A 1,153,433-nucleotide genomic window follows, 5' to 3' on the forward strand; every position below is an offset into this window, starting at 1 on the left:
CAAAATCAGTGAGAAGTAAAAATAGGGCAGTATAAGCTTGTGTCTTAACTTGCTTGATACTTACTCTATTTCCCTCCAGTTATTCCGATATCATTTTATAGAGTTCTCATTTTATGTGAGGTACTTATATAAGCATGGCAGGAAGTGAAATAATAAACAAAATATGGTTGATGATCTTAAGATATAAAGGGGCTTGCTTACAAAGACTGACATCCTGGGCTCTATTGTCCAGTATGTATGTATAAATCCAGGTACAACCGGGTGTAGTGGCACATGCCTTTAATCTCAGCACACAGGAGACAGATGTAGGAGGATCGCTATGAGGCCAGTCTGAGACTACATAGTGAATTCCACGTCAGTCTGGGCAAGAAAGAGATACTACCTCAAAAATAAAAACAAAATAATAACAACATCAAAAAGCCAGGTACACAAAGTGTCAAGTACATTTGGAGTTTGTTTTCAGTGACAAGAGGTTCTAGAGAACGCCTTCATATTCTCTCTCTCTCTCCTTACATATAAACATTAAAAAAATGTGATCTGTATTTAGGGGGAAGAGGTCACATGCAAAGATTCTACATCAAGAGAACACACTAAGAAGCAATAGGACAAAGAGGTGTGTTTGTGGAGACAGGACTTAATAGAAGAGGAATGCTGGGCAGAGCAGGGTGGTCTCAGGTGAGGGACTAGTATGTATTAAGTCTGGAGGAGAATGTCTGGGAACCCATTGCAGTAGATGTACAACATCTTGGTGGGTAGAGTGGGAATTAGACAAGGGGATCTTGGCAAATCAGGTCACCTAAGGGCATTTTGGAAAAGTCAAGACATGACTATTGAATCTAAAGCACTATAGTGTAATCACAAATGTCAGAAGATAGAGATAAAATATGCTTTTGGTTATTTTACTCTAAAATTATACTTCTAAACTAATCTTGTTCTCATCTTAAATACTAAGACAGTTGACAGGTAATTAGGAGAAACATAACTCATATTTGATTGCTTATGGAAATAGTTTTATTTATTCACTTACACACATACGCACACATATATATCTAACCAAATTTTAGATATTATGTTTCTCTTGATCGTGCCACATGCCACTCACATGAATTCTAACCATTAACCACAAGATTCCTAAAATCCTGCTTATGAATTATGAATTCCTTATTGAATCTTTGCAGTCCTTTGCAGATTGATGTTTGCTTTCTTTAAGCAGTGGGTTCTGTGGATTTGTTATGCTTGCCTTTAGATCAGAAAGAATCCATGGTGAAGTCCTTCTGGATAGAATCTTAAGCTGAAAGATAAGGAAATGGGGGAAAACAGAATTCCTACATTCTTTTGAAGCAGGGTGGTAGTTGGCACAATAGAGCTTTATACAAAGTTTGGCAACAAACTGGAGGGATGTTGGTGTGTGTGACCAGCCTGATGGATGAGCGACCAGTTGTTCCCCATCAGCAATACCAGTTGTTCCCCATCAGCAATGGCAAGGAATTTGTATCTTCAGACTGGAAACAATCAGCACTCCTCCAGACGGTGCCTTGCATGGACTTTAGTGGGAAGGTAGTTAACTCCAGAGGTCAAAACTCAAGAACTAATAAGTTACATAATTTTTTTTCTTGGAAAAAAATGAGGGAAAAAAAGCCTTGTGTGCCAGCAGCTGTGATTTCTGGTGAGAAAACCAAATAGCATTCCTTCTGAATGTTCATTGATTTACGTTTATTGAATAATTTTGCCACATAAATGAGTGATGACTTCTAAAGGAGTCTTTTTGTCTAGTGGGTGGGGACTCATGCAAGTGGGATGATGGAGAAATCACTAGTATCTAAAACTTACTTCCAGATATAATTCTTTTAAAGTGTTATAGGCAATAGAGACTCTATTAACAGTAGACTGCAGAAAATACACAGATGGCCCAAGAGAATAAAGCCCAGATTCACTGGCAGAGCCTGTGTGCTGGAAGGTAATGATAGTTCTGGTTACCTGGCTGTGGCTAATCTTGTTTTTTTCTGACCTAGCCATTCTGCCTGCAGGTTTTAGGCTTTGGGGGCAAAACTGAATATCAGTGTATATTACAGGAACCTGCATTAGTAATTACGGGTAAAAGCAATTGTGCTACAGGCTCTGAGAGAGACAGAATAATATAGGATTGTAGGATTTTTGTCTACAAGTAATACCATTTCCTGCCTGAGATTCCAATAAGAGTGACCAGTTCCAATGGAAACAATGTTGGGCAAGGTTTGATGCTCATGTCAAAATGCCTGGTGTTGCTATGGAAACATTCCAGGCAGGTTGGTTAGAGTGATGAGAAAGGACCATGATGCGTAAGCACCTTTGAAGATTCTCAGACATTTTCTATGAGAACTGCCCTTGCAGTAGGTAGGAAGGAAATTGGAAACATTTAGTTATGCCTATCAGTATCACAGTGGCTACACTAGTTCTCCCTGGCTGCCATTATTTCTGTTAGAATTCCCAGCATTAACAGTCAGATGACTCCCCTGAAGTGTGGTGCTCTTCATCCTAAACAGTATTAAAAGAAATTTGAAGCATGCACGTCTGTTTTGGTGTTTTGTTTCATATACCAGAAAGCCTGCATATGTGAATGCTTTGTAAATTGTAAAAAATAAAAAAAGCTCTGTAATGTAGACTATGTACTTGATGTGGGAAATCTTAGTGAATAAATGAGTGACGACTTTTCAACTCTTAAAAATGTTCAAATTTATCCAAAGAACATTGGCAGTTTTAAGCAAAAATTATACCAAGTTGAAGAGACATTGGTCAATGTGTATAGAATGTGATATACATCATATATGGTCTAGAGGCCTAAAATAGCATAATAACTATATGTAATAATATATTTCAGTTTTCTAAGAGAATGGATCTTAAATGTTATCACTAACCACACATATGCACACCAACATGAACACACACATGCAAAACTACTGAGGGTTCAGATATGTTTCTTTACTGGATTATAGCTCAAATTTTATAATTCATATGTATATAAAGCCTTCACATTGTATACTTTAAATTAGTTGAATTTTATTTGCCCATTATACTTCAATAAAGGTAGAAAAAATTTATGTCATGCATGCAGACTTGGCAATTGGTTATATATAAAAAAAAATAAGCAGATTTTTGATGTTTGCTGCCTTAAGCAGTAGGTTATGTGGATCTTTAGACACTGAGTGATCATAAGGAAGTCACAGTAAGTTTCTTCTAGATAGAATCTTAAACTATACAGATGAGGAAATAGGGACAATTTAATCATGTATGTAGGAGAAACTGAATAAGAGAAAATTTCATGCAGTACCTACTGATAAATGGCCATAAGCCATTGTAGCACAACCTAACATCATGACTTTAATTATGAATGTAGTGCAGGATGGTGGGGGAGGATGCCCTTGACACAATCTGTAATTGTCACCTATGTTTGGCTTTTACACACATACATACACACACACATACACACACACACACACACACACACACACACACACACACATAAAATGTTCTATAATTTAGAGATGGTTTAAGCATGCTCTTTAAGGCTTCACTTTCTTGATCCACAGTGTGACAGTGTGAGAGGTAGAGGAACTATTATTGCTTAGTATCTAGTAGAAATGTGTGAGGTCATGGGGGTACTGCCTGTGGAAAGAATTACTATAATTATCATGGGACCTACTATAAGTGAAGCTTGCATCTGTATGGCTCCCTACCTTCCATGTGCTCTCTCCCCATTGCATGTGTTACATTGTACCCCAGGGGCTCAGACTAGAGGCAAAACGTGTGCTGGTACCATGCTTTTGAACTTCCAAAATGTTCAGATAAACTTCTTCTCTCTGTAAGGTTTCTAGCTTCAAGGATTTTGTTATAATAACAAAACCCAACAAATATAGCATGTATATGTATACAATTTTATATTACTCAATAAACAGAAGCTTATATCTGAATGTTAATATTTATATTAAAATTGTAAACAACCATTAAATAACACAAATATATCCTAAAGACCAGTCAGTGATGCATACCAGGGAAAACTGAAGACAGGTAGCTGAGTTCAAACTAGGATGATAGTTTACACAGCAAGGAGGAGAAGGGAGTGTGTATCTTTGTGGTTTGGCTGTGGTATTGGTTTTTGTCTTTAATTGCTGTGAAACTTTCAGTTGGAGATTGTTCTAGTTTTCATGCCTGTGGCTTAAGATTGTTGGTGCAATCTCATCTAATAACTATGAGAGCAATACTTCCAGAGAATTGTTTTTGCAAGCCCTGTGGTTTGTCGGTTAGTCATGGTTTTGAGTGAGGTGAGGTAGGGAGAAAAAAAAAAACAACAAAAAGGAAAAGAAAAATATGTAGGAATATGTAGGTGTGTGGAGAGAGGAAAATGAGGTCAGAGTCAAAGGCAAAGGTGAAATTGCAGCTCCTATGTCCTGTGTAACCCATTTGTTTTATGAGACTTTACAATTTAGTTTTGTTAATGTCTGGTGGAAAACCACATGCATTCAAGGTAGGTAAAGTTTTCTTAAAGGTGAAACAAAAGGTGAGCATGGTTTCCCCAGATTTTAATTTGGGGTCTTCATTACACCAAGTGCTATTCCTGATTAAATGTCTTGAAGGGAAGGGAGGTGCTTCATGAGTAAGTAGTGGCCTTTTTTCCACATAACTTGAATGAAAACAAATTATTCTCTTCAAGTCATGTTTCTAGTCTAGAGGTCCATCAACTGATGAGTGAACAATGAAAATGTGGTACATATACAAAATGGAAGTTCTATTCAGCTGTAAAAGGAATTGAAATTATGAAAATTTCAAGGAAGTTTATTTAATTGGAAAATCACAAACTGACTAAGGTAATCTGGGCTCAGAGTGCCTCCTTCTCTCTCATATGCATGTCCTAGCTTCAAATTTTCATACTTGTGTGTTTAATAGGAGTGTCTGTAGAAACCAAGACGTTATAAAAGCGCTGGGGGGAGGAGACCCTAAGGGGAGAGGATAGAACACAAGAGACATGGGAGTAGAGGGAGGGGAGAGTAGAGATGGAAAGGTTTAAGCAGGGATGAGGGTGAGCAGATGGTCAAGAAGAGGGAATGAGGAAGAGGATCAACCAACACATAGGTTATCAAAAACCTATAAAATCTTGGGTGTGGTGGCACACACCTTTCGGGAGGCAGAGGTAGGAGGATTACCATGAGTTCAAGGCCACCCTGAGGCTACATAGTGAATTCCAGGTCAGCCTGGGCTAGAGTGAGACCCCACCTCGAAAACAACAGTAACAACAACCCCCCCAAAAGAAAACCAAAAACAGACAACAACCCCCCCCCAAAGAAAACTATATAAAACTGACTAATATATAAACAATTTAAAAAGTAATATTAATGTTAAAAGAGAACTGGGTGTAGTAACTTACACCTCCCATCCCAGCATTCAGGATGCCGAAGAAGAAGAACTGTGAGTTCAAGGTCAGCCTGGGCTAGAGTGAGTCTGCTCCCACTCCCCAACCCCCACTGAAAACAAGAATGGATAGCAAGTGCTATTCCCATAAGCCATTGGCTATTAAATGAAAATACTAATGACAGGCATAGAATACCTTCCTTTGAGTAGTTGGGATGTCCCAGAGGCCCCCCAAATAACACATGCTATTGACATTGCTCTTGATTGCCCACCAGAACTGAGTAGTAAGAGTTAGCCACTGAAGGTATCACAGTCTTCAGTTGCAGTATGTAGAGAAATCAAGCCAAATTGAGTTGGAAGCTTCCCCACTGCTGGCTAGCTTTGATAGTGGCAAGAGGTGCTGTGCAGGCTGCTGTGGAGAATAATCACCAATGATAGCCCAGTAGTTAACACATGTGCTACACAGTACTGACCTGCCAAGCAAGATGTGTCCACTTGTGCAACAGTGGCTTACTGTTAGGTCCATAACCAACCACTTTGTTTAGATTTGAGGCCTGTTACATGAGAGAGAATTCATGCCTGGTGTTACCAACCAAGTTAAAGCCCAAGGCTGTAAGAGAGAACCTACTGCTTTTGTTTGCTGATTTGATGTGTTGTCAAAATGCCTTCCAAATATTCATGTCTATATGCAAGATTAGTGCTGATCTTAGCTTTGGTCAGAAAGCTTTTCATTCTTTTTCTTTTTTGTAGTGGTAGCAGTTAATGCAGAGACTTATATAACTGATCAAAGTGCTGAAAATAAGGGACTGCTGGGTGATCATCTATATATGAGACATCTATATCATATCCACCAAGGTTCAGCCAACATCATGGAGAGGGTGCAAAAAGGATGTAAGAGCTGGATGATGGAGAGTTCTGTGGAACTCTCTCATCCAGATATGGCATGGCCATTGCACTCATGAACTCACGGCAGCAGTAGTAACACATAGGATACCTACATAAGATAGGGTCCATCAGCACTCTGCAATGGATGGGGAGGGTCACATGAGGCCCTACCTCTCCCTGAGGAGCTAATGGCTATTTATAGTTGCTCAGGGAGGAGAAGTCATTTTCTTCAGAGGTGTAGGCATTGTTAAGTGGTAAGACAAAAGGGCTTAGTGGGAGTGGGAGGGACATAAGAAAAGTTAATGGGAGTCTATATGATCAAAAATCCATATGTACATGTATGTAATTGTCAAAGTATAATTTAAAAAACTTTATAATCAGATTTCTTGATACCTCAAGTTCATGTATTCCCTTGAGTGAAGATGCCAGGGAGTGTAAAGCATTGAGCATTTAGCAATCATTACACTATGCTAAAAAATCATATATCAAGTTGTTATCTCCTAAAGGAGATGTTTAGGCTTTGCTGGTACTAGGAGCTGACTGTCTCAGGTGAGAACAAGGATCAGGGAGGTGATCTTGCAAAGCTGAAAAAGTTCAGTGCTGGGAAAGGGTTTTAAGAAGGAACGACAGGGGGAAGGGGATCATTTGAGAAGTTGTTGCCTACTGTTATTGGAATTTGTTATGTGCTATGTTGAAATAAAAATCTCATAAATGGTTTCTCCAAGTCTCTATAACACAAACTTCCCTCACGGCCACAGACCACTTGAGCTTAGTGGGTCATGCTGCTTTGACAGCTGGGAAACCTGACACCAGCCCCTCTCAGAGGGACACCTGACTTACGGTTGGTTGAAGCTCTGGCCATGGCATGATCATAAATACATTTTCCTGTTCCAGAATAGCTTGTACCCCTTGAATTCACCATAACCCCATCTACAACCATGTGTGAAGCACATGGTTTCTGGTGCTAGATAGGCACTGTGTAAGCTGCTGTAGACACAGAGGTGATACTGGGGATGGTTTTAACTGCCCAGTAAAATAATATTTGCGAAAAAAAGACCAGTAGCCAAACACCCTAATGAGCTGACTTCAGCCTGCCCGGGGCCACGCGCTTCATCCCTCAGCAGTGCCCGAACATGCGGGTGTGAGCACTGCCATGTTCCAACAGTTGAGACCAGGGTGGCTTTCATCTTCCAGAAGGAAAACATCAAGGACGTAGGAGCTGGAAAGTGATGCTATCGTGATATAGTTCCCAAGAATCTCAATCCAGAGAAAATATTGCCAGATATTCCCCTTGAGCAGACATTTTGAAGCAAAGTTGCAATCTGCTATGTATGGTTTGTTGAAAGATCCACCTTTAGGTGTAAACAAAAAGGTAACTTTACTTGGCTATCAATTGAAAAATGTTCACATGTGAGGACAGAAACATATGAATAGGTTTGGGATAGAGTTTAGCCCAGCTCGCCCTGACAGTGGGTCTCTGTCTGTAGGTCTGTTCTTCCTAAAGATATCCTGAAATGTTTTCTACACATTGTGATTTCATTACTGGTGCTAAACTGTGATAATTTTTGAGATGCAATGTGTAGATTAAAAGGGGTGGTAGTATGTAATGGAAATGTATTTAGAAGTAAACTATATTGTATCCACCTTTTCTTTCTAGGTGTAGGGTTTGGCATCATTTATAACAACACAGAAATAAATCTGTGTTGCTCCTTTTCTGTGGTGAATTATAGGGAGAGAAAGAAATGTAACCCAGATGTTCTGTGAGGTTAGCCTCTTCTGAGCATCAGGTTAACATCAGTTCAAACATGCCACCATGTTTTACAGCAAGCCCCGTGCCCTTAGGATTCCTGCAAACATATTTGTGCGGCTCACCTCTGACTCCAGTTTCCTGTTCTTGTTGAATTCTCATTATTCGAAGTCTCGAGGCGGTTTCTTTACCTTTGCCCTGGCTTCAAGTGACATGTGGGAACATTTTCTTCTTTATTCTATGTCATCTTTATCCACATTCACTGGGCCTCGGAGTGATAGAGCCAGGGAAAGGGGTACATATGACACAGATAGCTTTAAGATGGAGTATTGCATTTCCCCAGCACTGTCTACCTTGCTGGCTTTCCAAATAAGGTCTGACCTGGGCTGTCCTTCCATGTTGTTTGTTTTGTTTACCTCACATTGTATCCCAAACACCATGGAAAAATAATTGTCTCACTCAAATATGCAGAAAGGTACAACTCACTTCAACCTGGAAAGCTTGGGATGTTACCTATGTATGTATACTGGCAAAGCATGCTGTTCTTCTAGTGCTGGGAAGGTTGTTCTGTAAATGCCAATGGGATCAAGTTTGAAGGTGTTTTCCTTTAAGTCCTCATCTTTCTACTTGTTATATCAATCATTGAAAGAGGTAAAATGTTGACTAAAAGGTTTGGCTTATCTACTTCCCTTGTTTGGTCTATCAGTTTTTTGCATCCTGTATAAATATTGAAGATCTTGTCTACTGTTGATAAAATGGTTCCTTTGTAAAATTATTTTCTTTGGCATTGCTAATATCATTTACTTTGAAATCTATCTCTTGATATCAATACAATTTTCCACCTTTATTTGATTTGCATAGTATGCTTAATTGACTTGATCTTATTCTATTTGCATCTTTATATTGTATTGCATCTTTATGTTTTAATAGTTTCTTGAAGACATCATGTAACTGGCTCTCATGTTTTATTCAATATGATAGTTTCAACTTTTTAATTAAGGAGTTCAGATTATTTAATATAATTGCTTATGTAGTTGGATTTAAATATGTTATATTGTTTTTTGTTTCCTACCTACGTTATTGACTACTTTTTTCTTTATTCTTTTTATATCTCCTTTTGGATTAACTGATGACTTTAAAAATAGTTTTCATTTGTCTCCTTTATTGGCTTATTAGCTAAGACTCTGCTTTGTTTTATCCATCGCTTTTGGGTTCAGAGTGTGCATTTTAAACTCATCATCACAATCTGCTTTTAACTGGATTTGTTCTGCTCACTTTGCACTATGCCTCCCTTATGGCTTCCTGGCTTATATGTTACTATGTTTTGCATTATTGTTGGATTGTGAAATGACTGCTCCCCCCACAAGCTTATGTGTTTCAAACTTGGTTCCCAGCTTGTGGTGCTATTTGGGAAAAGGGTAGAGCTTTTAGGAAATGAGTTCTGCCTAGAGGAAGTGGGTCATTAGAAGGATGACCCTATGGGTCTTATGGCCTTATTGGGCCTGACCCCAATTCTTGCCAGAGTTTCCTCTGCTTTCCTGATATTTTACTCTATTTTGTTACTTGCACAACCATGCTTATTGCTGCTCTTTTTACAATAGCTGAGAACTGGAATCAGCCCATATGACCATTGACATGTCACTGTATCTTTTACAGGCAAATATTTCTACTTGGTATCATTTTTCACCTGTCTAAAAGATTTGATTTAACATTTTAATAGAAAATATCAGTTGATAATTTATTCTCTTAAAACCTTCATTTAGAAAATTTACCTGGAGTAGACAGCTGAGGAGATGGATCAGTGAATAAAGTACTCGCTGCTCAAGTGTGAGCATATGAACTCAGATTCACAGGCCCCATGTAAGCAAACCTGCCTCAGAAAACATAGAAGGTGATGCCAAACACCCAACAGCTGTCCTTTGACCTCCTACAGGCACCGTGGCACATGGCCCATGCTCACACATGTGACCACACAGACACAGGTACACACAACCATGCTCACACACATGACCACACAGACACAGGTACAGACATATAAAAAACAGCAGATCAAAAAATTACCTGGGGCCAGAGAGATGGCTCAATGTTTAAGAGTGTTTCCTGTACAAACATGAGGGTCTTAAGGGGCCTGAGTCTGCCTGAGTTCAAATCCCCAGTACCCATGTAAATAGCGATGCATGGCCATACATGTGTATAACCTCAGGCTTAAAGAAGTAGAGATCAGAGACTGGGACTTTCAAAATACCAAAGCCCTGGAAGAGACAGCATCTCAAGACACAACAGGCAGATGAGCTGTGGAAAGGACACCTGATGTTCTCTGGCCACTGTAGGCATGCATATGGAGCACTGCATTGGCACATACACATGTGTATACCGTGCACATCACACACATACACACACAGCACCACACACATTACACCCATGCAAAAATCCACACCCACATATAGGATTGTTTTACTAGCAATCTTCATTTATGATATTTAAAATGTTGATCTACTGTGTTATTACTCTCACTGTTACGATGAAGAATCTGTCACTCCCATCTGCTCTCTGTGAGACGTTTTTATTTGCTTATTGCTTTTAAGATTTTCTCTTTATAAGTGTTTGACCAGTTTGATTGTAACACATCTTGGTGTAAATTGTTCATGGTTTTCATAGTTCAGATGCAATGAGCTTCCTAGCTATGTGTGTGTGTGTGTGTGTGTGTGTGTGTGTGTGTGTGTGTGTGTGTTTATTAAAGTTGGAGATATTTTGGCCTTTGTGCAGATTTTCATTCTATTTTAGTATCTCCTTAGGAATTGGGTTGATCTTTTTCTTACTGGCACTATGAATAGTGCAAGTGATCAAATCCCTTTTTGTTACTTTAAGAAGGAATTTTCTGTTTATATAGTATTCTTATGGCATTTTTATTACCTTGATTTCTGACTTCTTATTATCTCAATGTGTCTATGTTTCTTTTTGTTTGTTCATTTTTTTCTTTTGAGACAGGCTCCCGCCATTTGGCTCACTTGGGTCTTAAACTCTGGACACTCTGGTTTCTGCTTTTCAAGTTCTGGAAGTGCAGCCATATGCCACCATGCTTGCCTTGTCAATACTTTTGAATTTTACCTTCACTTAAAAATATAATTGTATTTCTGTATTTATTTTGTTGCTGTGTGTATAGTATTATGGGATGGGTATGTAGAGCACATGCATGAGTGTGCTAACATGTATGCCCCAGCATGCACGGGTGTAGAGGCCAGAGGAAGTTGGATGTCAGTCTTATGCTTTGTTTTCTTGGGACAGAAACTCTCACTGAGCCTGAAGTTGCCATCTTTTTGTTTGTTTGTTTGTTTTTATTTTGTTTCCTGTCATACTAACTGGCCACTGAGCCCCAGGGATTCTTTGGTGTCTGCCTTCCACAGGACTGGGTTATAGGCACATGTGGCTAGGACCAGGTTTGGAGATGGGGCTGAGGATCAAACTCATGCAGGCTTGGGCCCTCTCAGGTCCTCATGCTTGAAAGGCAAGCACTCTTAGCCATTGAACCACCCCAGGCCCTCTCTTCTTATTTATAACCTAGCTTAAATAATTTAAATAATCATGTGGGATCTAACTCCTTTAAAAATTGTTCTAACTTGGATACAGAGTATTAACTGGAAAAGAAGTTTTTGGGTATGGTATGCATGCCTTTATTCCAAGCACACTGGAGGCTGAGACAGGAGGATGGTCATGAGTTTGAGGCCAGCTTAGAGCTAAAGAGTAAGTTCCAGGTCAGCCTGGGTTGGAATAAGACCCTGCCTCAAAACAACAAAAACATATCAGTTTGCTAATACAAATAGTTATATCTCAATGAAAGTTTTTATTATGCCTTTTGTTATATTCTAAAATTCAGCATGTCAGCTGACCAACATCAGCATGTGTCAGCAGAATTCAGTCATAAGTCTGTGGAAAATAGCATGTAAGAACCCTTGACCACAGAGCTGCTGATCTAATTTCTAGATGTATTTTCACTGGGAGTCAGTAGAAAGTCTAGTGCTCATCAGTATCATGGCACCAGGAACCTCCATGAAAGCTCAAAGGTTCTGGCTGCAGAAAATGCTTAGTGTGTAGCAGATTGGGAATGTCCATCCTCTGGTTGTTAGTGAGCTCTTGCCTGCCTCCTGAATCACCTCACTGCTTTGTCCTCTATCTTCCTGTGAGCTCACTGACTTCCTAACTACCACCTTTTTTTTTTTTTTTTTTAAGGTAGGGTCTCACTGTAGCCCAGGCTGACCTAAAATTTACTATGTGTTCTCAGGCTGGCCTCAAACTCATGGTGATCCTCCTACCTCTGCCTCTGGAGTGCTGCAATTAAAGTTGTCTACATCTGTGTCTTTTCCCTCCATCTCTACCTTTAAATTAATAAATAATTTTTTAAAGACTCCATTAGGTTACATTATGTCATCTTTGCTTACTTTTCTTTATTTAGTAGACAATAAAGTTTCTTTTCAAAGTCTCCTTTTAAAGATAGTTTTAGGTTCACAGAAAATTGAGTGGAATGTCTTCAGATTGTGTTCCCTTTCATCTCCCTGCCCATGCACAACTTCCCATGCTGTTTGCATGCTATACCATAAAGGTGTACTTTTCACCATTAAAAGACCTATATTAATGTAAAATAAAATTTCACAGGCTTACATTAGAGTTTTGTTGTTGTTGTTGTTTTGTTTTTTGAGGTAGGGTCTCACTCTAGCCCAGGCTGACCTGGAAGTCACTACGTAGTCTTAGGGTGGCCTCAAACTCTCAGTGATCCTCCTGCCCCTGCCACCACATGGCTTAGAGATCATTTTTTTGTGCTGTACATTTTATGGATTTGGAAAAATGTACCATGCTGCGTATCTATCATTGTATCATACAGAATAGTTTCATTGCCTAGAAGCCTGTGTTCTCCAAGTACCCACCTCTCTCCCAACCTCTCCCTTGGCAACTACTGACCTCTTTTAATGTCGCCTTACTTTTGCCATTTCTAGGATGTTATATACTTAGAATACTATAAAGGCAGGCGTTTTAGGTTGGCTTTTTTTTTTTTAACTTAATAATCCTTATTTCAAGTTCCTCCATGTTTCATGGCTTATTGACATGTATGCTCTGGGTACACCTTGGATAATTTATTCATTCATCTACACAAGGATATTTTAGTTGCATCCATGTTCTGGAAATTATGAATAAAGCTAATTTCTTCATGTATAATTTTTGTGAGAACATCCATTTTCATCCCACTTGACTAAATAACAAGGGGCATGATCGTATGAAATAAGTATGTCATTTTAAGAAGATGCCAAACTACCCTCCAAAGCCACTGTGTTATTGGATGTTCTTTCCAGCAGCGAGATACCCATCATTTTCCCATGTGCTTAAAGTTGTCGGTGTTGGGATTTTGGCCATTCCAATGAGTAAGCGGTGATATCTCATCATTGCTTCAATTTACACTTACTGATGACATATTTCAATGATATATTTGTTCATATGCTTTTTGTCATCTGTATGTGTTCCTGGGGAAATGCCCATTTAGTTTTTTTGTCTATTATTTTAATTGAGTATTTTTTATTATTTAGTTTTAAAAGTTCCATTCTGCAGAGATGGCTCAGTTTGTGAAGTGCTTGCTGAACAGGCATGAGAACCTGAGTTTGTGTCTCAGAATCAATATCAAAAAGCCAGACATGGTAGTGTACACTTGCAATCCCAGCTCTGGAGAGGCAGAAAAAGGATCTCACTAGCCAACAAGTCTAGCCTAGCTGGTGAGTTCCATACCAGCAAGACACCCTGCTGTTAATAAAAGTGTACAATATTCCTCAGAAGTGATGTCCAAAGTTGTCCTTTGGCCTTCCCATAAATGTGTACACACACACACACACACACACACACACACACACACACACGAGTTTCCATATATGTTTGTGATGAACCCATTGGCAGATGTCCCTTTGCAAATATTTTCTCCCAGCCTGAGATTGTCTAACTCTCTTGACATTTCCTTTCACAGAACAGAAGGCGCTAACTTTAGTATAGTCAGCTTATCAATTATTTCTTTCATGGATGGCAAGACAGTTTTAAAGGGAAAAATGTCATGTCTCTATTTCTATTTCTTATAGTTGAAATAAAGCCTGACATATTTTAACCACTTATTGTTAAGGTAATAAATGAGTGGATTAGTGCCTTGCCCTGATCAAATTTCTGTTCAAATAGGACTGTCCACATTCTTATAGTAACAAAAAAGCTTGGCAAATTTAATAAGCAAAAGAAGATTAACAAGTGATCTTAATTGCTTATCAGGTTGACTTAGCCCTCTTACGTTTTTTACCTTGATGTTTTTGCCATGAGCTAGACAGATAGATAGATAGACTACTGATGTACTTATTAACCCTGCTTCATATACAAAAGAACTGTTTTGAACATGGGAAATCTTCTATCTTCTGGTGTAAGTGAATTCTTTGAATTTATCTATTACTCCTCAGAGATGATCTCAGTCTCCACCATCCTGAGCCTAAACCTCGTTGTTGAAGTGGCCAACTAGAGCGAGATGGAATTAATTTATGCATGAAATCTCTTCTGAACTTCTCTATGGTGCCTTACTGTACATATCCTAAATAGCAAATGTTGGATAAGTGATCAGAAAATGTTATAAAAATAATGATGACCAACTGCCAATTTCTTTCTGAATAAATCTTAGGCCCTGCCAAATAGCTTATGATTGAGCCCTAATTACATTATTTTTTTTTAAAGGACACACATTTATCAGTTGTTTAATTAGGTTCTTAGTAAGAAATTTAGAACCCCCAATTTATGAGGATAAATTCTATTTGTCAGAGCAAAAACCAGCGGCAGGTAGCCCTGGAGCTGGAGAACAGTTTTGATCTTTGGCAAAATTAGCCAGTCCACAGCTTTCTGACCCACTTTGTGCTGCTCTGTGATATCTCCTATTTCTCCTGTGTCAAAGACCTCACCTTCCTGATGCCTGGGCTTCTGCTGCTTCTTGAAGTAAGCATCTGTGAGGTGCTTAGGAATTTTAATTTTACTGATATAAATTTTTGTGGAGTTGGCAATGACAAACTTTTGGTGTGCTCCATGCAGAGGAACTCGATTGAGAACGAGGTCCAGTGGTCCAGTCATAAGCCACTTTCCAGCTGCTTCCCCTCTCGCCTGGGGGCTCTTATGAGGATGATCAGGATTGTCCCCGGAGTGTCGGGGCATGCCGTTGCTCAACAGTTTCCATGGCACGTCGTCAGCAAGATGATACCTAGGTATTTTAGGACACTTAACCAGCCGGGTACCTCCACCCTTGTCACCACCAATTGGTTTTGTGACCACAGCAAGAACCTTTTCCTTTTTTTTTTTTTTCTTTCAACCTTGGGTTTGGCAGTTGAGAACTTCCTCTTGCACAGAGCCTTTCTGGAATACACTGCTGATCGGGAGTACCTGCCAGTTCCTCTCACCAGGCCTGGGTCCGGCTGCAGTGGCTCTTCCCCTTGTTTGTCTTTGTAACCTTAGGGTCACCTTTTTAGCCTTGCCTGCAGCACCAGCCTATTGCCTGCAGATTTCCTCTCCTTGGCGCCTGCTTTCTCGGCCTTTTCACCCACCATCTTGTAAGATGGGAAAGAGCTGAGCATTAAGTTTGAAAAAAAAATGCGTTTTGATTGGAGCTGTAAGCAGGTTCAAATCTAAATCTCATTTACCACTTGTTTTCGAGAAAAAAAAACTAGAATCTTTAAAGAAATCAAGACCCATGATTTTTTTTTTTTAGTATGTGTAGCATAAAACCTCTGATCTTTAGTCACATTCATTAGGAATATAAGAGAAATTAGCAAGAGCATGTTAAAATAAGACTTAGTTTTGATTTTAAGCCCTTTTAAAGCATGAAATAAAAAATGAACCTACCCAACATTATTATGCTATGCAATTGTTATTATAATAACAAATGATTTTAGACTGTGCATTCTGGAAATTCATTAATAGGTAATATTTGCTATTTCTCTCACTGAATTCCTTAATGATATTCAGGAATTCGTATCTTTATTCATAATTCATTTGAACTGACTTTTTCTAGTTAATATTACCTCTTGAGATCATATCAAATTTGTTTATGTGAATGTGCATTTTGAAGTGCAATTCAAATGTAAATTTTGTTACAATTATTGTCACTAAAAGAATAAAGAAAGCAGTGGTGTGTGTGTTATAAACTATCTCTGTTCAATCATTGTACACTCTCTACATGTGAAGTAATACAGAGTCTGGGAAGTGAATATGTAACACAAAGATGAACTCCCTGTCTGATATTTATTACTTAAACTCTTATAGCTTATAATCAGAGGCCAGATAATTTTCTACACATAATTGGAATATTAGGTAGAAGTTAAGGGGTTAGGAGTAACACAAATAGATAAACCAAAGGTTATTTCACAAGTACTTTGTAAGTTAAGCCATGAGTGGTCTTTAAAGATAGTTCTTATTTCTCATGAATGAATTTTTTACTTTAGGGGAGAGCATGTATTACTGAAAAGTGAACCAGTTTATGTAGGCAAAATTTATATACAGTGGAAACTTTATTGAAGTTTTATTGAATATTACTGTTCACACTAAAATGACTTTCACATAATATTATAGCATTGAACATTAAATAATTTTGTAAAAGTTATAAAATTTTGTAAAAATTAGTCATCAGGGACTAATGAAATATAGCAAATTATTTAACCTAGGCTAAACAGCCACAGATAAATATATATTTGGAGTTTGGTTTCTAAAACTTTCTTATTGTTTTCACACTCTTCTTTATCTGTCATTCCAATTTGTTGTCATTAATATGCATATCTCAAAATAAGATTCTGACTGCTTCAAACTTATTAATTTTAATTTGCTCTTTAAAAGTAAGCACTTATCAATCTTGTTGGAAATGTTTGAAGTAAGAGTGAATGGAATATGATTAGGACTTTCCTAGAACTAAAATCATATGATTTAATGAATATATGTTTTGGTAGCCAATACATAATTAGTTATTAATAATTTATTTGAAGTTCTTTATTATGTCACATTTAGCATTATATTTGACTAATAATTGTGGCTTACCTACTCAGTATTAACAAAAGATCCATGAAAATATCTTTTATGAAACTTAGTAGCACTTTTGTATGTCTGTCACTTGATTTACTTTTTTTTCCATTTCAAGAAATATAAACAACAGTCTTAATCATTACATCTATACATGTCAAAGCTATTAGTAATAATCCCAAGTATGTTTAAGAATTACACTAAAATATGGTGCCAGGTGTGTGCAGGTTAAATATTAAGAACAATGTGGCTGAAATTTCTTTTATTTCACATATATGGGCCTAAAAATATAGTGTGGAATTCAGCCAGTTTCCCCTTAGCCATATGATTGTGGCTGCCATGATTAGTGTAGCGTCTATGGTGAGGCTTTCAATGTCATGTTCCTCTAAGTGAAGACAGGATGGTGTGGAGCTGAGAGGGTCACTTGCCTGAATATCCACTATGGAGTTATCCCAACTGGTAGCCAGAGCAAAGATGTCTGTCAGCTCACAGGGGCTCTTGTTGACTTTGATTTCTTTGCCTCTAATGCATCATAATTTCCCAGAAGATATTTTTGAGTTAGATGATAAGCATAAAAACCTGTGTATCTGTGTACTGAGGTCTCTTGTTCTGTCCAATCATAAAATACTAATTTTCGTCTGGGTCTCAGATTTTAAAACAAATCTTAGTTTAACTTTTGGTCATCTAACTAACTAATTAACTGTGTCAACAATCATTGCTCATTTGCTGAGAATTTCACTTTTTTTCACTTCTCTGAATTTAGACTTATTACACAACTCCAGTTCTACATTCCTGTTTCTACTTCAAATTTAATATATTGAAAATAAAATTCACAATGTTATTCTGCCAAGACATCCCATTACAATTGCAGCCAATTTGTCAACCAGGCCACAAACCTGGAAACATTCTTTACTGAACTTTTCACAACATTATTCCACCAAATAAATATGAAGTCATAACTATTCAATGCCCATAAATGCATTTTGGAATGTGTCTCCATCCCACCCGCCAGGTCATTAGTACAGGACAGTATTACATTGTTCAAATGCAATTGCGGCTTCCTCTTCTAGCCGTGAGATTTGCTTTTCCCTAACCAAAATGTATTCCCAAATTCTTATATAAACTTACATATAATACAATGCACATGTTTAAATTTTATTGATTTTACTGTTTATTCATTATACATAGTGATGGATTTCATAAAGATTTTCACTTGGCTAGGGTTTAGGGAGGTAGCTCAGAGGATAAAGTGCTTGCTGTGCAAGTATAAGGACTGGACTGTGGATCTTCAGAACACACAAGTGCTGGGTTGGTGGACACTGAGTATCTCCTGGGGCAAGCTGGCTAGTTAGAGTAGCTGAATCATTGGGTTCTGGGTTCAAGAAAGAGATACTGTTTTGGTAAATACATGGAGAGCAATCAAGAAAGATATCCTAACTGAGCCTCTGGCCCACACACATATGCACACCACTCTCATGCACCCATGCACATGAGCATTCATACATAACACACCACACAAACATATATGTGCAAAAATATTTTCATTCCAGTGTGTTATGTACTTTGACCTTATTTATTCCTTATGTCCTACTCTTTATAACCCTCCTCCCACTAATCCCCTTCCTTTCCAAGGCAGTCTCACAGTTACTTTCATCACAACAGAGAGAGAGAGAGAGAGAGCGTACGATCATACATACATACATACATATATATATATATATATATATATATATATATATATATATATATATAGAGAGAGAGAGAGAGAGAGAGAGAGAGAGAGAGAGAGAGAGAGATATGGAATCCACAAATAAGCAATGTTTGTTTTTCAGAGTCTTGAATCTTTTGGTTAATATTAATATGATCGTCTCCAGTTAAACCCATTTTCCTGCAAAAGGCATCATTTCATTGTTCTTCATAGCTGAATCAAAATCCATTGTATATATTCATTGTCCTTATCCACCACTTGGAGTTTGTGACTAGTGCTGTAAGAAGCATACATGTCCAGGCATCTCTGTTCTGGGCTGGCTTAGAGTCCATTCATATGTCCTCTAGAGTGTATGGTAGTTCTAGTTGTAGTGTTTTGAAGAGCTCCATACTTATTTCCATAATGGCTAGACTAATTGGATTCCCACCAGAAGAGTATAAAGAAAGATTCACTATTCTCACATCTTCACCAACATTTTTTGTTATTTATTTTCTTAATAATAACCATTCTGGCTAGAGTGAGATGGAATCTCAATGTAATTCTGATTTGCATTTCAGATGGCTAAGGATGTTGAGCACCTTTTCCTGTATTTATTGACCATTTGTACTTCATTTATCCATCTACTGATTCTAGGTTTGGCTTGTTCTTATGTTTTCTAAGAACATTCTGATATTTTTAGCCATTTATGACTATAAATTTCCTTCTTAGAACAGCTATCATTATATTCCATCTGTTCTAGTGTAATATGTGACACACATGTATATATGTATACATATATGTGGTTTTTAAAGTTTTATTTATTTATTTGAAAGAGTCAGAGGGAGAGAGAGAGAGACAGACATACAGACAGACAGACAGACAGACAGACAGACAGACAGACATACAGACACAGAGAACGAGTATGCCAGAGCCTCTAGCCACTGCAAACGAACTCCAAAAACCTGCACCACCTTGTGCATCTGGCTTTGGGTCCTGGGAAATCAAACCTGAGTCCTTTGGCTTTGCAGTCAAATGTCTTAACTGCTAAGCCATCCTTCTAGCCCCCATATATATATATATATATATATATATATATATATTTTTTTTTTTTTTTTTTTTTTTTTTTTTTTTTTTTTTTTTTTTTTTTTTGAGGCATGGTCTTACTCAAGCCCAGGCTGACTTGGAATTTCCTCTGTAGTCTCAGGGTAGCCTTGAACTCAGTGTGATCCTCCTACCTCTTCCTTCCAAGTGCTGGGATTCAAGGTATGTGCCACCACACATGGTAGTATGATTTTTTTTTTTTAAATTTATTTGAAAGAGAGACAGAGGTGGGGATAGGGAGGGAGGGAATGGACACCCCAGAGCCTTTAGCCACTGAAAACGAACTCTAGAGTCATGTCATCTTGTGCAACCAGTTTTATGTAGGTACTGGGGAATCGAACCTGGGTCCTTTGGCTTTGCAGAAAGTGCCTTACCCACTAAGTCATCTCTCCAGACCCACAATGTGGTAAGTTTTAATTTTTAATCAATTCTAAGAATGTTTAATAACTTGATTTCTTTAATGAGCCCTTCATCATTAAATAGTTTGTTGTTCAGGCTTCAGGCATTTTTGTATTTTCTATAATTTCTTTTATAAGTTCCTAGTTTCATTGCATTTGATCAGCTAGAATACAGGAAATTATTTTAACTTTTTTTGTATTTGTTAAGACTTGCTTTTTATACAAAAATATTTTGGAGACTGTTCCAGGGTCTGCTGAAAAAAATGAGTCTGCAGAATAGGTATTTTGTTGTTGTCTGGGTTTATCTTTTCTAGTGAGATGTACTTTTCTCAGGTTTCTTTTTTTTTGATCCAATCTGTTTATATGTGTCTTTTGATTAGAGAAAGTAAGCCACTGATATTCAGAATTGTTATTGAAAGATATATATTAATTCCTGCCAGTTTGTTTTGTTTAGCATCTGACATTTTCCTAGGCCCCTTTTGCATTCCTACTGTTCTAATGCAATTATTCTTTCCCATGACTCCATGGATGTGTTCATTTTTCTCAACTCTGTCTAGGTTTTATTTTTTTTTCAAGTATCTTTTGTGCTGTTGGTTTACTGATCATAGATTCCTTTACTTTGACTTATTATGGAAGGTTTTACTTTTTACCTCAAATATGAAGGGTGGATTTGCTGGATATAGTAATCTGGATTGATAATTATTGTCATTCAAAGCTTGAAACATTACCATTTTCTCCTTGCTTTTTGAGTTTCTGTTGGGAAATCTGCTGTTATTTTGATAGGATTACTTTTATCTGTGACTTAATAAATCTCTCTTTCAGCTTTCCATCTTATTTCTTTACTCTGTATGCTTAGTATACTAATAGGTAATCTGGCTTTTATTTATATAATAGAATAAACCTGACAAACAGATAATAGTAACATTTTAAAAAGGTACCCTGTGTATGTGTAAAATTTAAAATGATTTTCAGATTCCCTTGAGCTTATTTTCTAAGTCTATGGATGCAGCTGTCTAACCTAAAGAATATTCTTAAATTAATAACATGTTAAGGTTCCACATTGAAAGTTATTCTAAGAGTACTTCCTGTAGTTGTTTTTTGCTTTGTCCCCCTTGCCTCTCAACTTGTTTTATATATTTCCAACACATTATGAATTAGATCCAAGATAACCTGTTCTGGTTCAAAGATCAAGCTAATAACTTTGTAGAACATTTTTGATATATAGCCTAATCTTGAAAAGAAATAAGACCTTAGGAACTATCCAAAAGTCAGAGAGAAGGGAACATGTTTTTAAGTCCTGGTTCAACTACTCTTTACACATTCTTGAGGGAAAATAGAGCAATGGCATCAGACACAACATGAAGATTTACAGATGGTAAAATAGGTAACTGTTTTAACACCTTGTAAGGATTTTTTTTTTTTGCTTCCTATCATTAAAACACAAATTAATCTAATAGTACTTGAAAGACAGTCTTCAACTACATGCTGCTGCCAAGTAAGATGGCATATAAGTTCATCTGTTGCATGAGATTAATAGAGATCAGAGAATGTAGGACTTAACTATTTGCTAATGTAACATGTCTAGAAAACATGATTTTACTATAGTATTAAGAAAAGATTTAGGGTGTTATTGGGCCTTAGGGTACACTATGGAATACGTGGAGGAAGCACCATCAAATAAATTGTTCACATTTACTATAATTTGCTTTGTAGTCATTAGATATTAGGTTTACGGACAGTGTCAAAGATGGTGGTAATCTTATAAAAGAACATGAATACTGAGGAAAAATATACAAACAATGAGAGACACACAGAGAGAAGAAAAGAGTGAGAAAATGAGAAAGAAAAGAGAGAGACTGAAGAATGAATGTATCCCTTGAAAAATAAGAAGCATGTGATCAGTGTAATGGTGTGTGGGAGGTCTTTCCATGTAGTTCTGAACTGGTTCTTTTGACAACTTAAATGATTTCTCAGATAATTGCAAACAACCATGGAATAGCCTTTTACCCTTGTGTGTAGAGCACAGGGTGTTCAAATGTCCAAAGTAATTAACATGAACTATTCTTTCTTAGTCAAGAAAGGTGAATGGTCATAATTAGCCTTGCTTGACTGATGAACAAGTTTGATTATAAAGGTTAAGGTTCTCGCTTGAGGATATTCAGAGATCAGTGGTATAATCCAAGTTGAACAAGGTTTCTGACAGGCTAGTCTCTTTCCTGTTCTGTCATTGTTATTTTTTTTTTTTCCTTTTTACCTTATGAAAAATCAAATCTGTAATTATGGGAGAGTTTTGGATTTCCAATTGAGCCATCCATTCAGTTTTCAACATTTAGCAACATTCATCACATAGTTAACTTTTTTCCTCCATTTTCTTCCTTCTACTTGACTAGCTTGATAAAGATGGACAGTTTCCCTTGAAGCTGTCTAGCTGTCATTTTATATTAGATGGAAATGGATAAAGAAAATTCTTTAAATTTTTTTGCTTGTATTTGATTTTAGTTCTAGGATTCTTTTTGTTCACTGCTTCCCCGCACTTTAAAAATATGGTTTGGCCTAATTTACCACAGAATCTTAAATCTGAATCTCAGTTTAGACCCAGTAGTTTGCAATATTAGTCAGCTAGTCTCATTTCCATCTTCAGTTTGTCCATTATGGCTGCTTGATCTAACATTTCTCCATAGGCAAAACATAGCCATTTGCTTCAGGACCATAGTTTCTTTTGCATAGAGGTCCTATGCAGATGATGTTCCCTCACTTGTTCTCTCTCTCTCTTTCTCTCTCTGTGCCTTGATGCTCTTCATTTCCTTGTGCTTGAGCACACTCTGCCCCAGGAACAATAGTGCAGAGTCTTTGGTGAGTTATTATATGTGGAGCTTGTACTCTGTGACTTGTACTGCGTTCTGAGCCACATCAAAGCCTGGGGATACATATGGAGTGTAACAGCTTAAACGAAAGGCAACAGGAATTGTCAGAAGAAGTTAACCCGGAGGCAGCATTGAAAGACAGGGGTCAATCCAGGGGCAGGGGAAGGAAGCACAGCTGAAGTAGGCGAGGGTGGGACATGCACGGGGTCACAGAACAATATTCTCCTGAGGAGAAAGAGACTTTCAAGCCTTTGGAAAGAACTGCAATAAATATTTCACAAGCCTGCCAAGAATAGCAAAAGGTGGAGAAGTTATCTATTATCCAGAGAGTTTCATATGCTTGTTTTCTTCCCACACTAGAAGGGAGAAAAAAAAAATCATTTAGTTTACCTTTATAATGTGACATTTTTTCATTTGCTGCAGTTAAATTGGGCTTGAAATAAGGAAGAAACCTGGACTGTCAAAGCTCTAACAAACAAGTGATTGCTATTCAGTCCCATGGACTTTTAATGCAGATAAATAATATATACATCATCTGGCAGTCAGAAATGCAAGAGAGAGAGAGAGAGAGAGAGAGAGAGAGAGAGAGAGAGAGAGAGATTTAACCATGGTCAGATAAATGCAGTTTATGAAGGATCCAATAATTCTGGGTATTGGTGTGCTCCTCACCATATTGTCAGTCTTCCTGTTAGACTTCTTCCTTATTGCACACAGAAGGTCATGCATTTTTTAAACACCAGCAAGGGTATTTGTTGCAGTTACCTTTTCGTTGATAGCACAAAACATCCCACCAAAAGCAGATCATTGGAAGAAAGGGTTTGTTTTGGTTTATAGTCTCCAAGAGAAGCTTTTTGATGACAGGGAGAAACTGGTAAGAGCAGAGGTTGGACATTACCTCCTTGCCTCAGTAGGTAGATAGTGCAGCAAGGGAGTGAGCCAAATTCTAGCAAATGGAAGCTCGACATCAAAAGTAGACCTGAGCCAGGCTCCTAAATAGACATCTGCTGGGAACCAAGCATTCAAAACACATGAGCTTGTGGGGGGTATCTAATTTAAATGTCAACAGCACTCATCCATGCCAAAGGAAGAAGGCTGAGCAGGGAGGCTGGTATGATGGCAAACTTTGAGAAGTGACACCTTAGATGAGTCTTAAAGAATGAGCATGAAATTGTGTGCAGAAGGGCCCCGGGCTGAGATAATTGCAGAAACAAATGCTATGAAGGTGAGAAGGTGCCTTCTCACACTTGGGGACTATGTATGGTTCTATGTAGACAACTGACATTATGCCACTAAGGGGAGACAAAATAGCCAAGAGAAAATACACTGGGTACAAAAGATTTGATTCAAAATTTGTCTCTTCTGTCTTTGGCTAAGTAACACTAGGCAAAGTACTTGACCTAGGTAAACCTCAGTTTGTTAATCTGCAAAATGAGGATAATATTAGCACCTCCCACTGTGCACTGTTATGAAATCTTGCAGGAAAGCATTCAGAGTAGCACCTGTGATAGCATTCATGATCAGTGTTAACTCCTGCTTCACTGTAATTGATAATTCCTAATTGTTTATTAAGTAATTTGTGCCCAAAGTTACCCAGAGTATTTTGTGATTAATGGTAAAAGTTGTTAAATTCTCCCCTTACTGCTGCTTGCCAGGAATCCATGTTCTCTTCTATTGACATTGGGGAATTTCTCTATTCCAGTAAGATTGGTGTCTCCACTACATTTGTTGCTTTTGAACTAATAAAAGAACATAGTAGGTTTCACATTGATAAGAATTCACTGACTAGAGTTGTAAAAGGCCTTTGTTAGTATTTCTGTGATGTGGTTCAATCCATTTAGCTGCAGAAGATACTCATGTTTTATGATTTGTAACTCTCATAGATTGAGCTGTTGCATTTTCTCTGTTGGACATAGGTTCACTGGGATTGTCCAACCCTACCTGGATTGGAGACATGTGTTTTCACAGATAGACTTAAACAGAAAGAAGATGAAAAAGGTATATTTTAAACATATGTATATTTCAGTTGATTTTGAAAATGTTGAAATTTTTCTAGGTCCAAAAGTGAGGTCATATTAAAAAAAAAAAGCAACCTACCACAGAGGGGCAGCTCTAGTTCCCTTGAGTAGGGGTACAGTGGAAAACAGCAGTATGAACTCAACTGTGGGAGCCACTTGTGTTCTGAAAAATTAATATTATAAAAGTTGTTTCTACATTCTTTCCTCTCCCTCTTTGACAGTGTTCTCCAGCCTTGGTGGTCTTTAGAAATGTCTCATTTAGCATTGAGCTCTCAATAGGCTTTATTTATTTGTTTAGAGAGAAGCAGATAGAGAATGGGCATGCTAGGGCCTCCAGCCACTGCAAAGAAATTCTAGATGTATGTGTCACCTTGTTCATCTGGCTTACATGGGTACTGGGGAATAGAACCTGGGTCCCTAGCCTTTGCAGGCCAGTGTACCTTAACTGCTCAGCCATCTCACCAGCCCTCTTATTTTAATTTTCCTAGCACTTTAAGTTTTGAATTTCCTCAGTATCCACTGCCATCTCCATAGAGAAGCTTCTCTGGCCCATGGTGACAGCAGTTCTTACATGACTTCTGCCGCCATCTCCACAACATTCCACGTGCTCTTGTGGGTATGATAGGGTAAGAGCCACAGGGTGGGAAGGAGCACTGTGGGGCACTATACTCTGAACATGACCTGATGGGTTCATTCATGATGTCACAGTGGATGTCTGATGTCCTTACATCTAAGAGAGCTGTATAATACTGTGCCTGTCAACATTTTAACCTAGAAGACAGAGGAGCACACAAAGAATGATTCACCAGAACAAAGAAAGGACTGCTTGGCAAAAGAAGGGGGATCAGTAAAATGAAGGTAGAGGAGGGGGAGGAGTGGGAGGAGATTACAATTAATTACACTATGTTATCCTATTAAGTCTCAATTGAAAATATAAAAAAATTGTGTCTAGTCACTACTATAGGCATGGGATAAAACTGATGACATTGAAACATCATTAGCTCTATGAAGGGGTACAATAGCTTTTCTACCACAAGACCTTTGGAGAGATTAAATTATGTGATGTCTGTAACATGATTTACATAGTACAAAGAATGTGAGAAAGGTAAATAAATGTTATGGTTTCTACCTACCGGTAGGATCAGGGTATCAGTGGAATATCTTGCGATAAGAGGAAATTGCAAAACCCCAGTTTATCACTGAGCACTGCCTAGTGAGCAGTGGCTTGATCTTCTTGCACTGATGTTCCTTTGCTTGCTAAAGGTGGGTGCCCATCATTTTCTACCTCCCAGGAGGCTTTGAGAAGCACAAGAGTATCTGTCCCTTAGATGTTAAGTACAAACTTGTAGTAGCAATTTTATGCAAAAATATGTGTTGCAAGTCTCAGGATTAATTATATCATTTGATTTAATGAACCTTTTAAAATAAAGTAAGTTTTTGATAGGTTATACATTTGTAAGTTGTTGAAATATTTTGATTTGTACCTATGGTATAGTCATAGATTTTATACTATTATTCTATAGAAATTTTATGCTAATATTAACTAATTCTTCTCTAGACATTTCTGAATGATTACTTAGTTTTGTTCTTTATAATTCAGGATTATATTTTTTTCCCAAGGAAACAACTCAATCACTGTTTGCCATGTCCTCCCCTCTGGGGTCTGAGAAGTGTTGTAGAAAACAGCATGGATTATTTAATGCTTTAGTATTTTGACCAATAGGAGTATGGATGGGTTGTATGGGCAACATCAATACAATCTTAGGAACTAAGAGAACACATGTTTTGAGGTTGTTAATTTGATCAAAACAACCAAGAATGTTCAATAGGATTTTAGAAACATCTCCCCCTGCCTCCTGCTTAGGGTATATTCTGCTACCTACTTTCTTCCTTTTAAATGTATAAAATAAAGAAAACTGTGAAATGGAACTCATATACTAAGTTACCAACCATGTAATCATAGAATTTTTTTTTAAAGTGACACTAAAGAGTTGAAGGTGAAAAATGATTACCTTTTCAGTAGCTTGGCATTCTTGATGGACCTAATGACAGTGAATCTAACTTGCCCATGACATAAATCTTGAGAGGAGGCCAGAAGAGGAGATGATTTCACCAGAGTTGCACTTAAGGTAGAGGGGTACAGCTTTCAGTAAGAGAAAGAATAAGTTGAATGGAGCTGCTGGGTATAACTAGGTTTGCAAGTACACTGAACACACACAGATCTAAATGCTCCAGTTTGGTGCCCCCTAAACATTTAGGAATATATCTAGGAATGAGGCTCTTTAGCATAACAGAAGACTGTTAGCATGGCTCTCTTACCTTTTGTCACTAGTAATTGGATTCCAGTCATTCATCCATGAATATATCCTGAATGACTAATATGTGTCTCTTGACCATATCTACCTGGTGGGTGGGAGGGGATGTGGGAACTAAGCTTCCTGCTCTCATGTAGCATTTGGTCTAGTGAGATAAGCTAAACTGTAAATATAGCCAAATTGACTGACTGGTTTGTGCTAGATGTAAGAGTAGCTAGAGTTGTGAAGGCCTTTGTGAAGAGGTAGAGGGAAATCCCAAAGAATAAAATTAGCCATTGGTTGGTCTTAGAAACAGGATATTCTGGATGAAAGGGTCAATATTTGTAGGTAACAGGATGCACTAATAATCTAGCAGACCACTGTGGCTGGAGGGAATAGAAGAGATGCTATCTAAGTGGGTAGGTAAGGCCAGAGCCTGAGGAAGAGTTTTGATTCTGATCGAGGACTCATGAGACGGCTCTAAGCAGCAGAATGCCACAGTAGGATAGATACACATCTTAGGATGTTTTCTCTGGGAGCTTGGGGGAAAGGGCCAAGAGTGGGAGTGGGTGACTCTGTTGGGAGGCTGGTTATCAGGAAGCAATGAAACTATCCTGCCACAATGGAAATGGACAAGTAGCTGGATTCAGGGTAGAGCTTGGAGATACACTTCCAAGATGCAGTGACCAGTTAGGTGTAAGGAGTAAGAATAAGAGGAATGCAGGAAATGTTCCCCTTTCTCCCTGAGTAATTGAGTACATGGAGGTGACAAGCACTGAGGTATGCTGCCTTGAGACAGAGGGAACAGAGAGATATTCAGAAACAAAGAGTTCTATACTGGCCACGTTAACTTTGAGATGCTGATAAATATCCAGGTATACGTGTGAAACTTGAAATTTCATCTCTGAATATAAAGCTCAGTGGAAGGAAAAGACAGATGTATAAATCTGAAAGGCAGGATACTGAGTAACATTTTCCAAGGAGTGTCTGTTTAAGATAGGCCATTTATATATAGGCCTCCAAATATTTCCTGTTCATTTTGGTCATGGTTTTATCTTTAGACTCTCAAACACATCTTGCTCTCTTCCTAAGGTATTACTGCTCAATACGTATTTTGTTGAATGGGTTTACATCCCCTGTCACTAACATGGATATGCTACCTATTTCCTGTCTTGTTCAGATTTCCCCATAGCTCCTTTTGTTTCTGCATCTTCAAACCCTTAGACAAAAGCTGTTGATACCTGCAATTCCCCTAAGCTATGAGTGTCTTAATGAGGACCCTGAAGCACCATCTGAAGAGTTAGACAATAATTTATCTGAGCATGAGCAGGAAGATCCATATTTAGATAATTCTCTTCCCACAGAGTCATTATCTCAGAATGCTACTGCTGACAGCCTTACAGATAATAGCATTCAAAATGTAAATAATGCAACAATACACATGGTAATGAGGGAGACTCAGAAAATACAGTGGTAATGAAAAAATAACAAGACAGAGATTCTAATATTGTAAATACACAACTTTGCATTATTGACAGATTAGCTCTGTAATGCCAAGCTGAAATAATTTAGAGGGGAATGTAACAAGTGCACAACAACATAGAAGGTGTCAATCTGTGCCAGTAAATAATGTAGTTAGAGAAAGAGGCAGGTCTGAATAATCAGGAGTGCAGGAGAAGGGGAATGAGTAAGTTGCTTTTAGGTCTGGGAGTGGTGGAGGCACAGAGCAGCTGACAGGAAGAGAGAAACTTGTAGAAAACAAGAGACAGAAAGCTATCTTATCAAAAGCACCACTAGGGTACATCTGCCATAAATATATACAAAATTGTCACATCCACTTTGTCAACTATTCCAAAATATTTGATGTACAAACAGGACTGAGCTAAATGGAAAGGAAGGGATTTGAGAGTTCTGGAAGAGTCATTGCTATTTAAGATATATACTTTTTTGATTAAAATTCTTCAGTTGAGTAGAGTCCTTTAGGTTTACAAGTAGCATGTGGCAGTACGGTTTTCAAATGCAGTGCACTGGGATTGTGGGTAACTAGTCTTTCTGGCACTGTGTTTGTGAAGTTTGTTCTGTGGATATTTTACTAGTGCCCAGCACGGTGCTTGAACAAGAATAACAAAAAAGACATGCAGTCTATGTTTGCTGAGTAAGTGAATGATAAGTGCATGTCAAACAATTCATGTCTGAGTAAATAATGTATGTGCTCTTCTGACAAGGTGAAGCCCAGCTTGACCTGGGAAGGCCTACGTATAAGGGACACTGGAACATACACCATTAAAAGGTAGAGAGGACACTGGCATCCCTGAGGCTGGGGTGTGTGGGAGTCCTGTGAGCCTCTGTGGACAGATTCACCAGCTTTGGATTTTTCTGCTTGCCTTTACTCTGGCTGTCAAAAATACACAAATGTTGGCCATTTAATTACACCATTCATAATGGCAGCGATATGAAATCCTCATAAAATAGGATGACTTAAAAATAGTTCCTATGATCCCCCATTAAAAATAAGGACCAAATCTGGATACCATCTTGACATGAGATATTGGCAACTGACTGTTCAGCCATTTGAAAGTAACTTTGGTAAAAATTCTATGTATTGTTGTGTTATATCAGGATGGGTTTCCAAGATGAAGTCACCAAGGACAGTATAATGGCAACAGAGGAATAAGGAAGTGGATTATCCACATTCTTCAAGAAACTGCCTGGTCATTATCCCCTCCTTGCCCAACAATGACCTAGGTCATAGTTTCCTGCCCCCTTACCTCATAAGTCACCTGGTCACTGTCATACTATACCTATTTTAAATGGTTAATATAATGAACTCCCCTAAAGGAGTTTTCTATTCAACTTAACAAAAGACTTCTTTTTCCTTCATCACCTTCCCCCAACTGAGAAAGTCCTATAAAGACTACTTTATAAAGCCCACTACCTGAAAACTCAGGTTGGCTGTGCTCCTGTCTTGTAAGTCAGCCTTGGAAGCTCATGTTTTTCCCAAATAAGGCTTTCATCATTGCCTCAGAGTGGTTTGCACGGTCTTGATCAGTGCCAAACACTACATCTGGTGCCATAACTCAGGCAGGAGGCTTCTGATTGCCTTCTTGGATATCCAGACCTCCTTTCCCTCACCAGACCACCATGTGGCCACTGACCTTCTGAAGGCTTTGGACCATCTCTGCCTGATGCTGGCTTTAACACCCACCACAATTCGGCCTCAGTCTCCTTCCGTTCTTTGTCTTCTCCCTCCTTCTCTGTAAGTGTTCTTCTCAGGTTGGCCTACTCTCAGGTTTAATCCCTTCTTGTGGAAGCTGTGCTGGCATGCCAGGCTACACCCCTTGCCCACTTTTGGGCCCCAAGCCCAAGACTCAAGAAAGATGCACTCTTGACAACTCGGGACTGTCACCCTTCGGTCTACCATACCCTAAGGAGCACCTTTTAGTTTGGTTGCACCATCTAGGGACGTTCTCCTCCTCCCTCCTCTCCCTCTACCTCCTGAGGTCTAATCTTTCACTGCCTCTGGAGCACAGTCACCCACCTTGCCCACTTACAGGCTAAACAGCTGCCAGTTGTGACCTGTATGGTTTTTGCCCACATGGGAGGTGCAGGCTCACCCTAACAGGCCAGGGGGTAATATTGGTGTTCTGTGTAAACCCAGCTTAAGCCCTGGTTTCTTTTTCTCACCCTTGCCATGGGGAATAAAACATCTAGACCAATTTCTACTACTTCCCTGGAATGTTTCAAGAACTTAAAGCCTCTATGACTCTTGGATGACATCAAACCTGTTGTCTGATCTTTCTCTGCAGCTCTTCCTGGCTACAATATAAACTTGACAATGGGTCCAAATGGCCTGAAAATGGTACTTTTGATTTCCAGATTATCACTGGTTTAGAAAACTTCTGCCAACATATAGGCAGGTGATCTCTTATACCCTATATTCAGGCATTTTTCACTCTGTGTGCATGGCCTTCTCTCTGCTCTACCTGTTCTCACCAGGTACTTGTAGCCAAAGTCTCAGGAATGCACTGTTATTCAATCTCTCCCCCATACTTCTCTTTACCCTCTGCTTTTGACTTGGATGCCATAGATGGTCTGGGCCCAACAGCTCCTCTGGCTTTTCCAAGTCCTTCAGCCTCTCCTGATCCATGCCCCTCCTCCCTGCCTTCATCTGCCTACTGTTCCATCTCTGTGCCCCCTGCCACCACTATCTCCCATCTCTTCTCCTCCTCTTTTCCCTCCTGCTCAGCATACTTGTTCTCGCAGGGATGGAATGTACCCTTTACATGAGGCTGCAGGTGCTGAAGGAATTGTCCACGCTTGTGTTCCTTTTCCCATGTCTGATTTATTCCAGATTAAGAAACTTCTAGGGTCTTTCTCCACTTATTTCTCCACTTATTCAACATGCTATACCAAAGAATTTCACTACCTCATCCAGGCCTGTGACCTATCCTGGCATAATCTCTTTGAAGTTTTTTTCCTGATGAATGAGAACACGTTTGGGTGGCCATTTGAGCCCATGCTGATGAGGCTCACTTAACTGATAACACTTTCCCAGTGGGAACAGTTGCTGTCCTTAGTGAGGACCCTGACTGGAAATACCATGCTCTCACTAACTTACCTGGAAGTGTGGTCTATGATAGAATAGTTCTTTGCCTCTTGGCTGGCCTGCAAAAGGCATCCAAAATTGACAAACTCTGGATGCTTACCCAAAGGCCTAATGAAAATCCACCTGAGTTTATGGGATGCCTAACTGAGGCACTCATCCAATACATTTCTCAAGAGGGCATGATAGTTCTCAATACCCATTTCCTGTCCCAGTCTTCCCCTGACATTGGGGAAAAAAACACTTAGAAAAGTGCCCTCAAACCCCTCAGGGAGGTCTGCTTGACCTGGCATTTAAAGTTTTTAATAGCAGAGAGAACCAGAAATGGACTGAGAGAGTGGACAGAGATTGACAGCAGTCCCAGTTTCTGGCTGAGGCTCTGAGACTTCCTCAAAAGATGATGGGGCCCCAACACTCACCAGAAGAACCATGCTTCAAGTGCGGCCACCCCAGTTACTGGACAAAAGCCTGTTGCAAGCCACTACCACTGCCAGGACTTTGTCCCCTCTGTGGACTTGCTGGACACTGAAAGTTTGACGGTCCTTCTTTGCCTCAACAAGGTAGGCCAGCCCCTTCCTCTTGCCCCCCACAAGAGCCAAGTATTGATTTTTCGGGACTGGCAGCCAAATATTGATGATGCCCTGGGACCTCAGCCCCCACGAACACTCTCCATATCACAATGGAGGAGCCTAGGGTCACAGTCCAGCTGGAAAGAAGGCCTATCTCATTTGTAATTGATACTGGGTCCAGTTGGTCAGTCCTGCCATCCTACTTGGTAAAAATTTTCCCTCACAGATCTCTGTGTTCGGTATTGATGGCCTACATTGATGATCTATGGTCCCCACATATCACCTCCTCCCTTTACCCTTTGTAATTTGGGATAATCTCTCTTCCACTCATTTTTTGTAATACCCTCTTGTCCTGGGTTGAGATCTTATGCAAAACTTTCTCTCTCTCTGACTTACCACTCATACCCTGTCTTCCTCCTCATGCTAGCCCCCTCCCTTACAAAAGATCCAAGTTTCTTCATCCCTGTCTCTGAGGTTGATCCTAGGATGTGGGACACTTTCTTGCTAGCCTCTCATCTCATGCCTGTCCTCATCTTACTCAATGACCCCACATCCTTTACGTGTCATCCTCAACAGCCAATCTCACTTAAACAATGCCAAGGACTAAACCCTATTATTTCTTGCTTGCTTCAAGCTGGTCTCCTTCAACTCACTCGCTCACCTTGTAATACTCAAATCTTGTCTGTTATCAAACCTGACGGGATCTACTGCTTAGTCCAATACTTGAGCCTAGTCAATGCCACTATTATGCCCATTCATCCAGTAGTCCCCAACCCCTATACTCTCCTCTCTCATATCCCCTCCTCCACTACTCATTTTTCAGTTCTTGACCTCAAAGATGCCTTCTTCTCCATCTCCCTCTACTCCAATTCCTGTGATATCTTCTCTTTCACCTGGGAGGACCCTGATATTCATATTGCCTCTCAACTCACCTGGACTGCCCTTCCCTAGGGTTTTAAAGATAGCCCCCACCTTTTTGGTCAAGCTCCCTCCACTGACCTTTTGTCCCTGGATCCAGCACAGTTTAGCAATATGTAGATGATCTTTGGCAATGCTCACCCTCTCTTTCTGCATCTAAACTACATACCAACAAACTTCTTAACTTTCTAGGATCTAAGGAATGCCAAGGTTCCCCCTACCCACAAAAAAAGGTCAACTTTCTTTAATCCACTTTAGGTACCTGGGCTTTCTCCTTTCCTCCACCTCATGGCAACTAACCCTAGACCGCAAACAACATATTTGCTCCCTTACCCCCCTACCTCTAAGGAAGAAATGCTCTCTCTCTCTCTCCTCTCTGTTTGCTTTTCTGGGTTCCTTAGAATATGGATTCCAAACTTTGCTCTCCTAGCAAAACCCCTTTACAACAAGGATAAGGAAACACTCATGAACACCTAGACCCTAAGTCAGAGACAGATGCTGCCTTATCCTGCCTGCGTGATGCTCTTTTGAAAGCTCCAGGCCTTGCACTTCCAGACCTTCAGCAGCCTTTTCTTCTTTATGCCACAGAAAAACAGGTATGGCAGTGGGAGTTCTGGGTCAAATGAAAGGACCATCCTTTGCCCATTTAGCTTACCTGCTAAACAACTGCAAACCTTAGTCCAGGGCCTATGTGTTCTGTCTGCAGTTGTTCTTCTTGCCCAAGAGGTACAGAGACTCACTTTTGGGCAACAAATCACTGTCCTCTATGCCTACTGGCTTAAAAATCTACTCTACAGCTCTTACCTGTCTACTCTGACCCTACCCCCATCTAAAATTCAATTCTTTCATATCACTTTCCTTGATAACCCTGACATCACACTTGACTCTTGTTCTCCACTTAACCCTGCTACCCTCCTGCCTCTACCCAAACAACTTACACACTCTTGCTTAGAGACCCTAGAGGAACTCACTTATCACAACCCTAGAATATCTCTATCTCTTCTTCCCAACCCTGATCACAGCTGGTATATAGATGGCAGCTCTTTTACTAACTCACAGGACTGTCAGATAGCATGGTAAGCTATTGTCTCAGATGACCAGATAGGCCTGTTACTAAGGGAGCACATCCCCAAAGGCTGAGCTGGTAGCTCTCACTAGAGCCCTAACCTTGGCACAAAGCAAGAAAATTAACAACTACCCTGACTCTAAATATGCTTTCCATATTCTACATCACCATGCTGCTATCTGGAAGGAAGAGAGGCTTCTTCTTAACTAAAGGAACATCCATTAATGGGCACCTTATCCTTAAACTTCTAGATGCCTCCCATCTTCGTGAAAAAGCAGCTATCATTCACTATAGGAGGACACCAGGCTCTAACATCACCCGTGGCCAAAGGAAACTCTTGCAGACAGAGTTGCCAAGGAATCTAGCCTCCACAGCACATATTCAGCTTCAACATTTTTCCTTGCACCTACCTCCTTCACCCCCTCATACAACCCAGAATAATACCACACTCTAATAAAACTTGGTGCTATCTCAGGACCATAAGGGTGGCTACTCCTGGGGGAGTACCTGTCTGCTCTCCAAGCTACAACCATCCTGACCCACCTACATGATCTATTTCATGTGGGAGCCCACCCTCTCCCAAGGTTCCTGACTCCACTCCTTTCCATCCTTGCCTCTCCTCTCTAATTTCCTCTGTGATACAGGCTTTCTTACTCTGTGCCAAGGCCTCTCCATATGGTGGAGTCCATCCCCCTCCCTCTTTCAAACCCCACCAATACTGAAGCTCACTTCCTGGGGTAGACTGGCAGATAGATTTTACTCACATGCTTCCTCAAAAAAGACTAAATACCTTCTCACTATGGTGGATACTTTCTCTTATGACAGGGGGAACTGCAAGTATAGTTGCCTTTCACATTCTCGAGTCTATTCTGCCCCACTTTGGCCTTCCCCTTACTATTCAATCTGACAATGGACCAGCCTTCATTTCCGAGGTAACCCAGGAAGTATCCAGAGCCCTGGGAATAAATTGGAAATTTCATGTTCCATATAGGCCCCAGTCCTCAGACAAAGTAGAGTGAATTAGGTTCTCAAAACTCACCTAAACTGACTTCTGAACTTCACCTATCCTGGACTCAGCTCCTCCCACTTACCTTAGCCCAAATCAGAGCTACCCCTCAGGCCCCCTCCTTCCTTAGCCCTTTCGAATTCATGTATGGGCACACCTTCCTGTTAAACAACCTTTCCCCACTACCAGAAACCCATTTCCATGGGTACTTACCGATTTTCACCTTTATCCAGAAACTTCTCTGGGAACATGCTGACTTCCTTCTTCCCAAACCATCAAAGGGATCCAAAACTCTCTCACTTAACCCTGGAGATCAAGTATACCTTAAGAAGTCTTGCCCACAGGGTCTCAAGCCACTCTGGACTGGACCTCATCTGGTGATCCTAATCACTCCCACGGCCACAAATTCAGGGCATCCCCAGTTGTATCCATATATCACATCTCCAGAGAATCAAGTCACCTCAGTTCTAACTTACCACATGCAGGGATAAGTACACCACCATCCCAATAGGCCCTCTCAAACTCTCTTGTGTTCCCACTCTTCCTTCAATACCAGAATGTTCCTTTTGAATACACTGATGCCCCTCTGCCTCCTCTCTCTCTTTCCGCAAGCCCTCTGTCCCTCACCTTTGAGTGCTCACCCTCCCCTCGTGTCTGGTGTTTTGATATCATAGCTGTTGACAAGGAAACAAACTCTGTAATGCTCCCTTTTGTCTTCTTATGGGCTATGCAGAGCCCATCTCCCTCACATTCTCTATAACAGATATCACCAGTGACTGCCCTGAAGTCAGCTCAATACAGGGATGGTACAAGAGAAGTCTCTGCTTCACTCGGGACCAAATCATAACAGCATGATCCATTGGCGCTGTCAGAGGATGCTCACTATCAATCTCACTACTCTGCTGGTACTACTATTTGCACCCTACTAAATCCTATGACATTCAACCACCACAGCTCAAATCTCATAATTTTTTCCATCAAAGACTCATGGGACCAAATGTGGGCAGATGGGGTGGTGGTGGGGGGGGCAACCCTATACACTATGTGCTTTCTCGGTGGGGGCCAAATAGAAATATTTAAATCCACTCGAAATGCCCCTAAAAATGCCCAAAATGCCCATATCCAGACTGTTATGGATATCAAATAGGCTCATGGCAAGCTCCAGGAATATTGGCATGATCTTTCCTTCACCACCTCCTGGATGTCCATCCTTAGTTTTTCTTTCTCCCTCCTCAATCAATTCAGTCTTACGAATAGCAATGCCTGCTTCCTGTGTGCTTCACTTGGGCGGCCCCTCATTCCTGCAGTCCCCCTGTTCAATATCACCTCTGCCCCAGACACTCCCTGTTTCTGGTGTTCTCTCTCCAAACTCCCTATTCTACTTTCTCTTCTGAACTGCCTTGATTGCCGGCATAAGGACATCTCTCAATGCTTGCTGGGAGCTTTCAGGAATAACTCTATTGTTGAAAACCACACCTTACATAAGGGAATTTATTTTTGGTGTAGTATACTTGTACACACACTCAAGATCTTGCACCCTAGTCACTTTGGTACCTAGCTTCACCATGTATACACAAGGAAAGCTGGCAGTTCTTCTTCCTAAGTAGGCTCATCCTTACAACAGAGCTGTCCAGGGCTGGAGAGATGGCTTAGCAGTTAAGCACTTGTCTGTGAAGCCTAAGGACCCTAGTTTGAGGCTCAATTCTCCAGGACCCACGTTAGCCAGATGCACAAGGGGGTGCACACATCTGGAGTTTGTTTGCAGTGGCTGGAGGCCCTGGCATGCCTATTCTCTCTCCCTCTCTCTGTCTGCCTCTTTCTCTCTTTGCCTGTCACTCTCAAATAAATTAAAAAAAATTTTTCAAAAGAGCTGTCCACCTACCTGTAATGATAGGGGTAAGCCTGGAAGCTTCTAGAGCTGCCACAGAACTGGCTGAAGGAGGCCTGAGCCATAGGCTAATCTCTTATGAAAAGCTTTCTACAGAACTGGACATCTCAGTCCAGGGATCCACTGAGGCCTTGTGACTGCTACAGGAACAACTTACCTCTTTGGCCTTAGCTGTGCTACAGAACCACCAAGCCCTAGACTTCTTGACAGCCAACAAAGGAGGGACCTGCCTCTTTCTGAATGAGAAACACTGCTACTATGCTAACCAATCAGGCAAGGTAGAGGTTGAAATTAAAAAGCTAAAAAACCTGGCCAAGCAGCTTCAGGTATGAACACCAACTCCCTGTGGGTCATGGAACATCTTTGGGACAGTCTGGCTCTGGCTCTTGCCACTTATAGGGCCTATATACGGGCTATTCTTGCTACTTGTCCTGGCTTCCTGCCTTCTGAGATGCATCAAAAATCAGGTGGACCTATTTACCTACCAAAAATTCAACTTTTACTGACCTGTTCCTCCTCTATCTCTTACCAGCCTCTAGCCACTGAAGAACTGTCTCCTCATCGCCTGCCCTGAATGGAGACCCATCAACTGCATTATACAGCCTCTCCCATAAGCACTCACTATCCCCAATAGTCAGTATGACGACACTGCTCAAAGAGAGAGAGAGAGAGAGAGAGAGAGGGAGGGAGAGAGGGAGAGAGAGGGGGAGAGAGAGGCCACTGTCCCTCATCATTAACAAAAGGCTGGAATGCTATGTTGGGACGGGCTCCCAAAATGGAGTTATCAAGGACAGTAGAATGGTGAGAGAGGCATCTGGCCATTATCCCCTCCTTTCCTAACAATCCCCCGGGTCTTGGTTTCTGCCCCTTACCTTGTAAGTCACTTGGTCACTGTTCTGGTGTCACACTCTAGCTATTTTAAACGGCTAGTGTAATAATCTCCCCTAAAGGAACTTTTCTATTCAACTTAACAAACAAATTCTTTTTCCTTCCTTACCTTCCCCCAACTGGAAAATCCCTATAAAACCCACTACCTGGAAACTCAGGATGGCTATGCTCCTTCCTTGTGAGTCAGCCCTAGCAGCTCAAGCTTTTCCAGAAAAGAAGCTTTCATTTTTGCCTCAGAGTGGTTTGTGTGGTCTTGGTCACTCCCAAACCTTACATGTCATAGTTTATGGTAACACATCTGTTGGTGAAACTTCCAGAGGCCACACAGGTACTTCAGGAAGCATTTATTTGGTTTTATACATGGAGCCACTGCTTTTGCCTTAAAAATGAAATAACCAGGGCTGCTATGTTTATTTAGTTCTGCTATTTTCTGTCCTCCTATGTTACCTGCTGACTTATAATCTTTGGGTTTGAGGTTCTTTGAATGATTAACTTGAGTTGAAAATGCAATACTATAAACATTTCTAGTAACTGCATATGTTAACTAGATCACTCAGGATATTTTGACCACTTAATACCTAGACTGAAATACTAAATTGGAAATATAGGAATAGTCAGAGTCTAAGAACCAGTCATATATCATATATCTATAGATAGATAGATCAGGGTGGTCTTGAACTCACGGCAATCCTCCTACCTCTGCCTCCCAAGTGCTGGGAATAAAGGCAAGTGCCACCACACTGGGCTTCTTAATTATATATTTTGATTAGACTTATTTTAGGCTATTTATGAATTATTACTTTCAAACTACTTCAACATAACAAAACATACTTAGGTTTAGAATAAAACTTATCATGACAAATGCTTTCTTTAAATATAAATTACATCCTTAGTCTTTCTTGAACATCAGAAATATCTTGTGAATATCTTTTATGTTTATGCTTGCAAACTATAAATGTATTGGTTAGTAGACATTTCTGTGTGATAATACTGCAAAGAATAAAAAGTGCAATTTGTTGAAGTGCATTTAGGAGACAACTTATAGTGCTCATTTGAACCCTACTAAATAAAGCATTTTGGAAATTGGTTATCTTTGATACTGATATTTAAATTTAATATTTAAATATTAAAACTCTTTGGGCTGGAGAGATGGCATAGTGGTTAAGCACTTGCCTGTGAAGCCTAAGGACCCCGGTTCAAGGCTCGGTTCCCCAGGTCCCACGTTAGCCAGATGCACAAGGGGGCGCAGGTGTCTGGAGTTCGTTTGCAGAGGCTGGAAGCCCTGGCACGCCCATTCTCTCTCTCTCCCTCTATCTGTCTTTCTTTCTGTGTCTGTCGCTCTCAAATAAATAAATAAACAAACAAATAAATAAATAAATAACTCTTTAAATGAAACATTATAGTTCTGTGTTTCTGGGTGTTTCAGTCACTTAGTAAATAAGGAGAAATAATTAAAAGGACATTAAGTTTACATATCTATGGCACACAAAATAATTGATAAGTGACAGGTTTGTGCATGTGAAAAAACAGGGACAGAGACTGCAGTGTAAAGGTAAGGCAGTGTGCTTATCAAGGGAAGAAGGAGGTTGCGCCTCTTTGCAAATGGCTTTCACCTTTGCTGGCCCTTGCTACCTGTGTGTTCTTAGTAGTTTACTTACTATCTCATTCTTATAGTTTCCGAAACTCTAAGTTTGCCTTCCAGGGATTTCATGAAAAATAAAGAAAACATGATTATAACATACTTGCTTAAGCCCTGGCACTGTGTTTTTGGCATAATAAATGGTCATTTTTCCCTTTAAATATACTCAAACATGAAAGTGTCCAAATAGAACTTTAGAAACACAGACTTGACTTAGAATTGGACTTATACAACTTCTCTTAATTAGAGGGTATGAAGTAGGGAGCTACTTGTATTTTTTCCGATGTAGGGTCTCACTCTTGCTCAGGCTGACCTGGAATACACTATGTAGTCTTAGGGTAGCCTCTAATTTATGGCAATCCTCCTACCTCTGCCTCCCGAGTGCTGGGATTAAAGGCATGTGCTACCACACCCAGATCAGGGAGCTACTTTTTTAAGAAAGAGAAAGCTATTCTTGATTTCATAATATATAAGCAATATATTATGCTCTTTTTCATTCTTTACAAAGTTGTAGAGTGTAACTATTTTACAAGGTAAATAATTCTTGGTAAGCTTATCAGTAATCAGAGTTTCAATATTCAGGAATTAAAGAGGTCTTCATATGATTGAACTCCATTCTTGTGCTTGACAAAGTGTTAGTATCTTGTTTAAGATTACATCACTACTTATTTCGAAGAGATAATCTGGAAGCAGTCACAGTATAATGAAGTGTAGTCCCTTTACTGTTTTGACTACTGCATTAAAAGGTGATCTAGAACTCTGATTTTTAACATATGGAGACTTTCCTGGCAGATCTGGCAAGCCAAACTACCTTGGAGCAGTCCATGAAGATAGAAAAGAAAAAGAAAAACTAATTTGCCTGCCTAGTCCTACTCCATTTCTGTTCTTCCAGTGCTAGAATTCATAATAATGAGAGTCCATACTCTCACATTTCTAGGAATTATCACCTTGCATCTTGGTATTCATTCACCAAACTTGATTCCATGTTCTAGAGCATTTACGCCATTTTGTCCAGTCAAAAATGAACCATGAGGGTACTAAAGAAGTAAGCCAAGGAGATCTGAAAAGGACAGTTTGTGCCGATTACACGAGTACTATCAGATTGAATCCTTATAGCAATCTTATGAGGTACTATTATTAATGCTCATTGTTACATCACAAGCATGGTACCTTGTATATGACCAATATATGTCTGTCATTGGAATAAATGGGCACTTGAGTGAATGGATGAATGAAATATTGTTTTCTATATCCAAGTCAGGGCATAATTCATTATGTTACAGTCTCCTAGTTCAGATGAATCCCACACTAAGCTTTGACATAGCAAGTAGGCAAATTATTCAGTCATTTGGTTGTCTGATACATCTATCTTAAGGCCATAGTGGTATCTCAAATAAATTTCCATATATAACTAGAATCTCAAGGGTAAATGCTTTCTAAAACCAGTCAGATAATGTAAAAATACTAGTATATTCCTGGTCAGACCTCTTTCCCATTCTCACTGGACTATGGACTTGGAACTTGAGAATCTCATACATTACCACGAAGAGGCATTGGTATGCATATTAGGAATATGTAATGAATCTTAATAGCATTAATCTATTATCTTAGAATGCACAGTCATACTAATACAGGTTTGCACCTGCATACACATGCTCGTAATTAAGGAAGGGATATTCTTCGCCCTACTATCTGGGCTTCTCTGATAAGTTGTTATGCAGCTGGCATTCAATGCACACTGGAGTTTGCTGGCTTCTGATATGCATACTTGCATAATCAGTGGATTACTTATGTGGCGGCTGCCCACCTCTAAACCCATGCTGTCAAATTTAGAATTAATAATAGAGTTTGCTCTGAATTTATACACTGCCAGCAGGCCTCTAGTTGAGACTTATAAAGGAGAGCACAAGTATAATTTTTTACCATAAAATGGCATTGGCTAGACATTGTACAGCCTAGAAAATGAACACTACCAGATTGTTATAACAGTGGTCACTATGAATGAAATTTGGCAGAAAGATTTTATAGCAATTGTAATATAAATATAACTAGTATAATAAGGTCCCTGTGGCCTGAGCTAATAAAACTCTTAATAAAAGTGTTAAATATTCCCACTAACAGCTACAGGACTGAGTTGAAATTGCTTATTTCAGATCTACTTTAAGTAATTAAGGAATCATTAAAGGATGTCTTTAAGTTGGATTGGTAACTTTAGTAGCATTGATTTCTTAATGATGAGTAAAGAATTGTTAGTTAAAAAAGTAACAATGTCCTAAATAATTGCATTGTTATTTATCAATTTCCTCCACTATGAAAAATTGCTTCTGGCAGGCAAGGTCATTAAGAAGTGCAAATGGAAACATAAGCTTGTGAAGGCTCAGAATGTGAAGGAAGCTCAGGATGTAAACACCTTACAAGGCTCAGGATATGAACACCTTATTAAGTCTCAGGATGTATATACCCTACAAGGTTCAGGATGTAAATATCTTGCAAGTCTCATGAGATAAACATCTTACAAAGCTCAGGATATGAACAACTTACAAGGCCCAGAAACTTGTAAGATTTGTGAGGCCCTTCCCAGAGGTGGCATGAGGAAGAACTGCTCTGAAGGAGAAACACTCCTGAAGTTGCTGGCTGCAAGTAGTGGAGTGAGCTCCAGACATGAAGACTTGTCACTGTGGGGTTGGCTGCTCAGTAATGCAACCACCTTTGAGTCATCCATGCTCTTGTAAGTACCTATGATACACCCATAGTCCCACTGAACTAGACTTGGGTGGAATCGTTTCTTTGGTTTGTGTTGGCATTTGTTCATGTTTCCCCTAAACATGACACACAAGAGAATGATTTTAGTAAAAGATTTTTTGGTGAAATTTGAAATAAACTGGTGAGACTTTTAGCAATTAGATTTAAATAAATATTACTAAGAATGGGTTATAAATATTTGGTTCAAAACTATGGTAAGGTCTGGGTTTATTTGGTGAATAACCTTCATCAAGGCTGTACAAGGAATTAGTATTCTTACAATGACTCACTAAATCTTCCCCTCCTACACAAATGAGAAAATATAGCTAGACCCACCTAATAAATGGTACAGTTGGCATGTGTACCTGTGTCTGCTGGACTCAAAGTTTTGTTCTTGGTTCTGAACCATTAGGATATCTGTCTTGGGGAAAAGTTAAGAACAGTATTAAGTAAACAAATTTGATACAAAAATCTGCAGAATGCAATTTTTCCCATGTTCAGCTTCATATTAAAGTGTTTTCCAATTTTTAAGGAAATGATTACAGGTTCCCAGTAAGAATCCTCTTCTGAAACAATTTAGCTAAAACTGAAGGCTGTTCACCACAAGTGCTGACAGATGCCGAGTTTATAACACTGAGACACCTGTGAAAAGTACACATGTACCAACAGGTGTCAGGCTATTTCCCTAAGTATCAGATTTTTAATCACCTAGGAAAAATATTCACAGCAATGACATGTAGAAATAGTGTCTACTTTGTGTCTCCAACCAGGAAGAGGCCACTCCTGGTACTCTGGATTAATACTCTTTAGCAGTAGTGTCAGTTTGCTGATATGTTTATGTCACTACTATAAATTTAAATGTACACATGTCAGAATTAACAAAGACAGGTAGACATTTATAAGAAACCTTTATTTAGATAGCACACAATCATATTTTTGTATCATCCTATTTGGTGACTTTTGAATAGTAAAAAAGAGATGTTGTCATTTTTTGTGACATGTGAAGTTTTTATAGCTGCATGCACTAAGGTACCACAGTAGGAGGCTCTGTTACCCAAAGCCCCTGTGACCCTGGTCATACAGCTTGGCTTTATGTCCTTGCTTTACTAATTGGCTCTTCCTGTTTAACAGATTACTTCATACCTAACAAATTAAAGCAAAATGAATTTATTAGCTTATGGATTTTCACATCAGAAGTTCAAGCTGGTGTGTTTCCGACCTGTGTTTGGGGGTTTTGGAAGGTCAAAAATCAAGGGACTGGTGGAACTGAATCAGCCTTTGGAGACTCAAACAAATAGACTTCCACACTACCTTAGAGTTGTTGGAATTCCGTTCTCTGTGGCCAAAGACCAGGTTTCCCCATTTTCTTCCTGTCTCTCATAGGGGACTATTTTCAGTTTCTCCGGAATGCTCTTGGTTTTTTTCCTTTGTGGCCTCTTTATGTGCAATCTGGGAACCTTGTTTCAATTTTACCTTACCTTGTAGTCTACCAGCCTTCCTCTTATGCCCCTTCTGCAAAGGGTAGATTAAACCAGATCATCCAAGCTCAACTGATTCATAAACTTAAATTATATGTGCACGTCACTGCTGCCGTGCAATGTAACATAACTCTGGGAAGGATGTCTCATTGTATTTGTAGGCTCCGCTTATATTACAGAGGAAGAAATCTTACAAGAGCCAGAGTCATAGGATGTCAATTTAGGATCACAGGCAGACAGTTAATCATGTAGTTTTAAATTTTACTTATTAACAAAATTTTAATGAAACATATTTGATAGATATACTTAGTTTTATCATGACAGAAAGACTTTATTTTGACAGAACAAAGCTCTTCTGTGGAGTAAACACATTTGATGAACAATGTAATTAATATCACATCAATTACATTAGTTCAGTGTAAAGCAAGGATAAAATCTACTCTAATCTATTTCCTACTATCCCTTTAAATATAGATGAGCTTTTTCTATGGTCTAAATGAAATCTTGAAATCTTGAAATCTTGATTAGATAGACCTAAGGATTTAAAAACTGAAAAATATTATTATAGTATTATATATATAGAGAAAAGGGGAAGGCTACCATGTTTCCATAAAATCATGCTATTGTGTCATGTTCTAAACAAGAAATAAAATTGTACCAGACACTTACAAACCCAACTTGTGCCTTCTCTGAGCCCACAAATACTGCAGCTTTGTCTCTAACTTTTTGGATGAAATTTCATACCTTGGATATCTATTGGCCAGTTGTCCTGAAACAGTTTTCTATTGGGTTTTGCCATGAATCAAGACAGGATTCTTGTTCATAGCCTCTCTTTTTAAGGTACCTTCAAAGCAGCCTTCTTCCATGAGGCACATTTAACTAACCAAAAACCTCCCATGGTCACCCGTCACTGATGGAACTGATGGTGACGCCAAGTGCTGCCTTCTTCCTCTGCTTCGCCTCCAAGGCTCTGCTGTACATTTTGCTCTCAGAGTTTGTGTTGTTTCTGAAACAAAAAGCAACAAATACCAGTCTCTCGGAATGATTCCTTTAAACTCTGAAACTTAGCTTTAGGTGAAGATGGAAGAGGTATCCACTGCTTTCATTTCCATGGTGTAGCGATTTGATTCAGGCGTCCCCCATAAATTTAGGCATTCTGAATGCTAGGTTCCCAGCTGATGGAGATTTGGGAATTAACGCCTCCTGGAGGGAGTGTATTGTTGGGGGTGGGCTTATGGGTGTTATAGCCAGTTTCCTCTTGCCATTGTTTGGCACATTCTCCTGTTGCTATTGTCCACCTTATGTTGGCCAGGGGGTGATGTCCACCCTTTGCTCTTGCCATCATTTCCCCCTACCATCGTGGAGCTTCCCCTCAAGCCTGTAAGTCAAAGTAAACCTCTTTTCTCCCCACAAGCTGCTCTTGGTTGGGTGATTTCTACCAGCAATGTGAACCAGACTGCAACGGCAAAGTGGTACCAAGGAGGGGGATTGCTGCTAGACACCTGACTATGTGGCTTTAGCCTTTTGGAGCTGATTTTTAAGAGGAATGTGAAACCTTGGCCTAAGAGACACCTTGCAGTACTGTAAGTACAGCTTGATCCTGGTCAGAGTTGAAAGGCCAGAATGCAGTAATAACTATGTACTTTGAGGTTTGCCTTATGAAGGTGAAAGAGATCTTTGTTTGGACTGGGCTAGCAGTTTGTGTGAAAAGCTTGCTATTATGCCTATGTCCTGAGAAGTTGTGCAGGGTTGCTCTACATAGAGGTAAACTGGTGTGAGCAGAGGGATATGGCACAGAAAGAAAAATCTTTGGGTGAACTGTTGCCTGTTCAGCTGCAATTGAGAGATTACAAACTGTGAGATTGGGCCAGCTGACCTGCCCTGGGGGGCAACAGGAAGAATGTTGACTCTTTTGGAGGAGCCTGAGTGCTCAAGAAGTGTCCTGTTCTTCAAAGCCTGCCTTATTCCCCCTCTGGATTAACAAATTGGCACCCTACCTGATATTGTGGAGTATAAGAAATGAAGGAAGGAGAGGGTCATTGAGTTTGCAACACGGTCTTGTGTTTTGGAAATGGCCATGGGCAGTGTGAAGTAGGTTTGTTGGCTGTCTGCATGGAAACCCATGGGGCCATGAGGATGAACCGTGGACTGCAGTGGAGACCCAGTGGAGATGCTGGGACCACAAGATGGCTGCCAAGGAGAGCTGCCGGCCCTGATGAAGTTTTGCAGGACTGTGAGTAGCTTAGGCGGTGGTCAGGAATTGGAATGCCAGAGACTTGTTGCTGGTTAGAATTATTGGTCTTGGAGATTTGTCACTGGTTAGAGTTGTTGGACTTGAAGCTACAGAGTTTGATGTTTGCCCTGTTTGTTTTAAATCTTGTATTGGTTGAATATTTCTTTGCTATGCCAATGCCATCATTTGTAGTGTGAATGTTTATTCTGTGCCATTATGGGGATTTTGGAGATTTTTTGGTATTATGGCTCAGTTAAAAGACCTCAGACTATGGGGATGTATGAACATCACTGGAATTGATAAAAACTATGGGTACATTTTTTTTTTTTTTTCTTTTGAGGTAGGTTCTCACCCAAGCTCAGGCTGACCTGGAATCCACTATGTAGTCTCAGGGTGGCCTTAAACTCATGGTGATCCTCTTACCTCTGCCTCCCAAGTGCTGGGATTAAAGGCATGTGCCACCATGCCCAGTGGACTTTTAAAGTTAGATGAATGCATTGCATTTTTCATCATGTATGGTTATCAGTTTATGGGGACCATGGGTGGAATGTGGCAGTTTGATTCAGGTATCCCTCATAAACTTAGGTGTTCTGAATGCTAGGTTCCCAGGTGATGAAGATTTGGGAATTAACACCTCCTGGAGGGAGTGTATTGTTTGGGGCGGGCTTATGGGTGTTGTAGCCAGTTTTCCCATGCCAATGTTTGGCACACACTCCTTTTGCTATTGTCCACTTTATGTTGGCCAGGGGGTGATGTCCATCCTCTGCTCATGCCATTGTTTTCCCCTGCCATTGTGGAGCTTCCTCTCAATCCTGTAAGTCAAAATAAACCTCTTTTTTTTTCCAGGAGCTGCTCTTGGTTGGGTGATTTCTACCAGCAATCTGAACCGGAATGCAACACACGGGAATGGGTGGTGATCAGACACACACATTCTCAGTTTTCACAGAATATCTCCTTGCTCTTGAATAACTGTCAAGAACGTTATAAAAGTGATTACTTTAGCAAAGTACTTACTAATAAAAGTTCTGCTCTAACTTCCTAAAGTAAAATATAAAGACATTTGAAAAATTTTACCCCAAGTTACTATAGGAAACTATCTAAAACACTTTTGCTTCCATAATAATATGAAAAACATATTTAAAACCATATTTTATTGTATGTCTATAAATACCAAAGAGCACAGGCTACTTTTGGTGAGCTGAATACTAGAGACATATGAGATCTTTGTAAGTTAGAAGACCACTGTAACTTTAGTCCCAGAGGGTAAGTACTTTATTTGAGTCATGTGAGTAAAGAAATTAAGAATAACAGAGGGCTGGAGAGATGGCTTAGTGGTTAAGCGCTTGCCTGTGAAGCCTAAGGACCCAGGTTCGAGGCTCAATTCCCCAGAACTCACATTAGCCAGATGCACAAGGGGGCACATGCATCTGGAGTTCATTTGCAGTGGCTGGAGGCCCTGGCACACCCATCCTCTCTCTCTGTCTGCCTCTCTCTCTGTGTCTGTCACTTTCAAATAAATAAATAAAACTTAAAAAAAAAAAAAGAACAACAGATGGAGAAATGCTGGGAAAAAGTAGAAAGCAACCTGTCTTTGAAGCTTGAGTGGCATGGCAGTCTATAACATGAAGAATGTTAAAGCAGGAAGATAAGTCATTTGGCTAGCAATGTCCTGTCATTCTCCCTGACAAAATTTCACTGAGAAAGTGATAGTGTAGGCGAAATCAGAGAGCAAAACGAATCCATGCAGCATTCTGCTTTCTTGAAGGGATTAGATATCAGGACTCTGTGAAAGTTGAATCCAACTGTGAACTGAAGCTAGTTGAAGCTGTGCTCCACTCCCAGCACAAATGCTGTGAAGGACATGTCAGTCCTTTCGTGGCAGTCACAAGGAGGGTGAGAACAGAGTTAACAAAAGGGGAACTTAATCTCATTTGTATGATGGCTGAGACTTGTCTCTTGAAAAATATCTAAATCATCAACCACTTCTGTACTTGCCAGGCAGAAGATTAAATATTGGGTGGCATGGCATTTTTCTGTGGAAATCACTAGACTAAAGTAAATAATACTTTAGCTTTTGTTCTTCTGATGTATCCAATGCCTAAACTCAATTAAAACATTTAAATAGGTAAAGAATAGAAAACTGTGATTCTTATTCAACAGAAAAAAGCAGTTAATAGAATCATACCTATGTGCACTCAGTTATTGATATCATCAAATGTAGACATAATCATCTCAAAGAATTCTATGCCCTAACCCCTAGGATCTATGCATATGCTTGGTTGCTTCTTCAGGCAAGAGAATCAAAGGTGTAGATTGAATTATTTAATTTAAAATCATCTTATTGACTAATTATGACATAAGAATATCTAGAGTGATTATAAATATCTTTGTAAATAAAAGAGGTGCTCAGAAGGTTGTCAGAGTGAGGGGGGTTTAATAATTTTATGTTGTTGGCTCTTAGCATGGGAGGATAGGCCCTAAGCCAAGGAATTCAGCAGCTGAGAAAAGCAAGGATAATGTTTCTACTCCGGAATATTTTTCAATGGATATAATACCTTTTGTGGAAAAAAGTGGCCATGGTGAATTAATTCATTGATTTTAAAATAAGAAAATCCAATTTGGACTTTTGACCTCCAGAATAATTTATGTTGTGTTAAGTCATTCAGTTTGTGGTGATTTGTTATAGCAGCAATAGAAAACTAATCTAGGACACAGACTAATGCTATTATTACTGTCATACTAAAAACACAGAAAGGACTTGGTAAAATGATTCAGGAAATGAAAATTTTGAGAGTAATAAAAACTCTAAATAAAGAACTAAGTGAACATTCTAAATCTGAAAAATACAGCATTTGAAATAAAAATTAAATTGAGTAGACTAATCAATAGAAGCATGAAGAGGAACATACCAGCTAATCCGAAGAGCAAATAGGAAGAATTATTCAACTGAATTACAGTGAGAAAAGAGTCAATGTACATTAGGGACTTGTGGGGGAAATATCAACACTTAGACTTCTGAATAGTACTGAAAGTTAAGTAAAAATATTAACCTATATATGAGGAGTTTATTGAAAGCTAAATAGGATGGAAATTTACAACATACATACAGACATAGAGAGGGGGCGATGATTGTCAATCTGATGAAATTCAAAAGCTAGAGGCAGTAAGGAAATTATATTACATACAGGTAAAGAAATTATTCAAATTATGTTTGATTCCTCATCAGAAACAATGAAAACCAAAAGGCAATAGAATGGCATCTCTGAAACACTTAATGAAAAGAACTGTTAAAATAATTCTGCACACAGTTGAAAAAGGCATTCACATATGAAGACAGATTTTGAGATGAGAAAAAAGTTGAGAAGCTTGTTGTTAGCAGACAGAAACATCTTCAGGCTGAAGGACACTGCAACCCAGAAGATTGGATCTGTGGACATCTGTAGGGAAGAACAAAGAGTGGTGAGAGTGGTAAATGTGAGTGTGTTGTGGTTATCTTCTTGTTGTGTCATAACTTTTAAGAGCATTAAAACTCCTTTAGCTTTCTTCCTTCATGCCCCCTTGTTTCAAAGAGTCAACACTCTTCCATTATCCCAATGCATAACAGCTGGTCAAATCTCACCGGTGGTAATCTCTCAAACAATTTAGTTGAACCAGGCTATAGTTTTTGGCTTGAATGTTTCATTTCTTTCTGTACCCACTTATATCTTTCATATTTTTCTCCTCTATATGTCACCAAACATCAATCCATTACTTTAAATTTGATCTTAGCTCAAGTTGTCAGGATATGGGAAGAGCATAACCCAGCCTCTCACCTAGACTGCTTCTATCTCAGTTCTGGCAAAGCTCTCTCCTCTCATAAGCTAAGCCTCACATTTCATAGCTTTTTCTGCATTCAGATTTCTCAACTCTTATCAAAATGGCTCACCATACTCTGCTTACAGCACTGCAAGGCATCTCTTAGGCCCAAGTACCATATTTTCTCTGCAGTTGTCTTCTCATTGTGCTAGAGCACAACACCTGATCAAAAGCAGATGATGGGAGAAAAGAGTTTATTTTGACTTACAGTCTTGTGTGGAAGCTTCATGATGGCAGGGAAAAGCTACACATTGCCTCCTGCCACATCTGGTTGAAAATAGCACCAAGACAATGAGCTGAAATGAACTCTGGCAAAGAGGAAGCTGAACTATTACACCACAAGGCCCTCCTCCAGCAGCACACCTCCTCCAGCAAGGCTTCCCCTTTTAAGTTGCCACCAGGTGATAAAGCATTCCAAACCCATGAGTTTATGGGGGACAGCTGAGTCAAAGTACCATAGTAAGAGGTGTGTGTGTGTGTATGACTATTAAAAATAGCTTTAGTAGACAAATGACTAAAGCAAAATTAATCATTACTTTTTATGCTACATAGCAAATATGCATATCGTTCTGTATATAACAACAAACAAAAAAATGATGCTATACATTAAAATATACTATTGTAAATTACTTATACTTAAAATTATATGATATTAAGTAAATTTAGATCATTATATTTGATGCATTATTATCACTTAAACTTCTGAAACATTAAAACAAAGAGTATAGTTCTTCAACCAAAAGCTTTAATAAACTTGGTTAATAAAAATTGCTGAGAGGAAAGGAAAAGATAAACAAAGCTGCATATAATATAACAAATAGAAACACTTAAGTGCTAGTATTAATCACAGCTTAAGGTATTTTAATTAATTATTGATAATTTAAAAATTTAAAAACTAATAATTGTATTTCATGTAAATATTTTTTAAAGCCTAGAAAGCACATGTTATGAGAGGATTAGAAAAACAAAGAGCATATGCTACTTAAAAAGCATCACATAAAATAAAGGGTGTAAGTAAGTTTAAATGACAAAAAACCCACCATATTCCATACAAATGCAAGTCTTAACAAAGCTTTTTGTGGTTATATTAATATCAAAAAAATTCCATCAAATTCTCCCTAAATTAATAAGGCTTATGCCATTTAACCTGTACTGTCTTCACTTTCTGTTGGAAAATCTGTTTTTTTCTTTCAGAAGATAGTGAGATCCAAGGAGATAAACTACCCCTTGAACTTCAGCCAAGCCACAGCTGAAACCACAGGGGAATTGTGGAGATAAGCCATGATGCAGCTTCCATGGTAATCCTGATAATTAGCAACAGGGTGCAGGAGATGGACACTGAGGATAGCCAACACCTACCAAATCAGAAACCCAGAGCCTACTAAGAGCTCATCACTAAAGTAGACTTAAAACACACCCAATATGGCTTAGGGAACTTCGAGGAAGAGGGGTTGGAAATATTGTAAAAGCCACAGGTTGAGACATTATACCCAGAGGCATTGCCTTCCCTCAACAACTGGCCGCTGTTCTCACAAGGCATAAACCACAAGGGGAATACCTGAATCCCTACCAGGAGGGTCCCTAGCAGAAGAGGGGCAGGGATGAGGGAAAGCATGGTACCAACTTACGATGTCTCCATACTAAGTACGTCCATAATTAATAAATAAAGAACAAATAGAGGAAAAAATCAGATATTGCTAGATTTATAGGAGATTAAGAGAAACTTTACATAAAGAGTCAGTTGACCAGGTACATGTAAAATCCCTAACTGGACTGACACCTAATATCTGCTCAAATTATACAAAGAAGAAAGTGTCATACTTTAAGGGAGAAACCCAAAAATACTGGAAATGTTTACATTGTTCTATCAACTGTTGATAGGACAATAGGCAAGAACATACTGAGATGAAAAAGGCTTGAACAATATACTGAACAAATTTAACCTACTTGCTAAATATAGAGCACTATTCCCAAGTCAAGGAGTAAAGGGGTGCATCTCTTCTTGTTACATAAGGGTCAGGGCTGCCTTCTTATACATAACATACATAGATAATGTAAAAGAAAAATTCTTAATCCAAGATTTAGATGACACAGACGGCTCAGGTTGAAGTACTACAAAGCTCAAGGAGATCTTGGGTTTTACCTGGTGTTTGATGAAGTAGGGAAAAGTATGTAGACATGTGATTGGACAAAAAGGAAGGATATTCATGATTTGAAGTGAATTGAGCGACTATACAGATTCTTCTTGGCCCAAAGGTATCACCAAGTGTAGCAGTTACTTTCTCATAACTGGACCAAAACACTCAACCAGAAGCAGCTTATGGAAGGAAGGGATTTATTTTGGCTAACCATTTTGACAGAAGGTTTCAATGGCAGAAAAGCATGACACTCCAGAGCAGGAAGCCTGGCTCACATCTCTAGTTCAATAGGAAGGAAGTAGTCTACATATTGGACTTGTCTGGCCTATATTACCCCAAAGCCTGCCTCCAGCAACAGAACTGCTATAGCAAGTCTCTTTAAAAGGCCCCACAACTTTCTCAGATTGCCACCTGCTGGGGACCAAGCATTCCAAACACACGATGTTATGGGGGCATTTCATATTCAAACCACCACACCAGCTTTTTGACATTGTGACATGTCATTATCAACTACATGCTTCATTCTCAAGAACCACACAGTTGTGTTCCAAAAAACCAATCAGAAAGCGATCTCATACTATTTTAAGTAAGTTTATGATTTTGTGCTGGGTCACTTTCATCATTATCCTCGGCTATGTGCAGCTTATGCTTAGACATGTGTGCCTGGCATGAGTCAAGACTCACTCCTTTGGAAGAGGTGTTGATTTCTTTACAGATAGCTATTACACAGAAAGGCAGTACAGGGGATATTGGAATGTTTGAATACTATTCTTATTCCTTCTAACTAACTTAGAGGAGATGAGATTTTGTTTTTATGTCCTACCTTGGGTAAAAGGAATTCTGTTTTCTGTGGTATGCCTTTGGGAATAGTGAGAGAGGACAGGAGTGTTAAAGACTTTTCTGCTGAAGTTTTCATTTAGGGATATCATCTTTTGAGCCCAAGACCAACAACTGCAGCACATGTATTAGTTACTAAGTTAATGGAAAATATTTATTTTATAGACTGATCATATACTGCACCATACATCAATCCTTAATAAATAAGTTATAATAGTATAGAGTATACTGTATGACCAGAGCAGAAGTGAATTAGAAAACAGTAATAGCCAAATCTTAGCAAATCCTGAAATATTTGAAAATTGGTACACAATGTAAAAAATTCCTTAGGTTAAAGAGGTCACCAGTGAAATCCAAAAATGTTTAAACTGTAACATAACAAAACTATACAATATATGTCAGACATATATGGGAGAACTGTATGGGATTTGTATATTTAAATGCTGAGATTAGACTAGTATAAAGGCTCAAGAAGCAAATGAAAAGTTAGCCCCATATATGCAGAGCATAGGAAAAGATAATCTGTGAGAGATCTCTGAAATAAAAAGACAAAGGAGAAAAACCAATAAAGCTGAAAGTTAATTATTTGAACAGACTATTGAAATTTCTTGCAATGAGTGAATTTTCATAGACTAGGATTGTTAATCATGGTGAACTAGGAAAAGCCACAGTTGTTGACCTTACCACTTTATATGGTAATTTACTGATGCATTTGTACATTAAACAGTCCTCAGGTAAGTATCTTATGATAGGTAAGCTTGACTCTAGGGCTCAGGGATTCTGTGTTTGTTTAGTTAGCAAAATCTACATTTATATAGGAAGTGAATCTTTCCACTTTGGCACTGTGTTAGCTCCACAATGCTTGGATGAACTTAAACAGACACAGTTCATAGAAGGAAGGGTTTATTTCAGCTTACAGAACTAGGAGAAGTTCCATCAATGGTGGAAGAAGGCTCCCTTTCACAGACCTAGGCGGAGAGACACCACTGCCAGCCAGCACCACATACAAGCACAAACATGGCAGCAAAACAACCAGGACCCTTAGCAAGAAATAGAGCTCAGACTGCTCTGCACACACATTTAGCCTGTTACTCAGGTCCCGCCGCCCCCCCCCCCAAGTAACACCTCAGGGCTAGACCCCAGATTCTTCCTCAATGACAGTTCTTCATGCCAGGTGACTGCAAATCCAAGCTACAAGCTTTAATAACACATGTGAGTCAAGACACTCTCCAGCATCTTCTCACCAGCATTTATGGTCATTTGTTTACATGATGGTAACCAATCTGACAGGAGTGAGATGGAATCTCCATGTAGTTTTAATCTGTATCTTCCTGATAGCTAGGGATGTAGAACATTCTTAGAGTTTATATGTTATCTGTATTCTTTGGAGAACGATTTAGTTCCATAGCCCATTTTTAATTGGGTTATTTGATTTGTTATTATTTAATTTTTTGAGATCTTTGTATCTCCCAGATATTAATCTTTATCAAATGTATAGATGGCAAAGATTTTCTCCCATTCTGTAGTTTGCCTCTTTGTTCTGTTTACAGTGTCCTTTGCTGTGCAAAAGCTTTATAATTTCATGAAGTCCCTGCGGTTGATCTGTGATTTTATTTTTTTATTTTTATTTTTTTTGGTTTTTCGAGGTAGGGTCTCACTCTGGCTCAGGCTGACCTGGAATTCACTATGTAGTCTCAGGGTGGCCTCGAACTCTCGGAGATCCTCCTACCTCTGCCTCCCGAGTGCTGGGATTAAAGGCGTGCGCCACCACGCCCGGCTGATCTGTGATTTTATTTCCTGAGCAATTGGGGTTATATTCAGAAAGTCTTTAGCAAGACCAATATGTTGAAGGGTTTTCCCTACTTTTTTCCTCTAGCAGTTTCAGAATTTCAGGTCTGGTATGAAGGTCTTTAATCCACTTGGACTTACTTCTCACACATGGAGAGAGATAAGGATCTATTTTCATCCTTCTATAGACACATATCCAATTTTCCCAGTAGCATTTGCTGAAGAGGCTGTCTTTTCTCCAATGAGTATTTTTGACATTTTTATCAATGATCGGGTGGCTATAGCTACCTGGACTTACTTCTGGGTCGTCTATTCTGTTCCATGGATCTACATGACTGTTTTTTATTTATTTATTTATTTATTTATTTATTTATTTATTTATTTGAGAGCGACAGACACAGAGAGAAAGACAGATAGAGGGAGAGAGAGAGAATGGGCGCGCCAGGGCTTCCAGCCTCTGCAAACGAACTACAGACGCGTGCGCCCCTTGTGCATCTGGCTAACGTGGGACCTGGGGAACCGAGCCTTGAACCAGGGTCCTTAGGCTTCACAGGCAAGCGCTTAACCGCTAAGCCATGTCTCCAGCCCTACATGACTGTTTTTGTGCCAGTACCATGCTTTTTTTTGTTACTATGGCTCTGTAACAAAAGTTCAAATAAGGTATGATGATACCACCAGCCTTATTTTTGTTGCTCAGAATTTGTTTTAGAGGTTTGTGTGCTTCCACATATTTTTTGGAATTTTTTCTATTTCCATAAAGAGTGCCATTGGAATTTTAATGAGGTTTGCATTAAATGTGTAGATTGCTTTTGGTAAGATTGCCATTTTCACAATGATTCTTCCGATTCAAGAAAAAGGGATGTCTTTCCATTTTCTAGTATCTTCTGCACATTCTTTTTACTTAAAAAATTTTTTTAATTTTATTTATTTATTTGAGAGCAACAGACAAAGAGAGAAAGAAGGAGAGAGAGAAAGAAGGAGAGAGAGAAAGAGAGAGAATGGGCGTGTCAGGGCTTCCAGCCACTGCAAACGAACTCCAGATGTGTGTGCCCCCTTGTGCATCTGACTAACGTGGGTCCTGGGGAATCGAGCCTCGAACTGAGGCCCTTAGGCTTCACAAGCAAACGATTAACTGCTAAGCCATCTCTCCAGCCCATTCTGCAAATTCTTGCTTGAGTGTTTTAATGTTTTCATTGTAGAGGTCCTTCACTTCCTTGTTTATGTTTATTCCAAGTTATTTTATTGTTTTGATGCAATTGTGAATGGTAGTGATTCCCTGATTTCATCCTCTGTGTGTTTGTTGTTAGCATATAGGAAGACTACTGATTTCTGTGTGTTTCTTTTGTATCCTGCTACATGGCTATAGGTGTTTATAAGCTCTAACAGTTTGCTGGTAGAGTCTTTAGTATCCTTATGTATAGAATCAAGTCATCTGCAAATAATGATAAGTTGATCTCTTCCTTTCCAATATATATCCCTTTTATGTGTGTCTCTTGCCTTATTGCTGTAGCTAAGACTTCCAGTACTATTTAAATAAAAGTGGGGACAGTGGACACCCTTGTCTTGTTTCTGATTTAAGTGGAAAAGCTTCAAGTTTTTCTCCATTTATTATTATGTTGGCTGTAGGTTTGCCATAAATAGCCTTTATTATCTTGAGATATGTTCCATATATTCCCAGTCTCTGTAGGACTTTTATTATGAAGGTATGTTGGATTTTTTTTTAAATTTTTTATTTATTTATTTAGAGTGACAGACACAGAGAGAAAGACAGATAGAGGGAGAGAGAGAGAATGGGAGCGCCAGGGCCTCCAGCCTCTGCAAACGAACTCCAGACGCGTGCGCCCCCTTGTGCATCTGGCTAACGTGGGACCTGGGGAACCGAGCCTCGAACCTGGATCCTTAGGCTTCACAGGCAAGCGCTTAACCGCTAAGCCATTTCTCCAGCCCTATGTTGGATTTTTGACAAATGCTTTTCCTGCATCTAATGAGATGATCATGTGATTTTTGTCCTTCAGTCCATGTATGAAATGTATTACATTTATCAATTTGCATACATTGAATTATCCCTGCATCTCAGGGATAAAGTCCACTTGGTCCTGGAGGAATGATCTTTTTGATATATTCTTGTATTCTGTTTGCCAATATTTTGTTGAGAAGTTTTGCTTCTATGTTCATGAGGGAGATTGGTCTATAATTATTATGTTTTTATAGCATTTCCCTATGATATTTTGAATTTCTCTGGTATCTGTTATGATGCTGCCTTTTTCCTCTCTAATTTTGTTAATTTGTGTCTCTTCTTTCTTTCTTTTGGTCAGATTTGCTAAGGGTTTATCCTTTCAAAGAACCAACTCTTTGTTTCCTTGATTCTTTGGATTGTTTTTGGTTTCTATGTCATTAATTTCTGCCCTAATCTATATTATTTCTTCCTTCCTACTGACTTTAGGTTTGCCTTGTTCTTCTTTATCCAAGGCTTTAAGGTGAAACATTAGGTCATTTACTTGAGTTTTTATAATTTCTTAATTTAGGCACTTAAGGCTATAAATTTCCCTCTTAGGACTGCCTTCATTGAACCTTCCTTCAAGGTTTTGATATGCTGTGTTCTCATTATTATTTGACTCTATGTATTTTTTTATTTCCTTCTTGATTTCTTCATTGACCCATTCATCATCTAGTAGTATATTGTTCAGTTTCCATGATTTTGTGTATGCTCCATAGCTTTTCTTGCTATTGGTTTGTAGTTTGATCCCACTGTGATCAGATAGAATGCAAGGAATTATTTCAATTTTCCTGTATTTGTTAAGATTTGCTTTGTGTCCTAATATAAGGTCTATTTTAGAGAATGTTTCGTGTGCTGCTGAAAAGAATGTGTATTTTGCAGCATTTGGATAAAATGTCCTGTAGGTATGTGTTAGATCTATTTGTTCTATGATCTTATTTAACCCAGATATATCTTTGTTTATTTTTTTCCAGGATGACATGTCAAATGATGAGAGTGGGATGCTGAAATCATCCACTACAAACTGTGTTTGATGTTATCTGTGACCTTAGTTCTAATAGTGTGTGTTTGATGAAGTTGGGAGCCCCTATATTAGGTTCATATATGTTTAGAATTGTAATGTCCTCCTGTTTGAGTGTTCCTTTAATCAATATAAAGTGACCTTTCTTATCTTTCCTAACTAATGTTGGACTGAAGTCTACCTTGTCAGATATCAGGATAGCAACCTCTGCTTGTTTTCTAGGCCTGTTTGCTTGAAACACCATTTTTCAACCTTTCACCCTCAGATAGTGTCCATCCTTTGTAGAAAGCTGCGTTTCTTGGAGGCAACAAATTGAAGGATCCTGTTTTTTAACCCAGTCTGCAAACCTATGTCTTTTGGTTGGGATATTGAGGCCATTGCTATTAAGAGTTATTATTGAAAGGTGTGTATTTATTTTAGCCATTTTTCTTATTTTGTAGTTCTTCCGATTTTACCTTTGCTCTCTTGTATTAACTAGTATTTGAGTATGGTTTGTTTTTTCCAGATTCCTTATATATGTGAGTTTCTTTCTTTTCAGCATGGAGGATCCTGTCAAGTTAAATGCTACACTTATGTCTTGTTTTGGGTGAAAAGAAAGACTATATGCCTCAGTGTCCTTGTATCTTGTGATTAATTTTAACCAAATGAATAGGGTCATGTTGTATTCTATCACTTTTTTATTGGGGTAGCTATGTACCTAGCATGCCTCCTTCATGTTCTGTATGCCCAGCTCCATCCCCAACTGCTAGCTGATGACCCTAGTGAGATACAGAAGGTATAGTGCAACAGGGTTAGAACATGGAGGGAGCTTATGTTCATGTAACAGTATGTAGAGAAGAGTTGTTTAAACAATGAGTGAGACCTAACTATTACACAAGAAAGAATTCAAAGTTTTGCATGAAACCACTGACATTTAAATTAATTCCCAGCTTCTCAATTTTCTTCATTGCAAACAGAAAATCAGCACCTACTTTATTACCACAAATCATGTCAGGTGAAGAAGCAATTACTAGCCCTGCTTAGACTGCAAATTATTAAGTTGATAAGACATTCCAAAGAAGTAATAAAGTCACCATGACCAAAGGAAAAGCTATATTGGCAAAAGCAACAGGTGCCCTCTTTAAAAATAAAAGTTTTATGTGTCACAACAAGGACTTTCATCTAGGCTTATGTGATTCTCAGATTAACTGCACAGACACTTTGGTTGGTGACAGACTACCTTTTGGATTGGAAGTTTATACCTGCATATCCATGGTCCCTGCTTCTGTATTAATAACAGCAAGGAAATAGACTCAGCCTATATGCCTATCAACTAATGAAAATGTGGGGTATATGTACAATGAGGTTTAATTCAGTCATAAAGAAGTTATTAAATTTGTAGGAAACTGAACTGAATTGGAAAATTTAGTAAATGAGATAATTTTGGTACATAGATACCAATAATGCATATTGTCTCTCATTTACGGATCCTAGCTTTTACTCTTGTTATATGTGTATTTATGTGAGAGTGAGTGTCTGTAGAGGTCAGGAAATCAGAAAGGGGCTCATGAGAAGGGAATAAAAGAGGTTTCAGGGAGGGGATTGGTAGAGTAATAGGAACATATCTCATATGAAAGTAGAATCTGGACCACTGCTGGAGGAAGACTTTAGGCAGGGGTGTAGGACAGGGAGATGGGATAAAGAAGCGGGGAGGTTAACCAAAACTATGTATGTAAGAAATGACTAAAGAAATCCAGGCATGGTGGCACACACCTTTAATCCCAGCACTCGGGAGTCAGAGGTAGGAGGATTGCCATGAGTTCGAGGCCACTCTGAGACTCCATAGTGAGTTCCAGGTCAGTCTGGGCTAGAGACCCTACCTCAAAAAACCAAAAAAAGAAAGAAAGAAAATGACTAAAGAAACCCACTACTTTGTATGATAATTATAAAGAAATAAAATTTTAGAAAAGAAATACCTAGTTTGTCTACTATAAACATCTACATGTTAGAATATAAGTATTCCATACTTAGATTTCCATATTTATATTTCCATATAAGTATTGAAAATTAGTTTAACACCTTTGGCATACATTTCAAGCAACAGAATATACTCTAATTAGATCTGTGGAAGCTGTTACCTTGATTACAAGATAGACTAATTATCTTGTCATTCATTGATCTTATAATTATAAAGAAGGATGCTGCTATTTTCAAGTGATCTGGACTACATTCTGCCCCTGTGTTTAGGGGCTCTAATTGAGTCCCAGCCCAGTTGATGTTTACATTACTCCTGTACACACAGTAATTAGCTACATTTGTTTATCCTCAAGTCTTTAAAATTGAAATTCTTTACAATCATACAAAAAGTAGGCTCAGATCACTTAATCCTTCACTGTAACATTAAAGTTTAATTAAAATTTATAAAGTATAGGAAAAATAATCATGTTCAATCTTTGATTAATTAAATTAGCTTAATTTTAATCTATAGACATTATGTGTAGATTTCTGTTAATGCTCTCACTATTTGCAGTGTTTCATGAAGTTGGATGGGAACATAATATTTTTTATTTTTTATGTAGACTTTATAAAGAATATACATAAATTAATTATATTATGAATGTGTGTTTAAGACATATATGCTGTCACTTTCTATAGATATTAACTTTTAAGCATTTTACTATGTGTGTTTTTAACCTCACAGTTGCATTTTGATCTTTTCATGATGCTTAGAGAAAGTGTCACATACTCATGTTTTTCACCTCTTTGCAGAGCAGAAATTACTGCTGGATACCTAAAGAGCAGCTATTGCAGCCATATACCTTAGATTTTATTCTCCTAATCACCAGTTTGCTTTTACTTCCTCTGGACTGTTGGCTTTTATCTGGACATTATTGGTAAGTAGCCCATTTTCTGGACAACTTCATTCATTGTCTAAGTGTTTTTCACTTATGTTTAACTAAAAATCTGTCTTTCTATAACTTCGGCTTTATTATCAGTCTGATGGACTTTATCTGATCTTGTGGAAAGAGGTAGTACAAGTTTAAACTCCCCCTTCCCCCATATAACTTTGCTGATGAGAAATAATCACAAGAGTGCTTAAATTAAGGGGAAATGTCATCATGGAAGAATTCTGATGAGGGGACTCAATGCGGTGCCAGTGTGTTTGGGGCCTGTGTGCTTGGACTGGAAGGAAGCAAGAACGGAGCACAACCAAATTCAATCAACAAGAGAAGAAAGGGTAGCTGACTCCCTGGCAGTACATGAACAACTCCTCACACATCAGCTAGGTGAGCAAGAGTGCAGCTTCCATGGTGAGCATATCAACCTGCGCCAAGGTCATGGCAACACTGATGATGCTCAAAAGGTACCAAAGCAGAAATCCAGAAGCTGCTGAGAGCACAACACTGAAGTAGACTTAAAACACTCCCACCATGCCTCAGGAAATTTTGTGGAAGAAGACGCTGAAAGATTGTAACAGCCACAGAGTGGGAGGAAATACCCAGAGGCATTCCTCTCCATCCAATAACTGAGTACTGTTTTCACAACTCCTAACCAACAACCCTACTATGAACACCAGCAATCCCACCAAGGAGCACCCTCAGTGGAATGAGAGCATGGAGGAGGGAAATGATGGTACCAACACCAACACATGATGTATCCATACAAAATTTCGACTTAATAATAAAAAATGAAGAAGAAAAAAAGAAAAAGAAAACCACATAAGAGTTCAGATGACAAGTCTGTTCTGGATTTAAGTGCAGACTGTTAGACTGTTGCTACCCCTTGGATTGTTTTTCAGTCAATCTCTTAGGCATTTCTTGTTCCAGTTTATTTAGGTAGGAATTTTAAATCATAGCATTATGACTACCTTTGGCTAACATAAATTTAAATGCTTTATGGTTACATAACATTCATATTTAAAATTTTATCTCCCATAAGTATTATTTGAGTTTTGGGACATGTAACTGCAATCAACACTAAGATCTCTCTCAAAAAGTTCTCCTGTGTGCCTTTAATATTGTTTTTTTTTTTTTTTTCTACCAATCCTGCCAGCCACCTTGATGGCAGGCACTCATTTGATGTTTATTTTTATAATTTGCTTACTTCAGATAATGCACAGTTTGTGCCTGGTTTCCATCAGCATGCAGAATGCTTTTGTGGGATGTAGATATCAATTGTTCTTTCATTACTAAGTAGCATGCTATTAAACTCATGTACCATGCTGATGATGGACTTTTTGGTTATTTCCAGATTTTCCTTCTAAATATCTTCATACAGATATTGGTAGCTATGTTTTAATTTCAAATAAAAAACAAACTCTTTATGTGCAGGATAGGAAATTTTAAAAATTCACATGAATTCTATGTAGAGAATAAATATCAAGTCCCAGCAAGCCATCTCCTATAAGTCTATGTTCTTGTTAACAAACTTCACAGATTGGAAAGACCACACTGAAGGGAAAGGTGAAACTTGCACTAGGGTGACAACTGCTTTAAATTCATCACCACTGGGGGAAAGTCAACACCATATTTATAAAAGTACACAGCAGATCAGAATGCTACTTAGAAGATAGGAGCCCAGTGGTATACTCAGACAAGGAGGCGGCCATCCTGGAAAAGGTATTGTCTAGGGCAGGAGAGAGCACTTACTGCAGGGAGAAGAACCTTTGATAATAATGTAGTCAATGGAAGAGGAAGAAGAGCCAAGAGAGGTAGATGAACTTCAGATCCTATGAAGCAACAAGCAAATGAAAAAATAAACAGTGTTTGTCCACAGCCTCTCTGATTGCCATGCCCTTCGACCAGGCTCAATTTCCTGCTAAAGTGGGCTCACAAATTAAGAGTCCATGCTCTCTCTGTTTTGTACAATAGATATGTGATTCTGAAACACAAATAAAGACAAAAGAGGAGTAGTTGGGGGGGGGAGTGGAATTTGGATGCAGTGTATATGAGAATCCCAATATTAATGCTATTCTTGCATACTTTTTTGTAAGCCTGAATCTATACTAAAAATAGACAAATAGAGATGGTGTCTTTATTTTAAGGGAATATACCCATATTCTTTACATAGGAAAACAAGTAACAAAATCCAAAATACCCATGTTTTTGAAGGCATAGTTATAAAATACATCTATCATCAATATCCAATTAGTGCAAAATAGCATTTTTGAAATAATCTTGCTATAAAGGAGTGCTCATGTTGTGCTTTTGCCACTTTTAATAACATTTAAAGCAAGACTATATTTATTTCCTAATATATTTTTTATCCTTTTGACTCAACACATTTATCGTTCCATGTTATTCTACACCTTTTAGTGATAGATATCGACATTGGGTCAACAATCTATGGGTTTTCTCTAAAAACTCTGGAGTGTATTTTGAAAAATATATCAATTTTAGCACCAAGGAGGCAAATGAATTGCTTAGTTGTTAAATAATCTTAATGAAATGTCAACACCAGAAAAATATTCTCAATCCTCAGCAAGGTCTTCAGGTAATGAAACATTGATTTTTTTTTTAACTTCTATAGTCATTTTGCTTACTGTACAGGAAGTAAATGAAAAATAGTTACTTATTTCCAAAGGCACAATTCATTTCTTGATAGTCTAATAACTAAAATTATCTATATTTCCACCTCCATCAGTTTTTTGTTTAGTTTGCACCATCACCCTTTTAGCAGCATGCTGGGTTTACTCTCCAAATGAGTCTTAGACCAAGGCTGTGACATCACTTATATCATTAGAAAAACTGTGTTTACAAGGGGATCATCTCTGCTCTACTTAGAAAATGCTTTATATATCAAATAAATGTAATAAGTAATACATTGGTCTAAAATTTATTTTTACTGTTTTATTTGTGTGACTATTGGTATAATTGAAACCACTTAGATATTTGAGTCAAAGTTATACAGGATTCAGGTGAATTATTTAGAATCCAAAGTCCATTAATCAATTTTGAATTGTTTGATCTCTGAACTTAGTATTACACTAATTAATGTGAAAGCCATCTGCTAGTAAATTGGAAGGATAGTAGCATAGTACTGGTGAGAGGCAGGCACTTTATATTAGAGAGGAAATAACCTTGAGATTCTAAGTTAAAGCTGGAGAGTCACCTTTACCTCAGCAAACTTAACAAGCTTTTTCTGTTTTGGTCTCCAGATAGAAGCAATTTCCTCTGTGTTTGTGAATGATGAGCATGGCAACTTTAGACAGTGAATCTGCTCCTTTCTTTGGTCTCCAAGAGAACTTGTGACTGTCACTTTTAGTAGTGTCTTGCTCCTGGTTTTGAAGAAGAAAATATAAATGATCAGTTATAGTATTATTACAGAATAAGGAGAAACTTAACATTCTGTGGCTAAACAATCAGTTACTGTCACCTATGTGTGAATAATTCTTATGTCTTGTTATATATGGCTAAAACATTTCTTTCATGAATCAACCATGATTTCCACATTGAAATATACAGCAAAATGACAAGCTTCAATGATAACCATTCTTCTTTCTATTTGATATGTGTTTTAAATGCCCATGGTATTTTGGATTTTGCACAGATATTTCCCTGTGATCTTTATGTACTAGATGTGTGAAGATGAACAAAATGCTTCCAAACTTGTAAACACCTGAAGAAGGTTGACTGTGACAGCACATATGGAAGCTTAGTGGCAGGGCTAATGTGCTGCAATGACAAGCAGCATCCATCCCGGGCAGCTGTGCCCCAGTGACAACATGGCTCCCAGGACTGGAGTGGTAGCTGCTAACATGCTGTCCTCAAATCTACATCACAGCTATAATTATTCATGAGATTTTTCTCATGCTGACAGAAGCATTTATCACTTTTGTCTCAGATGAGTAAGACTTAGGCATAGAGTCATTTATCCCTTTGGATCCCTTGAGGACTGGGTTTCCAGGATCCTTGGGGGTTGTCGAAATGCAGTGATGTCCAAGTCCTTACATAAGAAAATGGTGTAACATTTATGTGTAGCCTAGATATATCATCGAATACACTTTATATCACCTGTAGTTTACTTATACTAGCTAATTAATGCAAATTCTATTAAAAAAGCTATTGTAGCATACTGATCCACAGATAATGATAAGAATAAATGTCTGGATATGTTCAGTATAGACACATTTTTTTTTTTGAATTTTGAATTCATAGCTCACTGGATGTGTAACACAAAGATATGAGAACCAACTGTATATCATACTCTGACCAGTCTGAAAAATTATGATTATTAGGTCAGGGATATAGTCTTTACTCTTTCAATATCTCCATGAGGGGCCTGTGGCAATCTAAGCTTTTGCTTTGGCACCTCATATAATGATAGTAGGGAAAGAAAGTTGCTCAGGCAGTTTTGAGTTCTGACATTCAGGAAATCTGCTGTGCTGACTCAGTGGCCATGGACATCCTTCTGACCTGCACGGGATGTCTCCCACAGATTCTGGTGCTTCTTCAAGTGATACACAGTGAGAATATAACTCTGACCTTGAGATGGGTTATGTGATCATGGAATTCAGAGAAAAACTAATGCTTCAAATATTTAGGAAACCATAAGCAATAATCCCATTTATAAGAAAAATATGAGCTATTTCTTATGGGCTTTGAACTAGAATTTAATAAGTGAAAGTCATCCTCTTCAATGACTGATAACAAGGTGAACAATTACAGAGTCACTAAATATGAAAATGAAAAGAATCATTTCTAAGTTTTTGGTAGATGAGAGTCTGTTCACTGAACTAGGCAAGAATATCTTAGCGTGACTGGTATCAGGACAGGAAAATGTGCATATTGAGCTGAGAAGTAAAATGCTGACAGACGGTCTAATGGTTTGTGATCCAAAGTGAATTTTTGTGCTAGAAGTAGTCAACTTACTCCACCATACAACCCACAGTTAATAGGTAAGAATTTTATTTAAACTCTAAAAAGAACTAGCCAAAATTACTACATCAGAACCATTTCACTTGGTACTCAAGTAGTCTATCTTGCATATTTTGATTTCAATAGAACTGAGAGAGGGAAAAAATGGAAGAAAGGAGGAGAAAGGGGGGCAGGATGGAAAAAGGGAGGGAAAGACAGAATGAATTCACATGAGAATGGAGACAGTGTTTTTTTTTAATATTCTTTATTTTTATTTATTTGATAGAGAAAGAGAAAGAGAGAGAATAGGTACGCCGGGGCCTCCAGCCACTGCAAACGAAATCTAGATGCCTGTGCCCCCTCATGCATGTGGCTAACGTGGGTCCTGGAGAATAGAACCTGGGTCCTTTGACTTTGCAGGCAAAGGCTTTAACTGCTAAGCCATCCTTCCAGCCCGAGATAAGGGAAATTGTTTCCTTGGATTATTTTGTAGGCCAATACATTATTATTGTACTGAAAATATGCAAGAGGTAACCTCCTCTTCTGCAAAAGTGGTTTAAAACAACTGAACTGCACTTCCTGTCCCAGAACTTCCGAGAAATGTTTATATGATTAGAGGAGTGTGTAGAAATTATCCCAAGTTAGAGGCAGCTTCAGATCTTCTATTCCTACTTGATTACATGGGAGATATGTTTGAGTAAATGATCATGAATTCACAGAAAAATGATCTGCATATGCATTGAGTTAGTACCACATAAGCACAGTATTTTTCTTCTTCTAAGATATAATAAAGCCATAGTCAATGTTAACTGTGAACAGTTACCTGGAAAATTTGAATTATTTGCCTATTTCTCCTTCATTAAAAGTCTTCAACATCTCTGTCTTTGGCTTAGTAGTATACTCATGTTTAGGTTCTATTATTGTTTACTGCTGGTTTTTAGATCACTAATATTGGGATAATATGCTGGATAAATCCTTTTTTTAATGTTCCTGACAAATACAGACAACAAAGTAAGTATATAATAGACTCCTTTAAGCTTCTACATATGAGGTTTCCCTTTAAATATAACCTTCTTAGTGATAATCTATGAGTAGAAAATTATTGTATATCACTTCTGTTATTGGGCAGAGTAAAGATTTTAAATTGCCTAGCTATTTACTCAAAGGTGTTTGAATAGCTGCTTCAATCCTTTGGAAAAATACTTTTCAAGTTGTAGTGCAACAGATATTACTATATGTTCCAGAACCTGACAAGGACCTACCATAATTGCTTCTCTGTTTTGTTCCTTCTCTTTTTATGTATCTTTGTAGGACTGGTTATTCTTAAATGGGATTATATTATATAATGTACAGCCTTGAGTACAATGTTTGTGTTAAAACATAAACTAGGCTTCTTGGCCTGTGAGAGACACATCTTCATGTTACATGCAAGGAAAATACAAACAGGGAAGAGGATAGATTTGCTTATGCTTACAATTAGACCTGGGATGGTGGTACAGGATTATGTTTCTGATGGCTAATTTCCATTGTTACCTTGATTGGATATAGAATCACCTGGGAGACAGACCTCTGGGCATGTCTGTGAGGAAGTTGAATAGAGGTATGAAGACTCACTCTAATTACAGGTAACATCATCTTATAGGCTGCAATACAATACTGAATGAAAAGGAGAATAACAACCTACCTCCAGCTTTTGTCACTCTGCTTCCTGGCTGGATACAAGGTAAGCAGATTCTTAATGTTCTGCTACCTTGCCTTCTATGGACTGTATGCTGTCACACTAAATGGAAATAAACCCATTATTTAAGTTGTTTTTATTAGATATTTTGTCACAGTAATGAGAAAAGTAACTAACAGACAAAAAATGGTACTGAGAGCCGGGCGTGGTGGCGCACGCCTTTAATCCCAGCACTCGGGCAGAGGTAGGAGGATCGCCATGAGTTCGAGGCCACCCTGAGACTCCATAGTGAATTCCAGGTCAGCCTGGGCTAGAGTGAGACCCTACCTCGAAAAACCAAAAAAAAAAAAAAAAAAAAAAAAAAAGGTACTGAGACAGGCGTCATTGTTGTGATAAACCTGACAAAATGGTACATAGACCTTTGGAACTGCTTACTAGGAGGAATGTGGAAGAGTTGTAATTTGGGGCTGGAACAGTTCTAGAATGCTATTAGCTATTATTATGCTATTATTCTATTAAGAGTTTGGAAGCTCAGAATGCCAAGAGAAACATAGATAGTAGAAGCTTGACTCATGAAGTCTGAGAAGCAAATGACTGTATCATGAACTGGACTAGAGATAGTTCATACTACATTTGAGTAAAGAATCTGGCTCCATTCTACCATGCACTGACAATTTGAATGAGACTAGATTCAAAAGTAATAGAGTAATTTGTTTTGCAAATGAATCTCAAGACAGGTTAACATGAAGACTCGGTAATGGTTATTGCTCACTGTTGCCCACTGTTGGAACTCACACCTGGGTTGAGAGACAGCATCAAGCAGAGCAAAATGTATGAAGTGTGTGTTATAGGTTTTTGAGTAGAATTTAAGTACTGGACATGAATTCCTTCCTGTGGGTTAGGCCTCAAGTTCAGAGATTACTTGGTTTCCCCATAACAATCATAACCGCTATTGCATCAGCAGGCACATCTTGTGTGGTTGGTTGGTTGTATAGCATAACATGTTCTCTATAATATGTCACTAGATAAAACTGTTGATGAGTTATCTCCTCTAGTAGCCTGCACAGCACCTTAGCACTATGACATCCAGCAAGTAGGGAGTAAACTTCCAGGTCATTTCCAGCTTGATTTCTCAGTGTTTTCCAACTGAAGCATGAGGTGCCTTCAACAATCAGGTCTTACCATGTAGTTCTGGTGGGAAGCAAGGAGCCTTGGAAATAACCTGCATTGTTTTAAGGGTCTCAGAGATTTTTTCTAACTAACAACTGAGTAGGAAATATCTCACCCATGGCACTGGGATTTTCCTATAACAACCTATGGCTCCTAGGAGCAGCATTATCCATATGTGCTGAGTACTTCTGCCAAAATTATTTTTTAAATTATATTTTAATTAAGTAACAAAGAAGTAGGTCTCCATATGGCAGTTTCATATGACTTTAGTTTTGATTTACCCTTATCCACCCCATACTTCCTTTTCCTTTTTAGATTAATATATTGAAATTTTTGAGCATGACTGATATCTAAGAGAGATGATAACTATAGTCACTGGTAGATATGATTATCTGGAATGATGCATAGCATGGAGAAAGATTATGAATATAGATATGGATAAGATTTGTAGCAGACCACAGAAACTGCAAATTTGCTCAAACAGGAAAAAGGGAGGGAAGGAGGAAGAAAGAAAAGATTCTTGGCAGAGTAATGGAAGAGAAATATTGTAAAGAGCTAATATAGGCTCCATAAAAATAAAGAGTGTATTTAACAGCACAGAATGAAAGAAACAGGTGTCAATCTCATGGACTTGTCAACCATCATTAGCTTCTGAGATCACAGTTTCAATAAGCTGGCTGGAGTAAAGATAGTTCCACTGGTCACTGAAAGAACTGGGACTACAAAGAGATTATTTACACATTACCATTGGCCTTCTTATTTTGAATCTTCCACATATGCAGGTTGAACCAATCGCAGACTGATGATATTTGAAATAAAAATTGTATCTGTATTGAAAATGTACAGCGTTTATGTTGTTATTTCCCAAACAATCAAATATAACTATATCTACATAGCACATACGTGTAGTGGGCATTATAGTCATCTTGATATGATTTAAGTACACAGGAGGGTGGTCAATGATTACATGGAAAAACCATGCATGTTTATCTAAGGGGCTTCTACCTCTGCAAGTTACAATTGGGAGGTGGGGTGGAGGTTAGAACCAATCCAAGCAGAAACCAAGGAATGACATTTTGTGGAGAAGAATAAATATTATTATTTTGTATAATTTCATCTTCAGATTCCTACTATTTTAAGAAATATAAAGTATAAACCTAGTTATAGCTTTACCCCTGTACTTCTTTCTCCTGAGATATGTAACACCGGACTACATGCTTGTGTTCACAAAAATGTCCAGTGAGAGAGCTTTAGGCCCATTTTCAGAACTTTTTCTGATCTGGCCACCTTCTCGTTTCTACATCATCTGCAGGTAGGGGAATTTTGTGCAGCAGCATGGCTGCCATGCATAGGTACAGTGTACCTCCACTTTGTCTTGGGTTAACCTGCTTCATCTTGAATCCAAGAGTTCTTCATGAACTGGAATTTGCTGTGATATCTCTCAGACACCAGCTTCGTGGGCTCCTGTTCTGCCCGTGAGATACTCTTCCTCCTTCCCAGATGCCTTACTCACACTATGCATGTGCTGTATATAATCCTCAAAGCAACACCACAAGATGGCATTACTCCTGTTGGTTGCTTATGTTTATAGCAAGAGTCCCTATTGGAGCCTGAACCAGGACTGAAAATGTCTTACTTTAAATGTGTCTCATTCATCTGAAAAATGAGTAGAGTACAGGTACTAGAGGTCTTTTCACCTGGGGACAGGTAAGTAAGAGAGAAACAAAATATTTTGAGGGCAGAATCAAAATATCACTAGGGATCATGCCCAGAAATTGTTTTGTATGTTGGCTCTTCCCTGGATCAGTTTTTACAAAGCCCTGCTGAATCCTGAAATGTGGATATAATAACAGACCTAACAGAAGTGAATAGCTCTTTCTCTGTAATCTGCAGGGGACACTGATAATGCAGTTTGTCAAGAGCACTGGGAATCATTGGATACTTCAAGAGAAGCAGGAATAGAAATAGTGTTGCAAGTGTAGCAGTCGTGGTGGTGATGGTGGTGGTGGTGGTAGTGGTGCCATTGTGGAGGGAGGCATCTCTTTGTTGACTCCTTCTGTGGCTTTAGTGATCAATAGCCTTGCTATTGATGTGGCTACTCTCATAATATTCTTGCAGCCTTTAGAAGGCAACAGAACACAGATGTCACTTTCAGGATCCTCAGAGAATACAGATACTACTGTGGCAGGCTATATAAGGCAGGAAAAATATGGTGACATGTGTGCTAAATAATAGATCCTGAAACACTGGGAAAAAAGGACCTCAAAACCCTGTGAGACATGACGAAGCTCCCACAAAGGAGTTGAGGGGAGTCATTGTATGGTTACCACCTTGCATCATTTTTATTTTATCTTAGTGTATTTTTATTTCTGTGATGTACTTAACAAAATAGATTAAACTGATTAGAAAGCCCAGGCTCAGAGTTCTACTGACCTTGCCCAAAATTCTCTATATGGTCCATGTGTGGTAGCCTCATTTAACCATTCATGTTGCTATCTCATATTTGAAGCAAAGAAGAGCACTTGAAATTTGAAAACTGATTGTAGTTATCTAAGATAATCAATGCCATGATTCTGCATATACTTCGAGAGTATGGGATTAAGGTATACATGGAGGAATTGATTAAAGAAATTTGGAAAACAATATATAAGAAAGTCAAATGAAATATTTTAGCCAAAATATTACAAACATGGAATTAGATAACAAGGAAGCTAACTGAATCAGTTCATGAGGTAATTAGTTATAGAATGACATCTTGAACAGGAGAGAAACAAGAGAAGCCAAGGAAATAAAACTAAGTTGGAGATAAACTGAAATATGTTGGTAAGGCAAGATGACATTTTTTTTCTCCTTTGCTTGACATACATTCTGTCTTTCTGAACCACAATCCAAATATTGCACAATTCAGAAAGCTATATTTGCTTCTAGAAATACCTAGGAATTATGCAAATATATCTGCTAAAGCAAATGATTCTAAGACAATCAAAATGTTTCATTTCTTACAATATAACAGCATGTTTGCAGCTTTCCAGAAAAGTCTAAATTCTGCGCTTGTGATTGCAAATGTAACCTCAACCAAACCAAAAATGGCTATTTAGCAGGGTTTTCTAGGGCAACAGAAAATAAAACCCAGCGAAGTACCATTGTAAATATTTTCTTGTCATATAAAGACATGAGGCAAAGCAGTTTTCATGATGAAGGATAAAGGTATATTACCCTTTTGTTCCCCTTAAGGTAATGGAATCTGTAGAGATACTAAAGACATCTCATTTTACATAGATTATTTTAGTTCATGTTTGAAGTATAGCTTCATCCTATAAAATGTCTTTAGTTATGATCTGGGCTATGGAGTGGTATAAGTGGCTGCAGATGTCTTGTGATTTGAGGGGGAGCACCAACTATTTTCCCCTGGGTGATGAAATTTTGGAATCATTAATTTCCATCATTTTTCAGGATAGTCAACTCAGCAGATGACTAGATTTTATCATGAAATATGAGGTAGTTTGAATATAACATGTCCCCCATGTGTTTGTGATTAAGCCTTAGTTTGTGATTAAGCCTTAGTCAGCGGAGCCTTTGTGGGGTGGATCCCTGATGGAGGAGGTGTGTTGCTGGGGATGGGCCTTGGGATTTTATAGTCCAGCATACTTACCAGTAATAGCTCAGCTCCTCTCTCTAATACTTCCCTGCTGATTCTGAGGATGTGGACCAACTTCCTGCTCAGGCCATGCCTTTTCTGCCATGATGAAACTTGTTTTCAGAACCATAAACTGGAAGAAAACTTTTCCTTTGACTTCTATAAGCTGCTTTACGTCAAGTGTTTTGTCCCAGCAAAGAGAATGTAAATACTGCAGAAATTACATTCTACTTGTACTAAAGCATGGATTATTTGCTTGCAGAAAATTGACCACATGTTTGATGCTAACGTTGTGAAGTAATTCTCTCTGGCATGAAGATGAGCAGTGATAATGGGATTGCTTCTGTCTGTACATAGGTGAAACAGCCTTGTAGCAAAGTGGGTCTGAGGTTGCAGGTTCTGTGGCCTAGGTGTGCTAATAACTCCTACAACTGCTCTGACTCTGCACCCTGCCTTTTGTTCCAGCAATGAAAGAGATCTGCTCCGAAGCACCCTTGGACGTGGATGGACGCTCTCTTTCATTTCTCATTTACCATTGTAAATATTTTGGGAGAACTGAATTCACAGCATTATGTTTATTTACTGAACAAGTGTTTGTTGTGAAGTTGTTAAGTGACAGACACTGCTAGGTAGTATAAACCTAAGAGAAAACATATTGTACTTTCAGTCTTTGAAAATTTCAGGGTTTAATGGAAAAAGAAAGCTAAAAAGCCAAAAAGTAGTAAAATGAAATAACGTCTTAAAAGAAGTAGTGTAGACTACTGATACAAACTATTGTGGGAGTAGAAAATAGATAGAAAACTAAATCTAGAGAACTTATATTCGAGTTGGGCGGGCTGAATTTGTCCAGTAACATAGAAATGCAATGTGGTCTAGAAGGAAGGAATGATGGCTTTTAGGTGAGTAAGGAGTCAGTAAGCATTTGAAATGTATTAATACATAAGAATGGTTGCTGAAAACCATAGTCAGTAGCTAAGATGTGGCCATACCAAATGGGCTGGAATGCAAAGCATATTCTGGGAGGATGGTGCAGCATTCCTGGGGGGGCTGAGCCTCCTGAAGGCACTGCAATGCCTCACAGAGAGCAGTTGGCATGGAAGAAAGAATGCCAATATAAAGGCAGGTGAAGGCCAATGAAAATAAATTTTACCTTCTTAATAAGTTTTCTTAGTATCAGTTCTAATCAATTTCAGCCCACCAGGGTGCATGTATCCAAATCAAGATGACATTAACAATATGGAAAGATAAAAATCAATACCTGTGGCTGTAATAAAGAGCTGAGCTCAGCATGCATCACAGAGCATGTCAAGATCCCACTCCAGGCCTTTCCAGTGCTGTAGTGATGATATGTAAAACATTCTGTGTGGGGGCCAGGAACTTCAGGTCACTACTGTGAAGGTCAGAGTTTCCCTATCCCACCTCAGGCTTTGCTGTGACAACTCTACTGTCACTCCTTGTTAGAATCTAACCTAGCAGATGACTTCCCTGCTGAACCTTGACTGTGCAACCCTAATTCCTGTAGGGAATTTGGAGAGAGAAACTGAGAGGCAGAAGGCAAATGTTTTCCAGGTAAAGGCAGACTCTGACACATTCTTAGAACATGTGCCTGTATTAATACATTTCAAATGCTTTCCATATATAGGCTCAGTGAGTTTTCACAACCACCCTATGATGCATTATCTTATGTCTATCTTTTTACCTTAAAAATATCTTAATGGCCAGGTGTGATACCACACACTTTTAATCCTAGCACTTGGGAGACAGAGGTAGGAGGAGTACCATGAGTTTGGGGCCATTCTGAGAACACAGTGAATTCTTGGTCAGCCTGGGCTAGATTAGTACCCTACCTTGAAAAACAAACAAACAAACAAAGAAACAAAAAAAAGGAGAGAGAGAGAAAATATATTATAATTGACATATGTGTTGCACCTGTTTTAAAGATAATTTTCTCAAGGTCACACAACTAGAATTGGCAAAGCTGGCATTTGAAACCAGTCATTTGACACCAAAGCATGTGCTTTTCACTCTCATGTAATACATACATACAAACTTGGATGTACGTGCCTACGCATACACACGTAGGTGACAAGTTTTTCTTTTCTTCATCTTGGAATGTCTAACTATGCACCATTGTTAAGAGACAATTGCACACCTGTTGTATAATCTTTCTCTCCTGTATTTTTTTTAAATTAATTATTTATTTATTTGAGAGCGATAGACACAGAGAGAAAGACAGATAGAGGGAGAGAGAGAGAATGGGCGCGCCAGTGCTTTCAAGCCTCTGCAAACGAACTCCAGATGCGTGCACCCCCTTGTGCATCTGGCTAACGTGGGACCTCGGGAACCGAGCCTCGAACCAGGGTCCTTAGGTTTCACAAGCAAGCGCTTAACCGCTAAGCCTTCTCTCCAGGCCTCTCTCCTGTATTTTCCAAAACTATTCGCAAGAAAATTTTGTTACAGCCCATATTATTATGGAATATTTTGTAAAAAATAAGGCCATTCTTTTAGTAATCTTATTTAATGAGTATGCTGACAAAGGCAATGTTCTAAGAAAATACAGAACTCAAAAACACAATAAAAAAGTGTAGATATGGAATTCTCTGAGCTTGAATTGCTAGAGGTCTAAAAGGAAGTACAGATAAGAAGCCGAGCAAGAGACATGCCACAGGCAAGGTCCACACTATGTCTGCAGTGGATTCCATGACACAGTGGTCACATTTTCTGCAGAGAGTAAGAGGATTCCAGCAGCAGGAAGGAATATGTGCACTGAAGAAGGTACTCTACTCAGCTGCCAGCCACTGTGTTTGAACATCTGTATGTTGCCATGGTAATCATGCTTGCAGCTCTAAGAATCTTTCCATTCTGCTCTCACCAGAACTTTAGTCCTAAATAAGTAGAGGGACTATGCTGGTTTTGATCATGTTTGAATCCCCCATGTCTAATAGCATGCCTAGATCAGAGGAGGTACAAAGTAGTTATTGCATGAGTCAGCAGGTAAGGGGCCATTTTTGTGGTTTTTTTTTTTTTTTTTTTTTTTTTTTTTTTTTTTACAAGAGAGAGAGAAATGGCATTCTTGGGCCTCAGGCACTGAAAACTCAATGCGTGTGCCACCTAGTGGGCATGTACAACCTTGTGCTTGCCTCACTTTTGTGCATCTGGCTTACATGAGATCTGGAGAGAGGTTGAACATGCGTCCTTAGGCTTCTCAGGCAAGAGCCTTAACCACTAAGCAATTCCTCTTCCTTTTGTTCAAGGAAGAGAAACTGTGTGAACAGAGAGGGTATACTAAAGGGGGAACTGCTTTAGAGGGAACTATGGCTGGGAATGAGATCCTAGTAAGGAGGCCCATGAATAATGGAAAAATGGGTGGAAGTTGAGGACACTTGGTTAAAGGGTTCTACAGTAGCAAAATGACCCAAACTCAAGTCTTATCGGAAGGCATGGTAGAGGCAGCTCAACAAGGAACATCAGTTTGGTCCCAAAGGAGCCTCTGCCTCATGGTCTTTCCCCTCATCAGCATAACCTACCAAAGATGAGGGCTATGTTAGTGTTCCTTCACTTCTCCCCCTCTGAGCCATCTGGTCTGATGTTTCTATTTTAGAAATTTTCTGAAGACAAAACCTAGTCATCCCAACCAGTAATGATTTATTTCTTCCAATGAAGGAGCCGGAGTTGCTCTCAGTCTGTCTTCTTTTCTGTCACGACAACATACCATTGCTGCTCTGATATCTGAGTGCAGCTAAAAAAGGGGTGCTATTATTACGGACTTTGTTGGTAGGACCCTGTGACAGTACGTTTCTATTATTAACTTGATCAGATCAAGAACCAAGTAAGAGACACACTTCTTGGAAATGGTCTGTGAGGGTGTTTTCTGAGAGAACTAACTATGGAGGGAAGACCTTCACCCAGAGTGGACAGCTCTTCCAGTGGCAGCCTAGATATAAAAAGGGACTAGGGGGCTGGAGAGATGGCTTAGCGGTTAAGCGCTTGCCTGTGAAGCCTAAGGACCCCGGTTCGAGGCTTGGTTCTCCAGGTCCCATGTTAGCCAGATGCACAAGGGAGTGCACACGTCTGAAGTTCGCTTGCAGTGGCCAGAAGCCCTGGTGCGCCCATTCTCTCTCTCTCTCCCTCTATCTGTCTTTCGCTCTGTGTCACTCTCAAATAAATAAATAAATAATGGACAAAAAATATTTAAAAAAAAAAAGGGACTAGGAGAGGCAGGGCCCTTTGTCTGGCTGTGTGTGTGGCTCGCTGGTGCATGTGTCTACCCTGTTGTGTCTGTACTTTATGGACATTGGAACCCATGTAGACTTAAGACCAGAAGTTTTTCTGGCATTTTCCAGGCCTTCATTGCTAGATTGCAATTGCTGAGGCATCTAGCCTCATGGACTGAGCAGCTACAGGGCACTGAGACTCTTCTGCTTGTAGACAGCCATTGTTGGACTACCCAGCTCATATCCTGCAAGCCAATCTCATGAACCCCTCTGTAAATACATACTCATTCTAACAGTTCTGTTCCTGTTCAGAACTCTGACTTACACAGACCCCAAATCCTGATGTTTCCACCTCATTTCTTTCTTGTTTGTGATTCCAGTGTCTTCAGAGTTATGGACTGCCACTCAAACAGCTTCGGGCTACTTATTCATTAGTCAGTCCAAGCAAGGAATAACATGACACTGTTCTCATGCTGCTAGACAAGGAGGGAGGCCAAGTCTGCTCTTCCCTGAAGTCAGAATGGGAATCTGAGAGTGGGCTGCAAGCCACGGTTTATATAAGTTGTTATTATAAGCAGACATAGGAGGAAAGAGGAAGTAAAGGTTATATGAATTATTCAATGAGGTCTTAGGAGAACACTATAATTGTCAGTTTCATAATTTTCACTGATGATCTTTCCAGTATCACTAGCCTGAGAGTGAGGGTTGATTTCTTGTTTACAAAGAATACTTGCTAGGGAAAAGGCAGGGGAAGCAGACGGAAAGTGACCAGATAGGCATGGGAAGAAACAAATTGCAAATAGTGAAGGTACGTGCATGCCAGGCATACGAAACCTGTCAGGGAAACTACAGGGAAAGGAGAAACTTCAGAGAAGGGGAATGTTAAAAAGTTATAAGAGTATACCATAAGTTCAGATGAAGACGAAAATTGTGAGCATTGAAAAGAAATAAATGTGAAAATGCTCATTGAGAAAGCAGGCAAGGTTTGCCAACTTCATATTACAACAAAGGAAAACTTGAAGGATGCAGAGAAGATTCTAATGTCTTAAACCAGGAGATAGTGATAACCTTGACAGAAAGTGAAGACAGTGAAAGGACCATAATAAGATGAGAAGATGTTGACATTGGAATGGTTCAGGTTGAGTTCAAGGTCATGAGTAGGAATCCAGGAACAAATGTTTAGCAAGTAGCTAGAAATAAGATTATGGACTCAAAAAGACTGTAGAGTAAGTGGAAAGACTTAGAGAAGTCTCGAGAGAAGGCTAGAAGTAATCTAACAGTTTCTATATAATTAGATGCTCAATATTTGGATGGAATGAACAGTTTAAACAAAGGTCCAGTACTCCTGCCAACAAGTAAGGGCTGAGAAAATATTGATGGATTTCATCACAATAACAGAATTATCTGTGTGGAGCAACCACCAGAGTGTAAAACTGAGGCCTTGCAAGCCATGATGTAGATTACTTTTCTAAAATGTTGACTATGAAGGAAAAGAAAGTGCTATTGGGATTGCTTAATAGGCTCACACTACATAGAAAGTTTTCAGAATCAAAAAGGACTGACCATGGGACAGGTATGGAGAATGGGGCTACTGAAATAAAATGTAAGAAAATTCAAACCATGCATGAAGATAGAATATTCACAAAGACATACTTTAGGAGTGACTTGAAAGCATGAGCTGAAGATCAATATTTATAATTCAGCTACAAATGACTTTGAGGCAGGAGCCATGAGATAAAAGTGATGGTAGATATAGAAAGTATGTGGGGAAGAAAACTTAAGTGAAAAATATTTGTATTGAATTGTTTTAATCTTGACAATAATAATGAGAGTCAAAGCCATCTCTCCCCTCCTCTCTCCTCTCTGTGCATGTGTGCACACATGCATATGTGCTGTGTGAGTGTAGACACACATGGGCTATGGCACGTATGCATACATCAGAGGACAACCTTGGGTATCAGTTCTCACCTTCCACCTTATTTGCAACAGTATCTCTCATTCACCCCAGCATTTGCCAGGCTAGCAAACCTGCAAGCATCTGAACCTTCTCTTGCCTCCATGTCCCATTTTGCCATAGAAGTACAGATGCACCTGCTATTGCATTCAGCTTTACACGGGTTCTGGAGATTTGAACTTAGGTTCTCATGCTTGTATGAGCCATACCCCTGGACAAAGTCACTACTGCATAGTCAGAAGAAATGCACTACAAAGCAAAGATAAGTGAATACTTTATTAACTATGCCTTATTTTCTATGTGATTATGCTATGGCATCTGGATTCCTGCTGGCCTTAGAATGGCCACCCCTTTCACAGTTAGAAAATTCCTAGAGTCAATAAACAATTTACCAGCAAGCATACTTTTCAAATGCAAACCAATACTCCACAGCCCTATGTCTGTCACCCACCTTATATTGGTTTTCATGTTCTAGACTAATTCACCTTCCCTAATCATGTCACGTGAATACCAGGTGTCTCAGGCGAGCTCTCTGCCTGAGAGTTCACTGAACGATCCAAACTTACCCTGCCCTATTATTGTGCATATTTCTCCTTCTCCCTGTGCTTCTTGACCTTGACCTCAGTGCTTCTTCATGTGGTGTGCTCCTTCACTTTAGATCTGTGAGAAGTAGATCGTCTTAAAGATCAGTCAACTCTTAAGCTATGAATTTATTGTTTGATTATAAAAAATCTTATGCAATTACATACAAACTTATGTTTAATGTTCTTAATACTAATTTGTGGTAAACATATATGTATTTTTGAGTGCAAAAGTCACAGCATGTGTCAGATTTGAATATTTCTGCATCATACATGTATTAGAATTTTAAGCATTGTAAATATAGTCAGGGAACTTGCAGTAATGAGGAACTGGATGTGACTTTCTACTTAAAACACAGTGGCATCGCCACTATTCCCTATGCACAGTTAGTAACTGAGCCGTGAGGCCTGTGCTCCTTTCAAATTATAGCCACATCCTTTATGACCACATCTATTTGCCTTTAATTTGTGGCACCAACCCTATTTTGGAACCAATCTTCGTTTTGATGAATCGAAACATACGTTTGTTTCACACTGATTTTTGAGTAAGTATCTGGAGCTATAGATCTTATTGTATTCTGACATGTTATATATAATGAGCTAGCCTTCCTAAAAACAAAGACCTGAACCAAGAGTCTAAGATGGGAGCATACCGTGAGGTAGAAGCTTCAGGCAGAACTGAAACATTACTCATTGTTCAGTACATGGTAATTGCAGTAATGTGACTAGACCATTTATACAATCAACTTGTTATATGACATTACATAGATTCTGTCTCTTCTGTCTGGCATTGTCATAATGAGTGGAGACTTTTGTAAATTATATAATTACTGGGTAGGTTAAAATACAGGACCAATTACAAAAAGTTCCCCAAACCTCTAATTGGAAGGCTGATGGCTAATGGAGTGACTCAGCTTCTAGTATGATTACAGTTTATATCTATATGAGTGAAACAGTGCCTAGGTATCTTCACTTTAGCTTCACTTAGGAGTCTTATAGCTGGTTATATTCACATTGCTCCGCCATTTCACTTCCCTGGGGCTTGTAAAGGAGGACACCATGAAGCAATCAACCTAAAAACCTACACTCACTCAGAGTCAAGTAACCATTGGCTCTCATTTCCTAGTGTCAATATCATGTTTGATTGTAATTTTTAAAAAAATTTACTAGGGCTGGAGAGATGGCTTAGCAGTTAAGCGCTTGCCTGTGAAGCCTAAGGACCCCGGTTCGAGGTTCGGTTCCCCAGGTCCCACGTTAGCCAGATGCACAAGGGGGCGCACGCGTCGGGAGTTCGTTTGCAGAGGCTGGAAGCCCTGGCGCGCCCGTTCTCTCTCTCTCCCTCTATCTGTCTTTCTCTCTGTGTCTGTCGCTCTCAAATAAATAAATAAAAATTTTAAAAAAATTACTATATATATATATATATATATATATATATATATATATAGAGAGAGAGAGAGAGAGAGAGAGAGAGAGAGAGAGAGAGAGAGAGGGAGAGGATATACTCTTATCCCCGTAACCCTGCTGCCATGTTCCTGGGACTATTCTTAGCAGGGTTATGGTATTCACTGTGGGGTCATGAAAACATCAGTCAGTCCCGCTGAGGTAGCATGAAAACCATGACTCTAGGTATTCCTACCCACTCTGGGGTTCTTACAGTCTTTCCATTCCCTCATTTACAATGTTCCCTGAGCCATGGAAGGTCTTTTGGAAGTCTGATTTACTGGTGAGTTCTCCATGCTCTTTGGATTTCTGCTTTGTGGTTTTGATTGATCACCATATTTTTCACCATCACCCTAGAGTTGGCTGTCAGGCTGGCAGTAAGAGCAGTATTCATGTTGCCACTTCATCTCCAATTTCTGCTGGGCCCTTGCAGATGTAGTAGAGGTAGCAAGTCTCATGATGGGCAGTAGGCTATCTTTTTTGTCTTATTGATGAATCTTGGATTTCTTCCATTTTCTCTGCCATCTGTAAAACAAAACAGATTCAGTGATCTTCCTCCAGTTTGTTCACTCCCAAGCTCCCAGAAAGACTCCTTAGAATGGTATCTATCCCTTGGTTGCAAGTATTTATAGAGACAATAGTTTCACTTATATAAAACTCAAGAGAATTCAAGAATGAAAAGGAAGTTTTATAAAAGTAGCTGTGAAAGTATTTAAGGCAGCCATAATGCTACTGAACCTTTACCATTTCAAAGAAAAGAAATGATGTCCATATATTAAAATTATCTTGGTACTATGCACTGAACTAGTGTTCTGGTCAATTCATAAAGTGAGTTTTAGTGAAATGTTCTCATCAATGAGGCTTTTACAAAAATCATCATCAGCTTAAATGTTGTTTGCTTAAATTATGTCTGTGGTCATCCGCCCACCTTTGTCAGCTGTTAAAAAAAAACAGTTAAATAACATTTTTTCAAAGTTACAAAGAAGTTTCTGTTTTAAAACCCTATATATTGAGATGACAATGTCTTCCCTAGCCACACTTTCTGCTAGGGTATCACAAAGGCTGAGCCCAGGTCCTTCTGTATATATTTCATTTAGAATAATATTTTGCTAGATATTCAGAAAGGATTTTATTCATGCAAGAAAATTTAGAACAAGAACTGAATAATTGAGAAAAGACCTACTTGTATTACTGTGGAGACAATGCTCTTTCTTTTTCTCTTTGGTTTGTTGACCTATTTTCCCTACAATGAAAGTATAAACTTGATAGGCTGGGGAGATGGCTCAACAGTTAAGGCATTTGCCTGCAAAGCCTCATATGACCCAAGTTCAATTCCCCAGTATCCATGAAAAGCCAGATGCACAAAGTGATGCATGTGTCTGTCCATTTTCTCTCATTCTCTCTCTCTCTTTCTCTCTCTCTCTCTCTCTCTCTCTCATACACACTCATTCTCTCCTTGCAAATAAAAAAAAAGTAAAAGTGTTTCAAAAGTAAAAAAGTATAAACATTATATTCACAAAGAATTGGATACATTTGCCATCATTATTATTCACAAAATGTATTTTGGCAAATATATACCATAATAACACCATGCTAATCTTAAGAGATGCTATTTGTGGTAGTTTTAATTCATGTCCCTCATAGACTCCGGTGTTTTATTAAAGCTTGTAATTTGGGTCTCTCATTGCTTGGCTGTAGGAGGTGGGGGTGGATCCAGAGGTCCAGCCCTAAGGTGTGTTTGGAGGTGGATCTGACTTTCAGCCCAAACCTATACAGAAAGGTCCTGTTTGAAACAGTTTCCATGCTGCCTTTCAGAGGTTTTGTGTTTGCTGCTTTTTAGTGTTGCTAGCTGGTGGTGGTTTCTCAATCTGCTTGAATTTATGAATGGGAGCTAGCTTCTTCCTCCACTGATAGAACATCCCCTGGATCTGTAAACTTGAAATAATACCTTCTACCTGTAAACTCTCCCTGTTTAGATGTTCAGACTAGCAACCTGAAGCTGTCTACAACTCTATTAATGGCCAAAATTTTAATAATATTGAAGTCTAATAAAGACACTCCCAGCCCTTGGGGAGTATTTCTTTCACATCACATGTATCAGGGAGTGGTCAGTTCTTGCTACGGGACAGAGAGCAAATAGTTTGCATCAGGTAGATCAGTCAGGATCCCCTGCCTTGCACCATATCACTGAAGAGTGACAGCTACCAAGACTGTGAACATTATACATGATGATACACTGTTCTAGTAGAATGTTTTTATGGATTTGGACATTTGAATTTCATTTTCAGGTGACACACAAGATTATGTTTCCTTTGATTTTTCTTTTAATCATATGTAAACAGAGAAACTACTCTTTCCTGACTAGCTACACAAAAACAGAGTACAGGGAAGAAAATCCATTTGAGCCATTGGCTGGCTTTGATCCTTGCTGACCATTGGCCTAATTAGTAGTCTTGCTTCAAAGAAATCTTACACACACACACACACACACACACACACAATGTTATGGCTTTGCTGGTAGATTCAGGCATAAATTACACTTATAGTTCCCTTAAACAGAATTCTGTAAACGTATCTAAGTCAGCTCAAATAATGATTGTAGTCTTTCTCTTAGACATACCTCTAGGCAAATAATGAGCAATAGACTAAAAGAGAGTCCTGGAGCTCCTCCAACTTGATGCATTACCTATGAGCTACTTTTGTAGCTCAGTTTCCACTTTTTTATTTATTAGTACATGTACTAGAGGTCTGTAGCTTCCTTTTTCTTTCTTCCTTCTTTCTCTCTTTAGCTTCTTTCTTTCTCTGTTGTGGTGGCTTCAGTGTAGAATATCCCCCATAGCCTCACCTGTTTATGATGAAGCCTCAAACTCAATCCTCAGCTTGTGAAGTTTTTTGGAAGTGGAATATTCATGTGTCGCTGGGGGCTGGAGTGGCATTTTATAGTGTAGCCCCACTTGCCAGGGCTAGTGAGTTCACTCTTGCTACTTCCTCCTTGTTGCTATGCAATGATGTGAGCCAGCTTCCTGTCATGCCCTATGTCCTGCCTTCCCCAGCATGATGAAACTTCCTCTGGAAACTGTGAAGCAAAATAAACCCTTTCCTTCCATTAGCCACTTTTGGATGGTTGTTTTTTCCCAGCAATGCAAAGGTAACTGCTACACCTATTTAGTTTACTCGCAGATGTCCCTGGGTGAAAGGGATTGTAATCTGCTGAAAGACAGCAAGAAAATTTCCCAGACAGAAGGAATCTAATCAGGCCAGAAAGGTGGGAGACAAAAGAAAACGATGAGAGGTTGGGGAGATGGCTCAGTGGTTAAAGGTGCTTGCTCACAAATCCTGCTGCCCTGGATTCTATTGCTCGGTACTCAAAACCAAATGAGCAAAGTACCACATGTCTAAGGAGTTTGTTTTCAGCAGCAGTAAGCCCTGGTGTGCTCATTCATTCTGTCTCTCATAAATGCCTACATGCATGCATACATAAATGTCTAGGGAAAAGGGTAAAGATGACAGAGAACCACAAAAAGGATGTGATAATTTAAGAATATTTTATCTTCTCAAACATCCTCTCCAAATGGAGAGGCAATATAATTTATTCCCTGAACTGTGACATTTTTCCTTCTCTTTTTCCCACTTTTCTTGCCTCACCCACACCTTGTTCAAGCACCTTTTGTTTCAGCTCCATTTCTTGTCTGCATTTGGTTTCCTAATTTCCTTTGACTTTTGTATTGAATTTTGTCTCCCACTTGCTTCTCACCACTACCCTGGCTAGTGTCCCTACTCAGCCCTTTACCTGTCTCTGCTCCTCCCAGTCCTGATGACTGCCCAAGGCCACACTAAGGTCCCCATTTGGCTTGACACCCACATGCTACCTCTCGCTTGCTGAGAAACATGGCAGGAGCTGAGTGCTCTGTTGTGCTCTTGGAGAAGTTCTTACCTTGGACTTGTACGGTTACAAGGCTGATGACTATTCTGGTTCTTTAATTTCCCTTTTAAATACAGAGTTTAACTTTCATCATATTTTCATACACATTATTGATTTTTCTGAGTATCAGATAATTTACATGTACTTCAGATATAATGTTCAAACTCAGGTTCATGGATTCAGCTATATGTCTTCTTATAAATAGCTAATTATGAGGAGTATTAAAAATAGCTCTCATTTTTAGCAATATTATTTGAGCATTAGGTTCTGAAGTAATATATATTCAGTGCTAAAAACTTAAAATATACAAGCTGGTTATGGTGCTGCACACCTTTAATCCCAGCAATTGGGAAGCTGAGGTATGAGGAGCACCTTGAGTTTGAGGCTACCCTGAGACTACATAGTGAATTCTAGATCAGTCTGGGATAGTGAAAGGCCCTACCTTGAATAACCAAAAAGCAAACAAAAAAATGAAATAAAAATATACATTTGAGCAAACCAAGGTCTAAAATCATTGAGAATTTTATTTCTTAGCTATAACATTTGTTAACATTTGGGTGTATCATATTTTAGAGTTTTGTATAAACCCATTGTTGCAGTCTGGTTCGCATTGCTGTTAGAAATCACCCAACCAAGAGCAGCTTCTGGGAAAAAGAGGTTTATTTTGGCTTAGAGGTTCAAGGGGAAGCTCCATGATGGCAGGGGAAAACGATGGCATGAGCAGAGGGTGGACATCACCCCCTGGCCAACAGAAGATGGACCACAGCAACAGGAGGGTGTGCCAAACACTGGCATGGGGAAACTGGCTCTAAAGCCCTTAAGCCCACCACCAACAATACACTCCCTCCAGGAGGCATTAATTCCCAAATATCCATCAGCTGGGGAGCTAGCATTCACAACACCTAGGTTGATGGGGGACACCTGAATCAAACCACCACATTCCGCCCCTGGCCCCCATAAACTGATATCCATACATGATGTAAAATACAATGCATTCAGCCTGACTATAAAAGTCCCCATAGTTTTTAATCAATCTCAATGATGTTCATACATCCCCATAGTCCAAGATCTTTTAACTGAGCCATAATACCAAAAAATAACCTCAAAAAACCCATAATGGCACAGAATAAGTATTCACACTGCAAAAGATGGCATTGGGCATAGCAAAGAAACATTCAACCAATACAAGATTTAAAACAACCAGGGCAAATATCAAACTCTGTATCTTCAAGTCCAGTAACTCTAACCAGTGACAAATCTTCAAGTTCGATAATTCTAACCAGCAACAAGTCTCTGGCATTCCAATTCCGCCCCTCCAGCTAGGCTACTCACAGTCCTGGGAAACTTCATCGGGGCCGGCAGCTCCTTGGCAGCCATCTCATGGTCCCGGCATCTCCAATGGGTCTCCACTGCAATCCACAGTTCATCCTCATGGCCCCATGGGGTCTCTATGCAGGCAACCAGCAAACCCACTTCACACTGCCCATGGCCATTTCCAAAACACAAGACCGTGTTGCAAATTTGCTGACCCTCTTTCCAGCATTTCTTATACTCCACAATACCAGGTAGGTGCCAATTTGTTAATCCAGGGGGGATTAAAGCAGACTTTGAAGAACAGGACTCCTTGAGCACTCAGGCCCCTTCAAAAGAGTCTACATTATTCTTGTTGCCCCAGTGCAGATCAACTAGCCCAGTCTCATAGGTTGTAATCTCTCAGTTGCAGCTGAACGGGCAACAGTTCATCCAAAGATTTTTCTTTCTGTGCCATATCCCTCTACTCACACCAGTTCATTTCTACACAAAGCAACCCTGCACAACTCCTCAGGACACGGGCATACGAGCAAGCTTCTCACTCAAACTGCTAGCCCAGTCCAGGCAAAGCTTTTCATCACCCTCATAAGCCAAACCTCACAGTCCATAGTTCTTATTGCCTTCAGATCTTTCAACTCTGACCAAGATAGACTATCAAGCTGTACTTACAGCACTGCAAAGTATCTCTTAGGCCAAGGTTTTAAATCCTCCGACTTTCCTCTTGAAAATCAGCTCCAAAAGGCCAAAGGCCAAAGCCACCCAGTCAGGTGTCTAGTAGCAACCCCACTCCTCGGTACCAATTTACTGCTGCAGTCCGGTTCGCATTGCTGTTAGAAATCACCCAACTAAGAGCAGCTTCCGGGAAAAAAAGGTTTATTTTGGCTTAGAGGCTCGAGGGGAAGCTCCACGATGGCAGGGGAAAACGATGGCATGAGCAGAGGGTGGACATCACCCCCTGGCCAACAGAAGATGGACCACAGCAACAGGAGGGTGTGCCAAACACTGGCATGGGGAAACTGGCTCTAAAGCCCTTAAGCCCACCCCCAACAATACACTCCCTCCAGGAGGCATTAATTCCCAAATATCCATCAGCTGGGGAGCTAGCATTCACAACACCTAGGTTGATGGGGGACACCTGAATCAAACCACCACACCCATAATAAATTGATCAGAGAAACATAAATGCTTAACACCTATTGATATAACAAGTCAACTTACATTTCTTACTCAGCCAGGAGGGCTGGTTCAAGATCATCTCTAAGTGGTTGGTCCAGTGGATGGTGCTAGAGTTTGAAGGTCTTTAGTAAGCTACATCCAATCTAGCAACTTTCTCATTTGTAAAATGAGATTGATAATACATAATCAGGGTCTGAAATGAAATCATGTAGGTAATGTAGCCATGTAGTTACAGGTTTGCATGAAGAGCTCAATAAATTTTAGTAATGATGATTATTAATAATTGTGATAATTATGACTTCCATTTCCCTTCACTGACATTTATTAGCTATAGGTAGTTTATACAATTTTTTCTAGGCTTGGTTTTATCACCCATAAAGTTAAGCCATCAGTATTTAACTATTTGAAAGCCTATGTTGCAGTAAAAATGATACTGGGGGAAATAAATGAGAGCACATCTGAAGTACCCACCAGAAGTCTTGAGAGGGAGATGGTGCGCAGTGAAACCCACAGCCCTCCTGTATCGTGGCCTCATCTCGTGCTGCACTTGTCTTCCTCTAAGTCCCTGGGGCTTCTTCTACATGGTGAGACATCTTTTGTGTCCCATGCTTGAAAAAGTGCCTTGTACAATTCAGCGTGGGATGGTACACTTATCTTGGCTCTCTTTCATTACACTTCATTTGCTCCTTCATCTCAAAATGCAAAGATTTCTTTCAAGCCTGATTTTGGATGGAACATAGTTATTCCTTGTTATTTCACTCTGGCTATGATTTTAGGATGAGCTCTGTAAAAATATTATTTTTCATAAGTCAAAAGATGGTCAGTCACATTTTGGCAGGTATGTATATTTCAACCTAATATTCATTAGAGAGTTGAGCAGAATTAAGCCGATGATATATTGTGAATGAATTCTGTTTCTGCATTGGCATGTGTGTGATATGTGTGGTATGTGTGCATGCATGCATGTAGGCACACATGTATATGGCTGCACATATGTGTGTAAGCTGGAGATTGATGTTGGGTATCGTCATCAGTAGCTCTCTACTGATGTAGGGTCTTTTACTTAAATTCAGAGCTTGCCCATTCAGCTAACTAACCAGCTTGTCTGAAGGAATCTCCAGTCTCCACTTACAACTTGGTCTCTACTGCAATCCAACATTTATATGCATGCTGGGGACCCAAACTCTGTCCCTCATGCTTGCACATTAACTGTTTTATCCACTAAGCACTATCCCTAGTACTTATAGATGAACATTTTATTAGCAATCTGGAATTTTTGGTGTGATATAAAGCTCTTTGAAAATGTAATAAAAGCTTTTTATTTCATTTCCAGAAACACACATACAAACACACACACACCATTATTTTATGGCCTTAGATATTTGTTTCCTTTGTAAGTCCAGAGCATAAAACTAATTTTCTACCAGTAATATCCATGTAATTTGTTCATAAAAGTTAAAATATAAACCTTAATTATGCTCAATTTTAAATCTATGACAGCAACTACATTTTGACTTGAATAAGAAGTTTTCATTGTGGAATGAACTTAGACTTCGTGAAAATTATGTTTTGACAATCAATTTTGAGTTTTTATTTTTGTGCCTACAAAGGTAAAACCTCAAAATATGAAGGAAAATCTCTGCAATAGCACAGCCAGTGGAATCAGATCACCTGGCATTGGCTTTCCTACCCAAGAATAAGCCTGTTTCAGAGAGAACTGGAATGGTTAGGTCTTCAGGGCCAGTTTCTTCCGTATCACATGTGGTGTGCTCCAGCCAGGGAGGGGTGCTCTCCTGAAGCCGGCAAGTCAGCAAAGGAAGGGTTATGGATTCACATCTCACTTGCAGGTCATCTGAGGAGAAGTCGTCTTCTAAAACAATCTCTGGTGTTCCCAAGCATGTGTAGATTTCGGCTTACATAAAAGTGCATAGAGCTTTGCTAGTTTGATTCTGTCTTACAAAATCACTTCCTCCAGCAAGGCTGCGGAGCAGCTCAGCTCCAGTCTTTTGCTCCAGCATGCCTGTTCTGTGGAATATCTTGCTGTTTTAAAACAGTATCTATAATGTTGACTACAGGGCCTTAATAGAAAGGTCAGCATTATTCCTGTGGCCAAAACTTTTGTTAGTCTAGCCGTTTCCGAATGACATCCTCCTTGCCAAAGGATTCTGCATGGCAGATTTCTGACAAATTAAGAGAGGGGTTGGTGGGCAGAAGTTGGAGGCTCTGGTCAAAGTCAGTAGTCATGCCCCTTTATTTTCTTATTGAAGGGAGAAAAGGCTCTTTTCCTTGAGGTTAGTGGCTGATACCTTGTATAGGTCAATTTTCATTACTTAGATGAACTACCCGAGATAGGCTCACCCTTTAAAGAAAAGAGGCTTATTTACCTCAGTGTTTTGGAGGCTTCAAGCTCACACATCATGGAAGCGACTCTTTAAAGAGCGCCATGATGAACACTCAGACCTTTATAACCTTCTGAGGATCAGAATCCAGGGTCTTGTGGAAATGCCCTAATTTCTTCTAAAGGCCAGGTGCACTTGTGGGCTCCTGCTTTCCTTTAGTGAAAGCTGTTGCCTATCTGTGTCGAATAAATGTTTGATGTCTGCCCGAGTTGTTTTCACAGTGCTCATTTTCCTTCTTTACTCTCAAGGACCTCTGATAGCCACACTTAGTTTTTGTTGCAGTCTGTGGGCTTCACAGGTTCCTTTACCCTTCCTATATGACATCCCTTAGAGTGGCTCTTTTGACTGACAGGTGTCTCCCAGGTGTGCTGGGAGCCTGGGGAGCAATCACAGAACTGAGATTGCTACAGCCTGAGGACCTGAGTCTGTACTTTGAAGGCCTCTTGCATACTAATCACCCTGCTGGAGGATGCCTCTGTTCATAGCCCACACAGCCCTGGAACTTCACAGTCCTTGGGTTCAACTCCAGTGGGCGATGGGTAGGTAGTTCCAGATTGTGATTTACCCACTGACTTGGGCTCAGAGCTATCAAACTTAAGGCTATTCTGATTAGATCTGTTTTGGGCTACTAAGGATAGGTCTTCTCTCCTTACACTCTTGCGAGCCTGACCCAGTCTTTGCTGCCTGTACTCTACAGCTATCAGCCTCTGTCACTCAGGGCCTATCTAGGCAAACCTGAGGCTCCCTCACCTATGGCCTATCTTTGGTTCTGTTCTTTTCCGATACCCGTTACTTCCTTTGTGGCTTTCTAAAGCTTTACCTCTGTTTCTCTCTTGGGGATTAAGTCTTTTTTTTTTTTCTTTGTAGAAATTCTGAATTTCTCTCCCAGAGAAGCATCCTCTAGTCTGTCAGAAATGGATCTCGTTTCTTAAATGTTCTCCAACCTTCCCCAGTGCTGCCACCCAGGTGATCCAGCTCACAACACACAAGCTTTGGAGTTACATAGTGTATTCAAACACTCCAGTCGCAATAAAACAGATCAACAAGAGAAAAGCATAATAAACTTACGTAACATGACACAGGAACCTTAAGGAATGAAAAAAAAAAACAACCATCCAAACAATGCTGAAGGATTTTCTGTGTAACATTTCTTCTTCCTGAGATTGAGATAGGATAACTGTGACATCAAGATCTTCAGAGTAGGGGCTGGAGAAATGGCTTAGCAGTTAAGACGTTTACCCGCGAAGCCAAAGGACCCAGGTTCGATTCCCCAGGACCCATGTAAGCCAGATAGATGCACAAGGGGGCACATGTGTCTGGAGTTCGTTTGCAGTGGCTGGAAGCCCTGGCGCGCCCATTCTCAATCTCACTCTCTCTATCTGCCTCTTTCTCTTTCTGTCACTCTCATATAAATAAATAAAAATGCACAAAAATATTTAAAAAAAAAAAGATCTTCAGAGTAGAAAGGAGGGAGTCAGAGAATGACATTCCGAGGTTTTATACTATGTTTTGGAGAAGAATTCTATGACATTTTCTTTTTTAGGAGAGGAAGGTTTTAGCAAAAGATCAGAAACGTTTCCTAGTGTTCTGTAGGCAGACATTATGCTTGGAGGTCACTGAAGGATGGGTCTACCTCCTGTTTCCCTGGTAACATTCGTAAGGGAAGAGCCACTTCTTGACCAGATGAAGAAAGTCCTCTGGCCCTGGGAGGAACCTGTCCATCACTCACCTAGTCAAGAGACCATTCCCCCACTTACACACATGCTAAAGTGGTGGGAGGAATAGTTGTCCTCTTAATGAAATAATCTATTTAAAAAAAAAAAAACTCCAAGAAACTCTGTCCTAATTGTAATTGCTCACAGACCCTCACAGAGCCTGCCCTCTGAGTTTTAGTTGAAAAGGTTTAACTTTTCCCCTCTTTTGTTCCTTTTTTCTTTCTGTTGTTTGGAGGCCTGCTGAAATCTTTTCTTCTCCTTCCTTCCTTCCTTCCTTCCTTCCTTCCTTCCTTCCTTCCTTCCTTTCTTTCTTCTTTCTTTTTTAGAGAGAGAGAAAAGGAGGGAGGGAGAGATAGAGAATAGGTGCACCAGGGCCTCAGCCACTGAAATCGATCTTCAGACACTTGTGCTACCTAGTGGGCATGTGAAACCTTGTGTGTGCTTCACCTGTGCCTGACTAATATGGGATCTGGAGAGTTGAACATGAGTCCTTAGGCTTTGCAGGCAAGTGCCTTAACCCTAAGTCATCTCTGCAGGCCACCAGCTGAAATCTTACACAGACTTACCTTGATAGTTTTTGCTTTTCCACCTTTTCCTCAATAAATCTCCTTTGCTTTACTCATGCCTTGTTGTCCATGTGCCTAATATTTCATGGTCATGAGGTAAAGAATGAGACATTACAAAGCGCTGAAAACTGTACTTTTGTTGGCTTCTCTAATTCCTTCTTCTTAAAATACACAGTCCCAATCCTTTTGACAAGCACTACTCAGAGAACCACTAGGGAAAGCATCATGCAGAAGTGTGATTAATTTGCTCTTATATAGTACTTTTTGTAGACAGAGCACAATATGAATGTCCTTCACTTTCATAGGTCATAAGAATGACATAACTATTACATATTTTATTCTAGTGCCCAGAACAAATGGAAGCATACATGTATCAAATAAAATACCTATTTGTTGGAAAGTATAAAAAGAAAACATATATTTGTTGTATCCCATTGTAATATCATACTTAGTAATCAACTTAAATAATAATAATCAAATTAAATGCTTGCATTAACTATCCTGCCATTATAAAAATCATCACATTGCCTTAACTTTCACTGAGATAGTTTTGCTTTCATTTGACATTCACTTTTATTTATGATTCATTGTTTTTACACATCTTCCAAATTCTTTCTTGCAGGTCAACTGATGTTTATATAGTTTCAAATTCTATCTTGTTCTTAACATGAGTGAATATCTCCTATTGCAGAGTTTGTAGTTCTAGGTTTCTTGTTCCTAATTACTCAGTTGTGTACCTTTCTTCTAACTACTCCAGAAAGGGCACTGAATAAGGTTTATACCTGACCAACCAACTATGGTTCACTTGCATAAGAAGTTCTTACTTCTTATGCATGGGCATCTATTGTCAAGTCAGATACTTTCTTGAAAATAGTAATTGACATCCAATACTACTTATTCATCTATTAGAATACCTATTTCTGCCTAAACCTGATAATCCTCCATTCTGTATTCCTGGCCATGAACACCTACTACACAGAAGTGCTAGTACTCAGCACTCACTGTAGTGCTGAGCAGAAGTGGCAGTGGAGAGCTCAACATTAAGTGGATCATGTCTGTCACACCTTCCAGGGCTCAGAGACCATTGCAAGGAGGAGATGGAAAGAATGTAAGAGCCAAAGGAAGGGGAGGCCTGCTTACAATGTTGTCCTCCAGACACAACCTCACAGTGGCTGACAGTAGCTACACCAGACGTGCATAACAATGACATCAAAATAGAAGGGAGTCCAACTGGAAAGAAGGGGCTCGGTGGAGGGGGGATATGGGAAGGCAAAGTGGGGGTCATAAGAGAATATTATGATTCTGGCATATTGTCTATATTTATGGAAATTCTCAATAAAATGTTAAAAAAGAACAAAATAATACTAGCTTGTTGGTGCATACAATTTAACTGTTTAAAACTTTTACTTAGCAGCTTATAAAATTAGAATATCTTGTTTCTTTGTTATTTTGAATGTTACTTACATGTCACTACTTTATTATAAACTTTACTGATAATTCCCATTGAGCGCAGTGTAATCTCCATAGAGTTCTTGAGAACAGAGCTTGAAACGACAGTTGTGCCCTGTTTTGCAAACCACATTGAAATTAAGTAAATCTTTTCTTTTAATGGAATACTCTTTTCTGAGTACTCATTCAACACTCACTACTTGGAGAACACTGTTGCATACATTACTTATATCCTACTCTTACTTCCACAGATAAAACCTTCATTCAGCAGAGGAAATGAAAAATCTATCTTCATCTTCATGCTTCTCAAAAATGACCAGAGAGCCATTCTGAGTAATTTCTGATGGTCACATTCCAAAATAAATAAGTATACGAGGACAGTTTCCCTTTTAAAAGTTGTAGGTTCAACAGTCAGGTTTGAATACTGTTAATCTGGGGACATGGCTCATAATGTGAAAAAGAGCCTGCCCTATGAGCAAGCTCTCTCAAAGGGCATTTTCTTCAGCTATGCTGCCCTGCGCACATGGCGCCTCTCCTCACCTCACTTTCCCCCATGCTGCCTGCAAGGGTGCTGGTCTTCGATTTCTCTGCCACAACCCTGCCCTTGAAGTCTCTTCAGTCCAGTCAGCCCCCCAAAAATTGCTGCTTCTTCATGGCCATAAACTGTACCTCTGATCTGAAACCACACGTTAATCCTCTCATTGCTTCTGTTTTTACATGTTTCATGTTTATCCTCCTCCGAGCTGGTTAATGCCTCAAGGACAGAGGCATTGCTTCAAAGGCCTCATTGAAAAACTTCAATTTTTAGGAGTCCTGTTGCTTATTAATTTAAATGAATGAAATTGGAAGCAATTGACAAACTGGTACACAGAAAGCATAGAAATAAGGACAATACCAGCATTATATTGGGGTCCCTGGATGAAGTGGCATGTCCCAATGACAGGGAATCATTACCAAATGCCCACACACTGTATACACCTCAAGAGCAGGCCAGTTTAGGACTGTTGGTCAGGCTCAGTGTGGCACTGACCTCATGGTGACCAGAGGAGCACTGCAAATGTGAGGCACAGCCCAGTCTCAGTAGAAGACACAGGCAGGAGTGGCCTGCACTGTGTCTTAAGAGTGTGGAGATGTCATGGAATCACAGGAAACTATGGCTGACAGACAAGTTTGTCACACTTATGAGAAACCCTCTGGGGACATGTGGAACCATGGAGAAGGATTTGCAAGAGATTAAGTGCCTTGTTTAGCATATAGCAACTAGACTTCAGCTACTGGTTCTATTAACACTTAAAGTAATTTGTGCTGTGACTGCAAACTGGTGAGATAGAGATACTTCAATTACATTTATTTTAAAGAATATGTAAGACCTTTTTGTATTTTCAGCTACTGAAAAATGGCTTTAGAGGGCTGACATTGTGGTTCAGTGGTACACACTGGATAGTCTGTGTGAGACCTTGGGTTTAGTCCCCAGTGACAATCAATCAAACAAACAGACAGACAACAATAACAATAAAAAGGTTTTAAAGGCAAAGACCCATTAAGATAGGTGTCATGGTTGTAGAGAGGCACTTACTGTGTGGTTTCTGTGTGACTGTCTATGCTTCTCCTCTCAAATACACATTTAGTTAATAGGCAAAAGTGCTTAGCCAAAATTGGAAAATGAATAGAAGAAGGAATGGATTTTCTGTGGATTCTGAGGAGCAACTGTCCCCTCTTTTCCGATTTTGACTGGTTGTCCATCTTTGTGAGTTCTACTTCACATTAACTTAACACTTTGTCCAACTTCCTAAAAACTACAGATTGGCAGGAAGTACAGAAACATGCTTTGGACCAAGAATTGAATATCATTTTTCTAAAACTATGGAAATACTGAGACCATAAGGATGACTGCAAGCAGATGTCTCTGAAACAGTGTAAAAACAACAAAAATTCTAATTCCCTTCTACTACTGCAAAGCTTCTAAGGTTGTTAAACCCCATTTTCAAAGGCCAGGTGGACTTGTAGAGCTAGCCAATATCCATGCATTATTTACACATATGTGATTAAACTTTTTTTCTAAGTGCAAATATGTGGAGGCTCGTGAAAGTCTGGTTCATCTCTAAGCCATCTTTCCCCAGTAATGTCATTGCCGATGCCTGCAATTCACTGCCATACAAGTTATTTCTGGCTCTGGAATTCCATTAAACTATGTGGGTCGCGTTGTGCTTCATAGGAAACATCAGTCGGCTCTGGCCTCATTCTCTTCTTTGCTTCAATCACTTTTCCACGTGCTTGGAAGGAACTAACTTAAATCAGTGTTATTTATCTTCTTAGGCGACTGCTCTGAGAAATCAGAATCTTAGAAAGATGCTGGAGCCAAGAAAACCAGCTGGGGTTTTTGTGCTCAAAAGTCTCTAAAGCTTTGTTAATCGTGCCATACATCTCTGACTGTTTGGCTTGAATCGGGGGATGGGATGGGAATGGCCGATGTCTATGTCTAATTTATTTACTTCCTTAAGAATTTTTTTTTTTTTTTTTTTTTGCAGTTCTGGAGATTGAACCCAGGACCTCTTGCATGCCAGAAAAGCACATTCTGAGCCCCTTTTAAGTAGTGATATTTCAGTTTTTTAGTTTTTGAGACAGGCTGTCATGTAGCCCAAGCTGACTTAAAGTCATGATTTTCCTGCCTGCACTCCCCACTTCTAGGATTACAGGTGTGTACCATCACACCTGGCTCCTTTTGAAAACTGTATTTTATGCTGTTGACAAATAGTGTAGGATATTTTCCCCTGAAATAATTCTTATTAAGCTGTTTTTGAGAGTCACATATTTAAGGATAATATTATTTTAAATGGCAAGGAGTAAATGATTATCTTAAGGTGAATAAGGAATAGTTGGTGCTACTTTTTATTCTAATAGTTATCAGTTCTTCTTAGGATCGTTTTGCTATTAAAACCTGTGAAGGTAAAGGCTTTTCACATCATCAAATACTCAGTTTCACTTTAAAGTAGTACCCAGAAATATATTTAGTTATATATTTTTAAATATGTTAAAAACTAAGAACTTTATTTTATGGCAAAACCATGTGTTGGTCCCATTCCCTTCATGTTATCCTCTTACATCCCCTCTTCCTTACCTTCATTCCACTGAGGGTCCACCTCAGTAGGTTACTGGCATTCACCATGGGATTATGAATTCAGCAGAATGTGGTGGGGGGTAGGGGGGACACAATGCCTCAAGATACTCCTTCACACCCTGTGGCTCTTACAATCATTCTGCACCCTCTTCCACAAGGTTCCTTGAACCTTGGTGGGTGTGTTATAAATCTACTTTAGTGTTGAGCTCCCTGCAATATCTGGATTTCTCCTTTGATGACTTTTGAGTATCCTCGGTGTCTATCATCATCTTCCTAGAGCAGGAATGAGAGGATCACTCATGCTTAACTCATTAATTCCCCCGGGGGGGGGCCTGGACATTGGGTGATGTGCAAGAGGCTCATCTCATGACAGGAAGTCAGCTGTATCTTTCCTTGTCATGCTGATAGATTTCGGTTCTTTCGGAATGCTTTAGCAAAAACTTGCATTATTTTGGGGACCTCATAGGTTTCTCTCATCAGCAGCTCACTGTGGGGTGTAACCTAATTCTAGCACTGGGAAATAGAAGCAGAGCCCCTTTGGTACCTTCTCAGGGGCTGTTCTGCCGGGTCAGTCTCTCTATTCCTCTTATATTAAGGGTTAGATCTTATAGTTTTTTCTCCAGGAGAAATATTTCTTTTTTTGATATTTATTTATTTATTTATTTATTTATTTATTTATTTATTTATTTATGTGTGGAAAAGGGAGAAAGAGAGAATGGGCAAGCCAGGGCCTCTAGCCACTGCAAGTGAACTCCAGGTGCATGTGCCTTTTTGTGCATCTGTCTTATAGGGGTCCTGGGGAATTGAACCAGGGTCCTTAGGCTTCATAGGCAAACTCTTTAACTGCTAAGCCATTTCTCCAGTCCCAGGAGAAATATTTCTGCGGAACTAATTCATGTTGTCATTAGTTTGTGTAAATCCTCACCCACCTTCCCTTTGCCCTACTCCAATACCCATCTATGTTCTGTCTTTCAATTTGCTTTTTAAAGTATATCCCTTATGTCCTCCCTCCTCATTTCCACTTTCTCCTAGTTTCAATTAGTGTACTGGAAATACCCCTGATGCTTACTAGTATTTACATGCAACCTGAACTGTTCCATGTCAGGACCCACGTATGAGCGAGAACATGTGGCATTTATCGTTCTGTGCTTTTGTGGATTCACTTTGTACAGATGCTCACCAATGGACACATGGATAATGAAGATGTGGCACATACACAGTGGAATCCTGCTCATCAGTAAGGAAAAATAAAATAATGAAATTTTCAGGAAAATGGATGGATTTGGGGGAAAAAATCGTATTAAATAGTCAGAAATTTAAATGAGAAGTTTGGCAACACATACTCAAGGAGTCAACTGACTTTGTAAGTTGTAAGACTTAGTAAGTGTTACTAGGATCTTACGAACAATCACCCTATTTCTTGACAAAACACCCACCATTTGCCAGTAGACAGGAAAAGTTGATCCTAGTCCAAGGTCTATGAGAAAAAGATCACAAATGACCCATTTCTCAAGTCACAGTTTGAGAAATAACCCTCAACAGTTATTAGTTTATCACAGCTCAATGACACTTTAGAAGAATTCAGCCAAAACTGTCAAAAAATAGCCTTCAAACTAAGACTTCACCCTGAGACTTTGCTCTTCACTAAGAATTCACTATAGGCAGAAAGAAGGGAAATGCCAGAGTACAAAGAAACTATTAAGCCCACATTTTCAAGACATGAAAATTACAAAATTTCAGATTGGAGACATGGTTTAGACAGGTTGAGGCATTTGCCTACAAAGCTAAAGGACCTTGGTTCAATTCCCCAGGACCCACATAAGCCATATATATGCACAAGGTGGTGCATGTGTCTGGAGTTTGTTTGCAGTGGCTGGAGGCCCTGGGACAGTGATGAGTTAGCCAGCACTGGACTCTGTCTCAAAATTTATTTCTCTTTTGGGTAATGAAAATTCCTGGTTGCATTGTGAATTGAGATTTGTTTGTACTCATCAATTCTCTGATACATTATGAAGCTTAAAATTTCTTTGTGAAATGAAATTAATAGTTCTTAGCATATGTGCAGTACAGAAAATGTAGAATAAGTGAGAATAAGCATTTCAGGTGAAGAATTAATTTCTGAAAGAATGGGTGCATTCAGTGGGTTTACAGTGAAGAACTATTTCTTATAACTCAATGTTACTTTTGGCTTAGACAAATGTTTCCAAGGATGTATGATTTAGAGTATTAATGCACACTAACATTCTTGATTCCAGGGATCCCAGAGTCAGCTAAATAGATAGATAATAATAAGATGAAATTCAATGTATTTCTTTATCATCTAACTACACTGTGTATCCTCACTTTGAAAATTAAAATATTTTGTCACAGAACTGTTGGAGAAGAATAAAACTACTAGTTCCTTTGGTGGAAAGAAGGAAAGTATTTTAGGTACAGTCTGTACCCATGGTGATTGCTGAAATGGATGCTAATGATCACATGCTACTTCCTGCTCTGCCCTTTCCTCTGGGCTACCTATTGCAAAAGGAAGTTTCTGGAAAAATGAGCTGGTATGTCTGCTCACAATATAAAGGGTAGAGAAAATTAGGGTGGAATTCAGAAAACTCCTGGCTCAGATAAATAGGGAGAACCACTGTCTAACTAGCTTCAACTTAATTGGAAACACATCTTGGGAGAAGTTTATAAAGATCTGGAATTTAATATTTCCTCATGTACATCATCTCTGTTTTCAACTGGAAGGAATTTGTTTGCTTGTGTTCTAAACCAGTGATGAAAATCCTGGGATACAGAAATCCTTGGATGGAGTTTGGAGCCAACTGGGAGAATACAGAAGCCAAGTAATAGTAAATCTGGGATCAGTTTGGAGGAGAGAAGAATGAAGAAGAATATATAAACAGAGGCTGACTCAACCTCAGGGTTTTCCCACAGTGTTTTGAGTAGGATGGCCTACCTGGGTCTTGAAGAGAAGGCCCTGGACTGAATTAAGACAGATATCTAGCTGCAAATGATCTTTATGTTCCACTGTCATGTTTATCAGGACCTATCAAAGAGCATTTATGAGGCTGTGTTAGGATGTAAAGGACACATGTTATCCACCAGAACAATGGTAGTGCATCTGGTTAAAGGAATGAATCCAGGGTCATAGGGTCTCAAAGCACATCATGGCCGTTGACCTTCTCTCCTTCCCATGCCACAATTGTCCAAAGTCATTGCACAGAAAGTATCCATGTTTCCTGAGGCTGTTTGTAGACCTTGAACTTGCTCCTGAGTGCAATTATTCATTCTAAGTCCCTAATAAACTGAGAGTATTTTAAATATGGCTTTTCCATGCTTCTTATCACAAAAAATTCACCCCCAAGTTACACAAACTTTTAAAGAAAATATCTCAGCCCCAACCTTGTCTCACTTCTACTAATGAAATCCAGACACTGTTTTAAGTACCAAACAACAAAGTCTGTGGATCAACTGTTGCTGGAGCGATGGCTTAGACTTACATCTGCTTTGAAGGGAACAGAACTGTTTGGGCTGCTCTGTGAATCCTTTAGCTATCTCTGCATAGAAGTCTAGCTATGGTCAAGGCTTAGAAATCATTCCATCTATTGTACCACTGAGCCCTTAACGATGTAGTTTCTGGTAGTATGTCTTTAAAAAGCCAAATTTCACATGTATTAGTCAAGTGAAATAACTTAAAAACAGCTCAAATACATATCGTCACAGGAGCAAACAGGGCTAAAATTCAATGCAAGCAATTTTCAGTTTAATTGAAGGAAGCATATTCTAATATCAGAACTTGGTGGTGGTGGCATTGTCCCTACTGCCATCTTTCTAATGTCACAGTCCTAATGTTCCGTTTATAGGTGTGCCAAAGATTGAAAGAGAGGGACTCTGAAGATCTTCAGCTGAGGTTGTGCAACCTATTCTCTTTCATACTGTGCAGGGGATAGACCTAGTAAAATGACAAGGACTAGCATCTATAATACATGCTACATTTAGTGTATATTTCATTTTTATTGGGTTTAATGTTATAGAAATCTCATTCTAATATCATCTGTACTTTGGGAAGAAGAGAGCCTCACATGTTCAAGGACAAAAACATGGGATTGGGAAGAGATCTTTCCAACTCCTGAAGCAGTGCTCATGGTAGAATTGACCACTTATTGGACACTTCCTGTGCAGTAGCACTAGGTCTAAGCATTTTACACATGTCATTGCCTCTAATCTCCAACAGTCTGGTAAACCTTATTCCTACTTAGAAATAAGAGGGCTTAGATTTTGAAAGTTAATTAAATTGACCAGTGAAAACAAACACTTTGCTAGTAGTAAAAGCAGTATTAGACGCCAGGCCATTTAGCTGTGAATATTCAATCACTAGTATATTTTACCTGCTTTTTATACTGGAGTGCCTACTGGATCCTACTAGAGTAATGATTTCATGCTTATTTTTTTTTCTAACAAGGAATTATGCTTTTCTATAGACTTTTTATAGATTAAACCCAAACTTATTCACAGATAATTTTCCAAAGGTCAAAGTAAGTATAACATCAGAGCTTATAAGGTCTAATTCATTACTCATTGTGTGAACTATCATCAGAAACATAGGAACTGGGTGTTAGGGTAGCTCACAGCATAAATGAGGTAGTACGTGCCATTCTTAGAGCCCAACCATGCCGCCTACTCTTTCATACCCAATTAAGAAAGGAGACAGAATTTATAGTAAGAGAACATTATTATAGAGGTAATTGCATTCTGAGCAAGTTATTTTTAAGGAAATCATTTATAAAATTTGATACTTTAGTATTGCTAACACTGTTATATCATGTATATATTTTAATATTTCATGTGTACATAAGACACAACTTACAATTAGTCGAAGTCTCCTATGACATTTAATATTCCAAGGACTCTTTCTTCTATCATTCTGAATCATACATATGCTGAGAAAGTTGATTACCTGCTGAGATCTTCTTGAATCGCATGTTTACAATATTATTTTCCTCATTGGAGAATTGCTCAGAGGCTCCTGGATGCTCCTTTTCCTGGCTGAGAGCCAGCAGTCCTGGGCACCACATCCCCTCCAGATCTTCCACAGTCAATGACTTCAAGCCTGGGAGCATGGCAGCCCTGAGCTGGTAGACATGGCTAGAGACTTCTCAGGGAAGCTCACAACCTGCAGGTTCCTTTAGGGTCTGGCTGATGCCATCTGAGATGACTCCTTCCTGGGCATCCTTGATTGTAAACAATATTCGATGGTAATTCCCTTCCTATCCCCACTTTCCCCTTTGAAACTCAACTCTCCATCATATCCCCCCCCCCTCCCCAATCAGTCTGTTTTATTTTGATGTCATCATCTTTTCCTACTATTATGATGGTCTTGATTAGGTAGTGTCAGGCACTGTGAGGTCATGGATATCCAGGCCATTTTGTGTCTGGGGGGAGCACGTTGTAAGGAGTCCTACCCTGGGCCTTAGAAGGTGTGATAGAGTTATTTCAGTGCTGGGCACTCCTCTGTCATTTCTTCTCAGCACCATGATGCCTTCTGATTCATCCCAAGGTTGCTGCCTTCTGAAAAGAGAAAGTTCTCTAACAAAAAAATGAGAGTAACATTAATATATGGGTATGAACATTAGAAGAAGTGCTTACTAAGCAGTTTGATGAGCATAGTATATACATTTAGCCAGAGAGCAGCAGCCGTTACACCGCTAGGGCTCATGACTACCCATGGAGTGGGCCTCCAGTCCAACTAAAGGGCAGTTGGTTTCCCCCATAACAGATGTGTGGCTCATTTGGCTTGGTTGGCCAAATATAAGGCTTGCAGTGTCCACTTTGGAGTATCCTCACTGGTGATTTATCTCTCTCCTATTGAGTTGCATGCAGTATGGCTTTTTCCACCTTTCTGTCAGCTTGTCTACATGGAGGAGGATTTTAGCTCAGTTTCAGCAGGGTTTCTCAGTGACCTTGCAGCCCACATATGTGGAGTCTTCAGCAATAGGGTCTTACAATGTAGTCCTGGTGGGAAACCAAGGGCCTCGGAATGGCCTGCAATGTTTTGGGGACATCCGGGACCTCCCTGGCCAACAACTAACTGGAAGGCATCCCATTCCTGGCACTACAAAACATTGCATATTCTCTCTCATATGTGGATCCTAGCAACAAATGATTGGACTTCTGTGTGAGTAGCCAGAAAACTCAGTAGCAGAGGCCAGTAAGCTAGAATGGAGATATAAAGGGAATAGAAAGGAAGGGAGGGTGGGGGGACTTAAGAAGATGGTATTGTATATATGCAAGTAGAAGAACAGATTAATGGAGGTGAAAACTGGGGTCAGGGGAAGTGATTGAGTAAAGGAAAGATGGAGGGAGGGCTAATCAAAATCTAAGAGGAAATATAAATAAATCATATGAAACCTACTTTTCTGGGCAATGGAACACTCAGGAGTTGCATGCCTGAACCTTTAAACAGAAAATAGATAGATGGTTGGGAGGATTTTGCTCAATTAAATATGGTAAATGACAGATGTAAATTATGCAATGGATGACTAATTATAAGTAGAATGTAAATGGAGGCCAGATTAATTAGATACAGTACGAAATAAGTAGATGGTGTTAGCTATTTAACTAGCTAATTAGATGTTTGGGTGAGTTTTGTTACTTTAATTATATCCCTAAAAATGTATCTGGTCCCCATTTTTGGTGGTTCCTTTTTTAAAATATTTTTTTAATTTATTTAAGAGAGACAAAGATAGAGGAGAGAGGGAGAGAGAGAGAGGAGAGAGGATAGATATATAGAGAGATAGATAAATAAATAGAATAGGTACTCCAGGGTCTCCAGCTATTGCAAAGACACCTGCATCACTTTGGGCATCTGGCTTACGTGGGTCCTAGGAAATTGAACCTGGGTCCTTTGGCTTTGCAGGCAAGTACCTTAACTGCTAAGCCATCTCTTCAGCCCTGGTGGTTCTTTTGACTGAGGGCATTACATATATTACTTTTTTCTGTGTGTTATAGAGCCAAAATGGAAGTGCAAACTGTGGCCTATTTTTGTGTGGCCTATGCACTTAGGTTGGACTTGATATTTTTAAAATTCAAAACAAACATCAACAACAATGGCAAAATTCTATTATAGAAAAAGTTACCTGATCTTTGCTCTGGAGCCATTTGAAGGTAACAGAAAGAGATCCATTTCACATCTATTGTACATTCTATATTGAAGTAAGGATATAATATTTTGCCCACTGAAAAACAGGAATTTCAATAGATACTTACTAGACTCATATTGTGACTAGGATGTGCTAGTAATAAGCAATAGTAATAAGGTACCAAAGTATGTTGTAAGATTTGAGATCAAAAAGTTTCAAACTCAGGATAGCTATTAAGTAATAATATGAAGCAACCCATGGCTCAATATCCACAGGAATGCACTAATAGTAATTGCTGTGGAATTGAGATAGTCAAATCCACACAAGTTGAAATAACTGAATTTGCTTTGACGTAAATGTCAAGACATTCTTAGAGCTTCATGACTCCTCAGGAGTTGGAAAGCCAAGATTGAAATGTCATAATTTCCTGACACTTGGGAATACCATATATCCAATAACCTGTTAAAAGAATCACTTATCCAAGACTTTAAACTCCAGAGCTGTATGAAGAATGGAGTGACCCTCAAGGAAGTTTGTGCTAGAGACCAGAAATGCCCCTTGAGCCATGCCCTGTGGTTGTCTATGGGGGATGATGGCACTAGGTATCTCCTTCAGTGCTGTTTTGGGAGCTCAGCCCAGGGCTGCAGACAGGATTATGAATATCACAGAAGATAATCACAAAGCCCTCAAAGCCTTCATGTAATTTGGAGCAAGACCTGCCATTCCACATTTAACATTGGAAAATCTGCTAGTCTACACAAAGAGAAGATACAGCATCAATGCAGCCCATCCACAACAACAGGGGTTGTGCTGTCTGTCCAAGCATGTGCTGGAGGCTGAATAAGTGAGGCTGAACTCTTGCCAAATAGCATCCAGCTCTGTGTGTATCTTTGGCATTAGACAGCTACTATGGCATACCTATCTAGTGAGGTGAGTTACGAAGAACAAGCAGTGCTTACAATCTGACAACCATGGTGTATACATTTACATTTAGCCAGTGTTCTGACCAAATACTTGAAAAGAAGCAGTTTAGGCAAAGGAAGTGTTTATCTCTGCTTATCATTCCAAGGGTGCAGTCGGTCATGGCAGGGAAAGATTGAAAGGAACAGGATCACATTGCATCATAAGTCAGGAAGCAGATGGTAAAGTGGGGCTATTGTATAAATCCCCAAAGCCCACCCCCAGGGATCTGTTTTCTTCTGTAATGCTCCACCTACTCAGGCTTCTACAACTTTCCCAAACAACACTATCAGCTGGGGACCAAGTGTTCAAACACACGAACCTACAGGGATATTTCACATTTCACATTCCAACCACAGTCCACAAGAACATGAAGTTTGAGTGAATATTGTCAAATAATTTTCTGCACATTCTTTTTTTTTTAACTATTTATTCATTTGAGAGACACAGAGAGAATAGGCATGCCAGGGTCTCTAGCCACTGCAAATGAACTCCAGACGCATGGGCATCTGGCTTACGTGGGTCCTGGGGAATCGAACCTGTGCCTTTTGTCTTTGTAGGCAAGTACCTTGGCCATTAAGTAGTCTCTCCAGCCCTGTATATTCATTTAAAGGATTTTTATTTATTTGTTTATTTCCAAGGAGAGAATGATTGTGGCACCTTGTGCATCTGGCTTGATGTGGGTACTGTGGAATCCAACCTGGAGAGTTTTAATCACTGATCCATTTCCCAAACCCTTTTTTAAAATCAACGCACTTATAAATAAAGCCATTAGCATATGGACAGGGACAGGACTTGGGGGACTTGTTTCAATAAGAGTCTAGGGTCATTATTCTGGGGTCATTTTGTTCCATAACTGATCCAGACCTCATGTCTATGGAGTCACCATAAAGCAGGTGTATGCCCAGTTTAGTTTAGATGTGCCAATGCTGGTGTGCATGGAAGCCTACTTGTTGGCCCATTTGTTTTTTGTTGTTGCCCAGTTTGTGTCTTTCTCTCCATTTGTACAAGAATCCGCAGCCCCCCTCCACCTCCATCTGCATTCATGTATGCAGCCAAATTGATGGGACTTCAGTAATGGACTAGGAATCCTTTAGAGTTTCTTTTAAAAGCTGTTGTGTTTTATGACCACTTATGATAATGTGGAGAAAATTTTTATTTTGACCAAATATGCATTTTTTTCTGAGACTGCCAAGCATGACAACCACAACCAGGCCATGAGAAATACCATCACATCTGTGTTTCATAAAGATTTTGAGCAGAAATCCAGTTTTGTAGGGAGTTTAGTTTATTTTGCCAGGAATAACAGCATACTAACTTACTGAGGAAAAAAAAAATACCTAAGGAAAGGAAAGGAAAAATGACCAGGCAGCATGAAGCAGACCAGCTTTCTTTACTTCTTTGACTTCTAGAATATTCTTCTGATGCCCCAAACTGACCATTGTTTTCCTTGATATTTAATCACACACAAGTGAAACCATGTCCTGCTAACACAACTTCAAAATGCAAACCAAGAAAGCCACTTGGGGAACCATTGCTCACAGCAGTGGGTGGGTGAGAAACACACACAACTGTTATTACTTGTTTCATAAATCAGAGCACTTAAAGAAAAAACAAAAACAAACAAAAAAAAAAACTACCTATCCTGTCCAAAATAGTGATACAATATCTGTGAACCAGGGTAGAGAGATCAATCCTACATGGAGTTCTGAAAGGAGAAAATTTGATTTCCTAACTTAGAGATTTTCAATAAATTTTAATCCAAAAGACTTAGATGATCTAAAACATGGGTTTTTATAATCAAATAGGCCTGAGGTTGATTTTTTTTTTTTTTTTTTTTTGCTTTGGATGTAGGTTGTTGGGTGTGTTACTTGATTTTGTTTTTCCTTCACAAAAATGAAGATAATTATTCTACTAAATGGGAATTATCAAAGAAAGTTGTTGGGGGAGGGCATGGGAGTTAGTAAGAATAAGCTTCTTTTCCCACCCTCCAATTTCAACAAGTAAGTTTTAAGAATATAACAGTATTTATTCAACTAGTTCAAAAACAATTTAGAAGCTCACAGATCTCAAAAAAATTCATGCATCTAACTTTTCCATCCCTATGTAAATGAATTCCTTTTTAAACTAATGCTGTGATGCTGTGTGTAACAGAAGACTGACTGGTAATCTTATTTTTGATTCAGAAAATCTCCCCTTTGTTTTTTTTTTTTTTTTTTTTTAAGAGGACATTTTGATTTTCAAAGCTGGACATAACAGAAATACAGACTATGAGTGTAGTGGTATGGATCAGTGTCTCCCATAAACTGATGAGTGCTGAATGCTGGCTCCACAGCTGATGGTGATTCAGGAGGTGAGGTCTTGATGGAGAAAGTGTTTGGCTGAGGGTGAGCCTTGAAGTTTATCAGCTCTGGCTTGCCATTCTCCTGCTGTTTTCCTCCACCTAATGTTGGCAAGGAGGTGATGTCCAGCTTCTGCTATACCTTCTTTTCCCTGCCATCATGTCGCACCCCTTAAAACTAAGCTAAAGTAAAAAAAGAAAAAAAAGAAAGAATCTTTCCTCCCATCAGCTGCTTTTGGTCAGGTGCTTTGTCTCAGCAATGAGAAGGTAACTACAACAACGAGTTAGATGCTTGGTTGAACCTCCTTTGCTTAGATTCCATTGAGATTAAGGTCTCTCAGTTCTGTCAATGTTCCTGTGGAGAAACATCATGGCAGACAAATGTCACCAGCTTGCTCCTTTCAGCCTAAGCCTGGCTGTAGGGAGACACATTATAGCATTAAGGATACTTGCTTTCTTCTTCTACCATGTGTTTTGGTGTATGTGCACATTGCCCCCTCAACAGGCAGCTTGTAGGAAACAAAAACGTGAACATGTAACACACAGAGTTTCTTGCAGAGCACTCTTTAGCCACCGAGCTTCTCTTGCTGCATTTGAGGTGAATACTGATGTTGAGAAAAAATAGGAGATAGAAATCGACTAGGCAACTGAGCATAAAACAGAGCTCAAAAGTGAACAATTTTTTCTCTTGCTTAAAAGTAGGAAGTGTTCTTGAACATGACAGGAAGACACGAAAAAGATTACTAGGTTCCATAACGTATGGCATAAGATCTGACTTTTCCTTACCTCTGTTTTTCCCTAAACAACTCCTCCTCCTGTTAAAACCACAGGGCTGGAGAGATGGCTTAGCAGTTAAGGCACTTGCCTGCAAAGCCTAAGAACTCATGTTTGAATCTCCAGGTCCCACATGGCCAGCCACACAATAACACAAGTGCGCAACATCACACATGTGCCACAAGTGGGTGCATGCGTTTGGAGTTTGTTCAAAGAGGCTGAAGTGCATCTATTCTCTCCTTCTCTCTCTCTCTCAACAGTGAAAAAAAAAAAAAGAATAAAAAAGAGAAAACCAGACATAAAGATATAATAGGATTAGAAAATGCCAGGGTCTGGGGAGATAGCTCAGTAGTTAATGCACTTGCCTACAAAGCCTAATGACCTGGGTTTGATTCACCAGTATCCAGATAAAGCCAGGCCCATGTGTCTGGAGCCGTGGTTAGAGGCCCTGGTATTCCCAATCTCTCTCTCTCTCAATCTCTCTCTCTCTGTCTCTATCTCTCTGTTTATATCTCTTCTCTCTGTCTCCCTGTGGTTGCAAATAAAATAAAATATTTTAAAGAAGAAAATACTTAAACATATGGCATGAGTCTGTTTTTTCCTTATCTTTTCCCTTCTTAGTAATGTAAATGGGCATGTTTCCCTTATTGGAAATTTCTAGAAATTCCCTTCTGCCTCCACGGCAGGAGCAATACACTCTCTCACCCTTTCTTAAACTCTACAATATCTATAATAAAAATCTTTCTAAATTTCACCTACTGTGGTCTATGGAATTCATTTGTCAAATTCATAAGACAAGAACCTGGAGGCCACTGACAGTGTAAGCTTTGCATGGCCATGAGCTTCCAGCACCCTAACTCCTGAGTTAGGAATTCACCAAGAGTTGAGAAAAGGTCCATTGCTCTCAATGACACCCCAAATTCCCATACTAATATGATTACACAGAGAACAGGTGACAGAGGTTTTCTGTCTTTTGCATTGAATTGAATCTATCCATATTTGTTCCAAACTACTGGGTGAAGATAACTGGTAATCCCTGATTTATGCACATGACAGTGGAAAAGAAATTTTGGAAGTAATTCTAATTCTATTGCCATGATACCTATGTAATGGAAAATTGTAGAAGAAAAGGATGAAAATGATCTTTAACCCACCACTTTAAAACAATGATGATGCAATTGCTGATGGATTGTACAGTTAGCATAGTTGTAATCCTAGTATAAAACATCCTAGTTCATTTTCTGTTTACGTCTGTTAAAGATTAACTTTGACACATTAAATTTTAAGGCATGTTCTGAGCAGAGGGTGACTCATGTTTGGGCAGCTGTATGGGAAGGGCTCTGCTGAAGGGGAAGGGCTCTGTATAAACGGAAGTAGTTATTTCGATTGGTTGATTTCTGAACAACTGTGTTATATGTACTCACTAGGTGCGAAGTTCAAGATGACAGAACAGCAGCCAGAGAGCTGACAGTGACCGACTAAGGTTAAGTTTCATTTTCTTTTAGATTCTGAGCTATGTTTCAGTTTGTTATAAACCCATAATATTAGAACTATTTCAGTGCAAAGAGCTCTTATTTAATTATTTTAACACATTCTTAACATTTCCTACCTGAAATATCACCCACGTACTAATTGGCCTTATTACATGTATAATAGCCTATTTGACACAAGTAACATCATTTAACTACTTTTCCACCAGTAGTCATTTACATGTTAACAAACAGATTGTGAGAAGCACTCTTAAATATCCAAGAACAAGAATAGACCAAAAAGGTAGCCCCAGTGGCCAAACTGCTATTTTCTTAAACAAAGGGCAGAGTCACTCGTTCCTTACAGAGTGCACGTGGGGAAGAATCTGAACCACACCATGTGGAAGAAAGTCATCTCTGGACCCAGCAGACCCTTGTGCCAGGACAGTGTCTCATTTATGCTCCTTGTCATCCACTAGGGTGTTTATTAAAAGTTGGATGGCTCTTATGAGAGCGCTCACTATGGATTGAATATTTCTAGGTGGATGACTGCCCTGTGGCCTTTCAAAAACTCCCTCATTTTTTCTGTTCTTGTTTTCATTCTTGCTGTACAGGGAAAAGGCTGATGAACATAGTGTGCTTGATTGCTCAGTTAATGTCAGTAAACCTTGAAATGTTATCATATATCAGTCATAGCTCTTCTCAATGATTCTTTTTGTTTCATCTATTTTAATGGCCACACACACTCATACATACTTGTGGAATTTATTAGTCATAGTTCTAAAGGAACAGAACTGACAGAATCTATACATACTATTAATGGGCATTAATTAGATTGTCCTCATGATACTAACCGGGCAGTTCAACAATGGTATCTGTAGGCTGGAGAAACTGAAAACCCAGTAGCTGCCCAGTCATTATAGCTAGATGCCTCAGCAGTCCTAACCCAATGCGAGAGGCCTGGAACTTCCTGATGAGTGGCTGTCCTTGGAGCTGAGCTCAGTGGAGGATGGAGAGATAGGTGCATACACAGTTCAGTAGCAAGGGGAAGAAGCTAGACTACTCTCATTTTTCCTCTGACTATTTGGAGGATAGATCTTCCCCCCTCAAGTATTTGTCTCTGGAAACACCTGCTTTAGGCAGGTGTTTTCCAGTAATAACACATCTTATTGATCTGACAATTAAGACCAATGATCACATAGAATGTGGTACAATATTTTGATGCATTTTACAATATGTAATGATAAGAACACTATAATTTAATTAGTATTTTCACCTCTTAAAGCATTTGTTATCTCTATGGCTTAGAAACCTTTGGACTCTGGTTATTTTGACGTCTATCATAAATCTTGAATCATTGTTGCCCTACATTGTGCTGCATAATACCCAGATTCACTTTTTCTAACTGGTCATGTGAGGTACTCATCATCTACCCTCGCCCCCCTTCTACTTTGCCTTTCCAGTTGCCAGTGGCCACCATTTCACTCTTTTATCCTATAAGACCAAGGTCTTAAGTTTCCACAAATAATGACAACATGTGGTATGTGTCTTCTTGTGCCAGGCTTATTTCATTTAACATAATATCATCTAGTTTAATCTGTGTTCCTAGAAATGGGAAGATTTAATATTTTAAAATATTTGTTCATTTGAGAGAGAGAGAGAGAAAGAGAGAGAGAGAGAGAGAGGGAGGGAGGGAGAGAGAGGATGGATACACCAAGGCCTCTAGCTGCTGCAAAAAACAAAAACAAAAACTAAAACAAAAACCCTCCAGATGCATGCTCCACCTTGTGCATCTGGCTTATGTGGGTACTGGGGAATCAAACCTGTGTCCTTAGGCTTTGCAGGCAAGCACCTTAACATCTAAGCCATTTCTCTAGCCCACAAGATTTAATTTTTATGGCCAAATATTATATATGTACATTTTTTTCTATATCTCCATACTTTCTTTATCTAGTCGTCATTTGATGTATATTAATGTTATTTCTATTTCTTGCCTATTGCCAAATGAGCTGCAGAAACATAGGTAAACAGTTATCAATCATAATGATTTCATTTTTTTCTTTGACTATAGACTCAGTAATGGAATGGGTGGATCCCTGTCTCTCTTCTTCCCTCCCTTCCTTCTTTCTTTCCTTCCTCCTTCCTTCCTTTGTTTCTCTCTTTTTTTCTTCCATCCTCCCTTCCTTCCTTTCTCTGTCTCTCTCTTTCTTTCTTTGATTTTTGGAGCCCCCACAAAAGAATTCTACCCAGGCATTAATTTATAGGAGAAGAGACAAAGAAAAAAAATGAAGATACTACCTTTTGACAAGGTGCTACTAAAGTGTCCTAAAGCCATGTTAATAAAATAAAGGAATTTACTGTTTCATTGACTCTTATGAATTATTTTGCATATGTGCACAAAAATGTGTAGAGAATAATGTGATGAATTCCAGAGCACTCAACACCCAGATCATGAATTAACACATTCAAAAGCAACTGAAGCTCTTTGAGACGTCCAGCTCTGTAACAACTTCTTCCTAACCCCATCCTAAGGACAACACTCTTCCCTACTTAGTGCTTATTCATTTGTATATTGTTTATATAAGACTCACTAATAAAATATTTTCCTTTCCATATTTAAAAAATTTGTATAAGAGGCATCATAATTGCACATTTTTCTTAGCCTTGCCTTTCTTCCCATTCAATTTGTAAAACATTTATTTGTGTGTGTTTGCATGTGTGTGTGTTCCAGTGCACACATGTGGCTGTCAGAGGACATCCTTAAGTTGCCTATGTACTTCTTCCATGTTCTTTGAGACAAAGTCTTTTTAAAATTTAACAAAACTAGTGGTTGCAAAACATTATTTTTGTGTGTGTGCTATTGAGAATTGAGTCTAGGGTCTCATGCAGTCTAAGCAAGTGTTCTATGCCTGAACTACCACAAAATAATATTTCAATGTTGATTTCACTTGCATTTCTTTTAGTATTATTGAATTTTAGCATCTTTTGTTTGTTTGAGGTTTTCTCTTTGAACTGTTGCTTCATACCCTGTCCATTTTTCTCTGTTTATTTTTGCTCTTAGATAAATATTTTTAATAAATATGTAATTGTAAGCAGAAAGAGACAGAGAAAGGGGGGGGGGGAGAGAATGGGCATGTCAGGGCCTCTAACTGCAGCAAATGAACTCCAGATGCATGAGCCACTTTGTGCATCTGGCTTTTTGTGGTTACTCGAGAATCAAACCAGGGTTATTAGGTTTTGCAGGCAAGTGCCGTAAGTACTGAGAAATCTCTCCAGCCCCTTGGATCATTAATTTTTAAGGGTATTTAACTTAGTATGAAAATCGAAATAAGTTATACATGCTGATATAGTGTGAATCTTCTTGGTGCTGTAAAGAGAGATTATAAAAACAAAATGTAGAAATATACCTTCAATGTCAATGAACATATGTTAAAGATAACTGGTCTGGCTATCAGTGATGTATCCTTGAAATGATTATTGAGTTTTCTTCATGTATGCTAAATAGCTAAATGGCTTGGGGGTTTTAAAGCTGGTCTCTGGGCCATATAAAGATCTTGTACAGTTTGCTGAAGGAAAAATTACAGTTTAGGTGATTTATGTAGTTAATGTTAAATGCATTACTAATTTATTTGGATTTATCTCTGGTGGCTTACAATTTTGTCCACAATGTGCTTATGTAAATTAATAACTCATTTGACTAAAGATGGAGAGAAATCTCGTTAGGTGTTTCACATCTGTTTTCTGTATGAGCCATTATTTTTAAAGGGCCTTACTGGTACCATAAATCATGTGCTTTTGTTACAGATGAAAATATCTTCCTTGTTCTTTTTTCTCTTTCCTTTTTAATTATGTGAGGAATCCGTGCCATGACCAATAAAGTCATGTTTCTCAATTTTATTCTGAATCTCAACAAAACCACTTAGCATCAAGAAATCATGTACCACATCCATTTTATCCTGGTATAATGTTGAGTGACAGCTGGTTTCTATTCATTGCTTCTTTTGATCTAGATGGTGAGAAGGTAATTTAGTAAGCACAGAAAAGCCAACTTTCTGCTATTTTATTGTTTGTAAGCATAGTTTGAGGCAGTGCATATGTACCAAGCCCTTCCTGATACTGGAATTTCAATAAGCACCAGTTCTAACATTTCTCTGATCTTTGTGAAGAACAAGGTTAACAGGAAGTCAGACTCAAAGTAAATGTGATAAAATATAGGCAGAGGGCAAATTCAAAAGATTTTGAAACCAATGCAAAGAAATTTATTCATTTGGAAACAAATACATATAAATCCAGAATCATTAAGAAGAAAGGGGAGTGCCTAATACCACTTTCTGGCGCAAGACAAACACATATGACTTTAACGAACACAACCAAAGTACACCTTGAAGAGGCTTGAGGGCTCATGATCAGAACAAAGAATGGTATTGCTACTTTGAAAGTAGACAAGGCTCTTCAACACTAGCAGGACCTTATATGTAACCACTGTGGCAAACGATGTGACTCAGAAAGACAGAACTGTAAGGAACATTCAGTGTGAGCGCTTTAGAAAAGGAAAAGTTCTACAATGAATTTCTAAAATGAATCAAGCTATCCTGTCAAAGGAAGAGAAGCAAATAAGCAGCGTCAATCATGCTTTACATAGGTTGTGTCAGAAGACTAATTGTTAGTTAGGTATTTGCCATAATATATAGAAGTGATACAGTGGAAATATTTTGGGGGACCAGATGATCAATGTGGGAATATATGTACTAGCAGGAGGATACATCCTATGCAACAGAATTTTAAGCAAGTAATTGGGGAATTGTCCCTTAATTTAGACCAAAGTGTGTTTTAGAAAAGATCACTACTGGGTTAGGAGAGGTGACCAGGAAGACTTCAGTTGGCCTACCATTTATGACCAATACAATGAAACACTAAGCAGCCCTTTGTTCAGTTTCCCTTTGAATGTTAGAAGCTTTTGAGCTTCACATGTTATTGCCTCTGTAAAGGTACATCCATGCAGTTCCTATGCATTGTCTAATTCTTTCTGTTTTGCTTTGAACAAAAAGCAGTGAAAATAATCCAAATAAACCTTACAGCGAATTTGAAACAGGCAATTTCTTATAACAATGTAGGAATAAATGTAAATACCTCAGTATTTTCTGCTTGACATCAGTATGACAGAGCCGACATCGATACTCAGGGAAGTATAGAGAAAACAGTGCCTAAAGTCCCTTGACATTTACAGGATCTTTGCATTCTTCCATAGACCAAAGGTGTTTGAACACTACAGTATGTTTTAAATGACTAATAGTCAAATGAACTCAGTGATCCTGTGAGATGGATATGTTATCCCATGTCTCCATACCTGAAGACAACCCCAGAATGCTTCCTGTAGCAGCATGAGTGAGGGACCTACTCGTGTTACATCAGATTATTCACTCTTAAGTCCTAAGAGAGGACCAATGATGGGACAGCCCTAGGCAGGGGTGTAAAAGTTACAAGACTTAGCATTCAAAAGTCAGTTCATATAACAAACACCTCTTCTAAGAGTGCAGATACCGTTCATCTAAACAGGTCAATGAATATCCTGCATACTGAAAGAGGTGGTTGACTTGGGTGGTAGAAGAGGGCTGTGGCAGTAGAAGTTTGGTTTAATATTACCTATAGTTCCTATTGGGGCCAACACTGCAGAGTAGTTCCTCTTATGTCTCAAGTTTACTCAAAAACTGGAGGTTCCCCTTAGAGAGTACTATGAACGGAACTGTGTCCTTCTTAATTAGTATGTTGAAACCCTAGCCTCCAAATGGAGTTAACTTGGAGAAAGGTTCATTAAGGAGGTCATTTAATTAAATGATGTTTCAAGAGATGGGGCCCCATCCAATGGGATTAGCATCCTTATAGAAGAGAGAAAGGTAAACTAAATCCCTCTTTCTCTCCACACAAGCAGAAAGGAAAGGTCATATGAAGTGAAAATGAAAAAGTGGCTGGCCATATCATAGGCAGAGAACCAGAAATCAATCTTGGCACTTTGACCTTCAACTTTTAGAATCTACATTATGAGAAAATAATGATGTCAGCCATCCAATTTGTTCTCTATGGCACAGCAGTCTGACTTAATACATGTAATAGCCACTAAGTGGTTCCTTTTTTCAAAGATGATTGTCTTGAGCATCATCTACCACATATCTAGCACTGGAACAAAATTGTGTTACACAACTTTCCAAAATCATAGAAAAATGCTAGAGAAAAACACCTTAAAGGAGGAAATATTTATTTTTGCTCACTGTTTCAGAAGTTTTAGTACAGTTTGGCTGATTCCATTGGAGGCAGAATGTCACGGTGGGCAGTGTATAACCTAAGTATGACTCATCTCCTGGCAGCCAGAAAGCACAGACAATAGAGCTGGGGCCTCAATATGCAAGGAAAGAGAGAGAGCTAGGGAGAAGAGAGACAGGCAGAGAGAATAGTCATACCAGGGCCTCCAGCCACTGTAAAAGGACTCCAGACACATGCCTCACTTTGTGCATCTGGCTTCATGTGGGAACTAAAGACTCAAACCTGGGTCATAAGGCTTTGCAGGAAAGCACATTAATTACTGAGCTATCTCTCCAGCCAAATGTTTTTTTTTTTATTTTAATCATAAAAACGTTTAATCGTAGGTAATTTTTTAAAAGCCAGAGCAGTTAGAATTCACCCTGTAATTCTCTCTCTGCCCCTTTCTTTCAAATAAGTAAATGAATATATGAATGAATGAATAAATAAATAAAATATTATTTTAAAAAAAAAATCAATGGAACCAGGTGTGGTGGTGCATGCCTTTAATCCCAGCACCTGGGAGGCAGAGGTAGGAGTATTGCCATGAGTTTGAGGCCATCCTGAGACTATATAGTGAGTTCCAGGTCAGCCTGAGCTAGAGTGAGACCCTATTTCAAAAACCCCCAATCATCATCATCATCATCAGTGGGTTGGTTGGTACATCCAGTATGGCCAGAGGATTATTGAAGTCAAGTGTGTGATAGCATCATAGAAGGAAAAGAGGTTGGTCCTCTAAACAGCAGCTTGAAACCAAGTTAATGGATGTATACCAGCTTGTTATTAGTTCTGACAAGCCATGGAGATGAGTGGCTAGTGTGGCATAGTTTCCAGTAAATAACCTTGGAGTCCAAAGGATGAGAATGTGGATAGTGAAAAGACTGATAGAATATATAGTACTTGAAGTGTTTGATAGACAACCAACAGCTGTAGTCATCCAGAAATACAGGGTAACCTGTCATGTGTCTAATTTGATGACCTTAACTAGCATCTGGAGTTTTTAAAGGAATACTGGAAGGAAGATGGCTTAGAAGCAGCATGAGGGGGAGAATTCTATCCAAACCAACTGCAGGCTCAGGGTAGAAGTGGACAAAGCAGCAGTTACCACTCAGGATGGAAGCATCAGAGCTCTCAGTGGGGCCAGGGAGCATTACATTAAAAACCTCCCCAGCAGTCAGATATGAGAGGCTCACTGGTGACTAAATTTGAAGTTCCAGGAAGAATTTTAAGGGCTGGGAAAATGAAGGATTTGTAGTTAAATAGGACATATACAAAGGTGTTTGTAGACTTGGTTCTAGAAAATGAGGGTGTCACAGTCAGGTTTGCATTGCTAGCAGAAATTACTCGAACAAAGAACAGTTTGTGGGAAAACAAAAAGGTTTATTTTGGCTTACAGATTCAAGGGGAAGCTCCATGATGGCAGGGGAAAATGACGTCATGAGCAGAGGGTGGACATCACCCCCTGGTCAACATAAGGTGGACAGTAGCAACAGGAGAGTGTGCCAAACACTGGCAAGGGGAAACTGGCCATAATACCCATAAGTCCGCTTCCAACAATATACTGCCTCCAGAAGTCATTAATTCCCAAATCTCCATCAGCTGGGAACCTAGCATTCAGAACACTTAAGTTTATGGGGAACACCTGATCAAACCATCACAGCGGGACAACTGGGAAGTGCTAGGTTTTCAGAGGTAGTTAGCATTATAGGAGCAAAAAGTATGACAGAAATGTTCAAGGTTGCCTCAGAGCACACATCACAATAGTTTATGAGTCTAAGGAGGAAAGCAGAAGGGAGCAGGCAGGATCTTGTCAGAAGCCTGTGGCGCTGTGGCTGCCTTTCCCCTCCTCCCTGTGGAGGCCTGAGGAGCACAGAGACTGGTTTTCCCTGGAATATGTGTTTAGCACAGGGCCTGTGGCTTTTACCTGTGTCATTTGTGTTTCTTTCTAGTGTCTTGCCCAGCATGTCTGATGATATTTGGAAACATTATATTGGGAATATATTTATTTGGAAATGATTGGGGGTGGGGAGAAGGTAAGTTACTTTCATATATCTAATCCATATCCTACATAATGAAGTAAAACTTAAAAATAACTGTGCTTTCCTTTTGTCTGGACATGTAAAACTGTAACTCCTGCAGAGGTGTGTTGAAGTGTTCTGTGGTTACGTTGAAATCATTGTTGACTCTGAGGGTGGAAATCCAGCTCAGTCAGCAACTGGACTTCATAATATGCAACTTGAGAAAGAGAAAATTAAGATCCCTTGAGTGAAATTGAGTTTATAAGCACAAAATAACATATTATCAGTTAAAATAATATACAGTTGAGAGTATTACAAATGTACTTAGTTGAAACCCTGTTTTGCATGGACAGTATATTATTCTCCCTTACAATTTTGACAATATTATATAATTGTTGAGATTTTAATGTTAATTTCTAATTGGCTTGCTCATCTCTAACCTACACACTTAAGTTTTTCAACCATTTCTGCTACTTATTCTGAGTATTACATGACCCTAGAAGTGCTTCAGTTTCTTTGGCAAAGCTTCCTCTCTCCTAAGCTGAGCTGTACTTTATCTAAGTAGGTTGATTTTAAAGAATAATGTTATGTTCCCAGATGGGCCTAATCTCCTAGATGCAAAACAACTTTGCCATTCCAAGCATTTTAGAAAAGGCCATAAACTTCTCCTTGCAAATTGATTGGAGAACCTCCCCCATACTCCATAAACAAAAATGATGTTAAATAACTATTTTCATAGATAATATGAACAGACCATAATTATCCACCTGTTAATTATATAAAACTAATCTGTTTTCAGATAACAGTTTATTATAAGAAAATTAAGTATATAATCAGACTCTTAAAATGAATATAAATTGAAATCATGAATTTTAAAAACCAGCATGTGCTAATTATTCAAGCTAATGAACCATCATAAGAAATATGATACTCCTTTTTGAGCCTCCTGGAAGTAAAAGCAAAAACTGATGAATGATAAGCTTTCCCGGCAGGTGACAAGGGAAGGAGAATTTTTTTGGTGCCTGTCATATGTCATCTCTGTTCTAATAAACTTACAGCCACTCTATGGAACTAATTCTTAGCCCCAATTAAAATGAGGGGGTATATGAAGACTCAGAAATCACACAGAAAGGCCAAATAACAAGAAATCACACAGGTGTTTTGTCTTCTGCTGTAATCGATCTTGTTCTTTCTGAAGTCCAGAAGCATGTGACACACTTAAATACAATGAGGGTTTCTCTGCAGGTCCTCCTCCAGTATTTTTTCCTTGGTGTAGAAGGATTCCAAAGCAGGGGATTTGAGAATCTCTCACTGGACCTGTAGGCCATGGTTTTCCTGTCCATGTCCAGCACCGGAGGAATGCGCTGGGGAGTTCCAGCTGCTGGAGGGTACAGAAGGACAGCTGGTTGGACAGACGACAGGGGTGCCAGCAAGAGCTTCCTCATAAGCCTTTCTACATTCCAACAGAATCACTGAAGCCATTTCTCCATCACTGACACTGGTCATTAGTTCCCAGGCTCCTCTGTAGAAATCGTCACAACTGAGTGGCATGAAGAATAGGAATTTATTCTTCCTTCATTCCAGAGGTGAAAAATAAGGTGTTGGCAGGCAGCTTCGCTTGCAGAGGCTCAGGTGGGCAGGCTCAGCCATCCGGGCTTCTGCATTTCTTACCCTGCAGCGCGTCCCTCCAGCGCCGCCGCTGAGGCCATTCCACCCCCTTTCTTCTGTGTCTGTGCTTCTCTCAACGGGGACACTTGAGATCGCTTCTTCAATTTCTCTATTTGGTTTTGATTTTGCCCATGGACATGTATAGGTATATGGGCTCATGACAACCGTGGGGCGTGTCTCCTCTCCTTCCACTCTTGACACTGCAGCTCTGCTTCCCATGGCTGTGGGTGCAGAGGCGCGAGAGACTGAGCCCCCACTTTGTGTCTGACTATGTGGGTGTGGAGCAGTGCTGGACCCAGGTCGGCCGACTTTCAAGCGAGCGTCTTTAACCACAGAGCTACGCCCCATTCCTAACTTGTAATAGGTTTTAGGGCCATCTTGATAATCCAGGAAAAGCTCTCCCTTGCCTCAGAGAAACAAATGTCTATTTCTAATAAGACGTTTTTCATTTTCTTTTTGGCTCTCAGCAGCAGTGCCTTAAGCATTCATACTGCTGCCAACTTTCTGCACTGGCAACGTGCTTGCTGTTCGCTCACTCTGGAGGATCCTTGTCTCCAGTGCCCCTTGCTTCTCTGAGCCCTTGCCACCAGTGCCTCTTACATCCAAGCTTGGAGCAGGCTCTGCTCAGGGCAATGTGGACCTTTTCCTTCATGCACGTACCTTTTACTTTCCTCACAATTTACTCATTATCCAGTTCCAAAGCCACTTTCAAATTTTTACCTATTATTGTAGTGGAATCCTATTTCCTGGTACTAATGACAGTAAAGTGGGTAGCTTCAAATCAAAAGGACTTATTCTCTCAGTTTGGGAGCTAGAAACACACAATCATTGTGCCAGCAGGACCACGTTCTTCACAGGAGGTTCTGTTATTTGTTCAACTTACCTTCGCTTAGGGGCTGTCAGCATTCTTGGCTTGTAGCAGGAGAGGAATCCGTTGTCCCTTCTTCCTCTTGCTTGTCTGTGTTGGATTTGGTTAGTTTCTCTCTTAGAAGTTTACTTCTAATGACATCCCTCCCCCCCACCCCACCCAGGGAATATATAACTTTAGAGAAGTTTTTCTTAATCACACCTTTACCCACATAAGGTGATTATGGTAGCTTGCATATGATAGTGTGATTGTATGGCCCCATAGACTCAGGTGGATTTTTAAAATATTTTCTGTTCATTTTTATTTATTTATTTGAGAGTGACAGAGAGGGGGAGAGAAAGAGACAGATGGACTCAGGTGTTTTATTAAAATTGAGTTAGCAACTTCAGCTCCTAGCAGGCAGATTGCTGCCATGGGGGTGTGGGGGGTTCATTGTCACTGGGGGCAAATCTGTCTTCCAGAGCAGTTTGAACTCTGGTCCATTGTGTTGTGTTGCTGTTTGTTGATGTTTGCTTGCTGCCTTTGTTTCTCTCTGCTTGGATAATTGGAAGTAAGCGATGGGATTTCCCCTGAATCTCTAAGCCTGAAATAAGCACATTCCTCCAACAAACTGTCTGCTTGGACCTTCATCCTAGCAACATGGAACTGATATAAAGTATACTTTAGACATTAAGGCAATATTCACATGTTCTGGAAAAATCAAAGATAGAATGTATCATTTGGGGGACAGTAAAGAAGAAAGCACATTTACAGCCTACCACATCTAAAAATGCTGCCTTTCTGAACAAGGAGTGTTTTATAAAATTACCCACAGACATAGGTTCAGTCCGCCTGATCGGTGAGCTCTTGTTTAGAGGATGTATTTTTATTTTAAGAGCAAACGCATTCTATGTGCATTGCAGCAGGAGAGGAGAAAAAGGAAAGCGTGGTTATTATTTCATGAACAGGCTCATGCCTGTTGCTACAGGGGGTTTGTATGAAGGGTTGACACGTGAGGGCCAGTATCAGAAAGTGGAGTGGCAGGGGCAGAACAAGACAGCCTGTTGCTATGGAGATAAAATTAAGTATTTCCTTTGACTTCCTTCAGAAACACTGCAGTAAATCTTTCTCCATGCAGATATTTAGCACAGTTGGAAGTCTGCTTCTGTTTTCCTTGATGGTACCAAACTGACTGCCCACTTCAACAGAGGCAGACGCCTGCGATGACTCACGCTGCCCACAGCACATGCCTCCACACACATCCCACCATGTCCATGGACACACCCTGCTGGCCTTCATCCTTCCATTTTTATAATCTAGCAATCTTCTATTTTGCATGCACATCAAAATCCCATGTAGAATTCTTTTTTTTTTTAATTTTATTTATTTATTTGAGAGCGACAGACACAGAGACAAAGACAGATAGAGGGAGAGAGAGAGAGAGAATGGGCGTGCCAGGGCTTCCAGCCTCTGCAAACGAACTCCAGACGCGTGCGCCCCCTTGTGCATCTGGCTAACGTGGGACCTGGGGAACCGAGCCTCGAACCGGGGTCCTTAGGCTTCACAGGCAAGCACTTAACCGCTAAGCCATCTCTCCAGCCCCCATGTAGAATTCTTTAGAGATATAAAGTGTTCAGGTCTAGGCATAAAACCAAGAATCAGTTGTGGGTAAAGAGATTTAGACATAAAAATTGACAAACTATTCAAGATATTGGTAGGATGTTAAAATATGCCTTTGCCTAAAGTACTTTTTTTTTTCAGTCAGGGGTTTGTTATGGAGATCAGGCTGGCCTTGAATTAGTGTTAATAATTCTTTTGACTCAGTCCTCTATGTATTGCGATTATAGGTGTATCAAGACTCTCAACTACCTAAGTTACTTTTATGCCTCCTGCAAGCCCTAGGACACTATTGGTCATTCCTTAATGCCCTAATTTTCCTATTTATGTTGAACCTGGCTTTTAGCCTCCCAAACTGAGCCTTTCAAATAGGATGCCTAACATCAAATAATTTGTGAACACACTACATTACAGGCAAATAAATGTGTGATTATAAATAATATCCACTGCCAAACTTCCCTGGCAGTAGCAACAGATCACATGGAGAGGTATCTTTGGTCTGTTCCCTGTAGGCCACTGGAAAGTAAATAATTACAATTCTTTTTACTTTATTTTTTTAAATTTTTTATTTATTTATTTGAGAGCGACAGACACAGAGAGAAAGACAGATAGAGGGAGAGAGAGAGAATGGGCGCACCAGGGCTTCCAGCCTCTGCAAACGAACTCCTGACGCGTGTGCCCCCTTGTGCATCTGGCTAACGTGGGACCTGGGGAACTGAGCCTTGAACCAGGGTCCTTAAGCTTTACAGGCAAGCGCTTAACCGCTAAGCCATCTCTCCAGCCCATAATTACAATTCTTAAGTAGCCTAATAGTTCGCCGTCCTCTGATTGTCTTTGATGTCTTGGGAAAGATCATGACTTCCACTCATGGTGATAATGGATCTTATCCAGTCTTCTCTGTCATGAAGGAAGCTCTGGCAGAAAAATATAGAAATATTTCAGTCATTTCAGAGACTGCAAAAGTGGCCAAACTGGGCTGGAGAAATAGCTTAGTCGTTAAGAAGTTTGCCTGCAAAGCCAAAGGACCTTGGTTTGATCCCCCAGGTCCCATGTAAGTCAGATGTACATGATGGTGTAAGCACCTGGAGGTCATTTGCAGTGGCTGGAAGCCGTGGCATGCCCACTCTCTCTCTCTCCCTGTATCTTTTGCTCTCTCAAATAAATAAATAAAAATAAGATATTAAAAATAAATGGTCAAACCATGAAACCCAGAAATCTGAATCATTGTAGTCAATTATCTACATTATTTTCTCTACATAAAAAATAGGAGCTTGTGTAGGTGACCCATGGTGACACCAGGTAAATAAGGAGGTGGAGATGGGGTAATGAAGCAAGCCAAGCTGCACCTCAGTAGCCGTGTCTCCTGATGGTCAGATGCCCCTCTGTGCTTACACGCCTTGAAGTTGCAGCTGGGTCGCTCTGGATCTGTCACACGCTGAGGCAAGAGGGCATGATCCCACACTTAAGCACTAACAAAGGGTCTGCATCCTCAAAAGACTTCAACTTCATTATAATATTGCTTGTGTTGTAGTTTTAGCAGCCCTTTGCCCTTTTGTGGGCCCTCCCAAAGGACCATGGGAGGAAAATATGCAAAAGGGAGGATCTGTCCTCATGATTTAGAAAGGAAAAAGGGTCACCATACTCTATGTGTATGCCACCCACCTCATAGATATTCATAATAACTTCTTCAAAATGCACAATGTAGAACTCACTGCCCAGTTCCAAGAAGCACACCCTCTGTATCTGGGGCAGCCCACTTCAGTCTCTCTTCTGGGTATATGCTTTGCATTGATAAATAAACTGCTGCTTAAAACCACCTGTGTCTCAATCGAATTTTTAACTTTGAGAAGACCTATCTCTAAGATTTTAATCTGCTATCTTCTCAGGTTTTTGTTTTTTTTAATTTTTGTTTGTTTATTTATTTATTTATTTATTTATTTAAGAGTGACAGACAGAAAGAGGCAGAGAGAGAGAGAGAGAGAGAAAGAGAATGGGTGTGCCAGGGCCTCCAGCCACTGCAAACGAACTCCAGATGTGTGCACCCCCTTGTGCATCTGGCTAACGTGGGTCCTGGGGAATTGAGCCTGGAACTAGTGCTCTTAGGCTTCACAGGCAAGAGCTTAACCGCTAAGCCATCTCATCAGCCCTCAGGTTTTTGTACCTCTGAATAATGCATAGCTTTAAAGATTCAATTCCTATCTTTGCTTATTGGCACTTAAAAGGACAGGCAACAGTGAACTCCAATATTTTGGTAACAGTGAGGCCCATGCAACATTACTGGAAGTGTCTGTTGGCTTGCCTGCATTCTCAATAGATTGTACATCATGAGGAAGCTGCTCATATACACATCATCTTCAGTTTCACTCATTTTCCATATGTCTTGCTGTGCTTAGAACAAAATAGTTCCATAATCAATATCTTTCTGATAAACAGAGAAATGATTGTACAAATAAAATTATACTGAATTATTATTATTATTATTATTTTTTTTTTTTTGTTTTTTCTAGGTAGGGTTACACTCTCGCTCAGGCTGACCTGGAATTCACTATGTAGTCGCAGGGTGGCCTCAAACTCATGGTCATCCTCCTACCTCTGCTTCCCAAGTGCTGGGGTTAAAGGCGTGCGCCACCACACCCGACCTGCAAAGAACCTTTATGATCCTCTGCCTCCACCCCTGGTACTTGTACCTTTTGTTGTAATTTGGAGGAAGTGATTGATGAAAAGTAAGCTAAAAAATATTTAAAGATTAAAGAACCAGTAAATTAAAAACATTTAAGGAACAATGTTTAAAAATATAAACATTTTAAAATATTTACAGTAAAAATATTTCCAGAAATTAAGAAAATTTGGAATCTAAGGTTGAAGAAAATATAGTGCTAATGGTAAAATTCATCAAAAATGATAAAGATAAGACATTTGAAAAAATTTTGATTTTCAAAGATTAAAAAGATTTAAGGTTGGCTGGCAAGATGGAATAGCAGTAAGGGCATTTGCCTGCAAAGCTAAAGGATGCAGGTTCAATTCCCCAGGACTCACAAAAACCAGATGCACAGGGTGACACATGTATCTGGAGTGGGTGTGCAATGGCTGGAGACCCTGGTATGCCCATTCTTTGCACCCCCTTCTGTCTCTCTCCCTATCTCTTCCTTTTTATGTCTATCTGTCTCAAGTATGTAAATAAAATAAAATTAAAAAAGACTTAAGGTGTCTAGGCAGAAATAAAAGGAGTCATTACAGAGGAGAAAATATTTTATTGTCATCAGAATTATTCATCAAATTGTAAAGTATAGTGAGGAATTACTTGCAAAATAATGAGGAAATATGTGTGAAATAAAAATTTTACATTCTGATTAAGATGTATATCAAGGAACTAGATTTAAAATGTCATGAGCTGAGAAAGTATACAACCCATATTCCCTTCTGGAAAAGAAATGAGATTAATAAAAGAAAATAGTTGAGCTGGAGAAATGGCTTAGCAGTTAAGGCATTTGCCTGCAAAGCCAAAGGACCTTGGTTTGATTCCCCAGCACCCACATAAGCCAGATGCACAAGGGGGCGCATGCATATGGAATTCGTTTGCAGTAGCTGGAGGCCCTGGTGTGCCCATTCTCTCTCTCTCTCCTTCTCTCTCTCTCAAATAAATAAAATAAAAATAAAGTTATGAAAAGAAAGAAAATACTTAATGGATATACCAAACTCAGAAACTTAGAAAAAAGAAAATGTGAAAAAATATACGATTTCAGGAATAAATCCCTTTCAACATTATAAAAGAGTAAAACAACTACTGGAAATAAGTTCATAGAAAAAAAATCACAGCAATGTAAAATACTCACAAAATCTTAAAGGTGTATGAGAAAGCCAAAATGTGATTAACTTAGTATTTTAATACCATGATGAATAAGTATCAATATCCACATCTAGAGAATGCAGGTTTATTTTTTAAAATACTTATATCATAACAACTACTTTTTGAAGTCATTTAACCCATTCTTGTATTTTAGATGATTTTTAAATGTTTTCTAGATAAATAAGTGGCACTCGATATTTTTAAAAATTTAATCTTAATTTTAATCTATTTTTTGAGAGAGAGAAAGGGGCAGAGAGAGAGAATGGGCCTGCCAGGGACTCTAGCCATTGAAAGTCTACTCCAGATATATGCACCACTATGTGCATCTGGCTTATGTGGGTACTGGGGAATTGAACTTGGGTCCTTATACTTTGAGGGCAAACACCTTAACCACTAACCCATAGCCCAATGTATACATTTAGTTTTCTTTGTAAATTCAATAAGATGAAAAATTCAAAGTATTTTATATGGTTTTGTTTGAGATAAGGTGTTATGCAGCCCAAACATTGGTGTTGAATTCAGTATATAGTTAAGGACCTCCTTGAACCCATAATCTCCTGCTTCTACCTCTCAAATACTGGGATTACAGGTATATACCACTACACCCAACCTAATATGAATATTATGGTAGGTATATTAATGCTACTCTCACTTTTGGTTACAGAACCTTCTCTTTTCAGATGGCAGTGACCCTGGGATGACTCAAAAGCCACCATCGTGCTGAGAAGAAGAGTGCTCAGCACTGAAATATCTCAATCACACTTTCCATGGCTCAGGGTTTATTGTGGAAGAGGTGGCAGAAAGAATGTAAGAGCCAAAGGAAGGGTAGGACTCCTTATAATGTGCTCCTCCAGACACAAAATGGCCTGGGTATCCATGACCTCACAGTACCTATTACTACTTACACAAGACCATCACAATAGGAGGAAAAGATCATGATATCAAAATAAAAGAGTGATTGAGAGAGGGAAGAGATATGATGGAGAGTAGAGTTTCAAAGTTGAAAGTGAGGGGAGATAGGGAATTACCATGGGATATTGTTTATAATTATGGAAGTTGTCAATAAAAAATTAAAAAATAAATAAATATGGTGGTAGAGGAAGCTGCCAGGCATGTATAATCCATGCTCCACTGGGCACATAGAGACTCATGAGGCTGGGTTCTGAATGCAGCCCAATACAAAATAGTAAACTTACTGAAATAATTATGAGATTTTCTTTAACAATTTTTGAAACTCACCATTGTGCTTTTTGAATATAAATGTTATAGAGTGCAACATTGTGTTCCCATGTAAAAAGGTTGAATATGCCTAACTGTGGAATATAATTCCATTTGTGTAGTTTTTGCATTGACATATGTCTCTTAAAATTCATTTCATCAAATGTGTGGTCTAATATTCTTTCTGTCCTCTCTTCCGCAACATTTTCCTGAGCCACGTTGGGTTCATTTTTGATCTGCTTCAGTGATGAGGTGTTGGGGGCCTCTGGGCCTCTGGATCTCTAATTTGGTAGGAGTTGATTTTTTCTCTGTGTTGATCTCCTTCACCCTTGTGCTGGTACCTGGTTCTCCAAGAAAACAGCACCCTTGCTTGCTTCGCCAATTGTTCTTCCAATTCAGTCTTTCATTCAATGACCCACCTACTACCAACCTAATTATCTATTTACCTCTGTACTGTGCTTATTGTTACTGAAAACACTCACAAGCTGAAGGCGTCATAATTGCTTGAATAACAAAGAATTTTCTTTCTTTCCCAAGGTCAAGGCTTCCAAAGTTTCAAGGTTTTTATTTCTTTATTTTGACAGCACAGGATACTTTAAATCAATATTTAAAGTGAACCTCAGAAATATCTAAGAATGAACACTATTATTACTCATAAATATCAGCATTGAAATAAAATTTTGTATTTTAGGTGCTTAAACTGTTTTATCATTCAAAGTACACAAATCAGCATAGTAATAAACGGTATCACTCATTATTACTATATCACTTGAGTTCAGTGTGTGTATGTATTCTGATTTGTGATTTTAGAATTGTAGGGCTAAATTACATGGGAATTTTTGATTATGGAACATCACATTAGTGTATTGTTTATAATTATGAGTTTATAGCCAGGTGTGGTGATACATACCTTTAATCCCAGCACTCTGGAGGCAGAGGCAGAGGCAGAGGCAGGAGAATCACCAAGAGTTTTATGTCACCATGAGACTATAAAGTGAACTCCAGATAACCCTGGGCTAGAGCAAGATCTACATGGAAAGAATTTTTTTAAAAATGAGTCTACTCTGAACTCAGTTGTTTCCGTTAATGATATAAGGGATTTTTGCAGCTGCTCTTTATTTGTCTCCTAGCCCTTCATTACAGATCTCTGCCTGGCTCTGTTGGAAATAGTGATGTGAGTGATATTCTCTGAAAGGTTAAAAAAAAATTCAGTAAAATAGTTCTGAACTGTGGCTTACCTCTTCTATAATGTTTTCAAAATACCCACATATAAATGCTCTTTTATAATTGTTAGAAATTTTAATAGTGAAAGCTAAATTATAGCTATTTTGTTGAAAGCTAATATGTATGCTCACATATTTTCAAAGGTCATGAAAGCATTTGCATCATTGAATCAGTACTCATCCTCAGATTGTCATTTTTCTTTTCTTCTACCTCTTGATTCTCCCTCCCTTTCAAGTTAGTGTGCAAAGTAATGGGCTTCATCACATTTTCATGCACACGTGTCATTACACTTTGTTCATTCGTCATTCTCCCTGGCTGCCCCTCTCATACTCTTCACTCCCCACCCTGCTGGCTCTCTTTGCTCCCACTAATGGACCAAGCTTTCATCACAAGTATGCCATTACCCTCTCTTTCTCCCTCTCAAGATGTCTTCTGCCCCTCTGATGATCCCCTTCCTAATTTCATGATCTAAACACGCACATACACAACACACACACATACACTCACACACATACCACTTCAACTGAGATTCTACATGAGACAAAGCGTGATGTATTTGTTTTTATAAGTCTGGTTTCCAGTTCCACCCATCTTCCTGTTAATGTTATGATTCCTCTTTCCATTACAGCCATATAAAACTCCATAGACAGCTAGACTGGTTCTGTTTCTTGGCTACTGTGAATAGTGTGATACACATAGATGTGTATCACTGTGGTTTGTTGTCTTAGAATCATTCAGATGCATAGCAAATAGTGGTATAGCTAGTTCATAAGCAAGTTTTATTTGAAAAATATTTTATATTTATTTATTTGAGAGAAAGAGGCAAAGGGAGAGAGATACAGACACACACACACACACACACACACACACACACACACACACACACACAGAGAGAGAGAGAGAGAGAGAGAGAGAGAGAGAGAGAGAGAGAGAAAGAGAGGGAGAGAGAGAGAGAGAGAGAAAACGAATGGGTGTACAAGGACCTTCAGCCATTACAAACAAACTCCAGATGTATGTACTACCTTGTGTATCTGGCTTATGTGTGTCCTGGGGAATTGAACCTAGGTCCTTTGGCTTTGCAGGCAAGTGTTTTAACCATTAAGTCATCTCTCTAGCCTGATAGTGTTATTTTTAAATTTGTTAGAGATCTCACTCTGATTTTCATAGTGGCTGTACCCTGTACCAATTTACATTCCCACCAGTAGTGTACAAGTGTTCCTTTCCTCCCACATCTTTGTCGTGTGCTTTCCTTTTTTCTTTATTGTATACATGTATACAGTTTATGAGGTGTGGTGTGAATGGTATATGTACGCTTAGTGCAGCACATGTGTGTACAGATGTATACACCTATTGTGTACACGTACAGAGGCCAGGGGAGAGTGCCAGGTTTCCGCCTCTGTCCCTCTTCCATGTTATTTCCTTGAGGTAGAGTCTGTCACTAAATCTGGGACTGCCATTCTCAGTCAGCTAGGGTCAAACACAGGTGAGCCCAGGCCCTCTAGGGCCCTCATGTTTGCATGGAAAGTTTTCAAACCCTCTGAACCATCTCCCCAGTCACTTATTTGAATCCTCTGCTACAGAGTTGGGAAAGATTTTTTTTTAAACTATTCTTTCTCCTGTGTCTCTACTCATGTTTATTTTCTTTGTAGTGCAGAAAAAAAATTAATTTCATGTAATCCTATTTGTAAATTCTTAGGATTACTGCCTGAGCTATCAGAGTCATTTTTAGAACATTCTTGCCTATATCTATACCTGGAAGGGATTTTGCTGTTTTCCTCTAGCAGCTTCAAAGAATCACGTCTTACATTAAGGTTTGATCTGTTTTGCGTTCGTGTGTGTGCAGCATGGAAAGTCACACAGAAATGCAGTTTCCTAGCACCATTTGTTGAAGTGGCTGCCTTTACTCCAGCACAGGTTTTGGTACAGTCATCACATATGGTTGCTGCTGTGTGGCTTTCTTTGTGGATCCTCCGTTTGTTCCATTTGTCTCCATTTGCTGGTTTACTGTGGTGGAAATGATAAGTTCTTTTCTAGTGCTCCTTTGTCTGTCTGTTGCCATCATGGAATTTATTCTTTCCTGTGCTCTTGTGATCACGACTGTCTTTCTCCCTCCTCTGTGTACAATAGTTCCTTTAGCATCTTCTGCGGTGCTGGCTTGGTGATCATGAAGTGTCTTCATTTGTACTTGTCGAAATGAACTTTAAGATGTAACTTTCCTGGGCATAGCAGTTTTAATGGTTAATTTTCACTAATTTGACTAGATTCAGAATCACCATGGAAACCCACTTCAGGATGTCTCTAGCAGAGTGTTTCCATGAAGGTTTAACTGATGAGGGAAGAATCATCTTGAATGTGGGCAGACCTCGTGTATGGACTGTAGTCCTAGGTTGACTAAAAAGTAGAAAAATCAAGCACCAGCATTACTTCCTCTCCTTCCTGACTAGCCACCATGTGAGCGGCTGTGTCAAGCTTATGCACCATGCTTTTCCTGCATTGAGAGGGAGTTGGGCCTTTGTTAGGTGCTTAGGGTGACTGGGTCCCTGAAAGTAAGAGCAGGACGTGTGAGTCTATCCTTGCAGTCTCCACTTTGCTAGAGATCAAAGGATGATCTGACTCCTAATCGCATTCCTAAAGGAGATCTCTTTTCCCAGGAACAACCTGGGCCCCTCCTGGGAAGGAGGTCTTTCCTAGGATTTAAATCTATTACTAACATTGTGGTTGGTCAAGCTCAGCCCCCAGAACTTGGCTATCCTCTTCCTGAGACAGCTCTTAGCCCAGACCAGTCAGCTGTCTCACCTGAGCCACAAGGCAGGACCCACCACCATAATGTTATAAATGCATTTGGTGGAGGTGGGGGGAGCAAGCTCTCTGGGCTGTCTGATGACTCCTGAACCTCTAGCTTCTGGTGAATTTCCCATCATCTGAGATAAGGGAAGAACCCCCAACTCCTACTTTCCACACGGTTCCTTCCCACCTATTGCTCTCCACATGGCAGGACCTCTGAAATTTCTTTGCTGTTCTTTCTATGGTTTTCTCGTGCCCACCACTGTGGGCTCTCAGGCCATGTCAGTGCATTCATTTCCTTCCCTTGGTTTGGACTTCCCTCAGTAAATATAGTAATTTAATAATTATTCTTCTCAGTTTGATTTGTTCAATCCTTTGATTAAATGCAACTATAAACCGATGGTTTGGGGTTCAAGGACTTTGCTGAACCTCTACCTTTTTACTATAATCCCTTCTTAAACTATGGACCAAAATACACCCTCCTTTCTTTAAGTTGCTTTTGTCAGACATTTGCTAATAATTTTGTAGTTATTTCTTTTCTAATTTTGAGATACTTCATTCCATGTTTCTCTATTTTTTTTAGGAGTGCTGTTCACTGTTGTTATTAGATGTTTTCTAAAGGGGAAGTATAATTCCAAGTTTACATTTTAAAACATCAATGTACATTCATTTATAATCTTATTAGCTATGTTTAAAAAACATAGTTTTTCTCTCAGGCTCCCACACTGTACATCATACAATCCTATATGAATAGTAGTCCATGGACTTATGTAATATGTGAAACATGGTGGCCTTGACTTCTAAAAGCTCTATTATCAAAGTGATTTAATTGACTACTAGGTAGCACCTTTTTAAAATTAATTTTATTTTGTGTATTTAAGGGATTTTGTTTTGATATGCTTAAATCTATTTCCAGAAGTATTTATGCATAGATGTGAATACTTTGTTCATGCTATTGGCCCCCATCATTTCCTAATGGATTGTAGGTCAAAATTTTGTAAAAGCTTAAAGATTAAAATTAATCATTTAAAAACAAAACACTGTGCATATAATGTGGGTGTCTCTCTATTGGTGTACATGTTTGTGTGTATGTATGGGCATGTACATGTATTTGCATGTGTATGTGGAGGCCAGAGGAGAATATCAGGTGTTGTTCCTCAGGCACTGTCCTCTTTTGCTGAGACAGGGTCTGTATTTGGCCCTGAATTTGTCAAGTAGGCTAGACTGAAGAACCCTATGGATCTAACTTAAATATTACTTGAAGCAGAGCATTATAGCACATGCTTATAATCTAAGAAATCAAGAAACTGAAGCAGTAGGATTGTGAGTTTAAAGCCAACCTGGACAGATGAAGACATTGTCTTATATAAATAATATGCATTAACATACATATGTGCATGTTTAATTAGTCTCAAAAACTTTTCCAATTTAGTGTTGTTCTCTAAAAAAAATACATACTATCATTTTAGTCTTAGAAGTGATTAAAGGAATGTAGTAAATATCCAATATTTTTCTCCAAAGGATTTATTAGTTTGGGGCACCATTTGTTGAATATCCCATCTTTTTAATGACAGGAGAAGCCACTTCTATGGAATGCCAGATACCCATGTGTATTTGAGTTGGCACACCTCTGTGACTAAGTCAGGTAGAAAAGCAGACTTGACCAGAATGAGGTGAAGGAGAAGTGATACATTCTATTTAGGGTATTTTTGTTGAGGTAATATTTTGTTTCATTACTTTTAGAATAAGCAGTTGAAAAGGTTCACTAGGTATTCGTGGTCTCCAGGATTAGCTACATTTTAAGAGAAGCTTTATAGGAATGTGGCTAGTCAAGTCAGATTGCCTCAACATTTTGTCATTCATCTCATGGTGTTTTTTTTTTTTTTTATGGCAGGGAACTGTTCAGTCTTGGTATCATTCTAATTCTGAAAAATAAAATGACCCTAAGTCCAATTGAGTTGGTAGAGAATTTATCCATAACCTTTTGCATTTTTGATCTTATGTAAAGAGAAAGTATTTGGAAATGGACCTGGTACTTTTACTATGAAAAAGTACGACTTCTTTCATAGTAACATGGCAGAATAGTTTTTGAGATGTTGGTATAGTCTATGCACCACTGTTTCAGGAGGTGGTTCTCTCTGTGGAGATGCTACATAGACAGTGGCTTTGGTTGTTGTTTTGAGGAACGGTTTTGCTGAAGCCCAAGCTGACCTGAAATTCGCTATGTAATCTCAGGCTGGCCCCAAACTCACAGTGATCCTTCTACCTCTGCCTCCCAAGGGGCGAAATTAAAAGTATGCACCACCATGTCTGGCAACAGTTGTTTTAAAAAATAAAAACACATTATTTATTGGAAAGAAAGGCTTGGTTTTAACAAATTTGTTTAACTTCAGGGGGAGAATACTTTAGGAACTTCATTTCAACAACAATCCTGTTGAAGAAAATTTGCCCTGAAAGAACCAAAAAGGTTACTCACTCTCTATATCCTATTCACACTTGCACTGAGTAGGAACATTAGTTTTCAGCAACCTTTTCATTTTTAGTAAATGTTTAGCTAAAGTTTCTATCTGAATTTTCCATATTCATTATGCTATCTAGTCCAATATTCAGGGAATTTGCTTCCAAATCTAGTTAGGTCACTACCTGTCCTTTCATACTTATCTGACTCTTTCAGGAATGGGTGTGATCATCTATAACATCCCAAATCTATAGTGTTTATTTGACTACGTAATGCAAAGTTCCAACCAATTTTTCAAGGCCTCTAGACTTGAAGACTAGATGTTAGATTCAACCAGGATGGCTCCTTCTGCATGAACATTATTCGAACCTAAGTACATAAAAGGACAGGGCAGTATGAATTATGTATATGACTGGGAGGCTGGTTTGTCAAAATATTACGCAGGAATAAACTCAGAGTGAAACCTATTTAGGTCATTTTCTCAAGGCACTTATAAAATAAAATATTTTAAGGAGGAAAATGACTTTGAAGATTAAGATGTAGAATTGTAAAAAGAGGAAAAATATTAAAAATGAAATTGGCAGACATCTTTGGGCAACATTGTATTTAGAGATTTGAAACTTGCACTGGGTTTTCTTTCTTGGACATAGTTTATATGAGGTCCCACAATGCTAACTACTTACCCATTAGCACCTCCATGCCAGCAAGAATGCATGTGGAAATCTTGTCAAATAACATTAAATAGTGCAATGTGGAATTATGTTCTTAAAATGCAGCAGCAGCCAAGGGCAACTGGCCCTTTAGCTAACAGCATACCTTTATAGAAGGTAATGTCTAACTACATATGCTACAATATCACAAAGAAAGACGATTTTCTAAGCAAATTGTCCACAGGCCAAACGAATAAAACTAAACTTAAACAACAATAAGATTATCAAAATTGTGCTGGCTAAGATTCAAAGCCCCCAAATTCTTGAGGAGAACTCCCACTATTATAGATTCATGAAGCAGCTCTGAAAATGGATGTTACTAATACAATGTTTGATCTTCTCATAAATCTTGGGCTTTGGCCAGTGGTAAGCTGAACCAAGTTCCTGTTTGTCTGGCTGAGGCCTTTGGTTGGAGCAGAGTTGGTACCATCTTTTGCCATTCTGCCATCTTGGAACTTTCTCGCAGGCTCTGAATGTCAAAATTTTCCACTGACTTGGTAAGGACTAGCTCATCAAGTCCAACCCGAAGGAAATGCCAATGAAACAAGGCATTTTTTATTCATTACCCACAGAGTGTATGAGTCAGTGTCTACCTGAACAGTCATGTCTCCCCCCTTCCCACAATACCATTCTATTTTGTGGGGGTAGGAGCAGGAGCAATGATGGGATGGCTCTGGCTAAGCTCCAAGGAACAGACCCACTGATGAGAAAGTTACTTGATGTAACTCATGATAGAGGTCCCTGTGGGCAAAGTTTGAAGACTTTTATAAAAAGAGCCAATATAAACTACATTCCTAAAGGGTCAGTGGCCAGATCTAGAACTGGTTGAAGAACCAAGTTCTGAGGGCAAGCAGAATTAGACCAGAGCAGTGGGCTGTTGAGGAAGAGAGAAAATCCTGAGTGGTTGTTACATGTGACTTTGGACATCTGTGTTTCATCTTTATTTGTTGTCTGTGAAGAGATCAGTCTTATGTAAAAGTGACATAACAATGCAGAGCATGGCTGTATTATGCAATGTGTGTGAAGATCAAGAGCATTAGATGTTTAGGAGACAGGTCAGTCAGTAAAGTGCTTGCCTTGAAAGCATGAGATCCTGGGTAAGATCCCCAGACCATATCAAATGCTGGGCATGGGGCTGGAGAGATGGCTTAGCGGTTAGGCACTTGCCTGTGAAGCCTAAGGACCCCGGTTCAAGGCTCAGTTCCCCAGGTCCCACGTTAGCCAGATGCACAAGGGGGCGCACGCGTCTGGAGTTCGTTTGCAGAGGCTGGAAGCCCTGGCGCGCCCATTCTCTCTCTCTCCCTCTATCTGTCTTTCTCTCTGTGTCTGTCGCTCTCAAATAAATAAATAAAAATAAATAAAAAAAAAATGCTGGGCATGGCAATGAGTGCCTCTAATACCAGTGCTGAGGAGGTGGAGACAGGCAGATCCCTGGAGCTCACTAGTCAGCTCGTCCAGCTTAATGGATGTGCACTGGGATGACGAGAGAGCCTGTGACAAAACAGGCGGATGGTGTACCTGAAGGTGACACCCAAGGTTGTCCTCTGGCCTGCACCCCCCACCACACAAATGCATGCACACTAAGAACACATATACGTATAAACCAAAACAAAAAAAGAAAATAGCTTTTAAATTACAGTAATTGTAATCTCCCTTACTTGCAGGTTATTATGTAATGGACACAACCCTAGGCATTTATTACACCCACCTTAACTAATATTCCCAACTTTCTGAGGCAGAGGTATTATCAGTATCCCCACTGTGCAGATGAGAAGACAAAGGTAGTGAGAGTATGTGGCATAAGGCATTCTAGCCCATGAATCTATATTCTTGATCACTGTGCTATACTGCCTCTCTGTCACTACCGAAGTCCCAGCTTCATAAACTGTTGATCATGAACGGAATGTGAGGAGTCATGAAATACTGGGCAACAGGAAAAGGTTTCTGAATATTCAATTACCAAAAATTAACTCAAAGTCAAACACATAATGAGTATAAGGGGTTTGGGCGGCGCTTGCCCATGTTGCATGTGTGGCTTCAGTGCAGTCTTGGTTTTGGACACACAAAACAAGAGCTTTGCATGTGCATTCCATCACATCAAATAATGTCAACAATATTGCCTGAAATATATTAGCTCAGATTTAAGACTGTTGTGTTATGAATGACCATGATTTTATTATACATACAAAGTTTACCACTCTTACAGAAACAGTAGTTTAATTATGGAAAACACAGACTTAATGTTTTCATATTGTTATTTCTTACAAATTGGTATATCTTTGAATTGCAGTGTTGGAATGTTTAATTTTAAAAACTGCTGCTTGGGGGCCTGGGGAGATGACTCCATAGGTAAAGTGTGTGGTATGTAAACAGAAAGGCCTTTGTTCAGATGCCCAGTGCCCAAAGAAAAGCCAGCCAGAGTGGCATAGGCCATCTCCCGCCAGGGCCTGTTGGCCAAATTGGTGAGCTCTAGGTTCAGTGAGAGACCCTGTCTCAAAACTAAGGTGGAAAGTGGTAGAAGAAGATGCCCAACCTTGAACTCCAGCCTCCATATGCATGTGTACACACACTAACTCACACACATATGCCTTCTAACATTTACAAACACACATAGACATAGACATGCATACTGTACACACATATACATGCAAAAAATGCTGCTTTGGGTTGCTGGCTTGAGTTTCATAAAAAAAAATTGTTCTAAAAATTTTGGCACAGAATTAGGATAGAATTTACAACAGTTTCTTTAATTCCCTAAACATGTTTCTGCCATGTTGTACTTTGAATTTATGTGAGGCAGCATTCTCAGCACTAGCAATTATAAAATTAAAATAGTGACAAAAAATGGAAAGAGACTCTAGATTCTGCAGTATCACATCTTCAGCCAAGATTTAATTTTTTTGTTGTTAATTTTTTTTTGTTTTTGCTATGTGTGTGTTTAGAGTATGTGTGGTGTGGTGTATGATATGGTGTGTGTGTGCAAATGTGTGTGTGTGTAATATGTGTGTGCGTGTTTGCACATGTGTACACAGATGCATGCACTCCACATGCATGCGTGAAGACACTGGAGAACATTGAACATCCTCTTTTCACTCATCTACCCATTTCCATAAGATAGAGTCTGTCAGTCTCCCCAAAGCTGTAGGCTTGTTTCCCCTTCTTCTTTCCCCTCTCCTCTTCTCCTCGTCCTCCCCCCCCCCCCCTTGGTCTCTGCACTGTAACTCTGACTGGGCTTACAGGCATGAATGGTGATGCCCACAGCTTTTTATCTGGATGCTGGGGAATTGAATTTGGATGGTCTCGGGTCTTCTCAAGACATCATGCTTACACTGCAAGTGACTTAAATATAGGTAAAAACAGATGGCTAATAAAAGGACAGGCTATACTTTGAAGGATGGTTGCATAAACTTCCCAGAGAAAGGAATATGAATGATGTCTGGAAGAGTCAAGGAAGCCTTCTCAAAGCAGTGGTGATGATGGAGGCTAGAAAACTGAATGACCATTCCAGGCACACAAGCAGGGGATGCTGTTAAGGGCAGAGATGTGCAAAGATGAGGGACGGTGGGAGGAGCCAACAGAGGTTGATGTGTTCAGAGAATTCCTAATCGCTCAATGCTGCTGGGTTGTAAAGAGCAAGGCAGGAAATGACAGATGATACTTGACATTTAGACAGTGGCCAGCTCTTAAAGTTATCTGTATGCCAAGCAAAGGAGTTTATAGTTTGTAGGCATATTAGGGACTTATGCCAAGGTCTCACGGCTAGATTTCCCATTAGAAGCTATCGTTTTGGCAGCTAATACAGAAGGTACATTAGGGAAGCTGGTAGTAGACTAGGGCTCCATGAAGTGCCTTAGGCTGCCCTACTTTTGGGCAATTTCTTGGCACTAGAAATAATAATATTTCTGGCTTTACTCACTTGGGCCTGGGTCTAAATGATGGAATTACACAGCTGGATGTTGAGTGTGGTAGAAGGAATAACAAGGAAAGAATTGCCTCAAAAGGTCAAAGGTTCATAGTGCAACAGGCAGGGCTTGAAGGTTGAGCCAAATGTGTTTGCAGTGCATAAATTCTCAACCATTTCTACATATTAAAACACAAGCAGTGCCATTCTCCATTACAGACTTTTACTGTGGTGGCCCCGTCATTTTCATCATGGTGGCATGGAATGTGTTTAAAGGCCAAACCAACGAATAAATCAGCTGATTTGAGCTTCTCCAGCTAAACATCTTTCCGCTGTGTCCAAGTAAAATTTGTAGCAGGGGATTATATGCGTTGAATATTTGCATTTGAATTGTAATCTTATTTCAGAGAATTACTGATCAGATTTTTCTTGGATCTAAAATATTTATACCATAACTTGCCTGTATTGGAAGAAGTTTATCTCTTACCTTCCCTAGATGATCATATGTGTACATATAATAGATATGTATGTGAGATATATTATTATGCCCATATATACTGAACCCACTCACATCTCAAAAGAACATTTATATACACAGAAGATAAAATGGTGTCTCTGAGGCACTTTACCTTTCCAGAAGGCAAAGCTTTGATGTACTTGCCTTATGTTTTTCCAAATACTTAAGACAATATGCTTGTTTCTAGGCTGATTTCATTATGCCTGCACTTGTGTTACATAATTTTTTGCTTCTTATATTAAAAAGAAGAAGTACTTTCCCCCCAAAAAGGTAGTATTAAAAGCACCATCAGTATACCTCAACAAGGAGAGGCCAATGGGGAGGGTAGGTCACGGATGAGCCTAATAATGGTACCAAACTGACTGTATTTGCTGAATACAAAACTAATTAACAAAAAAATTAAAAAATTAAAAAGCACCATCAGCATGTGCACTTGAAAGGTGTTGAGGCAGCACTGTGGTTTTCTTACATGAGTCATTCAATCAGCATTCTAACCCAGTGCAGCTAATATTGACCTCCAACTTGCTGGCAGTCGAGAGGTGATACAATTAATTGGCAGATTCCTTCCAAACAGTGCACATTCTCTTGAGACCTTTACATTGAGTTCTGTGTCTGTGGGCACATCCACAGACCACAGATGAACTTCAGCATTATCCTAGACTACTGCCAGGTTCTGTTTTCATGCTATGGATTACACATTCACACACTTCCTCTAATAAGACAAGACCATCTGAAATGAGGTGAGCAAAGTGGAAAGCATGTAGCATGGCTGGGTGCCAGGAAGCAGATCCGGATGTTCCAGTGTGCAAGTGCTTCATAGACAGAGGGTGTTGACTGCCAAGTCTCATCACCCTCAGCTGATGTCACTCAGTGCTGGTTTATCCTGAATGCTCTACAAGCTAATCAGAATTTATAACTGTACAAAGTAATCATCTCAGAAGATTAAGCCATGTAAACCATGTAAGGTGGGAAGGATGCTCTATCCATTGCCTATGTCATGGAAATAACACTCTTTGATGTATATTACTAGATAACCATTATTTTTTTTTATTTTTTAATTTAAAATACTTTTAATTAATTAATTTATTATTTTTGTGTGTGTGTGTGTGTGTGTGTGTGAGAGAGAGAGAGAGAGAGAGAGAGGGAGAGAGGGAGAAACAGAGAGAGAGAGAGAGAGAGAGAGAGAGAGAGAGAGAGAGAGAAATATGTAGTTAGAGAGAGGGAGAGAGAGAATGGGTTTTCAGGGCTTGCAACCACTGTAAATAAACTCCAGATGCTTGCACCCCTTTGTGCATCTGGCTTTTGCAAATCCTAGGGATTCGAACCTGAGTATCTTGGCCTTGCAGGCAATCACCTTAACCACTTAGCCATCACTCCAACCCCTGGATAACCTTTAAAAGTAGAGATTTTACACTTGGACTGGCTTATGGACTCAGACGCTAACCCATTAACTGTATGATCATGAATACATTTCTTATATTTTTTTCTCTTTTATTTCATTATTTCATCCTTCCTTTTCTTTCTTTTTCTTTTCTTTGAGGCAGGGTCTCACTCTAGCCAAGGCTGACCTGGAACTCACTTCATAGCATAGACTGGCTTTGAATTCATGCTGGTCCTCCTACCTCAGCCTCCAGAGCACTAGGGTCATAGGAGTAAATTTACTATATCAGGATTTCTTAACTGCTCTTTGCTCCCATTTTCTCATCCTTTAAACAAAATAAGTAGAAAAAAAAAAAGTCTTCTCTCACATAAGGAATAAGTTAGAAAGTCCATGTAAAATCTTTGGTAAATAGAAAGTGTTTATGACTATTTTATCTACTATTACACAGCTCTCAATGTTTATCCACTATTTGTACTTGCATGAGCACCAGTGTTTCTTTGTCTGTCTACCCAGGTTAATTTATCTCAATCATCACAGACTATGCATGTGGAGATGAAGCTTTTCAAAGCGGGTCATGTGAACTGACTACCACTTTTCCCACTCCAAATGAGTTTCAAAAATCTGCAAAGTGACTCGACTCATTTCTGTTATCACTCAATGAAAAAAAAAAAGTAAAACCTAGAGGTTATAAAAAGATAAAAAGAATTCTTTGAGCTAGCAGAAATAGATGGTGATTATGATAAAGGGTAGAGTAGGGAATTCAGTTCCATTTTGAGTTCACTTTGTAAATATGCAGTTAGCTATTCTTTATCTTTTATAAAATACATATTTCAAAAGGGGATAGATACAAAATAATTGTTCCCAAAATATACAATTTTTTCAGAGCTGCAAATACCAGGAGATTTTAAGGAATTCATCCATTTACTAAAAACAAGTTCTATTATATGAACTAATTTCAGATAGCCATGAATCAATTCAGGTGATCAAAACAAAGTAAAAGATTTCCTGCTACATGCAAATAAAGGGGATTTCAGTTTGTTTCTGAGGCAGTAAGCTCTTGTTGCTAGTTTTCATATTAAATTCAGGTGTTTTCAAAAAGTTGAATATCTGAGCTGGGCATGGTGGTACACACCTTTAATCCCAGCACTTCAGAGGCAGAGGTAGGAGGATCATCGTGAGTTCGAAGCCAGTCTGAGAATACATTTTGAATTCCAGGTCAGCCTGGGCTAGAGTGAAACCTACCTTGAAAAACTGAGTATCTGTTCTGTAAGTAAGCTGAATTTAACACTTAACATGACAATGCTATCTGTCTGTCAGTCATCTCTATATTGCCTATCACATATCTAGCATATATGAGGCATACGAAGTACAAATGATACTGTCACAACTCCTAATCCACAGCCCCATGGTAAACACCAGCAATCTCATTGACAAGGGCCCTCAGTGGAATGGGGGCAAGGGGAAGGGAAATGATGATATAAACACATGATGTGCCCATACAAAGTATGTGCTCTTTTTTTTTTTAATAAAAACCCTCCATCATATCACTATGGAGTTCAGAATCAAAAATCAAAAGAAGATTTTACTGATATTAAGAAGAATTGATTCAAATAAACTTGCATGAAATGAAAATACATATCAACTCAAATTTTTCATGTATTTGTAAAATAGCTATGGGTATCTGAATCTACCAATTCAGGGGACTTAATGAGACATTTGATACAAGAGTTAAAAAGCTTGTGAATAGGGCTGGAGAGATGGCTTAGTGATTAAGCACTTGCCTGTGAAGCCTAAGGATCCAGATTTGAGACTCAATTCCCCAGGTCCCACGTTAGCCAGATGCACAAGGGGGCACATGCGTCTGGAGCTCGTTTGCAGTGGCTGGAGGCTCTGGTGCCCCCATTCTCTCTATATATCTGCCTTTTTCTCTCTCTGTCAAATAAATAAATAAATAATAAATAAACTCTCAAATAAATAAATAAATAATAAAAACAAACACACAGAAAAGCTTATTAATGCTCTCAGAGAAAAATATGACAGAGCTTTCCCCCTCTTATCCTACTTCCTCTCTAAGGCAGAAATGTAAGATATTCATCTATTTATTGTCCTACTTAAAAAGTGTGCATGACCTGAGAATGATCAATCACATATTTGGCTTTTCTGTTGGTAATTATAATAGTGATGGTGTTACCAAGGTGTCTGGAGGAGAAGTGAGGTAACAAATGTTGTGTTTTACACATGCTTAACACTTGAGGAATGTTGTATTTTTCATTGTTATCATGCATCTGACTTTACTCTTGTCATATGGGTTGAAAATTTTCATTGGTGTAATGCTTTAGAATTTAACATCATAGCTTTTAGAATAGGAAATACTGGAATTATTTTTCATATGGATGAAATTAATAAAAGGTAATGATGATAACGGGATTTTTGCTATAGAATTTTATTATTGGGTTACTTGGGAGAGTCTTAGTTCATTCAAGCTGATAAAACAGAATATTTGTCACAGGTTTTGGGGTTGGGAAATCCAAGATCAAAGTGCTGGTAGGTTCAATGTCAGGGTGAGGCCTGTTTCTGGTTTAATGACAGCATTTTTTTTTTTTTTTTTTTTTTTTTGCTATTTCCTCACATAAGAGAAGGTGAGTCTTTGTCTCTCTCTCTCAATATTTTATTTCTTAATTTGAGAGAGAGGAAGAGAAGGAGAGAGATGGAGGAAGAGAATTGGTGTACAAAGGCCTTTAGCTATTGTAAATGAACCCTAGACACATGTGCCACCGTGTGTATCTGGCTTTACATGGCTACTGGGGAACCGAAACCGGGTCTGTAGACCTCGTAGGCAAGCACGTTGACTGCTAAGCCATCTTTCCAGCCCATCTCTGAATATTTTAAAGTTTTTTATTTCTTTTTTTCATTTTCGACTCATTTGTATGTGTCTAGAATGTATTTTGATATTATTTCCCCTGGTTATTTTTTTCTTTTAAAAATAAAACACTAATCCCATTCCCGAGGGCTCCATTTCCGTGATGCAATCATCTACCAAAAAAGCCCCACCTCCTGACTCTAGCTAGGATTCCAGTATATGAATTTGCAGAGAACACATCATGCAGACAATATCAAGCAGGGAATATGACCAGTTCAAGAGTGCAGCATGCTGACAGGATAGCAATTAGCATAGCAATATTACTCCTAGAAAAATAAGTTGAAAAGAAAATGTGTGGACTGGAGAAGTGGAGGTTTAGGGAACGCATTTGTTGTGGTTGCTATGGTGACAGTATAAAGTCGTCCATAAGTTTGTGTCGTTTTGCTATTTTACTTCCCTTGGCATACAGATAAGAACTGGATGCAGTAGGAAAGCGCTCTAGTGGTGCGGGGGACAGCCCCTTGTTAAGTACACTGTTGAATAACAAGGCAGTTACCTGGTCCTCCCAAGGAGTCATTCTAATGACCTCTTTCTGAAACAAAGGCTTTTCATGGAGGGAGTGGAATTGTCAGAAAAATGTGTGTTTGGGAAGGGAATAAGAACTCCCTGTGTTTTAAATTTTTTTCCTTTAAGTCTAATTTTTCTCAATAAGTTTCATGGCTTTTTTTATTCTTACATACCATGGATTTTTATTTGCATTTATTTTAGTGTCTAAAAATGGAAACAATGTTATTCCTAAGCAGAGTTAGGAATCTTTTTTTCTAGGCTTTTAAAAATTAATTGGTGTGCCTCTTTTAAAATTTAAATTTATTTATTTTTATTTTTTTTTTATCTGGTTTTTTTTTTTTTAATTTAATTTATTAGTTTTCTTTTCAGTAAATACAGGCAGTTTGGTACCATTATTTAGGCTCATCTGTGATCTACCCCCTCCCATTAGACCCTCCTTATTATTGAAAATGGGTCGTGCATTGTGGAGTTAGCCCCCAGTTATTAGTATGATAAATGTCTCTGAAAATCATGACCCAACATGTAACTCTGACATTCTTTCCGCCCCCTCTTCCGCAAGATTTCCCTGAGCCATGTTGGGTTCATTTTTGGTCTGCTTCAGTGCTGAGGTGTTGGGGGCCTCTGAGGCTCTGGCTCTCTGATTTGGTAGGAGTTGATTTTTCTCTGCATTGATCTCCTTCCCCTTTGTGCTGGTATCCAGTTCACAGGAAAACATCACCCTTGCTTATTTCGCCAGTTGTCCTTAGTTTCAGTTGGGCCCCTTCTGAGGTATGTTGGGGCAGCTCTCTTCTTAGGATCTGCATCTATCTGGAAAAGAGAAGCAGATTCTCCAACGGAGAGTAAGTTAGCACCCAGAAAATTGAGATAACACTTACTTTTTTGATAGACAGTTTGATAGGTGTAGGCCCTCTTATACCCCGTGATTGATGGTAGCTTGATATTGTAGAGTGGGCTTGTGTTTGGGTATGGTTCTGACTTGTTTCCCAGCTCCAGCTAAGGGTCTAGTACCACTGAGTGGATCAGTTAGCCAAATCAAGAGCAATTGATTCCTCACCATGGCTGTGTACCACTATTGCACTTGTGTGGGTATCACATCCAGTTAATTGTTGCTACTTAGGTTAAACAATGTGTTGCTTGGACAGATCTTGGTCACTTCCCCCAGTCGCCTATGTAGCGCCTTCTGGCACTAGACACGCTGACTGTCTGGGGACTGACTCTCTCCTGGCTTCCAGCCATGTCATTCCATTTTACGCGTCAGCTGCGTATGGAGTCTTTTTATTTTTTATTAATTAGTTTTGTACTCAGTGAATACAGTCAAGTTGGTACCATTGTTAGGCTCGTCCATGTCCTACCCCTTTCCCCCGGCCCCTCCTTGTTGACGTATATGTTGTAAAATCGTTTTAGGTTGCTGGAGAGATGGCTCAGTGGTTACAGGTGCTTGTTCTGCAAGCCTGCTGATCAGAGCTTAGATTCCTAGCACCTGCATAAAGGTGGATGCAAAGTGACCCAGACACCTGTCATCAAAATGCACCCACCACACTGGGAGGCAGTTAGGAGATCTCAAAGCACTCTGGCAAGCCAGCTAATCTGGTCTTCCCAGTGGCAAATGTGACCCTGTTTCAAACAAGGTGGAGAGAGCCAACACCATGAATTTGCTTCTAATCTTCACATATGTACCATCATATACGCACACACGCACACACACGCACACACAAACACACACACACACACACACACACACACACACACACACACAATGTTTGAGAATCACCAGCGGTCTGATGCCTTTCCCCAGAATGCAGAGACACACACAGGGCTGCGTATACTTGCAGAGGGCTTATAAAATCCACCCAGAGCTACCAGATTCACAAGCATAGTAGGTTATTAAAAATAAATATCTTTGTAAGATAACATTGTTTTTTATAACTCCAAGACCAGTCTCTCTGGTGCTAGTTAGCTGGCTTATTTGTAAGTGAACTTTCATTAAATAAATGCACTCATCTGTACATAAATGTATATTAGAAGTTATGGTTTATATATACAATTAATTTATCTCAGAATATTTCAACTACACATGGAATAGTAGAGTATTAATGTGCATTTATTAATCTGAGCTCACTAATAACTAATATAAATTTTCTAGATAAAGGGCAGGACACTCAGTTAAATTTGAATTTCTTATAAACAAATATTTTTCAGTATAATTATTTACGCACATTGGGGATTCCTATGAAATTCAAATGGATCCACAGCATTGCTATATTACTTACATTATCATTTCAATTATCTTTAATTCCATTTGTAATATAAAGGTAACATTGTTTTATTTTTTAATGATTATATGTGAACATAAGTATATTACCTATGAATATCATTTCAGAATGCTTATTTAGATCTACTCCTATAAGTGATTGGATGAGAATATGTATTTTAACAGCACCTGTCAATATGAGCAATGTCTACCCTTCACTTAAAGTACATTATGATTCACATGCTGGCAGATTAATTATCTACAGGATTATATCATAGCTAAGACTAAACTGTGCCAAAATTATAACAGTACATAATATTTCTTGATAAATGTTTCCTAGATGAAACTCTGTACAAATATATGGAAGCAATAATTTTACTGCTTATAAATCTCCCTTAAAGTGTTAAGTAGGACACAGAGTTCTTCATTACTTCAAGGAGTACTTCTAATATGCATACCACTTAGATGCAGGACTCAAACTGAGGCAAGCATTTCATATGGAAAGGGTTGGGGTGGCATTGGCAAAATGCCAGGCACGTCTGGGGCAAATATAATGGGCAAGGGGACAGCTTCTCTATGCTATGCAGGACACTGGATTTTATTTGCCTTGTTTGAAGTTGGACAGCATTCAGCCCAAGTCCCAGATGTGCCAGTTCAGGATCTTTAAAAATCTTAGTTACCTTGAGGGTCAATTTTCTCCTCTGTAAATGAAGATAATTATAAGCCCTGTGTCTTATCCTCATAGGAAGTAACACCTTCAGTGTTTTGTTGATTTCAGGCTTCCATAACAAAATAACATAAATAAGGTGTCTTCAGCAAAAGAAGTCTATTTGCTTAACTAAAGGTTAGGAAGTTCCAGACCAAAGTGCTAGGGACTCAGTTTCTGGTAAAGGTCCTTTCTGCAGTTTATAGATGGCAAGCTTCTAGATTAGTCTCATGGGTATTTGTGTTTTAGAGAGCCGCTATCAATCTGGGCAATGTGTAACACCCAGTAAAAGAAGAGAGAGAGAGAACTGAGAAACACTTTTGGTTGTCTCTTCTATGAGTACAGGAGATCGGGGCTCTAACAATATGATCTCATTCTATCTTAATTGCCTCTTCCGTAGTTCCATCTCACCTTATCAAATACTACAGCCAACTAGGATGTACTGGTATCATTTAAAATCAGGCAGATCAAAACACGATGCTCCTTTTATCTCATACAACAGTGCTTCTCAGAATATTTATTTATTTAATTAATTATTAGCAACTAATACAACTTGTAGAATGTTTCAAGCCTGTAATTGTTACCATGGATGATGTCATAAGACTAATTAACACAGGGGAGTGTAATAGGAGTTTTGGAGTTCCCATTATGTAACAGGGGTGTTGGTGTTCCTTGCCAATGCAACAACACAACAATGCACCAATAAATTCAGGGTGTTCCCATATCCTTGTCTTGTGAATTTAAAGGATTAAATAAATCCATCAACCAGAGAGTAAGACCTAGAGAGACTTTATTACATTAAGGGAAGGAAAGAGAAGAAAGTATAGAGAGCTCCTGCCATGTGGAAGGCCGGAGGGGATAGGGAATCCACTGGAAGAAATTCTGATCGGGGCTGAGCCAAGGGGAGGGGGCTTATCAGAGCAGGAACCTGAATATTCATGGGAGGTGAGCAGCTAAAAAGAGGCCTTGCCAATTTCATAAGCATCCATTTATCATCTGATTGTGGTGAGCCTTATCTTTAGACTCAGGTGAGTCTGAGAGACAGTTCATTGGTGTGGGCTCGGGAACTGGATCAGGAAGAGACCAGCTATGACACCAAGTTTCCGGGGCTGAGCTTGCTTAACCAACCACAATGGGAGGATCAGATTTAAACCTCAATTCTGAGAAAGGGGAACTCCTTTTCAAAGAGGGTCTCTGGTTGTCTATGAAAAAATAGATCTAACTCCTTTAGTCAAGAGATAGGGAGAGGGCTGGAGAGATGGCTTAGCGGTTAAGCGCTTGCCTGTGAAGCCTAAGGACCCCTGTTTGAGGCTCGGTTCCCCAGGTCCAGATGCACAAGGGGGCACACGCGTCTGGAGTTCGTTTGCAGTGGCTGGAAGCCCTGGCGTGCCCATTCTCTCTCTCCCTCTATCTGTCTTTCTCTGTCTGTCGCTCTCAAATAAATAAATTTAAAAAAATTAAAAAAAAAAAAAAGAGACAGGGAGAGATCCTTCTATGATCTCTAGCAAATGGAGATCGTACATTCCTGCTTGTTACTTTCAGGGACCAGTCACCTTAAAGTGCCTCAGAAGGACTAGGGTAAGGGAAGGAGCCAAAAGCAGCCAGAGAGAACTACAGAAAGAATGTCCTGATTATAGGAAGGAAGGAAAGCTACTCAGGGTCAGAGATGAAGGCAAGAAGGGGTTTGAAGGAAAAGTGGGTTTTAGAAAAACCAGCAAATCAACACATACTTGAGAGAAAGGTTGGTATCGCCCACCAGGAGCTTCAAGGCTTCAACATCAGCCAGATTCCTCTGGTAACAGTAGCTGACTAGGAATGGTTTGGCACAAATTTCAATTCTCCAAATCTATTATAAATGGGAATTGAGTGAGGTAGCTCTGCATGAGGGAGAAGCCCTCTTTTGAAATGATCATAGTGGTATGAGGTGGTAGATGTAAGTCAAATAGCCTGAAGTGTTGTTTTTTCCCACTTGTCTGGGAAAGATGTATGAATATGTTTGTTCTGTACCTAGAGCATGAGTAAAAGCAACCTAGGAAAGTGCTAGAAGTGATGATAGCTTAGCACCTAAGTTATTACATGTAGCCAATGTGCCTTGTGATTGTGGCTGTGTCTCTTGTTTTCTAGATAGAGTAGAAGGGGCAATATTCCTTCTAAACACAATTTTCTGTGTTCCACCTCTTCCAGCAGACCTGGGAAGATAGCACAGACAGAGCCTGAGGTAGTGAAAGCAGGTTCCATCAGAACTCCAAGCCAGCGGAACAGAGAGGCTCACAGGAATACTTCTTATTTGACCCTAGTGTCAAGGCTCTGGACTAACAGCACTTCCCGAGGCAGCATCTCATGCTACCCTGTTTGCTCTCCCTTCTTGTTTACCGTGCTCACCCTGGGCATCTCTGTTGCTGTGTCAGAGTGTAGTGACTCTCCACATTCCATAGTGAACCACTTGCTGCTCCCAGCAATTGTGGCCTCAATATGAATGACAGAACTGTTACTACCAAAATGTCTCCATTTTTGGACCTTGACTGCCATTTCATTGTAACTCTCTTTTTCCCAAGAGTGACCAAAACCACTCCTCCCAATTATCACCTCCCTGGAATGACCCAGACCACCTGTCCAATTATCACACTCCTGTAGTGTCCCCACCCTGAGGCAAGTTGGACCACGCTGCAGTCCAGGAATTCCAATGCCCCTCTGCCCTATAAGTATCCCTAGTCTATAAAGGAAGTGACTTCTGACCTGCCTGGTCAGAGCCCTTCTCTGGCTTGCCCCAAATAAAGCCAGTCTCTGCTGTTGAGCCGAGTCTTCTCTCTCCTTTCTTTCTCTCTTTTCCTAACAAGAATGAGAGCAAGAAGAGAGAGAGGAGGTAGAAGAAGATAAGAGGAAGAAAATGAATAATGAGGGCTCTCAGAAACCAGCACCCTATCAGAAAATGAAGGGGTTACATTTTGTAGCTGCAGATATTGTTCTATGACCTTGCAGATTAAAATGGCAGGAAATGGATACCAACTGAGCTCTACTAACTTGGAATTGTTCTTGCCTATTGCAGTGCACTTGGTGTTATCCCTATAAAGTAGGGGAGTATTTAAATATCAGATGAATCATGGGTCTGTTTCAGTGAGCACCTCTTGTCCAGAGAAAAATGGGTATGTGGCTGATGTATTGTCATTGCTTAGACACCATCGTCTTCAAACTGTGGACCATTGTTGCATTTGTGACCTCACAACAACTGTCATTACCTGCGCAAGATATCTGGGAAATAATGGGCCCATCAGCATTCCTATATAGATTGTGGAGGAAGGCAAAAAACCAAAAAGACATTAAACTACCGGTGGCACTGTAGCAAAGAAGGGGCTCAGTGGAAGGGGGATGGGGATGAGGGAGCAAGAGAAGGTAATAGGAAGGGATTATAATAATAAATATTTTATATACAGGTATCAAAATTGTCAATTAAAAGCTGCATGGGCCATGACCTTATAACACACCTGAATATAGGGTTTATGAAAAAGTTGGCAATAGAAAAAGGTTTCTGAATGTAGAATGACACAAAAACTAATTCAGAAATCAAACATGAGATGAACTGGGGTATTTCTGGCAGTGCTTACCTGTGTCGCGTTGTGTGATGGCACTGCACTTGTGCACATTACACTGTGCACATTGTCATGGCACGTGATGTCAGTGAACACTGCCTGAAACAGCCTGGCTCAGAGATAACACTATTGTCTTTTAGGAACTATCGTGATTTTACTGCATTTATACATCATATTTTCTGCTTTTATAGAACAATGGTTTAATTATGAAAATACTTTTAATATTTCACTACTATCATCACCCAGCATATTAAGTATCAGATTTGTATGTTTTTGCTTTGTATTGTGTTAGAATGTTTAATTTTATAAATGGCTATTTGAGTTTCTGACTTGGGTCTCATAGAAAAAAATGTTGAATGGGTCTGGAGAGATGGCTTAGCAGTTAACGGCATGTGCTTGAAACGCCTACCTATCTGAGTTCAATTCTCCAATGCCAATATAAAGCTGGATGCATAAGTGGCACATGCATCTGGAGTTTGATTGAGGTGTCCCTGGAGTGTCAGTTTTTTCTTTCTATTTCTCTCTCTCTTTCTCACTCTCACTCTCTCAAACAAATAAATACAATTTTTTTAAATGTTGAATTTGGTCTTGTGAGCAAGACAGAATTTCCAACAATTTCTGAAATGGTACTTCTGCCATTTTGTCCTGCACATTTTGGGAAGTGGCATTGTTGGCATTGATGAATTTTAAAGTCAAAATATCATCACCTCTGAAAAATATTTTAAGGTGCTCTATGTCCTGAAGTATCAGATATTCAGCCAAGATTTACTTTTGACATAAAGATAAGCACATTCATATCAGTGTGCAAATGACCTTTCATCTTTAATAACTGTTAACATTCTATGCCACTGAAGATTTGTCTTAACATTAATTTCTTAACAGTTTATTATCAGTGTTTGATTTGTGTACCTATTTCATATACATATACATATATATGTGTATATATATATATACACATACACACACATATATATGTATGTATGTATATATATGTGTGTGTGTGTGTGTGTGTGTGTATATATATATATATATATATATATATATATATATATATATATGTCATGTGAAAATTTCTCCAAATAAAAGAGATCATAAGTTTAAAAGTTTTAGAAAGCCCTGACTTAGATGATGAAATGTTTTATTAAAAAATGGTTATAATTTCCTGTAATATCATCTTACAAGTAAAATTCGTTTGTTGAATACCAAAAACTGTATGCTTATTCCTGAAAGATTGTATATGAAATAGAAACATAAATGGTCTATATGCTTCTTAGAATTTCTGTGCATGAAGTTTTCTAATCTTATAGCATTTTTCTTAATTGTACACCATGGAAGCTTCTAACTCCAGGACTTCATTCTGTAAATAATTGAGGTCAACTTCTGCAGGAAACTGGGACATCTCCATTATGTAATCTTACAGGGTCTGCATCATCCTTATTCTTCATGATTTAAATCTTGCTCTATATTGTCCAACTCTAATGTAAGAAATAACATATGTACATATATATAAACCTTGATGATATGCTATTTTAATTAAGGAATTTTAAATCATCAATGCAAAGCAACATGGACCATTTCAATCAATATGTAATTTCTGAGGAAGGCAAGCCATGAATCTTACATGAGACTATCTTTAGAAAACAACTGTTATGATCATATATCCTGTAGTAAGATGTTCACTTTTAATTTGAATGGTCAAGAAGCCCAAGTGTCTTTTATTTCCTAGAGGAATGTAAATATTTGAAATCTGGCATAACCTACTGCCAGTGCACTAGATATAGGGGAAGAGCAATGAAGAGAAAGAAACTACATGAACATAGACAGATGAATCTGGAGAGCTTACTTGCCTTGAGGGGAAAGAGCCAAGAAATAGCTGCTAGCACCCTTGAAAATATTGCTTCTGCACCTCATTATGCCACCTAGACTTCCAACCTGTCACATCCAATGAGACCTTTGCAAGCCAGGGATGTTAGGGCTGTCTACTGACATTCTGTGATTTGGAATGATTTCTACCCCCATCATTTTGTAAGGCTTCCTGAAAAGCAGTGGAGGCAGCTTTGTCAGGTGTTCTTGCTAACTTCATTTAACGAGAATATTTTAAGATTTCAGTAAGAACAAGTCTAAGCCACTGATGTGGTAGGGCATCTAGCCCTTCTCAGTGCCATTAGTCCTTTTTTTTTTTTTATTAAGTAGAAACTTTGTATGGACACATCATGTGTTGGTACCATCATTTCCCTCCTCTCTGCCCCCATTCCACTGAGGGCCCTCTTTAGTGGGATTACTGGTATTTACCATAAGGTTGTTAATTATGAGTTGTGAGCAACAGTCAGCCATGGGGGGGGGGTGCCTCTGGATATTCCCTTCTACGCTGTGGCTCGTACAATCTTTCTGCCCCCTCATCCACAAAATTCCCTGAGCCATATTGGTTATGTTTACTTTAGTGTTGAGGTCTCAAAAGCTTCTGGATTCATGCTTTCTTTAATTTTTATTTTTTAAACTAAGGTCTCGGCATGGAAAATTGCATTTTATTCCAGTAGTAGAAATTAGTGTTATATATAAAACATTCAAGTTACCACCCTAGTGCTGATTTATTGTAATCATCCAGATCCACTAAATTCTGTTGTGTTTTCAATGAGATTCTGCTTGCACGTGTAGGCTGATTTTCCGGCACTGGGAGAATTAGTTTTGTTAGAGAGAGAATATTGTTTAGGAATGGATCAGCAGCTATTGTGTGCATCATGGAGTTCTCCATGTAATTCTGTGACCTTCCAGAGGAAACAGTGAACTCCCTTTTCTCCTAGGATGTGTAGAATGATATGGGATTGGGTGGAGCTTGTATCCTTGACACCTTCCTAGGTTCTATCTCAGTCTTTGCTTGAGAGCAAAATCACTGGCAGGGGAAACTGGTAGATTCATTCAGTGAAGCCTTTAGAGGTTGTATGGGAGTCTGACACTTTGCAAAAGTGTAAAGTGCTGGTTTGATTCATGAAGAATTATCAGCTGTCTGTCAGAACCCTAAACTTTGGGCATCCTTGATATGTATGATTATTGAAAAGATCCTGATGGGCATAGCAGAATGACAGAGGGAGGAAAGAAAAGACAACAGAGCCTCAGTATAGACCTCTGGTCATGGTTCCAAATTATTTTGGGAACAGTCTCTTCCTCTTCCTGTAATTTCTCAATGTGTGCCCTTGTATGCTTGCCTCCTGCAAACATTCAGATATCTTTGGTGCCTGTCCCCACCATTCATTTCCTTTTCTAGGGAGATGAGAGTATTTCTACTCACATTTTCCTCTTCCCATGGCCTCCCAGTGAGCATTGCTAGGTTATGCTGCAACATTCCAAAAGAAATGCCATTGATGTAAACATATTTGCTGGGAATGTCACTGCTAAATCCAAGAGACATCTTTCCTTCTCTCCCTCCCTCCCTCCCTCTCCTTCTCTCTCTCTCTCTCTCCCCCTCTCTCTCCCTCCCTCCCTCCCTCCCTCTCTCTCTCTCTCTCTCTCTCTCTCTCTCTCTCTCTCTCTCTCTCTCTCAGTTTCTCCCTGCTGTTGTGCACAGTCTTCAGTCTGCTTTGTGTAGTCACATGTGACACATCAGAGAAATATGACTTTAACTTTTCAAAGAAAATATGAATCATGTAGTGTTCCCCTGCAGACAGTACCCTCCTCTGTTAAAGCACTACGCAGTCTAATGTTTTCAGTCCCAGTCTCTGTTCCAGTGATCGTCAGATGGTTGGGGTTGTGTAGTGCAGATCAGCACCACACCAGGATATGACCTCATCAGCTTAGAGAAACTCAGTGGGGTTGAGCTGGGTCAGTGTTTGCAGGAACACATTTCCGGTTAAAGCTGAGAGAATCTTAGGAAGGGACAATTTCTTATTCTGCACAACAGCCTTCTTTCATGAGAACACTTAAGTTGAAAATTAAAAAGCAATGATAAGCTTATTATTTTCACAGGAAAAGCATTTAATAGAAGATAAATTCCATTTTTATGAATAAGCAACAAGAAATGTCAACTAAATTAAGAGATAGAAGGGTCATTCTTAGTTCATTTTTATGTCAGTAATGTACAACATGAAAATAAAAAAAAAGATATAAGATGTTTTTCTATGCCAGATGAAAGACTTCTAAGGTCTGAGTTATGGAAAGAACATTTTCAGCTTGTGTCTCATAGGTGTAGCACTTATATAGAGTCATTTTTCCTATGATATCCTGACATTGCAAGACTTTGAGTACTCTTGTGATTCATCCACATACCTATTTCCAAAGCTTGACAGTGAGATTCAGAACACTGGATAATGAAGGTTAAAAACTACAGAGCAGTGCCTAGGACCCAGAATAGCTCATGAAACAAAGTATGCTGTTCTCTAGTCATTCAAATAAAGGGGACTTTCATCTTGTCCAAGGCATAGGACGGAGGCAGAAGGCTGCAGAGGTGAGTAACCATAATTACCTTCTGCCCACTAAAGGTTCCTGTAAGCATCACTTGGACTTAATGCCTTCAGTTTCTCATTACTCATCCTTGTATTATTACATTCATACCCGCTGTGAGCGAGATGTGCTTCAGAGCTGAGGGAGTACCTTCCCTTGGTTGTGTGTGGCAGGCAGGTGGGAGTTGCAAGCCTCCAAGTTGATTCAGTGACAGGCGTTTGCATATTAGCTGCTAAAGGAATGACTGCTGCATATTGATTCCACTCTGCCTTAGGTGCTATCCTTGGAGGCAGTCTCCACCAACACCCACACAGCAGCTGCGTGTGGCTCTGCATTAGGTCAGGTAGCTACAATTCCTGCACTCAACTCAGGCCAGAGAGCTATGCTACATTAGGTGAGGATAATAGTAGTGGTGAGTGGAAAGGGATCACAAAGAAACAGAACACCTTTTTATTCACCTAAATAGATGACTCAATGAGAAACATTAAATTTTAAAAAGTCTACTAATACAAGCAAATAAAATGTGAACTATGAAAATAAGTGAATTACTATAGTGAAGTTATATACATGTTGAACCTTTTCCTGCCATATATATATATAGTGGAAGAGGTAATCTGGAGAAGATATTGAGTGGTAACATGTTAAGTCTTTGGCAAATCTTAGAAGAGATAACCAAAAAAGCTAATATTCTTCTAGTTTTCACATAGCCCAGGACAGCATTCCAGTTATCATCCTTAAAATCTGAGCAAAATTATAGGTGTTTTCTACATTCTCTGAAAAGTACCTTCTATTTTCAGAAAGCAACAAATCATACCCTGTCTTAATGGCTAACAAAGAATATCAGAACCTCAAGGACCTGATAGTACTTCCATGATATAGTCGTCTGCCTGGCCGGGTTCCATCTTTCCAAGTGTATTTGAATAGGAGCTTTTATATTCTCTTCCTCCCCTCCCTTCCTCCTGCTCCTGTTTTCTTCTTTCCTAGGGCTGTTGTCGAAGGATCTTCTGTGGCACACAAAAGAAGAAGCAAGTAAGCCGGGCATGGAGACGCAAGTAGAATGCAATCACCTTCCTGGCTAGTCAAGCCAAAGAAATGCTTTTCTCACGGTCTCCAAGAGTTTTCAAGTTTATACCTAGTTCCTTGATCAAACTTTTCTTTTAAATCTTTTCATGAGTCATGTTGTAGTATTACTTGCTTTTGAAAAACATTAATAGCTGACTGCCTCTATCAAACAGGCTGCTGTACTCTTTTCAGTGCATTTGTTCTGCTGTAATGAATTGTCAAAGGGAAAATAAGGGTGAAGAAGACTTTATGTTCTCTGAAAGTGGTTTGTCCTGAGGAGTAGGGAGCCAGGAATGCAAGAGCTTGTGCATCAAATATATCCAATCTTACAAATAGAGCACAAGGCTGGGTTTAGTTTCAGTGCATTCAGTTAGTAAAAATTGGTTTTGTCCATCACAGTTTAACTATAAATTTAGTGACATCATTATCTGTTACAGATTTGATAATATGTGTTCAATCATTGCTATGGTTTGGATCTGAAAGGCCTAAAAGACAAGGTATTAAAGGCTTGATCCACAGCCTATGGTGAGCCCTTAGAAATAAGGTATAAAACTTCATACAAAAAAAAATACAAGAAATTTGCCAATATGTAGAAAATTTTCTATCTTTCTGTTGCTCAAATAATTGTAACTTAAATAATAAAATATCATTCTTGCTTCATCAAATTAGTAAAAGTCCAATGTTCTTGAAGACAGCAAGCAACAGGATTCTAATTCAAATGAAGCAGTAGAAATGATAACCCTAGATTAAATAAATGTGAGAACAGTGGAAACCCTTGCTTATGTCATGATTTTAGTGGAAATATTCCAAGTTTCCCCCTGTTTAGTATAACATTGGCTATAAGTTTGTCATAAATAGCCTTTATTATGTTGAGATGTGTTTCTTCTCTTACTAGTTTCTTTAGGACTTTTATCGTGAAGGGGTATTGGATTTTGTCAAATACCTTTTCTGCATCTATTGATATGATCATGTGATTTTTGTCCTTCAGTACATTTATATGATGTATTACATTTATCAGTTTGTGTAAGTTGAACCATCCCTGCATCTCTAGAAAAAAAAAAAAACATACCTGGGGCTGGAGAGATGGCTTAGCGGTTGAGTGCTTGCCTGTGAAGCCTAAGGACCCCGGTTCGAGGCTCGGTTCCCCAGGTCCCACGTTAGCCAGATGCACAAGGGGGCACAAGTGTCTGGAGTTCGTTTGCAGAGGCTGGAAACCCTGGCACGCCCATTCTCTCTCTCTCTGTGTCTGTCGCTCTCAAATAAATAAATAAATAAAATTAAACAAAAAAAGAAAAAAAAAAACATAACCTGTTCAGAGTGAATGATATTTTTGATGTATTTCTGTGTTATTTTTGCCAGTATTTTATTGAAGATTTTTGCATCAATGTTCAGGAAGTAGGTTGGTCTATAATTTTCTTTTTTTCCTGATTTTGTCTGGTTTTAGTATCAAGGTAATGTTGGCTTTAAAAGGAGTTTTGTAGTATTATTACTTTTTAAATTTTATGGAAAAGTTTGAGAAACATTGGTGGTAGTTCTGTGAATGTCTGGTAAAATTCACCGGTGACTCCATCTGGGCATGGACCTTTTTTAGTTGGGAGAATTTTTATAACTGCTTTGATATCTTTGCTTTTACAGGTCTTTTTAAATGGTTTAATCTTAACTTCATTTAATTTGGGTAGGTCATAGATAACCAAAAAAATCATACATTTCTTTCATATTTTCAAATGTAGTAGAATATATATTCTTTTTGTTTGTTTGTTTGTTGTTTTTCTTCAGTTTTATGAGGTAGGGTCTCACTCTGGTCCAGGCTGACCTGGAATTAACTGTGTCATCTCAGGGTGGCCTTGAACTCATGGCAATCCTCCTACCTCTGCCTCCCGAGTGCTGGGATTAAAGGCGTGTGCCACCATGCCCGGCTAGAATATATATTCTTAACATATGTATTTATGAATTTCAGTGATATCTGTTTTAATGGTGTCTTTTTCATCTTTAATTTTATTAATTTGGATCTCTCTTCTTTTTATTTTTGCTAATCAGCTTTGCTAGTCAATCTTGTTTATCTTTTCAAAGAACCAATGTTTTGTTTCATTGGTTCTTTGTATTTTATTTTGGTTTCCATTTCATTAATTTCACTCTGATTTTTATTATTCCTTTCCACCTACTGATTTTTGGTGTGGCTTGTTCTTCTTTTTTCTAAGGCCATAAGGAGAAGCATTAAGTTGTTTACTTGTGACTTCTCTAATTTCTTAATATAGGCACTTAAAGTTACAAATTTTCCTCATAGACTGTCTTTGTTGCATACCATAGGTTTTGTTATTCTGTGTGTTCGGTATCATTTGATTTTATAAACTTTTAGATTTCATTCTTGATTTATTCAATGGCCCATTCATCATTCAGTAGTTCAGTAGTGTAATGTTTAATATTCATGAGTTTGTATATGTTTTATAGTCTTTCTTTCTCTTGATTTATAGCTTAATACCATTGGGACAAGATAGTCCAAGGGATTATTTGAATTTTCCTATATTTGTTAAAATTTACTTTTTGTCCTAATATATGGTCTGCTTTAGACAGTGTTCCATGTGTTGTTGAAAATAATGTGTGCTTTGAAACATTTGGATGGACTTTTATGTAGATATCAGTGTTCTAAGATGTCATTTAATTCAGATGCTTCTCTATTTATTTTTTGCTGGGATGACCTGTAAATTGATGAGAGTATTAATGTCACACACTACAACTGTGCTTGGTGTTATTTGTGACTTTAAGTCTAGTAGTGGTTTTTTAATGAAATTGGAAGAACCCCTGTTTGGTGCATATATGTTTTGAACTGTAATGTCCTCTTTTGGATTGTTTTATTAATCAATATAAAGTGACCTTCTTTATCTTTCCAAAGCAATGTTGGTTTGATGTTTATCCTGTCAGATATTAGAATGGCAACATCCATTATTTCCTAGGCCCATTTGCTTGAAATATCATTTTTTATCCTTTTACCCTAAGGAGTATCTATCTTTTATGGAAAAGTGAATTTATGGAGTCAATAAACAGAATGATCCTGCCTTGTAATCCAGTCTGCAAGTCTGTGTCTTTTGGTTGGGATATTGAGGCCATTGATGGTATTATTTAAAGGTGTGTATTTCTTCTTGCAATTCTTCTTGCTTTTCTGGTGATTCCTATTTTTCTATTTCTCTCTTGTATTAACTATTATTTGAACATAGTTTATCTTTTCCTGTTTTCTCATGTATGTGCTTTTCCTTCTCTTCAGACTGAAGTTTGCCTTCAAGTATTTTTCATATATCTGGGTTAGTTGTTATATATTCTGTTAGCCTGTTTTTGTTATGAAAAGTCCTTATTTCTCTTTCAATTGTGATGACAAGCTTTACTGGATATATTAATCTGTTTTTATAATTTTTTAAAAAATTATTTTATTATCATTTACTTATTTATTTGAGAGAGAGAGAGAGAAAAAAAAAAAACAGAAAGAGGGATAGTGGGTGTGCCAGGGCCTCCAGCCACTGCAAACAAACTCCAGACACATGCACCACTTTGTACATCTGGCTTACATGGATCCTGGAGAACTGAACCAAGGTACTTTGGCTTTGCAGGCAAGAGCCTTAACCACTAAGCCATCTTATATTGTAATCTTGGTTGACAGTTTTTATCTTTTAGAACTTAAAATATATCATTCCAAGCCCTTCTGGCTTTTAAAGTTTGTGTTGAATAATCTGCTGTTATCCTAATTGGTTTGCCTTTATAGGTGACTTGATACTTGTCTTACTCCTTTCAATATATTTTGCTTAGTCTGTGTGTTTAGTAGTTTAATTATAATTTGGCAAGGAGAAGTTATTCTGGTTTTGACTGTTTGGTATTCTAAATGCCTCCTGTATCTGTATTGGCATCTCTTTCCTTATTTGGGGGAAATATTTGCCTATGACTGTTGAAAATATATACTATGCTTTTAGAGTTAAATTCTTCTTCTGGTATATCTTGAATGCTTAAATTTGATTTCTTCAAAGTGTCCTGTGTCTTGAAATTCCCACTCATACCTTTCTATTAGTTTGTCTTTCTCTTTGTTGGAATAGTCTAGATCTGCCAACTGGTCTTTTAGCTTGAATTCTATTCTCTTGACCTATTCTATTGGTGAGACTTTCTACAGACAGAGTTTTTTATGTGACTAACTATGTTTGTTATTTCTAATATTTCTGACTGGTATTTCTTCAGTATTTCTATTTCTTTGTTCATATCCTATATTGATCTCTTTATTCTGTTAAGTTAGTTTCTTGTGTTCTACTTCAGGAGTTTCCTGACATATGATTCTTTTGATTTCTTTGATCTTACTTATAATCATTCTTTTAAATTCTCAGTCTTTAATCTCCTCTAAATAAATTAATCTCATTGGAGGTCATTTCTGTTGGATTTATAATTTCTGGAGGAAGTATATTGCCTGATATTTTGTATTTCTTGTATTGTAATGTAGAGACATTTCCATCTTGAGTAATTTCAATGCTTTTGTTTTCTAGTTGTCTGCTGTCTTCTTAGGTATGTAAATCAGAAGTTATATCTCCAGGGTAAAGCTCAAGTTGCCAGATGTGGATCCTATATTACTCCCCGAGTAGCAGCAGGAGTGACCCAAGCTGTTGGATATGCTTGCTATGCAAATATTCTTGCATCCAATTGACAACAATGTTTCTTTTGACTTTAGTAATTGCTTGTTCTTATACAAGGCTGTTAGGAATATGCTAGCTAGGGTTTTGGTTACTTAGTAATAGAACAGTATAAGGTAAATTAGTGTGAAGGCTAGTATTAACTTTGAACAAAGATGGAGGTCATTTAGGTATCTGCAAAAGGAAGGTAGTTTCCACAGATACTGGAAGTCGTTGAGTCTATGGAAAGTTGTACTTTTGGAGAAGTAGGGGAAATAGAGTACAGGGGTTGGAAAGATAGAGAAAGTAAAAACATGGTGGATAGGAAAAATTATAGAAAGATCAAAAGTAGGTTGCATATAAAAAATATAGAGCAATTCTGAAATCCAACTGAGCAATATACACACAGAAACAAAACAAATATGGAGTATTTATGCATACACAGGGATTAAAATAGGTAAACTAAAAATGTCAAATTCTCTAGACCAGCTGGGTATGTTGGCTCACACCCTTAATCCTGTCAGCTGGGTTGCTGATAATTCTGGTCCACAATGGGTCCCAGGTTAGCCTGAGTCATAGTGAAGTTCTGACCCCTAGAAAGACAGAAGAAAAAGAAAAAAGAAAGACACTGTAGATTAAGAAATATCAGAAGAAACAAAGGTGAACCCCAAAACACAACTTATTTAGGAATGGTAAAGCCAACCAAAAGTATATCATTCAGCTGGGTGTGGTGGCACATGCCTTTAGTCCCAGCACTTGGGAGGCAGAGGCAGGAGGATCACCATGAGTTCAAGGCCACCCTGAGATGACATAGTAAATTCCAGGTCAGCCTATGCTAGATTGAGATCCTACCTCGAAGAACAAAACAAAAAACAAAGCAAACAAACAAAAAGTATATTAGTCAGATCTAACATATCAATATTTATGTCTTAGTGGGCTAGGTTTTGAATTCTTTCCCTCTGTAGTATTTTTATTTAGGAAACTGCCCTGATATGGACAGTGTAATTAGCACTTCCAGTACAGGACTATATACCTGACTTTGATACCCAGTGTAAGGAGACCCTGTTACCTTTTGGGGTGGCTTCCAGCCCCACCTAAGCTGAGTATCCAGCTGGTTCGCTCTTTGTTACACAGTGGGCTGTACTCAGCTGGACGGGTCGGTGGTTCTGCTCTTTGAGTCAGCTGTGCTGACTGTGGTATTGGTGAGGGGTGGTTCCCATCCCCTTGTGGCCTGATCCCCAGTGCTTCCAGGTGCTGGCAGTTGGGAGAGGATAGGGTATAGAGAGTAAAGTTGGCCTGAGATGCTCAGCTGGACCCTGTTGTCTCAGGTTTTTGTTGTTGTTTTGAATTTGTGAGGCTAGTGTGAGTGGAGAATCCCTTCTAGTAGTTCTGTTCTTGTCAGCTCAGGCAGGGATGGGCAGGTGTTTCTTTCCAGTGAACTGCCAGACCCAGGGCTGGAGCCCATCTGGCTGCTCGTGTGGCTACCAGAAATTCTGGGTCTCTCCTGCTTCTCTGCTGGGTGAATAATGCCTTACACACCTTCACTTTTGGATAGAAGAGCCTATTGAGCATTTTTCTGCCTCTTTTTTCACCCAGGCTGTTTTGGCTTGCCTACAACTCTGTCATCTTAACCTGAAGGCCCCTCTTGATCTTCTTTGTTGTCATAAAATCTTGCTCATGCTTTCCACCTTTGCCAGAACACTTTTTGTACTGCTTCATAGGCTGCTGTTCATCTCAGGCACAACTTCTCTAGATTCAACCTGACTTCCTCAGACAGGATTTCCCTGCCCTCTGTTTCTAACCAAATTAAATCCTAATCAGTCTCTCAATTATAATGTGCTTCTTCTTCAGAGCTTGTTACCATTTGAAATCCTAATTTTACAATGTGCTTTATTCACTAGCCCACTTCTATGCCTTATAAAACATTCCAAAGGAAATTAGAACATAAGACCAAGCAACAGTAATACAAAACTATTTTAGCTACTGATTTGAACTTCCATTCTGGGTGAGTAGAAACCTCCTTGGATGCCACTTATAAAAATAGGTCCTACTGTTCTCAGTTGCTGTGTGCCCATAGGAAAGAGGGTGTAGTAGCCCTGTTGCTCATTTGTGTTGCTGGAATCTCAGTTACCCGGGGAACCCTGCAGCACCCTTTGTTAGGTGATCCTGCTTTGACTCGTATGATATAGCTGGTAATTATCATTTAGACCCTTGTGCCTTTATAAATAGGACCACAGATGATCTGTTCTTACACCCTCTAAGTTTAGAAGTTTCCTTTTGATGAAAGAAGTAGTGAGATGGTGGAAATGTAGGAAAACCTCTACCAAAAATAACTTTGCATTCATGAGTCAAGTGCTCTATGGATTTTTGCAAAGGGTATTTTTTTTTTTTTATTGTGCAAGGGTTCTTTTCAAGTTCCAAAGTTCCCTTTGTTCTGACCTCATTTCCAAATTCTACTAGAAATATCTGCAGTTGTATTTGATACAAGTTTTGAAAGTATTTTATACTAAGTATTAATTAGGTTTCTCAGAGTCATATAATAGAAACCAGGTGACTAGAAAAAGAAAAGAAATGTATTAGACAGATTCTACGACATCAAAAAAACCTAAATAGGGAAGCACTTGAAAGAAGGAGAAAATGTTGCTTCAAATTCATGGATGTTCCCTCTAGAGTTCCTGAATGAACATGTGCTTATTATTTTTTCTATGTCTACTACTTGCAAATGTCACATTTTTCTAGACAATATAGATATAAAAAGCAAAACAGATAAGAGCATCTAAATCCCAAGGACTTGAATTATAGTGGGAATGGATAGGTTTTATCCTAGGTAGGTAAGAAGTGTCAAGAGATGAGGTGAGAGAGATGCCAGACTACAACAGAATGTTAACCTGTGAGAGAAACATTGCATGATAATTTCTTCTCTTTCTCCTCATTTTCCCCCATATTATACAGTATGGATTTGATTTTTGAATACAGAATACAGTAAATTATCATTGACTTCTACATGAAGGAAGAATTGTACGAGAACTAAAGGAGAGAGGATATTTAGAAATCTAGTGATGACATGGATGGTATTGTCTACAGCTTGAATGTACCCAGTCTCATCTGAAATTGATGGTGTCTTCTGCCAACATAATAACAATGGACTTTGGGCAGTTGTTTTCTGTGTTTAAGCATGGCTTTTCAAACTGTGTTGAACCACCATACATATTCCACAGGCAAAAGTATTTTACATACACATCTGCTGGCAAAGTGATCAGATTTAGTGTGGCTTCTGCTTTGTGTGTGTGTGTGTGTGTGTGTGTGTGTGTGTGTGTGTGTGTGTTTAATGTCAGAAGACTTATGGTATGGAATGACTGAATTGATCACTCTTTTAGTTAAATTTTTCTCTACATCATCATAATGGAAACCTGCACAATTTATTTGTTTGAGTTTCCCATTAATGATATTCATTCAAGATAAAACCAAGCTGCTAAATTGAACTTTGCTAACATGTTTCAGTTTTCCAATGTGTCCTCAATGCATCACAATATTTTAAAGATTTTTAATAAGGAAACATCAAGGCAGTATAAGAAAGCTGAATATTTTTTTTTCTTTCCACACATGTATTTCTTTTTAGCCAATTATATATCTGGATACCATGGTAATGTTTCAAGTAATTCTTTATTTCCTGATGTATAGTTTTTGAGTGGGATGTGCCAATGACTAAAAGTCTGCTTAAATGCAAAAGTATGCTTAATTTTATTTTTATAGCTGTAACTTGAATACTTGAGAAATAACTTTTCCCAAGCAAATTTTTTAAAAAGGATGCAAGAGTGGTGACACATCAATAAGCTGAAGAAAGACAATATGTGATCTGCTTATCACAGGTTAATTATACAATGGACGTAAAGCCTAGGAAATTAGGTTGCCAGTGTAGAACTCTTCTGAAAAAAAAAAATCATCAAGGTAGATAAAAGAAAAAAATGAACATAAAAGCATTTTGAAAAAAATAAAGTATATACTTACTTGGATGTTTCTTTAATTATAATAACTTCATTTAGTTCCTTATTCAGAACAGTCCCAAGCACTTAAATTCTAAAGAAGAGATTATTTGGAATTAATGAGAAAAAATTATTTCATCAGCACAAAATACTCTATAACCTTGTTTTAACTTGTAGAAGAAGCTATGTGGCAGGAATCCTGTAATACCACTTAAGAAATACATTTCTACCAAATAGTTCACTGACCAACATCACCCTAATCTACAGACCTATTAGATTCAAATCACAGTTTTCTTGAATTTTTCAGGTGGACTTGATATTAAAAATCATGTAGTAGCTGAAAACTTTGTTCCTGTGGACCAGCTGACAGAAAGCTAGGAAAAGCTATCCTGCATGCAGCCCTATAGGAGAAAGAAGTCATTAGTAATGATAAACAACAGTGGATATTACAAGCTTTAAGTTTTGTTAGCCAGTTCATGCAAGCCAACTGGTACAATAATGGTGTGTCTGTTATGGGGGAAACTAGCTGGTCTCTAATTGGACTGTAGGCCCACTCCACAGGAAGAATTACAACACATGGCTGGTACTAAAAATCTAGTCAAAATTCTATGGAGGTGAGGTCATGAGCCCTAAGGGAGTAATGCCTAGTGTTGTCTGCCTAAATGCATATATTGTGCTCACCAAACTGTCCTATAAGCACTTTTTTGGATGTTCATACCCATGTATTAATGGTACAGTCACTTTTTGTTAGAGAAGTTTCCCTTTTCAGGTGGTGCTGACACTGGGACGACTCAAAAGGAACCATAGTTCTGAGAAGAAGTGAAAGAGTAGTATTAAGCACAGAGATATATCTATCACACCTTCCAAGGCTCAGGGTCCATTACAGAAGAGGTGGCAGAAAGAATGTGAGAGCCAAAGGAAGGGTAGGACTGCTTACAATGCATTCTTCCAGACACAAAATGGCCTGGATATCCATGACCTTGCAGTGTACTACCTACACAAGACCCTCATAACAGGAGGAAAAAATGATATTATGAACATAAAAGAGACTAATTGACAGACGAGGGTATAAGATGGAGGGTGGATATATAAAGGGGAAGGAAGTAGGGGAGGGGATGGACTTGTCATGGTTTATTGTCTATAATTATGGAAGTTGTCAATTTTTTTAAAAAGTCTAAAAAAAGACGTGTGGTTCAATTCTTTGATTTGTAACATGAAGTGAGGTTCTGTGACAAGTGGAAGAATGAACAATTAAGAAGGACCTACATACTATGAACCATGAATCCTGGCTTGCCTGAATGCTTCAAGTCAATACTAAGATCCAACCGTGGGTTTCCCAAAGCTGAGGTTAATACTCATTACTTCCACCTTGCTTGCTTATCTGAATTTTACTTTAGCATTGAAGTTGTTCCTCTAAGCTATAGAAAATGAAATGAACTTACTATATTACAAGAACTATTCTATGCAGACATATACATACTATATTTAAATGTTTAATCATCACCACAATCTATTAGATGAATAATATGATCATAAGTCTGGCATGGAACATTATGCCAACTATAGAGCTATTGAATTGTAGAGTGAGGTATTTGCTCATATAATACAAAGAAGAAATGCTTACACATTATAAATGACCATTCAATATAGTTCATATAAATCACAATCAGGTTAAAAAGTCAAATTATATACTAAAAATCAATGGTGCATAAAATTCTGATGACTATTTCTTGTTCTAGAATCATAATAAATTGACTTCCAGCATTATGAGTTTGAGAAATTATTTCTTAAATACTCATGTGAAAGAACATGAATTTGTCTTGATCTCATCCTATATCCCCAGCTTCAACAATATAAGCTGGGAATACATAATAAGTGCTTAAGGGGATCTGTTGACTGAATAAATATGTTTTATGTGGGGAAATTATTGAATTGTAAAAATCTGGTGTCCTAGAAATGCTAATAGTGGCGTGGGATGATTCCTGTTGCTCTTCCAAGTACTACCTAATTTCAATGATATAATTTGCATAAAAAGAGTAAGCATTGTAGACACTATATGATAAGTGTATAGGTAATCCTACCATCTTTAGATAAGTATAATTATAGTTTAGTGGTATTTTAAATATTAGTAGTACTAGAAATACTTATTAGTTATTAGATGATGTTTTAAAATCACATTTGGACTATTAATGTAATTATTATTTTTTTGTAATTAATCTGTTTCCTGCCTTTGGATTCAAACACATTTAATACTGGAATATCAATTTAATTCACATATATAAAATACTTGCTAAGAAAACTGTAAACAGAATGCAATATTTTCAAAAGTATTTCCTGAAATCTATAGTTTTAATGTGGGGGCCAGTAAATGTGAGCTATTTTAAGTTATTAGGATTGGTTTTATGTTGATCTTCTGTGATAGCTGAAATTTTATTCCTAACCAAAAATTTTTAATATTTCTAGCACATATTTTAATACTACCAGAAAATAATTGTCAAATGGATACATTCTTATAGCAGAATTTTTGCACTGTAGGAAACTCAAAGTATAAAACTAGTACATTTCTGTACATAATATTTATTTCCCAATTTAACTAGCTGTTTTGAAAGTAAATCACACTCTCAATAGATCTAGCATTTTCTCCATATTGAATTCTACTTGAGAGATTTAGTATAATAATGGTAGAAAATTTTATATTTGTCTTCTTATACCTCAAATATTTGATTGCTTTCAATAGTCCAAGTCCTGTTTTAAAGCCATGATCTTCATGACTTAGACCTGCTTCTTTAGTGTTTTTCAGTTAGGAGAGAGTGTCCTGGTTCATAGTAACATAGTACATATGACAGCTGAAGATGCTGGAGAATTTGATGGATTTTTTTCCCTTTTTCTTTTTAAAATTATTTACATATTTATTGGAGGAGGGAGAGAGAGAGAATGGGCATGTCAGGGCCTTTGCTTACTGAAAATAAACTCCAGATGCAAGTGTTACCTTGTGCATCTGGCTTACATGTGTCCTGAGGAATTGAGCCTGGGTTCCTTGGCTTTCAAAGGCAAGTACCTTGACCACCACACTGAGATCCTCAGCCTGACTGATATTTTGGACAGGTAAAAAAAAGTATTATCTGAGACCTGGGGAGACAGCTAAGTTGGTAAAGCTCTTTGTCAGCAAGCATAAGGTCCTAAGTATGGTTTCCTCAACTCCTACAGAAGTGCTGGATGTGGTGGTGTGCAGTTGTAATAGCATTGGGGAGGTAGAGACAGGAGAATCCCTGGAGTGAGAAGGCAAGCTAGACCAGCTGATTGGTGAGCACTGGATTCTGTGCACGACCCTATCACAATGAATGAGCTGGAGAGCAATTAAAGAAGACACCATAGTTGACGCCTGGCTTCCACATGCACAAACCACTCACATATACACATGTGAAAATGTGGTATCTATTTATGTAATAATAGCATAATGTTTTGTTGTTAACAAAATGGTCATTCAGTTTTTCATTCCCCAAAAATTGTTAATTAAAACCAAACCTGCATTGTTTCTTTCATTGAGAAGAGAGCACAAGGCAGGTATTAATTGGATAACTTTTAAGATTTTTTTTTTGGCTTTTGTTTTCTCATTTTTTATTAATATTTTCGATGATGATAAAAAATATCCCATGGTAATACCCACCCTCCCCCCACTTTCCCCTTTTGAAATTCCACTCTCCATTATATCCCCTCTCCATCTCAATCAGTCTCTCTTTTATTTTGATGTTATGACCTTTACCTCCTCTTGTGATGGTCTGTGTAGGTAGTGTCAGGCACTATGAGGTCATGGATATCTTGGCCATTTTATGTCTGGAGGGAGCACGTTGTAAGAATTCCTACCCTTCCTTTGGCTCTTACATTCTTTCTGCCACCTCTTCCACATTAGACCCTGAGCCTTGGAAGGTGTGATCGAGATGTTACTCAGTACTCCAGTCGCTTCTTTTCAACACTATGATACATTCTGAGTAGTCCCAAGGTCACTGTCATCTGAAAAGATTCTCTACCCAAAGTAAGAGTAGCATTAATATAAGGGTATGGATATTAAGAACTTTTAAGATTCTTTCTCTGAGAGGCTGTGACTTATACGTTTATAGTCTAGTTGGGAAAATAGCACAAGAAAAGCCAACCATAGAGACAGATTATTCTTTATTGCTGAATAAATAGCAAAGAAGAGGAGGCACAACATGAGGTCTAACAGAATTTTTATAGAAGAAATTCACTGGAACATTTTTAAAAATATTGAGTGAGAGTGGAGTTTGCTGTTCCTGACTATATAAAAATGGTCTAATACATTGGAATGTAATCTATTTTTTTATCCAAAAATACTATGATTAGTAAATTATTTGTTTGATCTTAACACATTCTGTTAATTTACTGAGATTAGCTGGCTTGAGTATTCTTAGTTTTACTGAATAATGTTGTATCCTTGGAAATTAAGTTGATTGTAAAATTATTAACTTTCAAATAATCAATTTTTTCCAGTAATCTTTAAATAATTAATCTGTGCCTATGATAGTGTTTTTCTAGTGTAAATTTGAGAAGATCATATTCAGAGAAACAAATTTTGCAACTTTTTAAAAAACAATATTCAGTGTTATTGTGTATGTCCTTTATTGTTAATTAAAATTCTTCTTAATAATGTAAATTGCAAGCTGGAGAGATGGCTTAGTGGTTAAGCACTTGCCTGTGAAGCCTAAGGATCCCAGTTCAAGGCTCAATTCCCCAGGACCCATGTTAGCCAGATGCACAAGGGGGTGCATGTGTCTGGAGTTTATTTGCAGTGACTGGAGGCCCTGGCATGCCCATTCTCTCTCTCTCTCTCTCTCTCTCTCTCTCTCTTTCTCTGTCACTCTCAAATAAATAAAAATAAAACAAAAAAATTTTTAAAAATAATGTAAATTGGTTCACCCACATATTCAAGTAGTGTATGGTATATAAATGTGGGAAAAGATGAAAAGTCCATATTGTTCTTGATGTCTTGACCAATCCTTTACTAAACCTCAGGTTGCATTTTGGATAATCTTGCTGGGAATCAAATAATAACAATGTCATCATTGTCACCTTTTCTGCAGATCAACTTTTGCTTTTACTCCTTTGTTCCATCAACCCTGAGGATTCTGGTTGCTGTGAAAGAATGGCTTGCAAAAGATTTTGGTTATCAAAAATCCCACAGACTAACTGTAAACCCTCCCTAAACAAGTAGAACATGTCAGAGTTGGTAAAATAATGCCACTGTAAAACCTAAAGGTTGTACATTAGTTGAAAACACAATCACGTCTAGTGCTACCTGGGGTGGAGAGCAGTGATACTTTGTACTAGTGAAGGAACCTGGTAGACCACTCCTGGTAAGTTACCTGCTTAAGCCAATGCCCCTGCAGGGTTAACCTTGATCTAAACCAGAAGTCCAGCATCTTCCTTTTGGAAGAAATGTGTTGTGTGTGCACATGTGCCTGTATGTGTGTCTTTTGCCTCTGCAAGTGAACACCAGATGCTTTCTCCACTTTTCTTCATCTGGATAATGTGGGTGGTTTGGGAATTGAACCAAGGCATACAAGCTTTGCACACGAGTGACTTTAAGAACTGAGTGATCTCCCCAGTCCAATAGGGTAGTTTTTATTTTAATTTTTTAAAATTTATTTATTTGAGAGCAGAGAGAGAGAGACAGAGAGAGAATGGGCATGCCAGGGCTTCCAGCCACTGCAAATGAACTCCAGATGCGTGCGCCCCCTTGTGCATCTGGCTAACGTGGGTCCTGGGGAGTCGACCTTGAACCAGGGTCCTTAGGCTTCACAGGCAAGCACTTAACCAGTAAGCCATCTCTCCATCCCCCCATAGGGCAGTTTTCAATGAGGTTGTGATACTCAGGTACAATGGATGATAAAGGAGGACTGAGGAAGTTTCAGGAAAATTATAGTAACTGCCTTTAATGAATGAATTTTTATGGAGTCTTCATGAGGATTTAATTCAGAACCCTTGCAAATGCTCTGGGATGAAAGGTCTATTAGTCTTCATGTAATCCTTTTGGTTAGTGCTTCTTTTCCCCACTTTTGAAAAAATGGTTTTTGGTCTCAAAGAAATACATGTGATGTAGATTTTTTTTTCTTAATTGAATTTCACAAACATTTCACTTCATGTTCCAAAGGGGAAGAAAGACTTTCTGTGTTTTGGGGAAAGATATTCCTGACAATGGTAGAAAGATCAACTAGATTTGTTGGAAGGATACGCTTCATAGATTGATTTTTGTCTTCCAGAAACTATGGCCCTGAGTACCACTAGATTGTAACCCTACATAGATAGTAAAATATAAGCACTATTCCTCTGTCCAATAGTAGGTCACTTTGCACAGGAGTTTAGAGCTCACAGAAGATGCCTGCCAGCCGGGGGTCCTTCTCATGTCTGGGCACACTCCATTAGCTATGCTGGAAGGAATGCACTTGCTCTGTGAGGGAAAACAACAGAGCTCTCTCCTCTGCAATTGCTGCTGCTTCCTTCAGAGTTCAGTCAAAGCCCACATTTTTCCCCTCTGAATAATATATGCTCTTGATTCACCCATGTGCTGCTAATCTAGCATGGAGAGAACTTCCAGAAGCTTCATCCTTCTCATCTGATGTCACTGATAAGCTGCAGTAGTTCAAATAGAAAGATGTTGTGACCGCACTTTGGAAAAGCCAGGAGAATCCCAGAAAAGCACATGTGACATGAAGTTGTGCTCATGTCATTCCTTTGCTAGATCCAGATACCTTGATCCTTGTATAGCCTGGTGAGCAAGCATTCTGCTAAACACACCTCTCTTCCCTTTCCCCCTCATGTGACATAGTGATAACCAATGGCCAGTTCAAAATTTTGTTATTCCAATACAGTATAATAATAATAATGACATCTATTCTTCACTTGTGCATCAGTCCTGAGACTTCCATAAAACACTGCCAACAAGTATGTGATTTTAAACAATAGCCATTGCTTTTGGAGGTCGAATCCAAAGTCAAGGTGTTGGGAGAGCAGTGCTCCTTCAGAAGCTGCCAGGGAAGAAATCCTCCTTGCCTCTTTTAGTTGCTGGTGGCTGGTGGTGTATCTTGGCTTGAGTCAGCTGAACTCTAGCCTCTCCCTTGGTCCTCATGTGGTGTTCTTTCCTGTGCATCTCATATACCTTTTGGAAAAGTCATGAGTCTTAAATTTAGGCCCCGTTGCTGTCTAGTATGACTTCATCTTAACTAATTACATGAATTTCTAAATTAGGTCACATTCTGAGGTTCCTGAATGACATAAATTGGGGGGAATGTTATTCAATGTAATGCAAGCTAAGAGAGAAAAATGTGACTTGTGATTTACAGATGTCCAGGCAAGTTTCTAGAAACATCTGAGAAGTATGCCTAATGCTAAACATTCATGACAAGGAGGCAAGGGATATTTGAGGGTCCTTCCACTTCTTCAGACAGAGCCATGCCTCCATGTCTGCACACCTATGGGTGTTCTGGAGAGGATGGCCCTTCCTCCCCATCCCCCATCAAGCCACACCCTCCAAGCTCTTCCACTCACACATTTTGCCCAAAGCTATTTTTCCAAGAGGAGATAATTTCTTATTAACTCCATAATTCAAAGAAGAGTTTTATGAATTTAGCCCATTCTTGAGATATGCAAAGGGCCATTGTCCCGGAATCTGTAAATTATAAGGGCAAGAATCAGACAATGAAGAATCATAAAATCTCAAACATTTGAAGGGAATTAAAGGGGCATTTAGGCAATCCTTTATGTAAATGGAACTTGAAAGTTATGGGTTAGTTTCATAGCTCCATAAACAGATATGATCAAGAACAAAACCTAAGATAGTTGTCGAGTTAATGATTTCTATTAACTTAGAAAAGTATGTTATAAGGGAAATAGGAGAGTCCAAACAAGCCTCACCTGTCTTAGTTCATTTGTGCTGCTATGTCAGAATAGCATATTGTAATTCAAAAGCAATAGAAGTGTATTTGGCCACAGTTGTGGGGGGGGTGGGGGCTGAAAAGTCCAAGGCTGAGGGACTGGGAGGATCTTCATGCTAAGTGTTAATGTGGTTGAAGACATTATATAGTGATAGACAGCAGGGGAAAAAAGGCAGGAGTGGAGGAAGGAGAGGAGAGAAAAGAATCCATTCTGAAGGACTGGGCTCTTGTGATCTAATCATGTTTAAACACCCTACGACTCACTCTTGATGCAATGGGGATTAAATTTCGAACACATGAACTTTGCTCCTAAACCACAGCATCACTTCTTTTAAAATCTTGCCTCAAGCTATTCCTGAAGTTCACAGTGCCATCTTTTCATTGTCTCAACTCTTGTGCATATCAAAATCAATGTGGGTGTTGTATTTAGACTTTGTGTTGGAGTTTGCTAAGATTTGCGCTCCTTGCATTTGCTAAGGTTTCTAAGAGTGGAAGAATGTGAGGGGGTGGAGTGTGAGGGCACCCTCTAATCTCTGATTCCAGAGAGCACCCTGGCCCCCTCACATCCCGCAGTGTCTGGGAACTGCACAAGTAGCATCCTCCAGGTGACTCAATAGTGACTTGTGTTTGACCAAAGCTCTATCAGCACAACTTCTCTTTCCAGGCCCTTGAAAGACTTTTTTTTTTTTTATCAGTTTGATCTTTCCTATTAGAATGTTTTCAGTTGTGATTAATAAATCACCCGAGAAACAGTGGCTGTTATTTCATAGAGCACAAATTGTTAAGGCTGGACAATTTCCATGGTTGGTTAATTTAGTACCTTAATGCAGTCAAGGACATGGGCATTTTGTGTAGCCTCTTTTCTTTTTCATAAATCATTAAGAACTTTATTTTAAAACGATTCTTTGGCATGCATAGAATTTTTACAATTTATTAAACACCAAAGTAAATATCCCTATCAATGGTGTAGACATGCTGGTTCATTTTTACATAAAGAATTAAATCTTGACTGAAGAATTGATACTGAAGAGCTTTACCACTTTTCAGAGTTGATCCATATTTTGATTTTATAATCATCAATGCTAAGAAAGCCACATTGCATAAATACATAGTAGGAAATGGCAGAAGAATTTTTAGGGATATTTCAGAAGTTGGAAATTCTGAGCTTAATCCCAAGCCAAACTTCATTTAGGGATTTTTTTATGGAACTCACATCACAAATGAAACAGAAAAATTTATAAATAGAACACAATACATTCAAAGATATACTAATTTGATACATGCTGAGGGATAACAGTAGGAAAGTATCAAGTCATTTTTTTATAGCTAAGCCATTATGTTTCTATAGAAGCAGAACATTTTATATGTAGAGAAAAATGCTGAAGTTCATGGCATACAATAGTCTCGAATCTGAGCCAAGGTATTATAGGAAATATTAGCTGGTGTTATACGGTATGATGTCATGTTCAGTGCACCCAGTGTTGCGTGTTCCAAACCTAGGCTGCTGCGAGATCCGTGGTCAGCATGATGAGCGCCTACAGAAACACTGCAGGTTCACTACTCATTTGATTGGGAAGTAAGTTTTAGTTGTTGTGCATTCAGAAATCTTTCCTTGCCAGTGTCAATATTCTGTCATCCTCATATTATGGAACCCCATGTGGGGTCATGAGAAACTTCTCTAGATTGTGCAGGGAGTGTGCCTTCCACCTGACTGGGAGACATCTGTTACAGGAGTGTTCTTCATGATGTCCAGTGTTGACTTTACAAAAGAATTTGAGTGCACCTCTCTTACTCAATGTTTAGTTTTACTGGTATATGTTAATTGTACATAATAATGGGTTATATTATGATATTTTTCTACATTTATTTTTTATCACATTCCACCAACTTTCCTTTTTTTCTGAATTACTTTTATTTATTTATTTGAGAAAGAGAGGGAGGGAGGGAAGGAGTGAGGGAGAGAGAGAGAGAATGGGTGCACAGAGCTTCTAGCTACCACTGCAAATGAACTCCAGATACATGTACCACCATGTGCATCTGGCTTATGTGGGACCTGGAGAATAAAACCTGGGTCTTTAGGCTTTGCAGGCAAGCGCCTTAACTGCTAAGCCATCTCTCCAGCCCATCTTTCCTTTCTTATGTCACTATATTTCCCCCTGTGGTCATGATATGGCCAAACCTGACTCAGGGAACATATTCATATGTGAAGATCAGGGCTAACGTTATAGGCTGACCACCAGTGCCTTTTCCTGGACCTCAGGCTCAGAAGGCTCCCATGTACACTGTGGTCAGCATCTTGACATTCTTGGTATTTTTACTTTGATTTGTGCTTTGTAAGTTTGGTGGGACAAAGTGATGCATGCCAAGGGCTTGGTGTTCCATTTCACAGCAGCTCTTCCCAGCCCTTTAATTGAGATAGGTCAGACTATCTGTTCCTCAGACTGCTAAACAGCTGTTCTACCTTCTACATCCAGCAGGGAGGAGGGCATGGAGGTGCAGGAAGGGTCAGGTTCAGAGTAAGGGGCATTCTGCATGTTCAGTGGCAACTGAGTTACAGCTCTGGGTTTCTGTTAGGACTTCATACATTTAACTAGAACTAATGACCACCATGACAGGTTGAGGATCATGAATGTATTAGTTTTAAATGTATTAGTTTTAATTTTTAAAAAGTATTTTTCTTTTTGCATGTGTGTATATGTGTGGCCTGTGTAATGTGTGGTATATGCATATCTGTGTGAAGATGCATGTGCATCTGTGACGTGCGAGGAGAATGGCTGATGTCTTTCTCTTATTGTTCATCTGTGTATTTCCTTGAGATGAGCTCTCTTTCTCTGCCCAGATCTGCTGCCCATCAATGACACACAGGGATTCTCCAAGTGTCTGTCCTTACCTCTCCACTCCTCTATGGATTAGGGATACAGACCTGCATGGATAAGCCCAGATTTTTACATGGGTTCTGGTGAGTTGAACTTAGCATTCTCTATCAGGAGATATCCTTCCTCATATTTAAGTGCCAAATACTGCTGAGCTATATCCCCAGCCCAGGATAAAAGGTTTTATACTGCTTTTTAAATAATGATCATCACATTGTAAACTTTCACTTGGCTCCATAAATTATGAACTGACCATAGGAAGAATTTCGACAGAGGAAATGACTGTCAATTGCTTTCTCTGGAAAGAAAGTCTTTTCCAGACACTCATGATGATTCTAGTTCTACATAGCCTGGAATTATAGTACACAGAAATGCCCACATTTGTGACTGGCCAGTGATTAAGCCTATCCTGATTGGCCTAGACTAGTCAAGATTCACTTTTAGCTCAAGATTGTCTCTATATGTCAATCCACAGCTGCTCCATGCACTAGGAGAAAGTCAGGTTCTGTAAGCAAGGAAATATTTTTCTATTATTTATCTCTTAATATTTTTTTCATAGCAGCCCATATAGCTGAATCTCTTCCAAGTAACACATGCAACAAGACTAGGGACAAAAGGAACTTGAAAATTCCTATTGTATAGCTTTTTCAATTCTCTTAGCTGTGAAAACATTTCTCTAAATAAAATACCCACTGGACCTTATTCTCTGCAGACATTCAGGAAAATAAAGGATAGAAATTCTGGTTAAAACAGAAGAGTATTACTTGAGACTAACAAATTAGGAAACCACTGCACCTAAATGAAAGTTTATAAAACTAACGACGTAGTGTCAACTTAAATTCTCTTCTCTGAAAATCTTATAGTGCTACCTGTGTTCTTTTTAAAATTTTCCATAACATTTTCAAAATTGATGTTGATCATTACAATTTTATTTCATTTCCCAACATAAGCACAACATTTTGTTGTTGTTCTTTTAGGGAATATAAAATGAACTACCCTGTTAGAAAAGATACTGTAACAATCAGTCTTCTAGATTCACTCTTGGTTTCATCTAGGACTTTTAATACCTCAATATACATCTTCTGAACCACTAGAATTACATTAAAATCCCCAAGTCTTTGGGACTGGGTGACTTCATTGACTAGTAGAATGTTACTAGATAAGAAACTGAGTTAGCATAGCTTCTGGGCAGGTAGATTTTACATCTGTCATTAAAATTTTTCAAGGACTCTTAATGGCAGTATTTATACAGTATTCCAAGCACACACCCACAGATGTTCAGGTGTAGCCAGATGAGAATGTGGGGAGAAAAAAATATCCAAGACTGTCTGTATACTTGGGCTTTGGAGAAAACATTTGATAACTTGGAAAAGCTTCAACATAACAGCACACCAATCCCTTTTTTTCCATTTGCCACTTGAACATGGTACAAATTCACACGTCCTACAGCCTTACCCTGCTCACAAGATATACTCTATAATCCACAGAAGTGCACCCCTGTGTTCAGAGGCAGTAACACAGATTCTTTCTGCATATCAATTCTGAAAATAAAGTCCAGATCCTGAAGTTTTCATGCAAGAATTCACTAGGATTAAAACGACTGCTTAGGGAAGACAAGAACTCTTACAAGTAAAACACATCACAGCAACTCAACTGAATATCCCATTTCAACGAGGAACAAAGCACCTATGTTCATGGGACAGCATCTACCTGGACACTTTATAGTCCTAAAACTCATATTGTATAGTCCAGAGATTCTGGGGCACTGAGGTCTTGAATGTTTCAATAACTTCTACCAGGGCTTCTTAGCTTTCTTTCAGTCTTAGCCCAATGGCAAAACTGAGGCCAGTTACATAAAAATAATGTACAAAGGGAAAAAAAGTAAATAGTAGGCATAGATTAGTACTGGAAAACAAACCAATGAATGAAAAAGCCTGAGTACCACTTTTGTTACTATGAAGAGTGTAGTGACTATTGATGGCTAACAAGTTGGTCCCAGTATTTTGAGGGGCATTTAAGTAGGCTGTAGACAAACAGCTTATTACTTCAGACTTGAGAACATGCTCTGTAAGCCAGGAATGTGATTCTCTTGTCTAGTCTCATTTAACATAAAGAAGTTAAGTGACTTTCCCCAAGGTAAGTCATTTCCAATGCTTTAACCCTCAAAGAATTCTGATGCATATTAAAAGAAAACAACCCAGAGTGGATTTTCTTGGGTTGCCTAGCCTTGTTAAATACATATCACAAATCACAGATACAGTCTACATTATGAATTGTAGCAAGTCATGAATGGGAGATCTTGGAAGTGGTCATTTTCTATGACCTCAAGCAGGTAGGTAATTGAGGTACTCATAGAATATAAGTTTCATAAAAAAAAAACAGTTATTATCTTCTATGTTCAAACAGCATCTACCTAACTTTTCATCTCAGACATGACATTGATGGGTTTTGTTGTTTTATTTATTTCCCTACAATCCTGCCAACATTTGTTTTCTTATTGTTAGCCATTTGACTGATGTGAAATGGAATATCAAGTTTTAATTACATTTTCCTAATGACTAAGGATGTTAAATTTAAAAAAAAAAAACAACTTATTGGCTATTTGTCTTTCCTTTGTTGCAAATTGTCTATTCAATGCGTTATCCAACTTATTGGTTAAAGGATTTTTGGTGATTTATTTTGTTTTGTTCATTTTAATTTATTTATTTGAGAGCAACAGAGAGAGAAAGAGGCAGATAAAGAGAGAGAGTGGATGGGCACGCCAGGGCCTCCAGCCACTGCAGACGAACTCCAGATGCATGAGCCCCCTTGTGCATCTGGCTAACGTGGGTCCTGGAGAATCAAGCCTCGAACCAGGGTCCTTAGGCTTCACAGGCAAGCGTTTAACCACTAAGCCCTCTCTCCAGCCCTAGTGATTTATTTTTGTAGTTGTTTGCATAATCTATATACTAACCCTTTATCTGAAGTATAGCTGGCAAAGGTTTTCACCCATTGTGTAGACTATCTCTTCACTCTGATGATAGTTTCCTTTGCTGTGTAGAGGCATTTCAGGTAATCACACTTTTCAGTTCTTGGGGTTATTTTCTGTTCTATCAGAGTCCTTTACAGAAAGATTTGCCTGTGCCTATATCTTCAATTGTTTTCTTTTTGCAGTTTCAGTATTCCAGGTCTTATATTAGGGTCTTCAACCATTTAGAATTGACTTTTTTGCACAGAGTGGGAGATATGGATCTAGTGTCATTCTTTAGCATGTGGATACTCAGTTTTCTAAGCACCATTTGTTGAAGAAGTTGTCCCTTTTCCAATGTATGTTCCTGACACTTTTTTTCCACAATTAGATGGTGGTGACTACAGGTTTATTTCTGGGTCTTTTGCTCTATTCCATCTAATTGTGTGTCTGTTTTTGTGCAGTTCAATGATGTCTTTGTGACTATGATGTGTAGTATAATTTAATGTCAGATATTGTGATGGCTCCAGCATTAACATTGTTATTTCAAGTAGGGAACAATTTCTAAAAATCTAAAAGGGGACCTCTTTAGTGAAAGTTCTTTCATTTTGTAAAATTGTAAAAATAATTATAACATGAGCATATTGGACTGATAGGTTTGTTGCTCTTTGTTTCAAGCCTAAATTGAATGTGAGCATCATTTTGACTTGGTATTTCATGGCCATTTTGTGTAACTTAGTCTGTCTTCCAGGCCACAGAATTCACTTACCCAGTAATTGATGCATATATTTTTGGTAAAACGTCAGCTGATAAATATATTGGCCTTTGGACCATATGTTTTCTGTCAGTGTTACTCAACACTGCAAGTAATGGAAAAGCAGTTGGAGATGGTTTATAAAGTGTACATTGATGGGCTCCAATAAATCTTTATTTTAAAATGAGTAAGTTAGATGCTAAAGAGATTGCTTAGCAGTTAAGGCACTTGCCTGCAAAGCCTAAGGACCCAGGTTCGATTCCCAGTACCCACATAAGCCAGATACACAAAGTGGCGCATGTGTCTGGTGATTGTTTGCAGTGGCTAGTAGCACTGGTCTGCCCATTCTCTTCCTCCCTTTCTCTCTCTCTCTGTTTCTATCTCTCTCAAGTAAATAAAGTATTAAAAAAGTTAAAATGAGTAAGCTAGCTGGACTTGGCCCATAGTTTGCTGATCTCAGCTTTCTGTGTTCACAAGAGAGAGTTCTGGGAAGCATTTAATCTTGAAGGGAGCACATGACCTAGAAGAAGAATGAAAGCTTCACAGAAATCCCTGGCACACTTAGAAGTTCTGGGAGAGGGAGATGTGAGGCATTTTAGTCACATTAATATTGCAACAAGGCTCTCCTGGAAAGGTTCAAAGACCTCTGTATATGAGATAATTGTTTAAACTGACCCTTTTACTTTTTAGCATGTTAGTTTCATTAAAATCGTGGACATTAGTTGAAAGCAGTGTCATTTTCTGCATGCATCTAATTGTCATCTTGAAAAATAGATCAAATCTGACTTGACCTGGTTTAGATGGCAAAACATGCATTTTGAATACATTTCAGTGCGTGGTTAAATAAAATTTTGGCCAGTGCAATGTAATTGTAGTCATAGAGACATATGACTTGAGCTTACTCGCTCTCTTTCCTCTCTCCTTCTGTGTGTGTGTGTGTGTGTGTGTGTGTGTAATAGACAACAATGCCATCTGTCTAAACAGTAGGCATGGTGCCAGATGCCAATCTGACTGAGCCACACTCATCAGTGAATAGAATGAACTGCAGCCTCCACTTCCTCCTCTGTCAGGAATCTACGAAAAGACTGGAAGGGGGTGTTCAGCATCTGAGAGTGGGACATGATGCTAAAGCGCACATTCTCCAGTGATGGAAGCAGCCCAGCTGCAGCCACGTGCCAGTTACTGTTGTGTACTGCAGCCGAGCCCCACTCATCCCAGGACTTAAGAGAGGAAACTCTGGATTTCAAGGATGTGAGAACTATGACAGGAAGTAAAACAAGGCATGCATTAAGGAGGCATGAAAGGCAGCTGTGGGATGTGGAAATTCTCTGTGCCTTTCTAGTGTGGGAGAGAGGAAGAGAAAGAAGAGAGCCCATAAGTGGTAACCTCTTCTTCATTTTGTATCCTATGTAAAACTTGTGAAAATTAAAGGAGATAATAGAGAATTAGCCTTTGATCCATATGGCAGAAAATACAAAACTTCTAGGCAATCTGAAGTTTTCTAGTCTGTCCCCATACTGTCCAAATACACACATAGTGAGTTATCAAATAAGTAGCATTTTTACACTAAGTATATATTATGGAATATTTACAACATAAGAATACAATAAAAAAGCAAGTATTTCTGTATCTACTAGGGAAATCAGTTGAGTACTAATGCACCTGTCATATTTGTGCCATTAGTTAAAGAAATAAATGAAATATTACATAAATAAAATATTACAGACATGCTGAAAGCCTTCCACATAGCTCATTCCTCTTTTATTTCCCTTGCTGTGTTTCCAGATTTAACACTAATAATTTATACATTTGGTATATCTTCTTTCAAAGCATATTTTATAAGTGTCACAGAATTTTTCTCTATATATGCATATACATTTACCTATATACTATGTATAAATAACATAGACATATTAAATTTAATAAAAATTCAGTTTTTATAAAATTGGTGTTATTTTGTAGCTTTTTTCTGCATAAGCTAAACTTAAGTGTAGTAAAATTTGGCAATATTTCACCTCATGATTTTTGTATTTTTTAATCTCTTAAAGGTTCTTTCATGAGATAATATAGCATTTTCTTATTTTCACATTTGTTTTGCATTGATTTCCTTACCTCCACACTGATGAAATTCAGATTATCATATGACAACTTTTTGTCCTTGAGCCATTTTTAGACTCATCTTACAGTTCCTCGCTGTTCGGTAGGCCAGTTCCTAAACAGAGGACCCTAACTTCTGTGGCGCCAGTTCTTCCAGGAGAGGAGAAAAGGCTGAGCTATAGTGGGGCAGCCCCTGTGAAGCTCCTGATGGGCTGAGACAGGCTGCCCTGTCATATCCAGCAGCAGAGAACCTTCAGTACTGGAGCCAACCTCTCCTTGGCTGCTAGTGATTTGTGGTGATCACATTTCAGAGAACATTCTGGCTCAAGACCTACTTAAGAATCTAAGTGAATTAATCATCCTAAAGTCACATGCCGTTGTCATGAGCTTCAAACTTCAGAACGTCAGAATAAATAACAGCCAAGATGGAGTTCATGCCTGGCAATGCTCCACTACATGAGACTTCAGAGATTCCAGGGTTGAAAAATGTAACCAGCTGACCTACTAAATAAACATGCTTTATCACTGAAGGGGTGTTTGGGTCTGTTTCCTGAAAACTGTGAAGCACTTCATACATTATTAAAAAGAGTTTGTTTTCTTAAAATAAAATTGCTTGGCTGAGTAACATTGGAATTCTGCCATGCAACTTACTGGACTTTATAATAGTATTGGTCCATACTGAGATCAGGTGGAAAATATAACACTCTTTCACTATTTTAACTTACAGCCACAATAACAACAAATCAGCCTTCAAGAAAAATTTCACAAATAACCTGATGCTTGAGATTTCTGTTAGTGGAAATACTGCAATCATGCCAATAAATGAATCTTTCTTACTGGGCATTTAATTTGAGTTAGCTATGGCAACACACTTCTGCATGTGCCGTGTCACTGAAAAAATTACCATTGCCCTTGAAAATATAATCAGAATTCCTACTGTAAGGATAGAAGCTGAGGTTTAAGAAAATCCGTGCATCTGTCAAAGAAACCGAGCTGGTAAGTGTTAGGTCAGGGATTCAAGCCCAGATCTCTATTGTCTAATGTTTTGCTCATCCGTTGTCCAGTATGGCTTCTTCTAGTGCTAGGGCATGTGGCTGTGTAGGGAGATACTGAGAGGGCCCACAAGCTCCAGGTAAAGTTAGGACCGTAAATATTGAACATTTCTAAGGCTATCTATATGGCTGTCCCCAGAACCACTTGAACTCCAACACCAATAAAGTACTAATTGAGAACTTTGTCATGTCATCATCACATTGTCTCTAAACTGGGTCAGTGGAATTCCCAGTGGGGTTGAGGAAGATAATATGCCATGTTAGTAATTTGCAACAGAATACCATCTGAGTATGAGGTAGCAATTCAGAGTCTTGCGATTCTTATGACCTTGTGATTTATACTATATAAGAAGTGGATCCACATACAAAATAATGGAAAAAAAAAGATGACCATATAATAGGCCTGCTAGTATAGATAAAATTTTGTTGCTAAATGTAGTTAAAAATACCGGATTTTAGGGGTTTTGGAAATTTCCAAATGGCAGATAACACAATGTGTTCCTATTTTGTCATTAGTGGATGCTTCTGAGGTACCAGGGGTACTGTTTGTGGAGGAATAGGAGAGTAAGCAGGCAGCACTCCTGGACATAATGCCGTTAACACAATGTTTTACATGTTTTTCATTCTAAGGCAATGATGTGACTCTTACGTGATTTGATTGATGAAATTGCTTAACCTCAGAAACATTCACAGGTCACATAGCCAGGGAGCTAGAACTGTGTCACCTGACGTAACATTTTATATTAGAGTTTATTTCTAATTTAACCTACTACCAAACCTCACCAAGATCACATTTCCTCTTCTAACCTGGGAACAATGTATTGTTTTACCTGGTTCAAAGAAATGAAGTGGGGGCGTGGTGGTACATGTCTTTAATCCCAACATTCACGCAGGAGGCAGAGGTGGGAGAGTACAAGGCGACCCTGAGACTACATAGTGAATTCTACATCAGCTTGCCCTACAGTGAGACACTGCCCCGAAAAACCAAAATTAAAAATAAATAAATTTTAAAACAACAACAACAAAAAGAAATGCAGTGGGAAACATATTTCACTATGTGAACAAAATATATTATTATTAATTGACATCTGAATTTGTTTGACTTAAAACTTATAGGAGGGGCTGGAGAGGTGACTTAGTGGATAGGTCACTTTCCTGTGAAGCCTAAGGACCCAGGTTTGATTCTTCAGAGCTCATATATGTCAGATGCACCACAAGGTGGCACATGCATGTGGAGTGTGTTTGCAGTGGCTAGAGACCCTTGTGTGCCCATTATCTCTCCTCTCTCTCTCTCTCTTTCTCTCTCTCTCTCTCTCTGTATATATATATATATATATACACACACACACATACATATATATGTATATACATATGTGTATAAGCATATATATATACATATATACATACATACATATATGTGTATATGTCTTCCTCATTCTCTCTCTCAAATAAATAAAAATTTAAAAATATATAAAAATGTACATTAGCTTTTCCAGGCTGGAGAACATTCTAGTCCTCTATGGTGGAGATCAAGTTTCTTGTAGGGTGCCCGAAGGGAGCCTGTCCTCTCCTGCTGAGCCTAAGTACATAATCACAGCTACAAAGCCCTCCTGTTTTTAAATTTTTCAGCTGATCTTTAAGCATATTACATTACAATCTCATAATGAGCCAAACTTTGAAGGACATTTTCCCAAGAACATTAGGAAAAAAATAAACATCATTTATAGACTTTGGGCCCCAGACTATATAATTTGTGTAATAAAAATGCATCATATCATATAACTTTATGTACAATATAGAAATATATACATTTAAACAGCCAGTTATTTTTCATTTCATTATGGTCTTTTATGACTTTACAAAACACAGAAATACCAAAACCTGCTTCAATGAAACATTCATGTGAAATGTGCCTAGAAAAATATACTAGAGGACATTATTGGGGAGTCAACTAAAATGTATACTAAGCCATTCCCACCCACACATTTTGTATATGATCACTAGCAGCATGACATCAAGGGAAAATCTGATCATTCCCAACACCAGTGTGATGGAGAGATTATAGCAGATGTGTGTTTAGTTAATCTTAATTCTATATACACATATCAAATGTAAATATACACATATATAACTTTAGATGTACATCTTTATTTGTTATACATATCTGTATATGCACACATGCATATGTTTAGGTATGCATAATATGAATGGTCATTTATTCAATAGCCTGTACTATTAATATCATGTGATTTAGCTAAACATGAAACATTGGAAATAAAGCAAAGCAAATACAACCTAGTTCCTGACCACTAGCAAGTTGGCTCTATCTATGTAGTATAAGAATACAATCCTAACTTTATTGAAGGCTTAAGGGAACTACAGAAAAATGTATATGTCTCTTCAGTTAGATATTAATCTTCTAGAAATGAAGCACAATAAAGATACCATCTGATTTTTTAACAGACAAAATGTGATTTTGTAGATAGCATGCTTAATTATTAGTTGTTGGTTGATAATATGTTTGGTTTTAAACATCTGAAATGTGCCAGGTGTGGTGGCACATGACTTTAATCCCAGCACTCGGGAGGCAGAGGTAGGAGGATTGCCGTGAGTTCGAGGCCACTCTGAGACTCCATAGTGACTTCCAGGTCATCCTGGACAAGAGTGAGACCCTACCTCGAAAAACCAAAAAAAAAAAAAAAAAAAAAAAAAAAAATCCGAAATGTTTTGGACAATTAACCAAATTGCATGTGGAAGTCATACTTGCTAGGGTGAGTTCTATGTAAGACTCACTCAACTTTCTGCTTGCATGTATCATGTTGTCCTTTTACTTGTTGAAATAAAAAATTAAAAACATAGCTGGCATCGGATCACATATAGATGATAAAAAGCAGCAGAATATAAATGAATTATATATGTATATAGTTTTAAAAGTTTTTTTTTTTAAGTTTATCCTCTCATACACTTATTCTGAGACAGGATTTTGTCATTAGGTTTTGTTGCTCCTTGGAAATTCTAAAAGGAGACAAATTGGAAGCATGTTGACATTCCTAAAATGTATGTTTAGGGTTTGGGATAAAGTCTGTGTGGTGAAGCATGAGAACCTGAATTCAGACCCCCAGCAGCTATCCAGAAGCTAGGAGTGGCAGCTGCGCCTGCAATCACAGGTGGTGGAGGGCATCTGGAGATTGTTGGCTAACTAGTCTAGTAAAGCCAAATGGTGAGCTCTAGCTTCAGTTAGATAACCTGTTCAAAAAAAAAAAAAAAATGGAGATGGTATCAATTGAGAAAGACACCCTATGTTAACCTGTGGCCTACACACACACACACATGCACACACACAACACACACACACACACACACATCTATATGTATGCATGCACACACATACCACATACATACAAAGAACAATGTGGTTATTTTACAATGCTCTTTATAAAATTATTTACTGATTTACAAGGAAACGGGGGGGAGAATAGTTGCACCTAGCCACTATAAAGGAACTCCAGATGTATATGCCACCTTGTGCATCTGGCTTTATGTGGGTGCTAGGGAATAGAACCTGAGTTGTTAGGCTTTGCATGCAATCATGGCAATCACTTGAACCAGTGAGCAATCCCTGTAGCACTACAATGTTACTTTTAGAAAATTGAATTTTCTGAGTCCTTTGGTCTTGTGTAGATTAATAATAAACCTCTAAGTCTTTTTCTGCTGAAATGTGATGTATTAATGTGGTAGAAACACAACTGGAAAAAATTAAAGACTTATTTTTTTTTCATAGTTGGGATCCAAGATGAATGTGATGGATAATCTCTGGTTGCCAACTTGACAGGATTTAGAATTACCATGGAAACAAATCTCTTAGCATTTCTGTTACAGATTGTCCAGATAAGATTAACTAATGTAGGAATACCCACCCTAAACTGTGGGCTGTGTCATTCCATCAGCTGGGATCTAGACTGTATTAAAAGAAGAAAGCTAGATGGGCTCTAGCATTCATTGCTGTATTTCCTCACTGTTGGAATGACTGTGACTGGCTCCCACCATTATGTCTTCTCCACCATGGTGGACTGTAGCCTGCTGAAATATACTCTCCCTCCTTTAAACTGCTTTTTTTCAGGTATTTTCCAACAAGAAGGTAACTGATATAATTCATGTGTTATAGATAAACAAAGAATGCTTACAAGCTAAAGGGAACACAAGTCAGGCAATGCATACTAAGCCATACCATCAAACTAGACTAGAGATTTGACTAGACTTTACCATGGATAGACGCTGTGGTTGTTGGTAGAGAAACTGATGTGTTTAAAAAAAAAAAAATCCATCTTTGTATAGGTCCTAAATTCCTTATGCATTGCAACACACACACACACACACACACACACACACATCCCTTTGTAACATTTAGAAATTTGAAATGTGAAAACATTGTCATTTTAGTTTGATACTACATTGTATTGTTGAACTTTGGACTAAATCTAAATGCAATGATTATTTTGTTGTTATCATTTATAATGTGTTTTATAATAATCCTTGAGGTTAAGGTTTTGGCTTTGATAATAATGTGATTGGAGATTTTCTATGAGGGTTTAGAGAGCCTTGTGTGGTTTAAGGTTGGCTTTGATGGCTGAGAAAATAGGTTGGGAATGTACCCAGGATTGGGTAAAAAGGAATTCTCTAAAGTATTAGTGAGAGACTCAGACTCTCTCTCTCTCTCTCTCTGTGTGTGTGTGTGTGTGTGTGTGTGTGTGTGTGTGTGTGTGTATGTGTGTCTGTAGTGTTATGTTTAAGTAGGGAGACATAGTTATCATCATTAATTTCTGTTTATGAGGCATTCCAAAGATATTGCAATATAAAAATAATAACCAACATTGTTATTTTCAGGTATGTTAGCAGTAAAGCTGACATTTTAGCCCTCTGGCAATCTTTCAAGACATTACCTAATACATTAGCTCATAATGATGATGAGGGAGAAATGTTTACAAAAGTATAGTCATAGAGTGCTTTGATAAAGCCCACCCTTGTCCTGTAGCTCAGCTTAGATGTCAATACCCCTGAAATGAGTTAGGGGCAGTGACAATATCTGCTCTTGGTGATGTCATTTGTTCTTTTAAGATTCCGTTTCACACTGTGACAGAACTCTTGGCATGTGGACTATGTGACATAGATTGTATATAATTCTTTCCTGGGGGAGGGGTAAGAGCCTATTAGTAGTCAAAAACATACAAAACTCGATCTCCCCTTCTTTATACAAGGGAAAATTACAAGCCAAAATAACTTTGCTATTGTCTGTCATATGTCTTATCTCCAAGGAAGTGAAAGATTGGACATATAGCTACACAATTTGGGCAGTTGGGGGCAGTGACCTGCCAAGATACCTCTATCAACCTGCAAAGGCCTACATTGCTGGCACCTCTGCAAGAACCAGACACAAAAGTTCCAGGGGCAGTCAAGTGTGTGTTACCATCAAGGAGTGGTTCTGAGGTGCATCTTTGTTTGTTCTCAGAGAGTAGAAACTGTATTTGCCTCATTCCCAAAAGTTCTACAATATCTCAGCTGTCTCCATATCCCCCTTCTTATTGCATATATCACACATCTGTCCCTTCCATTTCCTGTCCAGATTTCTGAAAAGATTGTCCAGGATACTGGAGCTTTACCCTGGTTAGAATTACCTGAAGAGTTTTACAAAGAATGCTAGCTCCTGAGTCTCAGTGTTTGGCGCTTCTAGTTTAGATGACCCAGGCATTGGTACATTAAAAAAAAAAATAAAAATCTCACTAGGTAGTTATAATGAGCATACAAGGTTAACAACCTTTGTCTTACAAAGTTAAGGCTTTTTCCAAAAGTAATAAGTAGCTAGGAATGCTCATGATTAGGAAAGTGTTCAAGAAAGATAAAGCTGCTGACATTTGTAGAGCACATGGTTGAAAGGAGAGGCTAGATGTATGACCCAGGCATTCCTGAATTCCACCACCATTCAAAGGAAGATTATTCATTGTGGCTGGAGGGTTGCTGCAGGTGAAATGAGTCCATTCAGCTGCATTGTTTAAACCCTATGGAATCTGTTGCTTAAATGCCATTTTAAAATGACTTCTATAGTAAATGATAGAACACTGTCAGAAGTACACTGACATTGTTGAGTCTCCAGTGGACAGCAATTGACAATTACAGTGAAGAGCAAACACACAGCCTGCCTATGGATTTTCAGATTAACTTTCATTCACATTAAGGTGAGATACAGAAACTCCAAGCCTATTCTTCTGTGTTTGTTTTAGGTGAACGTCTCCCTCCTATAGTCTAACTAGAGGCCAGTGGAGGTTGAAACATCCAGGGTGGAGATGGAAGATGGTAGAGAACAATTGTATCCATTCATACTTGACCAACGGTCGTGGGGGCTCCAGGACTCACCACTCTGAAAAGGCTATCTGACCAGGAAAGAAGGAAACTGGGAGAGGTTAGGTAGTTAGTCCTAGAACATAGAAATGCGCGTTTGTGTTCATGCTTCTCCATTCTGCAGGAGAAAGAAGCAATTGCAGTTTGCTAGATTAAATGCTTGAAAGGTATACAAATTCATTTAGCCATTAACTCATTCTTTTTAAAAAAATCTATGTCTATGAAATTCAAATAAAAAATGAATAGGAAAAATTAGATGTCATTTAGTGTTTTCATCATCCCATAATCTGCCACCTCTACTTCAGTCCAAAACATGTTCATCACCCTTAATGCCAAACCTTAACCTTTTGTACAACTCCTGTTACAAGTATGATAAACTATATGAAGATGCCTAAAACCTAACATGCTGTTGAGAAGTAATGTTTTGTACCTGACTTGATCACTTTACTATTAAAATATAAGCAAATGCATGATGAATTCAGGTTTTTTCTTTGCTATTTTGTGTGTGATATGGCATCTGTGGTGTATACACAGGTGCCTACAGATGAGCTTGTGCCACGAGCATGTGTGCATAGGCCAGAGGGTCACTTTGGGTGTCCTTCTCTGTTGTTTATCCATATGCTTTCTTAAGACAGGCTCCCCTAGGCTGGTGATATGGCTTAGTGGTTAAGGCACTTGCCTGTGAAGCCTAAGGACCCATGTTCAACTCCTCAGTGTGTGCACAATGTTGCACGTGCACACAAGGTGGTGCGCATGTGTGGATTTTGATTGTAGTGGCTGGAGGTCCTGGTGTGCCAATTCTCCTTCTGTCTCTGTCGTGCTGTCTCATAAAAAATAAATATAAATAAATAAAAAGATAGGCTCTCTCTCTCTCTACATGGAGCTACTGTTTTTCCATCAGTGAGCACAGAAATTCTCAACTCTCTGGAGTTACAAACATGCAGGGTCACACCCGCCTTTTATTAAATATTTTAATCATTTGGTTGCAAAGACACACACACACACACACACACACACAGAATGGGCATACCAGTGCCTTCTGCCACTTCAAACAAACTCCAGATGCATCCACCACTTTGTGCATCTGGCCTTACATGGGTATGGAGGAATTGAACCTAGACCATCAGGCTGTTCAAATAAGTACCGTCAATCACAGAGCCATCTCCCCACCCCACACCCAGCTCTTCACACGGGTCCTGGGAAGTCTAACTTGGGCAGTATCAGGATCTCCCAGGCCCTCATGGTTAAGCTGCAAGCTGCTGAGCCATCTCCCCAGCCTGAAAAATTCCATTTTTAAGATGTAGTTAATCAAGGAACATCAAACTTCTAACTTGTGGTTGCGAGTCTTGGAATGAAGAGCTTCCTGAAGGAGATAGTACTTGACATGGGCTTCAAATGATGAGTCGAACAAGCAGAGTGAGAAACATACGGTTGCTAGCAGGAATTTTATGAGAAAAGACAGGAAGAAGTATAAGGAAGTATAAGGAAGATCCAGTATTGCACAGCTACTCCTAGACAGGATGGATTCAAAGGAACAATTTCAGACTTCAGGAGCAGATGAGTCATGAATCCTTTTTATTAAGCAATGAGCACCTACTGAATATATTGTGAGCAAAAAAGAATGCTGAAAATAGATTATTTTAAGACAATTGTGATGAGTGGGTGAGTATAGATTGAATTAGGGAGAGAGAATTTGTCCCTTGGGAAAATTCTAGTCATGCAGACTAGACTGGAATGACAAGGTATCAATTAGAGAAAATTATCAAAAGAAGTTTCCAAAACCCCCAAAGGAAGGTGGTGGGGCCAGAAAGGAGCAGGACTTATGGTGTTTCAATTACCCCATCCTTTATAATTGGTTCCTCTTCAAGACACCGTCTTAATAACAGGCTAGTATCACTAGTAAACCACAAACTGAGGCTTCTAGGAAAGCCATAGCTGGGGAGGAGGTGGTCATCCCTCAATGGTAGAGCCTCAAGAGAGTCCAGTCCAGGGAGCTGTGGGTCTCTCCCGATGGGGCTTGCTTTACTTGCTTCTGCCCTACAATTGGTAATAATGGCAATGTTTACACTCAAGTAATAAACTGAGGCTTAGTTTTTTCCTTAGCTGAGGGGGAAAGATGCCTCTGGAACTAAATAATCAAATTTATAGTCCTCCCCCCCACTATTTGCATTTTCTTTTATTCAGGAAAAAATTTACTGTGCATTTCCTGTGTGGTTGGATCTGTTTCAAAGTCACTCCTGAGGACTCTCATTGGGTGAAGTTTATAAGTCTGTTTTAGTATGTCCCTCACACATAGATGGCAGGGTCTTGGGACCTGGGCCTCTACTCCATGTTTCCAAGCACACCATTCCACTCAACCAAGTTATAAACTCCTTCTGCACAGCCTTGAGGGCAGTCTGGACACACATCCACCCATAGATGGGTCCTATGACTTGTTGTTGCTCATTGGTACTATTCACATGCCTGTCTTAAGGCAAGCTGTCTGTTCATTTCAGTGTTAAAATGCCTGTTCCTACCTAAATTAGTCAGGGTTCCCAAAGGAACAGAGCTTACAGAATGAATTGGCATTGAAAAGGGAATTTATTAGATTAATTTACAGCAGCCCAAAAATAGCAGTTGGCAGACTTGAGAGTTAAGGAACCTGGTAGCTGCTCCATCCATGAGGCTGGATGCCTCAGCAGTCCCAATCCAGTACTGAAGGGCTGGAGAGACTCTTGGAGAGCATCAGGTCTTCAGTCCACATTGGAAGACTGCAGAAACTGTTCCAATACTGATGATGATGCATAGCTGAAAACAGAAGATGCATTGTATGTTGGAGTGAATGGGATGGTGTGGATGGGGGCAGCCAGGTAGAGGGCACTCATCAGTGCGTAGTGCAGACAGCCAAGTGAGAAAGGAGCTGTATTCTATCAGAGCCTCCTTACGGGTATGGTCCACCCCTGGGAGAACCTCCCAATCTAGAGGAAGGACTTCCTCCTTTGGTTAACTTCTTCTTGGAAGCAACCTCATAGAGTTGCCCAAGAGAAATATCTGTGGATTCCTAATCTGATCAAGTTGACAACAGAACTTAACTATCACAGTACCATTCACTCAATATTGGCAGGCACTGTCATTCAAGTTTAAATTTCTCCTTTGGGGTTGGAGAGATGGCTTAGCAGTTAAGCGCTTGCCTGTGAAGCCAAAGGACCCCGGTTCGAGGCTTGATTTCCCAGGACCCATGTTAGGCAGATGCACAAGGGGGCACATGTGTCTGGAGTTCGTTTGCAGTGGCTGGAAGCCCTGGCTCTCCCATTCTCTCCCTCTCTCTCTCTGTCATCTCCCCCTCTCTCTCTCTGTCTGTAGCTCCCAAATAAATAAATAAAAGAAAAAATATCTCCCTTGTTTTTTGCATGTGTATTCATGTGTGTGTGGATATGCCTGCGTGTGGGTATACATTCAAGTATATGCACATACATGTATAGGCCAGAGGCTGAGCTCAGGCATCTTTCTCAATATATCTATCTCATTCACACAAGATCTCTCATTGAACTCAAAACTCACTAATGAGTTAGCCACTTGCTCCGTGAATTGGTCCAGCTCCAGCTCCAGAGTGCTGGGATTGCAGGCATGTACCATCATTGCATTTATTTAGGTGGGTGCTAGATCTGAACGTAGGTCCTCACACTTGCGCAACAAGTGCTTTGCTGAGTCATGTCAGCCCCTTCTCACTCGTGTAAGCCTGTTCATGTTAGGAAACATCCACTGCTAAGGGTAGGTGTGGGCATGATCAGCCTTTTGGCAACATTACCACAAAGCTAATGTTTATCTCATGTTCTTTAGGGCCAGCTTACATATGTGAAGGATCTGAAGAGATGTCATATTTCTGTAAGATTCGTAATTCTCACTTCGGACCTTTACATAGAATCACATTCTATGAAGAGTCTCACAGGGAGTTTTTTACAACCCATCCTTCCCCAGAGGTGATGGAAATAAGGACCAGCAGCCCATCCATCTCCCCAGGTCTCCTTGCCCCTACACAGCTCATCTCGTGGACTTGTGTTCTGTGGGTTGGCATGTAGACCATGAGGGAACGTTGTCTTTGCCCTTTCAAGCTATACAAAACCAGGCTTACCTTGGAGAGAAGAGCCAATATGGGGTCAACTTAGGAAGACAAAGCTTGCATGTGTGTGGAGACAAGGACTTGCCCAAAGGTTCTGCCACCAGGAGTGGTGGCACGTGCTTCTAATCCCAGCACTTGGGAGTCAGAAGTAGGAGGACTGCCATGAGTTCAAGGCCACCTTGAGACTTCATACTGAATTCCAGGTCGGCCTGGGCTAGAGTGAGACCCTACCTCAAAAAAATCAACAACAAAAATGATGTTCTGCCATGTACCATGAATGTATCTCCATTGACATCCCTTGCTTTAAATTGCTATTCAGTAGTAGTTTTTTGGATACCATGTGTATGACACATGCTGAGGTAAGTCAGAGAGGGCAAGTTTTATTAGAGTTATATTCTTATAACACAGGTTTAAAATTCTCTTTCATGCTGCTGTTTTACTTTATTAAGGAATTCTTCTTTTGAGCTGCACATGATCAGGAAAAGGCTTGTTAATCTTTTTTCTCAGTAACAAAGGCTCTGTTGGAATCCTGAAAAATTTCAACAGGTAGACAGAACCAAAGTAGAATACATAAGGGAAAGCAGGTAGCCTTTGAGTAGCAAATTTGAAACCCAATCTGTAATATCACAACATGAAATAGCCCCACGTTCAAGGCTCAGTGGTAGAGTGTTTGACTAGAATGGACAAGGGCCTGGGCTTAACCTCTAGCTTGAAAAAATACAGTATATACATATATATATTTTTTTTCCAGATTTAAATGTTCTGTACTATTTTTTGTTGTTGTTTTGTTTTGTTTTCTCCTTCAGGACTAGGGATTAATTGATCCTAGTCCTTCACACATGCTAGGCAAGCACCTTCCCAGTGAGCTATATCCTCAGCAATTTTGTAATTATTTTTTCCCATTAATTTGAGATAGTCTCACTAAATTTCCCAGGCTGTATATAAATTCATTATAGCCTAGGTTGGCCTTGAATTTGCCATCCTCCTGCCTCAGACTCTGTAGTACCTGGAATTAAGGCTTTCCACCACCAGGCCTGACCTGTGACTTTAAGTTAGAAATTAGCCACGTTGAGGTTTTACAGGACATCCCCAGGGATACATTTCAGTAAAATGTCTTCATCATGTGTGATGGAGTGTGCGAATTCCAACATTGACATCCATTAATTTCACAGACCAGCCCTTCAGGTCGGCTTGGTCCCAGCCAGAAGCCCCGGGACCGAGCAGCATTGCCCCCCGCCCCCCAACACACACACCCGGCCTCTCTGCCCCTTCTCTAGGCTGCATCTTTGGCACACATCTTTGTTCTGCATGAATGTACGGTACACCTGCCCTTTCTCAGCACTTTCCAAACTTGTGTGTTAGTTTCTCAGTCTTCTTTAATCCTCGTTGTTTATAGGAGAGCAGCATTTCTGGTTATTTTCTCAACTTTAACTACTGACTGAAGGGCCGATAGGTTGTCCTGACAAATTTGAGCGAATGCCGGTGTTTACATCTGCTCCTTTTCAGGGGCTCCCAGCCAGGGCTGGATGTGCGCACGCTGCACACTTCCGTCTCTTTGTTCAGACCTTTGGTTTAAAGCACTACGTGCACCTTCAAGTCTGCGGAGGGGATTGTCTACGCTTCTCCCAGGGGCACGGTGTCGGGAGTGTGGCCCAGCTTTCTTTCTGCTGGTGCCTGTAAGGATTGTTCCTTTCTATGAAAGTAGTTGCAAGCTCTTCTACTGCCACTCTCACTGCCTTGATCCGGTGCTCTGTCTCGGATTGATTTATCATTTTCTGCTTTATTCTTTTCATTGTCTATGCCCCTGGCAGCTCCGCCGCGTTTACGCTTCTCTCTCGTCAGGGCCACGTGCTCCTTAAGCGCGGTGCAGTTGCAGTGCATCTTCATGTGTGCCTGTGTTAAGAATACATCTGGGTGACTGCCACACAGTACTGACTAAAAAGTCTGTGTCAGCTACCAACATGGCTCATTATTTAAAGATAAACTATTGCTCATATATGGTCTATGTAAGATTTTAATAATTCCTTCACTGGTTGTACAGAACCTGTGTGATTTTCAAGTCTCCAAAGTTGTCAAATTTGAACCTTGGGATTTGAATATTTAACTTTGAAGGCAATTCTTAGAATGACTTTAGGCTAAACAAGCTCAGATTCAAATCCCGGTTCTCACCTCTTACCAGCTCCCAGGGACTATGCTATTCAATACGAAATGGAAATAATATTTATTGTACAAAATTGCAATTAAGATTTATCCATATTTTAAAAGTGCCTGGAAAATAGAAATTTCCCCCAATCAGGTGGTCACTCTTAGTTTATTATTGATTTTCCTCAGAATATTCTGAGTCTGCCCTACTCAGGTGCTCTCACTGGCATGAATGACTATAATTCTCAAATTGCATAAACCACATTTGGCTTTAATGGAAAGATACATATGTCCATCTGGAAAGTAAGTTTAAGAAAATAAATATAATTCTATGGAATGACTAATGGCCCCTTGGGAGGGACAAAGCACTTGGCTCACAGAGGATTTTTAGGTCATAGAAATTTTGTCTGGGGCTATGCAATCCACACCCACTTTTTCATTAAAAATGCCAGAAGAAATATGTTCACATACTTAACGTTTATATTTCTACAGGTCAATTTCTGTAACTTCACCATAGTCAACTTTATTAGACTTGGTTTATCTCTCTAGCTGACCAACTTCCATTCTCTCTCAGCCCTCAGAAGTTTTCTAAGATGCATTCTGAAGGAGTTTGAAAGAATTTGTTTTATTGTGAAAACAACTTTTAAAAAAATCAGGAAATGCGGTCATTCTTGTCTCTTTGCTTAAAAGCAAAGCAAAAAGATTTAAATGAGTTAGAACGCTTTCATGTTCACGTCAATTTGGCAATTAAATGAGCCTTTCTAGAACTTGGCACTCTTAGAAATCTGCAGATGACAAACAGCTTCATGTAAGAATCGGTCTGATCCCAATGGACCAAAGGGGAATAAAAAATGAAACAGAGTTTGTATAAAAATAAAACTAAAAATACATGTAGTCATAATGAAGATATGTAGAAATTGTCAAACTTTCTGGCAATTCTGTTATTTAATAAATGTGCAGCTTACAATGAAATTAAGGCATGTTTAAAAACTTACAATGCATAGGAGAAAATGAACTTTACTCATTACCAAAAAAAATATTTTGCATGGTTAAAGTAAATCTTTTAAACCAAATACTCTTTTATTGCCTTGTTATTCATGAGTCTATCATGGAAGGCTATTTTAGTTAATAACCATTACACCTGAGATCATTTGATATTTTCTCCTTCCTTCCTTCCTTTCTTCCTTTCCTTCTTTCTTTCTTTCTTTCTTTCTTTCTTTCTCTCTCTCTTTCTTTCTTTCTTTCTTTCTTTCTTTCTTTCTTTCTTTCTTTCTTTCTTTCTTTCTTTCCTTTTTCTCTTCTCTCTCCCCCTCAGAGTCTTACTAAGCAGCCCAGGGTGGCCAGGAACTTGGGATCCTTTGCCACAGCCTCCTGAGTGCTGCAATTACAAGTGTCGCTCACTATGCCCAGCTTTGCTATTTTCTTAAAACCTTCTCTATTCCTTCTAAATACTTTACATTGCCAACATTTTAATCAAAAGTCTTATTTAAATTACTTGATATACAGTTTTTAATGTGAACTTCAAATGACCTGAATTTTGCTACTGTACAATTACAAAAATAGAATTCTTTTAATTAACCTAATTCATTTTCTGACTTAAAACTGTTTTATATGATCACTGATACTAAGGTAGATTTACAAAGTTAGAATAATGAAACATGGATTGTTTAAGGCATGTGGGGAAAGACTGACATGGAAGTTGGGGTTGCTTCACCCTGGACATCTGAGAAAAGCACAGCTGTGTCTGAGCTCAACTTTGACATTGACTTCACTTTTTCTCCAGAAGGTGGTGCTTGTCAGTCTGAGAAAGGCCCATGTCCTGATTCCTATCCCTATCCCCTAAGAACCCTGACTAAAAGAAGGTAATGAAGGCAGAAGCATGTTTTGACATATTCACAACTCCACATAACATGTATCTGAAGAGTTTGTCCTGAAGGAATGACCAGGGATGCAAGACCATCAGCACTATGAAAGAAAAAAAAAATGGAGTTATTTAAAACTGAATGAGACGTTCAAGGTCATCATCATAAGCTCCTAGGAGGTATGGGGATGGTTTTTGTGGAGAGAGAAGGATTGGAAATTCTCTGAAGTTATTTGTGCATTACATGTGTTTACTTATCTGTGGGGAGGGTTCATAACCTTCAATACCTATATTCTCAAACATACCCCCAAATAAGATTAAGCTGTATTCACTTTACAAAGGAGGAATATGAGTCATAGCTTGGGAAATAAATGTGTTCTTGTCCCTTCCAAATAATCAGTGGCAGAGCTAGAGATAGAAATTTATTTTTCCAATAGATATTGTTAGCTACATAAAATTCAATAAGATGTCTTCATTATAAGAAATAGAAAAAATAATTAAAAAGAAAAAAGAAAAATAGAAGTGCTTATAGTGTACTCTGTTGAGTTTTTTTTAACTGAATCACATCAAAGTAACTAAGTTTGGGTAAATATGCAAAGCTATTAGTTTTATGCTAATTATTTTGAAGATGCTTCTTTGACCAAATGTTTCCGTTTTGACTGATGGTGTTGGCATTATCCAAACATATTCTGGATAGCACACTCCCTGCCTGTGATCCTGTAAATATTCTGGCACCTCCCCCATTACCAATAAAATGATTTAGCACAAGTATGCAGCACAAAAGGAGAAAATAAGAAACATATGTGGCATTCTTCATGCAAAATCTACAGCCATTAAAGGACTGATTTGCATCTGTGTCTTAAGCATACAGTTTATTAGCAACCAGCCATGGGACCCAACAATGTGAGGATGAAGGTTGGGAGAGATATTTCCCAGGAAGGGAAAAATCACAATCGTGCCTTCTATACCAAAACAACCTCAAGGCTAAGCCGGCAGGGAAGCATTTCCAGAGTAGAAGGGAAATACACACTCTTGTGTTCCTGTGATATAGTATGATTCCTAAAGCTTTCAGGTAGGATAATAAGGAAAGAGTTTGACAAGAACTACAAAGTAATAATCGTTACAAAGGAACTTTAATAACTAACCAGATTGTACCGTCAACAGCAAAATGACAAAATCAAAGACCTAAACACAGAGCCATTTGATAATAAACATATTAGCCTGACTCGTCTTCATAGCCTTTCCTACTTCTGTGTGAGTTCTTTCATTTCTGGTCCCCAGAAACAGTCAGATGTCTGTTTTGTTTTTTTTCTTTCTTTCCTAAGAAGCAGTAGAAAGGGAGAGGCTTCTCTGCAGTGACTGTTTGGAACAGAAACATGAGGATGCTCCTCTGAGAACGGCAACTGAAAATGTCTGGGAGCTTGGAGAGTTTCTGGAGAGGGTGATGCTGGAATGTGGGAGAAGAAAAACTGCTGGAAGCCTTGTCCATCATAAGAAGAAAAATATTTTTTGACAATGGATATTTGAGAGATGTTTCCCTGACTGTGACACTTCTGAGGAGGAGAGCAAGATAAAAGCAATGGAGGTTTTATGAAAGATTTACATAGCCAAAGGGAAAATAAACATTGACCTACAACCATAGCCAGGCAACATTTGTATTTATAAACATCAGTTGTGACATGATTTTCCCAGTGATCGCCTTGAATTCCATGTGATGGGTGTGTGTGTCATTGCATTTAGCACAGAGGAGATGTCCAATGCAAATTGAACTGCATGGTGCTAATGGGGCTATAGCCTGGAGCTGGAAGAAGGTGAAGGGTGAGAAGACAAAGCTAGATATTCAGTCCCCTAAAATTCTTACAAAGGTCAATGACAAGTTTCAGTGCTTGGGAATTTAAGGAAGTGAGGTGAGCTAGTAAGTCCTTCCATATTTGGAGTGGTGCTATCTCCATGAGTCAACTGAGCAAACAGTCTTCACTTGTGAAGTGGAAAGAGCCACAGAGCATGTCTACATGCAGTGAGTGTCCACAGCCACGAAGCAGCAGGCTCACTTCTGCCATGGATAGGCAGTGTTTGTACACTGGTCTTTTCTCACTACATGAAATCTATAGATTTTTAACTCCATGGAAATGACTCTGAAGCAACACCTTGATTAGGGATTGTGGCAGGTTGAATAGATGCCCCCCCCCATATATTCAGTGTTTTATTAGTTTGTAGTTTGGATATGAGCCACCTAGCTTGAGGAAGTGTCACTGGGTGGATCTTAGGGTGAGATGGTGGTTTTGAAATTCCAGTCTAAAGATATGAAAAGTGCCTAGTTCTTCCTGGAGTTCCTGAAGTGTGCTGTGTGGCTTTTGGCTTGTGGTTTCTCTGTCTTTGCTTGGGCCTGTGAAAGCAGTGGTAGCTTCTTCTGCCATCATGGAACTATGAAACTACCCCTGGATCTGTAAGCTTCAATAAATATCCCTTCCTCCATAACTGTGCCTGATCTGGAGGTTCATCTCAGTGAACCTGAAGCTGTCTGCTACAGGGAATAAGTCCATTGTCTTTCTGTTTAGTGAAAGACATCACCAGGTTTCTTTGGCCATCTTTCCAGAAATAACTCTGCCATGGGACAGTCATACATAATTGTTAGAAATTGTCTTTAATGACTTGCCAGTTTACCACTGCTGCATACAATGTCACTGAATGCTAGATAGTCATTTATTGATCATAGCCAGTGGCTGCAAAGCCTTGCTTAAATTCTGCTCAGGTTTGCCTGGGTGTGATGCTTCTATCATGATTGATATTCTGGAACTTCTACCAAATCTCAAAGCCATACTGCTGCTTGAACAGTGCCAAGATAATAATATTTCCCATCAATCAGATGCTTTTTCACAAAACTTCCAGGAAGGTGACCTTTTATTTTCCCCTCAAATATCCCACCATGAAGAATGTGTGTCTGGGGTAGTGGCATTTCACAATGTGGTGTGTGAGTAATTTGCCACAGGGTATGTCTCTTAGTAACTTCCAGTTCTGGTCATTAGGAAACAGCTTCTTTACTCTATGAACATGTATCTCTCCAGTATGTCCAAGAATTTCTGTACAATATGTCATGTGTTCAAAAGAATGATCTTGTTTGCTGCCAGCTGCTCCTAAAGGGTGACTCCCACACAATCTCCTCCCACTGGAATCATGGTGAGCAGTTCTATATACCAGCTGCAATGGAGTACGTCCTATCTCAACATGGCTATGGGAGACCTGGTTGACACTTAAGCCCAGAGATGTCAGGCTGCTAGGTAGCATATCAAAACACATATCCACATCTGAGGCATGATTACTTGAGTCAGATTCAAATTTTAGTCACTTGCATCAGTAAGATCTTTGTCAGGTCCCATACATTTCAAGGGTAATCCAATCCAAGAAACTCTTTTCTCCCAGAGTCTTGGTACTCATGGAAGCACCTTCTAATACATGTGGATAAGACCGGGCCAGATTCTGATGTTCAAGTACTCAGTTCTTAGGGCAAAAATACTAGCCCCATTTTATTTTCTATGAAAAAAAATTTTAATGACCACACTTTTTGTCACCCTTGCATGACCAACCTGATAGGTCATGATATCTTTTAACATTGAAGTGAAATTTTTATCTTTCAGTAATTGCTTTCTTTTCTATCCTCCCAACATAATCAACTGCATGACCCTAAGTATTACGCAGTGGCAAAGCATGACTATCAGAAAACATACGTACTAGATTTAAATGTGAGCTTCATTCCACATCTGGGTCCTTGAGGGTGTGAATGAGCCTATGTGATTGATTTTCTTTATTTATGCAGTATAAATAATAAAGAGAATAATAATAATCTAGTGGATCGGTGAATAAGATTCAAATTAGGCAATTCTATAAAGGGTTTAGACTGCTATACTTGACAGCTGCACCTTGCTGGGATGAGCATCCAAATCAGACATAGCTTATGGGAGGAAGGTATTTATTTCAGCTTACAAATCCAGGGTAAGTTCCATCAATGTCAGAAGAAGCTGGCTCCCTTCACAGATCTAAGCCCAGAGACACCACCAAATAGCCAGTACTACAATCAAGAGAAAAGCCAAATAGCAGGGAATGGTAACAAGCAGCAGGAATTCAGACAGAATTCTAAACCTGTCTATGTACATTTTGGGCTGGAATTCTCATCTTTCCCCGGTAAACACCTTAGGCCTAGGCCCCAGGGTGGACTCCCAATGACATCTTCTCCGGCCAAACAGCTGGAGACAAACTTTAGAAAACACCTGACTTTGTTGGGGTACATACATTCAAATTGCCAAAATTGGTATTCTATTTGTTATATAGTACATATATAACACAGGAATCTCTTGAATGGTAGCAGTAGCCTGTGATGAATTCTGCTATACAGTGAAGGTGTGGTCCACACAGTCACAAATGAGACTTATGAAAGGATCATGCTGGAAACAGTGCCATCTGGACTGCTCCTCTTGAGCAATAGACTCTTGACCACAATTGGCAGGTGGGGTCCTCTCATCCAAGATATCTATCTATAATAATAACTGGGGTGCTCCTCAAATGAGGACTTTGTAAAGATAACAAAATTATTAGGTGAAAATGACCGGGCCCACCCAACGGAGTGAAAATTACATGGAAGTACACAGTTAACTAAAACATAGTAAAAAACAATAATGTGTACATGTTCAATCTTTCTTCACTGAGAAGTGCCAGAATTCATTCTTTTTAATGTGGTAAATATTTTTGTATACTTTTCTTAAAAATATTAAGGATTTCAACAATTATTCATGTTATAAAACAAATTCACATCATTAGGAAAAAATTCACCAAACTATAATTATCTCTAAACTTTAAAAGTTAAATTTAGCCAGGCATGGTTGTGCATGCCTTTAATCCCAGCACTTGGGAGGCAGAGATAGGAGGATCATTATGAATTCAAGGCCACCCTAAGACTACATAGTGAATTCCAGGTCAGCCTGGACTAAAGTGAAACCCTACCTTGTAAAAACCAAAAAAAAAAAAAAAAAAAAAAGTTAAATTTAAAAATTCAGAAATAGAACTTTATAGAGAAAAAATAAGCCCCTGTGATTCCTGTTTTCTTACTCATTATCATCCCACATCTGAGAAGCAGACATTTTAAATAGTTTGGTATATGAACTTCTGTACATTGTCTATTCATTTATGTGCATATGAAAATGTATGTGCATTATTTTTAACTATCTTACACTACAAATACTATTCTATGACTTCCTTTGTCTGATTTTTTCTAAATATTTTTATTTTGTTTATTTATTTGAGAAAGAGGTAGAGAGAAAGAGAGAGAAAGTAGGCATACCAGGACCTCCCACCACTGCAAATGAACTCCAGATGCATGTGCCAACTTGTGCATCTGGCTTGTGTGAGTACTGAGGAATCAAATCTGGGTCCCTAGGCTTCACAGCCAAATGTCTTAACTGCTCACCCATCTCTCCAACCCTCCTTTGTCTCTTAAGAGATAATAAGCACCATTTTACATTCAGGTTTTCAAAATTCTTAAACAGTGTGCAAATTACACTGAGCAATAAACCTAGCCAATATATACAAGTTTCCATTTTTATAGCCTGTATTACTAGGATTGCCTTTACTTAGGAGGCTTAAGCAATGTGTCTCATTGTTTGTCTTCATGAATGAAGCTGTGAAAAATTAATGTTTTACTGATTTGTGTTTCCTTCTGTGTCACTTGCATTCACATATCCTTTGCTCAACTTTCTACAGCATAATTTTCCCAATTCTTATTGGTTTGCAAGTACATTTTGTTTATGAAATTAATCCTTTAAAAGCCATTTTGTATGGAAATTGTATTTCTCTGTTCTATTGTAGTTTTACTTTATTGTTGTATGGATAAAGGAAATGTTTTAATTCTTTTGGCCATGTGGTCTCTGTCACAAAGTACTCAACTTTGCCATTGTAGTGCAAGAATCAGAAACATAATACATAAATGAATAAACAAATTAATTATTCCATTAAAACTTTAAGGACAACGAAATTTACATTTCATGTAATTTCAGTTCTTAAAAAGTATTATCCTAGCTGGGCATGGTGGCATACACCATTAATCCCAGCACTCAGGAGGCAGAGGTAGGAGGATCGCTGTGAGTTCAAGGCCACCCTGAGACTCCATAGTGAGTCCCAGGTCAGCCTGGGCTAGAGTGAGACCCTACCTAAGAAAAAAAATAAAAGATTCTTTTTTTTAAAAAAAGTATTATCCTTCTCTTGACTTTTATCTGTTTAAAAATGTGAAAGCATATTTATTTTGTGGGTCATACAAAAACAGGACATGGGCCAGATTTGGTCCATAGGGTACAGTTTGCTAACTCTTGCCCTACCTGGTTTCCATACTTACTCTTTTTTTTGTTTTTTATAATTTGATAACTTCATGCATGTATATAATATATTTTGATCATATTTTCCATTTTTTCTTTGGGTAACCAAATACCATTAATTAGTTTAACAAGTTTAATTGCTTATATGCTCATGGGTGAAAAGGGTTACTAGAGCAAGGGATACACCACTGAAAAAAATGTCTGCCTCTCCCCCTCTCAACATAACTGCTGGTAACTCCTTGCGGATGCACAGGAGCCTAATTTCTCCTCAACAATCCATGACTAAATGTTGACAGGCCAGATTTTCTTCAGGCTTGTGCAGGTAACGACAGCCACTGTGAGTTCATGACTGCAAGGGTCATGCCATGCCTGAAGATGGCGTTCTATGAGACTCTTTCCTTTCCTCCACCTCATGTTCTTTCTTCTGCCTCTTCTGCTTCTTCTGCAATGTTTCCTGAACCTTGGAGTAGGCAATATAGATGTCCTATTTAGGGCAGAATACGCAACAGTCACTTCTTTGCATTGTCTCTTGGTAATACTTTTCATTGAACATAAATGTTTGAAAAATTTAATCATGAACTTTATGTAGGTCATCACTTATTACTCTCAGGTTACTGGAAGTGACAAAAAGGATCTTTTATAGTACAAGATTACCAAGAATTCAAGGATTTTTTTTTCATGTATTTTTATCTTTAAAATCCTTAAATCTTTAGTCTGGTTGTAGTTTGTTAGTGGTAAGAAGAAAGTATTCTATTTTATTGAGATAACTGTATATTTAAAACAAAAACATTAACTATATAGATTATTTCTTTTCAAAGTTTGTCAAAACCATTTTAACATGTGCTAAAATTTCCACCTGTCTGTGAATATATTTATGGGTTATCCTTTTATACATGGAAGCTCTCTCTTTATACTTGTACTATATTTTAATCATTATATTTTTTGAAATTTTGTATGCTAGTTTGTTAGTTCAGTTTTCAGACTTTTATATCACATCTTATTTTTTTTAAACTCAATTATTTCCATTTATTTATTTGAGAGTGACAGACACAGAGAAAGAGAAAGAGGCAGAGAGAGAGAAAGAGAGAGGGAGAAAATAGGTGCATCAGGGCCTCCAACCACTGAAAATGAACTCCAGATGCATGTGCTACTTTGTGCATCTGTCTTATGTGGGCATTGGGGAATTGAGCCTTGAACCAGGCTTCACAGGCAAGGCTGAGATTCAACCTTTCCCCAGTAAGAACAGCAAACATTAAAAAATTCAATGGATACAAATGTTGGCCAGGTTGTGGAGAAATAGGAACCCTCATTCACTGTTGATGGGAATGTAAGATGGTATTACCACTATGGAAAGCAATATGGAGACTCCTAAATAGATTGGCTTTAGAGTTACCAACAGACCCAGTTATTCTCTTACTGGGCATTTACCCTAAAACTCCATGCCACAGTTCAGAGAGATTTGTTCAACCATATTTATAGCTGATCAATTCATAATAGCCGATAACTGGAATCAACCTTGATGTCTGTTTTTAGATGAATGGATACCCAAGATGTGGTATATCTATAAGATGGAATTCTACACAGAATCAAGAAAAAAAAAAATGACACAATGAAATTTGTAGAAAAATGGTCAAACTTGGAACAGTTTATTCTTAGCAAACTCACCCAATCACAGAAAGACAATCATCGCACAGTGTCACTCAACTGTGGCTCCTCACCTGGATCTGCCCGAGATACTGACATACCTAATAGGCATCTTGAGGACTGGACAATAGGGGGAGTAGGGCTGGAGGGGATGGTAACGGTGGAGGGGGGGCACAAACTGGGCCCAAATGGAATGGGTACCTTAAAATCCTATATCCCGAAAGACAGGTCCTTAGAAGGAATACTTGAATCAAAGGGCCCTGGAGAGGGTATGATGAACACTAACCTTAATTTTCTCCTGTTCCCCCCTCCTCTCTCTCTCTTTTATATTACCTATCTTTTTCTTCCTTCTTTTCCCTTGGTGTTGGCCTTTAACTCCCAGTACCAGGATGTGGTTAACACCCAAATGAGCTGTGGATCAGAGAGACCTGAAAGGTTTCCTAAAAGAAGACAGACTTCTTACAGAGCACTCGATTACCCACCAAAGGTTAATGGTAAGACCCTACTGCTGAAGACACCATATGCTGCTGGTATGAAACATGGAGGAACCTGGCAGTAATCTGGATGACAGCAAGTCCCTAGAAAATTAGCTCTTCTAGTGCCAGAAGGTGCTACATGAGCTACTGAGGGTGGAGGAAATGACCAACATCTGTCCAAGAAACTCATGGTCTAAGCTATTCAGCAGCAAACAAACTTACATGATGCTCACATAAGTGCAATAGTGGCACACAGCCATGGTGGGTAACCAGCTGCTCTTGGGTTGGCTAACAGATTTGCTCAGTGGACCAGAACCCATAGCTGGAAAACAAGTCAGAATTATATCTTAAAAAAAAAAAAAAATGAGTTCGCTTTGCAATATCAAGTTCCCACCAATCTTGGGCTATAAGAGGACCTACACCTATTAAATTCTCTCTAAACTAATAATGGTATCCCATTTATCTGGTTCTGACTTCACTCTCCATTGGAGAATCTGCTTCTCTGTTTCAAATGGATGCAGAACCTGAGGAAAGAATCAGCCCATAGTGCCTCACCAGGGCCCCAGCTGAAACCATAGAGTAATTGGGTAAATGAGCAAGAGTGCTGCTTTCTTAGTGATCCTGGTATCAGCACAAGGGTGAAGGAGATAGACAAAGAGAGCACTCAACTTCTACCATACCACAGATCCAGAGAAACAGAGGATCCCAAGACCTTATCACTGAAATAGACCTAAAACAACCCAACATGGCTCAGGAAAATTCATGGAAGAGGGGGTGGAAAGATTATTAGAGCAACAAGTTGGGACATTATGTACAGAGATATTTCCTCTTTCCCATAACTGATGGAAACCCCCTCACAATGCATAACCAACAATTCCCACAGGGAAAACTGGCATCCCCAATGAGGACGGTCCCTGCGGAGGGCTGAGGACAGGGCTGAAGGTAAGGATGGTACCAATATGTGCTGTTTACAGACGTAGTATGCACATGCTAATAAAGAAAGAAAATGGTATTAAAAAAGAAAGTAATAAATATGGTTTTAACTTATTTTAGCATAACTTATTATTTGCCTATTAATTATTATTATTTATAGCACATGCTACATAAGTTCCCCACACTACACAGTATGTTAAAGCTCATATTTATTTATTATTTTGCCATTTCATGGTATTCTAGATAATATCAAAAACTATAACACTCTACAAACAAATTATATTATTAATATTACCAGCAAAGTATTATTAATATATAGTGTCCCGTTAACCAAAAAATATTAAAATCTCCAGTATTATTAAAGTTTTTGGGAGAATCTGGCAATAACTACAAATCATGATGCCTTATAACTCATATACCATTAATTTTACTACTTTTATCTATCAGTGCTCAATTAGAATAAAGGATTAACTCTGGCTAAGGTTTTATAGAAGAGCAAATATAGGGGGCTGGAGAGATGCCTCTATGCTTAAAGGTGCTTTTTTGCAAAGCCTGAAAACTAGGGCTCAGTTCCACAGTTCCCATATAGAACCAGAAGCACAAAATGGTATGTGCATAAGGAGCTCAGTTGCAGTGGCAGGAAGCCCTGGCATGTCCATCCTCACACTAGGAACTACCAATATCTCTCACAACTTCTCCACCATGCTAGGCTTCTATTCATCTGTCATTCATCTCCCCCTCCATCTCTCTCAAGTAAGTATAATAAATATTTTTAAAAAGAGTAAGTATAGGGCTGGAGAGATGGCTTAGCAGTTAAGTGCTTGCCTGTGAAGCCTAAGGACCCCAGTTCGAGGCTTGATTCCCCAGGACCCACGTTAGCCAGATGCACAAGGGGGCGCATGCATCTGGAGTTTGTTTGCAGTGGCTGGAGGCCCTGGCATGCCCATTCTCTCCCTCTCTCTCTCTCTCTCTCTCTCTCTCTCTCTCTCTCTCTCTCTTTCTATCTGCCTCTTCCTCTCTCTGTCACTCTCAAATCAAAAAAAAAAAACGAGTAAGTATAGAACTTCTTGGCTGTATACTGATCCATTATCCATATTATTCTACATATTTACCACAGAGATTTATAAAACTGGTTCTTTACTTATGTATAGTTCATATTTTAGGCAAAGTCAAACATAGAGACTAATGCAGTAACTTGCTGAAAGATTCACACAATCACATGTACACACATGCTGCGTGCTGGCCATCATTAAAGCTTATTTCAGGGGGCTGGAGAGATGGCCTAGCAGTTAAGCGCTTGCCTGTGAAGCCTAAGGACCCCGGTTCCAGGCTCGACTCCCCAGGACCCACGTTAGCCAGATGCACAAGGTGGCACATGCATGGAGTTCGTTTGCAGTGGCTGGAGGCTCTGGTGCACCCATTCTCCCCCACCCCTCCCTCTCTCTCTCTTTCTCTCTCTCTCTCTCTCTCTCTGTCACTTTCAAATAAATAAATAAAAATAAACCAAAAATTTCTTTTATTTTTTTTTAAATATTTTTTGTTCATTTTTTATTTTTATTTATTTGAGAGCAACAGACACAGAGAGAAAGACAGATAGAGGGAGAGAGAGAGAATGGGCGCGCCAGGGCTTCCAGCCACTGCAAACAAACTCCAGATGCGTGCGCCCCCTTGTGCATCTGGCTAACATGGGACCTGGGGAACCGAGCCTCGAACCGGGGTCCTTAGGCTTCACAGGCAAGCGCTTAACCGCTAAGCCATCTCTCCAGCCCAAAAATTTCTTTTAAAAAAAAGATGATTTCAGGCCTGGAGATATAACTCCTTTGACCCAATGCCTCTCTAGTATTCATGGTGGATCCCCACCATTGCATAAACTGGGGATGGTGACTTACACTTATAATTCAGGCCCTCAAGCATTGAAGGCAAGCATAATAGGAGTTCCAAGTCATCTATGACTACATAGCAAGTTAGAGGCCAGTTTGTGGTACATGAAACAGTAAATAAAAAGATCAAAAAAAAATTTTAATTCATTTGCAAGGACAAAGACACAGAGAGAAACAGAGAGAGGAAATGGGCATATCAGGGGGTCTTGCCATTGCAATTGTCCACATACATGCACCACTTTGTGCACCTGGCTTTAGATGTCTACTGGGGAATAGAAATCAGGCTGTCAGTCTTTGTAAGCAAATGCCTTTAACAATTGAGCCATCTCTCCTTCCCTCAAAAAGAGTTTTGCATAATGAGATGATTTCAATATTTGAATTATTTGTATTCCAAGTCTTCTCTAATCACATGATGGAATGCCTTTCCTTTATAATATTAGGTTTCTATTGGACAAAAATGTGTTCTTCCTTTTCTTTCTGTTCCTGTATAAGCCAATGAGTCCTGCATTGTACAAAGAGAATGTCCACAAGGTATTTGTACTGACAAAGCTTTTGGGAAGAGTAGAATTTTCTTAGTATGGATGCTTAGTGTTGTCCTGAAATCAGCTCTAGACAGGAAGATAATTGAGAAGAATTCTAATAAAATCGTTATCAACATCTGCCACCTGAGGATTGAAGAATACAGGAAGTGACTCCGTGGGTTCTAGCAGATCCATTCACCCTGATTCTCCTTATCAGAGCAGGAAGCTTTGATGTTACACATGGCACTAGACTCATGGCATAGAACAGGCTTTTAAAATATTGCAGATGTTCAATCATTAGCAGTTACACCAAGAAATGACAAAGGTCCCAAGAAAAGTTTATTCCTGTATAAATAAATGAAAGTAAGAATATGGTTCCGTCTAGCTCCACTTGTAGTGTGTTTATTCGTACAATGCTCAAAACCTTCATCACAGTTCAGAGATGGTCTGGAATATACTGTCACGATGCCCTGGAGTGCAGGAGGAAAGTCGGGAAACTGTCTTGATAAAAGCTATGAATGAAAAAAGCAAGGTCTGTGCAATTTTCAGAGTTCTGTGTTTTCTTTGTATAATATAATTTTGTTTTCTAGGTTTTGTTTTTGGTTTTGTATTTGTTTCATTTATGGTCTCCTTCCATATTATTCTCTCCTGTTAGATCATTCCTTCACTGACTTTGCTTTTCAATTCTTACTTCTACGCTTGCTACTAAAAGTCATCTGACCCGACTGCTTTATTATCTTGCCTGGGCATGGTGGCATCATGACAACCATCCCTTCAGCTGGTACTTCACAGTAGTAATTCATGGTCATTTCAAAGACTGCCTTGTGTACAACATCCAGGATTTGGTCATAGTCAGCTACTGGTCCAGAATCCTTATAGAAACACATGCATTTTTAGCATGTTTTAGAACTTGTCACATGTGACTAGTGATTTGCGCTTCCTTTTGTAAACTGCCTTGAGTTCAGAATGCATCATTATAAAAGTGTTGAGCAGGGAGATCCATGTCCCCCTGCTCTAGGTGCTATGGCATGATATGACTTTAAAGGAGACATTCACTCTTTCCTGATGATAACCAACATTTTGCTAATATTCCTGGCTTCAGCAGCCCAGGGTCCATATGTTTTGAGACAATAAGCCTGTGGGCCAGGGAGAACTCTTTCATTGCATCAAAGTGCTAGAAAGCAACATTCACTTTTTTTTTTCAGAAATTTCGAGTTACTCTTGGACCACCTTTTGTCTAGTCCTGATGTATTCAAGCTGCTGAAGTAGTTTAAAAGAAGACATTCAGGCTGGAGAGATTGCTTAATGGTTAAGGCACTTGCCTATAAAGCCTAAGGACCTGGGTTTGATTCCCCGGTACCCATGTAAACCAGAGGCACATGGTGATGCATGTGCCTGGAGTTCATTTGCAGTTGATGGAGGCCCTGATGCACCCATTCATTCTCTTTCCATCTCTCTAATAAATAAAAAAAATAAAATTATAAAAAGAAGACATTCTATCATGGAGATTAGATAATCAAACAGTTCCACTTAGACTCAGACAGGTGTGCGTGGGGAATCACGAGCAGAAAATTTTCGTGGTTTCTGATGTCACATTTCTTTAACCTACAATGAACCTTTTGAAAATAGTGCCTATCATTTCTTATATTTTTGCTTATTTTATACTTAAAGTGTAATTTTGGGTAAACCACTGGACCATCATAACCTATTTTGTGATGAACATGAAAGTATTAGGGCTAATTATGTAGGGTTCATTGTGGGGCTCCTTTACCTCCCTGTGAGAGGGGGTACAGTTAGGGTGGCTGGATCTCTGGAGGTAAGAAAGTCTGCACTTGCTAGAAGTCAAAGATGATCTGACTTGTTATCTCTTGCCTAGCTCCCTAGACCTGTTTTTCCACAAACAATCAGGACCCTTCCTGGAAGGGAGGTCTTTCATAGGATGTAAACATTGAGATTGGTTAAGCATAACCCCTGGAACTTGGTGTCAGGGCTAGCCTCTTCCTGAGAGAGTCCCTAGCCCTAACCAACCAGCTGTCTCTCTGGTTCACCTGAGCCAGAAGACAACCCACCACTATAAGCTTATAAATACCTTTGCAAAGGGACGGCAGGCTCTCTGACCACTTGGGAACTTCCAGCTGTGAGTTTTTCCTACAGCTACTCTATACATCGGTTCTTTATCTCCTGTAGCTCCCCACATGGCAGGAGATCCTTGAGTTTTCTTTTCCCTCTTCTCTTTCCACAGTTTTTCCAGGCCCTCCACATGGGATCTCTAGCCACATGGGTGCCTTTCCTTGGCTCGGTACTTCACTTAATAAATATAATAATTTAATAATTATCCTTCTCAGCCTTTTAAAAATTCAATTCTATGATTAAAATTCAAAACAAAACTAGGGTTTGGGGTTCAAGACTTTCCTGGACCCCACACACCTTATTATACTTGGTGATATATAGCATTGTTTTGTTTTTGTTTTCCCACTGATGGTGTGACTAGCTCCCAGGAAAGAATCATAATTAATTTTTGCCAAATCAGGCAATCATATTTCTAGAAAAGGAAAGGTGATTCAGCTTAGGCCAATGCAGAATAAGAAGAGATTTGGTGGGTCTTTTCTTTTAAGATCTATTTTTATTTATTTATTTGTTAGAGACAGAGGGAGAGAGAGAGAGTGTGTGTGAGTGAGAATGGGCATACCAGGGCCTCTAGTTGCTGCAAACAAACTCCAGACACATGCACCACCATGTGCATTTGGCTTAGAAAGGGCCTGAAGAATCGAACCCAGGCCCTTGGGCTTCACAGGCATGCACCTTGACCGCTAAGTCATCCCTCCAGCCCTGGTGGGGCTTTTGGAGACATTTTTCTTCCTAATGAAAGAAATGGCTTCATGAAGAAAGAGATGTACTTCCCTTCACTCCTGCTTTGAATACTGCTACATGAGAACATGGTGCTTGGAGTGGCTGTAGCACTTTGATCTATGAGTGGCAGGCCCAGGGAATGCAGAAACATTAATTTGGGTGCTTCACTTATTACTGAATCACACATCTCTAGACTATCTATGATGATGAGAACGCAATCGTTTAAACCATATTAGTTGCAGGTTCCGTTTTGTTCAGCTGAAATAAGTACATGTGATTCAAAATGTATGTAAAAATGAAGTTCTTTCATGCCTCTTGATAGATCTAATATAATATTTGCTGTATTGCCTTTAAGATCATTCTTAGTATGTATACATAAAAATATTTCTGTTTTTTAAGGAAAAATGTTGTGTTCTGCTTTACATATCATTATATTGTATCTTAGAATGTCATTGAGTAATCTTTAAAACCATGATTTATGATAGTATAAATGTGCTGGTGTTAATTTGCTAGAAAAGAACATACATTCACATATTTAATATTTGAGACAGAAGATTTTGTTGCCTAAAGCTATTATATCCTTTTCAAGGCAAATAATAGACAATAATTGTTAGGTGGGAAAAGCCCGTTAAAGGAAATAAAAATGCACCTTTTCTTTAGCAGAATAACAGTTACAGGGGAAATCAGACAAAACACTATTCAGGGGGTGTGTGACATTTCTACAACAAAGCTATGAATAACTTTGCAAATCCAAAGAAAAGAAAGCAAACATTTGTTTTTGAGTGTGTGGCACAGTGATTATTTCAAAGTTCACTTACTCTAAGAATTATCAATAAATTAATACATGCTTTCACTCTGATTTCTCACTCAAAGGTCTTGAATTATGGCAGATGTTTATAGAGCAAAAGGTGCTTCTGAGTAGCTCAGTGTCCTGTGTGGGAAACATTGAGTTCTGTACCTTTTCAATAGTTCTTTACCTATTCAACAGCAGCTGACAATTCTTTTTAAAATCCTCTTGTATCTTTTCTCTATTATATATTAGAGAAAAAAGCAGAGAGGTGAGTTTTCTGTCCTTTGTGGACTGTTCATGCCCAGAATTCCCAGGATTGGCCAGTCCAGTGTGAATTTCCTGGGTGCACCATCAGGCACATGATGCCACCAGATGACTAGTAAGTGCGTATTCTTTGCATAGCTGGCAACGCTACAGAGAGACATTTGCCCTGTAAGTGGCTTTCTTCTACCTGGCTGAACAATACTGACCGATTAATGGACACAAAAGCTTTGTTGAGGCTGTTCTTGCTCAAATCCTTATTTTATACAGGAAGACATGAGGCACACCGAAGTTCATTTCCAAGTAGAACAGCTGGCAAGTAGTGAAGATTGCCTCCTAATTTTGGAATAAACACTTTGGATCATTAGGACAAATATTTCCAGATTTCTTGATATAGCATGCCTTTAGTGTTTCAGAAAGTTTTGTTCACATTGTTCCAAGGCCAAGAGATAGCTGTTGTTGCAGTCTGGTTCGCATTGCTGGTAGAAATCACTCAACTAAGAGCAGCTTCTGGGAAAAAGAGGTTTATTTTGGCTTACAGGCTTGAGGGGAAGCTCCTTGATGGCAGGGGAAACGATGACATGAACAGAGGGTGGACATCACCCCCTAGCCAACATAAGGTGGACCACAGCAACAGGAGGATGTGCCAAATACTGGCATGGGGAAACTGGCTATAAAGCCCATTAGCCCGCCCCCAACAATACACTCCCTCCAGGAGGCATTAATTCCCAAATATCTATCAGCTGGGGAGCTAGCATTCACAACACCTAAGTTTATGGGGGACACCTGAATCAAACCACCACATTCCGCCCCTGGCCCCCATAAACTGATATTCTTACGTGATGTAAAATACAATGCATTCAGTCTAACTTTAAAAGTCCCCATAGTTTTTTATCAATCCCAGTGATGTTCATACATCCCAATAGTCCAAGATCTTTTAACTGAGTCATAATACCAAAAAAATGACTTCAAATAACCCATAATGGCACAGAGTAAATATTCACACTGCAGTAGATGGCATTGGGCATAGCAAAGAAACATTCAACCAATACAAGATTTAAAACAACCAGGGCAAACATCAAACTCTGTAGCTTCAAGTACAGCAACTCTAGCCAGTGACAAATCTTCAAGTCTGATAATTCTAACCAGCAACGAGTCTCTGGCATCCCAATTCCGCTCCCCCAGCTAGGCTACTCACAATCCTGGAAAACTTCATTGGGGCCGGCAGCTCCTTGGCAGCCATCTCATGGTCCCGGCATCTCCACTGGGTCTCCACTGCAAGCCAGGGTTCATCCGCATGGCCCCATGGGGTCTCTATGCAGGCAACCAGCAAACCTGCTTCACACTGCCCATGGCCATTTCCAAAACACAAGACCATGTTGCAAACTCAATGACCCTCTCCTTCCTTCATTTCTTATACTCCACGATACCAGGTAGGGTGCCAATTTGTTAATCCAGGGGGGAATAAAAGCAGACTTTGAAGAACAGGACACTCCTTGAGCACTCAATCCCCTTCTAAAGAGTCTACATTCTTCTTGTTGCCCCAGCGCAGGTCAGCTAGCCCAGTCTCATAGGTTGTAATCTCTCAGTTGCAGCTGAATGGACAACAGTTCATCCAAAGATTTTTCTTTCTGTGCCATATCCCTCTGCTCACACCAGTTCATTTCTATGCAAAGCAACCCTGCACAACTTCTCAGGACATGGGCATAAGAGCAAGCTTCTCACACAAACTGCTAGCCCAGTCCAAGCAAAGCTCTTTCTCACCATCATAAGCCAAACCTCAAAGTCTATAGTTCTTACTGCCTTCAGGTTTTCAGCTCTGACCAGAATAGTCCATCAAGCTTTACTTACAGCACTGCAAGACATCTCTTAGGCCAAGGTTTCAACTCCTCCAACATTCCTCTTGAAAATCAGCTCAAAAGGCCAAAGCCACACAGATGGGTGTCTAGCAGCAACCCCACTCCCAGTACCACTTTACTGTTGCAGTCCGGTTCACATTTCTGGTAGAAATCACCCAATCAAGAGCAGCTTCTGGGAAAAAGAGGTTTATTTTGGCTTACAGGCTTGAGGGGAAGCTCCACGATTGCAGGGAAAACGATGACATGAGCAGTGGGTGGCCGTCACCCCTGGCCAACATAAGGTGGACCACAGCAACAGGAGGGTGTGCCAAACACTGGCATGGGGAAACTGGCTATAAAGCCCATTAGGCCACCCCCAACAATACACTCCCTCCAGGAATTATTAATTCCCAAATATCCATCAGCTGGGGAGCTAGCATTCACAACACCTAAGTTTATGGGGGACACTTGAATCAAACCACCACAGCTGTTCTTTTATCACTGGGATTTATCCACACAGGTCTTTTCATACAGAACAATAACATTTCTTTTCCACAAGCAGAACTCCCTACCCCAGTTTCCTTAAGCCAGACATTATGTAATAAACACATAAGACCCACACTGGAAGACCCCCTGGTTCTAATGTAAAGTCTGATGCATACCATTCATAACCCCCTGGGAAGGTCACCTCACAAGTTTGCACTCATTTTTAAATCTGTTTTTGTATATGTGCTGTGTATGTATGTGTGCATGTTTGAATGAATGTGGGCACATGTTTATGGGGGGCATGCATGCATGAGTGTGTGTGTATGTTTGTGTGTCTGAGCATGTGTATGTATGTGCAGGCAATCAGAGGTTGATATCAGGTTTCTTCTTTAATAGATTTTCACCTTAATTTTAAGACACAGTTTCTTACAGAGCCCAAACCTCCCAAATTTGGCTAGACAAGCCAGCCAGCAGGCCCCAGTGATCCTTCTATGTCTTGTCTACCAAAGGCTGGAATGCAGTTTCCACCTTTTCCAGCCTTTATGAGGGAGCTGGGGATCTGAACTCAGGTATGCATGCTTCCCCTGAGGGTTCTGGATGTATGAACTTTATGACAACCCCAGTGCATAATTCTGTCAATCTATGACCATTTTAAGGCTGTATTGATTAAATAAATACTTCTCATACAATATAGTATCAGTTTAGCTTTGTATCTTTTTTTTTTTTTTTAAATTATTTATTTATTTATTTGAGAGCGACAGACACAGAGAGAAAGACAGATAGAGGGAAAGAGAGAGAATGGGCGCGCCAGGGCCTCCAGCCTCTGCAAACGAACTCCAGACACGTGCGCCCCCTTGTGCATCTGGCTAACGTGGGACCTGGGGAACTGAGCCTCGAACCGGGGTCCTTAGGCTTCACAGGCAAGCGCTTAACCGCTAAGCCATCTCTCCAGCCCTAGCTTTGTATCTTGATCCCTATTCATTTTGATGATGGTCCACAAACTATTAAACATTTAAACATATTTTTAAAAAATGGAAAAGTATCACAATATTTCAAACTTACTCACTATTATAGCTCACTAGAAATTAAAACACACTAGCAGTTTCTTTGTTATCTCTCCTCCTCCATAATATGAAAAAAATCTATTTGTTTTTAGACTGTGTAAACATTTCCCTTAGTAAAAATCATAGACATCTGACAGTAACTACTGGGTGTTTGAGGAAAAATATTTTCATCTTATGCACTGAGTTATTGAAAATATAGTTAAAGATGTCACTCGTTGCACTACAGTTTCATCTTTATCTTAACATAATTTTCTTGTTTGGAGTTTGAGAAATGCTTTTCCTCCTATGAAGTTTTTCCTGGTCTAGATTTTTCTTGCTTTGTCTCGATTTGTTCAATGGTGAAATGGCTTTTTATAAGCTAATAAGACTTAATTTTCTGTAAGCCCTGGCCCTTTATTTTTCCTTTGCATTATTTCTTCTTATCAATATTCATTTTATTTTGTGTATTTTGCTCATTATTTTACCAAAGTCCTTAGAGAATAAATCATGAATAAATAAGGGCTATTGGTCACAGAGCTAAATATTTAAGTGAATGGGAGTAGACTGTCTGGGTGATGCACCTGAGAAATGTAATTTAGGGCTGGAGAGGAGACTTAGCCATTAAAGTACTTTCCTGTGAAGCCAAAGGACCCAGGTCCACTTCCCTAGTATATCTATACCCAGATGCACAAGATGGAACATATGTTTTCAATTTGCAGCTGCTGAAGGCCCTGGCATACCCATTCTCTCAATCTCTATCTATCATCTCTATCTCTCCCCCCCACCTCTGTCTATCATAAGAATAAAAGAAATTTTAGAAAATCAGTGTAATGTAAGGAGATTGATAAGAGCATTCACAAGGTTATGCATAGGGTTTAAGGAGACCCAGAATGAGGCATCAATGCTAGGGTAGTGACAGCAGCAGTAGGCTCTCCACCTTCAGCTTTGAACTGATAAAGGAGGAACTAGAACCCAGAAAGAGAAGCTGTATGCCATGAGCCATCTGTCAGCAACCACAGCCTGCAGTTGTGGTGCTGCCAATTTTGAGTGACCTCCCATGGAGGAAATAGACCAAATAAACCTGGCAACTTTGCTCTTTTATTATTTTCTGATCTCCTGCCAGATGTCAAGCTCAACAGAAAGATGGACCAATGTGTCTGCTGACAAAGGGCATTTGAGCCAGCCTCCATCAAGGGACAGACAAGGGTGGAGAAGGGTGGTAGATGCCTCTGAGCTGCACAGGGAGGGCCTCCAGCACATGTAGTAATTGTGAACACTATCTTTCACATCATAAACATGCTACGAAGGGCCATGTGCTAAGGGTTTCATCTTTGGAAATGGTGGAACTCTTCAGAGGTGAGACATAGAAAAAGTGCTTTAGGTCATTGTGTGGGTGCCCTGCCAAGGAATTCTGGGACTCCAGCTGCTCCCTATTCCTCTGCTTTGCTCCCTAGCCATGTTTTCAGTGGGAGTATCCTGCCATGTGTCCCTGCAGTCATGTACTACCTTAATACAGGTCCCAATGCAGTGGAGCCAAACAGTCTTGCAGTAACCAGCTCTACAATTTTGAACACAAACTCTCTCTGTCTCTCTCAGTAAGCTATCTTAAATATTTACTCCCATGACAGAAAGCTGACTAATGAAGTCAGTAATGATCATAAATGGTCTGTAAAGATAAGAATCTATAAACTAGAGGAAGTAATATATGACACTTATTATCCTTACAAATCTATTTCAAGGGGATAAACCCAAAATATCCTGGATATGGAAGTGGCTCAGTAGTTAAGAGTACTTGCTGCTTAAGCATGAGTCCTTCTCAGATGGGAGACCACCAAGTAAATTCTCTAAAACCTATATAAGAAGCTAAGCATGGCTATATAGGTTGTAACCCCAGTCTGCAGAAGATGGATGCAGAGAATCACAGAGGCTCATGGACCATCAGCAGCTGTGGGTTGAGAGACCCTATCTCAAGGAAATATATGAATGAGGGAAAACATAAGAGAGTGCGGTGTTCTCTGACTTCTGCACACACATGCATGGGCATGCATTGACACACATACACACATGCAGAAACCACACATGGATAACACACACACACACACACACACACACACACACAGTAACAATATTAAAGAATTTCCATGATCATCTAGTAATATAAAATCTAACAGATTAAAAACACATATAATTTCATAATATCAAATAAAATTTACTGTATGTTATCATCATGATACATAGTCTAAAAAGAGAAATTATTTGCATGTTGTGTCTATCACCTACTGATCACAAATTGAGTAAAAATTTTCTGTGAAATGCAACCTGTATGTTTGCACCTAATTTTCTACTTGATTTGTATATAAATTGGGAAAAATGCATTTTTTGTTCATCTTAAGGGCAGAGCATCAGACAGAGGGAAATAGTAATAAAAGCGATAATAATAATTGCAACTTAGTCAGTTTTATGAGATTGCTAACAAGTAGAAGAAATGTAAGAATATGATTTAAAAGTTTTTGTCCTTCTGTGTACTGGTTTGAAAAATAATCTGCAGTTCTCACTGCCTCTACTCAAATTTCTGAAGGTAGACTCTTAATGTCATATGTGCTAGATATCAGTAGCCTAAGTATCTTTTGTCTTTGTCTTCACATTTCTGCAAGTATTTTACATGCTAGGGTCACAGTGATGCATGGTTTCTGTAACATCATCCAAAGCTAAAGTTAAGACTTACGTTTGCTCCATCCCTAACTTCACAGCCACATCAAGGAGAAAGACAGAAAGATAAAAGTAAACAAACAGAAAAGGGGGTGGAAATGAATGCTTCATATTTTGAGAGATCATGATGGAGTTAATGATTGGATACTTTGGGCTGGTGAATCCAGCAATTCTGCCCTTGTTATGGCATGAGAATTTTTACTAACTTGGATAATTCCTGTTGGTTTTTGTGAGTACTAAATAGATTTTTACCACTTAAACCTACTTATGCCCTTTGATTTATTTAGATCTAAACATTGATGAGTGATTTAAATAATGTATTTTTGCTTAATTTGAGAAAAAAAGTACTGTGGTTCTTTCTATTAATCAGTTCATGAGTTAAATCATGATCTCAAATGCTACTTAAAAGCAGCCAAGACTACTCATACCCAGGTGGTAAGTTAATTTTCTTTCTCTGATTCTGAAAAGAAATGAAAAGTTAATCCAAATGTTCTGCCTTTGGGTAGAGTCTGCTGGAAATAAGGTTTTCTTCCATGGTCTATCTTAAAATCTCTGTTAATTTAATAGCATCAACTAGTTCACTCCTTGTTCTTACAGCAAGAAAATGGTATAGGTAGTTTTATTGTTTTGTTTTGCTTTTCACTGGGTTCTCCATTATTAATGCATAAAGTTGCTAAAATTCCTGATCTAAAACTCGGGCATTTTAGAAGGTAGTTAATTCTTATCTTCTAACTAAACAATACTTTTAATTTTCTAATGGGTTTCAAGGCATGCTCATGAAACCATTGAATTCATTCCTGAAAAGCTTTGGTTTCTGAAATGGGCTTTCACTCTTTGCTGATAAAATAACAGCTTTGTTGGACATGCCATTGGATACTTATACGTTATCCTTCAATCAGATTGTCTTTCATCCCAGAAGAAGAGTATATGAGAATAAATAAATGGAGGTGACTCTAAGGGTCATGGGAAATTTCCCTGGCAAAAAGAGCAATGTGAGATATGTCTAAGAATAATATTTAGTTTTATAATTTGGGGCTAAGATTTCATTTAGCACTTTGGTAACACGTGTTTAAATCAGTAAACAGTAAGATCTGGCAAACCGGCCTGACTTGTCTGGGCTTTCAATTAGTTCATCATTAGCCCTGACGGCGATTAGGTCCACAGTCAGTGAGAGAACACTGAAACAACATGGGCCAGGGAACGTACCCCTCCATTTTCTCCCTGGGGTATGTGTAATAAGTATTTAGGGATTTGGGGTTTTTGTTTCATCAATAAACAGAAGCAAATTGCTATGGATAGTGCTAGCCCATGGTTAGTACAAGACGAATGTAAGCTGCTTGCTGTTTTGAATAAATGATGATGAGAAAGCCATTCTTGACCAGTTTCTGGCAGCTGAAGATATGCTGACAGGCAGAACCCTGGACCTTTCTGTACATGGAGGATGCTGCAGAAGCTTCACTGTGCTGGCACCTCAACACTTCCATTCCGTTGCCTCCAGGCTCCTTACTGTGCTTTACTCTCACATATGGATGGTAATAAATTCTGTCTTAAACGAGACCGGCAAGAAAATAGCCCACAACTTCTGATAATCAGAAATTGTCTTACATCTTGTCTACATTCCTCGCAATGCAGTTTAGACCAATTTCCTTATTTTGTTCTTTTAGAGGTTAACACATTGGCTTCTACTGTCTAGATTCTGTAAAAGATAAGCAGCTAGAGATGGGTGGGAGAGAGGCAGGATCTAAAAGCAACCAGCTTGTGCCATATCTTCATTTTCAACCCAGTTTTGTCCCAACTAGCAGGTGAGCTGGGTAATTCCTCGAGGTTATGCTTGTAGATGATATTTCAAATTTAGGATTCTCATAATCACCTTTAAATTGCTTTTTGAAGGCAGTACTAGTAAATCACTTTTTATCATGCCTGGCAGATAACAGAAATGAAATGCATTTTGGTTCCATTTTTCCCCTTCTGTCTTTTCACACTTCTTAGCATGAAGAGAAATACTATTATTGGAGGACATTTGATGTGATGATGGCTTATTGTAATTTTCAGATTGCTCACATATTGTTACTTAATTATGAATGCTTTACCAGTAGTCATGAACATGTTTTATTTGATGAAAAGGATGGACAACAAAAAGAGAGTGGTACAAAGTGTCGTTCTTTCCTGATGGCTGATTGGGTGAATGGTATCCCTTGCAATAAGTAGAGTTTAGGATGTTGTGTAGACTTATTTAATAACTGCACTATGGCTGATTCTAGGCATCCATGTAAAACATTTTACTTACTCTTCTGGGGTAAATTGAAAATAATAGTTTGATTTCAGAATCTATCCGAATCTGGTAGCAGTCCCACAGCAACATTTCCAGGGATTCATTCTATTTCATACTCTCTGCACTGAGCTTTTTAACCATCAGAGCAGAGTCACCCCTTTCAAGTTCATATGCCGTTGACTGATTATATTGTAGTGCATGCTTGGAGGGCATATGTACATGTGTGCATGTGTCTGTATGACATAACAAGAATGGAGCTTGTTTTTAACGAGTTAAATTATTGTCAGCAATTTGAGATATCAAAATATTTCTTCAGCCAGATTTTGCTGACTTGTATAGAATAGTATCTCACAATATTTGCACACCAAATGTGACTGTAACCAGAAGTAGAAGTATAGTATTTTGCTGAATAATGTCTCCAGTACATGGAATAACAAAGCCTTACCATAGCAAGGCAAACAGGAACTCTGAAGGTTTAATTCTAAGAACAACTTGAAGGATAGTGGTCTACACAAGTACTTCTCAACTTGGCCACAGGCCACACATTGAAATTACCTGGAAAGGTTTATAAAATACTGATTCCTGGATCCTACTCTCAAAAGTTCTCTTGAGGGCTAGAGAAATGGCTTAGAAGTTAAGAAATATGCCTGTAAAGATTAAGGATACAGGTTCAATTCCCCAGAGCCCACATAATCCAAGTGCACAGGATGGCACATGCATCTGGAATTAGTTTGTAGTGGCTGGAGTCTTTGGCATGCCAATTCTCTTTCTCTCTCTCACTGACTCCTTCTCTCTCTCTTTCAAATAAATAAAATATTTTTTTAAAAGTTCTCCTGCAAGTTATCTGGGACATCTTGAATATGAGGAATCATAAAAGTGCTCTGGGGGATTTTATATAGCACTCATATCTACATCTAGAACCACTGATATACATCTGTGCACCTCAAATTTGGCTCATCGAACATTGCTGTGTTGAGAGAGGTAACTTAAATGTAGATGGGTTAATGATAAGCCAGTTGTTTCTGAATTATGAACGTGTCTCCTCTGTAGATGATTGCATTACAGAAAACCAGAAGGAATTGACGATTTAGGCAGAGAAAACGGAATCCTCATTAGAGAATCCTACATAATAATGAAGTTAAAGAGCTAGAAGTTTATGCCACTCTTATGTCAGATGTCTAGAGGTGTGAGACCCATGGCTGCTTGGTGGTTTCACTGACCACGGGAACCCCATCTCTTGGTTCTACTTCCATCCTTAACAATGTGCTTCCTCATGTTTGTTCAAAGCAGCTACTCAAGTTGGAGTCACAGGGTGCTTCTCAACTGTGGGATGTTTTGCCCTTTAACTAATATTTGACAATATTTATGAGTATTTTCTCTTGTCACAGCTTACTGTGGTGGAGGGTGGAACAATCCTGGCATCTAGGGGACACAAGGATGCTGCTGAGCATCTCACAGTGCACAAGACAGCCCAGTAACAAAGGATGCCAGCGAGGAGAATGTTGAGAAACCCTGCAAAACCTTGCCCTGAGCTACTCCCACAGCCACAATGAATAGCAACAGAGAAGGGAAATTGTAGCCTATCACATGAAAGGCCAGATACCCACTTAAAAATCAATGATTTTATATCTGAAAAGAATATGAAAATGTGTGGGTGCAACTTTTTGTGTTACACTGTTCCACACATTTTCACTTTCAGCTGGAGCCAAAGCAGCTTGAGAGCTGGAATTCACGGACTCATCCCTGTGTCACTGGGCAGCCATGATATAAATATACCCAGCACTGACTGGCCAATGTTTTCAAAGCAAAACCAGCCATTTGCATAAGCAGAAATACATATTTTTTGCTGTCTTTGGGGATTGAATCCAAGGTCTTATGAATGCTAAACAAGCACTCTACGTACCACTGAACTATTTCCCCAGTCTGGTATTTGAAGCCAGAGTCTTGCTATGTAGCACAGGCTGGCCCTAAATTTACTATCACTTGGGCTCAGGCACCTTAGTACTGAGATTTGGGGCATATGCTACCACACCAGGCCAAAACTGGATATTTGATGAGTTATTTATTTTTTTCTGGGTAATATTCTAGGACATTAGGATTAGATTTTAATGAGTTAATGTCTACTACATTGTCTATATGTGTGGTGGGCTAGAAAGGGAATTTTCAGGTCAAAGTGTACAGTCTGCACTTCTTTTCTCCCCATTGGATAGAAATATGTCCATAGATCAGTGAGGGCACCATAGACATCCATCTCCTATAGTCAATGTAGATGGAGACAGTTGACAGAATAATCTACGCTTCAGAAATTTCCAGTCCAACTTTATTTGATGGATGAGACAGAATATTTCACAAATGAAGATTTTAGTCCAGCATTTTTTGACATAAATATGCTCTTCGGTAAATTCTTTTCCATCTTTTTGCTGAAATTCATCTCTAAAATGAAAGACTTGGAGTAGGTAGAATAGGTGCCGTCTTCAGGCCCTTTTAAATTATCTGTGTCATGGAACAGACTCTAAGGGATTATCTACAAATACAGAATGGAGGGTGAGTCTCTGATTTTGAGCTCACTTGCATAGTTCATGCTTCTTGCTTTGTTCTTAGGTTTACACGGTTGCCAGCGAGCATGATGGAAATACAAATGTTCAGAGAGGCCAGGATGCCTGAGAGACAAAGTTTTGTTAAGCAGTGTTAAAAGTAGAATGTCCAAAGCCTTCTTCAGTTTTCTTTCAACTAAATCCAATTTTCATTCTAAGACAGTAACAGTTCATAGATAATGAATGAATCTGTCTGAACACTGGAAGAAAAATCAATGCAACTCTGTCTATGGAACAATTTTTCTTAATGTCCATGTCTTTTATAATGACATTATACATAATTCAGATAAATTTTTTTCTGTTTTTTTTTAATATCAAGGGAAAATATAATATATAACCTGGGTTTATTATCAGTTTAAAACAATAAAAGACAATTCAAGATAGCATTTAGAAGCTTACTGCTAAAACTTTCCAAGCTGGGGTTCTTTCTTCCTGTCTTCACTCTTTCTTGTGACTGGCATTTATGTTCAGCAGGTCCCACTGGAATGTTTCACAACATGTTTCTCAGAAAGTGGCAGGCACAACTTTATTTTCTGAAGTGATCTTGGAATCTTGTTCACTATAAACACAGACATTCAAGGCAACAACAATATTCCATACCTGTATTTTTCCTCAAAATTACCATTTCCTTCTGAACAATGAGGAAATAGACTCCCACTGCCATGAAAATAGGCTATTTCAGTGATGGATTCTGTCACTCAAATGTGACAATGTGCAGAGGGGATTGTGCCCTTGTAATGACTATACCTTCTGTTATTTGTTATGTTTTCTGGAAAAAAAAAAAAAAAAGAAAAAGCCATGGGGTTGAGACCTAATCTCCTTTGGAGCTAAAATTGCCTAACAACACTTACAATAGAACATTCTACCAGTGTCTATCAATTAGGCAAAATTTCCAATATAGAATCCAGAATAAAGTTGGACCTAGTTGCATTACAGTCTCAGTGTTCATATAATATTTTAAGCATTTCCTGTTTTACTCCCCCAAATACAGATGTATTTGAACTTCTATCTTCCACGGATTAACTTCTAAAACTAGTTAACAAAAATTACAATGGACATAAATGTTTTTAATAGATAAATAAAAATGGGATTTATTTCAAACTAGAAAGTTTGGGGAAGGTTGGTAAATTTTTAAAACACTTAGTATATCCAAATATTTCAAAAAGTTCTTCAAAGTTGCTCTAGTAGCAAGTATTTCAGGTTAGAAATATCTTTGAGAGTATATGTTATGTTATTCTCAAAGTTGTCTAATTATAGAAAATAGCACATATTTTTGGTTTCAACATCACTTGGTACCATCCACGGCGGGTAAAAAATATGTAAGGATAGTACTTACTGCTAATACTTCCTCATTTCACATAGCTTTCCTAGGCAATTTACAAAGAACAAAATATGTTACCTGGGGCATATGGCTTTCATTGAGAACAAGGGACTTCTTCGATGATGTTATTCAGCACATTCAATAATCAGGTGTCAACATCTGCTGAAGATGCCCATTCTGCTTCTCCTAATGCGTCCAGTTTTGCTGATTTTGTAACAGAGAAGATTACTCCTTACCAGAGATCAGAGGAAATAAAATAGCAGAAATGCTAGCTCTTGCTTCTGTGGTGACACCCAGAGAGTCTCCTTCAGGGTTGATTAACTTTACATAGGAATCTAAAATAATTATGACTACACATGCTGGAGAATGAAATGTTCCCATCAGGCAATGATTATCATGAGTTTCAAGAAAGAATTTCAGCTAGGCAATCAGAAATCACCAATTATGCAGAGTGTCTGCAAGAAATGATATGAGCTCATAATAGTGCAAAAAATGAATAACTGGGTAAATTTTTAAAGGAGGCAGATGGACTCCTCATTTTGGTTCTTGGCAGCTGACTTACGTGAACTATATGGACAGATTCACCGATTTTGACCCACAAGCAACAACCAATTTGTAATGTCCCATTCTCTGCTAAGTACCTGCTTCCTGCCATGCTCTGCGGCCCTGCACAGTGATGGCAAAGCGATTAGGATTTACCCCACGAATCACTCACTCATCCTGAAACGCTCTGGCTTCCTGTAGCTCATGGATAGATTCAAGCTAGCAGATTTGGGGGATATTTCCACAATAGTAGACAAGAAGGAACATTGGTTTTTACATGGTTCACATTTTAAAGTGGAGAAAGTTACATTACACATTTTGTCTTTATAACACAACTATCTAGTAACAAGGCCAAACCAAAACAGGGGGGTTTCAGTTATCTGATGTGGATTAGTGAAGCACACCCAAACTTAGGAGTTTCAAATTACACTAATGTTTTCCGAGTTAACTGGGAAGGTTGCCTGTTGCTCTTACTTTTCTTTTCCTGCATAGCCATGTCATCTGTTCCAGAAGGCACAAGACATTGTTACCTGCTTGTGCTGTCAGGAAAACTGTGTTCTCAGTCAAGAGGTCTCGAGAAAGCTGGACCAACATCCTCACATCGAAATCTTTTTTTTTTTTAATTTGTATACATATATATGTATATGTATATATATATATATATATGTGTGTGTGTGTGTGTGTGTGTGTGTGTGTGTGTATACATATATACACACATATATACAATATATATGTATACATATATACATATATACATAATACATATGTGTGTGTGCAAAAGTGTGTGCATATGTATGTGGAGGCCAGAGGACAACCTCAAGTGTTGTTCTCCAGGTGTTGTACACATTTTTTGAGACAGAGACAGGGTCTGTCAGAGTCAGCCATGAGACTGACTGATCAGCATGCCCCAGAAAGCCCCTTGTCTCCACCTCCCTGGTGCTAGAATTACAAACACATATCACTACACCCATTTTTTTTTTTCGCCCAACATTTTCATATGGGTTCTAAGAACCAAACTCAAGTCTTCAGGTTTGCAAGGCAAGCACTTTGCAAACCGAGCTATCTCCTTAGAGCAGTAAGAATGTGCTTTCAACATTCTAAAAATGACAGGCAGAAGTTTCAAAGCCTCTGAAGACCTGCTGAGAACTGGCACTGTTGTTCCAATCTCATTCCCAGACAGACCAGGCACAGTAGTTCTGCCTTATCTGTGGTTTTAGTTTGCATGCTTTTAGCTACCTGTAGTCCACTATGGTCTAAAAATATTAAATGGAAAATTCCAGAAAACACAAAACCATGAGTTTAAAATGCACCTTCCTCTGAGCACCCTGAATAGATCTTCCTTTACCCTGCTCTGTCCTCCCCAGGATGCGAATCATCTCTCTTCCCAGCAGCCATGTTGTGCATTCATTACTAATTTCATGTCTGCCTTGGTTTTCAGATGAAATGCTACATTATTGCAGTGTTTGTGACCCTTATTTTGCTTAGTAATTATCCCAAAGTACAAGAACAATACTGATAATTTGTGTACACTAAAGTGCTTCCTATAAGGGAAAAGGGAAAAGTTCTTAATAAGAAAGAAAAGAAAAACCAGACACTGAGATCATTCTGGTTTGTGGCAGGAACAAAGCTTCTATCTGTTCTTCTGAAGGAAAAGAATCCCATGCAGGTTTTTCTGCTAAAGCTCAAACTGCAATTTGTATTCATATAGTATGTAAGTGCTCAGGTCAGGTACAAACCACATGGAATGTGTCAGGGAAGCAAGTACAGAACATGTGTTCCGACTGAAGACAATGTGTGACACCTTTTAGCATTCAGCCTGTGTGAAAAATTCAGGGAAAGATCCCCAAAACAAGTAGCTCCAAGCCATTCACTGAAAGTAAAGGCTAGTCACATAGACACAGGATGTTTGGGATGAAAAATATTAAAATATGGTCTGGAGAGATGGCCTTTGCAGTTTAGGCACATGCCTGTGAAACCTAAGGACCCAGGTTCCATTCTCCAGGTCTCAAGTAAGCCAGATGCACATGGTGGCACATGCATCTGGAGTTCGTTTGCAGTGGCTAGAGGCCCTGGGATGCCCAATTCTTCTTCTCTTTCTCTCTCTTTGTCTTTATCTCTTTCTCCCTCTCCCTCTCTCTATCGCTAATAAATAAATAAATAATAAAAATAAAAAAGGGTATGTCTTATGGTGAAGAAACTGCTGATAAGAGAGTTGAAAAAGTTCACTGAGGAGAAAGGGAACCATCCAACTACCAGATTTCAATTGTGATGATACCTGGCTATTTACGATGCCCAACAGAACTGGCATTCATAAGAGTGTGCAGGAAACACCAGAGCATATGACATGTGAGGACAGATTAACATCAGGTGTGTGATGCCACAGAGCTATGACAAAACATAATCAGCCTACACTGAGAATTTACTCCGTGCCAGGAGAGGGACTAACCATGGTGCACTGTGTGGCTGCCAGGCTGTTTCTGATTACAGGTGTAGCCCTGCCTGCACATGAGCAAATTGCTTAAGCTCTTTGAGCCTCAGTTGTCCCATCTGTAAAGTAGGGAGCAAAAGTAACATCTGTCCACAAAAAGTTTTTGAGAGATTTAATCATTTACTTAGATGGTATTTATCACAAGTATGCATGTATAAGGAAAAGCATGGTGTATGTAGGGCTCAGTCTAAATAGGTAAGTTTTGGCATCTGCTTGGAAAAAAAATGGACTTCACTTCTTAATGGGAAGAGCAGCCAAGAAACACAGTGAGCCAGAAGGAGCTGGCATAGCCCCTCGGAGAACGCGCTTCCTCATCAGTCTTCATGCCCCACCAGCATGACATTGTGCACAGCCTCAGTGCCTACCCATTTGCATCGCTGCTGCTTTCCCTGCTTCTGCTGTGAGCTCGTGGTCAATAGCGAACCTGCAGGGCAAGCTACCTGATCCTGGCTGTTCAGCTTCGCCAGTGAAAACTTTTAAGTCGTCCAGTAAAATAACTAGGTGCTCTTAAAATTAACTTGATTTGCACCCTAATAAATTTTACAAAGCAATAAAATCTCAAGAGAGCCTTCTTCGGCTCTTAAGGGGAATCTTTAAAGTTTGATGAGTTTCCAACTGAAAGCTGTTAAGTTGAGCAAAAAGCCTGCACTCCTAGTTTATGAGGGTGCCATTTGGTCACCTGAAGGTGGCAGATGTGAAGTCCAAAAGTGGAGGTTGGCTGTCGGGCCAGTGTTGGGGACCTCCAGCTGCTTTCCTGATGGTCTCTTTGTCCAAGCTCTCTTGCAAGGAACGTGACTCCCTGCAAGTGGCTGTAGGTCTTAGAATAAATATTTCATTAGTCATAATGGTTTTGAAAACTTAAAGCTGTGAAGGACACATTGGAATCTCTGTGATTTATGAAAAGGCTCTAAAGGAAACTTGATCATTTCAGTCCTGCCACATGTAGCTGTGTGGAATGTGCAAATGAATTGAACTGGCAAACCCCACAGATTTTGTTTCTTGATTAAAAAAAGAAGAAGTCTTAAGTCAGATCAGCTAACAGGCAATTTGAAACAGGGACTTAGCCAGGCAGCTGTTTTAGATGAAATTCCTTCCAAATGCTTCGCTCTCCCTTCCCCCTTCCATGTTTTTCTTGTAAGGATTCAGAGCAGCTTCTCTTCTAAAAGTTTCTTGGTGCTGTGTATCAGTGATTAAAAATGCAATAGTCCGGCATGGTCCTGGGGGAACATGCTCTTTCTCCATCCTCCTGCACCTACAGTGCAGTGCTGTTGCTTAGCCATCTCAGTAGCCTATGCCCTGTGCTGCATAATTCCTTATATGAAGCATGCAAATGTTGAGCACAGAAGTTTAGCAAAATGTATAAGTGTGTTTTGGTATATTATTAAAGTTTAATTATTATGTGTAACTAGAGAGACATTCAAAGAAGCTCAGTGGCTTGTCAGCCTCCACATAGCAGTGAGATGGCCAATGCCAGCTACAATCTAAGTCTGTAAATGGATAGCTAAGTTCTTTTCCCATTTCCCAAACATAATTAGTACACAATAAATATTTCTCAAGGGAAGGAATGAATCCTCCTGCTAGTTGGCTGTTTTAGTGAGCACTTCATCTTAGTGCACAGGCATGTAGGGGTTTCAGAGTCTAAAATTCAGATCATCACTTCTGTTCCAGAAAATCAGGACTGTATGAGTCATGTCTTTGGTGGCCTGTGAGCTAAACTGCCCATCAGGGAATAGAGTGATTCCTACGCAATGACTGGATCACTTCTCTGCATGGCCCGCCTATCCACACTTTCCCACACAGACTGGAGTGGTCACATGGTCACAGTGAGCTGAATGTTTTGTTCCTGTGGCATAGATTCACATTCCCTCTTCCAAGACCCTTGAACAAGAGTTCATAGTATTTTTTATTTCATAAAGGAAATCCAATGGCTATTCTGAATAGCAGACATATTTAGGCCTGAGGCAACATCACATAACAAAGATTTCTGCAGCAAAATGGACATTCTTTCTTAGTAGAATAAAGTCTGCAAGTAGGCTTATATTAAATCAAGGAAGTTATATTACGCAGTGAACCTTGGAGCAAAACTCACAAAAACACTTGCAATTTCAGAATTTTTGTTTTTGGAATTGTGGGTAACAGATTACGGATTTTCATTCCTGTGATAAGGCCAATCATACCTAAATATAGAGGAGACTTTCCTCAAGTGACTTGAAACTATTTGAAAAACAAGCAAACACCACTTTGCTGCCTTGTGGCAATGGAAAAGGAAGACAGCATTTCTTTTCTAGACCAAGAAAGCCTGTCCCCTGGGCATGCACCTCTTCATTAAGTGTCAATTTAAGAAGCTATGTCTATGAAGGACCATCATGCTGCAGCTTTCTAATGTATACTTGACACAACTCTAGAAGTAATAAGTATTTCCAGAGGAATTTGCATTTTTTTTCTTTTGAGATACGGTCTTGTTCTAGTCCAGACTGACCTAAAATTCACTATGTAGTCTCAGGGTGGCCTTGAACTCAAGGCGATACTCCTACTTCTGCCTCCTGAGAGTGCTGGGGTTAAAGGTATGCACCACCACACCCGGCATTACATGTCCATCAAATATCTTATCTGACAAATATCAAAGGTATCAATACCATCTTTCAATGAGCTTTTGTTTAGGTCTATAACAATGGGTCTAGCCAAAAGATAGTGCTTTTTTGTCCCCATGCTGCCATACTCCCTTAAAACAGGTGCCGCTCAGAACCAGATGCATGCCAAAGTGGACAGATATTGTAGATCTCGAAGCATCTTCTCAGGTCAACCTCACAGAGGAAGCTGAGGATGGGCCCCCAAAATCACTATAGCTCTTAAGTCCTCCCTCTTGAAATCAAAACCCAAGTTTCCTCTGTGCCATCTTCAAAGTTCAAAGAGACCTTTTTCTTAAACTGCAATATATTTTTCAAAGAATGGTTGCCTTGGAGGTTTCATCTCAAGCATAAGTGAGTTACAATAGCAGCAATTTCTGAAAGTTAGCAGAGAGCCTCTAGAGGAAGTGCAGAGAAGCATGCATCCTGCCTGCATCCTGTGGGCATGGTGTGCTGCATCGCGTGTGCCCAAAGAGCCTGCATAGTGTTTGTTTCCTTCATATCATCTCCGCCAACCCAAATGTCTCCCCACACACCACACATATGAACTCACATTGAATGTTCAACTTCAGATCAAAGAAGTCATTGAAAAATCAAGGTTTTCCAAAAATTTTGAGCATGACCTACCTGGGGAGGGAAATTTGATAGGAAAATGGTATTAATAAGGAATCTGCTGCTGATAAGGAATAAATTAGATTCTCTGAGATGTCATATTGTTAAAGTTACCAAAATGGGCTACCAGTAACATATCAAGTGTTTTATTTGATCCCTAGGTTCTCTTTTCTCTCTTCTTCCCTGTCGTCAGCAGCCATGGTGACTGCAAATGGAAAGCAGAACATATTACCTCCTTGCTTCAAACTATTCAGTGGCTTCCCACTTCATTGAGAAATACCCCACATTCTTCATGCACACAAAAGGATCTGTAAGAACCAAGCTTCATGCAGTACCATGATAGGGGAGGTGCTGTTTTCATTTTGTGCCTCAGGGCCTTTGGGTGCACTGTCTAAACTGCTCTTATCTCAGATTGCTGGACTTCAGGTTTGCCTTCTTTTTTATTTTGAGATAAGGTTTCATTTTGTGGCCAAAGCAGACATCAAACTCACAATGTCCTGTCTTAGCCTCCTGGGTGCATACAGATGTGTGCCCTGTACCCACCATCTAAGTTTCTGTTTACATATCTATTTTATATTATCTTTGTATTTACAATCATATCTGCAAGAATGTTTCCCCTAAGTGCATGCCTTGATTTTTGATACTATAGTTGAAGTAATCCTGACTAGTTTTAGTGATGTGGTTATTGATGGGATTGCAAAATCATCATTTCATTATAAGCCTCTAAATTTTTCCAGGCCTAGAATTCAGCCTGTTTACTCTTGTCCTTAACTCCTGTCACATTCCCCATAGCCAACAAAGCTCCTGGAACAGCTATTCAATGAATATATATATATATATGACACATGTTACTTTCATCATTTATATTTGTGCTTACTGTAGTCACTGTTTCACATGCTTGGTGAGTCACTCACCTTCTGACCTCTGAGTCCATCCATGCCTGTTTCTCCCACAGGCAGAATGAGAGCAAGACATCCTCTCTGAGTGGCTGAGATGAAAGAAAGATACAGAGGCACATGAAGTCATGGAGGACAGCCTTGGTGAGGGCACCCAACTCTCCTCCAGGCTCTCTGACTAGATGACTAGCTATAAGTTCCTTCAATGTTTACCATAACTTTCCTTTGTAAAATGTAATAGACACTACCCCCTCCCCCTACCCAGCCCCACACTCCTGGTAAAAGAGTATCAGTAGGAAGGCGATAAAAGTCAAAGGTGGCCTGTAGCATGCTCAGTAACTTAGGACTAAACCCTCTAGGAGATAGACAGTCTCCTAGGACAGGCAGGCAGACAGATAAGCAAAAAAAAAAAAAAAAAAAAAGGTCCTTTGTAAGTGGCTCTATTCTTTTATTTATTTACTTACTTATTTTTAAGTGGAGAGAGACATAGAGAAAAGAGACACATACAGAGAGAGAATGGGCACAACAGGGCATCTTGCCACTACAAATAAACTCTAGATGCATGTGCCACTCTGTGCATCTGGATTTATGTGGATATTGTGGAATTGAACTGGGGATAGTTAGGCTTTGTAGGCAAGCACCTTAACCACTGAGCCATCTCTCTAGCCCTGTAGGTGGCGATATTCTAAATCAAGATGGTGTCCTCACTTCCTCCTACTTCCTGTCCTAAGTGAAAGTTCCCACCGGTGGGCAGGGGCTTGGTGGACTTTCTCAAACCAGTGTAGTGCCTCATGTGCCATGGACAAAATTGAGCACCTCAGTCTTCATTGAAGCTGACCATTCATGGATTCTGGTCAGGCATACTTCCTATCTTTATTATTATTATTATTATTAATTTGTTTTGTATTCAGCAAATACAGTCAGTTTGGTAACATTATTAGGCTCATTCCTGACTTACCTCCTCCCCTTGAGCCCTCCTTGTTGAGGTATATGGGTCATGCATTCTGGAGTTAGCCCTCAGTTATGGGCAGGAAAAATGTCTCTGCATATCATGACCCAACACGTGGCTCTGACATTCTTTCTGCCCTCTCTTCTGAAAAATTTCCCTGAGCCATGTTGGGTTCATTTTTGGTCTGCTTCAGTGATAAGGTGTTTGGGGCCTCTGGGTCTCTGGTTTTCTAATTTGGTAGGAGTTGATTTTTCTCTGTGTTGATCTCCTTCACCCTTGTGCTGGTACCTGGTTCACCAAGAAAACAGCACCCTTGCTTGTTTCGCCAGGTTTCCTTAGTTTCAGCCGGGATCCTTTTGAGGTATGATGGGGCGATTCTCTCCTTAGGATCTACATCTATCTGAAAAAGATAAGCAGATTCTCCAATGGAGAGTAGGTTAGCACCAGGACAAATGAGATAACCCTTACTTTTTTAATAGAGAATTTAATAGGTGTAGGCCCTCTTGTAGCCCACTTGATGGTAGCTTGATAATAGAGAGCAGGCTTATGTTTGGATATGGTTCTGACTTGTTTCCCAGCTCCATCTATGGGTCTCATACCACTGAGGGGATCAGTTAGCTGAATCAAGAGCAATTGGCTCCCCACCATGGCTGTGTGCCACTATTGCACTTGTGTGGGCATCACAACAGGTTACTTGCTGCTACCTAGGTTAGATGCTTGAACAGATAATGGTCATTTTCCCCCAGTCATCCATGTAGCACCTTCTGGCACTAGACATGCTGACTGTCTGGGGACAGACTCTCTCCTAGCTTACAGCCACGTCACTCCGTGTTACGTGTCAACTGCATATGGTGTCTTCAGCAATAGGGTCTTACCACTAACCTTTGGTAGGTAGGTCATCAAATACTCTGACAGAAATCTGTCTTTCTTTTAGGAAATCTTGTAGGTCTCTCTGATCAAAAGCTCATTGTGGATGATAGCCACATGCTGGTACTGGGAGTTACAGGTCAGTGCCCACTAAGAAAAGGAAGAAAAAGATAACTAATATACAAGAATTAGAGAGAAGAGAGAGAAAGAGAAAGAGAGACAAGGGGGAGGAGAGGAAGGGAGGGAAGCTATAGAAGATTAATGTTGGTCTTCATCATACCCTCTCCAGTGTCTTGTGGCTCAGGTGTTACCTCTAAGGGCCTGGTGAGGGTTCAACCATTTGGTCTGTCTTTTAGGAAGTAGAATTTTATGGTGCCATTGCCCTTTGGGTCTAGATTTGTGCTTCCCTCAGTTGTCATCCTTTCCCTCCTCACCCATCCTATTGTCTAGTCCATGAGATGCTTACTGGGTATGTAAGGCATCTTGGGTAGATTCAGGTTAGGTGCTATAGATGAGTGAGAATATGTGGCAATTTTTTTCCTGTGATTGTGTAAGTTCACTGAAAATGATCTATTCCAGGTTCAACCATTTTTCCTCAAATTTCATTGTCTCATTTTTTCTTACTGCTGTATAGAATTCCATTGTGTAGATATACCACATCTTAGTTATCCATTCTTCTAGTGATGGACATCTGGGTTAATCCCAGCTCTTAGCTATTACAAATTGAACTGCTACAAACATGGTTGAGCAAATCTCTCTGGCCTGTGGCTTGAAGGTTTTAGGGTGATGCCTAGTAAGGGAATAACTAGGTCTGTTAGTATCTTTAAAGTCATCTTTTTCAGGAGTCTCCACATTGCTTTCCAAAGTGGTTGTACCATCTTACATTACCACCAACAGTGGATGAGTGTTCCTGCTTCTCCACATCCTCACTAGCATTTATTTTCATTTCAATTTTTTGATGTTTGCTATCCTTATTGGGGTAAGGTGGAATTGCATAGATGTTTTAACTTGCATTTTCCTGAGGATTAGGGATGATGAACATTTTCTTAAGTGTGTGTTTGCCATTTGTCTATATTCCTCTGTGAACTGACTGTTCAGCTCTTTGCCCCATTTTGTGAATGGAGTGTTTGACTTCTTACTGTTTAGATTTTGGAGTTCTTTGTAGATTCTAGAGATTAGGCCTCTGTCAGTTGGATAACCCACAAAAATTTTCTTGCATTCTGTGGGTAATCTATTAGCTTTGCTTATTGTATGCTTATCTGTGAAGAAACTCTTCAGCTTCAAGAGATTGCTTGAGTGACTGTTTAAGATCGTGAGCTACTGGGGTTTTGTTCAGGAAGTCTTTTTCCATTTCTATATCATGGAAAGTACTTCTTAAATTTTTTTCCAGTACTAGTCGAGTTTCTGATCTTATTGAGGTCTTTGATCCATTTGGACTTGAGTGTAGTACATGGCAAAATGTGTGGATCAAGTTTCAGTTTCCTGCATATGGTTACCCAATTTGTGCAGCACCATTTGTTGAAGATGCTGTCTTTTTTTCCAGCTTATATTGTTAGGGCCTTTGTCTAATATCAAGTAGCTATAGTTGCTTGACCTGAAGTCCGGGTCCTCAAGTCTATTCCATTGGTCTATACTCCTGTTTTTAGGTCAGTACCATGCTGTTTTTATTACTATGGCTTTGTAATATAGCTTTAGATCAGGTATTTCTTTTGCTGAGGATATGTTTGGATGTGCGAGGCCTTCTGCCTATCCATATGAAATTTGGGATCATTTATTTTTCTATCTCTGTGAAGAGCACTGTGGGAATTTTAATTGGAAGTGCATTAAATCTATATATTGCCTTTGGTAGGATTGCCATCTTCACAATGTTAATTCTGCCTATCCAGGAGCATGGGAGGTCTTTCCATTTTTTCAAGTCCTCCTCAATTTCTTTTCGGAGTGTTTTTATGTTTTCATTGTACATATCTTTCACTTCCTTGGTTAATGTTATTCCAAGGTATTTTATTTTTTTGTTGCTATTGAAAATGGGACCATGTCTCTTATTTGTTTCTCTGTATCTTTGCCATTTACATATAGAAAGGCTACTGATTTTTGTGCATTGATTTTGTATCCTGCTGCTTTGCTGTAGGAGTTAATCACCTTCAGGAGTTTTAGGATGGAGTCTCTTGGGTCTCTTACATATAAAATCATGTCATCAGCAAATAGAGCTAACTTAACTTCTTCCTTTCCAAATTGTATCCCTTTTATTTCCTTCTCCTGTCTTATTGCTTGAGCGAGGACTTCCGGTACTATATTGAAAAGCAGAGGCGAGAGTGGACATCCCTGTCTTATTCCTGATCTTAATGGGAATTCCTCCAGTCTCTCTCCATTAAGTATTATTTGGGCCTTAGGAGCTTTGTATATTGCCTTTATTATGTTAAGACATAAACCAATCATGCCAATTCTCTCCAATGTTTTGATCATGAAGTGATGTTGTATCTTGTGAAAGGCCTTTTCTGCATCTCTTGAAATGATCATGTGATTTTATGTTTAACCTTGTTTATGTGGTGTATTACATTGACAGATTTCCATATGTTGAACCACTCCTGTGTTCCTAGGATTAATCCCACTTCTCAAGGTGGATAATGCTTTTGATGTGTTGTTGAATTCGGTTTGAGAGGATTTTGTTCAGGATCTTTGCATCTAAGGTCATCAGGGAAATTGGCCTGTAGTTTTCTTTTCTTGTGGCATCTCTGCCTGGTTTTGGAATTAGGGTGATACTAGCTTCATAAAAGGAGTTGGGTAGCTTTCCCTGTTCTCCAGTTGTGTGGCACAATTTGAGGAAGATTGCTTTGAGTTCTTCCATGAAGGTTTGATAGAATTCAGCTGAGAAGCCATCTGGTCCTGGACTCTTCTTTTGGGGGAGGTTTTTTTTTTTTTTTTTTTTTTTTACTTTTTCAATTTCCATGAGTGTGATTGGTTCATTGAGGAGATTAATCTGCTCTGAGTTTAGCTTTGATAGATGGCATGAGTCCAAGAATTTATCCATCTCCTCCACATTAGGCAGTTTTGTGGAGCAGAGGTTTATGAAATAAGTCCTGATGATTCTCCCAATTTCACTTATGTCTATTGTGATCTCTCCTTTTTCATTTTGAATTATGTTAATTTGAAGCTTCTCTCTTTCTTTTTTTTGCTTGATCAAATTGGCCAGTTGTTTGTCAGTCTTGTTTATTTTTCCAAAGAACCAGCTCTTTGTTTTGTCAATTGTCTTAATTGTTTCCAATTCATTAATTTCTGCTCTGATTTTAATTATTTCTTTCCTCTTGGAGCTCTTTGGGTTGGATATTTCTTGCTTTTCCAGTTCCTGTAGGTGGATGGTTAGGTTATTAATTTGGGATCTCTCTGTCTTTTTTATGAAGGCATTGAATGCTATGAATTTTCATCTGAGGACCACCTTCATTGTGTTCCATAAGTTTTGGTATGATGTGTTCTCATCATCATTCAATTCTAGAAGTTTTGCAATTGCATTTTTTATTTCTTCCACTATCCACTTATTGTTTAAAAGTGTGGTCTTCAGTTTCCAAGTGCCATTGGGATTCTTGGTGTCTTTTGTTGTTGATTTCTAGCAATATAGCATTGTGATCTGATATCATGCAGGGAATTACATCAATCTTCCTAAATATGTGGAGGCAGTCTTTTCTGTAGGTATCTGTTAGGTCTAAGTGATCTATGGTTTTGTTGAACTCTCTTACTTCTCTGTTGAGTTTTCTTTGGATGATCTATTACTGATAATTGTATATTGAAGTCCCCAGTTATGATGGTGTTGGTGGTTATTTCCATGTTATTGTTAAGTAGGTTTTGTTTTATGAACTGTGGTGCCCCTGTGTTTGGTGCATACAGATTTATGATTTTAATATCCTCTTGATGGATCATTCCCTTAATAAGTAGGAAGTGGCTTTGTTGGTCTTTTTTGATTATTTTTGCTTTGAAGTCTATTTTATCTGATATTAATATAGCTATGCCTACTTGTTTCTTATTCCCATTTGCTTGGAATATTATTTTCCACCCTTAACCCTGAGGAGGTGTCTGTCTTTAGTGGTGAGGTAGTTTTCTGGAAGGCAACAGATTGAGTAGTCTAATTTTTTGATCCATCCTGTTAGCTTGTTTCTATTAATGTGTGAATTAAGGCCATTAATATTTAGGGTAATGACTGTGAGATTTGATTTGATTCCTGCCATATTGTGATGGTATATGTGGGTTGGTGTTTTCATGGACTGTGAAGTTTTTTGTGCCTACTCTGAGTTTTGTTATTATGATCTTCTTCTTGTAGGCATTTGAGATTGATTATTTGTTTCTTCTCTGTGGAAAATTTCCTGAAATGCTCTCTGTAGGTTTGGTTTTGTGTTCATATAATTGTAAAGCTGAGTTTTGTCATGGAAAGTTTTTCTTTCACCATCTATTATGAGGGATACTTTTGCTGGGTAGTTTGGGTTGGAAGCCATAGGTTCTTAGGCTTTGCAGTATTTCATGCCAGGCCCTTCTAGCTTTCAGCGTTTCCATTGAGAAGTCTGAAGTAATTCTGGTGGGGTTACCTTTGAAAGAAGTGTGTTGTTTTTCCCTAGGTGCTTTCTGGATTTTCTCTTTGGTGTCAATGTTTAGGGTCTTAATGACAATATGTCTTGGAGAGTTTTTCCTTTGGTCCAGTCTCTTTGGCGTTCTGTTGGCTTCTTGTATCTTGATGGGCCTTCTTTTAAGAGACTGAGGAAGTTTTCTTCAATTACCTTGTTAAATAAGTTCTACATGCCTTTGGTCTGAATTTCTTCTCCTTCTGGTATTCCAGTGATCCTGATATTAGGACATTTAAGTGTATCCCACAATTCCCTCATATTCTGTTCACAGAAACTTTTGTACTTACTGAAAGTTTTGAACTCTCAAACTGTTTCTTCCATCTTGTCTTCCAGACCAGTTTCTATTCTCCACATGTCTGACTCTATTCTTGAGAGCTTCTAGAGAGTTTTGGACTTGTTCGATTATGTTTGCATTTTCTACTACTTTTCTATGTATAATTTCCATCCCTCTGTCAAGCTCCCTTTTCACATCATTTTCTGATTTTCTTGATTCCTGGAATTCATCCTTGCTTTTCTTTATGCCTTCATTTAGCATAGCCAGCTGATTTTTAAGATCTTCTTTTTTTTCACTCTCCCTCAAACTCTTAACTCTCTTTGAACTCCTTCCATTTTCTTATCTATTAGTTCTAGTTTAGTGATGGCAACATGCACACGATTATCGGTTCTTTGTTGCTTTTCTACAAGTTCTACCAGCAGCTTGGTCAAAGTTGCATTGCTCATATCTTCATTTTGGTGTTCTAATCCTAATGACTCTTCTATGTTTTGATTAGAGATATTCAATGTAGGACTGGGTGATCTAACTGGATTTTCTTGCATTTGATTTTTCATGTTATTTCTTTTGTGCTGTGGTCTGCCCATCACAGTGTATGGGCCCTTAGGTGGGTGGATCAGCCTGGGCTCAAGTACAATGGGAATCTGAGGCAGCCTGAGGCAGTTGCCAAACAACCTGGGCTTTGGCTCTTACTTGCCAAAGCCGCCTGATCTACTACCTGGTCGAGGTGCCAAAGTTGCCCAATCTCTCAATTGGTAATGCACCAAAGCTGCCTGTGTTCGAGCTAGGAGGGACACTGAAGCACCAAGCACTAAAGCAGCCCAAACTTTGGAGTGGGAACACTGCTACCTGGAAACAGTCTGTGCTCCCCCACCACAGGACAATGTTGGACAGCTGGTGTGTCAGACCAGTAGGGGATGGCACCTGAGATGGCACAAGCAACAGACACAGTCTCAGCTAGCGTGGCAGTTGCTGTGGGCCTAGACTCGCTGAACATGTGGCAGGAGCAGTAAGTGAGCTAGTGGGTGGAGCAGTCTAAGTTTCCACAGGTGCGTGGGACACCGCAGTGGATACAGAGGCTACTTTGCGGGAGGGGTGGGCTACCCACCTGTAAGGGAGTCAGCAATTCCCTGTTTATGCCTGGACCTGCTGAACCTGCTGCAGCTGGAGCAGTAAGTGGGCGAGTGGGTGGAGCAGTCTAAGCTTCCACACACAGGGATCAATTGGCGTGTGGTAGTGCTGTGGATGCTGCTACTTGGGGCGAGGTGTGCACTACCTGCCCACGAGGGAATCAGTGGTTCCCTGTTTTCCCCCCTCTGTGCCCTCCCACTGGCAAACTATTGGAGATTGCTCTCCCCTAAAAGACCCAGTGAACCCTTAATGTCTTGCCTTTCTTTCCCTGGGATCTGCAGTGCAGCTAGGCTGTCACCATCTTGGCCAGAAGTGCCACCCCATGCTTTCCATCTTTAATAACCATCCAGGTCCCACTGGGATGGTGCTCTTTCCAGCTCTGGAATCCCCTCGTCGTAGGGGATCCTGTTCTTTCTGCTTTTTATCCTCTTCCTTCAAGATAAACTTTATTCTTTTAAATCCTTGCCTGCCTGTTAACTCTTTATTTGGCAGAGAAAATAAACTCAACACTCCTAGATGGTATCAGCTATGTAGTAACTTAACTAATGTCACACACACACAAATACATGCATGCACAAACCTGTACACTAAACCAAGAAATATTGAAGGGAAGGGCATCTGGTTTTCCAAAGGCACATCCAAAGTGGTAAAAACATTTAAATAAGTAAATAAACAACAAACAAAAAGAAAGTCCTAGAATGATGTTTTCTAGTAAACAAAAGACAATGTTGATCTGAACGCCTGGTTCTGAAAACTAGGCTTTCTTATTAGAAGTGGGAAATTGTTCCACTGGAGGAACCATGTAGGTGAAACAGGCTACACTAATATATTAGCATGATGTGCCTCATTGACTCGCTGCTCGGAGCACATTGCTCTGATTGACAACAGCAAAGGAAAACACTAGAAAATACGTCAGTAGACAGTTAAACTGGAAGCCAGCACACTGCCCTTCCAGATCCAAGTGAATCTTCAAGTAAGAGAATCCATTATTTTGAAGGGAGAAGAAGGAAGGAGATGGAAATGATTGCTAAAGCTTTTGCCCTTTAATGACTCCATGTATTTCTCGTGGGGTCAGAGAGGATGGAATGCAGATCGTGTCTGATTGGACAGTTTCTTCATTTCCTACTCAATCATGGTTCAGTGCTGATCTCTCTCTCTCTCTCTCTCTCTCTCTCTCTCTCTCTCTCTCGTGTGTGTGTGTGTGTGTGTGTGTGTGTGTGTGTGTGTTTTCAGAGCAGTGGAATGGTACTTCAAACAAATACTCCTGCAGCCGCCAACAGCTGTTCCTGATTTCTTTTAATAATCTGTGACAAAAATATTGAGTGCACTATAATGCAAGCAGCCAAACAATGAAATGAAAACAGGCAGAGGCAATCACTTGCTACACTTTGCTTAAATATTCAGTGTGGGTTGAGAGGCAGAATTAACAGGTGACACCAATCTTTGTGTTATGTTGTTGTTATTTTTTTTTTAATCCATTCTTGAATTGAAGAACTGGAAGCCAATAAAGTCACTTTCATTAAAGAGATCATTCCTTTTGCCTTAGAAATTCATTTGGATTTCTTTTTGCTTTGTGTCATCCTCAGATTCTTTCATTATTAGTTCTGAAGGACCTTGGGAAATTCCATCATATGAAGTGTGTGTAGAAGAAGCAGGGCATATATAGCCGGCAGCAGGCTTTCTTCTAGCATGAAACTCTACTGTGTCAGGCTACAGCATTTGCAGGTGCCCGCATTCCTCTGCATTCTGTGATTTGCCCATCGTGACCTCCCCCTGCTTCTCTCATACACCACTTTCTGTCTAACTTGGGGCCTTCGCGTGAACTGTCATTGGGCTAGAGCACGAGGCTGTGAGGACGAGTTAGCATACGTAACAGGAACAGAAGTGGTGTGCAATGCATTAAAACTGAGTGAACAATTATTTACTTCAGATTCACATACTTCTTTCTTTGTACATTAATTTCCTGGGCTAATCCAACAAATTGCCACAAGCTAGGAAAATTCAAATATTAGAAATGTGCTCTGTCACTCTTTTGGAGACTAGAAGGCTGGTCTCAAGGAGTCAGCATGACTGTGACCCTCTAAAAATGAATGTAGTACTGTCCACTTCCAGCTTCTGGCTCCAGACATTCGTGGTCTTATGGTCACATCCATCCAGTCTCTGACTCTAAAGTCACACAGCTTATTCCTCTATTGTTTCTTTTTATAGGGGCAATGGCAGAGTGACTTAGGTCCATCCATTAATAAGGGGCTATGTCTACACAACAGTGTTTAGCTTGATTTACATCTACTAACATCCTTGTCCCAAAGAAGCTAACATTTACAAATCACAAGTACCCATTCTCCTGATATCTATTTGTCTTTAGGACAGATTCTTCTCATTTTAAGGTGGCTTAGCTTTTTTATTTTCTAATTTCTACATTAATTTTAAGACTCATAAGTAGTTAACAGAGACTATTACTGTTATCATTATTAAGTTATAACATTGCCAGGGTTTCTGTGTGGACTACTTTTATGACCTTTCCATATGTGCTTTTAGGGCTGAAAATCAAATAGAACCATCTTATTAATGATATTATACAAGTCTCTCATGCCCTTCATCCTTTTTTAAACTTCATAGAAAGATAGCAAATAAAAATCTCTTGTTAGAATAATTCTATTTGGCGGGGGAAGTTCCTGTAGTATTTGCTTTATTACTAATGCTAGACTAAGTGACAAGCTGAAAAATATAATCATAAATTTCATCCTTTCCTAGTCTAAGCTGCTTACAATTCTATCACACATTGCATTTTTATATGAATTCTTTTTTTTCTGATAATGAGCTTGTGATCCTGTTTTCTATCTGTTTGCTTGCATTTTTCCTATATGCATTTTCCCATATTATGACTTTCAACTTTTCTGAATTATGTTAAGTATCTACTATGCAACTAGAACATATAATTGTAATATATGTAGAGCATATATATGTAATTCTAAAAAAATACCTTTTTCATCTTAATAGATGAATTTACTAATACACTTGTGAATAGGAAAATAATGTTTGATTTTATGAGTATATAATATTCTGTCATCATCTCTGCTTTTGTTCTCTTTTGGCTTTCTATAAGGTTTGCATTTTTCTGTCTTTGCATGTATCTTACTTCATATAATCTATGCCTGTTCTTCATTCTCTTCCATTTGGAAGACTTTTGATTTTTTCTTCAACCACAGCAGACTGTGCCTTGTCCTGTTTTCTGGCACCATCTAATCTTTGTATAACCAGTTAGGTTTTGTCTGTATATGTACCTTGCTCCCTGTAAGCAGGCTTTGTCTTCCATGGCTTAATTAACTACGCAGGCTGAAATAAGGTTGTATCCCTGCCCCTCCTGGCTTCAGGCTCTGTCTGAAAGCTTAATGTACACTGCAAAGCTTTTTGGCCCCCATTCTGAGCTCAGTGGGCTTCCTTGGCTCAAGAAAGCCCTGAGGCAGAGGAGCCAACACACCACAGCTCAGCATGCAGAAGCAGAGTCCAGGATGGGACATTCTCTGGTGCAGGGCCGGTGCCATCTGATGACGCCTCAGCTGGCCTTTGGTATCCTGTCTGACCCTCAGGTTGCATCACCTCTATGACACTAGCAAGCGTGGGAAAGGCTGTGACAAGGGCCGAGCAGTTCACACAACAGATCTTCTGAGCTTATCTTCTCTTTGTGTTCTGGGCCACAGTCCTGTTGCTGCTTTTGTTCCCATGAGAACAAACACAGCCAAGTGACTTGTGAAGGTACTTGCTAGTCAGTGCCTCACAAGGCTTCTCCTACAAATGGGACATACAACTAGATCTAGCAAATAAAGAAAGCAAGTCAAAATGATTATACTTATATGTATATTTAGAATTATGATTAATAATGGTTATCATGGATAAAGTCTTTAAGTGCATCATAGAAGGATGGGTTTCTTTATGCCTTTTCCTGACCTAAAATACACAAAAAGAAACAGATAAATTTCTTACATTACTCTCATTAGGTCTGCACTAGGGTCTCTTTCATGACTTGCTTTTTTTACTTCTGTGTAGTAGCAGCTTGTAGTGTCTGAATGAGTTGTATAATTTGTGCAACCCCATGAAAATGACAATGTAGAGTACCTCTTATTTAACTTTTTAATTTGTTCATTTTGTTGAGTGGAGTCTTTGCTTTGCTTTCTTTAAAGTTAAAATTTAAAAAGCTTCACTGAAAACTACATAATTAATATTCCATGAAAAAAGGGACCCTGTTTATCTATGCCTCCATTTTTTTTTTTCCAGCTAAACACTTGAATACAGTATGGCTTGATAAACATTTTGTTTCATGAACGAATGTATGAATCAATTGACCACTCAATCATTTGGCTAAGTCTTTTCTATTATTTTTTTTTAATTTAGGCATTTAATTGATCTGTTTGTACCCTTTCTTGGTGATTGATCTGGACTAAAGTCTTGCCTTTGCCCAAACTGATGGTGTGACTGTTAGCATGGTAGATCCTAGATACTGTTCTTTCAGAGGAGAGATGTCAGTGCTATAGAAACAAGTAGCCATGCCTCTTCTAGGTCCCTTTTTCATCCCAGGTAGAATGAAAGTGATACTTGGCAGCCTGGGTAGGACAGAAGGACCAGCTTAAGTCCTTCTCTCAATGCAAGTGGCCAGTGTTAGCAAAGGAAATTCCACCAAAAGTGTGTGTCAGTGCTCCTCCAATCAAACTGGGTCAGAGTCTCTAACAAGACAAATCTATGAAACTTTGTGCAACTAAGTTTCTTTGGTGGGTTAAATGGAATCAACATTATTGCTTTTATAATAACTACACGTACATTAAAAAGTAATATAAGGGCAGGGCTTTAGAACATTGTCTAATTCATAGTAAATATTATGTGAATGTGATATCTTCCTATTATTTTTACTGTATTCCTATTAGCTGAGGGTCCCTTTCTTCTGTGTATTGAGAATGTCCTTGTGAAATTTATGTTGCTTGTGGAAGGAATATTTATCATACCTACTAGACTATATATTCTTTGAAAATAGGGATCCTGTTTAAGCTACAGTTTTATTTTTTCCAGCTAAACTCTTGAACATTGTATGGCTCAATAAGTACTTTGCTGCATGAATGGATGGATAAATCAATTAATTACTCAATCATTGTGCTAAGCTAGCTTCATTTATGTGACAGTTTCTTGAAGAAAATCATGTATTTTGAACTCATCCACTAATTATAGAGAGATACTAATTCCTTTTATAAGCTTTGATATACCTTTTAAAGCTATACTTATACCTTCTGTGGTAAGATACTGTTCAGACTGTTAGCTCAACCTAACCCGCCACTCTCTTCCCAGTCACAATGCACACGCTGATTTAAAGCATTCAAACTTAAAATTGAAAAAGCTTCACTGAAAACTACGTAATTAATATTACATGAAAAAAAGGACCCTGTTTATCTATGCCTCCATTTTTTCCAGCTAAACACTTGAATACAGTATGGTTTGATAAACACTTTGTTGCATGAATGGATGTATGAATCAGTTATCCACTCAATCATTATGCACACAGTACTTACCTTATTAAATCACCAAAACTGTGTAATCACAGGCAAAACAATCTGGGAAAGAATACCTAAAATGTCAGTAATTCGTAACTATTTTTGTCATGCTGGAAATAGTTATCAATATTTCTCTGTATGGATAAGGATGGGTTAATTTACAGTCCTCTGATGGAGATAAGCACTTTGTCTTTTCTTTTTGGCAGTCTGCCATTCTTTTTAAATGGTGCATTCCCAAAGCTGGAAATGATAAGCTTCAGACTAAATGCAGAGACACTAGTCCAAACATTCCTGATTTTCAGGCAATCTTAGGTGACTCTAGAGTACAGGTGCTATAATGAAGTGGCTTTGGACAAGAAGAAATTGTCCTTCCAAGTACATTAAGACACTCCATTCAACTGACACACTAAGGGGAATGCGCATCGCCCAGCAGGTCTGATGCAAAACTGTGAAGAGAGCAGCCCTGAATGGGAACTAGCATTTAGCAAGCTCCAGTCTGCTATATGTAACATTCCATTTAATCCTCATAACTACCCTTTGAATCCTGTAATTACACCTCTTTTAGGTGGGAGGCAACTGAACCTCAGGGTCTAGCTAGAAAGAAACCGCTGATCAGTTACTATTCCTCACTGCTGACAGCGTCGGCTTGTCCCAGACCTCAATTATATAATCTTGGCTTCATTCCTATACTTCCCCTCCTTGGTGTCCAATCTCACATGGCAGCGAGCCCTTTCTGTTGTGTCGGCTGCTCTCGCACCTAGCTGCCTCCCAGCTCAGACCTTCCTGTCAGATGTTTCTGTTCACATGGGGCTTCCATATCTGTCCCACTCTGTTGTCTGCTCAGGTAGAGAGCAATTGACAGAGCTTAATTTATGGCTTGCTTTGGTATTTGCATTTTAATGAGTATGGAGACTCCAGTGCACAAAATGTGTTTACTTTACTTGGTCATATTCCTCTGAGTCCTCTAAATTCTGATTTTACTTTTCACTGTTCTCCGATGCTTCATGCCATGAGTAACTGCCCTTATCCTCTTGGTGAGCTACACAATGTCACCTTGCCTCCAGTCACAGATTAGGGCATTCCCCATCATTTCTGTTCAGGTGACTCATGTCTGTCTCTGACTTCTCTGTTTAATTCATGACATGTGTTTCCAAGAGTCAGTTGGGCATTCAACAAACGCTTGAGCGAGCTCCCATGCCATTCTGAGACGGCTTAATACCCACTTACAGGCTTTCAAGTCTTCTTGGTGTTTCTTATTCAACTCTAGGTGAATGCCTAGCCAAAGCTTCAAAATCAAACATAGGCAGACTCATCTACATTCCTAGTTTGATGAATGTCACCATTTAGTCACTCATACTGAAGGCCTCATAGTTACCTTTGTCCTTCCTTCATCCAGAAATAGCCACATCTGTTCCATTATTACAGTGTGTGGAATCTCTTGAATTTTTGAGATAAAGTAGCCTCCCCTTTTATTTGTCTTTTGTTCTGATTCTAGTTCACTTTAGTACCTTTCCCTTCATTCCTCTGTTTTTTTTTTTCTCTGCAAGCCCATTGACAGTGACATGAGTTATTCTGGTAGATTGTAGCTCTTGGTTGTAATTTATCCCAAAATCCTCCAGTTTCACACCATTAACTCCAGAATACAAATCCACCATGAGCATATTAGGTCTTCTGACATCAGATATAACCTACTTTCCATACCCAGCTAACTGAATTTCCTTGAGCTCCACCAGGCTGATTCGGTCTGCCCCAGGCTCCCACTTCCCGCCTCTGTACTGCACAGTTAGCATGCTTCTCTGCTTGGAACAGTCTTCCTGCCTGGCTCCATTGCATTCAGCCCCAACCCAGCTTTATCATTCAGTACTTTTCTCTGTGTGTTCTTTGTTCCCACATATACTTTCCCACAACTCATAGTGGAAATCACATAAAAGTTTATCATTCTATCATCTTTCAAGTCTTTTGAGCAAAGGCCTTTTCATAACCATTTTTAAAATTGTGATACTCAGTGCAATTCTATACAAATTCCAACATAATTTTAATAGTTTGTGTCTTGGATTTAGAAGTCTATCACTAAGGTATGGTTATGATGTTTAAATCATATTATAGTTAGTCATTATTATTTTAAAGATTCATAAATGTTAGTACTACTTCAAAGACAAAAAAGAAAATGGAATGCAGAGGAACAGGTTGATGACAGCTAGCTAATAAAATTTTGAAGGAGTTTGGGTTAACATACAGTACTAATTACCTTTTGTGTTTTTGAGACTTGGTCTAAGAGTCACTGGAAAAAAATGTAGCTATTTAATTTTAATAAAAATAAATTTTAAAATTTAGTTCTTTGGTATCAGTAAGCAAGTTCAGGTACTCCACAGCAACATGTGGCTAACACTGATGCTGACATGCCCATCATTATGGACAGCACTCTTCAACACACTATCTCATCTTCAACACACTATCTCATCCCGTCTTTTCTCCCTTGTAGCATATAACTGATACTGCATTCCCTGTTAGGGGCAGTGCTGCTCCTTTCTTGGTGCTTTGGTTCTTTACTTCATTAACTTCTGCAGTGTCTGTCATGAGGTTTGAGCTGTGACAAAATAAACAATTAGCCTCTGTTTTCCAAATACCTTCAGCAAACTGACTTACTTTCTCCCATGTCCTAAGAATTTCTCTCAATCCAGCTTCTTGTTAGCTGAGGTCATGTAAAAATGACTCCTCTGTATGTGACCCTTTCCGTAAGGAATTAAACAATGAATTATACTTGCTTTTGTGAAAATCTGTGGCATATCTGAATTATAAGACTGCATGGCTCCCCCCTCATTTTCCCCAGCTTAGCTATCAGTAGAAGCCTGGTAAAGTCAAATCTTGCCCACAGATGGAAGTAATGACAAAGAAATGCGAGGGCAGTTTGACAAATTGCTCCTTTGAAAGGATGGGAAACAACAGAGAAAAAAACAAAACAAAACATTTGTTCCACCATCCTTCTCTCTCTACACACACCCCAGAGTTCATCTTACTATTTGAAAATGAGGGCACTCATATTCTAATCAATGCCACAGAGTGTCTTTGTGTGACGTGAAGATTTCTTGTCAGTTACACTTTTTGTCAGTTAAACATCATTCAGATATATATGAAATCTGAATATGTTTTCGGAACAGTAACCATTTCTCTGCACTAATTCTAGGTTCTGTGTGAAGTTCAAATATTATTGCACATATTGTATTTGCTTTCAGTCATCTGCAGAAACCTCTATGGCTATGCTGTGATCATTTAATTCAGGTGTGCCACACATTGTTCCAGCCTTAGAATATGGCTCAGTGTTTGGCATTCATAGAAGAGCTGATGTATCTAGTCCATTCCTCAAGTCCGGCATTGTCCTGGCTTCTACATTTCTAGCCATGTTCTTAGTCTACCAACACCAGTTCTCTTGGCCTCACAGGATATGAAGGTTACTAGAAATCATATTAATCATCTCTCTTTTCAGCATTATATAACTATTTTTGGTGCCAAATCCATGCACGTACACAAGCCACTCCAAAACTCACACCTCTTTGTGCAACAAGATAATCATGGGCAGTGAATAAAGTGAACAGTGAATAGATCTGGGGGCATCTAACTGATAGGCCCTGGGCAGTGTATGATGGATTCAACTTTCATAATTACTTTGTTTCCAAGCAAGTAAGGAGAGATTAAAGGTAGTTCACCACTTCTGATATTAATTTCTATTGCATATCAGATCAAAAGTCAAGTAAGAGACATGCCAGTTCTGCAGGTCTATAAGGGCATATCCTGGAAAGATTAACTGAGGGAAGAATACTTACTGCAAGATATTGCAGTAAGTATTGGGGGCAACATATATAGAAGGAGGTGGCTGCCCATGCTACTTACTGGTGTGTGCATCCTTTGCAGTCACTGGAATCTAGTTTCTTCAGCCATGCATCATGGACTAAAGACCAGTGGCTCTACAGGAATCATGCAGGCCATCAGCATGAGATTGGGTCTGCTGAGGCATCCAGCGTCATGGGATTGAGAAGCTACTGGGGTCTCAGATTATCCACTATGCAGACAGAAATTCTTGGATTGCCTAGCCTGTATCATGTAACCCAATCTAATAAATGTCCTTTATAAAATACATTTATTCTAAAATAAGTAAACAAATAAATAATGTTTTTTTAAGTGCATTTAAAAAAATAAGGAGGACTAAAGAAATGGCTCAGCAGTTACAGGCATTTGCTTGTAAACTATGATGACCCAGGTTTAAATTCTCCAGTTCCCATGTAAAGCCAGCTATGCAAAGTGACATATGCATCTGGAATTCATTTGTAGTGACAAGAGGCTCTGGTATGCTCTTCCTGTTCGATCTCTCCCTCTCTCTCTCTCTCTCTCTGTCTCTCTCTCTCTCTCTCTCTCTCTCTCTCTCTCTGTGTGTGTGTGTGTGTGTGTGTGTGTGTGTGTGTGTCTTGCAAACAAATAAATACAAAGTATTTTTTAAAATATTTATTTAATTGGTTTCTCTGTTCTAGAGAATCCTGAACAATACACTACTCTTCTGTGGAGATGGAAATGGCACTTTCCTAATCTCCAAGAGGATAACTGAGGTGAGTGCTTTAGATGCAGCATGAGGCAAAACTAAAAAATTTTTATGCAGTATTTTCTCTTTTAGCCCCCTTTTCCTTCAGCTAAAGTTTTACACTGCTTATAGCATTTGAAGATTATTGCTTATAGTAGTGTTTAGATGTCAGGTATAAGGACAGATCTGCAGGTTTCCACCATGCTCCAAAGCTGCTTCCTCCACAGTCACAGGTTCCCCATTTCATGGCTAATTTCAAACTGATAAAAATATGAAAGACAAAAACAATTTATTTAGCCTCAAAATTAGACTTTAAAATCAGTGGGGGAAAGTTCACAGTTTCCTTCAGGAAGCATATATATATATATATATATATATATATATATATATATATATATATATATATATTCTACTCAGTGCCAACCAAGCCTTGTTACAACATATGGGAAAACAGGAATTTTTTTGTTTTTATTTTCAACAGTCTAGGTTTCATTAATCACATTTTAATCCTATATAGTAAAACCTTGCATATAACTTAAACAAGTGTATAAAACAAAGATGTAATATAACTTTTATCTGGTTAATTTAATAGCTTAAGCTGAAGTTATTTGTTAAATTGTTGCCCTCTCTCTCTCTCTCTCTCTCTCTCTCTCTCTCTGTGTGTGTGTGTGTGTGTGTGTGTGCGTGCGCACGTGTGTGTGTAGTGTAGTGTAGTGTAGGGTATGCACGTCTATGTGCCATGGTCATTCCATGTTCTTGCCTCTGGTGGGCTACAACTGTCTGTTGCGGCCCAGCGGAACATCAGCTGTTCCACTCTGTCACTCTTCCACGGGTTCTTATTTGAGCTGGAGTCTGTTACTCATCAGGGAGCTTGCCATAGCTCTGACAATTCTTGGGTCTCTCCTCTCCTATGGAACTAGGGTTACAGATAGGTGGCCCACACTTAGCTGTTCATGTGGGTCTTGGGGAATTAAAGTGCAGTCTCTTAGGCTGTCTCGGACCCTAATGCTTACACAGGAAATGCCCTTCATAGCTGAGTCATCTCTCCAGACAAGGATACCTTTACTTTAAATCTTCTTTATCAGTGGAATTTTATCTACTACATGACCAAACTTACTTCACACAATTGTTCATCAAAAATACTGACCAAGCAGAGTACTTGCCTAGCATGCACAAACCTCTGGCTTGAATGCCCAGCATTAATAAGTTAGATATGGTGGTACACTCTTGTAATCCAAGCACTAGGGAGATATAAGCGAGAAGGCCAGACATTCAATGGCATCTTTGACCACATAGCAAGTTCAAGGCCAGCCTGGGATACATAAGACTGTCAAAAAAAAAAAAAAAAAAAGATTCAATCTGAGAGATGTTGGTTATTCCCATAAGAGATATGCCACTATTGCACTAGTGGGCATGTTTTGCCTAGCTAGCCAGTTAAGTCGCTTTCAGAGGCTACCACTGATTAAGATTGCCAATGACTTTTCTTCCTCAACAGGATGCACAGTACTTTTCAGTACTATGGCAGGTAGGAGGGTCACTGTGAGTTCCAGGTCAGCCTGAGACTACAGAAGTCAACCTGGGCTAGAGTGAGACCCTATCTCAAAAACAAACAAACAAAAATCCCCAAAATAAACAAATAAAAATACACCAATCTCTATCTCTCTATCTAGTGCCTCTAGTATTATAGCAGAAACTGTGGGACAGATTAAAAGCTGAAATGAGGAGGACTATTTTGAAGGACCATCTCTTAGAAACAAAGTGGTTATTGTATTCATGACCTCCAAATGGCTGCCATCACCTGGATAAAACTTGCATAACATTTGACCCAATAGTAGGTTGTCATGAATGATGGAGGAGGACAAAAAGGACAACAAGGTAGAAGGAACAGAAAAGAATAAGAAGGGTTCAGTGGATGGGGTGAGGAGCAAAGAAGGATTGTGGTGGGGATTATGTAATTTTTAAAATTTTATTTTTATTTATTATTAGAGAGAGAGAGAGAGAGAGAGAGAGAGAGAGAGAGAGAGAGAGAGAATGGGCACACCAGGGCCTCTAACCACTGCAAATGAACTCCAGATGCATGTTCCACTGTGTGCATCTGGCTTACATGGAATCTAGAGAATAGAACCTGGGTCCTTAGGCTTCACAGGCAAGTGCCTTAACCACTAAGACATCTCTCCAGCCTGGATTATGTAATTTTTAAATCTTTGTAGGGGTGGAAAGATGGCTCAGTGATTAAGGAACTTGCCTGCTAGCCAAAGGAACCAGGTTTGATTACCCAGTACCCACATAAGCCAGATGCACAAGTTGGTACATGCATCTGGAGTTAGTTTGCAGTGGCTGAAGGTCCTGGCATGCCTAGTCTCTCCTATCTCTCTCTATATGCCTCTTTTTCTCTCAAGTAAATAAATATATAAAAAATATTTTAATTTTTTTCATTTTAATTTTTAAACAGATTGACTAAAGAAAAGAGTAAAGAGAAACCAGTTAAAATGCCAACATAAAGACAGAACCACTGGTGTTCAGAAACTTCAGGAAGTTTTATAACATGTACAGAATTATTTTTCCTAAAGGTTCTTTGATTTATCTGGGCCTAGAGAGATGGCTCAGTGGGTAAGAGTATTTCCTATGCAAGCCTGAGGACCTGAGCCCAGTGCCCAGCATCTGCATAGAAAGCTCAGTGTGCCTGTTCATTGCTGCAATGCACTGAGCACTGAGAAGGGTGGAGACAGGAAAATCGCTGGGGTTTACTGGTAATCCAGCCTAACTGAAAAATGGAGAAGCTCCAGATTCAATGAGAGATCTTGTCTCAAGGAAAAAAAAAAAGCAGAAGAGGGATCAAAGATGGCACTGACATTCTCTTCTGGCTTCTGTGCCCATATGCATGGGTTCTGCATTTGTACACACATACACTGCATGCACATCATATCACACTCACCAAACATACACTCACATAATAAAGGAATATTGATTTTATTTTGAACAAAGTAAATGTATTTCCTCTAGGCCCACTTTTTTTTAAAGTTGTCTGATTTATTTTTGATATTCTTTGTTTGGTCTGTTAACATAGATTATCTATAAAACTCATAAATAATGCACAAAACTGTGCTGAGGTATCTACAGAGAGCAGGCTAGAGCTCCCCTAGACTAGCTCTGTTCTCCTATCTTCTCTGTTGTGACTATGCTCTCCCCCCTCATATTTACAGTGTCAAGTAAAAAAGTGAAAAAAAATATAACAGAAATATAGCTGAGGGCTGAAAGTAGGGAAGAAGATCTACATCTTAGCCAAATGCACATGAGGTAAGTATTTTTATTAAATCTGTGTCAAGTCTGCTTTGCACAGCCAATTTAGGGTGCCATTTTTATCAAGCCCAAGCTTATCAAAGAACACTCTCTATGCCTCCATAGAGTTTGGACACAGGGCAGCTGCACCCACCAGCCTGCTCCAGAAAAGTAAGCCTCAGATGCCTTTGATCCCAATTCATCTATTTAATATCCAAATTGACATCCTTAAAGCTCTGGCTGTATTCTGTACAGAGCATAATGGAAGCTGAATGCCTGGTGGGAGTGCCTTGACATTGGGAGTAACACTTTGGAGCATCAAGCAATTGTGAGGAGCAGATAAGCATTCAGACTTTCTCAAGAGTCCTTTTTCTCGTTAAACAGCATAGATGCCAATAGTGGCAAGTCAAGGTTACATTTTTACACATTTGGCATCTATCTTACACTACAGGATATAAATGCCCCAGACAATGAATGCATGCTGAAAATTGACAGCTACATGGAATTTGGAGAGGGAGGGTGGTGATTGTGCAACCAGATTACAGAGGCCAGCTGCATTCCAAAGGTTTTACATTTACTCTGCATCTGGAATAGTTTAAAGCTTATAGAATGTGGGGATGGATGTTGACAAAGGCAGAATAATACACATCAAGTTCAAAGATAATACAAACAAAACCACAACCAGTGACACTGCAAGTGAAGAGATGGCTATAACAGCAATGGGCAGGGGTTGGTCTGTACCCATTTTTGGGTGTCTGAAACTAAGCAATTCCTCCAAACCTATCTCTTTAACACTGTTGAATAAAATTGCAGTGACTCAGGCTTTGTCTTAAACAGAAAAATTCTCTCTTCTTGTTCTCCCACTGAGATATACATTTCAGAGTTTATAGTTTGGGTGAAGGAAATTATACACCAAATGCATGAAAACCAGAATGAGCTTCATGGCTCTGAGCCTCAGCTAAGTGTTTCCTTGGTGAACAAAGTTCTGTTTTGCCAGGCTATCAACCTTCTGGAACAAAACAACCACCCACGGAGAGGCTGGTCTCCACCAGCACATCTCTCAGTCCTTAACCCTGAGTACATGTGAAGGCAGCAGTTTCTCTTGACTGCCTGATCTTTGTTAATTTCTCCATAAGGATCTTTCACAAACTTCCATTGAAAAGAAGATTGAAGACATTTTTACCTTGTATGGCTGGTGAGGAATGATTGGTTGATGCATTCTATTCCTCGGCTAGTGTAAAGCTATTTTCATTGAATTTTATTTAAAAAAAGGATTATTGACATATATGTCATGTTACACAAGAAGTAAAAGAGTTTTTATCAATTAACTTGTAATAAAATATATAGAATGTTAAAATAAATGAGATACAATGTTAATGACTATTAAAGGGATGATATTTAAAAATCTACCTACTTTGGGCTGGAGGGATGGCTTAGCAGTTAAGGTGCCTGTCTGCAAAGCCAAAGGACCCAGGTTTGATTCCCCAGGACCCATGTTAGCTAGATGCACAAGGGGGCACATGCATCTGGAGGTCATTTGCAGTGGCTGGAAGTCCTGGCACACCCATTCTCAATCTCTCTCTCCCCCCTCCCTCTTTCTCTGCCAAATAAATAAATAAGAATTCTTTTTTTAAAAAAATCTACCTACTTCTGGTGAATATTACTAGCCTTCTAGGACAGTGTGCATGAGTATAGAACAAGGTAAACATTTAAGAAATAAAGAACTGGGCTGGAGAGATGGCTTAGCAGTTAAGCGCTTGCCTGTGAAGCCTAAGGACCCCAGTTCGAGGCTTGGTTCCCCAGGTCCCACGTTAGCCAGATGCACAAGGGGGCGCATGCATCTGGAGTTCGTTTGCAGAGGCCGGAAGCCCTGGTGCGCCCATTCTCTCTCTCTCCCTCTATCTTTCTTTCTCTCTGTGTCTGTCGCTCTCAAATAAATAAATTAAAAAAGAAAGAAAGAAATAAAGAACTGCCTATAGAGCCCATAGGGTTAAACTATCATATGCTTTGAATTTCTTTTCTATCTGTCAATCTGGTACCTTTTCTAATAGATAATTACTTCCTGAAATTAACTCTGAAGTTAGAGATGTGCCTCAAACAACTGTGTATGATGTTAAGTTCTTCAATGTCACTGCTTGAAACTTCATGAGTTTATCATGCCTGTCTCAACCAAGAGATCAGTATAAATAGTCAGGACAAAGGACAAAATTCTAATTAGCAATCTATACTCACTGCTGACTCTGGAGTCATAGAAGGGGTGCTTGAAGAGCCTGTGCTGCAAAGAATGGTCCTTATCATCCACCTGCAGGGCTGGGCTGCCTGGCATCAAACTTAGCTCTGCTGCTGCATTAGTGTGTGACTGGTTTTGTATGTGTTTGCCAGAGAATTGGAACAAATAGAGTATGTGTCTATAGAGGGAAAGAAAGAGATTTATGCTAACATGTTGGCTCACATGCTTACCAAGACTTGATGAGTCCAAATCTGATGGAGGAAGCCTACAAGCTGGAGGCTCAAGACAGAGTTTTGGTTCAAGTTCAAAGGCAGCTGGATAGAGTCCAGAGGCCTCCTGAAGTTAGATTCCCTTTACCTCTCAGCAGGTCGGGGCTTTATGCTATTCAGGCCTTCAACAGTTTCAAGGAGGTTCATGTGTGTCATAGCTGTACCTGACTGGGAGTTCAATTTACATGTAAATCTCATCGCAAAGCACTCTCACAGAAACACACAGAATATTTGACCAGATATATGGGCACTGTAGCCTAGTCAAGCAGACATATTAAAAGATATCTTCACAATGAATTTGAGCAAGTTATTTTACCTCTTTGCCTCAATATGTTTTTCTGTAAAATGGTATTAATTCAAGGACAGGTATACTTATCGTGGGATGAATAGATTCAGTAATAAATGAGTGTTTTAGACAGTGCCTGGTCATTGTAAGTAGTTCATTGCAAAACAAGGGGACAGAAATGAAATGTGAGACATCAAATCCACTCTGGGGTTCAGAGGCATGAAATAACTTGCCCTCAATAACAGAGTCAGTTGCTATCACAGGTGAGATTAGAATTTTAAAGTCCTGCATACAAACTCAACAACTCCTGGGAAAGATTATACCACTGCTGTCCTTGACTGGTGGACTCAGCAAGAGAAATGTGTTATTACTAGATTTTGAATTCTTTGGATTTTGCAATACTCTTAAAAGACAAACTCAGTAATCCCTCCTGTAGAAATCTATGTGTGGCCATTTTAAATGTACAGGTTATTGAAAAATCCCTGTCTGTGCCCTGGATGGTTGACTGAAATGGACTCTTTGGTGCTGCTGTTCCCTGTGAGTCACTCTTTTCTCTTGGGGACATTTGAGTTCACCCCACACCTGGATCTCACAAACCCACCCCTAATGTTCAGCAAGAGGCAAGATACAGCTAACTGGAAAGACTTGTATTACTCCGGTTTGGTTTTGATTGCTTTTGTTTTTGTTCTTGTTTATGTTTTGTTTTTGTATTTTGAGATTAGGTCTGCCTTCCAGTCAAAGCCTGCTGAAAAGAGCACCTTCTGCAGTGTGTGCTCTTCCTCCTATGCAAAGAGCTGTGCATTCCGTGGGTCCAGATTGATGTCCATCATGTAAGTACTACCACAGCCACCTGAATTAGAATGACCTGGAGAACATGAAAGTAAAACAGTTAGGTAACAGATCAGCACTAAAGAATCATTTCTCAAGGTAAGATTCCAGAAATTCTACATTTTTCTATGTTCTTCATTTTTTTGTTGTTGCTTTTTTTTTTTTTTTTTTTTCGAGGTAGGGTCTCACTCTGGCTCAGGCTGACCTGGAATTCACTATGTAGTCTCAGGGTGGCCTCGAACTCTTGGTGATCCTCCTATCTCTTCCTCCCGAGTGCTGGGATTAAAGGCGTGCACCACCACGCCTGGCTCTATTTTTCAATTTTAAACCGTATGCCCTAGGAGTTTAGGAATCACGGCCTTAAATTACCTTGATCTTGCTAGTGAACAGCATGTCACGGCTTTGTAAAGCAGTAGTAATGCCCATTAAAGTTTCTTGGTAGACCTGTCTCCGCTCGCGTAGTCAGGCTGCACTCTCCATTTCCTTGGTAGACCTGTCTCCATTTGTGTAGTTAAGCTGCATTCTACATTTCTTATACCTGAAAACTGTTTGCTTTTTCTGCATTAATGAAGTGTAGCTGTGCTTACAGAGTATCTCCTTGTTTGAATTTCTGGGCTACAGTTGATCATTTTCTCTGCCTTGGGGACATTGTAGGAAAGGTGGTACTTGCTCTTAATGCTGACTGTTCACATTCATAGTTCGTTACATATACTTGCCTCATTTTAATCACCCAGTGTAAAAGTTTCCCTTTTCAAAGCCATAAAATCCCTACTTTATTCTGGATTAATGGTATCCTCACCATAATAAAATAGTAAATATCTATTTGTTTTTTTATTTATTTGTATGTTCCAAAACTTTATTGTAATGGGTAGAGAAAAAGAGGAGGGATGAAGAGAGCAAGAGAGAGAAGAGAGAATGCTAGGGAAAGAAAGTAAATGCCTATTTTTAAAAGAACATTTATTTGATAATATATAGAAATACATATGAGCAAATGTGTTGGTTATACAAAATGACATGTAGGGAAGAGGTCATTGTATTCTCAAGGTGAAAATAGCCATTGGAAGTGCTTCCAGAATCATCTCTGACCAGTGACCACCATACGGGCTATTCTAAACTGAAAACAGTTGATCATTGTGAATGCTTACTGTGTGGAAGGGAACTTTATGCATCATTTTATTTAACCTTCCAAATGTAGGATACATTAGATAACTCTGTATTCATGTAGATTTTTCAACAAAGGAAATGGGCCATGGAAAGACCCAGTTCTATGCAGTTTGTCAGGATGTGAACCTGTCGATTTGATGGTAAAGCCTGTGCCTCACCTGATTCCCTGACTCCATCCTGCCAGATGTAATTCATAGGGAGAGACCCCACAGAAAGAATGACATTTGACCTACAATATCACACTGAGGGCATTAACATGCTGTCACTCTACAGTTAGAAGCTTACATCGATGGTTTCATTGCAGAGGTGGGTGGATACCAGAGACCCAGCTGATGTGTGGTTTTTAGGCTTCTTTGGGCAGAATCTCATGCCTTCAAAATTATGGGATTGTACAAAAACTATGACTTTATATATTCTGAGAGAACTTTAGGCCTGATCAAGATTGGGTGGTGGGGAATCATTTGCCTGTCTGGAATAGATGCCACCTCAGGCTTGTTTGGATAAAGGGAATGCATAGTGAGGAGAATGGAGGAGCTCATTCAGAGACGGTACTAAGTTAAGATATGCAGTCAGACTTCACAGAAATTGAAAGGTCATCACCTGTAACCTTTTTAACATCTTACGTGGGGCCAAGTGATGTACCTGTTACAGGTTCATTTTTCTGTCTCTGTAGAACTACTTCCATCTCTCATTTGCTCATGACCAGCCAGAGCAGATTAGCACAGCAACATCTGACAAGGAGACTCTGGCCTCTGGGTGTGAGGTCCATGATTCTCAATATGAACATTGTGATGGATGAATGAGGATATTACAATATTGATCACATTATCTAAGACAAAGAGATGGAATGAAATTATTTGATATGAGGTGCTGATCACAATTCAGGGAAAATTATTTAAAGATTTATGCAGATTATATAGTCTTTGTGAGAAACGGAGAACCTCAAATGGGTAGAACATACATGGTTTGTCCTATGAAAATGAGCCACTTTTGGTTTCTCTCTTATCCTAACTCTGGAGCGTCATCTGTTTTGTTTTTTCTTGGTTCCTTCCTGATAACTCACCCTGCAGTCTCTTCTGGTCTCTATGGTGTCTTTCTTTCCTCTATTTATGGAGCTTCTTCAGGCAGGTTTCCACAGTAGCAAGCAAAACAAATCAAATAAGTAATTCATGTCTAAAAAATAAATGAAATACATGCCATTATTCATTGAGTGATTTCTGCATGCCCAATTCATTGCTAAATTTTCATATTTACTATTTTAATTATTCCTTGGTATAAACTTACAAGATAAACATTAACTTATTTTTCTATATGAGAAAATGGAAGGTCTGTGCAGTTAAATAACTTATATGAGCTCACACAGCTAGTGAATTGGATAGCTAGATTTATTTCAACCTCCAGAGCCTGAGCTACCATGGGCTATGGCTGTTATTCTCAAGAGTTGCTATGGAAGGACATGATACAGCTGACTTGTACGGACTCACAATAGCCCTGGGTTAAATGCTCAGAAGTATTGGGAATTGGTTGCAGAGGAAATTATGAAGCTATTGTGGAAAGTTTTTATGGAAGATTAAAATTCAATTTGAATCAGTGATGATATTCAAAATTCCTAATTCTCTCATTTTATTACTTTTACCTGTATATATGTAAACATCTATATTGTAGATATCTTGCTGTATAGCAACTTATTGCTGCACATGTCATGCAAACTCTGGATTTGAGAATAATCATGTCTGATGTCAGACATTTACTTAAGAGTATGCTTGTTATTCATCTCAATGCATTCAAATATTTTTTGGAAATGAATAGACAGTTATTAGGCCATAGGATGTCCACCTAGGGACTAAATGGGACTATGGGCCACCAGGTTCTGAACTCTTTTAAAGAAATGCATCTCTAGTGGATGAATCTCAAATAGCCATGCCAGAACATTTGCTTTAACATAGTCAGCTAACACAACCACAGTGCACATCAGTCTAGACTATCTCAGATATATCAAATAGTGCATTGCAGACAAATGGTGTTAAACAAGACCTAGCCCATGGTGGAATGTTATGTAAACTGAGGCCTGCTAAGGGGTCTCCTGCTGTGTGGCTGTCTTTGCTCTGGTGATATGGATACATCTCCATACCTGTGAAGAGCTGTTAGGGCTCCTTGGATGAAAGCGACTCCAAATAGCGACACATTTTATGAATAGCATCTTCAAATCCACTTTAGATTTTATTTATCCATTTGTTCTTTTTCTAGGTCAGTAGGAAGCTACAGACAAGAGGGTACTGCAGCTGGATGAGATAACTAGGATGGGGCCTGTGGGTGGTCATTTGATGCTGCTTTCTGGATTGAAATGATGTGGTTTCTTATGTAGTCTGTGGAACTAGCAATTATCATTCTCTCTTTGACTGAAGTAGTTATTTTTGGTAAAAAGCTATTAAGTCTAAGTTTTTTGGCTAAGAACACTTTAGGTACCCTGTGGTTGGTTGGGTGTGTTTAGATCACTTACTCTGTGAACTTAAACTAATCTCCCAGCCTTTCCATTTCTCTCTTGTTAAGAGTGATTGAGTGATTTGTCAATATCTAGATAAGCAGAATTATAGAGTAATGTTTCCTTTCTATGGGAAAAAATCTTATTTACTAAAAATTATTCCAATTGTAATTCATTTAATTTGTGCTTTGGACATTGCATCATATCCATAATGTATCCAAAACTTAATTTCCTCACTATGCCCTTGTTCTAATTACTATCACTATCCAAATTATGATGTATTGGTTGAAGTTGGGAACTTTTTGAAGTGTTTTCCTCCTGTGAATTTCTGGCCTCTTTTTTACTTTGCCAAATGAACTTAACAGCAAGGATCATTTATTAAATCCTTATCTCTTTTTTCCAGTATAATTTCACTATATTTTGCTATGAAGAACATTCTAAGGAAATCACAATGTTCCCACCCTGCAGAGCCAATGAAAACAGTTTATGTGAAAAGATAATTATCTTCTCCAAGGCAGTGTATAATCACAGTCAAGTAAAGAGTTGGGTGATAAACACAAGCAAGATGTCTGCCTCTTTACCATCCACTTTAACAGTCCTCTGCAATAATGTCAGCTCTCTGCTCACTCCATAAATTTCCAGCCCTTCATCACATGCTATGTGCTAACAGCTAGCTCGTCACTTGCTCATAAACCTGCATTTTCAGTTCATGCCCATTGAACAGTGCACTGCCCAAGTGTGTTTGTTCTAAGGTGTCAGTTGCCCTTGTTGTTCAAATAATATACACCATCTATGACTGAACTATAGAAGCACAAATGAAAATGCTGAGAGGCTGTGTGGAATAAATTGATCACTTTTCAAAGCTTATAAACATGAATCACTGAAAAGTTACAAATTATAATCAACATCATCTGGAAAAAGTTATAAAGAAATATCACAAAAATTTAGGATTTTATACCCACAATACTTGGTAGGATTTTGTTAGACTTGATAGGCACCAGGACTTAAAATCATTGAGAAGGTATGTACATGCTATATGCAAAACAAAACAAAACAAAACAAAACAAAACAAAAAACACTAGAATTCTTGTTGGCAGACTTGTTTTGTTGTAGTTGACTCATGGATTAAGTACTGGTCTAGCTATCACAGATTAGAGACATTCTATGTTGATAATTCAGAAAAGGAAGCAATTAGTTGGGATGTTGGCTTAAAGTAATTGGTGTGATTTTTATCAACATAGAGGAACCAAGAAATATTTTTCTAAAGAAAGCAACCATATAAATGGTAGAGAATACAAACCTTAGGTAATGACTGGGGTGGGAGAATCTATACAGAAGTGTCAAGAGAGATGAAGAAACTATAGAGAAACTTTTGGGTGGATCTTGGAGGCAATAGGTAATAGTGAGAAATTGACCAATTTCTGTCATGGTGGTAAAATTAAGAAAGTAGTATGGGGCTAGAGAATTGCTTAGTGGTTAAGGTGTTTGCATGTGAAGCCTAGGAACCCACATTCAATTCCCCAGTACCCACTAAGCCAGATACACAAGGTGGCGAATGTGTCTGGAGTTTGTTTACAGTGGCTAGAGGCCCTGGTACATCCATTCATTCATTCTTTCTGTCTCTCCAATAAATATTTCTTAAAAGGAAGCAGTGTGTAAGGTGGTTTTCTGTACAACAGTGCACATAGGGTAAGACACATAATCAACAGCAAATACAGTTTTTCTTGGGTACAAATTCAGATAATTGGAAATGTTTGCCCCAAACACTGTTATGAGAAAAATGTGACTTGAGGTTGATCTCAAAGAAAAGAGAACAGATCTTGGTGGGTGCTGTCTGGCATGTGCAGCGGAAAGAAGGCTGAAGCAGACATGCCTCTTATTTGGTGGCCATGGATAGATGAAGAGGAAACATGGGCTCAGCACAGGTACTTCTGTACCTCTCCTGCCTTAACCATTACTTTTCCTGACAGAAGAGGGCATGGAAGACTTTCTCAAGTAAATTCTTCTTTGCTTCAGTTGGTACCAGATTAGTGACTTGATCGAAATTATCTTGTAAGTGAAAATTTTAACTCCTTTGAGGGGGCGTTAGGCAAAGTTATTTTGCTTATTATAGACATAGGGAAATTATTAGAAGATGGTCATAAAGAGCACAATATTTAGAGTAAGAAAGAATTCTATTCAAAGTCTAGACCTGGCAATTTGCTAGCTAAATAACTTGAAACAAATTTCCTGAGTCCTAGAAAAATTTGTTAACATGTTATAAAATAGGAATTATATTACCTAACTCATACAGATCCAAAAATGCTAGCTTTATCATAAGTATTTAAAGCATGTATCATGCTCCCTATTATGAGGAAATGAGATTTCGTATGTTTAGAGCATAGTGAAAATCTTATCAGAAACTATTTCACTCATCAAATACTGACTTGGAACTAATACCTCATAAATTGTTCTAATAATGGGGATTTTCTCATTTCTTTGATCAAAAAGGAACTGGACTAATTGCAGATTAAAAAGCATCTCCATTCATATTTACCGATATCAAGATTTCTTTTTTCATGAGAAACTACAAATTATAACAATTCCTTCTGCATCTGGTTCACTGTTTATTCAACATTTATGGAAATACAGGCTTTGTAAATGAGGGATTATCATAGCTTTGAAGCTATGGCCTGAACTGCAGAACATGCATTGGTATACCCATGTTTTAGACATTGCAAAGTATTTCCTCTCTTATCCATGCCCAGTGGGCAGTGATTTTTTGGCAATGTACTCAGAAATACTGGGCATCTGTTCACAGGATTTCCCAATTGTTTATAAGTTGTGATGTTCATTTACAATAGGGTTTTAACTAACTCTTGGCAAAGAACTTCTTTATAAAAAAAAAAAAAAAACAACAGTACAGAGCTCTTTGGTTGGCACAACTCTTTAATATGTAGGTTTGTATTTCCTGTATTCTGGCTTCCTTAAAAAATATAGAATGTTGTAGAGACACACACAAACCCATTCATTAAGCACTTTGAAGTAGCAGTTGTGATATTTCTAAATAAAACATTATTTTACCAACATGGTTGACTGCCTCAGAGTCTCCTTCCTAAGGAATTCTGCAGACATTTGAGACAAGAAATGAAAACCCCAAAGATAGGTCTAGATACTTGTGTAGTGGTTGTTGTGGTACATGAAATTTCAGTCCAATTTTAAGTCAAGAGAAATATTGTGAGCCATCATATAATTATATCCAGATCTCTATCCACAGCATGGAGAAATCTACCCAGGGTTTAATTTTCCCAGAACTGATTTCTTTAGGAAACATGCACCTTTCTGCAAACTTTAGTCTCAAAGCTACTTGCTAATGGTAAACTGCTGTTTGCAGTGTAAAAGTAAAAAGCTGTGATATAATAAACATGTTATTTACCGCAATAACTTAAACTATTATGATCACTATTTCTATTACTATTTATTATTCAAGCACAGCTAAATTTAAGTCTGCATGTGATTTAAAAAGCAAACCACTAAGTTTGGCATGCAAAATCTGATGGAATTAAACACCATGTAAGTTGCTTTACAGGGAGTCTGATCATGGCTTGAGCATTTGCAGAGCTTTCCTCCTTTAAACATGAGTTGAAGGAAACTCTAACTGTGGATGTTTCATCCCAAATGCTCGACCCCCAAATCTCAAAGGGCACAAAACTGCACCCAGCAAAGATGTCTTGTCAAGATGATTTAAAAGGAGGAAAGAAAGTTGCTGGGGGGGAATTCTAGGGAGAAATTTGTAATCCAGATCAAAAACTATTTTAAGAGATCTTCTCTGGTGGCCTATGTGGAGACATGTCACAGCCCAGACTGCTGTTTTTCCAAGAGGTTAAATTTCAACAAGAGGAAATAACAGCAAACAGGCTACCAATTTACTCAACAATGTCACAACTGGTTAGAGATCTGTTCAAAGTAAAACTACTCATTCGCTAAGTCCCAGATCTGCCTTGCTCTAAAATATGAATACTTCTGAGGTAACTAGAACTCACGTGTCACATTTTTTACTTGGGTAGACACTAGTGTTTATAAACACTAGTGTGTATAACCATACTGATCCTCATTACAAACAACTCTTGGCCCTACACTTGAGCTTTACATAGGAAAGGTACTTTCAACTTAACCTGCAATGCTCGGTTGGAGCCACCTGACACCAAAAGACACAGAGTAGTTAATAGTGCATTTCTCAATAGAACAGGATGGAAGTGGCTGCTTATAGCACAATTCCAAATACATTTTCATAATAAAAGAAACAGCTGATCTGAGACAGTTAACTGAATAGATCATGATTTAGTTCCTCTTGGATCCTTTCTGTCAGTGGATAACTTCAGGGAGCAGGCAGTAGTAACACGGAGAACAGAACTGGCTCAGAATGTTGCAGGAAAGAGTTGGGGAAGGGACAGAGGTCAAGAAATCTTCAGGTAGATTGCTGGGAGAAGAGGGACACAATCAGGGTAAACTAAGCATTTAGAGAGATATAACAGGAGTTAACTTTCTACATCCCCAAGTAGACTTTTCTCTCACAAACTGGAAATTTCTCCAGGTTATTAAGCTGTGAACAGGGTCCAGTATCCAGCCAGAGAATAAGGTATAAGTAGGTCTGCTTGCAATTGGTAATATGGAATGCATGCTAATGCTAATTGTATGTTTAAGGAAAGAAAACACTCACTGTGAAATGTGTATCTCTGTAACTGGGATAGTATTTAAATTATCATAAAATGTCAAAGAAAGCTATGTGTGCAAGAGAAAAGATGTAAGACATTGCTTTAAAAGCTGCAAGACTAATAGTTGTGCCTTGTGCACTAAGTTTTATACATTTATGTTTATTGACCCATATCAACTTATTTTTCTGCCTGGCTATCCTTAGTAAAAGAAAAGCTATAAAATAATATACTAGAGCAAACAGTAGTGTTGAACATACCTGTGGGCTGATGTTTCTTTGACATCACTAGATGTCTACTCATCCAGAAGTAAAAGTGTTTGTGGTGAGAGAACACACATCAAAAGCTTCAACAGTAATAGCACTGTACCCATCTTCTGTATTGTAAAACATAATCAAATATACTGCACACTTGTCTTCTGCTAGATTCTGTCTGAATACTTTACATATCATGGGTTTGATTTCTATAAAATTCCCAATGAGACTAAGTCTGTCTTACTCCCCTGTTCAACTGCCAAGTCTGAGGCTTACAGAAGTAACTGGCTAGCTTGATCACTAAGTATAATCATGCATAATGTTTCATGGGATAAATGATTTGCCCCTAGATCTCCCCAAATTGGCTTAGTAATTAGTAGTGCTGCAAATGAGTCATCTTGTATTTTTAAAGAGATTTTAGAGGAGTTAGTTAAAGGGAAACAGTGCTCAAGAATGTAGCTTAGGTGCTGGGGAGATGGCTTTTGCCTATAAACAACCCGGGTTTGATTTCCTAGTACCCATGTAAAGCCAGTTTGTGTAAACTGGCGCATGCATCTGAAGTTTGTTTACAGTGGTTGGAGACCCTGGTGCACCCATTCTCTCTGTTTTTCTTCTCCCTATCTCTCTTTGCTTGTAAATTTACACATACACACACATACACACACACACACACACACCTAGCCTAGTAGTTGTGAGCATTAGAAACCTGTTCTCTGGGGTTCTCTCCTTTTCTCCCTGTCTCTATTCTCACAAGGTCTTCCTTTGCAGTCCAGAATGATCTCAAATGCAGAATTCCCTCCCATTCCTTGGCTCCCAAGGGCTGGATTATAGATGTGTGTCACTATGCCTAGTTTTGTTAGTTTATTATGAAGATTTTAAACCTAGTTAACTCTACCTAGAATTGAGCATGTTTTCTAATAACACACAACACTAGGAATCTGTATTTGACATCTTTAGTAGTATGCATGTATGGTATATAGGTAATACTTTGACAAGCATTATATCGAACATAATCATGACACCAATTATCCACCAGAAATATTTAATTAGGTTATCATTCATAGCCAGATGTGATTCACTATTGTTCTCAGATTACAACAAGAGAAACTTGAAATTTCAAGGAGGTATTTCATAAAAGATGGCTTAAATTTTAAATAATAAAGTTTACCAGGAAAATCAAATCAGAGACCTTGTAACTAAGCTTTAAATTACTTTTGTACATAGATCAGTTTAATTAAATGACATATTGTGTTTCACTTTTATATAAAGAATTCTTACTCCTATTGTATAACCTTTATGAAAAACTCAAAATATTATTCAAAAATGCCTATCTCTTCAAAAGATAAGTGTGACTCTTTTTCTTTACCACAGTTTTGGAGTGTGTACTTCACTGACAAATAAAAATACTTGATGCCAGTTTATTCATTATAAACCATTTGTTCAAAAATGGACCCCGGAATGCATATTCACAGCAAGTGTCTATGACTCTTACAGTGGCTGAAGTGTGAAAACTACCAGAGGGGAAGGGGGTGCAAAATGCTCCCATACATTTCTGTTTTGATTTTTCCTTCCTGTTCCCTCACTCTTTTCATAAAGAACTGGCCCTGTGCTGAGGAGCCCAACCCCACTGTCTGCTAGTTGTCCCTGACACTTCAAACAAGGGCCAATGCCCAAAGCAAAACGTGCCTGCAAGTCACTGGAGAAGTGTCATTCCAGATGGGTCCACCTTCACAGGCCATTGGAAAGTGATAGAAAGCAAGTGTATTCACTAACTGAAATCTAATTTTGTTGCTTCAATGTGGAAGTTAAAATACATAGATATAGGGGTTGGAGAGATGGTTCAGTTGTTAAGGCATTGGCTGCCAAACCTAATGACCCTGGTTCAATTCCCCAGTACCCACATAAAATCATATGCACAAAGCAGACGTGTGTATCCGAAGTTCATTTGTAGTGCCTAGACACCCTGGTATGCCCATTCTCTGTCTGTCTGTTTGTCTGTGTTTATAAAGAAATAAATACATATTTTAAAAAATATATAGAGATAGACACAGACACATATTGGTATAGATACAGGTATCCTTGGAGAATACACTTATACAGTACAAATAAAACATAAAGAAATTTAATAACACTTCACTTTGCCAAGTCCAAATATGTACAATCAAGAGAATTAGTAGCTTAAGGAAAGGCTTCTAGCTTCTGTCTTCCCAGGCATATAAAGAATATGCTAACACTGTTGTAATATTTAGACTTATTTGGGATTGCTTTGTTTTACACTGAAGGAAGATAGGATTCAATGGCATTAGCAGATATCTTTGGCCATAAGGCAGAGTCTTTGTGCAAGTTAGCAGATGGAAAGGGAGAAGAACAAGTCTCCGAGTATAACTCTCCCAGAGTCCCCAAACACACTCCAGGACAGAGATGGTCTTGTTTAACCATGAGCCCAGAAAGACTGAGAGTGACAGTCTTTACAAAGAAGAAAGAGACACAAAGGGAAAAATGCATCCTGCCCTGGGGTTGTGGGAGCTTCCACTGATGGTTTCCATTGCATCCTTTCTGTTACTTTTTCTTTATATAATGTACATAGTTTTATTTCATTTGCAATGAAATAATTCCTGATCAAGAAGGGCAGAGTAGTAGCTAGAGAGATGGCTTACAGGTTAAGGTTAAGCCTGCAAAGTCTAATGATCTGGGTTTGATTTCCCTGTGCCCATATAAAACCAGATGCACAAAGAGATGCATGCATCTGGAATTCCTTTGCAGTAGCTGGAGGCCCTGGCACACCAATTCTATTTCTCTCTCTCTCTTCTCTCTCTCTTTCTCTCCTTGCAAAGAAATCAAATATATATATATTTTTAAAGAAGGCCAGAGTAAGAAAAAGAAAGTAACAGTAGAGAAATGTCCCACTGTGTAGGGGAAGTGTCCTTAGTTGTACATTTTTTCTTCAATATGTGCCCTTATGCAAAATGGTTAATAAGATAGCATCCTCTGCAAAAATTATGGGATAAAGAAGTTGTTGATTTTAAAAAATAACAAATATATATATATATATATATATATATATATATATATATGTATGTATGTATATATGATCATACCTTATTACTTGCCTGCACACCAATAGCAGAAACATCTTCATGAGCAAAAATTTATCCTTCAGAACCATAGATATTAGAAACTTGAACTAGAGCATGGAAGATATTGGCACATGTGATGCAGTATGTATGTGCTTATATCTATGGAATAATACAAGCTTTCATAGGTACATAGTGTATATTCACATAAGCTATAAATTGAAAAAATAAATCTTTGGGCCAAAGTTTAATTGTGTAAATGTTGGCATGTACTTTTAAAACTTTCCTGTCTATCCACATTGACTCACTCTTCTTTTGTTATTTCCATGGCTAACAATATAGACTTTGAATTAAAAAAACAGACCTGGCTTTTAATTGCAGCATGCTGAGAAAGTTTTAATTTCACTCTCTCTCTTTCTACCCTTCCTTCTTCCATTCTTCCTTTCCTTCCTCTATTCTTTCTTTCTGTTAATGGCTTATAATCACACATTTACCATCATACAGTTTCATAGTTCAGAAACCTGACACAGGCCATATAGGGCTAAAATCAGGGCACTGCCCTTTCTTGAAGATGCTTGGGAGACAATCCACTTCCTTATCTCTCCTAGCTTCTAGAGGCTGTTCACAGCCACAGCTTCACACTCCATCCTCAAAGCCAGCAACATAACATCTCTCTGCCTCTACTTTTGCCATTGTAGCTCTGATTTTCCAAACCTTTATCTGTAGGATACTGTCACCAATGCCAGCAGCACACGCTAGTGTAAGTTTTAGAGCATGTGCTTACAGGGTGACTTAGCTATTTAGATCATTGATGTTTGAAATACTGTATTTGATTTTTGTGTCATTTTAAATTCCATGTCATTTCATTTTCACTCATTCAAATATAAATACTTCTGTTCAGTCTGTAGTCCTCTGCTCTACTTGCTGAGCTCCCAGAGGGTGTATAAATCTAAATGTTTCTGAGAATAAAAATTGCTACTGAAGGTCTACAAATATTATTTGATGACAGGGTTTTATCAAATGTTTTCCTTCAAAGACTTTTTGATAAGGACAAAGCATTTGCTGTAGAACATGGCTTGCAATAATGCCCAGTAGCTGTGCCAACCTCCTCCACTGGTGCTCCTTTGGCTGCTCCAGGCCTCCTGGTATTACAGTGATGACAGTTCAGATGGCCTTCTTGGTGTGTTCTACTTGACCAGAGGTGGGCCAGATATTTTGTCCCACAAAAATGCCTGGTAGAGATAAAGGGTTTATTAAATCAAGTTACATATATGTGTGTATGTGTGTGTGTATTAAGAACAGTGATTGTCTTGACTTACTGCTGCTTTATAAAAGAGGAACTTTTAGTAAGGCAATTCTAAACTCTAACTGGAACATGAATCAATTCACTTGAGAAACTGATAACTCCTTTGATGGTTCAGCCTCACATCCATATTACCATGTGACCCACATGGTCATTCTCCTCACTCCACTCACTTATTTGAATCTATAGTAGAATGAAATGGAAAATCGTCAATTGTTCCAGTTATGTACAAATTATAGATTTTCTGACTGGCTAATTTGCAGTAAAAGCTGATGACTGGAATCAATAAACTGGTTAAACTTCTGTGTTAACACAATTGACTTTACAACTGCATACCACATTAAGAAGGTTCGGCCAACAAGTTCAGGCAACTTGCCAACAAAAATTTCAGACAAAGCCATCAGTATAATTAAAAGCATTGTTAATATAACTATATAAAAACATATATTTGTGGACAGGATAGGTTAGGACAGAGATTTTCACTGTATAAATGATGATTACTCTTCTTTGGTTTCTTAATAGTCCTATCATGTGGAACATAACAAATTTTTTACATTCACAAATGTCTCCTTTATCTAAGATGCAGACACAGAGATCTTCAAGTGTTGCAGGAATGCTCTGACTTGGCTCTGATCTCACCATTAGGTATTAGGTAGAAGAGAAATATTCACTGTAAGATATAAGATAGCAAAAGGAAGTAAAGGCCAAAGTGTAACATAAAACTAGGTAATACTCCTTACATGATTGTTGGCATTATTTCTGACATAAGAGTTGAAAGAGAGACTCAGATGTCCCTTTCTGAGCTCTTGTAGAGAGGGGAGGTGATTCTTAAGACTGCAGAAAATCCCTATTACCTTCAGATGACACCGCCCCACATCCCAGCATTGACATAGATGAGGATGCTGGTTTTCTACTGCTGACTTTATTCCTTATGACCCATAGAAACATGACAAAATCAGAGCTAATCTTTGCTAATACTGTGTGTTTATAAACATTTGTAACTAAAGATTAAAATGTGTACAAAGTACAGCCTTACAGAGGACTCATTCTGAAATAAAATTTTGTCCAAATAATGAAACATATTATGAATTCAGCCAATTGTATCAGTTATTATTTCTCCATCAAGAATCACCACTAATATGAATTTATGATGTGAAATTGATATGCAGTAATTTTCCCATCCATACTTTTATACTAGCAATATTCTTAACATGCTTATCTTAGTATCATCATTTTATTTGATTACTTGATTGGTTATTTAGAGATAAGGTCTTTCTATAAAGCTCAGGCTTGTTTGGGGCTATTCAAATTATGTAGTTCTAGTTGCTTGCCTCAATTTCCTGAGATCTAGGATTATATTCATGCCTTACCATACATTGATTCTTGTTAGGTTTATAACTAAGTAAATAAAAAGAATGAAGTTTGGTTAAATGTGAAAAATATAATTTATGGTATATATTAAACAATGGTTTAAAAAATTCAAAATACAAACACCAATGAAGATACTCAACTGTGGACACTATAAGCCCTATAATTGGCCAGCAAGGCCAAATGAGCCAACCACTGCAATAATGGCATGTCTGTCATGGTGGAAACCAACTGCCCTCTAATTGGTCTGGATGCCCACTCCATGGGAGGGAATCCATCCCTAATACCGAAAACTTAAAACAGGGGTAATTATGAGCCAAAGGGGTGTAACGTCTGCTGCTGTCTGGCTAAATGTATCTACTATGCTTATCAAACTGCCCAGTAAGCACTTCTCTTAATGTCCATGCACTTATATTAATGCTACTCTCACTTTTGGTAGAGAATCTTCTCTTTACAGATGACAGTGACCTTGGGATGACTCAGAATGCACCATGGTGCTGAAAAGAAGTGACAAGAATGCTCAGTACTGCAATATCTCTATTACACCTTCCAAGGATCAGGGTCTATTGCAGGAGAGGTGGCAGAAAGAATGTAAGAGCCAAAGCAATGGTAGGACTCCTTACAGCATGCTCCCCTCAGACACAAAATGGCCTGGATATTCATGACTTCATAGTGCCTGACACTACCGACTCAAGACCATCATAATAGGAGGAAAAGATCATGACATCAAAATAAAAGAGAGACCAATTGAGGGGATATCATGGAGAGTGGAGTTTCAAAGGGAAAAGTAGGTGGAGGGAGGGTATTACCATGGGATATTTTCTTATAATCATGGAAGTTGTTAAAAAAAATTGAAAAGAAAAAAAATTTTTTTCATTTGCATGTGTGTGTGCATATGCACCGGCATCCCAGGACGTCTTGCTACTGCAAATGAATGCTCATCAGGCTTATGTGTGCAGCTGGGGCATTGAACCCAGGCAAGTGGACCTTGCAAGCAAGTTCCTTGAACCATTGAGCCACCTCTCAGCCCCCTAAATGATCTTTTTTTTTTGAAAGGTGTTCTCATTTGTGATAAATGTACCTTCTAGAATGCCAGACCAAAATATTCTCTTTATCAGATTTGAAATTTTCATACCTATTTAATGCCAAAATATTTTAAGAGTTTCAAAAATGAAAAATAGCAAAAAAAAATTTCTGATATGAATTGCCATATATAAAGGGAGAAAATTCATAAATCAGGAAATGGAAGTCAAATATATTTACAATATAATGATTACTTTTAACTAAAAAAGCATCAGTCCTTAGTGAAAGGACTAGAAATCATTGTGTCAGGGTTCAGGTCATATTAGTTCAAGAGACAACTGTGGTTACCAGTGATGCATTTCAGCTTTAACATGGATTGTTGGAACTGTTGTTCATTTCAGCCACACTCTTCCAGATTGCTTTACAAAATAGGAAACAAAACAAAAGAAAGAAAATTGGAAATGAGTATTTGACAGTACACTTGGAGACTCACAAAGGAAGTTTTTTTTTTTTTTTTCTCCACCTTCATTTGCCTTTTCTCATGAAACATTCAAAAATGGAATAAGAGTTATTGAAATCATTTATGACTTTTCCGCTTTGGAAACGTGAGGCTGTTCAGGAGGTGTGATGTAATTCCAAAGGTCTGAACTGAGTTCTCCCTTTTAATAAATCACATACTATATAAAGTTTGTATGAGCACATTCTATTCTAAAGTATTCTGACCTATAAAACTTCAGAATTTCAGGACAAATAGGAAGATAATCAAGTATTTTCATTCTCAAAATGAATTTACTTGACATGTAAATGCTTCTTCAAACATTAGTCATGTGTGTATGCTTTGACTTTAATTTTATAAAAATATAGATATAAAACTCAATGTAAGAACTATCTTTCTCTCTTTCTATTTGTTCTCTATCTCCTCTTTTTTATGTTGCATTTGTGTCTGTTGTTTTTCCAGTTACATTTGTAAAAGGATCCAATCCTTCAAAATTATTGCTCTAAAAATCTAAGAAAATTGGCTTTTTTAGTACTCAAGTAGGAAGCAATGTTTGCAATACTGTGCCTCCCACAGAGGAGAACAGAAATTCTGTGACATATCTAGGAAAGCAATGGATTGTTTTTTCAAGGTAGGGTCTAGCCCAGGCTGGAATATACTGCGTTCGCTCAGGCTGGCCTTGAACTCACAGCAATCTTCTTACCTACCTCCACCTCCTGAGTGCTAGGATTAACACCATGCCCAGAAAAAGTAATGAATCATGATGTAGGTCTTGCCAGCCATTGTTTATTCCAAAAAGCTGAATACTTCTACTTAATTCAAATGAGCTGTTTGCCCTTACAGAAATGGAAAGGCCATCATCAGCATGCATGTGTCATTCCATGCTGATCTCTTTTGCAGAATTTTGGATGAAGTTCTTCACTTTTTGGAAATAAACTGTTTTATTAGAATGGGGAAGGAGGTGGGAATTATGGGTAACAATATTTAAGAAACAACTAAACTTGACTTAATACATCTTGGAGACCTAATTTAAAAACAGCCTTGAGGATTTACATTCTCTAAAATTTTCCTTTTGTACTTTAAAGGTATATATTCAAAATATATACAATTCAAAAATATATATGAAAACAATGACTAAGGATGCCCTTAGATAATACAAGGCAAGGAAAAATGGAGTGTAAATAAAAAGATAGTGAGGTAGTCTATAGTATGTTATTGAAGATTTAAAGCACTATAGTTGACTTTGAACAAATATATCTATAGCTAAGCATCTAAAATGAGGTGTGGTAGGAATAATTCTAAAATGGTTCAGAGATCCCACCCCAACTCCTGGTGTCCCATAGCCTAGAGTCCTGTATTATGTCTTCCCAATAACAGTGGGATGGACCCGTGCATAGAAAAGGATGTGTCACTCTATGATTTGCTTACTTTATACAGCAAAGGAACAAGATATATAATGCAATTAAGACCTCAGATCAGTTTATTTTGATTTCATGAAAAGAGAGATTATCCTTAGTAGGCTTGACTTAATCAGGTGATGATATAAAAAGTATATAAGAACTAAAGCACATTCATATATCCCTGTTTCAATTCCCAGAACCTAAAAATAAACAAACAAATAAGTGTGTGTGTGTGTGTGTGTGTGTGTGTGTGTAAGAGAGAGAGATTGAAGATGCTTTCTTGCTGGCCTTGAAGAGAAAAACAATAACAACTTCCCTAGCTGGCAAAAAAGTGGATTTTGGAAGTAACCACATGACTTGCACAGTGGTCCTTGAACTTTGAAAGAAATGGCAGCCTGTTGGTACAATATAGGGTATGCCACAATGCCAGACCAGTGAAGTTTTATGTGGTGATGGCTGTTAGAGTAGAGAAAAGCAGAATGTTCATTTGTGCCACATCAATTTCATGGATATTTAAGTTTCAGAGGTAATCTATAAGTGCCAGTCTTGCTATGAAAAAGTTTAGAATATATTTGGCCTTGTCGGGAGTAATCTATAGCTGTGGTGACTTGATTCATGTGTATCCTATAAACTTTCATGTTCTTAATGGTTGATCCACAGCTAATGGAAAATTTCAAATTGGAACCTTATTGAGGGCAGGCCTATGAGTGTTATAGCCAGATTCCCCTTGCCATTTTGGCACACTGTCTTGCTGTTGTCCACCTGATATTGGCCAGGAGGTGATATACAGCCTCTGCTCATGCCATGTTTTCCCTGCCATCATGGAGTTTCCCCACAGCTCTATAAGCCCAAATAAAATCTTTTCTCATATTAGGTGCTTTTTGTAGGGTACTTTCTGTCAGCAGTTATCTTCTTGTTGCTGGGACAGACTACCCAACTAAAGGGAAAGGGTTCATTTTTAGCTTACAATTTCCAGGGGAACTTTCATCAAGGCAGAGGAGAGAGCCAAGGATTCACATCTTATCACATCAGTAGGTGGAAAGCCCTCTCTCCAAACCCAGTGGACTGGACTACTGAACCTCGAGGCCCTCCTCCAGTGACGTACCTTTCCTAGCAAGGCCCACCACTCCCAAGGTCCACCAGCTGGGAAATTAGTATAAGGCTTAATCACAAACACATGAGGCCACTGGGGACATTACACATTCAAAGCACCAACTCTTTCTTTGGATTCTATGGCATTTGCTGCAGCTTTTCACACATAGTATTATGGGGGCTGGAGAGATGGGTTAGCAGTAAAGGCTCTTGCCTATGATGTCTAAGGACCCAGGTTTGATTCCCAGTACCCATGTAAGCCAGAGGCACAAGATGGCACATGTATCTGGAGTTCATTTGCAATGGCTAGAGACCCTAGTGCACCAATTCTCTCTCTCTCTCTCTCTCTCTCTCTCTCTCTCTCTCTCTTTCTCTCTCTCTCTCTATCTCTCTCTGAGTCTCTCTCAAATAAATAGATAAACTATTACCTTACTTTCTGGCCAACAGATTGCTCAATTAATACTATTGCCCCTCGATGATAAGGCACCCTGCCAGAAACAAAAGAGAGGGCCCCATGGGTTTGGGTCATGAGACATTTACTGGGTACAAGAGGTCACTCAAGCAAGACCCCTCCTTAAATTAAAGTTAAAAGGAAAAACTTTTGAAGGTCTTATAGACACTGGTGCAGATGCCACAATTATTTCCAGTAAAAGTTAGCCTGTATCGTGGCCTCTCACCACTTCTATGACCTATCTCAAAGGAATTCGTCAGGCCTCTAACCCCTTACAAAGTTCTGAAGTTATTTGATGGGAGGATGAAGAGGGCAATCAGGGCACTGTTCAACCTTATGTAGTCACAGGCCTGCCCATTAATCTCTGGGGCCAAGACATCCTCTCTCAAATGAAACTTATTATGTGCAACCCTAATGAGTTGATAGCTCACCAAATGCTTAATCAAGGCTTCTACCCAGGACAAGGATTGGGCAGACATTCTCAGGGAACAAAGGAGCCAATCCCAGTTACTATAAATACTGAACATGCTGGAATAGGCTACAAAAATTTATCCTAATGGCTGTTGACATGCCTGTACTCCATGCAGATAAAATATCTTGGAAAACAACAGAACCTGTGTGGGTTGATCAATGTCCCCTAACTTCTGAAAAATTAGCTGCAGCCATGATGTTAGTGCAGGAACAACTTGCTGCAGGTCATATTGAACCTACTACCTCTCCTTGGAATACTACTATCTTTGTTATAAAGAAAAAGTATGGAAAATGGAGATTGCTCCAAGACCTTAGAGAAATTAATAAAGCCATGGTACCTATGGGAGCCATACAACCAGGCCTCCCCACTCCAGTGGCAATTCCTGCAGGATATTGTAAAATCATTATTGACCTAAAGAATTGCTTTTTCACAATTCCCTTGCACCCTGAGGATCGTCAGCATTTTGCATTTAGTTTGCCTGTGGTAAGTTTCAGAGACCCTATGCTGAGATTCCAATGGAAAGTCTTGCCCCAAGGGATGGCCAATAGCCCTATGCTGTGTCAAAAATTTGTGGCCCAAGTTATAGATCCATTTAGACATAGATGGCCTTCCTTTTATATAATTCATTATATGGATGATGTTCTCCTGGCCGGACCTGATCCCACTGAACTCATTTGTTCTCAAGACTTTTCTAGGGCCCTTAGGGGAGCTGGTCTTCAAATAGCTCCTGATAAAATTCAATTAAAACCCCCTTACTTATTTTTAGGCTTTGAACCTTTTCATAACAAACTTCTTTCACAAAAAAATTCAACTTAGTACTTCACTAGTCATCAGGGAAATGCAGATTAAAACTACATTGAGATTCCATCTCACTCCTGTCAGATTGGCCACCATCATGAAAACAAATGATCATAAATGTTGGCGGGGATGTGGAAAAAAAGGAACCCTTCTACACTGCTGGTGGGAATGCAATCTGGTCCAGCCATTGTGGAAAACAGTGTGGAGGTTCCTAAAACAGCTAAAGATTGATCTACCATATGACCCAGCTATAGCACTCCTAGGCATATATCCAAAGGACTCATCTCATTTCCTTAGAAGTACATGCTCAACCATGTTTATTGCTGCTCAATTTATAATAGCTGGGAAATGGAACCAGCCTAGATGTCCCTCAATAGATGAGTGGATAATGAAGATGTGGCACATTTATACAATGGAGTTCTACTCAGCGGTAAAGAAAAATGAAGTTATGAAATTTGCAGAAAAATGGATGGACCTGGAAAGGCCCAGAAAGCCAAGTACCACATGTTCTCTCTCATATGTGGATCCTAGCTACAGATGACTGGGCTTCTGCATGAGAATGAAAATACTTAGTAGCAGAGGCCAGTAAGGTAAAAAGGAGACATAAAGGGTAGAGAAAGGAAGGGAGGAGGATACTTAATAGGTTGATATTGTATATATGTAATTACAATGATTGTAATGGGGAGGTAATATGATGGAGAATGGAATTTCAAATGGGAAAGTGTGGGGGTGGGGAGGGAAGTAATTACCATGGGATATATTTTATAATCATGGAAAATGTTAATAAAAATTTTAAAACAATTCAACTTAGAACTAATCATTGAAAAACTTTAAATGATTTTCAAAAACTCATAGGAGATATCAGTTGGCTCAGGTCTTATCTTAAGCTAACTACTGGAAAGCTTAAACCTTTGTTTGACATCTTCAAAGAAGACCCAGACCCTGCCTCAGACTGCTCATTAACAGCCCCCACCCTAGAGGCCCTGAAGATAGGAGAGGCTGCAATTCTGAGCCAAAGGGTCACTTTTATCTCTTATGAGAAGCCTCTTCTCCTGGTAATTTGCGCCACTGACTTTACACCCACTGGGGTGTTCTGGAGGGAGGGACCCCTCTTCTAGGTCCATTTACCCGCTTTGCCACCCAAAGTCCTTACTCCTTACTCCTCATGGGTGGCAGAATTAATAAAAATTGGATGTGACCAAAGCAGAAAATATTTGGTAAAGACCCTGATAAAATCATTCTACCCTATTCCACTACCCAAATCCAGTGGTTAATACAAAATGATGATGATTGGGCAATATCTTGCACCTCTTTTCAGGGATCACTTGATACCACTACCCTGCTGACAAGCTTCTCCAATTTCTGAGAATTCAACCACTTGCTTTTCCTACATTGACTTCTTCCTAACCCATTCCCCACATCCCCCTAGTTTTCACTGATGGCTCCTCTAATGGAGTGGCAGTGTAGACAGTGGCAGTGTAGACAATCAAACCACTTCCCTACAATCCCCTTCCACTCTGCTCAACTGGTGGAACTTTCCTCTGTTTTATAGGTTTTTCAACAACTTTCAAATACCTCCTTTTATCTGCATACTGATAGTGCTTATATTGCTCAATACATCCCCCTGTTAGAAACTGTGCCATACATAAAACCCACCACAAATGCTACCCCTCTGTTTTTCTCAATCTAGCAATGCATACATTCTAGGCAACACCCTTTTTATATAGGTCATATTCATGCTCATTCTGGACTCCCTCGGCCTCTAGCCACAGGCAATGCCATAACTGACAAAGCCAACTTGTTTGCCTTCCTTGTTAAGCTCAATCCTGTGGCCCAGGCCAAAGCAGCCCACTCTATACATCACCTTAATGCTCAAACCTTGCGTCTTCTTTTTAAAATCACTAGGGAACAAGCTCACCAAATAGTCAAACAATGCACAAACTGTGTCACCCTCCTACCCATCCCCCACTTGGTTGTAAACCCTAGAGGTTTAATTCCCAATGAGGTCTGGCAAATGGATGTAACACACATTACCTCATTTGGTAATCTTAAGTACCTCCATGTTACTGTGGATACCTTTAATGGATTCATCTTTGCAAGTCTCCATGCTGGAGAAGCTTCAAAAAATGTCATTGCTCATGTGCTCAGTTGCCTTGGTGTCAAGGGTGGGAAAGCCCCAAATTATTAAAACTGATAATGGTCCTGGATATACTGGGAAAAAATTCCAAAATTTCTGTCATCAATTACAAATTAAACATATTACAGTCATACCATACAATCCCCAGGGTCAAGGAATTCTTGAGCAAGCCCATCAAACTATTAAACATACCCTCCAAAAATTAAAAATGGGGGATTTATATCCCATAAAAGGCTCCCCAAGAAACATCCTTCATCATGCCTTGTTTGTCCTAAACTTTTTAACCCTTGATACTCAGGGAAATTCAGCTGCTGATCACTTTTGGCACACAAGCACAAAAAAATACCTTCACCAAAGCTATGTGGAAAGATCCTTTGATTCTAAAATGGAAAGGCCCAGACCCAGTCCTTATTTGGGGTCACAGATCAGTTTGTGTGTTCGATACTCAAAGTGATGCTGCACAATGGTTACCAGAATGTTTGGTCAAACAAGTCAACGAGCCTATAAATTCCCAGTAATATATGCCCAAGAACACCCTGTTCTTGAGGCAACTCCCTCTTTTCTCTTCCAGGTTTCCAATACCCAAGATTCAAGATGAAAACTACTGACCCCCGCCATCTACTGTTCCTCTGCTCCTTGTTGCTCATCGTTCCTCTAACTACTGCTACCAACTTTCAATGGGAATTCCAAGTAAAGCCAGGTCCCATCAACCAGGACTCCACCACTTTTATTGGTTCAGGGTGCTGCCCTCTTACAGGATGCCAGACAGCCCTCACCTTTAAAATCACTCCCAAAACAATTATTGCTACATATAGGCCTTATGCCTGCTTTTCTTATGATAATAATGGCAGTTATTTAGATCATGCAGAATTCATGAAGCCATTGAAAGAAACGGTATTCTCTGCCTCCAAGGAAAAGAGTTCACCCTTGTTATCTCTGACCCTTGGCATAAGTGCTGGGAAATGGGAGTCACAGGTAAACTTTATAATGATGGTTGGTCCTCCTACCCTATGGGAAATATATGTGTGTGTGTGTGTGTGTGTGTGTGTGTGTGTGTGTGTGTGTGTGTGTGTATCTCCAGACAATTAGTTCCTGCAGACTCCAAGGATCAAGCAAACTAAATAATTTTAGAAAATGAACAACACCTCCACTCTGCCCTCCAAGATGACAAGGTAAAATCGGACTCTTGGCCAATATATTTCCAATACACCATCCATCTACTTAATGCCTCCCAGATAAAGGCCTCCTCTTGTTTGCTTTGTGTTTCCCTTTTGTGCTCAATCCTTGCCACAACTCGTTTAAATGGTTCCTCTACCCTCAACCTTTTTTTTTTTTAACCAATCTCACTATAAGACCACTCCTCCTGTCTCCCCAGTCCCACTGCTCTCTCACCATCTAAGTAACATTTTCATGCTACACTGCTTCCTTAGTAACAAATCACTACCTACTGACCTAATATGCACACAAAACATCTCTGTAACTATGGAACTTATATCCCCCCCCCACACGGATTTATTTCTGGTGAAATGAAACCCTGTTTACTTGCATTAATAACACCACCCCAGGACCCCATATTCTGGTAGCTGTGGTCCCCCATCACACCATGTATAGCCCTGATGAATTTGCATGGCTCTTCCACACCACTCATAAGAGAGCAGCCTTCCTTCCATTAGTAGTAGGTGCAAGTCTGGCCACATCTGTTGTTTCTACAGGGGTGGCAGGTGTAGCATTGGGTCACTCCTTGTATTCTGCCAGTGAATTTTCTGAAAAACTACAACAGATGATTGACTCCACCACTAATAGTCTTGAATCACTCCAGAGACAGATCACCTCCCTAGCCAAGGTTGCCCTACAATACTGACATACTCTCGACCTCCTCACAGCAGAAAAAGGAGTAACATGTATGGCTCTCCAAGAGGAGTGCTGCTTCTATGTCAGTGAATCCAGAATCATTGAGGAAAACATAAAAAATTTACAAAAACTTAGTTGAGAGTTGCATTCTTGATATGGTCCTTACTCCTCTCAACTTTGGGCCAATTCCCCCTTCTTGTCCTGGTTGCCTTTGGTACTTGGACCTTTACTTATCTTAATCCTCTTATTTACAATCGGACCTGTTATTGTAAATAAAATTATGTCTTTTATACATCAACAGATTGAAACCATTAAGATGCAGCCCTTGCAGGTCCATTATCACAGACTGGAGCTGGTGGATCAAGGTGTTGCCACTGAAGACCTACCACCTGCAGCTGCCACTCTCCCTTGATCATACATTCTGTACTCATTTACTATACACTGTCCTCTACATCTCTGCTATCACTGCGGTCTGCCTGTTTTATGGCCAAATAGCTACCCCTCCTTTAGGACCTGCATAGGATCCAGACCTATGCATATTGGCTCACAATTAAAGTGAGTGCAATATGGGCACCAACATGGGTGTGAGGCAAAGCCCTGCAGGGGAAGGTCCCTTTCTGACTGCTTCTGGATTCTCTGAGAGAAAAACCTGACTTGCATGGAGGTTGGTACCATAACTGTTATCACATAGGCCCTGCCTCCCCCCCCAAAAAATAAAAAGGTACCAAGGGCCAAGTCCCCATCCCCCCGTGCTGCCAGTAACTGATAAAGAAACAGAGTCATTGCGGTTTAGCCAGTAACTCTGTGATCTTTGGCCTGATTATGTCCCCTTCCCCCTACAACCTTATATAAACCTGCATGTAAGAATAAACTCTTGAGGCCTTGACCAGAAACTCAGCTTGGTCTCCTTCCTTGTGTCTGTTTGCCTCTTCCCATTCAGATTAACTTCCCCTCAGGTCCTTGTTCAACTCCCCACTGGCCAGAGCATATTGCAGTAAATTTCTCACAATTGTTATTTTTTGTGGAATAGAACTCTAGTCTAGACACCATTTGTTTTAGCTTTTCAAAGAAATTGTTTCTTTTCATTTTTTCCTATCTCTTTCTAATTGCAGTTTTTAAGTGAGTCTTCCTAGACTTCTGATATTTCATATCATATATTTTAACTGAATACTTAAAATTTATTTTCCTGTACAGTGTGGTGGTGCATGCCTTTAATCCCAGCACTTGGGAGGCCAAGGTAGGAGTATCATTGTAAATTTGAGGCCAGCTTGAGACTACATAGTGAATTGTATGTGGAACCTGATCTAGATAAAGACCCTACCTAGTAAAACAATTTTGCAAAATATTCTTGTATTATTCATTTGACAATTTTCCTCTTCCATTTTGTTCTATTTGCACATTTTAAAAGTAGCATTATTCAGAAATTAGACTTACTTTTAACTTTCCTATATTTTATCTCAAATTGTCTTTCTTTATCTTGTCCTATTTTATAAGATTTATCCTCAGTTTATCAAGTTTCTTATTATCATTTTAAGTGATGTTAATGTGTTTGTATTTATAGGGATCTTGTCCTTTATCTCACCATGCACAAAAATCAACTCCAAATGGATTAATAACATCAACAAAAGTCCTGAAACTATTAAATCACTGGAAGAAAAAGTAGGGAGACCTCTCCACAATATAGTAGTGGGAAAAAGACTTCCTGAATAAAACCCTAGTAGCTCAGAAAATTATATAATCATTCAACCAGTGGGATCTTATGAAACTAAAAAGCTATTGTATAGACAGACATACCATGAACCCAACAGACTTCCCACATAATTACCAAAAAAAAAAAAAAAGACTTTCCTAGCTATACCAAAAGCAGAAGCCTAATATCCAGAATCTACAAAGAACTCAAAAAATAAGCAATAAGAAGATCAAATGTTCCACTCAAAAATGGGGCAGAGTGATGAATAATGAATTCCCAAGGGAAGAAATAAGAAAAAAAACAGCAAGTTCTCACTTAAAGAAATGTTCTACATCCCTACCCATCAGGGAAATGGAAACTAAAACAACTATGAGATTCTACCTTACTCCAGTAGGGTGGTAATCAATAAAAAGTAAAATGGTAATTAGATGTTGGTGAGGATGTGGGGAAAGAGGAAACCCCATTCACTGCTGGTGAGAGTGCAAACTTGTACAACCACTATGAAAGTCAGTATGAAGACTCCTAAAAAAAAAAGAAAAAAATATAGATCTACCATCTGACCCAGCTATTCCTCTCTTGGGAATTTACCCTAAAGACTCTACTGTTTATTTCAGAGATACTTGTTCAACCATGTTTATAACTATCAATTCACAGTAGCTAAGAATTGGAATCAAGCCAGATACCCATTGTCTGACAAATGGATAATGGATATGGCACATATACACAATGGAATTCTATTCAGCAGTAAGGAGAAATGAAATAATGGAATTTGTAGGAAAATGGATGGACTTGGAACAAATCATACAAAATGAACTCATGCAGACACAGAAAGACAGATGCTGCATGTTCTCCAATCTGTGGTTGTTAACCTAGAACAGCCTGAGTTACCAGCATACCTGGCAGTCAACTGGAGGCACAGATAATAGGGATGGAAGGGCTTGAGGGGGGGAATGGGAGGTTGGGGGAAACATGCACAAAATTAAAGACAAAACTAATTAATTCTATATCAACGTTTCTCTTGGACAGCAGAATAAAAGATATAACTTTCAATTGAAGTGTGTGTTGAGGGGGTGGGATTGCCAGGACAGAAGGGCACTGGAGAGGGTGAGATGAAGCTTAATCCTAAAACTATTGGTGCTGTATAACAATTCCCACTGCCAGAAATGGGCTACACCCTATATTAAGCTGTTGGTTGGAGAGACCTATAAGGTCCCCAAAACAAGCAAGCTTCTGTCAAAGCACTTGATTATTCACCTGAGGTAAAAGGTAAGACCCTATTGCTATAGACACCATAAGCTGCTGACACAGAACATTGCAAAATCATGCTGGATCCTGGAAGGAAGCCAGTTCCCTATGGCTAGCCCATGTAGTGCTGGAAAATGCTACATAAGCTGCTGGGATAAAATGGCCACCAATGCTGTAAACAAGCAGGTGACTCTGCTATACAAAATCAATCAGCTGGACAAGATAAACATACATGTACAACAGTGGCACCCATCATAGGCAAGTAACCAATGGCTCTATGATTGACTAAGGGACCCATTCAGTGGAAAGGAACTCATAGCTGTTTCTGGGAACCAAGTCAGATTCCTATGGAGACAGTGGTGATGGACACCAGTGAGAAGAGCCCACTAGTCTTTGGCTCAAAGAGAGGTTACAGCCATCAGCATCTCTCTTAATTGACTATGCTTACCCCCTTTAACCCATGCTGTTCTCTTGCTGCTGGAAAATCTATGTTTCTTTTATAGAAGGCAGTGAAAGCTGGGACAACCAAAATCTATCCACATGACAAGAAAAGACAGCTGACTCCCTAGCATGAGATGCACCATCTCTTGCACATGAGCCAGAGTTCAGGTGACACCACAGCATAATTGGCAAGTTAAGCATGAGTGCTGCTCTTATCCTACGTGTGTCAGAGTGATGGCAACAGACAATGAAGACTTTCAAAACATCTTGAAGCAGAAATCCAGAAGGTGCTGAGACCTTAAATCTAAAGTAGGCATATAACACACCTGCTAAGGCCCACGGAACAGTGCTGAGGAGGGGTGGAAAGATTTTTAAAGCCACAGGGTAGGAAAGAATATTCAGAGGTATTCACCCCCACCAACAGTGACTGACTGCTGCTCTCACAGCTCATAACATATAATCACACGGTGAATACCAGTAATCCCACTGAGGAGGGCCCTCAGTGGAATGGGAGCAAGAAGGAGGGGAAGGGGACCAACACATGATTTGTCTATACAACATTTCTGTTTAATAAAAAAATAAATATATAGAAGAAGCCAGGTGTGGTGGTGCATGTCCCAGCACTTGGGAGGCAGAGGTGGGAGGATTACCATGAATTTGAGGCCACCATGAAACTACATAGTGAATGCCAAGTCAGCCTGAGCTAGAGTGAGACCCTACCCAGGAAAAAAAAAACAAAAACAAAAACACAAAATAATAATAAAATAATTTTTTAAAACAGGTTTAACCACTTTCCTAAAAGACAGCTTATCTTAGATTCCATCAAGGGTTGTATTTTCCCATGAATGTGAATATTTCAGTGCCTGGCCTATTTTGTATGTATTTTCCTTGTATTCTAAAGTAAAGAACTCTACAAAGCACTGAGAAATGAGTCCTTGCACTGGAGAGCTGTAGTGTGAGGTCATTTGGAGCTGTGTGTCCAGTTCTGCCAAAGCAGTGGAAATGGCTTATTGGTCCAGCTGTCTGACATACATATCAAGGTTGTGCTAAACATATTCTTTGAGTTCCAATTTCACATGGGCTTTCTTATCTTGGGTCACTCAGCAGAGTAAAGTTAAAATTTGCCTAGATATTTTAAATGTCTTCAACCATTTCATTTAAAAAAATGTTAAAAAAAAAACTCCCTTCAAGTTTTTCCTAAGCATTGGAGGAAGCCACTGCTTCAATTGTACGAAGCGATTTGCCACATTCTTTTAACCCTATAGAGTGAATACTCTCTTCTCCCTGAGAGGTGATCAGCTGCTGCTGGAAATAACAGTGTTTCCTAACTTGCCCAGTCTCACTTACCCATGATCCCAGCATTCAGGAGATGCCGGCAGGATGATCCGGAAGGAGTTCAAGTTCAACTGGGCTACATAAGACCCTGTCTCATAAAGGTACAAATATTTTTTTAAAAAATTAAGAAAAAATCATTTGCTGAAATGCCTGCTTGTCAGTAAACAAACAACAAAAAGGAATGTATTGGTTACTTTTGTCATTGCTGTGATGAAATGCCTGAATTCACTGCTGAACAAAATAGATCTGTGCAGTGAACAAGACATGTAACTCCCTCCCTCCCCACCTGCTCCCTACCCTGCCACCTGACACCTACATGTCTAGGCTACAAGCACCTCTGGGAAGTTGTTTGGTTGAGCCAGGGCAAACATTTCCTTAGGTAGTCTTACTCCAGCAGAGTACCTTCAGGCAGCACTATCATTCTAAATGAAAGATTTCAATGTGTTTGTGTTTTTACACCCTTGCATCTTTAATTGGTGGGGTCTTACACAGAACAAAGTATATGGCTCCTTATTTATGGCATGCAGCTCTTCAACACGTAGCCATTTATAAGTGGCCATTTCATTTGCAACTTGACCACTTTTTTCCTTGCCAAACATTCTTCACATCATTTTTTCCCTCTCACTTTTTACTATAAATCTGGCTAAAAGCAGCAATAATAACCATGCCATAGCTTGGATCATATGTGATACTAAATTTCTTTCATCAAACAAATAAGTTTTGAATTTATCATCCCTGAAATTCCCAACATACAGGTAGAATGTATCTGGACCTCCAAACTTCATGAGCAGGTTTATGACAGCAATGGCCCCTCTCAGAGCCAGTAGTCTGTATTTCCTTTTGCTCATTACTATATTAAAAAAAAAAATACCTGACAGAAGCAACTCAAGGGAGAAGAGGTTTGTATTGGTTCACTGACTCAAGCTATCATAGTGGGGAAGACATAGTAAAATTCCTGGCAGCAGGAATATGTGGTGGAGGATCCTCACAGGTTGGCAGATGAGCTCAGTTCAAAACCAGATGCAGATATAATCTGCAAGGACTGCAAACTAGACCACACATTCCAAATATTCCACAACCTCCGAAATGTAGCACCACCCTCTGAGGACCAAATGTTCAAACATATAACCCTCAGGGGAAACATTTTAGACTCACTTCGTAGCACAAAGCTGCTTCTTTCTCATTGTTTGTTAAAGTTTTCTTTCTTTATTTATTTATGGGGGGCAGATAGAGAGAGAATGGGTGTGCCAAGGCCTCCAGCCACTGCAAATGACATCCAGACACATGTGCCACGTTGTGTATCTGGCTTATATGGGTCCTGGGGAATAGAACCTAGGTCCTTAGGCTTCACAGGCAAGCACCTTAAACACTGAGCCATCTTTCCAGCCCCCTTCTCATTCTTTCTACCTTTGTATACATAAACATGTCTATTGAAATGACAGGGTTTTTAAAGAAACATGACAATGTTCACTTCCTTTAAAGATAAGACTGAAACTAAAACAATATATATTTACTTAGGAGCATGGGATTTGAAACAATAAGGACATATTCAGGAGCATAATACCCTGCCAATAACCCAGTAAGTCCCCATCTTGGAGGTGTGGCGCTACTACATTGAAGTATTGAAATAACATTTATTTTCACATTAGTCACTGCTCAGTTCTAGGGGAGGCAAATGACAATGGCTATCTAACCAGTAGAAATTCTCTTTCTCTTTTTATTGGACTGGGAAAGATCTATCACCTGTTCCCTTACAAAGAAGTATTAAGGCAAACCTGACAAATGGCCAATGCTGCCAAAGCTTCACAAAACTGTGACTACTAATCAGCGTTGCCAGTCTCAAGTAGGCCAGGGAATTTTCCAGGATGGCAGTCCTGAACTCGTCATCTCCAGTAAGGAACCAGTCAAAATCATGACTCAAAGGTGAATACACTTGGCAAACAAATTAGTGAGCAAATTAAACTCCTTTCTGTGGCACAGTTTGTCACATATACACAGAATTAAAGGGAAAGCTTTGAAAAAAATGACATGATTACTAAATTTAGAATCAAAACAGTGTTAGATGTTGCCTTTTTTTTTTTTTTTTTTTTTTTTTTTTTTTTTTTTTTTTGAGGTAGCGTCTCACTCTAGCTCAGGCTGACCTGGAATTCACTATGTAGTCTCAGGGTAGCCTTGAAGTCAAGGCAATCCTCCTACCTCTGCCTCCTGAGTGCTGGGATTAAAGGCGTGCGCCACCACATCCTGCTTTAGATGTTGCCTTTTATACACCACTCCGTTTTAGATAAGGAAACTAGTGTGCAGAGAGCAAGCAAACCAGTGGCAGATGGGGAGGCCGCAAAAGAGTTACGAATATTCCTATCTCATACTCGGAAACTCTGTGTCTAAAGACTGTTATTTCTTAAACATATCCCCCATGGTAAAGAGAAAATTGAAACTGTATTTACATTTCACATACTTCTCATATGGAAAGAACACCTTTGTTCTAAGTGTGTTGTCCACTAAGACACTAGTATTCATTTCTTCAATGGTTTACTCATGAGAAATCATTAAACTCCATAGTTTGGAGGAGCATGGACTTGTTTTTGTTTATACCTGGTCTTCTGTTATGGCTCATGGAGACACTGTGTGTGAGAAATGTTGCCCCTGGTGGTTTTATATCCTGTGTTTAAAGTACAGACAGTATAATCTTAAAAAAAAAACTAAAATCCCAGCAAGGCTGGAGGAGAAACAAAACATTGCAGTTTCAGTCATTGTTCTCTGTCCCATGTGAAAATATCGCCAGCTTTATTTTTTAATTACAATATCATTTCTTTTCCAACTAAATGTTTGAAACAGAACCCAGGTTGGACACCAGCCATATCTTAAGATTTGTTGTCATATATAATATGCTAGAAAATCTGTTTTTGGTTTATTTTGTGTGATGTCATACTACAGAAAGCAGTCTTAAAATGTAGGTCTTCCTGAGGGATTTCATGAGAGAAGTGACAAACGTTACACATGGCTCCATTTAACTTTGGAACAACAAAAGCAGCAAAATTCTAGGTAATAAAGGCAAAAACTTTCCATTAAGGCTAAAAAAAAAAAAGACTGTAAGGTGTATAGAGCTGAGGTGAGTTTTGATGGGCAATTATTCTGTTTTCTCATCTCTCAGGAGAATCTGACCTGTCCAGACCATCATTGGCAATAAAAGGTCCTAATTTTACTTCTTGTGAAAAGCTCTTTTGAGTGAACAAAGGTAGGTGTGGTTAGCCAGACAATTAGCATTTTTGCATAATAAGCATTGCTTATATGCTTCAGATAGTATTCTGATCTAATTTTATTTATTTATCTATTATGTATTTATTTATCTATCTACATATTTTTGTTTATAGAGATAGGGTCTCACTCTAGTTCAGGCTGACCTGGAATTCACTAGGTAGTTCTCAGGGTGCCTGAAAGCATGCTCATGCAATTGCTTTTCTATTTAATCAAAACTAATTTCCTCCTTCTACTCTTCCTCCTTATCCTCTTTCTCTTCCTCTGTCCCCCACCCTTCCTATCTCTCTCTCTCTCTCATATACACACACAGAAGAAAAATGATCAAACAATGCCTGTTGCTTCCAGATTATGGTTTTGGGTCATCAGTTTGTATTATGGTTGGAAGCTTTTGGTTTTATTGGTGCCTTATGATGGTCACTAGGTATGTGAAGTTGGGCTCTCATCAAACATTCTTTGGCTGTAAAAGTTAGCATTTATTTAGCTGCAGGTCCAGAGTAGATTTTGCCCCACTAGATACTGGTCAAGAGAGCTTGTTCTAGGGCATAGAGTACATGGAAAAGTGTAGCAGATGGTTTGCCTGTGTGTGTGTGTGTGTGTGTGTGTATTACAAAGTATAATCATCCTCATGGTGTAACTAGATGCCAAGCATCTGGGCTGGGAAAAGTGATACATCTGCCAGCAACCAGCTTAATACAGAAGTACAGAGTGCTGGGAGCCCATGGGACAACTAGGAACATCAGTGGGAAAGCAGTTTTGCCCTATGATCCTACAACTGGCTTTTGGCTCCAGTAGTGTTGTACTGGCCACAGGCATAAAACACCTTTCAAAATCGCCATGCTCATTCTTTAGCATCCAATGTACTAGGTAGTCTAATTGAAACAGAATAGAAACAAAGGCAGTAAATCACGCTCTTTACACCTAGTCAGATGTTTAAAAGCCACTCGGTTAAACAGTATGGAACCTAAGATGCATTTTTTTCACATTTAACTAGATTGTTGGCAAAATACTGAAAGAAGGATGTGATGCCAGAGAGCAGGGCCCAGAAATTCCTTACCATGTGCGTGCTCACATGCCTCTGGGCATCTAGGAAGGGAGGCTTCAGTGCCAGGTGCTTATGGTGATCCTACCATCGATAAGGTTGCTATGAAGCTCTGGGGTTTTCAAGTAGGTTCCTTGGATGAAATTTGTACACGATTTGGGGACTTAGGGACCATTGTCTCCTGTACTGGCATTGTGGCTGGGGCCAATACAAGTCAAGCTCTGCAGGAACGAAAGCTTCTCTTTCCTATTTGCTATTTCAAGAAGGTTGTGGTATTGGTCCCTTTATAAGAGCAAAGAAGGAACAGGCATAATTATACTTTCTGGTTAGAACAGAGACAGATATTTTGTAGATTCTGTAACAATGTTCTAAGAAATTTTACAGAAAAATCTTCGTATCAAGATTTTCACAGTGAGGCTTCTGCTGAAGGTGAGAAACAGTTCCTCCTCCTCCTCCCTTTTCTTCTCTTTCCCCCAGCCTCAAGGTCACTCTATACCACAGATTCCAAGGAGGCTGCAGTTTTCAGTAAAACCCAGTGGTAGAGAAAGACAGCTTGCTCACAGAGGTAGTGACTTTGTAAATTCTAGGTCCCATACTCCCTAGATAAAAGTTCAATTATAAGGACACAAATGTAATTCCATTTGAGACTTAGAGCCAGTCAGGAGTACAATGCTAAAGTTAAAGTGTATAGCAGTACAGGATGCTGAGAGACTTAAGCCCAAGGCTTCATTTATTGAGCCATCCTGATGTTCTGAACCCTGAGCTGTAATCAGGTACTGCTTCAGGTTGGACAACTGTGACCCACTCTATTTTTTATCTCTCTTTCCCAAACCATTTTCTCTAGACAGTCCTTAGAGGTTTTGCCAAGGAAATTCGATATTATTCAGGGTTATGTATATAAAATTATATAATTAGCCCCTTTTGTGCCATTTTACAAATTTTATATACAATTGAATTTTTAACATAGGTCAGTTGTTCCAGAATATGTTTATGTATTTCTAGAATAGTCCCAGGTGTTTTTTCATGGGAATGCAATTCAAGGTCTTATAGGTTCTATGTGTTAAAATTTTCTAATGCCTACTTTTCATATCTTCTTAAGATATGTTTCATACTCCAAATCGACTGGCATTTTGTCAGGAATTTTCCTTATAATTTCCTAACATATGTGTGCATTTAGAGGTGTTTTAATCCATATGTTTTTGTTTTAGTCTCACTTTCTTCACCATAATGTGGCCTTCTACAAGGCACTCAATCAGCAACAAGCTATGAGAGATTTTAAAGGCCTTTGTTTTTATTCAGAAAAAAGGAAAGTACAATTTGATCACTAGTACTTCGTCATAAAGTCAAAGTACAGAAGAACTTATGAAGATATATTGTCTCACATTTTACATTTAATAACTTAAGCTGCATATATTTGGAAACTCACCAATCATTTTCAGAAAAATGCTCTGTATTGCTATTTTTTTCTTAACAGGCTAAAACCTCTATTTTTCATTAATAAGTTAAACTTTATCTTCTCATTGCAGTAACTTTTAATAAAACAACTTATTTCTTAGATCTTTCATTAGAACTACTTTGCTATAACAGTGAACCATAATTACTGTATGTGGTAATTTGGGTGAAATATCTCCATAGCCTCACTTATTAGGAATACTTGTTTCCCAGCTGATGGTAATTTGAGATGTGAGCCTTGCTGGAGGAAGTATGTCATTGGGGGCAGATCTTGAGGCTTCTTAGTCCAGTCCTACCAGGTGTTAATAGCTCAGCCCACTATCTCTGCTACTTCCCTGTTGGTATGTGATGATGTGAGCAAGCTTCGTGCTTGTATCAGGTTTTCCCTGCAATGATGAAGATTCCCCTCAAAATGAGCTGACCTAGACACATTCCTATTATCAGCTGCTTCTTGTTGGTTGTTTTGTCCCAGCAACAAGAAAGTAACAACAACCAACTTATATCTTAAAATATCAGCATATAATTACCCTTTATGCTGAAATCCTAAACCAATAAACCCCAAAACATAATTATAATATAGAGTTATATAATATGAGGCAATAACACCTTCTAGAGTCTGAACTCCATAAAGACAAGAGGAATACTTTCCTTACTTTAGTATCTGTATGGTAGGCTAGATGATAGATAGATAGATAGATAGGTAGATAGATAGATAGATAGATAGATAGATAGATAGATAGATTAAGATAGATAGATTATAAGGAAATATGTTTTAAAATAAGAGTACTGGGTATAGTTATAGAAAACTCCTGTTGTTGTAGACCACTATAAACAACTAGTTTAGCAAGGAAGTATGTGTCAACATGATACAATAATACACCAACTCATACTTTAGTTCAACTTCACCACACATGATAGCAGAGGGCCACAGGCCTGGGAGCATGCTCACACACCTGTTCAGGCTGTATCCATTCATAGCACGATCTTTCACTGGGGAAGAGGAAGTAGAGGACAGAGCTCATGGAAGACCTTTTCATTTAAACTTTAAATGCTAACAAGATTATTGAGTTCCAGGAACAAACATATTAGTTTATGTGTACATCATTTTATGCATAAATATATATATGCACATACATGTATATATTTACAATATATAGGTAAAAGTCATACCTTTATATGTATTCTTATTTATAACTACATATAAATTTGTATATGTACAATATTTTATGTAAGTTTTTGTATATTAGTTGCAATGGAAATTAGTGTAATATAATACAATTGTAGTTCATATATTCCTTATTTCACATGTTATTGACTCAAAGAATGTCCTTTCTTATGAATTCTTTAAAGAAACTGGCAATGTTCTCTGTTGTCTGAGGCTTTCCCACACTCATAACTTTATGGAAATTACCAGAGACTAAAACATGAGACTCCTGGAGACACTTAGGGAGCATAAACCTTACCCAATTGATAAATCAAATTTCTAGCATCATAAAAGGTTAAAGGAAATGTGTTTGAAACCGAAGATTTGCATAGGATTATTCTTTAAGGTACAAAGACTAGGAAATAGAGACCAAAATGGAATTGGAACAACATTTTCTCATATGCTTTACATTCCTGACTTGGAAATCAATGCCATATGTCAGAATGTCAGGTACACAGAATTTTCTATTCCACAAACAACAGCATCCACCTTTAGACAACAATGTTGATTCATCACACCGATGTTGGGAAGAGTATCTAGCTGTGGAAGCACTTTACTTTAAACTGTAAACATGAGTTTTGGAGAATCAATATGAAGAAGGAACCCATGAAAAGCAAGAACTGGTATCAATTGCCATGCGGCAAGATGTCAAAATGCAGATAAAAACAAAGAATTGAAAATGTTATTAGTCATTCAAATTTTAGTGGGTATTAGTTTTCATTAGGGCTGCTGTCATTATCATTAAAATCAGCTTTCCCATTTAGCCCTTCTCATTACCACCTCTGTAGAATTTTTATAGTGAAGGCATGAAACAGCCTTAAGTCACTGTGAGGATGGAGAGTAGGAGTGAGTAAAAGCATGATTCTGGAGATAATTGCAAATAAAAAATAAAACATGGATGGATATCCCAAATCAACTTGATTTTAGAATGCTAAGTCATAACAGGTACTAGAAAATTCTATGCTGCTTCTGTCTGGCATCTGTCCTCAGAGCCTGCTTCTGATGAGAAATTCTGCAGTTCTGTCCTTGCACCACACTCACAGGACTTTCTATTAGGAACCCAAATGAATTTCAAATGGTAATAGAAGCAGGTTTCTGTTGTTCTCTTATTGAGCAAAGGAGAAACTTCTCAGGGCACTTGTCCATTATTGGTGGTGTGTAGCACTCTGTGCATGAAGTCATGGTGCAGCATACTGACTGAAGAGGTCATTCCTTCTTCCAGGAATTGCAGTCTTGTATGGAATGTATGAAGACAGCTGAATGAATAAGGTATCATAAACATAGTTACAGTTGGGTATGTAAAGACAAGTAAGGTTAATTTCAAATCAATTTGTGTGATAAATACTGTTTCCCATATTCCATGTTCATAGGCCAGTTGATTAATAGAGTCCAGCAATAGTACAATGAGTAATAATGACAGGTGACATGGAAGAGAATCTGTTGCAGTCCGGTTTGCATTGCTGGTAGAAATCACCCAACGAAGAGCAGCTTCTGGGAAAAAGAGGTTTATTTGGCTTACAGGCTTGAGGGGAAGCTCCACGATGGCAGGGGAAAACGATGGCATGAGCAGAGGGTGGACATCACCCCCTGGCCAACAGAAGATGGACCACAGCAACAGGAGGGTGTGCTAAACACTGGCATGGGGAAACTGGCTATAAAGCCCATAAGCCCGCCCCCAACAATACACTCCCTCCAGGAGGCATTAATTCCCAAATATCCATCAGCTGGGAACCTAGCATTCAGAACACCTAAGTTTATGGGGGACACCTGAATCAAACCACCACATTCTGCCCCTGACCCCCATAAAGTGATATCCATACATGATGTAAAATATGATGCATTCATTCTGACTTTAAAAGTCCCCATAGTTTTTTTTTAATCAATCCCAATGATGTTCATACATCCCCATAGTCCAAGATCATTTAACTGAGCCATAATACCAAAATATAACCTCAAAAACCTATAATGGCACAGAATAAATATTCACACTGCAAAAGATGGCATTGGGCATAGCAAAGAAACATTCAATCAATACAAGATTTAAAACAACCAGGGCAAACATCAAACTCTGTAGCTTCAAGTACAGCAACTCTAGCCAGTGACAAACCTTCAAGTCCGATAATTCTAACCAGCAACAAGTCTCTGGCATTCCAATTCCGCCCCTCCAGCTAGGCTACTCACAGTCCTGGGAAACTTCATCGGGGCCGGCAGCTCCTCGGCAGCCATCTCATGGTCCCGGCATCTCCACTGGGTCTCCACTGCAAGCCACGGTTCATCCTCATGGCCCCATGGGGTCTCTATACAGGCAACTAGCAAACCTGCTTCACACTGCCCATGGCCATTTCCAAAACACAAGACCGTGTTGCAAACTCAATGACCCTCTCTCCAGCATTTCTTATACTCCACGATACCAGGTAGGGTGCCAATTTGTTAATCCAGGGAAGAATAAAGTATACATTGAAGAACAGGACACTCCTTGAGCACTCAGGCCCCTTCAAAAGAGTCGACATTCTTTCTGTTGCCCCAGCGCAGGTCAGCTAGCCCAGTATCAAAGGTTGTAATCTCTCAGTTGCAGCTGAACGGGCAAGAGTTCACCCAAAGATTTTTCTTTCTGTGCCATATCCCTCTGCACACACCAGTTCATTTCTACGCAAAGCAACCCTGCACAACTTCTCAAGACATGGGCACAAGAGCAAGCTTCTCACACAAACTGCTAGCCCAGTCCAGGCAAAGCTTTTTCTCACCCTCATAAGCCAAACCTCACAGTCCATAGTTCTTACTGCCTTCAGGTCTTTCAGCTCTGACCAGGATAGACCATCAAGCTGTACTTACAGCACTGCAAGGCATCTCTTAGGCCAAGGTTTCATCTCCTTCCACATTCCTCTTGAAAATCAGCTACAAAAGGCTGAAGCCACAGTCAGGTGTCTAGCAGCAATCCCACTCCTCGGTACCACTTTACTGTTGCAGTCCGGTTCTCATTGCTGGTAGAAATCACCCAACCAAGAGTAGCTTCTGGGAAAAAGAGGTTTATTTGGCTTACAGGCTCGAGGGGAAGCTCCACGATGGCAGGGGAAAACGATGGCATGAGCAGAGGGTGGACATCACCCCCTGGCCAACAGAAGATGGACCACAGCAACAGGAGGGTGTGCCAAACACTGGCATGGGGAAACTGGCTATAAAGCCCATAAGCCAGCCCCCAACAATACACTCCCTCCAGGAGGCATTAATTCCCAAATATCCATCAGCTGGGAACCTAGCATTCAGAACACCTAAGTTTATGGGGGACACCTGAATCAAACCACCACAGAATCTAAGTGAAATAATATCAAGAATTATGTGCATTAGCTCATGGCTACATGTGAGATCCTAGGATTGTATTCCCAAGGAGAAGTAGCCCTAGGCAATACTCACAAATGTGCCCACTATTCAGAGTAAGGGTGGGCAAAAGAGTAATCTAAGAAAGTCATAAGCTGATGTTGATGGAGGACTGGACACAAGACACACAAACATACACACACTCGCACACACACACTCGATGGAAGACTAAAGCCAGCTTCGTAACATACAGAGAAAAGAAGGAATGTGAACTTGACAGCTAAGAAAACTGGACGTCCTTTGACTGATGGCATGGTAGCTAACATGAGCTCACCATGCATGTAACCTCCGTTTCTGCTTCTGGGTGGAGCAAGTGGAGTTAACGGTGCTATCAGGCATGACATCAAACATGGCTTTAGAAAAGCACACATTTGAATTGTGGAAAAGACTGCTAGTTAAGGTATGCTCAAAATAGAAGAGCTAGCAAATGAAAGGTTAATCCATTGTTATATGAAAAGTCTTTTGTAAATAAATGTCTTTGATGGACTTGTCAGGAGAATTGTAGTGGAATTATGTTAATACATATAAAGCAAGGTGTGCTATAGAGGTAGTTATCCAAAGCACCATAGTTAGCAAAGGAAAACATAAAATTATCTCTGATGAAAATCGAACCAATTAGTTAGGTATATGTGTGTGTTTTCTTTAAATCATCCTCTTCTTAATTAATGGATAAAATTTACTGAAGTTTAATATTAAGATGTCTTAATAAACCTTCACAATGATTGAGAAAAAGTGCTGATCCGAAGCAATACTTACGACAAAAAGAGAACAATGCCAATAACTTGAACTAAAACAGTTTAAACAGTTAAACCCACACACACACACACACACACACACACACACACTTTAGCTTGAAGATAATACCGAATTAAAATTAACAAATAGAATCACATTATTTGAATTGTACCTTATGCCTAGAGATTGCTCAGGTGTTATAAAATTCTTCCAATATTTTTCTCATTTTCTATCTGAAATTAAAATTGTTACCGACAGTGTTTTTATATAGTGCAGAAAATTAATACTATGTTGGAAAACTACCTATGATGTAAATACCATCTAAATGTTTCTGAATTGTGTGCAACTGTTTCAGAATGACTTTAAAAACCATGTTCTGCCCCAGCTATGTCATTAGAGTGGTGGCAACTCCAGTGGCCACTCTGATGCTGGCTTTTCTGGTTTAGAAGAATGAGGAATGCTGTAAGCATGCTCCACCCTGTGAATCATGTGCAGCAACCAAGCTGGACTCATTCTTCAGTAGAAGAATCTAAAGGTTATTCCTTCCCACAAGCCTGGTAGATACGTTGCTTTGCTGTCCCCATGGTTACTGAAAGTGGGATGGAACCAATGCGCTTCAAATTCCCACTGCTTTGCCGTTCAATTCCACACACAAAGTAACTGTCACCTGATTTCTATCTCCTGAATGCTTTCATGTTTTGCAGTTGATTTGGATAAGACTGTTTTTCTGCCCTTTGAGGAAAATTTGAAATATACTCCCTAGCTAATAACACACATTATACCTCTAATAAGAAAGTTACTTTTTTGCAGCCAGTTACATTGTTTAAATGATCTGAGAGGATTGAATGACAGAGAAATTACCCAGAAAAAGTCATCAGAGAAATTTTGAAAATAAAAAATAAATAAGTAGGATAGAAATATGGAATAAACTATTCTTTGAGTTAGCTTGTTGGGCACAGTCAAACATCTGAAAGACTCCATCAGCTCCCAGAAGAGGAGCCATTTTTAGGTTTGTCGTTAATAGACACTAGTAAAATAAATGCCCCAAACAAAGGACACACCCCATAGTCTCAACTCATTCATCCTTTCAAATCTTATTTTTTCCTCAAAGGAAATATAAGAAAGCAAAACCAAGGAAGACACACTCTAAGTGGTTATTACCAGCCAAGTTTTTCACTGTTACTGTCCAAAAGCAACAACATAAGTAATTAAATAAATAATATGTTTGCTATATCCTCAGTATGAGCAATAGACACTGTATAAAATTCAAAGCTGAATATATTTAAATCCTTGTTAACAGTTCAGTGAAGGTGCAAAACACCTTGTTCTATCTTTGATTATAATCTGATTTCCTTTCTTGTGCTTGCACAAAGGAATACGGAGTTCAAAGAAGAACAAAATAACATCGACTTGGAAACTATCAGAAGCTACTTTGGAGGCTGGAAAGTGGCTCAAAAGTTAAAGATGCTTGTTTGCAAAGCCTATCAGCCCAGGATTTAATTCCCCAGCCATCCAGGTAAGCCAGACAGAAAAAGTGGCAAACTTGTCTGATGTTCATTTGTGGTAGCAAGAACCCCTCATGCTTCCCCCTCCCTCAGCCTGCCCTGAAAGTGCATATAAATACATTGTCAAAAAAAAAAAAGCTATTTTGATGATGCGATGAATGAAGGTATAGAAAGGACAGGATTTGAACAGGTGGAGATGAAGGGAAGCTTATCAGAAATAGAGAACACAGCATCAACAGAGACATAGGTTCACGCTTAGGTCATGATGAGTTTAGAGTGACCATTCCAGAGTGAATGTAGACTACAGGTCAGAAATCAATGCCAGATAAATAAGTGGGAGCATTCCATGGAGGACCCAAAGTGCAGCTTGATAAGAATGCACTTAAATCTGTAGATAATGTGAAAACACTAAATGAATGTTTTAAATGTACTGGCGGTGTTTCCTATATTGCAGTCCTGATCATATTGATGCCTTGAAACATTGTATAGAAAAAGTACAAAGAAACAACAGTGTATCTGCAGAAAATGGTATGCTGTCATCATGTTGAGAATTTCATCTTTCTACCCCTCACCAATGTTGCCCACATGTCAAAGAGGCTTCACCTTTCCCACTATCCCCAGACAGCTCCTACCTATGCTGGGCATCCAGATAAGTCCCCTCCTTCCAAGCCACACTCCTTGCTCATACTGCAAATGCTTCCAAAACAATTCAAGCATAGAATCTTCTGGATAAAGAACCAGGCAACAGTCAGCTCAAGATTGGAGTAATGCTGTCTGTATAATTCAGTAGTTAATGCCACAGGAATGTTGGATACATGTTAGACCATTTCCAGCTCCTCTAGGGCACTATCTGTGGCCCCAAACTGCCCTGTAAAATACACTCTAACTGAAAGGATGAAGGGAGATAGTGTATTAAGATTATCTAAAGTGGGCAGCTAGAAGTCTAGGGACCTTGAATATGCCAAATTAAGTGTTGGCCTTACTTAAGAGATACAGAATATCCATGCAACTTGCAGTTTAATGTGAAATCATCACTTCTAAGATTTGTTCTCCGGAAGTTAAAACATTTAACTTGTGTTATTTAGAGACTGCATATGTATATTATATAATGTATGGCAGATAGGTATAGGTAGATGATAAGCAGATAGATAGATAGATGATAGGGTTATCATGGGACAAATTTTATTATCTTATTAACGTACAAGGAGAAACATTTTTTAACATGCTTCTTGAGAGGGCAACGATGAGATAGATTGAGAAATCACAAGGAAGCAGAGAAAGGGAGACTGAGGCAATCTGTGAGTAAACCTCACCTGAACTCTCTCCTCTGGGCTGACATGTCACTGTCTGAGTGCTCTAGCATCTGTTTTAACAAGTCTGATGGCAGCTGTTCAGAAAGCAGAGGCAGAATTTGACATTACCTGTCTTGCAGGCTTCATGAATGGCCTGCTGAGTGGCAGCTGGGGAAGACACAGGCTTGGTCAGCTTAGGAGTAGGATCTTCCTAGTGCCCTCCTCAGAGCTCAGCTAGTAAGTAAAGAGCTGGTGTTTCCTGGGTATTTCCTATATTTAAGGCTGAACTCTGTCTAAAGCAGTGACTCTCCAAAGCCTGGCAATCTTGCCCTTTGCATGGGTTATAGAGGTTCTCTAGAAGGGTTTTGGTTACATTGAGCTTTCCATAACCCAGTGAACTGGTATGGAAAGCCACCTTGGCAATCAAATTCTACTTGCAATGACATATTCTCCCCTTTGTGGCTGAGGGGCAAACAGATGCAGAGAACCAGCAGTGGTCTGGGCCATCTATGACATCAGGCAGAGAGTCGTCCTTGTTTCTGTTAGAGTTTCTATATAATCGTTTTATCCACCCACAAAGGGTTGGAGTGTTTCCCAGTATCTGAGACTTGGGGAGGGGTTGGGGAGATGAATAGGAATAGGAATGAGGAGGAAGCAGGTTGTTCTTAATGCATGGCATGGGAAGGGTGGGGCAGAGGAACTAGAGGCAGTGGGGGAGGAAAATGGCAGAGTGAGGATGAGGTTATCAAGGCCATTGTGGCTAAGAAAGATGAAAATATGAATAAGATTGTTCTGAAGACTAATTGGCTAGATATGTAATTTTCTCTAATTACGTTGTATGACAAAATTATGCATATTTATATATGCCAGAAATTACATATCCCCATATAAGCATGAAGACACATGTCTATCTCATCTTTTTATGTATGCAAGTGATATTTGAGCATGTAATTTTCTAATTTGATAATTATTTAATGAAGTTCTTCCTTCATGGTACTTTCTTTTGAATTTCTTTTTGGGTCTCTATATGTAAAGTGGAAAGTGAGATTATACTTCCAAAAATGGAAATGCATCAAGGTAGCAATGAAGCTTGATGAACCTGTCACTCTTTAGATCTTTAAGGGATTTCTTGTAAAGGGTGGATGATACTCAATATAATTACTTGCTGAAGGTAGATATATTTTTAATTATAAGTGTATTCATAGATGTTTATGGGCTTGTACCAACAAGCCTCAAGACAGGAAAAAAAAAAAAAGTGGTAAGTGCTATAGGAGAAACAGGTTCACAAAAGGAAGTAATATTATCCACGTCATTTCATTTCATGTGAAATCAGGTTGGGGACTCATGTTCATACCTTTTAAGGTTAAAACAATGGAGACTTGATTTGCATTTGAAATATGTGCTTAGATTCATATCCAGTTAAATCCAAATAAGCTCACACACCCATGTCATTTTGACAAGACTAAGATGTAGATACAATTAAGGTTTCTGTAAGTCAGCCAGGCCCATATTGTAAGTATGTCTTCCAAGAATAGAACATGGACAGGGATTTTTTTTTTTTTTAACCTCAAGTCCATGAAATGAAACTGCTCAATTTTCAATCCTTCCTATGACTTTTACCCTTAAGTCATTCACAGCTTTATCTCAATTCTTCACTTAATTCAACAATTATGTAGACAACCCCTTCCACATGCACATACATACACACCATGGTAAAGTAGTTTGATCTTCGTCCCAAGAGGGGAAATAATTTCAAGAAGGCACTAACACAGCTTAGAGTTAAAAATACCTCTAGTCATAAAGCAAGTAAACATACTGAAACCAACTCACAGCATTTGAAACGATGAACTATAGACTTAAATCCCTCTACCCATCCCGCTAGGAGGTGAGTAGTCACCTCCTGTCAGTACCTCCCTCCAAAAAGCTTGTATGTTCAAACCTCCATGCCTTTTACAAAGGCACTGCCGAAATCAGCAGTGGTTCCTAACAGCATAGAGCTCCTGTTTTAAGTATCATCTTCTCTCTCAGAGCTGACACGTACCTAGGGAGGAATTTTGTTTTTACATAAGCTGTGCCTCACAGCTTGCATTCCTCAGTTTGGTTTTGTTTGTTTGTTGGGTTGGTTGTCATGAGTTCACTAATCTTCTCTGTATAACGTATGTGAAAGAGCCTAAGTGTCATTGCTAAACTCAGGTTCTGAAGGAGTGTTTGGGAAGAGCTGAGCTGAAACATGTAAGGCATGCGCTTTGTCCAGGCCCCGTTCATCATTTCTTTTCAAACATATGCTTAAGGAAGCTTTTCAATTAAGACCTTTTGTTCACAACAATTCCTCCAACATGTTTTTTTAATTTTATGAGTGAGTAAGGGATAAGAGAGGTAAGCAAATGCCAGGATAGGGGGTAGGCGTCTGGATTTTCCCTTTTGGTGTTTGAAGAATTTGGTGTGTTTGTTGTTTACTCTTTTGCTGAATCCAGTTACTAGAATTTTTTTTTTTATAATTGCAGAATTTGGTTTCAATGTCATATAATGAGCCACTCCAAAGGAAGTACAAAGTAGAACTAACATGAATAGTTACATTTCTGTTTCTAAGCTGTCCTTCCACCATGGCAAATCCCCTTAGATGGTATAGCCCAAGTACTCTATTTTCTAAGCAATGAGAGAAATTCATATCTTATCAAAGAAAACCAATATACTACCACAGAGAAATTGTGTTGTGACTTTTTTGTATACAATAGCTGATCATTTCTCAAAAGAAGTGTTTTGATGGAAAAGCAAGTTTCAGGATAAGAATATATACATTGAGAAAAAAAAAAGAATCATTAGATTTGAACAAGTACAACCAAGAGTGATGAGCTGATTTTTAGTTGGCCACACATTTGCCCCTGCCTGAGAAGAAACAAACTGTGCAAACTATTGTTTTTCAGTCTTTGACCTTTGTTGGAAAAGAACCTGAAGAGAGAAAGATAAAGTCATTTCTTAATTGGAATCGTGTCTGCCTCTGTTGAGACACTGATCACTGTGGCCACTACAAATGCAAAGTTGGAAGTTCCTGAGTTACACACACATGAACGCCAAATGCTTTTTATCTGCCTTAGGGGCTATTTGAAAGTGAAATAATGGTAATAAAGTACACCAGATGCTCACAGTAATCCTAAGAATGTGTTAAAATATTAAATTGTGAAAAAATCAAATCACTAAAACCTAAAAAGGCTCTATATTTCCATAATAAAAAACTAAAATAGGACTGGAGAGATGGCTTAGTGGTTAAGACACTTGCCTGCAAAGCCTAATGACACAAGTTTGATTCCCCAGTACGCACGTAAAATTAAATGCAGTGGTACATGCATTTAGAGTTCATTTGCAACAGCTTCAGGCCTTGGCATGCTCTCTCTCTCTCCTTTCTCTCTATCTCTCTCTGTTTGCAAATAAGTAAATAAAAATTTAAAAAACTAAAATAAAGGGGACAAAATTCCTGAATACCATGAAAGAAAAACAGGTATTTCACTTGTTCTAAAAGAGCTCCAGTTACTTTAAATTGCTAAGAAGTCTTGCAACATTCCTGGGAAAGACAATTATTTCCATATGAAACACAGATGAGGTGATTCTCAACTTCTTACAGCTTGCCCATAATCCACTCAAGGGTTATGCAGAGTTGCTTTGACTTTATTAAAAGTCCAAGAGGAGTGTATAGTAATCTATGTGGTAGTAATCCAGGCAGCCAAAACTAATGATAGTCTAGTTTTTATGTTGCCACAAAAATGGTAACAATAGTAAAGCACACACTAGAGAGATTATTAACCTGTTATGCTAGCCCTCATCATAAGAGACTCCTTTGCATACATGATCTTGTGAACCTTAACGTGATTTCTATATATTTTTTAATTTAGTTATTTGAGAGAGAGAGAAAATATGGGTGTGCCATGGCCTCTAGCCACTGCAAATGAACTCAAGACACATGCACCACCTTGTGCATCTGGCTTTATGAGGGCACTGGGAAACTGAACCTGGGTCTTTTGGCTTTGCTGGCAAGCACTTTAACAACTGTACCATCTCTCCAGCCCTATAATATAATTTTTTAAGTAAATACCTTCTAAATATTTATGCAACCATTTATTAAAATACACTCAGGAGCCATAGATCGTTGCTAGAAAATTTTTAGTGCCAGGGATGTGATACCTTCCAGTGAGTTGTCAGCCAGGGAGGTCCCTGATGCCCCAAAAACATTATAGGCCATTGCCAAGGCCCTTGGTTTTCCACCAGGAATAGATAGTAAGACCCTATTGCTGAAGACTCCACATACTTGGGCTGCAAGGCCACTGAGAAATCCTGCTAGAACTGAGCTGATAACCTCCTCCATGTAGACCAGCTGACAGAAAGCTGGAAGAAGCCATTCTACATGCAGTTCAATGGGAGAAAGATACACCACCAGTAAAGATACTCAACAGTGGACACTGCAAGCCTTATAATTGGCCAGCCAGGCCAAATGAGCCAATGGGTGCAATAGTGGCATGTCTGTCATGGTGGAAACCAACTGCCCTCCAATTGGACTGGAGGTCCACTACAAGGGAGGGAATACATCCCTGATACTGAAAACTTAAAACAGGGGTAGTCATGAGCCCTAGGGTTGTAGCATCTGCTGATGTCTGGATAAGTGTATATACTATGCTTATCAAACTGCCCTGTAAACACTTCTCTTAATATTCATTCCCTTATATTAACACTACTCTCACTTTGGGTAGAGAATCTTGTCTTTTCAGATGGCAGTGACCTTGGGACAACTCAGAAGGTATCATGGTGCTGGAAAGAAGTCACTAGAGTACTGAGTAACATCTTGATCACACCACACCTTCCAAGGCTCAGGGTCTAATGCAGAAGAGGTGGCGGAAAGAATGTAAGAGCCAAAGGAAGGGTTGGACTATTTACAACGTGCTCCCTCCAGACAAAAAATTGGCCTTGATATCCATGATCTCATAGTGCCTGACACTACCTACACAAGACCATCATAAGAGGAGGGAAGGATCATGGCATCCAAATAGAGGAGACTTATTGAAATGGGGAGTGGATGTGATGGAGAATGGAATTTCACAGGGGAAAAGGGGAGAAGGGAGGGTATTACCATGGGATATTTTTTATAATCATGGAAAATGTTTAATAAAATTGAGGAAAAAAATTTAAAAAATACACTGACTTTGTTTGAAGAGCCCGTGTCTCCAAATTTCCTTATTCCTAATCTCTTATGTAGATTATGCCTAAAAGCATCTTCTTAAATTGAAAGTGAGCTTGTAGAGTCAGTGGATAAAAATTCTCAATCACATGGTCATTTAATAACTGGTAATATGGGGCTGGAGAAATGGCTTAGCAGTTAAGGTGTTTTCCTGTAGAGCCAAAGGATCTTGGTTCAATTCCCCAGAACTCACATAAGCCAGATGCACAAGGTAGCACATGCGTCTGTAGTTCATTTTTAGTGGCTGAAGGCCCTGGCATGCCCACTCTGTCTGCCTCTCTCTCTCTCTCTCAAATAAATAAATAAAAATAAAGTAAAAAAATTAAAAATAACTGGTAATAACTCCTAGATACCCATTTTTTCATCTGTAGAATTAGAAAGCTGGATTGATTGAGCTTGAAAATCTTCACCAGATTTACAGTTCTGGTTCTAACAGCAGAAGAAATACAGAAAAGCTTCAAACAAAGTTGGACAGGAAGCTAATATTTGTAATGTCACACAGGGAGATTAGCTCAGCAATTTCCATTAATAGGAGTCATATGGTGAAATTCCCTAGAGCTATTTAGAAACAAATCTCTGATTGCTTAGAACTGCAGAAAGAGTCAATATACTTGGACTTTTTTTTTTTTTTAAATCTACTAGGAAATTCAAGGCAATCTGAGGTTCTGCTTAGCCTTTGTTGGAATGAGATAGCATTTGGATGAGAAAGTTGTGTTTTTCAGGCAAATGTTAAGAACTTGAACTCTATGTGAGATAGGCTGAAAAAGAGTGGGAATGTTATCAAGATCATAGGAACAGAACTCTACTGGGGATTGCTGCATGACAAGTGTTTCAAGATCTGTGGTCTCTTGGAGCCTATCAATTGTATTCATAAGTTAAAATTAAAAGAGGTATTAAGATATCATGGCCACTTGTACTCACTATTTTAAAATTTTTATTTATTTGTTTGTTTGAGAGAGAGAGAAAGAGACAGATAGAGAATGTGCACACCAGAACCTTCAGTCATTGCAGATGAACCTTAGACACATATGTCACCTTGTGCATCTGGCTTACATGGGTTCTGGGGATTCAAACCTACATCATTTGGCTTTTCCGGCAAGCACCTTAACCGCTAAGCCATTTCTCCAGCCCTGTACTCATTATTTTGTTTTGAGTTGTCTAGAGAATAACTTGTGTAGAGCAAATGCCAAAGTCAGTGATTGGGAAACAAAGCAAGTTTTCAGAACTTTAAAAGAAACACTAATATTTTCTGGTGGGAGGGTCAGTTAAAAGTAGGTATATTTGGATGGAGTATTGTGCAGGCTCTTGAAAGAATATATTATTTTTCATAATCACTTGAATTAATAAATTTTCTGGAAAAGTGGGTAGGATATTTCCTAGAAAGCTATTAGTGAACAACTTCAGATTATTAAAAATTTAAACATAAGCACTGGACTGGTAGATTTAAAAAACAACAACGAAAGAAATTTACTCACTTTATGAAGAAGACTGCCTCTTCCGTTGTCTTATATAAACTGGTTTATGGTTTAATTCTGATAGAGTTTGAAGAATTTATTATAAGTTTAAGAATTAAAAATTTTCTAAATCGAATCTAAACACCTGCAAATTATACTTTACTAATACAATATTAATATATACTGAGAATTCAGTGGTCACACATATATTAAAAAGAACCAAAAGAATAACAAACTAATTCTTCCTTCTTGTATACTCTTACCAAATGACCCATATTTTCCCAACATGCATTGTGCTATAAACTTACTGTAATGGACTACTTTAGGAATCTTACTGCTTCTTCTAGAGAGTCTGTTTGTGGTCAAGGTTTGTTTTCTGTGATTACTGGAGAGTGAGTATTCAATAAGAGTTTTCAGAATAGTTTGGCATTGGCTAGGTTTATTTTTAATGCAGATAGGGAAAGGTCAAAGATGAGCAAATCTGCTTACCTCATGGGATCCTAGAAGAAAAAAGAGACAGGAAAGAGCTAATGTTCCAAAAGCCCCTTCAAGAACACAGCCACATAGTCCAATTTCCACCAATTAGACTATTTTAATGCCCTATGACAATATTAAAATATTTATAAGTTACAAACCTAAATGAGCAACTATATGTGGGAAAATTCTTGGAATGTGCATAATAATCAAACATTCCTTAAAAGAGAAAAGAATGATGCAAGAAGACTAATACCCAGTGAGGAAATAATAATTGAAAGGTTTGAACAAAAATACAAGTGGCTAAAAGCACACAAAAGATGACATAATTATCCAAGGTTACATCAAAAACATAATCCTGGTTATCCTGTGAGTCTCCTGGGCATTTGCCTTTCTAGAACCTTCTTCAGCTGTTTTCCTGCTTTGAATATATGATTAACTAGAGTTCTTTTTTTTTTTTTTTTTTTTTTTTTTTGCTTAGTTTGCTTTCCCATTTTGCTGAGAAACATCCCCAAACACATTTGAGAAAGTTTGAATTATAATGTTGAATCTCTAAAAACAATTTCAATCTAAAACCATGTCTAATGGTGGAGTTCATTTAACATCCTGCAAAGGCCCATATGCTGAAAGGCTGGGTTTTGAACCTTTGGTGCTTTGGGGAGGTGGTGGAGCCTTTAAAAGGTGTAGTCTAATTAGAAGAAGCTGGGTTATATGGGTGTGACCTTGAAGAGGATACTGGGACTTTAGGCCCCTTCTTTTTCCTTCTGGACTCCCATGAGGTAACCAGTTTTGCTCAACTACATACTCTCCATTGCATCCTTCTCCCTTGCCACAGGCCCCAAAGCAACAGAGCCAGCTGACCATGCTCCACCTTTGAAATGAGAGCCAAAACAAACCTCTGTGCAAGTGGTTTATCTCAGGTATTTTTGTAACAGTAATGGGATGTTGACCATCACATGATGTTACTAGACACTGTGCTCTTAGTTTTGAGCACTTTTGTGGGATGGGGGTCTTAGTGTTAAGACTGAAGCATGTGGGGTGGAGGATTTTAATGTTAAGACTGAAGCTTGCTAACGTTTGCTATAGAAGTTCATACACACTTCTGTTTTTCTTGTTAAATGTTCTGAAATTTCCAGCAAGGATTATTCAAAAAGCAATGTTTTATTGAGACCCTTCCATCTGAATGCTCATGTTCTTCTCTCCAAAAGACCCATTTTTATTGTATTTTAATAAGTTGTCTTCTTGTGATTTTGATTCTTTCTGAATTTCATCCACTTGCTTGATTATGCTTTTCTTATCTTTCACATATTTTCTTTCTTTTACATATAATGTTTTGATTCTATCTGCAAAAAGATGCACGTTATCAATGTTCTCTTACAAATATTGCATTATTTATTTTTCTATTTTGTTTGAGATGGGGTAGTATAAGTAGAAAAAGAAGAAATACATGCATACCATCTACCATGTGTAATGAAAAGTTAGATAAGTATATAAAAACATTTTTTCACTACCCATTTAGTAACACATTTTCATAAATATTTACTGTTTACAGAGCATCATTTATTAATTCTTCACCATGACTTTATGAGGTAGATAAAATTATCTCTAATTCACAACTAGTAAAAAAATATCTGATGCATTAAGATTGATTTACTCAAGATTAAAGAACTAGTTATAACTCAAGATCAACTACTGTGATTCCATCATAGAGTACCCATCACCAACTAGGTAACAAGGTCATTGCCTTAGAGATGTGATTGAGTCACTGCATTGTTTAGGAGGTATGATAGTATCATGTAAATAGCCCTTTGCTGGAGGTCAGGAGACTTATTATCTTGTCTTATTCATCTGAGTTAGCCTTACTTCCATGGCCTTCGCCACCCCCATTTCTCAAGTTAGAGTGTCAGATGCAGGCATGGTTCCTAAGCTCTTTCCAGATTTCATTTTTCTCTAACCCCAAGACTATGTCCTCAAATGATATTATTGGAGACTTAATGGATTTTCTTGTGTGTTCTGAACATCCTGCTTTCAACTTAAGTACATATTGCCCTGCCCTAATGGGATGAGCTTCATCAAGAATTTTCCCAAGGCATCAAATTAAGCCTAATGATATTTAATAGTGAAGAGTCTTACCTAAGTGGCACAGTCATGCTCACTTAATTGAGAGGCCTCTAGGTAATTGTGTGGTATATCTATAGAACTTGAGATGGCCAGAGTCTAGTATTGTTTTAGACTTCTCCAAATAATCGTTGTAGTGCCAACTCAGCAGAAAAAAATGCAAACTATGTAAACTCTTCCTTAGAAAAATGATATCTTCCAGGTGAAAAGAATCAATTTTTCTAGAAAGAAAAACTTTCATTGCTCTAGTAAAGACCAGTTAATAAGTGGCACTCTTGCCTGTGGAGAGATGGTGAAGTATTCATTGATAGTATGCTTCTGGGTGCTACATGCTCAACACACCATGGCAGACATATTCTATGCCCTAGAACATCTAAAATAAAAAAAAAGGCATATAAAGGAAAGAAATAGGAGCTGACTGTAGAAGTTGAGAAAAGGATGGGGGGAATGGAGAGATGGCTTAGCTGTTCAGACACTTGCCTGTAAAGCCTTCAGAGCCAGGTTCTATCCACCAGTATCCATGTAAGCCAGATGCACAAGGTAGCACATGCATCTGGAGTTCATCTGCAGTTGCTAGATGCCCTGGTGAACCCATTCTTTCTCTCTAACTGCCGCTTTCTCTTTCTCTGTCTCAAATAAATAAATAAAATATTTTTTCAATGTTAAAAAAGAAAAGGAATAGAACACCCCATGTACATGCACCCCCCTGTACACACACACACACACACACACACACACACACACATACACATACACACACACATGCATACACACATTTACTAGCCAAATAACAGAAAAGCACCAGATCATGCACTTTTCTTTATAAGGTCTGTGACCTCAACAGAAGGTGATGAATTTGACAACTCTCTGTTTTTATCCACCAATCTTCTTTTTAAAATAAATATTGAACAAGATCTGTGTTTTCTTGGTTACTTAAATTGTCACTACCTGAAGTTTGTTGTTTTATGAAAATCTTGAGTTTTCCCCAATATATTGTATTCCATATTTTCCACTTGGCCTACATAACATTTCGTTTATCACTATCATTTAGTAAAATTTTACAATGCACAATTTTATGATTTTCAGATCTAAATCAAAGTTCACCTTGGCTGGAGAGATGGCTTAGTGGTTAAATGCTTGCCTGTGAAGCCTTAGGACCCCGGTTCAAGGCTCGATTCCCCAGGACCCATGTTAGCCAGATGCACAAGGAAGCGCATGTGTCTGTAGTTCGTTTGCAATGCCTGGAGGCTCTGGCACACCCATTCTCTCTCTGTATCTTCCTCTTTCTCTCTAGGTCTGTTGCTCTGAAATAAATAAATTTATAAATGAAAAAAATGACACTTAATTTTTTCCATTATTTTTAACATTTAAACCTATGAAATGTGAATTGATTCCCTTCTTGGGAGATTTATCTTTGACTGGCTTGTGTTTATAGAATATAGTAGTGAATATGTCCTAGAAAAATCATATTTCCTAAGTGCTTGAACACTCCATAGACACAATTTGTCCTTAATTCAAATAATCTGAAAAATATGTCTCACTGCAGTTGTTAACAGCAAAGACGCTGCTTAATTTTTTTCCAGAAGGATGAAGGTTTTAGATAATTCATTTAACAAAGTTAAAAGTACACATTTGGGTTGGAGGGATTGCTGAGCAGTTAAGTCATTTGTCCACAAAGCAAAAGGACCCAGATTTGATCCCTTAGGACCCATGTTAGCCAGATGCATAAGGTGATTTATGCATCTGGAGTTTGTTTGCAATTTGTTGAAGGCCCTGTTTCACCCATTCTCTCTCTCCCTTTTTCTTTCTGTCAAATAAATAAATAATAAACACATTTTTTAAAACCACACATTTAATTACTGCTTTTTAGAAGTTTACATGACATTGTGTTCAATAACATCCCCGAGAGTTCTTCCACCCAAAGCAAGAATGCCCCATGTCCTCAATTTAACTCTTTCTGAACTGGGCTCTCACAAATACTATTATTACCAAAAGCATATTACAAGTCACTGCCGATGCACAGTCACCTTTCTCAGCCATCTTGCTGAGTGCGTGTAGGAGGAGACCTGTGGAAGTTAAGCAAACTGTTAGTGCTGAGGTCAGGTGAATCTCAGCACCCCAAGAAAGACTCCAGGGACACATTAGTCTGGACAGTTATTTGGGATCCCTGTTTTTCGCTTTTGGCTCCCCTCAGCCCCTTAGTGAGGCCTGCACTGAGTACTTGCTGGGGAGCTTTCTCTGAAGTGTTGATCCACCATTTGGATAGAAGAACATATTGATTAGCTTCAAAGTATCTGTGATTTTGATTTTCAAATTAATTTCTAGACACTCTTTTATATTAGTTTAAAATATTTTCAGTGCCATTGACATATTACCTATAATTTGGAAAGCTGAACCATCCTGCCATTTTCTTATTTAATACTGTGTTCCCTCTTGTTACCAGATCAGTGACAATTGATTAGTCAACTTCTATAAATGCATTTCATAAAGTAAACTAGACAAGATTTTACCAATATTATAGTCTATCTGAGGGTTGTTAAAATATTCCAACACTATTTATTACATTATTTTTTCTAACGAAGGTCATCTTATGAACTATTGAACTTATTTCCAAAACTTTTTATTTACTTTGAAATGGAGATTTATTGGATCAATTTTATAAGGTCAAAGGTGTGTTAACATTTCACAAACACCGAAATCTTCTTAGCTATAGGCTCAGGTAAAATCTTGAATGCATTCTGAATGAAAGTTTGAAGTTTTTTCTAGACTTTGAAAGGATCTACATAGGAGGAACAGTTGTTGGATGGAGGAACAAAAATGAGTAGAAAGGGTGATGGTCAGGGTTCCATAAGTGCTTTCCTGCTATTTAGTCAGAGGCTTTCTTTAAACATCTGCTTTATGATCTCCATGTTAGGGGCCTTGACCTGAGTCTCTCTGATCCTGTAATATGATTTCAATTTCTTTTTACCTTGATAGTCTTTATGGAGGCACTCCAAGCTATGGTGATCCTGTGAACCCAGAAACATGTAACAAAGAAATGTAATGTAACAAGGGACATTTGCTACCTTGTAAAATATGTCATCATTTTTTAGCCATAAAAGTCTAGCAAAGTTGAATAAAGATACACATATAGATTACCTCTAAAATCTCGAGCTGGGGCTGGAAAGATGTCTCAGTGAAAGCATGGGGACCCAAGATGGAATTCGCAGCACCCACATGACATGTCAGATTTGATAGTGAGTGTGTGTAAACCCAGAGCTGGGGGGAAACAGGAGGATTCCAGGGTCTTACTGGATGTCTTGGTTATCCCAGTCAATGAGTTCAAGTCCAGTGAGAAAATGCTTCAGAAAGTGAATTTTAGAGTGATGAAGTAAGTTACCCAGGATCAACTTCTGACCTTCACATGCAAAAAAATGCATTCATACTCATACATGTTATACACATATACACAGAGAAAACAAACAAAAATACTCTAGCCAAAAGTAGCCAGGCTACTTATCCATAATAGGATGTTGACTAGCCCATCAGGTGCAGGCCTTGTACAAGTTACCTTCAAGTAAGGCAAGCTTGAAGCAGGAGGGTTATGGGTTTGAGGCTACATAGTGAGACCCTCTCAAAAATTAAAGTATGAAAAGCAAATCACACTCATAGAATTAAATAATTTCCTTTCCCAGAAAATAGATTTAAGTAGTTGAACTAATGCCAGTGAATCACCATGTCTATTCTCTGCTATGGATTGGGTTTAACTTCCTTTAAAAATGGTTTCATTTGGCTAGAGAGATGGCTCAGCAGTTAAGGCACTTGCCTGCAAAGTCTATGGACCCAGATTAGATTCCCCAGTACCCGCATAAGCCAGAAAAGGCCTAGAGAGATAGCTTAGCTGTTAAGGTGTTTGCCTGTAAATCCAAAGGACTCAAGTTCCATTTTCCAGGACCCTCCTAAACCAGCTACACAAGGTGGTGCATGTGTCTGGAGCTCATTTGCAGCTGCTGTAGGCCCTCATGTGCCAATTCTCTTATACACCTCTCTCTCTCAATCTCTTTCTCTCTCTCTCAAATAAACAAAAGTTTGTTTTTTTTTAAAGTACCAGAAAAAAAAATCTGTGGAAGATCATGGGAGTCCTCATAATAACCGTAGTGCAACTGTATCTGAAACAATTGGCTGTTTAGAGATTGAGGCATGTAAATAACAACAACTACTTCATTTGGTTGCGGGAAGGGAGGTCTGACTCTGGCATATTTCTGATCATCAGGAGGCTATGCAGAATGACTATTCAAGTAATCTATACCACATGTGTAGTTTTGAACTTAACAACAGCAAGGCCTATGTATTTATACTTTAGAGGATTTCTTTTTTTTTTTGGCGGTGGGGGGGGGCGGTTTCGAGGTAGGCTCTCACTCTGGCTCAGGCTGACCTGGAATTCACTATGTAGTCTCAGGGTGGCCTCGAACTCTCGGAGATCCTCCTACCTCTGTCCCCCGAGTGCTGGGATTAAAGGAGTGCGCCACCACGCCCGGCTACTTTAGAGGATTTCTTAAGGCTAATTCTGTTCAAGGTGAAGAGGGGTAAAAGTGCTCCTTCTGGGGCAGAAGAGCACAGTGGGACATGGTGTAGGACAACAATGTTGTCACTATAAACATTTCTCATTTTGCCTAGATTTCAGGACAGGCAAACGCACACAGCGATCAAAGGGCATGCTACCTTCCTAGTCCCAAGCATCAACAAAATGTTATTGATCCATTGTGCACAAGTACAAAGAAGCAGCATGTTTGGTGACTTGCCCAAAGTATCCTTTAAAAGAAAGTACATAGAAATGCAAAATCTGGAACCAGGTCTTCTAAATTCCATCGTTCATGTCCATACCCACTCCACTATACACAAATCATCTTTCTGCATATGGAGACTGCAACTGAACCTAAAATATATGCTACAGGTTCCACAGCCTCTTCTAATGAAGGATATCGATTACATAGTGGAAAGAGCACCTGAACTAGCAAATGTTTTTTTTTTTTTTTTAATATTCTCCAACCTGCTATTATATTGTAATTGTGTTTTCCTTCCTTATAAATTGAGTAGGATGTAAACAAGTCAGATGGTCTCCACATCTATTCAAAAGAAGTAAGCAATCTTACTTGCTTTACTTGATTTGATCTTATTTTGTTTTCTCTTACAGAGGAACATTTTTGAAAGAAAATAATGAGTTGGTTGTGTGCCCTTTTTTAGAATTATTTGTAAACACTCTTCCATAATGGAAAGGAATCAACCTTGAAATAAAGTGAACACATTTATTTTTCTTGACTGAAAGTACTGGCCTCAAAAAAGTATTTCAATTCACTTTCAGTTAGTAAACACTCTAGTTTTTGTAGCATAGAATGCTTTCAGAAGAAGATACATAAAGTAGGAAGTAATCTCTATATTTCTAAGATTGGTAAAGTACTTCTTTGAAAATATGTAAAGCAAATTTAAATGTTACTTGACCTTGCATTTTGTTGTTGTTTTTCTGTTTTTCGAGGTAGGGTCTCACTCTAGCTCAGGCTGACCTGGAACTCACTATGTAGTCTCAGGGTGACCTTGAACTCACTGCGATCCTCCTATATCTGCCTCTCAAGTGCTGGGATTAAACTAATGTGCCACCACGCCTGGCTGCTGTTTTTTTTTCTATTATTATTATTAAAACACTTCATTATAAGTAAATTCCATACAGGTAATTACTTTTTGAAAAACATATTTTATTTATTTATTTAAGAGAAAGAGGCAGAGAGAGGGAGAGAGTGGGCACTCCAGGGTCTCCACCACTACAAACGAACTCCAGATGCATGTGCCCCCTTGTGCATCTGTCTTACATGGGTCTTGGAGAATCAAACCGGGATCCTTTAGCTTTGCAGGCAAATACCTTAACCACTAAGCCATCTCTCCAACCCAGGTAATTACTTAAAATTATAGTAATTATATAGGCTGGTCTGGAGAAATGGCTTAGTGGTTAAGGTGATTACCTGTGAAGCCGAAGGACCCATGTTCTACTCTCCATTTCCCACTTTATCCAGACGCACAGAGGCAAGGCAAAGGCAAAGGTCTCACCTATCCACTAGGTGGTGCAAACATCTGGAGTTTGGTATTAGTGACTGAGGCTCTGATGGCAGCAATTCTCTACCTTGCCTCTCTGTCTCTGTCTCTCTCTCTCTCTTGACAAAAGGTAATTATTTATATGTATTATTATTAAAAAGGTATATTATTATCTATTTCCCAAAGGAACTGGTCATAGATTTCTATATTGAAAATATGCAAATTGAAAACTTAAAATTTTAATTCCATTTACTATTGAAAAATAGTTGTGCACACTCCAATGCATCTTGTGATCACATTTTGTCAGTCAAGAGGAGTGCATAAATGAAGAGTCTTATCTAACACTGCAAACCTGTGCTTTATAATCAGCTCTCTCTGGGAACCACTTTGGATGGGCTATGACAAAGATTATTCAATTGGCTTCAGGTTGTACTTCTAAGTCTTTGAGAACAGCAAGGAACTAGTAATGAATGAAGGCAATTAAAAATATCTAGTATGGAAGTTTAAGGGTCTTTAACAAATATTTCACCAAGCTCTAAATATTCCCACATTAGAAGAAGCTATAAAAGGTCTAATATATGTGGACTATAATTAGTACTAGTATTTTGTATTTGGAATTTTGCTAATTGCTCAATTATAACTATTCTTGCCACAAAATATAGATAATTTATGTAAGATAGATATGTTAATTTATTCAACTATAGCAATTATATATGTATCTTATAAAGTTATGTACTCTATATTAACTATGCATGATATTTATTTTTAATCCAAACATAAATATAAGTCACAATGCATTTGCATATAATGATTGTGATTTGGCATAGCCGTTTCATGTCCTTCCTAAATTCCTCCTGTTAAATTTTATTTATTCCTCCAACTTAGTTGTCAGTGGAAATTGTCTTTCAAAAGAATCACATAAGTAAACTGTGTGAGTCTTATGAACATAAGACTTACTGGGACAGGAACAGAGTACAAATACAAATCACCCTATGGAGCAGTCTAAATAGCATATTGCTGAAAGGATGCAGTATGTAATGTTGAAGAATAAGCAAAATCAATCCATGGCATTGAAACCAGAGTAATGGTTTCTCCAGTGGAATACAGTTTAACTGGAATGGGCATGAAGGAAGCTCTTAGTCCAGTGTCATCTTGCATTGAGGACATGAGAATACATATTCATCACAAGATATGCTTTTCACTATATGCAATTGCATGAATAAAATCAATCTTGCATGTATGATATGGCATATTTATGCACTAGTGTTTGTAGGTGCATGTACAAAGCAATGTTTGTGTATGTATATGCATGATTAGCCAGGTTGGAATGTACTCTTCTGAATTGGACTTGAATGGGCTTTTCTCATTGCCTATATGAGTGCTCTTCTCATTGCTGTGACAAAATAGCAACTTAAGGAAGGAAGAGTTTATTTTATCTCATAATTGAGGGAATAGTCCATTATGGCAGGGAAGATGGGACAACAAGAGCATGAGACAGTCACATTGCCTTGGTAGTCAGGAAGCTGAAAGAGAATGCTGGTGCTCAACTCATTTTCTCCTTCTAAAATTCAGTATGAGATCTCCACTCTGGCATGGGGCTTTTCTAGAAATACTTTACAGATACACTCAGAGGTGTTTTGATAGTTATTCAAAATCTAGTGAAGTTATTAATGAAGACTAACCATCACAGTGCCTTATAGTAGTTACATGAGATGGAAGTCTATTCCTTTATTGGCTAATAATCTCAGCATGTTGCATAATTAGTATGTAGAGGGTCCACTGCCTGTAAAGTAATTCAAATGTCCAAGATCAGTAGAAAATATAGGTTTTCCTTATTAATCTACAAATAATCTGATAGGACATGATACCTTAGAACCATAAAAATCTCAGAGGTCCTCCAGTTCATCCTTTTAAATGTAAGATGGAGAACTTGACACCCAGAGAGGTTGTTTACCCAAGAATATACAGTTCAACAGTGGAGTTCAAATGAAAATATATTTCTCACATTCCAGCTACAATGAAAAGTCACTGTATTGGGATACTTCACTCAGCTAAACACATTTTAAAAACAAAAGTGAAAGTATTGAATCTAAACATTAATAGTCTCTGTAAGGCCTTTAAAGCTTCTTTTGCTACATATTCAAATGTGACTTCAATTAGAAAATGAACAGTGAGAGCTGGAGAGATGGCTCAGCAGTCGAGGTACTGGCCTGTAAAGCCAAAGAACTCATGTTTGAATCTCTGGGGCCCATGAAAGCCAGATGCACAGTGACGCAAGAACACAATGTTGCACATGTACACAAGGGGGTGCATGCATCATTCATAGTGGTTCTGGGGCTCCCATTCTCTCTCTCTTTCAATATATATGTAGATAGATAGATAGATAGATAGATAGATAGATAGATAGATAGATATTTATATTTGTTATTATATTTATTTAGTTTAGAATGAGTAAATTAATGGGTTTGTTCTCTGGATGAATTTGCATTTATATATACATGTATATGTATACATATATATTGATAGATATGTAGATAGATAGATAGACAGACAGAGAGACAGACAGACAAGACTGCTTTCTACAGGTGTGCCAGGGTCTTCAGCCACTACAAACATACTCCAGATGCATGCTCCACCTTGGCCATCTGGCTTATGTGGGTACTGAGGAATCAAATCTGGGTCCTTTGGCTTTGCAAGCAAGCATCTTAACTGCTAAGTCATCTCTCCAGCCTGCTTTGTGCATTTTAATCAAATAATTTATAGTCACATTTAGAGATCATGCTTATATTCTCAATTTATTCTGGAGACTGGGTTTGTATATTTTATTTTATTTCATTTTTTATCTTTTATTTATTTATTTATTGTTTTTTTGAGGTAAGATTTCACACTGGCCCAAGCTGACCTGGAATTCACTATGTAGTCTCAGGCTGGCCTCGAACTCATCTAATCTTCCTACCTCTGCCTCCCGAGTGCTGGGATTAAAGGCATGCACCACCATGTCATCTATTTATTTGAGAGAGAGGGAAGGAGGGAGGGAGGGAGAGAGAGAGAGAGAAAGATAGAACAGGTATGTCAGGGCCTCTAACCACTGAAACAAACTCCATACACATGTGCCACCCTGTGTATATGGCTTTACGTAGGTACTGGGGAATCAAACTCAGGTCCTTAGGATTTGTAGGCAAATGCCTTAACTGCTGAGCCATCTCTCCAGCCCACACTCTACATTTTAATACACACCAATTTTCATTTTAGTAGGGAAGGCCATTGGAGGCTTCTGTTTTAAAACAGTGGATAGCAGAGGCCTGGAACAACCCAAATAATTTGCCCTCCAAAGGACTTCTACCTTGTACACAGGAAGACGATTTGTTATGTGCTGATATGTTCTGGCCTGTTCTAGAAGATTTTCAGTGTTTGAGTGGCAGCTCCCAGGGTCTCTCTCTTCTTTCACTTGAGAAAGGCTATGGTTTTCTGCTAAATTCTGTTAGCTTCAGGCCATTTGAGAAGACATGAAAGTCTCATATCTATGACTTGCCTCAGGTGAGCTCCACAGAACTGCAAAATCTTCTGGTTCAATTTTATCTGACCATTTTTGGACCTAACTTCACAAGCCTTACATGCTTATTTTCTGTAAGCAGGTTTTGTGGGGGAAGCCACATGTAATTGAGAGGCTTAGTACATAAATAAATAAAATAAGTAGATAAGGCATTCAGCAAGGCTTTGAAATCATGAAAAGATCTGGGGCAACATAAAACTGTGAATTCATGTATATGAAATTTGTCCAGAAAAATTCCAGATACAATTTTCAGAAAGTGTCTAAGGTATATAAATTGGAACAAAGCAAATTAACATTTTGGAAAATGAATCAACAGTGACGCTATTATTTATCTCTCTTTTTAACTCTTGTTTGCTTGTTTGTTTTCAGGACTGAGTACCAAACCTAGGACCTTTCCCTTGCTAGGCAAGCACTCATCCACAGAGCTAAACCCCCAACCCCTAAGTCTTGTGTGTTAATAAAATCTATGCATTCATGGTTTCTGTTTTTCTTTTTGCATCATGCTACAATTTATAGTGTACTTCAAAATTTGATTTTGTGTTTTAATTTTATATGTGCCACCTTGTGTGACTTCCTCCCAGTGTATCAAAAGACCTTGGTGACCTCACCTAATATTAACTTCCACTTCTATATGTTCCACTTGGTGACATAGAATACTTATGAAAGCAGACATCTGGTGGACTCTACAGAGTTGTTATTAAGTGCAGTACCACTGTACTGAAGTTTTCACAAGCAGCATGGAAACTATCTATAAAAATCAACTGGCATATATACTCACTAAATATTATTAAAATCAGTGGCTACATATTAAGTGCTGAAACTATTTTCTTACTTTGAATCAGAATTAAGATGAAATAGATTATGAATATATTAGGACCTCTTTTTTGCTCTCCCCCCTCACATAATTGACATACCTTGCTAGTCACCTAATATTGTACCACTAAATGCTTGCATATTCATTTAACCTATGCTCATCCTGTCCTGCTTTGGTGACAAAGATGTGACCTACAGAAAAGTTTCACATAAGAGCCAGTATCAGACTGAGTCATCTGTTTCCTGCTCATGGCCATTTTCAAGGTGCTAAGAGTCGCCTCACAATGACATTCAACAGTGCTCAACATATAAATGAAATTTCAGTTGCCACCAGAAAAACAATGCCTTTCTGAAAGAGTTTATGAAAGCTGTGATGGAGAAGACACAGAGGAACTATAAGATTAGAGGACAGTTATAGAAGGCATGATCCTTGCTGATTACATGATGTGTGTGTGCATATATGTTGTTTTTTTTTAAGGAATACTGAAGATGGGACGTGGGCTTTTATGTATGCTAGGGAAGCACTCCACTACTTAGCTATATCCCCAAACCCCTTTGTCCCTTTGTGCTTTTATTGGGGGGCAAGGTCTCCATAAGCTGACCAGGGTGCCTTGAACTCATGCTATAGCCCTTGCAGGATTTGAATTTTTTAATATTTTACTTATTTATATATTTGACAGAGGGAGAGAGAGAGAATTAGCCACTGCAAATGCATTCTAGACACATGTGCCCCTTGTGCATCTGGCTTGTGTGAGTCATTGGAGAATTGAACCTTGGTCTTTTGGCTTTGTAGGCAAGTGCCTTAACTGCTAAGTCATCTCTTCAGTCCAGAGCTTGAATTTTTGTTGAGTTACAACAAGCTTGGCTCTTTTCTTCTCTCTTACAAACCTTAAAAAAAAAAACAAAAACTCAGTGTATTGGAACTTATCTGTACCTGTGCTACCTTAGACATTTCACTGTTCTATTCTGAGTACTTGGGCATATTTCCAGTATGATTTCTTCACTTAAGAGGTGCCCTTCAAAGGAAAGAATATGATTTGGTGTTTCAACTTAAAACCTAGACATAAGGAAAAAATAACTGGCAGGATTATTTAGGATGAAAAGACCACACATTTTGAATCATTTAATGGAATCATTTTGTTCTGATTTCTGTGGCACAAAAAGTCATATTTTCTGCTGTTGTTATCAAGTGAACCATAAACTTGGTAATAAACCTGGTATGTATAGTCCACTGTGACCTTTCCAGCTGAGGCTATGAACTGAGGACTAAGCCTCACAAGTCCAGCTGGTCTATAGGAGTGGTTCTCACATTCCAAACACTAGCAAATCAGTCTAACCTTTGCTCTCAGGCCACTAAAGATTCAAGCTTTGATCTCACCTCACTTAAGACACTCAACTTTTATTCAAATATGGACAGAATAAAAGTCTTAGCCATCACTTTATAGGATCTTTGTCAACATTATTGCAACCTGCTATCTAATTCTGAATACAAGGTATCAGAACACATGCCTATTTTTCATTTGATGTATTTTGTTTGACAAAGAAATAACCAGCCTCCCAAATATATTAGAACTACTGGAACAAATTCTTTGTTGAATTTGTTACAAGCCAGCAGAAGGATGGTCTGTTGAGTAAGTCAAGGTCAAATGCACAGAAGTCTTCTCCCAATGTCTCTGAGTATATTAATGACTGTTGTCAAGCTGTACTGTCAACTGCTTCTCCTTCCCTCACCTTGAGTTCAGAAATGATCAAACAGTCGTTACTTGATTTCTAAAACTTACTGTTACAAATTTGATCTAACAGTCACTGGCTTTGTATTAAGCAATACACATTTCAATTCAGTTTGTACATACCCTTTTTTAAAAATTATTTTGTCATAGGGACAAGAATTTCCAAAAGTACTTTTCCTAAAAATTTAGTAAGACATCTTTGATTATATCTTTTTTGTTTGTTTGTTTGGTTGGTTGGTTGGTTGGTTGGTTTTTCGAGGTAGAGTCTCACTCTAGCCCAGGCTGACCTGGAACTCACTATGTAGTCTCAGGGTAGCCTCGAACTCACAGTAATCCTCCTACCTCTGCCTCCCAAGTGCTGGGATTAAAGGTGTGCACCACCACGCCCGGCTTGATTATATCTTTTAAGTCTTATCAAGTGCCAAAACCATCAAATGCCACTTGACATGCAATAACCATCAGTAGCACAGCTCAGTATATCTCATCATCTTTGCTGCCAAGCTCAGGCAGTCTCTGAGAGAGTCTCATTTAGCTCAGTAACAATCATTGTTTTCCTCTGACACTGCCTAAAACACTAGTAACAAAATGTCTCTGAAGTTTACTAGATGCTATTTTAAGATTAATCTGAACAGAATTTATTTTTTAAAAAACTACTCTTGTGGTGTTCCTTAGGTATTTTTCATATTTCATTTACAAGTCTATTCAGAATATAATTGCATATTTGGTATATTAAACAATCAGTTTGTGAATTTTATAGAAATCAGTGGGATGTATTTATGTATTAAGAAATGACATCAGCAATTGAAAGCTCTAAAATTTGGGAGAAGTAATTGGAAAGGATTATATGAACCAAAACTATGTGGTCTGGATCTCTAAAGAATGCAATAAATTCTTTGTCAAGCTTGTTAGGAAGGGAGAAAGGGAGGATCAATTGGGCAATGACTTGCTATTCAGCACTCACACAGCTGTGTCATTTCCTGTTGGCTAAAGAGCGAGGACCGAGTCCACACTGGAGCAGTAACTCACATTAGCATTAATGAGCACAAGCAGGACCAAATGCTTCAGCCCAGAATGGAATACTCTTCCCGTATAGCTTTTGAATGTTCTTGACAGGGCACAGTGGCATATTTTTAAAGAAAAAATAAAGAAAACTTTCCCTTCTAAGAAAACATATTCTTCCCAAATAGCAATATCAATTTGTTGAATTTTATGAACCTTCTTTAATTTCTTTTTTCTAGAAAAAAAATAAATAAGTCTCTTATTTTCTTGACATTTAAGGCCCATTGGATAATCTTCCTCTTCCCCACAGTACGTTCACCATAACACTATTGAGGAGGGCCTCCAGGATAACAGGAGCAGGGGTAAAGGATAAAAGAATATAATATTTCGCACACACACACACACACACACACACACACACATATACACAGAGACAGTATGTATATGTATGCAAATATACATATATATACTAAAAAGTGAAAAAGAAGAAAAATATGACAAGAAAATAAATAATACAAGCACAATAACTAAATAAATAATTTTCTTGTCTGATTACTCCCCAAGGGACAATAGTGAAGTCAACATTTCCTTTTAGTATGGGATAAGTTCATAGGTTTATATTCTCACCTTTATTTTTCACAATGTTAAACCTATTTAACATCCATCTCCTTATTAAATTCTCAAAGACAATGCGATGACTCATATCTATGTATTCTGACATAATGTCTGAGGGCACCTTTGCACATTTTATTTGCTTTTATGTCAGTTTTCTCTCTGCTTACTGCTGATGCCTGTAAGTGACTGGGCTTTCCCCTCATTGCTCCTCGGCTTCCTCAAATACTTCTGTTGGTGACTGAAGACAGCCAGACAATCTGAATGAACAACATGGATTACATTTCACAATGTCCCGTTGTGTGTGGAAATCTCAGCAAACACACTAAACAAGGAGAAGAAGTCGTCCACAGTATATGTTTAAAGTGGACTTTCTCACAGTATAGGGTACATGTTTTTCTAAGCAGCCCTATTGCACAACGTGAAGGAGGCAAACATTGCTGTTCGTGTAAGGATGAAACTAAAGAAAAGAATTCAGTGGTTGCCCAAGTCAGACAGGGTGTAGTATATCTTGACTTGTTGTCCATTGCTCACAGATAGAACTTTTGGTTATCAGTAGTGGTGGTTTGAATAGAATAGATGGCCCCCAATATATTCAGTTGTTTGTAGTTTGCATCTGCTGGCTACCGGGCTGGAGGCAATGTCACTGGGTGATCTTAAGGTGTGGTGGTGGGTTTCCGATTTCAATCTAAAGATACGCAAAGTGTGCCTAGCTGGAGTTCCTGAAGTGTGCTGTGTGGCTTTTGACCCTTAGGCTTGTACTTCTTTCTCCCTGCTTGGTCCTGTGAAGGCAGGCCAGCTTCTTCTGCTGTTGTGGAACTTCCTCTGGACTTGTAAGCTTCAATAAATCCCTTCCTCCATAACTGTGCCTGGTCTGAAAGTTCATCTCAGTGAACCTGAAGCTGTCTGCTACATCAGTCTCCTGCTGTCCCTAGATGGAGAGTCCAATCTCTTCTCTTTAGACCTGGACAGCTTCTTCTGGTCAGAGGAAAGACATGTTTTATGGCAGAGGGATACTCCCTAATACCTTAAAGGTAGCCACAAAGGAAAGAATGTTAAGCTCCAAGATTTTAGGGAAACTGAATATGCAAATTAATGAAGCCATGCAAAGATGTTTGCTATTTACTTTCCCTTCTCTTGATCTTAAGAGTAAAAAAGAACTACACAAAGAAAATTGACAGGAAGAATCACAAAGGAAAGCCATTAAGGAATATATAATCACCTAGATGGGGCCTTATATTTTCCCAATGCATGTGTTTTTTTGAGGAAAACTTTCATTGCATTCCAAAACTTCAGTGTCTACATGGGTCCTACAGTTCTGTTGAAGGTGAATGCTCATCAAGCTTGCCCAGCTAGTGACAGACGCAGACCCATGACTAGAACCACACATTCCTGCTCTCATTCATTTGTGTAATCATGTTGCCACCTTGCTCTCATTCCTCCTGTGAACTTTATTAGAAAATCCAGATCCTGGGACTGGTTACTCAGCCCTGGCTCTTCCTTCTGTATCCCATCTCGACTGCAGTGGGCTTCTATCAATCTGGCCTTCCTTCTGTTCCTCCTACCTGCCAACTCTTTCCCTCCTCCTAGCCTTTCCACTGTCTGTTCTCTGCCTCAAGGGGCCTTCCACAGGAACTTCTCATAACTGATGGGTCCTCATCATTAAAGACTCACTCTCCATATAGACACACTGCAAAAGTCTTCACCCTATTATGCTTTCTCATGCCATCTTGATTTTCTTCATAGAACTGGTCACATTCATTCTGATTTATGCACTTTCTTCCTCATGCATTATTTATCACTGTCTAAAATGTATCCCCTGTGGGAGCAGAAAAGGTCTGGTATGTTTACTGCCCTATCTGGAGTTCTAGGACAGTGTCTGGCATACCTAATAAATACTGCTAAACTAAATGTTAGGTGAATGGAAAATGTATTAAATATTCAAAGTCAATAATTCCTTTCCTAGAAATACTCAAAGCTGGTGACTCCAGGAAGTTGGTTTTTCCTCTACAACATATCCATTAAATTTTGCTCAATAACTGGAAGATTTGGGGAGATTCAGGTCACCTGGTTTCCAAAAATAGTCATCAGCTATGATTCCCAGTTATTCTCTGGGGAAGTGATTCTACTGCTGATTGGCCTGTGATAGGCTCCTTTATGCATGAAGTCCTGTCTCCTTTTGCTCTCAGACATATTCCTGCTAGAATGAACATTATTGTATGATGACCAACTCACCTTTCAATCAGTTTAAAATAACTAATGGTGCTAGTTAAAGTGACATCAATTCAGAAATAAAGAAGCTTATCTCATATATTTGGAAGCAGATAACTTCATGAGTTAAAATATGGGAAAGGATAGGATAGGCACAATTTCTATTAGCAAGTTGACTAAGAAAGCCAGTGTGGCAGTTTGATTCAGGTGTCCCCCATCCAGCTAATGGAGATTTGAGAATTAATGACTCCTGGAGGCAGTGTATTGTTGAGGGCAGGCTTATGGGTATTATAGCCAGTGTCCCTGTGCCAGTGTTTGGCACATTCTCCTGTTCCTATTGTCCACTTTATGTTGGCCAGGGAGTAATGTCTACCCTCTGCTCATGCCATCATTGCCCCCTGTCATCACGGAGCTTCCCCTCAAGTCTATAAGCCAAAATAAACCTCCTTTTTCCCACAAGCTGCTCTTGGTTGCATGATTTCTACCAGCAATGAGAACCTGAATGCAACAGTAATGTTGGTACCAACAGTTGGATCATTTGCTGCTAGATACCTAACTGTGTGGCTTTGGCCTTTTGGAGCTGATTTTCGCTTGATGGATTATTCTGGTCAGAGTTGCAAGACCATAATGCACTAAGAACTATGGACTCTGAGGTTTGTCTTATGAGGGTGAGAAAGACCTTTGCCTGCACTGGGCTTGCAACCGTTTGTGTCAGAGGCTTGCTGTTATGTCCCTGTCCTGAGAACTTGTGCAGTCTTACTTTGTGTAGAAATGGACTGGTGTGTGCAGAGGAATATGGCACAGAAGTAAATCTTTGGGTGAAACTGCTGCCCATTCAGATGCAATTTTATGAGAGATTACAACCATTGAGATTGGGTCAGCTGACCTGCGCTGGGGCAACAGGAAGAATGTAGTCTCCTTTGAAGGGGCCTGAGTGCTCAACGAGTATCCTTTAAAGTGTTCTTCAAAGTCTGCTTTATCCCCTCCCCCTCCGGATTAACAAATTGGCACCATACCTGGTATTGTGGAGCATAAGAAATGCAGGAAAGAGAGGGTCATTGAGTTTGCAACACCATCTTGCGTTTTGGAAATAGCCATGGGCAGTGTGAAGCAGGTTTGCTGGATGCCTGCATGAAGGTGGGATGGAGCCATGAGGATGAGCCAAGGGTTACAGTGGAGACCCAGTGGAGATGTTGGGATCACAAGATGGCTGCTAAGGAGAGCTACTCGCCCTAGATGAAGTTTTCCAGGACTGTGAGTAGCCTAGCTGAAGGGGCAGAATTGGAACTCCAGAGACTTGTTGCTGGTTCGAATTATCAGGCTTGGAGATTTGTCACTGACTGTTGTTATTGGACTTGGAGCTACAGAGTTTGATGTTTGCCCTGTTTAAATCTTGTATTGGCTGAATATTTCTTTGTTATGTCCAATGGTATATCATTTGCAGTGAGTGTTTATTCTGTGCCATTATGGGTTTTTGGTATTATGATTATGGCTCAGTTAAAAGATCTTGGATTCTGGGGATGTTTGAACATCATTAGGATTGATAAAACTATGGGGACTTTTAAAGTTGAACTGAATGCAATATATTTAATATCATGTGTGGTATCAGTTTATAGGGGCCAGGGGTAGAATGTGGTGGTTTGATTCAGGTGTTTCCCATAAACTTAGATATTCTGAATGCTAGGTTCCCAGCTGAGGGAGATTTGGGAATTAAAGCCCCCTGGAGGCAGTGTGTTCTTGGTAGTGGGCTTATGGGTGTTATAGCCAGTGTCCCCATGCCAGTGTTTGGCACACTCTCCTGTTGCTATGGTCCACCTTATGTTGGCCAGGGGGTTATGTCTACCCTCTGCTCATGCCATCGTTTTCCCCTGTCATCATGGAGCTTCCCCTCAAGACTATAAGCCAAAATAACCCTCTTTTTCCCACAAGCTGCTCTTGGTTGGGTGATTACTACCAGCAATGTGAACCTGACTGCAACAGCCAGGGATAACCAAGGTATGCTTATTTGTTCTAGGAGAAGCAAGTAATAGTGAAATACAACCCTTATATTTCTTATGTCATAACTTGTTCTCTGAACTCATTTCCTCACCAATACTCTATTTTAAGATCATGAAACTGAGGCTTACAGAAGTGAATAACTCATTTAATAACAAGACATAAAAAGAACCCATTAAGCTCCAGACACAGCCATACCTATCCTCACAGTGTGCCCCATATTATGCTCGTTCCTTCTCAAACAACAAATAAAGAATTTGAAAGACTTCCCCTACTTAGGAAGATTTGGGAAATGCTGTTATCTGTGACATCCCATGGTGCATAGGGGAAGTGACCCAAACAAGGCAGTTCTTGCCTTGGAAATAACCTCACTTAACAAGGTTTTCAACATCGGTGTATGTTCCTGATACAACCCATTTTGTGTGCTTGGTTTTTGTTGTTGTTGCTGTTTTTTGTTTTTTTGTTTTTTGTTTTTTTTTGGTATAACCAGTGCATCTTGCTCCTTATGTTTTTATAATCATAGTATCTGTCTTGTGCGAGAAATACTTTTTACTTTCACAAATGTTCACGAGGCTTCTGGAAAGGAGAGCCTGTGAAAGCATTTTTAAAGGAATTCCAGCACAAATCAATAGGCACAGATATCAGTGCCCCCGCTTCTCTCCCCGCACCCCCGCCCAGTCTCATACCTCAGCAAATCATGTTTGGTATTTTCAAGGTGTCCCCAACCTAGGTTTGGAACCGGTCTCCTGCACGCTACCCTAGAGGGCGCGCTGCTTACATTTTCCGCCAACAAGAGGACAGCTCGGGCTCCCAGGCTCCATAAAAGGGGAGGAGGCGGATCACTTTCCTTCTCCCATTGAGGACGCCGAGGATTGGGAGGCCGGGCGTATAAAGCCGCGCCGAGAGCGAGAAACAAAGCAGACCGATCGGAATTGGACTTGGGAGGCGCTGCGTGGAGTCAGGCAGAAAACTTGTTGGAGGGGAGTCACGAGCCGCCTCCTCTCCTTCGCATCTGCGCGGCGCTTCGGGGGTTCCCACGAGCCTTGCGATTTATTTTTATAGTTGCTTTTGTATAGACAGAAATATATACACACACACACATATTTTTTTTTTTTCTACGTAAGAGAAAATTCCTGTTCCAAGAGAAAAGAAGGCAACATCAATGAAGGAGAGAAGAGCCAGCCAGAAATTATCCAGTAAATCTATCATGGATCCTAATCAGAACGTGAAATGCAAGATAGTCGTGGTGGGAGACAGTCAGTGTGGGAAAACCGCGCTGCTGCACGTCTTCGCCAAGGACTGCTTCCCAGAGGTGAGTGTGGCCGGCTCCGGCTTTGAGGAGGTCGTCCGTGGGATACCCTGCCTGGAGATGAGCTTTTATAAAGTCATTCCCCCCACCCCTTACTACTTTCTCCCCGCCACGCTGCTGGGGAAGGGAAAGTGGTCCTGATAGCCTGGGGGGTTTGGGACGCGCCAGCACCGGGAGATCTCAGCGCCCCCAAACTTGCCCATTTGTGCACGGGGAACCCCTGCCTGGCGGGGAGATAGGGATCGTCTCGTCCCCCCACCCACCCCTGAGCCCCCGAGAGCCTGGGGGTCCGGAAGGGGGCTGCGTGTTTAGTGTGCAGGCAGATGTGTGCAGGTATATTCACTTGAGGAGTTTGGGCGGCGATTTTCAGAGCTAGTTTGAAGGTGTCGTGATTTTTTTTAAATAATATTTTCCCCCGTTTTCCTTCCTCTTCTATCCATTTCGTTTGTCCAGAATTACGTCCCAACAGTATTTGAGAATTACACGGCCAGTTTTGAAATCGACACACAAAGAATAGAGTTGAGCCTGTGGGACACTTCGGGTAAGAGTCAGCGCACCGCGTGGCGCTCGGGGACGGGTGCGCGGCGGGTCCCCGAATCCAGCCCGGGTCCCTTCACTGTGCTCCTCCGGGGCATTCCCACGGCCCCGCCGGTCGACACTTTATCCTGTGCGGGGGAGCCGGGACCACCGCGGAGATGGGCGTGGGGGGGGTGTCGTGAGGAGAGGCGGGCGCTGCGTGCCCTGAGGGTGACCCTGCGGATGGGGCCGCCTGTGGCCGCGTGGCCTGCTGCTGTCTGTCCACGGGCCGGCCAAGTCGGCCTCAGGCGGTGGCGGGGGGCAGCGTGCGCCCGGGGAAGCGCCGGGCTTGCAGAGGGCACCTCTTCTCGGGAGGGGGACCCGGGCTGCGGCAGTGGGTGATGGGAGAGAAGCCAGAATCCCCCAAGCGGGTTAGAGGCGGAGGAGAGTAACGTGAACGGTGGCAGCCGGCGCTGGTGACGCCTCCTGCCTGGAATGCGCTGGCGGCGGCTCTGGGATGGGCAGTCCCCGGCCTCCGCCCCGCCCGCGCAGCCTGGGCGCCCACCTGCGCCGAGCTTCCCCGCCGCCCTCCCGGGGATGTCGCCGTTCCGGTTGCCAGACCACGCCAGTGCCCACGCCGACTGCACTACCCCCCGCTTGCCTGTAGGGCCGCGGGCAGCTCTCAGCGCCTTTGACCTTCTTGTCTACTTGAATTATTGGTGCCGTGGTGGGTTCTGTCCACATGTCCGGGGTTGAAGGCCGGGTTGTGGTCTTCCCCTGCGCCCACCCACCTACCTGGCGCACGGTGATTGAAGAAGGTTAGATGTCCGCGGGTGGGAAGGCTGAGTTTGGGGTATGGGCATGGGCCAGGGCCTTGTGGGCAGAGCACCGTCGCGCAGCGCCTGAGGCAGGGGCATTGCAGCTTGGGAAGAGGGCGTGTGCTGTGCATCTGCAGCAGCCGTCATCCCCCACCCCCCCAGACTCCAGGGAAAAAGCCCTGCGCGTTGGGAACTGGGCCCTGGGAGCACAGAGTCCAATCTGGGCGAAACTCGCGAGGAGGAGCGCACAAGTAGCGACACGCAGCTAGGACTGTGTGTCAGGCGGATGGCCCCCGGGTTGCAACCGCCCTCCTCTGCTAGCTATCCATACCCTGTGCTTGAACGTCTGAAGCGCCTGAAGGTCCTAGGGGGGATTACACAGCAAAGAGAAATGGGGGGGGGGGGCTGACAAAGTCGCCGGGTGCAGCGGGGCACAAAGGCTAGCAGGAAGTCTCGCACGAGCGCCTCTCCCGGTGGGTGCCAGGTGCTCCGCCGGCTGCTGGGATGGGGGATTAGTCCCCCTCCCCCACCTCCAGAATCAGGCTCTTCCTGGAGCTGCGACAAAAGTAGCTGGTGTGTTTGGTGTTCTGCGTTGGGAGTGCACACACACAGAGGAGGTGTGGTTGGAATTCAAGTGGCTTACTTCAGTAGTTACTGCCATCAGAATTACCCCATGGCCAAGTGTTTAATGGGCTCCACGTCTCAGATCAATCATGGTAATCATCATGCCTAGTGAGCAGGACAGCTGGTGTGTGGTACCAAAAATTAGAACCAGTACTCCCTCTTCTGACCCAGCCTTGTTTGGGCCTAATGCTTGATAAGAATTATTTAGGCGTGGGGTGGGTCGGGTGGGGCAGTGCTTCTGATCCAGCCGTTTGACAGACACAAAGCTGTGTTTAGGTTTCAGCACTTGGTTACCACGGATTTCTGTGTGCAAATCCTCTGCCTCCCTGGGTCTCGTTTTCATCATCTGTAAAAAGAAGACACTGTGCTAGATAATGTGCGGGGTCTCTCCCAGCTGTATACTTCTTGGCTTTCGTGCACTGGACAGACAGGTCTTTTTGTCTCCCCGGATGCTGGTTGGCCTCAGCTCCCAGTCTCTGTGGATCTGGCATTCCGTGTTGGTGTTTCAGCAGCCTACAAACCAAGCCAGGTTCTGAACTGAGCCAGGCTTCCTGGTGGATTTAGGAATGACGCGGGGGAGGGGCGAGCTTGTAGGAATGCTGGGTTATATACATCCCTGTCTCAAGCTTCAAGAGGCACTGGACCACCAAGGGAGATTTTAGATTAGGTGCCCAAAGGGCAAAATTCTCCAACTCCTTTTTAGGAGAGAAAAGGCGCATGTTTTTCAAAGGCCAGCAAATAAAAAAAAAAAATGAACCCTTTATAGTTGGAAGGCATCCTTCCAGCATGCAGATAGGTATCACTTCAGACGTTTTCCAAGCATTAATCAAAACTCTACAGCCCGTGGTCTCGGTTCACATAACAGAATGCCTTGCACACAGTAGTCACCCAATAAAATCTGAGGAGTGAGCAAATGAGTAATGATATGCATAGTTTCCAAGGAGATGAGCTTTGTGACATTTATTACCACTGAATTACCTGTGCTTTCAGAATGGCAACTTCATAAATATTGCCGTTCTTCAAATTAAAGATAATCACCTCAATGAAGTCAGCGAAATCATCACTTGTACCATTTATTTAGTGAAAGGAAAGGCTGATGCATCCCCACTCCCCCCACCCCCGCAGAAAACATAACGGTTTGAAAGCTACATTTTGCACTGCAAGGGGATCCAGGTGTAGAATCTTGGAATTTAGGTTTATCCAAGACATAGGAGGATTATTAGGAATTCCATTATGCCGTCTGTCAGGTGAGATGTCAGTTAATTAAACTGAATCACTGAGAACATTGCTTGGATTCTAAGAATAGCTCCCCCACCCCAAGTGCTTTACCACTAGCGACTACAATTCTTGGAGCAGGAACCATTTGATCAGCAACTAATGATTTCCAGTACTTACTTCATCATTTCCCATTCTTACCTCAAGCTTTTAACAGCAAATTTCTGAATTATTTTTGAGGTTTTTTTAAACAACTATTATTTGATATTTGCTTTGCATATGAAGGTATTTGCTTAGTTCGGGTATCAAAATAATTGTCTCTCCATACATTTGGCTCCCCTCCCCCAATTGCCACCTGTGCATCTATGGAGAGAAGACGCAGCCACGTGTGCAAAATCCTAAATGCCATTTCTTTCCCTCTCTGAGACTATGTGAAAGAAATTTACAATAGACAAATTGGCTGTGTCTAAGTTCTTACAAAGACAGAGCCTAAACTTGGTCCTTCTGGTGGTAGCCCTGTGCTGTCCAGCCTCCCAGCAGAGGGACAGCCACTTAGGAAACCACCAGTTCTTTACCTGCTCCTGCTGAGGACTGCATCTCTTCAAGGGTCTGCTTCCCGAGGGCAGTCATGTGATCATGTATAAGCAGTATTGACTGTGTGGATGTGGGAAAGGATGTCAATGGGATGGAAGCCGAAAATAAGAAAAGGAAGTCATCCGTTTCCCACATTTTGAGGCCCAGGCACTTAATATTCAGCTTCCTTTCTTCCTGTTGTCTACTTTAAGCAGGGCTTCTGGTGGATCTTAGGATGCAGTGCTCACTCCACTGAAAGGTGACTCTTCCCTTAAGAAGAGTGCTGTTGGGAGGGAAAGAGGGCCTGATTCAGTCACATTCTTGAACTCTCATGCTTTCTTCTACCTGCTGCCCTGGGTTCCCCTGTGAGGCTCCAGTGCATTGTACAACCTTTAGATCCTCAGTTTGGGAACAGGCTGCCTCTCTTCCCCAAGGCACTCACCAGTTAAAGCAAGCACAAGGGGCACTGTGCCAATTGATTTCTCACGTCTACTCTAAACTTAACAAAATCTTTTAACAAATGTCATAGGAACCTTCTAGAAGGGGAGATTTTTAAAGGTAGGCTTGGGCCTATAATTTCTTTATATTCCCCCAAGATATTTTTCACTATGAGTATTTTAATTAATAGTTGCCAAAATATTCCAAATGAGTTTCTGCAGAACACTGGATAATAGTGTCAGTAACTTAACATGATAAGTGAGACCAAAGGAGTGCTAATATTTTGTGCTCCAAACTCTGCCACATTTGCCAAGCATAGAAGCAGTTTGTAACATGAAGCCAAATGCTTACTAATAATAGAAACTTAGTCATTTAAGGATCACCATATCTCTTCCTAGGAGACTTGATTGCAGTATAATTTCAGCACATGTGAGCTAGGCAGTACTGTTCATGCCAGCTTTTAACCAAGGCAAGTTAATACATGTTTATTTAAGATCTATTATTAGTTTTAAAATATAAATTTTAAATTCACCTGCTAAAATTCTCCACAATAACTATGCTTTTCCCTCATGAGCAGTCTCTTATCATGAAAATACAACCTTTTTTAAGGCGCTGAGTGCTAAAGTTAGCACTTTCTATGTTAGTTTCTAAGAAAGTATTCTTTCAAGATACTTTTAGGAGAATCTCCTTTATAAACATATATATCTTTACCAAAGTTATATTTATAGATTTTACATCAAGTTTTGTTTAAAGACTGCTCTTAATGGCAAATACTCTAATGAACTACTTCAGCCTTTTTGGAGGATAATTTGTAATTGATCTAAAAAGGAAGTTAGAGGGGCTGAAGAGAGATTGCTTAATGGTTAAGGCACCTGTCTACAAAGCCAAAGGACTCAGGTTCGATTCCCCAGTGCCCATGTAAGTCAGATGCACAAGGGAGTACATGTATCTGGAGTTCATTTGCAGTGGCTAGAGGCCCTGGCATGCCCTCTCTCTCTCTCTCTCTCTCTCTCTCTCTCTCTGTCTCATTCACTCTCTCTTAAAATAAATAAATAAAAAGAAAGAGATTATGGGTCTTTTTTATAATTTAGCATATAAATGAACACATCTAGAAATGACCTGTAAATACGACTACATAGTTAGTAAACATGTGTTAAGGCATGCTGTCTGCTTTGAGAAGGAAGTGAATGGACTGACATCATACCAGGAAGCTTCTTCAGCCCTAAAGATATTTACAGTCCAGTGATGGTGACAAGGCAAACAAATATGTTGAAAGTATGGGTACAAATAACCTTTAAAGTATCCAGGCTTCCCCAAAGTAATGTAATATACCAGAAGCAAAGCCCTGGTCAAATGTCAAGGGTATAGCTGGAAGGAAATGCCTATGAGATTGAACTTGAACAGGGTAAGAAATTCTTCCCAGGGTATATTTTGAGACCACCAACAGTAAAAATAGGGCACCTGGAAATATTTCCTTCTCCTGGTTATGAGAGGGTAAGTTTGAAGGTGGGAGATCTGAGTTCATATAGCAGCAACAAGAATGGAAGAAGGCCATACAACCAGGCCCAAGCCTCTTGACTCAAGTCTTCTGCTCTTGTGAAGGCTTTAACTTCTTTCACACTTGAAAACATGCTTATATTTAATGGCTACCAGGGAAAAGAAGTTTCTGAAAGTTGCAATTTTCTATTTAATTAACCTTAGAAAAAAGGGTAAGGTAAGAATTTCTAAAGAAGCAAGAAAATCATGGGAGTTTATGATATGACTAGCAAGGGCAAACTGCACAACTCTGGGTAGTTCACAGAGTGACACTGTGACTAGTATTTCAAAACCAGGTTCACTTCTAAAACTGAGCTGTCACATTCCTAGGAATGTGGGCTTAGCTTTGGGATTAGGCTAGGGCTAAGCAGATAGTTTAGATGGTGGTCTCCAGTATACAATCAATAAAACTGCATGTGGACAGTTGCCTACCATGCCACACTTTTCACTTAAATCATGGAACCAACCCCCAAAGGGAGGAGGAGCTGTGGATCTGCAAATCTTCATCTGTCTCTAGGTCTTTCAGTATTTAGATTGCTTTTAAATCTGATTTTTCCCAAGTTGCACATTCAGTGAGGTGTCCAGATTGGTCATTCTGATGCCTCTGAAATGGCCAGGTGTTTCCTTATTCATACAGTTCTTTTGCATGGAAAGAGGTCACCAAGGACCCATAGAGTGTCCACTTAGCTCCTAGTGTTTGGTGGGTTGTGCCAAATGCATCAACTGAGCAGCATTCATTTCCTGATGTCATTGAAATGCTTTCTCAGTTACTACATACTGGCAACTTTCTCAGTGTCCCCTTTGGCACAAACAGACTTTACGGCCCTGGAACATAAGCTGTTTCAGTAATTCCACCAGGGCTGGCATGGTGGCACACATCCCTTTAATCCTAGCACCGGGAAGCCAAAGTAGGAGGGTCATTGTAAGTTCAAGGCCAACCTGAGACTACACGGTGAATTCCAGGTCAGCCTGGGCTAGAACAAGACCTTACCTCTAAAAACCAAGTAAATAAATAAATATATAATGTTCAACCAGGTTTTGTACACATTGTTTTTTAAATGCAAGCCTTGTATGGAGTTAGTACATGGAAGGTGAACTTACCCATAAGTCTCCATGCTAAGAAAGCTCAAACTTACATATCTCATGTGAAACATGATAGCTTCAACCTGTAATGAATGATAATGTGATTTTAAATAAATTCCATATGTTCATAACTCTTCCAGCTCTGTGTTTCATCATGGTTCCACAGTCAGTAAAATATTTGAACTCTGATATAGTTTTTATTGTCTCAAGAGAAAAAATGTAAAGTTAAAGTTTTATTTAAAGCCCCAATATAACAATGTCATTTCTACTACCTGTCTGACTTTTACATGCACAGTGCCCAGATAAGTTAATTCAGTTTCTAATAGCAATACATAACTGCCAACAAGTTTTCTAAATATCTGTTTGTAATTCCTATTAGTCTGATTCTGTAGAGGGACAAGTAGAATATCCTTTGTAGGCCTGATTTTGGCACATTTGGTGGGGGGGTATTTGTAAGCCAGACAGTTGGAAAGAAGTAAAACAGTCTTGGATGTGTTATGAAAGCTCTGCCCAGACTTGACTCACATTCTTCGCTAGCTACTCACAGCTCGGGCTCTGCTTACTCCCAGCTCTTGCTTCGCTTAGGGAAGGTGCGAGGAAGTGTGTGCCTGTGCCGTGGGACAGTCATGCTGCTGGCTCAACATGTGCTTTTTTGGGTTTTTTTGGTGGTCACTGAACATACCAAAGTTGGCATCTTTTCTCTGCCGAGAATATTCGGTGTTCTTCATTTATTGTTCTTGGTAGGAATACCTTATGGGAGATAGGGAAGCTTTTCAACTTAAAGGTTACGTGTACGAAGTTACACTTTGGAAATATCTAATAAAGATCTTCAGTTCTCAGATGACTATAAAGCCTGATGGTGTTTGAACTGGTTTTGCAAAAGGTGCCTAAGGCCTCCGTTTAGGGCATGAATTGTCTTACATATATATTAGCTGTGTACATATATGGTATAGTGTGTCTGAAAGGGTGACTTCAACAGGCAGGCATGTGGCTGAAGAATTAGTTTCTGGGTGAGGCACTTAGTGACTATTCTTGGCCTGGAAATTTTACTCTCACCCAAAATTAATGATCTTGAAGACACCGATGGGTAGACCTGCAATTTCAAAAACCTTTTGCCAAACTTGAGCAGCTATAAACCCCAAGTGCAAGCTTACTCCAGTAGATACCTGAACAAAATGCTTTAGTTTTATTTGGGGAGGGGGAGGCACACATTTTGCAAATAGTATACTCACCTCTTTATATTAAATGCATTTTCCTGTAGTTTTGCCATTGAAAGTATGGTAGGTTCTTTAGAAAAGCCCTTAGGACTGTGCTGTGGCCTTTAAGTTTCAGAGTGGAAAAGGAATGCTGGATCTGAGTTCCCATATATACGAATCCTGTTCTACACACTGAGAAGGAGTTTAGACACGCAAAGCTTAGTGCCTAGGTTTCTGGACTTAACTGTAGTACATTGCTCGGTGCTAGGATGCAGCCTGCATGTACATCAGGACGTACTGTGTACCAGAGTGTAATAACACCTTCTCCTGTCTCTTGTGTTGTATTTATACAGTTTGCAGTAAGGTTTTCTCATGCATTAAAAAAAAAAGCTCCAAAAAGTTTTGTTGGCGTTGCCTGCTTGGCCTCTTGGAGGTTGTAGGACTTCTGGAGGGGTACAGGTGTTAGATATGGGCATTGTTTTCTTGGTAGGTTTGCTCATTTCTGCTCCTTTCTTTGTAGACACTCTTGCTTCCCCTGACTTCTCAGTTGACAAGAGACATTCCTGGGATTCCTCTTTCTGTCTCTTCCCTCTTTGTTATCCCACATGTCTGGGATGGCCAAGCCTCTCTGGCTTCCCTGGTCTTTGTGCAGCCACAGTACTCTCCAGGGAAGAAGAAGAGAATTCAAAGACTTTTTCTTAGCTGATGAATTTAGATCTTTCCTGGTCAGACATTTCGGTAATTCCATAATTTACTTCTCTTACTAGGAACATATAGAGATAATAGCTTTTTTTCCCCCTTCTATCCAGAAAAAGTTTTAATCTTATATCAAAAAGTTAATGAGTAAGTAGTTTTATGATTTCTAATGGCAAGTTACTCTTAAATCATTATGGTCTTGCTAGGGCTATAACTAGTATATTTGGGGACTAGTTTTATGAATCATTGGACACTTGTTGATCTAACAACAGCTCTTTATTAGCAGAAGTAATAGGATGAGATCAAAATGTGTTGCCTAATTACCTCTTTTCCTTCACAAGCTTGATGGGTTATTTTTCATGGAGCATTATACCTTGTATATATGTATGTATGTATGTGTGTGTGTGTGTGTGTGTGTGTGTGTGTGTGTTTTCATTCAAACTCAGGCCAAATCAAAATTAAAGGAAAAACAAAACTCCCTGAGAATTTTCTAAAATCAGTTTATTGTCTAAATTTCACACACACTTGCATATATAGCCATAAGCACAAAAGCCAGCTTGCTTGATTTTAGTAAGCAGCCCCCAGGCCTGTGACCCAGGGCTGCACACAAAGCCAGCTAGATCCCTCTGTGGTCTAAAGTGGGTGGGGGAGGGGAAGCATTTCTCAGAGGGCAGGCTGCTCTCAGTAGCCATGGGGTGACCTGAATGTTGCAACCATGTCTCTGGATTGTCCTCTTTGTCCACTTTGATTTAAATTATTTTTGCCCCTTTGGCTTTCTTCAGCCACACTGGTCCTAATTTATGTGTTTGAAGAAGATTGTCTCCACTGGCATGCAGAGTAGCCGAAGATGCCACTGTGTACACACAGCACACTGTCATGAAGGAGACAGGCTCTTGCAGAGGCCTGCCCCAAGTTTAAATCTAGACCCTGGAAAGTTCTGAGACAGTTGTCTTTCCCAGTGTGAATAATTCTCTCCCAAAGAGGTCCTGAACAGCTGTTTCAATTCAGGTTCTGCTGTGGGGAGCTCTGACTGCTGAGGCTGGGTTCAGGTCATCCCTTGCTGCCTTTGAAGAGGCAGAGGAGAGCCTCATCCACACACCCAGCATTTGTCTTTCTACTGTACCACCTGGAATCTTCGATTGCTTGTCCGTTTGAATTAAGACTGCCCAATTCTTAAGCAGAACTGTGTCTAACATAGTCTTTGGACACAGAAACAAAAAAGGCTACCCCAGAAAAGGCTGAACTGCAGCTCTAATGCAGGAATACCAACACATTCACATATACTGTTAAAATAGCCCAGTTCTGATGCCACTCCGAAATGCTTATTCTTATACCATCAGATTCATATAAGTGGCTAAAAGGGCAGTCACTGCTTGTCATCTTGAAGGAGCTTAATATTTAAAATGTGGTGACTTTTTAAACTAATCTTTGAATGCTGGAGACAATACCGGGCTTTGTTACAACCCTCCCTTCAGCAGTGAGCAGGAAACAGCGGCAGCACTGGTCCTTGTCCCCCCCCCCCCCCCAACTCGCACACACTCTGGTGAGTTACTGTTGTTTCTACCCCTGAAGTAGCTAGTGCAAAACCCCAAGTGTCACCTGGGTGCTTCAGTGAGAGCTGGGGACCCGGCATATACTGGGGTCCTAGCATTAGCACTAACTATAATAACTTCTAGGTCCCAAGAACAGGCTCCTGGATGTTTTTCCTTTGAAGGAAATATGAAAGATGAGTGTTTTTGCATGTAATGCTAGGGTTGGTATAGGATCTAGAGTCTTGTCCATGCTAGGCAAGTACTCTACCACTGAGCCCATATTCTTAGTCCTCATTTTGAGACAGGGTCTCACTAAGTTACACAGACTAACCTTGACAGTACTTTGTAACCCAGTTAAGTGTTGGACCTATCTTCCTTCTGCTTCAGCCCCCAGGTAGCTTCCTGAACCACCAGACCAAGCTAGAAAATGATTTTAAAAGCTTATTTTTTTTTCTGCTTAACTTTGTTGAAATTTTGACTTAATCAGAGGATAGATTTTTTTTTTTCTTTTGTGCAAGAAATAGAAATTTAGGTCAAAATTAGAGTTTTGAAAAGATTTTCATGCTTTAAGTTTTCTTTACTCTGGAGTAAAAACAAATAGATATATATTTGTCTATTAAAATAACCCTCATGTGATGTTTGTAAAATGGCAATATACTGAAGGTAATTTCTTTTTAACATGTGTGGTGTGTGTGTGTGCATGGCTGTGTGTTTGTGTTTGCATGCATCTTAAGGGTAGCCATTGGCAGGTCAGGTTTAATTCTATAGCTCACAATACTTCATGATTATTGGACTCATGAATTTGCCCACCCTTTGGCATTCTTGAAATGAGTGCAAGAAACTTCCTAAATGACTAGAGAGTTCTGTGGTTTGATTAATTAACTGTTAACATGAACTTTTAGAGCACCTTGGATTTAACTTAGGCCAGGACCCTTGGATCATGTCTCACTGTCATGTTCAGAGGTGAAACTATAAAAAGTGACATGACTCAGCATGGCATTTATTATGTGCTTGGTTGTCACAGAAAGAGAACCTACATAGGGTTTGGGGGTAAATGTAAGTAAGCAGTTTCAAAGGTCAATGGCTTATCTAAACTTGTCGCTTAGGAGTCGGGAGGTGGCAGATGTGGATTACTGCTATAGTTCCCTGTACATGTTTAAATTTCCTCTCTTCCTCTCTCCCACAACCATTCACCTCCCATTCAATTATTGGGCTAATCTTGAATTTTGGTCTCATTCCCAGGAAGGACCTCCATCTTCAATTCCTACTATCACTCAGCCTTTAACAATAGCCTCAACACAGCCACAATACCCCTAGTTAATGTTTACTGATCTCTCACTAAGTTCCAGGTGCCACCTGGCTTCACATAATCCCACATAGATATGTTGTCATCATCTTCTTTTTATGAGGGGAGACTCAGAGGCACCAAGTCTTAAGGCTAAGTGGCTTCCTCTATGTCAGCAGTGGGAGTGAGTTTGCATTCAAGGCCACCTACCCACTCCACCAAGTTTACATCTGGCTCTAGTCTTCGAACCCTGAATGTTTCACTTTGAGACCCTAGCTTTCTTCTTGTGTATCTAACCTGAGGTACCTGTGAGTTATGATTGCTTGGGTCAAAATGAATACATGACTGACCTGGCTTTGGTGTGTGAGTTTGTGTTTCTTCACAAATGGGAAGGAAGGGATGCATCTTAGCAGTGAAGGGATGTAGTAGCTCAAAAGGGTGGTGTTAAGGCATGACAGACAATGGGGATTTTCATCTGACACCTGTGTGCCTTTGTTCCTTAGGTTCTCCTTACTATGACAACGTGCGTCCCCTCTCATACCCAGATTCTGATGCTGTGCTGATTTGCTTTGACATCAGTAGACCAGAGACTCTGGACAGTGTCCTGAAAAAGGTAAGTGCCAAGCACTGACGGCACCATTGCTCAGCGCTTGATGTAGAAGTACAAATATGTGGGGGTCGGGAGGTGGACTCAAAGACTAATCCACTTTCCTGTAAAATACAGAAAAGAACATTGCGCACCAAAACAAGGTTCCAGGATGTAATTGTTAATCAGCATGAACTTTATTTCACAATCTCTGAAAGAAAATGTCCTTCAAGAGCTTCCATGTTTGTTTTCTGAGGAGAAATGATGTTGTTAGAAATAGTTCCATTTAATAACAATAATTTTAAAAAGTTCCATTTGAGCACTGCCCTCCTGCTAGGGTCTTCCCACCTTCTTTCTGGCATTTTTTTGGACAGATTTCACTTGAGTTTCTTACATTTGACCTCAATTGGTATATTGACCTGAATACAATAACACTTATCTTAATAAAGAGGCTATAATTCAATTATTTCTAGAAACAAAAATGAAATGGTAGAAGAGAAATGTGTACCTTCTGACATGGGACAATGTCAATTATGGGCAGCTGTGTATCACATATTAATGAAGTATCCATAATGTTAAACATGAGCATTGCCACCTACACTTGGTTTCTGAAGGCAAAAGTAAGGTTCTGTAGGTTCAGAGGGGACTAGGGGACACTATACAAAAGAAATCAGGGGAAGTCAAGAGGGAGTCCCAGGTCCTAGTGAGTCCCAGTTCCTAGGGAGGCCAGTGGGGCATAGAGTGAAGTTTGGCCTCCAGCAGTCTACAACTCATCCCATGAGTAATTATAGAAAGTGATTTCCAGTCAATGGAGCAGCATTTATTAGCCACTAACCATCTCTCAGACTTGCGACATGCTGTGGGGTGACTTGGCAAGACCCTTGCAGGTGCACCCCTCTTCTCTGGGAATCGTGGCTTAGACACAGGATGCGGCTGAGAGCAGGGCAGGGCCACTCTGTGGCTGTCTATGTGTCCTGGCCAGAGGGAGCATGGATGGGATGGAAAAGGAGACACAATGTAGATGGCCTGGGTTTGTTATGTTCTGGTTGGCTTCTGCTTAAACATTACCTTAAGTGGCATTTGCGTTTTATGTGCTTTTGTGCATTTATACTTCTTTGTTCTATTTGATTATTTGGCTTGGTCATTATAAAATTATAGTTTGAGGCATAACCCTCCTTCAGTATTTACTAAATATACGAACATGGTTCAATGAAATAAAGCTCTTTTAATAGATCAAAGGGTGCTTTCCATTCAGAGTAATGTACATGAAACACAAAGCTTACATTTGAGGGGCTCAGGCAGGGACGTACCTTGCCTGTCTTCAATGCCTGCAAACATGAAGAGAGAAGTGAGAGTCATTACCCAGCTGGGGAACAACTTAACGACGTGTTTCATTCCCTCTGTAGATAAAAGAGGTTGTTTACTGACTCGGGTTTTACTGATGTAGTATCAGTTATGCATAATTTATGATGAAAAGCCTTGCTCCTTGCTTTACTTTATTCTTCTAAGACAAAACTACTACTGACTTTGTCTCTGTAGATATTAGTGAGTATGTTTTACATTTGTGTGATACTTAAGGCTCATGTTCACCCCTGCCATGTTTTGTCTTAATTGAGTCTTGAAGTCCATGAATATCAAAGGTGTTAGAGTAGAGTTAAATGTGAACTACATAGAAATATTTAACAGTTTATGCAACTTAAAAACTAACTCAAGAGCATGTGTGCTATAGGATCAGATGCCTTCCTGGGAGTCCAAAAATAGTTTCTCTGCTTAGTTCTGGTCTGTGTGGATCTAGTCACTTGAATGGAAGCTCCTTGAAGGCAGGGCATTCTGCTTACTAACTCTAGCACCTAAACAGTGGTGTCACATGTTCACTAGCTTCAGTCTTTCTGGATGAAGTCTGTGAATGCACACTTGTACTGGTGCTGGATGCTCCTTATGCCCAGCCTTCCTTCTACAAAGTACTAGCTCAATATAACTGGTGATATAGACTCATGTTGTGATATATGATTACCCTTAAGGGGTTTTAATCTTTCAGAGATAAATCTATGATCACCCTTGAGGTGTTTTAATCTGTTATTCATTTATTTATTTGATAAAGAGTCAAAGAGAAAGAGGCTGAGAGAGAGGGGGAGAGGAAGAGAATAGGTACACCAGGTCCTCCAGCCACTGCAAATGAACTCCAAACTCATGCACCACCTTGTGCATCTGTCTTATATGGGTCCTGGGGAATCAAACTTGGGTCATTTGGCTTTGCAGACAAGCACCTTAACTGCTAAGCCATCTGTCCAGCCTGAGGTGTTTTAATCTCTCAGAAGTATTCCTGTAATTAAAATATTGTCAAAGCCACATTCTATTGATACCTAATAAGTTGATTATAACTGTTGACCAAGAAAGAAATTGTTTTTATGATATGGCTATCAGTACTTTGTTAATTCTTCTTTTACTTTTTCTCCCAGTGGAAAGGTGAAATTCAAGAGTTTTGTCCCAATACCAAAATGCTGTTGGTTGGCTGTAAGTCTGATCTGCGGACAGATGTTAGTACACTAGTAGAGCTCTCCAATCATAGGCAGACACCAGTGTCATATGACCAGGTATGTATGCTGACAGTGTGGAAAAGTTGCTTTCAACAACAGTGAAAGAAACAGGATATTGTTGATAATGAATAAAAGAAAACAGGCTATTATTTAAGAGGCCACACAGAGGGCAACTGATGTGTGAAATGCCCTGTCTGTCATCCAGTAGTAAAATCACACGCCTTGTGTGCAAGTGTTTAATATGTTCTACCCTTATGTGTCTCTGCACCTCTGCGTTTGTGTGTGCAGTGTTCTACCCTTGTGTGTCTCCTCTGCACGTGTGTGTGTGTGTGTGTGTGTGTGTGTGTGTGTGTGTGTGATGTTCTACCCTTGGGTGTCTCCACACCCCTGTGCGTTTAACATTCCAAATGTGGTCAGAACCTGTAACTCTCTTTAATAGAGGTAATCTTATTTTCTCCTTCCACCTAATAAAACCCTAAATCAGGCCACTGCCAGTAAAATACACAGCTTCATTCAACTGTCTTAGAGGTTTATCTTTCCTACAGGTATTTGCCACAAACATTTACAAAGGAGAATCAATTCACAAATTTTATTCTATCTAAATCCACAACCAGATTCTGAAGCATTCACATTAAAATAGTGAACCATATTTAGTTCATTTGAAACAGTGTATTCTAGGTCTGGAGACATAGCTCAGTGGTAGAGTACTTGTCCAGCATGAACAAGTCCCTGGGCTTCATCCATAGCAAGACAAAAACGTTTAAAAAATATACTATAATCTTCATCATGTATTTCCAATTAATAGAATCTTGATAAAAATCACATAAATTGGCTTTAGTTATAACCTGATATTAAACTCTACTCATTGCCCTGTGTTTCATATAACCTGTTGACTAGCTTTGATGTTCATTTCTGGTCAATAAGAGAGGAGGCGATGCCCCAGGAGTGACTGGAATAGGTTGAAGGGGACAAAGAGGCTCTTTCAAACCCATGTGGAGAGTGCAGAGCTGTGCTCATGGCTAACTAGCTCACTTATTCCAGGATTAAAATTCCAGAAAAAGGCTAGAGAGATGCCTTAGTGGTTAAGGTGGTTGCTGGCAAAGCCAAAGGACCCAGGTTTAATTCCCTTGTACCCACATAAAGCTAGAAGCAAAAGGTAGCACATGTATCTGGAGTTCATTTGCAGTGGCTGCAGGCCCTGGCACACCTATTCTGTCTTTCTCTCTCTCTCTCTCTCTCTCTCTCTTTCTCTCTCTCTCTCTCTGTCAAATGAGTAAATAAAGAAAATATTTTTTAAAAGAGATTTCATGGCTGGAGGGATTTCTTAGTGATTTAGGTACTTGCCTGTCAAGCTTAAGGACTCAGGTTCGATTCCCCAGTACCCACGTAAACCAGATGCACAAGGCGGAGCATGCATCTGGAGTTTGTTTTCAGTGGCTAGAAGCCCTGGTGCACCTATTCTCTCCCTCCCTCCCTCTCTCTCTCTCTTACACACACATACATACTCACACACACACACACACACATAAATGAATAAAATAGTTTTAAAAAGATTCCAGTAAAAGACCTACCTATATAACAACTTCCTTCCTCTTGGTTACACTTGATAGCAAAGATGAACCACCATTGTAGCACTTCTGCTTCTTTAAGTCTCATGAAATAAATTAAGTATTTGATGATCAGGGTCCTCATGTACACCCTTAAAAGCTGGGAGAGGGGCTGGAGAGATGGCTTAGCAGTTAAGCGCTTGCCTGTGAAGCCTAAGGACCACGGTTCGAGGCTCGGTTCCCCAGGTCCCACGTTAGCCAGATGCACAAGGGGGCACACGCGTCTGGAGTTCGTTTGCAGTGGCTGGAAGCCCTGGTGCACCCATTCTCTCTCTCTCCCTCTATCTGTCTTTCTCTCTGTGTCTGTTGTTCTCAAATAAATAAATAAAAATTAAAAAAAAAAAGCTGGGAGAACTTCTAGTATTTTCATTGAGCACCTGAGAACTGGGTCTTAAATGTGAATATTTATTAACTAACATAATAGCTATCCAATAAAAAAAATAAATAAATAAATAAAAACTAAAAAAAAAAAAAAAAAAATTTTTGCCACAACACTTACAAAATCCAGTTGGCATATTGGAGAATATTTTCTACCACAACATGGTTTCGTACCATTTAAGGACACATTGTGTCTTTTGTCCCAAGTCTCATTGTTGACTGCAATTCTCTCCTTTGCTTCTCAGGGGGCGAATATGGCTAAACAGATCGGAGCAGCTACTTATATTGAATGCTCAGCTTTACAGTCAGAGAACAGTGTCAGAGACATTTTTCACGTCGCCACTTTGGCATGTGTAAATAAGACAAATAAAAATGTTAAGCGGAACAAATCGCAAAGGGCTACAAAGCGGATTTCTCACATGCCCAGCAGACCTGAACTCTCAGCAGTTGCTACGGACTTACGGAAGGACAAAGCGAAGAGCTGCACAGTGATGTGAATCTGTGGGACCTTCCACGAGGGCAAGGGAACCTAGTGTAAAAATATGAGAGGAAAACAAAACAGTGACGTCTGAATGAAGTGCACAGCCAACGTCAAGTCCACGGAGGCTGAGGAGGCCCTTGAAAGGTTTCCCAGTTGGGGAATCCTGTCCTTAGGTTTGGCATGTAGACCGACTGATGAGAAGTGACTACATTGAAGAGTTTTGCAGTGTGACTTGAAAAATATGCCAAAAAAGAGCTACAAATGGACTAGAGGTAGAGGAGGAAGAACGCAGGTACCTCTAAGAGGAAAGACTGTGCTCTGACTGGTGCTTGCCTTGTTTTTGTTGTTACAATCTATTCATGGATCTCTGCTTTGATTTAATTTTCCAATGTTTTAATCTTCTTTATGAAAAGTATATATTAATATACCGTCCTCATCGGAGAACTGGCACTGTGATCTTAGCGTTTAGTTTCTAGAGGATGTGATCTAATTTCCTCCTAGCTCATCATTAAAATGGAAATTGTACCAAGACCCATGGGATGGATTCCAGAGGAAAACTTCATGAGTCTTTGAAATCTTGCCTTCCTAGATGAAGACCACTGCTGAGCAAGAGAGGGTTCTAAAGAGAGGCTTTTGTGGCCTCGCAAGATATGTAGACCAGCACTACCAAGATCGCATAGATCAAATAGAAAAGTGTGTTGCTTCTTATTCAGTCTGATGGTTCTGTTCATCCTTGTGAGCGTCATTAACAAGTGGTAAATTTGCTCTATGTGATATTTTTGTGCGCTGTTTTAGAAAAGAGGTTGTGTAATTTCTTTTTCTTTCTTTCTTTTTTTCCATCATTGAGAAAAAAATGCAGTCAGATTTAAAAGTGTCTTGGTTTGATGTCATATAGAATGATCCAAGGAGGAAAGATGCAAGTATTGTTTTTACCCAGAGAAGATATGATTGAAGGGAGAGTAGCAGAAAGCACAGTTTTTGTATAAAGCTGTCTGGAAGTAAGTTACCAAATACACAAAGCAAAACGGACTGTTATTTTGGGATGGTGCTCGCTCCAAAGTTGGCAGTATTTTACAAGCTATTGGTATTTAGCTTCAAAAGAATATCCACTTGAGAAAGGCCCACTCACCCAAGCTTTAGACCATCCTGTGTACTGGGGGATGTAGCTCAGTGGTGCAGCTCCTGCTAGACATGTAGAGCATCTCTTGGAGAAAGGGATGCCCTGGCAGTCATGACATCACCTTAGGGTGCTTCTAGACTGACTGCTAACTAGGGTGGTTTGCTTACACAGGTTCAGCCAGTGTCCAGGTTCAAAACTTGATCGTTGCTGTTATTTGAGAGTAACCATCAGCATTTAAAATAGTTTACAGATTGTTTTTGAGCAAATCTTTTTGGGGATTCTTTTAGAAAGGAAATCAGATCTGACCAGGTATTGTTGGCGCTTGTTGAAAACGAGCTTTCTGCCCAATAATGATGCTTCATTTTTGAAGTGTTGCAGCTGTGTTTTCATTAAATTGAGGTAAGGGAGGTGAGTTGAGGTCATTATGACACTGAGTTCTGTGTCTTACAAGCACTTTGTTTTGTCTCTGCAAGAAAATACCATTCCAGTCATTTCCCATAGAGTACAGATATTTCACCATATAATACACTTTGATTGGTGCAGCATCATGCTTTGGGCAGTATTATAAAAGAGCTGGCAAGTGCTTTCTGTATTTAAATATTGTAAAAAGAAAATAAGTTATAACTGTTATAAAGCAGAACTTTTGTTGCATTTTTTAAATGTTGAAGTCACTTTGTATGTTTGTTTGGTCAATGTTTCCACAATATTTATTAAAACATACTTTTTTTTTCTCAAATAAAAAAGTAACCATGTCTGTCTACATGTGATGCTTTTTATTTCTTGATTTAATGTTAATTGTCTTTAATAGAAATGATTATGAAATCTGGCTTAAACTTTTCTAAATTAGAAGGCTCTGGAAATTTATTCTTGGCAATAGCTCTTGGATGAAGGTGAACCTGGATGCCGAAATGGTTTGTGTGACGATTTAGATAGTCATGAGAAGAAAATGGGGCATACTTGAGTGATTTTGTCATAAACAAAACAATCCATGGCACTGCCTAGGTTTAACTCATAAAAATTCTTTCGAATCTTTCAGTAAGCAAGTATGATATATAAACTCTGCTTGTAGGTTGAATTGTATAATGTGAGCCTAGCTTACTACTCTGTCCTCTGGAGCCAGTATCTTGGTCCTAACCCAGCCATCCACCTCCCAAAGCACATTCTTGTTCAGAGTACTGGGATGGATGGCCCAGGACCTGACTATTAAAATTAGTGGAGGCAACACAAAACAAAAGGTATATTTATGGTAGCAGCATTTTTCAACAACATGGGAAGCATAATCTAGACTTCCCTTTTAACCTGAAAGTTTAGTGTGAAGTGAGCATGGAGTAGCTTAGGGGCAGGAGAGGGCTGGGTCCCCATTAGTCTTCAGCTAAGATTCCTACATGTAAGTTCTACATCAATGTCTGAAGCTGCTCAGTGAGATGGGAGACTTCCAAACTGATTCTACACAGCTTAGAGGTTTCCTATAAAAACTGAATCCATGTGGCTTTTTAAAACATAACTTAGGGGCTGGAGAGTTTGCTAAGAGGTTAAAGACACTTGCTTGCAAAGCCTGATGGCCTGGATTCAATTTCCTAGTACCCATGTAAAGCCAGATACACAAAGTGGTGCATGAGTCTGGAGTTACTTACAGTGGTAAGAGGCCCTGGCATACCTATTCTTTCTCACTCTCCACTCCCTCTCTCTCCTTGAAACAAAGTAAAATTTATCTTTATACATCTTTGTGTCATAATTACATGTCTAGAAATAAAATAACAAAGCATGAAAGCACAGAGATTTACTGAATGTGGTTGAAACTAATCCTGTCATCCAATAGTAAAGGAAATAAAAGTACTTCCCAACTCCTGGTGTAGGATAACTTCTAAGCATAGGTCAGAGTCAGACTATAGGACATTTGTTTCTCAAATATCACTGCCAGAGAAAGATGCGGAGAGATAGTTGAGGTCCCACTGGCCTTGGCAGTGTTCTGTATATGGTGCAGTAATTTTTGTCTCTGTTCAGTTCTTTCTTGGTGGCTTGAATTGTTGAAGAAAAACAAAAGAAAAAAAAAGTCCATTTTTAGCCTTTGTCATGTATGCCTTTGCTCCAACTCTCTCTTAGGAAACATCTGGACATTTTGTGAGCATTCCTTTCTATTGACCAAGGATCATGATTAATGCCCATTTAAGCACTAAAGGGTGGTTTTCAAACTCTGAGTTAAGACTTCATGCCTCTCTCACGTCTATAAATCTTTTCAGAAATACTTGCTTAGAAGATTTTAGACTTATAGAGAATGTGTTGTAAGTGTAAAATGAAAAATTGTCCAGAGATTAGATGGAAATTTTTTAATGACCTCATTCTCTCAGAATCTTGAAACTCAAATTTGCTCATCTTTTTGATGGATTGTGTTGACATCAGCATTCTGTTCTAAACCATGCAATGTTTATTTTGCTCAATTTACATCCACCAAATATTTACTGAGTTCTTACCACATGCTCATCACTTTTCAATCTTTGACACCTAACTGTGACTAAAACACAATCTCTGAACCGGGGGACTTTATAATGTGATATAGTCAAGGGAGATAGTCACAGACAAATCACAGTTCATCAGGTCTGGTAGTGACATCCATGGGTATGAATCGAATCCTACATGTTGGGTTGGGAGAAAATACTCCAGTGTGCAGCCCTGTGCACCAGTGTAGTCGTTACATGCTACATAACATGCACAATGCTATAAGAATTTTGACAAAGAATTTTGGTGCATTTCAGTGATTACAATTTACTTAATGACTGCAGAAGAGCAAAAGAATGACATGCTTCCACTCATGATTGTATTCTGTACAAAGAGCATTGGTTTTTGTGGCTGGTTAGAAGTCCAGTATTCCTTAACAATTTCTTTACACCTAAGCATGTACAGATTTCACACTGTCATCTGTTATAAATATGCTGGCTTTGCTATGGAATTATGTCTCCAATGAATTTTTCAATTGCTAAGTAAGTTGAAAAAGAAGAATTAAAATAAAGTTTGGCATAAGTAAATACAATTATATTAATATTGAAATCAATTCACAGGGGATGATAAATTTCAAAATAACTATAGTAGATAACCCATTATCTAATGCTGAAAAAGTATATTTGTGGCAGTCTTTTAAAAAGTATTCACTATCAGTGGATTTTAACCCTCTTCCTCTATGTGTTGTTCTGGGATCACAGGAACAAAATCTAATAACCCCATCCCCACCCCAAACAAAACTTTGATAGACTTTCAAAGCCTATTTCTCTTTGAAATTTACTTTTGGATTTTCTTCTTTTGAAGGGAAGTGGTAGTGTTTTCATTATTTTTTTTCCCTTGGCCACTAAGGGGCTAACAGTGCCCCTCTATTTTAAAACATCTGATGAAAAATGACATTGCACAATAAGAAATAGAAACTGGGTCAATAGATGGCCAACCCCAATGTTATAGCAATTGCACTGAAATTGCACAAATTATTTGCCAGGTACTATTTGAAATGGTTCACACAACTCAACTGGTACACCACAAGTATATCCAGTAATTTAGGCACCCTCTGGTTTCCTGTTTTGTAGTTAGAATTTTCAAGCACTGTGTCCAGAGTTGTGTGGAAGATGCAAGATTAGAACTCAGGCAAGCAGTTTGCTCTACAACCCCAACATTCTACCACAGTGCCATGTTGTCACAGGCAAATACTTCATGGTGCTCTAGGCACATTAAAGACACTGAATGTCCCAGCCTTGCACTTGCTGTCTGGGTCACAGAGCCTGGCTGCATCTACCTTGACTTCCCTAGCTCTTCTCCCTCCCTAATCGTTCCCCTGATTCAGCTACTTCCTGACTCTAGGCACCCTCCTGGCTTCTGGCCCTTCTACTTTCAGCTCTCTTTTCTCTATTTCTTCGATTATGGGAGCACTATGAAGAGAAAGAAGGTACAGATGGTTGATATCTAGGGCTTCTTGAACTGTGCAAGAACTATGGGTTTCATAGCAATAGTTCTAGCATTCTTCATCCTGAACTGAATGCTTTAGACACCATATTGAAATAAGTAGCTGAAAAGAAAAAGATTTTACACTGACTACAGGAATTGTCTACCCTGAGTCTAATTATTTTATGGGTAAAAATGAATCGATGGTAATATGAACAAAGATGAGGGGCAGTTGGCTACATTAACCATATTCTCTTGATTTCAGGTTCTTTATCGTGAAGAATCCACTTAGATGTAGAAACTCCCTTATTCACTGGTAGGTTCCCAAGGGTGTGTCCTTAATAAACTACTATTTAAAATGTTGAAGAAGAGCTGTAATTTAAGTTCCTTCCCTTCCCAGGGATTGCCACAGACCCAAGACTAGAGTAGGGAATGAAAACCTTATTTCAGTTTAGGTGATGTAGAGGCCTCCATTCTGCTGACAGTCATCAGGGTGCTTAACTGTCCACAGTGGGTGGAGGTGCTACATGCCACCTGTCACCAGGATTGTGTGGTGATGGCTTTCTCTTTTAAGAGGCTGCTGTATCCTTTTGAAAAAGAGGTATGTTTCATTGTTTATGCCAGTCTACCATACAACTTGAGTTGAATTTATCCTTTATCTATTCATTGTCCAGCAGATTCAAGAGATCATTTGACTCATTTGTTCATCTTTCTTCATTGATATTCTGTGAAAAGAAGGCTCAAAGTGGTCAGCCAATAGGATTTTTATGATATATTAAGCATTATCCAGAAGTGGAAAAAAAAATGAACTGAACTTTCTTGGTCAGTTTGTGACCATTTTGTCCCAATTTGGGAGGGCAGACAAGTAGATCTTCTCCTTCCTAGACAGCAAAACCTCTGAGATGCCTTGAGATGCCCAACTCCAGGAAAGAGAACATGATTTAATATTCTCATACTGTGAGTGACTAGTGGCAATTGAAACCTTAGAAAGTGTAAAGGCAGCACCAACTTTGCTAATAAAAACAAGGTGCCTATCTTTCAAATGCAATTTGTTTTTCCTTGGATTAAGAAAGAGGCGAGTCTAGCGTTCTTCTGGTACCACATAGAGAAAGAGAGAGGTATTCCTTGTTACAATCACTAGTAAAAGAAGTGACATATATTCAGTTGCAAACACTAGAGTCTTAAGGTACACTGAAGGAGAAAGGAGGATACTGAGATATATGCTAGGATAAATTAATATCAAAATAAAGACAGCCAGGGGACAGAATTTAGATATTTGAATATAAATCCTTAATCCCTAGAAACAGGCCATGTGAATGACATCTTTCTGTCCTTCTCATACAAAGTCATCTTTTCCACTGGCCATGTTTCTAGTGCTCACCCCAGTATTAGCTAAAGACACTTCCAGCAGGGGTTAGTCATCCTCTCCATAGCCTGAGATGGGGGATGTGAGAAAGTCCACCAATGTTGACTTAATTATAAAGAAATGGTGTTCTGGGGTCTGAAATTAAAAATAAAGAGAAAGAGAAAGAGAGATTGCCTCAATTTTTAAAAGAAGCATTTAAATTTACTAAGTCAATTTTTCAGCTATATAGTTCTAGATGTCTGTGACAAAAGAAGGTCTTTAAATGATGTCATCCAAGGAAAACCAAAGCCTACCAGTTGTTCCTTTTATATCATGACTAATTTCATCCCTTCTCTCAGTCCTAGAGAAGTGGAAGGGGATAAACTGGGCACGTCGGTGCACACCTTTAATCCCAGCACTTGGAAGGCAGAGTTAAGAGGATCGCCATGAGTTCAAGGCCACTCTGAGATTACATAGTGAATTCCAGGTCAACCTGAGCTAGAGTGACACCCTACCTTAAAAAGAGAGAGAGAGAGAGAGAGAGAGAGAGAGGTGGAAGTGAAGCAGCCTTTTGGCTAGAGTATTGATAAATTTTGTAGCCAGTCTTGACATTTCTCAAAAGGAAAATTAAGGTGACTTTCCAGTTTTGTAATGACATGAAAGAGGTTGAGAAAAGGTGAAAGAATGATGACAGTTTGTGTAAGACAACAGGAAAAATAGAAATGATGAGTTTTCAGACTGTGGCCTCCAGATGGTTCTATTTTTAATCTGTACTAACTCTGTTAAATACTTCAACAATTACTGTGGTGGTTGGCCTTAACTGTCAACTTGAGAGAATACAGAATTAATCTAGAAGACACACCTTGGGATTGTCTGTAAAGGGGTTTAAGGAGAGGACTCATTGAAGATGAGAAACCCACCCTCAAACTGGGTGGCCCTCTCTACAGAGCTCAGACCTCCAGCACCAGACTGAGACAGCTGGGGCATCCAACTTTTTTTTTTTTTTTTTTTTTTTTTTTTTTTTTTTTTGCAACCAGCTTTTTGAAGTAAGAAGCTACCAGATTCAGAGCAAGCACATGGTACTTACAGGACTACTTATCCTCTATTGTAAGTCAATGTAATAAGTTGTTTTTTAAAAAAGATTTTATTTTTATTTATTTATTAGAGCCAGAGAAAGGGAGAGAGAGAATGAGAATGGGTGCACCAGGGCCTCTAGCCACTGCAAACAAACTTCAGACACATGCGCTACCATGTGCATCTGGCTTACGTGGGACCTAGAGAATCAAACTGGGGTCCTTAGGCTTCGCAGGCATGTGCCTCAGTTGCTAAGCCATCTCCCTAGCCCACAAATTCTTTCTTATAATATGTGTATTTGTTTGTGAGTGTGTGTGTGTGTGTGTGTGTGTGTGTGTGTGCATGCACATGAGACTGTTGGTTCTGTGTGTGTACTCTATTGGGTCTATTACTTTAGAGAATCCTGCCAAATACAGATGTGGAGAAAATATTTTAGATGATAACATATATAGTTTTATTTTAATCAAAGCACTCTAGAATTGTCAATGTGGTTGTTTCCCATAAAACTGGGGATATAATAAACTATTGTGTCAGTTCCTTTTTATTACTGTTGAGTGGAGAGGAGAGGATATAATTGGAGAAGGAATGGACAGAATACAATTCCTATTATCTCTCTTGGTAACACAATAGAAATCACCCTAACCTGTGGCTTCTCTTTACACTCACCATCACATGCCAACATCTTTACATGGTTCAGAAGTTCCAGGTCTTTTGCCTCTTGTTCATGGACAGACCCTCATCTCATACCTTCTACTTTTTCCTTTTTCTTCCCATGAGTCCTGTCCTCTTTCATATAGTTGCTGCTCCAGCCACAGAAGCTTATTGAAATTCTCCTAAGTCTACGATTTTTGTGATTCATGGGCCATGAGTCTTTCTAAGTGGCACATCCAAATGGGTCATAGTCTGTCCCCTATGCTTACAGCAAGTTATTATATAGAAAAGAATTCTATCACATGTATTGGAAGCATTTTCTTCCTGTCAAATAAAACAGTTACATATAAATGTATGTAATTCCACACACATTAGCTTGCATATAACTTATGGATCAGAGATGAAATACATACATCCTGTCGTTGTGTCCTCTCACTTCACATATACTGCTTCTTTTGTTCCTAACATCATTTGCTCTCACAATAGCTGGCAATGGTTACCTGGCAAACTCATTCTGATCTTTCAAATTCCAACTTTATCTCACCAATCTAAGTATTGTATCACTGACCATACAGCTTGGGTTAGATGTTATCTAGAACATTGGGGCTACCTATAACATTGAGTACAGTATAAGAGAAAGGACATATCTGCCTTAATCCCCATAATAAGTAAGTATCTTCATTGGCTCCTGGGACATGTGAGGCCTTCAATAAATATATGTTTATTAAATGGATGGCAAAGTTACCAATTCTTTCATTGTCTTAGCAGTGCCTCAATTTAGCAGAAAGAGCAGAGATCATACCATGGCTGTGCCCATCTGAAGCTGCAAGCAAACAGGCAAGAACATGTGACAATGAAACATGGGTCTGGGGGAGAGAAGGGCATAGGAAACTATAAAAAATATAATATGGAACATAATTAACTATGCTTAAGAAAATAAGAAAATATCCAAAGGCACATGATCCCAAGCAAACAAGCAAGAGGTGATGATTAAAAAAATATAGTCCAGCTTTGGATGTAGTGATAGTAAGAAAAGAAGTCTTTGCAGCCTCTTCAGCAAATGGTGTTGGGAACACTGGATATGTATCCATAGAAGGATGAAAATAGATCCTTCTATCTCTCAATGCACAAGAATTAAGTACAAGTGGATTAAAGACTTTAATATGAGACTGGAAACTCTAAAACTGCTGGAGGAAAAAGTAGGGGAAACCCTTCAACATATTGGTCTTGGCAAAGACTTTCTGAATACAACCCCAATTGCTCAGGCAATAAAACCACAGATTAATCACTGGGACCTCATGAAATTACAAAGATTTTGCACTGTAAAGGACACTGGGAATAAAGCAAGGAGGCAACCTACAGAATGGGAAAAAATCTTCACCAGCTATATATCTGATAGAGGATTAATATCTAGGATATACAAAGAACTGAAAAAGTTAACTAATAAGGAATCAAACAAGCCAATCAAAAAATGGGCTAAGGAGCTAAATAGAGAGTTCTCAAAGGAAAAAATACGAATAGTATGTAAGCATCGAAAAAAATTTCTATGTCACTAGTCATCAGGGAAATGCAGATTAAAACTATATTGAGATTCCATCTCACTCCTGTTAGATTGGCTACCATCATGAAAACAAATGATCATAAATGTTGGCAGGGATGTGGAAAAAGAGGAACCCTTCTACACTGTTGGTGGGAATGCAATCTGCTCCAGCCATTGTGAAAATCAGTGTGAAGGTTCCTAAAACAGCTAAAGAATGACCTACCATATGACCCAGCTGTAGCACTCCTAGGCATATATCCTAAGGAATCATCTCATTTTCTTAGAAGTATGTGCTCAACCATGTTTATTGCTGCTCAATTTATAATAGCTGGGAAATGGAACCAGCCTAGATGTCCCTCAGCTGATGAGTGGATAATGGAGATATGGCACATTTATACAATGGAGTTCTACTCAGCGGTAAAGAAAAATGAAGTTATGAAATTTGCACAGGTAACCCAGGCCCAGAAAGCCAAGTGCCACATGTTCTCCCTCATTTGTGGATCCTAGCTACAGATGATTGGGCTTCTGCATGAGAAGGAAAAAACTCAGTAGCAGAGGCCAGTAAGTTAAAAAGGAGATAAAAAAGGAAGAGAAAGGAAGGGAGGTGGTACTTAATAGGTTGGTATTGTATATATGTAAGTACAATGATTGAGATGGGGAGGAGATATGATGGAGAATGGAATTTCAAAGGGGAAAGGGGAGGGAGGGTATTTCATGGGATATTTTTAATAATCGTGAAAAATGTTAATAAAAATTGAGAAAAAAAAGATGTAAAAAAAAGAAATCTTTGGAAAGCAACAACTTGTATTCTCTAACTTTCGCTGAGGCACTAATACACATTAAGTGTGACACCAGAATCACACCTCACACATAAAGAGGGACTGGAAAGATGGAGAATAGACCTCATCAGAGAGTACATATAAGGGTGTCCTCATTTCTGTCTCTATATTCCACATGTTGTCAGACAGGAAACTGAAGACCCACTTGATTGCAGTTGTCATTATTTAACTATGGGGTAAGGTGGTCAATATTTTTCCCTGGTAAATAAATAATAGAGACTTACAGAAAATGCAGTTAAAATATAACCGACTCTTTAAAATCAATACCGCCAATATGAGAGTGAATCAGAAAGGGCATCAAGGCAAGTGTGGGGCATCCAAGAACAGACTCTGAAGAGTCCAAAGGTGAGCCTGATGAAGGTTTTCAAAGAATGATCCCTTTTAGCACTCTGATGAGAATATTCTCCCATTGCTGTCATGGGAAAAAGAGAAGCATCTGACACTTTTTTCATTTGTTTTCTTGCTTCTTCACACATGTGAATAACTTCTTTAGCAGCCAACCAAGCAGTCTCTGAGACAATTAGAAATGGCTAGTGCCTAGAAGATTTCACAGGACAGATTTCAGTTTCTTTTCCCCATCTACAATCTCATACAACCCTTCAGACAAACATGCCTCAAACAAGTCTATCCGAAACCACAGAGACCACATCCTTAAGTAACAGATGATTACACCGGACTGAGTTTTCTTCTGGCTAGCTTAGCTATAATTTTTCATGGTGTCTGCTTTTCTCCCACCATCTGATGGCCTTCTTCTTTTAACCCAATGTAGCTGTTTCTGTGACTACCCTACCCCATAATTATACTTCTTATGCCATTCTCATAGTGCACTGTGGACTATTTCTCTAAGGAAGATTTTTGAATTCCTTTGTATAAACTTTTTTTTTAAAATAAAATATTTTTAAAATAAAAGACTAAATTCCCTTGTGGAATCTTTCAAAATTTGTCATGTGTATTGACCAATGAATTGTGAAATCAATGACCAGGTGTTATAGCCCAGCAACTAACCCAGGATCTAGTGTCTAATGATTAAGAGGTATGTAGTTGCCCAGTAAATAGGAGAAGTCATTATGCACCAAAATGCACAGGTCTTCTTTACACAAGTGTATTTTCACAATGAAATATGTTTGGAAAAAACTTAAGATGTGCACATTCACACTTCATATGACTAAGAATCCCTGAATTATTACAGAATCATATAGTACAGTATGTATAATATTATTTTCTATGGAAGTACAAAATAATTCTAAAGATTTCCAGTCCTGGCCCCTTATGGTCACCAAAGTAAAAAGGAAAGCAGATGGCACAAAAAAGAAAAAAAATTCACACAAAAATATAGTTAATTAAGCCAGACATGATGGCAAATGCCTTTAGCCCCAACACTCAGGAGGCTGAGGTAGGAAGATCTCTGTGAGTTGGAGGCTACCCTGAGACCACACTGGTGAATTCCAGGTCAGCCTTGGCTAGAATGAGACCCTACCTCGAAAAACCAATATTTATACACATACAGGTTTACCAGTTTAGAGGGAATTTATATTTCAAGTGATGACTGAAATTACAGCCAAGAGAACTGATTAAGAGGCTTGAGGAATGGGGACTATGACCTGAGCTAATGTGACAGTTGTAATCTTCTTCCTATTCCTCTACAGTATCTTCCATACAGGCTCTCTGAGTATTACCTTCAGCTTGACAAATAAAGAAGGGGAATGCAGAGGGAATTCCCCTGGTTGATTTACCTCCCTTGTTCTCTCAACTTCTTAACGCTTCAGCTTTCATGAGCAACTTGAGGTGTTGGAAACCATTAACTAATATGTTCCTTGTAACGGGATGTTTCTGTATGAGCTTGTCAAAGAGGCAAGCTAAATCTTCCATGAGGCAAAGGGAGTTTGCACACAGTGTGATATGCCAAGCAGTAAAGAAAATCCTGAATTTTTTCTTTCCTTCCTTTCTTTCTTCCTTCCTTCCATCCTTCCTTCCTCCTTCCCTCCCTTCCTCCCTGTGGTGGTTTGATTCAGGTGTCCCCCATAAACTTAGGTGTTCTGAATGCTAGGTTCCCAGCTGATGGATATTTGGGAATTAATACCTCCTGCAGGGAGTGTATTGTTGGGGGCAGGCTTATGGGCTTTATAGCCAGTTTCCCCATGCCAGTGTTTGGCACACCCTCCTGTTGCTGTAGTCCACCTTATGTTGGACAGGGGGTGATGTCCACCCTCTGCTCATGCCATCGTTTTCCCCTGCCATCGTGGAGCTTCCCCTTGAGCCTGTAAGCCAAAATAAACCTCTTTTTCCCAGAAGCTACTCTTGGTTGGGTGATTTCTAACAGCAATGTGAACCGGAGTGCAACAGTAAAGTGGTACCGAGGAGTGGGATTGCTGCTAGACACCTGACTATGTGGCTTCAGCCATTTTGGAGCTGATTTTCAAGAGGAAAGTGGAAGAAGTTGAAACTTTGGCCTAAGAGTTGCTTTGCAGTGCTATAAGTACAGCTTGATGGTCTATCCTGGTCAGAGCTGAAAGACCTGAAGGCAGTAAGAACTATGGACTGTGAGGTTTGGCTTATGAGGATGAGAAAAACCTTTGCCTGGACTGGGCTAGCAGTTTGTGTGAGAAGCTTGCTCTTGTGCCCATGTCCTGAGAAGTTGTGCAGGGTTGCTTTGCGTAGAAATGAACTGGTGTGTGCAGAGGGATATGGCACAGAAAGAAAAATCTTTGGGTGAACTCTTGCCGTTCAGCTGTAACTGAGAGATTACAACCTTTGAGACTGGGCTAGCTGACCTGCGCTGGGGCAACAAGAAGAATGTAGACTCTTTAGAAGGGGCCTGAGTGCTCAAGGAGTGTCCTGTTCTTCAAAGTCTGCTTTATTCCCCCCTGGATTAACAAATTGGCACCTACCTGGTATCGTGGAGTATAAAATGCTGGAAAGAGGGTCATTGAGTTTGCAACACGGTCTTGTGTTTTGGAAATGGCCATGGGCAGTGTGAAGCGGGTTTGCTGGTTGCCTGCATAGAGACCCCATGGGGCCATGAGGATGAACCGTGGCTTGCAGTGGAGACCCATTGGAGATGCCGGGACCATGAGATGGCTGCCAAGGAGCTGCCGGCCCCGATGAAGTTTCCCAGGACTGTGAGTAGCCTAGCTGGAGGGGCGGAATTGGAATGCCAGAGACTTGTTGCTGGTTAGAATTATCGGACTTGAAGATTTGTCACTGGCTAGAGTTGCTGGACTTGAAGCTACAGAGTTTGATGTTTGCCCTGGTTATTTTAAATCTTGTATTGGTTGAATGTTTCTTTGCTATGCCCAATGCCATCTTTTGCAGTGTGAATATTTATTCTGTGTCACTATGGGTTTTTTGAGGTTATTTTTTGGTATTATGGCTCAGTTAAAAGATCTTAGAATATGGGGATGTATGAATATCTTTGGGATTGATAAAAACTATGGGAACTTTTAAAATGAGATGAATGCATTGCATTTTACATCATGTATGATTATCAGTTTATGGGGGCCAGGGGCAGAATGTGGTGGTTTGATTCAGGTGTCCCCCATAAACTTAGGTGTTCTTAATGCTGGGTTCCCAGCTGATGGATATTTGGGAATTAATACCTCCTGCAGGGAGTGTATTGTTGGGGGCGGGCTTATGGGCTTTATAGCCAGTTTCCCCATGCCAGTGTTTGGCACACCCTCCTGTTGCTGTAGTCCACCTTATGTTGGCCAGGGGGTGATGTCCACCCTCTGCTCATGCCATCGTTTTCCCCTGCCATCGTGGAGCTTCCCCTTGAGCCTGTAAGCCAAAATAAACCTCTTTTTCCCAGAAGCTGTTCTTGGTTGAGTGATTTCTAACAGCAATGCGAACCGGACTGCAGCACTCCCTCTCTCCTTCCTTTCCTTCCTCCTTCTCTTCTTCCTTCCTTTCTGATGTTAAGCTGTCTGTGTAAACTAGACAATGGAAGTAGTTCAGAGGGAAGTATTTCACTACACACATTCTCTTTTAAACCAGTAGGACTGTCTCTGGACTTCTGGTGCTGACACACTTTGTGCAAAGAGCACTCTGTCATTTAAAATCACCTTTCTTCATTGAAGCCCACCAAAATCTAGCCTCGGCCTTAAGCTTTAACCTTAAATGAGGCTGTATTCTAAGTGTTATGCGGTATTAGACCTAGTCATGTGTCTCTAGTAAGAGACTGTGGGTTTTGAAAATTGGTGACTCTCAGAAGATTTAACAGTGCCTGGGGACTTGAGGGAAAATAAGTTTTGGATTTTTATTACACAGTTACATGTATAATGGTCATGATGTAGGTAGACTTATGAGATATACAAATTCTATCCACAAATCTTGTCCTATAGGCATCTGCTGGAGAAATAAGTTAGATAGGCTATATCTTTTCTTTTAGGAAAATAAGATAAAAACAATCCTCTCTAACAGCAAAATGAATAAACCATGCTGTCCTCTCTTTCACCTACCTTTGTCCAGAAATTTCATCTTTTGTCCATTTCATATTTCTCACTCACCAGTCAGTACTTCACTTTTTATTACTTGTATTTACCCACTCAATTTTGGCTATTGGCCGTGAATCAGGAGTTAGATGACAGGACCATTTACTCTTGGGACAGAGGTCTTATTAAACTATATCTTTACAATGATCCCATAATCCTCCTTTGCTCCTCATCACCACCGCCATCACTGAGATGCAATGGCATATGCTTCTATAGCTCTGACTGGTTTCAGGGCTTCCTTTCAACTCTCCTTTCCTTTTTGTTTCCATTTATATAGCTTCTCTTTTTTTACAGATAAGATTAAAATTAAAATTAGACAATAAAAGAATTAGGCTTATGAAATTTCAGTTTAAAAATAAAACTAAATTAGATTTATGAAATTTCTGTCCTAAACAATTAAATTCTCTTATGAGATCTAAGCCATTATTTATTCATTTATACATTGCCACATGTCAAAAAGGGCTAGAGATCATTTATAAGGCAGGTAATAAACAAAATAATAAAATAAATACATGAAGAAAATAAAGAAAAATAAGTTGAACTACTCCATTGCACAGAAATGTAATTGTTTTAAAAGACACCACAGTTTTTGCTTGATTTCCAAAAATGTCAAACAGGGAAGTCTTCTATGGGTTACAGGCTACAAAGACCAGTTTTAAGAATAAAATGAGGGGCTGGAGAGATGGTTCAGTGGTTAAGCTACTTGCCTGTGAAGCTTAGGAACCAAGATGGTATTCCCCAATACCCATGTAAGCCAGATGCACAGGATGGCACTTGTGTCTGGAATTCATTTGCAGTGGGCTGGGGGCCCTGGCATGCCCATCTGTCTCTCTTTTTCTCTTTCTCTCTCTCTCTCTCTTTCTCTGAAATAAATAAATATTTTTTTTTAAAGCATCAGATGAATGTAAATGCAGCCCATTTCCTAGGGAAAGTTTGACCTAAGTGCTCTGTCATTGAGGTAAAAGAAACAACATTAGTTCGTACTTTAATTTTCACCAAGAAAAACTCTCCCAAATCCTTTCTGTGGCTTGATTCAGGTGACCCCATAAACCTGTGCTCTGAATGTTAGGTCCCCAGCATTTATCATCTACTCAACATTTGTAGTGTGGCATTAAGTATCTGAGTTTGTGTACTACGTAATCTATAGTTTGGTCCACACTCTGGGAATCTCAGTCTAATGGGGAAGAGAGATGTTAAACATAATTCTAGTAGAACAAGAACATGTGATACAAGGGTGGACTGAGTCACCAAATATATTTGGATATACTGTGGATTGTAAGAATCACATGTTCAAATCTTGGCTTATCCACTTGTTTCCATAGATCTGATATATGCTACAGGTATTTGAGACTCAGTTTTCTCTTCTTTGAGGTAGATATGTTAAAACTTATACACCACAGGTTCGCTACATGAATCTTAACATCTTGTAGCTTTTTAGCCCACTTGGAAGCATCTCAGGAAAGCTTTTCCCAACCATTTAACAGTATCCCCTTGCCCATCAGATACTTCTGTAGTACACTGTGTCCTTTCTTATCATATCACAGCCATAATGTTATACACCTGCAATTCTTTGACAAATATGTGTTACCTTAGCCCAGTGCTTAATAACTTTTGGCTGAAGGAAAGAAGGAATATTTGTATAAAATGGATAAAGAATTAAGAGACATGAGATGGAACATGCTTATCTGAAAGCCTAGCCTCTTGTTTAGATTCCATATCCTTGTCTAGAGTAATTTCTCCAATGTTCTCATGACACAACATACTTTTATAATCAGCTCTTCAGCTTAGTATGTGGGAATTTACTAAATAAATACTGAATACCCCAGACTAATTTTTGTCTCACTCTATTTCTTATGTACTTAATATGGGTGATACATAGTCTTGTTTTCTCTTGTGAGGAAAATAGTTTAAACTTTTGGCACCAGGCTCAGATAATTGATTTTTAATTTTAAGGCAATGAGCTGGGGATGGTAGCACATGCTTTTAAAAAAAAAATTGTGCATTATTTATTTATTTATTTGAGAGTGACAGACACAGAGAGAAAGGGAGAGAGAGAGAGAGAGAGAGAGAGAGAGAGAGAGAGAGAGAGAATGGACATGGACGCACCAGGGTCTCCAGCCACTGTGGACTAACTCCAGACACATGCGCCCCCTTGTGCATCTGGCTAAAGTGGGTCCTTGTGCATCTGGCTAAAGTGGGTCCTGGGGAAACGAGACTCCAACCAGGGTCCTTAGGCTTCACATGCAAGTGCTTAACCACTAAGCCATCTCTCCAGCCCAGATAATCAAATTTTTTAAAGCTTTAAAAATTCTAACTAGAAGTATATTTACTGTGAATGTTTTTCCTTTGATCACAGTTATCACTGAGGTTTTCTCCCACAGATAAGTGGATAAACAAAACATGACATATTCATAAAATGGAGTATTATTTAACCTTGAAAATGAATGGGATTCTAGTCAGGTGTGCTGGCACATATATATCTGTAATACCAGCACTCTTCCAGATGGATGTAAGAGGATTTCAATTTAGAGGCCAGCAAGAGGCACTAGGGAAACTCTGTCTCCAAGGCCTGAAAACAGAGCTCAGTATTATTCGCTCATCTATCATGTGCAAAGATGTGGGTTTGATCCCTAGCACTGTAAAAATGAATTCTGATCATGTCACATTATGACTCTTAAAAAATTATGCCAATTATCATAGGCCAGAAATCCAGGAAAATATCATGCAATTGCATTTTACAATTGGTAGGTACCTAGAGTAGTCAAATTCATGGACTAAAAATAGACCAGAGGTTACCAATGGCTTAAGGCCATGGGAATTATTGTTTAACATGTCCAGAATTTCTGTTTAGGATGATTATTCTGGAAGTGGCAACAGTTATGGTCATACAATATTATGAACCACTTAACTGTACCTTAAAAATGTTTTTATTTACTCATTTGAGAGAGAGAGAACATTATTGTACTAGTGTGTCTTGCTATTGCAAATGAACTCCAGATGTATGCACTAGTTTGTGCATCTGGCTTTACATGGGTACTAGGGACTCAGACCTGTGCCAGCAGGTTTTGCAAGAAAGTGCTTCTAACCACTGTCAGAACTTCCTAGTCCCTAAACTTATGTCTTGGAAAAATCATTGAAATGATAAATTTCTGTCATGTATATATATATATATATATATATATATATATATATATATATATATATCCAAACTAAAAAAAAGGGGGCAGATTGTTTTCACAAGAGAGATTCATTTCTATAAGAGATATTTGTATAATAAATTGTAAATAAATAATAAATTACCACTATGGCTGTATTGGGGGTTGATGTATTCAAAAACACATGCCAAAAATAAGGACAAAAATCATGAGATCATAAGCATCAATTACTTTTTCTTTTGAATTGTTGAAAGTAAATTTTAGAAATAATATTTTACAAACTATGACATATAGAAAGTTAGAAATTCCTTTTTGTTCTGAAATTTACAAAGAAATGGATTTTGTAAAACTATGACATAGAAATGTGGAATTTCTATTTTTACAAGAGCTATGCAACATAGTTATGAAATTACATATGAAAGTAGTGCATAAATTACTACATGGGATACTTCCTTCCATATAAGATACACTACATAATTCTGGGTTATACCTAAAATTTGTCACATCTTATTTAAAAATATCACTTTGAAAGTAATTGTATTTGTGAGTCACTCATTGCTTTCCAATTATGTATGTAATGGATACCACTAAAAATGTTCCGTGTTCTTAGATGTTAGAATGCCAATGTTTTGTATGTTTATGTATATTTAAATCTATCTTTATAAAAGATCAGTTGTCTAATCCTAAGATTATATCTCTATTCTTTACATTTTTTTTTATCATCCATCACATCCTGTCAGAAATGCTAGTGGTTTTTGGCTGGTTCCCAGGACCTCTGACAGGCTTTCATCTTCAGAAGCACAATTGCTTCCTGTATGGGTAACCTCCGGAACAAAAAAACCTGCTCTTCCACTGATTTGGAGGGGAAACTGGCAGCACAGTTGATGCATGCCTTTTTTGCTGAAGACATGATTATCCTTACAGCTTTCACACATGAAAGTTCCTGGCTTTGCCACCTTCCTTTTCAAAGCACACAGTGCCAGAAAGAATTCAACTTATACAATTAGTCTTATTTCAGTCTCTGGAGTTGCTTTTATTCATGTGTGTGGTCCTCTCTCATCTCCAATTTCAACAATATTTATATTTTTCACTTGACGTATGAAAATAAACACAAAAACACCCACACTGAGTATCACTGAGAATGGTTCTGTGCAGAGACTAAAGCATGTCAATAAAGTAAAACATTTCTTGGAGATGCTGTCGAGCCATGGCCACAATCTTATTTATTTATATCAAATATTTATTCATTTCCTAACTTATTAAAATGTTTTCTAATTTGGCTATTCATGTTAAAGTACAAAATCGAGATGATAGCCAAACTTAGGCTTCCCTCTGTGTTAGGTACACTGGTTAGATTAACATATGCACACTGAATTCTTCTTAATCTTCATTCGTTTTGGTAGTCTGCTCAATGCTTTGTATAGAATTGAAGCAATTGTCTCATATCTTAAATAAAATCCTACTATTGTATAAACAGTTCAGTTCCCTGTTAGCTTTTGGATCTGTATAATTCATGTACAGTCAATTATCTGGCAAATTTACATCGTAGTTATTCTTTCAGATAACCATAAGGACAGTACAAGTCACTACATTCACCTTAGGGAACAATTGTTAGTATATACAACATTTTCTTTGATAGTAATTTCTTACAACTCTAGGTAATTTTTCAAAGCTTATATTGTAAATCTGTACATATAGGAAGGAGATGAAATTGAAATATTTTATTAACAAAAACCAATTTATCATTATTGTAGATACTTTGGTGAACAAACTATTTATTAAACTAATTCATATTTTAGTATTGGTCCCAAAGCATGTTGTTGTTTTTGATTATGTAACTGATACCTTCTTGGTGGAACATCAAATGAGCAAAGGAATGTTAGAAACTCCAAAATAAAAGCATGGATTAAAAGCTTGTCAATATTTGTTATCAGAGACCATGTTTTATCAGTATTTCTTTTCTTTGACTATTTTACAAGAGCCTTTGCAAGCTTAGTGCATAAAAGTGCGCAGGGGTTACTTGCCTAAATGTTTACAAAGCAAGTTAAACTTTGCCTTTATGATTTCTTCTGAAAATCTGCAGTTCATTTGAGTATCATTAAGCTGAGGAGAGCAGCCTGTAGGATTTGAAGCTTTGTTCCGGGCTTCTTGAGCTATTTAACCCAAGTACCTGTTGGTATGGTTTCTTTCTACAATAACAGAGTACCACACATGCCTGTGGCATAATAGAGGTGTACTTAGTGCCTGTCTCCAGGTCCTGGCACAATTTCTAAAATTCTTAGAACCTTTTGAGTGATAGGGGAGAAAAAAAATTCACTTTTTTTCCTTAGCTGGGCAAATGATTGCCACAGCTCCATCTTTTTCTGTATGTGTGTGTGTGATTGCATGTACATATGTGTGTATGTGCAAGTATGTGTGCACACATGTACAGTGTATGCAGAAGCTGACATCAAGTGTCTTCCTCAATCACTCTCACTTATTTTGTGAGACAGGGTCTGCTACTGACTCTGTTAGACTCCCTAGCCAGTGAGCCCAAAGAGATTCTTCTGTCTCTGTCTCCTCATTGTTTGGGTTCAAGGCCCCCACCACCATGCTCAGCTTTTATGTAGGTACTGGGGATAAAACCAGGTCTTCTTGCTTAAAAGGCAACCATTTAACCTACGGAACCATCTCCCTAGCCCCCAGAGAAGAGCATCTTTTATTGATTCATAATATGTATGTTCTTTCTGGGGGTGTATTTGAGTGGCACATGTGCATGTGTGCATATATGTTCATATGAAATTGGGTACACACTTGTATGAGTATGTATAAAGACCAGAGTTTTGGGTGTCTTCCTCATTCATTCCCTACATTCCTTCCTTATTTATTTATTATTTTAGAGACCCTGCCTTTCACTGAACCTGAAGCTCAAGGAATTTTTGCCACAGCTTCCTCAATGCTGGGATTACAGGAACTTGCTGCCATACCAAGTTTTATGGAGGTCCTAGGGTTCCAAATTCAGGTCCCCATGTTTTCAAGGTAAGCCCTTTACCAACTAAGTTATCTCCCCAACCTCTCATAAGAACTTTTAATCATGCCTAAGTTTATACTGTGGTAACTCTAGGAAACATAGGGGCTCGTTGCCAGTGAAAGATCTTTCAGTTCCATTTTATGACCTACTGGGGAAAAAGATGCTCTGAAGATTGGCCTAACCCCATCAACAGATGGCTTAATCTGTCCTATGCAACAAAGCCTCCTTAGCAACCCTGATGGGACTCCAGAGAGGCTCCACATCAGAAGACACATCAAGGTGCTAGAAGGGTGGTTCCCAGAGAAGGCAGAGGAAATCTTGCCTCCACACTCACCTTATCTAAATGCCTCTTCCATGTGTTATTGCAGAATTGCAACTTTTTATAACAAACTAGTAACAAGTACCACACTTTTCCTGAGTTATTAGCCATTGCAGTAAGCTGTCGTGCCTGAGGCGGGTATAATGACAAGTCATATACATATATATGTGTGTGTGTGTGTGTGTGTGTGTGTGTGTGTGTGTGTGTGTGTGTGTGTATGTATATGCATGTGGGTATATATATATATATGGTATATTGGCAACATATATATAGTTGCCAACTGGTCAGAAGAGTCACCATGTGAGATTTGCAACTGGTGTGTAAATAGAAGGAGTTTTGTGGAACAAAGCCCCAAGTTTGTGGGGACCTGTATTTACTCTGATAGCTAGTGTCAGAATTGAGTGAAATTATAGGATATCAGTTGGTATCCAGAGAGAACTTGGAGTTTCTTTGTGTTAGAAAACACATATGGGATTAAAGTCAGTTCTGTTGTTATTTTGCATTTTCTCCAGAATGAAATACCTCCAAAGTTATTTAATGTTAGATTTCAGGTATTAGTTTTTGGCTTCAATCTATAAAGGCTGAAAAATTGCTTAAAACCCACTGTGGTGAAAAGAGCTCTGCAAAATGTCCAGAGATATAGCTTGGTACATATTTCTTGGTAGGTACAGCGCTGATTCTGAGTCCTGAAGATCATCCTTAAACCTCTCAGTTCCATTCCCTGAATTAATGGAGACAAAGAAGAAACTGAACGTTCAACCCATCAAAACCACTAAACAATTGAGTTTTATTATGCAGAAGTCAGCGGGGGGGGGGGGGGTCCTCAGCCTGCAATTCACAGTAAGAATGACCAACAGTTCCATGGTGTTTACTCTAGGCTAGGCATTGCTCTAAGAAGTTTACTTACATTAATGCTTTGACCTACACACCAAACAAACAAAGCTAGTGTCTGTAAATGAATAAAAGTTCTGACATGAAATAAACAGATATTTAGTGCAGAAGGTGAGAGTTCAAATGAAAGAACTATGCACATAATATGGGGAAAAGTTAGAGAAATCAACTAGGGTTAGAGAAGCATCTGGAACTGGTGATGGTGGAGATGAGTTACTACCCTCAGGTTAGAAGGGGCAAGGCTGCAAACAGTATTGAAACCTGGAGCAAAGAGCAGAAGTTGGCTTGCAGAAGCTGTGGTATAGACAGAAGAACTCAAACACTGCCAAGCTTTGTCCCAGTGGGAGGAAACAAGCTACCTGTTGTCTAATGCATGTATCTTTCACTGGCTGGATATAAAGGAAAGAAACTACAGCCAAGAAGAATACCAAGTTATGGGGTCACAGAGTTGCAAGTCAAGAATTTCATAGTGAGTCCATTTGTCAGTTATGTGCATAAGAATCAGATATGAATACTCACTCAGATATGAGTGAATAGAAAACATACAGTGTCTTCATATAACTTTGTAAAATATAAATTAAATGTACTCTTTGAGATATAAAATAAAATGAGAAGCTGGAGATAGAAACTATGTTATAAAGAAGGTGGTTGTCAACATTAAAATAGCTTAAATGCACACACCTGAGAACTTGAAATACAACTGTCAAAATATTTTTATAAAATTATTAAATAAAACAATACCATAACAACAGCAATATAGACCATACTCTATGCTTATAAAATGAGAGAATAGAAAGTTGTGTAAAAATTCTCACCTCATATTTGGAAATACAATCTTGACATTGGCTCTCACTTTTAATATCCATCTCATATGCATGAAGGACAATTTTCTCTGAATTCTACAAATAGATTAGTGCATTTGGAAAAGGCACTTAACAAGTCATTGTGAGCCCATCAGAAGTGCCTTAAGTAAAACAATGTCCTAATGCTTCCATTTAATGTATAATATTGACTTCCCATGATTTTTTGTCAAATTCAAAAATAATGGAGAAAGATTTATTGCTTGATATTATGAAGTACTGAGCTTCTATTTTCATAGTACTTGTCAGAGTAATAGAAATAAAACAATACGTATTTAAAATAACAATCAATAAGAGTATATGATGTTGCAAAGACAATACATGCATTATGTCAATCATTTAATTTTCAATGAGTAAACTGAGGCTCAAAGAGAATTATCTTGTGCAAGTTTATATACCTAATATAAATTTGACCCGAGAACTGCTTAATTCTCAATTCATTTCAGCTCTGCATTATCCTGTCTTCATCCTTGGCCTTGAGAGCTCATATTCCACTTTTAAAAAATGCTTTTATGGACAGTCAAGTGGATGAGAAATGACTGAAATTAGTTACATCATTTTAAAAAGTTTTTGCCTCAAGGCAAACAGAGCTCAGATTTCTTTGCCATCAGCAAGAATCACAGGCAGAAATTCAGCTCAACAAATCTGGGGCTTTGGCAGGGGAAATATCTGAATCTCTGGCCTGAGACCAGGTGGACTTTCTCTGAGTTTCATTCTCCAAACACACACAATATATCAGAATCCAGTAGAGATGCTGACCCAGATTTGTACTGAGCTTGCATGTAATAATATAATATGATGTAATAATAGTGAGAATGCAGGTTTATAGGTAGGCCTATTTCTAATTACATGCCAGAAAATGGAAAAACAAATAAAAAATTTTCCCCTCTCAGAACTAGTATTTCTCCATCTTAAATTATGTTTAAATATTACTAATCTGAAGTACAACTTATTGCAAGCAAATTTTCTAGTTTTAGAATATCTTTAGCATATACCACAGTCTATATGTCTTTCTATAAACACTAAGATTGGTAAGCCAAGTGTGGTGGTTTGATTCAGGTGTCCCCCATAAACTTAGGTGTTCTGAATGCTAGCTCCCCAGCTGATGGATATTTGAGAATTAATGCCTCCTGGAGGGAGTGTATTGTTGGGGGTGGGCTTAAGGGCTTTATAGCCAGTTTCCCCATGCCAGTGTTTGGCACACCCTCCTGTTGCTGTGTCCCACCTTATGTTGGCCAGGGGGTGATGTCCACCCTCTGCTCATGCCATCGTTTTCCCCTGCCATCGTGGTGCTTCCCCTCGAGCCTGTAAGCCAAAATAAATCTCTTTTTCCCAGAAGCTGCTTTTGGTTGGGTGATTTCTAACAGCAATGCGAACCGGACTGCAACACCAAGTAAGTATAATACACATTATGCTCAAAATTGAGGCAAAATAGTTCTCATAGAATGGTCTTGGACATTGTTTCATTTCTAAAAGATGAAGCAAGAGGAGATAAGCAGCCTTTCTCAACTCCATGATTTTAGACTGATGCTATAATTAAGGTCAGTCAGGAAAGCCTGGGATCTAGAGTAATTGCCTATATTTAAAAAGAAATAAACAAAATCTCAGAGTCAGACTGTAGCAGTGGCTGAAGGGTTCGATGATGTCATTGTTTTAAAAAAAAATCACCCTGTTTTCCTTCTGAAGGGTTGGTGTAGTTAGGACTGGCTGAGATGGTACTGACGTCCAGGTTTCTCTCTCCAGATGGTTTCTCCTGTAACTAAAAAACAAACACCACAAATGTTTTGTTGGCCCTGTATTTTGACTCTATACTGTCATAGTAAACCATTTTCATCTTTTGGAAGAAATATAGACCATTGTGGTAAGGAAAAAGTGTTTCTAACACCTCCGTGTATGGCTAAGAAATCAGGTTGAGAAGGAGTAGGCCCAGGAGTTCTTTTCATCATTTGAGTGAGATCAGCCTTGATGGTGGGATCTTAGTTTTTAAAATCCTTTCATTCACTCCCCCCATTTTGTGGCTGAGTACAACAGCAGATAGAAAGCCCAAGACCTGAGATCTAATTTCAATTCAGGAATATAATTAATGTTCCGAAGGTCAGGCTTTTGCCTGGTAGATGCCCCGTGGGCTTCAAATGGCTGAGAGGAGGGAACTGAGCAGGGAGAAGTCATCTTTGCTAGCCAGCCAGGTCCCCCAGTGTCCTCTCCCTGGCTCAGCCAAACCCTTTGCAACCCAGGCCCTGCTGTTATCTGCTACCAAGCGGAGCCAGAGGAAATTGATGGAGACAGTGCCAATCTCTGTGCCCCTGAGGGTTCCCCCAGTGCCAATATTAGCTCTAAAGAAGCAGGTCTCATTCACTGTTAAAGCGATTGATTTTTCCCCCTCCTGCAGGCCAGCTCTGCATTATGCTGCTTCCAGGGTCTGAGGGCTGTGTCTTTCACCGGAATGTTTCTTTTAGAACATTCATTTACAGAATCAAAGAAGAACTCTCCTGGGTATCCAGTTATCTCACCAGCCCTGACCTGCAATACAACTAGTAAATGCGGGCAGCTTTGTAAATAACAAATCTGACCTTCATCGCTCAGTACTTCCTGGCATGCATGCTTCTTGTTGGAAATGACTCAGAAAATCAGGAGATACTGTTCATCCATTGCCTACTTTCTCTCTGGGTACCTTTTCTTATACCTCTTTCTGGTTATTGACAAATGATCTTTGTATTTCTGTTTTGCACTCAGTGGATATACATTATAGTTAGTGATTCCTGTGTTGAATAATTTATTTCTTCATTTATGCACACAATGCACTCCACTCACTTATTCAATACTTACTTATCCACTTATCTAGGGCTTGCCAAAATGTGGGCCCAGCAATGAAGTTTTAAAATTGAACAAAACTGACCCAGTCCTTGTCCTCATGATATCTACACAACAATAAAGAAAAGCTTGAACAAAGAAATATAAAACCTGACAGTGAAAATGGTGCTGCTATGTGATACTAAGAATGACTGGGCATGGTGGTGCATACCATTAATCCCAGCACTCGGGAGACAGAAGTAGGAGGATCCCCATAAGTTCAAGGCCACCCTGAGGTTAGATAGTGAATTCCAGTTCAGCCTGGGCTAGAGTGAGATCCTACCTTGAAAACCCAACAACAACAACAACAACAACAACAACAACAAGAAGAAGAATAAGAATAAGAATAAGAAGAATGCTTTACAATATCCCAACAATTTGGACAGGGGAATCTGTAGATAAAGTGACATTTTAGCTCACGTACTTGTTGGTTGGATCATCAGGGAGGGAAGTGTCGTAAGCCTGAAGCCTAGACATGAATTAGGAATACCGGAAGGCATTTTGGAAATAGCTGATATTATTATGCTTGTTTCATTTCATCAATTTAGTAAAGATATATTTTATTTGAAGGGATGGTATTGTAGTTAACTTCTTGTTCCTGGGATATAAAGTACTCATCTAAAAGCAGATGATGGGAGAAAAGTTTTTATTTTGGTTTACAGTCTTGATGGGAAGCTTCATGATGGCAGAGAATAGCAGGCATGAGCAGAGGATGGACGTCAGCTCTGCCACAATAGGTAGAAAACAATAGCAGGAGAATGTTCCAGACACTGGCAAAGGGGAGCTGGCTATCACACCCCAACGCTAAATCCTAAAAATACACCTTTTTCAGCAAGGCTCTACCTCTCAAATTACCAGCAACTCAGGACGAAGCATTCAGAACCCACGAGTTTATGGGGGCATCTGATTCAAACTACTACAAATGGCATACATCATTTATTGAAAAGAGTAATGATGTTCGAACTTGGAACAGATCATGCTAAGAGAACTCACACAATTACAGAAAGATAATCGTCATATGGGGGGCTCACTCATTTGCATTTCCTAACCTGGATCAGCCTGAGTTGCTGACATACCTGAATGGCATCTCAAGGCTTGGACAATAGGTCTGGTTGGTGTTGGGGGAAGAGGAAAATGAAGAGGGGGAGACACAAAATTGAACCCAAATTGAACTGGTACCATAGAAACCTATAAGATAGACAAAAAGTTTGAATCCTCAACAGGGCTATAGGGGGAGCACTTGAATTGAAGGGCTCTGGAGAGGGTGAGATGAAGCCTATCCTTAAATTTCTCCTGTTTCTCTTTCTTTTTTTCTGTCTGTTTCTTTTTGCTTTTCCCTCTTCCCTTGGTGCTGGCCTATAATTTCCTGTACCAGGATGTAGTTAACATCCACAACGTGCTGTTGATCGGAGAGACCTACAAGGTCTCCCAAAGCAAACAAGACAGACTTCTCTCAGAGCACTTGATTATCCGCCGGAGGTTAATGGTAAGACCCTACTGCTGAAAATGCCATATACTGTTGGCACGGACCATGGAGAGACCTGGTTGGAATCTGGAAGAGAGCCAGGCCCCAGACAGTTAGGCATCTAATGCTGGAAGGCACTACATGAGCTACCAGGGGAAAGAGGCCAACATCTGTCCAAGCAACTCAAAGCCTAAACTACTCAGAAGCAAACAACCTGATGTGATGCTCACACAAGTGTCATAGTGGCACACAGCCATGGTGGGTAACAGATATGCTCAGTAGAAAGGAAAACATATCTGGAACTGGGAAATAAGTCAGAATCATATCCAGGCAATGATTCTGCTTTCCAATGTCAAGCTCTTACTAATCTTAGGCTATAAGAGGGTCTACACCATTTAAATTTTCTCTACATTAATAATGGTTGTCCCATTTAACCAGTGCTGACTTCATTCTCTGTTGGAGAATCTGCTTCATTTTTTCAGCTGGGAGCTGGACCCATGTGAGATAAACATCAGAGAGAAATGACCCAGCACACTCCACCCCAGCCCCAACCCAAGCTGAAACCACCGAGAATTGTGGAAATGAGAAAGAGTGTTGCTTTCTCAATGAACCTGATATCAGCACAAGGATGAAGGAGATAGACACAGAGGACATTCAACACCTACCAAAACAGAGGTCCAGAGGCTCCTAAGAGCCCATCACTGAATTAGACTTAAAATGCACCCAACATGGCTCAGGGAATTTTGTGGAAGAAGGGGTAAAAAGACTTTTAGAGCCACAAGTGGGGACATTATGTATAGAGACCTTGCCTCTCCCCCATAACTGACTGCTGGCCCCACAATCTCCATGGGGCTGACCTGCATCCCCAATGAGGAGGGCCTCTTCAGAAAAGGAGCAGGGATGAGGGAAAGGTTGGTACAAACATGTGTTGTTTACATACATATCTAATAAAAATAAATGAGATAAAATAAAAATATAGTATGGGCAATAGAGAAAAAAAAATCAAGAAGAAACTGTATTTGAATCACTCATAAACTCTTTTCTTACCAATCTCTTATCAACAACAAGAACTATCTATCTTTACCTGTTTCCCTACATGCATGCATACATATACATGTAATACATAGGTGTATATGAATATATATGTGTACACACTGCTCATATGAATCCATGAAAATATATGTGTGTGTGTGTGTGTGTATGTGTATGCACTATTATTTAAGGGAACATAATCACAAAGTTAATTTTTACTTACTATTTTACTTTATATTATGATAAACTTTAATACTTGAATAATATAAAATACATTTGAAAATATAGTCACACTTTAATATTTCTTGAAATATTGTCACATTTAGCTTGGGGGGGGGGCGCTAGGACTTGAGTCCAGGGCCTTGTACAGGCTAGACAAATCCTCTACCACTGAGCTGAATCTCCACACCTCATTTTACTTTGTATTTTGAATGAGTCTCACTAAGTTACCCAGAATGACCTTGAATTCATTCTTTAGCACAGACAGTTCTTGAACTTATGATCCACCTGCCTCAGCCTTCTGAGTAGAAAAGATTACAGGTCTTTCCAGCAAATTTCCACTTCTATTTAGTTGTTTATTTATTTTTTGAAAAGTATTTGGGCTGGAGACATGGCTCAGAGGTTAAGGCACTTGTCTCCAAAGTCTAATTACCTGGGTTCAATTTCCCAGTACCCACATAAAGTCCAGATGCACAAAATGGCACATGTATCTGGAGGTTTTTTTTTTGTTTGTTTTTTTGTAGCAGCAGCACATGAGGTGTTATATTGTGCCCATTCTGTCTGTTTCTCTTCTGTGTTTCTCTCTCTCTCTCTCTGTCTCTATGCTTGCAGATAAAGAAATGTTTTAAAAAAAATTTGATAAGTTAAAAAATTATGTTTTATGAGGAAAAAATGGGCACACCAGGGCCTCTTGGTACTGCAAACAAAATCCAGACACAATGCACCACTTTGTGCATTTGGCTTTACATGGGTAATGAGAACCTGGGCTACTAGGCTTTGCAAACAAGCACTTTTAACTTCTGAGACATCTCCCTAGCCCTATACAGCTTTTTCTTTCATCCAGAAACTATCTTTGTGCATTGTTTGAGATGAGATCATAATTTACTTTTCCCAAGACATTTAATTTTTTTTCAAACCCTACCTATAGAATCATTCTTGGCCTCACCAAATATACCAAATATGTACCATCTACCAAAATCTCTCATAGATACATGTGCCTTCTACCTTCTATTTTAATGGTCCACTTATCTGTTATTACCACCATTATTAAAATTGCAGATTGCTTTGACATCTTAGAGGCAAGTGAATCCAAGGATGATAGTTAGGAGTATAGTCATTGGAGCCAGGCCAAATGTGACCCTAAAATCTGGACAATAACAATTGACTCACCTGCATAATATTTGTGATTAGTATTATTACATCAGCATGATACCATCATCAGTTCAGCTCATGGTTAAAAGTAAGTGGTTGTTGACTTTTAGTGACAGATTTATATTAAACCATATAATCAATTCTAAAGCAAAAATCTTGGATACCCCCTGAATGATTTTACCCCAGCTCTTATGCCTGCTAGGCATGTGCTACACTATGGAGCTGTAGTCAAGCTCTCTCTGTTGTATTTGTGTCTGTGGGTTTGTAGTGAAGTGTGTGTACAAGCGTGTGGAGGTGCAGATACGAGTGAGTATGGAGGCCAGAGATTGATGCTGGATATCTTTACCAGTGGCTGTCCATCTTATTTTTGAATCAGGGTCTGTCATTGAACATGGAGCTCACTGACTTGGCCAGAATAGCCAATCAACAAGCCACAAGGATCTTTTGGTATGTGCACCCCCAGCACTAGAATTTAAGGCAGCACCACCTTACTCAGTTTTGCATCTTGGAGGGGGGACCAAAAACTCAAGTCTTCTTGCATGCATGGCAAGCTCTTTATCAATGGAGACAACTCTGTAGCCCTCCAGCACTCTATTTTTTATACTAATACAAGGTCTCACTACATTGCCAAGGATGGACTTGAAATCACTCTAGACTAGGAAGCTTACTTGAAATTGCCTTCTTTCTGCTTTGGCTTGCTAAATATCTGAGATTATGGTCTAGGAACACCAAGTCTGCTAACCTAACTTTTGACACACTATTTTATTTTCTACTTCCTTACACACAAATGACAGAGTCACCTTAACAAAGCTACAGATAAAGCTGTTTTGGATAATGTGGTGGTTTAAATATAAAATTCCAACCCCCCCCCCACCACAGCCTCATGTATTTGTGATAATCAATCCCCAGCTGGTGTCAGGTTGAGAGGTAGAGCCTTCCTGGAGGAGGTGTGCCACGTGGAGGCAGGCCTAGGATGTTATTGCTCATCATCTCTTCTTTGCCAGAGCTAGCTCACTCTTGCTGTTACTTCTCAGCTGGTATGACAAGATGTGATTCTCAGCCTGTGCTCTGCTGTGATTTCCCTGCTATGATGAAAATTCCCCTAAGACTGTAAGCTAAACTAAATCATTTCCTTCCATCAGTTTTCATTTGGCCAGGTGTTTTGTCTCAGCAATGAGACATTAACAGCTACACATCATGATGGTCCAGCACTCCTGTGAAGTGGTTGTACTGCTCAAGTTGTAGGCTGTAAAACACAAATGCCCAATTATGTTTCTATGGTGGCAGCATACACAGTGCACTGCTCTTGATGCAAGAAAGGAGGACCAAAATTAGAGCTTGTATTTGTGAATCTTATAAGAATAGTACTACCCTGTTATCACCCAAGCTTCCAGCTAGCTCAGAGGATGGAGGAAAGAAAGCAATGGCCGTGCTTCTTCCTTGATCACTTAGGAAATCGTGGGTGGCTGTGGGAATATCCACTTGTGTCAGTTGGAGGAATGCCATGAGCAAAACCTCTGGAATAAGTTTAAAATTAATATTGTGTTTCGGGAAATACACTATTAGGCAGAGTAGATGATAAAACAGGAGGTTAGGTTGATCCATTTGATCAAAGAGTTATATTTAAAACAACCCTGAGGTATGGCCTGAAGTGGTGAGGGGGAAAACGGTAAGGCTAAGTAAGTGAAAAGAGATAGGAGATAGTCAGCTAGTTTTTAGGGCAATTTGAGCTGAAAAGCCCAAGACCAAAAAAAAAAAAAAAAAAGAAAATAGAGAAAAGCATTGAAATCTCACAAAGATACTATGAATTCAGCCATAAAGCATTTCACAAGCAAATCTATGATTTATTCTAGTAATAGTAGGCGCCCATCATAGTAGAACTGCCCAATTTATTGGACACTGAATGTCTGAATAATAACTAGGGCCCTGTTAATTTATTCAACTAGATGGAAAAAAAAGTTTTACAGGTGCTGCTGCAGACATTGAAAAGACGAGCAGTTGTTTGGCTATATGGATATGTTGTGCCTGTCAAGTTGCTTTCTTACTATATAAGGCTATGCCCCTAGATCAATGTTGTTCTTACCTTTGGTAAAAGAAACTTATTTATGCAGATGGTAGTGACTACTGGGAAATGACTTTTGAGTGCTCATTACTCAAAGACAACTCCATCACATTCTCCAAGGCTCAGAGAACATTGCAGAAGAAGGAGTTAGAAAGACTATAAGGGCCAGAGGATGGGGAAGAGTGTTTTAAAACACTGTTTTCCAGACTTAAAGTGGCTGTATGCATTTATGACCTTACAGTGTCTACCATTAACTGCACAAGACCTGCACAATACTGGCCCCATCAATATTTTGTCATGAATGAGAGAGGAGAGCCAAAGAAACACACACACACACACACACACACACACACACACACACACAGAGAGAGAGAGAGAGAGAGAGAGAGAGACAGAGACAGAGACAGAGACAGAGACAGAGACAGAGACAGAGACAGAGACAGAGACCATACATCAAAATAGAAAAAATAGAAGAGGTACTAGTTGGAAAGAAGGAGGGATCTAGTGGAAGAAGGATGAGGGAATGAGGGACAAAAGAAGGTGAAGGGAGGGCTCTGTGTATGTTCAGTAATTGTTGCCAACTCTGCTAATATTAATAAGCCAACTGGGCAAAGGCCTGGTTACTCTTTTTTTTTTCCCTTTTCCATCATTCACATACCCAATCCTAAAACTTCTTCTTAACTCATCCTTCCAGAAGTTTCAGCCCACCATCCCTGCTGTTGCCTTCCATGCCTAGGCCTTGATAAGTGTGGTAGTGGACTAATTAGCTTCCTTCTGTTGATCTTTCTTCTTCCAATCTATCAACCTCTCCACGAGCAGATTTATCTTCTTACATTGCCATCAGCAAGCAGTCTTTCAAAACTTTTAATGACCCTTTTATTTTCTGTAGTACAAAGACCGCATTCTTTACCCTGGCCTTCTATGACCTATTTCCCAACTGTCACTCAGCTTCTGCCAAAGCTTACTGAACCACAGACATGTTAGTGCGGCAGAGCAGTTGACCCACTGCTCCCCACATACTCGGATATCCAGTCTTGTCTATGTGTCTCCATGCATGTGATTTCATGAGCTTTTTCTCATTTGCTTCTTAAAAATAAAGTCCTTTCTTGTAAGTCCAGTTCATACTTAGCCTTCATCCTGTTATTTTCCTTCATTTCTCTAGTTTCAACAGCCACTCATTCTTCTAAGCCACTTAAAGTATTACCAGTGAGTAGAGTTCCTAGATAATAAAGATTTTTGAGATTTTTAAAAGAAGAGGGCAGATGGACATTAAAGTTGCAAGTGGTTTTCTGTCTCTGGAGACAGAAATTTCATTTTGAAGAAAACTCTTTTGAAATATGGCAAACATTAATTTATGTCAAATTTTTTAGCTCCTTTCCTTCCAGGCATGTGGTAGGATTGTATATCTCTGCCCTCTTTCAATTAGGTATGACCACATCACTTACTTTGACCAAGAGGCTGCTAATTTAAGTGATGTGTGCCCCTTCTTGTTGCAGGCATTAGAGTCAGTGTGTCACCTCTTCATGTTCTTTCCATCTACTTGCAACCAGCAGCACAGAACCGCTGTTGTAGAGAAAAGCCCCTCAAGTCATCACATGGCCTCGCCTTCATGGTCCAGAACCCATAAGTTCATTATTAGCATGCAGCTAATTCTGGATGAATGTATCACATGACTAAGAAATTCATTTTGTTGTTGTTGTTTTGAGGTAGGATTTTACTCTAGCCTAGGATGACCTGGAATTCATTATTTAGTCTTAGGCTGGCGTCAAACTCATGGCAGCCCTCCTACCTCTGCCTCCCTAGTGCTGGCATTAAAGGCATGTACCACCACACCTAGCTCATAAATTAATTTTTGATTAAGTTTTAGAGCTCATTTGTTACTCTTTGTGGTGGTTTGATTCAGGAGTCTCCCATAAACTTAGGTGTTATGAATGCTAGGTTCCCAACTGATAGAGGCTTGGGAATTAATGCCTCCTGAAGGCAGTGTTGTTGGGGGTGGGCGTATGGGTGTTCCAGCAAGTTTCCCCTTGCTAGTGTTTGGCACACTCTCTTGTTGCTATGGTCCACCTTATGTTGACTAGGAGGTGATGTCCACCCTCTGTCCATGCCATCATTTTCCCTGCCATCATGGAGCTTCTCCTTCCAGTCTATAATCCCAAATAAACCCTTGTTTTACCCAAAAGCTGCTCTTGGTCAGGTGATGCATGCCAGCAATGCAAACCTGACTATAACACTCCTGCATAACCTAATGTACACCTACTTTTAAAGAAAATCTCCAAAATATACCTTTAATTACATACATTAGGCAGATGCCATTCATTATTTGGGGAAAACCATAAGTGTCATCTACTTAAACATTACAGCACTGGTCTGAGCAGTTTCACCAGTACTCACAGAAGATCAAGCATGAGGAACCATGGGAGCCATTTAGAAGAGCCCTCTTAGGACTCTGGAAAGGCACAGTGCTGCTTTGAAGATCACCTCACACACGTGTGGGATGTTCCTCATTCCCACAGCAACAGGAGCTAAAACTCATGGAAATTCAGGTAGGGGGTCTGGGGACATCAGAAACATTATCCACTGAAGAACATCAGCAGGTTACCCATGGCCCCTCACAGAAAGTTCAGAGAGCTCTTGGCAGCAGAGGCTACTGCAGCTACAGAGCAGCAGTGAGAATTGTTTCCTGGGGACAAATTCTTAGGAGATAAACTAAAGGAAGCCTCAGGAATTACTGCAAGTAATTTGAGGATAATAGAACATTGTGAGTTTGAACCAATGCCATTTGGACCATAAGACTGACCTTATCAGTAGATAAGCCATGTTTGCTACATAACACAATTATGACTTACAAAGTTTACTTATAATTTTTATTAATTAATAATTGTAGTTTTTACTTCATACTCTTTATTAGCTAAGAAAGTAAGAATAGTGTTCTTGTGGCTGGGGAGATGGCTCAGTAGTTAATCATGCTTACTTGCAAAGTCTGCCAGCTTGGGTTCAATTCCCAAGTATCCACATATAGCTAGATAGACAAAGTGGTGCATGTGTCTGGAGTTTGTTTGCAAGGGCAAGAAGCCCTGGTGTGTCTATACTCTCAATTTCTCTCTCTCAATTGCTCTCCCCCCTTTCAAATAAATAAAAGGTTGGGCCTGAAGAGATTGCTTAGTGCAAAGCCATAGGACCCACATAAACCAGATACACAAAGTGGCACTTGTGTCTGGAGTTCATTTGCAGTGGCTGGAGGCCCTGGCATACCCATTCTCTCTCTGTGTCTTTCTCTCTCAAATAAATAAATAAATAATATTAAAATAAATAAATAAAAAATTATAAGGAAAAGTGTTCTTAGCATTTAATGAGCATTTGAAAATTTACTGTTAATATTGATAATAAAGTTATAGGAGAAGGTTATTTTGGGGTAAAAATCATTTAACTTCTAGTTTAGGAAGAAGTGAATGTATATATATATTAAGTCAAGTTTTGAATTTTAATAATACAAACACATAATTTTACCCACTGTCTTCAAATGTGTTTGGAGAAACAATGTCAGTGATCATTCTTTTATTCCTCCATATAAACAACTCTACATATCTGCTTGGTCAACTGTGTTTGTAGTAATTGCATTTATTTAAAGAACTAGTTCACTGCTAACATAAAACTCTCCTAGTCCTGTGGCTAGATGGCTATCTTTCAATTACCTTCTTTTATAGAACCTGAAAGATCGAGAAATATTCAGCCAAACAGATTGTCTAAAGACCCCTACCCAGTGCATCTAAAAGCCGTAGAATCAGCTCCTCCAACCATTCTGCTGTCACTTGTTACAGATATTTTATTGATTTTTATTCTGTTTTAAAAGTATTCATTTATAAGGAGAAAAAGAGAGAGAGAATGAATGAGAATTGGTGTGCCAGATGCTATAGCCACTACAAACAAACTCCAGATGAGTGTTCCATTTTGTGCATCTGGCTTTATGTGGATACGGGGAACCAAACCCAGGTCATTAGGCTTTGCAGGAAAGTACCTTAACTGAGCCATCTTTTCAGCCAGACTTTTATTTTATATTAAACTGCATTTCCCAATTATTTTCAGCTTTTGCTTTTTTTTTTTTTTTTTTTTTTTTTTAGGAGTTTTTCAGAGAGGAAGAAAGTATTTTGGCTTGGTTACGAAAGTCCTTACTTACTTTTGAGGCTGGCTAGATTCAGAAATATTCTGAGTAGTCCTTCACATGTCCCATAATCCCTCTAGAAGACTTCTGCTCAGAGGACATCTGCCTATATTGGATGACTGGGAAAATCAACCTTCTGTCTAAAAAGCTCACACCATTCTCTTAACTTGACCTTTTATTGAGCTAACTTTGTGTCAAAATAACCTAGCCATTCCCCATTCCTCCGAGGACATAAACACATACTTATGTTGAGGTTGACCTTCATAAAAGTTCTTAAAATTGTATATTAGGAGACTGGCAAGATTGTTCAGTGGTTAAAGGCAGCACATAAAGCCAGACGCACAAGACAGCACATGCATCTGTGGTTCAATTGCAGTGGCAAGAGGCCCCGGTGAGCCCAATGTCTCTCTCTTCCTCTCAAAGAAGTAAATAAGAATATTTTTAAAAATTGATGTAAGCTATCATACTTTACATTTGAGATGGGTGCTGAGTAGAAACTTCCCAATTATATGGGAGTGAGTGCTTTGCTTAGTTTTCTATAGTGCTAGCCCATCAATATCATCCCACATTGGGCTTGCTTCTGTCACTTATGGTAACTTTCCTGACTATAAGGCAAACAAGACAGGCTCCATAAAGTAAGCTATCAACATATCATGTTTTTATGTCTCCCATTAAAACTGCATTGATTTAGGCAGATGGGAACCTTGTAATTTCCTGAGTGAGTGTAAAGTACTGAAGGAGTCGATATGGCCACTTTCCCATTGCAGACTTGTGGCTGATTAAGAATGTAAGGGAAAGATCTAGTGAAACCAAAGAGGTGTGTGAGTTGTGAGGTTCCTTATGAACAAAAGGAATGAACAGATAGTTAAGTATGGAACAGTCCATCCAAAACCGAGGTTCTCATTGTAGTAGGGGTGGCAAGGGCTCACAGAGCAGCCTTAAGCATGCCACACAGGGCAGTGTTGGTGGGCTCAGGGTGAACTGTCCAGCTTTTGAGTGAGATCCAGCCATGGAGAGATCTGCCGTGTCTGCACAGCCCTCTCCATGCAGATGGGCACAGCCTCTGTTAAGCCAGCTCTCACCTTCTGGCAGTGCGCTGGGACGGCAGCCCAGGAACACCATCTGGGATATCGCCTTCTGCACGTAATCCCATAAAACTCTGCTACAGTAACACATGCTGAATACTTCATTTTCTTCACAAATCCACTTACAAAGTGTAGAATGTTGCTTTTCTTGTTCTTTTTAATTTTTTCCTTTCTTTCTTGGTCCTTGATTGAAGTGGTTTTCCTTGAGTTAAATAAATGCTTACTGCTCAAATTCAGGATGTCACAAAAGATTATCAACTTATTCATCGTTGTTCAATAAATAATCAGGACTGTACTAAACTTTCTTATATATATTAAGTAATGAAATAAAACAAATTTTTTATAAATTTATTTTTAAAATATCAGTTGGTTTGACTTTTCATTTTCCATTCCCAGCCTCTTGAATTAAATGGACTTTTGAAAAGCAGAGTTAGTTAAATTGATTTGGTGTTTCTGCTTTTCTGTGGATGTGGCCTCTCTATGATCCAGCTTAAAGGGATAATCTTAAAAGCTCCTTTCCCACTCTTAGATGTAATTTTTAAAATATTAACTCAGTCATTTAAGTTTCCATATTGTTCAGAGTCACTGTGTTGCTGCTATTGCTTTGTGTCTTGATATGGGAAGAATGGCCCTCTCCTCCACGCGTGAGGGATAGCAGCTGGCTGACAGGACAGAGCTGCTCCACAGACTGCCAGAGGGAGGGGGACACCATATCTAATTAAAGCAGCAGGGAACGTTTTTTAGCAAGGCAAATTGTAATCCTTTATTTGGAAACTGGCCAGGGCATTAGGGTTAACAACACCATTTGTGCAAAATAATAATAAAAAATATCTACCCAGCACAATTTTATGGATCACCAGTGCTAGATGTTCAAGTTCACATCTTACTTGAAAGCTTACTTAGATACAGTACCCCCTTCACACCTGCCAAAACTTAGCAGTGGTGGGAAGACACTATTGGCTTCAAAATATCTATTTAGCTTGGTTATGTTAACAAGAATTCTAAGTATGATCACAGAAATTCAAAAGAACATTGGTTAAGCTTCAAATTAATGCTGAAGTAAAACAATTTTTAGGGTTTTTTTTTTTTGTTTTTTTTTTTCAGTTCTAGCAATAGCAGCCAAGCTCTGAGGCATGCAAGGCAAGACTGCTACTGCTGAGCCCAACAATTCTTCACAGTGTTTTTATTTTATTTTATTTTTTTAAAAAAATTCATTTATTTTTATTTATTTATTTGAGAGCAACAGACAGAGAAAGAGACAGAGAGAGAGAGAGAGAGAATGGGCGCACCAGGGCCTCCAGCCACTGCAAACGAACTCCAGATGCATGTGCCCCCTTGTGCATCTGGCTAATGTGGGTCCTGGGGAATCGAGCCTTGAACTGGGGTACTTAGGCTTCACTGGCAAGTGCTTAACCACTAAGCCATCTCTCCAGGCCCTTTTTTAATTTATTTTTAAATGGATCTCTTCTTACCTGAGGTAGAAGTTCAAGGCCACAGTTCCAAGCTCATCACTTTGTACTTATGTAATACCATGTGAATCACCTGATACCTGATTGGCCTCAGGATCAGTTTCCCTATTTGGAAGATGACGGTAATAATATGCATCTACTGCTTCTTCCATATATGAACAATGATCCAATGGCCACCACAGAGCAGCCTTAAGCATGCCACACAGGGCAGTGTTGGTGGGCACATTAAAAAGCATGAAAACCCAGAATCAACTTACTAATTCTACTGAGCTAAACTATGAGCCGAGTTTATACTGTTGCTATGACATGAGTTTGTCCAGTCATCATTTATGAAGTGACTTTGGGAAGCATTTCTTGGAAAGTTCAACTATGGATAGACACATTTCTCAAGGGCTTACTTAATCAGTGACTAAATGGTTTGGTTGCATTCATTCAAAATCGATTCTGGATGTATGATTTGGGTATTGAATTGAATCTGTTTCAAAGTGGAAACCCCACAGGGAATTTGGAAACTTAACAGGTGAAAAAAGGCTATGTATGGGACAGGGCACATAGAACCGTAAGTGACAATTTGAGCTGTAGAAATTCAAAACTTACATAACTGAGAATAGTGTCTCAAGCTGTATGTTAGAAAGAATTGGTGAACAAGTTCAAGATGCAGCTTCTAAAAGTCAGGCAACATTAAGATAATATAATATAGAACATTAAGTCTATGTTCAGAAATGTCTAAGATACTGACATGTCAAGTTGGGTGATGGTGGCATACTTTTCTGTCCCTGAGATACTCTCTTGTTTCTAGTGGGGGGTAAGAAACTACAGCACAGCTCTTGAAAGAAAATATTCAGAAGGGAATTACGAAACAGAAGCACCATCTCTACCTTTAGCCACACTTTCCCTACTACTATATATCCTGGCACAGTAATTGAGAACTCCTGTACTAGGTAGAAATACTAGTTTGTTGTGAGTGCCTTTGCCTTTCAGGTAGTTTTAGGTTGAAGTTAAATTTTCAGCAGAAGGCTTCCTGTGCTTAGTGATTTGTAACTACCAAGATCACAGTGTGGATTGCTGCATCTCTGCAACAGCAGCGTGGGTGCTTGATTTGCTTTTACTTTTGTTTTCCTTGGCTTTTTCCTGTTTATCATATTGCAAAGTCCTGACTTTGGACATAAATTTAAAAAGCAAACCTCTGTGGTCAGGGTTTGAGCAACCTAATTCAGGTGCTTTCTCAAGGAGACTTTGCTTTGTTTTAGTGAATTTCTTAGTGACTTACAGGCTTATGAATTATTCAACAAGTCATAGACCAGAGGTCAGAGTCTGGGCTAGGGTACCCTGCACATCCAGTGTGAGTTTGCATGTCTCGCTCTACTCCTGTTCCCTGCTTTCCCTAAAAGTTCACTACATTGCAGACTTGACTCTCACTACCTCCCTAAGAACACCCAGCTCCCCTTACTTCTGAGGCAGCAAACATCACCATTTGCTCTTCTTTAGACCAATGCCATTGTCTGCTGGCTTCTCACACAGGCTAGAAAGCTCATCTGGCATCCCTAGCATTCATGTGCAAAGTAGAAACTGAACTGAGCACGTTATCTCAGTGCTGAAATTGGTCTCTCCTCCAGTACCAGCCTCTTTAAGGGGTGGCATATACTTGAAGGTTGGTTATTAGTTCCAAATGCTTCAAAAGCATCTGCTCTCGACTAGCTAGAAATCATGTTTAATAACAAGAAAATCGACTCCAGCCAAATCCCTGTTGGGAGGGCTCTCACATGAACAAAAGGCCCCCACTTCCCCTGATTTCCATAACAGATGTAGTATCTGATGCATGACAGCTCAGCTCAGCCCCGCGCCATTATTCTCCTGCATATCCATCTGCAAGAAACGGTGCTTTCATTTTATTAATTGCTCTGGTGGGCTACATGTGACGTTTTGTTGCCCAAAGAGGCCTCTGTTTGTGCTTCATGCTACACTGGTCGCAATAATAGTTATTTTTCCTTAATGTTAAAGGTTACTAGCCTTCTTTCTTTACTTTGCTACACATCTTCCATACCCAATAAACTATTCGTGCCTCCTGGGGGGTTGACAGTTTCACTTAAGTTGGTGTGGGTCTTCCCAAGCCTGGTGCTATTTCTTTGTCTTCTTATTGCACATTCTCAGGATAAGCCAGTAATACAGGAAGTCATTACAAAACTCCTAACTGCTATGCAAGATCACTGATATATTAAGATAACCCTTCCCACCAAAAAAAAGAAAGAAAAAAGAAACAGAATGAGAATTTTGGCATTTGTAAAGCAACTATTCTTTTAAAATGATATCCACACAGCTACAAGGAATAAAACTGATATTTTGAAAAGACAAATGCTCTGAATTTGTCATTAGTCCCAAGCTAATTTCCTCTTTTTGAGGGAGCTTTAGGTAAAAGTGAGGTTTGCTTCATAGGTCATCATTGGGCCATTATAACCTACAAATGCTATCTATCATCCAGCGTTGCTTCACCATTGGATGTGTTGTAGAAGTTGCAGTGCTGGCCAGAGGAATGGGGCTTAGAGAGGGAAGGAAGAGGCCTGATAGTGGGCTTGGAGGGGAAAACAAAGAAAAGACAAGGTGTGGTAATAACAAAAGTTAATATAACGTGATGAAATAAAGTAATGCCGTTTAATCTTCATGTTTTCTTTAAGGCTGGTGATTTGCTTTAGTTTATTTAAAAAAATAAAATAGGCTGAGTGGGAGATTTTTCACTCTTCGTTGAATGTGTTTAGAGTTTAAAACAGTGTAACTTGAAAGAAAGAAATCTGATTTGGCACTGAGTCCAAAATAGTGCAAGTGCAGCTTTCGTTCAGGGTGTCAAAACAATAAGGGAAAAGATCAGCTACAGCAACAGTTGACAAGATGCAAAGACACAGCATATACACAGACACATATATGGACATGTGTACATGATCTTGCCAGGTTTTTTGCACAATGGTGTTAGCCATTATTGTGCACTTGAAACATGAAACCGAAGAATCATTCAGCCATCTCTTACCAAAACCTCCTGAAGACTGTTAAAACATTTGTGTGACACTCAAGTTCCTAAATGGTATTTTATAGAAAATCAAAGATTTTCTAGAGAGAGAAAGAAAGAAAGTAATATATGCCGATATGAATATATTCCTTTTATGGCTTTTGATATTATGGCACATGTTTATTAAAGGAAAAATTTCACAAGATACAAAACAAAATAAACAAAGAAGAGAAAGCCTTTGTACCATCCCATCCCCTAAGAATCAGACCACTAGAAATCTTTCAGGATCATTACTTCTTTTTGGAACTGTCATTTGTCTACTTACAAACTTACTGATCAATGAAGTCTTTTTTGGTTTGTTTTGTTTCTAAAGTCCACCTATGAAAATAATCATTCCATCACACATTTTTTTTTTACATGTGGCTATATTTTTTAAAAATCTGGTTTTGAAACAAGTCCACAAAACTAACTTAGGGAAATGGTAGTGTGCTGTGACTAAATACTATGACTTCATTTATCTGTGGGTATATTTTGGATGATTGATTACTTATACCAAGATTGTTTACTTATAACAAGAAAGAACATGTTTATTATATTTCACCAAATATTACTGAGTGGAAAAAAAAAATCAAAGTTTCAACTAGGTTTTATTATGCTGTTTCATTAGATAACATCAAGTGGAGGAAAGAAATGATTTATAGTTTGTATAAGAGGAGATTGTTGGTGTTCTGTTTTTTTTCCCCTAACTTCACCCCAGCACATTTCTCAGGTTGGCTTCTTAATGAGGAGGGCAATTTATCCCTCAGCCCTTGTCACTCTGGCGGGAGTCACAGCTGGCAGCCATGAGTCCTAATCAAAATAGCCCTTTGAGGGATTTTGCTTCTTCAAGTCGATGAGGACTGGGTGGGCCTGCTATTATTACTTCTGTTTCCCAGCACAACTGTACCTGCCCTCCACACTGAGGCTAATCCTTGGGGAGCATCTAGACCTGAAAGAGACAGTAGAGAGACTCTTCTTCTTTCAAAAAAGTGGGGGGGGGGTGCTTTTCACAGATGAGGAAAAGGAGTGTCAATGCATTCATTAAGTAAATTGCTTCAGGACAATTTGAGTCTCTGGATTCTTTTTCTAGGTTGGAAAATAGCTTATGAGCCACCATTTTACAAAATAATAAAAGTGCTACCATGTATGTGTATGCTTCTAAAAGAAATACATTCAACAATTCACACGTAGCCTGTTTAATATTCTTATCTTATCACTGCAAACTCAAAGAGGCTTGATAGTAGGCATCATTATCTCAGTGGGCCATGATGAATACAAAGGAAATATTCTGGGTCAGTTAGCAGAAATTTAAGCATAATAGAAGGGTGAGAAGGAGGAGGAGAGAAGTCTACTTAAACATATGGGGGAAACACTTACCGACACCCCACTGTGTGCCAGGCACTGCGGCTGTAAGATGAAAGGCATCACGCCTGTTCTGAAGCTGGTTGGCTCATGTACAAGGTAGTAGTCACAGGCACCACACGAATGCTTTTGGAACAGAGGAAGTAGAAGCCCATGCTTCAGACATTCACACGAAATTTGAGAGAGGAGAATCATTTCTTGTGGGGCATTGAAGGATGAGTTCAAGTTTGAGTTCATTGATTCGGTGGGGGCAAGTACTCATCACAGGAGCACAGAGAACCAAGGGGAATGAAGGGGCTAAGGGAAGGATGGGGATTTTGTGACGAGTTTCAAAGGAGTTTCTCTACAATGCCTTTTTACTCCTTTCTAGTCTGTTCTTCAAGATAATTTTTCATTACAAACAACAATTCCCAAGAGATGCTTTGTACAACCATGAACAGTAGAGGAAGTATTGTGAGGATACAGCAGTAAACTTAACTTAGTAAGTCAGAGGAAACAAAAGACCTGGAACAGGGCAATACTTGAAAGGATGAGATTGCTCCAATATACACTTTCTGGGCTAGAGAGCGATGACTCAGTGGTTAAAGCACTTGCCTGCAAAGCCTAATCATCCCAGTTCAATTTGCCAGTACCCACATACAGCCATATGCCCAAAGTGACACATGCATCTGGAGTTTGTTTGTAGCAGCTGGAGGCCCTTACATATCCATTCTCTCTCGTTCTGCTTTAAAATAAATAATATTTTTTGTATATACTTCTTATATAACAGTAGGACCATGGCATCCTAAGGAGGAAAGGGGTCCCATAGGACCATTAACGTTTCCTTAAGCTTGAATCATTAATCATTTTATGTCACCGTTTCAGTCTTACTTATCCTTCCATCTCTAACATAAGTAACATTTAAAGATGTTTGTTGCTAGTGGTAACCTATGTTCCAGAAAGGGCTGAGTAAAACAGTTCACTCTGGGCCATTGGACAATCAGTGTTTTGCTCTGGGAAAAAGAGTGGATGGGATTGAGTGTGGAGGGAAAGAGAACTGAGGAGGAACAGCTTGTTGAAAAAGGCTAAAGTGAGAAAATAAGTTGGCAAAGTTGAAAATCACCTACACAAGACCCTGCTCACTTCAGCAGCCCTCTTTGCCTGACTGCTGGAAAATACCTGTCATCTTTTAAGGCAGCATAAACTAGTTATCTCCTCTGTCCTGTTCCCCTAAACTCACAAGACTTTTGGGATGGAAATGAAAACTTTTCATTAAGTGGGTATAAGGCAATTCAAATGGAGTCAGAAGAAGGAAACTGGGGCAGGCCCTACATAAATTAATATTGTGAAAGGAGGAAATTTCCCTATTCTACTGGTAAGCAGCATTCCGGATTTGCATGGGAAATCCAGTATTGAAGCCTTTCCATTTTAACAGAGGTGTTTCTTCCCTCCCCATTGTCTTGTTACCAGAAAAGGAGGCAAGAAAAACCTGAGGAGGCCATTTGTGGGGTGCCTAGAGGTGGGGTGAACTTGAAAAGGAGATGTAAAAGGGCTTAAGTCTATTCATTTCACCCTTTCATTTCCCTCTAAATGGAAGCTAGGCATAGATGCCAGCACCCAGGCCAGAGGAGCTGGCGGAGCGACTGTATTGCAAGACAGCTGAAGCCTTTCATGGTGCCAGCTTTTCTCCCAGTGTGTCTTGGTAGGAGTCGGGTTGATAGACAACAAATGATGAGGAGGGGACGGATTCCAGCACAAGCTGAAAAACCATTATACTTGTCTCTCGAACAGCCTCTCAGCTACTGACAAGAGGAGAAAATCTACTCCAGGATTGTATCCTGCCCTCCAGTCTGGGGTTCTCTTTAGTGAACCCAGGAGCACATAGCTCACAGGTGAGGCTATAGCTTGCTATGCCCAGTGATTTGGGGACTTCAGAAAAGAAATTCCTCTCAGATGGGTCTAGTATCAGGAAGATGTTTTAACATGTTCAGTAGAAACATGCTAAAACACTACCGCATGAAAACATGTTTCTCAAGATTGTGATGAGAGGTTATTAAAGCTGTCTCTCACATCGCCCACACATTGCCTGGCACCAAATGGATGCTGCAAGGACTCATGTTTAAACTGAGTGGCTTTAAGACAAAAGGTGTCAGTATTCAGGATATAAACCAGTCACATCTTGACTTCTATAGAGCATTTGTGTGACAGAGGGTAGCATGGTGCTATTGCAAAAGGTAAGGAAGCATACAGTGCTTTTTGCTGGGCATGGTCATGCACATCTATAATTCTAGCACTTTGGAGACTGAGGCAGGAGGATCATGAGTTTAAGTTCACTTTGCACTACATAATGAGATTCTGTCTCAAAAAATAAATCCTTTTCATTCGAACTTGTTCTTTTATGTGGCGGGAAATGTCCAGTGACCCAGTGGTTCTTTAGATATACCTTGAATACCAGACTATTAGTATCAATCAGAAAATTTCACATTTTTGACATTTATATGTGCAGATGACATGCGTGCTTATGTGTAGAGCATCCTTCCATGTGCTTGGGAGAGGACATGTACCTGTGTGCATGTGTATGTGGGGGCCAGAGGATGACATGGGATATCTTCCTCTATCCACTTTCCACTTACTTTGTGAGACAGCACTTCTCACTGAAGCCAGAACTCACAGATTTGCCTGGGTTAGCTAGCCAGTGATCCCTAGGGATCCTTCTGTCTCCATGTCCCTAACCATGTGCTTAGAGGTATGGGCTCCCACACCTGGCTTTCTTCTTTCAACGTGGGTGCTGAGGGTCCAAATTCAGTTCCTCATACTTGTACAGCAAGCACTCTCCTGAATGAGACAACTACCCAAGGCTCTCAACATAAAGTTTTAAAGTTTATCTCTCTTAACTTTTTAAATTAAATTTTGTGATTATTTTACAACATGACTTCATTATGACATTTTCATGCAGATGGTTTTCCTTTCCCCTCTCTCTACTTCACCCCCCCTTCGTGCCCTCCGCGCAACTTAGCTTCCTTAACATATTTTTGATAAGCACATCTTTGAGGACCATTACTTTTTAAATGTAAGTAAGCAGAGCCTGTGAGCGTGACCAGGAAGCTATTGTATTGACAACACCATCAGATAACACTGCCTCTTTACCATGTGTCACCATGCACTTTTATGTTGTGATAAAGAAAGGACCAGAAAAAAACAAAACATGACCCTAGGTGGTGTGGCTAGTCAACAGCCCTCCAGGAAAGTTTAAAGGCTAATTTATAGATAAATTAACAAACAAATTGTGTGACATAAAAGAAAGGGACAGTATAAGACCCGAGTGGTTGAAATATGGTGCCCCAAATGGGAAACCTATACACATTCCAGTCAAAGGCAGTTTGATCCCAGCCCAGTCCTTCATGAAGTCCCTCGGCAGGGGAATAAATGATGTATGAAATGAAGCTGCCCGAGCTCCGCAGGGGGCACAGAGAGGGCATTTCCAGCTATAATGTGTGGTTTCTGATGGGCTTTGGTTGCGACCTCTGGGCGCAATTTCTATTCAGCTGTGTGGAGCCAAACAGCCTCCCACAACTCTAAACACCAGAACACACACACTCTCTTCTTCTTCTGCCAGAGACACAGTCTCTCACTCCAGTTTGCTTTTAAATTTCTTTTTCATCACAGACACTTCTCCACCTCGGCACCCCGACAGTCAGCTATTGTGGTGACACCTCATAATTACAGTTATCGGGCAAGATGTATTGCAAAATTTGGTGATAAATCACTTGAATTCTGTGAAATTACTGTCACCAGTGTATTGAAAGTTTCTGAGACAGAGAACTGCAGGTGTGCAGATCCTCAAGGACATCTAAGCACTATTTTTTAACATGACTCCAACTTTTGCAATCCAGGTGGGATTGTAATTCTATGCCAGGAAATTTATGTTCATCGCAGCTGAGGTAACATCAGAATAGGTTTGACATTACAATCAGTCAAAGGCAGCTTCTCTTGATGGTGGTAGATGATTGTTTTAAGAAGTTCTACTCATTCTTTATTAAACATGCTGGTAGAAGAGCTCTCCATAAAGGTTGTTGGTGTATCTTAAAGCAATTAAGAATATTAGTTTCATTAGGAAAATGTTAATTTAATAGGCAAGGCTTCAGGACAAAATAAGCAAGTAAAAATACATGGATAATACCTTTCTGATGCAAAACACATTTAGGGGACTCACTTTGCAGACTTTCTTCATGTCATTTGCTGCTTCTTCACATCAGGAAATCCAAGCAAGTGATAACTGCCCCAGATCTTGTGTGAAATCTAAGTGTAGGGATGCTTTGCTCATATTCCTCAGAAGCTGCCCTCCAGCATGGCTGAATGGACTTGACTGAGGTAAGCTGAGTCTTGTCCTCTGGGATGTTGTTTCTGTGATCTGAACTGTGCTCTTCAATGCTGCTTCCTATGATTCATGAACATAGAACCACAGTGTTTCTGAATTAGTCTCCTAATGGCAATATTTATGGGCTTAAGCTCTGAAATGCGTTTCTCATGAAGTAAAGCAGTTGCTATGCAGGAAATTGATTGTGACCAGAGAGTGAGACATGGGCAAGGACTCAGACCATTCTCTTTTTACTCTGACCCAGATTAGCATTGCTGGATTGAGTAAATAAAAATACAAGACTTCTGGTTAAATATGAAAAAATAATAAATCCCATTAATGTAGATGCTTTCCTATCTTAGAACTCCAGCATCTGGCTATAGCAATGGCACCAAAAGTTTCAGATTTCACCAGTTTCCATCTATCTATCTATCTATCTATCTATCTATCTATCTATCTATCTATCTACTGCCTTCTTGCAGTCTGCTGTCATTTCAGACCCTCCCCTGTGTTTAGGTGCAGTGCTTGTGATATTACTCCTACCATGGTTGCTCTTTCTGCAAAAGTCCCCCAGCCTACCTTTCCTCTCCCTCCAAATACTTGCCCAAGGGCTGGAGAGATGCCTTAGCAGATAATGTACTTGCCTGCAAAGCCTGGTTCGGTTACCCTGTACCCATGTAAAGCCAGATACATAAGGTGGTACATGTGTCTGGAGTTCATTTGCAGAGGCTAGAGAACCTGATGTGCCTCTCCCTCTCTCTCTGTATCTCTCTCTTAATATTTTATTTATTTACTTGTATAAATAAATAAATGAAATATTTGCTCAAATTGCAATGCTTTCTTCTTATTGATGACTATTGTATCCTAAATTTCACACTGAACACCCTGCCTTTCCTTCCTTTTGTTGTGTCTCCTAGCCATAACCATTATTATTATATCTGTTTGTATGACGTATCTGTTAGAACACAAATTTCAGTAAGGCAGGGCTTGGTATATCCCAAGCCCTAAGAGTACCTACCATAAATAGGTGCTAAACAAATTATTGAATATGAAGAATTTGCTCCTATTCTGAATCACATTTATAATATTTAAATGTCTCAAGCATGTGACTTTTTGTTTGGCTGAAATGGTTGTGTTAGTCAGCTTGCATTACTGTGCCAAAATGCCTGGCAATCCACTCAAAAAGAAGAAATAAAATTGAGCTCACAATTGTGGAAGTTTCAGTTCATGGCTAGTTGGTTCCATTGCTTTTGTGAATCATCACTGAGAGACTCTGGTGTGGCAAGCTGCACACCTTGAGGGAGCCAGGAAGCAAAAGAGATGGAGCAATAGACCAGGGTTCCCTGTGAGGACACACCTCCAATGATCTAAGAATGCTGCTAAGCTCTGCTTTGTAAAGATTCATCATCTCCTCATAGTGCAAGGATCTATAGGCCAACTTTGCACCATATGAGCCTTTGAACAACATTCCACATCCAAAGTATAACACCATTCACATTACAGAGTTTTTTTTTTTGTTGTTTGTTTATTTTTTTATTTGTTTGAGAGAGAGAGAGAAAAAAAGGGTGTGCCAGGGCCTTCAGTCACTGTAAATGAACTCCCAATGCATGTGCTACCTTGTGCATCTAGCTTACATGGGTCCTGGAAAATCAAACCTAGGTCCTTTGGCTTTGCAAACAAGTGACTTAACCACTAAGCCATCTCTTCAACCCTCCAGATTTTTTAAAATTTTATTTATTTGAGAGAATGTGAGAGAAAGAGTCAGAGAGAGAGAGAGAGAGAGAGAGAGAGAGGGAATCAGCATGCCTGGGCCTCCAGCCACTGCAAACGAACTGCAGATGCATGAGCCACCTTGTGCATCTGGCTTATGTGGGACCTGAGTAGTCAAACCAAGTTCCTTTGGCTTTGCAGGCAAATGCCTTAACTGCTAAGTCATCGCACCAGCCCAAGCCCTCCAAAATTTTAGGTAGCCCAAAGTCCTGGATTTTGAAAAGTATTTCCAGTAGTTGAGGAGAATAAGCACCTTGTTCCTGAGTCATTCTTCTTTTCAACCACTGTGTTGGTTGAAGTTTATAGGCCCAAGGCCAAGGGAACAAGCCAAGCTCCCTCATTGCTTGAGCCCAGGCAACCTTGAATTATAACTTTATTCCCTTATCTAGTACAGGCCTCACTCCAACCCCCACCTCTGCCACAAACTTCACTGTCTCCATGATTTCTCTCATATGGTCTTTGTCTAGAGACACATTTCTTTTCCAAAGAAACCCATAAAATGGGACACTGTTCTTCACCCTCAGAACTGAAGACTCAACTTCAGAACTCCACCATGTTCTTATGTGGCATACTAACCCTTCTCTAATAAACCTGTTTTCTCAAAATGAAATCTGTCTCAGCATTTCTTTCTGCACAACTGATGCTTGGAAATCTTTCTTTTACTACTTCTACAGTATATTAATTAACTTTTCTCATTACTGTGACCAAATACCGCACAAGAAGCAATATAATGTATATGTGTTAGTTACTTCCCCCTGCTGTGACAAAGCACCTGATAATATAATAAGCACGGTCAGGGAAGAGGGTTTGTTTGAGGTTATAGTCATGGTGGCAGGAACATGAAACAGCTGGACACAAGAAATCCACAGTGAAAAAGTGATGAAAGTTGATACTCAGCTTATTTTCTCCTTTTATTCAGTCTGGGAACTCTGCCCACAGGTAAGATGGCTTTTCAAACCTCAATTAACCTAACCTAGAGCTTCCTTCAATAGACATGCCTAAAAGTTTGTTTCCACGGTGATTCTAAATCCAATAAAGTTGAAAATCAAGATTAACTATCATAAATGGAAAGGTTTATTTTGGCTCCTAGTTCATCAGAAACACTTAGTCATGATAAGAAAAGCTTGGTGGTGGGAAACCTCTTGATATGTCTCCACACACCAGGCAGCAGAGGAAGGGCAATGTCAGCACCCAGTGGATTTTTCCATTCTTACCTTAATTCATCCTGGGCCTCTAGGCTATGGAAAGGTGCTATCCACTCCAGAGTATGTTTTTTTCCTTTACAGTTAATCATCTCTAAAAAGGAACTCATAGACACACCCAGAGACATACTTTTAGATGAGTATTTTTATGCTTATTTGTTTTTGAATATGATTGCACTGTGTATTCCAGTCTGGTCTGGAAGTCCTAATGTAGGCCAAGCTTGCCTTGCTGTTTCAGCAATCCTCCTGCCTCTGCCTCCACCACACTTAATTTCTAGATGATTCTAAATCCTGCCAAGTTGACAATAAAAATTATTATCACAACTTTACCTCTTGTCAACTTGACACTCAAACATACCAGTTTAAATCATAACATCCCACCCTTCGACCCTAAAGTCTCATGTTCATTTCCTAGTGCAAAATGCATTCTGTTCATCTGTAAAAGTTCACACTCTTAGCAGCTCCAACACTGTTCAAAAGTCTAAGTGCAGAGTCTGTACTGAGACTTGAGTAATCTCTTAACTATGAGCCACTGTAAAATAAAAACAAGTTACATATTTCTAGTACAGAATCCCATAGAATCAACATTGCTAGTCCAAAAGGGAGGCCGAAGGACATAGCAAGGAAGGATCAGGCCAAACTGCTACTGCAGCTTAATGCAAACACCAAATCCTGTAGTGCCATGTCCAACATCTGGAGCACTTGATGACATTTTCTGAACTTCCATGTCCTTGGGTATTCCTGTCCCTCTCTTTGTTCCCTGTGGTATATTTGCCCTCTCTTGTGGACAGCTCCATTCAGTGTCTGCAGGTTTATTTAGTGAACACCCCACCATTCTGGCATCTGCAATAACCTGAGATCATCACTACAAGGTAAGCATCACCTCTTGCAGTTTCATACAATAGCCTTTGAGGGACTCTTTGCAGGGAACTTAACCTGCTTCATATTGCCTAGACTGAGTAATTTTCTAGAATCTTTGTACAAACTTCCCTTACCCACTCTTATGTTTTGCATGCTAACAAAGCCAGAGCAGTAAAGAAATGATAAGTTCTGCTACTAGTTAAGGAATAGCCTGACCCCTGCCTCTTCACCACTTTGATCACAGCTTCTGTGGACTGTTTGTGCCACTGTGACTGAACCTGGGAAAACACTTGCCTAGTTGGCCAATTTCTAGCAGGGAACCACTATGGTGGCCTTCTCAGTGAAAGCTTGGTTCTTTTAAGTAGATTTGTACCTTTATAAACCGGGACCTTGGATTGGAAGAGTTTTGCCCTTCCAGTAACCTTTCCTATTATCTCACTGTAAAGTCTGTGATTTCTCTTTAATGGAGCAAATCTGTTTAGCAATTATTTCTATTTTCTCCATACCTATCTAGTCTTCAAGTTTAAGAGTGCTCAGTGTTCACACACCTTTCCTTGACAAATTGTGTATTTTCCTGCTTATAATTTATATTATAAAATTATATTATCTGGTGTTTTGTCACAGCAGGGGGAAGTAACTAACACATATCCCTTATATTGCTTCTTGTGAGGTATTTGGTCACACTACTGAGAAAAGTTAACTAATATACTGTAAAAAATAAACACAGTGTGAAAAAAAAGCACCAAGAAAGAAGGGGCTAACTATTGAGAACACCCAAGGACAAATGGCTTTCCAGATGAAGAAACACTGAGGTCAGCAAAGCCAAGAGAAATATAAGGAGCCTAATGTTGCTAAAGTAGTAATTGTTAATAGATGGAAATTACACTGAAGACACAGGTGAAAGATGCAAGTTCTTTTTTATTTTATTTTTATTTTTTGAGATAAGCCCAACAACTGGCTTTTATTTTATGGGAGAGTGCAAGCGAGAAAGAAAGACACACACACACACACACACACACACACAGAGAGAGAGAGAGAGAGAGAGAGAGAGAGAGAGAGAAAGAGAGAGAGAGAGAGAGAGAGAGAGAGGGAGAGAGAGAGAGAGAGAGAGAGAGAGAGAGAGAGAGAATTGGCACACCAGGGTCTCTAGACACTGCAATAAAACTCCAGGTTTCTGTGACACGTTGTACACAGGTGTGGCCTTCCATGCTTGTGTCACTTTGTGCGTCTAGTTTACATGGGACCTTGAGAATCAAACATGTGTCCTTGGGCTTTGCAGGCCAGTGCCTTAACCACTAAGCCATCACTCCAACCCAGTAGGTACAACTTCTATGAGATATTTCATATTTAACAAAGTAGTTGAGACTTTGTCTTTGGAATGTCAGCAATGGAGAAAGCAGTTATAAATCTTGTGTTTCCAATAGGTCTACTTAGCGCATAAGGATCACAGGTTGGTGGCAGGAAGCTAATCAGGTAGGAGATTTTAACAGTTACCTAACATGAGGCTAGCCTTGGAGTTACCCGTTTGTTCTTTTGTGATGTGATCCCGTTTTTCCACAATCTTTCAAAGTGACTTCACTTGGTGTCACCCACTTTCTCCTTTGATGAAGACAGAATGAGCAGACCCCTCTGGGGAACGTTTCCAGCTGCATAGCAATAGACATTGATAGTTTTTAATGGACAGTTCAGTTCCCACTGAATAGGGCTGTGAGTGGACAGAGGGTGACCTCTTAGCACATCCAGACAAGTTATATTTATACTGAGAGTATTAAACACCCGCCCCTGCCAATTCTCTATTCTTCTGGTTGACCAATTTATTTTTGGGTTTTGATTCTAGGGACTAAATGAAGCTCTGTGCATGCAATTTTCTTTTTCCCTTTTCTCCATTTTGGGGTTATTTGAAGAGATCATAAATAGGAGTTTTATTCAGGATAAGAGCTGTTCTGACAGAAACTAACTACTGTCTATTTAAAAGGCAAGACTGAGGGCAATGATTATTTGGTTATGTTTTGCTTTTTTCCAGAATTCTAATCAAAAGTTTAAACTAATTTTCTCAAAGCAAAAAAGAAAAACATCATTCCCTCAACATGGCTAGAAAATCATAGTTTCCAATGTTATTATGGAAAGGGTGGAGCATTCAAAGAAATAAAATAATTTGGAATGGAAAATGGTATATAGAATATACTTAAAAGCTTGAAAATTGTAATCATGTTTTAAAATATTTTAGGTAACTAGGAAAACAAGCTTCTAGCTCCACTCTGACATAAAACAAAACAAAGAAAGATCCAAGTTCCATCATATGCTCAGAAGGGAAAGCTGCATGCCCAGCATGAGGCAGGTCATCTCTACCATCCATCAGGGTCCATGACACTTTGCAGAGGAAGTGGTGGATTAAATATGAGTGCTTCTCTCAGAAGACACTGTGGAGACTCAAAACTCATCAAAACAGAAAATAAGAAGGTGCCCAGAACTCAACACTAAAGCAGCCTTCTAACATCCCTCCAAAGCTCAGAAGAAATTGCAGAAGATGGCTGGAAAGGGGGCTATAGAGATAGCTAGGAGTTAAGGCATTTGCTGGCAAAGCCTGGCTAGCATTTCAATTCCCACTACCCATGTCAACCCAAATGCACAAAGTGCAACACACATCTGGAGTTTATTTACAGTGGCAGGAGGCCCTGGAATGCCCATAATCACTTTCTCTGTCTGCCTCTTTCTCTCTCTCTCCTCTCTCTGTCTGTCTCAAATAAATATTTAAAAAGGAAATCTGGTGTGGTGTCACATGCCTTTAATCCCAGCACTAGGGAGGCAAAGGTAGGAGGATTGTCATGAGTTCTAGGCCACCCCGAGACTACATAGTGAATTATAGATCAGCCTGAGATAGAATGAAACCCCACCTCAAAGGGACAGAAGAATATATGATCCACAGAGTGGGAAGACATACTGTGAGGCATTGCCCCTCCACAGGAACTGGCACAACTATGGCTCCACAGTGACTACCAAAACCCCTAATGAGGAGCAACCTCAGTGGAATGGGATGGGAGGAATGAACCTAAAAGAGTCCAATAGGAATATAGCCAACATGCATTATATTTATATATTAAAAATCCCAGTAAGTGGAGGGGAAGGGAAGGGGTGGGGGCATAAATCTAGACCCAAATGGCAATGGTACCATAAAATTCTATATCCTAAAAGGCAGACCAAATGGCTGAACCTTCACCAGGCCCTTAGAGGAAACACCTGAGTCACAAGACACTGGAGACAGTATGATGAAGACTAACCTTAATGTTCTACAGCCTCTCTCCCTCTCTCTCTCTCCCTCTCTCTCTCTCTCTCTCTCTCTCTCTCTCTCTCTCTCTCTCTCTCTCTCTCTCTCACAATTCTCTCTAACTTTTATATTACTTATCTTTTTCTTCCTTCTCTTCATGGGCCATGACCTGTAACTCCCAGTATCAGCACATGGCTATCATTCACAATGAGCTTTAGATTAGAGAGACCTACAAGGTTTCCTAAAAGAATGACAGATTTCTGTCAGCATACTTGATGACCCACCAAAGGTTAGTGGTAAGATCCTACTGCTGAAGATACCATATGCGGTTGACACTTAACATGGAGTGACATGGCTGGAAGCTGGAAGAGAGCCAGTCCCTAGACATCTACTGCCAGAAGGTGCTACATGGGCAACTGGGGGAAAATGACCAATATTTGTCCAAGCAACTTATGGTCTAACCTACTTAGCAGCAAATAACCTGTCCTGATGCCCACACAAGTGCAATAGTGGCAAACAGCCATGGTGGGAAACCAACTGCTCTTGATTTGGCTACCTGGTCTTCTCAGTAGAATGGAACCCATAGCTGGGAAACATGTCAGTACCATATTAAAAAATGAGCCTGCTGTACATTATTAAGCTACCACAAATTGTGGGCTATAAGAGGACTTATACATATTAAATTTTCTCTAAAAAAGTAAGGGTTATCACATTTATCTGGTGCTAACTTTACTCTCCACTGGAGAATCTGCTACTATTTTTCAGATAGACATAGATTCTAAGGAGAGAACCAACCCATCATACCTCAAAAGGGTCCCAGCTGAAACTAAGGTAATTGGCAAACAAGCAAGCATGCTGTTTTCTTTGTTTACCTGGTACCAGCACAAGGGTGAAGGAGATTGATACAGAGAACAATCAACTCGGGCCAAATCAGATATCCAGGGACACAGAGACTCCCAAGACCTCAGCACTGAAGCAGACCTAAAATGAAGCCAACATGGCTCAGGGAAATTTGAGGAAGGGGGGGTGGAAAGATTGTCAGAGCCACTCGTTTGGTCATGATACACAGAGACATTTCCTCCTACCCATAACTGAAGGCTAACTCCACAATACTTGACCCATACACCTCAACAAGGAGGGGCCAGATGGAGGAGGGAGGACAGGGAAAAGGTTAACAATGGTACCAACTTGACTGTATTCACTGAGTATAAAATTAACTAATAATAAAAAAGTCCCAGTAAAATTTAAATGAAAAATGCAGACAGATAATCAAAAGTTTCTATTATAGTTACCTTTGTACTGTTGGACAAACACCTGACTAAAAGCAGCTTATGGGAGGATAGGGATTATTTTAGGCTTACAAAATCCAGGGGAAACTCCATCATGGCAGAAGAAGCTGGCTCATTTCTATCCATCAATAGCAGAGAGATATCACTAACATACCAGCAAGCGAGACCTTGCTGGGCAACAAGATTGGGCCCTTGTGACATACCTGTCTTCCACAGCAGGGTTCCCCACACTGGAAACTCAGGTTGTAAGCTGATCTTAATAAAACACCTGAGTCTCTGCAGACATACATTCAAACCACCACAGACTCCTATCAACTTCTTGCTTAGTTCATATTTTACAGGTGCTCTGAGGTGAGAATTTCATGAGCACATATAAAGAAAACATGCTTTAAAGACCTTTGCTTTGCATATAAGATCCATGTGCTAAAAAGAAATTTAGAGCTAAAGCACAGATGTGTATGTGTGTGTGTATATATATGTCTCTCTCTATATATGTATATATATGTATATACATATATGTGTGTGTATGTATGTATGTATGTATATATATATATATATATATATATATATATATATATATATATATATATATATATATATATATATATATATATATATACACTTTGTAGTCTGATTTGGGCCACGTGCACCTTCCTTTCAGTTGCAAGTCCTTTTCAGGTCTCAGTGAACTATATTGTTACTGATGAAGAATATTTACTAATGTGAAACAGGGCTTATTCGCATAGAAATATTACAATGTTGTGATTACTTATTTTCCTCAGTGCTTTGACAAAAGCAGCTTAAGGGAAGAAGCATTCATTTTGGCAACTGGAGAGCACAGAAGGAGTGGCGGCAGGAGCATGGCTTTCGTAATCAGAAAGTAGCGAGGTGACTGCTAACTCAGCTTGCTTTTTTGTTCTTGCCTTTTTATTCGGTCCATAATCTCATCTATGACATGGTGCTGCCCACATTCAGGATGGGTCTTTTCACCTCAGTTAAACATCTCTGGAGATACCTCCACAGACATGTCTCATGGGTGGTTGCAAATCCAGTAATTTGACAGTGAAGTTAATTTAGCCATCATATCTTGTAGTTAGAAAGGAAAATCTATGTGAAGTAATTTAAACTGAGAATAGAAAAAAAGGGTGAGTCTTCTAAGGCATTGCTTGCCAAAAGCTTTCATATAGAATACACCAAAAATATAATATTTATACAGCACTGGGAAGAAATGGATAAGGCTCACCTAAGGAGAGTGAACAAACCAATGGCAGTATCCTGTCCCTTCCTGCTGAGAAAATAAGGAGCTCAATCTCCTTGTCTATGTTCTTTTAGCCTAGCCCTACCTACTTCAAATGCTCAATAGATGACAAAATCTCTACAAATTGACCTACAGTAGGAGATGAAGATGAAGGTGAGGCAAATACTGTTCATGCCCAAAGATAGTAAACCTGTTGCCCAAGGAAGTGAAGTGAACCTCACAGGTTGGGATGTGGGTGCAATGATCAGAAAGATGATGTGTGATGGATGTGTTTTAGAAGAAAATAATGCTAGTATTTCCAAATTATAATGATAAAGAAATGAGCTGGAAATCCTGTGTGTTGATTCCTTGTTCTTTCCTAAAGGTATTTTTAACGTAAATGCAAAATCCAAACAAAAATGTGATTTTAGGGCTGGAGAGATGGCTTGCCAGTGAAACCAAAGGACCCCGGTTTGAGGCTCGATTCCCCAGGACCCTCATTAGTCAGATGCACAAGGGGGCACACACATCTGGAGTTCATTTGCAGTGGCTGGAGCCCTGGCGCACCCATTCTCCCCCCTCCCCCTATCTCTCTGTCTCTCTCTCTCTCTCTCTCTCTCTCTCTCTCTCTCTCTCTCTGCCTCTTTTTCTCTCTGTCATTCTTAAGTAAATAAATAAAAATAAAACAAAAAAATTTTAAGTAAAAAAAATGTGATTTTAGTGTTGGAGAGATGGCTTAGTGGTGAAGGCTCTCACCTGCAAAGCCAAAGGACACAGGTTCAATTCCCCAACACCCACATAAGCCACATGTATAGGGTGGCATATACATCTGGAGTTCATTTGCAGTGTTCCCATTCTGTCTCTCTCTCTCTCTCTCTCTCTCTCTCTCTCTCTCTCAAATAAATAATAAATAAAATGTAAAAACTGTGTTTTTCCCTATACTATGATAATATCTTCATGATAATATCCTTGGGCTATTATTTGGCCTGAAGCAGTTCAGTCCTCAGTCAGAGAACCAATGAGCCAGGCGTTTCACACAGGAGTTTGTCTACTCTGGAAGTATACTCAATTCAGTGGTAAAATGGCTCAATGAAAACAAACAAAAATATTTTGGTAGACTTGGTTTATCAACAAAGAATCTAGAGTTACACAATTCAGAAACACTTTTGATACTGGAGGAAAATAGAGGTGGTGTTACAAGCAGACAGAATATTTTTGTAGTAATTTTACTTAAAGCAAACTTTCTGCTTAAAGATCTATTGAGAATTAAGAACTTGGAAGTTTTTGTTATTGTTTCATTATGTGTTTATTGCTTGCTTATTTGCACATATGTTTAGTGTGGTGTGTGCCTGTGTGCTTGCTTTAATATGTGTCTTGGTACACATGTGTGTGTACCTACATGTGAAGGTCAGGGGCCAATGTCAGGTGTCTTCCCCTATTGCTCTATTATTTTTCTGGGGCAGAGTTTCTCACTGAGCTCAGGCACCAGTGACTTGGCTATAAACACTAGCCAACAAGCTCCAGGATTCTTCTGTACTCTCTTCTCTAGCACTCGAGTTATAGCTGCAGCTACTGCCTCCATCTTTACATAGGTGCTAGGGATCCCAAATCAGGTTTCACACCTGCATAGCAAATGCTTTGACCAACTGAGCTATCTCCCCAGACCCTTGCTGCACTGTATGCCAGAGTTTGGCGATCCTTCAGGTAGCTAACGACTTGTTCCCTGTTTTCATTAGGATCTGCTGGGTTGTGCTACCCTAGCTGGTCTTATCACAGAAGCATAATAATACTGCTTTTGTCATTCATGCTATGTGTCCCACATGGGTTCACCAGAGCTCTGCTCCACAGACTAAAGCAAGAAATCCAGCCAGATGAGGCATATAGATCTAGTCTGTGGAATATGAAGCCTCCTTGATCATGATAGGGAAAAATAAAGACCATTGACTAGAAATGTCCCATCTGTTCATTATTTGTTGGGTAACAAGGCCTCAGTCTTATGTAAGGTAAGTGGGAAATGAAGAACAATTTGAATATTTGGTGAATATTACTCTAATCATGCTTCTTCTGAAATGGCAGTTACTATATCGGTTCACTAAGATTCAGCATTTGTCGCTAGGCAGGAGATCAAATTTCTGTTTTGTCAATTCATTGCTATTTACAATTGAAATAAATAATTGGGTTAGCTTTTTTCCCAAAGTTATTAGACATTTTTATTGATTTTCCATTTATGAATATAGCCCAACATTTTCTAAGATTTTCATTTAATGAGTGTTTTGAATTTTATTTTATCTACCACTAACTTACATTGTAAAACTTGATTTTTTTAAAAAATGCATTTTTTTTTCCTTTACACAGCAACAAATTCAATGACAGTCTGATTAGCTGGTCCACCAGGTCTGGAAAGGCTGACACAAATCCCCAAATCCTCAAAGCTTCTTTATAAGCAAAAGTCAAATAATTCTCTTCTCATCGACCAATTTCAGTGATAGAGGACTGAAGAGTGAGATGCTGCTTCCACTGCATCCAGTCTATGTTTTGTACTCCAGAGCAAGTCATGGATATATAAATTTTCCATGATCCTGATTGTTGACTTATGTAAACCATCTTTTATGAAATGTTGGTATTTCTCAAATAACCAGTGCCTGCCACCAAGTCCCAGATACATACCCAGAGCATCAGCATAAGGAATTTGAGATGTAAGCTTGCAAGACTGGATTTGTAAGGTGTGTGTGTGTGTGTGTGTGTGTGTGTGTGTGTGTGTGTGTGTGTGTGTTGAGGGTGATGGGTGCAGGAATGCATAGACATGTTTGTGAAGCAGGTGGGTACTTTTTTTTTTAATTTTTATTTATTATTTATTTTTTCATTTGAGAGTGACAGACACAGAGAGAAAGACAGATAGAGGGAGAGAGAGAGAATGGGCGCGCCAGGGCTTCCAGCCTCTGCAAACGAACTCCAGACGCGTGCGCCCCCTTGTGCATCTGGCTAACGTGGGACCTGGGGAACCGAGCCTCGAACCGGGGTCCTTAGGCTTCACAGGCAAGTGCTTAACCGCTAAGCCATCTCTCCAGCCCAGTGGGTACTTTTGAAAAGTATACTAAGAGCTTGTTTCCAAGAACCTCTATGTATCTATGACAAGTTACTTATGTTACTAAAATTTTCACAAGAAATCAATTTCCAAAGTTTTAATGATTTTCTCCTCTTTGACCTTGCTTTTTCCCTTCTCCAACTTTCTTCTGCTTTCCTTGGAGGTCTCATGGTGCTGCCCTCTGAAGAGAGTTCAGTAGGTGAGAAGCTTGTGGATTCACCCTCCACACACAACTGACTAGAGCCCATGGGCTAAAGCTTAGTCATCTTCTTGTAATAGCAAATTAGCAATAAAATATAAATAAGATAACATAAAAATAGCAATTGGATTTTCTTCTAGAACTGTGCTAGAGATGCTCTGGCATCATTTTTTGCTTAAGAATGGATGGTAACACTACAAATTATTCTCTAACATTCATCTTTCCATCTTTCCTAATGACAGCTGGGACACAGGCTAGCTGGAAACTATCTGAGAACCTTCCTTTGCTATGTCCGTCTAGTCAATCTGTGGGTTTTGGTCAGTGGGATCTAAGTGGAAATGTCTTTTAAGAAGCTGGAGAAGCTCAATGAAACAAGAATAGAGGATGTCACAGTAAGCACAAGTCTACCAATGCCACACATGTAAGTAGAATTGATGGCCTTTTCAAACCCCAAATTGCCTTTTTCCCCTTTCTAGCCATTCCATATTTAATCTCTGAGGTTTCCAACATGCATGGGAACATTTGTTCCATGCTCTTTCACTCACCATGTTCCAAAGAACTGACAGCTGTGGCCATGGCTCTGTGCATTGATTGCACCTCCTCCCTTACACCTCTGCTCAGTTCACTTGCCAGCTGCTCAGCCTGGGGATGAGAGCAGCCCCTCTGCTCAGGCAGTGCATTGCCAGAATCACTCTGTACATGGAAGTGAGATGAGCCAAGAGACAGGCCCTGCCTAGGGAGATTAATGAAGAACTGCTGTCCCCACGGCCCTTACCTCCTGCCTGTATGCTTCAGGGCCACCCTCAGCCAGGCTCTCATCACCTTAATTCTGCACTCTGGCCTCAGCCTCCAGTCTCCATCCATACTGTGGGAGGCTTGAAGGTTAATCAAGGGTGATGACTATGCAAGCCTGCAGTGGTGACTTACTGACTGGTTGATTCATGTTCATATCCTGTCTTTCCAAGCTTTGGGAGAAAAGAGGTGTGATCCAACTGACACTCTTCAAATGCTCCTCTGTGGTATTGGTCATACTTTCCTCTCTGTTCCCAGCCAGGACTCTGCCCCAACTATTATTGCTAGCCTAAGTTGCTAAATTACCTAGTAGTTAGAAAATGTCTCCCCTTTCCTTTTCTCATGTACCCATGCAGAAAAAGGATGTATTGATTTTATAGAAAGAATCAACTTAAATAAGATCATAGCCAGTTAGTGGCCAAAACAGAACTCAAATTCAGGTGTTCAAAGTCTAATAGAGTTAAGTAATATTGAGGCTGAGGAGAACACTCTTGCTCACAGCTGTCTTGGTATGTCGTTGAAACTGGGCCTGTCAATGGAACCGAGTTCATTGGAATAGGTAAAAGAGTCTGAGGCTAGATAGATAGATGGCTTATTGGTTAAGGCCCTTGCCTGTGAAGCATAAAGACCCAGGTTTGATTCCCCGGTACCCATGTAAGCAAGAAGCACAAGGTGGCACATTCATCTGTAGTTTATTTGCAGTGGGTAGAAGCACTGGTGCACCCATTCTTTCTCTCTCTGCATCATTCTCTCTCTTAAATAAATAAAATAAAATAAAGAGCCTGAGGGATAATGATTGGATTTATTATTTTCCTACTCTATGGAATTTTGGGCACGTGTCTGAATCTCTTTGAGCTTCAATTTTATTAATTAATTTATTTCTTCATTATCTTATTTGTTTATTTTGGTAAAACAGAGAGACTAATATCTGTGATTTTAGACATAATTTGAAGATTAGCACTAATATGTAAAATGGCTGGTACATGTTGAAGACTCAGTAAATATTAGACATTTATCTCCATTCACATGACTTATTATGCTTCCCTGCCATTTTCAAGGACTGGTGTTGGGTGCTATACAGACACTGAGCTGAAAGGCCTCAAATGTGGTACTGCACCCACAATCACCAGCCTCCTCATTGCCTCTCATTCACCATCTCTCTACTTGGCTAAACATACCAATGAATGTCTGTCTGGGCACAAGCCTCCTTCGATGAGAGCTGGGTCAGGTCAGGGCCCTGAAATCTTTTCACACACGTTTCTGAAATGGGTTCTGTTTCCAAAGGGAATATCTGGACCCGTTCTTCACAGTACCCTGAGAGGAGGGTGGATGGAGAATACTTGAAGCATTGCTCTGGGTTTTGCATTGAAACAGATGAATCCACAATGCATGAAAAGGCTGTCAGGCAGGCTGAGGGAGGCTGAATGCTGGTATAAGGCTGGGCATCTGTTACTCCACGCCCCAGTGTGAGGTCTGTTCTCCTGGGTGAAGCAAGGCTTGGCTAGACAAGCAGTACCATTGTGAAGTCCTGACAATAGACAAGCAAGAGCACTTGGCTGTGATGGAGAAATCCCCACCCCCTTTGAGTTTTAAAGGAAGGAAAGCCGGGGTCCAAAGCTTGCCTTATTAGAGGGAGACAAATCACCCAAACCCATCTTTATTATGAATGCCGAGCTATTGAATTTCCTCCACTCTGTAAAGCCTATTGATTTTGTGACAGTCAAAGATAAGTTATGCTCATGAAAGCTTCCCCCTTTCCTTTCCTTCACAACAGATTTTTTCAGGCATATTGGCATTGGGGATTGTGAGTAAAACTGTTATTGGTTTCTTTCGATTTAAGGGTAGGTCAGTCTTCCATTGAGGCTAAGCACCATTTTACAGTGCTTTCCAGTGCAAAATAAATGAGGCAGGAATCTCCAGAGCTGGGGTCACTTCATCATGTTATTTCAGTCTTCAGCAAGAATGCTCCAGGCATCCCAGGCATTTTTGGAATTCTGACATTAGCAGTGATCCACTTGTTCACTCTTTGTCCTCTCTACCACACCACTCTCCTCTTCTTGACCTGTATTCCCTTCTCACCAAGCTATCCCATAAGGTCAGTCAACCAGGATATGGCAAAGTGCCACTTGAAATGAACATTTGCTACAGTATATGGCGGTGTGTTCTGTGTGTACGTGAATTCTTCCATGTGGGATATCTTCCTAAACAGGAGGTGTTTCTTTCTAAATGTGCAAATACAATCTCTATACTTTACAAGAGTAGTTCTTCCCTTGATAATTTATTCATAATTCTATCATATTATAAAAATATTTTTAAAAGCAAGGCATCTTAGCTCATGTGGGTATCTTTTGACGAAAACTATTTAACTATATCTGGGTGACAATAACACTTAAATGTTACAGATGCTTTTGGAAAATCAAATAATAAAATAAAGCTTATAAGACACATACATTTCTCTATATTTCACATGTTTCTGAATGTGAAAACATTGACAAATGAAAACCTCTAATACATATAGTAGACTCCAGGGCCTCATTAATATCAACATATTCATTCATTCAAGAAATTCATATTGGGGCTGGAGAGATGGCTTAGCGGTTAAGCACTTGCCTGTGAAGCCTAAGGACCCCGGTTCGAGGCTCGGTTCCCCAGGTCCCACGTTAGCCAGATGCACAAGGGGGCGCATGCATCTGGAGTTCGTTTGCAGAGGCTGGAAGCCCTGGTACGCCCATTCTCTCTCTCTCCCTCTATCTGTCTTTCTCTCTGTGTCTGTCACTCTCAAGTAAATAAATAAAAATTTAAAAAAAATGAAATTCATATTGAATGCCAACATGCTTCTAGCATATGTTAAGAACATTACAGGGCTGGAGAGATGGCTCAGTGATTAAAGGCATTTGGTTGTAAAGCCTGACGATCCAGGTCCCATTCCCCAATACCCACATAAAGCAAAATATACCAAGCGGCACATGCATCTGGAGTTCAGTTGCAGTGGCAAGGAGGCCCTGGCATACCCATTCTCTCTCTTTCTCATAAATTAAATACTTTAAAAAAAGAATATTACAGATTAATTTCTCTGAGTTTGTAATTGGCTGGATAGAAAAGTTGTGTTCTCTTTCACCAGAGAAAGATGGAGGTGAGAATGGCCCCATTCTCTTTGTCCAACCTGCCTTCGAGGGAAGACTGTTTCAGGGGAATTAGAGGACTAGTGAAGATTTTTGGAAAGGCTTAGAGAAGCAATCCTTTCTGGGAAGTTCCTCACTGTCAATATGGATAGAATACGTTTTCCCAAATGAACAGACAAAAACCCCTTTTATTTTGTTTTTCAAAAATAAAAATCTCATGGTAAGAACATAGAGGCATTCCAGCTGGCAAGCGCACATCTATTTTCAATGGGGCATAAAATCCACTTGACATTAGACCATGAATGAGAAAGGAGAGCTTTTACCCCTTTGCAGGAATTAAATCATTTTTCATGCTTACAGATTAATTGGAGAACACATACTTGGTTGTGGATTTATCATGAAGTTTTGACTACTCAACTTCACTTCTCTTATTTAGGCTCTGAGGGCAGATGGTTATAAAAGAAAGATATTTGTGCCAAGCATTATTTTGCAAGGAATTATTTCAAAATGCATGCCTTCTGATGAGAATACTGGTTACCTGGAGGGTTCATATAACATCAGTGACAGCATTCTAGAGCCTGGAAAGGCAAACATCAAGAATGCAGTATGGGGCCTGGAAAGATGGCTTAGTGGTTAAGGCATTTGTAAACTGCGTAAAGACCCAGGTTCAATTTCCCAGTAGACACATAAGCCGTATGCATGAGGTGGTGCATGCGTCCGGAGTTTGTTTGCAGTGGCTAGAGGCCCTGACACATCCATTCTCTCTCTATGTCTCTCTTTGCTTCTCTCCTCTCTCTGTCTCAAATAAGTAAATAAATAAAAAGAATGCAGCATAGAGCTATGTGTATGCAGCCTATGGGCTAATTAGCAGAGTCTCCATTTATTTAAAAAATAACTGAAAGGGCAGAGAGATGGCTCAGTAAGTAGGAGCACTTGCTGCACAAGCAAATATATGAAAAGTCAGGCAGGTCTTGGCTGAGCATGCCTGGAACCCTGGTGCTGAAGAGGATAGAGTCAGGGCTATCACTGAGGGTGGTTGGTCAACTGGAAAATGGCAAGTTTTGGATTAGTGGGAGACTGTCTTGGGGAAATAAGGTGGAAGAAGCATAGAGGAGGACATATTACTTCATCCAACGGTCTCTGCACATGTGCCTGAGGCACATTATTCTACATACACATGTATATATCTATATCTATCTATCTATCTGCCTATCTATCTATCTACCTATCTATCTATCTATCTATCTATCTATCTATCTATCTATCTATCTATCTATCTATGCACATGACACACACACACACTGAAAAATAACCAGCACTTGTGAGGCAGAGGTAGGAGGATCACTGAGTTTGAGGCTACCCTGCGACTACATAATGATAATGAATTCCAGATAAGCCTGGGCTAGAGCAACAGCCTACCTCAAAGCAGCAGAAACAGCAACAGGAAAAAAAAAAAAAAGAAAGAAAGAAAAGAAAAAACCTGAAAGGACAGAAAGGGCTAGAAAGAAAACCTTTTGAAACTTTGTTTAAGGATGAGTAATCATTACCCCCTCTCAAGTCATTTCCTTGCTCATCTTCTCAAAGTTTGGTGGTACTACAAAATATTTCTAAGAGAAATTCTTCTAACATGTAAACTTATTAAAGTAATTAGGTTCATATTTTAATTCTGTATTGAAATGATTTCCCAAATTTAAATTTCCCCTTTATGTTTAATTTCATTTGTGGTCATCTTAAACTATTTAAATATTTAAAATGGGGTTCCTGGGCTGGAGAGATGGCTTAGTGGTTAAGGTGTTTGCCTGCAAAGCCAAAGGAGCCAGGTTCACTCCCCAGGACCCACATAAGCCAGATACACAAGGGGGCACATGCATCTGGAATTCATTTGCAGTGCCTTTCTCTGTCTGTCTCCCTCTCTCTCTCTCTCTCTCTCTCTCTCTCTCTCTAAGTGCCTATTTCTTTATATCTCTGTCTCTAAATTAAATAAATAAAAATAAAAGTATCTTAAAAAAATGAGGTTACTCTTCGTTTAGGGAAAAGTATGTGAAATAAACATGAATTTGAAATTCATATTAGGTTTAAATCTTTGACCCAATTATTTTTAATATATTTTTATTTATTCATTTGCAGCAAAGAGATTGACAGAGAGAAAAGAGACAGAGAGAGAGAGAAAGCCAAGAACTCTAGCTGCAGTAATGAACTCCAGAATCATGCACCACTTTGTACATCTGGCTTTATGTGGGTACTGGGGAACTTAACATAAGTCATTAGGATTTGCAGACAAGCACCTTAACCTCTGAGCTATCTCTCCATCCCTCTTTGATCCAATTCATATCAGATGTGGACAAGATAGTTAACTTCTTCAAGACTCAACATCCTCACATTGAAAATGCCTCTTATTTTTAACTGCTTGTATATTGAAAATTTTTTAAGGGAAAGAGGGCTGGAATGGGTGGAAGTTTGAGATGAACTGAATTACTACATGGAACTAAATCATATCCTGTCCCTACTGTAAGCTCTATGTGATTATATTCACTGTGCTTGAGTTTCTTTGCTTTCTTTTAAAAAAAAGACATTTTTAGTTATTGCTTTTCAAGGAGAAAGAGAGAAAATAAACATGGACATGCCAGGCCTTCTGCCACGTAAACACCAGATACAAGGACCACTTTGTGCATTGGGTTTTACATAGGTACTGGGGGATCAAACCCAGGACATCAGGCTTTGCAAGCAAGTATTTTTAACCACTGAGCCATCTCTCCAGCCCCAAGAGCATCCTTTTCATTATAAAACACACACAGTGAGTACTCTGAAAAAGAGAACTAACTGTCCCCTTCTACCCAGACACAGTAACAACCAACCTGCAGACTCAGAGTAAGAAACAGAAAATTTTGCTGTTAAAAACAATTGAGTTATTATTATTATTATTTATCATTTATAGCAAAAATAGGCTGTTAAAGTCCTCAAGAAGTGTTTGTATCTCTGTTTCCATTTTAGAGTTGTGGGGCAATTTAAATGATAGGATGCGAATGAATTCCTGATGCAGTGACCATTGCACACAATTGTCTCTCCTTCCTTTCATCCTTGGCTTTCCCCCTGCTTGGTTTTTTTTATACTCCTTTCTATTGTGTATGGGCCTTGGGTCTTCATTGGATGGAGCTTTTATTCAGATTGCCAGCCATTATCACTCATTTACCTATCTGGGTCCACAGTTGGTCAATGTTGCTACCTAGCCTGCAAATTAATAGAAGCTAGGTTAGGGGCTAGATTCTCCGGAATTGCATTGGTAGTTAATGGTTTCTCTTCCTTGTCCTAAATTCCGTTCGAGGGACAACAGATAAGTGCCTCTGGTTTGGCAGCCCCAAATATTTAGCAGCGTTTCATCTCCATAGAAACTGAGAAGAAGAGGAGATGGGAATAAAAGCTGCTGCCCCCGAAGGACAGGCATTGTTCCCTGAGTTCACTGGTTAAATACATTCCATGCTAAATCAGCCTGTTGTTTCCCTCCCATCAAGCCCGCTACAAAGAAAACCTGGGATGTGGCAGGCTGTTCGGCTGTTCCGTAGACGCAACAGCAGCGGTTCTACTGAATACATAATCTACAAGTGAGCTTTGTGGGGAGATCCCAGGGCGTCAGTGAAGGGATTCACAAGGCAGTTCGGAGAAATGTCTGCAGGGTGCCAAAGGAAGGTGGAAGCCCAGGAGGGAGAGAAGAGCTAATTGGCTAGAAAGGAGAGTGGCTGCCTTCTCAGTTGTTCCCACAATTATTATAGGTAGGGGCCGACTGTCTATAAGCAGACTTAAATCTAGCCGACCCCAAAGAGGTATTTAGAAGTTTGAAAACTTCTTTTTTTCTTAAATATTTTATTTATTAATTTGAGAGAGAAAGTGAGAAAGGCAGATAGAGAGAGGGAGAGAGAATGAGTGCGCTGGGGCCTCTAGCCTCTGCAAATGAACTCCAAACACATAATGCATCTGCTTTATATGGGTACTGGGAAATCGAACCTGGGTCCTTAGGCTTCGTAGAAAACCTCCTTAAATGCTAAGCCATATCTTCAGCCCAACAAATTCTTATTCTTGAGGGGTGCACGGAAGGAAGTCTGTGGAACTAGAGAGCAAGTTTGTCCTTGAAGAACTGGTGAGGAAAGTGGGAATTGAGCAGACAGAAGCCGCCTCACCCACAAGCCTTTCCCAGCATTTAAGAAGATTTTGGTGTGTGCGTGTACATGTTCATACGTTTGCAGGTCCCATCAGGCACAAAATCAAAACTATTTCAATAATGAATGGGAATGGAAAGTAATTCAAAAATTGAAGGGGTTTTACTTTTATTGCAATCACTACTACTTTTGTTTGTTTAGGGGAAATGACTTGGTTTAAATTGAGGAAAGAATACAGACACCAGTTTTTTGGGTTTTTTTTTGGTTTTTTTTTTTTAGCGTAATGGTATCTATAACATGAAATGTCCTTTGGGAAACGATGGTTTAATTAGAGACGCGGGCAAAGTCTCTTGCAGGATATAGGAAGACTCAGAAGGTGAAAACTTTGAGACAGTACGCTTTATGAATAATTCAAGAGCTAGACTCTGCCGTCCTCTTTCTGCAGATTTACATTTCTGAAAACAAAGGGTCAAAGAACATGGGAAAAGCATTTGAAGTCCCAGAAAGCTCTAAGCTGCCAGAGCCAGCCTCCATAATAAACTTGCGGCCAGCATCCCCAGCATAATTGTCTTACACATGCTCCGCGCTACAACAAACGAAGCCACCTGAGGCCTCCTCAGACAGGCCGGGCGGCTCCTCCTCTCAGATCCTGTCTCCGCAGCCTGCCAGGCCACCCTGCCCGGGAGCCTCCTTCAGCAGATAAGCTACATTCCCCTTTAAGTGGCACAGCATTTTGTTTATTTCATGTGGCCCTTACATTTTTTCTAATTTAATCATAGCATAGGGCATGTTGCATCTACTAAACTACAAGCCATGGAGGACAGAGGACAGCATCCAATATCTCTGTGTGTCAAAAACACAAAGATTGGCTCAAAAAAATTATTCCAATAAAACTACTGAGTAGAAAAACCCAGAAAGAAAATCTAGAATCCGCTTTTTTGTTTGTTTGTTTGTTTTTGTAATGTTCACTGTCCCCCTTCACATTGTATCTGTATTTCTACACAAAGTGTTGATGTGTATTGTTTAAGAGTTAAAATAGTTCTCAGGGTCTGTTGCAAAACAATGGTTTTCATACCTGCCATCCAAAGGCAACACTTTCAACTTTTCTTGCCCTTTTGTTCCTCGAGCACCCCCACATCTCCAAAGTATGCGCTTATTGCTTTCCTGGGACTTTTGTCCTTCCTTCTCTGGCCTTGTCAACTGATTTCTCACTACAAAAAATAAAAATTGAACTGTTAGCACCCTCTTGCCCTGTCATTCTGGCTCACTTCTTGTCCCCTGCCCTAATATTACTTAAACATTAATTTGGTTTGGACATAATTATGATCTGTGGAGTGTGTCTTGTTTGACATTAAAAACAAACATTTTTTTTCTTCCTTAGAGTTAATACTTGTTTCGTCTTTCTTAGCTTTCTGATACTCAGTCAGATGAAGCCCCAGACTTTCCTGGAGGTTTTGAAGTATTCTCAGTATTTTCAGACGTGCCAGGTGACTGATCAAGCACCTCTATGTAAAAGATTGCTCGTGATGGTGGCTGAGCCACCACTGTGTGGTTTGGGGTCTCCCCTGCACAGTGGCCCTTGGGTGGTAGGGAGGAACGTCCCAGGTCCAGTGTTGCATGTCTTCCATGGGTCAGTGGAAGAGACTCAGCATCCTCGGGAATCATGCCACGAAGGTGAGTTTGTTTAAGCCTAGAAGGGTGACAACAGCTCTGCTCTAGCCTCACAAGTGACTACAAGTCTAGCTGACTCTAGAGTTCTGCCTGTCAATAAATTTCAATCAGAAAGGTCTGAGTCTCAGAGCTTCTATTAGTTGTTCAGTAGTTCACTGCCATTTTATTCCTGATTCATATATGAACTTCTTTTCTTTCTCAAGCTGTGTAAATATTCCTCTACCCTCCATTAGTTAGAAATTTCAGAAGAAATTCAGAAGAATCTTCCTTGATATGAGTTTATTGTTGAACACTTATATGATTTTTTTCTAAGATATTTTAATATGTTTAGTTTCACAGGGTTGTTTTGCAATATAAGTAATCAAAATTAGTAGTCATGTAATTTCATGCTTTTGACAGCAATTACAGTGATCTCTTTTTAATTTTTTTTATTAATTAGTTTTGTATTCAGCAAATACAGGCAGTTTGGTACCATTACTGGGTCATCCGTGACCTACCCCCTCCCCATTGCTCCCTCCTTGTTGAGGCATATGGGTCGTGCATTGTGGAGTTCGCCCACAGTTATGGGTAAAATAAATGTCTCTGCATATCATGACCCAACACACGGCTCTGACATTCTTTCCGCCCCCTCTTCCGCAAAATTTCCCTGAGCCATGTTGGGTTCATTTGTGGTCTGCTTCAGTGATGAGGTATTGGAGGCCTCTGAGGCTCTGGTTCTGATTTGGTAGGAGTTGATTTTTCTCTGTGTTGATCTCCTTCGTCCTGTGCTGGTACCCAGTTCACCAAGAAAACAGCACCCTTGCTTGTTTCACAAATTTTTCTTAGTTTCAGCCGGGGCCCTTTTGAGGTATGATGAGGTGGCTCTCTACAGTGATCTTTGTGAGGTTTTAGTTTGCTCTTTCCTCTTTCTTTTTTTTTTCTTTCTTTCTTTCCTTCTTTCTCCTTTCGATATATATATCTTACTATGTAGTCTGTACTGCCTTTGAACTCTTAGTTTTTCACTCTACTGTGGAGCTGGGATTATAGGTCTATACCACCATGCTTTGCTCCACTATATATAAGCTAAAAGTAAATGATGAGGTTGTATAATAATGACATAATCAACTTGCCAAGCATCTGAAATCTGAACCCTGTGGGAATGCAGGTGTTGAGCATCGCAGCTGAAGCCCAGGATGGGGATACTTGATTAACTGTAGTGGGAAAGAGCTAACATAGTCAGAGTAAATGATCAAAGCTAGAAAGAGTTGCAGTTGTTTGTACTCAGTCTTAGAAATTCATAGCTTCGACTTGAAAGCAAAGATGTGGCAGACAGTTTGACACCAGCAGACATGTAGAACATGGTTCATCTATGAGGAAAATGGTCTTAAGGCCGTTCTGTGAAGTGGAGGTGGTACTAGATTTAAACCTTCACATCAAAACTATGATTTCTTCAACAAAAAATCAGTATCACATAACAGAGGGGTGGAGGAGACTATCTTACTGTTTTATACGGGAAAAGAAAGTGTCTAGAAAATAGAATTATAACTACAGAAAATTTTCACATAAAATACAATATATAGGAAAGGTCACCAAGCCTTAATATTATATCGGAATGTCCCATATGCTGATATAACTCAGAACTGCAAAAACATCTGGAACTATTGTTCAGGGAAATTAGAGTTTACCAGTTACAGTGTCCACCTTACAGATTATAGTAGACCAAAGCCACATGCAGGTAGGATAGGACCACTTCAGACATTGGGAAAAGACTCTGTGGTACTATGATATGGGTGACTGCCACCCCTCCCTTTGATCAACATCACTTCCACACACTATCATCAATCAGTAACTTCTTCCTTTCTTCTAGTTCGTCTCTTCACTTCCTGCTCAGAGTGAAATTTGGAACTCTGACCTTGAAATTTTTCATTAGATCTATTTTTCTGCCTATATGTCTTTCTTCATTTTCGTCATGGATGGTTTAAACTAATTTTCTTGGAGACAAAAAGTTTAACTCCAGCTCTCTCATAAAGAAAACCCCAAGTCAGATTTCACATCCTTTGAAATGATGCATGACAAAACAATTTAAAAGGAGGGTGGAGTGAGGCAGAGAGGGTGGGAGAAGTGACATTATATAGAGTCATGCCTGCTGACTTTTAGTGCTGAGATTATTTGTCTTCTGGGAAAAGGAAATAGCCCAAATAATTTCTAAGCATGTCCCATATGTTTCCCTTCTATCCTTAAGCCTGTTTATATTGAATGATAGAAGATAAACAAAAATAGTTTCTCATGGCATCTACTTATATCTTTATAAAGTTACATACTGCACAAAATAAAATAAGCTGAGAATATAAAAATCATCAAGAACACTATTTAAGTAATCATGTTAAGTTTTGTGATTGGCCAGTGGTAATATCTATAAATATTTTAATTTAATAGTAATGATGAAAGAATCTCTGTGTGTATACCTTTGAACATAAACCAATACTGAAATCAGAGTTTTGCATATGTCTAGTTTCTAAATGTTGCAGTCAAATTATTTTATAATATTAAAATTTAATTGAGAACACAAAAGCAATATTTTATCATTAAGAGATTGTTAGGTATAGCCAAAAATAATTTTCTGTATAGAGGAAGTAGTATATGCCCAATATTCTATTTATAAGCTACAGTATTTTGAGCCTTTGCTATATTTATTTAAATATGGTTTCTGCTTATTTCTTTTGGATAAATTCCAAAGAGTAGAAATACAGGGGTCAAAGGGTTTGATTACTTCTGACTTTTGCAATACATATATGGGTTAACTGCACTCTAAAAAAAATTATATCAGATTTCATTTCTGTAAGTGAATCTGAGAATGCTGTTTCTTTAGGCATTCTTTCCACACAGGATATTATGATCATTTAACTTTGGTAGTTCAATGTTTTATGTTAACTCTACAAGAAATGCTGTATTAAAAAAATGTATATGGGCTGGAGAGATGGCGTAGCAGTTAAGCGCTTGCCTGTGAAGCCTAAGGACCCCGGTTCAAGGCTCGGTTCCCCAGGTCCCACGTTAGCCAGATGCACAAGGGGGCGCACGCGTCTGGAGTTTGTTTGCAGAGGCTGGAAGCCCTGGCGCGCCCATTCTCTCTCTCTCCCTCTATATGTCTTTCTCTCTGTGTCTGTCGCTCTCAAATAAATAAATAAAAAATAGACAAAAAAAAAGTTTAAAAAAATGTATATTAGGGGCTGGAGGGATGGTTCTGCTTGCCTGAATGAATGCAGATGACTCATATATATCTAAAAACAAATGAAATGCTAGCACACAGCTTTCCAAAAGGTTTGGACCATTTCTACTCCTGCCCTCAGTGTTTAGATGTGTAAGATGCTTGACATTCCTGTCCTAACCTTGGAAAAGTCTGTTTGGTTTTACTCATTCCAGCCTGTGTGGTGTCCCATCTCATTGCAATTTAAATTTGCACTTCCCTGATGACTAATGAAACAGAACATATCTTCATGCGGGTATTTATTATCTATATTTTCTTTGACATACTGTTTGTCAAAAAAATCTTGCACATTTTAAAAATGGAATCTAGCTGTAAATAATAACCACCCATTATTGCTAAGTGGGGCTCACCCAGGAATTCGAGGTTACATTAGCGTTTGAAAGCCAATCAATGAAGTTCAACTATATGAATGAACTAAAAAAAAAAAAAAATCCACGCATGATAAAAATCATACTAACAAAGTGAAGTGATTTTCATAAATAAAAACTCCTGGTGGCTCAAGCCTTTCATAGCAGCAGTCCGGATACAGAGGTAGGAGGATCACCATGAGTTCAAGGCCAGTCTGAGAGTGCATAGTGAATTGCAAGTCAGCCTGGGACAGAAAAAGACCCTACTTAAAAAAACCACAAAACAAAAGCCTCAGTCTTCTGGGCATGGGAGGACATTCATCCAGTATGAGTCTAATCTGCTGCCACTTCCCTAGTGGTGTATCTCCATGCTTTACTCTTAAAATCAGGAAGAAGGCAAAGATTCATGGACTTCCTACATTATGCCAAGATAAACTGGACATGTTAGTTAGGAATGTAAGGCAAGAAGCATTAAAAGGCATCTAGTTTGGAAGGAAAGAAGCAAAACTGGTTTAACTCACATTCAATCTCTTTGCCATTGTGTTGAACATCTGTACTTTCAAAAAAATTACAAGAAATGCCAAGAGTGGTGGCATGTTCAATTAATCCCAGGGTGCAGGAAGATTGCCCGAATTTGAGGCTATCCTGGACTACAGACTGATTTCCAAGTCAGCCTGGGCTAGAGTGAGACCCTGTTTCAAAAACAACAACAACAAAAACATTGCAAGAACTATAAAAAATTATAAATAATAGAGGTTAAATTAAATGCATAAATTATAATTTTATATCTTAACAACTAGAAACAGGAGGCTAAAATTTAAAATGAAGACAACTGATGGTATAGAAACTTTGGAATATAAGGGATAAAGTCTTAAAAAATTGAGATATGTATACTGAAAACTGTAAATGTTGAGAGAAATTACAGATACAAATAAATTGAAAATATATCTTATTCAAGGGACAAAATATTCAATAGCTTTAACAGCAATTATTGTGAAAATAATTTAGATTCAACTTAATTCCAATTAAATTAGAAACAAGAACTTTCTAGATATTATAAGCTGGGACTAAAATTCATATGCAGCTGGGCATGGTGGCACATGCCTTTAACTCTAGCACTTAGGAGGCAGAGCTAGGAGGACTGCTGTGAGTTCAAGGCCACCTTGAGACTAAAGAGTGAATTTCAGGTTAGCCAAGGCTAGATAGATAGGCTAGATAGAGATCCTGCCTTGAAAAACTAAAATAAATAAATACAATTCATAAAAGACAAAAGGAATAGAATAGAGTAGGTGAAAGAGTTTTGAAAAGGGAGAATGAAATTATACAAGGAATACTACCTGGTTCCAAGGCTTACTGCTATATTAATTAAGACCAAGAGAGTAGTGTAAAATAGTAGAAAGATGAATGAACAAAATGTATAGTCCAAAGGCATTCCTGTGCATATATGGAATATATATATATATATATATATATATATATACATAAAATAGTTTTTCAAGTTAGGGTCTCACTGTAATCCAGGTGGACCTGGATGTCACTATGTAGTTCCAGGTTGGCCTAGAACTCATGGTGATCCTTGTACTTCTTACTCCCAAGTGCTGGAATTAAAGGTGTGAAATGCCATGCTAGCATGGACAAAATATTCTTGATGAATATGGCAAAAGTTCAATTGAAGGGAGGAGAATCAATGTCATCAGAGCAAATATTTTTTAAAAGTACTTGAATTTATATGTTATGCAATAGTTAACTCAAATTAGACCACAAACTTTAGAGTAAAATCAGAATTATAAAATCTTCAAGGATATAATTATTGTAGATTATTTTTGGTTAGTTAAGTGATGTATAGATGTGACAATGATTAAAAATGCATGCACTTCAAAAGAATGAGGAGATAAAAACCAAAGATGGTGGAAAGTAGTTACAAATAATGTAGTTTATACATTATGTATAAAAGAACCCTGAAAATTTTGTTTTTTGGCAAAAGTACCAAGACAGCAAGATAAAGAAGAGCCTTTTCAACAAATGGTGTGGGAAAAACTGAATGTCTTCATCCAAAAGTCTGTAAGTGATCCCTATCTGAATGATGTGGAAAAGTCAACTTAAAATATATTTAAGGGGCTGGAGAGATGGCTTAGCAGTTAGGCACTTGCCTGTGAAGCCTAAGGACCCCGGTTCGATGCTCGACTCCCCAGGACCCACGTTAGCCAGATGCACAAGGGGGCACATGCATCTGGAGTTCATTTGCAGTGGCTAGAGGCCCTGGCACACCCATTCCCTTTCTCCCTCTCTCTATCTGCCTCTTTCTCTGTCTGTCGCTCTCAAATAAATAAATAAAAATAACAAATACACACACACACACACACACACACACATATATATACACATATATACATATATATGTATATATGTGTGTGTGTGTGTCTAAACTTGTGTCAGACCTGAAACCTCAAAGCAGGACACATAAGGATATGTTCCTTTACACCAACCTTAAAGATGATTTTTTGGTTATGATGCCAAACACACATGCGTGAAGCAAAGCAAGTAAGTTGGTCACCCCATACTGAAAGATTCTTCCACACAGCACGTGCCCTGATGGCCAGAGTTAGGCAGGACTGGGGATTCAATGTAGCTATGCTACATTGCTTCAGTAAAACACAAAGATTTGTTATTCACACACATAAGTAGATAAAAATGGAAGCAGGGCCGGAGAGGTGGCTTGGTAGTTAAGGTGCTTGCCTACAAAGCCTACAGACCCAGGTTTGATTCCCTAGTACCCATGTAAGCCAGATGCACATGGTAGTGCATGCCTGCATCAGGGACTCGTTTTAAGTGGTTAGAGGCCCTGAAGTGCCCATCCCCCCTGCCTCTTTCTTGCACACTCTCAAATAAATATCAAAATAAAATTTAACATGGAAGCAGTTTTCAAGTTTTTCTATTATGAAATTGGTGAAGCTTTTCTTTTGCAAAGAGGGATTAGAGCTATTGCAAAAGGGTTGGGTGGTCAAGTGCAGCCTGCAACTTACTTTGTTAACGAGACAACAGTCATACAAAATTAGAAGGCTGAGAAATTGATTCATTCAGTGTACTCATGAACACCTTGTGTAGAGTATACATGTATCTCTCAAAGTACTTACAGCTCAATTTATATACTGCTTATTGAGAACTTCAGCTAGGAATTTGTCACAAATACAAATTCTGGGGTCTGGGTTGCCCGCTTGGACAGTGTAATGGCGGGCACAGTGGTCTGGAGCAAAAAGGCCAGACCCATGTTTCCAGGCTCCTCCCACATCCCCTATCTGGGTTGCAGGCAAAGGCCGTGTGCAGGCAGCCAGTGGGCTGGAGAGAGTAGGCCACACCCCCGTTTCTGGGCTCCTCCCACTTCCCTGAGGCAGTCTGTGCGCTGGAGGGTGCAACAAGAAGTAAGTAGGCCAGATCCCTATTCCCTTGCTTCTACCAGCCCCCTGGTCCTGGTAGGTCCCATTGTGCCTTGCTTGGTGTGGCCTGGTCCCTGTATGAGCTGTTGAATCAGGCGTTTTGCTCTGGTATCCTAACTGACCACTAGGTACCAACATCCCTGTTCACCTGAGTCAGAGGGTGCACAGGCCAAAGGACAACTTGCTGAGTTGCTTCCTCTGTAATAAAATAAAGAGTCTTCCTAAAATGGGTAGACAACAACACAAATGAAAGTCAGAAAACTGAGAGATCTTCACCAATGATACCTAGTCCTACAATGGAAGCCTCCAATTAAATCATGGAAAAATCAACAGAAATTCATTCCCAAAATGAAAACACAACTACCAATGAGACCCTAATCAAAAAATTTGCTGAACTGGAAGCAAACAATCAAAAAACCAACAGTCATATCAATGAAATTGAACAGAATCTTCTCCTAGAGCATTCAGCTTTTGACAGTAGGCTTAACTTGATTGATCTCCAACGAGATACGAATAAATTGAAGGTAAGTCAAGAAATGGAAGATCTTAACAACCAATTGATTAAGCTTAATGAAGTCTGGATCAAATGCAAGAATGAACTCCAGGAAACGTCAAGGAATTCAGAACTCAAATTGAAATTGTACCTCATAAAAGGATGGGCATGATGCAGAATGACAGAACAGAAACAAAAATCAAATAGAAATCATTAAAACCTCTTTGTAACACTTCACCAACAGAATTACTCATGTAGAAGATAAAACCTCTGACCTACAGAGAATGCTTTAAGGAATACTCTACACAGAATGGCCAAACAACCAATCTCAATAGCCAAAAAGAAGATGATCACAATAACCAAAACAGACCAGTCTTAAAATGGTACAAAACATAAGAAAACACCAAACTGCATAAAACACCTTATCATGGCAGGGATTAATTGAAACCTCACACTAATAATCTTAAATATTAATGGTCTTAACTCACCCATCAAAGACATAGGTTATCAGGATGGACCAAAAAAACTGGGCTCTTCTATTTGCTGTCTTCAGGAATCCGACCTCACCTCTAAAGATAGACACCTCCTCAGGGTGAAAGGTTGGAAAATGAAATTGCAAGCAATGGAAATAAAAAAAACCCGGGTGTGGCTATATTAATATCTAATAAAATAGACTTAAAAACAGAAGCAATCAAAATTAAAAGAGGCCATTTCTTACTCATCAAGGGAATGATCCAACATGAGCACATCACAAACATAAATATATGTGCCAAACACAGGTGCACCATAGTTTATAAAACAGTACCTACTCAACAATAAAATATAAATATACACAACACCATCATATTCAGAGACTTCAATATTCAGTACTCCACTATCATCAATAAAGAGATCATCCATGCAGAAAATCAACAGGGAAATAACAGAGCTCAACAACATCATAGTTCAACTAGACCTAATGAATATCTACAGAACTTTCTACCCCAACACTACAGAATATACATTCTTCTCAGCAGCTCATTGAATCTTCTCCAAAACTGACTATATGTTAGGCCATAATGTGTGTGTTCATAAAGTCAGGAAAATTGAAATAACTGCCTCCATCATGTCAGATCGCAATGCTTTAAAGCTAGAAATTAACAACAAGAGACACATTAAGAACTCCACCATGTCTTGGAGACTAAACACACATTTTTAAACAATGAATAGGTCATGGAAAAAAATAAAAATAAATAAATTGTAAAATTCCTGGAATTGAATGACAGTGAAAACACAACCTACCAAAACTTATAGGACACACTGAAGACAGTCCTCAGGCGGAAATTCATAGCCCTAAATGCCTTTATTACAAAGTCAGAGAGATCCAAAATCAATAACCTGGCTGTCCATCAAAAGGCACTGGAAAAGCAAGAAGAATCCAACACAAAGAGCGCCAGATGGAAAGAAATAATCACGATTAGATAAAAAAAAATTATGACTTAAATTAATGAAATTAAATTAATAAATTATGAAATTAATGAATTGGATACTAAGAAAATAATTTTAAAAAATTGATGAATAGCTGGTTCTTTGAAAGAATAAACAAGATTGACAAACCCCTGGCCAAATTGATCAAGCAAAAAAAAAAAAAGAAGTCTCAAATTAAAATCAGAAATGAAAAAGGAGAGATCACAACAGACATTAATGAAATTGGAAGAATCATCAAGAAATACTTCCAAAACATCTACTCCACAAAAATAAATAATCTGAAAGAAATGGATGAATTCCTAGATACATACCACCTACCAAAACTAAACTCAGAGTAGATTAATCTCCTAAACAAACCTATCACATCCATGGCAAACCTCCCCAAAAAGAAAAGTCCAGGACCAAAAGGCTTCTCAGATGGATTTTATCAAACCTTCATTGAAGAACCAAAAGCAATTTTTTCTCAAAGTTTTCCACATAATTGGAGACCAAAGAATCCTTCCCAACTCCTTTTAAGAAGCTAGCATCACCCTAATGGCAAAATCAGAGCTGCAACAAGAAAAGAAAACTATAGGCCTATATCCCTAGTGAACTTAGCTGCAAAGATCCTGAACCAAATACTTGCTAACCGAATTTAACAACACATTAAAAATTATTCACCTTGACCAATTAGGCTTCATCCCAAGGATGCAGGGATTGTTTTACATACAAAAATCAGTCAACATAATATACCACAAAAATAAACTGAACCATAAGAACCACATGATCATTTCAATTGATGTAGGGAAGGCCTTTGACAAAATACACCACTTCATGATCAAAACACTGTAAAGAATAGGCGTATAGGGTTTATATCTCAACACAATAAAGGCTACATATAAACTCCTAACACCCAAATAATACTTAATGGGGAAAAACTCAAGGCATTCCCACTGAGATTGGGAAGAAGACAGAGGACCACTCTCACCACTGCATAGTACGACATAGTACTACAAGTGGTAGCCCAAACAATAAGAGAGGAGAAAAAAAAAAAATAGAAGTGATTCAACCTGGAAAGGAAGAAGTCAAGTTAGCCCTATTGACAGATGATATGGTCCTATATATAAGTGACCCCAAAATCTCCACCTCAAAATTTCTAAAGGTGATAAATTCCTTCAGCAAAATGGCCGCATAGAAAATCAATGCACAAAAATCAGTGACTTTTCTTTTTGCAAAGGACAAATATACAGAGAAAGAAATCAGTGAGGTTGTCCCGTTTTTAATAGCAACAAAAATATTAAATGTATTGGAATAACACTAACCAAGAATGTGAAAGACCTATATAATGAAAACACTCAAGAAAGAAATAGTGGGGCTGGAAAGTTGGCTTACAGTTAAGCACTTGCCTGTGAAGACTAAGGACCCCGGTTTGAGGCTTGGTTCTCCAGGTCCCATGTTAGCCAGATGCACATGGGGGTGCACGCGTCTGGAGTTCGTTTGCAGAGGCTGGAAGCCCTGGCGCGCCCATTCTCTCTCTCTCCCTCTATCTGTCTTTCTCTCTGTCTGTTGTTCTCAAATAAATAAGTAAATAAATGGACAAAAAAAAAAAGAGAGAGAGAGAGAGAGAGAAAGAAATAGAGGAGGACATGAGAAGATGGAAAGACCTTCCATGCTCCTGGACAGGTAGAATTAATATTGTGAAAATGGCAATTCTACCAAAAGCAATATACAGAGTTAATGCAATATCAATAAAAATACCAGCATTATTCTTCACAGAGACTGAATAATGGTCTCAAAATTCATATGTAATAGCAAAAGGCCTGAGATATCCACACATATCCTCAGCAAAAGAAACAGCTCTGGTGGTATCTCCATACCTTATCTAGAGCTCTAATAACAGAGCCATAGTGACAAAAAAAAATCAGAATGGTACCAGAATAAAAGCAGAAACAGACTAACAGAACATAATTGAAGACCCAGACCTTAGGTCAAGTAACCAGAGCTGCTTAGTCTTTGATAAAGGTGCCAATAAGGTAGATTGGAGAAAAGATAGCATCTTCAACAAATGGTGTTGGACAAAATGGATGACCATATGTTGAAAAATAAAATAGGACCCACTTGTTTCACCACACACAAAAATCAAGTCCAGATGGAATAAAGACCTCAATATAAGACCTGAAACTGTTCAACAACTGCAAGGAAAAATAGGAGGTGCTCTCCACGATGTAGGACAGGGAAAGGACTTCTGAACAAAACCTGAGTAGCCCAAGAAATTTAACAAGCACTCAACCAATGGAATCTCATGAAGCCAAAAAGCTTTTGCACAGACAAATATACCATAAACAAAGAACTAAACAATAAAAAAAAAACAAAAAACAAACAACCCACTCCAAAAGTGGGGCAGAGAACTAAGTAGGGAGTTCTCAGAAGAAGAATTACAAATGGCTAACACACATTTAAGAAAATGTTCGATGTCTCTAACCATTAGGGAAATGCCAATTAAAACAAATATAAGATTTTACCTTACCCCAGTTAGGATATCAAACATTTAAAAAATTAAATAAAAACAAATGTTGGCAAGGCTATGGGGAAATAGGAATACTCATTCACTGTTGGTGGGAATGTAAGCTGGTATAACCTCTATGGAAATCAATATGGAGACTCCTGAAAAGGATGAATATAGAGTTACCAACAGATCAACAGACCCCGTTATTTCTTTACTGGGCATTCACCCTAAAAGCTCCATATCTTAGTTCAGAGATATTTGCTCAACCATGTTTATAGTTGCTCAATTCATAATAGCTGAAAACTGGAATCAACCCAAGTGCCGATCATTGGATGAATGGAAAACCAAGATGTGTTATATCTATACGATGCAATTCTACTAAACAGTAAGAAAAAAATGACACATTGGAATTTGTAGATAAATGGTCAAACTTTGAACAGCTAATTCTAAAGGAACTCACACAATCACAGAAAGACAACCATCACATGGTCTCATTCATCAGTGGTTCCTGACCTGGATCAGCCCAAGTTGCTGACACTGAAATAACATCTCAAGGCTTGGACAATAGGGAGGGTAGGGATTGGAGGAACAGGAAGGGTCTGGTGGGGGGGGGGTGTCACATAACGGAACCCAAATTGAACTGGTACCATAGAATCCAGTATCCTGGAAGTCATACTAAAAGTTGGAACCTTCAAGAAGACGTTAGGGTGTAGCACCTGAATCAACAGGCCCTGGAAAGGGTGAGACAAAACCTAACCTCAAATTTCTCCTGTTTCTCTTTCTTCTCTTTTTCTTTTTCTTGAAACTGGTCTATAATTCCCTGTATCAGGATATGGTCTACATTCACTATGAGCTGTTGATCAGAGAGACCTAGTAGATCTCCCAAAACAAAAAAGACAGACTCTGTCAGAGCACTTGATTACCCAAGAGAGGTTAAGGAAAAGACCCTACTGCTGAAGACACCATACACTGTCAGAGCGGACGATGGAGAGACCTGGTTGGAATCCAGAGGCGAGCTAGTCCCCAGACAATTAATCCATCTTGTGCTGGAAGGTGCTATGTCAACTGCCACGGGAAAGTGTCCAACATGTGTCCAAGCAACTCAAAGTCTAAGTGACTCAGAAACAAACAACATGACATGCTGCTCACCCAAGTGCAACAGTGGCAATAGGTAACCAACTGTTATTGGATTGGCTAACAGATCCACTCAGTGGAAAGGAAACCATATCTGAAACTGGGAAACAAGTCAGAATATTAAGATAATGATTCTGCTTTTCATTGTCAAGCTCCCACTAACCATAGACTATAAGAGAGTCTGTACCCTTTAATTCTCTCTAAATTAATAATGGTTATTCCATTTAACCAGTGGTGACTTCATTCTCCATTGGAAAATCTGCTTCTCTTTTTCAGACTAGAGCTGGACCTGAGGAGATAAACAACCCAGAGCACTCCACCCCAGTCTTAGCTGAAACCACAGAAGAATTGGGGAAATGAGCATGATTGCTGCTTTCATAGCAAATCTGATATTAGCACAAAGGGGATGAAGATAAACACTGAGAACACTCAACACCTACCAAAGCAGAGATCCAGAGGCTCCTAAGTGCCCATCACTGAACAAGACTTAAAATATTTCCAGCACAGCTCTGGGAATTTTGCAGAAGAGTGATGGAAAGATTGTTAGAACCACAAATTAGGACATTTTGCAGATACCTTTCCTATTCCCCCTTTCATAATGCATAACCCATAATCCCATGGTGTAAACCTGCATCTCTAATGAGGAAGGCCTCTTCAGAAAAGGGGCAGGAAGAAGGGAAAGGATGGTACCAACATGTGTTGTTTACATACTAAATATGTCCATATCTAATAAAAAAAAAATTGAAAGAATGTAGGTCTGGAGGGATGGCTTAGCAGTTAAGGCATTTGCCTACAAAGCTAAGGGATCCAGGTTTGATTCTCCAGGACCCAAGTTAGCCAGATGCCAAGAGGGCACAGTCATCTGGAGTTCATCTGCAGTGGTTGGAGGCCCTGGCACACCCATTCTGTGTATGTGTGTGTGTGTGTGTGCCAAGTAAATAAATAAATAAGAATAAAAAAGAATGCACATAAAAAGAGAAATATAAATTCTGGAACTGGGGAAATTGCTCCAAAGTTAAAGGAGCTTGCTTGTAAAGCTTGATGGTCCAGGTTCAATTGCATAGTACCCATGTAAAGCCAGGTGCAGAAAGTGGCACATGTGTCTGAAGTCCATTTGTATTGGCAAGAGATTATAATATGCTAATTTCCCCCCCCACCTCAAATAAATAAGTACAAGTGTTTATTAAGAAAAAGAAATTCTTGGGCTGGAGAGATGGCTTATCAGTTAAGGCATTTGCCCACAAAGCCAGAGGATCCCGGTTTGATTTTCCAGTACCCATGTAAGCCAGATGTGCAAGGGGGCACATGCATCTGGAGTTCGTTTGCAGTGGTTGGAGGCTCTGGTGTACCCATTCTCTCTCTCTCACTGCCTCTTTATCTCTCTCAAATAAATAATATATTTAAAAGAGAAAAAGAAATTCTTAGGTTTCACTTTAGGATTATCTAGAGGTGATGTTATCTATTCAACCAAATCAGAGAGGCAAACTTTCTTGTAGCTAAGTAAGCCCTAGATTTCACTCTTCCTCAAATAAGCAGTTTGCAGAAAATAGTACAACAAATTTAACCTTCTCCAGAATGCACCCTCTGTTTGATCTTTCAGCCAAGGAGGACCTCTTCCCTCTCTGTGTATGTGCATATTGCCCATTTGCCACTGAGTGCAGAATTGTTTGGGCTATAGTGAACAAAACTACAGGAGACCTGAAGGCAAGCATAATTCCAAAGGTCGTTTTCTCATAATGTGTCCAGTTTTTGAAGAGGCTGCAAGTCCTCAAAGGCAGGAATTTAGTTTGATTTACACAATAAGGACACAAAAACATTTGTGGGACTGGAATCAAACTACATTACTAAAATATAAAAGAAGATATTATATGTTTGATATCTAAAAAACCTGTTCATGATTTTATGTAAAACTATACATTGTCTTATGCTCCTGGATCTTGGATCTGTCCTCTCAAGACCACAGAAAGGGACTTGGTGTAGCAACCAACCAACAAACTCAGGCATGTATGAACAAGAATGGATTGCCATTAGTCACTCGGGACCATAAAGGTTCTTAATAATTTTTTTTTTGTATGTGTATAGTATGCATGTGTTGTGTGTGCATTGGGTACATGTGTGTGCAGTTTGCTGATGTGGATACCAAGAAAGAGGTTTTTTGTTGTTGTTTTTTTTTTTTTTTTTTTGAGTTAGGGTTTCACACTAATTCCAGGCTGAACTGGAATTCACTATTTAGTCTCTTGGTGGCCTCAAACTCACAACAGTCCTCCTACCTCTGCCTCTCAAGTGCTGGGATTAAAGGCATGCACCACAAAGCCCTGCAAGGCACACTATCTTACTGAACCTGGATATTTTCAGTTTTTCTTTACTTACTGAACAGAGAGGTTCAGCAATCTTCCTGTCTCTGCTCCCTCAGCTCTGGGGTTAGAGGCATGAATGTCTGTGCCTGGCTTTTTATGTGCTGCTGGGAGTCAAACTGAAATCTTCATGCTTGCACAGTAAGTTATCTTACTTTCTGAGCCTTCATGCCAGCCATTCCTATACTTGCTGGAACATTTAGTCCATGACTCAACAGCAAAACTGGCTGAAATCTAATTTATTTTACCATTTCAAATATCCAATTATAAAAGCATTCTCTTCAGTCACATACTCATGATGGGCCCAAAGGACATCAGACCTCATTCCATTCACCCATGCAATGTGTTGTGAGAGGTGTTTCTGCCTCTTGTGCAAAATCACATGGGATATCAGTTGAGAGGAATTAGGAACACTTTCCTACTGAGGACTTTACTGGTTACCATGGCCTTTCTTAAGATTTTCTAGAAACACACACACACACACACACACACACACACACACACACACACACCACATACACATACACATACACTTTCCTACTGTATCCGTGGGAAACTCCAACAAGCTCTACGAGAATAGAATTCTGTGTCAGCCTCATCATACACTGTTCTAAGTACTGGGCTGGTCATTTCTTGTCACCAAACATAGCTAAAAACCCAATTTGAGTATAATTTTGAAAGATCTATTACTTTTGTGGTAATTTTCAGAGGAATTTACAGTCTCAAAATTTATGATAGATGATGTGGTTTCTATGTCTTACCTGACCCCTTTCCTTACTGTATGAGGCTTCAAAGTCAAGCATCTGTGCTTCTGCCTGGAGGATTCACCCAGGCTTTAGACAATGTTCAAGTTTCAGTTTTGAAGAGGGAAAGGAAAAGAAATTCTACTAAGTTGTAGTTTCCTTACTTCATTGTGAAGCACTATAAGAATTTGTATTTTATATTTGAACAAATTTAATTCAGAGAGTGAAAACTTAAAATGTAGAGACCCTTTTCAGAGTTTCTTTTCTTAGCAAAATCTTCTCCATCAGTGAAGTCATCTGTAACAAGTTTCTGAGGACTCTCTTGTCTTGGCCTTTCATCTTGCCATAGGAACAATATCTGAATATACCAAGAGCTTTACACACAGTCCATTTCCTGAGCAATATCTGCACCTATCCATACATCCATCTTCTATTTTTATTATATATGTGTGTATGTGTGTGCATACATATATGTTCCTTATCATATTTCTGATCTCCAAAAAGAGAACAATCTACTTTTCACTCTGTCATATGTTATTTTTCTTTATAATATGCTATAGGAAGATGAGAGGCAAAACCTTCACTCCACCTAGTATGGGTGAGGTCTTGGATTCTTTAGAAATGCTTGTGTCAGAGGTCTAATAACTCCTTTGAAGGACCAAGTCTCTGCATTTTTGTCATTGTGTTCCCTCCTATGCTACTTTCTGCAGTAATTTACTTGTCAGAAAGATCACAGGAAACTAGCAATTTACTTCATGCACAAAGCATCATGGGGCTGTGGCAGCCTTTTCTCATAGGACTGTAATCTTTCATTTGTCTAAATGGAATGATGGATGACCAGGTACCACAACTTGGCATGCCAAGGCTGCTGTTCATGCATGCCTCTTCTGCCTCCATGGCATAGTTTCTTTGGTTAAGACAGCCCACCCCCAAGAGAGAGACCTGAGAAGGGAATTTTGAAGGAGAGTTTTGAAGATAGTTAGTAGCTGCTGGAAACCAATCCCTAATCTAGAAACATTTGCACTGTGTAGGCACGTTGTATAAGAAAGAGCCAAATGAAAATTTCTTGCTTTGCTTATCCAAAAAGTAAAACTAATGACAAGCATACTAAATGTTTCAGAGTTGTCCAGCATGAGACAAGACATGAAAAACACTGCCCATTGTTGGTCCCGCTCCTTTCTAGTCAGAGAGCAGTACGCCACTAATCCTTTGTTGTGTTACTACTAGCTTAGCTCATTCAGAGTCCTTCTCTGCATACACTGCTCTATCTATCTATCTATCTATCTATCTATCTATCTATCTATCTATCTATCTATCATCTATCTATCTATCTATCTATCTATCTATCTATCTATCATCTATCTATCTATCTATCTATCTATCTATCTATCTATCTATCTATCTATCTATCTGTATGTATGCATGTATATTACTAGATATGGACATATTTAGTGTGTAAACAACACATGTTGGTACCATCCTTCCCCTCCTCCCTGCCCCTTTTCTGGAGAGGCCTTCTTCATTGGGGATGCAGGTCAACCCCATGGGGATTGCGGGTCATGCCTTATGCAGGGGGTGAGGTGGGGAGAGGCAATATCTCTATGCAAATTGACCCAACTTGTGGCTCTAGCAGTCTTTACACTCCCTCTTCAGCAAATTTCCCTGATCCATGCTGGGGGCATTTTAAGTCTACTTCCACATTGCACTTTTGATGCCCAAATGCTGCTGAATGAACACAACGGGGAATTTATGATTCTCATGATTTTCCCAGGCTTTGGTGATATGATTCTGGTGTCCCCCATAAGCTTATGTGTTCTGAATGCTAGGTTCCCAGCTGGTGACAATTTGGGAATTAGAGCCTCCTGGAGGGAGTGTATTGTTGGAGGCAGACTTATGGGTGTTATTGCCAGCTTCCCCTTGTCAATGTTTGGCACACTCTTCTGCCGCTGTTGTCCACCTGATGTTGGCCAGGAAGTGATGTCCACCCTCTGCTCATGCCATCATTTTCCTTGCCATTATGGATCTCCCCTTCAAGTCTCTAATCCAAAATAAACCCTTTCCTCCTACAAGCTTCTCTTGGTCAAGTGTTTTCTGCCAGCAACATGAAGCTAACTACAACATGACAACAACCAAAATAAAACTGAGCATAAAGTTTCATAAAAGGTTTCTCCTGAATAATTATTAAGATTTTTGTAGGCTTTGAGAACATTCTTTATATTCAGAAATATTTTGGAGGTAGTATCTCAACTTTGTCTACATAATTTACATTGCAAGCACCATGCCTTAGGAACTCTGTTGTCAGGGCATATGAGGGAGTGTTGATGTCAAGGAAGTCTCTGTTATGCAAATGCAAACCCCTTAGAGTCATAACTGTCAGAGATAGGGAACAAGTAGTCATCTTTGATCAAGAAAAGAGTGCCTACAGAAAGCTATAGCAAAGATAATATTTAATGCTGAAATACTGAAGCCTTTCCTACATGAGTTGTGGGAAGTAAAATATTTGTCAAGCAGAATGTTTACCCACTTTTGTAACACATTTCCTGTCTGTGAGGCAAGATCATCAAATATACATCAAGTATCTGCTCTGTATGTAAGCACTGGAGATACATACAAAGATGAATAAGTCAGGGATCTTGTTCTTGGAGGCCTAACTCATTGTTGGACAAGGCAGGCAGAATCAAACTGACTATAGCACATTGATAAGGGTATGCCAAAAGAGAAACAAAATCCAGTGGCACAGAAACACCCTCAAAGCACACATTACATGCCAGTTTTCTCTGCAGACAGCTTGGGTATTAATTAAATTACATTTATCACACAGAATTTGAGTAATACACAAGTAATTTATCCATCCATGTATTCACTCATTGTAAGTATTCATTGGGATCTCCTTTATGGCAGGATTTGTAGTAGATCCAGGGGCTACATAAATGATTTTCAATTGTCTTCTATTCTCAAGAATTATCTTGCATTCTCAAAGAATATAGAGTAAATATGCTGAAAGACTGCAGGATAAAAGTTCAAACATTCCACAAGCAAAAGTTGAGCCAAGAAGCTACAGTTGACGTTGTTCTTAAAAATGAAATGACTGGGGCTGTAGAAATGGTTTAGCAATTAAGGTGCTTCTCTGAAAAGCCTGGAAACCCAGGTTTGATTCCCTAGTTCCCATGCAAACCAGATGCATCTGGAGTTTGTTTTCAGTAGCTGGAGGCCCTAGCATGCCAATTCTCCCTTCTCTCTCTCTCTCTCTCTCTCTCTCTCTCCCTCTCTCTGATTTCTCTAAATGAGTAAAATAAATACATAATTTTTTTTTATAAAAAGTAAAATTTAAAAGAATGAAATGACTGGGATGGAGAGAAGGATTAGCAGTTCAGGCTCTTGCCTGCAAAGCCAAAGAACGCAGATTCAATTCTCCAGTTCCTGCCTAAAGCCACAGTACATGGTGGTGTATGCATCTGGTGTTAGTTTGCAGTGTCTGGAGTACCTGGTGCACCCATTGTCTATTTCTCTCTATCTGCTTCCTTCTCCCTCTCAAATAAATAAATAAATAAAATATTTTTTAAAAATGAAATGTCTGCTATAGCAAGGTTATAATGTAACTATAGACACTAGGTTGAAGCGAGGCAAGTCTGCTATTAAGGACAAACATTGTCCTTGTCCAAACAATAAGTGTTTGAACTAGGGTAAAAAATTAAGTCTGGATGGAAGGGATTTTTGAAATAAGATGGAAATAAACTATAGTTGAAATTTTGACTGCAAGAGAGGAAAATTGATTCTGGCTATGGGAGAAATAAAGACTATATTGAAAAGACTTTATCCAAACAGGTTAGATAACTAAAATGAGATCCAAGAACTAGATTTTGAAAATGTGCACTGACAAAACAAGGCAAACAAGATAAACACCTCCAGGAGAAAGGACTCCGACCATATTTATTCTGACAAAGGCAGCCCCTGAGTCCTGGCACAGATGTAGCTAGCAAGCATGACTGGCCCTGGGACCCTAAATCTGCATATAGTTCCAATAGTGTTCACCAAAAAGGAGTTCAGATTCCTAAATGCCAAGGATGAGTGTATATATAGAGAGATTCTCTTTCTTTGTCCAGATGTGCATAAATTTATGTCAATAATTTTGCTGGACTACAATTGAAAAGTGAGATTTGGACAGCATTTCAATAACAATTGTCCACCCTAAATCTTCACTATCTAAGATTCCAAATGACCGACATATATTAGCAGTGGATGATGATGCCATAATTACACAAGACAGAGAACTAGAAGGAATCCAATAATGAACTGAGATATAATAAAATTTGAGGTGCTATTGGAGTCACTAAATAGAAATCTAGATGTTGGTTTTGATCTAGGAGGCAGCAGAGTCAGCACCAGGGTAAAGACATGGGATTCTTGTGAGAAAACATGGTGTATACTCTATAGTCTGCTGTCTGTCCAGACCTCAGCACCTCCTGGAAACTGTCTCCTCAGATCTGTCTTCGCTGCTTTATTTCACGCCTGTGCATTCTTGTCCTTCATTCCTTTCTCTGGTCATTCAAAACAGCTTTTGGTCTCATCATTGGGTGGTAAATAATTCTTTGTTGCTCAATCTCACTGACAATTCAGAGAAAAGAATGTGCCAGGAATTTTTCTGCATCCACCCCTTGCTCAGACAGCACCTTTCCTTTACATCAAGAAAATCACACTGGGGTGTGATCCAGTGTGATTCAACATGTGGTTAAGACATCAGTGGTTACAAGTATTTTTCACAGTGGAATTCCCTAACTCCTGAATAGGAGAGGGAGCCAGAAAAAAGCGTATCTATAACCTGACTTGAGAATTTCCTAACATTTCTTATAACAGCCCACCCTAGCATTGTTTTCTTTTCCCACTGACCTGAAATGATGCAGTTTTTGCTCTGAAGCCTAAGCTATTATCTTCCTGATGCTTCTTGACCGAGATTTCAGTAGGAGTTTCTAGAAGTGGACTAAGAAGAAAATGAAAGAGAGTAGAGAAGGAACAGAACAGAGGTGGTTTTGAGATTGTTTTACCTGTTTAATCAGAACAACTTTGATTTTTATACATTTTCTGTAAATTAGTATCTGCATCAGTTACTTTCTCATTATTGGCACTAACTACCCTAACAAGGACCAGCTTATGGAAGGAAAAGCATATAATTCAGTTTTAAGGAGAAGCTTCATTGTGGCAAGTTGGAGCTGGGAAGCCAGTGTCACATCTCATCAGAGTCAGGAATCAGAGGAAGTGAGGCCAGGCTCCTCTCCAGGCTTGATTCAAGTGAACTGCTTCCTCCAGCAAGACTCCACTTTCTAAAGGTTCCTCCACTTTCTCAGACACCACCACCAGCTGAGAACCAAGAATTGAAATACATGAGCCTATTGGGGATATTTTGCATTCAAACCCTAACAGTCTCTGATTCAAGCATTCTTTTATGGACATATTGCTGTCCAGAGTATTTTGTCTTTTATGGAAATAGTAACCACTGGCTTATCCATTTGAGCTGCTCTGACAAAATGTAGACATCTTAATGTTACTTATAAACAACAAGAATTTGTTTCTAGCCATTCTGTAGGCTAGGAATTCTGAGACCCAGTCAAATTTGTTATCTAGTGATTTGACATTTGGTATTTGTTATCTGGTTTCTGGTTTTTAGAGACCATTTTCTCAGTTTGTTTCCCACATAGCAAGAGGCAGTGAGCTCATTCAACCTTTTCTTTTTTCTTTTTCTTTTTCTTTTTGTACTGGGGATTCAACCTATGATCTAGGTTGCCTAGAATTATGGCCACACTAGGCAAGTGCCATACCCTTGAGCTATAGTCCCAACTCTCTTTACACTTTTTATTTTAAGAAAAGATCTCAGACGAAGTTACCTATGTTGGCCTTGAAATTTTTCTGCAGTCCATGCTGGCATTGAGTTTGTGAGACGCCCTCACAGCCCCCTCAGGCCTGAGCTTCTTCCTAAGCTCTTTTCATAAGGCAGCTCTTTCATAAGGTTCACCTTCATGGCTGAATCACCTCCAAAAGGCCTTCTGTACTTACACTTTAAAGGTTAGGATTCCAGCATGACTTTTCAAGGGGTGGGGGAACCAGTTATTCAGATCACAGTAATCATTTTCAACTGGCAAGTCTAAAAACATTTTTTTATACTCAATATTATAAGTCAACAGTACTGAGACTACTTGGAAATATTTATTAATTCATTTAAAAATAATAATAAAACAATTATCTGATAATATATTTTTATGAAAACTACATTTTCTAAAAATGAATGAGAAGAGAGTACTTTACATTTTAGTAAGTCTCTTCATTTCTGGCTGAGCAGAAAACAGATGGATTCTCATTTGTTTCTCTACTAAATCTGTTATATGTTATTTTGGTTGATATATATATATATATATATATATATATATATATATATATATATATATGTATATACACACACACACATATACATACACACACACACACACACACACACACACACATATATATATTGACCACACAGAGAAATGTAATTGGAAGGAGGGTATTTTTAACAGTTGTCATAGATAATCACAGACATTCCTGGCTGCTGCACTAAAACAGTGATTAGCAATTTCTTCAAGGCTAGTTACAGTATGAAATTAAAACCTATCTCAGCAAGTATTTTGAACTCTCTGGTATTAAAAAATATTGATCTATCTTGCACTTTAGATGGTATGGTGGTTTGAAAGGATGTCTCCCAGTAGATTCAGGAGTTTTTATTTAAGCTTGTAACTTTGATTTCCAGCTGTCTGGCTAGAGGAGGTGTCAATGTGGGTGGATCCTAGCATCCAACCCAGACATAAGGTGTGTTTGGGGGCGTATCTGGAATTCCAGCCTGAAGTTCACAGAGTGCTTGAGCTCTGCCTGGGCTCCAGGTGTGCTCTTGCTTTTGGTAGCTTGGTGGTGGTTTCTTCTCTTTGTGTGTGGATCTGTAAAAGGGTCAGCTTTTTCTGCCATATGGAAATTCCCCTGAATCTGTAAGCCTCAATACACCTTTTCTCCTATCAGCTGTGTCTGGTTGGGAGGGTCAGCCCAGCAGTGTGGAGCAAACTGTGACAGATGGATTTTTACACATACTTAATTTTGTAACTCTATTCATTGGACATCTTTAAAGCATTACTTTACTGTTGCATTGTTTCCAATTGGCGCATTTCATTTTATAATTCCAAACAATTATGCTCAAGTTAATATTATCATCAAATTCATCAGAAAAAAAAAATCTACATTTTGGACATCTGTCAGTCTCACAGTGGTTATAACAAATTTTGAAACATTATAACTTTTGCTTAAAGTTTTAATGTTATCATTAGCAACAAATACCATCAGCTCTTTTACTTGAAGTGACAGGCTCACTTCACTATCAAGAATATGGATGCAAAATGTTCAAGTTGCCTGTCAGTTATCCCTCAAATGCTTTCAAAACTGGGGAAAAACATTTAGATTAATTTGTACCTAACGTTAAGCATGGGTGCTATTCCTAAGGGCAGCTGTTAGCCTGCTGTGTGCATCTAGGAACTGCCTTGTATGTACTTGCATGTCATCACAGATAATAGCAAAATGACATGTACTCAAAATATAGACTTATTAAATGAATTCATTTTATTCATCCTGTAAGAACATGTGTAAGCATAGCTTTTGTTTATCTTATTGGCGTGATACTGTGTTATACAGTAACTAATGGAGCAGTTTGTAGTTACTGCCTTGAGTTCAGGCACCAGCAATTTCACTCACTGCTGAATTTTTTAAGCATTAGTGTCAATATCAATAGAATGAAAATGGCAAATATCATTTTAGTATTACTATGAAAATCATTTTGAATTTGTGAACTCCGTGAATGGACCTGAGGGGCTCTTTGGGTTCTACAGGCTGCATTTAGAGAACCATCACTTAGAAAAGGCAAACTTTAAGGTGAAAAAGGGAAAAGCTGTTCATTAGATTCCTGAAGGCTGAGATGCAAGATTCACAGGTGTTTTCTGGGTGGGGCCTGGTAAGCAGTTATCACCCATTTGGAATGTTTTCCAAGCTTTAGCAATTAAGAAAGTCTTGATTTTGGCTGGAGAGATAGCTCAGCAGTTAAGGTGCTTGCCTGCGAAAAAACCTAAAGACCCAATATTTATTCCCCAGTACCCATGTAAAGCCAGATGCCCGAGGTGGCACATATGGCTGGAGTTTGCAGAAGCTAGAAGCCCTAGAACGCTCATATTCTCTCTCTCTCTCTCTCTCTCTCTCTCTCTCTCTCTCTCTCTCTCTCTCTCTCTCTCTGTCAATCTCTCTAGATGCAATATTGCAAGATTTAGGCTTTATAACCAAAATACTAGAAGCCTTTAGTCCTAGCACTGGGGAGGCAGAGGTAGAAGGATCACTGTGAGTTCAAGTCCATTCTGAAACTACATAGTGAATTCCAGGTCAGCCTGGGCTAGAGTGAAAACATACCTCAAAAAAAAAAAAAAAAAAAAGCCAGAAAGATGCATTTGTTCAATGCCAGCAAATAATGCAAAAGTTACTGCAAAAATTGCAATATACAATTTATGTTCTTGAATACACAGTTTTTTTTAAAGCTAATAAGAATACTTAGACATGCATGGTGGCACACACCTTTACTCCCAGCATGCTAGAAGCAGAGGTAGAAGGGTTGCAGTGAGTTCAAGGCCACCCTGATACTACATAGTGAATTATAGATCATCTGGACTAGAACCAAACCTTACCTCAAAACAAACAAACAAACAAAAAGAATAGTTATAAGCATTGTAAGCATTATGTTATATACTTTATGAATTCCTACCTTTAATCTTAACCATCATTTTAATGATGTGATCATTCAGTATAATAAATTTTAAGTGGGGATAAATGTGGGAGTGGGGAATAAGAGGGGTTAAGAAAGAGGTTTAACTAAAACTAAATATATATGAGAAAGCCATATGGGAACCTACATCCTTGTACTAACTAATAACTGAAAAGGACAGACTGATTGAGAGGGGGAGGAATATGATGGAGAGTGGAGTTTCAAAGGGGAAAGTGGAGGAAGGGAGGGGATTACCATGGGATATTGTTTACAATCATGGAAATTAATTATAAAAAATTAAAAATATAATTATTTTTCAAAAAAAACAATGATTAAGAAAAAGAGTTTGCACAGAAGTGTACTGAATAGGTACTTTGGGAATGGGAAGGCATAAGTTAATATAAGATAACATTAGAACCAAAGGTGGGAAACAAGTCACTGAGTTGTCAGAAAGACTCCTAAGGACCCCTACAAAAAATATAGGCTGTTGCCAATGCTGTTGGTTGCTCACTAGAACAGGATGGCAACACTCTTGTTATTACTTGGAACAGAAGCAGCTTAGGGAAGGAGTTTACTCTGGCTTGAAGTTCCAAGGGGAAGCACCATCATTGTAAAGAAAGCGTGGCAGAAACAAAGAGCCACCTTTACATAATTGTATTGGAATAGTGGAAACAGATAGAGCAGTGAATGCTGACATCACATTGTCATATCAGCAGAGAGGAAATATAGAGAACAGTGAATCCTGACATTCTACTGCATCAGCAGGGAGGATGTAAAGAGAGCAGTGAATGGTGGTTGCTCAACTAGCTTCCTTCCTTTGTACAGTGCAAGAATTCAGCCCATGGGATGATTCCATCCATATTTAAGGTGGATGCACTCAGTCAACTAATCTATTCTAGAAAATCCCTCATAGATATGACAAGAGATTCATTTCTATGGTGATTTTACATTTGACAAACAGAGATTAATCATCACAACTCTATTGCTGAGCACAGTACTTGCTTTGGCTTTAGGACAATGAGTAATTTAGCTCTAACTGTGCTAGAAGCTTCTTCTCTGATGTCTAGTTCTCATAGTGCCGGAATATTTAACCTAGCAGTGGATCTTGTGATCTATACAACTGACCAGCCAGGCAAGATTTGCCCACTGGTAGTCTTGTCAGTATAGATGAAAATCTGACAGTCATTTATGTTTGATCTACCTCTTGCCATGGATGAGATACCAGGACCCAAATGTTTCTGGATGAAGTTCTCATCATCAAATTTCTCCCTGTAGATGCAATTTCTACCAGTACCATTATGGCACCAGTCCTAGAATAACTCTGTGAGAACAGAAACTCTTACAACCCAGTTCTTTTTTTTCAATAGTCAGAGCACGAACATTTTCTTCTGTCTTGGGAATTGTGTTTATAAGCAGCTCAATGGAGACATGATCAAGGACCTGCCATTGACCATGATATTAAAGAACACAGTGGGGCTGACCATGACTGACAGCAAGCAACTATGGAGGACAGTGGATCTGCAAAGCCTAAAAGCTTCTTTATGTAGTCCATAATGACTTGAGGAAATTCAAACTTAGAGAAAGTGCTGAGAATAAATGATTATGGAATGTTAAGCACTAACTGAAACATCTATCACCCTCTTCAAGGTTCAGGGAACATTGAGGATTAGGGGAAGGAAAGAATGCAAATCCAGAAGGTTGGGAGAGTTACTAAGGAATCTGTCAACAAGACAAGATGTGGCCATTACATTCATGACCTGACAGTTACTGACATTACCTAAAGAGTACTGTGACCACCACCATACCATCATGGATGATAAAAGCATGGGGCTTTCATCTCTCCCTGAGGTGATATTAACAGTTAACGGTAGTCAGAGGAGTGAGATATATGTTTTATATAATGATATAGCTACTGGTAAGTTTTATGGGTTCTGACAAAAAAATCCCTCCAGTCACGTTCATGAAGACAGCCTTAATTAAACTCAATGGTCCCGTCCTCTCTCTCTATTACACACAGACAGACTATATCACATAAGGAAAAAAGGCATTAAAATAGAAGGGGAATAGTTGGGAAGAAGTAGGTGTTCAGTGAAAGGAGTATAGTGAGGAAGGACCAGAGAAGGTAACAGGGAGGAATTATGTTCAAAATACATTATGTGAATGTTTAAAAAATTTTGATAAAGCAGTTAAAATATGAACTAAGTGCTCTTCAGGGTTTATGGATAAGGACAAATGACTTTTAAAAACTGAGAAATGTATTCAAGTCCACAGAACTGGTAAGTGTTAAGGCTGAGATTTGAACATGGGTAGCAAGCCTATGTTGCTATCAAGCTTCACAAACCTTATTCCCATTGTTTGTAAAATCCTAATACTTGCTTTTGGGTCAAGATAGCATCTGTCTAACCACACAGCACCTCCCAGGGAAGGACATGCAAGACATTAAGGGTTCATTGTGTCTTTTAGGGGGAGCAGACTGTAATAGACCTCCAGTGGGAGAGTGCACAGAGGAAAAGAAACAAAAGGGAATCAGCTCATTCTCACACTCTCAGGTAGTTAACCAGTCTCTCCCCCCCCCCCCAAGCAGCCATCCTAGCCATGGTTCCAGCCACAGGTTACTCCTGCACCAACTGCAGGCAAGGGGACCCAGACCAGCACAACTCCACCCTCCCCACCCTGTACAACCGCCATCCCACTCCTCCCACCCCAAGCAACCATGACTGCCATCCCACTCCCCCTGCCTCGCACAACAGCTGTCCTACTCTCCCCACCCTGTGTGACCATGACTGCTGTCCAACTTACCATGGCTCCCCACCCCATGCTGAGACCCAAGCCGGTGGGCCAGCACAGCTCCAACTGTGCATGCAAGCTCAGGAATACCATACCATTCCCTGCCACCCCCATCCCCATGCATGGACCCAAGCCAGTGTAGCTCCACCCACACCTTCAGGCTTTGGATCACCTTCCCACTGGCTGCCGGCCCCCACCCCCATGCTCTGCCATAGGCATGCCAGTGTCTCCAGGCTCAGCGATGCTATCCCAATTTCCTTGCCCACCCCACCACTGTGTGGGGACCCAGGCAGACCAGAGTAGCTCCACAAGTGCCTCCAGGTTTGGAAACACCAGCCCATTGTCCTCATGGGGCCACCTGACCATGCACTCCCAGACTCCAGTCTTGGAACAATGAGCCTCTACTTCAGGCCCTTGGGCCTAGTGGAAGCAAATATGAAAGGGAATAATCATTGAATACTCTTCAAGGGTAGACTATAGCTTCCTCCTAAATGAAATAAGGCTCCTACACTTTGATAGGCAGACCACAGCACAAAAGGGATAACATGAAAAATCAAATGAAAGTAAATCCAATAATATCACCCAGACCCACAATGGATGTCTCTAATCAAAACATAGAAGAGACATTGAGATCAGAACCCCAAAATGAAAATATAAGCTATGCAACCCTGGCAAAGCAAATGGCAGAACTTGCAGAAAGGCAAGAAAGGGCTGATAATCGTATGAATGCTGTCCTTGCTAGACTACACCTAATAGATAAGAACCTGGAAGGGATCCAAACACAGTTAAATGATATGAGCAAGAGCAATAAATAAATAAATAAATACCTCAATAACAAACTGGCTAAGCTAAATGAAAATATAAGTAAATGCAAGGATGAATTCCAAGAAGAATTTAAAAAGTCAGAAAATAATGTGAAAAGGGAACTCAACAGAGGGATGGAAACTATATCTTAAAAAGTAGTAGAAAATACAAACAAAATTGAACACCTAGAAACTCTATATAAGCTCTCAAGAATAGAATCAGCCATGTAGAGGATAGAAACTTAGAACTGGAAGACACAACAGAAGAAACAGTTCACGAGTCCAAAATTTTGAATAAGTTCAAAAACTTTTGTGAACAGACATGACAGAATTGTTGGATACCCTTAAATGTCCCAGCCTTCAGATAATGAGAATACCAGAAGGGGAAGAAATTCAGATCAAAGGCATGGGGAACTTATTCAACAAAATTATCAAAGAAAACTTTCCTACTCTGTCAAAAGAAAGTCCCATCAAGTTACAAGAGGCTAATAGAAGTTTAAACAGACTGGACCAAAGGAAATATACTCCAAGGCATACTATCATTGAGACTCTAAACATCGATAACACAGAAAAAGTCCTAAAAGCAGCTAGGGAGAAACAACACATTACATATAAAGGTAATCTCATCAGAATCACTTCAGACTTCTCAATGGAAACCCTGAAAGCCAAGAGGGCCTGGAATGGAATATGACAAACTCTAAGAACCTATGCCTTCCAACACAAACTACTTTACCCAGCAAAAGTGTCCCTCATAACAGATAGTGAAAGAAAAACTTTCCATGATAAAACTTAGCTTTACAACTATATGAACACAAAGCCAAACCTGCAAACAGTACTTCAGGGAATTCTCCACACAGAAGAATCAAATCATCAACCTCAAGTGTGTGCCTATAAGAAGCAGATTACAATAACCAAACTCAGAGAAGGCCAAAGAAAACACCAAACCATATAAACCACCATATGACAGGGATCAAATCAAACCTCACAGTCGTTATGCTAAATATCAATGACCTTAATTCACCCTTCAAGAGACATAAGATAACAGGGTAGATCAGAAAAATTAGACAGCTCAATGTGCTGTTTTGAAGAAACCTACCTCACCACTAAGGATAGACATCTTCTCAGGGAGAAAGGGTGGAAAATGATATTCAAAATAAATGGGAATAAGAAAAAGCAGGTGTAGCTATACTAGTATTGGGTAAAATAGACTTCAAACCAAAATTCATCAAAAAAGACAAAGAAGGTCACTTCCTACTTATCAAGGGAATGATCCATCAAGAGGTTATCATAATCATAACTCTTAATGCAACAAATAAAAGGGCACCACAATTCATAGAACAAAGCCTACTTGACAACAAAACAGAATTAACCACCAACACCATCATAGTTAGGGACTTCAATACTCCACTATCAGCAATAGTTAGATAGCTCAAACACAAATTCAACAGAAAAGTGACAGAGCTCAACAAAACTATAGAACAATTAGACCTAATAGATATTTACAGAACACTCTACCCAGAATCCACAGACTACACATACTTCTCAGCAGTCGATGGTACACTCTCTAAAATAGATCATATACTGGGTCATAAATCTTAAAGCCTGCCTCCATACATTTAGGAAGATCAACATAATTTCCTGCATGGTATCAGATCACAATGTTGTATTGCTACAAATTAATAATAAAAGATTCACTAGGATTCTCAGCAGTTCCTAGAAACTGAGCAATACACTTTTAAATAATAAATGAGTGGTGGATGAAGTAATGCCCCAGCCAGCAGGGAGTTGAACAAGGAAGTGAGGGGAAAATTAACCTGAATGAAAAAAGGCAAACAGATACAAGATGGAGACCATGCTAGGTGCTTGTCACAGCCTTGAGAGTTTATTCTTACATGTAGGTTTATATAGGGTTGTAGGGGGAAGGGGATGTGGTCAGGGCAAGGAGTTATAGGGGGAAGAGGACGTGGCCTGGGCAAGCAGTTGTCAGGAAACCTAGAGGGGATGTAATTAGGTGTTCATCTAATCTTGCCTCACTGGATTAACATCCTGACTGCACCAGGTTTCACATCCTGACCATAAACTGGCCTTTTGCCTAAGATAAGATTCTGTAAGCAGTCTGCTGACTGGTTCCAGAAGTACCTAACAGAAAGCTGGATGGACCAGCTTTCTGAGTAATGAGTCAGCTTATGAGAAGGCCCAGGCAAAATGGAGTGGCTTTTGTTCTATGGCTCCTGACATCTTCTCCCTAAGAGGGGGAGGCCCACTATTCAGTGGTGAGCTGCAATGCCTTTGTTTCTTCATCAGCATGGGGGAGTATTTAGCCAGGTGTACGATTTCATTGTTTCTGGTAGTTGAATATTAGGTGAGGAAGTAAAAACTTAACTTGCTATATGGCAGTCTCTGTTAACATGGCCAAGGTTTGGTTCATAGCTACCAACAAAGTAAGAAATGAAATTGAAAAATTTTTATAAATGAATGAAAATGAGACCATATAGTGCCAAAACTTATGGGGCACAATGAAGATGGTCCTTCATAGCACTAAATGCCTTCATAAAAAAGACAGAGAGATCCCAAATCAACAAACTAACCATCCACCTAAAGGCACAGGAAGAACAAGAAGAGTCAAACCCAAAAGCTCCAGACAGAAAGTAATAATTTATCTTACCCATAACTGTGGGCTAACTCCACAATGCACAACCCATATACCTCAACAAGGAGGGGCCAATAGGCAGGGGGTAGGTCATGGATGAGCCTAATAATTGTACCAAACCTGCTGTATTTGCTGAATACAAAACTAATTAATAAAAAAAAATTTAAAAAGAAAGAAATAATTAATATCAGAGCAGAAATTAATGAATTAGAAACTAAGCAAGCAGTTAAGAAAATTGATGAAACAAAGATATGGTTCTTTGAAAAAATAAACAAGATTTACAAAAACTCCTGGCCAATTTTATTAAGTTAAAAAAAAAGTATCACTTCAAATTAACAAAATTAGAAATGAAAAAGGAGAGATCACAAGAGACTTAAGTGAAATTAGGAGAATCATCAGGACTTATTTCAAAAACCTTTACTCTTGGATAATATGGAGGAAATGGATGAATTCCTAGACAAATACCATCTACCAAAGCTAAACCCAGAGCAGATTAATCTCCCAAACAAACCTATCACACCCATCAAGATTGAAAAGGTAATCAAAAACCTCCCCCAAAATGAGTCCAAGACTAGAAGACTTCTTAGCTGGATTCTATCAAACCTTCATGGAAGAACTGAAACCAATTTTTCTCAAACTGTGCCACACAATTAGAGAAGAGGGAAAGCCCCCCAACTCCTTCTCTGAAGCTAGTATCACCCTAATACCAAAGAGCCAAAGCCTCAGAGGTCCCCAACACCTCAGCACTGAAGCAGACCAAAAATGAACCCAACATGGCTCAGGGAAATCTTGCGGAAGAGGAGGCGGAAAGAATGTCAGAGTTACATGTTGGGTCATGATTTGCAGAGACATTTATCATACTAATAACTGGGGGCTATCTCCACAACGCACCACCCATTTTCATTAACAAGGAGGGTCTAATGGGAGGGGGTAGATCACAGATGAGCCTAAATAATGGTACCAAACTGCCTGTATTCACTGAAATGAAAACTAATAAATTAAATTAAAAAAAAAAAAAACCAGGCAGAGATGCCACAAGAAAACTATAGGCCTATTTCCCTGATGAACTTAGACCCTAAGATCCTAAACAAAATCCTCACAAACTGAATCCAAGAAAGCATCAAAATAATTATCGAATTTGATCAAGAAGGCTTAATCACAGTAACAAAGGGGTAGTTCAAACATAGGGAAGCCTATCAATATAATATAGCACATAAATAAGCTTAAACACAAAAATTACATGATCATTTCAATGAAGAAAAGGCCTTTGACAAGATACAACATCACTTCATGATCAATACATTGGAGAGAATTGGCATGGAGTGTTTATATCACAACATAATAAAGGCTATATATAAAGCTCCTAAAGCCCAAATAAGTACTTAATGGAGAGAGACTGAAGGAATTCACATTGAGATCAGGAACAATACAGGAGTGTCTACTCTCACCTCTGCTCTTTAACATAGTACTGGAAGTACTAGCTCAAGCAATAAGACAAGAGAAAGAAATAAAAGGGATACAAATTGGAAAGGAAGAAGTTAAGTTAGCTCTATTCATAGACAACATGATTCTGTATATAACAGACCCTAGAGAATTCATTTCAAAACTCTTAAAGGTGATTAACTCCTTCAGTAAAGTAGCAGGATACAAAATCAATGCACAAAAATCAGTAACCTTTCTATATGCAAAAGACATAGATAACAGAGAAAGACATAAGTGACATTGTCCCATTTTTACTAATAACCACAACAACAAAAAGTACCTTGGAATAACATTAACCAAGGATATGAAAGACCTAAACAATGAAAATATAAAAACACTGAGAAAAGAATTGAGGAAGATTTGAGAAAATGGAAAGACCTCCCACGTTCTTAGATAGGCAGAATTAACACTGTGAAAATGGCAATCTTACCAAAGGCAATATACAGATTTAATGCAATGCCAATAAATGTCCCAACATTGTTCTTCACAGAGATAGAAAAAATGATCTCAAATTCATATGGAAAGGCAGAAAGCCTTGGATATCCAAGCATATCCTCAGCAAAAGAAACACCTCTGGAGGCATCACCATACCTTATCTAAAGCTATATTACAAGACCATAGTAACAAAAATGGTATGCTACTGGCATAAAAATAGCAGTAGACCAAATGAGGACCCAGAATTTAGGTCAAGTAACTACAGCTACTTGATATTTGACAAAGGCCCTAACAAAATAGCCTGGAAAAAAAGAACATATTCAATAAATGGTGCTGGACAAACTGAATAATCATATGCAGGAAACTGAAACTTGATCCACACATCTCACATTGCACAAAAATCGAGTCCAGATGAATCAAAGACCTCAATATACAAGACCAGAAACTTGGATACTACTGGAAGAAAAATTAGGAGGAACTTTCCATGACATAAGAATGGGAAAAGACTTCCTGAATAAACCACAGTAGCTCAGGATCTTAAACAATCTCTTAATCATTGAGGTCTCATGAAGTTGAAAAGTTTCTTCACAGACAAACATACAATAAAAAGAGCCAATAGATTACCCACAGAATGGGAGAAAATTTTTGCTGGCTATACAATTGACAGAGGCCTAATTTCTAGAATCTACAAAGAACTCAAAAACCTAAACAATAAAAAGTCAAACAACCCACTCACAAATTGGGGCAAAGAACTAGACAGGCAGTTTTCAGAGGAAGAAATACAAATGGTAAACAAACACTTAAGAAAATATTCATTACCCCTAATCATCAGGAAAATGCAAATTAAAACACCTATGAGATTCTATCTTACTCTAGTAAGGATAGCAAACATTAAAAATCAAATGAAAACAAATGCTAGTGAGGTTGTGGAGAAGTAGGAACCCTTATCCACTGTTGATGGAAATGTAATATAGTACAATCACTTTGGAAAACAATATGGAGACTCCTAAGAAGGTTGACTACAGTGGTACCAACAAATCTAGTAATTCCCTTACTGGGCATTTACCCTAAAAGCTCCACACCTCAGTTCCAAGAGATTGGCTCAACCATGTTTATAGCTGCTCAATTCATAATAGCGAAGAGCTAGAATCAATCAGATGTCCATCATTAGATGAATGGACAACCGAGATGTGGTATATCTACATGATAGAATTCAACACAGCAGTAAGGAAAAAATTACACAATGAAATTTGAAGAAAAATTGTCGAAATTGGAACAGATCATTCTCACTGAACTCACACAATCTCAGAAAGATAATCATTGCATAGTCTCACTCATCTATAGCTCCTAACTTCAATCTACCCAAGATGCTGGCATACCTAATAAACATCTCAAAGACCAGACAATAGGATGGGTAGGGTGGGAGGGGGTGGTAAGAGTGGTGGTGGGGGGTACAAAACTGGACCCAAATGGCAATGGTATGATAAAAATTATACATCCTGGAAGACAGACTAAATGGTTGAACCTTCATCAGGTCCTTAAAGGGAACACCTGAATCACAGGGCCCTGGAGAGGGGATGATGAAGGCTATCCTTAATCTTCTACTGTTTCTCTTTCCATATTCTCTCTCTTCTCTCTATCTTTTTCATGTTACCTATCTTTTTCTTCCTTTTCTTTGGCACAGACCTGTAACTCCCAGTACCAGCATGTGGCTACATCTACGATGACCTGTTGATTAGACAGACCTACAAGGTTTCCCAGAAGAAAACAGATTTCCATCAGAGTACTTGATGACTAACCAAAGCTTAATGGTAAGACCCTATTGCTGAAGACACAATATGCTGTTGGTACTTACCATGGAGTGACCTGGCACTCTTGATTTGGCTAATAAATCTGCTCAGTGGAATGGAAGCCATAGCTAGATCTGGGAAACAAATCAGAACCATATCCAAAAACAAGCCTGCTCTCCATTATCAAGCTCCCACCAATCATGGACTATAAGAGGGCCTACACCTATTAAATTCTCTCTAAAATCATAGTGGTTATCCAATTTATCTGTTGCTGAATTCATCCTCCATTGGAGAACTTGCTTCTCTTTTTCAGATGGATGCAGAACTTGAGGCACCAACTGAAACCATAGAGTAACTGGGGACATGATCAAGAGTGCTACTTTCTTGGTGAATCTGATACCAGCACAAGGGTGAAGGAGATAGACACAGAGAACACTCAACTCCTACCAAACCAGATATCCAGAGACAGAGATGCTCACAAGGCCTTATCACTAAAGCAGACCTAAAATGAACCCCACATGGCTCAGGGAAATTTATAGAAGTCAATGCAGAAAGAATGCTAGAGCCACATGTTGAGTCATTATGGACATAGACATTGTCTCTTACCCATAACTGATGGCTAACACCACTATGCATGACTCATATTCTCTAATGAGGAGGGTCCCTGTGGAGAGGGGAGGGCAGGGAAGAGGCTAATAATTGTACCAACATGACTATATACTGTGTACATAACTAATAAAAATGTTAATAGTACCTATAGAATTGAGATATATAGCACATGGGTTAGAAAAGCACTCCTGAAAGAGTGAGTCTGGCATGGTGTATTGGTCATTGGAAGTACAGGGTCTCTGCAGCCCACAGCAACTGCCCTCATGTACTTTCCTTTATAATAAGGGGATGACTCACTATTGTAAGTAACTTACAAACAAAGAAAATTCATGAAGCACTCAAAATGGGCCATATAAGTCCTGTGGGTGTTTAGCAGAGAAAGGCATTACTACCAAGTAAAGAGAGGCAGGATTAGATGGGAGGAAAAAAAGTAGAGTTGCTTAAAAGAAAAGAAAGTTACTATTCTTTTAAGAAATAAGAATAGGAAGTTACTGACTTAGTTCTTTAAGAACTAATAAGAAGTAACTGACTGGGGCCAGGTAGTTCTGAGGCAATCTCTCTATGCAGGACAATCTAGTCAGCCCTCACTATGAAGACCCTAGTCTGGCTTCAAACTTGTCAAGATCCTACCACCTTGTTTTGTGGAGGTCTGGGATAACAAGTGTGTGTCACCATGACTGTCCAATTTGTAGATTTCTTTAGCCCTATAAGTTACAATGTGAAGCTTGTTGTTTACATACTTTATTATTAGTTTTTCTAATGGATGTCAGTAAACACATTTCATATGTATATGCATGTGCATGATATGCTACTTGTTTTTCTCTAATTGGTGAAAACCTTACTTTTATACTCAGGATAGCTAAGGAACTGGAACTTCACTTATACTTGAGGTAAAGATCAATTTCTTTAGCTTCTAAGACTAAGCTAATGAAGTCAGTTTCCCCACTCTGTATTCCTGGTCAATAGAGTAGATATAATTGCCTTGTGATTGTGGAAGAGGCCTTAGCTTCCAATGCACCCACACAGAGATAATGCTGACAGTGTGCTTTCAGGGATTTGGTCTCCACGCTCTCTGCTTTACCTTGAATAATTACTGCTGGATGTTTCTTTAAACCTGCAAGCCTTATGAGATTGCCTACCCTCTTGCACAGGAAACTTGGCTCCTTCACTATAGAACATGGCTAATTCCATTCATTTCTGATCCCTGGTGAGAATATTTTCAACTCTGTTACTGACAGGTGCAAAGTAAAGAAATTGTTCCACTTAACTGGGTTATTGATTGAATTTAGTCATTGATTTTATGGTCTGCAATATCATTCCTTACTTGGTACAGTAAAAGGCATGAAGCAGTTTATATAAAACTCAAAAGCAAATGTTGGAAAGGCAGAATATCCTACAGATGAAAACTTTTTCCTGAACACTATGAGGATTTCTGCAATCAGCACACTGGAGCTGCCTCAAGCTCATCTTATCTCTGGCTCCTGGTGAGCTAGTCTCAGCATTGCCACTAATCTTTTGTCAGAAAAGCCCCCCTGGTTATGTGAAATCATTTCTCATTGATGTACTCCACTGACAACACCATCCATCACTGTTATGTGGGAGGTAGAGAACTGAGATCTCAAGTCGTAAAGAAAAGAAGAATTAAAACCAATAGGTGTTTTTCTCCACCCCATGAAGACAAACTAAAAGCTGCCTCCCATGGGTGAGTGAGCCCTACTTTCATTTTCAGCACCACAGATGTGAGAAAGTGTCTATTGTGATATAGGACATTTTTACTTGGATTGAATTTCCTATAAGGTTTTTGAAAATTTGACTTAGAAGAATGGACATGTAGTATGGCCTACTGAAATTTGTTCCTCATTTCTTCCTAATAATCATTTTTTTTTTGTTTTTGTTTATTTATTTGAGAGCAACAGACAGGTGGAGAGAGAGAGAGAGAGAGAATAGCTGCACAAGAACCTCTAGCCACTGCAGACAAACTCCAGATGCGTGTGCCACCACACGCATCTGGCTTACGTGGGTAGTGGGGAGTTGAGTCACAAATCAGGGTTCTTAGGCTTCACAGGCAGGTGCCTAACTGTTAAGCCATCTCTCCAGCCCCAGTAATCATTCTTTTATAAATCCTGTTTCACTAGGTGCTTGAAATCTTAAAAAAAAAAAAAAAAAACAAAAAAAAAAAAACCAGCAGAAATCAAACCTTTTCCTCACATACTTCCTGGAGGTAACCCTTTCAGAAGGTAATTTCCATGGCAGTTGAGGTCAAAGTGTAAATTCCACTTATACTAGTTGGGGCAGAGCATGCACCTGGTTCAGAAAGTGTAACTCGGGCCAGTCTATGGGAAAGTTGCCTGTTGAATCACATTCAGGTGCCCCTGCCTTTGAGTAGCACAACTTCCATTTGCTTATGCAGATTTTGTAATTGTCTATTTAATCACCTATTTGCATGCACAATTACTCAGTGTGGGCACATCCATTCAAATTTGCATATGTAAATCTTGACTTGGGCTCCTACAAAATGACTGCACCTGCAAAGTGCAGCCGGTTGGTCCCATTTATAATCCAGTATGGGGGATGCATTGTCCAGAGAGGGGGAAAAAAGGATCTACTGGGCTTGAGGGCCAAACATTGAACATTACGTGTAATGAATTAATTTTATTTTATTTTAAATTTAGTAAGGAAAGAAGTTAGAAAGCATATTGAACATCCTCCATTGGAGGGAAAGTAATGCAATAAAAGCTTTTAATGAGAAAATAAAAGAAGAAAGCCAGGCATGGTGGCACACACCTTTAATCCCAGCACTTGGGAGGCAGAGGTAGGAGGATCACAGTGACTTCGAGGCCACCCTGAGACCACATAGTGAATTCCAGGTCAGCCTGGACCAAAGTGAAAACCTACCTCAAAAAACTAAACATAAATAAATAAATAAAGTTTTCTGGGACAAAAAGGGGGGGATACTGAATAGAATCTCCCCTGAAATTTTTTTCTGCCAATATAATCTTGGTTGCTTATGACATTTATTCATTTCTTTGAGAGTGAGGAAGAGAGAGGCAGAAAGAGAGAGAGAGAGAGAGAGAGAGAGAGAGAGAGAGAGAGCAGGAAGGCGGTTGGGAAGCGGACATACCAGAGCCTCCATCCACTGCAATAAACAAACTCCAGACACATGCTCCACCTTGTGCATCTGGCTTTTGGTGGGGCCTGCATAACCAAGCCCTGGTCCTTAGGCTTTGCAGGCAAGCACCTTAACTGCTGAGCCATCTCCTCAGCCTACTTTTGACATTTCAAACAGAAGAATGTTAAGACCTGAGCAGCAGAAGTAGTGAACATCTTTGAATGGAAAGCAGAGCAACTAACCCAAACACCTAGGTGATAAAGGTCTGTCTTTTTACAAACCAACTCTCCTTTGGGGCCTATAAGTAAAATTGCTCTCACTCTTAATGAGAGAAGTACACTCACTACCTGATGCTTCCTTTAATGACTCTTAGCTATCAGCATAGAGCTTGTTCAGAAGAAAACAAAACAAAACACATGGGGTAATTAGCAGATAAGGGCAAGTGACACGACATAGCCCCTGTGAGCTCTCTTGTATAGAATTTCTTGACCATTCTGAAGCACAGGACTTCTCACCAGCTTCACTTTGAATGTTTCATTTGCAAGGGTGTACCAAATTCCTTTTATTAGACCATTCTACAGTCTACTTCATTAAGTTGAGTTCAAGAATACCCTTTTAATAAATGTTCTAAAAATTCTGATCTACATGGGCTTAGAACATGTTCTGTGAAACTCCAGAGTTCTTGTGGAAAGCAGTGCGCACCACAATCCACATCTTCCCCTCCAGTCTAGCCAACTGCTAGACTGATGATAGCAAATTGACATCATACAAGGTAGTTTCTAGTGGAGACTGCAATAACCTATTAGCTCCTGTTGCTCTTAGTAGCACTCAAAGGGTGGCCTGCAACATGATCTTACCAAGCCCAACTCCATGCAGCATTAGATCTGCCTATCTGAGAAACACAGAGAGCCAAAAAGCCCCAGTGGAGCCACAGCAAAGACCAGCTTTCCCTTGGACGAGAGTAACTACAGAGCCAGGTTAAAACCTTAGTAGAAACATCCCTGAGTTGTAATAGCTTGTTGATTAGCATTGATCAAAGGATCAGTGATGACAATAAAATCAGTCTTTAGTAAATTTTATTTCCAAAATGAAACCAATATATTTTTATTCAGTCATTATAAAATGATATATTTGGGGATGGAGAGATTGTTTAGGGACCCACATGTGTCTAGAGTTCATTTGCAGTGGCTAGAGGCACTGGCCTGGCCATTCTCTCTCTTTCTCCCTTTCTCTCTTTCCTTCTCTCTAGCAAATAAGTTTTTAAAAGTTGAAAAAATGACATATTTAAAATATCCTAGACTTGATTTGGCACTATCACTGTTGTGGCTAGCAGAGTAAATAGAAAATATCACTCTCAAATGTCTTTAATCATTACAATTTCAAAGATAAGTACAGACGGAGGTTGTCTTGTTTGGTAGAGATGTTAAGATGAATTTCTTGACTTAGCTACTGCTGAGGAAATGGAAGTAAATCCTACCTGATTGTCTATGTGCCAATGAGGAAACCAAGGGTTAGAGAGGTGAGGATATGGATACGAAGTCACCCAGCTAAGAGCTAATAATAAAGGCAAGATTTGAATTTTGGTCCCTCTTGTCCAATGAAGAAAGCCTTCTATTCACAAGACTGCAATGACTTTGGTTCTTTCCGGCAGGCTTGGAAATTGACATCTTCATCCATCCCCTCATCTGTGAAGGTGCTCCCAGAGGAAAAGATGCCATTAGTTCCCCTTTCTCTCATTGACCTTGAAAACCATCTATCTCTTCCAGTAATTGCGTGGATGGAAATGGTGAACCCAGCTGCTCCCCTGGTGGTTCTTTAGCTTAGCCCCATAAAAGCTGCCTCTGTAGAAGCTGCTAGTGTCTCTTTCTTTTACTTGAAAATTCCCAAGAGCAAGATTACCTACAACCAGCTGCTCCTCTCTACATGCAAAGGGAGTGAGGAAAATCAAATGCTGATTAAATGTGCACATTGTCTCTTTTATTCCCCTCCAGTGAACACCAAGAAAAATCACTGCAGCCATGAAACTCTGGCTTCAGGCTTTTGCAAAACCCCTTCAGGATGGTTAAGCTGATAGAAACAAAAAACAACATCTCATCTACACAGAGCTTGTGTCCAGTCTTTGCTCTGGTTGTCGTCCATCTGAGCCCTTTCATTTAAAATTTAGCAGTCAGAGATGAACTCATGAAATGGATGAGCTGTCTTTCAGAATTGGGCTCTCTACTATAGACCCTCATTCAGATATTCTGCTCCTCCCAGAAGCTTTTAGGATCTCTTGTGAGTTTTATTACTCACAAATTGACATTTATTTGCCTAAGTACACCTGTTACTGATCAAACGTTTGAAATTGCCACATGGTGGAAATGCTCTGCCAATCGGCCTGGTTTTATTAGTATGCTTGAATCCTATACACTTTATCTCATTCTGAAGAATCACAGGAACGCTTTTTAAAAATTGTATTTATACACACAAATTCAAACTTCATTAGGATGTGTCTTCCTGCTTTCATATTACATGTTTTCTTTTGTCTTTTCCCAACTTCTTGTTTCACTTTCCTGATCTTCTATCTCAAATGATAGCCCAGAATATCTCACATCCCTTTATTTACTACATACATAAACATGTTAAAGTTTAGGACCCACATATGAAAAAGAGCATGTGAATTTTGTTTTTCTGGACTTGGGTTGTCTCACCTAACATAATTCTTCCTGATTCCATCAATATTTCTACATATTTTAAAACTTTTCTTTGCTGCTGAATAAAACTCTATTGTACATATGTACCACATTTTCATTGTCTTGTCATCGATTGTTGGATATTTGGACTGAATCCATTTCCTAGATATTACACATAGAGCATCAGTGAACATGGATATGCATGCAGGTTTCACTGTGGTAGGATATAAAATCCTTTGGTTATATGTCCAGGATTGGAATAACTAAGGGCTATTGTATGTTCAAATTTTAAGCTTTTGAGAAATACCACATTGATTTCGATAGTGAATGAACCAGTTTACATTTCTACCAACCAAAACCAGATAGAGGCACTCACGCACTCACACACACACACACACACACACACAAAAAAAAAAAGAAGACAACAGACCAATTTTCCTAATGAGCATAGAGGGGGAAATTATCAACAAAATATTTGGAAACGGAATTGAAGAACATATTTAGAAGTTTGTACATCATGAACAAGTAGGTTTCATCCCACAGATGCAAGGAAGTTTCAACATATACAAATCAATAAACATAGTTCACTATGTACATAAATTTAAGGGCAGAAATCATATGATCATTTCTATAGATACAGAGGCAACTTTTGACAATGTTCAACATGTTTTCATGACGAAAGTCCTAGAGAAACTTGGAGTAGACAGAATGCATCTCAAAGTAATAAAGGCTACAAATGACCAACCTATAGCCAACATTTATTCTTAGTGGGAAGATATTAAAAACATTTCCCCTAAAATCTGAACCAAGACAAGGTTTTTTACTGCCTCAGCTTTTATCCAGTATAGTTCTCGAAGATCTAGCTAAAACAATAAAGTGAGAGAAGGAAAGAAAAGAGATAAATATTGGAAAGAATTGAAACTATCTCCATTTGCAGATGAAATGATTATTTAAAAGGCACTACATACTCTACCATTAAACTTTTAGATGTAAAAATGAACACTTTAGCAGAGTTGCACTGTACATAATCTACACACAAGTCAGTGGCTTTCATATATGTCAACAATGAACTTTCTGAGAAGGAAATTAGGAAAAAATTTCCTTTCCTAAGAGCTGCCCTAAAAATAAAGTACCTAGGAATAAGCCTTATCAAGGATGTTAAAGACCTCTAAAGAGAACACTTCCAGACACTGAACAGGATATAAAATGTTGGAGACAGAACTATTTCTAAGAGGTGCTGATGCCAAGAATAGATTTGCATATTATAATAAGATGTTGAAATAAACCCTTTTTCAGACAATAGGCACAGTAAGGTGATAATAGCTATAAAATATTTCAGAGCTGTGAAATACAGAATTAAAAAATTAAACACCATCTTCTGACATTTAGATACTTATGATATCAGATCATACTAAAGGAAATCTGAAAGGGGAGAGAAATGGTACAACTAGTTTGGAAAAGAATTTGGCAGCTTTTCTATAAGTTCAACCATATATTTGCCATATGTTCCAGAAATTAACCAAGGAATCAGCAAAGAAAACATAAAGCATATGTTTATGTAAAGATTTAAATGCAAATGTTCCTAACAATACGTTCCACATAGTCCCCAAAATGATCACATCGCATAATGTCCCTCAACCAGAGGATGGATCAATAAACATCCATCTTATACAATGGAGTACTACTTGGCAATGAAAAGAAATGAAGTAAACATTCTCAAGGACTGATTAGGCACACAAAATCATGTTGGATGAAAGAAGAAATGACAATATGCTGTATGACTTGATTGATATGAAAATCCTAAATGGTAAATCTCCAGAAAGTAGTTTAGGAACTGGCTGTAATTACAAAGAATCTCTTTAGGATGATAATAATGCTCTAATGACTGAGGCAATAGTCGTGTAATTCTGTATATTTATAAGGAGATGCTAAAACACTTTATGTGAGAGGACTTTTTTTGCACATGTATATGTATTGCTACATGTGTATGTGTGTTTGTGTGTATAGAGGCACATGGGTGTATGTGTGTGAAACTAAAGGTTGGCGTCAGGTAGGTGGTCTTTTTATTTACTGAGTCAGGGTCTCTCACTGGAGTTAAGAGCTCACCAATTCAGCTAGACTAGCAAGGCAGCTTGCCCTTGGCATCCCCTGTCTCTACCTCACAAGTGCTAGCATTGCATATGGCCACCACATCCATCTGGCATTTATGTGGGTGCTGGGGTGCAAACTCTCGTCCTCTCTTGTATGGCAAATGTTTTGTCCACTGAGACATCTCACTAACCCCTGTGGAACTTGACAGCATGTATTATTTTTTATAAATTATTTTTGTAAGGTACTTTTTAAAAAACGACTGTAGAGATTTTCAATAGTTCTCCACTGTCTATTGTGGTAGTCACTAGCCATATTCCACTAACAGAAGTTGAGATGTCTGTTAATTGGTAAACACATGCTAGATTTTTGGAGGGTTAGTACAGTGGACAAAAGCATAAAGTATCTCATTAAGAAATTTGTACCAGGTATGGTGGTGCACGCCTTTAATCACAACTCTTGGGAGGCAGAGGTAGGAGGATCGCCATGAGTTCGAGGACACCCTGAGTCTACATAGCGAATTCCAGGTCAGCCTGAGCTAGAGCGAGACCCTACCTCAAAAAAGAAAGAAAGAAAGAAATTTGTATATTGATTCCCCAGCACCCAAGATAAGCCAGATGCACAGTGACCCATATATCTGGAGTTTGTTTACAGCAGCTGGAAGCCCTGTTGTGTCATTCTCTCTCTCTCTCTCCTCTACCTCTCTGCAAACAAATAAAAATATTTGAAAAATTAAAAACAAAGAAATTTTCATATTGTTAATATGCTGAAATGATAATATTATGAGTATATAATACATTAAATAATATATGTTATCATCAGTTTGCTTATCTGTTTCTTGTTAATGTGACTATTTGAAAAATAAAATTACCTGTGTGACTCCTACTGTGTTTCTATTGAACAGTGCTGCTATGAAGACAACTGTTGCCTCTTCAGTTCTTAGTCCTCACTCCTATATATTTTCTATCCTCAAACCCAGTACTGGGATTCTACAAGTGGACATATTGGTGAGGTGCTGGGTATTTCCTGAGGATAAACAGTGCAAATGGTGGATTAAGTAGCCTGTAATAACCTACAGTAGTAAGAGAAAGATCACTTTATTTTTGTCAGGGTAGCAAATGTCTAGATGTGACGAATGAAGAGTACCAATGGCAAGCAATAGATAAAACCAGGAGAAAAGCAGTGCTTAGGTCAAGAAATCTGGAAGACAATTCATAGAGGATGAGGTTCTGCAGGCTTTGCTTATTCAGTGGGCTCTCTAATAACTTTTCTCTTCAAAAGCAAACTTCTATCATGAAGAATTCCAGACCGTACTATTTACATTACAGTCCAGATGAGAGATGGGGAGTGCCAGGCACTGGAATATCAAAGACACCCCATGTGTTCTAGAGTGTACACTTTAAGCAGATGACATCACTAGGGAGTTTGAAACTAGCTTGCAAAAGCACCAGATCAGACAATACTTCCTCTTCTTCATGGAGAAGTCAGATACTGTGTAGTGAGAAGCAGGGGAAACAGGGTAGGGTAAAAGGAAGGTGCAGGGAAGACAAGCTAGCAGAAATACAGAGAAGTCAATTATGCCTGAAGCTGACCCAGAAATGGAAAAAGCTTTGACATCAATTAAGTTTACTATTGATTGACGTATTGGGTTAAATTCTAATTTTTTACTTAAGAACCAATTTGTTATCTAAAATGACCATATGACTTATTTAGTTACAAATCAAGGGATAAAGTGATGGGCTTGCCTGAGTTTCCTTGTAAGGGTAAAATAATATGAATACATTTAGCATTACGGTAGAAAATGGAAAGAGCCAAGTTCTGATTATAATCCAAATTATGCTCATTCGTATAAAGATTACACTATTATAACTATGCTCTCTAAAGTCAGGGCAGCTGCAGGACAGAATTCCTGGGTGTGATGTCTTTGGACTTCAGAGCTCTGACCTGGATAGTATGAATGGCAACAATTTGAAACAGCTCCCCATGAGGCTGGCCACTAGGCCAACCAGTCCTAACATTTCTTTAAACAATAAGTGAATGTGAAAAGGTTCTAGGCTAAGGTTCAGTCTCAGGCTAATTCTAATTCCCAATCATATGCTTCTTATTCTCTAACGGGGTAAAGGGTCAAACTTGCCACATCTTGAAAATCATTCTGTCTTGTGAAACAGGATCCCTTTTCAGAGCCCTGCAGCGCTTAGAATGACTCTTCAGATCAACACCACCATCACTGTGATCAATAGTGCTATCAGTGCCTCATTGATTGTTGCTAAGTGAGTGTCAGAGACCAGGAAAATGAAATGTACTCTGCACACATCTAAATTCCATTCTCTTTGGTGTTCCAACAGTATGCTCCCAGTGGACACTGCTTAAGTGAAATTAGATACAAGTGTTGGGCTACAAGATGAAGCAAATTAGCTGGGAACTCTATGCCATTACCAGGACAGCGACCAAGCAAGAATATTTCTTTGGGATTTTTACCAGAATGTACTAAGTTACTTTATAGCAAGTCTATACTTACTATTCCTGAAGATTCTTTTAGAGGCAATACATTATGAAAATATTGTAACTGGAAAATATATTGAGGTATTAAACTCATCTTACAAATGAAGCTGTTTCCTTGGAAAAGTGGAGATTTTCATTCCTATATTTGCTTAATTGATTGCTTGTCTGTGTTTTACCTTTGCAGATTGTATCAGATTTCCCCTTTTGAGTGCTGACCAATCTGCTCCTTGCTCACAAATTTCAGTCTAGTAATCTTATCAAAAACATAAGAGGAGACGGGCATGGTGGCTCATGCCTTTAATCCCAGTACTCAGGAGGCAGAGGTAGGAGGATTGCTGTGAGTTCAAGGCCACCCTGAGAATGCAGAGTGAATTCCAGGTCAGCCTAAGCTAGAGTGAGACCCTACCTCAAAAAAACAAAAAAAAACAAACAAATAAAAAAAAAAAGATAAGAGACTCTAGATAAAATCCAGTGGTCATGGCTCACATAGCAAGTTTATGTTTTAATAATTCAGTCAATGATAGAATCAAATGAGATGTAGCATGCATTACAAACCAAAGAACTACTATGGATAGCCAATGGCCTTCTCTATTCACATCAAATCTCTTCAAGTTGACCATGAAGAGTAACCATCACAGAATTTCAATGAGAATGTAAGACTTTTTTCGGCTGGACATTTGTAATGCCATAGCATGCGGTGATTAGGAACCTGAACTCTGTAACCGGTTTGGATAATCCTTAGCTATACAGTGTTGGGCACTTTAAGTTCAGTGAGTCTCAGCTTCCTCATATATATCAGTAGACAAGACATTGAGTTATTGAGATAATAGAAAGGCCAATGTATGTACAATTTTTAGTAATAGCTGGCCTCCAGTCATTATTTGATCCTTGACACATATTATTTCTTTTCAATACTTCCAGGAAGGAAAATTTCAAAGTAATTCCACTTCAAATAGCTACATGTGAGTTCCCCTTGTTTGGGAGGCTCAGCCCTATTGCAGGCTTATTCTTCCATTGCTTTTCAGTGTAGTAATGCCTTTACCCTGAAAACATTTTCTAAACTCTTACATTGCCCTAATGCTCCCAATGAGTACTCTCCATCATACTCATAGCCTTTCAGATCTGTCATCACCCCAACTCCAATTCAGTCATCTGCCCTGCGGGTGTGGCCCAGACCTCACACATAGGATAAAGAGAAAATGTTAGAAAAAATGAACAGAAATCACAGATTATAATAAATGCTTAGAATTGAAGCATCAGTAAAAGAACAATTAAAAGCAGATTCCATATTTTCATTCTTATCAGCGATAGTATAAAATCAGATCATTCAATATTTAGGCAAAATAAAAAGTAAATTTTGTAAAATTATTTAAAAACAGATTTATGTATCTTTTAATTCATGAAAACTTTACTGTAAGTGAAATTTTGTGCCTTGAGTAATAATATTATATGAGTTTGTGCATTCTTGATAAAATATTTAATTTACAAAGATAATTAATCCAATATTTGTGGAAACTACTGATGTAATCACAATTTTCTCATGGGTCACACCCATCACATAACCACACTTGTGTTCTAGTGACCCTATGTGCCTGTGTGAGGCCTGATTTTCTTCATATACTTTAACCAAAACAGCATAACTCAAGAGATTACATGCAGAATCTGATACAAGATTCCAGCTGCTTGTTATTAAGTCAGATATTTAAAAAAAAAATTTAAAAGCATGCCACTCCTTTCACTTTATATTCTTTATAAATTAGTTATTTTGATTTACATCCTAGAATATAATTACTTTAAAAAGAATTAATGAGTGAGTATTTCAGATATGCAAGGCCCTTTTATATCACACACACACACACACACGCACACACACACACATATTTTTTGTAGTTTGAATGTGAAAGGTCCCCCATACCCTCATATGTTTGTGATTCAGCCTCATATTCAATGCCCAGCTAGTAGACCCTTTGTGAAGGGCAGCCTTGCTATAAGAAGCATATCACTCAGAGCAGACCTTGAGGTTTATTAGTTCAGGTTTCTAGTGCTAGTTTGCTCACTTTCACTCTTGCTACTTCCTGCCAGCTGCTATGGAAAGATGTGATTTCCAGTCCAGACTCTACTGTTCCATACTTGCTCCATAATGAAACATCCCTTGAGACTATAAGCCAAAATAAACCCCTTTTTCCCATAATCTGCTTTTGGTCTGATGTTTTGTCCCATCAATAAGAAGATAACTTTGAAATACACACATACACACACTTCAAATCAATCAATCTATCTATCTATCTATCTATCTATCTATCTATCTATCTATCTACCTACCTACCTACCTGTCTATCTATTGCTTCATTGCTTTAATTCAGGATCATATTGCATTCATTTATTTGACTCTGATACTTAGCCAAAGCCTGATATACCAGGGGTTCCTATTAATATTTATGAACGAACAACTGCCCTGTGATGAATCCCCTAGGGTGGAGTTGTCAAATGCAGTACAGCATTCCCATCAAGTCTGCATTCCACCTAAGTAGGATATAGCCACACTAAAAGTTATACTTAGTATAGGTGAGATGCCAATGTAACTAAATTTGCATTTTTATTTTATTTTCTAATCTGACTAGGCTACCTTAGGGAGAAACTTTTGCATAATAAAGTATAAGCATTACTTCATTGTGGGGATTTGGTGAATGGATTAGAGATAGTTCTTTACTTATGCAATCAAGGAACAATGCTTGGAATCACCTGGGGTGTGTTAAAAATTACTGGGTCCCATTTGTCCTTAGACATTTTGATTTAATTAATTTATGGTGTGCCTTGAAACAGCATTTGTAAAAGCTCTTTGGTGATTCAATGGACAACCATAGTTATAATTCTGACTGGACAATAGCAGTGAAAAGACAGGGAATGCTGATGACATTAAGACAGCAGCAAGACTGGAACACAGCACTAGTAACTGGGAAGGCCCCTCACAGATCACTACCATGCTTAATTAATAAGGGACTGGGATGTGGTCAGTGATTCACTATTTACCCCGTGATGACATAAGGATTGTGTGTTTGGGAAGGATGGAGGAAAGAGAAGTTGCTATTGAAATTAAGTTTCTCCTAGTAATTTTTCTAAGTACTTATATATGACCAGTCTAGTCCTTTATCCAAGAAATCTAAATCTTTCCTTGCCCTTCTTCCCTAATTTGTATGTTATAGAAATTTTGTTTCAGCCTACAACTCACACAAATTGAAATAGAAGGGGAAAACCGCATGAAAATAGCTTAGGGCAACCAGAACAACCAAGAAAGAAGAAAAAAAAAATACAAAACAAAAAAAATCAGAATAGCACAATGTCAACATAGTAGTATGCAAGGCTCATTAATACATAGATTTTTTTCTGTGAATATTTGTTTAAATGTAGTGGAAGGATTATATTATTAGGAAGAAAAATATAACTAATATAGCAATAAGTATCACATACTCTTTTCTTTTTTAACTTTTTGGTTATTTATTTATTTAAGAATGACAGACAGAGAGGGAGACAGAGAGAGAGAGAATGGGCATGCCAGGGCTTCCAGTCATGGCAAACAAACTCCAGATGTGTGCACCCCCTTGTGCATCTGGCTAACTTGGGTCCTGGGGAATGGAGCCTCAAATCAGGGTCCTCAGGCTTCGCAGGCAAGTGCTTAACTGCTAAGCCATCTTTCCAGTCCACATACTCTTTCCTAATACAACTTTTCTTCAAAAGCATGTTGTGAAGTCATTGGCAACTGGCATTGGTCCTCATGGCTCCCATAAAACTATTAGCTGCCTCTGTGCTGGTTCTTCAGGTTGGCTTCTACATGAAAAGTGTGAGGACTTAGAACATGGAAATTCTTCAGTACAGGCAGCTTGGCACCTCTCACACCTCTTCAGGTATATGGTACTTCAAATAAATTTATCTGTGTAACTCAACTGTTCTTTTTTTTTTGCATGAGAATATAATTTTCTAATTAGCTCTTCTTTTTTGTGATTGGCTGTGTGTTATCTGGCTAGTCAAGGTCAAACTGATTAAGCAGGGAATGAACATGGGAGAGCTCACAACCATTTTGGAAGCTAGAAATTAACTTGCTGTGGGTTGGGTTCCAGGGCTACCCAGGGGGCAAACACATCACAAGGCTAACCGAATGCCTCTGAGGCCACAAGAGAACACCCTGAACATTGAAACAGTGCAGACTCCACTTAGCTTAGCTAATTGTCGTTGCCATGGCAGTAATGCAGTTTAAAATACTTTAACAGAAACCAGTGATTGTCAACCCTGGTCTTTAAAATTACCCAAGGACCTTTTAAAATATGCTGATGTCTGGGCCTTACTCCTAGTCATTTATTTAATCAGATTCTTTGGACTGGTGGCTGGGCGTTGGAATTTTCCTTTAGAGCTCTCCAGGTGATTCTAATGTGCAGCTGGGGTCAAGAGCCACTAACCTAGACAATGTGATGTGTTGTGTGGGTAAGGGAATTCTACAAGCCAGGTGCAGCCTGTATTCTGATCACTGAAAAACATAGTGCAGGGTCAGTCAACCAGCAGGCTATAAAGGTCTTACTCTGGAAGTGGCTACTACAAGAGCTTCTGTCAAAGCGGCATGAGAAGTTTAGCTAATTAACATAATGAAAGTCAAAGTTTTTTTTTTTTTTTAACCATTTGCTTTTTAATCAGCATGATGAATTTTAGAAATAGAATTTTACTGGTAAATTAAAACATAGTTTGGAGACATTTTTAAACTCCTGTGAACATTATGTAATAATCGAATGGCATCGGTGGCCTATGGCCGGTACCTACGCTGTGCAATGCCAGTTGCCACATTGGATCAGAGCTGCAAGTTTGCCCTAGAGCTGGCTTTGCCAGTGTATCAGTCCTGCCTGTGGAATCCTACTGCCTCTCCCTGGTGTGAAACTTTTGCTTAAAGCTAGGTCAGAACACAAGGAATAGTTGACAGTGTTTCATCAACGTCAAAGAAACTGGAATTCTTCCCCCTTAATAAGACAAATGTATTATGGTAGGATTTGGCCCGAGACCTAACTGTGAAGTCTGGAAGAATAAGTGATTCGGTCTTCTTCAAGATTCTTAGTGGTTCCTTCTATCTAATCAAAAGGACTCAATAGTTGTTCATAATCAGATTATTTTGGATCAGTTTTGCAAAAATTGCAGAGGGGAAATAGATTCAGTTTTGTTAAACTCAAACTTTTTTTTTTTTTTTACAGAAAAGTGTTTCTGTGTGAAAACTGAATTTAAATTCATGAGGAAACTAAGTCTCACAAATATAAGCAATAACTCCTACACAGGCCACTCTGGACCCGAGGTTGGGAGCTTCAGTCTGCAGTTAGCCTCACTCTCAGGAGCCAGCAACAGATACAGGGTCAGCTCAGCAGGAGGAGGCAAATACATCTTGGAGGTCAACATGGTTTGGTCACAGGAAATCCAAAGGCATGGTAAAAAGACAGGGATACCACTGAGCAGAAAGGCAGGCATGGGACTGCTTCTGAGCTTTCTTTTTTGCACTATCTCCACACTTGAGGCAGTTCACAAAGGCAGACCTGGAAGCAATCTCGAAAATGTGCCATGACCCTGGGGATTGGTTTGCTAGGGCTACCATAGCAAAGGGTACAATTAGGAGGCTTAAACAGCAGACATTTATCATCTCCATGACTTATTGTATTATTATTGAGTGCCGAATTATAACCACTAGACAACCAGGGAACATTCCGTGTCTTATTTAATATGTGGCCCAAGACAATTCTTTCTTTGTCCAATGTGGTCAGGAAAGCCAAAAGTTTAGATACCCCTGTCCTAGAGGACATACATCTAAAATCCAGAAACGTGATGAATGAAGAAAGGAGCTGTTCCAGAATCCTACCCTTGTGTTAAATCTGGCCTTCATGTCCATCTAGCATTTTATTATGAACATAGCTCTGCATCCAAATTTCACCTAAATCTGATACTAGTTATATGAATTTAGGGTACACTCAAAAGACTCTTTGTAACTAGTTACATCTGTGATAAATGTTTTTCCAAATAATCTTTCATTCTGTGGAATTTGAATTAGGACTTTGATGTAAAAATCTGAGGAGTATACAATTCAACCTACAATAGCTTATGTGAGCCATAATGAGGCATAAGAATTATAAATAAGGAGGGGTTTATTGATATGCTTGCTTTATAAAGTAGTGAACACCTTTACAATATATACTTGCTTTATAATGTAGTGAATACCTGCTATGCATAGTTTTAGATGAAGGCATTCAACCAAGAGAGATGGCTAGAGACTCTTCTGTTTCTTACCAGGATAAGCCATTGAAGTGGTTAACAGAAGGTAGTGGACTAGCCAACATTACACATATTTTTGCTACCATGCTGGGGAAAACATTGGAAATAAAGATAAATAAACTTGGGCTAAAGAAGTTGCTCAGTGGTTAAGGTGCGTGCTTGCAAAGCCTAAGAACTCGAGTTCCCCAGTACCCAGATGCACATGGTTGTGCATGTGAATGGAGTTGGTTTGCAGTGGCTAGAGGTCTTGGCTCGCCCATTGTCATTCTCTCACTGTATCTCAAATAAATAAATTTTAAAAACATTTTAAGGGTTGGAGAGATGGCTTAGCGGTTAAGCGCTTGCCTGTGAAGCCTAAGGACCCCGGTTCGAGGCTCGGTTCCCCAGGTCCCACGTTAGCCAGATGCACAAGGGGGCGCACGCGTCTGGAGTTCGTTTGCAGTGGCTGGAAGCCCTGGCGCGCCCATTCTCTCTCTCTCCCTCTATCTGTCTTTCTCTCTGTGTCTGTCGCTCTCAAATAAATAAATAAATAAATAAAAATTAAAAAAAAACATTTTAAAAAAATTAATAAACTTAATGTTTAATGAATAAATGAATGAGTCATGATACAGGAACCATAAAATATATACAGCTTAATTCATATCAGACAGTAAAAATATTTAGCCATTAGAACACAGTAAATGCTTAATAATTATATTTTCCAGTGTAAAAATATAAACCAACTCTAAATATTTTTTAGAACCTTGTTATTTAATGTTATACTAAAAACTACAAAAGATAGCAAAAATCTTACATCTCAAAGTCACTGATTGAAATCTCCAATGACTAGTATGGTCTCACATTGCTGCATGACACACGAAACACCTGCAACATGTTGGTTGTTTATAACCTGGCTGCCAGCCATTAGCTTTGGAGCCCTCATGACTACATAGGTCATACCAGATGCTCAATTTCTATAGGGAAATGATGACTCGGATTGGCTGGTGACATTGACCGAGGCTAAGAGCTCTACTAGCTGACCCTGCTCCTCTGTGACAGACAAAAGGAAAAGCCTGCAGGAGAAGGAAACCATGGGCACATGTGTTGGGCTACAAGAAGTAGAGCTATAACCCCACTGCACAAGCTCCTCTGGTAACTGTCACACCTCGGGATATCTCCTGGTATGTGAAGCAGTGTCATAACATTCCCAATACAACATCTGCATTGAAAATAAATACATGTCATATAACACTTGAGGGGGACTGGCTAGAGAATAAAAATGTCACTGAAGAACACAAACCAGTGTTGCAACACCAAGGTGGTTGAGAATCATTCCTCTGTATGTGTAATTACACAAATGTATGGCAAGTGATGAATGTTTCTTGGAACTTGCTTTATGTTTCCTGGCCCGCATGAGAGTGGAGCACTAAACAATGGCTGTTGCTCACAGCTGCTCTGTTCTATCTTCGTGTGTCAGCTGTGAGGCCTGGAGACTGGGCTGAACTACCTCTGGTTTCCTTTTTGCTCGTGGCTGCTTTCGTAGTCCTTCATACAGACTTGTTTGGCTATGTCAACCCACTCTCCACTTCTAAACTCAGCGTCAGGACTTCGTGGTCTTGTGCTATGAGGGCGGTAGTTCCCCAGCTATGCCGTCTCTATCCCTGAAATCTTAGCTAGCAATTTGGCCTTTTCTGGACATAATTTTTTATATTCGTTTTTTTTTTGTTAAATGCACCTCCCTTATAGCATTATTATGGGAATAAAATGAGACAATAAAAGGAAATATTTAGAACAGCTACAGGCTATAAGTCTATTCAGTATTGTAATCTAGTGGTACTATACACTTTCATGTCTGCTCATGTCCTTTCTTGTGTTTCGCTGAATTTTGTTTTCTTCTCTCTCCTTATCCTACTTCAAATGTAACCTCCTTTATGAAAAAACCCAGTGATTCACCTAAGTGGGCTTCTCACGTCCCTGCCCTGGAACTTATCACCACTGCATTGCTACTAATTACCCATTCTTTTCTGTCTCCCCACCTAGCTTCTTTGTGTTCTGTCAATGTTTGCTTTAACCCAAATCTTTTCCTACCAGAGGTTCCCAAACAGTATTAGTTGAATGAATGGATGAATGAATAAACTATCTAAGCAATTGAACATTCATGTATTATTTACCGTATATAAAAAATTAATAGAATTCTTAGTAAAACTGTAGAAAAAATACTTGGTGTGCTTGTAATATTATGCATTGAATAAGGAATTCTGCTGTTTAGATAATCTAACGCATGAAAGGATCTCTGTTGTTCTGACTCATTTGCTTGCTATGTCTATACCAGGCTGTAACTAAGTCTCCACTGTTCCCTTTAAGAACATGTTTAAGATTTATTAGTCCATAAAGTGATAGTACTGATTTAGATATGAAATATTTTTCCCTACCCGGCTTTTATGTCGAAATCTTAGCTCTCAATACAGCAGTGTTCAGAGCAGGGATTTTGGGAAGTGAATGAACATAGAGGGCTGTGACTTCATCAATGGATTGGTTAATAGACTTAGACTATGGTGGCATTGTTGAGGACTGGTAGGAATTAAGAGGTGGGGCCTAGTAGGACACTGTGAACATGCCCTAGAAAGACACGCCCTGTCTGTAGTACCTTCCTTTTTTTCTGCTTCCTGGCCATCATAAGGCAAGCAAAACACCTCTTCTGCCACCGTGATTCTCTACCTGATCTCAGGCCCACAGCAATGGAACAAGCAGACTAGGGTCTAAGCCCTCCAAAGCAAAGAGCTGAAACAAATCTCCCTTCCTCTAAATCATTTCCTCAGGCATTTGGTGACAGCGTAGTAAAGTCTGACTGACTGACACAGTTGGTCCTTGTTCTGTACAGGAAGAGAAATTCATTGAGCCAAATGATGTCTCTAAGTGTGAACAATTCCCTTGGAATGGGTTTCTCCATTTTTTGGGGTCTTTATTTCTAGGTTGCAAAATTTGTCATTGTAATGCATTTTTCTACAAAGCTATCATGTATATTTGTTTCTTTTGAATAAATTTGCTTCTTGAGAGCATGCTATAGACTTTTAAACAATTGTGATCATTGAGGAATGTTCTGTCAATACAGGTAAAATGAAACTACTGTGTCTTTTCTTGCCAAATACATGTACTCTTAAAAAATTGATATGATAACAGAGGTAAAAATTTAATTTCATTGGCTTATCTTGATGACTTAAATTTTTATTAAGAACATGATTAGGGGGCTGGAGAGATGGCTTAGCGGTTAAGCACTTGCCTGTGAAGCCTAAGGATCCCGGTTCCAGGCTCGGTTCCACAGGTCCCACGTTAGCCAGATGCACAAGGGGGCGCATGCGTCTGGAGTTCGTTTGCAGAGGCTGGAAGCCCTGGCACGCCCATTCTCTCTTTCTCCCTCTATCTGTCTTTCTCTCTGTGTCTGTCACTCTCAAATTAAAAAAAAAAAAGAACATGATTAGGGTGTTTCACTTTTAGTTCTTATGTGAGAATTTCATTAGCACATTTTATCCACAACAGTGTAATTTATATAGGCAATATATAACTATTATAGGTAAGAATTAATTCTAATCTATAAAATTTAGCAAAACTTTTTCTTCTTTTTTCTTTATTGTTTTTATTAGTTTTGTATTCAGCAAATACAGGCAGTTTGGTACCATTATTAGGCTCATCTGTGACCTACACCCTCCTTTGCCCCTCCTTGTTGAGGTATATGGGTCGTGTGTTGTGGAGTTAGCCCACAGTTATTGGCACGATAAATTAGCAAAACTTTTTTATTTTATCAAATATGCTATCATCATTTGTACTAAATAATCATACAGTCCCATCTTGAAATTCTTTTTATGTAAATATATGGATTCTTTTTAAGTTAATAAATTATGAATTAACTAAACAATATGTCACTTGAATTCACATTTCTTCAATTAATTATAACTTGGATATAATAGAATCCACAATGAATGGAAAAGGTTTTCAAGCTAAGTTGCAGCCACTTCTTCTTGACTGATGATGGATAAGCTACTTGAATTTTCTAGTTTCTTCCTTCTTTCTCTGACAAATACTAAGGAGACACAAGACTGGCATAAATTTAGGTGGTATGGTCCTATTCAGTTTCAAAACTAAAGTCAAGAAGAACATTAGTATTCTATACAATGGGGATATGGGAGCAAATATGTCGACCTTAAAGGCTGTTTCATAAAAGTGGGAATGTAGTTCTGGTTTTTCGAGGACCTCCTGGGACACTGTTTCTCAGTGTACTGTTAGGAAATCTTGGAAGGAAGAATGTCTAATACTGGAGAATCCTGAGAGCTGTAGAATTTTTAGCTCTTCTGGCTTTTACTAATGTCATGGCAGCTTCTCTCACATACTGTCCCAAGAATAAGGATAAACTATCCTTCCCATGCTCACACATACTCTCACCTCAACCCTTACAAGACAAGTTTTGGGGTTGGAGAGATGGCTTAGCAGTTAAGCACTCAATTGTGAAGCCTAAGAACCCTGGTCCTCGGCTCGATACCCTAGGACCCACATAACCAGATGCACAAGGTGGTGCATTCATCTAGAGTTCTAGAGTTTGTTTGCAGTGGCTGGAGGCTCTGGAGTGCCCATTTTCTATCTATCTGCTGCTTTCTTTCTCTATCTGTCACTCTCAAATAAATAAACAGAATTTTTTTAATAAATAAAAAAGAAGACAAGGGTTTTTTTTGTTGTTGTTGTTTGTTTCCACCAGGCATGGTGGCTCTCACCTAAAATCCCAGCATATGAGAGACTGAGGCTGGAAGATTACCATAAACTTGAAGTCAAGTTCACAGGTCACCGATGCTAAGACTTGGATATGTCTTTTGTGGTTTAATTTTCCACAGAGCAAGTTTGGATACTGACTGCCTCAATAAGACAAAGCCACCACCACAGCCAAAGTTTTTTCACAATGCCTTGCCTTTGAGCAGAGTGTCTTCCTAGGCTTCATCTTTATTCTCTAAAAAGAAAAATCCCAGAACTACCAGGGCTCCTGGTGAAATCAGTTTCCTATCACACTGCTATTTCCCCCAGCCTTATGCTTTCTTCTGTACTCTGGAGTAGGGTTTTCATGAAAAGTGAATCTTCCAGACAGCTTTACTCTGCTTTGATCATCATTAAAAGGATGTCTTCTTATTCATTTTTCATTTTCAAGTTTTTCTTCTTCCACGCAAACAAGCATAACCTAGGTGATTTAAAGCAATGGAAATCTCCCACAGGTAATGACATGCATCTGGAATCAAGGGGTTGCAGGAGCATGGAATCTGAGGGTCCAGGAAGAGAGTCCATTCTTAGGCTTTCCCCCAAGGATTCTGGTTGCTGCAATCATTAGGTTCCCTGTGTTGGGGTTGCTATTCAACTTCAGCTTTCTGTCCTCAAACATTGTTTCCCTTGAGTCTGAGCAGTCTAAACCTCTCTCTTTTCTCTTAAGAATCCTACCCTTGTCTGTGAATGAAACCTTACCTAAAACTAGATCTTGCATAGGCAATCAAGTTAAGCATCTTAAGATGAGATTTAAGGTGTACCCTACTTTCAATGACAGTAGCCTTTAGATAATTAAGGCCATGCTTATTTGTATAGCAGCCCTAGGATGTTTCTTCATGTTAATCATTTCACAATATGGTTCAATCTGCATTAGGTTTGAAAAATCCTTATTCAAGGCAGAAATAAAGAAAAATAAATGGTGGTGCTATATATGTTTTATTCTAAAAAGCAAAAGTCTTCTTTGAGTGTTTGAAAGGGATGTGTTTGTATTTCATCAACAAGATCTAATTGACATGATCACTTTTAATGATGATGACAAGCTGGAAAGGTAGAATTCAACTTCTCTGGCCTCTACAGTGGAGGCAGGTAGCAAAAGAAAATGAAGTTGGGGTAGTTATTAATTTGGTAATGACAATTACTTCCAGAGAGAGAGAAAGAATGAACTCTCATAATAATAATAATAATATCTTTCCTTCCTTAAGATAACAAAAACAAAGGCTATGAGGAAGAGCTGGTCTTTAGAGTGGGATTTCAACAAGACTTTGGTCATAATCATTGCTGACAAAGCTCTCTGAACTCATTGAGCCATAGCTTACCTCATTTGGAAACAGAACCTGACCAGTCCTAGCTTGGGAAGTCTATGAGCATGATAATTCATTTCTAACAAGATATTTCTAGCTAAGTTTCTAACTCTCATGATGGTTTTATATTGAGGTTGGCACATCTAGGAGAACAGTAGAATGGATTGCCACCAATGGAACCAGTAGGAACTTTCAAAGCCATGTAACACACAACTCCCTTACTTTGTGAATCATGGATCTATTCTTGTTACCTGGGACAGAACAGTGCAAGTTCATATGCTTTATAATATTGGTGAGTGTGTGTGTGTGTGTGTGTGTGTGTGTGTGTGTGTGTGTGTGTGATTTTTAATTGGGATGTGACATGTACACACAAGCTTTGCAATAGTTATGATCATTTCCAAGCTTATTTCAAAGCAATTGCAAAATTAGGTAAGAACCAAGCGATTTCTGGAAGCAATTATTTTGTTTTTGTTTGGTTTCAGATGAGCTTTCTGATTGTATCAAAGCCCCAACCGCTTCAGCAGGGAATCCCTGACTCACTGCATAGGGCATTCCTGATTCAATACCATTCGAGTTGTGTTCTCTTTTGCTGTGCCCTGGTGTGGCCCAAGCCTGTTTTCTTGGGTAGGAAACACTCTGTGCCCCACTCCAGTTCTCCTCAAAGGACCAAATCATTCTGATGAGGCTGAATAATTTTCTACAGAAGTACATGAGCTCAATCAGGCAGGAAATGAAGCCCTCAAATTAAATCAGAGGTTGCATGGTTCCATCTCTATCTAGTTTTCAAAACTCCATGAGAGACAGGGCTTCATTTCATGTAGTAAGAAAAATCAATAACCAAGGAGTGGCTTCAATCATTTAAGTGCAGCATGACTAAAATTGGCCATGGATAGCCCACAAACGGAATTCTGACAGTCATTATGCCTTTGACAATTTGAAAGGCACACAAGAAGGTGAAATATATATTCTTCCGGAATTATACTTTCCTTCCCCTTAAAATGCAAACATCAAATATTTGACTTGCACAGGAAATAGCAGGAATATCAGTTTCCCACTGCTGACATCTAGTAGGCAAGGCCTATTGCAGAATGAAAGAGGGATGAGGTGCATGGTGCCTAACCCCATCTCCAGAGTTTCTGCATCTTCCCAGAGCTCTCCTTTCTCCCAGTCCTCACCATTCAGTGGCTGCAATTCTCTAGCTTGCCTTCACCCAAGGGCACTAGGAGATTAAGTGAAGCCTTCTTTCTAAATTGTCTTGTCCTGGTTTGTACAAGGTGAGCAGTACCTGGCTTCCTATCTGGGAGACTAATGGAAATGATATTCCACCCTCCAGCACAGATAAGGGAAAAAGGAGATATATAACTTCAAAAGGCATAACTCTTTTAGAAGTAGGCCCAAAGATAATTTCTGGCATGTTTATAACATTGACATTTAAAAATACAATAGATTTGATTTCTAAATGCATTCAGTGGAATTTAGATAGTTTAATAACTTTAGAATTATGATAACACATTTTATATTATTTTTTATCTTAAACTTTATTATTTATTTATTTGAGAGACAGGAAGAGGCAGAAAGAGAGAGAGAGAGAGAGAACTGGTGTGCCAGGGCCTCTAGCTCCTGCAAAGGATGTCCAGACACATGTGCCATCTTGTGCATTTAGCTGGTGTGGGTCCTGGGGAATTGAACCCGGGTCCTTTGGCTTTGCAGGCAAGTGCCTTAACCACTTAGCAGTCTCTCCATCCCAATAATACATTTAAAAAAATGCAGTAGCATGTTTCTCTTTGTATGAAATCTTATGTTGTTCCCTTTCTATATCAACTTCCATTTCATTTTCTATGATTTGAAAGTCTTTTATTAATTATCCCATGATAATCTAAACAAAAGTATGCACATAAGTTTATATACAAAATTAAAAAGCAATTGTTATGACTATAAGTTTCTGTGTGTTTAAGATATTCCAGATTGAATTTATACTATTATTAGTACATAATTAACTGAGCAGCATTATAAGTTATAACTTATTTGAATTTTAAAATTTGATTAAGTATGAAAATCAAAATTGTAGTAAAGCTAAGCTCCATTCTTTTTTTTTTTTAATTATTTATTTATTTGAGAGCGACAGACACAGAGAGAAAGACAGATAGAGGGAGAGAGAGAATGGGCGCGCCAGGGCTTCCAGCCTCTGCAAACGAACTCCAGACGCATGCGCCCCCTTGTGCATCTGGCTAACGTGGGACCTGGGGAACCGAGCCTCAAACCGGGGTCCTTAGGCTTCACAGGCAAGCGCTTAACCGCTAGGCCATCTCTCCAGCCCAAGCTCCATTCTTTTTTTTTTTTTTAATTTTTTTTTTATTATTAATTTATTTGAGAGCGACAGACACAGAGAGAAAGACAGATAGAGGGAGAGAGAGAGAGTGGGCGCGCCAGGGCTTCCAGCCTCTGCAAACGAACTCCAGACGCATGCGCCCCCTTGTGCATCTGGCTAACGTGGGACCTGGGGAACCGAGCCTCGAACCGGGGTCCTTAGGCTTCACAGGCAAGCGCTTAACCGCTACACCATCTCTCCAGCCCCCAAGCTCCATTCTTTTAATAAACTGAGAAAGCTTTAAATTTGTTCACAATTCCATGAACAACTATTATTTACTACTGTGAAAAGCTGGATTAAGCCTTAATATTATTTTTTGTTTGTTTGTACAATGGTAAGCAAACTTGTTTACAAAAATTTAAAAAATGAGAAGGGAAAATTTTCATTATAAAAATATTACTCAATTTCTATTAGTCTATTTTGTGTTGCTATAACAGAACACCACAAACTAACTTACTTATAGAACAGAAAAATGTTAATTCATGGTTCTAGATAGTAGGCAGTCCAAGAGTGAGTGGAAAGTCAGTAAAGGGTTTTCTTGTTATGTCATCTCATGCAGAAGGAAAAAGGCAAGATTGATACAAAGAATCTATTACTATCATTACTAACTTACTCCTAAAATAACTACATTGTTCTGTTCTGAGGACAGGGCCCTCATGGTCAAAGTGCATCTTGAAGGTATCATCTCATAATACTGACAATTGCAATTAAATATCAAACCATATGGAGATGGGATAAATACTCAGACCATAGCAATACCTTTCACAGTTTCTGAGTTATATAATTTTCTAGTATCTATCACAGCAAAATTGTTTCTAAGGAAACAATTAGATTAAGTCCTCAGTTTTGGTGAAGATAATCATTTGGAAATCATACAACAAGCAAAATAATTTACTAGATACTAGTAAGATCATTCACTTTTGATTTAGTGGGTATTTATTTGGCATTATTATTTTCTTTTGGTGGTGTTGGGAATTGAATCCAGAATCTAGTGCATGCCCAACAAGTGCTTTACCACTGAGCCAAATCCCTAGTGAGTCATTCACTCTTGGAAATTAGAATCAGCATTTAAATTTAGTTCTTGATTTGCCGCCGTGGTAGAATAAGACAATGTAAGTTTCAGGAGACCATGTAAACCATGCTAGGTTTGCAACCACTGGAAAATGGCTCTTCTTTCTTGTGTTGCTTTCATAGAACTGCACATGTAAGACATTTTGCAGAGGGTGAGAGTCAGTATCCAATAAAGACCACAGCCTTTGATTTCCATTAGGTCTGGGTACCATTTTTTCAGAGGGCTATTGATAATCTGGAACACATCTGTATCATAAAGCAACAGAAAACAGGGTTTTGGAGATAGTTCAAGAAAGTGTTACAGTAATAGAAAGGGTAGAGTAGAGCATAGATTGTCTCTATTCAATTAAAGAAAAGATTTAAATTGCTCAGAGTTCTGTTATAGAGCAAAACTATGATCATTGAGCCTATGAGAGAAGCAAATTTTAACAACTGATTGCCCAACAATCTTGTGAGAAGCCAGCCACTTGCCACAGTCCTAATCTACTCTCTCACCATCAGCAATGATAAAATAGAGGAAGATAATTTCACCAGGGGTGTATCAAGTTGTGTATCATGTAGTAGAGGAAATCAAATGATATGTGATGTCTCTCCAAGTGTTGAGAACTTAAGTGCCTTAGCCTGAGGAGAAAGAAGTATCCTCAGGCCCACAACCCCCAACAGCAGTAGGAAAGCAGCTTTGGAATGAAATAGCTGTGTGTTGCCTACTCTTAGAATGTGCCCTGAGTTACCTATCACAGTGGAAAGTTATGTGAATGCTTTGTCTAACAGCACGGATAGATTTGCATGTGTTAATCTCACTCTCCTGTCCACTCTTCTTTGTGGCCAGGCATGTAATTCTGTAAGACTGGAGGGTTTAGAGTACCATTTGTGGCTAAGACACAGAAGCAAACCAGACAGTTCACTGGGGGATCAAAGCAGGAACTTGATTGTATTCAGTCAGTTGTCTGAGAAACCTAGCTTAACACATATGCTTCCATATATTAATGAATTTCAACTCAGGAAGATGGAATGTCATTTAAATGCAACACGTGATTCTAAGACTCACATTTAGCTGTCTGGGTGTGTATTTGAATGATAACCAATTCTGGGAATCTCAGTGTGGTTTGAGGTCATCTTGAAAAATAGCTAGGCTGTGGGCAGCTACTTGCCCATTATGGTTTATCATTTGCCTTTATTTGTTCTGGGTGTTAACATCAATTCATTAATCAGCTCTTACCACAACATGTTTCCCTGTATCATGATCCCATTTGACCTCATTAAAAAAAAAAAAAAAGACAGAAAGAAAGACGGATGTAGGTTAGAGCTATGAGTGGAATTAGAGGTCCCAAACCAGTACTCTCAAATCTTGAGTTTTTATCCAGATTTAGCAAAGAATTGAAGAATGTAGGCACCAAGGGTAAATTATTCATGATTTATTTTAAGAAAGGCTATGGGTAAGGGAAGAAAAGCCCCCAAGCTGAGTAGCAGGGAGGGGTCCTCAAGAGGTGACCCTGTGAGAGCTTGATAGGAGCCCAGCTATAGAAAGAGCCCATCTATCTGGGAGGGGGTAAAACAGATTTGGGGAATGCCCATTAAACTCTTAGGATTAAGGCCCTAGAACTGCCTTGTGATGGTTAGATTAATTCATATTGAAGTTTCTTTCTCATTTGGCCAGGGTAGATTGGCATTTATTCCTCGACTGTCTACCTAACCTACATTAAAACAACAAAACTTCCTTGCTCCTGATCTCTCTTAGCATGTCTCTGTTCCTGTGCACCTCAGTCTCTTACCTTCTTGAGTTTCCACATGATACGTGAATAATTTAGCAATTTTGTCTGAGTTTCAAAGTTCAGTTTAGTGCTTAACATTCCATGCAAAATAGATTTACCATTTGATCCAGCTGTGCTACTTCTAAGCATATACTCCACAGCATCTGCTCTTTACTAGAGAGGCACCGGTCAGCCATATTTGTAGCTGCTGAGTTCACAGTAGCTAGGAACTGGAATCAGGCCAGATGCCCATCAACAGATGAAGATATTCTGAAGCTGTGGTGCACACAATGGAATTCTACTCAGTAGTAAGGAAAATGAAATAATGAAATTTGCTGTAAAATGGATGAACCTGGAAAAACGTGATACTAAGTGAGGTTGCCCAGGCTCAGAAAGACAAATGCCACATGTCCTCTCTCATATACAGATCCTAGCATGACATAGTTTGATGTGTTTATAATTGTAGCAATCATCCGCAGTACTGGTTAGGAAGCCAGAATGAGGCTTGGTGAGGGGAGACACTGGGAAGGATCAGAGAAGTGGATGATCAACAGACAAATGGAGGTACAGAATACGGAGGTAGAAGGGTCTGGTGGAATGAGGGTGACACAGGGCTGTTGGAGTCCAGAAAGGGATTAGATACAGGAGACTTCAGGCCTATGGACCCCTACCTTGAGTCCTTGTGCAAGTTATCAAAGAGTTTGAAACATGGACTCAGAGAAGGTTAACTTATGAATTAGGAGATTTTGTTTGTTTTTAGAGAGAGTTGGAATCTGAAGGGAAGCCTAGCAGGGAAGCTCAAGCCAAAGGAAGTTCTTTCCTTCCTGGATAGCCTGGGAGGGGAGGGGAGATGAAGAAACCATCTCTCATATTTCTGGAGAAGGAACTCACACACATGGGAAACAAAGCAGGAAAGCAACCCCCCAAATCAGGAAAGTACCTGGACAAAAAGGACTTCAAGCAAGGCTTGGAAAGGGCAGGAGACACCTCTTATATTGGGAAAGAGTCAAGATCTCACCAAAGGAGCCAACAAACTAAGGCCAAGAACCAAATGGCAAAGTGAGACTTGCACACATGTGGCAAGCCCGTTTATATGGATCAAACATCCAGTTAAGATGAACTTTATCATAAGACTCAGGTGTGTAAGGGAGAGACTTGATTGGATGGCAGACTCAAGAGGCTGACTCAGGAGGGGAGAGCTCACAGGTGTGCTAAGGGAGAAGATGAAGTGCTATTGAGTGTTGTTACGTGTGGCTACCTTGGATGAGACTGGGTCAGACATGGGTTCTAGTACTTCCAGGGCAGCCAAGTTAGTTTCTAGGGTTTTTGTGGGCCAGATCCTAGCTGCCTATCTGTCAGAAGAAGTAAGCTATATGCTCCTAACTGTATCTGGGGGAAGGGATAATTCACAAATCTGATGACAGTATGAATCAGTACCACAAAAACCCGCTTCTTTGTTATGTAACTAGAGGATATAACTCTTAGAAAGAGAAAGATAAACAGAGAGAGATAGTTTGGGCAGAACTACCCTTCAGAGGTGAAGAAAGCTTTACCCTGAAACCACCATAAGTTGTTGCTGATAAATCTCATTTCCAGAATTGGGTTATCCCCTACAGTGAGCTATTGTTTGCAGAGAACCACGAGTCACACAAAATAATGCAGGCCAACGCTAAAATATATGGTTCATCAACAGAATTCAATTTTAAGGACCTATTGCTGAATACATTATAGGTTGCAGTTGGAGGACTGTTGAGAGATAATGCTAGAAATGAGATGGAAGCTAGCTCCCTGACAGCTAGCTCTCATGGTTCTATGATGTGCTATGTGAACTGCTGAGGAAAGAAGTCACCAACAGTGTGAATAAGAAGTGGATCCTGCAACCTGCAATATCATCCAGCCAGGCAAGATGTACCCACCAGTATAATACTGGAACATAAGGTATATTGGGGGTAATCAACTACTCTCTGATTGATGAGGAGGCCCACTCAGTGGGAGAGAATTCATGTCTGATAATTGAAAACCAAGTCTAATTTTTTTAAGCCTATGACTTGAAAGGTCATCAACTATAGAGAGAAGTTCCCACTCTTCTTTGGTTAAAAGGAGAGGTCATGCCAATCAGAAAAGGTTTTAAAAGTCTGCTTATCCCCTTTGATTCATGCTTCTCTCACTCTTGGCTAGAGAATATGCTTTTTGTAGATGGTAGAAAACAATAGGAAGGCGCATGACCCATCAGGCTAATAAGAAAGCCAACAGCGTAGTATGAGAGGCATAATCTGTAGCACATCTGCCAGGGACGAAGAAACATTACAGAGGAAGTGGAGTATTAAATATGAATGCTACTCTCCTGGCTACACAGAGAAACTCCTCCAAGAAGATGGCTGTAGACATGGAGGAGACTCAAAATTCATGAAAGCAGAATATCAGAGGCTGCTGAGGACTCACCACTGAAGTAGATGTATAACATGTCCCCCAAGGGTAGGATGAGGGAGCATTGCAGAAGAAGGGGCAGGAAGAATGCAAGAACCACAGGGTGGGAATGCACATTGTAAAGCATTGTTCCTAGTCTACCCACCACATGCACAGAGAGACTGACTGCTGCATTCATGACGTCACAGTGAGCACTGATAACCCCACAGAAGTGGTGAAATGGGGCGGGAGAGAGGGGACAAAGGAGTTTAACTGGATGGGAATATGGCCAATTTGTAATATATTTATGTATTAAGTACATGAATAAATAAAAATTAAAAATTGGAAAAACAAACTTGAATATAAACAAAATTATTCTTTAATTCCTAGTATGTTTTAGTGCATTTTAAAACTAGTATGTATTCTTATTTATGTAGAAATTTAAATTGTACAAAATGTTATATACTCATTCGAAAACCAAATCTACTGATAGGGATAAAATAAAAGTCCTGTTTTCCTCCCCAGTTCCATAATTCCACCTCTAAAAAGTATTAAATTATTATTAAATATATAATATTAGTCAATTATAAATATATTGATTGATGTTATATATTATAATACTATTAAAACTATTATTAATTATGATTAGTCTATGTAGACTTCTTAAAGCTGTATTTATAAGTATCTATTTCTTACATGTGGTGATATAACATGTGCTTTTAGATTTAAGTAGTTATTTCTATATAGTTGTAAACTTCTGTTCTTTGGAGCTTGTAAAAAAAAATCAGCCAGTCCCTGGCACTCTGAGACAGGCTCTTTGCAATTACACACATGTGGATGCATGTCACACACACACACACACACACACACACACACACACACACACAGAACCTTTTCTCCATGCTATAGATTTAATAGTGAAGTTTCTTTGAATGTGTGAATATTGAGCATTTATACTATTATGCATATATATACAATAATCATACTTTAGTAATGAATTCTATGCTAATTCTTTTTTTTTCTCCAAAATTAACTTTTTTGTTGTGTTTTCATGTTTGTTCTTCCATGGACTAATTAATGTGTACTACATATTCTCTCAGGTAATTGTCAATTTACATTCAAAATACTGAAAAATGGGATTTTGTCAAATTTACTTCTTAAAGAATATTTTAATAGATGTGATAAGGAAATATATACTTTAAAAGAAGAGCTTGTCATTATCATTGGACTTTTGCTATTTATATATAAAGCACATTGACATTCAGCATGTATGCTTTGTATTAGTCATTTATTTAGGGGGAATCTGACATATCAAGCTGTGGTTGCATTTCATCTATCCATTGGAGTATTTCCTCTGTTCTATCCATGACCCACTGATTCCATAAATTTCCATGTGGACACTGAATGAAGCATGCAAAAGTATCCAATCATAATAAAAATGTTTCCTAATGTAATTTCCTCAACAATGTTTTCCATACATCAAAACAATATCAACAAATTCCTTGAGGAACCAGGATCTTTCAAAACTTGTGAGATACATTTGCATTCTGTTAAGTCCTTTGGGAAAGCTCTTGTTGAGTTGATAGGGGTCAAAATTGAAGTTAGAGTGACCCTAACAGAAACATTTCTCACCCTCAGACAGGTATCAAGAGCTAGTTGAAATCTATCATTCCCAAAATTTTCATGCCCAATCTGATCTATAACTAGCAAACCTAGTGTGCAAAATAGTATATATTTTCAATCTATGTCTTTAAACTTTCCAGTTCCTTTCATTTTTATTTGTATAATAACCAGTTCCTATTGTTGTGGCTTACTTTATAACCACCTCTAAATTGAAAGTGTCACTGATATGCACAACTGAAGGTCTAGAGAGAGAGAGGAAATGCATTTATTGTGTATCAGAGGTCAAGCCCATCAACCCAGTTCTCCTCAAGTGGCATTTGGCTTGAATGCATATGCTGCAGAGAAATGCAGCAGCTGTTTCTACTCTGTGAAGTGTGTGTTTTTTAAAAAATGTTTTATTATTATTATTTACCATGAACCACAAGTGAATTCTAACAATCACCAAAGTGAGATTCAATTATTGTGATATGCCACTAGCTATGCACTTGAATTTATTTTAAAACCTATGTGTTATATATTTACATAATAGATAAAAGAGTGCAAAGAAAAACAAATAGATTTCACACCTATTCAATGATAAGCCATTTCATCCCATTTCAAAAACACTGCATCTATATTCATATCCTCTGTTATTGTTTTCTTCACATGTATATATATATATATATATGTTCTTTGATTCAAGTGTGCCTTTTCTATTATTTCAGTTATTTGCACAACATGTCTGGAATAGCACAAGACCAATCACATCTGGCTGAGTAGGCATATCTCACTTATGACCTAATTTCCTAGGTTTTCCTCTCCTTCTGAGGTACACTCCTGAGTTTTACCACAGGCTGCATTCACCATTTGAAACACGATTAAAGATTTTGGTTTCTATGACATGTGAAGGAATGCAAGTATTTGTGTAACATTGGCCATATTGTGATCTGTTTAAAGGATTTTTTTTGTATTTAATTTTTTATTGGCAACTTCCATGCTTACAGACAATAAAGGATTTTACAACAGAAGGTGAATTCAGGCATTTTAATAGCCCATGGTTTTAAACGTTCATATCATTAGCAAATATGAAGCATCTTTGGGAATAATGAATTATTAGCTCCAAGTATGTTTTTATTATTTCACCCTCATGGTAGCTTATACTAACTTGGTGCTCAATTATTTGTAGATTAAATGAATCACCATGTCAGCAAGCATTTGTCTATTACTTTATCTGTTGAGACACTAAAGTACACAGATTTCTAAATACTAAATATGATGGACATTTCCAACTCTTGCTGGCCTGTTTTGTTGCCTTTCACATGTTAATGACTCTTTGTTTTCAATGACACCTCTCTGGTCAAGGCCTCCTCCTATATCCACAACTGATTTATGTCACCTTCACAGTGTCCAAGGGCTTTTGCCCTTTTGCTCCTTACACAAGGGAGTCCTCCAGAGTTTTCTCAGCACACCTGCTTTGCCCATTCTGAATGCTATCCTGGGGCCATCTCATCCACTATTATTATCAGTTGTAGACTGTACTTAACACCTCAGAAAATCTGAAAAGAAAGGTGTTCACAGGACAGGAGTTTATTTTTCTTTCATATGACAGAATTCTGAAATAGGACATCTTGAGCTGGTGTGGTGGCTCAAGTATGGTAACTCTGAGCCCCCTCCCCCAACGGTCAGTTGAAAACTACTGCAGCTCCCTCTGTTCTCAGCTGCAGGTTTTCAGGAATTAGAAGCGCAAGAGAAAGGACATGGGATAGGTGAGCCTGCAACCTTCCTTGTTTAAAGAATCTTCTCTCAATAATAAGCACGCACATATTTCCACCATAAACTATAGCTATTTTCAAAAGAGACTTAGAAATGTAGTTTGTTTCATTTTCAAGATCACAATACTGACAACTAGGACGAGAAATTATACAGAGAGGACAGTTGGTAGAAGTTAGGAGAAATCAATGCATGGATCATGTTTATGAGACTAGAAACACCAACATGTCATAAGTGAAATCTTAATGTGGAAGGCTGCAGAGGATATAGGAGATAAAAGACCCTCCCCTTGCCAGCCATGGTTTGGGAGAGGGTCCAGCAGACGCTCCATATAACAAAGGGCTGAGAAGCCCATTGTTGAAAGAGGCATCAGCATTACTCAGGTGCTCCGTGATGGCTGTATGTTATTGGTCTGAATGACTTGTGGAAATACATTTAGAACCTGGTTCCTGGTTGCAATGAGAATGAAAGGATAATGAAAATAGTAGGAGCAGACAACCATGTTCTATAGTAAGCTGCCTGGTGAGTACTGTGTCATAATTATCAGCAAGGTCACAGGGGCATAGAGGAGAACTTGACCTACAGAGAGCTATGGTTCATAGAATAGAGCACTGCTATAGACAATTAAGGGCAGTCAAGGGCATCATTCAATGCAGTCATTTGAAACAGGATGGGGGCTGGAATGATGGCTTAGTGGTTAAGGTGTTTGCCTGCAAAGCCAAAGGACTAGGTTTTATTCCCCAGTAACCATTTTAGCTTGATGCACCAGAGGACAAATGCATTTGCAGTTCATTTGCAGTGGCTGGAGGCCCATGTGTTCCCATTCTCTCTCCTTCTGTCTCTCCCCATCAACCTTTCTCTGTCAAATAAATAAATAATTAAAATAAAATATTAAAAAACCATGAAGATGGATGATCAGAGGCCGAGGTCGACTACTCCTCAAAATAATCACTGCTCTTTTCTCATTCCAAAGACTGGGTCCTTATGAAGAAAGATACTATTTCTTTTCTGTTTTTATTTTTTTAACTGGGGGATTTTAATACATAAACAGATATACTATAGTAATTCTTTGATCATATTCCCCTCCTGTTCCCACTTAGATCTTTCTGTCCCCACTATTCTGTCCCTCTACTTACTATGTACTGTATATTCCCCTTAAGCCCTGTACTTTTCTCCCTGCCTCCTAGCCCTTTTTCTCATTTCCTGACCTCTGTGTACAAATCTAAAAATTTGACACTAGCATCCACAGATGAGAGAGAACATGTGGTATTTGTGTTTCGGAGCCTGGGTTACTTCATTTAGTATAATGGTTTCCAGATCCATCCCTCTTCCGGTGACTCTCATAATTTCACTTTTCATTACAGCTGAATAAAATCCCACTGTGCATATGTACCACATCTTCATTATCTATTCATCAGGTGATGGTCATTAGGCTGATTCCATTTCCTAGCTATTGCAAACAGAGAAGAAATAAGCGAGATTGAGCAAGTATCTCTGTAGTAAAGTGTAGAGTCCTGGGTAATATACCCAGGAGTGGTATAGCTGAGTCCTATGATAGCTATACATTTATCTTTTCTTGAAATGCTCACACTCATTTCCAGAATGGCTATACCAGTTTACATTCTTGCCAACAATTAATAAAGGTTCCTCTTCCCCATCCCTCACCATCATTTTTGTCATTTGATTTCTTGATGATAGCCTTTCTGACCAGAGTGGGATGAAATCTCAAAGTAGTGATGTTGGAATATGGGGTGTCTTTGAAAGCAATGGAGCTTTTCTCAGCTCTCAGTTGGGCTGTAACTCAGGAGTTAGGGGGCTGAATGTTCATGGTCACACAAAACTTCCATTGAGCCTCCAGATTCTTATTAATTTTTTAATGTTTATTACTATTATTACTATTAAACATATTTCATATGGATACATCATGTGTTGGTACCCTGTTTTTCCTCATCCCTACCCCCATTTCATTGGGGACACTTTTCAGTGGGATTGCATATATTCCCTATGGAGTTGAGGTTCATGAGTTTTGATGCATGAAATCCATAGACCACAAGGCATTTGGAAAAAAATTATTATAGAGCTTAAGAGAAGGAAAGAATGTAGAGCTCCTACTGTAAGGCAGGAGGGATTCCCCAGCAGGTGATCTGCCTGCTAACCCTTATGGGGTCTGCTTTTATGGGAATTTACTGGATGTGAGTTGATAGGTTCAGTTTAGTCCCTATACCAGGTGTCCAGATACTGTCAAGTTGTGGGGAAAAGGAGCAATCTCACTTAAATCACTAGGAAGGAGAATAATCTTCCAGGAATTTACTGACATTTCTGGCTTCTAGCAAGGTAGAGTCTATAAGGACTCCTTTAGGGAAAGAAATAAGGTAAAGCTAGATCTGAAGCCACAGGTTTAGGCCCTAGGAATCTTCTAATAGTGTTTGATGAATTTGGGAGCCCCCATGTTAGGTTCATATATATTTAGGACTATAATGTCCTCCTGTTGGAGTGTGCCTTTAATCAATATAAAGTGACCTTCCTTATCTTTCTTGACTAATGTTTGACTGAAGTCTACCTTGTCAGATATTAGGATAGCAACCCCTGCTTGTTTGCTAGGCCCATTTGCTTGAAACACTGTTTTCTAACTTTTCACCCTAAGATAATGTCTATCCTTTGTAGAAAGATGAGTTTCTTGGAGACAACAAATTATAGTATTCTGCTTTTTAACCCAGTCTGCAAACCTATGTCTTTTGGTTGGGGTATTGAGGCCATTGATATTAAGAGATATTATTGAAAGGTTTGTATTTATGTTTACAGAGTTTTTTTATTTCATTAACTGTGTTCTTCATTACTAGTAATTCTGGCTGTTTTTTCTTTATTATTTCTATTTCCTTATTTATGTCTTATATTACCTTCTTTATTTCATTAAATTGGTATCCTGTGTCTTCTTTGATTCCTTTGATTTCCTCTTTGACTCCTTTGATTTGTTCTATGACTTCTTTGAACATATTTACAATCATTCTTTTGAAATCTTCCTCAGGCATTTACTTTAATTTGTTCTCACTGGAGGTCATTTCTGATGCATTAATACTTTTAGGTGGATTTAGATTGTCTTGCTTTTTAGTGTTTCTTGTGTTATAATGTATATATTTTTGCATCTTGGATTAAGTTAATGCTTGGATTTTCTAGCTAGCTGGGTATTCTTAGCTATATCAATTGATCTGATGTTATATATCTTCAGGGTAGGAGCTTAAGGTGTTAGGTGTGGCTCTTAAGACTCTCAGAGTATCTACAAAGGTGCTACTAGGGGTTGAGTTTCCCTGCTATGGGAGTATTCAAGTAGGCTGAATGGGATAAAATACAGGTAGATTCTAAAATTTAACTAAACACGGTACACATTCAATCAAAAACAGCACCAAGTATTTATGTAAGAGTAGGTATTATAACAACCAGATCCTCTATCAACAAAGAGGTTAAGATTTCTGGTCTGTTGAGCGATCCAAGTCAGCTTGTGACCAAGTGAGACCCTTACCTGGTGCAAGCCCAGTTACCTTTTTGGATGATTTTGGTCTCAGTCAAGTTGCTGGCTGGGTTGTTGGGCCACTGTTCTGATTTCTGGAGCTGGGCACTGGCTTTTCCTGTGGGGCAAACCGAGCCTGGTAACTGTGGCCCTATAGATCAGCACCCCCGCTGCTGGAACTGCTACTGCTGCTGCTGAAGTTGCCTCTGATGGATCTGTCACTGCTGCTGCTAAAGCTACCACTGCTGGATCCACCATCACTGGGGCTGCTGTTGCTGGTTCCGGAGCTGCTGATGTTGCTGCTAGACTCTGCTTCTGCTTTTTAGTAAAAGTGTGTATTTTGCTGAGATTTTTTGGTCTTTTTCCCCCCTAGGCTGCTTTGGCATGGTACCTACACCACCATCTTAACCGGAAGTCTAGGCCCTAGTAATCTTATTTGCATCTGCCTGCTTGGTTTTAGGGAAAACGATAAGAAAAAACAGATCCCCCATTTACAGGCTCAAGGAAATTCCTCATGTCTTATTTCAGGGGTCCTTGTTACCCCTAAATGGCCTCAGGAGGTTTAATTTGTATTTCTAAACTTTAACAATGTTGAACAGTTTTTAAACCCTTGATTAGTCATTTGCATTTCTTCTTTTGAGAGCTCTGTTTAATCTCATAGGTGATTTTTGATGGGGTTGTTTGTTTTCCTTTTAGTTGTTTGAGTTCTTTGTCTATTATATATATTCTACATATTAATTCTCTGTCAATATGTGGTCAGACGGCTATTTCAATAAGTTACTGCTCTCTTCCTAAAGTACTAGGAAATACTAACATAACAGTCCTTATCTTCAAAGGACACCATTATAGTTTATATTATCCCATGCCCCTATGAGATGTAGGTGATTATATTCTTCTGTTAAATAGATGATTCATCATCAAAGAATCTAATTAATACATTTGCAAGTAGAAAGTGGTAGGGCCAGAACTGAGACATTATATAATTGAAAACATGATTGTTTTCTCCAAAGTATTCAGTATTCAGATGTAAGGGATTATCAATCTTCTAATAATTAAGCTGACAATGAGTAAAAGGAGCAATAGTTTTGCTTATATTGATAATCTAAAATGTGAAACAGTGCAAAACAAAGCCAATATAATCCTATAGCCACAATGACAGTGTTACAGACAGTTTTTTTGCAGGACATGGTCAGCCATGGCAGGTAGAAAGATTAGAGAAAATAACCAGGAAATTTTTTTTTCTCCCAAATGAATCTTTGAGTACATAATGCTACAGCTTACTAACAATGAAAATTTTAGATCATAACAATACAGTGACAGGCAGGTCTATAGCCATGGCTGGTAATACAGCCATTGATACTCTCGAGTAGAAGGATGAGGGAAGGGTCACACCCTCAACTGGCCATCCAGCTGTTGTTCCTTCCTTCCATGCCGCTACTTGCAAGTGATTTTGGGAGATGCTAAAGAACATAAGAAGCAGACAGTTAATTAAAATGGGGACTCTGCTGATGCTGCTTTTGAGGTCATCGAGCAAGACAACATGGGACTTCAGGGGACTTCAGCTGCCTTTGATTCACCCATGTTCCTATAAATAGCCCAATAAACTCACTGATTCACCAAAATTGGATTGTGGTACAATTGTTACTTTGATCTGTCTTGTGAGACCTATCTGGTGTGAATAGACATATGTTCATGTTCCCTAGGAAAACAATTCACACATCAGAAGAGAATGTCTGTCTTAATTCTATGAATTTGTTGCTAACTGCCTGGGGGAACAGACATGATGAGAAGAATGGAAACTGAAGAAAACATGGGAGTGTGATGAATCCAATAGTTACAGTTCCAGTAATGTCTGTCTAAAGTGCCCTGAAGACCCAAGGCAAACAGCATGAGGACACAGGTGACATGACAAAGCGAAGTGTCTACAAGAAAGGAAGACTTAGTCTCTTCTGTGGTTTCTGGACTATATACAATTCTTGATTTCTGCTTTCAAGTTACAAAATAAAATTAAAAAGCCTCTCCAACCTTATTTTATTACAACTACTAAAACTGGCTCTTGGTTCTCAGAGACCGGAATAAGTTACCACAAATAGTCTCCACAGAAAAACTAAGTAGTGCATGTACCTAAACTTCTGCCAAAGATTTGTTTGATTAACAACAACAACAACAACAACAAAACATATTGACAATTGCAGTTCTAGTAGACATTGGTCTTTAATCCTACTTCCTGCAAATGGATAAAAATTCTCTTTGATATTTATATGCCACACTTTCCTTGTCATCCACTTAGAAATGTCAGAGCACTAAATGATTTACAGGAAAAGTGTAAGGTTTTAGATAGACATAAAACAACCAGTAACATTAGTTTCACTTTCTGTGGGTTTAATATTTTTCTATTTTTATTATATATATGTGTGTATATGTGTAAACCTCTGCATGTATGTGTTTGATGCATATGTATGTGTATACTTTGTACAGCAAGGTCAGAGGACAACCTTAGGGTGTTTTTTCTACTCTTCCACCTCCTAAAAGACAAGGTCTGTGTCTCTTGGATCTACCTTCCATTGCTGTAAGTGCATTTTGGATCATAGACTTATCCTCTATTCTGTGTCTGGCTTTACAGAGGTCTTGATCAGGATTAAACTTGAGCCAGCAGGCTTGTAAACAAATATCTTTAACTGTTGAGCCATCTTCTTTTTCTGAATTTTTTTGGGAAATTAAAGACCAGGATGGAAAAGGAGGGTAGAATGGGAAGGCCATGTGTGGAAGGTAACAGCGACACAGCTGTTGTTACTCTAGCCAACATGAGATGAGATGCCCACCATCTGATGGGTGAGATCAATACAGGTAACCGAGCAGAGTAATTCATTCCCAGAATGATTTCTTTAGAAGAAAAGCATGATTATGTGCTGCAGCTGACAACAGTGACTAAATTAACCAAATAGCCACAAGCTTTGCCTTTCTTTCTTTTTTTGTGCTGGGAAGACATTTTAAAAATAAGGGAAAGCTGCACTGCTAATTACAGTGTGGACTGAAAAGATCTTAAAGAATAACAAAGCCCCAAAATGAATGCAACAGATGATGTGAGTAGAGATGTTTCCATACAATACCACTATAAAAATGTGCCCAGTTCTCCCAAGGAAAAAGTGTTTATTTAGCTTGATTTCAATAGAGATTAGGTAGTGAGCAGATGGATCCCATTTGAGACTGTTTGGCAGGCTTGCCTGCCCCACTGAGTACATGGAGATGGCAAGGCAAGGGGAGGCTGCAGGGGAAGGAGGGTTGGAAAGAGAAAAGGAGGAAAGTCCAGATCGGCAGATGTTTCCAAAAAATCCTTTGCTCCCACAAGATATTGGAACCTCAAATTGAGTTTCAAGATACTTAAAGCATGAAATGATTTTCCTTGCTCTAGTAACACAAGAAAAAAGAAATGAACAAAAATATACTAAAGGAATGGTAAACTCATCCATGATGATCCAAGCTAGGAAATCCTATAACAAAATCCAACTTCTTTTCACTACAGTTCAGTTGATGAGAGATGAAGATTTAGTTTCTCTCTCTCTGCTTTTCAAACTCCTCATTCATTCATCCTTGATGAAGAAAAACCTTCACATTCTGTCATTTGTCCCTTAGATAAGCTTGTGCATTGAATTTTCTGTTACTCTCCACTGTCCAATATGGCAGCCACTATACAGAAGACAACAGAGCACTCGGAATGAATATGATCTTTTATTTGCTGCAGTCAAGTAGCAACCTGGTAAAGTAGAAAGTTTTAGGGCAGGGAAGAAACTATTAGCAAGCCTATGTTTCAGTGCTATCCAATAGAATATGAAGGTAAGTTGATGAATTAATATTACTCAATGTATTATTTCTAAAATAATAAATAAGGGATTAGTGAACAGATTAGAAATAAACATTGCATAATATAGAGAGCTCAAAGACTAGTGCTACTTAATAGCTAGGTTTAAAATTATATTTTATTTGATTTTGAGGCGTGCTGTTGTGTTTGAGATAGTGTGTGTATCGGTGTATGTATGGCACAGCATACATGTGGAGGTTAGAGAAAAAGCTAGATGTGCCTGTGTTCCCAGGATTTCCTGTCATGGCAACTGTGAATTTCGGATTCTGGGCTCAGCCTCCCACTATCATAGATGACTTGGGATCACAGATCTGCCACTTTACATCTGGCTTTCCGTGGATGCTGGGGAATTGAACCCAGGTTTTAAGGCTTTGCAAGTAAGCTTCTATAACTGTTGAACCATCTCCCCAGTCCCTTAACAGCTATTTTTGGTAAATATTTCAGTCCATTTGACTTTTTTTTTTTAACCTTTTTTTTTTTTAAAAGAAATTATTTACTTGAGAGCGACAGACACAGAGAGAAAGACAGATAGAGGGAGAGAGAGAGAATGGGCGCGCCAGGGCTTCCAGCCTCTGCAAACGAACTCCAGACGTGTGCGCCCCCTTGTGCATCTGGCTAACGTGGGATTTGGGGAACCGAGCCTCGAACTGTGGTCCTTAGGCTTCACAGGCAAGCGCTTAACCGCTAAGCCACCTCTCCAGCCCCCATTTGAGTTTTGATAACAAAATGCCATAAACCAAATGGCCAATCAACAAAAGAAATGTGTTTCCATGGTGCTAAAGCTTTCCCTACATTTATGAAAGCATAGTCACAATATATGATACCTTTTTAATGCCCTTACATGGCCAAACTAAAGGTTGATGAATTATGTTGTATTATTTATTTTTCTTGTTACTGCAGCAAAATATCTGACAAAAAGAAAGAAGGCTTTGTTTTGTCTTCCTAGTCAAGGGTGCAATCCATCATGGAGAGGAAGTGATGATGGCAGGCCATGAGGCAGGTGCCTGTGCTGCATCAGCAGGCAGAGATGAATGATGGGGCATAGCTCATCTTCACCTTTGTGTTTGGCCCAAGACCCTGGCCCATGAAGTACTGCTGCCCACAGTCACGGTGTGTCTCCTTACTTCATTTAACCCAATCCTGTAACTTTCTCACATACGTACCAACAGGTTTATCTCCTACATGATGCTTGATCCTGTCAAGTTGACAAAATTAACCATCACAAACTCCTGTGTAAATTGCTATTGGATCATAAAGCAAACAAGCAAAAAATCTGAGCATTACTAACTCAGTTTACTTTTTAGCTAATAAAAGAGGAAATAGAGTACTGGGAAGGTTGAAGCACTTTCATAAATGTCTCTTATTCCCCAGTAATAATCAAAGTCTAGCTAGTCTCTCACCTCTATCTTTCTAGTTTATACCATATCCATAGTTGTTATCCCCAAAGCCAAATGAGAGCTTGTAGAAAATACTTACAACAGGAGTCATCCATTGTTTCCAACCTGGATTTCCTCTTGTTGCCAAGAAGACCTTGTATATTAGAAGGGAGTCTACTTTTCCAAAAAGTGTAGCCTAAAGGACCCCAGGAACCTTTTGATGCAAAAAGAAGTGGATCTTCAGCATCTTAGTTCATGAATCAAGTTCTAGAGATGACATGCTTTTGGGAGGTCAAATCAACTTCCAGACTCTTGTCAGGAAAGCCTGACTTTGTGCATATGTCAGGTTTTCTTTCAGGGGCAGCACAATTATGCAGTGTTGACATGTGTTAGATATTTCATTGGTGTTACTGTTGAGTCTCAGCATATATTATGTCATGCCAAAATACTCTACAATGTTTTAGTGTTGCCATTATTTAAAAATAATTATTCATAGTTTCTAAATTGGTTTTATAGGCAAAAACTAGCTTGATTAAGTTTATCAAAAGTTATCATAAGTTTATCATAAGTTATAGGGCTGTGGCTAAATTTAATTTCTTACAAAAAATCAAATATTAGGTAGAACTTAACTGCAATAACAACAACAAAACTGTTTTTCTTTCTTCTGGTCATTGTATCTTTACTAGAGTTATGACAGAATTCCATTAAGGAAAAATATCAGATTCTAGACTTTGTTTCCCACTCTTACTGGCTGCCACTGGAAGATAGATTTATTAATGTGTTTTTTTTCCTTCTCTCCAGAAATTTGTTCTTTTGTTTAGTTTCATTACATAAAACTCAGATGATGGGAAAAGCAGTTCTGATGCTGATCTCATTAGTTGCATATGATTAGTGGCCAATGCAGATACAGAACAATTTCACCATTACAGAAAATGCTACTAGATGGCATATATTATAGGTATGAACCTTCAAATTTTGTTACATATAATAATCAGTAGATCATTTTAGAGTACTTCTGAGTTCACAGCCACTGAAGACAAAATATTTCCAAATAGCTCTGTTCTTACCATGCATGTCCTTCTTAATTATCAATATCCCCCATTGCAGTGGTTCATTTGCTCAATGGGTATGGAAATATTGACATATCATTACTACTCAAAGCCATTATTCACATGAACTTTTGTGCTTAGTGGCATGCAGTCCATGGATTTGTATAAATGTACAATGATATGTTTCCACACTCATGGCAATTCCATACAGAATATTCTAACTGCCCTAAAAATCCTGTGTAGTCTGCCTAGACCCCAGGAACACATGACCTCCTTCCTATTGCCAGTGATGTGGCTTGTCTAGAATGGCAGACAGCTGGAATCATACAGATTGCAGCCTTTCAGGTGGGAAGACATGTGTCTCCCCTCTCTTCTCATGGCTTGTTGTTTTATTGCTAAATAAATAACATTTCATTGTCAGAATGTACTGCAACATGCTTGTCCATTCTGTGTTGGTTATTTCCAAATTTTAATAATTATGAATCAAATGATTACTGTGTATAGGGTGTGGGTATAAATTTTTACAGGTCTGAGTAAAAGGAATCATAAACATGGCTGTGGATTGTACAGCAAGACTACATTTAGTATTATTAAAAAATCACCAGGGCTGGAGAGATGGCTTAGCAGTTAAGCATTTCCCTGTGAAGCCTAAGGACCCTGGTTCGAGGCTCAATTGCCCAGGACCCACATTAGCCAGATGCACAAGGGGGCGCACGCGTCTGGAGTTCATTTGCAGAGGCTGGAGGCTCTGGCGGGCCCATTCTCTCTCTCTCTCTCTCCCTCTTTCTCTTTCTATTTCAAATAAATAAATAAATAAATCAACATACTATCCTCTAAAGTGGTTATGCCACTTTTTTCATCATAGTTTGTGGGTTTTTTTTTTGTTTGTTTGTTTTGTTTTTCTAGGTAGGATTACTGACTGGAGGTTGTGAGAGAAAGTGGGGCCTGAATTTAGTTTGATAAAGGGAAATATAAGATATTTAATTTTGGGCTGGAGAGATGGCTTAGCAGTTAAGCGCTTGCCTGTGAAGCCTAAGGACCCCGGTTCGAGGCTCGGTTCCCCAGGTCCCATGTTAGCCAGATGCACAAGGGGGCACAGGCGTCTGGAGTTCGTTTGCAGTGGCTGGAAGCCCTGGTGCACCCATTCTCTCTCCCTCCCTCTATCTGTCTTTCTCTCTGTGTCTGTCCCTCTCAAATAAATAAGTAAAAAATTTAAAAAAAAAAGATATTTAATTTAGGGGCTAGAGAAATGGCTTAGTAGTTAAGGTGTTTGCCTATAAAGCCTAAGGATTCAGGTAGAATTGTCGAGTGCCCAGGTAAGTACGATGCACATGGTGGCACATGCACCTGGAGTTAGCTGTATTTCAATTTAAGAAGAGTGAATATAGATTTATGATACAAAATGAGGGCTTTGGTTTACGGGACAGCTAATGTGAATAGTACAGAGAACTTAAGGACTCAAAGCTGAAGGTTTAGCATGACACTAGGGGCTTCAGGGAACCAATGGATCCAAGTCATTAAGAAAACATCAAAAAGGCAGAAAGGGGAAAAAAGAAAATATAGGAAGGAGGTAGAACTAGAGACAAGAGCAATTTGGGTTGGGTCTTGCTTGTGAGCTTATAAGGAAACCAAACCTTAGCTGTTTTCTTTACCCCTTGAAATTCAAAATTCATAGGCCAAGCTCTCTATGGACTGGCTATCCCTCCTAGTGAATGTCAATCTAGGGCTTCTGTGACTTGAGCCAGAGAAATGTAATCTCTCAGAGCACTTGCTGCACACACAATGAAATCAAGGGAGGACCTTGCTATCTTTTGCAATTAATGCCTTCAGAGAGATATTGAGAAACCCATATAAATGTGCATGTAGGAATATCTCATAGATTTCAGACATTCCTTCGAGAATACAGGACATTAATATAATGAATAGATTACACTGTACCATTAGTAGAATCTTATCCCTGTAAAATGTGTTATTTTGCTCTGCATTGTTTCAATTGTCATAATCTCTCCAGAATGCCAGTGTGGGTAAAATGCAAATGGTTTACAGAATACACTAAGGCAAACATTCAGTATCAAAAGTGCTGGCTGGTTATGGAAATTTTCTTCCAGCTACTTCTATAAAAATGTTAGCTGCCTCATTTTATGACTGTAAATTCAACATACTGGATTACCATTGTAGTCCTTGTGGACTTTAGTGGTCCCTCAGGGCTGGGAAGATTAATATATAAATTATAAGCAAAAGAAAAAACAGTATTTAAAAGGATGCCTGGGAAAGGAGCAGAGCAGGACAAGGAAATAAACAGAAAAAGAAAGAAGTGAGAAAAAGAAAAGAGAGAAAGGAAGACAAAAAGGAGGGAAAGAACAGAGAGATGGGACAGATACAGAAAAAGAATATAAATTCTTAGAAGATAAGAATATTCCTAATAATGGGCTGGAGAGATGGCTTAGTGGGTAAGCATTTGCCTGTGTAGCCTAAGGACCCCAGTTCCAGGCTTGATTCCCCAGGATCAATGTTAGCCAGATGGACAAGGGGGTGCATTCATCTGGAGTTCATTTGCAGTGGGTGGAGGCTCTGGCATGCCCAGTCTCTCTCTCTCTCTCTCTCTCTGCCTCCTTCTTTGTCTGTCACTCTCAAACAAATAAATAAAAATAAAACAAGAAAATGAAGATCCCCAATAGTTGAAGATTATTGAAAGCAATGGATAACACATATGGCTATGAATAAAGCCATATTGATAGTTACCTGCATGTGTTAACATGGCTGGGCAAAAGAATTCTTACGAAGCTGCTATTATTTATGGGTACCTGTGTCTGAGTGGTGTTTCTAGAAGAGATCACCACCAGCATCAGTAGACCAAGGAAAAAGGCTACATGTGCTCTAAGTATGGCAACATCAGCTATGCCTCTGCAGTCCTGCATGAACATGAATGCAGGTTCCTTCTGTTCCTTTGAATTTTCTGATACTCTTTCCATGAGCAGGGCCTTCAGCCTCTCCTGTGTTTGGCCACCTGAGGTCCTGTTTCTTGAGCCATCATCCTCTGAAATTTCCCTAATTAGTCTTTTTGGTACACCTGGACCATATCGCAACTCCAGCTTTCCTGGGTCTCCAGCTTGCAGATGGCTGACCTGAGATGTCTCAGTCTCCAGAGTTTCATGAAGCAATCCCATAAACAAATCTTTGCTCATGTGCAATTCTATATATCCTATTTCTTCTGTTTTGCCAAAGTACCCTGTCTTATATACCATACCACCATGTTATAGTTATCTTCTCATTGGTGGGACAAAACACTCAACCCAGAGCAGCTGATGGGAGGAAAGGATGTATTTTGGTTTATAGTCTTAAGGAGAAGCTCCATGATGAAGAGAAAGGTTGCCAGATCAAGAGCTGGACATCACCTCTACAAGAGCAGGAGAGTGAGCCAAACTCTAGCAAGAGAGATCTGGCAATAACACCCCTTAGTCAGCCCTCAATAATACACCTCCTCCTATAAGGCTTTACTTCCCGAATTGCCACCAGCTGGGGACCAAGCATTCAAAACATATGAGTTCATGGAGGATATCTATTTCAAAACACCACATATCAATGTCCTGCCCTATATATTTATACATTACTATTTGAAACATTTACTGAGCATCTGTTATGCACAAGTCTAATGGATACAAAGATTTTCAGGCCAATCACAAGTTGTAGCCTTTGGGGTGACCCCAGAAAAATCTTGTTATAAAGTCAGGACTGAGTTGTTTTAGAGTAGGAAAAAGAAAAGTGCCAATAGAAATGACACTTAACATAAAAATCACAGTGAACAAACAATAATAACTAGCCCTTTGAAACATTTTAAGCCTATTTTTTTTTTGTTTATTTCTAATTGTATCTTCTAGTTTCTTTTACAAATCCCTGACAGTCTTTCCAAATTTTCAATCAATTACTAATTTGACATGGTAATAAAGAAGCCCATTTGGCCTTCCTCTGAATGTTTTCAGCTTTTTTAAAAATTAATTTGTCTTTCCTTTTACACATATTAAATTTCAATTTAAAGGAACCAGCAAGATACAGCAAATGTTTCCACTGTCCAATTTGATTCTAGCCTAAAGTTGAAAATTACAATTAATTTTCATGTTTTACTTTTATTTAGAAATGCGAGGGTACCTTACAATTTCTGGTTGTGAATTAGGACATTTTTTTCTCAATTTAAATAAAACAGAAAAATAAAACCCAGGTCACAGATAACAAAGGGCATGAGTAGGAGGGCAAAGGCGGAACAGGACAGAACACAGCACCGATGCAAACAGAGGACCACGATCTGGCCTTACCGGAGACTAGCTTATCCAAATCCACCTATAATCAGCGCAGAGCATGCCCGTTGCTCAAGCAGGTCTTGCACATGACTTCTCTGGCCCTCTCCTCCACTCCAGGAGGATGTGACTTCACACACATAGAAATGGGGCCCGCTGCTATGCTTTTCTTGACAGTGTTCTTGTGACAACTTTTTCTGCCTGACAAAGCTTTGCCCTTAAAACCATAGAAAACTTTTGATTCTCCATGCTCTGGTCAGTTGCATGAGCCTAATACCATTAGAGGATCACTACATTACCTCCTTGGTTACATTTCTTTCTTTCATCCTATCTTTGGGGGCTTTTGTAAGGGAAGGTCCAGACATTTCAACACAGAGCCCCAGTTATTACTGTCATTACCTTGACTCCAGCATGAAACAGACCTGGACCAGACTTGCTGAGGTCCTTCCTTGTCAAGCATGCATTTGACCTGAGCTGACTTAATGGGGAAATGAAATACACATGTCAAAGAAAACCAAGGAGGAGGGATTGTCTCTGCTGGCTAGATAGTGTGTGGAAAACTGATGACTCAGCTTCCAGAATCTGTCACTGCCCCATGCACCAAGCACATGAAACCAGTGTCCCAGCTCTGTGTAGTCACCCTCCTTAGGCTTTTCCTCATCAATACCAGGTTCACAGGAAGCTTCTGAATTTCAAAATTGGTAAACATTGAGGAGCTGGCATCAGAAAAATAATAGTAAATCTAAAATGGCTTTAAGGAGAGGCTCCTCTAGCTAAATATGTTAATAAAAACAAGACTGTTAGAGAAAGTCAATTGACTGGTCCCTAATGTTATAAGAATGGTAATCAAGAAGAAAATTGTTGATGGTCAGAAGAGATGCCTTATGCTAGAAGAATAAGATGATATAAAGACTAAATTGATTAATGGATTGAGTCTCAAGAGATAATCATTCTCCCCTTTCCTCCATGGACCCTTTATTTCAAAGGTTCTATGAATTATTTGAAATAATTAAAACAGTCAATTATTCTTGTTGATCATAACTTAGAGATCTCTCTTTGCATTCAGGGTTACCTTTTAGAAATAAGTGACCTTTTTTTATTTTTTTAAATTGCATTATTGACAACTTCCATAATTATAGACAATAAACCATGATAATTCCCACCCCCTCACTTTCCCTATTCACAACTCCAGTCTCCATCATATCATCTCCCCCTCAATCAGTGTCTCTTTTATTTTGATGTCATCATCTTTTCCTCCTATTATAATGGTCTTGTGTAGGTAGTGCCAGGTACTGTAAGGTCGTGGATATTGAGGTCATTTTGTATCTGGAAGAGTACATTATAAGGAGTCTTACCCTACCTTTAGCTCTTACATTCTTTCTGCCACCTCTTCTACATTGGAACTTGAACCTTGGATGGTATGAATGAGATGTTTCACTGCTAAGTACTTCTCTGTCACTTCTCAGCATTATGGTGCCTTTTGAGTCATCCCAGAGGCCAAAAAGAGAAGCTCTTCCAAACAAAAGTGAGAGTAGCATTAATAGGGTGTGAGCATTAATAAAAAGGATTACCAGGCAGTTTGGGGAGCATAATATATGCATTTAGCTAGACACCAGCAGGCATTACACCCCTAGGGCTCATGACCTCCCCCGTAATCGGTTTTCAGTATCAGGCATGTATTTCCTCCCATGGAGCAGGCCTCCAGTCCAAATAGAGAATGGCTGGTTTTCCCTGTAATAGACATGCCACTATTGCACCTGTTGGTTCGTTTGGCCTGGCTGGCCAAATGTAAGGCTTGCAGTGTTCACTTTTGTTTATGCTCTCTGATGTCTACTTTCTCTTGATACAGCTCCATTGTAGTGTAGTTTTATCTAGCTTTCAGTCAGCTAGTATATAGTGAGGAGGTTTTCAGCTCAGCTCCTGCAAGGTTTCTCAGTGACCTTGCAGCTCAAGCATGGGAGTCTTAGTCATGTGAAGCAATAGGGTCTTACCGTCAATTCCTGGTGAGAAACCAACAGCCTTAGCAATGGCCTGCAGTGTTTTGGGGGCATCAGGGACCTCCCTGGCCAACAACTCACTGGAAGATATTTCATCCCTGTCACTGAAATTTTTCTAGCAGCAATCTATGGCTTCTGGGAATGCCATTGTCCAAAACAGTAGGTTTCCATATGGCTTATCCATACCCTCTTAGATTTTAATTAACCCTTCTCCTTTACTAAATCTCTTTCTGTGACCTCACTTAGGCCTTTACACCCCCAGTAATCTGTTCATCTACTTCCATATGTATAATATCATCCCCTTAAATCTTCCCCTATCTTCCCTCCATTATATCCCCTTTCTAGCTTACTGGCCTCTGCAACTGAATTTCATTGATCTTTAATCACTGTTTATATTTCAACACCATTGAGCATTTCCTTTTTTTCCTGCTGGGACAAGTATCATCTGAAAGTACCATAGTCTCAAAATTGATTTTTTTATTTCCTTCTTTCACTCATTTTCTGTGTGTTTCTGCCCATGAATTTAATGCTACTGAGCATGGGTCTTTGTGTCCTGAAGCTGGTGACAGGATAGCTCAGGCACCATGAACTATATATTTGTGGAAAACTTAAAAAGACAACCCCAGGCCTAGGGAAATTGTGGATTTAATTGTGAAAATTAGACAAGATTATGTGTGTAAAAACATGTCACTCATGGTTATGTTCAGTACATGCCCAGTTCTTAGTGACAGGCCATCACCTTTCATGGTGCACACTCTGCCATGTCCCCTTGTGATAGTCTGCTGTTATCCTCTCCATGAATTAGTGTCCTTTCTTCTCTTCAGACTGTTCCAAGACCTTTCTTGCGTGGCTTTTTTCTTTTTCCTAGATACATCTTAGCGCTAAGGTAACCTGCTGGAGCCATCTTGTCCATCCATCAGCTCTGGGTGCTCTCTCATATGCCTGCATCCCTCATTGTACAAGCTAATTCCAGCATGTATTCCAAATACTTAGTTGCATCTGCCACTGTTTAACTGTTTGATAATGTTTTGGGGTGTTCACATCATACCTTATTATAACTTTATTGATGAGATACTTAGATGAGGCAAAATGACAAAACAGCCATGAACCACTGTTAAGGATCATGCTCCAGGGTCCTTGAGAGAAGCATTTACCTCAGAAATAAGAAGATTCAAGGTTGAGTTTCAACTCATACAGTTCATCAGTTTTACCTGTTTGAAGTGCTAGTTTTCTCTTATGACTTTAGTTTTCTCCACTATAAAATGAGGTGACAATTTCAGCAATGGCTTGGAATTTTAGTAACAGATTAGATCATATATGTAAACTCATTGCATGCTATTTGCCACAGAATAAAAGTTTATAGATGCCTTTAACAAAAGCCTGCAACAGTAAGTTCTTAAAGAACCTTTTCTAAATGCAACTAAAATGGAACTTAAGGCTATTGGCATTATATTGCTTGATATATGTGACATACTTAGGAGACATTTTTCTTCCTTTTGTAGTTAATGATGTTGAGGCCATGATGTATGAAGTAACTGTGGGTAGAAACAATATATTACAGATAGCCAGTTTTTAAATCTAATCTATCTGCCAGAATCTCATGTGTTTTTATTTTGTTGTTTATATGAGAGGCATGTGTATCTCAGGATAACTGTTACTGAAGACATAGAAAAACGTTCTGGGAATTATTTTGCTTTCCTCTGTTCTCCTTGGCTTAGATGGTGTCAACATGAGATCTAGGCACAATAACTCAAACACAAGCCGTGCATGTATTTCAAGGCGTTAGCAACTTGGAATGGAATTTGGTGAATATTTGGTATGGTATAGTTAGCGGCTCCTTTTGAAACAAACCTAAATATATGATACCTTCACAAAGATGGCTTTCAAGAGAGCACTGGTACATTGCTCTTGCACATTGTTCTTAGTTACCCTGGCAGGAAAGAAATGCCATGTAATGGCAAATTACAATTTGGGGATTGTGAGGTGGCTCAGTACTTAAAGGCCCTTGTTTCCATGTAAAGCCAGATGCACAAATTGATGGATGCATCTAGAGACCCTGGCACACCCATTCTCTCTCTCTCTTTCTCTTATAAATAAAAATTTTAATCTTTTTTTCTTATATTCATTTATTTGACACACACACACACACACACACACACACACACACACACACACACATATATATATATATATATATATATATATATATATAGAGAGAGAGAGAGAGAGAGAGAGAGAGAGAGAGAGAGAGAGAGAGAGAATGCATTAACCAGGGTCTGTAGCCACTGGAAACAAACTCCATATTCATGTGTCACCTTTTCCACCTGGCTTACGTAGATACTGGGGAACTATCTTTCCAGCCCTAAGTAAATATTTTTAAGTGAAAATGTTACTTATGCTTATGTGCTTTTCTGTCTCCAAATATATAAAACACACAAAATCATTCTGGTTCATCATATATATATATTCTTATGGAGACAATATTATTTATATTGACATGGTAATTTGAAATTAATTTTGTGATGTTTTAAAATATGTGTAAGCATAAACATTGTATTTAGTTGTGGTCTGTCAGTCTGTATTAGAGTATTATTATGCAACCATTAAAAATTATGGTGCAGTTGTATGTACAATACATTCACACCTACCTTCAAGTGAAGAGACAATATATGAAATCACTGTACTTGTATGGAAGATACAGATGGGATGATCTTACCACAAAGTGTTAAGCTTGCTTATGTCTAAATGGTAGGGCTTGGCATGCTTTTCAAAACCATTTATTAGTATGATCTAAAATCTTTCTAATTTATGGTATCAAATGTTTATAATTTTTATGAGACTGACGTGCTGCCTCCTGCACTAAAGAGGCACCTTAATGTTTATAATTTTTAAAGGCAAAGGAAGATATTTTAGTTTGAAAGTATTTTGTCTTAAAGAGGTGAAGACAAATCATGAAGGCTTATTTCTGGCTCCCAGTAAGTAATATTTATGACAATGTATCAATATAGGAGTGGACAGGAAGGTGACAGAGATATGTCCAAACCTGGCTTTTTAATGTACACTCTATTAAACCACTAAAGAGGTGGCAGCAAAAAGAACAAGTCCACTACACTTAAAAGACATAAAGTGGAACAGAAAATGGAGAGAAGTAATAAACTAACACATCTGTGCTGTATATTTGTGAATGTCCCTTGTAAATGCCAGGCTTGTAAGGCGGACTGTCTTGCACCGCTTTCGTCAGTGGAGAGCATCTCTTGATTGTCATTCTCCATGACTAGCATAGGCCAGGCATTTGTATAGATCAGGCACAGGAACAGCCCAAGTCTATGGGCTTCCAAACCTAATGATTCTTGAATGTTTATTCACAGCAGAGCAGCCGAACTTTGGCAAAAGTGAAGGCACTGTTTAAAAGCATGTGCCAGCATTTACAGGGATTTCAAAAAGACATTCGTGGTGAGGAAAATACCATTTTTAAGCCAGTTTTGTTTGGCCTTAATTAAAGAGGCCTTTCTCCCCTTTCCTGCCACTTGGGCTGTGGGATTGTAACCCCTCTTGGCTTGGAGAAGTATTTCATTGGTCCACAGGCTAATTAGGAAGGACTCACACTGTTGCCCAGCCTCCTGAAAGACCAGAACAAAAGCTGCTGCTGGTAGGTTGCAGGTCTGCCTCAATTGCAAAGACACAGGGGCAAAAGAAAAGCTTCGGAATAAAAAAGCCTTTTGATGCTGTGAAAGAAATTAAGAAGTAAAACAGAGGCCTAGGCACTGCTGCTCACAGCCTTCCACACAGACTCCTTGTCTTGAGGAACAAGGTCAACAAAACCCTGTCTGATACCCAACACCTCCCAGCAAAGAGGCATCCACTCAGAGCCTGCTTCTCAGGCTCTCTTGCTAGGAAGTGCTTTTCCAATCAGACTGTCTGGTGCTGCGATAAACACAGATAAATGTGAATAGCATCGTGCTTTCATCTGTACAATCAGTGCATGCTTTCCTTATTGATTGTTTGCAAATACAGTACAAATCATTGTGGTTTCTTTATTTTGGCCAAACAAAAATCAAGCTGGGAAGATTTTTTTTAATGCTATATTAGCATTTCATTGTTCCACCAAAATGTCACCAATTCTCTCTTTATATTTTAAAATAACTATAGTTTCATTAAGGAATGTGGAAAAGCACACATTTTTTTTTTCTCATAGAAAAATGCATCTGAGGATCCAGTGGGCTTCTAGTAATCTCAGTCATTTACAAGGAACTGAAACTAAACCTGTCATTTGTTTTCAAACTTGGAGTCTTCCTTCATGGTCATATAGATAGGGCTTTCAACGATTTTTTTTTTAAATCCTGTGACCAAAGAATAAGTATATTTTTCCAGAGTTCTATTTCCAGATAATACTAGGCATCCCTCATAGAAGTCTTATATACCAGCTACTCTGCTAAGCACTAACTACACACACAGCATCTCTTTTACTTCTAAAAGTGTATGATATAAGCACTATTATTCTCTGTATTTATAGATTGGGAAACTGAGAGGCTAAACATAGGGACAGAAATCAGCCATTAAGGAACAAAGTCAGGCTGCACAGATTGATCAATAGTTAAGGCTCTTGTCTGCAAATGACACAGGTTAAATTCATCAGTAACCAAAAAAAGCTAGATGTACAAAGTAGCACATGCATCTGGAGTGTGTTTGCAAGTGCAAGTGTGAGATGCACTGGTACACCCATTGTCTCTCTTTCTCTCTCTCTTCCTCCTTACATATATATGTGTATATGTATACATATATATTAAAATTATATATATATGCATGTATTAAAATTATATAAATTAAGAGGAACAAAGTTAACATCAGAAACCATGGCTTTCTGGGCTGGAGAAATGGCTTAGCAGTTAAGGCACTTGCCTGCAAAGCCAAAGGACCCACACTCTACTCCTCAGGATCCACGGAAGCCAGATGCACAAAAGAGCGGATGCATCTGGAGTTTGTTTGTAGTGGCTGGAGGCCCTGAAGTGCCCATTCTCACTCTACCTTCCTATTTCTGTTTCTCTTTTTCTCTCTCAAATAAATACATAAAAATAAAAATATTTTAAAAAATCAATCATGACTTTCTGACTTTCACTACCAAGCTATTATCGCCAAATTTAAGTTTGAGCATGTAAGCACTAGTGTAAAATTTGAAAGTGGAAAATACTTTAGAAATCATCTAATCCATACTCTTCATTTGACAGAGAAGTATAGATCCCAAAGACAGCAGATTTACGTTCATGTAGATGATTAGTGAATTGTGAAGTATCCTTTTCCCAGAGATTTTAGTAAAAAAAGGTTTTAAACATGAAATGCTTAAAATCACATTTCAAAGTTAGTCATTGTCATTCTGATTGGGTTTAGAATCACTTGGAGGTTAATAAAACATACCTTTTGGTGAGAAGACATTTCTAGAGAATATTAACTGAGGGGCAAAGACCCACTCTGAGTGTGGGTGGCATCAGCCAATGGGCAGGACCCACCCCAGACAGAACAAAAGAAAGCCACTCATTTCCTATATTTACCTGGTCTCTACTTCCTGGTCATCCATGAAGGGAACAGATCTCCATGTTCCCACTGCCTTGTTCTCTACTCAAGCACATGGGGTCAAACCACCTTGAGCTGCATCCTCTAAGCCAAACTAAATCCTTACTCTTTCTTTAGGTATTTTGTTATACAGATGCAAAAAGTAGCTAATACATATACCATGCATCAGTTTTGTAAGGGGAGAGCTGGTTATGCACCAACTTCTGGGCCCACCCACCAGTTTCTGAGTTAGCCATCTACAGTAGAACCTACCTTAGAGAAGTGGCTTGTCCAGTGGTTTTACAGATGTTTGTGATACTGGTGTTGGAGCCATATGTTCAGTGCTACAGTCCTAGAGTATCACACGGTTCCTCGTGGATCTGTGAAGTAAAAAGCAAAGGAAAGCAAACTGATGAAGATGGTGAGAAGTAAGCACAACAAAAGCCACAATATGATTCATTGCGGATCAGTTTCAGCGATGCCCCGTGAACACTGCCTCCTTCTCACCCATTTGACAGCCATAATCATAATGGTGGTGAAATCTCTAACAATCGAGTCATTTCCAGCAATGACTCAGATAACATTTCCTGGAGGCTTTTTGGAAGAGTTTTAGACTCATTTTCCTCTTTAAAGATGACCATAAATACTAGAAGTTTTCCTGTGTGGACTGAGTTTCCATGATAGCTTCTTACAAGCCATTTCGAATAGCAAAATTTGGATAATGTCACAGTTCAATTTATCTTTCAAATGGTGTGCACTACTTCAGTGCTGGGTAGATGACTCAGCAATGAAATATAATTTAGCAAACTGATTATGATCTGGAAAATGCATTTCTTTTCTTAGGAAAATTGAAACATTTATCAGCCCAAGTACACTATTTTTTTTTAAAAAGATAATCTTTTTAAAATTTAATTTAATTTTATTCTTTCTCAAAAATTTTAAACATTTTCCATGATTATAAAACATATCCCATGGTAATACCCTCCCTCTTCCCCCTTTTCCTCTTTGAAATTCCATTATATCCCCTCCCCATCTCAATCAGTCTCTCTTTTATTTTGATGTCATCATCTTTCCCTCCTCTTATAATGTTCTTGTATAGATAGTGTCAGGTACTGTGAGGCCATGGATATCCAGGCCATTTTATGTCTGGAGGAAGCACGTTGTAAGGTGTCCTACCCTTCCTATGGCTCTTACATTCTTTCTACCACCTCTTCCGCATTAAACCCTGAGCCATCACTTCTTTCCAGCACCATAATACCTTCTGAGTCATCCCAAGGCCTCTGCCATCTGAAAAGAAAAGATTCTCTACCCAAAGTGAGAGTAGCATTAATATAAGTAAATGAATATTAAGAGAAGTGCTTACTGGGCAGTTTGATAAACATAATATATACACTTATCCAGACATCAGCAGATGTTACACTCCTAGGCCTGATGACTACCCCTGTTTTAAGTTTTTAGTATCAGGGATGTATTCCCTCCCTTGGAGTGGGCCTCCAGTCCAACTGGAAGGCAGTTGGTTTCCACCATGATAGACATGCCACTATTGCACCTGTTGGCTCATTTGGGCTGGCTGGACAATTGTAAGGCTTGCAGTGTCCATGGTTTCTTTGGTTTGTATGTTTGGTAGTTTGATTATAATATGGCAAGGAAAGTTTCTTTCAATGTTTTGTCTGGCCTGTGTTCTAAAGGATTCCTGTATCTGCATTGGCACCGCTTTCACAATTTGGGGGAAGTTTTCTTCTATGATTTTGTTGAAGACACCAACTATGCCTTTGGAGTGAAATTATTCTTATTCTCCTTCTCCTTTTCCTTCTCCTTCTCCTCCTCCTCCTCTTCCTCCTTCTTCTTCTAACATGCCCTGAATTCTTATGTTTGATCTTTTTATAGTGTCCCAAATATTTTCAAATTCCCACTCATACTTTTCTATTAGTTTGTCTTTCTCTTTGTTGGACTGTATTAGATCTGCCAACTGGTCTTCTAGCTTAGATTATCTGTCCTCTCCTTCATCCATTCTACTGGTGAGCTTTTCTACAGAACTTTTAACTTCATTAACCGTGTTCTTTATTGCTAGTAATTCTGATTGGTTTTTCTTTATTATTTCTATTTCCTTATTTATGTCTAGTATTGACCTCTTTATTTCATTAAGTTGAAATCCTGTGACTTCTTTGCTTCCTTTGATTTCTTCTTTGAGTTCTTTGAACATATTTATAATCATTCTTTTGAAATCTTTCTCAGGCATTTCCTCTAACTCGTTCTCAATGGAGGTCATTTCTGATGCATTAATACTTTTTGGTGGATTTATATTGTCTTGATTTTGGGTGTTTCTTGTGTTATAATGTATATGTTTTGGCATCAGATTATTTAATGATTGGATTTTCCAGGTAGCTGGGCATTATGAGATGTATCAATCAATCTGATGTTATATATCTTCAGGGTAGGAGTTTAAGGCGCTATGTGTGACTCTGAAGACTCTTGGAGTATCTACAAAAATGACCATTGGTGTTGGGTGTGCCTCCTATGACAGTATTCAAGTAGGCTAAGTAGAACAAAATACAGGCAGATTCTAAAATTTAACTAAACAATGTACACTTGCAATGAAAAACAGCACAGAGTATTTATCCAAGAGCAGGCATTATGACAACCAGATCCTCTGTTTGTCCCTTAGGCTGTGTGGTGCCTCACCTACTCCCTTAATCCTGACAACAAGGTGGTTAAGATTTCTTGTTTGTAGAGGGTTCCAAGTCAGCTTGTGACCAGGTGGGACCCTTCCCTAATGTATAACAAAAGAGTAAACAAAACCACTATAATTCAAGAAGCAACAAATAACAAGCCCAAATTACAGTTTATTTAAGAATGGAAAATTTGACCATCCATCTGATTTAACATATAATTTATCCTGATATGGAAGGTGCAATTAGCACTTCTGGTTCAGGCCTATATACTAGGTTTATTAGGCGGGTACTGACCTGGTGTAATCCAAGTTACCTTTTTTTTTTTCTGTGCTCTTGATTGGGTCCCTTTTTGGTGCTCTGTCAGTTCAAGTAGGTGTGGCTGAGTCCCTGGACCACTGTGCTGTTCCCGAGGTCTGGGCACTGGCGGTGGGGAAGGGAAAGGATCCTATGCTGCTTTAGTTTGCCCATTGTTTCACTTGTTCTTCTACCTTGTGATCTGCTCCTCTGTTGTTCACTTCCATTCTCCCTTCATAGTTCTTGAGTTTGCAGAGAGCACTGGTGTGAGTGGAAAATCCCCTCTTCTAGCTTTTCCTGTGGCTCATGCCGAGCCTGGCAACCTACTGGTATGCTGCTGCTGCTGCGGGGCTCTGGATGCTCTGGATCTCTCCTACTTCTCTGTTGCTGTTTCAATTTCCTGTATACCACACTTTTTAGTAAAAGTGTGTATTTTGCTGGTTTTTTTTTTTTTTTTTTGGCTCCCCCCACCACCACCCCAGGCTGCTTTGGCATGGTAGCTACGATGCAATCTTAACCGGAAATCCACTATTCTTATCCTTTTGGGGAAAGTAATTCTCACCTAACTTATGATCTGTAGTCTCTCAGCATGTGACATAAGCCTACATTAAATTATTTGCTATTTGATAAGGAAATGAGTGACCTTGAGTAAGATGGAGCTATCTCCTGCTGTGTTCTAATGGTCATCAACAGGACATCATTACTATCTATTCATTGATTACCGGTCTGGATGTGAAAGTCACTCAAGTTATCATCAAACTGAACTGGTGGCTTCACTTTTATGAGTGACAAGTATAATTTTACCATCTCACATTTTCCACATTTTGAAAATCTACTGATTGCAAGAGTGCTGTATTAGCTAAGAGGTAGAAAGAAATAGAATTTCTTTAAATTAGACAAATCTAACCAATCTTCTAAGGAATTTGGGAAAATATGTGAATGGAAAAAATTAATTATGGCACCGTAGCAAATCAACTTGACATTTTCTTAAATTTAACACTTCTTTGACATTGCCCAGGCTTTCTTCTTTCCCTGAGAGGAGCAGGTATGTGTATGTAATGATACTACTGCTTGGCCACATTCCAGGGGCTCCAAGGGGCAGGCCTGCTTCCCACGGCTACTATGATACTTAGTTGGATGCTATAACAGGACCCAGGCAGGAAGTACTATAGCAATAACAATTATAACACAGTAAATATAGTTGGAGTGGCAAAGATAACCTATAATTTAAGGTTTTGCACTTGTACATGGAGAGTTTGGTGTCATTGATCTCACAGCACTGTGTTGCCAGGAGACACCCCATTGGATGAAAACGGAGCAGAAACAATGACTTGGAGCAAAGATAAACAGTGGAAAACCCTAGCCAGGACCAAAGAGGTATTTCCCTACTGAGGAAGGACTGACACTTCACCCTGACTCCCCATCACAGGTTTTGATCTTTGAAAATAGCTTTAAAAATGTTCTTTTGAAAGATGATTCTGAAGTTGTAACTACAGTTGTCATAGAACAATACATTTATAAAGATGACAAAAATTTATTCAAGCCTTTTAGTCAATTCTTAGAAAATCTACAGGGCTAATTTCAAAATCTCACATTCCATCTACCCCAATTAATCTTTTAATTACCTTTATGTAATCTGTAAATGAATAGCTCATTCAAGTACCATTGTGAAGAGATGTGAGAGTCAGGAAAATTCAAATAGTATTTATAGTAACTCTTGGTATTTGCTTTAGGCAATTTAGATGAGTATCGTTTATATTTATATTTATATGATTAATCATCATCCCATTCATTAAGATTGTTCTAGTGCTTAAATAATCACAACAGGTTCCTCAGAGAAGCTGTGAAAAAGGCAAATCAATCATTGGGTTTCCTGTTTTCCTCTATCAGTATCCTTTTCTCAACCGCTTTTCTCTGTACACTTTAGGCTGTTACTTGGCTACTGATGTTTGAGAGAGTAAGGGCTCCCTGTGTACTGCGCACACTAATTCTTGTGAGTGTTAATTGGTGCTCAAAGAACAAAGAGCCTCATGGTCAAGAAAGCTTGGGAAATGGGGAACACCAAATTTTCTCCCAGCAAAGTCACAATATCATTAGCATATTAAAGGCTCTGAAAGCTTCTACAGTAAGAAAGAAACCTCACTAATTGTATTTGTCAGTTAAACAACGAGCGTATTCGAACCTAGCACATTTATTAACACACCCCAGAATAAAAAAGTCCTTAATCCCAAACTTGGGTGTATAAGCATTGGCAAAACATGAAGTTATAGCCACCTTTGTCCACTGAAGTTCATTAGTAGAATTCTTTGTAAAGGACCGATGCTATGATACATGGAGTGAGGTTATATAAAGTCTGTTTGCAAAGATGAACTTGCAAATGCTGTAAGACAGAAGGCATTGTTCTAGATTAAATTCACAATGTTCAATGTAACCCACTATTATGTTCTCCAAACCAGGTGACAATAAAGTAGAACACACACAAACACACATACACATACAAACACAAACACACACACATTCACACACATAGACATATAGCACAAGTCACAACAATAATGCCATTTATTGATTCAATTCATCTTGGGTGCTTCCCCATGCTAGTTTATTTTTGTTTGTTTGTTTTTCGGTTTTTCTAGGTAGGGTCACACTCTACTTCAGGCTGACCTGGAACTCACTATGTAGTCTCAGGGTGGCCTCGAACTACCTCTGCCTCCCAAATGCTGGGATTAAAGGCATATGCCACCACACCCGGCTTCTCATGCTATTTTTGAATATTGTAATTTTTAGGGACAAAGAAAGACAACCTTCACCCTCTTACCACTTAACTAAGGCAAAATACTGAGTGATGATTCAGAATTTCGTTTCCTAGTCTGTAAAATGAGACCAGTCATTTCGACCTAAGAACTGCCAGACCGTCACTGAGGTAACACCACCAAGGTAGCAAGTAACACACTTTCTCCCATTGCCTGCTTCATCTTCCTCCACATTGCGGAAGCTGTGGAGGTCCTGAACATGACAGAAAGTGTTTCTCTCAGGTGCTAATGAGAAGCTGCTCTTGCACTGAATAACTTGTAATAAACCTGGGCGTTCTTGTCTGTCACCCCATTGTGAGCTCCTCAGAAGAAAGGGCTGTGTTTAACTCACTATGCCAGAGCCTTCAATGCACTGGCAGCTCAGGGTGGGGTAAAGAAATCACTAGATCTCCCAAAGCAACTCTTTATCTTCTACAGGCTTCTTGTAGCTTCTACCAAGGATGGACAGTCAAAACAACTTCAACGTGAAGTTAACTCTTTCTCTCATCTAAAAGAACATGCACATCAAAATGTCAGCTTAATATACACAAATTAGTGGTTCCCTGCACTGAAATATTAGTTAATTTTGAAATTGCATTATAGATTTCTAAATTAAAGAGACTGCCTGTGTGTCACTCACATCACATACAATGAATACCAACATTAGGCATCACCATTTCCTGCTTTGCGAGGCTGAAGGTCATTATCAATTGCTGTTTAATCAGCCAAGTCATGCATATAGACAAAGGTTAACTGCACATGGACCGATCTGACTTCCTTTGTCATCGCAAGACAATTTGCAGCTTAATAAAGCTGCTCTGATTGCACTTAACAACACCTGCTTTAAAACCCAGCCTCATTAATAGCACGCTAATGAGTTAGGGATCTTCTGGCAAGGACACCATCAAAGACAAATGATTTCCTTTCGAATAAATGACCTAAATAACATAAGAGCAATCTCCCCATTGCCTTTGGAGAAAGACTTTTTGGGGAAAAAAAAGTTGTAAAAGCTGTGGCTATCTTCAGATGTGTGTAGATTTATTATCTATCTATGTATCTATACACAGGATACAAGAAACTTGTCTTTGGGGCCCTTTTTAATTGTAATGTTAAACCACCATGAGCAGTGAATGAAGCCAGGCAGGGTTGCACATGCCTGTAATCCTAGCACTTAGAAGGCTGAGGCAGGATTGTTGAGAGTTTAAGGCCAGCATGGAATACATAGTGAAATCCTGCCTCAGAAATGAAAATAATATCAATAACAATAACCAATAAATAAAATAAAACAAACTCAAGACCTTGGCCATTGAATTTGCACTCCAAAACACAACCAACCATCGAGCACAAAAGGTAAAAGATATAAAGCGCTTTAAATGAAATGGTAACTTTAGGGAATGTGTATAGAACTAATGTATTAATACAAAGACTGTCTTTTCAAGAAGCAGCTTTTTTTGTGTGTTTGGTGTGAGTTCACTCCTTTTCAGGCCTTGGGGTTTTGGGCTTAATGTTAGTTTGCTACTTAATGTCAGGTCTGACTAGAGCCTTGTGTTCTAACTTGGTACAAATGCTGGAACACTGACAATCTTGTGCCTCTCTTTGTAGCTCTTAAATGATTGCAGCTTTATCAAGCATAACAATCACTGTTGCTTGTCTGTCTGTCGCCAAAAGCTCTGCAAGTGGGCACTAGAGACAGGTATACTAACCCCAACGAGGGCATCCAAGCCAGAAAACTTCTACTGAGAAAAATAAAACATAAAATAAATAAATAAACTGGGCACTCTGAACATTCCTAGAAATAGAATGAAGTTAAAAGACCAGAGAATCAGGAGGTCAGAAAGAGAAGCTGAAATGGGCAAACACATACAAGAACAGATAGGAAGAAGTTGGTTGGCTAAGTTACATTTATGACAGAGCTTGAGAACAAAATCATATTAGGCCTTTTTGGAATATTTAATTCTTTTTCTTAGACATTCTTTTAAGGCTTACATAAAATTTTCAGGAATTGTTATCACTCAAATGCCCCCAATAATAGAATTTTTATTACATTTGATCTCTCTTGTTAAAGTTCATTTCTCTTTGATAGGACAAAACAACTGGTCAAAAGAAGCCAATGGGAAGACATTGTTTATTTTGGCTTACAGCTGGTGAAGTTGTGTTGTGGTAGGGAAAGCACGAGAGAGCTTGAAACCGGCTCACATCTTCATATAACTGCAGCCGGGAGGTGGTAGCAAGAGTGAATTGGTTCTGAACACCTACGGTCTGGACTAAGAAACCTCAAAGTATAACATAGCACCACACGATTTTTTCTGAACACCTATGGCATCATGTTTTTATTCGCTCTTACCCTCTCTCTTTTCGAAGAGCTGCCTGCTAATCACTTACCAGCAAGCCACTGCTCACTAAGATGTGAAGAAAGCAGGATTCATGGAATTTAATGCGTCATGGAGCTGAAAATTTCCTTAGCGGTCACCTCCTAAACTCTGGTAGTCAAGTACTATTTATTGTTGTTTATTGATACCTAGGTGGGAAAAGCACAAAGACTGAGTCAGTCAGGAAGAAGGGCTGCACTGGACACAGATTGGGTCTTCAGGGAGAACACTCTCAATGGCTTTAGGGTAGGAAAATAAAATTAGCCTCAGGGGAATATTTGCCTAGTTTACCTTTAGCTTTAAGAAGATAGAAAGAGTTACATACCACCAAACAAGTTCCCACCCCCAAGAGATTTCAGTCACAGATCCAACTCATTTCAAACTCAGAATGAAATTGAATTGCCTTGTCCAACATAAAATCCTTAGCTTTTACTTTTAGTTGGTGGGATGCCCATAGCACATGCAAAATGCTATATGAGCCCTCCCTTAGAATACATTTTGGATACATGCTTCAAGGAAACATAGCATAGAAAATATTTTTTTAGAGTTTTCATTTTATTTTTATTATTTAGTTTGTACTCAGCGAATACAGTCAATTTGGTACTATTGCTAAGCTCATCCATTACCTACCCCCTCCCCTTAGCCCCTCCTTGTTGAGTTATATGGGTCATGTATTATGGAGTTAGCCTACAGTTATGGGTAGGATAAATGTCTGCATATCATGACCCAACATGTGGCTCTGACAATCTTTCTACCCCCTCTTCCACAAAATTTCCCTGAGCCATGTCAGGTTCCTTTTTGGACTGCATCAGTGATGAAGTGTTGGGGGCCTCTGGGTCTCTGGATCTCTGATTTGGTAGGAATATTTTAAGGAACATGAAACTGCAACAAACTTTACAAAATCCAAGCTAGTAAAAGCAAATCTAGCCACCTGCTTCCCTGGAAAACCTGCCCCACTCCTGTGTGCATTACACATGCATGTGGTCTTTTGCTCATGCAGAGATCAACGTCTCCGTTAAAAAGTCAAATTGATATTTGGATAAACAAAATTAATATTTCTGTAATAGATGGCTTAAAAGGCTGCACCAAAAATTAAGCAAAATGTGAGAAAAAACTATTTTGAATAACTGTTTTTGAATAATAATAGTTACAGAGCATAGGATAATTATTTGGCAATAGCTTTTCAAAACAGTAAGATTTTCCCACTTATAATATTCTCTGAAGATTTGGTTCTTTGGCTTTTCACCCTTGCTAAATGTAACTGGCTCTATCCAATCCAGTGTACCTAAATATTAGCCTCTTCTGTTGGATTCCAAACCCTTTCCTGTGCCCACCACAGTTGCATGTCTACCTGATCAAAGAATGTTTAAAATAAAGGTAAAAGAGTATCCAAATATAGGTGAGGTAAGACCTCACTGCTCACAGTTATGAGGTCTTTAATGGAAAATGTTCTTTTAGCAAAGGCAAAAAGAAATATTTACTGGTTTAAGCAAAGGTGAAATGGGGAAAACACTAAGTACATGTAGTGACTCAAACTACCTCTTTGTCATTGTGAAGAAAGGTTGGCTAGCCATGCTACTGAGCTATCAGAAAGGTATGCTGGGACTGTAGCTGAATGCAATTCCTAATGTAGTAAAGAGACAGGAGTGAGAAGGAAGGAAGTCAAGAAGTCTATGCTGGGCTGTAAATATGGCTCAGTGGTTAAAGATGCCTCCTTGCAAAGCCAGCTGACCTGAGTTCAATTACCCAGCACCCATGTAAAGCTAGGTGCAATCATCAATAGAAACTTGCACACACACACACACACACACACACACACACACACACACACACGGACAAACTGCAAATTAGTTAGCTAATTAATTAATATTTTTAAATCCTATATTGCCTGAGAAACTGTTTTTCTTCCTATCTAGTCATATTAGAAGGTTCCACTCAAGCCCTCTCTCCATCTTTATACATAACATCTTGAGCTCCCTCTCAGTGAAATTTTAATTCACACTCAAGGTTAGTAAAGTTACTGTAAAGCATTGAATTGTTCTGCTCTGCACATTATTTCTGAGGTCAACAAGAATGAAAGTTTTCTGAGTATAGCCATCCAAATGTAAGTTCCTTCAATGAGCCTTGAGAAGAACCTCAGATCAGTGCTTGGTGGATATTTATTATTGTTCTTACAGAGAGATTGTATATAAAATACTATCTAAGGGCTGGAAAGATTGCTTAGTGGTTAAGGTGCTTGCCTGCAAAGCCTATTGACCTGAGTTTGATTCCCCAATACCCACATAAAAGCCTGATGCACACATAGGCACATGCATCTGGAGTTCTTTTGTAGTGGCTTTGAGGCCTGATGTGCCAATTCTCCACCTCTCTGCTTGAAAATAATTAAATAGCAATATTTTTAAAAATTCTTAATAAAAAAAATACCATCTAAACTTTAGCATTCAGATGGTATTAAAAGGACCAGTAAAGACTAGCATAAATAATTTTGAATGTCAAAGTGCTAGTCAGTTTTCTGATGCTGTTGAAAATAGCTGTGATAAACAATTTGAAGGAAGAAGGGTTGATGGAGGCTTAAAATTTCAGAGGAATGAATCAATAGTTCTCTGACCTAGATCCTTTGAGCTGGGCATGAAGCAGAACATCATGGCAGGGAATATGTGGAGCAACCCTTTTCAACTGATGTTGGCCAAGAAGCAAAGAGAAGGGTGGACAGAGTCTCACTGACCTTTTAAGCACACAAACCCAGTATCTTCACTTTGTTCCACTAAGCCTCCATCCTAAATGCTGCACCACTCTCTAGTAGTACCATAGGCTGGCAAATTAATTTAATTTAAAAGCCAGATCATTTTTTCCATGACAAAAATATTTTTGCAAAATTAATTCCATTTTTTTTTTTTGGTTTTTGCTAATTGAATGATTCTACAAGGCGTACAGGTAAAAAAGAGAATGAGTGGAACCCATCTGTATATACTCTGGTTCATGTCTGTGACTCACTGAACAGTGAATAAGTTGGGAGCTTTATAAAACTTGTTTTCCTCATAGATAAAATAGATAATATATACTCTTTCGCTTCCACTAAGTTGTTTTTAGGAGTAAAGGAAATAATAGCCTTCTATAACATTTATTTATCTTCAGTATTCTACTACATTTAACATATGTTAGAGTGCTATATGACCTTTTGCATATCCTGTGTCACAAGAACTGATTTTCAAACTTCCAAGGATATCTAAGTTGGTTATAAAACACAGTATTATTAAATCAATCACATGTAGGGCCTGGAACAATGGCTCAGTCAATACCGTGCTAGTCACAAAAGTGTGAGGGCACAGGTTCAGATCCCCAGGACCCATATAAACTCAATTATAGCAGCACAGATCTGTATCCCCAGCCCTGAGGAAAGAGGTGGAGATAAAGAACCCTGTGTAGGTAGTCTCAGGGGCTTTGAGGTCATGGATATCCAGGCCATTTTGTGTCGGGAGGATCATGTTGTATGGAGTCCTACCCTTCCTTTGGTTCTTACATTCTTTCACAAGACCATCTTAATAGGAGGAAAAGATGATGATATCAAAACAAAAGAGAGACTGATTGAAAGGGGGAGGGGATATGATGGAAAGTGGAGTTTCCAAGGGGAAGGTGGGGGGAGGGAGGGAATTACTATGGGATATTGTTTACAATTATGGAAGTTGGTAATTTTTAAAAATAAAAATCCTTGGGGCTTATTGGCTGCTAAACTAGCTGAACCAGTAAGCTCTGTATTCAGTGACAGAGAGACACTGTCACAATAAATAAGATGGAGGGCCACCACCTCACCTTCATGTCTGACCTCCATAACCATGCCCATACACATGCTTGAACACCTGCATACACACATATGTTCACACACATACAAACATGCATATGAACACACACACTTACATATACAAAAAATTAAATATATAAATTTGAAGCTTACATATTTAACATTAAATGTAAATTTAAATTTTAATAAGATGTGTAACACATAATATAGACACATCACTTGAGGAAATTATTGTACTATATTTTATTACCTGTGCCTTTTTAGATTATTTAACTCTACAGGGTATCTCTGTTATGAGCACTAAACTGAATAATGCTCTGCTGTTTCACATGCATTCCCAACTCTGCATCCCGTGAGTCATGCTGGAAGCTTGCAGATTGTCATGATGGAAATATTTATTCCATGCAAATTCGTAAAGCTACAAAATAGGGTTTTCTATTCAGATAGCCAGTTTTAAAACACTTACAATATCTCAAGGCTATATCAAACTCTTGATTATTAGCCACTGGAGAAAAGAGCTAGGGTTGAGGATATTGTTGACTATCCCACAGAATGGGGGACACATTCAATTACACTGGAGAATTATGAAAGAGAAATGTAACCAGTTGGGTAAACAGACCATTTCCTAGCTTTTCACTTAGTTTCCTCCCCCCCCCCCCCACCCGCCCGGGTAATAGAGGAGTTAGTTTGTGAAAGCTTCTTGTTGGATCTAATATACATCATTTTATAATTTACTTGATTAGAGTTGAAAATATAGTGCAGTGGTATAGTACTTGCCTAGCATATATGGAAACATAGGTTCAATTCCCAAGACTGATCCACCCACCCCCAAAAAAAAACACTGTCCTAATCATCACCGTGAAACTATTAGGTACTAAATAAGCAATAATTAAGCAAATAAATAAATAAATGAGGACACTATGAAATGTAAAATGTACTATATGCAATATAGTGTAAGATATTTATATAAAAACTATTTTCTTTAAAAGTTATTAGAGGACTGGAGAGATGGGTTAGCATTTAAGGCATTTGCCTGCACAGCCTAAGGACCCAGGTTCAATTCCCTAGTACCTACATAAAGCCAGGTGCACCAGGTGGCACAAGTGTCTGGAGTTCATTTAGCATTGCTAGAGGCCCTGGCATACTCATTCTTTCTCTCTTTATCTGCCTCTTTCTCTCTCTCATACATACCAATATATAAATAAATATAATATTTTAAATTTTTATTTCATTTAATTCTTCTCAAATTCTTGCCCAATTTTCAGGGGTGTAATCTAGAGAAATGAAAAGAGGATAAAAATGTACTTCTTGATGAATAATTTTAGAATGTTGTACCAAGAAAGTAAATTAGTCATTCAAGATACATGCATATTTATCTCTCTCTCTTTCTTTCCTTTTGAATTTTTCAAGGTAGAATCTCACTTTACTCCAGGCTGACCTGTGCAGTCTACAGTCTTAAATTGGCCTTGAAATCACAGTGATCTTCCCACTTCTGACTCCTGAGTACTAGGATTAAAGGCATGCACCACTATGCCTGGCTCACATGCATAATTTTTTTAAATAATATTTGTTTAATTTTACTTATTTATGAGTGAAAGGGAGAGAGAAAGAGGGGGGAGGGAGAGGGACACACACACACACACAGAGAAAGAGAGAATGAGCACGCCAGGGCCTCCAGCCACTGCAAAGGAACTCCATATGCATGCGCCCCTTGTGCATTTGGCTAATGTGGGTCCTGGGAAATCGAGCCTTGAACCAGGTTCCTTAGGCTTCACAGGCAAGCACTTAACCGCTAAGTCATCTCTCCAGCTGCACATGCATAATTTTTTAGTAATCGATGGTATTAAAGACAGTTGGCAACCAAATGGACTTAAATATAATTTTATAATTTCTCACTCTGATTTTCAAAAAATCATTCATTTCCTTTTAGGGTAGAGAAAATTATTTTCTTTTGGACTTAGTGGAAGTGCAATTAAAAGGACACAGAAAGTCAAACACAGATGGCAAATTTCAGTAAATTAATTGTGAAATCCCTGGTCCAATTAAGGGAATATATGAAAAACTGTAACATAATGGCTAGAACTTTCCTTTAAAGGTTTGGGTAATTTTAAATGTGAGTATATTGGCACAGCAACATTAGAGAACAATAGTAGTCTAAAAAATTACTCAGTGTACTTCTGAAGCCATTTGACTGTAACTTTGTAAGCTAAATGAAAGCCACCAATCTCCAGCTCTAGTCATTAATTATATTATATGAAATTAAAGCCCTATATATATCTGCAATATATGTTTCTACAATATATGTATATATACACATACATATATATTATATATATAAATATAGATTTCTATATATATATAGAAATATACATACATACATACATATAAATATAGATTTCTATATATATAGAAATATACATACATATATTTATATATAAATATATATATAAATCTAGTTCCTTTTCTAAAGAATGGGCATAATTATTGTGTCACGCTCATATAGTTACTATAAGGACTGCTCATGCTAACAAATATAAAATACATAAAACAATACATAACTGAAGTATTTTTAATGTTAGCTAGCACTTATTTTATAGGAGGTAAAACTGGACCCCTGAGAGACTATGTGAACAGAATATGGTCAACCAAGTTTTTAATAAGGGAATCAGATATACATAATGCTCATATCACATAATTAAAACTCCTGAACAAACTCTTTTAGTATTATCCTAAGAAAAACCCAAAGCTTAATTTTTCTTAATAATTTTTACTTAAGTGATTTTTGTTCATTAAAAAATTTAATATTCTCAAATTATCTGCATGTTTTATTTTAGAACTAAATTATAATTAACAAATAAATTATATCAAGATTCAATTACACTGAGGGTTTGTTAAAGTCCGTTTTTCCCATGAAAGTTGAATTATTTAATTTTAAGTTTGATAATGGCTCTAGAATTAAATGATTAATGTGCATTAAACAGTTTTGTAATACAATATCATGGGGTCTATTTAAAAGTATGTTGAAAACCCATTAATATTTCTTTTTCTAACCATTGCCAAGTATGTCTAATAAAAGTAAAAAAAATTAAGTACTATCAGTAAAATTCTGGTATCATTCTATATGTGTAACTAAATGCAAACTCAGAGGAAATCCATTAAAATTGTTACATTTTGGAAGTTCTACTTATGGCAACAAAAATCTGGTAAGCTTAGAAAGTGATTAAAAATAGTACCAAAAATATAATCAGAACATGCCAAGAGCAAGGAGAAGAAAGAAACCCCAAAAGATAGGTGAAAGATTCAAAAAATATTTACACATGAGCACTTATCCTGTTCTTGGAGAGGTGACTGAAAGCTGAGAACTTACACAGAGCTTTCAAGTTAGTGGCAGTGGGATTACTAAGAGAACAAAAATAGAATTCAGGTCTAATCATTCAGGAACCCTCAGGTTGCCTGGTGGACTATATTCCTCATCAGAAGTTCTTAAATGGGAGCACTTGTGCATCCCCTGGGAATATTTGGTAGTCTCTGGATACACTTATTATTTGGCACAAACTAGGCAATATATATTAGTGAATCTAGGGCTAAAAGATGAGGGATATTGCTAAGCACTCACATTGTACAGAATAGCCCATTGCAACACAGAACTATCAGATCCTAACAGTATTAAGGTGAGGAGAGTGGGTTCTGACAGTTAAGGATTGGAATGAACTAGAGACAGATTACCCATTAAGAGAATACAGATGACAAATTATAATTTTGAAATCCCTAGTGAGAAAACCAGTATTTTTAAATTAATTCTACTTATGACCGGAGTAAGGTAGTATTAGATTACTAGTACTCCCAGATTAGCCACACGTTAGAGGCAAAAATAAATTGTTTCTAGAACAAGGAGTCTGAGAACAATCACTTTTAACTCAAATTCATCCTATAGACATTTTAAAAACAAAGGTTTATTGGAACATATTCAGGTTCCTTATTTCAGTTATGTATTTTTGCCCATGACACTTTCATACCTCAATGGTAAAGTTAAGCAGTTGCAACCATAGGGCTTGAAAAGTAATAAAACCTAGCAGCTGACCTTTACAGGAAAAGCTTGCTCTGTAGAATGCAGACTTTTGAATGATGTCTATAATATTTCACAAATGATACCTAATATTCGAAAATAACCAGTTATATAGGAGTTAATGCAATATTATCAAGAATAAAAAGGAGAATCAAGAAAAAAATGTTTGAGCAGTAAGTCATACACTTTAAAATATTCTGTATCAGACATAGATTATTTAGGAAAATAGCAAGTAAGTTAGGATTTAGCAGAGAAAATTTAATACACAGATTTATTTAAGTGTATATTCAATAAAGACTGAGTAAAAAGAGAACTCTGAAAGAACAGAAAAAAAAAATCCAGGAAAAATGGCAATTATTAAATAGAAACAATGGAAGTCAAAAGACAAGGAAACCAGTCATAATTACTCATGCCTATATTCCTAGGATGGGGAATTCTGAGGTAGGAGGACTTCTGTGTGTTTCAGGTCAACTTGGGCTAGAGTGGGACCCTGCTTCAAAATTGAAAGGCAGAAAGAAAAACAAAAAAGAAGAAAGGAGAGAGCAAGAAAAGAACATGGAATGATAGCTTCAAAATTAGAAAGCCTAACAATTCCATTATCATTGAGACTTTCCTTGGAGATGAAATATTTCATTCTTAAGATATTTTCAGACAAATATAAGCTGAAATGATTAACCAACAATAGGCACACATAGAAGCAAACAACAGAGGGTATCTTTAGGCAGAAGAAAAATTGTCTCAGACACCTACTTAGCTATGCACAAAAGAATGAGGAAAACTTGAAAGGGTTGTGACTTGGGATGACTAAATTCAAACGATGTGTATAAATAACATTATTACACTATTGATACCTTTACCACTTGCAACTGCACCTAAAACAATATTAATAATAATAATGTATAAAGGTTTAAAGGATGATGAAAATAAGAATTCATGAAAACATTGACATGTTATAGAGAGATCACAATTGTTATAATGTTTGAAGGATTTTTATTGACAGGGAAGTACAAAAATTTCTAATTATGACTTCAGAAGTTGTGTTATAATATTTAGAATAAACTCTGGAAAAATACTACACAATTGCATATTTAATTACTATCCTAATACAAAAGTAAAATGGAAAGCTTCTTAAACTTTAACTTAAAAATTGCAGAAGTTAAGAAATGAGAAAGAAACATAAAATGATTCCAAATATGTAGAAAATTATTATATAAATTAATACTAAAGTGCATTACTAATTACATTAAATATGTAAGAATAGAAGGCATTTAAAGGTAAAGATTTTCAGACTAGATGGAGACAAAAATATCAAGCACAGCTTACTAGAAACATTCTTAGATATAGGGATAAAAATCATTTTTGTTCACTAATGTCAAAAGTTGTAGACATATTTATACATATTGTTTATTAATGAAGTTCATATTTCTACATTTGTTCATTTGACCAAGCTTACCAGTGCGCTATTGCCTTTACCTTTTCTAATATAAGTATTTTTGATTTACCAGTGTCTAAAAGAAGAATGCTTAAAATAATTAGATTATGATTATGAATATCTATTGCCTTTTAGTGATTCTGTCAATTTTTAACTTCATATATTTGTGACAGGATATTACTAGATAAAGTGACTAGAATTACTTATCTTCCTGGTTACCAGAACAAATAAACAAGCAAAAGCACCCAAAATGGATAGTAAAATAATGTTAAAGAAAACATACAAGCTTGAATACTCTAAAAGAAGCATGTAAGGAAACCATCACTATTGGATTTATGGAAATACATCTAATTTTGATTTAAAAAAACTTACCAGGATTACTTTTTAAAACTAAGTCACCTAAGAGAAATAAATAAAATATTTGTAATATTTTGTTTTAATTTATTTGAGAGAGAAAGAGGGAGGAGAGGCAGAGAGAATGGGTGGCCAGGGCCCCCAGCCACTGCTGGTGAACTCCAGACACATGCATGTGACACTTTATGCAACCACCTTACATAGGTCCGGAGGGATCATTAGGCTTCACAGGCAAATGCCGTAACTGCTAAGCCATCTATAGAGCACAATAAAATATTTTTAAATCATACTAAGAAGAGTAATAAAATAATTTATAACCACAGTAAGAGTGTTAATATTTTACTCTTGGCAACTGATGAGTAATTAAAGGGTAAATTTAGTTATGATATACATGATATGAACAAGATAATCAACCAAAGAACTGAGTTGTGCTTAATAGCTGCATAAAAGGCATGCTTAACATGAGTACATTAAATACCTGACAAAATTCATATGTTGGTCCAGAAAACATCTCAATACTTTTTTTGCTATTTAATTTATACAGAGACTAATCTCTAATCACAATAAAATGAAGCTAGGAATAAACACTTCACAATTCCTCATGCAAGGAAATTAATCAACATAGTTTAAAATAACAAATGGATCAAAAAATAAATCACAATAGAAATTAGAAATAATTTGTCCTCAAGGAAAATAGAAATCTTTCATTTTTTAACATATATAATATGACAGAAACCGAACTTTTTTGGGGGGGGGCACTGAGTACATACTTAGGTATGCAGAGGGAGGCCAGAGGATGATTTCAAGTGTCTGTCTTGATTTCTCTCCACCTCATTTTTTGAGATAAAGGCTATCACTCGAACCCAGAGCTCATCAATTTGGTTAGTCCGGTTAGCTAGCTTACCCCAGGGATGCCCTGTTTCTACTTCCTAAGCTCTTGGATCACAAACAGACCACCATGCTCATCCAGCATTTACATGAGTACTGGGTATTCAAACTCAGTTCTTCATCCCTGCATGGCAAGTGCTTCATGGACTAAGCCATCTATCTCTCCAGCACCTAGAGTCCACATTTTAGAGGGGAACTTGATACTTTAATTAAAAGAAAATCTGGGCTGGAGAGATGGCTTAGTGGTTAAGTGCTTGCCTGTGAAGCCTAAGGACCCCTGTTCGAGGCTTGGTTCCTGAGGTCCCACGTTAGCCAGATGCACAAGGGGCGCAGGCGTCTGGAGTTCGTTTGCAGAGGCTGGAAGCCCTGGCCTGCCCATTCGTTCTCTCTCCCTCTATCTGTCTTTCTCTCTGTGTCTGTCGCTCTCAAATAAATAAATAAATAATTTTAAAAAAAAAAAAAGAAAATCTGAAGACCAATGAACAAAAGCTAGTTCAAGGATAAGAAATTAAAGTTCAAAAGATGAAAACTAATGAAATTCTAATTACAGAGAAACATAAGTAGAAATAATAAAGCAAGAAGAAAATATGGGAAGTAATTTTTTTAATTATTTGGAACAGCTAATAAAACTGGTAAACTGTGCAGTATTGGTTATTTAAAAAATGACTAAGGCAAAATAATACCATGAATTATAAAGTACTTTACAAGACAGAGATTAGATAGATGTGAAAATATAATTAAGAATATGCTTTTATAAACTGGTAAGTTATTAGAACACAGTTTTTACAATGTGATACAATTTTATTAGTATGAAAGAGAGGCTGCAGTAGGAAGAATGCTTGTTATACAAGCACAAGGGCCAGATTTACCCTGAGATTGAATTCTCAGCACCCATGGAGACAATTGAATATGGTCACACCTACCTGCAACCTAATCTGGGGCTGAGAAAAAATGGCAGCTCCAAATTTATTGAGGCACTCTGTCTCCAGGAAACAAGCAAGCAGAGAAATGGTACAGGAAGATCACCCAATATTCTCCTCTGGCCTCCTCACATAGGCATGCATACTTGCACACACACATTCCTACACAGTACACAGACACAACTGCCACACCTCACACACATGCGAAAAAGAAAAGCAGAAAAGTAATTAGCTGTGTAATGAAAAAATATTTTCACAAACAAAAACGTCAGACATTGAGGGCTATGCTGATGAATTGTGTCAAATAATTAAGCTAGATATAACAACCACCTTTAATTCTTTCAGTGAACAGAAAAGAGGGAAATCTTATCATCTCATTTAATTAGGCTCATATCTTCTTACAATCAAATTTGATAAGGAAATTATAGAAAAATAAGATGATCACAGGTATAGATTCAAATGATGAAATGATAATGGTAATGATAGCAAAATAAAGGATGATGATGACACAACAGAAAACAGAATGGATTTTAGGATATAGACTTGGAGAAGTTAGTCACTGAGGATATGCCTTTGAGAGTATATTGTGTCTCCTTGTCTCTCCTCTCTTGCTCTTTCCAGTCTGCCAGGAGGGAAGTTACTCTGCTCATACCATAGGTATCTACCTCCATGTTCTTCTGTTTTATATCATATTAAAAGCAGTGGTGCCAACTGGCCATGGACTGAAACCTCTGAAATTAAGAAAGAAGAAATCTATACTTTAAGTTGATTTGCTCAGATCTTTTGTCATGGTGATGAAAACATACCTGAGTAATGCATACACAGAAAAACAAATACATGGTTAGGAAAGTTAACAGATACCTGATTGAAATTGAAAAAAATATATTCCTACAAATAATACCAAACAATAAATTGAAATAAAGCATGCATTAGGGCTGGAGAGTGGTTAAGACTTTTGCCAGAAAAGCCAAAAGATAATGGTTTTGTTCCCCAGTAACCAAGTAAAGCCAGATGCATAAGGTGGTGAGTGCGTCTGAAGTTCATTTGTAAAGGCTACAGACCCTGGTGCACCCATTCTCTGTCTCTCTCTTTTTTTCTCTCTCTCATCTCTCAAATAAATAAATAACATAAAATAAACAGACATTGGTGACTCCATATATATTAATTTTATGGGAGCAACAATAAAAATGTTTGCAAAAGGGATCTGTGTTCAGACCCCAGGATCCATGTAAAGCCAGACTCAGTAGTATATGCATCTGTGATCCCTATATGACTACAACAATGAGGTGGAGTCAGGAGAATGGGCCAGCTACTCTGGTGTTCAAAGCAACAAACAACAGAGACTTCCTCTCAAATAAGATGAAAGGCAAGAGCCATCATATATAGGCTGTCCTCTGACCTCTGCATATGCACTCTCATCCATATACACACAAATTATACACATATACACATATATTCATGTATTGAAAAAAATGTGCAATGTCCATGTGGAAAACTATACAACATAGGGAGCCACTTCCCTGCTGTCTGGAAAGAACTGAGTGAGCTGCTGGGGATAAAAGTCACCAATAGTGGGACCAAGCTACAAAATCAACCAGGCAATATGTACTTATTGGTGTAATACTGGCACATAGGTTATAGGGATAATCACCTGCTTTCTGATTGAATAGGAGACACACTCAATCACAAGCTTATGGCTTGGAAGGTCAGAGGCTCTAGGGGGAAGATTTCACTATTCGTTAGCTAAAAGGAGAGGGTATGTCCATCAACATGCTTTTTTTTTGTTTGTTTGTTGTTTTGTTTTTGTTTGTTTGTTTTTTGAGGTAGGGTTTCACTCTAGTCCAGACTAACCTGGAGTTCACTCTTTATTCTCAGGGTGGCCTTGAACTCACGGCGATTCTCCGACCTCCGCCTCCTGAGTGCTGGGATTAAAAGCATGCACCACCATGCCCGGCTCCATTAACATTCTCCTAAAGTTCTATGTTTATCCTTTGGGGTCTGTGCTGCTCTTATTCTTCCTTATAAAATGTTCATACACATGGCAACAAATAGTAGGGAGACCTCAAGACCCATAAGAATGACAAGGAAAGAAAGTCGACTGCTTAGCATGGGAAGAGTCTCTATAACACCTGCCATGACCCAGAAAATATTACAGAGGTAGGAGTGCATTGAATATGAATGCTGCCCTCATGACCAGCCTTGAGAACCTCCTCCATTGAGAAAGAAGTAGTCACTGAAGAGACTCAAAACTCATCTATGCAGAGAATTAGACACTGTTGAGAGCTCATAATTTATATGTATACTTAGAACATACTCTCCAAAGCTCAGGGAACATTGAGGAAGAGAGAGTAGAAAGTATGTAAGAGTCTTAGTATGGAAAGTTGTACCCTAAGGCAGTATCCCCTAAACAGGGACTGACTGGTACATTCATGACCCCAATAGTGTCACCAATAGATTGCCAACAGCCTCACTGAGGAGATTCTTTTGTTGAATGGCAATGAGTGGTGACCAGAGAGGGGACATAAAAGTAGAACCCAATGGGAATATGTCCAATTTCCAATAGTCCCAATATTTAAGTTCTCAATTTCTTTTTTTTTTTTTTTTTTTGGTTTTTCAAGGTTATGGTCTCCCTCTGGTCCAGGCTGACCTGGAATTAACTCTGTAGTCTCAGGGTGGCCTTGAACTCATGGCAATCCTCCTACCTCTGCCTCCCGAGTGCTGGGATTAAAGGAGTGTGCTACCACGCCCAGCCTCAATTTCTATTTTTAAGCTTAAAAACAAACAAACAGCAATAAGGTGTGGAGCAACATAGTTCAACACCCAAACATTGACCTCTGGCCTCCTGTTGTGTTAACTTTTCCCATTCTCCCCGTACAGGGCAAAAACACCATTCCAAAAAGAAAATTATTCCACAAAAGTGTAACTTAGTGAACAGGCTGTGGGCAAGGAGTTATTCACAGGAGCAGTATAACTCAAAGGAAACTAGGTTACCTAAAGGTCCACTGCAGTATGGGTGATGGCTGCGAAAGTTGTATCTGGAGCTCTCTGCATGACCTGCACTACACCCAGTTCTTTCCTGCACCCTGACAATTGCCGGTGCTTCCATAACCTTTGGGAAGAGGCCTGTGAATCCTGTAAGCTTCAGGTGCTTTCCTAGACTTGTGAGTTGTTTTACTTCCGGGGTCTTGTAAGTATTTTTTAAAGCGTTTTATTAATTATTTCATTTATTTGATAGAGAGAGACAGAAAGAGTTAGAGAGAGGGGTTGGTGGGAGAATGGGAGCTCCAGGGTCTCTTGCCACTGCAAACAAATTCCAGATGCATTTGCCCCTTGGTGCATCTGGATTCCATGGGTACTGGGGAATTGAACCTGGGTCCTTGGGCTTTTAAAGCAGGCAAGTGCCTTATCCACTAAGCCATATCTCCAGCCCAGTAAGTTTTGCTTACTTACTGATTCTTATGGAGCCTTCCTTCATGAGGAAATGTGCAGACAGTACCTCTGCACATCATGTACAGTCAACCACATACATAAGAATATATATACATAGCTCAACTAAAAACCAGTATTGAGTAGGAGAGCACATTTGCTCAAAATATAACTGCTAAAAAAAAAAAAAAAAAAACTCCTGTATTTCACACACTTAGATTGACAAATAAGAGTCCAATGAAGAAAGTGGGCAAGAAAACTGAACAAAGATTTTTTAAAAGAAGGGAGTAAAACATTTCAGGAGTGTTTGAAATAGTGCTTGTGATGGTTTGTATAGATTTTCAACTGACAAGAACTAGAATTAACCAGGAAATGAGCTGCAGTGTCACTAAGGGATTATCTTAATTAGGCAAAATGGCAGTGGAAGACACACCTTAACTGTGGAACATTGTGGTGGTTTGAGTCAGAAGTCTCCCATAAACTCATGTGTTCTGGATTCTTGGTTCCCAACTGGTGGTAGTTTGGGAGGTACAGCCTTGCTAGAGGAGGTGTGTTGTTGGGAGATGGTTTAGGGGTACTTTTGCCAGCTTGCTTTTGCTAGAGTTTGGCTCACTGTCCTTATGTTTTCTACCTGCTTTGACAGAGGTGATGTCAAGCCTCTGCTTATGTCATGCCCTTCCCTTCCATTATATATCTTCTTCCTAAGACTGTAAGCCCCTCTCCCCCCAGAAAGTTTTCCTCTCATTAGCTCCTTTTGTTCAGATGCTTTATGCCAGCAATGTGAAGGTAACTACACCAAGCGCCATTCATGAGCTATGGGTGCCAAACTGCATCAAAAGGGGAGGTCTAGCTGAGAATGAATATTCATAACTCTTGTTTTGTAGTTGAAGACACTATGTGACTAGCGGCTTATGGTACTATAGCCACCATGCCTTTCCCTCCATGATGAACTGTGACCTCAAACTATAAGCCAAAGAAAACCTTCATTCCCTATGTTGCTTTTTCTCAGGTGTGTGTGTGTGTGTGTGTGTGTGTGTGTGTGTAGTACAATTTAATAGAAAATAATTCTAAAGTAAATTTTATTTAACAATAATTTACCGGCCATAGATGGTAAAACCATTAATCTAATTAACCATTAGATTGTATAGGACTATAATATAGATATGAAAATATTTTTGCCCCTAGAAATTAAGGCAACACACTTATTAAAATCTATGGAGACAGGGCTAGGGAAATAGCTCAGTGGATAAAACACTCACTGTAAACATGTGAGGCACATGATGTGGATCCTAAGCATTGGCATAAGTGACAGGCAGGAGGCCTACCTATAACCCCAATAACTGTGAAGCAGAAACAAGGGGTATCAGTCAAGCGGCCTAGCTAGACCAATCAAATTGTCAAGCTTTGAGTTCCCATGAGATACCTGCCTCAGTAAATACAGTGGAGAGCAATAGAGGAAGACACTCAACATCAGCTTCTGACCTCCACACATACACACCCACACACATGTGAACATACACACATGCATACATATCACACTCAAAATAATAATGAGGATGGTAAACATGTAAACATTCACACATGAATACAATCACACACAAAATAATAATTCAGATTATAAAAATCCGTGGAAACATATGAAACTATATAGAAACAAGCATATTTTAAATCTACTTTAATATAATAAAATTAGGTAATCTAAATATTCAATTGAACAGATATATAGACAATTAGACATGACAGGAGTTGGAGAGAACTAATTAAAAGCCCACATAAATCAATGAATTTGGGCTCAAACAAATAAAGATCCCAGAACTAAAGTGAGTTAGCTGAAAACTCAGAGGGAACTAATGAATAACTTTTAATAAGATATTTCAAATACCAACACTCTAAGAAAGAAAGGACCATACACTTCCCCCAACTGTGGGCTGACTTTGTGTCAAAAAGAATAGACCATTGCATCCTGTTTAGTTAACCTATTGCACAACTACTATTTTGGAATAATTACTGTATTAGGTTGTGCACATGACAAGGTGATGGTTTCCTAGAAATCAGCTGTCCAGACAAATAAGACTACATGAACAGGGCTGGAGAGATGGCTTAGCGGTTACGTGCTTGCCTGTGAAGCCTAAGGACCCCGGTTCGAGGCTCAGTTCCCCAGGTCCCACGTTAGCCAGATGCACAAGGGGGCGCATGCGTCTGGAGTTCGTTTGCAGAGGCTGGAAGCCCTGGCGCGCCCATTCTCTCTCCCTCTATCTGTCTTTCTCTCTGTGCCTGTCGCTCTCAAATAAATAAATAAATAAAATTTAAAAAAAAGAATGAATCTCATGGGCTGGAGACATGGCTTAGCGGCTAAGGCACTTGCCTGCAAAACCAGAGGACCCGGGTTTGATTCCCCAGGACCCATGTCAGCCAGATGCACAATGGGGCACATGCATCTGGAGTTCGTTCGCAATGGCTGGAGGCCCTGTCGTGCCCATTCTCTCCCTCTCTCTCTCCCTCCCTCTCTCTCTCTTTCTCTCTCCCTCCCTCTTTCCCTGACAAATAAATAAAAATAAAATATATTTAAATAAAAAAGACTACATGAATAAATTAATGCACTTCAGGAATGGAAGCTATGTCACCATGATCACCAACTTAACAAGGGGTTTTGTGAAAAACATTGAAGATTACTTGGCTATAGCATTACAAGTGTAATCTCAACCAACAGAAATGAGAAACTAAGAAGCTGTGTGAGTTGTTTTCCTGGAGCAGAACTTAATCATTTCCTTTGCTGGCCTGTGAGTTTATGTGCTTGGTGGTGGTGTATTTGTGGACATTAAACAATGACTCCATTTACAGAAGTGAAATGATGGCTTCTTTGTATCCCTTGGAAAACCCTGGCCATCCTTCCACTTGGGACTAAAATTCTGTTTGGGATAGAAATCCACACCACATGTATCTTTTATTCTCTCTTTTATGCACATAAGAGCGTCATGCTGTCAATTTTGTGGTTTTGCCAAGTCCCTGATGCTTCCAGCCATGTATTTCAATCAAATGGCCATTTAACTTGGGCATTTCACCAGAAGATGAAAAAAACTTTTGGGCACTCAGTCAATTGACTAGAAATTTGACTATGACTCAAGCCACATTGCCCAAAACAAGTCTCAGTGAAACTATTGATCAATTGTCATTTTGAGAGATGGATCTAACATAATTAAAAAATCTCTTTTTATTATGTATACACATACACATATAGACAACCAAGAAAGAAATAAAAAGCCCAGTTATTTCAGACTTTCAATTTCATTACACTGTAAAAGCTTTCAGGTCATTAATAACTTTATGCTAATACAGTTAAGATATTATGCCAAACAAGGAGCCAATTCAAACAAAAGTGCTGAGATTTTCTTTTGTACCCAAGCAAATGGAAGAATCAGATATTTAGATATTTATCTTCTGTCTTAAAAAAAACATATTTATTTATTTATTTGTATGGACAGAGAAGCAGGAAGAGAGTATTGGCATGCCAAAGCTTCCTGATACTGCAAATGAACTCCAGATGTATGAGCCACTTTCTGTATTTGGATTTGTGTTAGTGCTGGGAAATCAAACCTGGGGCAGCAGGCTTTGCAAGCAAGTACCTCTCATTGCCAAGCCATCCTACCAGTCCTTCTCCTGTCTTATTTATAACACATATCAATATTTAACTACACATTTCCAATTTTTCCAGTAGAAGACAAACAGTTTTCATGTACTGCATTGACAGATTCCAATACATTAGCAATTAACTTCAGGTTGAACATAAATTGACATTCAAATTATTGATTAGAGAAACATTATTAAATAATCGAACTTTTAAAGACTTGGAGTTCTCTAATCAAGCAGATAAGTACAAAATCTATTCATTCTACAAACTGTTATTTCTTTCTCCTTCCTGATGGGATAAATTTAAAAGAGGTCTGTTTTTTATAATAAGATGAAAAAAATCAATGTCTGCATTCTGACGTGTCTAAGGACCAAAAACTCAAAGGTAATAATTACTTTACCTTAGTTTTTTTCTTTAATGTATAAATAAGCTTTACTATGTCTGTTGAGCTATATTGCAATCAGAGACAGCTGAGAAACTTAGTTGGGTCCATTCTGTGTTTCTTATAAAATAGTCCTATTGAGAAGTTAGTGCCAAGCTTACACCACCTGAGGGAGGGGTCCTGTCCAAGGCAGAAGGTAAATGGAATCTATTGAATGGGGAGGCCATATCAAATTCTGTTGCCATCACTACTCACTCTGTGTTGGAATTCTAGTTTGCAGCGTATAAAGTTTCTGACTCACGTACCATGGTCAGCATAAAGAACATTGTTATGAAAGCAATCACATTGTGGATTAAGTCTTTTTCTAAGTAAATGGAATTTAGCTGTTGGGAAATAAAATGTAGTCCTTGTTTAATAGACTGCTAGCTATGCTCAGTTTTCCTCTGACTCAGGAATGTTATCTCTGAGAATGCACAGGGCAGAGAATTTTCTTGCTTTATTCATTGTAGCACCCCACACTATGTTTTAGGAGTCAGGTGAAAAGTGAAGGTAGCTGATATTGCTTCTCTTCTATTTCTGAAGGTCAAACAGGAGCCCAGCATGGTGTCTTAAGTTTCTGATTCTCCAGTGAAATGGAAGCTTGGAAGAGAAACACTAGAGCACAGAGGATGTCATAAACTTTTGGGGATGTTACACTCTTGTTTTACAGGACAACAAGATGACAGCCTCCTTTTCAGAGGCTTCACTCAAGTTATGGCGACTATTGCCTTTTATCCTCTGTCATTCCTTCAGGATTTGTAGTTGTTTTTAAGATTTTTTTTTTTTTTTTTACATAGGCCTCCAGGTCTGATATGGCATATAACAGCCCAGGTGAGAAAATAAACTATCTGAAATTAATAATAATAATGGAACGATGCTGAAACAAAACTGAAATCAGCTTTCATTAGATTAATATTTGCAGAGCTGTTAGGTGGCTGAGACTCATGTATATGTCCATGGGTTGATAGGTAACTTTTTTTTGGCTCAAGGGAGTGTTGTGTCAGCCAATGTAAGGAAGCATAGGAAATATAAGGAAAGGGAGCTATTATGGTGGACTAATGAAAATACATTTATACCACTGTTAGTTTGGGCACTAGAAAGGGGCTGCTGTTGAAAGACGCATTCAGACCACGAACTGAAAAAAAGACTCGGCTCACTGGCCTGGCTTCTAAGTCCTGTGCACACCAGGTGGACCCAGAAGTGGACAGCCATTTGTTTTCCTGGAAAGCTTCAATATATGCTTGGGTAAAGGCATTTCATGACTCTTCACTGTCTCCACTTATCACTGGCTTTTGCACGGAGCTGACTGCATGCTACATCTGGGAGGTAACATGTGACCATAACTTGTTTTCTTCTCATTCAGATGGATTGGTTCACAGACAAACAAACAACAAAGCCAAGCCAATGGAAAATGTTAAGTCTTTCATTGAGGTAAATGATAAAGTGAAATTTCTCTCTCCTTTTTTGATTTAACTCAGAAGTTATGAGGACTGCCAAATGGAAAACCTTAGTTGAGCAGAATTGATGGAAAAGGCCAGTCTCAAAAGCATCTTCTAAATCCTTGGGTATAGGAATTTCTACAGAAAAATGGCCTAATTGTGTTATATGCACTAGTAAATTCTCTCTTTTTTTGTAAGAAAAAGTTATAATAGGTTATTAAGTTACAACCCAAAGAGTGGTGATACTATCTTGTCTGCTCTCCCCCCGCCCCCACACCATCACTCCAAACTGCGTTGTGCCACTGAGGTCTCAGAACAGCCACAGGAGAGTGGGTCTGCTGGAGTGGAGTACTGCCCCATGCAAGTCACTGTGGCCACAATCCGTGGTTGAGGTGGAAGAACATGTGTGGACTTGTTTCATAGTTCAGGAAAGCTATTCAGGAAGGACAGGGTGAGGAAGGTATTCAGGGAAGACAGGATGAGCTTTTCCAGTAAGTGAAACAAAATCTAATTAACCTTACAGTAAGCTCAGTGTCCCACAGGCTCCGAGTACAGGGTGTGAGCATCGAGTAGCAACCTTAGGGAGAGCCCCGTGGTGTGCCAATATTGGTTTGCGCTTACTCCAACACCTTTCCTGGCTAAGTTCTCGTATTCCCAGTGACTTTAAGTGACTACATTGTGGCGCAACTAGTCAAATAGCAGAGAAAGTGTATAAGATTTGCTTTTTCAGTGCCTGTCCTTTTGATTCTGCTAACATTATTTTGCTACAATTCTGCAGAAGTCTTCTCTTCCTAAAATGCCATCAGCATACTTTTGGTATGGCACTCATTAGGAGAGCTCTTGGTAGATGCTTATAATAGAGAATCAATATACAAGTTTGATTCTTAAATTTTTGCTAAGGAAGTTTTGTGGAAAAATACAAAGTATAGAGCCCCATGAATCAACATAAAACTTGTGAAAGTGGTAAATGTTGACTTGCAATGGGTACAAAGAACCCTACAGTTCTTGATGATGGAGTCAACCTCTCTCAATATCTCCCTCTCTCTCTCTCTCTCTCTCTCTCTCTCTCTTCATCCCCAGTCTCTCTCATTTTTCTATATGGACATATGTAGTTCACAAACACACCAGGGGGATTCATGGTGGGGGTGAGCCCAGCAGGGAGAAAGTGCACAGATTAGACATTTGCAGACACCAGGTGCAATGCAAGGCAGAGCAGGGCTGAACACTCAGTGTGTCATTAGTTGTTTATATATATGGAGTGCCCACACAGGTATTCTCTATACAATAACCTTATTGGCATGTGCCCAAGCAGGCACACTCAGTATAGTGATCTCACCATCATATTGGGTGCTGAATCATAGCTACCTAACAAACTCCATCTATTTTGTATGTTTGGTCAGAAGCTGAATTTTGTTAAAGGTATACATCCCCGCTTTAGGCTTGAGGGAAGGGGAGAGCTTTCACCCAGAGAGCCAAGCCTTCTGCCCTAAACCACACCAACAATAAAGAACAGCAACATACTTCTAAGATAACTGAAGTAACTGCAATTAATCCCAAACTTAGGAGGGGTTCACCACCAGGTAGATTCCCAAGGATGTCCACGTTTGTGCCCTGAGATATGATAAATGGGAGTCTGCTTCTGGTACTGTTTCCCACAATTTCCCATAATTCCTGATACACATCTTTTCCCCACAAGGGTCTTCTCCCTGCCTTCCATTCCTGGGAGGCTTTTTGGGGCAGCCACAGGGTCTACAATTCATGTTTTCTCCTCATGAGGTATATAGTCCTGACTCTCATCCTTAGTGGTCCGTGAAGGTTGTGATGTCTGATACTGCAGTGTGCAGTGGTGGTGTAACTGTAACTTTACTCAGTTTTCTATAGTCCACATGCATTGTCCAGGAGCCATCAGGCTTCCACAGGTCATACGCAGGATATGTATGAGCTATGGGCTACTTCCTCCAATTTCAAAATAGTAGCCTCTATCTCTGCTTGTCCTCCTGGCAATCAATGTTGCTTCACAGTCACTCCATGGGAGGACTGTGGTAGCTGTACTGGGGCATGGTGTGGAGATGCCCCCACAACCACCATTTTCATAGTGTGTACACAGAAGCAAAAGTCCCCTTCCACCATGGTAATTTGCAAGCCTTGTAGGAGATCGACTCCCAGAATGTACTCAGCTATGGGAGACACTCATATGCAGACACAGTGTAGTGACAAGGTGGGGGTTATCCTATCCCCAAAGGGATTTGCCTGACCATTATCTGCTGACATCGATATTCTTCTATAGGGACCACTGGGCCACTGGATTTGGAGTGATTTCCAAAGATAAGGGAGGTGTCTATGCCAGTGTCAGCAATTACCCTTTGGGCAATTCTACATGAGGCCTCTAGTCCCAAATATGTGTAGATACATATAGATAGATAGACATATAGTTGGGGCTGAAAATAGATAGTTATTAGTTCTCATGCATCTACTTATTTCTCTCCTGAGGAAGAGGAAATTGTCAGGCCCAGAATTTCCCAGGAGCATATCTTTGTCTTGTTCAATGACTCATATGGTTCAATATGTCAGTGGAAGCTGAGGTCAGTGCATGTGTCATTATAGAGCAAAAGAAAGTCCTAATGGACTACAGTGCTACTTACTCAGCTATCCTTGCCTTTGTTTTTTTAAAAATATTTATTTATCTATTTATTTACTTATGATATATATAGAAAGAATGGGATTTCTAGGGCCTTTAGCCACTGCAAACAAACTCTAGACACATGTACCCTGCGGTGCATATGGCTTATATGGGTCCTGGGGAATTGAACCTGGGTCCTTAGGCTTCATAAGCAAGTGCCTTAACTACTAAGCTATCTCCCCAGCTCCCTTGTCTTTCTTGAAGATGGATGTGGCTAGGATAAACAGGCTGCTACATGAGGATGTGAATACATCAGCAGTAGGACTGCGTCCATTTTACTCAAGTTCTAAATAAAATAGCTTAAAGGAAGTAAAGATCTTGAATAGAGTGGATATATATTGTTTTCACCAAGATAGTTTTACCAGTCATCTAGAATTTGCAAATTATCAAGAATATCTAAAATAAAATTCACATCTAGATTAGAGTTAAGAGAACTTCTGAGCATAATTATAACGAGTCCAAGCCTAAGATGGGGAGATCTTTAAGACTGATGATAGTTTTTAAAACTATCCTTCAGTGCTGAAGAGATGGCTTAGCAGTTAAGGGGCTAGCTTGTGAAGGCTAAGAACTCATGTTCAAATCTCCTGGTCCCATGCAGCCAGGTGCATAGTGACACAAGTGCATAATGTCACACATGCTCACAAGGGGATGCATGTGTCTGGAGTTTGTTTTGCAGCATAGTAAAGGTCTTGGTGTGCCCATTCTCTCTCTGTCTCTCTCTCTCTCTCAAAATAAAATAAAATAATTTAAAAAATGGCTGGAGAGATGGCTTAGTGGTTAAGCACTTGCCTGTGAAGCCTAAGGACTCCGGTTCGAAGCTCAATTCCCCAGGACCCACATTAGCCAATTGCACAAGGGGGTGCATGCATCTGGAGTTTGTTTGCAGTGGCTGGAGGCCCTGGCATGCCCATTCTCTCCCTCCCTCTCTCTCTCTCTCTCTCTCTCTCCCTCTTTCTCTCTCTGTCTGTCACTCTCAAACAAATAAAAATATAAAAAAAGTAATTAAGAAAAAAAAACCTGTCCTTCAAACACTAACTTAGAGAATCCAACTCATGTTCAAAGAAATGTATGAAGCAAAGGAAAATTTGCCATGAAGTTAAAAAGAATGATTAAGGCCTGGGGTCATCCACATGCAGTGGCTCCTCTAAGTCTACTTAATGATCTCTAGCGATGGTTTTACATGGATGTGTATGCTAAACGTGAACATTTTGAAGTGTTGATTTAAGCAGACAGCAGTTCATGAATGAGGCAGCACACGGATAGAAGGATGTAAACATTCTAAAGGCATGCTGGGTGGAGGGAAGGGTGAGAGGGAAAGTTTCACCACAACATCACACACAAGCAAGATGAGGAAAACACATCTGACTGGGTAAAGTGGAAAATCTCTAGTTAAAGATGATTTGACATTTGCTGATTGACAAAGCTTTAAATGGAGTGTTGTGTTGCCCTTGATCTTTGTCTTTACTTTGCTGCAGAAGGTTTGTAACTACCTCTGCCGAATGGTCTCACAGGCACATTTCTTTTGACCATGTGCCTTGTTATAAATACAGTTGTCTTTTCTTCTTAAAGAGGATCTTGCTACTGCTAGGGTCTGACTGTGTTCCCCAAACTTCCTGTGTTGGAAAGTAAATTCCCAGTGTGAACGTGTTGGAAGATGGAGCCTAACAGAAGGCACTTAGGCCATCCAAGCTCCATCACACAAATCCAAAAATCATGACATAAAAAGAAAAGAGAGTCTGACTGAGAAGGGGAGGGGATATGATGGAGAGTGGAGTTTCAAAAGGAAAAGTGGGAGAAAGGAGGGAATTACCATGGGATATTATTTACAATTATGGAAGGTGTCAATAAAAGAAATGCAATAAAATAAAAAGAGTCTGTGAGACTAGGTTTGTTCTTTTTTTGTTCCTCCACCATGTAAAGACATAGCATTTGTCTTCCTTTTGCTCTTGTCCTTCTGACCATAGAAGGATACAGAAAGGAGCCCTCAACATACAGCTGACATCAATGCCTCCATATCAGTTTCTGCTCATTATACTACCTAGCCAATAGCATTTTGGAATAGCAACACAAAACCATCTCAGAAAAACACCCCAAATCTTGGGGCTTACGAGGAAGGGTGTTCTGATACACAGCATGTCTGCCCTCTCAGGTAGAATCAGAATCATTTTCCTGAAGCAAGATCAATGAACTTTTGACCTTGGTTCTTCATTTGCAAAGTTGAATTATTATGGCAAGTAATGTATATCTTTCCTTTAATTCTTATTTCCTATTACTTGGTGAGAACAATCTCATATCCTTTGCAAACCAATAGTAGTGTCAATATAATGAAAAAGAAAGAGCATGTCATTTTTCCAAAAGGGATTCTACTTTCACTCAGTCTTCACTGATGATATGAGCAGGAGGTATTATAACATAAACTTTCTAACAGTATTTTTTAAAGTAGTGTCAGTCTACACTAATTAATAATTTTCATTTAAAAATTAGCAATGCTGGGGATTAAACTCAGCACTGTTCATGCTATGACAGTCCTCTACCATGGACTGCATGCCTAGTACCTAAGCAATAATTATGATGACACATAAATTTAATTTTGTAAAATACCCAAGTTAATAGTATGTGTACATTTTTGCTAGTTTAAATTAAACAAGAGAAAACAGTTTAGTATGGCAGATGTCATGACTTTATAATTATGGAAATGTTAGCTCTGTTAGTGACACACTTTGAGACAGTTACACTGATGACAGTAAACTCAAAAACAGCACAAATGGGTTAGCTGAGTTGTACCTTACTTTGTAGTGTTTTAGTGACGTGAAGGTTAGTAACAGTAGGGATTACTTTTTCATTGATGGAGCAAAACACCCAACCAGTGGCTGGAGAGATGGCTCAGCGGTTAAGGCACTTGCCTGCAAAACCTAAGGACCTATGTTCAATTCTCCAGTACCCATGTAACACCAGATATACAAGATGGTGCACATGTCTGAAGTTTGTTTGCAGTGTCTGGAGGCCCTGGTGTGCTCATTCTCTATCTGCCTCTTTGTGCCCCCTCTCAAATAAATAAACAAACAAATAAAACATTTAAAAATACACTCACCTTGGGCTGGAGAGATGGCTTAGCAGTTAAGCGCTTGCCTGTGAAGCCTAAGGACCCCAGTTCGAGGCTCGGTTCCCCAGGTCCCACGTTAGCCAGATGCACAAGGGGGCGCACGCATCTGGAGTTCGTTTGCAAAGGCTGGAAGCTCTGGCGCGCCCATTCTCTCTCTCTCCCTCTATCTGTCTTTCTCTCTGAGTCTGTTGCTCTCAAATAAATATAAAAAAAAAAAATACACTCACCAAGAACAACTTATGAAAGAAAAAGGTTAATTTACAACTCACAGTTTAAAGGGGAGTTTCACCACATAGTGGAAAGCATCATAGAAGAAGATAGTTGGATATCATATTTCCACATCATCAGGGAACAAATATATATATAAAATTAAACCTCTGTGTCTCTGGATATCTTGTTTGGTAGGAGTGAGTGTTCTCTGCGTCTATCTCCTTCACCATTGTTCTAATACCAGGTTCACCAAGAAAGCAGCACTCTTGCTCATTTCCCCAATTACTCTTAGTTTCAGCTGGGGCCCTGGTGAGGTGTGATGGGCTGAATCTCTCCTCGGGTTCTGCGTCCATCTGAAAAAAGAGATAAAGTAGACCTAACAGGAACCTGACATGGCTCGGAGAAATTGCAGAAGAGGGAGGTGGAAAGACTGTTAGAGCTACAAGTTGGCCACAGAGACATTGCCTCTCACCCATAGCTGATGGCTAGCCCCACAATGCATGACCCACATTATCCAAAGTGGAGGGTCCCTGTAGAGAGGGGAGGACTGGGAAGAAGCTAACTGTAGCACCAACATGGCTGTATACACACTGTGTACATAACTGTGTACATAACAAAAAAAATTAAGCCTGTGCTAAACTATCTACTACACTTAGCTATTATATCTATATCATCTACAAATCATTTAGCTCTCTTCATGTACATATCTACTTATGCATACATATATAGAGAGGTTTTAAAGTTATTTTAAGAGAAACTTGCTATCCTTTCCTAATGTAAACAGGTACACTTTACAATGGCCTTCTTTCATTAGCAGAGCAAAACTCAAATCCTTCTGAAAATCAGTATTAAATAATTGCTTCAAGTTTCAAACATTTTATTGAAGAGAACTCAGCATATAGAAAGTCCCATGACAACAAGACATCAGGCGGGGTGGAGGGAAACTCAGTGTTGAGGTCACTCTGGATTGCCCTTGTAAATTACCTAAGCTCCTTAGGAAGCCACAATGAGAAGCAGTAGCAGCCATCAGAATATGATCCCAGGCAGGCATGCAACAAAATCTTAGGAGAGCTAGTCCAAAGAGCAAGGGAAGTCTGGCTACCACCACAAACAACCCTATATCTAGTGGCCACGCAAAAGTTGTTATCTCAGCACTGTTTCAAAATCAACTTTAATTCAGAGATGTTTTATTTGTTAAATTATATTTTGTAATAAACATCAAGAATGATTGTTTCCATGGGGGCATTGTGGAGTTGTGAATCAGATGCACATATCTACAAGGAACCTACTCTTTGGAGTTTTATGGTAATGATTAATCCACTGTATCCCTAAGCAGAAGCTAAATAATATTCCCTGACATCTGCTAGAGGTGGGGAAAGAAGGAAGGAAAGGGATGAAGACAGGGAAGGAACTCAATACTCACTGGACTTTGTGAATAATTGTAAGTCAAGCCTACTTTGAAAGACTGGAACACTAAGGCCATTAATTCATCCTGACAGATTTCAATTCAATGGCCATTGGCTTGTTGCCCCACCAGAAGGAGAAGTTCCCCTGTGTTTTCCGAAAATCAGAACCGCCTACATCCACTCCAGAGGCAGATTTCCTTTCATTCTTCCCGTTCCCCACTCAGCTCTCAATTCCCACATGCACATGTCCGGAGTAACCAAAGGGAAAGACAGGATGACGTTTTTTGTTAGACTCCTGCAGACATGACCTGGCTAGAACATACTCCACACCATGGGAAACACATGCTGGGCAGCTGCTCTGGCTCGCACACATCCAGCGTAGGTGTGAACACGCATCGCCTGACACTGGCTTGGAAATGCAGCAGTTAGAAACATGTGGGTGTGACACAAGAGCTGAGAAGGGTGCAGGGGCTCACTGCAGTGCAGTGCACACAAGCAAGCTGCATGTACACTTAGCTGCTTTTAAAACCCCTTCCTCCAGCCTTGGCAAAGACCAATTTTCTGTAGCCATGAGCCCCAGCTTCCTTTCCTACTCCCCACTGGAAGCGACTCAATGCATCTTAAATTCCATTTCCACACTTCCTTAGTTGGTTGGAGGTCCCAGGAGTGGAAGAGTTGGGTGTGGAGTGGGGCAAGAGGAAGTTTTCTTTTCTTTTCTTTTCTTTTCTTTTCTTTTCTTTTCTTTTCTTTTCTTTTCTTTTCTTTTCTTTTCTTTTCTTTTCTTTCTTTTCTTTTCTTTTTCTCTTTTCTTTTCTTTTCTTTCCTTTCCTTTCCTTTCCTTCCCTTTCCCTTTCCTTTCCTTTCCCTTTCCTTTCCTTTCCCTTTCCTTTCCTTTCCCTTTCCTTTCCCTTTCCTTTCCTTTCCTTTCCTTTCCCTTTCCTTTCCTTTCCCTTTCCTTTCCTTTCCCTTTCCTTTCCTTTCCTTTCCCTTTCCTTTCCCTTTCCCTTTCCTTTCCTTTTCCTTTTCTTTTTCCTTTTCCTTTCCTTTCCTTTCTTTTCCTTTCCTTTCTTTTCTAGGCAGAGCCACAGGAAGACAGTTTGGAGTGTGAACTAAGAAAATGGACATCCTGTACCATTGAAGGTCATCATCATCATCATCTTTGAGTCTTTTCTGCTCTTGTTCCTCCCAGTGATCTGTATTCTCCATTGGCAAGTTGCCCTGGGAACTGGGGCTAATGACTCTGGGCAGAAGTCAGCATTATTGGAAGAAGGAAAGAAGCCAGCAGGGCATACTGGGCTCTTTAAACACAGCTGCTTTTTCACTGTGGTACATCCACTTCAAGGGATGGTTAGACCTTCTTTTGTAGGAATTTGTGGATTAAATAAGTAAGTTAATTAATGATCAATAAGAAGTAGCTCAGTATTAGTAGTCTGCCTGCTTATTAGAATACACACACATTTTTTTGTGTATTCTTCCATTTTAAAACAGGTTTTTAAAACTGTACTCTTCCCTGTGCTGGGCTCAGAATGCCTGATGTGGTCATCTGCATTCCCACTTTTAGTCACAAGCCTTCTATGTGTCGGAACTGACCTTCTCTGGCCCTGGCTCCTCAGTGTGGAGAACACTGAACTTCAGTTTTCAAAATTTTTAATATTATTCATTTATTTATTTGAGATAGGGAGGGAGAGAGAGAGGAGGCAGAGAGAGAGAGAGAGAGAGAGAGAGAGAGAGAGAGAGAGAGAGAGAGAGGCAGAGAGAGAGGGAGCAAGCGAGCATGCCAGGGCCTTCAGCCACTGCTAATGAATTCCAGAATTGCTACTCTGTGCATCTGTGGATCTGTGGATATTGGGGAGTCAAACCTGGGTCCTTGGACTTTGCAGGCAAGCACCTTAACTGCCAAGTTATATTTCCAGCCCCCAATCTGACTTTTGCATTATAAAGAAGGGTTACAGACTTCAGTGCCATCCACACAACAGGTGTTGAGCAGGCCCCCAGCCTGGATTTTCTCAAAAGCACCTGTGGGTGAGATAAACTGTGGATAGCTGGACCAATCTCTCTTACCCAGGTGCTCTTAGTTCAGTCCAGAGCCTTGATTCATTCATCCCCCTTGTCTTAATGCCAGCCTCATGTCCTGCTCAGGCCTATTTCTGCTGTCACAATTCAATAATCAGACATGTAGGCTAATTCCACAACATGCTACTGTGAGGAGTGCTGCCATAAACATGGATGTGCAGGTGTCTCTGTAGTATATTGACTTAGCGTCCTTTGGGTATGTACCTAGAAATGGTAAAGGATTTTTAGGAAACTCCATATTAATTTTCATAGTCTCTAGGTTAGTTTACATTCCCTTCATGGGTCCCAGAATTTTTATAGATAAATCAAACTATTCAGTTATATTTATAGCATAAAGACAGATGAGAGACTAGGGAAAGGATGGAAACTGGGAGAACAGAAGTAGGGAGAAAAGAGGATAACAGGGATTTATATGGTCAAAATTTATGATATACTTGAAAGAAGTTGTCCTTGTGAAAAAATAAATTGTCTTTATGAAACACAACATTATGTTCAATGAATATATACCAAAAAGGAAATTAGAAATTTCAGTTCTCTGTTATTTACTCAAGTACTATTTTGCTAATGGATCACATTTTTAAAAACAATTCCTGGGTGTAAGAAATAAATATACCTCCAGAAAGTGTTTGGAGGATAATGACTGGGATGAAAACAATATTTCATAAGAACTTTATAAAAATTTACAGACCCAAAACATTATATCCATGAAAACAGAATAGTATTTAGCAAGTCAATTTTTGGAGTGGCCACATCTGTGTCTGGAATAAAGTGAGAAACAGATGTTGAGGCAATAGTGAAACTAAGACAGGAAGCTTGTCAAATGTGAAAACTGAGCAAGCTATCTGAATCCAGGAATTAGAGCGGTGAAGTGAGCCACGCCTAGAGGAGGTGTTGAGGGGACTGTGCACTCATTCCAGAGATGCATTTTGGTGTGAAGAAATAACCATATTTTTATTGATATGATGTTAACAGTTGCTAAATGGATTTCATAAAATCTCTTAAGATGGTTATGAATGAGTAATAAACGAGAACATTTAATTTGCAGTCATTAAGAACAGATGTTATACATAAGTAAATGTGTTACAATAGAACAGCTCTCAAAGTGCTGGTCTTTTTCATAGTCATTGTGCAGGGGAAATTGAGGGAGACCCTTTCCTCTGCTGATATTAGGACAATAGTGAGGATAGGAGACAGTGTCTTTTCTCTCTAAGGGACAGTTCACCTGATTCCAGACCTTTGTGAGGTGCGTGCAGAGTCTTTTGAAGTTGGCATCAGGAAGCACACAGGAAGGAAGGAATTCTGTGGATTGACACATATCTCCACTAAGTCTCAGGAAATCTCAGGCATCTTTCCAAATCCAGGATACGCCAGGACCATCCTATTTTATTTCCTTTATTTTTCCCAGAGATTTACAGAAAACTGTCAGAATTAGCAATTATGTTAAGATTTCTTCAGTCTTTGAAACCATAAAGAGAGTTCCCTTCATTTAACATTACATGAAAGAAGGAAAAAAAGAAACAAAAATGAGTGTGAACATCATTTTATTTCTGTTTGACCTCTATTACCACAAGTGGGTAGAGGCATGGCAGGGGATACTTTCTTTAGGCTAGGTTGCTAACAAACACTCGTCTCTGAACACGGGATAAGTTTTCCAGATTCACTTCTGCATAGCAGTCTGTAGCATTTCAGTAGATAATAAAATAATGAAACTCTAAACAACACAGAGGCACAAATGTGCCAGTGAAGATGTAACTAGCAAGGACATCAGCCAAAGACTCTCTTTAGGTTTTAAACTTTGATGATGGAGCAACAGGTAACCTGTCTGTAGCTGGTAGGAGATATTTGCCCTGTGAGTTCCAGAAACATCCTAAAGGCTGACAATCATTTCCCGAATATCAAGCACTCTAGTGACCTTGCTCATATTTTTGAAGCAATTTTATTGGATGTCGGGGGAGGAAACTGAGTGATTTATTTCACTTTGGAGAAGTATGAGGGGACTGTATTCCAAAGAGTCAGCTCTTTGCAGAGAGGGATGAGAAAGGAAAATGATGATGTCCTCAGCAGTACTGACCCCAATGAACCACCCATTGAAGCTGACCATAAAGCAAGAATTTGTTTTGGAAGTTATCACTCCCAGGTAGTATAAAAGAGAAACTATGTCATACATCTTCTGATGGAAATGTACCAGGTAAAGAACTTTGGATGTTTCATCAGACCTTTGACAACTTGCTCTGATTTGTCTTCCTGTGCTTGTAATATAATCCTTACATTTCCTTGACTTATGTTGGGAGGATGGGCTTAATAAACATGTAAGACATGTACTATGCAGGTAATAATGAAAACTTTTTTTTTTCAATCTCTCTGAATTACAATTCCTTCATAGGACTGACATGTGGACTCCATAAAGTCAGTGTGTTTTAACAAAGGACTATAGACTGATATGAACAGAATGTGAACAAAAGGAATTGATTTCTCATGGAAATGTAAGATTAGGGTACTGGCATGGTTAGGTTTAAGTTCTGCTGAAGATCCTCTTTCCAGTGTATACTGCTGTATTACTATTCTGTATTAACCTGACAGAAAGAGGAAGAGAATGTGCTCTGGAAGACACTACTCCCATTCATGAGTGTTCTACCATTATGATCTAAGTATTTCCAAAAGGCCCTAGTTTCTAATACCGTGTTACTGGGAGGGATGATTTCAACATGTGAATTTTGGGATATACAACCTTTCAGTCCATTTCACTGTAACATATACAACAATAGTAGTGCTTAGCACATAGTAATGTGTATACAAATGTATTTTGCAATAGCTGTAGCTAAGGTAGTTAAGTACAACTGATAGGTGTGTTTCCATATGTTCACCTGGAGTGGTGTCCCCAGATGAGTGCATACTAATGCTTCCCATCATTCTTTCCTCTTACTGCCTTCACCAGTCCTGGAAAAATCACACCCAAAGTCTCAGAATCAGAGACCAAATGCAACTGGGCGGGTCCAGATCTTCTGAAATCATAAGCATGAGCATTTAACATTTTACATTTATTCCACTCTACAGAAAATTTCCAATTATGAAGGCAGCTTATGTTCTAACTTGTGGCATCACTAACTGAGAAGTTAGCCAAGAAACACTTGTAATGGACACAGTAGGGTGTATAAAGGAAAAGGGGGAAAGCAGGTCAAGAAAATTAGAGTAAAGTATTTAAAATGTAAAACATTATCTGATATATAGATGGTATCCATGTGTAGCTACAAAATATATATATATATATATTGTCAGGAGGAGGATAATAAGTTTAGCAACATGAGGCTGGTGTGGTGATGCAGGCCTTTAATCCCAACACTTTGGAGGCAGAGATAGGAAGATCGCAATGAATTTGAGGCCACCCTGAGACTACATAGTGAATTTCAGGTTATCCCTGCCTCACAGAAAAAAGAGAGAGAGAGGGGGGGGGGAGAGATTAGGAACTTAGCTATAAGTTGTCATATATCAATTAGGTGTCAGCTACTACCCTTAGAGAAATCCCCCACAAAAAGAAAGATTTGCTAATAAGGTTGAAGTTAGAAGACCCTCCACTTATGCTTCCACATTTCTCAGTAGCCCTAATGAGCTATGTAGTTATAGGATATTTAAATGCAAAAAAAAAAAAAAAATCCCCAGTATAAGTTCCCTTCCATCACGTTTCTATTGTGCTGGGCAGTATGACAGGCAGCTTCTATAATGGCTCTAAGATCTCAACAAATACTAGACCTTGTGCGATATTCCTCCACAGTTAAGGGCTGCATTTCCTGAATAAGTTAAAAATATAGCTGAAGTTATGATACGTCATTTGTGTGGTACACAATAAAACCACTCATTGCTATCTTTGATCATTCACCATGGGAAGCCAGGTGCCATGTCCTGGGATAAAGCACCCAACCACAAGCAATTGATGGGAGGAAAGGTGTTTACTTTGGCTTACAGACTCAAGGGAAAGCTTCATGACGGCAGAGAAAAGATGGTGGAACAGAGGTTGGACACCACCTCCTCGCCAATATCAGGTGGAAAATAACAGCAGGGAAACAAAGCAAAAGGGACTTGGCTATAACACTCCTAAGCCAACCTCCAACACACACCTCCTCCAGCAAGGCTCCATTTCCCAAATTGCCACCAGCTAGAAACAAGCACTCAAAGCACATGAGTCTGAGGGCAGGGGTGTCACCTAATTTAAACTACCATAGTCAATCTGGGAGATCCTGGAAGTAGATGCCACTTCCCCCACCAAAACCATTAGATAAGAGCTCATTCTTGTCTAAAACTTAACTCTGCCTTGAGACAGAGGCATTTTATTAATCAGTGGTCAGGCAGTTTCTTCACTCACAGAATCCATGTCATCATTGTGTTGCTTATTTATGCTGCTGAGTCTTGGGCTGTTTTGCTATGCTAATTCCAGGGACATTGACATTGTAATTTAAGTAACTAGTCAGTTAGGTAGTTGTTTTAGTGCTTTTTTTGACTATCACTGAGTACTTAGGACCAGGTAACCTACGCAGAAAAGAGGGCTATTTAGCTCCTAGTTCCAGAAGCAGGGAGGCATTCACCATCAGACAGCTGTATCTGGTATGATTCAGGTAATGTGGCAGATGACATCACATCTGGATGTGTATGCCAGATGCTGAATGGGCACATGAGAAGGAGAATGTGGGACAAAGGAGCTGACCCACAGCAAAACTTGTTTGTTCAGATGCTTCTGTTTGGATCAGGCCAGGAATGTCTTTTAAACACTCCTGTCTTGAAAGCTTGGTTCTCAGCTGATGACAGTATTTGGCAGTGGGGCTGAGTTGGAGGATGGAGGTAATTGTGGGCAGACCTTAGAAGGGAACCTGTCTAGCCTCTTTTTCTCTCTGCTCTACCCATATTCCCATAATGATACTATGCCTCACCAAAGTCCAGACACAATGGAAGCTTCTGAATGTGGATTTAAACTAGGAGCAAAGATAAAGCGGTCCTCCTTTAAGTTAATTTCTCAGGCATTCTGTCCAGCAATAGGAAGCTGATGAAGACATGAGTTAATAAATGTTTTCTATTTTGATATCTAATGCTACACATCCAAAAAAAATATACAAGCAAAATGTTCTCTGCTGTCCTCAATAGTTCATTTAAATGGAAAAGTGTCATGAACTTTAGAAGTCTGAGAGCATCAATCTAAACAATAAGCCAAAAACATTGTGTACATCTCCTAGGTAATAAGATAATCATTGGCTGAGCCATTAGACAACACTCCAGAATAGCATTGACAAAATCATTGTGGTCCTTTTGCTTCACATCCTGGTTTTGCATATTACTCCTTAACAAAATCAGAGCCGGTATTTACATCCAGGCATCTGGCCAGTCTCTTTTGTCCATCCTCTTAGACGAAGGTATTTAGTAGAAGAAACATAAGTGTGATCAATAGGCATATCAAACTGAAACACAAAATGATGCTCTTTGGGTTGGAGATGATTCAGCAGTTTAGTGTGCCTCCTGCACAAGCCCTGAGGTGGCCTGACACCACTGATGTTTAAGTTTCTAGAACCCACACAATCAGCTGGGTATGGTCATGAACATATGTCCTGTGGGGAGTGGACAGGAGGATGGCTGGGACTCATGAACAGCAAGCTCCAGAACCAGTAAGAGACTGTCACAAGGGCAAACATGCAGGTGAGTGATGGAGAAGACACCAAGATGTTCTTCCAAGGCCTCTGCAGGCAAATTACCACACACAGTACTTCACTTGAACAAACATGTGCATACATCTTACACTATACCACATGTACACCACATACTCTATACACATGCCAAAAGAAAATTCTACTATCCAAGAAAACATATCAAACTGGAAGTTAGGATTTAAAAGAAATATTGGTCTCAAATCATCTACCTATGGATCGGATCCAAGGTTACCAGGATGTAATGGGTGATTTGGGACTGCTTACTACTTTACATTTCCAGAATTTTCCCATTGTAAATTAACGCATCCACTAATAGATCTTGAATCAGCAATTAACCCCTAACCCCAAAGTATTTCTAATAACCTCATAGAAATTGAGTTCAGAAATACTAAAATATAGCAGTCCTGAGCAGGCCATTTTGGTACCCAAAGAGCTAGCCTCAATAGCAGAAAAGAATGATCACTGTAAGGGACAGTGGTATTCACAAGTAGGATAGACACAGTTTTTGAGCCATTTCACTAGAGTCTGTCCTTTGCTACTTACAATAGGACAGGAGCATATTTTTGTGGAAGGTGATCCTTCCTAACCTCTTGTGATAGTTCTATAACCTACAGAAATATTGCCCTGCACATGTGTGTTTGGTTTCAAAACAAAATATCCATCCCCACCATGTTGAATTTTGGTCCTAGTTTTACAATTTCTTTCTTGGACCCTCATTGAATATACTTTTCTCAACCACAACTCTTAACTTTCTGTCTTTTGTCTTCAAATTCCAATCCCACCCATTTCCAAAGTTCCTGAGGTCAGCACCTTTTCTCCCACCCCCATCAGTGGCTCATTTATCTCAGTGTGCATTCCAGTCTGAGAGCAGCAAGCCTCCTTAGAGATTTGCTAGTTTGTTTGCTACAGCGTACTAAATTCATGTGCTGTAAACATCTGTGGCCATTGGCCAGTGCAGTAGCTAATCAGTTTACCATCGTGATACGCTTGCCTTTTCCACATCTGTTCGAGTTCTGGATTTCCCCATGTATTGGTTCTGATCAAGAAATCTTCCCATTTCATCTAATGCATTTGATGCTAAGAAGATAATAAAAATTCCACTAAACATTGCTTTTGCTATATCCCCCAAATTTGATAATTTTGGTTTTAAGATTTTTCTGACTGCCTTTGTTTTCTGCAGTTGGGATGTAATCAACATAGGTGTGACTTGTCTGCACTTCGGATGTGATCAACCTAGGTGTGATTTGTTTGCACCTGGGATGTGATCAACCTAGGTATGACTTGCTTGCACCTGGCATGTGATCAACCCAGGTGTGACTTGTCTGCACCTGGGATGTGATCAACCCAGGTGTGACTTGTCTGTACCTGGGATGTGATAAACATAGGTGTGACTTGGTTTTGTATGTTCTTCAGTTTCTGTAAACTTGCAGATCTGTGTCTGTCACTAATCATGAAAATTACTTGACAATGAATATTTCAAATATTTCTTTTGCTCCAGTGGATCTTTCTTTTCTACCTGGGATTTCAATTATGCATATTTTATACTTTGTTTTAAAGTTTTCAACAGTTCTTTATACTCTCATGCTTTATACCTTTATTTCTTTCTGAATTTAGTTTGGGAAATCTCTAGCCCTATTTTCTTTTATTCTGCTTCTATTTATTTATTAATTATTATTATTGTTATTTATAACATATTTCATATGGCTACATCATGTGTTGCTTCCTTCTTTTCCCTCACCCCTGCCCCATTCCATTGGGGTTGCTCCTTAGTAGGGTTGCAAGTATAGCCCATGCAGTTGTGGGTTATGCACTGTAGGAGCAGTAGTCAGTTATTTTTATGCTGAGGGAATCCCTCTGGGCATGATGTCTCAATCTGTGTCTCTTACAGTCTTTCTGCCCCTTCTCCCGCAAAATTCCCTGAACCATGGTGGTGAGTTTTACGTCTACTTCAGTGATGAGCTCTTAGGAGCCTCTGGATCTCTGCTTTGGCAAGTGTTGAGTATCCTCAGGGTCTGTCTCCTTCACCCTAGAGCTGATTATCAGGAACAGAATGGAAGCAGAACTCTTGCTCTTCTCCCCATCCCCCTGTGAATTCAGCTGTGGTTTGGCTGAAGTGAGAGGGGTGGTTTATCTCCTCACATCTTGCTACCTTCTGAAAAAAAACAAAAAACAAAAAACAGATTCTCCAATGAACAGTGAAGTCAGCATAGTTTAAATGGGATAAGCATCATTAATTGAGGGAGAAGTTGATGTATGTAACCCCTCTTTTAGCCAAAGACTAGTGAAAGCTTGATACTAGGGCGCATACTCTGTCTCCATAGTATTCTGGTCTGATTCTCAATTCCAGATATGGGTTCCTTTACACTAAGCAGATCTCTTAGCCAGTCAGAAAGCTATTGGTTACCCAACAAGGTTGTGTGCCACTATGGCACTGGTATGTATATCCTGTCAAGGTGTTTGCTTTTTTCTAGCTTAGACATCTGGTTGCTCAGACCATTTTTGGCCACTTTTCCCCAGTAGTTCATGTAGTGCTTTCCAGCACTAGACAACTACCCTATTTTCATATTTTTTTTTTCAATAGTCACACTCATCTGATGAGTTTGTAAAGATGTTTTCTATTTCTATTATAGTATGTTTGGCTTATAGTATTTTCTCATACATATGTTACTCTTTTTTTAATATTTTATTGTTCATTTTATATTTATTTATTTGAGAGCGACAGACACAAAGAGAAAGACACATAGAGGGAGAGGGGGAGAATGGGTGTGCCAGGGCTTCCATCCACTGCAAACGAACTCCAGACATGTGTGCCCCCTTGTGCATCTGGCTAATGTGGGACCTGGGGAACCGAGCCTCGAACCGGGGTCCTTAGGCTTCACAGGCAAGCGCTTAACCGCTAAGCCATCTCTCCAGCCCACGTTACTCTTTTTTGTTTGCTTTTTTTCCCTATTGGAATCCTTAACATAGTTGTCATAATTGTTTAAAATTCTTTAATAATTCTAACCACTATGCCACATGTAAGTCTGTTGCCAAAGGCCATATTGTCTCTTAAGATTTTGTTTGATTTTGTTTTTTCTTCCTTGCCTTTGATCAGCTTTTGAATGTAAAGTTTTATGTTATTCTAGCCAAAAGATAGGTCGAGTTTAATATTTTCTGTAGCTATTGATGGCCAAGGCTTTAAGTCTTCTTGTTTCTCTCATTGACCAATCTTTCATTAACACTCCTCCTGAGGGACATGTCATGCACTAATCATTTTGGAGCATTGCTGGTGTCATTGTAAGGCAGTCCTAATAGCTTCCAATTAAGTCTCTTAGTAAACCTTAGTCTTTTAGTAAGCTTTTGTCTTTGGGATTTATTGCTATTTTATTTTGGGGGGTTTGTTATTGTTATTGTTGTTTTTTCTTTTAGTATACCTATCAAGACCTCTGCTTTCCTACTTTTTGGATTTATTTCATTGAAGTTAACATGGTGTGATTCTTAGACTCAAAAACCCTTAAATTGCATCTCCCACCTTCATTCAAGCCCAAGGAGCTCCTTCCTCTAAGCAGAATCCTCATTCAGCCTCAGCAAGTCATGAAAATGACCAAGTAGATGTCTCACCAGTGTATAAGCTTAAGCTACTCCAGCCTGTGACCATCCATTTGTCCACACACCTCTTTGGGCTTCAGGTTGTTGGTTTTCCCTATATCCTCAGTATTCTGATAGTTGTAGGGGAAAAAAAAATGCTGATTCTCAATTTGTCCAGCTTTTACTTGTTGTAAGAAGGAAAGTGAACATTTTGGTTCCTCTGCATTTAATGGATGAAACCAAAAGTCTTTAATAATTTTACAAATCACCTTCACAGCTAGCTTTATATAAAGTAAATTTAACTTGGAATACTTGAAATCCTTGTGTTCTACAGTGAGTTGTTTTCTCAGTAAGGCCAGTGGTTGGTTGATATTAACTACGAAGTCATTGGTGAATCAAGGAGGTTTCATACTGTATTTTCCAATTTTTGTGTCCCTTTTCCTGTTTCTAGGTACTCAATAGTAAGGATAATAAATCTAAACTGAATGGCTTGTCAGTACTTCACTCTTCTGAATAGCAGCTCCATTTAGCTGAGGGGCCAGTCCCATAAGGCATGCAGTTACTGGCTGCAGTTACCTCATTGGAGATCTTCAGAAGTTACACAGACACTTGGGACATACTAATGGAGTTAGAGAGGCAGACTGTCTGTCAAAAACTTCCTAAAGAACAGTATGGCATTAAGGCTCTTGCCCAAATTCTTGCAAATCTATTCTTTTCCCTGCATGAAAAAATAATCAAATTAACAAATGGTTCCTCAGTTAAAAGCTGAGATAGGGGTAGGAGGAAAAGGGCAACAAGGGGGCATTCCTGGCATTTACCCTCTCACAAAGGATGGTGTTGCTAGGGAGGGCTTTGCATTGAAACATTCATGAGAATTTGTGGTTACATAGTTTTGGCTCCCTTTCCCTTTCCTCCATGTCTGCCCCTGAAGACAGTTGGGAAGCGACACGCCTACCCTCCAGAAATGAGTTCTTCTGTCAGAAAGAATGAGCAGCACTGTGTCCTGAGTGGCCACTCCTATTTTCCTATGGTTCAATATCTGGGAGAAGCACAAATAGCAATGTGATTTTTAAGCACTTAAGCATAACCACAGAGAAAAATTAAAAAAACGAAAACTTTATTGTTTTGGCTTACTTAGCCCAATAAGATGGGAAGTCATATGGGTTTAGTTTCTTTTTTTTCCATCTTCTTTTTACTCCATCCTCTTTATTCATTCACTAGCAGAATCAATCAAAAATGAGGATGTTGGATCTTTATTATGAATTAAGTTTTTATAATTCTATCATTCTCATTGTGAAACATTCAAATTGCTGAGCTAATTAATATTGTTTATGGGATAGTAAAGAGGAAAAGTGTCTAAAAAAAAGCCTCCAAGTTCTCAAATGAACCCATTTTGTTCTGCTATTACATGAGAAAATCCTTCAGAAATGTGAAATTCTTGACATTTTCAGGGGATCACATAACCTATCCAGACTGTATTGCAGTCATTCTGTTTATATTATTACAAATCTCTTCTCCAATGAATGTTGTACATTTTATACATTTAGTTGCTGCTTTTAACAAAAGAGTCTATAGTGAGGAAATGGGGACTTTCTCTTGTAATTTTCATGTGCGTGTGTGTAAGACAGGGAAAGAAATTAGATATTAGACATCTCTGCCTCAAATACTTATTCTAATGAAATTACAACAGTGTATGCTAGGTACACAAGGGTACTATTCATGCTGAATAAGAGACTATACAAATTACAGTTTTGCATAAATGAATAATTTCATATATGATGGTAATTCATGTACAGTCAAGTGATCCAAAGATCATGGACACTCTCCAAGTTTTTTTTTTTTCTTTCATTGCTTGAAGGTACATGACCAGATACTTTCTTTAATATGAGAGGGGCATGAACAAATGTTCTTCCTCAGATGCATGCCACAGCTTGACAGACTGTAGGGATGACCTTCAACGTGTGCTTGCTGTTCTTGTTTCAGCGGACCAGGGTGCCAACTGTTATTTCTTCTTCCTGTAGATAGGCTGGTAAAATGAAGGAAAAAATAAATCTATGCAATTTGTTCTTTAACTGATTCTGCCAGGCAGCATTACGACTATGATACTTCAACAAAAGGTAGCATTACTCATGGGTTCCTAAAAAAGTGTTTTTCCTCTAAGGCTCATCAAATTGTACCTGTTTGGAGCTCATATTCAGAAAGTGATAAACTAAAAGCCTTTCAGACTGGCTGGGCATGGTAGCTCATGCCTTTAATCCCAGCACTAGGGAGGCTCCAGATGCATGCACCACTCTGTGTGCCTGGCTTTATGTGGGTACTGGGAAAACAAATCTGGGTCATTAAGCTTTGCAGGCAAGTGCTTTAATGACTGAGCAAACTCTCCAGCACCCATAATATTCACTATTCTTAAAAAATGTATTCAGGGCTGGAGAAATGGCTTAGTGGTTAAGGCACTTTCCTGCAAAGCTGAAAGACCCAGATTTGATTACCCAGGACCCATATAAGCCAGATGCACAAGGGACATATGCATCTGTAGTTCATTGGCAGTGGCTATAGGCCCTGGCATATCCATGCTCTCTGTCTCTCTGCTTGAAAATAAATAAAATTCAAAAACTGTATTTATAATGAGTAAACTTATAATTTTATCTATAGGGACAACTACATGGTTGTCAGAGGTTCTGTTGTGAGTTCAGGTATGGCATACTCAATCAACTATTAGTGCAGACCCAACTGAGTTGTTAGGTGAGGGGTTGAGGGATCTTCTTAGATCATAACAGTGAGATGAGAAGAAGAAAAATTACACAATAAGGTGTGGGAACAACTGAAAGGCCACTTTCATCTTTCCAAACATAGAACTTTCACTCTGATCCAAATCTGAAGATGGCCAAATGCAGCGGATACCTGTGGGGATCCTAGGAATAAACTCCCATGCATGAACAGAGTGGAGGGTGCTGTTATGATTCTGCAGGGTGGGGATAGCTGATCTGAAGAGTGTATAACAAAAGTGGAGAAAGAGCTACTAGACACCCGCACAGAACAGTCATCCTTTCAGAGTGCTCAAAAATGAATGTTGGCTACACTTTGATCTGCATTTTGGTGTATGCTCGTATGTATGAGCACTTTCCTGCCTCCCCAATATACCTCTAAAGATTTTGAATGAACTTTGCAGAGTCCTACAGCCCCAGTGAGTTAGCAAAATTAGCAACACTTTATTACTGTGAATGGAGTTTCATTAATCCTACCAGATGGGAACACTGAGAAAAGCATGTGTTCCTTTATCATTTCACAATTCATATTTTGAACTACTTCTAATCACATCCTCCAATCTCAATGCCACCTTCTATGCTGTACCTTGGCTAAACAACATCTGCTTCTGTGCATAAGTTTAAAAGGATTATGTCTTAGACTTTTCATATATCAACTGGAACCAGGAGAGTGTGGATTTTAATGAATTAATTGAAGCCTGAGCACACAAAAGATGAGGGGAGATGAGTAATCTATTTAGAACCAACCATTTTTAAGTGAAAGTATTGCTTTTGGACAATTTGCTGTACAATATTGCAGAAGTATTTCACTATTTTTGACCATGTTGAGACAGACAGGAAGGGTCTCTGAAAGCAGAGGTAAGCCGTATTTCTATTCAGTACTCAGTTCTGCGCCTCCACGTTTCTTATGAAGTGATGCTCGTTTCTTCTTCAGTTTCTCTTTTGCCACTCAGCTCTCCATTAACTTGTATAAGATATGAACATGTGTGTACTATTCACCAAGCCATGACTGAATTCCTAGTTTCAGGACTTTGTGGTTTGTTTTGCTTCAGCTCAATAATTAAAGGCAAGTTTCTATAATTGGAAATATTTGGAAAATGTCTGCAAATGTTAATAGTTCCTATAGGGTAAAACTTTAAAGTTCTATTTTTGATTGGGGTCCCAAATGTTCAGTTTCTTTCTAGAAACATACTAGTAAATATCAGTTTTACAATTTGATTAAATACTTGGTCCTCATCAGTGGGTTTGATTCTTCCTCATTTTTTTCAGGGAGAGGAAGAGTTTGAAGTGCTTTCTTATAAATGAAAATGAATGTTATCTTTCCTACTTGCTGTATTTATGATCTTCGTATAGTGAAGAAAAGGATGGATAAAATAGCAAGGATTTAACATTTTCCTAGAAATTAGGGAAACTCATTGATTATATTCTCAAGAAAAAAAAATTCATCTTAAGGAATATAAGAGAGAAGCTGGAGACATGGCTCAGTTGAGACTCTGCCTCAATAAATAACGTGGAGAGTAATTTGAAAAATAAGACCAATGCTGACCTCTGGCCTCTACACGTGTACACACAAATGTGTACATGACAATGCACACCCATGAGCCCACACACATTTGAACATGCATACATATGCTCACCCCAAATACAACAGGACTCACTGAATCCAAATTTCCCCTTCCCTTTCCTCATCCCAACTTGTACAATCATCTTCATGAATAAGGCAGACAACCAATAACATGTTTGGCCATCTTAATAAAAAAAAATAAATGAGCTTTTCTCATAATTGATGGCTTCTGCAATTTTCTAGATTATAATCAGTCTTACATAGAATATGTTAATATTTTAGAATACATTTTCTCTGAAGAACACTTTATGTTTACCAGACTTGCTGCTTGTGACCTATTTATTGTGAGTCTAATAATTGAATTTAAATATGTTCCAAGGGTTATGTGGGTGCTTTTGTTTGCTAAGCCAAAGTGTATATTAGAAGAAAAATAACATTTAGTCCAAATTTCTGCAACAAAAATTATTAAAGGTTTATTGTATCAATTGACTAAATAACTTAGGCCAAAGGCCTGACCTTTAGGTGCTAATTGTGAGTACTCTCGATGAGTCTCTTTCCTCACTAGCAGTTCACACTTATTCCAGAGTGTATTTTCTGGGATTCAACATGTGACTGGGCATGACTGCTTCTGTTCTGCTGGCAGCTGTCATACCATTTACAAATCTAACAGGCTTTTCCAACACTGTTTCCACTCTCACAATTACCAGCTGGATTTGTAGCTGGCACTGGAGTTGAGCTGACTGTTCAGTTTCAGTGAGGCTATCTCTCCGTTCTGAACTCTGGAATAAGCACACTCCTTCCCAGGAATATTCCAAGGCTTCTGGGCCCATCTGTGTTTGCAGAACTGCTGCCTGAGATGTGCCATTGGCTGCAATGTTTTCAGGGCACCCTGCCTATCATTCTGGTATGGAACACGGCTGTGAGTAAGGTGCTGGTGTCTTTCCCATTTAATGACTTTGCATTATGTGCACAGTAATATTTATTCAAGTGTTAAACTGGTTCAGAGTTGAGCCCTGCTGTATTGGGACTAAATGCCAGTGAGAGATTTCAACAAGGAGAAAGAGAAAATAAAGAATGGAAACTATCTTACAAGAGAAAAAAAAAAAAAGAAAGAAAGCAAAAAATAAATAGCATTAATGAAAGACAGGCATGGCTTTGAGATGACACTTCTTTAAAAATCCATTTGTAAACTGTCCTTTTCTTTCTGATCATAATCTTCAGATAAAGTCTATTAGGTTCACATTTGTTGAACCTGCAGGTTTTGACTATAAGTTGCTCTAAGTTGTTTTTTTTTTTTTTTAATGTAGAATAATGTTTGCTTTGGATTTTAACTTCCAAGTACTTTGGGTCTAAGAAAGAATACATTCTTATAGAGTTTTCTTTAAATAAAGACATGTTCATGTAAATATGACAAATATTGGCTGGTGATTAAGGAAAAATCTGGCTCTGGAATGGAGGATGAACTGACTGAAGCTGGCTTTTATGCATGGATGTCTGTGCAGCCCAGACAACACTGCAATCTCCTTGCAGCAGTTCTGACTGGGAGTCAACTGTCCTGAACAGAGTGGATTTGCCAGGACCAAGTAAGTGGATATGATAAAATAATTTGGACCAGTGCCTGGTAAATGCTGAAGTCTTCATAAATATCAAGCACTATTTCTGTCATTTTCAGGTATGAAATAGAATGGCTTTCTCTGCTTGATAGGTACCTCTGCTTGGCTGGCTTTGTCTAGAGAACCTAATATATTTATGCACAAAAACAGACAGGAAAACAATTGTACAACAGAAACAAAATATGCTAGAAAGTAGAATTGATATTAAGCCTTATGTACCCAAGTAAAATAACTCATTTAAAAAATGAATGATAATTAGGCTTAACATATCACTATGATTTGAATTAAGAATTCATGGAATTTTAAACAAAGGTATAAAAAAAGGCACTGGTACAAAGACATAGAAACAGGAAAGAAGGCAGCTAAGAGTTCTAGTGTATTAATATTGTAGTTTATCTCTTATATAGAAACATAGGAATAGTTGCTAAAAAAGCTCTTTCAGAAAGAAAGCATTTTTTTCTTGCCCCAAATCATTCAATGATATTGCCATAGCCTATGTCTTATCTGTACAAAACTGCTACTAGGTATAAAATTTTGAAAATATTGATGATGGAAACCTTGAGAACCTAAAGCTTATATAAAGTATAACTAGTTAATTACATTGCAAGGATAAGAGAACTCCTCTCTTCTTGTAGACTCCTTCCCCCTCTACTGTTTTGTATGCTGGCCTCCCAGGAATCTCTGGGACCTCCTATAGGTCCCATTTTAGTGACGGATCCAGGCACAGCTTCCAGAGCACTAAGTTCTCTCCTAAAATCCAGATATAAGCCAAAGATTTTCCAAGCAGATGAAAAGCAATGGCCTTTTATCCTCACTGACTAATATTTAAATTCATGAGCCTTTGTGTGAAATTCCCTGTTTCTGTAAATGGCAACTGGGATGGTTGCCTTAGGAACTCAGTATAGTCTTTGATTCTTGATTTTTCTTCCCTTTCATCATACAATCTACTGCAAAAGTCTATAGAATCTTCCTTTTTAATATTTTCCCTCTTTTCTATTCAAATGTCATCATTACCATTCTAATATAGGTCTTTATGGATTCATTTGTAATCGCTCTGCTTCCTGGGCAAGCTGCAAATGAGATACCTGATAAAAAAGTTGATTCAATTTTAGTAGTTCTTAATCTATTTCCATCTTTCTCATCTTATTATCAAATCCATGGTCTTGTAGCAGCTGTAAGAATTGCCTATGATGACAGTACCTTTATTCCCTTCCTTTGTTCAAGACCTTTACCGATGACATATTATTTATGTTAAATGTACTCAATATTTTGCCATACGATGCATGTGATATCACAGATTAATTTCTCTAATATTTTCCATGTGCCTAAAGGAATTAAATTATAGCTTCTTTCCTCCTCTCTCGAGAAAAAAAATAATAAAACACAAATTAGAGGTGAAACAAGAGTAAATAGAGAAATATTTACATGAGAAAATCTACTACACTTCAAAACAGCATGAGTCCATGGTAGTTGTGTCACAATTCACTCCACTGACCTTTTTATTCATCATGTCTGTGTTATGGAAGCCATAACCCAGAAACCCTACATCAGAGTAAGTAAGTGGCCAGGAAGATTAGAATTCCATTCCCCAAACTCCCCATGTGAGGGCAGGGAAGACCGCTGACAATGCCCCATTTTCAATTTACCCTGGAGTGGCTTTATTGAGACAGATGCAGCCCAGGAGTCCAGGTTGCTGTCATTCTGCACACTCTCCCTCCTTGTCTGACAAAAAGCAGGACAGACTGGGAGTCATGGACTCTGGGTTTTTCAAGTTTCCTCCGGGTAGAGTCTATGTATGGCAGGAGCGGGGATCCATCCACTCGCCATATCTACTCACAGAGCTAACATCAGCTCTTAGAGAAGTGGTCCTCATTCTCAGCTTCTACCTATGGTGCAGGGTTTCAATACAGGGAGAAAGGCAAAGAGCTTCACAACTCTACCCATGAAGAGGATAGTGCTTTGAATAGAAAAGAACACCCCAAAGTTCATTGTCTAAACAGTGGTGATTGTTAGTATGAAAAAATAAAGGAGGGGCTGGAGAGATGGCTTAGTGGTTAAGCACTAGCCTGTGAAGCCTAAGGACCCCGGTTGGAGGCTCGATTCCCCAGGACCCACGTTAGCCAGATGCACAAGGGGGCGCACGCGGCTGGAGTTCGTTTGCAGAGGCTGGAGGCCCTGGCGCGCCCATTCTCTCTCTGTGTGTCTCTATCTGCCTCTTCCTCTCTCTGTCACTCTCAAATAAATAAATAAATTTTAAAAAATAAGTAAATAAAGGAGCCTAATAGAGCTGCAGAGCACTCTGAAGTTCAACCCAGGGAAACATGAATCAAGATAGGCTGTCCTCGATTGCAGACTGTTCCAGAAGTTAGAAAAGTTATGTGTGAGCACCAGGTTTGATGCATGCAGGTACAATCAGTAGGGAACACAGCTCACCCTTAAAAGTATTCCCAGTTCTGCTCAAAGTACACACAGCCTCAAGGACACAAGGGACAAGTTTACTGACACATGGGGATTAAGCTGAGTTATGGCTGACTCAGGATGTGTCCCAGGAGCCAGGCTTGAAAATATTATCTTATTCTCAGAGAAAGCCCATTTATGAAAAAGACCCACAAATAGCATTGCATAACTGTGGAAGAAAGACGGCTTTCCTTCTAGAATCATAAGAAAACAATATCATATTTGGGGTTTCCTTTATAGGGCAACTAGAAAGTAGGTGTGCACATTCATCTATACATCTGTATGTATGTATACACACATATATATACATGCACATGCACATACACACACTGTATCACATCTGTATTGGGTGCACTGTGGCCTTATTGCTACTACACCAACAAGCACAGAGTAGGGATCTTCAAGTTCTAACTTTGCCAGGCTACATACAGGCATTTTGGCTCCACTCTCTCCCTTGAACAGTATCAGTGAAGGCCAAGTGGAGATTAGGACTTTGATCATGACACAAAGGTAGCAATACCATCTATCTGTGGTGTGTGGTGTGATGGAGGGAGCAATATGAAATGCTTCCATTCCTCTAGCCAGAAGGATGTCAATGGAGATCCAGCAGGGTGCCTCACTATCAGGGAAAAGCATATCGCTCTTACATTAAAGAAGGATGAATGTAAATAATGGGTTTCCACACATTCCACATCCTGTGCCAGAGGAATGCTACAGAAACGCTAAAGCTGAGCTTAAAGGCAACTTAGAGTCTCCTAACAGAATGCCCAAGTATGGATTGTTTAGGCTCCCATTAGAACTCCTGTGTCATAACAAGAACTAGTGAAATCTCAGATCAAGTGAAACCTATAAAGACACTTGAAACATAAATAAAAACCCAGGAAGCTCCAGAAAAGAAACAGAAAATGAGGAACCAAATATAATTAAAAAATATATAATTACTTAAATAAAATTACCCAGGCAACATGAATAAAATAGAGGAGTTAAGTAACTGGTATAGTAAAAGGTAAGATGATAAAAATTACCCAGTTTGAATACAAACATACACAAACACACACACACACATGTATGGGGAGAGAGAGATCATTAAGAGAGAGAAAGGAAAAGAAACAAGTGACTCAGGTGTCTAGGAAAGTGTGAAATCGTCAGTATTCAGTGCAGTGTCTCAAAAGATTGGGACTGCAAAAATGCTACAATAAATAATAGCTGAAAACCTCCCAATTTGATGAGAATTTCAAACCCAAGAAAATGAGCAAATTCCAAACAAGACAAACCTAAGCGCACACTATGATACATCATATACAAGCTTCTGAAAGAAGTAAAGAAAAAAAATAAACTGAAAGTAGTGAAAGCAGAAAATTTTAAAAATTGACAAATAAATTTCTGAATAGAAAGGCAAGTGGTAGGAAACTTAGAAGAAATAATAATGAACCATAATTTTAAAGCCTTCAGAAAGAAAATTTCAGGGCTGGAGAGATGGCTCAAGCAGTTAAGAAGCTTGCCTACAAAGCCTAAAGAACTGGGTTTGTTTCCCCCGTACCCATGTCAAGTCAGATACACAAAGTGGCACATGCATCTAGAGTTTGTTTACAGTGGCTAGAGGCCCTGGTATGTTCTCTCTCTTTCCCTTCTATCTCTCCTGAAAAATAAATAAAATATGTTGTTTTAAATATTTTATTTTATTTGTTTGAGAGAGAGAGAAAGAGGCAGAGAGAGGCTAAGAGAGGGAGAGAGAGAGACAGAGAACGAGAGAGAGAGAGAGAGAGAGAGAGAGAGAGAGAGAAAGAATGAGTGTGACAGGCCCTCCAACCACTGCAAAAAAAAAAAAAAAAACTCCCACCAGATGCATGCATCACCTTGTACATCTGGCTTACATGGGCCCTGGGCATCAAACCTGTGTCGTTTGGCTTTGCAGGCAAACACCTTAACCACTAAGCCATCTCACCAGCCCTAAAACATGTTTTTAAAAAGAAAAGTTCAGATCTAGTTTCATTAGACAATAGTTAATCCAGGCATGGTGGCACATACCTTCAATGCCAGCACTTAGGAGGCCACCCTGAGACTACATATTCCAGGTCAGCCTGGGCAAGAGCAAGACCTTACCTTGAAAAAAAAAATTAAAAAAACAACAAAAGTTAACACCAGTTTCTCTATATTGTTCCGTAAAATCTAAACAGTAATTATTTCACAATTCATTTTATGAAGCCATAATAAAGATCCTATTACCAAAAGTTGGAGAAAATGAACACAAAAAGAAAAAAATACTATAATCCCATAACCATAATGTAAACAAGTACAAAACTCCCTACAATATTCAACAACTTGTTTGAATAATGATGCTATGAGTACATGGAATTTATTTTAGGGATTCAAGACTGGTTTAATTTTTAATACTCAATAAATGCAAGCTATCATATTAATAGCCTATTGAAGATATTACATGATCATGTTGATAAGTGAAGAGAAAGCATTTAACAAAACCCTGCATCCCTTAAAAATAAGGATATATTTGACTGAAGCATTAGGAAGAGAGAAGAGTTTCTCAGCTTAGTAAAAGACATCTAACCAGTAACATTCTGCCAATAACATCATACTGAATCATAAATGATTGAATTATTTTCTCTACAGCTGGAAACAAGTCCAAGGACATCAGCTTGTCTTTTTCTTATGCATCATACTGGAAGTTCTAGGAAATGCAAAAAAAAAAAAAAGACAAGAAAACACATAAGAAAATTCCATAGCTTAGACTTGAAGAGAAGTCAAATATACAAATATAAAATATCATATTAAGTGATAGAAAATGATTATATGTGTCTGTGTATGTGACACACAAAGCATGTATACATATTGTCTCCCTCCTAGAACTCATCAGTTATTAAGGTCTCGAATAAATAACAAATGTACAAAACTCAGTTGTATTTGTACAAACTAGCCCACCATATGTGACCACTGGAAGTAAAGATGTACTGCCACTACTGGCAACCTCAAAACTTAATGGAATACTAGGCCACAAATATAATAACAGACATAGGCTCTGCATACTCAAAGCTATAGATTGATGTAAAAATTCAGAGAATTTAAATGAATCAAGAAATGTACCATATTATAGATTGGGTAACTTAGCCAAATGCTAAGAAAAATGCAGGGAAAGTACATCACTGAGCCTGCTTCTACAAATGTAAAATGATTTCACCATAATGACGATTCTAAAAGTTTCTTTAAAAAGTTTCTCTTTTTAAAAAAAATATGTATTTTATTTTATTTATTTATTTGAGAGAGGAGAAAAGAGGATGGGTGTGCCAGGACTTCCAGCCACTGCAAACAAACTCCAGACACGTGCGCCCCCTTGTGCATGTGGCTTATGTTGGTTCTGGGGACTTGAACCAGGGTCCTTAGGTTTCATAGACAAATGCTTTAATTGCTAAACCATTTCCTCAGCCCCTTTAAAAGATTTCTTTAAAAAACTTGGGACTGTAGTGTGACCTCACATTCCTTTCCTGGATAAGAATATCAGAGTAATGAAAAATCTGTGTTCACAGAAGAAAACCATACATTAATAATTACAACAAATTTATTTCTATAGCCCTAAATGGTTGATTGTATAGTTCATTGGCACACCACTTGCCTGTCAAGTACAGTGTCTTACATGTTCAACCCAGTCAGAGGCCTAATGATTATGAATTAAATGGTGATTTTCACTAGTTGAGAATTCAAATAATCAAAATTAAGGAAGATTTAAAGGCTTAAATAAGCATTAGCAATTGAAAGGAACATGAAATAAGTGTCTTATGGGACAGATGAAAGAAAATAAAAGCAGCCTAACATTTATCTTTTCCTCTGTCATTCTGTGTGTGCATATATGTGCACACATGTGCAAGTATGAGTGAACTGGATGACTTCATTCTGACAAAAATGTTAAGAAATCAGGGAGAAACCCTGTGAAATTTGAGAATGAATTTGTAGTTATTACTTCAAAGTGAGCTACTGATTTCTTCAACTGCAAGAAATGTTGGCTGTTGACTACTCATGGTTTTGAGTTCCTTACCCAACTTTATCTTGGCTAATGGACATGCATCTCCCAACAATATGACTGAGAATGCCCACATACAATGCCTAGTTTGTATCCTTTGCTTTCATTCAGAGCAACTGTGAAAGTATATCTCAGAACAAAGTATTCCTCTCATGATCATTTCTGGAGAAGCTAACCTAAAACAAGAGACACCCTGGTACTCCTAGAAAGCTGTGTACAAAATGGAATTTTGGACCTGGATCACCTGTCATCTGGTAAAATTCCATCACTATGTGCTCTTCATGTGCTGTGATGGTGTAACTGTGAGCTGAAATGTTATACAGACAGAGAAGATGGACTCTTGGTTCAATATATAAGGCATGTACAAGATACCAAAGTAGCAACTATAAGAACAATGGGATCCAATTAAATATATTTAATGTTAGGGATCAATTGGAGAAAGAAAATGACTAATTATCAAGTGAAGGAAAAGGGACCAGACCAAGGGCCTCTCTGGCAATGAATTTATTGTATTAAGGGGTCAGAAAAGCAGAGATTAAAGTCCAAGATTTTAGTTTTATAGGTATAGAACTTTACAGAACATTGTAGTTTCAAACCCAGTAATTATGCTAAGCCAAACCAAAGCCCAGGTCAGGAAAGAGTAGAATTTAGAGATCGGGTTAGATGCACTCTAGACCTCTGGTTCTTTGAGACCCTAAGGGTTCAATAAAGGATCCATTCATTCTTCAGTTATATATTTGTTGAGTTGGTACTCACTTTAGAAGATCAGTTAGGGTTATTTGCATGGCTATGTTTCAAGGCTGAACCAAGGATATGCTATTATGACTGGGGCTTGCTGGTAGCAATAAGATTGCAGGAGTTAAACAAATCAAGACCAGGTAGTAACACTTAAACATCAGAAGAAAATTAGTCACAATTACTGTTCAAGGTTATAGTGGAAATCTTAAGCCCTGAGTCACAGAGATGATTAATGGAGCACTGAGATCTGAAAGCAAAGTAGAGGGTGACCAAAAAGGTAATGATTCTTAAAAAAAAAAAAAAGGAATTAAGGATGGAAGTTCAGACTGCTGAGAATTTTTTTTAAAAATGTCATAAATTCCTTGCATAATTTGTAGGCATGGAGCAATGAGAGTATTCAGATACTGTTCTCTAAAGGAGAGGCTTAGTATACGTAAAGGACCTTGCTTCACAAGCATAAGTAGAGAGGATTTCCCAGTTCTCTAAAGGCTTTTTTACCCAAACACAAACAAGGAAAAGTAAAATACCTAGACACTTGAAGGATAGTTACATACATGGTCCAACAATACTTTGATATTGAGGAGTACAAAGTCTTTCCTAGCCCCAGATTACAAAATAGAAGTATGTCATGATCCTGGAGTCACAGCCCTAACTGGTAGATTATTCCATTATTCCCAAATGTGGATTAGAAGTGGAAGCTTGCTCCCATCCCTACCAAGACATTAAATCTCCAATTCTATCATATCCTGGAGTCATGCACAGATTTAGTGCTATCCATAAAGATTCCAAGAACGTGGATACAAGCACCACCCTGTCCCTACATCATGCATCATGTGGCCTCTATGAAACAAGCTGCTGGATCCTAGCAGATGATGTAGATGAACATATGTTGAAACAAGTAGTAGCCCCACTTGGAGCTGATGTGAAAGATATGCACCAGTTAAAACCACCTTAAGGGCATCGTGAGTAGTCATTGATGTGATAAATGCATTTGCTTTTTTTGCCCACATCTGCAGGGAGGAGCAAAGGCATTTCATCCACACTGAGCCATCCTACTGCAATGTCTTATTGGTCGTTATTTTAATTTAATTATAGGCATGGGGTAGCAGGCTTTTTAGGCCTTGGAAAGATAACTATATTCTAGAAGGAAGAGACAGTATCTACAAATATTTAATGAAGATTTTAGGAGTTCAGTGGTATAAGGCATTCCAGAACATTTCATCCCAAGTAAAAGGTAAAAATAATACTTTTCACAATGCTCAACACAGATAAACAAATGTAAAATACAATATTAGTACCCTAGTTTCCACACTAGGGAATACTGCTGTGACTTGTTTATAAAGTTACATGGACAACCACCAAATTTCCATGGAACTCTGAGATTGAAAATATCTCTGCTTCCTTGATACAGCCAAACTTGTTACTTACTACCTAGAGCACAATAGGTGTCCTTGAAGTAAAATATCTGTGTAGGGTTTATGGTAAGCAATCCTAAGATTCTAGAGCAAGGCCATTCATTCTACCTGCACCCTAGAACTATACATCATTTTAAAAATCAGTTCCGGGTGCTCAATTTCATCCTCATAGCATCTGATTATGGAGCATCAAATGCCACAACCCTAGAACTGAACTGTGTATCATGAGTTGGTTTTAGCCAGGTTCACTAAGTTGTAAGAAGTTACCCTAATAACACTTAGCTGTTTAATGGTACATAGAGGATTGCACACTGATGTTTCCAGAAACCACAGTTAAGCTACGTGAGCAGGTTGCATAGAGCCCAAAGTTTCACTATTACCTAGGTTCTTTACCCTCAGCCCACACTGCAGCCACATGGAAAGTTCTATGCTAGTATCTCACAAAGGATGAAATTTTCAGTTTGTTTTAGACATAGTTCCTCTTAATTAGTGTAAGCTGAAAATGAACTGGAGACTGAAGAGATGGCTGAGCCATTAGAAGGGCTTGCTTGCAAATCTTGCCATTGAGGATTCTATTCCCCAGTACCTACTTAAAGCCAGATGTACAAACTGGCACGTGTATCTGGAGTTTGCTTGCAGTGGTAAGAAGAGGTCCCGGCACGCCCATTCTCTCTCTCCCTCTCTCCCCCACCCACATCTCACTGCTTTCAGATAAATACATGAAAATATTTTTTAAACAGTAAAAAAGAACCAGGTATGGTGGTGCACACATTTAATCCCAACACTTGGGAGGCAGAGGTAGGAGGATCGCTGTGAGTTTGAAGCCAGCTTGGGACTACAAAGTAAGTTTCAGGTCAGTCTGGGCTAGATTGAGATGCTACCTCAAAAAATAATGAACTGCTTATGAACCATAATTAATATAGCAGCCAGGGAAATCCACACAATAAATAGTTTTCAGTGATGAATCTTGTCATGTACTTCGTATAAAAAAATTGGCAACAGGTAAGAAAATGTGACCATTTGGTCCAGATCCTGGAAGGATAAAGATTAGAAGCTCATAGTTCAGGTTCTATAGTAGAATCAAGCAGATGGACTTATAGACATATGTATGCAAGATGAGCATCCTTGTATCAAATGTGAACACCAGCCAAAGACCATCTGCCTAAGAAGAGACAACAAACCACTGAGGAGATGGAAGGAGGTAGTGTCTTGGCATTATCCTAGTTGTCCTATCCTTGTACAATGGAACTGCATATGGAATAGCCATGGAAGCAAGAATGGAGGTGACACAGTCACCACTAACTACTCCCACTCTTCAGGGCTCATCCAGCCTTTGCCACTGTGCAACCTTTCAGCAATAAAGACCACTGCAGAACCTGCATGGGGAGCCATCCATCAAGAAGACCAATCAGCTACTTTGTGGTAAGTTGATTAAATTGAACTCCTTTCACCCTGCCAGAGGGCAGCAATTATTCTTCACAGAGATCAGCACACACTTGCCTTTCCTGCCCACAGAACCTTGGCTAGAACCTCTATTCCACAGTTCAGAGATTCCTTGGTTTACTGACACAGGCTCCTGCATTGCATCAAAACATAGATACATGTTACAATGAACAGGTTGAATAAGACTATAAAGCCAATTGATCCTATTGCATACTGGACCATTCAGTGTTCCAGTTTTCCATATTGTGAAAATGCCTGATGCAGTTGCATCTAGAGGGCTAACTTGAGTATAAAACTTTGAGTGGCCTAATGGCTTTAGGAAAGGGTACATACCTTAAACCACCAAGTATTATTCTATGGTTTTACATGCCTAATATGTAGAAAATAAGGGTCTGGGAATCTAGAAGTAAAAATTTCTGTGGCCCTACTTCTCATCATTCCCATGTAATCCACATGAAGGAATGTTTCCTGAAAAAAAAAAAAATTCTTATAGGTCTAGAGTTCCTGCTAGCCCAAAGAGAAATATTTCCACTATGGCACACTTCTACAACAAAGGGAAAAACATAATTTTGTAAATGTTCCAATATTTTAGAGGACTTCTCTCCCTTGGCTATTGATTTGTCACTGTTTCTCCATGCCTTAAAATGTGCAATAGCTGCTAAAGGTAGTGAATATTATTAAAAATAATTTTTAAAAAATTCACACATTTTAGTGTCCATGTCTACAAAATCCCAAGTATAACAGTAATGCAGCAAATATGAAGTAATTAAAATGCAATTAAAGAGTTAAGTGGTATATTGTCTTTGGAAACCTTGAATTTCTCTTGGAGCTAAAATGTATAAAATTGTGACTATCTGGTAATAAATACAGACACTATGATGATCTGATAATAAACACAGTGAAAAAATTACAGAAATTGAAGCTTATTTGTTGACTTTAAAATTGTTAGTCTACTAAATGTATTCATGCCATATCCTAAAAGCATAAGAGAATAAGATCATTTTTACTCAGTCTGATATAAATTTTCCATCCCACAATATTTTTTAAGACACAGAAACAAACACCCTAAGTAGAAACTACTATATTTAGTGTGATATGAATATCAATTATGTGGATTTTCATCAGTAATGCTCACGATTTTAAAATTGTAAGTTGTGGATTTTTTTTTCATACTTTTCAGGCATTATTTTTCTTCTAAAAGATACAAATTTAAGCTAAGTACTTTTCATTATGAGGATTATGTTGATTAATCTTTATTTGGCTGGATTTAGAATCACCTAGAAGATTGGTACAGTATGCCTGCCTTTTAGTGTGTCTAGAATGTCATTCCCTGAGAGGAAGAGGAAGACACACTGAATGTAGGTGGTAACATCCACTGGCCAGAGACTCCGGCAGAGGGGAACGGACGAAAGTCACTGGTGAGTCAACATTCCTCATCAATTACTTGAATGGATCTGCTCTGCCATACCTTGCCAGGACCCTATTAAACTGTGAGCCAAACTAATCTTTCTATTATTTCTTTAAGTTGTTCTCTCATATTTTTGTTATGGTGATGATAAAACTAGTATCAGAACATTTAACTGAAACTTTATATTTTGTATATTTCTTATCAAAGATAAAAAGAAATAGTAAAGTTTTAATTTTTTTGTTTATTTTTTTTATTTATTTGAGAGCAACAAACAGACAAAGAGGGAGAGAGAGAATAGGTGCATCAGTACCTCCAGCCACTGCATATGAACTCCAGACGTGTGCACTACCTTGTGCATCTGGCTAATGTGGGTCCTGAGGAATCAAGCCTCGAACTGGGTTCCTTAGGCTTCACAGGCAAGTGCTTAACTGCTAAGCCATCTCTCCAGCCCAATACAGCAAATACAGTCAATTTTGTACCATTATTAGGCTCATCCATGACCTACCACATCCCCTTGGGCCCTCCATGCATGTGGGTCATGCATTGTGGAGTTAGCCTACAGTTACGGGTAGGATAAATGTCTCTGCATATCATTACACAACATGTGGCTCTGACATTCTTTCCGCCCCCTCTTCTGCACAATTTCTCTGAGCCATGTTGGGTTAATTTTTGGTCTGCTTCAGTGATGAGGTGTTGGGGCCCTCTGGGTCTTTGGATCTATGCTATAGATGAGTGAGACTATGTGGTGATTTTTTTTTTTTTTTTTCTGTGATTGGGTAAGTTCACTGAGAATGATCTGTTCCAGGTTCAACCCATTTTAGTTTTTATTAAAAATTTTATTTTTATTCACCACATATATATAGTAACTCCACCATAACAACCTATTAGAGATTAGTTCATTATTTACTTATTTACTAAGCATATATGTAGACGTTATTGGGTATAGTGAAATATCCTAAATGCTTTATCAACATTACATCATAAAATTCCTATATTATCTTTTCTGAATCATTTTTCCCACATTATAAGGAAAACTGGAATATAGAGAGATTAATAGCCCCGGGTCAGAAGTTGGGATTTTAATATAGGTAATCTCCTAAAACCATTCTTGTAAAGACTACATTGTGTTTCCTCACAATGTCTGATCCCAGGGTAGATGTGAATGAAGTATAAAAGTAATTAAGTAACTGATAACTAACTTCATTCTCTCCCTCATAAGCATCCATTATTTTAACTAGCTCTGTCAGCGTGCTCAGTAGGAATTCCACTTCCTAGCATAAGGATCTGCTGGCGGGAAGAGAAAACAAGACCCTGGGGGAAAAGAAGGAAGTAGACAGGAGAGTGAGGGAAGCTCCTGCTCTGAGAACTTCTCAAACTGTATGCAAACACCATTTTGTTCAGAAAATATTGCACCATCCTGTCCCTTAATGCTTATGTCCATTTACTCCCAATTCTCATGACAATTGTTAGCTAGGTAAGAGCTACTATTGCCTCAGTTGATAAAGGAGATTGTCAATAATCTCTTGCAAGAGCATTAGTAACTTCCCAAAGTCACCAGCTATGCCTCACTCCAAGGCCGCTGTGTCCGCTTATGGTGGCTGCTCTCTGCACCACGTAGGAGATTGATCTCACTGTGGCTTTCTGTGGAAGTTCATACGGGTTTCCCTCTTATTCTGTGACTGGCATATCCCCTATTTACTCCATCCAGATAGCCGTTTTCACCCAGTGCCATACAGTTTGCCATGTTAGAGGAAGGCCCAGGTTTGCTTTTTGCTTCAGTCTCCTGGGTGGGGCTTTGATATTTGCCACCCTTTCTGCAGGTGGAGAATAATCAGGCAGTCTTGGGGGAAACAGGGCTCTCTCCACTGGCCTCTGCGGCCTTCCTGTGTGATGAGGACATGAAGGCTGGATTTGATAATGAAGTCTTCTTTGTGCTCCCTTATTATTTATGCTACATCTGCCTCTCAGTGTTTGTGTCAGCGAGTCACTGTAATTACAGCCGTCGGATAATTTCCTCGGTTTACTACACATACTGTCTGTGCGAGGGCTACATCAGAGAGACAACAGTTAGTTCCTTGCAGCCCCATCAGGCAGAAAGGTCCAGCTTTCCGCAGGCTTTGTTAGCCAAGTCAAATGAGACGACGGCTCTGTCCCTCCTCACCTTCACCCAAAGGAGGACTGAGAGCTTGGCTGACAGTGGATATGCAAAGGATCTAAACGAATCCCTCCTTTCTCTAGGAAAACCAGAATTCTGGCTCAGGATCATGCTTAAAAAATGATTTGTCTAACAGCCAGCTAAGCTTTCCCTGGAATTAGGGTTGGGAGAACTAAGTAAAATCACATTGTGCTGACTAGCTACTTTCGTAGGCCTCCACTCATAGCAAGGAAGCCCTTGCTAGTTATGAAATGTTAGATGGCAATAATATCTGCCTTAATTAACTAAAGGTAGCAGAGATTTATGCATAAAATGTAATTATAAAACTTCATTTTGCATGCTAACTAAAATTAATTTAGCAAAACAAAAGTAGGCAATTGTGGTGGCACATGCCTTCAATGCGAGCACTCAGGAGGCAGAGGTAGGAGGATTGCCATGAATTCGAGGTCACCCTGAGACTACATAGTGAACTCCAGTTCAGCCTGGCTAGAGTGAAACCCTACCACAAAACAATAAAAAAATAATTTAAACAATAGAAATTTAATTTATGTAAGTGCAAAAATTCAATATAAGTGTCCCTTATAGGTGGCAGATTCTGGTGCTGAAGAGATAGCCCTGTGGTTAAGAGTACTTGCTGCCCACGAATTATGGCCTGAGAAGACCTGAGATAACCTGGAGTTTCAATCCCCAGCACCACCCATGTGAAGAAAGACAAGGAGCTGGGCATGGTGAAGCAGTCTGTAATCCCAGTCATAGGGGTCTGGGGAGTGGAGACTGAAGAATCAGGGGGCTCACTGACATAGGGGACAAATGTCAAATTGGGGTTCAGTGAGAGATTCTCTGAAGTAAGTAGGCAGGTGAATAAAAAGAGAAGGGCAGCCCGCCTTTTCCCCTAGCCTCCAGACACATGCACATGGATGGCACACATCTGCATGTACATGCACATACATCATACAGACATATCACACACCACACAAACTACACACACACACACATACACACACAGCAAAACAAAAAGGTAGGAAGGCTGAATAGGTGTTAGAACCCTAGGATTTTGGATCCTTGCTTTTGGACTCCTATCAAGAGGCAATGGGACCATAAGGTCCTAGGGCAGGCACTTTCCTATGTCAGAAGCCAGCAGGATCCCGTGATTCTACTCCAGCACAGAAGAAAAAAGAGCTGGCATATTACGGTTTCTTTTCTGATTTATGTTGCGGCTGTTCAGAGACTGAAGCACCATTTATCATTCTATTTGTGACTCACAAGGTGAATGGGGAGACATTGTAATCGAGCTCTCATTTAACTGTGTTTTATATTTTTTTGAGAAAAACACAAACTCCCATTTGTGCCCTTAGCAGTATACTAAACAAAGGCTGTAGAAAATCCCTCTAAAGGGTCACAAAGAGAAGGAAAGAAGAAATAGTGCTCAGATCCTTTGTACAATACCTAGAGCAAATGCCACTGCTGTTGCTGGTGCGGGAGCAATGCTTACCCTCCCACCTCTAAGCTGAGCAGGCTGGCTGGTCCTGTCAGTTTTCCTCACACAAACACACCATAAACTGGGAAGGTGGTTCAGGGCATAAAGTACTTGCCTTGCAAGCAAGTATTAGCACTTGAGTTCAAATTCCCATGTGAAAAGCCAGAGGCTATGTCAGGTGTCTATAAGCCCAACTCATATACATGATTAGAGGCAGAAGAATCTCCTGGAAGTTTGTGGACCAACTAGCCTCATGGTAAATAAGGAGTCATGCCTCAAACAAGATGGAAGGCAAGGACCAACAACCAAAGTTGTCCTCAGACCTACACATTTGCACAAGCACACCCACACAAGCTACAAATAAAATGAAACAAAGTAAGATTAAAACAGATCATCAGTGTGAACCTGCACTTCCTTCTTGGTTCTACAAGATTCAGATATTGATTCTTAGATATTACTATTGAATCTGGAAGGACTCACAGACTCCTCTTCTATTAGTGTGAATAATTTCTGTGATTTTCTAGGTTTTCATGTTTCCAAAGCAGAATTTCTTCAAAAGAAGGTATCGAGCAGAATGCTAACAGTAAAAGCTTTAGATTGGGCTGGAGAGATGGCTTAGCAGTTAAGTGCTTGCCTGTGAAGCCTAAGGACCCCGGTTCGAGGCTCGGTTCCCCAGGTCCCACGTTAGCCAGATGCACAAGTGGGCACACGCATCTGGAATTCGTTTGCAGAGGCTGGAAACCCTGGCATGCCCATTCTCTCTCTCTCCCTCTATCTGTCCTTCTCTCTGTGTCTGTCACTCACAAATAAATAAATAAAATATTTAAAAAAAAAGCTTAGATTGATGAAGGTACTCTGAAAACAAAAGACAACATGAGATGATTCCGTTACCCAGAAGAAATATTTCCCATAAGTGACCATGAGCATCATCCATTTGGCTTTTAAAGCTGCATGAAGCTTGCTATGAAAATCACTCCAGTAACATTCAGCTTACAAAAGTTGAAGAGACAGGTCAAAAATGAGGGTGTGGAGAAAAGTCAGTGCAAAGAAGGAAGGATGAGCAATAGAGTCAAACCCAAGGGAATTCTAGTGGCTTGAATGAGATACCCCTTATAGGAAAATGTGTTTTGAACACTTGGTCCGAGCTGATGGCAATTTGGGACACTGAAATTTGCTGAAGGAGGTATGTTGCAGGGAGTGGCATAACCCGCATCTCCTTGTTCAGAGCTCAGCTCACTTTCCATGCTACTTTCCAGCTGCTGTGGTAAGACGTGATGCCTAGCTTCTGCTCTGCCATGCTAGCACGAAACTTTTTCTCTGGACTGAAAGCCAAAATAAATCCTTTCCTTTTGTTTATTGCTTTGAGTCTGGTGTTTTGTCCCGGCAATGAGAAGGTTACAGTGACAGTGGAGCCTCTATGAGGCTGTTGGAATTGACATTCTCAAGTACTAGCAGTGGGTTTGCATTAATATCACAGAAGTCTTTTTTAGTGTTCCCAACTCTTCATGTCATGTTTAAGTTTTGAAGACCAAAGATTTATAACCTGCATGTGGCCATATTCTCAAGATTCTGTGTGGCCTTTTGTAATGACTGGAGGACTAGAGAAGTCCAGATAGAGGAATACCCCAGGGAGCATTATCATAGAGCAGTTTGTTTTCATGCTTGCTGTAGCATCTTCAGGAAGTGCCTCAGTTACAGACAAACAAAAGATACAATCAAAAAAGGTACATACTCTTACATTTTACTAAGACAAGTTTATTATATAGATAAAAATAAAGCATTTGGAAGAGTTCTAAAAGCCCAGGCAACTCCTAGCCTAAGCTTTATCTTTTCAAACAAAACTCTGTATATGATTAGTTAAAGAAAGATATCACTCAACATTTGAATTACTAAATAAAAGCTAGGAAAATGAACTTTTCCTTAAAAGTGGCTTGATTTTTTTTTTTAATGGAACCCAACAAAAGCTTAATTAATTGTGATCATTTTGTTTTAGGCAAGGATTATTCTTTATGGCCAAAAAAGAAAAACTGCTTTAACTTGAGTATTATATACAAAACTTGCTCTGAGCCAATTTTGTATAGTGGAATTTTATAATAAAATATTAACTATAAGCTACTATCCTGGTCCATTGTCTTCCTCAATGCTAGAGTTTTGCTCCAGGAAAAAGAGGGCTGACTATTGGAGAATTCAGAAGTGTGACTCAAGAATCAAGCCTTTTTCATCTCTCGTGGGATACTGTCCTTTATCAGAGTATTCTTGGTGGATAAATATGTAAATTATTATGCAAAGCAGGATGAAGTAATTCAAATTGACAGTTGCTCTGTTTAAAAAAAATGAAACGTGCAAACCTACTGACAACAAAGGATGTCTTGTTAAAAATCCTTATGTTCACATATATTTCAAGCAGATCAATTCTTCTTGCTTTTCTGTCTATTGTAAAGTTGTTGTATCCTCCACCAATGTATTTAATAGAGATAAATTTAATTGAAAATGTAAGAGTTTGGTGATGTGCATGTGGGACAAATAGATCATTTTCTCAGCCTTTCTCGCTACAGTGAAAGCCCCGGCCTGCTCTTTCAGTCAAGGTCATCCTCACCCAGCAACATTTATATGAAGAATGAATCAGTGGCCACATTTGAGATAATACAGCTGGCCCAGCATGGTGGTGCACACCTTTGATCCCAGCACTCAGGAGGCAGAGGTATAGGATTGCTGTGAGTTCAAGGCCACCCTGAGACTACATAGTTAATTCCAGGTCGGCCTGGGCTAGAGTGAAACCCTATCTAAAGAGTGAGAGAAAGAGAGAGAGAGAGAGAGAGAGAGAGAGAGAGAGAGAGAGAGAGAGATCATACCATTATGATTAAGCTTATACAAAGCCTATGTGTTTTCCTATACTCCTGCCACCTTTGGCTCTCGTGCAGTTACAGTGGATGAGATGGCACCAGTGTCACCTGCAACACAGCCTCCTCTCATGCTCTGGGTCTTCTTGCCTCATGACATCTGAGGCATTACCTTAGTGGGATTCTCTCTTCACTTCGTTATTATTATTTCTCTTTATTTTGGAGAATCTTTCTCACCATCATGAGTTTAAACCAAAAAAAAAAGTCTTTACTCTAATTAATGTTTTTCTAACTCAAGTTTTCAAGTTCTCTCCGTTGTAAGGCTCCTTGAAAGATACTCTGTATATATGTGCCATTTTCACCTCTTTATTCTTATTCTTTAGTAGGTCATATTTAAATCAAGCTTATACCCCTATTCTCTCCAGGTATTTGCTCAGTTTACTAAGGTTTCCACTGACTGACATCTTACCACAGCTTGCTTGTTTGTTTGAGATAGTCTCAATATGTAGCCCAGGCTGGTATTGAACTTCAGATCCTCTTGTCTCAGTCTCTAGGTCCTGGGATTATAGAGGTACACTATCATGCCTGACAACAGTGATATTTTGTTGTACTTGCCAGACAATTTTTTTTTACATTTCTCCTACCTGATTTCTTAACAGCTCTGGATACTCACTTTTTCTTCAACATATTCTTCTGTAGTTTTCAAGGAAACTTTGCTTTCCTCTGAGATGGTTGGAGTGTAATATATTTCCCATAACCTCATGTGTTTGTGAATAAGACTCATATTTAATCTCCAGATGGTAGAGACTTTGGGAAGTACAGCCTTGCTGGTGGAAGTGTATCTTTGGTGGTGGTGGTTGGGGGGATTATAAGGGGTTACAGCCCAGGCCAACTTGCCACATTTAGCTTACTGCCTTGACTTCCTGCTGCAGTGGAGATGTGACACCTAGCTATGTGTTCCTGCCATGCTTTATTTTCCATGATGAAACTTCCCCTCAAAACCATAAATCAGAAATAAACTTTCCTTCTATGAGCTAGTTCGGGTCCAGTGATGAAGATAACTTCTATATCCTCCATCTTCAAGGTCTTCCTCAACACCTGAACACTGGTGTCCTCTGAGCCTCTCTCTAGAAGACTTTTCCTCTATGACTGCATGTACTGTGTAATTGGCTAATCTTGTCTAGTGGCTTTCATAATGATCTGTATGCTAATACTTTTTAAATGTATGTTCCTAGCTATGATTTCTTAGCTCAACTCTGGATTCGTGTTCAATGGTTTATTTACCATCTGTAGTGGGAGATCTGTAGTTGCCACAAAGACAGCTTTGCCAAAATCAATCAATCAATACACACACAAACAAATAAATAAATATCTTTTGACATAGTATCTTTATATATACTATAGACTAGCCTTTTCATTGTCCTGATATTGCTTCCCAAGTGCTGGAATTTACAGGCATGTTACATGCATCATACCTAGCCAAAGAGTAATGTGAATCTCCTCCACTCCTATGTATAAGACAAACTTTATAAATTTCCTGTTTTTATTTTTAATTTTGGTTTAACACAAGGTCATCCTATGCTGTCCAAGGGTCTCAAACTCCTAACTTCAAGTGATTCTCCAACTTCAGCCTCCTGTGTACCTTGGACCACTGGTGCATGCCACCATTCCTGGCTCTATAAGCCCCTTTTACCTAGTCTTCCACATTTAATCCTTACCCATCTAGCTAGAAAGATTAAAATCCTATCTTGAATCTGTCACATATTTCCCATTTCCCATCCAAATTATCAGTATAATTTGTTCTACCAACAGTATTTATTTGGAACTTTAATGTTGCTGCCATAATCAGAGTCAGAGACATTGATTCTGGCATTCTATAGCCAACCCCCACCCCACACAACCTTCTGCCTTATTGTAGTAGTCTACATAATCTACACAGATCCGACATGACTTGGTGCTTTGCTGCTTCTCTGTCTCATGGGCCCACATCCCCACCCTCATCTGATGCTCTCTCCCAGCACATGGCAGTTGCTTCTTCACATTTGGTTTCAGCTTAAACACCACCTCAAGAGACACTTTCCCAGAGCAGTGCAGTTAAATAAGAGCCACTGCATGTCCCTGCCCTGCCAGCTTTTTCTCTCTGTGTAATTTTAACTTATTTGTAACACTTAACATTCCTACAGGATACCATTTTTAAGTGTTTTATTTCATTTTATTTTCTTTCTTTCTCTTTTTTTTTTTTGTGGTTTTTCAAAGTAGGGTCTCACTCTGGCCCAGGCTGACCTGGAATTAACTATGTAGTCTCAGGGTGGTCTCGAACTAACAGCAATACTTCCAACCTCTGCCTCCCGGGTGCTGGGATTAAAGGCGTGCACTACCATGCCCAGCCTCATTTTATTTTCGATTGTCTGTCTCCTCATACCTGAAGACAGGCTTCTTGGAAGTAGACATTGTCTAGATTTCCCTGACATCTAGAGTGGTACCTGGCATATCGTTTGTACTCTCTAATTGAAATAGATTCAATTAGTTATTTCTAGGATATCCCATACAAAAATGTTCTAACATATGTAAGATCTCAAGATCATAATAGAATGAATGAAGGTGAAATTTGTAGAAGAGTAGTAAAAAAAAAAAAAATCCCAAATATATTAAATGTAGGAGATTCTTGACTTGGTAAGATCCTGAGCTAAATTCATCTATATACATCGTTGGTGTTTATATCCTGTCAGTGTGGCTCATGTCACAGACACTGAAAAGTAAATCCACAGTTGGCTGGTAGATGACTGCAGTGCTGCCCTCAGCATTGCCTTTAACCCCTCACACTCCTCAAAGATTAGACACTCTACAATGCTTAGATTTGTCCCCTTTTAGATAGTGAATCTAATGGGTGCAGCTGGTGTCCTACAATGCATTATAGAGCTATAGGACTCACTTTTATGACTAAAAATAAAGTACAATAACACAGCTAGTCTGTGAGCAAATTTTCTGAGAAATACCTACCACCTACCACAGATGACCAGGGGGAAATTATGGCAGTATATACAAAGAGTCATGCTTTATTTAAACTATTCTAGCAACATACAAAGCACAAACAAAATAGTTTGGGTCTGTTTTATGAAAATTTATGAAGTACTTGTTTTTCTTGGTTATTTTTATTAAAAAAAAAACTGTATAGCTTCTCTTAAGGCACTATTGAACTAGAGATGAACTTAACAAGTGTTTTCTATTTCTAGGAGAATCAGAGTTTTAGAATGTAAAGAATAGATTTCCAATGTTTTTTTGAGCTGGTTTTCAAGGGTAAAATTGGAGTCATTTATCCCCATTAAGGTGAGACACTCTCCGATGTAGAATTTTCTTTGGGTGTTTATCTTTTTCTTGTGTCAATACTGCTAACTAATCCCATATGTTTCTGAGATCAGTTGTTAATTGCAAACAGGAGACCAAAAACAGGAACCTTGATCAGAAATGTGGTGGAGGACTCCATCATGCAGAGTAAGCCCATGTGGTTCTCTGATGGGAGTGAAATGCAAAGCCCCAGCAGACTTTAGAGAAGAGCTCAGATCTCCCATGTATGCTGATTAGAGCCCGTTCTTGTGTAGGACCCTGAAATGCTAGTTATTTTGTCTTTCTCTTCCATAAGGGTGAACTCAGGCAGATGAGGTGTGGGGCAATTTACCAGCCTGCCAGAGGGTGTTCCTGGGCATACCAATACCACCTACCCTTAAATATTTATTATTCTTTTTTTTTCATTTATGAGAGAGAGAGAGAGAGAGAGAGAGAGAGAGAGAGAGAGAGAGGGAGAGAATATGAACATACCAGGTCCCCCAACAACTGCAAACAAAATCCAGACATATGCACCACCCTATGCATCTGGCTTATGTGGGTACTGAGTTATTGAACTTGGGTCCTTAAGCTTTGCAGGCAAGCACCTTAACCATTAAGCAATCCCTCCAGCCCCATCATCCACTTTTAATGTAACATTATCAATCAGTTGATCACCTTGATGTTAAGTCCTTTGCTTTAAGTGACTTAATCAATGCCAAGCACATCTGAGTGGTCTAGAAATCTCCTGGGTTCTGTGCCCATTAAGGTAGGCCAGAAACCAGGATGTTTTTGCCTAGGACTTACATCTGAATGACAGGAAAGAGCTGGAAAACAGTAGCATGATTAAACAGGAAGAGGACAGTTATACAGCATTTTAGAGTTCTGGAAGCTTCTCTACATAGTACATCATAAAATCTTATCCAACTAAGAGCTAAAGCTCATTGTAATGTTCCCAGAAGTAGTGATAGAACTGAGGTGGAAAATCAAGAGGAAGTGAAGGAGCCAGGGAGCAGGGCACATGTTTCCCTGAGAAACACTGCCATCTAATATCTAGTTGATATTTAGGATTGAAGAAATGTTTATTTAATTTAAGACAATTAACTTAATCAAATGTAGCACCACAGCACTCGTCAGACAGTGAATGAAAGCATGTTTGGGCTTTTTGATGTACTTTTACTTGCTCGTGAAGGGTAGTGCACATCTATTCCAAAGCCCAGTGAGGGCAGCAGTATGGGCCTTGCTGGAGAGCAGCAGCTTTCCATTATACAACAGGTCTAGCTGAAGTCAGGGGTAATCCCAAATGGGTTCTAGACTTAAGGTCTCTGCTCTTCTTTGGGCTCCATTTTCCTGCCCTTGGTTCTTGACAACCAAGGCTTCCTTGGGTGGCCATATATTTCATGTTCATTTCACCAACCAACTCTTTCTTGAGGTACTATGTTTGAAATAAACACATGTAATGAACATGCTCAAATATTTGCCTTAAAAGAAATGCAGCACATTTGAATTTAAAACACTGCCTATTTTTATTACAGCTTATAGAAACAGAAAAATAGTCTCGGAAGGCTAATGAAAAGGCTATAATTAAAAACAAGGAATTGAGACAGTCATTAAACCGTAGGAAGTGTTTCTCAGTTAGATGTTATCTATTTAAATTTAGAGTGGAATGTGTTGAATTTGAATTGGTATGGAAAGAATTCCTGAGCAGGAGTTTGGCATTCCTGAGAAAAGACAAGAGTGTATTACTTTTAGGTGCACTTAGCCAGTCATCTCATGGACCTGCCTCTGTCATCACCATAAATAAGTCATGGGTATATTTCCCCTCTATCAACATATAAAATTATAACACATTTCCATCTAAGAATTCAAACTTATTTTCAGTTTTGTTTCTATATTTTGGCAACAATTATTTTATGAAATAGAAAAAGTTTCTAGTGAGCTAATCTTAGGGATAATGACGGCCTAAAAAGGCTGAAGAAGACAGAGGAAAGAGCCTACTAGATGTTTCGGAGTTACTTTCCTTATTGGGTTAAAACACAGAGGACTTTGTGTACTAGCTCAATCAAGAGATTTCTGTGACTCTTGTTTTTGCAAAACTGACTTGGTTTGGAATTTGGTGTTTTTATGTAGCATTTAATACAAGTGGCTCTATTCTGGTTCAATCTGATCTGTTGGTGCCTAGGGCTGAGGGCTAGTCACATGCAGTGGCCTTCAATAAACTAGTTAACATCTTTATATATCTTTTAGATACCTTCTGCATTTTGTGACATTTTGACTAGTAATCCAAATGCTATTTGGCTGAAGAAGACATGCCAGAAATCTTGTATGCCATAAAACACATCATTGAAAAATCCATGAACATGTCTTTTTCACACACACAAAAGTAACCAACAGTATGCTCATTTTACAAAGAAAACACTAAGGCTCAGGTGCTTGCCTGTGATGGCATGAGCAGTGAGTCGTAGCTTTGGATTCAAGTACAGTCAACTTCCTTTGAGTCAAATGCTCACCTCAGAGAATTGATAACTAATTTCTGTGGAGTCCATGTAGGAAATGCTGCATCGACTTATATTTTGATTTATCATGGATACATGTCAGTGATTCTGTTTTTTCCTTCCAGATTTATAAGTCCTGGAGCAGTAGACATCTGGCTCTTTTGTCTTTTTTATATCTCTACGTTATAGCATAGTGTTTTTGAACTAAAAGTAATGAGGTGGCTTAGGATTCAACTCTACTAGCTTTACTTTAAAAAGTCATTACATTCTTCCAACCAGATGAAAAAACAACAAATCATACTAAACAGAAAGCCAAGTAAGTGACAGCATTTGAACATTGAGTAGATTTTCCTGTAAGAAAAACTAACAAAATAAGCACCTACCATAGACATGCCCAGCATTACTACCATCCACTCAAGAGGAGATATGGGTATATGAAGAACAATCACAATGCTTTCTCAATGAATGAAAGACTGTGACATGATATTCTGAACAGGAAATGGTTGCCCACATCACGTGGATGTGGCACCTGTCCCCTGGCCCTGAAAACAGAGCCTACCCATCACTTACCAGGCCATGCCAAGAAACTGTAGGCTAGACATCCCACAGAGTGACCTCTGGACCACTTTCCAAAAGTCAGAGGTCAGTATGGTAGCCTGGAGAAGGTGGCATTGGTCTAGACTGTGGGGTAAGCACAGTGGTCTACCATGTCCAGACAATTGGCATAACATGAGTGTCAAATTACTGGGAGGATTTTTGGGTGAGGAAGGCTGGATGCCATGAATCTATGATTTTGTTCTGGTTTTTAGGTTGGGAATATTCTGAGATAGTGACAAACTCTAGGAGGCAGAAATTGCTTTTATAAAAAAAGCTAAAAAAAATAAATTCTACCACATAAAAATATAGTTTTTCTTCTATTGATATTACAGAAGTGATTTATTCTTCCTCTATGCTTAGAATTCTTTGTAGACAGCTAGACTATGACAAATTTTTTAAAATTTTATTTTATTTTTTATCTTTTCACAATTTTTATTAACATTTTCCGTGATTATAAAAATATCCCATGGTAATACCCTCCCCCCCCCATACTTTCCCCTTTGAAATTTCATTCTCCATCATATTACCTCCCCATCTCAATCATCCTACTTACATATATACAATACCAACCTATTAAGTACCCTCCTCTCTTCCTTTCTCTTCCCTTTATATCTCCTTTTAAACTTACTGGCCTCTGCTACTAAGTATTTTCCTTCTCACGCAGAAGCCAGATTTTTTACTTTATATGTAATTTTCAATTATCAATCTTCTGGAATCTTGTGTCTTTAAATTTGCCTTTGGGTATAGTCTTATTATTACCTAAAATGACAAACTCCATCAAGGTTTGAATGTGAGGCAGGCAGTTTAGGGGTGACAGGACCCCAAAGTGAGTAGCTTCTCTTAACTAAATACAGGAATTGTCCTTGGGTCTGTAGGAGAAAATCCAGCTCATTATACTTTATTACAGGTCAGTAATGTCAAAAGAGTCTGGCCTTTCTTTATCTCTGCCCGTTATGGGAGGCCTTCACTCCCTTCTGAGAAGATCCCTCCTAGAGAATTAAGATTTCTCGGAAGATAGCTCTTTTCCAGAAATCCCCAGACACCTGATGTCATAAAACATAAAACATAAAAAGACCCAACCTAAGTCTTGACATGAGGTTCTCAAATGCCATCTTGCCTCCCTGGGCAAGAGCTCTGCCTTGCTGTCTTCTCTTAAATGAGGGTTTTCCAAACCCCATCTTGCCTCCTTAGGAAAAAGTCATGTCTTCCTTTCTTTCTTTAAGCTCCCCTTCTCTTAACACTCTCCAACGTTTAAGAATTAAGGAATACACACACACACACACACACACACACACACACACACACACACACACATATGTTTATATTTATATTTATATTTATATTTATATTTATATTTATATTTATATTTATATTTATATTTATATTTATTTATTCATTCTCTGGTCTGTGATGTTCATTCCAATTCTTAAGACAAGAATCTGGAGACAACCCAAAATTATCAGTGTGTTGGTATGTTGTATTGATGCATTGGTGAGGAAACCCAAAATTCCTGACCAAATACATAGGAGTATAGTGGTACCCATTCCACTAGTGTCTCCCTCTCTCTCTCTCTCTCTCTCTCTCTCTCTCTCTCTCTCTCTCTCTCTCTCTCTCTCTTTTATTTGAGAGTGACAGACAGAGAGAGAAAGAGGCAGATAGAAAGAGGGAGAATGGGTGTGCTCGGGCCTCCAGCCACTGTAAACAAATTACAGATGTATGTACCACCTTTTGCATCTGATTTTCATGAGTCCTGGGGAATTTAAGCCCTGAACCAGGGTCCTTAGGCTTCACAGGCAAGCACTTAACTGCTAAGCCATCTCTAAAGCCCTCCACTAGTCTCTTCTAACCATCTTTACCCATCTGTCTTAGACTCAGAATCCTGGGAAAGGTAAGTTAGATCTGAGCTTATCTGTGCAGAAGAAACAGAAATATCCCCATCTCTCTAGAAGAGAGAAAACACACACACACACTATCATCCACTTTTCATTTTTAAATCCCTCGGTTGCCTTCAGGAAAACAAATGTTTTTTTACCTATTGATTAAACTGCCTGCTTCATTATGTGTTTAGCATAGTCTGGGTAGATCTCAATGAGAGCTCTGGAAAATTAAAAGCATTGAATAAATATTTTTCTTTTGTCTTTATGAGACACCTTGCCTTTCATTTGCTTAATCCTTTACATAAATACAAAACATGCTTACCTTCCCAAATCTCTCCAGGCCTTTTCATAGTAGGCAAGGATGGGATGGTTGAAGTACAGGAAGCAAAGTTTCAAACCCATATCAGGAGAGCAGAACTCGGTCCAGGGCTCTGTGAAGAGGGAAATTATGGGGAGAGGAAGGGAGCAGTGATCCTCTATAAATCTCAAGAAAGGCTGGCTCAGTGGTTAAAGGTGTTTGCTTGCAAAGCCTAATGGCCTAGGTTTTATTCCCCAGTACCCCTGGAAAGCCAGATGCCCCTGCATGCATCTGAAGTTTATTTTGCAGTGGCAGAGGCCCTAGTGCATCCACATATACATTCTCTCTTTCTTTCTGTCTGCATCTCTCTCTCTCTTTCTCATATAAATAAATAAAACTATTTAAAATTAACTTAAGAAACCCATTTTTTTGAAGATTTTCCTACCCAAGATGTTAGTGTGCTGCTTCTATAATCAATTTATGTATCTAGAATAATCTATTTTTTTTAAAGTGGAGAATTTCAGAAACTCTATTTCATTTTAATAATCCACACAGGTTAAATGCTTTGGATTCTTTTGTCTTCAACTCTGCATGGTCTGCGTTTGAGGACTATTTTGTGGGGACCAATAAAGAGATAGAATTGATTCGTGCTTTCCTGCAAGATGGGCTCAGTCTTTATAGCTGTAATTCTTTCTTTAGGTCAAACATATATCTCTCCAGCCCCCACTGCTCTCCAGAGAGAAGCATGGCACAAGAGCCATCACCCACACTTTTCTCTTTAAAAAATTGAAATCAGAGCCCAGGGTATAATGAAAATAAAACCTAAGCACATATTAAGGAAAGCAATTTGATAATGTTAAGAATTTCATCTCCTGCAAGCCAGCTCACGAATAGTTTACATTCAGAGAGGAACAGGTTAATACTTACATAACTGATTGAAATTGGTACTAATTGGCTTGAGATTTAAATGAACAAGTTCTGTCAGACCGCTGAGCTAGTCTGAGGATTCTGTATATGAAAGTCTACATGGAAATATAATTTATCTCCATATAATGATGTTTATTCTCTCAAAATTAGGTTAAAATTGAAGAAGTCATTTCCCTTATCCTCAATTAAAACAAATAGCTAACATTTAGCTCAACTTTAGCATTCATGGGCCTGGGGGATAAATTTTCTCCATTTTATAAGTACACCACTTCCGACATTTTCCTGGGTCGAATGGCCTGGAGGATCACAGTATACCAGAAAAGGTTAAAAGAGATTGTACCACATGCACGAAAGCTAATTTTCATGCATCAAGGTTCTTTGAGCTGAATTTGTGTAATGAGTGCACTGGAAATTGAAAGACGAGATTAAAGTGCTGTTTGTCGTGTACAGAGATTTCAGAAATGCTTATCAGCCCTTCGCAGCTGAGCACGGCCCAGATTCAAAACTGATCTGACAGAAAGGGAGGCTGGCTGCAAATGTGGGGCTTTACATCCACGCTAATTACAAAGTGCATATTAAACATGAGGCCGAGGATGAGAGCAGCTGCAAAGGTCTTTATCTATATGAGGAGACTGTCCACCTACATAATAAGAATAATTACCACTGAGAGATTTCTTAAAAAGAAATTGCACTTAATGACACATCATACAATTTCTCCTAATTTCAAAAGTCTATTTCACCATCTTCCAATAAGGTGTGACTTTATTTTCTTTCTGGATTCAGGTGACATATCAGAATATGATTGAAAGATCTATTCACATATAATTCTATTGATGTAAAGCCTGCTTGCTTTCAAAAGAACAAGAGTGGACACCCTGCAGAGTCCCTCTAATGAAATAATGGAAGGAAGAAACTAAAACTTTTCCAGTATCCAGGAGTGACCTGAGAGAGGTGCTACCCAAGGCCACTGTAATTGGGAGCATATCAGAATTCAGAGAAACGGGCTTCTTCGTTGCATTTTGGTTCTCTTCTAAACTGCCAACATTAGAGCTATACCTGATGCAATCAAATTGAAAGGATACAAGAAATTCTTCTCTCTGAATGCCTTTCCCGCTTTGTGAAAAGTATATACCTGAGCTGGAGAGATGGTTTAGCAGGTAAGGCATTTGCCTGTGAAGCTAAAGGATCCAGGTTCAATTCACCAGGACTCACATAGGCCAGGTGTGCAGGGTGGCACATGTGTCTGGAGTGTATTAGGTGCAGCTGAAGGCCTGATGTGCCCATTCTCTCCTTCCTTCCCTCCCTCCCTTTCTCTCTGTCTCTCTATTTCCTTCTCTCTCTCAAATAAATACAATAAATAACTATTTTTTTTAAATGTATATACCCCATCATGGTCTTTGTAAAGTAAATTTAATGCCATGAATGAAGGCATTCAGCATAACAGTCTACTCAATAAACAATAGCTTCTTCTACATTCCATGTCACTTTTTTCTTTTCTGTTTTTCTCTTCATCACATTTTTTAAATGGTATAAACCTGGTTTATTCAGCATTTATTTTGAAAATAAAATAAGAATTTTATTTCTTCTGTTTATTCCTGATAATTGAGGCACATAATATATGATGAAAATCTCATAACTCTATTGTGAAATATTATGTTAAAGAACATCCAAAAAATTCCATTTGTTGGAACATGACAAAGTGAAAAAGCAAGGGTCTCAGAGATTTTGGAAGTGTACTGCTGAGTAACATATTACTTACCCTCTATTTGCAGTTAAAATATGGCTGTTCGCATAATCTAATACAATTCTTTATGGTTTTGGAGATAACTCCATTTAATCTATTTAATCTCTGTTTAAGACTTCCAAAATGTGAAATAGAATATACATATTAAAAGTACCATCCAGGCTGGAGAGATGGCTTAAAGTGCTTGCATGCAAAACTTAACCACCCAGATTTGATTCCCCAGTATCCACTTTAAATTTTGTATTTCTTCATGAAAGTTAGACCATGAAACAGTAATGTCACGAAGTGGTTTGTCATAGCTTTGCTGTGGAAGTACACAGCAGACAGGGAACTCTAGGCTTCAAACCTTTTGTTCTTGCTGGGATCAAAGCAAGAATGTGCTTTGGCTTTCTAGTCTACTTTCAGCATACACATTTATGTTTCTTAGTCTTTCTGGATCTTACATAACAAACTGGAGAGAAGATCTAAGACTCTTCTAATCCTCAGTTCTGTAGGTCACAGGACTAGAGTCATGAAGAAATAAGCACAGTGAGCAGTTCCCAAGCCAATTCTTCACAGGGCCCTCATCATGTGACATTCTCATTGCCTTTGCAAGAACTAAAGTCCAACTAGGTATGAAAATTGCTAATCAAGTTCATTCAGAAATCATTAACTTTTCTGTATTGCTTCCATGAATTTCTTTTTAAAAATACTTTTTCAAAGATTTATTTATTTATTCGAGAGAAACAAAGAGGCAGATAAAAATAAAGAGGGGGCAGGGAAGAGGATCGCTGGGGCTTCCAGCCCCTGCAAACGAGCTCCAGACGCATGTGCTACTTGTGCATCTGGCTTGCTTTGGTACTGGGGAATTGAACCCAGATCCTTTGGCTTTAACTGCTAAGCCATCTCTCCAGCTCCATGAATTTCTTTATAAGACAAAATACTGTTTTGTTTCTAGAAGTCTAGCTGCCTGAAATGATATCTTTTCTTACTGAAATGGGTTATTTTGCTTGGAAATTTTGTAAGCTAACCCATAGTCAGTCTTGTGATTGAATTTACTAACTGCTTTTTGTTGTTGTTGTTCTATGAAATTCTAGAGTAATCGATGACCCACTAAAGTTTAATGGTAAGACCCTACTGACGAAGACACCATATACTGTTGGTATGGAACATGGAGTGTCATGGCTGGAATCTGGAAGAGAGTCAGTCCCCAGACAGTTAGTTCATCTAGTGCCAGAAGGTGCTACATGAGCGACTGGGGCAAAATGATCAGCATCTGTCCAATCAACTCATGGTCTAAGCTACTGAGCAACAAAAAACCTGACATAATGCTCACACAAGTGCAATAGTGGCACAAAGCCATCTGGGAAACAAGTCAGAACTGTATCCAAAAAAGGACCCAACTTTCCATTATCAAGCTACCACCAATCCATGGGCTACAAGAGGGCCTACACCTATTAAATTCTCTCTAAAATAATGATTATCCCATTTATCTAGTGCTGACCTCACTCTCCACTGGAGAGTTTACTTCTTTTTCTCAGATGGACACAGAGCCTGAGAAGAGAATCAGCCCATCGCACCTCACCAGAGCCCCAACTGAAGCCATAGAGTAATTGGGGAAATGAGCAAGAGTGCTGCTTTCTTGGTGAACCTGGTACCAGCACAAGAGTGAAGGAGATAGACACAGAGAACACTCAACTCCTACCAAACCAGAGGATCCAGAGACCCAGAGGCTCCCAAGACCTCATCACTGAAGTAGACATAAAACAACCCCAACATGGCTCAGGGAAATTCACGGGAGAGGGGACAGAAAAACTGTTAGAGCCACAGGTTGGGACATTAAGCACAGAGACATTAACTCCTCCCAATAACTGATGGCTAACCCCATAATGCATGACCCACATTTCCCAATGAAGGCGATCCCTGTGGAGGGGGAAGATAGGGAGAAGGCTAACGATGTTACCAACATTGCTGTTTATACATTGTATGAATAACTAATAAAAAAATAAGGAAATAAAAAAAGAAAGAATATTAGTGAAATAGAGGCACCAGAATTAAATGCCAGGGATAGCATTATATGAGAAGTAACTGCACAAATTATATAAATTAATGGCTTTGGATTCAGAGAATTTCCAGATTTATGATGGTACAAATTCCATACTCACTTCCATACCTCCTTTTTCTATCACAATGTATAACACTCAAGCTCTCTTGCATTTTATATTGTGTATTTGCAGATTTTAATTTAGAGGCTTGATAAGATATTCATTGCACAAAATCACCATAGAACTATGATAAAATCAACACATACCTTTATGGATGATAAGATAAACTTGCCGCAGATACTTATCACTAGTTGATTGACACTGTAGTTATACAGGCATTGGTTCAAACTCTAATAGACTCCTACTAGCTATTAAGTTTGAGTAAATTCTTGGATCTCCAAACCCACTTTTATTCCCACAAAATGGAGATATAAATAAAAACTCTGCCTACATAGCATTTGTAAAAGAACTAAATTTGACAATCTGTGCATTGCTGTAGCTCAATGTCTCACACAGGGTTAAAATTCAATAAATGGTTATCATTAGTTTACCACTTTGTGTATAGTATGGAATAAGAAATCACTTGAACAATCAAATATGAGTAATTTGAATAGATTTTAGTCACTAATTAGAAATCATCCCAGAAGAGGTGCTTGATCTAGGCAGGAAGTCTCTACTGCTGACCACATGGTTCTGTGGTTCCCATCTACCAAACACCTGCAACGAAGAGAAATCCTGAGATAGAGGAACTGTTGTTGTTTCTTTATAGTGTAAGTAAAGTAACACTTTTAAGAACACAGTCACTGAAGGTTTCCAGCTGTGTGAAATTCCCTCCACAAAGGTCTGTGGTTGTGTGCAAAGTATCTAATTGTTAAATACTGTTTACACAGGCAAATCAAAGGAGCTGGGAGGAAGTCTGTAGGTCAATGAGAACATCACATAGCTCAACTTTCCATCAGCTCTTATGTAAAGAAATGTCTTAGCATACAAGGAACCTCAATAGGAGGTAACAAGGCAGGGAAAATTTTACCTTGGATTTTCCAAGGAGCTTTTACTACTGAAATGAATACTATTGCTTGGTGAGACTAATTTAATGCATCATTGCTCCTAATTGTGTGCTTAACATACACCTCTTTGAACATTTAGCTTGGGATGTAAATAAATGTTAGTATTCACACATTCGCACATCTAATTAATTTCTACTAGAAAATTCATTATAATATTATGTCATATGGACTTATCTTTATTAACTGTGATGGAACCCTTTAAAATAAATGTTTCCTAGAATATAGTATGTTGGGTAGTGGTAATATAGCAGGATAAAAGGCAATAGTAAAAGGCTGTCTTAAAGGGAAAATTCTAGAAATTTCACATATATTTGAAATGCAATCCTCAGTTGTATTGGTTATAGAAATAGAAATAGCATATTATAGTTCACAGCAGTTTTCTAAAAAAAGTTCAGGTTTTGATTCATCAAAGTCTCATAAATATATTTTAGCCTCACTCTGAGTGTTGATTCTATTCCCCACGTTTTAGGACCTATGTTGAATTATTTTTTCTTTTCCTTTTACCTTTGTAGTCTTCTTTAAATCACACATTGGTGGCTATTCACATGAAGACTAAAGTTTAAAGGGAATGCAGATATGATGTAGATCCCAAGAACACATACAGTTTAGAATTTCTTGATAGCTAAGTCATAATGTTGAGTAGAGACAGCTTCTCTGAGAAGAAGACTGTTTGACAAGGATTTATTTCAACTGTGGATGAGAAGAATACACACTGCAATGAAATTGGTTGGACTGAACACCATAGTTTAGCCGGGAAGAAGAGGGAATGTCTCAAATTCAGTCATCTGAATGTTTTAGAAGTTGTTTCTTTAAAAGTTTAATCCCAAATTAAAACTGGAGAGACTTTCACTGAATGTCATTTAAGTTATGGGCCTTAAATTGCTTGTTGTTTTTAATGAGTCATGGTCATCTTTTCCTAACAAAATCCACATTTAACACTGCAAATAAAATTTAAACCTTAGGGCACTCTTTAAGTATACTCTAAGTTCTATGCATTTATTTTGTGATTTTCTAGTTTAAAAATTTAATATGTGTTATATTATTCTTAAGGAGAATAGAAGAAAGCTAGTTTTGTTAGGCAGTTTCGGTTAGCGATGGAGGCCCAAAGAGAGTCAGAAGATGCCACCCCACGTGTCACTTTGCCACGGCAAAAGAAAGGAGCTCTTCACAGGAATGAACTCATGTCCGATTGAGACCAAAGCATTGCGCCCCTGCTGCCCGCAGTCTAGTGCGCTATCTGGATGGGCCGGCTCAGGTGGACTGGCTCTGGGGTCTGAATATTTTCTCTTTGCTACTTTTCCTTAAGTCACCACCTTTTACCTTTCTTCCACGGGGAAAGCCAGGCGGAATGCTCACATATGAGAAAGCCACTAGTTCTAAGTGGCTATAACTTGAGGGAAGGATTAATTATCATATTGTACATGTCTGGCCTATGATTGGCTCCTAAGTACTTTTTTATTTTGTTTATTTTTTAAAATTTATTTATTTGAGAGCGACAGACAGAGAAATAGGCACATAGAGAGAGATAAAGAGAATGGACGCACCAGGGGCCGCCAGCAACTGCAAATGAACTCCAGACGCATGCGTCCCTTGTGCATCTGGCTAACATGTGTCCTGGGGAATCGAGTCTAGGACCAGGGTCCTTAGGTTTCACAAGCAAGCGCTTAACTGCTAAGCCATCTCTCCAGCCCTGCTTTTGTTTATATACATATATACTGCTCAAATCCTGAATACATACATATCACACACATATATCTATATCTATCTATCATCTATCTATCTATCTATCTATCTATCTATCTATCTATCTATCTGGCTATATATATAAAATCTCAATTTCCAGAGACGGCATTCTTTTGGTGTGTCATCATATGATGAACAGGACACAGGAACTCACCTGTTCCCCTTTTGTTGAAGGACTGGGCTCATGAGGGCTCCATTCCCATGACCTAACTACCTACAAAGACCCAACCCCCAATGCCATCATGTTAAGAGTGGGATTTTAACACTGGAGTTCAGAACACAGCAGTCATCAAGAGAGAAGCGCAATATCATAAAAGCAAAGGACAAGAACTCTGGTTGCTAATTCCTTTTCTTTTTAATGAGAAATTAAGTTAAATAATAAAAGCATCCCCCAAATACTTTCTGGACCTTAGTAGGTACTTATTTTTCTAATAATTATGTTTACCTGAACTACCTCCTTAAAAAAAAAAAGAGCATAATTTGTCTCCTTATGTGGTTCCACTATTCAACTACCAATACAAACTGTTTTGAGAGATGTAAGAAATTTTCAGTGACAGGGGTCACCAAACTTGCTGCTTAGGTTAAACAAACATCTGTCAGAATGGCTGAACAGTAAGAGATAGTTAGAATTATCTTCTTCTATGTAAAACACAAAAACAAAACTCTGTATTTAACTATGCCCAACATGGGGAGAGTCCATATATTATGATTTTCCCTTCCTTCCCAAACATAGCTTTCCAATATCTTCAGTAATACATTTCTTCTTGTACATACAGAAGAGCCCAATGTAAAAGTAATAGATACTTTTTTATAATTGCGGAAATATAACTTGTAGTTTTCTCTTAATGTTTCCTTTGTATAGTGCACTTATGATTGCAAAAATAATTTTGAGGCCAGGAATCACGGAGTATGCCTTTAATCCTGCACTTGGCAAGCAGAGGTATGAAGATCATCATAGGCTTGAGGCCACCTTGTGACTACATAATGACTTCCAGGTCAGCGTGGGCTAAAGTGAGACCATACTGAAAAAAAAAAAAAAAAAAAAAACCTGAAAAATAAAAACTAATTTTTTTTTGAAATTTTGAAATGTAGACTAATGCAGCTATTGTTTTGAAAACCTATTTGATAGTCTTCTCATGCAATGTGACATGGCTGTTTCCATCAGAAGGAAGAACGTGTTCAAGGTTCATCAGGTATCCAAATGACAAAGTAAAAGAGATGTGCCTGCTGGAGAGATCTTGCAAAATCTGAAGACAATTCTTCAACTCTCATAGTGCTCTTCTTACACCAGAGTTTGTAAGCCCTCATTGCTGTTAGATGCATCATCCTGATAATGAATCTCAAAGCTAGCCACAGAAGTTTTACATCACTGGTGATTTGTAAAGATGCTGTCTCAGACCCTGCCCCAACCCTCACGAATCAGCAGCTGGGAGGTTGGGTCCAGCGAAGTGTGAGTTAATGAGTCTTCCAAGTTCTCAAGCTTAAGGACCAAGGGAAAAGAGAAAATGTGCTATCTAGAAATCATATTCTCAGACAGTCAAGCCCTATATTGCTAAGATTGCTTCCAGTATTACAAAAGATGGTGAGGGATTTGGCACCACAGAGCTATGCACTTCCACTTGCCTCATAAGACCCTTTACCAAGTAATCAACATGCTTCAAAGAAATATGGCTAGTCCCCTGTGCAGAGAGGAACCTACCTAGGGCACAGAGGAAAGAGTCAACCCCAGCCACTGCCAAGAATAGGGTGGCATCAGTCACCCCAGCAAGTGTGGACTAAACATTTGACATATCCTAGGTGTATTTTTAGGCACTACTTTTTGTCCATCTATCAAATATTTCTGAGATGGTAAATTTTGCCCATTGGGCCAGAAGCCGCTGCAATTCTTCCTGAACCAAAATGTCATCTCTATCTCCAGCCACAAAGGCAAATCTCATTCTAGAATACTTGTTTCATTTGAACGTCAGGGCTTTACCTCTTCTAAGCAATGAGATTACTATTTAAATATTGTTGGCAAAATCAGTAGTTGGGATTTGCTGTTTGGCTTGGATTTTAGTAATAGTTACACTCATCAGTAAAGAAAGCCCACCGTCATCCCTTGACAGTGGTGGCTAATGTGGGTGGCTCTCATCTAGAGTTCTCTTCCTTATGTAGACTTGTAATAGTCTTTCATTAAGAGCACCTGAGACCGTTTTCTTCATGATCTGCTACAGCACTGCATTAAGCTGTGAATGTCTGCAAGTTTGCATGAGTGTTAAGAGTAGACAAGAGATATTTTCATGGGGTGGGCCTCTCTCTGTAGGATTTATGGCATCTGTAACTTATGAGAGGAGCTGGCAAAAGAAGCTGTTGGCATGATTCACTTGACCCTACTGAATAATGCTTCACCAAGTTTTTAACCCAGTCACTAGGCTGTTCTTTGGAATCACTAGCAATCTACTAAAAAAGTAAAATGCAAAGTTTCAATGGCAATATTATGCATTTGAATCATAGTATTAAAAGTGGCTTTACTTTTTAATTCCCATTACTTCTGTTGACTGTGGCCCATGAGTCATGTTTCCACAACCAAATGCTTTGCTCTGTGTCACACCTGAACCACTGAATTGGAAGGACCTAAGTCCCCCTTGTCATAACCCCATTAGCTTTGACTACACAACAGTACAGTGGGCTTGCTAGCCATAAGCCAATTAAAGCAATTAGTACTATTTAATGTGAAATGTTCTCCAATACACACACTGGCAGGAATATGGAAAAATACAGGCATTGAGAATGCTGATTTATTTTCCCAATGCCAGAGCCAGCTGCTGAGTGCCAAGTCGCACTGTATGCGCTCCTGGCGTAACTTTATTAATAATCTTGGCAAACAAAGAATCCTTCAACAAATAGCAGTAGCCTTTTGATTATATTGTGTCACAGATAATAATTGCTTCAAATTGAGTGGAGTGGAGTCTCATGCATAATGAAAAAAAGTGTGATCAGCTAACAGCTTGATTATAAAAACTAACGGCATGTTGGAAAGCTACCAAGAATCCCCCAAATTGGATATTTTAATTATTTTACTTTAGATGCTGATCCAGACCAAATTTATTTAAAATTTTTTACATACCAAAATCTCTCTAAAACACGAAATTTTCCAAGCCTACTGTCAATAATCCATTTGGAATTAATGACTATGAAAACCGTTTTTTTAAGATACATAAAAATATGACATTATTGTTAGTACTGGAATGATATTTAATTTAGCAAAATTCTAGTACACTGAAAAATTCAAATTGGCTTATGTACATTGTGAAAAAAAAAAGTATTTGACCTATGCTTTACATTAGCAATGGGACTTATAAATGTTACTTCATGTCAGGTAGATGTTTTATAGTTATTTTTAATGTAAAAATGGACTGGGCTTTGTTATGAAGTTGTGAAAAGGTACCTGTACTTTATTTTCATTAACATAATTATTCCCATTTATTCAGGAATTGATATAGTTTGGATGCTAGGCCGGGCATTTTTATTATTATTATTATTGGTTTTCTATTCTGCAAGCACAGGCAGTTTGGTACCATTATTAGGCTCATCTATGACCTACCCCCTCCCCTTGGCCCCTCCTTGTTGATGTATATGCATCATGCATTGGGGAGTTAGCCTGCAGTTATTGGTACAATAAATGTCTCTATATATCATGACCCAACATGTGGCTCTGACATTCTTTCCGCCCCCTCTTCCACAACAGTTCCCTGAGCCATGTTGGGTTCAGTTTTGGTCTGCCTCAGTGATGGGGTGTTGGGGGCCTCTGGGGCTCTGGCTCTCTGATTTGGTAGGCGTTGATTTTTCTCTGTGTTGATCTCCTTCCCCTTTGTGCTGGCATCCGGTTCACCAAGAAAACAGCACCCTTGCTTGTTTTGCCAATTTTCCTTAGTTCCACCCGGGGCCCTTTTGAGCTATGATGGGGTGGTTCTCTACTTAGAATCTGCATCTATCTGAAAAAGAGAAGCAGATTCTCCAACAGAGAGTAAGTTAGCACCAGGACAAATGAGATAGCCCTTACTTTTTTTATAGAGAGTTTAATAGGTGGAGGCCCTCTTGTAGCTGATGATTGATGGTAGCTTGATATTGGAAAGTGGTCTTATGTTTGGATATGGCTCTGACTTGTTTCCCAGCTCCAGCTATGGATCTCCTAGCACTGACAGGATCAGTTAGACAAATCAAGAGCAGTTTGTTCCCCACCATGGCTGTGTGCCACTATTGCACTTGTGTGGGCATCATACCAGGTTATTTGCTGTTAAGTAGGTTGGACCATGAGTTGCTTGGACAGATATTGGTCGTTTCCCCCAGTCGCCCATGTAGCACCTTCTGGCACTAGACCCACTGACTGTCTAGGGACTGACTCTCTCCTGGCTTCCAGCCACACCATTCCATTTTATGTGTCAGCTGCATATGGTGTCTTTAGCAATAGGGTCTTACCACCAACCTTTGGTGGGTCAGCAAGTACTCTGACAGAAATCTGTCCTTCTTTTAGATAACCTTGTAGGTTTCTCTGATCAAAAGCTCATTGTGGGTGATAGCCCCATGCTGGTGTTGGGAGTTACAGGTCAGTGACCCCTAAGAAAATGAAGTATAAAGGTAACTAATATATAGGAATTAGAGAGGAGAGAGAGAGAGAGAGAGGGAGAGGGAGGGAGGGAGGGAAGATGTAGAGGATTTAGGTTAGATTTAATCCTACCCTCTCCCGTGTCTTGTGGTTCAGGTGTTTCCTGTAAGAGCCTGGTGAAGGTTCAGCCACTTGGTCTGCCTTTTTGGAAGTAGAATTTTATGGTACCATTGCTGTTTGGGTCTAGATTAGTGTTTCCCACCCCTTTGATGCCCCTCCCTCCCTCCCCATTCCTCCTAGTGTCTAGTTCATGTGGTGCTTGCTGGGTGTGTAAGGCATCTTGGGTAGATTCAGGTTAGGAGCTGTAGATGAGTGAGACTATGTGGCATTTTTTTTTTTTTCTGTGATTGGATAAGTTCACTGAGAATGATCTGTTCCAGGTTCAACCATTTTTCCTCAAATTTCTTTGTGTCATTTTTTCTTACTGCTGTATAGAATTCCATTCTGTAGTTATAGCACATCTTAGTTTTCCATTATTCTAGTGATGGACATCTGGTTTGATTCCAGCTCTTAGCTATTACAAATTGAGCCGCTACAAACATGGTTGAGAAAATCTCTCTGGCCTGTGGTTTGAAGGTTTTAGGGTAGATGACCAGTAAGGGAAGAACTGGGTCTGTTGGTATCTCTATATTCACCTTTTTCAGGAGTCTCCATATTGCTTTCAAAAGTGGTTGTATCATCCTACATTCCCACAAATAGTGGATGAGTCTTCCTGCTTCTCCACATCCTCACCAGCATTTATTTTTGTTTGATTTTTTAATGTTAGCTATCCTTATTGGGGTAAGGTGGAATCTCATAGTTGTTTTAATTTTCATTTCTCTGATGATTAGGAATGATGAACATTTTCTTAAGTGTGTGTTTGCCATTTGTATATCTCCCTCTGTGAACTGCCTATTCATCTCTTTGCCCCATTTTGTGAGTGGGGTGTTTGAGTTCTTACTGTTTAGATTTTTGTGTTCTTTGTAGATACTAGAAATTAGGCCTCTATCAGTTGGATAACCTGCAAATATTTTCTCCCATTCTGTGGGTAATCTATTAGCTTTGCTTATTGTATGCTTGTCTGTAAAGAAACTCTTCAGCTTCATGAGATCCCATTGGTTGAGAGACTGTTTAAGATTGTGAGCTACTGGGGTTTTGTTCAGGAAGTCTTTTTCCATTCCTATATCATGCAAAGTACTGCCTAAATTTTCTTCCAGTAGTATACGAGTATCTGGTCTTATATTGAGGTCTTTTATCCATTTGTACTTGAGTGTAGTGCATGGTGAAATGTGTGGATCAAGTTTCAGTTTCCTGCATGTGGTTCTCCAGTTTGTCCAGCACCATTTGTTGAGGATACTGTCTTTTTTCCAGCCTATATTGTTTGGGCCTTTGCCAATATCAAGTAGCTATAGTTGCTTGACCCAAAATCCAGGTCCTCAAGTCCATTCCATTGGTCTATACTCCTGTTTTTAGGCCAGTACCATGCTGTTTTCATTACTATGGCTTTGTAATATAACTTTAGATCAGGTATGGTGATGCCACCAGAGGTATTTCTTTTGCTGAGGATATGTTTGGATATGCGAGGCCTTCTGCCTTTCCATATGAAATTTAAGATCATTTTTTCTATCTCTGTGAAGAACACTGTAGATATTTTAATTGGAATTGCATTAAATCTATATATTGCCTTTTGTAGAATTGTCATCTTCACAATGTTAATTCTGCCTATCCAGGAGCATGGAGGTCTTTCCATTTTCTCAAGTCCTCCTCAATTTCTTTTAGGAGTGTTTTTATGTTTTCATTGTATAGATCTTTCACTTCCTTGGTTAATGTTATTCTAAGGTATTTTATTTTTTTTGTTGCTATTGAAAATGGGACTATGTCCCTTAATTCTTTCTCTGTATCTTTGTCATTTGCATATAGAAATGCCACTGATTTTTGTGCATTGATTTTGTATCATGATACTTTGCTATAGGAGTTAATCACCTTCAAGAGTTTTGGGATGGTCTCTCAGGTCTCTTACATATACAATCATGTCTTCAGTGAATAGAGATAACTTAACTTCTTCCTTTCCAAATTGTATCCCTTTTATTTCCTTCTCATGTGACATTGCTTGAGCTAGGACTTCCAGTACTATATTGAAAAGCAGAGGTGAGAGAGGACAACCCTGTCTTGTTCCTGATCTTAATGGGAATTCCTCCAGTCTCTCTCCATTAAGTATTATTTGGGCCTTAGGAGCTTTGTATATTGCCTTTATTATGTTAAGATATGTACCAACTATGCCAATTCTCTCCAATGTTTTGATCATGAAGTGATGTATCTTGTGAAAGGCCTTTTCTGCATCTATTGAAATGATCATGTGGTTTTTATGTTTAACCTTCTTTATGTGGTGTATTACATTGACAGATTTCTGTATGTTGAACAACCCTTGTGTTCCTGGGATGAATCCCACTTGGTCAAGGTGGATGATGCTTTTGATGTGTTGTTGGATTCGGTTTGCGAGGATTTTGTTCAGGATCTTTGCATCTAAGTTCATTAGGGAAATAGGCCAATACTCTTCTTTTCTTGTGTTATCTCTGCCTGGTTTTGGAATTAGGGTGATACTAGCTTCATAAAAGGAGTTGGGTAGCTTTCCCTCGTCTTCAGTTGTGTGGCACAGTTTAAGGAAGATTGGTTTGAGTTCTTCCATGAAGGTTTGATAGAATTCAGCTGAGAAGCCATCTGGTCCTGGACTCTTTTTTGGGGGGAAGTTTTTTATTACTTTTTTAATATCCATTAGTGTGATGGGTTCATTGAAGTTATTAATCTGCTGTGAGTTTAGCTTTGATAGATGGTATGCATCAAGGAATTTATCCATCTCCTCCACATTATCCAGTTTTGTGGACTAGAGGTTTTTGAAATAAGTCCTGATGATTCTCCCAGTTTCACTTATGTCTGTTGTGATCTCTCCTTTTTCATTTTGAATTTTGTTAATTTGAAGCCTCTCCTTTTTTTGCTTGATCAAATTGGCCATGTCTTTGTCAATCTTGTCTATTTTTTCAAACAACCAGCTCTTTGTTTTGTCAATTGCCTTAATTGTTTCCTTGGTTTCCAATTCATTAATTTCTGCTCTGATTTTAATTATTTCCTTCCTGTTGGAGCTCTTTGGGTTGGATTTTTCTTGTTTTTCCAGTGCCTTTAGGTGGATGGTTACGTTATTGATTTGGGATCTTTCTGTCTTTTTTATGAAGGCATTGAGTGCTATGAATTTTCCCCTGAGGACTGCCTTCATTGTGTCTCATAGCTTTTGGTAGGATATGTTCTCATTGTCATTCAATTCCAGGAATTTTGCAATTTCCTTTTTTATTTCATCCACTATCCACTTATTGTTTAAGAGTGTGCTGTTCAGTTTCCAGGTGCCGTTGGGATTTTTGGTGGGTCTTTGTTGTTGATTTCTAGCAATATAGCATTGTGATCCGATGTCATGCAGGGAATTATGTCAATCTTCCTAAATATGTGGAGGCAGTCTTTGTGACCCAGTATATGGTCTATTTTATAGAATGTTCCATGGGCTGCTGAGAAGAATGTTTAGTCTGTGGATTTGGGGTGGAAAGTTCTGTAGCTGTCCGTTAGGTCTAAGTGATCTCTGGTTTTGTTGAGCTCTTTTACTTCCCTGTTGAGTTTCTGTTTGGATGATCTGTCTATTACTGATAATGGTGTTTTGAATTCCCCAGCTATGATGGTGTTGGTAGTTATTTCTGTTTTATTGTCAAGTAGGTTTTCTTTTATGAACTGTGGTGTCCCTTTGTTTGGTACATACAGATTTATGATTGTAATATCCTCTTGATGGATCGTTCCCTTGATAAGTAGGAAGCGGCCTTCTTTGTCTTTTTTGATTATTTTTGGTTGAAAGTCTATTTTATCTGATATTAATATAGCTACACCTGCTTTCTTAACCCATTTGCTTGGAATATTGTCTTCCACCCCTTTACCCTAAGGAGGTGTCTGTCTTTAGTGTGAGGTGGGTTTCTTGAAGGCAACAGATTGAGGGGTCTTATTTTTTGATCCATCCTGTTAGCTTGTGTCTCTTGATGGGTGAATTAAGGCCATTAATATTTAGGGTAATGACTGTGAGATTTCATTTGATCCTGCCATATTGTGGTGGTAGATGTGTGTTGGTGTTTTCATGGGCTTTGAAGTTTTATTGTGCCTACTCTGGGTTTGGTTGTTGTGATCTGCTTCTTGTAGGCATTTGAGTTTGGTTATTTGTTTCTTCTTTGTGGAGAATTTCCTGAAATACTCTCTGTAGGTTTGGTTTTGTGTTCATATAATTGTAAAGCTGAATTTTGTCATGGAAAGTTTTTCTTTCACCATCTATTATGAGGGATATTTTGGCTGGGTAGAGTAGTTTGGGTTGGAATCCATAGGTTCTTAGACTTTGGAGAGTTTCACTCAAGGACCTTCTAGCTTTCAGGGTTTCCATTGAGAAGTCTGAGGTAATTTTTATGGGGTTACCTTTGAAAGTGGTATGCAGTTTTTCCCTAGCTGCTTTTAGGATTTTCTCTTTGGTGTCAATGTTTAGAGTCTTAATGATAATATGTCTTGGAGAGTTTCTCCTTTGGTCCAGTCTGTTTGGCGTTCTGTTGGCTTCTTGTATCTTGATGGGCCTTTCTTTTAAGAGACTGGGGAAGTTTTCTTCAATTATTTTGTTAAATAAATTCTCCATGCCTTTGGTCTGAAATTCTTCTCCTTCTGGTATTCCAATGATTCTGATATTAGGACGTTTAAGTGTATCCCACAATTCCCTCATGTTCTGTTTGCAGGAACTTTTGAACTTACTGAAGTTTTTGAACTCTCGAACTGTTTCTTCCATCTTGTCTTCAAGATCAGAGATTTTATCCTCCACTTTGCTGACTCCATTCTTCAGAGCCTCTAGAGAGTTTTGGACTTGTTCAATTAAGTTTGCATTTTCTACTACTTTTCTATTTATCATTTCCATCACTCTGTCAAGCTCTCTTTTCACATCATTTTCTGATTTTCTTGATGATCCTTGGAATTCATCCTTGCATTTCTTTATGTCTTCATTTAGTATGGCCAGCTGATTTTTAAGGTCCTCTTTATTTCACTGTCCCTCTAATCTATTACCTCTCTTTGAACTCCTTTCAATCTCTGATCAATTTGTTCTACTTAGTGATGGTAGCATTCACACGATTATCGGTCCTTTGTTGCTTTCTTGCAAGTTCTACCAGTAGGTTGGTCAGTTTTGCATTGTTCATGGGTTCTATTTGATATTCTGATCCTAATGACTCTTCTATGTTTTGGTTAGTTGTATTTTTCATTGTAGGACTGGGTGATCTCACTGGATTTTCTTGCATTTGATTTTTCATGTTATTTCTTTTGTGCTGTGGTCTGCCCATGACAATGTACCGGCAAGTAGGTGGGTGGATCAGCCTGGGCTCTAGCACAATGGGAATCTGAGGCAGCCTGGGGCAGTTACCAAGCATCCTGGGCTTTGGCTCCCACTTGCCAAAGCCGCCTATCCACTGCCTGACAGGGGCACCAAAGTTGCCTGAATTCTCAAGTGGTAATGTGACAAAGCAGCCTGTATTTGAGCTTGAAGGGGGACTGAGGTACCAAGCCCTGAAGCACCCCAAACTCTGGCTGGGAACACTGGGACATGGAAACAATCTGCGCTCCCCCACCACAGGAGAATTGAGGATGGTTGGGAATGGCACCGCGATGGGGCATGGGACAGGGTGCAGGATGGGGCATGGGATGAATGCAGGACGGGGCACCACAATGGGGTGTGGGACAGGGCACGGCGTTGGGGCACCCAGCTATTTGGTGGAATGGGTGTTCTACCTGCAGGTGAGGGGATCTGCGATTCCCTGTTTTCCCCCCCTCTGAGCACTCCCACTGACATGAAGACCCAGAAAAACCTTAATGTCTTGCCTATCTTTCTGGGGGATTTGCAGCACAGCTAGGTGGTCACCATCTTGGTCTTAGGCCAGGCATTTTACAAATACACAATTTAACCATCACTGCAATGACTTCATGCAGACAGACAGGCTTTTATGCCTCATACACAATAGACACAGGATAAAGATCTGTTACATCAACAGAGGAACAGCCAGAATTGCACTAGGAGCCATACACCAGTTCCTAAACCCCAGTGGTTTCTTGCAGTGGCTTTGTTGTTAGGGCTCTTGTTGATGATTTGTGACTTTCCAATACCATACTTTAAGGGCTCTGAGTTCCAATCCAGACATTAGGGAGCATTTCTAATGTTTCCCTGACACCTGTAGGTATCTATAATAGTGCATTGTCCTTAGGGCTCAGCACAAGACAACTGTGCTAGTGACTCTTCAAACATGCTCACAATGAGGCCCCATACATACCACAAGGGACATCTGCTGGAGCATGGCTTGAATTCAGCCAAAGACTGCATCACTTCTATCCTTATTTCTTAATAAATATCACCCTTACAATAGTCTATATTTTTCTATTTTCTATTTGTGCTTTTTCTATCTGTGTTACTGAATAGCCCACATTCATAATTCTGATCACAGCCAGTCCTGCATAGTATTCTTAAGGGAACTAAGTTTCCTGTGGCATTTCCTCCATTCTGTTAGCAGCCAGTTCCTTTCATATCTCCCCAGATATCACATGCACTAATTCATGAACTTACCAGCCCACCTGTATTAAAAGTAAACCTAAAATAATAAGTGTTCATTTAGCCATGGAACCCATGCCCAAATGTGCATCTTTCTTGGAAGCACAAATTAAAGAAGCCTGCCAAGGGCACAAAAATAAAGTTCCAGAATCACATGAACTCAATATCAATTCAGTCTCAACGCAGTGATGCTTATGGCTGGATTAAGGGATCTTTCTAGATCATATCCGGAGATCTACATACTTCAAAGACTTTCCAAATGACTAAGATGCCTCAGGTTGTCTCCTCTCTGAATGGCCCTGATGACTCAAATTATTTCCTCTCTGAATATGTCTGTATTGATAGCTGATAACACAGGACATGCCTGACAAGTCTTTGTTTTATCAACCCTAACCCTTTCCAGTTAAACAGTAAACTGTCTATAGAGTGTGGCATCACCTTTCACTTCCTTTCTGTTTGCTCTCTACATGGTAAAAAATTCAGCATTAGTATGCCTTAGAAACGATTTTCATTAGGTTAAAACTGCCTACTCAGATCACCTCTATACCTCCAGCTTCTGGTAGTAGCTAAATAACTGTGCAGAAATATGAGGACCAACTGAAGTTGAAGGTGGACCTCAACTTCCTGTGAGGTTGTGTTCACCCTTTACCACCCCCCACCTAGGCATTCTTCACATACCACCCTTCCTGTGCACTTGATAGCTTTGGCCATACCTAAATTCAATTTATTCTTAAAGTATGAAGATATTTCACATCAGTGAAAGGATTTGAAGGAGTTCTGGAGCAATATTCCTCAGCTGTCAGTGTGCAGAGGAATTGTTGGGGATCAAGTCTGAGCCTACAGATTTGGTAGGCATGGGAGGGAGCCAGGCTCAGCTTTTATATTCATATCAAGCAGGAAGGGCTGACATGACAATTCACAAACCACACGTTAAAGAGCAGAGATCTAGGTAATTGCACCAGGACAGTCAAAGCCAGTCACACCAAACACAAGGAAATACAACTAAAGAGAATACACAAACAAAGGAAAACCTCAGACCCCTAATGAAGCTGGCAATGTGACATGTATATCATGGGAACAGAGAGAGTGTGCATGTTGATCTGTGCCTTTTAAGTGTTCAGCCCTTTCTTTGCTTAAATATCAAGATCAGATTCCTATTCTCAGCTTCACCTCCTACTTAACTCTGGGGAAAATCTCTGCTCTCCTGAATGCTCCTCACCTTTACACCCACCTTCCCTTTCTACAGATTTTAAGAATTGTTCATAGATTTTGAAAAGAAAATAAAATCAAACAAAATGTATTTTAAAAGATTTTTGGTATATGTTTGAGCTTGCCCAGTCAAGTTCAATCACACACCAGAGGACTTTCTTATCTGATCTTCCACCTCATTCACAGAGCCCTGCCCTCCTTTTAGATGATAAGAAAATATGTCCATTGTTGATAAGTAGTTGACTTTTACAAATCCAAACTTCCCTGAAAATGAAATTGATATTCCAGAAGTTTACTTTTCTTACAAAAATATACCTGCCATCTCAGAGTGGTAGAAGAAGGAAGATTAGAAGTTCAAGTCCATCCTTAGCTACATAGCAAGTTTAAGGCCAGAATGGGCTACATAAGAATAAGAACAAGCCAAACAACAACAATAAAAACGTTTGAGGGAATTTGATTTCTCTGAAGATGGTTGGGATCCAGAGGATTGAGCATAAAAAGAAAGATCACATTATGAATAATCAATGACAGAAAGCATAAATGAGTCTTAAATCAGGGTTGTGGGGGTGGGACAGGTAGCTAAACATATGAGAAGTGTACCCATTTTTCCAGAATGTTAATTTTTGCTTACTTCCCCCTCTGTTAATTGAATGCATTGCAGCGAATGCAGCATGGTGGTTAAAATCTGAGTCCAGAGCCAGATAGCTTCCATTCATGTTCAGGCTGCAGCATGCGCTAGCTGTGCAACTTTGGGCAGCATGCCCAACTCCTCTGCATCTTACTTTTCTCTATGGAAGAAAACATGAGGCAATAAGCTATCTCATGAACTAAGATCAAAACTGTTTGAAGCTCTTAGAATACTGCCTCACTCCAGATAAGTGATTTCTTTTTGTTTCTATCTTGCCTCAACATTAGTATCATCATAACAGAGCAGAACTCGAAGTCCTCCTGATTTTAGTTTTAGAATAGTTTAACTAGCTCATCTTCAAGAGCACTGGTATTGGGCTGGAGAGATGGCTTAGTGGTTAAGCGCTTGCCTGTGAAGCCTAAGGACCCCGGTTCGAGGCTCAGTTCCCCAGGTCCCACGTTAGCGAGATGCACAAGGGGGCGCACGCATCTGGAGTTCGTTTGCAGAGGTTGGAAGCCCTGGCGCGCCCATTCTCTTACTCTCCCTCTATCTGTCTTTCTCTCTGTGTCTGTCGCTCTCAAATAAATAAATAAATAAATAAATTTTTTTTTAAAAAAGAGCACTGGTATTGTCATTACTGTCATTTTCTCTTGGTTCTACTGCAAGCTTAAAAAAAAGGGGGGGGAATGTATTATCTTATTGAAATTTCACCATTCAGTACTTACTTTCACACATATGTCTAACCATGCCTCCAAAAGCACACTCACAGTTAAAAGAAAGTTGAATTGGTATGGAATTGTAAGTGGTAAACAAGGTCCTGTTGAATGGCCCCTGTTATCTATAAGGGGTGGTGTCTCTAGCACTAGTATGTTCCCTCTTATTGTGGTTATTAGATATTATCTTGACTTGATTTCGTTTATATGCATTTGGTGAACAAGAAAGAGCTAAGATGGGTCATTTTAAATTGGTGGTTTAGAAATAATCACATGTCACAGTTAGAATAATGTTCTCATTTCCCAAGGAGCACAGTGTGAGGAAATAATTGTTTTAAATATAAGATTCAAACAAGATGTCTGATTTAAATTGCGCAGTGCATATCTTGTGCACTGACACAAACTGGAGGTGAAAGACCTTCTGGTCAGAATGTTTCTCATAACCAGGTACCATGGAGACAGGCACCATAGAAACAGGTAAAACTTGAGTTTTGCTTTTTTTAAGCCTTTAAATATATGCAATTGCTTTACCTTTGTTTGCACAGATAGATTCGTATGAGAAACATGAGGTATTTATCCATAAAACTAAAAAAAAAAGTTATAAATCATTTTTCTCCCAAAAGAGAACATTTTTAAAGGTAGTTTCTCCAGGACGATGTTGGCAGATGTTATAATCAGGTGGTTTCTGTTGATTAGTCTTCAGGGATTGATCAGGACTGGAATGATGAAGGAGGCTCGGAATAAATTGGCCACAGTGGTTAATGTGCCCCACTTTTCTCCTTAAGGCCTAATATAAAGTAGAAAGAGACCCTAGAATGTTCAAAAAGTCATTTTATTTCTACTACACAAATGTAAGATGGAGATTACTATTCTATGAAATAGAAAGAAACCTCAAGATAAAAGTACCTTCTAAATCACCCAAACAGAGTGAGGGATATAAAAGAAGGATTTATTATGTTTCCAACGTTAAAGGTTCAATTTAATTTCTTTAAAAATGATAGTGTACCAGTCACTTTTGTGGATGACCAGATAGTTTAGTTACCTTGCATAATCGGCTCCTGAGCACTCTGCTCAAGCAGATTTGCTATCTCCTTAGCTTTCCCATTTGGCTAGCTTGCTCTTCCGTCCTACTCCAGGACTGCAATCATATCAGAGAAGACCCTTGGTGACGTTTTTTTTGTTGCATGTACTGGTCAAACTCATCAAGAAGCCCATCTACTCCCTCAAAGTTATGTGTCATATACTCATGGGCCTCTGCTGATTGGACCATTGTGGAGAGGTTTGGGCTTCAGTTACTCCCTAACACATGCTCAGTCATTATCCCAGACCACCATCATCTCCCACACCACAGCTGCTACCTCTGCCTCAGGGACAGCTGCTGCACACAATCAGTTTAAGTTCACCCTGACAGAAGTCTAGTGAGAAGCAATGGAGATCAACCTATTGCGAAAGCTGTGACCTTAGATGTACTTAAACATAAACATAAAACCTGAATGTCCCCAAAGCTCATAAAGTTGAATGTGACAATGAAATTATAGTAAAATTAATGTGCAAACAATAACAGTTCTACCCTTACCTGAAGATCCTAATCATTGCATAACACCTTGGGGCCCACAAATGCATTTCTGTATGAGAAGATGTCAGGAAATAATTCTATACACAAGACCTTTGTCATCTTGCAATTTATCCTCATTACTATAAAGGACTACACTGAGATTAGAGCAATGGCTCTCAAGCAAGTTGGCCAAGGGTCAATGAATCCTTTGCAATATCTGCTTTGTTTGCCTTGAAGCAGAAATAACCCTGTGCAGGGCTCCTTTGTTTGGAAAGCCTGCTTGCTTGATATATGGCCTCTCATTTATTTAGAAAGGGACTTGTCCTTTTGCTTAAGGTCTAGTGGGTTTCCCTAGGGTGAAGTTTAATTGGATGGGGCCTAGGAAAGCCCTCGAAGAGATTGCATCATTAGTTTTTAATCTCTGCCCCCAAAAGGTTATGAAAAGTATAAACATATGGCCACGTCTGGCTGAGTCCCTCACCTGAATGTCCCTACAGAAGACCAGCTATAAGCTATTTACTCTACCATCCCCCAACAAACTATTCTGAGACTGAGACTGAGGGATAGTTCCCATTTCTGGAAAAGACTCAAAACATTAATCAGTACAGAGAACAGTTTAATTTTCTGCCTATCATGTTTGACAGGGAAGAAAAAAGTTATGTGAAATCATTTGACCCTCTCTGTCTCTTACTGTTGTGAATAGTTTTCTCTCCATGAGCTATAAAGAAAAGAAATGGTCAGACTCACATGAAGGAAGTATCCCTACAGTGCAGGAGCACATTTTCTGTGCTCCCCACTCTGGTATGTCATCCATTGATCCCTAACTTGACAAGCTATCAGAATGAGTTGTATCCCCTCACCCTGTCTCTGACGACCATAAAAATGAGTAAGAAAGAACAAAACAGGGAAATAGATACAATCTTCATTGAATGTAGGAAGTGGCTGGGCTGCAATCACATATCTCACAAGTAAAGTAGTCACTGCCAAATCCAACAGGACAGTGCCAAGGGCGGACCATGCTTGGCCAAGCCTGGCAATGTCTCAGGCAGAGCAGAGGCTGTTGATTGTCTCCTGCACAATAATTCCTTTCACCTACTCCCTTCCTTGGTACACCCAAGCCTATGGCTTTATTCTATGCCAACACACCCTGGGTTTTGTGTACATATGGGGTAGCCATGAACTTCAAAGTTAATTATGCTTAGCCATGGCCCATTATCATCATTTGGCCACCCTTGAGATTAGAAGTTACACACTTGTAGAAAATGAACACAATGGTGTCTTTCTGGAAACAGTTGTCTATCTTAAAGTGGGATAGAGAAAAGAGTGAACCACTTTAGTGTATCTGAACATTGATCATGTGGCTCTTGGAAATATGGTTAACTGGTTTGTGATCAATGGACTGAGCCAGCCTGAGGGGAAGTCTAGCAGTCAGAAAATATAAAGGCACTGAATCTTCAGCAAGCTCTCTGCTTAACCAGCAGTCAGTGTGAAGGGGGCACACCTGCAGATTCTTGATAATGGAGGAAACCAATGTATGGTCTTATGCTCTAAGGAAGCTTTTCTACTGCAGTTAAAATCATCCTAATAGAGCAGGCCCATTGTATCAGATATAGTCTCATGCTGTGACGAAATACCTAACCAGAAGAAACTTATGGAAGGCAAGGTTTATTTTTGGATTACCATTTCCGAGGGTGAAGTGCATCGTGGCAAGATGTACGGCAGCAGGAGCAGGAAGCCAGCAGCACAATCAGCAAGTGGGGCCAGGTATGCACCCTCAAAGCCTGCTCTCAGTGACACCAGTGACCTACTAAAAGCTCTACAATCTTCCCAAACAGTGTCAGTAGCTGGGGACCAAGTATTCAAACGTGTAAGACTAGAGGGTCATTTTACATTGAAACCACAACAACCCTCAAACATAAGAGGGCTCACTGATGGAGTCACCATTTCCTTATTAAAGCGATAAGGTGAGGACTATTTGTGGAAGCAGCTCTTAGCCCTGCTCCTTAAAAGTGAATGAGGAAGAAGTTGTAAGAAAGGGCTGGGTGCAGATAATCACTCTACTCATATGCAGCATTAGCAGTAAGCAAATTTCAGAGTTATGCTGTTACATTAAAGTATAAATCATTAAAGCTTTAAGGATCTAGAAATAACAATAAAACTATGATGGCTAGAATAAGATAACCCCCATAAACTTATATGTTATGAATGTCTGGTCCCCAGCTGAGGGCAATTTGGAAAGAACCTTGCTGGAAAGATGTGTTGTTGGAGCCAGGTGGTATTATAGCCAGCTCCCCTTGGCTAGCATTCTATTGACTCTCCTGCTCCTGTTTTCCACCTGCTGTGGCAAGGAGACGCTGCCTAGCCTCTGCTCAAGCCATGGTTTCCCCACCATCATGAAGCTTCCCCTAAATACTGTAAACCAAAATAAGTCATTTCCTCCCATCAGTTGCTTTTAATTGGGTGTTTTTTCTCAGCAATGGGGACATATCTCCAATAACAACCAATAAACTTTTGGAGACAGAAAAAAATGTAATTGGGTAAGATTTTAGTCTTTCATATTGGGAAATCAGTTGATTCTTCTTAAGCAGACAAAACAAGTAATAGGCATTTAAATGAATTATATGAAGATATGAAGAGATCTTTCTCTCTGTGTGTGTCAAATAAAATAAAAAATATAAAAAATGGGGTTGGAGAGATTCCTTAATGGTTAAGGCACTTGCCTGCAATACCAAAGGACCTAGGTTCAATTACCTAGCTCTCACATTAAAACTCAGATGCACAAGGTGGCTCATGTATCTGGAATTCATTTGCATTGGCTAGAGGCCCTGGCATCTCCATTCTGTCTCTCTTTCTCTTTCTCTCAAATAAATAAAATAAAAATATAAAAAAGGAAAAATACATCTATAAAATATTCAAGTTAATTATAAAACCAGTATCAGGAAGTGGGCTGAATGAATATGGGAGTAAATACTAGTGTTGTTTATTCATAAAGTTAAGAGAATAGTCTATTTACATCCTATAAAGATACAAACAACATAAGAACTAATATAACTGGAGCTAGAGAGATGGCTCAGTAGATAAAGTGCTAGTCATGCAACACTGAGTGCTTAAATTTGGGTCCTCAGATCCCATGTTAAAGCTGGAAGCTTAAGAAGGCTTCTGTAATCCCAGTGCACCTATGATAAAAAGATAGGCAGAGACAGGAAAAGGCTGAGGAATGCATATGGGGCCAACAGGAATGAGAAACCCTGCCCCAAATGCGCTAAAAAGCAAAGACATAAAGTTCTCCTCTGACCTCCACATGTGCACTGTGATGTGTGTGTCCACATTCACATACACAAACACCTACACTCACACCAAATACATTGACTAATTAATTTACAAAAAGGTTATTACTAAAATGAATAAACAATAGTTAAGAATCTCAAAATGGAGTGTATACACTGCAAATTATCAGTTGAGCAACACCAGAAACAAGCAAGTGATAAATCATATCTAAAAATTAGATGATAAGAAACAAGTAATAATTAATCATATAAAACTAAGAACAAACATTTCTATCCAGCCAGTAAATGTAAAGAATATCAACACAGCTACTAAAAGAGAAACGCTCAGCATGGAGGATTTCAGGAAGCTAATCAACTGTTGTCTAGGTGAAAGTCAGAAAAGTACTCCATCCACCCCATCTCCAATTACACTTGTTCTTTTGTGTTCCAAGATAATATGACCTGTGCTTAGATCCTCACAGACTCTTTGTGAAAATCATTTCCTTAACTTAGGGCACCATCCCTTTCTTTTGCTGATCAAAATTCTATTGCAAATAATTGAAGATATGCCATGCTATACTACCCTATTGCTTCAAGTATTCTAGTCGTTATCTTGATAAACACAAGCACTTCTCCTACCTTGTTATCCATATGCTCAAAAAAAGTCCTAGTATGCCAAGAATTCTGCATGGCAATTCAATATGCACGTGTAAGACATTAACCAATTGTTGGTACTGTAAAGCTAAATATGTCTTGATGATACTACAGTGTGTATATTATAGGCAGTGAGATTTGTGATTAAATTTAAAATATAACAGTAATATGCGTCACATATGCATTCATATAAAAATGAATGTCACAGCATTCAACTGGATATACCACCTTCAATGTTTCAGTGGACTTGACTGGGTAAGTTGTTTTATTTTTTTACATAAAACATATTTTTCTATTTTATTTATTTGAGAGTGAGAGAGAATGGACATGCTAGGACCTCTAGTCACTGCAAACAAACTCCAGATGCATGTGCCACATTTGTGCATCTGGTTTATGTGGGTACTGAGGAATCGAACAAGCCATCTCTCCACCTCTACATAACACATACGTTTAATGAAGAAATCAGGTTAACTGCTTATGAGAGATATTTAAAAGCTCAGTACATAGTTTTAAAGTTGACACATTGTGAATGGTCAAATGAAACTCCAATGTAATGCAATCAGATGCTGGGGATGGCAATTGTAATGTCAAATTCTGGGAATGATTTCTTGAGTAAAATCCAGAACAAATTCAAGGCTATCTATACAATATCACTCCTACTAGCTCATTGATATCCTTTACTGAGCCTAAAGTACAGGGTTTGAAGTAGAATTTCTCCTCAGAGAATTCCAAATTAATGTGCATGCACCCATGGGGATATGTATAGACTATTGAAGTAAATGCTATTGTTAGAGAATGTGAAAGAAGGATCTGAAAAGGCACCCAAAATAAAAGATATGGAGGAATGAAAAGGAAAGAAAATGCTAAGTCAATCCCTTTAAATGTTTAAATTTCCTTAGAATTTCCAAAGGAGCTCTGTTTCCTTTAAGAACATCAGCACCTGAGTGCATTACAGAACAACGTGCAAAGCCTCGACTTTTGTTTATTTAAGGAGCTGCACTGACCCACCCCAGAAGGCATAAAATCTGTGGAATTTTTATTCCCCGAATGTGCAATACAAACTCTGAATAAGCAACGGCTGCAGTTTTTCATAACCAGCTATATTTTTATTGATTTTCACGTGTTACTCAAGTCTTGTTAAGAGAGATGGAGTTTGCCAAAGCAAATAGAAAGATGCATGTCCTCCCATCTGAGCTTCATGTTATGGAAGCTACGCCTACTGAAGGAATTCATAATTGGAGGTTGCCAGGAAGCCAGAGGAAAATAAAAACTGCATATATATATATATATATATATATATATATATATATATATATTCAAAAAAGAAATATTACTCTTCCTTTTCTAATTTCCACTTTTCTTCATGAAGCTTTCTCCATCTTTTGGCAATATAATACAACTCATGATGTCTTTATCAATGCAAAAGAGTAATGTTAATACTGTTGGCTATGACTCAATATGACCAGTCCCAGGCTTCCTACAGCCTTAGAAATTCCAGAAAATATTGTAAGTTTTATTATAGTACTGTTTTCCCTTTAGAACTTATATAAAATCACTCAATATTTTTACAGTTTCAATTATTTAACATTTCATTAAAATCAATTTAAATTTCTCCAGATGATAAAGCTGAAACCCTTGCTTTGATTTTTTTTTAGTATACCATGGAAGACTCAGGTTCTTTATTAAAAGATTTTCACAGTACACCAATCTGAAATTGTGACCACCTGTCTCCTATCTACCTCTTTTGCTCATGTATTTGTTATTCAATATAAATCACATTTTCAGACCATGATCTCAAATACGTTAAGCCATTGACCATGAGTCATCTTAATACTTTTGGCACAGATTCTAAACATCTGGAGTACCTAAACATTTTTTTTCTATTTTAAAATTTCAGACACTTCTCAGATTTATGCATAATCTATCCCAGAGTACTGCTAATTAACCTTTTTCCCACCAAATAAATAAAAAAATTCAAAATTAAAACACATTGTAGCATAGCTTTTGTAATTAAAAATGATAAAGGAATTGTATAATTTGCCCACAATTTTTCTAAATGAGTAAGACAAAATGGCCAAACATGGTTAAAAGCAGTGGTTAATAAAAACTGATTCATGTATACATATTTATAAATAATGTATTAAACATAATTTGTTTGTAGTTATTACACTTGAAACTGAGTTCAGTTATAATAGACTGTCCCATAAAGAATGTCTAAAACTCAATGGCAGTTAGCATAAGTGGAAATCTCCTTGGAGATGAGAATTCCAGGGCTGGCATGAAATCTGAAAAATATGATTAAAACTCCTAGATGTTTTTCTTCTTGCCCTGCCTTCTGTAGTTTATGGGCTTTGATTTTATGGTTGCAGGGCTGTGGTATAGTGATGTAGGAGTCTATGCAAGCAAGAGGGAAGGGACATACACAAGTAAATTGTTAATTATCCTTATCTGCTGAGGCTGCCCTCCTCTCTAAAACATTCTCACAGGACTTGTGTAGGACTTCTGCTCCTACCTGATTAGCTAGAAGAGAGTCACCCAGCCACAACTACGGATCATCTGGTGATTCAACCAAATCCATCTGCTTAAGCTAACACAGTGGTATTCTCTTCAAACCCAACATTCTGTTAGTAACAAAAGAGAGGAATGATAGCCAGCAGACTCTGTCCCAATGCTTCTAGCCCTGAAAGCTGCAAAAAGCTGAAGTGTACACATACATCATCAAATCAAAACACACATGATATTTTCCGTTTGTGTATTCACTGAATGATGCTAGTTTTGTTTACTAATTCCTGCGGTATTAAACATATTTATAATAAATGAAAATACATAGTAACTAAGCCCATGGTTTTTTAATGTTGATAGCCTCAACAAAAATTACATTGAAAATATTAATTGCAGTACTTCAGTATAAATATCAATCATTTGGAAGGGGAAATGTTAAACACATATTTTCTTGTACATTTGTGATAGTTTTATAAAGTTGTACAAAAGTATACTAGAATATATAGCTGATATAATAATTAAACTTAGAAATTATCATTTGTTGAGCTCTTGTATGTGCCCAAGACTTTATATTTTAGTTCATTCATACTAAGTCCTTGGAAGGAGTAAAAAAGATTATTAGTCTATTTTCTACATGAGAAGCTGAGGCAAGGAGTTGTCATTTATCTGAAATCTTGCAATTGAAAAGCAGATTGGACTGAAATTCAGGCTAGTGGGACACAGAGCCTATGCTTAACCACTATGCCACAGTGCTTCAACATCAATGTTATAGTGTAAACCTATAAAACAGCTGTATGCCTCAGGAGCTATAAGAACCTAATAGTGGTGCTAAAATAAATAATTTTTAAATTCCAAGGGAATACAAGTTTTATCTTAGTTGTCAAGAAGAAAGAGAACATCCTTCAGAGACTGAAATAAAATTTACTCAGGACAGAAATACTTGCATTATTTTCTTAAAATGATGCATATTAAAGCATCTTCAAAACTTCTGTCAGTATGTGATCTGAATTTTAATCAAAGTCAACACTCTGCAAATCTAAAAGGGAATGAAGAAGGCAATGATATAATTTTCCTATTTCAGAAAGAGACACTCTATATACTTGTTGAGAAGCTAGTGTGTTTTGGATACGTGCTAAGAAGGCAAAGCTCTAAAGCTGACATCTTTATCCTCAACATTATGGGAGGGAAGCCAGCCCACGCATAATTGTCTGTAGGACATCCTGACTTTATAGTCATATCTTTAAACTAAACTAAAGGAATTAGGGATGTTTCTATGACAGTATGATGTCTTGCCTAAGAGAAAAGCAGAAGACCAGGCAGCAGATGGGACATTCTGTGTCAGAGGACATCCCAAGTAACTAACACCTTAAGGCCAGAAGCAGCGAAGCCGCAGTAGTTCCAAGTTGCTGAACAATGTCAAAGAAGTGGGGAGAGCACTGGGAAGACAGAAAGAGCCTTGCTCATGCTTCATTCTACAGAGCTTGGGAACTGTAAGAACACTGTAACCCAGAAAGTCATGTGTTAGATTTGTGCTTTCAGGTCAAGTCACTTAACTGTCTGGAGTCCCAGATTTCTTATTAATGAAATTTGTTAGGAGCCCTTTGAAGTTGATTGATTCTGAGATTCTTTCTGATTGGAAAACTTCAGAGAGAAAACACTTATCTTTCTACAGTTGTCCTTAAAAGCTTTTTTAATTTTTTTTTTTTTTTTTTTGATTTGAGACAGAGGGAGGCAGAGAGAAGAGAGAGAGAGAATGGGAGTGCCATGTCTTCTAGCCACTGCAAATGAATGCCAGACTCATGTGCCACCTTGTGCATATGGCTTACATGGGAACTGGAGAATCGAACCCGGGTCCTTAGGCTTCACAGCTAAGTGATTTAGCCATTTAGCCATCTCTCTGTGCCCTTAAAGTTTTAAAAACCAGACAGATGTTGATGTCATTAGGTCCTTCATTTAGATATTGTTCCGCAGAAACCTGTGTAAACCCAAGGTGACAACATGAGGAGTGGGGGAGGGAGCTGCAGAGCAAGGGGCGAGGAGGAGCGAGAGTAGCTGGAGTGCAGTGCTAAAAGTGAAGCCATCCACCATAGAGATGCCAACAAGGTTTTAAAGAAGGTTACTCATAACAATGGAAATAGTGAATATTCCAGGAACATTGCTATCATCATGTGCCCTGAAAAATTGGCTAGTGATGTTCTTGATATATTTCTATGAAGTTCCCGTTCTTCCAGAATAATTCTGTTTCTTCTTCAAGTAGAATCAGAAAATGATTGGCTTTTCTTTCTGTGCCTGTAGAGTTTGTGTGCACATCAGCATCCTTAAATGGTTGCTTTTTTTCTACTGTATTCATCATCAAATATCCCTTTATCTTCAACAATACTGAACATTACTGATGCTTCAACCAAGCGCTTTTTGTACCTTATTAATGTGTGCTCAAAACCAAAAAAAAAAAAAAAAAAAAAAAAAAACACACATGGCTTTTCTCTCTACCACATCTGCATACTGCATCCACATTCTACCCCTTAAGCACTTTCAACCTGTCCACTCCTTACCCGCACCTCTGACATTGCTTTAAAGTATGATGTATTGGATCATAATACAGGTAGCAAATGCTTAGAAATATGAACTGGTATTCTTTATAAGCAAATCAAAGTCATTTTGAATAAAATAGGAATTGTCTGGACCTCAGTGCCATCCATGTTCATTTTGTCCTTTTATCTTACTATTTGTGTGGTGTTTTCTTAGTTTATTGGAACTTGTCAGTAGCTTTTGCAATTTATCATCTCTTGCCTATATGATTCTAGTGGAATGATTTACATGTTGTGAAGGAATATGCCACTCTAATTGAAATCAGTAATAAAAACAATGCTGTAATCTCTATTAGAGTATATTCCTGTGCATTACATGTGCATGATGGATTTAATAGAGACAAAGCCACATATGTGCTCATACCTTGGAAACATTATGTGCATTCTTATTTTCTATAGCTCATAATTTTATCTGCAGAACCAGATGTGAACATCAGAGAGCTCATGATGGAAGGACGTGCTTGGATATAGTTTTGTTATGCAGGGTTTCTCGTTCTCAGAAGTCATCTGTAAGATATATAAAATTTTGGTTGAGTCTTGTGCAAATCGTGCTTTACTCTATTTAAGTTTTGACACACACAGTCTGTCTGTTTTCATCAGAACATTGGCTGTACAGTTATGAACTCAGTGAGCAAATTATCAGCCATGCTGGCTCTGCCTTTGATCCATGGTCTTTTTTACCTCAGGCCTTCAGCACAATGGGTCCCATGAAACATCAATCATCTGGTCTCTGCTGTGTCCCTGGTAAGAGGTTGCATTTGTTTTACTGATTCAGAAGATAAACCACATATTACTGGGAAAAAAATGAGAGTATGAAAAATCATGGCATTTTGAAACATGGCTATACTAGTAATATTACATATTAAGCATCTATTATTAAGTGGAATTACAGTATGATTTTAAATCTCTGAAAGAGGAAGAAAAGGGTAACAGGCCATACTAATCACCAAGGAATGTAAACATTACACTTCAGGGAAATGCATCCTTTTTATAAGCAATCAATTTAATTATCAGGTGTTTCCTCAGGTAAAATGAACTCTAAGGTGAGTTCTCACACTAAGATATCCTTCTTCATAATAGCATGCTGTCTATTCTCCTGATCTCTTTATGGCTGGACACACATTTCCGTTAGAAATGAAAACTGACTTTACTATTTTCACACAAAAATTGAAATCTGCAAATAGCTTTAGCATTTTTTTCCTTTCAAAACACTTTTTTTTTTTCCTGCAAAAGATATTGAGTTCAACAACTCCCATAGTCTTTTCTAACTTGCAGTTTATTCATAGTCAATCTGGATTAAATCAAATCATGTTTCTAAACAAAAACCACAAATGTTATATTCATTAAAGTATGTGATGGGTATCTGAGTATATGATGGTAGAATTCAATCCCTGACTTGCAGAAACACTATCAAAGAACTTTATTCACAGTTAAACTGTACAGATTACATGCCATCAGTAGCATCAGAACATGAATGCACAGAGTTTGCCAACCACAATATGCTGGAAACAGGCTTGTTCCTCAAATAATAAAGCTGAAGTAGCATCAGAAAGAGTGGGTGAATACATTTCTCCTGTCACAATCACGTCAGTACCTTTTTTTTTTTTTACATAAATGGGTTTTATTTTATTTTATTTTTATTTTTTATTAATTTTTTATTAATTAGTTTTGTATTCAGCAAATACAGTCAGTTTGGTACCATTATTAGGCTCATCCATGACCTACCCCCTCCCGTGGCCCCTCCTTGTTGAGGTATATGGGTCATGCATTGTGGAGTTAGCCCACAGTTATGGGTAAGATAAATGTCTCTGCATATCATGACCCAACATGTGGCTCTGACATTCTTTCCGCCCCCTCTTCCGCAAAATTTCCCTGAGCCATGTTGGGTTCATTTGTGGTCTGCTTCAGTGATGAGGTGTTGGGGGCCTCTTTTGGGAGCTAAAATCTCGACCTGAATGAAGTGTGGATACAAGGGAACTTTTCCCAAACTGAGCAGCCTGGAGTCAGGAGTGGAAGACAAAGGTTGCAAAAGGAGTGTCAAGGCCAGACCTAAGTCAAGAACAACGATTACATTTCATAACTGGTGGCTTGGTGTGCTCCTGTGGGGAAAAAGATTGTGTGGGGAAGCCACGTGTGGGGCACCCTCCAAGGTGGAAAGGGGCAGCCTTGTCAGAAACCTGTCTCATTTGGTGAAGTCTTAAGGACAGATAAACAAGGACTGTGGTCAAACTTACAACAAGATTTCTTAAAGTAGCTTTTCATTGAGCCACTTGACTTAGATTAGTTTGAAGATTTAGGTTGGGAGAAAATTTACTAACTCATTTATGACTCACTTATATTAAAGAAAAACGACGTCTGTTATTCAGGGTTTTGCACTTGGCATGTACTTTAGAGAATCCATTTGCCAGCCCTTCTTTTGAGTTGCAGCAGGCTTTTCTCTGTGCTCTTTCTCACCTTCATTTGTTCTTCAGCCAGGTCTAATTCGTTTCAAGCATTCTTCGCAGCTTTCTATGGGAAACTTGCAAGCAGTGTTATCGCATGTCTGACCTTCTGAAGTCTGAAATCAGAGTAGTTCCATGAACAAAGAAAAACATTCCTCATATTTCTATTTCCTGGCAGATATAGTCACAGTTTACTATTGCTGAAAACCAACCCCTCAAGAAAACAAGGAGCCTGCCCACCCATGGCACTGCTGCTTCACCTCTTATTTCCCCTCAGTCAACTGTGACTAGAAATCCATTCCTAATTCCAGACCAAGTTTGCCTTTTTCTGAGGCCATCAGTGATCCAACTGCAAAACCTGCTGACATTTTGTTGTGTAATGCTGCATTACACAGATGGAATGTTTCTTCAAACTCTTCAGTCTCTGGTTTCTAATATATTGTCTCTGGGATTTTTGTTGTTGTTGTTTCTACCATTCTCCCTTTCACCCATTGATACTTATATCTTCTAACAATATCTTGTATACTGATGGTCCTCATTATCCTGTCTTTTATCTTCCCACTTTCTATAATCAATTTAAGTATTGTTGAATTTTCATTCTACTAGACATATGGACCAAGATATAACCATGCCACAAGTACCAAAACTTAATATATAAAAATCTCCATGCTTTGTTAATTTATCCATCTTATTTAATAACCATGTTTCCTCTGAAGTACTTATTGATGCCAGTATCTTCCTCTCTATCATATTCAATTTCAAGTCTAAATATTGTCTATTATACTCTTCATCTTCATTAATACTCTTTTGGGGTTCAGGTACTTATAGTACTTCCTCTAAACTATTGAAAAAATTACTAATATTCTTTCACTTGGAATTACAGTTCCAATCACACCACACATATACCTGACTCAGATCTCTGTGGTCAGCCAGCTTGTCTGTGATTTGGACCCTGACAGTATATTTTCTTCAATGTCTTTTCCTCACTCATGTCCTACATTGCAATCATAGAAAATGATTTTTGGCCAAACACCCTGAGTGCTTTTAATTTTTATTCTTTCCTATTGTCACATTAATTCCAATTGGTTCATAGGTTCTGATAACATTTCAAACATCCTTCTCTCTCTGAGAATTTTCCTGACTCTCCATCATCCTCTCATTTGGGTTCCCAAAGCACTTAAAATATTTTATTTATTTATTTATTTGAGAGAGAAAGAAGCAGAGGGAGAGAGAGAATGGGTTCACCAGGTCCTCTAGCCACTGAGAACAAATTCCAGACACATGAGCTACCTTGTGCATCTGGCTTACATGGGTACTACTGGGGAATCAAACCTGGGTCCTTAGCCTTCATAGGCAAGTGCCTTAACCACTAAGCCATCTCTCCAGCCCCTAAAGCACTTTTGAACACATGCACACAAAATATTATTGGCCTGAGACTGAAGCCGGTTTTGACAGTGGGGTTGTAGTCTCTTTCATCAGTCTCCTGGACTTATTACAGAATTGACTAGAAGACCTTAAGTATAATAAATACCATTGAAAATCAAATAAATTTTACATGAGCCTTGAGCATGTAGAGGCAACACTTTTCATCAGAAATTTTTTCAGTTTTGTTATTTAAAAAGCTATGTTATTTAAAATTCCTAAAAGTTAACTTAATGTATAATAAATACAGACATCATAAAATATGTGATTCCTGTGCAGTTCTAGAATGTAGTGAATAGACATGCTCCTACTTCTTCTTAAATTTGGATGTCCAAATTTAATGCCATTCTCACCAAGTACTTGCTGAGAACTGTTGAGACACTCACTTTCTAAATTCTTACTACCACTTTCGATAAAGTGGTCATGATTTAGAACTTAATTCAGAGAGCAGTTGTTAATATTAAAGGGATAAATATATTTTAAATGGTCTTTGAGTGTCTGAAAGATAATGAACTTTTAAGATAATATGATGTATAGATTAGACACATTTTAAAGGGAGTTTTTTCAACTCTCAAAAGAACTTTTTTTCAGGAGTCACATATACGAGTTTGAAAGTAAAGGCCAAAGACATGGAGCATTTGTTACGTTATATATCCTAAAAGCAAAGAACTAACTGATCAGCACCCTTCTGAGCTACAGTTGATATCTATTGCTCTTTTCCTCCAATTCATTATTTGCTCTAATGGATGAACTGGAGTGTGATGGTAGCTCTAGGGGCAGAGAGTACAAAAGTAGATCTTTTACCACATGTATTCTGAAATTGTTCAGAGACTCTGGAAGACTGGTGTGGGGTGTTAGAAAACATCTAGATGAGAATAGTTTGTAACTTGCTATACAAGGACATATCTGTTGCCAGGTAGGTTACATTTTTCTAAAAGCTTTCATCTCTTACTTGCAGTTAGTGTATCTGTGTCTAGCACTTCTAGTTAAAATTAATAGCTGCCCTAGTCATTACCTATATTTTTATTGCTGAAACTGATCCTGGTAATTACAATGGGTGGTATGTGCTATTAAAGTCAGCATGTTCCAAATACACATGATTGTTTTTACCATGTTTATTGGCCTATTGCTTTATGGCCACTTTTTGTATTTTTTACAACAACCATCTGTGGTAAAAATATGAATGTGCAGTTTTCTAATCCAAATATACCCTTGTGACCATTAAGTAAGGAATATAGGATTTTATTCTATGCTGACTAGTCCTAATGCAAAACTCTGAAGTATAAAATTTACAACTTTAACATTTAAGTAAACCATCTTATTAGCCTATTGGCTTTCATTTGCTTATAAAAATATTTTTGGCAGTATTCAAACCTTTCCAGAAAATTACTTCCAGTTCTTGGAATTATCTTTACATGAATGTTTATAAAGCTTAATGGATTCAAAATGTATACAAGTAATAGATAAAGTGTTTGCAAAATTGATACCTATGCAAAGTTTATAGAAATTTGGATATTATAATAACATGTAGTATTCTTGCAAATATTTACTTTCAAAACAGAAGAGTATTAAGAATGTGGTAAGATAAATATTGGGATATAGTTAATGTTTAGAGAATTTGAGCACATGAGCCATTAAGATCACTGGGGCAAGGTAAACTTGGGTAGTTAAAGAAGTTATAAATATGTTATTATAGACATAAAATTATGTTATGTAATATTGTAATTATTTCAAACTGAGATTATGTTAACCCTACACCTGTTTTCCATAATTAAAATGTGTTTTCATAATTATTCAAGGCAGGCACTCAGAAAAATTGGAAAAATATTATAAAATTATTCTTCATCAATAGATTCATAGGTATTAAATGTAATCATAAGCTAGCTGACATGACAGTTCCAATCTGTGAATCAGTGTGGGGGATGTCTAATCAGACAGACTAGATGTTGATCCCAACTCTATCTTTTATTGCCAGGAAAAACTGGACATATCATTTAACCTTGTAAGCTATAATTTTTTAGGCTCTAAAGTTAAGGACAATATTAGCTACCTTATAAGTCACTGTGATGATGTAAGATGTGTATGAATGAGACACTGGAACCTTTAGAAGTCAGTAATTTACTTTATAGACAGCCTAGAGTTTTGTATATCTTAATATATAATCTGTTTTAAATTGAATTTAAATACTTGAAGGTACCAAAAATATTATGATTAAAATGGGTTTTGTAGCTAGCACAAATTTAGAACATATATATACATATGTATATACATATATACATATATGTGTGTATATATATATATATACATATATATATATGTTCTAAATTTGTGCTAGAAGTATATATATTTGACAACTTCTATACTTTTAGGCAACAAACCATGGTATTTCCCAACCCCCAATCCTCCCCCACTTTCCCCTTCATAACTGTTGCCCATCATATCCCCTGCCTCTCTCCATTAGTCTCTCTTTTAATTTGATGTCATCATCTTTTTCTCCTATTATGAGGCTCTTATGCAGGTATTGCTAGGCACTGTAAGGTCTTGAATATCAAGGCCAAGTTCTGTCTGGACAGTTGTATGTAAAGAGTGGTACCTTTCCTTTGGCTCTTACATCTTTCCAACACTTCTTCTGCAATGGGATCTGAGCCTTGGAGGGTGTGAGATGTTTCAGCGATAGACACTCCTCAAACCCTTATTCTCAGCACTATGTTGCCTTTTGGGTCATTCAACTGGTTATCAACATCTGAAAAGAGAAGCTTCTCTAACCATAAGTGAGAGTAGCATTTATATATGAGTATAAACATTACCTGTAGTGATTTCAGGGCAATTTGGTGAGAGTAAAATATGCATTTATTCAGATAACAGCAGACTTTATACCCCTAAGACTTATGACTTCCCCTGCCATAAGCTTTTGATTAGGTTTTCAGTACAAGGCATGTATTCCCTCCCATAGAGGAGGCCTCCAGGCCAATTACAGAGGAGTTAGTTTCCCCCAGAGCAGACATACCACTATTGCACTGGTTCAGTCATTTGGTCTGTCTGGCCAAACTGGAGGCTTCCAGTGTCCATTGTTTTCACTGCTGATGATTTCTGTCTCCCATAAGGCTGCATACAGGACAGTTTTATTCCAGCTTTCAGTTGGCTGGGATACAGGGAGAAGGTTTTCTCTTCAACACCAGCTTGATTTCTTAGTGATTCTGCTGCTCAGGCATGTGAAGTCTTCAGCAATAGGGTCTTACAATCTTTTTCTAACAGGAAGCCAAGGACCTTGAATAGCCTATAATGTTTTGAAGGCAACAGGGCCCTCCCTGGCCAACAACTCATGGGAAGGTATCCCATCCCTGGCACTGAAAATTTTCTAGTAACAATCTATGGCTTCTGTGTATGCCATTATTCAAGAAAGTAGATTTTCATATGTCTTCTTCATAGTTTATTGAATATTGATTGACCCTCTACCCCCCCATTCTTTTATATAATCTCTTCCCCTGACCTTGCTTAGGCCTTTACCCTCCCTATAATCTGATCTACTTATATATATACAATACCATTCCCTTAAGTCCTTCCCTCTCCTCCCTCCCTTATAGCCTTTTTCTAGCTTATGGGCCTCTGCTACTGGTTTTTGGTTCCAGATCACACACAAGTCTATACATTTGTAGCTAGGATCCACATGTGAGAGAGAACATGTAACATTTGGCTTTCTCAGCCTGCAATACCTCACTTAGTATAATCCTTTCCAGATCCATTCATTCACTGAAAATTTCATAATTTTATTTTTCTTTACCACTGAATAGAATTCCATTGTGTAGATGTACCACATCTTTATTACCCACTCATCTGTGGATGGACATCTAGGTGGGTTCCGTTTCCTAGGTATTATGAATAGAGAAGCAATAAGCATGGTTGTGCAAGTATCTATAAAGTAGTGAAAAGAGTCATTAGGATAGATGCCTAGGAGTGCTATAGCTGGATCATATGTAAAATCTATTTTTAGCTGTCTCAATAAACTCCACGCTGATTTCCACCATGGCTCTACCAGATTACATTCCCACCCAACAGTGTAGAAGGGTTCCCCTTTGTCTGCACCATCACCAACATTTATTGTCATTTGTTTTCTTTTTTTAAGTGTTTTTGTTTACTTTTATTTATTTATTTGAGAGCAATAGACAGAGAGAGAAAGAGGAAGACAGGGAGAGAGAGAATGGGTGCACCAGGGCCTCCAGCCACTGCAAATGAACTTCAGACGTGGCTACTCCCTTGTTCATCTGGCTAAGGTGGGTCCTGGGGAATTAAGACTTGAACTGGGGTCCTTAGGCTTCACAGGCAAGCACTTAACCACTAACCCATCTCTCTAGCCCGTCATTTCTTTTCTTGATGATAGCCATTCTGACCGAAGTGAGATGGAATCTCAAGGTAGCTTTAATTTGCATTTCCCTGATGGCTAAGGATGCAGAACACTTTTTTAGCTGTTTATGCGCCACCTGTATTTCTTCTGATGAGAACTCTATTTAGTTCCATAGCCCATTTTTTATTGGGGTGTTTGATTTCTTATTGTTCTGTTTTATGTGTTCTTTGTATAGTCTGGATATTAATCCTCTGTTAGATGTGTAGCTGTCAAAAATTCTCTCCCATTCTGTAGGTTGTCTCTTTGCTCTATTCACAGTGTCCTCTGCTGTACAAAAGCTTTGTAATTTCATGAGAATTGCAGTAGTTCATTAGTGGCTTTATTTTCTGAGCAACTGGGGTTATATTCAGAAAGTCACTACTTATACCAATATGTTGAAGGATTTCTCCTATTTTTTCCTCTAGAAATTTCAGAGTCTCAGGTCTGACATTAAGGTCCCTGATCAAGTTGGCTGTGACTTTTGTGCATGGAAAAAGAAAGGATCTAATTTTCATCTTTCTACATACAGATATCCAGTTTTCCTAGCATCACTTGTTGAAGAGGTTGTCTTTTCTCCAGTGAATATTTTTAGGTATATTTGTCAAAAAATCAGATGGCTATAGCTGCTTGGATTACCATCTGGGTCCCCTATTCTGTTTCATTGATCTACATGTCTATTTTTGTGCCTGTATCATGCTGGTTTTATTACTATGACTGTGTAATATAGATTAAAATTGGGTATGGTGATATCACTAGTCTTGGTTCTTTTCTACTCCTGTGAAGAATACCATTGAAATTTTAATGGGGATTGCATTAAATGTGTAGATTGCTTTCGGTAAGATTGACATTTTTACAATATTGATTCTTCCAATCCAAAAACATGGGATGTCTTTCCATTTCCTTGTGTGTTCTGCAATTTCTCATTTTATCTTTTTCTTTTTTTTTTTTTTAAGTTCTCATTGTAGAAATCTTTCACTCCCTTAGTTAAATTTATTCCAAGCTACTTTAATTTTTTTTTTTTTTGAGGCAATTGTGAATGGGAGAGATTCCCTGATTTCATCCTCAGCATGTTTGTTGTTGGTATATGGGAAAGCTACTGATTTCTGTGTATTTGTTTTGTATCCTGCTAAGTTGCTAAAAGTGTTTATTAGCTCTAACAGTTTGATGGTAGTTTTTTTAGGCTCTTTTATGTATAGAATCATATAATCTGCAAATAGTGATAATTTGATCCCTTCCTTTCCAATTTGTATCCCTTTTATGAGTGTCTCTTGCCTTATTGCTAGAGCTAAGACTTCCAGTACTATATTAGATAAAACTGGGGACAGTGGATACCCTTGTTTTGTTACTGAATTTAGTGGAAAGATTCAAGTTTTTTCTCTATTTAGTATTATGTTTGCTGTGTGCTTGTCATATATAGCTTTTATTAGGTTGAGATATGTTCCTTCTATTCCCAGTTTCTGTAATACTTTTACCATGAAAGGATGTTGGATTTTGTCAAATGCCTTTTCTGCATCTATTGAGATGGTCACGTGATTTGTGTCCTTCAAACCATTTACATCATGTATTATATTTATTGATTTGAGTATGTTGAGCCATCCCTGTATCCCTGGGACGAAGCCAATTTGATCATGGTGGATAATCTTTTTGATATAGTCTTGTATTCTGTTTGCCAATATTTTGTACAGGATTTTTGCATCTGTGTTTGTGCAGGAGATTGGTCTATAATTTTCTTTTTCTGTTCTGTCTTTGTCTGGTTTTGGTATGAGGGTGATGCTGGCTTCACCGAAGGAGTTACATAGAATTCCTTCCTTATTTATTTAAGGGAAAAGTTTGAGAAGTAGTAGTGTTAGTTCTTCCATGAAAGCCTGCTAAAATTCACGAGTGATTCCATCTGTGCCTGGATTTTTTTGGTGGGAGACTTTTTTATAACTGCTTGGATATCTGTACTTATTATAGGTCTATTTAAATGGCTTATCTCATCTTGATTTAATTTTAGTAGGTAATATGGATCAAGGAAATCATCCATTCCTTTCTGATTTTCAAACTTTGAGGCAAATATATTGTTAAAGTATGTTCTTATAAATTATCTGAATTTCTTTAGCATCTGTTGTAATGGTGGCTTTTTCTCTCTAATTTTTTTTTTAATTTTTTTTTTGTTCATTTTTTATTTATTTGAGAGCAACAGACATAGAGAGAAAGACAGATAGAGGGAGAGAGAGAGAATGGGCGCGCCAGGGCTTCCAGCCTCTGCAAACAAACTCCAGATGCGTGCGCCCCCTTGTGCATCTGGCTAACGTGGGACCTGGGGAACCAAGCCTCGAACCGGGGTCCTTAGGCTTCACAGGCAAGCGCTTAACCACTAAGCCATCTCTCCAGCCCTTCTCTCTAATTTTACTAGTTTTTTTTTTTTATCTCTTCTTTCTTTTTCTGGTCAAATTTTCTAAGGGTTTATCAATCTTGTTTATCCTTTCAAAGAGCCAAATCTGTTGCATTGATTCTTTGGATTGTTTTTGTGTTTCTATTTCATTAATTTCTGCCCTAATCTTTATTATTTCTTCTTTTCTACTCATTTTTTGTTTGCCTTGTTCTTCTTTGACTAAGGCTTAAAGATGAAGCATTAAATTGTTTACTTGTGAACTCTCTAATTTCTTAATATAGGCATTTAGAGCTATAAATTTCCCCCTAAGGACTGCCTTCATTGTGTACCAAAGGTTTGGTATGTTGTATTATCATCATCATTTGATTCTATGAATTTATTGATTTCCTTTTTGATTTCTTCAATTCATCATTCAATAGTGTACTATTTAGTCTCCATGAATTTCTGTATGCTCTGTAGCTTTTCTTGTGGCTGTTTTGCAGTTTAAACCCATTGTGGTCAAATAGAGTACAATGGATTATTTCAATTTTTCTGTATTTGTTGATATTTGCTTTGTGTCCTAATATGTGGTCTATTTTAGAGAATGATCCATGTGCTGCTGAGAAAAATGTATATTCTGCAGCATTTGAATGGAATCTTCTGGAGATATCAGTTATGTCCATTTGTTCCATGACATAATTTAATTTAGTTATCTCTCTCTTTATTTTGTTTTGCTTGATGAGAGTGGGTATTGAAGTCTCCCACTACAATTGTGTTTGATGTTATCTGTGACCTTAAGTCTAATAGTGTTTGTTTGATGAAACTGGGAGCCCCCATGTTAGGTGCATATATGTTTAGGATTGTAATGTCCTCCTGTTGGCATGTTCCTTTAGTCAGTATAAAATGACCTTCTCTATCTTTCTTCACTAATTTTGGTTTGAAATCTATCCTGTCAGATATTAGGATAGCAACCCCTGCTTGTTTCCTAGGCACATTTGCTTGAAATACCATTTTCCATCCTTTCATCCTAAGGTGGTGTCTATCTTTTATTGAGAAATGAGTTTCCAGGAGGCAATAAACGGCAGAATCCTCCCATTTAATCCAGTCTGAAAGCATTTGTTTTTGGTTTGTGCATTGAGGCCATTGATATTAAGAGTTATTATTGAAAAGTATGCATTTATTCTCACCATTTTTCTTATTTTGTAGTGTTTATTGTTTTCCCTTTACTCACTTGTTTTACATGTTATTTGAGTGTGGTTTATTTTTTCCTATTTCCTCCTGCATGTTTTGCTTTCCCTTCAGCATGAGGAATTCCTTCAGGTATTTTCTGTAGAGCTGGTTTATTTGTCATAAATTCCTTTAGACTGGTGTGTGTGTGTGTGTGTGTGTGTGTGTGTGTGTGTGTGTGTGCACGTGTGTGTGTGTGCAATGTCCTTATTTTTTCATCAATTTGGATATATAGCTTTGCAGGGTGAAGTAATCTTGGTTGACAGTTGTTATCTTTCAGAACTTGAAATACATCATTCCAATTCCTTCTGGATTTTAAAGGTTTTGTTGAGTAATCTGCAGTTATTCTGATGGGCTTGCTTTTGTAGGTGATTTGCCTTCTCTCTCTAACTGCTTTCAACATATATATATATATTGGCTTGCATGTTTCATAGTTTAATTATAACATGGCAAGTAGAGGTTCTTTCCAGGTTTTTTCTGTTTGGTGTTCTAAAAGCTTCTTATATCCGCATTGGCATTTCTTACCCAGTTTGGTGAAAATTTTCTTCTATGATTTTGTTGAAAACACCTACTAAGCCTCTAGATTGAAATTCTTCTCCTTCTGTTATACCCTGAATTCTTATGTTTTATCTTTTCATAGTGTCCAAGATATCTTGAAATTCCCATTCGTACCTTCATATTAGTTTGTCTTTCTCTTTGTTAGACTGTATTTGGACTTCTACCTGGTCTTCTAGTTTAAATATTCTATTCTCTCCTTCATCCATTCTACTAGTTACATTCCACAGAATTTTTTATTTCACTGACTGTATTCTTCAGAGCTAGGATTTCAGATTGTTTTTTCTTCAGTATTTCTATTTCCTTACTCACGTCTTATAATTACCTCTTTATTTCATTAAGCTGATTTCCTGTGTTATCTTTCAGAAGTTTGTTTTCTTCTTTAATTCCTTTGGTTTCTTCTTTGATTCTCTTCATTTCTTCTCTGATTTCTTTGAACATAGATACCATAATTTTCTTGAAATCTTTGTCAGTCATTTCATCTAAAACAGTATCTCTGGAGATCATTTCTGATGGATTTATAATTTTTGCTGGGATTGTATTATCTTGATTCTTTGAGTTTCTTGTATTATGTTGTAGGGATTTTTTGCATCCTGAATTGAATTGATGCTTGAGTTTTCTACTTATCTGCAGTGTTCTCAGATGTGGCAATTCACCTCTACATACCCTCAGGATATGAGTTCAAGGTGCCAGGTTTAGCTCTTCTCCCCCAGTCAAGCCACAGTAGTAATCCTAGGTGTTGAGTTTACTTGCTAAGCAAGTATTCTAGTAGACTGGGTGGAATAATTTACTGGCAAATTCTAAACTTTAACTGAGTAGCATACACAATCAATAAAATCCAATACAAAGTATGCAATTGTGGGGATTAAAACCAAGAGATGCCAAAATCCCTAAGGGTCTGCGTTGTTCTACACCCTTTATCTTGTCAGCTTGGAGGTAGAGATTTCTGTTTTGAATTGGGGTCCAGGTCAACCTGGTCCTGGATCATACGTTGGCCTCAGTAATGACAGAAGCAAAAGACAAAGGCCCTATAAATAGAAAAGCATCAAAGGCAACAATATCCAACCCCCCAATACAGGCTATTTGGAAATAGTAAATCCAACCAAGAATATATAACCCATAACCTGCCCTGACAAGGGAAAAGAGATTAGCTCTTCCAGTGCAGGCCTATGTACCTGTTTTTTGTTTGTTTGTTTTTGTCAGTTGGACTGGTTACCTTTTGGGTGGCTTCCAATCTCACCAATGCTGAGTGTCCACCTCAACCCCTCAGTGGTGTTGTGCTGTGGAGCTGGACCTGTGGTCAGCCCTACTGGCTGCTCTATCACTGGGGTCTGAATGCTGGAGGATCGCAGTTCTGATGGTGGGGGATGGGAGACTTTAGACTTCTGGAGTTGCTCGCACTTTCAGTAGCTCTTTAGTTGATCTCAGCTGTCTTTCCTTCAGACTTCTTAACTTTGCAAGAAGGATGATGAAGTTGAAAAATGTGTTGCTTGGTCTCTGCTGCTGCTGCTGCTGCTGCCGCCTGGTGGGGCAGGGCCAGGCGGATGCACGGAGCGCAGGTTGTGAGCACCTCAGTGAGATTCTGGTCATTTTCCTTCTTTCTGGTGGATTTTGGTCTCTCTGGCTTCTCTGCCGTTTCTAAGAATAACCTGTACTCCTTCACTTTTCAGAAGAAGAGTGTATTTTGCTTAAATCCCTCCCTAGGCTGGTTTGGTGTGGCTCCTATGTCACCATCTTACCCAGAAGTACCCTAGCTTTTGAATTTTACTTGATCTGACTTTGAACGATAACTTTATCTTAAACTATTATATCTAAACTCTTCAAATTTATAGTGGTTATAGTTATATTATTATTTCACGGGATTAAAACCTAACATTTTGCTTTCTTATCATGAAATTTGCTTTTAAAATACATTTGTTGTTAATATGTGGGGTGGGGTGTGCTGTGGCACCCCACATACAAGCATGTGGCAAGGTGTGTTTGCCTATGGTGTCCCACTCCATCACTCTTCTTCCTTTTTTTGAGCCAGTTTCATTACTGATTCTGGATACTTGATGCTTGGGCTTCTGATTCCCTGTGTGACTGAGGTTACAGGAATGGCATGGCCATGCCCAGTTGCTTTACATGGAATTTGATTTACCCGGTAACTTTGACAGTATCAATTCTCCTCAGCACCACCAACCCCATGCTTATGTGGGAAGCACACTTAACCACTGAGCAATCAATCCAACCCTGCATTTTTTCTTTAGTGCTTTTTCTGTTTGCTTTATTAGATTGAAACATTTTCATGATTCTAGTCTCTCTATTGACTTTAAAAAGTTCACCACTTAAAAAAAAAAACAAAACAAAAAACGTTTAGGACTGGAGAGATGGCTTAGTGGATAAGCACTTGTCCGTGAAGCCTAAGGACCCCGGTTCGAGGCTCAATTCCCCAGGACCCACATTTGCCATATGCACAAGGGGGAGCACATGTCTGGAGTTCGTTTGCAGTGGCTGGAAGCCCTGGTGCCCATTCTCTCTCTCTATCTGCCTCTTTCTCTCTCTGCTGTACCTCTCAAATAAATAAATAAATAATAAAAATATTTATTAAAAAAACATTTAATGAATATCTTCAGGCTTATGATGCATATACTAATTTGAATTTACTATCCCATGATACTATCCTGCTTCATCTGTACCATAATGTGTCTACAACAGAATATTTGTAGTCTTACCACATATCTTTTATACTGTAATCATTATGCACTTTAACTTTATACAAGGCATATGTTACATCTTGTTTTTATTTACCTTAGTTTGTTTACTGTCTTACCCCTTCCCTTTCCATCACTTCGCTTCTTCTCTTCCCCTCTTCCCTACACTTCCCTTCCATTATCTTTCATTTTTTGTTGATATTTATTTTCATTTCATTTGGGTAGGGTGTAAGTATTCAAGTAGCCCAAGCTGTCCTCTAATTCATAAGCCTCCTGCCTTGGCCTTGTTAGTGCTGGGTTTACAGGTATGAACCATAGGTCCAGCTTCATTTCATTTTGTATACTCAATTTATGATTGATAACACATTTGTTTTGTCTAAAGAGCTTTACTTAAAATTTCATAGAGAACATATAACAGTGAATTCCTCCAGTTTTGTTTGGCTGGGGAAATTTTTATTGCCTTTTTATTTCATTTTTTAAACTAAATATATAATTATATGGGTTGACAAGATACCCCCATGAAGTCTGCACACTCAAAAATTTGACTATGTAACTACATCTTGTTTGCTTGGATAGTTTATGGTAGACAGTCTATTTTAATTTTTACCAGTATTCCTTTGTGGTTTTTGTTTTGTTTTGAGATTTTTTTCCCCAAATGTTTCTGACTTTCATATTCAACTATTTGAATACCATATATATACTTATTCTTCTCAGCCTTATGTGACATTTTTGTATCTGTGATTCCATGTCTGTCACTAATTTTGCAGAATTATTTTACAAAATATTTCTTTTTCCTCATTTCCTCCTCTTTTTGGTGTTTCAACCATGCTACTTTGACATTGTCCCATCTTATTGTATGTTCTTTATTCAGTCTTTTTTTTCTATTTCAGTTTTTATAATTTCCAGTGGCCTAGCATCTTGTTCATGAATTCTTTTTTTTTAAATTTTTATTTATTTATTTATTTGAGAGCGACAGACACAGAGAGAAAGACAGATAGAGGGAGAGAGGGAGAATGGGCGTGCCAGGGCTTCCAGCCTCTGCAAACGAACTCCAGACACGTGCGCCCCCTTGTGCATCTGGCTTACGTGGGACCTGGGGAATCAAGCCTCGAACTGGGGTCCTTAGGCTTCACAGGCAAGCACTTAACTGCTAAGCCATCTCTCCAGCCCGTTCATGAATTCTTTATTTGGCTGTGTTGGCTCTACTTACAAACTTATTGAAAGTCTTATGTCTTCTAGTGCCTGTTTACTTGCTTCTTTGAGCACATCCATTGGATTATTAAAGTCACCTTCCATCTCTCTTAAAGTAATCTGATCTCTTATACCATTTTGACCCCTTAGAGTTGATAATCTTTTAGCAATAATCATTTCAAATTGTCTAGTAGTTTTCAAAACCTGTGTCATATGACATCTAACCCTAGCATGTCTTTCTCTCTTTAGCATATTTATATTGTGTGTGGATGGTGTTTTCACATGACTATCAATTTTGTTGTTGAAAGCTAAGGATTTTGTGTAAGGCTATAGACATCAAGGTAAATGTTTGGGGTGATTTTGCCTTTTCTTTAGCTAGATTTTAGATGTGGGTCTGTTTGTTTATGTTCAGAAATGGGATTAAGTTTGAGTTTAGAATTCCCGTCAGGGTACCTATGGTTGCAGTAAGGGTTGGCGTGATAAAAGTTTTTCTTAATGTAATTTCTCCCTTGGTTTTGCATTGCGTCACAAAGGACCTGTCTCCTGCAGCTTTCTCAGAGGCCCTGCCCTGACACATTCACTGTGTTTGCCTGAGATGGGGGTTCAGATTATGTGCTGATGTTTTTACTAAGCCTCAGTTACAGGCTACCCCTGGCCTTCACAAATGCTCCATCTCTTCTCTAGTTTGACCTGATGGATAACTTGTTTCCCAGAATGGCACTTCTTTGCTTAGCTCCAATTTCCTCTGTTTCCTGCTCTCCAGTGCACCAGATCTCTACAACAGTACCACTGTGGCAGTTTTCACTGTTTCCCCACAGAAGGTTAACCCTTTCATTGTGGAGGACATATGGGGCCAAAGCATGTGGGTTTTGGGCACAGTTTGGCTAGTAGCTGCTGTTCTCTTTTTTGAGTCAACACCATGAGGAAATCTTCCTTAGACTCCTCCAGGTCATCTCTGTGAGCACTGCCACTGTGAGTGTGCAAACTTCCCTGTGCACAGCCTCAATGTGTTTCTTTCACACCAGGCCATGCTTTGCCTATAGCAAGTTGTGGAACATTCTTGCTGCATCTTCTTATCATTTTATATGGCATCTAGGAGTATTGGCCACAGGTAAGCAAATGCTCAGGTTCTACTGATTCCTTCATGCACCTCTCTCCATATATTTTGAGTTGCTTGTTGCCCAGGACATTTTCCACTTCATTTATGTTATCTGATTTTGATAACACTGGCTTCTTATTGACCCGTATTATTCCAAATATCCTGCAAACATTAGTACATGCAATTCTCATAATGCAGTTAACTATATCATTCCTATTGTACAAATGGGAGCATCAAGCTCAACATTGTTCAGGTTCTTGCTTCAGGCCAGATAGCAGAGAACAGGAAGCTGTGGTGTTTGAACATGTCTTCCTACTTCATACTCTTATGTAATATATTATGTACCTTAAATATTTTCTGTCTCTGTTTCCTTGATTTGCCTTTGGCTGACCGTTCTGTATCCTGTTTATTAGTTATTTCTATTCTTGTGCTGAAATTAAGAACTTTCCCCTTGGCACTATTTTTCTCTTCCTTTGTAAGGTCTCTTATTGCCCAAGCTTAGGCTATGGGTCCACTTCATACTTGTTATTTTCCCTTGTGGTAACAAATGACAGAGATAATCAGACTATAAGGAGAGACGGTCTACTTTACCTCACAGTGTTAGAAGCTTTAGGTCATGACCATTTGGATTTTTGGCTTTGATCCAGTGGCGGCACATGAAAGGAAATCCACTCACCTTTAACAGAAGCACAAATCAAGGTGAAGTGGGTTAGATTCCACTATGTTATTTACATGTGTGTCTGCAATGACCAAAGGGCCTCCCATTTATTCCTACCTATTGGAAGTGAAGATGAGCCAGAGGCCAAAATTTAGGAGATATTGTAGCATAGCATACTCTCATGAAAATAATGAAAAAGTATACAATCCAACTTTGTGATGTCTATTTCATACTCTTTGCTGTATTCTTTTTAAAAAGTTCATATTTATTTGATAGAGAAGTGAAAGAAGCAGATAGAGAGAGAGAGATAGAAGGGCCTACCAGGTTTTCTATAGCCACTTCTTTGCTGTATTCTTAAACCTCAAGAACATGTTCCCTCGTCTCTTACGAGCCAATGTCATGCTTCTTAGCCCAGTAAAACAAAAGAATAATCACCCAACTACATGTTGACCAATAGAATGTATAACAAGTACTAAATAAGTTTTAAAAGAAACAAACCTTTGGGAGGTGTGGATGAAAGAACAGGAACAAGAACATCTCTATAGGAGAACAGTAGAAAACTATCTAAACCCTCACATCCTGTCTTTATGATTCATAGCCTGGTTACTCATCATATTTTTTATTTTATTTATTTTTATTTATATCATTTTATTTATATCAGATAATGTAATTAGCGCAGATTTAGCATAACATTTGAGCACATAACTCCTGGAATGTTCCCATTATTTCAAGACAGGAGAAAAGGGAGAAAGAGGCATGTGTTAAATGCCAGGAGCTGTGCCTATAGTTTGGCCTTTTTTCTTAGTTTCCTGTGCTCACAGGGTCATTGTCTATATGTTATAGATGACATGTCATCATCCATGAGAATGTATCTGAGCTATCTGATATGGAAATGATAGGCTTGGGAATCACCTCAGCAGTTATAAGTCTGCTTATTAACATGCTACATTGGTACCATGTGGAGTATGTTGAGTTCATTCTAATGCACCACATGGTTTTGCCCAGTGGAAATGCAGACTGAATGCAGCAATATGCCCAGCTTGTTCTGTGATGATCTTAAGGTATTTCTGAGTCAGCCACAGCCTGTGTCATAAAGGACTTTCTAGGTTTGACAAATATGATAGCCTAGATGACCTATAAAAAGCAGAACTCTTTCTTTGCAGTACTGGGAAAATCAAGATTAAAGTGCTGTCACATTGCTAAGGTCTTTCCTTTTAAGGGAACTATGTTCATTCATTCATATTTATTATCTAATCATCTTCTAAAGATGTGATGTCATACCATCATACTGGAGCATAAATTAACCATACAGCTTCTGAGTTCTGAGAAGACATAAGCATTTTGATCATAACAGGAATATTCACGAAAGCTAATCACCTTCCCTGGGCTCTCCTCCTTCCAAGGAAAATTATGTAAAGACTTAGTTGACTACTTAAAGTAAATATTTGACTATTTTAAGTATTTGAAGTAAATATGTTTATATAAGGCATACTTTAGAAATGATTCCTTCAGTAGTGAATGCTTTAAGTGTTCAATTTAAGTGTGTTTTGGTGTGTTGGCTTATATTGTACATCTGTAGACCAAATTCTAAAATGGTTATGAAACAATTCCAAGACAAATGCACAGCCGATCTTTCAGCTAAGAATGTGTGGAATGCATCATCTCCTGATGGAACAGCAAGAGCAGGGTGGGCTATCATGTGTTCTATTGCCTCAGACCTCAGCACACACAGCAGACTTGTGGGAGTTGTACCTCTGCAGGTTGCTTCAGTAGAGCAGTGACTTCTCTCCTGAGTATGGTTTTAATTTGCACACAGCTCTGGTCTATCTGATCTTCCTAGTTTCTAGGGAGGAAGTTTAGCTATATCTCATGTATCATGAAACTTGTTTTATATTCAGATTTCATCAACCTGCCCAGTCTTAAAAACATGACAATTGGGGCTAGAGAGATGGCTTAGTGGTTAAGCACTTGCCTGTGAAGCCTAAGGACCCTGGTTCGAGGCTCGATTCTCCAGGACCTATGTAAGCCAGATGCACAAGGAGGCACATGCATCTAGAGTTCGTTTGCAGTGGCTGGAGGCCCTGGCATGCCCATTCTCTCTCTCTCTCTCTCTCTCTCTATCGCTCTCAAATAAGTAAATAAAAATAAACAAAACATTAGGAAAGAATACAACAATAGGATCTTTTTCTGGTTTCTATTTATACACTAGAATTTTTAAAGGAAGGCTTTACATTTTAAGGGTAAAAGGGGAAATTTCCATTTGGCAGCACTAGAACATAGGGAGTATACTTGGGAAATTTTCATTAACATTCATTAATTTAAGAATCATCAGTGCCTAATTATCAAAGTGAGTTTAATTACCACAAGCACAAGAAGAAATTAAATGATACTAAGTCCAATTTAGCCCCCAAATCTCAGTCCATATTTATTTATCATCCATATATATATATATATATATATATATATATATATATATATATATATAAAGGTTTTCCCTGTGACTGCTGCTAGTCCTATGTGCTGAGAGAAGATGCCCAAAATCACTAGAGCAGTTCAATGACATTTGTCCAAATCAGGAGCATAAGTAAACTAAATAGATCTTGCATTTTCACATATCACATGTAACTGGTAAATACTCTCCTGCTACTTGAACTGGCTTGAGAACAAATCCTGGCAAGTCTGACCGGTGTTTCTCAGAAAGACATGTGACAGGTGGTAGAGAAAGGTAAATATGTCCTGTAATACCACTACCATATCTTTACACCTAGAAATAATGCCATGGCCTTGCCTGGCATCCTCTGTGTGCTAGTTGGCACCCTGTGATTCCTTTGGGGAGACATACTGTCCCATTGGCTCTTTTCCCTGGACAGAGAGAAAGAAGTCACAAGAGAAGCATGCCCTACTTGCCCACAGAGGGCCTTCTGTTCTGCCTCTGGGTTTATTTTGCTGGTGGTCTGGTTGGAAGCCGTGTGTCTGCTGGGAAGGAGATCTTGGACAATTTCACCACCTTCTTACATTTTCAGTTTGTGGAGCATTGGTAAGATGTGGATTTCACCAAGGTTCAGAGGGATGAGCAGCCCATGCTTAATAAGATGGAAGAAGGCAGTGACTTAGTTATTATCATAGAAATGATCTCTAGATTTATAAAGTGTACAGACAAGGCTGATGATGACAGCTAGCCATGCATGAGGTGCCACTCCAGTGTATCCCAGTATGATTCATCCCATGTAATTCCATGCCAGTGCATACCAGGATGGACATGGGACAGAGGGAAGAGTCTTTTCTCAAGACATTTTTCTTCATAAATCCATTTATTCTTTTGAAATTCTCATGTATGTTTTCTTTCCTTATATTTTTCTTCATAGTGATATAGTTCATAGCCCCCTAATAAATGTTTAAGAAATAGCAATCGATCATAATTTATTACTTAGAGAAATGGTAAAAGAATCACTACTTTTTATTACAGTTATTCCTACAGCATTAACAAAAAATATGTTGTCAAAAGGTATAAGCTATTTAAATCAATAGAAAACCTGAGGATCATCTCCTTCCTGCAGCTTAATAAGAGTACCAAATCACAATTTCAATTTCCAAGGCTCAACATGTACCAGAACAATTGCCCGATCCTTGTGGACTCTGGCATTCCTTCTGTCTCCTGGTTGGAAAGCCTTCTAATTTACACAGCAGTGAAAAATCAGTGGTGAGACTTACATTCTTTCTATCCCACTTTCAAAACCTTGGCAGTGTCTTATTTTCAAAGTGGGTTGATGGAACAAGAATAGGCCTCCTAAAACTACTTGATTTTCCAGCATGAATCTTGCTAAAACCTTAACCACAAATTATTTAACATGCAGCTTCCTGCCAAAGGATTCAGCCAAGTTCTCCCCATTATTGTTCAGGAAAGTAACTCAACAAAATGCTATCCTCAGCCTGTTTCTGCTTTTAAATAGTGGTCCATACAGTAATATAGTCTGGATTATAGGTCTCATACTTCCAACATTTAAAGTAGTGGTCAATGCAGTAATCTAGTCTGAGTTATAAATCTCATAGTTCTAACAGTTTAGCAGGAATTCAAAAGCAGTAAAGTAAAGATTATTATAATAATCTTGGGTAAAATGCTGTATAATCTAGCACTAAATTTCTTAACTCATGCAAACAAAATGTAAAAAAGGAAAAAGATTATTATGTAACCAATGCTAAATGGAAAAGCTTATTTTTGGAATAAAGCCATTCTGTCCTGTTTTTTTCATTCTGTCTTAATGCAAACTTTTACAATCTATCTGGACATCAAGTTTACTGTTATTTATCTTCAACTCCAGTTGTAACAGCATCTTTTAAAAAGATGCTTGCAAAATGAAGAGAATGACTCTGACAAAGTACCTTTGAACACCAAGATTGGGTCAGAGTAACTGATGCTTCACATCGATTACCACAATTTGAGTATTAGAAATAACTGAATTTTCTAGGACCCAGAGTGGCAGAGTAGGCAGACATGCTGTGAAGAGAGATTGAGAGGGAAAGAGGAAGAGAGAGGAAAGGACAGTAAGAAAACTCATTAATTGTACTTTTCTACTTCAATTGAGCCAGCTAATTGTTTAAGACTCAGTAATGACCCCAGACTATAAACAGTAATCACCACCATCAAGGCAGATGTTTTCCATAGTATGTGTTTAGATTTTAGTGACACACACACACACACACACACACACACACACACACACACATACACATACATATATGTGTTATTTATATATGTATTATTTTAGTGTTTATATACATATGTATTAACACTAATATTTTATCTATATATATATCATAACAATATATATAAATATCTCCTAAATGCACTTATGCTATGAAAAACTACATATAAACCATATATATGACAAAGTACAGGGGGTATGTTTATATGAAACATGAAACATCAAAGCTTAAAGCATAACCATTAGCTTTTAATTTGATAAAGGAGATAAATATATATAAAAAGTTCTCTCCCACAAATTAAACATATCAATGAAATGCATGCCACTATTTCAGGCTAAATTTAACCATATCATGAGAATGTATTTTGTATTTTGCTTATAGTAAATTATTATAAGAATATAAATACATTATAATAACAATGATGATTTGTTATGTGCTTTGAATACTTTTGAATGAATATGGAGTAATTATTACTTTTTTGGAATTGCACTATTGTTTTAAAGATGCTGTATCTTCCTCTTGTCAAGCAGGACCATATCTTTATTTATGCTGTGGTTTTGTGCCATTTTCAGTAATACAGCTATTTCCATGTGAAAAATTAGAATATTTAGCACATGTTGAATCAAACTCATCATGTAATCTAACATCAAACCTTCTCCTGTCCTTTCCTGGCCTTCACACCAAAAGTAGGAAAGCAGTGTGTGACTTTAGCATTTCCTCTCCTGGCTTGCATCTTCCCCACCACTTCATCTATGATGGTAACACGTGTGTACTTGATAAGGCCACAATACCCAAATATTTGAGAAAATATGATTCTAAATGCTCCCATGGAATTTTAAAAATGTCATTAACCTTTAGATGATTATATTTTGAGTAAGGTAAATTGTCTTCTATTTAATACAGTGAGCTACATCTCATCAGTTGAAAGGACATAAGATAACAAGAATTGATGAAATAAAAGGAATTCTGCCTTCAAATTGTCTCCGACTCTAACTGTAGTTCTTCCCTGGGTCTCCATCTGGCCAGTCTAAACTGTAGATTTTAAACTGTACAATCACAAAAGCCAATTCTGAAAAAAAGAACCTCTTTATCTGTCTTTCTACCAACAGACACATCTCACACACACACACACACACACACAACCAAGGAATTCTGCATTCTCTGCCCAGACCACCTCTGCAGGCTGACTCTATGCAGTAGTAGCTTCCTACCATGTTCCCCAGGCACTGGGCACAGCTTTGTTTCTTCAGCCCTAATGGCAGCAGAAATAGGGGCTAGACACTGTTTCTCAATGTTCTCCATATCCCAAGTAAATCTAAGTCTCAAAGAGATTCTTTCACAACAAAAGTTAAAAACCAATGAGTTCAATGGAAACAGAATCACACAACACAATCACACAAATCAAAAGGAATTCTTGGTATTTCGGACAGCTACAGCTCTTAACTCTTTCAAAAGAAATCATTTTATAATCTGTCCTCCTTTTTCTTTCTTATGGTTTCTAGTTTCAAAGAGTCTGGAGTTCTAGAATTGTGTGACTGATTCATTGACCTTTCCTCTGTATTCTGAAGTCAGTTATAACTCCATTACCCAACATCTACACCTAACACACAGATATCTCAGTAAAAACAGAGGAAAGGTCAATGAATCAAGCTTGCTGAATATATATCTATATATCTATATCTATATCTATATCTATATCTATATCTATATCTATATCTATATCTATATCTATATCTATCTATCTATCTATCTATCTATCTATCTATATATATATATATATATATATTCTTTGTTTGAAGAATTATATTAAAACCATCTCAATTTATACATGCATCAAATTCATGTGGCAGGTACTTCATTATCCCCACTTCACATATAATGAAACTAAGCCAGACATATTAAATAACCTACTCTGGGTCACCTGGTTACTATCTGAGTAAAGCTGCACACCCAAGGAATCTGCTTCAGACTCACAGTCCTAGCCTCTGTGGTACAATGCAAGTCACTGAATTGTTGCCTGGCACTATTTCAAGAGGCAAATTCCAAAAAGACTATTCATGATTGTACAGTTTACAATTTAATGAACTCAAATGAAGAAAAAGATAAATTGTTTATAAGACATGGGCATTTGACTATACATTGAACAATGACTAGGAAGTTAGGGATAAGATGGATTTGGAGAACAGTGAGAGAAATGCAAGCTTGTGGTATCCAATCTACACCCTGAATTTCAAGAGGAACACATGGCTCTGTTTGTATCTCATCCATTTCAATTGCTTTATTAAATCAAGCTGGTCTTTTATAGAGGATATATAGACAAAGATGGCATAGATCACATTCTGTTACATGAGCCCAGGAAGTTAAAAGCATTTTGCCCCCAAAGACATATCTCCACTAGTTTTTGTATGATTAATATCCACTGGCAAAGATATCCTTGCTTTAAGCAATCTTATATTTAAGCAAAATTATATTGCATATTAAAATGTAATACTTCAGGGAGATCTGGCACTTGACATGTTTCCATCTACCCCTCTGTTATAGTTACCTTCTCATTTCTGGGATGAACGTACAACCAAAGGTATCTGATTGGAGGAAAGGTTTTCATTTCGGGCTTATAGTCTCAAGGGGAAACTTCATGATGGCAGGATAAAACATGGCATGAGCAGAAGAAGCTGAACAACACCTATCACAGTAGATAGAAAACAGTAGCAAGAGAGGGAACCTAGCTCTGGCAAAGGGAAGCTGGCTATAATACTCCAAAGCACACACCTAGAAACACACCTATTACAGCAAGGCTCCCCCTCCCAAATTACCATCAGTGGGGAACAAGTATTCATAACACATGAGTTTGTGGGGAATATCTGATTCAAACCACCATACTCTCCTTCTGTAAATACTCATTAGTTTTATTACAGATAGAAAGGAAGAAAAGGAAAATGAAGTGTATAAAAACTGATAAAATCATAAGCCCTAGTGGGAAGCTACTACTGTTATTTGGCTAGATGGATATATTATGTCCACCAAACTGCCCTCTAAATACTTACATTTATGCCTACATATTAATTCTACTCTCATTTTACTTAAAGAAACTACTCTTTTCAGATAGCAATGAGTATTGGGGAGACTCAAAACTCCTCAAAGTGATGAGAAGTGATAGTAGAATGTTCAGCACTAATTAAGACATCTCTATCACACACTCCAAGACTCTGGGAAAATTGCAAAATAGGTGGCAGAAAAAAATTTAGAGCCAAAGGAAGGGAAGGAATGCTTTGCAGCTCTGCCTTCCTTTAAGACAAAAAGTGAAGTGACCATAGCATTTATAACCTCACAGTGACTGATGCTACCTACATAAGCCCTGAGTAACAGGAGGGAAAATGAGGACATCAAAATAGAACAAGGACTAATTGAAAAGAAGGATCAGTGGATGGGGGATAAGGGCGGACAAAGAAGGGTGGTGAGAGGGGAATGTGATCATAGATTATTGTGTATATGTATGGAAGTAGTCAATAAATAGATAAAACAAATTTAAAAATGATGAAGTTGAGAGGAAAGAATAATGTCACCCAAATAGATATCATCAAACCAGATATGCCCACTGCTACTGATGTAAGATATTGCTAAGCTGAGGTGGCTGTGAACCATGCATAGACATGCTATGTAAAAGATTCTAAAGGATAAATTGAGCAATTAATAGTAACAGGTAATTATCAGCCATAATTATAAGAGGGAGAAACACTAGGTTATTTCAAGATGACTGAGTCTTAGGCAGAATTTTGGGAAAGGAAATAGGACCTTATTGGGTGAAGGTTAAGATTAAAAATAACATGGGGTTGGTAGAATGGGGATAAAATGTCTTTACATATTGAAAGACAAGTATTTCAACAGACTCCTGATGTGACAGACTGAGTAAGATTGAAATCCTTGCCATGATCAGGGGTCCAAGGTAGAAGGCGGGACTCCTGAAGAACGGATGTTAGAGGGAGGCAAAATTCTTCTTTAAAAAAGAAAAAAAAAAAAATCTTAGCTATGCTAGGCCCTGAGAGCAAAGGGATGGGAGAGGAACAATGCTTCACAAATGAGTAACAGCCCGTCAGATATTCTATTTACGTCATTTCTTTTTCCTGGTGTCATGATACCTTCCTGTTGCTCAGATCATGAGTACAAGTCTATGTATGGACAGTTGTATTGCATTTGTAACAGCCTAGAAGATGAGGAAGAGATATGTGTTCATGTATTTAGGGTGAAGGATGACAGTCAAACAGCATGGATGGGGAAAGGAGAATTGAGGTATGACAGACAGAAGCATCCCTGATAGGACTCTTCAGGAAAATAACAAGAGAGGTGTCATAGAATGGGGATCCGAGAATTGCTCTTGACTATCAGAGGAAGGGATGAGCATAAACTGCAAAACAGGAAACATATAGGTGGTATGCATGTACCACTGTTTATAAATTTTACTTAATGCATTATACATATGTGTGTGCAAATATATTTTTCATTAGGAGATGTTGATCATTACATATTTGTCTGAATTACTGCTACTTGAATCCTGTAGGAGATGGCAACAATTATTAATGTCAAATAGGAACACAATTGAAAGAGCCAGAAAGGAAAACCTGCAAACTTTTGAGGTTATAAATACATCTATGGGTTAGCACTAGGTTTAAAATCCACAGGACTGTGAAGTTTCCTCATGTTCTCCTACACTGTTGGGCTACAATCCTGATAACCATAGCATTTTAGTTCCCCCATGTGCTTCAAATCCTGACATTTAAAGAAAAACAGGGACACAAAATTACCAGTACATTTCTCTTGCTTTCTATATTTCACTTTTAATTTTAATGACTGCATTTTCTTACACACTAAGGTGTTTAACTAGGATACTCATTGATTAACTTCTCTCAGTTACAACTGGCTCATCAAGGCTGGGTCCCGGAGGGACAAGCTGAGAGCACATATACTTCACACATGTGCCAAATTATTCTGCAAGCCGAGAAATTAGCTTAAAAATGAGTAATATGCTCTCAATTTAAACCTGGCAGGAGGGACTGCACTTTCATCCCCAAATTGGAATCAGACTCCCTCCACTGGGACTCTTCCAGCTTTTGGCATAGTTTATGAACAAGGCGAGCTTGATTCCTCATGGTGTCATAACAAAACTGGGTTCAAGTTATAGCTCCATAGGGCTTAGTAGGGAAGGCAGAGATGTAGATAATGTTAATGGGGACAACCCAGGATTTTGCTTTTATCATCAAACAACAGAGACTTAAATAAAGCCAGCACAATCCCTTCTTAATGCTCAGTTTTCACAATTAACAACCCCCCCACACCAGGCATCCATAATTATGCTTAGACTCTTGGTGAGCACATTTCCTTTCTCTAAAAGAAATTTTTTTTTTTTTTTTTTTTTTTTTTTTGCTCCCCTGTGAGATTAAAGGTGTCTCTAACAAAGCATGTTATTGTGTGGCTCGTGATTTTCTAAAAAATATTTTTACTTTTTATCCCAAGATATGCTTTCTTTGTGTTTCTGGCCTTCAATTATTTTATTACTAGAGAGATGAGAGTAGAAAGGGAGAGAAAAGAAATGATAAGTTTATCAGTGGTCAGCTCATATAACATATGTAACATATGTTAATGCACAGTAAGTGTATTTCCCTCCAGTAGAACCTGAAACTTCTGGAGGGGAGGTTAAATTTTGGGTCTTATGCCTCTATCACATAATATTAGAGTTACTCTGCACCAGGGGGGGCAGAGAAGAAACACCCTGAGTGTTCCTTCATTATGTCACCTCCCCAATACCACTGCTGACCAGGTTAAGTATCCACTACTGGTGCTCCATGGAGAACTGAGAGGATTCTGCTTACCCAGCTGGTGCTACATGTAGGCAGGCTGGAGCTCTCTCATGTTGCCTTGCCTAGACTAGGTGTCGTGTGCTATTTCAAGAAACCATTGTGTTGTCTTAATCACCACATAATTCCCACAAAATAGCCACACTTCATTGATTCAGCAGATTCTTTCTACGATAAATTATCATTGACCTATTCCATGGCTAACTGGAAAAAGCTTTTTTTGGAAACAAGCAAACAAAAAAAGATCCACTGAATTCTTTGTATGTTGATTTCATCCTATTTGGAAAAGGTCCCTGCTGACTAGAATTTCATGCGGTATCTTTCCATATAAAAAAGTCCCTGCACTCATACCTTTAGTATTAAAAATACTGAGAGACATACAAGAGGAAAAGAAAAGATGTGTCTTTGAATAAGGCATTTCTATGTAGATAATGTTTGGTGATGGTCAAAATTATGAAAGTGCTATTTAAAGGTACATTTATTAAAATAGTCCTAACAGCATTCTCTATCTCTCTCTCTCTGACTCTTTTTCAAATAAATAAATAAAATGTTTTATTTTAATAGTTCTAACCAATTTCTAGGTATGTTTGAGAATGTCTATGGCAAAATAAATAGGTTAAAGAAGAACAAGAAATTACTCTTTCTTCCCATTTCTTTTTTTTTTAAATTTTTTTAAAATTTATTTGAGAGTGACAGACTGAGAGAAAGACAGATAGAGGGAGAGGGAGAGAAAGAGAATGGGCGCGCCAGGGCTTCCAGCCTCTGCAAACGAACTCCAGATGCGTGCGCCCCCTTGTGCATCTGGCTAATGTGGGTCCTGGGGAACCGAGCCTCGAACCGGGGTCCTTAGGCTTCACAGGCAAGTGCTTAACCGCTAAGCCATCTCTCCAGCCCTCTTCCCATTTCTTAATGAATTCCCTAGACAGAGTAGTTTTGGTTTCCTCTTCTGAAACATGGAAGCATGGGACTTCAAGGTGCTGATCAGTGACTGGTATGACAGAAGAATTGCAGCACACTGCTCTTACCTGTATGACTTGCTTTTATTCCTCTTAGCAACCTTGAAATTTTATATGTAAATAAATATATGATATGAGAAATAATGGGAATATAATCATTAGTTGCAACTTTTGCTAAGTAATTATTATTTGACCTTTTATTAAGTACTTCAGGTGATCCCATTACCCCTCCACAGCCACTCAGTGAGGAATGTGTAGCTATTGTCTCCATTTCACAGATTGGGAACTTGGAGTTCATTGGCCTCAAGTCTTCCTGCAATTTCCAGCAAAGGTTTCCTTCTGATTAGAAAAAATAATTGAATTCTTTCTAAAAATATTGGTGTAAGGGCCAGACTGGTTCACTCCTCTTTATTTCTCTAGGTTTTCTCTAATCAGAGGCAACTTCACTGACTGAAGGCCATACAGTGAAGTCATAGAACAAAGAATGCTGCTGCTACTTTGCCACAATAACACACCTGGGCAGGCTGGATTCTACTCCAAGATAACAGCTATTGTCCTCATGGCCTTTCCTTAGATTCTATGCAATGAATTAAAAATGTTCCTTTAATGTATTGATTATATGATTCATGTGCCATTGTAACTTAAAAATAATTAAACTCTCTAGAGAAAGCAGGGCTTTGTAATTATTCAAAAGAGGTAAGCGACCATTTTTGTCTGGTAATTCAGATGGAAAAATGGTGATGTTGGAGAGATGATTTTAGACAGGGAGGGGTGGTGAGCAATCATACTGTGAAAATAACTCTCAGGAAATATGGACAATGAAGAAGAAGTTGAGTGAAATACTACTTTAAAGTATCCAGGTGGGCTGATGAGACAGATTAGCAGTTAAGGCTCTTGCCTACAAAGCCCAAGGACCCAGGTTCATCTCCTCAGTACCTATGTAAGCCAGATGCACAAGGTGGTACATGCATCTAGAGTTTGTTTTCAGTGGCTAGAGGCCATGGCATGCCCATTCTCTCTCTCTCTCTCTCCCTCTCTCTCTCTCTCTTCCCATCTCTCAATAAATGTAAATAAATAAGAATTTAAAAATTGAAAATATCCAGGTGGCCCAAGCTGTCTTAGAATAGGTAGTAAAGTGTGCCCAGGCCTGGTATTACCTGACTATAACAAAGGTTGGCTACACTATCCTGTTTTGTTAAACTACTATTAATATATTTTTATGATTATTCTATTTTATTATTACTTTCAGTGTCTTACTGTGCTTGATTTATAAATTAAACTTTATCATGGGTATGCAGACATGGGGCAAAGCATTAAGTACAGAGGGTGTTTTATCATCCATGCTTCCAAGCATCCCCTGGGGGACCTGGCGCTATATCCTTGTGGACCCAAGGGACTACTACATTCTTCACAACTGGTAATCCATTAGCCTATGTTTCAAGTGCAAAGTATGAGAAAACCAACAGGAAGAAGGGAAAAAAACATCTATCTTGATGCAGCCTGATACTTTCATTTTGGTTCCATTTTATCTGATATTGAACTTCTAAATAACATTATTAAGGCATTGAAGGGTTACTAACTTTTACCTAAAATCAAAATACCAGAACTGGAAATGGATTCGATAAGCCTCCACAATTTGTTGAGATCATAAAAAGTAGCTTGCTAAGTTTGCAAAAGCTTTGAGGACAGGAATGGGGATAACTGAATGATATTTATTCAGTCTTTTCCTATATCCTCTGTTGAAACCACACAAGGGCCTGGGGGATTCTTGGCAGAAGCAACATTGTAAATGGCTGATTTATTGGCATGAAGGGCAGTGATATGAAACAGTCAGGGCCTGAGCACTTTCTCCAGCATGAAGTCCAAACAGAGATGTGATTATGTCTGTTTATCTGATGTGGTTGGCTAAGTGATTCATGGCTGTGAGTTTGTAGAGAGCCGAGGCTTGGCTTGGAGTGTGTAAGCGTTTGGAGAAGGGATGGGGTATCAACCACGTGGAAGATAAACAGAGGAACTTTGCTGACTAGTGCAAAGCATCACAAAGCAATATTGATGCCGTCTTCTGATTATTCTGGAGGTACAAGGCGTGCAAAGGACAAGCATCCTCACATGGACTGTGATTATCTTAACCCATCTTTGCTCTGCACAGCCTCTCAGAACCTGCTGACTCCCAGGCCAGGTCTGTCCTGACAGCCTGATTATGAGACATTTGCCACAGATCTGTTCAGAATTTCTGCCTCTTATCATACCTGTTCCGAAACAAATAAGATTAGTGTAGAACTCCACTAAAGGTCGTCCAGTTCTCAGGAGGAAACCTGGTTTCCAGTGCCCATGCTGCTAGCCCAAGTTCTCTGCAACACAGCAATCTCACTCATTTGAAATAACAGTAACCAGTTTTCTCACCGGGATTGGGTGAGACTCAGATGAAACCATGTGCATGCCTTTTGTCAAAGGTGGAATGTTTCCTGTTAGTTAGCTGGTTCTTTCCTACAGTGCCACCAATCCCCAGTCACCACTGCCTGGCCTCAAGGGAGTATGGCACAGTTAAACACTACATTCCTCACATTTCCCTCACCTCAGAGCACCAGTTAAGATTCCTTCAGCTTTTTATCATATTCCTGTTCTTTTCCAAAATCTTGAATTTCAGTAGAAAATGCCTTGAGTAAGAATTTAGCTGACAGGCTGGAAACTGGAGCAGGAAAGGTAATGTGAAAGACCCATTGAAAACACACATTTCCTCCAGGTAGATTAAAACATTATACTTCTTGGGCTACAGAGATGGCTTAGTGTTTAAAGCATTTGCCTGCAATGCCAAAGGACCCAGGTATGATTCCCCAGTACCCACATAAGCCAGGTGTTTCTAGAGTTCATTTGCAGTAACTGGAGGCCCCGGCTCCTGCATGCCATGTGCATATATATATATATATGTATGTATGTGTGTGTATATATATATAATTTCTGAAGCTTATATTGATTTCTTTCTTCCTTACATTTTTTCATATTTGGATTTTGTAAGATTTTGAAATACTTCATGAGAGAATATAATGAAAGAATGTATAGAAGAAATGCAAATATTCATGAGACAACCAGCCAGCTTGCTAATATGAAGGCTACCTGTGTGAGTGGCGCCTCCCATCCCTGCGCAGGCCTCCCAGGCACAGCTGCTTCCACCCCCTTGGAGTCCACCAAGTAGTAACCACATTCTTGCTCTGCTTGATAATCATTATGCATGTGTTCATCTAAAAATAGAATATTTTACTTTTGAGTACTGCTCTGAAAATTTTATATAAATGGAATATTTTTTTACCTATTTCTGCCTTTGGTTTAATCGATACTGTTTGAAAAAGTCATTCGACTTATTAACATGTAGAAGCATTTTGTGAATATTCATTGAAGAACATTTTATTTGTAACAACATTTTATTTGTAAGTGTAACAGCACATTTCATGTCACACTGTTTGCGGACATTTGGGCTAGTTCCACTCTCTGTATGTTGAGAACAATGATGCCTTAAATAGGCTCCTGTGCTTGTGAGCATATAGCCATCCCTCTCTTGCTATGGCCACATTCTATTAAAGGGTGTGTATATCTTCAGCTTGACAAAAAAAAAAAAAAAAAAAAAAAAAAAAAAAACAAAGAAAAGATTGTTTTCTGAAACTGTTATACCAGTTTATAATATTCTCATGTTTTGTCTCTCCATGACATTGTGAGCCTTTAAATTGTGCTGTAAGTCAGACTTATACAAAATACATGCTTCAAATTTCTGTGCCCTGTTTCTGACATAGCTTTTAGGATGTGGTCTAAATTAAACCTTGAGAGGTTTTTGTGAGACTTGTCTGGGTGTCTGAAGGCTTCAAGAACATATTGCCACACTTGAGATGGCTGGAAACAATAGGAATACTTATTTTCTCACATTTTTCGAGGCCTGAAGTCAGAAAATAAGGTGAGAGCAGGTCAATGCTTCCTGGGAAGGCTCTAGGGAGATTCCTTGTGTCTTTTGAGATGCTATGGACTCATAGACATCTTTAGTATTCACTGAATTATAGCTATATCATGCTGTTCTCTGCCTTTTCATCCAGCCTTCCCCACTATGTGTTTGTGTGTCTTTTAAAGATACCAGTCACTGTATTGAGTCCAGAATGATTCCATCCTAACATCTGTTAACCTTCTCCAAAGGCCTTATTTTCAAATGAGGTCATGTCACATTCACAGATTCTTGAGATTGGGGTAAGAACATAATTTTTGGGAGCACACAATTCAAACCATGACAGCCTACACTGAAGGCACAAAAAAAGGAGAGAAAAAATTATATTTGTGGGACTGATGAAAAAAGATGATTCAGAAATTAAGGTGCTTGCCTACAAAGCCTAAGGACCTGGGTTCAATTCCCCAGTACCCACGTAAAGCCAGATGCACAAGGTGACATGTGCATATGGAGTTCGTTTGCAATGGCTGGAGTCCCTGGTGCACCCATTCTCTTTCTCTCTCTCTCTTTATCTGCCTCTGTCTCTTTTTCTCTCAGATAAATATATAAAATATTTTTTAAAAAATAAAAATTGCATTTGTGAAACTGTTCCTACATATTTTTTTTCATTTTTTTTTTATTAATTAGTTTTGTACTCAGCGAATACAGTCAGTTTGGTACCATTATTAGGCTCATCTGTGACCTACCCTCTCCCCTTGACCCCTCCTTGTTGAGGTTCATGGGTCATGTATTGCTGAGTTAGCCCAGTTATGCATAGGATAAATGTCTCTGTGTATTATGACCCAACATGTGGCTCTAACATTCTTTCTTCCCCCTCTTCAGCAAAATTTCACTGAGCCATGTTGGGTTCATTTTTGGTCTGCTTCAGTGATGAGGTGTTGGGGCCTCTGGGTCCCTGGCTCTCTGATTTGGTAGGAGTTGATTTTTCTCTGTGTTGATCTTCTTCCCCTTGTGCTGGTACCCAGTTCACCAGGAAAACAGCACCCTTGCTTGTTTCACCAATTATTCTTAGTTTCAGCTGGGGCCCTTTTGAGGTATGATGGGGTGGCTCTCTCCTTAGGATCTACATCTATCTGAAAAAGAGAAGCAGATTCTCCAATGGACAGTAAGTTAGCACCAGGACAAATGAGATAACAATTACTTTTTTATAGAGAATTTAATAGGAGTAGGCCCTGTTATAGCCCACGATTGATGGTAGCTTGATACTGGAGAGCGGGCTTATGTTTGGATATTGTTCTGACTTGTTTCCCAGCTCCAGCTATGGTTCCCATACCACTGAGGGGATCAGCTAGCCAATAGAGAGCAGTTGGTTCCTCATTATGGCTGTGTGCCACTGTTGCACTTGGGTGGGCATCATGACAGGTTATTTGCTGCTAAGTAAGTTAGACCATGAGTTGCTTGGACTGATATTGGTTATTTTCCCCCAGTCACCCATGCAGCAACTTCTGGCACTAGACACACTGACTATCTGGGGACTGACTCTCTTCCAGCTTCCAGCCATGCCATTCCATTTTACGTGTCAACCACAAAACTCAAACACCCCACTCACAAAATGGGGCAAAGAGCTGAACAGGCAGTTCACAGAGGAAGAAACACAAATGGCAAATACACACTTAAGAAAATGTTCATCATCCCTAATCACCAGAGAAATGCAAATTAAAACAACTATGAGATTCCACCTACATAATTTTTTGTTGCTGAAAATATTAGCATTTCCCATTGGAAGGAACAGTTCGAGAGTCACTCACACAGTGTAATATACCTGCTTAAAAATAGCCTTTTGCGTCTGTTGGGTTGTTTTTACAGAGAGGTAATTTATAGAGAGAACCAGGTCAAGGTTCGGATGAGGTGACTGGGGCACATCTGAGTTCCCTACTTTGTATCTGAGTCTGTCCTCTATTGAGCCATGTGGTGCACACAATAGTGGGAAGATTCAGAACTTGTCCAGAAATGGTCCATTTGTCCTAAAGACACTTAGAATTTGTGTGGGTCAAATACCTACTATCAGTGCAATGAAAATAAAAGCTTTAAAGATGGAAGTTCATCTAGTCTACTCAATATTGTCTTTTAGCTAACTTCCATTCTGCATTCCCCTAGGACTTGATCGGGCTGACCTCTTAATGAAGGAGTGCCTTAAGATCACAGAAGCTGAGCTCAAAGCTCTACTGACCAAACCCATGCTCACCCTTCTGACACAATGCCTCCAGTTACACTGTCAGAGAGAGTCATAGAATAGGCTCCACTGACAGTATATAGAGACCCCTGCTGAGGCTCAGTATCACAGATGGGGAGGGCGTGGGAGAGAAAGGATGCTGAAAGATTTCCAGGCATGACCAGGGAGATATTAGTTTATGACATTTTGCTCCTTGCCTGGTAGCACCATAAAGGATGAACATCAGCCCCAGCAGGTGAGGTTATAGGACAAGAAGAAAGGTGACAATTGGGAAGGATGGAGCAGAGGATATAACAGAATTATATAACAGAAGAGTATCTGATGGCATCAAGCCAGGGCTAGTAGGGTGCCAGCTCACCCATTAGAAACAACAAAATATTCTCTCTCTCAATGTTGGCTCCTCCCACTCAGCAGCTTCCAACTCTAGTGCATGTCTCACCTGTCAATGATTTATTCCTAATAAAAATAGGGCTGGGGAGATACCTTGGTGGGTAAAGTGCTTGCCTAGCAAGCCTGAGGACCCCAGTTTAATACCTAGTACCCACAGAAAAATTCTGGGTGTGGTAATGCACAGTTGTCATCCCAGCATTGGAGAGGTGGAGACAGGGGCTTCTCATGTTCACTGGCCAGACAGTCTAACCTGATTGGAAAGTTCCAAGACAATCAAAGATACTATCTCGAATAAAATGTGAGTAGCATGCCTGAGGGTAATGCCCCAGGTAGTCTAGTTCTGCAAGTAACTGCACACAGGTGCATACACACCCTCACACATGCACACACACACACACCTGTATAGAAAAATACCTAAAATAAAATAAAAACAGGAGGCAAATGACTCTTTAAGCAACAATTTTATTATAACACACTTATATGCAATAAATGACATTCACAATAAATGCAAGTATTTAGTGTGTGCTCATGCACACATGTGTATTGTGTGTTCTGGGACCTGAGACCAGCGCCTCGTGAGTGCCATGAAAGTACTCTTCTGCTGAACTACATCCTATCCACATCATTTTTATTTTAGAACTGAATCCATCTGTACAACCAACACCTTGATCAAGTTGTTTTACTCTTGTCTCTATAAAGTCCGTTCTACGTGCTGCATATGCTACCGGCCAGACCCTAGTCTGTTTTCTGCCATCACGTTCATCCAGATTTTCTATATTGCTTATACTGTATGCAAATGAAAGAATATGCAATTTACCTTTTGTTTCTTCCAAACAACATAATAATTTTAAGATTAATTACCTTCTGTTACATAAATGTTTGATCTTTTATTCCTGATTATGATTTCTTTGTATGGGCAGAATGCTGTTGACTTGGCCATCTGTTTGGTGGACACTTGGAGTTCCTCGGATTTTTACTAGTACTTAAAATGCTACCAGGAACATAGTGTACATATTTTTGTGTGACTTTCTTTGAGGAAAATGCCTAAGAGTTTAGTACCTGAGGTTGTTAGGTTTATGTTAAAATAAGCCACTATACATTTTCCAAATCATTTATCCATTTTGTACTTCCAAGGAAGCAGTATGAAATTACCTCATATTATCACATTATTTTACATTATTAGTAACAGTGGATATTGTTAGTCATTTTATATGCTATCCATTTCAGTGGGTGTATAGTGCTATCTCATTGTGGTTTCAAGTGCTTAACTCTGACAGCTTGTGTGGAGGAACACTTTCTCTTATATACATTAGCTATCATATGCTCTTTTCATTTTCTGCCTGCTTTTCAAATATGCTGCTCATTTATTATGTAAGCTACTTCTCTTATTATTAAGTCACAGTGTACTTTTATGTGTTCCTAGTGAAGCCCTATGTCGGATCTACATGTTGCAAATTTTCCTCCCATTTTGTGCTTACATTTTCACTTTCATACTGGTACTTTTCAGAGAGCAAAGGTTTTGCATGGGTCAAAACAAAAAAAAAAATAATACATTTTTAAAATTTAAAGTTTGATTTTCAATTTGACTGTATCTGAATATGTCTGTGAGCACATTTCCAGAGAATATGAACTAAGTGGGGGTGGGGAGGCATACTTTGAATCTGAATTAGGGTGGCACCAGCGCATAAACTGGATGCCAAGAAGGGTTCAGAGGGAGGAGGTAATGCCAGCAGTACAGGCATTATTTCTCTCTTTCCTCGCTGCCACGATGTGAACATGTCTCACCACACTCTTCTGGCCTGATGGAAACCTCTGAAAATGTGAGCTGAAGTAAATCCCTTGTTCTCTGAAGTATTTATCAAAGAAACAAAAATCATGATCAATACACTGGACTTTGTCTAAAGTTCTTTGTCTAGTCCAGGGATGCAAAGATTTTCATAAATTTCATAGTTAAGAGTTTTCAGGCATATGATTTATTTCATTCATTCATATAATTTTTACATGCTTTGATATAAGAGATGAGGATAACATTTTATAAAGACATCTTTGTCCTTTTAGTCAAGCAGTATTGACCTGCTGGTGTTTTGTTTTTGTTTCTTCTTCTTTTTTTTTTAATGTAATGGTTTGTATCTCTGTTTAGCTAAACGTGGGTTCACACTGTTGTCTGCACCTCTTGTTCATTACCATATAGACTATGCTAGATATTGTTTGATTTTAGATTTCAACACTGCTCAGAGGCATAGTAATGATTGTCTCTATATTTTCAAGTAGAAACTTTGTATGGTCATATCAGATGTTGGCCCCATCATTTTTCTGCCCCCTCCCCACCATCCCCATTACACTGACAGTACTCCTTAGTGGGACTGCTGGTATTTACCACGGAGTTATAGGCTGAGTTGTGAGAGCAGCAGTCAGTCATGGTGGGGAGGGCTACGTCTCTGGATATTTCTTCTCATCCTGTGGCTCTGACATTCTTCCTGCTCCTCCTCCATGAGTTCCCTTGAGCCTCAGTGGATGTGCTTTAATTCTGCTTTAATGTTGGGTTTTCAACAGCTTCCCGATTTCTGCTTTGGTGAATTTTGAGTATCCTCAGTGTCTGCCTGCATCGGCCTGGTGCAGGTGGCCAGGCTTGAGCCGAAGCAGCACTCTTGCTCCTCTCACCAGTTCCTCTGTGGCTTCACATGGACCCTGGCTTTTGTGGGGGTGGTGGTTCATCTCCTGTCAGGGAGTCAGTTATCTACTCTTGTCTTGTTGGTAGATTATGGCTGTCCTCAGTTCTCCCTACTCTGAAAAACAAAAACAGATTCTCCAATGGAGAATGAAATCAGGATAGGATAAAGGGGATAAGCATTGTTAAATTAGAGAGATTTTGATGGGTGTAACCTCACTTTTGGAGAAGGCTAGTAAGAGCTTCTCATTGGAGTCCGTTATCTCAGTCTCCACAGGGTTGTCCCTTGCTTCCTAGTTCCAGTTATGGGTTCCTTTTTATTAATCATTCAATTTGTTTAATAGACATAAGGTTATTTGGAGTTTATTTGTCATTTGTATCATTTTGCTTATTTTTGTCTTTAAAGAAACTTTTTCATTTTATTGAAACAGATTTCTTTTACTTCTGGTTTTCTTTGTCCTTTTTATATTTCAGACTGTCTTGTAAATACCTGGTTTGGTGCCTTAATCTGACAATTCTTGTGTACTTTGAAGATTGAATCTTCTTTTTGTTTGAGGCCTTGGAAAATGGAACACAAGTCTTATACTCATTGTATCCTGGTTAAGGACATTATGGCATTGATACTGAGAGGAGCCCTGGACAGTTTCATGTCTAGATTGATAAATTCTGTCTTTTTTACAAATGTGGTTGACTACATTCATGGTCTTTCACAATCATGGTAGAAGATCTGCCTCTATTTAGAGATATGCACTGATTTTGATGGAGAGAATCTTTATAAGTACCATGGACACTAAAATTAACTATGAATGTCAGATTAGGTATTTGCTTGTATAGTTCAAATGTTTGTATGAAATAAAATAGTACAACTATGTGATATGATAAAGTTATTTGCTTGACTATAGTGACTATAGTCATATATATATATATATGGCTATCTAAAGCATATTTATAAAAAATTACATTTTATTTTATAAAAAATGAAGGAAGCAAAAAATAAAGAATAAATGAATTAACAACTAAAATACTGACTGTGGCCACTGGGTTTCTTAAATTGTGATATATAAATGGAATTTAAGTATTTAGATGTGTTTCCAGCACTCTCAGATGTAAACTCTTTTAAGCACAAAACTCACATGAAAAGAATGATAAAAGTCAATGCTATATAAGGACACAGGGATTTATTCAGACTGAGCACTAACAGTTCATCCTTGCGCTCTCCCAATCTTAAAAAGTCAGATGTCCTTGGCCTAAGAATATAGCCCAGTAGTAGAGTGTTTGTCTAGCATGCATTAAGGCCCTAGTTCCAATTTCTAGGACTGCAAAAAAAGACTTGCTCTTAATTCCTCTTTTAACCTGGCAGAGCACAGTTATATTACTAATTGAAAATTTTAACTCCAACTTCCAACATACATGAAAGCAAGTGAGACATAATTCAATGAAAGAGTTAATGGTTATTATTTCTTTGTAAAAACATACATTAAGTCTAGAGCTATACTACAATTTACCTCTTCAGATAACCATGTCAGTATTTTATAACATGAAATTCATAATGTATTAAGCCAAAAAATGTAAAAAGTACAACGCTTACATGTTGAAATATTTCTTTTGCTCTCCCTCTATACCTTCCTAGCTTTCTCCAAAGTTTAAAGGATGGGTGTTTCCCACATATTTACCACTGGGGATAGCATTTCATATGCCTGCATCTCCCTTTTCCTTGAATTTTTGCATTTTTGTTGTATAGCAAAGGGGTTATATTATTCAAAATTATTTCTTCATTTTGTGACCTATATCTATATTACATCATATAGCTCTAATTCATGTTTAAATGACTTTACAGTGCTTTATTGTGTTTTAGCCCATTGTTTAGTCCCTGAAGATGAACTCTGGTTGTATGTAGTTTTAATCTCCTAAAAACAGTGCCTCAGTGAGCACCCATGGGTAATGCCCCAGGCACATCACATACAATTGCACACATGAATTTATGTAAATGTGTTGCATATATATCTAGGGAAATTGTTAGAAAATCAAGATTTTATTTGGTTGTATGTACATGAAATAAAAATATGGGGCTGGAGGGATGGCTTAGTAATTAAGGCATTTGCCTGCAAAGCTTAATGACTCAAGTTCAATTCCCCAGAGCCCACATTAGCCAGATGCAGTGGCTGGAGGCCCTGGCGCACCTATTCTTTCTCTCTCTCTCTCTCTCTCCCTCTCTCTCCCTCCCTCTCGCTCTTTCTCTGTCAAATAAATAAAAATAAAATTATGTCAAAAGCATGTTTACTTTATGTTTTCAAGAATAATTTCAAATTTTCCTATAGTAAAATTGCAACTCTTTAGCAGTAACCCAAACTTTTAATTTTTATCTTTATGAGAAGTAACACATGGTACCTCATTCATGTCTGAGTTATATTTTCAAAATTGAGTGAGACTTTGTCATGTCTGTAATAACTCAGCATCCACAACACTTTATATAAATTGTCTCCTCATTGCTTTTTATTATTTTTCTACTGGCTGTATGACTTTTTTATTGGGTTTATTTGAGTAAACTATAAATCAAACAAGTTATAAATACAGTAAAATATTTTTCTTTGATATTTTCAGATTGTTTGTATTTTAGTATAAATGTCTTTAACTTTTATATTATGTATAACCTCAGAAAAATGAAAATTTACCTAGTCATATAACTACATACCTGCCAGGAGTATCTTTGTTTTTGTTTGAAGTTATATCTCACTTTTTAGTTTTTGGCTTCCATTCACAGGACAAGGTTTGCAAGGGGAAAGAAGAAAGGGAGATTTTTCACAATACAGTGGAAGGGAACCGAGCAGTGTTCCTGGTGGACGTGCTGTGAAACTTGACAAGATGTGGTATAGTCCACTTGCAGGCTCACGCAAGGAGGCAGAGGGTGTTTCTTCACATATAGCTTGGCTATATCCTTCTCTCCTGGAATAAACCTGGCACATGGAGGTGCTCAACAAATACTTGTTGAGTGAATGACTGACTGACTGATTAGTTACCTTTTACTTGCCCATTAAGCAGCCAGGTTTCCTTATATTCCCACCCTCATTCAACCTTCAGTCCCACTTCTCCATCCAGAACTTGAGGGATGCTGGATATCTTGGACATTCCATAAGTTCTCCATGGTATAGCCATCTCAGCTCATGGTTTGCAATGCCAACCTTGTAGGTTTGTTTAGAGTATGCTATGCTATGTAAAGTACTTAGAATAATAATTTCTGGCAAAGCAAATCCTCAGGAAGTGTTAACTATTATTTTTGCTAAGTTTCTTGGTGGCAAAAAAAAAAAATTCAATTGAGAGTTTCTGCTGGTATTTTGAAATGGTAAAATTTTAAAAAATGCATGTGTGAACTGATTCATCTCTTAATCAGGGAGATAAGAAACAGGCTTAGTTACTTATTGTATTATAACAAACAATTTGCTCAATGCCTGGTTGCTTCAAACATCAGTAGTCCTTCAGTATCTCAGAGTTTTAGTGGGTTAAGGGATGGGATGATTGGCCATTTCTGGGTCAAAGTTTCTTAGAAGGTTGGAGTCAGATATGAGCAAGCATATAGCTGGGACTATTAGCTCAAACATCTCCACGGCCTCTCCATGTAGCCTGGGCTTCCCCATAATGTGGGAATGGAGGGCGGAGTGCAGCAACCAATGGGAGAAACAAACACAGCGAGCAGGTTATGCATTGCCCTCTCTAACAGCATCACAAGGCATACAGCACCAGTCCTCCCAGGTTTTATAAGTCAAAGCCTTTCCAAGGATCCTTCAGAGTTCCAGAGGCAAAAACAAAGAACCTTCATTTTTGAGTGATAAGCTAATCTGTCATCATGAGAAAAGCATTTGGAATGATCCCCTGTAGAACAGGTAGTCTACCATGGCCTACCATTCCAGTTACAGCATGCAAGGAGGTCCCCATAAAGACAACACACACACACACACACACACACATTTATCCATAAGCCTAGCTACAGTGGGGTTCAGGCTAAAAAGGGTTTATCAATTTATATGTCAATTAGCATAGGATTATGGGGTCCTTTTGCAATGTTTGCCCATGGGCATGGGAATTGCTGTGTGCAATGGCTTGCAAAGCAGTCATTGAATTGAAGTCTGACACCCATTTGAAAGGTGTTTAAAAGAAAACGAAGTCTAAAAGTCAAAATTGAAAGTGCAAATGCTTTCCTTCTCCAGGGGTAGGGTTATAAATACTGACTCTGTTTCCGTTAAACTACAAATGGAGCTGCTCCAGAGTCAATGAGCAGCGTTAGCACCAGGGAAAACAGCATCCTAAATCCTCACACTAACAATTAAATCAGACACTTTTGACACTTTATCTGAGACACTCCTGGCACTGCTTTATTCTTTGTGGCATGATTCAGAATCTCTCAGCAGGTGACAAGCAGATTTGGGAGGATCATCAGTGCGGCTGTCTCAGCACTTTACCCAAACATAACTCAGTATGTTATATTCAAGCCAGTGTCAAGCATGAGTCAAGGCAATGAGTGAAAATGAGAGGGCTTCCAAAATTATAATCCATGGCCTCAGAAAGCCAAAGAGTTGACCTGCTCCGGAATGATTAACTCACTCAGGAAAAATAATTCATCCATACGTCACCAAGAACTTAGTGTTGTAGTCGCAATGGGTCATGAGACATTCCTGTGTCCTGGGACAGCAGAAAGCCTTAAGATCACCTACCTCATCACATGTGGTCCTTACTCAATTAAAATAAACATATGTACATGGGATCATTATAACTGTACTATTTGTATAATGTGTAGGTGTTAAATAAGTAATAAAAGAGAAAAATAAAACTTTATAATTTTCAGAATACTGTTTATCTACAGTGTTCTAAATGCCATGAGTCTGGCCAATATGAAGTCCTAGCATGGCTGAGGCTTTTGCTATAATTGAACTGTGAGGTGGATTGTTGAGGTATTGACAAGGGGAGCAGCTACCACCGCTCATGGCATCCAAAAGCCACAGCTGTGAGGCCCTAAGCAGAGGAGCGTGTTAATTGTTGGGGAGCAGTATATCTGTATATCAACAGTGTATCTGTGAGACAGCTAGGGAATTCTGTGAGGCCCTGTGTTGGGGAGGTCAGTGAGAACAATCTTCACTGTGTCCTTCCACCCTCATGATGAGATGAGGGAAAAGACAAAACCGTCTCCTACCTTTGTTAACTCCTTGTTTGTCATCAAGTGGTACAACTGTGGTTTACTGGGAGAAGGAAAGAGAAAAAGTCATCAACCAGATATTCCCTGTGTCCCCATAACAGTGTATGAGTTAAAAAGAATATTCTCAGCCTGTGTGTTGGGCTCTGTGCTCTGTTTCACCATGGGATGGTTGTACACTCCAAAACTATCCAGTTCAGTCCTTCCAATCAACTTTGAGGTTTGCTTGTGTAATTGTTAGTGTCTCTGGTGTCCTCTTTGGTTTTGATGCTTAGATTTTTCTGTGTGTGTGCCTCTCTCTTCTTCTGTCTTAACTCAAGTTGGTCTTCTATCAGCCTTATCTCATTTGCATTTTGCTTAAGGTCCTGTGAAAGAACAACAAGAGGCATGTGGACATTCCTTTCCAGTCAGTAGCTGAGTGGCTGGCATTGTTGCTGACTCTTGTAGCCCACGATTCATGGTAGCTTGATAAAAGAGAGCAGGCTCATGTTTGGATAAGGTTCTGACATGTTTCCCAGCTCAACTTCTATACTTATAGACAACATACCATGATATTTCCCGCCCCTCTCCACTTTCCCCTTTATAACTCTGCTTGCTCTCCATCATATCCCCTCCCTCTCTCCACTAGTCTCTCTTTTATTATGATGTAATCATCTTTTTCTCCTATTAAGAGGGAGTATTGTAGGTATTGTTATGCACTGTGAGGTCATGGACATTGAGGTTAATTTCTGTCAGGACAGTTGCATGGTAAGGACTTGTACCTTCTTTTGGCTCTTACATTCTTTCTGCCACCTCTTCCACAATGGACCCTGAATCTTGGAAGGGGTGAGATGGTTCAGGGCTGGACACTCCTCCATTCCTTCTTCTCAGAACTATTTTGCCTTTGGGGTCATCCCACTGGTCATTGTCATCTGCAAAAAGAAGTTTCTCTAACCAGAAGTGAGAGTAGCATTATTATATGAATATGAACATTAAGTGTAGTGTTATCAGGAAAATTTGATGAGAATAATATATATATTTATCCAGACAAGAGCAGGCTTTATACCCCTAAGGCTCATGACCGCCCCTGCCATGGATTTTTTATTAGGTTTTAAGTACCAGGCATGTATTCCCTCCCATAGAATGGCCTTCAGTCCAATTAGAGAGCAGTTGGTTTCCCCCAGAGCAGACATGCCACTATTGCATTCGTTCTGTCCTTTGGCCTGTCTGGCCAAATTTGAGGTTTCCAGTGTCCACTGTTTTCATTGCTGATGACTTCTGTCTCTCATAAGACTGCATGCAGTGCAGCTTTTTCCAGGTTTCAGTTGGCTGGTCTACAGGGCGAAGGTTTCTTTCTGCTCAGCACTAGCTTGATTTCTCAGTGTCTTCGCCACTCAGGGATGTGAAGTCTTCAGCAATAGGGTCATACAATCTATTTCTCAAGGGAAACCAAAGGCTGTGGCAATACCCAGTAATGTTTTGGAGGCAACAGGCACCTTCCTGACCAACAACTCATTGGAAAGTATCCCATCACTGGCACTGAAATTTTTCTAGTAACAGTCAATGGCTCCTAGATGTGCCTTATTTTTAAAAGTAGGTTTGGGGCTGGAAAGATGGCTTAGTGATTAATCACTTGCATGTGAATCCTAGGAACCCAAGATCGAGGTTCAATTCCCCAGGACCCATGTTAGCCAGATGTACAAGGGGGAGTACATATCTGGAGTTTGTTTGGAGTGGCTGGAGGCCTTAGTGAGCCCATTCTCTCTCTCTCTTTGTCACTCTCAAATAAATAAATAAAAAATGAAGAAAATATTTTTTTTAAAAAGTAGGTTTTCATATGTCTTATTCAGAATATTTTGAATTTTGATTGACCATCCCCCCACCCTTCCTTTATACAATCTTGTCCCCTGACCTCACTTAGGTCTTTCCTTTCCCTATAATCTGTTCCTCTACTTACATATATACAATACCATCCCCTTAAGGCTTTCCCTCTCCTCTGTCTCTTACAGCCCTTACTAGCTTGCTGGCCTCTGCTACCAACTGTTAGTTCCAGCTCACACACAAGTCAACACATTTGTAGCTAGGATCCACATATAAGAGAGAACATGTGATGTTTAGCTTTCTGGGCCTGGGTTACCTCATTTAGTATACTCCTTTCCAGATCCATCCATTTCCCTGCAAATTTCATAATTTCATTTTTATTTACCTCTGAATAGAACTCCATTGTGTAAATGTACCATATCTTTATTATATATTCATCTGTGAATGGACATCTAGGCTGGTTCCATTTCTTAGCTATCATGAATAGAGCAGCAATAAACATGGTTGTGCAATTATCTCTAAGGTAGTGAGAAGAGTCATTATGATATATGCCTAGGGGTGCTATAGCTGGTAAATCTATTTTTATCTGTCTTAAGAACCTCCACACTGATTTCCACGATAGCTATACCAGATTACATTCCCACAAACAATGTAAAAGGGTTCCTCTTTTTCCGCATCCTTGCCAACATTAATTGTCATTTGTTTTCTTGATGGTAGTCATTCAGACAAGAGTGAGATGGAATCTCACAGTAGTTTTATTTTGCATTTCTCTGACTGCTAAGGATGAAGAACACATTTTAGATGTTTATAAGCCATCTGTATTTCTTCTGGTAAGAACTCTCTATTTAGTTCCATAGCCCATTTTTTAATAGGGTTTAATAGGGTTTAGTTTTTTAATAGGGTTGTTTGATTTCTTATTGTTCTGTGTTTTGAATTCTTTGCATATTCTGGATATTAATCCTCTATTAGATGCATAGCTGGCAGAAATTCTCTCCCATCCTGTAGGTTGTCTCTTTGCTCTATTCACAGTGACCTTTGCTGTACAAAAGCTTTGTAATATCATCATGGTTATGGTTTTATTTTCTGAGCAATTGAGTTTATGTTCAGAATGTCATTACCTATACCAATATGTTGAAGGGATTCCCCTGTCTTTTTATTTAGCAATTACAGAGTTTCAGGTCTGATATTAAGGTCCCTGATCCACTTGGATTTGATTCTTGTGCATGGAGAAAGAAAAGGTACTATTTTCAGACTTTTACATGTAAATATCCATTTTCCCAGCACCATTTGTTGAAGAGGCTATCTTTTCTCCAATGAATATTTTTTGCATTTTTGTCAACTTAGATGGCTGTGGCTGACTGGATTAACATCTATGTCGTCTATTCTGTTTCTTTGGTCTACATATCTGTCTTTGTGCTAATACCATGCTGTTTTGTTACTATAGCTTGGTAATGTAGCTTAAAATCAGGTATGGTGATCCCACTAACCTTATTTTTGTTGCTCAAATTGTTTTGGCTGTTCGTGGAGTTTTTGGTTCCAAATGAATTTTAGGATTTTTTTTTTTTTGTATTTCTGTGAAGAATGCCATTGTAATTTTAATGGGAATTACATTAAATGTGCAGATTGCTTTTGGTAAGATTGGCATCGTCACAATATTGATATTTCCAATCCAAGAACATGGGATGTCTTTCCATTTCCTTGTGTCTTCTGCAATTTCTTGCTTGAGTGTTGTAAAGTCCTCATTGTAGAGATCTTTCAGTTCCTTGGTTGGTTATTCCAAGGTACTTTAATTTTTCTTTTTTTGGTGGGGGGCAATTGTGAATGGGAGAGATTTCCTACTTTCATTCTCTGCATGTTTGTTGTTAGTATATAGGAAAGCTACTGATTTCTGTGTGTTTATTTTGTATGCTGTTACATTGCTAAAAGTGTTTGTCAGCACCAATAGTTTGTTGATAGAGTTTATAAGGTCCATTACGTATAGAATTGTATCATCTGCAAATAATGATAATTTGATCTCTTCCTTTCCAATTTGTATCCCTTTAATAAGTGTCTTTTAGCCGGGCATGGTGGTGCATGCCTTTAATCCCAGCACTCCAGAGGAAGAGGTAGGAGGATTGCTGTGAGTTCGAAGCCACCTTGAGACTCCATAGTAAATTCCAGATCAGCCTGGGCTAGAGTGAGACCCTATCTAGAAAAATCAAACAAACAAAAAAAAAGTGCCTCTTGCCTTATTGCTATAGGTAAGACTTCCAGTGCTATATTAAATAAAAGTGTGGACAGTGGAAAACTTTGTCTTGTTCCCAAATTTAGTGGAAAAGCTTCAAGTGTTTCCCCATTTAGTATTATGTTGGCTGTAGGTTTGTCATAAACAGCTTTTATTATGTTGAGATATGTTCTTTCTATTCACAGTTTCTGTAATACTTCTACCATAAAGAGATGTTGGATTTTGTCAAATGTCTTTTCTTCATATATTGAGATGATCATGTGATTTTTGTTCTTCAGACCAATTATGTTTTTTAATATAGTCACTTAGTGTTATAAATTTCCCTCTTAGGACTGCCTTCATCGATTAGAGTATGCTGAACCATCCATGCATCACTGGGATAAAGCCAGTTTGGTCTGGCTGAATAATCTTTTTGATATATTCTTGTATTCTGTTTGCCAATATTTTGTTCAGAATTTTTGCATTTGTGTTCATGTGGGAGATTGGTCTGTAAGTTTCTTTTTTGTTCTGTCTTTGCCTGGTGTTAGTATGAGGGTGATGCTGGCTTCTCAGACTTCCTTCCTTTTATGTTTTATGGAAAAGTTTGAGAAGCAGTGGTGTTAGTTCTTTCATGAAGGTCTGGTAAAATTCAACAATGAGTCCATTTGGGCTTGGATTTTTTTAGTTGGGAGAATTTTTATAACTGCTTGGATCTTGATATTTGTTACAAATCTATTAAAATGCTTTATCTCATTTTGATTTAATTTTGGTAGGTCATATGAATCAATGAAACCATCCATTTCCTCCAGATTTTCAAACTTAGAGGCATATATGTTATTAAAGTATGTCCTTATGATTTTCTGAATTGCTTTGGTATCTGTTGTAATGGTGTCTTTTTCATCTCTAATTTTATTAATGTTTGTCTCTTTTCTCTTTCTTCTGTTAAGATTTGCTAAAGATTTATCAATCTTGTTTATCTTTTCAAAGAACCAACTCTTTGTTTCCTTGATTCTTTGCATTTTTTTGGTTTCTATTTCATTAATTTCTGCCCTTATCTTTATTGTTTGTTCCCATCTACTGATTTTTTGGTGTGCCTTTTGCTTCTTTTCCCAAGGCCTTAAGGTGAAGCATTAAATTATTTACTTGTAAACTTTCTAATTTCTTAATATAGTCATTTAGTGCTATAAATTTCCCTCATAGGACTGCCTTCATTGTGCCCCAAAGGTTTTGGTATGCTGTATTCTCATCATCATTTGATTCTACGAATTTATTGATTTAGTTTTTGATTTCTTCAATGACCCATTGGTCATTCAATAGTGAACTGCTTAGTCTCTGTGAATTTCTGTATGTTCTGCCGGTACTCTTATTGTTTTTTGCAGTTTAATCCCATTGTGGTCAGATAGAGTACCAGAGATTACTTCAATTTTCCTGTGTTTATTGACATTTGCTTTGTGTCCTAATATATGGTCTGTTTTAGAGAATGTTCCATGTGTTTCTGAGAAAAAAAGTATATTCTGCAGCATTTGGATGGAATGATATATATATATATATATATATATATATATATATATATATATTTTTTTTTTTTTTTTTTTTCAATGACATCTCTTTTCTTTTCAAGTCTTATTCTAGCCCAGGCTGACCTGGAATTCACTATGTAATCTCAGAGTGGCCTCAAACTCATGGCAATCCTCCTACCTCTGCCTCCCGAGTCAGAGTGCTGGAATTAAAGGTGTGAGCCACCACACCTGGCTCCATGACATCATTTAATCAAGATGTCTCTCTGTTTATTTTTTGCCAGGATGGCCTGTCAATTGATCAGAATGTGGTATTGAAGTTACCCACTGCAATTGTGTTTGGTGTTATCTGTGAACTTAAGTCTCATAGTGTTTGTTTGATGAAATTGGGAACCCCCATGATAGATGTATATATGTTTAGGATTGTAATGTCCTCCTGGTGGAGTGTTCCTTTAATCAGTAGAAAATGACCTTTATCATTCCTCACCAATGTTGGTTTGAAATCTATTCTGTTAAATATTAGGATAGCAATTCCTGCTTGTTTCCTATGACAATTTACTTGAAATACCATTTTCTATCCTTTCACCTGGGTTTCCTGGAGGCAACAAATGGCAGCATCCTACCTTTTAATCCAGTATGAAAGCCTGTGATTTTTGGTTGGGGCATTGAGGCCATTGATATTAAGAATTATTATTGAAAAATATGTATTTATTCCCACCATTCTTATTTCATAGTGCTTTCTATTTTCCCTTTACTCACTTTTTTAAACTGTTATTTGAGCGTGGCTTATATTTTCCTATTTCTTCCTGTGTGTGCTTTTCTTTCTCTTCAGCATGAAGAATTCCTTCAGGTATTTTTCTGTAGAGCTGTTTAGTTGTCATTAATTCCTTTAGCCTGTTTATGTTATGGAATGTCCTTATTTCTCCATTAATTTGGATAGACAGTTTTGCATGATAAAGTAATCTTGGTTGACAGTTGTTACTTTTCTGAAATTGGAATACATCATTCCAAGCTCTTCTGGCTTTTAAAGTTTGTGTGAGTAAACTGCAGTTATTCTTATGGGCTTGCCTTTGTAGATGACTGGCTTTTTCTAACTGCTTTCAATATATTTTCTTTGGTTTGGGTGTTTAGTAGTTTAATTACAACATGGTGAGGAGAGGTTCTTTCCAGGTTTTGTCTGTTTGGTGTTCCAAATGTTTCCTGTATCTGCATTGGCATTTCTTTCCCTATTTAGGGAAAATTTTCTTCTATGATTTTGGTGAAAATGCCTACTAAGTCTCTGTATTGAAATTCTTTCCTTCTACTATACCATAAATTCTTATGTTTGATATTTTCATAGTGTCCTGGATATCTTGAAATTCCCATTCATTCCATTAGCTTGTCTTTCTCTTTATTGGGCTGTATTAGGCCTGCTCCCTGGCTTTCTATTTTAGATATTCTGTTCTCTCCTTCATTCATTCTACTGGTGAGACTTACCACAGTTATATATTTGACTCACTGTGTTCTTCGGAGCTATAATTTCAGCCTGGTGGTTCTTCAATATTTTGCATGCCTTGTAATGACCACCTTATTTCATTTAGTTGGTTTCCTGTGTTCTCTTTTAGGAATTTGTTTTCTTCTTCAATTCCTTTGTTTTCTTCTTTGACCCGTTTATTTTCTTCTTTGATTTCTTTGAGTATAGATATAATCATTTTTTGTAATCTTTGTTAGGCATTTCATCTGAAATAGTTTTATTGGTGATCATTTCTGATGGATTTATAATTTTTGGTGGGACTGTATTGTCTTGATTCTTTGTGTTTTTTGTATCATAATGTAGCAACTTTTGCATCCTGAATTGATTTGATGCTTGAGCTTTCTACTTATCTGCAGTGTTCTTAGATGTGGTGATTCAACTTTTATATACTTTTAGCATATGAGCTTAAGATCCAGGTGTAGCTCTTGTGCCCCAATCCCACCACAAAAGTAATCCTAGGTGTTGAGTTGCCTTGCTAAGCAAGTATTCTAGTGGACTGGGTAGGACACTTTACTGGCAAATTCTAAACTTCAGCTGAGCAATAAAAGCAAAAAAAAAATTAAAAAGTATGCAATTGTGGGGATTAAAACAAACAGTCTTATAAAGCCAAAATCCCTAAGGCTGATTGTTGTTTGATACCTTTAATTTTGTCATCTGGGAGGTGGAGATCTTTGTTCTGAATTCAGTTCCAGGTCAGCCTGTATCTCAATCAGACCCTGGCCCCAGTAATGACAGAAGGAAAAGACAAAGACCCTAAAAATCTGAAAGCATCAAAGGCAACAATATTCAACCCCCAAATATAGCTTATTTGAAAATTATAAGCCAACAAAGAATGTATAACCCATAACCTGTCCTGACATGGAAAGAGAGATTAGCTTTTCCAAAATAGGCCTATGTACCTATTTGTGTGTGTGTGTGTGTGTGTGTGTGTGTGTGTGTGTGTGTGTTGTTTGTTTTTGTTAGTTGGCTTTGTCGCCTCTTGGTTTGGCTTCCAGTCTCACCAATGCTGAGTGCCCATCTTGATGCCTCAGTGCTGTGCTGTAGAGTGGGAATTCTGATCAGTTGTGCTGGATGTGCTGCCGCCGGGAGCTGAATGCTGGAGGCTGGTTTTTCTGATGGTTGGGGGATGGGAAAGTGCAGAAGCCTAGAGTTGCTCATGCAGTACTGCCTATATCCCTTTCGGTAGCTCCTTAATTGATCTCAGCTGTCCTTCCTTCAGATTTCTTGACTCTGCAAGGAGGCTGATGAGATTGGAAAATCCACTTGTTTGTGGTCTCTTCTGCTGCTGCCACTTGGTACACCTGGAAGGGTGGTGCCAGGTGGATGGGTGTGCAGATCACACAGATCAGTGGGCTGCAAGCACCTCAGTGGGATGGATTCTGGCTGTTTCCTTCCTTTCTGGTAGATCTTGGTCTTATCTGCTTCTCTGCTGTGTCTAAGAATAACCTACACTACTTTACTTTTCAGACAATGAATGTATTTTGCTGTGGTTTTGCTTAAATCCTTCCCTAAGCTGGTTTGCCATTGCTCCTATGCCACCATCTTATGCAGACGTCCAGGACTTTTTAATTTTTTTTTAGAGATAGAGAGGGAGGGAGGGAGGGAGGGAGGGAGGGAGGGAGAGAGAGAGAGAGAGAGAGAGAGAGAGAGAGAGAGAGAGAGAGGCATACATACAGAGAATGGTGCTTCAGGGCCTTTCAGCCACTAAGAATGTACTCCTGACATATATGCACCCTTGTATACATTGCAGAACATTGTACACCATTGCACATTATTGCACATTTGTGTCACTGTGTCTGACTACATGGGACCTGGAGATTATAACATGTGTCCTTTTATTTTTATTTTTTTTTACTTTATTTTTATTTATTTGAGAGACAGAAAGAAAGAGGCAGAGAAAGGGAGAGAGAGAATGGGTGTATCAGGGACTCCAGCCACTGCAAACCAACTCCACACACGTGTCTCCTTGTGCATCTGGCTTACATGGGTCTTGGGGAATCAAACAGATCCTTTGGCTTTGCAGTCAAATGCTTTAACTCTATTCCATCTCTCCAGCCCTGAACATGCATTCTTCAGCTTCACAGGTAAGCACATTAACTCCTAAGCCATCTCTTCAATCTTTAATTTATTCAGAGTTTTATTTGGCTTTATCAAGAATCTTATAAGCTGCTGAGTTCCACCCACCAAAGCAAAGAAACAGCTACAGCTAGAAAACAGCTATGCCAGCACACAAAAATTGTCAGACCTCTGAACACACCTAGTAGGTCTGGATTTCAAATTTGCCCCCAAACACTCCTTATGGATGGACTCCAAGATCTGTCCCCCAGTGATGTGAAGGAATCTGCCTACTAAGGGCTCAAGTTGTAATCTCAATTTTAATAAAACACCTGATTCTCTGGGGGCCAGACATTCAAACTATCACATTCAAACTACCATACTAAGTAGTTTCCTCCATACTGTAAGCATTTTGACATCTTGAGGATTACAGCCCGTGAGCTGGTGTCCTGTTAACACTTATTCATGAAGCACCTGTCACTCACTTTGCAGCTGTCCCATGCTCTTTGTGGTACTAACATCCACTGTTTGGCATTCTTCCTAACACTTGAAAGGAATGAATCTATTTTCAATACTTCTTTCTTTGGATGGGGACAGAGAATCAGCTACATAAATGAATAGGAGTTGCTAAAAAAGAAGACTGAGGAAGCAACTCTGTAATCTAAAGACCTATGGATGATTCAAAACATGTCATGAACTAATGCAACAGAATGGAAAAAGCCAAAGTGAAACAGAGCTTAGGAATGTTGCATCCCCTGTACATCCTCTCAAACAATGCTTTCTCTTTGGGCCACCCAATCTTCCCATGTGTTAAGCATTATGGTCACATGTATGGGCAAGATCTTGGAGCACCACCCTTGTTCAAATGCTAATTCTATAATGTTATGGCCAGATTCCTAAGAGAAAATGTCCAAACATTCATTTTTTAAAATATCTCAGCAGCCTTTAATCTAGCTGGGTTTTATTTCCTAGAAATGTTTTATACTGTAACAATTGCTTGCAGCAGCCAAGGAGTTACTGAGCATTGTGCTACAATGTAAAAGGCAGAACTGGTCCCCAAACCTATGCTGAAATCCACACTCTCATTTTAGAATTGAGTGACTTTGGATAAATCATATTCCCTTTACATGTGTAAAATGGAAATAGTTATATTACTCACTGGATTTTGAGGTTAAATAAGGTAGCATAAATAAAATGCTTACTTGATGACTTAATGCATAACTAAGCATTCCATAATGAACTTTTATACAAACCATTTTCTACATTTCTATAAGAGAACATAAAATGTCAATGTTTTCATATTGACTGCTCCTTTCCAGCCTCACATGTGGAAGAATCTTTCTGTTTCCCTTGGGCTTTAATGCTGTATTGCATAAAATAGAATGCCAGTCACAGGTTGACAGATGCTTTCATCCACTTTACCCTCTTCTGCCACCTCACTCCCACTGCAGTGCAGAAACAGGGTAGACAATAAGTATGTCTGTGCAATACATCAACATGTGAATGAATACACACACATATATATATATGTGTGTGTGTGTGTGTGTGTATACATATATATATATATATATATGCACACACATATATATGTATATATATATGTGTGTGTGTATATACATATATATATATATGTATATATGTGTGTGTGTGTGTGTGTGTGTGCGTGTTCAAAATATAGGTTATAGCATTAAATAGCAAATAATGGAAAATCATGGACAATAGTATTATTGCAAAACCAAACTCCACTCCCAAAATAAATGGATTCTTTTTTGAGAATTTCATATCACATAATATTAATTTAATAAAGTTACTACTTTTTATCATTTAAAGTATTGTATTAGTAAGTATTCTGCTTTTGAGGAAAAAATGTCTCAGATAATTAACTTGAAAGTTTATTCCAGATCACAAATTCCAAAGTTTTGAACAATGGTTGGTCACTTGGCCGTGTTGTTTTGGGGCCTATGGTGATAAAGTAGCCTGTTAACAGGATCAAATCACCTCCAGGCTGCAGGTTGGGTTGGGTTGTCAACACATGCCTTTAGATGTATTCCAGATCTAAACTACATATAGCAATATATATGTGTGTGTGTGTGTGTGTGTGTGTGTGTGTGTGTGTGTGTGTGTCTAGTATTAAGTGGACATAATGTAAGAAGAGAGTAAACACTTCTCTCTAACCATGCATATTCATTTATGTCTTGATTGATTCATTCTCTGTAGTACAGTTTGCTGAGGAATTCCTAAATGTGCAGTTTGGTGCTTGAGTTATATACAAATAAATATTCAAGATATCCTGAAATAAGCAAATTATAGTAAAGAACATTTTTCTGATGTTCTGATTACATGGGATGATGCTTCCTGGTTAACAGAGTAGAGATACATTTTACAGTTTGACATCTACTTAATATTTCTATTTTTTTTTCTGCCTCATAGAAATGAGTTTTTCATGACTACAAATTATTATTTTATTATGAATGAGATTCATTATCCAAGTAAGTATAATTCTTCAATCACAAAAATCTTACATCATCTAGTGTTTCAAAGCTGAGGGAGGAAAGATCATAACATGAGTCAGTCACAGCTAGATAGGCAATTGTTCCATGGGGAGCAATCTTGTGTAAGCGAAAAAAAATAGCCACATGACATAATAGGTCATTGATGCATCTCATTTCCTCTCTGTGTGGGGAACCAACAAAGGAAATCTTTAATACAATGCAAAATAGCATTTTTTACTTTATGAAAACACTAAGTAATAGTGTTTGAAAATTAGAATGGATACCAGAAAAAGTGGCTTGTTCCAATTGTGAAAGGTTGAGAGATCCTAGAGTATATAAAATTGTAGTGAAATAAGAAAGCACTTTTTTATTAAGCATGTATTATATGTTAGGCAACCAATGCCGCTTCTGCCCAGGACCGGGTATGGGCATCCACCATTAGCTATAAGGTCACAAAGACAAGTGCCACACTTCTGTGTACTTTATGCACCCACAGATAACTTGGCACATAATTTGTACAAAATACTCATATACTAACTATTTGTGTATCTCTAGAATATTGGTTCCTAACTCAGGAAGCAAAAACATGGCCACAGATTTTGTGTAAGTTTACTGAACAGAGAGATGGAACAAGACTGGCTAAGGGAACACAGTCAACTTTGCTTGTCCATAGCATATGAAACAAGTAAGGACATGGACAAACTTATATAAAGCAACTTAAAATTGCTTCTTCTTGCCATCCTGCAAAACATGAAATAAGTTGGTTAGATGAAAACTTGTTATTTAACTAGCTGTTTTATTTTTTTTCATATCACATTTGTAACATTAAGGACTTAAACATTATTTTAAATTCTTTATAAAAATAAACTCACTAAATTCTCAAGTAACCTCACAAAAGAAAGATCCTATTAAGGTTTCTACTTTAAAAAAGAGACCAAGACAGTAAACTGAGACAGAGTAACCATGTTTTCCCACACTGATGTGATTATGAAGATCTGAGCCTGTCCTTGCTGGCCTCCAGTTCCCTTGCTCCCTTCTCCTCAATCTATATAGGCACTCAGGCCTCTGCACAATGGCTGGTTCATCTGTCTTTGATAACAAACTAGACTTTTCTGTGATATCTTTCAGAACTCCAGTAGCCATTTAGAAAACAGATACTGACAACCTCTGACTATATCATCCCTTAACCCTCACAAGCCTTTGTTTCATACATCTGTCTTTCAAGCACTAAATCTCTTTGCTGTTCTTGCCTTCTTCTTTACAGAAATGCAGACTGGCTTTGTAAAGTGTGCACACAGTGTGTATGCACAAGAAAATGAGCGCCACATGCTCTGCATGGTGTCATATGGCCCTTATACCTTTCCCTGTTGAATTTGTGCCTTCCAGACTTTCTGTATTTTCTATCAGTGGTTTTTGTTTGCTCCCTTGGGGGTCTTGCCTAGCAATAGTGCCTACTAAATCAAACTTGCCTTTGACAGACAATTTGTATAATTTATTGGGATGTTGGAGTCTCAGAAATGTTTTTATATCTCAAGTGACTTGGTATAAACTGGGTGGTGATGGGCCAGAAAATTATTCTTCCAGCCCTGCAGAAATGACTATGCATCTCTCACCACAATTAACTTGGAGGCAGCTTAAACATTGTGTTTGACTCTCCACAGTTTGCTGTCATGTCATTCTGAAAAAATTATAACAACCTGCAGATGGACGTGTACCCTGTTCAGTGGGTGGCAGATCTGTTTCTGAACACATTTCTACATGGAGCAGACTTCTAGCATGGTTTGTATTTCTTAACTACTCTTTACAGTAAATATCATCACCTAATGACTGCATGCATGTTAGGTGTGTGTGTATGTGTGGGGAGAGAAAGAGAGAGCAAAAGAGAGAGTGCAACTTTTATTGCATCACCTGAAATTTCCTCATCTTGAAAAAAATACTAATGTAGTCACATATAATCAAGAAAAGACATTCGATGGTCATTTAACTCCAGAGAAAATTATCATCTTGTTCTGTGACTAATAAAAATATGGTCATATGTTTCTTTGCACAAAATTGCATTCTCCATGTTATAACCCAAGTCCAATTTTAAAAATGTGAATTTTTAATATGAAGGTACATATATGGCTATTAATTAATTAATTTGAGAGAAAGGGGAGAGAGTGTGTGTGTGAGAGAGAGAGTGAGTGAGAAAAAGAGGAGAAGCTCCCAAGGGCCTTCAGCCACTGCAAAGGAACTCCAGGAGTATGCACCACCATGTGCATCTGGCTTATGTGGGTCCTGGGGAATCAAACCTGAGTCCTTTGGCTTTGCAGGCAATCTTCTTAACTTCTAAGCCATCTCTCTGGCCCATGGCTATTAATTTATAATCAGTACATATTAAATGTACAAATTCACTCTTATAATTTATCATACTCATGTGATCTTAAAATGTTTGAATTAAATGTTTCATCTTAATTTTTTCCTATGTGTAGGGAAGACATATGTTCTATATTTTATTGAATCACTTCAAAATCATAAACCAGAGAATATAGCTACATTGTAGTTCTGTGAAGGGTTTTATATAATAATAAGTTCTTGGACAATCATAATTTTTAACGACTATCCTGGTGTATATTTTCTTTGCTGTCAGTGCATACAATGAAAGCCAAGCAGGCCTCCTAGTTAGTACCAGGCCTTTGGAATTTCCACTGAAACCCAGGTCAGAATCTATGTAAAAACTTCTTAAAATTTTATAAAACTGTTTAAAGTCTTACAATTTGTTTTATCAGAAGGGATATTCATTATTTTTTATTTGATTTCTCTCAGAAGGCAGCAGTTAAAATGCTGAAAATGAAAAGAGGCCCTGATGTTCATCCTCAGGTCTCTTCTGTAAGTCCCAGATGCACAAACACAGCTGTGCACATGACATGGTCACTCAGTGACTCTCAGGGACTTCGGCGCTAACCCACCAAAACAGGCGTCTTCATTCCTTATGCTCCCCTCCTCTTCCAAGCTTTCCCCCACTGAAATCTACACTGTTGCCAATCCAGAAAATGTATTTACACACTTTTATTGGCGCATGACTCACAGACTAAGGAGCAGAAATGACAGGCAGCTGAGGCACACAGTTTAGACAGCTTCTACTTAGAAGTACACCACTCTCCTCACACCCAGACAATTTTCAAGATGCCAGGAGATTTTTGTAAGCCACCCCCAAGCCCGGCCATTCCTCCTTCCAGCCTGCTGTTCTTCATGACTCAACATGAAGTGCTTCATTTCCATGGCTTTCACCATGATCACCCTGCACCTGGACAACCCCAATAAATTGTCTTCCCACTTATGCATTTGTCAATTTACTATTCCTTCAAAGTCATCTTCGAAAACCACTCTGATAGCTGCTATCCCCTTGGTCAGTATATTTCCTTAATACCTAGAATACACTATACAGTCAGGACTAAGCCTTACAAGTGTCCTTAGAAAAGGTGGTCCCTGACACCCTCCCACCTCACCTTCTCTTACTTTCTGTTTGGCTGCACCCCAGGTATTCTACTTGTCTATGTTGATTGTTTTGTTGTGGGAGTTAATTTTGTTTCTTTATGCCCCTGAAAAAAATGCTTCTAGACTCAATTCATGCTGTTCATTTGGAGCAAATGCTTTTCCTCTTCTCTCTCCACTCTCACCTCCCCTCCACCCTGCTTCCTTGCTTCCATGTAAAGCATCTTCCTAAGGATCCAGTTGGTTAGAAAGTCTTGCTCTTTCCCTTTACAGTGCTGACCACAGTTTGCACTTGACATATCCAGATGCTGCTCCTAAGTCATGCATTGTCTGTTCTCTGCTTCCAGAGGTGCTTCCTGAAAGAAGCACTAAGGATGTTACATCAGTTCCGTGTTCCCACAGCTAGCATTGCACCTAGCACACAAGAAATAATTGGTGAATAAGTGAACAAGTACACACTTGTCTTTGAGAATACAGCAAGAAAGTCAAGAGGATGCAGAAGGTGAAAGAACAGCTCTTCTGAGGAAAGATCTACCCTGAGAAACAACTCTTTTCCTCAGTAGAACACACCTGAAAGTGGATCCTGGAAGATGCTTCTTTTCTGGAGGCAAGCATCAGCCTGTGTACAATGTGTCCTTGAGAGTAGTCCTGAAGATTTTTTTTTAATATTTTTATTTATTTATTTGAGAGTGACACACAGAGAGAGAAAGAGGCAGGTAGAGAGAGACAGAAAGGGCGCGCCAGGGCCTCCAGCCACTGCAAACAAACTCCAGACCCGTGCGCCCCCTTGTGCATCTGGCTAACGTGGGTCCTGGGGAATCGAGCCTCGAACTGGAGTCCTTAGGCTTCACAGGCAAGCGCTTAACCGCTAAGCCATCTCTCCAGCCCAGTCCTGAAGATTTGATACCTTACTGTCTCTCCTGGTGGACTAGTGACAGCTCTCTCAGTGGCTCTGGCACCATATGGGATAAGATTTTCCCAGACATCTGACTGGGACTGGTGCCCAGGCTGTTATTTTCATAGGATAAGGGGGTGGTAGCAGCCCAAACCACGGTGTGGAGTCATCCCACAAAGACACTTTGAATGGCAGGTCAGAAAAGAAGCTGACACATCACTACAGGATTAATTTTTCCCATCTTAGGATTTGCAGAAATATGAGGGACACTGACCTGCTGTGGTGGTACAGGACAAGGCATGTTCCATATCAGTTGCTATTAAAGAAATGAATGATGCCTGAAGTCTAGAGAACTTGGGGATATTTCAGTTATCCTTCTTGGATCTCATGGCCTAGAATTCTCTCACTTTAATAGTCCTACTTGAAGAGACAGCAAAGCTCACTAAGCACTATATGTTAAGCCAAACCATTTGGGGGTGGCAGTGCTAGGAATTGAACACTGGACCTTGTGGATGGCAGAAAACACTTTACCACTAAACTCCTGATCCTGGAATCTCTCTTAAAGAGTAAACACACTGTTTGAAGGCCCCTGGCCATTAGGCTAGTATACTTCGTATTGAATTAGTTTAAATTCTTTCCTCAAGACACCAAAATTTATGAGTTAACTTAGGAAATGAGAAATTTAATGGACATGCAGGGAGGGAAAGATAATTTTGGCCCTTGGTGGCCTGTTACTGTGTACTTGGGTGATACAATTAAGCATTTTAAAAGTCATAGAATTACAAAAAGACATTGAAAGCAAAGCTTGCTGAATAGTAAAACAAGATTGGAAAATAGAGTGAGACAGTGCCAAAGAGAAATCCTGCTGTCTTTATAATTTTGCTTCTATTATATTTAATCATTGCTAAATGAGTCAACAATGTAATTGGATACAGTTGTTTAAATAGCCCAAGTAAAATAGCCCAGCCACACTTGCATATTTTAGAGGGGCAGGAGAGACAGAGCATTTATACATAATATGAGATATTTCTCACTCACCACTGGTCCAGAGTGTTGAATGCATTTAACTTGAGCTCTGGATAATAATTTTTTTAAAAAAAATTGCTGTTTTCCTGGCTAATTAGCTCAAAATCTGTTTATTTCATGGAATATTATACCTTCATGAAAGAGGAAATACTTAAAATATTTCTTTCCAAGTAGTGATGACTGAGTGTGTAATTCCTGGTTGAAATATAAGTACAGAAAAACAGGCAAAAACTCTGTATTCATCATTTGGGTAGTGGCAGATGTCCACAGAGAACTTACTTTGTGCCAGGTCCGTGCAAAGAACTTGCCTGTAGAATCCTCACAACCATCCTTTGAGGTAGAGGTAGGTACCATAATTTTCAGTATTCTATAAGTGAGAAAAGAGATGCCTCAAGAAGTTGAGACAGACTCTTAGTGCTCAGTCTTGATTATTAGCAGGGAGTCAAGCCTGAGATTGGGCAAGTCTATGTGAGGCCAGAGTATGTGATCTGCACCCTGTGTAGTCGTACTGAGGCAATAATAGCCAAGGTCACAATATTTACTACAGATACAGAGTAAAAACACAGAAAGAACAGTAAGGCCATTCATGTAGGAAATATTAACCAAATGGGTTGTAATTCATTTATAGCCACACATGACTGTAGTGCAAGTATGGAACCATAGTCTAAGCTGACAGAGCTCTGATGTGGGCTCTGGCTCTTTGCTCTGTACCTTAGTATCCTTGGACTCAAGTGTCCTATACATCTGTGACATGAAGCAGTTAGGTTATTTCATAAACAACACTGGATTTTAGTTCTAGCATACTATGAGTCTAAAAATCATAAGAACCATCCCCTCCCCTTGCACATCCACTCACCACTATATTATGGAATTAACTTACAGTATATTCTGTGGCTCTCCAATATGACTTGCCAACTGAGGTAGCCTATAGCAAACACAGGTCTTGTAAGTGGCTTTTGGCCTAAGAGGACAAAATTCATACTAGATGGCTGCTTGGTGACCGAGGAGAACTTGCAAAAATTGAACAAGAAAACACCTTCAGTACTATTGCTATGGTCGCCTCTCTCTCTTTTCTGTGTCATGACATGGCTTCTAGATTCCTAGGTGAATTTTGCACCTGAATAACAACAGCTTTTCCAGAGGCTGGCTTTCTAAAGTTAGAAGTTCCCCCAAGTTCAACATTTTCCATGCAGGGTTGAGAGTGACTGGCCCATGTATGCACGCATTTTTCATAAATAGTTTTATAAATCCTGAAATGTTGAGCCTCCTTATTCTTTTATAGGGTGTAATGCCAGATAAACTACAGAGTAAGTTAAATTTGAATTCAAGTAAACTAGGAAAAAATTGAATGTACCCCAAATTACTTGAGACAAACTAAAAGATTAGTCCTTGTTTATTTGAGATTCCAATTTAATCATGTATCCTCTATTTCCATGTGCTAAATACAGCACTCTTCCTCTTGGAAGAAAGAATCTATTATATAGCCTTTTGGGTTCCAATCAGGTCAAAGGTATTGTAACCTTGGACTCTGACAATTTAGATTTGCCTATGTTCCCACTGTAGTGTTAAACATGGGGTGTGCTATCCCTGTATTTTCAGTGGGAAGATTTGTGTTTAAGTCTCTTGTGTGATCTGTCTCTACTTTTTCAAGGAAACACACACACGGCATTAAGCTGATTCATAAAATCAAAGAGATTCTAGCCATTGATATAGAGACTTCTAAAGGATGTACATGGTTGGGCCTACATCTGTGACTGTGTTCTTTGAACTAATTGGGAAATATTGGATGCTGGCAGGCTTTAATTGAGAACTATGTTTTCCCTTTAGGGTGATTTGTCTAATTGGCTGTAGAAGGGCTTTTGCTCTGTTTTAGAAGCTTTTCCATTTGCTGAGGGTATCCCTTCCCCCTCGCCCTCCCAGGGTCGATGCTATAAAGTTCATGCATGAAATGGGCCAGGGTCTCAGACTGACTTCTGTACTAAAGGAGACTTCAGCTTTTCTCAATGACCTCCTATAGAAAAAGTGTGGGAAGAGCCTCTGTGAGGTTTCACAGGCAACTATCAAATCCAACACAGAGATGGGCTGGGAATGAGAAGTGGCTAAATCAAGAAAGGCAAGAGAGAATTAGGCCTTCATTTCCGGGCTCCCTCATTCCAGACCCTTTGCTATCATAAGACTGGATTTCCCAAAGAATCCATATGCGTGTTTCTTCATACAAAGGTTTACTGCCTACGCCACTCCCCATAATGTACCATTTTGCTATAATATTTACATATAACATTCAAGAATACAAAATATATATATATATTGTCTATATGGTTCTGAACAGTTAGAGTTTGCATACATCTTAAAGTTTTAGGAAATTTTTCAAGTTAATATTTATCAAAAGAAAGGTGGGCTGGAGAGATGGCTTAGCGGTTAAGCGCTTGCCTGTGAAGCCTAAGGAGGCTCGGTTCCCCAGGTCCCACGTTAGCCAGATGCACAAGGGGGCGCATGCGTCTGGAGTTCGTTTGCAGAGGCTGGAAGCCCTGGCGTGCCCATTCTCTCTCCCTCCCTTTATCTGTCTTTCTCTCTGTGTCTGTCGCTCTCAAATAAATAAAAATTAAAAAAAAAAAAAGGTGAAATCCCTGAGGTCATGGACATGATCTGAGAAGTCAGTGCAGGTGAATATGATGAATGTGGAACGCCAGACAAAAAGGCTGATCAGGAAGTCTGGTGACTCAGACTGACTCATGTCTCTCTGTGGATGCAAAGACAATGTCAGCAAAGGACTGTGGATCTGTTTCACAGTGCATGCATTTCTAGTTCCATACCCTTTGTTATCCTTGATACAGCACACAGGACACTGATGTCATTAGCAGGATGCTACAGAAGGCAGGTAAAAATAAACACTGATGTCCTTCTTCCACATAACCCGCAGCGAACCTCGAAGAAGAGATATTCTACTAACTGTTTCCATTCAAGGGCTGAAGTCAAGGCTATTTCATTGTATTTTCATACATGCATTTCAGTAAGGAAATTGTGTTGATTTCCAGCCCAGAGGGTCATGTTTGATGTCATGGCCAGACAATGAAATGGAGCACAATACCTCCTAGAGAGAAAGAGGCCACAATGCTACAGGCATAGCAATAATATATGTCCCATGTGTCACCTAAAACCTGAAGTTTATTTACTCACGGTGTATGTATGTGATAAAACAGATGTAAACAGATACACATTGTTACTGTTCTGCAAGGAATGTAGCATGACATTCCCCTTCAAAGGGAAATTCCAACTTTTCCTTTTTATAAGGTCACAGAGTGTATTACATCATTTCTGAAGAAGAGATAGAAAATACAGTCCCTATGGAGGGCCACTTTGTAGTAAAGGGGACCATGCAAAAGACAGGATTACTCTTTGGATCTTGATATACTTTGGGGCAATTCTGAGTCTTTGCATTCCCTTCATATTGAGATTCATCCATTTTTATGTGATTTCATCCATTTCTTATTGTCAATAAGATTCCAGTCTAGTAGTTTAGAAGCCAAAAATTCCCTACCTCAAGAGGAAAATAAGCTCTGATGTATAGTAAGTATTATTTATTTATAATTATTTAGGAAGTGGTATGTTATGGTAATTGTCTTACTTCTAGATTCTAGTGAGTTTTTGATATTTCCATTAGAAAGACAAGTTAAAAACCTTGCAATGAATGTCTGATTTCCAAGATAGTGTGTTCCTACAAACCCTTTTTGTTTCACTAGTGTTCTCAAATCATATCACATGTGGTAATATAACTTTCAAAAAGTATCAGTAAAAAACAATTCTCTTGTATATGATTTGGGAATTTTGCTGAAATCTTGTCTTCTTTAAAAGATGATCTCCTTTTATGTCTCTACATTTCTAATTTAAACAAACTACATTTAAAAAAAAAAAAAAAAACTACAGTAAGTAAATAGGGATCCAGAGGGGGTCTGATGGAAAAACATGGTTTCCAACTCTCTTACTTCATGTACTTCCTTCTCTTACTAACCACTTGATATTTTAGTTTTTTTAATTTTCATGGAAATTCTGTGAACAGAATATGAACTGTTTCATCTCCCTGCATTTTATTTTTTCTTTGTATCTAACTAACTCTGGCTTCCCTAACTTAAATTCATCTGAATAGAATAAGGCACACCTAAACACAAGGGGTAAACATTATTTTTGTCTCATACTATTGACTAGAATTCATTTTCAAAATTAGTAATTAAGGGCTAGAGAGATTGCTTAATGGTCAAGGTACTTGATTGTGAAGGCTAAGGAACCAGCTTCAATTTCCCAGAACCCATGTAAGCCAGATGCACATACATCTAGAGTACCTTTGTAGTGGCTAGAGGCTCTGGTATGCCCATGCCCTCTCTGTCTCTCTCTCTCAAATAAGTAAAAATTTTAGTTATTATAAATAATTAAAGAGCCAATTTGGAAGCCAGACATGGTGGCACACATCTTTAATTCCAGCGCTCAGGAGGCAGAGGTAGGAGGACCACTGTGAATTCAAGGCCACCCTGAGATTACATAGTGAATTCCAGGTCAGCCTGGACTAGAGTGAAACCCTACCTCAAAAAAAAAAAAAAAAAAAAAAAAAGAAAAATCTATCCAGCAGTTTGGATGATGAATCAGTTACTTTCTCATTACTTAAGGAATGAAAATATTTATTTTCAGTTTATAGTTGTGAGGGAAAGTGCTTTATTATGTGAAAAATATGGCAGGATCTGGAAGCAAGTGTTACATCATCCCTTCAACAGGGAGGAAGCTAAGAGCAATGAATGCTTCCTCCTCGTTATACAGTTCAGGAACCTAGTTCATATGATCATCCTGTTCACCATTAGGATGGGTCCTCCAACCTATATTAACATAATGTACAAAATCCCATATTGACATGACCAGAGATTTTTTCTCAAGGTGTTTCTAAATTCTGACAAGTAGAGATTTCCTGTCAGAGGTTAACATGTATGATGCCCATGGTTTCTACCTTGGAGACATCTTCTGAAGTAACTACTTGTACTTCATCCTTCATGTCCCAGCTCACCTTTGTTCCTCATTCTGTTCATTCCAGTAATACACAGAAAAAAGACACACACACCCTTCTCCTCCATATTCTCTTCATTTCTGGACCATAGAAGCCTGGTATTAAGTAAATCCTGATATTAAAAAGTCCTAGCTTAGGGCTGGAGAGATGGCTTAGCGGTTAAGCGCTTGCCTGTGAAGCCTAAGGACCCCGGTTCGAGGCTCGGTTCCCCAGGTCCCACGTTAGCCAGATGCACAAGGGGGCGCATGCGTCTGGAGTTCGTTTGCAGAGGCTGGAGGCCCTGGCGCGCCCATTCTCTCTCTCTCCCTCTCTCTGTCCTTCTCTCTGTGTCTGTCGCTCTCAAATAAATAAATAAAAATTTAAAAAAAAAAAAAGTCCTAGCTTCGTATGCAGCATAGCTCTTTCTAACTTCTAGCTGTGAGCATCATGTTAAACATTTTGGAAGCTTCTGGTATCTAGTTTGAGTCTTTCTGGAAGTCCAAGGTACAGCCCAGGTCTCAAACCTCTTTTAATATGGCTTGACTTTTCTATTTCTCCTCTCAAAATCAGAGAAATTACAAGTAAGATCATGCCCTCTTTTTGAACTGAACTTAGCTTATTCCTACAAATCCCTCCTTTCCTTTCCTCCAACATTAGCCTCCTCTGTGTTTATTGTGATAGTGCTGTATACCACCCAATTTATTTACAACCCATTAATATGCCAAACATTTGGAAGCAAATCCAATGTAAATATTGGAAGGATTCCTGGTTCTAATGAAGATGTGTTGACTTAGTCTTTGTAAACTTGGGGCATGCATTTTAATATTTTTCTTTTATTCAGATAACTGCATCTAAATTGCACACATAACTCAATCAAAAAGTAGGTCTATGTTCAGATAGGAAAAGTAAAAATAAAAAGGCAAGATCATTAAAGAAAGATTCAAAGAGCATATGGTTCCCTCATTTTGCTGACTTCCCATGACATTATGGCTCTAGAACCAAAATAATTAATTATGTTTTCTCTTATTACAGTAATAGATACTCATGAAGAGAATTTTTAAAACTACAGGGGGAAAATTGAGCAAAAAAAAAAGAAACTTATGTTTAGTTTCACCAATATAGAAAACTGCTTTGAAACTGTTCTATTTTCTGCCACTGTAGATATATAAGATTATGATGTATTTCTTTTTTTTTCATGTTTTATAATGTGAGCTACCTTTATACACTCGCCAAATATATGTAAACTATGACATCAGGGTACTAACATTTTGTTATACTAAGAACTACAAACTCTCATCCCTAAATTTTACAAGTATGTATTTCTAAGGACTGTCATATACTTTACTAACTTAGAGCTTCAACATATCAGGGAAGGGGCTGAATTCTAAAAGGCTTATATGCACAGCATAAGATGGGGGGTTGTGGACCATGCACAGTGCCACAAACTCACAAAGTTACACAAGTGCGCAAGGGGCACACACATCTGAGCATCTATTGCAGTGGCTGGAGGCCCTGACATGCCAATTTCTTCTCTCTCCCTCTCTCTCTTTCTCTCTCTCCCCCCCCCCCCGCCTCTGTCTCATTCTCTCCCATAAAAAGGCCAGTCTGTTTGACTTACCTCAAAAAAAAAAAAACACAACGTTCTTCTTTATATTGAAAAGTCAATTTCCATAAAAAGTATGCCTTTGTTATCCACAAAGAAATTCTCAACTACATGGCTTGATGTTGGACTGTATATAATCTATTCTCTATTCTCTTTCCACATTCACTTACTGTATACCTAGTGTAAGTTTCACTATTTGTGTACACTGCATTCCTTCATGATAGAATCACTTATGATAGTGGTTAAAAGGTGGACTTCAGGCCATTTTTCAGACCCATTAATATCCAGCCATGCTCCAGGCCAGCTGGACTGCTGCCTTTCTTAGCGTACTATCCACGTCTCTACCCTTCCCTGCTTTTCTCAAATGAGCTCTTCAGCACTGAACACTCTTCCCCTCATTTTCTACATATTCAGGTCCTGCTCACCTTCTGAGCCCCATGTGAAGCATTTTCTCTCTGAATCACATGACCCTAATGGCACCAGCACTAATTGAGTTCCTCTCTGAGTTCTGACAGAGCTCCCAGCTGTGGAAGAATCAGTTACTCCTCTTGCTACATTCAAGATGCTATACTGGCCCATGATGTTGCCAAGTATGGTTTCTCATGAAATGTAGGAAACCACTTTTGTCTGGAGTAATTATGTCATCAAAAGTCTTAATTTGCATATATTTGGCCACTTGCTTGGAGGACACAGATATTGATTTGAATTATTAATTTAAAAATATACTCCACTGAAACATCTTCACAAAGAAGTAAAGGCTTCCACACCACTTCTTTTCAAAGGTTTCTCATGTATGATTTAAGATAATAAGAAACACAGGACCACCAAAGCAACCCTAAGATGGCATACCTCTGGCAGTCACTCCCGAAAGTACTCTGTGCAGCTGGCACTGCCTAGGCTCCATTGAGATTCCCAGGGCAGCACTCATAGGCAGTAGAGTAAGCTCTGTGTAAGATGTGCTCAAACTGGTGGAATGTGGATCACAAGTTCAAATGAAACCAGCAGGTAAGGTGCATGAGTGAACGTGGGTCAGTTAAGGTTCTAACGTACCTCCGCACACATGGGCTTGACACTAAACTTTTATTGGGATATGGAGAATACTCGAGTGGTCTAGAGATTGTGTGCCTCATGCAGAGGGTCACGTGGATCCCAGTTAATTGTCACTAGGTGGGAATGCAGGCCCAGTCTTATCCAAATACTCAATATTTTTAAGATAAATTATAAACTGATTTTCTGCATGATCTTATTTTTAATATCAACAAGTAATCAAATTTCTAATTCTAGGTAAGGAGTCAGACCAAACATTTTTACAGGCAATCTGTTTCATGAGCACAATGCTATAAGCCAAACATTCTTAGCTCTTTGTTCTTGAACAATAAATTGCCACATAGCATCTGAGGGGAAGGTAGGGATTATTTCAATGGCATCCTCATTGCAGCCAATGAAGAAAACAAAAAAAGATTTTGAAACATGCTACAGTTGGGTGTTCAGAAATTCTGAGAGGGGGCTGGAGAGATGGCTTAGCGGTTAAGCGCTGGCCTGTGAAGCCTAAGGACCCCGGTTCGAGGCTTGGTTCCCCAGGTCCCACGTTAGCCAGATGCACAAGGGGGCACACGTGTCTGGAGTTCGTTTGCAGTGGCTGGAAGCCCTGGCGCGCCCATTCTCTCTCTCCCTCTATCTGTCTTTCTCTCTGAGTCTGTCGCTCTCAAATAAATAAATAAAAATTAAAAAAAAAAAAAAGAAATTCTGAGAGGGCTCAAACCAATTGTAAGCCTTACTCCTTGCCAACATTCTAAGAGGGGAAGTAGAGCATAAGGTATGAGGTAGTAGTGGTGTGTTTAGTCTGTTTTGATTAATTTATACAAAAAAATAAATATTTTGCTTTTACTTCAAGATCCACAGAAGTCTGAAGTCAAGGGCCACATACTTCTTGCTCATAACCTGACAGGAGAATAAGCACAGGAGAGACAGGAGGGTTGAACTCCCTTTAATAGCAAAACAACCCTCATAATAACCAACTCACTCCCATAAGCATTAATTCATTCATGAGGATATGGCTAACATTGTTACATTGGGGAATTAATTTCTAACACACTTGCTTTAGGGGACACATTCAAATCATAATAGGGCTTCTGTATTAGTCAGGGTTCCCTAGAGGAACAGAACTAATAGAATATATAGTATAAAAGGGTTTTATTAGATTGACTTATACAATATGGGCTGGGCACTCCAATAACTGTCTCAAGCTGGAGAATCTGCCCAGGAACTACTTAGTCCATGAAGCCTCAACCATTCCAATCTCGTGCTGAAGATCCCCAGGATTCCTGGAGAGCAGCTAGTCTTCAGTTCACACTATAAAACCAAAAAAGTTGGGTTTGATATCCCTGAAGGATAGTAGCAATCAGATAGATATATGCACCAAGGGATTGCAGCAGCAAAAGGACACATGCAGTGAGGGATGGCAGCAACCAGTGCACACACGAGGGATGGTAGCATTTGGATATATGCGCTCACCAGAAAGTAGCAGAAGGTGTTACTCTTTCCTGGAACCTCTTTCATGTACAGACTATCATGGGATGGGCTGCCCACTCTGGGAGAAGCTCTTTCTCCCTCAGTTAATCCTTCCTAGACATGCCCTCACACACCTCCCTTTTTACTTGATTCTTGATCTCATCAACTTGACACCAGAAAATGACCATAACAGCATCTCTCAGAGCAGAGCAGGTGGCTATGTTATTTTGACCTTACTCACCTCTAACAGGGTATGACTAATCCAGAAATTGCATGTGGCTTCTAACCTCAGAGGTACAGGCCCATAGGAACCAGGTGTGGACTGAGGTGGCTCTGATACTTCAAGCTGATGCTGCAGGGCCATGACTGTGTTGTGACACTTTGATGATAAAATGACAGTGATCAGTGAGCACATGGTTATTATTTTAGTTGGTAAACTGATTGACATACATGACCATTTTTTATCAGTACAAGAGATAGGCACTTGCTAGCCTGCTTGATTTATTTGTGGAGGAAGTACTTGGTGAACATTTTAAGCTCTAAGAATCCCAGAAAAGCAGAGAGAAGCTGGTTTAGTTTGCTTAATGTGTGTAATTAGAGGTCATGAGAGAATTGCTGTTCTCCTAAGGGTTATCACCTCTGTTTCTGTGGCCACATGTGGTCAATGAGACCTGGCTCCTATGTGACAGTGGTAATGAGCCATTGTGCAGTGAGCACAGTTAAGTTCATGTGTGGTGCATTCTCAGGGGACTCCTGGCCTCCACAGCTTCTGCCCTCCTCAGCAGGCAGTTCACTTATGCCTCTGAGGAGCCTCTGAAGTCATTCGGTGTGGCCTCATGCTTGCCTTACACATTAAAATGAGTGCTTGTCATCACAAGGCAGTTTTAGCAGGCTTAGGGGGTGATGGAGCCAAAGATGTGAAACCGGTACCCAAGTTAAGCAACTCTCAGTTTCCTCATTCCCTTTTAAAATTGTGCATGCCTCATATGAGTGCTGGGCAAACACGGAGCTTGAAGTTTTGTAGTTAAAAACATCCCATACACTCTCCCCCACCTCATTAACTCAGCATCAGCTGCTCAGCCAAGAGGCATGTAAAGGAATTTGACTGCTCCATAGTTCTGATGCATTGTGTTTAAAACATACATACATTGATTTATTGGACAAACAGTGTATATGGTGGTAGCCTCTTGATGGCACAAATAAACTCCAGATGCATTTGCCACTGTGTGTGCCTGGCTTTACATGTGTACTGCAAAATAGAACCATAGCCAGCAGGTTTGCAAGCAAGTGCCTTTAACCACTGAACCACCTGCCCAGGCCTGTGACTTGCACTTTAAGCACGTGAATCATCATGGTCTCAGTTGAATGGTCAGTCAGTAGCTGTTTTCTTCACAGTGGCCTAGATGAGTAAGGATATTATTTGGGATCAAAAATAATGAAAATATATCTTAACATAATAAAGTAAAATTTAAACTATAATAAATTTTAAAAGTAAAAAATATTATGTTAAATGAAATGCACTGAAGTTTACTTTTACGAAGCTAATGCCGTAATGACTGAACTAGCCGGCTATCCCTGGAAGTTTTTTTTTTTTTTTAATTTATTTTATTTATTTATTTATTTACTTACTTACTTATTATTTTTTAGAGATAGGATTTCACTCTAGCTCAGACTGACCTGGAATTTCCTATGTATTATCAGGGTGGTCTCGAAATCATGGTGATCCTCTTACCTCTGCCTCCGAGTGCTGGGATTAAAGGCATGAACCACCACACCTGGCTTTGAAGTTTATATTTAATCAAACTTTCAAAAAAACTTCATCCTCAATTATCTTCTCTGAAGAGCATATATTTGAGCAGCATGTGGGACAAACAATAAACTGGACATTAAGTATCCACTAATAGCTTCCCACAAAGACTCTCGGAGCCTTGATAGAGACTGGATAAGGAAGTAGCCAGAGATACCTACACTCATTAAATTAAAAATAAGCACTTTGAGCTGGAGAGATGGCTTAGCAGTTAAGGTGCTTGCCTGCAAAGCCTAAAGACCCAGGTTTGATTCCCCAGTACCCACATAAACCCAGATGTACAGGGTGGTGCATGCATCTGGAGTTCATTTGCAGTGGTTGGAGACCCTGGTATACCCATTTTCTCTCTCTTTCTCTCTTACTCTCTCCCACTCCCTCCCTCTTTATAATAAATAAATAAACAACAAACATTTTAAGTACTTAAAAAAAGAGCTGCCATTTTTTAATCTTAAAAATTGTGATCATTTTTTAAAAAAAAATTTTTGATTTACTAATTTTGAGAAAGAGAGGGAGAAAGGGGCAGATATAGAGTGAAAATGGACATGCCAGGAGAACTCCAGATGCATGTGCCACCATGTGCCTCTGGCTGACATGGATACTGAGGAATTGAACCTGGGTCCTTAGGCTTCACTAGCAAGTGCCTTAAACATTAAGCCATCTCTCCAGCCCTCATTAGTTTTTTAAATATGTGTTGAAATGAAGTATAAAATGTTTCATGAAGAAAAAATCTACACAATATCTAATATCAAAATAAAGTGTTATAAGCTCTGTGTGAACTTAGTTGACCACCTCCCCAGACCTTATCCTGTACATATGGTGTACTGCAGACACTTGGATTACCTGTGGTTGTTTGGGGTTACCTGTGATATTTGATATGTGATATTTGATATTTGGGCCATCACTTCATGCAACCATTGCAAAGCATGATTATTAGATCCAACACAATTACCCAAACAAATTACCCAAAAAATTACCCCCAAAAAAGTTTGAGCACTTACTGTATATTAGGTACTCTAGTATCCTGGGAGCAGAAAAAAGTTGCAAATATAAAACCATCATTACTTACAGGATTTTTCTACTTCTACTGACAGTTTAAAACAAATTTCACATCTTTCCCACTTTCTTTTTAACTACCCCAATTACACTACCACTTCTCTCCAATTCACACCAATTAGCTTTCCCTAATTATTAAAGTCCTAATTTTTTTCATTTTTAATAATATGTTTCCTTTTGTTTTAATATATTTTTATTTATTTGAGAGAGATGACAGAGTTAGAGAGAGAGAATGGCCATGCCATGGCTCTCCAGACACATGTGCCATTTTGTGTATCTGTTTTTTACTTGGAAATTGAACTTGGCAATCAGGATTTTGTAAGCAAGTACCTTACCTGCTTAGGCATCTCTGATCTCATTTATGAGCAAGTTCTCTCAGAGTGACTTTCCCCTGACAAGGCAGTTCAATAGTTCTCTCGAGATTTTTCCCTCAAAGCAGAAAATGGTGGGCTAGCTACAGTGCTTAAAGACGAAGGGCAATGGGAAGGTTATGCAGAACTGATGAAAGAGTGACTTGTATCAGAATAGAAAGACAGGGCTGGGGAGCCCGGGTTTCTGAGTGGTAGGTAGATGAGGAGAGACAAGATCCCTGTGGGCTAGCGCAGACTGGAAAAGACACTTTTGCCCTGTCGTATGAAGGTAACCCCTCCGACAGTCAGGGAGAACTGCATGGGGATCTGATGTGTCAGCATTATTCCTGATAGGAAGCCACCAGTGAACAACTGTTCTGGTATTGTGGTTAGAATGTAGACTGTCCTCCATAGGCTTGGGTGGTTGAACCCTTCATCCCCAGTTGTTGCAACTATTTGGAAATACTGTAGAAGGTTTTGGAGGATGCCCCTTTTTGGAGGAAGTGGGTCACTAAGGTTCAGGACTTGAGGTTTTATAGCCCAGCCTCACTTCCTGCTCATCCTGTGCTTTCTGACTATGATATGACTTGCTGACCTCCAGCACTGGCTATGTGTTCCCTGGAGCTGCAACTCAGAATGAAAACCCTGTGCTTTCTTAAATGGCTTCTTGTCAGGTATTTGGTCACAGCAATGAGTAAAATTGTTCATTGGTTAGGCTGTTTGACCCAGGCCCTCAACTGTCTGTCTCTCCCTAGTACCAGGCTTCACTACACCATCCTTTAAGGTTCTTCTCAATTTGCATTTCCTCTATGAAGCCATTGCCTGCAATGCTGCTGTTTTTCCTTCTCTTGCTCTACATTTACTAAATACCCTTCCCACCGTGGACACTGCTTCATTCTTTTCTGCTCTTTATATCAGTCAGTGTTCAATGGAAGCTCTTAGTAACTGCTTAACTAGCTTTCAAGGATGTCAGGGGATGTCTTTCATGAGTTTCCTATTCTTTCCTTCTGTGTTACTTGGTAGGTATGTGTGAGTTGCCTGATTCATTTGGCTCACCCTACAACTTTAAGATTTTTGATATATACAGAATCTAGCCCTTGCTACTCCACTTCCTAAAAAAATATATATATATAAATAAATAAATAAATAAATAAAAAGCTGGAAACTTTTTATATACATCTAAGTGTGAAACTAACCAGTACAGAGAGCAGGAACTTGAAGATTCCTTGTGACTATGCTTCATTGCTAATAATTTGTTTAGAAATATTTAATATTGTGTATATGTGTGTGTAGGTGTCTGCTTGTGACATTACTCTTGAATTTTTTATTGTGATAGTAAAGTCTCGGAATTATTTATATTTATGCCAGGAATATATCAATGCATGTATCCTTTTTCTTTCACTTCTGTTTGAATCTTGTTTGCAGAAAACTGAATATGAAAATCTTGTCCCTGAAGACATAACAGAAACAACCATGCACTGCTGTACTTCTTCCCGCAGGATGACTAGGACATCGCAGGAGAAGAACACTGTCATGACCTTTTATGTTTCTCCTTAATGAGTGGTGGGGGAGAGTGGGAGGAATTTCAGCGAATGCTCTTCAGAGTGAGTAACTCCCACTGAGAGTACTGAACTCATGAGTTCCATTGTCTTTCAAGTTATAACATTTTGTTGACTACAGAATAATCTTATATTTATTTATTGCAAACATAGTTCTATATAAGAAATTGACTAGGGACTTAATCTGCAGTGTAGTGCTGAGTGAAGAAAATCTTAATGAGGGTTTTGTGGCCCAATTGTCTCTTCCCAGATTTCAGGATGTCTTCAGTCACACAGGGTTAAGATAATGGCCCTTAGACCCTTCCATTCCTCACATTTCTGGTCAGAGATAAATGAGAATACCCTTCCCTGCTGTGCAAACATCCTTTATATTAATACCGGGTGAACAAAAATGTAAGCACGTTTGGCTGAATAGAAATCTAACAGAATTGGAAATGCAGAGCGTTAAAGCTCAGAGTCTAAGATCAGGCTTTCAAAGTAGAAATGAATAAAAAGAAAAAAAAATACAGGAAAAGGAACACAGCTAAAATGAAACTGGACCCTCATATGAAAACAGCAATGAGGCATCAGTGTGCGCCATGTGTGTGCCCAGTGGCTAGTGTATGTTTTGCTCAGGAGAAAATAGATCATTTCAGAAATGGAAACTGTTTCAATGTACAGTACTTAACTTGAGCTCATGCTTTCACCTGCACTTATAATGCTCATTGCTTCTGCAAACATTTGGCAACAAGTCCTCACACAATATCTTGTAACATAGATTTGCATATTTCTGTAACTCAGCTCTTAAATGATTAGTTAATTTTGTCATTATCTATGTGCTACTTCCCATTTTAGAACTCAACATCTTGAAGTCAAAGGCAGTGCTTATGCCGGTAACACATCTCCCAGTTCTTTACATACAGAAGGCACAAATACCACTGCATTGCTCACTTCAGTGGTATCATTCATGGGGTGCAGGTAATACTACTAGATCTGTGCATATGGTCGTCAAAGACTGGATAGGAGCTGATTTATTACTATCTAGGAAAGCCTAGTATAACTGACAAATTCTAGCATTGCTTCAGTAGTCGGAAAAAAAGAAAGCCCTAACTCTTAGCTATAATGTTATTTTGCATAAATTCTTTTTAGATTTCAAAATATCAAAAAGATATCTAAGACATGATGTGCCTATTAATTGCCTCATCAATGACTGTGTGTGTGTGTGTGTGTGTGTGTGTGTGTGTGTGTGTGTGTGTATCCATGTATTATTGCTGATGTCAAGTTTGGTTAGAGAAGCTTCTTTTTTAGTAGGCAACAGTAATTGCAGAGGCCAGAGATGGTAAAAGTGCTGGGAATAAGTGACAGTTGAGAGCTCATCTATAAATGGAGATATCATACCACCACCCCCATAGCAAGGCTCACAGAATAAGGAAGAGGGAGTGAAAAATAGGTAAGAGCAGGAGAGCTGGAGAGATGACTTAGCAGTTAAGGCACTTGCAAAGCCAAAGACCCAAGTTTGATTCCCCTGCACCCATGTAAAACCAGATACACAAGGTGATGCATGGATCTGGAATTCATATGCAGAAACTATAAGCACTGGCATGCTCATTTCTCTCTCTCTCTCTCTCTCTCTCTCTCTCTCTCTCTCTTATAAATAAAAATAGAGTAAAACTTTTTTTTTAAAGAACAGGAAAAGGGAGGGAAGGGAGGAGTAATATGGAATGCTTACTTTAGGAATGACTCTCTTGAACTCATGGTAACTTTGATGATCTGAACAAGATTGGGCCCACCAATACCTTGTCATGGAGGTGAGGGGAGCTCATGACACCCTCTGTCCCTGAAGATTTATATGCTGCTAATGGTCTGTGGGGAAGGGAGAGGAGGCATTTTCTTTAGTGGTATAGACACTGAAGCTCATGATTCTGCATACAAGCCTCTAGCCATGTTCCTGTAAGCAACCCTAGGGTAACTCACTGGGTCATCTTAACAGGAAGAGATAGAAAGAGGAGAGACAGACAGAGTGAATGAAAATTGTCATGCCAGGGCTTCCAGTGCAAAAGCAAACTCCAGACACATGTGCCACCTTGTTTATCTAGATGGCTTACGTGGGTACTGGAGAATTGAACCTGTGTCCTCAGGCCTCACAAGCAAGTATCTTAACTGCTAAACCATCTCTCAGGCTCCCCCCAAAATTTTAAAAAATAAAAATGTACAGATTTCTACTTCTGGATGCAGGCTATCCCTGTACCAGCATTCTTACACTAACTAAATACCTGAATGTACAATCGTTAACCACTCAGATAAAGCAACAGCAGCCTTTGAGGATTTCCCCAAATTCTGGGTGAGATGTCCTTCTCATTTGGGAAAGTTTACCTAGCCAGGTTCTACATTTCCTGCCCTAAAGATCATTGTGGACCCAGTGAGAATTGAATGTGATATAGATTCAGTGAAATAGACTTTACATATGGATAGACATGAAGATATATAAGCTTCATTATGAAAATTCCATCCATTTTTCATCCAAATGTCCTGGGGAGTTTCAGAAGTTTCAAAATGGAAAATGAAATGAATTCCTCTATGGATCCACACAAGTGTATAGTTCTCATTAAATAATATTAACCATGTTCTCTTTGAACAGACAGCTCATATTAAAACTGCGAATGCCCAATTTTAACCATAGACTTCAGTGATAAAATCATTAATGACCATGGGCCTTCTATGCCTGGAGCAGTGTGTTCCAAACACAACTTATAATAAAGAAGGTGCTATAATGAAGGGCCCACATCCAGTAAGGTCGAGAGAGAAGGGACCCTTTGGTGGAGAATGGGTCCTGACTCTTGATTTTGCAAAGAGCTAACAATGTTGGCTCAGCTTGACTTCTTGAGGCTAAAATAAGACCAATACATTAGCAATGCTAATTGGCTTTGAGGCGAGATTTCTGAAAAGAAATAAATGCACAGAAATAAGTCCTTGAGCAAAACTTGGTTTTCCTAGGTCAGCCCTCTAGACAACATAATTCTACCCGCTCATTCTCTATCATTTGTGTTTTCTTTGTTCCATTTCCCTTCCTGCTTTCTCTCTCATCTCTTTATTTTATTCCTCCTTTTTGTAACATGCTTCTCTTAGAATTAAGGTTTTCATCTTCAATGCCACATTTTCAGGAATATGTTGAATTTTTAAAATGCAGTAAGCTGATTTGCAATTGGTGAATGCCCACCGGCACAGGACGTACTTTGAATTGCACTCACATTTCACTGTATGAACAGAAACACGCAGGAACCCAGTCTTTGTAGACTTGCAGCCTTACAAGGATAAGTAGCAAAATAAAGAAAGACTCTCCATGAGCAGTGTGATCTGCGAAGATGAGACAGGGGCCCTGGGTGGGAGTGCCTGTGAGGTAGCCCTAATGAACTCTCTCACTCCGCTTCCTCTGAGCTCCCTTCCCGAGCAGAGAAGACAACAAAGCAAGCCACCGTGCTGAAATGCTTGAAAGTGCAGCTAGTGGAGGAAGAGAGGCAGTCCAGCCTAGAGGGAGACCCTGAATTAGTGATAAGCTGCTGCACCCCGCACGCAGAGGCGCCTTACAGTTCCTGCAGAAAGCACTTTATTAAAGACACTATATTCCTCTGCCAGCGGGCCTTCGTTAACTTTCTGTTTTGCTAATGTGGTCGTGGAAAATAAGCAGAATGAGTTTTCTATTTTCTCGGCATGCTACGTAAACAGCTACTGCAGGCAAGTGAAGCAAACGGCGGGGTTTATATTTGAAGTCTGGTAGTTATATCAAATCTGGCAAAACATTCGTTGACCGCATTTGGGCGTTTACAAAACAGAGGAGAGCTGGAGGAAATCTGGGGCTGAAACACGTAAGATGTGAACACACATGTGCCTATTTTATCTTCCTGTTTCTCTTGTTTTCTCTTTTTCTGTCTCTGATTTTGCTTCCTTTATGGAAGCACTTATGCAAAGATAACCTAATTAAGTAATTGGATTGGTTTGAGATGAAAATGCCAAATACTAAATCTCGGCATAGAAACAAAACAAAATCAGTCTTGAACATCAGGACCCTGCATTGAAAGAGGGTGTCTCCCCGCTTGCCCTCTTCGGAGAGCTGGGTTCATGGCACTGGGACCAGCCGTTTTCAAATGTAAATTTCAACATCAGGAGTGATTGATTTGGACCAACGTGGCTGGAGCAGCACATTCATAGCTCATACCGTGGAGCTTCTGCGTACAATGCGCTCCCTCTGTGCACAGAACAGACCGGGACTGGGAACCAGGGCTGAATTGGTCGCTGGAGATAATAGACAATAGCTCGTGCTCCTGCCCTTGGAAATCAAGTGTCTGACAGGGAGAACTGATGAAAAACACAGGCCAGATACACTTCTGTTGCAAACACACACACAACTGCAGTAATTTAGAAAATGGGCTTTTCTTGATAACTGAAGAACATCATAACATAGAAGAAAGTTTGCGCTTCTCAATATCCGATGCGGCAGCTCTAAGAACCTTTGGTCTGTGATGATTCTGCAACTTGTGCATGGTTTGTCATCTTTACTAGTTGTGACATGTGTTAGCTACTTTTCTCATTACTCGATCGCATACTTAAAAAGAAGCAGTCTAAAAGACAAGGATTGTTTGGGCTTACAGTTCTAAGGTCCAAAAGCCATCATAGCTAAGGAGGCTGGAGGCAAGTGGGTGCACTGCATTCCGTCAGGATGCAGAGAGAACTACATCTGCATCCAGTGACCTAACACCACCAGCAAGGTCCCACTTCCTAAAAATTCCCCAACAGTCTGGGAACCAAGGCTTCAAACGCATGAACCTATGGGGATAAATTTTACATTCGAAACCCAACATGAAACACTGGACATATTATTTCATCTGTCTCATGTATTTCCTCATCTGTACAATGGGGAGAGCATCCATGCATTGAAAGCATGAGGTAATATTATATTAAGACATAATGCAAAGTCTAGTACAATATCAGCATTCAATATGTATTAGGTATGTTTAACATAATCTTGTAAAATCCTTCACTTACAAGAAACCTGATAAGTAGAAGTAAACTAACACTAGCCTCCTGTTTGCTTATTTTCTTTTAAAAAATTTTTACTATTAGAATAATTTCAGATTTACTATAAACTTTCAGACATCCCAGTGTCTCTGTATGCTTGGCCCCATTCTCTCTGTCAATGTCTTACATAATTGTAGTATATTTGTAAAACCAAAGAGGCTGACATCCATTCATTAGTATTAACTAAGCTCCTATAAATTTACCTAGATGGGTGAATACTATTGTTCTTTTGAAAATCTTTTATTCTGTAGAATGCCCCTGAAATTGAATTTGTTTGTTTTTAATGACTAGACCAGGGCCATTGGTTTGGGGGAATACCTCAGACATATATTGTCCTTCTCATCATTTTACTCATTTGCAAGTAGAGAGGTACAGACATACAGAGAGAGAAAGTGAGAGTATAGATGCACCAGGACCACTAGTCACTGGAAACGAATTCCAGATGCATGCACCACTTTGTGCATCTGGCATACATGGGTATTGGGGAATCAAACTCAGGATTTTAGGCTTTGCAAGCCAGCACTTTAACCACTGAGCAATCTCTTCAGGCCCTAAAGGTTCTTTATGTCATCATGATTTGTCACTGGGACAGTCCAAAGTGACTAAAGTAATATCCCCACAATTTCTCCACTATAAAGTACCTATTTTTCCCTTATTTTAAAATCATGCAATACCATGCCTGGCAATTTTATTTATTCATTTACAAGTAGAGAGATACAGAAAGAGAGAGAGAGAGAGGGAGACAGAGACAGAGACAGAATGGGTGTGCCAGGGCCTCCAACTGCTTCAAACAAGCTCCAGGTGCATGTGCCACTTTGGGCATCTGGCTTTATGTGGGTACTGGTGAATCAAACTCAGGTCCTAAGGTTTTGCAGGCAAATCCCTTAATGGCTGATCCATCTCTTCATCACTGGTTATCCTTTTTAATATTGACTCTAGAGAAGCAAGTTGATATGTACAGTTCCAACTAAAGAGGAGGAACACTTGTGAGATTATAAATTAGTTTTGAAATCCTTTGATAAAAAGTTTGTCACTCCTCTCCCACGTATGTGTTTATTTTGTCAAAATTGTTTCATGCCTATACATATGCACACATACTATACTTTGCTTATAATCCAATTCCACACTATTATCTTGCTTGCACTGCTCAGTTCCAGCTTTGGCTTGGGAAAGTATCATTAGCACAGATGATTTAAACAAACTATAGGAACAACATTAGAAATATGACATCAATAATTGCTGTCATTGAAGCTGAGAAGAAGGAAATTTTGAGCTTATTTTTTTTTATCAGAAAAGCTGCTAGTCACAGTGCACCAGGAAGCTGTACAGTAGAGCATTCCAGTGCTGGAGTTACAGGTCAGGGGACTGGTGAGATGTTGTGATAAAGATAATCAGTCTGGCACCTTGTGCAGAAGAAAGGTGAGTTTGCTTAGATGCATCTAATCATTTTGGAAAGAAGGTTGGTCTCAGCTCATGAGCTTGCTGCTTTGGAATTAGGATCTGAATGGAGCAGAAAAATAAACAACAAAATCTGACATAAAAATTGACGTTACTATCATCCACTGTAATATGCTAATATTTTTACCATTGAGGCAATGAATACACTAAAAGATATCTCACAGTTATGCGGGGAGACCACAGACTACAGTGAGCAATCAAGTGTGAAAAAGAAGTACTGAAAACCATGTGGATGCTCTGATTTTCATGATAAAGGGGAAAAAAGATATTTAGAAAGCAGAAGAGGTACTGGAAGTAAAATTTACACCAAAAAGATGAAAGTTAATTACCATAACCAGCCTAATTTTCATACAAACTACAATGTAGCATTAAGTTTCACACATATGGGATGTCCAGAATTTCTAGATTTAGGCCATATGGAAGTTACACTGCCACTAGCCTTTATTTCACACATCCTGTGTTAGTTTTGAAGGTCTTTATGCAACAATGCTTTGAACATGACTAAGAAGGTTCTTGAAATGTTAAGACGCATAAAAAATAATTCAACAAAAGAAGTGCTTAGGCACAACATATATAATATATATATATATATATATATACACATATATACATATATATAATATATAAATTATATATTATATTATATAATATATTATATATATAAAATAATATTATATATATGTATGTATATATATATATATAATGTCTATGTATGAATACATATAAAATAACAAAGAAAAGAAAAAAGTTTGGGCTTCAAGAGATGGTAAGTATGGAGAAGTGTTAGGACAAGTTCCAGAAAATTGATGGAAAACGAAAGCTACATTCAAAAGGACAGTTTGGAATGTCTTATCTTGATAGAAATGCCTCTTCTTTAGTGATAAAAGTCACTCTATAGTGTTGGGTTGATTTCAGTAGCTCCTGGATTTCTGCTTCGATGTGTTTTGAGTATCCACAGTGTCTGTTTCCATCACCCTGGCTCAGGTTTTCAGGCTTGCCATGGAAGTAGTATTTTTTTGTGTTTTTGTTTGGTTTTTGTTTTTCAAGGTAGCGTCTTGCTCTAGCCCAGGCTGACCTGGAATTCAATATGTAATCTCAGGGTAGCCTTGAAGTCATGGTGATCCTCCTACCTCTGCCTTCCTAGTGCTGGGATTAAAGGCTTGCACCACCATGCCCAGTGGAAGCAGCATTATTGTTCATCTCACCAATTCCCATCAAAGCTCAGGGAATTTTGTGGAATAAGACACGAAAAGAATGTAAGAGCTACAGGGTGGAAGGGAATATCCAGAGGCATTGTCCCTGCCCCAATGACTGACTGTTGCTTTCACAACTCATAACCCACAACTCCATGGTAAATACCAGCACTCCGACTAAGGGGAGGGGGAGCTTCATGGAGTGGGGGCAGGGAACCTAGTGTGGTCAGATTTCAAGAGAAGTGAATGAGCTAGACAGCAAAATGCTTGGAAGTCTATGAGCAACTGAGCCCAGCCTTCTGGAACAGGAGCCCAATCTCCCAGGGGTCAGTCCACCTCCTGTCTTGATAGGACAAAGATTTGGACAGAAAATTTATGTTTTTATTTATCATATACCGATATGCTAAAGTGTAGCATTTTATGATCTTTTAAGTAATTTTTCATGTAAAATGTTACACAGATGGAGTATGTCAGCATTCTAAAACACTGAAAATTTAGAATCATTTTGGATTTTAGAGTTTGGGCATAGGAATGTTCATCCTATTATAAAAGTTGCTATGCTTGTCTTTTTTACATTCACCTAAACTTCATTCTAAGCCCTCTTGCTCAGCCAGGAATAAAGCTTTACATCCCTGCTCAGTGGAAATCCTCCTTGTCCTTTACTATGATTCCAGAGTCTTATATTCCTCAGAAGATGTAAAGTGGATATTCTGAGCATTTTTTTTTTACCCCTGTTAATATCCCTGTCCAAATGAGTGCCTCAGATAGAAGGATTCTGCTATGCCCAGGCTGCCGTGAGGCAGAGACCGTCTGTGACAGCCACACATAATGGCCAGCTCTGGGATGCCCCACTTCCCCAGGGAGCTACCAAGGAAGCGGTATGCTCCTTCCTCCTCAGAGGATATCTCCCCTCCCTTTGCTGTTAGAAACTCTCTTTCTCTTGTCTCCTTTCCCCAGGGGCTCTCAACTTCTTGCATATATACATGTCCTGGCAATGAGTTGGAGAATTTACAAAAGGCAAAAAGAAACATTGACATCTGCATATGTTTTTCACTCTGAAAAAAAAAAAATCCCAAAACACTGACGTAATAAGGAAAATGAGGAATTAATAAGCCTTATGAAGTCAAGGAAGGAAACATTATGAGTAGGGCAAACGAAAGCTATTTTCAATATAACATCTTTCTTTGCCTCCTTTGACATTGAACATTTTGTAATAGCAAATGTGTCTATTCAATTTTTAATACTATGATACCCAATATACTCTCCAACATAGTAGGTCTTTCCATACTGGAAAGTGGGGTGGAAATTATGAAAAGAAGAGTGAAGACAGAGAAGAAGAAGAAAGAAAAAAAAGATGAGGAAGAAGAGGTGATGAAGAATAACTACCCTTGCCAATGCAACAAGGATGTGTGGGATGTAGAAAGCTTGGAAAGTACGCAGCTACGTAATGTTTCTAACATACGCATGCAGTGTGGCCACAGACATCATGGACTAGAAGGGGAGACATGCATACAAACAACTCTAGAACACAGCAGAGGAGGAGACATGGCACAGCACTTACCTTCTCTTTATTGGCACAAAGTGCCAGTCCAGAAGCAACAGGTAGAAGGAAAGAAAGATGAAGGGAAAGAGAGAGGGGGGGTAAAGAACTCAAGCACATACATGGTTAGGGACGACTAAACAACTGATTGAAGGCCTCTAGAGTGGCCTCCTCCTCTGACAGTTTCCAGTCCTAGCATGAGAATTCTCTTTTTAAAAGAAATATTTATTTATTTATTTATTTATTTATTTATTTATTTATTTATTTATTTAAAACAGAGGGGAAAGAGAGAGAGAGAAACAGAATTTACATGCCAGGGTTCTAGCCACTGCAAATGAATTCCAGATGCATGTATGACCTTGTGAAACTGGCTCTATATGAGTATTGGGAATTGAACCTGGGTCCTTTGGCTTTCCAGGTAAGCACCTTAAACACTAGGCTATCTCTCCAATCCCAGTATTCTGGTTATCAGCTCCCTTTTTTAAAAGGACAACTCCTTTTAAAACATGGGGCCTTCTGCTCTTTCAGCTGAGATCTAGACTAGAAGAAGGGCAGGAATGAACACATGGGTAGAGTCCAGGATTTCCTGCTTCTCAGAAACAAGGACAGCAGGAGTTCTCAGCCAGGGATCACAACAACAGCTGCTCTCCAGGTTACTCCTACAATTTTAAAATACACTGACTTGTGAAAGCTCTGATGAGCTTAAAATCAGCAGATGTGAGTAGAAATCCAAGCACATATTTTGTGTGTGTGTTAGTTGTACACAAAGAAAGACATTCTCAGGCCCAGCCAGAGGTTAGAAGAACAATGCTGAGCAGCATTGTTGTATGAAGGTACCAGGCACCAGCACCATTAGTCTTACCAAGACTATGTTTTGTTGTGGATTTTTGTTTATGAGTGTGTGTGTGTTTATTTTGCTATATCGTGTGAGCTTGAAAACATAAATACCCTTACTCTTTTTTTTTTTCAAGTAAAAAATATGTGTGTGTGCAAGTGTGTATCATGACATGAATTGTCTCGGTGCTGAACATCACAATTTATGGACTAATAAACAGTACATTAAAATATTTATTTATTTGACAGGTGAGAGAAAGAGAGAGACAAAGAGAGAGAGGATCAGCATTCCAGGGCCTCTAGACTTTGCAAACAAACACCAGATGTATGCACCACCATGTGTATCTGGCTGACATGGGTATCAGGCAATTAAACCTGAGTCCTTCTACTTAATAGGCAAACACCTTAAGCACTAAGCCATCTCTCCATCCCATGAGTCAATTGCTTTTACTCATTTACTTTAGCCAGCATATCATATTTTCTGCCTTCCTTCCTTCCTATTGATTTTATCTCCTTCCCACAGGAATTGCAGGAATTGAGCTTTCTTGCTATCTGGCATGGTGAGGGCGACACACACAATACACAAATAGACAAGTGAGTGGACATGTACATCACCATGGTGATGTGGCTTAGAGTTCATTGTACTGGGTGTCAAAATATTTATCAAAATAAGCCAGGTGTGGTGGTGCACACCTTTAATCCCAGTGCTCTGGAGACAGAGGTAGGAGGATCGCCGTGAGTTAGAGGCCACCCTGAGATGACATAGTGAAATCCAGGTCAGCCTGGGCTAAAGTGAGATCCTACATCAAAAAAAAAAAAAAAAAAACCACACACACACACACACACACACACATATCTGAGTCCAAGATTTCTAGATGTGTTTATAAGATTCTTGATATTTTAAATTTTCTCTTTAATTTCTCTCTTCTACTCCAAGTTGCTGCCCTTTGACTTCAACATTGGTCTAGGGATGGATCTCCAGTGTTCCCCATTTTCAAATACTGTCCCAATGAATGTTATTAAAATACTTACCTCAGGTCACTGTAATCTTCATAGCAATGGATAGTAAGATACATCACCACTTGCATCCAGCTCAAACAGGAGACATAAGAAGGGGTCCCACATTTAGAGGATATAGATAGCATCCCTGGGAACAGATGATCAACATATAGAGACCCAGTCCATCCATGTAAATATTGCTGAATGACTGGGAAATTCTGAGACATATTGCAACAACAGAGCAGCATGTCTCCTACAATAACCTTTTCATTTATTTAATCCCAGCTCATTAATAAAGATCTTCCTTCCGTTTTCCTGATGTATGAATATTCCAAAACCACAGGCTCAAATTTTGACAGCTAATTTTGCAGGATATAATTTTCCTGCTTAACCCAAGAGAAAAAAAGAGACAGATGATTGAGATTAATCATTTGTAAAATTATAATTCTGTCACAGATAATAATTTGCAAGATCTTTCCCTTTTCTGAAATCCCCAGAATGCACCATAAATTGTCACACTTTGTACCAGAACATGTAACACATTAGGGGGCTCTAATAAAGCAAGTCTGCTAGAAAAACAAACCAATTGCCTTATAATTGGCATGTTTCCCACGTGACTGTGCTTCTGCTAAGGAACATTGTGCCTTGGGTATAAAAGGGTGTAAAAATTATTATTCAAGAAAGATTATCTCTATCTTATTGCCATTTGAATCAGGGTATATGCTGTTTCTTTACCTTGTGGAAGATTGTTAGAGCTTACAGCTATGTGCCCAGAGGCAAACTTATCCCTGGGGAAAAAGTGAGAAAATTTTAATTAATTTTCAATTTTAAAAGACTATCAAAATGGACATATTAAAACTGACTTTAGAAGAATGGTTACATGAGTCCAGGAGGAAAGGGCTTGCTATATTATTAGAGCTCTCTGTAAACTTGGCCTTATTCTCTAAATCCACCTTCAGGGATCTCAATACTGTCTCAACAAAAAAGGCAAAGAAACTTCAAGGGAAGCACACAAGGGTGCCTGATAGCGTTCTGGCTTTGTTGAACCCTGGAAAGGGGAGCATAGATCCTAACATATGTTCCAACTGATTAGGTTAGCACCTCACAAGATCCTGGTTCCCAGCCCCATGACTTTGTGGGCCAGCAATGTGTTTTGCTTTACATTGCTCTTTCCAACTGGACCCAAATCCATCCTTCTTGGGTATACACTTCAGGGATCTAGGCAAGAGAGGGTGTAAGTGGGTCTGACTACCTCATCCCTAATTCTTATCTAAAAATATTACTATGATCATAAGTAATGTACATATATATTTCATAATAACTAGGTGAATTTTAAATACTTCACTATAGAAAAGGCAAGAAAGGTGACAGGAATACTAATTAATGTGGTTTAATCATGTCACATTAGAATCAGATATATGCTATTATACATATGAACTAGTAATCTGAACACAATTCTAAACAGCTGTACCTTTAATAGTTATAAATCTTTTCTTCTCTAATAAAGAATGGAAATGGAGACTCTTTTTGACATAGTTCTATAAAGTATTAAATGCTTAACAAGCCATTAAATAAATACATGTATGTATACATAATCAAAATATCATTTTGGGGCTGTAGAGATTGCTTAGTGGTCAAGGCAATTGCCTGTGAAGCCTAAGGAACCAGGTTTGATTCCCTAGTACCCATATAAGCCAAATGCATAAGGTGGCTCATGCATCTAGAGTTTGTTTGCAGTGACTAGAGGCCCTGACGTGCATATTCTGTCTCTTTCTCTTTCTGCCTCTTTCTCCATTGCTATCTCTCAAATATATATAAAATATTTTTAAAAAATTAAAATAAATAGGTGCAATGTATATCAAAAAGGAAAAGAGTCAGTTCCCTGGAAGAATTTTTAATGCTTAACTGATGAATAAATAATAAACACTTGATACAGGCACTTTGAATTTATTACATAATACATACATATGGCAAAATACTGAAAAAATATGTACAATTTTATGCACTTATGTATCAGCTAAAGTAAATTTAAGATAAAAATGTCATAATGAAACCCCTTATTTTGCTCATTAACTAATTTTTTATTTTTTTGTTTTATTTTTTAAGGAAAGTGAGAGGCAGACAGCCAGACACAGAGAGAGAATTGACATGTTAGGGCCTCAGCCACTGTAACTGAACTCCAGATTATTGCACCACCTAGTGGTCATGTGCAACCTTACACTTGCCTCATCTTTGTGTGTCTGGCTAATGTGGGATCAAGAGAGCTGAACATGGGTCCTTAGTCTAAGCCATCTCTCTAGCCTTAAAATATTTGTTTCTTTTAAAATTTCAACTTTAAAGAGGTACACTGAGAATATTCATAAGCAAATAAGTGAATGAAGAAATAAATAGTATTGAGTTTCTTAATGATGTCCAGAAAGTTTTCTAAAGCAAGTTAATGGCTCACCATTAACTTGGTTTGAGCTACCACTTTTTTTTTGTAATTTTTATTTATTTATTTATTTATTTGAGAGTGACAGACACAGAGAGAAAGACAGATAGAGGGAGAGAGAGAGAGAATGGGTGCACCAGGGCTTTCAGCCTGTGCAAACGAACTCCAGACACGTGCTCCCCCTTGTGCATCTGGCTAACGGGGGACCTGGGGAACCAAGCCTGGAAGCGGGGTCCTTAGGCTTCACAGGCAAGTGCTTAACTGCTAAGCCATCTCTCCAGCTCGAGCTACCACTTTTTTTTGAGAGAGAGAGAGAGAGAGAAGGAATATTGCTATATAGCTCAGGATAGCATATAACCCCAGATTCTTCTGCCTCTGTCTCCTGCACTCTGCTGCCATGCCCAGTAAACACCACTATCTCTCACTAGATTGCCATCACTTCCAGCAGTTCCTCAGGCTACATCTGTTGCTTCCTTCAGGCTGTTCTCAACAAAGTAACAGGGTAGCCATCTGGGAATGAAATCAGAGCATCTCACTCCTCTATAGCACCTGTAGCTTCCTACCCAACTCCTTCCAGCTCCTAGTAAGGGCCACAAGGCATGTGATGGCTAACCCAAATTTACATCTATTTACATCTGTTGTTATTGAGCTTGTTACTTTTACCTCCACTCAGACACACCCCTCTGCTCCCACTGTCTAGAGGACAAGTTGTGTGAGCTCCACTGTGAGCTTGGGACTCCCATGTCTTGGGAAAAGGCAGACTTGTTTGATGAGGCACTGCAGGAGGAAAGGGTAAGAGACAAGGGGCTTGCCTTCTTCTTAAAATCAGGAGAGGGAAAAGAAGGAAGAGAAACACACAAATACTATTCGGTTGGTTTCTTCAACAGCAATAAAAGCAAAACATAAAATAATATCTCAATATCCCATAAATACAAGTATTTCGACTGCACATAAAAAGTAATCTCTTGATTACCACAGAGAAAGAAAACACTTCCCTAAATCTTCTATAAGTGCACAGCCCTGGGAGGAAAGCCAGAAACAACTTAAGATAGGAGGCAATTTAAGGAGGTTTACTCTGAGCCTTGCTATTCCACATCAACCTAGGAGGGACAAAAACATATTAAAACAGAAATAAAAATAAATTCTAATGAAAAACACAATGACTTACCAATATAGACTAATATACAACCTCATTCAAACACGTGATACACATATGGCATTCATTCATTCACAAACTATTTCTTGAGCACCTGTTGAATGTTTGGCATGCATCCAGGTGCTGTTTTGATAAAAAAAAGAAATACAGGAAAACTCTGCCTTCATGGGGCTTATATTCCACTAAGATAAGATAGTAAAAAACACAACAAATAAGTACACTGTACCCTCTATTAGAAGTTGGCAAATGATAGGTATTGGAGGAGTGGACTTCCAACAGGAACAATCAAGAGTACAGTGGTTGGAGGCATGGGAGGGTTGTAGCTACATGTTAAGTACAAAGGAGGACATTCATTACCCCATTCCATTAGAATTAGAATGCCAATGATCTCCCCACGAATACTTGCCTGTTAGCTTGAAGATGTATCTAATACTCAGCATTTAAAAATTTATTTCAATATTCTTTTGTTGATTCCTGTCAGTCTCCTTTTAGAATGAGACAACATCAGTGTGACAGACAGTTCCCTCAGTCATTCAGAATGTCATTCTTGAAGGACCTCATCACACACACCAGGGTTTTACTTTGTGTGGCCATGAGGTCTTGCTTGTGCCACAGCCAGGCCTTCAAAAAAATCAAGAGATGATGGAGATGCAGGTACCTTATCTGCTACTGATGCTGGGATATTTTTAGCTAAGGCTTTATGATTATGGACTTCATATACATTGCTAAAAAATAAACAATGAAATACCTAGCAAATATGATAAAGTTTGTAGCAATATTTCACTAAGGAGCAGTGGTATATCAAAGGTCCCTGGGATTTCTCATTTCACTTTGAATGTTTATTACATTTCTTGGTAGGAAGTGGCATGACTGTCCATAAAATGTGTATTCACAGACTAATTATTAGCAAAAATTAGAAAATGAAAATGAACAACAAAACAGAAATCAAAAGAACATATAGACAGACCAGCATCTTCTGTTGCTATCTGTTCACTGCCTTTCTCCAAAGGAAACTTGGCTCAAAAGCAGCTCTCAGAACAAGTGAATGCACTGTGGCTAGTGGAAGTCACTAGTACATGGCGAGAGGCAAGAATTTTTATGATTTGACCAAAATGTCAATAATTTTGATATTTGGCTTGAATTACATTAGGGAGAAACTGTAAAAATAACTGGCATAGGGCTTTGATCTTGATACCCCGTGGTAAGCAAAATGATTTCAGCTTACCCTTCAGATAATGATTTTCTGTAGCCATTTGCTTTTGATTGCTACTTTGCTGTGTTTTTGTCTGTTATAATGATGTGGAATGTCCCTATATCTGTACAATCAGTGATGTTTCTTAACATCTGGATTTCTAGGATGCCTGCATGAGGTCATTCACCACTCACAAGAAACAGAAGTCTACCACAAATAGCATGTGTGGAAATATGAGACTCATCCTGGGCACAGTCAAGTGACTGGCCTCATGGAAAACTTAACAACCTCCTCTATTCCCTTCTGTCTCTTTTGTGTGGACTCCATGGATGGCCACATTCCTCACCTAACAAACAAGTCTACTGCTATAATCCAGGCAGATAGCACAAAGCTGAAAAAATAGGCAGGTGTGCTTTTTTTTTTAAATGCATTTCTTTTTAAATATTTAATTAAATTAATTAATTTGAGATAATGCGAAAGATGCAGATACATAGAGAAAAATAGAAAATGGGAGTGCTCGGCCTCTAGCCACTGCAAATGAACTCCAGATGCATGTGTCACCTTGTGCATTTGGCTTTATGTGGGTACTGGGGAATCGAATCTGGGTCCTTTGGCTTTGCAGGCAACTGCCTAACCACCAATCCATCTCTCCAGTCTCAGACAGGTGTTTTGACTTCATAACCTCATCAGGCCAATTTGGCTAATTTTTTTCATCAAATAAGATAACATGTATTCATGTGGGAAATATACACAATTTATTATCAATATGATACTTATTTTTTTTTAAGTCTGGGATCCCTAAACTCTTAATAATTTCTATATCTCCATGTCATTTAAAAAATTCCTCATTCTCAGTATGTGTGTATATCTGTGTTTTTTTCACATACATTGTTATTTAAGACAATAAAATACCAAGCAAATATGATGAAGTACATGGCACTATTTCTACATATTATTTTTGGAGCCTGGATTCTTTTACTTAAATCGTGACTATTTTTCTGTGCTATTAAATATTATGTTCTGGCTTAGAATTTTATAAATAGCACCATACATTTCTTTAAATGGTCAGTTATTGCTGAAGAACTAAACTGCTCTGCTTTTCAAAATTTTAGGTGTATAGAATACTAATAATCAGCATTATATATAAGTATGGGATTGTACACTAGATTGTATTGTTTTAATGTAGTGGTGCAAACTCTACCTGCGTAGTATACTAAAATTCTGTATTACTGTATTGCTGCTACACACATAAACTCATTTTAACTTATGCATCCCTTCCTGTTTGCTGGGGAAAAAAGAGGAAAAGGGCACCTTCCATCTTTGCCAGACTTTGCCTATGTTATATCATTGTGATAGAATCTCAATGTTGTTGAGGTGTTGCTATTTCCCCAGGTATTAAAAGGATTGTGACCAGAGCCAGTGCAAAGAAAGGAGTATGTGAAGGGGTGTCTTCTGTTGAATGTACATCCAGAAGGAGGTGTGTTGTTAATTTGGGGGTTCTCCCTAACAGCTCTTATTGTGGAAATTAGGTAACTTTAAAGGAGAAGGGTAGACAGTCATTGGGTAAAACTTTACCACATGACTATAAAGGCATCACAATTTTTGTCAAGCCAAACCACCTCAATCAGTATTTCAGGATTCTATGCCAGGCACTATGCATGCCTTACATCTTCACACATGTCAGTAAGTAATTCTCTCAAACTCATGTGGAGACAAGAGGCTTTTGAAAGCTCTCTGTGGGTCTAGCTGAGTAGCATTTATAGAATGTCACCCATTTACACATACTTACTAGAGGAACTCAGAGGGTCACTGCATTATAACTTATATTGATAAACTATCGTGTGCTATTACAGTCTGTTCTGCAAACAGTACCTTCACCACCACCCCCTGCCGTCCGACATCTCAGACCCCAGCATGTCAAAACCATGGGTTGGGTTGAAAAGATTTTGTCCTTGAGAATAGCTGAAAGGTAAACTATTTTCCAGATTATTTGGTGACTCCTCCTTGAACAGAGGTCACTATTGTTTATTCCATGGTATCAAAATGCTTGTGGTGGGAATGGTAGGAATTGTTATTGGAAGTCTAGCTCCATGAAGACTCCCTTACTTGAGAAGCAGACTTCTGCTTGGGACTCATGCCTCATCAGGAGTTCCAGGTGACTGTACCACATCTCTCAAGTCATTTCTGCTGGATGTTGTAAGCATCTGACCAGCTGTTCTGTTACCTGATGCTCTGCTTTTTATCTGACACTTGCCATTTTGTTCTCCAGTTTTCAGTGGACCCATTGCAGTCATTTCTGCAGGATCTTTGTTATTCAGTGCCCAGCTTGACTTTCTATTCAGCTTATGTCCACTGTTAAGCAGGGCTACTCCAGTCATTTCTGCTGGATCCTTTCAATGATGGCTTGATGTTTCTATTCTATTCTAATTATCATTTCTTCTTTTAATTTTGTTAGCTATATCACTAATAAAGTCATTCATTCAAAACTTAAAATATGGCTGTCATGAATCAATTTTCCAGACAAAACAGATAATGAGTCTTGAGGCTTTCAGTCTTCCTTTTCCTAATTTGAATGTTGATATCATTTCTACAATCACCGTATTTCTGAAAGAGGCTACTATTATCAAGGCCCAAGTTACTACACAGCAATACCAGAATCACCTGACTTTTCTGTACTGCTTTTGAATTGGAAAGTAAGACTCCCATAATCAACAGAAAGAAGAAGTCTCCAGAAAAGTGAATCTTCCCTGGCAGTTCTTGGTAGAGAAGGCAAGACACAGACAAGCAAGGCACTTCCAATAGAAGTTCCTGTAAGACAACTCATTTTAGAATATAGTCCCTAAGCAAGAGAATAGCTACTTACTAACTAAAGAAAGTAATTGGAACAAATACTAATTATATTTTTCTATGTACTTTCTGAACTAACACTTGAAAATTAATATGAAAATAGGATAAATCAATATGTTCAGAAATACTCAATTTTTCTGTGTCTGTACACTATGTGTGTATTGCAGTCAGGTTTGTATTACTGGTAGAAATCATCCAACCAAGAGCAACTTGTGGAGGGAAAAAGAGGTTTATTTGGGCTTAAAAGCTTGAGGGGAAAGCTCTATAATGGCAAGAAAAATGACGACATGAGCAGAGGGTGGACACCATCCCCTGGCCAACATAAGGTAGACCATAGCAACAGGAGAGTGTGCTAAACACTGGCATGGGGAAACTGGCTATAACACCCATAAGCCCACCCCCAACAATACACTGCCTCCAGGAGGCATTAATTCCCAAATCTCCATCAGTTAGGAAACTAGCATTCAGAATACCTAAGTTTATGGAGACACTTGAATCAAACCACCACATTCTGCCCCTGACCCCATAAACTGATATCCATACATGATGTAAAATACAATGCATTCAGCTCAACCTTAAAAGTCCCCAAAGTTTTTATTAATCCCAATGATCTTCAAACATCCCCATAGTCTAAGATCTTTTAAAAGAGCCATAATACCAAAAAATAACCTCAAAAAAACCATAATGGCACAGAATAAACATTCACACTGCAAAAGATGGCATTAGGCATAGCAAGGAAATATTCACCCAATACAAGATTTAAAACTACCAGGGCAAACAAACTCTGTAGCTTCAAGTCCAACAACTATAGCCAATGACAAATCTCCAAGTCCTATAATTCTAACCAGCAACAAATCTCTGGTATTTCAATTCCACCCCTACAACTAGGCTACTCATAGTCCTGGAAAGCTTCATCCAGAGCTGGCAGCTCTCCTTAGCTCTCCTTAGGTCCAGGCATCACCACTGGGTCTTCACTGCAATCCACAGTTCATCCTCATGGCCCCATGTGGTCTCCATGCAGGCATCCAGCAAACCTGCTTCACACTGCCAATGGCCATTTCCAAAACACATGACAGCATTACAAACTCAATGACCCTCTATTTCCTGAATTTCTTATACTCCACAATACCAGGTAGGGTGTCAGTTTGTTAATCCGGGGGGGGGGGGAATAAAGCAGACTTTGAAGAACTGGACACTCTTTGAGCACTCAGTCCCCTTCAAAAGAATCTACATTCTTCCTATTGCCCCAGTGCAGGTCAGCTGGCCCAATCTCAAAGGTTGTAATCTCTCAATTGCAGCTCAACAGGCAAAAGTTCACCCAAAGATTTTTTTTTTTCTTCTGCCATATCCCTCTGCTCACACCAGTTCATTTCTGTGCAAAGCAACCCTGCACAACTTCTCAGGACATGGGCATAACAGCAAGCTTTTCACACAAACTGCCTCTAGCCCAGTCCGACAAAGCTCTTTCTCACACTCATAAGCAAAACCTCACAGTCTGTAGTTCTTACTGCATTCAAGTCTTTCAACTCTGGCCAGAATAGTACAACAAGCTGTGCTTAGAGAACTACAAGCTGTCTCTTAGGCCAAGGTTTCAAATTCTTTCACATTTTTCTGGAAAATAAGCTCCAAATGGCCAAAGCCACACAGTCAGCTGTCTAGCAGAAATCCCCCTCCTCAGAACCTCTGTACTATTGTAGTCAGGCTTGCATTGCTAGTAGAAATCACCCAAACTAACAGTAACTTGTGGGAAAAAGAAGTATTTTGGCTTACAGGCTTGAGGGGAAAGGTACATAATGGCAAGGAAAAATGATGGCCTGAGCAGAGGGTGGATATCACCCCCTGGCCAAAGTAAAGTGGACAATAGCAACAAGAGAGTGTGTCAAACCCTGGCATGGGGAATCTGGCCATAACACCCATATGCCTGCACCCAACAGTACACTGACTCCAGGAGACGTTAATGCCGAAATCTCTATCAGCTGGGAACCTAGTATTCAGAACACCTAAGTTTATGGGGGACACCTGAATCAAACCATACAGAATGCCTGTGTGTTTGGGTACATGAACATATCTGTGCATATACACATGTATGCAAATGCATGTGGTGGTCAAAGGTGAACATTGTCTTCCTCAGTAGCTCTCCACCTTATATTTTGAGACAAGGAATCCACTGAACATAGAGTTCACTGATGCCAGCCAGCAAGCTAGGATTTGTAATGGTAAGAGGCTCTCACGTGCCCATTCATTTTTAAAATTTAGTTATTTATTTATTTTAGTGAGAGAGAATGGGTACAGTAGGGCCTCTAGACATTACAAGTGTACTCCAGATGCATGTGCCACCTTGTGCACCTGGCTTATGTGGGTCCTGGGGAATCAAGCATTGGTCCTCAGGCTTCGCAGGCAAGTGCCTTAACTGCTAAGCCATCTCTCCAGCCCATTGCAATGTCTATTCTTATTATTTCTCTTATAAATAAAAAATAATAATGACTCAGTACTTTTAGCCCTTTAGAGGCCAAAAAATGTCACTTAAATAAAGAGAAAAGTTAGCTTAATTTTCACTTCAAGTTTTTGCTTGAATTTGAATAGTTCTTCAGTTAATAAAGTATGTCTTGGCTGTGGAGATGGATCAGTGATTAAAGGCACTTGTTTGTAAAGCCTGTCAGCCTAGGCTTGATTCCTCCATGTCCACAAAAGCAAAAATGTACAAAGTGGTGCATGCATCTGCTTCTGGAGTTTGTTTGCAGTGGAAACAGGCCCTAGAGTTTCTATTCTCTCTCTCTCTCTCTCTCTCTCTCTCTCTCTCTCTCTCTCTCCTTCCCTCCCTCCCTCCTTGTGCTTAAAAATTGAAAGAAAAATTTATAAAAATGATATCTTAACTGCTCGGAATCTATATATCCAAATAAACCCTGGCAGTCTCCAATGGCTGGAAATCAAAGAAGCTCCTGAGAGGGCCTTTGCACTAATATCACAAAGCACTCATTGTGTGTGTGTGTGTGTGTGTGTGTGCGTGTGAATGCATGCATGTGCACGTGTGTCCCCGCACACATGTGCATGGACATCAGAGAACAACCTTTGAGACAGTGTTTTGCTACTGCAAAGGTCAGTCCAGCTGGTCTGTGAGCTTTGGTTCTTTTTTAAAATATTTTTTAACATAGAAAGAGAGAGAGAATGGACACACCAGGGCCTCTAGCCACTGCAAATGAACTCCAGATGCATGCACCTCCTTGTGCATCTGGCTAACACGGGTCCTGGGGAATCGAACCTGGGTCCTTTGGCTTTGCAAGTGAATGCCTTAACTGCTAAGCCATCCCTCCAGCCCAGCTTTGGTATTCTTTGACCCTGCCTCTCATTGCCATATATACATTGGGATTACAAAGAAGTGCAGGTCCAGCTTTCCATGGGTGCTAGTGTTCAATCTTGGGGACAAGTTTATGGAGCATGCACTTTATACAGCTGAACTTTCTCCCCAGCTCCAGCATTGACTCAATGGAAACAGTTGAACCATCCAGTAAGCTGAAATTTTGTTTGAAAGAAGTAAAGATTGTGAATAGGTTATAGATACTCACTGCCATAGCTGTTATGAGGTATGCAGGTAAACAAAGGGTAGAAAACATTTTCAAATTGACTTATGACTTACAACTGTCAAATTCGTACAGGAAGATTTCTAGAGAATGGTTATGAAAGGTTAAAAATGTGCCTTCAGGTTTATGGCCAAGTCTTCAAGAGTCACAATGTCCATTAGCTATGTGCAGGAGTACCAATTTCTTTACTTTATCATGCTAGCATTCTTAAACTTGAACTCATATCCTCTGTGGACACCCAGAGCTACAGTTCCTTTGTTTTACTAGATTGACCTAGGAACATTATAATTTTATTGCATTTGTTGCTAATACAAAAACTAAACAACAACAACAAAAAAAAATCAGACAAACAACAAAAAAAACTGGTATTGCTTTAAGGGATACTGGCTGCCATATCAGACCACTGCAGTGGCAATAAAGACTGCAATTCTAGCACCAGGATTTGCAATTTCATGTACGCCGTTTTAATTAAAACAACTAAATCTCTCAGTGCCCATTAGAGGCTATAAAAATAGGAAGCTCAAAATTTATTGTGTTCTCCCAGGAAGGGAGATGCCATGTCTCATAAGTGGTACATTGCATTTTGGTTTCATGTTTATTATCATTGGGAGTGTTACCACTGGTTGAGAAAAGATAAAGCAAATGGTCCAAACTTCAGTTTGTGGAATAAATGAACTAAGATAATCTTATCTAACACTGCTTTAGAAGGTAATAAAAGGAGAAATTATAGATTTTGCAATTAAGAAAATTCAATTACAAGAAAAAATATCTATTAGCAATCAGAATAAAACTTACAAATGGTGGATTCTGTGTTGATTTATAGACAACTGAAATTTCACTATAACGTAGCGAAGTCAAATAACCCCAAATTAAAATATATTAAGGACACTACATTCATCTATCCTTAGGCAATGGAAATGCCTTATATGTTACATAAAATATGAAATATTCATCAAAATATTTTTATGTTATGCTGTCAAGATAAATATATGTTGATATTTTATTATAACCTTGCTTGAAATAGAAGTCCTCATTTCAGGACCCCATATAAGAAATAAGAGATGGAGCTTGAGGTCATCCCTGTCAAGCATTCAAGTACAAAATGTAGATATGTTATCTACCCTTTAGGGGGAAAACAGCTGTATTAATCAGGGTTCTTTAGAGGAACAGAACTGATAGGATGAATGTATATTATTAAAAAGATTTATTAGATTTCACCTTACAGGATATGGAGTGGGCAGTACAATAGCTGTCTGTAGGCTAGCCAGTCTAAGAACCCAGTAGCTTCTCAGTTCACAAGGCTGAACACCTTAAAAATCCCAATCTGACACTATAGGCCTGGAAGGTTCCTGGAGAGCCCTTGTTCTCCATCATGTTTCAGAGGTGATGAAGTTGGATTCCAGTGTCCATGAGGCATAATTGCAACAGGGTAGATGCATGCATCAGAGAGTCACATATGCAGCCAGGAGCTGTACTGTAGTGGGGCTTCTGTTTTATACATAGTCTTAATATATAATCTGCCACGGAAGTGCTTACTCTGGTGAAAGGTCTTCCTCTTTCCATTATTCCTTCTTGGAAACAACTTCACAGATGCACCCAAGAAGAATGTCTCTTACTTAATTCCTAACCTAATCAAGTTGACAACAGAATTTAACTGGAACAAGAACAAGAACAAGAGAATTAACTTGTACCCTATCACTGTTTTAATTTGCTTTAGAGAATTCAAAGATACCTCTCAACTGACAGATGATTGAGAATCTACTGTAGGAAATTTGTGAATAGTATTTGATACTATCCAGAGCAGAAAATGAAAGAGTGTATAGAAAATTCTTTTGGACTCATCTTGGAGTTCCTAAAATTTCTGTCAATGAGCAAATTAACACAAGGCATAGTGAAGAAAAAAAGAATCTCCTGGATTTTAGGCAAAAATGTTCCTTAAACACTTCCCAGCAATCTTTCAAGGTAGGTATGTCATCATCTTTTCTCAAACCAGGGAATTGTGGCTTGGGTCAAACCCTCAACATTCTCCTGCATGGAGGACTCTGGGAAGATTTGTCTGCAGTTTCTATATCCTTTACAGATAGTAGAGTAAAATGGGATGGATATGAGGAATACCAGGTTAAAGAATGAATATTGGAGCTGGAGAGATGGCTTAGCAGTTAAGGTGCTTGCCTGTGAAGTCTAAGTACTCATGTTTGACTCTCCAGATCCCATGTTAGCCAGACACAAAAAGGTGAAGCAAATGCAAGGTTGCACATGCCCACCAGGTGGCGAAGTGTCTGGAGTTTGATCGCAGTGACCAAGGCCCTGCCCAGCCAATTCTCTATCTCTCCTCTCTGTTAATAAATAAATAAATAAATAAATAAATAAATAAATAAATAAATAAATATTTTTTAGAAAGGATCATATTTGGAGGCTGGGCAGATGACCTAGCAGTTAAGAATGTAAGCAAAAACTGTACAAGCATGAGGATATGAGTTCATTCTCTAGCATCCACATTAAAGCTGGGTATGGCCAGGCTGTCTGTTGCTTCAGTGCTGAGGGGGACAGAGATAGGAGAATTGCTGGGGCTTGTTGGTCAGTCTGAGTCCAGGTTCAGTGAGATACTCTTTGAGGGAAATCAAACAGAAGAGTACTGGAGGAGGACATTCAAGGTCCACACTATGCATCTACACATACTCCAAAAAGGGTGCATTTGGTTGATTAAACAAAGTACATGATTTAAAAACTGTACGTAAAGTCACATGAATATCCCTGCTTCAAGCCTTGTCCCTCTTAAAGGTACAGAAAGTTAGTCTCAGAAATGAGAGCAATTGTATACTAGAGTTCAAGTTCTTTCTGTTATTTTTCTAACTCCCAATGAATTAAGGAGGTGGTAAAGGTTGAAAATAACATTATCCACTGGTAAATTGCTGTTGGAATTGCTTAAGTACATATAAAATTGCTTAGTTCCTGGACTTGGACTTTGTTGGGTTCTCAGAGCCTAGGGTTTTCTTTCTTTCTTTTTTTTTTTTTTTTAACTGCGACCCCACTAGGCTTTGGGGAGCCGTAAACCTTTAGTCATTGATGTTAACAAAGATACAGAGCTTAGGAACTTTTCTTTGGAATCAGCCTGATAATATTTTTGGAGCTGGACAGAATAATTATTCTCATTACTTTTTGGCCAACCACATCTGTCATGGAACAATAATAAATCTGTTATTAGTCATGTTGTGAGTCATCTGTATATCCCAGAGCTGTCCCAATTCTGTTATATCTAGTAAAGACTAAGGAATCCATCAAACAATAACTACCCAAGCCCTTATACTCATTCATAAAAATATGCCCTGGTGTTGAAAATAGTTTCTAAATAAGAGGTCCAACAATTGCAGAACAATACCAGTGCTTGAGTCCAGAAAATGTTCATGTAATTAATTCCAGAATTTGGTCAGGCATGGTGATGCCTACCTGTGAACCCAACACTCAGAAGTTGGAAATAGGAGGATTAAGAGTTAAAGGTCATTCTGGGCTACATAGCAAGTTCGAGGCCAGCTTGCAGCTGCATAAGACCCTTCCTCAACCAAACAAGACATAAGTAGACAAACATATGGAGAATTATTCCCAGAGTAGAAACTTTTTCAAATATAATGTTGATTTGTTTTGCATATCATTGTTTTCTATAGGTAATTTACATTTTGCTTGTGTGTTATTATAGTTTACCACTTTTTTCTTTTCAACTGATAAATGCTTTACAGTAAAAAGCACATAAATGTGTGTATATGCAGAACAACACCAATGTATGATACACTTTTTGTGTATCAATTCTGAGATCCAGATAGGTAGAATTTTCAGCTCCCTGTGTTCCTTATCATCCAGGATGATAAGTATATGACTTCTAATTGAAGTATGTTGTGTAACATACTACTGAATTTCATATAGGTGGAAGTATTCAGACACACCCATTTGTGTCTGGACTTCTTCCACAGAGTCTATGAGACCCATCCATGTTGTTGTATGGAACACCATTATGTGTGCATTCATGTGCATTTGTATGTGTGAATACTCCATAATACGATGTTACCATGATTCACTGACCCTTTCTTCTGTTGGTGGATATTTGGGATTTATGCTAAGGTTCTTCTACATGTCTCTGGGTGGCATCAAACACTTATTTTTCTTAAGGTTTCTATCTGGAGCAGAACTCATATGTCTTACTTATCCTTAGCTTTCACAATTTCTGTCCATTCTTTTTCCCAAGATGTTTATAACAATTTACTCTCTTGTATTGCTTAAATTGTATAAAACACTCTTAAGCAACTTATTTTCCTAAATTATCATTATAGTAATATTTTTATTGTTTTTTAATATCGTGTATTTTTAAGGGTAAGTTGAACAAGGGTTTTTATTAGAAAAAAAAAAAATAAAAGTAAAGCAGAGCTCCTAGGCTGAGGGTTCCTCAGAAGGTAACCCTAATTTTTTGTTAAAATAATTTTTACATGAGTCTTTTAAAAGGAAGATTTAAGATAGTAAAACAAAATTTCTGCCATCTTATTTTCCTCTTGGCTTTCCTAGGCTATTTTTCATCCATCAGAGTTGTCATATTTTCACCTTCTTTCCTATTATTTTGTCCAGGTACAAGGTGATTACACTATGGCATTTCTATTGATTTGCGTGTACCATTTGTACAGTTGAGGTAAATTGCTACTAAGAGAATGGGCCCCACCCTTCCTTCACCCCTTGCATTTTGGGAGAAGACTGAGCAGCATTAGCCCATGTGTGAGCAGACACAAGACACAGGAGGTTTGACAAGAGCAGCGTGTTACCAGCAAAGGCATCTCATAAACTCAGAAAAGGATAGTCGCAAATGCCAAACCTCACGACTACCAGTACCTGAGCCTTCATCTTGTCAGCACTTCCCCGGATTGCATTAGCTTGTCCAGATAATGACCTTCTGGTGAGGTCAAGGTTCTGATTCTTAGTCAAGAAAATAAAGTATCACTAGCGACTCTTCCCAGATGTATGTGTTAGTGATTCCAGATGTGCAAATCAAAGAAAAGCTGGCAACAGCGAGCTGTCGAAGCAGAAAGGAAATGAAATGTGCAGACTGTTTTGTAAACATCTCAAAGACCCTGGAAGTGGAGCCAACACCAAAATCAATATTTGTATTTTAGTCTTTGCTTAATTTGAACTATTAGAGCCTGCACCAAAGATAAAAGCCATTTTTAAGGTGGAATGTGTGGATTTTTTCCCATCTATTATTATTTTTGTCTTTGTTCCTCCTTCTGAAACATTTTGGAGGAAGCACATATTTGACTTAGATGCTTAATTTTCAAAAAGTGCCCTTCTTTACTGTAAACATTTGTTTTGGATTCTTTAATGGGAATTTTCTTCAGAGAAGTCATTATTTGTGATTTAACATTCTTAATTTCTTAAAATGTAGTGAACCTGAACAAAATTAAGTTGGTAATAATTTGTATTAATTTAGTAATTTCATGTAAGTGTACTGGATGTATGTATAGTGCTAAGTACCAAAATAAAGCTAAAATGGTTTCCAAATGCTATAATTGATATTCTTTAAATTTTAATGTCATTAAAAAAATAATAATAAAAATAATGACAGCCTGTCTTAAAAGCATAATAGTCCTTATTAATATTTACTTTATTACATGGTCCAGAAGGACGTGGTTCTGACAGGGGCATTAGGGAAAACAGACAGACTGCAAGCACTACATTGATGACAGAAATTAAGTTCCATGGATGTCATAACTGTACTTGAAAGTATCTTGCAGAGATAAAGGAATTATCCACAGGTAGCAAATTGGTACTACTTAGTTCTATTAATTGAAATCCCATTTTCTTTTTTTTTAAAATTTTTTTATTTATTTATTTTGAGAGTGACAGACACAGAGAGAAAGACAGATAGAGGGAGAAAGAGAGAATGGGCGCACCAGGGCTTCCAGCCTCTGCAAACGAACTCCAGACGCGTGCGCCCCCTTGTGCATCTGGCTAACGTGGGACCTGGGGAACCGAGCCTCGAACCAGGGTCCTTAGGCTTCACAGGCAAGCGCTTAACCGCTAAGCCATCTCTCCAGCCCTGAAATCCCATTTTCTATTCTTTTTTCTCGCTTTTTCTTTTCCCCTCTCTCAAATAACTAATAAAAATAAAATATTAAATATATTTTAAAATATTTTAAAGGGTCTCCATGGGTCCCATCAATAATAACTCCCTCAGCCCTTAAATTAAACGTTATCAAGATTTTAATTGCTTCTCTGCACTTCTTTGTAATAGAAACGTATGTATGCATTCCCAGAATAATCTTTTATTATCCTTTTATATGATATTTAAAATTTGATCTTCTTTTAACTCTCTCATTCTTTTTTTATTTATTGAAATTTGTGTCTTAAAGAATTCAGCCTAGAGGCTGGAGAGATGGCTGAATGGCTAAGGCACTTGCCAGCAAAGCCGAAGGACCCAGCTTTGATTCCCCAGTACCCACATAAAACCAGATACACAAGGTGGCACCTGCATCTGGAGTTCATTTGCGGTGGCTAGGGGGCCCTGGCATGCATCTTCTTTCTCTCTCTTCCTCTCTCTCTCTTCCTCTAATAAAGAAATAAATAAATAAAATATTAAGAATTCAACTTAGGGACTGGAGCGATGGCTCAGCAGTTGAGGCACTTGTCTGCAAAGTCTAAGGATGCAGGCTTGATTTCCTAGTACCACATACAGCCAGAAGCCCAGTGGCTAAAGGCTGTGGGCTCAAGGCCACTCTGAGACTACATGGTGAATTCCTGGGGTAGAACGAGACTATACCTCGGCAGGGGGGGAGGTGTTGCAAAAAAAAAAAAAGAGAAAAAGTAAAGAATGTAACCACCACCAACAACAAAAATCAAAAATGGAAGCCAGGCATGGTGGCACATGCCTTTAATTTCAGCACTTGGGAGGCACAGGTAGGACAATTGTGAATTTACGGCCACCCTGAGACAAATTCCAGGTCAGCCTGAGCTAGAGCAAGACCCTACCTCTAAAAAAAAAAAATCTAAGATGGCTATAGTGCTTCATACCTTTGATCCTAGTACTTGAGGGGCAGAGGCAGAGGGGATTATCATGAGTTGCAGGTCAGCCTAGGCTAGAATGAGACTGTGCCTCAAAAAAAAAAAAAAGAAAAGAAAAAAAAAAGGAGCAAGGGAAGAAAGAAAGAAGAAAAAGAAAATAATCCAGAAGAACATTCTAGTATGGAGGAGTTATGGGAAGAGGGTTTAGCACCTAAACATGATTGCTTAAAAGCCTACAAACCTGAGTTCAATCCTCAGCACCTCTTTTTTCTATTCTTAAAGTTGACTTTCTATATTTCAAAAGGGTACTTATTACTAAAATATAAAATTGGTAAACCACAATTGGAAGGCTTTGGATGTCCTGCAAGTGCATAATAACATATTCTCTGTGCTTTAGAATGGCTTATGAATTAGCATTTTGAAAGATAAAAAATGTTTGTTTGTTTTTTTTTAACTCTAGTAGCAGTATGTCATTTCAGGATCCCGGATTTACACATTAATACCAAAGACAGATGGACTGCAGAAGTATAATAGTATTCTATATAGGTACATAAATGTAAGCTTTCTGGAGGCAGACATATGCCTGGCTCCTCTCGGTTGTAGGATGCAGACTGTTCAAGGAACAATTTAAAATCAGCATTAGTAGAGGCCCATCTGCCCTTTTCTGTCTGCAGTAAGGAGCACCTTGCAGAGTTATGTTGCTAGCATTGGACTAGACTAGACAGATGGGATTTGATTGGTCTATGAGTGTAATGTGCTTAGACAATGCTTCTGCAGTGATGACAAGGAGCTCTGGTGTGCTGGGGTTGTGTGGATGGAGAAGGCGAGGGCTGGCAGGAGGTGTCTGAGGATCACTGTGTGAGCTCAGGAACCAGGAGGGCAGATGACGAAATGGAGCTCATGTTTCTAAGCCACAAAATGGCCTTGGGAACCACTTGGATGCCAAGCTGTCTGAATAGCTTTCTAGTTGTTAGAAGACAGGCTCAGAGGTGAGACTGGGCTGCAGCCGGCTTCAAATTCATTTAGTCCTTGGAACCCTTACAAAAGTCACAGCTTGACAGTCAAGGAAGCAAGAGATCAGAATCAATCAGGGCTGAATTTTCCCCCTAAAGCCTGTCTTTTTAAATACTTCTTTCTTCTTTTTTTATTTTAGTTACAACTTTTCTCTAAATCAGGTGAACTCCTACTGGAGAACATGCCCTGTGCTAAGATCCGTTCATCTTTTCTAACCTCTGCAGCTAATTAAGCTATTTTTGTAAAGTTTCTCATGCTATTTTTTTCAAAATATACAGTTAGGAGCAAAGGATAAATTCTTTCATTAAATGAAAACTTCAGAATTTTCTTTTTTCAATTCTGTCAAGAACAATATGGGCAAATAAAACCACAATCAAAACAATCCAGAAATAGTGGGTCACATCTGCAATCCTAATACTTGGAAGGTTATGGAAAGAGGTTTACACTGTGAGTTCAAGGACAGCCTGGGGTGAAGTGAGACCCTGCCTCATAAAAGTCCAAACCAAACCAAGTTGAGAACCAACCAAACTAGTTAATAAATGCCACTTAAAAAACAGCCAGGCATGGTGGTTCACGCCTTTAATCCAAGTACTCGGGTGGTAGAGATAGGAGGATTGCTGTGAGACTATCAAGTGAATTCCAGGTCAGCCTAGGCTAGAGTGAGATCCTACCTCAAAAAACTAAAACTAAAAAATAAAATAAAACCCCCATTCCTTTTTCTTGGCAGCCCAGCACGCATATTAGCAAGGCTAAGCAAAGTGTTTATTCTCCACATTTCAAGCCCTAAACTCAAGCTCCTGGAGTTATATATTAAAGTATTAAAGGTTGTGGGCAGGGGAATCCTAGGTAGTTAGAAGGTATTAATTTGGACTATTAATGTTTATTCCCAAATGTTGGAAGTGAAATAGCTAATGGAAAGTCCATTAATAAACAGGCAGAGATCCGGTTAAGATGGCGGCGTAGGTACCACGCCAAAGCAGCCTAGGGGGGAAAAATACCAAAAAAAACTCAGCAAAATACACACTTTTACGAAATTAAAGCAGCAGCGGAGAAGTAGAAGAGATCCAGAGCATCCAGAGCCCGCACAGGCCGGCAAAAGTGGCCCCAAAGGTGCACCAGAAAGCTGCCAGGCTCAGCTCCAGCCACAGGAAAAGCCAGGTGCGGGAGCTTCCCCTCACACCTCGCTCTCCGCAACTCAGGAAACGTGAGGGGAGAGCGGCAGTGAGCAACAGAGGAGCAGACCGCGAGGTAGAAGAACACGTGGAGCAGCAAGAGAACCAGAGCAGCTGCGGCTCCCTCCCCACCCCCACTTCCTGAGCCCAGCTCCAGGGAAAGGAGCAGCATCCCAGGACTCGGCCATGCCAACTTGAGCCGACAGGGGGACCCAAGCAGGAGCAGAGTCCGGCAGCAACATCAGCGCCTCCGGCACCAGTAACAGTGGCCCCAGCAGCAGCGGATCCAGTAGCTGCAGCAGCAGCAGACCCAGCAGCAGCAGCTTCAGTGGCAGCAGCAGCGGTGGACCCAGCAGCAGCAGCTTCAGCAGCAGTGGCAGCTACAGCAGCAGCAGCAGAGGCAACAGCAGTGGTGGACCCAGCAACAGCAGCTTCAGCAGCAGCGGCGACAGATCCAGCAGAGGCAGCTTGAGCAGCAGCAGTTCCAGCAGCAGGGTTGCTGATCTGCAGGGCCACAATTGCCAGGCTCAGTTTGCCCTGCAGGAAAAGCCAGTGCCCAGCTCCAGAAATCAGAACAGCAGCCCAACAACCCAGGCCAAAATCATCCAAGGTAAGTTGGATTGCACCAGGGAAGGGTCTCACTTGGTCACAAGCTGACTTGGATCCTTTAACAGACCAGAAATCTTAACCTCTTTGTTGATAGAGGATCTGGTTGTTATAATAACTATTCTTGCATACATATTGGGGCTGTTTTTGATTGAATGCATACAGTGTTTAGTGAACTTTTAGAATCTACCTGTATTTTATTCCACTCAGCCTACTTGAATACTCCCATAGCAGGGAAACTCAACCCCTAGGAGCACCTTTGTCGATACTCTGAGAGTCTTAAGAGCCACACCTAACACCTTAATCTCCTATGCTGAAGATATATAACATCAGATCAATTGATACAGCTAAGAATACCCAGCTAGCTAGAAAATCCAAGCACTAGCTTAATCCAAGATAAACAGGCAGAATGTCGGAGTACTTTGAGTCAAAGAAGTTAGTGGGGCTGAGGAGAGTTACATGCCCTGACTGGGCAAAGCAGGAAAGAGGGAAGAGGGAAGTTCAGCTGCTACTGTGGGGTCCAGGCAGAGTATTTTCCACCTTTCCTCCTAACTCATACCTTGAAGGCCTGTTTCCTTTGCAGGAGCTTCGCTAATCCCACACCTGATGAATGTGCGGCAGCTGATTTCTCATCTCTGCACTGGCCTGGGGATCTGCTCACTGTGCTACTCTCCGAAACATCCAGATAGTCACCCAAGGTAGTCATAGCAACTCTGGCAGGTGCTTATAGAAGATGCAATAGCACAGCATGTTACTCAGGGCTCTGAGAAACAGCTGATGGATGTGTGTGCCTGTGGCCATGCACGTGTGTGTGCAGACAATGAGAAAACGACCAAGATGCATTTTCAGGAACTGATACGTTGTTTTGGGGGCCTGAAATTCATACGGCAGATCAGCAGACTGGAAATCAGTGTAAGAATGGGTGTTTTATTTTTTTGGATTTTTTTTTTTTTTTTTTTTTACTATGAAATATTTTAATTTTTATATAGAGTTCTCAGTTTTATTTTGATCACTCTTAAGCTTCATGTCTTTTTGTTGTTGTTATTTGCTTGCTTGATTTTTTGGAGGCAGTGTCTTGTTCTAGCTCAGGCTGACCTGGAAATCACTATATAGTCTCAGGCAATCCTCCTAACTCTGCCTCCCACGTGCTGGGATTAAAGGCATGTACCACCACTCCTGGATTCATATCTTTTTAAAACATATTTTATTTATTTATATAAAGAGAGAGAATAGCACACCAGGGCCTCCAGCCACTGCAAGCAAACTCCAGATGCATGTGCTACTTTGTATGTCTGGCTTAGTGGGTACTAGAGAATTGAACCTGGGTTGTTAGGCATTACAGGCAAGAACCTTAACTGCTGAGCCATCTCTCTAGCCCCAGGTTTTATATCTTATTCCACAGAATTTCCCTCTAATAATATATATTTAATTCTCCTGCATTCTTTTCTTATGTTTGGATGGTGTTTCATTTTGTGTTAAAAATCTTTGAACCGGGCTGGAGAGATGGCTTAGCTGTTAAGTGCTTGCCTGTGAAGCCTAAGGACCCTGGTTTGAGGCTTAATTCCTCAGGACCCACTTTAGCCAGATGCACAAGGGGTCGCACACATCTGGAGTTCTTTTGCAGTGGCTGGAGGCCCTGGTGCGCCCATTCTCTCTCTGCCTTTTTTCTCTCTCTGTCTGTCACTCTCAAATAAATAAATAAAACTAAACAAACGTCATAGGAAGAATACATTCTTATTATAAGGCATTTAAAAAGATCTTTGAACCATTCATTTACTTTAGAGTAAAGATAAAGGCCTATACATCAGTATTCACTCCGTGGTTTGTTAATTATGCAGAATTATTTTGTTCAATAATTCATTTTTAAACCACAATTTCCTCATGTATTAACTCTACCTATGAAATATTTATTCTGGAAAATCTACCACAAAATATGTGTGACTATTTTTCTATGATATGCCTAACACTTAGATGATCAAGGGCACCTCATTAGTCTTACTTTTGGAACTTTTCTGTCCAGTCTTCCACATTTGAATTCATATCTATGTATTATTTGTATTTTGATTGTTATTGAATGAAGTTATGGTAAATGATCTATTTTAAACATTCTTATTAGAGATTGTAACATCTCTAAAAATAAAACAACTGGCTCTTAGGAAGGGATAGGCATACATATAGAAAAGGAACAACTATTTAGTATGTCTGCATTATTAAAATTTAATAAGAGCAATGAAAAAGAAACACATAGAACTATATGAAACAGGTTTTAGGGAGAACATAGTGAAAAGTTGGGACACACAATTATAACCAGGTGACTCTTCTCACCTAATAAAGGTCAGTTCTTTGTATTTATTCAAGAACTTTTGATGTAACTATATAGCTCTTTTATTCTTTTAACAAACAGACTTGGGGTATTTAATTTTGGTTCTTTATATCTGGTGCTTTATATTTTTTTAATAGATGAGATTTTCATCTTAGTATGGTTTTCACTAATTATCCATTACATTAAGGGATAAATTTCTGTACATTAATCTTATACAGTGACCCCTTAGAATTTTTTCAATGATGTTTTCAGTGTTCAAAGTGCTGCCTTATTTTCTTTTTTATTGCATTCCTTTTCTTTTTTCTCTCTTTCTCTCTTCCTTTCTACCTCCTCATCTGTCCCTCTCTAGTTATTTATTTATTTAAGATAGCCCAGGCTGACCTCAAACGCTCATAGAATTCTCCTACCCCAACTTCCTAAGCACTGAGATTAAAGACATCAGCCCAGCTGCCTTCTGAATTTTTAAATGTAACACTGTTATAATTGATCTTTCTCATATGCAAATAACAATTTGGGCTGCGGTTTTAGGGTCTCACTCTAGCCAAGGCTGACCTGGAATTCGCTATGTAGTCTCAGAGTGGCCTCAAACTCATGGTAATCACCTACCTCTGCCTCCCGAGTGCTGGGATTAAAGGCCTGAGCCACCATGCCCGGCTTCAGATAACAATTTAACATAATTGCTTCCAACCTTTATGACTCCTATTATTCTATTCTGTCTTGGGATATTGTCAATACCTGTAGAGACATAAAAATAATACTTGTCATGCTAGACATTGTTAGGTTCCATCTGACTAGTGGAAAAAATTTTCGTTTGCTATCTATCTTTAATTCTATAAAGACTCAATGCTATCACATGGTATTATCAATCATTTCTATTTTAAGAGGATTTCATCAAGTGCAGTTTTGGAATATAAAGATGTTCAAGTGACTGCTTTCCTTAGGTCTATTAGGTCTGTGTACATTGTGTTAACACATCACAATTTTTGAAGCATTCCTATGTTCTTGCTATGAATTTCAGGTGTAACTGAATATTTGACAAGACTACTTTTGGCTTTTATACTAATAATAGAAGTGATATTGAATTTAGTTGAACTATGCTATTTTTCAGGTTTTTGATGATAGTGACTTTATAAAACAAATATTTAAACGTGCCTTCACTATCATTGGGAACCTTTTCAAACAGAGGGAGGTTTTCTTATGTCTTTCAGAAACTATCAATTGGCAAATGAACATGTCTGAATCTGTGCTTTAATTGTTGTACTCACTGACAACTTTTGAATTTGAAGCTTGTATATGTTTCAGAATATATTAAGGCAACGTAGTCTTCTCAGTACAGGTGTTAAATTTGTTTCTACACAGTTAAGCCAAGTAAAATTTCTTTATAGCCTTACCTATTTTCTCTATTCTAACATTTCAAGCATTCTAACAATTTGTGCATTTGCTTTTTCCTTCTCCATACATACATTTTTATTAGTCACTGGTCTCCTTTTCTCTCCACTCCCTCTCTCTCCTTTTCTCTCCTTGTCTCTCTCTTCTCCTCATTCCCCTCTCATCTATCCTCTGCCCTTCTTACTCTTACTGTCATGTCCCATAATATATTTTTCTTCTCAATAAATCAACTCATTTAATAATTTTATCTTTTGTTCCCTGTTTTAAAATTTATGTTTAATCTTTGTGAGGTAGACTATGTTTTGCTTGAGAAAATGGATTTTAAAAATGCAAAGTAAGGGCTGGAGAGATGGCTTAGTGGTTAAGCGCTTGCTTATGAAGCCTGAGGACCCTGGTTCGAGATTCAATTCCCCAGTACCCACGTTATCCAGATGCACAAGGGGGTGCAGGTGTTTGGAGTTCATTTGCAGTGGCTAGGGGCCCTGGCAGGCCCATTTCCCTCTTTCTCTCTCCTCTGTCTGTTGTTCTCAAAAAAAAAAAAAAAAAATGAATGCAAAGTAAGTAGATTCCCTGCCATTTTCTTAGAGATTTACAAGTTAGGATCAGAAATATTTCCTTTACTTTCATTCCAATGTGCTACAACAAAATCTCAGACAGCCTAGCATTCCATATTTATCTGAATTTTAAGTGCTTTTCAAATTCACCTGAAGAAGAGCACACATTTTTCAACATTTAGCAACACACCAGAGTGAATACTCAGTTAAACCATCTTGTAAGTCTCCTGACCATGCTTTCTTTTCTAGGACTAATTTCTGTGCTCAGGGATGTGGAAGGAGCTTTAGCCCAACACTTAGGACATATGCTAGGAGATTTTTCTTTTCTCACTCTATATCTGAGACCTCATTCGAATGTCTGGTTTTCTTGCCTTAATCCTAAGGTCTGTAAATAGACTGTTATCATAATCACAGAACTTGGTCCTACTGTCACCCTCTGCTGAAAAGCAATCCGCCTTAGTCTCCATGACCATCCCCTGCTTGCCCAACATATAGAAACCTTGGCTTCTAACACCATCCTGAGGTACCTGGCCTGTTTGTCATCGACTGGCTTCCATACACTCATTGATGCCCATTTTCTCATTTTGTTGTCAAGCATAGATTAAGCGCCTATTCTTAGCCAAGCAACATTCTAGGAATTAGAGATGAAAACCATAAGGTGAAAGATTTTTGAGGCACATGACCTAGTAGTGACCTGGACCTGTAACCTGTAAGTAACTAAATATGGACTGATTGGTGTTGAACAAGACAGGGCATCCTAAAATCTTCCTGGTGGGGTTCCCAGTTGCGTTCTTCCATAGCCATATACGGATTAATTCCATGGCATATTGGGTTTCTTTTTCCTTGTTTGCCTTAATCTTCCTTTATTCTGCAGTAGTTTACTCTGTCTCCCTCTCCAGGGCTAAATCCATGTGTATTGTTTTTCCATCTGTAGGTAAGTATTGTGCCACAAGTTGTGTCTTCTACTTTAGCATGCTGATTTCATATGCACCTTGCTGATTCAGGAAAATAAGTTCAGAAATATTTAATAAGCATATGCATTTTTTATTATTTACTATTATCTATCACACCTGAGTGGTTTTGCTTTATGTTATCTGATGTATTCAATTCTGACTTCATAGTCATTCTGCTTCTCAGAGAGAAGTACCAAAAGATATTAGTGACATTCATGAGTGCTATATCCTAAGTTATTTGAAAAGACCCCGAATTTACAAATACTTTTATTAAAATTTAGTATACCTTAAAAACATAAAGGCAATAACAATTAGAGAACCAAACTGTGACACCCTGATGGAGACACCTTAAATTCAAAATGTATCTCAACAACAAAAAAATGACAAATAACTTCATTCCATAGCCCCAGAAATAATTAGAAAACAGTAGAAGCTGTGTGGTTAAACCCAAGGCTGTCATTGGTCAGCTACATATCAGAATGTCATTGTAATGTAACAAAGCAATACTTTGAGTGATTTGAAAGCAGGCCAGTTGGTTTAGATTTGTGAGGTAATTTTAAGTGTTATAAATGAACACCAGATGGAATTGTTCTGCTCTTTCCCCTACAACATGGTGTGCATCCCAGGAGTGGCATTTGAGTGAGACTCTAGTGTATTATTATAAAGTGAAAAGGAAGTAATACACTAACTGTACTCACTCTTAAAACTTCTCAGAGTAAAATTTTTGACATAATTCCAGACATCCAGATGACAACGGAAGAAAAACAAAAACAACCCTCCAGATGTTTTCCCTAAGTAAATGAATAGGGATTAATGTCCTTATTCTTGGAGGATGGGCAACTCATATAGCCTAAGAGAACAAGGGCCAAATGAAATGTCAGGGTCACAAAAGGCCAAGTTAACCCTTCAATTGGAAGACAGCTTGGTGAGGGCACAGCCTACAGAATCCAATCATGTAATCCCACTGTGGTGAGTATAGTAGATCAATGTGTTGGACCAAATTTCTGTCTTCTTCACCTATGTTTTCAGTTATTAATTTATATAACCTTGTATTTTTAAATGCTATAAACAGTGTATGCCCTTGTTCCTTGATAAAGAAAAGACCATCTGACATCCTTTGGCTAACAGATATGATTATTGAGATCTTCCAGTGTGCTTGTGTATTGGGTGACCTCACTTGTACTCTTGCTGTGGACATAAGAGAAACTACTGCAGGCAGTCTATTAGTTCAGGAATGATGAAAGTCTCCTGAATCTGATCTGGTTCCACTGTAAAGTCAAAGCCAGCCCAAATCAGCTAGTTCCCAATGAGCTCAAAGATGTGTGAGAGAGAAAAGGCAACTGAGTCTTAAGTCAGTGAGTTTTGGAATATTTGTTACACAGCCTTACTGTGGAACTAGTTGGCCTCTACTTTGGAAATAAAGCCAAAGCTGACTGGTTTTGATTAGATGGCTATTGGAATAAACCCCAAAAAATCAAATCCCTGCAAAGATGCAAACCTGATACCTATCTGTCTCCATTTTTAGCAGCCACGGTGACTCATTTCACCTTCTAAACTTGTCATATCCTCTTTCCACTCTTTGAAATGCCAAACATTTTTATACTTGAAGATCTTGACATGCTGCTAAATTTCCATGTTTTGCCTACACCATCCTACCTACTGAATGTTTTAGTATTTTATTACCTTCTCAGCCAATGGGATACTTTTGTTCTTAAGGTGTATATCCTATGGCTAAAAGCAAAAATTTGCAACAAATTGACTTTCAGAACAGTGCAATGACTGTATGGATGCGAACATATTTTGTGGAATTTCTCTTATGTGTGAGAGCAATCTAAATGAACATACATGAGAGCGCACAGGCTCACAGTGACAACACATGGCTCTTCAATAAAGCACTGTGCAGGCATAATCTGGGTTTTCTGGCACCATTTATTGAACAGGCTACCCTTCCTCTATTGTGTGTTCTTGTTCTTGGCATCTTGGTCAAGACTCAATTGCTTCTAATGTAGGGGCTGCTCTTGGTTCTCCTTTTTTTTTTTTTTCATTCATCTATGTGTCTGTATGTGTTGCAATATCACACTGGTTTTACTGCTATAGCTTTGGTGTGCATGGTGTGGAATGTCTCCAGCTTCCCTTTCCATCAAAAATGTTTTACCTTAATATGATGGAGAATGGAATTTCAAAGGGGAAAGTGGGAGGGGGGAGGGAGGGAATTACCATGGGATAATTTTTATAATCATGGAAAATGCTAATAAAATATTTTTTAAAAAAGAAAAATATGTTTTACTTATTATAGATACCTGTGGATATATAGAAATTTTACTTTTTATATATCTGTGAAAAATACCCATGGACTCCTGATGTGGATTGGAGTGAACATTTGGATAGATGGATATTTTGTCCATAATATCTCATTCAATCAGTGGACAGGAATATCCATTTATTTGTGTCTTCCTCAGCTTACTTCATGAATATTTTTTAATTTTCACCATGAGCCTTGGTTACATTCTTGGCATTTTTATTCTCAAGAGTATGTTTCATTTTATAACAACCATGAATATGATTGTTTGCTTGATTTCATTTTAATAGTTTATTATTAGCATATATAAGCACTGTTGTTTTTGTCTGCTCATTTTGTATCCTAAAACTTTGCAGATGTTTCAAAAACATTTTTCACGAGTTTTGTATGCTTTTGTTTGTTTTACTTTAAGGAATTTTTTTCATATGTAAGATCCCATTATCTATAAACTCATATAACAACTTTTCCATTTTTAATTTGTGTGCTTCTTATTCTTTTTCTTGCTTATCTGCTCTGGCTAGGAACTCAGAATGGTGTGAACAAAAGTAGTAGCCCTCTTTGTTCTTTGTCTTAGAGGAAAAAACTGTTAATTTTTCATTACTGAACACTAGCTGAATTCTAGCTGCAGATTTGTTCCTTATGGCATCTATTATGATGTAGTATATTCATTCTGTGCCTAAATTGTTAGTTTTTACCCAGGTAGGTTGTTGGATTACATCTGATGTTTTCCTGTAACTATTGAGGTGAACATATGGGTATTCATCTTTCATTCTGTTAATATGGTATGTGGTATATAGTATATCATTTTTTTTTATATTTTTATATTGGAACATCCTATGTCCCAGGTATAAATGCTGCTTGATCATGCTAACTGATATTTTGCTGTACCATTGAGTAATTTTCATTAATACTGACATTTGTTAAGAATCTTTGCATCTATATTCATCAATGGAAATAAATTATATTTCCTTTTAGAGTCATGTTTGTCGTTAACATCTGTCTAAGGCCAGTCTTTCAAATTAAGTTTGCATATATTTGCTTCTTTCTAATTCTTTTAGAAGCATTTGAGATTTTCTAGTTGTTTAAATAAAATAGAATTTAGTAGAATTCAACAGTGAAGCCATTAGGACTTGGGCTTTTTTCCAATGAGAAAGTTTATTTTTGTTTGTTTGTTTATTTTTTAACAAACCCAGTAGCTCTTACCTATAATTCCACTGCTAGGAATGCTGAGGAAGGAGGTTCACCATGCGTTCAAGGCCAGCATGGGCTACAGAGTGAATTCCCAGGTCAGCCTGGGCTAGAATGAGACCATGCCACAAAACAAACAGAAAAACAGTAAACATATTTTAATATTATGTATGTGTATGTGTGTCCTTGTCCAATAGCAAGAAGCTGAGAATGGTCACATAAGCACTCAGAGTTACAGTAGCTTTAAGGCTTGGGTAGACCCTAGCTCTCTATGACCACTGAACTGGTGTCCAGCTCGTAGACACACTTCAAGAGTCATTGGCTCAGGGGCTAGAGTGCAAGCTACCTCACGATGACACTGGCTTTTGTGTTTAGCTGTAGCAAAGAATAGTATAAAGGTACAGCTATGTCTGGAATGTGTGTAGTGCTGGAGTAGGCATGACTCAGACATCAGAGAACACAAAGAGTTATGGGTAGATGATGGTTCCAGTCCTAAAGCAGGTCAGCATCGGCTGTTTATTGAGCCTGGGTGATACACAGGTTTGTTTTCCTTTCTGGGGCTTCCCAGTGGCAATGCTTATTTACTTCAGTGGCAGAAGATGTCAGTTACCTCTGTGCAATAGGCTTTGAGGACCACAGTGGCTCTTAAGGTTGAGAGCAATCTAAATGATACATACATGAGAGAGCACAGGCTCACAGTGACAACACATAGATTTGTTAATAGAACTATTGTTTTCAGGACTAGTAATATGTTCTCCCTGTATTTATAGCTATTAGATATTTAAAGGATAAGTCATGCCTACTTTCTATGCTGACACAGGACAACTGAACTTAGAGGTTAGACAAAATAACTTAAATCATTTATGACATTCTTTAACTGGATATGTTTACTAATTAAATATGCTATATATGTAACCTTTCAAGGCTGATGTGACTTCATTTCCAAGTGTATTAATAACCTATGTAGAAGCCAAAGCCAGTTGGAATCACAAGAGCTAAAATGGCCAATATTTTGGCCCCCACTGCTAGCTCTTAAGGCCATTGGAGATGGTGGGACACTTCTAAAGTGTTTCACACTGGCCCAGTAGTCACCTGTCTTCCTGACCAGGGAGGATACAGAGGCCCCCAAACAAAGAAAACAGTGTACAATCTGAAACAGGAGAGTCACAACTGAGAAGAAATCAATCCTTCTGGCTTCCCAAAGGAGGACAAGCTACTTGGCCCGCATGGCCTGATTCATCCTCACAGGCAACACCAGTGTTGGAGAAGCTGTAGCACTGCTCCCAGGTCCCTAGAGTCTCCTTTGGACCAGCATTAGTGGCCTCCGCCCAAATTACATCTTGAATTAAAATTTTGGCTACCTGTTTGTTTTTAAACAGTTAGAGGCAGGAACAAAGTGGTGCCTTTACACATAAAATGAGATAAAAGCAAACAAGTCTGCTCTTCCTCTCACCACAAAGCATGCCTCACTTTCTATCCTTGCTGTGGTTCTGTCTTTTTCATTCTACCGATAGCCATGATGAAAACCCATTCCTTGTATGGGCCCAAGAATATACACTGGATGGTAATCAGACTGACTGCTAGGTTTGTGAGATTTTGCCCACCTCCAGCACCTCTGGACTCCCATGGTGGATATCTCCTCTACAGGGGGATCATTGGAATCAATTACAAATATATATATATTAGCCAGGAAAAAGCTAGGTTTCCTACCCTAACACAGGTTACTAGAGGGAATGCTTCTCAATAGCCTATCATCTCTACCAGGAATGAACTGGGACACAGAAAGAGCTTCTCATAAGAAGAGACTGCCAAAGTCCCAAGAAGGTGTGTTGTTTCCCTCTCTGACAGTTCTAACTCTATGATAAGGGAGAATAATCATAAGTACCAGGTTGGTTGTTTTCAAATCTGTGACACATATATGCCGATGACTCTGACTAAAGGTCATTTAAGTCAAGAGGCTCCCTTATGCTGGGAATAAAAACCCATGCTCTCTCAAAATAGCCCAGTAATGTTCATTTTCTAGGACGGTTTTCTTCACATTTGTGACAGAACATAATTACCCTCCAACCATCAGAAAGGTTTGTTACTGAATTTCAGTGCATCCACCCACTGCAAACAAACTTGGGACATGTGCACCACCTTGTGCATCTGGCTTACATGGGTTCTGGGAATCAAACCTGGATCCTCTGGCTTTGCAGTCAAGTGCCATAAGTATTAAGCCATCTGTCTAGTCTTGTCATGTCAATTTCTGACTAACAATTATCATTATTGGTTCTGATAATGCTAAACTACTACAATGCAACTCATAAGACTACCCATCCTATTCCTTTGAAAATCAGACCTTGAGGATAAACAGTCCTATTCTGGTTTCTTTTCCTCTGTCCTCTCCTGGCTATGTGTACAGTGTTGATGCCTTGTGATGGAAAGTGGAACATTAAGAATTTTATTCTTGGCATCAGTGTTAGGCCTTATGAAAACAGAGCTGTGTCAAGCCCTCGTTTGCTACATTACAGCTATGCTGGGAAATCATCATATCCTCAGCCTACTTCCAGAAGCTACTCAGAAACTACAGCCAAGCTGTCCTGAAAAAGGAGTTCATCCTGAAGAGCTGTATCTACTCAAGGAAGCCTTCTAAGTCTCTTCTTCAACTAATAAACAAAGATCTGTTGTAAATACATTTGCATGAGAAGCACAGGACAGTATTCTCTGTGAATGTTGCTATCTCATTTTCTGGGCCTGCTCACCAGCTACAGGACGCCTCTCTCTCTCTCTCTCTCTCTCTCTCTCTCTCTCTCTCTCTCTCTCTCTCTCTCTCTTGCTCACTCGCTCTCATTCTCGCTCTCACTCTCACTCTCTCTCCAGCTTTAGGGCATCTGTATAACTCAGGCAGATTTGATGGGAGCCTGTGAAAAAGAGGCCAAGGGTAGGACATCCATTGTGGAAGAAAACTTTTAGCATGTACCCCCTGTTGAGACTGGAAGAGAGAAATGATCAAAGGGCTCACAAAGGTCAAGTCTCCTGAAAGAGGATGCGTAAAGGATAAAGATTGGTATTTTGAACCGTCTGAACAATTCTGAATGTTGCATGAGAAACAGAAGGCCAGCACAATGCCTTACTTATGCAAGCCAGCCTATTTTGTTAGACAGCATTAGACGTGCATTTGAAATCAGCTAGTTATGTAACCTACTAGCCCTGAAGCCTATATGAAAGAAACTGAATTCACATGAAACTCTTGTTCAGGAAATTTCTGGTCTTGGCAGCCATTAAAAGGCATTACCAGGGCTGGAGAGATGGCTTAGCTATGAAAGCATTTGCTTACAATGCCAAAGGATCATGGTTCGACTCTCCAGGACCCACATTAGCCAGATGCACAAGGGGGCACAGACGTCTGGAATTTGTGCTGGGGATTTCAATCCCATAGTGTTAAGTCCTCAACTCTAGCAAATCTGTCTGTAGTCTGCCTGCCTGCCCACTTTCAAGCTGAGTTTATGATGTAGTGGGCATGAAGTCTAGCAAAGCTAGCTGGTAGAAAATGAAGAGTAAACATGTGCTTACTGGTGTACACAAAACACATTCAATTAATGCAAAGATCCCTGGGTAAGGAGAAAGGCTTTTGGTAGAGTTCTCTGAAATGCCCAAGCCCTTTCCCCATTCTCTCTTTCCCTCTCTCTGCCTCTTTCTCTCTCAAATATATAGATAAAAATAAAGTTTTTAAGGTATTACCTAATAATAGCTGGTACAAATTCTCTTCAGAAATCTAAAATTATTAATAATAAATGAACACCTTAACTGGAAAACATCATCATATATATTATGTACATAGGAAATAAGATTTTGGAAAAAACATTGAAAACACTCCTATTTATTCTACCATTACTGAGCACTACCATGGCCTAAAGAGGATTAAATCAGAGATTGCTTTAAAGATTCTTCCCTCATTTAGTAGATAGGACAATTATAAGCTGACAATTATAATACAGCATCAAAACTAGTGTACTATAGGAAGATATGCACCCAGGATGTTGTGGCCAAGTACCGAGGGAGTGTCCACTCACTCTTAGGAAACAGAGAGAGGGCAGACCAGGCTTCACAGAAATGTCAAAGTGTATGCATTTGCTCTTTGTGGGTACTATGGCTTAAATCTGGGGTATCCCCCATAAATTCATATTTCGGGCACATGGCCTCCAGATGGTGGTGCTACTTTGGGAAGCTGTGGAACCTTTGGGACACGTGGTCTAGCTCACAGAAGTGTGTCACTAGAAATGGGTCAGGAAAGTTCTATCCCTGGCTCTGGCCTAAACTCTGCTTTCATTCTGTCAACACAAAGTGGCCAGCTATCTTATGTTCCTGCAAGCTCATCCTGAGCCTTCCCTGCCTCCATGCACTCCTCTCCAAGGTGAATTCAAATTCCCTGAAACCTCAGGTCCATGCAAACCTGTCCACATTTCAGTTGCTTCTGTCAAGTATTTTGTCACCACTGTAAGAAAAATAGTGGGTATATCTCAATCATGCTTTTATTGCCTGGAGAAATAAAGTGGCAAAAGTTTGACATTTAACATTTAGCCCTTAGTATCTCTCTTGCTATTCTGACCCCATCACCGAGACTTCTGTCTTGCTCACAAACCCAGTTAGAGATGTTGTCATGAAACCTCATTCATACAAGGACTGCAAATGGACCAACCTCAATATATCAGCTATTCTGTTGTGAGAATGTACTCATAAAAGTCAGTATTTTCTCCCATTATTTATTTTTACTTTTTTATTAAAGATTTTCATGCACGTATCTGATATATATTGATCATATATTCCCTCTTATTACCATCACTTGATCCCCCACACATTCCACTGAACCCCTTATTCTTGCCAAGTAGTCTTTTTTTTTTTGAGGTAGGGTCTTGCTCCCACCCCAGGCTGTCCTGGAATTCTATTATTTAATTTTATTATTTAATATATTTTACCCCTCCTCTACTACCCATGATGGAGTAATGATGGACCTAATATTGCAAAGAACTAGTGCAAATATTGATAGTAACTGTGATGTCATGAATACAAGGTCCATGTCATATCTGGAAGAAAGCACTCCACAGCACACGTCTCTATCCTCTGGATCTTACATTCTTTCCACCTCCTCTTCTGCATAGTCCCTTGAGCCTTGGAGGATGTGATATAGATGTCTTATTTAGCTCTGAGCACAACACAGTCACATATCTTCATTTTCTATTAGCAGACCTTTGCTAGACTTCACGCACACTGTGTATCATCAGTACTTTGATGAGTGGTGATACCCCCCAGTAGTGACTGTTATCTTCAAAAGGAAGCTTTTTGACCAAATAATCTTATTTTGTGTTTTTCTTCCTAATGGTTCTTCTTCCTCCTCTTTTCTACTTGTGATCTCTCCCTCTCTCTCTCTCTCTCTCTCTCTCTCTCTCTCTCTCTCTCTCTCTCTCTCTCTCATACAAACATACCACACACACACACACACACACACACACATACACACACACCACCTGGGTGATTAAACCTAAAGTATGGTCTATTCACTCTTTAAACACCTGTTGTATGCAACAAAGTGAATTGGGAAAGAGAAAGAAAGGAAGGAATCAATGTGGTTATTATAGTTCCAGGAAGAATAGTTCTGGAGACAGAAAATAATAGCTGCATTTATATTCCAGTTCACTAAAGACTTGGCTATTGTGTTTATAAAAAATGAAAAAAGTCCCAGCTATGCTTCCCACTGATGTCCCTGGTGAAATGAAGAAGCCAGAGACAGAAACCAGGGGAAATAGGGTCAGTACAAGAAATAAATTTAGTTTATGATTCAAAAACTCAATTGTCAGGTACTGTTCTAAGTTTTTTTATGTACATTAAGACACTTTATTCTCACAACTGCTTGAGGAGGTAAACATTATGACAATCATGCTCATTTTACAGCTGATAAAATAGGAACGTGGAAAGATCCAGATAAGCTGGGACTTGGACAGAAGAAAATTTGCAGAGCCAAGATCTGAAAACAAGAGGGTTTGGAGTCTGATCTGGAGAGAGCCACACAGTGTGTGGAGCAGCAAGTCTTCCAGGGCTCAGCACACAGTGTGCTACTGACATCCTGGCCTAGAAGACTAGATGAAAAGCTGGGGAAAGGGCTTGGGCATTTCAGAGAACTCTACCAAAAGCCTTTCTCCTTACCCAGGGATCTTTGCATTAATTGAATGTGTTTTGTGTACACCAGTAAGCACATGTTTACTCTTCATTTTCTACCAGCTAGCTTTGCTAGACTTCATGCCCACTACATCATAAACTCAGCTTGAAAGTGGGCAGGCAGGCAGACTACAGACAGATTTGCTAGAGTTGAGGACTTTACACTATGGGATTGAAATCCCCAGCATTTTTGCTTAAACACCTCACTTGCTTTTCAGAATCAACCTAGACCTGACTAGAAAGTGAAGGAAGACTTCTGGACTTCACCCCACTTCACAAGTTGCATAAAATTTAAAGTGACATTTGTTACTCTCAACCTCAAATTTCAGTAGTCATATTTAAGAGAACTTGTATTTATTTATTTGCACATGGGTGTGGGTTAGCATACGTGTGTGCATGGGAACATCAGGGTCTCTTGCAAATGAATGTCGGATGCTTTTGCTACTTTTGCATTTCACTTGATGCCTTAAGCCACTGAGTCAGCCCCTAGGAGAATTTTTTTTCTGTTTTGTATTAGTTAGAATCTTACAAAACTTGTTACCACTTTGAGTAAACTCTAACTCCACATTTATAATAGTATCTGCTTCATCATAATAACTCAACACATGGTAGATTTAATATTATTATAACTAATTAGGGGCAGTTTTGATTAGCTGGCACCATATAGACATGCCTTATGTTTTCAGAAAAATTTCTGAAAGTGTTTTTTTTTTTTTTCATCCCTGGCATCTTTATGCCCCCCTATATTAGCCATAAGGAAAATTGAACAACACACAGAAGAAATTGTTTGCTGCAGGGTGACAGATGCTGCAATCAAGTGCCTTCTAATTAACCAGTATCAGAATCCACTCAGTCATAAACTGTCACTCTCATCAGCAGGACAAATATGTTTCTCAAGCATAATGTTGACAAGATGCCAGTCAGTAATGCTATCATACTGTGGCCTTAGCTGGACCATGGAGCCCCTCTTGCTACTCAGAGCAGATGGAACCTGAATCAGTTCCGTCAGGGCCACCAGGGTGCAGGACCAGGAACCAGAGCTACATAGTGAACACTTCTCAGGTTTACTGACAAGAAACAAGGAGAAAAGTTTACAAAGGAATTTGACATCCCTCACAAACAGCTTCATGGTGACAAGGAAGGACCACTACACTGACTGAGGTACAAATGTGTCCCATGTCTGATGACTCATGATAACTCCGAAGTCAGAACTATTTGTCATGGGCCCTTCTGTGACCCAGCAGACCCCATGGCTTTGCTATGCAATTGTTATTCTTAAAACTCTTCTGGAAAATATTAATATCAATTTGAGGACTTTAAAAATGGCTGTCAGGAATGCATTTGAAGTAGAAAGAAAGGATAAACTGAAAAGAGCTTGGATTTTTCACAGTTTCCTGTCAGGATAGGAAAGGCAAAAGAAAACATTGTTTTTCGGAATGCACTATTTCATTGTAATTGAAATGAGTAATTCTGTTTCTGGTTTTTAATTTTTTTTTCCTCCTGCCTAGGGGCCACCTTTTGTCACAGTACACTTTGCATATTAAGCAGAAGAACAAACTAATCTCATATTAATAACTGCACAAAAGAATGTGTTTCTGATAGGAAAGGGCCATTCATGCTTAGAGTTTAACATGCATTTAAATGGAGATTTAGCCTTTTATGTTTAGCCTTTTTGTGTGTGTGAAAAAACATCACCTAAAACCTTATGTTTTCCCTTTCCTTCCCAAATCTAATTGTAAAGGGATCTATTTAAGTATGCATTAACTAGTTGCATTTTGGACAAGAATACTCCAATGTAATGAAACTAAAACCTTGCTAGCAAGATTACCCAAAATGTTGCCCTTGCCTATCAGAAATGCTACAGTGAACTTTCTGCGATTTGGGGTGTTTAATTATTTCTATTTAGCATTTACCTCTATTAATAACAAAGACCATTTGTTGGGTCAGACACCAAGCTGGAGGCTTGCATCCTTTTAATGTTTACCAGAGCTTCCAAAATGAACTGTGTTAAGGTTAACACTTAAGCCTCCAGGACAATAAAGCTCCCAGAGGTTAAACAAACAGAAGCCACTTAAGACATGAGTTCAGTGTTGCAGTATTATGGTCACCATTCCTCCTGTCCTCTGGAATAAGCATCAGCGATGCTGGGATAGAGGAAATGTTCTAAAGCTACCCCCTCGAAGGTTAGTCATTTGTCACAGATTGATGGAGCAAAAGGAAGCAAGATGTTGTCACGTCTTTTCTGAATTTTAGTTTGTCTAAATAAAATAGCCACATGTGCACAACTGATACCCTACTGGACAGTAACCCTCTTACAAGACACAGGACATGCAGTAGGCAGCCAGGGGGACACTTGGCCTGTGTGATCTTTGATTAGATGACCTTCCTCTTCCATGTTCACAAGGTGCCAGCTGTGGACCTCTGAGGAGCTCCTATCAACTTTGGGGGAGGGAGCCTCCAGGAGGTGACCAAACCCTTTCCCAGTGCCCTGCCTCCCAAATTTTGAACAGAATGGATCCCTATGTCTTGCCTTCATAATGACATATTGCACAGGCCCCACCCACCACCGATTCTTTTCTCCTGCTTCTTGAAATGCCATATGTACACAAAATTTAAAAAATTCCTGCTCACCCACATGAGTAGTCTAAATGGTAAAGGGAAGACACTACAGAACTCATAGTTCAAAAATTCATCACTTCTTTTTCAAAATATTATATGTTATCTACTCATATCAGCTTTCAGATACTGGGATTCCCTCCACGATGAGAGAACAATCATTTCTCAATCGCTACTATATCAAACATCCATCTTAATTAGTCATCACCATAATACTATATGATCATGTTAATGTATTCATTGCAAATGAGGAAATTGCTGGTTAACTTCAAAGTCCTAAACTTTTCCCACCTCTCCACCCCATCATTCCCTCCTGATCTTGACGTTGTTCTCCTCCCTCTGCCATCTTGGTTATAGGACACATGTACAGCTCACAACAAGAAGCACGTAGACACATGTCAAACTAAGGGAAGGTCTTCTATTATGGGCATCTTCTCCACATCAATGTTGCCAGAACAAGAAAATGTGTGGAAGTTTAAACCCAATTGAATTTATTTGGATTAAAAGCAAAATCTGATTACTGTTAATGATAAACTGCTGAGACCACATCTCTAGCAATAAAATTAGATTAATAGAAAGATAAGATTTGATTAACTACCTAGAACCATCCATCAACATTTCACGTGGTAAGCTGGATTCTATCCTATTAGATAAGGAAAAACCAAGAAGCTAGTATAAACTTACAGTCCTACTGTGCATCCTAGTAACAAAAGATTTGTTGATCACTTTAGGTTGTGCTTAAAGGTCTAAAAAGCTGCTTTCTCAAAGGACCTGTTTTAACAAGCAAAACAGCTAAAAGAACATTCCATCCACCCACCACAATGTTCTTAAATTTATCTGTCCAAAGCTGATAACCAGGAACAACTTGCATTTGGCCTTGCCTTCTAAGATTTCCAAGCTCTTTCAAAGAAAATAATGTTATCATGAACATGTATTTCATGAGAAAACAAAAGAGGGAAGCACTTAGTCTCTGGAGTTTCAATAGTAGTAGATCTGGAGATACATGCTCACATAAGGTTTTACTTACAGAATAATGTAGTGAATGTGTTGTCTATGTGAAAATACACTTTCTCAAATTCTAAATCCCACCCTCCTGCCCCTCATATTTTGCAATCATGGATAAGAATTACAGTTTTAAAACTGATAAATGCATAGTAAAATGTCATTTTGCCTTAACCACTCTTGCTTAATTTTTCCATAAAATATTCATAGTAGGAGTATAAAATTATGTTAACTGCTTCTCAATCGCATAGATTATATTTCTAAACTGTAAGAGTGCTTGCTTTGGTTCTAATTTCCTGAGTGGCAATAAAAAAGCATTTCCAGGCACTGTTGCCATATTCTTTCTCAGTGCCTGTGACATTGATTTTCCTACCCCACCACATGGCTGTGACTAGTTATTGCTCTGCACCCTTCCTCAACTGTAAAGGCACCATGCCTGGGAGTGCAAGGGAACTATTGAGGGAGGCTTACAAATGAAGATGAATTGACACTGTGCCTAGGGAGCTCTGGTCAGAAATGCAATTTTCAAGAAGATGGTGACTAGCCTACAAAAGTATTCACATCAATGAAACATGACAGATGTCACCAGGAACAGAGATTCCGGGCAAGGAGAAATTAGAACCTCTCATGTCTCTACTCATCTGTGGTTTTCTAATTGCAGTTGTTGGCGTTAATTGATGCTGGTGCCATTTTTGATCAGGTGGGGCTGTCTTGAATGCCTTACATTTCCAAAGGGCTTGACATTCTGAGAGCCACAGCATGTTTGAATCAAATCTGCTTTCAATATGCCATGTCCAAGTACTGTCTTCCTAAAAGCCATTAGTGAAAACAGCCTGGAAAATCCTTCACCTCTTGAAACTGTACACACTGGCCAGGACACTGTTGATGGTCTCTTTCCCACAGCTCAAGCACTGACTAGCAGGGAGTGGGAAAGGCAAAGTGAAGTTGCATAAAACAGGCATATTTCTGAAATCTGATTTCTGTGTTACTGTTGTGCTCCCCTTTAGGCATGTTCCAGGGGTAATTGCCTTTAATGAAAGTTTTTAACTATTCTGAAGGAGACAGAGATCATTTGGGGTTGCAAGCAAGATGTCAACCTTAAGAGCCATATGATACTACATTGTTTATGCAGCATCAAAGTAGCCTATGTAGCTTTTTCTGTTTTCTTTCCTTTTCTTTCTGTCTTTTTTGTTTGTTTTTCAAGGTAGTATCTCATTCTAGCCTAGGCTGGCATGGAACTCACAATGTAGTCTCAAAGTGGCCTTGAACTCATGGTGATCCTCCCAAGTGCTAATATTAAAGGCATGAGCCACCACACCCAGTTTCTTTTTTATATTTATTTTATTTTTGAGAAAGAAAGAGGGAGAGGGAGAGGGAGAGAGAGGACTCACCAGGGCCTTTCAGCTGCTATGAATGACCTCCAGATGTTTATGCTCCCTGGTATACATGTGCAACATTGCATGCTTGTGTCTCTTTTGTGTCTGGCTATGTGGGACCTGGAGATTCGAGCAAGCATTCTTAGGCTTCAAAGACAAGCTTTTTCTAATGATCTTGCAAATGGTGAAGTAAGGGAATTTGTCCTCAAGTGTTACTATTTTTTTTTTTTTTCAGGAAACATGTAAAAGCAGGTCTCAGAAAATATGCTATTCCATTAGCCATGGGCTACTTACTTCCTGATGGATCTAGTGAAGACTCACAATTCACAGGACAAAGAACAGTGGTTTGCTTTCTTTACATATGCCAAGAGTTTATGGATCAAAATTGTTTCAGTGTTAAAAGTTTCATGATCTAAAGGAAAAGTTTGGAGGGATGACAATGACAATCAAAACTGATTTTGATCTGTTTGATTATCATTTAAGACATAAAGAAAAGCTTATATGTCTATCAACAGCAATGAAATCAATTACCTACATTTTCTTGTTACCACTATTATGTTACCAACACCATTGTATAAATTACTTTATCTTCTACATAGATTAATCAGAAATAGCTATCTGACCTAGTCATCTAATTAATAAAAATACATAATTTATCTTCTGACACTGATTCAAACGTGACTTTTTTAGTTGTATGAAAGATCATAAGATAAGTCCTCTTAATATTTGTCTAGACCAGAACAACTACATGTTTTTAATGTATTTCACATAGAACAAAGTAGACCATTCATAAGTCCATACAGCAACAGAGATATGGGATCCAGATAAATGAAAAGTGTAAGTACCTAGAATATCTGTCATTTGGAAGAACAGTTAGGAATTTCCCATAGATAGCTTGATATGACAGTCCAGTTGTCCCAGGAAGAATACTCCGATATGAAAGAATAAGTGGCATCTCTTACACGCACACAGTCTTCGCCCTTCTGAAAGCACAGCAGTAAACTAAGGCAGCTGCTCCCATCCTGCCCACTGTAGTGCACTTGCAAGTAAGATCAGTGGCTGATTCCGCAGAACATTGGCTGTTGATTCTGATCTCTCCAGCTCTAACCTTCAGTTGCTCTCAGGAACTTTCTCCCTGTGTCATTCAGCGTTCACCTTGATGACAAAATCTGACTGACTGCTAAGTAACTGACATCACTGCTTTAGCCTGGCATAGGAACCTCTGGGGAAGAGTAAGATATTACCCATGATACCATCTCTATTTCTTCCTCAGACAAGGTAAAGTTCCTCCACAATGAGTTTTTAAAGAGGTAACAGAAGCCAGGTATGGTGGCACATGCCTTTAATCCCAGCACTCAGGAGGCAGAAGTAGAAGGATCACTGTGAATTCTAGGGCACCCTGAGACTTCATAGTGAATTCCAGGTCATCCTTGGCTAGAGTGAGACCCTACCTCAAAAAAACAAAAAAACAAAACAAAACAAAAAGATAATGGAAGAGCTTCCTAGCATATTTTAAACAATATACAGTGACAATACTACAGGGAGTTTGAGGAAAATAAGGCTCCCAAACCTTACAGCATAAAATAGAGGTGTGTGGGGGGGAAACAAGGTATTTTTCCTATTTCTCTAAACTGTGCTTACTTCCCTTCTGTTCTCATATAAGGCAAAAGTATAGTTTGTCAAAATATTAACATATGTATTCAATTCAGAATTGTTGAAGAAGAGAGAAATCCCTGCAGCCAGGTGTGGTGGCCCACAACTTCAATCCCAGCACTCCTGAGGCAGAGGTAGGAGGATTGCCATGAGTTCAAGGCCACCCTGAGACTACATAGTGAATTCCAGGTCAGCCTGAGCTAAAGAGAGACCTTACCTTGAAGACAGAGAGAGAGAGAGAGAGATCCCTTAGAATGTTAATGGCATCCCCAAAAGAACTTCAATACTAATCCATGGAGATGAATAAGCTTCCTGATAAGGCAATTCTGCCTTTTCTTTTTTTAAAAAAATTTTTTTTTCAATTATTTATTTATTTATTTATTTGAGAGCAACAGACACAGAGAGAAAGACAGATAGAGGGAGAGAGAGAGAATGGGCGCGCCAGGGCTTCCAGCCTTTGCAAACGAACTCCAGACGTGTGCGCCCCCTTGTGCATCTGGCTAACGTGGGACCTGGGGAACCGAGCCTCGAACCGGGGTCCTTAGGCTTCACAGGCAAGCGCTTAACCACTAAGCCATCTCTCCAGCCCCAATTCTGCCTTTTCTAAAGATAGCATGTAAGCACAGCAAAGGATCATCTGATAGCAGTGCTGCTCGCAACATTTTGTGAAATATGTGTTAAGGAGCGAGAATAAATACCAGTTCCAGCAAGTCAAGAGAAAAGATACATTTTAACAAATTGCTAGATAATGTATACCTAAATTCTCAACTTGGCTGCTACAAGTTTAACTCTTTAGTGATTAAAATTAAAACATCGATTATTTCCAGCATGTCAAACTCTGTGCTCAGTGCTTTAAGTGCCTGTTTGAATTTAATTTTGATGTGAATACTTTTATTATGCTTTTGACAGGAAAGGAAGCTGTCATTTGGGGAGGTAATTTGACGTAGTTTCTATCTAGACTTAGTTCCCAACTAGTGGCCTCATTGCGTAAAATCCATGCTTATGAGATGCTAATTGGAAGCTGAGGAGATGGCTCCGTGGAAAAAGTGTTTGCTGTGTAACTTAGTATCTAAGTCCAAATCCTCAGATCTCACGTAAAAGATATGGCGTATCTTCTTTTCTACAACCACTATGGCAAAATAGGAGGCAGAGACAGGAGGATTGCCTAGGAGCCTGCGAAAGGAGAGTGAGAATCAACCTGCGGCTTGCTTCCTGCCTGCCCACTTGTGCTGTGCCACCTGTGCGCCTTCATCACACGCAAATACAAACATTTACACAGCCACAACAAACTAATAGAAATATTTTAATGCAGTTCTGGTAATTGCTGTTTTTAAAAAGGAGAAGAACACGGTGCTTGTACTGATAAAAATAATTATAGTAGAAGTAAATCAAAATCCATTCTCCTATAGTTTCCATAGTGATTACCCATTATAGTGCTTTTTCATGACCAACTTTACCTAATGAAGAAGTCAGGATGTTGAGATCTTTAAGATATATCTATAGAAAATTATAAACTATATCCCTTATACCTGTGCATAAACTATAATATGGTATCTAAATGTCTTTTTTCTAATAAATTCAATTTTTACTGCACTGAGAATTTATTTAATTCCCTTGAGTTTATAAAAGCTGTCCTTATAATTGAAGTAATTAAGGATGAGGAAAACTACTGCAATGAGTACAAAATAATAGGTGGTTTTTATTCTATTAACATCCCAAATATTGTTTTGTAAAAATCTCAATCTCGCCACTCATATATTGCACTTACAAGTAATCTATGAATAAACAAGAAAATGAAAAACTAATTATGAATTGGTATTTGTAGCAAGGCATTTAACAAAGGGGGATATTAGTATGAAAAAGCCTCTGACCTTCTTAAGAATCAGGGAAATATGAATGAGACCACAATGTCATGCCACTGCATGCATACCTGAATGGGTAAAATAATGACTGACAATGCCTAGTGCTAATGATGATGGATACAGAGCAGCTGGAGCTCACATACACAGTGGGCCCCGAATGCAGCCACTTTGATGAAATAATAGCATTCTCCATGATGAAGATTACATACTACCTTGTGATCCAACAATTCAGTTGTGAGGTATAGATCCAAGACAAAGGTGCAGTGTGTAGCCAAACGACATGGAGTTGCCCTAAGTAATAACATGGAATGGGAAGCAACTGAAATTCTCTTGCTAATAGAAGGAAATTATGGGTTAGTTATACAAGGAAACAGTTCTACACAATACAACCCAACAACCTGGATGCATCACAAATATAAAATTGGGCAAAAGAAACAAAAGACACTGCTGTATAATCCACTTAAATAAATACAGACAAAAATGATGGCTGGTGATAAAAGTCAGCATATTGATTACTGTGGGGAAGATCATAGGGGAGTAACTGAGAGAGTACAGGATGTGGCTTTGGGGATGTGGGCAGAGTTACAGTTTTTGATCTAGGAAGTAATAAAAATGCATTCTTTTAGGGAAAATGTACCAAAAGTTTACATGCATACTCAGGCTGAATATTTTCCTCAATATAACCAATTTTAAAAAAGCTTATTTAAAAATAAGTAATTTGGGGGCTGCAGGGATGGCCTAGTGGTTAAGGAATTTGCCTGAAAGGCCAAAGGACCCAGGTTCAATTCCCCAGGACTCACATTAGCCAAGATGCACAAGGGGGCACATTTATGCAGAGTTCGTTTGCAGTGGTTGGAGGCCCTGGTGCCCCCATTCTCTCCCTCTCTGTCAGATAAGTAAACAAAATAAAAATAAAATATTTAAAATGAATAATTTTTAAATTATGTCTGAGAAAAACAGTAAGAATGAGCAGAAAATAAATGCATACAGTAGATACATTTATCCACAGTTGTTTTTTTTTCCTGTAGCTTCAATTACCTGTGATCAATTCTAGTGGGAAAATATTAAATATAAAATCCCATAAATACTGTAAATATGCTTGTTTTAAATTGTGCACTATTCTAAGTCTCACAATGCAGTCTCATGCTGCCTCTCTCCATTTTGCCTATACATGACCCTTCCTTAGTTTGGTGCACCCAGTACATATGCTCCTTGTGGGCGTCATGTAACAGCTGTATTCGTCCTCAAATCTGTGATCACAGTACTGTGCTGCTTGTGCCCTAGTCATGAGAGCTCAGGAGTAGTGATGCTACAAATTGGATATGCCAAAGATATGCTGAAAGTGGAAGCTGAACATTTTCATCCTAACGAGGAAGGGAAAAATATGTGAGGTTGCTAAGATCTCTGGTAAGGCGGTAAGGCTGAATCTTCTACTGGTGAAACTGTGATGGAGAAAGCATAGCTGAGCCTAGTGGTGTAATCTGGTAATCCCAATCAATGGGAAGGCTGAGGTAAGAGGACTGTAAATTCAAGGGCTGCCTGTACTGCAGAGTGAGTTTAACGTCAGCGAGGGCAATTTAGGAAAACTATCTCAAAAAAAAAAAAAAAAAAAAAAGTAAGAAAAGGGTGTTGAGCGGAGATGTAGCTCAGTGATAAAGCACTAGCTTGGCGTGTGCAAGGCCCTGGGTTCAATCCTCAGTAATGCAGAAAAGAACAAGGAAGGAAAGAAGAAAGGGAGGAAAACAGGGATAAATTCATTGTAATAATTGTACTGCAAGCTACAAAGGTGAGTACAAGAACAAGTATGAGCATGTAGGAAAACATGAAGTACATAGAGGGTTTGAAATACTACCAGTAGATTTAGGCATTCACAAAGCACCTTGCACACTACCTGTAGCGGACAAGCAGGGAACACTGGCAGACTGCCACAACACTCAGATTATATTGCAAGTGTTTGTAGCTTCTTTTTTCACTTTGAATCCACTAAATTTTGCAAGAATGCACACTATTAATTCATAAGGGAAAAAAGAAGAAATTAATCCAAACTCAACAAAATGCCTCTTACAAAGATATTTTATATAAATATAAAAGGATTCAAATAACGTATGTTAATACCAATTTATATGTCATGTTTTAGATACATACAAATAAACTGAACAACCAACTACCATACCTAAAAAAGACACAGGAACTGTCCCTGTATTGACAGAAGCCTCAGAGTCCCCAGGCATCCTGATGCACCAGGACTTTCAACAATTTCAGAGATTGGATGTAGGCCATCTCTCCCAGTGAAGGGGGTATGGATCTTTGCCTTTGACCTGAAGATTACTAGGCAATGGGCATTTCAATTTGGCATCTTCTGTTTCTCTACTTCTATTTGGCTTCGCTTATCTTTCATATTTTTGTTTTTAAGATTATAATCTGTTCCTTGGAAATTTGTCCAGAAAGTAATAAGTGTATAATGATATAAAACTTTATTAGTAAGCATAAAGTACAATAAAATATTCAATAATATTTTATCATGTAAAATCCAAATAACTGTTGCCATCAGCTTTACATTGCTGGGATGAACTTCCAAACCAGGCACAGTTTATGGGAAGAATGGGATTTATTTGAACTTATAGATCCAGGGGAAATTCCATAATGGCAGAAGCTGGCTCCCTTTCACAGATCCACACAGAGAAAAAACACAACCACCACCCACCATAAGCAAGCATACCCCAGAAACCCCAGGTAGAGCTCAAGCACTCTGCATCCTAGACTGGAATTTCCAGATCCACCCCAAACACACCTTAGGACTGGACCCCAGGATTCACCCACAGTGACACCTCCTCCAGCTAGGCAGTTGAAAATCTAAAAAGTTTTAATGAAACTCCTGAATCTGGGCTGAAGAGATGGTTTAGTGGTTAAGGTGCTTCCCCACAAAGCCCAAGGGCCTACATCCAATTCGCTAGTACCCACATAAGTCAGATGCCCATAGTGGTGCATGTGTCTGGAATTCATTTGCAGCGGCTGGAGGCCCTGGCATTCCCTATCTATCTGTCTGTCTGTCTGTCTGTCTCTTCCTCTTTCTCTCTCCCTCCCTCCCTCTCTCAAATAAATAAATAATAAAAACTCTTGACTGTATTGGGGGACATCCATTCCAACTGCCACAATAACTAAATACAGAAGTAATAAGTTTAATTTTATTCCATAATAGGTACTCAAAAATTCATGTTCTTTTCTATAGTAAAGTTAGGTAAATGTATTTTGTCAATGTTGAAAACATCTATAAATAAAACTGGCTTTCTATCCCTGCTGTGTGTATGCACAGTTCCAATCCCAAGTCTTACAAAAAAAAACTCTTTCAGAATTCCTATGACTGTCTCTCCCCTCTGCTACTCACCTCACCTTCTTTCCTCGCCTCTCCCTCTCCCCACTTCTAGAACTTTTCTGTACAGTGCACTCTTGCGGCACAGACACCCTTCTTTATTTCCCCCCTAACATGATTTTGAACTTTTGATTTTTATCACTCTGCTCTTGGTTTCTCAGACAATTCTCAGGACAGGTGTTTTTCTTTTTTCTAAGATATTTTATTTATTTGCACACAGAGAAAGTTAAAGAGGAGACATAGAGAAAGAGAATAAGCACACCAGGGCACACAGCCAGTGCAAATGAACATCAGATGCATGTGCCACTTCATGTGCATCTGGCTTTATGTGGGTATTGGGGAATCAAACTTAGTTCCCTAAGCTTTGCAGGTAAGAACCTTAACCACTGAGCAATCTCTCCAACCCAGTAAAGGTGATTTCAGCTGGCTGGTTTTCTCATTGAAGTCTCTGATTCTCCAACAAAGAGTTTCTCCTTAATTTCCTCAAGCTTGGAGATTTCACTAAAACTGTATAGTTGCCATAGGCATAGATGCCACTTTCTATTTTTCTTCCTCCTCCCTTAATTCATTCACCCCTTCCTCTGAAAGTCTAAAACCTAAGTAACTGATTTCACCTTGTCATGTGTTCTTATATTATTTTCTAGAGGGAAAGTCTGTTTCCAACTGGGAAAGGTACATTTAATCTAAATGAAAAGAATGATGGCACCATGACTTTTGTGATTGTTTAAGGACATATTGCTCTCAGCCATGAGTAGCCTCCACTGTGGTTCCTCCTGTCTCCTTCCTTTTCCCTGTCTCTCTAACTCTTCCTATCATGGAAAAACCTGAAATCATGTCCTTTAACCTGCATAGTTGCTTGAAAAAAAACTGGCCCTGGCCAGTAAGTTAAAAGGAGACATAAAGGGAAGAGAAAGGAAGGGAGGAGGATACTTAATAGGTTGATATTGTATATATGTACGTACAATGATTGTAATGCGGAGGTAATATGATGGAGAATGGAATTTCAAAGGGGAAAGTATGAGGGTGGGAAGGGAGGGAATTACCATGGGATATTTTTTTATAATCATGGAAAATGTTAATAAAAATTTAAAAATTAAAAAAAAAATCTGGCCCTGGAAATAGGATTTGCATGTCTCACAGAGGTTACATGTGCCCTGTGCCTGTGGGTGTTGTTTATTCCTTGCTGGGGGTGGTGGGAGAGGTGAGTATGCAGCCTCCCACCTCCAGAGTCTGATGGAAGGGAAGCTGGGTGATGAGCATTTGACCGTGAAGTGACACATCAAAATACCTCAAAATCTCTATACGAAAGTGGATTTTGCCATGTAGCAAAGTCTACTTAATCCAGGCATTTAGATTCTGATTCTTCAAAAGAGCTTTGCAGGTAACAGTCTTGAGCATTATCTGTGCATCTAAAGAGAGTGATCTGGGAACAAACACATGGTTGGAATATGGAGGGAAGTCCTGAAGGAACAGGCATCTGGTCCTAGGAGATTATTTTCTCTTGGATGATGGGGGCATAATGAACTGTCCTGAGAGCCACGAATTGCATCCCACTGGTACCTCATTGCACATAGTTCAGGCCCATCTTTGTGACACATAAACTGTCTTCCATCAGCCTTGACATCAGCCTCAGGTTCACTGTTTTGTAATTATGCATTGTCTACTGCATCTCACCTTGCCCCGCCTCCTGACCGGACTTCTATGCCCCATGGTGAAAGCCATGTGGTTTTCTGAGTACCCCAAATGCCTGGTTTATTCCAGTGAAACAGTGGTACCACTGCTTTGAAAACTATCATCATCTATAACCAACCATGTGTTAAAAGCCAAATCTTGTAAGCTTACCTTTCAGCCTCACAGGGACATGCACACACAAAAATAGTCTGGTTTATGGAAACAAAGCAATCCCTTAAAATGTAACAAGACACACTCCCAAACTAAAAGCATGACTCACCCTACACATGCAGTATTGATATTTCAGATTATATATAATTGAACTAAGGTTTCAGTTTATTTTCGAAATGCAAACATGTGCTTAATTAGAACAAAATGTGCTTCTCTGTAACACTGAATTTTAAGCACCAAGTTCTAAAGTTTATTGATTGATGATTATTGTGGGGAAACACGAGCTCTTATGCATAAATCTTTTGACAGGAGCTGTCTGTCAAAAATAATGATCCTTTTAAAACTCATGAATAAATAATGATGCAAGTCCACTTTACATAAAAATACATACTCATTTATACTCTGTCCACTGAAATGAAATATGGTTATTTAAAATAATGACTCTGTGATGGGAGAGTAATGAAACATTATTAATTTAATACACATGGTATTTTATACTCTCAAATTACATGCAACCACTTTCAATATTAACACATTAGGTCTTTTTTTTTAAAACCTCTAACAAAATGTCTAATCCAGAAAATCCTTTCATGGATGAGATTGTGAATTTTCATTCTGCCCCACTGGGGTCTCATTTTGGTCACAAGCTGGAAAGTAATAACCCAGCTGTCTGTGTGGTGATGTTTTATTGTCCACCCTGACTCTGAGCATCCAGGAGGGCCCGCCTCATCTTTCCCTCATGGGAAAAAAGCATGAACAGTGGAGAGCCAGTGCCAGAACGCCATGTGCCTTTCTTCATCATTTCCCATCTGCAATCCAATTTAGTTCTTGTACTTTTCCTTCCCTCACCCCACCCTCATTTTCTGTCTGCACACTGAAGAAGAGCAGGTGATGACAATTCTCTGGGAGCTTCTGCCTAAACCTCAGGAGTAGAAGGACAAAAAAAATGATGTTCCACTCTTTCTTTTAGAAGACTTATATTCATTCTTTCACCTTGGATGGTCCACAGATTTTACCCCTCTGCTTGCCCTTTCTTTCAACTCACCATCTAATATTAGAAATGATAACAGAGGGAAAATGATCTGCTTAGAAAGTGGAGTAATCAAACTTGGAAAGATGGAAGAAACCATGGTTTCCTTTCGCTCCATCTTCAAGTTCTGCCATGTACCTTAAAGCCACAGCTCTATATCAAAAGCCTGGATTTGGAGATATGAGGAAGGCAGGTGCCAATTTTGTCACTATGTTATAAATGGGGAAACTGAGTCACAGTGGAATAAAATCCATATGCATCTAACATGCATGCAGACTCACTGGAAGGAAACAATGTTCTGTAATGACTGTTCCTCGGTGCAAAACTTTCTGCCATGCCGCAATAGGCTCAGTTGCCTCAACAACATACTGATATGAGGGCAAAAGAGAAAAAAAAATCACTTCATATTTTCAATTAACTCATTTAAGTAGCTGAGCCAGGGGTACTCAGCCCGTTAAAAGACATCCATATTTGGAAGATAAAGCGATGTTCATTTTTAATATTGAAATCAATCTAGATTCTACCATTTTCTGAAACCTTTGTGATAATTTAGGTCCCTTGACATGCTGCAGTAAAAAAATATCTGAGAATCCTGATGTTACCATGGAGATTTTAAAGACAAATAGCAAGTGAAATTAATGCTAAATTCTTAGCTGAAGCCAATCATTCCTTGAGATAATGGAAAGGTCTTACCTTAAATGCCTTGTCAAGTGAATATTTTATGTAGAAGAGTGATTTCAAGCAATTCATAAAACATACATCTGCAACTTCATGTTTAGACACGCTTCTCACATAATTACCAAGTGTAAACTTAGACAGGACACCGACGTGCTAGTCAGGCTAGGCTTGACCAGCCAGCAAGTAATTGTCTTTTTAATCATCTTCCACATGAGGCCTCCGAGCTGAGGATGAAGTTGTTTCCCTTTTCACTTGCTTATTTACATTATGAGTAACTATTTTCCTAGATATTAGCCAATTGCCTGATAAAGTTACCCTTTTCTATATCTTATACACATGAAAATTTCTTTCCCTCTCATATTCTGTTTAGTGTGGGAAAGCAAAGACTGTTATATACATTAACCAGAATTACTGCTCTAACTTGGTATGATTAGATGAAGAGAGAACTTAGTTTAATTGCATTTCTTTATGCAATATGATGTTATAAAATTAATTTAAGTCAACATGTAATAAAATTTGTAATTCTTGTTAAATGCAGTGTTGAAGTGACCTGGATAAAGAGAAAAACATTACAAAGATCAATCACAAAGTTGAAAACCATACTGGAAACATCACATTCACTGTGGGTGACAAGTGGGAGACAGAGCTACCTTGGAAAATGGAAATTCTTTTTAATTTTTTTTACTAACAACTTCTATACGTACAGACAATACACCATGATATTTCCCTCCCCTTCCACACTTTCCCCTTTACAACTGCACTTTCCATTATATCACCCCCCCCTCTATTAGTCTCTCTTTTATTTTGATATCATCATCTTTTTCTCCTATTATGAGAGTACCAAGGCCAATTTCTGTCTGGACAGTTGTATGTAAGGAGTTGTACCCTTCCTTTGGCTCTTACATTCTTTCTACCACCTCTTCCACAATGGACCCTGAGGCTTGAAGGGTATGATAGAGATTTTTCAGTGCTGGACACTCCACTGTCCCTTATTCTCAGTACTATGTTGCCTTTTGGGTCATCTCAGTGGTCATCGCCATCTGAAAAGAGGAGCTTCTCTAACCAGAAGTTAGAGTAGCATCAATATATGAACATGAACATTAAGTGTAGTGCTTTCAGGGCAGTTTGGTGAGAATAATATATACATTTACCCAGGCAAGGGCAGACTTCATACCTCTAAGGCTCATATTCTCCCCTGCCACAGATTTTTGATTATGTTTCCAGTACCAGGCATGTATTCCTTCCCATAGACAGGGCCTCCAGTCCAATTAGAGAGCCATTGGTTACCCCAGAGCAGACATGCCACTTTTGCACTCATTCACTGTTTTCACTGTGGGTGACTTCTGTCTCCCATAGGGCTACAAGAAGTACAGCTTTTTCCAGCTTTCAGTTGGCCGGTCTATGGGGAGAAGGTTTATCGCTCAGCACCAGCTTGATTTCTCAGTGACCTTGCCACCCTGGTATGTGAAGTCTTCAGCAATAGAGCCTTACCATCTGTTTCTCAAGGGATACTAAGGGCCTTGGCAATAGCCTGTAATGTTTTGGCAGCAACAGGGAGCTCCCTGGCCAACAACTAACTGGAAAGTATCCATCTGTGGCACCGAAAATTTTCTACTAAGAACCTATGGCTCATGGATGTGCATTATTCAAAAAGGTAGGTTTTCATCTGTCTTATTCAGAATATCTTGAAGTTTGATTGACCCTCCTCCTCACCCCCCCCCCTTTTTTTTACACTCTTCCCCTGGCCTCACTTAAGCTTTTCTACTCCCTGTAATCTGTTCTTCTATTTACGTATATGCAATACCATCCCATTAAGTCCTTCCCACTCCTCCCTAATTTTTCTAGCTTACTGTCCTCTGCTACTGATTTTTGGTTCCAGCTCAAACACAAGTCTATACATTTGTAGCTAGGATACACATGTGAGAGAGAATATGCAATGTTTGGTTTTTCTGGGACTGGATTACCTCACTTAGTATAATCCTTTCCAGATCTCTCCAGGAAAATGAAAATTATTACTTGAAAGATTTTCTCTTTAAGAATTTTCAGAAGTTGAATATTACCATGGGATATTGTTTACAATCATGAAAGTTGTTCATAAAAAATAAATTAATTAAAAAAAGAATTTTCAGAACTTCTAAATATGAATGTCATTTAGGAATGTTTTCCCTTGTGTAAATAAATTTATTTTTAACTAGTACATCAGAGAGATAAATTATTTCACTTATTTTAGTTTGTGTCCAAATATATATGCTATTAATATTTGGATATTGACACAATAATATTAATGTAAAACTGAATACCTTTCAGGTCAAGACTTAGAAAAACTATTTAACTGACAAGTGGCTGATATGACCTCTACTTTCAGGGCTATATAAAGGACCATGACCTTTGATCATATTCTGGAGTCAATTTACTAATTGTTTCATTTTATCTACTGTTTTTACTGCCACGTTGACCATCGTGCTAGCCTATGAACACTTGAACATTTATTAAGGACATACTTTCTTAGAAACAACCTGGCATTTAGAACATTGACCAACTAGATGACATCAATTTGTGGGAAAATGGAGGACAACAAAAATAGCTCAAATTACTGTTTTTCAAAACCATACTTGGCTCGTATTTGGAGAACATGTGAATTGTGCAGATCAAATCTGACACTCAGCTACTTGTTTCACATACAACAATCAATTATGTACTTAGATATGTCAGTTTGCTAGTATCTATCTTTTTTCATGTAGTCGAAACCTATTTTAAAGTAAAAACACACTTTAAAGATTTTCTTATGAGACAAAAGCTTTACAAAACATATGGTGGGAATAGCTTGAGCTAAGAAACAGAGCTGTGGCGGCCTCCATACCTTGTTTGGCCATTGCTCATGGGACATGTGACTGTCACATCCTGGGTATCATTATCAGAAAACATTAACTTGAGTAAAGGTATTCAGACACAAAATGGCAAAAGAGTAAACAGTGTATTAGTCTGTTTATACAAAGTTCAAAGACAAGAAGTGGAAGAGCAGCTGTCGGGGGAAAGAGAAGTATTAGAAATTGGAAAGAAGGCTTTTGGTTTCTGGAAGTAATATTAATTTAATCTGGATGCTAGTCACATAGTGTTTTTTATTTCTTAATACAATAAAACACATGCTCTTTTCTATATAAATGTTATGTTTATTAAAAAGGAAAAAAGAAGGTAGGAGTAAAAAATTCTAATAATGATTTCTGGTAAAATCCTGCACTCCTGTGAAAATGGTCTTCTTATGACAAGATTTCCATCATAAATCAATCACTGTAAGGGAACTCAATATGTTTATTTCTGGCATTTATAAATGCTATTTGTTTTTCTATTTTCACACTTTTTCTCTAGGCTCACTCTTGGGACTGTCATTATGCATGGCTTCCAATAACCTTCCCATCCTTTTTTCTCCATTTCTTCACATCTGCTGCAGGCTAGATGAAGACCAGATAATCATGCTTATCAAATCCTCAATAAGTTTGATTATCTCTTACTGTCAACTTTTATAGTAAAGCCCAGTGCAGATGTGCCTGACTGCATCCTGCATTCTTAGCATTCCTGGAAATAGAACTGTGGTGGTTTGAATATAAAGTGTCCTCCAGAGTCTGGAGTGGTGGAGGTTATGTAGCCTTTGGAGGTGGAGGAAGAGTGTCACTGGGGCTGGGCCTTGGGGTGTTAGACCCCAGTCCCACTTGTCACACACACTTCACTCCAGCTACTTCCTCTCTGCTGAAATAATGGCATGAGCCAGCCTCCTGCTTCTACCTTGCTTCTCCTGACACAGTAAGCACATCTACTCAAAGCTCTTCAGTTGACATAAACCCTTTTCTCAGGTGAATCCACCTTATCACTATAAGGTGGTCTTTACCTCTTATACTTCTCTTCCCTAAAGTCGTTTATCTGACATTAGTATAATGACACTTTTATTGACTGTTATTCACATATACTTCTTTTTCTACTCTACTTTCAGCCTTCCTGTGTATTAATGCTATTAATATTACTTTTAATTTTCAGTTTGGCAATTTTACTTTCTCAGTTCTAGAACTTAGTCCATATATATCTAATAATTCCTGTCCTATGTCTTTTGCTTTGTGTTTCAGTCTGGAAGACTGTTTCTGTGCATCTTTCACTGATTTCTTCCTGAGGAGTGACTTTTGTACTATTTTTACTATTAGGTGTGTTTGTTAATTCCTTTTTATTTTGTCTAATTGTAAGCCTATTTTTGTTTTGAATCATTAAAGATTTCATTATGTTTTACATGAATTTCGAAGAATAAACAGCTATTATTTCTTAATTGGAATGTCTCTGGAAAATTCCCTGAGTGTGATGGGCCTCTAATAATCCCTATGTCAATAGCTTATATATTCATTCAAAAACACCACTAAGTACCACACTCTTTACTCCCACTAAAATCAGAAGAGTTACCTCATGGATAAACAACTCAAAAATACTGATTTCACTTCGATTAAGCATGAATTTTCTGACAAATATTATTGTAGTGATTCTTTGTTACTTTCAAACTGCCATAAAATAAATTTTAAAATATTTTTTGGAGCTTTGCTAGTGGTCCTTTCAGTCGTGTTGGTTGGAGTCCTCTATTCTACTATTATCAGATATAGACATGAAATTTGTACACACACTTCCCTTATCAAAAAACAGAGATATTGCTAGTTGATATTTTAAGATATGTTACTGATTTTCTGTAAAATAGGTGTATGATTAACTTTAACAAGGGAGAATTCCATTTGCTTGGTGTGTGTAGTAGACAGTCTCCAGACACTGAGATGAACTTGCAGACCAGGTGCAGTTATGGAGGAAGGGATATTCATTTGAATCTCACAGATCTAAGGGAAGTTCCATAATGACAGAAGAAGCTGGCCTGCCTTCACAAATCCAAGCAGAGAGAGAGAAGATTCACAAGCCCAAACCCAAAAGCCACACCACACAGCACACTTAGGATTTCTAGGCACAGTTCAAGACTTTGTGTATCTTTAGATTAGAATTCCAAATCCACCTCCACACCTTAGGGCTAAAAGCTAGGACCCTCCCTGTGACACATCCTCCAGCCAGGTGGCTGCAGATCTGAATTACAAACTTTAATAAAATCCTGAATATATTGGAGGGGGGCATCCATTCAAACTAGCACAGTGTGGTAGTTTGTGTGTATTAAAACTGAGTTCAGCTTCAGTCCCTACCAGACAGACTCCTGATACAGGAGGCATGTCACTGGGGGTGGAGCTGATATCCAACCTGAAGATAAGACCTGGGTTCTGGTGGGGTCCCTGCTGTTTGCTGCTGGTTTGTGTTTATTATCACCATGGTTTCTCCCTGCTTGGATGTGGGGAAGCAGCCTCCTTCACCACTAATGCAGCTTCCCCCAGGTCTGTAATCTTGAAGTAAACCCCTTCCTCCTATAAACTTTTTCTGGTTTGCATGTTTGGATGTTCATCCAAGAACAAGGATCTGACTACTATACTTGCCTTTTTTGCTAGTGACTTCATTCAAGCTCTACTTATAGCATTGTGTGCCATATGTGTCTGAGTGCCCTTCAGAAGGTTTCAGGACTTTATCATGTCAGTTACACTTAAACATTTTAACCTCACTACTCCTTGTCATTTTAGTTTATAATATACAGATGTCATGTAGACTATGACCACTAGCTAAATTATACATAATTCATCAAATTTAATTTTCCTAGCATACTTCTAAACTTTACTTGTCAGATAAGAAGTAATGTGAAATTCTATGAAATCAAATATAAGGAACAGTATTTAAAGCTGTATTTTCAAAAAATATTATCAAGGAGATAGAAATGTGTATTTCTCATGAGTTCAGTTTCTTACTGTCATGGTAAATATAAGAAAAATTCTATTTGCCACTTTCTGATATGGAAGTTCAAGTGCCCCATGTGATACATGAGAGGTAACAATGGAAAATGGTGTGAGCTCAAATAATGGAATCCATCCACATGGGCAGGAAACATTAATTTTAAGTTTACATTATTTAGAAGTTCTCTATACATATACTTAATAGAAGCCTGACATGTAGCATGATATCTTAACCTTGTTTGAAGCTTTCCACAGATAATATTCTCCCTCAAAACCTATACTCAGAATGGACAGCTCCTTCTACCTCAGGATAAGTGGCCCAAACCCAGTCTAATGTTCACTTATAAAATGGCAATTTGAGGAATATGAAAACATCTAATGTTAGCTAATAGTATAATTTTAGTATTTTTAAATGGGAATTTAATATATTGAAGCATAATTAATAAATGTTGCATGTTATTTTAGTCATGCATCAATATATATTCTGACCTAATAAAATAATCAAGAAAAATAAATTAAGTCAAAGGCAATGTATCTTCAGAATATTATCACAATGGTACACAAAATAAGTCTTTGTTAAAATTCAGATAGCCTTTTAAACTTTTAATATGTGAGTATAATTTCTTCATAGAAAAAATAATACTCTCAGTGACATTTTGACTACTTTACAAGATGGTTTTGAAAATAAGAGAAAAACAGCAGGTGAAAGATCTCTGAACATTGAAATGCTATGTATAACAACTAGTATTTTATAATAATAGTGAACAAAGACATGAGAGATTTCTTTAATAGAACATTTCACTCACAGTAGATTGTTAACAGCAGTTTCTGTGGGATTGTTTGGCTTTTATATTATTTCCTTAATATTATCTGTTTCTAGAGCTATCCCTCTTTATTCTAAAGCAAAATTATATACACAAAATTTATGTTGTCTGCATTCACTCCTTTCGAAAATAATCAATTCTCTGCATACTATCTTAGCACATACTGAGTGATCAAAATAAAAGCAAAAGGGCACTCTCAATTTCTTTCTATTTCTTGTTTATCTAACAGATTTTAAGTTGAATGATAGAAATTGAATCATGATTTTGTCTTAGAAATACAATAAAACAATGCTATATTTCTTTGACATTTTATATCATTAAATCTTTAATATTTTGACATAGAAAACAATTTTATATAAATCTTTATATCATATATTACTTTTAAATAAGAAAGTAATTTTTAATAGGAAGATGTGATAGTAGGACACAACATTCGTGGGATGTGGCATATTTAAACCAATTCTTTTGGCAAGGAGACATGGAACAGTTCTTGCTTTTTATTTTTGAAATGAGTTTTGAAAAATGTTGCTCATAGTACTTTCAGATTATCATTTTTTGTTAAATTTAATTGATTTATTTGCCAGCAGAGAGAGATAGAAGATAGACAGAGAGAATTGGCATGCCAGAGCCTCTAGCCACTGCAAATGAGCTCCAGATGCATGTGCCACCTTGTGCATCTGGCTTATGTATGTACTGGGGAATTGAACCTGGATCCTTAGACTTTCCAGGCAAGTTCCTTAACCACTAAGCAATCCCTTCAGCCCTCCTTTTTTAAAATATGTACCACAGGCTGGCCTCAAACTCCTGATCCTCTTCAGCAACTTCCTACCGCTGATTACAATGCTGATTGTAATTTCTTTCTAAAATAGTTGTACACCATCACAACTGGCATTTTCTTGCAACTAAAGGTGTGTGATTTCCTTAATTTTATTCATTACAGTAGCCAAAGTTAATATCTGATATTATTTAGTTTAATTATTTCTTTTAGATTAAATTTCTTCCAAATAATTCACATACACACACACACACCAACAGATGGACTTTAGACAACTAAAATTTCTACTTCTTTTCTGAAGTGATTTTTTTTTTTATTATGGACCAAAATCATTCAGTATCTACAGTATTGGCAAAAAATTTATCCAACATATTTAGTTCAGACATGCCCAATATTTGCAACCACAGAATTCATAGCTGTCAATTTAAATTCTTGTCTAGATTTTCAAGTAGAAATGTCAATTTGTTTCAGTTTATGAAGAAAACAAAATGGTTGAAATTAACTCGAAGGAGCACTTATTTGGAGCAGCTTGTGTCTGACTCTATGTGTGTCTGACGCTTAGTATGAACAGGTATGCTGGTACATTTCATGTAAGCCTCCAATAACCACTAATAACTATTAATGTAAAGGAGAGCAAATTCTTCTCACATTTAAAAATTTTACCCTTCTGTGAAGAAAGGTACCTTATCAACATTAAGAAGCACATATGTAATGGCAAAAGGTGGGACAGTGTACTGGATCCTATTTTGTTTTCTCCATATTCTGTGTTTGGAGCATTCAATGACTCTCCAAGCATCTATTTCCTCATCTTTTAAAAAAAATTGCTCATTTTTATTTATTTATTTGAGAGCAACAGACAGAGAGAGAAAGAGGCAGATAGAGAGAGAGAGAATGGGTGTGCCAGGGCCTTCATCTACTGCAAACAAACTCCAGATGTGTGCCTCCCCTTGTGCATCTGGCTAAAATGGGTCCTGAGGAATTGAGCCTTGAACCAGGGTCCTTAGGTTTCACAGGCAAGCACTTAACCACTAAGCCATCTCTCCAGCCCTATTTCCTCATCTTTAAACTAAGAAGATTATGTCTGTTAGACATTAAGGTCACTTAATTACTTCTTAGTAGAAAAATAAACAAACTATTAGAGATGTGGAAAGCACATCTAACTATTGTTTTAATTAGTTGTAAAAAGTTTGAGTACTCTCTCTTTGGTGGCTTTGTAAACCAGTAATCTAACAGGATTTTGATGGCAAACAACAAAGAAAAAGGTGGCTGAAAGCCAAGTGGCTTTGGCGTCAAATATGTCCTTAGGAAATACCTTTGACTTTATTAGGAAAAACTGAGTAAGCTGAAAAGGAACATCATAATTAAGAATTTAAAACACTGACTGTACTGGAGAGATGTTTCAATAGTTTAAGTCACTTGCTTGCAAAGCCTGATGGCCTGGGTTTGATTCCCCAGTACCCATATGAAGCCAAATGAACAAAGTGGTACATGTGTCTGGAGTTCTTTTGCAGTGGCTGAAGGCTTTAGTGTACCCATACTCATTCTTTCTCTAAGTTTGGCTCTCCCTCTCTCAAATAAATTAAAAAAAAAATGTTTTTAAGGATTTTGGAGGTAGAGAGATGGTTTAGGGGTTGAGGCACTTGCCTAAGAATCCAGAGGACCCATGTTTGACTCTCCACATCCCAAGAAAGCCAGATGCAAAAAGGCGAGGCAAGCTCAAGGTTGCACATGCCCAGTAGGTGGTGCAAACCTCCAAATTTAAGTGCAATGGATGAGGCTCTGGTGCACCAATTCTCTCTCATGAGCACTCTCTAAAACATAATTCAAAAAAAAAAAAAAATTTAACATTGAGCTTTGGAACAAATTCAAAAAATTTAAGAATCAGAGACAAAAACAGTCCTTGGAAATATTCTCCAGAACCATTAGAATTACTTAAACTATGATATCAAAATATAGTGCCATTGCTGGGAGTGGTGGCGCACGCCTTTAATCCCAGCACTCGGGAGATAGGTAGGAGGATCACTGAGAGTTCATTTCGAGGCTACCCTGAGACTACATAGTGAATTCCAGGTCAGCCTGGACCACTATGAGACCCTATCTTGAAAAACCGAAATAAATAAATAAATAATGCCATGGATTTTAACTCTAATGTAACATTAAATAATATTTAATTGCCATTATAAGGGATTTTATTTTTTATTTAACAACTTGTTTTACATCTTTTATTCACTTCACAATAAAACTTATCTACTGATATATATTGTCACCATTCCTGACTTCCCACATCTCAACCCACTACCAGTGGAATTTGCCCCTTCAGTGACATTACTACTTGCAATGTCACCAATGACCTATTTGCTGCCATTTGATTGCCACATTTTGTGTTCATAACCATAACAACTGCATGTTTGCCAAAGGGGCTCATAAATAATACATATGCATGTGTAAATATTTGTGCATAGATAGATAGATTAGATAGACAGATAGATATAGATTAGATTAGATTATAGATATAGATATAGATATAGATATAGATATAGATATAGATATAGATATAGATATAGATATAGATATAGATAGATAGATATACATACATGCCTTTCTGTCATGATTGGCCATCAGTGTCTCAATCATCCCTCACTGTAGTTGCTCCAATCATTATATAACTAGTTGGTCTACCATAGTTTGGCTCCCACTATTCCAGTTACTGTAATGTTTCTAGAATGCAAACATAATTATATCATTTCTGTTCCATTACTCCTTAAATAATGTCCAAATTCTGTAATACTGAACAAGTCCTTGAAGGAAATGCCTTGCTTCCTGACCTCATCCCCCACTCTCTTCTTCCTTTTTTAAACTCTTCATACTGAACACCTTTTACTTCTTTCCACTCCTGCTCCATCATGCCCTATCCCTTTGACAGAATGATTTCTCTTCTAGAATGACCATTTCATCTTATCCCCTCTCAAGTTTGACTAACTCTTGTAGAGGCCTTATGGACCAAGTAAGCAGTTCTTCTTTAGTGAAGGCTTCCCTGATGATACTCCTACCAACACTGGAAAAGGTGATCTGTTAGTGTTTGTACATATTTTATTACTGTTCCCTATCAGAGACTTCATTTAGTCTTTCCATGATACATAATCTCTATAAGGACAGGGGTATTACATCTATTTTAACTGGTATCCCATACCCAGCAGGATCCCTAAACATGGCAGTGTTAGTAACTATTTATGCCTTTGTTTTACACTGTTTTATCTAATTAAACTTGTTTTATTTGTTACTTTTTATCTCAAATAAACCGTGCTTTTGCATAAAATATATAGAAGTTTCATTACTCACCAGGGTTTATTGACTGCAAGACATAAATATGACAGGAATCTGTTAATAGACAAGAGCATTTAGTCTGGGCAAGGACTAAGGGGGTCATGCACAACTTGTGTAAACTGTGAGTTTACATAATAATGTTGCTGCTGATGAAAATGCCAAGAATGGTCAGAGAAAAAAAATCAATTTAACCAAAGCACTATAGCTACAATATAGGTTATTATTTTAAACCTAGCAATCAGTGGCACTTATAAATATGATTTTCAGTATGTGGTAAACAGAACATGAGGCTCATTAGCCTAATCAAATCATTAAAATTCAGAGGCATTTGAAAATCCAGTTTGTAGATTCCTTAAGCATATTCAACTGCTTCCTCTCTCTGCTGCTAATTTAATGGCCAGAAGCTAAGATCGGTATGAAAAATGAAAGAAAATGGAATTTAGAACTTCTAGCTTTGCTCTGGGCAATTCTATTGTTTGTGAAAGATTAGTGTGAGGCAGGCGGGAACAAGACAATCAATAAATTTGTTTGGATGACTCTCTAGAACTCAATTCTGTTCTTCCCATCCTCTATCCCATGCAGACACATTTGCCTATAAACATCACCAAATATACCAACATCAATTGAGAGTTTCCTGCCACATTCTAATAGCACCAGGCTGGGGGCTGCACCTTAAATACATGGGCTTTGCACGGGCAACTCTACATCCACACTACAGAAAACTTTATCTTATAATTAATCACTAGCCAGTTGTGCTACTTGTAATGGGGATAGTAAAAGTAACTTATATTGGCACATTTGCTTATGAAAAACAAAAACTTTTGCCTTAACGTATACATGGAAATCTTGAGTTTCACCTGAGACTCATAAGTTTAAAATTAGGACTGACTCCTTCAATTCTCCTTCGTGTCTAATGATGATTCATAGGTGCATCAATGAAACTCAATACAGCAAAGCACTGCAGGATTAGCTCAAAGTGCTGGTGTGTTCTTTCCTCAGAAACAAGTACTAAAATCTCCACATACTTCATCTTAGAGGAGATACATATAGTATATATGCTCCTCGCCTCCCAGAGTATTCTCATCTTGTAGCTGCAAAATCCCAAGTTGAATATTGAAAACAAATGTAGCTCAAAAAGTGGTTGAGAACTTGGCACCCAGCCTCTCATTTCTCATAATTATGCTGAGATAAAGCTTTGGGTTCAGAACTTCCTAAATAATTAACCAGTTAAGTTTTGTTTTAAAGTACCAATAAAATGAATATGTAACAATATATCATTATTCATAGATTTCTAGTATTGATTCTTTTTTTTTCTTGAAGTTTTTATTTATTTACTTATTTGAGAGCGACAGACAGAGAGAAAGAGGTAGAGAGAGAGACAGAGAGAGAGAGACAGAGAGACAGAGAGACAGAGAGACAGAGAGAGGGAGAGAATGGTGCACCAGGGCTTCCAGCCACTGCAAACAAACTCCAGACGCGTGCGCCCCCTTGTGCACCTGGCTAACGTGGGTCCTGGGGAATCGAGCCTTGACTGGGGTGCTTCGGCCTCACAGGCGAGCGCTTAACCGCTAAGCCATCTCTCCAGCCCTAGTATTGATTCTTACTTGGAACATGTCTGGGTTCTGCCCACCTGTATGTTCATGCTAATTAGAGGTTGAATGTTGGAAAACTTCTGTTTATGCTATTGCCTTTAAGTGAAAATAAGATACCCTGCAAGGGGTCTCATGTATCTGGGATATTATTGTTTGGGAAGGGGGATTTTTTTCATCACTGCCCCATTTGGGGACATTTTATCTCCTTTCTTAGTCTAAAGCATCTTCATGTAACATTCTCTGAGTCTTTGTGATCTTCCTAGGATCCTTTATTATATTTACAACTGAGTATATTAAAGACAAAAAATTAGAATTGATGTTTAACAGAAACTCTGAGAAATATATTTTGATTTTGTTTTCTTACATATGAGTCATCTAACTCCAATTTATTGTGGATAAAAAAATATATTTGGGGTGGAAAAGTCATCTCTTATGGTCCCAATGCTAAACCATGCCATTTTTCTTTTGTTATAACTCATTTTTTAATATTTTATTTTTATTTATTTATTTGAGAGAGAGAAAGAGAAGCAGAGAGAGAGAGAAAAAAAATGGGAGAATGGACATGTCAGGCTCCTAGACACTGCAAACAAAGTCCAGCTGCATGAGACACTTTGTACAGCTGGTTACTTGGGTACTAGAGAGTCAAACCTGGGTCCTTAGGCTTTGCAGGCAAGTGCCTTAACCACTTAGTCATCTCTCCAGCCTCTAGAACTCATTTTAAGCAATATTTAGAAGTGAAAGAACACTAAAATGATTCCAGAACATCTGATGTTTAAAGCAGTATTTCAGTTGAAAAACAGCATCAAATATTCATCCAAGTAATTCATAGCTATTCATATTATTGATTAACAAAGTTCAGATCATTTAGATATGTATTTATAATATACTTTATTTTTTATTTAGTTATGAGAGAGGGAAAAGGGCATGCCAGGTCCTCAAGCCACTGCAAATGAACTCCAGATGCATGCACCACCATGTGCATCTGGCTTACATGGGATCTAAGAAATCAGCTGGGCTTAAGGCTTCACCACTAAGCCTTAACCACTAAGCCATCTCCTCAGCCCTAGATAAGTATTTTTAAATGCTCTTTGTTACAGGGAATCATAGGGCATCTCATTAAGATAGGATAGGGGGCTGGGGAATGGGGTCAGAAGGAAGATTTCTTATAGAAATTTGATATTTCTGATATTTAAGTCCTGTGTATATTATGCACCTAAAAGAATTATAAAATTGTGTTTCAAATGGTATATATTTTTCCTTAATACAAATTGTTATGTATTTAATGACTCAAAACCACTCACTGAGGGAGTAAGTCACTATCAGAGAAAAAGTGTTGGAATCCAGATACATTTTTTATAAGCTTAGAAGCAAAAAACCATAGAAGTAATTTCTGTATCATCAAAAGTAAAGATGCTTGCCTCAGATTACACTGTACAGTTTGACTGAGAGATGAAAAGTACCCTATGACCTGAACTCAGACTCTCAGGAAGTTGTGGGGATTGCTATGTACAATCCATGGGCAAAAGATAAAAGGATTGAGGTACTCCTCCAAGACATGTTCCAGAGGATCTCAACTGTGCTCCTATGACCTGCTGCTCTCTGGCCTGCTGCTCTCCCCCACATGTTCTGCATTATCACTCCAGAGCCTTGAAGCCATAAAGGATAGTAACATAGGCAGGAAATGGTTTTAAACAGATAAGCAAAAGTGGCTTAGCAAAAGAAAATCAAATGCCCTGTCCATTATGTTTGCCTAGGCAAGGAAATGAAAACAGAAACTGGCTTTTCCAAACCATAAGATTTCCATATGTTGGCTGAAAATTCTTTGCATGTCTTACAGGCTATGATAGACATGTGTGACTCCCTGGACCTGATAATTACTATTTGCAAGCTTGTATGGGGTATATATGTGTACTTTATGACTGGACTTAAGACTTTTGGACAGAAAGTCCAGTGACAGAGGGTTTAGAGTATTCACTTGGGATCAAATCCTTTCTCCACTGTTTATGAGGTGTATGCCTTGGGGCAAGGTAGGTATCTTCTTGAACCATCATTTTCTCCTCTATAGAATGAGATAGTAATGGTATGGATCCATGAGAGTAGTTTTAATAATTAAATAAGTCAATATTTCTAAGTCACTAAGAACTGAGACGTGATAAGTCCTAGATCATATTTGTACTTGTTAAAAAAAAAATACTACATGTAATCAATAGAGTAGATGTTCACTTAAGTGAACTCTACTAAGTCAGTGAATATGGGCTTTCCTGTGAAGTTATCTAACGCCTTAAGACCTCATATGACCAATGATATTAAGTCACTCTTTCTCACTCCTATTCTTTCCAGGAGAATAGCTTCCTTACCAAGACCTGATTATGCTTATTCCTGGTCTATCTTTGACAGATATTTTTGTCTTATTATCATACATTTGAGTCTCAAAAGCATACCTACTGAAATGCATTTAAAACAAGAACTGCTTGCATGAAAGCTAAGTAAAAAAGAAATTTAGATTAAGTTTTTATGAGGCAAATGATATAGAAACCTGGAAAGAGTTTATGCTGATAATTGATTTTCTTGCATCTTTACGTCCTGGTTACACTTAATATAAGCTTAATTTGGACACTGTAGATGTCCAATGCATTATCTTTATGATTTGTGCAAGGAAGATTACATAGGATTCCAGTGGAATGACTCTACAAAAAAAATTGGCAAATTAATGTGAATTCATATATTATCAGCCAAACAAAAACATATTTAGTTGTGATGGAACATTTTAAATGGATAGTTCCATAACCAAAGTTTTCAATGTCCCTTAAGAGATATTGAAGGAAACAAGAAGTTGGAAAACCTGGTTAAAATCCAGGGTTTTTTTTAACTAGCTATCAAATCTTAGGAAAATAACTTCTTTTATTCCTCCAGGAGTTGGGGCCCATGGTTCCAAAAGTACAGAACTGTTGATATTGTTGCTAAGGCTATTAGAAGGGATCAATAATGCTGCAGCAAAAGAAATAACTCAGGGGCTAAAGAGATGGCTTAGCAGTTAAGTGCTTGCTTACGAAGCCTAAGGACCCCAGTTCGAGGCTCGATTTACCAGGACCCACATTAGCCAGATATACAAGGGGGCACACCATCTGGAGTTCGTTTGCAGTGGCTGGAGGCCCTGGTGTACGCATTGTCTCTCTCTCTTTATCTGCCTATTTCTCTCTCTGATGTCACTCTCAAATAAATAAATAAATAAATAGAAATAATTCAGGCTAGGGAAGTGACTCAGCAGTTAAGGCATTGCCTGCAAACCCTGACAACCTGTGTTCGATTCCAAAGTACCCACGTAAAGCCAGATGCACAAAGTGGCACATGCATCTGGAGTTTGTTTTCAGTGGCTAGAGGTCCTAGCATGCCCATTCTCATTCTCTCTCTCTTCTCTCCATCTTCCTCTGCTTACAGATTAATTGATTGTTTAATTAATCTAAATAAAATAAAATAAACAGAGAAAGGACTCAGCACAATGTCCTGCACATGGGAGATATTGGCCCCTAACCCTGCCATGCTTGTTTGGTGCCTACTCATCACTTTCATGTTTGCCACACATGGGTTACAGCAAACATGCTCATTATTTATTAGTTAATTATGATGATCAGCTCCTTCAGGAAATAATTACTGAGAGTGATATTTGTCAAAGGGTAAGATATGATGAAAGCACATTCAAGAATTTAACAGCAGGTTTTTCATTATCCAGATATAGTTAAAATCACAAGGAAATGAATTGTTCTTGTTCCCATCTGTGACCTAGCATGAAGTAAAAGGAGAAAGTCAGATTAATACGATAAACAAGGATATAGCTCTGATATTTATAAGCATCTGATATAGATATTTCAGGGAATAACTTTCATTCTTTTGCTCACTAAATATGTATTCATCAGTGTGTATCCTACAAGAAAAGTGTGTGACGGTGGGAAAACAAGTAAAGTAACAATCACACAGAAATGGAATATAGTGTGGTAGAGCACAGGGACGAGGGCCACTTGTCTATATCCTTCCACAAGCATTAGCCAATCCAAACCATCTGCTTATAAAGCCATGTTCCATGTCAAGTAGAACCAGCCTTGACTAGTGAGTGCAAGCCTGTGAAGTGAGGATGAGCATGAATTTCAGTAAGACAAAGTCTGGAATCCTAACTTTGCCTCATATTCCTTGTTTGACAATAGTTATTTGCTAAATTTTTGACATTGTCTTCTGCTTGGAATAGGACCAGGAAGGAGAACAGTACAGAAGGTGGCTGCTATTTTGACAGGTATGAATTTCCATTACTCTAAGATTAAATAGCAAGTGCCAAAAGGCATCTTTAGGCCACAGACTGCACAAACACTTCCTAGGAATGCTTCCATAGATTGTTATGGAGTTGGTGGCTTTGCTCTGGGCTGGGGTCCTCTATTGATGACTGAATCAGCTTCCAACAGACAGATGTTCTTCTATTATCTGTTTAGTAAAGGTATATCTATGCGTTCCCTGTAACAAGAAGCTTTCCTCAAGTAATTATGTTCAGTTTTGCTCTATTTGGAGGCATAAGAGGACTTCTGGTGCTGGGTTTCAGGTTTCCTTTAACTTCATCTTTGTCACTCCATAAAATATGCAAAAACTATTTTATAAAAGCCTTTTTAAGACATAGCCACATGTTCCCTGGTTACCTCCTAGGTAATTATCTAGAGTGTTGAATAATTATCAAAAGTGTGAAAACTAAAGTTCTTTCTCTGGAGATGAGTCAGATGTTCTAACACCAACTGCATATACCCTGTTCTCCCAACAGAATAAATGTCTAATAAATATTTTTGATTGATTGATTTTGCTGGGTGATTGTCCTCCAAGACTTTGTACAGGTCCTTATGCACAGCTCCTCATATGAGCACATCATCCACCAGACAGACAGTTGAAACATCTTGCTGGCATAAGAACACCTCCAGGGGAATGGGAACAATATGAAAAGAAAAAAAAAATCATTTATTCAAAAGTCTTAACATGTATGTCTCAAATAACAATGAAAGGAGAGGGGGAGAGAGAGAGAGAGCGAGAGGAAGAGAGAGCGAAAGAGAAAGACTAGAGCATTAGAGAGATAATTTTCACGTTGTAAATAAGAATTAAATGTAACTTCATAATTCCACCTGGCTTCAGCTTCACCTGTGTAAAATCAACACAATACAAGGCAGTTACATGCATTCCCTATACAGGCCTCTGGGTTTTGCAAACCATCTATTCCTTGAGACTGACAATGAGGAGCTGCCCTGCACAGCCAGTGTGTGACAACTTTAACTATCTTTGTTCTTATCCATAACTGGAGGGAAACTCACCACATTTATCTCCGATCATGCGTGCTTCACAAACTAATTTGGAAAAATTAGCTTGCATGTTAGCGTTCTCAGAAACTCGGCTGTCTTCATCTTTGGATTGGAGAAGATTAGCTAACAGATAAATTGATTGATTGAATTTTCCACCACCTATCTATCCTACGCACTTTCCAATTTAGGTCTAAACTCATTCCTTCTACTTATCTGTGACAGAAGGAAGCATAAATGCCATTATATATGCTCTTTCTGCCTAAACCCAAATCAGCCAGATGAGGTGACAAAAAACGACGACATCTGATGTCCTTGCAGGCTTGCAGTAAGCTGTTTCTGCAGAGGTTTTTGCATGCAGGACACTGGAATACCCTTTCCTTCTCTGCCCATTTTTTCTAGCTTTCTAACTGCTTTCCTTTTAGATGTCCCATCAAAATCCTCACATTTCTCTGTCACTTACCCAAAGGGAGACATTGAGTTCTACAGCAAAGGGAAGATAGAAGACATGGAAAAAGAGGGGAGCTGTTCTCAGGCTGTTTTTTCATAGAATCTTCCCAGAGCCACAGTGTAATCCCACTGCCATCAGTGAAGAGAGGAACACATTCCAGCCCTTGGAATGTCAAGGGCCTTGTCTGTCCTTATGGATATTATGTCCCCAGTGGTTTTGTGAGGCTGAAAATGTGACAATGTAGATGAATACACTTTCCAGTTGAGAAAGAACTCCTTCACCTTCTTGGTATCAATTCAGTATACTGTTAGAGATGACATTTTGAATTTAATTTCACATTGTTTCTCACTTTGCAGGCATTTAACCCACAGTGAACTTGATTCTCTTATCCTTTAGGAAAGCACAGAGAACATTCTGTTCATGGTTTGGAGCTTGACTTCAATCTAGCTATGACTTCTTACGTGCACCTCACTTTATATGGGGAAGCTGATCTGAGAACCAGGTGGTTTAGTTGAGTAATGCAACAGCTTAAACAGAAAAAATTCAGCTCTAAAGCCAATGTTTGAAAGCTTACACTTCTCTCCTGTGGATGGTGGTTGAGTACACATCTATGCTTACACCAGTGCATACTCACACATGCACAGACACAAAGATGGAGCAGAATGTCTACCCTCACTCTCTGACGACCCTCTGTGTTTTGTCCCTCATACTCTTTTCTTACAGTTCTTTACTTACAGATTCTTAATTAAATGTACACGATGAACTAGGCTTTCTAACACCATCCAGCTGATAGGACCCTTACTATAGCTAAAGAGATGATTATCTTGGGAATAAAGGTGTCAATGGATTATGAGTGGAAATTCCCACATGTGCCTTTAATAATGTGACAGTCACTAATTAACCACAGTTGGATGGTTTTAGCAAAGGAAAAGACAAGCTTTCTATTCATGGTGGTTTGAATGTGAAATGTCCACTCACAGCCCCGAAGGCTGTGAATGTATGGTCCCAAGCTGGTAGCAGTTCTGGAAGGTTGTAGAGTCTGTGGAAGATGGAGCCATCCTGGAGGAGGTATGTCTCTAAGGGCAGAGCTTGAGATATAGTAATGAGAAAAGATCCTCTCGAACTGTGTAGTAAAAGCTTCCTTGACGAAAATGCTAAGGCTTTCTTTTTTCATTTCTTATTTATTAGTGGGTGAAAATTAGGTACGTAAATTAATAGATGAGGTCTCACAATACTAATTTCCAGCTGATAACTGGGAGACAAGGAGAGTCAGTCCAGTGGCAGTGCATCTGTCCTCTGTACTTGTAGTACTTTCTACCATTAACTGAAGCTCCTACAGGTCACTGAAGCTAGGCAAAGTCCTCACATAAACCAAAACCAGATCTCCTCCCAGAATGGGAAGCTTCACCAATTTTTGGTGCCTTTTTCCTAAGTAATCTTATATTTTCTTCCTGCATTTTGAAGAGACTATTTAAATATACAAATCTGATGTCTTTCCCTCTTTATTCAGTGCCAGTCACCCCCACAGGACATCAGAATCTGGCATTGCATATGTGTGGTGGCTCGGACTCTTCATTCATCATTATAAGTTCATTTTCTAGTAGTGTCCTCTCTGTCCCTTTGTTCTAATGGTACAGGAGAGTCTTGGCTCTGCCATGAGCTTCCACATCTCTTTCCTACTGTGTGTGCTCCTCACCTGAGCACCCTTTTTGCAGACGAGCCACTTATATTGCCTCTCAGTATAGCTCATTTTGATGGCATTTACCTACCCCTGGCTATTAGTAGTTTCTACTCTGCAGTCCCATGGCATCATAAGAATGACAGCTTTATAGAAACAAACACTGCATGCTCCAAACATTTATGACTAAGAAGCAACTATTCTGTTGGAAGAGTCTGAAAGGCATTATTACACAAAATTCACCCTTTTGTCTTTCACGTGGAGCCCAGAGGTATGTTCTTAGCAACTGCTTACAAAAATGTTGATTTAATACAAATTTATGCCTGTCAGTTTATTTTAAATCTATATGTAGGCAGTGCTAGAATTAAGGTGTAAAAATATTAGGTGAAGTGGAGCGTGCTGCATGCCTAGAATGCTAGGAATTGGGAGAAAGAGGCAAGGAGATTACTGGGTAGAGGCTACCCTGGGTGACCAGTTAAAGACCAGTGTGGACTACACAGTCAGACCACATGCAGTAGAAAATAAATAAAATGATATAACAATAGGACATCATCTTTTAGAGGACACTTACTTGAATTTTAAATTTATTTTCACAAACTAAAATTGTGATTTGGTTAACTTATTTTGTTTCTCTGAATCTGTTTCTCCTCTATAAAAATTATAAAAAAATAAAATAAAACATATCTCATCAGGTTATAGTGCAGATAAATAACTTTAAAAATGTAGCAAATTTGCCATGATAGTCAATGAGTGATAATTTCTTTCTACATTCCTAAGGACCAAATAAAATATTTTTTTTAATTTATTTGAGAGTGACAGACACAGAGAGAAAGACAGATAGAGGGAGAGAGAGAGAATGGGCGCGCCAGGGCTTCCAGCCTCTGCACACGAACTCCAGACGCGTGCGCCCCCTTGTGCATCTGGCTAACGTGGGACCTGGGGAACTGAGCCTCGAACCGGGGTCCTTAGGCTTCACAGGCAAGTGCTTAGCTGCTAAGTCATCTCTCCAGCCCAAATAAAATATTTTGCTTTTGTTTTTTGTTTAATATTTAGCCAACCAGTAAATCAACGTAAGTGGAAAACCACAGGCAAGTTCTATAAGTATTGAGGCTACTTGTTAGTGCTGTGTGTGTTCTGATAAACCTTGAGGTCAAGGCATGTGCTTGTGCTGACTGAGCAGGGACGGCCAGACCACAGAGCTGAAAGGGCTTTATGATACACGGGAGAGTCCTTGTCCACCGGCCCACATGCATCCCATGTGTCTTCCCTAACTTGGCCCTGATCCCAGAGCTCACAAGATAGGGACCACAGGAAAGCCTGTTATATGTCAACTGGGTCTGTATAAGCAAGACTTTGCACACACAGCTGGTGGGGACCAGTGAAACCCTGGGAAATTTTTTCCCATTCCCACATGACTCAAAGTCTACTTCCATCCATGGGGATAGGAAGAGCAGTCAGAATGAGCTGACATTAATCCTGCATGAGAAAACTCTAACTTCCTACTTGGAAGTAGCAGGCCTAAGGCCATCAAGCGTCCTACTGAGTCATAGGCCTCGCATCTGGGCCTCAAGGCCCAACAGCTGGAGGCCCTGGCATGCCCATTCTTTCTCTGTCTCTCTCTTGTTCTCACATAAATAAGTAAAAATAATCAAAAAATTTTAAATGAATGAATGAATTACATTCATTACCTGACAAGGTTATATGGTCTACAAGATACTTTGGTTTTACAGGAACACATCATATTGGTGGTAAGTTTGTCAAATAGTTAGATCTTAAAGAGAGAGTTCTTTATATTTGGTACAAGTCTCATATATGGGCTGGAGAGATGGCTGAGCAGTGAAGGTGTTTGTCTGCGAAGCCTAAGGACCCAGGTTCAATTCCCCAGTATCCAGGTAAATCAGATGCACAAGGTGGCTCATGTATCTGGAGTTCATTTGCAGTGGCTAGAGGCCCTGGCATGACCATTCTATCTGCTTCTTTCTCTATCTATCTAATAAAATAAATAAATACAACATTTTAAAAATAATGTATTTTGAGGCTGAGACTTGGCTTAGTGGTTACAGATGCTTGCTTTCAACCTTGCCAGCCTGTTTGTCCTACGTAAAGCAAGAGGCTCATGTGTCTGTAATTCCAACACTCCTGTGGCAATGGGAGGTGGAGCCAGAAGAACCCAGGAAGTCAAGCACCAGCTGGGTTGGAACACACAAAATGACGTGGCATAACAGTGACATCAAGGGAGACCCTATGTCAAAGTGGAAGGAAAAGACAAACCCTCACAGATTGTCCTCAGACCTTCAAACATACACCATGGCACACACACCCATGTGCCCATACAAACCATATATATCCACACACAGACATGATAAATTAAAAAAAAAATAAAACAGTTGAGGGGCTGGAGTGATGGCTTATTGGTCAAGGCACTTTCCTGTGAACTGGAGGACCCAGGTTCATTTCCTCATACAGACGTAAGCCAGTTGCCACATGTGTCTGGAGTGTGTTGCAATAGCTTGAGGCCCTAGCACACCCATTCTCTCTCTATCTGCCACTCTCTCAAATAAATAGATAAGGTCTTTGAAATTAATTCCTAATTTTTATACTGAGAGATCATGCCTCAGTGTACACTGACTCTGGTATTTGGACCTGTCCTCCACTTGCCAGGACCTTGCAAGGGCTCAAGTTCCTGAGGTATTCATCTCCAACTAATGCATATGACTCTTGTGAGCCGTCTTATCCAGGCCAGACTTACCATGAAGCCTAAATGGCATGGTTAAATATGCCTGAATTCATTTCATATAATGAGCCAGTGCACCTTTATGATGATCTTTCTCTTTGTTCCTTTGTTCCTTCTTTCCTTCCTTTCTCTCTCTCTCTCTCTTTCTTTCCTTATTAGAGAGAGAAAGAGAGAGAGAGAATGGGTGTTTCAGGGCCTTTAGCCACTGCAAACGAACTCCAGAAGCATTAGCGACCTTGCGTATCTGACTTACGTGGGTCCTAGGGAATCAAACCTGGGCTCTTTGGCTTTGCAGGCTCATGTCTTAACTGCTAAGCCATCCCTCCAGCCCTGATCTTTCTATTTCTAGTGCCTTTAATTCCTTTAGTTGAAACTTAGCAAGTTCTTCAACAATTTATTTTATTTCTTCAAGATTGTTCAGTTTCATTTCCTAAGTAGTCCTTATTTCCTCCTTTTAGATAAAAGTTCAATAGCTCCAATCTCTCCAAATTACTTTTCACTAGATGAAAATGACCTTGTGAACACTCAGAGACAGAGTTTTCATACTGTGTGGGTGGATCCTGCTTGGATAAAGTTCTCACAGACATTTCCAATTCTATTTAAAAAAATGCCATGGTCAGCAAACCTTTGGAAGCTTATATACATTTTAGAAAGAAAACTCTGTTTGAAAAAGAAACACAGGCTATGGAAGATGGCTCAGCAATTAAGGCACTTGTTTGCAAAGTTTGCTGGCCAGGCTCAATTCCCCAATATCCATGTAAAGCATTTATTTATTTAAGAGAGAGAGATTTCTGTCAGAGTACTTGATGACCCACCAAAGGTGAGTGGTAAGACCCTATTGCTGAAGACTCCATACACAGCTGACACATAAAATGGAATGGCATGGCTGGAAGGCAGGAGAGAGTCAGTCCCCAGACAGTCAGCGAGTCTAGTGCCAGAAGGTGCTACATGGGCAACTGGGGGAAATGACCAATATCTGTCCAAGCAACTCATGGTTGAACCTACTTAGCAGCAAATAACCTGGTGTGATGCCCACACAAGTGCAATAGTGGCACACAGCCATGGGGGGTGGGGGGACCAACTGCTCTTGATTTGTCTAACTGATTCCCTCAGTGGTACGGGACCCATAGCTGGAGTTGGGAAACAAGGCAGAACCATATCCAAACATAAGTCCCCTCTCCAATATCAGGCTACCATCAATCATGGGCTACAAGAAGGCCTACACCTATTAAACTCTCTATAAAAAAGTAAGGGTTATCTCATTTGTCCTGGTGATAACTTACTCTCCATTGAGGAATCTACTTCTTTTTTTCAGATAGATGCAGATCCTCAGGAGAGAGCCACCCCATCATACCTCAAAAGGGCCCCAGCTGAAAATAAGGAAAATTAGCAAAACAAGCAAGGGTGCTGTTTTCCTGATGAACCGGATACCAGCACAAGGAGGAAGGAGATCAACACAGAGAAAAATCAACTCCTACCAAATCAGAGAGCCAGAGCCTCAGAGACTCCCAACACCTCATCACTGAAGCAGACCAAAAATGAACCCAACATGGCTCAGGGAAATTTTGTGGAAGAGGGGGCAGAAAGAATGTCAGAGCCATATGTTGGGTCATGATATGCAGAAACATTTGTTGTACCAATAACTGTGGGCTAACTCCACAATGCACGACCCATATACCTCAACAAGGAGGGGCCAATGGGGAGGGGGTAGGGCACAGATGAGCCTAATAATGGTACCAAACTGCCTGTATTTGCTGAATACAAAACTAATTTTTAAAAAAGGGAAAAAAAGAGAGAGAGAGAGAGAGTGCAGGCACAACAGGGCCTCTTGCTACTGCTAATGAATTCCAGACACATGTACCACTTGGTGTGTCTGGCTTTACCTGGGTGCTGGGGAATGGAACCTGGCCTTCTCCTCAGCCCCCCATTTTTTATGATATTATATGTTACAGTTAAACATTAGGATGAGAAGGTAAAAAGGTTAAATAAAGCCTCAAGTTTTTTCAGGCTGTGTTAGAAAATGTTCACGTCCAAGTGAACAGTAGGAACACTGCACCTGGTAGCATGCATGTTCAGCCTAGTTCTGCCAGGTCCTGACTGCCAGTCTGTAGCTTACATGAGTATTACGGTGGCACTCCTCTCCCCTCCTAACATGACTGTGACTCATACCAAACCAGGCAAACAGAGCACCTTGTTTGCCTGGTATCCCTTACTGCTTCCACAGGCAGAGAAGTTAGTTATCTCCTATATTTAATTTTATTACCAAATTATACTTGAAACACAGGATAGGAAACTCAAATAGCAAAAGAAAATCACAATGGAAAAATAAAAAAAAATCACCTTTTTCTCAACAATGGCCTTCCTAATGATAGGTATTTATTTATTTTATTGTGTCTGTGGGGCACTGGTATGGTATTTGTGGTAAATGGTTAGGTGTGTGAACAAGTGTATGGAAGTCAGAGAAGGATGGTGGTGTTTTTGCTCCATTGATTATGATCACCTGCTTTGTTTTCTTGACATGGAGTCTCTCATTGAATCCAGAGCCACTTTTCTGTTTTCAGTTTGACTGACTAGTCAGTGAGCCCCAGCAATTCTCTAGTCTCCATTCCCCACAGAACTGAGGTTATAGGTGTGTGTGTGGCTATGCCCGTCTGTTTATGTGGGTGCTGGGATATCAAATTCAGGGCGAATCAAGCCCTCACACTTGCACAAGAACCCTTACCATCTGAGATATCTCCCCAGTATAAGAATTTTTATTTATCAGTTGTGTTTTTATGGTTGCTTTCACAGCACTAAGCTATGTCTTTTTAATTCAGTTTATTAATTTGATAATCTTTTTTTTTTTTTTTTGGTTTTTTGAGGTAGGGTCTCACTCTGTTCCAGGCTGACTTTGAATTAACTCTGTAGTCTCAGGGTGGCCTTGAACTCATGGCGATCCTCCTACCTCTGCCTCCCGAGTGCTGGCATTAAAGGCGTGTGCCACCACACCCGGCTCTAATTTGATAATCTTACATTTAACTAACAAATATGAAAGATACAGAAGCTTTCGATCTCTTCATCCATTCTGATTTTGTCACTGTTATATGGAGATTAACTTCATAGCTCTTAAAACAACCTGCCTAAGTGCTTACTTACTGCCTCACCCACTTACAAACCTATCTGAGGGAGGGAATGAGGCATTTGCTTCTGCTTCTTTCCTTCCCAGCCAGTCTTAGTTGTTTGGATTTTTGGTTTTCTATTTCCAAAATTTACTCCATGAATTATGCTGTTACTATAGATAAATTTTAAATTGATGGAGAAATAAATGAGCACTAATCACAATATGCTTGTGTTTGCAAGAACCAAATACTGGGATTAAAACTATAGGAAAATGGGCTGGAGAGATGGCTTAGCGGTTAAGTGCTTGCCTGTGAAGCCTAAGGACCCCGGTTCGAGGCTCGGTTCTCCAGGTCCCACGTTAGCCAGATGCACAAGGGGGCACACGCATCTGGAGTTCATTTGCAGAGGCTGAAAGCCCTGGCGCGCCCATTCTCTCTCTCCCTCTATCTGTCTTTCTCTCTATGTCTGTTGCTCTCAAATAAATAAATAAATAACTTAAAAAAAAAAAAAAACTATAGGAAAATATCCACTATCCAATGTTACTAACCTTATTGCCTGAATAGCAATGTTGTCACTTTCAGAGTCAAATGAAGAATTTCTGGTCATATCCCTCTATCAGAAAACCACAGTATGGCCGGGCGTGGTGGCACACACACCTTTAATCCCAGCACTCAGGAGACAGAGGTAGGAGGATTGCTGTGAGTTCGAGGCCACCCTGAGACTAAATAGTTAAATCCAGGTCAGCCTGAGACACAGTGAGACCCTACCTCGGAAAACCAAAAAGAAAGAAAGAAAGAAAGAAAGAAAGAAAGAAAGAAAGAAAGAAAGAAAGAAAGAAAGAAAGAAGGAAAGAAAGAAGGAAAGAAGGAAGGAAGGAAGGAAGGAAGGAAGGAAGGAAGGAAGGAAGGAAGGAAGGAAGGAAGGAAGGAAGGAAGGAAGGAAGGAAGGAAGGAGAGAGAGAGAGAGAGAGAGAGAGAGAGAGAGAGAGAGAGAGAAAGAAAGAAAGAAAGAAAGAAAGAAAGAAAGAAAGAAAGAAAGAAAGAAAGAAAGAAAGAAAGAAAAAAACACAGTATGTATAAGGCTCAGGACTAGCTGAATTTTTAGGCATACAATGGATTTCCTGGCCCATACACCAATAATGATATAGGAATTTCTGGGATTCTTCACCATAGTAAATGAAATGCCAACACAATAATAATTTGGGGTGTCTCTGGATTCTTGTCTTATGAATTCCAAGAATGAAATCCACAGACCAGGGGATAAGATTCAGAAAGATTTTATTATACTTTAGGAAGGGAGAGCTTTATGATAAAAGGAGTTTAATGGAAGGAAGGAAGGAAGGAAGGAGGGAGGGAGGGAGGGAGGGAGGGAGGGAGGGAGGGAGGGAGGGAGGGAGGGAGGGAAGATGGAAGGAAGGAAGGAAGGAGGGAGGGAGGGAGGGAAGATGGAAGGAAGGAAGGAAGGAAGGAAGGAAGGAAGGAAGGAAGGAAGGAAGGAAGGAAGGAAGGAAGGAAGGAAGGAAGGAAGGGCTCTTGCACATGGAGATAAGAGGGGCTTTAAGCAGCCCACCCTGAGACTCAGGCTGGGAATTTTTATGTGAGCCCTGTGGATCAGCAGCTAGTCCAGCCAGTCTAGTCCTGACATTAGGTGTCTGGGGTCAGGATTTCTGGGAAAGCTCCATCTTCCCAGAAATCTTAAATCTCTGGGATGGGCCATCTCAGAAAGGAGTGGGAGGACTCTCTAAGGGAGAGAGATAAGCAAAGGACAGACTCTTCTGATGCTTCTTACCTATAGTAAAGGGTAATGACCTAGATTCTCCCTTGTTTTTTGTCCAAGGACAATTCGGGCATTTGCTTGAGGAGGAAGCTGTTTACTTTCGGGTTCTATCACTCTAAGCTGCCTAACTCACTTCCTCTACTTTGTATATTAGGACATAGCCTATATGGATAAGGAGTCTTTGGTTCTCTGAGAAGAATCTTAAACACCCGCAGTCACTGTTTGTCACTGACTCTTCAGTGTCTGGGTACTCCAGAGGGGTTCTTGTATGGCTCATACTTGCTGGCTCCTGAAACTATTAGTTAAATCCCCTTGTAAAAACCTGGAGTCTATTGTTCATAGGAGGTGTGAGTAGTTACAAGATTTTTTCCAGGAAATCCCAAAAAACTTGTCACCACTTGTTATTTCATTGAGGATATATTTATTTACAAGAAGACATAGAGGAGAGAAAGAGAGAGAAAATGAGAGGGAGGGGAGAAGGGAGAGTGAGAGAGAGAGAGAGAGAGAGAGAGAGAGAGAGAATGAGCATGCCAGGGCCTCTTGCCACTGCAAATAAACTTCAGATGCATGTGATGCTTTGTGTATATGGCTTTACATGGGTAATGAGGAATTGAACCCTACCTAGCAGGCTTTGAAAACAAGTGCCTTTAACCATTGAACCATCTCCCTAGCTCTAAAGATACTTTTACTTAAACCTTGTGAATCTCTCTTCCATGATATCTCCATCTTAAAAATTGAACAATACTATTGTGACACCTTCATTTTCTCCAGAATCTTTGAATATATTTAAAATTTCAGGAAAATGTCCCATGTTTATTACACAAATTACTGTTCCTTTTCTAGAATAACTTCAATATATATATATATTTCACTTGGATACTTTAATTCTAATCTATTTTGTTAGACAAAAATGAGTGAACTGTGTAATTATGAAAATTAACAAATAAATCATGTTATAGCAATATGATGTACATACTCTCTCAAACTTTAATGTTAACAGAATGTTATTTTTAAAATCAGATTCCAGGATTCAACTCTGGAGACTATTTTAAGTATTTTTGGAATTGACACAAAATCAACATGAATGATTTTGCCTATATATTGAGAAATTCAGTGAAACCCTCCATTCTGGGCAGTAGCACATAGCCCACAGTCACTGTTATCTTTCTTCATTGTGTAACACACTGACCCTATAGTGGCCTAGGTCCTATATTCTTACAGCATTTGATATAACACAAATGTCCTTGCCTCCAGCTAATGTAGCCAGAATTGTCCTATCTTTTGTAGCATATTAATATGATCCGACCATAGTCCCTAGAGACAAGATGTGTAGCATACTATGAAAGCAAATTACACTCTATGAAAGAATATTTTAAAGCATACAGAAGCAAAAATGTATTTAAAATAGTGCTAAAGTATAAAAAGGCAAAGAAAGTGAAAAAAACAAAGCAATCTAAAAATAAATTACTCTGGAGTAACTCTAAAAATCTGTTATGCTGAGACTTCCAAACTCATTTCAATCTTCCATTTAAGAAGCATGAGGGAACTGATAGTTATTAAACGCCCACTGTCTATCAGATACAGCCACTAATGAGGTATGAATATTTTCTCATTTTTCCAAAGATAAGACAAATGCTTATTGAGGTAAGTTAAATATAGAGTTGAATGAAACTGTATTGGAATTTTTCCAATCTTATTTTAAGCTTTCTCTATAAGGTCTAAAACCAGCTTGTATAAGTGTGGAACCTCGTGAAATTTTCTTCCTCTGGAATAGGCTCCTCACATCTCTTAAGCAAAGTATGGAACACTAGGTCCAACTCACCTCATAGTTAGAGATGGAAATGGACATTCAAGTAAACTGAGGGCAGCCACTGGTCATACTGAGAACTTAGAAAACAGGACATCATCCAACTTCCCATCCATTGCCCTGCGGCCTAAACAAGGATGAGAGCCCGAGAGCCCTATCTGGCACCTCTGTGTGTTTCTTTTTTCCTTTTTCTTTCTCTTTCATTTTATTTATTTTGGTTTCTAGAGGTAGGGTCTCATTCTTGCTCAGGCTGATCTGGAATTCACTATGTAGTCTCAAGGTGGCCTCGAACTTGTAACAATCTTCCTACCTTGGCCTTTTGAGGGATGGGCTTAAAGCTGTGTACTACCATGCCCAGAAGTGCTTCTTTTTATTGCTGTGACAAAATCCCTGATAAAAAACAGTTTAAGGAAGTTAAGAATGGGGTGCAGGGCATCCCCTCATACCGGGCATAACAGCCTGAGCATAAGGTCCTGTTGCTTCTATAAGCAAAGGAGAAGCTCACCTCCATGTCTCTTTTTATGCATTTTAGGACACTAGCCCATGGGATGGTACTGCCCATATTCACGGTAGCTCATCCTTTTTCAATTAATCCCTTCTAGAAACAGTCATTGACATACTCATATGTATGTTTCCATGGAGATTCTAAATATTTATGACAATCTTACCCCATGATTTCTCTCCTTCAGGAGTCAGAGGTGCACACATCACTGCTGGCTCTAGGAATAGGTGACCCAGTAGTTAAAATCACAATATGCTTGCAAAATGGAACCAAAAACTATTGATGGCTGGAGATATGGCTCAGCAGTTAATGCCTGAAAAGACTAAGGACCCCTGTTCATTTCCCTAGGACTCACACAAAGCCAGATGCACAAGGTGGAGCCTGTGTCTGGAGTTTGTTCTTTGCAGAGGCTAGAGACCCTTGTGTGCCTATTCTCTCTCTCTTTCTCCTTCTTTCTCTCTCTCTACCTCTTTCTCTCCTCTCTCTCAAATAAACTGTGTGTGTGTATGTGTGTGTGTGTGTGTGTATGTATATACTTTTAAAATCAAATCAACATAAAAAAATCAAGCAGTCATGTACTGTTGTACTGTTATGCTGGATTCCCATCTCATTTTAGTTTTAGAATAGGCTGAAGTTCAAGTGGGAATGAAATCCTCAATGTCTGCACATGAAAAATAGACTTGGACATGAAGGTCTTCCAAAAAACATTTTAATCCAGGTCTTCCTTTGTTTTCTGAAAATTGTGCTAAGTCTTGAGGAGAGGAAAGTCTCAAGATGGAACAAGCAGAGGTCTAAAGAAATTATGGTTTTAGTGATTTTCTTCTGGGAAACCAGTTCAGCTCCAAAGGAACTGGCTTAAAGTTACTAAAATGGCAAGGTGGGAAATGCCAATGTCATGCCTGATTGGTCACACCCAAATGCTGTGGTAGCCAGCCTGAGAAGTAAATCTTGCTATTACATGACTTAAAAGGCTGGCAGCTCAGGTTCGCATGGGTTGCAAGTCATGCAATCCTGGATCCTGTCAATGGAACTGAGAAGCAGAGCTACATTGCTCAACAGGTTTCCTTCCAGGGACCTCTTGCTGCTGGCAGGGAAGTCTTTGATGTTACAGTCACGTGAATACATTCTTCTTATCCCTGAAGCAATATGATGGCGTTTTTTAAATGGCTGAGCTCAGAGCCTTCAATTTTAGGGCACCAGCTGTCTGTCATTTTTGCAGGAAAACTCTTCACGGAACAGGGTGTTGGTTCTTTTACATTGATATTGTACACTACTTCAGAATCAACTGCATTTTAAACCCAAAAGTACAATTTTCTGGTTTCTGATATGCTTTGCTGGGTTTTGCTGAGCTAAGTGAAACATTTCAGTGTTGGAATGTCAAAGGAATGAAGAAAAATGAAACCTACTGGTTGCCCACTCTAGCATAAGGAGGAACTTTCTGTAAATACACAAGGATTTCCTGCAACTCTGGTGCATACAAATCTCAGGGCAGACCTTCAGAGACTCAGCTGCAACTTGCCCCATGTAAAGGAGCCCCAGGTCCTAACCTACCAGTGTGACCATGGACAAGTCAGAGTCTATCCTCACCAACTAAAGGAACAAAGGACTGTATAGCTTCAAAAATATTTTATTGGTTAAAATTTCAGGACACAGGCCTTGTGTATTAGAAAGAAAACAGACCAAAATATATAAGGCACAAATGATAAGAATGCTACCACACAAATATGCTGCCTTGTTTTCATCCCCCATTTGTTTTGTGAGGCAGAGCTCACCACTCCCATTTTACACATGTGTCAAAGAAGTGACCCAAGGTCACATTTAACAAGTAGCAGAGCAAGGATTGAGACCATCTCCATCTCGTTCTGACTGCCACTGTACTTAGGATCTTTCATCAGATTCATTAAAAATGTCAGGTGTAGGGCTGGAGAGATGGATCAACCATTAAGGTGCTTGCCTAGAAAGCTTAATGACCCTGGTTCAATTCCCTAGTACCCATGTTAAAGCCAGATACACAAAGTGGCATAAGGATCTAAAGTTCGTTTGCAATGGCTGGAGGCCCTGGCATGCCCATTCTCTGTCTCTCTTCTCTCTCTCTACTTGCAAATAAGTAACTATTAAAAGAAATGCAAGAACAGGGTGGGGAGATAGATTAATGGTTAAAGCACTTGCCTGTGAAGCCTATGGATCCAGGTTTGATTCCCTAGTACCCACATAAGCCAGATGGACATGGTAGTACATATATCTGAAGTTCATTTGCAGTGGCTGTAAGCCCTAGCACACCCATTCTTTTCTTCCTCTATCTGAGTCTTTCTCTCTCTCTAATATGTAAATAACTAAGATATTTAAAAAAAAATTTTTTAAACTGAAAAAAAAAAATGTCAGAGCTGTGCATGTTACCTTCTACCTTTGACATTCGAATCTCTTTACATGTTACTCTATAGGAACTTTCAGCTGTTTACCTGGAGCATATCAAGTATGGAGAGGCTGTGAGAGGAACTAAAGCATAAAGGTTTCAAACTTTACTTCCCCTTTTTTTCTCCTCCAATCCCAGAACAGTTCAACTGCTAGGCATATAATCATGATCTCAGTAATTCTTGCTTTTGTAAAATCTATACCAATATTTACCAAATGGAAAGATGGAAGAAAGGAGAAGGATAAGGGAAAGAACAAAGAAGAGAGAGAAAAGAAATGTAAAATCCACTGCATGACTTTATTAATTCCATCTCTTCAGATGTGGAGAGCTATGGCCCTCTTTTACGGGGTGAGTCCGGAAAGACTGTACATTTATAAACCATTTTGCAAAGTACTTCATAAACCAGGCAGAATCCATTTGAGCTTTCTGCTGTGATATCTAAATCTCAGTGGCTTACCCTCACTGAAGTTTATTTCTTCTCACATTACTTGTCCTGCTCAGATCTGGCAATGGTTATTCATTGAGAACTGACGCCGAAGTAGAAGAGACTTCAGAGACAGACAGCGCTGCATTAGGAAAAAAAAAATCCCTAAGATATGGTTGGATGCTTCTGTATAGCAGTGTTTTATCCTAATCCCCTTCTTCCATTGGCTAAAACAGGTCACAGGGTCAGTCCTGCACTGGGAGAAACAACATTCCTACATGCAGTGTTAGGAAATACTTGGGAAAACTATTCGAATTGTAATAATATTCCTTTTAAGATTGATCCACTCTACAGTCTGATGTTTTCCCACTTTCTTCCTTGAGTAAATGGAACTCTCTCCTCTTCGAGAAAGTCTCCAAAATCCACTCAAATCCAAGCAAAACATCAAGCTGAGAATCTTACAATAGCATTTACAACCAGTGTTGATTGAGGTCCTTTAGCTCTAGGAAGGAAAACAGAGGCTCTAAGTGTCCCCTATCTCACATATGTGGTAGGTGAATAAGAAATAAGATGATGACCAGAGTAAGTGCTCCCACTGAGGAGGAAAGGGACGATGTCAGGCACACGCATCAGTCACTGATCTACAATTCTGAATTTTTTTTCTTTTTCCTTTACTTTTTTTTTTTCTTTTTGGTTTTTCAAGATAGGGCTTCACTCTAGACTAGGCTGACCTGGAATTCACTATGTAGTCTTAGGGTGTCCTTGAACACATGGTGATCCTCCTACCTCTGCCTCCCGAGTGCTGGGACTAAAGGTATGCACCACCACCCCAGATTTTTTTTTTTAGACAAGGGCACAAGTAACCCAGGCTGTTCTTGAGATCCCTGTGAGGTGGAGCATGACCTTGACCTTCTGCTCCTCTACCTTGTGAGTGCAGGGGTTGCAGGTGTGCACTACCATGCCCAGCAGCGCTGAAGATCAAACCCAGGGCCTTGGGCACACTCGGCAAGTGCTCTCCCGACTGAGCTACTTCCTCCTCCCAGCCCACTTTTGTTGTTGCTGTTTTGTCTTTGAGGTTTGTGAAACAAGATTTGCTTTGTGACTCAGTCTGTCCCTGAACTTGTATTCTGTGCCTCTACCTCCACAGTGCTGGAATGACAAGTACGCATCATCATTCCCACCTCAATTGTTCAGCAATTTTGATCAATTTTTGCAAGATCTTCCTTCTTGGACATCAGGAATGTTCCTTGATTAAGCCATGGTTCTGTCTTCTGGAAAACTGTCCCTGAAACATTTACCCTGTGGGCTCTTGATTACACATGCTGAATATTCTTCATTTTCTGTGACCACTCTTGGTCACATATATACATACCATCAGCCCTTCTTGACAACTATGTAGTTTCTTTACTCAGACTATTTCCTATTACTAAAGGTTGAAAAGCAATATTGTTTTAAATCTTAAATAATCTCAATAATAAAAATTATCCTTCTTAAGATACATGCCAGCCCATGTCCTTTCTTTAGCTGGCTAATATTTACCCACTATGCTATTAACCTCTTCTTTTCACAGAATTTGATTCAAAAACATTTAATGACACAAAAGGGTGCAAGAGAATATGTATTATACGCAAACCTTTTGGTTCAGTGGTAGACGCATGAAGAGTTATTCAAATTTTTGCTGAGAATTTGGCTTGGGACTCAGAGACTACACCTGGTCTCCATTGGAGATTTGAACAAGGAGAACACCACTTAGATTGGTTGGTTAATAAAACCAAGATGATACAAGGAAGAGCCAAAGAATCCAACTATCTTGAAAGTGAAATCACAGAAAAGTAAATAAACATATGCACCAGTGAAAGCAGAGAATTCTGTCTTCCTTTAAGCTCTATGACACATTCCTATTCAGAAAACTTTGCTTATAGTTGATGTGCATTTCTGTAAAGTACAACCAAATGATCATTGACAAAATGTTTTAGACTTATACATGTCCCTTAATAAATTCTCCTTGAATTTCTATGAACATGATACTATGAAAGAATTCTCAAAGAATAAAAAGATGAATAAATTCAGGCATGGTGGCATATGCCTTTAATACCAGCATTTGGGAGGCAAAGGCAGAAGGATCACCATGAGTTCAAGGCCACCCTGAGACTACAGAGTGAATTCCAGGTCAGCCTGAGCTAGAGTGAGACACTACCTTAAAAACACAAAAAGATAAATAAGATATAATAATAGGATTCAGATATCTAAAAGATTATTAGAAACACAAGTATACAAATTTTTACGTATAGATAATACTAGAAATAAAATACTATGACAATTCAAATCTTATTGACAGATAAATAAACTTTATTAAAAAATACCCTGAAAGTTGAGATAAAGTAATATGATGAATAAAATTGAAGAAGAGATGACAGAAACTTCAATAGAAGTTAAATGATTAGAGGAAGGAAAATTAAATTGCATTAAAAGATAGCATAAAGTATTATATGACTAGAATGTGGAAAACACATTCAAAAGATAGAGAATATGCCTAAGGAGGCAGATTTCAATATTATTATAGAGGAAAGTAAATGCAAAAATATGTTTAACTAGGTGAATAATAGAAACCCACTGATGGAAATCTTGTGAGTATTCAGAATCGTGTCTCAGCAGCAAGGCATATGGTAGGTTTGGATGGGAAAGAAACTATGTACACAAAATGTCATGGTCTATTGAAAAGAACCTATAATGTCTTAACCACCTTAAGCGAACAGGACGTGTATAATCAGGAAGATCATACAGCTAGAAGAGGCTGAAAGACATTGTTAAGTGATTGGATATAAACACATAGGGGAATAAAAAGAGCAATAAGCTTTCAATTCCCCCAAAGGAAATATGAAAAAGAATGAGGTATTGGAAGGAAAAGGAATTTAAATTTGGAACTTACTAAATTAAATATGTCAGTGGGACATTTACGTAGACACAATTCAATCCTTGGGTCTCATTGGATCCCAGAACTTCTATCTAGAAGAGTGCCCAGAAACTATTCTGTATGATTCTTTCATCTTATAAACAAGACAACTGAGTTCTAAGCACTTGTCCAAAATGCAAAGCTTTTAAGACTTATGACCACAGTCAGGGAAATATTTAGTTATTTTCATAGCGTTGACTAAGACAGAAATCACCAAACTAGGCCAGAAGTGTAGAAAGAGGCTACATGGAAGAGCAGGAATCCGTCGGAGCAGAATGGGTGTAAATTGCTGGTCACTGGCAACACGGCATGCTTGCTGTGTGCTAAGCACCATGCTAAACACTGTGTCATGCTCCACATGACATGAACAATGAGGACTCCATGTGCCGAGGGAAGCACAGGCCCCTAAGTGGCAGTTCAAGGCTAGATGAGCAGACCTTCCTGAGGGACTCTAGCCCAGGGTGCTGGAGACCTGGAACTCTCACAGCTCCTCGGGGTACATGCTCACATTCTCAGTGTCTTCAGCCAAAATCAGGAGAAATTTTATTACATCATAACATCAAATCTCAGAGTTCTAATTTTATGAATAAATCCTGACAGAAGAGTCAGTGTGAAGCTGAGAACAGCATGCTTGCTTGCTTTAGTGTGCTTATCTTCTGCTTCTTGAACTTACAGTTAGGAGACTGTGTTCTGGGAATAGATACAGATTTTCAAATAAGTAAATAGAATTAGCTCAATAAATTAAGTCTGTCTATATATTTTCTCCTGTTTCAACAGGAAATTGGTGGTTTTAAGGCAGAAGTAAAAAGAGACTATTAATTATGATTAAACTTTGTTCATGTCTAGGTATGTGTTATTTTAAGGTAACAAAATTTATATTCCTACAAGAGGTTTGTTTGAGATATATGATTGGCTTAAATATATTTATCATTAAATGTCTTACATTACAAATGAAAGCTATTTTGAGCAATGTAGAAACATCCATGGAAGGTTCGGGGTAGTTTTTAGAATAACACTTAGCTTTTCCACTCGGCTTGGACCCTTATTGCATCTGAAAGAAATAAAGAAGATAAGCTAAAGAAAAAAAAAAAAAAACTAACAACAAAAAAAAGATTCTCAATCAGTGACCAGAGAGACACTCTTCCTGCCTATTCTTGTTTACTTTGACCTATTTACATGCAAATGAAGAAGGCCCTGTCCACTTTAATTTGGAACTCTGGCTTTGACAGCTGGGATTTGCATTTTTTTTATCAAGCAGTATGTTATTATTCCCAGGGTTTCTGCAACTTGACAGAGCTTGCCTCCTCTACCATCAGCCTCTCAGAAGGCTGCATCCAGGGGCAAGAGGAGGAGCAGCCCACACATCACTGCTGTTAGCTGCAGGTGGGGGCCATGCCTCCTGTGGGGACAAAGCCTTGCAGGGCACCCACATTTCAAGAGACACACAGATGGTACACTAGAGTGTTCTTCACAGCTCCACAATGCAGTCTTTCAGAAATAGCATTTCCAATTCTTCAGGTTCCCCGAAGGTCAAAAATGTTTGGGCCAGAAACACCTACACAAGCTCTCACATTGAGAGACAGGAGCGCATGTGGCCCAGATCCCAGATCAAATGTACACTAAAGAACCTTTTTTTAAAAAAATTCATACTAATGATTCATTTTCTGCATTGGAAAAAAAAAGTCATCCTCACAAAGGTCAGTGTCAAAATATCAAGGTAAACTGCCAACCAGAAAATCCTCTACCAGGAAATATCTTTATCTTCTCCCAGAAGAACTGGAAACTACAAGACAGCCTCAAGGTCACCTGGAGGGAAAGCCATGTGAATAATTTGCAGGATTTTTCTTTTAAATCAGTGCAAGGAAATCATGATGACATATGTCCAGTAAGCAGTCAGTGCAGTTTATAGAGAGGAATCACAGAATGTGGCAGTGGATTTGAGCTACAAAGCACAAAATACTCTTTCACTTAGTATATTAATAACCTAATAATGATGACTGGACCACAAAGTCCATAATATTAATAAAATAAAAACATTTTATTGTTTTAAAATTATTTATTTGCAAGCTGTTGCAGTCAGGTTTGGATTGCTGGTAAAAATCATCTGACCAAGAGCAGCTTGTGGGAAAAAGAGGTTGATTTTGGTTTATAGGCTTGATGGCATGAGCAGAGGGTGTACATCACCCCCTGACCAACATAAGGTGGACAATAGCAACAAGAGAGTGTGCCAAACACTGGCAAAGGGAAACTGGCTATAACATCCATAAGCCTGCCCCCAACAATACACCACCTCCAGCAGGTGTTAATTTCCAATTGCCATCAGCTGGAGAGTCATCAGAACACCTAAGTTTATGGGGGACACCTGAATCAAACCACCACATTCTGCCCCTGGCCCCCATAAACTGATATCCATGATATAAAATACAATGCATTTGGTCCAACTTTAAAAGTCCCCATAGTTTTTATAAATTCCAATAATGTTCATACATCCCCATATTCCAAGATCTTTTAACTGAGCCATAATACCAAAAATTAACTTCAAAAAACTCATAATGGCAGAGAATAAACATTCACACTGCAAAAGATGGTATCGTGCATAGCAAAGAATATTCAGTCAATACAAGATTTTAAACAACCAAGGCAAACACCAAACTTTATAGCTTCAAGGACAACAACTCTAGCCAGTGACAAATACCCAAGTCCAATAATTCCAACCAGAGACAAGTCTCTGACATTCCAATTCCGCCCCTCCAGCTAGGCTACTCACAGTCCTGGAAAACTTCATCCGGCCACAGCTTTCCTCAGCAGCCATCTCATGGTACTGGCATCTCCACTGGGTCTGTACTGCAAAACATGGTTCATCCTCATGGTTCTATGGGGTCTCCATACAGGCAACCAGCAAACCTGCTTCACAATGCCCATGGCCATTTCCAAAATATAAGATTGTGTTGCAATCTATAACACCCATAAGCTCGCCCCCAACAATACACTACCTTCAGCAGGTGTTAATTTCCAATTGCCATCAGCTGGGGAACCTAAAATCCACAATACCTAAGTTTATGAAGGACACCTGAATCAAACCACCACACAAGCAGACAGAGAGAGAGAGAGAGAGAGAGAGAGAGAATGAGTGAATGGCATGGTGCACCAGGGCCACTAGCCTTTCCAGATGCATATGCCATTTAGTGCATCCAGCTTTATGTGAGTACTGGGGAATCAAGCCTAGGTCATTAGGTTTTGCCGCAAGCACCTTAGCAGCTGAGCCATCTCCCCAGCCCAACAAAAACATTTTAAACATAAATTTATAATATGAAATAAAATTGTTTTGAGGCCTGAAAACTAGAATTAAAATTCTGGCTCACACATATATCTGGCATGAGCTGTTTGATAATTACATCAGATTCCTTACTGAAAATTTAGTATCAGCTGGACCTACAAACAAATGATCCTCACTAAATTCAGCAATTTGTGCCAAAATTAGCTTGCAGTACGGAAGGGAAGAAAGGAGAGGGGAGAGAAGGAGGGAGGAGGGAAGGGAAGCTTAGTCAAGTCTCATGCTCAGAAACAAGAAAGGAGCAAGGGAGATTGGCTGATGAGAACCTAGGGGATTTCTTGTCAGTGTCAACAGGACCTCTGCACACCAGACACTCAATGTTGCCACCACCATGCCTCTCTCCACATTCCTGCTGCTTTGGGAGTACTTGACCTGCAAGTCAGTCTCCTGACTGAATCATCTCCTTGGTCACTTTCACACCATTTGTTTCAAGCCAGCTTCCAGAGTTCCTGGAGCAAACCTGGCTTCACAGCTACCTCAGGGAGAGCCAAATAAGCCGTGTCACCAGTGAGGGTGACACAGACAGGATTCTCATAGCCAAGTTTGGATGCAAAATTCCTCTTCCCCAAATATTACTGTTTCCTTTATAAGATCTTTTTTAGAAATAAAATTAAAAAATATACACCTATATTTCAGTCATTTCTGAGTCCAAACTGTTTTGATATATGTGAAGAAAATGAATACTATCCATGTTAAATGTAATATAATACAAATTATACATATATGCATATATATGTATATATATATATATATATATATATATATATATATATATATATGCGCCTATATATTTATGTGTAGTTACTCCCTTTGCTGGTTGGTATTAATAATGTTCTGTCAGTTCTACTTTATTTGCAAATATAATAATTTGGTACTGCCTATAGTATATCCAGGTCAGAGAGCTCCTAATATCAAATAGCCAAATCAGACATTGAAAGATTGGCTAAGTGTAAAGTAAAGGAGAGGTTGAAGTAGTTTGTGTAAGTAGGTAGGGTAGTGTCCTACAAGATTTGGAGCCTGCCACTGCTTCCCAAAGGGCATGAAATACCACCCTGAAGGAAAGCAGAAAAGTATGAGGTGAAAAAAAGAGGTCTGGTCCAAACCCTACTTAGTCATTGGTAAGGAGGAACATGAAAAGTGCTTCAGAACTCACAAAACATACTTGGAAATGTGGAGGAGCAGGAGCCAAGGCAAAAAGAACCTAACTATAATTCAAGAACGGTGGGGGAAAAGCCTCTTGTAATGAAAGTCATTGCCAGAGCAGAGAGTCGGCCAGCAGCCACTAAAGACCTGATTGCAGAATGTCCCATTAGCTATAACCATGGCAGAGGGGACAGCAGTGTGCTGTCTCATCTTCAGGCCTCTCAGGATCAAGAATCAATGGAACCAAGATGAAACTGGGGAAGAAATTAAGACTTTTCAGTTTCTGCCTGTCCCACCTTATAAAAAATTTCAGAAGGATTTGATATGAGACACTTAGTTTAAACTAATTTTGAAATAATCATAATCTTTATGAGTCTGACATACCTTTAACTAATTTCACCAATTATAATTTTGCCACATTTATTATACTATTCTACTTACAAGCAAGTCAATCAATCTACCTATCCTTTTTCAGAGCCATTTTATAGTAAGTTGCATGCATCATTAGGATTTTCAAATTTATTCCAATAAACACTTCCTAAGAACAAGTGCATACTATAAAATAATTACAGTCCAATTATCAGATACAGGAAACCTGGCATCTAAAAAGCATCATTATATATTATACTATCCATATTCAAATGCTGCTAATTATCTCAACTGTGCCCTTTTTGGCTGTTTGTCTTCTCCTGCATTCCAAACCCAATTAAGGATCACAGGTACTCAATTATTTGGTCTCTTTCATCTCCTCTCATTGGAAAAGTTCTTCAGTCCTTCTTTATCTTTTATGCTACTGGTTTTTGAGAACAAACTCTCTCAATTAAAATCTACTTGGTGCTTTTCTGATTAGACTCCAGCTGTGCGCTTAACAAAAAGAAGCCAGCAGCTCAAGAGGCATATAGGTTACATTTATCCTCTCAGTGTTGGGGAGTCACCAATCACAATGAAGTTAATTTTTCTTCTTATCAATAAACATGTTGCAGGGAGATATTCTGGGAAATGAGAGCATTGCTTCCCATCAACCTTCACCCATCAGTAATGAATTTTGGATGTATCTTTATTTTTATAATGCATGCAAAACACTGATGTTTATGTGTATAAAGCACTAATAGTTATTAATTGGTGTGCTATTATTACAGAGAACATTCCATTCACTACTTATGGACACACCTACGAATGTATTACTCAGTGTTATTCCTGTGTCCATACATTCTTCCTTCAGTTATAATCCCTAACTGCCTGTATGGGAAGAGACATTTACATGTCATGTGGGAATGTAATTATTCCTTGAGATTGCATACAATTATTGTGAAGACATTGATATTTGAAGTCAGGTGAGTAAAACACCACTGACCTGGAGTGTGATCAGGTGTCAGTGTGTGCAGAGCACTGGAAGTGACTGTCTAACTCTTTACCAGAGAAGGAGGTGTTGTACATGAGGCCACCACATGCTGGCCAGGAAGACAGATCTCTGTAGAGTTTTGCTATGAATTATACCAGACTCAGCCATTCCAGATGAGGTATAGAGAAGTACAGAAATGCAGAAATCGCACTTCATGTTCCTGCTGAATGAGGAAGTGACATCAGTGCTCCTTGAGCCAACAGTCTCCAGCTGCTAGATGGACCACACTCAATACCTCACGGCTCAGCTCAGGACATAGATCCCTGGAACATTCTTGGTTACCAGGGAAACAGCTGCAGACAGATGACGATGTAAAGAAGGGGGGAAAGCCTCCAAAAGTAAAGTAAAAACTAAAGTTCCCCACTGTAGTCAAGATAAGAAAGAGAAAGTAACTGAGGAAAAGAAGTTGCTTTGCAAGCATTAAAGTTGGAAACCTCAAAGCATAGAAGAAACTGTCCTGGAAGTGATGGTAATAGAAGCAAAGACTGTATTCGATATCCCGGCTGATGTCCAGAGGCAGGCAGCTCCCTGAGTCTCATGGAGAGTGAGGGAGGCCAGAACTGCTTCTGGGAGTTTAGCTGGCCTGCCTCCAGAACACATAGTACTGAGCACAGATGTGAGAAGTTAAAAACATAACTCAAAGTGCTTAGTTGAAGACAACAGTGAAAGCCAGCACACAGAGCAAGGAACAATGAACTAGCATCCGGGCACCCTTCCTGAGTCTTCAACTGCTGCCTCTGCCCTCTGAAAAGGAGCCTCTCATGGAGAAAGTTGTCATCCCTGCTAGTTCATGTAAGTAGAGACTACATCTTTTTTTGTGTCTTTCTCCTCTTTTATCATGGTGGAGATTGACTAGAATCCAGAGCCTTAGCCTGTACATGCTAGGTCAGCTCTCTGACTGAGCTACTTGGCCACCCCTTAGATTTCTTGAGACATAAGTCTCTCTATTTAGCAAAGGCTAGCCTAGAACTCACTAAATAATCCAGGGTAACCTTAAACCCACAATTCCCCAGCCTGTGCCCTCCTATTGCTGATATTAAAGGGGTATGCCACCATATCCAGCATCTCTGTTTGACTTTGTACAACTTTATAATTGTAAAATTCATCTAGGCTGCTGGTAGAGGCACCATTTCTGTATTCTTAGAGATGTGTGGATTTTTTTGTACAAAATTGCTATAATTTATTCCTCTATTATACTTTGATGGACAATTAGGTAACTTCCAGCTTAAAAAACTCAAGTAGTTTTCTTTTAGTAAATGTTGTTGAATATATGTTTGTATTTTTGCTTAGTTTATATCTCTAATAAAATGGTAATATGCAATATTTATATTCAAGTACAGTGTGACAAATTATTTCAGAGTATTTGTAGAAATGAATACTCTTAGACCCATGCTTTATTTTCCTTTTGGTGGTTTAGATTGAACCCAGGGTCTCATGCAAGCTAAACCAATTTAGGGAAAACGGCCTCCCCAGAATGAAAGGGAAGAATGTCCTTGAGTCTGTAAGGAATAACCATATTTTTTTCCACTATCTCTTTCTGCCAGAAGTCCTTTCAGCCTCCACTTTCTAGGGGCCAGAAATGTCAGCAGGGGTGGCCTTTCCTTGTATCTTCTTCCCTAAAGGAGTTCCTCTTTTCTAGAAAAGATAATCATTCCTTCCTCCATTCTGAGAAGGATAATTTCCTTTCCTAGAGGATTAAGATTCCTGGGAACATTGCTCCCTTTCCCAGGAAATCTGACTCCTATTTAGAAACCGGTGTCAGAGCTGGACTAACCAGTTCAGTCTCCATCCATTACTATAAAAGAATCCCAACTGGGTCGCTAGGCAATGGAAACTTGCCCCTGCCTTCTCTTAGGCAAGATCTCCATATTCTTTCCTTCTCTTAAACTCTATAATCTGTTTTTGTTTTTGTTTTTTAAGGTAGCATCTCAATATAGCTCAAGCTGACCTGGAATTTACTTTACTATGTAGTCTCAGGGTGGCCTTGAACTCATGATGATCCTCCTAATTCTGCCTCCTGAGTGCTTGGATTTAAGGTGTGTGCCACCACACCCAGCTAAACTCTATATTCTGTATAATAAAATCTTTCTAAACTTTATCCTCTGGTCTATGGGTTTCATTTACTGAACTTCATAAGACAAGAAATTGGAGACCACTAACTCAGTGGAAGCTTTGTGTGACCATAACTGTCTTGCACCTGAGTTCCTGAGTTTTTGTTCATCCAAGAACTAAGAACCAAGAAAGGTTCTGTCACTCTCAAAAACACACCAAAATTACTGTATCAGTACAGTACACCTGAAAACCACCCCATGCATTTTTAGAACACAATTGGTGACTTAAATCATTTTCCTGAAAGTCAAGAAAGAAAAGACTTAGTGGATAGCATTAATGTGCACGAATTATCATGAAAACATGGATATTCAAATATAAAAATATATTGTTATAAAGAAGAGAAATAAATTCTTGTCTATGGCCATATACCACTCTGAATGTGCCTGATCTCATCATAAATAAATGCTTTCTTCATAAGGATTCCTTTGTCTGTACCATTTTTAACATTTGCATTTTTGTATCTCCATAAGGCTTAGAATTAAAAAACAGATTCAAGAAATATGTGCCAGCTGGATGTGGTGGCTCACATCTGTAATCCTAGCACTTGGGAGGCTGAGGCAGAAGGACTGCAATAAATTAAAAGCCAGCCTAGCCTACATAGTGAGTTTTTGGCCAACCATAGCTACAGAATGAGACCTTGTCAAAGCAATCAAATAAACCTAACAGAGCAAAAGAGAAGTGTTTTTAAAAGACTGTTTTAAAATCCTGTGGTTGGTACTATATCATTTAGGTTGAGAGAGAGAGATTATGGTTGGCAAAAAAGTTATGAAATGTGTAACTGTTTTAAAAAATTAAAGCTAGGAAATATATTCAGTCTGATGGTCAAAATTCTGCATGTCAGTAATAACACATTTGGCATATTGTTTGCTGGAGGAATTAGTTACTAGATTGGTATCCAGTGGATTCGTTCCATTTACATTGTGTGATATTAAAATAGCAGCTAGCTCTAGGACATCTGGAGTGCTTTCTCCTAGCCTGGAGGTGTGAAGCACAGCAGCTATGGTTCACATTGCTGGGTGCACAGAAGGCAATTTGAAGGTGCTTTCCAAACCCTACAGAGCAGCATAGGAACTGACTACATTACAAACTGACAGAACATAAACCATGAGCCCAGCGACAGGCACATGAAGGGGCAGTAGTGAAAAATGAACAGGTAAGGGAGCACAGTGAAAGCCCAGGGGCCTCTGCACCGGACACCAACTGACTAAAGTGAAGCCCCAGGAACGGGGGAGCCTGTGGGTGGTGGTATAACTGGACTTCTGGGATCCAGGAAGTCTTTAAACTCCAACCCTGAGTTCATGTCTGTTTTCACCAAAGAACTAAGAACTAGGAAAAAACAAAACTGAGAAGAATGATTATTAAATTATTACATTTATTCAGGGAAGTATGGAGCCAAGGGAACGGAAATGGATACGCCCCCACATGGCCTGAGAGCCCATGTGGGAAGTGAGTATGGGCCTGGAAGAAATATGAAAAGTAATTCAGAGAGGAAGAATGAGAAGAAAGTGCAGAGAGCTCCTGCCATGTAGAAGGTGTGAGTGTTTGGGGGGGCGGGGGTTAGAGACCATGTGGAAGCCCAGAGATGAAGAGCCACCCAAAAGAGCTTGCTCACCTGGTGATCGTCCGTATGTACGCTTATTGTAGTGGGCTTTACCCTGATTCTCGGGTGAGGCTGAGAGAGAGCTGACTGGGCTGAGCTAAGGGCTGGCTCAAGAGTAGGGGGTGAGAGAACTGACTGAATGGCTGACTCAAACCCAAAGGTCTGGTTCTGCTGAAGCATGCAGGTAGTGTGTTCTCTCCTTGTGTCCTCCCTCCCCCCCCCATCCGCCCCGACTGGGTACCTACCCCCACCCCCTCAGTGGTTTTAGAAAAGTACCACCTCCTCAGAGTTTAAACTGGAATTGAGGATTGGAGGGATAATGGAATCTAGGTACGCAGCTGTTCAAATAACAATGAGAGTGAAAGAAAGGCTAGTGAGGAATGCGGCTGTTCAGAGGAGGAAGAGGAGCACGGTAGCACTCCTTTGCAGAAGCAAATGGTTGAGGCCAGTCTTAGGAAGCCATTGCATAAGCAGTGACAACAGGCGTTGGAATGTGTGACATTTGCTTTACTGTCAGGGTTCATGGCTCAGGCAAGCCCAAGTTCCTGGAGCATGAGAACTGTGGTAGAGGCGCGGGCACACCTTTGAAACCCGATCTTCAAATGTGAAAGCTTAGCCTAGCTGCTAGAAGGCAGCTGTCAGGGCTCAGTTCTTCAGAGCTGTCAAGAGATAGAATCACATCCTTGTGCAGGAGCTTGGCAGACATAATGTTGAGGCAGGGTGAGAACTGTCATATGCATGAGCAGCAGATGTCATCTCCATCAAGCAGGAAGGCCAAGGATGGTCGTGACCTTCAGTGCCTGAAGGTGGTTGTTAAGGTTTAGAGGGAAAGACCTGAGGAGAGGGTGGGGCACTGAGACAATGGGGAGAAGCACCAGCCACCAGTCTAGTGGGAACAGAGATCTATCACCCGAGTGAAGCAGGATTGCTCACTTCGAAAAGAAACTTTCTTGAACATTTCAAAGAAGTCACTTAAGTTGGGTGCGGCAGCATATGCATGTGGGACGTGGAGACAGAGGAATGGGGAGTTCAAGGTCATTTTAGCTACATAGGGAGTTGAGGCCAGGCTAGACTGCATGAGAACCTCTCTCAAAAAAATAAAAATAAAAATAAAAGTGAGAGAATAAAAGGTTTAACCACACAGGAAAGACTCTATCATGTTCAATCAAAAGCAATATACTTGGGCCGGGGAGATGCTCAGTGGGTAAAGTTCTTGCTGCTTAAGCATTGAGGCCTGACTTTGATCCACAGTACTCACGCGAAATGCTAGGCATGGTGACACACGTCTGCAATCCCAGCACTGGGGCAGGAGGTGGAAACAGGGAATCCCTGGGGATCACTGGCCAATCTGTTTGCTTTAGGATCACTTAAGAGACTCTCAAAGAATACAATATACAGCAACTGAGGAAGCTATTGACATCAATGTCTAGCCTCCAGACACACACAAATGCACCCACACATATATGGAAATGCTTACACACACATTTACAACATACACACATACACATGCCTTTTTTTTAAAACAGTATACTTAAAAACTTATTTTATAAACTACTTGTAGGGAATATCATTCTTCCCTGAGGGTTGGGACATTTAATGTTCTTACAGTTGGACAATACATCTTTAAATTTTAATTTCTTTGCTATAAACCTTAGAAATAGACTGGATTTGCACGTTAAGAGATAAGGGTTGTCTTAGAATATAAATAAGGAAGAGTAAAATTGGGTATTTTTTTAAGTTGTGGTTGCTTAACAATATATGAGTCATAACCTGTAGAAAATTAAAGTTCTTATTTTATTTGGGAAAGTGCTTAAAATTCCTTTGGGAAATTTACATCTTTATATTGCCAAGTATAACTGAAACTTTCCCAGACTTCAGCAGCCTAGTTGGAAAAAGAAAATCCATGTGTATGGCTGTTCCACATTGCTGGTTTCTCATCACCAAGACTGTGGATGTAGGCTGGTCTTAGAGCTCTCCCTTCCCCAAGCCCCTGAGTATCTGTCCTCAAGTGTATCTGCAAGATCACAGGGATAAATCTACACTGGGGATGCTGTGACAATCAGGATATGTGCTCCAAACAAGGCAGCTAGTCCTTGAGAAAACACTAGAAGCAAGAAGGTCATTCTCAACTTTCTTCTACTCTGTAGCAGTCACAAAAGTGAGAATGGTCTCTTGATCTTCTCCAGTTCTTCTTCCCTGAAATGAGCAGAAACTTACATTCAAGGGATTTCCTCTGATTCCAGATAATAGGGAACACCTATATTGCTGAAGACACAGGAACTGGGAGAACACTTTCTATGCACCATCCCTGCACTTTATCAACACTAGGCCACACCCCTCTCCTGTGGTCGTATTTCTTTGAGACTATCCATCATGCATTGAACCTAAGGACTGCACAGAACAATTCCCCTGTTTCTTAGGTCTTCAATTCTAGAGGCTCTGACTCATTTAAAACATAACTCTGTATTTTTTTTCTTGGTCATCTGTCTTTCCCACTAGGGATTGCAACATTGAGCATAAGCTAGGAAGAAAAAAATGTTTCTCTTCCCCTAACTTCCTCCAGCTTAGCTGAGTGAACACTACCCACCTGGTGACACCTCTCAAAGCAATGGCTGTCCTGTCTGTGTGTCATTGCTTTGGGCTGAAAAACAAAACCACAACAACAACAACAAAAAACCTGTAAAACCTCAAGGTGCCCCACTGTACCAGGTTTCCTTGGCCTTCCACAATGATAAAGGTAAATAGCCGATTTCTTAACCCTGTGTTGACACTGTTTGGACACTTTCTCCATAGAAGCCTTGGCTTCTGCTGTAGAATGCTCAGTGAGTCTCCATGACTGATCGGGGAGAGAGGACAAATGCCACACTTTCCACTTTCTATCTCTACCCTACCAACCCACACTCAAAAGTTAATATTCACAAGCCCTCAATAATACCATCTCCTCACCATGAACATCAATTTATGCTGGAAGCTTATAGACTTAGCTTGGCAAGTGTTGCAGTCAGGTTCTCATTGCTGGAAGAAACCACCCAACCAAGAGCTGCTTCTGGGCAAAAAGGTTTATTTTGGCTTACAGACTCAAGTGGAAGCTGCACAATCACAAGAAAAAATGATGGCATGAGCAGAGGGTGGGACATTGCCCCTGGCCAACATAAGGTGGACAATAGCAACAGGGGAGTAAAACACTGACAAGGGAAAACTGGCTACAGCACCCACAAGCCTGCCCTGAACAATACACTCCCTCCAAGAGGCACTAATTCACAAATCTCCATCAGCTGGGAACCTAGCATTCAGAACACCTGAGTTTATGGAGGACACCTAAATCAAACCACCACAGCAAGCATGGCCTGACTGTCTGTCCCAGTTCAGGATTTTTTTCTTTTTTTTTTTAATTTTTTTGTTCATTTTTATTTATTTATTTGAGAGTGACAGAGAGAGAAAGAGGCAGATAGAGAGAGCGAGATTGAGAATGGGAGCACCAGGGCTTCCAGCCACTGCAAACGAACTCCAGACGCGTGCACCCCCTTGTGCATCTGGCTAACGTGGGTCCTGGGGAATTAAGCCTCGAACCGGGGTTCTTAGGCTTCCCAGGCAAGCGCTTAACCGCTAAGCCATCTCTCCAGCCCCCAGTTCAGGATTTTTCCCAAACAGCTCTATGTTGTATGTAGCCAGCTTTATGTTGCTATGATGAACAGTCAAACTAGGCACAGATTAGAGAATGAAGGTATTTATTTCAAGGTTACAGATCCAGGGGAAGTTCCACCAGTGGTAAAAGAAACTGCTTTCATACAGCCAACCAGAGAGAACCAACCAAACAGCCTGTGGAAACCAAAAGCAACAAGCGCATGAACAGGTGGCAAACCGCAGGGACCCCCAGCAAAGCCCACACTTCTCTCTCCATACCTGTGGGCTAGAAATCCAATCTGCCCCCAAACACACCTTAGGACAGGACCTTAGGGTCTTCCCCAGCAACACTTCCTCTAGCCAGGCAGCTGGAGACAAGCTTTAATAAAATACCCAAGTCAATAAGGACACCCACTCAAACTACCCTACCTTCCGACTTGCAAAGGCAAGTGTCCTGGGATGTAGGCTTCAGCTATACTCCAACAGGAAAAGCAATTTACAACAGAGTAGAAACAAAGTGGGGGTACGCAACTAGACAGAAGTCCCGCCAGGACCCTGATAATGAACCTTCACAAAGTCTAGAACATCCACTCTCAGACTCAACTCAAAGCCAGATACAGCTGGTCACTGATCAGCTGGTGTGCTGGACAAGACACCTACTCCATTTCTTCAATACACTGACATGAGGATAGATCGCCTCTACAACATTAATAAAGAGACATTTATAATGTATTTGCCATTGCCTTCCATAATGATCCTCCTGATATTGCAAGACAACAACACGCTTGGCTAGGGTTAAAAAAAAATCAGAAAGAGATAAAAGTACTGATAAACAGAAAGCTTGCCAGAATAAAGCTAGAGCCATGGCCTGGGGAGATAAGGGACAAGCACTTCTTCAAACATGAGCAAGCAAGGCCTACCGGAAGACCTGCAATCGCATGTTTGTGGTCTCCTTTCTCATGGTCAATTGTTGTGGAGCTTCTTCCATGGGTGTTCCCTGGTGCATCATGGGAACTATTGATTATGCAATAGGGCTTGGCTGTAAGGAACCCCAGGTCTGGTATGTTCTAGTACTTATTGCACCTTACTGTTCACTTAACCTCCAGAAGGAAGTATGGAATCCTGACACAAACCACCTCCTTTTTTTTTTACTAGAAAACTCTTGGTTGGCCATAAGGAAAGAATGAAAGAAAATATGAGGGCAGGAGGGCACTTAGCTCCCCGTTCTATTGGCTTTAGAGGGCAGCTATGGTCTGGGCCCTCCCTGAGGATATGCCACATCTTGGTTGTGATTACCATGAGACTGGTTTTAAAGGAGATATATGTGTGTGTGTGTGTGTGTGTAATTTTATTTATTAGAAAGACAGAATGAGCACACCAGGGCCTCTAGCTGCTACAAATGAACTTTAGACAAATGCACCACCTTGTGCATCTGGCTTATGTTGGTCCTAGGGAATCGAACTTGGGTCCTTTGGCTTTGTAAGCAAGCATCTTAACCACTAAGCCATCTCTCCAGCCTGAGACTGGCTTCAGATAATGACCTGTGTGAGTTAAGTACAGAATAAAATTACAGTGGCTTAAAAAAAAAAAACAACTCACATCTCTTTTTAAGGTATTAGATAACTAAATTGTAAACAAACAGGTTTTGGCAAATTATAGTTCAGAGTCCAAGCTGAGTATGTAGCTTGTTTTTCTTAATGTAGTTTTACTGGATCAGAGTCACACCCATTGGTTCAACCTGTTCATGGCTAACTTCTCACTTCAATAACTGAATGGAGTAGTTCCAATGGAAACTTTATAACCTGAAAGACCCCTGCTCTCATGCTATTCCATGTGGGATTACTAAATAAACACAAGGCTGCAGCTCAGACTGTGAGCTCTGAAGAACACTTGTATTTGTTATAACCAAACAGTATCATCTAAGTTTAGTATCTTGGAACATTTGATAGTTCCATACACTGTTCCTACATTGAACAAAAAAAGGAAAATGATACTGTAGTCAAATAATTTTGGTAATTTCTGGAATAAGACAAGTGAAACTTTTTTTGGCAAACCCTTTCAAGACATTTAACATGGTACTATGCATGAAAACTTTACAAAAAGAAAGTTAGATGCTACAGAATTACTGACATTGCTTAGCTTTAGAAAACCTTCCTTTTGTGGGGCAGTCCATAGAGCTCAAGTTCAAGGAACATACTGTGGGAAAATGGTTGGTGTAGAGCTGGCCAGTCCAAAGACACTGTCAGGTCACATTATTAGCCATCAGGCATATTCTACTTCAAGAAGCTGGTTACCAGAAGAGGTGATTGCCACAGGTCATGGGATTACTCTGGCTTTACATAAAGTTAACTCTTCATCCACAATGCCTTAGGGACAGTTGAAATGCCAGTGTTATCATAACATAGCAGGCCAGATCACCATGTATTCCCTCAATGCAGAGATTCTAGGGCCTTTTCATGACTACTAAAATTGTAGAAAAGCCTGTGTAATAACTCTTCAAGCTCCAGTCCCCAGTGACTATTGCTTACTTGCAACTTGCCAGTACCTAGAATGTGAAGGCGATGTGGGCGTAGAAGGGTCTAGGAAAGCCTGGTATGTCCTTTGGGGAAAGTCACAAGGAACAATGGGAAAGTTCCTGAATATCTGGAAATGTTTTTTCAAGATCAAGAGATTTATTGGTATGTGGGAGAGATTCCAAAGCAGTTCTATTGCCCAAAACATTTCACATTACGCTGCTAACTGCAACTGCCATGGCCAATTTTGTCCAAGGGCAATTTCAGTACAGTGGCACACAATGTCCCAAGCTGCCTGAGGAACTTAGAACCTGTTAGATTGTGATTTTGTTTTCAAAAGCACAGCTCTTACCACCAAACATAGCTTTGAAATTCCTACTAACATTGTCACCTATTGCCCAAGAATGTTATTGATAATAAGCCAGGGATTTGTTTAAAGGAGCCAAGCAGGACTTGGAATGAAAACAACTACTTCCGGGTCAAAGATGACTTGGCAGCTCTTCTTAATCCCTTCACCCCAGGCAGTGAGTGCTGGGAACCTGCTTTAAGGCTTACAGAAAGAATCCCTGGATGTTTTTGTAGCTGAGAAGGGAAGCTGTCCTGGCCCAGCAGGGTGTAAAACTATGAAAGGTAGCAGAATATGCCACCTCAAAACATACCACCTTTGCAAAATCATTACTTTCAGCTACAGGCAATTAAGAATAACATGAATGAGAAGAACATTCTGTTCTCTTTCTGCAGTAGATAAACTTCCTCTTGTAAAGGTAACAAAAATTTACCTTTTGATGCTATTTGAATTCCCCTCTTCTATACCTCCAGGAGAGAAATCCTTATCACAGGAGACAGATGGCCAGCGGGAGACCAGTCTATACAAACCAACCTTCATTAAACAACCTGTGACTACCATCCTAGGAACCCATACCTTCCCTTTCCTTTATCTGGTCAGTTTGTTTTTTTTTTTCTCCCTGTGCTGAGGTCATGTTTAAGGTCCAAATCCTAATGAACCCTTTGGGTTTCTGATTCATCACAAATTTCTGCATATATATTCATTGAACAGGCAAAAAAAAAAAATGCTGTTTTGTTAGTATTGCTGCTGTTAATCTGTACGTTGTCAGTTTTGCTGATCATAGTCAGTGAACTTGAGGGTGAAAGGTAAGGTTGTTTTTGATTTAAAAAAAAAAATTCTCCCTTATGAAAGAGAGTGGTTAATGCATGCAAGTATTAGTTGAATGAAATGATACAATTCCCTGCTTGTAAGTGTTTCATATACAGTCCTTACTGTCTTATTGGCCCTTGACTGAGATCTAGAAGGAGACATTCTGATGATGGCATAGGTCAGCTTTGTAAATGAAAAACAGTGGAAGGAATGGTGGTCTGAATCCTGTGTCCCTCATAGACTCATATGTTTCGAATGCCTGATCTTTAGCCGATGGCCGTTTAGGAGGTGGACCCTTGGAGGAGGAGGAGGAGGTGTGTTGCTGGGGGTCTTATACCCCAGCTTCCTCTTCGCCAGAGCTCAGGTCACTCTTGCTATTTTGCACTTGTGTGACAAGACATGATGTCCATCCTCAACTCTACTACCCTTTCCCTGCCACCATGAAGCTTCCCCTTGAGACTGTAAGGCAAAATAAGCCCTTTCCTCCCATCAGCTTCTTTGTTGAGGCATTCTCTCTCAGCAATGCAAATACAACAAAGGGACTGGACTGCATGACAAGAACCAACTTAATTTGGTTCTTAATTTGGTGGCATAAACAAATGATTTGTAATCAGCTCTAGATCCATTACTGATAAGAATGGCCTCTAATGTTTTTCAGTTCCATGCAGACCACTACTAGTGCTTTGAGTTCCATCCATCTTCATAGTGACCTACAAGGCAAGGATGGTTAAACCTACTCTGTAGAAGAAACAAAGGTGTAGGCATTGTTTGCTTGCCTTAGACCACATATGTTTAGCCCAAGTCATGCTTCTTTAGAGTCTAAAATCTGCTGCCTGTGTTGTGTACTGACTCTTATTTAGGCCTGAGTCCCTTCTCATGATGAACTGCCTGCCTGCTGAAAAGAAGTTCACAGCCAAACAACACATACTTGTAATGAGCACATTCATTTAGGAAACATTTACCAAGGGTAGCATATGCCAGACAATGTGCTTGTTTTTAGGGGAAGAACATTGCACATAGGAGGCAAGCATTCTTGTCCTAATGGAGTCTTCAGTCATGTTGGGAGAGACAAAGGTTTGAAATTGTACTATATGCTATTACGTTACAGTTATGCCAGGTGTGAAGGGTGGAATGCCAGAGGGATATAATGGTGTGTCGAGCCTTACTTAGGAGAAGCTGTAATGAAAGCTTTACAGGAAGCAATAAAAGGAGTACTGAAAATACAAGGGATATATAATCCTGGCTGTGGGAACAGTAAGGGCAAAGGTCCTCAGGTGGAGTCATGATTAACACAAGGTCCAGAGTGCCTGAGTTCAGCAGGTGGAAGGTGTGAGGTGAAGCGATGCAGAGGGCACCTTTCCACTGGTGCACTCCTAGCCTCATGACTCTTTCCCTCCCTCTCCAGGAAAGAGAAGCAACTTTTCCCTCTTGAGCTTTCTGTGCCCATTCACTGCAACAGAGTTAATAATTCAACTTCCCACTTACCTCTTTCTGACCATGGTCTCTGCTACCAGCCACTGGACACCTTACCTGCTGTGCTGACCTTGTCCATGTTCAAACCATTCCAACGATCAAATCAATCTTCTCCCACACCTCCTTCTCCTTCTTCCTCTTCTTTTTCTTCTTCTTCTCCTCCTCAGCCTCCCCCTCTTCCTAATCTTCTCCTCTTCCTTCTTCTCTTTCGCCTCTTTCTTCCTTCCTTCTTCTCCTCCCTTCTTTGTTCTTCTTTCTTCTTCTCCTCTTCCTCCTTTCTCCTTCTTCATGTTGCCCTCCTCCCAAGACCTCTTGTACTCAATGCTTTAATTACTTAATTTATTAAAATATCACTAAATATTTAAATTCTGGAGAAATGTGCAGCTTTGTGAAGGAGAGAATTCTGCATGCTCTTGTTTCTTGAGCTATTCCCACCTTATCTGCAGACTCCCCACACTTGACTTCAGAAAGCAGTCACTGGAAGCAAGAGGGCTCTGCAAGACAAGAAACATGAAAATATATCCTCCCTTGACAAAGCCTAACTTTGTAAAATTTAAATACCCAATACCATTACCTTCTTTCCTCACCAAGGGGGAAAGCTTTTTCTTCCATTCATCCCCCAAAGCTTCTGCTGAATTCCATTTTTGTCGTTATGACCCAATAGTTAAATATGGCTGGACACACTAAAAAAAAAGTGTTTGGTAAAGGAAGCTGCCCATCTTCTGTCCACACCTTTCCAAACTTTTAGCTCACCTCTATGCCCAAGAGTACCCTAACACAAAAAGGCCAAAGACATTCTACCCATGTGCAGGCACCAGAGACTAATTCCCCAGGAGCAGCCCACAGCCAGTGACTCTCAAGATGGTGTAAAATGTGTAAATGTTCCTATAACATTGTCCACAGGAGACATGAATTTCAGTTTGGGTCTGCAGCATTTCCCTACATTCAACCCAGACACTCATTGACAGATAGCTCTACAAGTCATCCTTTATAGACTCACTTCCCCTCACTAGTACACTCCTTCCCTGGTGTCCCTACCCACTTCCAAATTAATAACATGCACTTACATCCCTAATGTTGGGCTGTAGTGATAGTAGCTAAGACCTGCACCCACTGCCATTTAGATTATAAATGCTCATATACAGCTTGTGTGCAGTCACATTTCAGTTGTTGGGGGATGCTGCTGTCTAGCTTATGACATTCATTGCCTAATTATTTATCCCCCAAGTAAAGGACAGGAATATGATGACAAACATATATATGAATTAGTGTGTATGCTCTTAAAAATGTTGGAAAGCAGAATTTAAAAAAAAAAATACAAAACAACAACTTAAATCACTAGCCTGTTAGAAAGATAGAACTACAGAGTACTGAAGACACATGTAGAGCAGAGACTTAGGGAGAGTGCCTGGATCCATAACTTTCCAAATGAATCATTTTGGTCATCTGATTTCCTGAGCTCATTTCTTCATTCAATGATGAAATAGACACTGCACCGAAATGTTACCACAGGGCTTGGAATGTAGGAAATCCTCAATAAATTCAGCTTTTATAGTTACGGAAAGAGGTGAGCAGGTATTGCTGAGGCAGGCTCAGATTCCATCACCATCTCTCCCCAGCACCACAAATGCCACGATGCCACATGAGTGCAGACAACACTTGCTGGCTCTGTCCTGTGGTTACTCTGCATTGGATGCGTGTCTGAATGCTGACGATTCTCATTACTGGTGACAGAGGGGCCTTGGCCAAAGTCAAACACTACATTACTCTGAAAGAAATTCAAAGCTATGTTTCTCTGCTTTCACCATTCCTACCCTACTCTGAATTCAGTCACGATTTTGAGTCTTGGGCTTGAAGGATGGCTTAGCAGTTAAGGTGTTTGCCTGCAAAACCAAAGGACCCAGGTTCAATTCCCCAGGGCCCATGTTAGCAAGATGCACAAAAGGCACACGTGTCTGGAGTTCATTTGCAGTTGTTCTTTCTCTCTCTCTCTCTCTCTCTCCCTCTTTCTCTCTTTCTCTCTCTCCCTCTTTCTCTGTCAAATGAATAAATAAATAAAATAAAATATTTTAAAAATTATTTTGAGTCTTGATGGCCTGGGTTTGATTCCCCAGCACCCACATAAAAGCCAGATGCACAATATATAACCCTTTCCTTTTTTAAGTTTTTTTTAAATTGTACTTACTTGAGAGAGAGAAAACAAACAAACAAACAAACAAACAAAGGTAGGTGGAGAGAGAGAGAACTGGCACCCCAGGGCCTCCAGCTGTTGCAAACAAATTCTAGGCATATGTGCCACCTTGTGCATCTGACTTACGTGAGTCCTGGGGAATTGAACCTGGCTCCTTTGACTTTGTAGGCAAGTGTCTTAACTGCTAAACCATCTCTCCAGCCCCAAATTAGAACCCTTTTTGCTGAGGTGAAGGTATGTCAAGAATCTTGAATGCAGCATTCTTCAGCAGGTAACAGAACTCTGCTGTGTGGTATTGCCTCATGGCTTAACCACAGATGGTGTCCACTTAATCTTTCTACCTACAGTCTCATTTCTAAGTAATTTGTTCCAAGCTTAGCTTATCTTCATATATGATTAAGGTTCTAGCATTTGGGAGGAAAAATATTCAAAGGGGATTGACACAGTGTTTAAAATCTGCCAGGATTATGTGATGATTGAGGTCATTTAATACAATGAAAATTTTGATCTGGTTTTAGCTTTGAACCTGAGAATGTTAGTGGGCAAAACTATAAGCTGCTTAGGAACAAGCTAGATGAGAAAACATGCTACTTATTGGCAGATGTTTCCTGTGAATATTCAACCTCAGACCTTTGCATTATGGGCAGGTCTCATATTGGAAATGATGATTAGAAAGTGTCATGATAAATCGCCATCGTGTGAATTACTTATACATTCCTGCCCTTTGGAATTGATGCCTACTGGCTCCAGCCTTTTCTGCGGAGGGGTCAGCTTAGCTTTCTCTGTGTGTAGCTGCTAGGGGCATGAGCATGTGCTTGCAACCCTGCATAGGGTTCTGCAAGCTCACACCCCACGTCATGCAATGAATCTCTACCCTTCTTCCGCAGGGGGACCTTGGATATCCAGTCAGGCATGTCTTCTTATCCCTTGTGCAGCATTAAAATCCTCTTGCTAAATACATTTTATGCTTGGACATAGAAACCCCGTCTTGTGTTCTGTCCCTCAGCTAGAGTTCTTCCTAAGGCCTCTGAAAGCACTTGCCTGTAAAGCTTAAGGACCTGGGTGTGATTCCCCAGTACCCATGTAAAGCCAGATGCACAAGGTGGCTTAGGTGTCTGGAGTTCATTTACAGTGGCTAGAGGCCCCATTGCACCCATTCTCTCTCTCTCTCCCCCTCTCTCATTCTCTCCTTCTTTTTCTCTATTTCAAATAAATAAATACATAAAAATAAGAAAAAGAAAAGAAAAAGTGCATTTCTCAGAAAGTCAGTAGCAAAATAAAAAAAGACCAGAGCAAAGAAACATGTAGTATCTATTCCACATATATGTTGGATTTATTGTTTAAAATTTTTTAACATTGCTTTTCCTTACAAAGCCCCACTTGTGTGAGTCTTGCGGCACAGTGCAGTGTGTTGCACTGGAAGCCATGAGCAGGTCCTGCCTGCTCATTGGAATCTCTGTCTGCCGCATCCAGAACTTGGTAAGGACTCTTGCAAGGGTCCGGGCTCTGAGCCGTGGCTCTGTGTACACAGCTTACTGCTCACTGAGATGACTATGTGGGTGCTGTTTTAAGAAGCTCATGATCTAACCCTCTCATCTGTGGCCAGTTTCTATCACAATCTGCCTGGCTGGAAGAGTCGGCACAGAGCACCAAGAATCAAGTCCATTGCGCTCATGTGAAAAGTGGAAATCAATGGATGGATCCTTGTACATTTAAACAACTTCAAAAATACATAAGCAAATCAATTTGCAATGGATCACTGATTGGTAAGATATAAACTTTGCTTAATCGATGTTCTCTTTTTACATTTCTCTTAAAAAGAGTTCCTCAAACCCATTTTTCTATACTATATATTGAATTATTTCAAATACTGGATCAGACTTTTCTAAGCCCAACTGTGTAACGAGTAATTCATCTACTGATCTTCAAGTGTTTTCAGAATGCAAAAAATGATGAATTTGATTTTGGGAAAGATATGAAAAAGAGCTTCTGTAAAAGGACAAAACATCTCAAAAGCAAAAATAATCTACATAGCTAATAATATTGATAGCTTTAACATTAATGCCACTATAGACAGAATTTGAATCCTGAACACACTCTACTTAATTTTTTAAATGTAAAAAGTGAGTTACTCCATGTTGAAATTTATCATCTATCGATCGATCTGTCTATCTGTCTGTCTATCTATCTATCTATCTATCTATCTATCTATCTATCTATCTATCTACACTGTGTTTTGGGTTGGAGGTAGGGTCTTGCTCCAGCCCAGGATGAACTAGAATTCACTCTGTAGTTTCAGGATGGCCTTGAATTTAAGGTGATCCTCCTATCTTGGTCTCCCAAGTGCTGGTATTAAAGGCATGTGTGACCACGCAGTCCATATTTTTAAGTTATTGAAAGATGACTCCTTTTCAGAAGACATGCCTAATGCTATAGCATTCATATTTTTGGCTCAAAAGATGATTATATATTTTATTATTATTATTATTATTATTATTATTATTATTTGGTTTATCAAGGTAGGGTCTCACTTTAGGCTGACCTGGAATTCTCTATGTAGTCTCAGGGTGGCCTCCAACTCATGGTAATCATCCTACCTCTGCCTCCTGAGTGCTGGGATTAAAGGTGTGCGCCATCACACCTGGCTTAAATTTTTTATATTGTATTTTTATTTATATTTGAGAGAGAAAAAGGGAGAGACAAAGAGAGGCAGATAGAGAGAATGGGTGCACTGGGGCCTTCAGCCACTTCGAAAGAACTCCAGAAGCATGTGCCACCTTGTGCATCTGACCTACATGAGTCCTGGAGAATTGAACCTAGGTCCTTTAGCTTTACAGGCTAGCACTTTAACCGCTAAGCTCTCCCTCCAGCCCCCAAAGATAATATTTTATTGACAATATAATTTAACTATAAATGATACAGGAAATATCACTTATGAAATATGTATGTATATGAATGAGTATGAAATAATGTTTTTTCTTGTCTTCCTTCTTGCCATGATTTCAGCTTTCTGGAAAAACCAGAATATCAAAAAAGAACCAAACAAGAAATGACAAAGAGTATAAGAAAATTACAAATAACCATTGGAGATGCCTTGCTACCCAGCAGGCAAAGTGTGGCTTCCACCCACTTACATGTGGGCAGCACTCCGTGACTTCTTTTCCAAGGGCCCAGTCTGCAACTGTATACGACTTCACAGCATGAAACAAGAGTGAGAGTCCAGTGGGAGAAACCCACCAGGCCAACATCGACATAGAGAACTTGTTCATCCTAGTGACATAGGCCACCTTCACAGGATGTGCTAGAAATGACACTTTATCCAGACACAGCCTAAACATGAGAGATCATTAAACAAATTCCATCTGAGTTACAGTCTGTAAAGTACCTGTCAACTCCTCTTCAGGACCCTTAAAGCCATCAGAAATAAGGAAAATCTGAGAAATCATCACACTGAAGAGATGCTTGTGGACACATGATGACTGAATGTAATGCGGTATCCTACATGGAAACCCGAATGAGAAAAGAATTAAGCATCAGGTAAAAATCAAGGTAATCTGCATAAATTAACCTAACTTAACCTAACAGTGTTAATGTATATGTTGTCACACATGGAACATACCCACGCATGTTGCTAGTGGCAGGACACACTGGATGCAGATATGAGAGGTCTCTGCACTACCTTCACAATATTTCTGTATATCTAAAACCTCTAACGCTTAAAAATGGACATGATTCATGTCCTCCTTCCATATCTGGGAAAGCTGCTTCCCAAGGTCTTCTTCAGTGCTGAAGACCATTGTGTGTCTCCCATCTGTAGGCTAAAATATATGATTGTCATTGATGTTACCTTTTAAGGCATTCAGTTGTAACAGAATTAACTACCTTGTCTTTGGGGAGCAGTATTTTAGTTTTTTGCTTACCACAGTTGGGATAAAGTTTATTTCCCTTGCATTCTTCTCTACAGGTATTTTTCCTGGTTATTAATTTAGAGATATCGTTTGTATTTCAAGGAAATATATTCTATGTGTTCTGATTTTCTTAGTGTGACATTTGTCTTTTATTTATTTATTGGAAAGAGTGAGAAAGGCATCAGATAGAGAGAGAATGGGTACACCAGTGCCTCTAGCTATTGCAAATGAACTCCAGATACTTGTACATCTGGCTTATGTTGGTACTGGGGAATTGAACCTGGGTCCTTAGGCTTCACAAGCAAGAGACTTAACGACTAAGCCATCTCTCCAACATGTGTCTTTTGATTTACTATTATTACTAAATGACTTATTCCACTACTTCTTTCTTCCAGTATTGCATGAACACTTTCAATTGAGTTATGCAATTATTCCTAGTGCAAAGTTGACATGCTTTGCAGTTGGAAAATACTCTATTAGTTCCTTGGCTCTATGTGCATCAATTATTGAAAGTAACTTTTGATTTTATAAACTTTCTGGATAAAAATGCTAATCATCTGAGGAAATGCTGGTATTTCCTGAAACAAAATTTATAGCATATTGAACTGTCTCCAGCTTTATATAAAAGTTTTCAAAATAATGTTTTTACAATATTATGGAATTTGACTATATACTTCATATTCTAAAATTTCATATTTACATGTGTATAAAGATGGATCAGGAAGGGCTAACCAATGAGTAATGAGGGAAAGCTAATGTTTGAGAGATTAAACATGCTTAATCTGATTTAAACATTACAAAATGTATTTATACATCAAAATAGAACATTGGGCTGGAGAGATGGCTTAGCGGTTAAGCGCTTGCCTGTGAAGCCTAAGGACCCTGGTTCGAGGCTCGGTTCCCCAGGTCCCACGTTAGCCAGATGCACAAGGGGGCGCACGCGTCTGGAGTTCGTTTGCAAAGGCTGGAAGCCCTGGCGTGCCCATTCTCTCTCTCTCCCTCTATCTGTCTTTCTCTCTGTGTCTGTCGCTCTCAAATAAATAAATAAATAAATAATTAAAAAAATAAAAAATAAAATAGAACATAACATCTCATCGATATGTATACTTTTAGGTTTTATGTATCAATTAAAGAAAAACAATTTTAAATGCTGAATTAAAACTATATGTGCATCTATTGCATTCAAAAAGCTCATTTAAATCTAACAATAATTCCATCATAGAGCAAGAACTATGGATTTGAGCTTAGTGAATTATCTAATCTGCTCAAAACTCTTATTGTCAGTAGCCACAGCAATTTTTTTTCTGGGGTCTAAGCCTAATTTTGTGGAGAATTTCATGGTTCATACATGAACATTTTGATGATTGTTTAAAATAAAACTACTCTAAAGCACTATTTTGTAATTTTTTATGTCAAGAATTTTTAAATATTTTAGAATTAAGGTATACCTTGGTGGCAGAACACTGGCCATCCCCAGCAACACACACACACACACACACACACACACACACACACAGAGAGAGAGAGAGAGAGAGAGAGAGAGAGAGAGAGAGAGAGAGGGAAGGAAGAAGAAAGAAAATATTCATTTTCTGTTTTATTATAACCCAGAAATTCAGTAAAATTTATATGGAACAAATAATAATTGCATATGTCTCCACACAGAAATTTTGAAAAATTAATATTACATATTCTTTAGAATCTTCTATGTGAATTTGATTGCCTTCCCTGAAGTTCTCTGAGCCAATAACTTGACTTTCAGATAGTGTTCCACGGGTTTTATTTATTTTTACCACTCATTTGATGTCACTTTTTTTTTCTGAGGTAGGGTCTCCCTCTAGGCCAGACTGACCTGGAATTCATCTCAGGGTATCCTCAAGCTCATGGAAACCCTCCTACCTCTGTCTCCCAAGTGCTGGGATTAAAGATATGCATCATTATGCCTGGGTAATGGTGCCACAACTTTCTTTACTTTGTTTCTTCATTTAATTTATTTTAGAGGAAGAAAGAAAGAGTATTGATGTGCCAGGGACTCCTGCCTCTGCTAACAAACTCCAGACACCTAGTGTACCTTGTGTATCTGGATTATTGAGGAATCAAGCCTGGGTCATCAGGTTTTGCAAGCAAGCAGCTTTAAACACTGAGTCATCTCCCTAGCCCTGATGTCAGTATTTTCTAAGTTCATATGGATTCATGTGTATTGTTTTATAACTTTGTTTTTTTATGAAGTATGAACTTGTGAGATTTGTCATTTATTTTCTTGGCTGTCTAGTTTTCTGTGAAATAAAGATGTTATACTTTATAGTACTTGTTTATTATAAATTTATAGCTATTTCCAATTTGGTATTTCTATAAAAAAAAAATCCTTTTCTTTGTTGGCTTGCTTGTTTTTCCATCATGAGCTTTGAGGATTTTTGTGCATGTGACAATGTACCAATATTCAGGAGCTTCTCTCACATTTCAAGAGCGACATTTAAAGACAAGCCTCCGAGCTTTCACTAAAGTTTAGAGAAATAACAACAGTATCCATAAGTCCTTACACAGCAATTCTGTATTAGAAAATGCACTGCTATACAAGCATACCCTCTTTTGACTCTTTTGCATTCATCAATAACATTAATTTATAGCTAAGAAGGAACTTAACATTACCAGCTAATGCTTGTATCTATGTCTTTTGATACTATTTCAGCTTCTCATCCCTTGAAAAATACCCCACTGTGTTTTTATTCTTGTAGTTTTTATTTCAGTATCATGAACCATTTAGACTGTAACCTGAATTCTAGGTTTCACTTGCAAACACAAGAACATTAGCAGAAGCATGCTTTCCCAATAGCAAAAATATTGTGGGGGGTAAATTTCAGAAATGGACCCATAGGGAGCTATTCTGTGAAGGCCATTAAATAATTGAAGCAAGTGCCTATTTCTGTCATGGAAGAGTAATATGCAGTATAAACCCAACACACATGAGAAATGAGTAACTTTTTATTTCATATTTTTCCTAAAGGGGTTGGGTAGTTAGTGCCTGCTGTGCTTGGAGTACTGTCCCAGCCCTGTGGTCTTCTGTGTAGATGCTGGCTGGCCTCCCTGTTCTTCTCCATGTGAGAGATGAGTGTTTTTTTGTCTTCCGGATGGAGAAGAGGCTACCAGTCAGTCTCTCCCTGCATTGCTATAGCGGGTTGTGTTTGCTCCTGTCACTACCAGGTCGGACCAGAAGACTTGGGCTGGCCTCTCTCAAGGGCCTGGTTGCATGGCAGGTTCTGGATACCAGTTCCACAGAAGCATTTATTTGAGTGCCCACTGGAGTGAAGCCCTACAAGCATAAAGAATGTGGGCAAGATTTCAGTGGGCTCACAGAGAATGCACACAGGTGAAAAGCCCTATCATTGTGATGAGTGTGCAAAGTACCCCTGTATAAGTTCAACTCTTTGTTAGACACCAAAGAATTCACATAACAAGCTATATGAAAGAGAAAGGACCTGGGAAGATAGAACAGCTAAGCTCATGGACATTAGGATCCAATTCACCCTGAGTTTGATTTCCCACACAAGTCTCTGGGCATGGCCATGCCTGCCTGTAAACTCAGTCCAGTGGGTGCAGAGACAAAAGAACTGCTGGGGCTCACCAGTTAGCCAGTCTAGCCAGTCGGACAGAACAGAGCCCTGAGCTCAGGGATGAACTCTGTATTAAGGAAACACTGATGAGTGAATAGATGAGTGTGCCTGATGTTCCCTTTCTTTTGATCTGCACACAAGAGCATGTATCTGTACACAAGACCGTATACTACATACAAACCAAAATAGGTAGTAAAACTTATTTAGGTTTTTTTTTTCCCCTCTTATTTAGTTTTAATAAAAAGTGGGCTGTCATGATGGCTTAATGGTTAAGGCATTTCCCAACAAAGACAAAGCACTTAGGTTCAATTCCACAGGACCCATGTAAGGTGGCATATGCATCTGGAGTTTGTTTGCAGTGCCTTGAGGCCTTGGAAAGCCCATTCTCTCTGTCTCTTTCTCAAATAAGTAAACTAAAATGAAATATAAAAGAAGTTTTAAAAAATTGAAGCATGTACCTATTTCTGTCATGGAAAGGTAATATCCAGTATAAACCCATCCCACCTGAGAAATAAGTAACTTTTTATTTTATTTTCCCCCCAAATATTCTCTAATCTATCTATAATTATACATATTTTGTCTATATATCTTGTACAATTAAAGTAAAAGTTTTTCACAGATCAATTTTGTATGATTTTGTGGTTTGGTACTGTAATATTTTATCAACAACAGTATTTTTCAACAGGTTAGTCTCTGAAACAAAGAATCTATACACACAAAATGATTCCAAACACAGTAGTGGGGGCAAACCCAAGAGAACTGGTCTTCTAAGTACTACAAAACACCAGACTCTGCTGTGAGATTTTTGATAAATAGTATAACTTTCATTTGGCAGAACAAATGATGGATTATTGTGAACACATTATGTGTAATACTTTAAAAATATATTTGAGAATATGCATCTTGCTGATATTTTAAGAATAAAAACATGAAAAGAATAATGGCCTTGGAAATGTGAAGCATAAAGGCTCTAGAGGAACATTTACTTGCCTCTCTGTACACTTTTCTGTACATTTATACAGTATGAATAATGTGTTCCATTCTATGAGCATCTTGTAGGGGAACTGCATATGAGATCTAATTCTTAACTTCAAGGATCTTGTAACATGATTAGAAAATGAGTTATGTATGCACAAAACAAATATTGAAAAATAACAGATAATGAGACTAATCAAATATTCACTCTTTCTGATTTTATTGATTGAAAACCCTGAAATATAGAAACCACATTCAGACTGAGTTGTAATGTGCAGTGTTGTCATTACTGCCAATATTGTACCTCCTCTGCTTCCAAACCACCAAGAGGAAAGACAAGATGATTTATGAAAGTTAACTTATAATTCCATTGTTTGGGGAGCTTTATAAGCAGTATGCAAATTACTATTTCCAAACAATACCTCCTCTTACCTTCCATTAGGGTTACCCTTGATTCATGAGAAGACTTATAAAAGGATACCTTAGGGAGATAACAGAGCAGAGTTTTACATGGAGATATAGCAAGGTATCGGTACCAAGTGACAGTAAATAAATAAATTATACTACTACCTTTCCAAGTAGATTAACAGTAAGCATACTCCTCCTATAGTCTACTTTTAAAAAGTCAAGGTTTAGTGAAAAAAACTGAAGGAAAAATTCAAAGTATGGTCCTTGAATTTTATTAACTACTGTCTCTCTTTGTTTCCCTTTCAAGTGAGTTGAACTAAACTGTATAACCTAGAATGGAGATTGTGAATGTTAAGGGAAGATGTGAAACTATAATTGTCTCATTTCATACCTGAAAGAAAATACAGATTTAATAATTATTTAATGGTATATTTTATCATGAATCAATAATCATTTATTTATTTATTTGAGAGAGAGATTGAGGCAGAGAGATAGAGAGAGACTGGGCATACCAGGGCCTCTAGCCATTGCAAATGAACTTCAGATGCCATCTTGTACATCTGGCTTACATGGGTACTAGGGGATTGAACCTGGATCCTCAGGCTTTCATAGCCAAGTGCCTTAACTGCTAAGCCATCTCTACAGGCCAAGAGTCTTTAACAAACCCTTCACTCCCTTTGATGCAAAAAAATGTACTTCTGAAAATATTTTTCAAGAAAATAGTTGTAAAGGTAGAATGACTTTATTTTAATAGTTTATTAAAACTTTATTTGCACTGACAAAAACAATGACAATAATCATGAATCCAAAAAGAGAAAAATTAATTTGTAAACCCTGGTGAATTTTTCAAATATGCAAAAGTATTTATTATTTTTAAATGATAACTACAAAATACTAATTATAACATGAACATATGATGCAGCATACGTAGAGAAGTATCAAAATCTGAAATAGAACATAATAAAAAGTGTGTATTAAAATACACACACACACACACACACACGAGATTAACACAGCACAGTATTACTAAGAATGGTTTGGAAATTATAAGACTATGAATATTTTTCCTTCTATATTCTGATACATTTTATTTCAATTAGCATAATTACAATGAAAGAAAAAATGTTGAAATGTTTTTAATAGGAGAAGACACATTATCACTTTAAGTATGTTTTCTAATTCCCCAGCAAACTGGTAAATTTCTGGAGGACAAGTATTGTGTAATTTACCTCTTTGAATTACAATGTATCATTAAGCCTTAATTAAGTGCTCAATAAAAATTTTCCAAGTACCAAGTGACTGCTAGGTTTTCCCCTCTCAACTCCAGTGCATTCAATGTCATCAAAAGGAAAAAAAAAAATGACACTCTTTTGTTTCTAAATCATTTCCAAAAGTTTCTATACAAGCAGTGAACTATGAAGCAAAAATTAGACTAATGTAAACTGTTTTGGAAGAGGATATTGAAAAATTAATGGTCAGTTTGCTAAGGCTGTGAAAACCACTTCCTATTGCATAACAGTAGACTCCTAATAGATCTTTTTCTGTCTTCTTCACTGAAAAGAAAAGAAAAAAAAAATCTCATTTTCCTGAGGGAATCAAAGTGAGCTGGTGAAACAGGATTCGTTGGGTATTTCTGTTGAAAACCTCATCTGGGACCAGGCTTGAAATGAGTACATGGTCTATGAGCTTTCTACACTTGGTTCCATCTGTGAAAATGGCATCTTGCCTACATGCCAGATGGTATACTGGTTTCACAGGGACAAAGGTGCCAAAACATGGCTTTAGAAGACATTGTTATTACCACTCCTTGGGCTTCCTGCCATGGTAACAACTTTCCCATACTGGCGACCCTGTCGCTTCTCACATGACTTTTATAATTCCAAGAAATAAGTGGTTCCAAATTCTTAGTGCATCATTTACTTGTGCTGACTATTGGTTTCTGATCTTTCAAATATTGAACGAAATACCAGTGAGGAAAGGGAGATTGAGAGTATCTACACAGTTTAAGTAGCCAACATATCTAGCTTTTGCCTGAGGGTCAGAGGGTCGTTTGTGCGAACACCATGATATAAGGTAGAATGTGGAGACGCGAGTGGTATAATTAAGACGTTCTTAATGTAAAAATAGTAGCTCTGTTCACATGTAAAAGCTGGTTTCTAGGGCTGGGAATGTAGTTTAGTTTGCTTGGCCAACACAAAAGAGGTCCTGGATTTAATCCCAAACAGCACAAACACACACACACACACAGAATTATTAACAAGAACAATGAATCCTAATGAAATAAAGGTAACATGATTTATTTTATATATTAAAAATGGTTGCATGTACTCAATGAAAGAAGAGAATTAAAATCAATTTATTAATGACATGAAACATGACATTTATCATCTATTTAGATACCTTCTATCTATCTACCTGTTTACAAGATGAAAACGAAATAGAAGGTGTCATGAGAACACCAAACAAGGGAAAATTTTTTTAAAAAAGCATAAAAACTAGGTCCTGAAGGAATGAGAGAAATACTAAGGAATGAATGCTGTCTCTTTAGGATAGCATCAGCCACGTTTGAAACAATTAGGTAATGTTGTTACATCAAAAACCAAAAAGGTCTCTCTTCAATTGTGTTCAAGAGTTTAGTGATCCATATATAACTTTTCTTTCTTCACTGAGAGATGGAACTCAACTCCAATTCCTCTAAAGAAAGGGGGAATTTATCGCTTCATGTAATGGGATAATGATTTTAGATATGACTCACATTAGGGTGCAAATAAGTTCTCCATTTTTAGACACTGCCTCCCTTAGTATTGGGTCTATTACCCAACTACTCATGGCTGCAAGACAGCAGGTTATATTTCCTAAGGTAATATGTCCCATCATTTCAAGGTGCTATCACCATCAGTACTGAAATTCACATTAGACCAGCACAAGTCACTTATCACATGCTGCGACAGTGCTATAAAATATCAGAAAATATAAGGCATATTTATGATCAAATGCACTTCTATGGTACCGTTTTCTAACGTTTCGCCTGCATATTCTTTGGTTGCTTCTTCATGATAATTGTATTTTCTATACAGAATAGAAATGGAGTTTTCTGTTACATAATTTATCAGTAATACTGGGTTATTTTTCCAGATTTTCAAATATGTGAAAATTTTAATCAAAAAAAAACTTAAGTGAGAAGATTTGAATAAATTTTCCACAGATCAGTTTCTGGTGTGATATCTCCCAAACATGTTTGCGTGCTGCCACCCACATGGCGCAGTCCACTGCCAGACATTTTCACATCTCAATTCGACCTTTGATCTTGTAGCTTTGTGTCATGTTTCCCAGAGTTTCAAAACAGTGAATGGCAAGTGTTCACAGAAGCCCTTTCAACACCACATGATTAGCAATCTTGTAACTTTTCGGGCATGGAGCAGTGACTCACATAAGTGAATTCCACTAAAAGGAAAGCAAATGATCTCAGCCTTGAGCAGTCGTGTGGAGCCGTGGGGACAGATCTTTAGAAGGATACCGGTCCTCCTGTGAGAAAATGTCTCATGTGAAGGTTCCGTAGCATCCCCGAAAGAATGGGGAGGCCTGTCACATGTGCTCTGGTGACACAGCAGCAGATGGGCACAGGGAGCTCTCCCTGGTCCACCTAGGCACCTCCATGTGTCCTTTCAGACCGTGGCACAGCACCCTTACTGTTCTTTGCAGCTCTCACCTGTAGTAGTTAAGTTAGAGAAACATGTGATTTATTTTTCTCGGTGTGCCCCACAGCCATAGGACAAAGAGGCTTTTCCTTGCCATTGAAGGCTTCTGCTTTTTTTTTTTTTTTTTAATTTTTTATTTATTTGAGAGTGACAGACACAGAGAGAAAGACAGAGGGAGAGAGAGAGAATGTGCGCGCCAGGGCTTCCAGCCTGTGCAAACGAACTCCAGACGCGTACGCCCCCTTGTGCATCTGGCTAACGTGGGACCTGGGGAACTGAGCCTCGAACCGGGGTCCTTAGGCTTCACAGGCAAGCGGTTAACCGCTAAGCCATCTCTCCAGCCCAAGGCTTCTGCTTTTAAGATTCAGCTAGAACTCCAGTTGGCCTGGCCGAATTTGTTATTTTGTTTTTCAGTACTTCTGACCCATTTGGGGGAAGACAGCCCTTGAATTAGAGAAATTATCCCTTGGAGTCGTTTATCCAATATGGGCCAGCTGCTTGTTAAAGCAGAGCCTGTGGGATAGGAGAACTAACCTTGGGAGTTAGGCATGTGTGGGCTAGCTGCGTCTACAGCAGAGCCTGGGGGAAGAGAAAGAAATTTGACCTTTGGAGTTATTTAAACAGAGGGTGAACACACTGCATCTGCTGTCACCATGGCTTTGATGTCCTGAGGCTATAGGTTTTGTTCACAGGCACCCCATGGCATTTTTATTGAAAAACCAATAGCAAAAAATAAAAAATAAAAAAAACCAGTAATATGTGGACAAATCGAACGTTGCATAAACAATGGGCAAATAATTTCTGGCTTTGGATAATCTTAAACATTTGTTAAAGGACAGGCTTTAGAAATATGACCTGTTGGACTCTACTGATGCAGAAAATACACACACATTCCCTTCACAAATGTGATCACATTAAGCCCACCTGTTGCCTTCAACAAATCCGTGGCAGTTCTGTGGACTTGTCACTGACCATGTCGTCTTCAACACTATGGTCAGGACTCATGTATGCACGTGTAGAATCCGTCCTCCATTGGTCAAGAAAGACCACGGGCATTGACGTTTCACCACACATGCCTGAGTGGTAAGTGAATTCCCACAGGTACCCCAGATCACTGGGTTGGTAAAGTCTGGAGGTGCTTACATAGCAGAAGGTAAGGACATTATGAAAGCTCAAGAGAGGTTTGGTGAAGTCACGCCTGGGCTAGGTCACTCAAAGCAAATGTAAGACTGTCTGGGACAGCAATGGCTGAACAATTATGGAAGAAGCAAACAGTGCATGAAGTCCCTCTTGTTTAGTGGGACAAATACTTAGACTAGAGTTAATAGAATTCACAATTTTGGAATATTAAGAAGCAGCTAATATTCAGGTTTATTTATATTTAAATATATATATCACATTTCAAGAATATATTTTATTATGGGAATAAAATATTCCTTTCCATACTTCTCTGATGCAATTCTGTATTATTTCTTCTTGTCATAAGAAAATAAGACCCTCATTGACTGGCTCTTTCTGACTGCATAAAATATCACCTAAATATACCAATAATAAAAACAAGTATAACCCAAGCAGGAAAAATCCTAATAGAATCTAGCTGCTTTTCCATAGCATTTCAATGTTTTCTTCTAGCTCTATTGTATTGCAAATTTCAGTTCTCTAACCCAAGCCAGACTGAAATTCTGAAATGCTCTTTTGTGTGTTTCTTCTAAATTTTCTAAATTTAAGAGGGCATAATCATCCCCACAGGGTTAGCTTTTTCTAAGACCTAAATGGACAATAAATTCCTCCTTGGAAAAGGTGATTTATTGTCCCTGACTTACTTTTCAGTTGTTATAATCATTTGTGAAACATATTAAGAAACACCTTTGACATTCTCCTGTGGCTCTAAGATTGCTATGTAGTTTTTCTCCACACAGAAATTTGAATGAATGAGCTATTTGCACTTGACAAGAAAAAACAAAACAAAACAAAAAGACTAGGAAATAGTTGTAAAGAACAGTGTTCTGGAATCTAGTAAGCAATTCATAATGCAAACCACTGAAACATAAGTGAAAAGGAGAAGAAATCGGTTGGCCTGATGAGATTTCATAAAATTTTTGGCACTGCACAGCTGGAAAAATTCCCCAGTGTATTCATACCAGCCAAAAGAAAAAAAGATAAAGAAAATGGAGACTATTGAGTTGCAATGGATTTATTTGTTACACAGCTCAATCGCCTCACCTCTGTGTAAAAGCATTTTTTGTTGGCAAACAAGGGAACCAGGTAAATTACCTAATTTGCTTTAGTAAGCTTTCATGTTCATAAAAGTAGGAGACTGAGCACTGTTTAAGAACTGCAGATATTTCTCTGAACTTATCTGCAATTAATGTTGATATTTTTTAAACATTTCAAATGCACAAAGATCGTGTTAATTTAAAATTAAAGAAAGATAGGAACAGATTGTCTATAATCTTATCATTTGAAAGAACTACTGAACATCTTGACGGCACACAAGGCACAGAACACTACACACATGCATCTGCATAGATACAGGAAGACTGCACAACCAATCATATAGTAGCCAATGCTCTCTAGTCCATTTTCCTCTGAACTCTTTACAACAGCAATAATACTTTATTTTATTCTTTCATTTCTAAATTCTACCCATTTGGTTTTCCCATTTTTCTAGCATCAAGACCTTGGGCAGTAATACATGCCTGTAATCCTAGCACTGAGGAGACTGAGACAAAATGATCACAGTAAGTTTTGAGGCTTTTCTTGTCTATACAGCTACACCCTGTTTCAAAAATCAAAAATAAAACATTTTTCTAGCATCATGTTATCTCTTCCCAGAGCCACCTTTTCCCAAGTGACAGAATTGATGTGTTCAAAATTGGTTATAAATTTCTAAAAGCAGTCAATATCTTCAACATAATCCCTATCAAAATTCTAACTTTTTCACAGATATAGGAAAAAATAAACAAAGTACACACATGAAAGTTCAAATGATTTTCAGCAGACAAAACAATCCTAAGTAGAATGAGCAATACTGGCTTATCACTCAAACTATACCATTGAACCATGGTAACAAAAACAGCATGGCACTAACACAGCACTGCTAAATAGCCCAATGGGACCAAACAGAGGAACCACACAGTATGACAAAGGTATCAAGCACATACATTGGAGAAAAGACAGCCTCTTCAACAGATAGTGCTCTTTAAAAGTGAGTGTGATATCTATAAATTTTTTTTTAGAACAGTGATAAATGTTTCCTCAACCTTTTCTTTAGGGAATGTCCCTTGTCATTCATGCAGTCTATGCCTACATTGCCTTATATTGTATTTATTTTATTTTATTTATTTATTCATTAGAGAGAGAGAGAATGGGTACACCAGCCACTGGAAATAAACTCTAGTCACTTGTATCACCTTGTGCATCTGATTTTACATGGGTACTGGGGAATCAAATCTGGGTCCTTTGGCTTTGCAGACAAGTGCCTTAACTACTAAGGTATGTCTGTAGCCCTTCATTTCCTTAAAAAAAAAAATGTTATTATTCTCCTTCTATTTCCCTTTAATATTGAGTACATTTGCTGTGGTGTCCTTAAACTAAGCAGGTAGGGTTTTGTAGTAAGGGTGACACTAATAAGGGCTCTCTTGCAACTCTCACTTTTTGTTATCATGCTGAATCACCTGGTTTTACTTATTTATTGGGTTTTTTCAAGGTATGGTCTTCCTCTAGCCCAGGCTGACCTGAAATTCACTATGTAGTCTCTGAGTGACCTTGAACTTTGGGCAATCCTCCTACCTCTGCCTCCCCAGTGCTGGGACTAAAGACATGCACCACCACAGCCAGCCCACCTGGCTTTATACTAGTGCATTTTATTATACAATAGCTCCTTTGTGACTCAAACTTTGTCATTTGAGTCTATGCTATAGGGAACCATGAAATCTGCTTTGGCAAAAATGTGTACGCCTTCAAGACATGTATTAATTCTTAGTATCTTTATCAATTTTGCCTTCTGCTTGGACAAATATATAGATTTATGATTTATGGCTTGAATATCTTTATTGGTTGCATTGAAGATCCTAGGTGCTCCTAAGTGAGGAAAGAAATTGTAAGAAGGACTGTAGATTATTCCTCAGCACATTTCAAACTTTGTTAATTTTCAGATAGCATTTCAAGCCTTCCCATCCATTTAGGAGTAGACATGGAGCTGGTGGATTTTAATCTTCTTAAGCAGTTATGCAAAAATCCTTTAAACTGAGCTGGGTGTGGTGCCTCAGGTTTATAATCTCAGCACTTGCAGGCTGAGAAAGGCAAAAGACCATGAATTTAAGGCCAGCATAGACAACATAGTTGAATTCAGAGCAGTCTAGACTACAGATGGAGACTCTGCCTCAAAAAAAAAAAAAATCAAACATAAATCAAAATACACTCATTTTAAAATATGAATAAAAATACGCTCAAATAAAAATACATTCAACAAGGTGGTTATAAACACCACTTCTTGACTTTCTGAAGGCTTAAGGTGCTGGCACATTTGGTGTCTCTGGGAAGTCCCCTCCTCTTAGGAGAGAAGAAACCTTCTTCTGAGCCATGGTAGAAAAGGCATGGGATCACTGTGGGATCCCTTTGCAAGAGCCCACTCATAAGAATTCCACACTCATGGCTAATTTATCTGCCCACAGTCTTATGTCCTAACACATCAGTTTATGGCTTAGAATTTCATAATATGAATTTCAGGGCATCAAACATCCAGATGATAGCATGAGTTCTAGAGAGAGAGAAAAAAATGGAGGTTCACCCTGACCTACAAAATCCTCCCACACATCTTCCTCATGCTCCTTCCAGCTCTGCAACTAGGTAAAAAGCTGTGTTTTTAAAGAAAACTGAGTCAAAACAATTGAAAGGAAGGTCTTTGTGACATTGTTGATAGGAAAGATAGCTGTCCATCAAGAATGTGTATATTGAAGCTGGGCGTGGAGGCAGAGGTAGGAGGATCCCTGTTAGAGACCACCCCCTGAGACTACAAGGTGAATTCCAGGTCCACCTGGGATAGAGTGAGACCCTTTCTCGAAAAACAGAAAACAAACAAAAAAAGAATGTGTATATTGTTTCTGTGACTTTAAAGTACACGTCTGTGTGTAAGCCATGGAGGTATAATGAGCTGTAGAACATACTTCATAAAAATTAAATTACTACCCTAAAATTATTCTTAGGAACCAGAAAGAGATGTTTTCAAACAATGTATCTCATACATGACAAACTAAAGTGTTATCATAGGATCACAAGCTCAAGTACAAGCAGAGCCCAGATGGATGAAACAACAGAACTAGAGAAGGTAGAACACATGCAGTCATCAAATTTTTCAAACCAACTAACAACCTTCTATTTTAATTAAACTGTACATTGTGAATACACAAAATAGTTGAACAATAGATCTTATTGGGTTATATTTGAAATTAAAAGTTTGAAAATTGTCTTTGTATTATTGATTTTTTTCTTTTACATTATCATTACTTTTTTTTTTTCTTTTTAACTAGAGATCTGTCCCACTGTCTTCTTCTGCACTAAGATAGCTGTTTAAACTAGCCTTCAAGTTCTTATGCAGGACATAGTTTGTACCTGAAAATGTAAGAGTGAAGAGGCAGAAGTTTTTCAGGGTATCAAGGGAGCTCTAATGCTCACAGCTTGGGTTCAGCTTATGAAAGCTGGTATTAGCCTCTGACCTCCAGAACTATTCTGAAAACTGTTGTTTTAAGCCACTTAAGTTTGGAGATAATATGTTACATCAGCCACAGAAAAACCTAATACAACACATTTTCACCAGATATGATAAAGCCAACTTGCAAACATACATATCTAATAATAAAGTTTTCTCCAATAAAAAAATATCCAATGAAATTTTGGGGGATTATTTCAGCCAATAAAAGAATGTTTTCAGACTTCTGGGTAAGATGGCAGCCAGAAGCCATGCCAAAACAGCCTAGGGAGGGATTTAAGCAAAACCACAGCAAAATATGCTCTTCTCCTAAAAAGTGAAGGAATATAGGTTATTCTTAGACACAGCTGAGAATCCTGAGAGACCAAGATCTACCAGAAAGGAGGAAAATGGTCAGAATCCCACAGAGGTGCCCCGCCAGGCACGCCAAGCAGCAGCAGCAGCAGAGACCAAACAAGGGGATTTTTCAACTTCATCAGCCTTCTTGCAAAGTAAAGAAATCCGAAGATCAACTAAGGGATTTACTGAAAAGGACACAGGTAGAACTGCACGAGCAATTCCAGAAGTCTGAACTCTCCCATTCCCCAACCATCAGGACCACAAACCTCCAGCACTCAGCCCCCAGGGGCAGTGCAGCCAGCACAGCGGATGAGAGCTCCAAATCCAAAGCACAAGACGGAGGGATGGAGGTGGGCACTCATCACTGGTGAGGTTGGAAGCCACCCCAAGGTTGACTGACCAAAATAAGTAAATAAATACATAAATAAATAAAATAACAGCCACACAGGCCTGTATTGGGAGAGCCAATCTCTCTTTTCATGTCAGGGCAGGTTATGGCTTTACCATTTTCAAATAAACTGCATTTGGGGGTTGAATATTGTTGCCTTTGATGCTTTAATATTTATAGGGCCTTTGTCTTTTGTTTTTGTCATTATTGGGGGCAGGGTCTGATCCAGAGCCAGGCTGACCTGGAACCCAATACAGAAAAGAAATCTCCACCACCTTGCTGACAGGATTAAGGGTATAGGACAACACACGCCCTTAGAGATTTTGGCTTTATAAGACTATCTGTTGGTTTTAATCCCCACAATTGTATACTCTGTGCTGACTTTTATTGAATGTTGCTCAGTTGAAGTTTAAAGTTTGTCAGTAAATTGTTCTGCCCAGTCCATTAAAATACTTGCTTAGCAAGCAAACTCAACACCTAGGGTTACTTCTGCGGCTGGATTGGGGTACAAGAGCTACACTTGGCACCTAAAACTCATATCCTGAAAGTATATAGAGGTGGATTGCCACATCTAATAGCACTGCAGATAAGTAGAAAACCCAAGCATCAAATCAATTCAGGATGCAAAAGTCACTACATTATAATACAAAAACCACAAACAATCAAGACAATAGAGTCCCACCAAAAATTATAAATCCATCAGAAATGATCACCAATGAGACTGTTTGAGATGAAATACCTGACAAAGATTTGAAAAGAATCATTGTATCTGTACTCAAAGGAATCAAAGAAGAAAACAAAGGAATTCAAGATGAAAACAAGTACATAAAAGAGAACACAGGAAATCAGCTTAATGAAATAAGGAGGTCATTATAAGACATGAGTAAGGAAATAGAAATACTGAAGAAAAACCAGGCTGAAATCCTAGCTCTAAAGAACACAGTCAGTGAAATAAAAAACTCTGTGGAAAGTCTTACCAGTATAATGGATGAAGGAAAGAACAGAATATATAAAGTATAAGATCGGGTGGCAGGCATAATACAGTTCAACTTCAACAAAGAAAAAGACAAGCTAATAGGAAGGTATGAATGGGAATTTCAAGATATCCGGGACACTATGAAAAAAAATCAAACATAAGACTTCAGGGTATAATAAAAGGAGAAAAATTTAATCCAGAAGCTTAGTAGGTATTTTCAACAAAATCACAGAAGAAAACAAACATGTAGACGATGGAATTAGGGTATCTCTCCCATTCACAATTGCCTCAAAAAAAAAAAAAAAGTACTTTGGAATAAACTTAGCCAAGGAAATGAAGGATCTCTGCAATCGGACTTTAAAACACTCAAGCGAGGGCTGGAGAGATGGCTTAGCAGTTAAGCACTTGCCTGTGAAGCCTAAGGACCCCTGTTCAAGGCTTGATTCCCCAGGACCCATGTTAGCCAGAAGCACAAGTGGTGCATGCATCTGGAGTTCGTTTACTGTGATGGGAAGCCTTGGTATGCCCATTCTCTCTGTGTCTCTCTGCTTGCAAATAAATAAATAAAAATATTTTAAAAATTTGAAACCTCACCTAAGCATATGAGTGTGATTTGCCCAGAGAAAGGGATATTCTAAAAGTGCGCATGAATCTCATACAGACACGACCGGCAATATTTGTATGTAGAGATAATGGAGGACTTTCCAACAAATCCTTAGATCATTGCAGTTATTTTTATTCGTAGTTTATTTCTTCTGTATACTAGGCACATCATCATTCCCTCCACCTGAAACACTTGCCATAGCCTTTAAATTCTCTCTGATCCACAACATCGTGATTCATCAGCATATTCCATATACATACTGACATACTATCAATCCCTGAATATGAGGTTGTTCCCCCCAAGACACATCACTTTCAGAAAAAATAACTGGAACTCTGGCTGTACTTCAGAATCTTTATTTTGATGGTTGATCTTGGTTATTAATGTGACTGCACCGAGAAACACCTAAAAAATGGATAAAGTATGTTTTCTGAGTACACCTGTGAGGTAGTTGTGGTTTCTGGAGACAAGTAACAATGGGTCAGTGGAGGGAAGACCTGCCTTGTTTGTGGCTGATGACCTCATACAACAAAAGTAGAACAAGAGAGAAGTGCACATATAGATGCATGCAAGCTTGTTCCTCACTGGTCACTTTTTTTTTTTTTCTTTTTTGCTACCGCAGTCACTCATGAATATTAGACTCTAATAAATTTCTTAATCTTTGGAAGGTTGAAAGATGCTAAAACATCAACTTTCCAAGTGGCTTTTCAGCCTCAGATGAGCTGCATCATCAGTCCAATCTGATCTGAGGCTTCCAGTTTCTTGGGATAAACAGTTACTGGTCTCCTTGGCTCTTCAACCTGCAATAACAGGACAATCAAGCCACCAATTGAGCCAATCTACTAGTACATCCTTCCTGTAATGTACATATATCCCCTGGTTCTGTTTCTCTAAAGAATCCTAGTGCATCTGGGGAGCTTCATACAGCTATCTGGGCTCGGTGCTGGAGGGTCTCTTTGACTGGGTCTGAGGCAGCCCTCCAGCTACCAAGAGACCCTCAAAGCATCCCTTGTTCAGAAGCCCTGGTCTTGCCCCAGTAAATTCTCTGCTCTCACCCAATCACTTCTTTTTACTCTTTGAGCTGCTTTAAACAAATCTCCTGTGCCTTCAACATTGGATGCTCTTCACTGCCCTAAGCCTTGCCATGGGTCGCTCCTCTATCTTGGAGGGCCTCCCATATCTTTTCACCAAGTCACTCCTGCTCAGCATTCAGAACTAGTTCACTAATCATTTGTCAAGGAAATCACCTTGCTAAATCTCTTCCACATGCCCTAGAGACACATACATCTTCTAAAATGTACATATAGTTTGTTAAAATTCAGGTGTGTAAATTTCTCAAAACTCTTCACCTCTATATTAGTTTTCTTTTATCATTACATAATTTTTGGCTACTACAGTGCTCTCTAACATTTGTTTAATAAATAAATGAATGATGCCTATACACCTACGTTGACACATAGCTTGGTTGCAAGTCAGACATGCATTTATTATGTCGTTCACACTCATATGATTATAAAATTGCTGGAAAGCTGGTGGGTAGAAGCTCTAATAATGATGTGACTCAAGATTCTGACAAACAAAGATTTTTCAAGACTGTTGAAAAATCATATTTGTTAAGAAATAACATATAAACTCATTTTCTTTTTCTAGCAAGAAGTCATGATTGCAAACCTACTGATCTGTGACTTAAAAAGCTACATAACATTTCATTTGATTGAGACTCATTTTTTCCTAGAATTGCTTTGATATAAAATATCTCTTCCCAATCCCATACAAAAGAGAAAAAAAATGCTATTCTTTTGTAAAAGAATAAATAAGTTAACAGCAGATTCATGAAGTGCTTTCAAGGGTGATAAAGAAGAAATAACAATGAATCATTAATTTTTTTCCAAACCCAGAGAATTTAAATTAATCAAAAATATCCTCAGCTTAATCACCTTCTCACTTTGAAAAATAAAGATGACAGCCTATTTGAATGGCACCTGTCCTAGATAGGGAAAGCTTCTGGGATAATGAGTTAGAAGACCACCTTAAACAGCTCACAAAAGATTGTCATTCAATGGAGCATATCTTGTCAAAGAAAATTGAGCATATAAACAGAAATCATACATATCTACATGTATACCTCCTATATATCTACATTTGCTCCCATAGATTAGTAGTTCTTGAAGCCTTGATAACAGAAGTTTCTTGCTACAATGAGCAGTGGTTAATGCAGAGACGTATGGCTGACCAAATTGCTGATAATATGTGACTACTGTGTACTCAGCTACAAACAGGACATCTAAACCACCCCCTCTAATTGTCAGGGAACCTTTTAAAGAGGGTTCAGACAGTATGTCAGAGCAAGAGGATGAAGATGAAAGCTGCAAAATACTAATGTATGGATGACATGGATGTTACACTCAAGAAATCACATTAGCTGTGGTTTCCAGGACTAGATTAGCCCATCATTAATTCACCATTGATGTGGGAAGAGACCCCACACCTCCCAGATAAGTTAACAACAGCTAATGGTTGCTGGAAGAAGGAGAGTCAGGTTCATCAGTAGTGTAGCTACGGCTAAATTGTCCATTCTATGCCAAATAACCTTCCACATAGAATCATCCATACATCCCCAGTTTAACTCAGTAGGTCAAATAAAGGCATAGCAGCACGTTGGGGATTAATGAGGGAAAAGAAGGGTGCTAGTGGTAGGGAGAAGAGGACAAGAGAAGATAATTGGGGGAAATAATATCAAAATCCATTATGAAAATGTCAAAGATGGAAGAGATAAATAAAATTTTAAAACAGAAACAAAATATTGAGCATAGTGGAGCCATTGTGTTGTATGACACGTAAATGTTAAATGTCACTGAATTCTGCAAGTATGAAGCAAATTTTCAACAAGTCAACCTATAAAAACTTAGAGAGATCTATTTGCATGAAAAGAATACTTGTGTTGTGAAGAGCTGAAGATCCTTACATGGAAAATTGAAGTGGGTTTGATTTTTTATTAGATTATTTTAATGAATGTAAATTGTGTACATTCACTGCTACCCACTCTACTTTTCACTTAAAATATTTTCCAATTATTACATGTGTGCTCACATAATTTTACCACAAATTGGCTGCATAAAAATATTTTTATAAACTCTTTTCTTATCTTCTTTAGGTCTACTTCTCTTGTCGTCATCCTCGGTTGGCTTGCATGGGTATACAAATTGCTAACTACAAATATCAGATCACTTTAAAAGCCACACATTATTCATGTGTTGCTGCAGAACAATAAACTTGGAAATAAAAAGCATTATCAATCATTCATTTCACAATTCCTGTCCTCGCTCAGCTACATCCTCTGTGTACTGTTCATAAGCCTGCAATCAAAAGAGCACTATAGCTGCAACATCGTCAGGAGCTGGTCTGGAGAAATGGCCACTTTTCCTGCTTGTGTAGGTTTTGACAACATTCAGTTCCCTGTAGTCTTAAAACTGGGAGCTTCAATTTCCAGGGTTTTCTGGCTTTTGTTTAATATAGAGCTTGAGGCCATCCTCTGCTTCTATGCACCATTTGCTATGCCTTGTCAAGTAGACTTCCCAACAGATTAGTTTCCTCTTCTCACCAGCAAGGACAGGAGAGGTTGCAGAAAGGATACTGCAATCACTGGTAACTGTGGTGGCTTGAATAGATGGCTCCCAATATATTCACTTTTTTATTACTTTGTAGTTTGCTTCTGTAGCCACCTGGCTGGAGGCAGGGTCACTGGGCAGATCTTAAGGTGTGGTCATGAGGGTTTGAGATTTCAGTCTAAAGATATGCAAAGTATGCCTAACTGGAGTTCCTGCTGTGTGGCTTTTGGCTTTTTGGCTTGGGGCTTCTCTCTCTCTGCCTGGTCCTGTAAGAGCAGGTCAGCTTCTTCTGTTGTTATGGAACTTCCCCTGGAACTGTAAGCTTTAATAAATCCCTTCCTCCATAACAGTGACTGATCTGGAAGTTTATCTCAGTGAACCTGAAGATGTCTGTTACAGTAACATAATCATGCAGTTTTCTATTGTATTTCTATTGTATTTCTATTGATTACTGAAGTAATCAAGATGTGCATGAACTTGCAGAGGCAGGGGTTGCTCCTGGCACTCATCAAAGTCCATGAGAATGATACTCCTGGATGTATCCAGAACACATAAGTGACCATTCCGCTTACCAGTGTCAGCACCCCCTCCTTCCCACCAAGTAGCTTATGGTAAGGACCTGGTATGCATATGTTGTAGTCAGCTTCATGTTGCTGGGACAAATATCCAACTGAGGCACAGTTTATGGGAGGAAAGGTTGTTTTTTAAGTTTATAGATCCAGGGGAAGTTCCATCTGTGGCAGAAGAAGCTGCTTCCATGCATCCAAGCAGGGAGAAACCAAACAAACAAATGCAGCAAATACAAACAAGCAGCAGGGACCCAGGCAGTGCTCAGACAGCTCTGCATGTCTTTGGGCTAGAAATTAGATCCTCCACTAAACAAACTTTAGGGCTGGACCCCAGGATCTGCCCCCAAGTGACATCTCTTTCAGACAGGCTGGAGATTCAACTTACAAGCAAATAAAACCCCTGAGCCTATAGGGAACAACATTCCAACTACCACATCTTCTCCTACCTTTTCCATATTCATATTATTGTGTATAAATACAAAATTGAATTTTTTGTTTTAAAAAATAGATTGCATTGTTCAGTCTTTCACTGCATTCTTTCCTTCAGACTTTCTTGCTTTTTTCAGCAATATTTTGTGACGTAGCTATAATTCAATAATTATATCTTTTCTAGTATCTGTACAATATTCCAAAATTTTGACAAATAATAATTATACTACTGTGGAAGGGTAGGTATTTTCTTTTAATTCTTGCCATCAAGCATGGATACATATAATCCTTGCATAGACATATGCATGTGTGTTAGTAAAAATATATGGGTGGATCATGTCACTCTACATGGAAGCTGACCTCTCAGGCATTGGGTTGCTGAAAGAAGAGTATACTTACCATGTTTTTAGATGAAGTGAGTCTCTCTCAAAATTGGCAAGAACAGTATTTTCACAAATACAGGGAACTACTTTCACTCAACAGCCTCTCTAGCAATAAATGTTTTACCAGTCTAATGATTTGAGCCTATATCTCATTTTTATTTGTATGTCCGAGTTACTATGAGTCAGGGAGTCTTATATATGTGTTTTTATTTATTTAAGAATATGGCCACAGATAATGCAGCAGTAACCAAAGGAGCCAATGATCCGTCCCTCCTCTGGTAGTGTACACATTTCACTGCCCATATACAGGCTGACCCCAAAGGGTATATATGTAATTTATTGGCCATTTTCCTTGTGTGAATTACCTATTCATATTGCTTGCCTACATTTTTTAGCTTACATCTTTTTAACAATTAAATATTCAAAGTATTTAAAATGTATTTATTTAAACCTAACTCTGCTATCTACATGGCAGTTTTATTTTATTTTATTATCATTATTTTTTGGCTAAATATACTATTCCATGGTTGTCTTCATGTACTGCAACATACAACATTCCTTACAAAAGTTTTAGGGTTCATGTAGTTGTAATGCCTACTGATACTGATATAGCTTTGGGTTTTCATTTTTAATGTTATGTGCGTGTGTGTGTGTGTGCGCGCGCATGTCTGTGTCTGTGTGTAGGTCAGAGGACAATGTCAGGTGTCATCCTCAGAAATACCATCCACTTATTTGACATGGACTTTCTCATTGGTGTGTCAGGCTAGACACTTGAGCCAGCAGGCCCTCCAGTTTTCACTTTCTCAGGGCTGGCCTTACAAGTACACAGCGTCACACCTGGCATTTCTGCATAGACACTGGGAATCAAACTCAAGGCCTTATGATTGCAAGACAATCATTTTACCAATTGATCTATCTTCTTAGTCCCCATCTTCTGGGTTTTCTAAATTGGTTAATAAGATCATATAATACATATGATCTCTTATTATATTTTATATGTTATATTATGTTGTCTCTTAGCTTTTTTTGAAAATTTCAAAACTAACTTTTATGCATTTCAAAAGAAAGCTATCATTTATTTGTTAAAAAAAAATGGGGGAGGGCTGGAGAGATGGCTTAGCAGTTAAGTGCTTGCCTATGAAGCCTAAGGACTCCGGTTTGAGGCTCAGTTCCCCAGGTCCCACGTTAGCCAGATGCACAAGGGGGCGCACGCGTCTGGAGTTCGTTTGCAGAGGCTGGAAGCCCTGGCGTGCCCATTCTCTCTCTCTCCCTCTATCTGTCTTTCTCTCTGTGTCTGTCATTCTCAATATAATAAAAAAAAAAAATGGGGGATATACAACCTTCCTTTTCCTATGCAGTTATATTACTTCTCGTATACTCTGGGATCTGTACATGGATCCTGCATTTCTCATAAATGTCTGTGTAATGCATACCAATTTTATATTATTTGATACTTTCTTAAACTAATTTACCTACTCTACTCCTAATTTCCACAATCTCTGAAGTACCTAAGCTAGTTAGTTATCTTCCCATTGTAACTTTAGGAACTTTCATTCAATTGAAAACATTAAAATTTATAGTTATTTTACATTTAAATTATGATATTTCAGTTTCTTTTCCAAAACTAAGACATGAATTCCATTCTTTTCTAAACTTTTGTGATATATATCAGTAAATTTTATCAGTTTATTACCTAAAGGACTTGCATATATCTCACTATTTTTGTAAGTATTTAAGGCACATTGTTAGTTAAATGGGCTTTTTTTCCCATTGCCATGTTTGCAGCTTATTTTTACTTCATAGCCTTGCTTCTCCAATTTTTCAATTTTAAGACAAGGTTCCTTCTTTGTTAGTTACCCACTATTTTCTATTTAATTATTACTGTCTCCATTAGCAGATTCTTTTCTTCTAGAAACCTCTTATTTATGTATTCCTTCAGATAGTGATACTAACCTCCAAATCTCCTTTGAATATTATTCTTTTTTTGTTTGTTTGATTTTTTTTTTTTTTTTTTGGTTTTTTGAGGTAGGGTCTCACTCTGGGCCAGGCTGACCTGGAATTAACTATGTAGTCTCAGGGTGTCCTTGAACTCATGGCAATCCTCCTACCTCTGCCTCCCGAGTGCTGGGATTAAAGGTGTGCACCACTATGCCCAGCTTTGACTATTATTCTTGTTTCTCTTCTATATGCTTTAAAATAGTTCTCCTGCTTCATTATCAAGATCAACAATTTAGGTCATGACATTAACAATCCTAATAATTTTATTTATTTATCTATTTATTTATTTTTGAGGTGGGGTTTCATTCTAGCCCAGGCTGACCTGGAATTCACTATGCAGTCTCAGGGTGGCCTCAAACTCATAGCAATCCTCCTACTTCTGCCTCCCAAGTGCTGGGATTAAAGGCGTACGCCACCACACCCTGCTCTTTGTGATTATTTTTTATAGCTAGATTTGGTTTTCTTTTTAGGACCAGAGATTTTTATTTTATTTATATACTTATTTTTGTTTTTTGAGATAGGGTCTCACTGTAGCCCAGACTGAACTGGAATTCACTCTGTATTCTTAGGGTATCCTTGAACTCATGGCAATACTCCTACCTCTGCCTCCTGAGTACTGGGATTAAAGGTGTGTGCCACCATGCCAGGCCAGAGATTTTTAATATCTGACCCTGATTTGAGCTTTAATACATTCTCGTAGTTCTTTTAAATTCATGTGCATTGCCTCCAGTGGTCCACGATCATCAGAGGCTCATCTCATTTACTTTTGTTCCTGGTATTCTCTGTTTGGTATCTGGTTCTTCTCAGATGAGCCATCTTTTGTCCTTTATCTGATAAGTGGGGTTCAGGGTGGGCTCTGAGTTACCTTAAGTGGTGGGTGTATAGTGCTTCTGAGGACTGGTATGTAAAAGGCTGTCTAATATATATTTTTTATGAACCTTTGCCATTGCTGCCTTTCCTTGTAGGTTTAAGAATGGAAAAGACTTGAGAGCTCTTCCTCCTCCAAGTTTCCTTGGCTCCAAAGGTTTCTGTCACAGAGACAGAATCTCTCCCCAAGGAGCCGCCAGGACCCTGTTAGGGTCTGCTCCCCAGCACCAACATTTTGATCGGGATGCCCTGGTCTCCGTCTTGTCCAGAGATGAGCTTGATCTAGGAATGCTACAAAGCTCGGACCTTGCTACCAGAAATTCTCAGTCTGCTGGCCTCGACCACTGTTTGGCTCAGAAGAGTAAATCACTTACTGTTGGGAAAAGGTATGTTTCCAGTTTCCCTTTTGCACAAGAGCAGACCCAGTTTTCAGCCTTCTTCCTGACTTGCCTCCAGCAGCGCTAGTGTTACTGATGCCTAAGACGATCCTGCTTGACATTAGAAATGCCTGCTGTAGTGGTTTGATTCAGGTGTCCCCCATAAACTTAGGTGTTCTGAATGCTAGGTTCCCAGCTGATGGATATTTGGGAATTAATGCCTCCTGGAGGGAGTGTATTGTTGGGAGCCGGCTTATGGGTATTAAAGCCAGTTTCCCCACGCCAGTGTTTGGCACACCCTCCTGTTGCTGTGGTCTGCCTTATGTTGGCCAGGGGGTGATGTCCACCCTCTGCTCATGCCATCGTTTTCCCCTGCCATCGTGGAGCTTCTCCTCGAGCCTATAAGCCAAAATAAATCTTTTTCCCACAAGCTGCTCTTGGTTGGGTGATTTCTACCAGCAATACGAACCGGACTGCAACACCTGCCTTTCTGCCTGCCCCTCGGTGTTACAGGTGGAAAGAGAGGCCGATAAGTCTCAGACATAAACTTGCAGTTCATCCACCCTCTGCCTACATACTTGTGTCGGATCACAGCTCTCGATTCTTCATGGTCAGTTGATTCTCAGCACATTTCTTTCCCCTCTGCTCTACTGTTTTGCTTTGGTCTCATGTCCCTGTTTGGTGAATTTTTATTTCAAGTACTATTAAAATATTTCCTTAATATTTTATCTAGCATAAAGGCAGAACAGAAAAGAAAAATCCATATTTTATTGGTTTTCTGTTGTGTTTGAAATTCATCTTTATTTCTAAATTCACATATCTGATTTTGGAAAGCCAGAGAAGGATATTTTTAGAGCGTTTATGACTACTCAGGAATGCTCAGAGGGGTGTATTCCTAAACACAGATGCTTTAAGGGTTTTATTCAAGCGTTTTCTGCCCCTGTGGTTGTTTGATTCATATGTCCCCCATAAACGTAGGTGTTCTGAGTGTTAGGTTCCCCGCTGATGGATATTTGGCAATTAACACCTCCAGAAGGCAGTGTATTATTGGGGGGAGGTCTTATGAGTGTTATAACCAGCTCTCCCTTACTAGTGTTTGACACACTCTCTTATTGCTGCTGTCCATCTGAGGTTGGTGAGGAGGTGATGTCCACCCTCTGCTCATGCCACCATTTTCCCTGCCATCTTGGAGTTTCCCCTCAAGCCTGTAGCCAAAATAAACCTCTTTTTCCCATAAGCTGCTCTTTGTTGGGTGATTTCTACCAGCAACGCAAACCTGACTGCAACAGCCCCTAAATACATTAGTGTCTCTACATTTCAGTTGCATTTCTCGAAATCTCCCTCATAAATAAGTACCTGATCTCCTTCCACGGTGAGATCACTGCTTAGCTCACTATTCATGAATTTATCCTTAATCACAGTCACTAAATCTTCTGTTGAACACTTGGCACTGATCTTCACTTGCTCCTCATGGCAAAGGGGACAGACACGGCATGAAAACAGCCAAGCTCCAAGCTACCTGTTTCCTCCATCTGTGGTACTGTGCCCTAAGTACTACTATGTCTGTAGGTTTTCATTTAGCAATGGCTACTGTTTGCACATTTCAGCTCTCTGGTGATAATATTTATATAATTCTTCATCTTGACACCTGCAAAAGCTCAAAACTCACCATAAGTGCTTTTTCTACGTTACATTTCTTTCCATCATGCCTGTATAAAACATGGTCATACTGATTTTCTTCTTGGTCTTTCGAAAAATGTTAGCTCTATTTGGCCCAAGAGATGTTTTCCTTACCCAAATATTCCTTTTTCCTGATAGCTGCATTGACTTTGTCTTCTGTGCAGGTGATAGAAGAGGAAGCTTGAATTCTTTTCTATTCTTTGTTGAGGTCAAGCTGAATAAGACTTCTGTCATTGTTCTGTGTCATAATGGTTCCTGTACATCATTAATAAACCCCATTATTCTTTACTAGACAATTAGTAACAAAATAGTATTCCTCTGAAGTTATGTCATATGAAATATTGTTTTTGTTTCCCATAATCACATATCTTGAAGGGGCTTTCCTTAGCCAACTTAACATGAGCAGTAACAAAACGCGTTAGTTGAGAGGAAGACCAAAACTTTAAAAATTCTTACTTTGAATATTTAATGGTAAAAGACACTCCTAAAACATACATAAACGCTAGTTTGTTTCATTTCTTCATATTAGCTTTTATTTGCTGTTTTGTGTTTTCAGTAACTTTTCTTGCATGGTAGATAACTATATTAGTGTCTAATTTTGATGCATAACTTCTGTATTAGTTACTTTTTGTCACTGTCATAAAATACCAGACAAATCAACTAAAGGGAGAGAGAAAGTATTGTGACCCATAGTATAAGAGGTATAGTCCAATACAGTGGGGGAGTCAATGCAGATCATGGCAGCTGAAGCCTACCCATAGGTTCTTCACATCTTGGTGGATAAGATGCAGAGAGGAGGGCTCAGCTAGAATCCTTGGAGGGTCAGTCACAGTGTCTCACCTCCGGTAGCCATGCCTCAGCCCCAAAGGTTCTACAACTTCCCAAAATAGCACCACAAAGCTGAAGACCAAAGGCTCAGACACATGAACCTGTTGGAGAGCTTTTATTTATTTATTTATTTATTTATTTATTTATTTATTTATTTATTTATTTATTTATTTAAGAGCGACAGACACAGAGAGAAAGACAGATAGAGGGAGCGAGAGAATGGGCGCGCCAGGGCTTCCAGCCTCTGCAAACGAACTCCAGACACGTGCGCCCCCTTGTGCATCTGGCTAATGTGGGACCTGGGGAACCGAGCCTCAAACCGGGGTCCTTAGGCTTCACAGGCAAGCGCTTAACCACTAAGCCATCTCTCCAGCCCGAGCTTTTTAAACTTTAAGACTAACCATATCTAATGACCGACTGAGTGTCTAATCAGTAAAAACATAGCTCTGAGATGTGGTCTGCATAGAACAACTTGTTCAAAGTTCAGAGAAGTCGGATTTGACCAAGCTTTAGTTCACAGTCCCTACTGGATGGTTCTGATGTTTAGCAGATCCCAGTTGAAATCTGAAAAGGGGCTTTTGGCCACTAAGCTCACTCCTCAGCCTTACCTTCCTTCTGCAGATGAGATCAGAAAAGCAGCAAGTCCCCTACTCTAATGAGCCCAAAGACTCATGCTATAGGCTGGGTACTATTAAAGAATGAGAAAGAAAAGAGAAAAGCAAATGTACTCATATTGAGCTTTTTACATTTGATCTCAGTGGAATTTCTAATAAATATGGTAGATAGTTAAGTCCATTTTCATTTAGGTCAGTTGGTTTAAGTGGAACTTACTCAACTCATTTTCTTCCTCCCTTTTAATTAAAATTAAATTGGCAAAATAAAATTGAACATATTTACAGTTCATAACAATTTTCACTGCAAAATAGTTGCCAAAATCGTCTTATCACCTCTAAAATGTATGCATTTTACAACTTTATTTGCCATTGACCAAAATTTCCCCATTTCTCTACCTTATAGCCCCTGAAAACCACCATATACTTTCTGTTTCTCTAACTTCAACTATGTTTCATTCCACATATAAATGAAGTCTGTAGTACTTGTCTTTCTGTTACCAGCTTATTTCATTTAGCATAATGTCCTTTGGGCTCATCCAAATGGCAAATTTTTCTTCCTTTGCGGCACTGAATAATGTTCTATTTTATATATGTATGCATACATCTATGTTTGTGGGCATGTTTAAAATTTTCTTCTGTTGATAGACTCCCATATTATCTCATATTTTGGCTATTATGAGTAATATAATTAACAGAGGAGTGTAGATATTTCATCAAGATAGCTTTTTCTGTTTGTTTGTTTGTTTGTTTGTTTGTTTGTTTGTTTGTTTAATTTGAGTGTATTTCCAGAAATGAGATTACTGGGTCATATAGTCATTCTTTTCTAATTTTCTTGAGGAATGTCCATACTGCTTACCGTAACAGCTGTACTAATTTACATTCCCACTAATGACATCTGTGGGCTTCATTTACTCCACATCCTCACCTAACCAACATCAAGAGCTTACTGTGGTTTTGATTTATGAATATGAGGCTCTATCCAGATCTTTTCTGTCAATAGGTCCATACATTTCAATTCCTTCTTGGTAAATTTGTTAGATTGTTTGCCTTCCCCAGTTATGTGAACCTAAAATGAGTTCTCTCTCAGCCTCTCGAGCCTGGATTTGAGCAGGGTGTCTATGTGAAGACTTTTGGACACAGCATGTATGGGAGAGTCCTTGAGAAGTCATACTGAGAAGGAGTGGGTCAATGAGGAAATGTAAAATATTTGAGGTGCTCATGGACAAGTGGTAGGAGATTCACAGACATGATGCAGTTGTTTTCCTAACGGAGCCTATGAAACATTATTAGTAGCACACCCTCTCTTTCATAGTCCCACACAGCAACACGGTTTACCTGTGTAAGCTTGATGGAGAGAGAGTATGTGTACTTCTTGGACAGCATCTCACTCAACCAGAGCTCTGAGTGTTCTCTCTCTATTGGCTTATTTCCCTCTGTGAGAGAAATTAGGGAAAGAGCTCCCTGTTGCACTGAGATTTGTAACTTTGGAAAGTGGGAGGAAATAAAACTGCTCTTTTCCCCCTTGTCAGTGTACCAGTCCTTCAATTGTTTTCTCTGACCGTGTGCTCTAACTCTTCCCCTGGCCTCCCATGCAGCAGCTCCTGTCTTCTTTGAGTACTTGACAAAATCAATACTTCTGCAGAAGAATAAAGGTAAAAAGCTACTCCTTCCCAGATGTCTTTCCCTACAGAAAACGACTTCTTTAGAACTGATGTGATATATTTTAACCACTGCATAAACTTCACCTAGCCAAACTATCATCCCAAACCTTGCAATATCTACAGAATTGCTATTACAAATTAATAGTTTTATGTACAATTTATGTTCTAATTTCAATTTCAATTTCACTGTCAATCCCATCTGTTATTGCTTCAATCCTAAATTAATGAGGCAAGCTAAGACCTGGAAAATGTCAAATCATCTGAGGGCATCACTCTTTTCTAAGGTCATATAAAATGAGCCAGTACTTCCGTCATAATTCAACAATCTATTCCATTTTATAGAGTCATAACATGTAAGAGCTGGAAGGTTTGTAAAATAGCATCAGATGTGGATTTATAGGTAAGAAAACTGAGGCTCAGATCTGTGAAGCAATCTATCTGGGTCTTTCTGTCCTTTTGTTCCTTGTTCATTTTTTTTTCTAACTTTCCAAGGTATGAACCTAACCTTTAACCTGACCACTGCATCTGTCTGGTTTTCTTAGGTAAGCTTGGGACTTTCTACTTTCAAATGATTCTGCTAGGAGAAAGGGTTGCTTCAGGAGTTCTCTTCTTCATGGTAATATTTACCAGACACCTGTGATGTGATATACAATTAATAGTTTTCCCGTTCTTGAATGAAGTCACCTTACAGATAAAAGTTGATTTACATGACCAAAGAACCATAGCCATTGAGGTGAAAAGGCAGATTTCATTCTTAGGCCATCCTTCTAGCACTTTGCCACTGCTCTCCTCCGGGTTTAAACAGCGTGTTTTTTGTTTTTATTTTACTTTTTTCTAACAAGAGCCCAGAATCCCTTCCAGAGGATAGATTGGGAGGATTTATTTTCTCTTCTCAGTATTCTTTTACATTCCTGCCTAGAAAATCTGTCTCACTTCCCCAAAGACTTGGCATTTCTGCCTGTCTGCCGTCCCAAGCTCCACAGCCCACAAACTGGCACAACTCACACTTGTACTCTGAGCAGAGCCTAGGCAGAGCAATCAACTGCACATACTGATAATTCAGGACGTGAAGGAAAACACTCTAGGGAGCCATAGTTAAGATGGCTGATCCCCCGACCATCTACAGTGTGCACTCCATGAAAGGAATTTGCACTGGATTCCGGAGGAGATGGAGAACAACTGTGCATTTTGTCAGCAGCACAGTGACAGACCTGAGTCTGCAGGATTGCCAGACGGTGAAAGACTTCTCTCGAGGTGTGAAGAATATTTGAAGAATGATGCTGCAGTAAAATCCTGCTCTCTTCTGTCTTGCCTCCTTGAGTCTTTCACATTCTTTAGAGTAAACTCAAGTTCATTCTCAGAACTAAAATCCACTGTCTCAGAAGTCACAGCAAACTCAGTCACTAAGTTTACTTCTGACTGATTTGTAAATTAATCATGAGCTATAGCATGGCAATGTAACTATAATTGTACTTCTTACAATTTGTATAACAGAAGTATTATTTATTTCTGATAAGTAGTCACATAATATAGGTTTGTATAATAAAAGGCATTTTGACAAATATATATATATATGTATGTATGTATACACACACACACACACACACACGGCCCAAATCTATCTGTTATATATGTAATTGTCTTGGAGTCTATATATTTAGGTAAACACCACTACATGCTACCTAGAACATATTTCCAATACCTCTAAAAGTTTTCTCTTGCCTCTTCACAATTCATCCCCTCACTTACAAATTTAGGCAATCATTAGTTTTGCTTTAAAAAAAATTATATATATATATATATATATATATATATATATATATATATATATATGTATTTATTTATTTGAGAGAGAGGCAGATAGAGAGGGAATGGGCACACAGGAGCTTCTAGCCACTACAAACAAATTCCAGATACATGTACCATGTTGTGCATCTGGCTTATGTGAGTACTGGTAAATGAAACTTTGGTCCTTAGGCTTCTCTGGCAAGTGCCTTAACCATTGAGCAATCTCTCCAGCCCTCTAGTTGTACTTTTGACTATAAGGCTGTCTCTTTATTTTCTGTTCTAAGGATTGAATCCTGGACCTCATGCATCCTAGGTAGGTTCTCTACCATTGAGCCACACCCCTGCCCTTGCATACAAATCTTTGTGTACATATGTTTCCAATTCTCTTGAACACATGCAATAAAAGTGGATTTCTAGATTGTATGGCTCCCATATATTTAACTTTATTGGAAGCTGTTAAACTGTTTTACACATGTACAATTTTGTGATTCCATCAGCAGCATCTGAAATTTCTAGTTGTTCTCCATCCACGACATCACGTGGGAATGTCAGTCTTTTCATTGTAGATGATCTAGTGGCTGTGAAATGGTAATATAGAATTTCATTAATTCATGTCTTTTGGATAATTAGTGATATTAAGAATTAATTTAGAAGCCGGGCGTGGTGGCGCACGCCTTTAATCCCAGCACTTGGGAGGCAGAGGTAGGAGAATTGCTGTGAGTTCGAGGCCACCCTGAGACTCCATAGTGAATTCCAGATCAGCCTGGGCTAGAGTGAGACCCTATCTCGAAAAATAAAAAAAAAAAAAAGAATTCATTTAGATATAGACATCCTTACATCTTTTTCTGTGAAGCTTAGTTTTACACATATTTAATTGGACTATCATCTTTTTAATGAGTTATAAATTAAAAAACATTGCTCTGAAGCCAGGCATGGTGGCACACACCTTTAATCCCAGCACTCGGGAGGCAGAGGCAGGAGGATCACTGTGAGTTCAAGGCCACACTGAGACTACATAGTGAATTCCAGGTCAGCCTGGGCCAGAGTGAGATCCTACCTCAAAAAAAACAAAACAAAACAAAATGTTCTGCACAATATATGCATTGCTAAATATGCATGTACAAATATTTTTCTCCCAGTCCTGTAACTAAACTTTTCAACTTCCTTTGAAGTATCTTTGAAAGAACACACATTTTCATTTTAATGAAGCCCAATTTATCATTTATCTTTAGTAATTCATGTTTTAGGTACGACAAGTGTTTGCCTAACCCAAAATCACAAAGATTTCCTCTTTTGTTTCTTCAGGAAATGTTATAAACTTAGTTCTTAATTTAGGTTTCTTTTCAAAAGCCATTCCAGGGAAGAGGGGGAATTTGTTATTTTGTTATGAATGCTCAGCTATTCCAGCAACATTTATTGGATGACACTTCTTTGTCTATTGAATTGCCTTGAAAACTCCTCCAGCTGACTACACATATGTGGGCCTATTTTTAGGTTCATCATTCTGCTGTGCTGATCTACCATCTCCACTTATGCCAACTCTGTCTCACATATTTATCTTTTATTTACTATGTTTCATACCAAAAAAAAAGTAACATCCTTAGAACATCCTGCTTACTAGCTGAGTCCTTCTTGGACATCTGGAAACGCATTGCAAGAGTGTTTCTGTCATTTCCAGCAGGTAAAAGTTGCTGGCTATACCCAAACTGCTTCCCCAAACAATATGGTTTCTACTGAACATGATTTTCTTATGACAGGCTGGGGCTGGATTCCGTGCTAGACAAAGAGGGTCAACTTGACCAGTCTCCAGAGTCTAGTCTTCAGCAAGTCCCTAGGCACTGAGTTCTGAAGGGGTTTCCCTGGCAGGTTTCACAGGCTGCTAATTTGTTTCTACAGGAAGTAAGAACATCCCGGAGGAGGAGAATACTCATGGAAGCTTGTGCCTGGCTCTCTTTTGATTTTGCTGTGCGCACATTTTGTGTTTATTAACTCTGCCTTGTATCATTTTACTATAATAAATTACAGCAAAGTGTGATATACTGGGTTCTATAAGTCTTTTTTGCATATCACAGAAACTGTGCTTTGAACTCTTCTATGCCAGTGTCTGTCTTATTTCCTTATGTAAATTGTGAATTCCTTCTTGGATAAATACCATAGGTTAATTGTCCTGAAATCTGCCCATAACGTGATGGATATCTAATAGATGTTTGGTTGTTTGGGGAAAGGGTTGGGGGGGGGGGCTTAAGAGATATAAGCAAGGGAGATTCATCAGTACCACAAGGAGATGGAGAATTTAAGTTCAAAGTAGTCTACCTGTGAACCTAGGGGAAAACTATTAAATCAATAGTGATTTGCATGTATCCAGGAAAAGAAAATCTTCCATTTGCTTTGTGGGTAGAGTATGCTTTCACAGCACTCAACAGCTTCTACCTCAACCGATCATGGCTTACACAAGTATTTACAGCCATGGGGCACCAATCTATCAAATTTCCTGCGCTGCCAGTCCTGCTTGGTGGTTTAGGATACACTTATCCTCCAGGTAATTAATCCATTGTGAAAATAAGTGGGTCCTGGTTTCTTCCTGGACTCTACCCAAGTTACTTCTACCAGCCACTTAGCAAACAGAATGATCCAGAATAACACCACCCCTTAAGACAGAGTATCTAAAATTTGAGGAAAACAACAGGGTAAACATTGTGCTCACTTTGCAAAACTTTAACACCCTTGGCATATACAATCAACATAATAGTATCCTGTTCTGTTAGAGAAGAGCTGTACACTCAATCTTATCTCTAGGCTATTTTAACAAAGTTTCTGACAGTGCTGCACAAATGAGGAAAAGGCAAAGGAAAACATCCTGTTGATTTCACCACTAATGGAAGTATGGTCTGCATCAAGGAATAAACAGCACGATCTATATTTGGATTTTATCAGAAGTTATTAATCACTTGTGGAGAATTACATAATTGAGGAACATCCAGAATATTCTCTACTGGCTATTTCTTCCTTTCCTCTATAAATTTTTATGAAAATTCAATTTGTTTATTTCTATTATAATAGCCATATGGCATTTGGATAAAAATCCAAATATGTTTCTCATAAAACATTGTGTACCTTTATCTTCGAGACAAAGGAGTTGCATGCTCTATAAATAAACAAAGGCATTCTAGAAGATTAGAAATCAGTGCAAAAAAAACTGACCAAGGTTCCATTACATTTTAAGCACATTATAAATAATATTTTAAATGTATACATTTTACAGAAATAGGAAGGTTTTTAAATTTGTATAGATATTATTAAGTTCATAAAGTAGACCATTACCCAATATGCTTTCATTTAATGATCTATCTAGTTTAACAATATAAAAAAGCTTCTTTGACGGGTATAGATAGGACAGAAGTAATACATTATCTCAAATACAAATCTTCATATGCAAGAAAACTTCATGTTCTAAATCTGCTGCACCAACTGGCATGGAGTAACTTTTTTTTTTAAGTGGGGGATTAGAGAAATGGCTCAGTGGGGGAGCACACTTCCCTCAAAAGCACGAGGGCCTGAGGGGGCTCACGGAGGTTTGAGGTTACTTGATTTTGATTCCAAATACTCAAACAGTTGGAAAGGTCTACACATGTCTGTAACACCAGTCCTGTGGGAAGCAGAGATAAAAGAATTGCTGGAGCAAGTGAAAACTATGGCAAGCTCCAGAATCTCTGTGAGAGACTCCCTCTCAAGGAATAACAGGATGAGGGGCTGACTCAGTGTTCACCTTTGGCCTCCCACACCCTGCTGTAGCAGATTCCCCTGAATTGAAACATTCTGCGTGAAGAAATGAAGAAGGCTCTGAATTCAGGAAATCGAGTCAGGAAGATCTGAAATGTAAAGGTCAGACAACCACTCCCCAAAGTTATGTTAATTAGAAGCCGAAATATTTCTTCCTGGGAGGGGCAAGAAGAAGGTTATAGAGAAGGAAGTCAGCAAGTCTGGGAAAGAGCTGCAAGACTCTGCCACAGGCTCTATAAAGTGAAAACAACTGCTTGGGGAAAGGCTGATTTGAACTGCCTACAAGTGGGGCAGTGTCCACTGCTCAGGATGCTCCAGGTGAGCTACCTGCAGGTTGTGCAGCGTGCTCCAGAAATGCAGGTCTATGAGGCATCGCCTATGCTGTGACCGGCTGTCTGGTGATACAGCTGCCTTTGAATAGCTATGGGGAGGTCATCTTCCAAGATGTGATAAAGAGACTTCAGTGATGTGGCTACCTTGGAGTCACCCACTACTCCTGTAAGCAACTCCTTACCCTGTTGTGTAAGTGACCCCAATAAACTCATTAGTTCACCAGAACTGATTTTGGTGCAATCATCCTTTGATCTATCATCTGTATCCTATTTGGCATGAAGACGTGTGTTTCTGTCACCACAGGGTAAAAATTTCCTGCTATGTGCCCACACAGAGCAAGCACACACACACACACACACACACACACACACACACACACGAATATAACACACACATACAAAAGAAGTTTTATTTTATTTTATTATTTATTTATTCATGTTGGTCTCTGGGCTTTCCCAGAAGCATGGCTCAATATCTCACATCTAAAATAACTGCAGATGTTATTCACATTTAAATTGACAAGTGTTTTCTACCCTGCAGGATTTCATAAAAATGCTTCGTTATTTCAGCAATAAATTTGTTCATTAGGGAAGCATAGCTGTGTTAAGAAAAATTAGAACTAATTCTTCATACTTAGAAAAGATTATAAGTTTCATTGATATGTAGAATTAACTCTAAACTACAGAACAGGTTAGCATAAATATTGGCAGATCGGTTGCCTAGAAAATATAAGTTATCATGAGGCATGAGGAAATCCCTTTAAAGCTAGTAATCAATATCCTGCAAGCATGAGTAAAATTGAAATGGTATTTTGTAAATCCATGCTATTTTAAAGCTGCCCTTTATTAAGTCATTGTATAGTACAGTTAGGTCCTCACATAGAAAAATTAAACCATCCATAATACTATCTATACTAAGTAGTGTTCCTGAAAACTACTAGATTTATTCCTTTGATGTCAGGTTTTCCATGTCAGCAAATTATTCCACTATAAATCATTGTATTAAGGGCTTGTCAATTATGAAATGCTGAGTCTATTTTACTTTTTTCAAATAAATAAAATGATAATCTCTTTGTCTAAGCATGCATATTTGAGCCCATGTTTGGAGTTTCCTACCCTCCCATTTGTAGAAACATAAGGTCCATGCAAAATGTCTCAGCATCTGTGCTCTCTGAGGTCAGGAATCAAACTTTCCACTACTGCTGCTCTCTGGAGAGGCTGTGCCCTCCAGCCCTGCGGAGACATTCACATTCCAGCAGGAAGCAAGTGTATCCCTTTTGGCTTTAAAGTTTCCCCCTCCTGTTTCCTATAAATAATAAGCATTATACATATGGGAGCCCATCCCAGACAATGAAATTGTGGTCTTCCCCTGGATTGTTATAGGAAGTGCAGAGAAGAAAATACAACAGAAGGAGAGATGGTAGGGTAGATAGTAAGGAAGCCAGGGAGATATTTGTGAATGGAGAGGCAGCCCTCAGGGGCAAACAGACTGTCGTCCTTCTGGTTTGGAATATCCTCACCAGGGTACAACACACGGAAAAGAGAGACTAATGAATAGTGGTAACCCCTGAGCTGTGGCTGTCTTTAACTAAGTTACATAAAGTTGTATTAACTAGCATTGGGTCATTAGCTTATTTGTTAGTTTGTTTATCAGAATAGAAGTAGTTTCATATTGCCAAATATTAAAGTAACCCATATAGTCTATAAAAATTCAATTTTAACATTTTGACTGTTTAGTTTCATGTTGGCTCTCATCTGCTTTCCCAGCTCTCTGTCTCCTGGGGTGTGATTTTGTTGTTTCCTTTAAGTGTCCCAAAGAAAATCATCTAAATTTGTACTCTGCATACTCAGGGGCAAGTCAATGCCCCAGTTTTCCCCCCACCCCTCAGGAGCTTATATTATGATGACTCCAAATTTCTATTCTGGGCACATTACAACTAATGTCTTTGTTTGACTGTTTTTCTGACCTTCCCATGTGAACTTATACAGTCTGCTACAGGGAACCACATTGCACTGAGGACTAAGTATTACTGAGGAAAAAGTAAGAACATTTAAAATTAAATCTTAGACATCATGGTGACAATATACCATATCCTGAGTTTTTTCATCTGGCTATCTGTCATCTCTTGTTCTAACTTCTGCCTAGGTGTCAGCCTTCTAGTCTCTAGGGTAAACATTTCTCTGTCTCTAAGCCGTACAATATGCTTATGAGCAACCCCATCTCTCAGGCAGCTGCAAGATGGAACAACCATCAGAATCAGTTAACTTGTAGGAGGGAAACATTACTAACATTGTCTTTCATTTTGTGAGCATTTCCCTCTGTAAACATGTATATACACACTTCTGAACACATTTCAGTGAGGCAGAGTTTCAAATTGAGTAACATATTTTTGAAATGTCAAAACTGTCAATAAAGGGGTTTTTCAAAAAGAATCAAAAGAGGAAAGAATAGAAAAAAAAAGTAACGTGGAAAGGCCTGGAATTTGTCCCTGGTGACTATGCCCTAAAGACATCCCATTCTCTCTTTACTTCTTTGGTCATTCATTTGTTTGAATCAGCTCCCTTAGAGGAGGCAGCAATTCTCTGAACAGATGATATGGTGCTTCAGAAAGTATTGTTTGTTTAAATGTTGTAGAAGCATGTTCATTACTTAATTGAGGTCATACCTACCAATGGCAGCAGCTAAGGCATTTTAAAATTTGTTTCAGTTTTCCACCATGTTTGTAGCACACCACATATTATATTATAAGACTGTCATGATATGGTAAAAGAGGAAGCCCCTAGATTGTAAATCAGGAATACAGTCTTCATTCTAGACAAGTCCCTACCAAGTAAGGGAGATAACAGTAGATGGCTTTTGAGGGTTCCTTTTGACACTGAAAGCTATTTGAGATTACCAATACAAACTAGGCCAAACTATGACCATGATGACTGACAGATCATTTCCTCTTTAAAAATATTTTATTTACTTAAGAGAAAGATAGAGGCAGATAGAGGGAAAGAGAGAAAGAGAATGGACATGGTATGCAAAGGCCTCAACCACTACAAATGAACTCCAGATGTTTTGTGCTACCTTGTATATCTGGCTTATGCAGGTACTGGGGAATTGAACCTTGGTCCTTTGGCTTCACAGGCAAGTGCCTAAATACTAAGTTATCTCTCCATCCTAGATCACTTCTTTTAAGTATATTATTCCCCTCTGAGTGTGTTAGTAGCTAAGCCCAACCCCTGGACTAGGCCTCTTTCAAAGGGGATATTCCCTTCTTGGGTGCATCCTAATTCCCAAGTCTGGCTAACACATAGGTATAGAGATCTTACACTCTACCTCAACCCAGAACTACCTTCACGCCCCAGTACAACCCAGTGACTTACAGGGCATCATTGCAACTATGTTTCCATTTCATTTTTCTTACACCCTGCTTCTTTCACATTCTCCTATGTGTTACTGCTCAGAAAACTCCAATAAACCTTCTTCTATTAGCTACCTGTATCATCTCTATGATAAAATACCCTACAGAAGCAATTTAAGGGTAAAAACACTTATTTTGGCTCACAGTTTAAGAGACAATACAGTCAACAGTTGTGGGGAAAGCAAGGCAGAAAGAACAGGAGGCAGCTGGTCACACTGTAGATGTAATCAGGAAGCTGGGAGAAACTAATGCCAGTGCTCAGTTGACTTTCTACTATTTATTCAGTCTGAGACTAGCTCATAAGATATTACCACCTACATTCAGGATGAACTTTCCTTCCTTAAACTTCTCTGGAAATGCCCTCACAGCCCAAATCTCCTAGGTCATCACAAATCCAGTCAACTTGGCAATGAAGATGAGCCATCACAGGTTCATCTCTTGTTAACTTCACACCCAAACATATTGAATCACACCATTCTGTTCCTGTCCCCTAAAGTTTCATGTTCATGTAGTATTTCAAAATGCATTTAGTCTACCTCTAACAAGTCCCCAAAGTCTTTATATTTCTAACATTGTTCAAAAGTCTAAGTGCAGGGTCTCTGATGAGACTCAGATAATCTCTTAATGGTGAGTGCCCATAAAATTCATTAAGAGTCTCATAATCTACTGACTGAGCTATCCGGGCACACACCTAGCTGGTCATTCCCTACAGCCATGTCTTCTTTCCAGAACATACAAGTATTTCTCCTCCCATAGTGAGGTCAGGGGAAGAGATTGAGTAAAGGAAAGTTGGAGGTAGGGCTAATCAAAATCTAAGAGGGTGCAAAAAAATCGCACGGAATCCTCTGGTTTCAGACAATGGAACACTCAGGAGCCATAGATCATTGTTAGAAAATTTTCAGTGCCAGGGATGGGATACCTCCAGTGAGTTGTTGGCCAGGGAGGTTCCTGATGCCCTCAAAACATTATAGGCATTGCCAAGGCCCTTGGTTTCCCACCAGGAATAGATGGTAAGACCCTATTGCTGAAGACTCCACATACTTGGGCTGCAAGGTCACTGAGAAATCCTGCTGGAACTGAGCTGATAACCTCCTCCATGTAGACCAGCTGACAGAAAGGTGGAAGAAGCCATTCTACATGCAGTTCAATGGGAGAAAGAGATACTGCCAGTGAAGATACTCAACAGTGGATACTGCAAGCCTTATAATTGGCTAGCCAGGCCAAATGAGCCAACGGGTGCACTAGTGGCAAGTCTGTCATGGTGGAAACCAACTGTCCTCCAATTGGACTGGAGGCCCGCTCCATGGGGGGAAACACATCCCTGATACTGAAAACTTAAAATTGGGGTAGTCATGAGCCCTAGGGGTGTAACATCTGCTGATGTCTGGTAAAATGTATATACTATGCTTATCAAACTGCCCAGTAAGCACTTCTCTTAATATTTATACCCTTATATTAATGCTACTCTCACTTTGGATAGAGAATCTTCTCTTTTCAGATGGCAGTGACTTTGTGATGACTGAGAAGGTATCATAGTGCTGGAAAGAAGTGACTGGAGTACTGAGTAACATCTTGATCACACCTTCCAAGGCTCAGGGTCTAATGCAGAAGAGGTGGTGGAAAGAATGTAAGAGCCAAAGGAAGGGTAGGACTCTGTACAATGTGCTTCCTCCAGACATAAAATGGCCTGGATATCCATGACCTCATACTGCCTGACACTACCTACACAAGACTATCATTAGAGGAGGAAAAGATCATGACATCAAAATAAAAGAGAGACTGATTGAGATGGGGAGAGATATGATGGAGAATGGAATTCCAAAGGGGAAAGTGAGGGGTAGAGGGAGGGTATTACCATGGCATACTTTTTATAATCATGTAAAATGTGGATAAAAATTGAAAAAAAAGAAACAAATAAAACAAAATAACCATAAAAAATTCATTAATATTATAAAAATTAGTCACAGACTTATAATGTACAATGGCACAGAGAAAACATTCCCAGTCCAAAAGAGAAGAATAGGGACATAGCAAAGAAAAATGAGAGCAAAGCCTGACCCCAAACCAGCAGGTCAAACAATAATCCCTACAGCTTCATGTCTGTCACCTGGGACTAGCTATGGTGCATCTGGGCTCTAACCCTCTTGGGTAGCCTTTCCCTTCAAGGTCTTCCACCTGCAGTACACATGGCCTCTTTCTTGAGCCAGTTCTACCCTGCCTGAAGCTTTCCTACACAGACATCCCATAGTCTTGGCATCTCTAATACCGTAGGTTTTCCACTGAAACCTCACGTTCACTTTCATAGTTTTATACAAAGGACCCTCAGGGCCTCCTTACAGAAAATCTGACCCTGTAACACATTTCCTGGACTCAGTGACTTAATGGCACCTTTGTGAAAGCCTCTATGTCCCTATAATGCTCGCATTTTTCCTGCATACAGAACATACTCCACATGGACAAAAGTCTGCTGCCAGTTTTAGGTATAGTTTGGCCACTTTTTACAATAGCTACAATGGCCTCTGTGTGCCTTAGCAACTAGACCTGGGAAAACATTTTCCTAAATGGTTGTTTTAAAGTAGGGAACCCCTTCAACAGCATTTTCAGTTCAATAGCTCTCCTTTCAAGCAAATTTGAATTTTTATATGCTGGAGCCTTTGGTGGATAGGGTCTTATACTCAATCAATCTTTCCTATTATCCCAGTCCAAAGTGTGAGGTTTCTCCTTCATGGTAATCTCTTTAACACCCACAGGTGCTCTGTCTATATCTCCTGTTTTCAACCTTAAACTTATACTTCTGTTCTCACAAAATTGTATATTTATGTTTTTTTAGCTCTCTCTCTCTCCCCTCACCTCCAACACCTCTCTTTCACTGTAGACCTGAATAAAAGCAGTGAGCATTAGTCATTCTATAGCCTGACAGCTATCTTGTCTTGAAATATCATACATTAAAAGATTAGGCCATTGGCTTTTCAGGCAAATCCCTTAACTGCTAAGCCATCTCTCTGGCATTCAATTCCCCAGTACCCATGTAAGCCAGATGCATAGGGTAGCACATGCATCTGGAGTTTGTAGTGACTGGAGGCCCTGGCATGCCCATTCTCTTCCTCTTTCTCTCATAAGTAAATAAAAATAAAAATAAATTTAAAAATAGGCCATTTATTTGGCTCATGATTGCAGGGTATAATAAGTGCATCATAATTAACAAGTCATGGAGTTCACATTGTGTTCACAATCAGGAAGCAGAGAGAGACAAATGTTGATCCCCATACTTTCTCTTTCTTGTTCCCCGGCCCATAGAATCGTGCCTACCATATTCAGAGTGAGTTTTTGTTAATTTGAAATTACCTTCACAGACAGTCTCAGAGATGTGTCCTGTAGGTGATTTCCAATCCAGTCAAACTGACAATGAAAATTCACTATCACTCTGTTGAAAACATTCATGTCCCCTGTTTAGAATCTGTTAAGGAGTTCACCAAGTTTTGTACAGACACGGGCTTGTATTTTGCATTTGGATCCACTTTTCTAGTTGTCTAGGGGAGACTCCATGATGCATCAGACAAGAATACTGATGGTGATTCCATAGCGTGGCATTCTGAGCAGAATGATTCCTATAGCTTTCACTGGTTGTAAACAATTGGGGTATATCTATGGAAGTTGTGGTTTCAGTGACATAACAAAGTTATTAAAGTTATAAGAAAAGTTGTAATTTTAAGGACAAATGTAAGCACTTTTGTTAAATATTATTTCCACAATGAAGAGAGAGAAAGAATGTCTGACCACATTTAATCACCAATTTAAGGCAATACGTTACTATCAAAGGGCCTTTTGGCAATACCTGAAGACTCTCATGCCCCAAACAATATTAGCCTTTGGCTCAATACTTAAATATTAAGTGTAACAATTATTAATGAGTAAGCTCTGGACAGGTTGAGTTCTCATTAACAACCAATGTGCTAGGCCAGACTCCACCACATCAACACAGCAACAATGGTTGGGAATACATGGAGACCTGAGTCTGCGGTAGGAAATAGTAGATGGCTTAGAACACTTAATAAAACCTAGAGGCACTTGGCCCCTTTGGATATACAGAAATAACTATACTTCTCCCTTTGAAAGTCTAGCACTTTCCCTTTGGCATAAAATATTACAGAGACATCTTCACTGCAATGGACCCATCCTTATTCCTTTCCACTCTCATCAGTATCTACCAACCTCTCATTGCCTATTGTCACACCAATAACTTGCATGATCTCCCAATACCCTAACAAGGGCCCCAGAGAATCAATATAAAATGTTAGTTTTACATCTCTTAGAAGCTTGAAGAAAAAGATGGCCCAACATTAAGTAATGTAGAAATTTCAGAAAGTCTGCTATCAATGGTATGAAATGGCTCAAAGAAATTGACACAATAATTGGATCTTTTGTGTAAATCCTAAAACCAAATCTGCTGGCTAAATTTCCTCAGAAGTCCCAGTGGGGACCCCATTAACCAAAGAAATGTATCTTCAAGCAGGGTACCAGCATCAAAGAGGAGGTGTCTGCTGCTGGCTGTAGAGATTACAGAACTGAGTTTCACTTCAGCAACATGGATTACAGCAGGAGTTAACAAACTTTGTCATACCTGGGGATCTTAAAAAATTATTAATTCCTGGTTCCTATCCTAGATATTATAATTTAATTGGATGGGCTACAAATGGAGCATGAGGATTTTAAAAATCTTTCTAGAGGATTATAATATGTAGCTTGGAAACGACTGGAGTAAGCAATATTAAATAATAGAAACTGAATGCAAATACTGAATTATCAGACAAAATGAGTGCAATTATTCTAATTAGCAGGCAGGTTAAACTATTATCTAAAGGAGCCTGAGCTACAGAGAGTTGTGGATAAGGTAAGAAGAACAGACATTCCTAGGGCAAGATGCACAGGCACTCAACAAATATAAACACTGAAAAGAAATCAAGTATTGAACAAAAGTCTGAGAATATTCAGTCAAGCAAACTACCAAGATTTCTTCTTAACCTGAGCCAGTGTTCAGACCCACAGATTCCATTGATTAAGGCAGAGGCTAAGTCCTCTAGCAGAAGCAGCCTTAATCATCATGGCATCTCCTGCTTTCTCTAAGGGACCCATGGTTATTTATTTAAATAAGCACTGTGCCTTGGAAAGGAAACACGTAAACATCCAAAGGATTGTTGGACCATTTCTTAGGGGACTTAGTGTCCAGAGATCAGAAATGTCAGAATTATTCCCTGCTCATGAAAGTAGGTGCTTATAAAAGTCATAAAAAAGGAAGAAGTTTGCATCAGATCCAGTTCACAGCAGTCTGCATCGCAGGCTAGCCTTATTCCACTCTCCATGACCATTTCACAAGTGTTTTCTTATATAATTGATTGGCAATTAGCATCATCCTCATATTGTTTTCTTCCACCTGCAGGATTAGACCTAGTATCATGGTAAGGTCAACTCCAAAATAACCTTTCTTAAGACAATCAGTAAAAAGTCACATAAAGACAGACTTTTGAGATAGCCTTAAGGACCTGAGGGAGGCTGGGGAAGTGATCCATAATTCACTTCATCAGTGTACTCACAAGTGATACTAGAAGCTCATTTAAGTAAACTTCTCAATGATAGCTGCTATACTCTATGTAATACCTTTGTTTAAAAAGAGATTAAATTCTCAACAAAATATTGGCAAACAGAATACAAGAATATATCAGGAAAATCATTCACCCTGACCAAGTAAGCTTTATCCCAGAGATGCAGGGATGGTTCAATATATGCAAATCTATAAATGTAATACATTATATAAATGGATTGAAGGACAAAAGTCACATGATTATCTCATTAGACGCAGAGAAAGCATTTGACAAAATCCAACATCCCTTCATGATAAAAGTCCTACAGAGACTGGGAATAGAAGGAACATATCTCAACATAATAAAGGCTATTTATGACAAGTCTACAGCCAACATATTACTAAATGGGGAAAAACTGGAAGCTTTTCCACTAAAATCAGGAACAAGAAAAGAGTGTCCACTGTCCCCAATTTTATTTAATATAGTACTGGAAGTCTTGGCCATAGCAGTAAGGCAAGAGACACACATAAAAGGGATACAAATTGGAAAAAAGAAATCAAGTGATCATTATTTGCAGATGACATGATTCTATACGTAAAGGACCCTAAAAACTCTACCAGCAAACTGTTAGAGCTGATAAAAACCTACATCCATGTAGCAGGATACAAAATAAATACACAGAAATCAGTAACCTTCATATATGCTAACAACAAACACACAGAGGATGAAATCAGAGAATCACGCCAATTCACAATTGCATCAAAGAAAATAAAGGACCTTGGAATAAACCTAACCAAGGAAGCAAAGGATCTCTACAATGAAACCTTTAAAGCACTCAAGCAAGAAATTGCAGAAGACACTAGGAAGTGAAAAAACATCCCTTGTTCCTGGATTAGAAGAATCAATATTTTGAAAATGGCAATCTTACCAAAAGCAATCTACACATTTAATGCAATCCCCATCAAAATTCAAAAGGCATTCTTCATGGAAATAGAAAAAAACAATCCAAAAATTCATTTGGAATCACAAAAATCCTCGAATATCTAAAAAAATACTTAGCAACAAAAATAAGGCTGGTGGTATCACCATACATGATTTTAACCTATACTATAGAGCCATAGTAAAACAAAACAAAACAAAACAACAACAACAACAAAAAAAAAAACAGCATGGTACTGGCACCAAAACAGACATGTAGATCAATGGAACAGAATAGAGGACCCAGATGTAAGTCCAGGCAGCTATAGCCACCTGATATTCAACAAAAATGCCAAAAATTCTCATTGGAGAAAAGACAGCTTCTTCAGCAATTGGTGCTGGGAAAATTGGATTTGTGTCTGTAGAAGGATGAAAGTAGATTCTTCTCTCTCCATGCACGAGAATTAAGTCCAAATGGATTAAAGACCTTAACATCAGACCTGAAACTCTGAAACTGCTAGAGGATAAAGTAGGGGAAACCCTTCAACATATTGGTCTTGGCAAAGACTTTCTGAATACAACCCCTATTGCTTAGGCAATAAAACCACAGATTAACCACTGGGACCTCATGAAATTGCAAAGATTTTGTACTGCAAAAGACACTGTGAATAAAGCAAAGAGGCAACCTACAGAATGGCGGGGGGGGAAACTTTGCCAGCTATATATCTGATAGAGGATTAATATCTAGGTTATACAAAGAACTCAAAAAGTTAAATAATAAGAAATCAAATAAGCCAATTAAAAAATGGGCTATGGAGCTAAATAGAGAGTTTTCAAAGGAAGAAATATAGATGGCGTATAAGCATCCAAAAAATGTTCTATGTCCCTAGTCATTAGGGAAATGCAGATTAAAACTACATTGAGATTCCATCTCACTCCTGTCAGATTGGCCACCATCATGAAAACAACTGATCATAAATGTTGGCGGGGATGTGGAAAAAGAGGAACCCTTCTACACTGTTGGTGGGAATGCAATCTGCTCCAGCCATTGTGGAAATCAGTGTGTAGGTACCTAAAACAGCTAAAGGTTGATCTACCATATGACCCAGCTATAGCACTCCTGGGCATATATTCTAAGGACTCATCTCATTTCCTTAGAAGTACGTGCTCAACCATGTTTATTGCTGCTCAGTTTATAATAGCTGGGAAATGGAACCAGCCTAGATGTCCCTTAACTGATGAGTGGATAATGAAGATGTGGCACATTTATACAATGGGGTTCTACTCATCAGTAAAGAGAAATGAAGTTATGAAATTTGCAGGAAAATGGATGGATCTGGAAAGGATTATACTAAGTGAGGTAACCCAGGCCCAGAAAGCCAAATGCCACATGTTCTCTCTCATATGTAGATCCTAGCTACAGATGATTGGGCTTCTGCGTGAGAAGGAAAAAGCTCAGTAGCAGAGGCCAGTAAGTTAAAAAGGAGATACAAAGGGAAGAGAAGGGAAGGGAGGAGGGTACTTAATAGGTTGGTATTGTATATGTGTAAGTAGAAGAATAGATTAATGGTGGTGAAAAGGCCCAAAGTGAGGTCAGGGAAGGAGATCGAGTAAAGGAAAGGTGGAGGGAGGGCTAATCAAAATCTGAGCAGATATAAATAAATCAAATGGAATCCTTCAGTTTTGGACAATAGAACACTCAGGAGCCGTAGATCTTTGCTAGAAAAATTTCAGTACCAGGGATGGGATACCTTCCAGTGAGTTGTTGGCCAGGGAGGTCCCTAATGCACCCAAAACATTATAGGCATTGCCAAGGCCCTTGGTTTCCCACCAGGAATAGATGGTAAGACCCTATTGCTGAAGACTCCACATAGTTGGGCTGCAAGGCCACTGAGAAATCCTGCTAGAACTGAGCTGATAACCTCCTCCATGTAGACCAACTGACAGAAAGGTAGAAGAAGCCATTCTACATGTAGTTCAATGGGAGAAAGAGATACTGCCAGTGAAGATACTCAACTGTGGACACGGCAAGCCTTATAATTGGCTAGCCAGGCCAAATGAGCCAATGGGTGTAATAGTGGCACATCTGTCATGGTGGAAACCACCTGCCCTCCAATTGGACTGGAGGCCTGCTCCAAGGGAAGGAATACATCCCTGACACTGAAAACTTAAAACCAGGGTAGTCATGAGCCCTAGGGTTGTAACATCTGCTGACGTCTGGATAAGTGTATATACTATGCTTATCAAACTTCCCAGTAAGCACTATTTTTTTTTTTTTTTTTTTGGTTTTTCGAGGTAGGGTCTCACTCTGGTCCAGGCTGACCTGGAATTAACTCTGTAGTCTCAGGGTGGCCTTGAACTCACAGCGATCCTCCTACCTCTGCCTCCCGAGTGCTGGGATTAAAGGCGTGCACCACCACGCCCGGCTAACTTTTCTTAATATTCATACCCTTATATTGATGCTACTCTCACTTTGGATAGAGAATCTTCTCTTTTCAGATGACAGTGACCATGGGACAATTCAGAAGGTAAGAATGCATGTTGCATGCTGGAAAGAAGTAACTAGAGTACCAAGTAACATCTCGATTACACCTTCCAAGGCTCAGGGTTTAATGCGGAAGAGGTGGTGGAAAGAATGTAACAGCCAAAGGAAGGGTTGGACTCCTTACAACGTGCTCTCTCCAGACAAAATATTGGCCTCGATATCCATGACCTCATAACGCCTGACACTACCTACACAAGATCATCATAAGAGGAGGGAAGGATCATGGCATCCAAATAGAGGAGAGACTTATTGAGATGGGAAGTGGATGTGATGGAGAAGGGAATTTCAAAGGGGAAAAGGGGGGAAAGGGGGATATTATCATGGGATATTCTTTATAATCATAGAAAATGTTTAATAAAGTTGAGAACGCAAGAAAAAGAAAAAAAAAAAGAGAGATTAAAGCTGGGCTTGGTGGCACATGCCTTTAACCCCAGCACTTGGGAGGCAGAGGTAGGAGGACTACTGTGAGAGTGAGGTCACCCTGAGATGACATAGTGAACTCCAGGTCGGCCTGGGCTAATACAAGACCTCAAAAAATATTTTTTTTTAGCCGGGGGCTGATGGTGCACGCCTTTAATCCCAGCACTTAGGAAGCAGAGGTAGGAGGATCACAGACAGTTCGAGGCCATCCTGAGACTACATAGTTAATTCCAGGTCAGCCTGGACCAGGGTGAACCCCTACCTTGAAAAAAAATTAAGAAAAGCTAGGCTAAAAAGAGATTATACCAAGCATGATACCAAGCACAGAGATCTACAAAATATTCTGTCTGTCCCCTAATGGGAAGAAGAAAGCAGCTTAGAGTCACAAGATTTATAGTCTTGTCCCAAGACAGTTATCTTTCCCACCCTCTCTCATGGCACAATCTGAAGGAAGCTAGATCATTTTCTTCATTATACAAAGAGTCACCTGCTCCTCTATTTCAATGAGGTCTTGTCAACTGTCCTGGATGAGAGAGAAGTGGCAAGTATACTTGAATCTTCAGTAAGGCATGCACATCGTGAGGCTCTAAAGACTCGGTGTCTGCTACATCACTGAAGTTTGAAACGTCTGGGTCAGGCCGAGATGCTCCAAAGTAAAAGACAAAATTTTTCATCCCATTTTTTTTCACTGCTAGAAAGGAAGCACATTATCTTATAGGTCAATCTTACTTCAGAAAACAATATTCCATACTTGGGGATTCTTTACCTATTTATTTTAAGTATGACATGGCTTTAAATTTAAGAAAGAATATCCCCATCCCCTACATTGCATTACAATAGGTCTGAATGTTTCAGGTTAAAACTACAACGTGTGGAGCTGGAGAGATGGCTTAGTAGTTAAGCGCTTGCCTGTGAAGCCTAAGAACCCCGGTTTGAGGCTTGATTCCCCAGGACCCACATTAGCCAGATGCACAAGAGGGTGCACACATCTGGAGTTCTTTTGCAGTGGCTGGAGGCCCTGGCACGCCCATTCTCTCCCTCTCCTTCTCTCTCCCTCCCTCTCCCTCTCCTTCTCCCCCCCCCCCTCTGCCTCTTTCTCTCTCTGTTATTCTCAAATAAATAAATAAAAACAAAAAAAAATAAAAAATTGAGTCTGGAGTTCATTTGCAGTGGCTGGAAGCCCTGGCAGCCCATTCCCTCTCTATCTGTCTCTTTCTCTCACTCTCTTTCTGTCACTCTCAAATAAATAAATAAAAATGAACAAAAATCTACAATGTATGGATAAGGAGAATAAGGGACAAGTAGATTATTCCAATTATTTATTAATTCAATGATATATTTAGAATTACTATACATATGGCTAGGGGTTATAGTGAGCTATGGGAGCATGTGCTTAAACATACATTACATCCACCACTGAAACCTCTTCCTCTGCTCATGCATCTGTCACTGACTGGTAACACTGTATGACCAAGTGATAAAAGAATAATAGAAACTGAATTTGGCTAAAAATACATTGGTTCAGCAAGCAGGTGAAAAGTGAGAAAGGCTACTGTTCAGGGGGCCGGGAATTACAGCCATGAGGTAAATTCCTACCACTGACCTCGCTCTTGGTGATACACCTGAGCATTCTCTTCGCTTGGAAAGATAAGTACCCTACACATGTGTGCAAACTCATAGCGACTGTGCTCAATGATTTGAGTGGCTGGCCAACTTCCTTTCGCTTTTGAAGAATTGCTACAAGAAACTGCCAGAGAAGGGTTTTAAGTAATAAGAAATTATTAGCTCACAGCTCTGGAGACTGCAAGTCAGAGATCAAGGTGCCAACAGGATTAATCTATCTTGAGACCTTTGTCCTTGGTTTGCAGATGACCATCCTCTTGCTGACCCTTCACCTTGTGGTCCATTTTTGCATACATATAGGGTGAGGGTTTGGGATTTCATCTTTCTCTGTTGCTTCTAAACTCTTCTTAACAGGACTCAGATTAATATCCTCTTTGGGATTTATTACCTAAAGGCTCTATCTCCACTTAGAGACATATTCATAAATATTAGATCTTATGATTTCAACATATACATATTGGGGAGAGACAAGGAATTATGTTCATAATATGTGACGGTTGAGATGAAAAAAGTCTGAACTGACTCAGGTAGGGCTAAGGAAAGACATTTAGATAAATCTTGGCAAATGAGCCCCAATTATGATGACTTTCCCCTCACATCCATTCACCTACCATCAAGAGGGAGCATACACCATAGGAAAGGCATCAATCAATAATATAGGCACAATATTGCAACCAACTCATTTTGGCAAGACTCTTTCATTGTCATTCCAAGGTTGACAAATGGAAAGATGATCACGGCAGCCATAGTAAGAGATAAAAGTTACATATAGCTGAAAAACATGGATACTAACTCAAAAAATCTGGGGGCTTGAGCTGGAGAGATGGCTTAGCGGTTAAGCACTTTCCTGTGAAGCCTAAGGACCCCAGTTCAAGGCTCAACTCCCCAGGACCCACATTAGCCAGTTGCACAAGGGGGTGCACGTGTCTAGATTTCATTTGCATGGCTGGAGGCCCTGGCATGCCCATTCTCTCTCCTTCTCTCTATCCGCCTCTTTCTCTCTCTGTCTGTTGCTCTCAAATAAATAAATAAAAATAACAAAAAAAATTTAATCTGGGGGCTGGAGATATGGCTTAGCAGTTAAGGCACTTACCTGCAAAGCCAAAGAACCTAGGTTCGATTCCCCAGTACCCACATAAGCCAGATGCACAAGGCGGCACATGTATCTGGAGGTCATTTGCAGGGAAGCCCTGGCATGCCCATTTCTCTCTCTCTCTCTCTCTCTCTCAAACAAATAAAATTATATATATATATATATGTATATATATATATATATATATATATTTAATACAGAATATTGTCTAGCTTCTACCACCACTGAATCTCACAACATGTTCCACAACCATTAACCATGTTCAGACTCTGGTCTAGCAACATTTCTCAAAGGAAACATTTATTTAATGGCAAGTTGCATACACTGTAACCCATTTACTCTAAAAGAATATTCACTCATTGGCTAGAGAAACTTCTTAGTAGTTAAGGTGCTTGGCTGCTAAGCCTAAGGACCCAGGTTTGATTCCCCAGTGCCCAAGTAAGCCAGTTGCACAAGGTGGCACATACATTTGGAGTTCATTTGTAGTAGCTGGAGGCCCTGGGGCACACATTCTGTCTAGCTATCTGCTTCTCTCTTTCAAATAGATATCTTTAAAAAAAGAATACCCACTCACATGGAGACAACACATATTCCAGGTATCACTTTGTCCATACAACATCAATCAATGCACTAATGAGGACATATAAAGTGGTTATTGCACCCCTGGGAGATCTTGCATAACAATATGTCAGACCAAAGAACCTCTTAGATAGCAAAGAGAGGCAGAGGAGATAAGGTTCAATCACATACCTTATCCTACCACAAGCACTATGCAGAAGATCCCTCTCTGAACCCTAAAAAAGAAAACCCGTTCTTCTGATTATCAGGGCACTGCCAGTGAGGGCTAACTGCATAAATTGCTTCCCAGAAATTGAAGGAAAGCATCCATATGGAAGTTATGGTTCTCACTGTAGGTGGCTCCATTCTCCCAGCACAGCTTCAGAAGATCCCTTCATTTCAGAGCACCCTCATAGATGGGCTGAAATCATTGACACAAATTTTGATGGCTTGAAGTAGATGTCCCTCATAAACTCATGTATTCTGAATGTTTGGTTTCCACCTGATGGCAGTTTTGAAGATGGAGACTCTCGTAGCTGGGAGCGGGCTTAGGGGCGTTAGAGCCCGCTCCTTCTTTCTAGAGGTTGGCTCAATCTCCTGCTGCTGTTTTCTACCTGCTGTGGCCTAGGTGATGTCCAGCCTCTGTTCATTATTTTTTTGAAGCAAGCCCAACAGTCTGGACTTTTTTTTTATGAGAGAGAGAAAGAATTGACACACCAGGGCCTGGAGCCACTGCAACCGAACTCCAGATGCATGCACCTCCTTGTGTGCATGTACAACCTTGCATGCTTGCATCACTGTGTGTCTGTCTTACTGGGACCTGGAGAGTTGAACATAAGTCCTTAGACTTTGTGGGCCATCTCTACAGCCCCAGCCTCTGTTCATGACATGATTTCCCCTACCATCATGAAGCTGCCCCTTGAGACTATATGCCAAAATAAAAACTTTCCTCCCATCAGTTACTTTTGTTCATGTGATTGATTCCAGCAACAAGAAGGTTACCACAACATAAATACACCATATTTCACCCCCACTCTGTGCCTTGCTACTTCCTGTCTCCTCCTGGGTACCATTGCTAAACACTCTCCAGTCAGCTCTTTACATCTCTATCTCTGTTGTGGTCTGTCTGTTAAGGAACCTAAGAAAGTAATGCACTAACAGGATATTGAAGAAAGCAAAAAAAAAAAAAAATCTGCAGAAATAACTGAGCTTAAGAATGAGAGATAGTCTCCACATGAAACTTCAAAGTCACTTCAAGGACAGCTTTTATCTAAGATGTCTTTCAAATTATAAAGCTTCTTTCCTGCCACCACACTTCTCTATTGGCTTTTTTCCTAAAGGGATGGTAAGGGCCTGGAGTTAAAATTACCTCAGAGTTTACTGGCCCATCTCACTTCCTCTGAAAATCTGCTTTCTCTCTCACTCTCTCATCACACTTAAGATAAGGATCCTCTTCCAGGTGCACTTAGTAATATATAACCACTGAATTCCCTATATTTGAGTCAGCTGGATTATGTGCATAAGTGATTGTTGCATGGAAAATCTAAAAAAAAAAAAAACAGATTTAAAGCACTCAAGTGAAAATGCCTCTGATACATATTTCAGTGGATTTCTCCACTGGATCCCATTAAATTTTTTTCATCAACATCCCACAAGAGCTGTGTCTAAGAAGAGTCCAGACTTTTACTTGCCAAGTACAATTCTGCAAGGTTGAGTGTGGAGTGAATATTCCCTCTGGAAGTAGTAAGTGCACAATTCAAAAAGCAAGGAGACTGACAGGAGGATTACCAGAGTTGGAAGACAGTGCAGCAAAGGATGAAAGGGAATGGCTTAAAAGATTCTTCCAGTAGCCATGGTTTCATGAAACTAAGAAAAGAAGGAGCTCAAATGCATTAAGGTGCAGTTCATAGGTTGGATGTCAACCCACTGTGAAACCATGTATTTCTAACACATAATTACTCTTGAATTCTCTTTTCTTAAGTCCACTGTTCAAGATGACACACAGTGGAACAGGTATCAACACACTGTCATCAAACCACTCAGAACTTCCTCCTCAATCATTCCATTCCAAGTATCCCCCTGTGCCAGGAAGTCCACTGTATATCTTGCACTGTGGAAAGACCTCCTCACCTCAGTCTAAAGAGCAAGGGTCACACTACATGGTACATTGAGTATTAGCATTTACTCTACCTGCTTCATGTTTCTCCCCTCCCCCTGCCCTCACCCAGACCACCCAGAATGTGAATGCACAAGAGAGGAAGAAGCCTGGATTTCTGGCCCTTTGCAGACTACCATGCCGCTGGAGGATGGGGCAACTTTTATATGGTGCATGTGAAGCATAATGCCAAGCCCTAGCCCATGAGAGATTACATTGAAAAAGTGTTTTAGGGCAATCCAAACCAGCACAAACTATGATTGGAAAACTATAGCCAGGCACTTTTCCACAGAGAGCAACCAATGTTCTACAAGAATCCATTTTATCCATCATTGGCTGAACATGAGCAGTTTCTGCCACTGAGTCAGGTGCTAAAGGTATATAGAGAAGGGAAGCCGAGTACCTGCCATTCATGGAATGCAGTCTGACTGAAGCAAAGTGCTAGGAAAAGAATATGGAAGACAGCATTACATGATGTTGGGAACCCAAGCTCTGGATGAGTGTTTCATAACCTCTCCTGGGGAGTCTATTTTTATTCCATTTCTATTCACCACAGATAGAGCAAAAACAAGCAAAAGAAATAATTCCATGGCTGGAGAAATGGCTTAGTAGTTAAGGGGCTTGCCTGCAAAACCTCAGGACCCATGTTCAACTCTCCAAATCCCACGTAAGCCAGACACACAAAGTTGAGGTAAGTATAAGGTTGCACATGCACACTAGGTGGCACAAACATCTGGAGTTGGATGGCAGTGGCTGAGACCCTGGTGTGCCAATCCCCCCCCGCCCTCTCTCTCTCTCTCTCAGAAAAGAAAGAAAAAAAAAAGGAAGAAAGAAGTGATTCCACCCAAGTCTAGCTTGGTGGCTAGTGAGTGTTTTGGCATAACTCATAAAAACATGAGTGAGGGCTGACTTATGGGAGTATGGGCAGTTTACAGATGGCTGCATAACTGAAGACTGGCCTGTCTCCCCAGCAGTTGCTAACCACTCATATATCCTCAGGGAAGGGGCTCAAGAGCCCCCCCACCTTCCCAGCCTTGTGTGCCTTGTGACTATGATGTTACAAGTAATATGTAAGCAGGTCCCCACTGTCATAGCTTTGAGCACTCCTGCCACCTTGACTACCTGCCATGATGGACTGTTCCTATAAACCATGAGCTAAAATAATAAGCCTTTCCTGCTTAGGTTGCCTCTTGCCAGGTATTTGGTCACAGCAATGAGAAAATTAGTTAATAGAAACAGAATAAGTAAAGCCCACCCCCCTAATCCCACTGTAGACTCCAATGCATCCTGGGTGCCTGTAGGTAAGAGGACCCACTGTTCCAGATAAAGAAAGGTACAGCACCCAGGCAGCACGGTCTTCTTCTTGCTTGCTGTCAATCATCTTACTCTAAGGAGTGGAATGTATTTGTATTAGAAGTAAAGCAGATGAATATTCTAATCATTGTAAGAGAGATCTTTGGATATACTCTGTTTTAACTTAAAGTAACAGCAAATCATTAAAATTTTGAGTTCATATGGGTAAGAGACTGTCTCCATCATTCTTCCAATCACACTACAGAGCTATCATTTCTTTTCTAAAATATTTTTTTTATTTATTTGAGAAAAGGAGAGTGAGGAAGAGAATAGGCAGACAAAGGCCTTACAAGCTGTGAATGAACCCCAGACACATGTGCTATTTTGTGCATCTGGCTTTACATGGGTATTGGAGCACTGAACCCAGGTTAGCAGACTTCACAAGCAAATACCTTTAACTGCTGATCCATCTCCTTAGCCTGTCATCATTTCTTTTACCTAGACCTTGCCCCAGTTAGTTTTAAGCTACAACATATGTAAAAATTAATAAACATTAATTTTTTTAAAGGTTGAGGCTACTAGAGATAGTGTCATTATAGGAAATTCAGCTTTGATCTCAGTGGTTATTCAGGCAGTGAGCAGTATGGTAATTGTGTATGGCATATATGATGCTTATAGTAGATATCATAATTTAACAAAATATATACTACAACAGAAGGAAATCATTTCAATCTAGAAATTATACTCTATCAGGATCAAATATCATAGAGGATAAATTTACCCTGAGAAGTTCACATATGCAGATGTAGATTTTATGTTTTAGCTTTCGATTTATAATTAAAAAATGCAGCTGCCTTAATAATAGCAGGCATTTCTTTAAAGCTTCAGAGCACTTTCTGTGAAATGATTATTTGATTTCACAATTACACTAGACAGTCCACAAAGATGGATGCCATAAAAAAGAGTTCATGTTTGGACCATGACCTTCAAGAGATGAAAGGATCACCTGAACCTGCAACAGCACTGGCTGTTGTGTTCCAAAGTATAAATATTCCTGTCTTTGACTGGCATTTAGCATTATAAAAGAAGAATGATATCCTCTATTACTGTGAGGAAGGAATCATCAATTCAGTTTACATGAAGATTTCCTAGGTCCTTGAGTCAATCATTTCATAAAATTATTGATTAAAAGAAATAGAAAAAGAATGTAATCGCATAAATAATAGAAACATATTGGAAACCTGCATGTACTCTGTGCTTTGAGCCTATGATGCAGATCTCAATTCAAATTTAACCTTCAAACACAAATGTCATAGAATGCATTATCATTTTACAGAGCACCCAAGGACAATTACTTCCATCTACTTAGTTTATAATTAAACACCCATCACAGGAAGTGAGAAAAGCTAGGATTCAGATACTGTTTTTTATTTGAAGATTAAATTTATCTGAATATTTAAAAGAGGACACATTTTATACATGGGTACTTAAGTAATTATGTCAAAGTGAACAAGTGAGCATACACAGGGAATGCATCAGAAATAAGACACTTCCAACCCTCAATACTACCAAGCCCTTTGTATGCTTCCTCTAAGTCAGTAATTCCTTCTCTCACCTCAGAAGGAATAGTGTTTTCTTTCTAGCACTGTGGCAGTTTGATTGAGGTGTCCCCCATAAAGTTAGGTGTTGTGAATTCTGGGTTCCCAGCTGATAGACATTTGGGAATTAACACCTCCTGGAGGCAGTGTTATTGTTGGGGCGGGCTTATGGGTATTATAGTCAGTTTCCCCATGCCAGTGTTTGGCACACTCTCCTGTTGCTATTGTCCACCTTATGTTGGCCAGGGGGTGATGTCCACCCTCTGCTTGTGCCACTATTTTCCCCTGCCATCATGGAGCTTCCCCTCGAGCCTTTAAACCAAAATAAACCTCTTTTTCCCACAATCAGCTCTTGGTAAGGTGATTTCTACCTGCAATGAGAACCTGACTGCAACAAGCACCATAGGTAAATTTTGCCTATCTGTGAACTCCACATAAATCCAATCATATATAATAAAGGTTGTGTGTCTGACATCTATTGTTCAATACCACTAGATGAAATAGAAGCGATTTGAACTAGAGGTCAAAAATACCATCCATTTATAATGGCTATAAATTTCAAGTAAATTAATTTAGTAAAAGAGAGTTAAAATATCTCTATAATTAAAATCATAAAACATTATGATATAAATCAGAGAATATAAAAATGGAAAGATACCCAGTATTTATGGATTAGAAAAATATTACTGTTGCTAAAATGTCCATATAACACAAAACAATCTCAAGATTCATACTATCCCTATCAAAATACCAGATATTTGTCATGTTGATAAAACAATCCTAAAACCTGTAGAATACAAAGAGAGAGAAAAAAAAATAATAAAATGGCCAAGTCATCTTTAACTAAAAAGAGAAAAGAGACAGGAGATATTATATTACTTGACTTCAAAATATTCCATAAAGTGGGCTGAAGAGATTGCTTAGTGGTCAAGTCACTTACCTGTGAAGCCTAAAGACCCAGGTTCAATTCCCCAGTACCTATGTGAGCCAGATGCACAAGGGAGCACATGTGTCTGGAGTGCATTTGTACTAGCTGGAGGCCCTGGCACACCAATATTCTCTCTCTCCAACCCCCTTTCTCTTAAATAAATAAAATATGTTAAAAAATCTACAAATTCATGGTCATCAAAACAGCTTGGTGTGGCTCTAAAAACACATGTGTTAGTTGAACAAAAGATAAAACTCATGCGTACACAAGCCCTTCATTTTCACCAAAGGCACTAAGAGCATACAAGGGAGAAAAGATCATCTTTTCCACAAATAGTGCTACAAAAAGTTGATATCTACATGCAGAAGAAAAACTGGTCCCCTAGCTCTCAAGAGCTACCAAACTTAACTAAAAATATATAAAGAACTAACTGTAAAACTGGACATTGTGAAACTACAAGAAAGTAGTGTAGAGCACTTTAGAACACAGGAAAGGGCAAGGAACTTCTGGCCAGACCCAGAGATGCAGAAACCAAAACAGAAGGTCAAGTGAAATTGCATCAAGTTAAAGAAGGGTTCTTAATTCTCATAAACTGACAAAATATCAACTCTATCTTTAATGGTTGTTGTATTTTTATTCTTTTTCTAAGCTCCAGCTCCATCTTAAGCAATTTTCAAAGACTGTATTAGTTTGGCTTCTCTTTGCTATAACTATGGTATAAATAGAACTGGTTTTGTTTGCATTGTAATGATCAGAATTTAGTTTCTGCCCATGTGCTTTTCCATTGAAAATAATTTTATTTCTTCATTGCTTTGCAAAACTACTTTTGCCAAAAGCCTTTCCGTTTACAGCTACCATTGGGCTGTCATAGTCTTTAATACATATTTGGTACTTAATAAATATTTTCAACTAATCTACTTTTTTCTGAAAATTACCTGCTTTCAGATTTTCTCTCTTAAAAACTTTTAAATGACAATTTTCCTACACGTACATTATGCATTATGATAATAATTTCCTCAAATTAATTTTTTGTCTCCTTACCCTAGCCCTCTTTCACTGAACTATTTCTTTTTTCCAACTATTTATCCCTTCTGCTATTTTGATGTCTTCTTTTTTGTCCTTCATCAGACATAATAGAATGTTTATGGGCTCTACATTATGCAGGTCTAAGTCACAAAGACTGTGAGATCACTAATACAGTGGCTACCTCCTGTCTAGAAGATAGTGTTCCAAAGAATTCATCCCCATCTGCCATCTCTTACATTCTTTCCAACACCCTCTTCCGCAATGTTCTTTGAGCCTTGGTGTGTGTGTGTGTGTGTGTGTGTGTGTGTGTGTGTGTGTGTGTGTGTGTGTTAGAGATGTCTCATTTAGCTTGAGTATACTGTTTCAGTATTCACTGCTATCTGAAAAGAGAAGCTTCTTTTTTTTTTAATTTTTTATTTATTTATTTGAGAGCGACAGATACAGAGAGAAAGACAGATAGAGGGAGAGAGAGAATGGGCGCGCCAGAGCTTCCAGCCTCTGCAAACGAACTCCAGATGCATGCAACCCCTTGTGCATCTGGCTAACATGGGACCTGGGGAACCGAGCCTTGAACCGGGGTCCGTAGGCTTCACAGGCAAGTGCTTAACGGCTAAGCCATCTCTCCAGCCTGAGAAGCTTCTTTGACTAAGCTGAGGGCTGCACCAATGTATGAACATGCACATAAATAAATATTTAGAGGCCAACTTGGTGTTGCCCTTCTTCTTGAACCTATATATTTGTTCCTATGCATACCCTGTCTTGTTATTTCTGTCGAATACATTGTTAATTATGATAACAATATGTGAATATTATTAACTGAGATATAAGAATCCCCTCCTTTGAGTATTTAGAATATCAACTGTGCTTAGGAGACAGAGGGCTGAGTTCGTCCTACAGTTTCTTTTAGGAACCTCTTAACTCCCATCTGTGGGGGAAAAAGAAAGCATCAAATACATGAGACTACTATAAATCAGAGTAATAGTGTCAGATTTTGTAAAACAAAGTCAAAGTGATGGTGCCTAAAATCATCACGCTCTCATATAAGCCTGTAAAGAACTAAGGAATTGCTAAAGAACAACTTGAACTCCATTTTTAGGGACTGGGGGAATTTATGTAATATATTTCTTCTTAGATGAGAAAATTGTGCGATATATGTAAGGCAGATCTTAACCTACATAAACTTACTTTTGAGATATACATAGATAGATACAGATATAGATATAGATATAGATGTGTGTGTGTGTGTGTGTGTGTGTGTGTGTGTGTGTGTGTGTGTGTGTCATATAAAAGTAGATTTCTTTCAGTCTAATTCATCAGGGAAATTTCTAAAATTTCTATTTTTTAAGTTATTGATGTTGGCAATATTATTGTTTTAGCACTTTCTGCTATTTCATAGGAGTAGGAATATGTATCTTGATAACTAAAATAATCAAATTTCTGCTGTTTGTTTCTGGGCTATTGCCAAAATCAACAGTGACTAAATTTAATAAGCAACATATCAGACTTTAGAAATTATAACAAGTTGGGTCCCTTAGAAAATATGACCTGTCATAGAACAGATTTTGAAATATTATGCTGCTCCTATAACTTTAAGAAAACAAAGATAACAGAATATCAGTCCTATTTTTAAAATATTCCTATATGCATTTCTCTTTCCTATGTACATGTGATGAGAATTACTTATGATATACATACAGTCCATAGAGACTCTTTTAAATTGACTAGTCATAGGACACAAATCTCAGAGTTGTTAAGGCGCCCTAAGAGTCACTTATATGTCTTACTAATGGATTTGATAATGGATGCCTCCCTCCCATAGCTTTTGCAAATGTCTCTGTCTATGTCTGGACACTTCTACTGAGGAAGAAAAGTTAACACATCTGGACATAGAGGCAGCTGCTGTAAGGGTTTAGTGAGGATGGATGAGAAGAGACATTCCAGAAGAATATTAAGCACATATTAGGCCCCTGAGTAGGAGGCATCATGGAGAATAGTTCGAAGCACTAAATGATGCTCGTGCAACTGGAACCCAGCCTGGAGAAGGTTAGCCTCCCATGAGACAGCAGAGGTGAGCTGGGCCCAGACTGGGCATATTCTTAAAAGACTGGGAGGACAGTGTTTAACTGTTTCTTAGGAGCAAGGAGGAAACAAAACAGAAATCTTCACCTTGCAGGATGTAAACAGGATTGCATTTTCTAAAGGTCACACTGGCAGTGCGGTGAAGCACAGATTAGAGAGAGGGGAAAAGACTCTCAGAATCCCATCAAAAATGGGTTGCGGGAGACACAGGAAAGAGAAAGAATGGTAGCCTATATTACAGTGCTGCATTGCACAAGAAAGAAGATAACTGGCTCATGAGAAATAAAAGTGAACATTGCCTCCCTCCCAAACCACATCCCAGGCACATGGGTCACGGTCCTTTGCAGTACAGCCACTGGCTGATATGTGATATGCATGCGAGTCCAGCAGCATTCTTCATGGTTATTAGCTGTAACTAGGATTTGCTGGTTCAGGTCACACCCTATGTTCCATACTGCACATGGCTGATTTCACAAGGGGCAGGGGAAGGACAGCTACCAGCATTTCACAACGTGTGCACTTTGCCTCCTGGAGCCGGCACACTACAGACAGTGGGAGGAATGCTGCTACCAGCAGGCCACAGGTGCAAAGGAAAAGGCTCACCCACTTCCCAAGTATATGGGCTTAAAAGCTTTACACACTTGCCAAAACTGCTGCCTTAACTAGCCTTGTATAGCTCAGCAGACATTTATCCCACCTGCTGGAAGAACTACTGCAATCAATAAATAAACAGACTTAAGCAAAATTTTCCCATAAAAAGTCCTGTGAAGTGCATCATATCCTTAAACAGAATGTATTAACCTTTCTAACTGCAGTGCCAGTGGCTAGACATGAAACCCAGTGCAATAGCCTATGAATAAATGATAATTAGGAGGATTGCAAAGATGTTTTATATTAGAGCAATACCATAGTCTTTTGGCAAGAAGAGATGGAATATAACAAATATTTCTACCCTATGTTTGATTCTTAGTGTATTTTACTTACTGAAATTAACTGCATTGGCAAAATGTGACTTATTACCTCACTGAAATCTATAATTCTTTTATTATGTAAAGTATTTTAAAATTTTATTTATTTGAAAGCAGAAAAATACAGAGAACTAGAGAGAGAGAGGAAGACAAGACAAAGAGAGGAGGGCATGCTAGGGCCTCCAGCCGCTGTAACCCAACTCCAGATGCATTTGCCACACCGTGCATCTGGTTTATGTGGGTACTGGGAAATTGAGCCTGGGTTCCTAGGCTTTGTAGGCAAGTGCCTCAACTGCTTAGCCTACTCTCTAGCCCTATTAAGTAAAGGTTTATTGACTCAGAGCCACATCCATTTATTTAGATATGGCCTATGTTTACTCTCAGGTTACAAGTCATTTAAGTAGCTGCACCAGACAGTGACTCATAAAGCCTAAACTTTTTACTATCTGGCTCTTTAAAGAAAAAGTATACCACCCATCTTCCAGTTCCATCTTAAATAAAACTTGGTGGCTAGAGAGATGGTTCAGTGGTTAAGCAATTTGATTGAAAAGCCTAATGACCCTGATACCCCAGTACCCACATAAAGCCAGATGCATAAAGGTGCATGCATCTGGAGTTTGTTTGCAGTGGCTAGAGGCCCTGGCATGGCCACTCTTTCTCTCTCTCTTTCTCTCATTGCAAATAAATAAATAAAATATTTTTTAAAAACTTCAAAAAATAGAGCTTAGTTTGCGAGAGTAGTTAGTAGGTACCTCTCACTAACTATCTACCAAGATCTTCATGGCCACACGTACATTACTATTCATATAGAAACCATTTAATACACATTTCATTTGTACAGGTAAAAGAAGGAACTGAGATATTTTTTGATTCTCATTGAAATGAGGAAAATAGATATGTATCCAAAGGAAATGAAAGCATAGCAATTAGGTGCGTATATCCCCACATTTATTGTAGTACTAGACACAATGGCTAAGATACAGAATCAGCTTAGGTCCCTGGTGCAGCTGTCCTCATGTCACTGGACACACATCTGACCAGAAGCAGTACAGGGGAGGAAACTGTTTATTTCAGACTTAGGGATTCCAGGAGAAGCGCTATCATGGCAGAAGAAGCTGGCCCACTTCCATAGATCACAGAGGCAGCATCAGACAGCCAGCAAGCACCAACAGCCCAACTGCTCTCAACACACCTTAGGGCTGGACTTAAGACCTGCCACCAGTGACACAACCTCTAGCAAGCTGCTGGAGACTCAAGTTGGAAACTTAATTAAAAATACTTCAAGGTAGCTACGCATGGCAGTGCACGCCTTTAATCCCAGCACTCAGGAGGCAGAGGTAAGAGGATCACAGTGAGTTCAAGGCCACCCTGACACTACATAGTGAATTCCAGGTCAGCCTTGGCTAGAGTGAGACCCTACCTCAAAAAAGCTAAGAAAAAAAAAAAAAACCTCAAGAAAAGTGTCATCTTAATTAACAAAAAATCCGAGTCTCTGGGGCCATACATTCAAACCACCATAGTGTTCATCAACAAATAAATGCATCAAGAAAATGTGGTGCATGCCCCCAGTGGAGCACCACTGATCTGGAAAGGATGAAAACCTGTCATTTACAACAAAAAGAAAGAATCCAGAGGATATTAGGTTAAGTGAAATTAGTCAAACACAAGAAGACATAGAGTCCATGTGTAGCAGTTACCTTCTCATTTCTGAGTCACTTAAACAGAAGCAGACTATGAAAGGACACTTATATTAGTGTGTATTAATTGTACAAAAATGTGCTTCTTTATGGGCTTTTCATAAGTATATATGATATACTTTAGTTATATCCACCCCTTATTACACTCTCTTGCTATATCTATTCTCTTCCAAGTTAACTCCCTTCTACTTTCATAGCTTTAATGCCTCATGTATATGTACATATGCTGATGAGCATATCTTCATTACAAAAAAATAATAGGTTTCAGTGTGCTTTTTCATATATGTATATCATGTACTTTGATCTGTTGGCCCTTCAAGCCCCTTCTGCTGGTCTCCTTAGCTCCTTCTGTTTTTATGCCTTTTGTTTTAACCTGTATTCAGAATATGAGAGGAAAAGACATTATATTTGTCCTTCTGAGTCTGTTTTCTTTTAACATAAGGATCTTCTGTAGCATCATTTTTTCCCCTGCAAGTAACAAAATTTATTTCTTCTTTAGAGCTGAAGAAGATTCCGATGCGTAATATTCACCACATTGTCTTTGCTGCACACCTGTTGGTAGGTGCCCAGGCTGGTTCTGTGGCTGGGCTGTTACAAATGGTGCTACCATATCTGTGGAGTGCACATGTCTCCACGCTGACTTGGATTTCTTTGGCACACACCCAGAAGTGGTATAGCTGCATCTCATGATCACTCAGTTTGCAATTTCTCAGTGGAAATTTCATACTGATCCCGTAGAGCTAGAGGAAGTTCCATGTCTAACAACACTGTGTAGGCCTTCAAGAAAGCTTCTTAAAACCGATGTCTGATAGGGCAAAGCCCTCAAAATTTCAAGATACATCCAACTGTCCTTCTTTCCTGTAAATTCACAACCCTGTAATAAAAACTGTTAAATAATGAGAAGCCCAACTGTAATGTAATATTTCAGAGGATTTTGCAAGAGCTATTTACTTTTACATGAAAACTTAGCTGCAATCAGCCTGCTGCCTCAGGCAAATTGTGATTCTACTCTTACTCAGCTACTGTTGCGCAAAACAGCCATGCTTGCCGGGTTCCACACTCAGAATCCCTCCCCTCAACTACTGGACATGCTCTGGCTCTTTGACCCAGAAAACAACTTAAACCAGCTTAAATGAAACATGGCACACCTGTTGCAGCATGGCAGTTGATCTGAATTTGATTTGTCTTCTACCATCTTTCTGAGGACTTTGAGATAGGAGTTTAGAACAGGACAATTTGCACAATGATCAGACAGCTAAGATACAGCAGATTTCATGAGGAAAGCCAGAAATCCTAAATGTTGCAGACATTAAAATTAGGAAAGTTCCGGGCACGGTGGTGCATGCTTTTAATCCCAGCACTCGGGAGGCAGAGGTAAGAGACTCACCATGAGTTCAAGGCCACCCTGAGACTCCATAGTGAATTTCAGGTCAGCGTGGGCTACAGTGAGACCCTACCTCGAAAAAACAAATCAAAAAAAAAAAAATTATGAAAGTGTTACAGATTTTGAGAGTCTGTGGCCTTTCTTGTCCCAGGTGGGCTTCCTTGGAGTGGTGAAGACGCCAGACAACTCACAGGTCACCAGCCAGTGGCTCTAGAGTCCCAGCACAAGTCCACAGAGAAATAAGGAATGCTGACAGGGAGGTGATCAGGACAACAGTAGATTTTATAAAGGACAATATAGAAGAAGACTCCTGACAGACTGTGTGTGTGTGTGGCAGGGGGCTGTCACCAAACAAAAAAGAGGTTGGGAGGAATTAGGTGCTTGATGCTGAGAATATATAAAAAGTAAAAATGTCCCAGAATGTTAGGGTAAGTATACTTTTGCTGGCATTCAAAGAAGAGAGAGAGGGAAAAAATGAAGTTACAATTTTTGAGTTAGAACACAGTGGAGAGGCTCCACTGTGAGAATCTGAACAGCTGCCCCAAGGGAGTATTTCTCCCAGGGCTTCAGCATGTCTGCAGGCAAGAGGTAGTCTCTTGACCAGGGCAATGATGGACAGGCTCTACTTGGACCAAAGGACTCTGTTCCTGTGGCCAGAAGGAATTGTCTCTTCCCTTTCTAATGTTACTAGGGAAACAGGAGGTAGAGCCATCCTTCAGTGACCTCCAAGCCTAATGTCTGCCTATCTGCAATAAAATGACCAAAATGCAGCACAAGAGGACATAGTTGCCACAGTGCTGGGGGCCATGTGAACCAGTTTTTTACTTTGAATAACAACTTAGTGTTATCTTGTAAGTAAAGTATGTGCATAGCCCATATCCCAGTGATTGATACATCTAGTGTTCCTAAGGATATTCCCTGAAGAAATCCTTCCACATAAACTGCAGGAATCACCATCTGAAATATTCATAGCAACATTATAACAGGGAAAAAGGAATAGCTCAAATATTCTGCAGGAGCAAATGGATAAGTAAGTCATGATATATTCATGATTCAGCAGACAAAATGGGAATATAATCTGGAAGCATCTGCTCCACACCATCAAAAATAGAAAGAAAAAAGCCCACAGGAAGGCACACAGATTGACTGTTCATTTTATGTGTTAGTTGGCTAGACTGGAATGGCCATTTTGATAAGTTGACATTGCTGTGAAGGAATGTGTTTAGATGTGGTTAATGTTTAAATCAGTAGACAGGGCAAAACAGATTAGCATCTATAATGTAGGCGAGCTGCATTTATCTATCTATCATCTACCTATCTATCTATCATCTATCAATCATCTATCTGTCTACATACACTCGTGAATGATTTTATCAGAGGCTTCGGCACAGTGATGACCACAGTTAAGATTCTCATTTGATAGGCTTTGTCAGTAGGGAAAGTTGATGGAAACAATGAAGAATTGAATTTCCATCTTAGCAACTTATTTTCCAAAACAGTGTTTGTAAAACAAATCAATGACTGTGGATCTTTGAGTTCTTTTCCATAAAGTGGAGATTATGACTGGCTTATCTGAGGGCTAGACATGAACGTGACTGATAAGCTAAAAATGAGTTGGTGCTGTCTACTAGATACACTGAGATTATTTTTGTTCATTTTTTATTTATTTATTTGAGAGTGACAGACATAGAGAGAAAGACAGATAGAGGGAGAGAGAGAGAATGGGTGTGCCAGGGCTTCCAGCCACTACAAACGAACTCCAGACGCATGCGCCCCCTTGTGCATCTGGCTAACGTGGGACCTGGGGAACCGAGCCTCGAACCGGGGTCCTTAGGCTTCACAGGCAAGCGCTTAACCGCTAAGCCATCTCTCCAGCCCTACATTGAGATTTTAATAAGCAGATGATTTTTAAAATGGATACTTAGAAGATCCCAAACCTTACTCTAATAGAAAACAAATATCACCAGATCTTATCACCCTTCTTACTCTGTGTTTCAAAAATGCAGTGCTATTTTTTCCCTACCAAATTAACAAAATTGAAAACAATTGTAACCATCTTCTGTCAGTGGTAAGGGGAAAGGCCTCTCACACTTAACTGTGGATGTGTGAATTGCTAAAAATGCCTTGGAAATTAAGAAGGCTAACTATACTTGCATCCATGATCAAAGGAAATAGTATGTGAGGGCATATATGAAAGGAACTGTGTTGCAATATTTTATGTAGTAACAGTAAACTGAAAATAACTTGGATGCCTATTAGTAGCAGAAACCAGTAGTGGGTAGAAAATATACCTATAATAATTTTGTGCAAATATTAATAAGTATAATTATACTATAGCTACATGTTTGGGTTTTGGGTAGTGGAGTTTTTTCTAATTATACATATGTACCAAAAATATACATTTACATATGATAGAATAAGCACCATAATTGTTAAAATAAAGACCTAAAGAATACATCATATATATATATGAAATTATATGAAAATATATATATATATGAAATTGCTATGGTTAGGTAAAATAAATTGAATTAACAAAATGAGCTCAAAGACCTCATTGAAAATGTAAGGCCTTTAACTGTGTAGTACACCACTAATTATGTCCACAGACATTGATTATAACCTTTCATCTTAATTACTGAGCTTAATGTTTCATTGGGCCACCGTGCTGTAAAGTAGGTATACCAACCTTTGCCATTAACTTTATCCTGAAAATGAACTTGTGTTTAAATTTCCAAAATCCTCTTTCCTCCCTGAATCTGTCAACTAGCACCAGAAAGAGCTAATAAGAAGAAAAAGTTTATATTTTTGTGAATATCCTCTGATTACCTACTTTTACCTAAATTATTCTTAATACTCACCAACAAGATATACAAGTACCTTTAAAAAACATAGACAAAATGTATAAATAATAACTAAGTTTCAATCTTAAGATATTATTTCGAATTTTTGCTTACCTCTATTATTTTTAAAAACTTTTTAAATTTTATTTATTTATTTGAGAGTGACAGAGAGAGAGAGAGAGAGGGAGAGAGGGAGAGAGAGAGAGAATAGGCATGCCAGGGCTTCCAGCCACAGCAAACGAACTCCAGACACATGCACCCCTTGTGCATCTGGCTAATGTGGGTCCTGGGGAACTGAGCCTCAAACTGGGGTCCTTAGGCTTCACAGGCAAGTGCTTAACTGCTAAGCCATCTCTCCAGCCCACCTCTATTATTTTTAAGAGATCATAAAGTTCCACTTTTCTAATTCATGCCTAATAATTTAAGGTGGATGTTGCTGAATTTTAACAAAGTAACTTTAATTAATCTTAAAGGAATACACAGCTAGGTTCAAATATTATTTTAAAAACAATATTAAGGGATTAGATGCCCATAAATAATTCTACTGAGAATCTTACCCGGCAATTTAAGTTGCTTTTAAAATTCACAGAAATTAGTTCATGTTAATTCATTTGCATTTTCTCACTAGTTTTCATTATGAATTTAAAATCAACAACTGATGAAATAAGATCCATTCCTAACCATTTATGACATTCATGTATTTTTATAGATTTTTGTTTTGAAACCCGTGACTTAGAGAAATAACTCAGCTATGAGGATGGTTTCTCCAACCTTACCTATGATGTATCCATTTAATTGTCATGATTTCTGTGGTTATTGCCAAATGTGCCACTATTTAGCCTCCTTTCTCATTCCAGGTGCAGCTCTCATTAATGGCTTCACCTGTGTTGCCTACTCTGAGATGATTTGTGGTTACTTATTTAAACTACAGTGATACAATGCATAATCTATGTTCATGTTGACATCTGAATTTCTCCCTAGCGAGCCTGTCAAAGAAGACAAACCACAAAATATGCCTGAGTTTAGAATAGAACTACTTCTGAAGACTCACTCAGTATGTGGACAATTCTGCAAACTGACCTGGGCCCACAACAAGGCGGGGCAATCTTCCTGTGGGTCTCAGGTCAAGCTGGTCTTATATCCACTGAAATTCACATTCCAAACTTGTCTGCATTTCTTGAAGTACAAATCTTATCTCCCTCTTCCAATAAGCACCCATATTTTTAGTTCAGAGAAAATAGAAGTCGTCTCTATTTTTTCCCTAGGATTTTTAGTTAAACAGACCTTCTACTAGGTAGTTTAGGCCTGAGAACATTATTTTCTCATGGTCTGAGGCCTAAGGCTGATAAAAAAGATGTGAGCAAAGTTGGTTTCTTCAGATTCTTCATTCTTCTTGGCTTGCAGCTGTCTTCTTCCTATAACTTCTTATGGCTAGAAGATGGTCTTCCTGTGATCTTCAAACCAGTCCCCCCTGCCACCAAAGTTTGCTGAGTATCTGTGTCCTAATCTTCTTATGTGGATGTCAGTCACAAGTAACTAGAGCTCATCCTCTGACCTCATTTTGCCTTAATTACATCTGTAAAGATTCCATCTCCAAATACAGTCCAAACTTGTGGTGCTGGGGACTAGATGAATTTGCAGAGGGGTGTGATAATTCAGCCCACACCACAGAGAGGAACTTCTTTGACTTCCTACCTGCAGGTTCTTCTCCTTTCAATTAGTTAAAGACCAATCTTAACTGGATTCTCAAAAATATTGCACTGCTAGTTATTTTTCCAAAGTACTTGTTTTCAGTTTCTTTCTCTATGAATCAGTCCCATTAAAAAGTCATATTTTCAAGTAATACAGTTACATATTTAGCATGTCCTCACTTCCCACAGCAGTGTCATTCATAATCAGAAAAGTTTCTACAAGCATAAACAGTTCAGCTCAATAATTCATCCCAAAGTAAATATCTCAGTATTGACCCCTCCAGTGAAAAGTCAAAACATCCACAGCTCACCACAAACATGCTCCCAACTGTACCTTTTCCCAGTCATTATCATCTCACTCCACTCAAAGGGGCCTCATGTCCTTATACAAACACTGTGTTTAGTTTAGATTTGCCTGGCCATATGTATTGGTATATAATTATTATTTCTCATTGTTATAATTTAGATATTTGCACATGTTAGTGCAATGATTTAAACTTTATTGCTGTAAAATTTTATGATATGAATAAATAAAATAAGTGTTAACAGTTATGTAAAAACTATCATGTTCAAGATATATAACATTTCCAATACTCTGAAGGTACTCTAATGTCCCTTCACAGTGAGTTCTCTACCTGCTAGAGTGTTCATTACCTAGAAAACTATTAACTCACTACCACTATGATTTTGCCTTGTCTAGAATTTTACCTGTATGATATTATGCAGTATGTAGTCTTTGGTTTCTATCTTTATAACACATGGTTTTTCAACTTTGTCATTATTGTTGAGTGCATTGCTATTTTATTCCTTTATACAGTGGAGTAGCATTTTGTTGAATTACTGTTCTCTATCCATTCACTAGTTGTTGGACATTATTATTCCTATAATTTTGATTTTTAGTCTTCTTGTTGATGATATGCTGTTTATCAGCCATCAAATTGCAAATCTAATGCCCATCTAGCAATCTTACCCACCGAATAGAATTTCTTACTCATTGCTGTGTTCATTCTTTTGTGTATACCTATTTTTAAATTTTTGTTATTTTCTATGCTCTATTTTTCTCCATTTTACCTGATTTTCAATAAATTTACTATTCTATTCCTACAACCCTGCTCTAAATATTTGGGTGTACTGCATATTTTAAGTGTGTACATCAAAAATAGCTATCGGGCTGGAGTGATGGCTTAGCCGTTAAGCGCTTGCCTGTGAAGCCTAAGGACTCCAGTTCAAGGCTCGGTCCCCCAAGTCCCACGTTAGCCAGATGCACAAGGGGGCGCACGCGTCTGGAGTTCGTTTGCAGAGGCTGGAAGCCCTGGCGCGCCCATTCTCTCTCTCCCCCTCTATCTGTCTTTCTCTCTGTGTCTGTCGCTCTCTAATAAATAAATAAAAATTAAAAAAAATAGCTATCTTTCTGTTGGCCATTTTATAATAAGATGTCTTGAAAATAGCTCTTCTAAATAATAATATTTTAAAATATCAAGAAAGCCATGTGCTTTCTATCACTGAAACTTAGTGAGAAAGAAAAGATGCCTAAATTTGAAATATCAAGTTTTATTGAATTTTTCCATACAGTATGAGAGGGGAGGATATACATCAGACCCTATGCTTTAAGGCATCCTGTAGCTGACCTCAACTGATAAATCTGTTGAAAATTGCTCAGTATCTCAGTTTCTCAGCCACTTTCTCCCTTGTGTCACAGATGCCCCCAGAGGCTTCTCTTAGTTATTGGCTTCTTAATTATCCCCAAAGGGATTTTTTTTTCAGTGACCTTAACCATATATATATTTGTCTTCCTTCCATCTATCTTTCCTGTACAGTGGAAGGATTTGTCTAATGGTTCTCCCAAAGATTACTTAAGAACTCTCCTCTGGCATGGTCTTTATAGAACAGATGAATACATAATCATTCATATCCTGTTATTCTTCTGCCCAGATACTTTATATCATCCTTGGGATCACTTTAAGATCATTCCAATTGTTTACTAGTAACAGAGTATTTTGTCCTCTGATGCCAACCAAAGTCATCATGGATGTTCTTTCTCATATGCTCCATGTGATAACATACATTTTCCAGGAGTATTTCTCATCTAACATTGACCTAAAACATCTCCCATCTAATGACATTGACATAGAACATTTCTTCAACTTTCTCTCCAATCATTTTTCAGGTATTAATTGTATAGATCCTGTCCACCTGTGGTGGTTTGCTTCAAGTGTCCACCATAAAATTAGGTGCTCTGAATGCTAGGTTTCCAGTTGATGGAGATTTGGGAATTAATGTCTCCTGGAGGCAGTGTATTGTTAGGAGCTCCCCTGGAGCCTGTAAGCCAAAATAAACCCTTTTATTCCAAAAAGCTGCTCTTGGTTGGGTGAGAACCTGACCGCACCACAGTTTCAAGGCCCCTCATAATTAATTATTCCAAGTGGAAATTAAAACAAGACAGAAGTTCACTGAATTTAAACAGTTCAAGGTGGCCTCAGGAGATCACAGATGTTTCCAATAATCTTGTGATCTAGAATACATGAACAGAAATCCTCCCAACACAGCATTTCCCAGAGCCTGGAGCTGAGGTTACAGAAAGCCTCTGGTGCTCCACATTCACGGTGCCATATATATGGATTGAACATCACTTTTAATTATATATCATCCAGTCCATTTCTCAAGGGACAAGAGCTTAAGTTTCCTTTGGAGAAATACCAATCTCTCATTGTGTATATTATTACTGAACTGTTCCTCAAAGCCTGGCCATACCTATTCAGGGACTCAAAACATGCTATGGGGCAATTAGACTTCCTGCTTTGAACTTTTAATCTATACCTCAATGTTGCAACTTGTGAGTGGGGATGGGTGGAGAGTAGAGATTATTCAGCTAAGTAATGACCTTTGCAAGTGACTTTATAGTGGTCAGTTCATGTCACCTCTTTGTTCTGTAACCAAATAAATCAAACACCAATGACCATATTCATTGACACAATAAGAATATAGCTCAATTTCTAATTTCTCTTTAAACTAGCCAAGTACATCAAACAGAATCAATTTTAGATGATACAACTTTGAAACTTCTGTGCCTATTAACATTACATTCTAAAAACAATAAAATAATAAAGCTTTAAGCCTAGAACTATAACTAAACAAAATATTATCCTGCTAGAATTTAAAAACGATGCCCCTTCAGACTATAATAATAAGTGTTATTGGTTTTCCATGGATGTAATATAAAGTTTTTAAAGAAACAAATTTAAATTAAAATACAAAATTGAAAAACTGAACACCTGAGGTTTGATATGGGAGAAGTCAGGCCCACATGAGAAGCATGTTTGGGAAGCATAGCTAAGAGAAGGAATGTGGGCTGAGGCCATATCAGCAGCACACTGCCCATCACACTCTCAACTGTTTTTAAAATTAAAACCCATTCTGTGATTACATTTCTGTCTGATTTCTTCTTTGGAGTTCTTAGATTGCCTTTGCTGAACTTCTCAGCATACCAAAGGCTCGTGTTGTGGAATAGAGTACACGCTGCCCTGGAAGGCTAAAACAGCAGGCACTTCTAAGTCTTCAGAAAGAAAACCATCTAGAACAATTTGTTTTGAATGTATAAATTTGTCAGAGAAACAAATGACCGTAGAAATGTATGTATGGGCTACAAATATGGCTCAGTGTACAAAGTGCTTGTGACTCAAGCCACAGTACCCAAGTTTGCATCCCCAGACCCAGGTAAATGCTGGATGCCAAGGTGGGTTTATCTAATCCCTGTGAAATGGGAGGCAAAGACAGGAAAATTTCCTAGAAATCTCAGGAACTGGCTAGCATGGCAAATGCAGTAATGAACAACAGGAACAAAAGACCATGCCTCCAAACATGGCGGAAGACAAGAATGGACACCTGAAAGTTGTTCTCTGACTGCCACACACACCTTTACCCATACAAGCACACACATCACACACATGTTTGTGTGCATATGTCCACATCCCAGGCTAGATGAATCTCATCATCCAGTGATGTCTCAGCTACATCCTCATCAATGGGAAACCCTCATCTTCTTCAGTACAGGTCCTGAGTTTGGAATCCAATGAGGCTTTAGAAATGAAAATGACTGTAGCTGTAGACTCCATCTTGCCTAGTTATGAGAAACTCAACTGAAAGTAGCTATTCTTCATGTCCCCATATACAATTTCACCATATGCCAACTACTTTCTCTACTCTTTGCATGTTTTCATTGGCTCTTGTCTTCCTACAGTCCTTCTGTTTTCCATTTGTGGTGATGAAATCAATAATTAGACTATGATGTGAATCCAAACAACATTGCTCTTTTTATTATGAGAATAAAATCAGCACTTGGTTTTCATTTATATTCCTCAGCAGTCTTCATTGCCTTCCAGTAGTGAAATTTCATCAGAATATTCAGTCCTGATAACACTGCCAATCTTACTTCCAAAGCTGGGTGTTTTCTGTGGGCTGTGCTTGGCACTGCACCTATGCCGATTTGGATGCCAGTCACTCTGGCTTCAACTTACATTGAGCCAAAGAAACATAACATCCAGCCTGCAATGAATTTGCCATGGGACTACATGCTATTGCAGAGACAGGCATGTAAATTGGGTGAGGAAAGACAAACTCACAGCAGGCAGATTCCTGCAGGCTGGCCTCATGCACTATCTGGGCTCTGGGGAAAGGGGAGCCTGAGAAATGAGAACCAGAAGAGGAAGGTGCCAATGAGAGAGGTACATGCACCTTTCAGGCACTGCAGCCATGCAGGAAGGAAGGTAATGTGAACACTGGTGCTGGACCAGACAATAAGGAAGTCTTAGCTTGAGACCATGCTCTTCTCTTAAGTCCTGTGCACATTCAGGGAGCATGCAAGCCACCTGAGAAGTAGTTTCCTTTTCTGAGGGAGGAATGAAAATTATTATCATGACAAATGCAAAACAATTGTGAAGATCAAATATAAAAATGTTTATTAGATCACCACACGAAGTATAAAATGGTCTGATTAATCATTGTATTCAAAGTAAAGTATTAATAAAAGTAAACACCTTACCCCTGAGTCAGTCAGATAATAGCATTCAAACAATATAAGCAATAAGATAAATTCAAATTATATCTAAATCTCAGAGGAATTTTTTGTGCATTTATTTTCAAATAAGATTTCTTCATGACAGGTCACTTTTGAATTTTTTTTTTTTCTGGAAGGGGAAATTATTCTTGGGAAATACTAAACTGGAATACAATGATGATTTTAACATGCAAAATGGCTATTTCTATGATGATAAAGATGCTCTCTAGTTCCTATTCCAGCTGCCTACTCTTTCTACTTCCCAAAGGGATCCATTTCTTTTCTTTTCTTTTCTTTTCTTTTCTTTTCTTTTCTTTTCTTTTTTTGCATTTTAATGCTATTGCAGGTTTTCTTCATACTTTCATGATAATGGTAGAGCAAAATATGAAATCAATAAGGGGCATTTCTAAAATCCAGTCACAGACACTAAGAAACTGGGAGAATAAATAAGCGAGCCTAAAATAAAAGACTATATATGTAAAGGTGTTTACATATTTAGTACACAGGGAAGAAAAATGAAACAATAAAGAGAAAACAAAGCCATATGTATAGAACATGTGTAACTAATGATAATTGAAATCATCACAAGGTATGATGGTTTGAATGTAAAATATCCACCACAGACTCATATGTCTGAATACTTCATCCCCAGTTGGTGCTGCTATTTAGAAAGTTTTTGCAGCCATTGGGAAGTAGAGCGTTGCTGGAGAAGGTGTGCCAATGAGGAAAGGCCTTGGGATGCATAGTCCAGTACTTAGTATTGTTACACTCTACTTCATGACAACAATTGTCTGCTCCTGCCGTAACAGACAGTTTCCTTCAAAACTGTAGGCGAAAATAAACCCCTTCCCTCCATTAGTTGTTCCTGGTCAGGTATTTTGTCACAGCAATGAGAAGGCACCTGATTCATGACGTAAGCCTCAAAAATGTAGTATTAAGATTTTAAGTTACTAATTAAATTGATCTTTCAGCAAATTATATGCTGTGTGAGTGTGCAAGCACATGTGTACATGTGTTTATGTCATAGTTTAATCCTATCTTTAATGTTGCAATCATACATCTTATTTGTTTATTTATGTATTTTATCTATTTTAGCTGTAATGACATTTTGGAATGTCAATACCAAATATTCAAAGGAACATACCTTAAAAGCTACCTTACTGCTCATAATTCATTTTGGCTTCCTTTCTATTTTCGTATTAACATCCATAGACACCGTTTTTGTTAGTAATTCTATCCTATGTCTAGTCAAATTTTCTATATTCTACTATTGTAAAAATAGCACCTGCAAGCAGAATTTGGCTTAAAAATAAAAATCTAACCTAGTAACCATTGTCTTATAAGTAGGACATTTAATCCATGTATAGGTAATATAATTAGTAATAAGTTGTGGAAGAATTTTTATTTTATTGGAAATAATTGCATATTCATAGAAATAAAACAAATGTGCTGGCACAGCCCTTGTGCATTTTAATTAATTGACTTGTTACATAAGCATAGTATAGTACCAAACCAGGATTTGACATTGGTGCAATGTGCATACAAACCATGTCATTTTATCACATGTATAAATTTACTACTGCAATCAAATCAGAGAGCTATTTCAGCACCACAAAGATTCCCCTTGTGACATCCCTTCATATCTACAGAGCTGAGAACAGAACCCAGTTCTTTGTCCCTCAAGAGGTCTCAGCCTGCAAAATTCATCTCCCAAACTCATATCACACTGATTCAACCTTCCATATGAAAGTATGTGAAATACATGAGGGGAGAGGCCAGATGAAAGAGTAGAAAGTCCTTCTTAGAAATGCAGGCAGGAGAAGGTGGGTTTCTTAATATTCATGAGTAGTTTTTTTGGAAGAGGACAGTGTGTACCACAGTGGATATAGGAAGAGAGAGAAAAGACCTTAGAAGTTCTGTGGGGACATTGAGAACCCCTGTTACCAATGTAATAGTAAAGCATGTTTAGAGTCATAGTAAACTGACAAAAAGAGATATGAAGGAATTTTCTCAAGTTCACCTACCATTATGGGATGGTAGAATCTGTATATTCTTTCCACAGCTATAATATCAATGTTTACTTTCTCTAGACAAAGTAACCAAGTTACTGTTGGTTGTATTTTCTTTGAGACAGAGTCTTGCTTTGTATCCCAAGATGGCCTCAAACTCAGTTATCTTCCTGCTTCAGCCTCCTGAATACTGAGATTATAGGTATGTTACACTATAAACAACTATAAATTATATTGCTTACATTTTGTGAGATTTTGTTGTTTATTTCTATTTTTAGACAATGCTTTCCAGTATAGTCCCAGCTGGCCCCACTATGAAGTCTAGATTGTCCTAAATCTTGTGGCAGTCCTTCTGCCTTAACCTCCTGCATGCTAGAATTACCCATATATCACTTCACCTACCTAAAGTTTGTGTTTTTAAAATAATATATTATAGGTTTTGGTATGTAACTTAGTAGTGGAGTGCTTAGCTATCATGAACAGCTCAGAAAAAAAATATTATTTTTAGTATTACTATTATTAAAATAATAATATACTATAGAGACACCAATTAAGACCCAATGCCATCTAAGCCAAGAGCAAAAGTTTCTAACCTACCTAGAACAAAAGAGCCTGGACAATATGAGCAGCCATGTGTAATGGGTAACCAAATCCAAACTGTTTATGTAGACATAATCATAGATAAAGTTCCTTTTATCTGAAAGTGTTTCCATGATCTTTCAGATTTCTTTTTCGTTTTTTTCTTTCTTTCTGAGAATATCTGCTCCTTTGTAACTGTTTCTGGACCACAGCAGTGCTCCAGCAGAATGTTTTGGCAGCAATCTCTACTGTGGTCAGCAACTCCTTCTGCAGCTGGGATTTCTTTAAAAAAAGTGAGTACCATTTGCCTTACACTGCTCCAATAACAGAATAAGCAAAACTTCCATGGGAATCAGATATGCACATTTCATCCCTCTCCCCTTTCCTTCCTTCCTTATGTGACAAGAGGTCAGAGCCTCTAGTACACATCTCAGCAAGCACAGCCCTCACGGTGGAGCTGAGCACAGGTACACGCCTCACCCCCTAGACTACAGCAGAGCATGGCTGAAGTGGCTAGGATCAATCTCCACTTGTCCGTGTGTGTGTGTGTGTGTGTGTGTGTGTGTGTGTGTGTGTGTGTGTGTGTGTGTTTGGTGAGAACTGAGTAGTTCTGCTAAAGACAACAAGGCCATGGTTTAAATAAACATCAACTTAAGCATCTAGCTGTGCTTAACTACAGCCAACAAAACAAAGTAAAATCAAACAAGATCAGTAGTTGAATTCTTACCTAGTATCCATGTAAGGGCCTGAGTTCAATCCCCAGCACCACAAAAACCTAGCAATGCACCTACATACAAAAATCAAACACACACACACACAAGTTTGCATAGTTAAGCAGTGATTCATGTTAAGAATCCAGAGACCAAAAAAAAAAAAAAAAAAACAAATCAAGATAAGAAGTAACATTCAGAGTCTTAAATGTGGCAGTTTTGTCTAATTAATCCAACTTGAACAAACCACTGTGGGAAGTCAACCTAAATATCAGGGTAATATTCTGACAGTTAAAAAATGGGGACTATTAAAATAAATCAGTAGGCTGCCAAAATAACTTGGTCTATAAAGGTCATGAATCACAAGCATGAGGACCTGAGTTCAATTCCCAGAACTCATGTAAAAATGCCAGGCCACAACATATGTAATCCTAGAGCTGGGGATGTGGAGACAGACACATCTCTGAGACTGTCTTCTGGCCTCCACATACATACACACCCATCTCAAAACCAGATTAAGAGCATTTCTGCAGGATGACCCCTTTGGGCCTCCATAGATAGCCCCATGCATATGCCTATATACCTGCACTCACCCACACATAAATACATACACCTTTAAAAAAAAAAAAAAAAGAAGCTAGAGAACTGACTTAGTGCATAAGAATGCTTGCTGCTCCAGCATGAGAACCTGAGTTTAATTTCCAGCATCATGTAAAAACCTGACCATGTAACCCCTCCCCTGAGGGAAGCAGAGACAGAAAGATCACTGGGACTCCCTGGTCAGCCAGTCTAACGAAAAATTTGGAAGTTCCAGGTGCAGTGAGAGACTGTCTCAGGGTAGTAACGCAGAGGAGGGGAACATCTGGCATCTTTCTCTGGCCTCTGCATGCATTGTGCATGGGTATATGCATCTGAACACATATGTGAATATGCCATATATACATACCACATATTAAACACACACCAAAAAAGGTACTACTGACTAAAATTTAACCACTACCCCAAGATTTTTCAATGCCCCAATAACCTTGATACAAAACAACCAAATCAATTTCTTTAATATACTAGAATCATGGATATAGGAACACCTGTGAGCACTATGCTTTAGTGACTAGTACTATCCCTCACTGAAGCTTGATAGACAGGCAGTGGGTTTCTTATTTCTGAGAAAATAATAGCCTAATTAATATTTTCTGTGATCATAGAAAATTTCCCCTGCCTTGCTTCGTTCCAACAGACATCTGCCTCCACCCTGGGGAGTTGGCGAAGCTCCCCCCACGGCATGGCAGGGAGCGGCACACACGTCCACACCTGAGGAGCACTGCTTTTCAGAACCCACATTAGGCAAAAGGGCATGTCTCAAAGAAACGCAAGCTGTTTGCTGTGGCAAAGGGCTATTTGTGAGAAAACCTCCTGCTTGAATTACTCCACAGCAGAACAGATGCTGGGGAGAGGGAAGTTCAAGGATCCTTCTAACCCAGATCTGCTTTTGCTGACTTCCTCTGCTTGCTTCCAACACAGCTGCAGAGCATAAAACAAAGAGAGGAAATAGGGACACCCAAACGGCTTTCAGCAGAAGCTTTCAGAAAACCGTCGTAGGAACCTCTGACCATCACAGAGATATGCCATCTTCTTTACAGAGCTTTGTTACAAAAGTACTATTTATACAATTTCTTAGTATGCACTAGGGCTGTTAAAATATTGCTAGATGCAGGCTGGAGAGATGGGTCGGTGGTTAAGGCACCTGCAAAGCCTAATGATCTGGGTTTGATTCCCCAGTACTTACATAAAGCTGGATGCACAGAGTCGTGCATGCATCTGGCATCTGTCTGCCATGACTGGAGGCATTGCTGTTTATTCAGTAACTCTTGCTTGAGTTTAGATGTCCACCAAGTCCTGGTTCCATAGCCAGAAGACTGTTAGATACCTTCTTGTGTCTCCATTCTGCATCACAGTTCTCCCTTAAGTTGTTTATTTTCTAGTATTTACTGCATATTTGTTATTTGTGCATACGGTCCTATCCATTTTGTGCCTGAATCACTTGCTAAAGCATACATCTCTGGTTTTCTCAGTCTGCTCTTTAGCTTAGAGCTGTTCTCTTCCCCAGGTTTTTGTAAGGGCTCCTAGCTACTTTTCCTTCATTATGTTGCACACTCTGCAAGCCAGCTTTTTCAAAGCCATAGAGATGTCTTCTTTTCTGTTGCTTTCTTGGTATTTGTTTGTTTGTTTGGTAGTTTGGTTGGTTGGTTGGCTGGTTGGTTAGCTGGTTTTCAGACAGGATCTCACTACATAGCCCAGGCTAGCCACAGACTTGGTCTGTAGCCCAAGCTGACTTCAAACTTACAATAGTCCGTTAGCCTCCCTGACACTCATTTTAAATGTGTGTATCATATTCTAAGGAGCAGCTTATTAATATCTACATACCATGCATAACTCTCAAAAATTCTCTATTTCTCCCTAGATTCAGAATGAAGTCTCCTTATCACATGACAACGAATCATTCAGTACCATTCCCCACAATTTCTTCCCTCATTCTGCAAAGCTCCCAATTGCCAATGTCCTCATAAATGCTTTGAGACTCTATGTAATGTCTTAAAAATCATTCTGATGTAAATCTGACCCTCAGCACTCAGATTAAATCTAGTCCCTCATATTTATACTGCTAGTTCACTCTTCTGACCCTCAGAATCTATTCCTAGTGTCTGCTTTTAAGGGGAGTTAAATAGTACCAAGAGACTTATATTAGACTTTTTCTCTTTCTTGGCATACTAATAAATATCAAATTCCACTCAAGAAGTAGGCAAAGATGTTCCAATTCAAAAACACTGATATTTTGACAACCACTATTCCTTTAATTTCTTTAGGGTTGAAGACTTTGCCATAGATATACCAAAAGGCATATTTTGTTTATGGTCTATAATCAAGAAAGATGCATTATAACTTCCTAGTTGAATATGATTCCAGATATGATAGGATTCAAAACAATCATGTCAAGTTCTAGAAGATCAGTGTAATGTATGAGGTCTGGATGCTAGGGACACGCAGTCACACTCTTTAGACTGCATATACTGTTATTGTTGTAATTAGCCTCAAAGAAGCCAGAGGGAACACACCCAAGGCTTCAGAAGGCTATTTCTAGTAAGTATGAGAAGTGCAGTGTGGAGATGCTGTGAGATTGTGAGGAAGCTGTTCATCTTTCCTGGGCCTCAGAACTGACAATGTGGAGACACCAGCAGATTTTGAGTGATAAGTTGAAGGGATGGTGAGTCAGCATCCAGGGGCCAGCATCACGGTGACTCCACCAATCAGGGAAAATATTTGCAGCAGTGGTTCCAGGACTAATTGTTTACTTGTATAAGATGGAGGAATACACAGATTTATACATGTGTAATCCTGTTTGCTTAGGACAGTCTGAGGTCATAGCAAGTGCTTTGATGTGATTCTACTTCAAATGTCCCTTATACATTTAAAATTGCCCCACTTTGGTTGACAAATGATAACTATGACCTACTTGTTATTTTCCTTGAAAGTAATTTGAAATTATATGTTTCTGAGTTTTAGAAAATGCACTGATTGGTGGTGGGGGGGAGGAGTTTAGGCTTAAACAACTAGACCTTTAAAAATTCCTTAAAAACATAGTTCTTCTTTATGATCCCCTTTCTTTCAGCATAACTGAAATACTCATTAAGCCTTTTAAAATAATAATTTCCAGGTGTCATTTCTTTTGGATTACCAGATTTCGTTAAGACCTTGTAGTTCTTCAAAGAGTATCACTCTGACTGAAGTTCCTGAATAAGCCTCTGTAATGGGGGAATTCAACAAAATATATACATATATATCTTTTCACCACCTACAGAGGTGGTGTCATTTAATTAGGAAAGCCATGAGTCTGATGGGGTGTTTCTAAAGCAGCACCTCAGGTAAGAGACCCCTCTCTGTCTCTGCTGCTACTAACGGGTTCCATAGCTCATTTGATGCTCATTGCCTCCCACGGTTTTCCCCAGAGACCATGGAATCCAAACTGGATGAACAGATGCTCACTGATTACTGTCTCTATGTACCTGCAGCAATTGCAGGGGGTGGAGGATAGACAGGAGACAGGATCAAAAAGGAAAAGGAACAGAGTTTGGAACCATGAATTTCTGGACTTTTCCCTAATTATGTCTCATCTCTGGGGAATTGTTCCCCTCCTCTCTGCCCTCCATGCCACTGTCACTACGTGGGTTTTCCTAAAACCCTTCCATCTCCACATAGTTGGTCACAATTGGGAGGTGAAAAATGTATTTTCGGATGCCAAAGTCAATGTCTATTTGTCCCTCTCTGAACAGTTATGGAACTTGTCCTTAACTGTTTGGGGAAAGCACTGGTAAATAACTGAATTTTGCTTCTTTAGGCTGTAATTCATCCAGGAATGGAATCAGCTTCTTGCAGAAGGAACAGAATATTTAGGAAACAATACTGGTCTCCAGTTCCTTCACCCCCAGCTGAAGTCTTTCTCTCCTGAACTTGAAACCTAAATGTCATACAGGCTCGCCTTCACCCTAGTCCTTAGGATTCAGCCACCATTTCCCAGTCTTGATTACAACAAAAACCAAACCCCTCTGCTCTTGAATGCCACTGGGAATCAATTTCACCTAGAAAATGATTTGAGCCTAATAATGACACAAATTTAAGACTTATTATTTTTTCTTTCTTCCTTCTTTTCTTTCTTTCTTTCTTTCTTTCTTTCTTTCTTTCTTTCTTTCTTTCTTTCTTTCTTTTGAGAGAGAGGGGGGGAGAGAGAGAGAGAAAGAGGCAGATAGAAAGAGAGAGAAGAAAGAGAAAAAGAAGCAGATAGAATGAGAGAGAATAGGCATGCCAGGGCGTCTAGCCATTGCAAACAAATTCCAGACACATATGCCACCTTGTACATCTGGCGTTATGTGGGTACTAGGGAATCAAACTCAGGTCCTTAGGCTTCGCAGGCAAGTGTCTTTACCACTGAGAAATCTCTCCAGCCCTTATTTTCCTTTTAAAATACTTTTCTTATTTTCAGGGAGAGAGAGACAGAGAAAGAGAGAGAGAGAATGTATGGGGCCCACTAGGGCCTCTTGCCACTGCAATTGAACTCCAGATGCATGTAACACTTTGTGCATGTGGCTTTATGTGGGTACTAGTGAATCAAACCCAGGCCATCAGGTTTTGCAAGCAAGCACCTTTAACGACTAAGTTATCTTTCCAGCCCCCTAATTATTGATATGTGTACATGGATACATGCATGTCCACGTGTGTGTGCATATGGAAGGCAGTAGACAATCTTGGGTATTGTTCCTCGGTATTGTCATCCACCTTTTGATTTTTGAGACAGGGTCCTCACTAGTCTAGAACTCACCAACCAGGCTAGATTGGCTGGCCAGCAGGCCCCAGGGATCCTCCTGTGTAGGCTTCTCCAATGCTAGGATTGCACCACCATGCCCAGCAATTTGACGTGGTTTCTGGGGTCAAACTGAGGTCTCCATGGTTGGGAGACAAGCACTTACAGTCTGAGTCATCTCCACAAGCCATATCTCATTATTTTATATTTGGATACAAAAAGGTTGGCCCAGTCAGAATGACTATCATGAAAAAACAAGTTAAAAATGACAATAAATGCTGGAGAGGCTGTGGAGGAAGGAGAACCCTTAGTCACTGCAAATGGGAGTATGAAAAGGTACAGCCACAATGAAAATCAGCATGAAGTTTCTCATTAAGCTGAAAGTAGACCTACTATGTGACCCAGCAACACCCCTCCTGCACTCTTTATCCTACCACAGGGGTACTTGCACATCCATATTCATTGCCACTCTACTTAAAATAACAAGGAACTGGAGTCAGTCTAGATGCACATCAACTGATGAGTAGATGATGAAAATGTCATACATGTGAACAGTGGAATTTTATCCAGCCATAGATAAAATTGAAATTATGAAATTTTCAGGCAAAATGAGTACAACTGGAAAATACTGTGAGAACACACAAAGTCAGAAAAATAAATAGTGCATGTTCTTCATCAAATATGGATCCTAGCTTCTAATTTTTGTGTGCGAATTCATGGGGGAGCAAGTGTGGGTATAGATCATGAAATAGAAAGTGGACCATGACAGGAGGAAAAAGGGGGCTTTTAAGGAAGGGTAGTGGAAAAGTAATGGAACATGTATGGCATGGGACTAAACAGGGAAATACTGGGTGGATGCATAGGAAGCAGGCAATGAGATGAAGGAGACGGGGGGGGGTGTTAAATCAATAAAAATAAATATTATGAAGCTACATAGGAAGCGTGTGGTTTTCTATGCTAATTAAAGCATAAATAGAAACTAAATAACACACACCCCTTCTGATAGGAATTAGGTCTTAAATAATTTCTTATAATCACAGCAATCTCATGGAATGTTCATGTGATCTTTCTTATTATAAAGCATTAAGTCTCAGCAGTATTCAGAGTGTTGTGTTATTTTTTTTTAATTTAATTTATTAGTTTTCTTTTCAGTAAATACAGGCAGTTTGGTACCATTATTTAGGCTCATCTGTGATCTACCCCCTCCCATTAGACCCTCCTTGTTATTGAAAATGGGTCGTGCATTGTGGAGTTAGCCCCCAGTTATTAGTATGATAAATGTCTCTGAAAATCATGACCCAACATGTAACTCTGACATTCTTTCCGCCCCCTCTTCCGCAAGATTTCCCTGAGCCATGTTGTGTTATTTTTATCCAAGAGATTAAGAACACATATTTTCTAATTTGTATGAAAGGAAAATGAAGAATGACACCTGAGTATGATCTGTCAGAGTCACCTGGTATAATCTGGAGAAAGGTGGATGACAGTTATTAGAAGAGCTGGATGACACCTGAATGTTGCCAGCTTTAATAGCAGAGACCTTTATAAAATAGGAATTCCAGAGCCCACCCCAGAGGCTTGGTTTTCGGTGCTTTTGGCTCACAAAGGGAAGAAGCACCAACCATACTTGGTCAGGAGACGTGGTTCATATAGACAGCTCAGAAGTTCTGTATGATATGCTCAGCACTAGGAATTTTAAAGCACAGGCAAGGATGGGCAGCTCCACTTGCAGAAAGAGATTCATGGTTTTCACTCAGCACTCAGCCGGAATTACTGAAGACACCATTTCCAAAGGCCCTTGCCGTGTAGTGGTGGGAATCTACCACTCCCAGGAGATTCATAGTAGTTGACATAGGACTATTCTCTGAATCCTGACCAGCACAATTCTGTAAGCCTTTAAAAGATATCTTGTTTGTTTGTTTTTGTGGAAGACATCTTTGAATCAGTAATCAGCAAGATACAAATTTAAATGGAGCTAGATTCTACAGGGGAACTGAAAAACTAGAAGCAAGTAGCTCACTGGACAATAAAAGTATCACAGACAGATGAGGCAAGAATGAGAATCGAAATACCTGAAGCACTGTCCAGGTATGTGATCAGCATTGAGGCTGTACCTGCAGAGCTTTCCATAATACATCTGTGATCCTATCTTCCAAAGGAAGGCCCAGTCGTGCAAACAAGACTACACGGCGGGGAGACAGACGTGGGAAAGAACACCAAAAGACTCAGCCTCGAGACTGAATCCAGCCAAGCAGCAGAGAGGCCAGATTGCTTTTATACTCTCTGCCCTCATCCAGCTCTCAACCCTTCACATTTATTCCTCTTTAATTTAATACCCAATATCAATTTACCAGGCCACATCTATCCTGCCAAGTTGTGCTACTTTCTCTTTCTCTGTGTCTTCCCCTGGCCCCCCTTTCTTTTTCATTTCCTTGCCAAAAGAACAGAGACTAAAAAAAAAAAAGGCTGCAGTACCTCTGTATCTCAGCCTCCCAAGAGCCAGCAATGACATACAGCATTTGATTATATTCTCCACTTCTCATTTTTCACTCAACTGGCAGCCAAGACTGCTTCACCACCCTCATTTCCCCTATCATTCCTTCTTCTACATACATTTCCCTACCCTAGTTTTTCTCTGTCAACCCAATACTAAACATAATTCTTACCAAGAGTTTTTGGTTCCCCTTTTCCTTTTCTCTCACACCTACTGTAGCTAATACATTAATGCACAAATGAGTATCTGTGCCTGTTTACCTCCTAAAATTATTTGTGTTTAAGGAGTCATTAACTTTTCAGCTGAAGCCAGGTGTGGTGGTGCACGGCTTTAATCCCAGCACTCAGGAGGCAGAGGTAGGAGGACCGTGGTAAATTTAATTAAGGTCAGCCTGGGACTACAGAGTAAGTGCTGGGTCTGCTAGATTACAGTGAAACCCTACCTCAAAAAAAATTGTTTTCAGTTGGTTGTTGCTGTATTTTCATTGTGATTGACAGTGATTGCGCTTGCAGATAATGTGCTAGCTTCAGGGGAGTACTGAAGACCCTGGTCTGGTAGAGTGAAGCAACACCCAGCCCTACAGCACAGTCCTCCTTGAACATTGCAAACATTCCTTCTGAAAGTGGGTAGCCTAATGAAAATAAATAAAATATCATTTAAGAATAAGTAAATTCAACTAGTGCCCAGCACAAGATGTGTAAGTCCCAACATAAAAACACAAATAAAACATGAAAAATTAGGGCTGGAGAGATGGCTTAGCGGTTAAGCCCTTGCCTGTGAAGCCTAAGGACCCCGGTTCGAGGCTCGGTTCCCCAGGTCCCATGTTAGCCAGATGCACAAGGGGGTGCACGCGTCTGGAGTTCGTTTGCAGAGGCTGGAAGCCCTGGCGCGCCCATTCTCTCTCTCTCCCTCTATCTGTCTTTCTCTCTGTGTCTGTCACTCTCAAATAAATAAATAAAAAAATTAAAAAAAAAACATGAAAAATTAAAGCCATATAACTCCTCCAAAAATTATTAATCCCATAGTAATGGCATCTAGTGGGAGTGAATTAGATGAAATGCCAGACAAAGAACAATGATTGTAAGTATGTTCAAAGAAGACAAAAATGAACTCCTGAATGAAGAAAATCCATGAAAAATATAAAATAGGAATTCAATAAAGAGATAACACTACTGAAGAAAAATAACCTTTAAGTTTATTTAAAAATACAAAAAATAAATAAATAAAAAGAGCCAGGCATGGTGGCGCACGCCTTTAATCCCAGCACTTGGGAGGCAGAGGTAGGAGGATTGCTGTGAGTTCAAGGCTCTTGAGAATACAGAGTGAATTCCAGGTCAGCCTGGGCTACAGTGAGACCCTACCGTGGAAGAACAAAAACCAAACAAACAAAGTCTCAGATAGCCAAAGCACCCCTGTGTGGACAGAACAACACGGGGGGTGTCACAATATCTGATTTCAACCTGCGCACACAGCCACAATATCAAAAGTCCCATGACACTAGTGCAAAAAGCCCCAAGATTTAGACTGATGGACCAAAACAGAAGATTCAGATAGATGCCTACACTGCTATAGCTGGCTGAGTTTTTACAAAGACACCCAAAATACATGTTGTAGAAAAGGCAGCCTCTTTTAAACGCTATTGGGAAAATTGGTTATCCTCATGTATAAGAATGAAATTAAATCCTGATCCCTGACCCTGCAGAAAAATCAACTCCAGATACATCATAAAACTGAAACTCTGAAACTGTTAGGGAAAAAATAGGGAATATACTTTAATATATTATCATAGGCAAGAACTTTCTAAATAGAACCCCAGTCACTCAGGAAATAAGACCAACAATCAACAAATAGGGCTGGCTGAGATTAAAATGTTTCTGTACAGCAAAGCATACAGAAAATCAAGCAATCAAGAAAAAAGATTACACAATGGAAGGAAATCTTTGTCATCTATATATTTGACAAACTATTAATATATAGAATATACAAAGAATTCAAAAATAACAATAAAAAGCACCCAAACAATAAATGGGCTGATGAGGTGACATTTTGCAACATAAAAAATACAAATGGCACTAAGCAAGTAAGCCTCACTATACATTAGAGAAATGCAAGTCATGAGTGTGGAGAGATTTCATATTTCTCCAAGAATTTCAGTCATTAAGAAAGCATACAACCAGTCTTGGCAATGGATATGGAAAAGGGGCCTTTATACACACACTGCTGATGGGAATGGAATTCAGTCCACTCTCTATGGAAACTGGCATGAAGGTTTCTTTTAAAAAAAAATGGAGGTAGATTTACTATATTACCCAGCTCAGCTCTTTCAACAAATGATTCCAGGTCAAAAAGTCATGGCTATACTTGGACATCAACATTTATTGCAGCACTATTCACAGGAGCTAAGATATAGAACCAACCTAGGTGTCCAACAACAAAGGCATAAAAAAAGAAAATGTGCTACAGAGACAAAATGAACTTTTGCAGTATTAAGGAAAGATAAAATTATGTCATTTGTGGAGAAATGGATGTAACTGAAGAAAATATTATTAAGTGAATTAATCCAATCTAAATCAATCTCAAGAAATAAGTGTATATTTTCTGTCGTGTGTGTTTCCTGTATTTTATATAGTCATATACAATCACATACATTTCTATAAATTAAAGCAGAAATGAAAATGTCTAGGGGGCTGGATAGATTGCTTAGTTGTTAAGGCACTTGCCTGTGGAGCCTAAGGACCCAGGTTCAATTTTCCAGTACCCACGTAAGCCAAATACACAAGGTGGCACACACGTCTGGAGTTCATTTGCAGTGGCTAGAGGCCCTGGCATGCTGGCTCTCTCTCTATCTCTCTCTCTCTCTCTCTCTCTCTCTCTCTCTCTCTCTCTCAAATAAAAATTAAATAAAAATTTTAAAAAACTTCTAGGGGAACAAAAAGGACAAATGAGAGGGATAAAATAGGAGGTATGGGACAATGAGTGGAAGGGAATGTGGTCTTTGTACTAAATAGATAACTGTGTTTTAATAAGGAAAAAAAAAATCTCATGGAGCTTTATCTTTAAGGGTTTTCTTTGCCAGTCTGTACATTATAGTAGGCATCAGTGGTTCATGAAAAACAATTGGCTATGAACTATAACCCTTGGCTATAAAAATAGTTGGCTATAAACACTTTAAGGAAGATAATTTTTGGAAGATTTTATTTTCTTCCATTCTCTTCCAGTATGATTTTTAAAAATACATCAGATTTTTCAGGATACAATACAGTGGTTTGTGGTCTTTATTAGAGTGATTATGGAGAAATGTTAAGAATCCATGTGTCTACCTGTCCTCCAGCATTCTCCATACCACTGTGTTTTACTCTTTTAACAATGATTGAAGTGTCCTAGATTTCTCTTTCCTACCCTGGGTTCAGCAGATCAGCATAGTCTCCAGAGAGCCATTCTTCACCTGCCTTCTCATCTTTTGAGAACCTCCCTGGTATACTTGGCTGTGTGGCCACATGAGGTGGCCAGTCCAGCTCATCTCATCCAACTAGTCAGAGCCCCAAGATTGCACATCACAGGTTTCCCTCCTGATGCATTATTAGCAATGACATATTACAGGGGGATGTGAGAATTAAATACGCAGTGTCACAGTCTGGAAAATAAGTGGTAGTTTCAACAAAATTTCTCACATGGTAAAATTGAGTAACATAAAATAGAAACAGAAGAACATAATAGACTGTGTCACCTATTCTATCTAAATGCAGAAAACTCAATTTGTGGCAAAGGGAAAGAAAATAATTTTTTTGGTTCTTTTTTGGGGGGGAGCTTATTATGTTGTTTTTACAATAAAAGTGGATTGGACATAGAGAGAGGTTGTGAGAATAAAAGCCACATTTGCTGTAGCCACCCAGAAAACATCTTTGTTTATGATAGTCTGGTTGTCATGGCAACACCAGCTACTTATGACATCACTTTCCAATGGCTATGGCAGGCAGGATAGCCCTTCAGCTTAAATGCTACTCTCATTCTTGTCTCTGTCTTCCCTATGCTTCAAGGGAAAGACATAAGCTCACTGGTAATTAAGAGCTGTAATAAATGAGGAGACCAAATTGTACCTTTTATTTCGCTACATCTGTACAGTTCATATTTTTATGTAAATTGATTGTGATTTGGAATTAACAGTTACAGCATTCACTCATCTACATCCTAACCTTCCTTATCTCTCATCCTTTTCCTAACCACCCACATGGCACTTGAGTTGCTGTGGATTTTGGTATCTTGGTAAGAAGGACCTGAAATTACTATACTACAGGTCCTGAGAGATAACTGTATGTGGAATGATTCCCAACCAGCTTCTTTACAATGAGCCTAAGAAAAATACTGTGTCTCTTCCATTGGAATCTTACATATGGAGGACTTCAGTGGGCTCCCAGAAATAGGTGCTCAGATGTAATGTCCAACAGCTTGTGTCTGGGCATGAGAGCTGGGAGAAGCAGCCATAAAGAAGTGCTATTAAACTGAAGCAAAACTTTCTCTGAAAATCAATTTGCTTTCTGTACCCAGTCTTCAGCATTTTTAGGTTGCTTTGAAATTTCTGGCAAAGTTTCACAATAAAATGCTTATAGTCCTACTTGTTCCTCTGAGGAAAAGATGGTTCATATTCTAGGGGAAGTCCCTCGGGCAGATTGGCAAACCAGCCAGAACACTGAATAACGGCTCAGCAAGGTATAAAAGCAGAGTGCTGTCCCTTCCTGCAGACACACACAGCAGCCCCACAGTTTGCCGTGTGCTCAACCTCTCACAGAGTCTATGCACTAAGTCCAGGACAGAGAGTCCACAAAAGAAAGAGGATGGTTTACAAAGCTTTAGATACAGAACAGAAATAGGCTTTGAGTTTTTTTTGTTTTTTTTTTTTGCATAGCAGAATGACTATCATCAGCAAAAATGTATATTTCATAGTCATTACTGTAGGAGTAAATTTCAAGTACCTCACCATAAAAAATGATAGGCAATTAAGGGGGAGGCGTGTGTTAGTAAGGTTATAAGACTATGTTTAATTATAGATATGCTTATTTGTATCACATACTTCATGAATGGATATAATTATTTACCAATCAAATATATTTATTGATAAATGATAGGATTTTCCAGTGATCTAAAAGCTATTTCAAATTGAAAAAAGTAACACTGAATAATTTTTGAAAAAACACGTAATCTTAATATTTATGCCTAATAAAAGAATGAAAAACAAAAATAAAAACTGACAAAGTTCTTAATGTAAAAGAAAACGGGCATGGTAGGCCTTTGAAGGGTGAAATATTACTTCCACAAGGCATTTTATGCTTTAGTGGAGAATCATGTATGTTGAACAATAGTCTCTGCAATGATGAGAGACAAACACATGGTGGGTAACAGTATCTTCCCATGACTCCTTAAAGTACTAGAGCTGCTGCTGTTCTCTACATACTTTGTCAAACAATACCCGCTCCACTCCCTCTTTATTGAGTTCTTCCTTGTCATGGCTAACCCGAACATTCTAGAAACACCTATGTTCCCCTGTTGCTCACGCATCTTACACCAGAGAATTTGCTCTTTCCTTCTGCATTCATACAGAGAAAAAAGATCACATGAGCAGACAACAAGATGTGTCTGTTTACAAGCCAAGGAAAGAAAGCAATGATGCCAGTACTCTGATCTCACCTCCAGCATGTCAGGAAAGTCTAATGTTTCAGCCATCCAATCTGTGGCAATTTTTTATGGTAGCCAAACAGTCCTTAGTTTCACCCACAGTTTATATTTAAATTTTTATTATTGTAGTAATGTTCTTTATACCTATTTTCTGGTCTTCAGCTCTGGATACAATCCAGGGACATGTATTTTATTTTCTTGCCAAATCACTTTAATCTATTTCAATCTGGGCCTTTCCCCCTTTATCCTTTATGACACTGGTGATTTTGAAGGTTACAAGTCAATTACTCCATAGAATGTGCTTTGATTTGGTTTGCCTAAAGTTTCATTTTGGTTTAATTCAGATGGCTTTGACAGAACTAACAAAAGAAGCATTTATTTGTCTTATTTTATGTCTGGGAGTAATTGATGTTCCAAATATTGATGATGCTCACCTCAATATCAGATAGTTTTCACTGTGTTGCAATTAATAAATAGTTTGGAATGTTTTCATCCTTTGCAGGTAAATTAGTCCTCATTAAAATTTTATGTGCCAAATTATAAAAAAAATTAAAATAGCTGGGTAGGGTGGCTCACACCTTTAATCACAGCACTTGGGAGGCAGAGGTAAAGGCTCACCAGGAGTTTAAGGCCACCCTAAGAATACATAGTGAATTTCAGATCATCCTGGGTTAGAGTGAGACCCTACTTCAAAAAGCCAAAAAAAAAGTGCCAATTTTTACATCCATTGAAGTATTTTGGATGGAAGTATTCCTTCTGCATTTATTCATTGACCTCCCACTGCCAATAATACTTTTCTAATTGTCTGTTTTGAAAAATAATACAAAAATTAACTGATGACTTCTTATATTTATATTATGTATTTTAATCATTTCTCTGTTACTGTATGTTGAGTCTCATATTATTCATATATCTGTCCTATAGAAGCTCCTTCATGTTGACTTCTATATTGTTGTTACTATACCAAAACACACAACATAAATAACCTATAAAAAGAAGAGGTTTATATGGGTTTATAATCCTGAAGGTTCTCCCCAAGGATTGAGTAGTCAGATGTCTTTGGACCTCAGATGAGGGCATTATATCATGGCAAAAGTGGACTGCAGAGAAAATTGCGTACTGAATGAATCAGGAAGCAAAAGGAGAAGAGGAGGAAACCACATCCCACAATCCTCTTTGAGGGCACATGCCCACTGACCTACAGACCACCCATGACACTCTCTTCGTAAATACTCCACCACCTGTCAATAGCTTCACCTTGTGTAGCAAGCCTTTAACATACAGACTTTGGCATATACTCACCCAAACCTTAGTAGATACATTCTTACTTTCTGCCATAATAGGAGGTTCTAGGCTCATCTTGTTCCTTCGTGATCAGCTTCCTGAATCAGGCCATTCCTCTATGTCCTGGCTGGAAAACTTTGAGTTGAGACTGACTAAGATCAGGATCATTTGGGAGTCTAGATATGCTCTCTGCCATAGATACAACTTTGCTTCTAGCTAACTCAACAAACAATAGTGAGTGATATAAATGCACACCATTCATACACATGCAAATCCATGAGATAAATGTATTCTGCATCATTCAAAATTGAACTAAGTCCTTTTTGCCATTTCCTTTCATCTTTCCTTTTTTCCTCTTTCCTCTTCTAGCTGTCATCCTTACTTTACTTTTTTTTTTTTTACTAACTCTCCTTTTCTCATTCTTTCCTACCTTTTTCTCTCTCTTTTCTGTTTCTAGCCTTAGTCTCTTAATTTATAACTTGAATAGCTTCTGAATATTCTGAATGTGAACTTGGGCCCCCCTTTCCTACACTGCAGAAAGCTGGAATAGATAAGAGAGGTGCTGAAAAGTAGAAGTGTCTCAGGAAGAAATACAGAACCACCAGTTTTCATCAAGTTCCTGTTTTCGGGCCAAAAGCATAAGGGACATTGTCCCTGGTGGCTATCTTTTGTAGCATCCCAAGTCTGGGCATAGTCACTTCACAGACACAAGTGGAATGAGGACTGTAGTGGTTTGATTCAGGTGTCCCCCATAAACTTAGGTGTTCTGAATGCTAGGTTCCCAGCTGATGGATATTTGGGAATTAATGCCTCCTGGAGGGAGTGTATTATTGGGGGCGGGCTTATGGGCTTTATAGCCAGTTTCCCCATGCCAGTGTTTGGCACACCCTCCTGTTGCTGTGGTCCATCTTATGTTGGCCAGGGGGTGATGTCCACCCTCTGCTCATGCCATCGTTTTCCCCTGCCATTGTGAAGCTTCCCCTCGAGCCTGTAAGCCAAAATAAATCTCTTTTTCCCAGAAGCTGCTCTTGGTTGGGTGATTTCTACCAGCAATGCGAACCGGACTGCAACAAGGACCAATGTTCAAATTATCATGGGAAGAAGTCTCCTAACAATTAAAGATTACCTGAAGAATGAATGAATGAAGAAATAAGTGAATGAATAATGAATAGATGTTGCAGTTTAAATAAATTATGCCAGCCATATTAACTTGTTTATATTTGTACCACAACATTACTGCAAAAGAGGATATTTAGAGACTCATAAACTGACATAAAATATTTTACCTCAACTTCACAGTTAAAGAGCTAATTAAAAAGAGTGTTTATTCTTTTCTATAAATAAGATGTCCTGACTAATGGGCTGTGAATGAAAACATGAATGTCTATGATAAGTGCAGAACTCACAAATCAACCTTACCAGTTTAAATGCAGGCATCATGGAGATAAACTTCCCCAGTTTTTCAGACTTTTCTATAATATAATGAAGTGTTCATCGAGGTTATTTTTTTCTGCTTTATTCTTGATTTTATATCTTCAGGAAAGTCATGGATTCATCAAATTTTATTAAATGAAATAGCTTTAAAATTATATCTCCATGTTTTCTTATTCTCTGCCCACTTTTGAGGGAATTATTTTTTATGACAACTTAAAAGAAAAGGCTATTTAGGATTTTAAAAATATTTTATTTTTATTTATTTATTTGACACATACAGAGAAAGATACAGGGGGGAAGAGAGAGAGAGAGAGAGAGAGAGAGAGAGGGAGAGGGAGAGGGAGAGAGAGAGAGAGAGAGAGAGAGGGAGAGTGAGTGTGAGAGAGAGAGAGAGAAAGGAAGAGAACGGGGATGTCAGGGTCTCCAACCACTGCAGACGAACTCCAGACACATGTGCTACCTTGTGCATCTGGCTTATGTGGGTCCTAGAAAATTGAACCTAGGTCCTTTGGCTTTGCAGGCAAGTGCCTTAACTGCTAAGCCATCCCTCCAGCCCCTATTGAGGATTTTTATCACTTTGAATAGAATTGTCTCACACCCTGTCATGAAGTTATAAGTCAAGTTGCTTCCAAAGATGTCAAATTTTCCTTTGGTTATGTTTTTGAATCTTTACCACATGTTATTAAATTATGCACATGGTTTTTGCTATAACTAAGCGCTGTTTGGAGAATAGATAGGGAAGGTTGTAGATAGAGGAAGATTGGTAGACAGGTTAATTTGCTAGTAGTCTTAGCAGAAGATAATTGTATCAGTTACTTACTCGTTGCTAGCACAAAGCACCTGACCAGAAGCAGCTCAGGGAAGGAAAGTGTTTTGGCTTGTAATTCCAGAAGGTAGTATGAATCATTACTGGGAAAGCATGACTGGAGCAGGAAACTGGCATCATCACATCAGCAGAGAGGAAGAAGACAGCAATGAATGCTGAACGCTCAGATAGCTTTGTCTTTTTTATATGCCACAAAAACTCAGGCTGTGGGATGGTGCCACCTAAAATGTTGGTATGTCCTTCCACTTCAACCAATCTAATATAGAAAATCTCTTACATACACAGCCAGAGATTTATTTCCATAATGATTCTAAATCCTGCCATGTTGACAACCAGAGATTAACTATCACAACTACTATGATGCTGACTAGTAGATAACTGGAGTTAAACATATTCTATTAAGCTCCCAGATGAGAAAGAAAAGTCAATGTTAACTTCAAGATTGAATTCAGTTTTTCAGCATAAAAACTAGGAGAATTACATTACCTTTTCTATTAGAATGGATAAGACTGAGAAAGAATAGTTTGAGGCAGGAAAAATTCATATATTATGTGGACATGATAACTCTTGGATGCATATTAAATTTCCAAATGGAGAGGTATAAGCATTAAGCATTCCAAGGGCAAAATTCATGAGGGGTTAGTAGAAGAATCAAGACTATAGAGTCCCTCCGCCTATAAATAGAATTTTACAGCATCAGAATAGTGTCCAAAGGTGTATTTTTACCAATCATTTATTAAGGTGTACTGTGTGAATATCTTTGTTCATTGCTTCAGTTAGCTCTCATGGTGGTTGAATTCAGTCTGAGAAAGTGTCATCATCATCATTGGTGAGTGTATAAACTGAGAGCAAATAAATATCATTCAGTCGGCTTCAATGGTAAATTCCAATGCAGATTCCAAGCCTAACAGTCAGATCTGTGGCCATATTCCTAACTATTTTAATGCTGGTCCTCCTGATGTAATGGGATCCTGCCTAAAAGAAACTCATCATTTAGTTGAACAAATGAAAGGTAGCAGCCATGAAGAAAACCTCCAGATTAGTTAAGTAGTAACATGTCATGGCATTGACTGTGAGGCAAAGGAGTTTAGAATATGTATGAACTTTCAAGATAATAGAACCATAATAGGACATAGCAATAATTAGATGCTTCATTGTGATTAAATTATGCACTAGAGATCTGCAAGGTCTTACCAGACTACATAGATTTCCAATTTATAGCCATAGATTAGCTTAGGCATGGGTATTATCAAGCGCATAATGGCTAATCATTCCGATATTGTTCACACCTTGCCTTACTGCCTGCCACTTTGCTAAAATCCCACTATCATTTAAGTCTTTCTTAATCAACCTTCATGAAGTGGCAGTAAAGAGTGCTACTAGAAAGTTCATTTCATTAACCCCTTGTCTTCTTAATAGATGGTTACAATCTATGTTCAGTTAACTCTACATAATAAGCAAGAACTTAGGAACTTTGTGGAAATGCCAATTAATTCAACCAATACTTACAAAGAACCAAATTGAGACTAGTAATGTACTTAGCCATGTGCGAATGTCAAATTCTTTGTCTCAGGGCTTTACAAGCTTTATGCCTAACCATGCTCATCAATTGCATCTTGAAATAGAAGGCAAGGTCTCTCTATCATCCTGAGCTGGATGAACTACTGTTGTTCCTACGCCTCGATGACCACCTGACTTCTAGAAACACAGGACTGAAAATTCACACTGTAAGAAAAGTCCTCCTTTGAAATACTTTACCATATTAAATAATTATTTGAGCAAAACAGCAACTCAAGCAGTAAGAAGTAAGTGTGCTATGCACCAGGTCAGTGTTGACAAGGATCATGGGCCAAATCTAGCCTATCACTTATAGTTGTATGGGTTTAATTTACAATGCTTTCTTTTTCAAATGGTGAGAGGGGGAGAAAACCAATAAGTAGCATTTCATGACATGTGAAAATTATATGAAATTGATAATTTAGTGTTTATAATGCTTTATTGGTCCATACTCACTCACCTATTGTCCATGGCTATATTTTGCTTGTCTAAATATAGTTGAGTATTTATGACATAAGGCCATACATATCCAGGCCATTTTGTGCCTGGAGGGAGCATGTTGTAAGGAGTCCTGCCATTCCTTTGGCTCTTACATTCTTTCCGCCACCTCTTCTGCATGAGACTCTGAACCTTGGAAGGTGTGATACAGCTATTGCACTACCGAGCACTGTGGTCATTTCTTTCCATCCCCATGATACCTTCTGAGTCATCCCAAGGTCTCTGCTATCTGAAAAGAGAAGATTGTCAACCAAAAGTGAGAGTAGCATTAATATAAGTGTGTGAACATTAGCAGAAGTGCTTACTGAGCAGTTTGATAAACATAGTATATACATTTGGCCAGACAACAGCAGACGCTCATGACTACCCCTGTTTTAAGTTTTCAGTATCAGGGATCTATTCCCTTCAGATATGGGCATATATTATATGTAAACATCACATGTTGGTATCATCTTTTCCCTCCTCTCTGTCCCTTTTCTGAAGAGGCCTTCCTCCTTGGGGATGGATGCAGGAAAGCCCTATGGGGATTGTGGGTCATGCATTGTGGGGAAGGGGGAGAAGCAATGTCTTTGTGCAAAATGTCCTAACTTGTGGCTCTAACAATCTTTCTGCCCCCACTTCCACAAAATTCCCTGAGCCATGCTAGGAGCATTTTAAGTCTACTTCAGTGATGGGTACTTAGGAGCCTCTGGATCTCTGGTTTGGTAGGTCCTGAGTGTCCTCCATATTTTTCTCCATCACCCTTGTGCTGGTATCAGCTTAACTAAGAAAGCAGAACTCTTGTTCATTTTCTCAGTTCCTCTGCGGTTTAAGCTGGGGCTGGAGTGGAATGAGCTGGGTCATTTATCTCCTCAGGTCCAGTTTCCATCTGAAAAAGAGAAGCAGATTCTCCAATGGAGAATGAACTCAGCACCAGTTAAATGGGATAACAATTATTAATTTAGAGAGAGTTTAAAGGGTGTAGACCCTTGTATAGCCCAAGATTATTGGAAGCTTGACAATGGAAAGCAGAATCATTATCTGGATATCTTGTTTCCCAGTTGAGGATATGATTTCCTTTCCACTGAGCAGATCTGTTAGCCAATCCAAGAGAGCGGTTGGTTACCCACCATGGCTATGAGCTACTCTTGCACTTGTGTGAGCATCACATTAGGTTGTTTGCTTCTGAGTCACTTGGACTTTGAGTTGTTTGGACAGATGCTGGCCATTTTCCCCCAGTAGCTCATGTAGTGCCTTCCAGCACTAGATGGTTGCCCACTTTTATTTTGGATTTTTAAGGTAGGGTTTCACTCTAGTCCAGGATTACCTGGAATTCAGTATATAGTCTCAGGGTGTCCTTGAACTCACAGCAATCCTTCTACCTCTGCCTCCCGAGTGCAGGGATTAAAGGCATGTGCTACCATGCCCGGCTGGTTGCATACTTTTTAATGATTGTCTTAATTTCCTTTAAGAGATCTCACTCCTAAACATAGTTACATGATAAGAAAAAGGCTCTAGAAACATATATCAGTGTTGGACATTTTCTGGTGAAGAAAGTATATGGGAAGGCTTTTTCACGTTTTTCTAAAATCAGCCTTTGGGCTTACCAAAAAATAAGATAATTAATTTACAAACTTACATGCCTTTTACTAGCCACATTATTTAAAATTCAACTTTCTCATCCCATCCCTACCACAACTTTGCTAAGTTAGAAAAGTAGGTATATTTATCCTTAGGTTGAAAAACAGCATTGGCTTAAATTGAAACTCCAGCTTTCTTCCCACTGAACTCCCAGGATCAAATCTAGAAATGGAAATAACCTTTGATCAGTTAGCTTCCTTGAGATTGAAGGATCAGAGGAGATGACATAAAGCTCTATAAACTTTATTAAGAAGAGAAAAGAAGACAATTGCTCAGATCAGGCAAGTCTTCAACAACTGAGTTCAGCTTCATGGATGGCATGAACTTGGCTTTGTTGACCTGTTTTTTTAGTTTTGTTTTGTTTGATTTTTTCCATTCTTTAAGATTAGTGGAAATAAAAATTGAAACAATTTACTATGGAAGCTCATGCCTTTGGCTATCAAGTGTTTCAAGCTCAATATGAATTTCATACCAGAAGGACCCATGATTCACAATTGCATTGCTCTAACCTTTGGTGTCTAGCAAGTAGAAAGACAAAAGCTAGGCATTTGCTGTAGAAAAATGGCATCAGCATAAAGTTTTATTTTATAGCATAACTGCTAATATAAGTATCAATATGCCAGTGCTCCAGATGTCAAGCAGTGTTTTTAATAAATTGCAAATTTACTCTACTGAATAATGTCATTGATAAAATCAGTATATTTTTTGCCTTCAATGAATTGTTTGTGTGATAGTGTTGTTCTTCATTACATGCCCGAATGCACTCATTAAGCTTGGGAGAACGATAAGCCGAAAACAGCACAAAGAGCGAACATTGGAAGCAGTGGGAAGCACACATTTCAACCTCCCGGGTCTGTCTGTTCCTTGAGAAGAACGTTCCCAGCACTGCACACACATTCCATATGCAGTAGGTGATGGAATCTTTTCATTTTAGTGAAGAGTGTAAACTACCTAACCTTGATAACAATCATAAATCTGACACGTGAAAATTCATAAAAGGAGTATTTTTTTTCTGTTTTTCATACTATTGACACCATTTGCCCATGTTGTTGGAAAGCCTAAACTCATTTTCAAACTCATTTCCCTCAGGCTATATATGCCCTTGCTTCAAAATAGCACTAAATTCCTAGGGAACTTCTGAGGCTTTTTCATCCACTCCTTACTATCTGATGGCAAAGAATGAACACAGCCAGAATGACAAGGTCTACACAAGGTTTAGGCAGCTTCATTCATCTCTGCTGGAGAGACTGTTTCTGAACCTAATAAGGTAGACATAAAGAGTTCAAATAATCATTCATTGTTTTCAGAGTCCATAAAATTTAAAGAAAGAAGCATTCCCTAATTTGTTAACCAAATATGTACTGAGCCCTGGCATAATCTTAGCTCTGGAAATAAAAACAGTAGGATGTACATGGTTTCTCTTCCCATGTTGCTCACATTGGTGGTGGGAAAGAACAGAGACAAAAGCAAATCAAAGCACCTTGCCTAAGTTTGTTGATAATGCATTGTGGTACAACATGACATGAAATTTGGCAGAGAAAATATATTGCAATAGGATAGAAGTGTAGGCAGAGTTGAAATGACTATCTCATATTGAGTGTTCTGGCTTCCATCAATAACAGAACCTGATAGTGAGTCCATAAATAAAGAAGGGTTTCAATTTCCTAGATCTTAATAACTGGGCATCATAATATGATTTACTTTACCCAGTGAGCTATGAATATAAATGCTGTGTCACTATCAAACTAAAGAATTTAGGAATCCATGGGCAATTCTCTAAAGACCTTCTGCTATGGCAAAGTTTGAAGTCTCATGGTAAAGTAATGGCCTTACTACTCTGGTTTGTGGCCCATAGACAAGGTTCACCTTTCCACACAACAAGGAACAAAATTAATCAAAGTAAAAAGAGACAATTCTTCTTAAATCTCTCAGAGAACTTAGAAGGTGAGGCAAACAACTGTATCCAGATTTGGAGAGACAGAAAGGTGGATGGAAACTATTACAGCGTATCAGAGTAGACACTAACAGATAGAAATCTCTGTAGGACCCAGTATTAGGGTAGGAAACATTGATAGTAATGGACGAAAATGATGAAGGTTCCAAGTAGATGAATTCTGGAGAAGCTCAGTGTTGGAGATGACGCCACACATGAGTGAGCTTTACCTATGCTTAACAGGATCTCATATTGAAGATCAAAGGATTGTCCCCTATGTTTCTGGCTGGAAAAGAGGAAATGAAGCCATCTTAAAATATGCCTATTTACTTTGGCATCTAGGGGAAGGACACTGAGAGCAATGGTGAAGGCTGCAGCCCCCAGACACAAACACGGACTCACAAAACCTAAAACTATACAGTATGACTACCCTCCTGTGATGCAATACCACATCCATATACTTCCTGTATAGTACAAAGGAGTATGCTAGGATAATTGCATGGCTCAGGCCTTGCTTAAGAATTTTTTTTTTTAGGAAAACCAAATTGTGAGAGATGAAACTAAGACCAGAAAATTTAGTCTTTAACCTACAGATACAGCAAAATAGTCAAAAAAGGCTTACCCCTCTCAAGATAAACAAATAAACACACACACGCACACACACACACACACACACACACACACACACACACACACTAAAGGTCTATGTATGTCTATGCTTTTTACTTGATATTTCATGTCTGATTTAAACAAAAAAATTACAAGGCATATTAAAAGACAAAAAAATTTCAAAGAGATACAGAAAACATAGAAACAGACATAGACAAGGGAAACATGTTGAAATATCAAACCAGGAATTTAAAACCGAAGCTAAGTGCCTCATATAAAAGCATATGACGTGTGATGACAGATGAATAGGATGAGAAACACAAAGAAAAAAGAATGCTACAAATGGAAAACATTGAACTAGAAATAAAAAAAAGATGCTTATTATGGGTTCTTCAAAAGACTGAATTGGCCAAGGAAAATATATGTGAGCAAGAGTGAATGCCAATGGAAACTTCCAAAACTGATATGCAAAGTGCAAAAATAATAAAGAAAGACTCCATATAACAGGGCATTGTGGCTCATCCCTTTAATCCCAGCACTCAGGAAGCTGTCCTAGGAGGAACACCATTAGCTTGAGGTCAGCCTGGGCTAGTGTGAGACTGTGCCTCAAGAAGAAAAAAAAAAAAAAAAAACCACAACAGAACATTTAAGAACTCTAGAACAATTACAGAACATGTTAAGTATTTACAATAAAAATGAGAAGGAAAGGAGTAAGGAACAACAGAAATGTTTAAAGTAATAATAGCTTGCTATTGTTCTTTTTTAAAATTTTTTTTAATTATTTACTTATTTATTTGAGAGTGACAGACACAGAAAGACAGATAGAGGGAGAGAGAGAATGGGTGCGCCAGGGCCTCCAGCCTCTGCAAACGAACTCCAGATGCATGCGCCCCCTTGTGCATCTGGCTAACATGGGACCTGGGGAACCGAGCCTCGAACTGGGGTCCTTCGGCTTCACAGGCAAGCGCTTAACCGCTAAGCCATCTCTCCAGCCCTCTTTTTTTAAATTTAGTTATTTTTTAATTAATTAGTTTTGTACTCAGTGAATACAGTCAAGTTGGTACCATTGTTAGACTCATCCATGTCCTTCCCCCTCCCACTGGTCCCTCCTTGTTGAGGTATATGGGTCATGTACTGTATGTAGAGTTAGCCCACAGTTATGGGTAGGAGAAAAGTCTCTTTGTATCATGACCCAACGTGTACCTCTGACATTCTTTCTGCCCCTTCTTCTTCAAAATTTCCCTGAGCCGGGCTGGAGAGATGGCTTAGCGGAGCACTTGCCTGTGAAGCCTAAGGACCCCGGTTCGAGGCTTGGTTCCCCAGGTCCCAGTTAGCCAGATGCACAAGGGGGCACACGCATCTGGAGTTCATTTGCAGAGGCTGGAAGCCCTGGAGCGCCCATTCTCTCTCTCTCCCTCTGTCTTTCTCTCTGTGTCTGTCACTCTCAAATAAATAAATAAATAAAATTTTTAAAAAAATGTCCCTGAGCCATGTTGGGTTCATTTTGGGTCTGCTTCAGTGATAAGGTGTTTGTTGGGAGCCTCCGTGTCTCTGGATATCTGATTTGGTAGGAGCTGATTGTTCTGTGTTGATCTCCTTCCCCCTTCACTGCCAATTTTTTTAGTTTCAGCTGGGGCCCTTTTGAGGTATGATGGGGTGGTTCTCTCCTTAGGATCTGCGTCTATATGAAAAAGAGAAGCAGATTCTCCAACAGAGAATAAAGTTTGCACCAGATAAATAGGATAACCCTTATTTTTTTAATAGAGAATTTAATAGGTGTAGGCCCTCTTGTAGCCTACGATTGGTGATGGCTTGATGATGGAGAGTGGGCTTGTGTTTGGATATGGTTCTGACTCGTTTCCCAGCTCCAGCTATGGGTCCTGTACCACTGAGGGATCAGTTAGCCTAATCAAGAGCACTTGGTTTCCCACCATGGCTGTGCACCACTATTGCACTTGTGTGAGCATCATGACAGGTTATTTGCTGCTAAATAGGTTAGACCATGAGTTGCTTGGACAGATATTGGTCATTTTTCCCCAGTCACCCATGTAGCACCTTCTGGCACTAGACATGCTGACTGTCTGAGGACTGACTCTCTTCCAGCTTTCAGCCATGTCCTTCCATTTTACATTTCAACCGCATATGGTGTCTTCAGCAGTAGGGTCTTACCACTAACCTTTGACAGAAATCTGTCTTTCTTTTAAGAAACCTTGTAGGTCTCTCTGATCAAAAGCTCATTGTGGATGATAGCCACCTGCTGGTACTGGGAGTTACAGGTCAGTGCTTACTAACAGAAGGAAGAAAAAGGTAACTAATATAAAAGAGTTAGAAGAGAGAGAGAGAAGCTGTAGAAGATTAAGGTCAGTCTTCATTGTACCCTCTCCAGTGTCTTGTGGCTCAGGTGTTCCCTCTAAAGGCCTGGTGAAGGTTCAACCTTTTGGTCTGCAGTTTAGGATCTAGAATTTTGTGGTACCATTGCTGTTAGGGTCTAGATTTGTGTCCCCTACCCCTTCCTTACCCTCCCTTCCCTCCCAACCTGCCCTATTGTCTATTCCTCCAGATGCTTGCTGGATATGTCAGCATCTTGGGTAGATTCAAGTTAGGTGCTGTAGATGATTGAGAGTATGTTGCAATTATCTTTCTGTGATTGGGTAAGTTCACTGAGATTAATCTGTTCCAGGGTCAACCATTTTTCTTCAAATTTCATTGTGTCATTTTTTCTTACTGCTGTGTATAATTTCATTGTGTAGATATACCACATCTTAGTTATCCATTCTTCTGGTGATGGGCATCTGAGTTGATTCCAGCTCTTAGCTATTATGAATTGAGGTGCTATAAACATGGTTGAACAAATCTCTCTGGACTGAGGTTTAAAGGTGTTAGGGAACATGCTCAGTAAGGGAATAACTGGGTTGGTTGGTAACTCTATAGTCAGCTTTTTCAGAAGTCTACATATTGCTTTCCAAAGTGGTTATACTACCTTACATTCCCACCAACAGTGGATGAGTGCTCCTATTTCTCCAAATCCTTGCCAGCATTTATTTTCATTTGATTTTTTGATGTTTGCTATCCTTAGTGGGGTAAAGTGGAATCTCATAGTTGTTTTAATTTGCATTTCCCTGATGATTAGGGATGATGAACATTTTCTTAAGTACGTGTTTGTCATTTGTATTTCTTCCTCTGTGTACTGCCTATCCAGCTCTTTGTCCCATTTTGTGAGTGCAGTTTTTCAACTTAATGACAGAAACTAAATCAAGCATCCAGAAAGGTCATAATGCACCAAGCATGAAATTTATATTCAATATTAATATCACACATAAGGGCATATATATGCATATGTGTGACACATGTAGGTATAAGATCAGAAAGTGCAGAAAATCAAAGACAAATGGACAATTTTGAAAGAAGCCTGAGGAAAAATAGGCCTCATTTATGACTATGGCCTGCATTCCTCCCAACAGACACCTATATTTAAATGCTCAATTCCCAGCTGGTGACATTGTTTTGGAAGGTTGTAGAACCCTTGGTAGGGTGGCCTTGCTAGTAGACATGGGTCACAAGGAGTGATTCTTGAAGGTACTATCTGTTTCTGGTTCCAATCTGAGCTCTTTCTTTCCTCAATCCCAAGAAGAGATCAAGACAGCCATCAGCTCCCACTATCACAAGTAGGCTCACTTCTAACTGCATTCCTTCCCCACAGTGGTCTACAGTTGTAGCTCTGAAAGGGTGAACTAGAATAAGTCCTCCTTAAGTTGCTTCTGTCAGGTATTTTCATAAGCAATACAAGTAAGGGGGTGGGAAGTGAAATACTTAAAGAAATTTGTTACTGAATCTACTTTCTAAGGAATATGAAATGTAACTCATTCAGAAAGAAGAAAAATGGAGAATGAAAGGAATGTTGATTTTTTTTTCCTAGATATAAAATATTTAATTGGTGGGGTTGCCTTTCTGTTGTTGCTATGTGTTTTGATTTTTAAAACTTTTAAGTATTTTATTTTTGTTATTACTAATGGATGTAGTATATAATTGTATGTTAAAAGTCATAATAGTAATGTATTTCATCATTATAGGTAATTACAATCATGGTGAAATGAAATGAAAGTAATGCCAAAAAAAATGAGAAGCAAAAATTGAGGCTAACTTGTACCTTTCCCTATAAATAAGTAAAGCTATCTTCTTTATTCCCTCTCTTCCCTTCCTTGTTCCTTCTTCTTCCCCCTTTCAACTTTTGTTTCTTTTGGATGTTAAGAGATGGCTCAGCAGGAAGAGTGCCTGCCACACAAGCATAAGACCTGAGAGTCTGAGCTCAAAGCCAAGCACCCAGGTGAAAGTCTGGGGATGACCACAGCCTGCAACCCTGTCCTGATGACAGGGCTGGAAACAGAAGAGTCTCTAGGGCTTGCTGGTCAGCCAGTCAGACTGAAAGAAATGACAGCTCCACATTTGGTGAGGCATTCTGTCTCAAGGCAACAACATAGAAGAGTGAGAGAAAACATCCAGCTTTTTCTCTGGAATCACATGCATGCACGTGGTACATGCACTGCACACACACAACACTTACTACACACAAACATAAAAAAGAAAAACATTTCTTTAGTACAAAAATTACAAATCCAAATGCCCAGTTTTGAAACCCAATAAGACAACTCGTGTATGTGTGTGTGTGTGTGTGTGTGTGTGTCGGGGTGGGGGGACTATATACACGTGTGCATAAATCTGTGTGTATGTGCATGTGAAGCCAGGAGTTAATGTCAGATGTCTTCTTTGGTGGATCTCTCCACTTTATTTGTTAAGGCAGAGCATTTCCCTTGAACTTCAGCCTGCCTCAGGGATCTCTACCTAGGGTTACAGGTAAGCTGCCATGTATACCACACATTTATGCATAATAAAGGAGACCTGAACTGAGGTTGTCAAACTTGTGCAGCAAATGCTTAATACAGTGAGCTATCTCCCCAGCCCCAAGCCAATTCTTACTACCATGTCTTTTATATACGCCACCAGATACATTTTACATTTTTGAATTATTTTTTTTAACATGGACTTCCTTTGTAGCTCTAGTTTGTCTCAAACTAGTGATCCCTTGCCTCATATTCCATACCAAGCTAGTTTTCTTTGTGAGTAACATGTAAGTGTTCATATTTGTATAGTGAAATGTAATGTTTTGGTGCTTATTAGATGATCAAATCCATCAGAATAGTAGATTTATCTACTCAAATTTTTTTTTATTCCTTTGTAGTCAAAGCATTTAAAATTCTTAGTTAGGTGTGGGCTGGTAGGAATTCCCTGAGGAAGTGGAGGCAGGAAGATCACAAGTTCCACGTGCAGCCAGGACCAGTCAGCGGTGACCGTGGCAGATGCCTGCCCCGCCCAGAGCCGGGCCATGGTCTTGCTGTGTGTAAGTCATACCTGGTCACATTTTTGGAGCAATCAAAACAGCCTTGGAGTGCGAGGAGAAAAGAGCCTGAAATAATATACTCAGCAAACTGGCAAATATAGCAAATCTGCAAAAGACCTGCAACCTCCAAAAGTATCCAAAAATGTTGGCATCCATATTCAAGACATGCCTTACAAATATAAAGAATGTAGAAAAGATTTTATCAGTGACTCATCCTCAAACCAACATCAGCAGGCTGATAAAGCAGATAAGCCCTACAGAATGTGGCAAAGATTTTAAATACCGTTCAGTCTCAAGTATACACCAAGTGGTTCACACTGGAGCAAAACCATACAAATGTGAAGAATGTAGCAAAAGCTTGAAAACTGATGGGAACCTTAGACAGCATCATCTAATTCATTCATTCGTACAAATGTGACCAGTGTGGCCAAGGCTTCAGTAGGCCTATAAAACTTAAAGAACATCATCTCATTCATACCAGTGAGAGACCATACAAATGCCAGTAATGTGACAAAGTTTTCAGGAGTAACACAAAGCTTAATCAACATCGTATATTCCATACAGTAAATAATCAGTACAAATGTGAAGAGTGTGGTGAAACTTTCAGGAGTAACACAAACCTTAATCAGCATCGTTTAATTCATACAGGGCAGAAACCATACAAAGTAAAGTGTGTGGTTAAGCTTTCAGATATCGTCCAAACCTTATCACACATGAAAAAATTCATACTGAACCAAAACCATACAAATGTAATGAATGTGACAATGCCTTTAAGTGTTCTGTACACTTGATTCAACATTTGAAAATCCATTGGGAAAGACTTCCCTATAGATGCAACCAGTGTGGCAAACGCTTTAAGTATTACTCACGCCTTAATGATCATCAGATTATTCATACTGGAGAGAGACCCTATATATGTAAAGATTGCAGCAAAGACTTTCGTCGTTCTTCATGTCTTACTAAACATCAGATGCTTCATACTATAGAGACACCCTACAGATGTGAGGAATGTGGCAAAGCCTGTTACTGTTCTTCCCATCTTAAATGACATCAGAAGATCCATGTTGAGGTACGCTACCATTGTCAAGCATGTGACAAAGCCTTTAATAATCGGTCAACCCTTCTTGTACACCAGAAAACTCACACTGAAGCAAAACCCTATAGTTGTCTGGAGTGTGGCAAAGCATATTTCTGTTCTTCTCAGCTTAAACATCATCAGAAAATTCATACTGGAAAGATACCCAATGCTTGTAAAGAGTGGCAAATTCTTTAATAATTCTCAATCTTTAATGTACACCAAAGAATCCATACTGGAGAGAAATTCTGTAGTTATATGGAATGTGGCCAAGCCCATTACTATTGTTCTCAGATTAAACGACATCAAATAATTCAAATTGGGTGAAGACTATACCTTTAAAGAATGTTGAAAAGGTTTTGTTGCTTCTTCCAGCCTTAAGCAGCACTAGATGATTCTTTTATTTATTCATTTATTTATTTTTTGGTTTTCGAGGTAGGGTCTCACTCTGGTCCAGGCTGACCTGGAATTAACTCTGTCATCTCAGGTGGCCTTGAACTCATGGCAATCCTCCTACCTCTGCCTCCCGAGTGCTGGGATTAAAGGTGTGTGCCACCACGCCCAGCACTAGATGATTCTTACTTGAGCAAAACTCTACCAGTATGAAGAAAGGCAAAGCCTTCAATAGTAGTTCAACCCTTACTGAATACATGAGAAAATCCATGTACATACAAATTTATCAAAACCTTTAACTTTTCACAGCCTTTACCAGAGTCTTAATAAGTACATGAGGGAAACAGTACAAATATAAGGACTATGAGAGAACTTTCAAGACTTAACAATTACTAAACACCTAACAGTCCATAGTGGAGAGGGACCTATAATCCAGTCATGCCTCCTCTCCCAGAACAGCCAAAGGATACACGTGAAGTCCTTTTATACAGTGCAGAAGGTTGAAAAGTTGAAACTCCACTCTTAATATATGAAATAATTTGTTTACAAGTGAAACTCCATAGCTACATATGGAATGTCAAAGCACTGAACTGCTTACAATTTACACAACATCATTAGTTAATGAGGTTGAAAGAACTAGAATGTGATAGTGCTTAGATATCTCTCAAAGGATCCTCCTACTGCTTTCTTAACAGACCATAGAATGCATTTTAAAATAGCATGCATATTTTGTGTGAACTTTCTTTAATTACTAAAAGTGAATAGGTTAGATGTGGTGGCTCACACCTTTAATTCCAGCACTTGGGAAGCAGAGGTAGGAGGATCACTGTGAGTTTGAAACCAGCCTGGGACTACAGAATTGAGCTCCTGGTCAGCCTGGGATATATTGAAAATATACATTGAAAAAAACAAATAAAGCAATGGCTTTTAATGTATCAAAAATTAAAAAATAAAATTCTTAGTTATCTTGAAACATGCAAAATGTTATAATTAACTATAGTCACGCTGCTATGCACTCTGATACCCAAGGTTACTCTTCTATCCAACTGTAACTTTTGACCTATTGACTAATGCCATCCCTTTCCCAGGATTCTGTATGAATGAGATTTGTACTTGTTTCAATGTGCTTAGCTAATTTCACTTACCAAAGTTTCCTTTAGGCTCATCCCCATCACACATGCCAAAATTTTCTAGGTTTGGTTTTCTGTTTAGGATGAATAATATTCTATTGTGTATAATCACACTCCATTTTCTTTATCCATTCATTTATTAATGAACAAGGTGGTCATGTTTTTGTCTTGGGTACCATAAATAACTCTGTCATGAACACATCAGCAGACATCCTGGCTCCTGACAAAGGGCTCTGACTTCAGGGATACCCTAGATCCTTCTAAAAGGCTTAATTACCAGGTTACTTCAGCAAACTCAGAATCACTTCCTGCTTGATTAGCTCAGGTCAAGGTTTGATCTGGGCAACTTAATTACATCTGTAAAATCCACTCTGCCAAATAATATCACAATCTGAAGAATAAAGCACCATCATATTTGCAAATTCTGTTGCATGCAGGGGATTGTTCTTCAAAATAACAGTATGATGATGTATACATGCTGCTGGAGAATCATGGGGTCTGTTGCAGAAGCCACCTGGCCACAGGAAGATGTCTGATGAAGAAAGCAGCAATGGATATAGTCAGACGTGGCTTTCCACACGTCAGTATATTTTCGGCAGACGGAAGCCTGCCATTGGCCATGGACATGGGCATGATGACCATTGGAAAGCAGCTGCAAGTGTCCAGGAAGGAAATAATAGTGGTTTACACTCCAGATGAAGAACCAGAAGAGGTAGTTTAAAGCCAAATATTTATGAGGACTACAAATTTTAGTATATATTCACAAAATAATTGATGGTTCAATATTATATGTCCTAAATTTAAAAATACTATTGACAGAGCAATAATATTTTTCTGTGTATTCCTCAAAAAAAAGTTAAAAATTAACTAGTATTCCTTAATTCATTAGGAACTCTCTGTGTCATTAAAGTGTCAGGATGAGGGGGCAAAATGGTGATTGTACCATCCCTGTGTGCAGTTCATTTTAGAAAGTAACTAAGGTTTAATATAGATGTGTAGTCAGACTGCCTTTCTCCATACCATGGAGCTGTTTTTTTTAACTTGATAGAAGGCACACATGATTGTTATAGCTTCAGGCTAATTTGGAAGAAATGAGGAAAAAGAACTGTGAAGCTACTAGTTATCTGTTGTAATTAGGTTCACATTGCTGGGAGAAAACACCCAACCAAGAGCAGATTATAGAAGGAAAGGGTTTATTTTGGCTTTCATACTATTAGCGAAGCTCCATAATGGTAGGGGAAAGCAATAGCATGAGCAGAGGGTGGCCATCACCTAAGGTGGACAACAGCAGCAGGAGAGTGTGCCAAACACCTGCAAGGGGAAGCTGGCAATAATCCCATAAGCTCTCCTCGCACAATACAATGCCTCTAGGAGGAACCAATTCTCAAATTGCTACCAGATGGGGTGGTAGCATTCAGAAATCATATTTTTATGGGGTACAACTGACTCAAACCACCACATTACTCAACAAATAAAACTTCCTTGCCCCAGCTTCCTTTTCCCATGAAAATACCATGGAGAAAGGAAGACTCAAAGCTTTGATGCCAATGAATATCTTAAATCTAAAAATACTCTAATAAATCTGAGCATAATGAAGTCTGAAGCTGCTAAATTAATCCAAAATTGCCTAATCACCTGACTACTGAGATTTTTAAAATTTTTTATCTATTTTTCTAAATTCTATTCTCTCTCTCTCTCTATCTGCCTCTCCCTCTCTCTCTTTCTCTCTGTCATTCTCAAATAAATAAAAATGAAAAAAAAATTTAAAAAGGGCTGGAGAGATTGCTTAGCAGTTAAGCGCTTGCCTGTGAAACCTAAGGACCCTGATTCAAGGCTCCGTTCCCCAGGACCCATGTTAGCCAGATGTCCAAGGGGGCGTATGCGTCTGGAGTTTTCAGTGGCAGGGAGCCCTGGCCCTCCCATTCTCTCTCTCTTTCTCTCTCTCTCTCTCTCTCTCTCTCTCTCTCTCTCTCTCTCTCTCTGTGTCACTCTCAAATAAATAAATAAAAATGAAAAAAAAATTAATTCTACATACTATGGAAAGTTCTTCTAAGCTACTTAGTTTAAGTATATTTTTTGCTGGACTTTTTATTGTACATTATACTTTCAAACTTACATATTCTGTGTAGACAATTTGGCTGAGCTAGAACCATTACAAATGTATCTAGGCTTAAGAAAGTCCTTTAAACATGGAATAGTTATGAAAAAACTTAATACTCTAAGAACTACCAAATGAAATTTAATAAAACTAGGCACAAATCTGTCTTCTAGAAAGAGAAGATTTCCATTGGGCAGTCTCTCAGAAGTAGAGAAAAGCCTCCTCGTTTATATGCCTAACAACTGTACTTTGTAAACCTCTTTAGGAAACCTGGAATGATTATGGCTATTGCCTTCTTCATGTGAGAAAATACCTGGGGGAGAGAGAAAGACAGACAGTAAGTAAACCAAATAGTCCTGACTATTTGAGCCCTGTCATCTTATTCAACACATTGCCAGCTGAAGGGTGTCATTTGTCTGACCTGGACATCACGGTCTTCCAAAGCATAAATCATGCAATCAAATGTTCTAGATAATACCACCAATTCTAAATTCACTTGTGAACTTTTCATGAAAACAAAGATCTACAACTCTTCCCCCAACTCCATATAGAGGCTGGTGTGGGGGGAATGTTATTCCCTTTTCTTACTGCATCTATTTGAAACCATTGTCAAGTCTAGTCATCATGGCATAAATCTAGATATTAGTTATCCATTTTTGTCTTTTCCCTTTTCTTTCTCTCTCTCCCTTCCTTTCTCCTTTTCTTTTCTTCTTCCTTTCACTGTTTGTGACAATCTGTTGGTCTGGAGCTCACCACATAGCCCAGGCTGGCCATGAACTTAAGATTATCAAGGTACGCAAAACCACACCTGCATAGGTATCCATTTCTCCATGCATCTCTTTTATGTATTTCAGTAGTGACCATGTCCCTGGTTCTCCATTTTAAGGCAGTGATACACAGTTTGAATTTTCTAACTTTTAAATCCTGAAAATGACTGTGTTTCAATTTTAGCTTGTCTTGCTGTAGCCATCAAATGAAGTTTATGATGCATGTACTTACAAGTAGCTTTCCATCAAGATATCATTTTGGTCATTAAACATTTATAGTACAGGGATTTTCACGCAGCATAAAGATTCAGGCTTTTCTGAAAAGAAATATTTTGAAACAACTCATCTGTCACTGGTTTAATCTCATTATAGTCTTTACTTTCACAGGTCAGTGTGAATTGGTCCCAGGTAAGGCTCAGCTGTTGCTCCTCTAACCCTCCATAGGCCCACTCAAAATCACTAAATGGCTTAGTTTCTGATGTCTAGCTTAGCTTACCCATTGATTGCTAAAATTTCCTTGCTGCAAATGTCCCTCCCTACATGTTCCATCAAGGAGTTGATAAGAGACCTCAGTGACTAAGCTATTATTTCTTCCTTCTGACTCAAAGAGGAATTGCAATGTTAGCTTCACAAAATTCTCCATTAGGGAAAGGGCCTTTGACCTGCACTCTCCCAGGGACCCAGTTTCCCCATCAGACTCTCCCTCTGGTGCTGGGTTGCCTAGAGACGAAGTAGCACATAAATGGTATTTGTACAAGAGGCAAAGCGCTCTTAATGCTGTGAAGTGCTATCATTTTTCACTTGCTAGGAAAATGAACCTGTTTTCTGGCTTCTTTATAACCACACATGCAAAATTGTGAAATGTTTACACTTCTCAGAGAAAGAGCTTATCATGCAGCTCCTAGTTTCTCTCTTCTTTAGCAACTGGAAAATCTCTGAAGAAACTTTGCACTTCATATTAAACTCTCAATTCACCCTATTTACTTATGTAGCTGTGACTGAACAATCTCATCATTGGTGTAGCATGATAAGACTCACTTCTACTGGGCACACACCACAAGCCTATATTCCTTAGGCTGTATACTAGGGTGCCTAATGTTTTCTTTATCTTATAAGATAAAATCCCTCCTCTTAGAAAGATAATCCAAGCAAACTTGAAACAATGCCTTTAGTGAGAGCTAAATCTGCCCCCATAGGATGATTCTACACAACTGACAAGAGAAAAGGCATTCATACCCACCTATGGATTAAACCAACAGTGGATTGCAAAACTTTAGGAAAGAAATGGTGCCTATGCTAAACACGTACAGACATTTTCTTCTCATTATTTCCTAAATAATACAATTTAATAGCTATGCACATAAATTTTACATTGCATTAACTATTATAAATAATTTAAATATAAAATGCATATATAGAAAGTATACAAGAATATGCGTGTAGGTATATATAAATACTAAATTTTGTAAAAGCAATGTGTGCATCATGGATTTTGGTTCTAACCCTCTCAGACTTCAAGGAATGACTACGTATCTGACAGACTGAAGTTTGCCTCAAGTCCTTTAACTGTTCCTTGGCTATGTACTCAAGGACCTTTAATATTTATTTGTCTAAGTCATGTTCTTTTATAAACATTTAATACTTAAGCTACTTGCCTAAAATCCCATAGCAGAGCAAGAATGAAGCAGACTATGTAATTTCCCTTGTAATAGTTGGTAAATATTGCGTGCATTGGCTCAATTTCTCAGTCGCCAAAGAAGTATATCTTTTGAGAGCAAGTTAAAAAAAAAAAAAAAAAAACATGGTCAAGGGACACACAAATACTCATTGGCACTTTAACTCTATGCTTCATTCTAGAAAAACCTAACAGCAAGGTGTGTGTTATTTCGATATCAATCCATCATTGCTTGTGCCGTGCTATGACTTTAGAGCTTTTTAGAAATAAAGACTCTCAAACAAAGAATGGAACCTCTCTGCTGAAAACTGAGGATACTGGTACCAATTCTCTTTCATCCCCAAGATGATTCTCTAGCACTACTTAATTGGACGTCCAGAATACTCTGCATAACTTGCTCTACAACAGTTCACTAAGCAATGCCACGGGGAGTAGAGATACAACCTGTGGTCAAATCACAAGATGCTGTACCACCACAAAGCAAATTTATGATATTTTTCAACATTTCCACAGTCATAGTTCTTGCCTTAATTTCCTGGATCCAAACACATATTGATAATGTCCTGAACATTGTTCAAGTAGCAAATAATCTTATTGAACAGCAAATATTTTAGTTTTCTATTAAATGAAGTATGACATATTATCTGGTCAAAGAAAGTGCTGTAAAATGCAAGGTGACATTTTTGTCTTTCATGGAAAATGAAATGGTATCATGTTTTTGTTTACTTATAACTTCTCTTATCCCTTGGATTAAAAGTCCTTGCTTGTTTGTTCAGAGGTGGCAAGGTTGTTTTAAAGATATCCTGGTCAGAATTATATATACTAAGAACTAGCCTTCTGTTAAAAAAGAAAAAAAAAAAACAATGAGGTCTGTGCAGAAGAAAAGAGGTATTAACAAGAGTTCCCATGTTGTGGTTTGGGAAAATGACATCAAATCTTCCCAGCTTCCTATGTGTACAACTTCTGTCACATAAAGTATGAGTGGGCTTCTACTGGGAGACTTTCTGTGACTGATTCCATGTGACCAGAGGCTTGAAATGGACTTGCCCATCTAGGATATCATCTTGTCTCCATTTATACCATGAGAAAGCTTTCACTGTCAAGTCTAGTAGCTCCAATACAAGAACCCAACTCAGAAGAAAAAGTCAGTTCACACATGCATGAGTGAGCTGTCAACATACAGAGACTGTGTGGGCCAAGCCACCAGCCAGCTCACCCATTAGGTAGGTGGAGAACCACAGGTAGAATCAATAGAGATACCTATCCTATTCCAGCTGACTCTAGAAATAGGAGCAACTAGTGCTTCTGGTCACCCATAATGCAGTGCAAATATGGCAATGGTTGAGTGATCCACCCTTGGATCTCTTTGTCTTTCCCCATCCCTTGGAAACCCTGAGTTCAGAAATCTTGCAGTAAAACAAGAAACTATTATTCAGTAATGGTCCTATTTCTAGCACTATGGGAAGATACACAAGAAAAAAAAAATAGTTCATTTTCTCAAGAAGTTTCCAACCTTGCTGATTTAAAATCATTTCAGTTCATTCTTATCAACACGTCTGGATAACTGTAGTAGAATGGAGAAGGTTGGTTATAGAGGTGCAAACCAGTTGAAGACTGCTAAAGAGGAGAAGCAGGAATGAGGCCAGCCTGTGCTGCATGTTGCTGGGCAAACTGGAGCATATCTGTAATCCTAGCACTTTGGAGGCAGAGGTAGAAGGATTGCTATGAGTTCAAGGTCAGCTTCCAAGATGATGGAGAAGTAGGAGGAGAAGACAAAGAAGAAAAGAACAAGCACTATATAAGCAAACCATCTGGGAACTGCTACATGAGCTGCTAAGTGAAAATGACCAAAACGTATGTGCTAAACAGGGGACACTGCTTTACAAAAGCAACCAACCAACCTGACAAGATGGGCATGCCTGTGCAATAGTGGCACCCAGCCTTGGTGGGTAGCCAATTGTTATCTGATTGGCTAAGAGATCCAATAAGTGAAAAGGAACTCTTATCTGGAATTGGGAACCAAGTTAGAATCCTATGAAGACCAAATCATGGACTCCAACAAAATGCTTCTACTAGTTTTTAGCCAAAAGAGAGGCTACACCCATCAAAATCTCTCTTAATTAGTAATGCTTATCCTGTTGATCTTATGTCTAACCCAGTCTCCTTTGGAGAATCTTTTTCTTTTTCAGAAGGCAGCTAGAACTTAAGAGATAAACTACTCCTCGCTCATTAGCCAGGGCCCAGGTGAAACCACAGAGGAACTGATGAGATAAGCAAGAGTGTTGCTTCCCTGGCAAGCCTGTCATGGTGAAAGACACTGAGGATGTTTAAAATGTACCTCAGCAGAAATCCAGAACCTGCTGAGAGCACAACACTAAGGTAGACTTAAAACACACCCACCACGGCTCAGGGAATTTTGCAGAAGAGGGGCAGAAAGAATGTAAGAGCCACAGAGCTGAACAGAATGTCCAGAAGCACGACCCCCCTTTACAATGACAAGCTGATTTTCTCACATCTCATAACCTGTAAACATAGGGGGAAATACCAGTAATCCCACTGAGGAAGGCCCTCAGTGGAATGGGGGCAGGGAGGAGGGAAATGATGCTACTAACATATGAAGTATCCATAAAACTTTCTACTTAAAAAAAAGAAACTGAAAAAAAAATGAGTAAGATAAGGTCAGTATAGGCAAGTGTTGTTATGAAAAGCAGAAAATCCTGACTATTTTTTTAAAAAAATCATAATATTTAGATGTAATAAAAGAGAAGTAGGAGTCCATACAGAAAGAATATTGTAAGTTCTAGCATAAAAACTTGACTTTGTGTGATAGGGATAGAACAGAGATTTACTGATTTGATTTACAATGCATCAAATGAGCCTAACTTCTCTACAATATTGATGATCATAGCAATTCTGTCAGATATTTATTAATGTTGTTCCTCACTTCATAGGACAAACTGATGACATTTTTGCTTAAAGAGCTTGCTAGAATTCTGTACTCAATAGAAGATTTCTAAATGTCAAAAATTATTTTCCTTTTCTAAGAATATCACATTTTCTGTCCAGTCCTTTGAAATTCAATATTATTATTATTATTATTATTACAATTGTGCTTTCATGTAGCACAAGAAGAGCTGATACCATTTTGTACATCAACTGTAATTGAAGTTTTGATTTCATGTTAGGCTAAATGAGGATTGGAGGAGGTTCATTTTGTTTTGCTTTGTTTTAGACCTTGCTGGAGACTGAAGCCAGAGAAAGTACTCTGCCACAGCATTACTCCTCCAGTCGCTAGTATGTGCTTGATTAAGTAGCTCAGCTCCTCTGCTCAGCCTGCCCAGACCTCTCTTCATTAGGGCCACAAAGATACACGTGAGCCACTGGCTGGGTGAGGGGGAAGACCATAAATCAATCTCTTTCTTAGTTTGGATGGCTTTTCTTTTTGTTTCCGCATTATAATGTGGCTAACTTCTTTCATTACATGCATGATTTTCCTTTGGCTTCTGAATCTACCATGTGCAGGTTCTTCCCAAGTTTCCCTATACACTTGCCTGGATTCTACTTTCCACATGCCAGAAGCTTTAATCTTTGTTTAAAAGTTTCAGTTTCTCTTAAGTCCACATGCTTGCAGCTATACTCCACTTTTCCCCCAAAAAAACTTAATTTCTTTAAATTAAACTTATAAACTATTCAGTGTTTCCACATGAGAGTGTTTCCTAAACCCCACTATTTGTGATTTTTCCCTCAATAAACTTAATAATTTATAATTTATCAAAAAAATAAAGAAGAGCACTCTTCCTGTAGCATGGATAGGTACTTTATGCTCTTGGGAAAGGTTTAAATGCAAAGTCTTTCCTCAGTCAGAGACAAAGATCCTGGGGTTCTGCCTGCATAGGAAGTACTCCTAAGGGAAAAAGCATTAGCTCAGAAAAGAGCTATTTGAAGTGTTTCCAAAGGTTCACATTGAATTTGATGAAATCCACGCAAGGCTCAATTCCAATCACTGAAATTTTACCAAAATTTTATATAGCATAAATATTTTTATAAAATCCATCTCATCTTGCTAAGGTAATAGGAGGGTTGTTTTTCCTATAAAAAAGTTCTGAAAATCATTTTCAACTTCCTGCATTCCATTCTGGGACTCACTAAACAGGTTATAATGTGTTAAGAAGTCTGCAAATCTAGACATGTTTAATGCATATACTCATTCACCTCCCAGAACCCCTTGTAACTCTTTTAGGCTCATCTTGCTGATTTTTATCTGAAAATAAATATCTAATAGAGTTCTGAACTTATTTAAGTACTTCAAAATCTTTATTTTAAGGTTATTTAACATTTGGGATCAGAAACCACTCTATGTTTCAAATAGAAGGTATTTGTCACAGATATCTAGTAACATGGGTAAAGGCACAGAGGAAACCCAGGAATTAGCAACAGCAGGAGGTTTAAAGGACTAAAGCAGAGGTTTAAAGGACTAAAATAGGTGGAGGAGGGCATTTATTAGAACTCTGTGTCCAGGTCACCTGGTATACCTGCTTGGCAGAAGCTACAGCTATGACTTCTGTGAAAATTACTATTTATGAAGAGGCAGGGCAAATTTTCAGGATTTACCCCTGTGTGTGAGCCTATTGCCAATAGCTCCTTCAGACTAAACCTGCCAGGAACCTGCGAACACAGGCCTTCAAACAGAGCCTTATAAGGGTCAGGCTCCCTATGACATTGGACAGAGCAAAGGAAAAGTATGGAATTGTGAGCCCATAGAAAGAAGATGAGGTCCAATTAACCAAGACAAACAATCTTTATTCATATTCACAGCATTCTGTAGAGAAAACAGACTATAAATTAAATATATATATATACATATATTTCTATGATAATCTACGTTTTGTCAAGTTTGAATGAATCTTGTTTCTCTATTTTATTTTATTTATTTTTAAATTGTCACATCATAATTTTATGTATTTATGGGATCACTGAGATGATTCAATTCATATATATAATGTATAATAATCAAATCAGAGTAATTAACATTTCCTTCTTTAAACATCATTTCTTTCATTTGTAAACCTTCAAACATCTGGCTCCTAGCTCTTTTAAAGCGTATAATAAATTGTTAGGAATTATAGTCACCAAACTATAATGAGAGAGAATTTAACTAACACATACTATAAATACTAAACTATGGTTAGGTGGGAAGAATATGTCCTTGATTAGCTTTCAACAATCTTGTCTCTACTTATCATGAAATAAAATTACATAAATATAAAAACCAGAAAATAAATTAATAGAAGAAACTGCATACTTATCTTCTAAAACTGTTAGAGAAGCATTTGGTTAAGTTAATGTAAGTATAATTCTACAAGAAATTGCATGTGTTTTTATAGTTGGTCATTCTAACATGATAAGCTGCTAAGTGATGTCCACCTGACCTTACAATAGCTGATACTACCTACATAAGACCTATTTGATATGACAGGAAAAATGATAACATCAAAATAGAAGAGGGACTAATTAGAAAGAAAAGGGGGTTTAATGGGTGATAGAGGAAGGGAGCGAAAGTGGCAGTGAAAGGGGACTATGATCAGGCTATATTGTATACAGGAATGGAGGTTGTCAATAAAAAGTTACAAAAATAATTTGAATCAACTTCAAGCAAGGACAACTAAACTGAAGGAATTTGAAATCTATATAAATCAAATATTAAATATGGTGGTTGAAGGAAGGAAATGGAAGTTTGGGGAACTTATAAGTTAAGTTGCTTGCAATGATAGTTTTGGTTCTCAACCATTTTCCTCTCTGTGATGGTTTGATTCAGGTATCCACCATAAACTTAGGTGTTCGGAATGCTAGGTTCCCAGCTGATGAAAATTTGGGAATGAACACCTCTTGAAGGCAGCATATTGTTGGGGGGTGGGCTTATGGGTGTTATAGCCAGTGTCCCCTTGTCAGTGTTTGGCACATTCTCCTGTTGCTATTGTCCATCTTATATTGGCCAGGGGGTGATATCTACTCTCAACTTATGCCATAATTTTCCCCTGCCATTTTTTCCCATAAAAGCTGCTCTTGGTTGGGTGATTTCTTCCAGCAATGCAAACCTGACTACACCAGTAATGTTGGTACTGAGGAGTGGTGTCATTTGCTGCTAGACACCTGACTGTGTGGTTTTGACCTTTTGGAGCTGATTTTTAAGAGGAATGTGGAAGGATTTAAAACCTGGCCTAAGAAATGCCTTGCAGCAAATACAGCTTGGTGCTCTATTCTGGTCAGAGTTGAAACACCTGAATGCAGTAAGTGCTATGGACCATGACATTTGACTTAGGGTAAAAAAGAGCTTTGCTTGGACTGGGACAGAAGCAGTTTGTGTGAGAGGCTTGCTGTTATGCCTGTGTCCTGAGAACTTTTGCAGGGTTGCATTGTGTAGAAATGGACTGGTATGAGCAGAGAGATGTGGCATAAAAATGAAATCTTTGGGAGCAAACTACTCATTCAGCTGCAAATGAGAGATTACAAGCTTTGAGTTTGGGCCAGTTGCACTGGAGCAACAGGAAGAATGTAGACTCTTTTGAAGGGGCCTGAGTGCTCAAGGAGTGTCCTGTTCTTCAAAGCCTGCTTTGTTCTCCCCCGGATTAACAAATTAACATCCTACCTGGTATTGTGGAATATAAGAAATGCACGAAAGAGAGGGCCATTGAGTTTGCAATGTGGTCTTGTGTTTTGGAAACAGCCATGGGCAGCATGAAGCAGGTTTGCTGGATACTTGCATGGACACCCAGTGGAGCCACGAGGATGAACTATGGATTGCAGTGAAGACCCAGTGGAGATGCCAGGACTGAACACCCTCCATCTGAATATTTCATGAAAATAATTTAAATAAAATTTTAGAACAACATAAAGCAAGAATACAGTAGTGGAGCTAAGGGCTGTAGGACCATCTGTGTTCCAATGTTGCCAAGCCAAGGTCTGCCTTACATATATGCACATAGCTGTAGGATAGGCCCAAGTCACATAGCTATCCCCCTTCACATAGGTACATTCAGGCTTAGAAGCAATCCCAATCTTTTCCTTTCCTTAAGAAAAAAAAAAAAAATACTATAAGGGGCTGGAGAGATGGCTTAGCAGTTAAGTGCTTGCCTGTAATACATAAGGATCCCGGTTTGAGGCTCGATTCCCCAGTACCCATATGTGTAAGATGGTGTAAGCATGTGGAGTTTCGTTTGCAGTGATTAGAGGCCCTGATGCACCCATTTTCTCCCTCCCTCCCTCTCTCTCTCTCTGCCTTCTCTGCCTCTTTCTTTCTCTATTTGCCACTATCAAATAAATAAATAAATAATACTATGATGTTGCAGTCAGATTCACATTGCAGGCAGAAAACACCTGACCAAGAGCAGATTGTGGGGGAAAAAAGTTTATTTGTCTTACAGACTTGAGGGGAAGCTCCATGATGGCAGGAGAAAATGACAACATGAGCAGAGGGTGGACATCACCACCTCACCAACATCAGGTATGCCGGGCTCCTCCCCAGTGGGTAGGTAGTGCTGAGGAAGGACCAGGCCAGCTGGTTCCTCCCAAGGGGTTGAGGAGAAGGGTGGATGTGGGACGACTCAGAACCTCTCCTATTCACCAGAGAAAAGCCACACTGAGTCAGGAGTCTTGTGGAAGCAGGAACTCACAGGAACTCGCTTTATTTTTATAAACAGTTGCCCATATGATGTTGGGGACAAAGGCGGAGATTTTTAGGATGGGGGAAGAGGTAAGGGCCAATAGTAAACTGTGACTATTAAAATGATAATTCCAACTCCTGCACAGAAGTAGCAGGCAAGAAGCCATTAGGTGTTTTGCTGAGTCCTAGCTGGCCACAGACAGGTGGCCAAACTTTAGCTAGGCTCAGGGAGTTCCACTAGGACTCAGGCCCGGGCCTCTCAAGGCCCAACAAGGTGTACAACAGCAACAGGAGAGTGTGCCAAACACTGGCAAGGGGAAACTGGATATAATACTCATAAGCCCACCCCCAACAATACGCTACCCACAGGAGGTGTCAATTCCCAAATCGCAATCAGCTAGGAACCTAGCATTCTGATTCCCCAGGTCCTACATAAACCAGATGCACAAGGGGGCGCATGCATCTGGAGTTCATTTGCTGTGGCTAGAGGCCCTGGCATGCCTGTTCTCTATCTGCCTCTTCCTCTCTCTATCTCTCAAATAAATAAATAAAATATTTTTTAAAAAGTTTAATAAATATTTGTTGAATTGATAAATAAAATAGAATTCTCATGCTAAGAATATGACTTAAATTCATGTATGTATGTATATATGCATGTATGCATGCATGCCTGTCTTATTAGAAGCTAATAAGAAAGTTTTATCACCATGGCATAAAGTCTCTATCACACCTACCATGGTGTTCCTAACCAAACGGTATATCCAATGGAGACAGTTAGACCTTTTACTTATGCAGTAGAGGTTTTTATTTCTTCCATTTACTAGATGTCAGGATTTATATATTTTAAGCTCCCTGCTTGAGATTTTTGCTCCTTATATTACCATAAAAAGACGATAGGGATGACAATGTTATAAAAGAGAACATAACAATCTCTACAGGTGGCTATTTCTCTTGGAAATTTATAGTAGAGCCCTGGCATCCATGTGGCATGGCTTACCAAACTTTCCTAGACAAGGTCGTCAGACAATGGAAAACTGACCTTCTTTGGGCCAGGTTCCTTCTTTTCCAGAAATAAACTCAGAGGCAAGCTTAAGCAAGAGCTCCTCAGTGACATCCTCTAACAATTAATAACTCTCTTCTCATAAAAAAGTGAAGAAACATCCACCCTATAACCTTTAAGAGACAGAACCACATTACCAGAGTCGTTAAAATTTAATAGTTCTTGAAACGAGGCCAAATTATAACATTCACAGTTCTATAGTAATCACCTGACTTCTATTCAAATATTGATAAAAACTAGAACTGAATCAGGTTAGGTTTTGTTATCGTTCATCTAAACACCAGTGTCACAGAAGCATAGTCTACTTGCAAACACGTAGGCAGCACAGCCCTGCGGACAGGGTGACAAGGCATGCGCATGTGTTTCTCCAACCAGTTGTGTGTCTCCTGTCTTTCATCAGCTACAGTAACGTAACCTCCAGTAGGGAGCATCTGCAACAGAGCAAATCACTGAGGCTCTGCCAGCAACACAAACAATCAACATTCCCCAAAGTGATCCTCTTCCCCTTTTTTCTCCTTCCATGAAAGAGTCTAAGGTAGCAAGCAGGGTACACCCAGCAGGGCTCCCTAGGAGGAGAGCGAGCTCTCTCTATAATCAAATTCAACAGAAACAGGCTCGTGCTGCTGGGACATCAAACATGAAAAGACTACTGCTCTGCAGAAAATAAATAAGCAGATATCAAAGATTTATAGGAATTTTGATTAAGAAACTCTTTCAATCTTTCCAGATAGCTGATACTATCTACAGACATGTGCTTTAACTAGAAATAAGTACGGTGACTTTTCTTATTTCCTGTGGATCTTATGTTATCAATTTTGACACAGATCATAAATTAACAAAATAATGACCACTGTATGAATCCAGTCTTTGAATCAAAACCTCATTCATGAAAGAGCATTCAATTTTTAAAAATTTTTAAATCTTTTTGTTTATTTTTATTTATTTATTTGAGAACAACAAGCAGAGAGGAAGAGGCAGAGATAGAGAGAATGGGCACCTCAGGGCCTCCAGCCACTGCAAACGAACTCCAGATGCGTGTGCCCCCTTGTGCATTCTCACTAAAGTGGATCCTGGGGAATCGAGCCTTGAAACCGGGGTCCTTAGGCTTCACAGGCAAGCACTTAACTGCTAAGCCATCTCTCCAGCCCAAGCATCCACTTTTTTTTTTAATTATTCACCACTTCATCCAAGACTGGGGTTTAAATTCCTAGAGAAATAAGTATGCCTAATCAAACAGTATTATGTTCTGAAAAAATATCAAAGCAAAATGTTTCCTTGGCCAAGTTCATTACAGCACACATATGGTAATGAAATGAGTATCCAGGCCAGGCATGGTGGTGCATGCCTTTAATGTCAGCACTGAGGAGGCTTATTGTGAGTTCAAGGCCAGCCTAAGACTACATAGTGAATTCCAGGTCAGCCTGAACCAGATTGAGACCCTAACTCCAAAAAGGAAAAAAAAAAAAAATAAGATTATACTTTCAGCTAGTCATTTAAGTCTAAGAGTTAATGAATAAGAAACAAATCTCAAACCTATGCATAAATTTACAAATATGCAACAATTACCAGGCCCACATGGGCATACTTCCAATGAAAGACACTAGAATAAAATTATATTACTAATTCAAAATCATAAAAATAATTCCACAGAAAAGAAAAACCTATTTAAAATATGAAGAACTTGATAACTAATATCATGTGACTCAATTTATTATTTGCTTTAATTTATATGTAGAGTTGATGAGGTTACTTTGTCCCCAAAATTTTCTTTTCCTTCTAGTGTGGGTTTCATTTTCACTCCCAGGTCAGTCTTCATCTAATATAAGAAACAGATCTTTGAGAAATAAATTCCACCATTTGTGGAAAGTATAAGAGCCTGTAGGATGGCATAGTTCAGAGGAGAGGAATGTTGGAAAAGGAAAATCTCCATCCTGGATATGTCAGCATTAGTTATAAAATTGTTGTGTTCATAACGTCCTGCCTCCCCCAGATTCATCCATTTATCTGTGATAAGTCACCATCCATTGAGTCTACTGATCTAATATCAACTAGAGAACACAGCAGTTAAAACAAAGAATCACATCCTTTGTCCTAGCTACCTGCCAATGTCACATCAAAGTCTAGACATGAAATCCAAAATTCTCAACACACCAACACACACAGGGCATTTTCAATGTGATTTGTAGCAAGGCCTGCAACATTTTAAACCTTCCTTTAAACAAAACTGAGGAAAAGCACCTCAAAAGCAAACCAACTCCTTGAGATTTTGCAGACAAGTTTGAATTCACTCTCAGCTGTATTTCTGTATAGTTAGCAGTCCCTAATCAGATTATATTTACTTTTATTTTTTTAGATATCTTTATTATTTGTGAAGGTTAATCATATGTGCATTTTCAATGGAATCTTATCCTAGGCAAACAATTACCATAGATATTAATATGTTTACTTTATACCTTAGATAATAAAGCACCAAGTGGAAGAAAAGTATACCAGAAATAAATTCAGTTTCATAGTTTAGACAATGAATATTTTTGTCCTGTCTTTTCTTATTATTAAGTAGAAAGTTATATTGATACACCATATGTTAGTACCATCATTTCCCTCCTCTCTGCCCCCATTCCGTTGAGGGCCCTCCTCAAGTGGGATTGCTGGAATTCCCCCTAGGTTTGTGGGTTATTATGAGATGTGAGAGCAGCAGTCAGTTATTGTAAGCAGGAAGTGAGGGGGAGGGATGCCTCTGGACATTCCTTTCCATTCTGTGGCTCTTACAGTCTTTCCACCCTCACTTCCACAAAATTCCCTGAGCTGTGGTGACTATGTTCTAAGTCTACTTCAGTGTTGTGCTCTTGTCAGGTTCTGTATTTCTGCTTTGGTGCATTTTGAGTATCCTCAGTGTCTGTCTCCATGACCTTGGTGCTGATGACAGGCTATGGAAGCTGCACTCTTGCTCATCTCACCAATTCCTCTGTGATTTCACCTGGGCAAGACATGGTTTATCTCCTTGGTGCTAGCTGCCTTCTTAGATAAAAGAACAACAACAACAAAAGCAGATTCTCCAAAGGAGACTGAGGTCAGCATATCTTCAATGGGGTAAGCATTAATTAAGGGAGAATTGGGGGTGTGACCTCTCTTTTGGTTAAAGATTAGTGGGAGCTTCTTGGTGGGGTTCATGATTTTGGTCTCCATAGGATTCTGATTCTGTTCCAAGTTCCAGCTAAGGATTCTTATCCACTGAGCAGATCTCTTAGGCAATCAGAGAATTGTTGGTTACCCACCTAGGCTGGATGCCACTATTGCACAGGTGTGTTCATCTTGTCAGGCAGGTTGCTTGTGTATAGAAGTGTCCCCTGTTATCACACAAGGTTGCTGGCCATTTTCTCCTAGCAGCTCATATAGTGCTTTTTAGTCCTATACAGACAGATCATCTGGGCACTAGCTTCTTTCCACTTTCCATCCAGCTCTCTCCATGTTCTATGTTAGAAGCATGTGGTATATTCAGCAATAGGGTCTTACCTTTTACCTCAGGTGGATAATTCTGATTATACTTTGAATATTTATGAGTTTTATTTTTAAATAACCTCAGAATATATACCATTTTAAGAAGCAGTTTCAGGCTGGAGGGATGGCTTAGTAGTTAAGGCATTTGCCTGCAAAGCCAAAGGACTCAGGTTCAATTCCCCAGAACCCACATTATCCAGAAGCACAAGGGGGTGCATGTGTCTGGAGCTCCTTTGCAGTGGCTGGAGGACCTAGCATGCCCATTCTTTCTCTGTCTCTCTCTGTCAAATAAATAAAAATAAAAAATTTTAAAAGCAATTTCTTCATTTGTAGTGGGAATCATAATAGGGCTATTGTGCATATTAAATAAGATGAAAGGTATAAAGAATTTAATAATGCCAAGAACATAATTAACCTTCAACAAATGTGAACTATTACTATTTTGCAAAAATACATTTGATATTTACTGAGAAATATATATTACCCACCCTATAGATAGCTGATGAAAATAGAAAGAATTTATATAATTCATATATACATCATGTCCAATGCTATATCATTTCCATAGTAAAATACTTGATGAATTTGATGTTTTATCAAATATAATTTGTGTTCAAAGATACTTATCCTGCATTATTTTAGTTTGTTATAGATTTCTTGTGATACTGATAAATTATGTTTACTTTTAGATCAGACATAGGACAGTAGATGACTAATGGAGGTAACGGAGTCTTCAGATTTTCTTGTTCAGATACCCTGTTTTGCATTATTTATGTATAGTACAAAAGTTGACTACTTTGCTTTAGGGGGGACTCTATGCAGCCCAACAAGTAATTCTTGATGAAATTAACTCAAAGATTTTGTAATAAACATGAAAATTTTCACTAGCAAATACTAAACAGTTTTTGGACGGTAACTGGATGCCCCCCTTTATTACTTAGAGTCTAAATTGGTAAATTCTCTTGCTAAAACAACCCAGGCACTTACCCTATGCTGACTTCATCATTATTGTGCATTGATGTCAACCAAAAGCCACCATCTAAACATCTTACTACAAGTTACACTATGAAAGAAGATACAACTCTGCTCAAGAATATTTAGGTGACACCTTTTTTCCTGTTTTTTTTTTTTTTTTTTTTTTTTTTGAGGAAGGGTCTCACTCTAGTTCAGGCTTACCTGGAATTAACTATGTAATTTCAGGGTGACCTGAAACTCATGGTGATCCTCCTACCTCTGCCTCCCGAGTGCTGGGATTAAATGCATGTGCCACTGTGCCCAGCCTAGGTGACACTTTTTGATGACAGGATCTTCAGTAGGGTTCATGTCAAATGTTATTACACACAATCTTGTATTTGCTAATTATAAGTTGACTACAAATTCAAGGACATTCCTCACAGACATAAAAATAGTCACTTTGGCTCCTTCACAGGTATGGTGGATATCCTTGAGATCTGAAGCATGCCAACATTTCTCAGGCACTGAATTGAACCCTGTCAAATGAACATCTAGGTCAGCTGAATCCACTCATATATGTAAATATCTGCCTACATAGCATATGAATGTTGATTTTCCCCTTGGGAAATTCCTTAGAAATTTCAAAGCATTGGATGGCTAAAGAGTGGTCCCTCTAGCCATTAACTGGTTTGATCTGGCCTACCAACGTTTTAGAGACAGGAATGCTCAGCTATAAATCTCAGATGGTAGTTGTTCCTAAATCCTCGCTGCTCCATTCATACCATTCTATGCTTTGAAGATTTGTCCACCTTTAATGTGGATTAAACATTTCATCTTGTAGATTTCTAGAATATATTCAAGAAAAGGGTGGCATCAGATAGAAACTATGTTGGGTTTATTGGTTCATAAGTGACCAATGTTTATTTATTGAATAATCTGTATTTAGACTCTGAAATTATGTTAAAAATTTCTAACAATCATTGAATTGATAGTTTTACATTGGTATTTAAATGACAATATTTTTAGTTCTAAAGTTAAGAGAAAGGAAGGAATTTAATTTGCCTTTGTAGATATAACTCAGAACCAACCTTTTGGGGGTTTATGAATACAGTGTAGTGGGACATGGGTCCTTATTCAACAACAACAACAACAAAATCACTCACTGATAACAAAAGAACCAAAGAATGAATCAAAAGCTAATCAATTAGGCTATAAGGAACAAAGAGCTGCCTACAAAGCAGAAAATCAACCCTGAGCCAACATCCATAGTGCATCAATAAATCAGGAAAGTGATAAAAGGATCTTTACAAGAATGGTTGACAGATAAGGAGTGGTTTCTACTTCACTATTGTACATTTCTAATCCAAGAAACTCTCCTGGACCCCAACTGTGAAAGTGGAATCATTTCTCATGGTTCTATCAACCTTTGGAACTCAGTTGAAAACTTTCTTCCTTAATAAAGACTTCCTTCATCCTCTTAACTAGATCAGACCCTGAGTTATATGTTCTTATGATAGTCTTTATTTTTTCCTAATACTTATTATAATAAAATCTATAATTAAAATCATTTATTAATGAATTATATTCTTAGGTCCTTTATTGGATTTAAAACTTCAGGAGGAAAAAAATCAATATTTATTTATTTCCTGATTCTTAAGAAGTGACCAATATTTATTTATTGGGAAAAAAAAATCTATTTAGACACTGAATCTCAAGACTGACAATTCTTAGAACCTAGAATATTAGACCTAAATCAGACATTAATCTGCAATGGACATAACTTTTATTATAAAGTGACAACTGACTCTCAACATGTTTAATTGATGGCCATCTGGTTGCTCCTTAACACTGGAATAGTGTCAGTAAGCATAGTATTCTCTCATTCCTTACTTGTGTCTTAATTCTGTCACATGCCTCCTTTATCTTCTTTATCTTTATCCATGTGACAGGTCCAATCTCAAACAGTGGAATCCATTCCTTTACATGAAAGTACTCAAAATATGACAAGATAGCCAAAATAGATTCCAAGAAGTCTTTTATTCCCCTGGTTTAAATCACTAGTCCTTCTTACTTTTCATCATATAATCTGGTGTTGAGTCCTTTCACAATTATGTTCGTGAAGTGTCTTAAACACAGCCGGTCCTATAAGTAACTAAAGCCCAGCGTGGGACGCACAGCATGGGATGGGTAGCCTGGGATTCTGAGACCTGCATTCCAATCCCACCAGATGAATCAACTATTCTGTTCAAGTTCTCAGAAAAAGAGCAGGACGCTGGGGGTCCCCTTTGGTGTGACATTTTGCCCTTAGTTGAGTGTTGAAGCAAGCAAAAATTAGAGAAGGTATCCAGTCTCAGAAGCTTGCCCTCAGAAGCATACCCATTTTGTTCTCAATGCATACCCCTCCTGCTCAGAGGAATGCCTTTGGTGACTCCTGTCCCCTGTAGCACCACCAGGCTGTGGAGTTGCAGAAGAAGCCTGACCTTACTAGGAAACTTAAAGATAACAAGCCATAATTTTCTTCACTCCAAGCCCAGATGGCCTACGTCATGTTCCAGAAGGCAATGGGAGTGGCAGCTGCCTTGACCCTGAAGGGCCCTTTGCTGGCCTATGCAGTGAACCTGTGAAGAGTGGCATTCACAAGAGAATAAGCAACCTCCAGATCCTAAGGGTCAAGGTGGACACATGCATAGAGGCCTATGGCCAGAAGACTGCTGAGAGAAGAATAAGGGCTTGTGGCTAGTGTCCCCCTGACAGAAGCGGATTCTGGAGAAGGGAAAACAAACATCAACTTCTCTGCCTGGCTGCACCTAGCACAGCTGGGTAAGAAGTTTGACAAAGACAAGCAGAGGATTGAACTGATGTGGCCCAATGCAGATAATGACTTTACAGAACCACGATGGCAGTGACCCACAGATTATACAGATGGAGTGTGAGGCCAGCAAGACCCCAAGGACCAGCAGGCTTATGGCACCCTCTGAGAGCTATGATCTGGGGGAGGGGAGGCAGATACCAGACCTAAAAGCTATTCTGTCTAAACAGTCCCATCAGGCTGGAAGTGAAGGACAGGCCTGCCCTGGGTCTCTGTGCTTCATGGTGCTGATGAGGTTGCACAATGGCAGAACTTGACCTTGCCCGGGAAGACCCTCCTCTCTCCTGCCTATAGACACAACCCTAGAAAGCACACTTCTCTCGCCCTGTCTCGCCATGGAAAAGACCCTGTAAACAGCGGAACTGCCTGAAAAGCCGTGAGGGTGTTAAAAAGGTGAGGGAGTTAAAAGAGCAGGGAAAGGCTGTGTTCCTGGGGTGGCTAAGCCCACCCTGTTCCCTCAGCCAGCACCAGCTCACTACAACACTCACTACAAAAAAGATCACCCCACATCTAGACACTATCCCATTCCTGAAGTCACATATATAAAAGTCAAATATTAGCCCCTTTCAGAAACTCTTCCCCAAGATTCTCTACTACCCTTCATGGCTTTCAAGACCAGTGGAACAGGCCCATATGTCTTGCAGGACTGGAGTGCTCTGAGGCCAAGTGGGGACTAGAAGTGTGAGCACAAAGCCTTCAGCGCCTGGGCCTAACGCTACACCTGCCCTGGGATCTAGTGTTAGCTCTGCAGGAAGGAGCTAAAGACAGCCACATAGTAGGGCTTATTCATGTGCCTGATGTGGTTGCCTGGGATGCCTACAAACTGGAATGGCTGGAGAAGGTGGCATGTGGTGAGGTGTGGCCAGAGGAATGGATGCTGCCCACTCCAGGGAATCTCTTATCGATTATTGCCTCTCAGTGGGTCAGGGGCAACCCCTGACATGCCCCAGTTCATTCACGACACTCAACGTGTCCAAGACCTGACAAGTTGGAGGCCACCCCAGGACTTTGGGCCATCTGAAATGGAAAAGTCATAATCAGAGTTGCTGAAAGTTCTGAGTGGTGCAGGTCCCCTTGAAGAAGGGTCCAGGTAGCAACCTGAACAGGTTTCAGACTTGCTTCCATTGGCAGGGAATGTCACACAGAAGGGCTATTATCCTTTTATATAAAGTTAATGAAATATGTACAGCTGCTCCCAGAACCGAGTCAGGGTCCCAGAGTCGTAGCATAAACCCACCCCCCACCCTGTGGCCATCCTCTGTGGGCTGGAGTTGGGAGTGGGCAAAGCAAGTGTGGGATGATTGCTGTGAGGGACACCACTCAGTTGTGCTTGGTCCAGAGGGGCATGTGAGACAATAAAACAACACAAAACAAAACAAAAGAGACAGTCTCAACCAACTAAAACTGTGTCTTTAGGAGATATGGGATGATCACTTTTGTTGTGTGAATGTTTCCTTGGGTGATGGACAGTATCTTTAGGAAAGATAAGGCAGTAATAATAGAACATAAATCAATACCACTTTATTCTAGTTTGGTGAACCATTGAGTTTAGTTGAAAAACATGGCCAAAGTAAGAGTTTCTATACCACTGAAGAAAATGTCTCCTGCACCTGGCAACTATTAAACCACTTTCCTATCCTCAAGGAAGGATGAGGCCTCATGAGTCCCTCCCCACTCCATGAGAGAATGTTAATGGGCCATAGCATGTTAAAAAGTCTCCTGTGGGTCTGGAGAGATGGCTTAGCGGTTAAGCACTTGCCTGTGAAGCCTAATGACCCCGGTTCGAGGCTCAACTCCCCAGGACCCACGTTAGCCAGATGCCCAAGGGGGCGCATGCATCTGGAATTCATTTGCAGTGGATGGGGGCCCTGGCGTGCCCATTCTCTCTCCTTATCTCTATCTTCCTCTTTCTCTGTCTGTCACTCTCAAATAAATAAATAAAAATATTTTTTTAAAAAGTCTCCTGTGGGTAATCATAGATGCTGAGAGATTACAAGGTCAATGACCACATTATGCCCCAAAGACAATATTCCACAACTGCAAATGGCTGAGTTTTAAGCAATTTCCTTGATCTGCCAAAGACAACAATATAGTTCTCATGTTAGTGGTGGTATCTTTTCCAAGCTTTTGTAAACAAACTTTGTATTGGTTACTTTCTGGATCACTGTGATCAAATACTTGACAGTGATCAAGAATTTAGAGGGAGAAAGTTTACTTCAGCCCATGGTTTCAGAAGGACTTCAGGCCCTTATAGGAGAGAAGGCATGGTGAGTTCGTGGGGGCAGGAAGGTATAGCAGTGGCTTCTCACTACACTGGCACCAGGACAGGTACTTTTGTAGGTCCATCGCTAGTGACCTACTTCTGCTACCCAGGCCCACTTCCTAAAGGCTGACAGTCTTCAAAAGAGCACCACAAGCTGGAGACTGCATTTAGCATGTGGGCCTAGGTGGCACACTTCAGGTTCAAACCTTAACAACATTCAGGAAAGATGTAGTACATGTAGCCTTTCAGCTATCAATCTCCATGGTTCTCACTATATGATGGCCTTGTAAGCTCACTGCTTTTCCACTTCCATCAGGGTTCCTTCATACAAACCCCCTGCTACTCCCTGCCAAGGCTGTGAGCAGCGATCTAGTCTAGCACACGTTTGGTTCACCTCTTTACAAGTTACAGTGTGCATTGCACCAAATACCCATGTTTCTACCACTGAAACTAAATTAATTTAAATTATATAAATATATAAATAATAAATATATAATTATGAATATATTCTCAAAATATACATAAATAATAAATAAATTCATTTATTTATTTTTACTTGGTTCATATTGCTTAATTTATTTCTTTTCCTCCTTTCAATAAAAGACACGACCCCAATAATGGCTGAATTTGATTGTCATCCTGATTGGATTAATAAATGCTGTGGAGATTAATGAAGGACACATCTGGGTATGCCTGTGAAAGCACTTAGAGAGGATTAAATCATGCGAGCTTTGACCTAATGGATTAGTTATTTCTCTCTGTAACTTCTAACACAGGTGACTGGGAGGTGGTGAAAGGTTGGAGATGGAGCCTTGTTGGGGGGATCTGTAACTGGTGCTTCCTCTTTCCGGGACCCCTTCTCCTGTGTTACCTCCTTTTCTCTGCCCTTTGGTCAACATGATGTGAGCTGCCACACTTTGCACTCTCTCCCTGCCACAAGGCACTGTCACCTCTGAAACTGAGCCCAAATGAAGCTTTCCCCTTATAAGTTGATTTCTTTTTAAGCATTTGAATACAGGTAGGCAAAGCATAACTCATACAAATCAATAACGTTTCACCTATTTGTTTGTTTGAATTTTATTAAATCACTTATATCAAAATAAATTAATACAAATACATAATTTTAAAAGTTAAATATCTTATGGAAACAAAAGGAAAAACATGATCTCTGTTCTCTCTACTCCCTAATTCTGGCCAGAACGATTATTTTTTTCTGCTATCTACAACTTCTTTATTAAAAAAAGATATTAGACACCCAGGTTCTGATTCTTCAGTTCTTTCTTGTTGAATGCCTTCAAATAATGCAAGAAGAGTCTCACATTGTTACACAAACCACTGCATTCTCTCTAATCTATCCTCTAGTTTTTCATCTTTTTGTCTTTTGATTCTTCTTCTGAAAATATTGACTGGCATATGTATTCCAAACCTTAAATTGACTTGAAGGATTCTTTTACCCTGTTTGTAGTTTGCCAATGATTTTTCTTGTTCAAGGGGTGCTTCTTTGTTGAAGAACACTGTTGCTGTTTAATCTTACTGTGAACTGTAATTACAGCTTGTTTTCCAGTTTTACTCCTTCCTTTGTCAATTGCCCTTGAGTTTTTCTTTTCTACTTTTTCCATTTGATCTTTTACATAAGGCATTACATTCCCTGGCAGGAATTTTTAAGAATATTGTCCTAAATAGAATTGAAAACTCTGAATAACAGCTGTGGACTGACAGTCTTGACCTTGAGAGGTGGGGACCTTGCTACTTTACCAGAATGTGCTCATGATAGTTGTCACAAGTTGTTTGTTTAGAGCCAGTCATTTAACTCAAAGAGGGGAACCATCCATTCTTTTGCTTCATTAGTCTCCATCAACATTCTAAGAGCCCAAAAGGAAAGAAGACTGGCTAGAGACTTTTCTGGCCTAACACTCTTAGTCTTTTGAATTCAAGGTCATATCCTGTTCCTAGAGATTTGTATGTTTTTGTTTGCTTGTTTCTTTGTTTGCTTCAGTATTTGGTATGAGGATGTTTCCAAGAAGCAGTAAATGAGGAGTGAAGACCTTCCCCTAGAGTGGGCAGCCCTCCTGGTGACAGCCTAAGGAGAAGTTCCAGGAAAGCAGTGGTCCTTTATGTGGGGCTACTCTTGTAGTTGCTGGCAAGTGCATGTACTTTCTTGCTACCATCATTCATGGACATCAGAACCCAGTTTCTTCAATCCTCCTATGTGGAATGAATACCAGCACCCTTCCAGTAATTCCCCAGTGTCATATTGAGACTAGTGAGGCATCCAGCATCATGCATTGAGCAGCTACTGGGTTCTCCAACTCTACAGCCTGCAGACAGCTATTGTTGACTGCCCAGCCTGAATCATGTAAGCCAATCTAACAAATTCCCTTTATAATATATACTCATCTCATTGGATTTGTTCCTCTAGAGAGTCACAATATAATAGGTTATAAAGTTGATCATAACATTTTGAGAAATGGGACTAGGCTATGGGAAGTGATGGACTAATATATCCATTTGTTATGAAAGAAAACTTCTTCCCGTCTATAGTCATGATACAAGAAAAACAGTCCAAAATGAAGACAGCCACCAGAAAACTTTAAAGTAGAAACAACTGAATCATAATTGCTCTGGGGCACCAGGTAGCTGATGCAATGACATTGGGGGAAATAGCCTGTTTTACCTGTGCTTTCAAAAATGTTATTACCTTAGATTATAATTTTACTTTAATTTTTAAAATGCCTAGGTAAATAGCTTTACTTCTAATACAATTTTACTCTTTTTAAAAAAGCAGACATATCACATCCATACTAAGTGTCTGTAGTCTTGGCCAAGATCTTAACTTTTCAAATGTCAAATTCAGAATAATTTAAGTTTTCAAGGAGAGGAGAAATTGGATTTTTCTTTTACTAGTAAGAGGAGAACTTTTTCAGGAAAATTGCTGCATATGAAAGCAAAACTCCCAGCAGGTGATAATAATCTTACTTTCATGAAAGAGCAGTCAAGAAAAACAGTTCATTTGTCTTCTTCTAACACTGGCTGAGTTACTGTCAGATATCTGAGCAATGTTCCCATTTTCAGTAATGATTAAATAAGTAATTGTTTCATTAGTCTTAATCTTGAGGTTTACTGTAATCTAGGTTTCATGAATAAGCATACTAATTTGTCTGATTAATTTCCTTCCAGCAGTAATTTCAGCTAATAAGAGCGATAAAGGCAATATACAGAAAATGTACCACTCCAGTAATTGCTAACTAAAGTTATGAATATGAAAATATGCAAGTTCCAAAATGGAGAAGAATGAAAAATAATGGGGTAGCATAGATTTAGTAAATTTGCATAATAATATTAAACAAACTTGATATATAATGCATGGTCAATGAATCTACATCAAATAAAAGTAGTTGACCTCACATACACAAATGCTAGTGTACCCTTCATGTTTAATACTGTAAGGTCTCTGATTGTATTTCTCTGTTATTAAGAAAATAAAATTACTTCATGTCCACTATACACCATAATCTGATAAACAAGTAATACTTAGTAGGGCCAAATATACATTGCTTTTAGATATCCAAATCTATGGAGAAAGTAATACCTACAAAAATATTGAGACCAATTTCCACACAGCACACATAAAAATCAGATCTTGTTACTTTTAGGCTGTGTGTTGAATACTTGCTTTTCTCAATTGCATTTACAGAAGTGTACCTCAGTGAAATAAAGGAACTGTTAGCAATGCTGTGGCTCTAACAAAAGTCGGGATCCACATGAATTAATTGTGCTTAAAGGTTTATCCTGCTTAGGATTCATACTATACCTTATTTTATAACAGAAGGAAAAATTATGGCTCAATTTACTAAAATAATTATAATCATAATCACATCTAATCTTGAAGACTGTCAAATATCTCCAGAGTGCAGTGCATATATTTCCCTTACTAGAGTTCCTCTTTTGTGAGTTAATTAAACTATTTCATGGCATTATTTTGCGACTATTCTGCATGACATATTGTTTGTGCAGAACATTCCCTTTAATAGCTCTATTCTTCAAACAGATGTTCATTTAAATTTTTCACAGATTTTATTTGAAGAACAATTAGTTCATTTATTCGACTAGGTTTTCACCTTCCTTTGGATTTAAGCAGATCTTTCTCTACATTATGAAAATCCTACTATGCCTTTTCAATTTTGAAGCAAGAAAAAATAAACCCTTTGGAAAATGTCTCAGGTCAAGGTGCAAGTCCACCAGAGCAAATTACCCCCAAAAGGTGGCTACTCAATGTTACCTTGCATTAGAGTAAAAGTGAGTAAGAACTTTCTTAACAGCATGGCAAATAAAAACAATGATGGCATTTCTTCATTCTATTTTTATTCTTATGAATTTGTTTTTAGTAAGCCTCCAAGCATATTGGATTCACTCTACACTGGAGTAAAATGACATATTAGAAAGAAAGAAACTGATGCAAAACTACTTTATTTATCAAAAGACAAGTGAATCAGTCATTTTCCCATGACATATTTTTTCTGGGAAAGTGACACTGTACATTGTCATGAACTGACATATATCTTATCATCTGTCATATATGTTGAGGAATAAGATTCTCTCCCTACTTGACTCAAATCAAATTGTAAATATACTCTGGCCAGGTTTGCTTTGTACAGCTCACTCCATGGGTGTATCTTATTACTCTGTTCTAGAAAGCCAAGACAGAGAAAGCTGCATTCATGAGCACAGATGTTGCAATGTTGCACCTCATGTGAAGAAAGGCCATTCTGTTTTCTTTTTGTGAGTAGTCTCACTGCGATAATTTCATAGTTTTTCTCTCATTTACATATGAAAGACATAGAAATATATTTGCCCCTGATTGTGAACTATAGGACAATGAATTTATGAAGATGTATCTACCGTTTTGAAAATCTAATCTAATGCATTCACTTAGATGGAAAAACAGCAAGGGAAAAATAAGGAATTCATATTTCCAGAACCACATTTCTGTTTATTTGTTTGTTTGTTTCTTTTCTTTTCTTTCTTTTCAACTCAGAATGTGTCTCTACTGGAATAGGAAAACTTGAAAAGTGGGGGAATGAGAAGAAATTTAAATTATGTTCACTGAATAAAGTATGCAACAGGACAATTATTATAAAAATTTAAAATAATTGCACCATAGTGCCCCAGTCTCCTGAGGTAACAAAAAAGAGATGAATATTACATTATTTTTTTACCAAAGCCTCCTAGCATCTCCAAACAGGAATTGTCTCTAGGAACATTATTTCAGAGGAAGCTTATGAAATGCCTTTTTGGGAGAGAAGAGTTCCCAGGTGGTTAAAACCCCATGTTGCACTGGGAGGCCTCCCAGTCAACATGTGAATAACATATAACTGGCAGTGAGTGGTGGTAGAATTGAGCATCTATGGCAGAATACCAGAAGTGGAGTACTATAATAATATGAAAGGGCATCTATGTGGGAACTATTTAGAATGGAAAACCACCTAAGTTGTTTAGGCAAATCTGGTTTTGAAAATCAATTATATCCATGTAATAAAATGTTTTGAATAGTAAAGTGATATCATGAATCTTATTAGAACTGAGGGATGACTACAACATTATCATATGTTCAATTTACTTGAACAACATATGTGCTCATTTATATTGTGTCTGTTTTGGTAAGTATCCTTTCTTATGAGATTTTTCTATTTCTTTGCATGATGAATAATAAAAGCTTTTCCAATATTCATGCTTTAATTTTTAGTGTGCTAATCAATAACTACTTTTTAAAGGTATTTTATATATTATTTATTTGTTTATTTATTTATTTATTTATTTATTTATTTATTTATTTGAGAAAGAGAGAAAGAGTAGGGGGAGAGAATGGATGTACCAGGGCCTATAGCCACTGCAAGTGAGCTCCAGATGTGCATCTAGCTTTATATGGGTACTGGACAATCAAACTTGGGTCCTTAGGCTTTACAGACAAGTCCCTTAACCACTGAGCCAATCTCTCCAGCCCAATAACCACTTTTTAATATCTAACATTGGCAAAGTTTTGTTTTGTCTCTTTTTCTCAGGGTCAGCCATTAAATTTGTTAAGTCTTTCTAACAAATCAGATTTGGTTTGTTGATTTTCTCTATCCACATTTGCTTTCTATGTTATTGATTCTTTTAATTCAATTTTTTTGGTTTTACAAATACTATTTCTTTGATTCATTATTTTTAGCATTGCCTTCTTTCTACTTGGTTAGCTTTGATTTTCTCATCTTTTCCTGTATTCTTGACCTGGAAATACATGTCAAGATATGATTTTTTACATAATTCATTGCCACCCTTTCTTTTCCTCAATAACATTCTGCAGAAAATGATTATATTTTCATGTAATTTGCATTTATTTTAGAAAAACATAGCTGGCAAACCTGAACCATGAAAAAGCAACAGTATAAATATTAGGAGCCCAACAAATTGCCGTTTACTGAGTTATACAGCAAGTCCCTATTGAGGGGCCTGAGACAGTAATGAGTGTGACATAAACCTCATTCTCATGAAGCTTGTATCAATGGAGACTTGTGGGTAATAATAGCATAGAAATACAGGAGATGATGCTAGATACCTAGGTGTTTACTAAGTATTGCTACTTTCCATCAACTGTTAAATCATTGTAATTATGCTTTAAAATTAAAAAGGGACAAGATGAACATCAAGATGTCCCAAAAGTCCACACTGAAATATTCTACTATGGTAGGAAGTATCCTTTATTATCTGCATTTTATAAAGGAGAAAACTGTTTTCCAAGAATCAATCAATATTATGTGTGCCAGGAGTGATATTGCTATCCAATTCTTCAAGACATCTATCAGAGAACCATGTTCTCAACACCCACTTGCTCTCCATCCTTATGGTCTATGACTCAAAGAGACCTATAAACCATTAACAATGGAGATTTCTAACTAATGTTTTAACCAATAAAATGACCTGTTGTTAGTAATGTTAGGTCAGGACAAAACAGAGTCACCAGAGGACAGCAGGAGGACAACAGAGACACAAGGAAGTGGATCATCCACATTCCTCAAGGAACCTCCCAGCCTTTATCCCTTCCTTGCCTAACAATTCCCCAGGTCTAGGTTCCCTGACCCCTCATCTCCCATCTGGTCACTTCTGGTCTCTCACCTTATGGCTAATGTAAAGAACAAAGGAGTTCCTTTTCTTCCTCACCTTCCCCTGGCTGTAGAGTTCTATACAGCTCTTGAGAGTCAGTCCTAGCAGCTCCTGTTTTTCCCCAGTAATAGCTCCCATCTTTGACTCAGAATGGTCCCCGTAGTTTTGGTCACTCCTGAACCTTACAAGTAAGACTAGTATTCTAGGCTTGACTTGCAGCGTCAAAATGGAAGGGTGCAATTTTTGAAGGAGATGCAAAGATAATTTTATTTACTTTTATGGTTTCTAGAACAGTTGGTCACAAGCAGGATGGGGGCCAAATGTATAAATGACTAGGGTTAAAGTTCTGGAATGAAAAATTAAAACAAACAAGAAAAAGAGAGAGAGAAACAAAGCCCATGCCTTAGACAGTAACTATAGCTTCACAGAAAACTGACATAAGACAAATGAGCATTTCTGGTCACTTAAAACTACAAAATTTTATTAGCAAATTTTCCATGTTCTTCTTTTTAAGCAGTTTTTTTTTTTGCAAGATGCAAGCTCTTTTTCATGCATACCCAACCTTTCCCTGGGAAAATATCTGCAAACAAAGGCTGTGTGTGTGTGTGTGTGTGTGTGTGTGTGTGTGTGTGTGTTTGTGTGTGTTTGGTGGGATGTGGGGGCTCCATCCACAAACAAGCTCAAAGCAGGAGTTGCTCTCCACTGCTGCTCTTTCCCCTTGCTTCTCTGCCCCAGGCACACAGCAGTCAGCTCCACTTTGCTGTCAGCAGAAGACCTTGAACAAAGAAATCCCAGGGCCCACACTGTTCAAAAGATCTTCTGCAAGTACTTGAGGGCCAGAGAATTTTCAAAACCTGTGACTTTGACTTTAAAATCAAGACTGGCCAGGAAGACCACTAAAAGGAATGCTGGTGGGCAAAGAAGAATGACAGAGTGAAGAATCCCACACAGCTTTGCAGCCTCTTGAGAGGCTCTGAACCCAAGGGGAATGCTCAGCTATGGGGAACCTTCCTGAAAGGAAAAAAAAAAGAAAACAGTGAATATACACATACCCACCACTTTCAGATGTCTGTTCAAAGATAACCAACCTACTCTGGCATACAAATGTGAAACCTAACTTTTTCTCTGGCTACATATTATATATGGTGAGAAGCTCTTTAAAAATCCTCAGTGTGACAAAAGAATGAGCCTAGTTAACATCCCCCTAATACTCTGCAAGTAACCTACCTGCTATGGAGGGAAAAATATATTCACACTTGCTTATCAAATTAGAGTCCCACAATAATCTTAATTAGCTAGGGTTAAAATACATTAATCCAACAGGAAAATGAATGGATTTATACCGCATAGTCACACAGGTGTGTCAAATACAAAGAAGCTGCCTGGCTTGCTGGGAGCACTTCGGAAGGTTGGTTTCTAAAGGCACCTATGGATAATGTCGGAATCTAAAGGATGTTACTGCAGACACAGCCTTGGGCCAGCACCACCAGACATCACAGCATGTGCTAGGACTTAGGTGATTCTAATTGATTGTTCATTAAAACTAGGGGTGACATCATGTAATGAATCATTGACAGTTGTGGTGATTTTAGTGGGGAATATCCCCCAACGTCTCATGTGTTTTGAATAGCTGGAATCTAGCTAATTATAATTTGGGAGGTAGAGTCTTCAATGAGGTGTGCTGCTAATAACAGGTTTTGGGGGTTATAACCCAGCTTCCCCCTTGCTAGAATTCATCTCACTCATACTGCTTACTGCCAGCTGCTATGGCAAGAGGGTCTCTGCTTGACCATCCTTTCCCTGCCATGCAGAAACTTCCCCTTGAAAGACTGTAAGCAAAAAAACACCTTTTCCTCCCATCAGCTGCCTTTGATTAGGTGCTTTGTCCCAGCATTGAGAAGGAAACTACAACAATGGCCATGCAGATCTTGGGGCTCACTTGTAACATGCATATAAATGCACAAATACTTAACAAATATAATAGGTGCTATAGACTGCTCATTAGAATCCCTTTGTGAGCTATTTGATTTTGGGGGGAAATTTTTGGTAGCTAGTAAATCTTTAGTAATCATTTCTTATAGGACTATTATCAGTTCAAAACTTAAGATGTTAAAAAAAAAAAAAAAAACAGAAAGATTGGTCCTTGCCAAGTAACTCAGGTTGGTGGGGTTGGTCTGCAAATTATCTTGTTTCTGTTTTTCTCCAACTGTGGTGTTTTGATTCTAAAAATGTTGGACAAATGAAGTAGCTTGAGATAAAATCTCACTAACAACATAGTAACTCAGGAGTGAAATGCCCACATCATGATAATGGGGTAAGTGAAATCCAAAAGAGCAATAATCACACTTAGCATGACCTCCTTCCATTCTAGATCAAACGTTTTGTTTCACTTTGTTTTGTTTTTTTAAATGAGCATTTGGGCAGCTTATGTCAGGAGGTTTAGCACTTCCCTTAATTGCAGCTGACTGTCACTGAAATCAAGGGGGTCATTAGTTCCTTCTCATGGCAGTGGACGCTGCCTGGCCTGCACAGGGTGTCAGTATCATGATGTGTTTGTTTACTTAATGAAGTGTCTGGAGTCCTCTACTGGTGTTTAGGAAAATGTCAACTGAGACAGAACAATAATCTTTAAAGGAATCTAAGCAGGCAAACCTCCTTTCCATGTGAACAACATTCCCATATCTTAAGTGTGTGTGTGTGTGTGTGTGTGTGTGTGTGTGTAGTTATCACTTTTTCAACACTGATGAACTGATTGTTATCTCTTGCCAATGTCACCTTTCCTAAGTGCATTGCATTACTGTGGGCTACCTGTGTTCTCTGCTCTGGAAAATGCCATCCAGCCCTGCCCATCATTGCTGCATGAACTTATCAGCCTGAAGATTATTTTTTCACCCTCTGTCAGCTTATATCACATCTGTACTTACTGTTCTCCAGGGATTAGGGAAGCTTTTCCATCAAACCAGCTGTTTGCTTTCTTTTTTTTCTTTCAGCAATTGCAAAGCAGCCTTGTTATAAATTAACAGTGTCCATATCAGATGGGGAAAATCAGCTTCTGTTTTGTATCTGCTGCATTTCCAGTCTGTTACAGCAGACAAACATATAAAACACAGTGAGAGGCTGCCAGCAGGAGAGATAGGTGGGAGACAATAAAATCTGGAACAGACAGACATAAAAATGATTATACAATTACTTCCATAACAGACAAGAGAAATGAAGGTGAATACCATTAAGTGTGGACTTACTATGCGTCATACTTTAGTAATACCCACAAAAATATCAATAATATATGACATATCTTTCACATTCATGTCTTACAAAATCCATTACAACATGGTATTTACATTGTCTAAGCCCAGCATTTCCATCAGTGGAAGAAGACAAAGGAGGAAAGGAAAACACAGTCCAATAGCACAACCAGAAAACTTAATGAATACAAAGGCATCTGTATCTCTCAAGATGGAAACCCAGCTGCACTCTCAAGCACAGGCATGGCCGATTTCTCTGGGTTAAATTGCTAAGTGACTTATTTCCTGTCCCTAACAAAACACAGTGAGTCTAGGATTCCTCTGTAAATTATGATTAGAGGAGTGCTCCCAGAGGAGATCAGTAGGAATGAAGGTTAGCAAGATGAGAAAGCAGAAAAGCTATGCAAAGAATTGATTTCTGGTGCACCAACCCTGCAGGATTGTTATAATAGACTGTGAGCTCCATCCCGGAGGCAATGCAATAGCTACTGCATACCCACATCCATTGAGAAATGACTTTGGAAAAACACCAGTCATTTGAGATGAGGTATCCCCAGCTGCCCAGAGGTTTTTGGGTTTCAGCCCTTCATTATTGACATCCAACCCAACAATTTAGAAAAAGATCAATGCTACTGAGAGAGACACGGTAGGACAGAGCTAAACTAATTTTTTAAAAAATGATTGATAGAGAACAAGTTTCAGTTGAACATGAAATAAAATTTTGTAACTATGGGACAAATTTCAAGGCTAATTAGAAGCTTTAGACTTTTGAGATCTGTGTAGAGATTGAAGATAGATTAAAATTTTGTTGAGTATTCCATCAATCCTATTCACTATTCTAGTTTTCCACAAGATGATGGGCAACAAAACCAATCTTCCTAAAAAAGAAGAAAATAATAATCTTCCTAATGGTGATGAAATAACAATGGGGCTGGTTTTTAGCAAATAGAGTAAAATTTAACTTTAAAATTTAGAAAATATGCAACTATTTGTCAATGTTAGCCATGCAACTATACTTTTTTCCAAGAAAGGTTAATTGTAGATGACATTTGAGAGTAGCTCTTCCTATTTCCCAAGGTTTCAGAATGGTCTAATTCTATTCTACTTTATTACCTTTTGTGTAAAAAATTGAATATTGATTAATTATAGAATTATAAGATTATGGAATCTACAAAGTTTTAAAATTTTGATACAGGGTCTCATGCATCACACATCGGTCTTGACCTCACTATGTAGCTAGAGAAGACCTTGACCTTCCAATCCTCCTTCCTTCACTTCCTGAGAAGTGGGATTAAAGACATATATCACTCCCTGATTAATGTAATGATGGTGATCTAACCCGGGAATTTATGCATGCTAGGCAAGCACTCTACCTGCTGAGCTACATCCCCATCCCCAAATTGATTTACTTTTAACTGGGGGAAAAAGGAAAGCTGAACTTTCAGTTACTTTTCTCAAGGATTGATCAGAAAACCTTCTATCTTACAAAAATGAAAAAATGACACTCCATTGCCAGGTATGTCCCATCATAGTTGAACATTTGTCATTGTCGGCAATATCTCAAAGGATTTCTGGATGAGTATTCAAGATGCCTTAAATATTGAATGAACTCCTGTTAAGACCATGATTGCAAGACTCTACCTCAGATCAGCATTCTTCTGAGGGGCACCAGGGCCCTGATGGTAGATAAGTACAAAATTATGGCTGTAGATCCAAGTATTCCCAAGACTGAGCATGTGCTCTTCCTCTATCAGCTCTTTAACCTTGCATATATCACTTACTCTATCCAAGACATTTCACCTTCTATTTTAAAGATTCATTTTCTTTTATTTATTAGAGACAGTGAGAAGGGTGGGGAGAGAAAAAGTGAGTGAGTGAGAATGGGCACACCAGGGCCTCTAGCCACTGCAAATGAACTCTAGACGCATGCACCACCATGTGCTTCTATGCTTCTGGCTTAGGTGGGACCTGGAGGATCGAACCTGGGTCCTTAGGTTACACAGGCAAGCACCTTAACCGCTAAGCCATCTCTCCAGCCCTCATCCTCTATTTTATTTTATTTTATTTTTTTTAATTTATTTATTTGAGAGCGACAGACACAGAGAGAAAGACAGATAGAGGGAGAGAGAGCATGGGCGCGCCAGGGCTTCCAGCCTCTGCAAACGAACTCCAGATGCGTGTGCCCCCTTGTGCATCTGGCTAACGTGGGACCTGGGGAACCGAGCCTCGAACCGGGGTCCTTAGGCTTCACAGGCAAGCGCTTAACCGCTAAGCCATCTCTCCAGCCCAGGAATAGAATTTAAATACAACCCCAACATATACCCACCCCCACACCCCACACACATCTTCACTAATAACACTCCTTACAAGTGCTGAGAGTCTCAAATGAAAGCAAAATAAAACATAAAACATCTTGTATGTTTTTTGGATATGGTTCTGACTTGTTTCCCAGAACCAGCTATTGGTTCCATTCCATTGAGAAAATTTGTTATCTAAATCAAGAGCAGTTGGTTGCTCACCATGGCCGTGTGCCACTATTGCACATGTGTGACCTTCATGTTAGGTTGTTTGCTGCTGAGTAGCTTAGACCACGAGTTGCTTGGACAGATGTGGGTCATTTCCCCCCAGTTGCTCATGTAGCACCTTCTGGCAATATATGAGCAAACTGTCTGGGGACTGACTCTCTTCCAGATTCTAGACAGGTCATTCCATGTTCTGTACCAACAGCATATGGTGTTTTCAGCAGGATCTTACCACTAATCTTTGGTGGGTCATCCAGTACTCTGATTGAAATTTGTCTTCTTTTAGTAAGCCTTGTAGATTTCTCTGATCAACAGCTCACTGTGAATGTTAACCACATTCTGGTACTGGGAGTTACAGGCCGGCATCAAGGAAAAACAGAAAGGAAAGATGAGTAATATAAAAGAGAAAGAGCAAAGAGGGAGAGAGAGAGAGAGTGAGGGAGAGAAAAGAATATTACCCATAACTGATGGCTAACCCCACAATGCACGACACACATTCCCCAATGAGAAGGGTCCTTGCAGAGGGGGGAGGACAGGGAGGAGGATAAGTAGGCTCACTATGGTACCAACCTGGCTATATACACACTGTGCACATAACTAAAAAAAAAAATTTTTAAAACAACTTGCATGTGTGTAGCAAAGGTTCTGTGTGTGTGATGCATGTGTGTGTGTTAGAGAGATGGATGGACAGAATAACAAATCCAAATTCTGTTACAATATTTTCATGTTTCTATTTTGAATTTAAAAATACCTTTTAGGTTTTTTTAAACTTTCATTTCTTTACTTAAGTGAACTACTCAGGTATATATCCTTAAAATTTGATCACAATTTAAGACAGTAACACTTCAGTACTTTCACTTTGGAGCCACCATAAATCAAAAGATTATAATTTAAATGTCACTAATTTATTCTTGACCTTGGAGTTAAATACTAACCATCAGATGCTGTAATTATCACTGTCAAGGTGGGAATGTAGCAAAAGAAGACCTGCTGAAACTTGGAAATGAGGTTTATGGGCACTAAGAAGGTTGAAAAGAGTTGCAAGTGGGCGACAAAGTAATATGTCCAAAGGTGCTGACTAACTCTAAGGCCTGACATGGAATTTATAAGAAAAAATAATAGACTCCCAATATTCATAATGAAAATGTAGGAAAACTGCTAAGCAAAGTTCTAAAACTCTGTTTCAAATTGAATTCAATAAATAGAAAAAGTATAATACATCAAGAATAATTAAGTTAACATTTGCTAACTTGCAAAGTTCTCCGGCAGAGTTAAAACAATAAAAACTTGAAAGATAATATCTCAACAATACTGAATCACATTTAACAAAATTCAATACACATACCTAATTTTAAAAAAACACAGGGATAGAAAGAAATTGTCCCAATCTGATAAGTTTACCCACTAAACTTTGGGAGCTAACATGTTATTTGGTATTGAGATTTTGGTCTCCCCAAATTGAATCTCCCAAAATTTAGCAACTCTGGTTCTTCAAAAATACCCTTCTGACTTCTAGTTTTGGCAAAGATAAATGAGCCCTCCCATCCTGGTCTTCCCTCTCATCTAACACAACACAACAAGCGCAGACAAGCTGTGGAAGGTGGAAAGGAAGACTCTGTAGGGACCTGAGGCTCTAGGAGCAACAGAGAGGTAAGTTCCCTGGTTTCCTTACTGCTTCCCATTGCACTCCACATAGGGAACTCTAAAAGCCTCCCAGTCAGAACTGCCAACAGGCACAGACCCAAGAAAACACTCTAAGAAAAGCCTATTCTTCTCCTCAGAATACTATGAAAAGGGTGGCTACCACAACAGAATGCCTCTTGGCTATATATCCACTCAAACCAAATACCAATGGAAAATTCATCCAAACACATCCAAGCACTTCTATATTGGCCCACAGGGAGCTGATCTACCATCTACTCCCAAGCATCTCACTCTCTTCCCTTCTGGGCACAAGCTAAACAATCCTCCCACACTCTGGAGAGTAGGGCCAAGGAAACGGCTCCGCCTTCTGTACTAGACTAGTGCAGTGAGGTTATGTGTGGACGGAACCTTCCCTCTCCTGACCATGCTGGCCCTGAGTGTCAATAGGAGCTTGACTGAAGCTCAGCCTCCATCCCACCCTAGCTTGAAAAGACAATGAAACAATGAGAGGCAGGGCTTGTTTGACACCACTAACTCACTATCACAGGGACTCAGTAAGGACCCTAGTCTTGCCTGTACCTCACATCAAGAAGTGGAAATCACTCTTCTTGACTCTTCAAGTATTAACAAGACCCCATGAAAACTGACCTTATCTCTCGCTGTGATAAAAAGTTGATCTAAGCAATGCCCCATTTGTGCTGGCAAGGTAGGTGAGGCAGCAAGAATAGGGAAAGGCCAGTAACCCCAGACACCTCTCTTGGGCCTATTTTGCCCCAGAAGTACAGCACATAGCACCTTCCTCCTGCGGGCAACTTGTGTTCAGGCACATCCTGGTAGGAGGGTTAAAGAAAGCCTAGAATGATACTGGACACAATCACAGTTAATGCCAATCTGTCGTTGAAGTTCTAGACAGGAAAAAACTCTACTTACCAACTCATGTGTACTCACAACAGTGTAATATACTTAAAAGTATGGATGGGGTCTGAAGAAATGGCTTAGTGGTTAAGTCCCTTGCCTGCAAAGCCTATGGACCAATGTTTGATTTCCCAGTACCCATGTAAGCTAGATGCCCAAGGTGGAATGTGTCTGGACTTCATTTGCAGTGGCTAGAGGCCCTTGTGTACCTATTCTTTATCTATCTCTCTATCTGCCTCTCTCTCTCAAATAAGTAAGCAGAATATATATATATATTTTAATGTATGGATGGATAGCCTATGAACATGCAGATGGTTCAAAGTTATAATAACAGCATGTCTGCCAGTCAGGGTGAGAATCTACCCCGGTCCTTCCTTTGGAGATCTGCTTTTCCCACTGCATAAATTCTTACAACAAACAACCCCCAAACTCTAGGATCCTGAGCCAGTTTTGCTTGAGCCTGCTCCTGCCCTGAGGAGTGCATTCTATGCTTCTAACATTTTTTTAAAGAGATAGAGAGAAAGAGGAAGAGGAGAAGTAGAGAAATAATTGCACTCCAGAGCCTCAGCCGCTTCAGTCGAACTCCACACGTGCCATCTAGTGAGCATGGGCAACCTTGCGCTTGCCTCAGCTTTGTGCTCAGATTAAAACATGGGTCTTTAGGCTTTGCAAGGGAGCACCTTAACAGCTAAGCCATCTCCTCAGCCCTCTACTATCAATTTTAATAAACCTATACTTTCACTACAATGTCTCTGTTCCTTGTCCTATTCATTGTTTGAAACACAAAGAACTTGGACACTGTGTCACAGGATACCCTAAGAGTCCCTCCAGTACAGGAGGAGGCACAAAAGAGGAGCCACATTGCCTCAGCTCTGTGCCACAAAGCATTGTAGATCAGTGTGTGTAGCAGACAGCTTCAGGTTCACTGAGATGAACTTCCAGACCGAGCACAATTATGGAGGAAGGGATATTTACTGAAGCCTACAGATCCAGGGGAAGTTCCATAAATGGCAGAAGATGCTGGCCTGCCTTCACAGGACCAAACAGAGAGAGAGAAGCACAAGCCAAAAATCCAAAAGCCATATAGCACACTTTAGGAACTCCAGCTAGGCACAATTTGCATATCTTTAGATTGAAATCTGAAACCCACCCCCACACCTTAAGATCCACCCACTGACACTGCCTCCAGCCAGGTGGCTGCAGATGCAAACTACAAACAAATAAAAAACTGAATATATTGGGGGCCATCCATTCAAACCACCACAGTGCCCCAGGCATATTGCAGGAAGGTGGCATATGTGTTCCCATTCAGCACTTGTGCACTAGCACAGCATGGGGATGATGCAAAGTCCCACGTTTCATAACATTCTGGATGCCCAAGATCCTTACATGCGACTCATCATGCCCAGCATCAGGAGAATCTGCTACAGTGGGGAAAAGGCAAGCCACAGATACCAAGCCTAAACTGGGTCTGATTTTGGACTTACCTCATAAGGACATCAAAGACACTCCATAAACATATCTCAAGAAGTATTTAAGAACTCTTCCGAAACAAACAAATGTCAACAAAACATATAGACATAAGATGAAAAATCATAGGTCAGGCGTGATGGTGTACACTTTTAATCCCAGCACTTGGGAGGCAGAGAGGTAAGGGGATTGCTGTGAGTTTGAGGCCACCCTGACACTATAAAGTGAGTTCCTGGTCAGCCTGGGCTAAAGTGAGACTCTACCTTGAAAAAGAAGAGAATATTATATAATTACAGAATATAATAAAAATAATTTATAAAAACTCATTGTGGGTTGGAGAAATGGCTTAGCGGTTGTGGCACTTGCTTGCAAAACCTAAGGACCTAGGTTCAATTCCGCAGGACCCAGGTAAGCCAGATGCACAAGGTGGCATGTGTATCTGGAGTTCATTTACAGTGGCTTGAGTGCCTGATATGCCCATTCTCTCTTTCTCTCTCTCTCTCTCTCTCTCCCTCTCTCTTTCTGCCTCTTTCTCTCTCTCAAATAAATAAAAATAAAAGAACTCACTGGATGAACTCTATTCACTAAGAGAGGATGGATACAGGACAGAGTCAGTGAACATGAGAATGAATCAATAAAATACATCCAACATGAAGAACACAGAAAAAATAGATTGGGGAAAAGTTAACAAAGTCCCTGGGTCCTGAAAGACTAAAACAGACAAGGCTAATGTTCACATGATCAGAGTTTCAGAAGGAGAGAACAGATGGAACTGAAAAATATGCATTTATAGAAAATAGGGTGGGGGCTGGGGAGATGGCTCAGTGGTAAAAGACACTTGGTTGCAAAGCCTGCCAGCCAGGTTCAGTTCCAAAACTATAAACATATGCTGAGTGCAAAAAAGTGTCACAAGCATCTCATGTTCATTTGTAGTGGCAAGAGGCCATCGTGCGCCCTCTCCACCAACCCCCCACACAAGGCATACACAAAATTCAAAAACTATTTAAAAGAATAGGCAAATTTTCTTAATGTGGAAATTGCAAACTTATAGATTCCATGATCCAAGAAGACCTCAAATAGGATAAACTCAAAAACATTAATTCCAAAATATATCATAATTAAGATTTTGAAAAATCAAAAGCAAAGACACATTTTCAAATGTTATATTACATATAGAGGACCACCAATTTGAATGACAGCAATTTCTTGTCGGAAACCATATGGCAAAGAAAAAAAGTGGTTGCATATTTTTTAAAGTGATAGAGAACTGTCAATCACAAGTTTTGGGTTTGGCCAAAAATATTCCTCAGGAATATGAAGGAAATGAAAATGTTCTTAGGCAAAGAAAACCTTAAACAATATTACCTTAAAGAATAGCTAAGATAGTTACCAAAATAGAATCATACTGATGAATGATGACTGAGGCAAACTTCAGACACCATATGATGGAGGCTCAGTGAGTATGTACAGAAAAAAATATTAAGACAGTTGTATTTTCAAATGAGGAAGTAAAGCAGACTACCTGGAAGTAATATTTCTATATACCATCTGCAATAGTAAAAGTTGTATATCAGTGACTATCATAAATTAGACATCTATACCTTGAACAGCCACTAAGAAAGCTAGATGAAGTAATATAGTAACTACCTCACAGCACTATAAATGGTGACTGGATCACAAGAAGTTGAAATGTCTCCATAAAGACAATAGAAAAGAAAACAAGGAGCAAGAGACAGGTGGAAGACAAAACAGTAAGACAGCAGATGTAAACCTTAGCATATTAATAATTGCACATGCATCAAATATGTCAATCTCACTATATGTAAATTTAAAGTAATTAGGGTTTGAGAGATGGCTTAGAGGTTAAGATACTTGCCTTCAAAGCCTAAGTAACCAGGTTCAATTCCCCAGTACCCACATAATCCAGATGCACAAGGTGGTACATGTATCTGGAGTTCATTTGTAGTGGTTAGAGGACCTAGTATCTCCTCTCTCTCTCTCTCTCTCTCTCTCTCTCTCTCTCTCTCTCTCTCTATATATATATATATATATATACATACATATATATATATGCATATATATATACATATATATATGTATACACACATATATATGTGTATGTATATACATATATATGCCTCTTTCTCTCTCTAATAAATAAATAAAATATTTAAAATTAATTAATTAAAAGGTAAATATACAATCATGGAGTTAGAGAAAATACATGCAGCATCTTGATGTGTGTCTGTGTGTGTGTTTGATGGACTCATAATCACCATATTCAGAATATGGAAGAGTTCCACAATTCAATTTTTAAACTAAGAAAATCAAAAAAAAAAAAGGCAAATAATCTGAACAGGAATTTCATAAGGATCAACAGAACATATAAAGGAGTGCAAAACAAAGTTACTCATTAATGAAGAAAAATTAAAATCCCAATGGGATAGCCTTAACTAGCTGTAACACTAGCTAATATCAAGAAGGCTGACAACACTTCTTTAAACAATACCAAGATTTTGGTTCATAATCCCATCTTCTATTTAAAAGGATGAAGACTTTTTAGACAAACAAGGCAGTAGACAAAATGAGTCTGGATACTTTATATCAGAGAATATAGAACTGTCATTTCAAAAATCCACAATTGGGCTGAAGAGATGGCTCCACAGTCAAGGTGCTTGCCTGCAAAGCCTAATGACCGGGGTTCAATTACCCAGTACACATATAAATCCAGATGTACATTGATGCATGCATCTCAAGTTTGTCTTCAGTGGCTGGAGGTACTAGGGAGCCCATTCTCTCTCTCCCCGTTCCTCTTCCTCTTTTTTCTCTCTCTGCTTTCCAATAAATGAATAAACATGTTTTAAGTCCATAGTTGTAAGTATGACAAATGGACAAAAGTGCCAGCTTGAGTGAGATGCTAGTAACCCAAGTTAGAACACTATTGAGGGAGGCACAGTAGCAAGACAGCTTTTTTATAGATGTTCAGCAAAGGTCAGAGGCCCAAGGAGAACACAGATGCCACCTTACCAGCAAGAGTAGAACCCATGTCTGATTCTGGCTCATCCAAAGTGGCTACAAACAACAGGATCCCAATAGCAGCTTCCTGCTTCTTCTTCAGGTTTTCCTGAGGTTGGCACACTTGGGGGGGGGGTGTCCCTCCTGGGTCAGCCTCTTGGGTCCACCATCTGATCAGGTCTCTCCCTTACACACTTGAGTCTGAAGATGAGGCTCATCCTAATTAGATTTTTTTTTTATCCATATAAAGGAGCATAATCATATTCATAACCCCTTCTTCTTCTTTCCCCAGGCCCCTTTCATCTCATGGTTCAGTCTTATCACAAGTGTGCAAGTTTCTATCCTTCCCTTCCCTGGCAGTGGTGGCATGGGGAGGGGCACTGGCTTCTGCTCGGGTATTTGCGCTCTGTTTGCTATACGTATTTTGTTTCTGGATGTTTTTTCACTTTGTTACCTGTATGATCTCTCATTGAGCTCTGAGCCCTGTGCTCTCCTATCTCTTACCATTTTCTGACCCTTTCCAAACGCTCAGGTTTTGCTTCGTGCCTGGGCATGTGTGCTTCTTCTGAATCTTCTGTCCTGGGCATTCATGCATGCCTTGCACATGTGTGTGCATGCCTTCTCCAGAGCTCTGCCCAGGCGGTTTCTCTACGAAGATCCTCTCCACCTCCCATCCACTTTCAAGCGGGGCAAGGGGACATAATTCCCTCTGGCTTGAGTCTCGTAGCTAGCCTTCTCCCTGAATCCTAATTCACAATTGACCCTTCTTGGAGACTGCTTTTTTTTTTTTCAAGTTTTTTGTAATAGGATGAAGACCCAAAAGTTGGGGCCCACAAGCCTGGCATGTCCTACACTTTATAGAATTTAATTATTCCCTGGACCCCAAATACTATATCAACATGAACAACAAAATAAAGTAGGATTAGATTATAATTTAAAGTATAAAACACGTATCTATGCCTGGGGAGATGGTTCACTGGGTGAAGTGCTTGTCATTCAAACAGGAAGAGACCCAGCACCCACTAGTTTGGGTACCCAGCACTCTTATGCAATTGCACCAGGTATAGCAGTGTGGGACTGTAATATCAGTTCTGGGGAAGTGGAGATGAGAGAGCCACCCAGGCTTTCTTGTTAGCTCCTCTAGCTGAACCAGCCAGCTCTGAGTTCGGTGAGAAACCCTGTCTCAAAAAAAATAAGTTAAAGAATAATTAAGGAAGATACCTGACACAGTCCCCGGCTTCCACACACATGTGCACATGCATACACATACATACAAAAATGCATCAACACCACACACACAGAGATCCGCATAAAAACAAATGAGCCCATATTGATATAACAATGGTTGAATAAGTAAGCAAAAGAACTATACATAAATTAAGTAGATACCCAGGCTCAAGAAGGTCAAATCTAGTTCTCCATCCCATAAACATCGTACATAATGTCTTCCCTCCAAAGAGTGAGGTATGGAAAGAGGATGAATAGGAGCACTACAGTGGAGAAATCTAACAAACTATTTTGACCAGATGATCAAGATTCACATCCACAGTTTTCTGAACATAATGTGAAGAAAATGGCAATTTATTTCCTCCCCCAAACCAATAAACTCAATCTAGTCATGAGCAAGAAAGAAGACAAGTCCTGAGCCCAGCGCTAAGGAGGTTTTCTTTCATTAGTGGGAGTTAGGCAATCAGCAAGAGGGTCATGGTAACTGCTCTTTGAGCGTCTCCATCATGTAATCTGTCAGGAACTACACGTTGCCAAAACAATCAGTGACAATAAGAGCCTGGGGAAATAGGGGCATTTGTTCTTGAGACTTACAGAACTGAAGTTGGTGTGTCATCTGGCCCACCTTTCAGGACAATCCTACCATTAGCCACGTAGATAAACCACTCCTAAATCAGTATCCTGCCAAGATGGACCTGGGACAAGAGTCCTCCATTTTATTGCTGACTTTCCCAAGAGGGCTACATTCCTTGATTCAACCCTTTGTCTGTCAACTTAATTGACACATTTTGTAGTAAGCAGAGTGTCTTGTATCAGCTAACAGTTCCAATATGTGAACAGTGTTTGTTTTTTAAGTCTAAGCAAAAGAACTTTTCCACAAAACACAAAAGTTTGGTAAGAGCAAAGTATGTCTGACAATTTGTTATAGCTGAGAGAAGACTAGGGAGATGTTACAATTGAATGAAATGTGGCATACTGCTTGGGATTTTAAAGTATGAAGAAAAAATAACATTAGGTAAAAATGAAGAAAAAAGTGGAGTTCAGTTAATAATGTATCAATATTGGTTCATTCTTTGTAATGAATATACCATAAATTATATGATATTAACAATAGGAGTCTGAGTGTTGGATTTATAGAAACTGTTCATTCTTTGTGGTTTTTCTTTAAGCCTAAGAGCATTCTAAAAATGCATTTTATTTTTTTTTAATGGACTGACAGCAGGAAGTATGAGCAAAGATGTGAAGCATTTCAAACTTTCAAACATTGCTGATTGGAGTGTAAATTGATTCAGTCAAATTGGAAAACCATTTGTCAGTATCTAGTAAAGCTAAATATCAGTCTGCATGATGAGCCAGAGGGTTATTCTTAGGATAGTCTCAAAAGAAATGACAGGGTGCACTCACCAAACCTGCTTCCATAATGTTCATAGCAACTTTGTTTATAATAATCAAAAATCAGAAACTTGAGTTTTAAGATGGCAGATGGTAATAGGTCAGGACTGCTAGAATCTCTGGGAAACAAACTTGGGAAAGTTGCGTAGCAGCCAGAAGAGGAGGTAAATGATGGGCAGAAATATATACTTTCACTAGCAAAGGAAAACAGGATTATCACAGAGCAGAACAAGAGACAAAGGCCAAAGTCTGTCTGGGAGGGACTGGTGTAGTTGGGAAGTTCTGACCTCCAAGTGAGAGAGGGAGTGCTGGAATGATGGCAAGACTAGAGGAATAGAGAAGTGGCCTGGGAAGCCTGCGGACCCAGGTTTGATTCCCCGAACCCATGTAAGCCAGATGCACATGGTGGTGCATGCATCTGGAGTTCATGTGCAGTGTCTAGTGACCCTAGTATGCCCATTCTCTCCCTCTTCTCTCTCTCTCTGTCTTTCTCTTTCTCTCTCTTGCTTTCTGTCATAAATAAATAAAAAGAAAGAAAAGAAAATATTCAAAAGAGACCTTGACTGAGTCTGTTGCTCTCTGACATAATAAATACTCCAGATTCTCCTTCTATCCCTTACTCTAAGAACCCAGAGCAAGTGTCACAGGACTGGACACTGAGGCCTGAACTATAGAACACTGCTACACAGCTGGGAAAAAGCTGAAAGCATGACTCTTCCTCAAGGTTATAAACCTGGCAAGGAGTGAAGTGTGCAATGAAACACAAGTACAGGTTCCAAAGATGTACCCTGACATCAAGTGTTACTGCCAAGGGAAGAACCAGCACTTGAAACTCTACACATGAAGAACTGCCAGCTTCTCTGCTGAGCCAGTGAAAGACTGCCTAAGGAGGAAACAAGATCTGCCAGTAGTCCTGCAAGAGACTACCCGGGGTTGTGACTTGGCATCTAGAAGCCTGGACAGGACCTGTTTCGGTTAAGACTGGATTAAGCACCCTGGCAAGAGACTGCATTCAGACTCTGTATCAGTGCTCAGCTCTCTTCCCTTCACATTTACTCCTCCTTTAGGGAACACTGCCAACTTCGCAAGTCACTTTTGTTCTGCTCTGCTCTCATTGTCTAGCCTCTCTTTTTTATTTAATTCCTCCATTCTTCTTCATTTTCACTTTCCACTTAATAATAGGCCTTCTGTAAGAACACAGTCTGGTCTAGTTTAGGAAGGACCCTCTGCCTCAGCCTTCTGAGAGCTGGGATTGTTTTAGATTAACCTGATTGCATTTTATTACTTTGCTCTCTTTTTACTCTACTTTTAGCAGGAGCTGCCTCATCCCTCCTCCTCCCCACTCGTTCCCACTGTTATCCTCTTCTCTCTACATTTCCTCCTCTACCTTTTCTCTCTCAGCACAATGATAGTCACCATTCTTTCTGTGCTCATTAGCAACCACTCTCTTAGTTGTGCTATCAGTATTCCTTTCCTGTCTGAAGTGGTTGGAGTTGGAAGGATGATTCTTGTTTGGCTATTATGAAGTTGTCAAAGCTGGCCTTCCTACTCATAGTGAGTGCTTTTGAAGACAGTATTCTATTCTCAGGGTAGTGCTGGGGATTGAGCCTGGTGCCATGAGCATGTGGGATGAGGATGTAACTACTGAGCTAGATTCCCAGGATAGCAGAGAGTAACAGTGCCCCAGCAATATTATAGCATAGTTGCTGTGGCTTGAATGTAAAATGTCCTGTATATTCTCATGTGTCAGGACATTGCATTCCCCAACTAGTGCACTACTTGTGGGTAAGTTTGTAGAACTTTAAGAAGTAGAGTCTTGATGGAAAAAATTGATCATTGTGGGTGTGTCTTGAGGTTTTATAGCCTGGTGTCACATCTGGTTCAACTTCTCTTCCTGACCAGATGCTATGCAACCAACCAGCTTCTTGTTCCTGCCACCGTGACTTCCCAGCCACAATGGGCTCTACCCCCTGTTATGTAAGTAAAAGTAAACCCTTTCCTTTCTTAAACTGTTTCTTGTCAGGCTTTTGATCATAGAAATGAGAAAAGTTAACTAAATCACTCTCTTGAAATGTGAAAAAACTTTCACTGAAAGAATAACAATGATTTTTTTTTTTAAAGTTCAAGCAAGGAGTGGTGGTGCACACCTTTAATCCCAGCACTCAGAAGATAGGGGTAGGAGGATCACTGTGAGTTTGAGGCCACCCTGCCCTGAAATGACATAGTGAATTCCAGGTCAACCTGAGCTAGAGTAAGACCCTACTATGGAAAACCAAAAAAAAAAAAGAGGAGGGGGAGTTCATATTCTTATAAATTCAACCAGAAATCTAATTCCATATGATAAAGTCCCAAAACAAAGCCACAACAAACATGAAAAGCCAATAATACATGACTCCTCCAAAAATAACTAATTGCATGCTTATGGGCTCCAATAATAGTAAATTATATAAAATCCCATGCAAAAGATTTAAAAGAATTACTATAAGTATATTCAAAGTAATAAAGTAGGTAGGGCATATAAACACTTGAGGGGATTCAAGGAGAACAGAAATAAGCAGCTGAGTGAAATAAAAAGTCAATGCAGGATATAAAAGTAGAATTCAATAAGAAGACAGGAATACTGAAAACAATTAAAGTGGAAATTAAAGGTTCAAAAAGCCAAATAAAAAACTCAGTGGAAAGCTTCACCAATAGAATGGATCAAGACAAGCACAGAATATCAAGGCCTGAAAACTAATTAGATGAATTGGAACATTCAAAAAAATGGCAAAGATAAACTAATAAGAAAGTACAAAAAAGATTGATCAGACACAATAAAATGCCAAATCTATGATTCATGAGCAAAAGAGAATAAATTCATGCTAAAGTCATAGATAATGTTTTCAAAGCAGTCATAGTAGAAAAGTTCCCAAATCTAGAGAAATAGAGGGTCATCCTTACAGAAAGCATTTAGAACAACAAATAGACAAAGACAGAAAAGAATGTCACCACATCATATTATAGTTAAAACATTTAAGAATCCCAAACAAAATGATATATTGAAAACTGCAAGTTAGAGACACATATAAATGTAGGCCTATCCAAATAACCTCAGATTTCTCCATAGAAGCTTTCCTTAAAGCAAAGAAGACTTAGAATGATGTAGTTCAATCTCTGAAAAAGCAGTAACTAAACTCAGATTAGCAAATGAGTATATACAGGAAAACAGTATGTCATACTTGAAAAAGAAAGAAAAGAAAACTTTCCAAAATAAAAATCAACTAAAGAAATTCATGAACAAGAAACCAACACCTTAGAATGTACTTGAGAGTATCCCTAGAGTGATGAGAAAGACAAATGCATCCATGAGTCTACAGAAAAAAAATAAACCGAGGGTAGAGAAGACTCATTGGCTAAGAGCTCTTGAAGGCTTAAAGTGCGTGAAGGTTTAAGGGAACAGTTATGTGTGGCCATGCACTTCAGTAACCCCAGTCCTCTTGGGAACACAGACAAGAGAACTGCTGGGAGTCATGTGAACAGCAAGCACTGGGGTCAGGGAAGAGACTTTGTCTCAAGGGAACAAGAAGATTGGCAAAGGAAGGGTACATATAACCTTCTCTTCCAGCTAACACACATATGCACACAGAATGCTGCATGTGCACATTTAGATGCATATATCACATACACACATGTATCACACCCTCTCCATAGATGAAAAAAATCAATAAAAAGGAATAATCCATGATAGAATGACAGTTATGCAAATGAGGAATATGAACACATCAATAGTACAAATCAACAAAATGACAGAAACTAATACACACCTTTCAGTAATAACCTGAATAACAACAGGATCAGTTCCCCAACCAGAACACACAGACTAATAGATTGGATTAAAAGAACAGATTTCATGTATTTGTTGCTTCCAAGAAATGCACCTCATCACCAAAGCAAAGAGGTACTACTGTCCTAGTAACTGGTAAAATGGAATTACCAAAAATAATCAGGAAAGATAGAGAAACTCACTTTATGATGAATAAGAGAACAGGATATTAAGGGTTATAGAGATTGCTCAGTGGTTAAAGACAGTTACTTGTAAAGCTTGGTGGCCAGAGTTTGATTCCCCAGTAGCCAAGTAAAGTCAGATGCACAAAGTGGCACATGGGTCTGGAATTCATTTGCAGTAGCAAGAGGCCTAGAGCACCTATTCTCTCTTTCTCTCCTCTCTTTCTCACAAGTTAATAAAATTATTTTAAGAGGTTATTAAAATTCTAAACATACATGCACCACACATGGGTGCACCCAATTTCATAAAGTAAAAATTACTACATGTAAAGAAACAGAAATTAACCTCAACACAATAATAACAGGTGACTTCTATACTTTATGTATACCAACAAACAGATAATCCAGACAAAAAAATAAATAGGCAGATATCAAAGTTAAACAGCATCATCAATCAAATGGACCTGATAGATAAGTTTGGAACATTCCATCCAAACATTCCAGAATACATATTCTTCTCAGCAGTCCATCAAACATTCTCTAAAATACATTATATAATAAAACACAAACAAATGCAGGAAAAAAAATGAAATAATTTCTTGTATTCTGTATGACCCAATGGAAAAAATTCCTGCAAATCAACATCAAGAAAAACAATAGAATATATACAAATTCATAGTATTAAACAAGACAGTACAGTATTGATTAATTAATTGGTCATTGGAGAAATCAAGAGGGAAATAAAAAAATTCCTAAAGTCAAATGAAAATGCAAACACAATATACAAAAAGCTATAGGAGAGCCAGGCATGGTGGCACATGCCTTTAATCCCAGCACTTGGAAGGCAGAGGTAGGAGGATTGCCATGAGTTCAAGGCCACCCTGTGACTTGTGACTACATAGTGAATTCCAGGTCAGCCTGAGCTAGAGGGAGACCCTACCTCAAAAATCAAAAAAAAAAAAAAAAAAAACTATAGGATACAATGAAGAGGAAAATTGATATGGACTTACAAAAATTAGACTAAGATGAGATTTAAAAATAGATCTATAATGAGCAACAATAATGAAGAAGTAAAAAATAATAAAATAAAAATCTCTCAACTAAAAGAAGTCCAATACAAGATGCATTTACTGCTACGTTCTAGAAGACTTTAGAAGAACTATCACCAATGTTTCTCAAACTATTTAAAAAGGTGGCAAGATTTATAATAAACATGAAAAATCAGTAGCCTTTCTATAAACCATTAATAAATATGCTTCAAGAAATAAGGAAAATAATCCCATTTCATAATTGCCTCAAAATTGTCTTTTAAAAATCTTTCAAATATACCTAACCAAGTAAGTGAAAGGCCTTATGTGAATACAATATAATTTTCAAAATAATGAAAAATTATTTAAAACACTGAATGCATTAAAAACAGTAGAAGATTGAAGGACCTCCCATGATCACAAATTGAAAGAATTAATATTGTGAAAATGATTATATTATTAAAAGGAACTTACTGATTCATTGGAATCCCCATCAAATATCCATGTCTTCAAAGCTTCACAAAAATATAAGGGTGTGGACAAGAAAGTTCTTTTCTTATTGCACATTTGCATCACTGTGTGCCTGGCTTACATGGGATCTAGAGATTCAAATATGAGCTCTTAGGCTTCACAGGCAAGTGCTCTAACTGCTAAGCCACTCTCCAGTCCATGAACTCTTATACACTGTTGGTAGAAATGTAAACAAGTCTAGCCACTATGGAAATTAACGTTGAGTGTTTTCAAAAATCTAAAACTATATCTACCATATGAGCAAGCCAACTATACCATTCCTTGTATTTACCCAAAGAACTCTAAGTCAACATATCACAGAAATACTTGCCCAGAAGTGTTTATTACAGAACTATTCATAACACTAAGTTATGGATACAGCCTAGTTTCCCAACCAGAGAAGAATAGATATGGAAAATGTGGTATATATAAACAATCAAAGATTCTTCAGGGCTGCAGAGATCTCTCTGTGGTTAAAGGTGCTTGCATGCAAAGTCTGACAGGCAGGGTTCAATTCCCCAGTACCCACATAAACCCACATGCACAAAGTGACGCACGGGTTTGGAGACCTTCTTCAGTGCCAAGTGACCCTGGCATTTTTCCTTCTCTCTCTCTCTTCCATCTTTCAAATAAATAGAGAAGGAAAGTTTTTCAATAATAAAGAATAAAGTTATGTTATTTATTGACAAAATGTATAAAATTATAGCTTGCCATGTTACACAAATGAGTCAGTCTTGGAAAAACAAATATTGTATGATTTCTCCCATTTTAATACCTAGATTATGCCTAGCTACATAAAATTATATGTGTACATATGACATAAAAATAGAATTGAATTCAACCTCTCATGTTCCATAGAGCAATTAAAAGATCAACCCATACCATGAGTGAGTCTTAAAGTTTTGTTGAGGAAAAAAATAGACTTAAAATTAAGTATATTCTGATGCAAATTATGTGAATCTCAAGAGTGAAATGTAGTTTAGAAGACTAGGTATTAGTTTATTGATTCTTAATGAGAGCACATTAGTGGACTAAAAAGTGTTAAAAGGGACATTCCTAGGTAAGGAAAATGCTTTATGCATTGATTCAGGTGCAAGGTTACATGGGTATGTGTGTGTTTCCCTAAGTATAAAAACTCATTGGACCCTATATTTAAGATTTGTGTACTTTATGTCATGAGGGTTATGAAAAGATAAAACAAAAATAAATAAATAAAATAGTGCAACAAATTATAGCAATTCAAGAGATGAAATCACACATTGGTTTCAATGCAGAAGTTTAATAGGAACAATTGCTGTGCTATGTCAAGTGATTAAGGAGACTAAGCATGTAAGAAAACTCTTATGTGATGCCCTGTAACTGAAGTATGTCAGACAGGAGACCCTCTTCCGGGTTCAGAGGCCATGGCAGCAAGTATAGCTGAACCCACAGTACGGCAATGAAGTTGACCAGTGTGCTGGGCCAGAGGTGGTCTGCAGCCACAGGCAGGCAAAAAGCCACTCTCTGAGACCACATATTGAAGGACTCTGCTCCAAAGCAGGGACCCTCCAATAAAGCACCCTCAGTGTACTCTGCCCACTACCCCTGCCCTCCTCCTCACTCAAAGAAGAAATGCTTAAAGAACTTCTGTCAGTTTTCACATGAGGGATGATTTTCGGACTAAAAATCAGTAAATAAATGACACAATTTATACCCTAAAACTAATAAGAATGAATTAATGAAATCAAGAATAGAAAAATAAAGGGCTGGAGAGATGGCTTAGTAGTTAAGCATTGCCAGTGAAGCCTAAGGAGCCCAGTAAAGTCTCGATTCCCCAGGACCCACATAAGCCAGATGCACAAGGGGGCACATGCATCTGGAGTTCGTCTGCAGTGGCTGGAGTCCCTGGTGCACCCATGTTCTATCTATCTGCCACTTGCTCTGTCTGTCACTCTTAAATAAATAAATAAAAGTATATGATAAATGTAATACATTATACAAATGGGCTGAAGAACGAAAATCACATGATTATCTCATTAGATGCAGAGAAAGCACTTGACAAAATCCAACATCCCTTCATGATAAAAGTACTACATAGACTGGGAATAGAAGGAACCTATCTCAACATAATAAAGGCTATTTATGACAAGTCTACAGCCAACATATTACTAAGTGGAGAGAAATTTGAAGCTTTTCCACTGAAGTCAGGAACAAGACAAGGGTGTCCACTATCCCAGCTTTTATTTAATATAGTACTAGAAGTCTTAGCCATAGCAATAAGGCAAGAGACACACATAAAAAGGGTAAAAATTGAAAAGGAAAAGATCAAGTTATCATTATTTGCAGATGACATGATTCTATACATAAAGGATCCTAAAGAGTCTACCAGCAAACTGTTAGAGCTGATAAAAACCTATAGCCATGTAGCAGGATACAAAATAAACACACAGAAATCAGTAGCCTTCATATATGCTAACAACAAACACTCAGAGGATCAAATAAGAGAAATACTCCCATTCACAATTATATCAAAAAAAAAAAAAAAACTAAGTACCTAGGAATAAACCTAACTAAGGAAGTGAAGGATCTCTACAATGAAATCTTTAAAACAATTAAGTGAGAAATTATGGAAGACACTAGGAAATGGAAAGACATTCCTTGTTCTTGGATCAGAAGAATCAATATTGTGGAAATGGCGATCTTACCAAAAGCAATCTACACATTTAATGCAATCCCCGTCAAAATTCTAATGGCATTCTTCACAGAAATAGAAAAAAAATCCAAAAATTCATTTGGAAGCACAAAAAAAAAATCTCAAATATCTAAAACAATATCAAACAACAAAAATAAGGCTGGTGGTATCACCATACCTGATTGTAACCTATACTACAAAGCCATAGTAACAAAAACAGCATGGTACTGTCACAAAAGCCGGTATGTTGATCAATGGAACAGATGTATGTCCAGGTAGCTATAGCCACCTGATATTCCACAAAAATGCCCAAAATACTCGGTGGAGAAAAGACAGCCTCGTTAGTAAATAGTGCTGAGGAAACTGGATATGTGTCTATAGAAGGATGAAAATAGATCCTGCTCTCTCTCTCCATGCACAAAAATTAAGTCCAAATGGATTAAAGACCTTAATATCAGACCTGAAACTCTGAAATTACTAGAGGAAAAAGTAGGGGAAACCCTTCAACATATTGTTCTTGGCAAAGACTTTCTGAATATAATCCCAAATGCTCAGGCAATAAAACCACAGATTACTCCAATCCGATTCTCCCACCGCCCCTCCGAGGGTCCTAGCAGTTCGGGCGGGAGGCAGAGGGCAGCGGAGGCAGGCAGCTCGGCTTGCCGCCAAGATGCCCAAGAGGAAGTTGAGCTCGGCCAAGGGCGGACAGCTCCACGAAGGACGAGCCCAAGCGCAGGTCGGCCAGGCTGTAGGTGAAACCGACTCCTGAGAAAGTGGAAGCAAAGCCAAAAAAAGCAGCCGGAAAGGATAAACCTTCAGACAAAAAAGTGCAAGCAAAAGGGAAGAGGGGAGCAAAGGGCAAGCAGGCTGAAGTGACTAAGCCAGAGACTAAAGAAGACCTACCTGCCCAGAAGGGAGAGGCAAAAAGCAAGGAGAGTCCAGCCTCCGAGGAAGCGGGAGAGGAAGACGCCAAGGCTGAGTCGTCATCCACCGTGTCCATCAGCATCCCTGTCTCCTTGTACAATCCAGAGGAATATTTTTTATCAACTATTTTGTAAGTGCAAGTTTTTTAGTAGCTCTAGAAACATTTTTGAAAAGGAGGGAATCCCACCTCATCCCATTTTTTAAGTGTAAATGATTTTTTTTAAGAGGTGAAATAAATCATTTGCTGGTTGTTTATTTTTTGGTACAACCAGAAGATAGTGGGATATTGAATTATGGGGAGCTTTGACTGTCTTGGGTGTCAGCTTAACAGTCCATAGGTGGGGGGTTAGTTTTATATCATACAATACAAAGCATACTAACTGGCAATTTGGAGTCACATTTGTGCATTTAATATGTCTTGAATATTTTCAATTACTCCTAGTCTGTGTTCTTTTCCTAAGGAAAAAAACCAAACACCACTCCTTGGTCACTGCCCTGTTGTCAGCACTGTGTGCATCTGTGACATCTCTAGTCATAGTAGTCCAGTGTTCTTAATAATTTTGCTAACGTACTGTGAAAGATGAAAAATTTGCATTTGCAGTGTATATGATACTAAAATTGTGAGCCAGTGGGAGTTGAGTAGAGATTGTGAGCATTTGAAGATGTTTGTACACGAGAGCCTAATAAGGAAAAGTGCCTCTAAGATTGAAGCTGGATGTCACTGGAATAACTTCCAAAGAAACAATACATGGTCTTTAGATTTTTGGTAGGTGTGTTAAGACTTGTGTACAATTGGAATGTTTGTGTACTGTTCCTCAGCACCAATAAAAGTATAAAAATTAAAAAAAAAAACACAGATTAGCCACTGGGATCTCATGAAATTACAAAGGTTTTGTATGGCAAAGGACACTGTGAAGAATGCAAAGAAGCAACTTACAGAATGGGAGAAAATATTTGTCAGCTACATATCTGATAGAGGATTGATATCTAGGATATACAAAGAACTCAAAAAATTAAATAAGAAATCAAACAACCCAATTAAAAAATGGGTTATGGAACTAAATAGAGTTTTCAAAAGAAGAAACACAGATGTCATATCAACATCTAAAAAAAAGTTCAACAACCCTAGTCATCAGGGAAATGCAGATTAAAACTACATTGAGACTCCATCTCACTCCTGTCATATTGGCTACCACTATGAAAGCAAATGACCACAAATGCTGGTGAGGATGCAGAAAAAGAGGAACCCCTCTACACTGTTGGTGGGAATGCAATCTGGCCCAGCCATTGTGGAAATCAGAGTGGAGGTTCCTAAGACAGCTAAAATAGATCTACCATATGACCCAGCTATATCACTCCTAGGCATATATCCTAAGGACTCATCTCACTACCTTAGATATACTTGCCCAACCATGTTTATTGCTGCTCTATTCACAATAGCTGGGAAATAGAACAAGCCTACTTGTCCCTCAACTGATAAGTGGATATGAAGATATGGCACATTTACACAATGGAGTTCTATTCAGTGGTAATGAAAAATGAAGTTATGAAATTTTCAGGAAAATGGATGGATCTCGAAAGGATTATACTAGGTGAAGTAACCCAGCCCCAGAAAACCAAATGCCACATGTTCTGTCTCATATGTGGATCCTAGCTATAGTCTGTGTGAGTAAGAAGAAAACTCAATAGCGGAGGCCAGTAAGCGAGAAAGGAGATATAAAGGAAATAGAAAGGAAAGGAGGGGGTACTTAATAGGATGGTATTGTATACATGTAAATATAAGAATAGATTAATGGGGGTGAAAAGGCCCAAAGTGAGGTCAGGGGAAGTGATTGAATAAAGGAAAGGTGGAGGGAGGGCTAATCAAAATCTAAGAGAATATAAATAAGTCATATGGAAACCTACTTTTTTGGACAATGGAACACTCAGGAACCATAGATTATTACTAGAAAATTTTTAGTGCCTGGTATGGGATACTTTCCAGTGAGTTGTTGGCCAGGGAGGTCCCTGATGCCCCCAAAACATTACAGGCTATTGTCAAAACTCTTGATTCCCCACCAGGACAAGATGGCAAGACCATATTGCTGAAAACATACTTGGGCTACAAGGCTACTGAAAAATCCTGCTGGAACTGAGCTGATAACCTTCTCCATGTAGACCAGCTGACAGAAAGCTGGAAGAAGCCATTCTGCATGCAGTACAATGGGAGAAAGAGAAATCACCAGTGAAGATACTTAACAGTGGACACTGCAAGCCTTATATTTGGCAAGCCAGGCCAAATGGGCCAAGAGGTGCAATATTGGCAAGTCTGCCATGGTGGAAACCAACTGCCTTCTAATTGGACAGGAGGCCCACTCCATAAGAGAGAGTATATCCCTGATACTGAAAACCTACAACAGGGGTAGTCATGAGCCCTTGGGGTGTAACCTCTGTTGCTGTCTGGATAAATGTATATACTATGCTCATCAAACTGTCCAGTAAGCACTTCTCTTAATGTTCATACCCATATATTAAAGCTACTCTCACTTTTGGTAGAGAACCTTCTCTTTTCAGAAAGCAGTGATTTTGGGATGACTAAGAAGGCATCATGGTTCTGAGAAGAAGTGAGTGGAGCACTGAACACTGCAATATCTCTATCATATCTTCCAAGGCTCAGGGTCCATTGTGGAAGAGGTGGTGGAAAGAATGTAAGAGCCAAAGGAAGGGTAGGACTCCTTACAACATGCTCTTCCAGACACAAAATGGCCTAGATATCCATAACCCCATGGTGCCTGACACTACCTACACAAGACCATCATAAGAGGAGGAAAAGATCATGACATCATAAATAAAAGAGAGACTGATTGAGAGGGGGAGGGGATGTGATGGAGAGTAGAGTTTCAAAGGGAAAGTAGGGGGAGGGAGGACATTACCATGGGATAATGTTTATAATCATGGAAGTTGTTAGTAAAAAATAAGTTAATTAAAAAATAAACAATAAATAAATAAATAAAAGAATACAAACATAAATGGATAGTTGAAGGTTAGACACTTAGCATCACACTAGACATATTATAAATACCACATTAATAATTAACAATAATAGTAACTAATAGAAGTGCTCTTTGGTGGTTATAATTGCGGTCATTTAATTTAAGATACATGTCCACTTGGGGAAACAGAAGTTGTAGAACAACAACATCAACCATCCCTCACAATTTGTGATGAATATGTTGCAGGCTTTGGTGGAAGTTCTCTACAGATCCAGTTTCATTTAACCCTCACAACAACTCTGTCATCATCACTTCATGAGGTGACAGAATTAGCCAATAAGGAAAAAAGAGTACAGGGGTGGTGAAGCCAGGGACTGTTCTGAGGGTAAGCGCACCATGTGATGCCCCAACACCAAGAAGAACACAGAGAGAGGGTAGTCCTGGAGTGGGAATCAAAATCCCCTACATGAGTGGAAATATTTGTTCTGACATGGAAAGCAAGTATGCAGAATCTTCTCTAGCACTGCAGGGAGTGGGTCTATTGAACCAAATAATTTTATATCATTTTGTAGAGTAAATATTTTAGAATTCATTATGTTATTTGTCAAATGTTTTGGTCCATGATGGGTCAAACTCATTCTTTAGCATTCCTCATGATTTTCAGCACTGTCAGCATTGTGCTATCTGGGGATCTTGTTAAGTTGGAGACTCCTATTCAGAAAGTTGGGAACAGGCACTGCTATTTCTGGTTTTTTTTCAAGGTAGGGTTTCACTCTACTTCAGGCTGTCCTGGAATTCACTACGTAGTCTCAGGGTGGCCTTGAACTCATGGTGATCCTCCTACTTCTGCTGCCCGAGTGGTGTGATTAAAAGTATGTGCCACCACGCCCGGCAGGTATTGCTGATTTTTTAAAAAAAACTTTTGTTCATTCTATTTTTTTAAGGGTATATTTTATTTATTTATTTATTTTTCTTTTCACAATTTTTATTAAAATTTTCCATGATTATAGAAAATATCCCAGGGTAATACCCTCCCTCGCCCCCTGTACTTTCCCCTTTGAAATTCCACTCTCCATCATATTGCCTCCCCATCTCAATCATTGTACTTACATATATATAATATCATCCTATTAAGGACCCTCCTCCCTTCCTTTCTCTTCCCTTTATATTTCCTTTTTAACTTACTGGCCTCTGCTACTAGGTATTTTCCTTCTCACACAGAAGCCCAATCATCTGTAACTAGGATCCACATATGAAGGAGAATATGTGGCACTTGGCTTTCTGGGCCTAGGTTACCTCACTTAGTATAATCCTTTCCAGATCCATCCATTTTTCTGCAAATTTCATAACTTCATTTTTCTTTACTGCTGAGTAGAATTCCATTGTATAAATGTGCCACATCTTCATTATCCACTCATCAGTTGAGGGACATCTAGGCTGGTTCCATTTCCCAGCTATTATAAATTGAGCACCAATAAATATGGTTGAGCACATACTTCTAAGGAAATGAGATGAGTCCTTAGGATATATGCCTAGAAGTGCTATAGCTGGGTCATATGGTAGATCAATCTTTAGCTATCTTAGGAACCTCCAAACTGATTTCCACAATGGCTGGACCAGATTGCATTCCCAACAGTGTAGAAGGGTTCCTCTTTTTCCACATCCCCACCAACATTTATGATCATTTGTTTTCATGATGGTGGCCAATCTGACAGGAGTGAGATGGAATCTCAATGTAGTTTCAATCTGCATTTCCCTGATGACTAGTGATGTACAACATTTTTTTAGATGCTTATATGCCATTCGTATTTCTTCCTTTGAGAATGTTCTATTTAGCTTCATAGCTCATTTTTTGATTGGCTTATTTGATTCCTTATTATTTACCTTTTGAGTTCTCTGTATATCCTAGATATTAATCTTCTATCAGATATATAGCTGGCGAAGATTTTTTCCCATTCTGTAAGTGGCCTCCTTGTTTTTTTCACTGTGTCTTTTGCAGTGCAAAATCTTTGTAATTTCATGAGGTCCCAGTGATTAATCTGTGGTTTTATTGCCTGAGCAATTGGGGTTGTATTCAGAAAGTCTTTGCCAACACCAATATGTTGAAGGGTTTCCCCTACTTTTTCTTCTAGCAGTTTCACAGTTTCAGGTCTGATGTTAAGGTCTTTAATCCATTTGGACTTAATTCATGTGCATGGAGAGAGAGAAGAATCTGTTTTCATCCTTCTACAGATATATATCCAATTTTCTCAAAAACATTTGCTGAAGAGGCTGTCTTTTCTCCAATGAATATTTTCAGCATTTTTATCTAATATCAGGTGGCTATAGCTACCTGGACTTAATCTGGTTCCTCTATTTTGTTCCACTGATCTACATGTCTGTTTTTGTGCCAGTACCATGCTGTTTTTATTACTATGGCTCTGTAGTATAGGTTAAAATCAGGTATGGTAATACCACCAGCCTTATTTTTGTTGCTTAGTATTATTTTAAATATTCAAGTTTTTTTGTGATTCCAAATGAATTTTTGGATTGTTTTTTCTATTTCCATGAAGAATGCCTTTGGAATTTTGATGGGGATTGCATTAAATGTGTAGATTGCTTTTGGTAAGATTGACATTTTCACAATATTGATTCTTCCAATCCAGGAACAAGGGATTTTTCTCCACTTTGTAGTGTCTTCTGCAATTCTCGCTTGAGTGTTTTAAAGTTCTCATTGTAGAGATTCTTTACTTCCTTGGTTAGGTTTATTCCAAGGTACTTCATTGTTTTTGATGCAGTTGTGAATGGGAGTGCTTCTCTGATTTCAGCCTCTGTGTGTTTGTTTTCAGCATATATGAAGGCTACTGATTTCTGTGTATTTATTTTGTATTCTGCTACATGGCTATAGGTTTTGATCAGCTCTAACAGTTTGCTAGTAGAGTTTTTAGGGTCCTTTATGTATAGAATCATGTCATCTGTAAATAATGATAACTTGATCTCTTCCTTTCCAATTTGGATCCCTTTTATGTGTGTCTCTTGCCTTATTGCTATGGTTAAGACTTCCAAAACTATATTAAATAAAAGTGGGGACAATGGACACCCTTGTCTTGTTCCTGATTTTAGTGGAAAAGCTTCCAGTTTTTCCCCATTTAGTAAGACGTTAGCTGTAGGCTTGTCATAAATAGCTTTTATTATATTGAGATATGTTCCTTCTATTCCCAGTCTCTGTATCGTGAAGGGATGTTGGATTTTTGTCAAACACTTTCTCTGTATCTAAAGTGATGATCATGTGATTTTTATCCTTCAACCCACTTATATAACGTATTACATTTATAGATTTGCGTATATTCAACCATTCCTGCAACTCTGGAATAAAGCCTACTTGGTCATGGTGAATGATCTTTTTGATATATTCTTGTATTCTGTTTGCCAATATTTTGTTGAGAATTTTTGCATCTATGTTCATGAGGGAGATTGGTGTGTAATTTTTTTTTTTTTTTTTGTTCTATCTTTGCCTGGTTTTGGTATCAGGGTGATGCTGGCCTCACAGAAGGAATTTGGTAGAATTCCTTTTTTTCTATTACCTGGAAAAGCTTAAGAAGCAATTGTTAGCTCTTCCTTGAAGGTCTGGTAAAATTCAGCAGTGAATCCATCTGGGCCTGGGCTTTTTTTAGTTGGGACATTATTGATAACTGTTCGGATCTCCATGCTTGTTATAGGTCTATTTAAGTGATTTATCTCATCTTTATTTAATTTATGTAGGTCATATAGATCAAGGAAATCATCCATTTCTTTCATATTTGCATACTTTGTGGAGCATATGCTTTTATAGTACGTCCCTATGATTTTTTGAATTTCTCTGGAATCTGTTATGATGTTACCTTTTTCATCTCTGATTTTATTAATTTGTGTCTCTTCTCTCTTTCTTTGGGACAGATTTGCTAAGGGTTTATCAATCTTGTTTATCCTTTCAAAGAACCAACTCCTTGTTTCATTAATTCTTTGGATTGTTTTGTTGTTGTTGTTGTTTCTATTTCATTAATTTCTGCCCTAATCTTTATTATTTCTTTCAGTCTGCTGATTTTTGGTTTGCCCTGTTCTTCTTTTTCCAAGGCTTTAAGGTGAAGAATTAGGTCATTTACTTGCAACCTTTCTAACTTCTTAATATAGGCACTTAAGGCTATAAATTTACCTCTTAGAACTAACTGCCTTCAATGTGTCCCATAGATCTTGGTATGTTGTGGTCTCATTATTGTTTGACTCTATAATTTTTTTGATTTCCTTCTTGATTTCTTCATTGACCCATTCATCATTTAGTAGTGGATTGTTTAGTTTCCATGATTTTGTGTATGCTCTATAGCCTTTTTTGCTATTGATTTGTAGTTTAATTCCATTGTGGTCAGATAGAATGCAAGGAAGTATTTCAATTTTCCTGTATTTGTTAAGATTTGTCTTGTGTCCTAATATGTGGTCTATTGTAGAGAATGTTCCATGTGCTGCTGAAAAGAAGTATGTTCTGCAGCATTTGGATGAAATGTCCTGCATATATCTGTTAGGTCTATTCCTTCTATGACCTCATTTAGTCCAGATGCCTCTCTGTTCCTGGAATGACCTGACAATTGATGAGAGTGTTAAAGTCACCCACCACCACTGTGTTTGGTGTTATCTGTGACCTTAGTTCTAACAGTGTTTGTTTGATGAATTTGGGAGCCCCCATGTTAGATGCATATATGTTTAGGATTGTAATGTCCTCCTGTTAGAGTGTGCCCTTAATCAATATAAAGTGACCTTCCTTATCTTTCTTGACTAATGTTGGACTGAAGTCTACCTTGTCAGATATTAGGATAGCAACCCCTGCTTGTTTGCTAGGCCCATTTGATTGAAACACCGTCTTCCAACTTTTCACCCTAAGATAATATCTATCCTTTGTAGAAAGGTGAGTTTCTTGGAGACAACAAATTGTAGGATCCTGCTTTTTAACCCAGTGTGCAAACCTATGTCTTTTGGTTGGGGCATTGAGGCCATTGATATTAAGAGATATTATTGAAAGGTGTATATTTATGTTTGCTATTTTGGGGGGGGGGGTTCTGGTTCTACCTTTGTTCTCTTGTGTTAACTACTATTTGAGTATTGCTTATTTTTTCCAGGTTCCTTATATGTGTGCTTTTCCATTTCTTCAGCATGGAGAATTTTATAAAGTATTTTCTGTAGAGCTGGTTTTGTCTTCAAATACTCCTTTAACCTGCTTTTGTCATGGAATGTCCTTATTTCTATGTCTATTTGAATGGATAGCTTTGCAGGATAAAGTAACCTTGGTTGACAGTTGTTATCTTTCAGAACTTGGAATATATCACTCCAAGCCCTTCAGGCTTTTAAAATTTGTGTTGAATAATCTGCTGTAATCCTGATTGGTTTGCCTTTGTAGGTAACTTGATTTTTCTCTCTAACTGCTTTCAATATTTTTTCTTTGGTTTGTGTGTTTGGTAGTTTGATTATAATGTGGCGAGGAGAGGTTCTTTCCTGGTTTTGTCTGGCTGGGGTTCCAAAGGCTTCCTGTATCTGTATTGGCACCTCTTTCCCAATTTGGGGGAAGTTTTCTTCTATGATTTTGTTGAAGACACCTACTATGCCTTTGGAGTGGAATTCTTCTCCTTCTACTGTGCCCTGAATTCTTATATTTGATCTTTTCATAGTGTCCCAAATATCTTGAAATTCCCACTCATACTTTTCTATAAGTTTGTCTTTCTCATTGTTGGACTGTATTAGATCTGACACCTGGTCTTCTAGCTTAGATATTCTGTCCTCTCTCCTTCATCCATTCTACTGATGAGATTTTCTACAGAGTTTTTTATTTCATTAACTGTGTTTTCATTGCTAGTAATTCTGACTGGTTTTTCTTTATTATTTCTATTTCCTTATTTATGTCTTGTATTGACTTCTTTATTTCATTACATTGATACCCTGCATCTTCTTTGATTTCCTCTTTGATTCCCTCTTTGATTTCTTCTTTTATTCCTTTGATTTGTTCTTTGACTTCTTTGGGGCCACTGTTGCCAGTGCCATAGCCGCTGATGTTGCTGCCGGGATCTGCTCTTGTTTGTGTCCTGCTCTCAGCTCAAGGTGGCGTGGCCAGGTCCCAGGACTGCTGCTCTGTTCACTGGAGCTGGGCACAGGCACTGGGGGAGGGGCGGGAGCCTCAGCTGCTCTAGATCTCTCGCTGTTCCACGTGTCCTTCTACCTTGTGATCTGCTCTTCTGTGGCTCACTGCTGCTCTCCCTTCATGTTTCTAGAGTTTGCAGAGAGCTCCAGTGTGAGTGGAAGCTCCCGCACCTGGCTTGTCCTGCGGATGGAGCTTAGCCTGGCTGCTTTCCGGTGCGCTGCTGCCTCCGCACTCAGAGGACCTGCCGGGACACTTTTGCCAGCCTGTGCAGGCTCTGGATGCTCTGGCTCTCTTCTACTTCTCCACTGCCATTTCAATTTCCTATACACCTCCCTTTTTAGTAAAAGTGTATATTTTGCTGAGATTTTTTGGTCCTTTTCCCCCCTAGGCTGCTTTGGCGTGGTACATATGCCGCCATCTTAACTGGAAGTCTGTTCATTCTTATTTATTTATTTGAGAGTGACAGAGAGAGAGAAAGAGGAGGAGGAGGGGAGAGAGAGAGAGAGAGAGAGAGAGAGAGAGAGAGAGAGAGAGAGAGGGAGAGAATGGGCCCATCAGGGCTTCCAGCCACTGCAAATGAACTCCAAATGTGTGATCCCCCTTGTGCATCTGGCTAAAGTGGGTCCTGGGGAATTGAGCCTTGAACCAGGGTTCTTAGGCTTCACAGGCAAGTGCTTAACTGCTAAGACATCTCTCCAGCCCTTATTTCTGACTTTTAATAAACCCCCAGGCAGGGTCAATGCTTCTGGCCCATGGATCGCAAGTTGAAGAATTACTTTCAGGCTGGGTTGAGCAGAGAATCCAGGAGCTTATGGGGGAGCCAGGCACCATCCAGAAAGCAGTGAGATAAACTCAAGAGATATGATAGTGCCTCAGATTCGAGTGGAGCAAACAAGACGCAGCCAGTGAGCACACTGTAGGTTTAATCATGGAAAGCAGAGCTACTGTTATGTCCACATGGATTAGTATGAAAAGTGAGAGGGAACAGAAGCCAAGAAGGACTTGTAAGGCTTGGGGCATAAGCAATGAAGGAATTGATTCTTACACTAATGAGTAGACTGACTACAGAGCCCCATGTGCTGTTTTCACTACAGAGCCTTCTAGAAGTGGTCCACACTATGAGAAAACAGCCTGAAGGCAGATGACACCTTTTGAGCACATCTCTGCAAAAACTCACACAGTAAACTATGACATATACAATAGGATTTTTAATTCCCCTTAATCAAAAATAATGGCAACAGAAATGGCCTTGAAAATTCCTACAAGTCACTGAAACCAGGGATATAAGGACAAACCAATGTACCATTGGGTAAGATTCTCGTGACTCATCTGCTAAGTCATAACAGCAAATGAACCAAATAATGCAGTCCTGAACTTCTGATCATCTGTCAGGAGTTGTGTTCATCAGAACTCACTAACAGTGGTTTTTCAGAGGAGGAAATGGCACATTAGATTTTACAGTGAAATATATGGATGAATCAAACCATGTTGACACTTTATTAATAAATAATAAAGTATTATTTACTTTACATGCTGTGTTGGATGAGAGAGAGAGACTAATGATTTGTTCAAAAAATAACATGTGGAATATAGTACTCCATACTGTTTAAAAAAAAAAAAAATAAGGAGACCTCAGGGGAAATTTTGAAGTTAGTCAAAAGAAGATGGAGAGAATGAGATGATGAGATGATATATCTTCTAAAATATGCCTCTGGCTTAATTGAATATATTATATTATTTCTAAGTTTCAAAATACTATAAAGAAATCTGAAATACATTTAGGCATGCCTATCTTTTTATCTCAATATAAGAAAAATGTAACTTAACCTTCTCAGTAAATTGAACACATATACAACTAGGGATCTTTTGATTATACAATGCCACACAGATTCCACAACCAAAATCCATGTAAAGACGTGACACTTGGGCTGGGGAGATAGTTCCATGCAAGCGTTTGAACCTGAGTTCAGATGCCCAGCACTACAGACAATGACAGCAATGATAGTGTGCGCCTTTGATGCTGGCACTGGAGAGGCAGAAATGAGGAATCCCTGGAGCTCAGTGGATAGGTGGTCTAGCGAATTTGGTGAGCTCTGGGTGCAGTGAGAAACCCTGTAGCAATAAATGAGGTGAAAAGCAATTGAAGAAAAATAATTGACATTGATCTTTGGCCTCAGTATTCACATGCACACATATGAACATGTATATGCCCATGTAAACATACCACACAAACACACACAAGTAAAACTGATGTATCTTCCCTCTGACTTTATCTCTACAAAATATCATCCCTACAGTAATACATATAAAAAGCAAATGGAACTTGAGAAAGTCAGAGTAGCACTAGGATCTCTTCATACGGCGAAAATGGCACGTGGTCAGTGAGTAAGCAGAGAGGACCAGCCACTACAGCACGCCACTGTACTCTTTTGTCAAGTTACTCTTTTAATGAAATAAGCTTTGTGTTATTTCACCAAATATTCTCTCCACATAACTAAATTTTAGGTTTGCTAATATCACCACTGTCTCCATACTTAGCTGTAAGGATTATCCCTCGCAACTGGCTTCGTGGATCCAGAGGTCTTCCCTCTCAGCTCACATCAAAGCACTATAAACTAAGTAGTTTGATCTCTGTATGCATCTTCTTGCAAACCGTGTGTTTAATCCTGCTCTTTATAAATATAATGATCTTATAATGGACCTGCTGAGCATAAGTGGGCAACTTAATGCAAACAGCCTGTCTTTACATTAATTACTTTTGCTCCCAGCCTGTGTGTGGTGAGAACAGAAGTAGATGGAGGTTAGACTCCTGGTTCTATAGCTTACCAGGAGGACTTCAACAGTCACTTAACCTTTTAGAGTGTCACTTTCCTTATCTTTAAAGTGAGGATTAAAATATTTACTTCACCAAGTTGCCTTTGTAGCTTAATGAGATAGAATGAAGTTGGGAAACTACTTACTCAGTGCTAAGCACCTAATAAGCCCACAGTAAGTGCTAATTAATTTCAAATTTGATCCAGAAAGAAAATGCACGTGAGATATCCGATTATCCTTTAATGGCTGTGAGGAGGACGGAGCCTGCCCTTCCCTGCTGAAGCACTCCAGAAGGCAGCTCTTTTGGTGAAGTGGGATTAAAATTCCAGCCTGCTTCCTGGCTTCCAAAAAGTGATTCCCTGTGATTTGGTCCTGCCATGTGTCCCCAAGTGAAACAGGCTGCTACCTAGGTAACACACAAGTAGATGTTCGGTTTTGCCCCACAATGAGCTCATACACATTTGCTATAACTTAGAAAAATTAAAAACAAGTATACAAGTAACCAGAGGAAGCACTGTATATTGAGGGAGGGTTTGGATAGCCACTGAAGACAGAGGGGAGAGAAACAGAGAACGAAGTTCTACTCATGTGCCCCCCCAACTCCAGGGCCACCTGTGCTGGTGTTGCAACACCTGCAAGCATGTGTGCAAGCATGCTGCACGTGCATAGAGGCCTGTTTCCGATTGGAAGACATCGGAGGCTGGCTCTCAGCCTGCAGCCTGAGTGAGTGAACTTGGCAAGGCATGAGTTCAGCAGGCTGGCTCCACTTAGCTGTCCCAGGAAGTGGACTGGTTTGCCCAACCTCATCAGTTTGTAAGTCAGAACTGCCTGGTCATGTATTACCTTGGCTTAAAATGATGATGAATGAGCCTGTTTTTGCAGTGGAAAGGGAAAAAGGGTAAAGAGAATAAATTTTCTTAAGGGGCCAGTTAACTCCTTCCTGGATACAGCTTCCTAGTGAGAGGGCAGCAGGGAGTGCCGGGCTGGGCCCCAAATTGCAGTGGCATGGACACACACTGATATGTCACCTCCCATCTTCCTTGGAGTCACTTCATGTCTTCATGCTCACTGTTCTGATGCAGGAGTCCAAGTATACACAAGCATCACAAGCTTTATTAAGCATCAACTATATACCAACAATGGCCACTTTTGTTATCTTTTGGGGGATTGGACATGGCTATTGATAAAAACAAAATAGAGATATTGTTCTGCCCATCTAATATGTTTGACTTGAAATGTGAACTGCTGCTATCCCTAGAGTCCATAGGTATTGAAGAAACATCAGCTTTTTTTAAAAAACTTTTTGTTTTTATTTATTTGAGAAAGGGAAAGAGACAGAGATAAATAGAGAGATAGAGAGAGAGATAATGGGCACACCAGGGCCTCCAGCCACTGCAAACAACTCCAGATGCATGTGCCACCTTGTACATCTGGCTTATGTTGGTACTGGGGAATCCAACCGAGATCCTTTGGCTTTGTAGGCAAGCACCTTAACTGTTAAGCTGTCTCTTCAGCCCCCTCAGCTACCTTTTAAAATTATGTTCCAGTCTGCATGTTTTCTGACTAGAATTTGTACCTGTGTGAGAGTGGAAATGGAGCATAAGCTTAGCTAAGGACCCTGTGAAGCTAATGTCTCATCATTTGCCCATTATAAATAGATGAATGTTTTGAAGAATCTGAGAGAAACAGAATGGGAATATCTGCTTCTAATAGCAAACATGTATATTACAGGTCAATTTTATGGAGACTTACATACTTCCAAAGTAGTATGACTTTACCAAGAATACTTGTCATTAGCTAACAGGTGGATAGACGACTCCCACTCTGTACAGCACAGAGACATATGTTCGTGTTACTCCACTTATAGAAAACTAGAAAAGGTGCAATAAAAATAAAAACATTTGATATCTGCTTCAAGCCAAAATGGAAAAACCAAGACCAGATTTATAGGCCAGCCTGAAGCTATAAGTATACAAAAGAAATTGAAGGATATATGACTCCATGGCTCTCAAATGCTACATCTAAGAATATAACAATTGGCCTTAAAAGGGGAGACACAGAAATCAAGCCTTGTGGTCACCCTAACTTTCTGTTTGATGTTTCTAAGCTTCAGTAGAAGGATGGGGTTCCAAATACTCTCCGTGAATTAATATGATAGAGATGGCAAATACCAAAGGACTATAATTTACAGGGAAGGATGCTTGAGTAGAAAATCCTACACACAGAAAGAACTCCAGGTATCTGAAAAGCTTCCGCTTTGACCTTTTTTCTAGCATACAAGGTATTATAAGTGGTCTGTGTATGTGTATTATGCATATATGTGTATGCAGATGTGCATGCCTGCTATGCATGTCTCCTGAGCCCAGAAGAGGACATCAGGTGTCCTCCTATATCACACGTCCACCTTATTTCTTTGAGACAGGGTTTCTCAATCAACCTGGAGCAGGCACCACTTTTCAGTTACCCTGGCTGAGCAGCGAGCCCCAGCAGTCACTATCTCTGCTTCCCTGAGTGCTGAGGTTCTAGATATGCACAGCTATGCCCACATTTGACATGGGTGCTAGGGATCAAACTCTGGCCCTCATGCTTGTGTATCAGGTGCTCTCACCCACTGAGCCATTTCTCCAGCACCTGAAGTATTGGATTTCATGACAGCATTTTCAAACATAACTTGTTTTTGTGGTCTCCTCACCCTTATCTTCCTCATTCCTCTGCCTGTATTATATCCTTCCATTCCTACCCTTCCATCCTTCTGTCCACTCTTATGTCACAATTGCCACCCTCCTTTCCTCAGCACTTGTTGCCACCTCCTGTGATAACCTTTCTAGTTTCATAGCCCAACCCCACTTGTGCACATACACACAAACATCATAAGCTAGGATCGAAGTTGGGTTCAGGTTGGGTTACCTCATTTAATATACTTTCCAGAATCCATTCTCCAGCAAATTTAAGGACTTCATTTTTCCTTACAGCTGAATAGAAATGCATTGTGTAGATAGGACAGATTGCCATCATCCATTCATGTCCGTTTCCTTGCTATTGTCAATAGAACAACCCTAAGCATGGTTGCATTAAGCAAATAGATAATTTCAGTTAGAGAAGCCTTATGATGCATCATTAGGTCATTAATTTGAGATCTTTCTGAATTTTTTGTTTAATGTGACAGCTTATAAGCTTTCCTCTTAGGACTGCCTTAGTTGTTCTAGAGGACCTGGAAGGTTGCGCTATCTGTTTCATTTTGTTTCTAAAACTTTTCTCTTTCTTTCCTGATTGTTTCAATTCAAAAAAGTATAATGTTCAGGCCTGGGGAGATGGCTCAGTAGTTAAAGGGCCTTGCTAATAAAGACTGCAGGCCTGAGTTTGACTCATCAGTACCCTTCTAAAGCCAGACACACAAAGTGGCATACACATCTGCAAGCTCATTGACAGCAGCAAGAAGCCCTACTGTGCCAATATTCACACACTCTTCTCCCTTTGTCTTTCTTCTCTCTAATAATTTTTTTAAACATGCTGTTCAGTCTCCAAGTGTTTGTACAGCTTCTGAAAATACTCTCCCTGTAGATTTTCTGTTTTTATACCCCTGTAGTCTTATAGGATATAAGAAATTACCTTTTTTTATATTTATTTCTAAGGCTTGCTTTGTGGAGTTAGAAGTGATCACTTTTGGAAAAGGTTTGTGTCACTGAAAGGCGTATTCCCTATGTCTGGTGGAATATTCTGTTATATCAAGTTGATCAATGGTATAATTTAGTTCTGAAGTTTCTTTTCATACTTTACATTTGGAAAATCTATTGTTGTGTCAGGACCTAAGGGAATTTTTACGCCTTTTCGAGCTTGTTTCATAAAATGGGAGTTCTATTATTTAGTGCATACATGTTTGTAATTGTTGCATCTTCATGATGGATTTGTCCCCGTTACTAACCTATAGTTTCTTTCTTTACCTTGTATGGTTTTAGATATACTTTATCAGATACCAGAATAGCTATACCTGCTCACTTACATCTTCTGTTCCCTTGGTAAGTTGATTTTCATCCTTTGACACGCAGTATTTGAGCATCTTTTCTAGTTATGTGTGTGTTTTTTTGTTTGTTTGTTTGTTTTTGGAGACAACAGATAGTTGGTTCTTTTTTTTTAAACTAATTGACTTTTTATTACATTTTTTTTAAATTACATTTTATTTACACTTATCACATTTTATTTTTATGTACATTTTAGGTGACTTTTAAAAGGGAATGACTATTTCCTGTGATTTTGTTAGGAGTTATTCTAATTGGCTTGGCTGCATTGCTGATATTTCTTTGCCTCCTGCCCTGTTAGCGTTGGGCAGTTGCCAGTTTGCTGTATTGGGTATAGTTAAGTCTTTCCCAGCTCCTCGTTGTCTGTTACTTTCAGGGGCGTAATCGTTCATATGCTCTCACCGACGTGTCTGTCTTTCCTCTTCCTCTCTGGATAGTATGCCTCCAAGAATTTTCTGCAGTGTTGGTGTGGTGGTCATGAATTCCCTAAATTTGTATTTGTCTTGAAATAGTCTCAATTTTGAAAGATAATGTTTCTTGGGATAGTAATCTCGTTTGTCAGTTATTTCCATTCAGGGCTTGAAATATAATCATTCCATGATTTTCTGATATTTAGAGTTACTGATGAAAGAGCTTACATTTTTCTGATAGCACTGCTACTGGGTATGAGTTAGTACTTTCCCTGAAAACTTTTTGTAATGCTTTCTTACTTTGGAATTTTTTATATCTTGATTGATATGTCATGGAGGGATTCTTCTCCAGTCATGTTTATTTGAGGTTCTCAATGCCTCTTGTGTTTTCATTTCAACTTTTTTTCTCTAGACTTAGAAAGCTGTCTGCTATAATTTCATTTGTTTCTTTATTCATTTAATTTCATTTCAGTTCCTTCTACTCCATGGATTCTTAAGTTTGGTCTCTTAAGTGTATCCCAGGCTTCTTAGAAGTCATAATTTTTAAATATATATATATATATATATATATATATATGTGTGTGTGTGTGTGTGTGTGTGTGTGTGTATAGTATTATTGTCCTGACCTATCGTCCATCCCTGAAATTCATTCTTTTGCATGGTCTTGTCTATAGGTGATACTTTTTGATGTAATTTTATTTTATTGACTATTTCTTTCCTTTTCAGGATTTCTATTTGGTTCATGCTCACTGTTTTGGTTTCCTTGCTAAATGTTCCCTCCATATTTTGGACTTTTTCTCCAATTTACTAACTGTTATGTTTACATCTTGAATAGACTTACTTAGTTTTTGCATATGTTTGAGTCGTCCACATGGTCATTAGTTCTACTTAAAAGTAGGAGTTTGGCTGCTTTCCTGGGTGTGTCAGCTTTATCAGTGATTGTGGCTTCATGAAAAGAGAGTTGGGGGCTGGGGATGAGTTCTCATGAGCTGTCTCATGCTCTTTGTGTTTCTTTGCTGTGTTGCACACAACTGTTGAAATGAGCGTGTCTTCCAGTTTTATCTCTTCCCTTTTATCCATGTTTGGTTGTTCATTTTGTTTCTTGTGACTCTTTCTTGGGGGACATCTTCATTCACTGGCAATGGCATTTCTTACAGCAGTTAGTAGAGAGCTGTGGTGGTCACTAAATCATTAGAAGTCCTGGTTTTGCCTCGCTGCAGAAGATCTTCTTCTATTATACTTGTGCCCCCTTCAAGGATCAGTGATGGCAGCATTGGGGAATTGGTTGGAGAAGATGTGGTTTGTAGAAATTTTTTAAAGTATCAGTATTAAAATAGTGAATGAAGAAGGAGGAAAGGCCACATAATATATGAGTGAGAGGGGGGATATATGTATTGTAGGTATGAGTGGTAGGGGGGGAGAATATTATAGATGTAGAAATGTGGAAGATGATCTTTCGAGGTGTACAGAAGTAGTAACAGATGGTCATTAATGTCTATTCTAATGAGGTAGAGGTTACTCACAGTGGCTTAACAGTTAATGTACAAAATTGCAAGAAGTAGTTACAAAAATAACCACTTAGAGAAACTAAACTACTAAAACATTAGAAAAAAGACAGAAACAAGCATAAAGTAAATCAAAGATTTTATATATATATGTATATATATGTGTGTGTGTGTGTGTGTATATATATATATATATATATTTATATATATATATTTATATATATATATTTATACACACACACACACATATGCATACCAACCAACAACAACAACATGTGGTTACCTGAAACAAAAAGTGGAGGCCCAGCCTTTCTTCTCAGCAGAACTATAACTCCTATCTACCCTGGAATGGCCATTTTACAGGTAGGTGAAAGGACTGGTGAGCTCAATAATTCAGTCAAATTAAGCCAGTGTGCCATTTCAGATCAGAAAGACTTTTGTAATCATACACTTGTCTTCCAGTTTCCTGGCCTGGTCCCCTTCCCCCCCGCCACCCATGACACACACATAAAAGTCTTCAGCCCTATATAAACCCAACACCTGTAAATAAGAGACTGTAGGTATTCAGTCAGGGCTTGCTGTGGTTCACACCCTGAAGGAATACAGTAGACACGTCCACCCTCGTACCTTCGTGTTTCCACGCAGAACAGCGGGCTCCACAGCACTGTACTCCCTTGTAACTTGAGCCGATTATATCAAGAGTGGTGCAGTGATTTTCTCTGGCTAGGAGACTCATGGTCAGGTTTCCTAATCTCGCCCTTCGTAGTTCTCCTCTTCTCATTTGCATGCTGTGTTTGTTTTCAGTAGCCAGATTTCTCCCAGATATGTGTGCCTAGCAAGGGTAGAGCGGCTGAGGTAACCCTGGCTGGGCTCAGTGATCGCAGCAGGACACGGTGGGGAGAGTAGTCACTACTGCTCCAGCACAGTGGCAAGGGTGCTGGGGTGTGGCTGCAGTGTCAGCACCCAGGGTTAGTGCCCACCAAGGGTCCCCTATAGGTAGAAACTCAATGACAATGTGATTTCTGTAGGCCAATTACTAAAGGGGGCACCATTATGGTTGGTGCAGAGTGTCTATGCCAGCTGACTGGTCATGTCCCAAGCAGTGGTAGGAAAGCAGCAATGGCAGTGCGGCGTCAGAATGTGGTAGATATTTGTTGGAGTGCAGAGCAAGCATTAGTTATGGAAAGAGCAGTTTGGCTAGGCGGCACAGCACTCATGGCCTTCTGCTTGTTTACTGTAACCATCCTGCTTAGACGTGGCTTCTACTCTGTCATCTGACCTGAATTCCTTTCTTGGATGTTGAACTAAGTATTGATCAGTATACACATGTCAGAAACTCACTCATAGCCTGGAAAATAATCAAAAAGGAATAGAGGAAGTGTTTTTGACGATCACACAGGAACAGGAATTGTTTACACACAAGTTTGAATTCCCATCAGAGTGGGAAAATCGTGTAACCCATGGAACATTAGATAAAGTACCAAGAAGTTAGGCAAAATTAGATTAATGACTACTTTGGTCTTACCTAGCAAAACTTAAATATACACTTCAAAAGAACCAAATGCTTCCTAATAACTCACTAAATAATGTTCCAGAACAAAATTTGAAAACCAGTTATAAGAATAAAGGAAAAACTGGTTTCCAGAAAGGGAAAAAATTATATCTGATATTCAATTTATAAAAATATTTTATGGTAATAAGGCATAGAAATAGTAATAAATAGAAAATAACACCTAGAAGAGGAAAGCTCATCTACAGAAACTGACAAGAAATGTCACAGAGGTATAAGTAGGAAAGGACATCAGAACAGTTATCACAAGTGGATTCTGCAGGTAAAAGAAGGCAAAGGACACCATGTGCCTGACAGGTTGTTTCTGCTTGCCATCGTAGCCCCTCCACGCCGGGTTCCCTCGAGCCGCTGGACTCAGGTTTTCATCCTTGCTCCTCCACAAGCGTGCCTTGTCGAGGAACCAGTGGCCTCCATGTTGGGAACCCCCCTGCTCCAGTGCCACCCTCATCTCTCTGGAGCTGACGGCAGCATGTGGGCACTTTAACCATTCCTCTGTTTCCCTTGATTCTCAGGACACCACTAAGCTTTTCTTCTACTTTCCTGGGTACCGTTCTTCAGCTCCATTTACTTGTTTCTGTTTTTCTCCCTGAACCCCAGATTTTGGAGAAGCCCAGGGTTCAGTTCTCAGGCCTCTTCTGTCCCCTATCTACATCTATTCCTCAGGTGATGTCTTGTGTGTACACACCTCCATAAACACACTCTGCTTATGATTCTCAGATTTCCTCAGTTTGGATCCTCAAGGGAGCGGACCCGTCGGCATGGATTAAAGCGCCTTTGCTTCATTTGAAAAATGCCACTCTGGGTGATGCAGGCAAAGGAATGGGGAAATGAAGCAAAAGTACCTATAATGAAATGGGCTTCTGGTTATGACATCAAGCTGCCAAGGGACCATGTCGTTGCTCAGTACCTGTCTTGTTTCTGGCATATACAACTTCTTTATAAGGGTTTCACGGATGTGAAGCCATTAGAAGTATTCCTGGAAGAATGATCAGAGGAGATAGTTTCCTAGCAATTTCCCACATGTCATTGTTCTAAGTGCTTCTCAGGAGGCTAATTCTAGTCAATTGTATTACATAAGTCCTTAGCGGACATTTAGAAAACTAAGCATTCCGTGCCTAGGAGTAGAATAATGGAATTTAAAACCACAGAGTCATGTCTTTAGCTTTAGAAAATTCTCAGCCTTTTCTTCAAATCCTGTTTCTGTTCTACTTCCTGTTTCAGCCACAAGCACATGAGCTGGTCCTGCGTTTTCCTCTCTGCATTCTTCCTTTACTCCCTTTCTTTTGCTTCTCTAAGTCTCATTCTAGATATGTGGTATATTTTTAGTCACTATTTTTTTCTTCAGTTACATGTAAACTGCTTTTAATCCTCATTAAAATATTATAAGAAGTTAACTGATTTTAGATATATTTTGCAGACTTTAAACTTCTTTTAGAAATTTTAGAGTTAGTAGGTTTATTCCCAAATTTTCTGTGTGGTCATTCATCTTCCTGAATGCAGGAAAAGTAATTTTTTAAGTGTTAGTTCTGATATTTTTCATTATTTGTAGGCCAGATAGTTTCTGATCATTTTTCTATCATTCCTCTTGATGTCTTACCACTTCATATGACTTACAGTTTGAATTCATGGTTGGCCTTGATAGTTCCAGATTTCAAGAATTGCCTCCCTCAAGTCCCAAGCATAATCAACCTGAAATCTACAATTTTCAAGTTGGAAAAGGCTTGTGGTAGAAGAAAGATAGTGAACATCTTCTATGCGTCTTACTTTATATTTATTTTTGCCACACAGCACTCCTCTAATTAAGACACTTTATTATTTTATTCAAGATAAGGAAGAAGAAAATCCAAGTACTATCAATTTAATCAAAAGAAGCCTCTGGTATGGAGTAAATTAATCCCCATTCTGTGATTCTGAGTACTCTGTTCATATTATCTCACTATCAGGCCTCCCGTACCCCTTGCCCAGCATGGTTAGAAGGGATCTAGTTGTCACAGTGAAAGACATGGAGAGTTCTTAAAATTTAGGTAGAAATTCTTCCAACCTGCCTATCTTTCACAGGAAGCAACTTAAAAGGAAAATTTATAAGCAAAGTAAAACCTGGAAAGCCAAGTAGAGAAAAGAAACCAAATAAACCATTATCCCAGCACACAGAAACTGAAATCACAGACCGGCTGAGCACACATTTTTCTCTCTAACTGGTTTGTATAATGTGTCCTAAATGCTCCCTATGAGAACCTTGAGTTCTCAATGCCTTGCATGTTCTGGGCAGCTGTATGCCAGCTTGAACTCTTTAGCAAGACATTATCCTACTGATCCAGATCCCCACAGTTAAAATTACAGGGGAATTTATAGCCCCACATTCCTCCTCTCATGTGGTGGGAGGGAAAGGGAAAGAGTTTCACCATCCCACTTTTAGAGATTATTTAAACTCTTTCAAGACTTCATGTTTTTTATTGGACATTTTATGGAAATTTTTGAAGAGGTTCAATGAATTCCATTAAAATGGAACTTAAATTGAAAGGAATTTCTTCCTCCCCAAGCAGTTCCATAATGTTTATTTGATTCTCACATCAATTAGACTCTGAGTCACTCTTTTTAAGAGGCACTTTGGTCAGGTATCTTATTTAGCCTTAATTTAATATCCTAACAATAGTCTGTTGGGCTCAGTAATGACTACTTCGGTGGGACAGACTGCTTTGAACACTCCAAGCCTTCTACAGCAAGCAGAGCTGAAAGTCTGGATACTGCTACATCTACTTGTCTGTGATTGTCAAGGTTTATATTATTGAAGATCTCAGTAGTTTCCAGAACATACTGTGTTTCAGGCTTAGCTAACCCTGTCTGAAGGCATTTTGGGACAATAGTCTTGTTCCTCAGAGCCTAAATAAAGAATTCAAGTGATTGCAAGAACACAAGAGAACTCAATGAAGGGAAAGCCCAAGCTTAAGAAAAGATTGAAATTTCGCCATAGTCTGAAGGGAAAAATATTCACTGAGCATGATTCTTGGAATTAAGCCATTTTTTACATGTATAATAGGTTGGTTGATAGTTCACATTCAGTGGAAGTTAAAACTATGTGACTCCACTCTGGTACCAATGGTTCTTGTCTTTTCTCCCTATAGCTCTATCACTAAGACTAATGGCTAAGAAAATACCAGGGCATCAGTGAGTATAAGCTTGTAAAAGGATTATATCTGAATATGGACCAAAAGAAGAGAAGAAATCTCCCAGTGGAAAATAGCAAAATTAGGTCTCCAAAGAAGTTGTAAATATATTCTACATTTCTACTCACCCCTTCTTAGTCATATTACCAGCCATTTCACAGACAGAAGTGGAGAAAAGCAGTAAAAATGACCACTAATGGGGCTGGAGAGATGGCTTAATGGTTAAGCACTTACTTGCCTGTGAAGGCTAAGGACCCCGGTTTGAGGATCGAGTCCCCAGGACCCATGTTAGCCATATGCACAAGGGGGTGCATGCCTCTGGAGTTTGTTTGCAGTGGCTGGAGGCCCTGGCACACCCATTCTCTCTCTCCCTATCTGCCTCTTCCTCTCTCTGTCAGTTGCTCTCAAATAAATAAATAATAAACAAATTTTTAAAAATGACAACCAATAATATTAAGCCACTCCCATGTGTCCTGGGCAACTGATAACACAGGATACAAACAAACTTCACAATGCCATATTCCACATGCTGATAGCATAACATCATACATCTTAGTGGCCAGTGGGGGTGGGAGACAAGTAACCAAAGCAATGGTGGGATAACTATATCATGTCACTCTCCTCTCATATTTTACCAGTGCAGAAAAATGCAGCAGCAAAAGGATTTGCATAAGAATGCTCGAAGCAGCTTTACTCATAATAGTACCAAATTGCAAACAACCTACATGAGCCTCAACAGGTGACTGGATAAACAAACTATGGTAAAAATAGAATACCATAGCACTAAAAGGAAAAGATAGAAAGAAAGACAGAAGGATTACACAAGTTCATGTGTACACACACACACACACACACATAAAACAATGGCATAGTAAATCATAAAATTAGTATGCTATCTAAAATTAGCCAGATACAGAGAGTGAAAATGATGAAAAACTTAAGAAGAAAAATAGAACTTGTAATGAGAGAAAATAAATCAGTGGTGCCTGAGGTTTGTAGTAGGGAAAGTGTGTGACTTCTAACTGTTAAAAGATATGAGAGGAGTTTTTGGAAGAATAAAAATAGTGGCTGGTGGTCATTATAAAAAAATGCATACATTTTCCAAAACTTAACTTTACATTTCAAATAGGTATGTTCTTTCACTCAAAGTGATTATACTTTAATAAAATGTATTTTCAATTGAACATATTTAACTAGGAGAAAATAAGACTAATTGTTTTCTTCAGAATCCATTGACAAGAAACAATTCAAATAAGTTAAAAAGGGATGCAGTAAAAATATTGCTTTATAGAAAGTCAGTGGGTGTTGTTTTGCATGGATTAAGTGGGTATTTTCTCCAAAAGTTGTGGAAGCACTTTTTCTTTGCAAGGTTCTAGGTAAATTCAAGGCTCTTTTGTAAACAGGACATGAAGAACCAGAATTTACAGCGATGACATCAGGCCAAGGGTGATCTTCACATTTTATTAAATACATGTTAAGCACTGGTCAGGTATTACACACTCACTCAGATTCTCCTTCTTCCAGGGTAGCTCCTTTCCTCAAATGTGGAAAACACTGGGTGGCACTGAGAGCTACTTTCCATCTCAGATGGGTGGGTGGAGACACATGTTACCACAGCCAGCAACACTGTATCCACACTCTCCCAAGGGACCTTCTACTAGTAAAAGTAAATAAATATACAACATCCAAGTCACTGACAGTGGTGACTACTAACTTCAGAATTTTTCTTCTTTGATTAGGACATTGAAAAATAAGTTTCTTCTGTTTCTAATGAAGAAATGAAAAAGTTGCAAACTGACAAAAATCACCTTTTTCATAGCAATAACACATTAAAAACATGCATTCTTTCATCCTTCTCCTAGCTACGACGTAAATTATCTGATAGAAATAAAGGAACTTCTCATGTTTCTATGCCATGCAATTTTGTGTGATCAAAGTTAAATAGTAACCAACATTGGCTGGATGTCCTGCAATGTTCTATACACTTACTATTTTTTTATATAATGTGCACACCAACCAGAACAGGTAGATTTTATGTTACTAATTTTTTATAATGCTATTAGGAAGCACTTCCTTTCTTTTTTTAAATATTTTTGTTCATTTTTTAAAATTTATTTGAGAGCAATAGACAGAGAGAAAGAGGCAGAGAGAGAGAGAGAGAGAGAGAGAAAATGTGCGTCAGGGCCTCAAGCCACTGCAAACAGACTCCAGACACGTGCACCCCCTTGTGCATCTGGCTAACGTGGGTCCTGGGGAATTGAGCCTCAAACCAGGGTCGTTAGGCTTACAGGCAAGCACTTAACCACTAAGCCATCTCTCCAGCCCACTATTTTTTTTATTATATGTGCAAGGACCACTTTTAATATGTAGAGCCTGGAATCCTGACAGTGTAGTGAGGTCAACTTTCCCAAGTTGTACAAGTAGCAGTTGGTAGATTCAATCTCAAGTTTCTACTTGCAACATTTGTTTGTTTATACAATTTTTATGGGTTTTGTTTATTTCTATTTTTTTTTTTTTTTTGTTTAGAGGTTGATATCATTCTTTAGTTTTGTTTTTAAAATAGTCTCATTATATAGTCCAGGCTGACTTTGAGTTGGCTCTGGCCTCAAATTCAAGATCCTCCCACACCAGCCTTCTAAATGCTGGGATACAGGTGTGGGCCAGCACGTCTAACTATTTTCCACATTTAAACTCACCACACCATATTGCATGATCAATTGTCAAAGTTTTGAACTTCCATTCAAGGTCCTGGTATGTAACCTCCAGGGGCTAAGTCAATGAGTGTTGCAATTTTCGAGTAAGTTCCATTAGCCTCGTGAGCATTCCTACTAGCTCTAGGTTTTCATTCAGAGGAAAAAGCTGTAAAGCATGCAGACGCTAACAGCCCAATGTCAGAGATACATTAAATTAAAAATGATACAATAGACAATTTGACAAATCCACAAATATACCTGAAGATTTTAGTAAGCATTTCCTGGTAATTGATTTAACATGCTAAAATACATCAGGAGGAATATACATGACTATCTCAATTATGTACTAATTATTTGAACAATTAGTGAATTTGATCCAATTGCCATGTAACACCATACACATAAAAATATATATTTTACGAACATGAAACATTTTTAAAATTTTCAAGTTTAACAAATTGACATATAATACTATATATATAACAAAAAGATACAAATTTATGCAAATAAAACATTTATAAAAATTTCAAGTTTAACAAATTGGACATAGTGGCACCCACCTGTAATCCCAGTACTTGAGGCAGGAGAATTACAATTCAAGGCCAACCTCAGTAACATAGTAACTTTTAGGCTTGCCTGGGCTATACAATAAGACACTTTCTCCAAAAAATGCAAGTTTTTGGACATAAGTGTTGTTGCTAGTCTTACAAAATTGTAAAGGATTGAAATACACCAGAAAATATTCTCTGGTCACAGGTGAATTAAAACTGAAATTAACTTGAAAAGGTAGCTGAAAAGAAAATGGACATATGTTTGAAAACCAAACACTCCATTTTACAAGAACTCAAGAACATATTTTAAAAGTCAAAATAACCAAATTATATCAAATTAAACTCTGCAGGTTACAGCAAAAACTTCAATATTGGAAGAAGCTAGAAATAGGAAGTCAATGTTATCCTACCCTTTTGCATTTGCAAGTGTTTCAAATACTTGAGTTTTTTTTTTTTTTAAGAGCTTTCTAAATCCATGTAGTTTTGAGGAAATGCTGCTTTTGGATTTTAAAGGATTGGTGTTTCCTGCAGGAATTTACCCAGAGTGGATTTGGAGGGTTTAATCAAAACCTCTACTTGGCTTTTGAAACTCTTGTTGTTGTGAACTGGCTGAAGCATCTTTGCCTTAAAGGAGCTTTAATATGCACATAGTTTTGTGGGTTGGAATTCTATTATGTCTATTATTAAGCTCTTAGAAATCTGATGAAAAGAGCAATATAAATGCAAAAGTTGGATTTTTTTCAAACTATTTACAATGTTCAGAATAAAAGGAGAAAAACTAAGGGGTGAAGTGAACCACAAAATTGAAGTGTTTGCTTTTCTGCCTTCATTTTTAAGACAACCTAGACTCCAAGGAATAAAAGATAAGGGTGGGTGAAGAACTGGCCTCCCAACCTATGAATAATAGATCTAAAAATAACCCAGGTACTAGAAGCAAGATGTAAGGTGCTCTTACATAAAACAAGCAACTACTACGTAGCTTCTGACTTGATACCAATGAGGAAATTGACATCAAATGTGGCCCAAATCCTTGTGAGAAATTACTTGTCATTCATTCTACTTTCCATAAATCTAGTAGCTCTCTGTCCAGCGACTATCATTTGCCAGCCACCATGCCAAGGCAACAGACACATGGTGAGGTTTCTGTCCTCTTGGCATAAGAGATAGCATTAAACAGTCACATAAATAGAGGGTACAGCCTGAATTTCAGCCTCAAAGACTAAAGAGCAGGGCATTTATAAGCATGTAATTTAGGGGATTAGACTGTCCTGAAATCTGTAAGATAAAGACTAACCCATTCTGCAAACTGAGGTAGAATGGAAGAGCTTTCTGGCACAAGCAAAGGCCTCTGGGGAGGGCTCCTTGGAAAGGGATGGGGGAAGAGAGCAGAAGGAGGAAGTAGGAAGTGGCAGATCAAAAGAGCTCTGGAAGCCATAGTAAAAATTTTGCTTTTCTCCCAGTGGAAAAAGGAAAGTAGGAGAAAGCTGATGGCACAGCTAGTGTCAATGTTTTGAAAACCATCCTCTCTTCACCGTGGGCTTCGGAGCCTGGAATCTAGGGGTTGACTTAGGTTCCCCTTGTGCCACTGTGACCGTGTGGACGGATAGTCTGAAGACAGGTTCTCCCCCCACCAAGTCAAAACCCTGCCCAGACTGAGTGCAATTCCTGTTTCTCAGCCCACCGTTTATGACCCCATTCCTGCTAGGCCTGAACTCTTCCTAGTCTTTCCTTGGGCCCTTGGAGCTGCCTCCTTTCTGAATAACATCTTTTTTACCTGAAGCATAACTCCATACACGAGAGCTCAAGTCCCACCTCCCTGCTCCATTAGAATACCACATTTCTTTCTCAGTATGAGGTACAGGCTCATACTGCTATTTCCCTCTCTCTGGTGAATTACAAGCTACAGCTGTAAAAGGAAGGAAGTATGACCTTCATTTCTCTGGATTCTCCTCTAGAAACAAGTGTAGACCACTTGTTTTATATCTAGTCAAATTGTGCTGCAGTGCAAGATGTCCACCGTTCATGGATGATTAGTTGGAGAAATGCCATGTTTCAAATTCTACTTAAGACAAAATGGACATTATATAAATATAAAGGGTATTGTAGAATATTATTTTAGAATATTATTTTAATTCAACACATCTGCCTTTCCAAGTCACTGGTTTTCTTATTTTGTGGACTAAAAGCTAAACATGCCTCATCTGACTTCTAGTCATGGCTGCACAGGCCCAAAATACTGTAGCTGCACCTGTGAATTTGTTTCTTGGTGGGGCTCCCATTAGAGCCTCTTTTGGAACAGGAGGAAAGGGACCCATGTTCCACATGTGACCTCACTGTCACTGAGATCCTGCTCTGATGGAATTACAAGTTTGTAAATATAAAAAGGGTCTCAGAAGTGGGTCTTAGGAAGATATGTATTGCTAAGAATACAGGTCTATATCCATCCTAGATTTAGGCTAAGCACCTCTTATCTGAAATTCCTGAGTTCAGAAGTAATTCAGATTTCAGATATTGTCATATTTCAGAATATTTTTTATACATAATGAGATGTCTCAGAGATAGAACCATAATCCAAACAGTAAATTCACTCAGATATTTAACATTACCTTGTACATGGAACTGGAAGGCTAATTTACACAGTATTTTCAGAGCAACTGCATTTTGACTGGGACTCCGCACATGAGTGTGGATGTGCTTCCTCTTGTAGCATCATGTGAGGGCTCTTAAAAGTTCAGATTTTGGAGCATTTCAATTTCAGGTTTTGAGAGTGAAACTCAATCTGTATTAACCTCATAAATCTTAAATACAGCAGTGGTACACTTTCTATATTTGAACTTTTTGTTGGGGGCAAGTGAAGAGGCTAGAATTTGTAAGAACCATAAAAGGGTCATTAAGCTGAACAAAGTGGCACATGTCTTCATTTGCAGAAAGCTGGTGCAGGAAGACTGAGTTTGAGGCCAGCTTGGACTATATAATAAAAGTCAAGGCCAACCTCAGCTACAAACTTATACTTTGTCTCAAAAAACAGAAGGGAATAAAGTGAGTCAATCTTTGTGTGTAGTTCTAGGTTGTAATGATACCAGGAAATACTTCTATCGTGTCAGGAAAAAAGGCAAAGTTCTTTAATCTTATTAGTTCTTCTGATCTTTCTAGCTACTTATGACTAACTTATATTATTATACAGTCAGGCAGAAGCTCAGAGAACAAAGATAACTCACTGTATAGCTCAGTAATGGACAACGTGACCAAGATTCTAATTGAGGTTGGATTGGTTACTTAAAACCATAATCCCCATTTTATTTTATTTATTTTTTATTATTTTATTTATTTTTTATTAGTTTTCTATACAGCAAATACATGCAGTTTGGTACCATTATTAGGCTCATCCATGACCTACCCCCTCCCCATTGGCCCCTCCTTGTTGAGGTGAATGGGTTGTGCATTGTGGAGTTAGCCCACAGTTATTGGTACGATAAATGTCTCCGCATATCATGACCCAACATGTGGCTCTGACATTCTTTCTGCCCCCTCTTCCGCAAAATTTCCCTGAGCCATGTTGGGTTCATTTTTGGTCTGCTTCAGTGATGAGGTGTTGGGGGCCAATATCAAGCTACCATCAATCATGGGCTACACCTATTAAATTCTCTAAAAAAAAAAAAAAAAAGTAAGCGTTATCTCATTTGTCCTGGTGCTAACTTACTCTCTGTTGGAGAATCTGCTTCTCTTTTTCAGATAGATGCAGATCCTAAGGAGAGAGCCACCACAACATAATCCCCATTTTAAAGTGCCCCACTGTGCAGCGGGCACGCATGAACTTTATATGACTGGAAGAATCCAGATAAAGATTTGGATTACTGACATCTTCCTCTGATACTGCCTGACCAGGCTTGCTAGTAGCATTAACACTTTCCTCTTTGTTAGATGCCAACCCATGGGGTGTCCTCTCTGCTGAGTCCCAATTGTGAGCTTCCATGGTTACCCACTGTTCTTTAAGGAGGCAGAAACTATCCAGATTGGTTTTCAGTACCAGTATTGGAGAGCCTTTAAAGCTAAAGGAGCCAGGTTTGATTCCTCAGGACCCATGCAAGCCAGATGTGCAAGGTGGCACATGTGTCTGGAGTTCATGTGCTATGGCTGAAGGCCCTGGTACATCCATTCTCTCTCTCTCTCTCTCTTTCTCTCCCTCTCTCTCTCTCTCTCTCTCTCTCTCTCTCTCTCTCTTCCCCCCTTTCGCTCAAATAAAATAAATAAAATATTTGATTGAATTGTGTTCCACATTAAAAATGATTAGGCACAAAATGTACTTATTTACAGTACAAATTTCATACTTCCCCTTCTGGAAGTGTAAAATGAGGTACCAATCATACAGAAACTTCCCCTCATGGAAATGCTTGCCAGAACATCTCTTTGCCATCTTTCATGAGTTTTGGTCCTATACCCTATTTAAATGCCTTGGAGTTCCAAAACACAAATATATCCTCATGTAATTTAAATGACAATCAGCAGGCTATTTCTTGCTTATAAATATACAGAAAGCTGGTAGTCACAGCAGGTAACTGATGAGGCTAATCTGTCAATGTCCTGACAATTCTCTGCCTGATTGCTTCCAGCCTGGTAGCCTGCATGATCACAGAAAGATCAAGCAATTTGATTGGACCAGAATAGATTATTGATTGTCCTCAAGTGAACTGGATGCTTGTAAAGGATGGGTTAGAATGATATCTCAAGGGAAATCCTTAGAAAGAAATCAATATTGAGATTTCAAGATGTAAAGAGAGCTATAGGAAAATTCTAGGAAATGCAAGCCTAGGAGTATTTGGTATAGCAGGAAGAGAACTAATGTGGTTAGTCCTCACACTTTTATCTGGGACTTGTGATGGTAAAGAAGCTTATACTCTTGCTTATGCAATTTTTTCAAAGGAAGGAGCATGTACTTGGAGGAAGTTTCATGTTCGCTTGGTACTCTCCTGTTGCTTTCTGCATCCAAAATCTCCTCACACTAGGTGCTGGCAGGATTTAGTCACCATAGAAGCAAAACTCTGGACCTGTCTGTAAGGGACTTTCTAGATTAGATTAAATGAGGTGGGAAGACCATCCTAACTCTGGGTGGAGCCATTCCATGGGTTAATATCCTGGACTATATGAAAAAGGAGAGAGCTGGTTGAGCAGCAGGATCCATTGATGTGGACTGAATGTGACCAGTTGCTTCAAGATGTTGCTACCATACCTTCCCTGCATGATGGACTGTAACCTTGAACATTAAGCAAAAACAGACCCTTCCTTCTTTCCTTCCTTCCTCCCTCCCTCCCTCCTTTTCTCCTTCCTTCCCTCCCTCTCTCCCTTCTTCCTTCCTTCCTTGGCTGCTGGTCAGGTATTTGGCCATAGAAACAAGTAAAGCAACCAATGCAGCACCCTAGCCAAAGACATTCAGAAGGGTGGAGGAGCTCAATGGATGACTCAGAATTTGATTATTTTTCCCTCTGTGCTTCCTTACACTTCTCCCAACCATGTGAATTATTGGCAAGACTTTTGTGAACAGATGGCAAGATCTTTGCAGTAATTAAAGGCTACTTAATATTCTTGACAATGATATCTAATAAATAAAAATGTGCTACACATATTATAATTTAATCTTTATTTATATAATATTTTTAGATAATTAAATTTACACAATGAGGTAGTTCTACTTCATGGACTCACGATTCTGAAAGTTCAATAGACATACTTTCCTTACTCTAAGCTTAACCTTTCCTCTGTGGTCCTTCAATATGTTTTTAATTTTAAAGTTTCAGTACCTAGGCTTCTATTCTTCCTTGTGCATTTTTTAATTGGCTTGTGACAACTGGGGAAGGAGCCAGGTACTAGAAGGAAAGTTTACATTTGATAGGCACCCTAGTGTTGCTACAGTAACAGAACTCTCCACAAATGGTAAGTGCTTAAAATTAAGTTTTTATCTTGGGAAGCTCACTCGCAGGGTATTTGTAGAATGCAGCTTCTGGATGTCACACCTGCTGCCCCTGAGCTGAACTTTTCTATACTGGCGCCAGGGCTTCAGAATCAACTTCTCTCTGCCAGCATCCATCCAGTCAGCCACACACTTCCTTATTTCAGACTTCTTTCCTCAAGAAGGTTATGGAAAACTCAAAGGTTCTCATCCACAGTCAGCTTTGCAATTCCATGGTTTCCCTTTCTTTGCTGCCTTATCCTGCCTTTCACTTCACACAGTTCTCAAACACAAGGCAAATCTCAGTGCACCGTCTTCTCACAAATGCATTAAGCTCTTACAATGACCTTTTTGACCCAGAGCTTACAATCTCTCATGATTTAGCCACTGAACTTTGGCTTAAGAAACTTTTAGTTGGGCTTTTTTACTCTATATAGGCTCCTAGACTTGGCCCCTAGCGTGGAGAAAGAACTAAAGTGCTCATGCTGCCTGATCTCCTAATACCTGCTGTACCCTCTTAGCATTGCTTCTTGAGTTCTGTTATCCTTCCTGTTCCAAGCCTCCCCCTCATCCCTACTGATGCTAGGGATTGGAACCATGGCCATATGAATGCTAGATAAGTGCTCTACTAGTGAGTTATAATCCCAGCCAGAAAGCCTTTAAAAAAATTTATCCAAGACATTTCATATCCTGAAGTATGTATTTTTTTCATTATGTTAGTTTCTAGGGAAAGCCTCTCCTTACATAAGGCTGTGTTTGTTTTCTCTAGACATCTTTGCATCTCTGTTGAATAGAGCTGGTGATGGAGGAAGTGCTCATGTACCTATTTCTTCTTGTAGAAGAAGGGAAAGGAATCACAGTTTACTAAAGGCTGTCTTTACTATTATGGAGATTTCTCCAAGTGTGCCTTCAATGTGGGTGAAAAGGTAAGTTTTCCTCATACTTTGAGTTTATGCCTCTCTTTTTTATTTCTTGGTATCATTTGAAATCCTATTACAATCATAAATGCAATTTTTGAAAACATAGACAAATTAATAGGAGGAAAAACACACTATTTTTTGTTAGTTTTATATATATGGTATTTAATAGAGAGGACATAAACAAGAAAGTGGTTACACTCAGAATCTTACAAACCCTTTTAACAAAGGAAAGGGTGTTCAGACTTCAAGAAATGATTCAATGTGCACTGTGGTAGAATAGCTAGAAAATCCATGGGACAATCCTGGAAGACAAGGGCAACTCTGGTAGAGTCTGATTACGTACATTCAACTTGGTATTGTACTTGCCATCTTTGATAAGATCATCCATGTCTCTCTTCTGGAGGATGAGGAAAAGCTCCTTCTCAAAGGCAAATATAATACAACTCTGAGACAGGGAGTAGTCATCCTGCATCTGCTGATTTTTAGTTTCTTTAAGCTCAAAACAATCCTGGGACAAAAGTGACATACTTCAAGTGGTATATCTTCACTTTCAGTGCATAATTTATTCATGGACTATCCCAGAAGATATTAAAACATCACTACTGTTCCAGAGAATATTTGTGGCTTAAAATACTGGAATTAAATTATAATTTTATAACCCTGAACTTTATAGTTGTATGACAGAACTCAGAGAATAGTGTTAAAATAGAGCTACATGATTGTTCTATAAAACACTGAGTTTTTCTTCCAGTTAATGTTATCTTTAGAAATTACTGAGCATTATTGTAAATTTACACATCGTGTTTGATAGTGCAGAATATTCTATTAAGGAAAACATTTCTAGCCAAGTGAGGCACACCCAATGGGGAATGTCCTTTTTAAGATTAGACATTTACACCTGTTTAGACAAAGGTCAAGTCACATAGGGTCCTGAACAACAGTGGGGGAGTGTGCATATTATTTCAAGTGAGAGAGAAGACATCAGACAGTTTCCAGCAGGGAGACTCATATCTGATTCACACTTTGGGAAGCTCCCTCTTGACTGCTCGATGGCGAAGGGATGATAGAAACACAAGAGAGGCAGTCAGGAGTCTAGTTTGGATACAACTAATTCAGTGCTACCATTGAGGAACTGGAAATAAATCCCTGAGGGTCTGAAGCTGAGCATGTTGTAAGGACATGAAGTGTATCTCTCTCTAATTCAACATAGGGAATCCAAGTCAGGGTGCATGCTCACTGGTTTTCTCTTCTATTTTTGTTTCCACGAAGCACTCACCCATTCATCCTCTCCACACACCTGGTAGGAATCAGCTCCGTCTCTCCTCTGTGTTCAGAATATGAATGTCAGCAACTCAGAAGGGTGGGAACAAACTTTGGGAATAAAGTCTGCAAAACCTTTTCATGAAAAGCACCAGTCATTCTTTGAACCCAGAATAATTGATTCTTCCTTACAACATGATAGTTTACCAGTGATTTTTTGAACCCAGAATAATTGATTCTTCCTTACAATATGATAGTTTAGTGCTATTGCACTGTTTGCTACCAACTCCCCCCCCCCCACTTGGCCTGGGTTTCCAATCCTAGATCTGTAACTTATTAACTGTGCTCATTAGCAACTTAATGAAATTCTCTGTGTCTCCATATCCTCATATGTAAAACAAGAATCACTTCACATGATTTTTCACAAAAATTAAATAGATCAATATTTACAAAGTGCCTTATTACTGTACATAACACATAATAAATGCTACTTGGATGTTTTCTACCACCATCATTAAGTACCTTTTAGAGCTGAGAAAGAAATATATAAATATTCTTTTTTTAAAAAACTTTTTTTTTTAATTTTTATTTATTTATTTGAGAGCGACAGACACAGAGAGAAAGACAGATAGAGGGAGAGAGAGAGAATGGGCGCGCCAGGGCTTCCAGCCTCTGCAAATGAACTCCAGACGCGTGCGCCCCCTTGTGCATCTGGCTAACGTGGGACCTGGGGAACCGAGCCTCGAACCGGGGTCCTTAGGCTTCACAGGCAAGCGCTTAACCGCTAAGCCATCTCTCCAGCCCGAGAAATATATAAATATTCTTATAAAGCACTTCACATGGGCGTTCACACATGTACAGTAAAGGGGTGCCATTACCATTCAGTTATTATTATTGTGCTCAAATATGACACAAATCCCAGCAATGACCTATTGTTTATTTGTGCCTCTTTTTCTGGTTCTAATTTCTTTTTAAGCCACTGTGAGGTCATCTGTGTCTACACTTGTTTCTGCGATGAGTATGTTTAACCTCAGGGTAGGATAGAATATATTTGAAGAGAAGTGGAAAACACTGGCTCATTTCCCAGTTTTTCTGCTTCTATCAAAAAAAAAAAAAAAATTCATGTCAGAACTAGGTTTTGAGACTCCAGCTGAAGTAAATTAGTTGAATAGTTCATTAATTTTGCCATACTGACATGAAATGAAAACAGTTTGGGAAAGTAAGCTTGCTCTGATGAATTAGTGAGAATGTAGGGACTTTACTGCATTCCTACTGCAGCAATTCTTTTAATCATTTTATTTAGGTTAATGCTCTACATAAACATATACCTTATAATTTCAAGTTATAAAAGATAGCTGGAATATTAGTAGCATTCAAGGAACATTTTAGGAAGAGGGAAGAAGTGTACAGACTGTGTTACTGTAAAATGAAGCATAAAGAGAAAGTGGGTTAGGCTAAAAGACATGAATCTGTCTGAATAAGACAAGATGTCTTGACAGAAACAACAGCGAAAGGCAACCCACTAACAGCGTGTATTCTTTTGATGGCTGACTACATGTTTCCCAACTTCATTTTTATGATCTTAATGTTTGTATTGTTACTGACATCCTGGCTTCTGTAATTGCTGCATGCTTCATAAGGAATCTGTCCAGTGTCCAGGGGGTTTTGCAGACTTTAAAAGTATCTGGCATCAAGGTTTAAGTTACATGGCAGCAAACAAGTGCATAGTCATGCAATGTGGCACAGTAATGCTATGCTGCCTGAAGCACTAATCTGTCCTGAGTGGGGTTTGCTTTCTTTTTTTCTTCATTGTTTCCACCAATTTGTTAGTATAAAACTGCTGTTGGATGACAAATTGAAATGTGTAGCATACCTTTTTTTCCATGAGCTCTCTTAAAATCTCCTCCTCCCATGCTGATGTTTCAGTTTAAACATCAATGTGATGTGTTATCAACCTGAATGACCATAAACTCACTCTTCTAAATAGTCTGTTGCCATTCCTCAAAAATCATGATTAGGTAAGTGAAAGGTTGGGACCTACTTGTAAAGAGACTTTTCTAAAACCGTATAAAATGAATTAGTCAAAAGTATGCTCCTTCCCCAGTGTGTGGCAAACACCTTTAATCTCAGCCCTCAGGAGAAAGAAGGAGGAGGATTGCTGAGAGTTCGAGGCCAGCCTGAGACTCCATAGTGAGTTCCAGGTCAGCCTGGGCTATAATACCAACCAATAAATAAATAAATAAATAAAAGGATGCTTCTGATTTCAGGCAATTATCTGGGCTGTCTGGTTAGGGAACTAAAATGTATTGAACTATAAAATGTGTGCTGGATATTTCACATACCTTTGTCTCTATGCATTGTGTGCAGGCATGCAACCATGCATGTTCATATGTGTATAAGCATATGTGTATATGCTGGTATTTATGCATATGTGTGGTGAGTGTGTGTGTGTGTATGTGTGTGCGTGTACATGTGAAGGCCAGGGTAGATGCTGGGTGTCTTTCTTTACTGCACTCCCCCCTATTCTTTTTATTTTATTTTATTTATTAGACGCACACACACACAGAGAGAGAGAGAGAGAGAGAGATTGCATAGAACGGGCACACCAGGGCTTTCAGCCACTGCACATTAACTCCAGCCACATGAGCCACCTTGTGCATCTGTCTTATGTGGGTCCTAGGGAATTGAACTTGATCCTTTGGCCTTGCAGATAAATGACTTAACCACTAAGCCATCTCTCCAGCCCTCCATCCTATTCTTTGAGACAGGCTCTTTCACTAAACATTAAGCACAATGGTTAGGGTAGACTAGCTGGCCAATGAACCACAGGGATCCTCCTGTCTCCACCTCCCCCCCACCTCTGGAATTACAGATTACCACACCCAGCATTTAATCTGGGTTTTGGAGATCCAAACTCAGTTCTTCATGCTTGAGCAGCAAGCATTTTACATACTGGGCTATCACATTAGCCCTCATACAGCTATTTTATCTGTTCTTTTCTGTAACATTGTAAAATAAGTGTCAATACCCTTCTGATAAATATCAAGGCTCAGAAAAGTAAAATGGACAACCCAAAGGAGCTGCTTTTTGGTGTGTTTATAAAAATAAATGCTCCCTGAAAGTATAACTTTCAAGTAAGATTATCCTTTGTACTCATCTTTCCACATGAGTGAAATCAGTACAGTACTCCTGGCTCTGTGGCCAGGCTGCAAGGAGCTAGTGCATGCTTTTTAAAGGTTTTTTTTTTTTTAATTTTTATTTATTTATTTATTTGAGAGCGACAGACACAGAGAGAAAGACAGATAGAGGGAGAGAGAGAGAATGGGCGCGCCAGGGCTTCCAGCCTCTGCAAAACGAACTCCAGACGCGTGCGCCCCCTTGTGCATCTGGCTAACGTGGGACCTGGGGAACCAAGCCTCGAACCAGGGTCCTTAGGCTTCACAGGCAAGCGCTTAACCGCTAAGCCATCTCTCCAGCCCAGTGCATGCTTTTTAGATAGTATTCCTCATGCTGGTGGAATGCAGCACAGAGAAAAATGCCATCAGGGTATGCCCATTTGTTATACGCCATGGTTATTTATAAGAGTTTGTAACAGAATTATGCTTGATATGATGTTGGATTCATATGGCAAAACAAATCTAATTTTGTCTGGTTCTCATAAGTCCTAGTCGGTTCAGGATGAGTTCTCCCACAAGACCATGGCAACAGACGCTGTGTCCTGCTTGAGGAACCTAAGGGAAGATGCTGCAGGGAAGGCTCTGGGTCAGACAAGTTTCTATGTCCCCGTAAATCTGACTACACCAAGAGGCAAAAAGCTCCTTTCTCTCTTATCTTTCCTCCAAATCTCTCTGAAGTTTTCTTCCTTCTTAATAGGTTCTCTCAAGAAACACAACAGATGTTGAGCCTGCTTCCTATCCATACAAATAGTGATAGACCGTTTGGGATGTCATGACTGGCTGACAGGTGGTCATTTTCAGAAATGCTGACTGCTCTCCCTGAAATCACTGAGCCTCTGTGAAGAGCCCTGCACTACAGTCTTTCCTCACTCTGTCTTTGCACTCATTTCTCAATGTCTCCCCCGACACCACCAGGAGCAGCTCTGTCCAGCTGGCGGCTTGTGGAAGAAGAGAGGAAATGAATTAACATATCACCCCAAAAGGCAATCTACAGCTAGGAATGCTGAGCCCTTCTAATGCATTCTCTGGTTCCTTGGCTCACTGGGGATGCTGTTTTTCACTCAACCTGCTGAACGCTCTTTATTGGCAGTTCATCCAAAAGTCATGACTTGAAAAGTTCAGCCTTTGGGGTGGACTTTTGTTGCCCAAAATATTAATTGTTGAAGTTAGCTACATATTGATAGGTTGTCCATAAGAGTTCTTCATTTATTCATTATATGGAAAGCATTTGTTCGGTCAAACTCATGGCTACCTCCAGCATGGGAGTTGACAGAGCCCATTTGTTCCTGACAGGGGGAAAGCTGACCTCTATAAATTACATTTGAAAAGAATGGCTTCTCAGAGAAATCTGGCATTATTCTAGATCTTCTTCTCCAGAAACCTAAAGAAGCCAAAAGTGATTTCAACTTGAGTACCAGGTGAGTATGAAGGTGTTCCTTATCAAGATGTGAAAAAAGCCAGGCGTAGTGGCACATATCTTTAATCCCAGCACTCAGGAGGCAGAGGTAGGATGATCACCTAGAGTCTGAGACCACCCTGAGACTACATAGTGAATTCCTGGTCAGCCTGGGCTAGAGTGAGACCCTACCTCAAAAAAAAAATGTGCCTAGATCCTGAGAGATAACTCAGCAGTTAAAGGTGCTTGCTTACAAAGCCTAATGGCCTGGGTTCAATTCCCCGGTACCCATGTAAAGCCAGATGCACAAAGTAGTGCATGCAACTAGAGTTCATTTGCAGTGGCAGCAGGCCCTGGTATACACCCCTTTTCCCCTCTCTCTGTTTCACTCTTTCCCTCTCCATATCTCTCTTACATAAATAAACACCATAATGAAACCTAATTCTTTGTGAGCTAATGGGAGAAAAAGTGTTGAGAAAAAATATATGGATAGAGGACACTCAGGAACTTAACTCTGCCCTTGCTGAGTATGAGATGCCTTGTAGAGAACTAAATTGAGGCGTTAATATGGTAGTTGGGGAATAAGGAGATGGCTCAGTGGGTCAAAGCACCTTCTGTGCAAGCGTGAGTACTGAAGTTCGGATCCTAGCAGTCACATAAAGACCAAGCAGGCACAGCCTATAACTCCAGAGCTCAGGAGGCAGAGACAGGGGAACCCTGGAGCAATCTGGCTAGCAAGACTAACTAGTGAATAAAGTAGAGAATGATGGAGAAAGACACCTGATTCCAAACTCAGGCCTCCATACACACATGCTTACACTTGAACCTACACATACAGGCACCCACATGCATTTAAGCACACACATACACATATGCACACTAATACCACACACATACAGATGCAAAAGAGAAAAAAGATAGCAGTTGGGTATATGGAATTCAGATACCAGGCCAGAGATATACATTTGTGAGAGATAAATAGTTTTAAACCAAAAGTGCGGAAAAGGACCTAAAGAGAATAGAAGTATAGGGTGGCAGGGTAAGACAGCTTAGGAAGTAGTAATTCCAATACTGAGAGCTTTAAGTATGAAACCATATCAAAAGAATGATATCAAAACTCATAGCTGGTGTGTTAATTTTACTAACCTTGTTTTCTTCCAACTATAAAAGAAGTACATATATTTTTTCAGGTGAGAAGATTGTGGATAATTTTGAGTTTTATTCTGCCCTTTTCCTTTCTTTGTTCAAATTCTCTCTCTTCAATAAACATGGAACAACTTTGTATTAAGAGAAACAGAATGAGCATTTTAATTAATAAAATAATACCTTCTACACTTGGCAAATTGCATTTCAACCAGCCATTTTGATAACATAAACCCATACACATTCCTTCACAACATAATGTGAAGCTACTGTGTAAAGGTGTTCATTTCTTCTGTAATAGTCAAATAATCATGTCTACAATCTAATTTAGGAAAAAATATAGAATCATGATGCCTAGGCAAAAGTGGTAAGACCAAAATGTTCACATTGGACACAATAGAAACATATTAATCAAATAAACAAAAGGTCACATGTAAAAGTCATTTGACATGAGTCTACTGATTAGCATGAAAAGTAGTTTACAGGCATATCTCTCATTGTTCTGGACTTTTTTTCGGGTCTCCAAATGCAAAGGGATAACAAGAATGCAATAGGGGAAATAATTCCTGGCCACAGCTCACATTCCAAAGGAAAGAATAACAACAACAAAATACCCAAGCAAAACCGTCAAACCACATCCTGGTAAAAACCTTTAATGTACTGCTAGGGCATCATCTGGTCTCCATCATTGCCAGCTGTGACTTGCACACCCGGGAAAGGCCAGACTTAGCAATAGGAACTAAAATCAAAGGCCCATGACAAGGCTTTGAAGTTGAATGTGTTTAGCAGCATTTTTAATGAAGGTAGTGACTAGAGAATTAAAAGAAGGGACAGACAGGGTCATTCTAAGGCAAAGTTTCTAGGTCCTAGTGAGAGAGAGAAAGGCAGAGCAGGGAGAGAGAAAGGGAACTTTTCCAGTCAAATAAGGAGGAAACAATTAGGTGGGTCACAATAATTTTTCAGTTTTTCTTCCTGTCAATCAAAAGCCCACCTTTAAGCAGAGTCCCTGCGGGGCTACATGGAGAGAGGGACAAAACAGTTGAAGCATTTCACATAAGGGAAATGCTCTGAAAATGATACAAGGAAACTCAGTCCTAATAACAAAATTATCACAGCAGTGCGTGGCTTCTAGAGTACATATACTGAACACATCCTAGGATCTAAATGTGTAATCACATAAGTTCTTCAAAATAAGCTTCTTATACATTATATGCTTATATATTGTATGTTTAATATATGCTGTGAATCTACCAGAGGGGTGTTACAAGTACGACATTTCCCTAGCTTCTCTATTCAGAAAGCCTTTGACAAAAAGCAACTCAAGATCTGTGTCCTGAACATCCACAGTTGCTACATAGATACATCCTTCCCAAAGAGATTATGGCCATTTGAATTAAACAAGAATGGTCCTGTGGAAACGGAAGCAGGCTTTTTATAACAGAAAGAGAAATTACTTAGAGACCTGAAAGGAAGCCATGGCCAACTGCTGAATTCTACACTGGATTGGAGAATGAACTTGTCTATTAAGGATGAGAATAATCTATGATTATGGACAAAGCGGGGATTTTACACTAGGCCTGGATGAGTGAGCTTTCTCCATGGCTATTGAACAAGCCTAAGCAAATCAGGTAACTGGAAAAGTCAATCATCTCTTTGAATTATAATTACTAATAGGTCAATGGAAAGATAGGGGGCAAACCAAGCAGAGTCCAGTAACTTTATAGATAAGGATTCCCAGAAGATAATTCCTAAATTAGTTGTTTTAAATTATTGTTCTGAATAATTCAAGAATTGCTACAAATTTTAATGACTAGAATATTTCAAAGCTAAAATGTCTAGTTCATTTTTATTAATTTCCCTCTGTGAGTTTCATTGGCCCCTATAAGGCTGTATGCAAAATAAATTAACAGTACTATTTAATGCATTTGATCCTTCTGGAATCTCAAATTATCACCCATAAGGCAGAAATTCTGCCAATTATAACCCTATCCTCATAAGACATCATCAAAACGCTGACTCACCCTGGCTAAACAGGCTGCATATTAACTGCTCATTTCAGTGTCAGAGTGCTCATCACATCAGCTCTTTCCAAGGGAGGGAAAGATAAGGAGATGCTCATGTTTCCAGGGCATTTAATTAAAATGCAAAAATGAGTTGCTACTGCCCTTTAAATGAATTATGTAGTACAAACTGGAGAAATTATAGTGGAACAGAAGACTTCATCATTTGAAGTCAAAAGTGTATTTTTCAGTAGCACATCTTAACTGTATTTGGTGTCTCAGTTCAACCTGCTATGGTGTCCCTTGTCTATACCTATGTGTCTCTGCTTCCTCACCACAAGCCGCTTCTCACATATGTTGGTGATGTGAGGGTGAGTCAAGGAGTTAAGGAAGAAGAAAGTAGCCTGGGACACAGGCTGTGTTCACTTGCTTGCCACCAAGAAGACTCTTGGGATGAGATCTCCAGCCATGTTCTCTTCTGGAACATAGGAATACATGTGTATGACTAGATAACTGGGTGGAGCCAAAGTGTTTTGGACAAAGACTGAGAAGTATATTGATAGAAAACTTGTCATAAGAGAAGTCAAGATGCTTAGCTGGTGGTCTACTTAGAAAGTTATCATAATGAGTAGGGTTCCCACGTGGGCCATGGAAAAACATCTCAGAATTAGCATTGCCCTAGCCCTCTGGATACATGTATAAACCCAAAAGAGGAAGGTAGAAATGCAGTTATGAATTAAAACAATCACTTTTAATGAACCATGCAATGCATCTTCTGTGGTTATACTCTGCCAGGACATTAGGACAGAAGAGAGTTTACCATCTCCTTGACCTCTTCCCCTAAGATTCCCCAGCACAGCCACTTAGCAGCTCTGCTAGGAGGAAAGGCTCAGAACTTCCTGGGTGGTGAATCAATTGAACTGACAATTATGCTGAGTACAGAAACAGGAGAGACCTGATTGGCTAGTGAAGGGGAATGTAAAGTGTGAAATCCAAGGCAAGGAGAGTTGCAGAGCTTTCAGAGAGACACTGCACTTACAGGAACAACAGGAGAATGAACCTGAGCAGGTAGATACTGCTTGTCAACATATTTTACATACTCTTCAGTGGGGTGATGGGGAGGTTCAGAAATACTGGTGGATGGGTCAGCTGCCAGGGACCTGAGAGTCATTGGTCAACATGTAGAAAAGCCAGCAAAGCAAGGGGAATTTGAACTATTACTATTACTGTGGCCTTATATGTTGTAGCTGATGGGTCCTGGGTGAACTGTGAAGCATTTGTGAATCTGAGTGGAGCTCCCCTTGTTTATTTTCTGACATAAAAACAAAACCCAATCAAAAAGGAAAATAACTACTTATTGCAGTCAGGAGGTTCTCATTGCTGGTAGAAATCACCCAACCAAGAGCAGCTTGTGGGAAAAAGAGGTTTATTTGGACTTACAGGCTTCAGGGGAAGCTCCATGATGGCAGGGGAAAGGGAAACAATGGCATGAGCAGAGGATAGACATCACCCCCTGGCCAACATCAGGTGGACAACAGCCACATGAGTGTGCCTAACACTGGCTATAAGCCATAAGCCTGCCCCCATCAATACTCTCCCTCCAGGAGGCATTAATTCCTAAATCTCCATCAGCTAGGAGCTTAGCCTTCAGAACATCTAAGTTTATGGTGGACAGCTGAATCAAACCACCGCATTCTGCCCCTAGTCCCCATAAACTGATATCCATACATGATGTAAAATACAATGCATTCAGTGTGACTTTAAAAGTCACCATAGTTTTTATTAATCCCAATGATGTTCAAACATCCCCATAGTCCAAAATCTTTTAACTGAGCCATAATACCAAAATATCCACCCCAAAAACCTATAATGGCATAGAATAAATATTCACACTGCAAAAGACGGCATTGGGCATAGCAAAGAAATAGTCAACCTATACAAGATTTAAAACAACCAGGGCAAACATCAAACTCTGTAGCTTCAAGTCCAATAACTCCAGCAAGTGACAAATCTCCAAGACCAATAATTCTAACTAGAAACAAGTCTCTGGCTTTCCCATTCTTCCCCTCCCGCTAGGCTACTCACAATCCTGGAAAACTTCACTGGGGCCAGCAGCTTTCCTTAGCAGCCATCTCATGGTCCTGGCATCTCCAATGGGTCTCCACTGCAATCCACAGTTCATCCTCATGGCCCCATGGGGTCTCTATGCAGGCATCCAGCAAACCTGCTTCACTCTGCCCATGGCCATTTCCAAAACACAAGACTGTGTAGAAGACTCAATGACCCTCTTTTTCCTGCATTTCTTATATGTAACAATTCTAGGTAGAGTGCCAGTTTATTAATCCAGCAGGGAATAAAGCAGACTTTGAAGAACAGGGCACTACTTGAGTACTCAGTCCCTTCCAAAAGAATCTACATTCTTCCTTTTGCCCCAGTGCATATCAGCTGGCCCAATCTCAAAGGTTGTATGTAATCTTTCAATTGCAGCTGAACATGCAACAGTTCACCCAAGGATACTTATTTTTTCCTGTGCCATATCCCTCTGCTCAAACCAGTTCATTTCTACACATAGCAACCCTGCACAACTTCTCAGGACATGGGCATAATAACAAGCTTCTCACACGAACTGCTAGCCCAGTCCAAGCAAAGCTCTTTCTCACCCTCATAAGCCAAACCTCACAGTCCATAGTTCTTACTGCATTCAGGTCTTTCAACTCTGACCAGAATAGTCCATCAACCTGTACTTACAGCACTGCAAGGCATCTCTTAGGCCAAGGTTTCAAATCCTCCCACATTCCTCTTGAAAATCAGCTCCAAAAGGCCAAAGCCACACAGTCAGGTGTCTAGCAGCAATTCCACTCCTTGGTATCACTTCACTGTTGCAATCAGGAGGTTCTCATTGCTGGTAAAAATTGCCCAACCAAGAGCAGCTTGTGGGAAAAAAAAAAAAAAAAGGTTTATTTTGGCTTACGGCTTACAGACTCGAGGTGAAGCTCCACGATGGCAGGGGAAAACTATGGCATGAGTAGAGGGCAGACATCACCCCTGGCCTACATTAGTTGGACAACAGGAAGAGGAGGGTGTGCCAAACACTGGCATGGGGAAACTGGCTATAACAGCCATAAGCCCGCCTCCAACAATACACTGCCTCCAGGAGGCATTAATTCCCAAATCTCCATCAACTGGGAACCTAGACTTCAGAACACCTAAGTTTATGGGGGACATTTGAATCAAACCACCACACTACTCAAAAATTGTTATCACAATTTCACAGCTAAATTTCAAATCCAAAGACCATGGAACTTCTAGGGTTTAGATCAAAGTCTATATGACATCACAGCCTAGGTCTTTACCTCCCAACATGAGCAAGATAAGCTGATTTATCCCAGAATATCACAATGTATAATATCCATAGTGCATAACTGGGACAATCTCAGGATATAAATTCCAGTTCTGTTTCTCAAAGTTGCTCATGGACAGCTTCTCTGAGCCTCAGTTTCATCATCTATTAAAAGGGATTATAGCCGGGCATGGGGCGCACACCTTTAATCCCAGCACTCGGGAGGCAGAGGTAGGAGGATCGCCATGAGTTCAAGGCCACCCTGAGACTACAGAGTTAATTCCAGGTCAGCCTGGACCAGAGTGAGAGCCTACCTCAAAAAACCAAAAAGAAGAAAGAAAGAAAGAAAGAAAGAAAGAAAGAAAGAAAGAAAGAAAGCAAGCAAGCATTATATTTGATGTTACTAAGATGATTTCCATGTAAACATTGGCTTATTTCTTATATAGTCAAAACTGGCAACTGCCTTAAATATGGCACAACACATGAAGCTGAGGGTGCTTTTTTCTATGTTCATTTGTAATACATTTACAAATGCTTCAATGAAGATTTCTGACACTGGTATCACCCTCTGACATTGGTCCAGAGTACTCTAGAGACAACAATACCATCTGATTTCATGAAAACTCAAGACAAATAATTGTTCACATAAGCTTCCTGGACAGTAACTAAAGCTGGATTATTTTTTAATAATTTATGCTGTGTAACTCTTTTCTAATTCAATTGTATATTATGTAAGGGAAAGGAAGGAAGATATTGAAGAATGTAAGGTGAAGAACCTAATAGAGGGAGATAGGGCGATGACTCAATGGTGAGTGCTGGCTATGCAAGCATGAGGACCATTTTTGATCCAAAGAGACCACATAAATGGTAGGTGGGAGTGGCAGCTGATCTGTAATCCCAGCACTCAGGAGACAGAGATAGGATCCTGGAGCAAGCTAGAATTGGTGAAAGTGAGAGACACTATCTCAGAAAATGAAGTGGAGAGCTATTGAGAAAAACACCTAACATTAACCTCTGGCCTCTTTATGCATACATATGCACATGTACACACATCCATTTACACACATATGAACATGTATACACATACATATATGCATATATATGGGAAAACAATAATAAAACAAAAATATCAAATATATAAGTATAAAGAGTAATTTGGAAATGAAGAAAGGGGATTTCTAAAGAGACTTCAAAAAAGGCACCATGTCAAAGTCTACTGAAATCATCTGTCAAGCCCCAAATTCACTGGTCCTCTCAGAGAGGTATGCACTGGTGAACGTACAGCTCATTCTTCTCGCACACCTTCACCCAATTCAGAGCTACACAGGAACATGGAGGAGAATTAGAACCACTAGTTTACGAGAGTAGGTGATCACACCTCCTTCTCAGACTATCAACTTTGCACCTGCTGGAGACAGATCAGATGCCATAAACCAAAACCAACCTGGAGTCTCGATAATTGCAAGAGACCACGTGTTATACTTACTTACAAGTCTATGTTCTTATGTTGGCCATTAGGCAAAGGCAAAGGATTGCTTTCTTTTCACTAAGGTCCACACTGTCCTCCAAAGAAAACAAAAAGTCAGTGGGAGACAGAAATAAAATTTTAGTCTAGGCAACTTTCCAACACAGGCCTCCACAGTGCTGCATCCTCACCATTTTTCAGGTATCTCTGCTCGCTAAGATACTAGGCCTAGACTGTCTGTCAGGGGAGCAGTGAACCTTTTTAATTCATAGCTGACAGAACATAGGTTTAAGCTTGAGAAGTCCATCATGAGTGTCACAGAAAACAGGAATGGTGCATTGTGTGGGGCCTCCAGGAGCAGGATGTATAATAGACCACGCTTCAGTGTCCATGTTGCTCAGCCCTCGGTAACAGTCAACACTAAACGTAAGGGGTGAAAGACTTGTAGCTGCTGTATTGACTGGGAGTTAAAGAATTATGGAAAGTAGGATTAGGATAGAGATCTCAGGAGAAGGCACAAAGACCAAGAATATTCCCATTGGTTTCATGGACTTCCACTCCAGAAAGTCCCCACACTCACATGCATTCCAACACCACTCAGCACATAGCCCAACCACTGTTACGCCACTGCCAAACACATATTTGTTGATAAGCAACATTTAAATTAGAAAGCTAGAAGAACTTTGTTCTTTACTTAGGTCCTGAGAAGAGAAGTTGAAGTGTTATCTCAACTTGCTTCTTAAAAGAGTATAAAGGAAGACATCACTGAGGAATTCCCATACTCTGGTAGAAAGATCCAGCAAATACAGACATAAAGTGAGACTGTCTCAGAGAGTGACTGGAAGCAGTGATTTGGGGGCAGAATTCCTTGGGTGGGGGGAGGAATTGTAGACCTAAGGAGACAATGCTTTATAATCTACTGAACAAATGCTAAGTCAAATTACAGAAAACACAGAACTACAGAGATAAAAGCATATTCCCTGGGGCCAGGAAATTGTAGAGCACTTAAAATGAGAGAATTTCCCCTGGCCCACTCCCTATATTTATCTTTCTCTTCTCATTTCTTTTATCTTCATTTCTCATTTCCTATATCTTACTGACATTTTAAAATAATTATTCCATATGGAATTACTCAGCAGTATATATATATAAATAAAACAGTTTAAATGTAAAAAGTTGTATTTTTTTCTAAACAATGATATGTTCTGCATACTTTTCATCTGAAAAAAACTTACTTCCTAAAAGCAACTGAAATATAGTGTATACTATGACAAAAATATGTAACAGTGAGGTTAAGAATAAATTACTTGTAATCTTTGCTTCTAAAATACTTAAACTTTTATGATTTTTCCACAAAATGGGAAAATATTTTTCTCTTCATTAAATTTATTAGGCTTAATAAAATTACCTTTTGGTTACTTTTGGTTTAAAATTGAGTGATATGAATCTAAAACAGCTTTCTTAATCATCTCCCTATATTCACTTGGAGAGTTTTCCAAAACAGCACAGCTAAGAAGTAATATTTATGTAATGATTTCAAGTTTTTAAAAGGTTAAAATATATTTCATTACTGCAGCCCCTTAGCTTGCCCTAAATAAACATTTTAAATTCTTTCTTTCATCATTTTTCTTAAGTGTTAATTTAAGAAAATTAATTTTAAAAGTTATCCTAATGTGATTAGTTCCATAGATTTTATTTGAGAATGAATTTGAATGATTTGTTGAACATTTATATTTGGTAGATGTTATGAACTTTGACATGCAAAAGCTTCCTGCAGACTGATGAAACTGACAGCCACCCTATCGAACTGATCCATTTGTATATTTGCATACAGGGTAATCCTCAGGACAAACCCATGGAGCTTCATATACCTACCATGGGGCACACTGTGAAAAGACCAGGCACACTTTGCAGAGGCTAGGAGGAGGCAGGAAGGAATCAGCCCCCAGGGTTCATGTGGCACATGGCCCTGGTTAGATCCCTTCTCAATGTGCCACTGCGAAGCGTCCTGCAGCAGATCCCAGGAGGACACAGCTGCTGCTGCCCAGAGAAGCTCATGGTGCCTGTCAAGAGGGACCCCATGCTGGGAACAAAGCCAGGAAGCACAGCTGTCTCCTAAAAGTATGTCCCCTGTTCTCTGCTCTGTGAAGATGTTACTTGTGTGTCTTTGCTCAGGACCTAACTAGGCAGGTTTGTTCCCCTCACATTCTGGGATCTCAGAGTTCACTAAGACTTCTTTCATGCTTAGTCATTCCTCAAGCCCTTAAGTGGAGCAAACATTCCAGAGCTTAAACATTGTGCTAAGTGCTGCAAGTCTAATCCTCCTCAAATCGCACAAACCTAAGCCTAACTGTGTGTGGTGGGTTGAACTGTGCTGTCCCCCAAGAAAAAGACATGTTGAAGTCTTAACTTCTACCTTGGAATGTGATTTTATTTGGAAATAGAGGTTTCAAGTAGATTAATATGAGATAATTTGAGTGGGTCCTAATCCAATAATGACCAACATTCTTATAAAAAAGAGGAATTTGAACACAGACAAGTACTCAGAGAAAAAGACAGGATAAATACACACAGGAAGCACACTGTGTGAGAACAGGCTATTAGAGAAATAGACCTACAATCCAAGGCGTGAAAAGACCAGGTGCACTTTGCAGAGGCTAGGAAGAGGCAGGAAGGAATCCAGCCCCCAGGGTTCAAATGGCACATGGCGCTGGTTAGATCCTGATTCCTCACTGTGCCACTGTTTCTGCTAAGCACCTAACTTCTACCCTAAGCCAATCTGATGTTGCTTTGTGATGGCAGCCCTGGCAAACTAAGAAATCAACTGCATTGCCCTTGGCATTCCCTGTTCCTCCACTATTATTCTTTCGTGAGTTTGACTCACTGAAGCTGATTAACTGAATTTCTCTTTGGTAAAATAGCCTCTCTTAACTTCAATGATGGAATTTAATCTTAATTACTTCATTGCTATCACAAATGAAGCTATAAGAAAAGAGTAGCACTACAAAAAGAAGTGTCCTCTTTGAGTGCCCAGACCTAAGGACGCTCTGCCCCTCCACATCTTGGCCTTACAACCTCCTCATACAAGGGGCAATTCTCGCTTCCCATCCTCCAAATAAATGAGAGTTTATATGGTGAGGCACCTATTATTTGGTCTATTTCTGAGGTAGCCCAGCCTGTTCCAGTACAACCTGTATCTGTTTGTCAGTGACTATGTCCAGAGGAGACAGGATATCTCTAGGCTTCTGGAATACTTCTAGTAGTGGTAAGACCCACCTCATCGAAACCCATATGTCCTTGTCATCTCAGTGCTTCCAGACACACGAATCTACAAGGATTAAAAATGTGAAGTCTTGGGGCTGGGGAGATGGCTCAGTTGGTAAAGTGCTTGCCACTCAAGCATGAGGATCTGAGTTTGAATCCTGAGTACCCATTTAAAGCCTGGCATGGTGGTACACCTTATAATCTTAATGCAAGGGAGGCAGAGATAGGAGTATGCCCAGGGTTTGCTGACTAGTTTAGCTGGAATGGGGAGACCTGGGTTCAGTGAATGAGAGACCCTGTCTGAGAAAAATAAGGGGAAGAGTTATTGAGGAAGACATTCATCACCCTCTGTCCTCTGAGTGTGTACCTGCACACACATGTGCCCACACATATATGAATACACATATATACACAAGCAAAAATAAAAGTGAAGTCCTTTTTCTTCCTTTGTAATAATGCTGGTAAAATGTAACCCTGTATAGAATACAGGAGAAGAAGGAAGGAAGGAAGAAAGGAAGGAAGGAAGGAAGGAAGGAAGGAAGGAAGGAAGGAAGGAAGGAAGGAAGGAAGGGAAGAAAGAGGGAGAGAATGGGTGCACCAGGGCCTCTAGCCACTGTAAACGAACTCTAGATGCATGTACCATCTTGTACATCTGGCTTAGGTGAGTACAGAGGAATTGAACCTGGGTCCTTAGACTTCATAGGCAAGCACATGAACCACTAAGCATCTCTCCAGCCCCTGACTCAATTATTTTTCAATATATTTTTCTGATTAAAAATATTTATTGAGGGCTGGAGAGATGGCTTAGCAGTTAAATGCTTGCCTGTGAAGCCTAAGGACCCCAGTTCTCGGCTCAATTCCCCAGGAACCATATTAGCCAGGTGCACAAGGGTGCATATGCATCTGGAGTTTGTTTGCAGTGGCTGGAGGCCCTGGCACCCCTATTTTCTCTCTCTCTCTCCCTCTCCCTCTTTCTCTCTCTCTCTGTTTGTCGCTCTCAAATAAATAAGTAAAAATAAACAAAAAAATATTTATTGAGACCAATCTCCTAGGGCATTATCAAACTTTTCATCTCTTTTCAACAAAAATATCATTACACAAATAGCCACCATTTGTACCAGTCACCATGCTTTCCATAACACCATGGAAGGTGCACATACGATTACTAAGTCAAGGTACCATGCTACCTCACAGATAAGATGACTACGTGATGCTCACCCGCTCCAGCTTCCAGATTCACTTTTACAGTCCATGCACGAAACCAAGTCTCCGGCTTCAGAGTGCAAGCTCTGAACTCCTCCCATTCTCAAGTGTTCGTTAGGTGTCAGCTGCCATGATGAGAACAAGGTAGAATAAAATTTTGTATGACTGTATTCTTGGCAGTCAAGTAGTGAACAGTTTAGGAGAGGAAATGGCAAATAAGCATCTCTTTATAGCACAGTCTCCTATCTGCAGTATGGGCACTGCCATTATTTATATCAACGCCCCCTAATACATGATACCAGGAACTCTAGCTCTAAAACCCATTAAAAATCATATTCAAAAAAACTATCTTCAGAGAAGACAATTGATCTAGATGATAGGATAATTAAATTATGTAGTATGCTGACTTGATACTCAAACTGAAATAATGCACAAGGCCAGCAAAACTGCCATCTTGGCAGACCAGGGAAGCAGCACAAAGGCCGTCTGGCAAGGATGGCTTTCCCATGCCTTACTGGCTGAAAGCTTCTTGGAAGAGGACTCGCCCTTCCTTGCATTGAGGCAGATTCTAAACACCCATAATGAGACCCCTTGCTGCAGTCACACATGAATGCATCTGCTACAGCCAAGACTAGCAAGCATCTCCAATGTCCAGATTTCTTTATTTTCTTGATTTAATTTCCTCAAGCTTTCTAGGACTGAGTGGTTCTGATAATTGCTAACTCACTCATATGTCAGCCACATACAAACTTGTGTTAATTGCTGAAACACATCTTCACTTTCTTGGGCCTACTCATTGTTGTACCAGCCCAGCATTTATCCAACTCTTTTGTTCTCTTTAATTTATATGGTTGCTACTTTGGTAATATATTTAAGGACCTTTTCTCTATACTCTAGTCCCTTCTTGTCTATTAAGGATACATTCAAAAATTCCCAGTGAATGACAGGTTATATTGAAATCTGTGTGTGTATGTGTGTGTGTGTATTCCTATATCTATATACTTATGGAAAAGTTTATAAATTAGACACATTAAGGAACTAACGGGGCTGGAGAGATGGCTTAGCAGTTAAGGTGCTTGCCTACAAAGCCAAAGGACCCAGGATTGATTCCCAAGTACTCCTTTAAGCCAGATGCACAAGGGGGTACATGCAACTGGAGTTCCTTTGCAGTGCCTAGAGGCCCTGGTGCACCCCATTCTCTCCGTGTCTGTTCTCTCTCTCTCTCTCTCTCTCTCTCTCTCGTTCTCTCTCTCCATTTGCAAATAAATAAATAAAATTTTAAAAAGAAACTTACAATCACTAACAATAAAATAATTATAGCAATATACCATAATAAAAGTTGTTATTGTGGTCTTTTTCAAGATAGTTTATGCATAGCAAATCATAGCAACCTTAGCATTCCCTTATGCAGAACTTTCACCTTTCACTGAAATGAAGGTTTTGGCATGTTTAAATTTCTAGTATCATTGCTCTTGTGCTTCATCTCTAGGAGATTCTTGATCACCAGCACTGTGGTGAGACAATTCCTCTTATAAGATAGCTACTGTCTACTGGTATATACATTATGAACCCACTGGAAAGGGAATATGAGGTTTCATCACACTACTATGAATGATACACAATTTAAAACTTATAAGCCATTTGTTTCTGGAATTTTCCATTTAATATCTTCAGAGTATAATTGATCAAGAGTAACTAAAGTTTGCATAAAGAAAGCCACAGCTAAGAGGAGAATATAGTATATTTTCTCTCAATGGGATTATAAGATCCTTAAGAACAGCGAGCGTGTTCAGTGTTCATTACTTTGGTTTGGAGGCAGTAGATGCTTGAGACAAGTTGTTAAATGGACAGTTCAAAACCTAATACAGAATAGTAGTGATATAGTCTAGACTATATGTCAATAGCCCATCTGAGGTTAGTTTTGAATTCTGATCTAAATAATTTAAAAAATGTTATGGAATAAGTGGGCTCATTTAAAAAGTGAAGAAACAGAGTCCTCAAAGATATATTTCCTGACTTTTCTGACCTTTATCCCTGACTTATAAGTATGCCAGGGGCTGAGAGAGCACTTGCCTTCACAGACTAACGTTTGCGTATTTATGCTTGATTCTTTTTTTAAAAAAGAAGAAAATATGTTACAACGACAATAAAACAGTTTAGAACCTAAACAAAGCAAAACAAAAAAAACAGTACAGAGTTTGCAGAGATACCTCAACAGTTAAAGACTCACTTGCAAAGCTTGCCCTGGTTCAATTCCCCAACACCTACGTAAGCCAGATTCAAAGTACCACATGCATCTTTGATTCCCAACACAGACAACAAAAGGAGGCTGAGCCAGGAGAATCCAAAACTTGAGTGCCAGTTAGTCTGATGTTCCTTTGCAATATAGTAAGAGACCCTGTCTCAGAGGGAAGAGGATGCAAGGATCCACAAAACTAAAGATGACATGAATTAATACTATAGAAACCTACTCCTTCATTAGCTAATTAAAAGACTTAACTCTGCTAAAAATAGAGAGAGATGTGGGGAATAGTTTTACCATAAGTACTTTGGTTGGGTGAAGAATCCTTTACTGTTAAACCATAGGCTATCACAAGCTGAATCTTAGTGTTAAAATTAGGTCACTTCACACAGTGAGCTGTTGGTCAGGGAGGCCCCCAAAACATTGCAGACCATTGTCAAAGCATTTGGTTACCCACCAGAACTAGGTGATAAGACCATATTGCTGAAGACATCAAAGGTTGAGAAATCAAGCTGGCACTGAGACGGAAGCCACCTCCCTGTCAGCTAGCTGTCATAATTCTGGAAAGCATTGTGTGAGCTTCCAGGGTATAAAATTCACCAACAATGTGACCAAACAGTGGATCCTACAAGCCACAAAACCAGCTAGGCAAGATGTGCCCACGGGTACAATAGTGGCACAGGAGTTATAGGGCTAATCAACTCCTGGCTGGCTGTATATGTGCATAGAAGGGAATAGTAGCTGGAGTCCAAGATGAAGGCATCATGCCCCCTTCCTCCATCTACTAGGAAGTGTCCGTAGGTCCATTATCTGTCCATAGACCTGGCTAATGTTGTATTATTCTGCTCCAAAGTTGCCATGATGGCCAGGCCAAAGCATTCACTATTGCAAGATTGCATCATTTTATACTTAGAGACAAAACACTATACAGCTAAGCATTCTAAACACTTAAAATAAATGTTGGGTCTGGAGAGATGGCTCAGAAGTTGAAGATGCTTGCTTGCAAAGCCTGATGGCCTGGGTTTGATTCCCCAGCATCCACATAAAGTCAGATGCATAAAATGGCATATGCACCTGGAGTTCATTTGCAGGGAACATTGCTGAAGAGGAGGTAGAAAGGATGTAAGACCAAAAGGGTGGGAAAGTGTACTTTGAGACATGGTTTCCCCTCCCCCACAGGAACTGATTGATACAATCAAGACCCCACAGTGATTACAAATACCACACTAAAGAGGGCTCTCCTGGTAATGAGGGACAGAGGAAAGGGAACATTAGAGGATAACCTGATGGGAATAGAACCAATTTGCAAAAAAATATATATTCTTATATTAAAGTTCCCAATAAAATTCAAAAAGTGACTCTGTCTTAAAAGAGGTGGAGCACAGCCACCTTAAAGTTATCTTCTGACCTCCACAGCCTATACTCACACATGCACACACATATATGCACACAAATAAATATATAATTTTAAATGTGATATATGAACACAATCAAATTTTATTCAGCTGTAAAGAAAAAACAAAATATGTAGTTTACAAAAATGGATGAAACTGAAAGACATATTAAGTGAAGTAACATATGCTCTGAAGGGAAAGTATCATGTTTCCTTTTCTATGTGTGTTCTAGCCTCTAGCTTTTACATATGTGTGTGATGACAAGTGTGGATCTGGGTGATGGAACTAGACAGGGACACGTGAAAGGAGAAAATGAGGTTTTAAGGAAAGGGTGGAAATAGAAAACGTGACACAAAAGTGAGAAGGGGAATACTGAGAATAGAAGTTTATAAGTGAGGAAGGGGAACAAGAAAATGGGGTATCAGTGGGAGAGGAGGACCAACCAAACAAAATATGTATGGAAATGCCATGTATCCTAATATTGTATCCTAACTAAAAAAGTTAAAAGAAGAAATAACTACCAGCAAACGTGTGCAGGTAATGAAGCATAATGAATAAGATAATGTATTTTATCTTTAACTTATATCTCAACATCCTATTAGGGAAAAATATCTCTAAATCCTGTTCCTAATCCCATTAGCTTTTATGCTTCCTATTGAAACTAGATGATTAATTGGTTGATTAATGGATAATTTAACTTTCTGGGTAAACCATAAAGATAAAGTCTAATCCTGGGAGAATTACTAAATTCTATAAATGATTAGAGAGTTTCAGCAGAGGAAATAATAGCCTCAGAGTAAGATTTACAGATTGGCATCATGGGGTAACATACATAAAGCTATTTTGATATTTGCAAGGCCACATGAGTGAAGTGTTTTATAAGAGCCTCATGAAAAATAAATCCCAAAAACCAATGACAAATTCCTGGTGAATTCAAGGAATTTTTCTTTGACCTTTTCCCACGTATATTAGCATAATAGATTCCACAACAAGACCCAAAGGTAAAAATGACAAATACTGCATAGCATTAAATGGAAGCTTCAGAAATGAGAAATCAACTTTCCTTTGTAAAACTAGCACAAAACCCACATGTGAAAAAAACTAAATGAAACTAAATGAATGTTTTACAACAAGACACCCACTGTGAACAGCCTGATATAAACCTTGGGGTTCTAAGCCTTCCTTCCCTACAGAGACTTGTATCTGTCCATTAATTTTTTGGAGCAGGGGCAGACAATCCATGGGACCCTCAAAATAAGCATAATACAGAGACTTATTTCCCTCAGGCTTCCAGATCATGTGAAGCCACCGAGAGCATGGTGAAATTAAAATCCAAATTCTCATTGTACAGTATAAAATGCAACAATTTGATCTGACTCAGGCCTAACAAGGTCTCATTATATAGACCCTCAGGGTTGAGAAGATGTAGGAGAACTAGGACGGAAAAGCATGCTTTCCACACTACAGCTGCTAGCTGTTCAACAGGGTGAACTTGCATCTCTTTGAACCAAGTTGGTGGAAAACATGTACTGTACCTATTTCATTGGACTCAAACAAAGAGGATGCACTTACCTCCCACCTTGATCACAGAGAACAGAACTTTTCAGGTATCCCAAGTGCTCTTTTCTCAGTCCTAGAGCAGAATTGGATTATTGTATCTGAGAGAAGAATAGTATTATCATGAAGAATATGCAGTTTTAATATATGGGATTTTTAAGAGAAAAAAGGAAGTATAAGAGGGATAGGACCATTCCGCAGGTGAGAGAGCTCCATCACCAAATTATAAGTCAATGTTTGGAAAATCACTCTTAGTTAAGGCCCCTCTACAACCTAGAATTGATTAAAACACGCAAAACTATTTTATTTGCCACTAGAAAAGGTAAAAAATAAAAAAACACCCACAATCATTTCTAGTTGTAATACACCAATGTCCATAGCATGCATCCTGATTGCAAAGATGTTAAATAAAAAAGAAAACTGTCCTTAAAAGATGGTTCAGTGGATATCTCAGCATATCTTAGTTTGGATTCAAAGAACTTATGTAAATCTGAGTGCTGTAGTATACATATGTAATCTTATAATTATGTCTATTTTCCCAGTGTGCCTACACCTAGAAGGGGAATGGACATGGGATATTCATCCAGATTTTGGTGAACATAGCAGTGAATGAGAGACCCTGCCTCAAAAAAATCAGGAGAGGACCCACACCCTAAGTTGTCTTGTGATCACTATACATATGTGCCATAGCATATGTATGCCCATACTCACACACATGAACATATATAGGCACAAACACATCATACATGCACCCCCCAAAAAAAACTAATTAGTGACAATGGTAAAACAGAGCAGTAGGGCCTTAGGAAACAAACAGTTCTGGAAGTGAACTCTCTGCTTCCTCATTCTACTGAAGACATGCCTATTTGTATTGCTGGCTTTCTTTATCTAGTTGCACTGAAAATAATCTGTAGAAGGCATGATAGGGACTTTCAAGAAATGGCAATTCTGTCTAGTAGTTCAGATCAGATTTTGAAAGTTAAATTCTTAGCCTATTCTAAACAAAACCCAAAATAAGGTGTAGCTTGAAGGTCAGTCTGTATGCCATGTTCAGTGACTATCTTCTAAAGCATCTGTCTTCCCTGAGCCAGAATCCTGAGCTTATTGATTGCTGGTCTCTTCCTTTTTTTTTTCCCTTTTATTTCTTCTTTCTCTCTTCTTCCTTATTGTCATCCATTAACATTTAAGAGCCACCTGATCTGGGTGAAGATTTCTGCTAAGTGCTAGGAATAGAAAATTGGATAAAAGAGGCACAGAATGTTAAGCCAGCATCAAGAACAGAAGACTGTGATGGGAGAAATCAACTGCACTGCCATGCTAGGAGCACACATACAAATTCATGACATGGCAGAAGCACACATATCATTGCATGACACAGTAGGGAACACAAAAAGAAAGAGACCAGCAATCAATAAGCTCAGGATTCTGGCTCAGGGAAGACAGATGCTTTGGAAGATAGTCACTGAACATGGCACACAGACTGACCTTCAACCTACACCTTATTTTGGGTTTTGTTTAGAATAGGTAAAGAATTTAACTTTCAAAATCTGATCTGTATGACATAGGAGGAACACACATACAACTGTATGACATAGGAGGAGAACATATACAACTACGGTAGCAGGTTAGAGCACACATTCAACTGTGTGACATAATAGACCACAAAACAACTGTGTGACATGGTAGAGCACACCTGCAACTGTGTGACATGGTAGAGCACACACACAACTGTGTGACATGGTAGAGCACACATGCAACTGTGTGACATGGTAGAGCACACATGCAACTGTGTGACATGGTTGAGCACACATACAACTGTATGACATGGTAGAGCACACATATAACTGTGTGACATGGTAGAGAACACATACAACTGTGTGACATGGTAGAGCACACATACAACTGTATGACATGGTAGAGCACACATAAAACTGTGTGACATGGTAGAGCACACATGCAACTGTGTGACATGGCAGAGCACACATACAACTGTGTGACATGGTAGAGCACACATACAACTGTGTGACATGGTAGAGCACACACACAACTGTGTGACATGGTAGAGCGCACATGCAACTGTGTGACATGGTAGAGCACACACACAACTGTGTGACATGGTAGAGCACACACACAACTGTGTGACATGGTAGAGCACACATGCAACTGTGTGACATGGTAGAGCACACATACAACTGTGTGACATGGCAGAGCATACATGCAACTGTGTGACATGGTAGAGCGCACATGCAACTGTGTGACATGGTAGAGCACACACACAACTGTGTGACATGGTAGAGCACACACACAACTGTGTGACATGGTAGAGCACACATGCAACTGTGTGACATGGTAGAGCACACATACAACTGTGTGACATGGCAGAGCATACATGCAACTGTGTGACATGGTAGAGCACACATACAACTGTGTGACATGGTAGAGCACACACACAACTGTGTGACATGGTAGAGCACACACACAACTGTGTGACATGGCAGAGCACACACACAACTGTGTGACATGGCAGAGCACACACACAACTGTGTGACATGGTAGAGCACACATGCAACTGTGTGACATGGTTGAGCACACATACAACTGTATGACATGGTAGAGCACACATATAACTGTGTGACATGATAGAGCACACATACAACTGTGTGACATGGTAGAGCACACACACAACTGTGTGACATGGTAGAGCACACACACAACTGTGTGACATGGTACAGCACACATACAACTGTGTGACATGGTAGAGCACACACACAACTGTATGACATGGTAGAGCACACATACAACTGTGTGACATGGTAGAGCACACATACAACTGTGTGACATGGTAGAGCACACACACAACTGTGTGACATGGTAGAGCACACACACAACTGTGTGACATGGTAGAGCACACATACAACTGTGTGACATGGTAGAGCACACACACAACTGTGTGACATGGTAGAGCACACACACAACTGTGTGACATGGCAGAGCACACACACAACTGTGTGACATGGCAGAGCACACATGCAACTGTGTGACATGGTAGAGCACACACACAACTGTGTGACATGGTAGAGCACACACACAACTGTGTGACATGGTAGAGCACACATGCAACTGTGTGACATGGTAGAGCACACATGCAACTGTGTGACATGGTAGAGCACACACACAACTGTGTGACATGGTAGAGCACACACACAACTGTGTGACATGGTAGAGCACACATGCAACTGTGTGACATGGTAGAGCACACACACAACTGTGTGACATGGTACAGCGCACATACAACTGTGTGACATGGTACAGCACACACACAACTGTGTGACATGGCAGAGCACACATGCAACTGTGTGACATGGTAGAGCACACATACAACTGTGTGACATGGTAGAGCACACACACAACTGTGTGACATGGTAGAGCACACATGCAACTGTGTGACATGGTAGAGCACACATGCAACTGTGTGACATGGTAGAGCACACACACAACTGTGTGACATGGTACAGCACACATACAACTGTGTGACATGGTAGAGCACACACACAACTGTGTGACATGGCAGAGCACACATGCAACTGTGTGACATGGTAGAGCACACACACAACTGTGTGACATGGTAGAGCACACATACAACTGTGTGACATGGTAGAGCACACACACAACTGTGTGACATGGCAGAGCACACACACAACTGTGTGACATGGTAGAGCACACACACAACTGTGTGACATGGTAGAGCACACATACAACTGTGTGACATGGTAGAGCACACATGCAACTGTGTGACATGGTTGAGCACACATACAACTGTGTGACATGGCAGAGCACACACACAACTGTGTGACATGGCAGAGCACACACACAACTGTGTGACATGGTAGAGCACACATACAACTGTGTGACATGGTAGAGCACACATGCAACTGTGTGACATGGTTGAGCACACATACAACTGTGTGACATGGCAGAGCACACACACAACTGTGTGACATGGCAGAGCACACACACAACTGTGTGACATGGTAGAGCACACATACAACTGTGTGACATGGTAGAGCACACATACGACTGTGTGACATGGTAGAGCACACATGCAACTGTGTGACATGGTAGAGCACACACACGACTGTGTGACATGGTAGAGCACACACACAACTGTGTGACATGGTAGAGCACACATACAACTGTGTGACATGGTAGAGCACACACACAACTGTGTGACATGGTAGAGCACACACACAACTGTGTGACATGGTAGAGCACACACACAACTGTGTGACATGGTAGAGCACACACACAACTGTGTGACATGGCAGAGCACACACACAACTCTGTGACATGGTAGAGCACACATACAACTGTGTGACATGGTAGAGCACACATGCAACTGTGTGACATGGTAAAGTACACACACAACTGTGTGACATGGTAGAGCACACAGACAACTGTGTGACATGGTAGAGCACACACACAGCTGTGTGACATGGTAGAGCGCACACACAACTGTGTGACATGGTAGAGCACACATACAACTGTATGACATGGTACAGCACACATACAACTGTGTGACATGGTAGAGCACACACACAACTGTGTGACATGGTAGAGCACACATACAACTGTGTGACATGGTAGAGCACACATGCAACTGTGTGACATGGTAAAGTACACACACAACTGTGTGACATGGTAGAGCACACACACAACTGTGTGACATGGTAGAGCACACATACATCTGCTAAGTTGACCTGAAATATGAGAGAGGCTTTCCTTGGAGATGCAGTAAAACTGAGACCTGGTGCATAACCAGGAGGCTGCCAATTTCTATGATAAATACCTCACACGAGAAGATTGAATGCTCTGTTAAACCAAATTTTCTGATTAATTGAAATAACCCAAGAACATCTGACCCACACATTTTCTATTTCTTCACATAATTCATCTTATCTGGCACTTCTCTCCAGATTACCTTTGCACTAGACACTCAGCTGGTCTCATTTCCACACCACAGACTTTGTTCCCTAGGCTCTGCACCTCTGCTCAGATGCTGCAGTTGCCTTCTCTCCACACTCTTCCACCCCATTAAATCTGACTTACACAGCATCTATTATGCATCTCAGCCTGGTTGCCTCAGGACAAAGGAGATGCAGAGAATGTTAGTAAGCTAGTCAAAGGTGACACAGCCAGTAAGCAGCACAATTCAAACAAAGCCAATTTCTTCCCCATAACTGTACCTTTCTTTCTGCAATGCTTGATTTCAGGGTCAATATTGAGTCGTGCCATCCGCATCCGCATGAGGTTTGCCGGATAGTTGTAGCCCATACACTTCTTTCCTTTGTCTTTCTGTTGGCTATTCCCTTTCCTGAACTTTGTTTTAGATTATGACACTTAGTAAGTGTCTTAAAATGTGTGTGTGTGTGTGTGTGTGTGTGTGTGTGTGTGTGTGTGTGTGTGTTTCTTCAGCTAACTTATAAACAATTTGTGAGCATATATTGTACCTTCTATTGCAATTTGGGACTACCATACATAGCAGGCAGCCAGCGTTTCTTTTTGGTTCAGATGCCTGAAGATCAGAATAGTAACTTCTTCAGACAACTTCTTAGCTGTATTCAAGGTAAGGGGCATTTTGGTGATTCTGGGCTATAAAGGTTGCATAGGCACCAACCAGACCATTTTTGTGATTAATTGAGTTTTCCCCACAACCAGTGTCATGAATGTAATATCGCTGGTAATGAACAAAAATTAAGGGCTTAAAAGGTTTCCTGAGCTCTGCATTCCATCCCTGAGCAGTCAGACCAGAAGAGTACTCCTCTCCGAATACAAATCAAATACCACTCTGAATATGAAATTAGATTTTTCTATTGAAATTTCTCAGGACATGAATTCTCAAGTGGATCAGTGTTGACACGTATTATTGGGTTTTACTCTTCACAGTGCTGAAGCCACTCCCAGCATGTTCACAAGGCACTTAGAGAAGTGCATTCACGCCACTAGGCTGCCAATTGATCATTTAGTGCATTATCACATAACTTATTACCAGAGAGTGGCAAAAGCACAGAGTAGAATCCTATTCCTTATCATTTGCATGACATATAGAGCACTTGCCACTAAAGAGCTTCAGGCTCTGTGCAGAGAATATCTAATGAGCTGCATTAACTTCTGGGCATCTAAAGTTAATAATCAAAAACAAAGGAAATAGAGGCAAAAATAGAAAAAGTAAAGGTCGGACTAAGGGAAGATCTTATGAGGGTTGATACAGGGGAATTGAGGCAAGTACAAGCATAATGAAATCCCAAGAGAAGAGGAGTGTGCTCTAGCTTCCTAGGAAGGGTGGAACCCCACAAACCACATAACAAAACCACTAGAGAGCCTATTTGCCTATCTCCTGTAGACCAAAGAGAGCAGTATTATAGTCAACTGGACAAAGGATTGCAGTCAATGCTCTATTTCAACCAGCTTAATATCTAGGGTTCAATAATCTGTGAATAAAAAGTATTTAGAGTAACAATTTGGAATGGGGAGAAGGGTTAGCAGTTATAGGAGCTTCCATACAAAGCCTGCTGGCTTGGGTTTCGTCCTCAGTAACCACATAAATCCAGATACACAAAGGGTCACATACATCTGGAGTTCATTTGCAGTGGCAAGAAGTCCTGGCACACCCATTCTTGATCTCTCTCTCAAACTCTTTCTTTCTCATAAATAAATGAATGAAAATATTTTTAAAATAAAGAAAACAGGGCTGGAGAGATGGCTTAGTGGTTAAGTGCTTGCCTGTGAAGCTGGTTCGAAGCTTGATTCTCCAGGACCCACGTTAGCCAGATGCATAAGGGGGCACATGCGTTTGGAGTTTTTGTGCAGTGTCTGGAGGCCCGGCATGCCCATTCTCTCCCTCTCTTTTTCCATGCACCTTTCTCTGTCTGTTACTCTCAAATAAATAAATCAAAGTGAAAAAATTTCTTTAAAAAAAATGTTGCAGGGCTGGAGAGATGGCTTAGTGGTTAAGCGCTTGCCTGTGAAGCCTAAGGACCCCGGTTCGAGGCTTGGTTCCCCAGGTCCCACGTTAGCCAGATGCACAAGGGGGCCCACGCGTCTGGAGTTCGTTTGCAGAGGCTGGAAGCCCTGGCGCGCCCATTCTCTCTCTCCCTCTATCTGTCTTTCTCTCTGTGTCTGTCCTACTCAAATAAATTAAAAAATATATTTTAAAAAAAAGTTGCATTGCATGGAACATGTGTATTTTTCCTTGTCATCATACCACAAACAGTTCAACATAACAATCATCTACCACAAACCACATACCACAAACAGTTCAACATAACAATCATCTACATGGCATTTGCATTGTATGAGATACTGTAATAGCCTAGAAATGATTTAGTACAGATATTGACAGTCTAGAGAATAGTTAAAAAACAAATAATGGTATGAATAGTTCCATGCAAGCGATATGCCAGTTTTTAAAACCCACAACTCCCTAGTGAATAACAGCAATCCCACTAAGGAGGGCCCTCAGTGGAGTGGAGACAGGGAGGAGGAAAATGATGGTATCAATATATGATGTGTTCATATAAAATTTCCATTTAATAAAAATAAAAGTATACAAGATAAAATAAAATAATTATACAATTCAACTCTAAAAATATTAATTAGAAAATAAAATAAGAAATAAAATGAAATAGAAGATAAAAAAGGTATTGTGAATGTACAGGATTTGGCATTTGTAGGGGGGTACTAGAAACTATTCCCAGAGGATTCCAAATAAGTACTAGATTTGTTCTAGAAAATAGAGTGAAAAATTTTTCATCAAAATACACTTTATTCATTATGAAAATTATCAACACAAAAGATTTTAAAATATGTTTCTGCATGGTCAGGGATATGTTCAAAAATGAAGACGGAATAAGTACAGAAAAATATTTATGTGCATCCAAAGTAGAGTCTATATTCTATTTAAACATAAAGAAATTGTCTAGAGAAGACAGTGAAAACCCCTGGAGTCCCACCATTGCTTGTTTGTGAAAGTAAGAAGTACTCAATGTGACTGACCATATCCATGCCCTCCAAGCAATTTTACTTGTCAATTTTCTCTAGACCATTCCTTTTTTTTTTTCTTTTTCACAATTTTTATTAGGCCATTGCATATAGAAATAAGCAGACACAGTCACATGCCATACATACATGGGCAAGGGTCTACTCAATGAGAAGTAGAAGATCATGAATCCATATAGGCTTATAATTTCTAGTTAATTAATTTGGACACACCTTTCACAACTTTGCAATGGACCTGTAGATATAGTTTACAGATGAAACATTTTTTGGACATAACTTCACCATGTACGCCAGGATAACATCAAACACACAACTTTCTTGCCTCAGCATCCTCAGTTCTAAGTACTGCCATTACAGGCATGAACCACCACACCTAGCTTGGACACTTTTCCTTTATCACATTTTAATATGCATTCTGGGTGTGTCTTAAAGACTATGTTAACTCCTAATATCTTCCCCAACTACTACTGGCAGCAACATAAGGCTGCATTAGCTCACAAAGGTCTCTAATCTCATGCAGTTCTCATTACTAGGATGTACTCTGTCCAAGAAAATGCCAGGAGAAAAGAGATAACTTGAAGGGATTTGGCAAGACTTCTCTGGTCATTTGCAAGAGATAAACGTTTCCTTTGCCTCATTAATTCACATCTTTTGGCATAGAGAACATGCATTATCCTTGCTATTTATCACCAGCCCCCCAAATCCTAGAAATTCTGTGCAAAAGCTTAATGGCTCAGACTATAAATGGCAAGCAAAATTCCCCCAGCTGGTGTCTGCACCATTCTAGAGCCATTCATTGGATGGATATTGCTTTCCAGATGAAAATTAAGCTGGAAGATAAAATGGGAAAAGCTTCACAAAGTGCCATGTCATCTCCAGATATATTTTGGAGCAGTTTAATCTCCATTTGTCAAGGACTACAGCTGTCTGCCTAGAAAGTTCATCAAGGAATGGGAAACTGAGCTCACATGAAAAATATAAAAAGTCATTCTTAAAGGACAGAGTGCCAACTTTTGAACCATCCATGTACCCTTTTTACATGATACACAGAGATTATTTGTAACATGTTCTCCACGTTTTGGAAGTTATAAAAGTAAAGAGTTCAGATAATGTCTCCAAAAAGCTCATAGTCTTTTGGTGGAGAAAAAATACATGTATATTATTATATAATAATGATGAGATCTATAAATAATGAGATATATAACATATCATTTGCCATTGTGTATGTCCCTTTATTGATTTGAAGGCAAGAAATGACAACTCATAAAACCATGAAAGTCAATTTAATCAGTAACTTAATAAAATGTGGAAGGATAATCCTGAAGACACATGGCACATCATATTGTTGAAAAATCTTAAAAGTAAGGTTTTGTGTGATTGCATGCAAGCTAATGGGCAGTGGCTGCTATTAAAGCTTTTTAAATAGAAGTAATGTTCGAAGGCTAATCATTTATGAGTGAATTCATCCATACATGTGAATGTTTAACAATCTGGAAGGCATTATTGCCCTGACCTAAAGTAGTAATAAGAAGTAGCATGGTTAATATTGACTGTCAACTTGACAGGATCTAGAATCTCTTCAGAGTTAAAATTTGGGGAATTTCTATAAGGAACTTTTACATTGGGTTAACAAGTGTGGACCAAGGAAGGCCTCCCCTAAGTGCAGATGGCACTATTATATCAGCTGGGGTCCTACCCTGAATAAAAAGGAAAAAGTAAACAGGGCACCAGTATTCATCTCCCTCCTGAATGTGGATGTAATAAGATCAGCCACCTCACATTCCTGCTACGGTCACTTCTCTACCACAGTGGACTATCCCATTAAACTGTAAGCCAGAATAAACTCTTTCATCTTTAAGTTGCTTTTTGTCAGGTATTTTGTCAGAGCAATGGAAATAGTAACTAATACAAGGAATGGCAGAGATATGTGTTTAGTTTTGATCATGTTAAATTTGAATGTGAGCCAATAGCTCATCTCTCAGGAATAGATGGATAAAACCATTGAAATTTGAGTCTATGAGAGGTCATTGCTAAGGTCTGGAATTAGGACACATTTTTAATGAAGTGGTATGTTGATTCACATGCACAGGAAAGACTATGGTCAGAAACAGGGAGGATCATGAGAAGGGGTTTCATTTGGGAAGAAGGAAGAAGACCAGTGGGAAATTGCTTTTTTGCCTATAGCAGTATATGTAGTATGTATGCTGTATGCATCTTTGTATGATGATAGGCACCCCATGTGCTTGCCTGTAGCACCCTATGGGTTCACCTACAGTGGTCAGAGAACATGAGGTGTCTCCTTCATCACTCACCCACCCATTTATTTTTTCCCCTTGCAATGGAGTGTCTTATGGATACCCATACTTGACATTCATGAGATCCAGCAATTCTTCAGTCTCTGCTCCCACATGATAGGGGTTACAGATGTATGTGGGTTCTGAAGATTTGTTCTTCTGTGGCCTCAGACCCTCATTCTTACAGAGGAAGAATATTTAACTACTGAGCCATCTCTCTAGCTCCCGGAAGGAGCAGTCAGAAGAGTCACAGGGTGACAGGATCATGCCACATCCAAAGTTTGCCTGATAACTCAGGATGGTCAACGTGTTTCATCCTGCAGAGAACTGAAGTGGAGAAAGTGAAAAACCAAGACATGACCATTGGAATTAGACTATGAGACTGTAGTAAAGAATAAAAGAGAACATCCTGTAATTCCATTGTTCACTGGGCACAGGCCAGAGGATCACTGAGAGTTCAAGGTCAGCATGAGCCACACTGCAAATACTTTCTTAAGTTCCCTGCCCCAGCCTCAAAAACAATGAGAAGAAAAAGAAGAACATGTTGAAAATTGTGAGGTCAGAAGCCACATACTCCAAGGAGAGTGTGAAAGCTAAGCAAGTAACGATGGCTCTTACAGACCAGGGTATTTGCTAGCAGAATCAAGGGATATAAAAGGACCTCATTTCTTTGATTGGATTTTGTCTTTGTTTATGTTTGTACTGTTCTCAGTTGATGGGAACCTGAACATGTTTGTCAGCTGGAGAGAGGAATCCAGAAGCTCTGGAGAATATATTTATAAAACTGGAAGGGAATAACTCCCATGGCAAGATTCCACTGAGTAAGGGATGTTTCTCTATGGGGATTAGATGGGAGAAGAAAATGAGTTAAGATACTGAGCAATATTTCAAAGAGGGAAGTTCTGCTCTCTGGTGCTCACAGCAGCAAAGTGGACTGCTGTGATGTCTCTCACATTGGAAGAAGGTTGCCCAGCCTGTGGAACTCCTCAGACCAGGAGGTGGCTTGGACTTGGGCCTTAGCAGAATGTGTATCAGAACTCAAAAGAGAGTAGACACAAGCTCTGCTGAGAAACTTGTAAGGCCCAGTTACAGTGAGTCTAACCACAATTTTGTTTTCAAACTCTAGGATTGGCTTTCTACTATGTGGATACTAAGTAGCCTGTGTATAACAGGATAAGACACAAAGCAAAACGACTGGCTGCCTTGGAACTTCTGTTACCCAGAGTTCTTTGAAACTTGTGGGAATAACAGAAGGACAGTGGATCAAGGAGACCAAAAGTGTTGAGTGCTGCTGAAATCCTAGAAAGGAGGCTCCCCTGGAAAAAGGTATAAATGAGTCCCAAAGGTGTCTGGACAGTTGTGACTAATGAGGAGAAAGGTGGTGTGGTGGCTTGATTCAGGTGTCCCCCATAAACTTAGGTGTCCTGAATGCTAGGTTCCCAGCTGATGGACATTTGGGAATTAATGCCTCCTCGAGGGAGTGTATTGTTCAGGGCGGGCTTATGGGCGTTATAGCCAGTTTCCCCCATGCCAGTGTTTGGCACATTCTCCTGTTGCTATGGTCCACCAGATGTTGGCCAGGGGATGATGTCCACCCTCTGCACATGCCATCGTTTTCCCCTGCCATAATGGAGCTTCCCCTTGGGCCTGTAAGTCAAAATAAACCTCTTTTCCCCACAAGCTGCTCTTGGTTGGGTGATTTCTACCAGCAATGCGAGCCTGACTGCAACAGGTGGGCATACATAAGATCATTCTTCCTAGGAATATGACTACAGAAACAGAAAATTTTCCTTCTTAAGAAGGTAGTGGGGGTGGGAACTGAGAAGAAGGCTCAGTGGTTTCAAGTATTTGTTTGCAAACTCTGCTTACCCAGGTTCAATTCCCAAGCCACCTATGTAATCCAGACACAAAAAAATGGTGTGAGCATCCGACATTCATTTGCAGTTTTAAAAAAGGGAGGGAGGGAGTGGTATACACATGCTAAATAATTTTAGAAGAAGAATGTGGTTAGTTCACAAGGAAATACCTATGAGGCCCACTGAGCTGTCCAGACAGACGTTTCACCATTACACACTGACTTTGGTCCTTCCTGACAGTTCAAGCAGAAATGCTAAGAGGAAAAGTTTCCAAGGAAACTGGAAAATAGCATGGCAGGTGTGAAAAGTATGTTTGACCCAAGAAACTCCCTGTGTCCCATTGTAATGTGACTCGCTACACTTTCTACACTACCAGTTGGAATATGAGGGTCGTGAGGCATACTCCATTAGACAAATCTTCCAACAAAAAAAAAAAAATGACTTGTTTGATTAGTTTGGGGTTATATTTCAGCGGAACAAACAGTAAATGCAGGATGCTACTTAGATATATGATGCACTGGAAGAGATTGTTTAGGACATTGAAGTCAATGTTGTTTACTGGAATATTGAAAAGATAATGTAACTGAGCTAGGTTAACCCATTTAGGGATGCATCTCTTCCTGAGGGAAACTACAGAGCCATTCCTCACAGGCAGACTTCTCTGCCCCCACACCATTAGACACTCAGAGTCAGATAACAGGATATTACACTTATCAATGTGAACTGCAAAGCCCTCAAATAAATCCAATTACCAGTGAGATAACCAAAGAAATATGCTCTTTAGGGGGAAAAAAAATGATTTCATAGAATGTTATTGTATGTGAGGAATGTTCTATGAAAGGACAAAATTCATCCAGCTCTCCCCGTGTGTGCTCGCTCTTTCCCTCCTCTTGCCTCTCCTCTACCCTATGGAGCTGGCTGCTGGCAGGGCTCTTTGTGGGGGTTAGCGATAAGGTGGCCGTCTTCCAAAAGCAGCCCTTGGGGCCTGGCCTGGATCCGAGGCTGGAGCAGAAGGTGAGACACAACACAGGTGTCAGTGGGGCTCCTTCTCTGTTCTGCAGCACAAATGGTGGCTGATCCTGGGGCCAGAGGAGGTAGTTATGGCCCAGAACCTGCTGATGATATTTTCTAATTATAAGAATTTGGGGAAAAAAATTGCTTGAAAATACTTCAAAAGACAGATCAACAATTTCTCACTGGGCTTAAAGGGGGGCTGAGTATATTATGAAGCTCTAATGATAAAGAATTGGACAGTCTAGCCGTCCAATCACCGGTTCCCAGTAAGCACTGTTTAGTCCAACCCTCTGTATTAATTCATGCTGTCTGTCCACAGAAAAAGGGGTCCTTCCTTCATTCTGCAACCCTCCCATCCACTTTCAATGGTCAGTGCAAAACTCAGCCTTTCCAACGTGCCTAACTAGACTACTTCGGCTCTCCATCTCATTTTCTCTAAATATCCATGTCACCTATTTTCTGCCTTTCCTGTGACCCCGATTTATTGCATAAGGGCATGATAAAGCCAGTCATAAGTAGATTGTCACTATATGATCACATGGGGTTGTTCAATAGCACAGACCTTGGCCCTACCCACCCATATACATGCTGAGTACTGCTTTCACAGCAGGGGCCACGGAATCTCCGGGCAGTCAATATCCTCCTAGGTAAGTCGATGTTATCAAGCCAACCTCAAACCCATTGTGGCATAAACAGAAACCATGGAGTGCAAAAGGAAAGCTACCTGAGCCACAGATCTTTTCCACGTGTCCGCATGTGACCATCCTGCAGGAAGTCATCACGGTCATTTCTGAATATGGCAACACTGGCCAGGGCAGGCATGTGCACAAGGCCACCATGGTGTCAGAAATGGAGGCCTGAGGCTATGCAGGAAGGCTATGAGTAAGATTCACATTTGCCAAAGGTTTCTTGGTGCTGCCATGACATAGAGTCACAGAATTTTTCTCACCACAGCCAAGCATCCTGTCCTCTGTTTATAGAGGTTTGGTGAACAGGCCTATGGCCAGCCTGATGACTCTGTGAGAAACCAAAGAAGTGTGGCACAGCATGGTTACTCACTGGAGAAAGACCAAATTACAGCTGACTCTGGGTTCAGAGTTTTCCTCATACATCATGTTCTTCTGCATTGAGCCCCTAACCTGAGCATGTCTGCAATAACTGAGGAGTTTCTCCACTCGCTGTATCCTCATTCACACAGACACCCTTTACACTGTCTTCATGCTGGTTCCATTGTGAATACAGGACATAACCTTGACCAAGTCCTGCTCATCATCTACAACAGCCGCTGAAGCCAGAGTTATAGTTCTCTCCAGTTTAACAACATGTCATCTTGGAGCCTGGGTAAAACCCTATGGTGGTTTGAAGCAGATACCTCCCATAAGCTCATGTGTTTTGAATGCTTAGTCCCGAGCTAATGGCAATTTGGGGGATGGAGCCTTGCTGGAGAGTGTGTTCTTGGGTTGCTGAGGGTAGGCGTCATGAAGTTTCCTGTAACCCAAATAAAAACTTACCTTGGATCAGCTGCTTTTGGTCTGGTGGTTTGTCCCAGCAACAAGAATGTAACAGCAACAGATCCTTTGCTGGACTCTGTACACTCTTGGTCCTAATTCTGTAAATTTTATTATTGTTGTTCTAATCACTCACTGCTTTCCAGTGTTAGAAGTCCAAGGAAAATAAAAGGGTAGACATTACCCAGTTTTTTTCTAAGACCCAATGTACCATGCATGGTGAGTCACAACTTTAATCTCAGTACTCAGAAGGCTAAGGTAGGAGGATCACCAAGAGTTGAAAGCTATGGTGAAACACACAATTAGTTCCAGGCTAGCCTGGGCTATAGTGAGACTCTGCTTCAGAACAAAACAAGGGGATTCAGATCCACGTTCTTCACACGGGACCCTCCTAAACACTGTCTGATCACACAGTTGGAGGGTTCTCACAGATGCCTCGCAGAATGAAACCACCACAGCTCCTTTTAAACATAAATCTTTGCAAAACTGGTGGAAACGTTTCTTTTATCTCAGTTTTCTAAAAGCCATGAAAGACAAGAAGCACGATTTTAATCATTTGCTTTGGTTTTTCTTCTCAAATTGCATACTTAATGAAGAATTTGGTATCAAAACATACTTTTCAAAGTCTCAGACTCCAGAAAAGAAATTACTATTTATAAAATCAAAGCTTTATCCCCACAAAAACCTAAAAACTTTAGGCCTCACATGGCACTACTTTGTTCCTCAGAATTTACTACAATAAGTCTTAAGAGTTTTTTTAAGTTTTATATTGTATTCTATGTCAACTTAGAAACAATGGTAAATGTTTGTGCCTCTCATATCTTCTAAAGACTGGTTCTTGGTGGGGTATATTTTTCTCTAAGCAAGAACAGGAAAGCAAAAACAGCCCTGGGAGCCCCCAAGTTTTATGGTAAAATCAATTTCTTGTCCAGTAATATTTCCTAAGTTCTATCTTCCTCAGGCAATGAGGCACTCAAGAGGTACTACCTTTGGCCTGTGTTCTAGAAGCCTCCATTCCCACTTTTCTCACAGAGGAAGGGAGGCATGATGATCTCCTGATGCCAGTACCACACATCAGTAACCTGAGCCTCTTTCTACTGTAGTATTTTACAGCTCTGCTATGAAAATCACCTAACAGGACAGGACTCATACAGGGTATACTAGAACATAGATAGGAATTTATTTAAAAGTCATTGCTATTCATTATCATAGAAGGAATGAAATGTTGGAGGCTGGGAGGACCCTAGGGACCTCACTACAACCCCTTATTTTAGGGTCTGGTCCAGTAGGAAGAAGCAGAAGCCTGGCCTTGGTTGGAGCCTAAGCTCTAATTCTTGTAGGTCCACAAACACTTTTCTGAAAGCCTTATGGGAAGATGTTTAGAAGGTCAGAAGTGTGGGCATGTTGGGTAGGAAATGGAGTGTCTATAACACGGGAAGCACCATACCACTAGTGCCTGCAGGGTAGTGCCCCATATCAGACCCAGCCTCTCTGAAGAAACGCTCCAAAAAATTCCTGCCTTGAATCCCTAAATTCAGAATATTGTGAAATTTGGAGAAAGGGACAATTAAGTAAAACTAACAGCATTGGAGTGGACTCTAACCATGACTAGTATGTTTATAAGAAGAGAAAATTAGGAAAGAGAAAAACCACATAAAAATTCAGGGAGAAGTTAGCCATCTACAAGGAAAGAGAAGTGACCCTCCTAACATTTTGGTCTTGGACCTCCAGCTTCCAAAATAGTAAGAAAATAAAGTTCCCTTGTTTCAGCCTCCCAATCTGTGGTACAACCCCATTACATGAGAATATATGCTAAGCAAAGATGATAAATAATTTGGCATTCACTCAAGTCACCTCCTACCCCTAGATAACTGAGGAAAAAACTTTTTCTCTTTTCAGGGACTTTGGCTTTCAGAAGAGAACCAAGCGTGTACCAGGACTATCTGCAAGACCAGGGGCAAGTAATGTGGCCCTACCAGGAGCCAGAGTCACAAATCTGTTCCAAGATCAGTAAAGAAATGTGAAAGTGGACTGGAGAGCTGGCTTAGTGGTTACGGTGTTTACCTGAGAAGCCAAAGAAACCAGGTTCAATTCCCCAGGACCCACGTAAGCCAGATGCACAAAGGGCACATGCATCTAGAGTTCCTTTGCAGTGGCTGGAGGCTCTGGTATGCCCATTCTATCTCTCTCTCTCTCTCCTTGCAAATAAGTAAATTAAAAAAAAAAGAAAGAAAGAAAAGAAATGTGAAAGTCCCTTCCAGTCTGAAGCAGCTCCTTTACAGCCCAGCTGCCCATGTTTCTAGGCTGCCCTGTTAGGCTTTAGATGAGTGCAGAGCAGGACAAGGAAGCAGTCCCTGGTCAGTGGTCCCTCTCCAAGGAGGGTGGGCTGTCCTCTCAAGTCCACCTCAGCTGGTTGGATGCTCCAGATTCCTTGGACTCTGCCGCCTTGCCACAGCTTCCATTTTACACCATGTAGGCAAGTGGCATTCTCCTCCTCTCCATTCTACTAACATTTTGGTTTCATCTACAGTGAATCCAAAGAAGGGGGGATTAATGTCGAGGTCCAGGTGGTTAAAAAAGCCACCCAAGTATGAGAAAGAAAAAGTACAACATTTATAAATATCTTTATTTATCAACCAGTTGTCTTTCCCCTACTTTTATAAATCCTTGATCAGGGTAGGCAGCCAGATGTAAAATCTGACAATTTATTACGTAGTGATGAAAAGCAGCTCAATCACTAAACATTTCAAAGAATCCAGTTTCTACTCGTTTGATTCTTTAGTACCTCTTAGCTCTGTTCTTGGATTCTAAATTGAATGATCAGCCCCTAAAATTCTATCTGTGTCCCTTACCAAGCCATATAAAACCTTACTTTCAAAAACTTACTTCCCATTAGTCACTAAATAATGCTAATAATGGTGACGACAGGGGTAGTGATAGAATTTAAAACTCCTCATGCTTCTTCATGCCACATGTCCTTCAAACCCCCTTTGCAAGTAGCTCATTTAAGACTAGATATCGGTGTTTGTTGTTGTTTGTTGTTGTTGATGATGAAATCATAAAGTCCTTTTTAAAGATGAGGATGCCGAGGCACATGCAGGTAAGACATGGTCTAAACTCACACCCTGATGAGTGGAAGAACTGGGGCTTGAACCCTGATAGCTGGGTTATAGAGCCAGGTCTTGGTTCCAGGCCAGTTGATCTGCACTCATCTAGCTGCACCCTTTCTATAGGCAAACACAGATATCTGCATGCAGGGCTTTCAAATGTCCTGCTTTGTTCTTAAAATATATTGTGCTAATGATGTGCTGATTGAAAAGAGCATTGGACCAAAATATTAAAATACCAAAGATATGATTTCATTGTCTTGTGACCTAGGAAAATCATTTGTGTACACTAAGGAAGTGGAGCAAGCATAAAGACAGAAGAATTGGAGGCATAATGATAGGTAGAGGCAGACATTCAGGAGTACTCAAACTCTGTTGAATGCAGACCATGCATCAAAGATCTGGTAGAGGGCTGGGGAGATTGCTCACTGGTTAAAGGCATTTGCTCGCAAAGCCTAATAGCCTGGGGTCAATTCCCCAGTACCCATGGAAAGCCAAATACACAAAGTTACACATGCATCTGGAGTTCATTTGCAGTGGCTGGATGCCCTGGAACATCCATTCTCTCCCTCTCCCTCTCTCTCTCTGTCTCCCTCTGCTTACAAATAAATAAATAAAATAGTTTGAAAACAAAGTGAAGCAGATAATGAAGCAGTAAAAAGGAGCAGTCAGCACAAAACTTCCTGGTGAGGGGAGGAAAAATAACAAGCCTCCTCCAAAATGTAAGCCATGTGGCCCTAGTGATAAAAGACTGATAGTCACACCTTCCAGACAAGCCTTCATTTCCCCAAAGTCTTGAATCCATGAACTTAAATCTATAACCTTATTCCGAGAAATGGGAGTGGAGAGTTCCAGGGTATCAGGGCGCTCTCTTATGCCACTTTCTCTTGCCTACCACCTGGCCATGAGGAGGAAAGGCCTCCATATTCTCCCAAGGTCTCTGGTGGTATCTCTGCATCTCTGTTTCAGCCTCCCATCTGCTTTCCTTTTCACATGTGTACCCTTCCTTTCTCTACATCGTGCTTTCTCTCTATTTTCCTAGCCATCAGAACCTCTGCTTCAAACTTCTAACAGAGAGGAAGTCCATTTTGTCACTTTCTATGTCTTAGGGAGCTGTGGCCAGGTGCCATCGTAAGAAGAAATCTATTGTCTAAGGCTGAGCTTCTGTGGGGGGCCCAATAACAAGAAACAATCACAAGTCAGGGAGCTTGGGCACATCCAACATAGCAGCAGGTGGGAAACAACCATGAGAGCCAATCTGAAAGAAGCCAGACACTGGTGTGCCAAAAAGCACAGGCAGCAGAATGCTCAGCTGAAGCAGTTGTGGTACAGTGGGCAGTAGCCTCCAGCTGAGCTGAGTCCATTGCCCCTCTCCTGAGGATAACTGCAGAGACTGCCCTGAGCCTGATTTCTACAATCTCACCCCTCCAGCAGCGTGGTTAATGATGAGCAGGTTTGGAAAGCATGAAGTATGGTACTCCTATGTTAACAGTGCTCTTTGCTTGCCACACTCCCAGGACATCTGAATAGGAGCATCTCAGGAGCATGACAGAACCTGCCTGCAGACTGCAAAGCTAAGTGTGCCCAGCACAGGATCCTGGTGAAGAAGCATGAAGTGCCTAGGGGGACGAGAGCTGTGACATGTGTCCTGTCCAGGATCAGCACAAGGCTGAATGTTAAAGTCTTCAACATCAACTCACCCTTCCACAGACCTGACCGACTCCAATTTGAGAGAACCCAACAAGAAGGCATTGTAACACTTTCTTTTTTCTCTGTTTTGCCTCTGGTTTGGCCCCACTTTTACTAGGTTTTTAGTTGTATTTTGAGCTTGTATGCTTTATTACTCTTCTTTTTTTTTTTTTTAATTTAATTTATTAGTTTTCTTTTCAGTAAATACAGGCAGTTTGGTACCATTATTTAGGCTCATCTGTGATCTACCCCCTCCCATTAGACCCTCCTTATTATTGAAAATGGGTCGTGCATTGTGGAGTTAGCCCCCAGTTATTAGTATGATAAATGTCTCTGAAAATCATGACCCAACATGTAACTCTGACATTCTTTCCGCCCCCTCTTCCGCAAGATTTCCCTGAGCCATGTTGGGTTCATTTTTGGTCTGCTTCAGTGCTGAGGTGTTGGGGGCCTCTGAGGCTCTGGCTCTCTGATTTGGTAGGAGTTGATTTTTCTCTGAATTGATCTCCTTCCCCTTTGTGCTGGTATCCAGTTCACAGGAAAACATCACCCTTGCTTATTTCGCCAGTTGTCCTTAGTTTCAGTTGGGCCCCTTCTGAGGTATGTTGGGGCAGCTCTCTTCTTAGGATCTGCATCTATCTGGAAAAGAGAAGCAGATTCTCCAACGGAGAGTGAGTTAGCACCCAGAAAATTGAGATAACACTTACTTTTTTGATAGACAATTTGATAGGTGTAGGCCCTCTTATACCCCGTGATTGATGGTAGCTTGATATTGTAGAGTGGGCTTGTGTTTGGGTATGGTTCTGACTTGTTTCCCAGCTCCAGCTAAGGGTCTAGTACCACTGAGTGGATCAGTTAGCCAAATCAAGAGCAATTGATTCCTCACCATGGCTGTGTACCACTATTGCACTTGTATGGGTATCACATCCGGTTAATTGTTGCTACTTAGATTAAACAATGTGTTGCTTGGACAGATCTTGGTCATTTCCCTCAGTCGCCTATGTAGCGCCTTCTGGCACTAGACACACTGACTGTCTGGGGACTGACTCTCTCCTGGCTTCCAGCCATGTCATTCCATTTTACGTGTCAGCTGCGTATGGAGTCTTCAGCAATAGGGTCTTACCACTGGCCTTTGGTGGGTCATCAATTACTCTGACAGACGTCTGTCATTGTTTTGGGAAACCTTGTAGGTTTCTTTGATCAAAAGCTCATTGTGGATTGTAGGCCCAAGGTGGAAGTGGGGGTTACAGGTCAGTGTCCACTAAGAAATTGAGGAAAAAGATAACTAATATACAAGAGTTAGAGAGAAGAGAGATAGAGGGGAGAGGGGGAGAGGGAGGGAGGGAAGATGTAGGAGATTTAGGTCAGTCTTGATCCTACCCTCTCCAGTGTCTTGTGGTTCAGGTGTTTCCTGTAAGGGACTAGTGAAGGTTCAGTCATTTGGTCTGTCTTTTAGGAAGTAGAATTTTATGGTACCATTGCCGTTTGGGTCCGGATTACTGTTTTCCACCCTTTGATTCCCTCCCCGCCCTCCCATCCATCTTATTGTCTAGTCCATGAGGTACTTGCTGGGTATGTAAGGCATCTTGGGCAAATTCAGGTTAGGTGTTGCAGATGAGTGAGACTATGTGTCGATTTTTTTTATTACTCTTCTTATACTTATTCAAATTTGTAGTTTTTTACTGAGAAGTTGGTTTAGTTGGCTCTTTTCTTAACCTTCATAACATTGTCATTTCCATTTTTCTCTGTCCCTATCCCTATTACTTCATTCATTTGCTAATTTTACTTTCATCTTAAGTATATAACTTTATGACATATTTTATATTTATCAGTTTTTTGTCTATGATGACTTGCAATATATCAGTTGGCCTTCATAAAATTTAAGTGTATTTCTGTGTCATGTATTATGTGGCTGTGTTGCTATAATAGTGGTTTTAATTTCCCCTCTCCAAGGGATACTGAGGTTGTAATCCTCAAGAGTAGGCTTCTCAGTAAGAAGATCCCAAATAAAATCAGAAGAGATACCCAAACCAACAAATACTCAAAGCACAAGGCAGAAACACAAATGTGTGTATTTATATTTCCAAGATCACTAAAAATTCAAGGGGGAGGGCTGAGCTGAAAACCTCCTCCCTATAGACTAGCTGACTGAAAACTGGAAAAAGCTGCACTGCATGCAGTGCTACGAGGGACAGAAGTCATCAGCAGTGAAAACAATGGACACTGGAAGCCTTGAGTTTGGCTAGACAGGACATATAAACAAATGGGTGCAATAGTGGTATGTCTGCTCTAGGGGAAACCAACTGGTCTCTAATTGGACTAAACGCTCATGCTATGGGAGGAAATACATGCCTGGTACTACAAACCTAATCAAAAGCCTATGACAGAGAAGGTCATGAGCCTTAACGATGTAAACCCTGCTTTTTTCTGGTAAAATGCATATATTATGCTCACCAAACTTCCCAGTAAGTACTACACTTAATGTTCATATTAATATATTAATGGTACTCTCACTTCTGGTTAAGGAAGCTTCTTTTTGCAGATGACAGTGACCCCTGGGATGATCCAAAAGGCAGCATAGTGCTGAGAAGAAGTGATAGAGGTGTGTCCAGCACTGAAACATTTCTATCATACCCTCCAAGGCTCAGGGTCCATTGTGGAAGAGGTGGTAGAAAGAATGTAATGTAAGAGCCAAAGGAAGGGTACCACTCCTTACATACAACTGTCCCAACAGAAATTGGCCTTGATATCCATGACCTCATAGTGCCTAACAATAACTTCACAAGACCCTCATAATAGGAGAAAAAGATGATGACATCAAAATTAAAGAGAGACTCACAGAGAGAGGGAGGGGTTATGGAGAGTGGAGTTATGAAAGGGAAGATGGGGAAGATGGGGAAGGGGAGAGAATTATCATGGTTTATTGTCTGTAAGTATAGAAATTGTCAATAGTAAATTTTACATTAAAAAAAACTCACAACAGAAGTCTGAAAAACCAGAGAAATCACCAGTGAACATACTCAACAGTGGACACTGCAAGCCTTACATTTGGCCAGCCAGGCCAAATGAGCTAATAGGTGCAATAGTGGCACGTCTGTCACGGTGGAAACCAAATACCTCTAATTGGACTGGAGGGCTGCTCCATGGTAGGGAATACATCCCTGATACTGAAAACCTAAAACAGGGGTAGTCATGAGCCCTAGGGGTGTAATATCTGCTGATGTCTGGCTAAAGGTATATACTATGCTTATCAAACCACCCAGTAAGCACTTCTCTTAAAGTTCATACCCTTATACTAATGCTACTCTCACTTTTGGTAGAGAATCTTCTCTTTTCAGATGGCAGTGATCTTGGGATGACTCAGAAGGCATCATGGTGCTGAAAAGAAGTGACCAGAGTGCTCAGTACTACAATGTCTCTATCACACCTTCCAAGGCTCAGGGTCTAATGTGGAAGAGGTGGCAGAAAGAATGTAAGAGCCAAAGGAAGGGCAGGACTCCTTACAATGTGGTCCCTCCAGGCACAAAATGGCCTGGATATCCATGACTTCACAGTGCCAACACTACCTACACAAGACCATCATAAGAGGAGGAAAAGATTATGATATCAAATTAAAGAGAGACTGATTGAAATGGGGAGGGGATATGATGGAGAATGGACTTTCAAAGGGGAAAGTGAGGGGAGGGAGGGTATTACCATGGGATATTTTTTATAATCATGGAAGTTGTTAATAAAAATTTGAAAAAAAAACCAGAAAAGTATGAAATAGTATAATTATAGTTCAAGCCCTGAAATTAAATAATTGTAAGCCAAGATTCATTTATCCTAGTTATTTTCTTAATTGATGACAGAAATTAAACATTTCAAGACAAGCACAAACTAAGCCAGTTCATGACCACTGAGTCAGTATTACAGAAGTTGATGGTTAATCACAATTGTCAACTTGATTGCATCTAGGGTTATCTAGGAGACAAATTTGCACATCTGTTAAGGATTTTTTAGAGTAAGTTAATTAAAATGAGAAGACCTATCCAAACTGTGGGCAACACCATTCCATGGGCTTGGGTCACAGACTGAATCAACAAGAAAGGAGCTAAGCAGTAGCATGTTTTGCTATCTGATTTATAATTGTAGTTGAAATGTAACCAGCTGTCTCACCTCTCTGCTGGCACAACTTACACACTATAATGGGCTGTATCCCTTCAAACTAAGCCCAAATAAACCCTTGCTCTGTTTCTTATCAGGTTCATGGTCACAGCAACGAGCAAAGTTATACAGTGCTTAAAAGAAACCTATACACAGAGATAGAAGAGAGACAATCCCAAAATAAGAGTACAGGAAGAATACATTTCATAAGATGGACTGAGAGATAAAAACATGTTGATGATACCCAGTTCTCTAAACTAGTAAATATCTGATAAGTACTGGGGAGGAAAAATAGATCAACATTAATAGAACCAACCAGAAAATTGATCAACAAAATTACAGGAATCACCTAATCCTTGTTAATAATAATAATAGTAAATGTAACTGGTCTTCTACTAGCTGAATGGATTTAAAGAAAGGATCCAACTACTTCTTTTCAGGAATAAAAATACCTCACTGGCAAAGACTTCACAGACTGAGTAGAAATATGGAAGTTAATATGGCAATCAAATGAAATCCAAAAATAATCAATAGTAGCTAAACTTATGTGTGATAAAGTAGGTTTCAAACCAAAATTAGAAAAAGAAAGTCATAACATTTTACTAAAAGGAATTATCTATCCAGAAGACATAATAATCATGATTTTATATGTACTGAATGTTGAGACCCAATATCATACAACAAACACAATTAAATATAAATGTATGGATGGGTCAGACACAATAATAGTGGGTGACTCCAGCACTCATTCTAATCAAAGTAGAGATGATTTGAACAAAAATAAATAAATAAATAACAATGAAACTTCAGAGTTAACTTTATAACAGGACAATTATAAAATGAGGTAGTAAGAGTATCCCTTTTTGCAGAAGCCTTGAACCAATACTTAAGAAACCCTAAAGACATCATGAGAAAACTTATAGAACTGATGAACAAGCCAGGCGTGGTGGTGCACATCTTTAATCCCAGCACTTGGGAGGCAGAGGTAGGAGGATTGCTGTGAGTTAAAGGCCACCCTGAGACTCCATAGTGAATTCCAGGTCAGCCTGGGCTAGAGTGAGACCCTATCTCGAAAAAAAAAGAACTGATGAACACTTTCAGCAATATAGAATATAAAAATCACCATGCTCAAATCAATAGCTTTTCTATTACCAGTAGAGAATCTGCTGAAGAATCTGGAAAATAATCCAGTTCAGTAGGTTAATAGAATACTTAGACATAAACTTAACCCAGGAGGTGAAAGACTTACACAATGAAAACTTCAAAATATTGAACATAAGAAGACACTATGAGATGATAAAACCTTTTGTGCCTAAAGACCAGCAGATTTAATATACGGAAACAGCAACCATAGTCAGTGCAATCCCTATCAAAATTTCAGTCAACAATCCTCTCAGAAGTACAAAAATAATTCCTAAAACTCCTATGGAAGCATAAAGACTCTAAATAGCAAAAGCTACACTGAAAGAGCAATGTTGGACACATCACAACATCCACTTTCAAATCCTACTACAGAGGCCCATTGATGAAGGCAGCATCATGCCAGCACAACCACAGATGTGTGAACCAATGGAGTAGAACAGAGAAGTCATAAATATATCCAAGTAGGTATGGTCACCTGATTCCTAACAAGAGGTGGGACAAAAACAGCCTCTTCAATAAATGATACTGGGAAAATTAAATGGATACATATGAAAGAATGAAATTGGGTCCCTATTTCACATTCAGTGTATGCATGTGCACAGTTTAAAATGTACTGGGGCTGGAGAGATGGCATTTCACTTAAGACACTTACATGAAAAACCTAAGTACTCATGTTTGACTCCCCAGATCCCATGTAAGCAAGACACACAAGAAGACATATGAATAAGGTCACACATGGACACAAGGTGGCACATGCATCTGGAGTTTGATTACAGTGGCTGGAGGCCCTGGCACACCAATTCTCATTCTCTCACTCTCTCTCTCTCATAAAAAAGGGGGACTGAAGGGATGGCTTGGTGGTTTTTCTGCAAAGCCAAAGGACCCAGGTTCTATCCCACAGGATGCATGTTAGCAGAATGATGCACAGGGTGGCACATGCATCTGGAATTAATTTGCAGTGGCTAGAAGCCCTGGCATGCCCATTGTCTCTCTCTCTCTCTTCCTCTTTCTGTCAAATAAAAAATTAAAAATATTTTAAAAAATAAAATAAACAAAATGTACCAAAGTTCTTAATGTAAGACTCAAAACTATGGATTCGTAGATTAAAACACAAAAAATTATTAAATATTGGCATAGGTAAGAACTTTTTGAGAAGGACCTCAATACCTCAGAAAATAATAGCAAGAGGTGAGTAGTAGAATTTTATGAGCATTAAAGTCTCTGCATAGCAAAGGAAAAAATCAGCAGAGTTAATACATAATGGGAGAAAATTTTCTGCAATTATATGTATCTGATAAGAAGCTAGTGACTAGACAATATAATAAACTCAAATCACTAAAAATTCAATTCATTAATATATAGGCAAATGAATAGGCAGTTTTCTAAAGAAGAAAGTCAAAAGTAAGTATGCTCAATATCCTTATCCATCAAGGAAATGCAAATTAAACCTTCATTATGATCCCATCTCACCCAATCATAATGGTTATCATCAAGAAACAAACAACAATAAATGCTGGAAAGGATGCAGGACATAAAGAACCCTTATACACTGTTGATGGGAATGTAAACCAGTGCAGCCACTATGACAATCAGTATGGCAGTTCCTCAAAATGCTTGGAGAGAGGAGCTGGAGAGATAGCTAAGCAGTTAATGTACTTATCTGCAAAGCCTAGCAATGGGATTCTACTCCCCAGTACCCACTTAAACCAGGTGCACAAAGTGACACATGCATCTGCAGTTCATTTTCAGTGGCTAGAGGCTCTGGTATGCCCATTCTCATTCCTTCTCTCTCTTTCTTGCTCTCACTCTGTACTTACAAATAAATAAATAAATATAAAGAAAGTTTAAGAGGGCTGGAGAGATGGCTTAGTGATCAAGGTGCTTGCTTGCAAAGCCTAAGGACTCAGGTTTGACTTCCCAGAACCCACATAAGCCAGATTCACAAGGCCACTCATGCACACAAGGTGGCACATGCACACAAGGTGGCACACACATCTGGAATTTGATTGTAGTAGCTAAGGCCTTGGTGTGCCAATTCTCTCTCTCTCTTTCATAAAAAAAAAAAAAGAAAAAATGTTTAAGGAAAAAAAAAGACCAAAAACAGAAATACCATGATCCAGGTACCCATGTGAACATCACAGAAAGATTTGTACCTCTATGTTTATTATTGCATTATTTACAAGAACGAAATGTGGAAGCAGCCTCAATGCCCATGAACAGATGTGGTGTATGTACTCAGTAGTCTGCAGAGTATAGAAGAGTGAGATTACATTATTTGCAAGGAGATGAATAATAGAACTGTAGGTCATGTTAAGCAAAATAAGCCAGACTTAGAAATATAAATATCACATTTCCTTTCATATGTGGAATCTAGATTTACATACATGTGTAGGACACAAAAGTAAAAGAGGTATTATGTGAGTGGAGAGGGAGGAAACAAGAAGAAAGGATAATGGGGCAGATACACATTTTATATATAAATGTGCATAAATACATACATACATATATAACTTACAAGCACAACAGGAACTATTTGGAGGGAGAAATATGTCCAGTGGGAGGGGGGACAAGGAAAGGCAATGTTGGAAAATATGAGTGAATTACAATGAAATATAATAAATTCCATTATATTTTATGCTAAAGACTTCATAAAAGTAACAAAGCAGACACAGAGCACAGAACAACATAGAGAAGAGGAGGAAGGCACATGACAACAGAGGAAGATTTTCAGGTGATACAATCAAAGCCAAGCAATGCTGCCTGCCACCGGATACTGGAAACTCCCTGGGGTGTCTTCAGACTTGTGACACTCCGAAGTGTAGCAGAATAAATTCCTGCTCTTTGTAGCCAAATCCTCCAAGGTAATCTGTTATTTCAGGCACGAGGAATTAAAACAATTAGTTTCATAAGAATTGATTGGCACATGTCCACAATCCCAGCACTGGAGAGGTTGAGGCAGGAGAGTCTGGGCTACATTGGGAGAATCTATCAAAGGAAGAAAAGAAAGGCTGGAAGGGAGGGAGGGAAAAGAGAGGGAGGGAAGGAGGGAGGAAGGAAGGAGAAAAAGGAAGTAAAAGCAGGCAGGAAGGAAGATAAGGAAGGAGGGAGGATGAGAAGGAGGGATTGGAAATGAACTGACCATAAAAAGGTTGGCAAATGCCACAATCAGTTGGCCCTCATAGCCACATAAGTATAAATGCCCATGCTAGTAAAGAAATCATCAGAGCCGGGTGTGGCGGCACACGCCTTTAACCCCAGCACTCGGAAGGCAGAGATAGGAGGATCGCCATGAGTTCGAGGCCACCCTGAGACTCCATAGTGAATTCCAGGTCAGCCTGGGCTAGAGTGAGACCCTATCTCGAAAAACCAAAAATAAATAAATAAATAAAAATAAAGAAAGAAAAGAAATCATCAGGGACTTGCATACCTGAAAAAAGTAGCATGAAGAAGAGAGATATGGCTCAGTTAGTAAAGTACCTGCCTGACAACCTGAAGACTTAATTTGATCTCAAGTGCCCATGTAAAACTCCTGGGCATGGCAGCATAGGATTAATCTCAGCACTGGGGATACAGATTCAGGAAAATCCTGGAGCTTACTGACTAACCATGCTCATCTAATTTGTCAGCGCCAGGCCAATGAGAGACTGTCTCAAAAAGAAGGGGACAGCATCCTTGAGGACAACATGGAAGGCTGCCCTCTAGGTGCCAAACACATGTACACATGTATGCACCCAAACTCACATGTGTGCCCACACACACAGATTACATATAAGTGTAATCTGTTCACACACATACACACACACACACACACACACACACACACACACACACACACGGTAATCCAAGAATCAAATCAGACATTTATACAAAAGAATTTATTACAAACTTATAAATTTATCATAAAACCTATCAGGATGTTAAAGATGATGATGCATAGAATGAGATAGATGATGGTGGTGGTGATTCTGATTGCATGGAGCATGTGTTTTTATGATGCAAACATTGAAAGCAAAACATAAATACCCTCAAAAGGTAGTTCTAGTGTCCATAAATTATCATATAGAGCACATAACAATAAAATATAATTAAAATCCATGATGACTCAAAAGACTAAAGAGAATACCCATGATGAATATTAATCATTATTTTGCTGGAAGGGCAATTTAGGATTTCTATTGGAACTTGGAATTACTTATGTCATACTTACCTTGTGTCAGGTAGGTCAGCAGTGTGTTCCAATGCATTATCTAACTCAAATGAATGTCTCATTATTTTTCTTCTAACTCTCTCACCATGTGGTCAAGGAAAGGGCAGATCTTAAATGGTCAGTGCCTTTGCTGATGCACTGTTTTCCTATGCACTCTCACTAGCGTCTGCTCCGTGAGTACCCACGGACACACACCTACCCAGTAAGTGGGAAGACATTATTCCGCCACCTCATCCAGTACAACTCACGCTGTGGCAAGCCATGGGTCAAGTATGCTCTCTTGAAATTTCTTTCACTTACAGTACATTTCCAGTTGTGCTCTGAATGTTTTCACACAGATTAAAATCTTAAACATTCTCAGTATAATCAAACCTGGCACAGTAAAATTTGTCTAGTTTTCTCTTTGCAAATGTTCTTTCTTTTTGCAAAGGCCCCTTTGAAATATTTATCTACTTTTTTTTCTTTTCCTAAGACATGAACCAAGAAAAAAGCAAGCAAATAAGCAGAACCCTTGACAGACCTCTCACAAAAGCTTTACAAAAATATTTGAAGAGAAAGGGGGCTTAAATAGAAGGACAAAAACAAGACTTTGTGTGGAAGAAAAACTGGTTTGTCACAAAAATAAAAACTGATCCTGAAGAAACCAGTGGTTCTTGGGAAGAAATAAAAGAAGCAATGGTTCTAAATAATGCACATGACACCCACTGCCCTTAAGCACGTGCATGTAATATGAAGCGTGATCAAGGGAAAGAGTGTGGTGATGTGAGGAAGAAACTGCGCTGCAGAGATGTTGAGCATTCTTCTAACAGATAGATCTCAGCAGCAAGGGTCACATGGATATGATTTCCCCACAGATTCAGAGAAATGAGGCTTTCTACCTCTGCATTCAGAAAGCATACCTTGGTCAAGGAAATGTACCAGTTGTGGTGACAAAAGGTCACTATGAGTGTTAAGAACATATTCCCTGTATGAACTGTATAAGAAATGTATAATTAAAATGATTGCTAATGTTGACGTACTTATGTTGATATAGTCATAGAAAAGAATATCTTGTGTTTTTCTGAACTTATTCGGGACTATGTGGGTTTGAAGTATCACTGTCTGCAACATATTGCAAATGCACAAAAGGTCTGTAAGAAAGAAAAATAAAACATAGAAGCAGCTTGTGACTCTGAGTAACATATTTGTGGCACAAGTCTTTTGACTTTGTTTACAGGAGCGGCATTTTTCAAAATAGAAGTTAAGAAAGCAAGAAAACTATTCCCCTGAAGCTGCCTATTCAAATCCCTAAAGTCAGCTCCCACCTTCAAAGTAGTTTTGTTTGAGTAATAAAGTACTTTTTGTTTTCTTTTATTTATTTATTTATTTATTTATTTATTTATTTATTTATTTATTTGAGAGCGACAGACAGAGAGAGAAAGACAGATAGAGGGAGAGAGAGAGAATGGGCGCGCCAGGGCTTCCAGCCTCTGCAAACGAACTCCAGACGCGTGCGCCCCCTTGTGCATCTGGCTAACGTGGGACCTGGGGAACCGAGCCTCGAACCGGGGTCCTTAGGCTTCACAGGCAAGCACTTAACCGCTAAGCCATCTCTCCAGCCCTTTTTGTTTTCTTTTAATGAAGTAGTTTATACTTTAGAAATCAGGAAATTTCACTAACAGCTACAATCTCGAGGTTATTATGAAATATTGGATAATGAATCTTCCTTCCCTCATAGTAACAACTGGCTGAAGACAGATTTGCCACCTGACTCTGCACACAGGGCATGAACCCAGCCATGTTCTCCACCACACCTGCTGCCCTCACTTAATTTAGCCTTCATATTTGACTTTGTATTTGACTTGTAAACCCTCTGTACACAACATGAGCTTGAAGGGAAAGAAAAGATAAGAACCATTTGGTGAAACTAAGAAGAAAGTCAAACCTAAAAGGATCTCTTGGAAAACTACAGTCAAACAGGAAATGAGGAACTTTTTGAATTCCCGTGCACTGAGCTGGATGCCAGGCAAAACAAAGGAGGGCTGGGGACATGGAGATCATATCATCTGTTGATAATTACTGGGTTTTACCACTTCTATCTCTGGGCATACTTTCTGGCATGGTAATAGTCATATTGTTTATATGAGATTAATATGTCTGTCTTCTACCCTTGTCTAGGATTTCTTCAAGGTAGTACTTTCTAAATTTTTATTTATTCATATATTTGCAAGGAGAGAGGGGGGAGAAGAGAGACAGAGAGAGAGAGAAAGAAAGAGAATGGGCATGCCAGGGCCTCCAGCTTCTGCAAATGAACTCCAGCTGTATAGTATATTTTTTACATCTGGTTTTAAGTGGGTTTTGGGGAATCAAACCTGGGTCATTAGGCTTTACAAGCAGGCACCTTAACTGCTGAGGCATCTTTCCAGCCCAAGGTAGTCTTATTTATATTTTCCAATTCCATCAGAAGGCATGGCTTCTACCAAGAATTCCATAAGCATAATTTATTAAATAAAGTAATAAAGTGGGCACTAAACCATTTTGAAAAGGGGCACCTAATAATAACTCATCAGAGAGAAGCAATGTGAGAGGTTATAATTCTTAGCCTAAATATAATATAGAAGAATTACAATGATAACTAATACTAATTGAGAATATAGTCTTCAGCATTCCCCTAAGCATCATCTCATTTAATCTTCATGTGAACATATGAACTATTACTGGACTCTTCCTGCAACAGATGTAAAAAAAGGCAAGAATATGAAAAGGAACCTAGGGCTGGAGAAATGGCTTAGCAGTCAAGGAGCTTGCCTGTGAAGCCTAGAGACCCATCTTTGACTCCCCAGATCCCATGTAAGCCAGACATACAAGGTGACACATGCACACAAGGTGGTGGATGCATCTGAAGTTGGATTACAATGGTTGGAGGCTCTGGTGCCCCATTGCACTCTCTTTCTCTCTCTCTCTCTCTCTCTCTCTCTCTCACACACACACACACACACACACACACACACACTTTCTCTCATTAAAAAAGGAAAAAGGGGACTGGAGAGATGGCTTAGCAGTTAAGCGCTTGCCTGTGAAGCCTAAGGATCCGTGTTCAAGGCTCCATTCCCCAGGACCCACTTTAGCCAGATGCTCAAGGGGGCGCACACGTCTGGAGTTCATTTGCAGTGGCTGGAAGCCCTTGCGCGCCCATTCATTCTCTCTCTGTCTCTAACTGCCTCTTTCTTTCTGTCGCTCTCAAATAAATAAATAAAAATAAACAAAAGTTTTTTTAAAAAAAGGAAAAAGGTCAGTTTGTTGGGCTTGCCTCCAAAAAAAAAAAAAAAAAAAAGGAACCTAGAGCCTTCTAAATAAAACCCAGGCCATCTGAGTTCAGTGTTTCCCCCTTTACAGCATGTAGCATGTTCGCCCGTGCTCTGAGCCAACAGCCACAGTGCATGGGGCTGTATCAGCTCCCATTCTACATGCTCTGTGTACTGACTCACTTAACTCATATGGCAGCAGGAGTGGGGGAGGGCGTTACTACCAAGGAGCAGCATTAAGCAAAGTCATAGAAGTGGGTGGACGCAGAGGGGCAGCGTGTGCTGGGGATACAGCTGTTCAGTGTTGTGCAGGTGAAAAGACCAAGACAAGCAGAATTGGCCACGAGGCTGCATTACATCCTGGAGGGATGTGGGAAAGGAATTTGGACTGTGTCCGAGCCACAGTGGGAGACAACTGAGGGGCTTTCAGAAGGAATGAGAAATGATCAGGCTGCAATTCTAGATGAACCATTGAATGATGAGAGAAAGGAGACGTCAGTAAGTAATTGTGGTGCCTATTGAGGAACAATAAAGGCCGCTGCAGCATTATAACAACAGACAAGTGGGAGGCACCCTGGCTCTGACTGGCTGACGGAGACTGCAGACAGGATAGAATAAGGACCCCTTCCCAGCTGCCAGCCTATAGAATAAACCGTTGATAGGGGAGTCACAAGTCACAGTGAAGACTCCAGGAGGAGGAGGCCAAGGGGGGCAGCACGGGTACAACAAGCATATGAGTGAATGAATGAATGAACAAATGAATCTTACCTCTTAAAAAATAACGTTACACGTGGTGAATCCAGAAAACCCATGGAGGAGGTTTATTTGGATTTTGACAAATTCTCAAAGCCTCATAATGAGACCATGACTGTAGATGTTCACACCATTCTGGGAACGCTGACTACAGAAAGACACGCAGAGGAGGGCCAGGAGAGGTTAAGCTGGACATACAAAACAGAAAGGGCAAAGCAGTGTCACTTCTGCAATACAGACCGGTCTTGCTCTGTTTCTCTTCCTCGTGCTGCTCTGTCCCCATTCATGGGAGGGAACACTAAACTGACCAGTAACATGGCACAACCCTGGACAAACTGCACTTGTTAGAAGGCAGTAACACTGTGGTTCTGATGGTCTGTACATAGAACCTTAGGTTTAGGGATTCTCAGAGTAAACTCAAATGTGACAGCTAACTCCCGGAACCCAAAACAAGGAACTGTGTGAGATGGAGATCTGGAGCATGGCTGAGGGGCAGGCCCTGGATGTGCCATGCCTCTTGCCTTTGTGCTGACGGCTGAAGTTCCCGTGGGCGGATGCAAGAGCACTAGCTGTGGCTCCTTCCTCTGCATTGGGTAACAGTCTTTCAGCATGACCCCGCTCCTTTCCAACACTACACACAGTTCTCCTCCCTTGCTCATGCTCTGCTATCCCACCTACCCCATCATTTGTTCGCCAGTTGCAAAGATTTGTATTTGGTGCCTGGAGGTGGCTGTGGTTTCCTGGTGTCTTTGGACCAAATGTTCAGGGCTTCGCAATAGTGTTTTGGTAAGAAACCAAGTTTTGGGGAAAGTAGGTATCTGTTCATTCTCTGCATATGTATATTGAGAGATTGCTCAGGGAGGAGGGATGGCTGGACCCCGGTGCTTGTTTCTGAATCCCTAGGCCACGACCTATCTATCCATGGAGTCAATGCTATTGCTACTTGTAGAGCAAAATAAGAATGGTAGTTAAGGGAAAGAGGAAGAAACCACACTAAGATGTTTTAGCAGACGAAATGGTTTGAGTGGTTAGGGACAAGCAAAATTTACTAAGAAAAATGACATTTGCTGTAAAAGGTACCATTATAAAAAGTGACTTCCTGTCACCAGACGTGATTAAAAGGAGTGCTACAAAGAAGAACTGACAAGAAAATGGGCTAAGAATGAAAGCATTCTGCTCATCCTTGACAATACTTAGCTTTGAGTTTTGTAACATCTAATACATGTCTGACACTAAGCTCAGTCAGACTTTAAAAAAACTAGGTATTTTTATTTATGTATTTACAAAGAGAGAGAAAGGGCAGGGAGAGAAGGGGTACACAAAGGTTCTAGTCCTTGCAAAGTAACTCCAGATACATGTGACACTTTGTACACATGGCTTTACATGGGTGCTGGGGAATCAAACCTGTGTTGTGAGGCTCTTCAGGCAAGTGCTTTAATTGCTGAACCATCTCTCCAGCCCTCAGTCAGACTTTATTTAAAATTTTTATTTACTTATTTATTTGAGAGAGAGAGAGAGAGGCAAGTAGAAAAGAGAATGGGCCTCCAGCCACTGCAAACAAACCCCAGAGGTATGCACCTTGTGCATCTGGCTTACATAAGTACTGGGGAATCAAACTGGGTCCCTTGGCTTTGCAGGCAAGCACATTAACTGCTAAGACATCCCTCCAACCCCCTCAGTCAGACTTTTAACTAACCAATTCGTGGTTTTGTTTTCTCATTTTTTTTTAAATTAGCTTCCTAAATAATGCTCCTTGCTTAATTTTTCTTGATTTGTTGTTTTGTTATTGTTTGTTCTTAAGAACTAAAAGCCTAGAAATTCTCATTATACACCAATGTTGAACATTGGGGATTTCCCAGAGCTTCCTCTGACAAGGAGAGGTAGAGACTTAATTTAAATGGCTAAAAGTGCTTTAATGTGTTGATGAAAATCCATAGCTAGACATTGTTTCTATGTGGCTAGAGGCCAAGGTATATGTTTTTATATGCCTCTAATGTATGTATGAGATATATTTACAATATTGCTTTCATGTTTTCATTGCTTTTCACTCTCATTTCCAGAATATTTTCAATCCCATGGGCTACTTCAGAAGATAGGAATAAGCAACCCTGTAAAACATGATGGTTCAATACATCATACAGTTAAAAGAGCTGCAGGCTATTTATAGTAATTAGACCATAAAGAAGGAAACAGGCCATATGTACATTTATTACGTCCATAAAATAGAACACATGGAAATAAATTCTGTCAGTGATGGTGGGAATATTTGTGTGTCACATGTCAGTGAAGTTCATGAATAGGATTTGTCACAGTGCTTTCATTTTGGATCTGGAGAAGGGGGTGTCAAATTGTCATAGTAAATATTAGCTTTGGCTAACCCTGGGTGACATCTCATAGACACTGATGCTCTTTTCCCCACTTTACCTTCTCTAGGTCAGTTCCTTCATGTTAATTCCCAAATAATACATAGAGTCACACCTCACTTAAACATGCTATACAGTCTGAGAAGCCTGCTTCTTAGGGTCTCCTAGAAACAACCTTTTTCCAGTGAGCCCCACTGAGCTTCTTTGAATGCTATCTCTAGCTGTTTAATGCCCACTGAAGGTCATCATTATCAGATGAAGACATTACTGCACTCAGCTGTCCTCAGCCTCAGTCTTCTCCAAATATAGCGAGTAACAAGATTTTGGGCCATCTTGTAATGATTTTATGCATGCATAGCCCAACTTTCAAGTTATATTCTAATTCCTTTTGGGCATGGACCACATCGTCCAGCTCTCTCTTCTCTGCAGTACCTGGGATGACGCTCCCACCACAGAATGTTGGGGTGGGATGTGAAGATTTTCTTGCATTGTGTAGGGTCCCAGTGCTGGGCACCCCTCAGCCAGGCGCAGCAGCAATTGCAACTAGGCGGTGTCTCTGCCACAGACGTAGTAACTGGGATCTTAGTGTCAAGAGAGAGACAGTTGGGAAAACACTGAGCATCATATTCTAAGGATGTAGCTCTGCATTTGTTTATAAATCTGCACACTTTCCCATAGGTGAAGGGAAAACTGAGCCCAAGCTCTTGTGAATTGAAGCAGGACACCATGGGATGAAGACAGCGAATGGCAAAGGCTGTCCCTCTGTAGTGAAAACAAGTACATAATACATACATAACAGTTTTAGAACCATAGTGAAACGTATTTAAAAGGAGTAAGCATTGTTACACATTTCCAAGCACACTATAATGTATCATTTTAAGCCCACAGGAGCCCACGCCCCATGCTTATTCACTTTTTTAGCAGCAGAACTCACTCATGTGTGAGCAAATGATCAGCTGGAGCAGGCCAGTTCATTCAATACCTGCTAATTTATGCTTTCCACAAACGATTATTGAATCCCCCACACGAGCAATAAAAGCATCTGAAAAATCATGCAAAGGTAAAAAAAAGATCCCTATCCTCACTGGAGTGTGTTTGGAAGAACAGAACCGTGTGCAGATGCAGCTAGTAAAACTGCGCACAGCACCTGTTCCCTGTGAATCTAAGCAACCACTTACAAGGGACTTCTCGGAAAGGTCCAATAACCACACAGCCAGAGAGCTTCGCACAGACACAGCATTTCATTTAGCACTTTAAGGAGGATGTGACTACAGAGGGATTTTAAAAGGTCATTAATGATCAATGAGAAATCACTAATAAAAAGCCATAGTGATATATTGTTTTCTCCTGAAACAGCAACTACTTCCAAGTTCCAGATTTACTGGAAGGGAAGATAAAAAGAGAGGACCACCTAAACCACCTAAACAAAGAAATAAAAATGGGTTGAGCACAGATAGTAGAAGAGATTTGTCTGATCACCCAGGACCGGTTTCATGCATAATACCTTTCCAACAATTCAGGCAGTAATAGAGAATTTTCCCATGACTAGAATTTACCTGCATTATTGAAAACAGCTGTTTGGATTCTCCTGGGTAAGTTTCCAATTTATTACTTTGAAATATGGATTGTTTTCTTTTAAAAATTCAAATCCACACAACATTATATATCATAACACAATCCTCACAGATTTTGGTAATATTTGTTAGATATTCAAATGCAAGGACATTCCATTTAACTGTATCAAGTGAATTTATTCTGTAAATATTTACCATAATCTTGTAGAATTTATATTAGTAAAACCAGAACCTCTGAAGTCAATAAATGAAGGTTAGAGTATCAGACATAATTTACATTTCTAGCTTGTAGCTACAGTAATGAACCCCATTAGGATTATTAAAATACATTTTGTGCAGTGTATTTATAACTTGGCATTCATTGTAATTCATTGAAAGCTGAAGCAAAGGGAAATAAAACATAAACTAAACTTTTGCCAGAATAATGAAGTCCTATTCATTCTAAGCCAAATACACTTTCACTGGGGTTTAGATGGTTGTGTTGTTTTGTCTTTGACAGAAATGCTTTTCTGTTTATCTAATTTGGAGTCCTTTCCTAAACATACTAATTTAACACAAAGAAAACATTGTACGGAGGTCTTGAAGCTGAACTGCATTATTTAAAACACCTGATGGATAAAATTTTATTTGACGTGAAATCACAAGGAGCAGATGATTTCAAGCTTTCTGACAGAATTATTAATGGCCTCACGAGGGCCAGCTGACTTGAAGATCTGTCATTATCTCAATAATTAGGGACTGTCCTCTCAGAAGCAGAATGATTTCCCAGAGAAATGCTGCACAGCCTTGGCAGCCATGTTACAGAAATATTATAAGTTCCCACTTACAAAAGAAGAATCAAACCTCCATTGTAATTCTCCATCTTTCTACCCCAAAGTATTTTCTCCAAAACAAGAAAGATGCACAGCCCCTACTTTCTTTAGAGTGCTCCCTACTCTGATGGCTCAGCTGTCTCAAACACAGAAATATGATCCGCCACATGCAACTTCTGACTGTTTATCTGATGAGTTTCCTCAGGCTAGATCATCTTGGAACAGTAGAGGAAGAAGACAGTCATTTTGTTCTGCTCATCTTCTTTGTTTCTCACACTCATAGGACCTCAGAGTAGTCAAAATCTCCCACCTTCGTGGCCATGTGACTTTTCAGAGCCACAGTCACATGCACAGGACAGGGGATGGACTCAGGGTCTACAAGCTAAGGTTTATATCTTTATTCTAGAAATAGCAGCATCATGACCATGGACACAATTTTTCACCTTCTCTATACCTGAGATTTCTCAGCTGATAAGCATATATAAGAATATCTAACTCAGGGCTGGAGAGATGGCTTAGCAGTTAAGGCGCTTGCCTGCAAAGCCTACAAACTCATAGTTGAATCTCCAGGTCCCATATAGCCAGACCCACAGTGATGCAAGCACACAATGTTGCACATACACCACAAGGGGGCGCACTTCTGTGTAGTTCTTTCACAGTGGCTGAAGGCCCCGGCACATTCTCTCTCTCTGCCTCTCTCTTTCCCTCCCTCAAAGTAAAAAAAAAGGTATCTAACTCAAATGATTTTCATGATAAATAATATAACTTATATGGAGACCTAATAATTATGAATGATTAATCTTATTTGTGTGTGTGTGTGTGTAATGTAGTATGGTATATGTATGTAGCATGTATTTGTCTAGCATATCCAGCACTTGTGCATGTATGTTATGTGTGTGTCTGTGTGTAGTTACAGATGCATATACCCTGTATGAACACATGTGGAAGCCAGAGTTAAAGACGGATGCCTTTCTCTATTGCTCTTCCATGCTGTTGCCTTGAGACGAAATCTCTCACTGAGCCTGGAGCTACCACACTGGCTGACAAGCATGCCCCTGTGACTCTGCCATCTCTGTCTCCACACGACTGTGGTTCCAGGCATGCAGGCCATACCCCCACTTGTTATGTGAGTACTAGGGGGTCAAACTCCACCCCTCCAGCCTTCATGCTTATGAAGCAAGTGCTCTTACCTGCTGAGCAGTCTCCCATGTGGCCCCCCACACCCACTGTCTTTTTAGCCCCATTTTCCATTCAGGCACTAGCCATATAACAAAGTCAGGGAGAAATTTGGTTACTCTATCTATTAGTGCTACTTTAAAAATTTGTCTTTTCCTGGGCTTTAAAAATGGCTCATCAGTTAAGACATTTGCCTGTGAAGTCTAAGACTCCAGGCTCAATTCCCCAGAACACATATAAGGCAGATGCACATGGTGGCACATGTATATGGAGTTCATTTGCAGTGGCTAGAGGCCCTGGCATGCCCATTCCCTTGTTCTCTCTCATAAAAAAAAAAAAAAAAAAATTATCCCTTCCCAATAGCTACCAGCTTTGGACCCAATTCATGCTCCATAAATTCCATGTTTTTTTTTCTTTCAGCAGAACTATTAATTCCTTGATTGCTAAGAAAATCCTAGTATACCCTCCTAGCTGGCCTTATTGCTGGCTTACTTGGGATTAGATGGGAACCATAGCTAACTTTAAAAAGACCTCTAAGCAAGAACGTGTCAGGAATGGGATGCACATAAATGACTGGGAATGCTACCCGTGGCTCAGAGCCTGCCACTCAAGGCACATGATGGTCACCTCTACCACTTTCTAGCAGGAAACCTCACTGTGCCTCAGTTTCTCCTTGAAATGTTGGCACCAACTTTCTAAGCTTGTGATGACTATAGAAGAGATTAGTCCATAAAAGTACTTAGAACAGTGCTCATCAAATATTTTTAGAACTCAATATAAAATGTTAGTTCTCATTACCTACCATCTTTGTCATAAAACATAATCATCCATAAACTTAAAAGTTAGGATTGGGTTTGATTCCCAGCAACCACACCTCCAAACTATAATTTGAAGTGATGAAGATGATAATTAATACTCATGTAAATACCAGATACTTTATCTCATTTATACTTAGAACCATTCTATAATGTAATGGTTGTTTCTCTACTCATTTGCAGACGAGGCAACTAAGATATAGAGGGTTTGTAATTACCAAAATATACAGAGTTGATAGGCAACAAAATTAAAATTCTTTCCTCGTGACCTTGACCACTTGAGCACACCACCTCTTCTCCATGTTAAATACTAACCATCTGTGATAGTTTGAACATATGTCGTCCATAGACTCAGGTGCTTTATTAAAGCTTGTAACTTGGGTCTCCAGCTGCATGGCTGGAGGAGGTGTTACTACGGGCAGTTCCTGGGGTCCAGCCCTAAGGTGTTTTGGGGGCTGAATCTGAATTCCAGCCCAGAGGTATGCAGAGCAGGCTGAGCTGTGGCCAGGCCCCTGCTCTGTGCTGCTGGCCTTGTGTTCATTGCTTTTGTTGTTTTCTGGCTTGTGATGGTTTCTCTGTGCTTGGATGTATGGGAGCACATCCACCACTGATGGAATTTCCCCTCTGGATCTGCAAGCTTGAAATAACTCTCTTCCTCCCTCACACGGTGCCTGGTTTTGAATGTTGATCCCAGCAATGTGAAGCTTTCAAGGGAAGGAGGTTCTAAAATAGTCCGAGTGGTCAAGAAAGATAGCTATTATATTAAGTTGTGAATTACAATGCACTTCAGGCTAAACCTAAGCATTGCTCAGAAATAGTGACCTTGAGAAACATGGCATTAAAATGTTACCACATGCCTCAGGAGTTGAGGAAGAAGCATTCATACCTCATTCGATTCTTTATGGAATTGCACCAGGGCAAACATTAAATGACACAAACTCCATGTGCTAGCTAAAAATCTCTTAACAAATAGTTAAGCACATACCACTAAAAAGTAAGTACATCCAAGGGTCCTGTAAACATGATCTAAAATGTCTTTTTCCACACTCAAAAGTGTTTGTTGACACCACTCTAAAGGAAATGGAATGCAGACTCAAATATGCTCTGGGAAGCTCTTCTCCCTGGAACTCACCCTGTGCACATATTTGCTTTATCCTGTTTTCAACATAGCTAAAAGGCTTTAGTTGTTAAGATGGGGAACAGCAGGTTTAGGGGCTGATGAGAGTGAGCAGAACAGCAATGAAGAAGGAATCTGGGGAAACCACTTCTGAGTGAGGAGTGCTCTGTCCTGAAACTTATTGTCCAAGGGACAGTAAAGGGAAGACCAGTATGCTCTGTAGCACCTGCCAACAAAGATGACAAACAATGTTGTTTTGCTATTATCATCTGGTAAATAAATAAAGGGGATGTTAAGAACCTTATAGAATCAGAAAAATAGAAGAGAAGAAATAATAAATGGAAAATCAGATAGGGAGATGGAGAGATAGAAAAACATAGAAGGGAGAGAAAGGAAGGTAAACAGAGGGGAGACAAGATTGATGAGATAGAGCCAAATTTTATGAAAAGCCTGTTAGGTTTTGCCTATGATTTAGCAATCTCCTCATCTCTCCATAAAAACTCTAACAATGTTATTATACTACTTGCTACTACTGTTGGTATGGACTTTATAGTTAAACCTGGCAAGAATTCTATGACTAAATTCACCCAAATGCAAGGGGGGCCCTGAGAGGACCCTGGCTACATATTTCCTTAAAAAGATGAAAGTCACCTTCAAGATATCTCTACACTGTGAGCTAGTCTACATGGCCAGCAAGTTCCTTCTAGTTGACACCTTATTCCAGGTAATTTTAGGATGCAAAGAAAGCAAGTGATAGGCCAAATTCACCAGTATAGATTCCACTAAATTAAGTCTACTGTTCCACCCCAACAATAATCTGAACATGCTATAAATTCAACATACACCTAACATTTGCCTACCCTAGAGAACATTGTTGCTTAGCAACACCATACACGGCAGAATAACTGTTTAACTTGTGCCCACCCTCTTGGTTGGGGACTATAGCTTGCGGCCACTGCCCAGCAATGAATGTGTAAGTGTCATCGTCTCACCTGAAAAGTTCAAAATTCAAAGTTTCTACTGAATACGTTAGACTTTAGCACCATCGTAAAGCCAAATAATAAAAATACTTACAAGCAAAATGAACCATGGTGAGTCGGGGATCATCTGTACTTCTAAACAAGTATATATGTTCGGTCAGCTTTGAGTTGCTGGCAGAAAACACCCAACTAAGAGTATCTTGTGGAGGAAAAGAGTTTATTTTGGTTTACAGACTCCAGGCGAGACCTATGACGGCAAGGGGAAACAGATGGCAAGAGAAGAGGGTGGACAGTACCTCCTGGCCAATATCAGGTGGACAACAGCAGCAGGTGAATGTGCCAAACACCAGCAAGGGGAAGCTGGCTGTAACACTCATAAGCCTGCCCCCAACAATATACTGCCTCCACGAGGCTCCAATTTCCAAGTTGCTACCTGTTGGGACCCTAGCATTCAGAACACATAACCTTAAGCTTATGGGGAACACCTGAATCAAACCACCAAAACATATTAGTCAGATTTCCATTATTCTGACAAAATACCATGTAATAATTTCCAAGGAAGAAGTTTAGTTTTGGTTCTTTCAGAGCTTTGAGTGTAGTTGGCTATTGGGCCTGTGGTATGGTAAAACATCATGATCAGGAAGGTAAAGTAGAGAAAAGCTGCTCTCCTCATGATGGCTAGAAAGTAAAGAGAGAACAGCATTAGGAGTTCCAATATCCCCTTTTAGAGCATGCCCCCCGCCACTCCAGTGACCTAAATTCTTTCCCCTGGAACCCTTCTCCTAAAGTCTCCACCAACTCCCCACAGAACCATAACTGCTGATCAAGCTTTTAGCACATGGAGGCATTTGAGATAGAAACCATTTAAAAAAATAATAATAATGTAGGTATAGATACCAGTGTAAAAACCTATTTTTCACGGGCTGGAGAGATGGCTTAGCAGTTAAGCGCTTGCCTGTGAAGCCTAAGAACCCCAGTTCGAGGCTCGGTTCCCCAGGTCCTACGTTAGCCAGATGCACAAGGGGGCGCACGCGTCTGGAGTTCGTTTGCAGAGGCTGGAGGCCCTGGCGCACCCATTCTCTCTCTCTCTCCCTCTGTGGGAAGCCATGCTGGCTTTATCAGGCTTTGCTGTGTCAGCTACTGTGGGAAGCCATGCTGGCTTTATCAGGCTTTGCTATGTCAGCTTGTTTACTGCTTTTGTATCCTAATTGTCTGTGCATGAGCACATGATGTTATCCTAACATGGCTGCTCACCTATCCCGATTGGGTGATGCATAGTCAGCTGATGAGACTTAAGCCAATCAGACGACACTACACAATCATCTGACCACTAGTATATAAGCTTGGGGCTCTGTAGGGTCAGGGTCCTTCTCTCTTTCAGTCTGGAGCTCCCAATAAAGTGTGCTTGAGAAGAATCCTGTTGTTGTTGTTCTTCCTGCTGGCGGGAGGGGCGCAACAAGTGGTGCCGAAACCCGGGAACTTGTCAACAAACGGCCAATTGAGAGGACCCCTGAGGATACTTCCGAGGGAGGATTCAGAACTCAACACACGGAGCGGCGGTACCGGGCCAAGCTGATCCTATCTGGGTGCCAGAGCGGTTGACCCGAATCGTGCGTCATGAGACAACAAGGAATGACAACCTCCGTATTACTACTGATGATCCTGAGCCTGTTCCTGCCGATGATGATAAAGGGAATTAAGATGCAGTTTTGGGCTGTGGCCAGAACATGGCCTGTCCCTATGCCAGTTCATTCATATTCTAGTGTCTTACCTACTCTATTTTCCACATCTTGCCAAGGGGAAATGCCTTGCATCAGGGATCCTATGCAAACACCAACAATTTATAATCAAACTTCTTTTCATCTGAATGGCACTTTGTGTTTTTTCCAGGGTAATAAGAACCTAACTCCCCCATGTATTGTATTACAAAAACAAAATCTTAGTGCTTGGCAGGACCCATTAGAAAAGTCTAAAGTTGATATGAGTATAATACTTGCAACTTTAACTCAGATTACTAAGGAAAAACAAAATGGGTCAAGACAGGGAGGTAATGTTACAAATGTTAATATTACCACATTATTGATACAGAGTGAAGTGACTGTCCCTTCTAGACAGCCCAATCTTAAGATATATGCTAGTAATGTAAAAGGTGCTCCCTGGTGTGAACCTAATTATGCATTTCCTCCGATTTTTACTCCATGTCAGAGTTCAGATAAAATCCAGAAACAGATCTTACAGGGATTTCAAATGACCCCTCCATTAAGGCGTTACCAATTTAAAAGTAAAGGAGATAATACTCTTAGTAATAGTGCTGGTTGGCCCTGATATAAATGGCTTCTGTCCAATGAGGCCGGTGCAATGGCAGATGTGTCAGCTTTAGCAGGATTATTGGAAACTAAACATACATTATGGAATGTTTCAGCAGTTAGAGTTAATATAAATGATAAAATTTATATTAAAGACATAAATAAAAATCACCAATGGATTAATAGTAGCTTCAATCCAGCCTCAATTTGTGTACAAGCTCCATTCTTTTTTCTGACAGCAAATGTTAGCACTAACATCTCTTTGATAGATTGTAGAAATATCACATGTTGGCTTGCAGAGTGCTGGAATGCTAGAGTTAATCTAGCTTTAATAGTAAAATTACCTACTTTTGTCCCCATTCCAGTAGAGGCGGATCCAAATACCTTTCCTTTAGTAGGACTTATTCGTCATAAAAGAGATTTTGGTATTACTGCAGCAATCATTTCCGCCATCGTCATTTCAGCTGCAGCAGCAACTACTGCTGCTATTGCCATGACATCTCAGGCCCAAACTGTGGAAGTTGTTAATAATATAGTAGAAAAGACTTCTACAGCATTAGAAACACAAGAAACAATTAATACACACCTTCTTGCTGGTATTCATCTAGTCAATCAAAGAGTAGATTTGGTGCAGAATCAAGTAGAGGAATTATATAAAATAATACAACTTGGATGTGTGTCTCAGTATCAACATTTGTGTATTACTCCTTTACAATTTAATTTTACTGCTTCTTTTAATCAGAGTCACAAGCTAGCTAAATTTTTGGCAGGAAACTGGACGCGTGAAGGAGAGCAGCTATCTCGGAAGTTACTGTTCCAGATTGTACAGCTGAATGGAACTCATTTGGAGCCAATCTCTTTGGGAGATTTTACTTCTTGGTTATCTTCTGCATTTTCTTTCTTTAAGGAATGGGTGGGGATGGCTATGTTTGGAGCAGCCCTTTTGTGTGGTATGGTGTTCTGTCTCTGGCTTATCTGTCGAATCAGACGACAACGTCACCAGGATAACATAAAGATTGTTCAGGCACTTATAGCTTTGGATCAAGGAACATCTCCACAAGTGTGGCTGGCAAGCCTACAAAATGGTTAGTTCCACCCTGCTTACTGTAAGGCCTTTGCACACCAAGTGACCTTGTTGTCATTACACCTTGGAAGGCTTACATTCCTGCATGAGCAGCCTTTGCACCCTGAAGGGATTTTTCCATTACACTCGGGAAGGTGCTGAAACAGGTTTTTGGTCTTGGGCTCTACCCTTGATCGGACTGGCCATCATGAGGGCTGGTCCTGGATCGGGTATCCTGAGGTTCAAAACAATTTTTAAAGGGGGAACTGTGGGAAGCCATGCTGGCTTTATCAGGCTTTGCTGTGTCAGCTACTGTGGGAAGCCATGCTGGCTTTATCAGGCTTTGCTATGTCAGCTTGTTTACTGCTTTTGTATCCTAATTGTCTGTGCATGAGCACATGATGTTATCCTAACATGGCTGCTCACCTATCCCGATTGGGTGATGCATAGTCAGCTGATGAGACTTAAGCCAATCAGACGACACTACACAATCATCTGACCACTAGTATATAAGCTTGGGGCTCTGTAGGGTCAGGGTCCTTCTCTCTTTCAGTCTGGAGCTCCCAATAAAGTGTGCTTGAAAAGAATCCTGTTGTTGTTGTTCTTCCTGCTGGCGGGAGGGGCACAACATCCCTCTATCTGTCTTTCTGTGTCTGATGCTCTCAAATAAATAAATAAATAAATAAAAATTAAAAAAAAAAACATTTAAAAAAAACCCTATTTTTCAGCACTTTAACTGTCCCTGCTTTGTATGTTTCATACTCTCCTCCAAAGAGGACATTGCATAAAATTCCTGACAGAAAAGACAACACCATGGGAGCAGGATGTCTGATTTGGGTGCATTAGATTTAAATCAGAGACTTTTAAAAACTTTTTTTTAGAGTGGGGATAGGTTTAAATTTTTTTAAAGTTAGTCTTGCTATAGGTCAGGAATTTTAGGCAGCATAAGATATGGAGAAGCCAGGACACTGCTAATTCAGTATCATGGTAGAGGTATCAAGGATTTGCACCATGACCTGCAAAAACTTCTAACCAACCCATGTATCTGGTACTGTCTACATTTCACTAATGAACTATAACTTCTACCAGATATTATGTCAGTTGAGTGAGGTAGCAGGAGTTGAAAGCTTGCAACCAAAGCCTTCAAACAGAGAGGTCCTGATTAGATTCATTCAAGGGCTAACTACACAACCTCCTGGTGTGGGCTCTGGATGAGGGCACGTATTCACATTCACCCATACATATTTTCACATCATACCATCTCCACTGAAGTATTTGAAAGGTAAATTACAGACACTTACAATTTCATATGGCTTTATAGTTAGAAAATAGCTATCCTGGGATCAAAGTTTGGGGTTGGCCTAAAGCAGAAATTACATTACCTAAAGGAGTTCACAGACATGAACATAAGCAGACATAGTTCAAGCTTTAAATTTGAAAAAAGAAAAAATTTTGTGCAGGAAAAAAATATGATTCTTCTTCAAGTAATTCCCCTAAGTAAATTCTAGATTACTAGAAATCTGTATGAAAATACATTATGTATGTTAATTCAGCATTTTCTCTTTAAGACACCTGACTTAATAAAGTAATATATACAAGAAATATCCCTATGCACAAAAGATGTTCAAGTAGTGTCTACCATTTCATTATGTCAGAAAAAAAATTGTGATCGGTTAGAAGTCACCAAAAGGTAATTGGTGAAACTAATTATAATGTTATTCACAACTAAGCATCCATCAAGCATAATGATGTATATCACTTTTGTCAGGGGAAAATGGTCACAAGATGTTGAGATGTTGAGTTTTTATTATGGTTACTGGTTACTGGAGGAAAATGCAATATAGTTTGATCATGTGAATACAAAATGGTAATTACCTGGGCGGGCACTGTGTGAGACAAAGTTCACCCAGATGTTGAGAGATTTTCTCTGAATGTTGGGATTCAACTTTTTCCAGTCTTTGTTGGGCTTTGTAAGTTGTGTGAATATTTGTGATGAGGATTACATTTTTAGAAGTTATTATGATAGAATAAAGCCAATAGTACATGCATGGTGATACTATGGTTTCTCTTTGGAGTTTGTATTCTTGAAAACCTAACGTAACTATTTACTCCCCTGTTTCAGACACTTCAATGGCTTCCAGCGGAATTGTTGAAATAATCCAAATCTTCAATAGGGGCCAGCCTGTGCCTAACTTAACAGCCTTATCTTCTTGTACCTTTAGCCCCTGTCCAACTCAACAGTCACTCTGGTCTATCACTCAGTGCTCTGAATTCACTTTCCACCTGACAGTAACAGTGCCTTCTATGTCCTATGCTGGGAAAACACTGTGGTACAGACATCACCTATGTGCCTCTTCCTTATCACCCAGTATCACATGGGATATGCATTCATCATAAGACCTTCCCTGAACCACAATCCAGATCTCCTGGATACAAGTATTTTCCCACCTCAGTTTCTATAGCCATATGTGATTCCATAGTTGCTAATATGCTCCTATAAAATCAGATGTCTCAGTGGACCATTAACTCTAAAAAAGAGTGACTAGTGCAACCTGATAACTACCATCTGGACACCTAGAAGAAATTCAGTGTATTTCTGCTGATAAATAGGAAATCAATATTAAGAAAATGGGATGGGGGCTGGAGAGATGGCTTAGTGGTTAAAGTGCTTGCCTGTGAAGCCTAAGGACTCAAGTTCGATGCCTCAGGACCCACATAAGCCAGATACACAAGGTGGTACATACACCTGGAGTTCGTTTGCAATGACTGGAGGCCCTGGCATGCCCATTCTCTATCTGCCTCTTTCTCTATTTCTGCCTCTCCCTCTTCAATAAATAAATATATGAATAAATAAAATAAAACTATGGAATGGATTATTTTAAATTTCAAACACAAAAATAGTATCTTGTGAATTCTTTTCTAATCTTGAATTGTTTTTCACTTATTTTTTTTAATTTATTTGAGAGCGACAGACACAGAGAGAAAGACAGATAGAGGGAGAGAGAAAGAATGGGCGCGCCAGGGCTTCCAGCCTCTGCAGACGAACTCCAGACGTGTGCACCCCCTTGTGCATCTGGCTAACGTGGGACCTGGGGAACCGAGCCTCGAACCGGGGTCCTTAGGCTTCACAGGCAAGCACTTAACCACTAAGCCATCTCTCCAGCCCTGTTTTTCACTTATTTATGATAACATTTTCTGCAGTAAATTATTAACCATGGGTTATGAAACAATTGAAAGAGTTTGACAGAAAGTGTAAGTTTTCTAATATATACAAATAGAAATTTTGATGTCATTTTCCAAACCAAGGCTTCAATGCTAAAGTCAGGCTCTATTTATAGTTCCCCTCAAAGTGCCAAGAGAAACAGGCAGTTCTAAAAAATAAATAAATAAATAAATAAAAATTTAAAAAAAAAAAACCTGGTGCAGTAACACACTTGTAATCCCAGCACTCAGGAAGAAGCAGGAGGATTAGAAGTTCAAGGTCGTCTTCAGCTACAAGATTATTTCAAAGTCAGCCTGGAGTATATAAGACCTTGTCTCAGAAGTGAAAAGAAAAAGGCAGTAAGTAAGTAGGCAATTCTATCTCAAGGAGGGCAGCAGAGTGGCAGGTAGAGGGACTTTCCATGTGTAAGCCACTTAGCAAACTCCTAGCAGAGGTTCTTTGGTCTGGCCAGGAAACTACCAAACCTGATTAAATAGATGTTCAGGAAATAAACCAGCAAACAGAAAGCATAACTATCATGAAAGTTGAGAAAAAGTTCCACTATCTTTGATGATATCTTTAACTTACATACAAAGTTCACAATTCAAAATACATGTTTATCTACTTGCTAACCTCAGATAATAATTTTTCCACCTCTTGATTGAAGCCCATGCAAGTCATACATGCACATTAAAGTGTATAGATATGTACATATACATACATATTGTAGAACATATTAAAATTATTTTTCCACAAAATATCTTCTACAGAGCCATAAAAAACACATCCAGTAAGAATAATAACAAATATATTGTCAAAATCTCTTCAGAAACAAAATTCTATAAGCAAACTTGAAAGCATATAATGGGTAGCTCCCCCCAAAAAAGAGAAAGATCATTCAACATGCTGAAGAGAAGTCAATTACCTTCAAGAAAAAGGTTAAAAAAAAAAAAAAACTTGCTTCCTGCTTGCATTCTTAACAATCCTCCTGTATGCCTAATTAATGATGATATTGACTGGTGACAAGAATCTGCAGTCCAAGTAAAATTCACAACTTGACAGCCCAGATACAGCTAACAAACACGGGTTTTAATATTCTATGTCTGAACAAGAAAAGAAACCAGATTTATTCCAAATTACTTTAGTCTCTTCACCCTCAGGAGGATTTTATTTTGAACTTTACTTTAGATTTCACAAAGAGCTGTTCTTCATAAGTACAAAATGGAAAACCCCTGTAGCAAGAACAACAAAATTCCAGTGGAAAAAATTTATCATTTTAATTTCTGGCAGAAGTAGTTGTCGGTTGCCAGCCATTATGTTATTCCAGTATGAAACAACTTATCTTGTGGTTAATTTTTCCCCAAATGCCTAAGAGATACCTAGGGAATTTAAATTTTTCACTGAAAACAACCTTCAAATACTATAAGTACTGGGTTTTCCATTTTCATGGCCTAGGTGTGTGTGTGTGTGTGTGTGTGTGTGTGTGTGTGTGTGTGTGTCTGTGTGTACATAGTGTAATAAAAATGTGCTTCCATTCTAGAAGCCACAAAAATCAATTATTTCTCTGGAGATGAGATGTAGCTCAAAAATGTTTCAATTAATGTCAGACATTCTCTTCATCTTTAATATACCACAGAGAGCCATCTCATCCCTTACAGATAGGTGCCTTTTCACAAATGATACGGCCCATGTCAAAGAGCCAAAGCTCTCATAATGAAATTTTACTACTAAGCTATATTTTCAATCATTTTTGGCTCTTTTTCAGGATAAAGGGGTCAGCCCCATCCTGAGTTCATTTGAGCAGAGAGGCCTGCTTTTTCTAAGGCTTGCTTATTTTGCTTGAACCTGGTGTCAGCCATGAATATCGGCAAAGTTTAGGGTCACTGAATTTTTAATATCTAAGATTTTCTCATTTCATGATGGTTCCAATTGTACACAGAGAGAGGTCAAAGATCCTGGGGATTATCTTTCTTCTTAAAGGATTATTATAAATTTAGATTCTCATTTGGTCCTAAAGAGAAGATTCCCCCAGCAACCGACAGAGATTCCACTTTCACCCCTAGGGTACTGGGATCTCTTGAGAGAGTCCATTAGTTTTGAACTTATCATTACAGATGCTTCCACTTTTATTCCAAACTCCCCTGCCCAGGAGAGCATGGACAATCATAGAATTTTCTTACTACACAGGTACACAAAGATATCTCCGCATATTTGTATGCCTCCAAAAGTAAGAACTACCAAATAGTTGAACCATTAGTACATTTTCAGAGCTGTGTATACAACTGACCTCAAACAGCTTTTGCTGCTCTGATAGAGGAATGATACAGTGGGTTCACAAGCTGTGAAAAAATGCCTTCCAGTCCTTTCTCTGGCCAGGCATTGAGCTGACCTCTGCCAAAGCAGGTTCTGACTGGTTGTATCCAGAAAGATTCTGCCAGGACAGAGTTCCCAGAACCTGTCTAGGCACAGGATGCTGAATGGATCCCACCCACACGCCCAGCTCCATTCTGTGAGCAGCTGATCCAGTAGTCAATTTATTCACTTTCTGGGGTAGTTTTGTGAAGTGCACAGCCTCTAGCTTGGCAGTTCTTGGGAGATATCCTCTACATCACCTCGCTCCCCAGTATGTTCAGATAATATAGAGGAGAACAAGCTCCCACACAATGGTGGAACCACACAGGAAATGAACCCAAATCTACTGATTCACCACATGGAGGAGTGCCCTGCACTTATTTGTATACCATAAAGAAAAGTAATATAAAAACATAAAAAATGCCAGGTGTGGTGGTGCACACATTTACTCCTAGCACTTGGGAGGCAGAGGTAAGAGTATCGCCATGAGTTTGAGGCCACCCTGAAAATACATAATGAATTCCAGGTTAGCCTGGGCTACAGTGAGACCCTACCTCCAAAAAACAAAATAAGTAAATAAATAAAATAAAATAAGTAAAATAAACTTCTGTTATGTTAAGCCATTTAAACCTTTTGTCATAGCAAATAACCTATATTAAATAATATATTTGAATTGAGAAGAAGAAATCTCATTTCTAACATATTACAGTTTATAAATATTCTCTACTGTATATTTAAATCTTAACCAGAAAAGCAGAGACGATTAGTAATCTTAAAGGTGAGGAGACCCAGATCTCTCCCTTCTTTAGCACCTTCACAGATCTGGCCGAGGAATAAAATATTCTACACAGATAAAAGGTTGTTGTGGTGGTTTATATTAGGTGTTGCCCATAAACTCGTGTGTTCTTAAATATATTTTAGTTACTTATTCATTCATCTATTTATTTGCAAGGAGAAATAGAGAGAGAGAATGGACATAGCAGAACCTCGTGCCACTGCAAATAAACTCCAGACACATGTGTCACCCTGTGCAACTGGCTTTACATGGGTACTAGGGAGTCAAACCTCAAACCCAAGTCATCAGGCTTTGCAAGCAAGTACCTTAACCACTGAGCCAACTCATGAGTTTTGAATGCTTGATTCCCAGTTGATGGCAATTGGGGAGGTGGAGCCTTGCTGGAGAAGGCATGTTACTGCAGGTAGGCTTATGGGTAGTATGTAAGAACTTGGCTCACTCCCGGCCGTTGGTCCCACCTGTTGTGTCGGAAGAGATGCCCAGCCTCTGCTCTACCATGCTCCCTTTCATTATGGAGCTTCCCCTCAAGAAGTTAAGCCACATTAAACAACTTCTCTCCCTTCAGGTGCTTTTGGTCTGATGTTTTGTCAGTAACGAGAAAGTTACTGCAACAGCTGTGCCTGGAAGCACTCTCAAATTTTCTCACTATCAGTTTTATACCACTAGGTTCCCTCACTAACTTACAATGAAGAGTAGCATTCCTTTGCCTGAATGCATTCATACCGATATTTAGCTGTAGAAAGAATTCTCATTTCTTTCAGGATTAGTCTCATAATAGCAAATGTGTAACCATCCTAAAGCAGAATTCATGGCTCAGGTGCCACTATTAAATTCTAAGACTAGACACAGTGGTTAAATTGGTTCCTAGAAAGTATGCGTGTTCCATTTCTTTCTCCTCTTCTCCTCCTTCTCTTTCTACTGGTGTATATATGACTACGTAATGTAGTGTGTGTTGGGTGGTGTGTCACTGGTTTGCATGTGGGTGGGGGGGTAGATGCCCTTGCGGTGCCCCATTGTCCCATGCACTAGCCTACAGGAGGTGGGGGGACTGGCCTCAGGGAGGGGCTCACCTTCTAGCAGGAACCAAACACTGGGTGTCCCACTGCAGCCAGGATCTCTTAATGAAATCACAGTTTGCTGTTTTTCTTGCGAGCCTAGGAAATATCCTACTCTCTGCTCCCCTTTGCTGGACTGGGGTCAGATATGTGTAGCCAAGTCTAGCTGTTTACATGAGTTCTGGAGATTGGAACTTGGGCAATTTCAGGAACCCTCATGCATGAGCAGAAAGTATACTTAACCTCCAAGCCAGCCCATTAGACCCTATATCCCATTTCTTTAAGAGCTGAATGTGACATAACATCTCCATGGACCAAGTGGGCCAGGAAATAAAATCCATACACTTACAGAATTTGGGGAGACCTACTGAGGATTACTAACATCACAAAACATATCATCTATCCCATCACTATGGGCCAATGAATTAAGAAAGAAAATTAACAAAACCCCAGGCTTTGCAAACCATTGGGCAACAAACGCTTTAATTTGGCTCATGCATTGACCCACTCAATATTCACTTTGCCCACTGGGCTGTTCTCTTCTAACATGACCACCCTTTGCCCTTTGCTACCTGGAAACCACCCCCCCCCAATTCAGAGGTCACAAGACTTAGTCTGTAGTCCCTATGAAATGACTTTTCTCTCACACACAAGGTCCTGAGGAAATGAAAAGAAGAAAGTTATTTTACTTTGAGCCTGCAAATTTAGTTACGTATAATTTCTTATTTTGTCTACTATTCTGCTCATGGGGCCAAACATGTATTATCACTGGAGTTCTGTGCCACTATTTAGAAGACACAAAATCTTAAAGGATTAGTATCAATGGGCCCATTTTATTGATAAGTAAATATTATAATCTAAAATTGTATCTGGTCATGGAAAACTCAGAAAGGTAACATGAAAGGTCTCAAAAATAAATTTAAGGTCAAAACACTAAACAGAGTTGGCATAAATGTCAAAATAATTAAGTAGTAATCAATGTTAAGCCCTAAGAGAGCAACCCAATATCAGAATATCTTAGGTATTCAATAAAACCAAATTCCTACCAATTTTGGGCAAAAAAAAAAATATCACCTGATAGCCTAGCAAAACACCATAATGTTTTCTCCCTAAATAACCCTTCCTATTTCAATCCTCACACACTGTGTTCTGTGCTGGGCAAGTGACCTTAAAAGGAAGCAAGGTCTGCCTGCCTTCTTTCACATCGCTGCCTGTTCCATGGAGCGATCACTCCAGGAATGGCATGAATATGCGGAAAATTTCTGGCATGTACATAGCCATATAAAGGTTTTCAAACTTTGACAAGACCAGACCTAGGAAGTATATAACACGTTCTGAAAGCAGTCATTTATTTACAGTTGCCAAGAATCCATTATTTAGACACCATGGAAATTACAACTCAAAGGCACACAGGCAGTGTCGTCGCTCCTGTGCATAGAAACTGTTCCCTGCACACCCACACTGAAGTTTCAAACACTCATGGGGAGAAAGGCCTTACCCATTTAATCAGATTTTAGTTTCTGCAGAGGAAGAATCAGCTAAAAAGACTGTTGCATTCTCACCATAATGGACTAGTTTTAAATTTTGTAAAAAGCATATTTGTAATTTCTTTATTTATTTTTGAGAGAGAGAAAAAGAGGTAGAGAAGGAAAGAGGGAGAATGGGTGCACCAGGAGGCTCAGCTGCTGTGAATGGACTCCAGAAGCATGTGTCCCCCCCCCCATGTGCATCATTGCTCCTCTGTATCACTGTGCACCAGGCTTACATGGGACCTGGTGATTTGAACATGAGTTCTTAGGCCTCTCAGGCAAGCGCCTTAACTGCCAAGCCATCTGTCCAGCCCAATGGGCTAGTTTTAAGTGATGTATCAGAAAGTCAGAATTCCTTGAGAATCAAAGCTGTATTTAGATTTCCTAAGAGGCTAGCTGGGACCTACCTACTCAGCTAGTGCTTGTGTGACACACGTGAGCCCACAGTCATATATGCACGCAGCTGTGGGTACACCAGGGGGATGTGCTTCCACCTGGGGTCAGCTCAGGAGCAAGCTGAGTGGGGCCACTCCACTAAGTCCATGCCTACTCTCAGCACCTCTGCTAGCCCACTTTCCTGAGCCAAACCCACGCCAGGAACTCTGCATCTTCCCACACCCTTTCCTGGCCTGCAGAAGGCTTTGAACAGCTGTAGCCACACATTTCGCACTCCTACACACAATGTGACACCCTTTTAATACACACTACCTGAAAGGACATTCCATTCACGTCATAGGAAGTGAACAGCACATGTCACCAGATAATCCGTATAGGATACCATATTTATAAAGCAGATGTATTTATTCACTAGGACTACTCTGAAAAAGTCCCACAAACTGAGGGCCTTAGACAATAGAACTGTACTATCTCAAAGCTGTAGAGGCCAGAAATCCAAGATCAAGGTGCTGGGAGGGCTGGCTCCTCCTAAGTGCTCTGAGAGACTCTCACGCCCCTTGCCTAGCTTCTGATTGTGAGCTGGGGACCTATGACATTCTTTTGTTTCTAGTGGCATCGCTCTCATCTTTACTTTCATCTTTACACGGTATTCACCCTATGAATATGTCCCTGTATGCAAACGGCCCCTTGTTATAAGGATAATAAGCACAGTGGGTTGGGGTCCACCCTAATGATCTTCTCTTAATTATTAACAACAACTCTATGTCCAAATAAGACTACATTCTAAGCTGCTAAGAGTTAGGATAACAACATAACAAATTTTTGAAGGATATAACTCACTCTATTAAAACACTCAAAAGTTTTGTGCAGTTATATGTACATAAAATGAAATGGAAGGATACACAAAGTTACCTGTAACTAACTGGCTGTAGAATTAGCTTGGGCTAACGGGTAGTTATGATCTACTTGAGTATATACTTGACATAAAGTATTTATTGCAATGAATAGGTGCCACCTTTGTAATTAAAAACTTAATGAAAACTTAGAAATAAACTATATTGTTGAAAAGCAGCAAATTTTTTGAACTATCACATTTCTCCACTTTCTCTTAATCTGTTCTAGACAGCTTAAAAGAATGATCTCTCTTATTACAGTGGCCGTCCAAGAGTGAGAACAGAGAAATCTGATAGCAACCAAAGAAGTTGAAACAAAACATATATATGTATGTGTGTGTGTGTGTGTGTGTCTTGGGTCTTGGAATGATAACTATAGTAATTGATTAAGCAGGCATGAAAATCATTAGTTTGAAGGAAGAGAGGTAAAATCTTTAAGAGGCAGCCCCAAGGAGAGGCCACTGGGGATAGAGGGAGCTGTCTGTACAGGGAGATGAAAATCATTTTTGTATGATCTATAGTTATTTCCATGACAGTGAGTCATTTCAAAGAATAAGTTTGGTCTTTCCCTGTTCCTGGTCTTATGCTTTCAGTTTCATCGTGTCATCTCTCCCTCTGCACACATACCGACCACGCCACCCACTGTAAGGACCTCATGAAAGCTAAACCAGTGCCCTGGAACTTCCAAAACTATAAAGTAAATACCTCTCTTAGTTGTAAAGTACTCAACCTCAGGTATTTTATTAGTGTAACGGAAAACATGAAGGCAGATGTTTTAATGAGTAGAAGGAAGATCCTCCTCTAGGGTTCACCTAAAAGAACACAGGACTTCTTTCAACACCAGACTTTTATCTGAGTGAAACCCTTATTGGACTGCTGACCCACAGAATTCTAAGGTACACATTTTATAGTGAGAGCTACAGGAGGCTATACAATAAGAATTAGAAAATCAACAATTATCACCATTTAGATGGTGTGGGGAGGTTGTTGTTGTTGTTGTTTTTCCTTCTTTTTTTTTTTTTTTTTTGTTCTTTATTTTTTGTTTTTAGGGTAGGGTCTCACTCTAGCCCAGGCTGACCTGGAATCCACTATGTAGTCTCAGTGTGGCCTCAAACTCATGGTGATCTGCCTCCCGAGTGCTGGGATTAAAGGCATGCGCCATCATGCCCAGCGAATTAGACGGTATCTCCTAAGAGTCCCTTATGTCCACATTGTATACTGTACCCCAGTAATCTGTGCTAAAACATCTCCTTTGTTTAGGCTCCCTCTCTCTCTTTATAAGTGAACTAAGGTTGAAAAAAACATCTGTTCAATTTCACATAGCTCTTTGAAGTCCCAGGGTTTTGATCTGGTACTACTAGTGGGATAATCAATGTGAAAAACAAGTGATCTTTTTCTACTTCTGACGAGCGTTGCCTTGCAGTGTTTCACCTTTGCTCAGTGACCATGGGCCAGTTTTCAAGTATTGACTGTCTATGCCCGCTGCTGCCATCAGGGAACAAAGGAAAGCAGCCTGATCCTCATCGAGCCCGAGTCTGCCCCCGAAAACTGGAGTACAGACTCCAACAGAAAGCAGAGCCAAAGTTTAAGGCAGGACTGAGTTGATAACCCAGGGCAGTGGTATCTACCTCTGGGAGAGGCTGCTCCCTTCCCCAGAGCTTCCTTTCTCTAAGTTCATGCATCATTGCTCCTCTAGCTATGCTGAACCTTACTGCTTGCAGGTGACCTTGCTTATTTATCTCTGAGTACAGTTACCAATTACCTAAAAGCTAGATATTTAGTTGCATTCTTTTCCTGGATCATCTTTTTTTTGTCCCCATAAACACCTATATTAGCATTACAATCACTGACAATTCTAAGTGCAAAGGACCTGAAACTGGGTCAGTTGGGACTTATAAATTCGATGCGGGGTCAATATTCAAAACCTATAAACTTAGTTTAAAATAAGTCTTCAAGGATGAAATGGAGACTCCTACATCTGCAGCCTGCCTTACTTACTGCATCTGTGAGGCTCAGAAATGAGACAGGCAAGAGTGGGAGAAAATAGGCCTTGAGTGGGAAAGTTTCAGAAAGAAAAGTATGAGAATAAAAGACATCTGTTTAAAATCTGGCTCAAGGTCTTTCCCAAATACTAATTAAGAATAATTAGAAGTAAATACTCCTGTACTTGACATAGTGTCTCTCTGAAATTGAATTTGTTTATGTACGTTAATGTATTCCAATTTGTAAACTACCAGTGGACCAAACCAAAGGACAAAACAATAGAATTTTTTAATAGAGTTATGGTGCTGAAGAGATGGTTTAGTGATTAAGGCACTTGCCTGCAAAGCCTAAGGACCCAGGTTCGATTCCCCAGTATCCACTATGTGTCTGGACTTTGTTTGCACTAGCTGGAGGCTCTGGTATGCCCATTCTCTCTGTCTGTCTCTCTTCTCTCTGCATGTTATGGCTAGGAGAACATGCATACCCCTGAGCTACTGCTAGTCATTTTCCTTTTATCTCTTGAAGTTGTCTATGGGAACTGCATCAGCTGCTGAGGTCAGATTCCAGAAGACCAGCTCTTTTTGGCCCACCAGCCATAGCTCTAAACACCTTGGCCAAGCCTATATCCTGAAAAAGTGAAAATACCATCAACTCCACAAAGTATTCTCCAGCTACACTTGTTCAACATCTCAGCTGCCTATGCAAATACAAATTCCTAAATTCCATGAAAATAGGAACAGTCCTGATTTGGTTCAGAGTTCCTCCAGGGTCCTGGACTACAGTAAAGTCTCAGTGCTTATTTAATGCATGAATTGTTTGAGTCATTATCTCTAGACCAGTGTCAAATGGATTAATTCTTTCTAGGGAAACAGCAATGATTATATTCATAGATTCCTCATGTGGTTCTAAGTATATAACAAAAATCCAATGATATTGTATAGACTTAGCTGAAAGATGAAGTTTAAAAATCAGAATATTTTCACCCCTGTAATACGAGTCTAGCCAGTGATCACGAGGCTAGTTGTTCTGCCTTGTCAGTGACATCATCAACTTCCTTCAGTTTGTCTGCTCTGCCACCTTCCTCCTGTGATGCCCCATGACTTTATCTACCTCCATTCATAGTAACAGGCCAGCTCCACCAGGCCCAGCACCCTCCTCACCCAGCCAAAGCTGCAACTAGAAGCAACTCAATATACTGAGTCTAAATTGAAAATAAAAATATATTTCTCCCAAGAATTCTATCATATGTCCCATTACAAACTTAATCACTATTGAGGTGGAGGGCATATCATGACAGGATTAGATTGATGAAAATTCACTCCCTGGACATGGAAAAGGACACTGCATGCCACAGCCAACTAACTAGCAAACTGAATTAGCTCCCTGGGAAAACAAGATATAAAGGAAGTAGATGTTGAGTAAAGTACTACAAATATTTCAGATAGGAAGGATGCAAGGATGGCTTAGTGGTTAAGGCACTTGTCCACAAAGCCAAAGGACCCTGGTTCAATTCCCCAGTACCAGCATAAAGCCAGATGCACAAAGTGGCACATGCATCTGGAGTTCGTCGACAGTGGCTAGCGGCTCTGGCATGCCCATTTTCTGCCTCCTTCTCTCTATCTGCCTGCCTCTCTCATAATAAATAAATTAATTAGTTAATTAAAGCTTTTAGATAAAAGGAAGGACAAGTATAAATGACCAACTTTCTGCACAGATACCCACTGCTGATAAGGTGTATTCTCCAAACTTTCTCTCCCATTCTCAAGTTCAGCAGCCATGTTTGCCACAGACATGTTCTTTTTCTGCCTGCTTTGTCATCAGAAATCACGGCTTCAGTCACTATAAGCCCTCCTCTTTATAGAAGTTCAGATTCCAGCCTTCCTTGGGTTCTGTGGTTCAAAATTCCTGACCACATAAGAATTCATCCTAGATTCTATTTGGAAAAGTGAAAAGAAAACAATTTAGAAAAGAAATGAGGGCTCAGGCGATGACTCACTGGGAAAAAAACCATAGATGCTCAAGTGTAACATCCTGAGTTCAGATCCCCAGAAAAACTAGACACTATGGCAGGTGTTGATAATCCCAATGCACCTATGCTGAGGAGGGAGGCAGACAGGAGTGTCTTCAGAAGCTTGCTAGGCAGCTAGCCAGGCAAGGCCAGCAATAAACAACAAGAGATCCTACCTCAACAAGGTGGAAGGCAAAGACCAGCACCCAGTTTTCCTCAGACCTCCACACATATGCTATGACAGTCCCACTCCCACATTCACACACAAACATGCTCGCTCTCGCTTTCTCTTTCTCTCTCTCTCTCTCTCTCTCACACACACACACCACACACACACACATACACACATATACATGATAATTTTTTTTATTTTATTTGCAAGGAGAAGAAGAGACACAAAGAGAGAGAGAATGTCAGTGATGGGACCTTTTGCGACTGCATATGAACTCCAGTCTCATGTGTCATTTTGAGCATCTGGCATTTTGTGCACTCAGGCCAGCACACTTTGCAAACAAGCACTTTTAGCAACTGAGCTATCTCTCCAGCCACAAAAGATAATGGTTTGTAAAAAAAAAGAAAGAAAAAGAAATATAGTACTTCTGGAAATGTATTAAATTCTAAGCAATCTTCACAGATTTAGTTAAAACCAAGAAAGGAAAAAGGGTCAATCCTGTATAGCTTGCCTCACACTACTGATATAAATGAGATGATTCTTTTTTTTTTTTTTTTCGAGGTAGGGTCTCACTATAGCCCAGGCTGACCTGGAATTCACTATGGAGTCTCAGGGTGGCCCCGAACTCATGGCAATCCTCCTACCTCTGCCTCCCGAGTGCTGGGATTAAAGGCGTGCGCCACCACGCCCGGCTAAATGAGATGATTCTTTATTCACAGTACTCCTCCCAAAACTCATTCCTCCTCTTTGTTTCTGAGATCCAATATCCACATCTTTGAGCAGACTATATGTCCTCAGATAACAGCAACATCTGAAGAAGCCCAAAGTTGGAAGCGCCCTTCTCATTCAGCTCCAGCAGGAAGCGCCACTGAGCGTGTTGACTGTGATCAGCCCTGAAAGATGTCCACCAGTACTTCCCGCCCCTCAGCGCTGAATGAGTCCAGGGTCTGCAAGTGCTTTCTGCTTTCATGGCTCAACGTAAGCTGAAACATGTGAGGGGAGAAATGAGGTGCACCGCCCTTCTACCAATGGATCTAAAGAAAAAGTGGCTTGAAAACCCGATGCCAAAAATAAAAAATAAGGACGATGACAGTTTAAGAATCTCAAGGGGCAAGAGTAAAAGTGTGGGCTCAGATTCTCACAGGATGTATTAAATTTGGCTTCCCGTTGCAAAGAAGGCAGTGGGATCAGCAAACATTCTGTCAATCCTAATTACCTCACTGCGCCTGTCTTTGTTCCTTCGGGCTCTTTGCTGTCTGGCATGGGCGCCCTGCATCAGCCAAGATCTTAGCCAGCCGGAGACGATTGAGAGGCAAGCTCTGCACGTGAGCCCGTGAACTGTCACTCTGTGTCTCTTCAGACTGAAGATGACTTACGTCTTTCCAATGGGCTGTCTGTTTGATTCCCGACATGCCAGGCAGCTGTGGGCTCAGACGTCTTTATAAAAATCTTACACAGGAACCTGATCTGGGCCAGGAAATGATGGCACAGAAGTCACTCCTTGAGAAAAGAAAAGAAGAGAGTACAGCAATAATTAAGCAACAAAAACTAACCTTGTGACCAATAACTAGGATGAAACAAAGAAAGGAAACAGCAGTCATCATCTTAACTCCAAATTAACAAGGTAAATGAACTGTGTATCAATGAGTTTGGAATTAATGTGTTGAAAAAGTATGTTGGGTTGGTAGATTCCTTTGGCTTTCATGACATTCTACCCCACTGGCAGAAAAATGTCTGTAATTGAGGCCAACTCATCCTGTGCTCTGCAAAACCAACAATATTTTGCTGTTTGTGACATTACCCTAGGGTTAATATCCTTCTTACCTCAACTAGCATGGAGATCAGCCCAAGTTACCTGCACATCTTGTTCTTTTATTACTATTATTATTATTATTATTATTATTAGTTTTCTATTCTGCAAATACAGGCAGTTTGGTACCATTATTAGGCTAATCCATGACCTACCCCCTCCCCATTGGCCCCTCCTTGTTGATATATATGGGTAGTGCATTGTGGAGTTAGCCCACAGTTATTGGTAAGATAAATGTCTCTGCATATCATGACCCAACATGTGGCTCTGACATTCTTTCCACTCCCTCTTCCGCAAAATTTCCCTAAGCCATGTTGGGTTCATTTTTGGTCCGCTTCAGTGATGAGGTGTTGGGGGCCTCTGGGGCTCTGGCTCTCTGATTTGGTAGGCGTTGATTTTTCTCTGTGTTGGTCGCCTTCCTCCTTGTGATGGTATCTGGTTCATGAGGAAAACAGCACCCTTGCTTGTTTTGCCAATTTTCCTTAGTTTCAGCCGGGGCCCTTTAGAAGTATGATGGCGGGGGGGCTCTCTCCTTAGGATCTGCATCTATCTGAAAAAGACAAGCAGATTCTCCAATGGAGAGTAAGTTAGCACCAGGACAAATGAGATAACCCTTACTTTTTTTTTTTTTTTTTTTTTTTTTTTTTTTTTTTTTTTTTTGGTTTTTCCAGGTAGGGTCTCACTCTGGCTCAGGCTGACCTGGAATTCACTATGTAGTCTCAGGGTGGCCTTGAACTCTTGGAGATCCTCCTACCTCTGCCTCCCAAGTGCTGGGATTAAAGGCGTGCGCCACCACGCCCGGCTAGCCCTTACTTTTTGATAGAGAGTTTAATAGGTGTAGGCCCTCTTGTAGCCCATGATTGATGATACCTTGATATTAGAGAGTGGTCTTATGTTTAGATATGGTTCTGACTTGTTTCCCAGCTTCAGCTATGGGTCTCGTACCACTGAGGGGATCTGTTAGCTGAATCAAGAGCAGTTGGTTCCCCACCATGGCTGTGTGCCACTATTGCACTTGTGTGGGCATCACACCAGGTTATTTGCTACTAACTAGGTTGGACCATAAGTTGCTTAGACAGATATTGGTCATTTCCCCCAGTTGCCCATGTAGCACCTTCTGGCACTAGACACCCTGTCTGGGGACTGAATCTCTCCTGACTTCCAGCCATGCCATTCCATTTTACGTGTCAGCTTCATATGGTGTCTTCAGCAATAGGGTCTTACCACTAACCTTTGGTGGGTCATCAAGTACTCTGACAGAAATCTGTCATTCTTTTAGAAAACCTTGTAGGTTTCTCTGATCAAACACTCATTGTGGGTGATAGCCCCATGCTGGTACTGGGAGTTACAGGTCAGTGCCCCCTAAGAAAATGAGGAAAAAAGGTAACTAATATATAGGAGTTAGAGTGGAGAGAGAGAGAGAGTGAGAGGGGGAGGGAGGGAGGGAGGATGTAGGGGATTTAGGTTAGACTTGATCCTACCCTCTCCAGTGTCTTATGGTTCAGGTGTTTCCTGTAAGGGGCTGGTGAAGGTTCAGCCATTTGGTCTGCCCTTTAGGAAATAGAATTTTATGGTACCATCGCTGTTTGGGTCTAGATTAGTGTTTCCCACCCCTTCGATCTCCTCCCCTCCCTCCTCATCCCTCCTAGTGTCTAGTCCATGAGATGCTTGCTGGGAGTGTAAGGTATCTTGGGTAGATTCAAGTTAGGTGCTATAGATGAGTGAGACTATGTGGTGATTTTTTTTTCTGTAATTGGGTAAGTTCACTGAGAATGATCTGTTCCAGGTTCAACCATTTTTCCTCAAATTTCTTTTTTTTTTTAAATATTTTGTTCACATTTTATTTATTTATTTGAGAGCGACAGACACAGGGAGAAAGACAGATAGAGGGAGAGAGAGAGAATGGGCACGCCAGGGCTTCCAGCCACTGCAAACGAACTCCAGATGCGTGCACCCCCTTGTGCATCTGGCTAACGTGGGACCTGGGGAACCGAGCCTCGAACCGGAGTCCTTAGGCTTCACAGGCAAGCGCTTAACCGTTAAGCCATCTCTCCAGCCCCTCAAATTTCTTTGTGTCATTTTTTCTTACTGCTGTATAGAATTCCATTGTGTAGATATACCACATCTCAGTTATCCATTCTTTTAGTGATGGACATCTGGGTTGATTCCAGCTCTTAGCTATTACGAATTGAGGTGCTACAAACATAGTTGAGCAAATCTCTCTGGCCTGTGGTTTGAAGGCTTTAGGGTAGATGCCCAGTAAGGGAATAACTGGTTCTGTTGGTATCTCTATAGTCAGCTTTTTCAGGAGTCTTCATATTGCTTTCCAAAGTGGTTGTACCATCCTACATTTCCACCAACAGTGGATGAGAGTCCCTGCTTCTCCACATCCTCACCAGCACTTATTTTCATTTGATTTTTTGATGTTTGCTATCCTTATTAGGGTAAGGTGGAATCTCATAGTTGTTTTAATTTGCATTTCTCTGATGATGAGAGATGATGGACATTTTCTTAAGTGTGTGTTTGCCATTTGTATTTCTTCCTCAGTGAACTGCCTGTTCATATCTTTGCCCCATTTTGTGAGTGGGGTGTTTGACTTCTTACTGTTTAGATTTTTGAGTTCTTTGTAGATTCTAGAGATTAAGCATCTATCAGTTGGATAACCCACAAATATTTTCTCCCATTCTGTGGGTAATCTATTTTCTTTGCTTACTGTATGCTTGTCTATTAAGAAACTCTTCAGCTTCATATGATCCCATTGGTTGAGTGACTGTTTAAGATTGTGAGCTACTGGGGTTTTGTTCAGGAAGTGTTTTTCCATTCCTATATCATGGAAAGTCCTTCCTAAATTTTCTTCCAGTAGTATTCAAGTTTCTGGTCTTATATTGAGGTCTTTGATCCATTTGGATTTGAGTGTAGTGCATAGTGAAATGTGTGGATTAAGTTTCAGTTTCCTGCCTGTGGTTATCCAGTTTGTCCAGCACCATTTGTTGAAGATACTGACTTTTTTCCAGCCTATATTGTTTGGGCCTTTGTCGAATATCAAGTAGCTATAGTTGCTTGACCCAAAGTCCAGGTCCTCAAGTCTATTCCATTGATCTATACTCCTGTTTTTATGCCAGTACCATGCTGTTTTTATTACTATGGCTTTGTAATATAGCTTTAGATCAGGTATGGTGATGCCACCAGAGGTATTTCTTTTGCTGAGGATATGTTTGGATATGCGAGGCCTTCTGCCTTTCCATATGAAATTTGAAATCATTTTTTCTATCTCTGTGAAGAGCACTGTAGGGATTTTAATTGGAACTGCATTAAATCTATATATTGCCTTTGGTAGGATTGTCATCTTCATAATGTTAATTCTGCCTATCCAGGAGCACAGGAGGTCTTTCCATTTCTCAACTCCTCCTCAATTTCTTTTTTGAATGTTTTTATGTTTTCGTTGTATAGATCTTTCACTTCCCTGGCTAACATTATTCCAAGGTATATTATTTTTTTTGTTGTTGTTGCTATTGAAAATGGGACTATGTCCCTTATTTCTTTCTCTGTATCTTTGTCATTTGCATATAGAAATGCTACTGATTTTTGTGCATTGATTTTTTTATCCTGCTACTTTGCTATAGGAATTAATCACCTTCAGTAGTTTTGGGATGGAGTCTCTCGGGTCTCTTACATATACAATCATGTCATCAGTGAATAGAGCTAACTTAACTTCTTCCTTTCCAAATTGTATCCCTTTATTTCCTTCTCCTGTCTTATTGCTTGAGCTAGTACTTCCAGTACTATATTGAAAAGCAGAGGTGAGAAAGGACAACAACCCTGTCTTGTTCCTGATCTTAATGGGAATTCCTCCAGTCTCTCTCCATTAAGTATTATTTAGGCATTCGGAGCTTTGTATATTGCCTTTAATATGTTAAGATATGAACCAACCATGCCAATTCTCTCCAATGTTTTGCTCATGAAGTGATGTTATATCTTGTCAAAGGCCTTTTCTGCATCTATTGAAATGATCATGTGGTTTTTATGTTTAACCTTGTTTATGTGGTATATTACATTGACAGATTTCCAGATGTTGAACCACTCTTATGTTCCTGGGATGAATCCCACTTGGTCAAGGTGGATGATGCTTTTGATGTGTTGTTGGAGTTGGTTTGCAAGGATTTTGTTCAGGATCTTTGCATCTAAGTTATTAGGGAAATAGGCCAGTAGTTTTCTTTTCTTGTGGCTCTCTGCCTGGTTTTGTAATTAGAGTGATACTAGCTTCATAACAGTAGTTGGGTAGCTTTCCCTGTTCTTTAATTGTGTGGCCCAGTTTAAGGAAGATTGGTTTGAGTTCTTCCATGAAGGTTTGATAGAATTCAGCTGAGAAGCCATCTGGTCCTGGACTCTTCTTTTTGAGGAGGTTTTTTTATTATATTTTCAATCTCCATGAGTGTGATGGGTTCATTGAAGTTATTAATCTGCTCTGAGTTTAGCTTTGATAGATGGTATGCATCAAGGAATTTATCCATCTCCTCCACATTATCCAATTTTGTGGACTAGAGGTTTTTGAAATAAGTCCTGATGATTCTCCCAATTTCTCTTATGTCTGTTGTGATCTTTCCTTTTTCATTTTGAATTTTGTTAATTTGAAGCCTCTCCTTTTTTTGCTTGATCAAATTGGCCAGGGGTTTGTCATCCTTGTTTATTTTTTCAAAAAAAACAGATCTTTGTTTTGTCAATTGTCTTAATTGTTTCCTTGGTTTCCAATTCATTAATTTCTGCTCTGATTTTAATTAGTTCCTTCCTTCTAGAGCTCTTTGGGTTGGACTTTTCTTGTATTTCCAGTGCCTTTAGGTGGATGGTTAGGTTATTGATTTGGGATCTTTCTGTCTTTTTTATGAAGGCATTGAGTGCTATGAATTTTCTCCTGAGGGCTGCCTTCATTGTGTCCCATAAGTTTTGGTATGATGTGTTCTCATTGTCATTCAATTTCAGGAATTTTGCAATTTCCTTTTTTATTTCATCCACTATCCATTTATTGTTTAAGAGTGTGCTATTCAGTTTCCAGGTGCCGTTGGGATTTTTGGTGAGTCTTTTGTTGTTGATTTCTAGCAATATAGCATTGTGATCTGATATCATGCAAGGAATTATGTCAATTTTCCTGTATATGTGGAGGCAGTTTTTGTGACCCAGTATATGGTCTATTTTAGAGAATGTTCCATGGGCTGCTGAGAAGAATGTGTAGTCTATGGATTTGGGGTAGAAAGTTCTGTAGATGTCCGTTAGGTCTAAGTGATCTATGGTTTTGTTGAGCTCTCTTCCCTGTTGAGTTTCTGTTTGGATGATCTGTATATTACTGATAATGCTGTATTGAAGTCCCCAGCTATGATGGTGTTGGTGATTATTTCTGTTTTATTGTCAAGTAGATTTTGTTTTATGAACTGTGGTGTCCCTGTGTTTGGTGCATACAGATTTATGATATCCTCTTGATGGATCATTCCCTTGATAAGTAGGAAGTTGCCTTCTTTGTCTTTTTTGATTATCTTTGTTTTGAAGTCTATTTTATCCAATATTAATATAGCTACACCTGCTTGTTTCTTATTCCCATTTGCTTGGAACATTGTCTTCCACCCCTTTACCCTGAGGAAGTGTCTGTCTTTAGGGGTGAGGTGGGTTTCTTGAAGGCAACAGATTGAGGGGTCTAATTTTTTGATCCATCCTGTTAGCTTGTGTCTCTTGATGGGTGAATTAAGGTTGTTAATATTTAGGGTAATGACTGTGAGATTTGATTTGATCCCTGCCATATTGTAGTGGTAGATGTTTGTTGGTGTTTTCATGGGCTTTGAAGTTTTTTGTGCCTACTTTGGATTTGGTTGTTGTGATCTACTTCACATCTTGTTCTTCACCATTTTAGTGTCAAGGATGGAAAACAAAATACTCACTTCACTATTACTCTAATGCTTCTGCAAAGATACCTTGCATTAGCCATGGCAGTGAGAAACATATGGTCATAATTCATTACTTATGGGAGGGCCAGATAGCTCAGTGGATAAAGTGTTTGCCATATGGACTTGAAGACAAAGGTTGGATCCCCGACACTCCCCAGCATACATACCTGGCAGACATGGTGGCTAACCTGTCATCCCAGCTTTCGGAAGACAAATGCAAGAAGATCCCCTAAGCAAACTGGCTAGCCAACCAGTGAGCCCTGGGTTCAAGTGAGATTCTATTTCAGTAAATAAAGTGGAGAGCAATTGAGGTAGATACTCAATTTCTGCTGACCACATGCATGCACACATGTGTACCCTCATACATTGTATGCAAACCATACACATACATTATAAACATTAATAAATAAATAAACAGCTAGGCAGGGCATGGTGGCACACACCTTTAATCCCAGCACTCGGGAGGCAGAGGTAGGAGGATCGCCGTGAGTTCAAGGCCACCCTGAGACTACAGAGTTAATTCCAGGTCAGCCTGGACTAGAGTGAGACCCTACCTCGAAAAACCAAAAATAAATAAGTAAATAAATAAATAAACAGCTACTTAATATCACCACTGCTTTGTTTTTCATACATACCTACCCAGTGGAATTACTTTATTGGTCTCGTCTCCTCAAATGAACGTAGTATTCCCAATTTCAATTCTAAGTAGTTCTCCATCCCTCAACATGGGTCTGCTTAAATCTGCAACAATGAAAGATCAGACGTTCTGTGAGTGGTATGTCTGAGATGTTGACTCCAAACTCTCAGGGAAGGAAGAGGAAGAATGAAGAACTTGCAGCCTTGGGGTCCTCAGAAGATATTGTCTTCCTGCTAACACCATAGTACAGAACTATCTAAAAACTAAGAACTTTGTCTAAGAGGTTTCTTAAATGGCTGCCATCATTATATTTGTATCCTAGAGTGTTTATTCTCTCCATGACTTCTGTATAAATTGAGGATAAATAACTATCAACATAAAAGGGATGTTATACAGATTAAATGCATGTCACATTAAAAAGCTTTGCTCTTAGTAAACACTACACAAGCATTAGCTTTTTTATAATCTAGTGACATATAACAGCTTAATCTACTTATTTCATCAATGTTCACTTACTATTACAAATAATAAATTCTATTTCTTTGAAACATTCACTTTTTACTTTGACTTTGGATGTTATTACATGTTTGCTACTTAATTGTTTTTATAAACATACAAATCAAGGGGTTTCACTATGCCATTTTCACACATGTATATACTGTACTTTGATCATATTCATCCCACTTATTACATTATTTATACATTTATAAAACATATTCAATGGCATAATATAATACAGTTACATCTATTGCTTCAGCAATACCCCGATATATTACTTTAAACAATATACCCTGACCTTTGATACAAACATCTCAAGAACTAACTATGAGATAATTTCAGACTCTTGGCCCATTGTTAGATGGACTTTGATCAGCACACCATAACTAGCAAATAATTTTACACAGTCTCATACTGACCAGGATATACAGGAACATCCCAGGTTGATAGAAATAGTGTTACCTCTGAGCCTCCCAATAATCTGGGCATTTCCATCTTATGAATGCTTATGCAGTTAAAATCAACTTGATTGCATCTAGAATTACCTAAAAAACAAACCCTAGCATCTCTGTGAGGGAGTTTCTAGATTATGTTAACTGTGGGTGACACCATATTCCATGTGCTGGAATCCCAGACTAAATAAAAAGGAGAAAGTGAGATAACCTCCAGTATTCATTGCTGTCTGCTTCCTAAACTGTGACTGCTTATAACCAGTCACTTCTACTTCCTACTAACATATCATTCCTACCAGGATGGACTGTGTCCCTGTGAACTGTAAGACAAAATAAACTGCCTTAATTGCTTCTGATTGGGTATTTTCTCTTAACAACAAGGAAAGTAGCTGGTAGAGTATGGAAAGGACTTAGTATCTATTTATCTTAGCTATATATGGTTGCATATCAAGTCCCCCTAAAATTTGAATGCTTAAAAGAACAAACCTCATGATGTTTCCATTTCTATAGTTTGAGTGGGCTCAGGTCAGCAGTTCTTTCCTATGGTCTCATGTGTTCAATAGAGCCGAGGCTGGGGATGTTGGCAAACTGAATGGGGTGGATGTCCAGGAGGCTGTCCCATTCCCAGGCTAGCACCTTCCTGCCTTCTGAACTTTTTCCCTTTACATTTCTGGCTTGTTTCACTAAAATATCTCAGAGTAGATTTACTTCTTCCACATTGACTGATTTCCGAGGGGCAAGCAAACAGGTAAAAACCAGGCCAGCCCAAACCTACAGCTGGCCAGGGATACTTCCACTGCATTCTATTGATCAAAGTAGTCACCTGGACCCACATTCAAGGCATCTAGGAAGTAAAACTACATTTCTTGGTGGGGAATGGCACTTGATGTGCAGGACATACTACAAAGGAAAACTGGGTTAAGAGCTATTTATATGGGTGTTTCTGGAAAATGCCATCTGCTATCAGACTTTTGATGCTCACAGTATTGAACCTCTCCTTCATTCCAGGGATTATGAGTGTGAACTTCCTTATGAATGTGAGTGAGAAAGAAATGTTGTGACTCTTGGAGGTAAAAACCAAATCTCAACTCACCATATGTAAGGAATGTTTAATCATACAAATACTTCCTAGTAGGTCATCATTTCTAAGAACAGTAAAATAGATGATCCTTTTGCAAGATGATTAGGAAGTGAAAGGGCTTTGATGTTGGGAATAAAATAATGGAAGATAGCCACATACATAGTCAGTAATGATTGTTAAAAGTCACAAAAGGAGTGCTACAAAAAATTGACCAACAAATTTGAATCATCAGATAAAATAGAAATTAAATAGACACTATAAATATCAGTGAATGAATAATAAAATTTACAACCACATAACAAATAAGATTACCAATCTCTACCATTATCCTCTACAAAAAAAAAAAAAAAACTGTACCAATATTTTTATGCAAGTTCTACCAAACATCAAGGAACAGATAATTCTAATGTTATGGAAAGTGCCTCACACTATTAGAAAAATAATGCTCCTAGCTCAGTCCTTAATAGTTAAAGCCATTCATATCAACATTGTGTTAGATTATTCAAAAAAAAAAACCTTTTCAGGCAAATCTGTTTTACACAGCTGTAAAATTCCTCAATGGGAAATTTGAAAATAATATCACCAGTATTATAACAAAAAGCATGTGCAAGTATCATGACTAAATGTGTGTTGTTGTAGGAATGTATGGATTATTTAAACTTAGAAGTTATACTCATGTAAATTTTCCACATAAGCATATTATAAGAGAAAGATTATATAATCCCCTCAAAATGTGCAGAAAAGCATTCAATAAAGCTTAAGAAATCTCTTTGCAAACCTGGAATAGAGAAATCTTTCTCAATATGAGATGGGGCACTTGATACATAATGTCATAAAAACACATATTTAATAATACAAGCTCTCTTTACAATCACAGAATGGACTTTTCACCAGCTTTAGCCAGCCTTCTCCACACTTAAGTCCCAACACAGCAGAAGAAAAATGAATTAAATATGCAAAGACCACAAAACTAGGAAAAATATGACACTAAACTGTCATAGAAAATATAATTAGAATGAATTGTATATAATTAGAATTAATGTTGGTAATGTAATAAAATGTCTATAAAATCAATAGCTTATTTTCTATGAGTATTAGTTTAAAATATAATATGGGATTACTTATAGTCAAGCGATTCAGTTTCTATATAAATTCTCTAAAGAAAGTCCCACAAATATGCAGAATAAGATACACAAGGGATATTTGAACGAGGCTGCATCATCAGAAGTGAACAGATTACTAACATGCACATGATGGGATACTACACAGCAGCAAACTGAATACCTAAGCTCCATACATATCAACATGGGTATGTGACAAAATAAAGTATTGCACAAAAAACGAAGTTAGAGAATAGCAAATAATTACCAAAAAATAAATGTTCATATCATGGGGTTTAACTTTAAAGATTGAGCTTGGAGCAACATTTTTCTAATTGTTTGAGGCACTGTCCATAATATTAGAATTATCTGTTTTTAGTGTTTTGTAGAATGCCCATAAAAATATTGGGACAATTGGTTGAGAGTAATCACTTATCTTTTCTAACTCCTTTTTAATTAATTTGCTTGTTCAAGGCAAATTAATTAATGTCTCTGTGACTCAGTTTCCTTATGTATCAAATGAGGATAATAATCTGCATCTTTAGGATAGTTTGTGTAAAGACACTTACAAAACAGAAGGTGCTCAATAAGTATTTCCCCTTATAATGATGATACATATGTGAATAATATTTATATATGCTTTTCATATGAAAACAAAGTCATATGTTATTTGTATCTAATAGAAAAATATCAAGTGAAAAAGTCATAATAATAGTTAATTGTGAGGGAAAAGGAGGAGAAAGAAATATGTATATATTTCTTGAAAAATGTAGAAAACCCTAATATTTAAATCTGGTCAGTATATAGATTGGCTGCATTATTTTCTGACAAATTATTAAGTTCTATATCCAATCAACCAATAGGGGGCTGAAAACAGGACAGTAATTGTGTCAGGACTGAGAATTTGCAGATCTTGCTTCTGTCATTACTCCCTGACACTGCATTAGGTATTATAAGCAATCTAGAGATAATTTAAAGCATATGTGGTGGTTTGAATAGAATAGATGGCCCCCAATATATTCAGTTCTTTATTGTTTGTAGTTTGCATTCTGCAGTCACCTGTCTGGGTGTCACTGGATAGATGTTTAGGTGTGGTGGTGGGTTTCAGATTTCAATCTAAAGATATGCAAAGTGTGCCTAGCAGGAGTTCCTGAAGTGTGCTGTGGCTTTTGGCTTTTTGGCTGGTACTTCTCTCTCTCTGACTGATCCTGTGAAGGCAGGCCAGCTTCTTCTGCCATTTATGGAACTTCCCCTGGATCTGTAAGCTTCAAAATAGCCCTTCCACCATAACTGTGTCTGGTCCAAAAGTTCATCTCAGTGAACCTGAAGCTGTCTGATACAGCATATATGCAGACACTACCTCAAAAAAATTAAAAAACTAAACAGAGTATGTAAGAATTACTTTTCTTGTTGCTGTGACAATACCTGGAGAAAACAACTGCAAACAAAATTTATTTTGGCTCACAGTTTGAGGATGTGTTCCATCATGGCAGTGGGGTGCCTCTAACTGTGGTGGCTGACAACACATTGGTCCCATGACAGGAATAGAGAGAGATAAACCCTGGTACTCAGCTTGCTTTCGCTTCATTTCCTTTGCTTTCAGCCCAGGACCCCAGAAAATGAGATGGTGGTAGTTCTCCCATGTCAATAAAACCGTCACAAATGCACCCAGATGTCGGAAGCCATAGAGCAAAAGCCTCTCCATTTTGTCTGGGCCTGCTCATAAGCTGACTCATTACTCAGAAAGCTGGTCCATCCAGCTTTCTGTTAGGTACTTCTGGAACGTCAATCAGCAGACTGCTTACCGAATCTTTTTTTTTTTTTTAATTTTATTGATTTATTTATTTGAGAGCGACAGACACAGAGAGAAAGACAGATAGAGGGAGAGAGAGAGAATGGGCGCGCCAGGGCTTCCAGCCTCTGCAAACGAACTCCAGATGCATGCGTCCCCTTGTGCATCTGGCTAACGTGGGACCTGGGGAACCGAGCCTCGAACCGGGGTCCTTAGGCTTCACAGGCAAGCGCTTAACCGCTAAGCCATCTCTCCAGCCCTGCTTACCGAATCTTATCTTTTGCAAAAGGCCAGTTTATGGTCAGGATGTGAAGCCTGGTGCAGTCAGGATGTTAAGCCATTGAGGCAAGACTAGATGAACACCTGATTACATCCCCTCTAGGTTTCCTGACAATTCCAAAGTCCTAAATCACGTCAGCCAGCTTATTCTCCCCCTTTTTCTTTCCCTATATAACCACTGTGTAAAAAATATACTCTAAGGCCTTGACAAACATCTAGCATGGTCTCCTTCTTGTGTCTGTTTGCCTTTTCCCATTCAGGTTAACTTCCCCTCGGGTCCTTGTTCAACTACCGGCTGGCCAGGGCATCCAGAGATGGATTTCCTAGGTGATTCTAATCCAGTCAAGTTGGCAATAAAGATTACCCATCACAGCCCTCACAATAAAGAGGATGGGCACAGGTTATGTGTGAAAATGATTACATCATATCCAATTGGCCAAAGTATCCATGACTTTGGTACTCATGGAATCCTAGAACCAGCCCTCTACAGAGGCTGAGAGATGACTACAATTTCTTTTTGAAATATTTTATTAAAAATAAAAACTCAAAAGAAGGGCTGGAGAAATGGCTGAGTGGTTAAGGTGCTTGCCTGCAAAGCCTAAGGACACATGTTCAATCTCTCTGCTGTCCCACATTAACCAGATGCACAAAGGTGACACAAGTGCAAGACCGCACATGCCCACTAGGAGGCACAAGCATGTGGAGTTCAATTCCAGTGGCCGAGATCCTGGCATGCCAATTCTCTCTTTCTCTCTCAACAACAACAACAACAAAATCTGAGAGAAAGTTCAAGATACTGATAGTGAGTTGGTTGATATCTTTGTTTGCTTAAATAAAAATTTCTGAACTTTCCAAATTTTTTGTCATAAGAGTGCATTTCTTTTATAATTAAATTAAAATTTTTTAAGCTGAGCATGGTGGAGCCCAGCTGTAATCTCCCCACATGGAAGGTAGGGGTAGGAGGATCAGGAATTCCAGGACGGTTTTGACTACATAGAGAGAGTTTGAGGCTAACCTGAGCTACATGAGACCCTGTTTCTTAAAAAATGTAAGCAAAAATAAAATTCTCAGAATATTGAAGTCATCAGAGGTTTGTTCCAGCTAAATTAATTTTCCTCTAGATGTCGTCTGATACAAACCAAACCAGATATCCATACATTGAAAAGCACATAATTTTAATCACAAAGCATTTTATTTATTATAACAAAATTTATATTTGCAAATTATGCCTCCCCTTTTTGCCTTTAGTCCTTAGAGCTGTAATTCACTAGTAATATATGGATGTTTGTTACCATCCCCATAGTAATAAAATGTCATTTCCTATACATTTCATCATACTGATCCAAAGGGATGGGGATTCAGAGGGCTCCCAAGGTGGCACCAGCCCAGGTCTCCCCCAGAGTCCCTGTGTCTGAAAGCACATCTGATCTGAACACAGAACAAATCTGTAGAGACCTTATAATTCATCTTTTGCCATGATTACACTTTCTAATCTGACCAGCAGCACTTCAAACTGAACTCTGCTCCAGATGATCAATAGCCATGGGCAGCCCATTAGACATGTGAATATTAAATTGCTGGTGAATATGGGCTGTCCAAATGAAATGCATATCATTATCATCTATTAACATATATTGAAGCAAATAACACAAAAATGCAAGATGTGTCTCATGTAACCTTTCAGAATCCCAAAAACTGTGATGTTAAGGTTAGATCATGCATTTTCCATGTGAATTAATACCAAATTATGATTAATGTTCTTATGTGTTGATTATTAATAACATTGGCCTTAGGCTACAAAGGAATAAATTTGTGAATAAAACGCATTTCAAATCCATTCCTTTGTCTCCTTTTATTTGTTTTATTTAATATTTTATTACTGAGCATTAAAAGTATCCATGGTCAGTAAGTAAAATGATAATTTAAACTGCTGGGTAAGAAAAACTATTCCAAGCCAGGCATAGTGGTGCATGCCTTTAAACCCAGCACTCTGGAGGTAATGGTAAGAGGATCACCACCATGAGTTTGAGGCCACCCTGACACTACATAGTGAACTCCAGATTGTTTTGGGATATAGTGAAACCCTACCTCAAAGAGAGAGAAAGAGAAACTAGTCCAAATAACTAGTTTACATGATAGGTTTTACTACAAATACACAACCTAGGCATTTCCAAAAGCATGAGGTTATATAGATCCAGAGTCAAAAAAAAGTGAATCCAATCTCTTATTGCAAATGTGAGGACAAAAAAGAAATGTTCTCCAAACATCCTCCAATAATTCCCACCTATATATAACAATGTGGTGTCCTAAGATATACTGAGATCAGTCATCCCTTATTACCTATTTCCCATGGTCCTTTGCAGTTAGTCAAAGGCCATGTAAATGTATGCAGATGATGCAACCCACTTCTAGATTTGTCCTTCAATTCATCTTGTGCAGTTCTCCAGGCATCTCCTCATAGCTGTGACAGGGCCACATATCCCAAATACCAACTATCACGCAGAAGGCTGCACAGAACCTGTAGGAGGCAAAAATAAACTCTAGTGTAGTAAGGTCCTGAAGTTGTGACTATATCAAAGAGGTCTTTCCTTTAGACAATATTGGCCCTTCCATTATGAGTAAAATGGAAAACAGTTTCCAACATTGACTCCCAAATCTGCCCTTTCCAGCCGTGCTGGAAGAAGGATGCAGACCTTGAGTCCTGGTCTTCTAGAGGGTGGCGGCTGGGGCTGCGGCTGTGCCAACCAAGCATACTGCTTGCCCTGGGCACAGTCCTGTGGCTTCACTAGTGATGTTTCCAACACAATGCACAAATGAAGGGAAATCTACCTACGTTGCACCTCTAGGTCCCTGTTTTGTTGCTTTAAGTGTCTCAGTGATGTTGGACCAGAGCTCTTCACAATGTTTGCAGGAGAGAAAGCTTTTTACTGACCTGAGCAAGGGTTCAATGCAAATTTCCCCTAAAGGCTTTGCATTACGGCTTCACTTTCTTTTTACCTTTTTAAGCAGTAACAGTTTCAACACACACCTGCCATGTAGAACTTGAGTCTTTCAAGCAAGATAAAGATTAGCCTGACCTTTCTTCCATCAATTCATCAATGTGGTTATGGCACAGTTACTTGTTCGCTGCTAGGGTTTCTGTTCAGTTAAGAATTACCCTGTTGCCAGGCGTGGTGGATCGCCGCGAGATTACATACGGGATTCCAAGTCAGCCTGGGCTAGAGCGAGACCCTACCTCGAGAAAAAAAAAAGGGGGGGTGGCTGGAGAGATGGCTTAGCGGTTAAGCGCTTGCCTGTGAAGCCTAAGGACCCCAGTTCAAGGCTCGGTTCCCCAGGTCCCACGTTAGCCAGATGCACAAGGGGGTGCACGCATCTGGAGTTCATTTGCAGAGGCTGGAAGCCCTGGTGCACCCATTCTCTCTCTCTCTCCCTCTATCTGTCTTTCTCTCTGTATCTGTCGCTCTCAAATAAATAAATAAAATAAAATTTAAAAAAAAAAAAAGAATTACCCTGTCTAGGTACGAGGACGCAGTGTCAGTGTACAGGAGCATACAGGAGGGACAGATTTTTCTGTCTTCACAGCAATAGCTTTGTAAAGCTCAGATGGGAACAGCAACCACGGACAAAGCCTGATGACTAGGATCAGCTGCGGTTACTGAATGCTCTAGAAGGGTGGAATTGCAGTGGGGAAGATGTGCTGTACAGCCCCTATGAATACTTTCCCCCATTTTGCTCACTGTACCTTGAATCTGCATGCCATGTGCTGTTCATGAGACAGTCTGCCTGCACAGCCCAGGCTGGCCACTAACTTAAAACCCTCCTAGAATCTCAGCTTCCCTAGTGCTGTGATTACAGTTGCCACTTTGCTGTCTGTCAGCCTGTTCTACCTGTGAGGGGTGGAGGAAAGGTGGGCGTGTTTCAGTGTGAGCATGCTGCTCTTCCCTGAACCCACCTAATGGCAGACAACACTACTATGGTCCCTCTGTCAGGCCTCTGTAGATAGAAATATTTGCCTGCCAGGCCTCCGTGCACATGTTTGTCTCGATGATGGATTGGAGGGTTTCTTTTCGAACATGTCACCCTGCTCTTTAGTTTTGTTAAAGCTGAAACTGAGCCCTAGGAAATGACATAGTGTGACTCAGTTCCCACAGGCTAAAACTTTCTGAAACCAGAACAATGTCTTCCCCAATACCAAGCTACCAAAGTAGTTCTTAGCCTTGCCTTTAATTCTGCAATACTGTTTACAATGTCGCCTTTCCTTCCGGAGCCAGTAATGAAACACTTACGGGAGACTACATTTCCTTAAGGCTTGCTTGACATTGCCGAAATCACTTCCCTACATTTTTTTTTCTTTTAAATTTGGTTTTTCGAGGTAGGATCACGCTCTAGCCCAGTCTGACTTGGTGCCCGGGAATTCACTCACTATGTGGGTAGTCTCAGGCTCGTCTGCCCCAAACTCATAGTGATCCTCCTACCTCTGCACCCCAAGGGCTAGGGTTAAAGAGGTGTGCCACCACAACTGGCCTAATTCACTATCTCAAATAAGAAAGAAATGCAAATTACAGCTGTGCCACTTACTAGCTGTGCTACCTTTGGCAAGTTACTTAATCTCTCTGTGCCTTTGCATTCTCTTTAATGTAATTATGAGGCGGTGAGGAGATTGAAAAAATTACAAAATAAGAGGCTCGTAGATAACAAGCACCATGCTGGTGTTAGCCCGCAGTATTTCTTCCATTCTCTACTCACATGATCCAGGAAATCTAGAGCATCCTTCTGCATTAAGACATTTTGCTTCCTTATAATGCCTACATATTTTCTAGCCCTCAGCTCTTTTGCACCATATATTCTGTAGAGGTAGGTCCTCCAGTTGGTCTGGAACATTCATTCACACAGAAGCAATTATAAGAGGTGATCTATTCATATATAAAAAGCAAAAGCAAGCCACCAGCACCCACCCTCTCACCCCCTGGCTGATTCTTGGGGATGGTTTACAAACAGGAAATCTACCTCATTTTCATTGCAGTGTCAACAGTGCATTTCACTTTGTACTTAGTTTTTAAATAGTGAGGAACACTGCTGAATACTGAGCTCAAGCACCTTGTGATCAGTGCATAAAGTGAACTTTATTACAGAGTCTGTGTTGTTCCCAATGGCAACTCAATCATCAAAGTCTCCTTTGAACCACAGAGCAGTGTCTTTCTCTTAAACCTTGCTGACCAATTAAAATGTGTCTTGTCTAGCCAAGGAATACTCTTTGACGATGTGAGATCTATGGCTGTTATCACAGATATGAGTTGACAGATTATTTCCTTACGTTTAGTTAAATGAAATCTCCTATTTTAAGATGGTCTCCAAATATTATCCCTCTTAGCCAATATATACTTATATACAATATATACTGATGATACAAGTATAAATTTTACCTGAAATCTGAAATGTTGATTTAACAATATTGGTTCAAAAATAGAGAGGAAAAATTAAATTAAGTTAAAAGTCTTGGGAAATCAAATATTTTTTGGACTTGATCAATTTCTAGATTGATGAATGGAGAATTGTCTAAGGAATCCGCAAACCATGCCAACTTGTTCTGAGTCAACTTGGGCCACACCATTTGCAGATGACCTCACAAGTGGCTAATGTTAGTACTAAAGTCCTAAGCTTCTCCTTTCTTCTGTCTTGAAATTCTGTCTCGAGGAGTATTTGTCACTAATAAACAGTTAGGCCAAGGTCACCTTAGCAGATGAGTTCTAAGAACAAGGAGCTTGAGGTTTAAAAATATTCTTAATAAGGTCATGTACTATAATTAATTCATGTCTTCCTGCCATGAAGTATTTCAAATGCCTGTTTAGTGGTTATTCTATTTTAGAAGGACGGTGGATGGCAGCCATAAATATTTATGTATTTGTAGAATTTGCCTTTGACCTAAGGAAGTTTACATTGTGTTTAGATAGTAGTCTTAGAAATGTGATTATTTTATAGAACAGAGAGACACAGGAATGCAAGAAAAGCAATAAAGCCCCTCCCCAGGCTTTCTGACTAATGGAGTTCTTACAGATCAAAAGGGACGATAATCACTAATGGGGAGTGAGGAAATGGGCACTCCCATACATCACTACAAGAAATATAACTGTCCCTCCCTTGAAGGGAAAGAATTTGGCAATATGTGGTAACAGCAGCACAGAGTGTAAAGACTAACTCATAAGTTGCATTTCCAGGGAATGGTCTTGAAATAATTTGGCAAGGACACATAGATGTATGCAAGAGCCTGTAGCTTGCAAAGGACAAATTCTGGGCAGCTGCTTACAGCTCCTTACTACTGACTGGAAGAGCATAATCTTTTCTTTCTCTTTCTCTCTTCTTTGGATGCCAACAGAAACCCCACACATGCTTTCCCTGATTCTTTGGGCTTTTTTTCACTGTTTTTTTCAGTAAACTCTTCTTTGTTTACCTCAAGTGAAAATAAAATTTTAAATATGAAAGTAATGTAAGTATTTAATAATGAGATATTTTAATCATGTATTTTCATACAATGGAATGGTATGTGAGGCAAGTATGATAACCACTACACTATAGAAACCCAGTAAATACAGTAATATGCAGCTGATGAGAATGATCATGTAGAGCCAGGGAGCTTGCTCAGTTGATAAATCATTTGCCATGCAAGCATGAGGACCTCATTCCAATCTCCTGGACCTACATAATCACTGTGAGTTCAAGACCACCCTGAGCTAGAGTGAGACACTGCTTCAAAAATCAATAAAATAAAATTTAAAAAGGCTGGATCCAGTGGCACATATTTACATTCCCAGCACTAGAGAGGCAGAGACGGGTGGATCCCTGGCACCTGCTGGTCAGCCAGTCAAGCCTAATTAAATGAGTTCAGGCCAGTGAGAAACCCAGTCTCAAAAAGGGGGACAGCACCTGAGGGCCGACACCCAGGGGTGTCTTCTGCTATACACACACATGTACACACACAGAGGAAATAATTACGTAAGTATACATACCTAATTTAGAAATATGTTTTAAATGACTGTTAATTGATAAGGACACATTCCAAAATGTAGTTTAATAGTGTTATGTGGGAAAATTATCTATAAATAAATGTGAACTGATGATAACAAAATACTACCTATGCATGTCTATAAGTATTGAATATTCAAGTGGTATATAATTATGCCCACTTTCTAATAGTTTATAATTAATATGCATTGCTTGAATGCACATTTTTTTTAAAACAACAGGATATGTTTGAAAGGGATCCATGATATTTAGAAATAATTATCTGACCTGTTACGTTATCATTTTGACGTCCTTAAAACAAAGACTTTCCAAAGAGATTGAAGAAAGTAGAGCTCTAGAATGGGGGTGAGAGAGAGAAGAAGGGAAGACGTAAAGAGAACAATTGAACTTATTGTGAATGTGTTTGGAAGGCTTGAAATTGCTGATTTATAAATCAAAGACCTGACTATCATCTTAGAGTTTGACCCTGAAACAATGTAATTCTCTTGTGTCTCTGTAAATTTAGAATTATAACAAAGTTCCTCGTTTGTTGGGAGAACTGAATACAAAACATAACTCAAAGCATTTTTTTCTCACAGAAGGACCTACAGTGAGTTTGTGGCATGTGTCAGACACAGGGCTTTGCATACATTGTCACATTCTATTACTACAATCTTGTCACATAGGCATTTTATCTCTACTTTTGTTTTTGTTTTCCTTTTTTTGAGGTAGGGTCTCACTGTAGCTCAGGCTGACCTGGAATTCACTATGTTGTCTCAGGGTGGCCTCAAACTCATGGCGATCCTCCTACCTCTGCCTCTCCAGTGCTGGGATTAAAGGCATGCACCACCACACCTGGCATTATCTCTACTTTTTCAGATGAAGAAATGGAGTTGTAAAAATATTACTCAATTTTCCTAAAGTCAGAGGCTGGCATGAAACATTCACAAAAGGGATATAGCATACTACATGGAAATGAATTGAAGAATAGGAGATAGAAATCGGCTAGCCAGCGGAAAGGACTCCCAAAGTGGCTCTATGCAGGAAATGTTTTTGAGCCTATAAAGAAAATCAGGCTTTTTTTCTTATCTCTTTGTTTTCCTGCATAATTGAGATTGAAGCAGAATTACCCTTTCCAAAGACATTACATTCTTCCCTGGAGAATTAAGACTACTGGGAAGATTACCCTCTTCCAGGAACCAGACCCCTTATTTAAAACCTGGATTTTTCCTTATGTAAAGGAATTCCATCCCCATAAGAATTCACACCAATCACCAGGCAGGTTCTCCTATCCATGGAGACCCCTCATGTCCCTCCCTTCTAATACACACCTCCTAAATTCTGAATTTCACCCTCTCATAGTCTGTGACATTCATTCTTCAAATTCCTGAGACAAAAACTCAAAAAGGCTACTGACTCAGAGGAAGCTCTGTGTTTGACTGACTGGTGTTTCAGCTCCTGAGCCCATCTAATAACCCAGATAAAGGCTCTGTTTCTGTCATGGATGACAATCCAAAATTCCTGTATCAAAGTGAACTCCTTCCAGTTCTCCCACCAGGAAAGATAAAGGAGACCACTTAAACTCAATAGTGGAAAAGTCTAAGCTGTTAGGATTCTCCTTGAAACTCATTCCATTGTACAAGCTAGTCTTGAAACATGTGGTTCAGAGAAAAATGGTGAAATTTGTATGTGTTGTTTCATGTATTCTTGTATACCCTTCCCTTTGTGAAGTTAATTTTTATATGTTTAATTTGCATTGAAAAATTAATCTGCTTCTTAGATACATATATTACTGAACTTCCCTACAAATCCAGCTAACAGAATAACTGGTTTTGTTGTGGGTTTTCTCTTTCAACTCAGCCTATTATATATTACAATAGAATACTATTTATCCCAAATCTGTATGAAAATAATGATTCTTGTGGATATAAATCATGCTATTTTAATATCAAAATAGCATGATTTAAAAGAAAAGACTTGATTCACATCCAAAATAATTTGTAGTACTCTATCAATTTTCTTTTCATGATTAATGGTATGGCATGTCATCATGAAATACCAAGTGACCTATGAATGTCCATCAGGAACAAAGCCATTGTATCAGTACTGTAAGAAGCAATCAACTCAACATGACACTGTCAAACAGTTCTTCATATCTCACAACTCCACCCCATTTTGAACCACCACAATTGCATTATTATAAAAGAAATTGGTTAAATCCTCTTAAGATACTCTCATGTTGCTTCTAATATTTAATGTTCTTGAGAAATCTGTCTTATTTTCTTTCTATTTTACTCATATTCTTTATGGTATCTATAAACCTTGCTTATATGGTCTACCACAACAAAATGCTTTAAATTGGACAATTTCTAGAAATGGAAATGTTCTGAAGTGCTGAGGGCATTGAAGCTGAATCAAGTTACCAGAAGGTTTGACGACTAGTGATGGGCTATTCCCATAGATGCATCCTCACACAGCTGAAGGACAAACAGGTTCCCTTTAAATCTATTTTACAAAGGTACTGTATTAGCTGCCCATTGCTGTGATAAGATCCCTGAAAAGATAAGGGAAAAGGAGGAAGATTTATTTTGGCTCATGGCTACAGAGGTTTCAGTCTGTCGTTGGCTGGCTCCATTGCTTTGGGCCTGAGGTAAAGCATGACGTCATGATGGTGGGAACACAGGCACAGCAAAGCTTCTCACGTTCTGGAGGCCATGAAGCAAAGGTATAGGGGAGGCGCAGAGGAAGGCATGGTCTCCTGCAAGGCATACCCTGTAGGCAACATTCTCCAGCCAGCAACCACCTGCTAATCATCCAATCTGCTACTAAGTCAGCATTAAATTAAACCAACATTGAGGCTAGCAATGGGATGATTCAATCACTTCTTAAACAGTATCACCAGCTGGGGACCAAGCCTTTAGCAAATATGAGTCTTCAGTAACATTCTATAGCTAAACTATAACAGAAATGAATCCCAGTAGCTGATCTGATCACCTCCCCACATCTTAATACTGCCTCCTTGGGGCCAGATGAATTTGGAGGAAACATCAACATTCAGACCACAGCAAACCCTTATTATTTCTGCACATAAAATTTTACTACCCTCTGCCAGGGTGGCATTACTTTTGTTGTGCCTGCTCTGCTGCCTGTCCATGACTAAGACTTCCTTCTCCTCTATACCCACATGGCAGCTTTATTCTCATATGTCACAAATTGTCCTATAACCCCACTGTCCAAAAAACTTTGGAGTTGAGACAAGTAATAACATGGTATGAACCATATATTACACAGCACTTCCTGCAGCAAGGTGCTCTGTGATTGACATAAGACTTAATGACATCATCTTTTATCTGCACTTTCAGGCACAGGGTTTCTTATCAGATTTATGGTGTGCAAACACCTTCTGTCTCGCTATAGGCTGTGCTTTCCTTATACTGACTGCTGTCCTTGCTGTTCAGAAAGTTTCTACTTTATATAGTCCTACTTGATTATTTTGAGGTTTGTCACCTATACTTTTGATATGACATTGAGACACCATTGCTAAGAGTCCCTATCAAAGAGTTATTTCCTGGTTCAATTCTAGGAGTTTTACTGTCTTATATTTATGTCTTTAATTCAATTTCAATTAATTTTTATGTATAGTCCAACATAATGTTCCATTTTAATTATTTTCAATGCAGATGTCTATTTTTCCAAACATAACTCAACAGCAAAAAAGTAAATAAAAACAGCCAAAATTTTAAAAATGAACAAAGGATTAGAAGAAGCATTTTAAAAGAAGACACTGGGTTGGGAGATTGCTTAGTGGCTAAGGCACTTACCTGTGAAGCCTAAGGACTCATGATGGACTCTCCAAGTGCATAAGGGGGAGGGAGCACATGTCTGGAGCTTATTGCAGAGGCTGGAGTCCCTGGTGCACCAATTCTCTCTCTCTCTCTCTCTTTCTCTCTCTCTCTCTCTCTCTCCCTCCCTCCCTCCCTCCCTCCTTCTCTCCCTATTTTTCTCTCTCTTTCTCATAAAAAAAGCCAGTCTACTGTGCTTGCCTCAAAAAATAGAAGACACAAAATGGCCAAATATCACATGATAAGTGCCCAGCATCAACAATGATCAGAGAAACACAAGTGAAAACCATGAGAAATTATCACCCCAGGGCCTGTGTGAATTTCTATTAGTAAAAAGTCAAAAGAGAGGGGTTGGAGAGATGGCTTAGTGGTTAAGCGCTTGCCTGTGAAGCCTAACGACCCCAGTTTGAGGCTCAATTCCCTAGGGCCCATGTAAGCCAGATGCACAAGGTGGCACATGCATCTGGAGTTCGTTTGCAGTGGCTGAAGGCCCTGGAGTGCCCATTCTCTCTCTATCTGCCTCTTTCCCTCTTTATCTCTTGCTCTCAGATAAATAAATAAAAATAAACAAAAAAGTCAAAAGATAACATGTGTCAATGGGTGTAAGGATTAAAGGGATGTTTGTTGGTGGAAATGTAACTTGGTATAGTCATTTTGGAAAACAGAGATCCCTCCAAAAAACTGAAACTCAAACTACCATGTGACCCAGCAACTAATTCCTCTACTGAGAACATACCCTGTGGTGGCTTGATTCAGGTGTCTCCCATAAACTCATGTGTGTGAATATTTGATACCCAACTGATGGAAATTTGGGAATTGGATCCTGACTGGAGGAGATGTGCTTTGGGGGGCAGAGTTATGGCTGTTATAGCCAGCTTCCCCTTGCAAATGTATAGAACATTACCTTCTGCTGTTGCCTACCTGATATTGGCCAGGAGGTGCTGTCCAGCCTCTGCTCAAAGTTTCCCCTGCCATCATGGAGTTTCCTCTCTAGTCTGCAAGCAAAAATAAATGGTTTTCCTCTCATCAGCTGCTTTTGGTTGGGTTCTTTATAGCAGCAACAAGAAGATAACTGCAACACCCTCAAAAGGAAATAAAATCAGCACCTCATAGAGAGGTCTACATTTCTATATTCATTGTATAATAGACAATATATGCAAACACTCTAAATGCCATCAACAGATGAGTAATAAAGAAGTTTGGGTGTATCTGCACAATGCCATACAATTTAGCTGTTCAAAAAGAGATACTATCATTTGCTACAGTATGGATGAACCTGAGGGCATTAAGCTAAGTGAATAATACTTCATGATTCCACTTATATGCTGAATCTGAAAAAAAAAAAAAAAGAGTTGAACTCATGAGAATGAAGAATGAAATACTGATTAGAGGGAAAGAGAAGAACATGGGGGAAATGGGAGACATAAGTCAAAGGGTACAAATTTGTACTTATATAGGATGATGAAGTCCAGAGGTCTAATGTGCAGCATGGGGACTATAGGTAATAATATTGCATTGTGTCCTGGAAATCTGATATATTTAGGCACTCTCACTGGAAATGAAAGGAGACTGAGGAGGGAGGCAGCTGATATGCTAATTTGCTTGACTGTAGTAAACATTTCAGCACAAACTTAAATACAGATATAAATTTTAAAAACAGCATATGAAAGTTTGCATTCTCATCTGATGAAAGGAAAGAAATTTCACAAATAATCAATGGCCTTGCTTAGCCCCCAAACCAAACTTTCCCATGAGAGGAGAAAAGCCTTCAGTGGAATTTCTCTCTGAGCAAAACCCTGACTCCAACATCAATATTGCTTCTACAGTAATCCTGGAAAAGAGATTTTCCAAGTTAAGGATCAGGGGCTGTAAAACCCCTTAGATCACACAAGCCCTACAACAAAATAAACCTGAGACAAAAGGCTCCATAAATACCTAGATTAAGTCTTGCAACAATTGGCAAATCACTAATAACAGGTCTTTTGTTCCTTTTGCAAGTGGTCAAAAATAATGAATAAGTATTGAATTCTTTGCCAAGCTGGCTAACAGTAAGTTTGTGTGAGATTATTTAAACCAGAGAAAATGATGCTTAAAAAGGTCCCTGATGAGATTTTCTTTTTCCTAAGAGATCCTCATCAGCACTGTGCTGCAGCATTTTAAAAGCCACTGTCCAAAATTGGGAGCCTTCATCATCATGCAGTGCACTTGCACCCTCCACTTAGGTTGCTTTGAGAAAGAACGGCACCCCAGTTGTGTTTTTCCATCAAACGCATCTTCTCTCATATTTCTTCTCCGCCTTTGTGGCAGTCATTTTGTTTCACAGCAACACACTTTCTTTGTCTCTATTTTACTGAATGTCTACTTTTTAAATGACACAAAGATGGCCACTATGGGATCCTTCCAGAAACTAAGAAACTGGCTGATTACACAACCCAGCTTCAGTGGCCACCTCAGCTGGTGCCACAGTAAATAAACAGGAACAAAGCCTGTGACTGGGTCAGGTTCATGCTGAACAAGGCAGAGACACCAAGGAATAAACCCTGATGCTGTTTATGCACTCTAGGTATTTGCTTGAATTGAGTGGGATCATATTGCGGACCACAGACTACATCTGCCAAACTGCACATAAGATAAACCTCTAGACAAGACATGGTGATAGTCAAGGGTCAATGTCAGAAAGCTTAGAACTAAACATGAATTAGTATATAAATACTGTATTCCAAAGAGCCATACTGTAAAAAACATAACTCTTTATGATCTGGATATTTTGTAATATATATTGGTTTTTTGAGGTAGGGTCTCACTCTAGCTCAGGCTGACCTGGAATTCACTCTGCATTCTCAAGGTGGCCTCAAAGTCATGGTAATCCGCCTACCTCTGCCTCCCGAGTGCTGGGATTAAAGGCGCCACCACGCCTGGCTTAATCTTTTGAATTTATTTATTTATTTATTTTTTTTTTTTTTTAAGGATTTAAAATTATTTACTTTTATTACAACAAATATTAATAAAATAAACAAATCAAAACTTAACTGCTTTACTTTTGGGGTTCACAGCAGCAGCAGCAGAAATGAACATGAATCCAGCTAGAAGGTCAAGGTTTTTAGAATTCAGTAACAAGAGACAGCCAAGTCTTGATTATCTAGACTATCAGTGGTGAACAGTAACAGAGATAATGCAAATATAATACTGACATGTATATAGTATTTTATTGTACATAAAATCATGAGACTTCAATCCCAGCAAAGTAACTTAAAGCAAGTTATAAAGCGCTGCTTCTGCAAGACTGAGTTCTCTCCTATCAGTCCACAGGCACAATTGCTGGTTCCCAATGCCAAGTTCTAGTCAGAAATGGGCTTAACATCATGCAGATTCAAGCCTCAATTTTATTGGCAACTATAGACAATAACCCATAGTAGTTCCCTCTCTCCCTCCATTTTTCCCTTTGCAGCTCCACTCTCCATCATTCCCCTTCCCCCTCTCAATCAGTCTTTTATTTTGATGTCATGATCTTTTCCTCCTCTTGTGATGGTCTTGAGTAGGGAGCATCAGGCACTGTGAGGTCATGGATATCCAGGCAATTTTGTATCTGGAATTTTTAGTTTTTATGTATTTTATGTGGTATATTATATGTATAATTGGCAAAGCATATATATATCATATATATATATATATATGTGTGTGTGTGTGTGTGTGTGTGTGTGTGTGTGTGTGTGTATGTTATTTTAGCTTATCTAGAGCAAAATTTATAGGAAGAGAGTAAAATAGATATGGAAGTCTTGGTATATACATTATTCCATCGAAGTGTATTTTATTTTTGTGTTAAATTAAGTATTAAAGAAAGCATATTCATGTGGCATGTATGATAGCACATAAATATACTATTATAATGCCACAAATGATATACAGTCATAACTAGCATAATAATTTTAACACATTTGTTTAAAATATGAATACAAATTGTGATTATGCTATATTCTATAATGTGAGCTACTGATATCATCTAGTAACAAAATTTTAACATCAAAACAACAAAAACACAAAAAGCTGAGAACATCACAACATGGAGCCCCCTCATCTCCCATGCTAGCCCTGGTGTCTGGGCAAGCTGCTGAGCTCTGTAACCCAGTACTATAGTTGTTCATAAGTAATTATTAAAACTTTAAATTATGTACCAATTAAAAATACATCTAAGAACTCAATTTATAACCATTTCCACAAAACTATTAATGTAAAACACAACAAGGTACCAATTACATCTGGGAACTCCATTAATATGGAACACCTCATTCTCCAAGGATGGGTTATTGTACTTAAGTTATTTTACATATTTAAGATAAGTCAGGGGAAGTCTGAAAGGCTAAGGGAAATGACTAGTCTAAGAAATTTTTAAGGAGAAATGGGGTTTCAGGTTTCAAATTAGGTTATGTAAAATCCTAAGAGTTCTCCTGACAGTGAATGTAAAGAGAGCACTGGAGTGTCATTTGTGGTTCTCTGAATTGCTGGTGTTGACTTGACTTTCCCTTTGGGAGACAAGCACACCTGGGATATTGATGATTCATGAGCCCTCTGTCCTTGGTATAGAGCTGGGAACAGGTGGGTCCTACTATACAAAACTCAGCAGCCTGCTCTCCTCCCTCCCTGCCACAGAGCTCCAGGCAGAAGGATCTACAGGAAGAAAAGCAGGGACCCTGGGCAAGGCTTACTGTCTCCACTCATCAGTACAAGAAAGATGCAAGGCCACAGGGAATTTGCTAATTCATCGAGGAATAAGAAAATGGATTTAATATCATTCTAAAAGACAGAGGGGAATAAAGGAATTAACAATTACCTATCAAATGTCTACTATAATAAAATTTATGTAAATGGTTTTGACTGTTCCCAGGTACATTACTTGGTGCTTTAAATCCATTAACTAATGTCATCTCCTAAATAACCTTTTGGGGTAGGTAGTGTTTCATCCTTTTTGCACATGAGAAATTTTAAACAAAGAGGTTAAAAGACACATTTCTGAAGAGCACACATCGGGTAAACGGAAAACCCAGGGTACAGAGCATTTCTGCATGCCTAATGCAAAGACAGTAATGGCAAAATCACTGAGCATGTATCCAGAAAGATTGAATCTCAGATTGTCAAATCCCTGTGCTATGTACTCTTTAACACTCAAATGTTAAAACCATTAGAAGGAGGATTCTTACATAGATATAAGATTCTTCACCCCATGAGCGGATCGCAATCCCTTGACTCCAGAAAAATCCATGTGCACTCACTCTGGTGATTCCTGGTGGGTACATCAGTAAAGACATCCTGATCATGGAGCCATTAGTCCAGAGTCATCACTGCTAGAGGAAGTAAACTGTGAAATTCCTGTTAGCCTCTAGTCACAGCATTCTCATCAACTACTCAATGTAGAATCTGGTTTGATGTGTGTTTCTATTTGAAAACATCTTATTAAATGAATATTGTTAATTCACCAATATGGAATACATGATTAACAACACTATGCCTCATGTCTGAACAAAGCTTGGCTAAGACACACATTCTCCGCATAAGACAGAACACAGTCTTCCTGTGCTTAAGAATACTAGACAATACTTGAACACTATATTTGGTCATTTTTTTTTCCAACAGTGAAGTCACCAATGAAAGCACAAAAATGTAAAATTCATGGCACCAAAAAAGACTTAGCAGTATGTATGAGCCTAGCCCTGTTTAAACTCATGTAGGAACAGGTGGGTCTTGGGCCACTCACATGCCCACTGCTCTCCACATGTCTGTGAATGACTGCAAAAGTGATAGAAGACAGAAATTGGCTAGGCAGGTGGGGTAATAGAACCCCAAAAGTAACGGTTTTGTATTCCTTGACTAAAAGCAGGAAATGTCACTATGCTTGCAGAAACCTGGATGTCACACCCTCCAGAAAAGATCTCTAGATTAAGCTTGCACCCTTCCTAGAGGACGGAAACACTGATCCTTACCTAAAATTACTGGTAAGCTGTAAAATTTGGTCTTTGTCCATAGCAACCTGCTGACCTGGTCTTCCTCAATTAGCTACACCCCATAAAGAAACCCTGATCTGAGTCTCAAGGTGGGCCTCTCAACTGCCCTCTCACCTCCCTGGGCAAGAGCTCTACCTTTCTTCCTTCTCTTATGTTCTAGGCTTAAGCTCCATTCTCTTATCCTCCTAAAGCTGTAATAATATCTTACTAAACCTTATCCTCTGGTTTGTGGGTTTCATGCTTCAAGTTTGTAGGACAAGGACCCAGGAACACCCCAAATTATTGCTGCATTGGTATACAAGGAATCCAAAATTCCTATACCAGTAGCACCACAAGTACTGATTTGTGGGCTATCAAGAAATCTTGGTGACTAGGCAAACGTTTATACCTGATTTACATTTGCATGATTATACAATCTGTGAATATTGAAGGTCTGTGTGTAGTGTGTGTACATAAGGTTTCAAAGGACTGCATAGGATGCACAGGCTGCACCGAGTCCACTCTTCATCTTAAATGCATGATCTAACTTTACAGAAGAGCTCCTGGCTACTGAAAGAACACATTACAATCAGCCAGAGGTTTGAATGCTAAAAGGACTATAAACAAAATTCAATGATGCTTTTTGTGCTCTAGGAAAATAAAGTCACAAACAATCCTTAGGAGCAGCATTCTTACTGTGACTGAACCGAGTTCTGATAAACAGATAAATGTAGGTTACAAAAGAAAAGAGACAAGGAATGCCTTACACTTGGTTCTCCCAAACAATGCCTTATTATGTCTTGCTACCCACTGTACCCTCAGCCAGAAAGAGTGCCATCTAGTCCAGGGCAGTGTAGACCACAAGGGTTAAATTACTCACTAACTTCAGTAGGCAGACAGACAGAGGAACAGAATGAGGGGACAGAGGTAACTTTTTTTACCCTTCCATCTCTTTTCTCTGAATTCTTTGTCATTTCTTCTCTTATCTAGTCGAGTGTGCAAATACACACAAGCACACTATTTATGTAGTGCTAGGAAACTCTCTGTCACCAAGTATCCTTATCTATCCTTGCCTCCAAGAAACCTCTAGAAAGTTTCTTTTATTCCATAGAAATGCATGATTTCCTGCTTTGACCATTCTGGTCTCCAGATCATTCACTTTATTTTGCAAATATTTTTGTGCTTTCCTCATGGCAAATACAAAATGCCAAGATCAGAACCAAGCAAGTTCCCCATTATCCTGATGTATCTCAAGGGCTTGATATAACTAACTCACTGCCTTAAATTAACTCTTAGCATAACACTAATTATGGATGAAATAGCCAATAAATATTTGGGGGTAAATGAACAATGATAATTAGTTTGCGTAGCTTGTTATTTAGAAAATGTAAACATAGCCAATTATGGAGACCATGTGTTTCAGAATGTGGTTGTGAATACTGGAACTTGTTAGTTGGAATCTATTTTTGTATTCATCTCTGTACTTGAACCAGGAGTCCCAATGTCAGTTATAATCACTGTTATATCCTGATTTTAGCATATAGCCTTGTTCAGACAAGATACCCAATAAATACTAGTTTGAATATGTAGTAAGTGAATGAATTGAGATTCACATCAATCGAAATTTGATTCTGAAAAACTTATGCCATACTGACACACATAACTGGGCTCTTCAAGGCACATTTTGATAAGTATCATGAAATAAAGTTTTCCACACTGAATTTCCCTCAAGCCTTATCTGTAAGACATTGTGAAATACAGCCCATACTAGAAGAAAAGTAGGAATATCCCACCGGAGAGATCTTCAATGCCATTCTTTTGGTCTAGGCACCGTTTGCCTTAAAAATGTACTGCTGCGGGCCAAGCTCCAAAGTAAGCAAGCTCATGATTCATGAGGCTTTACTCTTTGGGGATCAGTTTTAGGCAGCAATGGCAAACAGTCTGTCCCAATAAAAACATGTCTTAAAGAAAGAGAATTCTCTATTTTTCATCTAGTGGACAGAAGACTCATAAATTTTGAAGTTAGGAAATTCCTGTTTTCAAGTGGCACTGCCCCAGGTTTCTTATAAATGTGTCCGAAATGGAAAATGCAGTCCTGCTCTTTAAAACGAAGAAAGTATCCGAAATCTAGATTTCAAGTTATGCTTAAGACCTAATTTGGGGAAAAAAAGAGAAAAGAAGCCTGGAGGAGGGCTGAGAGATGTATGTGATTAAAGGGTAGAGTGCTTGTCATGGGTAAGGTCCTGGGTTAAATTCCTTGCACAGAAAATGTAGGCGAAGAAGAAGAAAAATGGAAGGAAATCGGGATAAATTGACAATTTTAGTTTCACGTGCTTCTCCTAAGATCTTCACCTTCTCTCCACCTTGAGGCCTTTCCATGAAAGCTCAGTTTACTTGTGGGATCTGCTAGGGTCCAGTCTTTAAACAGTTAACAACAGCCTAGCCTGGTTTTTTGTTTGTTTGTTTTGGTATTTATTTATTTATTTATTTATTTATTTATTTATTTATTTAAGAGCGACAGACACAGAGAGAAAGACAGAGGAAGAGAGAGAGAGAATGGGCGCGCCAGGGCTTCCAGCCTCTGCAAACGAACTCCAGACGCGTGCGCCCCCTTGTGCATCTGGCTAACGTGGGACCTGGGGATCCGAGCCTCGAACCGGGGTCCTTAGGCTTCACAGGCAAGCGCTTAACAGCTAAGCCATCTCTCCAGCCCTTGTTTTGGTTTTTTGTTTGTTTGCTTGTTTTATGTGAGAGAGGGAGTGACCCGGAGAGCTTGAGCGCAAGAATTGGCACACTGGGCCTCCAGCCACTGTTAATTGACTCCAGATGGGTACGCCGCCTAGTGAGCATGTGCGACCTTGAGCCCTTGCATCACCTTGCTTCGTGCATATGCAGGACCTGGAGAGTCAAACATGGGTCCTAAGGCTTCACAAGTAGCGCCTTGATGGCTAAGCCAGCCTTTTCTGCTTTTTTTTTTTTTTTTTTTTTTTTTTTGAGGTAGGGTCTCACTCTAGCCCAGGCCGGCTTCAAACTCACAATGATCCTCTGCCTTCTTAAGTGCTGGTACTAAAGGCATGCATATCTTTTTTTAAAATCAACCACATGGGAGTCACAGGAAAGTAATCAGCCTAAGATATTCATATGATAAAGTAAGAAATATACTGTCTCCTTTCCCTCCAAATTCAAGCACCAATCTAGTCAAGTCCTTCTTTTTGGTTTCCTTTTTTTTTTTTTTTTTTGTTTCATTTTTCAAGGTAGGGTCTCACTCAAGCCCAGGCTTACCTGAAATGCACTATGTAGTCTCAGGCCAACCTTGAACTCACAGTGATCCCCTACCTCTGCCTCCTCAGTGCTGGGATTAAAAGCGTGCACCACCACACCTGACTAAACAATTCTATTTTATGCCACAATGCTACCCAAACTTCTCTTTTAACAAAAATGTAAAAAGGACTTGGGGGATGCTCAGTTGTTACAGGCACTGGCTCTGCAAGCATACTAACTAGAGAGTTAGGAGCCCTAGTACCAGGTAAAAAGCCAGATACGCAGTGCATTATTAACAGTTTGAAACTGACCTTAAAAGTATAAATGAGAGCCTCAGAGGCCCCCAACACCTCATCACTGAAGCAGACCAAAAATGAACCCAACATGGCTTGGGGAAATTTTGCGGAAGAGAGGGCTGTAAGAATGTCAGAGCCACATGTTGGGTCATGATATGCAGAGACATTTATCTTACCAATAACTGGGCTAATTCCACAATGCACGACCCATATACCTCAACAAGGAGGGGCCAATGGGGAGGGGGTAGGTCACAGATGAGCCTAATAATGGTACCAAACTGACTGTATTTGCTAAATACAAAATGAATAAAATAAAAAATTAAATTAAATTTTAAAAAGTATAAATGAGATAAAAATATGGTGCTTTTATTTACTATTTTCAAATACAATATATTAATTTATAAAATATTAATGTGTTTTGCATTTAATGACTTAAATTTTTAATCTCAGACAATTTTTTATTGTGTTTATGTGTGCATATATGTGGATGCATATGATTGTATAAGAGCACATGGATAAATGTCAGAAGATAACCTCAAGGTGTTTGTCCCTTTTTTCTACCTTATTTTCTGAGTGTGTGCCAGTCTTGCTGGACTGCCAGCTTTTAGAGTCCCCTGGCTTCATCTTCAGTTGCCACCACATTGAAATCACAGACTCATGTGCCACTTTGCATCTGGTTCTGTTGGGTCCTAGGAAACCAAACTCAGGCTTGCAAGAAAGAGTCTAACTGCTAAGCCACGTCCCCAGACCCTGATAACCCTTTAGCTATAAGTACTGGTCTATTATTTATATTACTAATTCATGTCCCACTCTTATGTCAACATTGACAGACATTTTGAAGTTATGGAAATTTAGGGCAGAACAAGTCAATATAACTAAGAAAAGAATAAGATGGCCCAGAGATGGCTTAGCAGTATAGGCACTTGCCTGCAAAGCCAAAGGATCCAGGTTTGATTCCCCAGGACCCACATAAGCTACATGTACAAGGTGACACATGCATCTGGAGTTTGTTTGTAGCAGCTGGAGGCCCTGGCATGTCCATTCTCTCTCTGACTCATTCTCTCTCTCCCTCAATCTCAAATAACTCAAATAAAAAAAAAAATAAAACATTTTTAAAAGAATAAGATAGGAAGTATGATTGGCTGATTGGCAATGACTCAAAATATTACTATGTATCAAAAGTTGTTTGGAAGCTCAAATGTAAACCAATATAGAAAAATCTCAACACATTTTATTTTATTTTTTTTAATTATTGGTTTTTATGTTGGTTTTTTTTTAATTTTTTTATTAGTTTTCTATTCTGCAAGTACAGGCAGTTTGGTACCATTATTAGGCTCATCCATGACCTACCCCCTCCCCATTGGCCCCTCCTTGTTGATGTATATGGGTTGTGCATTGTGGAGTTATTGGTAAGATAAATGTCTCTGCATATCATGACCCAACATGTGGTTCTGAAATACTTTCCACTCCCTCTTCTGCAAAATTTCCCTAAGCCATATTGGGTTCATTTTTGGTCTGCTTCAGTGATGAGGTGTTGGGGGCCTCTGGGGCTCTGGCTCTCTGATTTGGTAGGCGTTGATTTTTCTCTGTGTTGGTCTCCTTCTTCCTTGTGCTGGTATCCGGTTCATCAGAAAAACAGCACCCTTGCTTGTTTTGCCAATTTTCCTTAGTTTTAGCCGGAGCCCTTTTGAGGTATGATGGTGGGGGGGGGGGGCTCTCTCCTTAGGATCTGCATCTATCTGAAAAAGAGAAGCAGATTCTCCAATGGAGAGTAAGTTAGCACCAAGACAAATGAGATAGCCCTTACTTTTTGATAGAGAGTTTAATAGGTGTAGGCCCTCTTGTAGCCCATGATTGATGACAGCTTGATATTGGAGAGTGGTCTTGTTTGGATATGGTTCTGACTTGTTTCCCAGCTCCAGCTATGGGTCTTGTACCACTGAGGGGATCAGTTAGCTGAATCAAGAGCAGTCAGTTCCCCACCATGGCTGTGTGCCACCAGTGCACTTGTGTGGGCATCACACCAGGTTATTTGCTACTAACTAGGTCAGACCATGAGTTGCTTGGACAGATATTGGTCATTTCCCCCAGTCGCCCATGTAGCACCTTCTGGCACTAGACGTGCTGACTGTCTGGGGACTGACTCTCTCCTGGCTTCCAGCCATGCTGTTCCATTTTACCTGTCAGCTGCGAATGGAGTCTTCAGCAATAGGGTCTTACCACTGACCTTTGGTGGGTCATCAAGTACTCTGACAAAAGTCTGTCATTGTTTTAGGAAACCTTGTAGGTTTCTCTGATCAAAAGCTCATTGTGGATGATAGCCCCATGCTGGTAGATAGCCCACTAAGAAAATGAGGAAAAACATAACTAATATACTAGAGTTAGAGAGGGGGGGGAGGGGGAGTGGGAGGGAGGGAAGATATAGAGGATTTAGGTTATCAACACATTTTAAATACTGTCCTAATCTCAAATCTCGTTCAAGATTAATGAGTTTTATTTTAAGCAAAAGAAGAACATTTAATGTTTTACATAGAAAGAAGTAAAAATCTTTTTAAAAAGCATAACTTACATGTGGTTAACCAGTTTGTCCAGCACCATTTGTTGAAGATGCTATCTTTTTTCCAGTCTATATTGTTTGGGCCTTTGTCGAATATCAAGTAGCTATAGTTGCTTGACCCAAAATCCGGGTCCTCAAGTCTATTCCATTGGTCTATACTCCTGTTTTTATGCCAGTACCATGCTGTTTTTATTACTATGGCTTTGTAATATAGCTTTATATCGGGTATGGTGATGCCACCAGAGGTATTTCTTTTGCTGAGGATATGTTTGGATATGCGAGGCCTTCTACCTTTCTATATGAAATTTGAGATCATTTTTTCTATCTCTGTGAAGAACACTGTAGGGATTTTAATTGGAATTGCGTTAAATCTATATATTGCCTTTGGTAGGATTGTCATCTTCACAATGTTAATTCTGCCTATCCAGGAGCATGGGAGGTCTTTCCATCTTTTCAAGTCCTCCTCAATTTCTTTTTTGAGAGTTTTTATCTTTTCGTTGTATAGATCTTTTACTTCCTTGGTTAACGTTATTCCAAGGTATTTTATTTTTTTTGTTGCTATTGAAAATGGGACTATGTCCTTTATTTCTTTTTCTGTGTCTTTGTCAATGGACATTTTATAGAGGATAAAACTAAATTTAAAAAAAAAAAAAGGGCCTTAGGAAGGTTTCCTGACTGTGGGGCTGGCTAAATCAACTCAAACTAGAATGATAGAAGGGGAACTTTGACAGAGAAAATTTAAAACTGGGTATCATCTCACTGATGTAAACTAACTAATATGTGACTCCACTTGCTAGATGGGAAATTTAGAAGTGGCTTTTTAGTATTTCCTTCTAGCTCTGAAAACACAGTCACATGCTTTCTGGAATTCTACAGAGCAGGGTGGCCATTGAAGACCTTTACCAATGAGCATAGAGAGTTCTAAGTTTGGAGTTCTAAGACTTCTATGCCACACATAAATCATCATTTTATGTTTCCAGTGATGATTTTTTTCTACTATGTTACTACATTACATGGTTAATATATAATCAAAGATTCTGTTTTGGTGAAATGTTTAAAAGTCACACTTAATGTCATCGGATTTTATACTCTTGGTTTTTTGATGTTGTTGTTCTTATTTTGTTTTTTTGCTATTGTACTGGTGGTTGGGTTTTTTTGTTTGTTTGGTTGGTTCTTTTGTTTTGTTTTCATTTTTGGTTTTCAAAGTAGGGTGATAGGGTCTCACTCAGGGACAGGCTGACCTGGAATTCACTATGTAGTCTCAGGTTGTCCTTGGTCCTCCTACTTCTGCCTCCCAAGTTGAGATTAAAGGCATGCACTACTATGCTGGCTTTCTTTTGTATTTTTGTTACAATTTCTATTCATATGGTTAATATCTTATGCTAATTATAATACTGTTTTCATTTGTACTGATCACACTTTAAAGATGGATTATGTGAAAGGTTATTGTTTAATGCATAGTGTTTATTCGTAGTGATATGGAATGTTTCAGGCTGCCACTATAACCTTGCTCCATTTTTCATCAAATTATTTTGATAAAATATAGAAATCCATCCCAATGATTCATGTTACTCATTACTGCTATAAATTATTCAACAAAGAAATCACAACTACTTTAGGAAGCATAAACTAAACACATCAAAATAAATGAATAGCTCATCTTTGGTTTTTATTGTGTGTATTCAATTGCTGCTTAATTAGAAAAAAAATGTTGTTTTTCAGACTACAGATTCCCTATTTCTGTAAAAATCCATGAGACACTACTATAAAACCATTATTAACTTTAGAACCAGTGATTGTTCCCCTCAAGCCAACAATAATGGGACTAAATTGGTATTTCAATCGAATTAAAAGTTGGGAGACCCAAGTTAGAAACTTTAATGGAGTAGGGTAGCAATAAATATGCAAATAGTTTCTAAACACTCCAGTATTTGATTACATTCATTCTTATTTTGCTTTGATTATTTAAAAGCAATGCTAGAAATTCAATTTAGTAGATAAAGTTATACAAACAATAAAATGTGTTAACCCTGCAAGGTATGACAGAAATCATGATCAAAATATTTGACCACCCAAATATTGTACAGCCCATGAAGACTATCAGAACTTCCAAGAACAGATCAAAAGTAGGACTATATAAATTCAGTTCACTTTTATTGCACTTGATTCATTAGCTTAGTTGTAAGTATGACATTTGCCCATATAGTGGTTTGAATGTAAAATTCCTCCCATGGCTTCAAGTGTTCATCATTAAGCTTTCTACTTAGCCCCTAGCTGGAGGAGCCTTTGGAAGGTAGAGCCTTCTTGGAGGAGGTGTGTTGCTGGGAATAGTCTTTGTGGTTGATAAGTCCAGCTTACTGGTTGTTCAGAGCCAGGTGCTCTTACTGTTTTCTCTCCCTGCTGTGGATGGCTGTGTGATGATCTGAGCCACCTTCCTCCACCATGAAGAAGCTTCTCCTAGACTCTGTAAACCTGAAATAAATCCTTTCCTCTCTTAAGTTGCTTTTGCTCAAGTGTTTGTCCCTGTAATGAGAAGGGAGTTAGGTGGGCGTGGTGGAGCACATCTTTAGTCCCAGCACTCGGGAGGCAGAGGTAGGAGGATCGCCATGAGTTCTAGGCCACCCTGAGAATACATGGTGTATCCCAGGTCAGCCTGGGCTAGAGTGAGACCCTACCTCGAAAAACCAAAAAAAAAAAAAAAAAAAAAAAGAAGAAGAAGAAGAAGAAGAGAGTACTGCAACACAGCCCATCAAACCTAACTAGTCCATGTCCTAACTTGTACTGCTTAACTGTTTTTATCTATATATGTTCAATGAGAAATTAGCAATGAACATGGTTATTAAGTACTCATGTGGCCACTTTGTTCATCTAGCTTTACCTAGGTACTGGGGAATCGAACTCTGTTCATTAAGCTTTACAGGCAAGCACCTTAACAGTTGAGCCATCTCTCCAGTTCCCAAAAATCTAAAATTTAGAGCCTGATACAATTCAATTGAATAGTAAAAGCAATGGTAGGCTCTTATTACAATATCTAGGGTCAAAACAGAGGCAAAAATACAAACCAAAACAACTTATCCAACTCTCATTTACCTAAAATACATATTAACTACAACAAACAATACTAATATGTAATTCTATCTGGAAGAATCAAGTCAAGAAATGTTCCCCTCCTCTAGCAGGCATGAATGCTATTGACTAAAAAGACAAGGGATAATTTTATTATTTCCCTTGTTTAGCTTTTGTTTGTTTGGTTTTTTTTCCCTGTGATGGAGGCAGTAAAAACAAATTGAGGGGTCCAGTTTTGCTTCCCCATCAGCTGTGTGAGTCAGAGGCATGCATCATGGCACACATGAGATCTCCAAATGCACATTGTTTAACTATGGTCCAATTTACTAGGGTCCAAGTTATAATTAGGTTCTTTCCTTTGAATTTTAAAAGGAAAAAAGTGAAGACACAAACTCCAGATACATATAATTAAGACTAGCTGCCTTAACCTAACAGGTTTTTAGAGACACTCTTACTGTCACTCTAAACACAGGTCTCCTGCTGAGAGCATAATTACAGTTTTTGTCGCACTTCTTACTGTCTACCTCCTAGAGAGCTAACGCTGTTTGTTATTAAAAGAAGACTGTCATATCATGTTCACCTCTGCATATAATGTCTCTTCTTGTTGCTGTTTACCTTTTATCTACTGTCTTAGTGTGAAGAGAGGGGACTAGGCTAATGAACTACATAGACTTAGTAAATTTTAACAAGTTGAAGTTAATGTGGTGTTTTTCCCTTTTTCTACCAAAAAAAAAAAAAAGTTCTGTCTTTTCAATTTGATAATTTGATACACTTGCATTCTAAACTCATGGCTGCCTTTTCTTTATTACACATATAAACCAAGGTGGAATGAAAAGCAGACCCATAGGATTTTAACTACCTAAACACAGTCAGAGGGAAATTCCATTTCAAATTAAATAGTACAGTTTTAATCCGTTAAACCTTTAGACCACATTCATATTTAACACCAAGGTGGTAGCCAAATCTCTTCCACTGATTGACAGCAAGTTCTTTGAGCAGGCATTGGGTAGAAACATGTATTTAATTTCCACAGAGATTTTATAAAACTGTATCCTTTTAAAAAAAAAAAAAGAACTTGACCTACAGGGGACATTTATTGGAGCGCTGATAACTACATATTTCTAGTCGTTTAAATGGAATGGCAGTGAATGGATTTTTCTCACAGATTTACCAGCCTGGGTATTGAAGTCACAATGCAGCATTGTCAGGTTGGTTCGAACTTGCTTTGCATGTCTCACAGGCTGTGACATCTCATTATGTGTTGTAACCTGCTCTGACAAGTATGCATCAAAAAGACTGCTTTGTAGAGATGGATTTTTTTTTACTATCATATTTTAATCTGCTAAAGCTATAATCTACCTGAGGATGAAGCACACAGTTGTTCACAAAACTTTTAGATGTAACTAAAAAAAGAATCACAAATGCAGATCTTGGATCAGGCAGGATTTGTTAATACCACTTTCTCAAAGACACATAAAGCTGTAACCATTAATTTGAATGAAACAAAGTATTTTCAATGATGGAAATGCACCTTGAAGTCTGAGTTTTCCTTTAATAGCTGAAGCATGAACTTGAATTCATATTTTAATATGTGAAATAACTTAGTAAAATGATAACATATACTATGGAAGATCTATAGAATGGAAGATTCATGGAGTAGTTAAATGAAATGAAATACATTTGGATGAACTGATTAAAATAAAACTCAAGTCATAAAGATAAATGAAAAAAGCTAATTACAGAACAATATATGTGATAAAAATATTAAGAGCTTAAACCTAATCTATTTACACATGCCATTATCTATATTGACACATATATAAAAGAAAGTGCAAAGACACACCCCATTGATAACATTGGTTGCTTCTGGTGGACACAGTTAAATTAAGAGGCTATATACAGGGCTAGAGTGATAGTTTAGCAGTTAAAGCACTTGCCTGGGAAGTCTAAAAACCCAGACTCAATTCTCCAGTACCCACTTAATCCAGATGCGCAAAGTGGCATATGTATCTGGAGTTCATTTGTAGTAGCTGGAAGCCATGGAAAGCCCATTCTCTCTCCCTCCCTCTCTCCCTCTCTCTCTCTCTCTCTCTCTCTGTATGTGTGTGTGTGTCTTCCTCCCTTTCTATCTGTCAAATAAATACATGAAGATTTTTTTAAAATAGGCTATATATATTTCCTATGGATATTAAAATAAGCTGTCTTTAAAGTATGAATTTATTACCTTATAGGTCAAAAGTCCAAAACCAGTCTCACTAAAGTCAGGGTGACAGCAGAGATGGTTACATATGGGAGCTTTAATGGGAAGTACTATGATTTACATACACATTCATGTGTTAACAGCATTGGGAAGGGCCTCATGGAAATGTTTAGGTAAAAGGACCTCAATATCACAAGTAAATTCATATGGATTATGAAAGGGATTGAGACCATGAGCTCAGGTTCCTGTTCTTTCTCGCTATGTCACATGTGCCATGAGATGACATAAAAAAAATGGTCTTGACCAGTTGTTGGACCCTAGATCTAGGACTCTGTAGCCTCCAGAAACATGAATCAACAAATTTCTGTACATTAAAAACTACACAATCACAAGAATTATGTCAGAGCAGCACAAAACAGATCAATGAGAAGAATCTCTTTTTTACCAGTTTCCTGGTTCTAGAGATCACCTGCATTTGTTGGTGTGTGGCCTCCTGCTTTTGGTCCTACCTGCATTGGCTTTCTTGAGTTCTTGTCTTACAGCCCACCAAGAATGATGAGTGCAGTCATGACAGAAGGGCAGACAGTAAAGCAGAAAGCCCTTGAGATAGGACAGTGTCCCAAACAAGATGCTCTATGTACCATATAGCAACTTAGATGGGGGCTCTTATACTGTCAGGTATATAAACTAAGCATCAATTCGGGGTGGATTGGTTACTTTGAATGTGTATTGGGGTTCCTGATAGGATGATGGGTTAGATAATGAACTGGTTAGTTTGTGTGTGTGATGGGAAGGGGGATTCCTCATAGATAGCAGGAAGATGACCCACCAGCTGTCCTCTCAGTGAGTCAGAGCTTTATGTATTTCTGTTTTCAGACTCTACTCCCTAAACTTATGATTATTAATATACAACTTATTGTAAAATCTTTATGCTCGCTAGCTCTATCAGGACATAAAACTGCCTGTTTATTCCTTTTTAAAAAATTTTGGACTGTAACCCTAACTACTGTCTTTACTTATATCCCTGTCAATAGGGGGACCATGCAACTGCTCCACCCAAACACACCTGTGGTTTCTTGGTCCCTGTTCAGGCGCCAGCAGTGTTGTGTGACTTTTCCTAGAAAGACATGAACAAATGTCTATCACAGACAGGGCACTAACAACGGACCAAATTAACAATGTCACTCAAACTCTAGCTTGGTAAACCAATGACTTGGTATTACTTACAGAACATGGATGACTCTTGGACAGCTGCATCACCAAAATGCCCACCTCATTCTAGCAGAAAACAGCAATGTTAAAAAAAACATGTACTGGGTTGTACAGCCCCCAACAGGCAAGAAGTTACCCACAGAAAACAGAAATAAGTCCTGCGCTATTCTTGAGCCACCCACAGGGAGAGACCAGGGAACAGAGAGATAAGTTTCATGTTTACAAGGAACAGCCAAGGAATGAAGATAAGTTCTCTGTCCATGCTATGAGTTCCTGATAGCTTTGGGATAACTGGAACAGAAATTATAAGAAACTCAAACTATGTAGCTACCTGTTCATACCACATATGCTTCTGTAACTTTGCTTGCTTGTAAGAAGAAAGCTATAAAAAGCCCCTCTTGCCTAAGCTCGAGGCTGACACCATTACAGAGTGATCTGGGTATCAGTCCACTAAAGTGAATAAACCTTCCTCTTCTCTGTCCCAAAGGCTCTGAGTCCCATTCAGAAAATTCCCACAACACCAGCATGGGCAACATCTCATGCAGTCTTCATCACTGACATTGTCTGCGCAACTTGCAGGAAGCTCCATTGAAGAGTCGCTCTCTCCCAGCAATTGTTTACTGCTCATATAACCTTGAGTAACATAACTCAAGAGTCTCATAACCTCCAGAACTTCTTAGTCTTAGCCTCCTCCAGAAGAAAACGTTTCAATTCCAGGAGGGAATGCTTCATTTCAGAGGAAATTGCTGCACAACGTCCAGAGCCCACCTGCACAATATAAGATTACCCTTCCATCTCACGATCTTTAGCCAAGATTCTTTTACCATGTAAGGCAATATAACCACAGGAAGCAGAATGTGAACATTCTCGAGGTCATTATTCAGCCTACTCCAGAAGTCAATTTATGCTATGTTACTGCTGAGGAAGGTTTATTCACTTTAGTGGACTGATACCCAGATCACTCTGTAATGGTGTCAGCCTCGAGCTTATGTTACTGCTTTTGCATAGTACTTATACCATATAATTAGAATTCATTTACATATTAATCGTATAATTTGCATAATTTAAAATGAAAGCAAAAAGAAAGCTAATTTTATTTCTCACTGTAAGGTACAAGTTTAGAACAGAGAAGAACGCAAGTCCAGGGAGAGTGGTCCAACAAAGCACAGGACTGTGGTCCAACAAAGCACAGGACTTAATGAGGGTAAACACCTGTGGAGGGTGAACTCTGGCAGAGGATCCAGAGCTCGCTGTTCTCTCAAAGACTGAGACAGTCAAACGGCCCATAGGAGGAAGGGAGTAGTGTGGTAGGAGTGGAAAATTTTGCAGCTCGTCAACCCTATTAGAGGAGGAAAAGAAAGTAGCTGCTACTGATTCCATTAGGAGAAAGGAAGTGAGAGTAGTTGTTTCTGATCCCAGCAGGAGGAAGGAAGTCCTGTGGAGGGATTCAGTAAGAGAAGGAAAAACTAGTTCTGGGGATTTCCCACGCAAGTTGAAGACTTCCAGAGCTCACTCCCACTTATGAATATGCTGAAAGTAATTGGAAGAATAGAAAAAGTGGTTGGGAGATAGCTCAGTGGATTAAAGTCTCTGCTGCACAAGGGTAAGTGCCTCCATTGGGAGCCCCAGAACCCACTTAAAGCTAAAAACATCGGTGCATGTGTCTGTAATCTCACTGTGCCTGCAGCAAGAAGGGAAGCGGAGACAGGAGACTCTTAGAGAAGCTCATGGACCAGATAGCCAGGCAAATACAGCAGTTAATAATGAATTAATACCAGAACAAAGTGGAAGGTAAGGACTGACATTCAAAGTTGTTCTTTGACCTCCACATACACACCATGACATGCATGCATCCACACTCATACCTATGACCATGTACACACACATACTTCATACACACACACCCCAAAAAACAAATATTTTTTTCTAAAATTTATTATTTTTTTTTTTGTATTTCATTTTCCTTTCTTTTTCAAGGTAGGGTTTTGCTCTAGCCCAGGCTGAACTGGAATTCACTATATAGTCCCAAGCTGGCCTCAAACTCACAGTGATCCTTCTACCTCTGCCTCCCAAGTTCAGGGGTTAAAGGCATGTGCCACCATGCCCGGCTTTGTATCTCTTATACCCTTCTAAATTCCTGTTTTTCTATTCCCTCTTCCTTATCTTCTAGTTCTTCATTTATATTATAATATTTTCTATTTATAATTCAAAGTTCCATGATCATATAACACATATTTCCCTGAAAATATTTAAGATGAGGTATAACTGTACATAAGATAAATATGCCTTCACTAATTAGACAATTATAATTTAGGACTCTACTATATGCCATGAAATGTAAAAAAATAAATTTGGAAGTGTTGAGATTGGAAGCTCTATTTCTTTATTGTCTTTTTCTTTTTTTTTCTTTTTCTTTTGCGTGTGTGAGTGGTGTGTGTGAGGTTCATGTATGTGGGAATATGTGTGTATGTGTGTGTGTGTGTAAGCCAGAGAGTAGTGTCAGGTATTTCCCTCAATTGCTTCCACTTTATTTTTTGAGACAGTGTCTCACTCAATCTATAGCTCACTGATTTGGCTAGACAAGCTGGCCAGCAAGTTCCAGGGATCTTCTGCCTCAACATCCCCAACACAGAGATTATAACCTGGCTTTTACGTGGGAGCTGGGGATCTGAACTCAGGTCCTCATGTTTGTGCAGCAAGCATTTTACCAACTGAGCCACCTCCCCAATTCTGAGAATCTTCATTAATTTAGCACATTCATGATCCAGTGGAAAGACAGACCCACAAACCAGTCACAATATCACAATTACCTGAGGTGTGGAAATAACAGAAGTATGCACAGTGGACTATGGAAATGTAACCCAGACACAAATCAAATTACTTCTACCTGAAGTGTTAGCTGATGGGTAGAGAAGAAAGGCAAAGATAGGCCTTTCTTACCAGGGCTTTCAAAATATATGAAATGGACTGGAGGAATAGCGGTTAAGATGCTTGCCTGCAAAGCCAAAGAACCCATATTCAATTCCCCAGGATCCACATAAGCCAGATGCACAAGAGGGCACATGCATCTGGAATTCATTTGTAGTGGCTGGATGCCCTGGTATGCCCATTCTCTCACTCCTTCTCCCTCTTTCTCTGTCAAATAAATAAATCTCAACATTTCCATTGGCATGGCTAAGTTGGTATGAACCAAGGCAAGCATACACACACTGCTGTTGGGAGACTATAAGGCTCAGAGGGCTGGTTTCCCTAGCCAATCAGCTGCAGCAGAGCAGTTGCATCCTGGAGCTCTATGGACTTGCTGTGAATCAAACTATTAGAAGACATCATACATAAAGAGGCAAAGGAGCAAGAAAAGAACTGGAAACAAACCCAAAATACTCAGAATGGCAGGAAGAAGAGACTCGGGTGCTCTCTTCTTTCTTCTGAACTGAACTTTGCCCAATCCTGAAAACTTTTATACATACTGTTTAATACATGTCTTTTTAAATTTTTTTTTAATTTTTTTAATTATAGCACAGGCTGACCTGGAATTCATTATGTAGTCTCAGGATGGCCTCAAACTCAAGGCAATCCTCCTACCACTGCTGGGATTAAAGGTGTACACCACCATGCCTGGCTAATACATGTTTTTAAATAAGATGCACTGTGTTCATGGTGGAATAACTACTTTATTCTGCCTAACACAGGCCCCAGAGAGGTCGCTCATGTGGCTGTCCTCACAGTGTCCCTGCCTCCTGAACAGCTTGCTCAAGTGAGAAGGGCCTAGGCCTTGTAACTGTAACTCCCGTTCCTTTAACACTGGCTCTCTTGATCAAAGCACTACATTTTCTTTATCTGGAAACTGGTAATAATGATTCAAGCCAGAGAGACTAAACAGCAAAGTGTCAAAGCCGAGGGGGACATGAAAAGTGTGCTCTCTTCCTTGCCTGGGGGTTCTGCTGCGACTGAAGAACTGGGACATGAAAACATCAGCTGTCCGGGACAGAGGAGAGGCAGGTGGGGAAGACCACAGGTGAGACTGCAGGCTCGCTGCACTTGCCACCAGGGCTGAGGCAGGCCAGGAGCAGGAGGGTATGACACCCCCAGCTTTTTCCCTGCAGAATTTTCTTTCTATAAACTCTCCTTCTCACTTTCTACCTTCCCATGTTATACTCTCCCTGAAGTTGATTAAAGGGTTGAGGTAAGGAACAAATGATGAGAGGAAAGAGGGGGAATGTAACAGAATTAATAGATTAATTATTTATGGAATATGGAAATTTTCCTTTTAGGGAACATTAAATACCTTCCACTCAAGGGAAAAAGTTCTCCATGTAACTACTAAATTTCATTTTAGTTCTCACTATGTGCTTTATTGCCGTTGTATACTTTCTTAGTAATTATTAGATTAATATGTGAAGATATAATTTTTTGAGTTTTAGATGAGTGAAAGAAACATAATTGCATACTGCATGCAGATACCTCGTGGAACAAAAATTTGTCAGCAATATTCTTACTGTGTGGGGGGGGGGTGGTTTGATTCAGGTGTCCCCCATAAACTTAGTTGTTTTGAATGCTAGGTTCCCAGCTGATGGAGATTTGGGAATTAATGCCTCCTGGAGGGAGTGTATTGTTGGGGGCAGGCTTATGGGGGTTATGGCCAGTTTCCTATCCAGTGTTTGGGCACAATCACCTGTTGCTATTGTCCACCTTATGTTGGCCAGGGGTGATGTCCACCCTCTGCTCATGTCATCATTTTCCTTGCCATCATGGAGCTTCCTTTTGAGCCTGTAAGCCAAAGTAAACCTCTTTTTTCCCACAAACTGCCCTTGGTTGGGTGATTTCTACCAGCAATGCAAACCTGACTGCAACAGTAAAGCCTGCCATTGTGGAGCTTCCCCTCGAGTCTATAAGCCAAAACAAATCTCCTTTTCCCACAAGCTGCTTTTGGTCAGGTGATTTCTACCAGCAATGTGAACCTGACTGCAATGGTAAAGTGGTACTGAGGAGTGGGATTGCTGCTAGACACCTAACTATGTGGCTTTGACCTTGAGGAGCTGATTTTCAAGAGGAATGTGGAAGGATGTGAAACCTTGGCCTAAGAGACACCTTGCAGTACTGTAAGTACAGCTTGATGGACTGTTCTGGTCAGAGTTGAAAGGCCTGAATGTAGTAAGAACTATGGACTGTGAGGTTTGGCTTATAAGGATGAGAAAGAGCTTTGCTTGGACTGGGCTAGCAGTTTGTGTGAAAAGCTTGCTGTTATGCCCATGTCCTGAGAAGTTGTGCAGGGTTGCTTTGCATAGAAATGAACTGGTGTGAGCAGAGGGATATGGCACAGAAAGAAAAATCTTTGGGTGAACAGTTGCCTGTTCAGCTAGAACTGAAACATTACAACCTTTGAGACTGGGCTAGCTGACCTACACTGGGGCAACAGGAAGAATGTAGACTTTTTTTTTTTATTTGTTTATTTTTATTTATTTGAGAGTGACAGAGAGTAAGAGAGGGAAAGAAAGGGAGGAGGGTACTTAATAGGTTGGTATTGTATATATGTAAGTAGAGGAATAGATTAACGGGGGTGAAAAGGCCCAAAGTGCAATTAGGGGAAGAGATTAAATAAAGGCAATGTGGAGGGAGTGCTAATCAAAATCTAAGAGGATGCAAATAAATCATATGGAATCCTCCAGTTTCAGACAATGGAACACTCAGGACCCATAGATCGTTGTTAGAAAATTTTCAGTACCAGGGATGGGATACCTCCAGTGAGTTGTTGGCCAGGGAGGACCCTGATGCCCCCAAAACATTATAGGCCATTGCCGAGGCCCTTGGTTTCCCACCAGGAATAGTTGATAAGACCCTATTGTTGAAGACTCCCCATATTTGGGCTGCAAGCCCTCTGAGAAATCCTGCTAGAACTGAGCTGATAACCTCTTCCATGTAGACAGCTGACAGAAGGCTGAAAGAAGCCATTCTACATGCAGTTCAATGGGAGAAAGATACACCACCAGTGAAGATACTCAACAGTGGACACTGCAAGCCTTATAGTTGGCCAGCCAGGCCAAATGAGCCAATGGGTGCAATAGTGGCATGTCTGTCATGGTGGAAACCAACTGCACTCCAATTGGACTGGAGGCCCGCTCCATGGTGGGGAATATATCCCTGATACTGAAAACTTAAAACAGGGGTAGACATGAGCCCTAGGGGTGTTACATCTGCTGATGTCTGGAAAAGTGTATATACTATGCTTATCAAACTACCCAGTAAGCACGTCTCTTAATATTTAAACCCTTATATTAATGCTACTCTCACTTTAGGTAGAGAATCTTCTCTTTTCAGATGGCAGTGACCTTGGGATGACTCAGAAGGTATCATGGTGCTGGAAAGAAGTGACTGGAGTACTGAGTAACATCTTGATCACACCTTCCAAGGCTCAGGGTCAAATGTGGAAGAGGTGGCGGAAAGAATGTAAGAGCCAAAGGATGGGTAGGACTCCTTACAATGTGCTCCCTCCAGACATAAAATCACCTGGATATCCATGACCTCATAGTGCCTGACACTACCTACACAATACCATCATAATAGGAGGAAAAGATGATGATGTCAAAATAAAAGAGAGACTATTAAGAGGGGGAGGGGACATGATGGAGAGTGGGGCTTTTAAAGGAAACATGGGGGAGGGAGGGAATACCATGGCTATTGTTTACAATCATGGAAGTTGTCGATAAAAAATTAATTAATTATAAAAAAAGAATCCTGGCTGGGCATGGTGGTGCACACCTTTAATCCCAGCACTCGGGAGGCAAAGGTAGGATCACGGTGAGTTTGAGGCCACCCTGAGACTAATAGAGAATTCCAAGTCTGCCTGAGCTAAAGTGAGACCCTACCTCGAAAAATCAAAAAAACAGAAAAAAAAAAAGAAAGAAAAAAGAAACCTGGGCTACAGAGATAGTTTAGTGGTTAAGTGCTTGCCTGTGAAGCCTAAGGACCCTGATCCAAGGCTCAATTCCCCAGGACCCACGTAAGCCAGATGCTCAAGGTGGCACATGCATCTAGAGTTCTTTTGCAGTGGCTGGAGGCCCTGGCACAACCATTCTCTCTTTCTCTCTCCCTTTCTCTCTCTCTCTCTCTGTCTCTGTCTCTTTATCTCTCTGTCATTCTCAAGTGAATAAGTAAATAAATAAATAAAACAAAAAGAATCTTGACCAGTGAACTGGTATGGTAGCACATACCTGTAACACCAGCTCTTGGGAGGCTGAGGCATGAGGATTTCTAGTTCAAGACCAGCCTATGCTACACAGTGAGTTCCTATCTACAAAACAAAAAGCAAAGCTTAAGAATCCTGACACACACACACGTGTGTGTGTGTGTGTGTGTGTGTGTGTGTGTGTGTGTGTGTGTCATAAGAGACAGCTGGAAAATTTTGAAACGTAATGTGGAAGATACTGGCTCAGTGTAATTTGTGAGACTAGTGTGAGCCCAAAGTACACTGGGTGATTGACATTCCTTTTCAGTGTAAGAGTAAAAGATCATTCTTCAAACACAACACAGTCTACTTATTTTTTTCTGCCTTCTCCTTCTGTTTGCTTGTATTCATGCACTACACATATACTTACAGCTTCCATGGCTGACCACCCACCTTATCACTTTCAGCTCGTTGTGTTTGCTGTTGTTGAGAATGGTGGTTAAGGGATGGTTAAAGACGAAGTCTGAGGGGATGATTCTTGTGGTCCTCAGGAAGAAAGAGAGACGGGCAGCCCTCACCACTCACCCCTAACCTTCATCAGAGCATTCTGAGTATCATTGATATTCTGACTCCTGGCTTCTTCCCCATGACTTAGAATTCTGCAGTGAAGGGGATTGAAGAGGGGCAGAAAGCAGGTACCGAAGTCCTTGGAATCCACTTTCAAAAGTTTACATTCACCTTAGATACAATGTATGTCAACCTCTTTTTTTGTTGATAAAGATACTAGTGTCCAAGTTTATAAAAGCCAATAAATGGAAGAGTCCAAAGTAAACTCAAACTCTGAGTCTATTGTTACTTTTATCATGGCAGCTAAAGCTGGGTGAATAAAGATCCTTGTACTGGCCTTGGATGAGCCTTTCCACCTCTCCCTCCAATTCCCTGCTTGTTCACGTATCCTACCCAACTCATGCAAGCATCAGGGTTTGTAAGCCTCGATTTAAAAGAATCCTATGTAACATATTTCAGAAAACAAAAGCTGCTTTGTTTACAAGAATTACTCATTTTTTGCACCTAAATTTTATAAATTATATTTCTGTAAGCATACTTCAGTTTAGAATAATGTGGAGGAAGGCTAAAATATTTTAACAAAAAAAGAATAATTTTCACATAATTCTGTAGCATTAGTGATCCCACTTTATATATAGTTAAAGCATATTGACTGTGTCCTTATAGGCAAGCCAGAACAAGGGATCTCCACAGCTGAAAAGCTTTTCTATTGAGCTAGGCCAGTAAGGCCCTCCACTGGCAGAACCTGCCTTGTCTTCCATCTGGAATAGCACCACCACTTTTGTCATCCCCAAAGGTGCTATTTTGATACATGTCGTTAATTTTTATGGGGTCTTGACCCATAAGAATAAATGGTCTATGCTTCAATGTCTAAGTATGCACATAAAGAGAATAGAGGTTAACTTAAGTGCTATATAGGTAATCTTAGGCCGAAAGAAAAATATATATGCTGAAAAGATATAAATTTCCTGAGGTAGTTATTTATTAAGCTTCTAGGCAAATATAGGGTATCCTAAGACACTCCAAGTCTATGTGGAGAAAAGTATACAAAAATTTCTCTGTAAATGTTACTGTTGGTTTCTTGTGTGCGATGTCAATAGTCTAGTTTATTGTGGTTGTGGATGGGACATTCAAAGAGGAAATAGTTGGGCAATATAAGATCCTTTCCCCAGTAACATCATCAAATACTGAAAAATTCCAGAAGTTAGTATACTATAAAGAGAGTTGTGTGGCCATAATTAAATAACTGTTCATGAGGTAAAATGGAGCAAAACCATAGTGATTCATATGAATAACAGACACAAAAAATGAAAAAAGAAAATCCAGATAAAATCAGAAATCATATTGTAGCTACAAAATATTAACCTCTTCATCTAAATAACTTATTTTAAAACAACTTTAATAGTTAAGCTAATTAATATTTCAATACTTGTAATTGTCCAGAATTTTACCTCTGCTTAGAGTGGTCAGGAAAAAGTAGAATAATAAAAGCTTGTATTTTGGGGTTTTTGATGAATGTCAAGTGCTTTACCCAACCTCCCTAATTCCAAATGTACAAGGGCACTGCTGAGCCCATTTTAAAGATGGTGTAGGAAAAAAAATGCTTGAGACTCTTTCCCTGAATTGTCCATGGCCAGTTAGAACATAAATGGTAGAACTAGTCCATCATTTTCAGAGTCTGTTCTCAGAACCACCATCTTTGATCATCACCCAAAGAACACGTTATGTGTTCTAAAAGAATAGCCATTTTAAAACACATTCAAGTTATTGGATTATAAATTCCATCAGAAAAGTCCCAATGACAATTCACTGCTTTTTCATGGATAAACTCACAATGATTATGCAAAATTCGGATTTATTCTCTTCAGTAGAAAGTAGAAAGAGTCTAATAGAGGCTCAGAACATTAGAAGATGCAGTCAAATAGCAATGCAAGGCCTGGGCCACACATCATACATGTGATCTATGGATGTCAAAGAAGACAGAGTAACTGAAAATGTAAAGGTATTTTCTTCTAAAATTTTACTTGTTATCTACTTCTAGGTTTAACTTGAACATAATGGGCCAATAAGCATCAGGAAAGAGGCTCCATTGCCATCTCTTAGACATAAGTACATTTCCTCTTGAAGGTGATGCTGACAGGAGACAGGCTGAGTCATAGAAACATGTTGGATTATCAAGCAACAATTTCTATATCAACTACTTCCTCACAATAAATATGCAGTCACCATATCTGTCTCCTTCATTTTGAAAGGGAAGGAAGCCAGGAGTGAAACAATGAAGTAACAAAGTGATGATGAAGAGTCCACAACCATGTAACCACTCACATGAGTGGAAACATGGACGACGGCCCTGTCAGAGCTGCCAGCTCAACACACAGCTTCAGCAAGCTCAGAGTATGTCCAGCTGAAAGCTGCCAAAGTCCAGGACGTGCCTGACCAAAGCTGAGCTGTGATTACATCAGCACTCTTTCCTGAATATCTCCTAGCAGCCTCCAAATACAGAAGTTCCACTATTGCATGGATAAAACCAAGTACAAGTTAAAAGTAAATCTCTAACTCAATTCAGGCTCAAACAATAAATGTCGCATAAAGTTAGTCCATGTATTAGCTAGTTGAGTGCCCACTGTAATAGGAAACAGTGTGACATGTTAGAACGAAAAGTACATACTCATTGCATTCTTGGCAATAAATTGGAATTTTATAAATTGGTTTATTAGAGGGGGATGGAAACATAGCTCAATGTTTAGCCACTTAGTTGCAAAGCCTGCCTGCCTGGGTTCAATTCTTCAACCACCCATGTAAAGCCATATGCAAAGTGGTCATGTGTCTGGAATTCATTTTCAGTGGCAAGAGACCCTGGCTTGCCCACATACACAAGCATGCACACATAGTAAATAAATAATTTTATAAGAAAAATAAATTTATTTGTTTCCTTGCTAAGAGCTTTTTTTTTATTATTGCTTCCTACATATTTTTGAAGTTGACCCTTTACTAGAGGCTTGTAAAAATTTTCTCCATCCTGTAGGTTATCTCTGCACTCTGGTCATTGTTTCCTTTGCTCAGCTGCTTAGCAAGATACAGTCCCACCTGTGTGTTCTTGCTTTTGTTGCCCGTGCTTTGGGAGCTACATCCAAAAGTCTTTTCCAAGACCAATGTCAGGAAGCTTTTTTCCTATGCTTACTTCCAGTAGTATTACAAGTTAAGAGTTAATTGTTGTACATGGTGTGAAATAAAGGTCTAGCTTCATTCTTACAGATGTGGATGTCCTATTTTCCAGAGCAAGTTGTTAGGAGGGGGTCGTTCCTTCCCCATTACATGTTCTTGGTAATTATGTTATAGGTAAGTTAACTTTAGATGTGTGGATCCTCTATTTCTGGGCACTCGATTCTGCTCTATTGGTCCACATGTCAGTACCAAGCTGTTTTGACTATTATAACTTTGTAATCATTTTTCAAATCACTTACTATGATTATTTGTATTTTTTCCTCAAGATTATTTTGTCTGTTTTGGGGTCTTCTGTGTTCCATATGAATATAAGGTTTCTTCTACTTTGTGAAAAAAAGTCATTGGAATTTTAATAGAAATTTCACTAAATCTATACATTGCCTTGAGGAACATCAGTGTTTTAACAATATTAATTCTTTTAGGACATTAACGTGGGTGATTATCTTTTCTTTTTTTTTTTTTCTTGCTCAGTTTTTTGCCAATGTTTTACAGGTCTTAAAGTTCTCACTGTATGGATATTTCATGTTCTTGGTAAAACTTATTCATAAGTATTTTTGTGCTATTTTAAATAAGATTGTTTTCTTATCTTCTTTTTCAGATAGTTCATTATTAGTGTGTAGAGATGCTACTGGTTTTATATATTGATTTTGTATCTGCAAATTCATTTATTAGTGCAATAAGACTTCTGGTGAGGTCTTCATAGAATTTTCCATCCAAAATCACGTTACATGCAATCAGATGATGTTTTTCCATTGCTCAATTATTCTGGCTCTGATTTCTAGTGCTATGTTGAATACAAAATAAAAGTGCGCATTCCTGACTTGTCCATGATCTATTAAGAAATGCTTCCTACTTTTAATTGTTATCTTATGTTAGCTGTGGACTTGTGGTATTATTCTCTTGTTACAAATAATTCAATGAGAGTTTATATCATAAAAGGGTGTTGTATTTTGCCAAATGCTTTGCCTGTATCAATTGAGATGATAATGTGATTTTGGTCCATTCTGCTAATTTATCATACTTACTGATGTGTGTGTGTTGAATGTTCCTTGCATCCCAAGAATAAATCCCATTTAATCATGGCAAAAAAAAAAAAAAAAGAAAAGTACATATGAACTATAGTATTAATCCTAAGCTTAAATATAGGTGCCACACTGAGTAAATTATTGTAGTTAGTTAATAAACTCTTGAATTCAGTTTGTATATTTGCAAAATTGCAAGCACTTGTGCTCAGTTTGTACATTTGCAAAATGTAAAAGGTTAAATGAGAAAATATATTGGAAAGATGGACCATAGTCTTAGGGCATATATCTGTTAATAAGGTTTATATTATTCACTGGTATTCAATGTAAAGAATTATGATAACAGTATAAAAGATTCATAGTCGGGCTGGCGAGAAGACTTAGTGGTTAAGTGCTTGCCTGAGAAGCCTAAGGACCCTGGTTCAAGGCTTTATTCCCCAGGCCCACGTTAGCCAGATGCACAAGGGGGCACATGTGTCTGGAGTCCATTTGCAGTGGCTGGAGGCCCTGGTGCGCCCATTCTCTCTCTCTCTCTACTTGTCTCTTCCTCTCTGTGTCTGTTGCTCTCAAATAAATAAAAATAAACAAACAAAAAAAATTTTTTTAAAAGATTCATAGTCATTGTCCTTTTGATAAAAAATAAAGTTTGGGGCTGGAGAGAGGGCTTAGCGGTTAAGCGCTCGCCTGTGAAGCCTAAGGACCCCAGTTCGAGTCTCAGCTCCCCAGGTCCCACGTTAGCCAGATGCACAAGGGGGCGCACGCATCTGGAGTTCGTTTGCAGAGACTGGAAGCCCTGGCGCGCCCATTCTCTCTCTCTCTCCCTCTATCTGTCTTTCTCTCTGTGTCTGTCGCTTTCAAATAAATAAATAAAAAATTTTTAAAAAAATAAATAAATAAAGTTTGGAAAATACAGCTAGAAGACATGAAAACATATTTCAGTAAGTCCAGTAATATTTGGAATATAGAGCATTTAAGAGAATTCATCATGGGACTAAGCATAGAAGGCTAATGAAGACCAAGAATGTGAGAGTTAGCTCCTAATTCATTTCTAAATGAATTGTGAGGTAATGGTGCCTTCACCTTCAAAGTAGAAGACTCATTGAATGAGGAAATAATGCTTGACACAGTTTTATACATGATGAGTTCTAAATCTTTGCTATTCAAAGAATGATTCAGAAGCCAGTTACACAGTACTTTAGAGTGTTTAAGATACTCAGAAGAATTTCAGCTCCACCCCAAGTCTGCTGACTCAGAATCCTGATCTTAACAAGATCCAGGTGTGTTTTACATGAACATAAAAGAAGCACATTTGTAAACCATAAGAACATCTCCAATGAAAATGACACTTGCATTTCTAAAAATACAAGGGCATTTCAAGACATGCTTGAGCTGACAAAAATTACTCTGAAATATCCTCATTTACAAGATGAAGGTGACATTTGCCTTATTATGAAGCTTAGTTGAGATAAAAACCAAACAAAACCCACATACCTTCTTACCACATGGAGAAAACAATATATTTTTATTTTTAATTAAATATTTTATTTATTTGAGAGGCAGAATGGATGTGTCATGGCCTCTAGCCACTGCAAACTCCAGTCGTACGTGCCACATAGTGTATCTGGCTTATGTGGGTACTGAGGAATTGAACCTGGATCCATAGGCTTCATAGGCAAGTGCCTTAACTGCTAAGTCATCTCTCTAGCCTGAAACTATGTATTTTTAAAATTTTTGTATCCATACAGAGAATCATAGTGTTTTGCATTTTGCACATAATACATACTTAATAAATTTGTTCAATAAATGAACTAAGAAATTTTATGATGTTTGCAAGTACATTTTGAGATAGAAATAAATAGCAAAAGTGGTAGGATAGAAGTGGCTTGGTTATTAGGGGAAGGTATGGAACCACGTTGGTCAAAGGATTTATAATTGTGGTTAGATAAGAAGGATATTAACTTTTAGAAATTGCATATAGAATAAACAAGTATATAAAGACAGGAAATAAATAGTTGATCACCTGGGGTCAGTGGATAGAGGAAGATAGATGATATGGCTATGGCGTTGATTTTATGAGTGATAAAAATGTTCTAGAAGTGATTCTGATGCTGGTAGTACACAGTGTGAAAACATCAAGAATAACTGTATTACATGTTTTGAATGATATGTGAAGTACATCTCAATAAAGCTGATTTGGGAAAGAAATGCTGAAACAAGATATCACTTTTCAGATCAAAATGTGTATACCCATTTAGCTACAAAATCTTGTTATTGTTAGCTTATGAAATAAAAATGATAATACAATTGTGGAACTTAATTTACAAGATGTATTTGTCATGGGAAATTTAATTATCAATTGTAATGACCTCCCTAATTGTAATGACCTTCCACTAATCTAATTCAGAATAAAAGTGTTGGGGAGATTCTATTGTTATTTGCAATACTATTTTCTCTTGGCAGATTCAAACCTATAATTCATTTATTCAAAGATACAAATCCAAACACAGTTCAAGCCTTCCTTCTCCCAAACTTCAAGAAGCATAGTCAGTTATAGTGAGAAAAATGTCCGAATGGAAAGATGTTCTGAAGCATGATATTAACATTAACAAAGGACTTGCCTCAGGCAGGCTAGTAAAGGTAGAGTAGGGTTTGGAGAGAAGATGTGGGTCTGGGACAGAAAGGATGGACAGTGTTTCTGATGAATGAGAATGTGATATCAAATTGGCTAAAGAAAACAACACAGACTGTTCTGGAATCTATCAGCCAGCTCACTCCTTACAGAGTATAAAGAGGGATAGTAACAAGAATAAAGCAGGAAGGGTAGACAAGGAAGATATCATGAAGGATTTGCATATCATACATATTTTACCTCTGGGATTATAGACAGTCATTAAAATTTGAGTAGGATAGTAGTAGGATAATATTCCTTTAGAAAAAGGCCATTTGACAGAACTGAGAAGGATGAACTGGGGAAGGAAGAACAAGTGGAAAGACACAAGTGCTCCACAGACAAGATAGGAATTGATGCATTGAGTTGTTGGTGGTATGAATGCTGTAGGAGTGTCGGTATAAAGAAAAGAGATTAAAATAGAATTTGAGGACTGATTGATTGTAACGGTGTTTGTGACCACCAGGCAAACATCAAAAGAATTTAAAAGAACTACATAGAGGGCTGGAGAAATGGCATAGTAGTTAAGGTGCTTGCCTGCCTAGCCTAAGGACCGTGGTTCAATTCCCCAGTACCCAAGTAAGCCTGATGCACAAGGTGACACATGTTTCTGGAGCGCATTTGCAATGGCCTTCGTGTACCCATTTTCTCTCTCCCTTTCTCTTAGTTAAATTCATTAATTTTGTTTGTTTGTTTGTTTTTCAAGGTAGGGCTTCACTCTAGCCCAGGCTGTCTGGAATTCACTATGGAGTCTGAGGGTAGCCTCAAACTCACTGTGATCCTCCTACCTCTACTTCCCCAGAGCTGGGATTAAAAGTGTGCACCACCACGCCCGGCTAATTAAATTTTAAAACTACGTAAGGCTCATGAATTTTATCTTCACTATAAGCATGATGGTTAATTTTAATTATCAACTTGATTGGATCTGGAATTAACTAAGAGACAGTATTTGGGTGGATCTGTGTGGATATTTACAAGGACTGATAAGGAACAATTTGTCCCCAATAGGAAGTATCTTCTGCCAGAAACCCATTTGTAAAGAGATTCCAGGAAAAGAATCGATGCTACTTGCTTCCCTGCCCTCACTTCCTATTGGTCAACATATCTATCCGGTTTTCCTGCTGCTGCCATCCCACACTGCCATCAGAACCCGGATTTGTCAGCCTTCTAATGAGGTCTGAAGACCAGTGACTCTCCAGGAACCCTACAGGCCTTCCGCAACAGATCCCTGGGACTGTGGAGATAACCAGACTTGGGAAGTGAGCAGCTCCTGAGTTCTCAGCCTCTCCAGAATGCAGCCAGCCACCGCAATACTACCCAGCCTCTCTCATGTAAGCCAATCTAACAGATCGCCTTTACCATACATTCATTATATTGGTTCTGCTCCTCTAGTGAACCCTGATTAGTGCAGTAAATGTGTTAAATGCCTTGTGACATATTTACTTAGTAAATTTAGCATGAAACAGGTAGGTTTAAACGTAGGCATATCATTAGGTAGTGATACCATTCACTGGGATAGATGATATAGGTAGCAGGTACACTTGAATGAAAAACTAATTCATTTGAGGAAGTTTGCATTAAACATGTGTGTCCCATCTACTATTGTTTGGTCTCCCTTTAAGCTAAGAGTGGATCAAGTGATCACCAAGGTAAATTGGGTCTTCTTTTCTTAGCATGCACTTCACAAGAAATAAATAATAATTTCCCTTCACAGGTTCACTGGGGAAAACACAAGCTGTTCAGTCTGAGATTTTAAGACAGATTTGGATGTAGGACTGTGATGAGATGGTCTATAGATTTATAATAATCCAGAGTATTATTTGTTCTTGGGTCTTGTCATAGGGAGGCATGCTGGGGATGGGGAGAAGAGTTTACGTATTTCAAGTAAGAAAAAGGAGCATCCCACCATTGAGGGAAAGCCTTCCGTCTCCACCCTTCAAGCTTTTGTAATTGCTAGCTCTGGTTCCCTGGTGCAATTATTCTCAGAGGTGTCCATGGGAACCACCTGGAGAATTCTTAAAAACATGGATTTTGGCCACACACTGAAGGATCTAATTGTCTGAAATAGAGAGCCATCATCCTAGCATAGCACCGTGCCAGTAGACTCTTATCCCAGGCTACACTTTACAAACTTGTGAAGCTTCTAGAAATACAATGCTTAGGTCTTACCTTCAGAGATTCAAATAATCTGAGGTGAATGGGTGTTTGAGGTTGAAGCCAGAGTTCAAACACTGATGGTCCTCTGATACAAAAGCTGGGCCTTTTCTCCATTGTTTTCAAAACTGTTTCACTTTTTCAAGTCTACATGGAGTTTATTTAATGACCTAGTTGAGATCGAAGGAGTCTGTCATAAATTCTATCATCCTTTCTCTTCTTCACTTCTGCCATCTTGATTTTTTCTCATGAAACCTCTAGAGCACCTAAACCTTGGCACTATCACCATAAGGACTGAGAACAGTGACAGAAGCATGTCCCCTTCTGCCATGGACCTTCTTTCTGACTACAACCTGGTAACTTCTCTTACTTTAAAAACAAAATCAAAAGATAACAAAACACCCTTACCTGGACTTTAATTCTTGAGTCATCCTTCCACGGATTCTTTTTCAAAACCAAGCTTCTTTGGTCTCCTTAGGATCAGAGTTGCAGTAGTGATTTCTGATGGTCTTCAATAACATTGAAAAGTAGGCGAAGCATAAGAGAAATAACCTGTTCTCAAAGCCTAGTCAAACCGACAAGAAAATTCCTTTACCCAGGACAGAAGAGGGAAAAATCGCGCATTTTTGTCCAAAAGGAGGGACTTCCATGTATTTATCTAGGAACCAATAATTAATCTGAAAAAGGTGATGAATTCTAGGAATATTAAATATAAAATATGAGCGAACAAATCTCAATAATTCATAGTATAAATTATAATTTGAATCAAAATTGTTGTAGTAAATCCAGTACAAAATATAGAGATCCCAAGGTTATAAATTTAGTTTAACAATAGGCAGGAGTAATGTCAGAGAAGACTAAAACAAGGTTGAATTCTTGGACACTATATGTTATTTAAGATTAATTTGTTGCTAAATTATTAAGCAATTGTAAGAAACACCAGAAGATTCTGGAAGCAGTAACAGTGGCATGTTCATAGAAAGCTGCCTGGGTTAAAATGCCCATCATAATCTCCCAAGGCAAGGCAAAG

General features: G+C 39.1%; 1 protein-coding gene and 2 pseudogenes across 1 annotated transcript; 2 read left to right on the top strand and 1 right to left on the bottom strand.

Annotated features, from left to right (window-relative positions):
* Positions 1-14,779: 14,779 nt before the first annotated feature.
* On the bottom strand, positions 14,780-15,612 carry LOC101609051 (annotated as a pseudogene).
* Positions 15,613-326,384: 310,772 nt separating this feature from the next.
* Rnd3 (Rho family GTPase 3) lies at positions 326,385-345,803 on the top strand. Its single transcript, XM_004651831.2, has 5 exons — positions 326,385-326,827; positions 327,278-327,365; positions 338,840-338,949; positions 341,382-341,516; positions 343,690-345,803. The coding sequence occupies exons 1-5, from the start codon at positions 326,678-326,680 to the stop codon at positions 343,939-343,941; spliced, it is 735 nt and encodes a 244-aa protein (XP_004651888.1). The 5' UTR covers positions 326,385-326,677; the 3' UTR covers positions 343,942-345,803.
* Positions 345,804-976,578: 630,775 nt separating this feature from the next.
* LOC123460240 lies at positions 976,579-976,966 on the top strand (annotated as a pseudogene).
* The last annotated feature ends 176,467 nt before the right edge of the window (positions 976,967-1,153,433 follow it).

The sequence above is a fragment of the Jaculus jaculus genome, chromosome 4 (genome assembly GCF_020740685.1).
Source record: "Jaculus jaculus isolate mJacJac1 chromosome 4, mJacJac1.mat.Y.cur, whole genome shotgun sequence".
Classification (NCBI taxonomy): domain Eukaryota; kingdom Metazoa; phylum Chordata; class Mammalia; order Rodentia; family Dipodidae; genus Jaculus; species Jaculus jaculus.

Bases quoted from the DNA above. Each gene is read 5' to 3' on its own strand.
- Rnd3 (XM_004651831.2), top strand. From the start codon at position 326,678: ATGAAGGAGAGAAGAGCCAGCCAGAAATTATCCAGTAAATCTATCATG. The intron at 326,828-327,277 runs GTGAGTGTGGCC...TCGTTTGTCCAG, and splicing joins CCAAGGACTGCTTCCCAGAG to AATTACGTCCCAACAGTATT. The intron at 327,366-338,839 runs GTAAGAGTCAGC...TTTGTTCCTTAG, and splicing joins GAGCCTGTGGGACACTTCGG to GTTCTCCTTACTATGACAAC.